General features: G+C 38.1%; 11 protein-coding genes and 8 long non-coding RNA genes across 65 annotated transcripts; 11 read left to right on the top strand and 8 right to left on the bottom strand.

The window, feature by feature from the left end:
• The first annotated feature begins 31,605 nt into the window (after positions 1-31,605).
• On the top strand, positions 31,606-91,002 carry SLC6A9 (solute carrier family 6 member 9). 9 transcript variants are annotated; one of them, XM_034414888.3, is made up of 14 exons: positions 31,606-32,119; positions 42,884-43,034; positions 76,986-77,142; positions 78,270-78,401; positions 80,687-80,942; positions 81,829-81,961; positions 83,203-83,337; positions 83,468-83,571; positions 85,491-85,728; positions 86,820-86,954; positions 87,055-87,154; positions 88,090-88,190; positions 88,497-88,667; positions 88,804-91,002. In XM_034414888.3, exons 2-14 carry the CDS (start codon positions 43,005-43,007, stop codon positions 89,017-89,019), a joined length of 1,908 nt encoding a protein of 635 aa, XP_034270779.2. In that variant the 5' UTR covers positions 31,606-32,119; positions 42,884-43,004; the 3' UTR covers positions 89,020-91,002. The 9 variants fall into 9 exon arrangements, with proteins under 9 accessions (XP_034270779.2, XP_034270784.2, XP_087745771.1 ...); XM_087889645.1 differs by having other exon boundaries at positions 31,836-32,119; positions 42,884-42,972; XM_034414887.3 differs by lacking the exon at positions 31,606-32,119 and adding an exon at positions 32,663-33,214.
• CCDC24 (coiled-coil domain containing 24) lies at positions 90,956-102,741 on the bottom strand. Of its 2 annotated transcripts, none has more exons than XM_034414897.3 (9): positions 102,441-102,741; positions 100,857-100,995; positions 96,764-96,930; positions 94,954-95,061; positions 94,202-94,291; positions 93,131-93,185; positions 92,310-92,379; positions 92,008-92,131; positions 90,956-91,724 (listed from the first exon to the last, which is right to left on the bottom strand). In XM_034414897.3, the coding sequence occupies exons 1-9, from the start codon at positions 102,467-102,469 to the stop codon at positions 91,358-91,360; spliced, it is 1,149 nt and encodes a 382-aa protein (XP_034270788.2). In that variant the 5' UTR covers positions 102,470-102,741; the 3' UTR covers positions 90,956-91,357. The 2 variants fall into 2 exon arrangements, with proteins under 2 accessions (XP_034270788.2, XP_034270789.2); XM_034414898.3 differs by having other exon boundaries at positions 100,857-101,056; positions 102,441-102,740.
• On the top strand, positions 102,724-108,508 carry LOC148114595 (von Willebrand factor C domain-containing protein 2-like; the record flags this gene model as incomplete). Its single annotated transcript, XM_087890671.1, has 4 exons — positions 102,724-102,979; positions 103,423-103,625; positions 106,964-107,093; positions 107,845-108,508. Coding segments are annotated over 4 exons (774 nt in total), but the record flags the coding sequence as incomplete, so codon positions are not given.
• Positions 108,509-108,848: 340 nt separating this feature from the next.
• B4GALT2 (beta-1,4-galactosyltransferase 2) lies at positions 108,849-125,206 on the bottom strand. Of its 2 annotated transcripts, XM_034414900.3 has the most exons (8): positions 124,677-125,094; positions 117,157-117,533; positions 114,945-115,180; positions 113,828-114,018; positions 112,670-112,792; positions 111,768-111,872; positions 111,326-111,379; positions 108,849-110,368 (listed from the first exon to the last, which is right to left on the bottom strand). In XM_034414900.3, exons 2-7 carry the CDS (start codon positions 117,464-117,466, stop codon positions 111,358-111,360), a joined length of 987 nt encoding a protein of 328 aa, XP_034270791.1. In that variant the 5' UTR covers positions 117,467-117,533; positions 124,677-125,094; the 3' UTR covers positions 108,849-110,368; positions 111,326-111,357. The 2 variants fall into 2 exon arrangements, with proteins under 2 accessions (XP_034270791.1, XP_034270790.1); XM_034414899.3 differs by lacking the exon at positions 111,326-111,379 and having other exon boundaries at positions 124,677-125,206.
• LOC117664110 (uncharacterized) lies at positions 125,087-140,365 on the top strand. 2 transcript variants are annotated; one of them, XR_015733077.1, is made up of 5 exons: positions 125,102-125,550; positions 131,242-131,399; positions 131,959-132,167; positions 132,268-132,375; positions 139,308-140,365. It is a non-coding gene; the product is annotated as an uncharacterized LOC117664110 (long non-coding RNA). The 2 variants fall into 2 exon arrangements; XR_015733078.1 differs by lacking the exon at positions 132,268-132,375 and having other exon boundaries at positions 125,087-125,550; positions 131,959-132,187; positions 139,308-139,658.
• On the bottom strand, positions 134,875-148,257 carry ATP6V0B (ATPase H+ transporting V0 subunit b). The gene is made up of 8 exons (XM_034414902.3): positions 148,067-148,257; positions 141,743-141,791; positions 139,695-139,778; positions 139,280-139,357; positions 138,727-138,796; positions 137,617-137,668; positions 136,389-136,579; positions 134,875-135,451 (listed from the first exon to the last, which is right to left on the bottom strand). The coding sequence occupies exons 1-8, from the start codon at positions 148,131-148,133 to the stop codon at positions 135,425-135,427; spliced, it is 618 nt and encodes a 205-aa protein (XP_034270793.1). The 5' UTR covers positions 148,134-148,257; the 3' UTR covers positions 134,875-135,424.
• Positions 148,258-148,311: 54 nt separating this feature from the next.
• Positions 148,312-155,332, top strand: DPH2 (diphthamide biosynthesis 2). Of its 2 annotated transcripts, none has more exons than XM_034414895.3 (7): positions 148,312-148,582; positions 149,069-149,227; positions 149,429-149,541; positions 151,206-151,426; positions 152,434-153,078; positions 153,848-154,024; positions 154,409-155,332. In XM_034414895.3, exons 2-7 carry the CDS (start codon positions 149,075-149,077, stop codon positions 154,531-154,533), a joined length of 1,434 nt encoding a protein of 477 aa, XP_034270786.2. In that variant the 5' UTR covers positions 148,312-148,582; positions 149,069-149,074; the 3' UTR covers positions 154,534-155,332. The 2 variants fall into 2 exon arrangements, with proteins under 2 accessions (XP_034270786.2, XP_034270787.2); XM_034414896.2 differs by having other exon boundaries at positions 148,380-148,582; positions 149,463-149,541.
• Positions 155,333-159,238: 3,906 nt separating this feature from the next.
• IPO13 (importin 13) lies at positions 159,239-212,082 on the bottom strand. Of its 2 annotated transcripts, none has more exons than XM_034414884.3 (20): positions 211,166-212,082; positions 194,436-195,172; positions 189,761-189,901; positions 188,054-188,195; positions 186,810-186,976; positions 186,503-186,623; positions 184,856-185,003; positions 184,412-184,593; positions 182,542-182,568; positions 182,064-182,198; positions 178,478-178,621; positions 175,980-176,060; positions 169,921-170,058; positions 169,417-169,513; positions 167,939-167,991; positions 162,802-162,868; positions 162,505-162,563; positions 162,057-162,146; positions 161,504-161,685; positions 159,239-159,664 (listed from the first exon to the last, which is right to left on the bottom strand). In XM_034414884.3, exons 1-20 carry the CDS (start codon positions 211,235-211,237, stop codon positions 159,565-159,567), a joined length of 2,883 nt encoding a protein of 960 aa, XP_034270775.1. In that variant the 5' UTR covers positions 211,238-212,082; the 3' UTR covers positions 159,239-159,564. The 2 variants fall into 2 exon arrangements, with proteins under 2 accessions (XP_034270775.1, XP_087745770.1); XM_087889644.1 differs by having other exon boundaries at positions 159,239-159,661; positions 211,166-212,003.
• Positions 199,728-201,287, top strand: LOC117664111 (uncharacterized). The gene is made up of 2 exons (XR_015733079.1): positions 199,728-199,765; positions 201,105-201,287. It is a non-coding gene; the product is annotated as an uncharacterized LOC117664111 (long non-coding RNA).
• A 7,746-nt stretch (positions 212,083-219,828) lies between the features above and the next one.
• ARTN (artemin) lies at positions 219,829-231,589 on the bottom strand (the record flags this gene model as incomplete). Its single annotated transcript, XM_087889648.1, has 5 exons — positions 219,829-223,850; positions 224,087-224,258; positions 226,221-226,311; positions 230,912-231,041; positions 231,238-231,589. Coding segments are annotated over 5 exons (1,146 nt in total), but the record flags the coding sequence as incomplete, so codon positions are not given.
• A 13,308-nt stretch (positions 231,590-244,897) lies between these two features.
• LOC132711290 (uncharacterized) lies at positions 244,898-282,874 on the top strand. 3 transcript variants are annotated; one of them, XR_015733075.1, is made up of 3 exons: positions 244,898-244,947; positions 280,307-280,372; positions 282,708-282,874. It is a non-coding gene; the product is annotated as an uncharacterized LOC132711290 (long non-coding RNA). The 3 variants fall into 3 exon arrangements; XR_015733074.1 differs by lacking the exon at positions 244,898-244,947 and adding an exon at positions 272,112-272,209; XR_009622111.2 differs by lacking the exon at positions 244,898-244,947 and having other exon boundaries at positions 280,126-280,372.
• On the bottom strand, positions 254,409-458,150 carry ST3GAL3 (ST3 beta-galactoside alpha-2,3-sialyltransferase 3). 7 transcript variants are annotated; one of them, XM_060689876.2, is made up of 12 exons: positions 457,905-458,134; positions 449,882-450,025; positions 412,192-412,239; positions 390,421-390,463; positions 376,708-376,800; positions 338,167-338,261; positions 325,281-325,344; positions 320,989-321,084; positions 318,433-318,619; positions 301,785-301,931; positions 287,756-287,902; positions 254,409-270,619 (listed from the first exon to the last, which is right to left on the bottom strand). In XM_060689876.2, exons 2-12 carry the CDS (start codon positions 450,000-450,002, stop codon positions 270,530-270,532), a joined length of 1,131 nt encoding a protein of 376 aa, XP_060545859.1. In that variant the 5' UTR covers positions 450,003-450,025; positions 457,905-458,134; the 3' UTR covers positions 254,409-270,529. The 7 variants fall into 7 exon arrangements, with proteins under 7 accessions (XP_060545859.1, XP_060545861.1, XP_060545863.1 ...); XM_034414877.3 differs by lacking the exon at positions 254,409-270,619 and adding an exon at positions 271,916-275,444 and having other exon boundaries at positions 457,905-458,150; XM_060689878.2 differs by lacking the exon at positions 412,192-412,239 and having other exon boundaries at positions 457,905-458,118.
• Positions 413,003-416,591, top strand: LOC148114594 (uncharacterized). The gene is made up of 3 exons (XR_015733076.1): positions 413,003-413,093; positions 415,195-415,251; positions 415,340-416,591. It is a non-coding gene; the product is annotated as an uncharacterized LOC148114594 (long non-coding RNA).
• A 3,567-nt stretch (positions 458,151-461,717) lies between the features above and the next one.
• LOC148114593 (uncharacterized) lies at positions 461,718-465,426 on the top strand. The gene is made up of 2 exons (XR_015732858.1): positions 461,718-463,200; positions 464,923-465,426. It is a non-coding gene; the product is annotated as an uncharacterized LOC148114593 (long non-coding RNA).
• Positions 465,427-475,052: 9,626 nt separating this feature from the next.
• Positions 475,053-498,478, bottom strand: KDM4A (lysine demethylase 4A). Of its 4 annotated transcripts, none has more exons than XM_034414875.3 (22): positions 498,039-498,478; positions 496,073-496,259; positions 494,574-494,749; positions 493,771-493,885; positions 493,266-493,459; positions 492,980-493,029; positions 491,997-492,100; positions 491,359-491,496; positions 490,125-490,372; positions 489,022-489,212; positions 487,797-488,179; positions 487,002-487,122; positions 485,884-486,062; positions 484,715-484,913; positions 483,577-483,653; positions 482,007-482,062; positions 481,316-481,424; positions 480,667-480,855; positions 480,012-480,182; positions 479,331-479,450; positions 478,826-478,918; positions 475,053-478,371 (listed from the first exon to the last, which is right to left on the bottom strand). In XM_034414875.3, the coding sequence occupies exons 2-22, from the start codon at positions 496,208-496,210 to the stop codon at positions 478,231-478,233; spliced, it is 3,192 nt and encodes a 1,063-aa protein (XP_034270766.1). In that variant the 5' UTR covers positions 496,211-496,259; positions 498,039-498,478; the 3' UTR covers positions 475,053-478,230. The 4 variants fall into 4 exon arrangements, with proteins under 4 accessions (XP_034270766.1, XP_034270764.1, XP_034270765.1 ...); XM_034414873.3 differs by having other exon boundaries at positions 497,874-498,089; XM_034414874.2 differs by having other exon boundaries at positions 497,895-498,067.
• A 132-nt stretch (positions 498,479-498,610) lies between these two features.
• Positions 498,611-507,591, top strand: LOC117664096 (uncharacterized). Of its 2 annotated transcripts, XR_015733073.1 has the most exons (6): positions 498,611-498,697; positions 500,016-500,056; positions 500,942-501,063; positions 501,798-501,985; positions 505,859-506,099; positions 507,283-507,591. It is a non-coding gene; the product is annotated as an uncharacterized LOC117664096 (long non-coding RNA). The 2 variants fall into 2 exon arrangements; XR_004590912.2 differs by lacking the exon at positions 501,798-501,985.
• Positions 507,592-529,578: 21,987 nt separating this feature from the next.
• Positions 529,579-1,059,262, bottom strand: PTPRF (protein tyrosine phosphatase receptor type F). 22 transcript variants are annotated; one of them, XM_087889625.1, is made up of 36 exons: positions 1,058,878-1,059,262; positions 1,036,495-1,036,579; positions 982,269-982,351; positions 854,646-854,783; positions 776,083-776,228; positions 774,563-774,704; positions 652,015-652,203; positions 636,285-636,395; positions 615,428-615,697; positions 613,933-614,514; positions 613,274-613,407; positions 611,889-612,033; positions 604,037-604,342; positions 601,787-601,980; positions 596,758-596,784; positions 589,234-589,351; positions 585,603-586,181; positions 585,061-585,158; positions 580,329-580,582; positions 579,560-579,650; positions 576,274-576,486; positions 572,540-572,691; positions 569,644-569,759; positions 567,963-567,995; positions 565,369-565,466; positions 551,852-551,975; positions 550,297-550,472; positions 544,312-544,431; positions 543,004-543,158; positions 541,495-541,780; positions 539,363-539,541; positions 537,635-537,761; positions 534,727-534,852; positions 534,335-534,489; positions 533,899-534,034; positions 529,579-531,157 (listed from the first exon to the last, which is right to left on the bottom strand). In XM_087889625.1, exons 4-36 carry the CDS (start codon positions 854,725-854,727, stop codon positions 531,089-531,091), a joined length of 5,733 nt encoding a protein of 1,910 aa, XP_087745751.1. In that variant the 5' UTR covers positions 854,728-854,783; positions 982,269-982,351; positions 1,036,495-1,036,579; positions 1,058,878-1,059,262; the 3' UTR covers positions 529,579-531,088. The 22 variants fall into 22 exon arrangements, with proteins under 22 accessions (XP_087745751.1, XP_087745750.1, XP_087745752.1 ...); XM_087889624.1 differs by lacking the exon at positions 1,058,878-1,059,262 and adding an exon at positions 1,058,261-1,058,577; XM_087889626.1 differs by lacking the exon at positions 1,058,878-1,059,262 and adding an exon at positions 1,057,694-1,057,835.
• On the top strand, positions 1,040,012-1,046,862 carry LOC117664097 (uncharacterized). Its single transcript, XR_004590914.2, has 4 exons — positions 1,040,012-1,040,209; positions 1,044,365-1,044,523; positions 1,045,611-1,045,683; positions 1,046,701-1,046,862. It is a non-coding gene; the product is annotated as an uncharacterized LOC117664097 (long non-coding RNA).
• Positions 1,059,263-1,094,350: 35,088 nt separating the features above from the next.
• Positions 1,094,351-1,095,141, top strand: LOC117664402 (uncharacterized). Its single transcript, XR_004591034.2, has 3 exons — positions 1,094,351-1,094,444; positions 1,094,600-1,094,723; positions 1,094,819-1,095,141. It is a non-coding gene; the product is annotated as an uncharacterized LOC117664402 (long non-coding RNA).
• The last annotated feature ends 58,292 nt before the right edge of the window (positions 1,095,142-1,153,433 follow it).

Genomic DNA, 1,153,433 nt, shown 5'->3' with positions numbered 1-1,153,433 from the left:
GAATGTTATGTCCATGCAGGCGTGAGCAGAGGCTAAAGGCTGACAGTTTCCTATTAAAAGGGGCTGTCAGCAGGGAACTGCGTGTTGGTTTATAATGAATCCTTATCTTAAATAAATGTTGCTGCTGGAAGTCTGGTTCCTCATCTGTGTTCCCACGCACAACATTTCACTGAAGGACTACACTGAAATCCCCCCAAATTCTCCAAATTTCAGGAGTATTTTGGTATATATATGCCTTTCAATCAGTTTTTCTTTGTTTCTTGGTATTTTTCAGGAGTGGCCTGCCATTGTCAGAGAGTATGACTAGTCCAAGATCACCCACTGGCTTTGTTGCTAAGATAGCACTAGAATTCACAGTCTCTTGTTTCTAGACCAGTGGCTTTAACCACTACAACACCATGCTTGTTAACCATAAGAGTGAACTGAGAGCTAGTAGCAAGAGAAACCATCTAATCACAGTCATAGTCTTGTCACTCTCCACCTTTTCCCACTCAAAAATCCATTGGGACAATTTGTCTCAGCTGCCAGCCCAGCTCAGCTGCCTACTCCAACCACTGTGCCTCCTTTGAGGCCCATCACAAGATAACATCACAATGGTTAGTTATTTTGAGTAAGGATACACAACTCAGCTGTTGTGCTTTAACAGCAGGTGGGATCAAAAAGCAGTTTTCTTAGGAGATCTTAAGAATTCCAATCCCTGCAAGACCTCTACAGAGAAGCTGAGAACTTGACTGTTTTCTCTTTTAAGGGCCCCTTGGAATTGCTGTCATAATCATAATGCAATATATTGTATGCCAATATAAATATTCAAGCATTTTATCCTTAGAACTGCCACAGTGAATAGCCCATTATTAATCTCATTAACTGATGGAAGGAAAAATTTCCTCTTAAGTTCATGGCTATAGTGGAAGTAGTTTTCCAAATTACATCTGCTGCTGCTATCAACAAAATGTCAACACTGCTCTGCTCAGGGCCATCCTACATAAGCAGCTGCCTAAACATCCTTCCAAAATTTAAGGATGTTTTGCTCTAATCTTCCTGTGTTCAATAAAAGAATTCTTTTCTCCATAATAGTCCTAATGTCAGCCTTTAACTTACCAAACTTTACTACCAGGGACAAAGTTGATCTGATTTACAGCTAAATAGAGATAGTTTCATTTTATCAAAGCCGGCTCAAGATATGTTGCTGCTTGAGACGAATGGTGAGAACCTTCTCGCCCCATTTCATGGGGCAAAACCAGACATAACCAGACTAGTAGCTGAAACATCAACAATGGGGCAGAATATCAGGGGCAGAAGGTTTTCTTAGTCCATGCAAAATAAATTTTATGGCAAGCTCTGTTCTCTCCTCCAACACTTTACTGAAGTTCAAACTTTCTAATATTTACTCTGCTTGAGGGAGCTGCCCTGAATCTTCAGAACCAGGAAAAGGTTCACCAACCCTAAAGGGCAAGTTACATTAATAATAAGATTTCTTATTAACTCCGTTCTCCAATTTTAGTAGAGCAGTTAATATCGCAATTCAGTTCTGTACCAAAGGATAGGACCCCTCTAATTTCCTCAGGCTGTGGTAATCTTCTGCTCAAAGTAAACACTGCCAGTAGTCACAAACAGTACTACAAACTACTCCATTCAACTGTTGAAGAGGTACTCTGTGTTATGTCTTGGGTGAAGAATGGAGTCGAAGCCGACAGATTAATCAGGTTACGTTTATTCAGCTCAGGTTAGCAACTTAGTAATAAGAACAGTAGCTGCAGGCTGGCAGCGCTCTTTATAGAGGGCTGTCAGCCGTTGGCCAATAGATTTAAAGTATTTTCCCGTGCCTCATGAGGACTGGAGTGAAACCTTCCGGCTGCACCTGCACATAAACACTCTGCACCCTCAAAAATACAGGTTACAAATGAAGTGAAATTATCATTGGACAGATGCAGAAAAAGAAATAGAATATGGCTGCTAGATAAACTTAAAAACTGATGGGTATAACTTTATATTATGTGGAGATCCTGAAAGATTAGCAAACCACACCAATTGATTGTGTTGTGTCTGTTACTAAGAAAGAAATGCTGCATTGGTCCTTCAGAGTAGACCATTCTGTGCAAATGTCACTAACAGAGATCCATGCAGAGTGTTAATCGTCGGTAGACTAATGCCAGCGAGTGATTTTCGGGTTGCTTTTGGAAGCGCCTGAAGGCTTTGATATTTCCAGAAACTATGGAGTCTCCTCTCTCTTTAGAGGATGTGCAGCATCCCCTCCATTGAGTTCAGCAGACACAGGAGGTTAAAGCTGATGTTCTCAAGGAGGCCCTGGATCAAAACCGGGCTCAGTTGAAAGTAAGGCCTGAAGGTTGCAACATTCAGAATGGCGGGCCATGGGATCACCCGAGTCTCGGTTCCCTAGTGATGGCTCCCTGGCATTTCTGAAAATAAGCCAATTGCATTTGAATAAATATAAGAAAGTGACCCAAAGGGATCCTTTCATGGAGCCTCCTAAATTCAAATGGAAAAGATAGGGCTGTTCAGGTAATCCCACAATCATTTTGCAGAGACAAATATATTTTGAACAAACCCATCCATGTGACCCCAAAATGATCTTTTCATGGAGCCTCCTGAAGTCAAGAGAAAGTTCCCTGTGGGAAGAATGGAGCCGGATGCCTCCCAGAACAGTGCCTCATCATGATGATGCTGCCCAGAACATTTCATATTAATGTTTATATTAAATTATATTTATATTAATATGATTAATATAAAGTATTAATTTATTAAAGTTTAATCAAAGTATTGCATTTTTTAAAAAGTGTTAATCTTCAGATCCTTTCCTGTAGTAGATCTAGATTTTCATGCACATAATCATTGTATTAACTATGCAAGTTGTATAATATATAACTGAGTCATACAACTATGCAACTATTTTATATCCTCACTAAAAGATAGAATCTTAGACAATTGCGAACTTCCGGTTGGTGACTTGCAGTGACAGGGTGTTGAGTGAGTGATCGCTGCTCCTCAACACCTCTTATCACCGCGTTTTGGGGATCCCTTTGGGGGCGTGGGACCCGGAGAGTCCTGCGGACAAAAGAGGAAGCCAGGCGAGTGGGAAAGTGGGGTGCGACCACTTCCCACTAGACCGGGCGGCTCTGTCGATCCAATGCGGTGAGCCAGCCATTTGATGGCGGGCCTGAAGCTGCAATAGCCAGCAAAAGACGGGAGGTAAGGAGGAGATCGGAGGTGCCGTGTCAGATTTAAAGCCACATTCCCATACCCCGGAGCGATCGAGCGTCGAAAGAGGAGGTCGGTGGAGTTGGGAGAGGAGTGCTTGGTCTGGTGAGAGGCGGCGATGGAGAGGGCAGAGCAGATCCCAACTACGGAGACCTGACAAGCCGACGAGAGATACGGAGGGAGCAGATCGTCTTTAAAAAGAGCTCTGGAGGATGCAGTGAGAGGGAAAAGAAAACGACTATCGGTGTGGCTGGCGCTGTGATTGGCAAACGAGAAGGAAAGTAAACAGGAGAAACTTTTGATCTACTTTTGAGTGCTTCAGCGAAACAGGAAGTGTGCCCATTGAACTGAAAGAGCGAGACAGCAGAGGACTGACAAGGAGACACTCTAGCAGTGAGACTCATCATAGAGAAGTGCCGGAATCCAGTAGAGCGGCGAGGTGAAGATTTACAACTTCGTGAACACTATATAACAACATTTACATACTTATATTTATTCATTCTTTCTCCTCTTCCTTTGAGCAACTGTGATTCTAACTCTTGAACTTTTAAAATTATTATTAATAAGAACTATCAAGAAATTGTTAAGAAATATAAAATATAGGAATATATAAATTAAGTATTGATTCTATCTAGTAACTATTAGACATATTTACAAATAAGGACTTAGATTTGTATCTAACAAATTAATTTATTATATCTATACATACCTATCTAGTCATATTTATCTACCTTAGAATATTTATTCCTACGGGTAATATTTATTAATTTATCTATATCAATGTTTCATATTAAGGCTTGAATTTAGATATATAAGAATTACAGAGAGAATTTATTAACTTATTAATCTACTCATATTAATATTTATAATAAGGTTGAACTTAGCTATATAAGAATCATATTATATATAGGAGTATATAGGTATAAAAATTTTGCTGTTGTAATTATATGTGAGAATTAATTTAATCTTGGTGTGTTAGGAGAATCTGATTTAAGAAAGATAATTTGATGAATTGAGTCCCTCCAGTTGAGACAGTAACTTAAGTAGTGGAATTAATAGAGGAAACAGGGGCAAAGCCATTGAATGGTCATTTGGAAAAATATTGAGAAAATTATAAGAGAACAAAAGACAACCTTGAAAGAAATGGCAACGATGACATCGACATTCTTAAAATCTGGCAAAAAAGCTAATCTAATCTAATCTAATCTAATCTAATCCTACGCTAACAACACTATCTCCGGTAATCCAGAAACCCCTAGAAGGCATACAGAAGTTAGATAAGCCACCAACAACTCCAACTCTTCAAACAGTACAATCTTCTTTATTGCTGATCCAGGAGACCATGTTAGCAATGCAGGAGAAATTGCTAATCAGTCATTCTGAACTTAAAACGGACATCCACGTTTTGGACGCAAAAATGACCGAGATCCAAGTCTCTATCGCGAATAATGAGAGAAGAATTCAAAATGTAGAACAAAGGATGGAACAAAGTGAGAAAAAACTAGATATGGTGGACCGGACATTCGCGATACAGAACAAAGGAATCGAAGAGTCCCTGATACAATTAGAAATGGATAAGGCTTCATACTACCTTCGCCTCCAAAATATTTGCGAAGAGAAGGAAGAGGATTTAGGCGATAAAATAGCCAAGTTGATAGCAGATGTCCTTCAACAGGATAAACAAGATATCATTAAAGAACTTGACGAGGTTTACAGGGTTTAAACGAACTATGTGAGAAGAAACAGACTCCCCAGGGAGACCTCCCCAGGGAGGTCCACGTGAAGTTCGCCAGGAAGAAAGTGAGGGATATTCTACTTAACATAGCGAGAGAAGAAAAGATTGTATTTAAAGGAAAGGAGGTGAATATCCTGAAACAGATACCTAGAAGGGTGAGGGAAGTGAGGAAGAACTACAGATTTCTGGCGAGCCAACTGAACAGAAGGGACATTATATTTCGATGGATCCTGCCAGAGGGGATGCTAGTATCATGGCAAGGAAGGAAAGTTAAAATTGATAGTTTAGCCGAAGCACAAGATTTTTTAGATCAACTAAGAGGAGGGGAAGAAGAACAAATCAGTAAAGAAGAGATCGATACAGTAAACACGGAAGAAGAAACCTCACAGGAGCAAAGCACAAAGGAAGACATAGAGGAAGAGAAGAAAAAAGAAGAAGCGGAAGGACAAGGAAAGAAGGTTAGACCAGTAAGAGCAGTAACCCTAAAGACAAATAAGAACTAGAATTCGGACACAATATAAGAAATGGATGGCCTAAAAATTTTATCCTTAAACGTTAATGGCTTAAACGATCACAAAAAAAGAAAAATAATTCTATCAAAACTGGTTAAACAGAACCCAGACATAATCTGCCTACAGGAGGTCCATATAAAAAAAGATGAGGCAAACTGTTTAGAATTTATTAAATTTGGCAAATTATTCGTGTCTCTAGCAGAGAAAAAGAAAAGGGGTGTGGCGATATATGTGAAAAAAGGAATCGAGGCAGAATTAAAGTACAAAGATACTAAAGGGAGAATTCTAATGGTAGAAATTAGGAGAGGTAATGCAAAAATGATGTTGGTGGGAGTATACGCCCCAAATGAGAAACAGGGATAATTTTACAAAAAATTACACGAACAATTAGGGAGTTGGGCCCATGCTGAAATATGTATGTTAGGCGATTTTAATGGAGTTGTTAACCCAGTGAAAGATTATAAAAGCGGGGAGAGAAAAAGAAATAAAAGATTACCTCTGCCAAAAAGCTTCTTTGATCTCGTGGACGAAATCAATCTAATTGATATATGGCGTACTCTACACCCACACAATTCCCAATTTACTTTTTTCTCAAATCCACAGAATTCTTGGTCCAGAATTGACATGGTATGGACTACTAGAAAATTAGGTCTAGAAATTAAGAAAGTGGATATAAGTATAAATACTTGGACAGATCATAAACTTCTCGAAGTAAATTGGCATTATATCAACAAGAGAAGACAACAAAGATGGAGTCTAAGGCCCAACCTTTTGAATGAAAAAGAATTTATAACAAAATTAAATGAAGAAATTAAGCGCTTCTTCATCAAGAACGGCAAGCAAGGTACGGCGAAGAAAATTGTATGGGATACCATGAAAGCGTATTTGAGAGGAGTAGCAATTTCGTATACGGCGTTCAAACATAAGGAAGAAAGGAAAGTTAGAGAGGATTATAATAGGAAACTAGAAGAAGCGGATAGCAAGTTACAACAAAACCCGGGAGACGAGATGGCCAAACAAAAGTGGATGATGGCAAGACATAATATTATTATTCTGGATCAGGAAGAGTTGGCGCGAAAAATCAAAAGAACAAAACACTACCACTTTGAGAACGCCAACAAGTCGGGAAGATGGCTGGCATACAGATTAAAAAAAGAACAGGAAAAAAATCAAATTCTTATACTAGAAGACTCCAACGGAGATATCTTGACAAAAGAAGTGGACAAGTTAGAAAGAGCGAGAGAATTTTACGAAGCTTTATATAAAGAGGAAGCGATTGATCCAAACAAAACTGTACAATACCTGATGGAAGCTAATTTGCCACAGATAATGGAAGAAGAGAGAGAAATGCTAAATAATAAAATCACAGTGGAAGAACTCAAACTTGCTCTTGCCAAAATCAAGAAAAACAAAATACCAGGTCCAGATGGTCTCCCGGGGGAAATTTATGCAAAATTCGAGGAAGAAATACAATTAGAACTGTTAGATATATTTAATGAGGTATTAGTTGGTACAAGAATCCCAGACTCCTGGAAAGAAACTTATATTACACTCATATTGAAAGAAGGTGCTGACTCAAAACAGATAGCAAATTATAGGCCGATTTCTTTGTTAAATTCAGATTACAAATTATTCACAAGTATAATTGCGGAAAGATTAAAAAAAATTCTAAATGGCTGGATCCATAATGATCAGAAAGGATTCCTCCCAGGGAGGCAAATGAGGAATAACGTGAGGACGGTAATAAACGTCATAGAATATTATGAACAGCACCCGGAAAAACAGCTGGCGTTACTGTTCCTGGACGCCCAAAAGGCGTTCGACAATTTAAATTGGAAATTTATGATCAACCAAATTGATTTAATGGGATTTGGGACAAATTTTAGAAAGATGATCGAAAATATTTATCATAAACAGAGGGCAAGCATTATAATAAATGGAGACAAGTCACGGATATTTTGGATACAAAAGGGAGTCAGACAGGGATGTCCCCTGTCCCCTCTACTTTTTATAATGGCGTTGGAAATCCTACTCAGAAAGATTAGAGATAACAAAGAAATCAAAGGACTACAAATTAAGAAAGAAATTTTTAAAACACAAGCCTTCGCAGATGATGTGGCCCTAATAATGGAAGATCCCTTGAAATCTGGCCCCAAATTACTCCAGGAAGTACAACAGTATGGAGAAGTCGCTGGCTTTAAGCTTAATAAACCAAAACTAAAATTTTAGTAAGAAATATGACAGAGACAAACAAAAAAGAGTTAGAAAAGTCCTTAGAACTTCAGATAGCAAAGAAAATAAAATATTCGGGAATATGGATTGCTGCAAGATATTACTCTTTAAAGGAGGATAACTATAGTCCACTACTACAAAAAATAAAGCAGGATATAGACAGATGGAAGAAGTTAAAACTGTCTTTTACAGGCAAGATATCAGCAATTAAAATGAACACTCTCCCCAAGATTATATTTTTATTCCAAACTATCCCAGTGAATATTGATAAAAAATATTTCCTAGATTTGGAAAAGAAGGTGCGAGAATTTTTATGGGAAGGGAAGAAGGCAAGGATTGCATATCAAACATTGCAAGGGAAAAGAAGCTTGGGTGGCTTCGGATTACCCGATTGGGAAGCATATCAGAAGGCGGCCAAATTAGTATGGATCAAAGATTGGGTTTCACTACAAAACAAGAGAATTTTGACATTAGAAGGCCACGATCTACAGGCAGGCTGGCACGCTTATTTATGGGGCCCAAAGAATAAAAAGAACTCACATTTCCACAACCACAAATTAAGGGAGACCCTGATTCAAACATGGGAAGAAATTAGACAAAGATTTTATATGAAAGTACCGATCTGGCTCTCAGTTATGGAGGCTTTGACCTCTAATAAAAGGCATATCTGGAAATTCGGCACGTATAAAGATATATTAGATGAAAATGGTATTCTTAAATCACGAGAAATATTAAGCAATCAAGGTTTCAATTTAGATTGGTGGAGCTACCTGCAGATAAGCTCTAGATATCAAAAAGATAGGGATCAATTCGGCATAGAGATGAAGTACAACAATCTGGATAAAATTATGTTGGGGACTGAAAAGAAAATGCTAGCGAGATTCTATAATCTCTTATTAGGCGAGGAAAGAGCAGAAGGAATAGCTAGGAACCAGCTAAGCATTTGGGAAAAAAACATTGGCTATAGACTAAATTTCAACGACTGGAGGAGGCTTGGAATAGGAACTATAATCTCACCAAATCAGCAATTTACAGGGAGAATCATTATAAAATATTTCATAGATGGTATCTAGCCCCAGCTAGATTAGCAAAAATATTCCCTAGTGCCTCAGCAATATGTTGGAAGTGTGGAAAGGAGGTTGGCACCTTCTTTCATATGTGGTGGTCCTGCCCGGAGACAAAAAAGTTTTGGACAAAAATACGAATTTGGCTACGAGAAATAGTGGAAGAAGACATAAAACTTTCCCCCGAAACCTTTTTATTAGGAATGATGGGAGATGGACTTTCTAAGGATAAAATACAATTAACTATACATGTTATAACGGCGGCCAGACTAACCTTTGCAAAATACTGGAAAGACAAACAAACCCCTCCAGAGATGACAATAATAAATAAAATCCTAGAATGCGCAGAAATGGCAAAATTAACAAGTGTTCTTAAAGACGATGAGAACTCAAAATTTAAGGCAGTATGGGAAAGGTGGTACAAATGGTGGAATAATAGAATGAGACTATAAGGATATACCTATTTCTAATAATGATAGATTTGAAGATACTTGATATGTACATAATGTAAATATGTAACCGCACGACACCTCAGATGTTATTGGAGATTTGATGTTTTCTTTTTTAAAAAGTTTTTCTTTCTCTTTTTAAAATCAATAAAGTATATTTAAAAAAAAAAGAATCTTAGACAATTGCACATTTCTTTCCAACTCTTTCTACCTTTAAGGCTGCAGACCGAAATATAGCATCATTTTCCTTAAACAGAGAAAGGGAACTATTATCTGCTGCATTCCTCTTAGATTTATTTGTATCCTGCCTTTATTATTTTTTCAAATAATTCAAGGTGGTGCATATATGCAACATACCTTCCTATTTTCCCAACAACAACAGTCCTATGAGGTAGGTGGGATAAGAGTGTCTGGCCCTAAATCACTCAGCTGACTTTCATGGCTAAGGTGGGACTTGAACTCATGACTCCAGCTTTCTAGCCTGATATCTTAACCACTAGACCAAACTGGCTCTTTAGTTGTAGCTGGTAATAATCCAGTTCTGCCTGAAAACAGGCAGTTTTGGCACTTTCAGGAAAATTTTGAACTTGCTTGCCTTAGCCTGCAGGACTAGTCAGATTCATCTAGAAATGAATGCCTATTTGCCATTAGCTATTCTTTGCCGTCCCTTCCCATTTTTAGTAAAGGTTTGGGTAATCAATTAACATTTTTTCTCAAAACTCCTCTGAAGTTTTACAGATGGGAGGGACAGGATTGGGTTGAAGGGAGCTTCCCAAGTACAAAGAAAAGTTTAACTTCCTATCTGGAACACTCTTTGGCCGAACATTGCAAAAGTGCAAGGGTGAGGTAGATACAACTTGAACATAAACATGGGGTGGGGGTGGGGGGGCAGGGGGATTGATAGAACTGTTTTTAGATATTTTTGAATTATGAAAACAATTTTGTCCGATATTTTAAGTTACCTGAAGTGATGCACATCTATTGTGCAAAGGTACTCTCTATTTTGAACTCTTTGAGCCATGTTTACTTAGCTGATCCCTGCCTAGAGTGAAAATATACAATCTCAATAAAAAGCAATTGTTTACTATATTAAAAGGAATATTTTAATGTTTTAGGCGATGGGAATGACCAGCAGCACACTATGACCAAGATTTTGTTAATGAAATAGAGCTAAAACCAGGAGTTATAAATCTTGTAAATAACTAGTTAGAATGATGTATTGTGGTCATTATTATTTCCAGGCAAAAACTTTTAAGTGTTGTTGGTTTTTTTTGCTTTGTGATCACAAAGATTCAGTTTATAAGAGGCAATTTCTATGAAACCCTCAGCAGGAAATTAGGGACAATGGAAATATTCTGGAACTAATCTCATTTTGCTGCAAGAGAACAGATTTTTTTTTTCTTCACAGGACAGCTATGAAGTTCTGATTTTTCCTTGGACTAAACTTATCAATAGCCATTGGTTTACTAATAAATACCATATAGTATTTATTAAATGTGTTTGCTGCCCATCTCTCCACTATAATATAATAAATACAAAAATTATAAAATATCACAAAACCTCTGCCTCAGTAGTGCAAATTCATCTTGTGATTACTAAACATTATGCCTTTTCCAAGATGGATAAATACTATGATTCCAAAAGCTCTCTCTTAAAATCTGGACTATCACTTTTCCAATTTCTCAATATAATTCTTTTAGAATGAAAAGAGATTCTAAAGCTTTGTATATATTTCAACCACATTAACATCCTTAACATTTACATATTTTCCAATTTATATACTGTATCAAATTAAGAAATTGCCTGTTTCTCTCACAGAGCAACTCTATAAATCTTGAATACATTAAAATCCAACTCCACAAAAAAAGGTATCAGATAATTGCAAAAGTCCATAGCTAGATAGTGGATGGGTGAAGAGGCTCAGAAGGAAATGTTCACTAGCTTCTCAGCCTGTAAAGATGACAGCAAAAGATTTCTACTTTCAGACTTGCATGATTCTGTTAACGTAGCCAATTCTACCATAAAGTAGAATTCATTCATCTGGTTGTGTTTCCTATCTGATCTATTTTGGAAGCCGACAGATAAATCCCATAACCATATCATACGGGTCAATGAACTTGAAAATGTTTATACTTCCAACAAAATCTGATATCCATTATTCCAGGTACATTCTCTGGGTGGGAAGCCCAATATACTAAATACACTTTTATGAATTAATATTAGTGTTTTCATCTTTTTCAAACCATAATTGTTTTGCCAAATCCACATGTTAAGGATTATTTGAAAAGTCATCATTATTTCAAAAGGTAAGTGTGCATATACTATAGCTAGTACAATGCATAGAGGTAGTCCTTGCTTAATGTCTGGTTGAAGTTACAACAGCCATGGAATGGGTGCTTTACGGCCCACAAAGTACGCCAGTCACTGTAAATGGTTGCACCACCCCCAGTCTATTAAAATAAATAGGTTCACTTAAAGACTGTGGCATTTGCTTAATGACCATCACAAAAAGAGCCAGAAAATTACTTTCTCATTTGGGTGCCTTGACTTACAACTGTTACATTGTACAATCATAGATTTCCAGCTCTGTTATGATTGTAAATTGAGGACTACTTGTATTTAGTCTGATATGAGAGCATGGGTTGAAATTCCATTCAGAATTTATTTTCTTAGGAAATTCAACTTCATCTAGGATCATAAAAAGCTGCTAGTCAAACCAGTAGCCATCTAATTCCCTATTGCCTAAGGTGTGAGAGTTTCAGGAACAGCCTGACTTCCTGATCTGATCTACTTGAAGAGGCCAGAGATGGACTTCCCCATTGCTCTTTTTTAAAACCTAGTCACACATCATCAGTAGAACTATGTAGAACTGCTAAGTAAGATAGATTTGTTTCCAAAGTCCCTTATGCTACAAATTTAGAGATGTTATAACTATTGAACAGGCAATAGATTGTATTGACAAAACCCTTTGACGCTTTTGATCAGTGAGATTCCAGTGTGTCAGTACATATAAGCACATGCATTTTTTAATATGAATATTTTTATAACATGCTCACTTCCTGCAAATGCAGCATTTGTGGGTTCCCAAGTCTCTTTGCACTGATTGAAACACTGATTAATTCTATTTTTATTTAGGTTTAATTTTTTGTACTTTCCCAGCATACATTTGCCCCTTTCAAGATTACTCAAATTTTCTCAAGTTATTCAGAAACCACATTTAAGTCTCTTTAATTTCTCCACTCTAAAGATAAAACTAAGCTATGTGTTTCTTCTCTCAATTTCCTTTGGGTTCTGCAAAGCTATTAGAGAAGTTATCAACAATGAGGGAAGTCTATGAAAACTTTTTGGTCAGAGTATCAGTCTACAATTTCTTTTACATCTAGTCAATATGTGGCCATGAATGCTGGTTACCTATTAACCAAACTGGGTATTTCTGAAGTATATCATGCCTCCCCCCACCACTTCTTTGTCAATAATTTCCTGGTGTAAATCCATACCTTTTCAGTCACTGTCTGGTTCCCTTTATCTCACGTATCCCTTAATTAGTAGCATTCCTGCTATAATCAATCTTTCCTCCTCATTCCGTGACTTTTTTTAAAAAGGCAAGAGTTAAAGAAAAAACCTAAAGCCCAATGCAAATTTCTCATCCATGACTAACTCCATCCCAATGTAATACTACTACAAGGTTATAACCTACATTTTGTGTGTTCTCTACATTATAGTAAATGTAATAAAGGTGGTGTCACATGTTGTTTTAAACCATAGTCTAACCAATTAACAAAAGCATTGTTACCTGGACCAGGTGATTTTTAAAATCTCATTAAAAGGGATGGGAAGACTTTAATTTGTATACCAGAAGTATGAAAGTAATGTGTGAAATGTATATATTTGTTATATATCTTGGAGTGCTTCCTATTCCTTCTATCCTATTACTATTAGTTCTATACTATTACTATGACAGTTACAATTGCCTCTATACTTTATTACTTTTTTTTTGTGCCAAGCAGCTTGTCCTGGAAAATGCCTGGATGAGTCTCTGCAGTTTTCTTGGCAAGGTGGTTATACATTTGATTTTTATTCCACTTTTATTACTTTGTAAGTAACTCAAAGCAGCAAACGTACCTAATACTCCTTCCTCCTATTTTCCCACAGCAGCAGCCCTGTGAAGTGGGTTGGGCTGAGAGACAATGGCCCAAAGTCACCCAGTCAGCTTTCATGACTAAAGCAGAACTAGAACTCTCTTTCTCTTAAGGCAGCACCTTAACCACTATATTGTGGTGAAGAAGTGGGTTTCCAGCTTCTTAGGGCTGAGCAAGAATGACTAACCCAAGATTGACTAGTTTCTAGCATGATACCTTTACTACTACACCAAACTGGCTCTCATTTATCATTATTGCATCTACTACTGTTATATCAATGTTTTCTTCTTCTAGAGCCTATTCTGTTCTAATTATTCTGAGTTTCCTTCTTTTTTTCTTCTGTTTGTTACACCTTTTTAATGCTCAGATAGAGCTCTTTCACCTTTCTACATTGCATTTTCCCTTGTTGAGCCTCTATACTTCTTTTATCTTGACCACCTCTCCCCTCTGCAGAGAAAAACACCTTTTAGCTACTACACTTCCATTTCATGAAGACTACAGAGCTTTCCCCACCCCACCCCACCCCCCAAAAAACAAGCCTTGCTTCATCTTCTTTCCTTCCCCCATGCCTGATCAAGGCTCCTGTTTTATTGGCAATCCGGCCATGGTGACGCTGGAGAAAAGGCTTATATAGAAGGAAAAGAAGGTAGCACAGGTGCCTGCAATTATCTTCAGCGATCTGCTCTTTCACAAGCAGGCTTTGTTTAAAGTGATCTGGCAATTTTCTGAATCGTTAAGAACCAGGTAAGGAAGATGATGAAATCCTGCCTTTGCTGCTGTCATTCGTGTGTGTGTGTGTGTGTGTGTGTGTGTGTGTGTGTGTGTGTGTGTGTTGTGGGAAGGAAGGGTAGAGATTGCCCAACCAGAATACAATAAATTGGTCTTAGACTGCTGGATTGTTTTGTATAGAGCAGCACTCAGTTTGCTCAAGAAGATCAAACAAATAGCTATAAAATGACCCTGGAAATTATTTCTCCAAGTAATAGGGGTATCATAGTATTTTCTTCTCTTTATTTTGTGCCTTGGAGACAGTCTTGGGTCCTAGCAATGACATGGACCAGTTTCTATAGGATTTTAGCAAGGTTTTTTTTCAGCAATAGTTTTCTATTGCCACTTCCTTCCTAGGACTCAGAGAAAGTGAGTGGACCAAAGTCATCTAGCCATCTTTGTACCCAAGGCAGAACTAGAATTCAACTCTAGTCTGGTGCCTTCACCAAACCAAACTCAGTTTCTTCTTTATAATTGGCTAATTCTGCTTACTTAAATGCCATTCATTCATATATTCCTATAGTTTCAGTTATTGATTTACTACTGTTTTTCAGTTGGAGATAGATTTGGTTTCTGGGAGTGCCAGGGCCTGATTCTATCTCTTTAATTTCTGATTGAAGTTGATTTTTTCCCCCTCCTGCGAGTCAGAGGCTCCGCTGGTTCTCAGAGACTGTTTCAAATCAATCTGACTAACCAAAGTGAATAGCAAAGCTCAATACTTAGGACTTTCTTTGTAAAGTCTCCTTCCATTACGTCTTGAAAATGCCAAGAGTCATCTTAAACAACGTATCTGGGATATTGATTTTCAAACCAGTTTAGGTCTAGTGCAGTTTATGGATTCTTATCAAATAAGAGCCGTCATTTTATCTCTCTTCAATTCCAATTCTGAAATTTCATTGGATTTTCACCTTGACCATGTTGGATGCACTACCCTCTGCAGTTCTATAGGTAGTAGTATAGGTTCTATAGGTGGTGGTCCACATCCAATCTCACCCCCAAATTTCAACTGATCCAGAATACAGTGTTGTGAACGGTAATGGGCAGATTAATGGAGATTCAAACTTTAAGGCATCCCCATGTAGAGTACATTTTAGTAGATAAGGTGGGATGTGACCAGGGTATCAGTGACTTCAGAAGGGCCTATTGATCTAGAAAAGAGTGAAACTGGCACATCAGATAAATTTGGGCAAAGGCCTTTGCCAAGCAGGACGTGTGAGTCCAGGAAAGCCCCCAAATTTCACAACAGGAAATTTGGGGGCTTGAAAGGAAAGTGCCACTCCATCCAAGGTCAGAGATGGAATATTTCCAGAATGTCTATGACAACCTGCCATGGACAACTCATCACTGTCAACTTGTCACTGCCAATTTGACATGGCCAACTTGCCGTGGCCAACTCACTGCAGGACAACTTGCTGCAGGACAAGAGTTACATAATATTGAAGACATGGTGTAATAGAATCATTTTAAAAGAGGATGCAAAAGGAGGGGCAAAATGAAATGTGAATGAAAAAAATAAAATATTTTAAAATTATTTGAAGTAATTAAATTGAATTATTGAATTGTCCCACAGCAAGTTGTACTGCAGCGAGTTGGTCACAGCAAGTTGTCCATGGTGAGATGGCTGTGGTGAGTTGACCATAGAGAGTTGTCCCCAATTCCAATTGGTCAAACAGTCACAATCACTCAGTCTTGGTAGTATGGAGACAAAGATAGTTCCCGCTCATCCAAAATTTCATAGCTTCAAGGCATTGGGAAAGAATCTCAACAGTCTCATTTAGCGAGACCAGGATCAAAATATATACTTGTGTATCATCAGTGTATTAATAATACCAAACCCCAAACCAGCAGATGACCTCATCCAGCAGTCTCATGTAGATGTTAAAAAGGAAGGGGAGAATTCTCTTCTTACTGTACAAAGAAGGGGTCAAGGGAGTAACCAACACTGATTAGAACCACCCATGGAGAAAGGAAGAAAACTACCATAAAAACAATGCCCACAGTCCCTAACCTATGGAGCCAGTTCAGAAGGATATCATGGTCAGTTGTATAAAAAGCTGCTAAGACATCAAGGAGCACAAAGATGAATGCACCACCAGGATTCTGGCTCTAACATGGATCATCTACAAGTGCAATCAAAACTATCTCAATACTAAATTTCCCCTTTTCAAGGCAGGAGGCACCACTCCTCCTTCAAAGAGGCCAACACCACAGCCTGGATCTAACCACAAGTCAACTCCTTGGCCACAGTCAGTAGGAAGGACCCAGATCCAGTAAACAGGTGGCTGAACTGACAGCATAGAGAGACCTGTACTCTTCAGAATCATTGGCTCAAACTCATCCCAGATCAAACTATCAGATCATGCCCAAAGAACCGTGGCCTGCCTTGTCCAGTCAGAGTCCAAGGCAAAGTGATCTGCATCTACCAGACAGTCTGGATAATCCTCACAGCAGCTCTGCAGATGTACTACGGGGCCCTACCTACCTAATAGGGACTAGTCATTCTAAACAAGGCCAGTGGACAGCGATCAGGGGATACAATAAGGACAATTTTTTTTATTTAAAATATTTATATAGCCACCTACTATACCTTTTAACCAATTCTGAGTGACTTGCAGTCAAAAATTAAAACAACATAGAAAATATTGGCATTTTGCCACCCTTATCACCACAAAGTAATCCCTTATATGAGTCCTTATTTATGGCTAGTCAGATTGCTTCAAATCTTTCTCCAACAGTGCTCCATGTTTTTTTTCTGATGCTTCATCTTCTAGAATCTCTCAGTAAACCTTGGAATTGGCACACAGGAAGAGACTGCAGATATGGTCCAAGGCCCTGGCCACTCATTCCAGACAATGTCTACAGTCTTGGACAAACCATACCTAGATCCTCAGGGAAACCCCCAAGTTGTCTTTGGAATCACCAGTGAGTTGACAACTGACTAGCATTAATGTCTTCCACTGCCAAATCGCATCTCTATTGCCCTAAGAAAAAAGCCAGATCAAGTATGTGGTTGCCAATATGTGTTGCCAATGATTTGGAACAGACCCTTTATTATCATGGAGGCCACAAAGTCCTGGGGTACTGCAGATATAATATAACTGGTTGACAGATTGAAACCTCCAAACACCAACAGCTTTTGGGATTCTGTTGCTAGTGTAGCAAAAGAATCCAGCATCTCAGTCAGGGATGCCACTTTAGGAGCAAAGAAAGCAGTACACCAGCAGGAATCCCATCTGTTGCCTTATAAGCCCAGCTTCAACAAATTATGGTATTAGTGGAGCAAAGCCACTGAAAGTCTCATGGATGATCACAGCCATCACTCAGTCTTGGACTCTTGGGCCCAACCACGCCTCAGTAAAATATGGCAGGCCAATGCCCTCAATCTGGATAAGATCATGGAGGAAGGCAGTTTAGTTATACACCTAACCTGACATTTAATAGCCTCAGCAAAAGTCCAGGGCCGCTGAGGAACTGATGATCAGACACCAAAGGTGGATGCCAAGGATCAAACAGTAGAACCATTTTCAAATAACAGATCCAGTATCCTTGAGTGTGGCCTACACCCAGCCTCCTGCCATACCTCCCTCTGCCCAGCACTATGACAATGGCATTGCCTACCTTGGCCCACTGCCACCTTACACCAAGGGACACATAAATAATATCGTACCACCACCACACAAACTAAATCCAATGCTCTGGCATTAAATATTTTGGTTGTACTGTACAAGTAAAGCAATATTTGTATAAACTGTCAGATAATCTGGGGGCATGGATATAATCCAGTTGGGCCATTAACGCCCTTCTCCAGTTGCTAATATATAAGTTAAAAAGAAGGGGTGCCAATATACATCCCTGTCTGACCTCCTTATTAACAGGGATGGTTACGGCGCCCCCCTTTGGATTCAAACAAATATTTCCCTCCTCGAGTCAGTTCAAAGCCAGTTCTTTCGCTGCCTAATGGGAGTTCCCCCCTGTGTGAGTAATGCTGCAATCCGTTTGGAACTGGGCATACCATCTCTCGCTACTGTCCTGTGGAAGTGTGCTATTGGCTACTGGCTGACCCTGTGGGTCAGACTTTCAGATTACTATTTAGGCCAGCGCTTATGGCGGGACGACTTCCACAGTCCTTGGGCCTGCAATATTCACACCAAATTTATGAAGATAGGTATTCCCTCTATTGATAAGGTGACCAGACGTCCCGCTTTTGGCGGGACAGTCCCGCTTTTGAGCAATTTGTCCTGCATCCCGCGGCGTTTTAAAAAAGTCCCGATTTTTCATTCTGCCTCCTGGTTCCCGGCTGCCTCCTGAATCCCCGCTGATGGCTAGAGGGAAAAAACCTGTTTAAACTCTTGCCGCGGGGCTTCAAAGGGCCGCCCTACGTTAATTAGCTCGGCTTCCCCCTCTCAGCTGATTTGCACAGGGCTCTGCTCTTGCTAAATTGCTCAGTTTTTTTTTCCTCTTTGTGCAAACCAAGCTCAAAACGAAACTGGAAGTAAAACAGGCTGTTGGCTTTGCGGTTTGCTTGCAACGTTGGAAAATTAGGCAGCAGATTTATTTTCCTTTTCCTCACCAAAAAAGGTAAGTGCAAACAATGGAAAATTATTTAGGGCAAAAGAGGAGAGTTCAAGATTTTAAAACACAAAAGAAAAAAAAGCTCTTTTTAACTAGGGAATTGTAATAATTGAGATATTATTAATTGTATACTGTGTTGAAAGCAGAAATGGTTAAGTTGTGGTTTGGAGGAATATATGGGGGAAATTATTTGGTTTATTATTATTGGTAAGTATAATTAATTGATTTGTAAGAAATTGGATTGCATGGAAATAATTGGAATATTCATGTTCATATTGATTAATATACAAAAAAGATAGTTATATAACTAATTGATTTATATTAAAATGTTGAATTTGTATTAAACAACTGTATTACATAATTACATAATTAACCAATGTGAGGATGGATATAAAAATAGATGACAATGGGAAGGGGTATAAAATAGAATAGAAGAGAAAAATTGAATTTGATTAAGATTAGAGATGAGGATGAAGGGTAATATTTTTTAAAAAAAATAGATGAGGAATAAATATGGCAAAAAGGAAATATAGAAATTGTAAATTTAATTGAAATGACTAAACACTGTTTAAATTTGTGAACCAGCCAAATATTCTGTTCAAAGAAAATACATTGTATGTATGTGTGTTTCTAATTATTGCTATTTATTCATATTTGTTCTCTTTTATTCTTTAAAGTTTAACAATTCATTCTTTATCTTAATATCTTTATATTTGTTTGGGGTTGGCTTTCTTCCCTTTCATCTTTTTTATTGTACAGCAATCTTTCTCCTCAAACCTACCACCTCTCTTTTCCTTCCTTCTTACTTTCTCTTCCCCCCCTCTTCTTCTCCTCCCTACTTCCTCTTCCTTTCTCCTTCTCCTCCTCTCTTCCTCCCTCTCTTAACCATCACTCCTACTCTAATTTCCCTTCCCTTCCTTCATCCCTCTCAATTACTGTATCCTTTTATGCATATGGACTACTCAGAGGGCTGAAAAAGTTATTTTTGACTGGTCCTCGCACTTTTGACCAGTCCTCGAACTTATGACTGTCCTCACATTTTACATTTTTGCCCTATCTTGTCACCATGGTGAAGAGAAGCAGTTGTGAAATGAGTGACATGGTTGTTAAGAATACTGCACGGGCATAAATGTGAGGATGGTCATAAGTGTGAGGACCAGTCAAAAGTGTGAGGACCTGTCAGAAATGACTTTCCAGCCCTCTGAGTAGTCCCTATACACATAGCCATGGCCACCCGGTCACATGACCAGCTAGCCACGCCCACCCAGTCACATGGCCTCCAAGCCACGCCCACACAATAAGCCACCCCCACAATGGTGTCCCTCTTACCAATGTTAAAATCTGTTCACCTTACCCTATACACATAGCCATGGCCACCTGGTCACATGACCAGCTAGCCACGCCCACCCAGTCACATGACCAGCTAGCCACGCCCACAAAATAAGCCACGCCCACAATGTCCCTCTTTACCAATGTTAAAATCTGGTCACCTTATCTATTGAAGCCCTTATGCTTGGCCCAGATGCAGCCAAATCACTGATATTTCAGCGATTGGATGATATTGAAAGACAACAGAATCTGGCACTGGGTGCGGGAGTATGTTCTCCGTTTTCTCTCGGTATTACTCCCTGAATGCACCCCCCCAAATATCTCTCTACGCTATCCTTTGTTAAATACAGGTTGGCCTTTCTAAAGGCACGTTTTAATGTGATCCCCTCAAATGTCCTAGATAGCAGGTGCTCGGGGTGTGTGAAATCCACCCACTGTTCATGTGACGGCCGATCTCCAGAATCATTGGCTCACATCGCATTTACATGCCCCCATTATCCAGAGATAAGGTCAGAACTTATCTCTCCCATTTGCCAAAGATTTCCTGGATTGTCTGAAAATCTTAGTCTTCGCTTCTTACTCCAAGATACTGATTCTAAGATTACAGTAAAGGTAGCAAAATTTTTTGCTGCAGTCTTGGGATGTAAGAGCCGGGGGAAGGGATGGGCTGGACCTACTGACTGAGGTTAGCCCTATTGATCGCTAGCGGCTGAGTTACTTAGTGGTTGTATAAAGTGCCAATGTGTGGATTTTATGCAAATTGCAATATAGTATTTTCTACCTATGTACAATTTTAATCAACTATAGTCCATATAGATTGGAGCTAAAAATTTAAAATACATGAACTGTGAGTCTGACGGAGTGGTTTCCACCACTGATCTTGTTACTGTTCTGCACTTCAGTCTGGCCGTGTGCCAGCTATGTGTCTTGGATGTTTTGAGTGTTTTTGGTCTATGACCACAATAAAGTATTACATACATAAGCTGGTGTAATAACTGTGCCTTTGGATCTGTAGCAACCCAGAGTTGTTTTTAACTTTTTTATTGGCATGTTTCCTGCTGCTCCTCTCCAATTAAGATTGCTTGCCTTATGTTACTTGCTGCTAAGGTCTATTGCCTAGAGGAAATATAACTGCTTTTAGAACGGTTTCCTTCTTCTCCAAAAGTAGGAGAAATGACTGAACATTGAGCTGTTCAAACATGTAAAAAGAGGGGAAAGGTTAGGGTTTCATTATATACCTCAGTGCATGGTCTTGCTCTTGGAACAGCCAGTAAACTGGTTCTTCTACATTCAGGTCTTGGCTCCTGACAGCTGGCATGTTGGGATTAAATTACAATCAGAAGAGAACCTTCTTCATGTACTCTAAACATTTACCAGTCAACATGATACAGAACTCAGTGTGACTCTCCTGCCTTGGCTGGTTGTCCCATAGAAGTTGACATCATAGTCACTAAATCACAGGAGGTGGCAGGAAAACACAAGCCCTTGATGATATACACATGACAGGCAGAGAAAACATTTCAGCAAAACTGAGACAGCTCAGTAAATATCCAACAATGTAGTGATCCATTCTGTGGCAGGTCTAGATTCTTACCACACAGGATACAATAGCAATAGCACTTACTTATATACCACTTCATAAGTGTTTTACAACCCTTTCTAAGCAGTTTACAGAGTCAGCATATTTCCCCCAATAATCTGGGTCCTCATTTTACCGACCTCAGAAGGATGGAAGGCTAAATCAACCTTGAGCTGGTGAGGATCAAACTCCTTGCAGTGAGCTGAATTAGCCTGCAATATTGCACTCTAACCATTGTGCTACCATACATATGACTTCTGACTACATATTCTGTAGCTTTGGCATAAGGAAGAAAGTTAGAAAAGTGCTCATGTTTCAGGGCATCATTATGAAATCATGTAAAATGACAGCAGCTTAGTAAAGATCTTTAAAAGGGATTGAAATTTTTGAATGTTTGAGAAGACAAATAGCCCTCAAAGAAGGGACTCACAAGAAGCAATGTTCCCTCTTCTGCTGCTTAAAAGTGTTACGGACTCTTTCAAATGCCTACTATATTTCAACATTAATCTGATCACTGCAAACATGACACACATCATATTGACAGTGCTTTAACTTTTCTTTACGTTATTGATCTCTTTTTTTCATTTGTGGTTGGTCAACCACAACATAGATAAACAAATTGTGTAGGAGATTCCATTCCATGAGTTTGGCATTCTGGGAAAATAAAATGCTTGGTTTCTGTGGTGTATGTGTATGTGTGTTTTTTCGAAATAAATTTTTCAAACTTGGGTGTGGATTCCAATTTTGCATGTTTTACTCTGTTTCTAATATCTGCCTCATTGATATTATCAGTACCTCGTGAGTTCTCTGGACTGTCAGTTTTGTCTAACATTGAGCAATGTAGCCCATGTTATATCAGCTGTGAAAGTAATCTGCCTGTTCAGGCAAAGTTGCCTGCAGGTGTCCAGCTCATGCTGGCAACTGGCACCTGCTGATATTTTAATGGGCTGGGATTACTCATAAACCAAATTAATAGTTCTAGACACTATGCTAAAGGAACGAAGTGTAAATTATGCATAAACTGTTCATAAAATCCTGATTAAAAGTAACATATTTGTAAACAAAGAAATAAAAATTAAAATTAAGAGTACTAAAAGGAAAAGATGTAGAGAAAGAGTAACTCTAGTAAAGATGACTGATGGCATAAATTCCATAAGTGTTTGTTTGCACTCAGACGGAACTTGTTTGTTTTGAGAACACCATGAATAAAACTCCCTCTGTGTGAGGTTAATTCAGTTTCTCTAGGTTTGCCTGGAAATTTTCTCTAGAAAAGCAAATCTCCCATTTCTTGTTCAGATTTTTCTGACCCTAATTGTTAATTTTCCTGCTCTGTCTCCCTCTTTTACCACCTTTTTTCACAAATAGTGGCATTTGATCCATCCAGAGGCTCATTTCTATCATTTTGTTTCCTTGGCACTTGCTAAACAGAAGACTCAACAGTAACAGCAAGGGTCCTTTTTCTAAGAAATGTGTTTGATCTCTGTATGTCTTCATATTAGCTGCCAAACCCAAAACAAAGCAAAACAAAATTCAGATCAGCGAGTTGCTTGTGAGAAACAATAGCTCAAAGTCCTCTTAGTTCCCCCATTTCTCACCATACAATTGATAGAACAAATCAGGCAGGACAGGAGTTAGAACAGACTGAGGCCTTTAGTTTCAACATGCTGTAGAACTGGCAAATGGGGCCTCCCATTCAGTCTGTGGGGCTAAAATACTATTTTGGCTGCACTTATAGTTGAAGAATTTTACTTTCTTAGCACTGCTTTTTAATCTTATAGACAGATGATCTCTATGAACCTTTCCTGAAGATATGCATTCAGCTGAGCTTTATCTATTAAGAGTTTGATAACTCCCTAACATGGTGGTTAGATTTGACTTTGATTTTTATTTCCAAAGCGCTTTTACCAATTCTTTTATTTTAGAGACTCTTTTAAAGTCTGTGCTTAAATGCCAATGTTGAAGTTTCTTGACAATTTTCCATGTACATATAAATCTGTTTTAATAGCACTGGGTTAATCATGTGAATAATACTTCCATTAAATTCTAAGCATTATTTAGGATTACATCCAGAGTTGTGTCCTCTTTGGTCTAATCAATGACCAACTGTTCTGAGGCATATCTGTAAAGGAAACCTCAAATTTTTACTTCTTTTTTCAAGACTGGAATTTAGGTCTACATGAAAGTACCCATGATTACAATATTTTCTGCTTTGGCTGCCTTCCTGTTTTTATTTTCTATCTCAGGACAGCTATGACCATTCTGTAGTAAATTACTGGGGAAGGAGACATGATTAATACTACCACCCCTAATAATTCAATGAATTGTTCTTCTGTTTTGAGGTTCTACTTCAGGGTTGTCAAACTCAATTTCATTGAGGGCTGCATCACGGTTGTGTTTGACCTCAGGGTGTGTGTGTGGCCAAGATGGGTGTGGCCAGCTTGACGTTACTCGTGTCGGGGGCACATTTGGTGGCTCGAGTGCTCTGCCAGCGAAAATGGGCTCTCGATCTCTGTTTTCATCTGGAATTGCCTCCTGCAACTCTCTGCCAGTAAAAACAGGCTGGTCCTTTGTTGTTTCCAGAGCGGCCCTGCAGGCCGGATCTAAGCACCCTACAAGCTGAATCTGGCCCACGGGCCTTGATGACATCCCTGTTCTATTCAGTATGATCTCCTTCTTGATGTACAAAGTGATACCATCCTCAAGAATGTCATTAACCAATCCTTCTGTAGATAATGACACAATCAGAATATCCAGTAATTCTATTATGTTCACAATGTCTGCAATCTCCTTTAAAAACAACATCTCAAGCCTTTATCTTGATTTGGTGGTTTCTAGCATTAGCACTTTATTTATTTATTACAGTTATTTATGTTCTTCCCCCAAATACTAGAATTTCCAAAAAACTCAAAAGTAAATTGTGCCAAGTAGAGTTGTAAGAAATATGAGAAGCAGGAAAGTAATGACAGTTTTGACCTCCTCACACTGTTGCTAATTTCTGTGAGTGCTTAATTTGTACATGTGTTTCTTATCAACTTTATGCTTAGTTGTTGAGCCTGGCAGATTTCATCAGGGGAGCTTCTCCACACATGTGTACAATTATGTCATCTGGGAACATTTTTCCATTGTTCCAACATTGTCCAATTGACTATTTCTATAGAGAGATTTGCCTTATACAAGCTAGTAAAGTACAACATCTTCCCAGGGCCCTACAAATCTAAGTTTATTTGACTCTTATCAGTTTCACTTATATTTGCATTTCAGTTCACGGAGAGGTAAAAGAGAAATCTTTGAAAGTTAAGGATGCAAATGACCTTTATTCCTTCTACTATATATGGAGAATATCCTTGTTGCTCTGTTTGTTGGATGCTATTGTATTCTTTCCTTAATTCTATTCAGTCAACTTTTTTTTTCTGAGGTGATATAAGGAGTTCTTCAGCTGTAACTGGCAGCCAAAGATTTTATTTCAAGCTGTTGCTGCATTGCATACCGGTATCATGGGAATACAAGCATCAGCATGGTCAAAAGCTGACATGGTTTTCCACTATTTGAAAGACTTTACTGCTGGCTATACTCAACTCCTTGCTGACTTACTGTAATGATGGCAAATAGAGAAAACCCATTTCGCACCAGCAATTGTCACTGCAGGGGTAAAAGCATTTGACTGCTTTGCATGTAAAGGACATTTGGCTCCTCCCAATTTCCAGCTGTTGTCCACTGCACCAGCATATAAAGAGGAGCCCAAAATCAGAATACAAGGCACAAAACCCATGATCTGTCATGCTAACACAGTGAGTCCTGAAATAGTAGAATTATCCTAGAATTAAGGTGAGAAGAAGAAGGAGAAAGGAGGAAAGGGAGAGAGGAGGAATGAGAAGGAGAGGGAGAGAAATTGAGATGGAGAAGACAGCATTAATAATCTGGTGGTTCTGTGCATTAAATACGTTCCATCTATATATATGGTTCCAATTTTTGAACTGATCTGACATGGCCAGAACAGACCAGGACAATACTGAGGTAATATTGAAATTTTTAATTTGAAGCTTTGGTGGGAACTCAGCCCCTTTTGGGACAACATAAATTGCTGCTAGAATAAAGCTGCATTGTCCTGACTTTCTTCACCATGCTCTGTTTTTTTGGCTGGCAGGTGGTTTGCAATATGGAAAAGAGCACAGCAAATCTGTGTAAATCATAGCCCACGGTGAAATTGGGGCTATCAGGTTGTTCTGGCAATGCTACCAATAACTAATGAATAAGAGGTCTGGGACTTACATCCATCATTCAGCTTTTTCCCTTCCTGCTGCAGCCATTGTTATGGCAGTCACATGGGCATTCCTACTGGCAAACTGATAGCTCACACCTTGCTATAAGAAGAGTGAGTGGGAAGCATGAGTTCACATTCAAGGCAGACACACAAAGCAGACAATATGCCATGGATTCCTGTTCACTGCCTATCTCCCCAATGAACAGCTTTCCACGAAAAGAGAAACAGCAGCAAAGATGAAATGCAGTCTGGAGAACCTTGCTGTTGTGATAGTCCTGCTGATGGAAAATCTATCCTGAAATCTTTTTGGCATGAGAGAAAATCTGAGTTCTCCAAGTCTGCATGGTAAGATGCCAACCAAGACAAGGGGAAAAAGTTAAAAGATGCTAACTTTAGATGAGATAAAATTAGTCCTTTTATTGGGTCATCTCCTAACATGAGAACATATGAACATCCACAAGCAGAATTGAAACAAGGAAGAACAGAAAAGGTTTTTGACAAATGGGACTCTTTAATGCTATCTTGTAAATTGAATATTTGTAACAAACGAGGAAGAAAACAGCTTCCAGTCTCAGGAATAATTTAATACTTGCATTTTCTCACACATGTTGTCTTCTTGTTAGGGAGCATAGCTCTAGAACAGGGCTGTCAAACTTGCGGTCCGTCAGTCAGATGCCGGCCATGCCCACACCCAGTTTCGCAAAAGGGGAAAAAATTGTCATGTGACGCCACTATGACACTGTGAGTTTGACCCCTGCTTTAGAACATCCCAAATTTTCAGAACTGATGTGAATTCTGGAGCTCTTAACACAATAGGAAGCTACCAGGTTGAGGAAAGGATATAAGGATACAACATCTGTAGTTCTTACTTTGATTACTGAGAATCTTTAGTAGTATAAATACAAAAAAGATTTTGCATTTGTAGGAAGTAATATCTGAAATTCTTGTGCAATATTATTTCTGAGATCTCCCTTAGGAAATGATAGACTGGTTGAAACATGTAAGCAGTATAAATCTTATCTGGAAAACAGATAAGATGTGATCAAGACTCAGCTTGAGATCTTTTTTTCTAATCCAAAAGTGAATATTATAATATGGAGCAAGTTCAGAATACTTTCAACAATCATATATTCATGACAGTACTAGGAAGGAAGGAAGGAAGGAAGGAAGGAAGGAAGGAAGGAAGGAAGGAAGGAAGGAAGGAAGGAAGGAAGGAAGGAAGTTAGTTTAAGCAATATTTGAGACATTATACTAACCACTGGATATCATTCCTGCTCTCAGATTAATAATTGTTTTCTGGATGCTAGCAATCAGCCTAGCTTTGATCATAACCTACCTGCAGTGTTAGTTGTTGTTTTGTCCCTAAAGGTACTGCTATCCTCTTTAAAGCCCTTAATCAACTAGAATTATCTAGTTTCTTGATATAAAAAACTAGACTCCATTTCCAAATCACCACATGAGTTCAACTGGATCAGAATTATGGGGAGAGAAAATGTCACCTATTCTTCACTTCAAAAGCAAAATATCTTGAGTCAGCATGACAACAGCATTTCTATTTTAGATGGAAATGCTTACAAAACGTACAAATAAAGCAACAGAGAAGTAACATTTGATCAGTCTCATTTACGTATGCAAGTTTATAGTGCCCTATCCATCTCCTAGATCAGGGCTGTCAACTCGCGGCCCGCAGCCCAGATGCATCTCGCACTGGTCATGCCCATGCTCAGTTTAGTGAAGGGGGAAAAAGTCCTGATATGTCACGTGATGCCGCCATGACAACATAAGTTTGACACCCCTGTCCTAGATATTCCAGGTATAGTCAATTATGTTTAGGCTTTGGTCTGGGAGAAAAAAAGGAATACGTCTAATTTTTAGTGTATGTGTACAGGTTTGGACAGAATCAGAGGTGGTATTCAGCAGGTTCTGACCAGTTCTGGAGAACCGGTAGTGGAAATTTTGAGTATTTTGGAGAACTGGAAAATACCACCTCTGGCTGGCCCCAGAGTGGGGAGGAAATGGAGATTTTACAGTATCCTTCCCCTGCCATGCCCACCAAGCCACGCCCACCAAGCCATGTTACGCCCACCAAGCCACGCCCACAGAACTGGTAGTAAAAAAATTTGAATCCACCACTGGACAGAATGCACCCAATTGCTCAGTATTAGGTACTGAAAAAATGTGGGGATTTTCAAGTTTTATACAGTATTCAAGAGAAACTTTCCTTCCTACATCACTTCATTTAATTTGTGCAGTGTGGTGCAAAAAAAAAAAAAATCAACCTACAAGTTTTAGTTGGAGCTAACACAAAAAGGTAACCTCATCTGTATAGCTGGACTTGTCAATTGGTAAAACCAAACTGTCAATATGTGTAATGCCTCTGCTATTACACTTGATCAAGATATTCAGCTGAATACACTGGATTGGATGGAGGCTTAGCCATTCTTTCCTGCAGGACCAATAAAAAAGGTTTTTATTTTATTTTATTGTTTATTTAAAACATTTACTATAGCAGCCCATCATCTAATCAAATGAACAGCTGCAACCAAAAGTTAAAACAACATATAAAATCATATTAAAACTATAAAAATTAAACAGATTAAAACCACAGAATGTTAAGAACAACAGACTGCTGGCACTAAGTCAAATGCCCAACATGCAGTTATCCAATGTTATCCAGTGCTTGGGGGAAAAAGGCAGGCCTTCAAAGCTTTACTGAAGGCTAAAAGGGTGGAGACCTGCCAAACTTCAAGGGGCAGAGTGTTCCATAGGGTTGGGCTGCCACAGAAAAGGCATGCTTTTTATCTCCCATCAGATGGCAACATTTAGAGAAAGAGACTTAAGAGTGTGCTCACCCTATCTGACCTTGTAGGACAGATATCCTTAGGGAAAGGCAATACCATGTGCCATAGAGGGTGTTAAAGTGATGACCAGCACCTTGAATTGCACCCACTGCAGGTCACACAACAAAAATATTACATGGTCAAAGTTATGGGCCCCTACTGCTGCATTCTGGACCCATTGAAATTTCTGGGTAGTCTTCAAGGGTAGAGCGCATTGCAGTAATCCATCTTCATCCCAATTCCAAAAACATTGTCTAAGATTGAACAACCTTTTTTTTTCTGGTATCTTTGCCAGTGTCTTCTGGAACTGCTCTGAATCTGAACCAAAATCCTTTTTCTCTCAATTGTTCAAATCTTCTTCCATCTCCTAAATTGTTGTTGTTTCTTTGTCCCTTCTAAAAGAACACTGGAGACGAAAGGTACATTAAGGACTACTCATCTAAGCAAAACCAAAAGAGCCATGTAGCATCTGAAATACTATCATTCATTTTGGAATAAACCGTAATGGAAATTCTGAGAATTTGCCATACCTGTACTTCTTCCACAGATTCAGCAGTTTGTCTAGTTTGCGGCTCTTCCTCCTGTGACTTTGTTCCTTTCTAAGGAACTTCATAAGTTTTTTCCTAGGATCTTCCGAATAATTGATGTCAGACTGACTAATCTGAGATTATGTGCATCTATCTTCTTTTTCTTTTTTTAACATAGTGGAATGAGGTGGGTGGGAGGGCTTACCGCATACATCAACAAGACTTTCATCTTCTCTGCACTTAAAAGTCCACACCTGGTGAAAAAAATATCCTCCTCCCTTTCTAAAGTTAGCTGTTAGCTGTGTCCACCCACTCTTCATTGACAGTGTCTTGTGTAATTAAATATAAAGCTCTGAAAGGTGGGTTCTGTGTAGCATCATGAATTTTTCCACCTATCCATACTTTGCCTAGAGGAAAAAAGCTGGCACTTCTTAGTTTGATTCCTAAGAAAATGGTGAAATTCCACTGTCCCTCTCTTTTTCTCTGTCATGCAATCAACTCCTCGCAAATTTTCATGTTAATATTTTTTTAAAATCCAGATTATGATCACTGAAGAACTGTAATATTTAGCAATAGCAATAGCCTTAGACTTATATACCACTTCATAGTGCTTTACAACCGTCTCTAAATGGTTTACAGAGCCAGCATATTGCCACCAACAATCTGGGTCCTTGTTTATTTTATTCACCCATTTCATATAAATATTGATGCTGCTATTGTGTTCAAAGCAGCTGGTTAAATAGTTCTGTGAGATAAAGATCTGATCTTTGTCATTCATACAGACAGTCATTATTTACCCCATTAATTGCTCTTGGAGCAGCAGAAGCTCCATCATTGGCCACATTTTTATAAGTCTAGGTTTTAGAGCGAGATCCTTTCAAGAGGATTGGTGAGTATCTGGTTGAGAACAGTGTTATCAGTAGGACTGAAGAAGCAGTAGAGCATAACTAAAATGTATAAATCTAAAATAATAAGCATGGCTGAAAGTGCAGGACAATTTATTATGTAATAGCTTATTGACCTAAACTGGAATATACAGGAATCTGATAACTGTAAATAAGTTTTTATTTGCTTCCAGGTTATTTCCTACTGCAGGAAGATTTATAGTCAAAACAATTGATTCTCCAACACACATGCATGGACCACACACAATTCTTTCACTTTCAGTAATTGACATTTTGAAGGGAAAAAAACCCACAATTTGTAAGCAAGTTATTGTCACAAGTTTCAGCAAATACAAAAAAGAAAAAGTGAATGGTAACTATTTGCTCACAAATCATCAATTCATGGTAGTTACTCTCATTTCTTTGAAGAAGGGCACTGTGTGCATGTTAAGCAGTAGTAGCAGTGCTGCTATTTTGGTTGACACAAACACTGTTCTCAAATTAAAATCCATAAGGCTGGACTTGCCTATATAGAGCAGGGCAATCATTTCAGCCAATCCTGGGGGAGAGGGGATCAGTGGCTATTTCCTGAATGTTTCTACAGTAATGGAATTTAACTGGAACAAATACAATGTTCTGCATTTGGATAAGAAGCATGTAAGAGAGTAATATAAGATGGGAATCTGACTTGGCAGTAGTATATGTGAAAAGGATCTTGGTGACCACAAGTTGTACATGTTGTACATGAGTCAGCAACGTGATACAGCCGCAAAAAAGCCAAATGCTATGTTAGGGTAGGATATGTAGTGTTTTTCCTTCTCTTCTAAAAGACCTCTTGTTGAATTATAGTGTTTGGAGGTGAGAGAAGAGGGAGGGACCATGCGCTCCTAGCTGAGTCAAATGTTGTGTTGCAAAGAAACTAGATTCACTGTCAACAAATATGAAAAAAAAGCATTGCCTTGAGCCAGCTTGGTTTTTTACAGCGTATTTTCCAGAATGATTGCATCAGCCACCTCCCTGCAGCAAAGCCTGCAAAGCTAATGTACTCTCCCACTACATAAACCGCTCCAGTAAATTGTCATTGTGTACATTGGAATTGGTTGCATTCTTCATTGCCATTTAAGAAGCCTGAAAGTACAACACTGGGGTTTGTTTGCATTTACCAGAAGAAGACAAGTCTGCTTGCTGGTTTGCCTGTCTCTCAAATACACCTTCCCTCACACACAACATAAATGAACCGCTTGCCTTGGAGCAAATGTTGCTACTAGCCTTCTAGACAAAATAGGCTACTTGTTACATCCTATCCAAGATTCAACTGAGTGACTGCTGGAATGTAGGCATTGACAGAAACCCAAGCCAATGTTGGGAATGACTGAATCCTATTTACAACATTTATGGCTTCTGCTATGAAGTCTCTTATTCCCCCCCCCCCCCGCCCCCGTGCCTGAAAAGATGCCAGCAGGGGGCGGCAGGGCACAAAATCCAGGGGTTCCCCGACAGAGTTTGGGAAAGCGATGCCACGTAGAAGGCCAAGATCTCCCCCCCCCCCACTCCCTTTGGTCCTACTTCGCCCAATCTCTACCACAGGCCTGAGTAGCAGAATGCGAGGGGGATGTTTGTATTTTAAAGCAGCCTTCCACAGTACGGTACCCGCTACATGCCTTCTGCGTTCGTTTCCGTAGTTGAGGATTATGGGGGTTGTAGTCCAAGGTATTCATCCGGATGGACGAGATTATTATAAAGGCGGAGGCGGAGTATGCGCCCGCGCCAGTGTGTGGCGGCGGCGTGGAGCGGAGGAAAGAAGGCAACATTTGTCAGGGGTGGAGAAGAAGGCTTTGAACTGCCCACCCCTCTTCTTTATATGACACACGCCGAGCCAGTCAGATGCTTTGCGCTTGAACTCGCAGGAGGTCCACCGGCCCCAGATAGCCGAGTCAAGATCGAGCCACGCTGGGCACCCTTATACCAAGGCGCTGCGGGCAGTGCCTAGCGATCCACAGGCTGATCTTTAGGTAGGAGGAAGAGGCCAAAGAAAACAACGATCTGTTTTGCTAACCTTTTACGGAGTTAAGCTTTTCTTGCAGGGAAAAAAAAACCCTCTTGGATCCGTTGCAAGATTGGATGAGGCTAAGGATGGGCACAGTTGAGAGCTAAAACCTACCCCTCTGCGTGTGTTGTTTGTGTGGCACGTAGGTGTTACTAGGTCTGGGTTTTTCTCCCGGTGTGACTGTCCATGGTACTGTTTCAAGGTGAGATAAGCGATGCATGCTTGCCTTTCCCCCACCTTCCTTTTTTTCCTAACCCGCCTTCCGAGGTTTGTGCGTTGAGCTGTCAGTTGTTCGCGCTCTCCAGGCTCGGGCATCCAGATCGGCACGTTTCGCCGCGAACGAATGTGGTTCCTGGTTTTATGCGCGCGCACGCAGACGGAGCCAGGCGCCCCCTATGCACGCGCCCCGAACCGGGGGTGGGGGCTTTCCTTCGCCCCGGATCGGTTCCCCTCATAAATCCACCCACCCACCCAGCCCCACCCGTGAAGGGCGTTTTACCCCTTTTCTGTAGCTTATTGCCCGAGCGTGCCGGATAGGTATATAGGGTTTCCCTTGCCGCGTGGACTGCAGCGCCCAGCGGGGAAGAAGGTTAGCCCTTCCCCGAAGTCTTGCTCCGCACCGCAAATCCAGACTCGGCGCCGCAGCCCCTCCCCGGAGCTCCGCGGCGTGGCTAGACTGAGATGCAAGAACGTTCCAATCAGCAAGGGGGGCGGGGATGCCTGGACCGAGCCGACGACGCGGGGAAGGCGGGACCTCTCCGCTGCCGCCTCCCCCCCCCCACACACCTCCCTCCTTTCCCTCTTCGAAGCCGCGACCAAAACTTTTGACTAAAGTCGGTGGCGCTCGACCCCCAGAGCGGAGAGTGGGAATCGAAGGTGGGCTTGACACGCGTGCGGACGCTTCGCCCCGACGCGCGGAGGGCTTGGGAAAGGGAGTAGCGAGAGCTGCTGGCAGCGAGATCTGATGCAACTTTCTCGCTGAGCCGGGGAAGGGGGGGAAGCCACCTTGACAACGCGCCTGGAGAGAGCCCGCGCGAGGCGCCCGAGCAGCATGGCCAGGGTAAGCGGTGTCAGCGGCGCAAATCAACGATCCCCCGAGGCTGTCTGGGGAACCTCTCTGGCCGTGCCAGATTAAAAAAAAAACAAAAGCGGCGGCGTGGATTGTACACTGGGGTGAGAGTGGCGTCCGGCATCTTGCGCCTAGCGGGAGAAGAAAACGTGCCGCTAGAAACCCTGAGGCGAAGCGTAAGAGCTGCCAGCGCTTCCTTCGGCCTCCGGCGCTGTGCATTTGCTGCTGTCATTGGCCCTAAGGTGCCAGGTGGAATTGCCTTTCAGTCTGGGAGAGGATGGCTGCGGTAACCCGGGACCCGAGACTAAGGCTTTCTCGGAGCCTTTAGACGCCGGGATGGGAAGCAGCCTCGCGGCGGCGGGGGAAAATGCTGTTGTTTAGGGGCGTGGTCACTCGCCACTCAGGGGGGTCTCTACTGTATGATATGGAGGGTGGGGCCCTCGCCTGCGCCTCGTCCCGCGGCCAGAGCTGTGGGGGGGCTGTAATTTTCCACCTCGTCATGTGTGGGAGGACGTGGAACCTCTCCCACGTGGCAGCTGATGTAACCCCCGCTTCCCACTCATCGTGCTTTTTAAAGGTTGGGCATCCTCTCCTGTCAGGTGTTCAGGATCCATTGTTCTGGATCAATATTTATCCCCTTTGGGATATTTCTCAAACCGTTGGCTAGTAGCATAAAGTATGGAATTAGCTGAAGGGTTAATTTAGCAGAATAAGGGCTGACTCTTGTCAGTGGTTCCTTTTTTTCCCCTCATAGGACACTGGGTGTGTGTGTGTGTGTGTGTGTGTATATATATATACATATATACACACACAAAATTATGTATTTGGATTCCATCCTTCCCGCTTATGGAAGAGCGGTAATTCCCAAGATCTTCTCAGTCTAAGTAGGTGATGCATAGTGTTTATGGATCACCTGCTTAGATTGAGAAGATCTTGCTAAAAGGAATTACCGCTCTTCCATAAGGGAAGGATGGGGCCCAAGCATAAATCTCCAGGAAACAAACTGCATAGTTTAAGAGCAACCTTAAAAGTATTTTTTTTTTAATTTGATTTATATGCTGCCCTTCTCCGGAGACTCAGGGCGGCTTACAATGTGCTCAGCAATAGCCTTCATCCTTTTGTATATTTATACAAAGTCAGCTTATTGCCCCCACAACTGGGTCCTCAATTTACCTACCTTAGAAAGGATGGAAGGCTGAGTCAACCTTGAGCCTTGGCGAGATTCGAACCTGCAGTAATTGCAGGCAGCTGGTCTTAATAACCAGCTTAATAACAGGGTGCCTTAGACCACTGTACTACCAAAGCTCTTTGGAAGATAGTTTGTCAATACATGTCAGAAACTGAGTACTATATAAGTTTCTTTACCATTCTGTTTTCTTTTCTCTCTCTCTCTTTAACTAAATGCATAAACCTCCTTTGCCCTTCCTATTTTCTAGTTGATCAGTTGCCAAAGGAGAAAAAAAAATCAGCCAACATTCATTTCCCAATAAATAGTAACTCACGCTATCTTGATAAAGATAATCTACCAAAACACACACTGGGAACTGAAGGAGTAGTAATGTAAGAATAAAATGTGGCCATTCAAAAGTGTGTTTTCAGCATAACAATATAATTACTATAGAGTTTTATTTGTGATTCAGTTAAATTGCTGTTTTATTTAAAGCATACTGTACCAAACTGTTCAGCCTGTTGCAGATCCCTTAACTTAATAAATGAAACAACTTCCTGATTACTGGAAGTTATTCACATAATAAAATGGGTGTGGGGGGGAAATGTAAAATAAATATAAAGTTTAAATATTAAAGATTTTGCCGTGAGCATTCTTGAGTAGCACAAATGTTGCTTCCAATCCAGATTCAGAAACTGAGATAGATTCATTTAAAAAAATGACCAGAAATTTCAAAATTACTGTGTAATTTTACATTACATTTCATAATAAAAACAGAGATCTATGTTGCTAAAAGAGGAAAATCTTTCCATTGCATCATAAGCTTTGCAGGTTAAGATAGTTTTCTGAAGGGCATGAAATGATAATTTAAATTGGAGATGGGAACTTTTTATTGTTGGGATTGTACATTTGTACCCTGCAAATATATGAACATAAACCACCAGATTTTAGTGCAGTCTTCTTGCAGAAACAGTCTAGCCATCCTTGAGAAAGTGATACTACAGGTTCATTTTAATATATATATATATTTGTGTGACAGTAGCCATTGCTCTAGTTGCCTTCCAACACAAGTTCCAATATGGCTGCAGTGCTCCCAAGCTTCCGAGGGTCCAGGGCTGGCAATTTAAAATTGGGTAGCATAGTATGATGCCTTTGAAGTGAATCAGTAGTCCTAGGAGATGTAGTCCTAAATGACCTTGACTGATCTTAAAATAGCTTACTAGGGTCAGGCCTAGTTGGCACTTGCATGGGAGGATTGTAAGTAGACTTGAGAAATGAAAAAAGACACCACAGACAGGGCAGAGGCAAACCATTCTGTGCCTTTGATAAGAAAACAAGGATGTGTGCTTGTGGGATAACCAGGAATGAAGTTCAACTTGAATTCACTTTGAGTGAATCTGTAACAACTTTAGAGAACAGATTCCTGTCAATATAACATTATGGCTAAGCTGGGGCAACATTTTTCTCATACTATCAGCTAAAATATATTGGTATCAGTGTAGGTAATCCTCAATTTACAACCATTTGTTTATCACCATTCAAAGTTACAACAGCATCACTTATGACTGTTTTCTATACTTACAACTGTTGCACCATCCCCATGGTCACATAATCAAAATTTGGCAACTGCCATGTATTTATGACGGTTACAGTGTCCTGGGGTCATGTGACAACTTTTTGACAAGCAAAGACAAAACCTTCTGACAAGCAAAGTCAATAGGAAAGCCAGATTCACTTAACCACCATGTTACTAACTTGACAAGTACAGTCATTCACTTAACAACTGTGGCAAGAAAGGTTGTAATATGGGGCATTTAACAACTGTCTTGCTTAGCAACGGAAATGTTTGGCTCACATTTTGTGGTTGTAAATTGCGAACTACCTGTGTTGAACAGCCTCCATTAAAACAAAATTATAAATATTCAAATATTCAAAGATGGATTAATTGGTTTTCTTTAAAGACTTCTGATTTCCTGTATCTTCCATGATATGTAGCTACCAAAATCTATTTAGTTAACTATGACTTATTTGGCAGGAAAGCTCCATATATCAGGCCATTACTATCACTGGAGGGTTTTAAGAGGAGACTGGATAGCCCCTTGTCTGAAATGGTATAATCTCTTGCTTGAGCAGGGAGTTGGACTAGAGGACTACCAAGGTCCTTTCCAACTTTTATTCTATGTTCTATGTGTGGAAAGTGCACCCTGCTTCAAATGCATACTCCACTAATGACTCCTTTTTCTATCTTTCTTTCATCCTGAGACACGGTGCAATCTCTGGCAAAGCTTCCCCATACCCTTTTGTGAGATGTCCCTGCTATTTTACAGAATTCTTACTGCACTTCCTTGTTTTTGGCATGGCAGAGTAGAAAACTTTTCTGCATCCCAATGCAGTAGGAGTTTGTTGGCAGGAAAAGGACTGCTCAGGATGAAAAGGAAAACATCATTCCAGTCCCTGTCCAGAGTGGGGGCATCTTAATTGCATCTAGAGATGGGGTCAGACCCCATATCACATAATGCTTCCTGTGTCACCTTTTCCTGCCTCTTTGTGTAGAGTGCAATTTTTCTTGTTTGGACCTTGACAACAGTAGGGAATATCTTTCACATACTTCCTTAAATTCAGGACACTGAAGCAGAAAGAGCCTCTGTTTCGTTATCCCCTCACTGTCCCTTTGGTTGCACAATTTCTTCTTTAGCCTGAGAAGTTCTTTGTTGTGCTTGTTGCATTTCCACCTTGGTTTCTTGGTGATTTAACGAAAAAAGAGAATGTTTACAATATCCTCCCATGAAGCAAAATTTACGTTTCTTCTCAGTGTTTCTCAGAGCCAGACCTTAACCTTCTGGGAGACAGTAAGGTAAAAATTGGTTTACTGATCTTACTTTGAAGTCCTTTCTGAGACTGAGAGCAGAGTGTAACAATAGCTAAGAGCATTTTCATTCGTCAGCCTTGTGATAATAGCATTACTTTTTTATCATAAGGAGCAGGGGTGGGTTCTAAAATTTTTTACTACTGGTTCTGTGGGCATGGCTTATTTTGTGGGCGTGGTTTGATGGTCAGGTGACAATTGTTTAGGATTTAGCAGAGGTACTGGTCTACCAGGCTTTTAACTGCTTGCAGAGCTGTACTGGTCTACCCATTTGTTCTTGGAGCGTTCCAGTCTACCCATTTGTTTTTGGAGCATCCTGGTCTACCCATTTGTTTTTGGAGGCACCGGTCTCCCCATTTGTTTTTCGAGCACACTGGTCTACCACCACACTGCCTTTTAACACTGATCAGCTGTAGGCGGCTCTTTGAAGCCATGCGGCAAGAGTTTAAACAGTTTTTTTCCTTCTAGCCATCAGCTGGGACTCGGGAGGCAGCGAATAGATTGGGGGCGGGGCCAAATAAAAGGTAAGAATAACGCGGGCGGAGCAGGAGGGCCCACCTCCTGAACAAAGAGAACCAGTTCGGTGACGTCATATCGTCACCGCTACCGGCTTGGCCGAACTGGGCCAAACCGGGAGGAACCCACCACTGATAAGGAGGTAATCAACATTTCAGTATCATATACCTGGAGTTATAAGCTCGCTGCATATTTAAATTGGAGAGCAGCACTAACATTGCCAAAACAATAAATTGCTGTTATTGTTGTTGTTCTTTGTTTGATAGGTTTATATCCTCCCTTTCCTCCAGGAGTTCAAGGTGATGTATAGAGTACATCTAATTTTCCTCCACAGCAGCCCTGGGAGAGAAAATGGCCCAGAATTCAGAAGTCACCCAGTGAATTTCAGTGATTGAACCTAGACATGAATTTAGGTCTCTTCCAAGACCTTAATCTTTATACCACACTAGACATTTATTATAAGAAGATTTTCTTTTTTTAAAAAAAAGCAAGAGATGAACTCAAAGGGGTAATAGGTGCACTATTGTAAGACCTGAATAACCCGTTAGGGACAGATCATTATGGAGAAGATCTATAAATATGCTCTAATAAAAATTGATATCTACTTGATGGCACACAATAATCAGTTTCTAAAGCACATCAAATCAGATTTTTATCTGTTGTTTTTGCATCATTTCCTCTTGTTGATGAAAATCCTCAGTCATCCAGGTAGAGTTGTCTGTGAGTCATGGCAACTGGACTTTTTTTCTTGTTGGTTTGAAACAATGATAAGCAACAAAATATTTCAAACAAACAAGAAAAGAAGCCCAATTGATATAATTCGACTTCCAGACCATTTCTGCTTCCGTGGCTCTAGTGAGCCATGAGAAGAGCCTTCATGGGACACTGCACTGTTTCCCCATGAGCTTGAGAAAATCTGCCACTTTTCTCCATTTCAGGCTTCTGGGATTTTGCAAACCACAAATTTATATTTCTGTTTTAAAGTCTTCATCTCTTCTTTTTGCATTCCATCTCTCTCTTTTGAAAGTAGCAGCAAGAATAGCTTTCTCTGGCTGCTCAGTTTTTTGCCTAGTTCTATTTTTTATTTACTAAATTTATATTCTACCCACCTATCCAAAGCGACTCTGGGTGGTTTACAATACAATAAAAACACACATACACAAACATTAAACTTAGATGAATTAGATGAAACTAGGCACAAAATATATGAGCGGTGTGATCTTGTCTCCACCAGCCACCTCCAGCAGAAGGTGCCCCCAGTCGGCAAAGCTAGGTTTGAGGTCCTTCCAGAAGGCCAAGAGGATAGAGGCAGATCTCACTTCCAGGTGCATCAGTGGTGGGTTTCTACCGGTTAGTGGCAATGGCGGGAGGCTCCGCCCACCCGCCCGGACGTCATCACAGGCGCTCTGTGTACGCACACATTCCCAGTTCCAAACCGGTAGCGAAGGTAAGAGGAACCCACTACTGAGGTGCATGATATTCCAAAGGATGGCCACAGCAGAAAAGGTTCTTCTAGATCCCATCACTCAGAATTCTTTGACGGACAAGGATTACAGCATGCCTCCTCTGCTGGAGCAAGTGAGGCAGGCCAATCTTATAGAGGGAAACAGTTCCTCAATTTATTATCTGCTATATTGCTCTCTTATGCCACAGCCATTTCTCGTGGGATTTGATGCTGCATCTCTCTTCACCTCCTCAGTTTTCAGTTGCTCATGTTTTCTTCAGGCATGTGCCAATATATGTTGCCATTTTGTTTCATGTGCTCCCTGCCTGGTCTCAGCAGGTTAGTAGTGAAGTAACAATTGGCACTGTTTAATTTATGCCCCACCTTTTTCCCCATAGTAGCTTATGGCTATTATAAATAGAAAGTACAAAATGTAAGAATACTGTATTGTGTTTAAAATCAAAACAACATTTAAAATAAGTATTATTGAAGCTAAAGTTCTGCTTGGCTAATAATTACAGGCTTGGTGAAACTAATTTTCTAAATTCTGGGGTCCAAATGCATCACTTTGGGAAGTGCATGGGGGCCATACAAGAGAAGATCCTTTCTGGTGTACTAGACAGATGGAACTTCTGGAAGCAGGAGGAAGGGAGAATCCAGTGGTATATTGGAGCTGGCTTGCAGCAGCCCATTTTTACATTTTCAGGAATATTGCAAGCCATCTGAATCATGCCACCTTGTGTCCCAATCAACTGTTTGGCGGCTCACAGCACCACAGCTGCATTGGAGCTGGCAGGACCAAATACTGGTATTTTACATTTATCAGCACACCACGGGGGGAATCTTCCAGAAGCTTCTCCAGCTGATTTAAGCTGCCAGGCAGGTTCAGAGCGAGAGAGACAATCCGGCAAATAGTTGAACCGTAAGCTATTTAGGGCTTTAAAGGTCAGCATAAGCACCTTAACCTGTGCCCAATAGGCAACTGGTGGTCATTTCAGATTTTTCAGTATAGTACCATGTGATTTCTGCACCCTGTACCAGCAGCTTGGCTGTTGCATTTTGCACCAATTTCCAGACAGCTTTTAAAGACAGTCTCATAGTTTAATAATGTTTTCATATATGAACAGTCCACTCCTAATAGTTAATGGTGTGACTAGTGCAATCAGGAGGATTCTGAGGAACTTTTGGAACCCCATTTAGAGGAATGAGCAGGACAGGTTCTGAAGTAACCCTATACTTTATGATTTTAAAAGCATACCTAATTGTCTTAAGATAAGTTTAACTAATTAATTATCCCAGATTAACTAATCCCTAAATTCAATGCAGTTATGGAATGCAGTCATTGAATCTCACTATTGCCTATTGAAAAGATTTTTGTAAGACACTGGCAATACGCAGTTGCAAATATTTAAACAGTATTATTAGCATGTATTAAATTGGGAGATACCATGTGTGTGTCCATCCAATTGTTGCACCAGGCTGGGAACAGATGTCCTGAAAAATATCTATGTGATGACAAAAGAGTTGATAGTGACATGGTGACGTTATATTAAATATTAAGTAAAATAATCTGGAAAAGGAGGGAATGAAAAGAATGCACTACTTTTGCACCTCTGCTCGCACACATTCAACTTTTTCCAACTATTCTAAACACTATTTTAAACTATAAGGCACTTAAGCACTACTTGCTTCAAAGTGTCTATTAAAATCTGTTGTGCTCTGAAGATGTGAAAAAGGAGTAGAAATTTTATTTATTTTTTCTTCCATAAAGAAACCTAGATGACAAGATGTTTACTGTGGGACAATAAAATTCCCAGGGCCTGTAGCTTCTTCAAATTTAGCCATTTCCTAAAATTAAAATAAATTTCTATCCTTCTTGATTTTTCCTATAGTTCTTTTCTACTGGACTAATGATTCTGTCCATTGGCACCTCTGTGTTTGACTCCTTTAAATCTGCAAGTCTATAAAAAACTAAATCACACCCTTTGTGTAATTATATTGGGTTGCATAATGATATATGAGCTTGAATCCAATAGCTTTTATGTTTTTATTTAGTTTTTTGTGTTTAAAATTTTAAACAGATTTTATTATGTCATGTATCTGATCTGCAAATTCTGGTTTTGATACTGGTGTTCAGACCTGAACATAAAGAAATAAAGCAAAGAATAAGAAGAGTTTTAATAATCTTGCTTATATAAACAAACAATAGAGATGGAAGGAAGTATTTAGCTTATGAGTCCAACTCTCCGTGAAGTGCAGGAATCTAAATTAAAGTATCAGAGGATTTCCTAGCCTCTGCTTGAATCGTCCATTGAATGAAGGAGAGCTCACAACCTCTCTGGGTAATTGTTCTAACAGGAATTTAGGTAATGTTTGTTTCCAAGAATCAAAATGTTCCTGTGGTACCAAATTAGCTCTCTTGAAGGTAAAAATAAGACTCGTGGGACCTACCAGTTTAACTCAGATGGGAGAGCAGGGCAGAGGAACAGGAGAAGGAGAAACTTATGGTGGCTTGAATTGGAGCAGGGAAGACAAAACCTCAAAAATCACATCTAAAGTATGAATTACCATTGCACTGATCAATGGCATTTCTGCATTAATGTCTCTATATGATATAAACATAGCTTTGATCTTCAATAATATTTGACCCTAAAATAATATGAAGCTGTGAACTTGAATAGCCTGAACTGAGTTACTTTCTTCATAGATTTCTTTTCATACAACAGAGAGTAAATGTGAGTTTGAGTCACCACTTACAAACTTCTGAGTGAGACAATGGTTTGGGCTCAAATTTTACTCAAATTCTTATCTCCTTGGGTTTTACCATGAAAGTCTGTCACCCTTTCTATCCACTCCATTGTGCTGTAGCACAAAAGTCATTTTTTTCACGTTCCAAGCTCTTATCATATCCTCCACATTCTTTAGGTTTGCTACGTTTCGCAAAGTAGTTTTTCCTGCCTTGAATGGATAGACTTGCATATCTATACAGTTTTCCTAGAAGAAATTTTCCTTGAACCAGGGAGAAAGTGGGCTAATTTCTGCCTCCTTTTCTTTCCTGGCAGTACCACCTGGACTCTAGTAGGCTTGGCTTGGCACGTGACTAGTGCAATGGGGTGGAAGGCAATTGCCTTCCATCTGTGTCCTGAATGGCAGCTGTGCCCCTTTGCGTGCTCAGTGCCCTGAAGACTTCATGCTCTGAGCATTAGCTATGCTCTTTTCAGCCATGTGCAATTTGGGGGGACTGTTCCTGCTTCAGATGGAAAAAATGGACAGAAAAACCTAGAAATAGTGAAGCAAATATAGTGCCTGTTCACCCAAACTCTGTGTTCTTTCCCAGCCCTGCTAACATGACTCATTTTACCATCTTTGGGCATATGTTGAATGTAGATTGTATAACTACAGTATGTGTCAGTGTGTGTGTGTGTGTGTGAGTGAGTGTGCTTATGGTGTATGTTTGTGATATAACCACATATATACACAGTAAAAAGAAATGGCCTTTACAAGGTAATCAAACTGGGTTTATTGGTGGTTACTGCAAACCAGGCCTTGAGAAGCATAATTGAGCATAATTGCTTTCCACTGAAGATTCAGAGGCAATTCTTCCTGGTTACTTTTTCCTTTTTAATTAATTCTTTTCTCTAAGTTCTGTCCTTTTCTTCTCCACAGCTTGCTGTTTCCTTGGTCTAATTTGTCCTGCCATATGATTTGAGGTCTCTGCTTATCCTGGAAGTGTAGCCAACGAGACGGGATAGCAGGCAAGTGGGTGCCCACATCTTGGCCCAGAACCATGGCAGAAAAATGCAGTGAGGGGTTACTGGTGAGTCTGGGGATCCTTGTGGATTCTGCAATATTGTGCTTGAGATGTTGGTATTAAAAAAAAGAAGAAGAAGAGAGGGTGTCTCTTGGAAACTGGGGAAGTCCATAGGATTGGGTGGAAGAAGTGTCTATTTCAGACTTTTGGCTACTGTTTAAAACATCCAGCCCTTTGTGTTCCTCACCCTCCCCACTTGAATGATTTGGGGACTGGCTGGCTATTGCACTGGGCCTGGAGCTGCATGCTGTATATGAAGGAGCTCTCTGCTAATCACCATTCTCCAGCTTCGGTTACCTCCTCTTATCAGGATAGTCCCAGAACAAGAGGCAGGATGGGTGGGAAGCTTCCTAGGCCTAATCACCAGAATTTAACCTGAGTATGAAGCTGACTAGGGGAAGGAATGAAGTACAAAACCTATATTGAACATAGATCTAATTTATTCAGGAGGTGAACTGTGACAGTATTGGAGTCTATATTAAGTAGTTACATAGGAAGTCAGGCTTAGTGCTGGGATATAGCCAGACTAGATTATGGTCTATTAGAGTATTCACATTTTTCATGAGACTGGAAAATAGGACCCTTACTTTGCTTCTTTAATGCCCCTTGATTATGATTCCTGTCCCAAATAGTGTAGGCAGAAGAATGCAGGAAGTGCCTTCTCCAGGCATTACTTCTTCAGAGGTAATGTTACTTCCTCTGAAGTGCTGTAAAGTCACCAAGCATTGCCCAGGAAACAGTCAGTGTCCAGCAGGTGGGAAAAGTTTGGCTCCAGTATGCTGCTATTTGTTTGTGGTTTGGGTTTCTACATTGACAAAGAATGGGGCTCCCAGGAGACGCCTGAAATAGCTTGCACCTCAGCCAGAGGCACCGTGCCAGTGTCAGTACTGGAACATGTGGGGGAAGGGAGTCAGATAGCTGCAAGACATATTTATGTATATATAAGCACACACATAATTGCAGACATAAAGAACACAGACTCTTTTCTGCAATGTTTCACAAGCATTGTTCATTCCTTTGAACACATTTTATGCTTTATCTTCAAATTGTCTGAGCAGTATCACATATTATGCTAATATGATTTGCATTCGTATTTGCTTGCAAGCGATACAGTAATATGCACCACTCCCCCCCCCCATGCATAAGGACACTTCTCTGCCCACTTTTATCAATTCAGAGAGATACGCATAGAAGAACTGGCCACTATGACTCTGCTTTCTAGTATCCTCCCTATTCAGTTTTGATTGCTAGGAAGTAACACTGATCAGCCAGCATTAACCCATTTGAAAAAAATAGACATAAGAAAGTGCTTGTCTTTTGTTGGTCTGTGTTGTATTGGTTTGATTCCAGGCAGCATAATGTGTGTGTGAAAGCAGTTGGCTGCTTTGAACTGTTCACACTGCTGTTGAAAGTCTCCTAGCAGAGATTTACAAATGCTTGTGCTTCTTACCCCTATTGTAGTACATTGCATTTCTTCCTGTGTGCATGATGAACATTTTTGCCTTCTTCCTTTTATGCTATTTTGTTTGTTATTGTCTAATGTTCAGGGGCTCTTTTGGGGTAGCAGTGTACACCCCAGGATAGAAATGAAGAGGATAGGCTAGTACACAGAACAAGCCCAAGTTGCCTAGGCAGCAGCTGCTTTGGGAATGCTGCTGTTAAGGACATAATTGTCACTGTCTGTACTTTCTGCACATTATTTTCCTTGACCTCACTATTTATAGTTCTTTGTCCTAGCCATGTATACATGTTTCTCAAAGGGGCAGCCCAAATGGACCTCTATATGAGCAGAAGATCTGCATGCTCTTTCTCAAGAAAGGGCTGGTCAGCCAGTTGATTGCCTTATCTGTACATGTTCTGAGCAGGACCCTCCAAATCTGCAGCACATTTTGCTTGCCTGTATAGGCAAGCAACACAGCAAGCTTAGAGTCCCTCAGAGTAACACTTACATTATGGGTGATATTCCTTAGATAACCTGTTCCATGCAGTGAGCTGGATGGCAGCAAGTGAAGGCTTGACTCCAATTCACTTCCCATCTCTACCTACTGTCAGAAGTAGCTGCTTCATTGTACGCAGCAGCAGGGGAAAACGCATCTCAGAATAGCACTTAGCACATTGGAAAAAGTGTGCTATGGGCCATGAAAGTTTAGTATAATATTTAAGACAGAGCTGGGCAGGCTGCAGTCCATAAGCCACGTGTAGCCACTTTTAACTTTTGTTACCAGTCTCTTTTATGAGTCTGCTTCCTGGAATCACATTACAATACACTGTACGTAATACACTTGATGGCAAATACACTTGATGGCAAAGCACCAAACCATAACCATGAGATTTAACAACAAATTTTAGCAAAAACGAAAGAAGATGAAACACTGATGTTGTAACCCTTTGTAACACCTAGACAACTAAAAGGTGAAACCTGAAAATGTGGAGCAGGACCAAAAATCCTACTTCACTTGATGACATCACTATATCATAGCTGTCTCTCTGCAGTTCTCAACTATTGAAGAAAGTAACAACAAAAGAAAAAAAAACAAATGTAGCCCCTGATTTTAAAAATGCAACAACGTTGTTTCATTGTTTTAAACCTATTCTAATCAGTTTCTAATTGTTTGGGAGTCGCATACTGTTTTGGGGAAAAGGATATTGAAGAGATCACTAGGAGAGCATTCTTACCTATAGAGCCTGTATCTGGCATGAAAACCTTTAATTGGTCCCATACATCATGTGTGGATAGGTCACTGGGACAGCCATCAAGAGCTTTCTGGGCCACAGGGAAGATGCTAATCCCCTCACTGTGCTGCCTAGGCATTCTTGAAATAGCATCATAAGCCCATCATCCACTAATAACTTAGGGCAAGATAGATTCAGCATCTTATAGCCTATTGCTGTTCTGTTGCTCTTTGTGAGATACGTAACCTTATCAATTGGTTTAATAATAAATTAAATAATTTCCTTAGATCCTTCCCTTTAGAGATTGATCATTATTGTTAATTCCTTATGAGTACCTCTTTCTTATGAGTATCATTTTACTTGTAATTTTAAATAAACAAACAAGTCCTAGGAAAATATGTTTCAGTGTGAAAACCATAGAGAATTTTCCCAAGAGAGAAGACTACTGGATGCTCAGATGTGCGTAAAAACCTTCCTATCCTTTTTGATACATTTTCAGCTCCTATTCATTTTCTTATGGAATTATTTCATTGCATCATTATTTCAATTTGGCCCATTTGTGACTTGGATTTTGCTCTACAAGTAAATTTTTAGTAATCCAGATACTTTTCAATAATTCTTCAGTATCTGCATCTTATTAAAACTAATGCTTGACAGAAGGCCCCTTTCTGATGTTTGAACGTGGACAATGCAGTATAAGATAAATATGAAACTGTGAATGATGCAACATTTTGCTTTGATTTCTGCATTTTATTATACTTCCTAATTAAGTGAACTGTAGCATTCAGCACCACTATGCAGCCCCTTTCCTTGATGTTGGTTTTTTCTAGGGAGCATAATGGACAAACATTGTAGAGATTATTAGTAACTGGATAGCCTTGTTGGTAAATGGAGTTAGATACAGAATAACACTCAGCTTTGGGTAACTATTTTAAGCCTATATTACCTTTTCCAACTAAATGTTCTCTAAGATGTCATAGGACTGCTGTTAGGAATTCTACAGTCACAGTTCACATATCATGTATATGGGAAGTTCCCAGTTTGGTAAACTCTTGTTTTGGGGGAAAAAGGATGTTCAGGGTCACTCAACAAGCCTGGAGGTGGGGCTCTTGTTTGGTTAAAGAGCTATAATCATGCGGACTCTCTTACATTCACAAGTAAGGAATATGTTGGACAATAGCCTGTCTAAGAGTAAAAGAGTTCAATTCCTAGTAAGTTTTTAGCAACAATACTTTGCTATGCTTTTCAACTTTCCAGTCTGAGCTGCAGCCCTGGTATTCCCTGAAAGTCTCCCATCCTAATGGTTATCAGGCCCAACCTTGCTTAGCTTTCAAGCCCAGAAAAGGTCAGTCACAAAAGAAAACATGGGGAATAAGCAGAATAGATAAGATGGCAGGCAGAGTGTTGTGATGCGAGCCATACATCTTTGGATGTGCATGTGACACAGAACAAAGGGATGGGACTTGCACTACAGCCATATGTCTGCTGTCCTGCCTGATTCAACAAACACTTGCTTACATACAATCCACAGACACTCTTAGTTTGATGTGGCCATTTGCAAACCACTGCTAAAGCATGTATTTATTCATAGCTTCTTGTGGGCTTTTGATATTCTCTTTTAATATTTCATGTCAGACTTTTGCTTCCAAAACAGAAGCATGAAGATGTTTCTTCTTGCATTTGGCCCATTCACCCTCCCACTTAAAAAAAAATTTCAACACTTCACTGTCCTTATTCTTATACACGTAGTTCTCAATTTACAATTGCTTCCAGAATTTTTATTGCTATGTAGGGTGGTTATTAAGTGAGTTGCATTTGATTTTACAATCTTTTTTTGTGCCATAGTTGTTAAGGAAATCACTGCAGTTGTTAAGTGAATTATGCAGTTGTAAAGCTTAATCAAAGGCTTTCCCCATTGACTTTGCTTGTTGGAAGCCAGTTGGGAAGATTGCAAATGGCAATCACATGACCCTGAAATTCTGCAATCATTGTTAATTATATGCTGGTGGAAAAAGTGCCCAAATTTGGATCACATGACCATGAGGATGCTGCCATGGTAGTAAGTGTGAGGACCGGTTATAAGTCTCTTTTCTCAATGCTGCAGTAATTTTGATCAGTTTCTGAATGAATGGTTGTAAGTCAAGGACTACTTATACAGTATTAGAATTGCCTATATTTCTTCCAACATACTGAAGATTTTTATCCTGGTCTTTAAAGAATTAATTCCTCACAATTCCCCACATCATTTTAGTCTCCTAAAATATATCCAGTTCTAATAAACAAAGGAAGTACAAGAAAAGAGAAAAATTAGCTGAAGTGTGGCAAGATTTTAAGAATACAGCACCTTAGCTTCATAGACTCAATTATTTTGCAATGTATTGGTCTGGGAATAAGACTCCACTGTCCCATTCACAGAATTAATACTAAAAGAGCCAGTATAGCCAAATCAGATCATCCTGGCTAAAGAAATTGGCTGCTAAATCCAGTTGCCTTACTCAGAGGAGTGAATACAAATCCTGCTGTATCCAGAGATGCAGAATTCAATATTTTTTCCATATTCTGAACAGTGACTTGCAAAAAACATGACGAAAAAGAGAGACCAGGTTTGCCAACTAATGAAGAGTTGAAGGGAGCTACAGCAGGCAATAAATCTTTTAGGAAGTCAAAACATAGATTGAGATAGAATAGGATGCTGTTATAGCTTCAAACATGTATAACTGTTATTACTGTACAGATTTTAACTATTACAGTGGAACAATGATAACAGTTTTGAGGCACAGGAAACAGAGGTCTGAATATTTATCTTTTCTGGATACTGTGCTATAAATCTGAACTTCGGAACATTTTTATTCCAGTTCTTGCTGAAACTTGGAAATTGATCCATAAAAAATCTGACAAAGCATTCCTCTTTTACAAAGTGTGTGTATTTGTGGGAGAGGGATGAAAAGTTATGTTTGCCAAATATTTGTTACATATTTTTATAGGAACTTTATGCCAGGGGGATAAACGGAGGGAGGGAAAGGGTTTAAAAAAAATCTTAAGTGACAGCAAGCAGATTCCAAAACAGATTTTGCTGTCTTGGTTTCTCTCCACCCCAGTGAACAAATAAGACTAACTTAGCATAGCTAATATCAGGATGGGTGAAGGATAGGTAAACCTGAGAAAAACAGCTCTGTCCATCCTTTTCCTTCCTGAGTCTGGATAAACAAAGCTGCAGCTCCAGCTAGTTAGAGCATCCCTCTAGGCCAGGGGTCTCCAACCTTGGCAACTTTAAGACTTATGGACTTCAACTCCCAGAATTCCTCAGCCAGCAAAGCAGGGGTCTCAGCAAAGCTGGCTGAGGAATTCTGGGAGTTGAAGTCCACAAGTCTTAACGTTGCCAAGGTTGGAGACCCCTGCTCTAGGCTGTCCACAGTGAGTTGAAGATTCAGATAGTGTAGGCAGAAAACCAGTTCCAGAGTTGCTGCCAAGTGACATCTTCTGGAGAAACAATCCAGCGTTTGATACTGCTTAAATCAGTATCAGAAAACCCAGTAACTATAGGGAATGCTACTGGCTGGCATGAATCCTGAAACATTAAGACAGTTGCCTGTTTCACAGTGCTGAGATCCATAGACAAATTCTCTTTGTTTCTCTGACACTCCTGGAAAGTGTGTGTGTAAGTAAGTGTGTGCAAACACTTTCTAAAGAGGGGCATTTCCAACTCCCCTCCCCTGCCCAATCACCAGTTAGTGCCATTTTTGCTTGCTTATTTTAAGGACATGATGTTTTGTACTTGGAATTGTCATTGCTCTTGCTGGTGCAACAGTTCGGCCAGTGGCTCCTGACTTTCGAGTAGTTTCTCTGTCTGCTTGGGTGCTTACAGCATCTTTTGGAGTATTTTTAGGTGGCAAAGGAGCAGGGGCCACCATGGTGTTGTGTTTATTTCAGAGTCAATGCAAGGGGGTTACGCTCTGAGTTGTGAGGTTATGAATTAATGTGAGACATTGGACTTGTTTGTGGAGATTTCAGAAACAGCCTTGGCTCATGCTTCTTGGCCCCTGACCAAGCCACCTCCTGCGCACACTCACACACACACACAGAGGGGCGCTAAGTCTTTATTGGGCTGCGGAAGTATGTCTGTTTGGAATAATAAGATGGAACAGGGGGAGAGGGGGGTTTGCTGTGGATTTTCTGCCTGAGCAGCCCTGGAGAATTGATGCCCAATCGTCAGCAGGGCCTGAGAAAATAGCCTTAGGATGTATGTGCCTGGCACAGGCCACTTCCCCGCATCCTCCAGAATGACAGGGACAAAACTTCCACCTATGAATGGGGTTGCTAGATAGAGTTAACATTCCATACTTGGGGAAAATACCTTCCCTCCCCAGAAGACAGTTATTGCTACCTGACTGGTTGCTCTTGTTCCTGAAGTTTAAAGTGAAATTTAGGACAGATGGAGCTTAGGTTGCCTGGCCATGTGTCATCAAACACGTATCAGTCTCTCTTGGCACCCATATGCTTTAATGCCTCAGTATTATGGTATGGTGATAGTGCTGGTCAGTGTAGACCCACAGGAATGTTGTGTGTGAGAAAAGGTATGAGAAAATCTTTCTGTCCTTTAGGATGAATAAACACTCAAAGCCAGCAGTTGCTTTATAAACTCCCAATTCACAAATTGCTCTGTTCTTTATTGTGCTATTACTGTTGGTATCCTTCTGTTTGTTTTAGTCAGGAGTTCTACAGTTTGCCTTCTGGAATCTGGATGAAATATTTAATCCTTGTCTGGAGTTCAGACTAGTATCTCAAAAGTACTAGCTTGTTTAGCATTGCAATCTCATTAAACATTTCAGATATTAAGACTTGGTTGATTTTATTTGATAGTTACCGGTAGTTCTTCTGCTAAACCTCCACAGCATTGCTGGGCCTGATGATTTTCATATAATAATAATGCAAGCGGAGGGGGATTTAAATTCTCTCCAAATATGAGCCAAAGATTCATTCTCACCTCTTCCAGTAATGTCACTTCGAGTCCAAAAAGCATTATTAAAAAAATATCTTGAGTCCAAAAACATTTTAAAAAATCCATAGTTCTCTACAATCACTCTTTGAGGTAGAGTCCAATGTGTGAGAAATAGTGGTAACAGCTATCCTAGGTTAAAAAACAAAGTAAACTATATTTTATTTTCACTTATTTATTAGCTCATATATTGAAAGTAATTTTGTGTATAACAGACATATTGACCTCAGCAGCATGAAGGATGCTAAATTATTGATATACATTTGCAAGTAAGAGCAAGCTAAATTGGAAACTTTAGAAAGGATGTTTATTTATCTACATTCAAAAAGCAGTATAATGTAGCCACCAAGTTTGCAAATACTGCTTGACAGAAATCTTCAAGGCTACAGAATTGTAACTTGTAATTGAAAATGGAGATGTCTCTCAATGTAAAATTCTACCTGATGCTAAGAAACAGAACATCCCCTTCACTTAATGTCATTATACCGTATGTATCCATTCTTAAGTCAGGTTGAGTAAAATCAAGATTTTATGCAAACGCTCAGAGTTTATAACCTAGGAGATTTCTCTATGAAAACAGATGTTCGAGCACCAACACGCTTGGATTCTCTGATGTGGCAAGATGTGTTTAAAAGCAGCAGCAGGAAGGGAGAACTCTATACCATCAGCCCTTGTTTTCTCTAAGCAGAGAAACCTTTCCCAGCAGATAGATTCAGTGTGAAATTCAGAGGAAACAATATTTCATTGGAAGTATGTTTCTTTTTAATGTCTTCTGTTCCCTCTAGAAGATAAATCACAATGCAGGATAACTTTTGAGCTTTAGATCATGAGATTATATGCAGATCCTGATAGGATTGATATGATAGGGTTGATAAGCTTTTTTTCATATTCCCCCACCCCCATTATGAGAGACATTGAGTGACTGCAGCTTATTTCATAATATCCAAATTAGATTAACTACAAGCTTTGGTGTAGTTCTTTGGTGAGTAGGACAAAATGGATTTTAGATATGTGAAATAACTTCAAGTTTTATATGTTCTGAAATATGTGTTCAAGATATTTTAAGAAATACAAGTCTGTAATTGTTTATTCTGCTATAAACATTCATTGCCGGGTTCTTTCCAGAGAATTTAAAACACATAAATGTAGATAATGGGACCTTTCTTTTGTAATAGGCAAGTTTTAAAATTACACGGACGTTATTCCATAATTTTATTACAAAAATTTTGAAATATTTTAATAAAATATTGTATATATTAATTGTGCTAACTGTGGTACTATACTAAGTATTCAAACTAAAAAGGAGCCTGAGTGGCGTAGGAGGCTAATGCCTCCTAAGGCAGCATTTAACATCCAGCTGCCTGCAATTACTGTGAGTTCAATTCTTACCAGGCTCAAGGTCGACTCAGCCTTCCATCCTTTCTAAGGTGGGTAAATTGGGGACCCAGTTTGTGGGAGCAATAAGCTGACTTTGTATAAATATACAAAAGTATGAAGGCTATTGCTCAACGCATTGTAAGCCGCCCTGAGTCTCAGGAGAAGGGCAGCATATAAATCAAATTAAAAAAAAACAAAACTAAATATAGCTGTATTTAATTTTGGTTAAATATATATGTCTTTTAATATGGGCATTTTAATCTTCCTAATGTGTTCATATCTAATACCAATATAATCTTTAAAAATAAATGAATGTATGAACATATATATTTTAGTTTTAATACTTTAATAGTTTCATTTCTTTAACTTTTTAAAAGTAAAATGGCTGATGTTTCACTATATGGAAGCACCTACAGTAGATAACTTTAGCTGATCTTGAAAACCTATGCAGGATTGGACCTGGTTATTACTTGAATGGGGGAACATAGGAAAGAACACCAGGAGCTCCCAATCAACTTCCTCTGACTTTTTTATATATGTTACTTGCTTGTTTGTTAGAGCTTCTAATAAGCATTGCCATCATAAATATTTTAGAATAAAAAAAGGCAAAGGTTTCCCCTGTCCAGTTGTGTCCAACTCTAAGGGGCGGTGCTCATCTCTGTTTCTTAGCTGAGGGAGCCAGTGTTGTCCAAAGACACTTCTGTGGTCATGTGGCCAGCATGACTATATATCAAGGTGCACAGAAGGCTGTTACCTTCCCACTAAAGTGGTACCTATTTATCTATTCACATTTGCATGTTTTCAAACTGCTAGGTGGGCAGGAGCTAGAGCAAGTAATGGGAACTCATCCCATTGTGCAGTACTCGTGTCTCAAACCCAGACTGTCAGCAGCATCTTTAACTGCTGAGCCATAGCATCCCCTTATCTTTAACTGATCATTACTACTATTTTATAATTAACTATCAGTTAAGGTTCCAATCCTACAGTAATGGCATTGGGTGACAAGTGGCTTAAGTGGGCACATACATGGTTAAGTTGCACAGGTACCATCTGTGAGATTTTCCTGAGAATAATTCTCTGAAAAATAGAATGGACTTACTTCTGAATAAACATGTATGATATTATGAATAATGATACAGAGTTTGTGGCTTGTGGCATACAAATTTAATAATAAATACAACTGTGAAGTATCTTTTTCTTGGTGTGTGCTGTTGTGACTAATCCTCCTCATGTTTTTGTTTGTTTGTTGTGGTACATTTGAATCAGTGTTGATTCTTGTCAAGTTTTCAGAAATGTTTTGCCGTTGTCTGCATCTGAGGTCTAAGGGAGAAACTGACGCAAGTCACCCAACTGGCTTAGTGTGTCAGGCATGGCTAGAACTCATAGTCCCTTAGTTTCTAGCCTGCTGCCTTACAGCAGCAAAATGTATAATACAGATAGTCCTCAATTTACGACCATTTGTTTTAGTGACTGTTCAAAGTTACGATGGTGCTGAAAAAAGTGACAACCATCACGTGATCATGATTAGGGTGCTTGACAGCCAACGGGTATTTATAACAGCATCCTGGAGTCACATGGTGGCCATTTATGACCTTCCCGACTGGCTTCTGACAAGCAAAGTCAGTGAGAGAAGCTTGATTTGCTTTACAATTGTGTGTTTCCGTGAACCATCAGTGGCAAAAAAGGTCATAAAACAGGGTGTGACTTGCTTAATGACCACATGCCTTAGCAACAGAATTTCCAGTTTTGGTTGTGGTCATAACTTGAGGATTATCTGTAGTGGTGAAACATTCCTAAACTAAAGATACAGCATGGATTGAATCTTCTGTCCTATCTTTGTCTACCGTATGTCTCAGATCTGTTGATAGATGCATATTTGTTTTTTAATCAGTAATACTGCTTATATTGTAATGTTCTTTGCATGTTGAATATTTGAACAACTTCTGGTCTGATATTTGTCATGGCTCAAGCAGGCTGCAAATTGCAGATTAAAAATATTTGCATTCCTGATTTGTATCTCATTTTATGCTATAGCACATGGTTATTGTTTTATTAGTACTGAATAAAAATTCAATCTTCCCCTTGCTAAAGAATTGAAGGAACTATCCTAGATCTCATGAGTCTCTGCTGGAGGTTTTTTATGTTAGACAAGTGATTGCATAAGTATATTCAGTTATTTCAAATAGCCCTTGAATTGCCACATAAGCTAGAAAACAACTGATAGCTGTTGTGACATTACTATTACCGGAAAGTGTTTAATTCCACCATCACCTCTACCACAAATGTGTGTCTCTTTATATTATGGTATTGGTATAACTTGCATAGTGTAAATAAGCTAAAACTATTTTCCCATTTCATTTATTTTAAGAGGAAAGACTTTTTTTGTTTTTGTTTTGCTTTTTGGGTGAGTTTGTAAGAACAGCTCTGTTAAATCAAGCTAAGGCCAATCTTCATCCAGCATTTTCTTTCTCTCAGTGACCAACATGATACCACTGGTGTGTTCACAAGTAGGAGATATTCCCAGCAACTGAAATTTGGAGATAGTAATGAATTGATTCTATCCCCTTTTAAAGCTATCCAGGTTAGTAGCCATCCCTCTGTCTTGTCATAAGGACTTCTCATATTTTTAAAATTAATTTTGTTGAAGAAAGAGAACATAAGAACTAACACAAACTAATATGAAATGGAGAAAACAAAGGAAAAAAGATACGAGGAAAAAAGGAAAAAATAGAAGTGAAAAAGGATAAAAAGAAACAGAAAGAAGCTTCTGATTTCCTCTAAAGTAAATATAAATATGATTGCAAAATTATATTTTACAGTATGATTACGAAACAGCTAACTTTTTCTATCATAAAAACTACATGTCGTAAGTGATTTTTTTCCTGTTTTATGCCAAAAAAAAGTCTGTTCGGGATTCCCAGTCAGCCATAAATGTGGGTATTGTCTTTTCTATGACCAAGGAAGTCAATTTAGCCATCTCTGAAAGCTCCATCATGTTCACCAACCATTCCTTCAATGGTTGAATGGGGAGTGTCAAACTTTTCCACTTTTGAGCATACTATAGTCTCACTGCAGTTGTCACATATAAACATAAAGTTCCAACTTTATGACTTTTTTTACTTGCTCGTCTATGAAAGAAAAAACCTCTGGTTTCAGTTGTTCTTTCATCTGTAAAATCTTCTGAATTAATGTATGTATTTGTATCCAAACTTTTTTGGCTTTTTTACATGACCACCAGAAATGATAATGTCCCCTCTTGTTCACATTTCCAGGAAAAATTTGAAACACCTTTGTACCTTCTAGAAAATTTCTCTGATATAAAATACCAACAATATATCATTTTGTAAAGATTCTCTTTAAGGTTAGAACGTAACCTTAGATTAGAACGTAATTTAAATTTGAATCTTTTCAGCCACATATTTTCCCATTGTCCATTTGTATATTGTGATCAAAGTTTTTAGATCATTTTGACATACATTCTTTCACTTAACCTTGTTCTCATATTTGAACAAAAGTGTATACATTTTAGCAATAACATATTCATCATTAGTGCATAATTCTGTTTCAAACCCAGTTTTACATTATTCAAAACAAAAACTATAATCCACTTTAACTCTTTTTGATAATTGTATATAAAAAACCCACTGAAAAATCGATGGTCAAATCTTCTCTTTATTTTGTTTTACAATCTCCTTGAAAAAAATTCTAGTACCTAATGATAAATTAGTCATTTATTTATAATTTCCTGCCTATAAAATGCTTCTTGTGCTGAAAGCCACACAGCTGTTTTCAGGTAAAACCTAAATTTGTAAGGAATTCCAATATTGCCCTTTTATTGTTCTTGTTAATGGTATCAGCAAAATTATGTTTTCCAGCTTATATAAGTAATAAAGATTTCAGTAAAGTTTATGATAAATGTCAGTAAAAGCAATAATTCAAGTCTATTCTTAAGCAATTGTAAACATGCTGGAGTTTTCAAGAAAAGATTGGAAAATCATTTTTCCAGGATGATGTAAGACCTGCTGCCATTGAGCAGGGTGTTGGATTAGACAACCTCCAACCTCCCTTCCAGTCCTATGATTTGGATAATTTAGTGATTCTGTGTGAGGCTATTAGGTGGCTCTGTTGTAAAATATTCCTTCCTTCCCTGTGTAATGTCCTTAGAACTCTCTCCCCCCATGCATCTGGCTGTATGCTTATGTCTGAGACTGCCATCTCATATATTTTGTTACAGTTCATAGCAGGCAACTTATTTTTGAGGAATTTCTGAAATGCCTTGACATAGCAAGTGGGAAAATGGCTTTTACAAGCCTTTCTTTGTAGTTTCTTTTACTCAGGTGTGATCTGTGTTTTACTTACAGTTTAATGTTTATTATTTTTCCTCCCTGTTTTTTTTAATTCACTTTACAATGCTTTATAACCTGCTCCAATCTCAAAGGAATTTGACTGGGATATATAACAGATTTCATAATACAATTTAATGTGACTGAACTATTCTGTTTAAGTAAAATAGTAATGCTGCAGCATAGGAACCAAAAAGTGGGATCCAAATTATAAAATTAATTTCTGACAGAAGCAAAACTAAATATTGTCAAAAGCAAACTTAAAATTCAATGTTTGATCTGAAAAACAAATTAGCAGTTCTAAATCTATGTTATGGTAGGCAATTCAAAGCAGTCCTTGGAAGATAATTCATTATAGTTTGCAAGTTTTAGTCTGAACGCATGTTTATTAATAGCTAGTACTTACATGAACACACAGGGTTTTTTAAAAGAGTAATTGCTTAATTGAATACATGTCAGTATGGTGCATACAGACATATATTTGCATTTACAATATATTCTGGAGAGTGGTGTTGTGATTTGCATACATGGTCCTATAGCTTGGTTAATATAAAAAAGCATGCTGTGTTGGATTAACGTACTATATATAGTACAGGGGTCCCCAACCTCTGGTCTCTAGAACGGGACTGGGCCGCAACATGCCAGAAACTGGGCCGTGCAAATAAGCGAAGCCCCATCCATGGGATGCAGGCAGCATGCAAAACCACGTCCCTTCAGTCTGTGGAAAAACCTCTGGTCCCTGGTGCCCAAAAGGTTGGGGGCCGCTGCTATAGTGAACAGCAGAAAACTTCTTTAATCTGTGCATTGATTTTTTTTTCTGCCTAATCTAACTAGCTCCCCCTACTGATCGCATCAAAAACTGCTGGTGTTCCTATCTGCTTTTCCTGCATCAGTGGAAACAAAGTCATACAGAGCGAGAGACTGGTCAAGTCTAGCATCTTGTAACAACTGGCTCCACACCAGAGCCCATCTATGTGTAGCTATGGTAGGCCCCCAGACCTCATCTGGCATATACCTGCCCCCCCTCCTTCTTCACATTTTACTGTGATGGTCTGTTGTTGCATTCATGCATCATTGGGCTGCTTGATGTTGATGTTTAGGAAACATCTGGGCTGCTTGAAGCCATAGAAGGGAGCAGGAAAGCTTAACATTCTGTCATAGGCTGACTAGGCAACTCTCCCTAATAAAAAAGCCAAAGCAAGCTGTGTTGAGATCAGAACTCAAGGAGAGGATAAAGTTTCTATATTCTTGGAATATATCCAAATTTTGGGGTAAATCTAAATCATCGGTGTGTCATTTTCATTCACCCTCTTATCCACTATTTTAATGTCACCAGATGGTCCAGTTTGTGCAAGGTGACCTTGTAAATTGTTACCATAGAAATGGCCATCATGATGCTAAGAAGAAGAAGAAGAGATGCAGCTAGAGATGATGACCATCAGAAGAAAACGATCTGGGATATCTTACTTTAAATTCATACCATTAAGATCTGCGCTCCTCTTTCCATTTAGATCATGCTCCTCACTTTTCTTCATCCCATCTTGGAATCAGGGACGTATAAATCAAGATGATAACATTAAGATTCATCCTCACAAATTTGCTAGTAAACTAAATATTTCTGATTTAGTTAGTTACAGAGGTCACTAAGGAGGTGGTCTATGTGAACGTGGGGATTACACCAGGGGTGAAATTCAGCCGGTTCTATCCGGCTTGGGTGAACCAATAGCGGCGGCTGCAGGAGGCTCCGCCCACCCACGCAAATGTCATGACGTCGCTTTTTTGTGGTGATTTTAAGCCTCTGCGCATGTGCAGAAGGCTTTGTGCATGCATGGAGGATGGCACGCGCGCATTTGCAAACCGTTAGGAAAGATAAGTGAATTTCACCCCTGGATTACACGGTACTTAACTAACCTGTATTTGTACAGTAATGAGTTTAGTCCAGCCTTCCTATACTCTGGAACTACTGACTTGAAAAAAATCAGAAAATCTTTGATCTTTGAAATCTTTGAGAGTTGAATAAAGAAGCTGGAAAGAAGCTCTGCAAAATAAATTGTTGGTCAACCCTAATATAGGAAACTTGCATTTGTTAATTAGCTTATTGGTTCAGTCTAGTATTATGGGCTCTGAACTGCAAGCATTTATTCCACAGCGAAGCTCTTTTGCTTCTGTAAAAGAGAGGAAAGCTGCAGGCTTCATCTGGCCTTCCTCCCTCATGTCTAGAGTGGGTTTCCAATTCACAGTCCTCAACCTATACAAGTAGTCCTCCACTTACGACCACAATTGAGCTAAAAACTTATGTTGCTAAGTGAGAAATTTGTTAAGTGAGTTTTGCCCCATTTTACGATTTTTCTCACCACAGTTGTTAAGTTAATGACTGCAGTTTTTAAATTAGTAACACGGCTGTTAAGTGAATCTAGTTTCTCCATTGACTTTGCTTGTCAGAAGGTTGCAAAGGGGGATCACATGACTCCGGGACATTGCAAGCCTCATAAATGTGAGCCAATTGTCAAGGCATCTGAATGTAAATCACATGACCATGGGGAATGCTGCAATGGTCATAAGTGTGAAAAATGGTCCTAAGTCACTTTTTTCAGTGCCGTTGTAACTTTGAAACAGTAGTGGGTTCCACTTACCTTCACTACTGGTTTGGAACTATGAGTGCGCGCGTGATGACATCCAAGAGCATCCGTGATGACATCCGGGTGGGTGGGTGGAGCCTCCCACCACCGCCACTACTGATTCACCCGAACCGGGGCAAACCAGTAGAAACCCACTACTGCTTTGAATGGTCACTAAATGAACTGTTGTAAGTCGAGGACTACCTGTAGTACTGTATTAGCAACCTACTGTTACCAATTCAGCCAGCAGTCCAGAATATAACCTATGAAACAGTGTCACACATACATCCATGTGGAGTGGGAGGAAAGAAGAGTATTGACTTTCATCATCAAGTCTTTAGTGTTCACATCTATCACCCAGATTACCCTCAGCCTTAGAGAGAATGTGGCGTTCTATATATACAGCTCTTTGAGCGACCTCTTAGCAACCCTAGCTTCTTATCAGTTCTAGGATTGGTTGGGCTTTTCAGGATGCCCTGCAACAGGTGCTTGCAAGCAGGAGCCCTTGGAAGATCAGGCTGCACCAGTCAAGCTTAAAATAGCCCTGTGAGGAAGGAGCATATGAACACAGTGAATGAGGCAGTGCTGATGATGTAGCTTGCTTGTGTAGATACCAGTAAAGCTGTATTCTTCAATGTATGCTAAGCACGCCTGGTTCCAAGAAACCAAACCAAGCTGCATGCAGAGACATTAACCCTGAGTGAAGAATATCTCAGCCCAGCTAAGTAGAGGGCTTGATGGTGGTGTTCCTTGCTTACTACCCTTCTCCTTGTCCAGACACACTATGGGGTCTGAGCCCATCTTTGAGTCAGATAATCTCTCTTTCCATTTGTTAAAGCTGACTAATTGGGATGATGGTGGTGGTCAGTAGCTGGACCCAGATAATTAATCCTAATTAGAAAAAAATCAGACAGCTCAGTCGTCTCTCTCAGCACTCTGTGTATGTGTGCTGAGTAGACAAGAAAGGGTTGAGCAGTCTGTGATACAATAGGTTCCCCATACAATATAGCCATAGAGCTCAGGATTTTCCTTCTCACAGTTCTAACTGATAATACAATGGCACCATGAACTTTCTTTGCATCTCAGATTATGGCCTTCATATTTGTCCTGCAGCTAAGATCGTAGGTGCCTGTTGCTTCAACTGTTATATACCTGTTGTAACCCAGGCCCAAGTAGTTAGTATTAAATACAAACAGTTCAAAAACAAGCAGACTTTATTAGAACAGCTGAGAATTAACTCATTCTCAGCGTAGTCCAAACTAAATTAAAGCAAATTCTGCAAAACACCATTCCTCAGTTTATCACTGGCCTTGGGATAATTAGGCAAATTGCCAAAGGCTTTTCTTGGCAAAAGTTCAGAAGCAGAAGACGCCGACAAGAGATGAATACAGTGAAACAAGAAGCAATTTTCTCAACGTTGTTTTCCGGCAAAGAGGCCAAGAGCTGTTGCTGGTCTTTTAAGCCTTATGGGAGGGGCCAATCCCGAATTGTCCTCTCTGCTTTATCTGCTCCTGTCTTCTGGCAGCTCTTCTCATACGTGCACTAGGAACAGGCTCCTCCTGTTCCTCTGCCTCTCTACTGTCAGCCTCTGGAGGCTCCGAAGTCCGCACATTACTCCCCGATGGCCTTGCCCCATCTCTGCCTCCGATGCAGAGCCCTCATCCAGGCCTTCCCCAGCCTCCAGGACTGGCCCATGTTCTTCCTCAGCCTCATTGCTGTCCGACTCCACTGCCAGCTCCGCAGGCTGCTGACGGACCACAACAATACCCACATTCTCTGTAATAAAGTAGGAACTGTAGCAGAGCCTACGCGTTGCATGAAAGAGGCCTGAAGTTTGTTCTCTGATGTCTTCTGTCTAAAACCCTCGGACTACCTTCTTTGGGTGTGTTGAAGAGACTAGATAGCCTTCTGCTTGGGTTGCCTTGATTGGGACTCTTGCATCCCAATGTCCAAGTACTTGTAAAAAGACAGTTCTCAGTTTGAAAGCTATCTATTATCATCCAGCTTGAAAAATAGAAGAGTGCAAATATAAAGTGATGTGCATTGTTGCTAAAATCCTGACCGCTCATACGAATTAATGGAATTAGAGCTAGCAATGACTTAGAGACTGCTGAAATGGAACAGAGTCATGGTAAAAAGTCCAATGAAGATGTCAACACAGTGTGCATCTGTTTTTTTTAAAGCCAATAACATGTTTGGGATAATAAGGAAGGATACTGAAAATGAGATGTTAATATTACAATGTCCTTTTATAAATCAATGGTGAAGCCACATCTGGAATATTGAAGATAATTGAGATGATCAAGGAGCTGGTGCACCTTCTCTATGAGGAAAGATTGCAACATATGGGGCTATTTGATCTAGAAAAGAAGTGAATAAATTCACTTGAGTGAATAAAGGACATGATTAAGGTGTATAAAAGTATTATAGGTGCACAAAAGATAAAACGGACAAGGAAAAGCTATTTTCCCCTTCTCAAAAGACCACAACCCAAGTTCATGTAATGAAATTGAATCCTAGAAGAAACATGATAGACAAAAGGATTTTTTAAAATACAAAATGTAATTCAACTTTGGTATTCAGTACCACAAGATGTGATGTTGGCTACCAGCTTTGCTGGCTTCAAAAAAGGGTTGGACCAATTGAAGGAAGTCAAGGGGATCAGGGGCAATTAGCCTTAATGGCAGTGAAAACCTCTAAAGGCCATCTGCAGGTAGTCTAGTGGGCTTCCTTTTGCAGTTGGTTGGCCATTATGAAAACAGGCTGCCAGAATGGATGGGCTAGGGATCCAACCAGTAGGACACTGCTTATGTTCATTGTAAGAACAATTGAAGAGAAAGCAATGGTTTGAAGTTGCCTATTTATTTATAGTGACTTCCCAATAAATGGAATAGGTACCAAGTCTGAGTCATATTCTTCCTCACTGTATAAAAATATTAAATTTCTCTTTTTGTGGGAGTAATTATTTCAACATTTATATCTAAACAAATACTTTTACAGAAATAACTATGCTATTAATATCCCTAGCCCCAGCTCTATTTGTAGATTTTGCTGGATCCTACTATCTTCTCTTCTGATAATATTTATTTTCATTCATTTTGGATCAATTTAAATATACAAAGTGAAAACCTACAGAAAGCCAAATAAGGTTCATGTGTGCGCGTGCACACTTTAAATCAGGAAAAGTATATGTGAAAGTAATGTAAAAAGCTCCTTTCTCCCATGAGTTTGCTTTGTTCTAATGGGGCATTTTCTGAATTACTCTTCAATGAAAGACAAAATATTCAGCCACAGTTATTCCAGATATTACATAGTTTGGCCTGAACAGTTTCCCTGTCTACATCAATTTGGTAGAATAGACAGGAGATAAATTTTGCCTCCTGCAAGCGAAGAGAGGTTATTGATAAGATTTCAAACGTGGGGGGCTCTTACACTACCATGTGGGGTGCAGGAAGACTTACAGGAAAAGAAGTGGAGAAAAAGAAACGGAGAAACCAGCTGCAGAGCTATGTGTCTGGGTACAGAATGCTGATGGGCTCCCGGTAGGGCACGCAGGAGACTGGGCAGGCGGGGGCAGCATGGTGCTGGAGGAACTGAGCTGAAAGTAATGCCAAGTCCATGAGTAAGAGGCAAGCGCATTATCACCCCAGAAGCAGCAGGACTGGATGGGAAGAAAGCAGCAAGCAGGAGCAGCAGCAATAGTGCTTGCAACGCCCTAAGATACCAGGAATGAGCAGCCAAGGGAGACCTTGCCCCCAAGAACAGGTCAGTGGGCCACCTTTCCTAAAGCACCAGGTGGGGAAGGAGCTACTTGCTGATGGGGATGACAGACTAACGGAAGCACGTGTGTGAGAACTGCAAAGCTGAAATGATATTGCTGCTGCTGCTCCTGCAGCAAGTTACTGAAGGGGGAAAGGGGAAAAGTTAATGCCGGAGACTCAATGAAAGCCGGTGGCTACACGCTTTCAAAGCCTTTTTGTGCTGGCTCCCAGGGAGACAGCGACATGAAGTGAGGAATTGCCAGGCTCAGTGTGGCTCCTGCATCTTTGCCAGTTTGCTTGTCATGAGGGTGGTGGTACACAAAACGATTTGAGCGCTGAAGTCCAAGACACACAGGCAGAGGAGGGTATTTTGGCGGATGAGCCACCTGCTTCAGGAAGCCAGCACGCTGCAATTAAGCTCTTGGGGCGGGGGACGTGAAAAATGAAGCAATAATTTTAGTTGAGGATTCACAGGTCTTCGCTTCTTGTGAGCCACCAAAAGGCGGGGTCCTCCTATTCTGGGGAGCTGCCATTCTTGTTTCCTTGGAGAGTCCCTGCCATCTCTCTGTAAGTTCTCCGTGTGTAGTTGGAAACAGGAAATACGGCACTACCACCATTTATCCTGTACTTAAACTTGTACATGACATTACATTTGCTAGTGAAAAAAGGCAGAGAAGAGCAAAACCAAATAGGAAGCTGTTTTATTATAAAATGAAATAAATATATGTATTATAGCAAACAGGTAAGTTTTTTTTTTAAGTTTCTATGCAAGTCTCCTACAAGTCCACTAATTCCAAGACTGTGTTGCGTTTGGTCTAGATATGTTCTCAGGGCAAATATAAAACTTTTTCCCAAAGTAGTTCTCTTTTTAAGGTTTGCTTCTTTTACCCATTTGCCCCTTCCTGTCCCTTTAAATGGTTCAGAAGAAAAAAAGATACAAGAGAAATACCAGAATGAACAATTTGCTCATTCTTTTCCCCCTTGCAGCAGCAAAAGGGTTAGGAAAACCTTTGGAATGAAAATGGATAGATGTGTGTGTGCGTGCGTGCGTGTGTAACCTGGCCCTAATTTGTGTCTATTGGCCTTGATACCTTGGGTCAATGAGTTCCAAATGTGAGCTGCATGTTTTGTTAATAGGTATGTTATATATTTTTTTCATGCCATAATCAGGTTTGACAAGAAAAAAATATCATTTAAAATTCAGATATAGAGAGAGCAGGGTAGGAATGTCAGCTCCATATTTTCCTTTTTCAACATGCCTGGTCTATAGTTGTTAAAGGCAATGAATCCTTAATACAAGAGCCGAAATTATCTCAAAAGAGGAGCACAAACTCTATAGTCAGAGGTTACTCTTTGCCGTGATTTTGTGGCGCGTATGCTTCCTCCTAATTCAGTAGCTGCATTTATATTGTGTTCCTTTTCCATTTTTTTCAGATTTTGCAAATACTAGCTGAGTTTTTCTATAGAATGAAATATATTATATTCCATGATTAATTCTGTTTCATAATCAACTTTTTTTCCTTAATGTACCATATCTCATAACTGTTCTGACCAGTACTACCAAATTTTTGTGATGGGGTAAAATTCTCACCCTTAGCGGCAAAAGCTATCAATGTGCCACAAATTGCTAATTATTGTGGGGCAAGGGAAATTGATTCTTTAAGCTACCATAGAATTAAACTGAACTGAATAGAAAAAGTAACTAAATAGAATGAGAGATGGTGAAATAAGATTCTAGTTCCTTCCTTGCTGTGGAAATGTTTTCTTTAGACCACTTTCTACAGTGACCAAAACTGAATCTTCGGTTATTAGAATATTTTTAAAAAAGAATAACATTTTGCAAAGGAATTAATTCTCCAAATTTGTGTAAGTGTATAGAATGTCATAAATATAGGTTAAGTGTTACACTCTTGGAAACGTGCAAATATTTTTGTCTGCCTTGTTAAATGCAATCAAATTGTAAATTTGAACAAAAACTCCATCTGAATGCAGTGCGGCCAAGCCCAAAGTCCTAGGAAAGATATATAAGGACAGTAAATGCAATGTCATTATCAGTGTTCGTACATCCATTCCCCCTTGAATAGCATATTTCCATGAAATACAGGGGACACTTCCAGTTCTGCCATTATCCTTGGAGTCACTCTCAGAGCACAGAGACCATTTGAAGAAGTAAACCTAGCCCAAGGTGTGTTGTTGTCAAGGCCAAGAGTTAGGAAAACAAGCTAAACTGACAGTTAAATCTTCCAACATTGATCAGAGACAATGGGAGTCAGGGACGACTCTCACCGTGGTCATCACTTCTTTACCCTCCTACCATCGGGAAGGAGATATAGAAGTATAGCCAGCCACACAAACAGGCTGAAGAAAAGTTTTTATCCATGGGCTGTCAGACTCCTGAATGAGAAATAACATCATAACTATGTAGTATGATGGTCTCCAGGGCTGGCGCAATGTGTAACATGTTCACACTGGTGCAATAGGATTGGGTGTTTTGTTAATATGAGTTATTGGATTCAGGATTTTCTGTCTTCACTGTGAGTTGTATTGTGTTGGGAGGGGTGCACTGAGGGAGCTCAACCGATCTCATTGTACATATGTTGTGCACTGACAATAAAGATTTGAATTTCAATTCAAATTGACAAACTGCATGGAACACATACACAAACCTATTTTTTCCTCCCAGGACCTACTGTTCATCTGGTCTAATGATAGGATTGGCCGGTTCCATAGCCAGATTGATAAAAGGCTATTTGTAACTTGTTCAAGTGAAGATGAGTGTAATTTTAAAATAAAAATACTGACTGTTTATATATGGTTTATCTTAGTAATTTGCCTATAGAAACTATAGAAGGTAAATTTGAAACTATTTAGGATTATACTGTCTGGGCCATGCCATCATTTTCTATCGAGATTCAGCCAAGGAATGTTTTAAGTTAAAACGTTTTTTAAATTGACTTACCAAAAGGTACATACAAATACACTTCTTTTGTTGTTCAAGAACTTCTGGAGTTACCAAATGTATTTTTAAAACCGGCATATTTGCCCTCATTTTCACATATATATTTTCACAGATACTGAAAGAGAAAGGAAGAACAAAGAGCATAAGCCAGTAATTTATTATTGTTAAAAAAAATTGCTAGGTTATTTTTATGCAAATTTAAGCTTAGTGGCTATTTTAGGAACTGGGAATGCAAACTGAACAAATGCCCACACCTTCAGTCTGCAAACAAATGTGTTGTTTGCATTAGAATTAGATTGGTGTCCATTCCCACTTCCTTTCTTTTTAGCTTTCAAAGACTTCTCGCTTTCCCTGAAGCAGCCTTGACATCACTTGTTGGAGGATTAAAAGCTAACACAGAAGTTTCTTCTCATCTGATTTATAGGGCTCTATTACTGCACTAGTTTTGCCTGGTGCTTTTGTGAAAGTAATACCGATAGAAATTGATAGTAACCATTCAATTCAAGACGAAGCATAAGTGAAGTTGGTTGCAACTCACGGATGAGTTAGAAAATGGAGGAATTTGTAGAATTGCATTCCTGTTTAATTCCTTTATGCCTGGTTGGAAATCTCGCTTTGCCTGTTTATTTTTATCATGCACTGATGAGTGGATGCATAAATTTAATCAGGTCATGCATCTTTTCTTTATTTTGCTTTGTGTGGCAATTTAAGGTTCATCATCCCTATATGCCAGATGGAGTCCAAAGAATGATTGCAGTCAGTGAAGCAAATAACTTTTCTTTCTTTTAAAATCAACATTAACTAATGAGTAGGGGAGCTGCTGTAATGAGGAAGGGCCATATATTAAAATTAGTAGTTCATTTTCCTGCGTTTTGGTATTTGAAGTTTTATCTGGAAAAAAAAATGCCTGGATACTACAGTTTGCATGCTAATGCTTCTGAGCAACTTGAACCTAGGGATAGATTTATTCTTTCTCCATTATGATTGACGCTTGAAGTGATTTCCCAAGTCCTTTGGTAATAAAGACACCTTTTTATGAACAGGATGGATTTAGGGAGCACTGATCCTTTCCATACCTACGTAGGCTGGTCACCCTGCCACCTACTTGATTGTGATCTTTTTGGATGGAGTCAGGTGTGGCTGTGCTTGATCCAAAAAATGCATGAGTAAGGATCCAAAGAAGGATTCCCCTTGGCTTCTAGTCAACTACTACTTGCCACCTGGCTTTTAGCCCAGATCTTCCCTCATGACTGCAAGAGCAACATGTCCCATAGGAACTACTTGCCAAAAAAGAATTTGCAGGTGACAGGTGCGTCTCAGCATAAATCTAGTGACAGATTGAGATTTCCTGTTGGGAGCTGCTGGACGGCCTACAAGTTCAGTTAAGAGTACTTCCCTTAAGCCAAGCAGGTTAATGGCAGGAGAAAGGTAGCACTGCTGGATTTACATGGCAGGGAGCACAAATGTTTTCTTCCCATTTATGTCTATGAGCTTCCTAGAGAAACTTGGCAATTTTCTGAACCATGTGATTTCAAAAATAAAATGCCTTGGTACCACATCTTTAACGCAGTTTGATTTTCATTTGATTTATCCAAAGCTGACTCTTGCCCAAAACCATATGACATAATAAATGTGTCAGTTTTTAAAATGGTATTTTTGCTACAGCAGTCTAATTCAGGCCTCACTCTGGCAGTTACTATGTTTCTTAAATAAAACTATATAGATTAGGGATGTGCAACACTTCAGGCATTTCAGAACCAGCAGCAGCGAACATACCTTCTCTTTGTAGTTGTATCCAGCTATTGCGTGATTTCAAAAAAGATGGGACTGTTTGAAAAAGTTGTTGAGAGGAACTTTCCCACTTCCATATGATCTAGTGCACCTTTTTGGAAATGAATTTAAAGTGCTGCACAATTCAAGAACAAAATATTTGTGTGTAAATGTGCACATAGAAAAGGAATGATTTGTTATTTATTCCACAGATGAGTTAATGAACATGTCAGTGAATGTGTATCCCTAAATGTACATGTTTTTAAACTAATAGTATTTGAACTATAATGCTGAGGCAAGGAAAATATTCTGATTGGTAAAGATTGTTTAATCATAGTTTACCAATTAGGACATCCCTGGAAACGAGTGAGGGAGGGGGAAGGAAGGAAGGAAAGGAAGGAAGGAAGGAAGGAAGGAAGGAAGGAAGGAAGGAAGGAAGGAAGGAAGGAAGGAAAATTTCATATTCTGCATCAGGTTTGTACAGACGAACCAAGCCAACCAGTTCATCCTGATTCAATAGGAATGAAGTAGTGTGTTGAACCTTCCTCACAGTATACCTCTCTTCTACTACTTTCCAGTATTCCCAGAGCATGCTTAGAAGACTTGGTCTTGAAATGTTTGAGTTGACCCTCTGGTTGAACACAACACTTATTTGATACAGTTCGTTTACAGCAATATTTTCTAATCTTCAGACCAACATCTTAATTCTCTTGCAATATTATATTTATTTTCTGGTGAGTTTTCCTATCTTGCTATTGACAGAAATCAAGAGTGAAGCTTTTTAAGTTTTTATGAAATTGCAGGAACATAAGATACTGGGGGAGATTTTAAAACTGTCACAGAATTCTTTTTTACATAAAGTGGTACATTACATAAATTCTTTAAAAGATCAATCTGTAGTTGCGTTTAGTCTGCTAATACTGTTTAATATTTCTCAGCTCAAATTGCATACAAAAATGTGTACAAAATGGGCAGCAAAGATGCATTTAAGATTATTGGATACAAAACAAATGCATATTCAACTATGCAAATATTAGGCAAAGATATATAACAGGTGTTAAGAAGAGTTATATAAAACTGCTTTTAGTGTTTTTTTTAAATAGAAGAAGCAGGGATTAAAAATGTATAACTATAACATATTCATATTGGTATGCTTTAATAATTCACACATACATACAAATGTGGAAATGTATTATTATTCAAATACATGCCATACTGACAGGGCTTGCATGATCCTAGAACTGGACACACCTTCCTTCAAACATATATTTTGGTTTATTGCCGAAATACCTAATTGTCTTTAAACTGAGACTTGATGTGTGATGTGAGCAATGAACTATGTGAAGAAAACTTGCTTCACTTCTCCTTTCCCGGTTAGAAAGAGGGTCACTAAATGAGCAGCCATAACTGTTCTCAGCCTTGATCTTCTCTGTAAATAAATTCACAGGCTTTCTTCTAAAGAGGAACTGTTGGGGAATTAATCCTCCCTCGCTAAACCAGTTTCTTTGTGGGGTTGGAAAATAGCAAGGATGACTGAAGGTGAATGAAGCCCACGTGGCTAAAATTTCAGAACTCGCCTTTCTCCTGGCATGCAGGAGGGAAAGTTATTTCCTGACTGAATTTCTTATTAAGGAAGTACAGGTAGCTTTTGCTTAATAACTGGTCACATAGTGACTGTTCAAACTTACAGCAGACACACCAAAAGGTACTTACAACCCAATTCTAGAATTTTGACGGCGGCGTGTGTGCACACTACAGTCACATGACTGCATTTTGGGCACATGGCAACAGGATCACTTATACCATCGGTTGCAGTGTTTTGTGATCACATGACCACGATTTACAACATTTTTTACCTATTTTTGGCCTTTGGGGTTGGTTTCTGGCAAAAAAATGCCAATAGGAATGAATGGACTGATTTTATAGCCGCTGTATTCATTCAACAACTGCTGCTGCTGCAAAAAAAAAAAAGATTATAAAATTGGGCCAGTCACATAGATGCCTTGATTTATGACTGTCAAGACTTTTGGTGGAAATTGTGGGCTCCATTACAGTCATAAATCAAGGACTACCTGTATGCTAAATTGATCCCGAACTACTTCTGATCACGATGGAGACATGCTGGGAGCATCTAATTTCAGATTTTTACTGTGCTCATTTTAAGCTGGAGCCCCCATCTAACTGGAAATCATGTGGCTAGAATGGGCCAAGCTCCATTAATTAAACTGAGTGTACGCCTCATTAGTGCTCACTTTGCAATTTAATCAGATTATCTTGGTCAGAATTAGCTGTTTTAACAGGCCAGCAATGGAAGATCCGTCCTTCGACTTGACAGTAGGACTTCTTTTGTTTTTCGTATTTCGTTTCTGAATTGAGATCTCAAACGCACCTGTTTCTTTGTTGTTTGTTTGTCTTGTTCCAGTTCAGCTGGCCAGTTTGAAACATGTCAAATTCCAGAATAAAGACAACGCTCTTGTACGTTGCAGGATACATTGGAGCAGCTTTTTTCCAAATGAGAATCCTTTCATCATCCTGGCCGGCTGGGAGAGTACTAGCTGGCTGGGAATTGTGTGCATTGTAATCTGGCCCATCTGGAGGGCAACAAGTTGGAAAAGGCCTGCCTGGAGCGTCTCGTTCATCATAGCTGTTTATAGCAAAGACTCCCAGATGGTGAACCAAATTTCCTTTGTAGTGTTGTGTAACCAGGCAGACACCAATTCATTGCATAGGCAAACGTGCCACTCAGCCACATGTGGCTCCTGCCTGAACATCTTGTCCTGAGCCCGTGTTCAGGGAGCATGAATGGCCCTAAGCCCCAAGCAGGGACTCAATCGAAGCAGGAAGGACAAGCAGAGCAGGGAAGGAGCAGGGAAGGAGCTAGTTATTTGATTTACAGCATCTGGATTCCCTGCTTCCGTGGGCCAAGGGCAGGAGACCAGTGCTTCCTCTCTCTGCCCCAGATTCCTTGCTCAACCATAGTGAAAGTTGTACTGGCCAAAAAGAAAAGGCACTCCGGAATCTCTGCTCTCTGTTCTGCTATATATTTCACAATACAAAAGAGAGAAGCTGCATCCAGTCCGCTGTGGCTCAGGAGAAGTAGCACCTTAAATAGGGAATAGAAGGTGAAGGTGTAAATATCATGGCGTGTCTATGCTATCCCAAAGCCCTGGGATTTTTTGAGAGAAGAATCAAGAACCGCCTGAAAACAAAGTCAGTTGATTCTGGCTACATTCTGAGAAGTTGAAAAACATCCCAGAAAAAGGCAAGGGCAAGGCTGCCAAGAAAACTGCAGGGATGCAGTCATCTGAAGCTCAGCTCCAGGATCCTTCTACATTTTTCATCCCCTGTACTCCACACTGAAAGTTTGCTACATGTGGCAGCATTGCCAGCTCATGTCTGCTTATGTGAGAAAATTAATGAGATATTTGTATTATAATCAGAAAATAGCAGAGCAACCTCCCCCTCCCCATGTTAAAATAACCCCAATTGATTTGAAAAATGCCGTTCTTCAATGCATAAACACTCAAAAGAGATTTCCTCATGCAACTGCAAACCTCTAATGAAGGTAGATTATTGTTCATTTCGATATGAACAGGAACTTTGATTTCTTGGCCCACAGCAACAGTTATGTAATCACCATTCCCTGCTGTTGTATTATAAATGCTGCTTTTGCATTTATTTAAGCTTTATTTGAAATGTCACAAAGTATATATTTTCCATTTTACCGCATGTGTGTATGCACACTTTGCCAACTGGCTCTAATACTTCACACATCTGATGAAATGGACGGAAAGGACAAAAACTAAGGTCGGATTAAGTAGGTTACTCTTATATAACCCCTCCACCATGACCATGATACCGTATCACTTTTGAAATATTGACCCAAGGGGCTAATTCCCTTATCTCCCCACATTGCTTGGGGTGAATGTGCAAAAATTTCAGAGATTTACCTTGGCTGCATTCTTTCCAAGATCTTGTTTATTATGATGTAAGTGTTCAAGTTTCCATAAGGTCAGGTATAGACACAGACAAGAATTACAGTGGAATTTTGAATTGTTTATGGTGCTGTGTTTATAGTGACATAAAAGGATTTTATCCTATGGTATTTTTATTTGGCCAGTGGCTTGGAGAGTATAGCAACATGATCAGGAAGGAGTATCTCAGGAGTACCTAAAGTAATAGTTTCCTCTAATCCGAAAGATAATCCTATGTCTTACATGTTTTTGTTCCCACCAAGCTTAACACTCTAGATCACTAATGTACGGCAGTCTCCTTCACCTTCTGTTCCCAAGGGTCATAGATGGCTATGGTTATTTGTAGAAGACCCAACCCCCCACTGCATTCTCCCAAATTAGTGAAGAAGATGGTTTCTTGGCATTTCTGTGCCCATGCGACTGCTATCTCTAATTGAATGACACGCTGAAGTGCACAATTCACTGCCAGCCAGCCCCATCCCATCTCGGTGGCAGAAAGCAGAACTGAAATGACAATTTCCATTTGTTAAGCACTTATAGCAGTTGTTAGCAATTGATTGAACAGCATAATATACATCAAAGAACTGTGTTGTGTTCTATGAGGAAGGGCGAAAGGGCGATTTTTTTTTTTATTGAGGATTCTGTGAAATGGTCTTGTCCAGGTCTTATTTTGCACACATCTCATGTGTCTAGGAAGCCATGGCTTCTGCCCCTTCTATTTTTATTTGAGCAGTGCTGGCCACTAAATCTTCCATTTGGCAGTGGAGGAGCCATTTCTTCAACTCTTTTCTCTCCTCAGCAGAGATATTGCATTTGAATGACTAATGTAGCACTCAGTGTGCAAGCTATTCACTGGCCAAGATTCATACGATGCCAGTCGATATCTTTTATTAGACCAAACATGCATTTTCTGAATATAAAAGTTCCAAAAATCACATTGGTATTAGTTAATAGTGAAATGAAACAAGTACAATCCAAAGCTTGTAATCTCCTGGCTGTTAAGGATGGACAAGTATCTCATTCGCATCTCTTTGCTCTTTGGTTATAAAAAGGCCACTTTGTTTCTCTGCTCTGCCTGAAGAATTCTGCTATCATCTCAAAAAGGAAATTCAGGATCTGTGGTTTTATCATGCAGCTGACATATCTTCAATCCACTTTAGCTTCTGAATTCTTTCTGAACATGTAACGTTGTAAACTGAAGGTTAAATTGAACTGGTGGAAATTGATATAGACATATATTCCACCCACATAGGAGATATGGACCATCAAAATTCCAATTTGGTTTGCAGGTGAAGTGGGTAGCTTCTAACAACTCCCAATAGAATGAAAGGCAGAATAAGAGCCATGGCACCCAGGAGACTCTTGTTCCAGAACAAAGCCAGAAATTCATATCTGGATGAGAAACTGTTTTTTGTGAGGAACTCTCCTCCCTGCTCCCCATTTGATCTGAACTTTGCTATTGTTCTGTTGGGAGATACAGAGAAGTGGTGGTGCCAGTGTGGAGCGAGATGGACAAAAGATCTATTTGTGTTGTCCTAGAAAAGGGTTCATGCTTGATGTCAGCATCCCATCTTGTTTGGGCATCTGTGCAAGCTGCTGTTCCAGAACTAAAATGTGCCTCTATCAAGCCCAGAATGTAGGCAACAATAAGCAGTCTGCTCCTTTTTTCTCTCCCTATGGGACAGAGAAGATGGGAGCATGCATCCAGGTCTTTTTGGGCTTGGGATAGGTTCATCTGGGAGAGCAATGGGCCAAGCTTGCTTAGCATTGTTTATCTAATAGCAGCAGACTATAAAGCTGGAGTTGTTAGAGGCATGAAGTTCCCTCTTCTGGTCATGCCCCTTCATTACATCCTAGAAATTATTGTATTGATCACAGGTTCACTGAGTAGTTTGAGAAGCACAACTTCTAAAGGTTCCCAGTCAAAAGACATGGTTTTTTTCCCCACCAGGAAGAAAGACAAAGTAGAAATATAAACTTTCATTTGGAAATGATGTATGTCATGTCCTCTATACAATTCTGTGAACAAGGCACTATAATTTCACAGCAACAGCTTGTCTGGAAGTGCCTACCATATTCTTCCAGCAGGGAAAGTATATTTTTACATTTATACATTACCATCTCCTCTAGAAGTTCAGGGTGGCATCATTTTATAATCACAGCATTATTCCTGCAAGGGATTTGGAGCTGTTGTATAATCACTGCTAAAAAAGCCTCCACTGGTCAAGTGGGGATTTAACTGTAGGTCTCCCCAGTCACAGTCCAATACATTAACTACTAACTGATATTGACTTCAGAATTGCGGCTTTTGCTGGACCAATCTTTTTTTTTTTTAATTATAGTTGTAACTTGGATAGCAGATTGCTGATTTGATTTAATCAAGGTAGGAATTTGAAGAAAGGAAATAATACATCTCATAACCTATTAATGGCACTAAGGACAATCTAAATGTTTCCACTATTTCTTTCGAATACATTAGCTTCTATCTTGATAGTCTCTCTCTTTTTGGTTTGTGGTTGTTGACTGATATAAAGTTAACTTGGTGTAACTTAGTCCAGCTAAGAAGCTGGATTGTGAAGCAGAAAGCAGTTGCTTTGAATTTATCCAGCATACACTGGTTGCATTCATAAAACTTACTTAACCTGTTTATTGCATCATGGCTTGGGACTACGGTACCTGAAAGGGTCGCCTTTTTTCTAGAGTCCCTACCCATCCAATCAGGGCAAATAGAATGGACATGCTGCAGATCCCATCAGACAAAAATGTTGGCTGACAGGGACTAGAAGGTGAGCTTTTTCTGCAATGGTCCCTGCTCTGTGAAACATCCTCCCTTCGGAGATTAGAATGGCCCCAAGCGTGTTTGCCTTCTATAAAGCTCTAAAAAATTTGGCTATGCTCCCAAGCCTGGGATGCTACATGTGCCAAGGCCCCCACCTCTTGGCTATATTGTTAACAGGCCAGATACCTTGCCTTTGTACGTACTTCAGATTAGACATAATGTTTTTTTATTGTTTTAATGCTTTTTAATATTTTTATTGTTTTAAAATGTTTTTAAATTTTTAATTGCAATATATGTTTTGAATATAGGTGAGCTGCCCAGTGTCATTTGCTAAGATGGGCAGCTACAGAAATCAAATCAATAACTACATACATACATACATACATACATACATACATACATACATACGCAAGCTCACTTCTGCTTTTGCAGAAAACATTAAAGCAATGTGGTTAAAATACTAGACTAGGACCAAGGAGATGAAGATTTTTTTCCCCCCTCTCAGCCATGGAGCCATTTTCTCTCAGCCCAACCAACTTCCTAAGGTTTTTGTTGTGAAGAAAAATAGGAAGTTAGATTGCTATATATGATGTTTTGAGCTTCTGAATGAAAGGTGGGTACCTAATAAACAAACAAGCAAACCATAAATGAACTGAACAAAGTGGTTTTGTGAAACCTATGAAACACACACACACAAATGAACATTAATGAAGCTCAGCATGTTATATGAATAAATGTAAACCTGGCTAAGTACATACACAGTCATCACATGTCCTTAAACTGCTGTTTCTAAGCCTCAATATCAATCTGTCCTTCAGCATTTTGTGGAAAACTAATATTCTCCTATCCTAAAAGGAAAAGCTACACCTTGAAGTTCAAATAACTGTTTTGCACATACATGATCCTATACTAGGTCCCCAGGACCTTCAAAGAAAATTGGGAAAGATTCCCGCTTGAAAACTTATTAAGCTGCTATCAAAGCTGGCACTATCAAAAATACTGAGTTTAACCGTGTGACTCAGAATAAGCAACTTCTAAGAACGGATTATACGGAGGTAATAAATATGAAGAACGTTGAACTTTAAATAATTATACAAATGCTAATTTGTCATTCCTGATTCCATAAAAAATATAACTTACATTAAATCCTAATGCTAAATGCTAAGATAGGGAAAACAAATAATTTGCTCACTGCTTTCACTATGAGTACAAAGGGATTTAAACAGTTACCATATCTGGTTCCAAATTCAATTGACCATTACTTGGCAACAGAACATAGATGTTTATATCCTTTGGCACCCTCTACTGGTTATCTAATTTTGCACATGTGCAATTATATTATTGCCCTTATTTGAAATATTTTAAAATTACCTTAAAGTATTTAGCTGACCTCCCCCCCTTTCCCACTCACTGAACTGGTGCAAGTTTGCCTGGAGAAAAATGGAATTACAACTCAACATATTGGAATGGGGAACCAATCATATCAAGGAGGATTGTTTTAAATTACATACTAAGTAGGCAATATATATATATATTAAATTCCCACCAAAGAATTTAAGAAAGTTCAAGAGTCTGAGTTTGACTTCTGAGGCTGCCACGAAGAGAAGTGCATTTGACTTCTTTTTTCAAACAATAATTAACATGTCAAACTCCCTATCACTAGCTGCAATCATTAGTTTAAATAGTTTTCAAAAGTGAAGATGGGTTTCTGGAGAACATATTCTGAGCAGCATTTGCACATGGTGGGAAGCACCACACAAGAAGGTGATTCCTAAAATAATTGGACCTTCGGGGAGACTTATATCTATAAATAACCATGTGCCGGGAACAAGCAATAAGGGAGCTTTGCAAATTTGGTTGTGCTCTTCCCAACTGAATCTGGTTGGCCAAAGATGAAAAGATAACATGGGTTAGATGAGTCTTTGTCTGGGCTAGCAAGGCTTCTCTGATCTTCTGGGGGCTCAGCTGCACAGTGGGTGACTAGAGGGACTGGCCCTGCCTGGGGTCTCTTATGCTGGATCATTGGGCAGGCAAAAGAAAGAGGAACAGAGGTTCCTTTGTGCCGCCTCATCTCATGCCTGCTTTGTATGTGTTGCAGCTGCCAGCTTTCCTACAGCTTGACCCAGGATTATTCATCTGGGCAAGCAGGGGGTAGCAGCCCCATTACTTCCTCAGATTCTCCATCCTTGCCTGCCTTTCCATCAGTTGGGGAAGGGGAGAGACATAAAACAACCAGAGTGCAGCCTTTTCCTCATTATCCTGTGTTATATAAAGTGGGTGTAGGCCAGTGGTGGGTTGCTCCCGGTTCGGCCCAGTTCGGCCGAGCCGGTAGCGGTGATGCTATTACATCACTGAACCAGTTCTCTTTCTTCGGAAGCTGGGCCTTCCTGCCCACCCCGCGTTATTCCGACCTTATATTTCTTCTTTTTTTCACTCAGCTAGAGGTGCGGCAGAGCGGATTGCCACACCTCAGCTGGGCAGATTCGCAACGCGCTTGCACAAAGCAGGGAAGAGACGATCAAGCGCGCACACAAAGAGAACCGGTAGTAATGCCGGTTAGAACCCACCCCTGGTGTAGGCTGTGTTTTCATATCTGGCTGTTTCTTCTTTGCATCTCTTGAAGGAGCTCCAGAAAAGCCTGCGTAGAATCAAGCCTCCTTCCTTCCAGCCTAGCTGTAATAACTGACTCTCCTTCCTCTTTTGGCAGAATGGGGCTGTGCCTGGTGAAACAGGTAAACGAGATGAGCACATGAAACGAGGCAACTGGGGCAACCAGATTGAATTCGTTCTCACGAGTGTTGGATATGCTGTTGGGCTTGGCAACGTGTGGCGCTTCCCTTACCTCTGCTACCGCAATGGAGGAGGTGAGTATGGAGGTCAGAGACTGTGTTTGTGGGAAGGCTGGTGAGGACTATGTGGGAGCATAGTCTGGCCTGAAAAGTACAAAGTTGTTGTGACCTAAGTTGCTGGTAGCAGAGAAGCTCTTCATAATTGATTCTTCATCTGCCTCTGCTTCAGCACAACAGGGAATGGTGGGCCTTTCACTGCAGCTTCCTAACAATTCTGGGACTCAGCTTTGTTCTTGGGGCCTGGCTCAAGATGGGAAGCTATATGCTTCCCTACCTTCCTGACCAGAGGTACTTTGAATGTACTAAGTTATGATTTTCAGGACTTGTGAACCAAGCTGGGCTGGGAATTCTTTAACTAATAGCCCAAACCCTTTTGGTAAACCTGTCCATTTCTGCACATTCCATTACTTTTAGTATTATTTTGTCCTCTGATGGCGTGTCTTCTAATTTCCAAGTTTGCACGATTGTGATTCTTGCTGCTGTCAAAGATATGAATTATCAAATATTGTATTTCTTTTTCATAATGATTTGGGGTTTTTTTTGGTTTTTTTTAATTATTATTATTTTATTTTTTTAATAATGATTTGTTAATATTCCTAATAGGTATGTTTCTGGTTTCAATAGAACTCTCTGGGTAATAATTTCTTCTAATTGTTTTTGGATCATTTTCCAAAAAATTTTTGCTTTTTGGCATGACCACCACATAAGATAGTATGTCCCTTTTTGTGATCTACATTTCCAACAATCTTGTGAAGTGTTAGGGAACATCTTTGCCAGGCGTGGGGGAGCCCAAACACTTCTGGAAGGCACCAGATTGGGGAAAGTCCAGCTAACCTACCAATTGCACATACTGGTATTGAGTTTGTAGGAAAGGAGTGCTTGAAACAAGCTGGGAATTACTGGCACAAATAGCAGACTTTATTCCCATTTTGAATAAAACCTAAAATGTATCTTTTATTTCTTCATGGCTTTAAAGTCCTCCATTTCCTCAATCCGAGAATTTTAAATCTTACCCAGTGCTTTCTTATTCTACATTGACTCTTTTATAACTGCAGATGCCAGGAACTGAATTTGACCTTGGCATACAGAGCATGACTTCGAAATCCTGTAAGACTGATTTCTTCCTTTTATTCTGTCTCTAGGTGCTTTCCTGTTCCCCTATTTCATCATGTTGGTGTTCTGTGGGATCCCCCTGTTTTTCTTGGAACTCTCTTTTGGACAATTTGCTAGCCAGGGCTGCTTGGGCGTCTGGAAGATCAGCCCCATGTTCAAAGGTAAGAGAGAATCAATGGACACTCCCTCAGATTACTGCCACAATCACATTCTCCATCTGGATCTTGTGCGCCCCCCCCCTCCCCCGACGTTACAACAGGGCCAGTTCTACCATAAATCAGAGCTGAAATGTGTGGCAAGGGAACACTATGTTCTCCATTGTTTCAGGCAACAAAATGTCTGAGCTGAAAGACACATTGGCATTATCAAATGAGAAATATGTATCATTAGATATATTAGTATGTTTTACAAACATTTTAAACTAGAGAATTTTAGTAGTTGGAAAATAAAGTTGCTACCCTGCCCCACTTCCAGGTCAGCTACATCATCCACAGTGCTTCCTGTGAGTGGACTATTACTTTCTTCTTCTGAGGCAGAACTGAAGTCCTAAAGACACTTCTCTAGGATCATTGCAGTTTTAGCCTCACACACACACACACACACACACATGGATATCCCTCAGTGGTGAAATCTCAAATTTGTTACTACTGGTTCTGTGGGCATGGCTTGGTGGGGGGTAATGTGACTGGGTGGGTGTGGTCTTTTTTTTTTTTTAAACCATTTTTTCTACAACCTCTTCAGCGAAGAGGTTGTAAAAAAATGCTTTCAAAAGGCTTTGACGATCCCAGCTGAGTTGCCTGATTAGCAGAGGCTTTCTTTCTTTTAAAAGCTTCTGCCGATAAGGCAACTCAGCTTGGATCATTAGAGGTTTTTAAAAGAAAAAAAACCTCTGTCTATCAGGCAACTCAGCTTGGATCGTCAGAGGCTTTTAAAAGCATTCAGAGGTTGAAGAAAAAATGCTTTTAAAAGCCTTTGACGATCCCAGCTGAGCCGCGCGATCGTCAAAGGCTTTTTTTTTTACTTTTAAAAGCATTTTTTGGCCGAAGAGGTTGTAGAAAAAATGCTTTTAAATTTTTTTAAAAAAACCTCTGATGATTGCACAGCTCAGCTGGGCATGGTGGGGGGGGCAAGGATTTTTGCTACCAGTTCTCCTAACCACCCACCTCCATCGCTACCGGATCAGGCGATCCGGTCCAAACCAGGAGCATTTCACCTCTGGTATTCCTGCAGGACAAAGAAGGGTGTAGATGACACAGCATGCATGGACACAATGCAGTACAGATCCTAGTCCCTTTCTACTTGCATTGCAAAATTGCACACAAGAATGTAAATGGAAGAAATTATGTCTTGATTTCACAATGCACAATGCACATTTCATCATTTGACAAAATCTCAACTTGCTGCATATGTCTTGAAAAAAAGAGGATGGAAGACAACAAAACAAAAAACAAAACAAAACAAAACAATGGTGGATGCCTACCACATCCACTCCTGACTATCCAAGCCTGATCAGACAAATATATATTTCTTCCCCCACTGTGGAGAGGAACTGGAGAGAAAAGATATCCACTCAGCTTCCTTGCAGCAACTCTAGGATTTTCAAAATGGTTGCTGTATGCCATCTAGTTTTGATCTAACTGGCATGGAGCCGAGGTAATTAACCAGGGGACTGGGTAACTGTCAGCCATGTAATGTGAACACAATTTCTAGAACCATATCTGATTATTGCTAAAAACCTGATTGAAGGCCTAGCAACTAAGCTTGTATTTTCATTTCAGAGAACCTGCTTTTTTTAAAGGTAGAACATCTGTAGTTCACAATAAATCCAAAAGAAAAGGTCAGCATATATACTTCCTAGCACTAGCTTTCTGCCATATTTATTCTGCCCAGTTGTAAATGTATGAGTTATGGTCCCTCTAATCTAGATACGTTACTATTCATGTGCAGTCTTCTTGTTTCCCACCTCTTGGCTACATTTCTGCTGTTTTGAATCTGGAAGCAGAAGACTGTAATGGCAGTGTTTGCACTAGATATTTAATGCTAAAGCACCAGCAGCCAATTCTAATTGTGGTGTTCACCTCCTTGCATACGCTTCAACGAACCATATAATGGCTTAATGGATAGTCTGATTCACACAACTGGATAGGAGAATGGCTAGGTTCCAAAAAACATGCTGAACCACAAACCGCAATATTGTTTTAGTTGTATAAACCTAATCAGTGTGTGTGAGTGTTGGCAGGACCTGACTCTGTATCATAAACTAGCCTCATGAGCTTTATTGTTTCTGCTTTAAATTAAACTTGCCCCTGCCATATGTAGTGTGCATGTTGCAAACTTACACCCTCTGCTTTACAATTCCAACATGAATGTGTTCTGTTTTTTACATTTAGCAACAAACTCCCATCTCAAAATCTTCCTATTTATCCTTATACTTTATTTCCTTCAGGTGTTGGCTATGGTATGATGGTTGTCTCCAGCTACATTGGAATCTATTACAATGTTGTGATCTGTATCGCCTTCTATTATTTCTTCTCATCAATGACACGGGTGCTACCCTGGACATACTGTAATAACTTTTGGAATACAGGAAATTGCACCAGTGTGTTGGATGTTACCAACAGCTCAGTGGGTTCATCACTCAACATCACACGTATCTTCAACCAGACTCTGAAGCGCACTAGCCCCAGTGAGGAATACTGGAGGTGATAATGGAGGCAGATAATGGGCAGGGAGGGGAATTAAGTAAATGGATATGTGGGGAAATGGGAATTGGTTTGTGAGAGATGTGGGAATAATCTGATCATCACTTCTGAGCATTAGTTATTACGCTTACTGGGATGATGGAAGTTTTAATTCAGAACATATAGACAGGGACAGAATTATGGAAGACTGATCCATAATTGGGCATGTCACAATGGCACATTGAATCTGTGATCCTAGCTTATTCTGTCTATAAGTTTCAGCCACCATCCCAACCGCTGTGTCTGAATGACATTACCTAAGGCAAGTTGTATATTGGAAAGATGTTGCTTCAAATGGAACAGGTAGCAAAAAGATTGGATGTAGGCAGAGCCATATGTTATTAACATGATTTATAATCAGAGGCAGATAGACTATTGCTGGATCAAGGGATGGAAACAATAGGTAAGAAAATAAAATTGCAATATTTTTGACTTGAGTTGAAATAAATCCATTTTGACCCTTGAATTAGGAAATCCAAGAATATCATGTTAGGGGAGTTATTTATACTCTAATAGACTTGTCACCTATATTTTTAAAAGTTTCTTATTAGAGGTGGTTGAAAACAATTTCTCCATAAATTCTTATGAATCTTATCATGTTGGTGAAAGCTGGTGTAAGTTCGTAGTGCTGAACTATGAACATCTATATACTGGTGTACTTAATTTCTGACTCTAAAACTTGTTCAAAGCAGTTAACTATCCCATCTTTTAGATTTTTTTTTCTGTATTTGTTGATCTTGAGTGCCAGTTTTGGAGACCCATGGATGCAAATTGGTTTGGTGCATTTGCTAGACATGGATGTAAAGTGCTTGCAAACTGGAGCTTATAGTCCTATCTTTTCTTCCAGGCGGTATGTATTGAAGCTCTCTAATGACATCGGGAATTTGGGTGAAGTGCGGCTTCCCCTGCTGGGTTGTTTGGGCGTCTCTTGGATCGTCGTCTTCCTCTGCCTATTCAAGAGTGTGAAGTCCTCAGGAAAAGCAAGTAGTGTTCCTCTTCCTTAACTCACCCATGTCCAAGCCTAGCCGTGTCCATATAAACCCTTTACTGCTTTTAGATTGGCTTTTGACCCTATCTGCAAACACCCTTGTCCTTTGTCTTGGACTATTTTCCCACTTGAAGTTTTACATTGACATAGCACTCCTCATGTTCATCCTTATAGTCACATAAGAGCGGTTTATCTCATTCTATGGGTTTATAAAACTAGTCAAAAATGGGTGTTCCGAAATACTTATTAGATTCTATTTATTTGTTAAACTATAGTGGCTGCAATAGAGGGTGTTTATTTTAAGAGCTGTGGTGGCGCAGTGGTTAGAAGGCAGTACTGCAGGCTACTTCTGCTGACTGCCGGCTGCCAGAAGTTTGGGTCTCACCAGCTCAAGATTGACTCAGCCTTCCATCCTTCCAAGGTTGGTAAAATGAGGACCCAGATTGTTGGGAGCAACATGCTGACTCTGTAAACCGCTTAGAGAGGGCTGTAAAGCACTATGAAGCGGTATATAGGTCTATATTCTATTGCTATTAAGAAGAATAGAGTCAAAGCTTATTTGGATAGGCCAGGGGTGAAATGTAAAATTTGTTACTACCGGTTCTGTGGGCGTGGCTTGGGGGGGTTAATGTGACTGGGTGGGCATGGCCAACTTTTTTTTTTTTTAACTTTTCAAAGCATTTTTTCTAATGCTTTGAAAAGCCTCTGCCAATCAGGCAACTCAGCTGGGATCGTCAGAGAGGCATTTTAAAAATTACCTCTCTGCCGATCAGGCAACTCAGCTGGGAGTTGCCAGAGACTTTTCAAAGCATTTTTTTTACCACCTCTTCAGCCAAGAGGTTGCAGAAAAAAATGCTTTGAAAAGCCTCTGATGATCCCAGCTGAGCTGCGCTTTTTTTTTTTTTTTTTTACTTTTAAAAGCATTTTTTCCTTCGGAAGAGGTTGTAGAAAAAATGCTTTTAAAAGTAAAAAAAAAGCCTCTGATGATCGTGTGGCTCAGATGGGCATGGGGGGGGGATTTTTGCTACTGGTTCTCCGAACCACCCGCCGCCATCGCTACCGGATCGGGCAATCCGGTCCGAACTGGGAGCATTTCACCCTTGGGATAGGCTGATGGTTGTCATGCTGTTAGGAAATCAAAGTTCTAAGAAAAGGAATTTTTGCTGGAACCTACTTTCTACTAGCAATATGTCTGAATGCTCTTCAACTTTTCCTTTGTCCTCCCTCTTTCAGGTGGTATATTTCACAGCAACATTCCCATACCTGGTGCTGACAATCTTATTTGTGCGGGGAATCACTCTTGAAGGTGCAGTTAGTGGCATCACATACTATCTGACACCACAGTGGGACAAAATCCTTGATGCAAAGGTATTTAGTTGGGATATCATAGAGGGGTTCGTAAGCTGTGCAGGCCAGAGCCATAACTCAGCCACCTCCCTCTAATTTGAAACTACAAGGGCAACTCTGTTTCCTCAGTGACATCTTTTATCTTTGATAGGTATGGGGAGATGCTGCCTCTCAGATCTTCTATTCACTGGGCTGTGCCTGGGGTGGGCTTATCACCATGGCATCATATAACAAGTTTCACAACAATTGCTACAGGTACGATGTTTGATAGTCATGATGGGGAAAGGATGTACAAAGATTTTTTTGGTGATATATAGTAGTTCATATGTCTAAAAAAATAATCTGCATGAAAAATAGTGCAGGGATGCTAGAATCCTTGTCTCTCCCATTGTGGAGGAACTTGATTTTAAACAATGCATGGTTTTTGAGCTTTTCTTTGAAAAGTAAACAAAAGTTTACTTTTGTCTTAAAGCAGTGTTTCTCAACCTTGGTAGCTTGAAGATGGGTGGACTTCAACTCCCAGAATCCCCCAGCCAGCAGCACTGGCTGGGGGATTCTGAGAGTTGAAGTCCACCCATCTTCAAGCTTCCAAGGTTGAGAAACACTGTCTTAAAGCATGAAGTGGAGCAGTCTCAGAATGCAGATTAATTATGAACATGACCCAAGTTCACATAATGCTTTGTATTAATTCGGCAAATTGAAATAGAAGTTGTATTTTCTTTGTTCTTTGTAATTAAATAATTTTGCCTTCTTTTATCTAAGGCTCTCAGAACTGCAGGTGGCTTTCATAAGATTACCTTTAGAAAGAACAAGTTATATTTTATCAGATGGGTTTATATCCCACCCTTTTACCAACAAATGGTGCTCAAGATGGCTGCAAGAATTAAAATATGCAGTCTTCTCGAATTAACTAAAACATACCATATTTTCTGGTGTATAAGACGACTTTTTTTAACACATGAAAATCTTCTCAAAAGTCGGGGGTCGTCTTATACGCTGGATGTCGTTCTCCTGTAACCAGGCAGACCAGCCCGAAAGGCTCTGACAAGCCTTAAATGGCTCTGGTGATCCAAGCTCTGACGATCCCAGCTTTGCCTGCTAATCAGGCAACTCAGCTAGGATCGCCAGAGCCATGTAAAAGGAAAAAGTTTTTTCCTTTTACATGGCTCTGGCAATCCAAACTCTGACGATCCCAGCTGCGTTGCCTGCTAATCAGGCAACGCAGCTGGGATCGCCAGAGCCATGTAAAAGGAAAAAAGTTTTCCCCCTCCAGCTTGCTTACCTTAGCTGCTAGTCGCAACGCTTGCCTTGCTTCACTTGCCTGAATCCATTCCATCAGCAAGCCACTCACTGCCTGCAATCAAGCAGGCAGGGAGTTGTGGACTTCAACTCCCAGAATTCCTCAGCCAGCAAAACAAAGCTGGCTGAGGAATTCTGGGAGTTGAAGTCTACAAGTCTTAAAGTTGCCAAGGTTGGAGATCCCTGTTCTATTGGGTAAGTTTTTTTCCCCTTTGGGAGCTTTAAAAAAAAAGTTAATTGGGTTTTTTTTTTTAGTTGTTCTTTTTTAGACCTCGCCATTTAAAGTTTAGAAAGTTTTAAATTTAGCTTTCATATAAAAATTAAAATAAAATAAAATAAAATAAAATAATATTTGTGCAGCTTTCTGAGATTTAGTGTGTTTCTGTAGTGTTTCACTCTAACTACACAAACACACAAAATCTCACAAAGCTGTATGTGGAATTTTGTGTGTGTAAAGTGTGAAAGTTGTTTTTTGGGGCTTTTTGGGGCTGTGTGAGGTTCCTGCTTGTTGCAGGGGCCATTTTGGGTCTAGCACAGCTACTTTTACATTGTGGGTGAGCCAGTTGATGTTTTTTAATTTTTATTTGGAAGAGGGGTAGTCTTATACGGCGAGTATAGCCCAAACCCTATATTTTAACAGGAAAAGTCGGGGGTCATCTTATACACCCAGTTATCTTATACATTGGAAAATACGGTAGTTAAATACAAATAAAATATAACAATAAAAATAAACCTCTCCCCTAATTTAGTATCTAAATGCACTTGCACGTCATACATGAGAGCCCATTCTCTAGATGCAGATCTTTTGGCTTCCTTCAGGATGCTCACCTTCAACTGCAGTTTTCATGAGCTCTCCCAACTTGGTGTATCTACAGAGACAGCATCATCATCAGCATCACCAACTGTGCTACCAGTGTCTACGCAGGTTTCGTCATCTTCTCTATCCTCGGCTTCATGGCTCATCACCTGGGAGTGGATGTTTCCAAGGTGGCCGACCAAGGTCCTGGCTTGGCATTTGTGGCCTATCCTGAGGCATTGACACTCCTCCCCGTTTCCCCTTTTTGGTCTGTTCTCTTCTTCTTCATGCTCATCCTGCTGGGGCTGGGTACACAGGTAAACACAGCTATTTGCAGCTCATGCTTTGGGGGAATTCTAGGGCCCAACATGTCTGAAAGTTACAATTCCAGAGAAAGCTAAACTAGCTAATAAACATAAATGGAAAATAGTGTGCATCTATTATATGTGTGAATGTGCGTTTGTTAAAATGCAAATCACCTCTGTGTATATACACATAAACACATACCCCACACTTGATTCATCTAGTTTGAAGGAAAGATGAAGACTTAATGGTGCTTGGAAATCATGGGAAATGGAAAATGATTATTCTGATTCTGAATGACTATCATTCCAAATTCCTTTATGGCAAACTGAATCATAATGAAGCTGTATCCTGGTGCTTTCTAGATGGAATACAAGCTCCCATTATATTTAAGATGTATAATCAATTCTCATGCCGACTTAGAATGATGGGATTTGTAGTCATACACATCTGGACTACACCCACCTGGGGAAGGTGGCAGGTTAAGGCACTGAACTTAACTATTAGCGCTAGATTCTCCTCCCAAATAAAGTATATTTGCCCCAAGTGCTGATTCACTTAAGAAGCACTGCTGATCTCCAACCTTTACATTAATCAAAACTGATGCACAGGTAGTCCTTGGCTTATACCCACAGTTGAGCCCAATTTTTTTGTTGCTAAGTGAGACCGTTGTTAAATGACTTTTGCCCAATTTTACAACTTTTCTTGCCACAGTTGTTAAGTGAATCAGTGCTGTGGTTAAGTTAGTAACATGGGTTGTTAAGTGAATCTGGCTTCCCCATTGATTTTGCTTACGAGAAGGTTGACTCTGCGACACCGCAACCATCATAAATATGAACTGGTTGCCAAGCATCCAAATTTTGATCACATAACCATTGGGATGCTGCAACGGTCGTAAGTGTGAAAAATGGTCATAAATCACTTTTCTCAATACTGTTGTACCTTCGAATGGTTACTAAACGAATGGTTGTAAGTTGAGGACTACCTGTAGTTGGAGAGAGAACGAGTAATTTTACTGTTGCTAAATGAAGGAAGACAGAGAGAGCAAAACCTCCATGGCATGTATGTTGAACTTGTATTTTTCCTTCTTCCTTGTTTTCCTCAGTTCTGTCTCCTGGAAACTCTTGTCACAGCCATTGTGGATGAAGTGGGAAATGAATGGATATTGCGTCGGAAGACTTTTGTGACTCTAGGTGTGGCTGTGGTGGGCTTTCTGCTAGGTATCCCACTCACCACACAGGTATGAGGGAGAGTTAAAGGGCAAGGCAGAAATAGCCCATTCTCATTCTAAGGGGCTTGCTTAATCCAGTACTTATTTTCTTCTTTTGTTTCTCCTCTAGGCTGGTATTTATTGGTTATTGTTGATGGACAATTACGCAGCAAGTTTCTCACTTGTGGTTATTTCATGCATCATGTGTGTTGCCATTATGTATGTCTATGGTGAGTAACTTCTGCCAATTGCATGGATTAATTGGAACAATTCAAGAATATAGGAATGGCTGCAATACTGATGTTCCAGTTAGCATTTGATCAATACAGCCAGAACTCCCCTGTGGGCCTGATGGCCACTATAACTATAACTATATTATATAGATTCAAGAGTAGAAAATGGTGCTTTCCCTGACTACAGTTTCCTGACCTTGGAGCCTGGAGTAAGAAACAGAAAGGGAAAAGTTGCAATCAGGAATTTTTGTTCAATTCTTTCTTATGAAGAGTCCATAACTCAAATGCAGACTGGACTAATATCCAATCACAACAATTCAAAGGATATTAAAGTTTACTTGGATGTTGTCAGTATTTGGTTTCATTGGACACATTTCGCTCGCAGCTCAGAAGACTGCGGATCCAAGGTGCAGATCTGATTACTTGCTCCCCAACTAAAAAGAGTTCGTAGTTAAAGAAACAGATTACAGCAGCAGGTTTAGTACAGAAATCTGGCATCCTCGGGCAAGTTTCAGGAGCATAAGGCTAGTATTCTAGGGAATCAGGTCATTGTGATGTCTCCTAACCACCTTCCAATCATTGCTGTTGCTATCACATTTACGACATTATACTGAGGGAACCATTTGTCCTAAGAGGGGGTGCCCCAAAGGATATTTTGCCCAGTGTTCTCTGGACTGGACATTAACCCTTTCAGGCACTCTGCCAGTAGGCAATGAGACCCTGCTTCAAGTCTCTTCATTGAAGAGACTTTATTTTGTGCTGTGCTTTCCCTCTCAGGAGTTGTGATAGAGGTAGGGAGCAGAGCAAAGGAGCCCTACTGAGGAACAGGGAGAGAAACACAATGAAGAAATATATTCTGTGGAGTCTTGCAGTATTCCTAGTGTCTAATTATAATACCTCCAGTCTAATTGACTGACCATCTTCTCATCCAGGTTACCGGAGCTATTTCAAGGACATTGAGATGATGCTTGGTTTTCCACCACCCATATTTTTCCAGATCTGTTGGAGGTTCATCTCTCCAGTTATCATCTTTGTGAGTACAAAGAAGGGGGGGGGGACACAGAAAAACATAGGAGACAGGATTGGGAGTGAGGGAAAAGGGGACTGGGTGACTTAACAACATAATCAGGATGGAATAAAGACTAGACTGCTTTTGTGACAAAAACACAGTGATAAGCAAGGGGGAGAGAAGGCCATAGGTTTTCTACTTCCCATGATAAAAACATCCATGTCTGAGAAATTAAGAGAGCTTTTGAAGGTTCCCAGAATGCAAGACTAGGAATGATGCCAGGCAGAATACATTTTGGTTTCAATCTGCCTTTCCCCTCTCTCCTTCCAGTTTATCCTCATATTCACAGTGATTCAGTATGAACCAATCACATACAACACATATGTGTACCCGCCCTGGGCCATCGGCATTGGTTTCTGTATGGCACTCTCATCGGTCATCTGCATCCCCATCTATGCAGGCTACTACATTTTGCGCTCAGAAGGAGACACGCTACTGCAGGTAGGGCTGGGGCTTGCAGGCAACTGGGTAAAGATGCTGCTACTTTCTGGACATTACGGGTGTACTTGCCTCAGATCCCACTGCAAACCAGGTCTTGAAACCACCAACTCCTTGTTTGCCTTTTGTATCTCTGCAGCGTTTGAAAAATGCTACTCGGCCAAGCCGGGAGTGGGGCCCAGCGCTTGTTGAGCACAAGACCGGCCGCTACGCAACAGCATTCAGCTCAACAGAATCCCAGCTGGAGGTGCAGCTGCTGAACCCTGAGAAACCCAAAAGCGATGAGGCTGGCATGATGGCTGCCATCACCATCGGAAGCAATGGCTCAACCCACAGCCAAGACTCAACGATGTGAACCTTAGCCTGGGAGGCAGGGCAGGGAGCACTCCTTGCATCAATCCATTCCCACCTGTCCTGGTTCTCTAAACCCTACTCTGCTCAGATATACTAAAGTACCCCCACTGGGTGGGGGACCCCTGGCTCCCAGGCTGTGCTGGACTCTGGGGGAGGGGGCTATGAGTTCCCATCCCACCCACCTCATTAGTGTCCCTGTGCCATCTTGTAACCCTTATGTTTACAAGTAATGCTCAGATGGCCCCAATTCACAGCCAGGACCAGGATCAGAGACAGAGATGTGTGCACTGGCTAACTAGGCGGGGTTTCTTTGAGAGGTACCAGTAGAAAGGTTGGTTAATGTCTTAGAAGCTTAGAAATCCCTTCAGGATGGTTTCTGGCAGCTACTCCTGGGTCCAGCGAATCTAGAATCTATTGGGGACAATATGGTCCTCACTGCCCTGGATCAGGGCTATTTAGCTGGCCCCACAAGGAAACTAATGGGAGTGCTGGGGGTCAGTAGTGGTTTCAAATTTGAGCTGATATTCTAGGCAAAGTTCAGTCTAGAGCTAGACAACCTTCAGCTAGACTACTGCCTTTATGAGCACTCTTGCACACATGCATGGAAAACTGCACACTACCCATCAGTATCTATACCTTCCCAGCTTTCCCACTTGTCTAGTATTTTATGAAAAGTGGGGTAGCCTTTTCAGGACTGTAAAGTTCCAATGATGGTTCCAAGATCTTAAGAAAATTCCAGAAATCTCTCATAATTGGTAGGGAGGATCTAGCCTTATTTGTCTAACTGTCCATAATTTTCTCATGTGTACACATACACACACACACATCCTTTCACATAGTTAATAGAGACACTATGTGACTGATTCAAATCTAGGAAAGTCCCACACTTGTGGGAAACTCCTGTAAGCTGCTGCTACACTGTGTAGAGGTGGTGGAGCAAAGTATTGAACTGAATTATGCAGACGCTTGTACTTGAGTTCTGAGGAATGGAGCCTCTGAAGCCATTGTTTATTCTCTTCCCCTACAGAGGAGCAAATGAATTTGAATAGGGTCCCTCTACTTGCAAGGGGCCCTTGGGACCTAGCCCTGCCCCAGTCTCTAGGGAAAGGAGCAGAGCCAACCATGGTGCTAAGAGTAGATGATGTGCCAAGACCAACCCTTGCAACTTGAGTGAAGCACAAAGGTCAGAAAGCATGATCTTCCACGAAAGCTATTCCTGGTTAGCCCTGGACCGCCACTTCCCAATGGGGATGGAAGCCTCTATTCCCATGCTGCAGTCATGAAGAAGTTGGCCAGAAGCACCAATATCTCATGGCAGGACGATCTCTTTGTAGCACAAGCCAGGTCTCACACTGGCTCAAATGGTGAGGGATAACTAAATGGTTGTGTCTTCCTGCCTCATTGCCCCATATTTTCGTTTCAGCATTGCTGCCTGCACTTTATCCTGAGCAAGGCCTTGGAGGAGGTCCTGACAGCCACTCCCTTGCCCTTTATCCTGTGGCAGCAATGATACCAGGACACCAGTGCCAAACTTTTTTGTAGGGATACCAATGCCAAACTTCTTATAAGGGGCATCCCTCAGCTCCCAGGAATGCACAATTGCTACAATGCCAACAGCAAGGGCACATCTGGTCCCTACCCACAGGGTAACTGCCCCAGCCAGTGACGTGGGCAAAATGGCCAGTGTTTTAAGTGCCAAATGTCTGCATCATGCACAGATGATAGGGAGGATAGATGGCTTCATGTCATGATGGCATTTTTACCTTAAGCCGCCAGCATCCAATCCTTTCCCTCCTCTGTACTGAAAATGCACTATTTAATGCATGGTTTCATGTCTGTCCCTCCCTCTCCTACAGAGTGTGGCAACTGCCACTGCCACCTCTCATTGTTCATAGCAATAATTGTACGAGTCTCCCATACTGTGACTCTCCCAGTTGTAGATTGTTAAAGTCTCATAGATTTTAATGAAATTTATATTCCTGAACTCAGGATGTACAGTTCTTTTTGTGGGATCGGAAGGGCGATTTGAGGAGCCATAACTTTTCTTTAATGTTATAATGGAATTATTGTATTGACTAATGGAGAGGAGGAGGAGAAAGGATCCCAGGGGGCACTGCTGCACTCCCAGGACACTTATCTGTACAGAAGAAGGGGTATTTAGCATGGCCTTGTTACTTTCTTTGGAATCCATGAATTTGAAAATAAGAATGAGCAAAGACAGCAGTAGCCAACATTAAGCCCATTTCAAGCATAGGGGACAGCAGCATACGGTTTCAATGGGCACTGTTGCCACAGAGCAAGGGGTGAGATGTCAAGAGGAAGAGGAAGTTCTATTTTTCTTAGCTTGGTCCTTTACACTGCAATAATCTAATACGGGGACAAAAGCGAGACGGTGGACAAGGTTCTGTAGGAGGCATGGGAAGAAAAGCAGGTTCCCAGGCTGATGCTGATGCTGATCTATATACTGAAGCAGTTGGATGTCCTAATGTTGTAGGCAACTTAGTGTCACTGTCCTTCCTTGCCTGGTTGGAATCCTCACTCTTCTGATGCATCCATCCCAAAGGGGTTCTTGTCGAATGGCTCCATCGGGATGATGGCCGATAGCAGAGTAGAGAAATCTGATCCCTGGGATCTGGTGAAGGAATCTCATTAGAAGCAGGATTGATCTGTCCAAATCCTGGCCCTTTCACTAAGCCTCTTGGATGGCTGTGAAATAAAGAGAAGGAGTTGTGTGATACAAAAGGTTTTATTTAAGCATCTTTCCATCAAAAGTAACAAAATTACAGAAATTTGACTCATTGCAGAAGAGTTTATGGATCTCCAAACTCCACTAAAGTGGACTGAACAAATTCCAAAAATGTTACTTCAAAATTCTGGAGATAGAGTAATAATAAATCAAGGCTGAATTAAGTTTCTCACTTTCTCCTGTAAGGCTTTTGCTCTTTCCACCTCTTCTTAGTATTGTAGCTTGCAAGCATTTTCATACTACCTGAGCTGAGACAAATGGGTGCTGTTCCCAAGCTGGTTTGACATCAGGGAAGGAGGCCTAGGACATGACTTGGGCAGGCTCAATTGCAAATCCCGCTCCATGACACGTTTCTCTTCCTGTAGTTCTGTGGACAGAAGATTACTTCAAGATGGAGAAGAAACAAGCCCAGGAACAACATAGTTAGGGGACTAGTACTTAGAAATAAACTGCCCAATTATTTATACTGTCTATACTAGAAAAACCCTCTTTTCCAATCCCCAGTCTAATTCTAAATAAAGGCATGAGATGAGAATTTTGCATACCAGCCATGGTGGGTTCATGCATTTTGTCTTGCAGCTCAGTAGCATGCTGATGCACTTCCTCTAGTTGGTTCTATAAAGGAAAAGAAGCTGAAATGTCAAAGTCATGCTCCTTTGTAAATCCCCAGAGGAATACCTGTCTTTCCCCAAAGAGTTTATGCATTGATAGCTCTGTACACAGAAGTTTCATTCCCCCCACCCCTTCTTACATGCCCCTATCACTACAGAAAGCTATTTTAGATGAGCAATACACACCCAGTCCCTTCGGTCAAAGAGATTACGTTTCCTTTTCCCTGGAAAATAGCCTGTGTTAACCTTCTGCATTCCTATGTCATTGTTGCAATATTACCCAGAATACCTGTGCAAAGAGCACAGAGCAAAGTTGGTTCAGGAGAGCAGAGACAAACAGTAGGGGGTAGTGTTGTAGCAACTTTACATCCAAAGCAATGGCATTTGCACACCAAAAATGCCATTGACCTCTCCTACTTTGCATCTCTCAGCCCTCATCCATCACCACCTTCAGATCAGAAAAGATGAGATGAACGGCAGCTAAGTTCGTTACCAAGCTGAGATAAAAGTCAAACATATCTTCATTAAATAATACTCCCTCCTTGAAAAACCTAAGTGCTGTAGCCATAGGACTGTGAGTACTTCATAGTATAAGCTCCCAAATCAGAGATGATCACTGGACCACTTTGGATATTCTAAATGAAGAGCAAGTTGAGAGTGAAGTTTAACTACACCAGTGTACAAAGCAGCCTCACAGACCCATGACCAAAATATGAATTGGACTTTTAGGAGTGCAAGAGTCTAGAAGTCCTTACCTGTAAATGTGTAATGTATCTTTCCAGAGCATGGCATTCATCCTCTAGCAAAGTCCTAGATAAAAATGTCAATAAAGAGCGACAGAATGTGAGATTTGGGAGAAAGTAAGCAATCGCCAACTGCAAATATTGAGTGTGAGACTTCCACAGGTTCCTCCAATTTTTGTTTCTTTCCCATTATAGAAGCTAGCTTCAAAACTGAATTAGAAGACCTGACGTCAGGTACTTTTTTACAATAGGAATTCAGTGTATTGGGGATGATGTGAAATCCAAGTTAGGGAGGTGCCTAACTAAAGCTCTCAATAAGAAAATTCACAAGCACTCCTAACCATAATAGGGTTTGTTCCTCTGTTAGCATTCTGGTTCAAAATTTCCCAAACTCCTGAGCAGTAAACTGTTTCTTGCTGGATTCTTTGCAACTTAGGACCCCTTTCGTTTCTATATCCACTTCCTAGAACTCATAGTACTGTATACTGTTTAGTGAAGTGTCAGCTTCGTGGTCCTTTTTCCTGAAATTCACGTTTTTGCATCCCATAATGCAATGAGACAGGTTGCCCATTCTGCCTCTTCAAAGAGGGAAAGAAATGGAAGTTCGGGTACATTCAGGCCAAGATTTCAAGGCAGAAGCTAACACAATGCCGTGAGGAGCAAGTGTAGTAGGGCTGTTTCACTAAGATTTCCCAGTTTAAAAGTTCTTATTGAATTGGTGCTCAAAAACTCTTCTGCAACAACTGATCCATTCACTACATTCACACAAAAGAAAACATACAACACACATGTGCAGGCAGAGGAAATCAGAATGAGATGCTTGCAGATCTCCCTGTTCTTGTTTTCATAAGTATGATGCAGGTTATTCTATAGGGAGCAGAGGAAGAAATTCTGAATACAAATTGTTGGGCTCATTGGCATGTATTTTTATGCTCCACTGCCCCAAGCACTCCTCTTTCTGATGAGCCATTCCATTATTTACCATATTTACCATTGGAAATTACAAGTCCTTTTACACTCCTTGCTTCTAATAACTGTTCATAGAAGAAAAATATAAAGCAAAAAGGAGGTGTGCAAACTTGCCTAAGTCTAGAGGTTATCTCGCCGATCTGAGCTATATTCAGTTTATCAGAATATGGTTCCAAATCATTTGTGGTGCTACAGGACAATGACCTAAGAAAACAGAAACGGGATTAATACAAATGTCATACAGTTTAAGAAAGACCAGCTTTTCCTTCAGCCAGGCAAGATTCCAAGTCCACAATTAGGCATTCTGGCACGAAGCAACTCGGATCAGGAATGGGAAGCAGAATTTGGATGGAGTTGTTAGTAACTTTCATTGCATATCTGTAAATGTCCTGAACTCCCTCTCCTCTATGGAGATTACAGAGCAGTGGTTGACCCGCCTAACACAGCATGCATTTCAGTTCCAGCAGTAGATGAACAAGGCCATTCATGACCAGTTTTTGTACCAATATCCAAACTCCAAAAAACTACAGTTACCAGCAGGTCAAAATATTGGACCTAGGCAAACATCCCTTATATGTCGATACATACTTAGGTACTATTAATTAAATCTTAATTATATTTATCAAAAATAAGTCTAATGGAACATTTATTTGTCTGTGTCTCCGTCCTTCTTTCCTCTCCCATATCATATAAACATGACTAGGAAGAAAATGAAAAAAATACAATGTACAAAATAATATATCTATGCCCTCCCCCCAAAGAATCTAAAAAAGGGGGGAAAAACAGATGTATATATATGAGTTAACACATTACAATAGATATGTAATATACAAGGCAGCTGAATAAAGTTTACTTTTGAGTCTTACCTGATGAGATTGTTGCTCCCAGATGATGGCCGATTACTTCCAACATTTGTCTTGAAAGCGAAGTTGATTACATGTGTGTTGTATTTAGCAATGGCACAGTCGTGGTCCCTGCAATAAGAAGCAGACATGAGACGAGAACCTAGCCTCAGGCTTCTAATTAATAGAGTCATGAGTAGGCCACCCATCTCTTACATTCAAGGACTGAAGCCATAAACCTGTTGGAATATGAAATGAAAATCCTCTAGGTGAACATCCTTAGACTAAAAGAAAAAGCAAGTTTGACCAAAAGGCTCTTCTTTACCCCTATCGACAGTATGAAAAGAACCATGGCTTAAACCCACTTAATCATGTGAATGATTAACAATAGCACTTAGACTTATATACCACTTCATGGTGCTTTACAGCCCACTCTAAGTGGTTTACAGAATCAGCATATTGCCCCCAACAATCTAGGTCCTCATTTTACCGACCTCGGAAGGATGGAAGGCTGAGCTGGTCAGGATCAAACTCCTGGCAGTGGGCAGAGTCAGCCTGTAATACTTCCTTTTAACCACTGTACCATCATGGCTAAAGGTAATGTGAGAGGAACTCTTCTAACCAAACTACACAAGGCTGGGCCCGAGAGACAGCAAGGACTAAAGAATAGAATAGAACAGAACAGAACAGAACAGAACAGAACAGAACAGAACAGAATAGAAGAATAGAATAGAATAGAATAGAATAGAACAGAACAGAACAGAACAGAACAGAACAGAACAGAACAGAACAGAATAGAATTCTTTATTGGCCAAGTGTGATTGGACACACAAGGAATTTGTCTTTGGTGCATATGCTCTCAGTGTACATAAAGAAAACATAAAATATATTCGTCAAGAATCATAAGATACAACACTTAGTGATAGTCATAGGATACTAATAAACAATCAAATCATACTAGGAAACAATAAAAACAATATAAGTTGTGCAGATACAATAAATAATGAAGAAAACCCTGAAGGGATAATAAAACAAACGTGCTTCCAGTGTGTAACTGAAATATTGGGAGAAAAATATTTTCCTTGCTGTCCAGTCCATTCTAATTGTCCTCAGTGCCCTTTCTGTTATTTATACAGCAAGAAAGTAAGAGGCAAATATCTGGCTAAGAGTCCCTTTGCTGAGGTTGATCCCGGTTCTCATTCAGCTTAATCCCTCTTTTGAATTTGGAGAGGGAGGGGACATAATCCCGGCTTCAGTATATGGATCGTGGATCATACACACTAGAGAAACAAAAGAGCTGAATGTTGGAGTTGTGCTGTTGTGAGATGTCTGCATACATGGAGGGGGGAGCGGGGAGACAGAAGTGAGGTGTAAATTCTATGCATCAGGAAATGCTAGTACAGTGTTTCTCAACCTTGGTAGCTTGAAGATGGGTGGACTTCAACTCCCAGAATCCCCCATCCAGCAGCACTGGCTGGGGGATTTTGGGAGTTGAAGTCCACCCATCTTCAAGCTACCAAGGTTGAGAAACACTGGCCTAGTAGAACTAGGGGGGAAATTTCTTTATTTCCCCCCATCATCACTACAAAAGAAGTGGGAAATAACACCTTTCTTGCCCGTAAAGTTTGAAAGTATAATTTCTGGGGAATTTGAATCACAAGGAATTTGGAAGTTTTATATAGCCTGGTCCACAGGCTCTTGAGTTAAAAGATTTACAGCTTCTTTCTTTCTACAAAGACTGCAGACTTTAATTTATAGTTCGGCTTGCAATATTTTAGAACTTGTGAACAGGTTGTTAGACCTTCACTGTGAAGCATTTCATTTTCAAAAGTACCTGCCCTCCTGCAAAGCCTTTTGCTGCAAGCCAACCAGGAGTAGGCGAATCTCCTCTCTTACTAGTTCTTTCCGGTGGGGAGGAGCAGCCAGCAAGATGCAATTATCAGGTCTTTGCTCAAAATGGTCCAACTGCAGCTCTTGATAGAATTCCAAGAGAGTCTTTACCTGTAAAGAGGAAGGAAGCTTGACTGTGTGCATTGGACATACCCCAAAATATTTAGAGTTGCATGATACAAATCCCAAGAAGGTCACTTGTTAATCTTGCCATGCCCTTCCATCACGTGCCCAAATAATGAGAAATAGTTACACACCTGAAGACTAGTTGTAGCATTCCTGCTACATTCCAGATGCTTCTTTGTTCAAAGATTCATAAGCTAAATTGAGCAAGATAATAACATCATGCAGAAACTTCCTTTTCTTTGAAAGATTAAGTCATAATGTAGCCTGGATAATCTTCACAAATGAAGGCAAATATATGCATCCCAAGATAATGTTGCAAGATCAAATCTGGGTTGTGGTTCAGATTCAGTCTTGAATAATCTTCAATACAATGGTACAAACCTACGTGTTAGGTAGGCTGCAAAATTGATAAAAATGATTGTGGAGGTTCTGGAAATATCTGATACATTTCCAAAATGTCAAAATCAATCATTTATGTGATATCCTACTTTTTCTTCACAACCTCAAAGCAGTGCTCTCTCCTCCTATATTTCCCACAATAATCCAGTGAGGTTGGGTGGCCTAAAATGCAGTGATTGGTTCAAAGTCACCTAGGAACTTTTGTGGCTGATGATGGATTTAAATCCTAGGACCAGCTCAATGTCTTAATTAGCAAATAAAAGTGACTCAAAATTTTCCAGCAAGTTTCCTTAGTGTGCTATCACTTTGTACCACTCCTCTCTAAACGTGTACATCCAGCTACGTTTGGCCACAGCTCATGGTGGCTATCATTTGTCTCAAAATAATAACTGTTGCCCATCCTATCTTAGGAGATATCACAAAGGGGAAGACTGCAATAGGTATTTTATCTTGCTTGTCCTTCCCTATTATTTCTCTTTGTGTGAGCTACCTTCTATAATCATTGCTTCCTCACCTCATTTGTGCTACTCATCATCTCACTTGGCTATTTCTTGTATCTTTTCACCCTTCTTTTCTATATGCTCTCTCATATGCCCCCATACTCTACTTCCTTTACTTGTATCAATTTCAAAACACAGACACAGAAACAATTCATTTTCTATGAATCTTCTGAACTTCAAAAAAGAAAAACATCCTGCTCATAAAACAGAGATCTATGGATTGAAAACATATGCCAAGAAAAAAAATATCCCTTAAGATAGCAGCAGCATATGAAAAGAGGAAATTAATTTAAAAGAAAAATGTTTTAAAAAGCAAAAACTAAAGACAAAAGTGAGGGAACAAAAGCAGATGCAACTACAAGACTTAGCACACTTAGCACACCTCTGTGCATTGCATTTTTTGGCAGTTCCAGGCAGCAGGAATCACCGCTGCCAATCCCCACTGCCTGGAACCGCCCAAATATGCAATGTGCGGAGGCCAAAAACAGGGTGTACGGAGGCCAAAAATGCAACGCGCGGAGGCTGAAAATGCAATGCATGGAGGTGGCAATCGACGGCAATGTGCTGTGGCCATCCCTGCATTCTGGGACGGGTCTAAAATGGAGCATTCGGAGTGATGCATGGAGGCCAAAAACACAACGTATGGAGGCAGTGATGTGCTGTGGTGATCCACGCAGCCTGCAACAGGTCTAAAACATCATGCGGAGGCCAAAAACGCAACACGTGGAGGCCGAAAACAGCTGAAGGGTGGGGTCCAGTGGGTGGGCAGGGCTACATTCAGTGTATAAGATGCACCCAAAATTTCACCCGCTTTTGTGAGGGGGGGGAGTCTTATACTCCAAAAAGTACAATACTTTACTGAACAACTTCTCAGCTGTCCTGACTGGGGACAAAAGCAGAGCAGTGAAATTAGGTATTCTTTGACAGCTTGAAATTAAAAGGAAATAGAAAGGTAGGTAAGAAGCCTCAAAAGGGATGGTGAGTTATTATTACAATAGAAATTCTGATGCTTTGGAGTCATGGACCCCAGGAAGATATAGATGGAAAAGCATACCAGTAGGCAGGGAATTAGGTGCCTTTGAATCAGGCCAGATTTCTGATGGCTATCTGGAGTCTCTGGGGACAATCCACAGCACTTCCACAAACATTCCAGTAATATCTTTATTCTGTCCATATTATTTATTCTGCTTTCTTTATTTTTACATGCATAGTAGATTTTAACTAATCCATGCAGAGAGAAGTAAATCCATTAGCATGAGAAAGGATTTTGGAATGTTTATTGTTCTTTGCCCCAGGCTGAATAAAGAGTGTGAATGACTGGAGTAGAACAAAGAGCTTGAAATAGCAGGGATTAGGGACTCTAGCCAAGTGTTAGAAGCCAGCTGACATGAGTCAAAAGGGAAACTTGCAGATGAGAGAGAAGGCAATACATCAATTCACTCTTACAATTTGGCTTTCTCAGAGCAGATAAATTTCCCTTACAGGATCTAAACTAGACTTTGAAAGTAGTTGGGACATCCAGACTGAACTGGCCAAAAAAAGCAAAACCAAAAAACAACAGCAAACAGCAACACTTGAACAATAGAATAATGAATATATGCATGCTATTGCTTGAGACCAAAATTTGATCACTGGAGGGAGAAATAATTGAAGTCATAATCCTCCTATTTGGGCTACATCTAATGGAGAATATGATCTGCAGTTCTCAGATTATAACTGTGAACTTTTCCCAAAATGACTATATGTTTGTATTTCAAAAGCAGTGAAAAGAGAGCTGTTTTCTCCAGAACTCAACAGTCTACAGCAGGGGTGCACAGGCGAGATCCAGCCCGTGCTTAGAACTGGCTCATAAAGCTGACCTGGAAACAGCAAAGGACTGGCCCGCAGTGACTCTGCCAGCATAAACAGAGCTTGGGAGGGCAGCGCGCAGCTGCCCAGACTCCGTTTTCGGCTGCGACAACCTCCCTGCAGCTCTCTGCCAGTGAAAACGGAACTCAGGGGGGTCACGCACACCTCCCCCAAGCTCCATTTTTGCTGTCAGAGGGTTGCAGGAGGCCATCATGGCCGAAAATGGGGTCCAGGAGCCGGTTTTCGTGGCAGAGCACTCAGGACACCACAGCGCCCCTGATATGAGTGATGTCATGCTGGCCACACCCATCCCGGCCCGCCGAAGTCAAACACAACCCTGATGTGGCCCTCAATGAAATCGAATTTGACACCCCTGTTCTACAGTAACTTTGCACAGACTGCTGGAATGAAGTGTAGGGAATCACAAGTATAAAATATAATACTGGCAAAACATTATAGATACTTTAGCCAAATATATCAACGTTAATCAATTCACATTGCTAAATAGCATCCAGATGGCTCTGATTGACGAGATCTTTGTTCCATGTAGCATACACTAAATAACAAATGAAATGTCTAGTCTCCTCACCTTTTAAATTTTTTAAATTTTAAATTTTTATTTGTATTCCATCTCTTTTATGTTTACAGAAAACTCAAGGTGGCGAACATATCCAACAGACCTTTCTCCTACTATTTTCTCCACAACAACCCTGTGAGGTGATTTGGGCTGAGAGTGAGTGACTAGTCTAAAGTTACCCAGGCTGCTTTCATGCCTAAGGCAGGATTAGAACTAGTCTCCTGTTTTCTAGCCTGAGGCCTTAATTACTAGACCAAACTGGCTGGTGGGGTCCTACATGTCTATCTTTAGCACCTTTCCCCAACTTAGTCTTCCAAAAGTATTTGGATTACAGTTCCCATGTTAAAAAGTACCTCACATTAAAACAGCTCAATATACATAATACCAATGAAGTTTTTATTCAATTAAGCTCTTTGCCAAAAACTCAAGGGACCCTAATGTCACGGTACATGTAGTTAGACACCATCCACACCCATTCAAAATGCGGTGGTGATTTTTGCAGCCCCTCTATACATACTATTTCAATAGGAAAATGCATAAACCACACTTTTAGGCCATACAGTTGGCCTGAAGTTCCGCTTCCAAACCTCATTATGAAGCTCCAAGCTGTAGTCCACAAGATCAATTCCCAAAATAGTCTTCACTTCCAGTCTCTCGCTGGGTGCTAGCTGCTCTTCTATCATCCTCCAGAGCGATGGCATTGGCTTCAAGGGCTCCCAGGAGAAACTGGACAAGGGGAACATAGGGGCAGAGTCCAATTCCAAGATAACAATAGAAATTCCCAGGTCTAATGCATTAGAGGAAAGAAGGAGATATAAGGATTAAATAGCAGGTGACAGGCACCCAATGCAAGGGCACCTGGTAATTTATCTCCATTTCTTCACAAGCAGCTTTAACTAATACCTATTATTATTATTATTATTATTATTATTATTATTATTATTATTATTATTATTATTATTATTATTATTATTGACAGTTTACACAGCAAACAAGATGACCATGCTGGATTTCATATCCCAAATCACTAGTCGAACACTTCCCAAGCGTTTAGGACTGTGATGTATTATATTATTATTATTATTATTGTTGTTGTTGTTGTTGTTGTTGTTGTTGTTGTTGTTGTTATTTAATCTTTAGTGAGATTCACAGCCTTTGAGGCTGGTTAATAGCTCAGCAGCTCGAGTCCTAACCAAGGACCTAGGAACTCTTAAGGTATCGTCGGAGGATGTAAGCTGTTCCGAGTAAGGTGGTTTTTGTAGAGTCAAAATGTTCAAGTCCGGCAAATTTAGAATTTCTAAATAGCGGGGTAGCCCTTTGGGTATTGTTCCAAGGGATCCAATTACCATTATTATTATTATTATTATTATTATTATTATTATTATTATTATTATTATTATTATTATTATTATTATTATTACTATTATTATATTTAGGCTTAATGTTGCATTTTATGCTTTATTAAAATCTGCCTATCCCAAATCTTTGAGAAGCACTCAACAGGTTGATAAAAATTGCCAAATCTAATCTAATGTAATGGTGTAACCAGCCATAATAACAATCATTACTATGTATTTAACAAGGCAAGGTCACAGTCCCTGAACCCACTAAGCAAGACATCAAACTCATAATCACACAAATATTTAAGACGTAGTGATCCAGTGTTTCCCAAACCTGGGTAAATTACCTACATTTGATTAAAGTGGCGTTTTGTTTTGTTTTCTTTGAATAACAACAAACGAAGCCATTACTTTTAACCACAAGAACATTTAACCGTTTTACTTACATTCGGTAAAAAATATATATATTTTGGGGCAACGAAGGAAAAAGTTTGGGAAGACTTCCCTAACCCCTGCAGCCAACAAACCAGTGGTGGGTGGGTTTCAAAATTTTTTACTACGGGTTCTGTGGGCGTGGGCGTGGCATGGCTTGGTGGGCGTGGCAGGGGGAAGGATACTATAAAATCTCCATTCCCTCCCCAATCCAGGGAAAGGTTACTGCAAAATCCCCATTTCCTCCCGATCAGCTGGGACTTGGGAGGCAGAGAATAGATGAGGGTGGGGCCAGTCAGAGGTGATATTTACCGGTTCTCCGAACTAATCAAAATTTCCGCTACCGGTTCTCCAGAACTGGTCAGAACCTGCTGAAACCCACCTCTGCAACAAACCCACCTGTTCTCCATTATCCCCAGCTCCAACATGTTTAGCAGCTCATCCCGGAATCATTTGCCCGGCCAAATTAACCCCGCAAATCTCTCCTGCACTGGGCCCACCAGCTTCGATCGGGCTGCCAACTTAATTCCTCGCCCTTCTGGCTTTTGCCCGCAGACTGACCAACGCCCTCTGCACGCAGCTCCACGGGAAGGAGGAGGGGGCGCTCCCTCCACTCCCCCCCCCAATTCTTCACCTTCCCGCGCGAGCTCTCGGGAGCATCAACTCCTTGTCTCTATGGTAACACTCCCCCCCACCTCCTCGTTCGTCGGAAACCTCGCCTCTTAAAGGAGCCGCGTCCAGAAGGCCGAAACAGCCGCGAGCCCAGCGTGCAGACGAGCACCCTCGGAAACAGCCTTTGTGGCAAAAGGTGGAATGTATCCGATCCGGCCACTTGCTACATTTCTACCTCAGTTCGCGTCCCCAGAACCTTAAAGGGGCATCGAAGGAAAAGGCCGGCGCGGGGGCATCCGAGCCGGGAGGCAGCGCGATCCTTCGAGGTGCGAAGTTCGGAGGGTTTTTTGGGGGGAAGCGCGGGGGGCTGTGAAGGCGGGTTGGAGCGCGGGAGGCAAAGCAGGCAGGGGGGCAGGCAGGGGGGGCAATGCATCTGCCCCTCCCAGCTCCGAGGTTCCGCCCTCCCTTTTGGGGAAGGGGTGCTCGGGTTTCACTCCGGGGCAGGCGGCTGCACAAAGGGCAAAGGAGCGCAGGGCCGGCCAGGTTGCTTGTCAGCCGCGGGCTGGATCCTTTCGCCTGGAGAAAAGCGGGTTCGCGGGTTTTCTCCGCCGGCTTCTCTGCCGTTTCTCCGCTCTGCCCAGCCGCCCCTGGAGTTTGGCGATGCCCTTTCCTTTGCTGAGCCTGGCATTGCTGCTGGCTAGGGTGCCTCGGCCCGGGCTGGCGGGGCCAGTCAGCACTTGCGATGCCAACGGGAGCCTGTACTTCCCAGGGGAGTGGTATTCCCTGGATAGTGACCACTGCATCCAGTGTGAGTGCACGGCGGAAGGAGCAGCTTGTGCCCGCACGGACTGCGCCGCTCTGCCGCCTGCCTGCATTCACGTCAGCCACTATCCGGGCGACTGCTGTCCGCGCTGCGAACGCGTCGGCTGTGAGCACCGAGGACAGGTTTATGACTTGGGGCAGCATTTCCAGGTGAGGCAAGCAAACGAACCCGGGGTGTGGGTCAGTGGTGAAATCCAATTTTTTTTTACTACCGGTTCTGTGGGCGTGGCTTGGTGGGTATGGCAGGGGAAGGATACTGCAAAATCTCCATTCCCTCCCCACTCCAAGGGAAGGACACTGCAAAATCCCCATTCCCTCCCCACTCTGGGGCCAGCCAGAAGTGATATTTGTCAGTTCTCCGAACTACTCAAAATTTCCGCTACCGGTTCTCCAGAACTTGTCAGAACCTGCAACATTCGAGGCCAGGCAGGGATGGGTGGTGGCCGCTTCCCTGAGTGTGTGAACCTCCTTAACCAGGGCTAAAAGTGAAAGCTGCTAACAAACAAAGTAGTTGAGAAGTACCTCCGTCTATTGAAGATCCGAGTTGGGACATTAACAATATAGTCTTGACTTGTTCAGTCCAGAGGCAAGACCTGGTTTTCCTGGAGCATAGTTGGCTATGAAATGGAAACTGAATGACCACTTCGAGGATTGTCTTACGGTGTATTAGAAAGTGAGGTAGATGATAAGCACTAGATTAGAAATGGTATGAAGTGGTTTCTTAAAATCAAAATGTCTTGACAGCATGAAAGTAAAATAAGAACTTCAGTACTTATTTTAGGACTTTTCGCCTGTAGTACAATTGCTGTCTATTCAACTATCCTCTACAGTATTTCTCAGTCCAGACACTAAATCAGAGTTTGGTACCTTCTTTCTGGCAATTGCTAAAATTGTTTGCAATGTATTTTAAGAGGTGAGTTGTCAGGCCAAAGAACTTGCTGGCCAGGAGGAACTGGGCAATGAGGGAGAGGCAAAGATGGTTACCAATAGCTGAATAAACAGGTCTAGGCTAAGATGTTGCGGGTGGAAGATCAAAGCCTGTTCTACTCCTGGGCTCCCTGCGCCTGAGAATCACATGAATCATTCCCATGAAGTAAGGGCCAATCCTCATAACTGGGCAGTGAGCAGATAATGTCCGTGCTGTCAATTTTGCTGAGTGTTCTTAAGAGACATTTTGCAGTGAGCAGAAATAATTATTTCCCTTCCCATTAATTTTCCTTCCTCACTCCTTAATGAGTAAGACTCTGCGCACTTGAAAATGATTTGAGAGAAATGCCTTGGATCTCATGAGTAAGCACCTCCCGCTATTCATTAGAGCAGCCACAACCTTTTCATGCTTCTGTGCCAACAGAACTGTGTTAAATTCATTAAAGTTATTCACTTTAAAAAATGGCATCTTTTTTTCAGGCTTGCTGAAACAGGAGAGTGCTTCCTCCCATTGTTTGTGAGGCATGAACAGCCCTTTTAGAGAGGCCTAAACTTTGAAATTTGCCCAGAACTTTTGGGAGATGGGTACAAAATATTGCATGTTTGGTTTTTTAGTAAAAGTAACAAGGAAACTGTAACACCTTGCATTTGTATAAAAGTGAAATGTTGTTGGCAAAGAGCTTTTTAAAAAATGAGGTTAGCTGTAGTGATTATATTTAGTATTACAAGCAGCAAGACAATTTAGGAAGAAGGAAAAATTCTTTGCTCGTCTAGGGCAACATCTTGCCAAATCAGATCTGGAAAGCCTTTGGAGATTTTTAAGGAGCTGTGGAAAGCATCTTATATTAAAGAAAAGTCTTTTTTTCCCCCTTTGTTTTATGTTTCTGATCACGTCTTTTGGCAACAGGCATATAATATCCATGTGACCAACTAAAATTATTTCAACCGTTCAATAGAGGTGTGAGTTTATTTGCTGGTCCAATGGAGAAGGACTTTAATACAGAGAATAATAATATTAGGATTTTATCTTTAAGTAAATATGGTAGCTGGCAGGAAGGGCAGAAGGGGATTGAGAATAGGGTCAAGCTGATTGTTACTTATCGTATTTATATTTATTCATTATTGTTAGTTTGGCTTCCCTAACACTAGTGCTAGGCTTTGCTACTAGAGATATAATGAACTGGAACTAACAGTAACATCTTTGTTGAATATTTAAGTGCAGATCCTGTCATAAGATTCCTGGAGGGCATCACCTCCATTGTTGTAGATGTGTTTAGTATATCCTGATCTGAAATTCCATACCACAATCTTTACATGCATAATCAAAACAAAAAAAAAATTCCTACTATATAAAAGTGGTGGCTGGAGACTAATAGCTCAAGAGAGCCTATTGGAGGCTTGCATTTCTCCTAAAACTGAAGCCAAACTGAATGGATGGTGCCCTCTGATGGTGTCATCTTAGTATTGTGAAGTCTATGAAAATGTTTGCAAGTGCTACAAAATTGCAGAAAAATGTGGAAATACTTGCAAAATGTATCACTTATGGACAAGTAACTCTCTGCCAAATATTGTAAGCAGTAGCTCAGTGGCTAAGGCACTGAGCTTGTTGATCGAAAGGTCGGCAGTTCAGCAGTTTGAATCCCTAGTGCCGTGTAACAGGGTGCGCTCCTGTTACTTGTCCCAGCTTCTGCCAACATAGCAGTTCGAAAGCACGTAGAAAATGCAAGTAGAAAAATAGGGACTTTGGTGGGAAGGTAACAGCATTTTGTGCATCGTTGGCCTTTAGTCCATGCTAGCCACATGACCACAGAGACGTCTTCAGACAGCACTGGCTCTTCGGCTTTGAAACAGAGATGAACGCCGCCAACTAGAGTCAGGAATGACTAGCACATATGTGCGAGGGGAACCTTTACCTTTTATCCCACTTGCTTGGATAACACACTTGTCTTAACAAAAAAACCTGTTGCCATAGCACTATTATGGCAGATTTGGGCACAAATATGAGGTTCTTCAGCTGGGACGATCCCAGTAGCAACATGGCAGCATATTATTCTTAATGCTTTTTAGAAAAACTCTTTCTGGAAGAGACTTCAGCAGGACCTGAAAAGGGAAGTGTGAGTAAGGAGGAAGGAAGTTGCTTAACCATGAGATCAATACTGAAACCAGTCATTCTGTTTGTCTCTAAAAAGGCGACCTCTGTCAAATTTTTGTTTAACGGGGACTAATTATGTCTTGCAAATACTTACTATGTGACTGCAGTGATAGTGAACTGTTCGCACAGCACTAAGAGAGTCTTTGTTGTAAGAGAATGAAGAAAAAGAAGAGGCAGGCTTGCCCAGAAAGCATTTTCCAGAACCTTGCAGTATGACAATGTGACAGTGCAGAAATAACCTTCAAAATAAGTTTTGTGCCAGTCTGTAAGAATATGCACGTTGCAAAGTATTGCACAGGATAGGCACAGCTTGAGAATAAATTCTTCCAATGCTGTTGTACACATAGAGGAGTGATTGCAAATTGCCATGGCCCATTGATCAACCTTTGTCCCCCCCCCACCCTCGCAGCCTTCCGAATGCGAGCAGTGTACTTGTGACTTGGATGGAATTGCCCGCTGCCTGGTAGCAGACTGTGCCCCTCCACCATGTGTCAATCCCATCTATGAGAAAGGCCATTGCTGCCCCATCTGCAAGGAAGGTGAGTAATTAAGGGAAAGGCGTGCCACTCCCAAGTAACCACTGGGCTATGGCACTTGCTTTCCTCTTTGAGGGTGCCTGAACGAAAATATAAAGAATGAGTTAGATTTCTGCGGCTAATATAAGTACTATAAAGTTATACTCTTGCTTATGTTCCAAAATCTGGGAATGCAGGCAGTCCTCACAATTGTTCAGTTATGACAAACTCATTCTCAAACGTATGACTGCTGCACACGTACACACTGTGGTCAAATGATCATATTTTGGGTGCTTGACAACTGGCTTATATTGATAACTGGTTGCAGCATCCTGTGATTGTTTAATTGCTATTTGCTTTTTTTTTTTTTTTTTTTTTTTTGGCAGTTTGTGGGTTTTTTCCTGGTTTCTGGCAAAAAAATGTCCACTACAGGCAAATGGATTTGCTTAATGACCATGTGATTTGCATAATGGCTGTGGTGATTCATTTTGTGAGCATCATAAAAATCGAACAAGGTCACATGGTGATCTGCTTAATGACCTCAACTTACCCACCATAATTCCAGGCTCATTTGTGGCCATTAAGTGAGGACTACCTGCATTTGCCTTTCTATGCCACACCCACATAGAAAACCCATTTTGTTTCTGATAACTCATGCAAGCTACATTTAGAGGGTCAATGGCCAAGTGACAGCAGACTGATGGCCTCTGTTGTTTTCTCTTATCTTCATGGTAAATCTTGGTGAAACATTGAGAAAATACTTTTATTCCCACAGGACCAAACTGTTATGTAGATGGGAGCCAACACAACATTATTCCTGCTGGAGATAGCGTCTGGGTCGGTCCCTGTATTCGCTGCCGCTGTCACGATGGCCAAGACGCTGGCTACTGGGAAGGAAACCGCTTAGCTAAATGTGAGCAGCTGGCAGGATGCCGAGTACCAAATAGGCACCATTCCTAACCCCTTGAAATATTAAGTGGTCCCTTTAACCACATCTCATAATCTCTTTAAGGGCTAAATTACAAAGAAACCCCACCAGATGCTCTTCTGCCAACTCCAAACTACAATTACCTATCCTAGACCCTGGTCAGAGTCCAGTTCCCTACTCCTCCTATCTAGACCTTCTATAAAAGATCCTTCAGTTGCTGCTGCACTACAATTCCCATCATCCCTTGCCAATGGCACTCCTGCCTGGGGTTGCTGGGTGATATACTTTTGCAACAGCTGCAAGGCAACAACTTTCCCATCCCTGCTCCCCAAACACGTTGCCAATAGCAATCTCCGATATATTTTATATAAGATTTGACTTTCCTATCTTCCCCTCCCAGAATTCCAGTTAATTTCACTCAAAAGACAGCTCTTTTGTACAGTGTTATACTGAATAGCTTCATCGGCATGTACGCCTTGACTATGTGACAATAAAGGATCCTTATAAAACAGCTTCTCTTTCCTCTACAACTATACGCATAATTTCCTGGGCCAATTACTCATGTTTCTACCCCCTAAAATCAAGTTAGTGTGATAATCTCCAATGCATTTTGGAAATGTCTTAAATTTGGGCTTTCTAAGAAGAATAAAGGAAAGGAAACCACAGATGAAGAATGTCCAATTTGGTGTCTTCCACAAACTTCAACAAGCAACATTGTCAGCCAGGATAGTCAAAGGCTGAGAATTCTGAATACTGAAGTCCTGGCATGTCTGGAGAGTACTAGATTAATAAAGGCAATGGTATGGGCTGTCCCAACCCAATGTCTCCTACAGAATTCTAGACACAAGGAGTTTCCAAGTTTTGAAACTTTACTGAATACAAAAGTCCGATCATAGTGACCAGTGTTGCATTCACCATAGGCTTGAAAAGGGATCAAAACATTCAAATGTACAAAAGTCACCAACACCCGGGCTATTTGACATGCTGGTGCCTGGCTTCCAGCCTGGCCCAGTTGTCACCCCAAAGTGGACAGATGCAGGTGATTCTACTTGCCAGGCACCATAACCAGAATGAAGGAACACCAGCAGCTTCCTAGCTCCAAGTACTAGGTGTAGGACTGCCACCAAGATACCATCAGGGCTGTGACCGAGGGTAGTTTGATAAAAAAAATAAAATAAAAGAATGAGTGATTAAGGGCAGGATGCCTGACAGAAACTGTAGGGCTGCTAGAATTGCTTGAGGAATGGAAGTTGGGATGGTAGTGGATCAAGGGAAAACAGGCTGAAATCTATCTTCACGTTAATTCCATTCTATAACAATGGCTATAGGTTCTGCGTGCTTATGAAAGTGAGGAGCAAGCCCACTTTAGGGTATGTCAAGCCATACATCCATCTATCCACCCTACTAAAAGGTACAACCTCACTACCCATCCAATCTGCTCCACTGAAAGGAAGAAGAGAAATCACAGCTAAGAAGAAAGTCCTGTTGTACCATGCCAGACAGGCTACACATACATTAACCCAGGAAGCACTCAAGTATTCTAATGAGGATTTGTATAAAACACCCCTGTGTACTGGAGTCAGAAAAAAAGCATCCAGGATCCAGCAGGGGACAGCACCAAGCCATGAATGGAGGTGGGCAGTGGGCCAGACCCATTAGAGCTTTTACTGGCGATGGAGCTCTCCGCAATTGTGAACCATCTCTACACCTTGGTAGCTGGCAGTCATTGTGAGACCAGACTATGCCTGGAAGAAAGGCTCAAAAGGCAGTAGTCCTTCAGTCTGTGAGAAGAAGAAGCAAAGAGCAGCCACCGTACCCTTGGAATCTTTCAGGGACACAGCCTTGCAAAAAGTTCAGGGAGAGGATGGACTCTGCCAGAGACAGAGGGAAGGTCAAAGGCCTACACAAGGCTTCTCTGCTCTCAGGGCCTTCTTAAGCCATCAAAGCTTGGCTCTGCCCAAAATTGAAACACCAGACCAAGCATGTAACACACATTCATTCTCCAATCTGAAGGGCACTGCGGAGAACTGACTAGTGTTAAGGAGCTGGTCTTCAGCCAAAGGCAAGGACAAGACAAAGGTGTGTCCTGAGCCTTTCCCCTTTTCCCATGAAGGAGGCAGACAGGTCATCCAAGTCAGGACACAGTCCTCTGAACCAGTCAGGGCTGAGATCCATGTTGCTCCTCATGCATGGGACTGTGGGCAGGGCCAAGCAGCAGAGTCAACCCCGAGATGGGCGTGGCGGCGGTCGGCCAATATCCACAGTTACGTTGGTGTACATGGGACGGCGAAACATCTCCACGAGGCGGTACTGCAGTGAACCAATGCCATCGCGTTTCATGGTCACCTTGGTATTCTGAATTTTGGTGAACCTGCCACAAGAACAAAACAGAACCTCATATTTCACCTATATTTTACAGTTAACTTTGGCACAGACTACAACAACAACCCCTCAAATGAGTGGAACAAAAGATTAAATAGAACATTACATCATTTGGTGGGATTCTGATCAGTGCATAACATAACATAACATTACATAAATTAATGAATGATGCAGTGGTCTCTGTAGTTTCCACCATAATGTGTTTATTATCCCGTAAATTCTATACAGGGCTGCCAAAACTAAATTATATAATCTGAACACACGGGGACAGAGTCGCTATCCAACTCTCCATGGAGCCCACAACTTTCAGGAAGAGGTTATACAAGAATCTTCCTCAAATTACATACCCTGATTGGAATTCAAAGTGAAATGGCTGGCAAGAGAACAGTGAAAACTGATTATAATTAAAAATTAAGGTTGACAGAAATTCAATCCTGGCTCACTTATCAGATAAACAAAGAGAAACCTATGTAAATCAATATCAAATATATACCATGCTAGTTATTTCACATTGCCTACATTTTCTACATCAGTGGTCCCCAACCTTTCTGGCTCCATGGACCGACGGCAGTGGTGGTGTGATGGGAGGGGATGGTTTTACACGTGCAACCTAATCATGCAGATGCTCAAATGAAGCTTCGCGTCTTTGCCCATCACTTGCACAGCCCGGTTCCCAACGGGCCACAGATCAGTACTGGGCTACGGACCGGGACTGGAGACCCCTGCTCTATATAGTAAATGCTAAGGCAGTCATTCAAACACTTCTATCCTTTCCTGCATTAGTAGACCATAGTTTTAATCTAATCATTGATACATGTACATATATAGGAGTGAGAGGCAAATGAGAGTAGAATGGGAAAGAGAAGACTAGACGGCATAAAATTCCCCTCAGAGACACGTTACAGCAGGGAAGTACAATCTAAGACTCAAGGATATAACTTCGTACCTCCTTCCAAAGTTTTCAGCAAATTCTATTTTTCAATGTTGATAGAAGGGGGAACTATTAAATATAAGAGGGTTAAATATTGGTTTTGTTTATTTAATTATTTAATCAAATTCCTTTCCCTTTTCCCACCCACTTCTTTATCTTAGTTTCCTTAATTTTAAAATTGTGGCTTCAGCTTTCTTTTCAAAGGCTATGGTCTTTACCCTCTTCTCACAAAATAGTCTGTACTCCTCTGCTACAAGGAGAAACATAAAAATGTGTACAGCGTATAATTTACTTCCCTTTGATAAAGAGAAGATCATTGAAAGATTAGTCTCACAACCTTCCAATAGATGTCTGGAAGGTTACTTATGCAACAGAAAATTGATTTGCAGTCTGTGGATTGAGAGTATGATGAAAGTTATGAGGATTAGATAGAAAGTTAACACAGATACATTCTTACCGCTGGGGATTTGGTTCATTGTGCCGATCACGCTCATGCTTGATCATGCGATAGCGCCCAATGCGAGCATCAGGACGTGATACTTTCATGCCGTTAAGTGAGATCCTGTGCAAAGAACAGTATAGGACGGAGGTTAGCAAAACAGTGAGTTTCAAACAAGCCTTTAAAATAATCAAATTATTTAACAATAATTCCTTCCCCACCACATTCCTGGCTTTCATGAATTGATTAAGGATAAAAATGTAATTACAAAAAATTCAGTACATATAACTGTAGAACCATCTCACCTAGCAAAAGAATCAGTCCAAATATTCCCTGTACATCAGGAGTCCAAAACCCCCAGTCCATGGCCCTGTGCTGGGCTGCAGCCCATTCAGAACTGAGCTGCAAAAGGGTGGGCGAGTGCACATGCGTGCGCACGCATACATGAAGCTGAATGTGTAAAAGCGGTGCACGCATGAAGCTATCCCCCTCTTCCATCTCATCCCACCACCACCTCCACCAATCCGAGCCAGAAAGGTTGGCGATCCCTGCTGTAGACGCTATATCAGTGATGGCTAACCCTTTCCGGACTGAGTGCCCAAAGCACCTGCGCACACATGCGAATGCGTGCCCGAACCCTTAAAATGCAATGTGTGCGTAGCCCCCGCACATGCACCCCACCCCCTGCACAAGTGTGCCCTACCCCCTGCATGTGCCCCACCCCCCGCGCATGCACAACAGAGACCCGAAGACCAGCTTGCCGGCGGGAGGCACGTGTGCATGCACAGCAGAACTGAATCGGGGTGACAGCTCGCATGCCATCAGGGCCATTATATGGAAAAATGAATTACACAGTTCATGCCACCAACCCATAGAACAAGTACTAGATGGGCATAGCCCAACTGAAGTCTCTCACATACCTGTTAAATATGTCATCATCTTCTCCACCCCAGCCCCAATACTCATTAGGGAAGCCATTAATCTTCAGAAACTGTGTCTTGCTTAGGCCAGAGACTCCTCCAAAGTAGCCAGAGTATGGTAACCTGTAGGGGACAAGCAAGAGAGATGAGGATCAACTGAACTAGAAACAAGTTCCGAAGCATAGATCTAGATAGTCTAGGGCAGTGATGGCTAACCTTTTCTGGACCGAGTGCCCAAAGTGTGTGTATGCGCGTGCCCGAACCCTCAAAATGCAATGCATGCCGGGCCCTCATGCATGCGCCCATGCGCATATGCGCATGCACGTGTGAGGGGCCCTGCATGCCCATGCCCCCTGCATGCGCAGCAGAGACCCGAAGACCAGCTTGCTGGTGGGAGGTGCACACGCATGCACAGTGGAGCTGAACTGGGGCGATGGCTCACATGCCTACAGAGAGGGCGCTACGTGCCACTTCTGGCACACGTGCCATAGGTTCCCCATCACGGGTCTAGGGAAAGCCTGTTGTAGATTAAGCCCCGATTTCTAAACCATATATGTGATGTGATCTATGTCACTTATTGTTCCCACAATATCATCTCTACATGCTGTCCAATTTCTCATCATATTACTCCACAGATTCTGTCTGATACATCCAGGATCATATCCTTTTTTCTTGCTTATTTGCAATGTTCTGGAAACACTTGATAATAAGGCTTACAATATGAAATATTCATAAGGCATTGCAGCCTAAGTTTTTACATCACTAGTACATAGCTTTTGCATGTATCCATGCCTGATAACAGAATTTTCAGAAAGGGACAGTTTTAGGTTCAGTGTGAATGTAAGCTATATTTTATATATGTGCATTTATTAAACAAAAACAAATCCAGATTCTGCTTCTTCCTTTACTCGACTCTAAAAATTTCGAAGAGCCACTCAGGAATAACCAGAGTGCAAAGCTCCAGTACATATATCTGCAAGCTCCAGTTAAGAATTTCATCTGAATGAAATCCCAAAGAGCTGGTTTTGAAATGTATTAAGAAACAGATGGGAAGTTATGAGTATGTTATACTATACTGTGCCAATAGCATAGTGAAATTCCAATCCTCATCAAACTTTGAGTCCATTTGGCAAGGAAATTCCCAATCCATTTACTCACCGGAAACCAAATTTATCCATGGCAACAGCAAAGTGCCGAGGCTGGTCATAACAGTGATAAAGATTCCGGTCATCCATGGGCACAAGATCAACATCACTGAATATGAAGCAGTCATAGCTCTCATTATCTCTTAAGGCTTCCAGGAAGCCCACATTCAACAGCTTGGCTCGGTTAAACGTGTCTTCACCAAACTGTTTGGAAACATCATGAATGACAGGGTAACCCCAAGCAACATATCCCTATGATAGGTACATTATAGTTTTGGCCTGAACTTAATTATTTTCTGCATTGTAAAGAAATTTACAATTATTGAATTTCTGTGTATGATTCTAAATCCTCACCAGTCATCATATCAGACAACAGCTTTAACCTGGCTTTCCATACTTGATTATAAATAAAACATTATGACTGTCCCTAATTCATAGTGTGAATTGCTTTCCCAGTATGTTGGAAGCTGTTACTTCATCACTGGGAAAATCTTTCTAGTCCCACTCCCTTGAAGCCACATGTCAGTGAGGGCCAGAAATAATCACAACCACCCCTTCTTCTTTTTGACATTCATTTTTGGACTTTCCCTCTCTCAGCTCCTCCATAAATTGAGGAAAGTACCAGGGTAAATGACTCTTTCCAGAGGTCATGTGTGTGGGGTGTGGGTGTGTGGGTGTGAAATTAAATCAAGGCTATTAGCCTTACTAAACAGACCAGACAGGAAACACAGTCAGATAAACTAATTCCACTTTATCGTAAGGTTACATTAACAAAATGTTTCAAGTCTGAAAGTACTTTTTTCACCCATTCATTTTACAGCCCAAAAAACTAAGGAGGATCTCTTTTGAGCCTCTTGCCCTGCCCATATTCCTGACGCAAGCTAAACTGCCTTTTATCTGACCATTCCCTTGGCTGTATCTCATTGCCCTGACTCCCAAGGTCATACTCACATACTATTCCAAGGCTGCAAACTGCCAAAGACCAGCAAGTCCTCTCTATTGCTGGTTAAGATAGAAAGGCTATTTCGATCAAGGCCAAATTTCATAATCAGGTTTTTCCTCATTTGACACCACTCTATTCTATCTGTCTCAGACTGCTACAACAGGGCTATATTTTACCCTACATTTACCTGATTAATAATGTAGATTCCATAGGACACCTTCTGACGTCGTAGGATTGGATGCAAGTAGTGGAGCCAGTATTTGAGGTGATGCTCGCGGTGGCGGAAAGGTATGAGGATGGCCACTTTCTGTCGAGGCACACAGTCTAGGGGTGAATACTTGCCACCCTCCTGAACATCTGGGTTCTCTCGCTGTACTCTCTCCATGCTCATGGGAGAGCCAAATTCAATAAGGAGTCGGCCCACTGAAGAAGAAGGAGAAGGAGAAGGAGAAGGAGAAGGAGAAGGAGAAGGAGAAGGAGAAGGAGAAGGAGAAGGAGAAGGAAGGATTCTGTTAGAAATACTTCAGTTAGCCAACTCCAGTTAGCCAATATGAACTTGCCACTTCCGTTAATCAAGATGAGAGGCTACTGTCCTGAAAAGCTCAGCAAAGGAACTTAAAATCCAAACATATAATGCACTAAGGCATGTAGTTCAAGCCACTGACATAATACGCACCCATCATTTAATCACACACAAATGACACTGATTGCAGAATTTGCATCAGTTATGTCTAATTTAAATTGTGTAATTTGCGTGATCATGTCACGATGCATACAATGCTACTTGATGCGCATATACATTCTGCAAATTTCCCTTATGTATAATTGGGGCATCAAACTGTCAAGAACTCAATTAACCCACTTGCCCAAATATGTCTTGGTATCTATACATTTATCTAGGTGACCCAACTCCCAATATAGGGCGTGTCAAATTTTTCAGCTTTCAATTTCCAAACATTAAATGGTCCTCAAAAGTTGTGACATGCCTTGGGGATTGTAAAGATATTTTGGTTACTTTAATATAATTTGGATGTGCTTGGTCAGTAACTACAAAAATATCATAACTTTTTGACATTTTGTTCGTTTCATTTAGCAATGACTCAGAGCTGCCCTGCAAACCGGGCAGGATTATCAATGAAAGCAGCAATAGGCGTGAATAAGTACAGTCACTTCCATCTAGATAATGTGAAGAAAAACATTTTTCCCCTTATCTTCTCCCAAGAGGATCCAGCTGGGGTGATCAGAATAGTGGAAACTACCATACTTCTATCCTTCTCCATTATGCCAGAATTATAACAAATTCTAGTTTAGTATCTTTTCTGAATAATCTCCTGAATGGTTCTGGTATCCTTGAGAGAAAGTTCAGTTAACAAATTTGAGATTACAGATGGGTGGTAATCTCATTTTAGAGGAACACTAGCAATTTGATAAAGGCACACCCATTTAGCGATGATAAATACAGTACAAGCACTGGCTACTAACTGCAGCTGAAAATGTGAAATGCTATGGCCTCCCAAACAATGTACTTTTGAGCAGAGGATCAGCAACCACTATTACAGTACTTTTGCAATCTGCACAGATGCTAAAACATCTCCCTAATTAATTTGCAATCCATACACAGAGATCCTTACAGCAGGCAGTAGAAAATACCTCAGTTTTATCATCAAAGTTACAACCGGTCTGCTGAATTTTATTAGTCTGACTTATTAGAATGGCTTTTGAGTCTTATTTGAAAATATGGCAAGCTCTTGGAAGAAAAGACCCACTAAGATAACTCTGTACTTGCTGTCTACTTTGAGTTCCTAGAAGGATGGGGAGAATATCACAAACCCTGCAATGAGAAAGATTACATTCAAGAGAAAAAACATCTAAAAGAATGAAATGAAATTAATTCAGTTGGTTTGTATCTTGTTTGGCTGGTTTGTATCTTGTACATTCGGTTGGTTTGTATCTTGTACAATGCAATTTTACCACTGCATTGTACATTTTTAATATACTTTGGCAAAGATTAAAGCGAATAAAATTTTATGGAAGGGGGACAGCCAGAAAATGTAGGCAGGCAAGAATTTAGAGCTATGCTAAAATGGGGAACAGGAGGGTGTCCAAGGTAAAAATAAAATCACTTTTTGGTTTAACTCACATATTTTCCATTGCATCCTAATGACAGGATTGGATTATTTATCCAATTCCATTTGCAACACTGGGCAGATTCTATTTTATAGTTAACTTCCTGCATCTGAAGTCAAATATCACTTTTCAGCAAGAAGGGATGCCGAGGTTCAAGAAAAACAGGGGTTAAGCAGAACAATGATATGCTCAACCCCGTAATGCTGGATCCTCACTACAGGCTTTCATTCAAGACAAGATACAAACCAGGCAGGGTTCATTTGTAATCTCACCAAGACCAGGCGGCATCTCTGGGCAGGGTGGTAAGGGCTTCTCAGTGATGGTGTTGTTGGTCCCAACAGGCTTGACACTTGGAGCCAGGAGCTCAGAGCCCAGAGGCCCAGCAGTACCATTAGGCCGAGAGACATTGGCATAGGGCAGAGAGCGGGAAGAGTTGCGTACGTTGAAGCGGCTGAAAAAGTCCAAGCGCTGGGCATAGACGTCAAAATAGAGAATCATGATGATAAGGAAGTGCAGTAAACATAGGAGAAGTACAGCTTTGCAAATCCTCTCGAGGGTCACTCCCACCAACAATCTGCTCATCTTCTGGACACAGGCTGTTCAGCATCAGGAGAGCACAGCATCGGCAACTCAGGTCCAAACACCAAGCCTGTTGGGGAAGAGAAAAAGAAGTGAGGAAGGATACCTTTCTCACCAACCACATAAAACTACTTCTTTTTTTTTTTATGTTTGATAAAATTAAGAACACGCTGTCTCTCGCCCAACCATTATGAATGCATTTTTATCTCAAAAGCTAGTTGACTACTCGTGTCTTGCAGAATGACCATGCATGCTTATGCTATGCATCTTGGTTCTAACCTACCCACATAAGCTCTTCCAATTTACTCGGCATCTCCCTCTATAGACAATATAGGCAGTTGGGCAGAAACAAGCCCAGCTGAAAGTGCAAAAATAAAAGGCTGCAAGATTGGCTTTTAGCTAGAAGACATATCCAAGGAGTCATTGGTAAAATAAGAGATAGTTTCCCACTTACCACAATTAATATCTCAATTATTCTCTCCTTAATAGCATACATGAAAGAAGGAGAAAGCTATTTTGAACACTGAAAAGGACAAGCTTAAGAATCCCCTGAGGAAATACAGAAATATGGACATTGTGGCTCTTTCTCTGGAAGTAGAATTTCCCTGCCTCTCGAGTGACAATTGAGATATAAATTACATTCATATCCTACCACTTCAAAGCTCCCACAATAAGGCCTCCTAACCCTTTTCTTTTTGTGGTCTATCAAAGAGCCCTTTGCGCTTTCAAAGATCTGAATCACACAAAAATGCATAGAAGACAACCCAGAGCAGTCAAGCCTATCTATATCCTTCGACAACAAAAAAAAAGTATCTATAGCATTTGGATTTGGAAGGAAACAATTTGCAACAGGAGTCTGATTTAAGAGGAACTGTTCCATTCTCATTGCCTAGATTTCAATGTCCTGAGCTGCAAGTCTTTCATTTTTACAGAGGGAGAAAAAGAAAAGGATAAGCTGAAACCGAGGCACAATTGAACATGCCTGAATCCGGTCTCCTGCTTTCTAACTTGGTGCTTTAACCACTAGACAAAATTATCTCTTATTACATTTTCTTTTCTCTTTCATTTAATTTGCAAGATAATAGTAAAAAAGCAGAGAGAACGAACATAAGATACAGGCTCCATTTTTTCAGCGATGAGTCAGATGCTTCTATCCATATTGTATTGGTTGTTACTGTTGCTCAATTTTCAATTCTCATTCAATTTATTTGATGGGAGTTTTTATGTACAAATCTAATTTTAAAATGAAATAATTAATTTAATAATGGGTAGGAGGTTTGCTTCAGGATTATAACTTGCAATTTGGGTCAAGTATCACTCTCTAAATAATGTACTTCTCTGTCCTTCTTTGTCTTCTGATTATAGTAGGAGGCATGAAGCAGGTCTGCTTATTCTGAGATTAAGAAAGAAGTCTCCATAACAGTCAAGTGCATTCAATAACAAAATTCTAGTGGATTTACAATTATAGTGAAAAAAGAATGGAATTTTAACGTATAACCCCACTGATACTGATTTGAAACCACTTAAGGCAAAATAAAACAGCCTCTAATTTCAAGCTAAGCATACAGTTAAGTTAAACCAAATGGCTGCCTGTGTGCCAAGCAAATGCTCAGCCTCCGGAGTTAAAAGCCAGTCTATAACACTCTTTTCCCTCTTTTTTTGAGTTTATTCTGTGGGAATAAGAGCAGAAAACATCTCCTACAACTGAGCAGGAGGACCATATGGTTGAGGTCTTATTAGCACCAGGATTTTCACCTTCAAAGGGAGTAAGATTCTCAAAGTGGTTGGAAGCTAACTTCTAACAGGAAAAAAGACAATCAAGTGTAGAGAGGAATAAAGGAGTACAATTAAAAGGCTACGTCAGAATCCCACAGGACAAGAAAGCCAAGAAACAACATGTTATTGTTAAAAGCAACGCACAGCAGTTAATGGACTGACTGGAAAAAAGTGAGAGAGAAAAAGAAGAAGAGAAAGACGAAGTGGACAAATTGATCAGATTCAGAACAGAATATATTTTCCCCCCTCCAGGAGTGGAGGTGAGAAGAGAGCCCAGCTGTTGGGGATCCTGTCAACAATGTGGCAAGGCTGGCTGAGAAAGAAGCAGGAGGGGACCAAGAGGGAGCATTGCAGCAGCTGTGATGTGGAGCTCACCCTGATGAAGGAATGTCATAATTAATTCATGATAATAATAATATCCTCCCACCAAATACAAGAACATCAGCCTCACTCTTAGCATTCAGAAAGCTTTTCAAAATGGGGCTTTTAAAATATGCATTTAGAACGAAGGTGAGGATGAGATATGCCTGAGTTGAGATGAATCTGGCTGTTTGGTGTCAGGTTATATATTATTATTATTACCACACTGAATCTAAATTGACAGCATTATTATTATTATCTATTAGTCTAATAGTTTTGATATGTTTTGTCTGGTATGTTAGGTTGTAAGCAGGGTGGATTTGATTTAAATCGAGTTGATTTAAATCACAATTTAAATCATGATTTAAATCACTAGTAAAAAGGCTTGATTTAAATCAACTCAATTTAAATCATAATTTTTAAAGAGCAATTGTCATCTCTGCTACTCCTTTGACCCACTGTTGACTCACCGATAGTCCCAGTGTTGCAGAATATACAGCCTCATGCTACATAACTAAGCTCCATTTTATGCTGAATAAACTAAATTATTTATGTATCGTAAATAGAAAACTATCTTACGATAGATTTTTACCCCAAAAGTTTTTTATTAAAATAAATTCGATAAAAATCAAAAAAATCTGATTTAAATCAAAAAAATCTGATTTTTTTGATTTTTTTAAAAAAAATCATTGATTTTTATCCACCCTGGTTGTAAGATACTTATATAATATGATTGAAGCATTATAGTCAAAATAATCATAAAAATTAGTAATATAAAGTACCTACATTTCTTCTCCTAGACTTCTCATACTGTTTATCCAGTGTGCTGTGTTTTTTGAAAGTAACAGGAAACCTTGTCGTCATTTGAGGATGCTTGGTTTGGCCAATAAAGGAGGGGGGAGGGAAGCTGGTGTGAGAAGGCTGCTTTCCGGTAGAAGCGGAAGGACTACAAATAGGTCCTCTTATTCATAACTGGGATCTGAAAATCCACTTCAAAGCTTTGCAGATCTATTCATCTTCAGAAAGTACAAGAGGGTGGAAGAATTGTGCCAGATAGGATGGTCAACTATGCAGGCTATAAAAGAGGCTGTACAGTTGAAGAAAGGCTCTCCATTGCCCAAGGTGGAATATTTAAGCTTGTGATAGAATGGAGCAATTTCCAAGCAACCTGAGAAAAGGGATGTTCTACTGAATGCCCACATGGCCTTTGAAACACAGAAACAGCCATTATTCTAAACCGGGAGTGTCAAACTCGATTTCATTGAGGTCCGCATCAAGGTTGTGTTTGACCTCGGGATGAGGGGGGGCAGGGTGTGTGTGGCCAGCTCGATGTCACTCATATCAGGGGTGCCTGTGGTGGCCCAAATGCTCTGCCAGCAAAAATGGGCTCCCGAGCTCCATTTTTAGCTGCAACAGTCTCCTGCAACCCACTGCCAGCAAAAATAGAGCTCAGGAAAGCCACCTACAGCCCTCCTGAGCTCCATTTCTACTGGCAGAGGCACCACAAGCCAGTCCTTCACTGTTTCCAGGGCAGCCCGGTGGGCCAGATCTAAGCACCTCTAAGTTTCACACCCCTGCTCTAAACATTATTACTCCTCAGTGGCTTCTCATTGGTTTTCTAAGAAGCTCTAGAAAAGGAAGTGGATGAAGAAAGTTCTAGAATGAAACTTGTGAAAGATGAGAAGCAAACAAGACTGGGCATGGGCATGAGATCAGGAAGGAATTACATCTCCAAATTTACTACATTTATAGAAGAACGTCACCAAGGCGTTATCCTAAAATGGTTCCATCCATCCTGAGTAGGCTTCAGTTGACCAATATAGGAGAAGTGGGGGAAGTTAGGTTCCTGGGTGCTACTCAAGACTTGATCCTCTTCCCCATTCTGTTGAACATGTATATAAAACAGCTGGGAAAGGTCACCTCCCAATTCAGGAGAAGATTTCATCAGTATGTATAATATATCCAGGAACATATTCATACATACTCACCCTTGGCTCAAATATCTTCAAGACCACTATCTTGTATAGATTTTTGCCTACCCAATCTGAAACCACCATGAATGGCTACTGAAAGAAGCGAGTGTTAAGTGATGCAAATGGAGGAAACTGAAGGCAGGGATTTTTTGTGAGGGGTTTCCTTATCTGAAATAAAGTAACTCTCACAGTCTTGGCTTTCCAGAAGCTTGTAAAAATCTGGCTGTTCTGGCAGGCCTTTGGGATTTGTGTCTCATAGAGCTTCTGGTGCCAGAAATATTATATTAAATGTTTTAATATAATTATATATTGCATTTCTGCAATTGAACTTCTTGTCACTATTGCATTGACTGTGGCAGTGGCTTTTATATACAGCTGAAGTACCTTACTGAAGTGGCTTATAAATGAATTAATAATCAAAATAAATAATCAACCCGTAATTCAGGCAAAAATTGGCTAATTTCAAAGCATTTAATTAATCAATCAAGAAGGTTCCTGTGCAGTATACTTAATTACCACCACTCCACTTCCCATTTCACAATATTTTTAAAAATATTTCTGAGTAATATTAGACAGCATTTGTTTTCCTGCTAAAAAAGAGTGAGATTAAAACCTCATTAATTCTTAGGATTTTTACAAGTGTTTTGGCAGTGATTTCTGTGAGCCTTAAAAAAGGTTCCAGATATCACATTTCATAACTAAAAAAAACCCCGACCATGTACATGATTATGATTACAATGAAAGAACTGATAGAAATGTATCTTATGCCTTTGGTATCACAAGCACCTTCCTAACATCACTTCCAGTGTCAGATTTCCTTCAGATCCAGACTTAATGAAACACACCCAAGGAAGAAGAGGAAAGTATCAACTTCAAGGAGCAGTGAAGCATCCGGCATCAATAACCAGTCAACTGTCTTACCCACCAATATATTTCACTCAACTAAGAACTGTTCAAGAACAAAAAGCAACCATATCTTGATGCAATGGAGGATGGGAAGAGAGAGCCTTCTGTAAATTTTCAGCTTTTTAATATTAGATGCTGTTGCCTTAATGTTCATCAATTCAACCACTCTCTTGCACTATATGTACAAAGGGCTGCACTCTAAGAAGAAGCAGACCACTGAGAACATCATATCAGCATCATGACCAAATAGCTACTGTAAGCTATTGGACCAATGTTTACCCACAATGCAAACTGAAAACTCCAAGCTCAAAAGTAGTTGTTTTTCAGTTTGCCAGTTTGCACTTTATCCCCTCTAGAGGAATACACCGGTTTCTCAGCCATTAAATGACACATCCAGAAAGGCAAATTTTACAAAAATCCTTGAGGAAGCTATTTATACAAGCAGGGCCATTTTAACCTCCACTGTTAGATGAAAATCTCTTAAATTAGTTGAAATAGTGAATAAAGATGCATCTAGATGTTTCCTCCTCTGTTTTTATTTTCCTAATTAATTATGTAATTATATGTTCCAATATTAAAATGAAGCAAAGACAAGTTGTGAAAACACAACACTGTCTTTGAAGGGTGTTTTTGTGGGTATTTTTTTTTTTTTTGCATCGTTAACAATCCACTAATGGAATTGCACTGTTACTTGGCTGCTCCTGGGTTCTGAATAATTTAGCTGGAAACTCAGCTTTCTCTTCTGTACAATGATCAACAGAAGAAAGGCTCCAATAACTAGATGACATACAGAAATATTCAGGTTGACTATGAAGCCAAAACCCGTTATGAGTCAATGATGTTCCTTGAAAACTGACCTGACGTTTGTGCTCCAAGTTACCAAGTTGGGAATGGTACCTTTTGAAAGCAGATACTTGTAACAGTAAGAAAATAAGCCATTATATACAGGAAGATGTAAAAAGTCACAAATAGTGCAGGGCTCTCTGATTTTCAAACACCTGCTTTTCTAGGCTAAGACTACAGCACTCTTAAGGAAATCTATTCAGACTTGGCGCTCCAGTCCTGTAACCCTTTTTCCACACAAGCTCTCAAAATAATTTGGCTTCGGAGAAACCCAGAATCACGTGGCAACACAGAGAAAGATAAACTGCTACCAGTCAAGTGCTTAAAGTACATTGATTCACGTTCCAACACCAAGGCCACTCTATATACAACAGGCAACCTGGTAAACAGAGCCATGCTGTATGATTCCCCCCCCCCTTATCTTCACTAGTAAAAACCTCTGCTCTTTGTCTTTTTCTTTTTTTGTTTAAACAGACAGGCTAGTTAGTTTATCCAGGAAATCAGAGGCAGAACCTGGGAATCCTCTGATTATCAGGTACCCATAAGGAAAAGGATCCCAAAAGGACTCCTGCCAGAGAGGGGAAAGAGGGAAGGAAAGATGCTTGCCTTATGAGTACCAAAGCCCATCCAGGGACAGCCCAGACACAACTCCTCCAGCCATCCTTGATTACAAGAATCAACTTGGGGGCTTGTGCAGAAGCCATCTTGGGGGAGGAGGGGGGGGAAACCAGGCTGGTTGGGGGAGGGGCTCAACTCTGAGCATCCTAGAGATACGCACTTACAGATACAAGCACACCTTTTTTTTACACTCTTTCCCAAGCGCCCACACACACACGTTTCTCTGCCTGTAAACATACCTCTGGGCAGAGGTAGGTACCCCAGCTTCTCCCATCTACATTGCAAGAACTTGCACCCACCTACGCCCTACAAGACACCTACGCATAAAAAAATTAAAGGAAAAAAAAAACAACCCCAAGTCCTCACACAGCGGCCGCTGCACTCAACTGAGGATCACAAGAGAGCCTACTAAAATAAAAAATAAAAAAAACACCGCCCGGGCACGGATGGTGTGCCAGCCTGGGATGCGCTTCAGAATGGCAAAGAGGAATCCATGCAACCGTTCGATATTGGGGGGGGGGGAGAGACAGACATGATAGAAGGAACACACCCAATCCCCCGCCTCGACGACAACAAAAGAAGGGTGCCGGACCAGAAAGAAAAGGGCAAGGTCTCCGCCCCACTCCTCCTCCTCCTCCCGCCGGGGTTTCCTCTGTTTTCCCCTGGATTTTCCCCATTCCCCTTCCAACAGCGCGGGGGACTCGGGTTCTTCCCTGGCCCCGTTCGCTCCCGCTCACCGCCTGCTCGTTCCTGGCCGTGCTGTCCGTTCTCGATGCCGGCTGTCTCTCGGCGCCCCGGGCCGGGCGGCTCAGGGGACGGCGCGGCGATTCCCCCCGGCCCCAGCCCAGCCCGGCCCGGCCTCACGCCGAGCGGTTTCTCAGCCACCAGTAAGGGCGACCCCTGCGCGCCATGGCGGGCAGCACAAGCGGAGCTAAGGCGGGAGACCCGACTGATGGCCAGACGAGTTGCGGGATCAGGCCTGCTTGGGCGCGCCGGCAGCTCCGCCTCTTGGCCCGCTCAGCACCGCCCCTGCCAGCCCCCGCCAGCCGTTCTAGGGAGCCTGCTCTTTTCATCAGCCCCATTTAGTTCAGCCGACGGGGAGGAGGAGGAGGAGGAGGGGGTGGTGGTGGGGCTGAGGCGCTTCTCCGAGGAGTCACGTGATGGAAGATGGTGGAGCATCTCCGAGGCTTGGTGGGAGTCTGGACTCTGAGAGGACCGGAATTCCCGGTCACAGGAGTATCGCCCATCAAGCAGGAAAAGATTTGTGAGAGACTCCGTACCCTTCTGCTTCCCTTACCCTTCTGGTATTCATATACATATGGCGAGCTTTTTTTTTTCCCCGTGTAAAGAGAATTCAGCTCTTTTCAATCAGAATAGAGCTAGAAGGGACCTTGGAGGTCTTCTAGCCCAACCCCCTGATCAAGAGGAGACCCTACCATTTCAGATGGGTGGCTGTCCAGTCTTTTCATCCAGTGATGAAGCGACCCTGAGCCTTGGTGGCGCAGCGGACTAAAGTGCTGTTAAGTAGCACTTAGCTGCCAGCTGCCTGTAATTACTGCAAGTTCAAATCTCACCAGGCTCAAGGTTGACTCAGTCTTCCATCCTTCCGAGGTAGGTAAAATGAGGACCCGGATTGTGGGGGCAATAAATTGACTTTGTATAAAAAGAACATCGCTTGGGGGGGGAGGGGCGAAAGCCCTACTAAGCAGGTATATACAAAAGTATGAAGGCTATTGCTTAAAAGCATTGTAAGCCGCCCTGAGTCTCCGGAGAAGGGCGGCATATAAATTGAACCAATAAATAAATAAAATAAATAACCCACAACTTCTGAAGGCAAGCTGTTCTACTGGTTAAGTGTCCTCACTGTTAGGAAGTTTCTCCTTAATTGCTTCTCTCCTTGATTAGTTTCCATCCATTGTTTCTTGTTTTGCCTACAGGTGCTTTGGAAAATAAATTGAACCCCCCCCCTTCTTTGTGGCAGTTCCTCAAATACTGGAATACTGCTATCATGTCACCTCTAGTCCTTCTTTTCTCTAGACTGGCCATACCCAATTCCTGCGACCGTTCTTCATATGTTTTTGTTTCCAAGCCTTTAACCATCTTAGTCTTCTTTGTACTTTTTCCAAACTCTCAACATCTCAACAACCCTACATGAAACTATAGAACTTCACAGCATATCAAAAAGCAATCCAGGATGAATTTAGCTTCAGGGAAAAGTGCATTTTCTGTATTTCAGAATAGCCTCAACTCTTCAGTCAATTAAAAGGAAAGAATTCTCTTTTTTCACAGTGCAACCATAAACCTTCCAAAAATGAACATATATATATCTAACAAATCTACTGAAGCACTCTTTAGACATTCAGTTGGCGATGGCAAGTCATGGGCCCATATTTATGGAGAGAGAAACAAGGTAGCTAAAGCTACAATGATGTTGCCAAATTAAAAACAGAGGGAGATTTAGTGTGGTATTCTGAAATCAGTGATCTTTCAGATATAGGTAGAGACATACTGAATTAATATTTCACTTGAAATAGTGTTCAATTTTTTTCTCCCTGATGTGTACAATCTTTGTAGCCTGGACCATCTGTCATAGTTACTTTCTGGCTCAAAAGAGCTCTGGTGTTTTGGCCCATGACAACTTATATTAGCATTCATCACTATTCTTTTTACACTGATAATGCATCCTACTAACTTGTTCCAGCTAGCATATTTTAACTTGAAAGTGGTGTTAACAAGCCAATAGAAAGTTTGGGGCTATTTGGTGAAATAACAGTAAAGAGAAGACTTTGAGTCTTCCAACCTGGAGTTTGGAAGAATTAAAAAGACTTTAGAAGGAAGATAAAAGAAGCTATCTATACCCTTGTTCCTTCTTACAGGAAAGTGAAGAAAAAAAAACAAGATGTTCTAATATAAGTACTAGCAATGTTCAGCTTTTAAAGAACCAGATTGGTATAGAGGCTAAATTGATGGACATAAAACCAGAGAGACCAAGTTCAAATCTATGATTAGATATGAAAGATCACTGGGTCTGGATGACTGGGCAAGAAGTTTGCTTTCAATTCAACCTATCCCGTAAAACATTGAGGAGAGAGTGCTATATAAGCCATTTTAACTTCCTGGAGATATAAATCTAACAAATGAAATAACCATGATCTTGCCTGGGCTTCCTATATCCTTGGCTAGGTAAGATAATGGAGAAAAGTTCACTACATCTGGTGCCATGTTAATATGCATATGGTATTCAGAGGAAATGAATATGCAAGGACCTTTCTTGCTATTTATTCCAGGGACATACGAAAATTAAAATTACAATCTAGATTAGAAAAAAATCACTGAAGTTACCTTTGTTGAATATAAAAACAAAAACAAAAACACAAACAGAAACTGCATACTGCAACAGCTATATTAATATATCTGGTGCACTAGCCCAGATCAGATCAGAAAATGGTGTGCAAGGTTTTGAGTTCAATAAATCTTAATTAGTAAAATTAGAGAATAATTACACCACTGAGGAATATTTGCTTCCTAGCCCCAACTTCCCTATGCATGACACATTAAGTGAACTATAGCCTACTCAGTGAACTCAAATTAATCTCTTGGGTTGGGTTGGCACAAAATGATAGGGTAAAATATGGTTAGATGCTGTCATGTAAATCCAACCTAAATAAAGGGATGTTTGGGCTAACAGAACTAAATCTGTGGGTTTCTGAATTCAAACATTACATTTAGCACATTTGGTATTTCAGCCCCTGCTAAAATAACAAAGGGGAGCATATCTCTGTTATCAAAGTAGTGGCATTTTTCAGTTGCCATCAAAGTAATCTCATCTTGGTATCCTCAGGAATTTTATTTATTAGCTTGTATTCGCTGCCTGACTGAGTTACCCTTAATGTCATCAATGCAATCAATGTGCTTCAGCTTTCTGTAACATTTAAACAGATAAATGTCCTGGGCTGAGAAGTCCCTGAAACACCTAACCTTACATAGTTCTTGTCCCTGTTTGCACTGCAGCTTCTCTCCTGCAACTTTGATATAAATGGATGAACACACTAGCTCTAAGCACTTAGCAGACTATGCTAATATTCCTGCCCAAACACATTTGAGACCGACTGCAATATTTGAGGGCTCGTGGATTTATTATTTTCTCTTTCCCTATATTGTCAGGCTTCTCAGCACTTTTTCCCCCAGTTTCTCTTGCTAATCCAATGATTCAGCCCAACTGCCTTAATTCTAATACCTCCTGCAGTTTGCAGGGAGTGCAGATATAGACTTTTAGAATCCTTGATTCTACCCTAATACCCACCCACCATCTTGGCATGATTCGTTTTGCCAGTACATTAGGCTGATGAGCCAGCTTGGCTCCTTATGTTGGGTGCTTAGTAAACATCTCAAGTGAATAAATTTGCTGCATTTTACAAGGAGTTTGCAGGGATGTAGCCAAATCAATCAAGAAGCAAACAGTAAGCCAGGAAAACATCACCGTTGCTCCCTAAGAGATGAAAAATTGGGAGGACTGTGCAGGGCTGCTGGAGGTTCAAGACCATGCTTATGACTTCATAGCTCATCTATGTGGTAGACCTGCTGTCAAGAATCAAGCTGGAAGGGAATGTTTTTCTAAGGAAGCAATATCCTAGCATATGAAGAGCCAGTATGGTATAAAGGTTAAGATGCTGACTTAGAAACCAGGGGACTGTTGAGTTCTAGGCTTTCCACTAGGCATGAAAGCCAGTTGGATGACTTTGGGCATAGTCACTCTTTTTCAGCCCAACCCACCTTACAAGATTTTGACATGGGAGAAATAGGAGGCAGGAGTATTAGGTATGTTTGTTGCCATGAGTTACATATAAAACAGCGGATTAAACATCTAAAATAATAGAATCAGTTTGGTGTAGTGCCTAGAAACCTAGAAGGTTAAGGTGCTGCCCAGAAACCAAGAAATTGTGAGTTCTAGTCCCACTTTAGGCATGAAAGATGGGTGTATGACTTTCAGCCAATCACTCACTCTCAACCCAACCCACCTCACAGGGTTGCGGTGGGACAAAATACGAGGAGTATTAGGAGTATTAGGTTTGCTGCCTTCAGCTACTTATAAAGTAATAAAGGTGGAATAAAAGTCAAATAAATAATAAACATCTAGCGCACCACTTGCACACCATCAGGATTGACAAAATTGCCATCAATCAATTCCAAAAACAAGATTTACTTGGAACAGCTTACATCTGCGACAAAACACCATCAAACAACATCTGCCTATTCCAGGTCTTGGGAAAGATTCAATAGGTGGATAAAAATGCCAAATCCAGTCTAAGCATCTGGCTGACTATGCAACCAACCGTAATAATAAGGACAATAACATTTCTAAGGGGACCATTTTTGGGCAAAGTAAAGTAGCAGTCTTTGAAATCATGCACAAATAAAATATGAGATTAGGCGGAGGGAACCAAGGAAAAGGGCTGCTGGGATATTAAATCCCTCCCTTTCCTTTCCACAAGGTACTTGGGATGCCTTTATTGTCAATAGAGGGCTTTCCCCCTTAGTCCATTTCAAAGCTAATTGAAATAGCTTTTATTATATTTTAATATCTTGTCTCAGCAGGTCCTACTCCCTCCCCACTTTATAAGATCCTGGAAGTTAAGCAGACTTGATTCAAGAATGGGGCTGTAGGTGTCATTGGGAAATTGAAAAAAATAGCCTAGAGAAGGGCAGTGGCAAATCTTTTCTCTGTTATTACCAAGAAACTACATACATGTGTCAATGAATTATTTTTTGTAATAAATCAATTTTATTACTGTGAGTGACAGTTCTAGAATAAACGTTTGACAAATAAACAAATTCTGCAGTTAGACCAGATGTGATCATCTGGAACAGCTGGGCCTATAAACTTTTGGGATGGCAATGAGCTTGCTTGTGCATCATGCCACTATAGGTTATAACTCCCTTAGGCCAGTAGTTCCAACATTTTTTGATTGGTAGTTGTAAAGTATGCTTCCTTCCCCAACAGCAAGCTATGGAGAACCCTCAAAAATTGCCAGAATATTTTTATAATAATAAAATCAGACTAGTTTATTGAATGGAAATAGTGCCATGATTATGAAAATCTCATATATGAAAATAGGATATAGATTATCTAGTCAAACAAGATTACATTTTTAATGATAACCATCATCCAACATGTATATGAATAAATAGAATGAAACAAATCCTGGAGAGGCTAATAGGAATGATCCTGTGAAAATCAAATCTTATCTTGTGTAGCACTTCAGAGTTGAAGGCAAAAGGGTACTTGGGAACACAGATTTGTGATCAGATTTGAGACTAAATTTGGATAAGCTTACTGATATTATTAATCTCCAATAATTAAAATAAGTATAGGGTTAAAGGTAAAGCTAATGGTTCCCCTCGCACATATGTGCTAGTCGTTCCCGACTCTAGGGGGCGGTGCTCATCTCCGTTTCAAAGCCAAAGAGCCAACACTGTCCGAAGACGTCTCTGTAGTCATGTGGCCGGCATGACTAAATGCCAAAGGTGCACAGAACGCTATTACCTTCCCACCAAAGGTGGTCCCTATTTTTCTATTTTCATTTTTTAACATGCTTTTGAACTGCTAGGTTGGCAGAAGCTGGAACAAGGAACGGGAGCTCAGCGTTACGTGGCACTAAGGATTCGAACCACTGAACTGTCAACCTTTCGATCAACCAGCTCAGCATCTTAGCTTCTGAGCCACCGCGTCTCTCACAAGTATAGGGTTAGGGTTTACTAAAATAAATTTACTAAAGTACTAAAGAGCTATGGTGGCACAGTGCTTAGAATGCAGTATTTGCAGGCTAACTTTGCCCACTGCCAGTTGTTCGATCCTGACTGGTTGACTCTGCCTTCCATCCTTCCGAGGTCAGTAAAATGAGGGCCCAGATTGTTGAGAGTAATATGCTGACTCTGTAAACTGCTTTAAGAGGGCCTTTCCATTCTTCCTTTATCAATATTATTGTCGTTCAATTAGTTACACAAACAAAGAAGTAATAAATCAATTTTAGTCAGCTTCAGAGAGAGCAGTATCAGATTGCGCCAACATAAAAATTAAGTTGATTAGCATTTGATGTCTTCTATATCTGTAACTTGACACTTAGCTCCGTTAGTAGCTTGACAACTAAATCATCAAGAAGTGGGATTAAAAGCCAATCCTATCTGGTAGTCCTCTAGGTTAAATGGATTAAATCTTTCTCCAGAATCAGTATATTGGGTGACCAGTTTATGCCTTTGAAAGATGGCCAAAAATCCTTAAATGCTATTTTCTTTCTCTTTTAGAATAAACAGAAGCATAAGACTTTTAAGTATTTTTGCTCACAAACTTGGAAGAGGTTCTCTCTACAGTTTCAAATGTTTCAAGAAATCTTGAGCCTGGACGCTGTGCAATCAGGAAGCTAAGAGGCAGCATAAACAGCCTAGTGCACTTTCTGTGGAATGTAAATATTGCTCTTTTTTCAAAATTGCTGAATCCAGCAGAGCTTTCCAAGTTTTCTAATGGGAAGTAAAGAACAGCATGGTTTCTTTTCTATAGTCTAAACAAATTCTTTAATACATAGGATTACTATTGGTAGGAAAGGGTTCAACCTACCAGATCTTTCCTCCCGTGCATTTTTATCTCCTTTGGCAATAGCTGGTTTCTAGGGCTTTATTTTTTTAGGGCTTTTTTACTGCATGTAGATGGGGGTGTGTGTGTGTAGGTGTATTCATGTGTAAAATGCTTTTGACCTTAAGATCAGAAAGTGAAGTACATAACCGACAATAGTTCCTGAAGTTGTGAAAGGTGGCAGGTTTAACTCTTGTGTTCTGGGACAGCTTGGGATTCCATGACCTCCATAGCAATCATGGGCTTGCTAGTTGATCTTGGCCCCAGCTCCCAAGAATGGGCACACACTGAACCCAATTTTTACTTTAGAAACGGTGAGATGTGATCTGGATAAGGAAGATGTTATCATTTAACCTCTACTACAGCGAGATAATTTTCTTATCAATTTGCAGGTTGTGAGGGCAATAAATCTATTATAAGGGCACTTGTAAAATTTCCTGACATTTGATGGACAGCTCCGCCTCGAGTGAGACCAACATTTTTGGACAAGAGGATCCCTGTGCCGCCTCTTTTCAGTTGTGAATTCTGACTCGCAACCTGGTTCCCAGGGGACTATAGGAACTAGTGAAGACGCCCTAGCGATGGCTTCATAAGATCAAAAGTAAATGCAACCGAGCACAGGTATGATTCCATATTTGGACCTAATGGTGGTGATATGATAGTGACATATGTATATTTTTTTGTATTTAATGCATTTTCAGATTCCTACCCAGTAGCCTTGTTCAGGATGAGCTAATCCCTTTTGGAAAAAGGATGGGAAGGACAAAACATCTGCAGGGGCTATGATGTTTTTACAGATTCCTTTGCAGGTAAAATCATATACATTCACTTAAGATAAAATGAGTTGGGAAACATCTTGCAGTGTTACTTGGAATTCTTTGTACCTGTAGAACCTAAATGGCTGGGTTTAGATTATTCACGCTTCTTTGAAGCAGGGAGTACTGCCTATGTCGAGAAGGGTACAATTCACCCTCTCTTGAAAAAAGCCATCACTCAATCAAACTCTATTGGGCAACTTCCATCCTGTCTGCACCATTCTGTTTTTGGAAAGTTGATGGAGGAGGAATTAGCTAGAGATATTAGAAAAGGCAGGTTATTTGAGCCTTTTTCCGTCAAACCTAGCAAGAGGAAGGGAAACAACATTGTCATTCTGATGGGTGCACTTTTGTTAGGATCTGGATGAGTGTGCATGTGTATGTGAAGTTTCCGAAAGATACCCTAATTAATTCATGAGCCATGAGCCAAACTTCAAAAGAAATACAGTCATTTATTAGGAGCACCATTTCGGCAATATTCGGATGCAGTTAGAACTAATCCCACGTAGATTTACGTTCCCCTATGACCCTGTCTCTCCCCTCCTCCCTGGCCTTGTCATAAATCACATTCTTCAATTACCCACTCTGGCTGGCTGTGAAATCCAACACCCTTCTTCTAATTGCGGAAAGAAAGCATGTATGGAATGTAGCTTCCATTAGGGAAATCAATTAGCTCTATCAGTTCTCCCTCCCTCCTGCTCATGGCAACTTGAAAGCTTTGCAAGTTGGAGTGTGCAGCACTCGTTTTATTCCATCTCTCAGCAGTATTGTTGACCTTAATATCTTACTGCTGGTGGCACTTTTTTTTATAGTAGATCCATTCTTATTGGATAAAGAGCTTAGGAGAAAGAGCAACCAAACCTTCAGATGCTTCATGTTTTGGGATGCCACAGGGTTTGGTCTTGTACCTCAGATGAATGGGACAAGATCATTAATAACTATACAGAGTGATGTCAATGGTATATCGCCAATTCAGGCCAAGTCAGATGTGTTGTAGAAGACTTACTACTGCAAATGGAGATACAAAAATGGGCTAAACCTTATCACAGTGATGGTTAACCTTTTTTGGTGCCAAGTGCCCAAAGTGTGAATGCACATGCACATACCAGAACCCCCAAAATGCAATGCCAGTGCCCCCCACGCATGCGCCCCGTTTTGGGCCTGGAAAGCTTCCTGCACCAATCTGGAAGCCAAAACAGGGCACAGGGGCACCGTGTGAGCCCCCCCACATCCTGTTTTGGGCATGGAAAGCCTCCCGCACCAACCTGCACCCTCTCATGCATGCACCCCATCCCCCGCGCATGCGTCCCTACATAACCCTGCCCCCCCGCATGCGCGGCAGAGACCCAAAGACCAGCTGGCCAGCAGGAGGTGCATGCGCATGCGCGGTGGAGCTGGGCTGGAGTGATGGCTGGCGTGCCCGCAGAAAGGGCTCTGCGTGCCACCTGTGGCACGTGTGCCATAGGTTCGCCATCACAGCCCTATCAGGTTAAAATGGCTGAATATCCATAAAAATTCAGCTTCCAAGAAATTTAAGTTTCAAGTTTTGTTCTAAATAAATCCATGTTGCCTCTGAAGGAATTCTATGAGTTGCTGGTCCTCCCTGACTCACAGTTCCTATTTGAACAGCAGGGGGAGGCTCCAGCTAGGAGGCTTTTCCCAGCACCAGCTGATGTGCCAGTAATGCCCTGATCTGGAACAGGAGGCGTTGGTGACAATGAGTGTCACCACTTGATTGGATTACAGTACAGCAATACATTCTACACGAGCCTCCCTTAGAAGCTATAATGATGCAAAATGCTGTAGCTGTAGCTATTAAAGCCTGCTGCTGCAAAAACAAACACTGATTCTATGGTTGCTGCATTACCAGGTGTCCAGCGTTGGCACTGAGTGAGATCAATTATTGCTTCCTCCAAAGAATCTGCTTGCCCTGTCAGATCAAGAAAAGGCCTGCTGGGGGTTCTCGTCTTCCCTCCTCCCTCCCCCATCTTGAGAGATAGGAGGTACATGGCAAAAAGGCAGGCGTTCTTCATAGAGGCTCCGATATAACCCAAAAAAAATGCTGCATCCAGAGACGTGCTTGGCTCTTTTCTGCTGGCTTCCAGAAAAAGCTTTCCAAGCCTTTCTTTTCTTCAGGACTTTGAAGTACAGTCTAGATATATGCTCCCATCCTTTTGCATTTATAACATTGATGGGTTGTTTTATTGGTGGTCTGAGTGGATGTGGGTTTTTTAAAATGATTACTGATACATACTGTCCAGAGTCTGGAAATTGTGGTAGTTTAGAACCTTTTAAAAATAAAATGAGCTAAGTAAATAAAATAAGATGTAATATAGTGCCAAGCATCTTAGAAAACAATTTTCTTCTGAAAAATCAAATCAGTTTTGCTTTTTCTGCAGGGTTTGAAACTACTGTTGATGTAGTACAGATCTTTCACCAACCATAGTTCAAGCAAAACATTTAATACTTACTATTAACCACAATACAATATACTTTCATCATCATTGATTTTAATAACCAATCATTTATGGTTCAGAAAATCACATTGTTCGTTTCTTGTGTCCCTTCACATGGAGGTGTGTGTAGAAGGGGCACTATCCACAGTCTCCAAAGCCAAGAGCTCAAGCCAGTGCCACCATTATTCAGGGGGAATAAAAATCAGCCATCAAAGCCAGGATAATAATTGGGGCACAGCAGCAGGGAGCACACAAGAAGGGCATCTACTTGGGACAAGAACAATTTTCTTTCATAGAACACTGTATTATAATTGGCAGTGATTGCCACAGAGAGTGCAAAAGGCTAGAACACCTAAGGCTCTTTCCAGCAAGGCATCCAGCCCCTTCCTTCTGGAAAAAAAAAAAAAACAGAGCAGGAAAAAGGCAGGGGGAAGAGAAGGATAAATTCTCACAAACACACATCAATTATTCAGTTTTGTCCATGGCCCAGTAGGTGAAGATCACAAGAAGAACTTTATACATCAAGCTCCTAGGCCACCAGGAGACATTAAATAAATATATACAGGATCTGCAGTTGGCAAAAGAGTTTAGTCACCCATGTTCACTCTAGTTGTCTGCAAAATACAAGAAAAGCAAAAGATCAGGAAAATCCTATACTTTATGAATTACATATTGCTAAATCAGTTTTGTGTAATGGTTGGACTAAGAACAAGGAAGTCTGAGCACCAGTCCTCCCATGAGCTTGAAGCCAGCTGGTGATTTTGAACTAGTCACTCTCTTCTCAGTCTAAGAAAAACGGTATCGGTAAATTATTTCTGAAAATGCTACTAAGAAACTTTATTTAGTCAGCAGAAATCAGAGTTGACTCAAAGGACCATAAATAGCAACATTCTCTCTAAATCTATTCCTTAAACATGATTCCAAAATTCATTAAATTGGGGGTGGGGAGTGGGGGCAGCTTTCCTCAGCCCCCCTTACTTATGTCCTGAGTGATCAATGTCTCAATGCCAGCCATGACAGTTATGACTATCAAATTTCCTCACATATCATCAAGTAACAGATTTGTTTATGTGCAGTAATGTGGGCTTTTTAAAAACAAATATTACAAATCTATCTGTTTGCGATAATGAGAAAACACAACAGTCTTGGATGAGAGTAAGGAGCACTAGAAAAAAAGCCCAGGAGGATGAAATGAAAAATTCAGATCAGTGCTCTGATGTAAATGGAAGACTTTCCCTGGAGAAAATGGGTTGAAGCCATACAATCTTATTAAAACATACTGAAAAGTTGATTTCTTGCCTCTTTCCAACTTCTGGAAGTTGGGGTGGCTGTAGGTGCCCCTAAATTCACAGAAATATTGGGAACTGCTCTTTATTGTATTAATATAACTGCCTGGGAAACTGGGACTGTAGGAAAACTTAGGAAAACGGGGATTGTAAATGTATTAGGGCTTTGTTGAAAAATAACTTTTTGCTTCTATACGAGAGTTGAAAATCTGAAAAGTTATAATGAGCAGACTATCTCATATGGAGAAAAGTAAGAGTGGCTTACCTGCAGGATTGCTACAATGACTCCAAAGAGTCCAATGGCACTGCCAAAGATTTCCACAATTAGGATCTTGACAAAGAGGCTGGGATTCTGGGCATCTGCTAGTGCAGCACCACTTCCCACAATGCCCACACATACACCACAGCAGAGATTGCAAAATCCTACGGTCAAACCTGCCCCAAACATGCAGAAACCTACATAGAGAAAATGGCATTAGGAATGGGCAGTATCCAATGGCATTTTCAAATTGTCAAGCTTTCAGGACTTTTCCTTGAGAACAGTGGAGTAAAAACATGATCTGAATGTCCAGTTCATATATGAAAACATATATGAAAAGTTCATATATGCCTTTGAGGTTTGCCATAAGAACATTACTGCTATTATGGTGGTTTTGAACCATACAGATACAGCACACATATTATTCTGATCTCTTCAATGGTAATCTGATAAACCATGGTGACGCAGTGGCTAGAATTTAGTGTTGCAGCCTAACTCATTGCTCATTCCAAGAATTCGATCCTGAACAGCTCAAGGTTGACTTAGCCTTCCATCCTTCCAAGGTCGGTAAAATGAGGACCCAGATTGTTGGGGGCAATATGCTAACTCTGTAAATCTCTTAGAGAGGGCTGAAAAGCACTGTGATGCAGTATATAAGTGCTATTGCTATAAGTGCCCACTCCAAGGAGACAGTCAGCACATTAGAAATTGCTAGTACAGCATGGAATAACAAGAAAGTCAGAAAAGGGGAAAGTCAACTTGTAGAATCCACATGCTCCTTACTGGTTACATACATATTGTTTGATAGTTTAGCAGGATAAAACTTCTGCAATGTTTATGTAAAGACATAAATCCAACTAAAAAAGGGGCAGAATTTGGTGATAAAAGTCATGCTTTTTGGTGGGTTTTTCCAGATTCAATCCCTTATAAGGCTGGGAAAGATTTGAAATCCTGAAGGCTAACATAGACCAGAATGAGAAAATGTGATGGACTTATAAACTCCTTTGATTAGATTCCCACAAGTAAAAAGAAAAACTAGTTAAGATATGGGTTGTCACAGTTATAGTTAATGCATTAATCATAGGGCACTATACTTCCTATACTTATACAGATAATAGCATGACTTGGAAATGGCATTTCTTAAGTAACTAGGAATCCATGATCCTCCTACAAAGGTAAGAGCAGTTTTTCCTACCCCCCCCCAACCCCACCCCCACCTACAAATATAGCCTACCTGCATGATAGTTCCGGGGACCAATTTGCTCAGGGGTTCTACCACTAAATTGCTGCAAGGAAAAAAAGCATTCTATGAAACAAAAACATTTTTCCAAACAGATTAGAAAAATATCTCCTGCCAGAAGGATTAGATATAGCAATTATAGCCAACCCCACGAGACAAAAACCAGGTCTAATATGTGCCCCTGCTCCCACCCCCAGTGGGGTGGGCCTTCAAAAAGCTGGCTCAGATCTATGGTTGCTATGGTGGCTATGAATTTCGCAACCGCTTCCAAATTTTCACATAGGGAAGGCAGATTAAATTCTACCAGCTCCTTAAATCTGAAAAACCAATCCAGACATAGCATCAAGCATCACAGGTAGGGAAGCTGCTACATAGCAGGAAGGCTGGTAGAGTGGCAGGAACCCCAACTGATGCTCAAGGCCCAAATCACAAATAGGGTACGAGCCCTGGCATTAGGATTTACCAAAACTAATTTCTTTTAAAAAATGGGGCAACTGCAGACCGTTTAGGATAGGTTATCTCTTAATAATGGAGAACTTTTGGACCAGTGTTGATAACTTTTGATAGGTAGTTTTGATAGTTAATAACTTTTGGATTAATATTTACTTGGAACCATCTATGGAGTTTTACTTGGGACAAATGAAAGAGAGTCTGCTCATAAAAATAACATGTTTGTAATATTATAATATTTTGCAATATTATTTTTATTACCAGATTCTCTTTCATTTGCAATGGAGATCACTAATCTTGGCAACACTGTCTAATGCTTTAAAAGCATCTGGCCAAGCTTTTATACTCACTGATGATTAGAGAGGTTACCTTAAGGGCGGCATATAAATCGAACCAATAAATAAATAAAATAAATAAAAGCTTGAACCATGTTTGCTATTTGCTATCTGTTATCTGCAATTATTCACTATTTAGCACAACACTAGAAATCTATTGATTGACTTGATCCGTATTATGGTTTGGAATACTATAATCTACTTTGCTTTCTTCTCAGGAAACAAATGGATGAGGTTAACATCAAACCAGACATATCTGAAAAATGGTACAGTCAATTTAGCTGAGAAATATATCCCTCTTATACAAAACAGTTAATACCTCGGCCATGTTGGTAATCACAATAGCCATGATGATTCCATAGATGGCCACAGCTTCACAAAAGATTATACTGCAAGGAGAAAGAAGAGTTTATCAGTTGAAGTGGGGCAAAAAAAATGGCTATCTTCCCCAGATTATAGAAGGAAGGAAGGAAGGAAGGAAGGAAGGAAGGAAGGAAGGAAGGAAGGAAGGAAGGAAGGAAGGAAGGAAGGAAGGAAGGAAGGAAGGGCTTTTATGCCCAATGCTAAGGTTCTATCCTAGATGCCATGGTGACAATAGGATATACTGTACTGCTGGATTTTGTGCCACAAAAAAGCCTATTACCAGCTTCATTCTGTGTATGCTTACACCATGATTTTGGGGTAGGGTTTGGGGAGTGGGGTGTCACTGAAAAAAACATTTTTCCTTTAAAGAGCTTTGTTCCAGTAAGTGCCCCGAAGATTTAATTACACTGCTATCTGGAGAATAACATTGTCCAGTGATCGGATGTCCTGGTGACCTTTGTAGTTTTTAATATGTCTGTAATACAAATGGAGAAAAGAGCTTTTCTCACCTGACCAAATTTTTGGTTTTGATCCTAGGTGCTTTGACACCACCTCCAATGATGCTGGATCCAGTGATGTAAATCCCCCTAAAAACAGAATGATTAGATGGACAGCCTTCACCATGTTGCACAGATAATTTGGAATGTGCCAGTAGATGGCAAATAGTTTCTTCAATTATGTCTGTGGTAAATTATTTATTCATATAATGCTCTATGCCGATCTGTATTTGCCTTTCCATTATGCAAGACAAAGTATCTTACATGGGGCCCTCAATTGTTTCCAGGCAAAAATTAACTGGGTTTGAGGCTACTTAGTTTCATGTACCATTTTAATATCAGTAAGTGAACTCAAAAGCAGAGGTCAGCTGCACTTGCCAGCTAGCAACAAGAAGAGAAGAGAGATATGAAGAAAAAAGATACTCACCATGCCGCTCCCACCACTGACAATGAAATGGATAACCCAATACCCAGGTTAGACCACATATATGGAGAAGTCTCTGTCAGGAACCTATATACAGAAGAATATCTTAAAATACGCCGTGCCCCACCCATTATGGTATATGAAATCACTGTTCTCACAAAAGAAGAAAAGGAGGAATCCTAGTTAAAAACACTGAGAAAAGACTTTATAGTTGTAGCTTGGCTATAACAATTAGTCTATTATTCCATGTCAATGCACAAAAATATATCTTTTCACTCATGCAAACAGGCAGTAATACCATATTAAGAAAAAAATTATTTCTGAATGAGACAGAAAAAAACTATAAGAAAGTTGTGCTGAAGGTAAGTGTAGCTAAACTGGCATAGTAATAGATAAAAGCTCATGAAATGCAGCAAGCAGTGAACTTGTTTGATCCATCACCTAACAGGACACCTGCAAATCAGCTCCAGAATTATATTCTGTTTCCCACTTTTGCTAATTCTGGAACTGACTGGCAGACTTATATTCTAAGACTTCTTCTGGATTCTTAATTCTATCCATCCTGGATTGATGAGCATGCATGGACAATTCAGTCAATAAATGTTAGAGTAATAAAAGCTTAGGAGCCGAAAGAGTCAGAAGCTGTAAATAAATTGAAATATATTCACTTCTATTATAATAATACATCTGTAGCTATTTGTTTTGGTCAAAAGTTTTTAATGAAATCAAGAAAATTATATGGCAATTCACCCTGTAGCTAGTTTATTTCTGCATTTTCAAACATAAATTTATGTAGAATAGAATAGAGTAGAACAGCTTTATTGACAACTGTGATTAGATACACAAGGAATTTGTCTTTGATGTATACGTTCTCAGTATACATGCAAAAAAACAAAGTAATAATAATCACAATAACAAAGGATAATAATCATAATAATGATACCAATAGAGAAGGTAGTGGAACAGATGAGAAGGATAAAAATGATACAGCCATACTATATGGATAATATACTTAGACATAAGATAGAACTGTGGAAATTAAGTATTCAGCAGAGTGATGGCAAAGAAAAAAACTATCTCTGTCTCTAGTTGTTTTGGCATGCAATGCTCTGTAGCAGCATCTCAAGGGGAAGAGTTGAAACACTTTATGTCCAGGATGCACTATAAGAGATTAATTCAATTTCTATTACCTGCCAGTTTTGCCATTGCAAAAAACTTGGTAAACTAAAATATATCTTTCTTTGAATCAGTAGTATATAAAAATGAGATAAACTGCATTGACTGAAGTTAACAGCAAAGGTCATTTTATTCTTTTCTAACCTGCATTTCTTAGTGGTAATAATATTTTTTCATGATAGTTTACCTTTTTTTATTCAAGTAAGTTTTGGAGAGGAAATACTAAATGTGTATTTTAAATTTTTCTCCTTAGGTTTACCCATTCATGTATATGGTCTCCCAATGCCCTTTTTTACTTTAATTCCCCCTTTTCCTGATTATATTAATATAATTATATTATAATTAAGAATTATTAAAATTTTCATTATTAAAACATTACCAAAGAGGAATGCAAATCCTACTATTCTGTAATATTCTTTTCTGATCTTTGGTGAATTTAATAAAATTGTTTTGGGACAAGAAGTAAAAGTTTACCCATAAAAATAGGGCACCAACACTGAATGGTTTGTAAACCTTACCTAGCCAAGCATAAGGACAAGCTATTCATAAATAATAATAAAAAAGGTTAGGGTGCCAATTGACGAGTTGGCAAAATGATGCTATTAGCAGAACTGATTAGTAAAAGTGAACAGTGCCATTAATATTGCTGTCAAGAACTGCAGTGTGGATGCAAACAGGCTAAGCTTTGCTTACTCATCTTTGGGGTGCAGCACTGCCAGATCTTCAGGAATCCATAATCCAAGAATTTGTGAGATACACTGGCCAATTACTCTTAATCTCCATAGCACCTTTCCTGAGCCATCATGAAGAATATCCATAAGCCATTTCCCCCCCTACTACTTCAATCCCCGTTTGGGAAGAAAGGGACAACTTACCACGCTACATCGAAGCGAAAGCCCAGGTCAAATATTGTATAGCAGATTCCTGAAAAACAAAAGCAAAGTTGAATGTTTCGACTTTGAAAGCTGAAGTTAGTCCCTACTTCTCAACGCCTGAAACTGTGATGGTACCAGTATTGAAACCATCATTCTCAGAACAGGCAAATAATATCAAGTCTCCACAGGGAAAAAAAGAAAAATATGTAGGTTTCTTGTGTAATTTCTTCATCTAATTTACACCATAAATCTTCATAAGGCCAAATTACTTTTCAGGATAAAACTTTCTACTTATAAATGGGTGGGATGAGCATAGACCAATTATTGAAGACCAAATATGCCAAATATCATACACTATAGCTAGGGGGGAAAAGTCATATATGAAGCTCAGAGTGGAATTTTCAGAAAAATGAACACTTCGCAAAATTAGTTAATGACACACTTATGGGAAATATGTATCAGCATATACTAACAGAATATGACAACATAGTCACAGGATACAAGTATTCCATCTCATTTGTGAATAGTCCCAAGCACACTTTTCCACAAAGAATCTAAGAATTTGAGAAGAAAGAAAGAAAAGTTAAGGGAGGGCTTAACAAGATTCCCTATAATATCAAGGAGAAATAAGATCTTGAATCAGGAGAGCAAGCTTACGTTGGTTTCTACAATTAATTACTTAAGAAAGAAAGCAGTAGATGGCATTTTGATCTAAAGAAACAGAAAGAAAACAGAGATAGCATTACAAAATATGTATGCATTAATTCATACTTTAATCTTTCTACTCAGAGTCTATTGGGGTGGCTATAGTTATCAAGTCAATTCACAAGAGTTTGCATAGTTCCCATTCCTGGATATTTAAACCACAATCTAACCACCAAGAACATGAATCTAGAAATATCCCTTTATATGTTGAAAAGAGAGTGAGGAAGTAAGTCATGAATCTGGAAATAACAACCAGTAATTTAGAGTTTATTCAGAAACACCTTGAGTCTCTGTGCAGGATAGGGTCCCGGTTATATTACTATAAACAAAACCTCCTTTAAAAATACATAACTTCTCCCAAGTGACAGTCTTAGCTTCAAGCCATGCAAACTCCATATCCTTTACCCATCTAAATTTAAAATATACCTTAACACGTATTTATTTGTCAGGAAAACAAAGGTCAACATTTTTTTCTTTCAAGTATCGGTAGCTTGCAATTATAGGTAAAAATTAGAGGCTACTAGGTATAGGCATAGCTTTTGCACCTGATGCTTAACTAATATAAATAGAGACTCTTTTGTAGTTACTAAAAATGTAGATTTTGGGCAGAAATATGGAACAGTGTTTCCCTACTTCCAATTATGTCATTAACACTTCAGTGAACTCACAAGCTGTATCCCTACCTGTTTATGTTGTTGGCAGTTTAAGAAATGGCCAGTCCTACCACATATTGTGCTAAAGCCTTCTCTTTCAATTATCAGATTTAAATTACTAAATATCATTAGCAATCAGGTATTTTATACATCTGAAGTACCATGAAAAGTTCTGGAATTTTCAAACTAAAAACTGCTATTCGGTTTGGACAAAGGAGCCCTGAATTAAATTTCTCTTTAACCAAAAAAAACCCGGACAAGTTTCTATGTCTAGTTTCTGAAGCAAGTAATTTCTCTCACAGTCTAATCTTCCTGATCAGATGTATTTATAATATCTAATTTGCATTATGCATTATTTCCCAAATTTGCAACAGCCCCTACACCAATTAAGTCAACAATGGATACATCAATATTTCTTTGAAGATTTTTTGTAAGATTTTTGCATTCTCTCTAATATATCACTAAACTAGCAAGACAGAATTCTACTCCAGAGCCTTCTATTTACATATTTCATACATGCTCATGGTTCATATTTTTGCTTAACTATCATTTCTTTGAATACAGCACATATTTCGGCTAAAATGTAAATTATCTCTGACGATGCCCAAGAAATTATATGAGCCTTTTTAACTCCCAAAGAAGCTTACTAAAATAATACACCTAATACATCTAATACATGTAATACATCTAAAGACTTAATAGGAGAGAAAAACGTCCCTATCATTAATCACAAAAAAGACATTATTCAGAAAACACATGCATTTTAAACTGGCAAAATAAACTTCTCATAAAAAAAAACACAGGGATGAAACAAGAATGCATACATGGCAGAATTGCACAATGGCTTTCTGATATTTATGTATCACATGAGACCCTGTGGATAAATATGAACACTGGAGAACACTATTTCTCTTCTGTTATTAAGAAAGAATGGAGCAAATTGCAAAAAGAAGTTTCCAACCATGTGTAGATGTTGGGAGCTTTTAAAAATTCTTTTCTTGCTGAGTGCTAGATGAAAACTTTTCTCTTAAGCCACCCAAACTAACTGTACTGGTAGGCTCAAATAATCAAAAAGTAATTTGGTGTCAGCAGTTACACTGATCTCCAGGAAGTACCAAATGACTGATTCTGACAGCTTAAGGGATGGAATACTATGTATGCAATTCTTATAGAGCTTGGTAATTGTTGAAACTGTCAATATGAAAAAGGGAGGAAATTACATGGCACATTTAAGGATGCCACTCCCAAAGACTAGCTATATTTTTCCTTCATGATTAAGAGATTGTAACCAAGTATTCTATAGCAACAGTTGCCCAATTCTTATACATAATACCAAGAGAATAGCTAGAATTATGAATAAATTTTACTGAATATACTATAGCATGGGTGTCAAACCCGCGATGTCATGTTGCCGTCGTATGATGTTTCGCGACACTTTTTCGCTTCTCGGACCTGGGGTATGCCTAGCCTGCGTGTGACGCATCCGGCCTGCGGGCCGCCAGTTTGACACCCCTGGTACAGTGTTTATTTGCTACAGTTGCATTCTATGCCTTCTGAACAATCCCCTATGTTTCTACGTTCTACTTTAATAGAGAAGTATTGAAAAGTTTAAAGATTTTTCATATTTCTCCCTTTGCAAACCACATACACTATAGAAAGGATTTCTATATTTGGATCCTATAGTTTCTCAAACAAAGAACAGAATTTAATTTTATGACTACCACATCCCTTCCTTATCAATTGTCCAGTTTGGTGAACAGGATTTAGCTCAGGGGCATGGATTTTCTAAAACAATTTCAGAATATGAATTCAAGATTCACTGGCAAGAAGATAGGAAGCCACTATAAGACAAAAGTTTAACTGAAAAAGGAAGAAGCTAACTTCCCCTTTGATATGGAGTGGAAATCATACTAAAAATGATTATTCCTAAAGCACCAAAATCATCTAAATGAGAAAACAGAACTAAGAGTTTCCCTTGCCCGCTAAGAAGCCAGAGAAATGCATGCAGGAGAGGAAATCTTGGCGGCAAACATCTACAAGGACAGAAATGGAGCAAGGTTAAGCAGAAGAGGATGTTATGTGTGGGTGATGTTCCCAGCAAAAGCCAGTAAGAAATTTTGATTTCCAAAATAAGTTGTGCCGACTTGCTAAAGTGACCTTAAAGGAATACGGAGTTGAGTTAGAAGGTCAAACTTGAGTTTATGGTTTATCATTTCTTAATCCTGACTGAACAAGTCTGAACCACATCAACCGAACTAATGCAGCTGAAGATCCCAGGTTCATTGCAGGCTCATCATTCTTACTAGGTGAGCTGTTCCAAAGACCGTTGACAAAACAAACTAAATGAAGTTTACTATGTACACTTTGCATAGGATTACAGCAGTGATAGAAATAGAGACTTTTCATCATCTAGCAATGCTATTATTAATAGATCCCAAGAAATCACAGGTACACAGCAGAACATATATACCATTCAGTTACACAGCAGCTTTCCAATAATGTGTTTGATAATCACCTGCAGAAGTGTGGAAGTTAAGGTTTAAGTTAAAGCCTGGAGACATGCAAGAGGTTTCTCTGGCAAGGGCAAAATACTTAAAAGTTCTTCATTTTGAATCTCTTATCAGTGATAAATCTGGCACAACTCAAAAGAGGAGGGTATTTAAAAAAAATAAACGTTTAAAAACCATTCAATTATACAAGCATTCGCCACATATATTTTGTCTTATTGATAATGGGAGCATATGATACTGATTCCAGTTGTATCTGTATATGCCTTGCTATTGCCTCTATTTTATATATCATTTGAATTATGTTCTAATAATAACTTTTAACACAAACTTGCTAAGAATGTTCATTAATACAAATCTTTGAATACTAAAGTGCTGGGGACAAATGGCAATCTCTCCAGCCTAATGAAGAGCCATTTTTAGGTATTTCCTAATCATACTTTTGTTTTCGCATGGCTAATACCACATAATAGTTTTGTCCAGCATAACACACGTAGACTTACAGTAAATGCTGTTGAAACCTTTCCATTTTATGAATTTTAGTTCTCATGTTGCTTCTGATTTTATTACATGTACACTTCAATGAACTAGTTTTTAACTACTAATGTATTCTTGTGAATCAGATTTTGAGCACGTGAAAAGTTAAGGCTGAGACAATGAATGGGCTTCTACCAGCTGACTGCTGTAGCATTCAGAGAGATACGGATAACATTAACAGGGTCTGGCAGATGGAGAGATGGTGAGCAGGCTCTAATCATGAAGACGATGAGCTGTGATCGACCACCAGGTAGATTTCAATGTTCAATCAGAGGAGTGGATCATATTTAGAATCATTTGTATAGAGCTCATTTTGATGACAATGATCAAAAATCAAATTTTGGCAATGAATTCAAAGCAAAGAGCACATATGCCAGGAAAACTACAAGCAAAGTAACTAACTGAACATTATATTCCATTAAATAGGAAATTTCTGAAAAGTTTCTTCAGGTTCAGCAATGCAGCAGCTACCCATTACATATGGACATCCACACAACTGAGACTGTGGGTTATCTAAGAGAGATACATAGCAGTATAAGATTTTTTTAAAAAATGATATAGCAGCATGACATTTCTCATTATAGATACTTCATTGTACATACTCAAAAAAAGAAAAAAAATCTTGTATCACTAAAATGTAATGTGGCATGTAGGATCTAGTCTAGCCTTAAAAACAGAAAAGCTCAGAGGGTTGCTACATGGAAGTTAGGTTGTGCCTTATATAAATGCAAATGTTTGTTTAATTAGAAATAGTATCTAATTAAAATATAATGATTTATAACCTGAATATTAAATATATAAGATAAATACATGGATATATTTTTATCTGAAATGCAAGCTTGAAACCTCCCTGAACATATATCTTTGTGCCTTATCTCAACCAAAAGATTAAAGATCAACCATCCTTGTTTATACGTAAACAATACTTATACTGCTAGTGGACATTCCATATTAATTTTATACCAAAGGTAACTAGGATGAAGCAGTTAAATGTTTTACCATTAAACATCTTATCCGTGGTTATTCTCCTCTAGAAATACCGTGTTTCCCCAAAAATAAGACCCTGTTTTATATATATTTTTTAACTCCAAAATAAGCGCTTGGCCTTATTTTCGGGGAGGTCTTATTATTTTGGGGTGCATGGAGGAAACCAGAGGAAATGGAGGGGACCGGCTGCGCATGCGTTTAAATACACTGCTCAAAAAAATAAAGGGAACACAAGCAGAAGACATCCGAGATCTGAATGAATGAAATAGCCTTATTAAATACTTTGTTCGTTACATACAGTAGTTTTGTGTTCCCTTTAGTTGTTTGAGCAGTGTATAAACTATTGTATGTAAAGAACAAAATATTTAATAAGGCTATTCTGCTATACCCTTTGGCACCCAGAGATATTCATTCAGAATCATTTCATTGTCAAGACCTCAAAGCCACTAAGAAAACTCTCTTGTCTCTCACTTAACCAGAAATGAATTGGGATTATTAGACACGGAAACATCTTTTAGGTGTCTTATTTTTTGCAATCTCCCCCCAGCAGTTTCTAAAATGGGGAGGATGGCATGAGATGGAAAGGCAAAAAAAAGCACTTCCTATCGACAAAAAGAGAAGCGTTAAAAGAGAACCAAACCACGTTCGGGTCCGGACACGGGTTCAAATATTCCTTTCGGCCAGAGGAGGCTATATTCGCATATATACCCAGCCCCCTACACCCCGCGCTGCAGAACCACAGCTTTTCCTCACTCGGGCATTTTAAGAGGCGACTGGGATGCCAGGTTAGCCTCTCCTGCGATCTACTTGCCCCCGATCCAGGATCAGCGACCTCACACTAACTCGCATATAAAGAAAGGGGAAGTAAGAATCCGGCAAGGAGAGCGGGCGTCCCCCAAACAGCAACCTTGGAGCCTCTCGCTTCAATCACTAACCGATGCCGGCGATGGCGGCGGCCGCGCTCAGCCCCAGTCCCGAATACAGCAACCCGAGTCCGGACATGGCGGAGACAAACCCTGTACGCGGACCGGAGCCGACCAGGAATCAGCCGACCCTGTGACTGACTGACTAACTGACAGACGGACCCCGCACCACGTGACCGGATTCAAGGAGCTACGTGAGTCTCTTGGGATCGTGGGATTGGTTACTTTGTCAAGAGGACGAAACTACAATCCCCACAGTGCTTCTGTCTAGCATTTTCGCTTTTCCGGCGACTTTTCTATATCGGGATTTGCTGTTGGATGAAAAATTCCCCTACTGGTGCAAAGGGGTACCGTGGCGTTCTACAGGATAATGATCATTGGTGGTTGCGGTTGGCATCCGGAAGAAAGCGGATAACATGATCCATGTGGCTGGTGTTGGGGGGTATTTCCCCCCTCCCCCCCTCCGCTAGTTAAGGAATATTGGAGTATTGCTGATATATTGTAGCTGCTCTTTGGAAACGCCAGTTGGTAAGTCACTCTACCAGTTTGCGAAAACCATGCATTTTCATGATCAGTTCCTTGCTGAGCCATATCAAAGATGAGAATCAGGGTACTGTACACGGTATTATAGATATTATAGAATTCAAAATCATTCTCAATTTGTATATACAATCTTAAAAGCCGAGGTGGCGCAGTAGTTAGGGTGCAGTACTGCAGCTACTTCAGCTGACTGCTAGTTCAGCAGATCAGCGGATCGGCTCAAGGTTGACTCAGCCTTCCATCCTTCTGAGGTGGGTAAAATGAGGACCCAGATTGTTAGGGGGCAATATGCTATTTAGTATACTGTCTTTGGTGTAAGTCGCCCAGAGTCCTCGGAGAGTGGGCGGCATAGAAATATGACTAATAAAATAAATAAATAAAATAAATGTATGCAATTTGTATCAGTCTTATGGAGCCAAAATTGGGTTATCCTTGTGGTTGAACATAATTTGACTTTCTGGCTTTTGGATTTAGATCATCATGGCAACGGCATTCAACAGCGATGAAGCTGAGGTGATTCAGCGGACTCTGATTCCTACAGAAGTAGGTGGTCGTCCCCCAGATTTGGGGATAGAGGAATTTTACGAACTGGAGAGAGCAGCTGCTTTTGTATCTGACAATGGCTTCACCAAGGTGAGCTTATTTTGTGACCTGACATAAAGATGCCAGTTCTCCTCTGGAATTGGGTGTATTCTGTTGCATCTTACAAAAAAGACAATGCAATTATAATACAATACTGATAGAAATTGATGGGAGAGTAAATAGATGCGTGTTTATTTTGTTTGACCTATGTATAGTAGAAATATTTTGAGTAAATTTGGTATCTTGCCATAGATTGCTCTTCAGTTTCCTGATAAACTTTTGCCAGATTCAGCAGATGTTGCTGCAAGGATGGAAACAACAACTGGTGCCAAGATGTATGTCCTGGGAGACACATCATATGGCAGGTAAGGTCAAAGGAAGATCCACCTATTTTAAAGCATGAAGTTTTCAATGGGAATTTTATATGCACTTAATTATGATTAGACTTCAATGAACACAGGAAATTAAAATTAAGTATAGATGGGCAAGTTTGCATTGACATTGACATTTTTATTCCTTCCAATGCATGTTAAAATGAAAAGAGGTCAGAACTCTGACCATCAACCAGTAGGCTCCTATGGGGAAAAGCAGCTGAGCAGGGGCTTGTAATGTTAGAAAGTGTTTGATTCTATGCCTTCTCCATTTTCCTGTTCTAGTCACATGATCTAGATTGTCACATATGTAACTGTTCTGCCTTCTAGGTATATAGATGTATACCAATACAGAGATATGCATGATGGGGTGTAGAGTAGAAACATATACATACTGTCAGGTGTGCTTCCTTCAAAGTTCAGGAAAGAATGACCCAAACTCCATGTTTTATAGAGAAAGGTACTTTTACTAGAAATGAAGTGAACGCAATCACGGCTAAGCTGAAATTAAAGCAATAGGTGCAAAAAGTGCATATAGAAAGCATCCCCTCCCACTGTTCATCGTAAATCATCCAATCCAAAGGTCTCCCAGGGTCAGGTGGAAGCACGTCTGGCAGTGTCATCAATCAGGAATGCCACAACGGTTGACCCGATAGCCACTTCAAGGATTCAGTTTCGTTTCTTCTGAAGCCACGCCCCTCCTCCAGCACGCTTACCCCCCAAGCTCCCAGCTCTCCCCCCTCCGGGTTCCTATGGCAGCCAAAGCAGCAAAAGCGGAGGCTGACACATACACACTTCTTTATATAGAGGATGTACAGAAGTCTCCTTGAATATTGTATCTGGTTCTTGGTGCTTATTTTAGGTAGAATAGCAACATACTGGTTCATACCAGAGAAGAGCTATGAAGATGATGAGAAAGTTGGAAGGAAACATTTAAGGTGAAAGATTGGAGGTGTCAAGTATGCTTAACATGGAGAGGATAATATTTCAGGGATATGTACTAGTATCTGAAGGGCCACCACATAGAAGACAAGACAGAAGTTTTTAGAGTTGGACCAGACAAGACTAAGTTTGATGTGCTTCAACCACAAAGATTTAGGTTAAACATCAGGAACAAATCCTATTGACATGAGCTGTACAATAGTGGAACAGGTGGTTTCAGAAGTGGCAGATGTTTAAACAGAGACTAGATGACCATCTGTCTCTTATACTGAAGTAATGAATCCTGTATTGGGTAGGGCAGATGCTACCGAGCTCTTACGATATCTGCCAAGCCTGGCCAAAAGGGAAAATCTCTTTGCTAAAATCAGTAAAACTGTAGTTCTGAACCTATAATTCTGGCTAAGAAGAAATATAAATCTCAGAAATCTTAAGTACTGTGATGATAGATGGGTGATTTTGTTGTTGAGCAATATTAGGAAATTATAAGTTTCTCATTTACATTTCCTAGAAATGGAGTGAAAGGTTTTATGGGGTTATAAATTCCAGTATTTTATTATTGACCATGCTTCCAGGGTTGATTCTAATGGGAGTCTAGTATCTAGGAGGCCACTTTCAGTACAAAAAAAGTAATTTTCTGTATGCTGGGACTGGCTGTTGTTTAATGAAAAATGTCCTTGGATTTCTATACCTAATCCTGGTTTTTTTTTTTCCTTTAGCTGTTGTGTAGATGAAGTGGCAGCAGAGCATGTGGGTGCAGAGGCGATAGTGCACTATGGCCCTGCCTGCTTGAGTCCTTGCCGCAAATTGCCAGTATTACACATATTTGGCCAGGAACAGTTAGATGTGATGCGATGTGTGGAAGTCTTCCAGGAGTTGTACCCTGATCATCAAACCTATGTGGTTGTACTGAGTGAATCTGCATATTTTCATGCCATTGGTAAGTCTAGGAAGATTGTTGTGTGGACACAAATACACTGCAGAGGTCTGTTGGAGGGGAAACATAAGTAGAAAAGAGATATTTCAGGCCAGGATGGAGAAGTTCCCATAGAAATAGCATATTCATTTCTAGTCTTAAAATCTGCCGTTCTGCCAATTCTGACTTTGTGCTCTAGGATACTAGAATTAACTATTAAGTCAAAGCCATGCAACATGCATTACTGTTATTGCTGTTTAAAGTTTTGCAATTTGAATCAAGCCAGGGACAAAATTAGGAAGACTTGAAAATTCCTGCCAAGAACGTTTACTAATTTCTGAAAAGAACAGTATGAAAAATCAAATAATTTAAAATGAAATAGTACAATGAGTAATCCAGTGTTAGTTATAGTATATCTTTAAAGAACATCTTTGATCATATTTGCCTCATAACTCTCATTAATCTTAATGTATCTCAGCCAACCCAGCTTTTACCTTTTTTTTCAGTCTCTAGACCAGTAATGGCTAACCTTTTTGCCGTTGTGTGCCAAAAGCAGGGGGAGCATGGGGGGTCATGCACGTGCGTGCCCACACCCATAATTCAATGTGCCCCGACCCCCATGTGACCCCACTTTTGGCACGCGATGGCATGGTGAGCCTGGTGGGCCCGTTTTTCGCCCTCCCCAGGCTCCAGAGGCTTTCTTGGAGCCTGGGGAGGATGAAAACGGGCTTCCCCACCCCCCTGGAGGCTGGAAGCAGCCTGTTTCCCGGTTTTTAGTGGGCCCGGAAGGCCCGAAAATCAGCTGGCTGGCGCATGCATGCACACCGGAGCTATGCTAGGGCAACGCTTGTGTGCCCACTGATATGGCTCCGTGTGCCACCTGTGGCACGCATGCCATAGGTTCAGCATCACGGCCCTAGACTGATTTAAGGATTTTTCTCTGTTGATACAGGAGGATTGCCAAATATTGGGAACACTGTAAATATGTATTTGCTCAAATATTACTTTTTCTCTGTACCTCCTCTTCTTAGATGACGTGGCCTCTAAGCTGCAACCAATTTATCCCCATGTGGTTTTTGCTCAGTTGGATAGCAAAAAAAATCTTGATTCAAGCCAGCCAATTTCTGGAATGATACAGCAGTTTGGACGGCGCTTTATAATAGATGAACATCATGGTCTTGAAAACTACAGTATGTTCTATATAGGTTCTGAAGGACCAGAACTTACAAACTTCATGCTGAGTTGGAACCAGTGTCCCTTTAGTTCTTTTGATCCTAGGACAGGACAAGGCCGATGCGAAACATTGGATGTGAACCGGGCTCTGCGGCGACGCCTTTATCTAGTGGAACGGGCACGTGATGCTCAAGTAGTGGGTATTGTGGTGGGTACTCTTGGAGTAGAAGATTACTTGTCTGTTCTGGATCATCTTCGCCAAATCATTCACCGTGCTGGAAAACGTGCCTACACGCTGGCTGTGGGTAAACCTAATCCTGCAAAACTGGCAAACTTTCTAGAGGTGGATATCTTTGTTTTAGTAGCCTGCCCACAGAACTCCTTGCTTAACTCCACTGATTTTTATCGACCCCTGATCACGCCCTATGAGCTGGAAATAGCATGCAATCCAGCACGGACTTGGACAGGCCGCTATGTTACCGATTTTCGCCACCTTCTACCAGGTAACGCCAGATGCCCCGATTCAGAAAATGAGCATGGTTACATAACAGTTGTTGCTTTGTGTTCATTTTCAAGAGACCTTTGATTCCTTTGATTTCTGACTGATGAAAAAGTTGCTTAGTTGCATACTTTTAAGCTTTCCTCTGGAAGAACAGGGGTGCTTTATTATAAATACAGGGAACTTTTGATGGTTTGGGGCATAAAACTTTGAGGAGAGATTGTAATACCACAAAGCATGATGTTACAAAGTTAATATAGTTGCCATCTTTTCCAAGTTGAATGTTGATTTTGTGTGTGTCTGTATGGCATGGGGAAGTAGATAGGGAGGTGTTTTTTCGACAGCATTAATTCTATTTTAGAAATTACTCTGATTTCTATGTATTTTCATCCTCAAAATCACTAGAAGCCATGGTGCTGTTTTGGAGGGTAAATATGGTCAGCCATGAGCTTCTATTGCCATAAAAAAGGAGGTTAGGAATCCTATGCAGACCTGGGAACCAAGAGTATTCATTGTTCCTTTTAAGATACAGACATTTGCATGATAAGGAAGTTCAAAGGTATGAAATTTAGAGAATTCCATAAGATTTTTGGTCCTGTTCTGCTCTTGGTCAGCTACAGCCAGAGTAACCCACAAATTCTTTATTGCCATTAGTATCCTCAAACTCAATTAGGAAAGACTCTAATCAGGGTCTGCATGCTTGATATAATAGAGTATCATTTTGTAAGTAATGAAACTTAGTTACTACTGTACTTGTTTCCTCTTATCTCCAGGAGCTTGTGACCATGTCCTTTTCCCAGAAAAGACAAACAATGAACCCAGCATTTCACTGATTACTGGACAGCTGCGCTCAATTGATCCCTTTATGGTACCAGATGCAGAGCCAAATTCTGTCACAGCTGTGAGGTGCCGCAACCATGTACAGACCATGTCTCAGATTAGCCCAGCAGGTATGTGGCTTGGAATGATGCTCTTTAAGTTGCAAAGAATCTCCTCACTTACCGGTAGTACTTTTCTTTTGATTAATCAATAATTTAAGATATAGTTATTATGGAATTTCAAAAATTGAGGCTGATAAAATAACTGCTTCTTGCATCGCTACTTGAATCTATTCATAGTTGCTAATAGGCAATTAATGGAGGTAGAGCTAGCATTAATAGCCTAACCAATGTCCTCCCACACAATATTTTTGATTCATAATGTAAATATGGTAATGCCCTATCAATATAATCAGTTTTTCAAATATAATGCCCTACCAATATACTTGGTTTTTATGATTTCTAGTTTTTTGTGGGCTTTGGAATAAAGTTGGGGAAATGTTTTTTGTATCTTAGCCTCATTCTTGGAGTCCCGCAGCTGGCGGGGACTGGAGCAACAGCTGGGCCAAACAGAAGTAAAGAAAGCTATTGTGGGACGACGGGGAATTGCCATTGCCTATGAAGATGAGCCTTGTGGATGACCAATCAGGAATATAAAAGACATTGGCCAGATAACAAACTGCATTCTTTGCTGGATTTGGATGGGTTAATGGAACATGGGTCTTTTTGAACTGGTTGACAATCTTATTTGTACAGGGCATAAGTGGGCTAAATTTCTTGCAGTATGTTGGTGGACAGCTCAACAGATTAAGTAGAGTGCTATATTATTTTAACAGGAATAATTTTTTTAAAAAGAAGAGTGTTGATCTCTGCTGAAAAAGTGTGTTGAAGTTGTTTATTCAATGATGAGATAAATGTTAATCCACACTAGTGGCCAATGTATAAATATCCACGTTGTTTAAACTAATCCTCAGTTGTAATTTCTGTTGACTAGAGTTAGACTATACTGAACAGTAGGGTGAGCATTATTGATCACAAGCTGAAGTCAGCAGTGACGTAATTGCTAAAAAAGAAAACGAAACAAAAACACCTAATGTAATTCTCAGACTGAATTAATAGAAGCATAGTCTCCAAGTAACAAGTAGCCATAGTTCCATTTTATTCCAAAGCACTGTGTCCTTTTCTGGAGATCACACTTAAATATGTTGACAAAGAGAAATTAGCTAAAAGGGTCACAAGAATGAATATACTGTATAAAAAATATTCTATAAAGGTTGAAGGAACCGCATTGCATGGGTCTCTTTAATGGATAACAGAAATGCTATGCTTATGTAAGGTTTTAAGTATTTCTTCCAAATCATCTTTGAAGCATGCATAACCCTAATCTTGATCTTTGTAACCCCCAAGGAACCAAATTAAAGTTCTTTACAGAAGAATAAATGTTGGGCAAATATTAAAGATCATTGATCATTGAGTCTAGAAGAGCAGATTAACAATAGAATTATCTAGATGGATGGTGGACTACTTGTTATTGGAAATCTCAAATTTAAATCTTACAGACTTTAATTGGTCTGAATGCAACAAAACTATTGCCAAGCCCCAGCTTTCTTCATCCAACTGGAATGCTTCTGTTCAGGCATCTAGGTAGCCATTTCTTCCTCTAGGATTTTCACCTCCTTCCATTTTCTTTTTCAACTAATGTTCAGTTTAATGATGCTCAGTCTTCATTGGATATTGAAATGGTTGCCTGTAGGAAACTTACAGAGGGATTTGAAAATCATAAGCATGCCAAACTATCTCTTATTTTTAATAGCCCTGTTTTGGCCATAATTGTACTGGCACACAAAAGTTTTCTATTAAACGGAGCAATTGTGTTTATGCATAAATGTTCCTTCATAAGGAAACATGAAATTACACAAGCACCAGTACACATGCACTTTTGTCATCCAGCACATGGATTTTTCTACTTCTTTTCACAAATAAAATTGTTTCTCTATTACATCCTTAATGTGAAGTCAAACCAATTAGCTTCCACAAGATGGCATGAAGTCAATTCAAGTTACATTGATGTATTCCCATTATGCAAGGTATCTCAAAACTTTTGAGGTCAGTAGGCATATTTGAAATTTACAGTCAGACACTCCAAAAATGTCCACTGTAGTAAATCTGGAAAGTCACAAAATACCCACTTCCTAGGGAGCCAAACTGAAGTTCCTTCGTCACCACTACTTCAGCTTATTTTTCTCCTTTGGTTTTGATCAGGTAGGCATTCTTCCAAACAAAGTGCAGGCAAATAATCCAGAATGCCTCTCAGAGATGTCTTGCTTGATGGAAGTATGTCCCTTTACCTCGAGTTGGTGAAGCATCTCATGGAGCTTTGTTGTTCTGACTTGATGAAGACTCCAGATATGATCTCAACTGATTTTACTAAGGTTGCTATTGTATTTCTGCTGTGCACTGAGCCTGTTATTACTGAATGAAGCTTCAAAAGACTGTTTCCATTAAAATCTTCAGAAAGCAAAACACTTTCTAAATATTGTATAACCTTATAGCCATTGTGGATTCTGAAGTCTACATGAGGCCAAGAGGCACTATTGGAAATCTAGATTGTACTTGAGACTGATGTTTTGTTTAATGGCATATTAGGACTTCATTTTTAAAATTGGGAGAAAAAACCAGGCAGAGAAGGAAGTTTGGCAAGCACCAAGAGAGGTATCCACCAGGCCATTAGCACTAAAGAAGAATCATCCTGAGCAGAAGCATTACTTTGCCATCAGTGTTTCATAAGATCCTGTGTCTACTATGCCACTTTCTGTATCTGAACACGAGTGTCATTGAAGTGGGGAGGCAATATTGAAGAATGCTAATGCGCAATAACAGTTATTTGGTGTAAGGGACTCTTAGAGAAGTAATACAGCAGAGTTTTTCAGCAGAAAAAACAGTGAAAATTATAGAATTACAAACTGGTATAAAATATTCCAAGAAAATAAATTCCAGGGAAACAAGATAGAAATACTTTTGGTACATGGCAAAGAAATACAAGAAATTTGCCTACTTTTGCTGGAAGTGATTCACTATTACTAAACTTTAGCCACATGGATCTATTCTCTTAACAGATTTTTGCTCATTTCTTACAGTTGGAGGATGGAACATTTCTAGTGTACAGATCAACTGCCTTCAGAAGAATCCTAGCAAACTCGTATAATTTCATGATAACTCACCTAGTACCCAGCTGTGGCTATTTCTTCTAGACTGTTTTGTTGGAGTGATTGGTGATACTCTTATGTAGACAGGCCTTGGAAATAACCATATAAGCTATTTTTCATGATTACCCATTGTGAAAATGGGAGATACAAAATGATGACACCACCTCCTCTAAACCTCTCACATGGTCTAGAAGGTAAGGCAAAATACTAATCAAATAGAATAGCTTAAGGCTGGTTCTGTTCAAGGTAGATTTCAATGTGTGTTCTGTGCTTCTCAATTTTTCAGGCACCTGTTCAATGTCTCATGTTCATCTAGGATCATAAAATTTCTTTATGTTGTAGTCTGAAAGGCTGACATAGATAAGAAAGCAACAATGCTGAACAACCAGGTAGGCTATAGTCTATAAACCCCACCACAAGGCACACAGTATAGCTGTTGTGAAGCTAAGTTTGGATATGGAAATGTAATTCATCATTTGTTCACCAAGTCTTCTTCCTCAAAAATCTTTTTTTTCTCCATGTTTAGAAATGAATCATTCTTTGTAGTATATTACTTATCTATAGTCATGCCATGCCAGAGGGAGAAAAAAAAGACCACAAGGATTCATTCTTCCTCCCCTTGAAAGCAGAAATTACTTGCAGAGAGTTTGTACTTTGCTTTCAAGACTCAGAGTAAAAACATCTGATTACATTAGAACAATTCTTTCACTGAAGAACTGTAATAGAAGTTAGAACGTCCTATGTCCTATTTTCAAGATATGATGTAGAAGAATGTATTAGAGAACAATCCTTTTTTAAAGAAGTGGGGAGGGAATTAAATAGTATGATTCCTCACTTCCAAAGTCCTGTTACCTCAAATGCAACCAAGAGAGGAAGTGGTTTCCCTGCTGCACACATTTTTGCTCTAATGAACCATTTTAAAGATGAATGGTTCCAATAGGCAGAAAAATACTTCCATTGGTTAGAGGAAGAACTTTGGGTTAGATGAGTCCAAGATTAGTCAGATACCACCAAAACACTGTAATTTAGCTCCTGTCAGTAATAAAAAGATTCTCCTAAAAATTATGGTCTTTCCACAAGTGTGATTTCTGTTCCAGAATGAGTTCTTCAATCTCCCCCTACTTCACAGCATAGTTGGTATATCATGGTGTGTAGAATTACTCTGTTACCATGCTTATTTTATATAAGAACTTAGATATTCAATTAATTTCCTTTTACATTATCCCAGAATAGCTTTTCTTTCCCAAAACATGTGCTTCTTGTGCTTTTATGCAGAAACTTCTGCCAAGTCTACATAAATTCCTTGTACTTCTCTCACTGATATTCAGATATTGTTCTTTAGGTAATAGGTGATAAATGTTTTTAAGTTTCATTAATGGAGCAAAGATAATTTCGTGTGAATTAACTTCAACCTACCCAGTCCTGGGCAAAGGAAAAGGGTCAGCAGCAAACCTGAGTTAGGAGTCTGTAGGAAATCTGGTTAAACTACTCCTATAGAAGAGTTGTTGCATTAATATATTGCCACTGAAAAAGGTCTAGGTTGTAAAGAGGCTTTTAGCTTATTAATGAATCCCCAATCTTTATGTTGTCAAGAATTTCCTGTGTGACAAAAATGCTTCTGTCTTCATTCCAGCTTTACCAAACTCTTTGTCACAACCCAGATCCATTGTCAGCAGCAGAGATAACGCAAAGGGTTTTCAAACCATTCATGAAGGCAGCTGCAACTCTTTCTTTGCAGCAGACCTAGACACTCACATTCACATATTCATATCTCTGAAGAGACTAATGTAATATAAGAAGATGCTCTGCAGAATGTGCAGAGGTAGCAGCAGCAGCAGGAACTTTTCAAGAGGTAATGTAGCATATTTGCCAGCATTCCGAGGAATGTCACAGCCCCAAAAAAGATGGTGTTGCCTCTTCGTGATACCTTGTTGGACTCTTAGTATTATTTATTGCACCAATCAGGCTAGGGCAGATCATATTCTTGTAACTGCCTCTGCTACAGCTGTACTCCATCCCTGCCCATATTGCCCCTAAAGTATGCCGCTTCCCCAGCAGACCAACCACAGGAGCTTAGAAGTAGCCTTAATGTAATTCAAGGCAGGAGGACCTTCACTTCAATCAGACACAAGCTTCCTCATGCAAGTAAAAGGTAGACTCTTTAGAAATAGACAATATCACAGACACTTCTACAGGAGCGTGCCAAGGGGGAAAAGTGGCAATTGGTACACTAGTCCTATGGTTGGCAGGGGACTGTCCAGCTCTGCTCCAACCTCTGCTCGAAGTCCTTGAGCCTGTTAGCTCTGAATATGCAGAAGGGATTTGGAAGCAGCTTGTTCTTGAGAGGAGCAACCAGGGTAGGTTAATTGTAAAGTTATCATTCTATCAGCTGATTTGGTAGCAGCTTCAGGCGATGGCATAAAACCGGATCTGTTCATGCTGCAGTCTTCTGCCACACCAATCTCCTCAGTAGTCTGCTGTGTATTCAGTACCATGCAGTCCTCGACAAAGTAATGTGAACTCCTTTACCATCTCCTTCACACGTCGTTTGTTCACACGTTCTCTGCTAAGACAAAGGAGGGATGATGGAAGATCAACATGGAATACTAAAAGGTGATAGACTGTAAAAAGTTCAGGACTTGCCAATAAAGAATCAACACACGGAGCAGTCCATTTAGACACGCTCCAAACAGTTATTCTTGTTGCCCTACTCACTGGAACTTTTTTTATTTACAAATGTGGACTAAAAAGTGTCGAGAACAAATTGTATGTGCTAGTCTATTCCACTGATTTGTCATGTGTGCTGGCTTCTATTCTTTCAATTCCAGACCCAAACAGACATAGAGTAGGGAGATCTCGAAGCAAGTTCTATTTGAAAGATCTGGGTCGGTCACCAGGACCAGAGATTTAGTCTTCTGAGCTTTTGGACTCATGTTGGAGCCCATCCTCAGGGAACGTCTTTCTACCAGAATGTGCACATTCCAGTAAAGAGAAGTTCCCTGCGGATGGGCTCCAGCACAAATCCAAAGCTCAGAAGACTAAACCTTTGGTCCTGGTGACCGAACTAGATTTGGATCTTGCAACATTATCCTGGGACACATATATTTGCCTTCATTCACAAGTTTTATATGCATTCATATAAGTGCAAATAATATTTGTAGCCACAGATCCTGATAAAGCAGAATCTATAATGTCTGACAAATATTTATATTCAAGCAAAGGCATACATAATGTCTTTCAGAGTTCTCTTCTTAAGTGGGTAGAATCAAAGAGACAGTAAAAAGGGCCAACATATGGAACCCCAATCTCCTATAGCCTTCCAGCAAATACTTGAGGGAACATCTCCTTCTACCAAGCAGCAATGAAAATTAGACTGAAGAATTGAAGCCTTCTGCTCTTGGACACAAAATATTATCAGCAAGCTCTGTTAAAATGCAAGCCACCGTTCTAATGATGTCATCTGGCTCCAGAGCAGTCACATTTGCAGGGATATTGTGTAAAGTATAAACAGGAACACTTATGCTGGATCACTTCAAAGGGGTTTGTCTGATCTTAGCTAACCAGTAGCTTTTCACTTTGGAAAATTGGTTGGATACACCAAAGATGATGATGATGATGATGATAATCATCATCATCATCATCATCATCATCCAGTAGCTGACAAACTACTGGAAGAAAAACCCAAAAAGTGAAAAATCTGGACTAGGGATGAAAAAAATCTCTATTATGGAAGTTTACTATCAGTCTGAGCCAGCAAAACGTGGATTTCAAAGTTGTCCCGATTGTAATTGGAGCCCTTGGAGCAATACCCAAAGGGCTACTTCACTATTTAGAAATTCTAAATTTACCGGACTTGAACATTTTGACTCTACAAAAAACCACTTTACTAGGAACAGCTTACATCCTCCGACGATACCTTAACAGTTCCTATGTCCTTGGTTAGGACTCGAGTTGCTGAGTTATTAACCAGCCTCAAAGGCTGTGAATCACACGAAAGATTAACCAATAATAATAATAATAAATAATAGGCACTCCAGCTGGTTTGCCTACAAGTGCAGCACCATGCTATAGAAGACAGAAAAAGGAGAAAATATACTTTCTGTGTACCATTTTTTCTATTGAACTCTATACAAATAACTTGTACATATTTAATATATTTAATGAATATACTATAACTTATTTCTTTTATAAAATACTAATTAAATGAATTATTCTTCAGAGATTTAGCTGTATAGGGCTAATTAAGACTTTTACCATCTGCACTTCAATTGAACAATTAACTAAAAGAAAAATTAGGAATTTAGAACTAAGCACTTGATACATTACATGGAATAATATTTATAGAGTTTATTCAGTTTAATTATTCCACAATTCTGTCTCTCTGAAAATATGCCGAGAAACTCACCTGAGAATTTGTTGGCTGAAAATGTCCTTTTGCTCAGGGCTGACACGGGTCGATGGGAAGCCATCCTGCTGCATCACTTCCTTGATCCACACACTCAGGTAACTGAAGCAATGCTTGTTGAGAGCAAAAAGAATCTCAGCAAAATGATCCATTAAATTTCGTGAAGCTTGGCCACCTATACCCTGCAAAGATGGAGCACATCCAGTCAAATCTTGTAAACTGTACTGCAGGGTGAACTTTACATTATGTCTTATGAAGATGCCAGTAGATTATACCAAGGGCCAGGTTGAGTGCTTCAGAATATTTAAGGCCCCAGCCTTAAACAGATTCCAATCCTATGCACACATACTTGGAAAATAAGCTCCACTTTAATGGAATTTATGTGAATGTAAACATGGACAGAAACATGCTGCAGAGAATCCTGTAAATATTCTGATAACAAGGAAACTGAATTAATAAAACAAATTGGAGTAAATTCAGCATATGTGTGAGCAGAGCGCTTCCCAATTATCCTTTTTCACTGATCCCAGATTATGAAAGACACGCTGCTTACCTCAATTACAGCTTGTAATAGCATTTTGCCATTCTCATGTACCACTTGTCCCACAGGTGCAATCTCCCCACAGCGTGGCAGCAATTCAGTCTATAACAAGTGGGAGAAAAGGTCTAAGTGGACAAAATATCAAGAACTTTTGATCAAAATGTCAAGAACACAAATTTCAAACTGGAAATATCCCGCTCCTGTAGACAGAATTTAAATAAATATTAAATTCTGGGGAGATTGTCATTTTATTTCCAAGTCTTAATACAAACATTAAGTACATAAAAAGAGGTATCCCCAAGAAGTAATAATGAAAGTGAGCCCTTTCATTCAGTCTGGGAGAGCCTCTCACGCATCGGTTTGGGTGTTTTGTTAGTCTGTCCCAGAAAGCTTTTCATATTAAGATTCTATAATATCACTAGCTAATGACAGATCTACTCTACCAAAGACAAATACTCACAAAAAAGCCACAGGCAGCTTTGACAGTTGGTGATTCAGGAAACTTCAGAGAGATCACAGCTAGAAGGAAGCAATAATTTGGTATTCAGCATGTGTAATTACAGGTTTTTTTGGCGAGTTGAAAAAAAAAGTAAGCTTTCCTTCCTAAAATCTCTTTACAATGGGTTTTGTTTAATTTTGCGGACATTTCCATATCAAGAACTTTTCTCCACAACTTGTAAGGGTTGTTACCCATTTGTCTAAGTCATTTCCCACAGTGATTTTAAAGCTATTCAGTCTATGGCACTTGTCTACTCACCACAATGGAATACTGCTTTGACATCCAGGCTGCTACACAGGAACAAATCAGGTTTCCGTTTGAGTGCCTGCAAGGTACACATATATACACAGACAATAAACACAGCTCTGGCAAGCCTTGGACAAGCAATTGCCGCACAGGAACCCTTGGCAAAGGCTTGCATGTGCAACTTACCTGGCCATCAGCTATAAAACACAGTAAGCCAGGTATGGGAAAAAGGGAAATGATTATAAGATGAATGTGTCTTTACAATTCAAGAGCATAGGGGTCCAGGTAAGGAGGAGCCTCTGAAGAAACATGAAATTGAATTATTATCTGGAAAACAGCTTCCTAGTATTCCTAATTTGTTACAAATAATGCTATACCCCAGGTATAGGAATTCCACTCTAGAGTATCAGAATAAGGATTAATTGGATACTTAGCCTTCAAGTTTACTTTTTTATATCTACATCTGCCTAGAAACATATTACAATACCACATAAAGTAGAAACAATAACAATACATACTTAGTCTATCAGCAGTATGGATTGCAATTCCCAGTTCCTATACTTTTGTTCTGAAGTATGAGTTATCACGACATTCCTAAGTACAAAGCTTTAGCCAAACAGCAAATTCTGTATCGTCTAATCAAATTTTACACAACTGAAGTATAGTGATCACTAAAATATTACAAATAGTAGGTCTCTTCTATGATGCAGAGCAACTGGATTTTCAAGATACCTTTAACAGCAACAAATCTTTCAGCACCATGGACAACAGCTCCAACTCCTGTGCCTGATTAACTATGGCATTTCTGTGTACTCTGTTCTATTTACAAAGGATCCCTGTTGTCTAACCACATTATTACACATGTTTTCTATTATTAAAATACAAATCTTGTTACATAATGAGTAGGAATTGGATTTTCTAAGAATATTTTTAACTGCAATAACTCATTTCTATATCTTTGTGTTCTATTTTCCTTGCTCTCTTTGTTTCACTTACAAACAAAAGCAATCAGATTAGTTGTGTTCCTTTTCCTGATGAAAGATACAAACTATATTTTACTTTCATTTGTTTTAAGACTACTGTTTTAACCTTGTTGGAGTTAATTTATAGACTTTATATCATTTTTATATTGCTAAAACTATCTTAAATGTTTTATTAATTTCAATAGTATATTTTGCCATTATTTTACCAGAAAAAGTCTATTTTCTTGCCATATTCACACAACTTTTGATTTAGATAAGTATCTTACAGTGACCTTAAATGAAAAGCAAGTATGTTGAATCATATTTGGCCCTTACAATATAGAAAGCAAAGAGAATTGTGGTGTAATTATATTCTAAGAGAGTTGGAATATAGCTGCTGTAGTTCAGAGCAGCGTGGTGGTCTAGAGATGGAGGTCTTGTGAGATGTGCGTTTGATCCTAGGTAGCGGCAGATATTTCTCTCTCTGGGGGCAAAGAGAAAATATCTGCCATGAGCTTCACATAGGCATCAGGAAGAGCATCCAACCAGTAAATGCACAGTTCCATTCAGTCACCCTGATTCCACTCCGATGCAAGGGATTACAAGATTGTTTAAAAAAAACAGTATTCTAGTTCAGGTGCTTGGGGAGGTAATAAAATTGGTTCATCAATCTCTTTATTCTAGACAATTCTGCTAGGTGTAAGCATCTCAATCTCCCAATAATGGCTTCTAATGAAATTCACACCAGAAATTTCACTGCAAATAGATCAAATATTCTCCTGGGCTAGTAAGGCAATCTACCCAGGACATTTTTTAACTTTGTGACTTAAGACAACATGCTTGAAAAGGGGCCACTAATAATGTAGTGTAAAAAACAGCATCTGTTAAGTTAGGTGTTTTGTCCATAAACAGACTATAAAAAGTGTAAGCAGAGTTTAACAGTATATTATAACAGTATATTCTTGCCTTTTAAGAGAGTCATCAAATTCCAGGAAATGCTTTTTTAAATTAAACCATTCTTAAAAATCTCATCTATAATCCAAAAACATAGATGATTAATACTGATTCAGAATTTTCTATAATATACTTAGATTGATAATAAATACATAAATAAAATAAGCAACACTTTTTTTCATATTTCTCCAGTATGTTTCATTTACATCACCAATTGAAGCCCTGCTTCATGTGATGCAAATATAAAACATAGGTCATTCCTAGATATCTGCAGTGTTCTTTCATTTATGTCATATATCCTTTGGTGTTTTCACTGGGCAATTGGCCAGATTCCATTGATACATTTAAGTTTGTGATCCAAACAATTTTTATCAAAGTGCTTGGAAGATGGAGATTTTTTATCTACTGCCTAGTAAATGTATTTTATTTATTGTCCTTTTGAACTAACATGTAGATCTGCCAGATCAGAAGACAAAACATGAAGTTAATAAGTTACTTGCTTTGTTTTCTTCAAGAAATTATCATAAAAAGTGTATGGAGAGTTACAGGAATGTATGTTGTCTCATGTTGCACTAAATGAGAATCTGGTCTCACATTCATTTCTACTATAACATAAAATTATTGGAACAATATTGAAATATTGCTTTTGTTTGTATGCAGAAATGAAGTTTTGCAAGCAAACACAGGCATCTCATGAGACTTTAATTTGGTTTCTTCAAGGGCACAATCAAAACCAACTATGCAGACATAAAAAGAATCTATTCTACATGCATTTTTAAAGGATTCTTGAAGAATCCTGATATGCTGTTTAATAACTTCCCAGTCTTTGAAGGAATCTGGTTTTTTTTTTTTTGTTAGAATCATACTGATGTCTTACGACTTATTCAAAATGAAATGTCTATTCTGCAGATTGATTGATATCCTATGAAGTTAAATCTGGGATTCTAGAATAATGTTTTATAGGCATGTAAATTGAATCAATCAGCAAAAGAACAGCTGATATGCAATCAATTCTGCTAAAGAGTTTTCTCTCAGAACAGACAGCAAATTAAAGCTATCATGAAATGTTGCTAACTAGGATGAGAGAGGAGCCCTATAATATGCTTTGTTCTTTTTTCCTTTTTGATACCAATAAATGTTGCCCTGGAAGAGATATAAATGATCTCTACTGGAGAAGTTCAGGATCTTCTATACTATAGCAGGCCATGATATATAATCTAGGAGAAAATACATATAATGACTTATATCAACCAAATATTTGATTACTGGTACTGATTTAATGCTCTACAGCAGAATTCCCCAACCTTTCTGGGCTTTGTGGACTGGTGGGGGGGGCTGGAGGGAAGAGGGGATGGTTCTGTGTGAGCAACTGGCAAGCACACGTAGCCCCGTTTGTGAGAGTGGTGTGCCTGTCCCTCAAGCATTGGAGTGCGCGTGCACAAGCTCAACTGCTGCTTGCATAAGTGGGAATGCAGGTGCACATGCCATTTCCACGGCCCGATTACAAATAGCTCACAGCTCACTAGTGGGCCATGGACCAGAGGTCGGAGACCCCTGCTCTACATCTTCTTGGGAAAAGTGGATTCTTGAAAAATTGCCAGAACAGACAGAAACACAGAATTTCAAAAAGCATGGTCATAATGTATCAGAGCTGAAGCAAATTAGCTCCCAAAAGTTCTGTATAAAATTATTGATAAATATTGTCTGGACACTCACTGAGTTCTTTTATGCATTATTTAATATCAGGACAACAAGCACATGACTAAAGAAATTGTTTATTTCTGCTAAGAAAAGCATCTCTATAAGAGACATAAACTCACCTAACAAATGTCTCACTTAGCTAGAAATTTTGGGCTCAACTGTGGTCATAGGTTGAGGACTATCTGTATTTTTAATTAGTGTTGAAACAAACTAATGAGCAATGGTAGGCAGTACTATAGTAACTATGTCAACAAATCCCAATCTTTTTCTTATGTCAGAGTCTCATAAATTTTCTAAGAGTAGACAATACCTCCTCAGGTGAAGAAAAAGCATTTTTAAGAAGGTGATACCCTGATTCTTAAAATATTGTTAACATTCCATATTTTTCTGAGATTTCTTTAGTTTTACGGAAGAAAAAAATGTGAGATGTATTTGCATTTGACCCGGATTGTGGGGGCAATAAGATGACTTTGTATTAAAAAAAAAAAGAACACTGTTTGGGGGGTGCGAAAGCCCTACTAAGCAGGTATATACAAAAGTATGAAGGCTATTGCTTAACATATTGTAAGCCGCCCTGAGTCTCCGGAGAAGGGCAGCATATAAATCGAACCAATAAATAAATAAATAAATAAATAAATAATGGTTGCAAGGTTTAAAATCTGTCACAAGGGGGGGCTAGGTGCTAAAACACTTTCCACATCACAGCCTACAAAAAAGCTTATCAAGCAACAATAAATCAGAGCCAAGAGGAGAGCATCTTGCTGTAGTCAGGAGAACCAGATGATATCAAAGATCATATCCTTCCCTGCTTCATTAATTCATAATCCTGCATCTGATTTCCAGTACAGATATTGCTCATCCAACCCAAAAGCAGTTCACGGTCCACTTATTCCCAAGATGAACTATCCGAGCAGTACCTCACTGCGCATTGTACATTACATCATTACAACAACATTTGACACAAGACGGCATGAAAATTCATGATCTGGAAAAAAAACCCAACCCAGGAAATCTCAACAAGAGTGAAGAAGGATGGAGCACCAAAAGACTTTGAAAGCACTTAAACAAATCAAGTTGTTGTTTCCTGTTACTCACATTAGATCAGGTTTCTCTCCTAGAAGTTTAGATATAACCCACTAGATCACTGACTTCTACCCAACAACTAGAGACTCTGGATTTGTTAAGAGCTCAGAATCATTAGAGCCAAACATGCAAAACATTTACAATATGGATTTTTAAAGTTTTTGAACTGCATTCGCCATTTTCCAAAGGTTCTTCCTGTTACAGGTCACAGCCTGAACCAAATCCAATCTAGAGGTCTTGTTCCATTTCTATGTAGAGAAGAAGGGATAAACTTATACCTAAGAAAAGGGATAATGTTTTGTTTTCAACTTCCACAGAAACAGATGAGAAACTCGATATTCAACTAAAAGGAAAAACGTTGTCAACAGAAAGCTAAAATAGGTTTAAATTGAATTAAAAAAGAGAAAGAGAGAGAACAGAAAGTGAATGAATAAGAAACTAAAACACACCTGTGCCAGGAGTTGCATAAATGAATCAACAATATCAGGATGATCCCTGGGCCCTAAAAATATAATAAAGATGTAACTGAAGAGAAAAATCATACAAACAGCAACTTAACATCATATAGTTATGTGATACAGAAAGAATTTACAAGTGAAAACAGGAGTAAGGGAAGGGTGGGGGGGAGGGTGCAACAGGGTGGGCTGAAGAGGGCAGGCACATGAGCAGCTTGAAGCAAGTTAAAGAAACAAAACATACAAAAATCATGGAGCTTGGAAACCCAAGAACAGAAAGAAAGTGCAAAGGAATAGGCATATTGCCCAGATTCCCCTGCCAAGCACCAGGAATAAGAAGGGGGAACTGACTGTACCCTAGCAGGGAAGGAAAAGAAAAGCAGGAACTAACTGGACATCAATTTCTTTTAGAGAACTAGCATATTTGCACTGGATACTTATCTTAAAATACTTGGTCCCTGAAGATAATTCTAGAGTCTATTGACAAATCCAATATTGATGTGAGTGAATAAAAGTTCTAAAATCCATTTGAACTCTAATGGCCATCCCAACACACTATGCTCCTTTCACTCTTGTCAAAATGTTCACTTGACTGGGAAGTATATAACTTTGCAACATTTTTAATAGGGAAAGACCAGCATGACTGCTGATAACCACTCTTCGTTTCAGCATCATGCACCATGAGACTCATCTTCCTCTGTGTTGATGCCATAGCTCTGCCTAATGAAACCAGGCATTGACAGGGTATCACTCAAGTACTGATTCCAAGTTCCAAGTTCCAACCAGCCATCTGGGGATGGGACCAGATACCCTAATACCATGCTATTGCATATTGATTTTATTTACATACTTTAAGCTTATCCCCTCAATTACGGACACCTTAATGGCAGTATGGCAGTTCCGCAGAAGCAAAAGGCAAACCCAAACACTTGCTAGGAAATCAGCAGAGCTCTGAGAGAAAACCTGTAAGCAGAAGGACAGGGGAGTTGTGGTGCAGAACCTTCAGAACAAACTGGGCCACAGGACCAGATAGATGTGAGTGACAACACACTGTTTTGGTTATGCTGTATTAAATAGCAACACACTCCCTACCGGTAGTAGGTCTTATTCAAAGCCAACCATTATGCGAACAAGACTACTAACTCTACTTTCTATTAAAACTGAGAATCTGACAACCAAAGGGCACAGTTTCAATTTTAACAAACCGGAACGAGGGGAGAGGAGAACATGATAGCACTATTGCCCTCTCAAATAACGATTGATATTCAGGGAGAAACAAGCTAAAAAATTTGGTTCTTGTTACTCAGGATATAATTTCTAAACTCCATTGGAGCTCATTCAATGCCTATTATCTGAACAAGGGAACGGTGACTATCTGTAATCCTACAGGCGAATCTGAACGTCTTACAATTAGAAAGAACTGTTACCAATGCAAGTGCTTCATAAGAGTGAGGGTCTCAAGAAATACATACCTTGCTGAAAGAGTGTTAATGTAACTGATGTGACAAGCAGAAAGAGCGCCCTGATCGGTGGGAAGTGGGCAGGCTCATGGGCAAAAATGTGAACCAGCTGAGGATGTAAGAGAACACAGAAAACAAATAGTTATGATATTTTCCATTCTATTTCACATTCCTAAACCTACTTTTTACCAACTTCCTCCCCTTACTCATATTTGGGCCAATGAATTGTCTCTGCTATTAAGCATCAGTGAAAGCTTTCGTCTTAAGATACCAAAGGAGGCAAGAGGTTAGATGATTCAAGGATATTGCAGTTTTTCATTTGTTTTTGCCCATACAGACACAAACCATCCATTTACATGCGCTAACAGAGGAAAAAAATATTTCATTTTTGTAAAATTATTGTATCAAAGGAAAAGCCAAGAGCACCAGATGGCAGAAAAACTGCTCAACAAGTATTAGTTTCCTTTCTGAATTTAGTATTTACCAGAGATTAATGTTCTAAAAAAAAACCCTTACCTGCCTGGTGAGGTCAATAGCAGATGCCTGAGGAATAGTGCTATACATCTGTCCCAGCATCTCACACAGTTGAGGCACCATGGGTGCAAAATCATCTAGAAGAGTCTTCACAGATTTTTCAAAAATGGAGCACACAGACTGTGGGGAAAAGAGGCTGTGTCAAGGGAAAACTGGGTCCATGGAATAATTTTTTCCCTCAACTAAGGAGTTACTTGTTTTGTATTCTATTCTTCCTTGAAGAAATTTGAGGCAGCATATTTTTTTTGTATTTTATCCTTTGAGATAGGGTAGACTGAGCAAGACTTGTTTGTGATCATCCAGCGAAGATTCATGATTAAAGAAAGAGTAATCTTTGGCTCCCCATTTTTTTAAAAAATAATGTTCTACCTGGCTCACATCAGCCACTATTACAATATTATGGTCTTTTCATTTTTACAATTCTCCTGCTGTTTCAAAAGTTGGTTTTCTTGAATGGAAGTGAAAATATTTTTCAGTTGGGACATTGTGATATGCATATAACACCAAAGGATGTACTGTAGGAAAGCCTGCTATTCTCCAAACAATTTAAACACTTTCTATTTATCCATGGAGATTCTCAATCATCTAGGTCATGGTTGTCCCAAAGGTGCTTTTTCATGAGGGAACTGGACTTTCTGTTTTTCTTTGAAAACATTTCGCTTTTCATCCAAGAAACTTCTTCAGCTCTGACTAGATGGTGGGGAATGGAAGGATTTATACTCCTTGCAGACAGACGGTAATTTGCATCTATGTCAAAACTGAACAGCCGTCTCTCAACAGAGGGGGAGACATCATCTATCTGCAGTCTACAACACAGTCCTTTCAACAGTTCCAAGAAGGCTCCACACCCATTTGCACTACTCAGGTGACCATGACGACACAGATAAACCTCTAGGTGGCTTCAACGACTCACTAAAAGAATGCAAATGACTAGCTGTGTGCAAGGTATATAAATCCTTCCATTCCCCCACCATCCAGTCAGAGCTGAAGAAGCTTCTTGGATGAGAAGCGGAAAGTCTTCAAAGAAAAAGCAGCCTCTTGAAAAATCACCTTTGGGACACTTTCTATTTATTACTCATGAAATCTCTTATTACAACATCATTATGTGTCACATTATTTTCTCAGGCAGCCATATCTACAGAATAAATAGCTTAAATATTCAGGCCTTTGGTCTTCTTAAGTTGTTTTCAGCCCAACATTTATTTGTGCATAAACTGCATTGTAGTTTGGTATGAAAATTTCCATCTCAAGCATATTGCAAGTGAATGGCTACGAAAGTGGTGGTAACAGGAAAGATTTAGTTTCTGGTATCCATGGTTTGAGTTATGTACATGGCAGACTTCTTCCACAAGATGGTATGCACCTTGTAAGATCACATTTGGACAGCTATATAAATAACACTAAACAAACAAACAAAAGGCCTGATGAAACAATTTGGCCAAAATATTATAAATTTGGTTATAGGGATTCATAATGAATCTCATGTGGACTAAAATCCTGAAGTAAAAATCATTGATAAATACTTTTTGCTATAAAAAACTGTAAGAGGCATTGGAGGACTGAATGAAAATCAAAAAGATCATTGGTTCATAAAGTTTATGGCCTCTTTTGTCAATACACTAATTTTTAGATGTGACATAAACAAGATGAACAAACTATTAAAATAGGAAAGCAAATAAGATTTAATCGGTATGATAAAGACATGGTGGAAGAATGCCATGAATGAAATCTAGCAGTTGAAATATAAAATCTGTTCAATGGGAATAGAAGCAATAGAAAAAAGGCACTATATATGTTAAAAGTAATCACTCCTGTTCAGAAACCCAGGTGAATGCATTTTAAAGAGCATCTGTGGTAAAATAATCAGAGGAACAAATAAAAGGCACACTGGGGTTGATTTTTTCCTATCACAAGTCTCATCATGGAAATTATGTGAATAATATCTTCCAAAAACAAATTGCAAATCTGTGCAAATTGCACAGACATGACACAGTAATTATAGGGTTATATAGTAGTTATATAACAGTAGTTATATTACCTAACATCTGTTTGGAAAATTTCACCAAGCCTAAGTATTTCAGGAATACTTTTTTTTTGACAATGTTCTCCTTGAGATATAGGGGAAGGCATAGAGGCCACCCTTGACATGATACACTTTTTTCATTTAGAAAACAAAAGAAACTGAATTCCAAGGTAAAGGAAGAAAAATACATAGCTTGGTAGCTGTGCTTGCAGGGAAATAAAAATAGTAGTTGACTTCAATGTCAATATAAGTCAATAACATTATATCACTGCAAATAAACAAAAAAGGTCAAATGTACTTTTTAGGCTGCATCAACAGAAGCGATGTTTCCAAATCAATAGAAGGATTGTTAGCAATTATTTTGCACTGGCCAAATCTTACTTTGTTTTATTATGTCTAATTCTGGCCTGCACATATTTAGAAAGATTCAATTAAATTGGAATTTAGTTGAATTCAGAAAAAGACAATGAAAATTATTATAAGAATATTCTTGAGTAGAGAAGACTAAGGATTAAATGATAGCACTCTTTGTATTTTTCAAATAACTTACTGACTTTTACAAAAGTCAGTAAGAGCAGTTCAACACTGAGACCAACAGAATAATCATGCTTCCCTTCATTGGATGTCTACAATGATAGGTGAGAAACTTCTTTTTCAGAAATACTTATTTCACAGTGTTACACTGGATAAGTGATTGAAGTTAATACAATTTTTAAAGTTCTATATTCAAGCACTGTTAAAGAACCTCATTCATATTAAGGCAAAACTAGAGATATAATTTCATTAGGGAAATGGTTGAGAATTTAATGTTAACAGCTTTTGATTTGTCCTGCAGATATATCAAACAGAAATTTTAGCCATATGAAAGCTTGTTTTCAAGTTTGTACTGATTGTACTTATTTTACTTTTTAAATAAGCATGTAAACCTAAGCAAAAGATAAAGCAAGAAAACAAAACATAACCAGAAATGAATTTAAAGAATTTCCAGCACTCATTTGTCTCATATTAAATAATACTACAAAGGAATAGCCTTAGGCACATGGATATAGCAGCTGGTTGCTAATCTCCTGTTACAAATTGTATAGTTTATTTTTTTTTCCTTTCTTTCATGGTATTTGTTACAAAAATTCCTAACTCTTCACAGGCTGGATGTACTTCTCAGTTCTCTAGGTGAAATACACATAGATCAATTGTTGCATTCCCTTTCAATTGGCTACTTTTATCCACTGGTTTTAAGTGAGCTGTCTAAAAAAGATATTGCAACTATTTACAACAACATAAAATTATATTTTACATGTTATATAAAATGTAGCAATATTCTATATAAGATAAAGTAACAAAGAAAACAAGAGGAAATGAGGAGTGAGGGAGAAATTATCATAGCACTTTCACTGGGAGAGAAGAGATCACAATGACTGTTGCTTTCCCATTAATGAGGGTCAACCAAAGAATGACACACCAAGGCTCATTTAAACTGCAGCAAACATTACCACAATATTATCTGAACAACAACAAAGCTAGTGAGATGACAGTATTCCAGCTGAGCTATTCAAAATCTTGAAAGACGATGCAGTAAAAGTGCTACACTCAATTTACCAGCAAATTTGGAAAACTCAACAGTGGCCACAGGATTGGAAAAGGTCAGTTTACATTCCAATTCCAAAGAAGGGCAATGCCAAAGAATGTTCAAACTACCACACCATTGCACTCATTTCACATGCTAACAAAGTTAAATCCTACAAGCTAGGCTCCAGCAGTATGTGGACCGAGAACTACCAGAAGTGCAGGCAGGATTTCGAAGAGGCAGAGGAACTAGAGATCAAATTGCCAACATACGCTGAATCATAGAGAAAGCTAGGGAATTCCAGGAAAACATCTACTTCTGCTTCATTGACTATGCTAAAGCCTTTGATTGTGTGAATCACAATTATGGCAAGTTCTTAAAGAGATGGGAGTACCAAACCATCTTATGTGTCTTTTGAGAAACCTATATGCGGGTTAAGAAGCAACAGTGAGAACTGGACACGGAATCACTGATTGGTTAAAAATTGAGAAAGGAGTTTGGCAAGGCTGTATACTGTCACCCTGCCTACTTAACTTATATGCAGAGCATATCATGAGAAAGGCGGGGTTAGATGAATCACAAGTTGGAATTAAGATTGCTGGGAGAAATATCAATAACCTCAGATATGCAGATGATACCACTCTAATGGCAGACAGTGAAGAGGAACTAAAGAGCCTCTTGATGAGGGTGAAGGAGGAGAGTGCAAAAGTTGGCTTGAAATTCAACATTAAGAAAACTAAGATTATGGCATCCGGCCCTCTCAATTCCTGGCAAATAAAGGGGGAAGAAATGGAGATAGTGACAGATTTTATTTTCCTGGGCTCCAAGATCACCGCAGATGGGGGCCACAGCCAAGAAATTAAAAGACGCTTGGTCCTGGGGAGGAAAGCTATGGCAAATCTAGACAGCATACTAAAAAGCAGAGACATCACCCTGCCAACAAAAGTGTGTATAGTCAAACTGGTTTTCCCAGTTGCAATGTATGGCTGTGAAAGTTGGACCATAAGAAAGGCTGAGCACCAAAGAATTGGGGCCTTTGAACTATGGTGCTGGAGGAGACTCCTGCGAGTCCCTTGGACTGCAAGGCGATCAAACCGGTCAGTCCTAGAAGAGATCAACCCTGACTGCTCTTTAGAAGGCCAGATCTGAAGGTGAAACTCAAATACTTTGGCCACCTAATGAGAAGGAAGGATTCACTGGATAAGAGCCTAATGCTGGGAATGATTGAGGGCAAAAGAAGAAAGGGACGAGAGAGAATGAGGTGGCTGGATGGAGTCACTGAAGCAGTCGGCATGAGCTTAAATGGACTCCAGAGGATGGTAGAGGACTGGAAGGCCTGGAGGAATGTTGTCCATGGGGTCGGGGTCGTGATGGGTCGGACACAACTTCGCGACTAACAACAACAACACAAAATATTACCACAGGACAGCAAACTCTTTTAATCTCAATGTTCCTTTCTTGCATATATCTGCATGAGCACAGCTGGATATCTGTTTTCTCCCAACCATTCTCCCTCTCTCTCTTTCTTTTTTTTAACAGCAGCAATCATTTCAAGATGTTTTAAGCTGTATTACCAAGTCATCAGAGGAAAAATTGAACTGGACCGAAATGAACTGAACCAATTCAGCCCTTTCCAAATTAAGGGAATTACTTGAGATGATCTTCTAGAATCCCCAGCCAGGAAGCACTTATCTTTCTGATCCAGAGGACACAATGTAAAATGCATAGGTTAATTACACTAAACAATTAACAATGTAGGATATAATAAAAGTTATACCATTTTGCTAAAAGCAAATCAGATTGGTATTAGATTAACGGCAAATATTTTTGAGGTTTTAAATACTTTCATAATTGTGAATTTTTTAAAAAATAGCAACTAAATCGATTTTAACTTATTGTAAGGCAAGAATGCCAAGTTGTTATTCATACAGTTCATACGTATATTGCACTTGGTTACATATATAGATAAAAAATTACAAAATTGCAGTGTGATAAAAATACAGTGAATAATTCAAATGACACTACTGCTACATAGATGATAATCATGCTTCTTAAGTATATATGCTTGACTCAATTCATATGTGCCATAACTTACCTTAGAAAGGGGATGGCATGATAATTTCCTGCTATTTAAGAAGAAATAGAGCAGATCTAATGCTAAGAAACAAAGCAGACTAACCCAGATGAGTATACTACAGCAGTATGTCAAGTACCTAACACAGATCAAATATTTTTACAGCACCACAGGATAAATCTGGGTTTTTCCTCCTAGCAGAAAGGTGAAGTTTTTCTCAGGCCTATGTCTTTAAAAGAAATGTTTTGTTATTAGCAGATCCCTGGGGGCCAGATATCAGAGCAGTAAATCCACTTGCTCCGGCACTGTAACTACCTGAAGCAAATGGCCTGCCCTGTATCCCTTTGGGTGATTTTTTTTTAAATTAGAAGAAGCATTACCTCCACAACTTGTGCGTCATTTAACCACTTGCTGAGCACTTTCTGGATGAGCTGGAAAACTTGCTGTAATACCACCACTACCTATAAACGAGAATGAACATAGAATATAATTCAGAAATGGGTGTGTCTTACATTATTTTGAATTTAGCAGAATATTTATAGATGTTCAGATTTTCTGGTAGAAAGAAGGTCAGAGATTGTCTTGAAAACCTTTTGTGCACCTCCTATAAGTACACTAGTAATGCATCTCTAATAATATACAATGCATAGCGTATTTCTCATTCTCAACGACTAATACAAACAAAGCTTGTATCTTTTTTAAGGAATGTTCTGAACACTAAAAAAAGTCATATAAAAACTGCTCAGTAACTCAGCTAAAGAGTCTCACTTAGAATAGAAGAATACAAGGGGACTTCCAGGGAAGATGGCAGGCTAAAGATGGCTCCATGAAAAGAGGAGATAATGTTTGTGGCAATTGTGGAAATTGCCTATTAACTGCTTCAAAGAAGTTAAGACACTTTCAAAGTGACAAAGATGAGATGAGATGCCTTCAATCTTTAATATAAGAAAAAGAAGATCTAGCTTTATAAACTTTAAGATTTTAAAATAAACAGCAAAAAAGTAAGACAAGGTTTTGGCTATAAAAGTTTTAAACAGAGAAAGGGCTCAGAAAACTTTGGAATATTGGATTTTGAAGACTTTAAAACTAATCTTAAATAATATATTTTTGTGGGAAATAAAAACTGTTTTGATATTGGAGACATAACAAGAAAAGGAATTTATAAGGCTGGTTAGAAATATCTTTGAAAAACTGTAATGGGAACTGCAACAGGACTAATTATATCAGCTGTCTTGTGTCTTCTTGGGAACGGTGTCTTCCCAGAATAAGATATTACAGGAAAAAAACATATGGAAGGAAATCTATCTGAAAACAATCAGAACAAAACTTTGAATAAGGATTTGTTATCAGAAAAAAAAAGAAAAAATAGATGGGACTTTAAAAATTAAGAAGGAAATAAAAATGACAGTACCAGAGAGCACTTTTTTTTTTTTTTGCTGGACTTACAAAAAGGCTGTATTGAAGACATTCATAACAAGGATCAACAATCATCTGAATGGATTACAAAGAAAGATTGTTCTGTATAAAAAAAGGAATACAAAGTTGGTTTATTTGACCATGTTTAAAATGGGAATGTTGTGATTTTAAGTGGTTCTTTTTGGATTCTGATACCTGGCCAGGAAAAATGTGGCATATTGTATTTGCTTGCATTTAATATGATGTTTAAGCTTTTCCCCTTACTACTTTATGTATCTTAATTTGATAGCGTTTAAACTGGCTCTGTACCTGTATTTTTAGTTCTATGTATTTGTTTTATAAAATGAGAAATTATTCCTGTTTGTTATGATAATTTTTCATTTTTGGTTTATCTTTTATGTTTGCTAAATGTGGATTTGTTTGTAATTTATAGTTGAGGTATGGAATGTTTATTTGAATAGGATATGTTATTTGGAATGGTTTTCTTTGGAATTGTTGGCACAGAAGGTCATGTATTGGCACTTGCCTTTTTTAAAGGAGAAATGGTCCCATCTTGTCATGTAAAACTAGATTTCCTTGTTTATATTAGGCTATTGGGATCATTTTATGTCTTTTAAATGGGGTTTTGCTTACAACTAACAGCTGAGATGTGGAATGTTGAGTTTTATATACATTAAATAATATTGTTTTAAACTCTGACTAGACATTTTGATGATTGCAGAAAATGTTGCTTATTTGAATAGCATATGGTTAAGAGAATTATGGGATAAAAATTTTTATATTTATTATTAAAATGAGATTATGAAATTGTTTATACTTGTCATGATGAGGGCGGGAAGTTGCTTTCTTGGGAAGGGATTTTTTCTTTTTCTTTTTTTTCTTTTTTGTACTCTTTCCTTTTTCATTTTTTTTTAGTTTGTATTATCTTTTATTTTATGTAATTAAAACTTTTAATAAGATTATTACAAAACATAATATAGGAATATAAAAGTATCACTTTCATCATAATTATTAAATAGGACACTTATTACTTTCTACAGGAAAAGCTGCTCATAGTAGCTGCATTGCAGAGAAAATAAGCATTTATTAAAAATTACTTGTATTAATGGTCTGTAGAGATTCTCAGTCATCCAGGTCATGGTTGTCCCAAAGGTGCTTTTTCAGGAGACAACTGGACTTCCTTGTTTTTTCTTTTGAAGACATTTCACTTGTCATCCAAGAAGCTTCTTCAGCTTGGACAGGATAGTGGGGAATGGAAGGATTTATATGGAGAATGGTAGGATTAATATAAATCCTTCCATTCTCTACTATCCTGTCAGAGCTGAAGAAGCTTCTTGGATGAGAAGCAAAATGTCTTCAAAAGAAAAAACAAGAAAGTCCAGTTGCCTCCTGAAAAAGCACCTTTGGGACTACTTGTATTAATATACAAAGAGAACTTCTTCAACTATGCAACAATACTCACCGGATTGGGGCCCTGAGGCACTGGCAGTTTTTTAACCTCTGGGTTCTCATGATCATCATCATGGTGACTGATGTCCAAAGTGGTGAAGAGGTTGGAGAGTAGACCCAATATATGGATAATAGCTAGTTTGTTAGATGGATTGGGCTGCAACATAAAGTATCACTATAGTCATTACACTTTGCGCAGGATATAGGCCAGTATCATCAAGTTTTCTAAGCTGGCATCAATAAGAAATAACAGTATTGTGAAACACAGCTAGCTACTTAGTGCTTCGTTTTCTTAGCAGACTTTGGGCTCATCTTTGCATTCTTCTAACTATAGCATGGACATATACAATTAAGCATTTTTAAATTAGATGATGTTACCTGTAGGAGAGAGACGGGATGAGGTAGGGGAGGAATCAAATGGGGACTTAGTCTAGAACCTCTATGCGAGCACAAGAAGGAAAAGTTTGACCCCTTGAATGCCATTGAACCTTATCTAGTGTCATCTAGATGCAAATGGTTAGTCTGAGAAGATTCCTGTGTACAGATTTGAGCAATAAAGCAGTTAATTGAACATTTCAAATGCGGGTCTGGTTGTTTGGCATTCACTTAGTTTCATCCCCAACCAACCATGAAGACAATTTAAAGTCCTATTGAGGTGTTCCAGTTTTTAAATGATATTTTTCAGTTTCTTCCAATACCTATTTTCTGTGGGTTTAAGACTCTTCGCTGATCATGTACTTTAAGGGAAAAATTGGGATCTCCCTGGCTCCTTATGGCCACTTCAGATTGCTTTGACATGCCCACTCTCCTCTGGTCCCTTTTCAAAGGCATTCTGCTTTTTCGCATTTCACAATTCTTTCAATATGTAATGGCAGACAGTATTGTTCAATCAGGAGAAGCTTTCCTGTTTTACTGAGCAGCGTTCTCCTAAAATACAGATTTTAGTAAAGGGACCCTGAGTACCTGTTAGACTAGATTCGGTCTGCTGAGCTAGCACACAGCTTCTTCTATTTTGGAATAGATGTGCCATCAGCCTCTAAAGGATATGGTAAGGGAATTTTAAGACGGTTAAGCAATGAAGAATGTATGTGTTTGTATCATGTGCACGTAAGATTCACACATTTAACTTTTGATTGAGTCTCATAGGCTACCCCACAAGTCCATTTTTCTAAGCAGAACTCACTTTCTCATTCCCCCTCCCTCACCTAACATAACTGCAAAGAGCACAGAAATCAAAATGGAATGGCAGGGTCCAATCACTTTGGGGTGATAATACCTTGCCATTAGGGTGCCTCCTAGGGGTTTCCTTTCAGTACTGGCCATGCTCAATTGCTCCATCTCACCTTTTAAGTGGAGCTTTTAGGCCTGCAAAACTCTAGTGCAGCCTGAATAATTGTGGCGGCAGCAAACAAAGTAAGCAGCTTTTTTTCTAGTCTGAAAAATGCATCTCTTAATGGAGAAAGACAATTGAAGAGGAAGCCTGAAAAGGCAGGAGAGGTACTCATGCTTCACTGGGCAGTTCTGTCCTCTCCTGTGATCTGCTGAGGGATGAAGCAGAGTCTTGGTCTGCTAGCACCTGTCAGCCTCTCCCCACCCAAAAGCTGACTGTACTGAAGGTAAGACAGTGATGCCATACAGTAGCCTTCACAGCTCTTTTATGAAACAATGCTAAACCTCTGCCCCAAAGGAGCCCAGCTGACAAGTTACAGGAGCAGAAGTGGGGGGGGGGGATGAAGCAAGAAGGAGCTTTCTTGAGTGAGCATCTCAGCCTTTATTTCCACATCTCAGGATTTCTGACCTGTACACTGGATTAACAAATTTGAAAAGAGGGTGGGAGACAAAGAGAACAGGAACCTCTTGTGCTTTTCACAATCCATCTTCTTTGCCTATTATCTGTCACAGCGGAACAGTGCAGTGCAAAGCAGAAGAAATGCGCAGTGCAAAGCAGAAGAAATGTGCACTGCAGCGCTCTTCACAAGTCTTCCTGTGAACTTCACCTGATAGTAAGACTCTTTTTGGATATAGTGGGCCTGGTGGCTCAGCAGACTGATAACATTGTGATTAACACCAGCTGTCTGCAATTACTGTAAGTTCGAATCCCACCAGGCTCAAGGTTGACTCAGCCTTCCATCCTTTCTAAGGTAGGTAAATTGAGGACCCAGTTTGTGGGGGCAATAAGCTTTGTATAAATATACAAAAGTATGAAGGCTATTGCTTAACGCATTGTAAGCCACCCTGAGTCTCCGGAGAAGGGTGGCATATAAATCAATATATATATATATATTGTACTTGACTTACAACTGTAATGTACCCTGACCATTATGATTCTAAGTTGTGACAATCATGATGTGTCACCTATGTGACTGATCCAATTTAATGACTTTTTGCAGAGGTCTTTAAGCGACGTGGCCAATCGTAAAGTAAAATCATTGTTCGCTATGAGCCATTTTGTCAAAAACTGGAAGTAAATGCCAGGGATTTGGCAAAAATATCATAAAACACAATCATGTGACCACAGGGCACTGCAAATGGCTATAAATACATGCTGGTTGCCAAGTGCCTGACATGCAGTCATGTGACCACAGGAGCAGCCACCAGAACCAAGTAGTAAATAGCCCTGGGGAGATCTGTTGTAACTTCAAAGAGTTGCTAAATCGTAAGTCAAGGACTACCTGTGCAGCATTTCATTCCAAAAATAGTCCAAAACTATCAAAGAGCATCAGGGAGCTCTGTCATGCATCACTGTGCATTTCTCTCCACTTGGATAGTATGAAAAGTAGCTAAATCACCCTTCCCAGATACTTTCTATACCCCGCCTATTCCACCCTATCCCATATTAATAAGAGCAACCTGAGGAGCCTGAGTGGCGTAGGAAGCTAATGCCTCCTACTAAGGCAGCATTTAACATCCAGCTGCCTGCAATTACTATGAGTTCGAATCTCACCAGGCTCAAGGTCAACTCAGCCTTCCATCCTTTCTAAGGTGGGTAAAATGAGGACCCAGTTTGTGGGGGCAATAAGCTGACTTTGTATAAAATATACAAAAGTATGAAGGCTATTGCTTAATGCATTGTAAGCTGCCCTGAGTCTCCGGAGAAGGGCGGCATATAAAAATAAATAAATAAATAAAAATAAATAAATAACCTCTGCTTGCTTTTCTTACTGGCAAATGATTTTGGTGGAAAGGGGAATGAAGCCAGGGAAATCTACCAATTGTTTTCCTTAACTAGTACTTTATCAATAATTTAAGAACAGCAATTCTTGCCAGCCAAATTCTGGTGGTAGACTAGAGCTTGATAGTTGGAGCAGCACAGCATATATCAGCATGCCTTTTGGTGGAGGATAGCGCATTAACATAGCCATGAGAAAGTGCCCCACATCAATGTCTCTGTTCCCAAGTGTAGAAGTGATGACTGGGATGGTAACAAGGAAGATTATAAAGTAAAGGACAGTGGCAGAAATCACTAATGAAAGGAAGCAAAAGAGGACTTTCAAACTAAGCATGACTTGTAACAAAAAGGATAAGCCTCTTACATATAGCAGGCCTAGTGTTCTTTAAGAAAAAGCAGAAATCATTAACAGACATCTGATGTAGCTCACCGTTTCATCGGCCAATTTCTCTAATTGTTGGATGTAAGGAGTTATAAGTGAATGTAGATTCTTCAAAATCTCTTCCACTTGGAGGGCAGACAATAAGAAACCCAGAGCCTGCATCAGCCACATACACTGACTTGTCTAAAAAGAAAAGATGGATAGCTTTTTCAATTTTATTATTGCATTTAAAAGTTTCATTTCATCCTCCCACTCAATCCTTAATCATCTACAAGCTTAAACTTAAAAATGCCTTGTGAGAACTTATCCTGAAACTTGTTTATAAATGGCATGACTCAGTATAGGAACAGCCATTGCTCTTATTAGGAGACATAACTAAATCTCTATTTAAGAACTGAAAGCCTCATTTGTCTCACTAATAAAACCTCACATTGGCTGTAATGTTCAATTCCACTGAAATGATTTGACAGGAAACAATATCTTAGGTATACTTGTTATTTCCTGTCAAACGGGGAAACAATCTTACCTTGTGAATCTGCTTCATTAGCACCTCCTACAGAGGGAAAGAGTCAAGAAAATGAATGCTGTTTCAAAAGTAGAATTTAGTTATATCAACAACGTCCTAACCATAGTAGCACTTGAAAATCCTGTGAGGCAAATACAGGTTCTAGGGGAACAGAGGCTCCAGGAAAAAATGGACAAATAAAAAAAGAATAGCAATCAGGATTTCATTATAGGCAATTGATTCTGGGGTTCTACTAGCCTAGGTGGCGCAGTAGACTAAAGTGCTGTTAAGTAGCACCAGCTGCCTGCAATTACTGCAAGTTCAAATCTCACCAGGCTCAAGGTTGACTCAGCCTTCCATCCTTTCGAGGTAGGTAAAATGAGGACCTGGATTGTGGGGGCAATAAGCTGACTTTGTATTAAAAAAAAAAAAAAAGAACACCGCTTGGGGGGGCCGAAAGCCCTACTAAGCAGGTATATACAAAAGTATGAAGGCTATTCCTTAACGCATTGTAAGCCGCCCTGAGTCTCCGGAGAAGGGGGGCATATAAATCGAGCCAATAAATAAATAAATAAATAAATAAATAAATAAATAAATAAATAAATAAATAAATAAATAAATAAATAAATAAATAAATAAATAAATAAATAAATAAATAAATAAATAAATAAATAAATAAATAAATAAATAAATAAATAAATAAATTAAAAAAAAAAAACTCATTGTATACAACATAGGTAACATTTAAACAAGGGAAAGACAATGCACCATCCCAACTAAATTTCAATTACTGGGAAAAGAATGACCTCTACTTTTCATGCAATCATCTCACCAAAAATCTGCAGTTGGATAAGATACAAATATTATCAACTCTGCTGAATTCATCCATAAACACACATTGAATACAATATTTTTATTGCTATAAAAAGACTACTCCTATACATCTAGATCAGGGGTGTCAAATTCGCATCGTCACGGTGTCGTCACATGACGTATCATGACTTTTTTTCCCCTTTGCTAAACCGGGCGTGGATGTGGCTAGTGCGTGACCCATCCGGTATGGTGAGTTTGACACCCCTGAACTAGATCAATGCTTTAAAAATCTTAGATTTTCACTCTTTGAATACCAGCAGTAGGAAATGCTTCCCATCCACCCTCAAGGACCATATATCCTCAGAAAGGAAATTGTAGGTAGACGCTGCATACCAGCAATGAAGAGGACTAAGTTCTACATTTTAATTCCTTATTATTCTGTACACATCCACGCCCCCCCCCCCATAACTCTATAAACACATATCTGCACTCACCCTGTGCATACTACGGATGACTCATCCTCTGTTTTTAACGTGGCTTTGCCTCCATCAACATACTGGGGAGAGAAGCTGGAACAATTGGAAGCTCGCTGTGAGCAATTTTCATCATTCTCTGCAGAATGGTTTAATCTAATTTGGATTCCAGGGTTGGGGCAGGTCACAAGGAAATAACCAAATAACTTCATATGGTTTCTTTTTAGCTTGTCAATCTCAAGGACATGGGCAGGGTATGTGGAGAGATGAAGGTCAGCATTTGCTTGCTGAACCACTGACTTTGCTGGCTGATTAGACTGACAGTTACTGTTGCCATGATCAAGGGAGGTAATCTGCAACTATTGAGACAACAATGTGCTCCTGCCTGTTTAAAGGAGACCGTTTTATCACCTCTATTGAAAAAGCCTTCTTTTGACCAAATGTCTTTTTTTTTTCTAGATATAGGCTTAGTTTCAAATATTCCATTATTGGGTATGGTGACATAGAATGATGGATGAAACTTCTGGATCTATTTCAATAAGGGTTTTGTTTATTTTAATTATCCATCTATGATTTTAATTGCATTAAACCATGTTTTGTGTTACCTGAGAGACAGCAACAATGTTGGCAGCATACGGAGGCAAGTCATATTTACACTCACGGCATATCTTCTTAAGAGTAGAGACACTAGAGATAGATAATTCTGGATTGCCCAGAGCCTGCAATACCAGGGGCAGGACATTGTTGATCATTACAGGATGATCAGCCAGCCACTCTGAGAGAGCCCCTAGTATCAAAAAGAAAACAAGTCAAGATTACTTTGCTGATATGACAAGCAAATTCAGGGAATAGCACAGCAATTTCTCCTTACCAAACAAGGTTTGTCTGAAAACCTCTTCCCCACACATAACCTCACTCAGGTCCCAGGGTAATAGTGGGCAGCAACCCTTCACAAAGTTAAGCTATCCTTTTGTAACAGCTACATAATCTCAGTATTGCAATCTTCCCCATTCAACAACATCTCCCCTCCACTTGCCCAATTTCCTCACCAATAGTGAACATCACCGTGTCTGCAAGTTGTACATTGCTGATGCTGATGTGGGGGATGAGGCCGATAAGGCCAGGAACCACGTCTGAATAGTTTACATCTATGGTCTCTGCAATGGACTGGAACCCATAAAGTAAAGCTTCCGTGTTCTGCCAGAAATAAAAAGAGATGTGTTGAATCCAGCTCCCTCTCAAATTTTGATTCTGACAAAAGAGGTATGGTATGGAGCTAGTTCCCACAGAAAAATATAATTGTCATTTTTTTACAGTTAATTCTATGATATAAATTTTTCCCCAAAGCAAGGATTATTTTTCAAGACTATTACATCTGAATCTGGGAAATTCATCCCCAATTACACTCATGGTCCTTATTTTGTGCACCCACTGCATATATGGCCTGAGCAGGAATTGACTGAAAGTTAAGTAATTTGGCTTCTCACAGTTTCACTACTTCAAGAGAAGGGGGAAAGAAGAAGCAAATATCTTGCATACACGTTCCTTCTCAATGGGCCATTTTATATAAAGACATCACTTAGATTACAACATGCTCGGTATTCTGGAGCATTGGCATGATTGTTACTTCTAAAGGCTTTGGTTTGTAAATCATGGTCAGAGCTCAATTTTTGTTTGCTGTCACAGTGATGGATAAGGAACCCCTGCAGTCATTGGTACTTCGTATCCATCACTGTTTGCCACACCAGTAGCATTCTGATAGCACAGGTCGGTGATCCATTTTGATCAGCTGTCATATATGGACATGTGGCCCAACATTACATCTATCTCTGTGTAGCAGACATATCTAATACCTTTCGCTAAACTAAAATGACTGGTTTTCGTAACACCAGTGGGAATGGGACTGCACCTTTACTATAGCAATCTCGATATTAATCTAGGAGTAAAGAACTCATAACTATATGAAGTTCCAGCTTCAGTTTGAGGTTCCACAGTACCCAGATCATTTCACTACAATTCAGATGGAAGCACCTGATTATTAGCTGTTTAATTTTCCATTTTACACCTTCTTCTCATTGAGCAACCACATTTCAATCCAACAACTTGATTGTTAAGCAAAATGTGTGTGTGTGTGTGTGTGAGAGAGAGAGAGAGAGAGAGAGAGAGAGAGAGAGAGGGAGGGAGAGAGGGAGAACACTCCATTGTGAAGATCACTGGTTGCTGCCCTTGCATTCAGATAAAGTTATCTTATACTGTGTACTGTGCTGACCCGTTTTTTCACCTCCTAGGGCAGAGAGATTGCTTAAACAAGATATCTCTTCCTGGGCTGCTTTTCTCTACAACAAGTGCTTCCCTACTAAGTGCTAAATTCAGGTTTACAAGCTCACGTCTGTGATCTTAATTAGTTGATTATAAGTTTTAAGTCAGATCTTAATCAATTTCAGGTGAACAAAATTTGGTGATAAATATACACATTGGTCAGAAAATGATTTTTTACAACTGTGGTATTTGTGAATGGTTGCTAACCAAGGTAATAGCTAAAGAAGAAATAGCTATATAGAGCTCAAACTGGAAAAATGGTGAAAAATTTCGTAATACCACTTTATTCCATTACTTCTTCTACATTGTTTCCTCCCTAGTCCTAATGGTTCACTGGTTACCGCTGTCATCTGAGAGCAGAAGAACTCTACCCTCACCTGCCATGAGGATGGCTGATCTGAATTTGTCAGAAGGCGACCCAGTTTGTCATATAAGCTACTCAGGAGTTCCGCTCCCAACATCTCATATACATACATCAAAGTATCTGAGATGTCCACTCTGAAAGACAAAAGAACCACAAAAACATCTGCTTACCGGACCAAGAATACATATAAATAGCTAAAATAAACACTAACAATCCAACATTCAGCCTTCATTACAACCAATACTGTATGATTTACTACTCTTTTGCAGTTCACCAGCCATTTCATATATTAAAAGACACCGCTAAGCAAAAGGCCATACCGATATATACGAAATTGCTCCTTTTCATCGGAGGACCAGCAACTGTATTCTTCATCAGAGGGGAACTGAGCTTTATGTAGAAGTACATCCACTAACTGAAAATATACAGGTCGATACACTTGCTGATACATAGCCTGTTTTTCTGGATCAAAAGAGAGAATGTCATCCTGCAAACAAAAAGATAATTGCTCAATTGCAAGGAAAAGCTATGTGACACAACTATGGTCTTAAGAAATTACTGCTATCATCACTTTCTGAGGGGATAGCTAGAACTCACAATTCAATATCATACCACTTTCCCCAAATCTTTCAGTTGCTCTGCCCAATATTGACTTGCTCATTGTACAAGAGCACCCCAGATTCCTTTCCTGGCATTTAACACTTTTCCTAGGTTCTAGCTGCAAGGCAACAACAAGAGGCTGTTGTTGTTTTAATGGGAAAAAAGATACAGATGTAGAGCTACAGATGTCTTTTAGACATATGTTTGCAACTGAGTTTATTTGAGATCTCCAGAACAGACTGCCAATTGTCTTTGTTTTAACATCAGAACATTAAAGTAAAGGAATAACTTTATATTATACACTGTCAATCCACCAAATAAGCAGTATCATCTCCCAGCAATTAGGCAAAAATGGAAACTATCACAGACCAGGTTTCCTGCACATCTTCAATTACTGCCATCTTGTTCTTATTTTTGTCTAAGTAAGGAATAAATTAGTTCTCATAATGAAGTCATGCTCTCTAGCACAAAATAGCCAATGAAAAGTCAAATATACAATGAGAATTAAGAGTAAGCATATTGCTGTGAAGTACAGTAGACATAACAGAAAAAAAAATCCCTTCTCCAATAGACTATCGAAGATGCTGCTCTAGTTCAGCAACCTTCATTAATAATGCGTCTGTGGGCTGACATACTGCACTAGTCACATACTGAGGCAATGTATGACCTCACCCTATTTCAAGCTGGCACTTAGAAATGCAGCAGTTCAACAAATAGCCTTGTTCTTGAACACTGCACGAGTGCCAAGATAATCTGCTATGCTATATAGAGAAGGCATCCTACTTAAACAGAGGATGGATATTCAAATTCAATGACATACAATAAAACATGGGCTGAAACAAGATGTGGCAAGATAATAATTCTACTATCCAGTAAAGCATTCATTGCATGGCTCTTATAAATAAATCGTATCAAGCTAAGAAAATGCCACTGAAGGAATCTGCTTCAGGAAGAGAACTCTTACCTGCAATGTATACCAGAAAGTGAGTGTAAGTGAGCTTGTGGTCTCATTCACAGGATAGTGTCCTGGGATTCCGGTGCAGAACATTATCATGTTGACCAGTGCCAGAAAACTCTGCCAATGATCTACCTGGTCCAGAAGTGCTCTATGGAAGGTAGTAAGAATGCAGAATCAGGAACCTGCTATATCATGGCAGACCCATAGGAATCTATATACTACTAAAACTCCCGTTTGTAACCTTCAGTTGAATGAAAATGTGTATCAAAGGGCACAACTTTTGAATCAATGTATCTCAAACGAGTTCACTTAAACAATGAGTCCAAAATCTGGGACTCATTATTCCTATGGGATTGAAATTTGGCAAAGTTGTAGTTGTTTAAGCACTGCTTTGTGGCCATGCTGCCACAGTCAAGTGATCCGTCATTTCCACCACTCTTTGCCAGCTTCTCAGAAGGCAAGTTAATAGGGAAGTTTGCAGAAAGTTGGAGTTCACTCCCACTGTTTTTTGCCTGCCCATGATCATTTTGTTTCTCTGCAGAAGAAAATATCTTTGAAATGATGATCCAATGGGTCACAGGTGGTCTAATAAAATATAGAACTTAAGATAATACATATGGACAGTGGGTTTCAATTTCAGCCGCTACTGGTTTGCTCGTGGGGGTGCGTGCGCTCACGCGATGCTTCTGCACATACGCAGAGACATCTAGGTGGGTGGACAGAGCCTCCCGCCACCGCTGCTACCAGTTCGCCCAATCCGGGGTGAACAGGTAACAACCCACCACTGCATATGGAATAGGATTCAACAATTCATGAAGCAAATGCCCATTGAAGCCCATCAGCTGGAACTGTTTTAGAACCTGAATAACTTCCATGCACATAACAGATCTAAGATTCTGTAGAGTTCCCACAAAATGCTCTCTACATGGGGCTCCCTTTGGGGTGCACCCGGAGGCTGCAGTTGGTCCAGAATGCGGCCACACGGGGGATTATGGGAGCGACGGGGCGCTCACATATAACACCTGTCCTGCGCGAGCTGCACTGGCTTCCTGTGGTCTTCCGGGTGCACTTCAAGGTGTTGGTGACCATCTTTAAAGCGCTCCATGGCTTAGGGCCAGGGTATTTGCGAGACCGCCTTCTGCCGCCAATAGCCTCCCACCGACCAGTTCACTCGCACAGAGAGGGCCTCCTCAGGGTGCCGTCAGCCAGACAGTGCCGGCTGGCGACCCCCAGGGGGAGAGCCTTCTCTGTGGCAGCACCTGCCCTCTGGAATGACCTGCCCCCTGAGATACGCACGATATCAGACCTCCGGACTTTTCGTCAGGCCCTGAAGACACACTTGTTCCATCTAGCTGGGCTGGCTTGATCCCATCCTCTCAGTTTTTTTTAATCGAATTTGGTTTTAATTGGGTTATTTTAAATTCGGGCCAAAATTATTTAATTGTTTTTTAAAATGTTTTTAAATTTTATATGCTATGTTTTATCTTGGCTGTACACCGCCTGAGTCCCGCAGGAGAAGGGCTGTATAGAAATAAAATAAAATAAATAAATAAACAAAGATTGTAAATTAGCATCTAAATAATCTTCTAGATTTTTAAATGGAATTTGAGAGGTTGCAAGCTGTTTGTGAGGAATAAAGAACCCAGAATGGCTTTTGCCACATTCTAGCAATCACTGCTATTAAATACCAACACAAGGCTTAATGCTTCTCACCGAGAATGATTCTCCCCTAAGGCTACAGCAATACGGCAAATCCCATGAGAAGTTTCCATATCCCTATTTTGAACTGCTTGACGTAGCTGTTCCTGGAGTCCTAGTACCGGTGGAATGAGCTTCAGAAGAGTATTCACATACCTGTTAGGAAAGAGAGAAGATAAAAATGGAGAACTCTATATTCCCCACCAATTCTCCTGTCTTCAGCAAAGTATCACAGTCCCTGGTAGACTACACAAGTATTTAGGTCCCCCTACCTGCCCAGCCCCACTTTTCCCTTTGTATTCATCTGGATTCTTCAGAATTGTTAAGATCAGAGGATGAATGCAATAATGCCTTCAATGAATGAAACCAACCTTCTTATAACTGCTACTCAGAATTATATTGCCTTTGTAGCTAGCTAGCTATCATTCCTAATAGCACCTAATAGACCTTTACAACATTAAAATGAAGTCTCCTTCCAGCCATGCTTGACTTCTGATGGCTTCCAGGGCATGTCCGTGATGTTTTCCTGGCAAAAATACAGAAACAATTTGCCATTGTCTTATATATTTTTCTAACTCTGCAGTCTAGCCTATGGCTCTGGCACTCCCTGGATGTCTTCCACCCAAATATTAGCCAAGACTTATGTTTATTAGCTTCCAGACCCAGACAGCTAGGTATTGCTAGCTGCTGAGATTTTTGAACATCAATTTCTTTTATTTCTTTAAACCAAGTGTGTGCAAATTTTTGGAACAAAAACTGTATTTAGCCTTGCAGTAACTTCCTAGGCTACAGATATACATTAGTTTTTTTGTATGATAAATGAAAATTCTATTTAATAATTTAAATGCAGTTAATATGCTTACTTTCCACATTTTTCTATATTTTCCCCTTCAAGCATGTTAAACAGACTTAGGTGCTCAGTAATAATTTTTGGAAAATCACCGAAAACTATATTTAAACTGTTATAGGATGCTAAGGACTCAAGTTATACAAATACCATACAACACTATTTTATGCCATCTAAATCAGATAGCTATGCATTAAGCTGGGTTCTGCAATGCAGGAGGAGACTTTCTATTTCAAATCAATAAAATCAATACATGTGAGAAAAATATATAAACCGCTCCATCTTCATCATTATAATTTAACAAAGTTTGATCATGCAAACTCAAAGCAACCGGACTTTCATTTGAAGAATGATGTATTAGATGTAATGGTTAAGGTGCTGGCCTAGAAACCAGGAGACTGAGTTCACTTGGCATCACATTTTCACTCCTATACATCAGACTCATAGCAGCAGCCATGTTTTTTAAAGTGACAGTATACCTAAGGCCTGATGTGCATAAATTGGAACAAACTGTATTTGACACAATAATTTATAATATTTTAATTTTGCCGCAACAGCTTAAATGCAATTACTTTTCTGGAATTTGCCAGCTTTATTCATATATTTAATTACTGCATGCAAGAGACTTTAGAAAAGATATGATTTTATTTTACAATAGGCCTGTTATGCAGGAAAGAAGTTAAATCAAGCTTCAGAAGAAAGCTTACACCTTTGGTATAATTCTGCTTTTCTTAAGAGCCCACATCTGTTATGGGTGAAATGGAATAAATATTTGAAGATGTATGATATTCATTGTTTAAACAGAATCTGTTGATGGGAAGAGAATTTGAAAGAGTTACAATCTTTGAATATTCATTTCCTCAAATCAAAAATAAACGTTCAGATAGCTAGTATTTCACAGTGCACTGCAGCATTCCAGAACCATACAAGTAATTTCTTGCCTGTCAATCTTCCTATTGTTGCCAATAGGTGATTGTAACTATGACAACAAGCATGGAGGAAATGGAGAGAAAGAGCAAGGGATGGCCTCAAAGGAGACAAGAGAGATGCTATGCTGATGGCTAATCAGACAGTTTTCAGTTTCCTGGCTACTGAGGCAGACTATGAAGAGATATGCTTATTCTGAACTTGCCCACCCACCTGACTCTACCTCATATATAGTCCACAGTTACAGGTAGAAGACCATACCAATGCTATGCTTATAGCACTGAAGAAATCAAAAACTTTCTCTTATTATCCATAGTGCTGGACTCTGCACAGAAAGAATAAACCAAATACCTCCACTAATTTGTTTTAGCAGCTTTCAAAAATCCTGTCCCATCTCCATCTTGCTTTACATTGATTATTTAGTAGAATATCATATTTTGGTGTGAAACAAGTCCATAGGCTAAAAAAAAAATCAGGTAATTGGCATTTAGAAGCTAGGAGTAACATAAATGTTTGGGAGGAGGAAAAGTAAGTGTGGTTACAGAGGGTTAGAAAAGAACAGGGCTATCTGTATGGCTAAGGAGCAATTCAAATGAAACCATTCTGCATTAGTATATGCAAAAATAGAAATGCAAAAGTACACTTTAAAAATACTGGAAAAGACTACCGGTAATACATAGACAAGATAACTGAACTAAAACATTTTTCCAACCAATGGTAATCCAATTCAACATAAATCAGAAAGAATAAAGAGCTAAGCAATCCTGGATCATTTCTTCCATACATCTTTATTAATTAATCTAACAGAACAGTGTATACAGTTCACCTTCTCTTAAGCTTTCAAAAAGGAAGAGAGAAATAGACTTGTTTCATAGCCCCATGATGAGATTTTACATGACTTTCACTACTATCACAACCTGGAGGGGGGAGCACATTTTCTATTTTTAAACAGGTGATATCCTATGTGGACTTTTCAGTAGTTAAATTATTTTATAGCCCATTTTTGTTTAGAAAGCTCCCATAGTTTTGCAGCAGTACACTTTTGAGATATACTTCCTCAAGTCCAACTAAGTTTGGCAAGTAGTCCAACGTTCTTTTAAAGCAATAAATAGTGATTTACTCTGCCACCTTTTAGAGACATATATAGGGAACTAATTTATGTACCCTATAATTTTCCTCTCTAGGTTGAATATACTATACATATCAGTGGTGAAATCCAATTTTTTTTACTACCAGTTCTGTGGGCGTGGCTTGGAGGGCATGGTGTGGCTTGGTGGGCGTGGCAGGGGAAGGATATTGCAAAATCTCCATTCCCATCCCACTCTGGGGCCAGCCAGAGGTGGTATTTGCCGGTTCTCCAAACTACTCAAAATTTCCCCTACCGGTTCTCTAGAACCTGTCAGAACCTGCTGGATTTCACCCCAATACATATCCAAATGTAAAATATCTGTCATCAATAATAGTTAAATACACTGAGGAATCACAGTACCAGTTTCTTCAAGAATATATTTTGATCAAGGTTTCTACTCAAATACTTCATCTCTATTGTGAAGAAACATGGACAGCGGAAAGGGGAAAAAAGTGAAAAGACAGGAAGAAAACTATACAGGTAGTCCTTGACTTACAACAGTTGCTTTAACACCATTTAAAGTTATGATGGACCTCCACAGAGCTACTTACTATCTGTTTTTGGAGCTATAACTGCGTGCATACACTTAAACCCTCTCTATGATCACATTTTAGGAGCTTGGCAACAAACTCATCTTTATAGCCATTTGCAGTGACTCACATTCACATGCTTGTAATTTGTGCCATTTTGCCTGTTTCTGGCATTTACTTTCAGTTTGCAGCAAAATATGCCCATTGGGGAAAATGGATTTAACCACTGCTGGTTTGCTTAATGACCATGGCATTTGCTTAATGACCCTTCTAAAAATGGTCATCACTTTGAATCCTGTCATATAATATCTTGACTTAAGACACAATGACCTACGACCATAATTCTGGAATCAATTATGATTATAAGTCAAGGAGTATCTATACACAAAGTCTCATCTGCTAATGAAATCTTCCAATGTTTCTAGTTGCTTATTACATTTTTTCATAAAACCACAAATATAATCACAACAGATAAAATCTCATTAATCATGTCCATTTTCTGAAACGGACGTAATTCTCAATTTCTCTATTAATACAATTCATATATCTTCCTAAATAGACTACTAAATTATGGACAATAGTGAACCTAAGTAAAGACAAACTGAATTATTCTCTTTTTCAAACAATCTGTCAGCTCCTCCAGTTTTTCCCACATTGTACAAAGCAAGAAACTTCAAGCAGTAATACTTGCAAATAAGATACCAGACGTATAAGTTAAAAATCTTTCTGAAAGCAAAGATCAAACAAGCAGTAAACCTTGCTAGAGGCTGTATATGGATAACATCCCTATCAAAAAACAAGTAACGGGTAATTTTATAGATTAACTATAGTTGTGGTTGGTTTTTGATGCTTACTAGTTAAGTCTGTTTCAAAGGAAACTAATTACTGAAAATTCTCACCTAAATAAAAGCGCTAGTTTTTTAAAATTTTATAAAATACTATTTAATGAAAAGAAAGGTGACAAAGAAGATAATGCTTGCTTTTAAAGGGTTGCTCAAATAATTTTTTTTATTCTTACCAAGATTTCGCTTTTAAGAACATTTGAAAACTTAATGTATTGGATTCACTTGCTTGCATTCTTTGTCCAAGAATGCTACAAGAATGTACACACACTTTTGCAATGAAGTCAAGATGGCTGAAGAAAGTTCTATTAATAAAATATCAGACTGGATCCTTGCGTATGGAAATAAATAGTTTATATCTAAGGTTGCAAATGTTTAAAAGCTTAACTGGCTCATAATGTCAAACTATACTTACCTCTGAGCATCAGGCTGGGAAATGGCATTGACAATAGCCTCCACAGCAATGTCGAACAGTTCTGGATCATGCAGAGAAGTGAAAGATGCTTGGATCAAGTTCTCACATTCCATCAAAGAAATCTCTAGTTGCACCCAACTGGAGAAACACTTCAGCACCTTCTGCTTAATGAAACCAGGAGAGTCTTGCTGTTGCAACAATTGTTCTAGCAGAGGGAACACAGATGTGCACTCCTGTGACAAGACACTACGTACCTGCCCCTTACGGTACTGAGGCAGACGACTGGTTTGGAATTCCTCAGGCAACACTGTCAGAAGTTCCAGTAGTGCAAGGCAGCGTGCTCGCCCATCTACATTAGAGTCCTCTGCCTGAAACATGCGTACCATGTCAGCAATAGCACATGGCCAAGCTTCTGGCATCATGTTCAGTGCTAATGAAGCCAATGCCACACAAAGGCGGGTCAGCACAATTTTGGAACCACTAGCAAAACGAGTTATGTGACTGAAGAGCTGTGATTTAAGGCTCTCATACTGGTCAGCAGGGATGTCATTCCAGTAGCGTGAAATCTTAATGTGGAGGGCACTGGCCCCAAAGTATTGGATCTCAGGCACCTTGTCCATATCAAGAAGCAACCAACTGAAGTGCCAAGCTTGTGGTGATACTTGAGCTTGCATCAGCCATTTCTGGGCCAGGTTCTTGTTTTCAATGTTGGGGTCATAATATAGCTGGTGGAGTGCCTAAAAAGCAGGAAACAATAAATGATTCAGTATTTTCTACATTCTCGAAACAACCTAGGATGGTAATGAATCAAACCCAAAATATAAAACTTCTCCATAGGATAGAGGGCTCAACAGGATAGTTGTCTAAAGACTGGTTTCTGTTGACCAGGCTTCAGATAAATCTTTGAATAAAAGTTCAATTTTACAACACAGGTATCATCTTTGTTCTTTCATTTTTGCATCAGTGGAGGGAACACATTGTTGTAATCAGAAACTAATATAAACACCAATGATTTATATAAGCAAGGACATCTAAAAAAGCTCAATTTCTCAGAAGATACTTGGGCTTCATGAGATTACTTACAGTGGAATACCATAATCTGGAGTGGAAAATATTTGTTATAATTTGACAAAAAAGGAAAAACAAGTTGTTTGATACTGAATCAAATAAAGGAGGTTTGTAACAAAATGGGGAAGGAAGGCAAAAGAAGAGAGGCAGGTGGCAAAGGGAGGAAAAAAAACAAGGGGAAGAGATTCTGAACACCTCTCTTACCTTAATTTTTTTTTCTCCAAAATGAATTATAAGGTTTAAATCTTTAGATATCTCTCCTATCCATTCTATCTCCATTTTAAAATCAACTTGTTTTACAATGGTTAAGCACAACCTACAACGCAGTAGATATGTTGCTATCACTATGGAAAATCTGAAAATTAAAGTTTTTTCAGCTAAATGCAACATTTCATTCAACTACGGTATATAAGAGCTGCGGTGGTGCAGTGGTTAGAGTGCAGTACTGCAGGCTACGGCTGCTGACTGCCAGCTGCCTGCAATTTGGCAGTTCAAATCTCACCAGACTCAAGGTTGACTCAGCCTTCCATCCTTCCGAGATCGGTAAAATGAGGACCCAGATTGTTGGGGGTAATATGCTGACTCTGTAAACCACTTAGAGAGGGCTGTAAAGCACTGTAAAGTGGTATATAAGTCTAAGTGCTATTACTATATAAAGTATTATTTTGTTTCTCACTTCCACATGAAAGAGCAGCTATCTACCATCCTTCTTCACGAGATACATATAGGTAGTCCTCAACTTACAAACATTTCTTTAGTGACCATTCGAAGTTACAACAGCACTGAAAAAAGTAATTTATGACCAGGTTTCACACTTATAACTGTTACTGCATCCCCCATGGACACACGTAATCAACATTTGGGCACTTGGCAACTGACATGTATTTATGACAGCTGCACCCCTTCCTAGGATCACGAGATCACCATCTGTAACATTCCCAGTCAATGGGGGAAGCCAGATTTACTTAACAGCCACAGGAATCACTTAACAACTGCAGTGATTCTTTTAATAACTGTGCCAAAAAGGTTATAAAATGGTATAAAACTCACTTAATAACTGCCTTGCTTAGCAACAGAAATTTTGGGTTCATGGTTGTAAATTGAGGATTACCTGTACATATCCCATCCTATCCTATCCATCTATACACACACAGCATATATGTACCGGTATATATAATTTATTTCCATAGCAGGCCCCTATCAATAAAGAACTAATAGTCAAATACTAATTTTTGGCTTAGCAGTTAAAAAATCTGTATCTTAAAGTCTCCAAAGAATAAAACCAGATATACAAAGCAAAATTGGATCACTACTGTTCAATGTATGCATATAGGTAAACAGAGATGATACAGGTTTACCCACCCCAACAGTCCGGTGGGAGGGGCATGTCCAGGTTCCACTTATTAAGGATCTGTTGGACTCAGAAGACATGCCTTTTCTGTTGCAGTGCCTACCTTTTGGAACATTTCCCCTGAGATTAGGTTAGTTCTGACATTGCTGGCTCTCAGAAGGCCTCCAAGACCTGGCTGTTCTTCCAGACAAGGGGGTCAGGAATTTCATGAACTATGAGTTATTGTTATTGTTGATGGGCTTGGCCATCATGCTCTATTTATTTTTATTTTTTATTTTCCATGTTATGATTATAGTTATGGTTTTTTATTTCTGTTTTCACCCAGAGTCATTTGTGCAAGATGGGTGGCTATATAAATTGAATGAATAAACAATCAATAAGTTATTTACTGTGATTCAAAATAATCCTGCAAGATTCCAGAATGACACCTTCAAAATAGATAGAAAAGTAGATGGAATTCAAAACTGAAAAGCACAAACTGATGCAAAACAAAATGAGTATCCTAACATATATGTGCTGATGATCAAAGATTGCATTTCTCCCATGTTTTCTCATCATATAAGCAAAGCAGACAGCAATAGTAATTTTTTATTTTTATTTATTTATTTTTCAAATTTATATGGCCGCCTGTAGAGACTATATGTTGCAATGCTCAAATCTACAGTATATATTTCTAAGCTGATACGGTAGCCTTTACATTCCTTTACACTTTAACAGGGGAAGCAAGGCCACAACAGAACTATCAGCAGTGGTATTTTACCACTAATTATAAATGCTCTACAATTATCACATCAGCTTTATGGATATAGCCTGACAAGGAGATGACCTTCCTTGCGTTCAGTCTTTTGACTTACGTGATGGCTACAGAAAGGGGAGTCATAAGGAGGTCTGTAATTTGTGCTATTCTTGGACCAAGGGCAGAGACAGTAAGCATTGTAACATTATATCTTGTAGTAACCAGCACAGAACAGATTCCCTAAGCAACAGAGTGAGGTTTCTTCTGCACACAAATACCACTGGGACAGCATTAACCTTATGAGCACTAAACGCATGGTAAATTCATACTTCAGCTGTTGGGTAATGTTCTGGTTACCTGAAGCTTTACTCAGAATTAAAAAAAAACACAGGATAGATTTATTTTCTCAAAAATCAAGCAGATTGCACTGGATATACACCATGTATTGTTTAAGAGTTTGGATAAAAACTGATAGTTTCAGGTTTGAGTATTTAAGAAACAGCAGCAGCAGCAGTTGTTATAAGCTTTATAGATTTAGCAAACTGCTTCTTCCTTCCAGGAGAGAATAAGGCTTTCAGAGAGAAACAGGCTCCGACTCAACCCCTCCAAGACCGAGTGGCTGTGGCTTCCGGCGTCCCGATATAGCCAGCTGACGCCATCGCTGGCTATTGGGGGCAAATCACTCGCCCCCACGGAGAGGGCTCGTAACTTGGGCGTCCTCCTGGACGCACGGCTGTCGTTAGAAGATCATTTGACGGCCGTGGCCAGGGGGGCTTTTTATCAGGTCCGCCTGATACGCCAGTTACGCCCCTTTCTAGATCGGGACTCCCTACGCACAGTCACTCAGGCACTCGTCACTTCCCGCCTGGACTACTGCAATGCTCTCTACATGGGCTCCCCCCTGGGGTGCACCCGGAAGCTCCAGCTGGTCCAGAACGCGGCCGCGCGGGGGATTATGGGGGCGACGAGGCGCTCCCATGTAACACCTCTCCTGCGCGAGCTGCACTGGCTCCTGGTGGTCTTCCGGGTGCACTTCAAGGTGTTGGTGACCACCTTTAAAGCGCTCCATGGCTTAGGGCCGGGGTACTTACGAGACCGTCTTCTGCCACCAATAGCCTCCCACCGGCCAGTACGCTCGCACAGAGTGGGCCTCCTCAGACAATGTCGGCTGACGACTCCCAGGGGGAGAGCCTTCTCTGTGGCGGCGCCCACCCTCTGGAACAACCTCCCCCCAGAGATACGTACAATAACAGACCTCTGGATTTTTCGTCGGGCCCTGAAAACCCATTTATTTCAACTAGCTGGGCTGGCTTGAGTTAATTTTAATTTGATTTTAAATTGGGTTGTTTTAATTTATGGCCAAAATATTTAATTATTTTAAATTGCTTTTAAATTTTGTATGTATTGTTTTTTACTTTGGCTGTTCACCGCCCTGAGTCCTATTTTGGAGAAGGGCGGTATAGAAATTTAAATAATAAATAATAAATAAAGTTGCTTTAAGTTTTAATAAAGCAAGAATATGTGAACTTGTTTCCTTGAAAGTACGGAGCGAATAACAAACGGAATCCTTATAACCAGAGTCCAAGGAAATAATAAGAGAAGGACACTGAAGTAGAGATCTATAATTGAAAACAGAACAAGTTCAGAAAGCCACACAAGGCCATTCCCCTCCCTTCATATTTTTCCCTGGAATAGCATGATACGTATTTAAGACACAGTATGGCTGGAACTAGTACAGCACACTGAAATAAATCTGATCTTAGGAGGCCAACAATAGACGATTATCTCCAACAGACTATGCATAGCTTTGTCGCTATTGTCTTTGCAGTGATTTCCACTTACTCCTTGAAAAGCATTCTGGGTCACTTTCCTACCTTGTCTCACTGACCCAGCATTATGATTTTCTCGGCAACCAATTGCCATCAAGCAACGGGAACCATAGCAACAGAAGCATCATCTTCTCATTCAGGCAAAGTCCTAGACCTCTTCACTATGGCACGCAAGGTGCAGACAATTGGAAAGGAGGAAGGAAGATCGCCGAGGATTGCCCTGGCTCTGCAGCATTTTTAACTGTTACCATAAATAAATCCTGTTATAATCGAAATCTTATTTGGGGCTAATATAGATACCTTTCTCCATGCATTTTGGCCTACTATCCACAAACGCTTATGTTATGTGTGTATCCCAAGCTGTCAGACGCAGTGTTCAACGATCAGTGCTATCTTCAAATACATTCCAAACCATAACAACCGTGGGATAAGAAAAGTATTGGCATTAATATGGTTAAATACAAATCAGTATCAGCAAGTATGACATTATGTCTGTTAGGTTAAAAAATGCAAACGTTACAATGTAATGGACAGGAGGAATAATTTGGGGAAACGGAGGAAGAGCAGCAACCAAGACAATGGTCAAATAAAATAAATTTAAGTCTGGGTCAGAAATATAATTTGAGAAAATGTCTCAGACATGTCTTTCCTTAGTTCTCATGAAGATAAAGCGAAGAGGAGGGAAGCGTTTTCAGACTTGCATGATTTTTTTATTATAATCTTATAATAAAAGTAGTATTAGCTTGTGTGTCTTCAGTCTCTAAGTTTGATCTATTTTGGAAGGCTGACACACATTTATGATAATAAAATTTGAACTATGGTGACTGACCAGAAAAGGGATTGATATTGTGATAATTAATTTGATAAAAATATAGAATGAACTAGCAACTGCTACCCAAAGGTTCATTTTATGTTAGACACAATAAAAATAGATCTGCAATATTATTATATTAGTTTTCTATGGCATTGCCATAATCTTAAAAAAAAATACAGTAATAGCTGGAAAAAATGGAAGAGCAGGCATAATTTTCTAGATGTTAGATCAATTTCATTATAATAAAAAGTTACAACTCAGGAGTGTTTTTAGATTTTAAAAAATAAGAGAAGAAAGCCTTCCTGCTGTGTGAGCAAGAAGGAGACAGGGAGGAGGCTGGGCGTGGCTTAGCTCAACTGTTCTGTAGTAAAGCTGCTTGCTGCTGTTTTAAAAGTAAAACTGAAAGTGAAACTCCTCTGCTTGTGTTTTGCATTTGGAACAGATTTCTTTTCAGGTGGGGAGGGGGAGTAGTACTGCTTAGCATCAGAGCGTGTTAATAATAATATAGGAAATACTAATGCTCTGATGGTCATTTTGAAAAATCCTTTCTTAGTGAGCACCTAGAAGCCAAGAGGAACATATGTGGAAAATTTCAAGTTTGTAGGCTTTACGGTTCTGGAGATTTCATGATTAATGCGTGAGTGGTTTTCGCTTTTACATATATAGATAATTATGTATAGCATGCATGATTTTTATACGGCCTATCAAATTTTTCAACTTTCGATTTCCAAACATCAGGGGTGCTCAAAAGTTGTGACATGCCTTGGGGATTGTAAAGATATTTTGGTTGCTTTAATATAATTTAGATATGCTTGATAAATAACTATATAAATATCATAACTTTTTCATATTTTGTTTGTTTCATTTGCAGGAGTCAATAAAGACATTCTTATCATATGATGGTAGAAAGTGAGTTCTTCCAATGATGCTGAATGAAAGGACAGATAAAAAGAAATACTTCAATGAAAGGATGTTATTGAAAGCCACATTATCCTCTGTTAATATTGTTACAGAGAATCTCAAATAAATATTTTTCTATCCCATTATATATAAACTATATCTTTAAACAAAACCTTAAAACACTATAATCCAATCCTGGTCAGAAAAAAGTCCATTAGAAATTAGCAACCTATTTATTTTAATTTTGGTCAAATAAACCAACTTTACATTCCTTCCTCTTGCTTTCAACAATACTAATCTTTAGTCCCTTCATATAGTGTCCAACCATTTGATTTCTTGTCATTTTTTCTTTGTCTCTTCACAAAATCACAGACAACATTAACAAATCCCTTTTGTAAATCCAGTATAGAAAGGTTATCTACGACACCCTTCTTGTCTACTATTTATATGTCTTTTTTAGTTATGAAAACATCAGACTCACAAGTAGATCAAACAGGAAACATGGCAAATGAACTAATTCTATTTATTGTAAGATTACATCAACAGAACCTTGCATGTCCGAAAGTACAAGTCTCCTGCTATATCTTTTTACCTCTTGATAAATTAGGATGGTTCCTTTCAAAGTTTATTTCTCTGCCCAATAAACAGTTGCGGGCTCTTCCCCCTTTTATCTGATCATTTCCATCTTCCAAGATTCTCATATTCCATTGCAGCCAGTTTCATTTCTATATTCAATATTTCATGTTGTTCCATATCTTTCTTTTAGCCTGTTAATTTTAAGTTCACTTTTGAATCCATTTTAGGCTTGTCCAGTAAAACATGTTGCATAATATCATTTAGTCTATCAATAATGGCAGAGATCTTTAAAGATAACTTCTGAATACATTATTCACAAATATCTCTCAGTGCATCCATTGTTAAAGGATTTTGCTCTTTTCTGCATTAGCAAATTGAGCTTAAGTGATCTTCCCCTTTAACAATAATCTTTATTTCTTTCTGGTGCACCTCTAATGTCTACCTTCAAGTCCCATTTTATCATGTTGTTTTTCTTCTGAATGCAAAAACATAGATTCCCAGAAGAAGAATTCTTTCGTTCCGTTTCATATTATTATTAAATCCATCAGAATAAGTGGTGTGGTGGCCTAGAGGTAAAGACTCTTGCCTCCCACTCGGAAGGTTGAGAGTTCAATCCTAGGCAGTGACAGATGTTTCTCTCTCAGGGCACAAAAAGAAAATATCTGCTGCAAACTCTACATAGGCATCAGGAAGGGCATCCAAGCAGTAAGCACTCAAATCCATTCTGTTGCCCCACTCTACCCCAAGTAAAGGGTTTACAGGGTGGTCAAAAGAAAAAAAAATAAATCCATTTGGACCTTTAAAATTCCTTTATAATATTCTAAAACCACCCTTTTGTTATTAATTAAAAACAGAATAAAATTCTTAACTTGTACTTAAAAACTTCTTTACTAAAGAATTGAAGGAAACTCATTCAGTGAATACCATAACACTTGCTATTCCAAAGGTACTCAATATTTAAAAAGCAATAAAAAGTTTATTTCAAAGTGATTAAGAAATGAGGTCCAGTGGTGGGTTCCTCCCAGTTCGGCCTGGTTCCGCTGAGCCGGTAGTTGTGACAATATGATGTCACCGAACTGGTTCTGGCCCCCCCTGCACCGCCCCTACATTATTCTTAGCTTTTATTTGGCCCCACCCCCAATCTATTGCTGCCTCCTGAGTCCCAGCTATCGGCTAAAGGGGAAAAAACTGTTTAAACTCTTGCCGCGGAGCTTCAAAGGGCCGCCCCTACAGCTGATCAGTGTTAAAAGAAAACAAATGAGTAGACCGGTGCCTGCAAATATAAATGGGTAGACCAGTATCTGCAAAAATAAAGGGTAGACCAGTGTCTGCAAAAATAAATGGGTAGACCGGTGCCTGCAAAAATAAATGGGTAGACCAGTGCCTCCAGAAACAAATGGGTAGACCAGTATAGCTCTGCAAGCAGTTAAAAGCCTGGTAGACCAGGACCTCTGCTAAATCCTAAAGAATTGTCACATGATCATCAAGCCATGCCCACAAAATAAGCCACACCCACAGAACTGGTAGTAAAAAAATTTAGAACCCATCCCTGGATCAGTCTAACCTTATCTTCTTAAAGGCTACATTATGCCTATGAGCTTTAATGGAATCCTCGTTTCACTATTGCTCAACTCACAAACAGATCACAAAAACATCAGTTCCTGCCATCTACTTATGAGAAGCTACTGTCTGGAGTATGTGTGATTAATCTCATGAGCTCTCTTTTCACCAGAGATTTTGGCAATCCTGGCATCTGCCCATCAATTTCAGCCATAGTGTCATCCTTACTTCTTCAGGGATGCCTTCAGTGCATCATGTCTTCACCAGAAGTCCTAATCCTTGTATTATTACCCATATTATTTCTATATTATTTTGTACTATTATATTATCATTACTATTACCATTTTTATTATATTTTATGCTTATTTATATTTACAGATTTTAGTATATGTGTTTCTATATATGCTATACATTCTGGCTGCAAATCTGCCTGTAATAAAGTTTTGATTTGAAAATGCCCTACTTAGGGAATTTCCCTGGTCTTGATTGGTCATTTTTCATGCCAGGTCTTTAGTCTAACATAGATGAAACATTCTTTGGACATTAATTTTATAACAGTATTATCTTCAAAGCCACTAAAACACCACTATAGCTGACTTCTTTCATCTTATTTTTAAATTTCTAATTTTTTAAAAAATCACAAAGTAGTTATTTTCAGGTAACTTTTTTAATGTTAGAATGTCAATACGTTTTTAAATGAATAGACTAGACTAGAGCAACTATCTGATACTGCACTAGAATTTCAGAGACAGCTCTTACCATGAGGCCAATCTGTTTAATACAATCTTCATTGTGATTTAAGGGATAAAAGCCCCATTATCTAAAAACACTGACATCTGGTAATACAAGAACCAAAGAAAAAACAGAACAAAAAAACCTCTATTAAACATAGTATCAAGAAAACAATTCACATGCCACTAACAATGAATTTCAGATATTTATGAATACAATGCACACCGAGCAGGACAAAGCAATAAATAAGCAGTAACTTCTTTTGCTGAAATTGTTCAGCATCCTATCTCTAAAAGAGCTTAGTAATGTATGGATTTCATTTTAAAAGAATTTTAGTATGCATTTATGCTAGAACTGTTGGCAGAAAAATCTGTTTATATTTTGGTCCCAGTAGTTCCATTCCAAAAGTGGCTTCACATTAGGCCATAACTCAGCCATAGCTTGCAAGAAAATGGACACTGGACTTTTTAAAAAAAAAGGTATTGGCATTCTTTAGTGATTGGTTCAGACATACAAGGCAGGAACCAATAGTTCCTAAGTCAGAAATGGCCATTATATGAACATACAACAATCCCGTGACTTTAAGACCACCAAACACTGCACCAAACATCTGTTTATTTGGAAGGATGAAAATAAATCTCAATGTAAGCCTCTGAGAATATAAAAATAGTGAGTAATAAAATGCTCACTATAAAATACTATTCATAAAAATGAATCGTAAGCAATTAACAATTGTGCATAGCTTCATCTTTATCTGCAGTAAATATTTTAATCAAGGCAAACCCCGTTCAGGAGTTTTAAGCCAATTCAAGCTAAACAGATGAGTTGAGCCAAGAAGTGTCAGAAGATCTATGATTTGCTGCCAAGCCCTTGTTGGAAAGCCTAACATTTACGAACTCAGATTTTTATTTGAAATGAAATACTGTGATGTCCTGAACATTCGAAGAAACCTTAATCTTTCCCAAGTTCCACTGAAGCAAGGTGCAAAATATGCCCCAATTGCTTACAGTATATGGAAAAGTCCTTCCAGAGTATTTTGGCAACAATAAATTAATGGCAACATTGTTAAAGAGTCAAAGAAGAAGGTTCACTTATATTTTATTCCCCAGTATATTGTTCTGAAGGCAGCTGTCTCAGCTGTCACATCATCTAGTCCTGAAACTCAGTACCTTAAATTAGAAGTGATGGAAACCAACCTTCTTTTTCTAGGGTAACAGCATAAATGTGAATTCTTAGATTATCTAGCCTCAACTGGGAAATCCATACATTGCTACATATATATGCCCACAAAAGAAACAGGAATGATTGAAAAGCTTCAAAAACAAAGTTTTAGAAAGAAGAACTGGAAAAGGAAGAACAAAAGAATAATCTTGAAGCAGAGATGCATGATATTTGGGCCGGCAACAAAGCCAACACCACCAGAACATTTTCAGCTAAAATATTAAGACAACAAAAAATGTGAGTTTTCTACCTGCTGCTGAATTTAGTTGGAATTTCCCAAACTTTCAGTTCAATTTAGTTCTACAATGTCAGTTATTATGGAAAGGAAAGTGAATATAAAGGATGAAATTTTATTCAAGTGCCTAGAATATTCCATAGGCTGCAACAAGCAGAAGATATCTCATGCCATTTCTCTTGTAAGTAAAAAAAAAAAAAAACCTATTTTAATTGAGCTGTGATTGGGGTAAAATGATTCATTGCTTATAAAATCAGAAAGCGTATTCTTGATAATACAAAGCTTTATTACAAAGTACTACAAGAATCTTTATACATGTTCTCATCTACAGGCTCAAAAGAAGATAGTCCCAAATCATTTCTGCAGAGTTACTGATCTAAAACACATACTTGGAATTTAAAGTACTGAAAGAAAATGCAATTCCAACCCAAGAATATTCCAGAATACATGTAATAACTTGGAATTTTGTGCTAAGCTATGGAATGGAAATGGAAAAGTTCTGGCTTCAATTAAATATCAATCTTTAAAATAATCTGTATCAAATATATATATGCATATTCTTTCTAGCCAGGTTTTACCTACGTAAACTAGGTTGTTCTGCCGCCCTGGTTCTGCCGCCAACCTAGTTTATGTAGGTAAAACCTGGCTAGAAAGAATATGCACATAAAAGCCTACGAAAAAGAAAAAGACATATAGATATATATATTCAATTTTTAAGCTTTTTTAGACTTCCACCAAGCATGAGAAAATGTCCCTTCATGTTTTTCACATTTATAACACACACATTAAAAGCTTTTATACACTGAAATTGCAGCTATGTCATAAATCATATCACTATTGGGTGATCCTTCCCAGAATTTCTCCCTAACAAATACAAGTCAGTAAATCTATTGGATTACTTCTTTCCCCTAAATCTGATATATGTCCAATATGCAATGTTGTCCTCTCAGTCAGAAGACAATTATAATTCAAAAATTAATAAATGAACCAAAATAGTATTTGCTAGCAGCAAATACAGACATTGTTAAAATAAAGGTGTGTCTTTTTAGTTGCATTTCTTCCATCCTATTACTTGAACTTAATTAGTCTAAATATTTAATATAGTGAAAACAAAAATGAGAAGCTAGTTCAAAATCTAGTTAGCCCTATTCTATCATCTCGGCAAAAATGTGCCTGTCGGCCTCAACTAACTTCTCACACTGCAACACTTTCTATAGCTAGAAGTTCTAGATTCATGCTGAAACAAAATTACAAGAATACCCACAAAGAACAGAAGAAAAGAAGCCTGTTAAGGCATCTGAAAGTGTTCTCCTAGAGCATCACGTTCTGCATACAGCAAGGAAGACTCAAGCTGAAAACAGACATATGGCAGATTCAGCAGGATTTGCTACAAAGACTTGTATCTTGACTCCAATTCCCTAATGCTCCCTGCAGTATAAATTGGGCACTGAATTCAGCCCAGTACTACATAGTTCCCTGCAGAAAGGGCTCACATTTTTCCACAGCTGGTTACCCAACTGTTGTCCTTATAGTGCAAGCTGTGCTTCACAGGAAAGCTTCATACTAGGCAATGCCAGACAGTAACGCAAAACCCTCTTTGAGACAGAACTGGGGGGGGGGACGTGGGAGGAGCCAAAAGATCTTTCAGAGATTGCTGAGGCCACTTCCAGCTAGGGCAGCAGCTATTCTGCAAGACCCCATGGCTGTAACTTCTACATATCCACTTCCCCCACCACTTACAGAGCTAATCACCCCCTGGAGTGTCCTGACCTTTCCTGATGTCAACATTTGTTGTATTGTCAATGTACACAAAAGAACTGCCTAGGCCTTCTCTCCAGGGGAAATGATGAAGCAGCATTACCCAGGAGGAGATCAGGCAACAGAAGCCGGTCCTGCCTATCACATAATCTTGCAGAATGCTGGAATCTTTAATTTATATGCCCTGTGCAAATGGCAGAATGTAGTAATAGAGTTTCAAAGTTCAAACTAGGCATCTGCTATCTGATCATATACCTATCAAAATCAAAATGTTTTATAGGTGGCATTTAGATCCTAAGAAATTATCGTGTATGTATCCTAATGTTCAACCAAAATGCTGGAGATGTGATTGCTTAGATGCCACATATTATCATATGTGGTGGACTTGTAAGAAAGTGAAGGCTTTTTGGATAAAAATTTGGTGGGTTATGCAAAATGTTTTGAAGAAAAAACTTCAGTTTTCTCCACAACTGTTTTTATTGGGTATAGTTAAGGGTTTTACATTGGGTGAAACAAAGCTGATATTGCATATGGTGACAGCAGCGAGATTATTGATAGGTCAATATTGGAAAAATGATGCTATGCCCACTATTGAAGAATGGACTTTGAAGATGGCCAGTTTTGCAGAGATGGCGAAGATTTCAGCATATCTAAAAGACCGAACTCAAGAGACTTATGTATGGGAGTGGAAAAAGTGGATAGATTATGTGCAGAATAAATATCAAACCAGGAAATATCAGATAGCTTTTAGCTGAATGTATTATGTAGGGATAGATTAATTGAGTTTTATGAAGGTATAAATAGTATACAGGGGGTGGAGGGGTTTAAGTTTCATAAAATGTATTTTTGATTAGGATTTTATCTTGTGGAAGTCTTGGGGGGAAAAGGGGAGGGTTAGGGAAGGTCTGGGAGGGGAAACTGGGGAGAAAATGTATTTGTAAAACTTTTCAAATAAAAAAAAAATCAAAAGGGAATCAAACTAGGTGTTTCTAACCACAGTTTGTAACTTGCTGAAAAGACAATACTTGAAAACAAAAAGAATCCAACTAGTGAACTCCTACCTAAGGCCTGAACAATACAATAAACCAATGTAGGGTATTGTACAACAGAAAGTAGCTACTTTAATGCTGCTGGGAATACAATGAGTATTAAAGGCAGATAGATTAAAGTATCTTGAATTAAATCTGCCTAAATAGTTCAGGTAGAATGCAGAATATTTTTCAAAGCTAACCAAGACATGAAATGGGTTTTCTTTAAATGAAAGACCAATTTCTATCTGCATTTAACCTTAGAATAAGTCTTCAGTGTGCTTCCTGAACCTTTTTTTAAAAAAAAGAAAAATGTACCTCAACTTTGCAAATTATACATTAGTTTGTCCTAAATATGGGAAAAGGATATCCTTGAGCCCTCAGAAATGTATTAAAGCACTCCATCTCCACTTCCATTCAGACATTAACATTCATTAATCATTCTATATTTATGACAGTCATAAAACCTAATAATTTGTTTTATAATTCAAAGACTGGGATTCTCATTTTAATTCTATATCCATTCAATGCCCTGTTTTTATTAGTCCCCATTCCTATTCTTTTCTACTTGGAGCATAATCACAGAACCTGCTTATATTTGTAAACACAGAATTTCCCACTTTCTTCTTAATACTCATTTTATAACCTAGTCATCACAGCATATTGTATATAGGCATCTATTTTCACTTGGATGCTATAAAAATTAGTTAAGTGGTATAAAGTAGTTATGATTAGAATGGGTTCTTCAATTAATTTCATGTCAGTCATGAATTCAGTAGGTAATTCTAAATAAGCCATTCTAGGGAATGTCTGCCTTATAGGATTATTTTTCTGAACATTTGGAAAATCAATAAAACATTAATTACAATTTTTGCTTTTATATTTTTTTCAAGAAAAGCATCACAGAGAAATGTAGATAAGATCATATTACAGATGACAGTTGCTCCAGACTAGGTGCCAAGGCCTGGTGGCTCAGCAGACTGATAGCATTGTGATTAACACCAGCTGTCTGCAATTACTTTAAGTTTGAATCTCACCAGGCTCAAGGTTGACTCAGCCTTCCATCCTTTCTAAGGTAGGTAAATTGAGGACCCAGTTTGTGGGGGCAATAAGCTGACTTTGTATAAATATACAAAAGTATGAAGGCTATTGCTTAACGCATTGTAAGCCGCCCTGAGTCTCCGGAGAAGGGTGGCATATAAATCAAATTAAAAAGAAAAAAAAAGACTAATCTATTTGACAGTGACACTGTATACAGGTAGTCCTCACTTACAAGCACAACTGAACCCAAAATTTCTGTAGCTGAGACCGTTAATTTTGCCCCATTTTACAACCTTTCTTGTCACAGTTGTTAAGTGAATCACTGCATTTATTAAATTAGTAACAGGGTTGTTAAGTGAATCTGGCTTACCCATTGACTTTGTCAAAAAATCGCAAAAAGGGATCACATGACCCCAGGACACTGTAACCATTGTAAATATGAACCAGTTGCCCAGGATCCAAATTTTGATTACATGACCAGGGGAAAATGGTTGCAATGGTTGTGTGAAAAATGGTCATGTCACTTTTTTCAGTGACATTAACTTTGATGTTCACTAAATGAACTGTTGTAAGTCAAGGACTACCTGTAGTTTTTACTGAATCAGGATCATGAAACTGCCTTTCAGAAAGATCAAATAGTGTAGAATTGTCTACATTTTCCCCATCTACTGACGAGTAACTTCAAATTTCTGAAGTGAAACCATGCTCTCTTCACTCTAACAGTGACTGGTAGTAATGTACAGAGCAAAAACAGGAACTTTAAGAGATATAACATCAGAGTAGAGATAAATGTAACATTTGGGTCTTTTATCAAATCTTTCCATTCTCTTGAAGAAATCATGCTGGAATGCTTCATTATTTCCACAACTAGTACAACAGTTACCACAACTAGCTACATGAGTTTCACATATAAAAATAAGAAACTGCAGTTTTAAGGCCAGTATTTTTTTTTCTATTATGACTTTCACAGTATAACCTCAATAAATTCAATTATTAATAGTGTTAATGTAAACAAAACACGGTGAACGATAAATACAGCAAAAAGCATCCCTAAGAACTTTTCAAATGTCTGTATCAGTTACTGCCCGGAACCAGAGTGAAAGACACACCCATGTTCAAGTTGATGTCACCAAAACGGCATCACACTTCACTATTAGTGAAATGACTATGAATTAGAAAAAAATGCATGGGACAGATACAGGTAAAACCATACAAGAAAGATAAAGCAGCAACAAAAGAACCATGTCTGAGAGAAAAATTCACCTCCCAGATTTCTAAATCTTTCTAAATACCTGTGTTTTCTACAACCAGAGGAATTGTATACCTGAAACTCTTGAAGAACAAAGAGTTTGCTGACCCATGCTGGGCTCAAAGGAGTGGACAGGATCTATTCTAGGAATATAGACAGGACAAAGAATCACTTCTCTAAGGCGGCAGCAGCAACAGAATAATTTTCTTTCCCTGTCAGATTCATCCTGAAATTACTTACTGGGAAGTGATAAACAGGAAGGATCGAAAATTTTAACAAAAAAAAAAAAAAATCAAGACAGCCGCTTATTCAAAGTGGAACACAATCCAGTGGATTTTAGGGATCACACTACTGTAAAGAAAATGCAGAAGAGGACCATGCCAGGGATTGGTAAGTTATCCTGAAGATGATGAAGATGGAGCAGCAGGCCTGCTGACTAGGGGAAGGGCAGGTCTACAGTAACTGGAGAAAAACCCGCTTGTGGCAGAAAACCCAGGGGAGAATATCCGAAACTCTCCTCCATCCCAGCCGAGGGGTCACAGCACCCCCCCAAACCGCACCCGGCAAGTGTAATTCAGCCCCCCCTTCCCCTGCGCCGCCCCCCCCCCCCAACCTGGGAGCGCTGCTCTCACCTTCTCCACGTTGTCCACGTTGAATTCCAGATTTTGCTGGAGGTGGAAAGCCGGGTCCCCTCGGCGCTCCATGGTGCCTCCCTCCCACCCACCCACCCCCCAAACCCGGAGCCTTGGTCCTCTTCCTCGCCCTGGGCTCTCAGCTAGAGCGGGGCAGCGGCATCGTGAGGAAGAGGATGGCGGGAGGCGGAGGCAGGAAAGGGGCGCCTATGCAGGGCGGGCGGGCGGTCTGTACTCTTTCAGAGGGGCGGGCGACCCTTCGCCTGTCTCCGCAGAGAGGTTGGGCGCATGGCTCAGCCTGGAGATTCCTCCCCAATGAGTCCCCGGGGTGTGGGGGGGGGAGTTGGGGTGTGGGGGGGGCGTCTATCGGCTTGTCTGCAATAGGAGGAGGGGCAAGGCTGTGCTGTCTCCGGCGGGGCCAAGGGAGTGAATGGGCAGGTTTTTATACCTGCCTCTCCTCAATTAGGGGAAAGGGAGGAGATCTCCCTCACCAGGTGAGTGAAACGCGCCCGCCTTCGGACGAATGAGAGGGAAAGCGATAACAAATCCCTAATTTGCTCGAGGGAGGGAAAGGATCCTTCGGTCCGCCTGCCCTTTAATGGCGGAGGGAGTACCGGTCCATCTCACAGCTGAAGGATAGGCGTCTTGCCTGCCTGCCTCCGCCTCCTCCTGGCTCGCCGACCCCTCCACTCTGCAGTCGGCGAGTCGGTCTCCCTGGCTGAGGCGGTAACCACCGCCGCCACCTCCCCTGTCGCGCAGCCCGACTAGCTGTTGACTGACAGTTGGGCCGGGCGATCCAAATGGAGAAGGAGAATGGGGTCCTGGCGCGCTACAGGGTGGTCCACATCAAACGCCGTCTGCCGGGTAGTTAGTCAATCGCCCTTCCATTCAGGCAACAAGGACACCCTTGCCGGTCTGCGGAGGACCAGCCTCCTTGCGTTGGATCACGGGAATTGTAGTTCTAAGTCTGATCGGCGCGATAACGAATAGGGCAAGGGCAATAATTGATGGGAGTTGTAGTTTCAGGCAGACCGTGTTTCTCTTCCACCCACTCTCTGGGGGATAAAATGGCGTTTGATACAATGATGTGATGAGCCGTGGACCTTTAATAACTACTAGGGGGGATGTTTGGACAAAAGTCCTGGATTGTCGTCACACGTTTTTATTTTAATATGTATTAACGTTATACGTTTATTGTTTCCCCTCTCAACGTCTTCGTTGCTTTCTAGTTCTATTTTTCGGTCTTGCCGTTTTATCGTTACCGTATTTGGTTCCTTTGAAGAAGAAGCAGGATTAAAAAGATGGATCATTGAATAAAGCAATCCAAAGTTTTCTACCCGAGGTACAAATGGCCAGGATCAAATTATCACATTTTGGTCCCATTACGTCGTGTTTCTCTGAAAAAGGCTCTAATATGAATAGGAAAGGTGGAAAGAAAGAGAAGAACAGGGCGAACCAGCAGCAAGGTGAATGGACACAGTTATGGTAGCAGTTGCTGGAAAACCTGAAGGAGCATGTTAGGCGCATCATCATAAAGAACATCTCTCTATACTGTTGCTAAGAGTTGACACCAACTTGATGGCATATAATCAGCCATCAATCATTTTATTCCCTGGTTTCTTTTGCTGTTCTGATGTAGCTTGTAACAGCAATGAAGTACTTATTTTAACAAATGCAGGGTTAGCCCAGTCATTTTTTTTTTTTATTATTATTATTATTATTATTATTATTATTATTATTATTATTATTAATTCAATTTGTATGCAGCCCCTTTCCCAAGACTCAGGGCGGCTCACAATGCATTTAAAATCATCATAAAAACATTTAAGAATTAAAAACATTAAAACTCATTCACACCATTCATGGCCGGGTCTCGCCGGATTGCAAGAGTGAGATCAAGGGCCCCAGGCTTTCCACGCTAGATAGGTTGGATGAGTAGGGGACTGCCTCTAGCTGCAGGAGCAAAGTTGGCCAGGCTTCCAAATGTTCTGAATTCCCTGAACAAGGCTGTTGTCTCCTGTGTGAGGTAGACATTGAAACAGCTCTGCCAGCTTTTGCATGTGGTTGGCTGTTTGCCTCAGACAGCAAAATATATAAAGCTGCTCTGCTGAATTCCACACAGTAGCTCAGAGATGCTTAAAGGAGCTCTCCAAATGTGTGCATCCTAAAGTTCCAGTTTCACATGCATTGGGTGAGCACCCCCAACTTCCAAAAGCTTTTAATCAGTTGCAGATTTCCAAGTGGCAGAAGATGTAAGTTACACAATAGCAAAGCAATCATTTAAATTTTACTTACTTTTTGTCTGATTTGACTAGGGAATATAGTAAAACAAAAATTAGTTTTTATTCTGATCCCATCCAGTGCAGTTTTAGGATGAAATATTGGCACCATCAAAAGCCAAGTAGGACCCCTGTCCCAGAAAAAAATTGCACCCCTTAGCTAAACTAGACTCCATAAATAATTGGTTTTATATAGTGTTTCTAATCTGCTCTCAAGAGTTTTTGAACTACCGCATCCATCATGACAAATCATGATGGAAATTGTAGTCCAGTTTAAGATATAAATGACAGAGTTATAAGCCTTCTGATTGGTTAAGCAAGTTATGTCAGTTATCCATTTAGACCAGTGATGGCAAATCTTTTGGATACTGAGTGCCCAAACTGTGCACGTGCATGCCCAAACTGAAATGTGTGTGCACACGCACAAATGTGTGCGCCAACATGCGCGCATGCACGCACCAACATGCACACAGGCGCAACAGAGACCTGAAGACCAGCTGGCTGGCGGGAGGTAGGGCATCCCAACACCAGCAGCGCAGCAAGAGATAAGATCTTTTTCTTTCATGGGCTTCTGTTTCGTCGTTTGGAGGAAAACAGAAGCTCATGAAAGAAACGCCACAGAGATATGACCTGGGGCGATGGCACGAGTGCCAGAAGAGGGGGCTCTGCATGCCACATTTGGCACACGTGCCATAGGTTTGCCATCATGGATTTAGACTGTTCTCATATTTTTCTTTTATTTTATAATGAAAAAGGAAGAAAGAGCAAATGTAAAGGAGTGCAATTTCTTTTTGTTCCCTACCTTTAATTTATATAGAAGGCACAAGGACTGCATTTCTCCTTGTATTATATTCATCTGCAAATAAAACCACCTCTCTATAAGCCAATGGAATTGTTCTGGCTTTTTTTTTTTCATCCCTTCAGAAGCATGGAAAAAATAGCACTACAATAAAAAATTACAAGTACATTTCTTGTTGCAGGGTGTGATTAATATATATCCTGGGAGTGAAATTATTGTATATCATTGGTCAGCTAATATGACAGAATATCTTTTGCAGTGATGGCTTGATTTGGTTCTTTTAAGGGGTAGGACATTGTAGAGATTATAAATATAATATATGTCAATATAATTACAGATAGTCCTTGACTTACAACCATTCCTTTAACAATCATTCAGTGTTACTATGGCACAGAAAAAAGTGATGTACCATCAGTTTTCACATTTTTGACCAACTCAGCATCCCCAGTCATGTCCCAATAATCACATAGGCAAAATTTGGGTGTTTGGCACCTGGCATGTATTTACAATGGTTGCAATTCCTGGGGTCATGTGATTGCCAGTTATGACTTTCCCAGCTGGCTTCCAACAAAGTTGGGAGAAGGTGGATTTGCTTGATTACTGCACAATTTACTTAACAACTGCAGCGATTTGTTTAACAACCATGGCAAAAAATCAGTTAAAGCTCACGTAACCATTACCTTGCTTAGCAATGGAAATTCTGGTCCTAATTGTTGTAAGTCAAGGAGTACTTGTACAGATACAGGAAAAAAGTTATTATGATTATTATTTCAGTTTTTATGACAACTTTTAAACATTTAAAGCATAGTCGAACCAATTGATTAAACCAAACAAGGTATTTTTATGTGCGTGGGCATAAAGCAGCGGTTCTCAACCTGGGGGTCGCGACCTCTTTGGGGGTTGAACGGCCATTTCACAGGGGTCACCAAAGCCCTCTCTTGCCCCCCCCCACGCCTTCACTCACCCTCACCCTCTGCCTCTGTTGGATTGCCGGTTGCCGGTCGCTTACCCTGCCCACTCCCAATCTATTGCTGCCTCCTGAGTCCCAGCTGATGGCTAGAGGGAAAAAAACTGTTTAAATTCTTGCCGCAGGGCTTCCAAGGGCCGCCCTACAGCTGATCAGTGTTAAAAGAAAACAAATGAGTAGACCGGTGCCTGCAAAAATAGAAAAAACAGCCCCTTTCAGCTTCAGCATAGATTAATTACCATAAGTTGATTTGATCAGCCTCCCAACTCTCAGCTGATTTGCTCTCAGCTGTTTTGCAGAGGGCTCTGTTGCTAGCTAGCTGCAAAGAGGTAAATTGCTGGAGATTTTTTTCCCCCTAGCTATGCTGAAAAAGCGAAACTGAAAGTAAAGCAGGGTCTTTGCTGCAATGTGGCAAAATGAGGCAGAGAGAGATTTCTTTTTCTTTTTCCTCACCAAAAAAGGTAGGTGCAAAACTGCAAACAATGGGAAATTTAGGGCAAAAGAGGAGGTTCAAGATTTTAAAGCAGAAAAGAAAAAAAGCTCTATTTAACTAGGGAATTGTAATAATTGAGATACTATTAATTGTATATTGTGTTGAAAGCAGAAATGATTAAGTTGTGGTTTGGAGGAATATATGGGGGAAATTATTTTATTTATTTTTATTTATTTATTTTCAATTTATATACCGCCCTTCTCCCTGAGGACTCAGGGCGGTGCACAGCCAGAATTAAAAACATGAAATACAAATATTAAAAACAATTAAAATCTATATAAATTTGGCCCAAAATTTAAAAAACCACAAACCAATTAAACATTTAAAAATTTTAAAAAATTTCTTCCTAAGCCAGCCCGGCTTGCTGGAAAAAGTGGGTTTTAAGGGCATGGCGGAAGGCACTGAGGTCTTGGATTCTCCTTATCTCTGGGGGCAGCTGATTCCAGAGGGTAGGTGCCCCCACAGAGAAGGCTCTCCCCCTGGGGGTCACCAGCCTACATTGTTTGGCTGATGGCACCCTGAGGAGGCCCTCTCTGTGGGAGCGCACGGGTCGCTGGGAGGTCGTCGGTAGCAGCAGGCGGTCTCCAAGATAGCTAGGCCCTATGCCATGGAGCGCTTTAAAGGTGATAACCAACACCTTGAAGCGCACCCGGAAGACCACCGGGAGCCAGTGCAGCTCGCACAGGAGCGGTGTTACATGGGAGCGCCATGCTGCTCCCATCACTACCCGCGCTGCTGCGTTCTGGACCAGCTGGAGCCTCTGGGTGCCCCTCAAGGGGAGCCCCATGTAGAGAGCATTGCAGTAGTCAAGGCAAGAGGTGACGAGGGCGTGAGTGACTGTGCACAGGGAATCCCGATCAAGAAAGGGCCGCAACTGGCGAATCAGGCGAACCTGATAAAAGGTCCTCCTGGTTACAGCCGTCAGATGTTCCTCCAAGGACAGCTGCATATCCAGGAGGACTCCCAGATTGCGAGCCCTTTCTGTGGGGGCCAAGGACTCGCCCCCAATAGTCAGTGATGGAGTCAACTGACTATATCAGGATGCCGGGAGCCACAGCCACTCAGTCTTGGAAGGGTTGAGCTTGAGCCTGTTCCTCCCCATCCAGATCCGCACAGCCTCCAGGCACTGGGCCATCACTTCAAGGGCATCGTTGGGGTGGCCTGGTTTGGTTTGGTTTATTTGGTTTATTATTATTGGTAAATATAATTAATTGATTTGTAAGAAATTGGATTGCATGGAAATAATTGGAATATTCATGTTCATATTGATTAATATACAAAAAAGATAGTTATATAACTAATTGATTTATATTAAAATGTTGAATTTGTATTAAACAACTGTATTACATAATTACATAATTAACCAATGTGAGGATGGATATAAAAATAGATGACAATGGGAAGGGGTATAATATAGAATAGAAGGGAAAAATTGAATTTGATTAAGATTAGAGATGAGGATGAAGGGTAATATTGGCTTTTTAAAAAAATAGATGAATAAATATGGCAAAAAGGAAATATAGAAATTGTAAATTTAATTGAAATGACTAAACACAGTTTAAATTTGTGAACCAGCCAAATACTCTGTTCAAAGAAAATACATTGTATGTTTGTATGTTTCTAATTATTGCAATTTATTCATATTTGTTCTCTTTTATTCTTTAAAGTTTAACAATTCATTCTTTATCTTAATATCTTTATATTTGTTTGGGGTTGGCTTTCTTCCCTTTCATCTTTTTTATTGTACAGCAATCTTTCTCCTCAAACCTACCACCTCTCTCTTTTCTTTCCTTCTTACTTTCTGTTCCCCCCCTCTTCTTCTCCTCCCTACTTCCTCTTCCTTTCTCCTTCTCCTCCTCCCTCTCTTACCCTCACTCCTACTATAATTTCCCTTCCCTTCCTTCATCCCTCTCTAATGCTGTATCCTTTTATGCATATGGACTACTCAGAGGGCTGAAAAAGTTATTTTTGACTGGTCCTCGCACTTTTGACCAGTCCTTGAACTTACGACTGTCCTTACATTTTACGTTTTTGCCCTATCTTGTCACCACGGTGAAGAGAAGCAGTTGTGAAATGAGTGACACGGTTGTTAAGAATGCTACAATGGGCATAAATGATGACCAGTCATAAGTGCGAAGACCGGTCAAAAGTGCAAGGACCTGTCAGAAATCACTTTTTTCAGTCCTCTGGGTAGTCCTTTTGTGCACATGGACTACTCAGAGGGCTGAAAAAGTTATTTTTGATTGGTCCTCGCACTTTTGAGCAGTCCTCGAATTTATGACTGTCCTCACATTTTACGTTTTTTGCCCTATCTTATCACCATGTGAAGAGAAGCAGTTGTGAAATGAGTGACATGGTTGTTAAGAATGCTGCACGGGCATAAATGTGAGGATGGTCATAAGTGTGAGGACCAGTCAAAAGTGCGAGGACCTGTCAGAAATGACTTTTTTCAGCCCTCTGAGTAGTCTGTATACATATAGCCACGGCCACCTGGTCACATGACCAGCTAGCCACACCTACCCGGTCACATGACCTCCAAGCCACGCCCACAAAATAAGCCACGCCCACAGAACCGGTAGTAAAAAAATTTAGAACCCACCCCTGGTTGGGGGTCACCACAACATGAGGAACTGTGTTAAAGGGTTGCGGCATTAGGAAGGTTGAGAACCACTGGCATAAAGGATGGCATTTACTTCACCACCTGATTTGGCAGATAATTATTAGGGTTAACATCTACTGTATGTAAAGATAGATGGTGCAACCTTGCTGCACAATAGTTTCAAATATAAACTGTTCAAATATCAAATGTTTAAGCTACATACAGCTATATTGCCAAGCTAGCCAATGACATGGTAAAAAGTGTGAATAAGCACTCGACTGGCAGCTTCTTTATAGACAAAAGTATATGTAAGCCCATGAAGCATCACTGACTTTTCTGTATGAAGCTGCAGATTAGTCCCTTGATTATTTATGAATTATAAATATACATTGTGCCTTTAATTAAAAATCAATTGGATGAGACCTGATCACAAAGGCTTCAGGTTTAACGAGGAAATTAGGCAGCTGTCAGGATACCCCAGAAGCTAAGCCATAATTATAAGGCCAGCATTTCTATGCTTCAGAATTTAGACAACCACTATGTGACAGCAGAGTAATACAGAAAATGTCATCTAGCAGTTGTCTGGATTTTTTTTCAACCCAGATATGGTACAGTATGCCTAATAAATGTGTTAAGTTTTTTGAGTACCAAAAATAGTTTTTTGTCACAAACTAATATAGCTGTCTACCTGAGTATTTGGGATATTGGGCTAGTAGTACTGACTTTTAACCAGTAATCACATGGCCAAATTCAAAGGACTGATGTGATGATGAAGGTTCCCTGAAAGAAAGAACTCCCTTATTGCTCTCTTCTAACCAGCCTGTCCCTGGCCAAGAAGGGAAATCTTTTAAATCTGTAAAGTGAAGGAATGTTAATTAAAATTGTGCTTTTTAAAAATATTCTGAGAATATTTAAGAAGAAAAGGAAAATTTGTAAAAGTGTTCATTGTTGTTGTATGCCACCTTTTGAAGGAGGATGGATTTGAGTCAGCATTGACTTCTGGTGACTGCCTGCCCTGGGCACATCCCTGCAGTATTTTTGGCAAGATTGGTAGTCTAAAGCAGGGGTGTCAAACTCATGTCATCACATGATGTATTGGGACATTTTCCCCCTTTGTTAAACCGGGTATGGCCAGCGTGTGATGCATCTGGCCCACGGACCGGGAGTTTGACAGCCCTGGTCTAAAGTGACCCTTTTCATCTTTCCCTCATATATGAGGGAAAAAAGTTAAATTTTCAAACTTTATTTTCCAAGTATGTTTATAGTAGGTGTTATAGTCAGATTTCGATATTGGGGAACATTAAACTAGTACGCTATTAAAATGTAGAAATAGTGTATTTTAAACTTTTCAGAGAAGCAAAGATATCTAGAGATACTTTTTTAGTATTTGATAATGTTTTATACTGCTTTATTTGAAACCTTAAGCAAAATTTGACTCATATAAATTGTAGAATTATATTTAATAATTGGGATTTCTTATTGTTTAGTCCCCTCCCATATAAGCATACACATAAGCCAAGTTTGTATTGCTTTTGCAGGCTTTATTGCTACAGGAAGTTGTTGTTGTACAAAAATAGAGTTTATCCCAATGCAAATAGAGGACAAAGAATACAAAATCAAGAAAGGAGGAATAGGAAATGCCCTTGTTAAGGCCAAGTGGGGAAAGGGGGTGGGGTGGGGGGAATAGGAATTGCTGATCCTAGGGCATAGCATCAGTTTCTAATGTATACCAGACCCGCTGTCAGCTTCATAAATAGGTTGCCACTAGGGAATGAGTGGGGTACAAATAAATAAATAACTTATAGAATAAATAAGTTGGATTAGAAAATTTAAACTTTTTAAATAGGTTTAGAAAATGTCACTTCTAAAGCAGGTGGGTTCCCACTCTGCTGGTACTAAATAATGGTTGAACCGGAACTGCTGCTTCCATTGCCAGCCTGGTAAGTGCAGTAGTCAAATTCCAAACCATTGCTAGTGTGGCTGTGCATGTTGCACACCAGTATGCCACTGCCATCACTTGCTTTATACCAAGCCCCTTTTCTACCTGCAGAGGCCTTGACTGTGCTTCCACATCTGGCTTGCAAAAATCCTGATAACTACTAGATAGCATCAACCTTCCTTAACCCAGATCTGGTAGCTCTGAGAAACACATCAAATTTGTCCTTTCGTACATCCATACCATTTCTGCTAAGGATAGGCTCTCACCTGAAAAATTCTCAGATGAGGCTGATGGTTGTAATCATCAAACTTCTCCCAAACAAACCAGAATGTTATTCAATCCTCAGATAATGCACTGATTATTCTAGCACAGGTCACAAGGTTGGAGCGACCACTGAATGTTCAGGGCACCAAATAGGCTTGCAAAATTGTCCTTCATGCTTATCCACAATTGTTCCTACCTAGATGCAGTCAGAACATGTTTCTAAAGAAAAGGCAGATGGTGGGCTCAAATAAAACGGGAGAGAATTGCAGAAGATGACCTGACCTAGTAAACAGCCTTCTTTCAACTACCTGGAAGAAGATCAATTCGTATTACAAATATCTCAAGCTAAATGCCACACCCCCTATCTCTTGAATAAGGTGTGAGAATTTCCAATGCTTTTTCTTCAGTGGGACAAAAGGCTTGATAGGTAAGAAGATTCACAATGCTGTTGATAGACCAATCTTTAAAGGAGAAATGTCCATTCTGGAGTCATGCAAAAAAGAAAGTACACCCTATATGGTTATTACATATCAGGACATAGTAAAAATCATCTGGCCCTTAGAAAGTAGGTAAATGCAATCTTAGATTAACAACACTACATGACATATTATACCATGCCATCATTTATTTTACAAAATGGAGAAGCCATGTGTGAAAAACTAAGTACACTCAGGGGTGGGCTGCTGGGGGTTCGGGTGAACCTCTAGCTAAGATTCTGTGCAGTTTGGAGAATCCCCAAATCCCACTCCTGGCTGGCCCTGCCCACCCTACCCTGCCCAGGAGTCCCCATGTGGCCTGTTTTGGATGCAGGTAAGTGCAGGGCGTGTGCAGAGGCTTGGTGAGGGCATAAAACGGGCCTACTGGACGTTCAGGAAGGTGTTTCTGGCCTCCAGAAGCCTCCAGAGCCTGGGGAGGCCGTTTTTGCCCTCCCGGAGGTTTGAAGAAAGACTTTGGAGCCCAGGGAGGGCAAAAACACCCTCCCCAGGCTGTGGTGCAGGTGGCCAACTAGGCCATGACCACGCCCACCCAGCAACTGGCCAAAGAACCCCTTACTAAAATTTTTGAAGCCCACCCCTGAGTACATGCTTACTGCTTCAAGAGGTATGAAGAGGCTAAATAGCAGCCAGATGCTACTAATCAAGTGCCCTTGATCAACTGACCATCAGCAAGTGTGACTACTTCTATAAAAGCCAAAGTTTTAGGAGTTTGCTGGTCTCTAGTATTGAGGTTTGTGTTAACAGAATGCCAAAACAGAAAGACATCAGCAATGATCTTAGAGAAGCATCTGTTGCTCTCCATCAACCTGGGAAGAGTTATAAGGCCATTCTTAAACAATTTAAAGTCCACCATTCTATAGTGAGGAAGATTATTCACAAGTGGAAAATATTCAAGGCAATTGCCAATCTTCTCAGAAGTGGATGTCCCAGCAAATTCACCCCAAGGTCAGTCTGTGCAATGCCCAGAGAAATTGCAAAAAAAAAAAATCTAAGTTACATCTCAAGCTTTACAGGCCTCAGTTAGCATGTTAAAAGTTAAATTTCATGACAGTACAATTAGAAAAAGACTGAACAAGTATGGTTTGTCTGGAAGGGTTGCCAGGATAAAGACTCTTGTCTCTAAAAAGAACATGGCAGCATGGCTTAGGTTTGCAAAGTTGCATCTGAACAAATCACAAAACTTCTGGAACACATCTATCCTTTGGATAGATGAGATCAATATGGAGATGTTTGGCCATAATGCACAGTGCCACATTTGGTGAAAACCAAAGAGTATATCAGCACAAACCTCTGATACTAACCATCAAGCATGGGGTTTTGCAGCCACAGGACCTGGGCACCTTGCAATTATTGAATCAACTATGAACTCATCTGTATACCAAAGTATTCTAGAGTCAAATGTGAGGCCATCTATCCAACAGTTAAAACTTGGCCAACATTGGGCCACGTAACTGGACAACGATCCCAAACACACCAGCAAATCTACAATAGAACGACTAAAAAGAAAAGAATCAAGGTGTTGCAATGACCCAATCAAAGTCCAGACATCAACCCAATTGAATGCTGTGTCAGGACCTCAAGAGAGCTGTGCGTAAACTAATGCTCACAAACCTCAATGAACTGAACCAATGTTGTAAAGAAGAGCAGGCCAAACATCTTCCATAACAATATGAGAGGCTGATAAAGTCATACAGAAAATGATTAATGATCAAGTTATTGCTGCTAAGATGTTGAATCATAAGGTGTACTTAGTTTTTCACACATGGCTTCTCCATTTTGGCTTTTTGTAAAAAAAAAAAATGACATGGTGTAATATGTCATGTGTTGTTCATCTGAAGTTGTACTTACCTATTTTTAAGAACTGCTAAAGACCAGATGATTTTTACTATGTCCTGATACATCATAGAACTCAGAGGGTGTGCTTTCTTTTTCACATGACTATAACTAACATCACTGATGAGAGGTGAATACTCTCCAAAAAAGGCCAAGATTTAGGCCAACAATACTATAATTCACTCCTGTTAATTGTCCATTTATTCCTTGCATCTGGACGGAAAAGCGCTAGTGTGAAGTTTATTTCTCCTCCTGCTGCCACTTACCGGCAGGGCAGGCTTATTTTTATTTTATTTATTTGTATCCCGCCTTTACCATTTTTACAAATAGGCAATGAATATGTCCAGCACACTTTCCTCCTATTTTCCCCACAACAACAACCCTGTAAGGTGAGTTGGGCTAAGAGAGAGTGACTGGCCCAAAGTCACCCAGCTGGCTTTCATGGTTAAGGTGGGATGTGAACTCACCATTTCCCACTTTCTAGCCTGGTGCCTTAACCACTAGACCAAATTGGATGTCTATGATTTCTTATATCTATCTTTTATGATCTTTCTGTAGCATGAACAAGGATATGTCAATTCAGAAACCCCGGGAGCTCCGAACAGATAGCATATTTAGCCCACACAACCACATTGAGCTGCTGAACCTTCATGCACAGTTTGCCAGACGTTGTACGTATCCAGGAAAGAGAAGTTCTCATACAGGATAGGTCGGCAGCAAGGTTGAGAAAGAAAATTCCTATTCCGAGGCCCCAAAATACCATTCTGCATGATGTAACTCAGGACTACATCATAGTTAGTTTGGGTACATGACCCACTGCAATAATTGAGCGAAACAACCTCATCAGTTTCATAGCCAAGCCCCAGATTCCGCACGAGGACTGAGCGGCTATGTTTGCGACAAGGACCGTTTGCAGACCTTCTGAAGTTTTTCCTGGCATTGCCTGAGCGTGATGGGGAACGTTCAGCCCTGAGAAATTCTGATGCGCTCAGGTCTCGCATGGTGATGTTTTTCCCTGGAAGAAAAAAGGAAGAGGGGTCTTAATTCTTCCTCCCAAGGAGAAAAGAATAATACAGGATGAGTGTTCCTAAGACGAAAAAGGGCATAAATCTGGAAGAAAATACATTCCTCAACCCATACGATCATCTGAGAGAAAGGAAGTCTCAAAAATCCAATTGACTTGGATCAAGAATTCAAATGAAGCACCCTCCTCCCCAAGCCACTTTCCCTGAAAAAATGCCAGGTCCCTACCATTCCGGTGGTTCAATGCAGCCAGAGATGGTGTTTCCATGTTGTTTTTTTCCATAGAGGCAGAGCTGGCAGAGCCCAGGCTTCCCGAAGCTGCTCTCAATGTCTGTGGACTTGCCATGACTGTCCCAGCAAACAGTGATAGTATAGTTAAGGTACTCCACAAACCCTGCTCCTAAGATAAAACAGGAGGATATATAACAAATATGCCAATTAGGATACAAATAAAGTGGAAGATAAGAAAGCAAGATTTGCTAAATGAAGAGCTATTTTACATATGATCAGTGATGAAATGCGAAATTTGTTACTACCGGTTCTGTGGGCGTGGCTTGGTGGGGGATAATGTGACTGGGTGGGCATGGCCAACTTTTTTTTTTTTACTTTTAAAAGCATTTTTTCGGCCGAAGAAAACATGCTTTTAACAGTAAAAAAAAAAAAGCCTCTGATGATTGTATGGCTCAGCTGGGCAAAGGGTGGCCAGGGATTTTTGCTACCGGTTCTCCAAACCACCCGCCACCATCGATATCGGATTAGGCGATCCTGTCCAAACGGGGAGCATTTCACCCCTGCATATGATGATCCTCCCACATGACATCACATGGCTGCTGTGGTCAGGATGGCCTTTGCCCAGCTCCACTGGTGCATCAGTAATGGCCCTATGTGAACTGGGAAGGTCTTGCAACAATAATTCATACTATGATTACTACCCAGCTGGGCTACTGCAAGTGCAGTAGGGTTACCTTTAAAGACCGCTTTGCAAATGCAGTTGGTACAAAATGCTGCAGCTTGCTTCTTATTTGGCACTAGTTGCCAGAAGGATATAGTATCTAGGATGCAAGCCTTGCATTGGCTCAGCTACAATCTGAAATCCTGGTTTTGACCAATAAAAATATATGGAACTAAGATATCTTTAGAACCACCTCCTCCAGCTAAAATAAAACCATGACATGCACATCCCAAGAGAAATTGCTTGTGATCTCCTGCTTATGTGAAGTTGGGCGACTGCCTTAGTTATCCATCATAGCCCCCATGCTATGGAACAAACTTTCCTTTCAAGTCTGATGTGCTCTAATATTGATGGCGTTACAGAATCAAGTTAAGACAAAGCTGTTTTGCAGCTTTTTTAAATAAAACTTAGTTAAGATGATACCATCTTTTGAATGTGCTTTTTGTGTATTGTTCCATTTATAGCCTGCCTTGTTGATTGTCTTTGAATTTTAACCAGTTGCACCATGAATATTTTATTTCTTACCATGGATGCTTTATGTTTGTTATATTGTTGAGAATCTTATGATTGTGGAAGTATAGAACTGAAATGTAGTAAATACAGTCCTTCCATGGTGTAAAATATGTGTCAAATGATCATAGGTAAATATCAGAAAGAAAAGGAATCTTTTTCACTTCAAGCATATCCAGTGAGAAAATCATGCAAATGCGGAAGCCCATCTGAATTCATCACACAAATCAGTATGTGCCAGGCTGTATATTTTGGACTATATAGAAATGATATTCATATTAAAAATGACCGTCTCAAGTGTGAAATTCGGAGCTTTGTCTGCCAGAAATGAACCAAAGAAACCAAAACAGAAATTAAAAATTAAAGGATAGAGAGCAAACACAAGTAGGTTTAGCTAGGGAAAAATTTTATAAATGGTTAGAAAAGAGGAAACTATAACCCACATTAGATGAGGAATGGTATTTAATGAGAAACTTATATTATATAGGATAAGTGAGGTTGGATAGACCTAATTGATGTATTAAGGTATATAAGCTGTTCTGTCTTCTCCAGAATATAATATAGTTATAATACCGAATATTTGTTTATTAAGGTACTATATGGAAATATGTTTGTTTATTGTTGTATTGTTCTTTGTGTGTCATTTTATGTTGTGTTGTCTTTTCTTTTTAACCGAAATGTAAATAAAGATTATTTAAAAAAACAAACAAACAAACAAACAAACAAAGAAACCAAAACAGCTGGCCCAATATACTGAAAACAAAAGTGAAGTGAAAGAAACTCTTCCATCTTTCATATATTGAATTGACATCTTTCATAAACAAAGCCTCTGTAACTTTCCACTGTTTCTGGAACTAATGCCCTGATGTCAAGAACATTCCTTGTCATTGACTAACTCACCCTGAATCGTGCTTGTTGGATAGGCAAACTCCTGCAGGAAGAGGGAGGTCTGTCTAATCTGTGCTTTGACCCGTCAACTCTCCACTCCATCCTACCTAAAATACAAAGACACAGATCAGGAACCCAGTTCCATTTCTCTGAATGTGAAGATTAGTTTTCATTCTTGCAAGCTTCTGGTCCAGTTATGGCCCCTGCCTGTTGTAGCTCTATGAGAAGTCCTTCCTGGGCTACAAAATTCTTTCAATAAGTGTCTCCATCCAATTAAATAAAGGTGCTGAAGAAACTCCTAATTAGATACCTTTTTGTTTGTGACTGGCCTGGCAAAGGTATATATTGCAATTTTTTAAATTAAATCTCCTTGCAATTGGCCTGCTACATTAATAGAATGTTATATGGATATTTCCTTGGTTCCATCCTAATGTATCTGTAACTGCCAGTAAATTTTTAAAAAGCAAATCCTCTAATGTTAGCTAAGAATAGCAATACCAAATTAAACATAAATTTTGCAAAAGAATACAAACATTATCGTTCATTGTATTATGTTATTCCCAACTGCATCCAAAAATATTTCGTGAAATAATCATAGAACCTCCCTGACCTGGAGAACAGGAACCTCTGAAGTATCTGTCAGGTTTACACTCATGACAGAATACCTATTAATATTTTTATATTTAAAAGTGCTTCACCTAGACTTGGAACAGAATATGCTCATAGAAAAGTCTTACATTAAAATTTTTCGCATGGGGAACTATTGTGGTGTGGATGATCTCAGAAGTCCACTTTCCTTAAAAACAGTTCTATCTAACTTTCATCTACAAGAATTTTGGATTATAAATTAAGGGTGCAAAGAATGGATTTCTTGGAGCAACATCACCAGTGGTTCCTTTTATCATGCTCAGAATGCCCAAAGCAGGTGAACTTTTTCATTTTGGGGTTTTTTTAAGGGTAAAATTGGAGCCCTAAGACCTGCAAATATTTAAATAATCCATTTCATTCCTTAAAACTCCTTTGATACTCCATCAAAATAAACCTTAGATCACTTACTTTTGAAAAGCCAAGCCTGGTGCAGACCTTGAACTCATAGGAATGTCTTTAAGCAATTTAATTGTTTTAGATCTATTTTTTTATCCCAATGGGCATACAGAACTGGGATAAATATAATTACATACAAAAATATGCCAATCAAAGAAAAATCTGATCCATCCATTCAACACCCTTTTGTGTATAACTGTATTGTAATATAATCTTTTAGTTTTTACTGTCAGCTATTTTTACCCACTCAATACTCATGGATATTTTTTTATGTTTGCACTGTTTCTATCAGACCCTTTCCAGCTGCCTATTAAAAATGGCACTGCCATGTTGAATGAAGCACCAGGAACCTAGGTGGAATCCTCCTGCCCTCACACTGTCTTCTGACATGCAATTACAAAGAGCAACTCTTTGTGAACTCTCCATCTCTCCATTCAGTTCTCCAAAGAGTCTTGAGTAGTAGCTGATACTAACAAAAGATGCTAAACCTTTGTGTCACATCCTGGTTTAATTTTAGACACCTTGGGCAAGCAGAGATGTGCCTAGCTGGACAAGATTTCTTTTCCTACAGTGCAGGGCTGGGAAGCCTCCTGAACAATCACTCCCAAGATCCCTCACCAATGGTATTCTGGTTGAGACTTTTGGGAGTATCGGATCAGATATTTGGGATCCTATCTTGAGATTGTAGAAGGTTTGTATTTTTCTCCCACAAGGTGGCAACACAGAACCAGTTTTTTCTCCCTACCGCTTTCTTTGGCCATACAAGAAAGATTCCTTCTCACTATTTCCCAAGGACTGATCGAGTTCCTGGACCTGACTTTTCAGAAAAGAATACAGAGGAGTCCAAATTCCTTCAGAGAGCATCAAGAACCGAACAGTTCAACCTGAACTACATATATTCTCTTTTATTGCAGACACACATTAATGGCTTGGAATGTCTTTATATTTTTTTGAGGAGACCTACAGATAAAGCTGGAACATGACCATTGAAGTAAAAACAAGGATACAGAAAGCTCAAACAGCATTCTTCAAAATGAAAAAGGTCTTCAGCAGTCACGACACAAGCCTAAGATTGAAAAGCAGGCTTGTCAGATGTTACATCTTTTCTATCCTGCCCTACGGAGTGGAGAGTTGGTCTCTGACAGAAAGTCACTTGAAGAGTCTAGAAGCATTTGAAATGTGAATTTATGGGCGGCTGTTATGTATACGTTGGGTTGACAAAATCAGAAATGAGGTGGTGATAAGCCGCCTGGGAAAGCCAAAGGAAATAATCAAAACCATAAAAAAGGGACAGTTAGAATATTTTGGACATGTGATGCGACACCCAGAAAAATATGGCATACTTCACTTAATCCTTCAAGGAAAGATTGAAGGCAAACGAGGTCCAGGCAGAAGAAAATATGGCTTCAAAATCTAAGGGACTGGTTTGGACAAAACTCAATAGCACTTTTGAGGTTGTTGATAAAAATAGGATCTCCAACATGATCACTAACGTCTGATGACAGATATGGCACAAGAAGAAGAAGACAGATAAAGCCACTTTCTGAAGAACAAGCACTTCTAACCTTTCTAAGTTGTTTTGGTCTTTCTTGGAATCTGCCAGTGACTATGCAAGGAAAGTAACATATTTTCAGAAACACCCAGTAAATATGGTCCATTTAATTTTTCCTCTTTCACCTTTCATGTAGGGCCAGGTTTCTTTTATCAGGTTTCTTTTATCTGCCATTCAGAAATGATAAAATAAAGTTTTGTTGTTTTCAATCCCAGCCATACAAAAATGAATATATTGCTGACATCTGCTTCCACATCTCATAAATCGATACAGAAGTCATCAACTTCTGCATCAACTTCTGGATAATGACACTTTTCCTTTCCCAAGACCTTTGAGTGGGAAAGCTGTGCCTTCTTCTAGTGTTATGGCAAAGCTGCTAGGCCTTAATTTCATTTATCTGCATTATGGCAAGATCTGAAACTGAATTGACAAAAGAGGTTAGAACCAGGGGATATATGAGAGAAAAGCAACATGCAGAAATAGCTGGGCCTATTCATTGAGGAGTTTGCTGCAAACCTGACTGGAAAGACCTAAATAACCCCTTAGGTTCATTCCTAAAAGTTGACACTTGGCATGCTAACACATGCAAAGTCGATGTCAGATCGCTCCTGTTCCGTTGCTGTAATTTGTGTCATTAACTGGTTATTTCACTGTATTCATAAATGAAAAATGTTTATAGAGTAGGTTTTGTAAAAATCAAACAGTTCAAGCACTCAAAACCTCTTTTTTTTTTCCCACAGGCAATTCAGCAAACAGGTCAAACAATGGATAATAAAGAAGAACATACTTGTCAACTGCCGACAGTCTGAATGGCTATTTCTGAGTGACTTCAAAGCAGTTTACCAATAAGATGCCTCAGGTTCCACTTGGATTTTGATGTACTAGAGCAAAAGAAAAATATTATCCTGTTGAATGCCTAGAAATACTAGAACAAGTGTTCACAATAAGGCGGCCTGTTGTCAAATTGTTGAAGGAAGCTCATTTGATGTTTACTTTCCAAAACAAAGGGATGTTGGCAACAAAGAATGTTTTAATCTGGTAGATTGCCAGCATATTCACCATCCAGCACAACCTGCTCACCTTTAGAAAGCATCAGTGATATATAATATACCGTATGTGATATCTCTAGTGGCTAGAAACACAAGACAATGTCATAAAATTAGAGACGTCAATCTAGAGACAAGTGTAGATGGAGCAGCCCAACCTTTTATAAATCCCCCCCTCCCCAGTAGCAGCAAACGTGAGGAAATTAGACAGGCAGGAACTGCATCAAAAATTGCAACCTTATGTTGCAATTCCCACATTCCCCTCAACTGCAAATAATCAGCAGAGAGGTGCCGCTAAAATCAGTATTAGAGAGAAAAGGAAAAGTGGGCCAGCTTACTCCAGTGATGGTGGGAATTGGGCAAAGGGGCAGAATATACAGTGCAACCACTGGCGTATTTACTCAGAAGTAAATGTTTAAGAAGAAGTAAGTATTTATGAATTGCACTCTTAATTCTTAAAGAACACCAGCATCAATAAAATGTGTGGAACTTCCAGACACTCTTTTGGATCTTAGTAGAACACAAAGGACAAATTAGATATAGTCCAGCTTGATTGATCCCGGGCTGAAAGCCTCAACAGAAGTCCCAGAAATAAAAGAGGACTGTTGAGCAGATTCCTGAGCATTAGGAAAGGAAAAAGCCACCCATGAGTTGGGATCAAGGACAAGATCGCGAGAATCTTTTTCACACAGACTGCCCCTCTTTCCAGCCACCCACCAGACCTCCCCACTCCCCACCGTTGATTCCCTGCTTCCCTGCCTGGACAACTAGGACTTTTGGAAGCCACGAGGCAGACCGGATCGGAGCAAGAAGCCCGGGATCGAGGCAACCGGGAGAGTGAGCAGGGGTTCTGGAGAATAAATGCGCTTTTAAGCACACATCCGTGGGAGGCAACAACGTTGCTCCTCCCTACACCCGAAGATCTTCCAAAGTAGATCTGCTTACACAAATACATTCGCCCGCCACCCTCATTTGCCCCGATCTCTCCTCCCCCAACAACCCCCCCTCCCTTCCGCCGGTTTGGAAGGCGCTCACACACTTTCCAAGCCCGCCCCACTCACCGTGCGCTCCGTCTCGACAGATCGGGCGGCTTCTGCTGCGCGCGGCTCTCCGGGGACCATGCTCCGAGAATCCGGGCCGTGAAGCGCCTCCTTCTGGGTACCGGCCCTTCCAGGGCATCGAATTCGCTCCCTGTACCGGAGAGATACAGTCGCCGTGGGCCAGGTTAGCGCGCCAGAGACGTCCTCGCCAGAAGAGCTGAGGAGAGGGACCCTTAACTCTTTCTCCTCGATTTGGGACGGAGCCCGGAATAGGGGCAGGCGCGCAGGCACGCACACCCAACCTGTTTTCCCGCCAGGGACTCAATGCGGCCCGCTTTTACTCTTACCTCCCGGCGACGGCAGCTCCACGGCAGCTCCTGCGTTCAGCCGGCCCCGGGGGCCATGGCCCGGTTTTCCCGGGATCGTTCCACTAAGTATCCGACCTTCACGTCGCCAGCATGGCCAGGAGGTGCCCGGCGCGCTCAGCGCCCTCCTGTGGGGAAAAGTTCGGGTTAAGGTCCCGGACAGAAGCGGCAGGGCGGCCCCGATCCGCGGACTCCCATCCACCCCGGCACCGCGCTCAACCCGCGCAGCAAGGAAATCCGCCAAGGGGGCGCGCAGCCCGCGGGACTCGGACTCGTGACCGGCAGAACTCCAGTCCAGGCGGCCTCTGGGAGGGAGAAAAGGACCGGCTCCATCTCAGCGCCTAGCTGAGTCTGGTGTCAAATTCCAGGCTCAGCTGTCACCTGATCCCCAGAGCGGGGCGGAGCGGGTTATCCCGACGATGAGAGAGAGAGAGAGAGAGAGAGAGAACCACGGAAAGGATGGGGAAGGAGCCCCCCGCCATCCCCTTCTCCTGGGGCCAAGGGAATTTAGGAGCAGACGTCGCCGATTGACGCCACCTGTGCGCCGAGCGCTCGGGCATCTTGTATAGTCGAGCACTTTTACACTGGAAACGAGGGGAGCCCCCTGGAAGCTCCCAGGAAATAAGAATGCTGACGGGGCTATTTGGCAGGATTAAAACCCAGCACAAATTCGGCTCAAATACATTAAGGAATGGCTCCGGGTTAAATGACAGGGAATAGCAATAGCAGAGATTGGAAGGAAGGACCTTTGTTTTCTCATGGTCCTTCTGGTCCTAATACTCACCTCACTGAGCCCTGCTGCACCAGACGAAGAACACATGTGCAAGTAAGCAGAGGTTACGCATTTGCTGGGTGATCACAGGTAGCAGAGGTTATCTTTGTCTATTCATTGCCTTGGGCAACCCTAAAGGTACCAGTCTTGACAGTCTTTTTGTCCAAAGAGGAGAGAGTGACTAGGAAGTTCTTCACAAGAAGAGAGAGAGAAAAATCCAGATAAATGAATAGAAACAGTGGTCGTTTCTATTGGAATCACTACTTTTAGGGAAGATATAAAGTAACGCAGCAATGATGAACATGAGTCAAATATGGAAAAGCAAGGACATCAGCCTGGCAATCAAATGTAGGTTAATTCATTGTGTTCTCCATAACTTCCTATGGTTGTGAAATTTGCACCTTAAAAAAAGCAAGACAGGATGAAAATCTGTTTGAGTTATGGTGATGGAGAAGGCTCTTGCATATTCCTTGGACAGCAAAGGTGACTAACAAGCAAGTACTGGAGCACGTAACACCAGACATGTCACGCAAAGGTAAAAATCACAAAGCTGTGATTTTTGGCTCACTTACTTTGGCCATGTCATGCGAGGAAATTCACTGGGGAAAGCAATTACACTTGGAAGAATTAGTGGTAAAAGGAAACTAGGCCATCAAAGAACACAGCTGAACACCATTAAAGTTGACACCAGCCAGAGCATAGAAAAACTCAAAGAATAGTCAAGAGTGGAAGAAATGAAGAGACCTGGCCCACAGAATCACCAAGAGTCCGACTCAGCTGAACAGATAACATCATCATCAGAGTATCACAAGTTCACTGACAAACTCTCAGCAGCAGTTCTCAGACACTAGTTTAGTAGTCTTGAATAAAACTCACAGATCTGAGCCTGGTTGAAGATTCTTGGACATACAATATGATCTAGCACAGGGTGTTCAAACTCAAGGCCTGGGGACTGGATCTGGCCCGCGGTGTACTTAGATCTGTCCCGTGAGGCTGCTCTGGAAACAGCGAAGGATTGGTCCGCGGTGCTTCTGCCAGCAAAAATGGGCTCCCGAGCTCTGTTTTCAGCTGCCACCGCCTCCTGCAACCCTCTGCCAGTGAAAACACACATGGCCCTTTTTTTCACTGGCAGAGGCTTGTAGGAGGCTGGCAGCCGAAAATGGAGCTCAGGAGCCTGTTTTCGCTGGTAGAGTGCTCGGGCCACCAGTGGTGCCCTCAACAGGAGTGATGTCGAGCTGACCATGTCCACCCTGGCCATGCACCCCTCCCACTCCCCGAGGTCAAACACAACCCTGATGTGGCCCTCAATGAAATCGAGTTTGACACTGTTGCAATATTTTTAGGATCAGACTCAATAATAATAATGAGAGTTAGAGGTTTAAATATATTTCTCTTTAATTATAATAGGCATTCTATATTCACTGAATATTCACAGATAGAAGCAAAAAAAATGGTGAAGGTGGCTCCTTATATATACAAAGGGTGGAGCCAAGAGTGGGAGTGGTGAATTATGAATACATTAAGAAACAAAGAATAAGTTAACCCCTGATATCCCATATATACATTATTTACACATTAGGGAATAAGGCATTTACATCTGACAAATCCCCCTCTAAATGCCGGTTCGCTATACAACACCAATTACATTCAGATTCAGGACAATATAAGACATACAATTTGGAAGTTAAGTATTTGTGCTGTTTAGAAGGTAAAGGCTTCGTCAATATGTCAGCTAATTGTTCAGAGGTATCACAATGCACTGCTTTGATAAATCCATCTTGAGACAATTGTCTCACATGCTTAAATTTTATATCTATATGCCTGGATCTTTGTCCAATGGCATCGGATCTAGATATTTCAATGGCCGCTTTATTGTCTTCATGCATAACAAAAGGCAAAGCAGGTTTTTTCCAAACATCTGAAATTAAATCATTAAACCATACAAGGTTATTTGCAGCTTTGGATAAACAAACATATTCCGCTTCTGTGGTTGAAGTGGCTACCAGTTCTTGTTTACCAGTGTACCAGTAAACTGGACAGTCATTTAACAGAAAAATATAACCAGAAGTACTTTTTCTGCATGATATATCTCCAGCCCAATCCGCATCTGCGTAACATGTAAGTCTTGGTTCTTTATTATCACTAGGTTCTAATACTAGGCAAAAGTCTAATGTACTTTTCAGATATCTTAAAATTCTTTTGACAGCTTCCCAGTGATACATTGTTGGTTTGCTAACGTGCCTTGATAATAAATTGAGTGGTAATGCAATATCTGGCCTGGTCCAATTAGATATATAAAGAAGTGAACCTATGACTGATCTATAAAATGTATTATCCCTGAATTCAGGGGAAGATTCATCAGTATTTCTAAGGAAATCAGTTTGCATAGGAGTGTCACAGGGTTTGGCATTGTTTAAATTGCATTTGTTTAGAAGTTCAATAATCTTATCTTTCTGAGTAAGTTTGAATCCCCTTCTAGTTTTGTTAATTTGTACACCAAGGTATTTGTTTACTTTACCTAGAGATTTCAACGAGAAATGTTCATTTAACTTGTTTACAAAGATTTCTCTTCTCTCTTTGTGTTTTCCTATATATAAAATATCATCTACATAAATCAATACAAATTCAATGTGATCATCACTCTTTTTGACAAAGAAACAGTTATCAGCAGTGGTAGCGTTGAAATCCATGGTCTTAAGTACTTTTACCAAGCAATCGTACCATCTTTTGCCAGATTGCTTTAATCCGTATAAACTCTTGTTCAATAGCCAAATTTCATTTTTATTAGTGTATTGACTGTGAGGTGCTCTTACATATATTTCCTTATCTAGTTTTGCGTGTAGGTACGCAGTCTGTATGTCATATTGAAATACATCAAGATTGAGTGCGGATGCTACTACTAGAGCTGTTTTAACACTCTCTGTTCTTACTGTGGGGGAGTATGTGTCAGTATAGTCCTCCGGATATTTTTGTGCATAACCTTGTGCAACCAATCTAGCTTTGTATAAGGTATTGCCTCCTTCTAGGTTCTTAATTTTATAAATCCACCTGGTACCAATAATTGTTTTATCTTTGGGTGCAATCGCAGGTGTGAATACATTTAATCCTTGCAAACTTTCCATCTCTTTTTTCATAGCTAGTTCCCATTTTTCCTTTTCTTCACGAGGTAGTTTTAATACTTCCTCATATGTATTAGGTGTTATTTGTTCACCATCCATATGCATTATGTAATCTCTGTATTTATTTGGTATTTGATTTCTGTTGTTCCTAATAGCTCTTTCTGGTTTGCTATGGTAGTCATGCAAATATCTTGCTTCCTTTTTTGTTAATGTGTCTGTCTTTATTTTGTGTTGACTATTTGTCCATGTTTTGGTTTTGGTTTTGTTTTTGTTGACATTTTGATTTTCTATTGTCCCTTCCTCACGAGATTTGGTATCTTTGCATTTATTCGGAAATATTTCATTAAGATGTAATTTAGACCAGTTGGCCTGTTCATGGAACACAGCTGTTCTGGAAACTATAAATTTATTATTATTATCAATGAATCTGTACCCTTTGGTGCCAGTTTCATATCCCATAAATCTTAGTCTTCTGGATACGTTTTCTCCCTTTCTTCTCAACTGTTTGGGTATGTGTACGTCTGCAGTGACCCCAAATATGTGCATGTGTGCTAATTTTGGTTTCCTATTATACATCACCTCATATGGTGTCTTATTCACAATACTGGACCAGGTTCTATTTTGAGTGTAATTTGAATAATGTAGGGCTTCTGACCAAAATTGTTTGCCTAAACCAGCATCCTCTAATGTGCATCTAATCATGGTTTGTAATGTGGAATTCTTTCTCTCTGCAATCCCGTTCTGGAACGCAGAAAATGGACTAGACGTGTAATGTAGCATTCCTCTATCCTTTAACCATTGGGAGAATTCTTTAGACATGAATTCACATCCCCTATCTGTCATAATTTGTTTTATTCTGATATTATGTTGTGTTTCTATGCGTTTGTAAAATTCCTTAAATTTTTGAAAGGTTTCATCCTTGTGTTTTAATGTGTAAACAAAACCATAGCGACTGTAATCGTCTACTATTGTTAGGAAGTAACGTTTTCTATAAGTGATTGACGGAGTTAATGGACCAACTAAGTCCATGTGTACTAAGTCAAAAATTTTGTTAGTTGATCTGGTGGATTTTTTTGGCCTGGGACTAGTTTTTAATTTAGTAGATTTACATACTGAGCATTCCAAATAATTTTCACAATTTTTTATTTTGACACCTTCTGCGTGTTCAGTCATTTTTTGTACTACAGGAAAACTTGCATGTCCTAACTTCCTATGTAAGATATGAGCACATTCGTCATGAATTGGTTTGCCTATTTTTGGTTTCTTCTCATTGTGTGTATCTGTGTGATCATGAGGTATTTTACATTCATCATTGTCACTGTTACTAATATTTTCATCATCTGCCTCAATACAATCTTCCATATTTGAATCAATGTTATGTAACCATCTTTCTTTTGTTATCAGATAGGGTAGGCCTCCTTTAATCATCACAGTGCCTACATTTGTTTTATTCTTCTCTAAAGTTGCTTTTCCCTTTGAGAAAACTATATTGATGTCAGAATCTCTGCTTAGTTTTATGGCACTTAGTATGTTATGAGGTATTTCTGGTATTAACAATACCCCCTCTATTTTTCCTAGACCAGGCAAGGTCACATTCCCTCTGCCTAATACTTGAACTTTTTCTTGATTAGCTACCTTTATTACAAACTTATCTTCTGTAAATGAAGACAATATATTTTTGTTATTAGTGGTGTGATTAGTTGCTCCAGAATCAATAAGCCAATTATTGTTCTCATTTTGTTGCGTTTTAGTGCTGTCTTGTTTATTTAGTCCATTCAGTGAACCAGATTTTCTCTCTTTTGAATTTTCTCTGCCCCCTCTACTTTCTCTGTAATTTGGTGGGCTTCTATATTTATGTCTATCTGTGGAAGACTGTCTATAATTGTATTTATTCCTATATTCTGACCTATGTCTTTCCTTTGAAATTTTGGGACAATCTCTTCTATTGTGTTCTCTGGACCCACAATTGTGGCATTTAAAAGTTTCATTATATTTTTCTTGGAAAGCTACCTTCCTAAAAGATTTGTGTTCTGTGTGATTGCTATAACGATTTTTTCTTGAATTGTCTTCTGCTATCAATTTGTTAGACAGACTTTCTATTGACAAATATCCTAGATTGATGGTGTCTAAGTGTGACATAAAACTATCCCATGATGAATCAAGTGAGTTGATAATAACACTTTTCATTGTTTGATCTGAAATCACTTCCCCCCTCAAATGCAGCTCAGCTCTTATTTTGTTTAAAGATATTAAATGCTCACTTATGGAAACCCCTGGTTTTACTCTGGAAGAAAAGAAGTCCTTAGACATTCTTGTGGTGGTAGCTACACTATCGCTGTGAAACAAATTAAACATGCATTGAATTATTTCTGAAACGGTTAGATTTGGTTTGATGCTATGATACATTGCAGGAGACACGCTAGATATTATTAAGAAAAATGCCTTATGGTGTAAACAATCTATTTTTAAAGTCCAAGGTCTTCTTGGGGGACTAGTGATAAAAAATAGTAAATTTTCTTTCATAAAGACAACCTGGAGCTGTTGATACCATTCTTGTAAATTAATGCCATCAACCCTAAGTTTTGGGAAGTCACTGGGTAAGTTACCCACATTATTTTGTCCATTACTTACAAGCTGAGGTAGTCCGTGGTCTCGCAAGTGTAGGAAATTGCAAAACGGCATGGGAATGCTCGCAACGAGTCTGCGCGGTTCTCTGGCCAGTTCAAGTCTTTCCGGACCGTCTACGTAGTTTCGCACATGCGCGTTGTTCATTTCTTCTTTGACGTCGTCGTGGAAGGTTCTCTCCATTGTAGCTCGCTCGCTCCGCTCCTCTTCAGACGAGTCGGTCTCTGGCTCGGTCTTAGGAGTTCTGATGGCGGCGACTGTTCTTCTCTTTCTTTTGGGTGTGTTGGCACTTGCTTCGGTCTGCGGTGTAGGGCGGAATCGACATGGCTCTCTGGGCTCGGGCGTCGTCGTTCTCGAAGTCAGGATGGGAGCGTGCAGGTCTTGAAGTATCGGCTTGTTCGCTTGCTTCTTCGTTGGCGCTTTGGAAATTTTTAATTTTGGCCCAAATGCAGCGAAAAGCGTCTTCATTGCTGACTTTACTTGGGATTTCGTTAAGTCGTCTTCATTTTCTGATTCTGGCTCTTCCGAAGAGTTTGAATCCTCCTTTTCACTTTCGTTGTCTGATAACGTTTTTCGCGCCAGAAATTTTGAACTGAGCATTTTGATTGGCTCTGCTTCGCTCACTTTGGAGGCTTGTTGAAACCAAGATGGCTGCCATTCAAAATTTCGCGCGGGATCACATCTTTTCTTTTTCATAACGACTTTCTCTGTAGTCATATCACTCACAGTTTTTTGGTCTTTGGGTTTCTCTTTAGCGATGTTTTTCTCTCTCGCTGCTCCGCTGTTCTTCAGCATTTCTTGGAGGTTCGCGATGAGGCTTTCATCATTCTTCTGGCTTTTTAATAGCTTCAGTATCTCTGACCTGAGTTCGTTATTTTCTATTTCGATTTCCTCCTGGCCATCATTTTCATTTATTAATTCTTCTTCTTCAGTGGTGTATTCTTCGGATTCTCTCGAAATCGCGTTTGTGGATTCGTTGATTATTTCTTGTTCAGTTTCTATTTCTTTGCTGTAGGCCCTGGTGTTGGGCCTATCTTTCTTAGACATTTTTAGGTATTTATTGAGTCAATTAACCATCCTCTGCTACCAGTTTGTTGCAATATTTTTAGGATCAGACTCAATAATAATAATGAGAGTTAGAGGTTTAAATATATTTCTCTTTAATTATAATAGGCATTCTATATTCACTGAATATTCACAGATAGAAGCAAAAAAAATGGTGAAGGTGGCTCCTTATATATACAAAGGGTGGAGCCAAGAGTGGGAGTGGTGAATTATGAATACATTAAGAAACAAAGAATAAGTTAACCCCTGATATCCCATATATACATTATTTACACATTAGGGAATAAGGCATTTACATCTGACAGACACCTCTGATCTAGCACAGTGTTTTTCAAATTTGGCAACTTTCAGATGTCTGAGTTTCAACTCCTAGAATTCTCCAGTCAGCATGCTACCTGGAGAATTCTGGTAATTGAAGCCCATCAGTCTTAAAGTTGCCAAGTTTGAGAAACATTGATAGCACAAATAAATTGGAAATTTTATTGCATTCTTTAAGTTACTTAAATAATTTATTGGCTTTTGTCAGCCTGAAAATGCAGTCCATTCTTATCTTACAGTAGATTAATTCCACCTTTTTTCCTGCCACCCTTCCCACAGTTCTGCCTTGCACTTTTTGGTCTTGAAACTGAGATTTTGTTCATTATTGATATAATTGACATTTCTTGACAGAAACTGGCTGCCAGTGTTGACTCCCAGACTGTTGCTAAGAGTTCACAGCAATTGTTGCCCCTCTGAAAGTTCTGGTAATTTAACAGCTGGTGAAATGGACTAATTCCTTGCACTACTCTTGGTCCATATGATTATGGATGTGTTCATCTGTAACAAGGTGTCGTGTGTTATCTTAATGATGCTACTCTTCCATCCTCTACATTTTCTTGGCAGAACCTCTGCAGCAGGGGTGAAATGCTACTGGTTTGGACCAGTTCGGCCGAACCAGTAGTGATGGCGGCGAGTGGTTCAGAGAACCAGTAATGACGGCAGCACAAGGCTCCGCCCACCCGCCCGGTTGTCGTTACTTCCTGGTTTTAACCAGGAAGTAACCTGTTTTTTACCCTCTGCATATGCAGAGGGTCCGCGCGCACAAGCGGAGCGTAAGTAGGGAAGGTAAGTAGATTTCACCCCTACTCTGCAGTTCTTATTTTCAAGTTCTCAGATGTAGAAGACATAGACATCTGATACAAACTGAAGAAAAATTAGGAAATTGTGCATTACCATGCCACAGTGCAATCCTGGCCTTTTGTATTTGCATCCTGGTGTTAGACATGGTGTATTTCAACATCTTGACACACATTTAGTCATTTATTCCTCCTCATCCCCCTTGTAAATGCCTATTGTTTAGGGAATTCTGTGTTTAGGAAATTCTTACAAATATCTGAGACTAGGTGGAGATTTATTTGCATCTATTTGCATCTATTCCTATCCATTCAAAGTACCCTCATTTAGCTGACTTTTTTCTAGAGTAAGATGAATATAAAGTAATTATTTCACTTTAATTTTAGAATTACTTAGAAAATTTATCTTTTACCAGTGACGTGTACCAGTGATCTTTCCAGGATAAAAAGATATTTCCAGGATGTATCATGTCCATATCATGGACAATCACACACTTCACATCTCCCTGCTACCACTCCACTTCCCTGCTGGAATTTGACACCACAATCTTAAAATGTTTTTCAGTCTTGGGGGAATTTACAGGTAGGAATGGTAGCAATTTGTGTCCTAGAGGCTACCTACTCCATTCCCCCTTTGAACCACATCCACAAATACCCTCTCTCTCCCCAAAGTCCATCCATTTCAGCTGTACTACCCCTGCTAGGAATTCACTACATCACTAATGATCTCCTGCAGCCTTCAGAAGGCCAGAAACTGACCATATCAGAAGTATCCATCATGCTCTACTTTAATATTTAAAATTGAGTGGCAATAACTTTCCATTAATTTGGTCAGATCCTTTTCTGTCCATTTCTGGAAAGAGCAGGAACAGAACGTGAGGCTTAATGCCTACAATGCCTACCATTCTAGTTGCCTTGGCTATAATTCCTGGCTCAGAACTGCAGTGGCAAAGGCGGCTCTTTGCTAGACGTCACCAGTGGAATTCCCCAGATGACTCACAACTTTCCTCCCTACACCAGGTACCTCATAGATCAAGTCCCACCTAGTGGCTGAAATATTCTATCAATCAGCTTCTGGACAAGTTGTTACTTCAAAACATCTGTTTTATTTTTCTACTGTAGTTAAATAGCTGAGTTGGCACAGAAGAAATTTTCTTGGACTTCAAATAGCTTTTTTCCTGGGAGGCTTTGGAAAGGGACTGTGCTCCTTTATTTTTCCAGGTTCCCTAATTTCAGACAGCTTTGGAGCATGAATTGATGTCTCATATCTCCTGCCTCCCCTTCTCTATTTGCTGTCTCATGTAAGCCCCTCCCCCTCTATTGCATTTCTGACTAGCTACATTTGCTCTCTCTTACCTCTACTTACTTTTTCCAAATGGGGCGCTGTCTTGTCACAGGATCAAAACCAGTGTAGCTTGATCAATTGCCAATCCAAATTGGAGGGGTGGTGGGATTATTTAATAACTTTGCTCTGGAGATCTGCTGGACACTCATTAGTGCTGAATGGCAAATGAGTCTATGCTATGCTCCTGCATCTAGCCCTCCCCCTTCAGCCTAGCCAGCTCTATATATAGGTAATGCATTATTTACTCTTAGCCACAGAGACACTTATCCCTGAGCACATTTGCTTAAATCTATTAGGATTATCCTATATGACAGCTCCGTTTTATTAAAGTATAGCCACTCCTCTTTAGCTCACACTTGCATGAAATGAATTTAGTATTATCGTTTCAGGTGGGATAACTTTATTTAGAGAACCAGCATCAGATTGAATGCTATCAAAAATATCATACTAAATGGGTTTCTGGTCTCATCCAACAATGAGAAATGAACTCTTTGATAGATTGGGGCATCAGGATAAAACATTTTTTTCCCCTATGATTATGGCAAAGTTAAGCACAAGAATTGTGGTATTTTTACTGATAGTCTTCTAGTTACAATTCCATCTTGATTGTAAAAAAAAATTGCTGCACAATGTATGTATATATACACCCAAACATTTCCCACTGAACATTTGGTACTCCCTCCTGCCTCCCCTCAACTGTTTCAAGAGGGCTATTTTAAGCAATTATAACTTGTGCCTGAATTTCCTTATTTGCATTTTTACTTCTCCATCCCTTCTTCCTTTTGGGTAATGTTTGCACTGTCTTGCATTTTAATCAATATATGGCTTTTTGAATGGTGATTAATCTTCCTCTAAATGATATAATGTGTAGAATAAAGTAGATTGCCCAGGATGGAGCCTAGTTGAGTGTACATGTGAATTAAAACATCTTATTTTCCTAGATTTTAAAGTGAACTTTTACAGCATATCATTACCATTTTATATACTTTTGTATTCTTAACAGAGTTGGATACTCTTTTTATCTCAAGACTTTTTATCTCTATAGAGTTGCCACTGTATAATCTGTTTTGAATTTATTTGCTGTAAATCATAAATATTATGAATGGAGAGGAAATAAATAAACTATGCTCCCTGTCACACATGTTGTGTGTGTCCTTTTCTTAATTCTCCAAAATTCAGAGAAACCTATTCAATAACCTTGTATCATAGATGGAGGTTTTCCTAGGCTAGGACTCTGGGTCTCCCTCAGTCTGGTCCTTTCATCCACATCTACAAAATCCCTGTTTCCTCTTGTAGGAAGTTAGCACCCACCCCTTTCCTGGAAGAGTGAAATATTTTAGGAAATATGAAAAAGGCAGAATATTATATTTCCCTGGGATAAGCATGTTTGGAACCAGCTTCCATCTTCCTGCCCCCCACCCTTTGTCAATGGGCCATTAAGGCCTGGGCCAGTCTACTCTACATAACAAAGATCTACCTCCTTCAGGCAGAGCCATAGTAGGAATTGCCAAAGATAGGATTAGCACTCTACACAATAGCAGCAGAAACTCACCACATGTGACCTGGGAAGCACATGTGACCATCAGCCAGCAAGGCCCCCACCCTCTGGGAGTCTGACAACCAATCAGAATACTCTTTTGGGGCCCCAAGAAATGCAGAGCCAGAGAGAGCATAAAAACCCAAGGATTTACTGTATCTGCCCCTTTTTCTGTTCAGGAACTCAAGCCATGTGATCCTGTCCACCATTAAACCATCTTTCCAAGCAGTCTCCATGTTTCCAGTGTCTGTTTCCCCACTTGGAGCAGAACCCAGAAGGATGTTTCTTCCAACACTCTGTTTCCTGTTTCCTCCTTCCTCTAGAATATCAACTGGAGTGCTACTTTGCACTGCCATACTTTGCAGTACTACCATCCAATCATCACACTGTCCAAGTAGAGTTTGTAGCCTTCAAGATGCATGGAATGCTTTTCTCCTCAATTTCAGAGATGGAGACATGGCAACAAGGTCAGCCAATGAATAGGCATAGCAACTAACTCAGCCAATGGGACCTAAAACAGAACTGAGTCTGTGCAGAGAAACAAAACTGAAACCAGAGTGTGTCTGAACTTGTCTGCTGATCTGAGCTGAAATGAAACGGTTCTCTGCTGTTGGTATTGTATATATATTCTTGTATGTAAAGAAGTGAATGAATCCTGCTGAATCAGTTTATCTGTATGTGCTTCTGGATTTTATTTTTCTAAGAAACTCTGACAATACTTTGCATGGCTTGTACTAAACCTTGGATAATCTACTGCAGATTGCCAGAGAAATATATATGAAAGCCACAGCAACACCCTTCGTTATACTTGTAGTGCCAGTTTAAGTAATTTTTCACATAACAAGAAAAATGCCAAAACATGTATACTAGCCTTTCACAACTTGGTACCCATCGTGTGATGTATGTAATTCCCGTAGGCCATTCTGGGAGGGATGTTTGGGACCTGAAGTCAATGTACTTAGATGGCACAAAGCTGGAGGACGTACATATGGATGCAAGCACTGCTATTTAATTTTCAGGGGAGACAAAAAGTATTCTAAATGCTATAGTTGTCTTTTGGAAGGTTCTTTCGAAGATCTTCCAGCTTCATGAACAGAACTTTGGTAGTATATCTTTGTGTATGGAAGAATGAAAGCAAACAAATGTAGATAGATGAGATTAAGTCTTTTTTACATCCTTTCATTGTACTAGAACTATATTTCCCAGGTTAATTCTCTCTGGGAATTCTAGCCAAGAATCTTGGGATTTGTCATGCCAAAAAATATCATAGAAGCTGGTACCAATTAAAATTACTGTTCTTTTCTGCATTCTATTTGCTTCACAGTTGGAAGCCATTTGCATTAATTTCTCAAATCTCATTCAAGGCTGAGAAGTATCATTGTATTATATTCCAGGGGAAAAAAAGATTGTTGCCTTCCATGAAGTCATTAAATAATTAAATCAAGCAAATTGTTTGCAATCCACTATTTGGGGCTTCTGTCACAATTCTTTCGTAAATTACTCTTCAGTTGGGTGGATTATTGCAGTCTGGAGGGGAGGAGAGACAATAGAAGTGAAGTAAAGTGAAAACCATCTAGTTTACCTATTTGTCCTTCTTATGAATCAGTGCTCTCAACATAACCTAAAAAAAGACAGCTCACATTTCTAGTTAAGATAGGACTAGAGCAAACTCATTTCTTTTTCTACCATTTGCTGCCGCAGAATATATTCCAGGGTAGCCTTCTCCAAGACATTTCCCTCTGGATGTATTATGACTGATTCTTACAATTCTCAGCTTTTGTTAGATATATTTGCTAAAAATACTCAGAACTCTATATTCTGCATAACTGGCTAGCACCAGATTTGATAACACTGTTCTAGGGCCTTTTTTAGATGACTTTTCCCCCCCTATATCAAGAATTCACAAAACGTATTCAATTGGTTAAGCTGATGTTTTGAACATCACTCAAATTATCACTTACGGTGTAGGGAAATTATATTTTCTCAGGCATAAATAGCTTTTTATTTTATTTTACTGCTGCTAAAAATGTTTTTTTTTCTCCCAGACAGCAAGCATATCAACTGCAGCAGTAGGGAAGGTGTGGAATGCACTTCCCACATGCCAGAGGCACTTTTGGGTGAGTGCTAGTGATTTCATTGGTGACAAGCACCACTCTCCCTTTCCCTTCCATCTTCTTTTTAAAAAGCATGTTTCTTTTTTTAAATCTTTAAGGGGGTTGAGCAAATTACAGCCTCATTAAATGTAGTAACCACAAACATGATTAGTTCCATTAAGACAACTACATTCTTCTTTCTTTTTCCTAATAGTAGTAATCTGTTCACATTAGATTGCATTGCAGGTATGCTTTTAAATAAGCAAAAGTCAATCAATAAAACCAATCAATATATCTAAGAAAGGACTTTGAAGTTCCTAATTCACCCTTCCCTTATGACAGAATAACTACATCTTGTATAGAATTAAAATCTAAAAGTAATATCTATAGATTTTAGAGAACAGGCATTTACAGGCATTAATTCTTGTCAGTACATGACATGCAATTTGTACAATAGCCTTGCCTGCTTTTTCATCAAATGTGTTTATACAATACTGGAAAACTCTTACAAGATCATCTGTCAGTGGTACCTAACCACCTATTATTTAAGGTGTGTGTTTGTGTCCAACTCCAAGTGTATGATCCAACAAATGATGGAATTGAATGGCACAATCCAAACTCATTTTTTATTCTGTGTGGCATAATTGGTTAGAATTTTAAATTCTCTGAGATAAACATTCATGTGTGAATATTTTTATGTAAACTCCTAATCTTCTAGGAGGATTCCTTGGGTGTTTGTTTTAATGAAACAGGCTAGCAAGAGCATTGTTAAATGTATAAGTGTACAGTTCTGCTGCTTCTAAGCATATTGATTTTGAAAGAGTGTTTCAGATCTAATCTCTGATTAATGAAAATATAATTCATTAAAGTACAGAGACTAGAAAAATGTTAAAAATTCACACAGAATAGATCTTAAGGAACCTGTTTTGAATTTATGAAAAACATACTATTGGAAAATTGGCCATCTTAATTTATTTATTTGTGTATGAGAGTTTGTATATATGTAAAAGTGTGTGTAAGATTCCATTATTATTTCATAGTTTTTTTGTTCTGTATTTTTAATTATATTTTAATAGGCTGGCTAGATTGGCTTTACTATCATACACTTATCATGGTTTAAACTTCCATATAAGCTCATTCTTTGATCTTCCAATATATGTCAAATATATTTTATTGTCATAGAGCACATGAATAAAAAATAAAATACTTATTAACAATAGTAGATGAACATTGTAAATACATATAGATTGCTGCTTAATGAACAATTAAGCGTCCAGCAAAATAGCAAATCCATCAAGCTGTTTGTGAACATTAGCAAGCCATTTCAATTCTTGGCAAACCAGAAGCAATTGTATTGATGGAGTTTCTAGTATTGTTGTAAGGATTATGACTAGCTCGTGGCTTTCATCTTAAACCAGTTTAAGAGATAGAGTTTTTCATACTTGCCCTATTTTATGTTGCTCTGGTTGTTAAAAAATATTGCCATATTATGTACAGTCAGATAATCATCATAATGATGCAATAGCTATCAACTCTCCAACTACTTACATTCAGTAATAGCAGAACCTTCACAATATGACCTGACTAGGCTTTATTCAAGACAACAAATAGACTTACCTATGCACATTTCTCTACTGAAAAATACAGAAAAATCATCTTACCAATAATAGCTCTCTCTCTCTCTCTCTCTCTGCCATTTTCTCCTATCCCTTTGAGTCAATAGATTGTTGGTTGGGTTGCCGCCCACACCCAACAGAAGACACCTCATTCATGTTTACAGAATGATCCTGACTGGTCTGAGAATAATTGATTCTCATCTCTTAGAGGGAGGGGAGGGAGGGGGGAAGGAAAGAGGGAGAGAGAGATGCAAATGGTAACTCCAGGCGCAAAAAGGGAAGGAAGGAAGAACTAGAAAGGGAGGTGAACTAAGGGCTGAAGCTGGCAAGTTAGGAATAAAGTGTTCTCAGGCCTTATGGGTGGAATAATTCTTATGCCCACATGGAACAGGTGTCTCTGATGCTCAGTGCTAGGAAAAGAAAGTCAGAAATCTGTACACACAAAGGCCTATGATTTAAACTCTGGGAATGACAATTCCTCCTTTGGTTGTAGAAGACAAGAGAGTGTTATGCTTCTCTAATTTCGATTTCTTCATTGGCTGGCTTTCCCCTTCTTCAAATACCTATGCCCTCCCTGCCTTGGGATTTCGGAGGATTTCGGGAGCATTTCCGTACCTCCTTTGGCTAAAGTTGGAAAGATTTCCCCTATCAATTATTTCTCCCCCACCATCTATCTCTTTCATTTTGAAATCTCCCTCCTCAGCTTTAGGCAGAGCAGTTTGTCTTTTCATGTGCTCATTAGTCATGCACACACCTCCCTTCTCTTTCCCAGACTAGCACCTCTTCTCTTCAAAGTAAGACCTGCTACTAAAGATGAAATGCATGAACAGTCAGGTAGTTTGGGTTTCTGAAAGTATTATTTATTTCAAAGATTTATATAGCCATTCATCTTACACAATATAACCCTGGGCAGCTACCAATCAAACTCATATATTAAAACACACACACACACACACACACACACACACACACAGAGAGAGAGAGAGAGAGAGAGAGAGAGAGAGAGAGAGAGAGAGAGAGAGAGAAACATTAAAGAGCACACTGTAATCAGGTACAATAACAACCTTCCAGCAACTGCACATGTGCTGGATTCAATTTTCATCCTGCCTGGGGAAAAAATATTCCAGCTGGAACCGCCAAAGGGCATGAAGGATAGATCATCCATCAACCATTGTCATTCTGTACCTGGGTAGCCCTTTCAATGTATTCTTTTTGCTCAGCCTGGGATCCCAAATAAATTGCAAGGCATCTGTGCAGAAAGGTTACAATAATCCGGATGGATTGCTGGTCAGAAACTTGGCACAACAACAACGATGGCAAGAAGAAACAGGATCCACTTTTCTTTCCAGATCAACTGAGTGTTAATCCTGGTCCACCCTCACCCAGATGGCTTTCACAACTAGAACTCAATCTCTTGGTTTCTAACCTGGTACGTTAACCATAGACCAAACTGAGTCTCAATTTCCACTAATAAGATATGCCCCCACCCCACCCCAGACCCCTCCTCTAGTGGAGACTGAAAAAGGGAGCTATTTTAATCCAAGAAATAGACCTCTGGGGAAAGCAGTGGACCAAGGCGCGGGCACGGGGAGGTGGGTGGGAGGAAGGTATTTCCAACTCTACAGCAGCCTCAGGTTAAGGTTTAGAATCTCAAAAAAGAAAGAAAGAAAGAAAGAAAGAGAAAGAAAGAAAGAAAGAAAAAGAACGTCTGGAAGATATGAAAGAGCATGTATTTCAGGGATCAGCTATTAGAGAAAAAATAGATTAAAACATTAGCAATGTGTGCAAATTAATGTTCTCATTTCTGTAAACAGAGGGGCACCCATGGAGTAGGATGGATAGTAAAAAAAAAAATCAAGATGGCACTTGCAATGTGTTTTAAATCCCATCCCTTTTTATATACATATTACTGTATATTAATGAGGGTACAATTTTATTTATTTGTCAACAATAAGGGTAGGGTTTCAATTGTACAGTCTTGACTGTCATCCTTAAGTTTTTTTTCAAATCCCCAATGTCCCTGTGCAAATGATTAAATCTGTCCATCTGTTAAGCAGAGTCTCACCTAGTATCCACCTCCTAACCAGAGTCAGGCCTTGCTGGTGATTAAAAGGTCAAAAAGCAAAAAAGCATCCCCCCCACACACACTCACAATAGTGCATAGCTTGGATGAGAGCCACTTTGATAAAGTGGTGAAGATGCTGGCCTGGGAACTAGAAGACAGTGAGTTCTAGTCCTGCCTTAGGCATGAAAGCCGGCTGGGTGACTTTGAGCCAGTTACTGTATTCTCTCTCTCAGCCCATGTCAGGCTTTGGAGACAAACTGATCAGCCAATTCCTATTGCAACCAATGGATCAATACTTGGTTGAGCTGAAAAAAAGCAGACTTGCCAGACATATGCTAGAAGAAACAAAGTGAATATAGTTTAAAGGCTTGAGACTAGATGATTCATCCTTCCTCATCTCCTTGGAAGCTAGAACATTCTCAGCACAGATGAAATCAATTTTTTTAAAAAAGTATGAATATGAAAACTTTTATTATAATGCAAACATTCAGAAAAAAAAATTACAAATTCCAGAGCTGTACAGCTCATTAAAATAACTGGGTAAAAGAAACATACTGTACAAAATACTAAGAAGTGCTTCGGGCAGACCACAAAATGGACCAAAAGTGCTGTTAAAAAGGAACCAATCATATTATAGATCCGTGATGGCAAACCTATGGCACGTGTGCCGGAAGTGGCACACAGAGCCATCCCTCCGGGCATGCAAGCTGTCGCCCATTGCTTTTCCGAAGTCCAGCGTGCTGGCCAGCTGGTCTTCACGTGCATAGAAGCACCAGAAACTGAAAGAGCAGCTGCCCAGCGCACATGCGTGCGCCTGGAAGGTGATCTTCCAGTTTCTGGTGCGCAAATGCACACTGGCCAGCTGGTCTTCACGCACGCATGAATGCCAGATACTGGAAGACCAGGTGGCCGGCACGCATGCATACACTTTGCGCATACAGTCTGGAGCATGCATGCATCCACGGTCCAGTTCAGGTGCACGGGGCTCAAGTGCACGGGGCACCAGGGCAGCGTTTGCTGGCTGGGTGGCTGGTCACCTTGCCTGCTGCTCCTGCCACTGCGAGGGGGTGGTGGCAGTTCTCGTGCTGCCACTTCTGGCCAGGATATTGGAGCAGCCAGGAAGAAAAGGAGGATCTGCCATCAGGGAGGCCCCAGGAGGGTCGGAGAGCACAGCATGGAGACACCGCCAAGGGGTAAGAGGTGCACCGGGCCAGCCATTAAGTGGGAAGGTGCCGCTGAGGGATAAGAGGGGGGGGGCTGTGCTGGCTTGTTCTTGGTGGCGGGCTGGGAAGGGTGCTTCATCCCGGCCAGAGTTGGGGTGAAGCTTTCCCGCCTGCTGGCCCCCAAGCCAAGCTCCAGGAACAGCAACGCCCCTTACCTCCAAGGCTGGGAAGGGGCTCCGGCTTTCCAGTGGAGGGAGGCAACATTCCCCATCCAACTTTCTCTCCCTGTCTGGGGCTGCAGAACCAGGTCATCGGTGGGGATGTCCCACCTCCCCGATGGGGACCAGAGGGGCGGGCAGGGGAGCAGGCAGGGAGCCGCGAGGACCCCCAAAAGGCAAGGCTTAGCTGGCGCATGCGCAACAGACAGCTGGTCTTTGCATGCACATGTGCACCAGAAACTGGAAATCATCTGCTTTTCCGGTTTCCGGCGTGCTCACACGTGCATGCTCTCCCGTTTCATGCGTGCTCCCATTTTGGCACTCGGTGCTGAAAAGATTTGCCAACACTGGTTTATAAGATAGATGGTGAGAGTGGAAACTACCAAATCACTGTCCCAGTTAGAGGCAAACTATGTTGTATAGATCCAGGGAATTTCTGGGAGATCTGAGACTTCAGCTTCTATCATGAGTTCATCCATTCTACTATAAATAAAATAAAGGCTTATGGGAAGTCATACTTGGACTTAGAGAACCATCTTCTTGGTAAGATAAATCAGCAATTAATAGAGCAAAACTGGGAAGAAACTATGATTAAAATTGGCAAATCCAGAAAGCATTGATAATGCAGTTTCCCAAAATGGAAGAGATTATATGTTACCTGAATTCATTAGATTTTCTTTGAGAAAATACAATAACCAAGCAATCAAATACAAGCAGTTCAAATGTTCAATTTTCTAGCCAAACATAGAAGCTATAATCATGAAGCCATTAAAGGGTTGTTGAAACTTATTTGATATAGACAGCAAGGTCCTCAGAATAAATAAGCATGTTATCCAAATAACGTGACAAAAATCATCCACAAGGTCATGAAATGGGAGTCCAGCAAGAGAAAAAGTGACTATTCTTTTTTCTTCTGATACTTGGTTTCATTAATTTTTACATACATGTAGGATATACCACAGCTTCCTACTTAATTACTGAGACCTGTTGGGGTCAGTGCAGTCATTGGTCTTAACTCCATGGCATCTGACTGAATTTGTGCATGTGGCAACATTGCAAGAATATGCATAGAGGTGGGGCTTTGTCTACCTCTTGCTTGTTTGACATGCTCCCCCTCTCACGGGTCCCATTGGATGAGATTTTTAAGATCCTTTTCATTTTCACCTAATTGTTTATTGCACAGGAACAGAACCCATTATGTCTGAATTAGGAAGACCAACACTGAAGAGCCTGTTCTCCGCCAATAACCCAAAACTATGTATTGACATGATAGCTTTGAAAGTACCATTAGCAAAACATCTAAATGTTCAAATTAATTCTCATTAGAATAATTGAAGTTCAACAAGTTTTATATTGCCTTTAAATTAAGCTTCAAGTTCCTCAAATGCTACAGGGCTAATACAGCTCACAATTAGGAGGAGACAAGACAATCTATACCTCATTGAGTCATCATTTCACAGATACTTCCTGACTAGACTTCTCAATGTCTTCAACAATCACTAAGCTTCTAAAATACCTTTTTCACTGGAAAAATTGGGATGAAAACAGCTCACGTTGAACTATATAGCTCTGTCAAGCATCAGCACAGAAAATGTTTTATGACATTTCGTATTATGTAATAAGCATCTTAGGATAATATTTTTGTCATGTTTTATAAAATTTGCCAAAGTTCCATTCCACAGGAGTCACAGATCCTGAATTTTGGACACATTCTGTAAGTTAACTCATTTGAAGTACCATGATTCAAAAAACCTTTCACTGTGGTGCACTATATCATGCATTGAAAAGTTACAGGAATAAGAGTTTTAGTAATGTACTAGACAACCTGTGACCATTGGGTCATCCTTTCAGAGATATTCCCTTACTAGATTCCTCAATCTCTTCAATGACAAGCTTCTAATGTAATGCCTTCACTGGAAAAGTTGGGGTACATTTAGAGATATATCAGCCTTGAAACTAGCTCATGTTGAACTCTACAGTGCATTCCAACAGAAGCACAGGAAATGTTTTATGACATTTTGTATTATGTCATGAAGTATTTAATGATAATTTTTAGGTCATAAAATATTTTTTAAAATTTGCCAAATTTCAATTTCACAGGGGTCATGGGTCGCCTGTGGGTTTTGGATATAGTCTTTAAGTCCAGTACATTCAAAGAGCATTTGGTTGGAGAAGGTGGGTAAATGGTATATAGATCATGTAGGAAATGTTTTAGAATATGAGTGGAATTGACTCTTAATCAATTTAAACAGGAGGCTACTACTGCAGATATTTTCTACAGTAATATGGGGGGGGGGATTTTAGAATTCATAGTTCATGTATGTCTTAGATCAGTGTTTCTCAACCTTGGAAGCTTGAAGATGGGTGGACTTCAACTCCCAGAATCCCCCAGCCAGCAGGGGGATTCTGGGAGTTGAAGTCCACCCATCTTCAATCTACCAATGTTGAGAAACACTGTCTTAGATGGTCTTCTAAGTGGCTTTGTTTTTTTTGAAGGCAAAGAAAAACTAGATTGTTATGCACAATTCCTTTAAAGTAGAGTAACACCAAGTGCAGCTCTTTAAAAACCATGTACTCAGATCAGCTAATCAGCTAGTGGGTAATTTGACAAAGAAGTTACATAACGGGAGACTTCCAATTTTATTAATTTATCTTTATCCTAAGAAAATAACTAAGAAAGAGTTATCCTAATTTCCTGTTCTCACAGGAACCTTTCCATATAACTTAAAATTGCTTATTTACATAAGGTACTAAGGGCAACTGTTTGCTGAGGCAGCAGTTTACATAGCCGTTCGTGAAAGCACAAAAGAATAGAGGAACCAAATTCTTCGCTTTTTTTATTGCTTCCATGGTATGAATGTAACATAATGACTTTGAAGCTCACAAATGCCACTTTGCCACTGCTTTTTCTTTTAATAATGGAGAAAGTTCATAAAAAGATAATAACTGATTTTTTATGCCATTTGTCTAAACTTTTTAAGAGTGAGCCTTTTTGTCATCCACTTCAGTCCAGTTCAATTTCTCTGCAAAACATGTCAGCAGAAACTCTGCTCCCTCAAATATGTTCAGTCAATGCAGTATATAGAAATCTATATATTGAAATAAAGGGATTGCAGACAATGGTAATGGGGCACATGGTGAATATAACAACCAAACATATCATTCTGAGAGTCAGCAAATTTGAAAAGCATCTTCTCATCCTGTTCAAAGACTCCAGCCCCCACCCCCCAAGCTAGCAAAGAAAAAGTTACCACATTCCCCCAACAACCTCAAGGAGTCACCAAACATCATAACAAGGGGACTGTCCTTTCTCCCTTAAACAAGGAATAGAGATCCTCCACATGTTGCTGAATCAGAATTCCTAGTATCGTTCATCACTGGTCATGCTAAATAGATTAAATGGAGAACTGTATTTCAGCAATAACTGGAGGATCACACATTCTCACACTTGCTCAAACAGTTCAAAGTAACTCTATGAAAGATGGTTGTTGCTGTGACACATATTCCCACCACTTCAAACAAAAAAATATGTTTTTCCTGAAGAGCTGCTTTTATTCATATGCTAATCTGATTAATCAGGTAAGACTTCTTAAAGTGGCAGCTAGTCCAAAAAATAATTATTTTCAGTTTCATGTAATTATGAAACATAATGAAGATTTATAAAGAACATGAATAGTTTCCATGTTGTGTAGCTGTAAAATTACATTTACAAACTCTTTTCTCCTCATGCAAATCACAGCAACTTTAGCCCAGAAGGAGAGGAGGGCTGAAAACAGCATCCTTCCTTAACCAATGTTGATTTCTGCAATTGCTCTAGGAAGTATACCTGATGAATGGAATGGAGAGAAAGGCAACTGAATCCCAAAGACCTAATGGCTTTTCTGGAATTGGTCTGCAAAATTTTGTAGGTTTCATCCTTAATTACCTATGCTTCCTCTAAAAATAAAAGGCAGGGTTGCCCAACTTCTCAGAGTGGAAGAACGAAGATTCCTGAGCTCCTGGTTGGAACATCAAGTGGTAGGTGACACTAGCAAAATTGGATGAAGTCACTATATACTTTATATACAACAAGACACCCATTTATTTAGGTGAGGAAGCATCTCAGGAATCACTGCTGATCTTTCACAAATATCTATTATCGGAATAATTGAATACAAAATAGAACAAAAAATGCCTGTGATCCCAACTAAGCTTGCTGATCCCACAAAGCAATAAGTGCGATTATTATGCCTCAGTGAATCTTAAAGAAAAAAAGATCAGACAAGAAATTTCCACTGAGGGAAAGTAATTTAATACTGGGAGGAAAGTAAGAGCCATATGAAAGGCCAGCCTTGGAATTGTCTTAAAGTGTGAAATCTACATAGAAGGTTGTGTTCAAAGTAAAGAAGTCTTGCTGAATAATGGTTGTCCAGAGAAGCCAGTGTGGTGGAGATATAATTTGCTTTAATCCTTTAATGGTGGTCAGTTGATGAACAGCTCAAGATGTCCATTAGCTTGGGAAATATTCAAATTCTCTTTTATTTAGAAAATGTATTCTTATTGAACCAATTTAACAGAAAATATGCATACATGTAACAATGGTAAAATAATGTAGCATTAAACATTTATAAAATGTTGCAAGAAAAACATTTGGAAATTATTTTATAAGCAAAAGAATTTAATAATTTAACAAGATTGATTCTAAAGTTCTCCTCCTTACCCTTTTGTCATAAAAAAGACCATAGAGTTAACCTTTTAGAAGTGGCCATTTAACTCAAGGAGTCCAACTCTATCCAGTATAAAAATTCAAAGTAATACACCACTTGTCTGACTTCCACTTGTATCTCCTCCAAATATCTGTTTCTACCCTCAAACTGAACTGTTTAGGGTTTTTTCCCCCTAACGTTCAGTTAGAGTCTGCCTTCCTTGAATATTCCATCCAGCGTTCTATAATGCAACATGTACACAACATGTCAGAGGATGTTTTGCTTGGCCGAAATAAAAACATACAATGTCCATAGCAATCTCACAATATATTGAGGAAGTCAATAAAAATGTAAACTTTGTGTATCAAGACTTATTATTGATAAAATTACTACAGTTTTCAAGTGCTTATAGATGGATCCATTTATAACCTCCTCTAGAATCTTCCCAGATCAGTCTGATTGATCTGTACTTTGCTGGTCTTCTTTTCCCCAATTTCTGAAGATTGTGAATCGTGATATTTATTATCATCTAATCATATAACATTTTAAAAATCTCCAGATTTTTCAAGACTAAAAGATAAAAATTCAGTCAAACAATTATCCGATTCTTTCAGAACTCTAGGATGCAATTCATCTGGCCCGTGAGATTTAATTTGGAAGTAAACAGATAGCCCTTTATTATTTTTATCTATTTCAGGATTCAATCCTGTCATTCCTCCTGTTTTTCAGCACTTCCTGGTACTAAACATACATTTTTGTTGAGGTACACTGAATAATATAGTGATATCTCAGTACTCATCATTAATTAGTTCCGGGAGAAATGATGAGTACCAAAAAGATGAGAACTGAACAAATTTTTCCAATAAGGAATAATGTTGTTGAGTCACAAGGCAGTCGACATTGACAAGTTCTAGCTTGTATGTTAACTACCAAATCTGATGAGTTTCAAAACAGTTGAGTATCAAGGTACCACTGTAGTTAAGTTACTCTCTTTTCTTTCCTGTTAAGATTTTGCTGGAATACTTATTCTGAGCAGCTAATCAGCACTGATCAGTTAGTTGTTTGCTGGTCATAAAGAAAGATTATAACTTAGATTTTCAGTCTTTATTTTTTCTTTTCGTCTCCAGAGTTTGGTTTCCAATATCACAATCAATACCATGACCTCATTCAAGGTTATGCTATCTTATTTCATTTTCCATATAGTATTTTAAGAATATTAGAACAGTCTTGTTTTTGTTTTTCAGTGTGACCAATCAGAGTATTCAATCTTCTTGAAACCCATCAGATTTGTAACTATCGTAACATACTGTGGTAATGAGTCGCACAGGTTATGCAGTATTAAAAACATTCCTTTTGCCAGAGCCAATATCAGGTATTCCTTTTAACATGATTATGAACCACTACTGTCTTGATATTGAAACTGAATGTGCTTTTCTATTGCCACAAAATCTAGACCAGAAACAATGGATATAAGTTGCAGAACTCTAGCTTTTATTTAAATATAAGGAAAAGCTTCTTGATATTAAGAACTGTAAAACAGTTGAAAGGTTGTGTTCTCTATCTTTGGAGGTTTTTAGGAAGAAAGTGGACAGGCAACATTCAAAGCTTGGTTAATTGGATTTCTTATACATTGTGGAGGGTTAAAAAGATGCTTCCTTCCAACTCCACATTTCTATAATTCAATGCATGGTATCCAAATGAAGACTGCTGTTATAAACGCAGTCTTGTTTTATTCATATCTGCAGGAATTAGGGTTGGATTTCTTACCATTACTTCTGCCTTTGAATTAATTTATGATGGCATAGGATTGCAGAGCTCCAACTGTTTATATAGAGGATTAGGGTAAATCTTTGGGCCACTTTTGTTATCTTTGGGGATGATAGTTAGAAATGAAATTGGAGATTCTCTGTATTGGTGGAGACAGCAGCCAGGCATGGGTAGTTCTCGTCTGTTCAGATTGGAGGACTGAGTCTGATTGAAAGTTGTTAAGTCCCGCCTTCGATAGTAGGCTTCCAGCTTTTTTCTCAGTCCTTCAGATGGACAGACGTGTGGGAGTAACTCTCTTTGGAATTTGTCCAATTTCTCGGATTTCTTCGCTTATTCCTTGGATTCGTGAGTGAATATCTGTTTGCCTGCTGGCAAGCAACTAGTATTTGTATTGTTATTTGTTCTTCTTATTTAGGACGTCCCGGTCCCTTTCTTAAAGTTTGGTTTTGGAGATTTGTTGTTGTTGCAAACACTCCAGAATCATGGAGGAGACTCATATTATTTTTTGGGGGGGGTGGACCTGGGACTGGCAGCTGGGGTGTTTGTGCCCCGTTTTTCTTGAATTTCTTAATTAGCGCTTTAAAAGAGCTTGAACTCTGAATGGGGCTGATATGGCGGCCATTTTATTTGACCGCTCGGCTTGTTTCAGGAGTTTTTGTGCTCCCTATGGTTGCATGGTAACGAGTGGTTTTTACAGTCCAGCGCTTACCCTGAGTCTATGGCTGCGATCAGGGTCTTCAAAACCGAAAGTTTTTCGGTAGAATTACTCAGGAGTTCTTGCGCTCTGTGAAACCGCCTGATTTTTCAGCTGTATTTTCGATATCGGGAATCTAGTGTTCCACGTTGGGACGGCTGCCATGTTGGATTTGAAAAGACCTCTGTTTTTCTGCCTCGCCCTTTGTTTAAGGCATGCCTTGTTACTGCTGCCTGGCTGGAGTTGTTATTAAAGAATTTCAAATATCAGATGACAGAGTGACATCTTCTACCATAGGCAGATGGATTCATCAAACTATTGCTAAGGCTTATAAACTACGTTCTTTGCTTCAAACTTCCAGTTTGACGGCACACTTGACTCGCACTGCGGCCACTTTGGCACCTTGGGCCACTCAGGCATCCTTGCTTGAAATCTGTCAAGCAGCAACATGGACTTCGCCATCACTGTTTATTAAACACTACAAAAGAGACAAGTTTGCCTCAGCTGAGGCGGCTTTAGGCAGGCGGGTGTTGCAAAGGGTTCATGATAGTGGGGAGTCCTGAAGCCAGACTGGGCCCGCCCGTAGTTAGGAACAATAAGCTTTGGTATGTCCCATGCCTGGCTGCTGTCTCCACCAATACCGAGAAGGGGTGTTGGCTTACCTGAGACACACCTTCTCATTCAGTGGAGACAGCAGTCAGCCCCACCCTTAGTCAGTCTGGCTGTGTGTGTGCGTTCCTTATTAAACCTTTCTTTTTTCTCCCATCACGTCGAGTCTGTATCTTCGTCTTCGCAAAAAGCTGGAAGCCTCTAGCAATGAAGGCGGGACTTAACAACTTTCAATCAGACTCAGTCCTCCAATCTGAACAGACGAGAACTACCCATGCCTGGCTGCTGTCTTCACTGAACAAGAAGGTGAGTCTCAGGTAAGCCAACGCCCCTTTCCTTCTATTTTGGTTCTGGGAGGAAACAAATTGTTAGCTAATTTATGAAGGGCTTTATTGGGATGGGGCTTCCCATTCTCCCATTCTCTTTTCTAGTGTTAAAAGGATTTTGAATTTTGCCCTTTATGCAAGTTATGTGTTGTTTTTAAATTTAACTTATCCTACCGGTGGATGAAATATGAATTGTCTTTGCCTAAAGAAAAGAAAATAGATAGAAAGGAATATTTCGGTTAGAAGGCTCTTCAGTTTCTTCCTGTGACCGTTTACCTTCCTCTTAATCAAAATATTGAGAATTTAGACCTATTTGAAGATGACTTGCATGCTTAAAAAATTATTCTCCTGTTGACTGCTTGAGCTATGGAAGCAATCTTTGTCTTCCTTGTTCATCTTTCTTCAAGTTGAAAGTCTCTAATAGAGATAAGGAGACTAGGAATTACAAGACTTTTTGGAACTAGTAGCAATAGGAATAGGATCCACATCAGTGGTGGGTTCTAATCAATTTTACCACCAGTTCGCATCTCATACACGCTTTGCATGGATTGCTGTGCGCATGCTCACTTCGCTCGCACACGTGCCGAACTTGCGCTTTATGCAAGCACATTAGGAAAAAAAACAGCTGGCAATGGCAATCCCCTTTGCCGTGCTTTACAGCTGACCAAAAACAAACAAAATAAAGGTAGGTATAGTGCGGGGACGGGGGGAGGGCCAAACTGACATTCATAGCAAACTGGTTTGCTCTCCTATGAAGATTTCCACTACCGGCTCTCCCGAACCAGGGAGAACCAGTAGCAACCCACCACTGATCCACATCTTCTACCCCTTTCTTTCTTATGATTTGTCCTGCTCCCATGATCCATATCCATGTGAGTAGTACCAATTACATACAAGTTTGATGACTACAACTATGTTCAGTGATGTTCCTTTGGATTTATTAACTCACGAACCCCATCTAATATAATGCCTCTTCTGAAAGAAAAGAGGAAATGGGGCATTAATTAGCAATATCCTGTGCGCTGCTTGGAGAGTCCAAGCAATGGGTTCAAGTTTAGCTTGGTTGGCCAGAGACTGAGTTGAATTTGCCTAGCCACGCCTCTTTCTCCCATGAGTCTTCAGTGTTTCAACTCAGTCGGCCTAAAGAGACTTGCTTTAAATTTCTCTGTCTTAGAAAAATTCTTTAAAATATTCTGCCAGCCACAGAAAGAAGCCTTTTTCTCCCTTTTCTCTTTAAAATTAACACCAACAGCCTGAGGTGTTTTCCAGCGGCGTGCAGCCAGGAGCTCCGTGGAGCTAATTAGCTCCGGAGCTAATCTCTTGCCTCAGGGGCCTCTCCTAATTGCCGCCATTAACAGCACAGCGGAGGCAATCCTTTTAAAGGCAAATTCGGCTCCTAACAGCTCAGAAATGGAGCGAAAGCCTCAAACATTTCAGAAACCTTCGTGGGATCTTAATTAGCAGTCTTTGTTTATTGGACACACAGCAAGGAGCCACGTGAGTTTTGGCGATCAGGCCAAGCATTTCTGGCTGATTTACTGCTATTGCCTTTGTGGTTTGGGGATTGTTGTGTCTGTCCTGCACCATTGATTACTGCTGCCTTTCTCTCATAGCGTTATTATAGCTGGTCATTGATCAGTCTTACGCTGAATACCTAACAGCAGTGGAAAATTGGCACCATATTTACAAATACTGGAGTGAGGAATAATATCATTATTATAATCATTGTCCTAGTAAGATCCTCTGATTGAATTGCCTTTTTTTCTTGTCATTCCAAGATGGCGGATCGCAGCTCCTCTCACTCCAAAAGTACTGCATCCCATTCCTCTGCTTCTAAGAGAGCTAAGTCTTCAGATCACAGTAAGGCAATTGGGGCTCAGCCTTGGCCTTCCACCAGATCCAAGGCCTCTTCTTCCACAGCTGTTGATAAGGATGCAGAAAGAAGGCAAAAAGCCTTAGAGAAACAATTTGCAAAGGCAAAAAAGCAGGCAGAAGCCTCCTCAGGCCTAGGCCTTGTCATTGTTCACCCAGAGCCTAACATCCCTCCAATTCAGGATACACCTCCTTCTGCTTCAAACGAAGATAGATTGAATTGGTCTCCAGATATTACCACAGATCCTCCAACTGAATTAATTGAGAGTGCTGTGGAGGTTATTCCCATATCAGAACAGGACTCATCTGATCAGGGAGTCATTCCAGTACCTAGGAGGTCAGCTCCCTCAGCTTTCACCCCTACAGCGGCAGGGCTCCGCCCTGAGGTAAACCAGGCCCCTGTTCTTTCCCAGGAACTCTGCCAGATGTTAGCTCAGACCATTGCCCAGGGCATAGATTCTGCCCTGCTTAGAAGGGGCATTCCTGCTCCCGACTCAGCTGGTACCACTCCCAATGTACACCAGGCCCACCAGAATAGGGTTTATTCCCGGGCCCCTCACTCGCCTCATGATTCTCAGGGCAGTGAATGGTCTTATACTGGGGAGGAGGAAGAATTCGCAGATCATGATCTTTCTGAAGATGAAGGCAGATCTCCAGACAAACCAGTCTTGACTGGCCTTTTCAACCCTAGCATGTTCAAGACTTGTTACGCACGGTCACTCATGCCCTTGTCACCTCCCGCCTGGACTATTGCAACGCTCTCTACATGGGGCTCCCCTTGAGGAGCACCCGGAGGCTCCAACTGGCGCAGAGTGCGGCCGCGCGGGTGGTAATGGGAGCGACATGGCGTTCCCATGTAACACCCCTCCTGCGCGAGCTGCACTAGCTCCCGGTGGTCTTCTGGGTGCGCTTCAAGGTTCTGGTTACCACCTTTAAAGTGCTCCATGGCTTAGGATCCGGGTACTTGCGGGACCGCCTACTATCACCAATAGCCTCCCACCGGCCGGTACGCTCCCATAGAGAGGGGCTCCTCCGGGTGCCATCAGCCAAACAATCCCGACTGGCGGCCCCCAGGGGGAGAGCCTTCTCTGTGGGGGCACCTACTATCTGGAACGAGCTCCCCCCAGAGATACGGAGGATCCCGGATCTGCGCACCTTCCGCCGCGCCTTAAAGACCTTACTATTTCACCAGGCCGGCCTGGCCTAATTTTCCCCCTCTTTTATAAAAGATTTTAAAATTTTAAATATCTTTTAGTATTTTATATATTCAATTTTAAATTGGTTTTAAAAGTTTGGGGTTTTAAATTTGTCGGGGCCAAAATTATTTAATTTGATTTTATTCTATTTTTAAATTTTGTATTGTATGTGTTTTTATTGTTTGGCTGTGCACCGCCCTGAGTCCTTCGGGAGTAGGGCGGTATAGAAATCTAATAAAATGAAATGAAATGAAAATGAAATGTTATACAAGGCCAAAACCACAGCCAATCTAGGGGTTGTGGCTGGGGCATCTGACCGCTCAGCTGAGCAGGATCCCCATGCTCGATTATTTACAGAACCGGTCACTACCCAGGGCGCTGTTCCTTCTTCCAGTTTATTCATAGACATTATTAAGAAGCAATGGCTTCAACCTGGGTCCTTGTCTAATCCCAGCAGATTAGACAAAAAGATGTAGACTGTAGAACAGGAGGTAGAGGACTTGCTTAAGTTGCCTACAATAGATACTCCCTTTGCCAATCTAGCATCTTCCAATATTCTCCCCTCAGACTCTGCAGAAGGGCTGAAGACTGAGGATAGGAAAGCTGAGATGTCAGTTTGTAAGACACATCAAGCAGCTGCCTGGGCAATCAGATCAGCCATGGCAGCTTCCTTCTTTAATAGAACCTCCCTCCTGTGGCTGCGCCAAATGCAGGCAAGAGCTCCCCAGGGAGATGTCAGGTTACACCAGGACATCAACAAGTTAATTACTGCAGCAGAATACTCTGCTGATGCAACCCTTAATGCGGCTAAGTTCGCTTCCAGGGCCCTGGCCTCTAATGTGACTTCCAGACGATTATTATGGCTTCGCCATTGGCAAGCCGATATGAAATCCAAATGGAAATTGGCATCTGCTCCTTTTCAGGGCAATAATCTTTTTGGTGATGTTTTAGATCCCATTTTGGTAGAGACCAAGGATAAAAGGAAGGTACTTCCCCTGTCTCACAGGAGGACAGACAGGAGATATCTCCATATTATCGTAGGCAGTCCTTTCGTGGGGCGGAGGGCGGTTACTCTGCCTCAACCTATCAGAGGACTTACCCTCCAACTTCAGACCGATCCCAGGATAGGGCTCAGTTCAGGGACTGGTCTAGACAACCCCAATCTAGGAGACCCTTTCGAGGGGCCGGCGGTAGACCTTACCGCAGGTCCAAATGACTCCCAGTCACACGTTCCCATTGGAGGCCGCCTCTTGAGGTTCTCAGCCCAATGGGAGCTCATCACAACGGACGCCTGGGCTCTGCAAACCGTCCGGCTCGGTCTCACATTGGAGTTTTCATCCCTCCCTCCAAGGAGATTCATCTCTTGCACTCTTCCCAGGGATGCCACCAGGAGGTCTCTGATGGAAGCCGAGATCCTTCATCTACTCTCCATCCAGGCAATAGAACCGGTGCCTGTCTCGCAGAAGGGTCTCAGTTTCTACTCGATCCTCTTTCTGGTCCCCAAGAAATCGGGGGGTTGCAGGGGAATACTAGATCTAAAAAGACTCAACAAACACATCAAATACAAGAGATTCAAGATGCAATCCTTAACCTCTATTCTAAATTGCATCAGACAGGGGGATCTGCTTACATCCATAGATCTAAAGGAAGCCTACCTGCACATACCAATTCGGATTTCACACAGGAAATATCTCAGATTCTGTTACGCAGGACAACACTTCCAATACAGGGCCATTCCATTCGGCCGGTCCTCTGCCCACAGGACGTTCACAAAGCTCCTGGACATGGTGGCAACCCATCTGCGGGCTCGCCCAATCAGGCTTCAACGTTACCTAGATGACATTTTGATTCAATCTTCATCCATCAGGCAGACGAGACAGGATTTGTCAGAGACTATTCAGGCTCTGCAACTTCATGGGTTTTCAATAAATCTAGAAAAGAGCCAGTTAATTCCATCCCATTCTATCCTTCATTTAGGTGCCCTGATAGACACAGTCAGTTGCTAGGTTTTTCTATCACCAGAATGTCTAGTCAGCATACGGGCCTTGATACATCGGGTCAGGTCAGTCAGGTCTGTCTCCCTCGCATTATTGTCCCAGTTACTAGGGAAAATGATTTCATGTCTGGCCATCGTTCCTTGGGCGAAGTTACATTCCCGAACCTTACAATGGTTCCTCCTACCGAGCCAACGAGCAGGCATCAGTCACTCCACAAGAGTCAGAGTGCCTCCAAAAGTTCTCCACTCCCTGAACTGGTGGACATCACCTTCCTTAGAGAAAGGCTGTCTCTTCAAGGAACTGCAACATCTAACACTAACTTCAGATGCCAGTCTATTCGGCTGGGGGACTCACCTGGGTTCCCAGATGGTACAGGGCAGATGGTCACCACAGGATCTGTTACACGACATAAATTGGTTGGAAGTCAGAGCTGCCCACCTAGCTCTCCGTCATTTCCACCTCTCGCTAACCAACTGTCATGTGTTGCTGTTAACCGACAATGTGACCGCCAAGGCACACGTGAACAGGCAGGGAGGCACCCGGTCCAAGGACCTGATGTCCGAAGCAGCGAGCCTCCGTCTCTGGGCGGAATCACACCTGCTCTCCCTCCAAGCGGAACATATTTCAGGCGCACACAACGAACAGGCGGACTGGTTGAGTCGAACAACCGTCGACCACTCCGAATGGCGTCCCCATCCAGACCTGTTTCACCAACTGACAACCAGGTTCGGCCAACCACGCGTGGATCTGTTTGCAACACCAAAGAACACTCACCTACCACGGTTCTTTTCCAGATTTCCGACGCCGGGGGCAGAAGCAACAGACGCCCTTTGGGCGCCCTGGCCTCAAGGCCTTCTATATGCATTTCCTCCGACACCTCTACTACCAAGGGTCATCCAGAAGCTTCTGGACGAGCAGGCAGAAATTCTGTTGGTGGCTCCGCAGTGGCCCAGAAGGGTTTAGTTTGCGGACCTAGTGTCACTGTCAGTGTCCCGCCCGTGGAGGATTCCGCCAGACAGGATTGTCCTAAGCCAGGGGGCAGTTCAACATCCCGAGCCCCAGTGGCTCCAACTGGCCGTCTGGTGATTGAGCGGGAAATCCTGAGGGATTTCTCAAGCGAGGTTGTTTCCGTCATCCAGGTATCTCATCGTCCGTTTACCACCAGGATTTATGATGCCACTTGGTCAACCTTCTCTAGCTGGTGGCGAAAATCGCACATTCCTCCCAGGGCAGCTTCTCTTCCAGACGTCTTGAATTTCCTACACTCAGGATTCAAATGGGGACTTACTGCCAACACGCTCTGCAGACAGGTGGCCACCTTAGTGACTATTCTACAGGGAGAGGGTCCTATCTCTCTCTCTCAACACCCCAAGGTGAGGAGTTTTCTTCGGGGAGTTGCTAACTTACGGCCTCCTCCAGTCCATAGGTATCCTTCCTGGGACTTGCCTCTCATTTTGCAAGCACTCACATCTGCTCCGTTCAAGCCCTTAGGATCCGCCAGCCTCAGAATACTTACCTTCAAGTCGCCTTCTTGATAGCAATCATGTCTGCAAGAAGGATCTCCAAACTGGCGGCACTGTCGGTACGTGGAGATCTATGAATCTTTTACTCCGACAGGGTGGTCCTCAGGTTGGACCCGACTTTCGTACCAAAAGGCAACTCTTGGTTTCACAGGGCACAGGAGGTGGTTTTACCTAACTTTTGCCCTGACCCAGCACATCCTAGAGAACAATGTTGGCACACGCTCGACGTTCGTAGGGCACTCCGCAAATATATTGACAGGACCGCATCATTCAGAAAGTCTGAATCACTATTTGTATCATTCCAGCCTACCGCCATGGGGAAGAAAGTTACCCCATCTACAATTGCGAGATGGTTCAAAGCTTGCATCGCAATGGCTTACGAACACCAATCTACTCCAGTGCCTAGAAACATCACTGCGCGTTCAACTCATAGCGCTGCCACAGCAGCAGCCTGGGCTACTCAGGCTTCCATATTGGAGATCTGCAGGGCTGCAACTTGGGCTTCTCCCACTACCTTTATCAGAAATTACAAGTTGGACGTTTTTGCCTCAGCCGAGGCTTCGTTTGGCAGAAGAGTCCTGCAGCAGGTTCTACCAGGAGAACGACACCTGGACCGCTCAGACTCCCGCCCTAGGGATACTTAGCTTGGGTATATCCCATTGCTTGGACTCTCCAAGCAGCGCACAGGAGATTGAACATTGGAGCTTACCTGAATGTTCGATCTATGTGCGCTGCAGGAGAGTCCAACCCCGCCCTACTGTAGCGGTCCAGCATCCAACACTTACTTATAGTGGACATTCTTCTATCATCTTGCTACGTCTTCTACAGACCTCTTCGTCGAAACACTGAAGGCTCATGGGAGAAAGAGGTGTGGCTAGGCAAATTCAACTCAGTTTCTGGCCAACCAAGCTAAACTTGAACCCATTGCTTGGACTCTCCTGCAGCACACATAGATCGAACATTCAGGTAAACTCCAATGTTCATTTTCCCCTAATAGGTAGCTCTGCATTTCCCCTAATGGGTAGCTCTGGAGGTGCTGAGTTCTCACTACTAAATGCCATTGGACCTGAATGCTGCAAAGACCCAGCAGATGTGGGAAGTTTCTAGAGGAAAAGTACTTCCATTTTTATCCCCAGAAAATGTCCAAAAACGGGCTAAAATTTCTCTACCAACATATCAGCTCTTTTGCTGCCAGATTTCAATGCTGCAATTTAAGGATGCTGGGGCACTACATGTAGTTGCAAACTCGTATAAGGCAAATTGCAATAGCATGTTATTTTGACATCAAATAAAAACCAAGGAGGAAATCCTACTACATTTATGTTTTTTTCCCATTGGCTTTTGTTTTCTGGGGTATGCTTCTAGGCAGGGGTGGGATCCTACCAGGTGAACAACTGGTTTGCTGAGCGTGTGCTTCGCAAGCGCACTCTCGCTTCGCTCTGTGCTGCGTGCGCATGCACACTTTCTATAATATTGAACTTTCATGTTGCAAACAAGGAAAGGAGCAAGGAAAACAGCTGAGGAGGGCCAATTCAATCTGTTGCCCCTGATCAGCTGGGCTTCAGAAGCAGAAGTCACTATACCCCTAGGGCGGGTGGGCGGTCCCACTTTCACAGCAACAGAGAACTGGTTTGCTCTCGGCAGGAAGTGGGAACTACTGGTTGGGCCGAACCAGTCCGAACTGGTAGAATCCCACCACTGCTTCTAGGGGTTTAGTTGAATCAGGCAAGGTTTAGTCAGGTAACAGCCTCACCTTCCTCCACTGCAACTTTTCACTCCTAGTTGAATGCATCTACAGTACAGGAAGAAATTGAGGGATACATTTGAGCAAGATAAGCCCAACTAAGAGTTTAAATTGAGTTGTTCTCTCTTTAGATCTGCAAGAAGACAAGCACTTTATATCCACTTTGTCTGCAATAAGAATTATGTTTTTTCAGAAACTTCCATTAAACTCTCTTGGAAATTTGAATGAAATGTGAATGAAATGCTTTATCAATTCTGCCTACTTTCAATTTTTCTGGAGGACATACTACAAAGCCAGTTGGAGGAAATGATTCAAGTAAAGTGTCAGATGAGGTCAGAGTATTGGGTTGTGAAATACTTATTGTATTTAGTCTTACTATTTTCACTCTAGAGAACCAATTTCAAAAAATATAAGTAGCCAGATAGGTAAAAAAACATTTTTTTTTTTGCACAGATATTTTTTATGTTTTGGACAGACCTTGGCAATAACTGGAGTTGGAAATCTTACAATGGAAGTGCATTAAATGAGATAAATTCAAAACAGTAAAAAGGCTTGTAAGAATCATCCAAAACAGATATGCTTAAAATGTAGTATACTGAACTATTCATTGATAAATGAAGGCCACAGAGAAACAGAAAACAAACTAAGGTCTAGCCTTAAATTATATATAATGAAATTCATATGTGCTGCTGATTGTCTTAGGAAGAATCTCGACTGGTTCTGGTAGTTTAAGTTAAAGATTGAAGCCCAAATTTTTAAAATATTCAAATCAAATAAGTAATGGGGATGGCAGTTCTACCGGTATATACATTTGTTACTGTAGAAATATACTTTTATTAACAATCAAAAAATCTGACTACTTTAAAAGTAATAATGTATACAAGCAGCTCCCCACCTTCCACCAACCAAAAGTGAGGCATAATACGCATGGGTACTTGATGCAATGGCCAAATGCAAAAGAGAATAGGTTCCTAAATCCTTATGTAAAAACTGAGTTTCAGCAGGTGAAGACTGGATGACAAGTTACCCAATTATAAGGTACGCAAGACCTGTGTCTTGTTTTTCCATTTCGTGACGATGATCTGGGAGAGCACACTATGTTTGAGACTGTGGTGTAGGCTTTTTGTACCATAAATCCCTTGGTGGAGATGGGCCTTGAGCCTTCTTTCAGCAATTGCTTTATGTTACTTTGCTTCCACCTAGAGGTCAGACTATCATCTATCTGAGGGGTCCTTGGTGCTCTCTGAGCTTGCTTGTTTTCTTACAGATGTTTCATTATCAAAACTAGGTAACATCATCAGTGCTAACATCTGATGATGTTACCTAGTTTGTGTCTGCAAGAAAATAAGCAACCTCAGAGAGCACCAAGGACCCCTCATGTCAACCTCAAGCTACAAATTATCTTCTTTATTCTATCTATCTATCTATCTATCTATCTATCTATCTATCTATCTATCTATCTATCTATCTATCTATCATCTATCTAATCATCTCTTTAGGTTTTCCTTGGGTATATGTATTTCTTTTCTTCTATATTTCTTCAACATATCCTCCCTAATAGTTAACTTTCCAACCAAAATGGAGCTTGCTATAGGACCATGGTTTTTCTATAGTACAAAAACCATTCTAACCATTTGGAACATACATGTTTAGCTGCTGACAAGTGTGGAATCCTGGACTCACAACGTCCAATGAGAAAAAGACATAGAAAAAAACATGTAACCCAAGAAACATATACACTGATACAAGTTCTGCAACTGGCTCCATCCAAACACTCCATGACTCAAGTACTATATTTATACAAAAGAAAAACAGTCCTCAATCTAAGCTGATCCCTTCTCTCCAAAAGGGAGATTGAAAAACAAAATAAATTTATCACGATTGCCATCTAAGTGATTATCTCCATTATAAAAGTAATTATTTAGGGAAAAAACTAATCTTTTAGATGTATGCTATATTCCGCAGGCTGTGGAATCATTCCAACTTTTGTTGGTGTGGTCAAACAGTTCATATTTCTATGCTTATCCTCCTTCAGAAGAACATGTGCACAGCACATAAATAGAGAACAGAGAAATTCAAAGATATTCACCTGCATTCATAAGATTGAGGAGATAAGAAAAGCTCTTATCAAATTAGATCAAAAGCACAACTAGACCAGCACCATGCATGTCCCTCAATAATCAGCCAGTTGTTCTAAGAGACCTACACGCATGGCATAACAATAGTAAAAAATAATGCCATTGCTTTTCAGCTTCTGATATTTTTAAGTATCTCTCCTCTGAATCAGGAAGTTGCATATAACCAAAATAACTGGCGTTATCCTTCCTGAATTTATTTTATTTAATTTTAAAGCCATCTACATTAGTTACCATCATAACTCCTTGGGGCAGCAAATTGCATACGTTGTTTAGAAAGGCTGATTCCAAGTCGATACCTAGACAACTAAAATACTCTTGGTTAGGAAGGGTCTGCCAAGACTATGAAGGCCAACAAATAAAGCAGTCATCCTCCACCATTCAAGTGGGCATAGTTCAGTATGTACACAATGAAAACTACACATTTTGGTGTAACATTTGCCAAGTTACTCAGACAGGCCAATATTGTAGTTATTAAACTACAATATAAAGTGATTGTGCAGGATCTTTTACATCATTATTTGCATTATTATAGAGTTGCACTTTTTCAGTTTCTGACCATCTCTAAAAATAATTATGGGAATAGTTGAGCTACTGCCTCAGCTTTGCTTATTTGGCAAAATACCCAGTGTCCTGTTAAGAACCTCCTATTTTAGGGCACTGAGCAAGCAAAATGCATATTCACACTACTGAATGCAAGCTGTGCCCTGTGCCCTACACAGGATGAGAATTCTTTAGCTTGATCTTCATGAGAAGAGTTGCCAGATTATTACATCCTCTCCATATAAGGAAAGGTATGTTAATTAATTTAAATTCACCGCTGAATCTCATACACATATTCCGAATCTTACCAATACAGATAATACATACTTGTGCAAATACTGCATCTGAAAGATAGAGCAGAGATGTAATAAAGAGTCCCTGCTATAATTTAAAAAAAATACAGAGGGAAGTAGAAACCATCTGGGGAAAAAACAAAACAAAACAAAACAAAACCGGATATATGGAAGCTGAAAAACAAGGGAGATATTATCTCAGAGCATACAGAAAAATCTACATACACGAAAGGTATTATTCTCATAAACTAAGTATAGTAGAATGAATGAAAAATCTCTGGTACCATAAACGCTGATAAATCTTCATATTTTAGGACGGTTTGGTCCTTATCCAAAAATAAATTATTCCTTCTCCAAAGAAACAAGAACAGAAAAAGTGTTATGCTGTTCAGAAGCATGATATGGATGCTAGTGAAAACAAAATACTGGGTTATCTGCCAGCAGAATCTGTGATGAACCTGCAAAGCAGGTTAAGTTCGTCCAACATAATGAGGTGAACTTCACGAATAGTCTAAAAATGCAGCCAGATGGAACAGTGGCAGCAGTGGAGGCCCCCCGAGGAACAGGGAGTCTGAAGATCTAACAGAACTTTTAATTTGCTCCATCTAGAGCAAAGAGAGATCACAATACTTTGACATTAAAGCAGCACCAACAATAGACAAACCTTGGATGAACTGAGACCCTGCAGAGGGGCCGTAGCTGGCCCAAGGACAGGCTAAATGCAGTACTAATGAAAGCATCCCACCAGGCTTGTTCAAAGGCTAGGCTCCACTGTGCCCATTGATATATTTACTGTAGTTTTTATTTCTTGCTATTAAAAAAATAATGCCTTATACATTCAAACACTGTGGCCTCTGGCCTGGCTCCTGTTCCCACTTGGCACAAATTTATTTTGTTTCACAAGCCTATTTTTCTTCTCTCCGCTGATGTTTTATCTCCAGCAAAACATCTTCTGGCAGTTCCAAATGAGGGCCCGGCCCTCTTAAACCAAGAGCTGCTGTTCCCCTGCTGGACCTGGCATAGGCAGACAAAGCAAGCCAGGAAGAGGATCCAAGGGCATCTTTTGGAAGCTGGGATTCTTGCTAAACACCTCTTGCTGCCCTTGTCCTTAGCTGGATACACCTGGCTGTGCTCTCCGGCACAGTTGCTGAGCTTGTTCTTCAGATTCCACTGGTGAGGTCCGTGATTACTCGAGCTTTTACCAGTTTTCGTAGGAATTCCTTCTCTCGCTGGATGTTGTGTGTCCAGGACTACATAAAGTGGAGAAGGGAGAGGGGTAAAGGAAGAGGAAGAGAGAAAAAAGACTCACTCTTCAAGTAGTATACATAACACTGTGAGTATACAGTCCAAGTCAAGAGGTTGGCCTACACAAGTCTTCCATCAAATAGACAAAAACATGATTACATTTCTAATCACAATACAAATTTCTCCCTCTCTACATACATACATACATACATCAGTGGTGAAATGTAAAATTTGTTACTACTGGTTCCGTGGGCGTGGCTTGGTGGGGGGAGTAATGTAACTGGGTGGGCGTGGCCAACTTTTTTTTTCTTTTTAAAAGCATTTTTTACAACCTATTCGAGCGAATAGGTTGTAAAAAAATGCTTTAAAAAGGTAAATAAAAGATTCTGACGATCGTGCGGCACAGCTGTGATCATCGGAACCTTTTTTTTACTTTTTAAAAGCATTTTTACTACCGGTTCTGGAGAACTGGTAGTAAAAAAATGCCTAAAAAGTAAAAAAAAAAAAAAAGTTCCGACGATCAGCTGAGTGATGCCCGATCTTCTGAACTTTTTTTTTTTTTACTTTTTAAAGCATTTTTAACTATCAGTTCCGGAGAACCGGTAATAAAAAATGCTAAAAAGGTTTTTTAAAAACTTCCGACGATCGCATGTCACTCAGCTGATGGTTGGAATTTTTTTTTTTACATTTTTTACTACTGGTTCAGCAAACCAGTAGCCTTTTTTACTACCGGTTCGGGCAAACCAGACCGAACCAGGAGCATTTCACCCCTGACATACATACATGGTACATATAGGTGCCATACATACATGGTACATATAGATGAGAAGTTAGTCTACTATATCTGAAAAGTAAAAGATCGGGGAAGGCTGGTCTAGGAACATCTTGATAAAATATTTTAGCTAATGAGGTCATATAGAATACATTATATAATATATGAAGTACTAGTTACCTTGTTTCTACAGGATAGCTTTAAAATGAAAAACAATGCAATTTCCCCTTCAATAAGTGAGTGGGAAGGAGTGCAGTATTTTGTTCTGTACTTTATATTATGCAGAAAGGAATGACCTAACCTGAAAGAACTGAAATAATTTAAGTGTAGATATTTAATGTGAGAATATTTTCAAAGCTACCAACAGGTACTTTTGTTTATACAAATTAATTCCAGAACTTGGCTTTTATAAGAAAATATCCATATAAAGAAATAAAATACCCACATTTTCTTGATTTTTCCTGTATAAAAACATTGAGGCATTTCATAAAGAATTTTCCAGTGTACACCCTGTTTTCCATCGCATTTACTACATGGAGTGCTGCACTCCTTTCTTAATGCATTTCTGGTACAGATTCATGTTGTAGGAAAAGAAATCACAGCAAAGTTTACAGCTATGGAACTTCCCGAACAACTGCTTAGGCAAGACAGGATACAGTGCCTGCCCACTGATATGTCAGGTTTTGTCACTGATGGACAAGCTAAGGAAGATGCAGAGCACAGAAACAGCTCCGGATAGGAGGAGGAGAGGGAATAAATAGCAGGGGAAAGAGAAAAGAGAAAGAAAGTGTGGGTGCACATTAAAAAAGAAATCGAAGAGATGGTGAGTACTGTACATTCAGAGTTGGGGAGAGAAATTTTAAACTTACATTTGCAGCCTCTAAAATTTTTTAAGCTATTGTAGTGAAGTTTTCCTAGGGCTACTAGATTTGGACTGCAAAAATTCAGATGACTACTAAACAGCAGTTGCCATCTGATGCAGTAGTTCTAATTTTTCATTATTTTGTTAGATTTTTCGACAATTCTAACTTTCTCTATGAATTAGGAGCTTGACCTCCAAAAGCTACTAATATAAAAATGGGATTCAAAAGAACTCATTCCAACAATTTTAGGGAGTACCTGTTGGAAGAAATATAAAGATCTTTCCTAGAATTTAATGCTTTAAACTTGCTTTAGTTGTTTATTTATGCAGGGTAGCCTAGACGCTTTTCATTTCCTAGAAGCTTGATCCAAAGATGTTTGGATTGATTAGTGCAACATTTTGGACTACTCCATAACTATGTCTTTAAATAGATGAAACAGAAATCTTCATCCATTTTATTTATAAAGTATACAAAGTATGTAAATGTGGCTAATAGTTCCTGATCCCCAGACCTTCTTTCCTGATCTTGAGCTTCTTCTCATGCCCTTAATAGTCTTCTTTATTCCACATATGTTTCCAACTACTGTAAACTTTCATTTATAGAAACAACTAATACATAATTATGAATATTCCCCCTTACAAGAAAGACTGAAAGGAAACTATCCCCAAACTAAGCAAATATTTTCCTTTTCCCCAAGCGGCTTGAATTTTTACCATTTAAGTCCCTGTGCCCACTTCTAATTTCTGCATTTGCACTCCTAAATCTTGCATTAGCTCTATCTCTGTAAGTAATCTCATTAACTTCTTTTGGGGTACTAGAAAGCAAACAGAAACTGACCATGAGAATGGTAGAAACATTGTATCTAATAGGTTTAATCACGCAGAATATTTCAGACATGGTTAATATGCGGCCATGAAGACAAGTTAATCACTATCTCGTGCCAGGGCTGGCAGAGAGTACGATAGAGGCAGAGCTTGATCACCAGGTTAAATGCTGAATTCTCTGGAAGATTAAAAAATTCACCTAAATTCATTTTTGGGGGAATAAACCTGCCTGAGATACTTATACTAATCGTAACACTTGGAAAGTGTTAAAATCTTGGTGAGTTTCTGAGATAAGTTTTTTAGGCTTCAATTTTTTCAGTCAAATGTTGTAGAAACAGATATTTTGCCTTAGATTTGCTTTTTTAAAAAAATACTGTTCTTTCAAATGCAACATGCAGGATTATGTATGCAAAGAGGTTGCTAGCATCTCATTAAATCTCCTGTGCTCCAGCAGCTTGATATCATATTTTTATGAATATAGTTAAAATCCTACTATGTCACTGTGCAATTGTAGCAAAGCTATTAATTTTGAGGCCAAATGCCTGCTGCTATATGTATAATTAAATGGTACTATCGCAAGGGGTGAAGAAATTCCCAAAGGGCAACTAAAGTAGTCAGGCATCTTGTTCAATTGATAAGAGACTGACAGCTGGAAAGTGAATGCCGAGCTATTTCTAATAGACACTGGGACCAAGTTTAGAAAAGTTGCACACAACTATTATTGTTATCAATGGGTACTTCAGCTTCCACATCACATCCATTTGTGATGGCTGCAGAAATGTTTCCTTTCTGACATTGTAAACTATAAGCAGCCATCTCTTCTCTGCATTATGCATCAGTGCCTAACTAGTTTTTAGGTCCATGTTAAAGACAGAAGACTAGACAGCTGTCACACCTGTATTCCCTTGAAGGGCTAGCTATGAAGTTTGCCGAGCTATTAAGAGCAAACCAAACCAAGTACATTTCATTCATTAATGAGCATGACTTTGGAAAATTCTCACCATTACAAATAAATGCAACTGATTCTTTAGTTCCTGAAAACATTCCCAGCTTTTGTAAAGCCATAACAATCCAGATGGAAAAGAGCAACACAAACTGAAGATTTCCATTTCTAGTAAAAACAATAGTTTATTGAAAACGATAAACATGGCTAATGAACCAAATGAAATTGCCCTTTGGGGAAACCAAACATGATGTAGGGAAAATGTACAAAAGAGACTATGGAAGTTTTTTACAAAGGAAACCAGCAATCAAAAGCTTTTCAAACATTGTTTGTTTTTTGTTATTATATGTGCATTTGGTAATCTGTTATTGAACTCAAGACACTGAATTTACATAATAACTCCATCCTCTCCTATTTTTCCCACAACCACCATTCTTTGAGGTGAGTTAAGAGAGAGTGATTGGCCCAGGCACCCAGGCAACTTTCATGCCTAAGGGAAGACCTGAAGTCAGTCTCTTTGTTTCTAGGCCATCACCTTTACCATTACACCAACTGGCTCATACCCATGAATAAGAATAAGAGCCGAGGTGGCGCAGTGGTTAGAGTGCAGTACTGCAGCTGACTGCTAGTTCAGCAGATCAGCGGATCAAATCTCACCGGCTCATGGTTGACTCAGCCTTTCATCATTCCAAGGTAGGTAAACTGAGGACCCAGATTGTTGGGGGCAATATGCTATTTAGTATACTGTCTTTGGTGTAAGCCGCCCAGAGTCCTCAGAGAGTGGGTGGTATAGAAATAGGACTGACTGACTGATTGACTGACTAAATAAATAAATAAATAAATAATTGTCCTGTGTTCCCTTAACTCAATATCACATTCAATATCACTGTTCTCCATTATGCTCTTACTACACCGGATGGACTCTAGACAGGGCAAAAGTTATTGTGATGACAATGTCCTGACTACCTTTTTCTTTATCCAAAGAACACAAATTCAAAACTTCTGTGGAACAACCAGAGCTATCCTGTTGCAAAGATAATATCCTCATAAAACCCCTGATTATTATTATTGTCCTTGGACCTGGAAGCAACACACTTGTAGCCTCTCTCTCCTTTGTTTTTCCCTCTCTTCCAGTCTCTCATTTTCTGAGGGACTCTGAACAGCTTTCAATTGCGCAACAAACTTTCTGTGAAATCTGAAGAGAGGGTAGAAAGAAGACATTTGTGTTTCTTCCAGCAAAAATTTTCCATTTGGTGCAAAAGTTTTCTTTTTTGTCTCTGGGGATCAAGACATAATTTCCGCAGAATTACAGTATTGATTGAGCAATCTGATATTATGCCCCATCAGGAGTAACAGGAGCATCAGAAAAGGTAGAAAGAAACTCCACAAATCCAAAGTGAAGCGTATCCTGCAGAATACTAGGTGAATCTAGAGGAAAGACAAAAGTAGCATATATGTGATGTTAATCACTTTGTTTTAGTATTTTTATTTGTGTATTCAACCTAGGAAAATATGGAAACGAATAAGATTTTCTTGATAACCCTTATATAATCTATATATTTTTGATAACCTTGATATATTCCTTGATGAAAAAGAAACCACATACAATGTACAAAGATATCCCCACTAGCCAACAGAAAAGAAATACAAGGAGACCCTTGACTTATCTTTATCTAGTCAACTCAGATGTCACAAAAATGTGCAAGATTTTATATCTCTAAACCGTTTAAGAGATGAGGGAGAGGGAAATAAAACAACCTAAATTGATCTTGAAGTCATGTAAATTAGATATGGTGAAAGACTCAGAAATTCAAATGATGCTATATTGGTACTAAAATAGTTTCATCCAGGACATCCCTAGGACTGCTGAGAAGAAGAAAAATTAAACCATGATTGATACCTAAATTTTGACAATGTAAAATTCAGACATGATTTTAACATCCTTTCACTCTTAGACACAATATGCAGATTTCTCAATTAACAAAAACAACATTACAGAAAAATTAATCATCTCTTAAACAATGGTCTGTTAAATCAATAAATACTTCTGATAGCTTTATTCATCATAAAATCTGTCAAATCCCATTTCAAGCAATAGAAATGAAAGGGTATGGGAATGCCTCGTGATAACAATTTCAGCTATTTTAATGTTGTTGGAGAAAAGAGAAAAACATTTTCTAAATAATTTTTCCACATTATATCTCGCTTCATGCAGTTCTTTCTTTCCCATTATTTGCTCTTTTAAAAGATAAAATCCCCAATAATCTCTCTTTATAGAAAAGTTATTCCAGTTGCCAATGTTTTTTCAGACTGCCTATTCCTACTGGCTGTTGTACCTGCTTATTTTTCACATCAGTCACATTCCCTCACCCACATTTTTGGACTCATCATCCTTCATGATGAATACTTTAAATGTTTAAACTATTTCTAAAACTTCTGGTTAGCCTAATAAAGGCATTGCCTCTAAGGAATTTTTCTTTCATGAAAAAGACAATACTGTTATTTTTAAAAGGAATGTTTGGAAGACACTGAAACTTATTAAGTAACAAGATCCTATTCAGAAGAAGCATGATCCTGCACAAAGTTCATTGGCTTTATATTATTTGAAAGACAATTCTCTCCCACAACCAGGTAATCCTACCTAATTTGACCTTGAATGACTTTTGTTATACAGTAGAGTTGAATTGAGTTTGACTCCTAGTGTCTTTTTTTTTAAAATTTGATTTATATGCCGCCCTTCTCCGGAGACTCAGGGCGGCTTACAATGCGTTAAGCAATAGCCTTCATACTTTTGTATATTTATACAAAGTTGCCCCCACAACTGGGTCCTCAATTTACCTACCTTAGAAAGGATGGAAGGCTGAGGCAACCTTGAGCCTGGCGAGATTCGAACCTGCAGTAATTGCAGGCAGCTGGTCTTAATAACAGGGTGCTTTAGACCACTGTACTACCAAGGCTCTTAGTCTTTATTCATGCAAAGTTTCTTGGGAATATTAAATAATTGATTTGCTGCTATTGTATTTTTCCAGCAGGTTATTTTGACATTTCAATTTAATCCCAACCCTGGAATTCCCCATTGGTTCTGTATCCAAGGATTAGCCAGAGCTAACCTTGTTGAGCTTCTGAGGTCAGTTAACTGCTCAGAATCTTTGTGCAGCACAACAGTTTAAATTATTACCCTTAATAATATATAGATATATTTAAAACATGTTAATAGATTCATGCTTTGACTTTCTATTATAGAAGTACTAAAGGTAGTTTTCAGCAATAAAACAAATAGATAACATAATGCTAAAAGCAATAGTCAAAACTAAAATTGTCATTTTCCTACCTAGACAGCGATCTGTGTTTTCACAAATTACCGTATTTTCCGGCGTATAAGACGACCGGGCGTATAAGACGACCCCCAACTTTTCCTGTTAAAATATAGGGTTTGGGCTATACTTGCCATATAAGACTGCCCCTCTTCCAATGCACACCAAATAAAAATTAAAAAACATCAACTGGCTCACCTACAATGTAAAAGCAGCTGTGCTAGACCCAAAATGGCCCCTGTAACAAGCAGGAACCTCACACAGCCACAAAAAGCCCTCCCAAAAAACTTTCACACTCTAAACACACACAACACAACACAACTGGCTCACCCACAATGTAAAAGCAGCTGTGCTAGACCCAAAATGGCCCCTGCAACAAGCAGGAACCTCACACAGCCACAAAAAGTCCAAAAAACCAACTTTCACACTTTACACACACAAATTCCACATACAGCTTTGTGAGATTTTGTGTGTTTGTGTAGTTGGAGTGAAACACTACAGAAACACACTAAATCTCAGAAAGCTGCACAAATATTGTTTTATTTTATTTTATTTTAATTTTTATATGAAAGCTAAATTTAAAACTTCCTAAACTTTAAATGGCTAGGTCTAAAAAAGAACAACTAAAAAAACCCCAATTGACTATTTTTTTTAAAGCTCCCAAAGGGGGAAAAAACTTACCCAATAGAACAGGGGTCTCCAACCTTGGCAACTTTAAGACTTGTAGACTTCAACTCCCAGAATTCCTCAGCCAGCTTTGCTTTGCTGGCTGAGGAATTCTGGGAGTTGAAGTCCACAACTAACTCCTTGCTTGATTGCAGGCAGGGAGTTGCTTGCTTGCCTGAATAGATTCAGGCAAGCAAAGTAAGGCAAGCGTTGCCACTAGCAGCTGAGGTAAGCAAGCTGGAGGGGGAAAACTTTTTCCCTTTTACATGGCTCTGGCGATCCCAGCTGAGTTGCAGGGAACTCAGCTGGGATCGTCAGAGCTGGGATCCTCAGAGTAAAAGGTAAAAATTTTTTTTCCTTTTATGTGGTTTCTGGCGATCCCAGCTGAGTTGCAGGGAACTCAGCTGGGATCGTCAGAGCTGGGATCCTCAGAGTAAAAGGTAAAAAATTTTTTTCCTTTTACGTGGTTTCTGGCGATCCCAGCTGAGTTGCAGGGAACTCAGCTGGGATCGTCAGAGCTGGGATCGTCAGAGTAAAAGGGAAAAAACTTTTTTCCTTTTACGTGGTTTCTGGCGATCCCAGCTGAGTTCCAGGGAACTCAGCTGGGATCGTCAGAGCTGGGATCCTCAGAGCTGGGATCGCCAGAGCCATTTAAGGCTCGTCAGAGCCTTTCGGGCTGGTCTGCCTGGTTACAGGAGAACGACACCCGGCGTATAAGACGACCCCCGACTTTTGAGAAGATTTTCATGTGTTAAAAAGTCGTCTTATACGCCGGAAAATACGGTAAGTAAATAGTTTTCATTTCCAAAATAATCATTTTCTTGTTCTTTCTCCCAGTAAAGTTTTGAGGGATCCCCAGTCCAATTCAACATCAGTTCTGTACTCATCAAAACCCAGGTTTTGTGCATGGAAGGTTTTTTTTCCTAACTTTGTCTAAGAAAATGATGCAGACATTGTTTGAATAATAGTCATATTTTTCTTTCCTTTTTTGAATGTTAACTAACATGTGTGAAAAAGAGGTTTGTTGGGGGGAAAAGCTTACAAGTGATTATTTTTTTATGATTCAGTTGGTCAAATAAAAACATTTAAGTTCTCTGTGGTTGTTGCATTCTATTACACTGCATACAACTATTGTTTTATACGCTCAAATTCACTCCAGGTAAAATTCCTGAATTCAATGCATGAATGACTTGATTGGCAGGGAATGAAAGTTGTTGTTGTTTTCACAAAGCATTTTTTCCACTCCTTAAGTGAAACATAGATGTGGCAGCTTTAGCCTATTCATTCATCATATGATGATCTGAAAGGTATACTTTGCTGTTTTAATATGCATAAACAAGGATGGCAGGTTTGCTCACATTGCTTAATTATCATCGTGCTCTTTCATGCTGCCGAGGACTGAAAGGACAAATATTCTAGCAGCCATGCCCTGTTGTTACTAAGATGGCACGTCACTCAACAGAAATAATAATGTTAGGATGGTCTGAGGCTTTGAACAAATCTTTAGCTGCAACATCTGCCATCTCAATCCTCCACCACTTTTGTTCGTTGTATCTTCCTTCTGTTGGGCATTGATTAAAGAGGAGGAAGCAGGCAGGAGGCTAAAATTCTGCTTGACATTGTTCTTCATTTCTTTTTCTTTTCATTTTGGCATGGAAATTCAAGCAATTCAAATAACCAAAGGTCTTGTGGTATCTTACAAATAAGACAACAAGTTATTATGGAATAAGCTTTCATTGAGTAGGGTCCACTTCATCTAATGCATAAGAAGCTTAGAAATCTTTTAATCTCTTAGCTGCTGTTCTGCCTCTTCCTTCCAGGGAATGTTTATCTAATTGCTCAAATTCTTTCATTATCTAGTCTAAATGCTGCAGTATAAATGGATCACAATTCTTTGCATCTTCCACTCCAGTTATAATGAATCCTTTGCTGTTCACTTCTGCTATTTCAGTTACATTCTGGCCACAAAAGTAAATACAATTAAATTTATCCTAATTCTTACAGCCAGTAAAATCAGTATCCCTTCAGAAACCCAAACCTCTGTAGGAAAATATTGTCAACATTAATTTTGAAAACTCTTATCAATTTCAGTTGCTGTTTTAGGGAGTGCTGACTATGGCCATAAACTTTGTATTATTAAAGTGCATAGAAAATGAGGCTGAACTATTAATGCATAAGGAAATATATTAGAAAGCAATATCTTAGTATTGAGACTCTGGAGAAGGAAATAAAAACTGTTTAGTGCTTACAGTTAATATTTACATAGTTGAGATGTAATTTATTTGAATTCTCTTATTTATCTTTTTTCAGAGACAACAGAATTCTCATCAGATACTGAGAAGCAATATTAGGAATCAGAAAGACATCATGAAGATAGTAGGTAGAACTAGTACTGAAAAGATTTGACTTTAATTATTAGAATGCCTATTGAGAAGGTCCTGGTTTTTTAAAAAGATTATCAGATCTTGCTCATGCTTTTTAGTCTACTGTTTTCTCTGAAAGAAACAAAAGCAAGTTATTTTTTCTTCAAAAAATAGTTCAAAGATTTGAGCTATGCTACAGTGGGATGTTGATGATGACAAAATTTGATTTTTTTTTTCTATGATCCATTTATTTGTTTTCTTGTCTATCCGTGGCCTTCTCAGGAATCTTCACCCAGAAGTCAAAAACTCAAACTTGAATATAACAGGAAAACAATTCTAAACAAATCTAAAACATTTTTTCAAGTCCTTCATCACTACTCTACTAAGTGTTTATTTATGACATATTTCTGAAATTCTGACAATTTGTTCAGTGACTGTTCAGAATTACTGCGGTGCTGAATGAATGGTACTTTCACCTAATCCAAAATTATAGCTGTATCTGTTCAAAATTTGGATGGTTGGCATCCCATCTGCATCTACAACTGCAGGGAACTTAAATTCCCCCTATCCAGCTTTCTGCCCCCAGTTCTGCATTTTTGCCACCTGGCGCTCCAAGGCCCCCAGCTTGAGCTTCACTGTCTTATTGCTCCAAGCATGCTTGGCCTGACCCTTCAAGTGGCCTTCATCTCAAGTAGCAAATGGCAGTTTCCTCACAAGACTTCAGGAAGAAGGCCTTGTGTGGCAGCAGCTGCCTCAAGAAGGCTTATGTCAGGGAGGCCTCATGAAGACAGGTCAACTGTCTTCATGAGGTCAACTGACAAGCCAATATAGGTCAGCTGGTTTGGTGGACTGCAGAGCAGCAGAGGCTTCAGAGTGCAGAAAGTCAGAAAGGGTGGTTGGGACTGCTGCTTTACACTGTGGTCATGTTTGAGTGGCTGCGGCTTCATACTACAGTGCTGGGCTAGAGTGGCTGCACTTTTCTGGGGTGCCCTGAGTTTGTGCCATGATGCTGGGCTAAGGTGGCTTGGCTTTGCACTGCAGCTCGTGTTTCTTGCAGTCCTAGAGCATAACACACCAAGATCTAGACACTTAGCAATCATCTTGCATTAATGAGAGTTAGCCATCCAAGGTCACATGATCGTCATTTGTGACTTTCTTGAAGGGCCAATCTAAACATGACAGTGACAACTTAATAAATCAAGTGTCAATTCCATAGAAAGACACATGGGGATACACTTTTAAAAGCAAAAGGAACTTGTGCATGCAGGAAACTTTTAAAATTTTATGTTACAATTTATAAATTAAAAAATAAAAAAAAATGTATCAGTGAATATAAAATAACCACTTTCATCACATATATCTTAAAATCTCTTTCTCCAGAAACATTTATGTGATCCAGTTATGTCTGTTTTCAGAGCTCAGTTGAGAGAAGGCCCTAAGAGAGAGTTTTCAAAGCAGGAAATCACTGAGCTGAGAAGAATTCTACACTTCTTAGTCACCCCACTAAATGCTCAACTCCCTTTTGACTTAATAGTGGCAGAACAAGCAAATACGGACATAAATTTCATTGGGAAGAGGTTAAGTCTCTCCATTTAAGCTATTGAAAATGAAAACTTGAAAAGGATATTTTAGCAAACAGTGTAACATGTTTAATGCTCATTGTTCATAAATTATGTGCGCTGCTAACTTTCTGGAAGCTAGGAAAGGAAATCAGTTGCTCTCCAGATGTTCTTGGACTAGAATTGCTATCACTCCTTTTAATCTTGTTGGCTGGAACTGATGAGCTGAAATTCAACATCTGGATGGTCCCCTTCTCTCCCTCTTCCCCTTCAAACTCAGAAAGCTGAAATTATTAACTCTCGTAGTTGATTCTACGATAATGAAATACTGTGAATTGCTATCAAATGATGCACTGGAGATACTATTCCCATGCCATTATTATTTAGCAGATGATTCCTGTGTTCCTTTAGTTAGGAGGAATAGGACTAATATCCAAAGTCCTTTTGGATATTCTACACAATATAGTATATATTTATTACTATTGACATCATTGCTCCTTTTCTTAGCGTTTGTTCTGGGTAGTTGCAGAATTGTCTTGCTTTGTACTATAATATCTAGTTCTTTCATGATGCTTTCAGTGAGTAATGCAAGAAGGAGTTTCATTTATTGGGCATCTTGTTGAAGAGTCTGATACTGAACTACTGTCATTATCATTTCAACCTTTTTTTTGCATTTTATATAATGATAGCTTATATAAATATATTTATGTGTCTGTACATCTGTCTTTGATCATTATGCTTGAAAATGAAAGGACTTACAAACAAGTATTTTTTCCTCTTTTTTCACAGAAGAAAATTATTCAGTGACCCTTCTAGATATTCATAAGAACTGATATAATGTACAATCATTTTAGGTCTTTAGAAGATATTACAAGACTACAGTATACTTCTGTACTATGTATAGTATACTACTATATGTAATAAACAAGAAATATTTGAATAAATGATGTCAGAAATGGCAGCTAGTCTTCTTTCATGTAAACAATCTACAATAGCAAATAACGAAGTATAATATAGACTTTTGTCTCTTACTAACTTATTACATTTCTACAGGTAACAGAATTCACTGCTTAATAGAGAAGTAAAAGATTCCATTCTGTCCTTCAGCAATATTAACATAATAACAACAATAATAATAACAAAGTATCAATAGTAATTAGGTGCTTTGGGTGCAATCCCAAAACAACTGGAGCACCACTTGAACACCATTGGCATTGATAAATTTACCATCAGCCAATTGCAAAAGGCAGTTCACTCAGAACAGCTTACAACCTGCGACAATACCTCTAACACCTTCAAGCATCAACATTTGCCTATTCCACGTCCTTGGAAAGGACTTGATAGATGGATAAAAATGCCAAATCCAGTCTGAACATCTGGCTAACTATACATTTTGACAATTTTATCTAAAGGTCAAGAATAAAAGCAAGAATGTATGTTGGACTAAACTAAGTGAGGAAAAGCTACACTAACTGAATCAATCTAAAAACAAATTTTTGTTTCTCACTACATTTTTATAAGGCTAGATTTGGATTAAATGATAGTGTACAAAAATTTATCTAGAATAAAAGGCAGTGAATGAATCAGTATATGGATATAGTAGAAATATAGTTGGCAAGACAGAAAATTATGAAGGTGTATAGTGCATGGTGTAAACTAGACTCAGTGTTTACATTTTGCCTTTACTGTTCTTACTCTTTTTTCTGGCTTTATTAAGTGTTGCTTACTATGAAAGGAAATAGTATGATTGCTAAGTATATATCTATGTATAAATAAAAACAAATGGTGATTACACCTGAAGAGAATATTCACAATGCCACAATATTACATTCATGAAAAAGGACTAGGATGTTGGTGGATAGGATAGGATATGATAGGATAGGATAGAATAGGTAAAGATAGGATAGGATATTTTATTTAACCAAGTGTGATTAGACACACAAGGAATTTGTCTCTGATTTAGACGCTCTCAATGTACATGTAAAGCAACAGAGTAATAATAATTATAATACCAATAAGAGAGGGTAGTAAAGAAAATAAGAATATTATAGCCCTACAACATGGGCAAATATACACATACGTTAGACAGTACTGTGAGAGTTAGATGTTTAACAGAGTGATGCGACAAGGGGAAAAACTGTCCCTGTGTCTAGTTGTTTTGGCATGAAATGCCCTATAGCAGTATCCCGAGGGGAGGAATTGAAACAGTTTATATCCAGGATGTGAGGGGTCTGTAGATATTTTCTTAGCTCTTCTTCTGACTCATGCAATGTACAGGATTTTTATGGAAGGCTGGATGATTGCAATTGTTCTTTCTGCAGTCCTATCTGTTGGAGTCTGTACCTGTTCTGTTTGGTTGCTGTACCAAACCAGACAGTTATAGAAGTAAAATGACAAGACTCAATCATTCCTCTGTAAAACTGTATCAACAGCTCCTGGGGTAGTCTGAATTTCCTGAGTTGATGTAGAAAACACATTCTTTGGTGTGTCTTTAATGATGGTTCTAATGTTGGGTGTCCATTTCAAATGCTGGAAGATTATAGAATCTAAAAACTTGAAGGACATTATGTAAATTTATTCATGAGTAATCTCCATAAATTTTCCTTCTCCATCTGCAGTCTGTAAGATACTGTTTTGCAAGCATTTTTTGGCCTTCACATAATACAAACTTCAAATAATAGAACCCAGTAGCAGGAAAAGGCATTTATTTCTATTCTGTACTAAGATTATACAGTATCAACCACATCTTCGTACAGGAGGGGCAATCTCCACCCAGCTGCAAACAAATGCAATTAATTAGCTTTATGTGTATTCAGAAGAAATTCCCCAGAAATGAGTCATTGGGTTTTTAAAGGGTGTCCAGGGATATGTCAAGCAGACATTGCGTGTAAATCAATGACACACCTTGTGTTAGGGAACACACGCTGTAGCCTGCAGGTCTGTTCTCTCTAAGACATAGCACAATAGAATGGCTGGTTGATGGACATTCCCAAAGAGTCTCCTATGAATAAATACACATACACTTGGAACAACATCAGGAAGACAGTTTCTATTTATTTTTTCTGTGTAAAACAAAGAGAATTCGGGGAGGGGCTGTTTCACCTTCTTGAAACAAGGACTTGGGCTTAACGGGGTAGGAAGACACTGTTCTACCTGTTCTATGTAGGCAAACTATCCCCTTTCTTTGATTTGGTTATTCCATTGATTTATTAAATTACAAAGGCACCTAGACCTATTTTCTGCTACTTTTTGTACAAAAAAAATCAAAGTACCGGTAATATGTTTTCTTATAGCACTATGTGCAAAACATATCTCAGCTGCCTTTCCTACATAAACAGGTTCAGTCCTGTTTAGAGGCAGGGGAGACTTTAGCAAAGTTTAGTTGTATTTTTAAAACAATTTAGACTTAGTGTTATCAGGAATCCCAATTTAATACACACTCTGAACCAATGTCTTTACCACTAGTTTAAAGTTGGCTAGTTTCACAGCTAAAGCTAAAGGATTATGCAGACCATAATCTAACAGTTATTTTCTTCTATTTACCTAGGAAAACATGAATATACTTTTTTTGCTTACGGTGCAATCAGGTCTGGGCTGCAAAACTCCAGATGGCAACACAAAACGACAACAAAAAGATTTTTAACCCCCTTAATGCTTGGCTGTCATCAAGGAATTCACTGAAGATTGGACACCCAGGTAGCTTTATGTGTTCTGGGCTTTGCTAGACTCCAACCTTCTGACAAAGCAATTCAAAAAAGTCAGTTCATCCAATGGTTCTTTTAGGTTTCACACTGTCTTCCTGGTGAATCCCAAAGACTGATTGCTAAAAGGTAGAATTTTTAACTCCAATTAAATTGTTTAAGGTTTTAATCCACATTTAACTATTAATCCTGAATAGAAATAATAGAAGAAACCAATACGCCCTTCTGAGAATTCCTTCATATTTAGATGTCCCAAAGCTACGATGGTTAATTTTCTGCTTTCTTTCTTGATGCCATCATACTTCTAAATTTTGCATATATCTGGTCAAATATTACTATCCCAAAAATTTAGCACAAACAAAAATAGTTGGTTATAACAAATAGTGGAATGTGACATCATGTCAGTAGATACCGTGTAACATGACACTTATGTATTTTCTTCATGTAAAGAAAAGTAGAATTATGGTTATCAGCTTGTTCATATCAAAGGATTCAAATAGCTTTCCAAAGTGCAGGGCAATTGGAAAAATGTGTGCCCCTTTGTTATGATTGATTAATTTGTTTTACCTCTTTTCTTATCATTTGTGCAAGCTATTGATTTTGGAGCATCTCATTTTACTTTCCTGGGAGAAGCAGAAAATGATAAAGGCAGGTTACTATCCTTTTTACCTTTCAACTTAAATCTCAGATGACTACCAATTATTAAGAATCATTAATATTAAAAAGAAGCAACAGAAGTGCAATTCCCTCATTTAGTTAGTTCAACATGGAAAAGGTTGAAGAATAAATTATGGACATTTGCCAGCAGATGGTTCTCCTAACATTAGAAGTGAAACTTAAGAGAACTCGTGTCTCAGAAGGGAAGATCAATCTTGTCCCCATAGAGCAGGTAACGTGAAAAGGCAATCTATGTGGAATGGGTGGTGAGGAATTCATGCTTCACGCTTCATGCTAAAATGCTAGCTTAATAAAAAATAACCTCAGGAGAAGAAGATAAAAGATACATATTTTCATAATGCTTTTCAAACAATGGTGAACAGCTCCTCCATTAATAGACACTGCAGGTTCAGTAAATGTTAGAGTTGAAGCCTCTTGATGTCTTTATCCTTAAGAGTTTTATTTCTCCAAGAACTCTGTCCACTTCCTCAGGATCCGGGCTAAACTATTCCCAATATCACCTCATGGCTTTACCCTCAGCATCTCTCACTAATGTTATCTATAAAGTGCCCTGCCAACAGCTCACACAATTCTTCTGACTGATCTTTCCCTAAAAGAATAAACCTCATTGTAAAAAGGATAGCTGGAAGACACTTTTCAGATGCAGTAAGACTAAAAAAGTAATTCTATTTTGCTGCTGTTGAAAGTGTAGATCATGAAAGTGTAGATCCAAGCTTGAGGTTGTCCCCATGTCTAGATGAAGTTTTTTTTTATCAGATGCAAGATTCTGTATGGTTATTATTTATGCAAAACATTGATTTTTCAGATTCTTAAAGCATGTATGGTATATGCATATTGATTAATACATCTGTGTAGTCATATCTTTTTCCCAAAGGACTTGAGAAAATGTAGCTTTGTTTAGGCTCTCCAATAAAAATTCTTCACATCCCTGCAAAACTATAGTCTTCAGTTTTGCTCTTGCAAAGCCTGTTAAAAATTATTTAAAAGCAATTTGAGTCTATTCAACATATAACTGTATTAGTAATAGTCAGGTGAAGGGAACGCAGCATAGCCAACTTTGTTAAATGTCTTGTTTAATTCTTTAAGTCCTGTTTTTTTTTTTTTACTTTTTTTGTCACAGCTATTCAGGAAATGTAACCTGCAGGCAGTTATGTGAAATAAACTATGTTATTTGCATGAATCCTTAGAAGTACAACGAAGTACAATGAATCAGGAACTGCTGAACCTGCTTGTGTACTTTGTAAAGAAAACTAATAATTTTATAATAGCATTCATAATAAGAAGCCTGCAGGATCAAGCCAAGGGCAATCCACCAACCTATTTCCAAAAGTAGACAGTTCATGCCTGGTAGGCCCGAATGAAGAATATGAAGATAAGATATCCTTTGTCTCCTAGAATTCAAAGGGTTTTTTAAACTTCTGAATATAGATTAAGCTAACCCTAACCCAAATTCCTTACCTCTTTGATGGCAGACATCTTGATGTTCTCATAGTAATGTAGTGGTGCATTGGGAGAGTTCATGTCATAACCAAATCCAGCCACAGCTACTTCATCACAATTGTGGAGCACCATGGTAATTGCTACACTTCCCAGAGTAGGAATATTCTGTGGAGGAAAGGGGAATGAAGCAAAACGCAAATAAATAAGATTTCATCTTCTTAAGTGGCAATCTGTGAACAGATCCCTAGTGGGAAATGCAGTGGGACTACTACATCTAGAGATAATATTTTGAGGATCCAGTCTAAAGGTCTATTCCAACACAGTGCTAAAGTGAATTACGTACCAGAATATGAAGTTAAGATTTCATGGTGATCGACAATAGGATAGGAATGCAATGCAGAATGCAGAGGAAGAAAGAGGAAAAGGAAAGACATCAACTGTAATGGCTATAGAAAAAAAGTGATAATATATAATTTATGTATATGCTTGTTTTGTTTTTTCTTTTTACGCACATTTTTGTGTCGTCTTCTCTAGTTTTGTTTTGTTTTTTGTTTTTTAATTTGATTTATATGCCGCCCTTCTCCAGAGACTCAGGGCGGCTTACAATGTGCTCAGCAATAGCCTTCATCCTTTTGTATATTTATACAAAGTCAGCTTATTGCCCCCACAACTGGGTCCTCAATTTACCTACCTTAGAAAGGATGGAAGGCTGAGTCAATCTTGAGCCTTGGCGAGATTCGAACCTGCAGTAATTGCAGGCAGCTGGTCTTAATAACCAGCTTAATAACAGGGTGCCTTAGACCACTGTACTACCAAGGCTCTTTTTACTTTTGATTCACTTTTTTTTCTTTTTCCTTCTTTTGGAGTTTGTTTTTTAATATTTTGAATAAAACAAAATTTGAAAATGAAGAAAAAAAGGTGAAGTATCAGTGAATAGTTCCATAATTATTCAAGTCAAAGTTCAAAAATCATGTTTATGATGAGTGCTGATTGGCTTACAACAATTTTGGAGCAACTGAGAACAGTCAGACTAGAAAAGCAGGATTTCTAAATTAGGCATTCTGTAGTAAATGATCGTTTTATGTATTTTCAAGCAGAATGAATTATACATATTGAAGGATGCGAACATATATAATTCAACGCTTAACTAACTGTGGTACCATAATGTGAAATGATAATTTACTGGTATAGGTAGTCCTTGACTTACGACCACAATTGAGCCCAAAATTTATGTTGTTAAGTGAGTTTTGTCCATTTTACAACCTTTCCAGACACAGTTGTTAAGTGAATCATTGCAATTGTTAAGATAGTAACACAGTTTTTAAGTGAATCTGACTTTCCCATTGACTTTGCTTGTCAGAAGGTTGCAATAGCTATTTACGTGACACTGCAACCGTCATAAATATGAACCAGTTGCCAAGCAGACTAATTTTGATCACATGACCATGGGGATGCTGCAATGGTTGTAAGCGTGAAAAATGGTCATAAGTCATTTTTATCAGTGCCGTTGTAACTTTGAATGGTCACTAAACTAACTGTTATAAGTTGAGGACTACCCGTACCTCTTTCTGACTTAACTACTAACACAATCTTAACCAACCTGGGAACCTGCCAAATCAATGGAGGTCAATTCTAAAATTTCTTGACAATGGCCATCGTGGCTGGAAAGTTCTGGGACTGAAATTTGTATGTGTGAAAGGCACTATAGGTATTAAGGGTATTATAAGGTTTAGGATAATTTTTCTTCCCAGCAGAAGTAGAAAAGCTCTATCTTTTGCTTGACTCCTTTCTTACTGCCTAACTGCCTGAGACTGTAATGCTACCAGCTGCTTTAGGGAGTAATTCCTTGCAGGATCACCTTATAATGCTGATGCCCACAAATCACAGTAAAAAAAACCTTTAACAGAGAGTATCCATAAACTAGCCAGGCTACATGGCAGCATCTAGCTGACTTTGGCTAATCACAAAACCGAAGGAGTACATAACCTGGTTACTACTAGGAAGAGGGACTAACAGGAAACATTAGGGCTGTAGGTTAATCTGGGAAGTACAAACAACATAGCAGAAGGAGATTATGACGTACAACTATTTTGCTGTTCAGAAAAATACATAGATGTTTTCATTCCATGAAGTCACATGGAGTCAAGCTTAACTCCAAGATTTTATGCATGCATGCACCCATACTTACTTTTAACCCCCGTTCCTCATGTTACCTATTAGGAGTTAATCTTGTCTAAGATGAAGCAGATAGGGTTCATTAAGGAAAAGATCAGTTGTTTCAGAATAGTGAAAATTCCAGGCACTGCATTCTAACACTGGGTGGACAATCCTAGATCTCAGTTAAACAAATTTATCTTCTTGTGTCTTTGAAAGAATACTTCTAACAACAGGATTGCTGCTCCTTCATTGCCTTGCCAGTTTTATAAACTACTGAGGTCATTTCTATGTCATTATCTCTGACTGGCAGGAGATATCAGTATAATTAAAATACATTTCTGAAGAGAAATTTCTCATATCTACTTTGTCTATAAATTTTAGGTGTTTTTATTTCACATGGGAGATAGGATAATGCTAGTTGTTCAAGAGAATATTAATGACAAGCAATTTCTTCAATGGAGTACTTCTTTTTGAGCTTTCAAGCAAACTCATTGCAATTTGCCTTGTCAAAATTAACCAACTAAATCTGGCTAACAGCAAAAGGTTATCATAAACACTCTTTCCTGAAAATTAATTTCAATTCCTATCTCATATCTCAAACACTTTATGGTTACTATAAATATAATCATGGAACAGAATGTAAACTATCAGCCTCACCACCCCCATAGACATATACCGGTAGATACACTACTTATATAATAAAACAGGTTTTATAAGCAGTTCTTGTCACTTATGATGTTCAATCTCCTTTCAGAGATACTTTTTTCAGTGATAATCCATTTAAAAATAAATAGTGAATTTTTAACACACTATCCAGCAATCATGTTTCTTTTTCAAATAACTTTGCAGATATTAATTCAGGATCTGGTCTGTAAAATTTGTCACTAAATTACTTTAAAGACAGTATAACAATTATTTCCAAATATTTTCAATGCTAACTTTCTGTTGGTGAAAATTGACATACCATTAATGTGCCATTAAAAAAAATTAAGGTATCATATCACATTCATATTATTTTTGGCACTACTGTGGACAAGCAATACTGTATTTGAATGTTCCTGCTGGGTAGATCTTTCCTGCAAGGACTAGTTCCATGACGGCGAACCTATGGCACGTGTGCCACAGGTGGCATGTGGAGCCATATTGGTGGGCATGAGAGCGTTGCCTTAGCTCAGCTCCGGCGCGCATGTGTGCACCGGCCAGCTGATTTTCAGAGGCCCTCCGGAGGCAGAAAATGGCCCGTTTGCCAACTTCCGGTGGGACTGGAAGACCCGTTTTTCACTCTCCCCAGGCTCCAGAGCCTTTCTAGGAGCCTAGGGAGGGCGAAAATGGCCTTCCCCACCCCTCTGGAGGCCCTACAGAGGCCGGAAACAGCCCGTTTGCTGGCTTCCAGTGGGATCGGAAGTTGGGAAATGGGCCATATCCGGGCTCCAGAGGACCTCTGGGGGGTGAGGGAAGGTCATTTTCGCCCTCCCCAGGCTCCAAGAAAGGCTCTGGGCACGTGCGTGTGCAACCCTCCCACTCTCCCCCTGCTTTTGGCACGCGACAGCAAAGAGGTTACCCATCACTGGATTAGTTTATTAAAATTAGTCTTAGCCCACCAATATACCATTAGCACAGTTCTTTTAATATATTTGAAAGAAAACCAAATATGTTTCCTCTTATTCCTCATACATTTAGCAATCAGTAATTCTAGTAGGGTAAGGGAGTTTTTCAACTATCATACTAGGTTAAGGAGCAATTATTTGTGTATTTGGTTTTTAGTCTGAGTAGCTACAGTAGGTTGAGTATCACAATATATGTTATATACATTATCCCTTTCAACCAAATTGTTTCTTTAAGGGTACATAATAGAGGAAGGATTGCCTGGTACCCTACTTTCAATTTTACCTTATTATGTACATAAGAGGGTTAAAACTGAAATAGCCAAAGTCCACTCCTCTTCAGGCTGGCCTTGCTAATTATTCATAGTATTGTTTCCATGACTGAGGAAATTCGGTCTCTTTGGACATATAACTAATGAGATAGAGTGTATAAATTGTTGCCTCTTGTTCATACCTTTCATTCTCCCTGCTTTTGCCCCATTTTACCAGTTAACTTTTTTTAGTATTTCATAATACTACAAATTTAAAATTGTTAAATTGGATTTTAATTTTGGGTTTTAAAATTCAGCCAAAACTATTTAATGATTTTAATTAATTTTAACTATGATATTGTATATTTATGTTTTAATTCTGGCTGTACACCACCCCGAGTCCTTCGGGAGAAGGGCGGTATATAAATAAAATGATGATGATGATGATGATGATGTTTAATAAATAAATCTTAAATTATTTTTTAAATTTATTTTTGCTATCTGGGTCTATGTCTAAGCTTGCTCTGATCTGGATATAGGAAATGACTGGGAGTATATTGGATGCAAATTAAAATAGAATTATCCATAGTAATTTTCCAACAATATTTACTGCAATAAAAATATATAGCACTCCAAGTGCAAAATGGATTCTCATCAGTGATCTCAAGCATCAAAGAGCATTTTAAGTATTTTAACATTTCAGGCTGATATGATGGGTACATTATTTGCAAAATGTCAACTTCATGTGATGCAGAAGAAAAAAATAGTAAATATCATTCTGGTTGCCATATGAGAAAAATTGTAAGGATCTCTGACAACTTATTAGAAATTACTATTACATCATCTAAGGTAATCTGTTGGATCAAAGTCTAATGAAGTCCAAAGGTTCCTAAGGAAGGTATTTCTCTGGGTTCATGTTGTTAAGTTTCAAACATGCTATCCAATGCATAGGGAATGGAAACTATAGTAGTTGGAATAAATAGGTTGTAGGTGGTCCTGGACAACTGCTGAACAGGAGTTAAGCTCATAATGCCAGGCAAAATAGTTCAAGTTTATATTAGAACAGTGCTCATTGGTAAAAGAAGAGTATTTTAACTGAAAAGAGAAGAGAAGACCAATGTCTCTCAGAAAAATCTTCCTGTTTAATAATACATCACATAGTCTGTCCACAAAAAAGGGTTATAAACTCAAATGCTCATGAAAACCAGACCACAACTTTGTACAAACACAAGCAAATTGTACTTTTTGCTATTGTACTTAATGCTGGTTGGATTCAACGGTTAATTGGTTTATAGATAAAATTGGATTAGATTAAATATTGAAACCAGATCATCAAACAGCAGTTCTGGGTGTAAAGTTATAACTACTGTGCCATGGAGAGATCATGATTGAAGCAAAATAGTCCATTAATTCTGTGGCAAGCACAATTCCTGCTGATGTTCCAAAGTTTTAGTTCCTTGGGTCCTTCTTTGGTTATTTTGAAGGCTATAGCTTTATAATAATCTTTTCAAATAGCTGGCACATTGTGTAAAAACTGTAATAATATTTATTAACAAACATATGGCTTGAAAATCCCACCTTGAGTACAACTGGGTGCGGACATCGCTTACTAAACACTTTTTAAATCAGAGTTGTATATGTCCCAGGGCCACCTGAAGCTTGTAATCTCCCCCTCTTTTTTTGGACCTCAAGTGCTCCAGATGTTGTTTTAACAATGTCTGACAGCAAATGCCAAAATGCAGCATTGTAATTCTTGCTATTTTTTCATACAATACTAAAAACAAAAGGGTATAAATCTTATTTCAGTAATTAAAGCAAACCCAAAGAAAAAATAATATATCCCTCCAAAAAGCGGATAATCCCAGAAAGTTTGATTTGAAATTTAGATGGCAATCCCTGTCTATCTAAATGAAAAAAGGTAGTTTCATCCTGATCTAAATTACTGCATTTGCCACTGTGCATGAGGGAACATCATATTTTTATTTTAGAAAAATATTTTATCTTTTACTCCCCCAAAGAATTTCAAAAGCAGACGCTTACTTAAAATAATACGTTCTCATAATGTAGTATAAATGCATTAAGATAAAGAGGCAACATCTAAATGACAAATGTTTCATTATCAATGTTATTTATGATCTTATATGGGCATAAATGTGAATGGAGAACACACACACACACACACACACATATATCAAATGAGACACAGTATTTTCCTATTTTTGCCCGTGTGATTGCAAAGATTCCTGCAGTTGGAATTCAATGCCTGTTAATCATTCTGCATAATTAAACAATGGAGAACTTTATTGGCTAGGGGTTGGTTCTGTAATAGCTAAGGGTGCTATAACAGAATAGACTCTGCATTATGAGTTGCACTGTACACAGAATTAATAGTTCAGGATAAAGTTAAATTGAGATGCTCAGGATAAGAACATAAGATTATAAGAAGAATCCTAGATGGAGAAGTTAGGGAAGACTGGTTTTCCAATCAAAATGCAAGCAGAAAGAAGAAGAAACCTTTGGCAGAGAAAACTTTTCCTAACTTTTTTCCCACTATTTATAGTCTGCAAATCCACTCTGGCAAACAAACAAACAAACAAACAACTCAATCGATCCTTCATAACTGAGAACTGTTCTGGAAAGAATCTGATACAGAATAGTCTGTAAGAAACACGTTTTACTAACTCACAGCAGAAGCATGTTTATTTATTTAGACCAGAAGTTAAAAGATCTACAGTTCTCAGAAAACAGACCAGCCACTGCCCACCAAAAGCACTCTGACAAACTGAATGTCAAGTCCTTAGATACACATGTGGGCAAAACACCCTTAGGACTAAACTACAAAACAACCAGGAAGGTGACAATCCTATGAATCACTGAGACTTCCTGATCTCAGGTTAATCCTCAAGGGAATGGAAGCTGCCAGAACATGACAGAAGTATAAATCCATCACTTGAAATGTAATGCTAATGCAATAAATTTATTAACAAGCTTGAAGTAGCTTGAGGGACAGAAAGTCATTAATGCTTTTAAAAGCCCAACCTGCAATTCCCAATTATGGACAAAAAAATATAATGAACCAAACAATTGCAAAGTAGTTTTAAAAGCTGAAAGGATCACTCACATCAAGTTTTCTAATTTTATTAAAATAAATGTTTAGGTTTAATTTTTCACTTTTAGGTTACTGTTTTAGTCAATTTTATTCTATGAGACTTATTTTTTATTCTATTTATTGTTTTTATTGTGTAAATTTTTTATGCTGCCCAGAGTCTCAGTAAGTTTCAGTAAGAAATACATCAGGAGATGTAAATAAAAACAACTAAAACAATGAGAATCCAGATAATTTCAATAGAGTCTCCTGAATTTTTGATCAGTCTAGTGAGATAAATTATTGGATACCTTAATAATCACCCATTTTAAATTTGATTTGAGCAGCCTGTGAAAGCTGTTCATGTCCATGTGAAATTAAATGCTTGTTTATATTAATATTTGATGATGGGATGATTGAGCACTAGGAATAAGAAAAAAGGGGAATAATATCCATGAATAATTGGTTTAAACAAATAACTTAAGCAACAGGATACTGTTATCTCATGCAAACAAAAATGCCATATAATGCTTATAACTCATCAAAACTGGATCTTAAACCAAATTATGTCAGGAAAAATCACGTTGTTTCCCTCTACAGTAGAGAAAGTATTCCATCATGTGTGAAAAGTTCCACACAAGTATCTTTTGATACAAATCTGCCATTTTAAAAGCTACTTTGTTCTGCTTCCTAAATATGTAATATTTGTGTAAATGTTGCATACAATAATTACAAGGTTTGTACAGGCAGTCCTAGGGTTACAATGACAATTAGGACCAATGAGCAATGTGGTCATAAAGGGTGATGTATTTTCTGTATAACTAGTCCCAGTATCAAACTGTTCTTGCTTAATTAGCCAGAATATTATCGGTAGGAAACCACAGCATATTTTCAGGTCAAGGCAGTAAAAAGCTTCTCAGCTGTCCTCACCTTTCTCTTGCCACCAGCAAAGGCAAAGCAGTTGGTCAAAATTTTAAGCCAAGAAAAGAAAAATCTTGTTCAAAATCCAGTAAGATTTCCATCAGAGAGAGCTTACAAGATGGTTTTGAGCATAGCTGAGAATGTGTGTTCCATTTCACAGAATGCCATTCTTCCCTCAAAAAGCCCTTAAATTGACATCTGCTCCTGAACTGTTTCAAAAAAATACTGTATGTGTTGCCTTGCACTGTGAGATGAGCGGCCTATAAATTTAACAAATCAATCAATCAATCATCAGTATCAAAGTCAGTTCTACCAAATATAGTTGGTAGCAAAGTCAACTAGTTACATTTCAACCAAAGCTACCTGTTTCTATCTATTACATCAATCAGAATTGAAAAAAATATATATCATTGTTGTAACTGATTACATTTTTATTGGTTTGGGTAAACATATTCAGAACATTTAACTACTGATTGTCAACAAAATTTCCAAAACTATTTCCAAATAGATTATTAACAGTTGTAGACAGCTCCAGTTTCTCATGCTGGAAGTGATTGATTTCAGCCTAATTCTATGGATAGCATTTCTCACCAGGACAACAAACTGACTAAAAATAATAGCACAAGCTTAGCTCGTGAATTACCAGGACCACACAATGAGTCTATTATCACTCCTAAAAAATAGATTCCAGACTGTACATCTGACACTATAGTGCAAAGAACAAAAAAAAAAAAAAAAAGATAAACTCTGCACATATAAAACAGAAATAAGAAGGATTAATAAGAATAGATCGTGGAAGTTAATCAGCACAAGTGAGATCGTACAGTCACAAAAGATAGTCTTATGGTAACCATAAGGATATGTTAGTTTTAAACAATATACAGCTTTGAAGTTTATAGCTAGCATGTTCCTTTTATTCCCCTAAACCAGTGATGGCTAACCTTTTTGCCATTGCGTGCCAAAAGTGGGGGAGCAAGGGGGGGAGTCGTGAGTGTGCGTGCCCACACCCATAAATCTCCTGCCCCCGCGCATGTGTGCGCGACCCCCCTGCGTTTCCCCCACTTTTTGCACGTGATGGCACAGTGGGCCTGGTAGGCCCATTTTTCGCTCTCCCCAGAGCCTTTCTAGGAGCCTGGGGAGGGTGAAAATGGCCTTCCTCACCCCACCCTCCGGAGTCCCTCCGGAGGTTGGAAACAGCCTGTTTGCTGACTTCCAGTGGACCCAGAAGGCCTGAAAATCAGCTGGCTGGTGCGCACATGTGCGCTGGAGCTGAGCTCACGTGCCCACCGATATGGCTCCATGTGGCACATGTGCCATAGTTTCGCCATCATGGCCCTAAACAGATAGGAAACTGGAAGTGTTATTTGAATGGAGCAGAAGCATGCTCCCAAACTTCTCATGGATATTACCGAAATCATATAGCCCAAATCTTATTTATGTCCCAATACTGATAGCATTAGGAAAGGGGAATAAGATTTCCAGTCAAGAAGAGAACTCTGCCAAATCTTCAGTAGCGCCAAATCTTCAATTAATGTCCTCATTTCCAAATCCAAAGACAGTTCTGCTTCAAAATCAAGTGTCCCAATCTGGAATGGATCTTTCATCCATTATTATTGCATAAGCACTATTGTACTTTGCAGTATTATTCAGTTTCATCTGGAAAAAATTATAGGTACAAAGTAGATATAAATGTTCCTACATATACTCGTTTATTAAATCCTGAATGAAATGCTATGGGATCAGTCTTGAACCATTACACTTGGCCTTCTCAGCCCTGTTGAAAAACCCTAAAATTACAATGCTAATTGGCAGCACATTGTTACCATATGTGGCATGGTTATAGCACCCTGAAGTTTATTTAAGCTTGGAAAGAGGAATGGAATATTTCAATCCTTTATAAGGAATTCAATTTGGCCCCAGTTATTAAGGACATCATCTACTTCAAGTTGTGTGTTCCTATGACACCTCTTGGTATACCTCTGAATGTATTGATGACAGGCACTCTGTGAGAGGACTCTGATTACACAGGTTTTTAATAATTCTTTAAGACTTTTTGATCTAGTTCTGTATGCAAGGGAAAATTTCATAAATACAAGTTAACAAAATCCTACTAAATTGGTGCTAGGAGTGAATCTTCACAGTAAAGACACTGCTGGGTTTTTTGACTCACACAACAAGCCTTAATTTCACTCCTAGGACTAATTTAGTAGGACTGTGCTGTGTGTCACACTCTCTCTGGTAGTGAACTTAATTAACAGCTGCTAGCAAGATTGAAACTATTATTGTATGAGCCTTCTAAATATCAAGAGAGGAAGTATCAGTGAGCTATTTGGGATTACAAGATTTGCATAAGTATAAAAAATAACAGACAAACAGAAGCATTCAATGAAGACGGAGTAGGCTCAATAGCCTTCAAATGGGGCTACCAATCTGAAAAGGAAAACAAACAAATGGGGGGAAATGGAATGGATTATCCTAAAGGAATTATTAGCTAGCCAGAGCTGTGTTGGCGCTGTTATGAATAGGATCACAATACATATCGAGCTAGGCCTTTGTTCATGAACCTTCTGAATGTAACTCCGAGATAGAAAGAACAGAGGATGCATTGGCCTAGCAGAACTTCTCTTCAGCCCTCTGCATAAAATTTTGAAAACTCACATAGCTTCATATCCTGAAGAAAATAACATGACAGGCTAGAGGATTTTGGGAGTTGCCAAATTGAGAAACAGTGGTCTACACAGAAAGGAGGATGCAGTACCTCTGCCAGATCCATTATAAAACCTCCGCCAGGTCCCTTCATGTTTTTCCTTATGGTTACATTGCATATTGTTCTTATATATGAAAGCACAGCCCATGAATGCATGAAGTTCTTCTTGAATGGAAACATAAAGACTTGGCTTCATTGGATCCAATAATGGATCATTATTGTCAGTACACAAGGAACATTGTCCTGATTTTCCAAACCTCTACACCTGCATCTTTATTTCATATTGTTTTCATACAAATTCCCAGAACATTTAGTTTATTGTTTCTTTTGTGTGACAGAGACCACTGGCAAAATCTGTTTTCTTAAAGTCCCATAAACTAAACTATTTTAAAAATGTCCAAGCAGGCTTTTGTGAAATGAAACATCAGGTTTTAATTAAAAACCTCCCTGGTTGATTTTGCCAATCTGAGATATATATATGCAAAAAATTAAAATCATATATACATATACATATATATATTTTATATATATATATATATATATATATATAAAAAAACACAATTTAGCCAATCCTCACAAAATTAGATTCACAACATACTCTTCCACAGTATCTCATTTCCACTCCAAACAAAATGTAATTGCTTGAATGTTTAAGATAATACATTTCAAAATACAAATAAGAAATAAATTAAGAAAAAGTGGATGGCAAAGATTTATATGTGTTTTTTCTCCAAAAGATTAAAAACATTCCCCTTAAAAGGGATGCTGTGTAACAAATACCAAGATGAAAAAAGGCGGAACTTCAATATGCTTTGAATATATGTGTATAATCCAGTTTGGAAATTATTTGCCAAAATAAGCATATTTTCATAGTAAGAGACCTCTTGCCATGAGAGGGAAGGATGGGAGTGAGGAATAGCACAACTTTTATTTATTCCTGATACAGGAGATTACATTCTTATAAATATGCTAACAGGGGCAGAACATATAACTTTAACTCCTTTACTGTATCCTTTTTCTAGTACATGCTTAGGCTTATGAAGCCACTAAATAAGCAAAAAAGTAAAATAAAAAATAAAATGAAAATAAATACTTAAAGAACCTAGCTATGTGTTCTGAGATTACTCCTCCTTAGCAAGTATTGAAAGTTGACTTACTGCTGTATGAGACAAGGCCTGTTGGACAACCCTGTTGAGACAGCCAAGAAACAAAAACAGTGTAGGTTTCCCCCACACCTTTCTTTCCATTTTTAGTGGGAAGTGTGACCCCCCCTCATTTTATCTATTAAGAATGTCAGAATGGAACAGTTGGTTATGTATTAACAAATTCATCTTCCAGAAACAAACAAGCAATATATGTTGAATAAGTAGTTAAAAAACATCAATAATGAAATACATCTATACAATTTATCCTTGCCATTCCTTTGAATAAAAAAAATGCTAATGTTGGGAACAAGACCATGGAATCAATCTGATATGACAACTCTTCCCTGTAAAATGCTAAATTCAGGAACTGAATAGGCACACGAGAACTGTCTTTGAGAATTACTGTTTTTTTAAAATGGAATGGAAAAAGAAAAAGACAAATATATAGGTGACAGAGATGCATGAAGTCATGCTCTTATTTTGTCAGTTTCACTATAAAGGGTAAAAAGCAGTACATGAGATATTTACAAGACAATCTATACTGGGTCCCTCACTCAGCAACTTTATTCTATTTTTATTACAGTTATATCCTACTTCAATTTGTTGATTCTTGGAATGTAAACTTTCACAGAGTCTATTTAACGTGCTAGAAAAATTCAATATAGGTGCATATTACATTCCTTCAAGTCTAGGGCATTTAAATGTATTTGCAAGTATGATGGGCAAAGAATGAAAAAAAAGAGCACACTGGAAATGAATGTATCCTTATTACTTCTTCCTTACTACGATGCTAGTTTAGTTTTATTTAGAGTCATGGATCAGCTGCCAGAGAATTCCAAAGGAAAAGACAGTACAGAGAATAGAGACAAAATATTGATTTTTTTTTAAATGCTACATAATGTTAACATGTAAAATTTATAAAGGATCAAGAAAGCTTATTAATCACATACATAGTGTGAAAGTAATTGGACTGTGTAGATTATTAATATTTAAAAATTGCAAGGCCTAAATTGTTCCCTTTACACCTCGCAATAGCAATTGATCAACTATTTTCTACCTCAATGGAACCTTTACAGAAGCAACTGCTGATTCCTGGTGTAACTAGAAATTGTATATATTATAAGAGACTCAGAGTACAGAAATTGAAAATGTTGATTGGACTATATTGGTCTTGGTCTTGAGTCTTTATAGGAGCAATTCTGGGAATCACGAAACAAAAAAGTAATCTCTTTAGCATCAAGGAAAACTAAAATGGATTTGTTAGTCAAATTTAGCAAGATGGAATTTATTATTTTCCACAATATAAAAATTAAAAAAGAATTTAGCCATTGCACAATCTTGTTTAACTTCTTTCTAGATGGGAAGTGACTCAGAAAGACAAACAGGAGCACTTATAATTTCATTGAAGGTTTTTTTGGGGGGGGGATTCATGGTCAAAATAAACAGCAGATATTGTCAGCATCATCCAAAAGCTCCAAAAGGTCTGATATCACTAGATTGTATATTGTTGTCCCCTGAGATACTTGAAAACTAATGTTGAAGTGATTAAACAAATTAATGTAATATTAAATATAATGTAATATTCCTAGCCTGAGAACAAACTTGGCTATTCCCACCTGCTAGGAAAGCTACAAGTACAGTCATAATTGATTATACTCAAAACATTTTATGTACACTGAGAGCATATGCACCAAAGACAAACTCCTTGTGTGTCCAATCACAATTGGCCAGTAAAGAATTCTATTCTATTCTATTCTATTCTATTCTATTCTATTCTATTCTATTCTATTCTATTCTATTCTATTCTATTCTATTCTATTCTATTCTATAATGGAACACCATATAGTGCATGCCATATATGTGATCTGGATTGTTCTATGGATTTTCATACTCTGTTTAACATTAAAATTTGCATTCATATTTCGTGATTAATTTTTTATTATTTCTGAATGGTTTCTAGCTTTTTTTTTTACCATTATCAATCTAACATTTACTATCAGCATATTGGACATGGCACAAAATCCAAAAGTGATACAGTTCTCATCCACTCACTTAATATATGGATGAGGATTTAGAGCAGGGAAGAATGTATTATTAGATTATTAGGCTTGATTTCCCATTTGCAATACAAAAGAGTGCAAGGGTCATATTGGGGATAGGCTCCAATGTAAACTTACCCCTCTGCCCATCAGGCCATTGTTGAAAGGAAGGCCAATAAAGCTGAAGGCTGCCTCCTGTATAAAATATGGATTCAGGATTCGGATCTCATTGGGCTCTCTTGGAACATGGGTTGCCACAGACTTCCAGAAGCCATCAGAAGCACTCTGTAAAAATGCAAAGGACCATTGCAGATAGTTAGAGAACCCAAGTCCTGATTTCCTTTTGAACTCACCAGCACTGCTGAAAGGAAATACAAATTAGGAACTACATCCAGAATCTAACAGTTAATTGTGAGAAAAATTGGGAAACAATGTAAGAAATTAAAATAATGGGTTTTTTAAAACTATTCTTATTTGGAACTTTAAGATAGGTTCTATCCATAGATTCAAATATCTTTCGAAATTACATCTGATTTATAATCCAGGCCTTCTTAATGAACACAACTGTTTAGAAAACAGAGGGGCAATGCATATTAAGAGGGGGAAAAAATCACTAATGGTGTACATTGGCTGATCTCACATATTAAGCACATTTGGTTAGAGGATTCTCTGGGAATTCAAGGGCTAGACATGAATTAAGAAACCCCCCCCGGAAAGACTCACTTTCAGAATACTAACAAATAAACTGCAATCACGAGAAATCGAATTCAGATTAAGGGCATTTTAATTTTGATTGAAATATTGTACACAACAGCTACAATAAATAATTTACACAGAGAGCTTTCATACTTTTATTTCAAATTCATATTTCAAAAATTTTACACAAGACATACTCCTTTAATGGAACACAACTCTTTATGGAGAAGAACAGTGGAAAGAAAAGATGCATTCAAGAATTGCATGGATATGAACATATATCCATATCCATGCAAACTTTTTGCTTTTCTGGAAAAATGAGAAAGATTAAACTTAAGGCAAGATGTGCTTAGAAGAAAAAAATATGATCCCACTGGGCTGTTCCCTAGGCCGACCAATAAGATTGGTAGTATATTCTTTTGTTTTCACAGTGGGCTATATAGACAGTGTGCTCTTTGCACTTGTGGGCTGTAGGGAAAACAGAATGTCTAGAGAAAAAAAACACCTCATAAATCCAGGACAGGGAGAACTCTGACATATTAGGAAACTAGGCTCTCAGCTCATGTCTAAAATGGATTACATATCTTTATTTACTATAGTTTCGTCTCTGCTTCTTTTGGTGCCCATGGGAAAAAGAATTATTTGAAAATCTACAACTGAGGAAAGATTAGTTGAGACACATCAAGTAGTTACAGAGTGTCTGCTGTAGCATTGATCTCTTCCAAAACAATCCATTAAAAAAAAAAACTTGTTAAAAATACACTAGTCCTGGAACTTAATGAGCCATGTAAGATTGGGATCATATTTCCAATGAACTCCACCAACACAATCCTCAGTGGATCTAGAAACATACCAATTTCACAACACAGTAAAATGAGAAATTGCTCACGGCTGTATCTGTTTCAAATTAAAACATGCAAACGTACAATTAACAAACTGTTTTTAATAATTCCCATGAGTCATTTATTATTTACCTGCTGCCAAAAAGAGTTACAAAATATATTGGAATTTAATGATCAGCTAACAAAATGATCCAGTGGGCACTGTACTGATTCCTATTCTTCCTTTCCTTTTGTCTTCTTTCCCCCCACTATCCACTGAGACTGTTTTCCACTTTAAACCTTTATGATTATCTAGCAATGGTTAAAATGTACAGTACATGGGAAAAATCTTCCTGATAGATGCATTGAACCAGGAGAATATAATATGTAGTCCTTGATTTACAACCACAATTGAATTTCTGTTGCTAAACAAGAGTTGTTTGCGCTGTTGGAAAAGCCTGCTATAACTTCCCATATACATTCAAATACTTACATTAAAAACTTCTGCATAAGGCTGAGGCCAATCTCTATCTGGTGACATGGGAGAAGATCATGGTATATAAAGCAAATGATTCATTTATATAGTAATATTTGCATAAGCTACATTGTAATAACACTTGAATAAATTGTATATGACCTAGGTCAGCAATATTCATATGGCAAATGTGTGTGTGTGTTTATGAAAAAATGTTCTTACTGATGTACATGACTTATTACTTTAAAGATGAAACACTTGCCTCTCCAGCACAAAAGAAATATTAAAAATATGCACATTTTGGGGAATCAGAGTTCAAAGAGATATATTGTACAGATCAGCAAGTATTCCGCCGTTCCCTTAAAACTTTCCTTTTTCAACAAGCCGGGCTGGCCTAACAAATCCTTTTAAATGATTTTAAATGATTTTAAATTTGTTTGTCTTTTTAAATTTTGGGCCAAATTGAGATATTTCCTTTTAATCTGTTCTTAATCTATGTATTATGTATTATGTATTTGTGTGTTTTTACTTGGCTGTACACCGCCCTGAGTCCCTAGGGAGAAGGGCGGTATATAAATTTGAAGTAAATAAATAAATAAATTTGAGTATACCGATATGGAAATAAATGTAAATGAAAACTGGATGGAAGAAATGTTGCAGTCTCCTGGGGGGGGGGACCCTCATTTGTTTTTACCCTTAAAATTTAATTAATGCATTTTATTTAATAAATGTAATCACATTAGGTCTATTCCCGTAACTAATATGCATTCTCTGATAGGGTAACATAATTTATGTGGCTATTTGAGAAAGCAGGAAGAAGTAGGCTGTGTTCTTGGAAGCATAGATTCCAGTTGAAGAATATGTTGGATGTGTTTTGTCTTAATTCAGGCTTTATCAGGTCAAAAAAAAAAATAGTAACTTCGATTTAAAACTATTAAAGACTTCTTAATAATGAATTTGCAAAATTTATGGCCCTGAGCCACATGAAGTCCCTCAAAGCCTTGAGCATGATTCCTTTGTGGTCTCAATGATCAAACCTGGAGGTGATAATATCAAGATTTGGTGATTCTTTGCTCTTTCAGAGCCGGACAACTTGCCATCATGGAAGGAAGCATGAATTCTGCTTTGCATCAGAGAATTCTGTATCGGAATATCAGGTTATGTGCCCATCAGCTGAACAGTAAGACAATAATCCAAAATACACAAGCAAATTTAAAAGAGAATGAATTAAGAAGAGCAAACACAATGTTTTGGAATGCCAAAGTCAAAGTCCATATCTAAATGCCACAATCCTCAAATATTACTGAGCTGAAGCAGTTCACCATGGAGGAATGGAACAAAAGTCCTATACAGTGACATAAAAGACTAATTACTAGTTATAATAGTAATAACCTTTATTGTCACTGCACAACATATGTACAATGAGATTGGTGGAGCTCCCTCTGTGCACCCCCCCCCCAACACAATACAACTCACAGTGAAGACAGAAAATCCCAAACCCAATAAATCATATTAACAAACACCCAGTCCTATTGAACCAGTGTGAACATGTTACATGTTGTGTCGGCCCTGCAAGCCCATCGTACTACATAGTTATGATGTTATTTTGCATTCAGGAGTCTGACAGTCCACGGATAAAACTGTTCTTCAGCCTGTTTGTGTGGCTGGCTATGCTTCTATATCTCCTTCCCGATGTTAGGAAGGTAAAGAAGTATTGACCAGGGTGTAAGTCATCCCTGAGGATTTTCCTTACTCTTCTAAAACAGCGAACCCTAGCAATCTTGTCTATTGGTATCAGGGGACAGCCCATGATGTTTTGTGCTGTGCTCACCACACTCTGTAATGTTTTTTTATCTGCGGCTGTCAAGCCGGCATGCTATACTGTGATGCTTAAAGTAGTATTTAGCTGCCAGCTGCTTGCAATTACTGCGAGTTCAGTTCTCACCAGTCTCAAGGTTGACTCAGCCTTCCATCCTTCCGAGGTAGGTAAAATGAGGACCTGGTTTGTGGGGGCAATAAGCTGACTTTGTATAAAATAGAACACCGCTTAGGGCGGGCCAAAAAGCCCTACTAAGCAGGTATATACAAAAGTATGAAGACTATTGCTTAAAAGCATTGTAAGCCGCCCTGAGTCTCTGGAGAAGGGCGGCATATAAATAATAAATAAATGCAATAAGTGAGGATGCTTTCTATTGTAGGAACCAAATTGCATTTGGTTGCAATTACTGCAACTAGATATAAATAATTGTTTTTTAAAAAATATTCTCTCTCTCTCTCTCTCTCTCTCTCTCTCTCTCTCTCTCTCTCTCTCTCTCTCTCATATACACACACACCAACACACATGAAATTCTGATAACATTCAGATCTGCAAAAATTCAAACAATCCAAAATAAAGCAAATATTTTTCTATGCATGAAATTATAAATTTCTTTCTTATTGGGATGAGGACACTCTTCAGGATAGGGAGCGGGAAACATCCCAACTGCTGTGCAGTTAATCTGACTCCCAAGAAGCAGAAGATAAGACGATTAAAGAGTAGATCTGCAAGACTCATAGATTTATCTTCCATTTTATCCTGAATCAAAATGATAACAGTTTTTATTCTCAGTGCATTTTGAAGATACAATAAATATTTTTTAGCCAGGAGGCACATTTTGAATTCTAATAATAAATTATAAAATTTATAAAATCTATAAAATTATATTTACTCATGTAAAATAGCTATCAGGACAGAGGCTCATCTTTTCAGTGGCGTGGAAAATGTGACCAGTCTCAAAATATCCATTTCCTTAAAAGTAAACTGATAAGGAAACCTCTCTCGAGCTTTCCAAAATGCTCTTTATCCTTCAACTTAGCTTCATTGCTTTTTTTCCAAGAAAGGCTAACATGACCTTGGGCCAGTCATTCTTTCTCATCTTAACTCATCTCACAGAGTTGTGGTGGGGAAAATAGGAGGAGAAAGTTGTGTTGGCTATGTTCTCTGCCTTGAGTTATTTGTAAAAATAATAAAGGTAGTAAATCTATCAAATAAACGATGTTTGGAAAGCATCACTGTTTCAATGAACTGAAGAGGAAAGTTTCAGCTCTGCCTAGAATTTGGCTAAAGTGGGCAAAAGACTGGAATCTGGAACACCATTGCGCTCTCCCACAAGAAGTCACATGTGTATCAGAGTTTTGTTTACAGAAAAAAATGAGTCAAACTTCTAAAAAGTACTTGAATCAAGAAAGAGCCAGAGATGTTTTAGTTACGAGCTAAAGCTTATAAAATAGATTTGGGAAAATGGAATCATTTTATCTAAGGAAGTAGGCATCAAAGCAGGACACATACAAACTGAGTTTACTTACGCCTTCTCCAGATTCTCCCTATGTCCAACCCAGAGTGGAATGTATTCTGTCACTTCAGCAAAGACATGATGCATGGAAGAGTATGTACAATATAAACAGAAGAGCAATTAGAAGATGGAATACCTGGTTAGTATCTTAGCTTGCAAGTGAATGAATGTATTTCCCTCTCCTTTGAACTTGTCAACATTTAGCCTTCTTTTTCTACAGGATACTAAAATTGCTTTCATTATCGGATGGGGAGTTGCACTCTTAGAGCTATTTGATTTTCTGGCAAATGCATGTGCCAACAGTAGTTGAACAGGATAGGATTAAGTTGGGAAATTTTAGGGAACCCTTCTTGATGTTAGCCAAATGCCTGAACCTGACAGAACTAAGGAAAAGCTCTACTGAGAGTGTTTAAAGAAAGAAAGGTATTTCAAGAATTTGTGGAGGATGATATTAGCACTGCTAGTTTTTCTAATCCTTTGCATTAATGTGTTGGATATACTCAGAAAGAAAATGCTTATCTATTTTTCATCACAGAAAGCCAAAGAAAAAAGCCTTAAAAAGTACTGTTGCTAAACTCTTTCCAAGCACTTTGTTTACCAATATCCCATTAAGTCACTTCCCAGAAAACTAATTTTTATATAATTATTTGCAGGAAGGAACTATTTCCTTCAGTGAACAGTGAACTCTCACAACAAAAAATATTTGTAATCAAAGAGAGTTATATTATGAAAATAGAACCTGAGCAAAACAAACACGATAGAAATTTCCTTGGACATTCCCACCCTTGATTGCAAAATGATCAGAACACATTGGATAGCACCATTCCAACTAATTGATTGTATTAAAAGGTATCAGCAGCAGCTCACTTTTTTTTTTTTTTTATATGCCGCCCTTCTCCGGAGACTCAGGGCGGCTTACAATGCGTTAAGCAATAGCCTTCATACTTTTGTATATTTTATACAAAGTCAGCTTATTGCCCCCACAAACTGGGTCCTCAATTTACCCACCTTAGAAAGGATGGAAGGCTGAGTCGACCTTGAGCCTGGTGAGAATTGAAATCGCAGTAATTGCAGGCAGCTGGATGTTAAATGCTGCCTTAGTACGCCACTCAGGCTCCTAGATCTTCATCTTGAGAGAAAAATATCCAAAAGAAAGGAGAGCGAGAGAGAAATAAAATTATCACGCCCTCGTCACCTCTCGCCTTGACTACTGCAACGCTCTCTACATGGGGCTCCCCTTGAAGAGCACCCAGAGGCTCCAGCTGGTCCAGAATGCAGCAGCGCGGGTAGTGATGGGAGCAACATGGCGCTCCCATGTAACAGCACTCCTGCGCGAGCTGCACTGGCTCCCGGTGGTCTTCCGGGTGCGCTTCAAGGTGTTGGTTATCACCTTTAAAGCACTCCATGGCATAGGGCCTAGCTATCTCCGAGACCGCCTGCTGCTACCGACGACCTCCCATCGACCCGTGAGCTCCCACAGAGAGGGCCTCCTCAGGGTGCCATCAGCCAAACAATGTAGGCTGGTGGCCCCCAGGGGGAGGGCCTTCTCTGTGGGGGCTCCCACCCTCTGGAATCAGTTGCCCCCGGAGATAAGAAGAATCCATGACCTCAATGCCTTCCGTCGTTCCCTGAAAACCCATCTTTTTCAGCAAGCCGGGTTGGCTTAAGAAGAAATTTTTAAATTCTTTTAATTAGTCTGTGATTCTTAACTTTCGGGCCAAAATTTATATATATTTTTAAATGTTTTAATATTTGTATTCTATGTTTTTTTATCTTGGCTGTACACCGCCCTGAGTCCTCAGGGAGAAGGGCGGTATATAAATTGGAAATTAAATTAAATCCCCAAATACATAAAAAGTCAAATGATCATTAGAAATAACTTTGATTTTTGTTTGTTTGTTTTGGATTATCAATTGGTCTGTTGGCAGTTGGTCAGTTTTCCAATATTAGGCGAGCGCCAATCTGGCTGCAGTGACTATGTGTAATATTAAATACTTTATTTCTTTCCTATAGTTTTTTCTTTCCAAGAAATCTATAATTGCGCGGAAATGGACAACCTAACATTTGAAATGAAGGACAAGGTAGACTCAAAATGTTATATAGCGTGGAATAGGTGGTGTGATTGGATAACTCGTAGAAATGAGAGTAAATGAAAAATTTTGTATGATAATAATAATTAACAAATATGCACCATTAATAAGATAATGGACGTGTGACCAGACACTTTTTCTTTTTATGTATTGTCGTTTGTATTATTATGTATGTATTTTGTATATACATAGTATAGTATTTTACTTTTATATGTTTAATAAAGTTTTGTTTTTAAAACCAAAAAAAAAAGAAAAAAAGGAATAACTTTGTAATATTGGGCACTAGTATCTAAATTGTTATTCTTCCCTCTTCGTCACTATTTCCTTTCATGTCATGTCATTTTACTATAAGAATATTGGCAATGATTATGACAACTGAGGTGCTTTTTTAGCTGAGGAGGAGAGTAAAGATATTTTAGAAATATTTTTGTTAATAAATAAATGAAAGTTGGGCAAAAGAGTGAAAGAACATAGCATTGCTCTTGGATATTGTACATTTTTAGTCTAGTGTGCAATAATATCTAGCACTAATCAATTTGCTAAAGTGAATACAAATTCACTATGATTTTACTTTATTAATAAGTTTTAAGCAGAAAATACTGTATGTGGAAACAGAGAAAAAAGTTCTAAACCTAGTGCCAAGGAGAAAAAAACGTTATGTAACAAAATAGAAAAATGGGCAGAAGATCAACAATGTGTTTCTTTCTGTCACAGATAAGTGCCAAATGCAAATTGTCACCTGTTGTATCTATAACAGTCACAAAGTGATTAGGAGCAAAAGAATTCTGCTAAGGACGAAATACAAAACTTCTAGGTGATATTAACAGAGTAAACAATCTTTATAGGATTAGAGTTTGTAGGCGTCATTGTCATGTTAAAAACAAGAAGCAGGTGATTGACAGTAGGAAAGTAGGAAACAGCAGAGAACTAGGGTTGCAAATTGATCAGCTAAGCAGAAGGTATGAATGTACAATTGTTTCAATGAGTACCTAGCTTCCAGGGAGCAGATCTGCTCCCTAAGCCATTATGATAATGGCACTGGATAAACTGGCTGATTATCCATACATATCCCACCAACAAGAAGAAAAGTACAAAAATAGGGGAAAGAAGCCCTCAATACATTTATACAAGAATATTTTTTTGGGGGGGGGGTTGTGTCTGTGTAAGCCAAACTCATCTATAACATCTTGGCTATATTTGTTCTTCAAAAGTTATATTGTCCCCAATTTAGTGCTCACCAGATGTGTAGGATGTGGGAATAGATCTGGGAATTAAAGGTCAACATATCAGAAAGACACTAAATTAAAGAAGGCATGCTTATGATGCTCCCTCAGGCAAGCTTTACTTATTTGAATTGCATTTTTCCCCTTGAGATGCATTGATGAAGTTATCAGCTACCTCCCTGGATGAAAATATATTTAGTGGGAAAATCTCAGAAAAATGGATTCCTGAAGCTATGCAAAAATGCCATTAACCAACAAGGAAAGACACAAAGAAGGGTCTTCCAGGCTTATCCATAATTACAGAAATTAAAGAGATGTCTTATGAATATTTTGTTCTTCTGTGTATTAAAGGATAATAATACATTACACACACATATATATATTAAAATCCTATTGTGTTTTTTTTTTAATGTTGCATTTTATTGTATTTTAAAACAACTTTTTAGATAGTCATTGCTTCTAAAACCAACTCAAATTTTCAAGTTTCAAAGCGCTTCATAATCAGCACTGTAGAATAAGTCAGCTTTGCAGGAGGGAGGATTATGGATGAGACAGTAGCTTGGTTAAGGCCTTCCAGTGAGACCCTGGACAGAAGCTTCATCCAGACCAGGGGCTTATTTGCAGCTCAATCTCTTATCTACAACACTAATCTTATATGAAGAGAGCATTCTCAGGTTACCACTTCTGTGCTCTAAATCACTTCTCTCAACCCCTGCCCCCATATGTTCCAGTTATGCCTCTGCAAGGACAAACATGCACACAGAGCTTTCCCCCAGGCTGTGGAGATCCTAAGCAAAGAAGTGGAAGACAGATAAAGTGTTATGCATCCTTGCTACCACCTTACTCAAATGGAAAAATTAAGCAGTTGTCAAGTTCTAGAAATAACAATGTAGGGTTTCTATTATAACTACTTATGTGTAAGATGCAGTTAATCTTCTGGGTGGTAAAGCATAGACATTTCTTTAACTAAGTTTTAGAAGTTTTCACTCAGAGCTGTGTTGTGCATTATGATAAACTGTGCTTACAAACAAATTTGTTATGTTTTATTACTTTTTATACCAGAGATCAATACTCACATACAGTATTGTATACCCTGAATGCACACTTAAAAACCAGAATGGTTAGATCAACAAGAAAAGAACAAACTTTGAATATAAAAGCTGCTGTAAGAGGAGATTTCTGCACTCTATGCTCCAGGAACAAGTATGTGAAAATTACAAAGAACAACAAGAATTTGAATGGAGACCTGCCCAGAAGCTTGGAATGTATTGGGGCAAGTAATTTGGGTTTTTCTTCTTTGTAAGAAGAAAGCAAGGGCCACAGACCCCCAACCCTCCAGAAGTACATGTGCTTGTTTTGCCCCACCCAATGAGGAATGCAGTTATTCAATCCGTGTCACCACTGCACAAGGATAGGTAGAATTAACATAATGACAACTGGGAAGTTTTCTGCCCAAACACAGCTTGATTAAATCTGAGGTAAGCACTTCCACTGAGCAACTTGAGTCCCATCAGGTTACATTTGTTCCCAAGGAGTACAGACAAGGAAGAATAGCAAAAAATAAAATAAAAATAAAATAAAATGATGAGATACTCAGTGTACTGGCAAAATGTTGTGAGTATGTGTTCTGCATAATTTTCAAGTGCATGCAATAAGTGGTTCCCAAACTTTCAATTTCACCTATCTTAAAGTCCCTCAAACAAATGTAAGGTCTGAGAATTAGAGTGTAGAATTTATTTTGGGGCCAGAAAGAAAATAGGAAAGTTTTAAAGGCGAAATTTACAGGTAATCTTGAGGTTACAATGTCAGTTATGACTAGGATTACCTTTTCTAAGTGATGCTACCATAAAGTGTGATGTCACATGACACATCACTTAGCAATGGTAGCTGTCCTAACCCCAGGAGCCTGTGCATCATTAAGCAGGAAGCAACAGGAATCCCAAGCAAGAAGTGTAGAGGTGGGCAGAGTTTTGCTCCACCATTGCTACCAGATCGCCGAACCAACAGCCAAGATCGCTACCAGACCGGGAGATCCGGTCCGATCCGGGAGCATTTCATCCCTGATTTGTAGGGTACGGTGTCAACATATATCATCCACAACTACTGATAATTTCTATGACTGATATATGAAATATTTTATATTTGCACAAATATGATATAGATTTATGAAATAAAACATGTTTAAAATTGTTAATGATCAGCATGGATATGCAGCGTATTTTTATTGTGGTAAATAATAAATAAAGTGCCATTTATGCATGAAATTATTGCACAGTTTACATTTTAGATAATATTTACATACATTTTTAGATAATATTTACATACATTTTTAGATAATATTTGGGTATCAATCAAAACAAACCATGAATTTGGCTGTTAAGCATGGTATTTTTTAATGTGAAATAACTAATTCTTTGAGTTTCAGAGAAGTCTCCATAGTTCCGGTATATTAACATAAAAAGCTTTGGATCACTTCTGCACTGTCATGGCTGCAATCTCGACTTTTTTTGAGCACTTACTGCAGATATCCTTGTTTGGAGATTAAGTGCAACACAGACTAGACTAGAAACTAAACCTGCATACGTAGCTTAAGAGAAGAAAACCTATGGTAGTCAGGAGATAGGAACTTTTTTGAAATGCAACCATTGTACAGGTACTCCTAAACGTACGGGCATTTGTTTAACAATGGTCCAAAATTAAGACGATCTCAGAAAGAGTGCTTTTCAATCTGTAAAGTACTTCCAGCTGTCAAAAATGTGACCCCCACAGTCACATGGTCCTGATCCAAATAACCCACAATTATATAATCACCATTTGCAATCTTCTCTGTTGACTTTTTAAAGAATAGAATAGAATAGAATTCTTTATTGGCCAAGTGTGATTGGACACACAAGGAATTTGTCTTGGTGCATATGCTCTCTGTGTACATAAAAGAAAAGATGCATTCGTCAAGAATCACAAGGTACAACACTTAATGATACAGAACAAATAAGCAATCAAATCAAGAGCCTTGGTGGCGCAGCAGACTAAAGTGCTATTAAGTAGCACCAGCTACCTGCAATTACTGCAAGTTCAAATCTCACCAGGCTCAAGGTTGACTCAGCCTTCCAGCCTACCTTTCGAGGTAGGTAAAATGAGGACTCGGATTGTGGGAGCAATAAGCTGACTTTGTATAAAAAAAAACACTGTGGGGGGGGGGGGGCAAAAGCCCTACTAAGCAGGTATATACAAAAGTATGAAGGCTATTGCTTAACGCATTGTAAGCCACCCTGAGTCTCTGGAGAAGGCAGAATATAAATCGAATCAATCAATCAATCAATCAATCAATATTAGGAAACAGTCAATATAAATCTTAAGGATACCAGCAATAAGGTTATAGTTATACAGTCATCAGTGGGACTTAGTAAAAAGTTTGACACTGTTGAGGGAATTATTTGTTTAGCAGCATGATGGCGTTTGGGAAAAAATGTTCTTGTGTCTACTTGTTCTGGTGTGCAATGCTCTATAGCGTCGTTTTGCGGGTAGGAGTTGAAACAGTTTATGTCCAGAATGTGAGGGGACTTCCTTAGAAGTTCAGTGGGGAAGCCAGTTGGGAAGGTTGCATGCTATTACTGCTTGCTGAGATGACTTCCTTTTGTCTCTGGGGGCTGGCTGAAAGAGCGAGGGCTGAAACTTTCTGACAGGCAGCCCATTTGTCCTGAAAGAGCTACTTGCCAAAGGATATCAGCTCTTTTGCTCTACCCTCTTAATGACTCAGAAGATTGCTTAATGACCAGAACTGGGAGTGCCAGGATTGTGGTTGTTGGATGAAGGAGTCTTATGATGTATTCCTAACGACCGTGTTGCTTTCAAAGATTAAGATACTGATCCCAATTGTAGCCACCTGTAATCTGATTCAAGCATTTACCTATATGGGGAATTTCCCAGAAACATATGCAGATTGCCTGCAGTTTCATTATAAAGATATAATTTTCAATTACATATATATTGAAAAGTGCTAGGTGTAATTTGAATTTTTCACAACATCCCCATTTGCCATTCCAGTGTTCTCCAAGGGCTTTCTCCCTCCAGGGAAGAAGACGGTTCATCTGTCGCCAGCAGAACCAGTCAGCCCTGCCTCACCAGCATCCCAGTTAATCCCTCATCCTTCTTCTTTCCACATGCAATAAAGACGTATGCTGTTTCACCTCCTTTTAAGAGAGCCCTGATAAAGCCTCCTCCTTTCCCTCAGCTGACCTGTGGAACTGCCTGCCACTTTGCTGTAGGGAAGGGGAATCAAGGGAGATACAGACCATAAGGAAAATTGCATCCTTCACCACTCTGCCATGTCCCTAAGGGACTCCTCCCTCCAGGGAGGAAGATGGCTCATCTGACTGCCTGTGCCCCCAGCCAGCCCCACTTTGTTAGCAGGCATTGAAGTTATTCCTTCATTCGTCCCTTATCAGTCACTATCATTAAGAGATTACAAATTTCAGCCTTGGTTCCAGAGCAGCCAATGGCTACTCACTTAGTCAGGCTTTGCTGCCAGCTGACTAGATGCAGGAGCCAGAGGAGGTGGGAAAGAGAACAGGGATCTGCCTACTCTTACTTCATGCAACCTACAACTGCATCCAAGTGTGGTTGGATGCTGAAAGAACAACAAATTTGCCAAACTTCAATCCCATGTAAGCCATGGGTCCTGAATTTTGGATGCATTCAGTAAGTTAGCCCATTTGAGGTAAATTAACTTCAAATTTGTTGCTCTACCTCACCCAATTGACAATTACAAAATATCAAAGAGACATGAAAATTTTAGTAGTATACTTAACAACCCATGAGTTGTTGGGTCATCCTTTCAGAAAGAGTAAAGAATAAGAGTAAATAAGAGTAAGACAATGATCATGGGTAAGCAAAATAAAAGCAGTGAGATGGGAACAACTTCTGACTTCCTGATAGCTTCTCTCTGACGTTGCTTGTGGGAAACTGGCAGGGGGCATCAGAAATCCTGGGGAACTATTTGTCGCTTTGCTGGGGAGAGGGTGATTGTGAAGAAAACTGCATATTTACTCACCATCCCAGTGTGTGTCCAAGGGCCCCTTCCTTCAGGGAAAAAGAAGACTTACCTGTCGACTGCTGGCACCCCCCACTCAGCCCTATTTCACCAGCAGGCATCCAAATTGTTCCCTTCTTTCTATCCCTTATTGTCCACTACCATTGAGATACAGGTAGTCCTTGACTTACAAATATTCGTTTAGTGACAATTCAAAAAATTGGCACTGAAAAAAGTAACTTATGACCCCTTTTCACACTTAACAACTGTTGCAGCATCCCCATGGTCATGTGATCAAAATATGGATGCTTGGCAACTACTTCATATTTATGACAGTTTCCATGTCCTGAGGTCATGTGATCAACTTTTGTGACCTTCTGACAAGCAAAGTCAATGGGCAAGCCAGATTCACTTAACAATTGTATTACTAATTTAACTGCAAAGATTCACTTAACAACTGTGTCAAGAAAGGTCATAAAATGGGGGAAAACTCGCTAACAAATGTCTCACTTAACAACATAAATTTTGGGCTCAATTGTGGTTTTAAGTCAAGCACTACCTGTATTTCAAATTTCAGCCTCGATTCTGAAGCAGACAATCCCTGCTTACCTGTTAGATCTTGCCACCGGCTGAGGAGGTGCAGGGGCCAGAGGGAGGTGGGTAAGAGGGTAGGGATACACCCCTCTCCTTTTCCCTTGCATCACGGGACCTATGGGTTTTGGGGAAATGTAGTTGAATGGAGCAGTGGAGCTGAAGGGGCCAAATTTCTCTCCTGTAGGAGTCATAGTTGCCAGATTTTGGATGGATTCTTTCAGTTAGCCATTTGAAGTATGCTGATTCAAAAACTGTTACCCTATAATACCCCCAATCTACCATTAAACCTAATGGTAGATTGCACTTGAAGGTTTCAAAATATCAAAGATATACAGTTTTAGTAGTATATAAAGAGACAGATTGCAGCAGGATGAAATAAGCCTTTTTTTTTTTTTTTGATCTTCCAAGAATGTTTCTCGACATATATTGTAATGCCTCTAGATGTATCTGGCAAAATTAGCTCACAAAAGCAAGAAAAAGGAGGTGTAGTAAAGGGAAATTTATGTTCTAGTCCCCGTGTGTATTAATACCTTCTGGAAATAGTCGGCTTGACAGATCTGCTTTCTGCCTCTCCCTCTGCTTTTCCCTCATGACTGTGACTCATTCTTAAGCATCTAGAGAGCCCATTTCCTCTTTGGTGCAAGATGGATTAGTTTTAACCTATTTGGATTGTGCATCAGCTTTCAGGGTGAAAGTGCATGTTTTTGTGTAGCTTTTGTCTAATGGTAGTAAGGAATTCAGATGTGTGATGACAAACAATAGTGAATGAGGAAGTACCAGAGGTCATAATAAGCTATTCAACAAGGAAAGGTTAGTTACTACTTCATACTGCATTATACCCTAGTCCACCTCTTTACAAATACTGAAAGGTCTATATGACTCTAAAGTAAACTCAGTCAATAATCTCTCTGAAAATTATATAAGCGGAAATAAGAAATATGGGGGCAGCAATATTTTCCTCCAATAAATATGGAATTTGTGTTCACATGATCACTTTGTATCTCACATTTCAAATACAAATCATGATTAGTCTCCTATATTATATAAAATGGGGAATTTCTCTCATATCTTCTTCCACTAAAGGATGTCTAGAAGGAGTATTTTGACTAACACTACGCCTTGTTTTCTTTCCTAAGCTATGCAACTTTGAACAATAATTATTCATATCCCCAAAATACATTGGTCACTAAACTGATGCACATAAAGATTGAGAGGGCAAGAAAGCACACCTATTCTCATTCCCTTGATGAAATACAACTGAACCCTACTTGATCCTCAATGCCTTCCCTGCACCATGTGACTCACAGATGCTTGTGCAACAAGCAGGTTTTTAACGTGGCTGCACTTGCAGGCAAGTGTTCACTCACTATCAGACTTCCACAAATTAAGACTATACCTTGATGCCACCGGCACTTCCTCTATAAATTCATGTTTGGGCAGCTTATTGGTGAAATTGGGTATATTCAAGTAAGAGGAAATTACCAATATGCAAATAAACATTTGCCCTTGCTTGACTTCTTGGCCAACACAAAGCAGATGTTGAAGGAGAATCTGCAGATGAAATCTTTTTTTCTGAAGCAAGGAATTATATTTGAATCAACCAACTAAATAGCTTGTTTACATAAACCGAGCTAATCTTGGCAGGATCTGTATTTCTGAAATATATTTCTGCTGGATATATCCTAATAAAACAGATGTAAAAAGGACAATAATTCCCAACTAAAAGCACCGTTGTTCCCTGCATTTGCTATTAAGCTAACACAACATGCTCTACTAACACAGCATAGTATACGTTTCAAATAATTGACAAAGAACAGAATGTAACTTGCAAGAATAAAAATAACCTACAAAGATTGAGAACATAAATAAAAATAGTTTCATCATTTTATATTCAAGTACAAATGAAAACCTCTATAAAAATCTATTTACATATGGTTTCTAAAAACTGTATTGCTTAGGATGCATGATGTAGTCAATTACCAAATATATCGTCCAGTCTTTAGTCTGAATTTATTACTCGTGGCTATTTGTATTCATTTATCAATCTGATTATTGACTTTTATCAGCAGGTAATTTGCAGAAATATGGTCTTTTCGGTCTATCATTATCAATTATTTGTTATGTGTTACCACTCCAGCTTTCTTATTTCTTCACAAATAACTTCAATTGAATTTAATAAACTCTAACGGCCAGGTTATTTGGGGAAGAACTCAAGACCTAATGTTAAAACAGATGCAATTCCATAGAAATAAGTGTACAAGAAGCATAAATACTGAGCCGATAACTAAGTTCTATTTCAGAGGCTTCTGCAGAAAACTGAGATTATATCAAAGTAACAGCACATGTGAGGTGATGTCATAATACAAATTCTGTCCTTACATGTAAACAACTTCTAATGCAAGCTGCAGCTTTTGTTGTCACTGTAATCACATATATTTTATCATTTCATTTCTTTGGACCTCAATGTTGTAATTATAAGTGAATAACCCTGAAAAATCTGAGAGAAAAAAAAACACCTTATCTTACCACTTTTTCCTTATAAACAATGTACTTCAGCCACTTGAAATCCTGCCACTTGAATCCTGCCAGCACAAACAGGGAATCCTTCTCATACTGCTCTGGTTTCTGGATAGCCCCTTCTGGATATGTTATCCGCATTGTTGTCTTGCCACCAACATCTTTTTCAAAGCCTTTCACTGGAGCAGAATTCAGCCTTCCGGGAGATAAGAGAAAAATTATGAACTGTATTTATACTAGAGTTCAAATTTTTGTGTAGCAAAAATCAACGTCAGGAACTCCACTACAGTAAAAATTGCAAAGGCATCACACTCAAGTTATTGAGGATTGTTACTGCCAATAAACCAGTAAGAGGTAAATAAAGCAAAACACAGAACTTCTGATACTGCCATTAGTTTACACTATAAATGGTCTATTCTTTGGAGACAAGATATGTGATTATGTGTTGTATGGAGAAAGGATTACCGATAATATTGGCAGAATAGGTTTATTTTTTATTTATTTATATTTATTTATATTTCACATTCCTGAACTGCCATTTCCCTCAAAGAAGGACTCTGGGCAGTGTATAATAAAACCTCAAAATATGAAACAGCATATAAAAATTAAAATGTTAGAATTAAAAATTTAAATTTAAAATTTAAATTTAAAAATTTAAATTAAAAATTTAAGAGCCTTGGTACTACAGTGGTTTAAAGCACCCTGTTATTAACACAGCTGCCTGCAATTTACTGCTGGTTCGAATCTCTCCAAGGCTCAAGGTTGACTCAGCCTTCCATCCTTTCTAAGGTAGGTTAAATGAGGACCCAGTTTGTGGGGGCAATAAGCTGACTTTGTATAAATATACAAAAGTATGAAGGCTATTGCTGAATGCACTGTAAGCCGCCCTGAGTCTCCGGAGAAGGGCGGCATATAAATCAAATAAAAAAAAAAAAAAAAGCAGTATAAAAATTTTAAGGAGGCAAGAATAACTAAATCTTGTTAAAGTCATGTTATTTCGGGAGTTTTCAATTAAACCAGGGAAGAAGCAACAAATTCCTTTAGCAACTTGATACTTCCCAGCTATTACTACTAACAAAACCAGCAGGTTCTGATAGGTTCTGGAGAACCGGTAGTGGAAAGTTTGAGCAGTTTGGAGAACTGGTAGCGAAAATTTTGAGTAGTTTGGAGAATCAGCAAATACCACCTCTGGCTGGCCCCAGAATGGGGTGGGAATGGAGATTTTGCAATATTCTTCCTCCAGGAGTGGGGAGGGAATGGGGATTTTGCAGTATCCTTCTCTTGGACTGGGGTGGGAATGGAGATTTTGCAGTATCCTTCCCCTGCCACGCCCACCAAGCTACATCATGCCCACCAAGCCACGCCCACAGAACCCGTAGTAAAAAAATTTGGATTTCACCACTGGTGTGAATGTGCTTTTGAAGAATATATTTAAAAAACTGGAATCTATCACCATATGAATTACAGAGTTATCATGCATAGGAGGTAGTAAAAGGCCATAATTACTGAATCCTGGCAAGGCACTCCAGAACTTACAATTTTGGATGACTGATACATGTTCACTTTTTGTTTATGTACTGGTGCTCTATTGTCATAAGTGAAAAAACAATACAACTTTGAGTGGCCAAGATTTAATTTATTTAAAAGTTACATTGAGTATTTTCTATAAATGGAACTCTGGAATATAACCTCTGCAAATAATAAGGTTCACTTGTATCATTACTGCCTATATTGAAACAAACAAATTGCAGGTCAGGTACAAAAACATTAAATGCAAGATCACATCAAATGCAAAGTGTTGTGACATAAGCTCCAGAAGAAAGCTATTTCTATCTTCCTTGCCAAGAATCCCATTTTGAAATAATTTTGGAAAAGAGTTTCTTTCATTTGAGTGCATTGGAAAAGCCTTGAAGCCTTTCCTTTTATTACCTTCTAAGCTGTTCCTAATCCTCAGCAGTTGTGGTGCAGTAAACAAATTTGGTGTAGGAGGGCTGGGCCTTTTAACTCTTTAATCATTCTTTCTGCAGTGTAGCAACTGCTCCTTAGAATTAACAACTGCATGTATAATGCAATATCTTCAACAGCCTGTTGGCTATCAATTATGCCTAATATTAAGCAAAATAGGTTAATACATCCTATTTTGGGTTGGGAATTAGGGAAGCTTGAAATTGATCACATCTGGGAGGCACCAGACTAGGAAGATGGAACTAATATGAGAATCATATCATTAGGATTGTTTCAGTGAAGATAGAATAATGGTTTCTAATCAACAGATCATTTCAAATGCTGAAAAAAGAATCAAGTATTCAAACGTTGAATAATGGATGGCTGTTATTTTTGTTAATTTCACTCTTTCTGCTATTTATAGCAATATGAATGACAGCTGCACATTGGTCATCTAGGTGTTGATTTTATATCAACACCTAGATGACCAATGATTGATTTTATCTAGATTGTATATATATAAACACCTAGATGACCAATGTGCAGCTGTCATTCATATTACTATAAATTGTAAAATAGCCCGTACAATATTTTCTCTTCTCTTTTGCTGAAACAACTCACCTGATAACAATGTCATAGTCATCAATTTTCAAGCCCAGAGATTTGTTTGCTAGAATGCCACCGTTTCCCACAATAATACATCGTCTGCAGCTAAGACTGGAAAGGAAACAAAAGAACAGCTGTTAAACATCCAAATGCATAAGCACGTAAATATTTCTGGTCCAGATCTGAGCCAGTCTCTCCTAAAAGAATCAAAAAGTAGTTAATTCACAATTAAGAGAATGACCCTTGATAGTAATACACTGAAGGAATTGGTATTGGAAGATGATAGACATAAGGTTATGTAAATAGACATTCTAGAATTCTAGAAATTGGTTGGCCCTGTTTATCTGTTTTAGTCTAACTCTGAACTTGCACATGAACAGTTTATGATCTCTTCTTACAGTTAGACCTTGGCCAATGGCCAGGTCTTGATTTATAACTGAGCCCTTCCATCTCCTTGTGGCAATACAAGTAATCCTTGACTTACAACTGTTTGTCTAGTGACCATTCAATGTTACAATGGGGCTGAAAAAAGTGACACCACCATTTCTCACACTACAACTGTTACAGCATTCCATGGTCATATGATCAAAATTTGGATGCTTGACAACTGATTTGTATTTATGACAGTTGCCTTATCCCAGGGTCATATGATCACTTTTTGCCACCTTGGTGACAAGCAAAGTCAATGCTACTAACTTAACAACTGCAGTGATTCACTTAACAACTCTGGCAAGCAGAGTCGTAAAATGGGGCAAATCCACTTAACAAATGTCTCTCTTAGCAACATCAATTATGACTACCTGTAAGTTGAGGACTACCTGTAATAGGATCAATTTGGTTTCTGTGTACTCCATGGATGTCTTTTTGCAACATTTTACAAAATTTACAGGACTGTCAAAGTTACTTTCAAATGATTGTAGCTTGTCAAGGATACCAATAAAGGAGAATATTTGTAGGTCAGGGTTGAAATGAGGGGTCCTTGGTGCTTTCTGAGCTTGGTTGATTTCTTGCAGACATTTTATCACTCAAACTATCGGTAGGTAACACCATCAGTGCTAATGATGATATTACTAGTTTGGATAATGAAACGTTTGCAAGAAAACAACCAAGTTCAGAGGGCACCAAGGACCCCTCATTTCAAAGATACATATGTTTTTCTTGGCAACATATTGCTACAGATCAAATGTAAAAGACACTGTAAATTACTGTAAATAATAATATACATTTGATTTTTAGCAATGGATTGCTGTACATTTGAATTTGTCTGTTTTTACAAATTCTGGACAAATGTTCTGATTTCCCCTCCCTCAATTTATATATCAATAACAGACTCTCTCAACACAGAGACACCTATTTTATCAAAATATAAATAAAGTAAGAAAGGAGGAAATAAAATACTGTAGGATGATCTAAATTAGACAGTTCATATGCCATATATACCTTCAGCACAAGTAGATTATTCCACAGCAAAATTTGGCAGCAAAATGTTTGAAATATGGTGATGATTTTTTGATCTGTAATACCAATTCTGCCACAATCCCTGACAAAAGGCCATACATTTCCCAACATTGCAATTTCAGACTATTTTTTTGGGTTTGAAAAGAACTGAAAATTAAGTGGCTTTCTTTCTTGAAGGTCTTCTACTCCCATTCTCATTCTTAAAATCTGCTACCCTGCCTACAAAATAATTTGCCTTCTGTAACTTTACTGAAGATCAGATGGCTGGATTACAGTCCCTGATCTCTCAAATATTGACTATACCTGCCATAAATATAAAGATGTGTGGAAAAACATTGTAATTAGTCTTAAAAGAGCATGACCATAAAGCAAAAAGTACAAAATAACAGTAGACTGCCAATTATCAAGCTATAGTTACATAAAAACATTAGAAATATTTGGGAGCACCTAATATAGTGCCTGAATTTGCCTCTGTACTTTACTAAATCTCAATACGTATTGTAATTTCTTTTTATTGATTGAAACATTAATTCATTTAAGTATATGCTGCCTCATTAATGATCCTAGCCAATTTAAACTCATGAAAATAATAAGGCATAGAATTAAAATCACCTTTAAAAAACCATAATCACTACCCTATCTTACATTGCCACCATGAAATGAAACCCTCTTCTGAAAAGCAGTGCCTTAATGGATTTCTTGAATGCAACGGAGAGGAAGGCAATGTGACCATGAGGCCACAATCTGTTTCTTGTCTCCTATTCCCTTAATGTGATTTATTTCATCCCTATTCTCAGTCAAAATTTTTCTTCAATTTTAGGATGAGAAAGTGGTTTTACTTCAATCCTACAACTGGAAAAAGTTGAAAACAGCATTTGATTATCTGACTATAGAACAGGGGTTAGCAACCTAGAGTTCATGGGCTGTATTACCCATTACCCAAAGTCATCCAGCCCACAATCTCAATAAAAAATATGAATCACGAATGAGGAGACAGCAACTACCTGTTCATCTGCTGATATGTGCACTCTCTACCTCCTTGGCTATGAAGTCGATTTGGTGATGATTTCACTAGCCACCCTTAGTGCAGATGGAGCCACAAGTCACCACGCTCAAGGTTGACTCAGCCTTCCATCCTTTCTAAGGTAGGTAAATTGAAGACCCAATTTGTGGGGGCAATAAGTATGAAGGCTATTGCTTAACGCATTGTAAGCCGCCCCGAGTCTCCGGAGAAGGGCGGCATATAAATCAAATTTTAAAAAAAAAAGTCCTCTGCCTGGTACCAGTGAGAGTGAATTGTGAAGTGGAGAAGGAAAAGGAAATCGTGATGGTGGCATGGCCTCTGATCCTAACCAAGGAAGGTTGCCAATTCCTGTCCTGTAGTAATAACCTCTCAATGTAATGAATTAATGGGAAGAATATTCACATATCTATGTGAATTGGATTTTTTTGCATGTGTGAAATAACCTAATGCATAAATGGTGATGGGATTTAGCATATCCATAAAATGGTGGAAGGCGTTTTGTCCAATCAATAAAATGATTGTTTACTGAGCTTGTGAGAAAGCTAGTTTCATAAATTTCACTATTGTTGTTGATAAGTCGCTTACAGTATTGCTATTTGTACAACCTTCATTTCTCACCTGTATATATACTTCCTGATCTCTTCTATTTCTTTCTCTCTCAATTTCATTGCAAATATACCCCAGCTGCAGTAAATCAATCCCAGTGCTTTATGCAGTGGATTGTTCACTAATCAGAATGTTGATTTTTCAGTGTCTTTGGCAATGCAAGATAAGTCATGAACATTTGCTTTAGAAAATGAGGAACATCTGATGAAGAAGAGAAAATCTGACAGAACAATGATTAATGGAAAATACAGAAAAGTGTAAAAACTTGGTACAAAGTTAAATTCAGAGAACACTAGAAGGTAAGGTTCTGTTTAACCATGTGGAAGTAGGACTTATTACAACTATGAAATTGAAACATGTTTGATATTAAATGTAAAACAGCATTCTTCAACCTGTCAGATGTATCCCATTGTAACTTCCATAATATCTAACAGCAGGACCATAATGGAGTTGAGGTACCAATGTAACTGAAGGCTGCAAAGAAATCTGGGCATATAGCATTCGGAAAAATATTTAATGCACATAATCTAAATACACATCACCAACTCAACCCTGGGGGTCTGTAATAAGAAATCCAATAATTAGCCCTTGTTGCTGCCCACAAATTATAAAAACCAGATTGTTAGTTTGTTAGAGGGTTGGTTAATGAGAACGTGATAAACTATCAAATAATATATTGTAAAATGTTACAAATTCATAGTTGGGGAATTGTGGCAAGTTAATCCATTTAAAAGAATACATCGAAAAAAAGTTATTGAAAGAACATGGGCTTATATTTTGAAAGGAATGCAATCAAGCAGATTAAATTGCCATTACAAAAAGCTGTGAGCCTTAGCAGGTAAACCAGTCAGGAAATCCATCCAGAACAGTTAATTTTAGTTTATTGTAAGGCAACATTTACAAAACCTTATAAGTCTGAAAGTACAATGCCCAGTCCATCTCCTTTACATCCCAAGAAATTATGAAGGGCCTCTTCTGAGCTTCTCGCCCACCTACTATCCAGCTGTGGACTATGTTGTCTCTTATCTGACCATTCCCTAGACAGCCTCTCTGGGCCCATTCTCCTAATGTCATTCCCAAATGCCATTATATCAGCTGTAGAAAAGTATCTATTTTATTAACCCCAAGAGCTGTAATAGGAACTCTTCTTTAATCCTTATTTATTCAGAATTAATACATACTGTATATCTCACAGGCCAGAACTAGCAAATCTACTCACCTGTCAAGGGTTGGAGTAATGTGGTAATTCTTCGTTACTGACAAGATAGCTTTGATTAGATTATCTGTAGAGAAAGAAAGAATACTTTAAAGTGAAACCATTTCAAGGATTTTGCAAAATTCATAAGTGGGGTGGATAAAAACTTCAAGATCAAAGTGAATGCTGAATAAATCTGCACCTTAGGTTTAATTTATAACCCTACAAGAAATCAGAAAAGGAATAGCCAATATAAAATACAGATAGTCCTTAACTTACAACCACAATTGAGCCCAAAATTTCTGTTGCTAAATGAGTCATTTGTTAAGTGAGTTTTGCCCCATTTCATGACCTTTCTTGCTACAGTTGTTAAGTGAATCACTGTAATCGTTAAATTAGTAATACAGTTGTTAAATGAATTTGGCTGCCCTACTGTCTGTCTGCTCTGGGTTCCCCAGGCCCGCTGGAAGAACCAGGTCTTCAGTGCCTTCTGGAAGAGTATTAGAGTGGGGGCCATTCTAATCTCTGGGGGAATGATGTTCCAGAGAGAGGGACGCTTCTTCTGGGTTTCACCAGTTGTACCTCCCTCGGGGATGGGACCCGCGACATTCCCTGCCTCCCCGCTCTGATGGGTTGAGTAGATGTGACTGGCAAGAGACCTCAGATAACCTGGTCCCAAGCCATGAAGGGCTTTAAAGATGACAACCAGCACCTTGAATTGCACCTGGAAGCAAATCGGCAACCAATGCAGCTCCTGCAGGAGAGGTGATACATGTGGACACCGGGGTCTGCACAAAACCATGTGGGCCACTGCATTTTGAACCAACTGGAGCTTCCAGATGCTCTTCAAGGGCAGCCCCATGTAGAGCACATTGCAATAGTCAAGACGGGAAGTGACTAGGGCATGAGTGACTGTGAGTAGGACTATTGCTCCAGGAAAGTCTTCTGGGTGCGCTTCAAGGTGTTGGTGACCACCTTTAAAGCGCTCCATGGCTTAGGGCCGGGGTACTTACGAGACCGCCTACTGCCACCAATAGCCTCCCACCGGCCAGTACGCTCGCACAGAGTGGGCCTCCTCAGGGTGCTGTCCGCCAGACAATGTCAGCTGGCGACCCCCAGGGGGAGAGCCTTCTCTGTGACAGCGCCCACCCTCTGGAATAACCTTCCCCCAGAGTTATGTATAATAACAGACCTCCGGATTTTTCGTCGGGCCCTGAAAACCTATTTATTTCAACTAGCTGGGCTGGCTTGAGCTAAATTTTAAATTGATTTTAAATTGGGTTGTTTTAATTTACGGCCAGAATATTTAATTATTTTAATACTGTTTTTTAAATTTTGTATGCTTTGTTTTTACTTAGGCTGTGCACTGCCCTGAGTCCTATTTGGAGAAGGGCGGTATAGAAATTTAAACAAACAAACAAACAAACAAATAAATAAATAAATAAAGGACGTAACTGGTACATAACCCGCAGTTGCGCAAAGGCCCTCCTGGCCACAACTGCCACCTGCTCTTCAAGCAGGAGTCGTGAGTCCAGGAAAATTCCAGATTACGCATGGGATCTGTTTGGGGTAGTGCCACCCCATCCAAGATCAAAGGTGGCAATTCTCCCTGAGCCAATGAACTCCAAACCCAGAGCCACTCGATCTTGCAAGGATTTAGTTTCAACCCGTTGCTCCCCACCCAGTCCCTAACAGCCTCTAGGCACTGTGAGAGGGAGGAGATGGCATTACTTAACTCACTTAACTTTGTTTGTCAGAAGGAAACAAAAGGTGATCAAATGACCCCGGGACACTGCAATTGTCATAAAATGAGTTAGTTGCCAAGCATCTGAATTTTGATCACATGACTATGGGGGTGCTGCAATGGTTGTAAGTGTGAAAAATAGTCATAAGTCATTTTTTTCAGTGTTGTTGTAACTTTGCATGGTCACTAAATGAACTCTTGTAAGGACTATCTGTATTTTGTGAAGTATTTCCTCACATTTTTCTCAGACATACACCAGCTGGAATTAATCGAATAATAAACTATCCTTCTCTGTGTACTGTGAGTTGAAACACAATACAAAAGGAGAATTTAATCTGTAAATCTGTTTAGCTAGGAGAGCAATACAAATGAAATTATTTATATTGTAATCATGGGCAGCCATTATTATAATAAAGGGAAAAAACTGCAAACACACTGTATTCAATGTCACCACAGTATGCATTTCTAATAATCCCACAGGTATATTTAGCCTCTAGTATATTTGTATGGCTTATCTCTACCAAGCAAAAGAGCAAGCAACAACATATACCTGGAGATGTGTTGATACCCACCTCTATGCCACAGGTAGATATTTCTGGAGAAAACCGTTTTTCAAAAAAGTGTTTTTATAAGAACTACACAATTTTAGATGATGCATATCATCTCTATAAATGATAAGCAGGATTCACCCAAGCTGCATGACAAGGAAGAGCAGATGCTATGCCTCCTCCTCAATCACGATACCAACACACAAGGTAAGCCAAGTTATTACTGGTATCTGAGCAGAAAATCCCAGAAATATTCCCTCACTGTCTTGTCAGTAAAAAATACAGAAATAATGCATTAAGTAGCCAGTAACTTGTCCTTTTTTTGAACCCAAATTCAGTAGTAAAGCCAGTTTAGTTAAGAACAATCATACAGTATATTAGCTTGTTGTGACATTATTTTTTATTTTATGTCTCAAAATAATTTTATTATAAAATTAAGTCTCCTTAACAGAATAATATTTTAAAGTCATATTTGGAGAACATATTGGTTTACAACAGAAAGTTAGACCCATTGTTCATACGATATCATCTTAAATATTCCGTATTTACTGTAGAGGGACATTGAATATTCAATGTAAAATTCAAGTATAGAGACCTATTTAAATGCCTATATGAGGTTGGGCATGATGCTCATTTGCAAAGAACGTATTTTGTATGTCTAATGTCCCAATCCTTAGGCCCTTAAGAACCAGAACTTGAAAAGTACCTCTGCCTGAGACTGGGGAAATATTGCTGGTCTAACATAAATTGAAATAATATTTTGTGCCAAATAAGACAGTATTAGAATAGAATAGAATAACAGAGTTGGAAGGGACCTTGGAGGTCTTCTAGTCCAACCCCCTGCTTAGGCAGGAAACCCTACACTACTTCAGACAAATGGTTATCCAACATCTTCTTTAAAACTTCCAGTGTTGGAGCATTCACAACTTCTGGAGGCAAGTTGTCCCACTGAATAATTGTTCTAGCTGTCAGGAAATTTCTCCTTAGTTCCAAATTGCTTCTCTCCTTGATTAGTTTCCACCAATTGCTTCTTGTCCTACCCTCAGGTGCTTTGACTCCCTCTTCTTTGTGGCAGCCCATGAGATAGTGGAACACTGCTATCATGTCTTCCCTAGTCCTTCTTTTCATTAAACTAGACATATCCAGTTCTTGCAACCGTTCTTCATATGTTTTAGCCTCCAGTCCCCTAATCATCTTTTTTGCTCTTCTCTGCACTCTTTCTAGAGTCTCAGCATCTTTTTTACATCATGGCGACCAAAACTGAATGCAGTATTCCAAGTGTGGCCTTACCAAGGCATTATAAAGTGGTTTTAACACTTCACATGATCTTAATTCTATCCCTCTGTTTATGCAGCCCAGAACTGTGTTGGCTTTTTTGGCAGCTGCTGCATACTGCTGGCTGATATTTAAATGGTTGTCAACTAGGACTCCAAGATCCCTCTCACAGTTACTACTATTGAGCAAGGTACCACATATATTGTACCTGTGCATTTTGTTTTTCTTGCCTAAATGTAGAACCTTACTTTTTTCACCATTGAATTTCATTTTGTTAGATAGCACCCAATGTTCAAGTCTGTCAAGATACTTCTGTATCTTAAGCCTATCTTCTGGAGTGTTGGCTATTCCTGCCAGCTTGGTGTCATCTGCAAATTTGATGAGTTCCCTATCTATCCCCTCATCCAAGTCATTGATGAAGATGTGGAAGAGTACTGGGCCTAAAACAGAGCCTTGGGGTACTCCACTGCATACTTCCCTCCACGTAGATGCAGTTCCATTGAGGACTACATGTTGAGTGTGGTTGGTCAGCCAGTTATGAATCCATCTGGTGGTGATGCTGTCTAATCTACATTTTTCTACTTTATCTAGTAGTAAGTTATGGTCTACTTTATCAAATGCCTTACTGAAGTCCAAGTAAATTATATCTACAGTATTCCTCTGGTCCACTAATTTTGTCACTTTGCCAAAGAATGCAATAAGTTTAGTCTGGCATGATCTGTTTTTGACAAACCCATGTTGGCTTTTGGTTATTACTTTGTTTGCTTCTAGGTGTTCACTTATTCATTGCTTGATTATCTTTTCCAGAATCTTTCCTGGTATTGAGGTCAGGATGATAGGTCTGTAGTTTCCTGGACCTATTTTTTTTCCTTTTTTGAAGATGGGAACTATATCAGCTCTTTTCTAGTCCTCTGGCAATTCCCTAGTGCTCCAGGATCTTTGAAAGATATAGTTCAGTGGTTCTGAGATCTCGTCTGCCAGTTCCTTCAGAACCTTGGGGTAATCCATCCAGTCCTGGTGATTTGAACTCGTCTAGCATAGACAGGTGTTCACTTACCATTTTCTTTCCTATTTTAACTTGTGTTCCTAATCTGTTTTTTGTGGTGCTGTTTTTGGTAGGTTGGACTGCTTTTTCCCTTTGTATAAAGATAGATCGAGTTAAGTAGTTCTGCTTTCTCCCTTTTGCTTGTCACCTTCTTGCCACTTTCTCCCAGCAATGGACCAATTGTTTCCTTGACTTTTTTCTTGTTTTTAACATGTTGGAAGATTTTTTTGTTATTTTTTACTTTGGTCGCAAGCCTTGGTTCATTGTGAGCCTTAGCTTTCCTCACTTCATCTTTACAGGCTCGGGCTATTTGCTGATATTCTGCCTTAGTTATTTGCCCCTATTTCCACTTTTTATACTTGTCCTTTTTGTCTTTCAATTTGTCAGAGAGTTCGTTATGCAGCCATGCTGGTTTCTTTTGAGAACTGTTATTTTTCTTCTTCATTGGTATTGTGCTAGACTGGGCTTTCAATCTTACTTTTCAAAATTTCCCAAGCTTCTTGAATTGTTTTCCTCTTGAGGATTCTCATCCATGGAATCCTTCCCAAGCTCTCTCTAAGTTTATTGAAATTAGCTCTCTTAAAGTCCAAGACTCTAGTTTGACTTTGATCTATTACTTGTGCTTGCATAATATTGAATTCCAATATTGCATGATCACTTGCCCCCAAGGTTCCTGTAGCTTCAATACCTTCTATCATTTCATCTCCGTTAGTGAGAATTAATATTACATATTCATATCTACTTCCTTTGCTCTCATTACAAATACCATGCTCATTTTCACTTATTAATAGCTATAATTAAGAAAGAAGATTGAAGGCGTCAAGTTTCTTAGCAAGTTAAAGAATGCATTTTTTTTTCTAAGTAGTTGCCTAGCAGGAGGATGATAGGTAAAGGGAAATATCATCTTCTCTTAAATACTAAAACTTCAAAAATTCAAGAGTGGGAATATATTTAGAAAGCTCTATACAAATACAATGGGACCTAGCTACTGTGTGTGCAAATGTGTGCATATGTGTGAAACAGACAGTCAAGAAGAAAAAGAGAAACAGAGAAAAGACAAGAAAGAAGTACAAGTTCTACTCTTCTCCATATTTAGTTTTGCCTCACTTTAACAACGATGACAAATATATCCAATCCTCGCATCCCAAATGATTTCCTCAAAGCAAATAAAGTCATCATTATAAACATTGCTCCTTATTTGTGACCCAGAGATTTTCAATAGCTATATCATCTACTTAAACTTTCTCAAATTTAGTAACTCCAGTTCTTATAATGTATGAATTAGGGTTGATGGGGATCTTGGCAACAAAAATGTTATAAATAGTTGTGGTATATTTAAGAATACTCACAGTGGTATTCAGGAAGTAAGTAAATAATGCAAAGACAATAATGGAGCATATTTATGTCTCAGATGACCCAACTCACACAGATGCTACTTAGTTTGAATCATCCCTACGCATGTGATGAATGTTGACTCATAGGATCTTAGTTCAGCGTTCAACCTATAAAGACCCACATGAAATTCTGTAGCATATGCAGCTACAGACACTAGGAAGATCCTGGCAAAGCTGTTTGATCATTCTCCTACACTAATTTAAGCCAATCATTCCTGAGACAGTACAAAGATTCTTTCAGAGACCCAACTTACTTTCTGTAATATACTGCTGTTGCTCTGTTTTATATAAAGATTGGATAAACACCTACTAGGCTTAATGATTCAGCGCTCACTTCTAGGGAACAACAATATGGTGTTCCAAGCCTGGTCTGCAAGCAGAATGAGTCAACTCCCCCTAAGTTTACACAGAGTGTCTTTTATATAAAACATTCCACAACAATATACAATAAAAATAGAAAATTTTAGCCTTGTAACTTCCAACAGGCTCCATTTGAAGAATTAGCTTAGCTTAGTATGGTAAATAAACACACTTTTTATCTGCTATGGATTAATTCAAAGAGAGCAAATATATTCCTTCCATGGAGGACTTCAGGAACAAGCCTTACGAGATACTAGGAAAATTAATCACATTTGGAGCAGGAAAAATCAAGGAAAACTATTTGTCCTATAATATTGATCCCAATATTATTTTTAGAATTTTTATGTGCTTCTACTTTAGATTTGAAATGTTTATTTATTACATTTGTATACTGCTGTATCTTTCAGGGTGTCCCCCCCTCTTAGTTTACAAGACCACAACAAACAATAAAACATCCTCATCCATGATAATAAATAAAGCTAAAATATCAAAACATAATAAATGATTCTACAGAGCTGAACAGAATTATCATTCAACCAAAGTAATAATAAACAACAGTAATAAATAAATAAACAGTAATAAACAGTAATAAATAAATACACCATAATAAACAATGAACTTATGGCAAATGAACTACTAAATACCTTATGGAAGACTTCTGTTTTCACTACTTTCTACAATGCAATTAAAGAATATGTGAGTCTGACTTTTGGGAGGCCATTCTATGAGATCAGGTACCAAAAAGCAGTGCTTTTTATACACCTGACAAAGTTGCACAGATTCATTCCCAATTGGAGTCCTCACAGAGTGCAGTACATGTGAGATGCCGGGGGAAAGGTCTTACCCGCTTATCTGGGAACAGTTCGATCCTGTTAAGACTTGATGAAATGGACAGGGTCCTCAATGCTGTAAGTTAGTTAATTAGGTCCCTGTCCCTCCTGGTTGATAAAAGCTTCCAGGATGGTGACAGCCAGGTGGGTTTGGGCAGTGGTAAATACCTCACTGCAGGAGGGGACATTTCTGGGACCTTTTAAGGAGGCCCTAGTGTGCCCCCTCCTTAAAATAACTATCTCTTGATCCCACCTGTCTGGAGAATTTCCATCCAGTCTCCCAAATTTCCTTTTTAAGGAGGAGGGCAGAGAAAGTGGTTGCTTGGCAGCTTCAGAGGGTCCTGGATGAAACATATTATATAGACCCCCTTCCAGTCAGGTTTTAGCTCAGTTATGGGACAGAAACAGCATTGGTCATACTTGTGGATAATTTCTGGCAAGATTACATATATTTCTGGACTTGAAAATTAAGAAACTGAAGAGATAGCTGAGATGAACTACTGTGCTTTAATGATAACAATGGATCTAAAATACCCTTTCTATCATTAAATAAGTTTGTAAACTACGGTAAATCTTTAGAAGGATTTCAGTACCGTGTTTCCCCGAAAATAAGACCCTGTCTTGTATTTTTTTGAACTCCAAAATAAGCACTTGGCCTTATTTTCGGGAAGGTCTTATTTTTGGGGGGGCATGGAGCGAGACGGGGATCCTCTTGCCGTCTTACCTGATTTCCAACTCTTGTCTCCCTAACCCTAACCAGAGGAAATGGTGGGGACTGGCTGCACATGCGGTTAAATATTTTTTGGGGAGGTCTTATTTTCAGGGTACTATCTACAACAGAACAAAATCATTTTTCCAAACAGATAATCATGCGTTATCCCTATCTCTCTTTAAGAGAGCCTTATTCTTTTGCCTTGGTTCAGTCCATTATCTTGCCCAGATTCAAGTTCTAAATGCAATTAATGTACATCCTTTTACGATTTTGAAGCATGCAAGCTGTTTATGAAAACGTGGGCATTAAGAAACTATCAAAAGAATTTCCAAAGAAATATGAAATCCATCCGTGAATATCTATGGGCAATGATAGCTTCATCTAAAAGTTTTATTATAATTAAAAGAAGAGAAATTCTTGCATAAATGAGATGTATTTATTTTCCTTCAACTCCTTGACTGACATTTTTAGAACACTCTCTTTTCTCTAGGGAAGTTTCAATCAGTATTCATGAGAATTCAAGTCACAATAAAATTAACCTTTAATATATCCTAGGTTATTGGGCCACTTGACTTAGTCCAAGAGCTCCTTAACCTTGTACATTAACTGTATGTGAGCTTATTCTTATTATATGATGTGGATGAAAATACTTTGAATGATCTCAGTTGCACAATTCCTCCTTGAAAAACAGGAAGGGGAGGATATCATATAATAAAGGAAATGAGAAACGAACAAAAATCATATTGGTTAGCTCTGTGTTCAGGCTGTGAATGCAGCGAAACTAATTGGTACATGAACACTGAAAACAAATGATAATGCCAGTATCATTTCCATCCCCATAGCAGTTGTATTTATTTTTGCATATATCAATTTATATTACCAATGTGATTCTGGATAGCAAAAAATAATTAAAATGCATGTATATTAAAAATAAACAGAAAACACCCTTCTGACACCTTAATACAAAGGGGTTCCCAAGCATACAATTCACCAATAGTGTGGGCCCAATTACTCAAATCCCCATGTCTGTGTAAACAGTCAGATGCTCTTTGGCATTCTGAAAACAGAGCCAGAAAAGGATGGGAAGAAATAACGTTAAAAGCCAAGAGGGATACAAATTTGTCAGAAACATGACTTGTGAGGGAAGAATGATAAATAAGGATATTTCCCTCAAACATAGAATAGAAAGTTGGAACATAATGAACAGAAACAAATGTTTACATATCACAGAGAAACTCTCTACACTTACACTTCAGAAACAGAGAAAGACTTTGCTTTCTGTGTGGTCATTGCTTGCTTTTTCTCTAATGTTTATCCCTTTCCCAGAACATCACAAATTTCAAGGTCAGCCTAAAGTCAAGATCTAAATATAAAAATTCATAGAAAAGAAGCAGTGAAAAATGCCTCTTGATTTTCCCAGTTCTGGAACATGCAAAGCTAAATATATCCCCATAATAAGATACTTAGAATGTAATATAACACACGCGCAGACCACACTTTTTGTTGGCATATAGGCCAATCTTCCTACATCTGGAGACTTGAGACTCCTATAATTGCTATTTTAACATTTCTGGAGGATACTCAATTGGACGAGTCTGCTTATTAATATTACTATCATAGCAAAATCACACCATTTCCTTAGTGATCCCTTTTCTTTACACATGTAGTCCTCAACTCACAATCATCCATTTGAAGCTACACCGGCACTGAAAAAAGTGATTTACAACTTAAATTTGGTCCTTATATTTACAACTTACACAGCATCCCCTTGATCACATGAGTGTTTGGCAACTGGCATATTTCTGATGTTGTGTCCAGGGTTGTGTAATTGCCTTTCCCTTCCCAACTTCGCTTTCGACAAGCAAAGTCAATGGGAGAAGCTGAATTCACTTAATGACTGCATGATTCACTTAGCAACTGCAATGATTCTCTTAACCATGGCAAAAGATCATTACATTGGGTTTGACTCACTTAATAACTGCCTTGCTTAGCTTGCTTAGAAAATCTGCTCCCAATTGTCGTTATAAGTAGATGACTACCTGTACTTATCTTGAGGAGAAAATTCCTACAATGTCAAAATTATCAAAAGGAAGCCTCATGGCTAACATTTGAAGACTGTTCCTAGGTACTAATTAGGATTCAGGTTTGATATTATTAATATCAAGTTCAGTAATTTGTTATTGGTTGCTGAACTATAGCTGCTCTCCGTATCTTTGACCAAACCATCTTAATTCCAGAAAATTTATATAATAAAGAATTCCAGTATGATATTTTTCATATGTAAGTTTAATAAACACATTGGCAATGTCTAGTTAGCAAACATCCCCATTACCTGGAGCAATCTGGAGAATGGAAAGCAATGAAGTACACTTCAATGTAGTACATAGCAAAGTACACTTCATTGCTCCAAATGATATATCACAGAGGGCATCATCTCCCATTTTAGAAAATAAGATGCATGGGAAAACAAAACCAGGAAAATAATTTAGAAAAAAACAATAAAAGCACAATTATCACTAAATAGTCAGAGGTTGGGAAACAACAAATCATGGGAAATCTCCGGTTTGCATCCAGATCATAAATACTCCAGTTGAATGCTCTTCTCATGCCATTCTGGAGCACAAGATCAGGGGAAAAAAAGAAGCTTACACATGAAAAATAACTATATATGTATATGTATTTAAGACTTAGGCTGAATTGTATGTAATATTAAACTTTAGAAATGTACTAGGGTTTATTTATTTGCTTTTGATGTCCCAAAATGGATGATGAAATTATGTGGCCTCTTTTTTCCTGGCACCAACCTCTCCATTAAAAGTCTGATAAGGCATGTCATTTTCTATAAAGACTTCTAAAATCTATTTACAGAAAAAAAAAATCTCTAAAATTATTCTGACCTACTAGTTTGAAATTCTGAAATGTAAAGCTAGCTGACCTTCAAGTTGACAAAATTATGCCAGGCAATTTTCATCTGAATTTGAGGCAAACACTTGATGACACAAATGCCCAAAGTCCTAAACATCTGCACAAAGCATTTCCCAAGATATATACTATGTTGTGAATCTCCCTTGACAACATCCAGATTTTACACTCAGACCTCAGATTTCTGATGCTCAACTGAATATTATTCTCTAGAAAGTTGCTCAATCTCCCAGGTGCTCTGATTCTGGCAGTCATCAGCGGCAGCTTTCTCCTGCTATCCTGTTTCAACCAGTATCAGACTAGTCTTGACTGAAAACCTTAATGAGGTTTTGATCCCATCAACAAGTCACAATAATTCATCCCCAGTGCCTACCCTGGGATAAGGAAAAAGGCTGACGCAAGAATTTCAAGTGATGTGTGCTTAAGAGTGTGATGCGAGAAGGGTGCCATTTGCTTCACTCACGCTCTGGTCTGTCAGCACTGTCATTAGACCTACTAGTTTCCTGAGAACAATAATTCTTTCCTCCCACAAGTACAAACTGCTTTAGACTGAATCCTGGCACAAAGTTTGGTCCCAAGAGGACACTATACAAGCCATTCATTTGATTTGCTCCCACTGCTTCAGCTCCCAGCCATTTCAAGAATAGTAGTTTCTGGTTTTAACTGAAGAAAATCCAACATAAAACCCTAGATTAACATAGCTCTATAGTGATGATACAAACTGACAACAACTTGGAAATACAAAACAAAGACTGCCCAAAGACATTCAGTCATCCTGTACTACAATTCTCCATGCTGATATTTCTTGGCTAAAATACTCAGCCTATGAAAATAAAATAACCCACATAGAGATCCATAATCTACCCTCTGCAGAAAAGTGATCCTGTAAATCTATTATTAGTGAGTAATCCTGTTTCCATCTGTACTTCCAATCACTTCCACAGTCAATATTTCTTAAAAAAAGAAGAAGAAGAAGAAGCACAGCGATTATTTGTCACCTTTCTAGGAAGGATGCCTCTCCAATAGGAAGGCAAATATGTATAAAAGGTGAGGTACCAGTGGTGGGTTTCAAAATTTTTACTACTACTGTGGGTGTGGCTTGGTGGGTGTGGCAGGGAAAGGATACTGTAAAATCTCCCTTCCCACCCCACTCCAGGGGAAGGATACTGCAAAGTTCCCATTTCATCTCGATCAGCTGGGACTCGGGAGGCAGAGAATAGATGGGGATGGGGCCAGTCAGAATTTTTACTACCAGTTCTCCAAACAACTTAAAATTTCCGCTACGGGGTCTCCAGAACTGGTCAGAACCTGCTGAAACCCACCTCTGTGAGGTACCTACATATCTTGGCCATGGTTAAAGAATGTGGACTAATTATGTGCAAGGATAGAATAGAATAGACTTTTTTATTGGCCAAGTATGATTGGACACACAAGGAATTTGTCTTGATGCATATGCACTCAGTGTACATAAAAGAAAAGATACGTTATGGGATTTGGGAATAGCATGCTCATACTTCAGTGAGTCTCCTTTCAATACAACTAAATATTATACTATATAAATAATAAAATATTTCACCTTTTATGGAACTTTTATATTTAATTACATTCTACTCTGTTCCTTTTTGTGGTATGAAGACAGATAGACTGCATTTATCTACTAAACACTGTCTTAAATATCATGTTTAACAAGGCAGACTTCATGGAGAACCATTCCAGCATTTTTTATGGAATACTAAAACAAAGGATACTATCACCTGAATTGGTATACTTTGTGTTGAATAATTTCCTGTCTTCAAGTTCCTTCCATAAATTACAACTTTTATGAGAGGCAAATTTGTTTCCAATTATGTCATTGTCAACATCCTTTTTACTCACCTTTCTTAAGTGGCTACAGAAGATTGAAAATATAAAATAGTACTCTGTTTAGGACAATTTTGTATTACTTTATACAAATTCTGTAAAAGAAAGAAATTTAAAATATGCCCAAAAAGGAGAATTCAAATTTCTTTAATATACAAGTCCATAAATTCTAAAGGTAATATACAGAACACAAACATAGTGGATTAACATGTTATCCTACCTTGTCCTTTAATCCCAAAAGGTGGAAGAAAATCCCGAATCCTTGTCCATTTCCTGAAGGAATCATCCAAAAACATCGGTGCTGGCTTGGAGAATCTATAAATATAATGAACAGAATGCTTTTATAAAAGAAAAGAAAAGAAAATGAAAACCAAAGCTTCAAGGAAAAGAAAGAGTTTTACAATCTTAGTGTTGTATAAAATAAAAAATTCAGAACAAAAGGAATTTATAGCTCTATTCAACATTATCCTGGAAATGAGTGTGAGTAAGCATTTTAATATTATTTAGAGCAAATAGGCAATTCAAAGTCTATAATGGTGGTACTCATCTAATCAGGAGCAATAGAGAGTATGTAATCACATCATTCTATTACACCATGTTATTTTAACTACAATTTGTTGAGCAAGCTATAGTGATCTGTTTCACAGATAATGCTCACAATTGTTCTAAGCTAAGATAAAATTCTATTATCACTTATCATATTTGACGTTAGCCAGAAATTAAAAGTGTGTAAGAAAGTGTACTGCTTAGAATACAAAGTATTCTTATGTATTAAGTGTACTTACCAGTTTGAATACAAATAAAAGAGTGGAGCACATAACAGGCTACCCAGCTGTATCAGGACACATTAAAAGGTCAACACCCATCCCCCATCATGTTTCCAAATCTATGTGTATGAGAAGTGCCTGCTTCCAACTTTTACCTCTACTATGAAATCCACTGTGTAGTCATAAACAAACAACTACCACTCAATTTCCCATCTGTAGGAATGCTATTTCAAGATTCTGGTTAGGTTTATAACAAGATAATGAATCACATACTTTCAACATAGCGAAATACTATACACATGGAAAATATTAGTATTTTAAAATTTCTGACAACAGTAGCCATTTTTTATGTTTACTGAATTTAGAAGGAAAAAAATCAACAGTTTCTACTAGAGCAGCACATCACTATAAAATGACTAAAAGAAAACTATACTTTATATAATGTACTTGGGAAATATTTTCCTCAGGATATAATTGTACAGGTTAAACTTTGTTATCTCCAGCAGTGGTGTGCTCTTCTTCATTCTCTCTCATTCCCACACACACATGCTCTCTACAGTATCCTGTTTTTGCTGCTCACATCCTTTCATTTCTTCTTTTTATATCAATAAAAATGTGTCAGACTAATTGAAGCTTTTTAGAAACAAACTTCAGGGCATGTGTTCCAATCATACTATGCAATACATGACAACAATTCCATTGCCCAGATTTTATCTTTTAATTTCAGAATTGAGATGTTCTCATCATTTTAGATACTACAAGGATTTCTGTGCTGTGTGACCGCAATGTTTGCTGAAACCCAACAGTTAATATGTAACCGGTCAATTACTGCTCAATGATTGGTCATCGAACCAGTATATTATTCTGCCCACTCACTTACTCCAGTTTCCCTTCCAACCCATGAAAACTAAATGAAGTAACTTAACAATATTTTACTTGGCACTAGGTTGGTATTCCTCTTGGTAGAGCAAACCTGTATTTTGGCTCCTTTTTCTAGACCTGTTGCCCTGTGATTAGATCAGGACTGCAACGTGCAAACTTCTAGAGGAAAGTATAGCCAATGCAATTATATTGCTTACTGTTGAAGGTAGTTCAGGAAAAAAAAACCCTTTGAAACAACAGAACTAAGAGGATGTGGCAAAGTCCAATGGCAATGATACATCAATGGCACTGAATGATTGCTAGGAAGTTCCAGATTTAGTGATGTCCTAAGAAAGAGATCTGGTCAGAAGTGCCTCATTTTCCACAATGTTAAATAATCCATTTCAAAGTAATATGTAATGCTGAGTCATTAATAGAACAGCAGGATAACTAACTATATGCTAAGTTCAAATTGTTAGAAATTCCAGGGATCCTTCTGGAAAAGTTAGTTCAAATTTGAGTGAAGCAGATGACAACAGCACTAGTGAGGATGATATATCTATTCTTGCTCATATATGTTAATATTTAAAATAGCATTTTCAGGTTGACAGAAAAAAATAATTAATGATCAGTATGCCTGCATGAGAAAAAGGATTCCCCTCACTATTTTCCTTCTGAACAGCTGTCTCACCCTTTCCCATCTTAAATCTTATATCAATAATATAAAAGAACCTGAATAGGAAGTTATATTCTGCCAGAATGCACCTTTCCCCACTCCTTTTTTACAACAGAGATATATTTACAGCATCCTCTCCAAGAGTCACATTTTTCTATTACATTATTTATTTATGTTAATCAAATCTATATGTCTGCCCACTTATCCAACAAGAGTGAACATAAATTATAAAACATCAATAACTATAAAACACACAATAACCCTTAGAAATTTATAATACTCTATTGACAAAATATAGTATATCTAAAGTAATAAGTAAGATTTCACTGGAACCAAAGCAATGTTTATTATTATGGGAACAAATTTCCCCTAGGTTCAAATCAAGAAATAGACCACGAGTAGTATGTGTATCTACTGTTGAAGACACTATCTTGAAGCAATGTTTCTAAAACTTTTTTCTCACAGGACCCCTTTCCACTTTAAAAATATGATGGAGGACCTTAAAACAGCTTTTGTTTATAGGAGTTACATTTATCAATATTTGTCATATTAAAATTTAAGACTGATACAATGTTTGCAACTACTGCTTCTCACAATAGTTAGATAGGATTTTAATATTATATTATTTTTCATCATAGGCTGACAAATTTAGATTTTGCAGATCCATGTGAGGGTCTTCGATCACCCCCTAGGGGACTTCAGACCACACCTTGAGAAGCATTGATCTAAAAGTCAGAATGATCAGAGGGGAAAAATTCTTTTTGTATTTCTAAAATAATATATGGAGACAGGAAATTTGTTCTCTTTGTTTAAGTTAATCAGCAACAAATAAAACAGTGGGAAATTAGGGAAATATGCACATAAAAAAGAGCTTTTTTAAAAAAATCAATAACATTTATTGTTATCTGAACGGTTGCCTAAGCAGTTTTATCTAAAATCTTAAACTGAGTTATAAAAAAGGAAACACAGAAGGGAGAAGATAAAAATATGATGCGTGAGACTGGCAAACATATATACAGAACAAACCTGAATCTTTAATATAATCTCCAAAATCAAGCAACAAAAAGAATCCATCTCAAACCATATTCAGGATTAGATTGATTTTTACCAAAACAATCACAAGAGCAAGAGATTTATCAGTAAAATGGCTGGTGAGGAATAGATGAACATAGTGAGCAGTTATTGACAGCACACTCATTTCTACCTCAGGAGATATTATGTGGAATGAGAAAGAAAAAGATTAATTTTGAAAGGGGTTAATATTACATTATACTTTTCAAGGAGAAAAATAGATCCTTAATGTTTTGTTAAATATATTTATTCAATAGAAATATCTTTCATTTCACTACAAAGCTTTTAATCAATTTTTATTAAACAAATCTTGTTATTATTACTAATGCATTTTCTTTGAGAGTCAGGTGAGTTGTTTTTCTTTCTTTCTATGTTCCCCTCTAATCCATTTCTTTTTTTCTGCTGGCCTATTCCTCAAAAATAATGATGTAGGCTGCCTTAATTCTAAAACTGCCAATATCTGAAAACAACTTGTATAGCAACTATAATATTAGCCCCACAACCAACAGAAGATGGATTATTGTAAACAGATCTTTAATAGCCCTAATTGCCTACTAGTCCTCTCAAAGTAAAAAGCTATTTACTGTCTTGAACAGAACACTGGATTTTTTCCTTTTGCAATATCGGTTTGTGGCATGACATCAGTGATAATATCTGAGCAAACCACCAGTGTTTAGCCAAATAATGAGAATCATTCATGTTCTTTATTTTTCTGACGATTAAGAAGGAAAAAATGTTCCACAAATGTCTGGCTTGAAAGACCTGAAAGCATATTGAAATTTAATAATAATAATAATAATAATAATAATAATAATAATAATAATGATGATGATGATGATGATGATGATGATGATGATAATAATAATGATGATGATGATGAAAAAAAATAAAATAAATGGTTTTTATCTTGGAGCAGTGGCGTAGTGAGTTCGGTGGGGGCATGCTAGTTATCCAACCCCTGTCATGGACCGATCACTATCTCCTTAGGCTGGGCTTCCATTATGCCGCCCCCCACCACTGGGAGGCGGAACCGACTATATGGTTCCGCTCCAGGCGCCAGATGGACCCTGAGCGGTTCCAGATGGAGCTTGGGACTATACCTCTCTCTCTTTCCCACGCCCTGGTCGAGACTCTGGTGGGTGCCTGGGAAGAGGCGGCTGCCGAGGCTCTCGACCGGGTCGTGCCTTTGCGACCTCTGACCCGATGCAGATCCCGGTTGGCCCCTTGGTTCACTGAGGAGCTCCGGGAGATGAAGCGTCGCAGGAGAGGTCTGGAGAGCTGTTGGAGGTCCAGTCATTCCGAATCGGACCGATCACAGTTGAGATCTTTTACCTAATCTTATCTGGTGGCGATGAGGGTGGCGAAGCGTGCTTACTTCTCCGCCCTCATCGCGTCCATAGATAATCGCCCGGCTGCCCTATTCAGGGTATCCCGCTCCCTTTTGAACCAGAGAACGGAGGATAACCCTATCGGGGGATAACCCAGCGGGGGCGGGTCAAGGAATTTAGTGAACATCTACAGGATAAGATTGCTCGGATTTGGGATGGACTGGACTCCGACTGGGCAGGGTCAGTGGGGGAGGTGGCAATGGGTCTGGTGATTTGGGATGAGTTTGATCCTGTTACTCCCGAGGAAGTGGACAGGATCATGGCGAAGCTGAGTACTACCATGTGTGTGTTGGACCCATGTCCCTCCTGGATCGTTTATTCGGCCCGGGAGGTTACACATGGCTGGATCCAGGCAGTGATAGCTGCTTCTTTGAGTGAGGGGAGTTTCCTGGCCGTCTTGAAGAAGGTGGTGTTGAGACCGCGTCTCAAGAAGCCGAACCTGGATCCAGCTATTTTGAATAACTTTCGTCCTGTCTCCAACCTTCGCTTCATTGCGAAGGTTGTTGAGAGCGTGGTGGCACATCAGCTCCCGTTGGCCCTGGATGAAACATTATGTCTGGACCCATACCAGTTGGGTTTCAGGCCCAAGTACAGGAAGGAGACGGCATTGGTCGTGCTGGTGATGATCTCTGGAGGGCTCGGCACAGGAGTTATCCCTCTGTCCTGGTCCTATTAGATCTCTTGGCGGCTTTTGATACCATTGACCATGGTATCCTGCTGCGGCGCCTTGAGGGGTTGGGAGTGGGAGGCACTGTTTTATGGTGGTTCTCCTCCTACCTCTCTGGGCTTTCGCAAGCGGTGTTAGGGGGGGCAGAGTGGGGTCCCTCAGGGGTCGGTCCTCTCTCCCCTTTTGTTCAACATCTATATGAAGCCCCTGGGGGAGATCATCCGTGGTTTCGGGGTGAGGTATCATCAGTATGCTGATGATACCCAACTTTTTATATCCACCCCAAATCAACCCAGTGATGCCCTCGATGTGATGTCCTGGTGCCTGGAAGTGGTGCGGCTTTGGATGGGGAGGAACAGGCTTCAGCTCAACCCTGCCAAGACGGAATGGCTGTGGGTACCGGCATCTCGGTTCCGGGAGAATATTCCATCGTTGGCTATAGGGGGTGAGGTGTTGCCCCCTGCAGAAAGGGCATGCAATTTAGATGTCCTCCTGGATTCACGGTTGACTCTGGACGATCATGTAACGACCGTGACCAAGGGGGCATTTGCGCAGATTCGTCTCTACATGGGGCTGCCCTTGAAGACCATTCGGAGGCTTCAGCTGGTGCAGCACTACCTGGCCGCGCGGGTAGTGATGGGAGTGTCCCGACACTCTCATGTTACACCCCTCCTCCGGGACCTGCGTTAGCTACCGGTTGCCCTCCAGGTGAGATTCAAGGTGCTGGTAATTACCTATAAAGCCCTACATGGCTTAGGCCCAAGATACCTGGCGGACATCTGCGGCCAGCGACAGCTCCCCATCGCCTGGTGCATTCTCACAGGGAGGGCCTCCTTGGGGTCTCGTCGGCCAGAGAGTGTCAACTGGTGACTCCCAGGGAGCGGACCTTCTTTGTGGGCGCACGTACTCTGTGGAATCAGCTCCCCCTGGAGCTCTGGGTGGCTCCTGACCTTCACTCCTTCCGCCGTGATCTTAAAACATGGTTATTTGGCCTGGCTGGATTGGACTGAAGGGGTTTTAAATGTGATTTTAACAGGTTCTTATATTTGTTATATTTTATAATTGAATTTGTGTATTTATTATTGTGAGCCGCCCTGAGTCCTTTGGAGAGAGGGCGGCATACAAGCCCAAATAATAAATAAATAAATAAATAAATAAATAAATAAATAAATAAATAAATAAATAAAATAATAATAATAATAATAATAATAATAATAATAATAATAATAATAATAATAATAATAATAATAATAATAATAATAATAATAATAATGTGAAATGCTTTTTCTTTCTACTACAGAAATGAGCCTCTATTTGCAGAGGTTTTTTCTTTGTAAATGACTCCGGAAAGCTGCTAAGAAGCAACACTTTAAAATTATTTATGAGAAGAAAAAGCAGTTGTTTGGTCTGATCAGATCCAAATAACATATTGTACATTTTATAGTGTGAGTGTGAGTAGCACTGGATAATGTCAGCTGGGTTAATTACAAAGCTTGTTTTTCAGAGATTTATGGTTACAAAGGAGAAATATCCTTTGGACCTCAGTTTGACCCAAAAGCTATTTCTGTTTAGACTTTAATGTGGGAGTCAGTTCTCTCTACCAAGTGCCAGAGTAATTGAGTGTTTAACCACATCCTTGCCCTGGATTTATCCACGACAAGGGAAAAGCACACCACTTGACTGTTTAATTTGCAGCCGCAAAGTAACTAAATATCGTTACATACAAGCATGCATATTCAGCATGCTACTTCCTTCAGAAGTAAGCAAAATTAGGCAAAACACAAAAAGGGATAAGAAATAGTAAACCAAAGAAATTAGGCCTGAAAAAAATAAAATAAAATAAAATAAAGCTAAATCTGCAATACTTCAAATTCATTCACTATATCTCTTATTTCTACCTTATCCATTCATTGTGATTTGCTCTTTAAGCTTCTCACTCTCTTTTGAGGATATCATTATCTTTACCCAGCCATGACTTTCTTGATCTTCCCCTTCACTTCAACCAATTCACATTTCCTTCCTAGATTTGTTTTGTAATTCTCTTTATATGAATGAATCATGAATGCTTCATTTTCACTCATCATCCACTATTGTAGTCAATCTACATTGATTTCAACACCCATACATTTCTCCTTGTTTTACCACACACAATTAAGCACCCCATTTCCACTGCATCCAATTTAATTTGTTTCTCCTGGATATCCAGCCCTCACTATCATAAAGCAAGCAGAAGCATGCTCTTATACACAACCATTTTTGTTTCTTACAACAAATATTCATTTTTCACAATAGACCAAATGCTACACACTACTTCTTTCCATCATACTATCATATATGTATACCAATCATACATATATTCACATCCCCAAAAACACACCTTTAAACATTTCTTATACATTTATCAATAAACACTTCAAACTATCAAAGGAATATTACATATCCTTGTCTCCTTCCCTGCTACATTTGAATCATTCTGTCATATACCATTCTTATGGCATTCAACAAATAATTCCATATTTGCACCCAACATTCCATACTTGAAGCTATTCAATTTATCATGCAACTTTTTAACATCAAGACTTGTATGCTGCTTCTTTCTCACATTGATTTTTTTTCTTAACAACCTACTGAAAAGTAAAAATCTGATCTGTACATATATTATTTTATAATTGGAACTATGTTCATTTCAAATCAAATCTTTACATTATCATTTCTTTCAATGTTATCTTTGATGTGTAATATATTTTTCTACAAGGGGCTGAGCTGGAAACTGCTATAAGAGGTTGTACCATAAGCCGCCTGGAGCAAAAGAATGCATAGAAATTCAGGCAATCACTCCAGCTGTTAACTATCAGAGGAAATATTTTTCTGAAAATATTCTGGTATCAAAAGCTTATCCTTCTGGCAGGTAGGAGAATCCCTTCATTGGTACTGTTTACAGTCTCTTGGAGTTGTGCTTGGCTCTTACTCTTACACTCTTAGAAAATTCAAAGTATCTTCAAGGGGAACCTTATATAGAACATGCTACAACAATATAAGATCAAATTATTAGACTATGGATTATTATAGGCAGTCCATTCTGGTATTAGAACCATTTCAGAAGTCACTCTATCAGTAAGATGGGTGCCATAAAAATTTAATATAAACAACCAAACAATTTAATCTGGTAAACCAACTGGAGCTGGGGGAAAAAACATTCCTAGACAAGGTAGCCTTAACTCCAAGAACTACACAGCCATCTCAGGGAACAGATCCTCTTCTCATTTTATGTGTAGTTGGAATTTGAAAAAGTCTCAAGGGGTTAAAAAAAAAAAACTTAAGAAGAAACTTTTCTTTTTCATATCACTCTAATTCCAGATGGCATGAAACAATATTGAGAGTCATAACAGAATTCTACTCCTGGTCAATGGGCTATGTTTGTTCCTTTGTGAACTAGATAAAGTATAATTAAAGAAGGGGATCGTTCTGCTCAGCTTTATTATTTCAAAAACAGCCATGTAGCTCTTGTTTATAGCTTGTACACTGTGTACTTGAATTCTTCCCCAAAACAACAGAAACAAAGTCATTATTGGAGAATAGCAAACTCTATACTAATGACCCCTGTAGCCATTAGAACTGGAAACTATTGCAGATAACACTCTTCCGTTACACGTAACAGGGATTCCATTTGCATTGCGTGAACCAAAGTCTACTGATGTTATTTCATGACATGCCTTTTCCACTTTCAACTCAGCCTATAAATATGGACATCAAGCAAAAAAAAAATACTGATTCTTTTCTGAATATACTTCTGAATTCATACCAACTGTTTTCTGCAATTTGGTGATAACTTACAAACAAGGAACCACACCAGGGTATATATTCTATATCTTTTATATGTTTTTTTTTCTGAACTGACTCCATTTTAGGGACAACCAAGAAAGTGACTGTGTATGCATTGCTAACTGAGAAAATAATCCCCCATTCCTTGCAATATTGTAGAAGTTGCTAGAATACATGCTAGCTTATGGATTGTGATCATATCATAACAATGTGAATTACTGCATTTTCTGTTGGTGAGCAGGGATCAAGTGCGAAAAAAGATATATAAGCTACAACATATTGCAACTTGTTGATTTTTATCTGGTTTGTTCTTTAATTAAGGCAGCTTTCAGAACATTGCTACTTACTTGATAAAAGATAACAAAAGTAATACATCTGATTATCATCTGTGTATTGATGGCAGATGTTAGGCACAAAGAACCAGGACCATCCATTAGATTGCAGCATAGATTTATTCAAGCCTATATATAAGAATCTACTCAACTGAAGTTCAATATGAAATTGACGCTACATAATGGCCAATGGAATTCAGGAGGGGTTGGATTTGGACCAGTGGTGAAATCTGAACCGGTTTGCTACTGGTTTGAAGCTGCACGTGTGCACTGAGCATGCGCAGTTCGCACCAAACATGTGTTGCATGCTCATGCGCACTACGTGCCAAAAGGAGGCTTGGGGAGGTCAGCAGAACAGCAGGGGGGGGAATCAGCTGTGGTGCGCGATCTTGGGAACGATCGTCGGAACCTCTTTTTTTTTTTTACTTTTTTAAAGCATTTTTTTTACTACCTATTTGCCCGAACCGGTAGTAAAAAAATGCTTCAAAAATGTAAAAAAAGAAGGTTCCAACGATCGCACGTGGCACAGCTGTGATCTTGGGAACCTTTCCTTAATTTACTACTTATTCGCCTGAACCGGTAGTAAAAAAATGCTTAAAAAGTAAAAAAAAAAAAATGAGGGGGAGCTGTCACCTATAAAGATATTTTGAATGGGAACCTTTTTTTTACATTTTTTTTTACTACTGGTTCAACGAACTGGTAGCATTTTTTACTATTGGTTTGGGTGAACCGGCCCAAACCGGTAGTATTTCACCCCTGATTTGGACTGTTTGTAATGACTCTAAGCTTATTAAGCGCTTAACTCCCGGCCCCAGCCGGCCCCATCTGGCATCGCCGGGTTAAGACTCTAGTGGGGTCCACATAAGACTGTTACCATTTTAAGAGGTAAAATTAAAACCGTGCCTGATTTTATTATGTTTAACATGGTCATTAAGTGAATCGCTACAGTTAAGTAATACACATAGTCGCTAAGTGAATCTGGCTTCCTCCATTGACTCTACTTGTTGTGAGCTGGCGGAGCAGGTCGCAAATGGTGATCACATGATGCAATATGGGATGATGCAATAATCATAAATCCAAGCCAGTTGCCAAGGACCCAAATTTTGATCATGTGATGGCCGAGATGCTGCAATAGCTGTACATGCAAAGACCGATCATAAGTCACTGTTTCAGTGGTGTTGTTGCTTTGAATGATCGCTAAAAAAAATGGTTGTAATTTGAGGACTATCTATAAGAGACTAGATGTGTCTTTCCGACTCGGGGGGAGGTTGAAAAACTGAGTCATGTCCTATTTTAATGATGCATTTGTGCTTTTGAGTAGTAAACCAAGTAATCCTGCTATATTTTATATTTCTTTTCTTTTGAAAGATTCTTAATATGGGCAAATTCTGCAGTGAGGCTTATTGCACCAAAAAATGATCAGGCGAGGGATTAATTACTTAGGTTGTGAGCTTATCTAGATCTTGCTAACATGTTTTTCATACTGATCTTTTGTTTGCTTTGCTATTATCTGGATTGGTCTGTGACCATAATAAAGAACATGACTGATCGTTTTAGTTGTTGATAGCAGTGCCATAATGTTTTTAAAAGATCCTTTATTTTGCATTGGAATGAAGGAAAAAGAGGTTCATAGATTTGACTACACCTAAAGCAAATATTTAAAAGACCTGCATCAAAAGTTGTAATAATTCATTTGCAGTCATAACTTTTTGAAACATTCCAGAATTCTTATTTGATTAAAAAGGAAAAAAAAGAAACAGAAATGGCAAATAGTGGTACTTTAAAGGAATAATTGTAAATGCTCTTCAATAAGCAAACATTCTTATATTTTCAAAACAAAAAATTCACAAACCTTGAATATCTAATAGCATCAACCATTTCTCTTATTGCAAATAAAAGATATTATTTCTCTAATAAATAAATAAAGGATATTAATTCTATTTCAAAGAATTATCAGAAATTTAAAGTACATTCTAAGGCTTTATTAGTGATCATTAGTAAACGAATATTTGTCCAATAAATCAAGCAATGCCTTGGTATGTTTATAGTTTTGACTATCATCATAGCAAAATACTATTAAACCTTCTTATACCATTCCAGGTGGCATCTCTCACATATAGTTTAACACATTTGCTTATTTCCACTGATAATATATATTTCATTAATATCTGCTATGAAATGAATTAAGTAATATGAAAAAATAAGTAAAATTAACAATATTCTAGATTTTATATGTTAAAATTTGTAAAAATTAAAAACCAGATAAAATCAAAATTATTTTAGAATCTAACATGCATACAAATCTTAACTGGACATCTGAATTTAATGCCACTTATTCTTAAAGCTTCTGAACATCATAAAATGTTCTTGTGGTCAAGAATTCTTTGGAATACAGGTAGTCCTCATTTAATGATTGTAAATAGGGTCAGAATTTCCATGGCTAAGTGATGCAGTTGTAAAATGCACAAGTGGAAGCCCTCCTTCTCTTCTCACCAATCCACTCCCATCCATAGAAGAAAAACCAGTTACATATAGGAAAATGTGTACTGACTGTAATGGCAATCATGTGACTTTGAAAAGGCCATAAAGTTGCAAAGTTATTTTTTCAGTATTGTTGTAACTTCAAACAGTGGCTAAATGAGTTGCTAAATGAGTGATTGGTAAGAAAAGACTACCTATCAGAAACTGGTAAGAGACTGCAGTATAAAACCTAAAGACTAAACTAGCTTGGCATGATAGGATTTGGTATAAAAACTCTTTTAAGTCCTAAAACTGTTGGTAAAATAATTGCACTACTGATGACAGTCTCGTATTATATACACCAAAGCATAGAGTTGAGGTCAACATTTGACTTGAGACAGAATCAATAACAGGAGTGCGCACATAAAAATAAAGCATTAAGATTTGTTCCCATGTGAATACACACTTAACAAAGAAATAATAAAGTATCTAACGGTCTACTTGTCACTAGAAATTCCATTTACTATGGTATTCTTTTTCATAATTTCTCAGCTTGATGTGCAAAAGGATTAACTAACCTAACTTTTAAGAATACATAAAATAAAAACACAAAAATCAAGGAATCGGTAAAGAAAAATAATAATATAACAATAAAGAGAAGGAATATTTTCGTTTTGTTGTTAATTTGAGAAAATTATATTACTTTCTTGAGAAAAGACCCTATTTGAGCAGATACTTTTCAAGGTATCTAATTAGACAGAACTACACTTGAAGCTTAAGACCCCAGCAACAGCTAAGAAATAGGGAGAAAAAAAGTGCTGGAATAATAGGTGAGCGTCTTGGCCTACAACCTGTGAAAAGAAGGAAAGAGAGGGCCAAAGCAGATTACTCCTTTTAACCTTTTAACCTCTTTTAGAAGTCTTTTAACCTCTTCTGGATTTTATTTCAGCAAGAACAACCAAAATATTCTAGGATTCAGAACAAAACACACATTATCTGTCATGCATATTCTCAAATTTTCATTCATTTTAAGAAATGTTATCTTGACTTTCAGAATCTGGACAAGAGTCTTAATTAAACAAAACTTTGTTGACAAATGATCCATCTAAGACAGGGGTGTCAAACTGGTGGCCTGTGGGCTGGATGAGTCACGCATAGGTCACGCCCACCCCAGCTTCGCAAAGGGGAAAAAGTCACAAAAGTTACACGTCGGCAACATGACACCGCAAGTTTGACACCCATGATCTAAGACCATTTCCAATTAAATTAACTGGCACACATATTTTAAAATATGATGCATTATGACTACTATCTTTCTTCCTAAAATTTCATATCTATCTAATGACATCATTTATTATCACCTTTAAGTATTTGTTTTCAGTTCCCACTATTTCTATATCTTACCTCTTTCCAAGTGACTTTCAGAACACTTCATTTTCTACATCTCATTAAAATTGAACTTGTTTATACATATACCTGGTCTACCAAGCTTTTTCCTTAAGACATGCATAGGAACATAATTCCTCCTCGCAATTTATTTCCTCTAAGTCTAAACTCTTCAATTTCAATTCAGCCATGTTCCAGACTTCTCTCAATACTTCAGCACCACAACAGCTTTCAATATTGTCATTAATACCAACATTCCCCCAAAATTGTAACAGACAGGATTGGCATGCCAGCAGTTCCATCTGCTAACCGTGTTGCATTCCAGGAGTTAAAAATAAGCCTAATAGTGGGAATTGCTTAAATCACATTTCCCACTGTGATAACTTTAACATTCTATTTCAAGCTTTCGGAGCCAGTTTAAGGCAGTTTGTCAACCTGAAGGAATACTAAAACGGTTATGCCATCATAAGATCTTTTTACTTTCCAAACCTGGCTATCACTATTACCTCATGGCTGCCACCAATATAAATATTAAATGATATACCTACAGATCTAAGCTTTTCTTTCTTATAACAGAATTACTAGTTTCTCGGTACTATGATATAAGTAAATCTGGGCTGAACACATCTATTGCCTTCTTGCAGTAAAGTGCATGTTCCAATGCACTGAATAGAAACAACAATTTTCCAGGTCCTCGTAATCCTGGACAATGTTTCCTTGGATAAGTAACAAAAATATATCTGAAACACAGAGTAACATAGGCACTATTTTAATTGGGTTGAAATGAGATGCTACAACTGATATTCAAGGCATGCAAATAATAGAATAATGCATAATTTGATTTAATCTTGTACTATAGCTTTTTATGAAACAAGGCAATTGAACTACGGCTTGTTGATATATGGCTTTAAATAAATGTGTTGATACAGTTCCAAATAGAATAGACCAAGGGCTGCAGAAAAGATAGATAATATGAAAGGGGAAAAAATCTTACTTCTTGATCCGATAGAAGAACACAGCCTCTCACAGCTCCAAAGGGCAAAAGATTTCCGAGAAAACATGGAAAAACCAGAAAAAAGCAGCCTTTGTTTTTGTTGTTGGGAAGAAGAAATTGGTGCTTTAATACTCTCTGAAGTTTGCCGGAATAGATGACAACTATACTACAACTGCCATAACAATATAGTTCTTAGTCACATACTCCCCCCGTACTTACGACGACAAGAAGCTCTCATTCGGGAGTATAGTAAGATCCTGTTAAATTCCTCTCTACCCATACATGGATACATTCCTGATCTCTTAAGATGCCGATTAAAGTCAAGAAATCCACCAATCTTGACAGCGCGTAAGTTGATGGCCGATCATCAGAACACCACACAAAAGTGGATGGAGGCGTAGAATAGCTGTTCCCCCCAAGATGTCTCCGAGCATATCAGTCCTAGCAGTATACCTCCAGGATTTAGCCTACCCCGACACATATGGGTGACATATAATAGAATTAGAACAACTCATGGGGTGTGTGCTGACTCCCTGTATAAATGGGGAAAGACACCTTCAGCACAATGTGATTGCGGGGCCCCTCGACAGACTATCCAGCATATAGTGAGGGAATGCCCTAACAGAAGGTATCCAGGAGATTCTAGGGACTTCCTCTGCATAACAACGGCAGCTACTGACTGGATCTCCAAACTCGACATTAAACTTTGAAATGTTATTTCTGTTTTCCTTTTAGGTTTTCTTACTGCTTTTTTATTGTTTAATTGTTTTTAACCTGTAAAAATGAAGTGTTTTAATACTGTGTGTGACCAGCCATATGCTAAATAAATAAAATAAATAACAATATATAATGCTTCTTAGTTGCTGAGACTGAGAAACATGGTTCTAGATTTTTAGATGAAAAGCAAAGGGCCTGGTGGCTCAGCAGGCTAAAAACATTGTGATTAACACCAGCTGTCTGCAATTACTGTAAGTTCGAATCTCACCAGGCTCAAGGTTGACTCAGCCTTCCATCCTTTCTAAGGTAGGTAAAATGAGGACCCAGTTTGTGGGGGCAATAAGCTGACTTTGTATAAATATACAAAAGTATGAAGGCTATTGCTTAACGCATTTTAAGCTGCCCTGAGTCTCTGGAGAAGGGCGGCATATAAATCAAATTAAAAAAAAGAAAGATATCATGTTTGCAGATCTTAGCAAATTAATAGAGTGATAAAAATAATATTTCACTGGGTTAATTTAAAAAAAACTTCTCCAAATGAGAAGTCTGTGCAACAAAGAGGTAAATGTAATTATAAAATGAAACATACTGGAGCAAAACATTGTAACTTCATATATATGAATCAATCCAAGATAGTACTGATTGATTAGGGAAAAAAATCTTAGTCTCACATGGATAGTTCGGTAAAAATACTGATGTGGTAACCCTGGAGATAACAGATTTATAATAATAATTATTATGAAAGAGTTTGAAAATAAAGTACAAATACAATAAAATGTATCATATCATTATATTTGAAATATTGTCTAGAATTCTGGTTTGATGGCCTGAAAAGTGATATTAAAGACAGAGTATACAAAAAAAGAACTAAAATAATTAAATGCTGGTGCTGGCACTCTATACAGGAAGATAATTATATCTGGGAAATATTAGTTTTGATGAAATGCTTGAAAGGAGAAATATTCTAACTGTACCCATTAAGAAAAGGATCACTTTTTATCATAATTCTGGGATTCATAGCCACATCAAACTGAATGGAGAAAGAGTCATTGTTTCTTTAAAATATATTTACTTTTGTGCAGAATTCTGTCTAAGGTAATCAATTATGCTTTCATCATGCTGAATATATTTTGCCATCTCTCTGAAACTACTAAAAAAACCTTTCTCATTTAAGAAAACAACTACTGATCTTCAGGTCTGATTGCCCGGATTGACTAAATAAACAGGTTTCTATGGATCATATCACAGTTACTAATGTGATTCCATTTTTGAATGGCTTTGATTTGATTTGATTCGATTTCTATAACCATCCATCTGAATAAGTGACTCTGGGTTGCATACATAATTTTATTTTTACTCTTATCAAGTATTTTAATTTTAAGAATAATATGAAAAATAATCTCAAACTCCTTTCCCTCCAGATACATCAGGGTATTTTATCCAACAAAATCAGAATGTCTACAAACACCCTAAGAAATCTATTTATGTTCTCTCAGGTAGAAATTCTGCCAAGTATTTTATTATCTTCCATATTATGCATCAAAACTTTAGTCCCCAGAATGTTAAATCTGACAAACATTAAGCTGTCTCTCTCAATCATTCTGGGAAAATTTCTCCCACCATTCCAGAAGTTTCTAAGAAAGATCCAAGAATTTTTCAAAAGCAAACTAGATTTCATTATTAAGTGGTCATATTTTTAAAGATCAAACATTTCACATGGAAATATGGAATTCATTTCCATGTGAAAAGGACAGTTGATTAATGTGGCTGCATCCTCTTTTTCTTCAGTCAGTGTGGGAACCAACATTGGTAAGGAAACTGCAGATGATAATGTCCAGAAACTGTCAACAAGCTGGCACACATGCAAATCTTCAACATGGGAAAGAGAATAAAACATGGCAGAACTGGGACTTTGTTGCATCTAGTAACAAAGAGATGACTTAATGTAAATTTTGTTTAATTGTTTCACTTGGGTCCTGTTGATATATTCTAGTACAGAAAATACTATAAATTAACTGGGAAGCAGGATAAAAGCTTACGATATTAACATATCCCAAAACTCTGATGCTAATTTGATATTATAATAATTTACATGTGAATAAATATATTAAAACTGGATGTACAATGTTAAGGACCCTAAGTTCTATCCGCCCTTATCCAGGATTTTCTTCCAAAAGAGTTTCACCATCTTCTCCTCTCCTGAAATGACCTACTCTTGGTTGAGTCACCATTCAACAGTACAAGTCTACACAAGCTGGTAGGGGAGTATAAAGTCTTAGTACAAAATTTAGCCTGTGGCCTTGATACTGTTTATCTTTCACAGATAATATATGAAGACATGCATATGCTCAACAGGCAAATCTGAGATCCATCTGAATAAAAACTTTCTTGATTTAATTTGTCCAAAAATGGCCTTTTTATACAGAAAATCTAAAACTGTTTCTGCTTAACTGACCTAACTGCCAGATACTTATTGCCACAGATGCTGAAACTTTTAGTCTGCGTTTCCATTCAAATCAGACGAAACAATATTAAATGTGCTTTTGTGATTTCATTTATATGTTTTATAACTCCCAGGCAGCATCTAAGATTTACCTTTAAATACCTCAATGCTTTTCAATTTTAACAAAAGCTACTTTTGAAGAATATAAACGACAGTTATACCACAATTTCATTCCACAGTGAGGAACTGTTTCTGCTAAGGAGAAATCAATCTAAATTAATCCTATTGAAATTGAACATGTGGGAAAAAAAATAAGATGGCAAGAGGAGCTCATATTCAAGATGCTGAAATGAAAATATCTACTAGAGTGCTCTGGTATTTTTTTTTTATTTTCACTTCTATACTAACAGATTTATCTTTTATTAATTACTGGTCTCTGGGTACACTTGTATACAACTAATTTTCAAACAAGAAACAGAAAAGAGAACAAAGGAATAAAGAATGAATTCTGGCAGGCAGACATTGTTTAAACAATTTAAGCAACAAATAATAGATGATCTCATAGAATTTAAAAAGAAGGTGGCTGAAACAGATAATGTAAATAATGACAGCATCAGAATTATTAACAAACCAAGCTCCAGGTACAGTCCAAATAGACATGATGGTTTGAATTGGGACTCAACAGATGAAAGTATAGCAGACCACCCCACCTACAACAACGGAGAGCCAAATTCTTTGAGGACATTAAGTAAGGGTTTCCTTTTTTGAAGCAGATACAGCATGCTGGCTTATAGCGTTTACTATGAAAGCTGTCAGGAAGAAATTTCTAACAATGAGATTACTGATTTTGTGCCTAGGCAAAACTTATTGACTGGGACTGTTTTTTTAAAATTATTATTTAACAAAAAATAAAAGTGAAAATGAATTCATTGAAAGAGTCCATTGATATAGTCCCGTGATGGCGAACCTATGGCACGGGTGCCACAGGTGGCATACGGAGCCATATTGGTGGGCACAAAAGTGTTGCCCTAGCTCAGCTCCAGCACGCATGCGGGCACTGGCCAACTGATTTTCAGGCCTTTCGGTCCCACCAGAAGTTGGGAAACTGGCTGTTTCTGGCCTCCAGAAGGCCTCCAGGGGGATGGGGAAAGCTGTTTTTGCCCTCCCTAGGCTCCTAGAAAGCCTCTGGAGCCTGGGGAGGGGGAAAAACGGGCCTACCAGGCCCATCAAGCCATCACGTGCCGAAAGCGGGGAAGTGTGTGTGGGGGTCACGTGCGCATGAGCGGGAGAGCGGGGTGCATTGAATTATGGATGTGGGCACACACACCAGCGACCTCCCACGCTCCCCCCGCTTTTGGCATGTGACGGCAAAAAGGTTAGCCATCACTGATATAGTCACTCCATTCTTTCATATTAAATTAACTCAGATTCCTGAAGCAGAAACCTGAGTCCAAAAATGACTAAGCTGTTGTAACCCAAAGAATCTACTAAGCTGAATCTACTAAGAAAATGAAACAAACCCACCAAAACCCCTCCCTTCGACTTTTGCGACACAGAAGGGTTGAAAATCAAAACAACAGTATTTTGCAAAGTAATAATTTACAAATCACCTAAAGAGTAGCTAAAATCATCCTTAATAAACTCAAGAGTCAACAATGGAGTTCAGTGAAAACAGCTATTCCCTAAGTCAGTTATTTCAATGTCATTACTATGCAATTGACTTACATTCAGTGGAGTGGCTTCCTAGTAAGATGGGCAGTAAGCGAATCCTACTAACATTCAAGCAGTCTATAATTCCAAGAATGCTTTTTAAAATGAAGCCTATGCTGGCCACTTCTCTGACATTGCCAAGGCATGTATTTTGTGAGACACAGAGCTTCCTGCTTTTTGAGTTAAGATGCTGCCAGTACTTTAAATGGGAACCAAGGAGTGGATGCTGCTGCTTCTGCTAGTTGCAAAGATGACAAACCAGCCCTGCACTTGAGAGAAACTTATTCAGATAAGCAATTTCAGGCAGAGAGAGGAGGACAGATTGCAGCTGAGTGGCTGGAAGCAGAATTAACTGACACCTTTGGAGCCTCGCCAAGCTGTGAGCAGGAAGATTTATTGAAGAAGCTAGATTATTTTATGCAAACTTTAACCACAATGCTCAAGACGGCTGCCCCACTAATTGACTTGGTTTCTGTGTCCTGTACAGAGGCTGCAAAAGCAGTATTAATATGAGTTCATCTCCAACACTCCTGGAACATAGGCAACTAGACAACCAGCTTATATCACCACTGAAGATTCGAATACACTACCAGGAGATGCAAATTCAATCCCACAAAATGCAAAGATTGTAGATCTACTGGACTCTAGATTAATTTTATAAAAAGGCACTTGGATGCCTGACATAGGCTGTTCCAGTGCAGCAGCTGGCAGCACAGAAGCCCTATCCCTGGTTATACACCCCCCTCCCAGTGTTTCCCAAGAAGTGTCCACAACAATACTCTGACATTCAACTAATATTACTTCCCTAGTCTTCATTTCCTTCAGTGTAGTTTGATTCTTTTCTCAGGAATTATCCATTTTCTTTTCTTAAATTATCATATTGCCTTATGAGTAAAATGATCCGATTATCTTGCTCATTCAAAAAAAAAAAGTGATAACATCTTGCAAAGTATTTGTTGAATAAAAATCTGGCTCGTATATATGTTACAGTATAGGTTTCTTTCTCTCACTTTTGGTGTTTCACACATAAATATGCCTACAAAGCTGGGTTTCCTGACCAATAGCTGTGACAGTTTTATTATCATTTACCATGTTTTATCCACTTAACTGCATGTGGTTCTGCAGTAATTTAATAATAATTGACCCACAATTTAATTTTTGCTAGAAACTGCTGTGCTGGAACCTCTTTTGGATATAACATCTTGTAATTGTTTCAAACAGTAATCTTCTTATGCCCTTGATCAGCCTGAGGCTTTTTATGCATTTTTGAGTCAGAATCAAAATGATCATTTCCCCAATCTCTTTCAATATCTCTCTGCTACAATTATTATAATGTTTGTCCATATGTTGGAAGGTAGATGTCAATCTGTTTCACTATAAATATATGAGATTTCTAGAGGAGTTGCAGAGTTTGGAATCTGAAATTAGAAGAAGCAAAGTAAAAGGCGAGAGCATATAAGACAAAGGCTTGTCAAAATATCTGTAAGAATAAAGCAAAAAATATGGAGAATGGAGCAAATTTAAAGTGCTTGTAAAATTACTGGACGAAAATAGAATCCAAATTCTAGTAAAGAAAAGGCAAAACCTCAAAATAGCTGAGTTTTAAAATGTATTTATTTAAAACACTTATATGACCACCCATCTTATAACAAACTCTGGACAGTTCCCAATCAAATTATTAGGCTTAACTCTATAAAGGGTGTATAAAGGATCTATAATTTCATCTCCTGTAAATCTTCTGCAGTTTCAAAAACATTGATGGTGCTGTTTCCTAACATTCCGTTATAGTCTATTTGTATAACACTATGTTACTATGATAATCCAAGTGTAGGTAACTGAAAAACTCTTGAGAAGTAAAGTTTGTTTATAATGTTATAAATGATTATTACGCCACTGTCATTTAGCCTATTCTCATTTCTACTGATGAAGAAGAAAAACCAATATCTCCCTCCCAACCTCCTGCATATGAGAAGGCTTACTTATGTGCAACAAAGATGGTTAAAAAATTAGATCCTTGCAAGTAGATCTCATCAGAATGCAAAAAACCACACAGTTTCTAACATCTTCTAATGGGAGTATAGATATACATGCTCAGCAACAGCATATTCACATAGCTCAATATTATTACTGCTAGCTATATTAGTAGATGTAGCAACTGTCCCTTAACATGACAAATTTAATGTATTCATTTAGAAAGAAACATAAAAGGACCTCTTTTCTTTTGATGTGAAGCCCAAGAATATTCAGAAAACAAAGCTCTGATCTTTATAAGATCACTGTTATCCTCTATTATTCTTTTTATGCACACAAAGACATAGCATGAGCTGAATACTATGTTCCTTCAGGGCAAGATAAACCTTCCTTCAACAAATTGAGATGGTAACCAAGATAGGATGTTAAGCTATGATCAAACATAAGAACATTTTCAGTGCTCCACAATTATTTTTATTTCCTGAAGACACCCTCCAAAATATCTCTTTAATGAGTTTCATTCAAACTTCAAAGCATTGTGCAATATAAATAAAGAAAATTAATAAGTGAAATCCAGAAATAAAGGACTTTTCTCCATGGCCATCTTTGCACTGTCAAGAAAAACAATACGTACTGACATATTTTAAAAGTGAGAAAAATTACACTATAGTATTCAAAAACTCATGGACAAACATTAAAACTTTTAGTCAACATTGGAAATAAACCTCTTCTAAATTCTTCTGTTACATCTCCTATTCCACAACTGGAGTTATCAGTGTCCCAATTAACATTTGTGATAATGAGTACTGTACCATTTTTATAATGTTTCTGTAGTTTGGTATTTCACAAGTTCTTTGGACAGCAGTGGGAAGTAAGCTTAAATAATGGTATGGCTGAACAATGGATTTCAGAAATTTTATTTTATTTATTTATTTTCGTCAAGCGTGTATTAGATAACAGAAATAAGTATAAACATGATTATGAAAACATGAAATATACCAATAAAAGGGAATATTAGGACAGGGTACACCCCTTAAAAACCTCTTAGGAATGGGGTGAGTCAACAGTAGACAGTCTAAGGTTAAAGTTTTGGAAGTTTGGGGAAGAAACCACAGAGTCAGGTACTGCACTCCAGGCATTGACCACTCTGTTGCTGAAGTCATATTTTCTGCAATCAAGTTTGGAGTGGTTTACCTTAAGTTTGCATCTATTGTGTGCTTGTGTATTGTTGTAGTTGAAGCTGAAGTAGTCACTGACAGGTAGGACATCGTAGCAGAAAATTTTATGTACTACGCTTATGTCAGACCAAAGGCAGCGAAGTTCAAAGTTGTCTAAGCCCCAAATTTCGAGTTTGGTGGCATAAGGTATTCTGTTGCGAGCAGATGAGTGGAGGACTCTTCTCGTGAAATATCTCTGGACTCGTTCAATTGTATTAATGTCCGATATGCAGTGCAGGTTCCAGACAGATGAGCTGTATTCAAGAATTGGTCTAGCAAATGTTTTGTATGCCCTAGTTTGCAGTACAATATTACCAGAGAAGAAGCTACACAAGATTAGGTTAACAACTCTTAATGCCTTTTTGGCAATGTTGTTACAGTGAGCTCTGGCACTTAGATGAGTACTCCAAGGTCCTTGACAGAGTGACAGTTGTCTACAAGGTTGTATCTGCCCAACTTGAATTTTGTGTTCTGATTTTTTTTGCCAATGTGTAAGACAGCATTTGTTGGTTGAGATTTGGAGTTGACAATTGTTTCACCATTCTGACACATAGTCAAGGTCTCTTTGTAGGATAGCAGCATTGTCGGTGGTGTTGAATAGTTTTCCATCATCAGCGAAGAGAACACAGTTGCTTATAATATGATATAAAATGGGAAGGTACATCATATAGCTTTAAAGCTAAGCCATTCCAATATTAGATAAGTCATTACCTCTCATTATTTTTTCTTCCTGCTTACCTTCCAAGTAGTCCTTGACTTATGAACACAAATTTATGTTGCTAAGTGAGACAGTTGTTAAGTGAATTTTGCCCCACTTTACGACCCTCTTGCCACAATTATTAAGTGAATCACTGCAGTTGTTCAGTTAATGACACAGTTGTTAAGTGAATCTGGCTTCCCCATTGATTTTGCTTGTCAGAAGGTCACAAAAGTGGATCACATGAACCCCAGGACACTGCAACTGTCATAAATATGAGTCAGTTGCCAATCATCTGAATTTTGATCACATAACCAGGGGGATGCTGCAACAGTCCTAAGTGTGAAAAATGATCATAAGTCACTTTCTTCAGTGCTTCGAATGGTCTTTCTTCAGTGACTTCAAATGGTCGCTAAATGAACTGTTGTTAAGTCGAGGACTTTTCTGAAACAACGATCTGAGCCGATGGTCAGCTTTCACTCTGCTTTGTATCAAGATTCTGCTAAGGAAGAGCCTACTTTCATTAAGAGTCACTGCATGCTTTTACCTTTAGCCTTTAGCCTTTAGCCTTTAATGTCATCTGTTTTAACTCCTTTGGCTAGTTCCCCTGCACTGTGGCCTATCTTCCTCATTATTAGTTTGATGTTGGCCCACATTCCATGCCATGGATGATATATTACGATGCTCTTGTTTGCAGCAAGATTAATGGTGTGTGTAGAAACTCTCCTCATAAAAAAAATTGAATTAATTGGAATTAACAAAGAACTATTCATAAATTGCCTTAACCATTCCAAAGGTTTTAGCTAATGGAAGTGGACAATTTTCCTCTTCTTAATTGGGCCTGTGCAGCCTGTTGCATTCATAAAGAAAAAAAGTACTTTGTATGGTAGAGTATGGGCTTTTCCACAGGAATTCTCAGTTGCATAGGTGCCCTCTACAGCTGCAGAGCAATTCCGGGGAAAGATGAATTTGGTTTCAGGAGTTGCCAAAAGCTGTTCTATGCATGTCCAGAAGCACCTTTTTCATTTTCAATCCAAAGAGCTGTATAGGCCTATTTTTATTTATACATATTAGTTACTTTTTTCTAAATTCAGTGAGAATTGTCTTAATATTATCCATAATTTCAACTTCAGACCTACCAGGTAAATTACAGAATATACAAGATTTTCTTCCATAGAAGAACACATATGAAAAACATTAAGCCAGAATGCCAAACGCATGAATCCTTTGCATTCCAGCATAATTCACTTCATATGTATTTTTCCATGAATGAGAAAATATCAGCATCAGATCTAAAATACCTGTCTCATTTTAAAGCTGTGCCAACATATCCCCTGCAAAGCAAATCTGAAGAATTGGACTCTTTTCCTTACTAAATTATTTTGAAAATTTTGAACACGGGTTCAATTTTCTAGATAACGCTTGTTATTTATTGACTGTTTGATTACATGATATAGGTGTAGTGAAGCTAAGGGCTATTTCTGGCATTTCCAAGGGAGATGCCTAAGCAATGGAAGGAAGGGTAAAGAGAGATGAAATGTTTGTTAACTAGAATAGGAGGTCCAAAGTGAAAAGTAGCAAGTTTGCATGCTTTTCAAGTTGAAGTTATTTTCACTATGAAAATGGATTTCAACCATAATGGGGGATAGTATTCATGATTCATAGGGCTTTCTGGTTAAACTAAAGACAGCAGTAGAAAGGACCAAATCATCATTAGCAGGGACCCTGTTACAGAGTGAACATGCAACTAGTATCATTCCACATGATCTTGGTTACCATCCAAAGCACCATGGGAGAAAAGAGGAAGAATAATTTGTCCCATCAGATAAAAAGAAAGACATCTGTCAGAGAATTTCTGCTATAGGCTACCTCTTTCCAATGACATAGCAGCTTTTGCACTGGTGACTGGAGTACAAGGCACTGTAGGACGTTTGTACTGATTGTCAATGTCTAGGGATGGTTGAATTATCATTTATGGATGACCAAGAGCAAGTAAGTGAGGGCATTTACCAGTGTAGGGTCATTGTCAGGAGGTAAATGACTGTGAAGAGTATGCTGTGCAGGAAGTACCAGTCCCAAATCAAGGTTGAAGAATAAGTTAGATGTCATTACAAAATTGGGTGGCTTTATTAAACTAATAAAAGAAATAAAATGAATTCCCATATTCTTTGTTTACATAGATAATAAAATGCTGATCATTAGGTGAACACTTCTATTGCTAAACGCTGGGTGATGAATAGCTGGGAAGCATTGTCTCTGAGATGAAGCTTGCTAGTTCTTATAGTTCCAATAATTAAGTAGAGTGATAATCAGAATTCAATCATAATATCTTCCAAGTAGAAGCAGTAAGGTTGCTAATAGGGGTATAGTCCAATTTCTTCAGCTATAATTTTAAAGTTTTGAACTCTGCCCACTAGATTATCTGTTTTTGTATATATTAAAGAGGACTTTGCCCTGAAAAGCTAGGTCTTTAATCCTCTTTTGCTTCTTGGTTTAAGCTGGAAGAGCAGACTCAAGTTTCAAAAGGGGCATAGCAACCACTTTAGTTTTTCTCCACATTCATCATTGTGTCTAGCAGTGCTGATCTGTTGCTTGGCCATCTGGTGGCTTTGCCAAGCAACATAAGTACAACTTTCTTTTTATGCTCAGCAAGAACAATGACAATAGGGGCTAATATTTCCCCTTATGAATTGCTGATATTCGGCAAGGTCCTAAAGGGTAAAGGTTTCTATCCATGCTACCTCCCTTCTTTATCAATTGGTACTATATGATGGACCTGGGTGATGATGTTCCCACTACTGGAGGATTTGAAAGATGACAAACAAATAAATTCCACCTACTATCCCCAACCATGAAGTAAGACAAATAAGACTCACCAATATTTCCTTATAACCAAATGAGAACCAGCCAGGGAATAAGGCAAAAGGGTCTTACCAAAAGCCCAAGAATCAACTGACATAGCAAAAGGGTTTCACACATGAAAGGGTTCAAAAAGCAAGGTTAGAAACCAGACTTAGGTTCAGATAGTGACTGCTAGAAAACAAGACAAGAGTTGTGACTGCAGATCATAGGAGCATACAGTACCTGGCAAAACCACTGTTTCCAGCACTCTTTCCAAATAATCAGTTTTCAAGCATCCACCCTAACTAGCTGAGTTCAGCCTATAGAAACCAAAATAGCTCCCAAATATATCTTTATTTGCAAGGATCCTTTATCTGAAGTTTCACATTTATTGTGTATTCTCACTTCTATGCTTTTGTGGATCTGTTAGATTCGGGTAGGTCAATAATGTACTCCTTCCTCAAAGCCCAGTTTAAAATGATCTTTTGGAAGCAAGGCACTCCATGATTAGCCACACAGCAAAGAATTAATTTAATAAGAAGTTTATTATGGTGTGTGATGAATTTTGTGGTTATTCTTTTCAGTATATGGATTCATTTGTTTGTTTATGAATTTATTTAGAAAATTTATATAGGCACCCATCTACCAGAATGTCCATATTGAAGTAAAGTCATGAGATCAAGTTTATTTGAGAGCAGAAAGAACATCTATTTTTCCTTTAATGAGAACTAAACAAAAAGGAAATACAATCAAATATTGAAATAATATACAGAATAGCTATCAGCAGGCTTTGAATCTGCATACCAACAAGTAAATTCTATTTTTAAATTTCAATTTAATCCTACATCAATATGCTAATTACCCAAATTAGCACAGCTGCAATGAAAGTCACTTTCTATGTGTGGCTTTCTCCTTTTGTGTCCCTATAGTGTGCATGAGCAGTCTTAGTGGAAGCTTTTGGACACCTGTCATTTGTTACTTCTGCATGCAGAGATAAAAGAGGAACAAACATCTTCTGGCTAGGTATCTTTCTAAAATGGTTGCAGAGGCACGAGAGGGTGTTGTCTTCTTGAAAAAATGTGCTAAGAAAGGGTATCTCTATGGTGAGAAAATGCAAATCTAGAGCCACCATGCCTTCCTAGCACATTTAGTTATAGCTGATAAATTGTATCTTTAATGTGGTCTCCTCACAAACTTGGGATATATTTTCTGAAATCTTTTTTTTTTTTTATTTGATTGATATGCCGTCCTTCTCCGGAGACTCAGGGCGGCTTACAATGTGCTAAGCAATAGCCTTCATCCTTTTGTATATTTATACAAAGTCAGCTTATTGCCCCCACAACTGGGTCCTCAATTTACCTACCTTAGAAAGGATGGAAGGCTGAGTCAACCTTGAGCCTGGTGAGATTCAAACCTGCAGTAATTGCAGGTAGCTGGTCTTAATAACAGGATGCTTTAGACCACTGTACTACCAAGGCTCCTGATCTTAATCAAGATTTAGGACTATATGTGGAACCAGGGCAGGTGATGGTTTCCCTTCACTTCACCTATGGGGACTGGGCCCCTGCCCTACATTTGGCATAAACATTGTGTATTTCCCTGACATAATTCAAACATAAAAGTGCCTATTTGAGGTGGTCTTTCACTTACAAACAGCCATTTTAGATGCTACACAGCAAAAGTAAAAAGCCCTGAAAAGCACAAAGGAACATCACCAAAGACAAGAAGTTAAATTCTCCTAACTTTCTGGGGGAATGAGTACTCTAGCAGTCAAAAATAATCTCTGTTTCTGTTTCCTTCTTTATTCAGTTAACAGTAAAGAATAACATTTCTGTAATTAAACCACAAAATATCTAATTCATTAGATATGACTCATTTCAAATAATTTTATTATTTTGCCTTATTTATAGGTAGTGACAATTGTTTATGAAATATGTATATCATGTGAATAGCTGCCTATTTGAAAATAAATGCATAATTATATACATGAATACCCATATTCATGTACAGGTGCACATAAATTATCTTAAGTAATAACTGATGATAGAATTGCTGTAAGTGGTTTTGGCTAATCCTTTTTAAAACTTATGTACTTTAGTTGCCAAAACCACACTTGGCAGCAGTGAATTCAGTGATAAGAAAGCACTGCATAAAGCTATATGTAGAACATTACTTTCTGAATGACATTTTTAATGCTATGAACAAAGAAACATGAGGATGATTGAAGCAATCATCAGTCTGTTTCCAAACAGAGCCAGGTAAATATTTATAGAACTTTCTAAGGCGAGGATGAGGGCAACACGATTTTCGCAACTGTTTATCCCCTAGAGCTCACATGATGCAAGCTGATATACTTGCATCAAACTTAATTTTTAGAAGTGCTATCCACCTCTTGCTTATAAGTTTAAAAAATCTTACAATTTATGTAATTTGCTTTGCTGTAAAGACTTCATCTACAATATGGATTTATTATACAGTTTTAGCATGATTTTGGAAAAAAACCCATAAATACATGTATCCCAATCTGGATTAATAAAACAACATTCCCACCAATTAAGGAACATACTCACAGTTAGGGAAATGTGCCAGAAATTACCTAGGAACATACTAAAAGTCTGAGTCACTGTGGAATGAAAAATACAGAACTATAGGAATTGTGATAATATGTCTTATATTTTAAAAAAATAGCAGATTACCTTCTCTCCCTCTTGATCTTTTCTTTCTTCCACATTTACTCAGTTTTCAATCTCTTTTATGTTCTGGTACCTTGGAATGGGCGGGGGGTGGGAGAAATGATTTACAAAGACACAAACCTTGTATGTGGCTTACATACAGGATGGCCCACTACAGAGGACAAAAAATGGAATATCAGAGTGGAAGGCTAAAAAGAAAAAAATGGGGAATAATGTTTTCTTTAAGAAAGAAAAGCACGAATTCTGTAATTATGGATCACAGACATTCCTTTTTATCACTGATGGGATACACTAAGTATATAAAAACAATTGTCTAAAATTGTGAAGTATATCAAAACCTATGATATTTATTTATTTATGTGTCACTTGATCAAGCAAACATGTAGACATTATCTAAACTATACAAACAGGCAGAGAAATTGAAATAATAATAGATTTTATTCTCCTAGGCTCATAAATTGAGAGGGAAGGTGATTGTAGCCATGAAATAAAGAGACATGACACTTAGGTGAAAGACTGTGACTGATCTAGATAAAATATTACACTGCAATGGCATCATATTGACAGCAAAGATTTCTGTCATTGAACTGTAACATATAGCTCTAAAACATGGACCATGAACAAAAAAAGTCTTTGAATTGTGGTGCTGCAGGAAGAGAATAACCTGGACTGCAATAAGAATAAATTATTCAATACTAATTCATATAAAACCCAGATTGTTGATTGCAAGTACTAATAATGAAAATTATTTCATTAAAAAGCTTAAGCATAAATATTGTAAAGGCAAGGAACATTGTAGAAGTCACTTGATTAAATGACTAAAGGCAATCAAAAAAGGCCAATAAAGACAACATGGAACTAATGACATTACTATGCGTTTATTAAGAACTAAAAGACACAGTTATTGACAGACAATTCTGCAAAATAATGTTTATGGGTCATAAAGATTGAAAGTGACTGAACAGCTGAACAACAAGGGAAGTCATACAGACTGTCTAAACATCAAAACAATAAAATGTTTAACAAAATGTACAGGGTGGAAATCATGCTTAGACTTATCATGAAGATTTAGCAATTAAGATGTCTACAATGATAAACATGAGAATCTAACAGAGAAACAATAACTTGAGTAAAGATGTCAAAAATGACTTCAAAGTCATTTTTGACCTGTCAAGACAAAAGTTCAGTCAGTGAACTCTGAAAAGAGGCAAAACATTCAGCCCAACCACCTAATGGACTTTTGGGAGATCATTTGGATCTATTTTTAATGGTGAGGCTCTTTAAATATTTCTAAACCATGGTGACCTTGAAGAATAAAATTTGAAAAAACTGCCAACACATATTAACATATCCTAAAACACAATGTCGGGAACAAACTGTACTCAGAAAAGGGGGAAAAAACTCTAGATCAAGAAAATAATTATTTTTGCTGGTAAAAACTGGCTAATTCAATTCAAAGGGTCAAGAGGGTTAACAAGAAAAGGGATAATTTGGTACATGGTGGCAATGACTTAAGAGCATGTCTGACCTAGGAATGAAATAAGTTACCAGAGCAGAGACTATATGTTCATACTTTTGCTGATAACCGGCATGCTAGCATTTTTCATAAAGATAGATAAATCCACAATCCAAAACTGTGTTACAATTATGGCAGAACTGAAGCATAAATAGTACATATCTATACTCATATGCTTACAGGTTTCAAGGAAGATAGAATCTATCCTATTATTCCAAAGAGATCATTATGAATTGCAGAAACACAAGTAGGTAGTTTAATAGAAATCTTTAACAGAATCTTTCCTTAAACCATGCTTTCATACAAACACAATTTTATTTCCCAGAAACATAGCAATGTACCCACTTGAATCATCTGACTATTTATGGCAACTATCGTAAGTGTACTGCTTAAGTCTTATTTATAGCTTCAATTTTCTTGTAGTTTCTTACAATGGCATAAAGAAAACAAGCAACATTTTTCCAAGCAATATTTATTTTTGTTAAGAAAGATGCAAGATATTTCCAAAAAAGGCAAAGAAAGGAAGAGAGGTGTTTACCTTTTCTCCCTTAGTCCAGTATTTGCAAATGTGTGCATTTTCTAGGAGTTTCTGATAACTTGCCTGACAACTAGAATATGAATGCTTCAAATATATATTTAAAAACAGTACAGAACTGTGGCCTAAACCATATAGAACACTGTATACAAATGAAGATAAAATTTTCTCCCAGTGTCTAATCTGAAAACATGATGTATCAGGTCACTTTTAGGAGCCAGGAAGGATACATTTAAGAAACTATTCTACTTCTGAGAAGAAACAGAGAAAACAAAACATCCATGAAAGCCAAGAGACAAAACCAGGTTCTGCTTGAAAGGGAAACATCCACAAATGCTTTCAGTCCTGTTTTCACTGTGTGAGAAATGACCCCCAATTACAAAATCACAATCCAAAAGTAATTTTCTATCTTCTTTTCCCCACCCAACAGTTTTGTGAGACTTTTAAGTTGCTGTCCAAAGTACTTGAGCTGCAATGAAAGAACAGACAGACGAGATCTGAATGGAATCTGGAGCATTCAACCGACAAAGCCTTCAACGCATACATGAAGAGGACAACTCAATTTTCTTGTGGACTTCTACCAGATCAACTCATTGCAACTCTCTCTGGGAAAGATCTGCAATATTTATACAATGAGAAACATCTTCTTCCCACCCAAAAATATATATTTCACGATTTAATAAATATTTGATTAAAGCAAATGCATATATGCCCACATTTGTTTGTTAATTAGATTTCTATCCCACTTTTATAACTTTATAAGTAACCCAAGGTAACAAACATGCATAATATTCCTTCCTCCTCCTATTTTCCTCACAACAAAAGTCAGTGAGATTTGTTGGGCTGAGACAGAAAGTAACTGGTCCAAAATTCCAGCTGGCTTTCAGGCTAAGGTGGGACTGGAACTAATAGTCTGCTGGCTTCTAAGCCACATCTTAAATCACTCACTGGCTCTCTTAAGAACCAAGCCTACACACATACATTCATGTATAATTTAAAGTCATCACAGAGCAACAGCTTTCCCTAATTCTCCAGGACAAAATAATAATAATAGGGTTTTTGGACCAATTCAGCATAGTAGAAATAAAGTTCCTTTAACCATGAAATATTCCTGCTTCCATTTTTTCATTCATACAAGATCCCTTTCACTCACTATATGAATCCTCCAGACTCTAAATAATTTGAGGGAGAATACAATCATTATTGATTAGCAGTAATAGTTTGCCATATCTATGTTATATTCATCCCCAAATGATTATCTTCCCTATATCTCTGACATAAGAGCATATATCACAGTAACAGATTGTACTCTTAGAACTAGAACTTAACAGCTAGAAATTAGGTGGAAAATGTTAGCTAGTGAAATAAGTGTACAAATCCTGAAGCCCTGAAGTGTTATGAATTTCCCCTTCCCCTTCTACAACCATATACATGCAGGCATGGCTGTGAAAGAGGGAGAGGAAAATAAACATGGATTTCCTCTGCCACATCTAGCATTTTCCAAGGTCTGGAAATCCCAATTTTTAGTATTGTGTATAGCTGGAACTGGATGAAACAAACAAACTCAGGGCCTAAAGGAGATTATCTCCCCTCTAGAGAATCTTTCAAGTGCCCAACTAGGGACTTACACCAGGCATTTCACTGATCTAACCTTTTCTCCTGTTGAAACATCAGAGAAAATTAAACTTGAAAATCATCTAGAAAGTATGGGCACAAATATCCTTTAAACTTTATTCCCACCCTGCTAGGCTGTAGCTAATGGAATATTTAGTTTGAGTACTGTTCTATTAGAGTACTCCATACTGGATGAGATTTTGGGGCTTCTGTTCATACTTATTTTGAATATGAATTTCACAATGTCTAGAAGCTTTGAAACAGATCCTGGTTAAGTGCAGTTCACCCAAAAGAAAAATATACGATTTTTGTTCTAACACTCAGAAATACATTTAAATGGAGATCAAAATCTCCTCCACTGCCCACCGTTTGTATTTCTGATTATGTATCCATAGCTTCCATCCAGAATATACAGGACATACAGGATGACGTGAGCTTGTACAGTGTTAATGAAATTTTATATTACTGTTCCTTAAAAAAGCACATTCATCTTGGTTATCTCTTTTTAGTTCATTTTAATCTATTGGACTCTTTCCCCAATAAACACCTTATAAAGAAAAACTTGAGACAAATCAATTCCTTCTAAGTTTTTCCATGAATAAACAAGTCAAAATGATAACTGCATAAAAATCATAGTAAGAAATATTCAAATATGAAAAAACAGAAGATGCAATTGGCCATATTTTCAGCTATAGCCACATGTTAACATCCCTGAAATTTTCTTGGCAAGTTTTTTTAGAAGTGGTTTGCCACTGTCTCCTTCTTAGGGCTAGGAGAAAGTGATTGGCCCAAGTTCACCCAGCTGGCTTTATGCCCAAGGAGCAGCGGTGAAATCCACTTACCCTTGCTACCGGTTCGGGTGCACTCCCACATGGGAGCGCAAGCGCGCTACACACACACTTACTTCTTCTGTGCACATGTGCCTCTTCTGCGCATATGCGCAGATGATTAAAAAATGAGATGTAATGACATCCCGGTGGCTGGGCAGAGCCTCCCGCCACTAGCGCTACCGGTTCAGTGAGCCGGATAGAACCGGGGGGGATTTCACCACTGCCAAGGAGGTACTAAAATTCACAATTTCCTGATTTCTAGCCTGATGCCTTAACCACTACACCAAACAGTCTCATTTAACAGTTTAGGTAAAGAAAAATCTCTGAATCAATGACCCAATGGATCAGGGGTTGTCTAGTCAACACTAAAAGCCATGTGTTTATCACCTCAGCAATTTCACAGTATTTCATCTTTTACAGTATATGCACAGTGAATGTCGGATGAACATAATCGATGAATGTATTGTACTTTGACTTTATAGTGTTTTAGAAAACAATTCCTGATGTACTGAACTGCATACTCAGTGTTGATAGTTTCTTAAAAGGGGAGGAATGCATCTGAACACAAACACATTGCACATTATTTTGGTATTCCATTGGCTTCTATTTATTACCACCTGCAATTCAAAATGCTTTATTTTGAATTCATTTGTTTTTTTAATTTTAAATGTGGTGCTGGCCACCAGCTTTGCTGGCTTCAAAACAAGTCTTGTATCAACTCATAAAAATCATGTATTTAATTGTACTGTGACTGCTTCTGAAAGCCATTGGTTGGGAGACTGGTTGACTAGCTTGTGCAGTTGGCTACCACTGTGAGAAAAGACTGCTTTTCTCTAGATGGGCCAGGGATCTGATCCAGCAAGGTACTATTAAGGTGTTTCTGTTGTTATGTATCATGAACATTTTATTATTATGATTACAACCCAATGAGAGTCTCTCTTGTGAAGCAGGCAAAGTATTATTTAGTTACTTTAGATATTATTCTAGGGGACACTTCAATGTTTCATTTAGAAATTTCAAGTACATTTCAAAATCTTTTATATTCATAGTCAGGATATCTAAACTTTTTTACTTTTATATGGAGAAGGGAAAACTGAAATCTAAGAGAAATATCTAGATCATTCAGAGTATATAAGAAAGAAACATATGTGTTCTGAAGACAGGGTGCTATAGAACAAATTGTAAATTATTATCAAACTGTCAAAATTGATGAGAGGCCTATTTTTCCATGAAACAACTCAATGTCACACAAATCAAGATAAAGTTAGAATTTAGGAGTAGGTGGTAGGTGAGATGAAATGCTTATATACAGTTTATAACATCACACAGCAACAATATGGAGTTTTGAGAATATGAGCTTCCATTTGTCATAACAAAGCAGAGTGTATTTTAAATACATCAAACCATGATTGGTATCTTTTGTCTAAGAATGTCATTTAATAAGCTTGACTGAATATATAGAACAATACAGGAAGTTTCTGGCCATAAAAGCCATAAAATGAAGAAAACATGTCTGCATTAAATTTCACTTTTAGGACATAATGATTCAGAATCTGAGAAAATTCCTTTCCAAGTTAAAATTTTAGTTCAAATGAGGCATGTTTTTCTACTTGTTATGCATGCATTTCTCAGTTACAATCACAACCATCAATGAAAAGCACAATAATATTACACAGTTTCTTTTAGTTTCTGATTCATGATATGCCTTCCAGACTAAACAAACCCTGACAGGCATTTCATAGAACATCCACATAGTCTAATATTTGCTGTAGAGAAATATTTTGCAAGAGGCTTTTGCAAGCCTCTTGCAAAAGACCAGTAGGAAACCTCTACATTGCAACTAATACATGACACATAAACACATAAATGTAGGTCTCAGATGCCTGCATTTGTTTGAATACTATGTAATATATATATATATTCCAATCTTGAAATATGGCATAGACACACCAATCTATTTATAACAAGCATTTATCTCTATGTACTTAAAATCACTTAGCAGGTTCTAAATCCTCCAAATATTATGAGGATAAATTATAACCAAGAATTTGGTTGCTCTTTTCTTCCAAATCTATAATATTCTTTTCAAAAATGAAATGATCATAAATTTATAAAAAGTCTTTCCATATAATTATAAGCCTATGTTTTGACAGATTTATTTTCAATTCCCTTTCTAATAGCTGTAAGCAGGAATTTGCATATGTTATAGCAGTTGAACACTAAACTTCGTTTTCATTTTTTCATAAAGCCATACACCATGATTCCAATTGCTATCAGTGTAGATTCTTATAGCGTAGAAATCTACACTATATTCCAATTAAACTGGGAATGAGGAAGAGTTCCCACATACACTATAAAATGGATATACCATATCCAGATTCAGTTAATTAAGTAATGTTCTTTTAACATTAATATGTAACTTTCCAATGATATACCATTTTCTAGATCTTGCAATCTTTGCTTTTGAGGATCTTGAGAAAACCAATTAATGTGGGAGACAGAAAGCTTATTTCTATTCTCTGCCCTTGAAAAGCTTATATCCTTGCTGGATAAGACCACTGTGGCAAATTTAGATAAACAGAGTTATAGAACATCACCATCAAAATATAATTGACTATCCCAAGGGATCTTTTACTACCATTAAAAATAGTTAAGATTCTGCAAGTCAACTCTATTTATTCATTTTGTGAATCTGGTAAATCTTCAACTTTCTATTAATTTATCAGCCAGTAAAAGATAATATTTTACACTGCCTACTTTTCCTTCTGCCATAGTCATCAAATAAGAACATAATGCACTTACGGTTAAGGGGTCACCACTATTAATTCAATCTTCCCCCAAATTACTATGTAGGAAATGAGAAAACAGAAAGCAAGAAAAGCTTATGAATGGCTGCGCTTCTTTTTAAAGATATTTGAGACTTTGACAAGGGTAACAATATAACAAGCTGGCACTTTCATCTTAACCAAAATAAGGAATAGCTGTAACAAATTCTGCTAGTTCAGTGAGGAGGTGTTGAGTTAATCTGTGTGGACAACAGGAGTCTTTGAATTTAAAGAGCGTTTATAGCAACACAGCTGTCATCTCATGCTTATGAAGAATATTTGCTGAAGTTGAACTAAAGAAAAAAATCAGATTCATGAAGTTGCACAAAGCTCATGACAAGGAATATAAGAATAAATAAATATAATTTAGAATAGATTCTGCATATCTTAATATGGTACATCAAATTGCAACTCTAATAGTATAATGTTCTATTATGATCTTGTACGTCATTTGTCTTGTCCACTATATATCCATCTATAAAAGGAACAGCTATTACAGTCAGATCAGAGAAGGATTGCAGGGCATATAATAGAATATTTTATGATTCAGAAATTGTAGTCTACAAAGTGGTACTCGTGGTTCTCCGTAATAACTGTTGTTGTGGTCCTCAGAAATATTGTTGTTATCAACCTTAATCTCTCCACTTTAAAGGTAAAAGTTCCCCTCGCACATATGTGCTAGTCGTTTCCAGCTCTAGGGGGTGGTGCTCATCTCCGTTTCTAAGCCAAAGAGCCAGCGCTGTCCGAAGACGTCTCCGTGGTCATGTGGCCGGCATGACTAAATGCCAAAGGTGCACAGAATGCTGTTACCTTCCTACCAGTATTTTTCTACTTGCATTTTTTAAGTGCTTTCGAACTGCTAGGTTGGCAGAAGCTGGGGCAAGTAACGGGAGTTCACCCTGTTATGCGGCACTAGGGATTTGAACCGCTGAACTGCCAACCTTTCGATCGATAAGCTCAGCGTCTTAGCCCCTGAGCCACCACATACTCAAGTTATATTAACTAATAGCTATTATAGCCACAAGTATTAGTGTGAAGAATTACTTTCTTTCCCCATTCATTTAAGAATGACATATATGGAACATTCAACTGAGGTGGAGAACAGCCTAAGATTATCCAATTTCTTTTGTGATTGTCCAGTCAAATAAATAGGATAGGAAGGTGGGTTCTCTCACACACTTGCATATAAGATGACTTATGAATTATGTGGCACTAGGGATTCGAACAGCTGAACTGCTGACCTTTCGATTGACAAAGCTCAGCGTCTTAGCCACTAAGCCACCATGCCCCTTATAATAATAAATATCATATTTTAGTAAAACCCTCTTTATTAAAGTAGATGGGCGATAGTCTCCCACACTGTTCAACTTTGGGCTGATAGCTAGATGTTTTCAACTTCTCCGTTTAGGGACAAAAGACAGTGACTAATCCTAAATCACCCTGACTGCTTTTGTGTACTGTACAAGGAGAACTACAACCTGGATCTCCCTTATCCTAACCAGCACCTTAATCACTACACCACACTGGCTCTCAATTGTGTTATATGAATGTGCAAACAAAGCAAAGCAACAAGAGAGGCACAGTAAAAATCTCTAGATATCGCTAAATAGATTTATTTAGATTCTAGAGAACCAAAAGGGTTTTTGTTGACAGCGGATCCAAATGTTTCTATGTTCACTAGGAAAACTAGGAAACTGACAAAAAATCCAAAAGAAATAAAACTACAAAATATAATGTGCTCCCATCATAGCCCAGAAATGCCACATCAAAAAGTGGTTATACTGCAAACGTTACTCTAAGGAAACTATATGTTGGAAAACATCACCAGCTGAGAATTGTATACTGGTATGTAATGGTTTCAGGCTCTTTCTTTCAAGTTCGAAGAAGGGCAAAAGATCCTTATCATGCTTGGTCCCTTACACTGCAGAATAACCACATAGGCCTGGAGGTTCTCATAAAGCACAGAAAGCCAGACTTATTTTCAGACAAAGGTCAAAAGCTGTTCTGTCACAGCTGTTCTTAATCACCCAAAACTACCAATTAAAAAAAAAATCAATTCAACAAATGGAAACATAGTAACTCCATTAAAATTTCACTAATTTCTGACACAACCCATTCAATGAATGAAAAACCTTTTTCTGCCTTATCCGTTCCAATTTTTTCACATAATAACTGGTATCATACAAAAAAATCATTGAAAAAAAAAACATTGCATATGATCATATAGCATTGTTGAATTAAATGGAGACTTCAGAAGCATTTAAAGTGGTCTGTGAAAATGTCCATTTTTACTTCTAGCAACCCCACAGATTCAGCCATACAATTTTCCTTCAAAAATATGAAATGTTTTGCCATTGCCTTCTATCATAATTTTTTGTTTAAAATATTCCCAAACTTGATCTAACTCTAGCTAACATTTTCAAGATCAGCAGAGGATGCTATAACCTGCTGTGATTAATCATGGTATACAATACAGTTTAAAGTTATACGATAAAATCTAAAATTCCCATATGATTAGAAAATATGGGAATGTAAGGATAAAATGAAAAAATATCTCATTTAGTTGTAGTCATTATGTACATATACTGTTCCTTGTTTATTTTTGCATCATTAAAACAGCATTGCATAGTTCTGAAATTCATTTTAATTAAGGTAAATATTTCATCACATATTTAGAACATTACAGTAAGAGAACAGAATTAGGTATTACAAAGGATCAGTCACTTACTTTGGAAAGATGGCAGTCATCAAAGCAGAAGCATACCCAGGCTTGCAAACGCCCTCTGAGATATTACCATATTTTGATACTAGCTCTGGAGGCCTGTGAAAAATAGTAAGTGTTATGATCATCCTAAGAAAAAAATGAAAAGTGGATCAATTAAATCCTTTTATCATTAGTTTTTCTGAACAGAAAATAGGATGTCATCAAATTATACCATGTGGCTTCAGGTATGTAGCATATTTCCTTGTAATTACATAAGTTTGGACTCCAAAAATATAAAGAAAAATATTCCTAACTTTTTGTTCTGGTATTAAGATATAATACTATATTACTATGTAATTTTATTACCATGTAAACCAGTAAACTATTACTATGTTACATTTACTACTATGTAAATGTTATAATGTAATAGTAGTACCGTACAGTAAATCTAACGAAATTACTATAAATTTCTTCCACCTACTATGAAAATGGAGAGGTGGTATACCATAACTCCAACGTGATTTCCTTTTATCATTTTCTAAGAGCTCAGTCTTGCGCAATCAATGGATATACAGATAGTCCTCGACTTACAAGTACAATGGAGTCCAAAATTTTTTGTTCCTAAGTGAGATATTTGTTAAGTGAATTTTGCCCCATTTTTTGACCTTTCTTGCCACAGTTGTTAAGTGAATCACTGCAATTGTTAAGTTAGTAACATAATTGTTAAATGAATCTGGCTTCCCCATTGACTTTACTTGTCAGAAGGTTGCAAAAGGTGATCACATGACCCCAGGACATTGCAACCATTATAAATATGAGTCAATTGCTAACTGTCCAAATTTTGATCACGTGACCATGGGGATGCTGCAACAGTCCTAAGTATGAAAAATGGTGATAAGTCACTTTTTTCAGTGTTGCAACTTTGAATGGTCACTAAATGAACTGTCGTAAGTCGATGCTACCTGTGTAAAAGACTGAATTTATATTCCAAATGAGTACAGTTACTATGGTGAAAACACAGCTATTTCTGTCAGCTTCTTTTTCTACCTGTAGTCTTCATATAGTCAAAGATCTATGAACAAAGAATGTATAATTTTCCCCAAATTTCAGTGCAAAATTTGAGTATTAACAGGGGTGACAGTATTATTCATAGAGGATACAGTTTAGAGAAAATCTGCTTCTTCACAGTATTCATGCATGACAAAGGAACCCAAAGCCTGCATTTCCCAAACTGATGCTATCCAGATATTCCAGCACATCTAAACCACATTTGGACAATGGAAATGCAAGTAATGAGAAAGTCTGAAGTTAAAATTTAATTCATTCTTAAGATAGTATTCTTCTTTAAGATTTGGCTTTGGATACTTCTTTTAGCTACTATACGGTATCCTGAGGATACCATTTAGACTTAAGCAAATGAATTTAAGATATTGGCTAAAAAAATATATCTCTTTTGTTTCCTTTCATTCATATTTTCTGGCAAATAAAGACACAATTATATCCAAAGTCTCAAGATAGATAGAGGTAGACTTATTTAACTTTTCTAAGTATAATAAATAGTTCATATTTTGAGGTGTCACAAGCAAAAATAGGTTTGCAGCCAATAAACTTGTAGTGGAGACCTTTCTAAGGAATAAAATGAAGCAGTTTGTCTGGTGGCCACCCTTTTGTTTCCCCTCCCCCCCCATTTGTGGGCAGGGACAAAATGGTGGCTGCATTTGGGTCACTGCTGCATGGCCCAGCAGTGCTTTGTTTTGCTGCAGAACCTTTCAGAAGATCAGCTATTGTTGAATTCCAATGAAAAACTGATTAAGAAACTGTATAACTTTCTACTAACTTTGAAAATGGAAGATGAACAAGTAAAAGAAACAATGATACAGTGGTCAAAAAACTTTGGACATAACATAGAACTAGAGAAGTGGCAAAATAAACGGGAAAGAAATTATAAAGTAACTTCGTATCAAGAAAACTTACATAAAATGTTTTATAGATGGTACCTACCACCTGCTAGGTTAGCCAAAATGTTCAAAAATAAGTCTAATAAATGTTGGAAATGTAACAAAAAATCTGGTTTCTGTGGCACTGTGCACATCTCTCTAAGGCAGTAAAATGAAGCAGTTTCTCTGGCAGCCGCCATTATGTCCCCTCCCATAAGTGGGTGGACAAAATGGGAACCACATTTAGATTGCCACCACGTAGCTCAGAGACACATGGCCTATCCTGCTTTCCCAACATGAGGTCCAGAGAGCTTCAGAAGAAAGTGTGGGGCATGATGGACATGTGAGGAGCAAGCCCAAATGCTGCAGGGCCCTGGCAGAGTGGGATGTGGGGAGAGAAACGGGAGGGCACTGCAACAACCCTGTGGTTGGTCATAAGGGTGAATGATTGCAGGAATGCTGCAGCCATCACAACTTTGAAGTAATATGTAGCTTTTTTGGGGGGGGGAAGGGTCTATCATAATTTCAAATATTTGTTAAATGGCCTGTCGTACCTTGAGGATTATCTGTATGGAACTAATAAAATTATTATACAAATCCTATCACTTCTAAGATCTGACCATAAACTCTAACCCAAAAACATTGGCAGAACTGCTTATATCATAATTTAGGGGTGTCATATAATTTTTCAGAATACCTCTGCTTTTTGTGTTATTTGATTTTCATTTTGCCTAAAAATTGAAGCTTTTGACAACAGAAAAAATTGCTAAAGGAGTTGAATTTTCTACAGAATGATTAGAGAGCTTAACTTTTGAACCACAACAATTTTTAAATTTTTGCTTCATAAAATAAGATTTAAAAAATGCTATATTAAAGTACAGTGATATAACATTTTTTTACCAGTACAGGAAATCTGCTGCTAGTACATCCAGCCTCTTCTTTAAAAACTTAATGTGAAAGCTAAAGTTCATTATTTAAAATCAGGTTTTACGATTACTGTAAATTCATATTGTCATTCATTTTTTAAAAAGAAGTTTAGAACAAAAAACCTTGTTTTGCATATACTTGATATATGCATACACTGCATATACTTCAATATAAAGAAAAACTCTGTTTCTAAATTAAAAATTAAAAAATAAACAAAATCCCTTAAAACTCGTGAGATAGATTTCTATTTTCTTATATCATGGGATTTTAATTTAATTATTTATTAAAGAGTTTTGACAGGAAAAATGCCCACAATAACATGTGAACTCATTCAGGGGACTCCATCACGAGCTGTGAATACTTTGATGCGGGGGTGATATGCTCCCGGTTCGGACCAGATCACCCGATCCGGTAGCAATGGAGGCGGGTGGTTCGGAGAACCAGTAGCAAAAATCCCTGCCCCCCCCACCATGTCCAGCTGAACCGCACAATTATCAGAGGCTTTTTTTTACTTTTAAAAGCAGTTTTTCTACAACTTCTTTGGCCGAAAAAATGCTTTTAAAAGTAAAAAAAAAAAGCCTCTGATGATCGCGCAGCTCAGCCGGGATCGTCAAAGGCTTTTAAAAGAAAAAAAAACCTTTTTTTCTTTTAAATGCCTCTGACGATCCCAGCTAAATTGCCTAACTGGCAGAGGCTTTTTTAAAAAGCCTCTGCCGATCAGGCAACTCAGCTGGGATCGTCAGCCTTTTTAAAGCATTTTTTTACCGAAGAGGTTGTAGAAAAAATGGTTTTAAAAGTTAAAAAAAAAATTGGCCACGCCCACCGTCACATTACCGCACCACCAAGCCATGCCCACAGAACCGGTAGTAACAAATTTTAGATTTCATCACTGCTTTGATGTGCTTCAGAACTCTCATGAGTGCAGCTCCATCCTACTACTTATTGAAATAAATATACCTTTTTTCAGGTTTTTGCCTGAAAAAAGACATAACTGCTTTAAGAGCTATACTAACCTGTAATTAATTCTCATTGATCTAGTTATTTATTCATAAAACTTTGAATAAATTCTAACTGTACCTTGTTATATCATTGTAGGAAAGTTCATGTTTCCTTATTATTTACAATTGTTACAGTAGGATATTTTTGCCACCCAACAAAATTAAGAGCAGTATCTTGTTCCTGACTTTCTGCCCTGCCCTCTGAAAGTTAATCTGCTATTGTGGGAATCTACCGTAGCAGTTGTATTAAAATGTTGTGTGAACAAGTCATCTTTTAAACCCCAATAATTTGGCTGACTGAATTTAAACATGTTAACTGAACATAGCAATTGCATTCTATTAATTCAGATTTATGATTTAGCATGTTATATGAACTCAGCCAATATTTATTTGCATCAGTGGGAATATCATAGTAGAAGAATGTGCAATTATGTATAAATGTATCCAAATATTTCTATTGTTCATTAACTTTTCATTTATATAACTTGGTTCTAATGTCAATTTAAGGTCTCTATATATTTTCTTCCTTTTTAAAAATTGAACACTAGTTATCACCTAGCTCCCTAAAATAGATAACGCACATGATATGTCACATGCCATTTTGAATATTACTACATCTCAGACAAGGTATTTCTCCACTGGGATGATGTTACCTTTGTGTAATTTAGGAATTCCAAAGAAAGTTGCCTAATAGGCCATCTCCAGTTACTCAAGGTTTTATATGTCTTATCTCCATTCTTCACTGGCTTCCAGAAAACAAACCTGTTCTAAACCTAGATTAGGATAATTACATCCAAACATTTTGGGAAATAGAATTTTGGGCAGTAGCTTCAAAGACATTTCATTATTCCAGCACATTTTCGCATTCTAGCTCATTTAGGTGATACCATATTGAAAGAAATCTGCCCTATCACAACTGTTCTTCAACAATGAAACAAGGCTTAACAAAGACACAAGCCATCACTGATACTAATTCTCATTAATTGCTGTTCTCAATTCAATGGACTTTTAAAATGCCCCACCAGCAATAGTCGTATTGCCATGCTGGTACAAAAGTCAGCCAACAGTATGTTTTATTAATCTTTTCCATTTTCTGTCAAACATAAGTCTACAATCCATAAACTTCATCTCACGATTAAAATGATGTATATTCAACCTATTTAAAGTAGTTAAGATTTCCATTGTTATCACAACTTACATTTTTATTACATCTTTATCCTCTATTTCTGTCATGCCATGCCTCCAATTTAAGCTACTATGAAAATAATATAGCCATATTTATATACAAACCTATAATCTAGAGAGAAGTCAGACACTGATTTAAGTTACTTTGGCGTAAATAAAAGGATGAAAAGAAATATTTTGGTTGTTTATGCATACCATGAGTAAATTTAGATACTCATGAAACCCAAAGACATATGGCAGACAAAACAGAAATTAAAATTTTCAGCATTAATTAATAAGTAAATGCATCTAGAATAGAATAATGAAGCATATTTTAATAGCAGCTTGACCTGTTTTTCACAAGTTAAATCCAAAATCTCTTTTCAAATAAAGAGGAATAAAGTCATGGATGTGACAAAATTGTTTAACTGCACATTGGTGAACAGTTAAACAATTGAATATTTGCATAATCTAACTATTAAAAAAACTATTTTAAAAAAATCAAAAGATTTAATTCTTCCAACATGGATTCTTCATCTTTAATTTGAGACTGTCCCATAAAGAACATTCTGTGCAAATTTGTTAGATCTGTAAACATAAAGATATCTCAAGTGAATTATTCTGCATATACTATAACCTAACAGGCATTTCCTCGTCTATATTTTATTTTCCCTCACCTCGATCTCATTCCTCCTTTCCTCCTTTTACAAGTGCAAGCCTCCATTCTATCTGCTCTTTTGCTGTTTAGGATGTTGACCCATCCCCTTGTCAGCATTTCTCTAGTTTGATATGAAGGAAAAAATAAAGATGTTAAACACATCACATAGTTTTATTTGGTGAGTTTTAGTACTGGCTCTGGGTGCTCTAGAGTTTCATGAGGATGTCAAGGTATCATCCTTCACTGGTAATCCTTCCATATTTTTCTACCACTTCTTTTTTCTTACCACCATAACATCAGGAATTGCAAAATACCAGTGGTCTATCTGAAATGCACTTATGCAACCTGGTATTTCCAGTTCAAATGTTCTTTAATGGCAAAGTGTTGTGGGAAGATGTCAGTAAATCACAGCTCTCTCGATGTGTAACTCTGATTTCCATTCCCAGCCAGATTTGGAAGCTGATTCCAAGCCACAACTCAACTAGATTCAAAATTTTACTGCAGGCAAGAATGAAGCCAAATTGCCCACAGCATGGCAAAGAAAGGCAGGCAAAGGTATAGGCATTGGCATTGGGACAGAGACAGCAAAACAGACAGGGTTATGGCTTGTTGGATGCATCAAGAAGGCTGGATAAGGCAAAGAATTTTGGTTTTATTGCTTTAGTGTGTGTGTGTGTGTGTTTGTGTGTGTGTGTTTGTGTGTGTGTGTGTTTCCTCTAGCCAGGTTTTTCCTACGTAACCAAGGTTTTTCTGCAGCCCTAGCCCTCGATTCTGGGCTTTTTTCTTCTGGCAGCCAGCAAATTCTTGCTGCCAGGTGAGAGACTTATATAGATCTATTTCTGGCTCATTAGCCATCATCAGTAAGCCACACCCACATCTCATGTATCTTCCCTGTAAAGGTAGAATATCTATTTTCTTACTTCTTCATAGGATTTTTGTGTGTTTTTCCTCTAGCCAGGTTTTTCCTACGTAACCAAGGTTTTTCTGCAGCCCTAGCTCAGTGGAATCACATCCACTCGATTCTGGGCTTTTTTCTTTCTGGCAGTCAGCAAGTTCTTGCTGCCAGGTGAGAGACTTATATAGATCTATTTCTGGCTCATTAGCCATCATCAGTAAGCCACACCCACATCTCATGTATCCTCCCTGTAAAGGTACAATATCTATTTTCTTACTTCTTCGTAGGATTTATGTGTATTTCTCTTTAGCCAGGTTCTACCTACATAAACCAAGATATTATGCAGCCCTAGTTCAGTGAAATCACAATTCACTAGTTTCTGGGCTTTTTTTTTTCTTTTTTCTTTTTTTCTTCTGGCAGCCAGCAGACCCTTTGCTGCCCACTGGGAGACTAAGATAAATCTATTTCGGCCTTATCTATCTATCTTATTCTATCTATCTATCTATCTATCTATCTATCTATCTATCTATCTATCTATCTATCTATCATCTATCATCTATGAGAATGTTTGACAAATCCAAATTTAAAATTCTCTATTTTGATGAGTAATTATTAATTGGATGATGATAATTCCTGCTCCCCCATTTTGGAATTTCCTTCTGGAAGGTATAGATGCACACATAGAGATATTCTGTATATGCCCACTGTAGTGATTTAGATGCATGCATTTATCAGAAAGAAGAAGGGCTTATTTCCAGCCCTTCTTCTTTCTGATAAATGCATGCATCTAAATCACTACAGTGGGCATATTATTTCCAGTGAAGATACAAACCTATGTTGACAAAATGGGGAAGTGAAGCATCATTTTTGAGCTATCAATTGCTTTGATATTTTAGATGGAAAGATATGTCAATCAAATAATCAATAAACAAATAAAGAGAACACAATAATCTGTCAGCAACATTAAAAGCAGTCATATTCAAAGTTGACATTGGCTATATGTCAATTTGTTCATAATGTTTCACCTAATTTCCTGTTTATGCCACAAAAGAATTCAGATGTAAATATATCTACTATTCCAGATAATTCTACTCCTCCCAAGAAAGCTTTCCACCCTATTCTGAAATTCTTCAGTATTTTAACCTGGGGCACCTTATTTTGGAACCCAAACTAGCAATACATTAAGCTGAAGTGAACTGTACCCTCTTTAAGTACACACTGTGTGTGTGTATATATATACATATACATGTATATATGTATACATATATACATATACATGTACATATACATATCTCTACTTATATATATATACATATGACTTACGACCACAACTGAGCCCAACATTTTTGTTGCTAAGTGAAACATTTGTTAAGTGAATTTTACCCCATTTTACGAACTTTTGTGCCACAGTTATTAAGTGAATCACTGCAATTGTTAAATGAATAAAAGCATTGTTAAGTGAATCTGGCTTCCACATCGACTTTGCTCGTAAGAAGGTCGCAAAAGATGATCACATGACTCTAGGACACTGCAACATTCATAAATATGAGCCAGTTGCCAAGCATCCAAATTTTGATCATGTGACTGTGGAGACACAGCAACAGTTATCAGTCAATTTTTTCATTGCTGTTATAACTTTGAACAGTCACTAAATGAACCGTTATAGAAGGACTCTGTGTGTGTGTGTGTGTGTGTGTGTGTGTGTGTGTGTGTATCTACATAAAGAAGCCAAATGCTTGATAACATATCCTAACACTAATAGATATTTCTTTATAAGAGACTATATGTACAAGTAGCACCTGAATGCAGACTGCAGGTTAATAATGCAATAGTTTATTTTCTTTCCCCTCCCCACAAAAGGAGTGTTTTACTAGATCCTTCTTAAAGATTTCTGTGCTTTAGAGTGCATGCTACAGTAATTCTGCCATCTGCAATTATTTATGGGTTTGATTAATCCCAGACTGTTGATATGACACTACTCTTCCAGCAACAGCTTGAAGTAAAGGAATTATTGCCAAGTATTTTTATATGGGTCAAGACATAGATCTACAGTCTATAGCTTGCCATAATTTACACACAGTACCTAAAACATCCAGAGAAGTTCAGGGAAGTTGAGTTTACAATCTGCCTGTCGACATGCAAAGCAGTCCTGAGTTCATTAAAGCTTTATATTCAAGATGCCACCTACATTTTGAAACCCTCCAACTGACCGTTTTTTGCATTCCAACTCTTTATTTCATGTAGGAATGCAACTTATTTGACAGCACTTCAGCAATTTCAGAGTGTTCCCTTTTATTTATTTTTTTCTTTCATACAGTCTTGACCTCCTCTTCTCTTTTCTCATCTCCTTTCAATTTTCATGAATCCTTGAAAATAATACCAAGCATTCATTACTAGTTTGACTACACAGCCAGTGTGTGACTATTATTTCCACAAAACATGGGCATCAACAATGTAGCCAGAAATCACAAGAAGATCGTGTCAAATTCTTAATACCAGTAGAGTAATTTTTCAAACATATTAGTCTCTTAGCCATTAGCCAAGGAATATGAGGTAGTCAAAGTCTGGTTTAAACAATATAGCTTATGACTTTATTTTCTCTTTTATTGATATTTTCTCTTTTATTGATAAAATAATAATTTCCTATCAGTTTATTAAAATATATGGTCACAGGCCCAAAACACCATTATATATAAATTCACTAAGGATGCATGTTATTCTATCACCAATAAATGCAAAACGAAACGAAATGAAATCTGTACCTCATTTCAAGCAAATATAAAATCCTATGATCTATAAAATATAAAATTCTATGATTAATAATTTAATTAGAGTTCATCTGTAGAAGCAACAGTTTTTGGGTGGCTAAATGTCCAAGCATTTAGAAATGTGTATATCAAGCTGGAATATTATCAGTAACAAGCTTCAAATTAAGAAAATACTATAAGTTAATATGGAACCAGTCCTCAAGACAAGCTTAGATCAAAATAAATAATAAAATTAATCAATAAAATTAATATTGCAGCTTGTTTTATTAAGACACTTGTATGAAACTTTCCAAAATATCTATTTTTATAAATATTCCCTTTTTTGTTGTTAACAATGTTTAAAACAATATACCATAATTTTAAAAATGAGATGATGAAACTTTATACCAGTGATGGCTAACCTTTTTGCCATCGCATGCCAAAAGCGGGGGGAGCGTGGTGGGGTCACACGCACGTGTGCCCACATCCATAATTCTATCCGCCCTGCCCCCCCGTGCTCCCCCACTTTTGGCACATGCTGGACGGTGGGCTCGGTAGGCCCATTTTTTGCTCTCCCTAGGTTCCAGAGCCTTTCTAGGAGCCTGGGGAGGGCAAAAACAGCCTTCCCCACCCACCCACCCCTGAGGCCCTCTGGAGGCCGGAAACAGTGTGTTTCCTGACTTCTGGTGGGCCCAGAAGGCCCGAAAATCAGCTGGCTGGCGCATGCATGCGTGTCGGAGCTGAGCTTGTGTGCCCACCGATATGGGTCCACGTGCCACCTGTGGCACCCGTGCCATAGGTTCGCCATCACAGCTTTATACTATCAGCAGACCATCTACACAAAATTAACTAGGGTTGGGTTTACCGCCTCCTTACTAATGTTTAGGAAATGATTTATCTACACTTGTTACAATGTGTTTGTTTGCCAACTTTGCAGAATAAACATGAGTACTATAAATAGATCAACATAAAATGCTAATTTTACTATTTCTGTAAACTACCCAATCCATTTGATAAGATATTCATTTATCTAATAACTAAATAAATGATCTACAATCAACATTATCTCCTGAAGTCAAAAATTTAAATTCCGGTTCCTGACATCTGTACTATAATTTGAGTTAAATCTTTCATAACAATAGATGTTCAGTTTTTACACGGTCAGGCAAGTTACTGGTGGCAACTAGTTTTATTTCAGTATAAAATATATCTGGACATAAGGATTAATGACTTTAGAAGCAAAGACATTTCTATGATCTCCAGCAAAGTTTCTCTGCTGGAGGCGGCTTTTTAAAATTTGCACTGCAAATTACAGGAGCACCAAACACGCCAGCAGCCTTCTTACAAGCAGTTGCATACCTAACATATTTGGGGCCTGCAGGAAATAATTATTTAACACCCTCTTCTCTGTTACCGAGAGCAAGTTTAGGGTAGTGATTAAGGCACCAGACTAGAAATTGGGGGGGGGGGGGCTCTGTGAGTTTTAGTCCTGCACAGACACAAAATCAGCTAGGTGATTTTGGACCAATCATTCTCTCTCAGCAGTAGAAAGGATGCATGGGCCAAACACTTCCGAAAAAATCTTGCCAAGGAATCTTCAGAGGGCAGTTACCAGGAGTCAAATTGTCTTGAAAGCTTGAATTCTCTTCCCTTAATTGTTACTGTGCTGTGTTGATCAACACAACTGATTCTTGCAGCCACCTTGTCATCTTTGGCAGCAGTCCCCCTTATTGCTTGCCCTCAGCGTAAATTGTCCTTATCTCCCAAGTATGCCATTCCTTAAAGGGGTTACTCAAGTCTCTCCACTTCTATATCAGAAGACGAAAATGTCTGACTTGTGGGGTTTACTTTTTTTCCCCCCTTCAGAGCCTTGAGATGCATTTTCCAGATTGAAGCACAATAAGCCAGTAGGGAGGGAGAAACTGGGAGTCTGGTTGCACACAGCCTATGCATTTTGCCTTCTGTGTCCCATTCCTTTCTGCATATGCCTTCTCAAAACATTTCACAAGCCCAAATAAAGTCTTCAAGCAAAAAGATTGTGTCACAATACTGTGTATGACTACAGAAGGTGGCAACACATAACCGACTCTGAGTCATCTTGAAAAATCTAAACAGTGAGCATTTGGATGAAAAATCTCAAGGCTGCAGTTGAAGTGGAAACTGAGAAGAAATCCCCCCAAATTCCACTTCCAACTTGTTGTCAACAAACAAGAGTCATCTAGAGCCAAGCTCAAGTTGAATAATCTATACCCAAAGTCTGAGTCCTAGCTTTGATATTTTACTAGATCTAAGTAATGAGACCTAAAAAGAGGATATGTGCATTAAAAATGATATGAAAACCACTGAAGGACACTAATGTAATAGTGATTATTGAAGGACATTAATATAATAGAAAGAATGACTAAATCAAGAATTGAAATGTACAATCACAAATCACAAGAATACAGACTTTCTTAACCTTTTTATCATAGAGCAGGGGTGTCAAACTCATGGTGTCACGTTGTCGTCACATGACTTATCATGACTTTTCCCCCTTCACTAAACCGGAGGTGGGGGTGGCCAGCACGTGACACATCCAGCCTGCGGGCCACAAGTTTGACACACCTGCCCTAGAGGATTTTTTCTTCAAGGAATCCTTGAATTTTGAGAGCACTGACAATCCCTGCATTAATATTGATATATATATACTTCACAATACAATTCATTTCTACATTTACAACAGCAAAGCAGCAGATCGGCACTGAGTGACAGCTCATAAAAATTCCCAACATTTTGTCTACTAGGATTATATGGCATGTGAAGTTTAAAGTATTTTTTCTAGTCACTTATGGAACCCCAGAGGTTCTGCAGAACCTCAGATGAGAAAGGCAGCCTCAGACAAATGTGTCTAACTAACTAGCAAAGCTCACAATACCACAGTTTCTGTTTTGCTGCTGTGAAGTAATACAGTTTGCTGTTGTGAAGTAATACAGTTAATTTTTCTGAAGCTTATCACTCTCCATTACTTATTCCAATCTAGTCTTCATTTCATAATTACTTTATCTGTATACTATCTATTAATAGTGCCTGAAATGTGGTAATAAGCATAATATTATGCCCAATATTATGCTGGTAGTTGCAATGTAGCCACTATTGCACACTGCCTTGAACATAGGACATATACTTACAGCTTGGGAAATCTAATAACATTCAGAAATTGCTTGAGCAAGTTTAATTCTGCCATTTCTCTTATATCTATTTTTTCATTTTTTCAGCTACTTGGTATGTCCTTATTACTTTTGCTTTTTTCCACGGCGTACACATGTGATTTAGGGTGTTTAAAAAATTTAAACTTTAAATTTAAACTAAAAAATAGTTTAAATTAAAGTTAAAAAACTTTAAACTAAAAAATTTAAACTTTAAAATTTAGAGAGTTTAAAAAATTCAAGATGGAAGCCACAACCATTTGATAAAAGTCTTACTGCTTTGTTCATATGAGATGCACATTAAAAAAAAAGGAGTGAGGCTTCAAGTACAATCACCTTTGTTTCATCAGCAAAATAATTTATTTATAAATGTATAAATGTTATAATGTATGCACAATAGACTATATTAATTCATCACCAGTAAATTACAATGTAGTTCTGTCTTAGGGTGATGCATGAACATAGATACTGTAGTTCACAAATCAGGCTAATGCAATATGTGAACAGATTACCTTATTTTCCCTGTACACCAGAGGTAGGTTTCAGCAGGTTCTGACCAGTTCTGGAGAACCGGTAGTGGAAATTTTGAGTAGTTCAGAGAACCGGTAGTAAAAATTCTGACTGGCCCTGCCCCCATCTATTCTGCCTCCCAAGCCCCAGCTGATCAGGAGGGAATGGAGATTTTGCAGTAACCTTCCCCTGGAGTGGGGAGGGAATGGAGATTTTACAGTATCCTTCCCCTGCCATGCCCACCAAGCCATGCCCACCAAGCCTCACCACACCCACCAAGCCACGCCACGCCCACCAAACCACGCCCACAGAACCGGTAGTAAAAAAATTTGAAACCCACCACTGCTGAACACTGATGTTAAGAAAACCCCTAAGTATGCACAGGTTTGAAATTCATATAAGCTCACCCAGTAATGCTCTATTTAATTAAATTGACTTTATTTCTTAATTTCAGTAGTCTGAAATGGTCTATGATGAAAATTCTCACATGATGTTCTTGATGGTTTATTTTGAATCTTTTTTGTTGATAAACATTAAAATCATATTAAGAAGCCACTATTTTTATAATAAATTTTAGTCCTGGCTATTGAATAACACTGCTTATTGGCATAATATTATAGTAATATGATTTGAAAGCCAGGACCAAAATTTATTTTGTCTCTAAAAGAAGCTGATAATGCCAGATCAAAATAAAGTCCTTTCATCATTCTACTCACAGTTTGGAATCCAACTTCAGAAGAAATCCCAGTTTGTCATATTCTGAAAGACAAAAGCAGATTTCATGGAATTTAGTAGACCCATCAGTTTCCCAGCAGAGAAAGAGAGCCTTTCAATATATACATTTCTAAACTGGAAATGACAGCATTGCTAATAAAGTGAAAAAAAAATTAATTAATACACAATCTTGTTAAATAGAGTTCTGTAAATTCCATTATTGAATTCCTAAAATAAAAACATCCTGTTTTTGAAATATACCATCCTCAATTTAATCTAGAACAGTGCTTCTCAACCCCAGCAACTTTGAGATATGTGGACTGGAAATTCCAGAATTCTTGAAGTCCACACATCTTATTCCTGAGGATAATATTCTATATTGTATATCAGGGGTGTCAAACTGGTAGCCCACAGGCCGAATGCATCACACATATGCCATGCCCACCCCAGCTCCGCGAAGGGAAAAAAAAACATTGTGATATGTCATGTGAAGGCAATGTGACTCTGCGAGTTTGACACACATGATGTATATCTTAATAGTTCTCTTCATTGTGTGGTAACATATTTTGCAATTCCTACTATAATTATAGGCCAAGAGATAATTTTAAAATAATAAAAAGTACAAAATATGTTTCCTCAAAAATATACTGCAAGACTTCCTAAAAGGGTTTTGAGAGAATGGATATTATTCAATAATAAAGCAGAAGTATGAAGCCATTGTTTTTCAACTCAGAAAAGATACAAGTTTACTGACAGTTTTTCACCTTGTTCCAAATGGCAGAGTTTAATTTAACAAATATTTTAAATTGAATTCTGGACACATATAAATGGAAGAAGTCCAGCTGTTTTTTCCAGTTTCTTTAAGTGTTGATGCATATTTGACAGACTATATTTATATTTCCTCATCAACTCTCCAAACTCAGCTTTCAAATGAATTCCAGCACCCATCCAAAACAAATGAACTTATGATTTATGGTTTTGATGATTGGACAGCATTGATTATAGAAAGAAAAGAGTTGTACTTATAAATGTTGTAAACATCAGAAGCTACTTCTTTATATCTTTTTTCTTTCTTTTCCATTTTTCTTTTTATTTATTTCTCATGCTTTTAGCTTTCTTTTATTTATTTCTTTTTCTTTGTTCCAGACACTCACACTAGATGATAGATAGATAGATAGATAGATGGATGGATGGATGGATGGATGAATGGATGGATGGATGGATGGATGGATGGATGGATGGATGGATGGGGAGGGGAGTTGGAAAGGACCTTGGAGGTCTTCTAGTCCAACCCACTGCTCAAGCAGGAAACTCTATACTAGTGATGGCTAACCTTTTCCAGACCGAGTGCACGCACACACCCAAACCCCCAAAATGCAATGTGTGGGGGGGGCTGCGCATGCGCCCCAGGCCCCGCAAGGGGCCCTGCACACGCCCTGCCCCTCTGCATGAATCCCACCCCCCCCGTGCATGCGCATGTGCCCCACCCCCTCTGAACACGCCACGGCCCCCATGCACTTACACACACCCCTGCATGGGCACGCGTTCCCCCCACATGCGGCCCCCCCCACATGTGTGGCAGAGACCCGAAGACCAGCTGGCCATGCGCAGCAGAGCTGAATTGGGATGACAGCTCACATGCTGTCAGAGAGGGTGCTGCGTACCATCTCTGGTACGTGTGCCATAGGTTCACCATCACGCCTCTATACCATGTCAGACAAATGGTTGCCCAATCTCTTCTTAAAAACTTAAGATATATTGTGATTGTTATCAGTTGAAGAATTGTTGCTATACCTGATGCTAAACTTATGGGAACCGAAAGGTTAAATAGTCTAAATTTGTTATTCCAGAACAGTAGCTGACCAAGGAAGAATTTTAGCCAAATAATGTGTGAAAGAGAAACGAGACAGAACTAACCCAAATGAGAGTAAACTAGTAGAGCTGATCATTTAAACAGCACAGGCTTTTCCAAATTACTACTTGTAGTTGTGACTACAATTCCATTATCACAGCTAGCATAAACCTTTATAGATAACTGAATTAAGGGGAAACAGTGTGACAAGAAGCATGTTTCACTGATTTGGTAGTGAATGAAGCAAAACTTCATCTTTTGCAAGAAAAAAAACCCTTCCATTTCAGAAATTACATCAGCCCTTAGGTCAAAAGAGGTAATATATGCAACATTATTCAGCTTTGTAGAAAAGTAACTCAAAAAAGCTCACGATCACTGATAACAATTTAATAATAAATGTACAATAGAAACAGAGAGACTAATAGCTAAGCCATCATGAGCTAAATAAACTATACATTCTTTGTGCCAAACTAAACACTGGCATAATTATGTTTTCCTCTGAGTATCTAGAATCAACCTAGCTGCTGGACAACTAAGTGAAAAATGCTTAGACTTATTGCTGTGTTCCCAACAGACCACCCAAAGAGTCAACAGAGCAGAAAGAGTAGATATATGGGTAATCTGTCCACCTTCACATATTCCAGCTGCATCCATATATTTATACAGAGAGAAGAAAACTAAATCTTCTCTCAGTGCATTCCTCAAAGGATAAGCCACAAAAACAATGACACTTTTCAAGAATAATTATGAAGCACTGTGTACATAAGTTAAGCCAACGCATCAATATAACAGCTTCAGTGCTAGCCTGACAACATTCTTTCTTGAGAAGCCACTCACTTCTACCCACAGTAAAGGAAGAAAAGATGCTTGCTTTTTGATACTCAGGAACTATCTGTATACAGGTAGTCAGTCCTCAGCTTACAACAGTTTCATTTAGTGATCGTTTTAATAATAATAATAATAATAATAATAATAATAATAATAATAATAATAATAATAATAATATTATTATTATTATTATTATTATTATTATTATTTTATTTCTATACCGCCCTTCTCCCGAAGGACTCAGGGCGGTGTACAGCCTATTTAAAAACACAAGACAAACATCAATTTAAAATTTAAAATTATTAAATAAATTTGGCTCCATTTAAAACCCCAGAAATTTAAAATACCCCAATTTAAAATTATCATGTCGATAGCCCGGCCTGGCGGAACAACAGGGTATTCACTGCACAGCGAAATACCCGGAAGTGGGGATCTTACGTATTTCCGGGGGCAGTTCATTCCACAGGGCTGGGGCTTCCACAGAGAAGGCTCTCCCCCTGGGTGTCGCCAGCCAACATAACTTGGCCGATGGCACCCTGAGGAGACCCTCTCTGTGGGAGTGAACTGGCCGGTGGGAGGCTATTGGTGGCAGAAGTCGGTCTCGAAGGTACCCGGGTCCTATGCCAGGGAGCGCTTTAAAGGTGGTAACCAGCACCTTGAATCGCACCCGGAAGACCACTGGGAGCCAGTGCAGCTCGTGCAGGAGGGGTGTCACATGGGCACGAGTTGCGCCCATAACCACCCGCACGGCCGCATTCTGGACCAGTTGGAGCCTCCGAGTGCTCTTCAAGGGGAGCCCCACGTAGAGAGCATTACAATAGTCCAGCCGGGAGGTGACAAGGGAGTGAGTGACCGTGCGCAAGGCGTCCCGGTCCAGAAAGGGCTGCAACTGGCGAATCAGGCGAACCTGATAAAAGGCCCCCCTGGCCACGACTGTCATATGCTCTTCTAAAGACAGCCGTGCATCCAGGAGGACACCCAGATTGCGAGCCCTCTCTGTGGGGGGCAAAGATTCACCCTCAATAGTCAGCGATGGCACCTGCTGACTATCTCGGGACGCTGGAAGCCACAGCCACTCAGTCTTGGAGGGGTTGAGTCTGAGCCTGTTCCTCCCCATCCAGACCTGCACGGCCTCCAGGCAGCGAGACATCACATCAAGGGCATCGTTGGGGTGGTCTGGGGTGGAGATGTATAGCTGGGTATCATCAGCGTACAGATGACACTTCACCCCAAAACCACAGATGATCTCACCCAGCGGCTTCACATAAATGTTGAACAGAAGGGGCGAGAGGACCGACCCTTGCGGCACTCCTCATGCGAGGTGCCTCGAGGTCGACCTCTGCCCCCCTGCCAACACAAACTGCGAGCGGTCGGAGAGGAAGGAGGAGAACCACCGCAAAACGGTGCCCCCTATTCCTAACCCCCTCAACCGCTGCAGCATGATACCATGGTCAATGGTATCAAAAGCTGCTGAGAGATCTAATAGGACTAGGACAGAAGAGCAACCCCTGTCCCGAGCCCTCCAGAGATCATCCACCAACGCGACCAATGCCATTTCTGTGCTGTAACCCTGCCTGAAGCCCGACTGGCACGGGTCCAGATAGATAGCTTCATCAAGGTGTCGGGGAAGCTGTCGTGCCACCACACTCTCAACAACCTTCGCCACAAAACGAAGGTTGGAGACCGGACGGTAGTTGGCTAATTCAGCCGGGTCCAGGGAGTTACAAGTTGAAGTTACAACAGCACTGAAAAGAATGACTTATTACCGTTTTTCACACGTACAACCATAGCAGCATCTCCACAGTGATGTGATAAAAATTTAAATGCTTGGCAACTGATGGATATTTATGATGGTTGCAATGTCCGGGGATCATGTGATAACCTTTTGTGAACTTCTGACAAGCAAAAGCAAAGGCTGAAATTATTTAATTGTTTTTTAAACTGTTTTTAAATTTTATATGCAATGTTTTATCTCGGCTGTACACCGCCCTGAGTCCCGCAGGACAAGGGCGGTATAGAAATAAAATAAAATAAATAAAAATAAATAAATAAATAGAGGCACCAGATTCGCTTAATAACCATGTTACTAATTTAACGAGTGCAGTGATTTCCGAGATGGCAAGAAAAGTTGTAAAAATGGGTCAAAACTCGCTTAACAACTGTTTCGCTTAGCAACAGAAATTTTGAGCTCAATTGTGGTCATAAGTCAAGGAGTATCTGAAGCATATAAATATAAAATATAGATAAGTCTAGAAATAGTTACAGGTAGTCCTGGACATACAACCATTTGTTTAGCAACTGTTCAAAGTTATAAGAACTTTTTTAAAAAAAACAACTTGTCAAAATGTCCTCTCATTTACAAGTATTGTAGCATTCCCACGGTCACATGATCAAAATTTGGGTGCTTGGCAACCAGCATGTATTGATAATAGTTGCAGCATCCCAAGGTCATGTGGTCACCATTTGCAACCTTCTCAGCCAGTGTCTAACAAGCAAAAACAATAAGAGAGAAGCTGGATTCACCTGATTCACTTAACAACTGCAGTGATTTACTTAACAACCATGGCAGAAAGGTCATGAAATTGAGTGCAACTCATTTAACAACCACCTTGCTTAGCAATGGACATTCCAGACCCAAATATGGTTGCGTGTTGGGGACTACCTGTAATATAGAACATATTTGACCTGTTGTATAACATTGATCTATTTGTTTGATATTTTCAAGTTTGCAAAAGCAATTGTGTACATTTTGACTATTTGGTTTATTGATAGGCATTTTGGCAGGGAAACTACAAAAATTATGGATTTTAGATAAAGATTACAGGAGTTATTCAAGCACAAGATAGCCATAACTGAAAAGCATCAAGGTAAATGGAAGATGAGTAGAACTGCAAATTAAGCAACAGTGTGAATCTGGCAGTAAAGTCAAGGGTTCAAAATTGCTTCACTTCCACCCATTTTAGATACTCTAAATCACATTGATGTTCAGATAGATATTATTTATTACTGAAATAAACTTTTAATTAAGCTGTGCAGTGCTTTGAATTGGATTTCGAAGAGGGGCTTTGGAACATATGGAAATGCAAGCACAAATCCTCTATGCAAGTTGTTCAAGCCTTAATCCATTTTTTTTTCCAGAACCATGTAGCAGCAGGCTCTGGGAACAGATTTGGCTGCTTTAATGAATCACAGAGAGATGCTGTTTTCTATCTATTTGAAACAGCCCTTTGCAATTGAATCTGAAGCATTGCACATCCCTGTTTGTTATATCACTAATTACTGAAGTCTCCTAGTGGTTTATAATAAAATATGAGCATGGTATCAAACATTATGCAGATCAAACTAAAAAATAACCAAAATTTAAAAGCCAATTGACAAAGATATATTTCAACATGGTTTTTAAGCCAACAAAGAAAACAAATCTGTACAACTAAGCAGGGACTGCATTCCAAAGACCTGGGATGGCAACAGAAAAGGTTTATCTTCAAGTCATTAATGACCCAATGGCAATAGAGGCCACTCTTCCTCAAAAAGTTCAGCGAATGGTTCATTGTAGGAAAACCGCATAAAAGCTCCTTTCTCAGTTAAGAACTATATACCAACCCAAATTGTACTTTAAAAGTAACAACCATAACTTTGTATTTGACCCCTAAACAAACTGGCAGCCTTGGAACACTTATAAATAATTTCTGGGCCTGGGAGTAAACAGGCAATAAAGAATGCAAAAGGACACTATGAGCTTTTTCTGGAAGGAAATAAATTTTGGGTCATTGGATGACAGATTAGTTAAATACACTTGAGTACACCTTAAATCCTAATGAGTGGACAAATGCTCACCATCTCAGTGTGCCTCTAGTAATAATTTATAGCACTCCCATAGGCAGCCCTATAATTTCTTTGATGCTGTCCATCCATCTTATTTGTTCTTTTCCTTCTTCCTTTAATTGGGTCAAACTTTTTTCCCCACTTCATTGACTGCTTGCATCAAAAATGCAAAGTTGGTACACGTTCATCATTGCTTCAGGGGAGAAGTTAGTCTTTATTTGATTCAAGCTTATTGGTTCTTTTTATGATTCATGCTGGAGAACCATCTCCAAATACATAATTCAAATGAATCATCTTTCTCTTGCTTCTTCTTAATGTCAACTTTTTGTAACTGTGCACACATCACCCTGGAAAGATCATTCCATTAATCAATGCTGTCCCACAAATACTTATAGCCTTCATTATCTTATTTGCCTTCCTGTCTAGGATGGATTCATTTCTTCTTTATTTCTATACACGTCACCTATTTTTATCATTCTTGAGCCCACTTTTGCTTCTTTGCTCAAATCACAAGCATTGTCTTCCTAATTAACTCCATTTCCGCTTTCATACATTTTCATTAATTTTAGCTAAAAAAGTGATGCTGTGAACATATCCCAGATTTTTAATGCTTTAACCTCTTACTTTGTTTACACATCTTCCAAGGCTGTCATTCTTAGAATATTATTTATTTTGGAGATTAAAAAACTACAGGAAAAATGCATATTTATTTGAGCTTTGTCCCCCTTTTATTACTTTATAAGTAACGCAAGGTGGTGAACATACATAATACTTCTTCCTCCTATTTTCCCCACAACCACCAGCCTGTAAGGTGGGTTGGGCAGAGAGAGAACAACTGGCCCAAGTCACTCAGCCTGCTTTTATGTCTAAGGCAGGATTAGAATTCAGTCTCCTGATATCTGGGTCAGCACCTTAACTACATTAAACTGGGTCTCCATAACCTTTTCCCTCTACCTTTCTATTCTGAACCAAACTGTTTCTCCAAAACCAGTTTTTAGAGTAGCTTCTTGTCCACTTCAAATGATCCTCAGGTTTCTGGTTCATACATTGCCTTGATATATTTTCACTAATTGGCTTGATGTAGAAACTATTGTTGCAATCAGTATATTTCTTGCCCTTACCATTATCCATCTTAGTTATCCAATCTTGTGCCTTTGTTCCATTTCATTTTTCTCTAAGTTCTCTATTTAAAACTTTCTCTAAAGAATTAGCTCAATGACTTAGTTTTACTCACACATCTCCTTTATTTGGTACAGATATATACACCTATCTTTCTAATCTCTAGGCTACACAATCTTGTTCCATGTTTGTTGACACAGAACTGTTTAACTACCTTTTCCCCAAGTTTTAAACAGTTCAATCACTACTTCATCTATGCCTAGTACTTTCTTATTTGACAGCTGGTCTACCATAGCTACAACACTTCAATCCCTAATGGAATCAGTTCCTAAATATATTTTTTCTGCTAATGTTTCTGTCATACTATTATCCCATTTGTAAAGAGTTTCACTATAGTTTTTCTATCTTCCTTTAACCTCACTTGCTTATATTAAATCTCTTCCATTCGGAGTACCACCTTAGATGTAAATGTTTGTGTGATTTCAGTGATCTTGAAAAGTATTTGTTGACATTTTTGACTGAAAACTTTTTCCTCATTCTTTTCGTATTTCACACTAGTGGCCTACATTCAGTTATCACACACTCTTTCTGCTACCCAAGTGTTTCAACTTCCATATTTTATTTTTTTTTGGCTACCATGATACCTTGTTCTAAAGGCCACTTGAATTTTCCCCCCTTCTAGTTTTATACTGCATTTATTTATGTTACAATTTTCACAATGTCTTCTGTCTCTTTCCCCAGCACCAGAATCTTTTTCATGCATGTTAAGTATATTTAATCTGTTTTCTACATTTATGTTATAATCTGACTGTACATCCTCTAAGTCAGACCTTGTTGACAGTCCCATTCTTTTTAATTTTCTATGTTAATCCATAAATTTGGCTACCAATATTCACAGAATGATCCATACTCTACACCTGGAATTCATCCGAATCCTGCATTCCATGGTGACTATATGTGGGATCAACATAAAGAGTCTGTATTTATGCTATTTGACTTAACAAAATATTTTGGCAAAATTTTATTAGCCTGGCTCCTATGGCAAGAGATGACGATATAAATTTTCTGACAAGTTGAAAATAAAAAAGTGATCGGGTCTAGATGTTACCCATTTAGCAGAATTTAAAGAATTCTAATGTGAGATTTTACTTCTAAAAAAAGAACAGTCCCCAAGGATTGAAGCATATTCAGTATAACTCTAATTTATAAAAAGGGTTGGGGAGGATACAGAAAAATATAATTCAGTTACTTTAATCATTCTTCTAACAGAAGAACAAGTCTTACTGAAGAAGAGACAACCCAAGCAATTAAATAAAAAGCTTGTTCATAGAAGAATGCTTAGAAAATCCATGTTGTTACAGGTAGTCCTCAGTTTAACAACTGATTGCTTAATGATCGTTTGAAGTTATGATGGAGCCCTGAAAAAGTATTTGCAATGCAGTTCCAAAGTTCTAATGGCCGTTCTTCCCACAGGCCACATAATTGCATTTTGGGCGCTTGGCCAACCGGACCCCATAGTCACAGGACCACGATCTATGATTTTGCCAAAAACCATCATTAACCTCCAGGTTTTTGGCAAAAATGTCCCATGGGAAACAATGGGTTCATTTTATGATCACAGTATTCATTTATGTTTAATGACAGCAGCAAAAAAAGTCATAAAATTGGGTCAGTCACTTGAAGATCTATTTTACGATGGTCATAACCTATGACCATAATTACCAGGCTCAATTACATTCATAAATTGAGGACTACCTGTAATCAGATTAAGTTTCCTACTAAAATGGGCTCTTACTGTGCTTCCCCAAAACATGTCTCCATGCGTGTCAACTGTATAAATAAAATCTTCATATTGAGGCAATAAGATCTTGCAGAGCATGAGTGCCTAACTTGTTAAATACTTTATGGAACTATTTCCCATTACATCCCTGGCTCTACTTCACTAAAGGCTGATGATCCCTGTTCAGCAGAACTGATCCAAAATGTACATTCACTGAAGCATACAAAAGCACAGGGTGTCTTCCCAAGAAGGAACAATAAAGACCACATGTTTTCTAGAAAGAATTTAAGAAAGCCAGTAAAATAGCAATTTATCCCAAAGGTAAATTGGGAGGATGAGGAAGAGTCAGTGTGCAACAGCATCTATTTTAGCACTCAAAGCTAGAAATTCAGGATCAACCAGACTGTGTTTACCCCAAGAAAACCTTTTACATTCAGCAATTCAGGGTCAAATTGTACTTCATATTAGATACATAGCCCACAACTGACCCTCATTTTTTTAAAAATTCTAAAATAAGCATGGGGTGTTAGTCTGTAACAGGTCCACTGTAAAAAAAACTAGAGAAAGATTAAATCACTTCCTGGAATTTACAACTTTACCTCCCCACCCCATCCCACTCCTCTTTCTTGAACAGGGTTAGAAAAAAGAAAAAAGCCTTGACTTTACCTAAGGATTTCCCCCATCCCGTATCTCCCTCCAAAAGCAAAGAAGAAAAATTTGGAAATGCAAATAACCAAAGGTAGAAATTTTCCTCCATTCTTTCATTTGCATTAACATCGTATTTATTTCTAACATGGTGCACATTTCAGTGATTATGAATTAGCCTCCAGAAGGTCCTGAGATAATGCAGTGATCTGTCCAACATAAAGTAGGAGATGTTGACTACTTTGACCTTGGCCAAGTCTCTGGACCAGGGGAGCACTCTTCGTGACTATGTTGAAACTTCACCTACAGACCCCTAATACAAAGACAGTTTTGGGCTTCCTAAACACTACATGTTTTCTCAGCACCAGCAAGGGAGCTGATGTTTCATATTAACACCCATGTAAATCTGCCTCTCTAATAGAAGTCAGCCTGGTATTTAATACTTTGTCACTGCACTTTCTTCCTTGACACTTGTTCCAATCCAGATCAATCCAATCTCTTGTGCTTTCTTAGAGTAAAATAAGTATAGTCAATTCCATGCTACATTTTAAACATAATATTATTATAGTTTCAAGGTGTCAGTTATTATTTTCTGAAATGTCTATTGCTTATTTCACAGGATCACATATATCATAAATATTTGGAGGCATTAAGAATTTTAGAAATGAAATATTCTAGGTATAAAAAAACTTGCTGTCTACACTCATCTTTGTTTATATTGTACCATACTACCCATCCCATTTCCTTGTTTTCTATCCCTGCCTTCGGTTAAAAACAGATAGTCCTCAACTTACAACTATTCATTCAGCAATCGTTCAAAGTTGAAAGCACTGAACAAAGGGACTTATGACCCAATCCTGAAGTGGCCATTGCAGTGTCCCATGGTCAAATAATCAGAATTCAAGTCCATCCTCACTTATGACCACAGGAATGCTTTAAGCCTTGAGACTGAGTCACCAGGCTCAAGGTTGACTCATCCTTCCATCCTTCAGAGGTAGGTAAAATGAGGACCCGGATTGTGGGGGCAATAAGCTGACTTTGTATAAAAAAGGACAGGGAGGCCAAAAGCCCTACTAAGCAGGTATATACAAAAGTATGAAGGCTATTGCTTAACGCATTGTAAGCCGCCCTGAGTCTCCGGAGAAGGGCGGCATATAAATCGAACCAATAAATAAATAAATAAATTTACCCCACCTGCCTATCCCCCCTCCAATCTATGTCCTTTTGGAACCCCCGGATGATCTCCTGCCTGATGGGATGAAGGTTATCCATCCACCCATGCCCTATTTGACATCTTGGCAGCTTTCAATATCATTGATCATGGTATTCTTCTGGACTGACTCAGAGAATTGCATGTGCAGCACAGTGTTTTGCTGGTTTGCCTCTTTTCTTCAGGATCAATTCTAGTTGGTAATGATAGGGAAAAAGAGGATTCATCCTTTGCCCCTACTGGTGCTGTAGGGGTTGGTGTTTCCACTTCTATGCAACAACTACATGAAGCCATTGGATGAGCTCATCTGTCACTATGGAGTAAGATATCACCAGTGTACTCAGCTATATTCCTGGCAAACTAAGCAATACTCTAGAACAGGGGTCCTTAAACTACGGACTGAGGGCCGGATACGGCCTGCCAAAGCCATTAATCCCGCCCGCACAGGACCACAAGGCTGCCCCACCCACATCATTCCATCCACCTGCTGGCCCCCACCCTTCGGCCAAGCGCAGGACTTACCTTTGTGAGCCCCGAAGGCTGGAACTGGAAGGTAAGGCTAACATTTTTGGCCTCCAGAGTGCTACTGGAGGTGGGGGCAGCCAAAAACGGGGTGAGCGGACATCCTGGGAGGCCAAAAACAGGCTTGTTTTTGGCTTCCCCCTGCCTCCAGAAACACACTGCAGGGCAAAAATGGGGCACACAGAGGCCTCCCGGGGAGTCTGCATGCCCCGTTTTTGACCTCCCCCGTTTCCCCCACCTCCAGAAGAGAGAGAGAGAAAGGGAGGGAGGGAGGGAGAAACTTGTTGATTGTAAGCTCCTTGGGGCTGAGAAGAATTGCTGCAAAACTGAGTTTCCTGAAATGGACCCCTAGACTCCTAAACAACTTAAAAAATGATCTAGTAAAAAGAAAAGTCAATCAAAAGAGCAACATGCAAACAAAAGCAAATAAAACACCCCCAGGAGCAAAACAAATTAAAGTTTAATTTTTGTGTATTGCTTAATGGACTGCTAAATTGGCCATGCCCATCCAGTCACATGACCACCTAGGGCGCACCCAGCTGGTCCGGGGCCCCAACAGTCTGAGGGACCGTGAATTGGCCCCGTTTAAAAAGTTTGAGGAACCCTGCTGTAGAAGACTTGTCCCAGTGCTTGGAGCTTGTCCCAGTGCTTGGAGCTGTGTGCAGAATAACAAGTTATAGCTGAACCTTGGCAAGGCTAGGTGGCTTTAGGTTTGGGCCCACTGGTTCTAGGCTCATACCATCTTTGATGCTGGATGAGTGGCACTCCTCCATATAGATCATGTCTGCAATATGGAGGACTTCCTACCACACACAACTCCTGCTGGAAGAGCAGGTGGCAGGATCTTCGCACAGCTTCGTGTTGTGTGCCAATTGCACCCATTCATAGATCAGGAAGCTCTATTCAAGAATTACTCATGTCCTAATCACCTCCAGTGCCTCAAGTGGTTGGAGAGGACTTGGGAGACTTGGTGTTAAGCCCAGGCTTGCACGTTTTTCACGCCTAGGCCTGCAGTACTTTCTCAGTTCACACATGGCCTGTGCTGGCCTCCCAGGATCTCCTTCATTTCTTGAGGCACTCCTTGCACATCTTCTGCCCAACTAGATTCCCACAGGCCTTGGCCTGCTTCTCCCCCAGCTCGGTCTCCACAAGTCCTCAGTGGGTTCCCTTCCCATCCAGACCCAGCAGTGCAGGAAGGAAACATAAATGGGTGGGAAACAGATACAGATCCTGTGGGACACAGCCGGATGGGAAGGAGATTCAAGAGATCCAGGGGGTGGGATGAGGGAAAGTTGTGGGGGGCAGTTGTAGTATTCCTGAAGTCAATGTTAAGAGAAGGCAGTTGCCAAGCACCATATTTCCATCATGTAACCACAGGGGTGCTACAGCTGTATATCCCTTCATTCAGCACTGCTGTAATTTCAAACAGTCGCTGAACAAATGGTCATAAATTGAGGACCACCTGTGGCTGCTTCAAAATGCAGCAGTGCAAGCAATAACAAGTGCTTGTAATTATGCCCATGTGTTATGGCCCCTCTGCAAATTGCACTGGTTACCAATTGGCTTCTGGGTATAATTTAAGGTGTGATCATTAACGACAAAGCTCTTCATGGCATAGGGCCTGGAAATCGATGACTGCATGTCTACTGTTTTTTCTGCCCATCCATTCAGGCATTCAGGCAGGGTGGATGCTGTCCAGGTTATATTGATTAGATGCCATCATTTTTTTTTAGTTCTGTTTTTAACACATGTATCGGATTTACAAGTAATTCTTAGTTTACATTGGCAATTTGGACTAGAATTGCCTTTACAATCGGTCATAAAGTGCAATGTCACATGACCACATTGCTTAACAATGGCAATTCCAGAAGTTCAGGTTGCCACTGATAAATGAGGAACACACAGTTCATTAAGTGAGGGCCTCATGTGATTGTGACTTCTAACTTCCTGGCAGGGAATATTGGAAATCATGAGCACTGTGATGTTGTAATCACAAGATGGGTGCTGACTGTCCAAGTCATAATCATGTAGCCTTAGGGATGCTGTGATAGCCAGAATTCTGAGAACCAGTCACAACTACACTTGTTCAGCACTGTTATAAGTTTAAACAAGGCCTGAATGACTGGTCAAAATCTGAAGACCACCTGTACTGTACACCACCCAGAGTCTTCATAGAGTTGGGTGGCCTTAAAAAAAATCCAAAATAAATAAATAAGCAAGCCAGGATCATGGACCTTGGGAAGCTTTATGGCCCCAACTATTTGCTCCCTTTTTCTGGGTCTGATTTAGATGTCACTGCTATTCCATTTAGGGAAACATATATCATACATGCACACAATTAAACATTCCTAAGTGAAAGCACAAAAGGTACTTTCACTCCATTTCAGAAGTTGTATTATATTTCCTAATAAAAGTCAAAGATAATAAAGTAATATACACAAGTTCTTGGTGACCTCTAGTGTAAGTCATCTTGATCTGCAAAAGATGTCAAATAATTAAGATAAAGGCTAGGGATTATTCTACTGCAAATACAAACAGATTAAAGGCCTCTTCTAGAAAGATTCTCACCCAGAGAGGTTCCCATCTCATAGCTACAAATGGGCAATAGAAAAAAGGGCTAATAATAAAAATTGCTGCAGTATTTGACAATCAAGGCTTTGTCAATTCAGTTTGCATTCATCAACTATCCCAACTATCTTTTTCACAAGTAGTGTTGCTAAACCTCCCCTGAGAAGTCCATAATGCCAGGAAAAATGAAAAGAGAACAAGGTGACCAGCAGCAAGCAAGACTGACTTAATTATAACAGCAATGAATGTACATTTGAGAAAACTCAAATGTCAGGTTGAGGATAAGCCATACTAGATATTAACACCAACTTGATGGCACATCATCACCACTGCTAATATAGCAACCCTCATCCTACTGCTAGGCATTTATTTCTGATTCCAAAGATAATTTATATGGGGGGAAAAAACATTAAAAAAAATATTTGTAGCATTCTCTGTCAACATCAGCTTATTTTTGTCAAGCGTTAGAACTGACTCCCCACTCCCCTTTCCAGAATAGCTACAGAGAATTCAAAGGCCTTCTTTTTCATTTTAAACTAATTATTCATTGTGTCAAGACTCAAATGAACAGTTTTGTGTTAGCTATATCTCAAAGATAAAAAAAGATCAAACTGTTGTTTGTCACATGGAGAGTCACATAGAAGACCTTTATAGTATCTCCAGTGCCATTTAGCCATATGTAGGCCCAAATACAGGTTTAGAATTTTTTTTAACTAAAAGCTTCAGTATCCTTCCCTCTCTCCTTCATGCACCCATACAAACCACAAAATTCAAAATCCAGTGGATATCTACTTTTGAGAGCAAAAAGAATTGAGGAGGGAAATCCACCGTGTACCTTTTTCAATGTGATGGCTTCAAAGTATTAGAGAGCTCATCCAATTTCAATAAGGATTTACAATCCACACTTGGTACTCTTCTTACACATCCTTTCCCCCTTTAGTGTTATTGCTTTGCCCAGTTCACGCAAGAACCTTCCTTTGTTTTGAGAACCACTTATTGTTATCTCAAAGATCCAACTAGACTTTTAAAAAAGCACCTTTGGGACAACCATGATCTGGATGATCTGGATGATAAAGTATTACATTTTTTGTAATACTTTAAGGCAAGGGTGTCAAACTCATGGCCTGCGGGCTGAATACATCATGCACTGGCCACGCCCACCCGTTTTCACAAAGGGGGGGAAAGTCGCGATACTCGCGATAAATTTATGGAGAACTGGTGACGTCCCAGAAGACTGGGAGGAGGTCTTAAAGAGAGTCAAAGATGTCTCTGCTTCAAAAAGAGAAGGATTTCAGAAATTGCAGATTTCTCAGCTTGACATCTATACTATATATACTACTATACGAGCCTCTTAGTAAACACCATGTTACTGAGTACTTACCGTAGATAGAAATGGAACAATTAAAAATCAGTAAGGGTTTCTCAATTAGCAATCATATTAGACTAACCTAATATTTTCTGATAGTCAGAATTCCATGGACATAGTGTATTTTGTCTCAACAAATCAATATACTTATTAATAACACATTAGATGATACAGCTGTTAGATGGACTTAAAACTAGTTAAGACATGGTACACAGAGAGTACTCTGTATTGGCTTGGAGAATCATTTTTATTAATGACTTTTTGAAGGCACTAAGGGGATAATCATTAAATATGATTATTAAATTATTAAATATGTAAATGACAGAAAACTAACTTTAGTATTCTTTTTACCAAGAGAAAAAAATTCAGACAGCATGTAATAATGAACAGGACTGAAATCAAAGGTTGAAATGTAAAAGAAAGAAAAATTCAGTTATGTGTATAGAGAGAAAAAAAGGAAGGCATAATTATGGGATGAGGGGGATTTAACTTGGCATTAATACATATGAAAAATACATATGAAAAAGATATCAATGTTCTCAATTAATACAAATAAATCAACAATGCAATGTAACCACTAAAAAGGCAAATGCTATTTCAAGATAACATTTCTTGATATTTAGAGTCAAAACTACCCATCGATCTAAAATGGGTTAGCATATTCTGCATGAAGCAGGCTTTGGATTAGATTATTTTTTAATATTTCTTCTGACTCTTAAGATTCTACAAAATACTTTATGTTGTTCATTTAGAATTGTTTCTTGCTAGACATGAAATCAATGTTAGGTGATTCATTTATAGGTAATATCCCCAATACATTTCTTCAGTTGGCTGGCTGGTTGATTAACTGATTGATTGTGACAGATTATGTTCCATCAAGTTGGTGTAGACACTTAGAAACTACACAGACAGAGACCTCCAGATCTTTGGTCAACTACCAGGCATTCAAGTCTTCCAACATTGCACCCAACAGCTTTGTATTCCACTTTGTTGGTGGTTATACTCTTTTCTCCCATCCTTTCTCATATTATAATTTTCCTAAACTAAATCTTTGCAAAAGATTGCAAATAATAATCTCCATGTGAAAACTCTTGAATGCTTCGTTCCATTATCCTTTGTTTTCGGGGCTACCCACAGTGTTCCCCGAAGTCTTTCTTAACACCAACATTCAAAAGCATCCCCATACTGTCTTTCAGGTCCAAATTTTGTCTCCATAGCATTTCACAGGGAAAATCAGTTATTGCATGATTCTTATCTTTGTGAGTATAAACACGTCTTGACATCTGAATATATTTTCTAAGGCTTCACTGTTCTCCTACTATAAATGCTAGTCTGCAGAATCTGAGAACTGGTTCCTTTAATAAATTCATACTTGATCCTGAAAGGCAGAAGCTATCCACTACTTCAGTTACCTTCATTGTCAAATTATATCTCTGAAGTGATATTAATATTTTGAAGACCAATTACAATACTCAGAAAGCCAGTCTGTGGCAGAATTATTTTTACTGACTATGCTATGTATAAGGAAATTGCAGATTGATGTATTTGACTGATGCATAATCAAACAATGGAAACTTTAATGGTGAAGGCAGAGAATGTTAAATCAGCTGATTGTAAAATTCTCAATACTGCTGTTGAAAGACGTTAGCATGCAGATCATAAATGTAATTTTACACCAAGGCACATACTATGAGGGGTGTTGCAGATTGGGATACAATTCTTCTTGACACTAAGTGCTCTTAGCTTTATTTTATCTTCAACTGCAAGAACACAATGCTTGTAAAAGTCTATGGTAATTTTGTGGAGAGTATCAGTCCAAAAGAAATCTATTTAAAACTGTCCTTCATGGAAGATTCTTCTTCTTTAAAGATTATTCCGTTCTTGATATTCACACTTGTCCTCTCTAGATCAATTTAACAAATAAAATTGGTGCCAATGTTCCTTAATTGCATATGCTTCAGAAATTTGTTAATAAAGTATATTCAGATTTGGTTATATTTTCTCCTGTGCTTACTCCACAAGATGAGATCGTCATAGTTATTACTGGAACTGTGGCAATTATGAATGCAAAGTAGATAATTTTGATATCTTTGATATCTCAGGTGTTATCACTTACACAACCCTTTCATGAATCTGCTCTATTAAGTCATCTTTTTCTAAACATCTTATATGGCTGTGTTTTCTTATTATGCAACACACATACACAAGACACACAAATGTCCCTTATAAAGTAGCAACTATGTTACCACTTATTTCAGAAATGTTATAAAAGTAACTATTTGGTACAAATGACATTAGATCTAATTCTATCTAGATGGATATTGCAATTTTCTATTGCTATTTCTCCATATAAAGAGAGAGAAAGTATTATTTAGCTAGTGTTCCTAAACATCCCATGTTTTCAAATTATTTGCATACTCTCTCTCTACTGCTTGCACCTTTTTGAAAATTTTGGTGCATTTAAGTAAGTCTCGACTGCTGACAACTACATGGACAAGTCCATGCAGTTTTCTTGACAATATTTTTGGAAATTATTTGCCACAGCCTTCTTCCTAGGGATAAAAGAAAGTCACCCAGCCGGCTTTATAACTACAGCAGGTCTATCCTGATTTCTTCAATCATTAAATGAAATTATCTCTTCCTCTAGTTCAGCGTTTCTCAACCTTGGAAGCTTGAAGATGGGTGGACTTCAACTCCCAGAATCCCCCAGCCAGCGCTGCTCGCTGGGGGATTCTGGGAGTTGAAGTCCACCCATCTTCAAGCTACCAAGGTTGAGAAACACTGCTCTAGTCTATTATTTTATTCTCATTTCTTGTAATTTCAAATAAAAATAGGCATCACTGTGGAAAAAGATTTCTTAATTGCCACTAATTAATTAGCATGCCATTAATTGTCACATAGTATGTGCCGTTCTTGCGACTCTTAGGAAGCCTCAGAAGCTTTCCAAAGGCTTTCTGAAGCATTGTGAGAACTGTGTGTGTGGAGATTGGCAGTCAGAAGCCTCAGAGGTTTGAGGTAGCACTCAGCAGCGGCAGCACCACTGGGTCTCAAATAAAGGCTCAGGGATGGGGGTGGGCAGCTAGCTGAGACTGCTGGATGCCACAGGTCTCTACTTCAGCCCCAATGCCATCAATGAGTACCATTATGCAGCATGGCCAAAAGGGAAGAGATGGGTGGGATGAGAAACGGGTGGGTGGAAGGACCTGGAGGCAGAGGAGGTAGTCTCTTGCATTTCTGTGGTCCGAAGCAGGGAGGAATGGCTTAGATTGGGATGGATCTCTGCTTAACAACCGGCAGGATTGCCTAACAAAGGCAAAGGGGATTGTCAAGATTGTCATGACTAACATACAAGTAACATCATGCTTTATGATTGTATTGCTTAGCAAAGGAAATTCCGGTACCTATTATCATCATGACTCAAGGCTACCTGTACTAACAATGGCTGAGTGCGGAAGGTGAAAGGTTCCTTTTTCGTTTTATCTGTTCCAGGGGTGAAATGCTCCCGGTTTGGACCGGATCACTCGATCCGGTAGCGATGGCGGCGGGTGGTTCGGAGAACGGTAGCAAAAATCCCTGCCCTCCCCCCATGCCCAGCTGAGCCGCACAATTATCAGAGGCTTTTTTTGTTATTTTTAAAAGCATTTTTTCTACAATCTCTTCGGCTAAAAAAATGTTTTTAAAAGTTTTTTAAAAAGAGGTTGTAGAAAAAATGCTTTTAAAAGCCTCTGACAATCCCAGTTGAGTTGCCTGATTGTCAGAGGCTTTTAAAAGCATTTTTTCTACAATCCCTTCAGCCAAAGAGGTTGTAGAAAATATGTTTTTAAAAGAAAAAAAAAGCCTCTGATGATCAGGCAACTCAGCTGGGATCGTCAGAAGCTTTTAAAAGAAAAAAAAAGTTGGCCACACCCACCTAGTCACATTACCACACCACCACCAAGCCACGCCCACAGAACCAGTAGTAACAAATTTTACGTTTCACCACTGATCTGTTCCCAGATTTGCAGCAAGTTGTGAAGGGAGTATTGCAAGAAGCACAAGAGATCTGGATTTCTTCTGAGCCTCCTCTTTCAACAAGGAAAGCTGTCCCTCAATTTAGCAATAGATCGCACAACTCAAACCTTGTTACACACTTTTTTTCACTAGCAGAGCTTGAAGCACATTAAAGCCAACAGCAGTCTTAAACCTAAATTACTTTCAGCATGCAGAAATATCATAAACTGCAGCCATTTTCAAGCTTCTTCTGGCTACTTGGCCACTGATACAAAAGAGAATAGTTCAAATCTGTTAAAACAAAGGAAATAAATTATTTTCTTTTAATTGTATTTCAGCACTTCTGAGGCTTTGGTGCTACATGAGAATCTACCGGAGAGGTTTTATAGAGTGGAGAGATGAACCCGCTTGCTTTCTCTTTAAAATTCCAGCATATTTCCCTTCACCAGGCAAGGCTAGGCAATCAGGGAGAAGATCATGCATCCAGTTCAATTACCTTTAGATTTGCAGACAGAAGAGCAGAAGCAGCCTCTACTTATAAAAGACTAAAGTCCAAGGTTAGTAACCGAGCAACACCCTTTCAATTAGGCGTCCCTGTTGGGGTTAGGCAGCAAGCTATATTTGATTACTTTCTAGCAGGGCTGTGTATATTTCAAAAGTTATTTGGAGAAAGTGCTTTGGACCTCATATGAATGAAATACCTCTATAATATTCATTGAATATTTGGACTTCTTTCAGGCTTCTGTGCTTTCAGCTGCGGCATCATTTCTTTCAGGCTAACAATGCCACCTTAATAGTTGATCTACTTTACTGAACAGCAAAAAGAGGAGGTGAACTCATGTGAAGTCCAAAGCTCTTTTTTCAAATAATTTTCAGTGAGTGCACAGCAGGCAAAAAGCCAGGGGCCATGTTGGAAGGCAGTAAATATTCTTATCACAATATAATTGGTTAATTGGTATACTGAAAAGAGATTTTTCATAAGAAAAGAGCTAACTGACTTTAAAGAGAAGGTGGTTCAGAACTTCTTTTAGGCCACATATTTACATAGATTAAAGCTGACCAAGGATAAATCTACTCCTATTTTTCCAAGCTATACTCCCTTGCTGAAAATTCTTTAATTGGGGTCTTAGTGCAACCTTTTAAGAACTCTATCTTGTGATTTTTAGCTAAATCATTCATCGATCACAATTTACAGCTACACCTTATGTGTCACACTGGTTCATAGGTATTCTAACACAAAATGAGCACACTGCTTTTAAATTCAAGTCAATAACATTCCAAAAATTAAGAAGAAGAAAAAAGTGTCTCCCTGAACTCATTATTTCCAGCTGCAGAAAAAACATTGGAGTTATTATATGTAAGGAAGAACATAGTTCCATCTTCTCTCAAGAAGCATCATCTGCATTTTCTTCTGCATTTGGAAAGATAAATTGGTTGATATAACCTCTTTTGGAATATCATTTTTCTCTAATTACAGGCATTTCTATGGCTACTCTAATAAAGAGGTATAACATGAACCAAAGCACTCAAGCCTACCTGAATCTTTTTGCTGCTAATTATTAGCAAACTCACAAAACAGACAAGGAAAGTGGCCAGGGATTTACTAACTTAAATTACAAATCCTGTTCTGCTTTGTTGCTATAAACCATTGTCAATTATCATGTTAAACTTCTCTACTTGTTTTGTTTATCTAATGCAGCTTGCTGATATTATAGTTTAAATTTTATGTATAAGGGTTTTTTTATTTGCAATGTGACCTTCTATTTAGAATAGCCTTCTCCAATATAGTACCTTCCAGATGAGTTGAGACTATAACTTCCAGATTCCCAAGCAATAGAATCAAAAGCACAATTTAAGTAATAAAAATGTAGCAACAGGAAAAGAGTATAAAGATTATATTCTCTTTAATTACTTATTTGCAAAGGACTCATCAAATTTCCTTCAAAGACTATCATGAAGGGTTATCTTGAATTGGGATTAACAGCTGCTTATCTGCCTCCCAACATGGCTGTCACACATAAATTGGCAATCTTATTTATGAGAGAGAAGAGGGGACGGGAAGTTGTACCTGAGCCTATTGAACGTCCAACGGAGTCAGAGGAAAGAACCACTGAATCTGTAACACAAGAGTACAAGTTCATTTTTCCCTTGTCATATAAACTTACTTATTAATAAGAAACTCCTATTTCCTATTCCTCAAAAAATCTATCTATTGGTTAAACATGAAGCAGAGAAATTTTATCCCAATATTAATCTATCTTTGACTGACTAATCTAGTCAGTCAAAGTGGAATGGCCTAGACTTATATCCTTTCCTGAAAAGTGAAAACTACAATAAGAGATAAACCCCTACAAAAACTTGTTGGCTCACAACAGAAAGTCAGTGTTTGCCATTGCCTTTGAAGAGCTATAAATATTTAAAGTGAATTCCAGAAGTCCCAAAGGTATTTTTTTCAAGAGGCAACTGGACTTTCTAGTTTTTCTTTGAAGACGTTTGCTTCTCATCCAAGCTACTTCTTCAACTCTCCAAATATCTTCAAAAAAACCCAGAAAATCCAGTTGCTTCTTGAAAAAAGCACCTTTGGGACAACCATGACGTGGATGATTGAGAATTTCCATAGAAGATGGAGATAACTGCAGTTATTTTAGTTGTATATATGTTTATCTTGTAACAGAGAACATTGATTGTATTAAATTACTGTGTTATAGAATGTATAAATATGTATAATACCTAAACATGAAAATATAAATAAATATATAAATTATATAAATATAAACAATAATAATAATAATGAAAATATAAAAGGTATGATGCCTTTTCATTACATATCTCTCCATTCTTATTTTCTAGTACGTAAGTGGTTTGCTTGTCCAGTTCTACTAACAGCTGTCCAAGACATAACTGGGACTTTTCCATTTTTCCCCTTGATGTTCTAATGCCAGAAGCTGGACTTCAAAATGCACATATAAGGTCATATTTCTACATTGGTAAATCTCTTTTAAAAATCACCTTTTAGTACAGACTCCAAGTTCCAATATCCACCAATAAACAAACTTAAATACATGTAAATGAAATTATTATTGCTGCTGTTGTTTTAAAATCTTCTTAGTGCAATCATAATTCTAATTTCTCAAATTACATAATAACAAAATGAAAATTTAATTTTTCGTGATTTCCTTTTAAAAGGTTATATTTATATTGTGCTTTTCCTTTATACCTTGAGGCTCCCAATTCCCCCATTTAAACTTGTTTATTTAATCTTAAAGAAGTAGATATTTAAAAATCTACAAGCGATGACACAATCTGAAGGCCTTGTATTCGCCACATGGGTAGACCAGATTATGAAATCAACTCCACAAGATTTTCACAATTACTTTTGTTGAGACCGGCTATTAAAGCAAAATTTCGCTTGTTTTGATTTTGTTGTGTCTCCTTCTTATAGTTCCACAAATTAGTCTTGAGTCACTTCCAAATGTTATCTGGATATTCTGGGCTTTAAAAATCTTTAGCCTTTGTTGCCTTGCAATGAAATCAGCTTATCTCCATCAATTTTTCCTTCCTCTCTGCACCTTGCTTGTTATAAATAAATACTAACAACAATCCTTTTGCTATATTCTGACCTGTTGCCTCTTTTTAAATGCAGCTACTACATCACCTTTATCAGAAGACTACTAGAGGCTCCATTTGTGCAACCTAATTAGAAATGACTTTCCTTGTGTTATTGTTTTTGTTGTTGTGCCTTCAAGTCAATGTCCTCTCACGGTGACTGCCTGGATTAGTCCCTGAACTTTTCTTGGCAAGATTTTGAAAATGTCAATAAAGGAGAATATTTGTAGCTCAGGGTTGAAATGAGGGGTTCCAGTGCCTTCTGAGCTTGGTGGTTTCCTTGCAGATGTTTCATTACCCAAATTAGGTAACATCATCAGTGCTAGCGATGAATGTAATAAAACATCTGCAAGAAAACAAACAGACTAAGACAGTACTAAGGACCCTTCATTTTGGAAGAAGTTTGCCACTGGCCTCCTCCCTAGGGCTGAGTGACCTACCTAGAGTCACCCAGCTGGCTTTGGGCCTAGCAGGATTAAACACCCAGTTTCTAGTTTGATGCTTTAACCAGCATATCAGATTGGCTGTCTTCCTTTCCTCCTAGTCCGCATTGTATTCTACATATTTTACTCAATGATTATATTAATTAGACTGTGATCTATTGATAAGGAAGGACATCCCATAAATAGTCATAAGAAACAGGTATAATAAAAGTTGTTTAATCTGTATTAACGAACGATCTGAAACTCATCCTATTCTTATTCACTAATTTTAAATACACAGGACAGAATTTCAAGTTACGTTCCCTACAGAGGTTTATGAAAATAAAGTTCTCTTTTCCAGTCACTCAGGCTTTTAAAAATAATTAAAAATTATGTCATGGAGGCTCTCCTTAACCATAGGAAAAGGGATGTTAAGATTTACAGGAGGAAAGATGCAAGCAACTGCCCAATTCATGGCAATTTTTCAGTCCAGCCTTTCATATCACGTCATCATCTGGATAGGCTTCAGGTTTGTCACAGTATAAAGAAACTATGCACTTGTCACTGACCTTTGATCTTTGGCAGAGCTGGGACACTGGTGAATTAATCATTCAGCAAAATAAGCATATCCTTAGGGTGCCGAGGAAAGGGGAGTGCCACATTCAACTTTAAGTGAATTTTTAAAATTGTCCTTATCTGCCATATTCAAATTTAATCTTCATTGTTTAAAAACATATGTTCTTTGGCATGGTGATTGACTAACGTTTAAAAGTTCGTTTTGAAGGTACCATCAGATATCACATTTGTTTCTGTCTCATCACATACATTTTGCTTCCATCGAAGGGCATAACTGCTGGGCAGTGTATGGGGCATTAGTTGGCTTTAATCTACCCAGGGATAGTGCATCTGTCATAGGTGTTTTTAATCTCTCAATGAGGTTTCAATATCATTGATCATGCTATCCTTCCAGACTGACTTGCAAGGACTGAGAGTGGAAGGTTATGTGTTGCAACACAATTTCCCTCTTCTGTGTTTGATTTTAGTCATTGACTGGAGGCGGAGGAAATGTTGCACCCAAAATCCCTGCACCCGAAATCCAGGTACCATAGAGCTTGATGCTCTTATCCCTTCTGTTTAATTTCTATGTAAGGTATCAGCTACTGATGATATTCATTTGTATATTTTCAGATTGACCAAGTAATGCTGTCAAGGTCTCATACCATTGTCTGAAGACTGGGAAGAGTCTGGATCAGGATGTACGTGTTTAGGTTCAACCTTGAGAGGTTCATTGGGATTTTTGCTATGCACTCTGCAGGAGCTGTCTTGGAAGAGTACTTGAAAACTTCAGCTATCTAGAATGCTGCAGCAGCACAAACAATTAATGGGCAATGTCTCAATATGCCCATATAATATTTTTGTTTTATGTTTCCAGGTGTAATTCAAGCTGTTGGTTGTCAACCAAAAATGCCATTCCAGACACTGATTATTTGAAGGTTCATTTTTCTCCTGTGATATCTGTAGATCCAGAATTATCTGACAGAGTTAGCATGCTTTGGGATCTATCTATCGAATAATGCTATCTAATGAGGTCTGGGAGGTGTACCTTTTCCATCATGACACTTATCCTTTGTAACAGCACACCCTCAGATACATAAACAGCCTCAACTTCCCCAGGTGTTGGACTCACTGTGGGTTGTTTTGCTCTTATTGTGTTTGTTGCCTCCCTGTTCATACATCTATTCTCTTTTTTTATGGTGTTTGATTGTTGTTTTTGTTTTAATCGGTATACCACTCAGAATTGTCTCCATTGGCCAGCCTACAAATATGACAGAAAGACAGATAGATAAAGTCGGTCCTGAGATAATCCAGAGTCTTTTCAGGAGGCTGGGAGAAGAGAGAGGGGGATAATTTTCTTTCTATTACCTTCCTTCAGTTAACTTATCTTGGACTCTAAATTATTACCTTGTAAGAAGTCATTTCCCACTTTCTTTTTCATCATTAAATTCAAAAGCAGAAAAATAATTGTTTGTGACCAGAAAAATATAGTGTTTAGAATTGAATGTATAGACTGTATGCTATATTTTGAACAGAGTTCTGAGAAATCACAAAAGAGACCACAGGTCCCACAGGAATAATATACATTTAATAAGAGTTAGATACAGTTCTTGCTTTACATACCACAGGAATAGTATTCTCCAGATTCCAAACAAAACATAGAGAGGCCCTGACATTTATCTGGCAGCTTCTCTCCTTTAAAATAGTGCAGACCTTGAACGTCATTTCAAAGAACTATTCTTTCAAAACTGGAAAAAAAACCATCAAAACAGCTCCAATTTTTAGTGTATACCTAAAATATTCCCAATTGGATGTTGGCTTGCGATCAAAATATCATATAAATTGAACTAATTAATAATGAATAAATAATAACAGTAAGTAAAAATTATTGCCAGCTTCTGATTACCAGGGGGAAAAGTTCAACAGCAGATATTTTTAGTGCTCCTTCAGGTCATGTATAAATAAATAAAGTGTGCTGTTTGAGGACATTCCAATTCTCAGAGGCATTTAAAGGTTTAACACCTATAAATTGCTATCTTATTTTTTATTGTTCTTTCAGTTGTCTGTGATCACAGCCCCACAGCCATTTATTCTGATGTAAGTACTAGTGGAGAGCCAGTCTGGTATAGTGGTTAAGGCATCAGGCTAGGAACGAGAAATCCATGAGTTTGAATCCTGCCTTAGGCACAAAGCCAGCTAGGTGACTTTAGGCCAGTCACTTTCTCTCAGTCTTAGGAAGAAAGTAAATTACATCTGAAAAACCCTGTGAAGAAAACAGCAGACACCTGCCCAAGCAGTTTCCAAAAATTGACACAACATAATAATAATAATAATAATAATAATAATAATAATGATGATGATGATGATGATGATGATGATGATGATGATGATGATGATGTATCTGTGAGGGAGAGTTAGTATTGGGGGCAAAGACCTCTGGATTCAAACTGGATGGTTAAAAAAAACATGTTTTATTTTGAAAGGTGTCATGAATCCAGTGGCATCCAATGCTGAGGTTTACAATAGAAAGAGGAGCGTAAGAAAGATATTTGGGGCCTCAACAGGTATTCAGTTTAGTAGTTTTCACACTACCTTTCTTCGGATATTCAGCTAAACTCAAACTGGGCAGAAAAAAGGGAAACATATGCTACTCCTGACTCCTCCCCCTCTCTAAACTTTCTGCCAGAGTTCTGAAGAACAGCTGCACTGTGCTCACATTTGTATGAACTTAAGTCTCTGCACAATCTTGGAACCAGCTTTATTGCATGAAGGGGAATATTTGCATTCAAATATATTGCCTCTTCTAATCTCCAAGCATGTAGGAGAGATTGGAACTGTGTGAGATACTTCCTTCACTGCCGACTTTAAATACCTCCATATATTCACAGGTCAAAGCAGGGCTAAACAGCTTCCTAGTGAGTTGAGCCTTTGCCTACTGAGCAAACGCTAAACGAAGCTGCCACATGGATGAGGCCTCTCCTCCAGTAGCTAGTTTTCCTACAGTGACTTCCCTCGAGTGGCACAAGTGGCTCATTCTTGCTGTGCAACACATCCCATGGGGTTCTCTCTCTCTCTCTCTCTCTCTCTCTCTCTCTCTCTCTCTCTCTCTCACACACACACACACACACACACACACACACACACAGAGCAAGAGCAATGGCCAAAGAGCCCACAAGGCACTTGAAAGTTTCTCAATCAAAATAAAGCCACCAGGCAAACTTAAATCCACAACACAAGAGAGTTTCCAAGGCATGATCAAAATCAAGGCACAGTGTCAATCCAAAGCAAGGCAGGAATCACAATGACCAGAAAACACACAGCTAAGAAACAAACACATTGTTCCCAGCATCGCCTCCATCTGTCTGCTGTGCTAAATAGCCAGCTGCTGGTGCATCCCATAAAGAAGGGCAAGGTTTCTCCTCAAGAATAATCTAGCTGAGCTTCTCTGCTCCTGCTTTTCTCTGCACTATGTGTTCTTGGATTAGGTGCAGAAGGCAGTTCCTCTTCCTCACCACTGATGGGCTGTAGCTGCATGCTTTCGCCACCTGGAGCTGTCAGGACTTTTCTGCTGCAGCTTTGCTTCAGCCAAATCCCTCACAGACAGCTGCTCAGAGCCACCAATCAACTCAGCTTCTGATAAAGTAGAATACTTGTAGCTTCAGGGTTGAAATGAGGGGTCCTTGGGGCTCTCTGTGTTTGCTTGTTTTCTTGCAGACTGTTGTGATCTAGGCTTCCTGAGTCATTAAAACACACAAGTAGACCCAAAAACCTCTTTTATTGCAACCGCTGTGAATTACACTCATTCACAGCTAAATCCCAATTAGTTGCAAAAAGTCTTTCGGGAGAAGTCCTTCGGGATAATCACCAACCTTTATCTCCCTTGACACACTGCCAAAGACCTACTTGGCAAAGTCATACAGAGTCCAGAATTAAACAGAGATGCCAACTGGGAACAGAATTAACAATGTTGCTTTCCTGCAAAGGGCCCATGTGCCTTTGCTCCTCTTTTAAGCCTTATGGGAGGGGCCAATCATCTCCAGGCCTTACTCCCGAGTCTCTGATATCCGACTCTGGAGGCTCTGGAGTCCACGCATAACTCCCAGATGGCCCTGGCCCCATCTCTGCCTCTGACGCAGAGATGGTCCATGGTCCTCCCCAGACTCCTCACTGTCCGACTCTGCTGCCAGCTCCGTAGGCTGCTGGCAGACCACAACACAGACCAACAATCAAGTAAGCCTTTGACTTTGTATAAAAAAGAACACCACTTAGGGGGGCCCGAAAGCCCTACTAAACAGGTATATACAAAAATATGAAGGCTATTGCTTAACACATTGTAAGCCGCCCTGAGTCTCCAGAGAAGGGCGGCATATAAATTGAACCAATAAATAAATAAACAATAAGTAAGCCATACCCCAATCAAGGAACTGCGAAAGATCCATAAGTAAACAGCCCAAGCAAAGAATCTTTAAGACCGGCCCCACCCACACAGACAGGAAAGACGCCAGAATATAAACTGGCAGCAAACAGCACTCTTTATTAGCACTGATGATGTTACCTAGTTAGGGTAATGAAATGTCTGCAAGAAAACAAGCAAGCTCAGAGAGCACCAAGGAGCCCTCATTCAGCTTCTGATGTGCCAGGAACTGGTTCATCTTCCTGAGCTGACATCTAGAGAGGTATCTGGGGAAGCATCCGGGAGAATCCTCACAGGGTTGAGTTGCTTTGTAATACCATTGAGCCAACAGGAAACAGAAAAGGAGGCAACCAAGACCTCAAATCAAGACTTGCCTGCTCAATCCCTATTGTGCTAATTATCGCCACCTAGTTTTTTCTCCTCCCCCTCCCCTCCCCAGCAAACATTCCTAGCAGGAACTTGGGTTTCATAAACCCCAACCTGAAATATTTGGCTGGACACACTATACTGAGCATAAACTAGAATCTCAAACTTCCCAGAATAAGTGTGCAGGCTCAGTGACAATGTGCAGCATGATGTCTCCCAGAAAAGTTCAGGAAAAGCCACTCTTGTAAGAATGGGATGGTGATTCTAGGCCAGAATGCCTTGATCCTGGATAGCGCTCAGGAGGAAATTGGAATTGATGAAGCACTCATTGCTGAAAGCACAAAGGCCATCAACAGAGAGCCCCCAGCCGCAGGAACATGTTCTAATAATAATCCAATTTTAGATATGCAAGTCTAATTTTCACAAGCATTGCTCCTATGTTCCCACTCTGCCGCCACAAGCTAATAAAGCAGGAGCTCTGCCTGACAGTGGAAGCCCTCTCTGAGCACAGCTTTACAATTTTATTACATGAAGAGATCACACAAATCAATTAAGAGTCATAGCACCACAAAGTTTGAGAAGTAATTTTTTGTTTATTGAACATGCAAACACAGAGAGTCTAACTCATCTGATTTCTTTAATTTGAGAATAACTTGTATTTTGCTTTCCTTTGCATACAATCAAGAAGGCTGCATGTTATGGCACCAGTTTTGCAAAAACTACGTTGGAAAGAAAATATAATGAAGGCAGAGATCTACTTGTAATGTGGGAGTCACTTCTACAGTTAGCTTTTCTTTTCTTAACAAAAAAATGAGCTTTTATTTTGTAAGCAAGAGTAAGATATACTTTTTAACCATATTTATATTTCTTTCTATACCTTTGTCTTTTTCTTTTTTTTCTTCTCTTTATTTTACATTTTCTTTATTCTGTATTTGTTCTTGTAAGTTTTTATTTCCTCTTTTAATAAAAATTTATTTAAAAAGCGTGACCAGACATAAAGCTTAAGGGATCTACATTTCTCACAAGAGTCTCAATATTCAGAAGTATAAGAAGCATGAGTAGCATTGGTATATTGCAAGGGTCCCCAGTCCATGGCATGCCAGAAATGGGGCCGTGGAAACAAGTGAAGCCCCATCTGCAGGATGCAGGCAGCATACAAAATCACACCCCATCCGGTCCACAGAAAAACTTCTCTCCGTGGAACGTGTCCCTAGTGTCCAAAAAGCTAGGGTCTGCTGGTATACTGGTATTTTATAGACAGTATAAATAAAATGTATATACATACACACACAATCCCTGCTATATTACTAACTCCCACAGAGTCAGATAGCTTACTGTTTATGAGCTTGAAGCAAGAAAATCATGTAAAATAAAATGATCAACTCAACAGATTTAATTGTGGAGAGAAGAAGGGAATTATTTGTTGTTGCTACCTTTGAACAGTTGGGGATCAAACGTTGGCAATCTACTTTTAGCCACACAGAGATCTACCACCAGAAACAGCCCTGCTTTTGTACTATTCATCCTATATCACTACCCTCAATTTCTTAGAAAATTAAGCACTTAGTAACTGCCATTTCCATTTCTTTTTCCCACTGATAACATGATAATCGCTTTTTCAACGTCCTTCCTCCTTCCAGTATCACCAGACCTGAAGGTTGTGTATATGATATTTATTTATAAAATGTATGTAGCCTAGATAATGGTAGGAGCAGTGATAGCACACAGAAACAAATGCATATCAGGTTTACAACTGAAATGCCAATCAGGGATATAAGACTCACCTGTGCAGGCTTGCTCCAAAACTCAAATGAAGTAACTTTTGCATAAAAAGAAAAGATCAGAACTTAAACATTTTGAAATGTTATGGAGTATATAACAAATTGTGTAAATTGTAATTTCCAGGAATAACTAAAAAAAAAAAAATCATGCTAGCAGTCTATCATGAAAAGGTAGTTTCCATCCATTTACATGTACCTCAGGAGCATCTAACAAGGCATAAAGAAATATAATTAACATTTTTGCATCATCAATATTTTTGTAGACATAGAACCTACTTGGTTCAGCAAGAGATGTTGTCTGTGATCGTTCCTACACCAATACACTACAATATATATAAATTCTTTAAAAGGCATGGTTAACACATGATGCAGTATTTTTTTGGAACTGTGCCTTACTATTTAATGCAGTCAAGGCTGAATCAACTGACAGATCGTGTTCTCAGCTCCAAGTTGGAGTCTGTTCAGAGAAACACCAAGGCTAAAATATGCAGGAAACATACGTGCATTCACATATCTTTGAAATGGTACTATACCAAACCAAACATCATTAGCAGATGTATAAAATAAGACTTTAACCCTTACTTTCCATGATACAGGTAAGCCTTAACTTATGACCACAATTGAATCCAAAATTTCTATGGCTAAGTAAAACAGTTGTTAAATGAGTTTTGCCCCATTTTACGACCTTCCTTGCCACAGTTGTTGAGTGAATCACTGCAGTTGTTAAGCTAGGACCGTGATGGCGAACCTATGGCACGGATGCCACAGGTGGCACACGGAGCCATATCTGTGGGCACACGAGCGTTGCCCTACCTCAGTCCAGCACACAAGTGCGTGCTGGCCAGCTGATTTTTGGGCCTTCTGGGCCCACTGGAAGTCGGGAAATGGGCTGTTTCTGGACCTCCCGAGTGGCTCCAGGGGTGTGGGGAAGCCCGTTTTCGCTCTCCCCAGGCTCCTAGAAAGCCTCTGGAGCCTGGGGAGGGCAAAAAATGGGCCTACTGGGCCCACCATGGCATCGTGTGCCAAAAGCGGGGGGGGGGGGGGTCATGCGCGCATGCATGGGGGGATGAGGCACATTGAATTATGGGTGTGGGCACGCGCGTGCGCAATCCCCCCACTCCCTGCGCTTTTGGCACACGACGGCAAAAAGGTTAGCCATCACTGAGCTAGGAACATGGTTGTTAAGCAGATCTGGCTTCCCCATTCACTTTGCTTGTCAGAAGGTCACAAAAGGTGATCACATGATCCCTGGACACTGCAACCATCATAAATATGAACCAATTGCCAAGTGTCTGAATTTTTATCACATGACTATGGGGATGTTGCAATGGTCATAAGTGTGAAAAATGGTCATAAGTCAATTTTTCAGTACTGTACTGTTGTAACTTCGAATGGTCAACTAAACAAATCGTAAGTCAATAACTACTTGAATATGATTATAGTTTAAGCTGACACTATTACATACAAAAGCATCAACAGGAGAACAAGTTACAATCAGAAAATATCAAACATCTTACAATCAGCTTTGGCTGAAAAATCCTTATCTCCAGAGACTGCATTATTGAGCCTAACAGAGGAAACAAATAGCAATCTATTGTGTTTAGATTTGGGCTATCAGATCTAGGTTGCAAAACTTCAGATGACCATGAGACAGCAGCAAAGAGCAAACCGCTTCATTTCCCTAAGCAGTCATCTGGAGTTTGTCAGTCAAGACCTAATAGTCCTAGTTTGGATCTAGCTATATCATCTATTAAATCACAGACTGCTGCTGAATTCTTGAAACAATAATCTAGAACATATGTTTATTTTCCCTCCCACCAATACCCTCTTTCTTTTATGCCTTATCATTTTAGACTGTAATGCTGTGGGCAAGAACAGACTATTCTCTGATCTTTGTAATATGCTTCTCTGAACAGCAGGATAAAAAATCCTTTAAATAATTTAAAAATAAGGCTTCCATTAGCTTACTATTCTAGAAATCACACATCTTTGTACAATAGTGTGGATAAGAGAAATTGATTCACACCAAACTAGCTCTGCATGTGTCATGGATTCAAGGTCTGCTTTAAATAAAAGTCTGCTTGATGATGCTTCTTTCCAAATGATTTCTTTTGCTAGCAGATGATCCGGAAATAATGAAAAGCAGACTTCCAAGTAACAGTTACCGAACATCTTAAAAAGCAGAGATATTGAAATTGCTGCCACAGTCATTAATAAGTTGCTTTCCCAGTCTGAAATACAATTCTTTATTGGTCAAAATGTGATTTTTATTCATTCACTAACAGCCCTTTAATAAAAGTTGCAGGCCACTCTGCATATTAGCATATAATGAAGAAATATATCAAGAAACAGCATTCTACTAATCACTTCAACCTTATAAAAACACTTTTGCCCATCTCATCATACCTCACAAGTTGGACACCTGTTGTTCTCCAGATGTTACTGAATGAAATCTCCCAGCTCTTCCCATCATTGGCATGTTGTGTTGGCTGCACAAGGTTCACCTCGCTCCCCTAGAAATTTAGGTTCAATCATATGTACAAATATAGTCTGATTCCTTAGATCAGATCTAGAGTTATTAGCACATTTCTGAACTTTGGTTAAATGTTCTTCATTAAGAAATGAACATTGCCAATTACAATTAAGTGTATTTTTATTATTATTTCAGTCATTCCATTCCTAAGGTGATTCAATTGCAAAAGGACTCATGGTAGTGTGAAAAATAAGCTTAAAAGCACATAATACCAAAAAAAACCTAATGGCCTCTATCAAGTGACTCTTTATTGATATTACTGTGCATAATGCTCCAATTTAAAAATAAATTTTAACATGCAACCTAAACGTTCCAGAATTTGTCAGGATGCCACAGCCAAGGCTTTTCTACAATTCCAATTACCTCAGGAGTTGGTGATTTTAATCCACCACATTTGGAGGGCACCATTCTGGGAAGAGAAACCTAAAATTAATTCAATTGTTTTAGTTATATTACTAGTGTTATGTCTGACCAATCCAAAAGAATCTGCCAGGTTATAATAAGTTTAAATTATAAATGCAATAAATAGATCCACATGATAAAAACAACACTATATATAAGAACATAAGCAGTAGCTTGCTAAATTAGACTCCTAGCAGTCTGTTCTCACAGTGGCCAACTAACTGCTCAAGGAAGATCACTAGTCTCTCAGAAGATGGACTTCAGAGGCAGTCACCCATCACTTCCATGAATTACCACCTTTAGAGCGCTCCATGGCTTAGGACCCGGGTATTTACAAGACCGCCTTCTGCCACTAGTAGCCTCTCACCGACCAGTACGCTCCCGTAGAGAGGGGCTCCTCAGGGTGCTGTCAGCCAAACAATGTCGACTGGCGGCCTCCAGGGGTAGAGCCTTCTCTGTGGGGGCACCTGCCATCTGGAACGAGCTCCCCCCGGGGATACGGAGGATCCCGAACCTGTGCGCTTTTCGCCGTGCCATCAAAACATTTCTTTTCCAGCAGGCCGGCCTGGCCTAACCTCTCTTTTAAACTTTTTAAAATTTTAAAATTCTTCCATTTTAAATTTGTCTTATGAATTTGGGGTGTTTTAAATTTCGTTTTCAGGGCCAATTATTTAATTGTATTTTAATGCTTTTTTAACATTTGTATTATATGTATTTTATCTGGCTGTTCACCGCCCTGAGTCCTTCGGGAGTAGGGCAGTATACAAATTCAATAAATAATAATAATAATAATTAGTCTAACTCTGTTTGGAAGCCAGCAAATCTGGTAGCCAGCACCACTTCTCACAGTAGAATAATTATTAATAATAAATCAAAATAGCAAATATTTATTGGGATCCTCAAGATGGATCCCAATAAAACCTAGCTAGGAATGAAGATTCAGCAAACAAAGGTATATTCAAAGATATTCTAAAACATATGAGTAAGAGAGCTTTATGGACCTCATGTCATTTGCAGTAACTGAGGCTGACAAAAATGCAACTTTAAAAAGTCTTTAACATTTTTATTAAAGTTTTATGAAGAAGGTCTTGTTCTCGATTTTCTACTTTAATAAATTTCCTCATTAAATGAGATTGCTTTATGAAGTTTTCCTCTGTGTGTTCTTTCTTTGTTAAATACTAACCCTGATAGAAAAATAAACAAAGTGTTCACTTGTGTGGCCTGATCAAGAAACATATGCATTTTTTTTTCTCTGTTGAAGAATTATTCTATTTTCAAGATAAAATAGAAAGATGATAGCTTTCTATCTATTCTCTTTCTATCCTATTTAGTTGCAAAGTCAGGGAATAGCATCTAAGTCATGTGTGTCCAAACTTTTGGCTTGCCTGAGCTGCATTGTATGAAGAGGTATTGTCTTTGGCCACATATAAAATATATAATATAGTTTTATAACATAAAATCACATAATAATGTTAAAAGTTTACAATCTTGCAATCTAGTTATAACTACAAACTAGTTATCCAGGGCCACATGCAACCTTCAGGCCACAGGTTGGACATGCCTGACGTAAACAATTAAACCCCCCAAAAGCATATTTAGGTCTGGGCAGGAGAACACAAGAAAACATACCTTAAGTGAAGTGATCAAAAAAACTGATATACAAAACTAAATTTAAGATTTGTTCACCTATTAAACAGATTTTAAGCCAAGGGTATGCAAATACAGCTGATCCAAGGCCTGTTTCAACATTTCTACAAGAGGCTAATGGCCAAATTCCAAAACTACTTGGTGGCACTTTTTTTCTAGTATTCATGTTATTATTTTTTTAAAAAAATATTATTTTATTTTAAATAGAAAAATCATCACCACATAAACCTACAATCTTTTTTACTGGTACAGATACTGAAATTTTCTATGATACATTTCTTCCTATTGAGAAAAAAAAATGCTGCAGACTTCTGCTAAGGATATTGTTGAGTTAATTGTGGTTTATAAAGCAGAGTACCGTTAGAGTTTTATGCACGGAAACATTTTGAGAGTAATTGTGAATAACATACAGACAAACTGGATTTATAGTATTTTACTTTTAGGGAAAAGCAAAATCATAGTCCTTTAACAATCCAAGTCTTAGCCATATAAAGTGCAATATAAGATCAATCCAGGGATATAAAATCTTCTTACCGGTAGAAAAATACAAGGAACAATCAGGAACAATATAAAAACAGTTCAATAAATATCAGAAAGCAGTAATCATGATCAAACAGTTGACCATAGAGAGATCATAGCAGCAGGTAAAAATGGTGTAGTGTTCCCAACTAACCATAATTTAGCTTAGCTCTCCTTAAATACATTGGCCAATACATTGGCTGCAGAGCTCAGCCAATCAGGATGCAGAATGAGTCAGCACAGTTCTTAAAGCTACATAATACATTCACATAATACAAACATATAATGTTGGCTTATATATTTCCTGGCCAACCAATTAGGCAATACCCATTTCCTAACAACTTCTGTTGAATGAATGAAAATACAAATTGAAGAAGTGAAAACAGGGATGAATAGTTGTGGGTTTATTTCTTAGTTTTGAGAATGGGGCTGCCACCCAGAGTTCACAGCTCAAACCATTCAAATACACTATATAAGTTACAGTCTATTCTAAACAATAATACTGTTTCACAGGCACTAGGTGGCAAACCCATACTTACAGAGTCAATGGAGAAACCAGAAGAACCACAAGTTGCAGTCACATAATGCCTGTGTTAATGACCATGTGTGATTTGCTTAATGACCATGATGGAAGTGAGGTCATAAGTCTATTGTGGTCATGTGATATCTTGCTGAGCAACGGAGTTGCTGGTCCCAATTATGGTCATTATGTAAGGGCTATATGCAATTGGTTAAATGGAAAAGATGTTATCAACTCCTCTTGATTTTTTTGGTACCAGAGCTGGCTCTTGAAGAGAAAGAGGAATTATATGCATTGATCGGGGTTTACAGTAAGTAATTATTAATCAAAGATTTGCTGAGCAAACCACAATAGCATGGGTCACATAATATAGTGAGCTGTAAACCATGTTTTATAATATAGCTTTCCAGACAACACATTAAATCAAAACAACAACCATATAATGATTTAACTTGATTTGTGAATTTACACTTTCTCAGATTTCATAGCCAAGTCATTTCCTGCATAATCACTTGAAAAGATACCCATATGAATAGAGTGAATTCACTGAAAAATTACATCCCCAACTGTCTGCCAAAAAAATCCCAAGTTTATTTTGTTACCCTTAATTGGTGCATTTGTACATCTTAATAAATTAATGGGCACAGTGTTTATTATGGCCAATGCTAGACAGAAGCAAAAGGCCAGATTTTAAAGTTAAAACAATATTTTCTATCTCTCTGGATACCCCTGGCTGTCACTCCAAATCAAGTTAAGGGAGTGTCACTTTAAAAACAGACAATTTCTGAATTAATAAATTAAAATATTGCAATTAAAAAACAGATAAAATACTCCTAAAAATATTTTCAAAAGATTTTTTGTCAAACTAAACATAAATAATTGAGGCAAATTAATATACTAATTAGCATTCTACACAAATGTGTTACAAATGCATATAAAAATAAAGATGGGGAAATCATTAAAATCCTCCATCCAAACCTCCTTCAAATCATAACATTTATCTCAACTATAACTTTTTTGTTATGAATCAAACTGGATTTCCTTTAAACCAAGCAATGTTCATTATTTCTAAAATAAAATGTTTGTCACAAGGAGAGTGACTATTGGTTACTAAGAAAGAAGTTGTATAATCAAAACCCTTGCATATATAATCAAAATTGCCATTTCAGTGTTATAAGCTTCACACAGATTAAGGCTTGGTTGTCTCAGTTTTTGCAGCATAAACCATCAAGGGTAAAGCAGGAGGAATGACAGAGAGGCTGGAGAGATAAGCTAAACTATCTTGTGATTAAGAGCTCTTCCAGACACCCCTTCTGGATGAAGTGGCACTGCCCCACTTCTCTCTTCATTGCAAAGTTCTGAAGGAGACAGTTATTCAATGGAAACTGACACTGAACAGATACAGCCAATGCTTCTGGTTTTCCACTCCTGTCTTCATGGCTGCAAGTCTTGGCTGGCAGACTCTCAAAAACTGTAATTTTAGACAGTAAGTCCAGAAATGGTTTTGGCCTTCAGCTGCCTTACATGATCATTGAGCCCAGCTGGGAGAGAATATAATATAAAATTCTTTAAAAGAAAAACAACATTTTTAAGAAGTCAGATTAGGTTTCTCCTTCAGATAACTCCAGCAATCTCTATAATTTCACTAGGTTAAGCAGTATCATTTGCCTTTTAGAGATAAATATAGAGAAAGAAAAAGCCAGGTCAATGCCACCAGTCTTTTCTGTTCAGGAGTTCCACAAAATTCTTTTTTTTTTTTTGGGGGGGGGGGGGGGGTTTCTAAAAAACGAAGAAACCAAGAAATGTGAAAGAAATATTCCACAGATGTGAGTATGATCTCAAGCACTAAGAAATACGTTTTGTGGAAAAGTTTTTCTGTAAATTACCGTATTTTCTGGCGTATAAGACGACTTTTTAACACATGAAAATCTTCTCAAAAGTCAGGGGTCATCTTATACGCCGGGTGTCGTTCTCCTGTAACCAGGCAGACCAGCCCGAAAGGCTCTGATGAGCCTTAAATGGCTCTGGCGATCCAAGCTCTGACAATCCCAGCTGCGTTGCCTCCTAATCAGACAACGCAGCTGGGATCGCCAGAGCCATGTAAAAGGAAAAAAAATTTCCCCCTCCAGCTTGCTTACCTTAGCTGCTAGTTGCAACGCTTGCCTTGCTTCGCTTGCCTGAATCCATTCCATCAGCAAGCCACTCCCTGCCTGCAATCAAGCAGGCAGGGAGTTGTGGACTTCAACTCCCAGAATTCCTCACCAGCAAAACAAAGCTGGCTGAGGAATTCTGGGAGTTGAAGTCTACAAGTCTTAAAGTTGCCAAGGTTGGAGACCCCTGTTCTATTGGGTAAGTTTTTTTCCCCTTTGGGAGCTTTAAAAAAAATAGTTAATTGGGTTTTTTTTAGTTGTTCTTTTTTAGACCTAGCCATTTAAAGTTTAGGAAGTTTTAAATTTAGTTTTCATATAAAAATAAAAATAAAATAAAATAATATTTGTGCAGCTTTCTGAGATTTAGTGTGTTTCTGTAGTGTTTCACTCTAACTACACAAGCACACAAAATCTCACAAAGCTGTATGTGGAATTTTGTGTGTGTAAAGTGTGAAAATTGTTTTTTGGGGCTTTTTGTGGCTGTGTGAGGTTCCTGCTTGTTGCAGGGGCCATTTTGGGTCTAGCACAGCTGCTTTTACATTGTGGGTGAGCCAGTTGATGTTTTTTTAATTTTTATTTGGTGTGCGTTGGAAGAGGGGTAGTCTTATACGGCGAGTATAGCCCAAACCCTATATTTTAACAGGAAAAGTCAGGGGTCGTCTTATACGCTCAGTCGTCTTATACGCCGGAAAATACGGTACCCATCAGAAATAAGAAGAAAGCTGTCTAACTGTGAAAACTATTAAAAAGAGAGCAGTTGACAAGGAAACAGACTTCTCCAGCCCTGGACAAATAGAGCTGGCACATTTTCAAAAAGAAAAGCATTCCATGCACCATGTGTCAAATTAAAACCAAACCACAATGAGGCCTTTCTAATTAGCACTTGGGAAAGAGAAAACCTAATGACAGAAAGATGGCATGACCCCTAGCAGTATAAGTGCATAGAAATATTTTACACAGTTAGAGAAGAGAAGGACTAGTCCCATATAGAACGATACTAGTTTAGTTTAGTTTACTTTATTGTCATTGCACCTCGTACAACGAAATTAAATGCCATATTCAGTGTACATTATAACTATAAAAATAAAACACAAACACACATCCTTCACATTCTATACAATTGAACTGAAAACCTGATATTGCATTAATATTATACTATACAGTAGAATTCAATATAGTTACTGCTCTGGGATAGAAGCTGTTTTTCAGCCTATTTGTCCTTGTTTTTATTATCCTATACCACCTGCCAGATGGTAATAGTTCAAAAAAAGGGTGCCCGGGATGAGATGGATCTTTAAAAATGTTTTGAACTTTCTTAAGGCAGTGGAAGCTATAAAGCTCTTCCAAAGAGGGGAGAGGGCAACCAATAATCCCCTGGGCAACGATGTTAACCCTCTGGAGTGCTGTCCTATCTGCCACTGTGCAACTGGCAAACCATACACAGATGCAGTAAATTAAAATCATCTCTATGGTGCAGAGGTAGAAGGTCACCAGCAGTTTTTCATTCACTTGTTGTTTCCTGAGAACTACTACTAATAAGGTATTATACTACAATGAAGAGTTATAATAATATGACATTCTAAAGAAGATGAATAGCAAATTCCAACAAAAAAACCAACATTTTTTAATGTTGTTGTTTCCACCACTTATTCTTAACTGTTGGGAAACCTTTGCAATAGCAAGCCACTCATTTGGGGATATCACAAATGTATTGATAATTATTGAAAAATTAGAATAATAGTTGAAAAGCTAGCATAATTATCAAAAACCTAGCATATAATTTACTATTTATGTTTATTTACATCTCAGTGGAAAAGGGACTGTAGATGAGATTAAAAATACAAATCCATAATGTCTTGTACTATAAGGTATAGTAACTTGTTATTAACAAAATCATTTCCAACACTGAATATATCAATGTCCAAACACCTTCTGGAAAAACTAGAGCAGTATTTTTCAACCTTGGCAACTTTAAGATGTGCGGAGTTCAACTCAGCCAGGTTGCCAAGAATGAAAAACACAGCTATAGTTTTATAAGCCTCTACATGGCATGAGAGTTAGTTATTCCATAGATAAAGCACATGTTGACAAACCTTCTCCCATCTCTCTTCGAGCACCTTCTGCAGTTCTTGGCCACTTCAACTGGGCAGGCAGAATTCAACTGAGAAAGGCTGTTCTTATATACCCAGGCCCCAAGCCATAGGGGTTTGACAGGTGATAGTACCCTATATTGCACTTGAAACACAGTAGTACCTAATGCAGGTATGTGATATGAGAGTTGCAAAACTGAATATTAAGTGCACAAGTCACCACATTTGTCCTCTAGTAATCAATGCTTCTGAATCATCTAAGGTCAGCCCTCATAAAGCAAATTACAGTAGCCCAACTATAAATTTAATACAATGTATAATTTTATTCTTTGACAATTCCTATAGAGAGCATCTATTGTTATTTAACATCAATTTTTAGACATGCTCTAGACACATCTGCCACTTAACATATGCAGTGTATTCAAGTTTCGCTCAATAGAGAAAAATATGGACTTGCGTAAATCTCTCTCCATTTCTGGAAATATTCTCATTCCAAATCACCTATTATGTTAGTTAACCAGATCAGACATCGGGCGTTTGTAGGATGGGCAAAATTTAAATAGTGATTAACAAATTTTTGAAGTGACAAAGCAAATACATAAATTACAAAATATTAGAATTTAATCAGATAATCATCTGTGGAATTTTGGAACTCTCATTGCTTTCTCACATGAGAAAGCCAATTTTTTGAGAGACATGATTTGTCATGAAGATGAAATACAATATTGACTAAATGTTTTCAAATATATAATTTCTGACCATTTTGCAAAAATGTGAATAAACAATATTTTCATAAACATTAAGGACAGAAGAAGAATAAAATAAGAGATGGAGGAACAGATCTAGAAGGCTTTTGCCATACTGGATTGATTATTCTGACCTCAGAATACATTTTAAGAAGGGTTTTTTTCAGCAGTTGTATGGTCTAGGGACTGGCCAAAATTATTTGTTTAATTCAGATGAAATATTACTGGAATGGTCATCTTTCAACCTGACATCAAGAAGCAAATCTCTACTCAGTTTTAATGTAAATCAGCAGCCTTATGGAAATGGAAACTAGGCTGAATCAAGTTTGGAGTTTCTAGGAGTATTATCTAGCAAGTTTGGTCCAGTTCCTGTGAACTGGTTGTTCATTTTTTTTCCCTCCACAAATTGGAGAACAATGATCTGCAGTCTCGTGGCCTACAAGTAGAAACCAGATATCCACACAGTGGATATGGCAGGCAGTCTATTTTAAAGGACAAAGGGACAATGGAAGAATTATGTTAAAGATCCTGGTAATGTTCACCCATAAACACAGAAACTAAACCCAGAGAACTGAGAGGGAAGTGAGAATTACCCCTATCCCCACCCCCGAAGCTCTTTTTGAGTATGTTGGTTCAGCTAGTCCTGTTTCCCAGTGTTCGGTTTACCATGCCCTTTATCTGCTCAGGAACCAATTGTTCCCTAATTTAGACAGCACACCTGGCTGCATCATTTGACATTACACAATAAATTATTATATTTATTTTATTTTTAAGAATAAAATAAAAATAAAATCTTTATTTTTAAGAGCCTTGGTAGTACAGGGGTTTAAGGCACCCTGTTATTAAGCTGGTTATTAAGACCAGCTGCCTGCAATTACTGCAGGATTCGAATCTCGCCAAGGCTCAAGGTTGACTCAGCCTTCCATCCTTTCTAAGGTAGGTGAAATGAGGACCCAGTTTGTGGGGGCAATAAGCTGACTTTGTATAAATATAGAAAAGGATGAAGGCTATTGCTGAGCACATTGTAAGCCGCCCTGAGTCTTCGGAGAAGGGCGGCATATAAATCAAATTTTAATATATATATATATATGCTACCAATCTCACACAGTGGCTCAAAGCAACCAATGTAAACAGTAAACATATGTCAATATAGAGGAGAAAAAAGTATGTACTCTGTTTCCCCCAAAATAAGACATCCCCTGATAATAAACCCAATCGGGCTTTTGAGCGCATGGCAATAAGGCCAAGCACTTATTCAAAAAAATATAAGACAGGGTCTTATTTTCGGGGAAACACGGTAAATAATGATTTATACAGATGTTAAATTTTCTGGCGGATATCTAATTGCATATCTTGGCTATGCAGCTTTGGTACATATGAAGTTCACTACTCTTAAGCTTAATTCTCTTGTCTAAAGGAAACCTAAAGTTTATCCTGTACAACAACAATACAAGCAAAAACTTTTTTTGTCTCAGTAACTGCAATCTAAAACAGAAATACAACAAACCTCAACTTTTTTGGCTCTGATAACTGACCAGTTGACAGGAATGAAAAGAACTCCATATTTATCACATCCCTTGAACTCAGCATAGACTGCAAAAATGCTTTTAAACTAGTATTTGGCTGAACAGATCCAAAAACACAAATCCTGACGAAAAATCTGCATGTACCATTGGAGATATGATAAAACATTAGTATTGTTGGGCTCAGTGTAGATGCAAGAATGACACATCATAAAGTTTATCTTACATTTACAACTAAATTGAGTCCAACTCCTCCAAATTTCAGAGTGGGACAGAACATTCATAATAAAACTAATTAAAAATGGTTCTCTGGTTTCACTGCTTTGTAGTCAGCATCAGTGACATATAAATACACTTTCTTGAAGGAAACCTTAACTATCCCCCAAAATAAAAAAAACAGACTCTGGGAAATATCTGAAGTGATGGAAGCCAACCCCATAACAGAATCCAGTAATATGAAAACAGTACAAAAAAAAAGGCCTCAATACAGTTAGAAAGTGTAAAACTGGACATAGGTAAGATACTGTTCTAACCAGCAAAAAGCAAATGAAACACATATTTTGGTCTTACTTATGGTCTTGTATGGCCTTGTAAGGTTACTTTATGGATCTGTAGAGATCCACTTCCTCTTAGTTAGAAGAACTGGAGGGTCTAGCAACTATAGTAATTCTTTAAACTTTTCTTTACAGATTTCATATTCATAATAACATAGCAACAGTGACACCTACTGGCAAATAGAATAAACAGATGAATTTTTGCTGACTTAATGAAACATCATAGGAAACTTCTAATTTGTCTCTAACCTTTATCATCTTTAACCAATTGCAAAAATGATAGAAGACATAGACTAAAACTTTTGAAGAGAATCTTGTTGGGAGAACTGTTTTTAAGTAGACAAGAGTCCCTACAAAGATCTTGACCACTTGGTTTTATGTTACATTTGATATAACTTTGAACCCAGTCTTTCATTTAGACCTTTGTCCAGGTTCATAATATCAGCAAAACAAACACATTTTTCTCTAGTAGACCATCACCATAAAGAACAAAAATAAAAACCCACATCTGACTTAAAATTTTGTTTTAATGCAAAATAAATGTTGACTTAATTTTTAAAAAGCAACACCATTTAATTAAAATGCCAAGTAATCAGTTTTCCTATCCAAAGCCATTTCTACCCAAATGAAATGGTACAGTCACATTATTATAATATCTGGATTCACTGTATAATCAGTAAATACATATTATGGGTAGACTTCAATTTACAACCACAAGTGAGTCCAAAATTTATATTGCTAAGCAAGACAGTGGTTAAATGAATTTTGCCCCATTTTACAACCTTTCTTGCCACAGTTATTAAGTACATCACCACAATTAAATCAGTAACATGGTTGTTAAGTAAAATCTGGCTTCCCCACTGACTTTGTTTATCAGAAGGTTGCAAAAGGTGATCACATGACCCTGGGACACTGCTGTTGTCTTAAATATGTGCCAGTTGCCAAGCATCCCAATTTTGATCACATGAGCATGAGGATACTGCAAGAGTTACATGTGTGAAAAATGGTTAAGTCATTTTTTCAGTGCCATTGTAACTTTGAATAGCCACTAATTGAATGGTTGTAAGTTGAGGATTACCTGTATATTATGACATTGTGCAGAATGGCTGTGTTGCTCAAACAACAGTCTTAGTTTGGTTACTGAATTAATTCATTTTACTATAGAGGGTTGTATAATAGGAACCTGGTGGTGCAATGGTTAAAGTGCAGTATTGCAGGCTAAGTCTGCCACAGTCTGGAGTTCGATACTGACATGCTCAGGATTGACTCAGCCTTCCATCCTTCCAAGGTCTGTAAAATGAGGACCCAGATTGTTGGGGGCAAAATGCTGACTTTGTAAACCACTCAGAGAGTGCTATATAGCACTATGGAGCAGTATATAAATCTAAGCGCTACTGATATATTTACTGAATCATAAATCTACCAAAGAAATCAATCAGAGAGAAAAAAACTGATAAAACTAACTAAACTGAGCATGTGCCAAACAGAAAATTTATTCCTAAATTACATTTTTATATATACATGTAATGACTTTTTCATTAAAATTGTAAGCGGGCAAATTAATCTTGACTCCAGAGACCCCAGTATTGCTATTAAAGGTTTTAGAATTACTCGCTCCATTAATAAGTTTAACAAAACCCCAAACTGATTCTGAAAGGAAGGCATCAAAAGGATTCTTTAGAATATGATGAAACTTCTGAACTTTCTCCAAAGTTTGACATGAGCACTTGAGTATGTATCTGCATGCACAAGACACTTCCTGTGGGATTTCCTTGGAAGCTAACACAACATTTTAGATATTCACATGATTTCCATATAAGTATAAATGGAATAAAGTATATAAATAAGAAGAGGTACGCACTTTGTCTGGAATTATCCATTCAAAAATACTGATTCCCATCATGCTCCATGCATCCTTCAATAAAAGTTTTTATATGCCCATTTTATTTTTTCTGAGACATTTGATATATAGTTAAATTTTGGAAACAAAAATCTAGGTGCTACATATATTGATCAATCCAAAAAGGATTGATTGAATTGTCAGCGGTGAAATGTTTCTAAATTACCATATTTATTCAAAAATAAATATGAATTCTTCCAGGTTATTATATCACAGTTATCATTCAGTTAAAAGTCTTTACTGTTAAAGTTTTTAAAAAATCTTAAAAGGGAATATTCAGAAATATTGTGCCAAATAGTCAGCAGATTAATTCTTCAAACACCAATAGTAATGTGGCTTCATCAAAAAAACTGGCAATACTCAATTACTCTACTAATCAATATGTTAATTTTGTTGCATATTCAATAAATAATATTTAGGTTCATTTTTAGAATAAAAAGGTGCTCAAAATTTTGATACAGGAAAAAGGGCCAACCAATCCTCAAAATACTGTATTAGTTATAGATACCAGAAGTTGTCTTTTACAACATTGGTTCTCTAACCAATGTTGTAAAAGACAACTTCTGGTATCTATAACTAATACAGTTATAGATACAGACACTACATATATAATTTAGTCTGCAGAATTATTTATTTAGGCAGCTAGTATGTGGGTGGTTACCTTTTTGGCTTTGTTGATAGGCCCTGAAATCAAGGTTTAGGCTTAAAATAAATAAGTTTCTGGAATATACTAGTCTTTCAATCTCATTACTGACCAGATATTTTTGCCTAAGGAATATTAAATAAACTCTTTACTGAGCATAAGAATTGATTATTCACTTGAGGAACACTTCAAAATCATGCCAATAATTATTTAATATTGACTGGGTCCATATGATAAATATTTATTTAATTAAGCCTGTAGGAGGCAAAATCTTAACTGTATTTAACGATGACTCATGAGGAGAAAACTGGAACCAAATGCTTAGTCTGTAAAGTAGTTAGATGACACTGATTGAAAGAAAATAAAACAGCCCCCATGGGGAAAAAAGCCTACTGAATTTATACTCCTGTTTTAATTTTTTTTTTTTTTAGATAAATATTCTCCAGATTGCAGGAGTGAGGCCCAGCTTGGAAAATTCTGCATAAGATATAATATTTGAATTTCAGCTCCTATTTCCTTCTACAGTTCCAGAAACATATTGCAAATGATTACAAAATGCAAATTGCTCGAATATTTCCTCCACATGCACAGAACAGTATGGGGTCCCAGTACAGTAGAACCTCTGGTCATGAATGCTTCTGACCACAACCAAATCAGGTTCTGACAAAAAAAAATCACTTTTTTTTTCCTCAGCCGATTTCCCCTTCCGTGCCATTTTTTTTTTTTTGTAAGCACCAAATTTCCAAAATTAACTTCAGGTCATGACCAAATCAGTTTGAGACCAAAGTTATGAAACGAATTATGGTCGTGACCAGAGGTTCTACTGTATTTTGCTATCAACAATATTAAGAACAATACATGTAAATATATCATCCAAAAATTTTATGAAAGGCCTAAGGCAGTTTCAAACCAAAACTGAGTATACTGTACCAGCTAACAACTGGGCAAGAATCATCCTAAATTAAGCAAAATGAAAGACCTTTGGTTTTGTAAATTCAAATAGACAGATAAAAGTTGAAATTGTTAAACATGACATTTTCTCTAGGTTCCCAAAGAAAGAAGACTACTGCCCTCAAGTGGTTAACAAATTATGTACTTTGCATTACAACATTGATTTCAAAGATCGCTTGTTACTTGGTAATCTACAAAGACCTGCCTCTGCATGATTATGCCACAATATTGCCACAATATTCTGCAAGCACACAGAAAAAGCTCATAATCTGTATATAATTACAAAAATTACATAAAAATCTCACATATCAAGTAAGAAAGAAATACCCCCACATAAAGCTACTAACCTTTCTGGCTAACTTAACATGTTTTAAAGTATATACAATATTGTTCAATTTCAGATGTCCCAGATACAGCTAAATAATGCTTTCGCTATTACAAACGAACCTTCAGGGCTACCTTTCCCAAACAATTTTGACCCCTCCAAAGTGGTGCTCTTACAATACACTTTGTGTATTTGTGATAGCCCAATTTTATGAATTGAGGGAGCTCAGGACAGGATGTACTGTTTTTTTAATCACAGTACTCTGTTTCCCCGAAAATAAGACATCCTCTGAATGCACTAAAATAAGCCTTCCCCTGAAAATAAGCCCACCCCGAAAATATTTAAACACAGAGCTGGAAATCAGGTAAGACGGCAAGAGGAGCCCCATCTTGCTCCACATGCCTCAAAATAATAAGACCTCCCCAAAAATAAGGCCAAATGCTTATTTCGGTCTTCAAAAAAATATAAGACAGGATCTTATTTTCGGGGAAACACGGTACTTCTATTCTGGGACTTTGGAAGCTTTGGAAGCTACAATGGGAATTAAACATGAGAGAAATCTGCATTTTCTCTGGAGAGAAGAGAGGATGATCCAGCACCACAATCCTCCAATCAAATACTCTCCCCAAGCTGTGGCAGATGGGTTCAGAGTATCCTTCTCATCAAACCCAATTTAGTAAGTAGATTTATTGAGAAAAGTTATTACAAAAGAGTGCTATCTCAAACGCAAGCTCTATTTACAATGGAATCAAGGTTTGAATCCTGTCTGTACAGTGTAAGTGGCTACTCTCTTTTGAAAGGGTGAGATAGTTTCTATCTACCTTTGGTAACAGTTTCAGGCTTGCTAACTCCTATAGAAGTTTGGATATGATAGTGCTGTTTTTGAAAGCATATGGAGTTGCAATTAGGGATCCTTTGGAATAATTAATTAGTCTAGGAAAAATTAGTTCAGCAATATTCATTCTCACAGGAGTTGAAATGCAATTCAAACAAAGCTAGTATAAACAATGTTTGTGAGAATATTGAAAATACTGTAATTTCCAAAATGGTTAATATATTTTTAAAAAATAAATGAACATGAAAGGGGCCAGTTGTTCTACCAAGACACATAAGAAATTATCTGAACATGCTGCTCTGGGAATTCAGTATTTACAAGTTTGCTTAAAAATACTGCATTTTGTCCATGCAGTATTTTAGGAATGTAATGATGGCTAGGATCCAAATAATTTCCTGAGTAGGCAAAAGGGAATTATGATGGTATAAAGAAGTCAGAAGGCACCTGAATTTCTTCCAATTCACTTTCCTTAGGATTTAGTCCTTTATCCATTCCTACCATAACATCCCAGATGTCTTAAATGTGAATAGTGACTTTGGAAGGATGAGAGAGACTCTAGTAAATATTATGCAAGGAGAATCATGAAATAAAATCCATGTATACATCTCTTGTTCCAATTGGTTTATGCTACAAATTTTTGGTTGCTTCTGGAGTGAAAAATCAACGACTTGCATATTTTTAATTTTAGTGAGGTAATCAGTTCTACTACTAGAGCATAGCTTTCAAACCCATTTCCATGTAAATACTTTTAAAAAAGCAAATTATCCATTACAATAGATGTGGCATGAAATGGTTTATGGCTTCTTTAAATCCCATGCATCATCACATCAGAGTGATAGCCTCCTTGGAAATAGTTCATTTTGGAAATGTTCCCCATAATATATTTTTAAAAAATAGTGCTTGTATGAATTAAATAGAGAAAAGTATGATATACAACATATATCTTATGCTGTACTATTAAAGGCACTATGTTTTTGGTTTTTTTTGAAAAAAAAATTATTTATTTTTAAACATAAAACATAAAACAGCATCTTTTTAGAGCAAGGATTTGATCTGGTATAAAATAAGTATAAATTCCAAATTTCATCAGTTAACATCTTAAAGGGAAAAAAAAGAAAAAAAAAGAAAAAATCTAAATCCAATTTTTATCATTCAATCTAACATCTTATTCTAACATTTAATATTTTATTATGTAATCACCCTAAATCTTAAACTTCAAATCTAAACAGCTCTTTATAATATTCATTTATCATTTTAACAATCAGTATTTCATATATTTTCCTTACTTCAAAGACCTAAATCAAGTCAATGTTTCTTTTAACTCACATCTAATAATCAACATAAAGTATTTTATTCCTCTCTTAAGAACATTTCAAAATCAGTAACTGTTCTTCAAAAATATCTCCTCCACTCCTCCTAGGTTTATTTTTAGCTGGATTGCAGCTTAATTAGCTGGTTTCCAGGGATGCTTTCCTCCGCTCCTAACCTTATTTGTTGGCTGGATCACAGTTTAGTTGTAACTGCTTTCCAACATTTTCTCCTTCACTCCTCCTAGGTTTATTTTTGCTGGATAACAGCTTTTCAGCTGTTTTCCAGGGATGCTTCCCTCTACTCCTAACCTATATTTCGCTGATTCACAGTTTAGCTTTAACTGCTCCCCAGTATTGTCTCCTCCTCTCCTCCTAAATTTATTTTTAGCTGGTTCACAGCATAATTTCCTGTTTTCCAGGGATGCTTTCCTCCTCTACTCCTCTACTCCTTACCTTATATTTAGCTGGTTCACAGTTTAGCTTTAACTGGTCCCCAGCATTGTCTCCTCTACTCCTCCTAAGTTTACTTTTGGCTGGTTCACAATTTAATTAGCTGTCTTCCATTCCTTACCCTATATTTGACTGGTTCGCAGTTTGGCTCTCACTGCTCTCCAACATTGCCTCCTCCGCTCCTCCTAGGTTTATTTTTGGCTCGTTCACACCTAATCAGCTGTTCTCCAGAGATGTTTTCCTCTGCTCCTAACCTTATATTTGACTAATTCACAATTTAGCTTTAATCATCTGATCCCCAAAATCATACTTCTTTGCCAATTTAAACTAATAATGTGTTTTAGTATATATCTTCTCTCCTACTCTCTCCTGGACTATTAATTTTCTTTAAATTTCTCCCATTTCTTATTTGTTTCTTGTTTTTCTATGTAAAACAACATTTTAAACCATTTTAAACCCATTTACCATAGTTATAAAATCTATAAACAAGTCTTATTAATATTCAACAATTCATTCCCATTCTCTTATTTACTGTAGAAAAGCATCATTTTAAACCACTTTCAAATCCATTTTCTGCAACCATTGGAACGCTTATTAATATTTTTTTTGAGGAATTCTTTCAAAATATCCACATTTTTTGTAGTTTTTCTATAATCACATTTTCCCCACCTTGAAAATCACTTCTCTTAATAATAGTAATGAAAGGTAAAAGTAGGAAAGAGAAAGGGAGAAGAAAAAAGGAATAAAAGTATAGCAGAAAAAATCAAAAAGAAAGATTCAAAAAGAGAAAGGGGAAAAAAAGGAAAACAAAAAGAGAGGAATATAATAAGAGGATATTAGAAAAAGGAAAGAAAAAGTAGAAAAGAGAAAGAAGCAGGAGAAACGCTCCTCCTTACATTATTTAGACATCAATTACATAGAAAGTATTTACATCCATTTTAATCAAACTTTGGTACTTTTCTCATCTTGCTACCCAGTATATTCCGGTTTTCTTTCTCCAATCTGTCCAAACTTTCTTTTTTTTTTCTTTTCAGTTCCAATATCAATAAAGTTATAAAAACTAAAGGATTTAGTACTTTTGTATTCCATATATGGTATCATCATGTCTTCTTGTGGGGCTCCGCTCTTCCCTTATGTTAGAACACCATTAATCAGCTATTTTAATTGTTCCAATTAATTTCTTCTTTCCAACTGTCCATAAGTAGTCCAAAGACAGCTTAAGTACATCTAAAATCAAGCCTCCTTAATTTTTCCTCAAAATAATCCATTTCTGGAAGCAAGAGACAAAGTTTCTTCTTTAAACAGCAAACTTTCCACAGTTGCAATTTGCACTTTCATTCTGTCAGCCATTTTAACTTCCTCCGCTTGTTATTCTCATAGCTTTAAAAAAACATTCTGCTTGTTTCCTCTTCTCCTTCTTCCCCTTCCAAGCTAGTCCATTCTCATTAAAGACCAAAAAAATATCAAATTTTAAATCCATCCAAAGGGACGTTAAATTCCAAAAGCAGTCAATTGGTGCTATTGTCCTTTAATGGGTCTTTTCCTTGTTAATTGTTTAAATTCTTTGCCCAAATAGTTCTTAGCCGCTGTTAAGAGCCAGGGCATTATTAGTATTTAAATCTTTGAAGACTGTTCTCACCTGGGCTAATCCTACTCACCCGGCATTCAAACATCTTGCTCCTGTGTCTCCTCCTGCACTTTGCTTGTCCCGGCTGCCGAAGCCTTGGGGCAGCCACCATGGCTGCCTCTCCCACCACCGCCAGCGTAGAGGGCAATCCTCCTGCCCCGAGGAACCTGCCCATTCCTCTCGGCCGTCCAAGGGGTCCCTCTCTAATCCCCTGTCCCTCCAGGACAGGGTAGTTCTGCAGACCTGCCAGCGGTAGCTTAAAAGACGGGGTTTTCACGGGGTTCCAAAGAGCCCCGCTATTTCCCTTCTACTCACCGCAGTGCCAACCGGAAGTCACCCAAGGCACTAGATATTTGATTTTCAATGTTTGCCCAATTGAATCAACTACTGTGTTTCCCCAAAAATAAGACCCTGTCTTATATTTTTTGAACCCTGAAATAAGCACTTGGCCTTATTTTCGGAGAGGTCTTATTATTTTGGGATAGGTGGAGCAAGATGGGGCTCCTCTTGCCATTTTACCTGATTTCCAGCTCTGCGTTTAAATATTTTTGGGGAAGGCTTATTTTTGGGGAGAGGCTTATTTTAGGGTTACGCTCAAAAGCCCGATTGGGCTTATTATCAGGGGATGCCTTATTTTCAGGGAAACAGGGTAATTATGTTATGTGCTGTCAACATAAAACTGATCATACAACATTTGCTTATTTTTAAGTTTCATATCACTAATCAATCCTTTGTGTTTTACGATTTGTTTTTCAATTTCTTCAGCTAAATTAAGCTGAATAATACTTTGAAATAAATAAATATTCCTAATGTTTTGTCTTGAAAGGCTGAGCACTTTATGTCCTTACAGTGTGAAGTGGGATTTCCTGATGAGAAAAATCTTTCAGAAAATGTTTCATTACTATCGTGACTTTTAATAAAAGTTTTATATGTTGATATTCTTAATTTCACACTTATTATCCTTTTGTCATAAGTCTAGAATGGAAGAGCAGGGATAACTATTGCTCAGGTTAAATTAACCTGGTAAATACATTTTCCGTTTATTTATCTCTCTTATATTTGTACCTTAGAGCAGGTATCTTGCACAACTTATGTTACATTACTTTTATATTTTAGCTATCAAGCTTTGAAGCTTGACATTAGCTCTCTAATGCTATTCAAGCCTTGGTATGTTTTCTCTTCTTTTTGAACTCCTGAACTTTTTTGGAATTTGCACCTTTAATTGCCATTTATCAAAATTGTTCAGGTCCGGAAAGATTACCCTAAGTAATTGATTTACAGAAATAATATTTACCTTTAGCAATCACCATTCTCAGTTGGCAGTCACCACTGTATGATTTCATATGATATTGATGATATAAACCGAAGTTCAAAACAATACTATGATAAATAATATAAGAATATGAAGATCTTCTGAATGCTGGGCATTTTAAATTTATTAAAAGAAATTTCTGGAGCTCCAAATCTTGAATCGTTAGATTTTTTAACATATTCCTGATGCTTTAATAGTCATCCTATCTGCAACACTAGTGTGTTATATACTGAACTGGAATATATAAAGTATTCTAACAAGGTCTTGGGTTTGTTGCAAACTGTTAGTTTCCCAGAGCCCATCATATATTTTGACAGAAAACAACCAACAAATAATCAAAAAACTATACTTTTTACAATAATTCCAACCGACTGTGTATTTCTGATATTTACAGAAGTATAGATGAATATTTTAAATTTCTTTAAGTTTACTTTCATTTTTTTTAAGTTTTCCAACATTTATGATACAGGTTGCAAAAATTGCTTATTTGTGGTTAAATAGCCAAATTCCAGTAATAAAGAATTTTCTTGTCAGCAGCTAAAGCAAGAAAGAGAATATACCCAGATTTTTTTTTTTAAATCCCCAAAGACTTTAAAGGGAAAGAACATTATCAGTTTTACAATATGCCTGAATGTTTTAAAATGCTGAATTGTCCGGAATAAGCAAACATGGCTATAGCATATTGGTAAATCACTTCCACTTGGCAGAAAAACTAAACAAATCATGAACCTTTCATCCTTTGTTTGTTTAGCATTTTTTCCAAACCAGCATCCCTGGTTTATTTCTCAATTAACAAGTCAGAATAAAACCAGACAAATTAAAAAGTTTATCTTATCATGACTAAAGTGTTCCATCATTTTTTCAAGAATTTATATTCAGGTTGTTTCTCCATGAGACTTGCTGCCACAGATATGGAAACAAAATCAGGAACAACCAGCAGCAGCAAAGCAAGTCAGACCATTTTCTTATACGTCTACTTTCTGTTTCCATGGAAATGGAAAGACACAGGGAAAAATGATAAGAACGATATCCAGTTTTTTTCCTATCTCAAACTGCCATGCTATACAATCACTGGGGGGGGGGAGCAGTGGGAAGCAGCCACTGAAAGGAACAAGAAGGAATGAATATGGGGTCATATTTCAGCAGAAAACTGACCTGGGCTACAAAAAACAGTTATTGAACAATTTCCAAGAAGAGAAATTGAAGGGATTCTCAATCTGTGGATTGCAATCCTTCAACAAACGTGTGGCAGGTTACACTCACTCCTAATCCGCTGGTACTGGGCTGGGCCAAATGAATTATTCACATATTGAGTTTCTTATCTGACAGCTTTTGTGAAAGAAAAGAGTGTTACCATGAGTATAAAGGACACTGAAGAGAGGCCCAGCCCTGGGATCAAATTCTAAATTACTAAACACTAAATCACTGCCACAATTCACCAGGACCAACCAACAGCTGTCTTGTCCAGGCAAAACAGAAATTTTGTCAGAGAGCACGTTCCAAGAGTTTTTGTTATGGGAGAGGAAGGTCACACAAATTTATTTCTTATTTTAGGAAATTGAGGCATCACAAGGTTTGAGGATCTTTGACTTAGTAATTTGTAGATTTCAGAGCTGTAGTGTTTAGGAAGCCTGATCTATATTTGCCAACAAGCAGAAGGTGTGAAGAACTTTGCAAGAACTTCTACAACAGATGCTAACAGAGAGCAGATATTACAATTTGATTACACAAATAATTTATTGCTACAAATCAGGTATGAAGAGTCCCAAATCCAGTCCCCAGTTTTTTATTTATAGGCTCTCAGATGAGGGATTGAGAAAGTCTACTGCCTTAGGCCATGGAGACCTGTTATCAAATCAATTCATAAATATACTAATGATGTGGTTATAAATATGCCATTCTTATAGTCTAATAATAATAAGTATTCAAATATTTTTTCTAATTTCTTTAGAACAAAATGTTCTCTTTTCAATTATGCTTACATTCAATCTTTAGGAGACATATTTAAAATTTAGATACACAAGTATACCTATTGTTTGATGTGTTAAGGTTTTCATCATAACCAATTAAGTCTTTTCCATTTAATATCTAAGCTGCCCCTGCTGTTTATTCTTCATTAGCTGCTTATTGAAAAAGTTGCGGAGAGGAAGTTAACCAAACAATAATCTAAAAAAAGGGGACACACTTCTTTTCTTTGTTTTGACCTGTTCCCCAATGATAAGAAGCATCTGTATTATACAGGTTCAGATACATTTGTTGCTTGGAAAAAGAAATGGTAGGTGGAAAGAAAAAAACATAAAACATTTTAATTTCTGCTGTCTAACTTTCCTGAAATGGGCGTTGGTCTTACCTGATACGCCCTTTCTGCGATAGGTGGGCACGGCAGTCATGCCTGGGAGTGACACTGCCTTGCTCCAATGAGACCGAGTCTGCTGTAAAGTTCTTAAGTCCTGCCCCTTCCTGTGTAGTCCAGTTTTGAGACTAAGTAGATCAGCAGACTGTCATGTCTGGAAAATTAAAATATACGAGACTGCCAACCACCCCCATGCCCAGGGAATGGCCCAACAGGGAGGGGCTGCCTGCCGTGCCCATCTATCACAGAAAGGGTGTATCAGGTAAGACCAACGCCCATTCTCATGACAGTGGGCACGACAGTCATGCCTGGGATATACCAAAGCCAATGTCCTATAGGGTGGGATCAGGCCGGATCCGGGAAGCAGTTTCCAGATGCACTCCTTGCAATACCCTCCTTCCAAATGCCGCATCAGCCGAGGCGTAGGTATCCAACTGGTAATGCCGGATAAACAGAGTAGGAGAGGACCAGTTGGCCGCCCTGCAAACTTCCTCCAGGGGGGCCCTAGTGGACCAGGCCGCTGATATGGCCACGCTCCTTGTGGAGTGGGCCGTAATATTCTGGGGAACCAGCAAGGCCTGGACTGAATACACCGTAGCTATGGTAGCTCTGATCCACCGGCCAATGGCCGAAGAAGACAGCTTGGCGCCCATGGAAGAGGGCTGGAAGGCGACAAATAGGGCTTCCGTGCGACGGAAAGAAGATGTGCGGGCAATGTAGATCTTGAGGGGTCTGCGAACGTTAGAGTGTGCCATGCCCTTTCTAATCAGTGCTGAGGAGAAGGGCAGAAATTGGGAAGAACAAGTTCCTGCGATCTGTGAAAGACTGAGTTGATCTTGGGAATAAACGCCGGATCCAGACGCAGGACCACCTTGTCTGCATGAAAAATACACAGATCTTGGCGGCCCGACAGGGCCACCAACTCTGAAATCCGGCGGGCTGAGGTTATGGCTACCAGGAAAGAGACCTTGAATGATAGAAATTTGAGGTCCACCTCCCGAAGAGGTTCAAAAGGGTGTCTAGTGAGTGTTGACAATACCTTGGTAAGGTCCCATGTAGGGAACCTGTGTATGACTGGAGGCCTGAGGTTTGTAGCTCCACATAAAAAACTGTGAATCAAAGGCTCTTTAGACAGTGTGACAGCTGACGAGTAAGACAGAATAGATGAAATTGCGGATACCTGGCGCCATAGAGTATTCAGAGAGAGACCTGAAGAGAAACCGTCTTGTAGGAAACCAAGGATCTGAACTACCGATGCTGATGTGGGAACAATACTGCGTCATCTACACCATTTGGAGAAAGCAGTGGTAGATCCGTGTCGAGACGCTTGAATGGTTGCAATGACATCCGGCGGAACCTGAGCTTTCGTCAAGAGGAACCGCTCAATCTCCAGACAGCTAGCTGGAAGGACTGAGGATCTGGATAAACTAGCCGTCCTTGTAGCAGCGACACCTGACTGTCGGGAATCCTCCAGGGAGGGGCCACCGACAGGGATACTAGGTCCGCGAACCAATGATGGCGAGGCCAATGGGGGGCCACCAGCACCAGTTCTGCCCTCTCTCTGATGAGTTTCCGGACCACCTTGGCTACAAGAGGGAAGGGAGGAAAGGCGTAGAGAAGGATTGCGTAAGGTGTCGACTGTTTCCGCTTCCTGAGCAGGGAAATGGGAAAAGAAACAGGGTAGTTGATGGTTGACTGCTGAGGCGAACAGATCCACTTGAGGATGGTCGAACCATCTGGAAAGCTCCTGGAATAGCCGAGGGTGTAGGCTCCACTCTGCCAGGTCGATTGGATTGCGGCTGAGGGAGTCTGATAGAACACTGGACACCCCCGAAATGTGTTCTGCTCAGAGAGATATTAGGTGGGACTCGGCCCAGAACCCCAGCCGAAGAGACTCCTGTAGGAGAGCTCGGAACGGGTCCCCCCCTGTCTGTTTATGTGTGCTTTGGCAGCGATGTTGTCTGTGAGGACTAGGACATCCCTGCCCTCGACCTGGGCCAGGAATCCCTGAAGGGCGAAGAAGATCGCCCTGAGTTCTAGGAGATTTATGTTGAGATCGCATTCCGGAGGGGTCCACCTGCCCTTAATCATGTGCATCTCCAGATGAGCTCCCCAACCTACAAGGCTGGCATCCGTTGTGATGACTAACAGTTGAGGTTCCAGGAATGAGCAGCCCTTGGAGACATTCTCTGGTGTCCACCATTTGAGAGACTCGACGGCATTCGTGGTTAGGAAAACTTTAGCTGACACTGTATCAATTACAGATCCTAGGTGCTGAAGACAGGTAGAAGGAGTCAAATGACTCTTCTTCCAGTTAATGGAAAACCCATGAGTCCTTAAGATATCAAGAGATGTGGCAACAAGATGTGGATAACAAGAGAGTGATCAAACACAAAGATATACATAGTATATGTTTATCAAAATGACAGAAAAATTAAGCATACAGTCTAGTCTCTTTCTGTAACATTAGCAGAAGTAGAAAATTTTTAAAAGGATGCTATTTAATTTATATATGTCATAAATTGAGATGTTAACAAACCAAACAGAACATCATATGACCTTCCAATCATTAAGATCACATACAAAATATACTATTCAAATACTATTAGTTATACCGATTGTAGTACATCTTTTTATTTCCTATCAGGCTACATTGAAAGATGTCAGCTTAGAGTGTGCCCAAGTACCTGGGAATACATCTCACCAAGTCACATGAGACTAACTTCTTAAAAAGTACACATTATATCATGGTTGCTATAGTCCACTATAATTCTATTTTCATACATTCACCCTTATTTTTAACTCCCTTGAAATAATTTGGCATACTATTATTTAGATACCTCGTATCACAATAATGAGATTATAGTAATAATTAAATTGAGATGTTATAGACAGTTTTATAACTGAGCAGGATGCTCATAATCTGCACCCTTAAAAAATAGACTATTTTAACATTAACCCCTGAGAAAATGCTGCCACAAAAGTGATTGTAGACGAAAGCCAGTAAACCATCTTAATTTATCCTGATCAAATCATTACCTTTAAGTTCAGCTACAAAAAAAAAACAAAAAAACACTAACATCACTTCAACAATATCCAACATATGAAAACTATTTATATAATATTCATATATCAGGAATGTTTATGTGACTAATACAGACATGGAATTTATTAGCTCATCATCATGCAATAAAATTGTATTAAACCCAGGAAATATAGAAAGGTGATACATTCAAATAAAGCAAAAAAGAAGTAAAGCTAATGCTGAAAGAGATTGTTCTCAGATTAATTCTGAATTAACTGTATTCCCTGTCTATAGTCGTATTCAGGATTTAATGAATTATTTAATAATCAAATACTATCTCCAAACTTAATGAAATACTGGAAAAGCAAAAACGAATTCTCCATTTGTGACAAGACTAGTCAAATCTTCCTGGATGTGGTAACCTCTCCATGTGCTGGGATACTCTTCTCTGAATTGTTTCTAAATTCATGCAACGTTGATGCATTCATTGTATCTAAGTAGTTATGAATTATACATTATAATGTATGTAATGTACTCATAAATATCAAATAATTCATCTATACAACCAATTCAAAACAATCTGACAAGTTACATAGATATGTAATAAGTTTGTGTAATGGTTCAGTTTTTAAAGCAAAAAAGCTACTTTGGACCATGTATGTAGCAACTCCTCTTTAAAGCAGGCACCATATTTCTGATTACAAGGTAATCAGCAGCACCATCCTAGGAAAAAGATACATTTAAGAATTCGCAAATGTTGCATGTGTGTACCTGCATAGCCTTTGAATACAAAGTGCTGCACAGCTTTAATACGTAAGCTAAAGAAAAGAGAAATGACAACAACATACCTCTCTACACATAGAATAAAAGTCCACTTGAAACAAAGGCAGAGGACATATAGAACTCCCAAATACCTATGCACAATTTTTAATAGCATGAATTATAGCCATAACCACGAAAATGCCTTTATGTATCAAAAGTAGAAAATGTACAATTTGTTTAAATGTTCAAATAATTAGTCTTATAACAAAAATACTGAAAAAAGAGCTGTAATTTAATATTATAGCTCATGAAACACCACAACAGTTGTTTGAGTTTTCCTTAGGTTATTCTAAAGAGATAAAACTTTTAAAAATATGAAAATTATTTAGCTATAAATCAACAGATTCTTGGCTGGCTTACGCAATGACTATACTTACTTGAATCCTCCCATCGGAGCAGATGCAGTTTCCAAGCTGAGTAATACAGAAACCCCAAGACCAGGAAGAGGCAGAGAGCAAGTAGCACGTTACGCATAAACACCAGAAGTCCCATCTTCATACGGAATAGCTTTTCTATAAAATCTGGGTGGAAAAAAAGGGGGATATTCTCAAATACGTTATATAGCATAAGATTAAGATGTTTGACTAGGACTGGAGAGACCAAGGTTCTGGTCTCACCTGGTGACTTTGAGCAAATTACTTTCATTCAATCCAGCCAACTTTGCATGGATGTTGTTATGGGGACCAATTGAAGGAAAGAACCTTATGTAGATCAACTTGAGTAGATCAACGTGAGCCAAGGTGATGCAGTGGTTAGAGTGCAGTACTGCAAGCTACTTCAGCTGACTGCTAGCTGCAGTTCGGCAATTCAAATCTCACTGGCTCAAGGTTGACTCAGCCTTCCATCCTTCCAAGGTGGGTAAAATGAGGACCCAGGTTGTTGGGGGCAATATGCTGACTCTGTAAACCACTTAGAGAAAGCTATAAAAGCACTATGAAGCGGTATATAAGTCTAAGTGCTATTGTTATTGAGTTCCTAGACAAAAGTTGGGATATACAGTAATTCTAACAAAGAAATAAATTAAAAAACCAACTATGTTTAAGTTATCTAAGCATGTGCCATTCCCAACACATATAATATCCAAACATACTTATTCATGACACCCGAGTAGAAATAAGTTTTGTGAAATAAACAGGATGCATTTCTCAGTAATTTGCTGCTTTTCCAAGCGTGATTCAGAAATGCTGCTGCTAGGTGTTCTTAGAAAGCTTAATCTGAAGAACCTGTTCGCTATTGAATTGTTTCTCAGGAACATACTGTTTTGGTTACTTAAAACAATACCCAAAGTAAATTGTCATGCAAAAAAAATATTTCACAGAACTAAGAAATGACACTGGAAAAGACAGTATAACCAATACCTCTTAATTATATAAGTAACTACTTAAACATAATTATTTTAATATAAAGTTGTAACAACCCATTTTTCCTCTACTGTAAATATATCACAGTATGTATTAAGGTGATCCACATTTTTTGTAATAGTAACAATAGGATAGGTACTATAAACTAATATTAAGCTACACTGACTTGTATGGTGGTTGCAAAGTATTTCTCATTAGACCCTGGAAAATTAGCATCATGTTGCTCATGTCATGATGTAACAAGAATAATTGCTTGCTGAGATATGGAAGATGCAAATCTGCTATTCTAGAATGGACTACTAACTTTATGCATGAGTCACTGTGGTTAAATTGGTAAGTTGTGTAAGAATCACAAGAACGAATATTTTGGAGGAATTGTTCATTTGCATTATTTTGGACCAGCAACATACAGACGTAGATCAAGAGACAGAACTGAACCACAAGTTTAGTCACATGCCTGTCCTTTCTCTGTCTTCCCTTTAACAAGAGCAGTTTGAGTAATCAATCAGAATAGAGCTGGGAGGGACCTTGGGGAGGTCTTCTAGTCCAACCCCCTGTTCAAGCATGAGACCCTATACCTGGTACCATTTCAGATAGGTGGCTGTTCAGTCTTTTCTTAAAAATCTCCAGTGATGGAGCACCCACAACTTCTGAAGGCAAGCTATTCCACTGATTAATTGTCCTCACTGTTAGGAAGTTTCTCCTTAATTCCAGATTGTTTTTCTCCTTGATTAGTTTCCATCCATTGTTTCTTGTCTTGCCTTCTGGTGCTTTGGAAAATAAGTTGATCCCCCTCTGTCAACATTGAACCACTTTGTGAATCTTTTTGCGGCAGCCCCTCAAATACTGCAATACTGCTACCATGTCACCCCCTAATTCTTCTTTTCTCTAGACTGGCTATATTCAATTCCTGCAACTGTTCTTCAAACGTTTTTGTGTCCATGCCCTTAATCATCTTAGTTGCTCTTCTTTGCACTTTTTCCAAAGTCTCAACATCTTTTTTGCAATGTGGTGACCAAAACTGGATGCAGTATTCCTGGTGTGGTCCGACTAAGGATTTATCAAGCGGTACTTAGCTAACTATTTCCTGTTTTGATCCAACACCATTCTAGAAAACTAGCTTAGTCAGGAAACTACAAAAATCCTAAAAGAACTCATGGTTAAATGCACACTCATCAATGAAAGGACAGTGAGAAGAGGAAGCGCTCAATCCTGTTTTCAGTTCACTATCCCCTGCAGCAAAACTCCATCAGATTATATCTTGTTAAATTACAGATTAAAACCGCCTGGATGGGTACAGTATAATCTATTCTTCGTTGTGTCCAATTTAGCTTTGCAATTTTATTAAAACATTTTAACAGAATACTGGCCAAACTGTTCTGAATTCCACAATAATCCCAGGCAAGCTGAAGCAATTATGGTGATAGTCATAATTTTTTGAACCAGATGTGAAATTTAGATAGACAATATGAATTGATTTCAGGGTAATTTGGCTAGATGTATATACACAGTAATGCTAAACCAAAATGAGGTTGTTTGGATTCAGTTTAACATGTTCTTTCATAAATTTTGATTTATGACTTAGTATGTTCTCAAGCCCAAACACAACGCTCGAGCAAACCATGAGAACAAAATATATGGCTAAAGTCACTAGACTGAGGCAATTGTTCTTTGCCCCACTTCACTTAGTCTTTGTTTACAGACTACGTGATGTAGGAGAATACAAGTAGGAATGAGAGCACTTTACGAATTAAAAGATAGGTGTCTTTTGATCTTTCAGCAAAGAAATAAAAGCACCACTACCACTTCAGCCATGACTACACACAAGAACCCTGAAAAAGGCAACTTCATGTCAGCTGAATTCCAGCAGGTTGCCAAATCATGGCTTCAACTTTCCATAATCTGTTTTCAAATACCTTCTCCAAACATGTGGCAAGTGAAAATGTCATGGGCTGGCTTTTCTGAGAGCACTCTGGTAGGAAAAAAAGAACATGTTCCATAAATAAATAAGCAATGCTGAAAGTTTCCTCCAACATCAAAGAACAGGACTGATGGTACCCCTCACCAAGATGCTATGAATGAGCAATTATAATTCCCCCCTGAGCTCTGCTCCCTGCTAAGTATTTCCCCTGAACTTCAATATTCCATTTGACCAAATAACTAGGAAAAACCATACCTTGAATGTCTCTATGCATCGTGCTGTTGCACTGTTTGTTGCTTCCTTCTCACCAATTTGCTGTGAAGATATTTCACCTGACAGTCAGATGAAGCTCCAAAGTTGCAATTGGACAAATTAGAAATCTAAATTTTCCATGGATCAGCTTCAGAAGGATACAGGTAGTCCTCAATTTACAACCCTTCTTTTAGTGACCATTCAAAGTTACAATGGCACTGAAAAAGTGACTTATGACTGGTTTTTATACCTATGACCACTGCAGCTTCTCCATGGCCATGTGATCAAAATTCAGGTGCTTGACAACTTCATGTATTTATGACAGCTTCACTGTCCCAGAGTCATATGGTCACCATTTGTAACCTTCCCAGTTGGCTTCTGACAAGCAAAGTCAATGTGGAAAGCCAGGTTCACTTAAAAACTGCATGATTCACTCAACTACTTCAATGATTTGCTTAACAATTGTGGCAAAAAGGGCGTAATGTGGGGCAAAACAACTGCCTTAACAATGGAAATTTTCAGCTCAATTGTGGTCATAAGTCAAGGACTACCTATGTAGGCAATGCCATTACTGCAATAGTGTACCATTGCTGAAATAAAACAGAAACCTTCTAATCATAAGTTTGATAAGAGGCAGTTATTTAAAAAGGGTACCTCCAAGTCTCACTATTAGTGTTGTAACCCTTTCATAAAAGTCTAGGAAGCATATATACTCTCCTCAGCCATTTATCTCAATGATTCTCAAACTCTGATCTGACAATCACGAGGTAATTCCCCCATAGCCTTTCCATTTTCACCAATCAAAACTGGTAAGCTACCTGAGCCTCTTGCCTTCCCATATTCACCAAAAATCAACTGGCCAGACCAGGGCCATTTACTTCCTCTACCTGCCATCTCCCTGCATTCACTGCCAGTCAGTTGGCCAAACAAGAGCCAATTCACTAACTCAGCCCCACATCCCTGCATTTACCATCAATCAGCTACTCATCACCTCAGTACCATCACTCAATATTTCCCACCAATTAATAATGGATTACCTGTAGTTCTGAAAACGCTGATTTACTGAAAAATACAAAGGTGAATTCCCAAGCTCTTGAAGTCAAAAACAAGAAGGGATTATTGTTTATTTAATTGTGTGATTTTGGCACTTTCAAGAATCTACATTAGTTGTTCACATTCACAATTACACAAAGTTGAAGAAATGCTAGTTTAAATGAATAGGAGTAGCTGACAAAGGCACTCTACTAAATTTTTAAAAAGCAGGACTGGCAGAACTAATCATTCTTATTTATTATTGCAAATTTACAAAGGCTGACATGTTGAAACTACCACACCCAAGTTCTTCTCATGTGTACTGCTCTTGAATCAGATCTTACACGTTTCTTTTGTTTTCCTTAGCTAGATGTATGACTTTACATTTCTCCGTTAAATTTTATTCTTTTGTTTTCGTCCACTTTTCCAGCCAAAGTCTTACGGAATTTTTCCCCCTCTCTTTCTGGGTACAGAGTATAGTCCTTGACATACAGTCACAATTAGGACCAGAATTTCTGATGCTAAGCAAGCTGGTTAAGTGAGTCATGCCCAATTTTACCACCTTTTTGCTATGGTTGTTAAGTGAATTTGGTTTCTCCCATTGGTTGTTGTTTTTTTTTTTTTTTTTTTGTGTAGAAGGCTGCAAATGACAATCATGGATGCTGCAACTATCATAAATACATGCTGGTTGCCAAATGTCAGATTTTGATCACATCATTGTGACAGTCGTAACTGTGAGGATTAGTTGTAGGTCACTTTTTTCAGTGCCATTGTAACTATGGACAGTCATAAAAGAATGGTTTTAAGTCACGGATTACTTGTATTAGAAACTTCATCTTGTCCATTGCTTAATGAAAGAGCCGCATCTTAACTTCTCTTCAACCTTGTCTTGCTTGAGCCATTATGCTGTTTGTATGTGGCTTGAGCCTGACAAAGTTCTAACTGGATTTTTTTGGCCCAAAAAGTCAGTGGCCAGTAATCCTTGATCATTACAATAAGAGAGAATAACAGCCAATTATGATTGGAGAGTATTTGTCACTTCACTCAAAGGTCAAAGAGGACACACTAACTTTACATCCTGTACTCAATATGTTCGATTTTGCTCTTCAAGAGACCCATAAAAAGTATAAGGTCCCTTAGAATTTACCAAGGATAGAGCATATAGATCTATTTGTAGTGATATGAACACGTACATCATGTGCTCAGCCATACATTTATTGGTAAATAAATAGTACCACAGAAACACAGACTCCAGTGGTCTTCCAGTTTAGTCAAGCAAACATTCTTTGGCAAAGCATCTTCCCTTTTAAAACCTTACACAACCGTCACCATGTTGAGATTTGTTTGGCCCCCAATCCTATTGGCATTTCACAACTGTTTGAAAACCAGTAAATTCCCCCAACCACATAGGTTGGATGAGGTCATCACTGAGGTTTTCCTTGACATGATTGTGATTCTGTCTGAGTTTGATTGTCCTTGAGTGCAATTGTACTATTCTTGTGTTATTCTTGGGTACTGTTATATTGTTTTTATTTCATTGATTTTAATTCTAAATTCACCACCCAGAGTCACAATTGCAAGATAGACTATTCTGTAAATCGAAGTACAGGTAATCCTCAATTTACAACAGTTTGTTTAGTGACCATTAAAAGTTACACTGGCAGTCAAGAAAGTGACATGACTGGTTTTCACACCTATGACCATCACAGTATCCCCATAGTCGTGTGATCAAAATTCAGATGCTTGGCAACTGACTCATATTTATGATGGTTACAGTGTCCTGGGATCATGGATCACCTTTTGCAACCTTCTGACAAGCAAAGTCAATGTGGAAGCCAGATTCACTTAAGAACTGTGTTACTAAGTTAACAGCTGCAGTGATTCACTTAACAGCTGTGGCAAGGTTGTAAAATGAGGGAAATGTCTCATTTAATGTCTCACCTAGCAACATAAATTTTGGGCTCAATTGTGATAAATGTCTCACCTAGCAACATAAATTTTGGACTCAATTGTGGTTGTAAATAGAGGACTACTCATAATAAATAACTAAATAAACAAGTTCTGTGTGTGTCATGACATCTCTGAAACTTCTCATAGCTTAGATATGGAGTCCATACACATGACAGCATCCAAAGCAAACTCAAACTTCCAAAAGCAATAACAAAATCAGTTTTCAAAAGTAATTATTATCAAAGCCTCTTCGTATTCTTTTTGTGTACAAAATGGCTACAGTCACATTGTAAATTCAACTCCTAGTCTAGATCATTTATGGGAATTCATCATGAGGAAGTGCAAATGATTGCAAATAGGCCCCAAGAAATACAATTGCTTGTGGCTGAACTGCAAGAGGTCAAAACATAGCTGGAGGTTAAATGTCTGAATTGCCTTGTAAAAAATCTTCACCTCAGTTGTAAAACCGATGTGAAAACATTACGCCAAAGCTTTTTCTGACATCATACTCTAGTGTATGTGTCCATGTACATTCTATTTTGTGTTTAACAAAGATGCAAGTGAGATTACACAGACCTTCATAAAATTAGAACAAGTTGATGAAACCCATAAGGAAAATCTGTTAGAAGAAGAAAATGATCAGATCTTTCTAGATACACTCTGACCAAAACTATTCTAAACTCTGTTAGCAATGGGTTTCCTGTCAGCTTATCTTCATCTGGACAAATGTCACTCTGAGTAGAAATAATGACTAAAAATGTTTGAATTGTTTCTACTTCTTAATATCACATAAGGTGTGGGTGGTGCCTATTCTCAAGTTACTTTTACTTTTTGGGTCCTACTCCTGGCTCTTTAAACAAAACAGCTTGCTTTACAATTCAAATTGGCATTCTTTCACTTTGGGATCATTCAATAATACAGCTGGAGAATTTCTTTGGCTACTCAGTTATAGAGGCAAATAGTTCACCCAAGCAGTGGAAACACAAATGGAGAAAACTTTAGGCATCAACAAATTAAATCAGTGTTCTGACACTCATTTTCCTTCATGCTTCCTGCTCCTTCACTTCAACATACTCTACCAGCTTAGAATACAGGCAAATAACGTGCACAGCCCCAGATATTGTAATCCAATAGTTCTAGCAAACATTGCACAATATTAAGTGATGCAGGCTGTTAGAACCAAATAGTTGGAGGATCATGAATTGATGACCCCTATCAAAGTGGAACCACCTCTGGCTATTTCAGAAGAAAGGACCCTTTTTTTAAAACATAAAAACTGGTCTCAGTCAAACCACCATCCCTCCTACTTAATATGGACTACCTTACCCATTTCTTTCACTCCCATTTTATTCCTTCCAAGCTGTCAATTTCAACCAATTCTACCCAGCAATTAATTCCAGGACCTCTGCGGGTTAAAAAAACCAAACAAACAAACCACACACATACATACACACAAATCCTACCACAAATAAATAAGAATGGCTGATGGGGTGAGCAGGAACTATTAGCCTGGTGAAAATCGAGACCACATCCTAGATGGAATAAGGAAACGAAGCGCCACGCAACTAGGATGACAAGGGCACCCATCTCGCCAAACGGGAACGAGTTGAACTACAAGACCATCTGAATAGCCGGGGCGGGGGAGGCGGAAAGGAATATATTCTGAAGGAAGGCATGGATCTTCAGGGCCCTGGCAGGAAAGCAAGTTTTAGGAAGGAGAAATAGGCCATGGAAGCGCAAGGCGAAAAATCTCAGCGAGACGGGCATCTGACCAGGACCTAAATGGAGCGAAAGGCAGAAGGACGCAGAAGCGGAGCACTCTCTCACTTCTTCCTTCTTTATCGATTTTGAGATCGCATCCCTCCTCCGCGTTCTCTTGCTTACCAGAGTAGCGGGCCGATTCCGGCCACCTTTCCTGCGGGCTCGAGTTCTGTACGCCTTGCAACCCGCCATGCCGGGCCGAGCAACGGCGACAGTGGCCCTCACCGGCCTCTAGGGCAGGGGTCGATCGCCAATCACACACCAAGGCGGATCTTCTGACGGCCAATGGGGGAAAGGCGAGGGGCGCTCTTCGCTGCAAGCCCCACGATTGCGGGAGAGCGGTGGGATTCACGCTGCCCAATCAGACACAAGAAGGGCTCTTTCTCCCCCCGCCCCACTCAACTCAAGCTTACCAAGAAGGCGAGCGGCTGCCCAATCAATGGAGACAAGGAGCGGAGGGAGCTAACAAGACGTCCAATCAGTTGGGCCACATTTTCTCTCCCCCGCCGCTCATTTCAGTCCTGGACTGGGCATTAAACGGCTTTTTAAGCCAATTGCGACATAGTGCAGGAGGGCGGCTGTTCCCGGCAGAGTTTGGAACGGCTGGGAGGGCATAAGTAAGGATTGGAATCTCAGATCTCAACCCATCTGCTCTAATGGAAATTGCTACCGCTGCTACCCTCTAAAAGGCAAAACGTATCATTTAAATGCGGTATCTAATGTAGATGGGTGGCATATAGCGAGGCGCCGTTGGCATGCCTCCATCTTCAAGGTCAAATTATGCTTTTGCAAAGAGTTCTCTAGTGCCAGCTAGAATAACTTGGGTGGCCATGGTCCTCTTTGAGCTTGGTTGTTTTCTTCCAGATGTTTCATTACCCAATTAGGTAACCTCCTCCGTGTATGGTGTTACATCTTCAAGTAATATCAATGGGTAACTTTATTAGAACAATGAGCTTATCCATGTTTAACCACCATGGTTTAATCAGTTAAACACTCCATCTGGATTTTGCTACTGAAATCATAGTTTTTAGTTTATAACTTAAGTGTTTCCTGCAAACTCAGGAAATACTTTACATCAGCCAGTACATTATGAGGATCCAGAAGGCTTAGTTACTCATTGTGCAAATATTGCCAATACTATCATCCAACAGGGTTTCCCTCAGGGATAGGAGCCCCTGTAGAAAACATCATTGCAGACCTGCAAAACAGTCCAGAAGCACTTTTAAGCAAGCCATTCTACCAGGAAGAGCTAGAATAACCTTCCAGTGTAGAAAACCAAACCAAGGACTGACTGTAAACCCAGTGAGACTGGCCTAATACACTCCTACAATAGATGGATAGGCCCAGGGATAATTTATTTATTTATTTATTAGTTCAATTTATATGCCGCCCTTCTCTGGAGACTCAGGGCGGCTTACAATGCATTAAGCAATAGCCTTCATACTTTTGTATTTACCGAAAGTAGGGCTTTCGCCCCCCCCCCCCAGCAGTGTTCTTTTTTATACAAAGTCAGCTTATTGCCCCCACAATCCGGGTCCTCACTTTACCTACCTCGAAAGGATGGAAGGCTGAGTCAACCTTGAGCCTGGTGAGATTCGAACTTGCAGTAATTGCAGGCAGCTGGTGCTAGTTAACAACATTTTAGTCTGCTACGCCACTAAGGCTCTATAATAACAGCCCTCCCAGTGGAATGACTGGATGGATGAGAGAATGGTGTCTCTGATAAAGAGAACCAGGAGTGCAATGGCTGCTTGCAGACATTCCAGAATTAGGAACTGAAAGTATTCCAGGATTAGGAACTGAAAGGGCTACCAGAGGTGACTAACTCTGGATCCCTGATGTCATATACCACACTCATAAATCAATTTAAAGAAGCATCAGCACTGTAGCTTTTAACGGCCTCCACCTTCTTGGCTCACCAGATTAATCGGTACGATTGTCACATCTTTGAAAAGACATTGACAGGGTCTGACAGATCTACGACTTAATAGTAAGCGTAAATAGTCTTCCGTTCTTTAATATGCCTCCCACGTTAGATATCCTGAATCTTTTTTTTTTTCCTCCTCTGACTTAGTTCATACTTTAAGAGACTTCAAAAAGAGAGCAGGCGGAATACACAAAGTAACGTTCGAGCAGTGTTTCTCAACCTTGGAAGCTTGAAGATGGGTGGACTTCAACTCCCAGAATCCCCCAGCCAGCGCTTCTCAACCTTGGTAGCTTGAAGATGGGTGGACTTCAACTCCCAGAATCCCCCAGCCAGCGCTTCTCAACCTTGGTAGCTTGAAGATGGGTGGACTTCAACTCCCAGAATCCCCCAGCCAGCGCTGCTGGCTGGGGGATTCTGGGAATTGAAGTCCACCCATCTTCAAGCTACCAAGGTTGAGAAACACTGCGTTAGATCTAGCAATGGTTTAAAATAACGTAAGAGAAAAATAGCCTGAAAAAAATCCCTTTCTTTTAGCATCCATTCCATCCACTTTAGCTGTAATTTCCCGGACCCCGGATCCTATCACCCAGCGTTCCATGTGCCGTGATTTATTTATTTTTTTGACACCTTCTCATTTTTTCCCATCCTCCTTAAGTTTTGCAGGTCCCGCTTTGAACGAGCCATAGAGACGCCGGGGAATCAGGCGCGTCGTTTCCCGTCTCGTGTAAATGGCTGCATTCTCTCTGACTCTTCCCAAACCTGCTGGCGTCTCTCGCAGCGCTTCCCCGGCTTGCTAACCTTGCTACGCGAAGTCGTGATTGAGTCACCGGATCTGGAAAAGCCTCCCCGAAGAATCCGCGATACGGATGAGTTAAGGCGGCGCCGATAGCGGAACTTCGCTCGAGGAGAGCTCGCAAGCCGGTAGTCCTCTGGGAGTAAAACCGGCTCCCCTCTGGTTCGTAGTCAGAACGTACCCAAAAAAAAAAAAGAAGAAGAAGAAGAAAGAAATAAAGAGAAAATGCGAAGGGAAATTTGCAGAGGCAATCTTTTTCAATTCCCTTTGGGCGTGTAGCAGCGTTTTTCCTTTTCAAAGCAAGAGATTGCCAGCTGCAGGTGTCAGCAACGCAGTTCTGTAGGAAGGAGGGAAAAAAAAAACTGCCTTGGACAATTGGGACCGCCTCAAAAATTTTGATTAGGGTTATGAATCTTATCTGGATCAGTGGTGAAATCCAATTTTTTTTTTAACTACCGGTTCTGTGGGCGTGGCGTGGCTTGGTGGGCGTGGTTTGGTTTGGTGGGCATGGCAGGGGAAGGATCCTGCAAAATCTCCATTCCCACCCCACTCTGGAACCAGCCAGAGGTGGTATTTGCCAGTTCTCTGAACTACTCAAAATTTCCACTATTGGTTCTGTCAAAACCTGCTGGATTTCACCCCTGATCTGGATTGAAAGCAGCTATGGGTGTGGGTATCTCCTGGTGGCAGCTTCTTGGGGGGGAAAAAGCTGCATCTTAGAAAGGACCCATCTGATTATGGTTTCTGAGGCCAACCATTGTGTTGATTCAGCAAACTAAGATTAACCCTGACAAAATGCAATGCATGTGTAAATCAAATCATTTATGAGGTTGGAGTGAACCCAGGGGTGAAATCCAGCAGCTTCTGACAGGTTCTGGAGAAGTGGTAGCGGAAATTTTGAGTAGTTCGGAGAACTGGCAAATGCCACCTCTGGCTGGCTCCAGAGTGGGGTGGGAATGGAGATTTTGCAATATCCTTCCCCCAGAAATGAGGTGGGAATGGGGATTTTTCAGCATCCTTCCCCAGGAGTGGGGTGGGAATGGAGATTTTGCAGTATCCTTCTCCTGCCATTCCCACCAAGCCACACCATGCCCACCAAGACACGCCCACAGAACTGGTAGTAAAAAAATTTAGATTTCACCGCTGAGTAAACCTCACTAGAGTGCATGTGTAAAGGCACCTTGATGGATTCACATCACTTTTGCCCCACAATTCAAAAGGTCTCTTTTTGTCCATGAAGCTGTCTCAGAAGAGTGAGGACACTCCAAAAGCAACAGTGTGATTCACACATTTGGAAGTAATCAGTGGAATATATATTACCACTGAGGAGGAAGACCTATGATGTAAGGTGGTTCCATTCAGGTTCTAAAACAGCTTCCTGAGGTTTTCTGCTAATATATTTGACCACATTCAGTGGGAATCCTGAGAGCTGTAGCTGCCGCATACAGATAGTCCTCGACTTACAACATTCATTTAGTGATCATTCAAAGTAACAACAGCACTGAAAAACGTAACTTATGAACAGTTTTTCACAGTTACAATCTTTGTAGCATTCCCATGATCATGTGATCAAAATTCGGATGCTTGCCAGCTGGTTCATACTTATGGCTGTTGCTGTGTCCCAAGATCATGTGATCACCTTTTGCAACTTTTTGACAAGCAAAGTCAACAGGGAAGCCGGATTACTAACTTATCAACTGCGGTGATTCACTTAACAACTGTGGCAAGAAAGGTTGTGAAATTGGTCAAAACTCACTTAACAAATGTCTCACTTAAGAGAAATTTTGGGCTCAATTGTGGTTCCTAAGTGAAGGACTGCCTGTATTTGGAAGGCACTGGGGGGATAAAAAAGCTAGATGTGGTTAGTTCAGCCTTCTGACTACAACACTGATTATGTTTCTAGAAGAATTTTCTGCATATCCTCTTTTGCCCTCTTCAGTTGCCTGCAAAAGTGTACTGCTTGGCCCAACCACATTACAATGTTGCCGTGTGAAATGTCCTACTACTAATTGTGCAGTGGCTGTTTTGAATCTCTACTTTTAGTAACACCAAATAGAAGTAGAGGCAAGAAAGGTACCGTGTTTTGTAGTATCACCTTGTGACCTGTCAAATGTTATTTATTGCAAAACAAAGTAATATTTTTAGAGTACCTATAAAAATTACCAGCTGTGTATAAACAGGCATCAGACGATAAGTACCACAAAGGTAGGCACAATTTGAGCAAAATAGTTAATGTGTGGAAGATTGTGTACTCCCCAAGAAGATAAAAGCACAAAGACAATAGAGAAAATGATTCAATGGAAGCAATAGAATGGAGACTGATGAACAAAGTTTAAAGTAAGTACATGAAGAAAATAAGCAAGGATGTCCAGAGGTTATGGTCAAAGATAACCTACCAGCTAAACTAAAATCACAGCATTGTGGCCACCATCTTGACTTTTCTTTGACCATATCCTGTCAAATATGAGTTATAAATTTCAAAAAGTTCAAAACGAGCTATAATACATTTAACAGACCAGGCTTTAGCTGAAGAATATGGATCAGAAGCAGAAGTTGCAAGAGATTCCTGTCAAAAGGAGCCTGGGTGGAGCAGTGGACTAAAGCGCTGTTAAATAGCACTTAGCTGCCAGCTGCCTGCAATTACTGCGAGTTCAAATCTCACCAAGCTCAAGGTTGACTCAGCCTTCCATCCCTTCGAGGTAGGTAAAATGAGGACCCAGATTATGAGGGCAATAAGATGACTTTGTATAAAAAATAACACCGCTGGGGGGGGGGGGCGAAAGCCCTACTAAGCAGGTATATACAAAAGTATGAAGGCTATTGCTTAATGCATTGTAAGCTGCCCTGAGTCTCCGGAGAAGGGCGGCATATAAATCAAACCAATAAATAAAAGATAAAGAAGAGGAATAGTATAATTGCAAAGAAAACTCATTATATCAGCTAAAAAGTTGAAAAAGTACACATCCCCTTTCATCTTCTGCAAATACCACAGAATATGCTGACGTCTTCCTCAATTTACAAGAAGTATACAATTCTGCAAGGCTAACATCTAAAAATAGCTATCAGCCACAACTTCTCTTTTGTTCTGATTTTGCCTGGTATCCTTATATATTTGTAATAGTGGCGAACCTCCACCCTCATCCTTACATATTCTCCGAAAACTTCCTGGGATTGGATAAATCCAGCAAGGCTGCAGCAGAAAAAAATCTTAACAGGACCTGTCCCAAAGGTGCTTTTTCAGGAAGCAACGGGAGTTTCTTGTTCTTCTATGAAGATGTTTTGCTTCTCGTCCAAGAAAGTCCCGTTGCCTCTTGAAAAAGTACCTTTGGGGCAACCATGACATGGTCTTGAATGATTGAGAATCCATCCATAGACATTTAACAGGACTTGTTTCATAATAGAAATGGATAAGATCACAGAATAAATGTCAACAGAATCTTTTTTATGTTAAAGGAAATGATAAAAAAGAAATATAGAAGAGAATATTAACATATTAACAAGAGTTAATATTAACTCTTGTTAAATATTAACAAGAGAATTAAAATAAAATATTTAATGGCAATATTAAATCATAGTGATAATAGCAGTTTTAAAAATAGATTTAAAAGCAATAAGCCACAGCAAAGACATAGATAATTGAATCAGATGTTTAAAAAAAGCCACAAGCTAGGGTATAGCCAAGATAATAAAAGGCATTTTTGCTTAATTTGGGCATTTAGAAAATAAAAAGATACATGCAAACTGAATTCCAACTGGGAGAGAAGACAATTATATTCAGATAGTATTGGTAGAACTTCAATACAGCTGATTTATACAGCTGCTCTTTTTAGTTTTACACTGTGAAGGAGTTTTTGTCTCCCTTCAGTATCAACACCATCTTTTTCGATTTTAAGTTCAGAAAGAAAGTCAACCCGTCATTAAGTACTGCCTTGCAGCAAGCTGCCAACCTAAACATGGAGTTGATCAGATCTGGTGATAAGCTAAGACTTTTTGCCTCGATTGTTGAGTTCAACAAATTACTTGTGCTTAATCAAATGATTTTAACTAGGATGTCTTGGTAGTAATTGAACTTTAGATCTGCAGTCCCCTTGAAAGTGCCTCACTAAATAAGTATCAAATCAGCAATATAACAATATTTTTATTTGCAAAAAAAGCTCTGCCTTAACATTGTTTTTATTTTCTTATTATCGGTCATTTTAATAACTGCTGTCGTTTTGAGTAGCTATAATTTATACATAATTTAACAAAGCACAATACAACCAAAACGAATATTTCTGCCAGAAATACCCTGACTTAAGAGGATGGGGAAAGCTGTTGATTTGCATAGAATTTTTTTTGACTTTGTTGAAGGTGTATAAAGATCATAAGGGGATTGAATGAGGGGTCCTTGGTGCTCTCTGAGCTTGGTTGTTTTCTTGCAGACATTTCATTACTCAAACTACATAACATCTTCAGTTGTTGTGGCCTGCCAGCGGCCTGCGTGGATTGCTGATCCCGATGAAGAGGAGGCTGGTGTGGTGTCGCGCCAGCAGCCTGCGCAGCCAGCACTCGCGTCGGACAGTGAGGAGGCTGAAGAGGATGTGGTGCCAAAGGCAGAGACTCAGCCAGAGCCTTCAGAACCTCCAGAGGTTCCTTCAAGTGGAGAGAGTGAAGTGGAAGAGCCTCTCCTCAATGCTCGAGCACGCAGGGCTGCCAAAAGGCAGGAATGGCTACTCAGGAGGAGGAGGTCTACTCGAGAGTAGGGCTTGAGGATAATTGCCCACTCCCTTAGCCTATTTAAGTCACACGCAGCTAGTGCTTTCTTGCTGGAAACAACTCATATTTATTATCAGAGTATTTTGGTTTATCATATCTTGTTTTCTGGGCTGGTTGCCAACCTTTGCTGGTCTTGTTTATTCTTGCTACTTAATAAATTTGATAAGGACCGTTGGCGTGTGTCAATATCCTCGGAAATCCAGAGCTGGGGCAGAAGGTCAGTGTACTGATGATGTTACCTAGTTTGGGTAATGAAATGACTAAAACAGGGGTGTCAAACTCAATTTCATTGAGGGCCACATCAGGATTGTATTTAACCTTGGGGGGCTGGGGTGGGCGTGGCCAGGGTGGGCATGACCAGCTCAACATCATTCATGTCGGGGGCACTTGTGGTGGCCTGAGCACTTTGCCAGCAAAAACGAGCTCACGAGCTCCTTTTTCAGTTGCGATACCCTCCTGCAACCTCTGCCAGTGAAAACAGAGCTTAGGAGTGCGGTACACAGCCCTCCTGAGCTCCATTTTCACTGGCAGAGGCACTGTGGGTTGGTCCTTCACTGTTTCCAGGGCAGCTCCGGGGGCCAGATCTAAGCACCCAGTGGGCCGGATCCGGCCACCAGGCCTTGAGTTTGACACCCGTGATCTAAAAGAGCCAAGCTCAGAGAGCACCAAGGACTCATCATTTCAAGCCTGAGCTCCAAATATTCTCCTTTATTGGTTAGCTGAATAATATAATCTTGTATAGGTAATAGCCTTTTTCAACAACCTCTGTCAAGCCTAAGCTAAGACATTTATATGAACCAAAGAAAAAGATGGCACTAAGTCTCTCATCCCATTTCCAAAAGAAGAAATGAAATAAAAAAATAGCCATGGAATGCAAAACTAATCCTGGTGATGAGAAAGAATGAACTATCCTATGTGAAAATAACATGTTAGTTTAGGAGGCACCAAGTAGGCCATATAGCACACAGTTCTATCCTCAGATATCCTCTGATCAGTGGTGGGTTTCAATTTTTTTTATTACCGGTTCTGTGGGTGTGGCTTGGTGGGCGTGGCATGTCTTGGTGGGCATGTCTTGGTGGGCGTGGCAAGGGAAGGTTACTGCAAAATCCCCATTTCCTCCCAATCAGCTGGGACTTGGGAGGCAGAGAATAGATGAGGACGGGGTCAACCAGAATTTTTACTACCGATTCTCCGAACTACTGAAAATTTCCACTACTGGTTCTCCAGAACTAGTCAGAACCTGCTGAAACCCACCTCTGCCCCTGATGTGACTTCCTCTCTGCCCTATAGATCTGAAAATCCATTGAGCTGGTCAATTGCTCAAGTAATCCTGCTACTCATACCTTTTCCTGTTAGATAAGTGGGTGTTCACAGAGATTGGAACTAAAAAGGCCATTGATAAAGGCATGACCTGCTTCCATCAGAAGGTGAGGGAAACAATTATCTGGATAGTTAAGTCAGAGAGCAGCAAGATTGTAATTTGTTAGCTTGTGTTTGGTGCCTCTAGAAACACTGTAACATGTTCTCAGGTGTCTTTGTGCTGGAAAGATTTCATATAAAACCAGCTTGTGTAATGCAGTAAATCCTGAAATAGGATCCCTGCAAACCTAATCCACTGGGGGGGAGGGGGAATGCTTCCTCGACACAGAGTTCCTTCTCAGTGAAAAGGTAGCAGCTAGGGAGGCCTTTGCACAGTTTCATTTAATATGCTGGTTGTATCCTCTCCTAAATTGAGAAGCTCTTCCATCAGTCAGTAATGATCTGGTTAGTTGCATGGCTTGACTACTGCAATGCCTCTACATAGAGCTGCCTTGGAAGCTTAAACTGATCCAGAATGCAGTAAGATAAACCCAGAATGCAGCAACATCAGTGGTGGGTTCCTCCCGGTTCCGCTGAGCCGGTAACAGTGACGATATGATGTCATCGAACCGGTTCTGCCCCCATCCCCCTGCCCCCCACCCTCCACATTATTCTTACCTTTTATTTGGCCCGACCCCCGATCTATTGCTGCCTTCTGAGTCCCAGCTGATCGGCTAGACGGAAAAAAACTGTTTAAACTCTTGCCGCGGGGCTTCAAAGGGCCGCCCTACAGCTGATCAGTGTTAAAAGCAGTGGTGGGTTCCTCCTGGTTCCGCCCAGTTCCGCCGAGCCGGTAGCGGTGACGATATGATGTCATCGAACTGGTTCTGCCCTCCTGCCCCCCGTCCCCCCTTGCGTTATTCTTGCCTTTTTATTTGGCCCCACCCCTAATCTATTGTTGCCTCCTGAGTCCCAGCTGATGGCTAGAGGGAAAAAACTGTTTAAACTCTTGCCGCGGGGCTTCAAAGGGCTGCCCTACAGCTAATCAGTGTTGAAAGAAAACAAATGAGTAGACTGGTGCCTGCAAAAATAAATGGGTAGACCAGTGCCTGCAAAAATACATGAGTAGACTGATGCCTGCAAAAATAAATAGGTAGACCAGTGCCTGCAAAAATACATGAGTAGACTGGTGCCTGCAAAAATAAATGGGTAGACCAGTGCCTGCAAAAATAAATGGGTAGATTGGTACAGCTCTGCAAGCAGTTAAAAGCCTGGTAGACCAGTATCTCTGCTAAATCCTAAAGAATTGTCACATGACCATCAAGCCATGCCCACAGAACCGATAGTAAAAAAATTTAGAACCTACCCCTGGTTAAAAGGCAGCGTGGTGGTAGACCGGTGCCTCCAAAAACAAATGAGTACCCCGGTGCCTGCAAAAGAATAAGAATAAGAATAATTTTATTTCTATATCGCCCTTCTCCCGAAGGACTCAGGGCGGTGTAGACCAGTGCCCGCAAAAACAAATGGGTAGACCAGTACAGCTCTGCAAGCAGTTAAAAGCCTGGTAGACCAGTACCTCTGCTAAATCCTAAATAATTGTCACATGACCATCAAGCCATGCCCACAAAATAAGCCATGCCCACAGAACTGGTAGTAAAAAATTTTAGAACCCACCCCTGAGTAACATAGGCAGTGATGGCATAACTGGGTATGCCCAATAATTGCCCATGGAACACCTCTGCTCTGCTAGCTGCACTGGTTCTCAGTATGCTTTTGGGGGCAATCCAAGGTGCTAGTCATTAGCTATGAAGTCCAAATGGCATGGGGCCTCTTTACCTGTCTCTAATATGATCTGCCTGGACAATTCAATCCAGTAGGGTTACTGCATTTCAGGTTCCTTTGATTAAATAATTCATTCTATCAGGATCCTGGAAGTGCACCAGGGATGAGTTCTACTTACCTTTACTACTGGTTCGCATCGTGCTTCAAAGTCTTTCTTGAGCTATTTGCTTATCTTTATATCATTCAAACAATTCTGTAGTTAATCTGGTATATTTTTCTAGTTTTAGTCTATAGGTTATACTTGTACTGTTGGTAACCCCTTTGACCAAATACAAGGGATCACAATGTATAGCAACTAGTAAGGTTCAGTAAACCTCTTTATATATTACATATATCCATAAATAAGAACTGTCAGATATTTGACAGATTGTATACATAGCAAGTGGACTGATGCATTCAGTTTGGTAGATCATAAGTTGTGCAATCAATAGAAATGTAGTTTCCCAGTTTCACATTAAGCTCCAGGCAGTGCTATGATATATTGAATGGTGGGTGGGGCATTTTTGCTTTTTATTCGGGCAACAGAATATTATGGACTTACTTTACTACTTTCTAGTACTATAATGCACACATTATGATTCAGGGAGTAGGTTACATTCTTCCTAAGTATCATCCCAACATCTGCCAGGACATTACTTTAAAATTTAATTGCACTCTTATAGCTAGTATTGACACTTACATATGATTTTGTTTCATTTGTGGTTCTTTGTATCTTTACGTTGGTATTTTTAGGAGTACTTTCTAAAGAAGACTACACATTTTGCCCAGCAAATCTCTAAATGACAATAAAGGGGATAATTAAAGTAAATTTAACTGAACAGATGAAGGAAAGAAGATGAATCAATAAGCAAAGAGATTAGTTACATTTTCTTACCTATCTTGCTGCTAATGGAATTCGTCTATAGAAATACATCAAGTGTATTTCTAAGAAAAACATCCAAAGCTAAGGCCTTAAAAGAAAATGAGTACAGGCTCTTCCGCAAGTAATAAGCCAAGGCTTTGCCTGATCAGTTAACAAACTGACAGAATCTGTGGCAGAGACACCCAGGAAGTAAGCATTTCAACTAATCTTAGCAAGTTCACAGTGGTAAGGAGGAAAAATATTTGCCCATTTTAGTTGCTGTTTATTAGCTGCAAAGCCATTTACGGTGCAGCTCTGATCTTTATCAGGATATGTGTCCTCCAAAATAATTTTGCCATCCTAGCAGGTGATGTGAAGAGGATCTGCTCAAGATCCTGGTCCTCAAGAAATAAAGGAGATATTAATAATAAGGCAGGTCTTATGCTACCTCTAATGCTTTGGAATACCTTGCCTTCCACACCTCAAAAATGTACCTGGCCTTTATCCAGGTTGCTTTTGAAGCTTAACAGTGGCTTAGGTAATGTTCTTTCATATTCTATATGCTTTTATAAATTTGGGAGAGGGATTTTTGTTTTGTTTTTATTCAGTGAATGCTGATTATGATATTTTATTACAAACATGACTCAGGAGTACTTTCTAGAGAAGACTCCACATTCTGCTCAGCAAATCCCCAAATGACAATAAAAGGGATAATGAAAGTCCATTCAACTTAATAGATGAAGGCAAGAAGATTAATCAGTCAAACACCACAATGGTAAAGGAAAATATTCAAGCTGCCAAGTGTTTCTCCAAGAATAACTAAACAGGCTTAAACCAGATTTACCAACAAGGTATACTCCTGAACAACTGGACTACAACTTTCATTGTCTCAAATCTGTATGGCCAATTAGGTTGAGAAAGTGTGTTGTAAGAGAACACACTTAGAGAATAGTTACCGTACCCTCTATTTTGCCTGCTTCTGCTCCACTATAAGCAGGCATTTTAACAGAGCCAGATCATACTAGGGGCTCTCTCAGATGGCTGGCTGACTACACTGTAATGATCAACAATGTCCTGCCCTTGGTATTGCAGGCTCTGGGCAATCCAGAATTATATATCTTTAGTGTCTCTACTCTTAAGAAGATATGCTGTGAGTGTAAATATGACTTGCTTCTGTATGCTGCCAACATTGTTGCTGTCTCTCAGGTAACACAAAACATGGTTTAATGCAATTAAAATCATAGATGGATAATTAAAATAAAACCCTTATTGAAATAGATCCAGAAGTTTCATCCGTCACTGTCTCTGTCATCATATCCAATAATGGAATATTTGAGACTAGCCTATATTTAGAAAAAATACTTGGTTAAAAGTATTGTAAGGGGTGTGCATAAGCGCACCAGCGTGCCTACCGTCCCTATCCTAATGTTTCCTCTATTTGTATCTATGTTATGTATCCAATCCATGCTTATATATAAATACATGGATTGGATACATAAAATAGATACATATATATCTATATATATATATATTACCTAATACATTCTTGACAAATAAAAATAAATAAAAAATAAAATAAATAAAAGAAGGCTTTTTAAATAGAAATCATAAAAATGTCTCCTTTAAATAAGCAGGAGTACATTGTTTCCCAATAGTTGGTTATCCCCTCCCTTGATCATGGCAATATTAGCTATCAGTCTAATCAGCCAACTAAGTCAGTGGTTGAGCAACCGAATGCTGTCCTTCATCTCTCCACATATCCTGCCAATGCCTTCGAGACTGACAAATTAAAAAGAAACTACATGCCACACTCAGGCAAGAAAAAACAAATGCATAGGTATAGAAGAGGTGACACCTGACTCAATAGCAGTAACTGTGAGAGGGATCTAGGAATTTTAGTGGACAACTACTTAAGTATGAGCCAGCAGCAGGCTGCAGCTGCCAAAAAAGCCAACACAATCCTTGGCTGCCTTAACAGAGATCACATGAAGTGTTAGTGCCGCTTTATAATGCCTTGGTAAGTTCACACTTGGAATATTGCACCCAGTTTTGGTCGCCACAATACAAAAAATACATTGAGACTCTAGAAAGATTACAGGAAAGAGCAACAAAAATTATTAGGGGACTGGAGGGTAAAACATGAAGAATGGTTCCAGTGACTGGACATGTCTAATCTAATGAAGAGAAGGACATGATACAGTAGAGCCAATATCTAAGGGGTTGCTATAAAGAAAAGAAGGGTCACCTTGTTCTCCAAAGCACCTGAGGGCAGGACAAGAAGCAAAAGATAGAAACTTATAAAGGAGAGATCCAACCCAGAAACAAAGAGAAATTTCCCGACACTGAGAACAATAAACCACTGGAATTGCTTGCCTCCAAAAATTGTGGATGCTCCCCACAAACTGGAGGTTTTTATGAAGAGGTTGTCTCAAATGGTATAAAGTCATCTGCTTGAGCAGGGGTTGGACTAGAAAACCTCCAAAATCCCTTCCAAAATATTCTGTTCTGTTCATATAATCCAGTACTTTCTCCAAAAGTGGAGAAAGTTGTTAAATGTTGTAACTATAAATATTGCCATTGAGTTATATCTGGTAGAAGATATTTGTCTCAACACGAAATATGTTAAAAATTCATCTTCATGATTTATCAGCTGGTCCAAAGTCAATATCCTCACTTCCATCCAATTATTTCCACTTCATCATCTTTCCCCGCTCCCCCTATATTTAAAGGTGGCTTTCCTCATAGTCAATTTAGCATGGAAAAAAATGTTGACATTCCATTCCATAGTTTTCTAATTGATGTAAATGTTTCCAGAGGTACTAGGGTTTTAGTACCTTTAGATCCTAATACTATCCATTCAACCAAATAAAAAAGTAATATCAACCGTTGCTTTCCAGTATTTGACAATACTGACAATTTTGTCAGTATTTGACAAAATATAGCTCAGTTCAGAAAACCAAATCCTCCCTCATTATTTAGTAGCTGCATTTTCTATGCAAGTATCTTCAGAATTTAAGAAGCCCATAAAATTTTTCTAAACAATTTATTTTCTGAAAGTTTTTCCATATGTTTTTTGAAGAACACTTTCTATGTGTTTTTTTTTTTCTTTGACAATGTTATATATTTTTATCTCTGTTTCTTTTTTGTCAGTACTGAAAAAGCAATAAAAAATGCTTTTTAGGAAGACTTGTGTCTAAATCCCTATCCTTGAAGCTCCTTAGGTAATTTGTTAGTCCTGTATTCACAATATTACCTCTGAAATAAAGGAGAGAGGTGTGAACATTTTGAAAAGGATGAATCTAAATATAAGTGGAAACATTCTTTATGCTTATATCCAAGCAAGGAGAAAATCATGTTAAGTTATATAAATGAGAACAGAAACATATAGGACTTAACTGAAAAAAAAAATGCATGAGCTTATATAACAAGAGTTTTCTCCCTGATGAAAATGAAAAAAAAAAACCATACAAGATATTGCTGAAACTCAGCAGCAGTTCAAATTTCTAACATAGGAGAAATTATCTTCAGTCTGCTACATTCCAGAAATGTTGGGAATTGCAGTTCCAATGTAGTTGGAGGCCACCCAATTTGCTGGCTTTCTATTATGAAAATGATAAATAGCTAACATTCCAAGCTCAGTTCTCCTACAGTGCACTCTTACTTCCTGCACATTTTTTTTCTCCGCTGTCAGTCTTGACTAAAACAGGTTAAACCATATACCATATCAAAACTGAAAAAGATAATTTGGCTCGCTTTATAAATAAATAACATACAGTACTCTGCAAATCTAATAGGGCTTGTATGGATGAATGGTATGCACTGTATTGTTTTGCATGCTCCTGACTCTTGATGATGTCTGGTAAAATAGTTCAATAATTGGGGCTTTAAGAAACTAAGTCACTTTCAACTTCCTGCTGTGTGTCCAAGTGTCTGGAAACAAGACCCAGTTAGTAAAAGTTAACAAACAAACAAATAGAAGATCAGCTCAGCTGCAGTGAACATGATTTCCTGTCCAGCCCAAAAATCCACTTCATCTTTATAGCAGTTCCTGCTGGCTTTCCTCCCTTTTCTCTAGTACAAGCCAAGTACAAGAGCATTACTGTGCTAATCTCCCTTCAGCCCAGTTTGGGCCTCTCACAGGATGGCTGATCTTAGCTAGTTCCTAGGCAAGATATTAAAAGTTTCTAGCCTTTTAGAAACTTTTTAGTATTTTTAGTAAGGTCTAGTCTAGTCACTGTCCACACAATCCTTGTAGCAAAATAAATGATTCAGTCTGTTTGATTTCTTTTAAATAAAAGTTGACAAACATGCAGAAACATGCCACTGCATAAATAACAGTATTGAGAAGAAATGTTATTCTGATGACTAATATGCAGTTTTAATACGAGTCTGGACCTCAGCAAAGGATATTGTTGTAGTTATTAGAATGAAAAGTCTCATCTTCCTTTTCCGTAAACGTTTCATTTCCTGATTTTAAAAAACAAAATACATACACCGTTTTGTAGGACTGATCAATAATTTTGAAGAGGGAAAGGTGATTTGTAGTATATGGGGATGCTCAGGCATCTAGTTTGGCAAATAAGAAACCAAAAATCCTTATTTTCGTTTTTAAGTGCTCTCAGAAAAAAAAATAAAAAAATACAAGAATGGTGTTTCAGCATTTTCAAGAAATAATTTGATGAGTTCATTAATTAGTTAAAGCCAAGGAATTGTAAAAGCTTTCTATGCTATTTTACACATGGAAACTCAGAAGGAAATTTCATTAATTTTGATGCAATTAATTCTTAAGGTTTCAACCTTAATCGAAGCTGAAATTGTTCACATTATGAGATGAAGTGGTCACAACAACCATTTGTTTTTGGATGCTATGCCAAGGAGATCTGAGATACAGTAAAAAGCAGCTCACCTTACTAGGTATGTTGTATGTTGTGTTGTCAGAATTTTTTTGGATTTAAATACATAAAATCATAAATATATTACAATGAAGACTAGGATCCAAATGACTATAATTTTGTTCATGAACAATTCTTATGTATTTTGCATTTGTTTAAACAAAAGTAATCTGTGATAACTTCTCAGTATAGATACATCATGCTACATCTCAAAGTCAGCTTGTTGTAATGGTTAAGGTGCTGGCCTAGAGACCAGAAGACTATGAGTTCTAAACCTGGCTGGATGACTTTCGGCTACTCACTCTCAGTCCAGTTCGCATCACAGGGGTTTTGTTGTGGGAAAATAGGAGGCAGAAGAATTATGTATGTTTGAATTATAAAACAAGAATTATATCTCTTTTTACATATAAACTTAGATATAATTTTAAATAAGGGGAATATAAAAGTGTAATAATAAAATAGTAATAATAATATACAAATTAGATATTTAAAAAAATATAGACCAATTATAGTTATATAAAAATATAAATTCTTGCATTTTGTATTTTTCTACTAATTTATGTTGCCACATTACATTCCACAAGAAGAAAAGGAAAGGTTTGTTTCTCTTAGTTTGCTTATCTTCATTCCATATACTCTCTTCTTAGGAGTTCCACTTTCCATTTTTATTCCCCTGATCAGGAGCTGTGAACCTAAATCTAATGAACTTCCAAATACACACCCAAATATGAACACTTATTCTAACTAAATAAAAGCTAGAAGTATTAATAACTGAAGAAAATCTAGAATAATTCCTGACTCGGGGTAGGTAGCTGATCATGTACCGGTTACTGAGACTGAATAGATGTAACTTGTTAAAAGAAGAAAGAACCTAGGAGAGATGTTGAATGAAACCCAGCAGTATAACTGAAGACGCACAGGCTTTCATGTTAAAGTGTTTCAGATTTAATCAGTTGAGTCTAGTCCAAAATTATATTACTAGATCAGAAAAACAATACATAAAGCTGCCTGTCTTGTATACATCTCACACTGGCATCCTAAAACCAGCACAACTTCCAATAGGTCAGAAATTATTGAGTCCTTCTTGAAGGAATCATAATAGATCATATTTAGATCACATATTTCATCTCGTTCTTTTCTGTACATATAAAGCCTGCTGCAACCTTATACAGAGGTGTGTGCATATATTAAATGACAGGGGCAAACTAAGAAAATGGTGCTTATATTTTCAAAAGCTTGTTAAACCATCAATAGGAAGAAGTTTATCCCAATTACGTGTCAAATTTATAAAATTAATCAACAATTTTATTACAATGATTTAAGATAAAACAATTGCAGTTTGACTGGATGAGAGCAACAGACACATTTGTAAGAATAAAATAGGATATAATGATTAAAAGGGCTCTTAGAATTCTTACTGCCTGCTCAATGATAAGCAGACATATTAAAATCCTTTACAAATCCTATAAAACCATCTTCTGGATTTTGAAATGAATTAAACCAATTTGCAGATATACTCAAGACATATTTGATTATGATGTGAATTCATTTTTAAGAATTCAGAAAGATTTTGAACAGTTCAAGCTACAGTTCAAAAATATTTTTAAAATCCATTGATACGTATCATCAAGAGTTTATTTTCAATCTAAAAGCAGAAAAAGACTTAAGGAAAAGTACCTATGCCTGTTGAATGAACCTTTGGCATCATGATTCAGTTTTAATATTGATACAGAAAAGCCTAATTATATCTGGGACAACAGTAATCTCCAGGTTAAGAGGTAAGAAAAGAGAGAGGGAATCTCTGTTTCGTACTAAAAACATTCCTGGGGAATCAAAAGAATACTGACATAGAAAATGTATTGCCCAGAATGACTTTTGCTTAATACACAAGGGTCAAAAAGAAAAGGCTGCCAATCTTGCTAGATAGTACAAACCATTTAAATAAATACTAGCGCAATATCTATTCAAGACCCAAAAGGAGACATGACACTTTTTAAAAGGCAGCAACTGAGAACAGCAAGATATTCTCATGAACTATATAATTACCAATCTTACTTCCAAATTGAGGGGCAGTGTCCAATTGCAAATATTTCAAAAGTTGCTCCTTTGTACATATTTATATATATATATTTTGTGCTTATGAAGGGAGCCAATCTCTGTAATACAGATTTAAATTCTAAAGTAATACAGAAAGATCAATACTGTATACTGAAATGTACATCTCTCCACTTCTTTTAGGTTTCTTCCAAAATGCATTCAGGATCCTGATTAATAAAGGAAGGAGAGAGTCAGAAAAGGCTTTGAGATTTTGTTCACCTGAACTTTGAAGAATTTTGCTACTATAGGTAGTCCTCAATTTACAATCACAATTAGGATTGGAATTTCTGTTGTAAATTGGTGCAGTCATAAAATGAATCATGTGACTGGACCTATTTTACAACCATGTTAACATGGTCATTAAGTGAAATGTGGTCATTAAATGAATCACAGTTAAGTGAACCTGGTTTCCAGTTGACTTTGCTTGTTGGAAAATCACAAATCACAACCATCATGTGACTGCAAGATGCTGCAACTACATCCCACATGTGAGTTGACTGTCAAGCACCTGAATTCTGATCACCTGACTGAGTGGGGTATGCAACAAGTTGTAACTTTGAGAAGAGTTTGCAAGTCACTTTTTCTGAGGCTGTTATAACTCTGAATCACTTTTAAATGAACGGATGTAAATATAGGACTATCTATATGTTGTGTGAACTTTATGCAGCAAGATAAACAGATAAATAAAGGGAAGGAATACTACACTGTATTACTACAGTACAATATTAGAGTATTACTATAGTCTTCCCTGGAGCCTCTACCGTAGTAAACATGAGCACATTTATCTTTCAAGATTAGATGATATGGGCATGTTCCAGGTACTATAGACACAGACTACAAGGGCATGTTTATAACTAGACAAGTAGCTTTTCTTTTCTTGCAATATATCTGGATGAAAATTGCCCCAATGACTGCATGGCAAAATAATGAGACACCTCTTGAAAATGTACCTTCAGCTTCCTTTTCTCTGTCCCACAAAAGATAAATCTAAATATACGTGAGCCCTTCCATTAGTCTTACCTGTATAGGTTTGGGCAAAAACAGTGCAAAGCTTCCAAACGGAAATACCAATAATGCTGACCTCTGGCATAATTTAATGAATATTCAAACTGGATTCAAATACCCTACAATTTGGGGTCACTGCCAGTGAGATGAAAGAATGCTAATTTTCCCAAGCAATCTTGTTGCAAACCTGGGCCCAATTTGTGGCCATTCCAAGCCAAACAGGAATGGGAATCCTTGTAGTCCTTATTGCCTTAATTGAGGATATTTTCCAGGATTCTCTTGCCTGAGGAATGCACAGCGTTGAATGGCTCAAAACCTTTTCCTATTACATAGGCACAAACTATAACAATTAAACATGAGTAAATAAGTCTCTGAATATAAAATAGGGACAAAAGCTTCAAAGGTTCAAGAAGTTGGGAATAAAGAGAGTTAATCAATTTCATTCTCCATTCTTCAACTCACTTAGTTCTGTTCTCAGAGAGGTGATGCTTAAAAAAAAAAGATGCGTGCTCATGACAAAAAATCAGGGTTATAAATATAAAAAGGAATTCATTGTCAAGCACCAGTAACATCACCAGTTTTGTGCAGGCAGGATGAGCTCAGAATTTTCCCCAGAAATAGACATTTAATCCAGGAAAAAGGGAGAAAGTCATTTTTAGCACTGTGACTGTCTGGGCTACTCCTTGGATGGTAATGGAAAGTTATCCTTCTGGCAAAGAACAGTTTATTGAATGAAGAAACTCACAGCTAACAGCGAAGACATCAAAGCTGGTATGAACCAAATGCTTCACAAACTCAAAGATGTGCTCCTGAATGATAGCCTTGGAGTTTGCCAGTAAAGCCAAATCCATACCTTCAAGGTGCTACAGAGTCAGATAAGCTTATCTCATTTCTTTTTTTAAAAAAAAGTGGAATATGAAGATTGTCTGTTTGGCTTCTGCTGTGCTGGACTGCTAGGATCCATTTTGGGGTGGTCATTGCAATCCTGCTGTAAGCTATTACTCCATAATGGCCCGGTATAGTGCAGGCTCGATGTAATCCTCACGATAACGCGAGTTGATCACCCTCTGTCTTTTTCTCTCTTGCTTGACTTCTTTCTCTGTGAAGATCTCTGTGAAGCGCATGTCAGAGGCAACAGACTGCAAATCAAGTAAAGGTAAGAAATGTTAAAAGGACAATGAAGAAAACTGGACTATAAGTGGTAATGATTCTTCATAATTTTCCTCTTGCATAATAAAAATCATATTATTTTACTGGAAAACAACAGAGCGTAGATTTTGGGAATCTAACTATCCCGTTTAGAGTAAACTACTGACTGTAGATCCACCTCAGCTCTTGAGACTCCAAGTGGTTGTTTACCATTAATCTACAAATTTGCAGAGTTCAATAATGGGCTCAACAAACAGTATTCTGAAAATCTATTTTTTCTTTTCTTTGAAATGGCTTTTGGAACCTTTAGTTTAATAATTTTATTATATCCTTGAAGCATCTGGAAGTGTCCTAGTGACAGAAGAAATGTTCCCTATGTGGGAACTGATGCTCTCTTGTGTGAGAAGAATTTCACGTATCAAAATCTATCGCTGTTTGACTTACCAGCCTTGACTTGACTCTTTTAGGAAGTTCTTCATCAAGTGTGTACACATCATCCCTTTTTGCCATCAGTTGGGATCCATCTTCAAACTCCACCTAGAATCAGAACAATCAGGTGGCTGTGAGATGAACATAAGCATCAATTGCTATTTCTGTATCATGCAATTCAGTACAGAATGTTTTATGGAGCAGGACCCCAGCCAACTGGCATACAATTTCATGTACTCATCATGAAGGAGTTGGCAGACCAGCTGCTAATAACAGAAGAGAATATCTAGAAATTAGTTTACAGTATATAGCCACAATTACAATGCATGAGAATTAACACCTCTTTACACAAATGTCAATATATCAATCAATATATCTTTTGGAACAGTCAATTACATGTTATCTTGCTCATGGCAGGCCAGAATACAACCTTCAGAGATTTCAGAACTCCCAAATTAACAATACACAGAGAGTTAAAAAGAGAGAAAATGAGAAGATCGATCCCATTTCTCTCACTCACCTGGTACATCTGGATGATATGAGAAGCCACAAACGTAGCTCCATAGACCTGTCCATCTGTCCATCTGACTTGAACAACTTCTCCTGGAGGTGGAGGACCAAGCTGGAGGCAATCTCGACTCTGTCCACATTGGAGAAAGTTTGAGAAATATAATCATCTACTGAATAGCAAACAGAAGAAACATTGCCTAAAATAATGAACCCTGGAGAAGCTTAACAATTGAGCTGGTAGATGGCAATGAGGAGAGCAGGAAAGTGTCTAAGTACAATTCTGTTAACATCAGGAGGTAGTTGCAATGAGCTTAATCTTATAATCAGAATATTCCTGTCATGAACAGATTACAAGATGTACAAAACTAACCTTGTTCTACAACTACTCGTTTGTTATACAGATATCTGTATGAACATAAAACAAGTAAAAATCTGATAATAGAATAGAATCTTCATCTGGAATTATTTTTTTCTCTAACGAAAACTTCTAAAAGGTACTGAAGAGAGGGAAGGAGAAAGGGAAGAGATTTCTAATTTAGGAGTCAAATAATCTATGCTATATTTAGCTTTGAATTATGCAGCTCAAAAATATTTTTATTTAGAGATTTGACCCACTTCAGCAATCTGAGACTTTATGTTTCTTAGGACTGTATATTTTCTGGTGCAATAATTTTTTTACTGCAAAGCATACCACAATATCTTCTGGATATAGATTATCACTGAAGGAGCCATCATCAAAGTTGACTTCATAAAATGTTTCCTTCGTCAGATTGATCACTTCACATTGATAGAAACGTCCATTCTTGTGCTTGCTTATCACAGGCTGTCCCACAGCAAGATCCTGTAGACCGGCCTTAGCTCGCTGAAGGAATAAAGGAGCTATAATCAATGTTATATTCAAAAGATAAAACTCGATGGTTTAACTACATGAAATACTTTGAAGGTTGTGGAAAGTTGCACAAAATACAAGTGCTTCCTATGCATTATCTGGAAAGCACAGAAAGATTATTTTTACATCTCTTTTGAAAACCTTTTTAATTTAAGATTTTTATTATGTCTTTATATTTTTATTGCTGAGGCAAACTCTTTACCATCAACTTTTAATGAAGGTATAAATAGAAGGTTCAGTAATATTAACAATAGCAACAAAACTAGCAGTTGCTTTGAGCAGATAAACATTTTAAAATAAAGGACAAAGCAAGCATTTCCATAATATGGTGTATATGCGTGGGCCTCCTGAACACTTTTACTACTGCCTTTCCAAACTGATTAAGAAGTTCAAAAGTAATATGTCAAGTACAAATGTTAAGTTAGGCTGAACCAAATATTAAGCCTCTATTGCTTACCTCTGCTTGAGATGGAATTTTATGTCGAAAGCAGGTAATGAAGACCACAAACGGCCAGTCGTCTGGCTGCATCATGACTCCAGCTGCTTGAGCGCAGCTGACGTGGAAAGATGTAGGACAGCGGCCATGAGAGCACTGCACGCAACAACCAGCTATTCTCTTCCGCCTTTTCTTGCAGAAGACACATTTCTGTAAAGAGAAATTTTCAGACAAACCTGCATTCCATGTGTATTTCAATGGCACTTACAATCTGCTTCAATGGACAGGCATTTTCCCTATTATCACTAATATATAATTACTCAATTCTACAAGTAATTGCTAGGTTACACTGATTATTATACTGCATACAATGGCTTTTCGGAATCTGTCACCTTCCAGATATGCTGGGGTCCAACTTCCATAATTTTTGGTCACTGTGACCTTTGCCCACCCAGTCTTAAAATAAAAGTAGTTTTGTCCAATACTTTTGAACGGGAATGAGTTGGTAAACGCTAGGTACAATCATCCAAATTTCCACCACTTGCATTATCACAAATTATGTAATTTGAGAAGATTGTTTCCTACGTTCTCAGGGTTCTGATTTAAGAATCTCATAAAAGTATAAAATAAGCATGTATTAATCAATTCAAACTACCATTTATTTTCTTACCAGTCGGAAGCGTTGCAATGGAATTTTGCTGACATCAACTGGACTACGCTGAGCAATGTTTATAAATTTGGCCTCCAGAACTGCCACAGCACACATAACATGAACCCATCTGAGAAAAATCAGAAGTTTACTTAAGTATTTAGTAGATGTTTGTTAAAAATTGGCTGCAGGTTATGGATAATCAAAACTGATAATGGTAAAACAGCTCAAAAACAAACATATAGGCCATAGTGTAAAGAATAGTAACCTTATGAATAATATGATCTCCTCCACTCTCAATACAGCTGCATAATGTATTTTAAAAAAGTGCTTTGCCAAAACATTCAGTACAAAAACAGCCACATACTCTGGAAGGTTCACGGCTGCTTCAAAGATTCTCTCTATTGTATGCATGAAGAGATAATAGACTATTGGCAATTTGGCTGTCTCTGCATGATACATGTGTGCATCAACAGTCTTTGCAGCAGTTTATGAAAACTTCATAGAAAGTGGTTGCTTTAAGTATCTGAGGAGGGGATTTTTGCTTGCAACAATAAACTTTGCAAAACATGAATGAATGATTAATACAGTACTTTGCACAACCATAGCTTCAACTAGCATTGTATCAGACCAGGGAAACATCACTAATTTGTTGCTTCATAGAGTTGATGAGTCCAGGGGTCTTCCATACTTAATTATCACAAAAACTCACTTGTTATCATTGGCTTTTTGAAGTGCACCTCCACGAAGTGAGCATAAGCAGCAATCCTGAAGGCCAAAAGAAAATCACATTTTATTTATTTGTATTTATTTTATATCCTGCTTTTATTATTTTTACTCAAGGCAGTATTTTTACTCAAGGCAGCGAACATATTCAACACACCTTCCTTCTCTTATTTTCCCCACAAGAAGTACCCTGTGAGGTGAGTTGGGTTGAGAGAAAGTGACTGGCCCAATGTGATCCAGATGGCTTTCATGACTAAGGTGGGACTAGAACTCATGGTCTCCTGCTTTCTAGCTTGGTGCCTTAATCACTAGACCAAACTGGCTTTCATGTTGTTGAAATCACACCAATTAACACTGTACTATTATAGCACTACATTTTATACAATTTTTCTGAAATACATAAATATTCTGCAATGAGAATCATACAAGTTAAATAATTATTTTGTGCATTAATTGTTTTTGTCTTATAGAAAATGTCATAGAAGAAACTAAGCTGGCTCTATAGCCGTGATGGGAGAACCTATGGCATGCAGCCTGGAAGTAGCACGCAGAGCCATCTCTCCAGACATGCGAGCCGTCACCCGTTGCTCTTCTGGTTTCTGGTGTGCCAGCCAGCTGCTTTTCACGCATGCAGGAGCGCTGGAAACTGGAAGAGCAGCCATCCAGTGGGAAGATGATCTTCTGGTTTCCGGCATGCACATGCGCACTGGCCAGAAACTAGAAGACCAGTTGCTGCGTGCCAGAAACCGGAAGACCAGGTGGCCGGTGCGCATGCGTGAGCCAGAAACCAGAAGATAATCTTTCCAGCGTGCACATGCACGCCGGGTGGCTGCTCTTCCAGTTTCTGGCATGCATGCGTGTGCAGGGGCCCCTGTTTTGGCACTCAGTGCCGAAAACGTTTGCCAACACTGCTCTATAGGAAACGAAAGGCTAGTGCTAGGTAGAATGCATTTTATTAAGTCCTGTTAGGGACACACATAGCAGAAAACTATCCACACCTATGCGGAAGTGAAGCTTAGATGATTGTTGAAAAGCCTATTCTATCCTATCTGGCAAGGTGATACTTCACTAGACATGCATGACAGTAGAGTTGCACATAAATGTCTGCAACATATGAGCCAAATAAACCTGGAAAACATCTCCTAGCAGTATTCAATTTCCTAAACTAAGTTTCTAAAACAATGATAAACATTTTAAAAATTTAAAAAGTAATCTCAATATCTGCGTAAATGTTTGATTTAGAAGAGATTCAGGGAAGCTACCTCCATTAGGGATTGCTAATTAAGCCAACTTGAAGAGGAGGTTTAGTACCCCAGGACTAGATTCTGGAATACTGATGAATACATTTAATAATGGACGATACTGAATCAACCAAACAAACTATTCATTTAAAATATTCCATGAAGTAAAGTCCTATCAGAAACTAGATCTTCTTTACATTTTAATAAATCTTTTTTATACAAATAAATCTATTTCAATAACTATCTCACAACTGCAAACTTTCCAGTGCCACCGAACTAAGGCTCATGCATGAACACAAAAGAATTTTGGCAGACCTCTTCTAAAGCATTGGCTTTGCATCGAGAGCACTTCCAGTCTTCAGTTGCCTTCTCAGGGGCTACTCCATAACAACCTACATTAAAAAAAAAAAAATAGAAGATTTGTAGGCTAAGCAATAAAAATCAGCAATGTTTTAATTTTCATATCCCTTCTTATTTTAACAAATATTAAAATAAGTTTGACCAATAAGTCAAAATAAGTTTGACCAATAAGTCAAAATAAGTTTGACCAATCTTGGAAGACCCACTTGAAACACATTAACAAAAAAACAATAGTAATCTATCCATAATCTGATCTCTCATTTAAAAATATAAATTTCAAACCTGTGTTTCTTTATTATTTACTCAAGCCATAAAAATGGTCATGATGGGTCAAATCTATCTCTGGGCCCTGTCAATTCAATGAATTTTAGAACAGAAAAAATGAACTCCAGTCGTTAACTATCACAGTGCCTTATGTCTTTGAGGTTTTTTTGATTGTTTTAAAGTATTAGTGATATCCAAAGCATTAGGATAGGAATTCATCCAACCTGCTTAGTAAATGGCATTCCACTAAGATTTTCCCCTCTGAATTCTTATATTGTGGGATAGTTTTTCTGAGACAGTATCTTAATCTTCACATAGCATGAAAAGTACAGTGCTACCTTGATACTCAATGCTTTGAAATTCATCGAATTTGGTACTCAACAAAAATTTTGTCCCAATACTCATCATTTGTTTGGTACTCAGCGCATAAACTATAACTTGTCAGTGTCGCCTTGTAACTCACTGCATTATTCCTTATGGGACAAATTTGGTACTCATCATTTTTGGTACTCATTATGCCTCCCGGAATCAATTAACGTTGAGTACCAAGGCACCACTGTATCTGAAAGGATATATTTTGTTTATTGCACTTTAATTGTAGTCTTTACCCATGGTATTTTCAGATCATTTTGTTCATATGAATCTGATGGGCATTAAAGTGCAATTCCTTGACTTTTTTCTGTGCTCTTCCTTACAGGTAGACATAAGCAGGAATAAGATGCTCATACTTACATTGCTTCTTTATAAACTTGGGAAAATGGAGGGGTAAATAGTAATATTTTATTTTGGGTATCAATGGACAATCAGACCTAAGTTATACAATACTCACTGGCATGGACCTGGACCTGACAGTGCTTGCATGTGATCAAAATACTGGTGCCATCTTCCTCCAGATATGGGGTAGAGAGGCTGACATCTGTGCTACAACCAGTGGTAGTAAAACACATCTCAGGGATAAGGGGCTTAGTTCTCATCTTTCCATTAGCAGCATTTGGAACTGCTTGTAAGCTCTGACTTCCGCAATCTGCCTGCCAGTGAGAAATTACACATTTTAGAAAAGAACAACACTGATAAAATAAAAATAAATATATGATCAGAAAAGCATTCCATTTTTGTTTGCATACTGAAAGAATTGAAATAAATATCATTTCACTATGTTATGCTTTAGGTACAATGATTCTGAATTAAATTTTATATTTTTCTTTCCAAAGAGATAAATATTTCCGCCAAACAAACAAATCAATACATCCTTTTTTCATGTCAGAATAAAAGAAAAAATATGTTTGACAAAATTGATATAAAATACTCTAAATCTTTGAAGATAAGTTACATACTATCTTCATCTCAGGCACCTTTCTGCAAATATGACTCCAGCTCTAAGATTTTATTTTTTAATTTTTAAATATGTTACTCCTAATATAACAATTCATCAAAAATATTTTGGGTTTGTTTTAAGACTTCCTTGTTCTACTAAAGAACCAAAAAATAAATTATAAATTCCTTAAATGTTTTTAAAAAAGGGTTAAAATATCACACTAAACAGTTTCTGTGTTGCATTATTTAGTGAGGGAAAAATGAACAGTAAACCTTTTTGAAAAAATATTCATACCTTAACCACCATGCCATATAGACTCTCAAGAGACCTTTCCCACCTGAGATGAATGTGGCAACTACTATGGCATACAGCATCCATTATTACCAGGCAGTTTCCCATCTATGTATAAACCATGCTTAATCTTGCTTAGCTTCCGTAATCAGGCACTAGAATATGTATGGTTTATTTTTTAAGAAAGCATGCATTTGTCAGGGTAATATGAAAGATGCTGTAGGAAATCAGTTCTACTTACTATGGAAACATTGGAAGCAGGATTATTCTAACAATAATCAGTCTTAAAACTGAAAGCACATTATTAACACGGTGCTTCCAACACTTTCACAAACCACATTTTATCAGTGCTTCTGTACTATACAGGCCAGGAGAAAGAATAATCTGCTCACCTGGTAGGTTTGGAAGAGCATGCACACTGCACAATAGGGAGCCTGCTGAGCCATGGCAATATTATACTCCTTTTCCGCTTCAAAATTTGGAGGACGATTCTGCCACAGTTGGCTAAGAGGTTTGGCCCATGCTTCCATCTCTTCAGTTTCTTCTTCAGGTGTCAACTGCTCTGACATTTCTGCAGTAAGAATCACACCATCAATCAAAATTTAGATAAACCATTTTCCCTTTTTTGCAGGCTGTCAAAAGAATAACAGATTTAAACTACTGGAAAGGTAATTATGTTCCTCACTTTTCAGCCATGCCTGCCAATGCTCTCTATGCCTCTATTAGCAATCTTTACAAATGCTGCCTTTTACACTGTACAAACATTCAGCTCCACATGGCTGCTAAGTCCATACAATTTGTGAGACCATTAATTTGGAAATAATACAGCACCTCACAATTATAAAATTATGTTTGAAATATGTACACTCTTTCTTTTGCCTTAGAGATCAAAGTGCTGCATTGGATCCTAAGTTGGTAACTGAAAATTCAGCATCAAAGTGTATCAAGTTCACACTGCCAAGTATACAACCTTCAAAAATTGTGAATCAGACTGTGATTAATGTATTCAGGTATATGTTGTACAAGAGATTGCTTTAAAGATGTAAAGGATGAGTTTAGACATACAAAGATGCTTATTGCTACAGGCAATCCTTGACTTACAATCATTCATTTAGTTACCATTTAAAGCTACAACGGTACTGAAAAAAGGGACTTGTGACTAGTTTTTACACTTCAACCATTGTAGCATTCCCCATAGTCACATAATCAAAATTCAATTGCTTAGCATGTATTTATGATGGTTGTAGTGTCACAGGGTCATGTGATCATCTTTTGCAACCTTCTGTCAACTAAAGTCAGATTCACTTAACAACTGTGTTACTAACTTAACAACTGCACTGATTTACTTAATAGCTATGGCAAGAGAGGTCATAAAATGGGGCAAAACTTACAATTGTGTTGCTTAGCAATAGAAATTTTCAGTGGTAAATCAAGGACTAGCTGTCATTCAGTATCGCTATTGGACAAATACCTCTATTACAAAAAAAAAAGGAAGAAATTTAGAACTTACCATCATCACTAAGGCCGTCTTTAACCAAGAGTGGGTGATGACGTGGGAGTTTGGTCAAGGGCTGGCGACGGCCTTTTGATTGCTTATAATCCTTTACAGATCTGATGTAATCCTTTGCCATCTGCAGAAATCAAGACAGGGTCAGAGAGACAGCTTGGTCTAGTGGTTAAGGCAACATGCTAGAAAAGCAGGAGACTATGAGTTCAAGTCTCACCTTAGCCATGAAAACCAGCTAGATGACGTTGGGCTAGTCAATCTTTCTCAGCCCAATTCACCTCACAGGGTTGTTGTTGTGTGATAAATAGGAGGAGGATGGTATGCTAGGTATGTTTGCTGCCTTGAATGATTTTTTTATTTGTAAAAATAATAAAAGCGGGATACAAATAAATATATAAATAAAAACAGTAACCACAACTTTATAGTAGCACTGTATAGTACTACTGGATGAATTCAAAAACTGAAAAATTACTTGTACTTTCTACACTGCTTAAGCTCCAGGGTATGCAAGATGTGTATTATGGATAAAATAGTGTATTTCAGTATGCAGAACTACATTGACAATAGATTTACTTGGCATCTAATGCAGCAAATACAGTTCTAGAAATATTCTTTGCAAATTGCACATCAGCTGATAAGGTTGTCAGAAAGTGAAAATCAGATAGAAGATTAGATTTTACAATATTCCATGATAAGTGTCTATTGAGAACCCATCCTATATATTGCTTTATCATTCAAATGTATCCCACACATGCTATACAAGATAGATTGTAAGTATACCATTTGATGTAATCTTACTTTTGCAAGCTCCTGTTCATCCACACGAGCTGTGGAACTGGTTTTCTTCCTGGAAGGCTGTTCAATCTCCATGACATTCACCTCTTCCTTAGCATAACTATGAACTGTGAGCACCTCAGTTTGCTCAACCAACTGCCTGGAAAGATCAGGGGGTTCAGAATCTGAAGAGCCAGAACAAAAAGATGAGCTAGACTGAAGGCTGGAGACTGGGCTTGGTTTCATGGTAGATTGGGTCAAAACTGAAGACATAGAATGTGAAATGGAAAGATCTAGAACAGCTGCTTCTGGTTCCTCTTCCTCTTCTTCCTCCTCCTCCTCCTCCTCCTCATCTAGTTTAACATTTTTCAGTTCTTCAAATTTTACTTCAGAGGAATCTGCATACTCTGCATCAAAAACAATATTTGAAATACTCTTTAGTAACTGCTGCCAAATAAAATGCTCAATTTTATTAAAGCCTAAAAATTAATTTGAAACTAGGACTTCAAATTGTGAAATATTAAATGGCCCAGTCTAGCTAAAAGTTTAATGTATTTTTAAAAAATACTCCTATAATTGGAATTTCCTCTAGAACTTCATTAACACATAACACAATGTTATATCTTTAATTTCTCACTAATCAGGCTAATTTCTCACTAATTCAATTTCTAGAATTTTTGTTAACTTATTTGCTCCAATCCTGCCCTTTGGTGTTGTATTCACTTTCTGAGACACATCTCCAAATTTTTTCAAGCTAAAAAAAATACAAATTAAAATATTCTAATGATTTCATATTTTATTTCATAACTGAAAGTCTTGTGGCTTCCATAACAGTCCTTGAGCAATTTTTGGATAAATGTCTCCAAACCTGGAAGTTACTTCTCAATTTATGAATTTCTTCTGTTTTACTGACACAATTCTGTTAGTTTCTTATTTTATATTGCTAAAGTCAAAAGAACATTACTTTAAGAAATTCATCTGAGACGTTTGCAGATGCCCCAATTTCTTCAGCATATCTTTCATATTCCTAATGAGGCATTATATCAGTTTTCAACCTGATGTTTTGCTCCCAATGTTTTTATGTCTGTTGAAAGCAGAAGTTGGGTTCATGCATCACACTAAACCTCACATAGATTGGGAACATTCAGACAACAAACTAGACCAAAACTAAACAAATTTCATTATGGCTAGGCCAAAATAAAGTTCCAGTAAGATAGGCCACCATGAACACTAGCATCCAAGAAGTTACCTGGAGGTGCAAGGCCTTCATCTCCTTGTGGTACAGGCTCTCTAGCAGGTCCAACTGGAGGGGCTCCTTCCTCCATCTCAAACTGCATTGGGACCACCTCCTCCTTGGGAAAGGACTCACTTTGACTCACTTCATGAGGAACTTCTAAGCAGACTCGGTGCCGCTTGCTTCCAATGCGATGCTTTGGGACACTGCAAAAAGAAATAACCATGTCATCTTTTTAAATCAGGAATATCCAATCCACAGTTTATGGGCAGCATGCAACCCTAGATAGATAGTAATGCAACAAGATTGTAAACTTCTAACATTATTATGTGATTTATATACAGGACATTAACCCTATTATATATTTTATATGCGGCTGAAGATAATTCCTCATAATTCAATGCAGCCCAGACACCAAAAGGTTGGACACTCATGTTTTAAACAGAACCCAACACAACTTTAATATCAGATTCCTCTCTCTGAAAAAATCAACTGGTTTTATGACTTTTCTGAAGTACCTGAGAAAGCACAGCTCTAAAAAGAGATATATTTACCACTAGGAGAAAAAATAAAAAAAAAATATTGGAAAAAATATTTCTTATCAGTTTGTCAAAAAATGACAGAATGCACAAGCTTTCTATTCATATTAATATGTGCAAATGGTTTCTTCTCATTATAAGAAATCCCATTTAATCCAAGGATTCAAATGAAACATGCTTGCTATTAGATAATAAATATTTCGAACACAAAGTATCTATCATTAATATAAATTTACAGCAGGGTAGAAGACAGTTATTTAACTTAAGTCAAGTCAGAAAAATTCTTTGAAATGCTTTATCCAATTCTTTGGTGAACAGACTGGTTCCAACCATTAATTTAATTTCTGTTCCATAGCCTACTGACAACTAAAAATCACATATCCATTTTCTAAAACTTACTGAATTTGATTATGAAACAAAACAAGGAGAAAGGAAGAAGAAACAAGTCCCAATATAATTGGCAGCCACTTAACATGGAGAATAGAAGAAGCTCCACAGATGCAACTGATTAATAAGTGAGTTATTAATAAGTGAGTGACACTGGCTAAGTCATGATTTATATAAAAAAAGAAAACATACCTTTTTTTCTCCATATCTTCATCTGCTTTGCATTCTTCATCTGTTTCAGTTTCTTCAGACCACTGCTTCTCATTCTTAACTTTTTGAAAGAGTTCACCCTTAAAGAACTCAGATGCTTCTGGTGTAGGAAGAGTATGATCAATTACTGTCACATCTTTCCCAACTTTCCATAGCTTGTAACGATCAGGCTGATATTTCCTCACAAAGACATCCATGGAGATTTTGACCATGTCCTTTCGGCAGGAGCACTGCATGGAATAACAAAACAGCTAAGGCCACTTATGTTTTCATTTCAATTCAGTAATAACTTCACTCTGCAACTATGCCTCCTTATGAGAGCACTATACCGTTTCCTAGTAAGAATGAATGATGACCTCAAACATTGGAGGCTAAAAGTAATTACTTGGAAAAAGGCAGAGGAGAACAAAACAACAGCTATTTAATGTTTGATATCACCAGATACATATCTGTTGTGAGCTTTCTTTCTGACAAAGCATTTGTTGTTGAACTGAGTACTCTGAAATATTATTAATAAATAAATAAAACAACAGTGCACAGAGTGGGCTCTAGAAAACTGAGGCTACAGCAGTGCGTGGGTTGCTACCGGTTTGGTACGGATCTTGCAAACCAGTAGTAACGGTGGCGGGAGGCTCCACCCACTCGCCCGGACATCATCATGGACGCTCTGCACATATGCAGAAGCGCTGCCCGTGCTCCCGATGCACTACATGCTTCACATGTAGTGAAGGTAAGTGGAACCTACCCCAGGGCTACAGCTATATGTCTGAAGCAGACATGAACCTGATGAATTAACAGAAAAAACATTGGGAAATAAACAAGTATTATCCTATTTCCATTTCACAAGCCTTATTGTTTAAATATCTAATTGAAAAAAAAAAAAGAATTGTACGAACAGGCATACCTTATCCTTAACTAAATATATATGGATGTCCACCGTGACATCTATATCAAAAACAGTAGTCCTACATAACTAATCAGAGTTCTACATTTTTCCATTTTTCCTTAAACTGTCTTAGAGGCTTTATTTGTATGAATTAATACATTTTTATGGATGTCCAAAGTTAAAATGGTGAGATCTACTTCATTGCGCATTTTTAGCAGCAAAAAGTTGTACGATATAGGATGCATTCCATCAACCATAAAATATTGAATTGATAAATGTTAATTTATAATTCTGTTTGATAAACGTTTAGGAATAAGCAACAATTCTTACTAAAATAGACTGCTTTCCATACTCAATCCAACGAAGTGTGGCAAAATTAGTAGATTCAGCACAGTTGAAGCCATGATTAAAACCAGCATGATATCCATAAGGAAAAGTTATCATGAATTCACCTGCTTCCTGAGTCACCTGAAAGAGAAGCAATCACTATGGATTTCTATAGTTTATATAAACTCTAAAATTCCTTTGATAATTATTTTATAATTTTCAGTACTACCAAGCTGGAAAGAGCCCATATTTCTAGCTTTTCCTAAGAATTACTTAATGAAAATATATCACAGAATTACGTGAAAAATAGGGAATATTCTCAGTGTGAAGAAGAAATGACACGATTCCTGTTTTTTAAAATTCTATTTCTCTCTTCCCACATTCTCAGTTCTCATTAGCTGTATCAGAGTACTCCCTACACTCAAGATTCTTTCTCTAAAGATGTTTTGAATATCTGTAAAAATAGGAGGGAGTGTTCTAAACTGATACCTCCCTACTATGTGTAACTATTGAAAAGTTAGAGAGGGGAAAACAAAATATAGGATGTTTTCCAATCTGGCCTTTCTATTTTCAGTTCCTATAATCTTATAAGAATATCTGCCTTCCTAGATTTGTGTAAAATGCCATCAATTTTTCCTTACTTTGTCAAATGGGATGCCATATTTCTTTAATATTGATGGTGAGATCAAGGTCATTTTGTGACGGAGAAAAGCTTCACAACTCTGAGCACTTCCAGGAAAGAATCCTATTTAAGAAACAGATATTCAGCAAGTATTGTTGAAAAGGACTGCTTGTACAACATTCATTGGATGCAGAATTGAATACTTTGATATGGCTTTTTCCAAGGTTGACAATGCATGAAAGATAGATAAAGTAACCAAAAAGCTTAGAGGTAACTTTCAGACAAAAGTTCCAAATGGAGAAAAGAGAAGTACACTTTTCTTATTCCCTCTTAACACATAATGAAGCATCAGAGACATAATTAAAAAAGAAAGTCTTATTTTTTTTCACATGTAGAGAGCTTTAAGAAAGTTCTTACGTCCTGAAATTCAGTAAATATTATATTTGTTGGACTTTTATAAATAAAATGAAATAATGGAACAAGATTTTCATAATTTTTCAAAATTATTGCTGTTATTTTACACATAGTCCTTGACTTACGACCACAATTGGGACCAGAATTTCAGTTGCTATGCAAGGCAGCTGTTAAGTGAGTCATGCCCAATTTTATCACTTTTTTTGGCACAGTTGTTAAGTGAATCACACAATTATTAAGAGAATCTGGCTTTTCCCATTGACTTTGCTTGTCCGAAGATCCCTGGAAAAATTGCAAAGGGCAATCATGTGATCCTGGGATGCTGCAACTTTGTAAATATATTCTGGTGCCAACTGTCCAATTTTTGATTATACGACCACAGGTATGCTGTAACAATCGTTAAGAGCAAGAACTGGTCTTAAGTCTCTTTTTTTTAGTACTGTTGTAACTTCAGTCACTAAATGAATGGTTATAAATCCAGAACTACCTGTAGTAAAGTCAGATTAGGGTTACAATTAAGTTAAAAAAAAAGCTGTCACTGTTTTTTAGAAACTATACAGACTGATTTAGAGAGAGAGGGATGTTTACCTTTAGCAAGACGTTCCAATCGCTTCCCATGCTCTGGAGGAATAGAGTACCTGTGATTGCACATAAACAAATTACAAATATAATCACACAAAAAAAAATAAGCTGCTTTAGGCTTGTTATATAACAATGCTGATATATAATAAGCAAGTTTAATCATTTCCCATCTTCACATCATTCCTATACTGAGAAAATCAGCTTATTAAATATGATCCTCAATTAAAAATGGATGCACATCTTGATACAGATACACACATATACACACACATACACACAGAGGATATCTCACCAGGACTTGGGTTCCCCAAAATGCAGATAATTTATACTGTACAGGTCCATGTCCTCCGTGTGCCAGGCAAAGGAAGTTTTCCACATCCCAAAGTAGAGATAAGGTGTATTCACTCCCTCAATGGTAATACCACTTTCATTTTCTACTATATCCAGAATTGTATTCAGATGACCAATATTCCACTCATCTATATGCTAAAAATAGATTAAACATATATATTTTTAAAAAAAGCAATAAGCTAGTAACATATATTCCAATATCTGTATAAAAAATCACTGAGGGTACTCAAATAATTTTATTTTATGAATATTGTAGATTAATTTTGCCTCATATATTCCATCTATGTACACATTAAACATATTTCAATTTTCAGAGATCAACCTAGGAAATTCAATAACACTGATGCTGAAAATTTAGATGAATCTTGAATCAATGCAAAAAAAAAAAAAAGTTAACACTAACAGATAGGGAAGCTGTTAATTATATCTCATTATTCCTCTTTTACCTTGTCATAGAGTGTGCCATTAACATCTGCCCCATAGATGGGAGCATTGAAAGTGAGATTCTTCCAGTACTTGCGTTCAAGATCTTCAAAATCTGTATACCGAGGAGTACAGTACCTAAGGGAACACAGGTTCACTGTCTTAATATAAATTGTCCATTCACTTTTTTTATTCACTGACAAATGTCATGAATTAGCACCAATTTTAAATAACACATTACTGTAGACAAGCATCCTGGAAATCAGACTATAAGAAGATAGTCATGTACAAACATCCTAGATGAAAGAGCCAACTTCTCCATCATTTAAAATTTGTAATAGAATTAACTAAGATTTCAACTAGATCATGCTCAAAGGCTGAAATTGTTCACATATAAAGATGCTGTAACTTTTACCATAATTTTAATGTAATTTCATTCTCTTGGTTTTAGTAATGGTGGACAGCAAAAACAGGTGTCAGTCCAGCAGTATCTTACAGAAATCCATTAAAAAAACCTAGGTTTTGATCTAGAAACTATCACATACATATGGAGCTTCTCAGAGATGACCCATTCAAATATTTGCTATTGAAATAGTGCAGTCCATTCATAAGAAATTTCTTTGGAGCTCTAAGAGTAAGATACAGAAGCAAGTATTCTCAAGAAAGTATATTCCAATTTGGAATACACTTATGCCAACTGACATGGACTTTGTTAAATTAAGATGCTTTTAGATTCGAACCATTACAAACTTATATTCCCTATACAAATACATTTATATAAATACAGATATTTAGAATCTTTCATGTTTAGATCATCTTTTCTTACTTGTCGCTATTTGCTATCCTCCTGAATTCTCGGACTGACATAGCTTTCTTCTGGATGTTATACTGAGTGAAGAGGCCTGATTGGCCAGTAACCACTTGCTGAATGGGAGCAGGGATGACCAGATCATCAATATCATCATACCATTTACGTGGCTTCCAATCCTTAGGAGGAACAATCTAGAAATTATAATTTTTATATGAGTAATTGGAAAACTCAGCACAAGAATAAAACATTCAAAGGCTATATAAAATTTTAATACTTCAAATAGACTGACTCTTCAGCTACACACAGTAGCAGAATTATGCCTCAGCATCATATAGTAATAATCCACAAACAACACTGTTAATACTCGACTAGAAGTTGGCATTTTATAAAATTAAGCACACAGTAAATTAATATTCATAATCAAGAAATCTGTTTCAAATTGTTATCATGTATTTGGCTCAGTGATTAGTTTAGAAGTATATATGCCAAAATGGCTCCTGATTTACTGAATATCCAAAATTAATTAAATATAGAGGAAAATGCCTACTTAAATGGTACATGATCTTTTTACTGCAAACAATAAGTATGCGCAAATCCTTTGAAAGCAATGTCCCACAATGTGTTAATGTCATATCTTTGAAATAATAAAGCACCTAAGGCAGGCTTGCTTACTGTATATAGAGTAAGCATATACATGCTTACTGAAAAAGATGCAGCTGCTTTATTGATTTAACAGAGATACCTTGCATACACTACCTTGTGTTGTGAAGCACAACTTTCAACAGATTGGCACAAACCTAATGAACAATATTACTGCAGTTTTCTTTTTAGAATTCTGCATATCCAAAGTAATAGATTGGTTTGTTTAGAAATTAATCCTCATGATAGTGCATACCATAAAAACAAAACTTTTAATAAAGTTACACAGGTCTCCCAGAAACATTTAGGCTTCATTTCAAATCCTATGTCAAACAATTAGTTAAACTAATGTGCAACAAAAGAAAATTCTAGAACTTCAGAATTTTCATTAAATGTTTGATTCCCCCCAGCAAAAATAGGTACTATTTCCTCATCAATGGGATCTAATAAAATCTCACAATACAACTTCCTCATTTGTATGCTGATTACCAACCAAATATGTTACATTTCTGAATCAAATTTAATTATACTACCTTGTTTCCCTGAAAATAAGACATCCCCAGATAATAAGCCCAATCAGGCTTTTTAACGCATGCATTAGAATAAGACCTCCCTGAAAATATTTAACTGCATGCGCAGCCGGTCCCCATTTCCTCTGATTAGGATTAGGGAGACAGAGCTGGAAATCAGGTAAGATGGCAAGAGAAGCCCCGTCTTGCTCCACTTGCCCCAAAATAATAAGACCTCCTCGAAAATAAGGCCAAGCACTTATTTTGGGGTTCAAAAAAATATAAGACAGGGTCTTATTTTCGGGGAAACATGGTAAATATGAATGAATAAATTGCAACATTATCATCACTGTTCCCACTTCTTACCTTTGCCAATCCAGCTCTATGGGCTCCTTGAGACTCTATATAGGCAATATAACGGCTGAAATTTTTAAATTCTTCCACAGTTGGATGGAATGTCATTATTCTGGCACTTGGATTTAGGTTTTCCAATTCGGACCCCATGTTTTTTTCCCCACAATCTTCTCATATGTGAACCAGGAGAACTACTTCACTAATACAAATAATTATAAGGATTAGAAATTAATAAGTATTATACAGTTATTGAGCACACAATAAAGAATGAGGAATAGCATCAAAATATGTCTACTTTCTTAATTAAAACTATATCAGACCCAACCCTTCTCAATTTTTATTGTGACTATTTTATACCTTTATACTCCTAAAAATCAATTTCATACTCAGATTTACAGAAGAAACCCGGTAAAGTACATGTATCAATTCTATTGTTTTATAATAAAAAAAAAAGCCTCAACCTTAAATAACAGAAATAATTTGACACTAGTTACAGAATAAGTCTCAATAGTCATGGATAAATCAAAACTGACCAATGTGAACTTCTCTTGATAAAAAGTTCTGTCTTAGTAATATAACTTTTCCTCTTCTTGGAGGCTAGCTTCATATTAAAGAGAACAGGTTTGTTTTCCATAGAGAAAAGCAAGTTCCTACTCTGAAATCTGTTTAAGACAGCAAGTATCCCAGATAACTATCCTGTTAAATGACTATCACTTATTAGACCTATCCAGGTCCTGAATCTTCTTCTCCCACAGCCAACTGAGGCCACAGGTATTTGTTTCTGAAAAGAATGCTTCTCCAAAATGTCTATATCCTTGCCTTGCTTACTAGGCCCTCAAGAGAAATGGAGAAAAGAAAGGTGACAGATAAAACTAATTTATGTGGGTTTGTTTACTGAAATAGAGGAGCTAAGAGGGGAATGAAATTTATAGTTACTTTTTAAATATTGAAACTCTTTTCAAAGCTTTTTTTTTTTTTAAAAAAAACTGGAACTAAGGGGGGAAAAAGATTATCAGGGTTTCCCAAAAATTCTTTGTAATCTTTTTCTCCCCCCCCCCTTTTTTTGTTTACTTTCAATTTATCTGGTTCTAAATACCTCAAGTCATCTGCATGACGTTAAAAGCAGTTGTACTGGTTTCCCTGGTGCTCTTAGAGCCCCAGCATTTAGAGGTGTTCCCCCACCCCCACAAATTCTTCATTTTATTTCCCTCTACTCTTCTGTACCGGCCCTCATTCAATTCCTTTCTTCCGTTTGTCGTTTTTCTTTGCCACGCGCTGGTGCTGAACCAGAAAAAAATGTGTTATCTAAGCACGGTCTTTGTGCTAAATGGAGAGGAGGGGAGAGGCTCTTGCATCTCAAAATTTCGAAACTGTTCCTCGAAGTTCTTCCGCCTATTGTGATCCTAAGCCCTCTTTTATACACGGATCGCCCCGAGCGAGCTCCGGCGGGCAACAGCTGATCCTGGCATCCTTCGCTCTCTTGTGGCTGGGAAGAGGCAAGGAGGAAGCGATCCAGATCGACCTCCTCTCGGAAAAAAAGCCCAGAAGGCCCGGCGTTGACATAGCAACTTTCGAGCCCTCAAATGTTTCGCTGGATGGAAGGGCGCTGAAATACGGAGAGTATCCAGCCCTCACCTCCATCCCTTCCCCGGTTTCAAGGAAGCCCACCCACCCCCTCGGTTTTCGGTTCTCCACAGCGCGATCTAGGTCGACCGAGGAGCCCCGCCCGGATGAGGCTTTCCTTCCTCCCTGTCCATAACACTCCAGGACTTAACTCTACCCCGCGGTCTCCCTTTACCGCATTTTCACTCACCGAAGGCCTCACAGGACCCACCTGCACTTCTGACAGGGCCCGAAATAGAGTTCTGTATTAAGCTTGGGGCCAACCCCGTCTTTGGTCCCGCCCCCCTTCCACGGTCACGTTCTTGACGTTTCCCGGCCACGATCCAATCCCCAAGAGTTCCCGCATCCGTTTTACCGTCTCATGGGTTAGGGGCAGTGCCAATCACGCCCCTTGCATTCGTTTCGTAAGCGTCGCGACGGCGGATCGAATGAGGACTCCCCGCTGCGAAAGTAGTTCCGTAGCGATGCACGGATTGAGCGCGACGCGGTTACGCCACTATGCGTTTTTAAACGAAGTTAGACGGATCCCTCCGCTGGAGTCGCTTAGTCGTCTTTTTCTCTCGGCATTTTACCCCTTTTATTTTAATTCGCCGTTCCCCTTCTCCTCCGTTTCCCAAGTTTCGCATAATTATTGCTCGGGTCCAGTCAGTAAGAAGTGCCTGAACTGGCCAACCAATCAGCGAGAAAGGATCGGTGTTACTAAGCAGATACTGTTTTGATTAGCGTTAGAAGGGGCGGGTAGAAAAAGCGAGATAGGAGGAACTGATGCTGCTCAGGCTGTTATCTAACCGTTGTGAATGCGTTGCTAGTATCACGTAGGATTGGAGGAGAGCGGTTACGTTTGTTGTTGTTTTTTCCCCCCTCAGCTTTTATTTTGAATGCTAAACAAATGTGATGCTAGATTCCTTCTCTCCTGCAGAGGAAAATGGCTGATAAGCCCCCTATAAATGTTCAGTTGACGCACTTTCAAATTTTTCAGGACTAAGCTTGACGCTCAAATCGGATCAGATTCAGGTGAAATAAGACGGGTGGAAATCTTTGATCAAAGAAGGCGATTGAAGGAGGGTGGTAAAGCTATATCGGGAGAGGAGGTTTAAACGTCTGAGGTTCTCCAACTCTGGATAATCTGGTCCTTGAGGCAAAATGCCCAGTGCTTTTTTGCCATTATCTTTCAAGCGCTGAGTAACTTTTATTGGCCTTGCCATTCTTTTATAAGCTTCCCCCCATGTTTTTTTAAAATTTTTATTGGTACTCTGATAAATTTATTATGAAGTATGTTGAAAATATGGATCCTACACCTGAGAAATAAATCATAAAACTGATTAATAGGAAATCCTGAGAGGACCCTCTGTACTTTTAAAATTTGAATGGCATTAGGTTGCTGAAACATTATGCTTCTGTAAACTCTTCAATGGTACATCTAGCAGTCCTAAAATAATATACCATATTTGCTCAACCTACAAACATTTCCATAGATAGTTTATTTTTGTCTTATCCATAGGGAGCCGCCTCTGTGGGGTATGATGTAAGATATTGCTTTGAAATATAGCACACTGCAGTATAAATCCTGGTTTACAAATAATGAGACAGGATTTGTCAGATATTGTATATTTCTCCCACCCTGAGAGTGCTTATGATTCAGTCATGGCAACATTTAGTATATGTTGATTTAGAAGGAAGTCCTATTAGGCTCAAATATATATACTTAGTCATAAATTAACTTGGCATCTGATACTTTGGCAGCACAAATTTGTTCTGGATTTCTGCCCTGATTGTAGTATACAGTTTGTTTGGTCAGCCTGGAAAAATACAGGTGTGTGTAGAACTAGAAACAACTGAATGCCAGTTGTGAATCTGACTAAGACTATATTTAATACTACAAAAGGCTAATATGCTTTTTGCCTGTGCCTTAGTATGTGGTATGGGAAAAATCCAAAATTGATAGTTTTCAATTGTTATATTTAATTACTTCAATATTTAAGTTTATAATTTAGAAGTTAGGTGGTATGAAAGTAATTGTCTATTAGAAGCTTCAACATTGTAATAATTGTAAAACAGGGATTTGTGTAATTAAGGTTTTTTTCTGGTAGAAATCCTACATTCTCATTATACTTAAAATAACTGGATATTTGGTTCAATACTGGTAGATGTATTTCAACTCCTATAAACACAGACAAGTTTATGTTGGATAATTTGACTTTAGAATGATGCTTGGAAGAAGGAAAAGGAAAAAAGATGAGCATGTGCCTCACACTGAACTTGAGCTCCTCCAATTGTAAGAAAAAAAAAGTAATGCTTCCTACCTTGTCATATTTATTTATTGCATTTGTAGGTCATCAAATCAAGAAAGGACTTGAAGCAGCATTTACAGCGGTAATAACAGTAGCTGTGTCTTTTTTGAATTGAGTTCCATTCCTTGTGAAATCGGAGAGCCAACCATAGTTTCATTTCAATAATATGAAAATGGTTTACAGCAGGGGTGTCAAACTCGAGGCGTCACATTGTCGTCACATGACGTATCATATACTTTTTCCCCTTCACTAAACCAGTGTGGGCGTGGCCAGTGTGTGATGCATCCGGCCTGTGGACCATGAGTTTCACACCCCTGGTTTACAACATACACACCCCATCCAACTATTAATCCCAAATCAATTTAGTGTCTGAGCTCAGATGTGGGAACTAAGTACTGCCATCTGTTGAACCATATTTATTTATAGGAGGTGTTGGTTCATAGATCACTACCCCAATATGTCATTGCTGAAATTAAACTAACCCAACAGGCTGCCAGCAGGAATAGTCACATGCAGGTAGTCCTTATTTAGCAACCACAATTGAGCCCAGCAACTTGGTCATTAAGCAAAGCAGTTGCTAAACAAAACTGTCATTGTTCTTACGATCTTCAGAGTTTTACAGACCTGTAAAGGTCATAAATAACAAGGACTGATCACAAATTTATTTTTCATCACTATTATAACTGCGAACAGTCGCTAAACAAGTAATTTTATACTACACCAAGTATACACTGAGAGCGTATGCACCAAGACAAATTCCTTGTGTGTCCAATCACACACAAGATAATAAAGAATTCTATACTATTTACTAAATAGAGACTACTTGTATGTTAAAAGCTCTTTAAAATGGGGATTCATGTACACATTTTAAAAATTTTATCCTGAGCCACTGGTGTCATTTGGTACAGAAATCAAATGCATGTCTATAACTATATTCCAATAAGCAGATATATACTTCGTATCCCAGGCCAAAGATCTTCTGAGCAAAATTCCTTTTTCCAGTCATATACAAAAGATGGTCTTATTGAATCTTTCCAGAACAAATCTAGAAGAGAATGGATTTTTTTTCTTCAGCAAGTGATGAGAAATGTAAGTTATTTTCAAGATTCCTTAATGCTCAGGAGAGTGGCACAAACAAGTTTTAGCTCAGAAAAAGATGGCAAGAAAATATTGTGAGTTGGTCTGCAAAGACTTCTAGAGATATGGGTTAAAAATTTTTGTGATATTGAAAGAGCAAGCTGATGACTGAGGAGTAGCTGGGGGGGAAATGCTGTTTCCATTTTCATAGGTTACCAGGCATATTGTTTCAATTCCAAAGTCCTGGAGCAACTTTTAATATTGTGCAAGATGACATGAACCATTTTTTAGAGTGATAAATAGTCTAGAATCTGCAAAGGAAGTATGTGATGTTGCTGACACTTATTGTTACCATGGCTGTAGAGTCTGCTTATTAAAAAAAAAACAGTGAGAGGGCAGCAGTAGACAGTTGTTGGAAGGAATCAGAATCATTCCTATACTCAAAAACTATTACAACTGGGCTGAGTAAAAGAAACTGCCTTTAAGGAACTCATAAATGAAAATAAGTGAAAAAAAATATGACCCTTCTTTGATTTGGTTTCCTCTATAAACCTTCCCATGTGGAGCAGACTTAATAGATTGCAATTTAAATTTACAATAATGCTTTCTTTATTGAAACAATCACACATTTCAGCAATACCAAATAAATTTAAATAGTTTATATTTGGGGTATGTTTTTTTTCTTAAGGCAATATTATATGGGCCGTATCTCTCTTATTTCTCTTTTTATGTGATGCATTTTTCAGTTTTCCCTCATCTGAATTTTAACTCTGAACAAACTAGTTTGTAACTGCTGGGCGATTCATTGGTAATTTTGATGGTGAGAGGAAAATCTTTGGTTCCTATTGGTTGAGCTGATGGGCCTTATCATGGCTGTGAATATGCCATCTGCTGAAGGAAATGATCAGCCATGCCTTTGGTTTCACCAGATGAGGTAAATGTTTTTCACAAGAAAAAAAGTGATGAGTGAAAAGCTTGATGGAAAGAGGACCCAGGAGATAGAAAAGCTGAAAGGCAAATTCTGAAATACAGGGAAGCTGAAGAAAAGTGATATAGAAGCTGATGAAAGAGGAGATAGTGACAAATGAGAAAATTTATTATCAGTTCCTTGCCTGTCTTTCAAGAAAGGGAGGGGAGGCAAGATTAAGGAAAGGAATGGCAGTGCAAAAAGATAATAATCATGCAAGTGTTTTACATGAAAAAGAAGTCAAAGGCTCAAAGTGGTGAGTAGGGCCCTCAGAAAATGCATGATAAAGAAGGCTTGAGAAAGGTAACAGCCAAATATATGTTTTCTGATTTAGCTATAAAGTAGGATTAATCTTTACACTTAAAGGGGTGGGGAGGATGCATATCCGTCGGTGTATGTCCATTCCACTCCTTAGAAAGGCTGTAATATAATGCAATACTACAAAGATATTAGTTACTTTGTAATAAAAAATCATAAAGATTAAAAACAAGACTTTGATATGGTCTTATATGGTTTGAAAGAAGTGATCAAACATGAGGGAGAGAGTAGCCTTTCCAAAACTAGGACCATCCGGAATCCTGGAATCAGGATTCCAGATGTATTGATCTTTTTGCATAATTCATATAAGTTTCACCCAAAAGGTTGGGAGACTTCCAGGATAGAACATACAGCAAATTTCTCCAGTCAGACACCTCCTGATGAGTTTGATTTGAAATTCTGTGAAATTTAGCTAGCAGTGCCAATCTAGGGTGTTGTACTTCTCCTTAAAGTGAAGCAAAATCTGTAGTTTTATTTTTTCGCAGCCTCTTAAGAGAGTTTTTCATAATACCATCATTTTGACTTCCAGACCTCAAAAACCATTTTAAAATGACCCCACTAACATCTTCACTTTGGCTTCTGTCTATAGCTAGACAGAAGCACTTCCATCTACTATCATTGAAAGACAGAACCAGGAGCCACAACATTCGAAGTGATTTCAGGAAATAAATTGCACTTCTTTGAATTTACATTTTTTCTATTCTAATAATCTATTCCACAGAAAAAGATGAAGCGAATAATTTCAATATAATGCTATGTTTGCACAATGTACTAAATGAACTATATTTTAGCCTAGTGTCAACCAACACTGAGCCTGTTTGGGCAGTTTATGATTCATTCATACAAGAGTACAGAATATTGTCTCAATTGAATAAATCATTGTTATATCAACAATGGATAAGCATCATGCAAACGATCTATGAGAGTAAATGTAAATCAAGAATACTTTTGAAAAGAAAACACTGCAAGGTATTGAGAACTTTTGAAACAATCCACATAATACCATATTTTCCTGACTTTCCTAGGGAACTTTTAACTAAAAGCACTTTAAATTCCCCCCCAGATGTGGAGTCCCCCAATCTACAAATCCATTTCCTTTTCTGTAATCATACAAATAGATGTCAGATCATCAGACATTATTTCTTGATTTACATAAACCTGTTTTAGTAAATACATCATTTTTTGGATTTGCATAATACATGAATTGTATAGTAAATGAGTCACATAATATACTGAACTATAATCAAAGTCCCTCCATTAGCTTCTGTAAGATTTGGCTGAGATTTACAACCTGCCAATAGTCAACTGAGATTCCCTGTCTGAATCTGGACATAAATCCCTCTGGTTTTAAGTTTGTTGCCCAAACATGCCTTAGCAACATACTGTGTATACTTGTTAGAAGAAATGTCCTTCTGGGTTCAGTTCCAAGTGGGGAAAAAGACACTGGAAACATGGAGACCGCTTGGAAAGATTGTTTTTAAAGGTGGATAAGACCTCATGGCTTGAGTTCCTGAGCAGAATCACATGGCTTGAGGTCCTGGCAGAAAAGATTGATCACATACTTCAAGATGTTGGGTGAAGAAAAAAAGGACCGAGATGCTGAGAATGCCTGAGTTTATACCCTCTGTTGGGTCCCACCTCAAGAGTTTCCTGTTCCTGTATAAGAAATGCACTCTGATTGTTGGTCAGACTCCCAAGGGGCATGGGTTCTAGGCTTGTTTGAGTGCTGGCTGATGTAATCTTTCCAGGTGCCATGTGGTGAGTTTCTGTTGCTTAATGGGTCTTATTATGTCTTTTGTGATGCAGATGAGCTGGCTCAGGCCTTAATGGCCCATTGACAAAGGTGCGGGGAATGAGTTTCTGCCTCCCTTTTAGGGGGAAATATTCTGCCCTTTTTAATATTTCCCAAAATATTTCATTTTCTAGGAGAGGGGTGGGTTTACTTCCTACATACTGTATTTTGACATTGACTTCATCCCATCCCTAGTTCATGGGTGAGAGCAAACTTACAAATCCCTTATTCTTTACTATCCAGGACAGCTTTTAGCAAAACATAAAAATCTGTTAGTTTTGTCACTATTTTTCCTGTGGGAAAGTCAGGCATCTCTGATGACGTGAAATAGAAGCAAGATGGGGATCAGCAATAGGGACAGCAGACCTCACACTGATATAATTTTCTGCCTCTTCAAGATGGCTGGACAGCAATAGTGAAAGGGCTAATTAAAGATGTAAACCAATGCATTACACCAGCTCACATTTACTAAGGAAAATGATAGTGATAATGATGGAATGATTCTAATATTCAGAAACAAACTTGTATTGGCTCTGGAAAAATGAGAAAATCCTCCTACATTTGAAATCCATGAGACTTCAAGAAAGATTTTAGGTGCAATTGACAAATGTCAAGGAGCAGACTTAAAGACCGTAAGTGTCAGCTAGCATTATCTCAACCTCTCCAGCTAATACCGTACTATCACTCCTGGAATGAGAGGGGGGAAAGTTTCATAATCAAGTTTGATTACATTTTTTCTGAAGGAAGAGTAAAACAAGGAGTTTGTTTGCAATTCCATCCTCAGTAAAATCTAACCCATAGATGACAATAAACCTGAAAAAAACATTCTTGACTGAATTGGGCATTCTTAATAACTTAAATATCTTGGCACTGAGAAACTAATGGATATCGGTAGTGAAATAAAATCGTATTTTATTTAGTGCAGAATTGAGAGCCCTTTGTTAGACACCTCCTCCCACGAGCCTCCTTTTGAATTTTTTTTCAAGAATAACCACTTTAAGAGATAAATTGTTTTTCTACCATTATAATTTTTCTATTCCTTAGCTATCGTTAAATTATACTGTATATTAAAGAGTTCTTTTTTATGTAGAAGTTGCATTTGAGCTTGATGTACAATCTATGCATATCTGGTGTTTAGCCTTTAATTATTATCCTACCTTAATATTTTTATAAATTCATTCAAGTCGGTGAATGTAAGTAATATTCCTATTTTCCCCCAAAAAACTAACCTGTGAAGTAAGTTTGACTGAGAGAGAATGACTGGCCCAGAGTCACCCTGCTGGCTTTCAAGTATCAGCTGGGACTAACACTCAATCTTGTTGTTTCTGGCCTGATACCTTAAACACTAGACCAAACTGGCGAGTTGTTAGTGGGTATATTAGATTATGGATTTCAAGAAGTCCTCAAACAAAAGTCCACTTAAACAAAAGTGTTTTGTATAATGTTCCTATTGAGCCATAGAATATTTCATGGTCACTTTTCCAGAAACTGACACAAATGCCGCCTCCTCCTCCTCCTCCTCTCCTCTTCCTCCTCTTCCTCCTCCTCTTCTTCTTTAAACATGAAACTCAGTCAACTGAACATTTAAAAATGTATCACAAATATCATTGACTGGCTCTGATGGTTGATATGGTTGCTGCCAGCATCCTAGATATTGACTAAGTATCTTCTTAAAATGTATGTTGTTCTGAGTAGTGCAGTATTTTGTAATTCCGCTGGTTTTATTGCAGGAAGCTGCAATTTCTTCATGTACTTTGTAAAATTCTTGGACATGGTGCCAAGTACCCTGATGACAATGGGTATCAGTTCTCTTTCTTCGACTCTGGCATAGAAGAAAATTGTATGCTTCGGTTTTTGACAACTATGATACCTAGCGTGTTGTGTTCCAAACGATCCATCTGTATTTGAAAGTCCCACAAAATCTTCACCTTATTTTCAACCATTTATGTTCCCATGACTTTTCAGATACAGGTAAGTCATATTTTTTACATAATGACCAATGGATTAATTTAGCAACTCGGTTGTGTCTAGTTTTGTAATCAGTTTGTGCGATTTTGCTGCATTCACATGTTAAATGTGAAACAGTTTCGACTTTGTTGTTGCAAAATCGGCAGTTTGGATTGTCGGTGGATTTTTGTATCTTTGCTTTCATGGCATTAGTTTGTAGTGCTTGTTCTTGAGCAGCCAGTATTAAACCTTCCGTTTCTTTCTTGATGGTTCCCATCTTAAGCCATGCCCATGTAAAATTGTCATCACATTTTCCTTCAATGTTTTTCAAGTGCATGCAAAGCTTTGGTTTTCTATCTATTTAATCTGTCATCCAGCTGTTTTTCCTTATATTCTGCCTTTGTTTCTGTTGTTTTTATAAAGTTCTCCATTTTCACAGCCTGCAGCAACTTTTCTGTACTTTGGTTCACATAATCATTCAAACTTCGTTTTTCTTCTTCTACAATTTAATGGATTTGCAATAGTCCTCTGCCCCCTATTTTTTTTGGCAGGTACAACCTGTCGATATCACTTCGTGGATGTAAAGCGTGGTACATATTGAAAAGTTTGTGCGTTTTCTGGTCCAAGTTTTCCAGTTCAGCCAAAGTCCAGTTGATGATTCCAGCTGAGTAGCGTATCATTGGAACTGCCCATGTATTAATGCCTGTAATTATGTTTCCGGCATTCAATTTTGATTTTAATATTTTGCGGACCCTCCTAATGTATTCCTTTTGCGTTGACTCTTTGACTTTTCCATTCAAGATGTTATCTGCTTCCAATATGCCTAGGTATTTGTAACCATCATCCTTTGCTAATGCTTTTACTATGTTTCCATTTCCCAGTTCTATTCCTTCTATTTTTTAATTTTTCCTTGCTACATTGATATTATTATTATTAATAATAATAATAATAATAGTTGATGTTGTTGATGATGTTGATGTTGTTTTCTTACATTACCAGGAAAAATTCAAATTTCTAGAAACATCTATTTCAGAATAACTTTTGCTCTTCCCTCTCCACAAAGTAGAATGCTAAATTAGTTTGGAAAGGAAAGGACTGATTTTACTTGTTCATGAGTATTTCTATTCAGTATAATAATAGCAAAGGCTTTTAAAGTCCCTAGGGTCCTTGCTTTATATCTGTAATTTACCTTCATTGTATTTTACAGATGCCTGTTAGAGCAAATTTGTGAAGTGCAATTGCATCAGATGGGAATGCAGAAGAAAAATTACAGACAAATACGAAATACATTAAGAGAATCAAGAAGTGGGATAAAACTCGTACAAAAAGGAATAAACCCTGAATACATTAGTACTAATGATTGTCTGGGGGAAACAGACCAAAGGAAGGACTTGCGAAAAGGTTTAGCTAAAACTTGTTGGAAGAGGTGAAACCCTAGAAAAGAAGAGAAGATGACATTTTAGTGGAAGTTGAATAATGGGGAATGTGCAGCTTAATAAATTTATACAATAATGTTAAATTAATGGGGTTAATTATTTAATGATATTTTTTCTTGTTTAAATAAGAATGGAATGTTAAAAACTATTCAGTACAAAAAGAATTTATGAGACTTGGGCTTGTCCAGGTTTGGTATTTTCCCTTCTTACTCCATATAGCTTGTGCAATGAAGTCTTTATGCTACATGACAGATTTTCATTGTCTGGTTTGTCACTGTCTGATGACATGAGTCACAATTAAGAGCCACAATCCAATCTTCCTTTCCCTACAGTTATTGTTCTCCCAGTCCCTTTATCTGCCTTCCTTTGTGCCAAAACAGAACTTGAATGGTGCCACCATAGGAGATGGAGATGCACTTGGGATATATAAGCAGCCTCTCCTCTTTTGATGCCTCAGGAAGTGTGTCTTTCCCTCTTGACCTCTCTCCTGAAAAATCACATTTTCCACTGTGCTGCTCCTCCAATCCATGGACGGGTAGCTTCTCCTTAGTTGCTGGGCAGAACTGAGTGCTGATCTCCTTCCTGTAAACTGGCCACGCCCACGCTGTCCAATCAGCTCCAGTCTTTCTCACTCAGTTGCTGTGAGAACTAGCAATTCTGAGTGCTCTATAGTATAAATTCTAATTTTTCCTTGTTTATTATTTTTGTCTCCTTCCCTTTGTGTTTCAATACTTGGTTCTTTAAAGTGAATTTCCGGGCTGCTGAGACACGCGCGAGCTTGGGGCTCCAAGTCGCAGTCTCTGCTGCCTGCATAGGCTAGCAGCCTTCCGGATCCGACCCGGCCGGGCGGATCCGTGTATACTCGTTGCTGGCCGTCGCTTGGAGACTGATCGGACGGCCTGAGGCAGCGTGGGCGCGTGCGAGCTTGGGGATCCAAGCCGCAGTCCCTGCCGGCTAGATTCAGCTAGTAACCTTCCGGATCCGACCCGGCTGGGCGGATCCGTGTGAAGCTGTAGATCGCCGTCGCCAGGGCCATCGAGACGGTAGGACTGACATCGCCGCAGCGTCAGGGACGCTAACGGCTCCGTTTCTTCGGCCGGCGAAAGTAAGAACAGCTGGGAAGCGCTAGGAGCGCCGTGGGCATTTTTAACCTCCCGCCGAAGCCGCATTTAAATTGACGGCCGCCAATATAGGAGGAGGAGGCTGTGAGGCGCTAGCAGTGCCTTTGCCCTTATTGTCTTTCCCGCCAGAGCCGTGTTTGAAGTGACGGCCGCCATTTTAGAAGCTGGCGGCCATTTTGTGGCACCATACCAAAGGCCCCAGGATTGTTTTGTCGGACTGGCGATTGTTTAAGGGCTTGAGCTCAGCGGTTTCTGAGCTTTTGACCCACACTCTCAGGGGGCAAATTTAAGGAGGAACATCCTATTGGCTGTGCCCCGTGTAACACCTTGGCTGGCATTTGAGCTCAGCGTCTTCTGAGCCTGTTAAATTTTATATTAAAGGGCGCATTCCCCATCTGAAAGCCGCTGAACAATAAGTCACCTGTCAACGTGCACTTTTCGCTTCTCTGCTTTCCAGTCAAAGATGGCAGATATCCCACTATCTTTGGACTCTGAGCTGGACTGTTCTCCCCCACGCATTCAACAACCGGCTCGGGCGAAAAAGACCAAGACCAAAGAGTGGCGGCATCATGCTCAACCAAGGTCTAATAAAGCAGAGCAACGTAGACACCAGGTTTTAGAAAAACAAGTTGAAAAGGCCCGTCAGCAGTCATCAATTCCTGGTCAGTCCTCGGTGGCGGATGATGGAGCAGGCCCGTCCAGAGCCTTCCAATTGGGGTCATCTTCGGGCGGACAGGATTTGCGTTTACCCGAAGCGACCTTTACACCGACTGCTGCTGGCCTTCGGCCTGATTTACCGGATAATTCTGTTAATTTTCAGGCTGCCTTGTCAGATGCACTAGCTAAGATTCTGGCGGCGGGAATTCAGCAAGGTGCGGTGGGTTCCGCTCCTCCTTCCATTGATCCACCGATACCAGTTCGAGCTGAACCTAGACCAGCGCAACCTGCCACTCGCCAGACTGACGAAGTATCGTCGGATGAATTCGAATCCGGCGAGATTTGCCCTGAGGACGTAGAATTTTCGGAGGACGAAGGCCTCCCACCGGACAGACCCGTTTTTACTAGCCTTTTCCGTCCGTCTGTTTTTAAATCACTCCTACACAAAGCCAAGCTTACCACAAAGTTTGGCGTTTCAGACGTTCAATCGGACAGTAATTCTCAAGCACCGCACGATGCTTTTTTTCAGGTCTCGAAACCGGAGCAAGACGTCATTCCTTGTCCCCCGTTGTTCTCAAATGTCATCAATTCGGCCTTTGGTCAACCAGGCTCTTTGTCTTCACCAAGTGGCATTGATAAACGTCTCTACGCCTCAGCTAAAGAACTGGAGAATGCACTGGCCATACCTTCTGTTGACCCTCCCGTGGCTAGTTTATCTACGTCTTCTTTACTGACATCAGACGTTGCAGATGGCCTAAAAGCTGAGGACCGAAAGATGGAACTTGGGTTTCGGAAAGCGCACCAGGCGGCAGCTTGGGCAATAAAGGCGGCCACAGCGACTTCATTTTTCAATTGCGCCGCTCTAATCTGGCTCAGACAACTGCAGGAGAGATTACCACCTGATGACACACGGCTCCATCAGGACATTAATAAGTTAGTGGCCGCAACTGAATATTCTGCCGACGCATCTCTCACGGCAGCCAAGTTTGCTTCCAGGTCTATGGCAGCGTCTGTAACAAATCGTCATTTGTTTTGGCTCTGTAATTGGAGGGCGGATGCCAGAGCCAAGTGGAAGTTAGCGTCCGCTCCATATTCAGCTCCATCTCTCTTTGGTGCCGCTCTGGAACCGATTTTAATAGAGGACAAGGACAAGCGCAAAGTCCTCCCATCCTCCTTTCGTCGATCTGAGAGGAGATACACATCTTATTCTCAGCGGCCGCCCTTTCGGACCTACTCAGGGTCAGGCGGACCCTACTTTCCTCGTTCATATTCCCAGTCTTCGGACAGGACCATGGACAGACAACCTTTTCGGGACCGCTCACGGGGCCAGTCCCAGTCGAAACGCCCCTTCCGAGGCTCCAGTTACCGTCCAGCTCGCAGGGGCAAGTGACGCCCCCGAGTCAGGTCCTATTGGGGGTCGACTCCAGCACTTCCACCTCCAGTGGGACCTATCGACAACAGATGCTTGGATCCGTCATACGATTCAACAGGGCCTTCACATCGAATTCCACTCCACACCGCCCAACAGATTTCGCAGCTGTCCTGTTCCTCTGTGTTCCCTGAAAAGACGACTCATGGATGCAGAAATATCGCATCTTCTTTTGATCAAGGCGATAGAACCAGTGCCCCAGGGACAGGAATACACCGGATTTTACGCTACCTTGTTTCTGGTGCCCAAGTCATCGGGCGGTCACAGAGCCATCTTGAATCTGAAGTGTCTCAACCGATACGTTCGGTATCGCAGGTTCAAGATGCATTCCCTTCGGTCGATTCTGGCGGCGGTCAGACCCAACGACCTTCTGCAATCTGTGGACCTGCGCGAAGCCTACTTACATGTCCCAGTGCATCCTCTCCACCGTCGTTACCTGAGGTTCGCCTACAACAACAACCACTATCAATATTGTGTGATGCCCTTCGGGTTGTCATCGGCACCCAGGACTTTTACCAAACTGGTGGAGGTAGTGGCAGCGGCTGTCAGGGCGTACACAATCCGATTAATGTGTTATCTGGACGATATTATCGTCATGTTGACGTCGCATGCTCAGGCTATGAGGGACATGGAGTTGGTTTTACAGATTTTCCAGGCCCACGGTTTTTCCATCAACTGTCAAAAGAGCCACTTCTGCCCAACAACCCGTTTACATCATCTGGGAGCGGTGATAGATTCGCAACTGGGCCAGGTATTCTTGTCCCCGGCTCGCATTCAGGACCTCAGGGCAATGGTGAGCCAAGTGCAAGGTCAGAGGAAAGTGCCACTTCTACTACTATCTCAACTGTTAGGGAAGATGGTGTCCTGCATATCCATCGTGCCGTGGGCTCGCAGGCATGCCCGTCCCCTACAGTGGCTGCTGCTTCCCTTCCAGAAGCAGGGCCGCGGCACTTCCAGATATCCAATTGCCTTGCCTCCTCAAGTTCGTCTATCGCTTCGGTGGTGGAGGACTTCCGCAATTCAGAAGGGGTGTCTGTTTCTCGAACCCAACCGACTGGTCCTGACATCCGACGCAAGTCTACACGGTTGGGGGGCTCACCTACAGGACGCGGTGGTGCAAGGTCAGTGGTCTCTGGCGGAGCGGGCGAACAGCATCAATTGGCTGGAATTGAGAGCTGTTCGTCTCACGTTACGCCACTTCCATCACATCCTCGAGGGTCAACATGTGCTGGTCCGAACGGACAACATCACCACCAAGGCACACATAAATCGGGAGGGGGGCACCCGCTCCAAAGCCTTGATGATGGAGTCCGAGAGACTGTTAGCCTGGGCGGAACTCCACACAGCGTCTCTGGTGGCAGACCACATTTCGGGACAGTCCAATGTGATGGCAGACTGGCTCAGCAGGGAGCACATCGACCCTGCGGAGTGGAGCCTGAACCATGCCGTCTTCGATCAGCTGACACACAAATTCGGCCAACCTCAGGTGGACTTGTTTGCCACTGTTCAGAACGCCCAACTACCCCGCTTCTACTCCCGCTATCCAAGCGCAAGATCAGAGGGCAGCGATGCGCTACGTTGCCCGTGGCCCACCGGACTTCTTTATGCCTTCCCCCCGATTCCTTTAATCCCTCGCTTGCTTCGGAAACTGATCCGGGAGGGTGCAGAGCTGTTGCTGATAGCCCCACTATGGCCTCGGAGACCATGGTATGCAGATCTGCTGGAGCTCTCCATCGTTCCACCCTGGACGTTACCGGCCCGGACAGACTTGCTAACTCAAGGGGTCGTCGTCCACCCAGACCCGCAATGGCTCCGATTAACCGCCTGGCGTTTGAGCGGCTCCAGTTACAGAAGGACAGACTGTCCGTTGGGGTCATCTCTGTGATTCAATCTGCCAGGCGTCCCTCCACGACACGAATTTACGAGGCTTCGTGGCGTGCCTTTACATCTTGGTGCCTATCGCACCACGTGGATCCGACTTCTCCGGATATCCCAGATATCTTGGACTTTTTACATGACGGCCTCTCCAAAGGCCTCGCCCCAGCAACATTGAGACGCCATGTGGCAGCTCTATCCACTGTTATCACCTGTGAGCGCCACCACACTCTCTCATCGAATCCCAGAATTCGGGCTTTTTTACACGGTGCCACCAACATCTCACCACCAGTGGTACATAGGTTCCCGTCATGGGATCTCCCATTGGTTCTTAAAGCTCTAACTTCAACACCATTTGAGCCTTTAGCATCTACATCTCTAAAATTTCTTACCATCAAAGTCGCCTTTCTATTGGCGATTACATCCGCCCGGCGGCTGTCAGAACTCACCGCTCTATCCATACGCAAAGAGCTCTGTATCTTTCACAGTGACAGGGTCGTCCTGAGGTTAGACCCAACGTTTGTACCGAAGATTAATTCATTGTTTCACAGAACCCAGGAGGTGATAATACCTGATTTTTATCCGAACCCTCGCCATCCGTCAGAGACTCTATGGCACACTCTAGATGTGCGTCGAGCACTTCGTCGCTATATCAGGCGTACAGAATCTTTCAGACAAACCGAGGCATTGTTCGTTTCCTTTCATCCTTCATCAATGGGGAAGAAGGTGTCGACAGCTACAGTTGCGCGCTGGATCAAGAACTGCATAGCGACGGCCTACGACATCCAAGGCCGGCCTCGTCCTTCACATATTTCTGCTCATTCTACCAGGAGTGCAGCCGCCATGGCGGCTTGGTCTACACAGGCTTCAGTTCTGGAGATTTGCCGTGCGGCTTCATGGTCCTCCGCTTCGTCGTTTATTTGACATTATAAAATTGATTCGTATGCTTCAGCTGAAGCTTCCTTTGGTCGCAGGGTTTTACAACAAGTGGCCACAGCCCAGGTCTCTGAGAGCAGACAGCCCCCTCCCTGAGCAGTGAACTTGGGTACGTCCCGTCCATGGATTGGAGGAGCAGCACAGTGGAAAAAGGACGTTGTCTCACCTGAACGTCCATTTTCGATGTGCTGCGACTCCAATCCATACCCACCCTTGGGCTTCTCTCTAAGTTTGGACTTGTGACAGTTGTGTTTGTTATTCCAGTTTGAGTTTTTCCAGTTTGAGTTCTGGCGCCTTCGTGAGGAAAGACTGGAGCTGATTGGACAGCGTGGGCGTGGCCAGTTTACAGGAAGGAGATCAGCACTCAGTTCTGCCCAGCAACTAAGGAGAAGCTACCCGTCCATGGATTGGAGTCGCAGCACATCGAAAATGGACGTTCAGGTGAGACAACGTCCTTTTTCTCCCTTTTACTTCTTTACCAAAGAACAAATTCACAAAGGCTTTGCTTTGGTCTTGTCCAGTGTAGATCAAGGGAATGTAGAGGAATATATGTTTTGTTAGTTTCCGTCATTAGGAAACTAACACTAGGTAGTATTAGAAAAGGACTGCAAGTGAAAAGTGCATGTATACATTTTTTTTTAATGAAGGTGATTGCTTCAAGTAAAGCTCTAAAATGAATTCTGAATATTGTCCTCCTTATTCTGTTAGATCTTTATTTTAAATGACAGTAATGAGCTTGAAAATTCACATCTTCATTAATGTGTTCATAGTTCATGCTACCAATGTTAAAGCAATATATATACCCCACATTCTCTCCCTTTAGACTGAGCTATGTGTATGGTTATGAGCTGTGTAATGATAAGAAGAAAAATTGGTATGAAACATGTTTCTCAAGCAAGTTTCTTCCTTAATGAATTGTGTATAATAGTACTGAAACTCCACTTCCAGGTGGCTTCTTCAGCATCCTGTTATTTTCTTCTACCAAATAGCTTTATGTTTTGGAGCAAAATTACTGTCTGACTAAAAAACAATTCTTCCTATTCATACGTAATGGATAGCCCAAGCGGAATAGCTTGGATTGTAGTTTTGTGATGTTGTAATGGTTTTTCTTCGGCCACAAGTAGTTTTTTGATCTGCCTGAACAGGGATGAGAAGTATGTAGCATTTTGGATTTTGCTGAATTGCAGCATATAGCAGCTGAAAGCTAGAGTGATAATCCAGTGGCATCTGGAAAAACACAAGTTTATCAACTGTACTCCAGAAAGAGGTAGACTACTGGACTAGATCAATCAAGAAACCACTGAAAGGAATGCAATCATCTAATTTACTCAATTTTAAAAAGAAGAAATAGTTGGAGTTGCATATTAGACACAGAAAACACTCTACTTTCAGAATCCAAAAGTAAGTACTTTATTTTAGTTGGTTTTAGTTTGTTATTTATAAGTATCTTAAGCCACAAGGCAATGAACTTCATAATTTCCCCTATAATTATTAAATTATTTGTGTTATTTGTGAAAATAAACTTCAGTTACCTTATGTTTTATTCTTGGTTGTAAAACAATTGTTTTCTTTTAGGAACTTTTTTCAATAAGTTCTAAAGTTCACAGGAGGTCCCAAAAATCCTCTTTGGAAAGTGAAACTTAGAAGATGGATAGCCTACTTACAAGGAGAACTGGAAATAAGAAAGTTATGCTGCCTTATTTATTTATTTTTTAAATTGGTTGCCACCCATCTCGCCACAAGGTGATAACTTAAGAGACTGGTAGAAAGAATTAAATGATGTGCATATGTGTAATTATATCAGAACTACTATGATATAATGGTTAAAATGCTGGAGTGAAGACAGGTTCCAGTGCTGTCTTGCAAACTGAACTTGGCTTTGGGCCAGTCAGTCTCTCAGCTCTCCCCCTGTTTTGAGATAGTGGGTTTAGTTGTTTATGTTGATATGACCTATCTGCTCTCTGTGTGTATCTGTGTCTGTATTAGTGTGAAAAAGGGCTTTCTCATCCTGACCTATCTTTCTGATGATTAAAGGGCAAAACAATTACAGAAATACTTCCTCTTTGACCATGCAGTGTAGTGATACGATAGCTAAAGGATTCAGCCCTTCTTTTCTTTACCTCCTAACCTTTCATTTGGGAGATAAACCAATGTCAGGCTAATTAAACAAAGCCATATTTTAAAAAAGACAAAACATTCTTTTTCACTCTAAGTTTTATTTAGCATGAAAGGAAAAGGTTACAGAGCTGCCAGAACAGAGAAATACAGCAGCTTGGAAATTAGAAGAGAAAAAAGCCATACCTTGGAATAACACAAATAAAAAAAAAATTTGTCCAAGACTGGAGAGAGTTAAAAATATTAGATCCATGTCAGATTTAATAAAAAAAATACATCTTCATGCACAGCCTAAAATTAAGCACTGATTATTATAACTTGTGCAGACATGAAAAAAATAAGACCTATTACAATGTCAAACTATAAATTAAAAACCTAGCAAACAGGTTCCTTGCTCTAGGTATTCTGTATTTCTGTAGGAATTTACCCATTCCTAGAGAAATAGAAGGCTTCCTGAAGAATATTGCCATCTGCTTCAACTTCCTGGACTTTTCCAGTTCCTTGGAGATTCTCAATGATGATCAGAGGCTGCTGGGAATTATTGAAACCCTGTAGTATATTCAGCCTCTCATCACTCCATTTTTTTTCTCTGTCCCTCTTTTTAACAAAGACCATTTTTTCTTATATCCAGCAGAGGGAGGGGTTGAGGTAATTAGAATCTGAATCCATGAACATGGCAGAGAATCATAGCTCACTTGTAGGATGCACAGCAAATGGCATTAAAAATAATATCTGATGGTAGATAGTTTGTCAGCTTTTAGACAGATGAAGTTTTGAGCTGCGTTTTGGGCATATGGAGGGTTTTTGCTTACCTTGGTTATATCCACAAATATTCTCTCAACAGTTTGTGGTTTCTGGATGATAAGGTTGAGAACTAATGTATATATATGATAAAAAACATCTTTTCAGGATTTCTAGCCTATTGGCTTCTTAAACATAAAGTATATTATAACTTTTCAGAGTCTAGAATTGTGTGCATTTTCTCACTTGGTCTGGGTTACTAAAACTCTTCTAATTATATTTGGGGAAATACGTTAGGGGTGAAACTGAATATGTTGATACTGAATATGCTAATTTCTTAATTTGGAACACTTAGAATGATTCAGACTCCTACAGCATCCTTATTTGGTTTCTACAAGTTAACTGTTTAATAATATTTATGTATACACATATACATACAAATACTACAAACTACACATATACAGTTATGGCCATAAATGTTGGCACCCCTGAAATGAAGTATTTCTCACAGAAAAGTATTGCAGTAACACATGTTTTGCTATACACATGTTTATTCCCTTTGTGTGTATTGGAACAAAACCAAAAAAGGGAGGGGAAAAAAGCAAATTGGACATAACCTCACACAAAACTCCAAAAATGGGCTGGACAAAATCATTGGCACTCTTTATTTAATATTTGGTTGCACACCCTTTGGAATAAATAACTGAAATCAGTCGCTTCCAATAACCATCAATAAGCTTCTTACACCTCTCACCCGGAATTTTGGACCACTCTTCCTTTGCAAACTGCTCCAGGTCTCTCTTATTGGAAGGGCGCCTCTTCCCAACCGCAATTTTAAGATCTCTCCACAGGTGTTCAATGGGATTGAGATCTGGACTCATTGCTGGCCACTTCAGAACTCTCCAGCGCTTTGTTGCCATCCATTTCTGGGTGCTTTTTGACGTATGTTTGGGGTCATTGTCCTGCTGGAAGACCCAAGATCTCCAACACAAACCCAGCTTTCTGACACTGGGCTCTACAGTGCAACCCAAAATCCGTTGGTAATCCTCAGATTTCATGATGCCTTGCACACATTCAAGGCACCCAGTGCCAGAGGCAGCAAAACAACCCCAAAACATCAGTGAACCTCCACCATATTTCATTGTAGGTACTGTGTTCTTTTCTTTGTAGGCCTCATTCCGTTTGCGGTAAACAGTAGAATGATGTGCTTTACCAAAAAGCTCTATCTTGGTCTCATCTGTCCACAAGACGTTTGCCCAGAAGGATTTTGGCTTACTCAAGTACATGTTGGCAAACTGTGGTCTTGCTTTGTTATGTCTCTGTGTCAGCAATGGGGTCCTCCTGGGTCTCCTGCCATAGTGTTTCATTTCATTTAAATGTTGACGGATAGTTCGCGCTGACACTGATGCTCCCTGAGCCTGCAGGACAGCTTGAATTGCTTTGGAACTTGTTTGGGGCTGCTTATCCACCATCTGGACTATCCTGCGTTGGCACCTTTCATCAATTTTTCTCTTCCATCCACACCCAGAGAGATTAGCTACAGTGCCATGGGTTGCAGACTTCTTGATAATGTTGCGCACTGAGGGGATGGTTTCATGTGTGTGCATACCACTTGCACAAATGCAGCTTTGCACTTTTGACTGCTGCTTCTGCAACCTGGTTTCAAATGGGTGGCAGACCAGAGGTTAGAGACCGCTGATATACAGTTTATGTAATACTGTATACACACATTATATGTCTCTGTCTTCATCTCCATCAATTTCATCTCTTATCTATCTGTTTATCATCCATCCATCCATCCATCCATCATCTATCTATCATCTATCTATCTATCTATCTATCTATCTATCTATCTATCTATCTATCTATCTTCTACACACACACACACACAAACACACAGTGTATGGTGTCTTTGATACTCTCTGAGCTTGATTGTTTGGTTGCATATATTATGTTACCCAAATAGCTAACATCATCAGTACTAGTGAGTGAGGGGTTTGCTCCCTACTTATGTACACTAGCTTGCCCTGCCAAGATTGGTGGAGATGTGGTTTTCTTGATAGTTCCTTAGTTAGGATATTGTCTGATGTTAAAATCTCCTTATCTGGGTATAGATATATATTCTATCTTAACTGTCTTTAGTTCAAACTGTCCACTTCCGCATGTTTCCAGTAATAATTCCAGAAATGTACTACAAGTTGGGCCAAGATATTAATGATTTTGATGGTGTTTCTCACTCTTTGGATGTATTCACTAATCATATTTTTAACTTGGCAATGCTTGATGTTATCCAACTATCAAATGCCCAGATACCTTTAGGCTTGATTCTGATAGCTTCTGATGGTTTCATTACTTAATATTTCAATTCCATTATTGTTTTTGATTTGATCCCAATTTATTGCTACTGGAGCATATTCCTCTATTAGGCCAAATTCTATTGCGGTAAAATAGAATTCGTGGTAAATTTTTTATGGTATTTATTAATGACTGGAATTTGATTTTTGATTTTCCATAAAGCTTCAGATTATCCATATAAAGCAAGTGTGAGATTTCATTAGCTTTTTTTGCTGTTTAGTAGCCAAGATTCGTTTTCTTCAAAATCACTTAAAGTGAATTCATAGTAATGACAATTAAGGATAATAATGAGTCACCTGGATATGCTGATAAGCCTGTATTTTTCATTTCCAATCACCAATTCTGTCTTCGACTGCTTCTCATTATTTTTTTTCTATAAACATTCTAATGTTTTACTGACACCAGTTGTTTCCAAACATTTGATGAGCCAACTATTCCTTTTTATAATGAACATGACATATATAAATAGGTTTTTTATCTTTTACAATACTCCAAAACCGTTTTATCAATTGGAAGTTGATCTTGTTTTCATATGCATTTTTATAAAATACCTCTAAGGTATGGCTGATTAGAAAGCTTAGTTTGTAGAAGGCAAACACGATATTGTTACTTGCCTCTCTGTAGCCCCTCTAAATGTTCTTAGCGTTCTAATGTTCTTCCTGAATAGGTAGGCAGATATTTGCTAGAAATTTCCACAGGGAATATGTGAGGCCCGGAAACATTTTATAAATAAAGATTATGATACAATGCCAGCTTTCCATTTATTTTCAATTTTAAAAAAGGAAGGAAGTGAACGTGGCAGATAACTAAGGAAGTCTCTGCAGGGACCTTGTTACCCTTGGGCATAACATTACTTGTCCCTGAGGAAGGGAATGGCAGAATATAGATATTCCCAAGATATAAAAACTATAAAACTGTACGCCAGGGAGATTTAAGATTGCTTCAATAAATTTAATGTTTCCTATTGCTTTTATAAATCTGACTTAATTAATATAAACAAGGCTTGTATGTTACACTATTGTTTCATTATACGGTAAATGGTTTGCTAAGTCATAGCTGGCTGGACTTATATAATATGCTAAACCAATTGCCATGGTTTACAATAAGTATGTTTACATGTATTAAATCATAATGTAATTGATTTATATGTAGCTTAATGTGATATGTGAACCCAGCCATTACGTTTAAATAAGTCATGCTTTAAAGCTTAAGAGTTCTTTTTAGATTTAATAAGCAAATCATGATTTACATTATCATAGCTTACGGTAATGTATGATTCATATCCTGACAACATTGCTTTAAGATTTTAATGAATATATGTAAGTTGTTGAAGTAAAACTCTGACACAAATAGAATTGTTAAACAGTGACTCATATCTGGGTTTGTGACAATTTCCCACTTTTATTACCCAGCAGATTTTCTTAGAAAGTACAGTTGGAATCAGAAGCTTAACATTTTAACAGATAGCACATTTAGTTTTGAATTGTGGACTAAGAGTGGAGAGACCTAGATCCAAGTCTAGATTCAGCTGTTGAATTTCTTCAGATACATGTTCTCCTTTGTAGTATGTAAAGTTGCACCATGCAGATAATTCTTGAATTATAAACATAATGGACCCTTCCCATTACAATTGTCAGTTGTAATGGCCATAAAACAGATTGGTCCCATGACAGACCCAATTTTACAATGTTTTTTGCAGCGGTTATCAAGCAAATATGGTGGTCAGAAGTGCGAATGTTGTAGATGTTGAGAAAATGCCACATCCGTTAAGCAAACCCATCGTTCACTATGATGCATTTTTGCCAAACCTGAAGTATCTGATTTTCAGCAGAATTGTTACTAGGCAACCAGTTGTGAATTGAGGACTACCTGTAAATTTATATGTAACAAAGTGCAATAAATTTTGATGACCAGGAATATCAGATTGTTTAAAATATGAATGAAATTTTAAATAGAATATTAACTATTAAAAGTTGCCATTGCTCATGTAAGAATGACAGTGTCGGTTTCACTTAACATATTATATATAAAGTGAAATAAATTGACATTAATTGATTAATGCTTTCCGATTGTCATCAGATTATTCTTTTTGCTAAAAAATTGTCAACTTTCTAAAATTTGATGGTTTTATATTCATTATGTCAAGATGGTATAATTGTCATATTTTGATGAGGAAGCACATACTAAGTTCCACTCAATCATAACATTCAGAATTACCATAAAATAAATTGGACTAAGAGATCTTGTCCAATGTATTTTATGGTAATGCTTTGAGGAGAAAATGAGATTCTAATGCTAGTCTCAAGGATTTTTTTAAGGGAAGCCAAGATATAAATTATATGTCTTTGTTACTACAAAAAAAAAAGCAGCATGGATTATCCATGTATTTTAAGAGTATTTAATTAAAAGCATTGTTGCAATTTTTCTGTTGGTGATAGGGAAATAAAACATCCTTCTATTTATTCGTTCAATTTTATAGCTATTGCTATAAACTATGTTGTATATACTAGGAGCTATTGGTACATCTGAACCTAACAGTGCTGTTTTGGTAAACTAAGAAAACTGAAGGAATTATTTATAACATATATTGTAATAAGGAACCTATATACTAATTTGGAAATTTAATCAATTTTTTTTTTTTTTTTGTAAAACATGACCTATGGGATTCAATTTAAATTTTCTTACTTTAGGATTTCTTTAGAGCTCTTAGCCTTTTTTTCTCAGAAACCCTTTAAAAATTATGGAGGAATGCAAAACAGCTTTTGTTTTTATGGCTTTGTGTGACTTATTTATATGAAAATACTTTATCAATACATACTTATCAATACTTATATTTATCAACATTTAATTAAAAATTAAAAATGATGTATTCACTGCTATTACTGCTTCTCGCTATTGTTTAATGGGATTTTATTATTGTATTATTTTTCAAAATAGACTGACAAATGATTTTGATTTTGCAGTTCCCTTAGAGAGTCTTGGGGAATCCCAGGGATTTGGGGCCACATTTTGAAAACCACCACTTTAGAATGTCCTGAGGCACACCTTGATTTCTTACTTCTTTTAAAGTTATTAGTTAAAATTTTTATTGGAATTTTAATCTGAAATGATAGTTATTGGGTACTTTATGAGATTGCTTGGAGTTTCCCAAGAGCAGCCCCAGTTCCCTATGTTGTGATGAGATTTATTATTTTTATTCCTCCTTTATTATTTATATAAATAATTTAAGGCAGCAAACATACCCAATACTCCTTTGTCCTCCTATTTTCCTCACAACAATCTTGTCAGGTGGATTGGGTTGAGGGAGAGCGGCTAGCCTAAAGTTACCCTGCCAGTTTTCATGTCTAAAGTGGGACTAGAATTCACTGTAGCCTGGTTTCTAGCTCGGTGTCATTAGACCAAACTGGCTTTCCAGAGATTACCAAAATTGGGGATTATAGCTATAGATGTTAACATGCAATCAGTTCAATTGCTTAAGTAAAAGAATTTAGGATCCCCCCCCCCCAAAAGTATCTCTCATTTAGCAAGATAGAAGAAGGGTAGGATTTAGCACTGCTTTGCTTGAACTGGAGGTTGGTTTGAGATCCTTCCTGTACAGCCTTCCGGCTTTATGACGAGCCTGCCTGAGAGATTTTCTGGAGTAGCAATAAGAAAGGGGTACAGGAGAAGGAATTAGCAATGGTTGGGTTTTCTTCCTGTTTCTCCAAAAAGGGAGCTTCAGCTGGATTTGATGCCTTCCTTGAACAGGAGGAATATCCAGTTCAGATCCAAAAGCCACTTTTTCTCACAAAGGACAGGAATTACTTCCCAGGAATCATAGCACTGGTTAAGTGTTCTTACTCATATGGGAATATAATTAAGTAATTGCAAATAGTTCAGAAACTTCATCTGTTAATGAGATGCTCCAGGCTGCAATTGTATGCTCAAAACCACCAGTCAGCATTTTTGACTAAATATAGTCATATATATTTATTAATTATATTTGTAATATGCTGAATGGTCATTTACTGTATGTGAATGCTATCATTTAGATTTTCTTCTTGAAATCGGTAGGAACTTACTGCAAAAACGCAGAGAACAGCAGAATGAAGAATACTGCAGTCACACTTTTTTTTTGTATTACCCAGGGTCAGCTTTTGCTTTGGCAAGTTTTCAGAATGGCATCCTTCTTTGCCTGAAAATACAAGCTCATTGGATTATGCTTGTGCCAGACTTCTGGAGAGAACAAGTAACGTTTAAGTATAATGAAACTTATTGAGTTGTATAACATGTATCATCTCCTTCTCTTTGGTCCTTTATGAGACTACTGCATGTTCCATTGCTTCCCCCAATAGGTATCGTACATTTAATGGAGGTACATATATTAGCACAGTAGGCATTCAGATATGTTTATTTGGCTCTTAGTTGCTTCAGTATTCAACCAGGAAATCATGTGTGACTGGCATATTAGTTATCACTGTTTGGCCTCATTTTTATTTGTCCACTGAGCGTTTAATTAGCATGTTAGAATGATCTCTCTCTTTTATTTTATGTTTTTCTAAAAAAAAAAAATGGGGGAGAGTTGATTGGATTCACAAGCTAGTTGATTGTTTTGGATGCCACTCTGTGCGCGAGCCTTTAATGGGCTGCAGCATTTCTACAGCCTGAATAACAATAACACTTTATCCTAATGGTATACAAAAATTACCTCATTCTGTTTGAGGTCATTCCCCCAAAACCCTGTACTACTGAAATTATTGCAAATATTTCACAGAACAAAGGCCATGTTTCTTATATGCTGTGCAGAAAATAAAGTGGCCCAGTGAACTAAAAGTCTATAATGAAAGGGAAAAGGAGAGGTCAAAGACCCACCATTGTGGTAGAACTAGTAGAAAATTGAACAGCAATAGACGAGGCTGCAATAGTTCTAAATGAAAGGGCTGCCTTTACAAAGGAAACAGTGATGACTTTGGCTGTTACTGAAATAATCATATGGAAATAGGAAATTTTCTTCCAGTAGCAAAGGCTGTGGAAATTCTGGGGCAAATTAGCACAAAAGATGGGCAAGTACAAAAGGATAAAATCCTTTCCTTTCCCGAGCAGCTTAGTGATCCAGAATAAAAAAGTGATTGGACAAAGAATAGATGTTAATTAGAGAGGATCCATCTCAATATTTCACCAATCCCCAGAGTTCCCAGGCCTGCTGATAGAACTAGGTCATGAGGAACCTCTGGAAAATTAAGAGATGAAGCCCTTCTGGTAGGTAGGTCCATTCCTCATACTACTGGTAAATGAGAGAATCTTTGTTCCTCTCAGTTCCTGGAATAGCTAAATATAGCTAAATTCTTCTTACCAAACTTTAGACTTTGTCAAGAAGGGATGCTATCACCTTGCATGTTCCAGCATTACCCATGCCCCATGCTTTGTTCAGGGACCAGTTTCAAAACTTTTCTAGTTTAGGAGGATGGTTCATCTTTTCGTGCAGTGCATTTCTGAATTATAGTTGCTAGTTTCTACTATTTGTGGAAGAATCCCAAATGAAGCTCCCAGTACACATATTTGACCTTTCATCTGCTGTTTTAGTAAGCAAGAGGATAAGTTGTCAGACATCACTTTGAATTTCCAAATAAACTATTGTCTCAGAGTTTTACTAGGATGAGAGGAATGTGCAAGGAGCACAAAACTAAAATTCTTATCCATTATAGAAGAATCACCACAGGATTAGTTTACAAATAATTTAACTGTGTAGTATATGTATGGCATGGATATTCCAAGCCATACACTTAGGTTTAGGTACATTAAGTAAAGCAATGAAAACATGAAGTTCATTTTCTTGTAGGAATCACTTTATTCTCATGCTTTTTCTAGAGCATTGTTGGGAGTTTCTAGATGGGTAAAGCGTCTTATTTAATTATAAATACATTCATTGGGAATAATCATTGCTGGCCAATGAAAGCTGCATAGAGGTTTGCAAATACATCTTACTGGTATTGGCACAATAATACATGACCCAAATCTTCATCATTGCAGAAGTAGCGGAATGGGCATTATGCCAAATGCAGCCACCTCATTTCACACCTCAATATGGTGCTCATAAGAAAAGGAAAATTTAACAGGAAAGCCCTTTTTATGTCTAGTGTACAACTAGATATTAAATTTCAAATAAAGCATGCTAATCATTTATTGTGGCTATTTAATAATAGCCACAATGAATGAATAATAAAAATAATAATAATAAAAAACAATATAGTAATACCATCATTCCAGATATTCTTCTAACTAAACTAAATCAGCTAGCTGTACCTGACCACACTTGTAAATGGATCATAAGCTTCCTAACAGACAGAAAGCAGCTGGTGAAGCTAGGCACAATCACATCTGATACCTGTACAATTAGCACAGGAGCCCCCCAAGGCTGTGTGCTCTCTCCACTTCTCTTTCTATACCAATGATTACATCTCAAAAGATCCCTCTGTTAAAGTACTGAAGTTTGCAGTTGATACAACAGTGATTGGTCCATTCGAGACAACAATGAATCTGCATACAGACGGGAGGCCTTGTGGTGCAAACAGAACAATCTTGAACTAAATACACTTAAAACTGTAGAAATGGTGGTAGATTTTAGGCGGAACCCTCCTATACTACCACCTCTTAACAATACTAGACAACACAGTATCAACAGTAGAGCCCTTCAAGTTTCTAGGTTCTATCATATCTAAAGATTTAAAATGGACACCTAACATCAAAAACATCATCAAAAAAGCACAACAAAGAATATTCTTTATGCACCAACTCAGAAAGCTCAAATTGCCCAAAGAGCTGCTGATTCAGTTCTATAGAGGAATTATTGAGTTTGTCATCTGCACCTCTATAACTGTCTGGTTTGGCTCTGCAACCAAACAAGACAGACACAGACTTCAACGAATAGTTAGAACTGCAGAAAAAACAATTGCTACCAACTTGCCTTCCATTGAGGACCTGTATGCTGCATGAGTCAAAAAGCGGGCTGTGAAAATATCTACAGACCCCTCACATCCTGGACATATTGTTTCAACTTCTACCCTCAAAATGACACTATAGGGCACTGCACACCAGAACAAGAAGACAGTTTTTCCCCGAATGCCATCACTCTGCTAAACAACTATTTCTCACAACACTGTCAAATTAACTACTAAGACTATTACTATTCTTCTCATCCTTACTAGTACCTATCTCTTCCCACTAAATGGCTATATCCATGTTGCTTGTATCTTTACAGCTTATATTTTTATTGTTTCCTAGTATGATTTGATAGCTTATTAGTATCTTATGACTATCACTAAGTGTTGTATCTTATGACTCTTGATGAATATATTTTATTTTTTCTTTATGTACACTGAGAGCATATGCACCAAAGACAAATTCCTTGTACACTTGGCCAATAAAAAAATTCTATTCTATTCTAATGGTCTAAAATAGAAGCTTCTAAAGTCATATGCAGCTGAATGTTCCTTTTTTATTTCCCCCCAAAAAAGTAGTATTGGTTTCTCCTGTATTGATGGGGCTTACCAGGAAAACCAGGGAGGTAACTTTTATTCATGTTGTACTACTATCTGACTGGACAGCCTGGAAGCAAGAAAGGGTAATTCTAAGTAGCAAATGCTGAATATGTAAAATTCAGTTGACCTTATGAAATCTTGGGACTATGGCCTGGTAGACAACCAAATGTCAACGAGTGACATTTTGGTATTTGCTTTTTACCTTTTGAGGAAACCCGCCCCCCAGAAAATAACTTCTATATCTAGATGAAGACAAATATTTTATCAACAGTCCCACAAGCTACGAATGTCGAGACCCTGATGCCATTATTGTTGACAATTCTGCCACTCCAAGTTCTATAAATAAAACAGCAGGCATAATAAATACAATGCTGCTGGCTACTAATGAAGTCATTGCTCACTGCTTATATTGCTTGGCATTCGATAGTGCCATGCAAAAATTACTGGTCTACCTCAAAATGGTGCCTTGGTTTATGCAAATCAATGTAGCTTCAGACTCTTTAACAGAGCTGCCTCTTCTTTTGCATTGGTGTAAAAGGGAGATCATCAGTTCTGGAAAAAGATGCAGCTGCTTCAAAGAGCTGTAAACAGATGCTGAAATATTTAAACACTTTTGAAATCAAGCCTAAAGTGCTGCACAACTATCACATTTTATTTTACATTGTACAGAGTGGAAAACTAATCTGCAAAGTGTTTTGTTTCTTCAGCATACTTCTATTATTATGTATGCAGTGTGCTTGTGTATTGACCTCTGTAAAAATTATGCTAGATAATAAGTCATCCATCTTTAAAAAAAAATTACTTAGGACTTAAACAGGCACTCTGCTTGCTCTGGTCCTGAAATATTCTGCTTACTAATAGTTGAGGATAGGCCCTCACAACATAGCCTCCATCTTGGTGGCAACCTTTGATCCAATAGAAAAGTGGTGTTTTCCATTGAAAAATGTAATAAAACCTCCTATGCAAACATTCTGTGTCAAGTGAAGAAGCTCTAATGTAAATTATAGTAAAAGAGTAAAGAAAAAAATGGTTGTAATTAGTTTTCAGAAAAATCGCTTATTTATGTATTCCTGCAACAATAACCAAGTATTTTGTGACACTTCAAAAATTAACCAATTTATAAACTTTGTGGTATGGTCTATTTAATCAGATGCAAGCAGTATAGTTCTGTGAGAGATTATATACTTGCACAGTTGTTGCTAGATACTCCCTTCGTATGTATAAGAAAGCCAAATAATCTTTGCTTCTAAACAACTATTAGCAAATGAAAATATCACATACTACATTTATACAGGCATGACATCCAAACCTTGTGGCTGAACCAAATGCCAGTTCTTCCTTTGGGTCTATGCTGTCAATATGTAGGACCAAATAATGCTACTTTCAGAGACATAAATACTTGCTCATTCTCCAATATATGATCATTGGCTCTTGCCCTGTACACTACTTAATATTTATGCAAAAGGAAGGGACAAAAATCAGGAAAGGCAATAGCCCAAAGCTATTGGGAGAACATTTCAAAAGTTCCTAGGCCACTTTATCTTAAATTTCAATAGCAATTATTGAGAAGTTATGGGGATTAATTTTGCCATAAAACAAGTGAGACGGAATTAATAGTTTTGATGCAATTTCTCCACAGATCAAAGAAAGAGATGTTAACTATGTATTAAATAGTTTATTTGATGCTTATTTTGTGCATGGAAACCTTTCTCATCTTTCTTTCATCATTCTCCATTTTTCTTTCACTCTGCTCTCTCACCTTAGCTCTATGTTTATGCAGTGCTTCACAAGACTTTGTCTGATGAAGGGAATTGTGATTCACAAATAGTTTTGTGAAAATGTTGCTAGCCTTCAAGATGCTAGAAGATTGGTTATCATTATAACAGATTCAAGCCAGTATTTCTCTTGAAATAACATTTTTAGTTTTAATCACTTTACTCAGAACCCTGGGAAAATATAAAAGTGTGATACAAATAAATAAAAATATAAACTGAACAAGAAAAATAATGGTGAAAGAAATATGGCTAGTTTTTGCAAAAAGTCTGATCACAGTGAGCTGGATCTGTTAAACTAGTTTACTAGAAAGGAGGTTAGGAAATATTGCTGAAATACTGTTAGGACACAAAGCTGCTTGAACAATCGAATTCTAAAAAGTTTCTCCCTTTGGTTTAAAAAAACAAACATTTATATGCTGTTTTAAAGGGTACAACTTCTCAGAATTATTTACAAAACAGCAAATAAAAAGGAAACTTCAAAAGTCAGATCAAAATCATTGATTTAGACCAGGCATCCTTTTTGTCCTTCTGAGTGGGTGGAGGCAATAATTTCAGCCCTACCCACTTTTGGTAGGTAACACTTGACAAGCTATGTAAAGACACGTGTGGTTTTTGAACCAAGAGAAATGGTAGATTCTAGTATATTAAAGTTAGGCCTTGGAAAGAGATCAAAAGCAGTGTCAATAGTGCTTCCCAGGGAAGCAAATTCCAAAGGATGAATGCAGCTCACCTTTTATAGTGCAGGTGGTATTTCCGGTGGTAATCTGATTCCCAGGTTTTGTAATTTTGAAAGTTAAAACATAACCCTGGGATTCAGGAGCCTCTAATCTTTATAACTTTATTCTAGATTTGGGGAGTTGGGGGAGCCGGCTAATCATGGATATATAGGGATCAGAAAAATAAATTCTGTAAATGCTCACAATATAAACAATATAGATTTATTTCATAAGTTTCAGGATTATGAATTCTGGTTAAAGTTGGCACTAATAATTATGAATGCTAATGGAGAAGAAAAATGTATTTAAAGTACATCTGCCTGCTAAAGCAAATCTAGGGCAGCTACATAAATATAACAATAAGGAAATTAAGTACTTAACTACTTAAGTCTCAAAATCATTAAGTAGCTTTTTTAGAAATCTTGCAAGCATAACAAATCTGTTTCAAATCAGTATTTTTGCAGTGTTGGTGGATTCGTGTGGCATTTGAATGTCCCAACTCCTCTGTATTAAGCTCACTTTCTTAGATTGGGTTTTATTGAAAAAGTTCAAATGCATGGGTTCTGTGCATTTAAGTGATATGTACTGATTAACAACCTAGTGATAGGTTAATAAATATAAAGGATTTTGCCTAGGAGGGACAAAGGATTTTTTTCCCCTGGGAACAGCCCAATCAATAAGAATGCATCCCTTTTTTTTTTGTTCCACTTCCTCTTCGTACTATAAGAACAGATCCAATTAATTCTACCACAACTACAGTTTTGGAGAGTTCCTTCCTGAGAGTTTTATCTTTTTACTTAATTCCAATAAAAGACAGCATAACAAATATGTAGGAAACCTGATTATTCAAATTTATTAACATCAAGAATTATGCAATGATGCTGTAGAACTTTATTAACAAATAGAAAACAGACTGTATACAACAGTGACCCCTACAGCACTATGCTATCACAAGGTAAAAATGAATGTTTTCTCCAACATCACCACCCAGGATTGTTGATTTCAATGCAGTTTGGATACATTGGATAATACAGTTAGAGACCTTTCCACCACCTTTATTTTTAGAGCTATGCACCTGGGAGAAGGCTGTAATCTTCCTGCCTTTAGTGCAAGTGTAAGTTAATAAAGAGGAATAATATATAGTACCATTAAATTAATTCCAGTAGTCTTGCCACATTGGTTAATTAAACCATCTTTACATTGTTGAAAATAACAGCATTCTAATGACTTTTAAATGTTTACAGGGTAGCAAGATTTAGACCCAAACCCAGCCTCTAAGAAGTGATTTCCTTACTTGAAAACCCCCAATCCTTCTCCCCCTCCTATATCCAAGGCACCCCCATTCGGGAGCTGTTTGTGCAGGAAGGCTGGCCTTCCAGAGTTGTGCTCTTTTACCTTGGAAAATACTCTGATACACTTTGTTGGTCACATTTTCTATGTAACCACACTTCAGGATGCTATTGGCACAAAAAGGACTAAATAAAGGAATGTTATGGTGAGGTCCCTTTTTAGAACTTGACTCTGTGGCAACAATGCCACATTTCCTCCCATCTCAACAAGACAAGCTCTGAGGGCAGTGGGTCTCTCTTTCCATTAGAAATTTTACATGGAATCTGTTGAAATATATGAGGTCACTGGACACATGTCAATAGGATCAAGCATCTGATCTAGCTGCTAGAGCCCCATCTGATAGACAAGCCTATGGAAAAAAAAAGTCTTTAGAAGTAATCATTAGGTTGGCTCCAACTCTGTGGAAATGAATACGGTATTCTACAAAGGACTGAAGAGGGAGTTGGAGGATCCCAGAGCTATGAGCCAGGTGCTAATATTAACCTGGGAGTGCCCGAAAATGGGCAGCGCCACTATGGTTGAGACAACATAAAAAGGGGGGGGGAAAGCAAAGGAAAATTCAAACCCCACCACCTCTATTCTCCTGTTTTGCCTGAGCAAAACATTAAGACTTGCAAAAGAATTTTTTAAAAAAGAAAAGATATAAAAGGCTAGTTAACTATTTTACATATATAAAAAATTCTGTCCCTTCCACCTAGTGACCCTCACCATGAAATGTTATTGGGGTGGTGGAGGGAGGAGGAGGAGGAGGAGGAAAAGGAGTGTAGGCATTAACGTAAATCCATCTGGTGCATGGAAATGTGAGAAGATGGTCCCATTTTTAGCATGGTGGCAATGTACCTAAATACTGTGGTCAAAACTGGTTGGTCATGGGGAGGCTGTTGCCGCAACAGCAGCATCTGCACAGAAGGACTAACAAATGGGCGGCTGGCTGGGAAGAACCCGTCTCTGCACTTAGACATTCCTGCTGCAACTTGTTGAAAGCATTAGTTACGTTGCATAGTGATCAAAGCTGCCAAGATACTCCAGAGCAGCCCGATAACACAGCTGATACTGGTCCTGGAAAAAGGAGAAAAATAAAAATCAGTGCTAAGTTGTAAAGGTAGCTGTCAACTGTTCTATTACATCATAGTTCAGAAATTAAGAATAGGAGGTCTTGCTCTGCACTTCATATTACAGGTTTTGCTCTGCACTTCAACCTGATACAATTGTGGCCATTTCTGGACTGGGGGGCCTTGCTCACAGTCACATATGCTTAGTCACCTTCTAATTGGATTACTGCAATGTGCTTACATGGGGCTGGCCTTTAAGACCATCCAGAAGCTGCAACTAGTCCAGAATGAAGTGCAATTTTGGGTATTCTGTGGTTCACTCAAGTAACATCGTTGTGTGAGCTGCACAGGTTTTCAGTTGCTTTCTGGGTACAAGTCAAGATGCTGTTTATAATCTTTAAAGCCCTACATGGCACAGGTGGAACTGTCTCTCCCTAAGGGGTACCTGCCCATCATACTAGATTAGGATGGGTGGGTGTGCTCCATGTCTCATCCCTTAAATATTGCTATCTGATGGACATTGGAGGCATACCTCTTTGGTCACCACTCTAATCCTTTGGAATAATCTCCCACTAGAGATTGAGAAAGACTCCTAATCTTTTAGCCTTCAGAAGATGGTGAAGACCTGTCTCTTCCCCCAAACATTGGGCCAGGACGAGAAGGTTGAGCTTAAGGATGTTTGGTCTTGTGCCTGGGGGGAAATTATGTTTTAACTAAGTTCTATGGATTTCTGTAAGTCACGTAGAGTCATTGGATGAGACAGGTGGCATATAAGCCCTGTAACTAACTAAGTAAATAAATACAGGAGGTGACTAACTAGTACCAAGCAGATGCTAGAGCTTATACCAAATGAAAAGAAATATCAGACTCATCTTTTTATATATCACACTTCAATGTGCCAAGCAATAAGACTATGGTGGGAGCTAATTCCCAGTAGAATCTGTAGCTTTAATGGCAAGCAACTGGTTGTTTTGATATACAGAAAACTCAATTATGCAGAATTTGTGGCTGCGTTTACACTTACCTCACATTAAAAATACAGACTGGAAGATCTATTCTCTCCCATCCAACCCATTGAAAAGGAAAGATTGTCTTGATATCAAGAGTAGCAATTGGGAATAAGGTGTGTAATCAGAAGCAAACTGTCTTACAAAAACAGTTTAGTCTTTCTGGACTAAATACTGGATTCTCTTGCTGTTTTCCTGTAAAGGGGCAAAGGCACTTGACTGGTTTTTGGGGCTCCAGCTGTCCTTTAAATCTGGCAGGCTGATTGGATATCATTGAATTATTCATATGGAATGGTATTCATGTTGCCTTTCAAGATGAATTTACAGAGGTCTGGTTTATCCCTTCTAAATATCTGCTGGAGCTGTTTTTTTAAAATTCTGTTTGTATCTCTTGTTCCAGCTTTTGCAGATTATGAAGTCAGTTTGGGATTTGTGAATGCTTCAAAAAGGACTTGGAAAGAATGTCCTGCTATTTATTAAAGTACCCTTTTTTCAAGCACAAGATTAAGAAAAATGGTGATTCTTTAAAGAATGAATTCATTAAGTTAATTAACCTCTTACAACAGGAACATCTTTTCTCAGTCTTGTGCAGAATATGAAGAAACTTACTTTGAAGCAGGCACTATCTGGTAACACTCCTGCATCATGTGATCCCTGAAAACTTTGGGTATTTTATTTATTTATTTAAATTTAAATCCAATTCTAGTGGACTTTGGGTGGCATATTGCCCTCTTCACTGGAAGCCGCCCTCTAACTATTAGATAATTGTAGTTTTAGAATGATAGGAACTATCATGTTGCTTGTATCCTTACGATTTATATTGATACTGTTTCCTGATTGCTTGTTTGTACCCTATGTCTATCATTAAGTGTTGTACCTTATGATTCTTGATGAACGTATCTTTTCTTTTATGTACACTGAGAGCGTATGCACCAAGACAAATTCCTTGTGTGTCCAATCACACTTGGCCAATAAAAAAATCTATTCTATTCTATTCTATTCTATTCTATTCTATTCTATTCTATTCTATTCTATTCTATTCTATTCTATCCTATCCTATCCTATCCTATCCTATCCTATCCTATTAATTTTCTATTCTATTCTATTCCTTACCTGAAAAATAACTGCATTATTAATTATAATTAAATTTGAAATTAGTAAAATCAAATTATATATTTGTCCTATTTTCCTGTGTATTATTCAAAGACCAGTTGGCAGATCTTCAGACAAAAAAAGGTGGGGACTATTTCTGTTTTTTGTAATAGTTCATACAGTGCTCCAGTAGCTTTCTTCTATCCAGCACCTGAATAACTGGCCAAATCAGCTGCTTTCTCTCACTGTGCCTCTTATATGCTTAGAAAATAGACTACCAATGTTTTGTCGAAACATTTTTTAACTAACCTTATTGTCTATATTCTAAATCTCATGTTTCATATAACACTATACATATGGAAACAAAAACAAGCCCAATAGTGGTCAATTAGCAGCTAAGTTAGGCCAGGGCTGTCAAACTCCCGGCCCATGGGCAGGATGGGTCATGCTCTGGGGAAAAAAGTCCCAATACGTCATGTAATGCCACCATGATGACGTGCGTTTGACACCCCTGAGTTAGACACTCCTATTTTTAAAATTAGCTTTCTCATATTGGAAGGCAGAGCTTCATTCCACTTTCATCTAATGAATGCTCAAGTTTCACCCTCTTCCATTATAAGGCAAGAAATAGCATGGCAAGTAGGTTTACCTCTGTCTGCACCATGGCTGGTCGCTGTGTTCTCAGGGTCTTCACTGTCTGGAACATGTCAACTACACCTTCATAGCGCATACGCTCCAGTACAATACTCAATGTGATGAACACCCCTGTGCGTCCAACCCCCGCACTATATACATGGAAAAGAGTAAATGAGTAACAATCCCAGCTTGGATTATGTGCAAGCAATTGACACACCAGAAGCTCACAACTTCACACAAACCCTCCCGCATTCTAAACAGCTTCAGTTCAAATACCATGCTACACTTTTATGATTAAAACAGCAATTTGCTTGTCTTCATTCTTAAAATGCTTCTGTGTACAGAACAGTGACATCAGAAGCTCCCTAGCTTTCCTGGCAACCTTATTTACCTCACCATTAGCCTATCCCTAAATGAGCTTTCAGAGATAGCTTAATGCCCAAACTCACCTGCAGTGTACTGTGATGGGCCCATCCTGTCCAAACTGCTCCTTAGTTTTATGTACTTGGCCAATGAAGTCAATAAAGCCTTCGCCTGTTTTTGGTACTCCCTGCTCTGGCCAGTCAGTGAACTGGAATTGCCGGATAGTTCTTGATTGACCATCCTAGTTGTGGAAAAGAGAGTAAAGTCATTGCACCCTGCTTTCATCTTATAGTGTTGCTTGCTAGTTCCTGGGAAGACTGAGGGGAGTAAGTTAAATCAGAGCATATTAGCTACAGTATTTTATCCCAAAATGTCACTGGCTCTTAGGACAATAAAGCAATGCTTTTCTGTACCAGGGAACTGCAGTTTGTGATGGAAACAACATTGAGGAATTTAGAATATGCTGGGTAATACTCACTCTAGCATCAGTGACTTTAAACTCACGAAGGATATATTGAGGCATGTTATATTCAGCCATAGGATCTACTACAAAGTACTGGTACCGAGCAGAGCGTTCTGCTGGCCAGTACTGGTGGCATTTTTCCTGAAAAGAAAAAAAGAAAAAAGAAAAAGAAAAAATTCATTAGTGGCCAACAATATAGTATTACTTGCACGAAAGCTATCCTATTCAAAAGTGACAGAGTAAGACTTTTCTTAATAAATGGCTCCTCCCTTCCAGTTGGAAATGACTGATGAGTTTTACCTTGAATAGCTCTTCCTCCCTCCACCCCCCAACACTTTCCAATAAGCAATCAGGTTGTACTCTCATTTATCTTCCCAGTTCAATGTTTGATAGGCTTTATTGCTTCAATTGAACCTTCTCATTGTGTGGTCCTCAGTAGTGTCAGAAAGGGTATTTTCAGGCTTTAAAACTTCCCGTAAATGAGTTGATACAGAGAAAAATAACATTTTACATTTAAAAATTCAGATGTCTCATATGCCTTAGGTATTAATGCATCATCACTGACCACAAAATTCAATGAATGAGAACTAAAATGAACAAAATAGCTTGAAGGTTTAAGGTTCAAATCTGTATCTCCCTCCTGTTATTTCTATTCATGTTGGCACCAGTATTGTTTCTCTTTTAAGAAACATGATTGTCATACCCACTTGCTCAAATAAATTCTAAAAAAATTCCAGACTGATAGTCATTATTTGCAGGGAAACGTTCATGAGTTTCTGTTGTTGTTACAAAATGTACCACTGAAGTCATTTCTTCCATATGGCTGGTGTCAAGTGTGCTGTCTGGCATACCAACAATATTTTCTTGACTTTAGATCTGCCACAATCTTCGGTTTGACTTTTCCTGCCAGTAACAGTATGACCTCATTTAGAATTGTTTTCCAAGATAGTGCTATGTATATATTTCTTTGGTTGTGACTTTTCTTAGATACTCCTAATCCACAGCATCAAATTCAACTGTCATATCTACATTTTAAGGAAGTTTCCAGTTTTTGGCACATTTAGCTGAACTGAAGAACCAGTCAAAAGCTAGAGTTGCCCAACATTCTTACAATAATGGTAAGCCTTTTCAGAATGTTTTGGCAGGAATGAGACTGATTCAATCTTCTCTTGATGCTGTTCATTCGTGGTGGCCTTTAACTTTGGTCAAGCTCTTCCCACTTATGGGGCATTAATGATTTGATGCCTTCTCAAGTGGCAGATTTTTGCAGTCCTTTATTCCTCTAGGACCCAGTGTAGCTTGAACTTTAGAAGAGTTTACTATAAAAGCAACATTCAAGCCATGATTTTTCCACTTTTTAATCCAATGCCAATAATGTGTTAGATGAAAAACTTCTGAATTCATTGTGGTTGGGAGCTTATTGTGATCCATGTAGTACAAGAAGTTCTATAAACCACTGAATCAACAGTCCTGGATCATACAGACTTAGAGAATTAAGGAGCAACTTAAAAAGCAGTGTTTGCAACTTAACCACATTTTTCTCTGATCAATACTTTTTTCAGTAAAGTGCATGACTATATCCATTTGAAATGGAGACACTGACAGAGTAGTAGCTGCTAAGTCAAGAATATCCTGACTAACTAGAAGATCAGGCATCACCTCACTTCTCTGTATGTCTGAGAAGAACTCCTTCCTGCTTAAATACAAAAGCCTCCTCTACTTGTTTGCTTTTTCTGAATGCTGCCCCAAAGGGTTATTGTCTTTCACTTACGGTATAGGATATAGCCACTTTTCTCTGCCAGCTTTGGAGGCTCTCAATGCTCAATTTAATGAGACAAATACACAGAATGGTAGCAGAGGCTGACAAGAGAAGATACCATCATCCTAAGGGCCTAAGTGGCTCCTAGTATTATTTTGCCTTGTTTGTGATCAAGTTGACTGTCTGTTTTCTTCAAGTGGATTTGGAGAAGTAGGAGTTCCACAAGAGGATCCCTCACAAAGTGGTGTTAAATCAATCCAGGCTCTTGGAGAAAGTTAGATAAGTACTAGAGGCTTTCTCGCACCTCCTTTCTCCAGCAGCTCCTAATGCTTACTACTACTCCCTCTCATCTCCTCCTCTATCTAACAGTTTATGCTCCTTTAGTAACTATGCATCAATAATAGGCACAATTTTATTTACTTGGTTGGTTTTATTTACTTTACACAATAGTAAGGTTTCCCTTCTCCAAGATCTAGTACTTGAGACAATTCCCATAGGTTGAGGCCAGCCCTGACAAATGCTGGCTGAGAGGTTGCTCAGATGGTTTCAGGGGACAGATCTTTTGGACACCCAGACATGGCTGGGAATCCAGCAGAATCTATCAGCCATAAAAGGCTTTGTGTCACATTCTCTACTTTTTATTAATTCACCTGTACTCTGTTCTAATGAGGGAAAGCATGTTCGGCTGAATTATCTGTCCATGAATCCACCAGGACTGGAACGCAGGGTATGTTGTGGGTCCTATTTATTAGAAATGTATATCTGGTGGCATTATGAAAAAGGGCCTTCTCAGGCCCTTGTGGGGTTCCTTCCCTATGAAACATAATTCTGATGGAGTATGATTGGCCCCCATCTTGTTGCTTTTTCAAAAGGCATCTGAAGATGTGGTTTTATCACTAGGCCTGGGGACTGAACAGAGATGGAGCCGATCAAGTGATTTGTTTGTGTTCCTGCTGCCATGGAGGATGAATTGGGTTTTATGGTTTTATATTGCAGATTTTTAATGCTGCAAGCCACCCAGAGTCCCCTGTGTGTAAGTTGGGAAGCCTTATAAATTTGTTAAATAAATAATAAGTAAATAAATCCGGAATCTAATAAGTAAATAAACCCGGAATCAGGTTTTGCAGTTCAAATCTCCCCCTAGAACATAGGATGCTTACTAACCCGTCCCATTTCTCGCAGTTTTGTCAGCATCACTACAATGGTGGAGTTGTGTTCCCACAGCATTCTCCAGAAATCCTCTGTAGTCTCAGCCAAAGGTCCCTGTGTGGCGATGTAAGCCTTCTGTTGTCTGCAAGATATCAAAGAGTTCAGATTAGTGACCACTCTGGTACTTCTGACATGGGAAGGAGACTGTAACATACATCATATGTTGTAATTAGTTTCATTTATTGCTTCAAAACGGCAGGAAACCTGTACTACTAATCTGGTGAAATCATGCTGCCAAAATTTTTGCCACGTAGTTGGAGATCTAACATCACAAAATCTAGGTTCAAAAAAACCTAGAAATCATTGAACATCTGCATGCATAGGGAATTCCCTGTTAAAGCATCCCAAAATCTAAGTCTTGTGAAGTCAGGGATAGAGATCTATATTCCATGGTGACATTAAGAAAGAATGCAAATCCAACCAAATCTATAATTGAGGCTGTGATACCTTTATTTTACCACTATGGGGCACTACAGATCCTTGTATATATAACCTTAGGCACCTCACTCCTTTAATCTCTCCAGCGGTGCTAAAAATTAATGAATCTGGTATAGGACAGCTGTAATGATGCAGGACAGAGAGGCAAGCTGCTCCACAGTGGATTTATAAGACATCATAAAAAGTGGGAGCACAGCGAGGGTGAGGGGAGGAGAAACAAATAAAAATGCAGCTTCAGTAGCACCTTGGGCCAGTTGATCCCTTTTGATAAGGTGGAGAATGATTGCTCACTTCAAAGAGAAGGATGAGAAGAGATAAATGGGAGCCCTCAGGGATGGTTTAGGTAAGACATGAAATGTTATCTCCTCCAGTTTGGCAGGCACTCAATAGTCCTCTCTCAATAGCATTTCTGTTTTAGCAGTATATACATGAAAGTGTATCATACTACCTACAGTTGCTTTATTGATGAGAGGGGAGCATATAAACTTAATTAATTAATAAAAATAAGGTGGCATCTCATAGGGTTAATGGCAGGTTATGAAGCTGAGTCATCATCAGCAACTCTTCTGCTTTTCTAGTTGTAGCACAGCTCAAAGGTCTGCTGAAGTTCTTTACTCTTGTAGGGTGAAAACATCTTTCATGTTCCTAGCTCTCTGCCCACCATGTCTTTTTTAAAGTCATCCTTCATATTGCCAATTCATTTATGCCTTTGCAGCTCATAAGATAATAGGGCGGGGGGAGGGGAAGAGGGAGATAATAAAATAAAGGTCAGTGCTTCCCCTCACGCAGAAATGATTATCCCATGAAATATCTCTGAATCCACTACTGTAGGTAAACTGCTCTGCAGCCTGATTTTTTCCTTGGGCCACATGTACTGCATCAAACCTTTCAAGTGATAGTAAGGGGCTCATCTGCTTGTATTGCAGTGCTGGAAGGAGATCTGACAAATAAGATGTGCATGTGTTGGTGAATGAATTATACAGCAAGATGCTTACAGTGGGTTGACTGCAGGGAAACTAAGAATGCTGAAACCAGTATCTTTCAGTTAACTAGATAATAAAGCTTGAAATGAAAAGGTAGGAAGAGAAAAACCATTAAGAAAAAGTAGTTTAATATATGTGCCATGAACCTGATTATGCATGCTCTTCCTGTCTTAGCATTGCTTGAGAGAAGTGTCCAAATTAAAGAAGCAGGAATGAACATCACAAAAGAAAGTCAGACTTTGAACAGGATGGCATACTTTACCTGTAACCATCTACAAAGCTAGCATTGATATAATCTGAGCCTTCAACACCCCGGATTGGCTGCAGGCAAACCCGTGTCAATTCATAGGGCATGATATTCACTAGGCGGTTTTTGAATTTGTTGCATGGAAGATTGGCACTGATGAATCGTGAGGTATGTGCTTTGGAATTGGCAAGGAGCTGTAAAGAGAAGTGACAAATTGGCAGGAGAAATTGGATGCAACACTCCAGGAGTAACAGGTCCCTCAACATCAGGTACAATTTTTCACACTTAATACAGAAAAGAAGATTACCTGAAGAGAGGCTAGAACTTGTTTAGGTAAGAATCACTAACATGCATTCCAGCAGGGAGAATATTCTTGCTCATACTGGAAAGCTTCTAAAAATTTGTTGCTGAGCTACTGTACCATTAAGACTGGAAAACACAACCATCGCATTCCTACTTTATATTTTTTAGATGAACATCTCAACACATCTTGCTCATCTAAAAATTCATGAAAACAGGCCCAAATTTGATCTACATACATATCAGCACTGCACAATAGTGTTATTCGGCAATATGATCTGCTACTGATTGTGCAATGCCCTCCAAACAGCCCAAAGCCTCCTATCCATTATTTTCACAGGTTTCCCAATCTTTACACTAAACAGGTCCAGGAAGATCTATGAATATCCACATGCCTGGCTGCTCCTGCTCTGAGTTCTGTGGAAGTTTATTTGGCAGAAAACTACTCATGTGCTCCATCACAAAGGAAATGCCCGGAAAGCAGGCAAGAGAAATTCTATTGCTTTTTACCTAGTGCAAAGTCAAACTGAGATTTTGGATTAGATTTTAGAAGCATTCTCCTCCATCCTTCTGTTATTTTTGAGCCTAAGACCAAGTCACCTTTAGTGGTAGGGGTGGTATTTGTATTGTATTCCTGGCAGTTGTTGAAATTTACTGTCAAGTCCCTGGTTTTATGTTCCCGATCTTATCACTGCTAACTGCTAATAGCAGGAGTCACTTAGAAATGGTAGACTGACTTTAAGATCAATTCTTATCATAATAGAAAGGGAAATGGTATAAAAATGACTATTGGTGGCTCTCTTGCCTTAGCAATGTTCGTACTTGCTCTCTCCTTTTCTGCTCTCTGGGAATGGTAGTAATGGAAGGAAGAAGAAACTTTGCTGAATCTTGCACCCGTCTCCTAACTCTCATTAAAACAGAATCAGACACCCAACAGTGCTGATGGCGCTAGCTCCTGCTAATCTTTCATAGGAATAGTATTTATAGGAAAAAAGAACAGCTGCTGTTAGCCATCATCCATTCACTCCTTCCTCTGGCTATAGAAAGGATTAAGCCCAGAAACAGAGAGGTGAGTAAATGGAGGTACAGTGAGGAGAATCAAGTTAGCAATGTTCCTAATTCGGCATTGGTTTTGCATTTTGCTGCTTGAGCAATGAATAATTCTGTTGACTTTAAAACTATATCTAAATCTAAAACTATATCTGCCACCTAGTTTTTTCTGAGCAAATACACATGTTAAAGCTGTAAGAAATACTGGCATGAAACTACAGATGCAATAAATGCTGACAAGCACTGACACTTGTGACCATCAAGGCAAGAGGCATTGGAACTGCTTGATTTCTCAAGGGCTTAAAGTAAAAAGTATGTCCAGGTAAGCTTTTCTTAGTGATATCATGAACACCCCAATTTCCACTGGGTTCTGTTCTGGATATAGTGTAGCTCCAGCTGGTAGTGATGCTGAGAACTTCATTTTAATCTGCCTGCCTATATACCAGGGATGTCAAACATGACATATCACAACTTTTTCCCCCTTCGCCAAACTGGGTGTGGGCGTGGCCAGTGCGTGATGCATCTGGCCCATGGGCTGCTAGTTTAACAGCCCTGATATATACTTTGCTAGAAGCTTATCAGTACAGGACATATATGTTGAAGACACAGAACTCTGCATCCAAATGTATACAGGTTTAGATATATACCAAAGGACCATTATACTTAGAAAACTATCTTCCTTCAATCCAGGAATAAACTGTCAGTGAGAAATGGCAAACAAACATCTCATCTAATCCTAAAATTGCTCTGTAGAGTTTGCATGCACAGGTACACATTGAAAATAATCTTTTACTCACCTTAAACTCCAGTTCCATTGCTGTGACACTTTCACCTGGAGGTACCTGACTTAGTTTCTGGATGTGGGCAAAGAGATTGCGGGCAGGCACCTCGGTGTTTCCACAAGTGGCTGCTTCGAGCAAGGCTTCGTGGATGAAGATATATTGATCCTCAGTCTGCACCATATAGTTTCTTTGTGAGCGCATGCATGTCACATGCCCATAGATGTCCACTGTCTTTTCATGCTTCATCCTCTCAAGCATGGCATCAATTACAATGAAGCAGCCTGTTCTGCCTACACCAGCACTGTAAAAGCAAGGCATAGAGCATGAAATTGGGCTTCTGCACAGTGGCAAAGCTCTAGATATTCTGAATCTTTTTCTAGTATGATGCAAGAATAGTTTATTTTCAAGGTCACCTTTATGAGGTACTGGTATTATTAGAAGTTCCGATAGGAAACAGATTGACCTTTGGAAATAAAGTGTAACCTGCTAGGATGCAGAACTTCTGAACAACTCTATGTCCTATCTTATATAAGCATCTCTTACCGTGGAAGGCCAGTGTAACCCAATCTTACTTAGTGATGGCAGTCCTTATGGGATAAACAACTGACAACCCACCAACAAGCAACAGATATGGTATCTGACAGGAAAGAATTCCGCAGCAGGACATTTCCTTGCAGCTGCCCATGTGCAATTCTTTACAGGATTTTAATAGGGAGAGAGTATCTGTTAATTATACATGACTCCCATCTGAACCAGAGCATGAAGAGAGAACATTAAATACCGTTTCTAAGGAGTTTGTGAAAGCTGCAATGATGAAGAGGTTTGTTCAGTAATAGTTCCCACTCAGCTGCAAGAAATAAATCATTGGCTGGATAAGATGCCAATTCCTAGTGAACTAAAGTTTATGGCTGAAGCACTTTTTTAGCTCCAGACTGCAGCATAAGAATTTACCACTATGCATGCAAATAGTGTGTATCTATATACTTAGACAATACCTGCAGTTTTGTGCTTTTATATACATGCAAAATGATGCCAATATGTTTTTCTGTTGTCACAAACATTTTACCACCATGTACATGTCTGCTTTTGGGATAGTTCACATCGTTTTAGTGAGATTTTTATTTGTTTTCATGTTTCAATTTTAAATAAGAAATGGAAGAAACTCAGTAACACTAATAATGGCATGTTTTGTGAAAATTTACATGCGCACACATTCAGTGAAATGATGTAGTTGTGCTATTGGATGCATATGTAGAATTTCATTCTAAAGTTCCAATATTAATACTTGTTTCTATTGTGATTGTTTCTTAAAGGAAACAGTGGATTAAGAACTTTTGACTATAAAATGCTGTATATATTAGCAGAGGAATTATAATGCCAATACTATTGTTGCTGCAGCAATAGGTTGCCTATAAATCCCCAAATATGCAACACTCCCAAAATACAGAGATTTATAATTTTTCTCTATCACATTATCCTGATAGTTCATCATTACAGATTTACATGTGTAGGAATTAGCCTTACCTGCAATGTACAACCACTGGGCCAGCATCTGGAGGATTGCATGCTTTCACTCGTCTTAAGAATGCTAAAATAGGAGTAGGATATTCTGGCACACCATGGTCAGGCCAAGCCATAAACTGAAACTGTCGCAGTTCCCGTTTTTCGCTGGATCCATTCTGCAGATAAAGCCGAAATACTTTAGCTGGAATTAATGGGCAGCAAGTGAATTCCTTGATTTGGTACTCATGTACCATAGTAAGGTCTTTTCAACATGCAAGATGATTTCACATCTCTTAACTACATGCTTATTTACTGTATCGTTTAGTTCTATTTTTAAATAATATTCTTACAGATCCATGCTGTGATTTATTGTTCAATAACTTTTCTTGTGTCTGTAATATGAATCCTTATGCAATTCTGAAGACCGTATGTACAGACAGTAAGGAATATGACCTTAACAGAGATGTGCAGGAATTGTTACTAAGGCAAAAGGGGCTGAAACATTTTAGAAGTCAAGACCAAAGTCATAACATTCAGAAGTAGTTCAGGCACAGGACTCCCTAATTCACTGAAGTATAAATAGGATGAAGTATAGCTATCAGAGTTATAAGATTCTGTTATTATAGTCAATCTCATTAAAAATAATTTCAGTCTTCCAGTGGAATTGATTTCCTGGTCTACCTAGTAGGACTGAAAATATCTGAGGAACTGCTTTTAAATATTTAAAAACAATATTCTCAGGCTATTTACATATTTAATTACAGATAGTCCTCATTTACTGATTGATGTTTTAGTGACCATTTGCAGTTACTACTATGCTGAAAAAAGAAACTTATGACCAGTTTTTAAACTTTGGGCTGAAGCATATCCACAATCTCTTGATTGTGAATCGGATGTTTGGCAATAAGCATATTTATCTTTGTCACAGCAATCTGTGGTCAACATGATCACCCTTTGAGACCTTCAAGCCAGTTTCCAACAAGCGAAATCAATAGGGTAGCTGGCAGGAAGTTGCAGTCATATGGTATGATGAGCAGCTGGAACTGACACAATGAGCAGCTGGAACTGCATGGTCATGTGATGTTTCACTTTATGGCCATGTCATTCAGTGATGGAGTTGCTGGTCTTAATTGCAGTGGGTAAGAGATCTGTACAATATGTTATTATTATAAGTCATGGGCCATTTTATTTATTTTATTTTATGATGCTATAACTGATTGTACCATGTTGTTTTAAATCTATACTTCACTTAGTTGTAAACATGTAATTCCTTCTCCTCTTTCTTCAAAATCCATCCATTATAACTTATTTCCTCCCTTTTTCCAGTACCTTGTACAGGGCAAATGTTCGGACTGTATAAGTTGCAAGTTCAACCGTATCCAGCAAAGTCACTTGGATCAACCCATAGGTCTCTGTACCACGTCCAGGCCAGTACTGATCACATTTCACCTGCAATAAAACCTCCAAATTAATGGATAATCCCTGGAATGTACCTTTCATTGGGTTCCACAACATAGATTGATACTTTTCTCCTGTTGTAATTCTCAAATTTTACCTGTATCTACTAGAATTTATTGGTTGACAGAAGAGGACCTATTTGAGAATAAAATACAGAAACACAAAACACCCAGATTGCATTTGGCCAAGACATACAGAGAAATTGAATACTTTTTGTCATATCTTGCACCTCATTTTATGAGACCAATATGACTAAATGACCAGGCAGGGAGCAAAGAAAGATACTTGATGTTCAGAGGCAGGGCTAAGAAGCAAGGATGCTAATAGCTATAAAAGAAAGAAACAGAGAGAAATCGTCAATTCAAAAGCAATTTCTTTCCATATAATTTTCTGTCCTTTCCCTGCTCTTTGGAAAGATTGATATCTGTAGACAAGCATACTCATTTATCCTCTTCTCAGGGTGAATACAGGAAGCCTGTCTCCAACCTGTAATCCTCTGCTTGGGATTCTGCTCAGGTTCCTTGCATAAGGTCGCCAGCCTTACTTTTCCTAGGTATCAGTTGTGAGAGGAAGGGCAGTGCTTTACATGGGCAGATACTGCAGCTGTGTAACAGAGACTCACAGCAAGAGACCTTGACCGAGGGAAACTGAAGAAGCTGAGCAAGAGCAACAAGTTCAGGAGTGGAATGGGTTTCATCCCTTTGCTACAAGGCAGCCCAGTGCATGTCTGGTCTATGTTAGGCCTGGCCTAACTCCCATCTTTTAAATTTTTAAATTTTTTAATTCGTGATTTTATAAATTGGGTGTTTTAATCTGTGTTTCGGCCGAAATATTTAATAATTTTAAGGGATTTTTTAATATTTGTATTATCTGTATTTTATCTTGGCTGTTCACCGCCCTGAGTCCTTCGGGAGTAGGGCGGTATAGAAATTTGATTAATAAAATAAATAATAAATAATAAATGTGCACACAGGGAGAAGTTCTTTCAAGGGATAGCTGAAAAGGCTACTCTTGCCTGAGGTCATTAGTCTCCTTAGTTGGGAAGGGCCAAAAAATAGGAAATTAACCAGGCTGTAGTGCCCATTTTATTCTGTTTTTCATTCTTATCTCCACAGCTGCAATTACTGATAGTCAAAGCCAAAGACTAAAGTGGAACTAGCAGCATCCTTTTTGTTCGTAGCACAACTATGGATTTGCCCCTCTAAATTCCTGTCTTTTCTAATGAGAAGAACTAGCAGCAGTAGGCTTTTGTATGCACAACCCATTCCAGGTCCGGTGGAAGTAGCAAAACATGGATTATATTTCTCTGTATCCAACTGTCACATTTCAAAACATTCATGCATGATAAAATTTCCCCAAACATATCTTGCCCTCTGGTTTCTATTCTACATCTCTCTCTGTCTTGTCCATTTACACAATGAATCAATGTTTGATTAAAACAGGATAAAATACTCTACTCAAGAAACAATAAACGTAATTATATAGAACGTGTGGAGAAAGTTAAAAACAGACTAATTGGAAATCAATGATGTTCTGCTTTTTAATAGTCAACATTTTTAACGGGTGAGCCTTGTAATCATTCCTGGATGAAAAATGAAAGGGCATCCTAGAACTTAGAACACTACTGAAGTGTACCTTGTTTTCTCTGGTTATCTGGAATTCTATGTTCAACCTGGATGGTGGTGAATTTTTTACATATGTAACGATATAACACAGGAAGGCAAAAGTTGGGCTAGCAATAATTTGAGCAAGGGCCTTCTTTTCCACTCTTTCTCCAGGGAAATTGTATTACTGTGTATATACAAGCATAAAACAAACTTTGAAGTAATCTATCCCAGGGTTTAATAGAGAGTCCTAGCTGGTAATTGAAAATTATTTATTCATGACCAGATAAGAGTCACTCACATTTTCTGCCAAATTTACCCATAATGTTTATGCCCCATTTTCAAGCTCTGTAAATTTTATGCTGAAGCTGATGCAGGATGGCACTAAACCAGATAAGAGAGCCTTTCTTCTGGCACTGCTCACTTCTCATTAATGTCAGGAATGCTCACAACCTGGAAATTCATTTACTGCTGGCAGCCCAGTGGTCCCTCAGTTGCTGGGAGAATAAGGAGGCTTCCATACAGAGTTTTAACAATGGGAGAAGAGCTAGTTTGATACACAGTTCTACCTAGACTCATTCTAAAGCTCGCAGTCTGCAAATCAGGGAAAAATCTCTAATTTATTTGGACTTGTGTATTTATTAAATGATAGAGAAACTGGAAGTGAGAAAGGGATGAAAGATAGCCTGGATTAATTTTGCATTTAAAAGAGCCTTAGAGATGGCATATACTGTACTGCTGATTTGGTTGACAACTGCAAAGGCATTGGATGTAGAAAGTGATCTGCTCTTTGCAGCTCTTATGTAGTATACATGATAACTAAAAATGATGCACTTACCATCAGGCTAGGATTTTCAAGTCATAAATACCAAGCAGCTCACAGATCTTTTTCCAAGACTGTTGCTATTTCACAAGATTTGGAAAGCATTTGAAGCACTGAACTCCAGAAATCCCAGATGTCAAATGTTTAAGGCAACAATTCAAGGACAAAGCATTACTAGGATTGAGAAAGTGACTGCACCTGTTAGCATTTGTCTGAAACAGCTTTTAAAACTCCTGGACTGGGAAGAAGCCCTCATGCTTGGAGATAAGAAAAAGGTCAAGCTTGAATGAGCATTGAAAAGATGCTCAAAAGATGTTTAAATGCGCATCCTCTCATTAGAAAGCTCCCAGGAGCAGGGATTAGGCTTTTAGTTCATGCTTTACTTCTAGCTCTTCAATGCCTCTTTGAACGATTCCATTCTAAGGCTATTATGACTCCTCAGAGACAGGGTCCCCTAGGTGGGAGTTTCTGTTCTATAGGAACCGTATTGTATCTGTAACTGTTAGCAAAGGCAAGCAGGCCTCTAATGAATACTAGTGTGAACTCCGTTAAGTGCAGAGGAACAACTGGGTAAGCACTCTCCCCCTACTATACTTGGCTGAGTGGGTGGGCAGGCCAACCTGGTGGAGTATGTCACCTCAAGGGTGCTACGGCATCCTCCATCTCCTAGGAAGTAATTAGGAGAGCAAAGGATGGGAAATGTGCTACCAGAAGATAATGTGCATTCAACAGCAGCAAGGCAGGAAGCAGAGACAGGTGCCCAAAGGGTCTTACAAACCATGTTATCTTGGAGAAACATACTCTGTGGGGCATCTTCTATAGCTGGGCAGCCCCCAAACAAAACTAACTGGACTTTGGATATTCACATATTTTGACACACATCAAAAGAGGGGAGGGGACGATTTCTCTTTTAACTCATTTGCAAATATTATTCTAAACACAAAGCCCTCTTCTAGACTAATAAAGCCTAATTAATAAAGTGCAAGCAAATAATATGGCTACTGCTTAAATGCAATTACCAGCAACAGCAACTGAAGTGCTTAAATTATTGGAGCTTGTGGGGCATTTACTTCATACCTCAAACTTTTTAAGGCACAAAGCTACCGTGTTTCCCTGAAAATAAGACCCTGTCTTATATTTTTTTGAACCCCGAAATAAGTGCTTGGCCTTATTTTCGGGGATGTCTTATTATTTTGGAGTGCGTGGAGCAAGACGGGGCTCCTCTTGCTGTCTTACCTGATTTCCAGCTCTGTCTCCCTAACCCTAACCAGAGGAAATGGTGGGGATCGGCTGTGCATGGGTTTAAATATTTTCAGGGAGGGCTTATCTTCGGGGGGGGGTGCTTATTTTAGCGCATGCGCTCAAAAGCCCGATTGGGCTTATTATCAGGGGATGTCTTATTTTAGGGGAAACAGGGTATCAGCATTTTGATGTTTAAAACACAACCAGATGTCACATCAAAAAACTGGGTCTTATTTGTTATGTTTGTAATCTATTTCTTGCCACTGTTTTGCTAGAATAGGCTTATTACAATGCTTTCTCTCTTCCCACCCCTTTCATCTTCACCATACGCACAGTAGCGTTCTGGATGACCGCATATCATTCTGCTTGCCCCACCTTAAAAAAGCAAAGGGTACCACTGCAGAACATGCATAAAAGATGAGAAGAAAAACAACAGCATATAAGGACTATCTTTAGTTGAATAAAGCTTTAAAAATAGGGGGTATTTATCTTGGAACAAAAGATTACTAATGTGGGAGAGATTTATGAGATTGTGAGTGATAGAGCAGGAACAATTAGAAAAAAAAATCACAAAAACTTGAAGTTACCTATTAAAGATGAAAGTTATGCATTTATATACTTAAGTCAATTTAAAACATTTTTTCAAAAATGCATATCTAACTTATTAGAATACCCACATTAGAATGTAATGATGCAACATGTACAAATTCTTTTTAAAATTAGGGTATATTAACACATGAAGGAACTGAACAATAAATGGGCACTAGTCATGACATCCCGAAGTATATTCTTTTGAGTAGTGTTTGCTATTCATGAGGACAAACACTTTTTCAACCTGAAATAGAAATACAGGCCCTTTCCAATGTACTCTTTGGGGTTCTGTAGTATTTTTGTGACACAAAGTGGCATTCTTCTTTCAGTATTAATTCAGCAAAGCTTAAAATATATGGTTGCATGCATTGCTGTCCTTCCACAAATATCCCCCGCCTTTATTTAGCTGTTCCCTGAATATTCCCTATCTCTATTGCCGTACTCAAATGTATTTGACTAAAGAAATGAGTGCACCACAATCCTGTGGTTGGCATGGAAACGTAATGTATTCTGTGCTCATTACAAGAGATGCTATCTTCTGAAGAACTCTTTGCCCAGGATCTCCAAGCGAGCTCCATGTTTTGCAAGGATATTCTGAAACATAGGTGTCTCCCATTCAGAGACCTTAAGGCAAATAAATCCTTTTTACACATTCAAACTGTGCATGAAAGTCAGAATTTAATATGGCTATAATTTTTGGGTGCCAGACACAGCAGAAGACATTTGCAGAATGGCTTATACATGGAGATTGCTTCTCTCTACCACAAATTTCCATCTATAGATTATATATAACTGATATACACAACCCTACTCTGATGATATGCTTCTCAGTGTATGGGGTCAATTATGCCAAAAGTGTGTGATTTGCTACTGTACTCTCCTTTGAATGCTTTTGAATTTCACGAGTGAGATGAACTCAAGCCATTAATTCCCACAATTATTCATGTTGTGATTTTATCACTTATATGGTATTCCATAAATAAGATAAATAAGATAATCTGAAGGGCCATAAATGGCCCTTCATATTATGAATTAGACATAGCATAGGTGACAAATTAATTCACTTAAGAACTAGATGGAAAAGGAAATTCCATGATGGACATGTTGGTACCAGTGGTGGGTTTCAAAATTTTTTACTACCGGTTCTGTGGGCATGGCTTGTGGGCTTGGCATGGCTTGGCGGGCTTGGCAGGGGAAGGATACTGTAGAGTCTCCATTCCATCCCCAATCCAGGGGAAAGTTACTGCAAAATCCCCATTTCCTCCCGATCAGCTGAGACTTGGGAGGCAGAGAATAGATGGGGGCGGGGCCAGTCAGAATTTTTACTACCGGTTCTCTGAACTACTCACAATTTCCACTACTGGTTCTCCAGAACTGGTCAGAACCTGCTGAAACCCACCTCTAGTTGGTACCATACATTATTCCCCCCTTTTTCCTGCAATGTTGTACAATTGTGATTTTCCTAAAGATTTGCCATTAGAGTCCTAATATATAAAGCTGCTAATATTCTTGGTAGCAGTGCATTCCCAGTATCAACATGGACTACAACTCCCTGAAGCTCTTATGGTCAGTGGGAAAGACTAAGTTTGTCCATACCCGAGACTTTTCTTCCAGTCGTGTCATCATGACGATTGTTGCTGTACGTTGCTCCCATACCATTCGCCAGAAGTCACTGAGTGTCTCAGGCAGTGGCCCCTGTGTAGCAATGTAAGCGTTCTGTTTGCGATAGCCATCAATGTAATTGGCATTGATGTAGTCACTTCCAGGGACCCCTGCATGACAGAAAAAGGGCAGGAATGTGTAAGGAAAGGGACCGCCAGAATCCTGAGCCATTCAGAGAGAGGATAAAGATTATAAGGATACTGATGCTAACATTTGATGCTAACATTTAATTTTATTTGTGCTGTTTTGATATTGGTATATTATCTTACAGGACTCCTGTAGGAGTGCAGCGGTTTATAAATGCAGTAAATAAGTAAGTAAGTAGCTCTTGACAGAATGCAAATTGATGAAGAATACATTTTAATGGACACTTAAACATTATACAAGAAGGAAATAGCGTGGAATAGGGCACATATCCTCAATCATTCTGGAGGCAATCATGGCCAAAGAAAGATTTATGCCATTATTTTTGTGCTTTGTTAATGCAACAGCATAAAATCAAAGATTAGTTATTAGATGTTAGGACAGCTGTGCAATCTAAGTCTCTTAAACAACAATATTTCTAGAAATCCATCTGGAAGAAATGAATAAATAGCACTTTCAAATAAAGGCAGTTAGTTTTGGAAGATCACAATTTTGTAAACTGACATTCGTTTTGGAATTACTGGCTTTAAATATAAAATGATTAGGACACTTATTAGAAGTAGAAAATAACCTAGTGAGTCACATCTCTTTTCTTTCCCCAACCCAGTTATTGTTTTGTCAAATACAATGTTACAACAGATTGAATGGATCAAATGATTTGGGACTTGAGTGGTATAAATTTAAGAAATAAATTTCATGGAAAAATATACATTGGAAGACTTTAATTCCTGTCCTTAACATAAATTCATGATAGTGAAAATATGATAAGGAGTTACTGTACTTGGGAAATCATAGCGTTGCTCAGACATCTGGATCTAAAACTTCTAGTTATGGCAATAGGAATGGCTGTCTACTTATTCTTTCATATACTAGATGTGGTTAAGAAAGCAATGCACACTCTGAAAAATGCACTTTTTGGATTGACAGGATAATGTCCATTGAAACCACATATATACACTGATCGATTCAATAGTGAACAATCTTTGGATCAAAGACCTATACATTAACACACTGCTATAAAATAACCCAAGTGCTAGAGAATGTAAGAAAAAAGCACAGTATATATACACTTTCTTTCAGCCTCATGTAAAGTTTTCAGGTGTGTCTTGAGAAATGTGATTAGTAATCTTCAAAAAGTATGGGTTATGGAGTCCTAGTGTCCATTCATTCAGCTGCATCAGCTGATCAACTAGATTCTTGACAGTGTTGCAGATGTATTGCTGTCTTATATTTTGTAGTCAAAGCTGGGCAGATTATAATTGATTCCACACTACACTGCAGAAACTTCACAACCTTATTTCTGATGCTGCAGTTTATTAGTGAAAGCAGCTGTTAATAATCTTACCATCAATGGAGGTCAAGATGACCCGAGAGTGATCATAGGCAATCACATTTGCATAGCGATTCTTTGGTTTGTTCACTTCCAAGTTGGAGTTCTCCCAGGTGAACTGCTGCCCAGGATCAATGGACTGCAAGATAAATGATTAAAAAAATGGAAGAATAAGTATCCTTTCTCCTCTCTCTCTCTCTCTCTCTCTCTCTCTCTCACACACACACACACACACACACACACACACAGCATATTTATTACCTTTCCAACTCTTACATAGTTTCTCAACGTTGAAACAGTATAGAATATTACACTGAGTAAACATAAGTTTCACATGAGTTATCTGATTGATGATTAGAGAATTTACTTGCTGCGTGGGACATCCAATCTTGTTACCACTTCCATTTATGTTACAGACAATACCCAACAGTAATTTTAAGAACAGGCCCTTTGCCAGTTAAATACAACATTTAATGTTTCTGTCACATGAATTCTCTAACCCTGAAACACAGATGTGATATGAATTGCTGAATACTGTCTCATATCAGTAAATTTTCATATACAATATACCTGAAAATATAGTACAATTAGCATTTTTTGATGCCTAAAGGCTAATTTTCCAAATTATTATTTTTTTTTTACAAGTGTAGAAGCTCGTATGCACACAGGCCACACACACACACACACACAACACACCAAGAATCTCTCAGGAATGAAATGAGGATGTGATGACTGAATTTAGGAATACAGATCAGTGGACACAAAAATGGATTGTTTGTGTGTATGTATTTATGCATACATGGAAAATGAACTGCTCCCTTGCAACCTCTCTCATAGCTATACCTAACTTGGCATGGCAAACATTCACTATTCATCCTGGAATAAGCATCTTGGAATGTACTATTGAGTGGGTAAATCATCTCTCCCAACTGCTATTCTTTCCCCACAAATCATTTCTCGCGATACTTGGCAGCAAAGAAATGGTAATCCAGGTCCTTAGATCAATATTTGCTGTTCAACATTTATACCAGAACCAAATCCCTCATTTGCTTACCTCAGCTACTATAAAAGAAAAGTATCAGTCATTTTTCCAATAAGACAGAAGATTATATGCCAGGAAACTAAACAGCAAAGAAATGACAGCAGAAATGCTAAGGTAGAACCCTGAGTAACAAAATCAACTACCGAAGTCTACATTTAGGTTATTTCCAGTATATTGAGGGAGGTCTGTAGGTTGTGTACAATTCCCCAGCACCATCTGTAGTCCTCCAACACTGCATGGCCAAATTTGATGGCAAAATGTCTACTTTGTGGCAGTGCAACTTTGTGTTCCCTTGCTTAAAGAAAGAAAGGGAGGTTTCTGTGAGATTTCTGCTCCCATTTCCATTTTACAAAGCCTAAGCTTCTGACCAATTCTGAAGTCTTTAAAGATAGAAATAGGGGTAAATCTCTTCTTCTTTAAAGGCCTGATGTTCCCTTAACATACACACACACGAAGGTTTATAAGTCCCTTGAAAGCCAAGCTTTATTAACAAACAGCACACGTATCGGTATCAACAAAAGGAATGATGGCCAAGTTCAAGATATTAAAGATGCCTTTCTGGAAAAATTGAACATCTCCACATCAATTGTAAAGGATTTCCATTTCAAGGAACAGCAATTGAACATATAAAAGGGATTTTCACAACTTCAACAGGAAGGATAGGACATCACAACGTGACTAATAAACGGTTTGGGAAATGCAAGAGGAAAATAAACTATTATCAGCATAATAAGCAGGTAGTGCAAAGTGACAGACCAATTTGACTGTAGTCGTATTAAGCACATCTCCCAACTGATAGAGGCAGGTCCAGGGGTGGTTCTAGATAAAACTTTTATAGAAAAAGCTGTATTTCATCCATGGAGTTTTATGAAGGATCAACCAGGTCATCCTTCTATACTCAGCCAATATTTCCCTGTTGTCTCTTTCTAACTCTTCTAATCCTCAAAGGGGGGAGGGGAAAGAGTAGAATAACAATGCATTTTTTCAGCCAACATGATGAGAAAATAAACAGCCACGATATGGTTAGATGAACTGTGGCAAAAATGGATTTATTGGATAAGTATCTCCCAGCCCTAATATCTGGCCTGGCTTTTTCGTGAATCTGACCACGAAAAATCAGTTATTTGTATTATTTACACACCTATCACACTATTCCTTTTAATGGTAATCAACATTATGTAAGGTACAGATATCTTGAATCCACATATTTTTTTTGCCCATGCCATTTTTAGCTTATAACAAAATGGCAGTGTTTGACAGCACTACAGAAAGCAGTTACTTGGGGCTATTCATCTTACGTTTAGGTAGGTTTGCTTTGTCCCAGGAAAAAGGAATCTATCTGGGTTCCTCATAAAAGGAAGTTTCCAATTTGCAATAAATCTAGATCTAATAATCTAAATCTAAATAAAGAAAGCTTTTGCTCTTGGACAGGTATTTCAACCTCCAAATTAGCACAAAAAATGGAGGCCATCTGAAATCTGACATTATAAAGAACGATGGACAGTTTAAAATAAACTAATAAACACAATTATGTCTCAAACTACATTTCAGTAGATGTGATATACTATATAATATGCTCAAATTCAGAACTTTTGTTATTTCATCACATTTCCTAGATGTCAAAAAACTTCTGCAGACACGTAATTTGTGTCATAGAAAATACCTGGTATAACTGAATTTCATTATTTTCAAGTATGTAAGAAGTGAAAACATCCTTCAGAGCCATTTCACAGGCCTTTTTCAAACCCAGAAAGGTTAGGATAGAAGTACAAAACTCACCTCTGTACTAAGTCACACTAAAATTGCTGCAATGTGTTGAAAAAGAAAGGGAAAGGTGGCACAAATCAACCATCCGTTCCCAATTCCCAGCAATGCCATTACAGCAATTGTCTTGCTGTAGAGAAAGTGTAAAATCCTTGACTATGCTGCCATTAACAAGTCCATAAGAAGGCAAACAGGTGAGAAAGGCAGGAGAAGGAATCCACCTGGCTGCGAAGAGGTGCTAATTAAATACGCCTGCAAATGAGTGACTCATTTAGTAGTGAAATGATTTAAACTCTGATGAATTAATGTGCACCTGTTTTCCCCTTAACACAAACAAATGAGTAAATAAGCCAGAGAAGGAGAGGTGCTTAGAATGCATCTGAAGACCATTATATGCTTCTTTTACAGATGGGCCACACCAAGTAACTTCCCACCCATCAAACTACCTTTTGTTTGGTGGAATATTCAATTTTTTTTTGAACATTTGAACACACATTTGAACATGTCCAACATGTCTCTGAATGACAGCAGCTCTTTGTCAACTGACCAATATCCAACCATGAAACCGTTCAAATGAGGAGTCAATCACACAACATTATTCCTACAACCACAAGGAAACAGCCTCTACTAAGGCAGCCATGTTTTTGGCAATTTATATATAATTGAATAAATGTACACGGGGGGGGGGGGGTAATGAATCCAGACACCTGCATGCAAAATGCAACTGAGGATTTCACAACCCCAAATGCTCCTTGTCATAAAAGTTCGTTGCTACTTGTGTATTTGCCCATCAATTTTCCCAAATGAGATCTGCCTGTCTGCTGTGGACTGAAGCTCATGTTCTGTATGCAAAGCAGAAAGAAGAGATGGATAGAATAACAGACTTGTACTCTGGTAATACAGAACTGCTCTCCGATGTGCTGAATTCTTCAAGTGACAAGCAGCATCTGAGGGAGCTCTAAGAAATGCCAGAGACCTTGTTCTGCTGTCAAAAGAGGTCTAAAGAAAGTCTGGAAAGGGAGGTCGGAGGCTGCTTGGGCAGAAGGTAGAGAGCTGTAGTGAGGCACAGACCACATTTCTCTTTCTTGTCTGTAGCTGTCACCACAAAACTACGTATTTTCACCTTGCCAGAGCTCTGAAGGGCTCCTAATGCTGTGGCAGATGGTTGCAAGGGAAGGGTTAGAAAATAATAACAGGGCAGATTCACAGGAGCATTTGATAGTGTTATATGAACATTCAAGGGGTAATTATAAACATATTGTCTCAGCAGGTGGTTGGGAAGTGGAACATGTAGGGCTTCCTATTGCCTTCACAGTGTTATCTCAGAAAGAATGAAGCATGCAGGACATACTTGGAGTTACAATTAAGAGCTTCCACTGTAATGGTATAAAAAAAGGGAAGAGGTTGCTCAGAAATATCCTACGTTATTTTCCCTCCTGTTCCGTGGTGGCAGGAAATTAGAACTAGCAACAGAAGCAGTGATTTTCAGGAATTCATCCAGTGCAAGCAGTGCTGTTTGATAGACAAAAGACTGCTGGGATTTGCTTCAAAAATTCTTATGACAATGTATGCGCATTCCATTACACAGGAATATATAATACTACGGAGATTGCCCGTGTCTGTGTATATTTATAAGCAGATTGTACCTGCATTTAATGAATATCATTTGATGTCTCAGAGTAAGGGCATATAAAGAAAACATTCAAATCTAAGCCCAGGGCACTTTCTCTATTTCCATAGGGAGGAAGTGCAGCTATTTGGAATTTTGAGATCATATTGTACCGTAGTATTCTCACGAAAAGGCTACTGTTATGGGCACTATGAAAACACCCAATTGCTAGGCATTAAACTGGGAAAGATGCTTTCTGCTACAGCTATTTATTCTTCCTACACTCAGGATCCATTTCCTTCTCTGCCCCCCACCCTTCTCATTTTCTAAGATTTTCTACAGCATGTGGAACACAGAGGTGTGCTTTTATAGGTATTTCGTTAATTTATACCCTACATGTCTGCTCTGACATGTGGTCAAGATGGCCAACAAAAATTAAAACTAAAATTTTAATATAACGGTTTAAAACATTTCAATTAGAATAAATTGAATAAATTCAAAAATCATCGAACAGTTGAAAGCCTAGCCACAAAGATCACCTTTACAGATTTCCTACATAACTAAGGGAGGGGCAATGTAATTCCAGTGCCTGCATTTGGTAGCTTTGGCTCAACACAGATTGTCTTTTCTCTCATTCAAGAAAAAAGTGTTTCTGATAATCAGGGCAGGGCTGGAAATGCTTCTTCTGCTGTTCTTATCAGGACAAGTTTAGTGGTTCCTAGATAGTCAGATTTTAAGTTGTTTAGGGCTTTAAAGGTCAACATCAACATTTTCATTGTATTATGGTAAGCAAATGGCAGCCAGTGCTGATCTTTTCTATGTTTTTTTTCTTTCAGTCTTGTTCCACATTTACTGACATATAGTTGCCAATATAGTACTTATTTCCTTTTCTGCAACTTACACTGTTCAATGTCTGCATTCTATACTTTCTATTGCATAGCTGTCCTACTCCTTGTTACTTTCAAGCAAGTCACTTTCTAGTATGCACTCTGTTCAGTCTTTCAATCACATTTGTAAAGGTTTCAATACAATTTTCCATCTGCCTTTAACTCACTTGCCTCTATTGGCTCTCTTCTATTATTTATTCTTAAGATCTACTTACTTATACATTTTCTTGTTATTTTTCTGATCTTAAAAAAGATTTCCCTTTTGTTAAAATTTTCTTTTTGCTGACATTTTTGATTGAGGTGCTTCTCATTCTTTCTTGTTTGACCCTGAAAGTCTGCTTTCAGTTGTTGAAACATCTTTTTTGCTGCTTAAAGCTTTCATTTTTTAATTTCTGTTGGGCTATCATGACAGTTTGTGCTGAAAGCCACTAAGATTTATGTTAAATTTTAATCCTCTGCTTCAGTTCTCCATAGTGAAGACACTCCACACTTTCTTCCCATAGCACTCACAGATCTCCTTTAAATGTACAGAATCTTTCCTTATATGGATAACATATATATTTTCCAGGTGAAAGTTTGTGGGTTAACAACTGTAGAAATTTAACTTATATATTAATTCTTAATGATGGAATTTTATTTATTGTTTAAGATATTTTTTACTTATATGAATTACCCAGTGTTTGTATAAATTAAGCAGGATACATGTAAGATTTTAAAAGTTTAAAGTTTTTGCCTGTCCAAGTCACGATGCTTATCTCTGATTCTTAGCTGAAGGAGCCTGCATTGTCCAAGAGATGATTCTGTCATCTATTTCTGTGGCCAGCATGAAAATACAGAATGCAGTAACCTTTCCCACCAAAGCGGTACCTATTTATCTACTTGCATTTGCATGCTTTCAAACTGCTAGGTTGGCAGGAGCCGGGGCGAGTAACGGGAACTCATCCCATCGCATGGAGCCTGGGTCTCAAACCTGGGCTGTCAGTTTTCCAGATGACAATCTCAGCATCTTTAACTGCTGAGTTATTGTGTCCCCTTAATGCAAGTATTTTTATATCAGTATTTCATGTTTTTACCCCGCAATCTGCACTGGGGGATATTCTGGCTGATTATACTGCATTTTGCTATAGGAAACAGAATCCTGAAGCAAATAATAAAAGTACATTACTCCACTAAATAAATAAATAACCACAATAGAAGACTAAGGCAGAGAAACTGCATTTGTTTTCCTATCTGTTTCCATTTACCGTATTTTTCGGAGTATAAGATGCACCTTTTTACCCTCCAAAAGGGGGTAAAAATTTAGGTGCGTCTTATACACTGAATGTAGCCCTACCCATCCACTGGCTCCCACCCTTTGGCCTGTGCCTCGCAGCAGTTACCTTCTTGCAAGCAAACAGCAAGAAAAAAACAGCCCCTTTCAGCTTCAGCATAGGTTAATTAGCACAAGTTGACTAGATCGGCCTCCCGACTCTCAGCTGATTTGCTCTCAGCTGTTTTGCGCAGGGCTTTCCTGCTTGCTGCAAAAAGTGCTGGAGCAGATTTTTTTCCCCCTAGCTATGCTGAAAAAACGAAACTGAAAGTAAAGCAGATTCTTTGCTGCAACGTGAAAATGAGGCAGAAAGAGATTTCTTTTTCTTTTTTCTCACCAAAAAAGGTAGGTGCAAACAATGGGAAATTTAGGGCAAAAGAGGAGAGTTCAAGATTTTAAAACACAAAAGAAAAAAAGCTCTATTTAACTAGGGAATTGTAATAATTGAGATACTATTAATTGTATATTGTGTTCAAAGCAGAAATGGTTAAGTTGTGGTTTGGAGGAATATATGGGGAAAATTATTTGGTTTATTATTATTGGTAAATATAATTAACTGATTTGTAAGAAATTGGATTGCATGGAAATAATTGGAATATTCATGTTCATATTGATTAATATACAAAAAACTTAGTTATAACTAATTGATTTATATAAAAATGTTGAATTTGTATTAAACAATTGTAATATTAAATAATTAACCAATGTGAGGATGGATATAAAAATAGATGACAATGGGAAGGGGTATAATATAGAATAGAAGGGAAAAATTGAATTTGATTAAGATTAGAGATGAGAATGAAGGTTAATATTGGTTTTTTTAAAAAAATAGATGAGGAATGAATATGGCAAAAAGGAAATATAGAAATTGTAAATTTAACTGAAGTGACTAAACACTGTTTAAATTTGTGAACCAGCCAAACACTCTGTTCAAAGAAAATACATCGTATGTTTGTATGTGTGTTTGTCTAAAAAATTAAAAAAAAACTTAAAAAAAAATAACAACCAAAAAAGGTAGGTGCGTCTTATACTCCGAAAAATACGGTAATTCTCTGTGCATTTATGTGGTTAATTAGAAGATGGCCACTGGATGCAGACAAATGTCATATATTTCACTGTATAATCATCTCTCTACCATCTACAGCTTCCCATATTTTACTTAATTCTTATGGCAAGATATCATGAGGAAACTCTCCATGGACCTTTTGGGTAGCGAATCCTACTGTTACTACTAATAAAGAGACCTGTCCTTAGAAATTGTTGGAGATGTCAAGAGAAATAGTCTATTCATTTTCTTTAGACATAAATTTGTTGGACATTTTTAAAGGTCATTTATTTCCAGTTCTAATAAATATAGCCAATATTTGCTTGAGCTCAAATTAGAAAGACTGGAGCTGGGAAGCCGCAGATCACAAATATATAAAATGCTAATTTTGAGAGATACTGTATTATTTTACACTGTCATTAATGTCTCTTGTAAAAGTCATACTCCTCCCCACCCACCCCCCCGGACATATTCCTGTCGCAGTATCACTGTGCCCATGTAAAATAGGCTGTGTCCAATTAAAATGGGTTTGTATACAGGCATATAAGAAGATAATCCCAGATTGTTTTTCATTCAGCCATTTGAAGTGACAACCCCTTTTTTTTTTAATAAAGATGGCTCAGCAATGTAAGCATCACAGTTTTCCCGGAATGCCTAGATTTTGCTCCTGCTTTTGATCATTAACCTTTAAATAGCTAGTGCTTCTCTAGAGCTTCTTGGTCCCTATACAAAAGTATAGGGACCAAGAATTTGAATTCAGCATGTAAAGTGTCTTCTGAATCAAGAGATATACTATAGCAAGGGGAAATAAGAAGCAGAAGACAGCAGGAACTATAGTACATATAAAAGGCACATTCTCCATTTATTTTCTGCCTCTCCCCATATGAATGTTTGCTCATGATTTAAACCTTCTGCAGCCGAAGAAGATCCTACAGAGTTTGATGCAAGCACAGGAAAACATTTATCTTGCAATAGAATTTCCTCCAACACAGCAATTTTTCAAATTAACCATTTCCCCAGTAAATGCTTAATCATAGACAAACTAGCTACCAAACAAGACTCATGACAATTCCTGGGCTCCTAATATCATTATTTTGGACTCCATCACAGCAGTAAGAGCACTGCAGTGACTACTGCCAAGTTTCACCATCGAAATACAGTTATTCAGAACTGCAGGAGATAACAGAAAATGTAATGTGAGAATGATCAGATTAGTATGTGTAGGTTTCAGAGAACACCATCAGAAAGCTGCTGTATATAATTTTTATGTTATGGAATTTTATAGAATTTATTAGCATGATAGATGTTTTGATCTTTATAATTGTTGTGATTTGTTGTAAACCACCTGGAATCTATGGTATAAACTGTAGCAAAGGGGGAAAAGTCATATTCAAAAGGGTTCAAATATGAAAGAGTTAAAGAGAGATCTAAATCTGATGTGTCAATCTAAGTTGTGGGTAGAGACAAAGCCTAGGGCAGGGGTGTCAAACTCGATTCCATTGAGGGCTGCATCAGGGTTGTGTTTGACCTCGGGGGTGGGGGTATTTATTTATTTATTTATTTTATTAAATTTCTATACCGCCCTTCTCCCGAAGGACTCAGGGCGGTGAACAGCCACAAGATAAAACACATAAATACAAAAATTTAAAATAAATTAAAAACGAATTAAATAATTTGGCTGAATTTAAAATACCCCATAATTTAAAAACAAATTAAAATTTACATTTAAAAAGGGGAGAAGATTTAGGCCAGGCCAGCTTGATGAAATAAAAAAGTCTTAAGCGTGCGACGGAAGGTGCGCAGATCCGGGATCCTCCGTATCTCCGGGGGGGAGCTCGTTCCAGATCGTATGTGGGTATGGCCAACTCAGCATCACTCGTGTTGGGAGTGCCTGTGGTGGCCCGAGCGCTCTGCCAGCAAAAACGGGCTCCTGAGTTCCATTTTTACTAGCAGAGGGTTGCAGAAGACCGTGACAGTTGAAAACTGAGCTCGGGAGTCCGTTTTCGCTGGCAGAAGCATCATAAGCCGGTCCGTCGCTATTTCCAGGGCAGCCCCCGGGCCAGATCTAAGCACCCGTGGGTTGGATCTGGTCCCTGGGCCTTGAGTTTGACACCCCTGGTCTAGGGAAATGAAAACTAAGCAGCCAATCAGGAAAAGGAAGATTTCTCTGTCAGGTGAACTACTGAAAAAAGGAAATGAGGCAGCTCAATTTTGTCTTTCTCATTGCTTTTTCTCTCACAGGAGGAATTGAAGCACATCTTTCCAGGATTTCTCTGACTGGAGTAATACTTTGCAATGTCACCTGGGATTCATTTATGTTTTCAGAAACTAAGAGAGTGAATCACATTCTTTGTACTGTTATGTGTAATTTGGACCCTTGTCCCATTTGATTCCTTCAGGCAACAAGGAAGACACGAGTGACTGGTGGTTAAATGCTACTTTGAGAGAAGCGATAATGCTGCTCACCTTGAAAGAGTGATGTGCCTTGTTTCAAAAAAGCCATCTGTTGAGCCATCCTTATTTGAAAACTCTTGTCTTGTGTTTAATTTCTCCTCTTGGAGAAAGCTTATTAAGTCTGAAGTAGCTCAACTGCAGTCAACCCTAGATGTTTAAGGTTGGTATGGGATGGAAATAACATTGGTCACTCTGTTGGATGATCTATGCCAAGTTCTGGAGGCTGATATGTACCTGTCTTGGTCCTGTTAGAATTTTTAATACCAGAAACCAGGGTATCTTTTAGACCATAGGAACTGAAGTTGGAAGCACTGATTTCCAATTGTTCTGCCTTTATTTCAGTGGTTGGTTCAAATCAGAAGTGGTGACATCATTCAAATTGTTGGGTACCACAAGCTTTGATTCTCTCCCTTCATCTCTTTAACATTTATGTAATGCTGCTGAAAAAGGTCATCTGTCAGACTGGTATGCGTTATCAGCAATTACAGAATAAAAAGGATGACTAACAGACACAGGCAAGATCCATTACCAAAGTAACAAGGTGAAAAAATATGACTTAAGATATACAGAAGATACCCAAAAAACATTTCAGACACCTTACTTTACAGGAATATAAGATGGGGAGGAGGTAAAACAAGATTAGATTTGCAAGATTGATATTAGTTCCAGACCAGAAAGCAAATCCACTGGAAGACTAAACCACCTTTATTAAGATTGTTTATAGTAACAGAGTCTTGAATTTAATCCACATTTTTTGCCTCATTGCTTAGGTAAAGAATCTTACTTATCTCTTCTCAAGGTCACCCTTTTTATTCTGTATAGCAATACTCTTGATGATTATCAGCTTTACACTGCCACCCTAGGCTGAATCAGAGATATTGTGGAAATCTTCTCATATCTAAACGTTGTGATGTTCCAGATGGGTAAAAGCTCAAACTAGATCCTAGCAAGAGAAAATTGCTTCTTCTCCAGAACTTTTCTTGTCCAAGCTGTATTCTTGAAGAGATTACCCATTCCCTAAAGAAGATAGTTTGCAATCTGAGATTCCACAGGAAACTTCTCTAACACCAAAGTTTAGAAGCATCAATACTCTTTCTTGTCCTGCATTTTCAGAATAAAACTTCTGCTTCTATTGAATGCACCAGGAAAATAATATCTGTATCATTCTGATCCTTATAGGTATAGCTTTTCCAAGGCCTTCATTGCTATTCTACCACTTGCTAATGTGCGGTATATTTCTTGACTGATGATTCCTTTGTTGTTAATACAGTAGTCAATCCTAAAAGGCAAAAACAATCTACTAGGTCGATATCATTGTCGATTCTAAGGCTGGTTGCTGTACTTGTGGTCATTAATTTGGTCTGTATACTTAAGTTACATGTTTTCACTGTGCTCCTTGAATTTCATTACTAGAGCTTGCAGATTATTTCAATTTTCAGCTATCAGGGTAGTGTCATCAGCATAATACAGGCTATTGATTTTTCTTTCTCTAGTTTTAAAACCACACTCGACTTCTTCTAAGCTACCTTCAGTATACATTTTGCAAAGAAGCTAAATGAGCATATTGCTTTGCTCACTCCTGTTGCCAACCTAAAACTAAAGTGTTTTGCCATGTTCCTTCCATACCAGAGTTTCCTATGTATAGGTTTTCTGTCCATACTGTGGTTTCCTAACCTGTTTATAGAAAATTGAGATGTTCTAGAATTGCCATTTTTAAGTATTCTTCTGGCCTTTTAAAAAGCCAGCTTGGATATCTGGCATCTACTTTTTCATGTTGGGCTCTAATCACACTGGATGAGCCTCAGCATTATTTTGCTAACTTGTGGAATTAAGGATATTGCACAAATAGTTGGCAGATTGATTTCTGTGGGCTACAATTGGTTCTTTGGGTCTGTTGGTAAAACATAATTAGGACTTTTACTGAATCTTTTGTTACTTGCCATAACACTGTAGATATTCCATCAATTCCTGTAGGTTTCCAACGTGGTAATGACTGAAATGCTGATCTAGCTAGAATTTTTCAGAACCTTCTTGCAAGTACAGAACATCTTCTAGTATAACTTGGATGTTGACATCTATATTGTACAGAATTTCAGTATGTACCTTCCATCTTTGTTCAGTCACCTTTAATTCAAGTATTATCTGTCTGTTAGTGTCCTTTAGCATACCAATTCAAGGTTGCAACTTCCTTCTAAGTTCAGAGATTTTTTGGAAGATGTTCCTTGTTTTTCCATCTTTTATGTCTTTTACAGGTGGTGTTGTAATACTGCTTCTTGTCTCTTCTAAAGGGTCTCTGAAATTCCTTCCTGAGAGCTTGGTCTTTTTTGCTTTTGGCTTCTCTTTTCTTCATGACAATTTCTGCTGTTTCTTGTAACATCCATTATGCTTTCTTCTCTTTCTTGATCTTTGGCAGTCTCTTCTCAGATTCATCCTTAATCATTTCTTTCAGTTTGTTTTAAGGTTCCCCTGATTTCCAACAAAGAGGTTCAGGACTTCAAAGCAATTCCTGATTTTAAGTACTATATGTACCTGTTCTTTAATTACAGCACTGATTGCTAATAGATTCCCAGCTCCAATTCAATTAGCTTTTTTTTTTTCACCTTTAAGACTTTACATATGTTTGCTCCAGGATAGATTACTGATGACCTCCTCCAAGTGAAATCTGCCTAGTCACTGCATAACTGAGGGGATGTATTCCTACAACAATTCAGAAGGACAAAAGCTTGAAGACAGCTCTTCTCTGTGGAGGCCCTCATGGGTTGGAATATAATGACCCCAGAGTTTTACCCTTACCCCACTTTGGTAAGATGTTGAAAACTCTTTTGTGGCCATTTAGAGTTTAGTAAAGTAGTTTGGGACTATTTTAAAACTATTTTTGGGAGATACTTTTTTTTAAAAAAAAATCAATTCAGCTTTTCTTTTGTATCATTGTGTTATTTTTATTCTTCTATTTTATGTAAAATAGAGTCAGAAGTCATGACTGAGCTAAGAGTAAATAAGTAGATGTTAGAAGACTTGAGAGTGAAGTAGAATTTCATAAATTGTGAATATGGATATAATTATGTTATTACACAGTCAACTACAGCATAGACAGTTACTCTTTCTTAGTATAAAGGATAGCCAGTTTTGTCTGAAAAACCGGTCTGTTCTAGAGGTTAAGGCACTAAACTAGAAAGCAAGAGACCCTGAGTTCAAGTCTTGCCCTAACCATGAAAGTCAGGTGGGTGATCTTGGGCCAGTCACTCTCTCTCAGCCCAACCCAACTCACAGAGTTGTTGTGAGGAAAATAGGAGGGTGAAGGAGAGTTGGATATGGTTGCTGCCTTGAGTTATTTGTAAAAATAGTGATATAAATATAAATAAAATAAAAACAAAACACCAAACTATCCCCTCTCTCGCCAACCCCGCCCCCAGTCTTCTCACCTCATATTCCTGGGAGAATTTCAGTCCATCGTTGGCTTTCAGTCTGTCAATATTGTCAGCAAGGTCTGTCACTGGAATGGGAGGATGGTCACGCATGCCTGTCAGATCAAACAAAACAGAGGGGAACATAGTATCAGGAAGAATCATTCTTTAGCTAAAGGGAGAGGTCGTCTTTCATATGTGCATAGTGGAGCTGATGGCAATGAATAGCAGTAGCACAGAGAACGGAACATGAAGAAGTCAATGTGGCATGCGGTGCCTGTAAAAAGGCAGAAAGTATCTGTTCATGCTTAGATGACACAACAATCAATCAGGTGGTTTCCAAATATAATAACATCCTAGAAAAGGTGAAAAGTCTTGAAGCGATGCCCCTACATGTCCTTAGGCTAAAATAAGGTTGCAGGGATAGCAATAAAGCTCCTGAAGAATGGGACTGTGTCTTCATTTCGTATCAGCAATATGCAGTACAGTGCAGAAACAGAAATTGTGAACAGATGCTTGAGGAACAGTTTGAGTTTCTCTCAACAGCTTATTTGTCATAAAGTGACAGGGGCAGGCAAGTCATAAGTTGTACGTCTACTAAAGAAGCATCAATAAACCTTATCATTTAGAAAGACTGTATATTAACTTTCTTGAATATGCATTCTGGATGAGAATATACAGCCAAACAAAACAAACTTACAGAATTCAGTAAAACCCTATTTAATCATTTGAAGAGAGATGATATCCTATCCATTTATAATATGAAAATATCTCACTAGGACAGTTTGCACCATTTGCAGCAAGTTTTGTCATTTGCCGAATGACATTGTTTATAGGTAATGATGTCACCCTGCAAATAATCTAAAGACATAAATGATAAAAATTGATACAAAGGATATCATTTGTGTCATTTTCATACTGACAAATTCTGCAAACAGTCTAGATCAGTGATGGTTAACCTTTTTGCCATCGCGTGCCAAAAGCGGGGGGAGTGCAGGGGGGTCACACACGCATAATTCTATGCGCCTCACCCCCATGCATGTGTGTCCGACCCCTCCGCGCTTCCCCCGCTTTTTGCACGCGATGGCACGGTGGGCCCAGTAGGCCTGTTTTTCACCCTCTCCAGGCTCCAGAGCCTTTCTAGGAGCCTGGGGAGGGCAAAAACGGCCTTCCCCACTCCCCAGGAGGCCCTCTGGAGGCCAGAAACGGCCTGTTTGCTGACTTCCAGTGGGCCCAGAAGGCCCGAAAATCAGCTGGAGCTGAGCTTGCGTGCCCATCAATATGGCTCCACGTGCCACCTGTGGCACGTGTGCCATAGGTTCGCCATCACGGGTCTAGATGATAAAAGATGTAAAATCATGGTAGAATCAATATAAATTTAACTGCTTCATTGGACTACTTTGGGTGCAATGCACTTGTCATTTTTTAACACCGGAGTGGAGTGTGGGGAAGAGAATTCCTGGGTAGAAATTTGGTCCACTGTATCTGAAATGTACAAAATAGGAGTCTGCTAAGCTGTGGTCTCACTATAATACTAAGCTTTGTTTCCCCCTCTGACACCTAATTTTGCCTTTGTTCTTTGGTAATTCTTCAAGCATCAATATTCATTTCCTCTTCCTCCTTAGAACATGAGCACCAAATTCTATAACCCTATGGGGCCAATCAATTCACAAATGTTACTTTGCCTGCAAAATATCATAATATTACTAAAATAATGCTTGTTTTATTTGAAGCTCTGTAAGATGGAAGGAAGGAAAGAAAGAAAAAGAGAGCAAGGAAACATGGACTGAAAATGTTTCAGCAAGGTACGGGTAGTCTTCGACTTACAACAGTTCATTTAGTGACCATTCTAAGTTACAATGGCACTGAAAATAGTGACTTAGGACCATTTTTCATACATGATCCTTGCAGCATTCCCATGCTCACATGATTTACACTCGGATACTTGACAACTGACTCATATTTATGACAGTTGCAGTGTTCAGAAGTCATGTGACCCCTTTTGCCACCTTATGACAAGCAAAGTCAATGGAGAAACCAGATTCATTTAACAATCATGTTACTAATTTAACAACTGCAGTGATTCACTTAACAAATGTGACAAAAAAAGGTCATAAAATGGGGCAAAACCCACTTAACAACATAAATGTGGGGCTCAATTGTGGTTGTAAGTTGAGGACTACCTGTATTGCCAAGAGAATAAAAGTTGAAGTGCAATTCAGAGGATGATTAAGTCTAAGCCTACTGGACCAATTTTGGGTAGTGAGCATTTCCACAAAATATTACAAATTAGCTCCTCATAGCCTTATGCAAGGACTACAATTTCATGTTTCAGCCCAGCTGGGAACTTCAAGATTTCTGATTGGAACTGCTTAGAAGATTGTGTACCTTTAAACTCTTTTTCTTTCTTCCTGTGCAAGCTGGAGCATCTTACATGAGAAGCATCAAAAGTTTGTATTGATGAAACATCCTGGCTTACTAGAAAAGTGATCATGATATTACTAAATCTGTGGTGAGTGAGGTCGACCTTCATGATACTCAACAAAAAGAAATGGGAAAGAAGGAGTTGCGTGGAGTGAGAAAAAAGCAAAGCAGGTGGAAAGAAAACTAACTTGATATATTCGGGCAACTGGGGCCACTGGTACCTGTAAGAACAGAAATCCCATTACTGTTGCTGAGGCAAAGTCAAGGAGCAAGAGAAGGTCAAAAGGTAACACAAAAGTCCTCATCACCACCTTCAAAACCAAGTTTGAGGATAACAATTTTAGCTCCACACTAGTTACACATATGGAAGTATAGTAGGTACAGTATTAAAACAATATCAGTTACAACAAGGATTATTTTACAGGTAATTTTATCACCAATATTATCTTGTCTCACGTAACAATAGTTAGGATTGTCTCAAATCTTATGATAAATGATCTGGCCTTTTCTCAAGACCATGCATTCTTTGTTACAGGAATTTTATGACCAAAGTGCAGTCAGGTAACAGCAATATGTTACCAAATTTGCCTCAGCTGAAAATGAAAATGAATATAAAGAAACTGTCAACTCATGTAAGAACTGTTTGTGAAGTAGAAATTATTAAGGTAGAAAGCTTTATAATGAATTAGAGCAGTTTAATTAATTATGTACTAAGCAGGACCTTAGTACAACCTTCAAGAGTTGCTACCAAAGATAACAAACTACCAGTCTGCTGAAGATTTAGTGGTTGTTTGGTTCCAGATATTATTCAGCTCAGCCTAAGGTGAGATTAGATGGAGGCAACTGTTAGTTCAGATTGAAAGTATCAGTCTTGAAAATCAACTGATAATCTAAAATGGTGCAAAGAATGGGAGCAAATTCTGGACATAAAAACTAATCTGCTTTCCTCAAGCTGTATCTTTTAACACAGACATGGGCATTTTATGGTGTCTGGGACACATTTGGCTCTTTGGCTGTCCCTATCCAGTCTGCCTGAGGTCGATCAGAGATCAGAAATCAAATGTAGATAAGTCTACATCATGCATGCGATACAACTACATTACTTCTATTTTGAAGGCGACTGCTACGATTTTCAATTTATGTATGTATGTGAGTGTAGGCCTACGCTTTGGGCCAGCCCTCCACTACAGTCCCAGTTTTCATATGGCCTCTTAGGAAAATTAACTGCCCATCGCCCACCATATATATACACACACAACCTGAATAGCCCTAACCTCTACTCTGTTTCTAAGATGACCTGAGTGGAATAATCATGTCCAGCTGTAGAGTAAGAAAAGGCTACATGCAGCCATAAACAAACTTGCAGATCTAACCTTGAAATGCTTCCCTGCCCCCTATCATTTAGGAAAAAAATGTCCCAACTTGATGTGTAGACCTCAGAAGCCAAATATGTCCTTTTTTAATTACTAAAATGGCTTAAATGCTTTGTAAAGTCCGCCACCTAAGGAAGGCAGGATGGCAAGTTATTTCGCATAAACAAGTGAGAAAACAAATCAAGTCTGTTCAGATGAGAGTGAAATAACCTCCAAAAAGCAATAAATCTAGAAAATGCTGCCTTATGAAGAGACTCTGCTGAGGGTCAGCAGTGACTAATAATTTAACATGTCATAAGAACCAGAAGGTAGGGAGCACTTCAGGAACCCAATCAGGAGCCAGCCTACTAAACCTGCCAACTTGACATCTGATCTATCAGCAGATTGGACTTTTATTTGGCTGATTAATTTGAACCAAGTATGATAGGTACACCCAGTGAAGAGATATACATAACATGAGGGATAAGTATCCCTGGACAATATAACTATAGCCCACCTGGTGTTTGGTAGTTAAGTCGCCTCATTTCAACAGGGTCAGAGGAGTGGGCCAGCAAGGAGTCCTTCAGGCCAATGGAATGTTCATCCTTGGATGAGGGTGAATTGGCCCTTTTCCTAAGGAAAAGAAAGAAAAGCTTATACGAAATAAATTTGGGAAACAATAACAAGATCCCGGCAACAGTCTCAGAAACATATATAGCAGCAAGCAAAAGGACTACTAAAGCTCTCTATCTGACAGGAACACAATGACAAAACCTTGACATTCCTCTTTCTCTTCATATTTATTTGTAAGGGACTATTTTCTACGGTGGAAGAATACAGAGGATTCTCTGTATTAAAAATTATTTAAAATGTGAAGAGTTGTAATGTACAAGGATAAAGGGTCTTTAGGGTAAATTTTATTGGTCCATTAATACTTGTCTTGAATGGCTGAAGGCCCTCCAGGCATTTGTTAATAGCATAATAAAATACATTGTTGTCTCTTCGTGTTATATTTATGTCCATAGTTTTGCCACCCTAGGCTCTTATCCCGGTAGAATTCACTAACTAAGCAGAGAAGAACCTGTCCAGAAATTAAATGGGATAGATTTGCAGGAAATTTTGGAATGGCAAGAAATATTATTGGTGAGGTCACTGATTAGCATTAAATCACATGACTCCATATGGTTCTGTTGCTTCTTAGCATTCACCTAATGCATGTTACAAAAGGTTTCTTTTTCAGCCAACCCAACTGTTACATATGTGCGTATGTTTGTGTGCATAGGCGTGCATCAGTGGTGGGTTGCTCCCAGTTATGACCGGTTCTTGAGAACCAGTAGTAAAAGCAGTGGGAGGCTCCACCTACCCGCCTGGACGTCATAAGGTCGATCTGCGCATGTGCAGAAGTGTGCGCGTGCTCCCATTGCGAACCGATAGTAAAGGTAAGTAGAACCCACCCCTGGTGTGCATGCATGCAAGTGCACATGACTGGCTGTTCAAATCTCTTGAATATAGGTAAAGGCATTTTGATGCACTCCTAGACAAGGTAAATGGGACATTTTGGTAAGCGAATGTCTTCCTGGTGACAAAAGGCCATTTTTTAAAAGGAAAAAAAGTACCACAAAATTGCATGATAGGAAACTACTTGCAACTTATAGGAATTAGTGTGAGTCAGGTTGCTCCAGCAGATGCACTGCTGTTAATATTTTTTTCAAATCATTTTCTATGACATTTCAGGGATGGAATCTGTTCAACATATTTATTATATATGTTTATATATTTGTAACGTAGATTGGGAGGAGATAATTTATAAAGCAACCACATGTCAGAAAAAAAGTATGTCATCAATCTGAATTCATTACTCAAACAAAAGTATATAGAAAAATGCCAAGATACTTTGTTTTGGCCTCTAATTTCTGTTAAAAGTCAATTATGCTCTTCTATAATAGCATTACTTTATTTTACCAATGATCAGTTATGTAACAAAGTTAGCAGTCAAGTGAGAAGAAATCTGGTTGATAACAGGAAAAAGGAATCATTCAGAACAAGGCTTATGGAACTGATTAATAGAACATGCCACATTCTTAGCCAAACTTTCTCATTATAGACATGTAAAAGACAAATCCTAAAACATGGTAATCTTAATTGTGAAGTTATTTATTTATTCTAACAATGACACAAGGTAGGTAAAGGATGAGGAAGTATGGCACAGTAGCAAGAAAGGCAGAGAATTATCAAAAACCAGTCTGGTTTGAGCGGTACATATTTTGGTTTTAACAAGATGAAATTCTGGATCTCAGCATAAACAACAAAAAGAGAAAGATGCTAACTACCTTTCCTGTTTGCTAGATCCACGGAGAGCAGAAATAAAGAGGAAACCAGGATTATTCAAAGATACTAACCATATATGCAATAACCCAGTCACTTTCTTTCCCTCCACCTTGGAACCATGCATACATTTATTTACAGCAAAGTTATGATAGGTTGTTTACGTAAGAGATGGAAGGCTTTGCATTTGCTGTAAATAAATAAGTTGTTGCTACTTTAACATCACAGGCAGATGACACTGGACATTCTTGCCAAGAACATGGTCGCAACTAACATGATAGGACCTCCTTCTGCCCCACACTGAATTCTATATTTTCGTGGATTAAAGCACCAAGTAATGGGGGGGGGAGAGGAGAGACACTACTTGGCATAGATATTATATAATTTAAGCAATAGTAATCTATGAAATTTAACTAAACACTTATATGAAGTTGCTCATTCTTATTATAGATAGGAACCATGTATAATCATTTGTTTAGCTACTGTTCAAAGTTACAACATTGAAAAACGTATTGAAAAAAGTGACTTACGACTGGGCCTTGTACTTATAAATGCTGCAGCATGCCCATAATCATGAAACCAAAATTTGAGTGCTTGGCAACCAGTATATATTTACAGGGGTTGTAGCGCAACAGGATCATGTGATCGCAAGCTTCCGACAAAGCATAGTCAATGGGGGAAGCTGAATTTGCTTAAGAATTGCACGATTCACTCAATGGCAGTGATTCACTTAACAACTTTGCAAAATTGGGCACAACTCATTTAACAACCACCTTGCCTAACAACAAAAATCTGGTCCTAATCGTGGTCATAATTCAAAGACTACTTGTATACACAAAAAGCTTATCAAATGTTGGCAGGTTCATTCATTCCATTCCAAAATGAAATGCATGGACTGTTATCTCCCATCTGCCTTTGCCCTACAAGTGAGCAAAGCTTTGGGTAGAATCAAACTATCTTAGAGATGGCTGACTTTCATCTTAGATTCAACATTATGTTAGTCGTTGTGAAGAACTTAAGCCCCTTTAAGCTGCCATAATATGGGACCGTAGTCACCGCATCTGCTGTAAGTATAGGCTGCTGCTTACCTTTTGAAGAGTAGGATAGCAATAACAATAATGATAATCAAGATGACCGCAAGGACAGGCCCCATCACCCACAGCATCTCTGGTTCATCTTGCTGCTTTGGTGATACCTCCATCACAATCTCATCTGAGTAGGGACTGGCTGCATACTTCTTCTAGAGAATGGGAGAGAAGAGTAGACAAAGACAATGGAAGTGAAGAACTTCTTCCATTATTCTTTTGTTATCCTCTGCCCAATAACCCCATGAGGTTTATCTGCAATTTTCTTGAGCAACAACCCTGGAACCATCAGATACTAAGACCAAAATCAATTGTCTTCCCTTTGGTAAGCAAAAATTTACAACAGCCAGGAAGTATTTCAATTGCAGAATGAAATGGTCCAGTTTAGAGCAAGTTGCCAGTCTCAAATGCCCAGAGTCAAATTACAGTCTTTGGTATTGCAGCTAAGTGAACATGGTTGCTTATAGGTAATGACTAGGTAGTTTAGTTTATTAGCCATTTTAAAGCATGAAAATGTGAGTAGATACAACAGGTACCACTTCGATGGCAAGACATTCTCTGTGCCTTGACGTATAGTCATGCTGACTACATAACCACGGAAATGTCTTCAGACAATGTCGGCTCCCTCAACTAAGAAATGGAGATGAGCACCGCCCCCTAGGTGGGACACGACTGGACAGGGGAAACATTTACCTTTATAAACAGACCGCCAAGCTTGATAAGTTAGGGAACATCCACTGGGCAAACTACTGCATGTTAAAAGTCATTGGCAGGCAACAATCTAAGCCTTGAAAATAACATGTTCACCTACAGTTTCCCACATATACATCTGCATTCAAATGGTTATCTATAAAACTGGAGATGTTCTTGCCTGGTGCATTCACAGATCAGCACTTAGGTATGCTATTCTCAAGTCAAAATAGAAACCATCTGTACATTGCCTTTTCAGATTTACCTTACAGGTCAGGAAGAGACACAAGAACGAACATGATTACCCTTTTTATAAATAATACTAAATGCCGTGACCAAGGAAGCAGCATGCGTTGACCTCTTTTGAGCCAGTGAAGACTCCTGCTGATCTAAAGTTGGGCAGCTGGAGGATGAAACTTTAAACAGCCTCTTTGATTATTTTTTGGCAAGAGAAGCAGAAAACACTCATATCAGTCTCTTTTTGTGGGTTCTCAGCAGGATGCATATATATAGGGCTTAATTTGAGCCATATTTCCTGATTCAGTGTCAGACCTTAATGCAAGAACTTGAGAAATAGGTAATCAATACTTACAAGTCCATTTTAATACTGTTGAGAATAAATTCCAAATGTTCTGGGATTGAAGGAAGGAGCTACAGAGATTTTGAACACCTGACCATTCTCATTTTAGAAAGAACATATGCTAAATGATAATATCCCCTGTAATGTTTGCACGGTTCTTCAGCCAACATTACTTAATATAATGAGAATCATAAGGGAAGTTTTAGTTTATAGCAAGTAGGATTAACCAAGCTCAATATTAGAAGGGGCAAGCAAAGTATTAGAGCTTATAGTAGCCAAGAAGAAACTCTAAGAGCATTGGAGCTTAGCTATAGAATAGCAGTAGCTGGATCACTTCCAGGGAAGAATGGAGGACTGAAAAAGTGGAGCTGATAATGTACTAAGAATAGGGAGCTGACAAGCAGATTGGTTCCTTTGACCCTCACTGGGCAAGGAGAGGATGCAAGATTGCCTAAGTTGCACTCCATAGGGTTGCCTCTCACAAGGAGGAGGGAAAACTGGGAGCCACGAAAACGTGTCATACCTGCTCCAGCCACAGTCAGAGTCTTGCAAAAGACACTAATTTCACACTTTTTTTGGGCTAATCGCTGTTTTAGAAATTGCCTATTAACTTACTTAAAGAGATTAGACACCTTCAAAATGACAAGGCAGTGCCTTCCATCCTTAATATAAGAAATTGAAACTTTCTTTAAAAAGCTTTAGAAATTCAAAAGAAATAGCAAAAAGGAACACAGAGTTTTGAGCATAGAAAGTTTTAAATGGATTAAAGGGTCTGAAAACATCAGAACATTTGATCTCGAATATTAAGACTTTGAAATTAATTCTAGAGAATTAAGTATTTTTGTGGGAAAATGTTTTAGATATTGGAGACATAACGAGATATAAAAAGCTAAGCAACTTATAAAGGGTTTCAAGACATTTTTTAAGGAATTGCATCGGGATACTGAATCACTGTCTCAGCAGTGTTGTCTATTCTTAGGAGCAGTCTGTTCCCAGATGAAACTGTTATAGAAAAAAAAACTGCAACAAAATCTGAGAATGTGAACAAGAATTTGTCATTAGACGTGCAAAAATAAAATCACCTAAGGCTTTAAAAATTAAGAAGAAAATAAGAATGCCAATTTCAGAAAGTAATTTATATAATTTCACCTTGCTGGAATTTCAAGAGGCTTTTTAAAGTTTTTTTAAAATTAGAGATGAGTATCAACAATAATATAAATGGATTAAAGAGCAAGATTGTTTTACCTCAAAAGAAGGAACACAAAGTGGCTTTATTCAATCAGGGTTAAAATGGGGACATGTTTTTACTTTGAGTGCTTGTTTTTTGGACTTGCTGACACCCAGACTGGAAAAATGTTGTGTATTGGATTTGCTTACAGTTAACATTATGTTTAAGGCTTTTTTCCCCTGTACATGTATATTGTATCCTAACTGGACAGCATTTAAATTAGTTTTGTGTTTAATTGACTTTTTATTTAAAGTATGGGATCTTTGTGAGCTCGCTCTCTTTAAAGGACATAATGTTTTTTTTTGCCATGTTAAATTTCAGCCTTTTGTTTATATCAGGATACTGGGACCACTTTATGCCTTCTAAATGCGGACTTGCTTATAGTTGAGATATGGAATAATGAATTTTATATTTGCTAATCAATATATTTATTTTAGGGATCTGTTTGACCTTTTTGGTGATAGCTGGATTGGAGAAGACATCACTTATTAGATTTGCCTACAGTTTAAGAGTTGATTTATGGGATTAAGAGTTTTATTATCTATTATTTAAGGGAATAAAAATAGTGAAATTGTTTATACTTACTATGATGAGGTGGGAAACCGCAATTTTTAGTTGTTGCTTTTATTTCTTTCATGTTTTTTTGCACCTTTTATTCTCTTATGTTTTTCCTTACTTTTTTTAGTGTGCATTTTACTATTTAATTAAATTTTTAAATAAAATTTTTAACAAAAAATAGCTGTAGCAAAACATATCAAATACCTGGAAAGTGCACTCCGCTAGCCATGAGTGCCTTAGTACATTCACTCTTGTATACTGTAATACACAACTTGTCCTCAGCTGGCTGCTCAGAGTCCTCACCCTCCCAACTTGGTTGCACATTTGCTATGTCCGTCACTGAAGTGTTCAGACTGGGTGACTAATGGAGCATTTGACCAGCTCTAACGAGCCATTACAAGTAAATGAGGCTGAAAGTAAGAGCCACAGTATGGGACAGGACAGAACAGAAAGACCCAAATATCTTCATTATGCTGGACATTACTTACACATTTCACGCAGTAGTAGCACTCTATTACTCTTCCTTTCCTCTCGCTCATCCACACCAGTGTGCAACAAAAGATAATGCAAATGCTTATATGGACAGGCAAGTGGAAGGAAAAACTTCCACAACCTCCACTATGCCAATCATCCAACAATGCTAACTTTGTAACTGTCCTTTTTTCTTTCAAATGTTCTTACCGTATCACCATCCTCCAGTGAAGCCAGCACAAAACAACGGTAGCTCAAATCTTCTGAAAGTGGCTTATTAAAGAAGCCTTTATAATTCTTTTCATCTCCCAAAACAAATGTTTCTGGCAGTTCTTCCACTTGGGCTGCGATATAAGGCTTTAGGCGCTCTGCTTGTCGACGTTGGCGTCTTTCTGTGGCCCCTTGGTTTATGGCCTCAAGTAGCTGGAGAGCCAAAGAAAGCTTATGTAAGAAAAAGTTCTGCCAGATACCTTTGTGAACTGCACTTCACAAAAACTTATGCTTTTAATAACATTCGTTAATCGAAAAAGGTGATGCTGACTTTGTGCCACCATAGACCAACATGGCTCACCTCCTTTAGAAGACAAGGATAATCCTAACCCTAACCCTTTCATTATATGAAGAAAAAGGAAGAAGAATAGGTGAAAAGAGTTTAGGGCAGTAAGCGATTGACAATACCCAATGCAAATATTTATTTATTGGATTTCAAGAGCATTCAACTCCAAAAAAGATTCTGGAGGGCTTACAACATTTAAAAGACTTATTTAGAGAAACATACATAACTACATAAATATTTTCCAGAAAAAAATGGCCTGGAAACAGAACCAAGACTTGTGGAAGACTTGGGAGACTTGAAGAATGGGAGCAGTTATGTATGTCACACAGAATGCATTGTAGTAGTCCAAATGCGAGGCAAATAGGATATGAGTGACCATCTGAATTTCTTCCTGATTGAGGAAAAGGTGCAAGTGGAACACAAGTACTATTTATTTATTAGTTAGACTTCTATACCACTTCAAAGTGCTTTACAGCCCTCTCTAAGCGGTTTACAAAGTTAGCATATAGCATATTGCATATTAACATATTGCATTAGCATATTGCCCCCAACAATCTGGGTCCTCATTTTACCCACCTCAGAAGGATGGAAGGCTGAGTCAACCTTGAGCCGGTGAGATTTGATCTGCTGATCTGCTGAACTAGCAGTCAGCTGAAGTAGCTGCAGTACTGCACTCTAACCACTGTGCCACCTCGGCTCATATTTACTGTTTGAGCATTACTTGTGAATCCTAGAGGATTTCCACACTGCATACTAGTCTCAAATGGGGAAGTACAACCCCACCCAAGACCAAAGATTAAAATATCTGAGATGGGGAAGTGTTGGGGTGCTAAAGAGGTACATCCATTTTTGTTGTGGATGTCTTGATAGGGTGCCTCACCAGCAATTTGATGTGTATATTAAACAGGAGGGACGAGAGCATTGAACTTTGAGGGACCCTCCTTTCAACACCAAATGGTACTGACCATTGAGGAAGGAGGTGAACTCCTGTAGCACAGTACCCCCACTTCTAATCTGCCTAACTAGTCCACAAGGATATTGATAAACAGTATTGAAAGAAATCAAGGCGCTTGAGGATGGATGCAGCACCTCCATCCCAAATCTGCTAAAGGCCAATGACAAGCACAACCAGTACTACCAGAGTACTATATCCTGGCCTGAAACCCCACTGAAATTGGTCCAGAACCCTTTATAACTCCTATCCAACCACTTTAACCAAAAAGGGGAGGTTGGAAACTAGATAATCGCTTCCAAAATATCTATTGTGGAAGCCCATGAATTTAAACTTTCAGAGAAAAATAATAGTTTGGCAGGCTTTGAGATGGGTTTATTTTACCCAACAAGCATACTTTGCAGTCTGGAGTACTGTCAGACACATTATAATTTTCCATATTGTATGTCTGCATTATAGCAAAGGTGTTGTTTTTTTAATAAAATTCCATATGGTACTAACAGATTTCATAGGGGATCCAGATTTTTAAAAATGAAGATCATAGTCACCCATAAATTCATAAGAATGATATAAACATATCAAGAATTTAATTACATTGCTTGGAGAGACTCTCAGATATTTAAGTGTGCTTTTCTAATGAATACAAATGATTGCCAGGGTTTGAAACGGAAATTCTAATTTAAAGTGAAGGAAGGCATACATATATTTCACACAAAATGGTAAAAACAAACATACAGCAGAAGAGCAAATATGATGCCCAAAAGACAGACGTTATATAAAACCATGCTGTTAGTATTAGGGACAGAGGCTGTTGACTTTTGGTCTCCAGAATGATATTGTTGCTTTACATCCATACACTGGGTCTTCAAGTCCTATCTGTTGAGGTCAAATACAGATACTTCCAGAGTGCAACCTTTTTGCTTGGAAGAGAGTGTGTGAAATAGAATGCAGAAGGAAATGAAGTGTGATCCATAAATGCAATAACACCTCTGGGAATTCTAGCATAATGACTTCTTTCAAGTTAAAATTGCAGGCAATTTTTAGATTTAGTTGGAGTTAATGGGCATTTGAGGAAGTTAGTGCTTCTAAGAACATTAAGAGATGGTGATAAACTCTGCTGTCCTAGGGGAATAATCTCACACATGCAAAAACAAGGATATCCAGCTTCAAAAAATGCCAAATTCTCTATCAATACTACTATCCTCAGCACACAGGATGAATATGACTGCTGGGGAATATGACTGCTATAATCTTCTCAGTTTAGTATGTGGGCTGTGGATAATGCTCAAAGGCCTTTTGGAAAAGATGGGTCTTTACAAGTTTGTAGAAGACCACTGGAATAGGGAGTACTCGTACCTTGGAGGGTAGGCCCTCAACCATTGATGTCCTGAGCAGATATTGTCTGCGTTGAATGGGTAGCTTTTATCAGGCAAAAGTGGCCTTTTTAGATACCTTCATGCCATTAAGGTTTTAAAGGTATTAACAGCATTTTGAATTGTACTTGGAAACCTACTTCCAACTAATGCAGTTATTCAATCATTGTGTTGTTTTATTCATGAGGGGAATCACACATATTTATCGTTTAGGTCAGGGGTGTCAAACTCACGTCGTCACGGCGGTGTCACATGACATATCGTGATTTTCCCCCTTCACTAAACTGGGCGTGGCCAGTGCGTGATGCATCCGAGTTTGACAGCCCTGATTTAGGTGCACGGTTGTCCAATCCTTTGGCTTGCCTGAGCCATACTGAATGAAAAGGAACAGTCTTGGGCCACATATAAAAAATATAATATAGTTAATGTATCTAAATAACAAACTTCCTTTAAAAATATTTTTATTATCTTGTGGGACTGCATTACTAGCTATCCAGGGCTGTGTGTGGTCAGCGGGTCATGGGTTGGATACACCTGACTTAGGAGGTCACAGATTCAACGCTCAACTAAGAAATCTGAGAACCCCTGCAGTAGCATTTTTCTTTTTTCTCATACCTGGTCCAGTTCCATCTCATCTGGACTCTTCAGTCTGGAGGCAAGTATACTGCTTGTGTGCTCTATTGGTACTACCACAATGTAGTACGACCTGTGGAGGAAGAAGAAGAAAGAAAAGGTGAGTTCTAGATATAATGGAATGCCCTCCATAAAATCCTTATAACGGTCCCTCACTGCTTCACTTTCTTTGCATTCTTCAGACTGTCATGAATTAGAGAAATAATGTTGTAAAGCCTAGTTATTTTATAGCTGAGTACCAATTTCAGTGGTATGTTATGGAACCATAAACACGAATGAGACTTCAACAAGCTTTGCAAGGGATTTGCATTCTTTACTCAAGTAATTGGGCAGATAAGGTCATATTGGGTCCTTTAAGAGGAAAGAAAGGGAGATTATGGCTTTATGGCCTTAATTACCATAAAGAATATATAACTTAAAGTAGCAATATGCAGTACAAAAAAATAATTGTCCAAAATCAGAATCCTAATAGGTTGCTGCTTCAAATCCTATATACTAATCTCTTGTATTTTGTCCTTCCTATTGTGATATATTTTGGAGCATTTTGTAGTTGAATAATTAATCAGTCTCTATGAAATCGGACGTGATTCCCAGTGATACCATCTTACTGCCCATACAAAAACCTATTCACTTTGCAGGAATTTCTATTCTGAGTAGAAAAATACAGTACTAATTCTACTATATTGTTTTTTTGGAGAACATAGTGACAGATCAATATCAGAATGGAATCAGAGATGTGGACAGAGTATACCTGACTGGCACAGAAGTCTTCACTTTGGGGAGGGTGAAGGTGAACTGTCCATTATGGATATATTTGTATGTGGAAACAGGCTTTGTTTGGAAAACATCAGGTGATGTCCTGATGAAGACCCGATGTTGCAATGCGCCTGCACTACTTCCCCGGTTTGTAAGTGCAAAGGAATAATTTGTGTCTGGCTGCAAGTCATTAATCAGCTTCTTCATAGAATGTCCATCTACCTCCACAGTCTGCCCATTGTATAGAATCTGAAAGCAAAATAAATAAAACATTGGATTTCACACTTAGAAATTTTCTCCTAGGAAAGAAATTAATTTTGCCACCAAATTTCTATTTCCAAGTTGGGTCTTTGCTGTGATCTTCTGGTAATATGTGAAAACTGATTTTAACTGTAATCACTACTAAAATGAGGTATTTATCTTGGGAGTTTCTCAATATTCAGATAGCACTCGTTTTCTAATTCCACTTCAACTGGGCTCTAGACATAGTTCTTAAACTGCAATTATCTTGATTCTGTGGGAACACTGTTGTCCAAAATGATACCTTGTGGATTACTTTGGAATTTAAAGCACGTTTTGTTTCCGTAGACTGCAATATACTCTTGATGATTCCTATTTGAATGGATGATTTCAGAAGGTGGCACTCAGAATCTTCCTTGTGCTAGTCTTTGGAAGAAACAGCAATTCATGGTGCCTCATAGTTTTGTTACTGATTTTTAAATATAATTTTTATTGCAGAAAATCTTAAGATTAAAAACAATAGAAATATTAGAAAAGAAACAAAAAATAAGGACTAAATAAGAAAGAAAATAGAAAAAGAAAGAAAAAAAGAAGAAAATTAAATATAAAGGTTTTGTTACTGATTTTTTTAATGTTTTAATTTTATGTTGTTAAGAGACAGATATATAGAGAGAATAAAAATTCCTTTTCTTTCATGGATGATGCAGACTTGCTCAGACATTTGGAATATAGTGAGCATCTCTGGTTTAACAACCAAACTTTGATTCCATCTTTAACTATAGTCTACTATGGCAAAGCAACAAAAGCAATCAAAAACCCCTCCTCTGTTTCTTAAATAAACATCTAATACTTGCTAAAAACTAAGATTGTGGATGGTAAGCCAATACTCTGTACGAGTGGTCCTCAACCCCCGATCTGTGGACCAGCGCCGGTCCGCAGCAGGCCATGCAAACAAGCAGAGCCCCAGTGGTGGGATGCAGGCAGCATCAAAACTGCGCCCTCTCCAGTCTGCGGAAAAACCTTTCTCCACAGAACCATTCCCTGGTGCCCAAAAGATTGGGGGCCGTTGCACTATATATCCAGGAATATTCTACTTACAATCTCATGAAAATGTGTAAAGTCAGTCACATTTCAGAAGAAAATATACATCTAATACTCCTTGAAGAAATAGGGAAGAAGCACTCTTATACCATGGACATCAGATTCAACATCAAACAGCCCATTGAAGCATGAATGCAACAACAGACCATCACAGTAAAATGTGAAGAAGGAGGGGGGCAGGTATATGCCAGATGAGGTCTGAGGGCCTACCATAGCTATACATAGATGGGCTCTGGTGTGGAGCCAGAGCCAGCCAGCTGACTGCAACAGGCACCTCATCATAATGCCACTACTACTCACTCCACCAGACCAGTCATTTTTTTTGCAGGGAATTTATCTCCTGGTCCAGATGAAATAATGATTGTTGCTGGAAGAAACTGAAAGCCTCTCTATTGATTTTCAGTAAAGAATTTCCAAAGGTCCCAGTTCTCCCCCATTAAAAGAAAGAAAAAAAAAAATCCATGAGATTTATCGTACACCTCCATGCTATCATCTAGACAATATACGCTTTAATTAAATCTGTTAAAGGGAAAGAGGACACTCTTTGGGCTGTAGATTTAGTATGCAACTGTTTATCAAGTGGAGATAATGCTAATTGTTCCCATGGAGATTTATCAGCAGTGCTTATTAGATTATTAGGCTTTGGCATGGCATTCTACATGTGTGAATTAAACAGTTGGCCACACGTGGAGCCTTGTTTGGAATATTCCTGCTTCACAGATCATATCCAGGCCAGTTATTCCTTCGGTACCTAACCCTGCACATAACCTGCACATCTAGAATCAGCAATAGGTATAAGGAAGCTCATTTACACTTCTTATAATTGCATGGCTGCTCTACAGTTAGCAACCCAATAGCATCACCTGCTCCCAAGTCTCCATGTGGCCAGCTTGCAGGTGAAATTGATGTCAACTCTAACTTAACCCTCATCAGCAGCCTAAGCTATATTAACCTAGCCAGACCTTCTGAACTTTACACACTGTAGTATCTTGATAATTCATTAGTTCTATTAAGAACACATTGGATCTGTTGAACTGGAAATGAGGAAATCCCAGCACAGAATCCACTATTAATAAACTTGTCAGGCTTCCCTGTCCAGGACTCAGCTGTAAATCTTTAAATCCTGATTTTAACATGCTTGGTTAGGCAACAGAAGTTACATATCTCTGTCAAGGTCATCTTCCCTACTCCCTCCAGGAAGCTTAATCTACAGCAGTGGTTCTCTGTACATTCAACATAGTGTGACTAAATACAAATCTTTATTGCAACCTAGAAGGCTTATTAAACTGTTGATTCTTGCCGGTCACGGTGAAGGTACAGTTCCTTTCTTATACTCCTGGGACTTTACATCCGTTGATGCTTCCTTGTGCCTTTTCCATGCTTCCGTGGATTCTTTGCTCTGTACTTCAAGGCCCTGAACCTGAATATTGCTGACTGTTGACATAATTTGCACCTCTGTTCTGAAAACCTTTTGGCTTAACTCTCACAGTATATCCACTCACTGCTAGCAAGGTCAACAGGCATAACTTCGTACCAAGATGTTTTTAGTTTGCTCTAAGGCATTGTTTAGAGTGGTCAGATGTCCAGAATTATGCCAGACAGTCTGGATTTTGTAAATATTTTCCCTGTCTACGCTCTGGTGGCTCCCGTTTTGACTGCCATTTTCATCGGTTCCTGTAGCATATTTGGGTTGTAAAACTCCAGGCATCCAAAAAATGGCATCTCTGTTGCCATCCAATGAAAGTCCAGACTTTTGTAGCCCAGATATGATAGTTGTGTTCTGATTTTTTGCAGGAAATTTGGAGGAAGTGAAAGTACATCCAGACATGAGACTGACTTGGCTGTCCTCCAAGGAGTCTGCATGATGATGGCAGAATGATCTGGGTGGAAAGGAAGTGGGAGACATAAATACAACATCTGATGCAAGATTCTGACTCTTTCTCTATTCCCTGGAGGCTTTCAATACAAAATTAAATAGTTTGCTACAGGCAGCTGATGCTGCTAGGGTCTGCTAGTGAATAGAATAGAATAGAATAGAATAGAATAGAATAGAATAGAATAGAATAGAATAGAATAGAATAGAATAGAATAGAATAGAATAGAATAGAATAGAATAGAATAGAATAGAACTCTTTATTGGCCAAGTGTGATTGGATACAAAAGGAATTTGTCTTTGGTGCATATGCTTTCAGTGTACATAAAAAGAAAAAAATGTATTCATCAAGAATCATAAGATACAACACTTAGTGATAGTCATAGGTTCCTAATAAGCAATCAAATCATACTAGGAAACAAACAGAACAATATAAATCGTAAAAATACTAGCAACATGGTTATAGTCATAAGTGGGAGGAGGTAGGTAATAGGAAGGATGAGAAAAATAATAGTAATACAGTCTTAGTAAATAATTTGACAGTGTTGTAAGAATTAGTTATTTAGCAGAGAGATGGCATTAGGGGAAAAACTGTCCTTGTGTCTAGTTGTTCTGGTGTGCAGTGCCCTATAGTGTCGTTTTGAGGGTAGAAGTTGAAACAATTTATGTCCCGGATGTGAAGGGTCTGTAGATATTTTCACAGCTCTTTTTTTGACTCGTGCAGTATGCTGTACAGGTCCTCAATGGAAGGCAGGTTGGTAGCAATTGTTTTTTCTGCCCGTTCTAATTATCCGTTGAAGTCTATGTCTGTCTTGTCTGTATAAAGGCAACTCCCATCCCAGGTCTCCTTGTGTGTATCAGTAAGAGACAGAAAGCACAGAAATACAAATGTGCATGTGGGAGGGTAGGGTTAACTTGTATCAATCTAGTAAGTACTCATCTAATATTTCCCTCTATCGTTACATTTTTTATAGGTGAAGGTACAGTTTGTTCTCTCATCACGATCTTTCTTTTGCTTATAATTTTATAGGGTTGCTATCTTCCTTTTAAAAAAGTATTTTAATAGGCATGTTTAAATATTACCTTAGCTAAATGAGTTACTCTGAATAAACTCCCATGGTACTAAGTTTATGTTTCTATGCCCTTTACTAATATAGTAAAGGGAGCATTTAGGATACGCAAGGAATTTGGAGGGTCTGCCTAGCAGCTGATTACTACACTTTAGTGATTGAGACTTAAAAGAGGTAGAAATGAGAAAGTGTAAGTAACTCTGCAGCAGTTAAGACAAAGCATTCTGCTGCCAAACTCCTGATGTGTCTGTCTGGGTTTTAAACGCTTAGGTGGTTTCAACAAATAGTGACCTGGTGGCAGCAAAACAACTGTTTTCAGATAAATAGCCTGATCCCTTATCACTTTTATCAAATCAAAGTCAGATTTAGGACTGCAAGGAAGACTCTACAGTAATTACTACACTTAGATAAGGTTTCTATCTTGGATGTTGATAGTACCTTACCTTGAATGGTACTGCCGATTTATAAGAATCAGGCACTTCCCAACTAAGTAGCACTGAGGTTTTCATCACTGCGCTGACACGGAAGTTCTTTGCGAACACTGCAATTAAAAAGACTTCTCTTGAACATTGTCAGGGGAACAACTAAAGGCAACTGTTATCCAATCCTGCCCTTCCACATCTTAGATTTAAACTAACACAGATTTTTTCACTTCCTCCTTTGGCTCTTCATCACAAAAAGTCAAAAGAGAATAGTTACTGGGTACTGGTTCCTGAAAGAAATTCCTTTTTTGAAGTTTACATGACATCAGTTGTGAAATCTTAATCTGTTCACCGCCCTGAGTCCTTCGGGAGAAGGGCGGTATAGAAATTCAATAAACAAACAAACAAACAAACAAATAAATACAATGTTCATGCCTGTTCCTCCCCTCCCCTATTATAAGGTACAGTAAGACTGAACAAGATAAGGTAAGACTAAATGGGATGTTTTTCACCCATTTTCTATCATAGGAATTCAGAATTTGACCACAGCAAGAGGTGCCTACCTTGTTCCATTGGCATCGTTCTTGACTGAATGCTGGGGCTGAGAGGTCCCGCCCCCTTGCTAGTATGGGCTCTAACTTTGATGTCATAAGTTGTATCCGATTTGAGATTGGTCAGAGTGATACTTTGTTCCTTAGTAACATTGGTCAGGTTTTGCTGGCTGTTTATGTCTCTGTATACAACTGTATAGTTGGTAATTTTTCCATTCCTCTCAGCCAGCAGTGGTGGATTCCATGTCACTTTAGTGGTGGAGGTGGTAAGCCCAACCACCTCCAGGTTCTGAGGGAAGCCATTTGGTGGCTCCTCTGGAGTACTTATTTCCTTCTCAAACTCCTCCCCAGGGCCTGCCCTATTCTTTGCAGACAATTTGAAGATGTAAGTGGCACCCTTGTAAAGTTTGGTTACAGTGTAGTGATCGTCATCTTTTCCAAACTGAATTACTATCATCTTCTCTTCATCAGCACATTTGTATCGCAGCATGTAGCCCAAGAGCTCTCCAACCATCTCTTTGGGTGGTAGCCAATTGATTAGGGCAGTGTTCATAGATGTTGTACTGATCATCATAGTAGGTTTGCCTGGGACTGTGGAACAAAAACAGGGTATTAGGCTATGAATGGAAGCGAACTTAAGATCTTGAAGCACTCAAATAGCATTAGAGCTGAACTGAACAAACTGAATCCCAGCATCTACACAGATTTTTCTGAGTTTATGCTGCATCAGATTGCAGATAAATGATCCCATATCTAAATGAATTAGAATGTTAAAAGCATTTTGCGCACCCAGGATGGCACATATGAACTTCCAAAGTGCCCTGAAGTGGTTGAGCCTAGGAAGAGCTGTTCTTCATTGTAATTCTGAATGGGTAGCTCAGTTTTTACTACTTTCTGTATTCCATACTTAAATAAAAACAAATTTGTCCAAGTCTTTATTTTATGGGATGGTGGACCCTTTAACTCCAGAAAAAAAGAATAACGATTAATCTAGCATGTTATTAAGTAATGTAGCAACACGCAGAAGTAACCAAATTGTAAAACAAATCATTTAAAATGCAGAAGATACAAGTTTGGTTTTTAGCTTCATAAATATATTCAAATTTAACAATTATCCACATTGCAACCAAAATTGGTATCTATGGATTCCTTATCCAGCTCTGTCTTAAATCTCAGTGCATCTATTCAAGCATTCCTTGAACCCCAACATTTTTCAAAATGTCAGATAATGCAATCTTGGATAGTTTGAACAAGGTAAAAAGTATAATTATAACATAGTTATTTGGTTACTAGTATAAGTTATAGAGGACATGTCCAGACTCAGCTTTGGAATCCCTCCTAGTTTGATGCAGAGAAATTTCATAGTAGCAGTTATAATTTCACCACCTGTGTGAGCTCTCGAGAGAGTGTAGCATGCTGCTTGCAATCAAAATACACTGTGTTTAAGCTGATGAACTGGTTCCTGCTAGGAATGCTGATGTGATGGCTGTGCAACAACCTGATTCCAAATTTTTTATGTGCAGTACAAATTAAGGGCTGCTCCCATCAAAGCTTAACACCTGCTGTATAAAATGGATGGTTTCATATCTCAGTTACACCCACAATAGATACATCTCTTTCCCCCACATCAGGTGAAATTGATGTGTAAATCCAACTGCAGCAGAACTATTCAGAGCCTGTTTACTGCCAAAATAAGCATTAGCCTGTGTTGGATTGTGGCACCCAGAGACAAATCACAACAGCACAGTAATATTCCACATATGGTTTGAGTAGGTTTAGCTAAGTTATGATGATGATGCTCCTCTGTGAAAGCCATTCAGATTATGGAAAACGTTTTAACAAACTTTTAACTTATTTCACTGGATACTCTGGTGGTAGGGTGAACAGAATTGATATGACAGAGAAACTAAGAGATGGCAGCACTAAGAATGGCACAAGGAGAAATCATTCCAGTATCTATGGAATGATTTTGAAGAACTTGGAACTAATCTAAAATTTTGTCAGACTACCTGGCATATATTAGATCAGAAGAGATTAACCCACACTTTTTATACGACAACAAAGCTCCAAAGATATTCCCCATCTCATTTGTTCTCCAGATACCTGGCTTCTCTTTCTACCATTGCATTAACATTTCTGGAACGAGTATATTCTTCAATGAAAAAGGTTTTAAGAATGTCTGTTGAAATTTGGCAAATACCAAGACAGAGTAGATAATCTTTTCATTCAGTGTTTTAAAAAAATTAGTTTACAGTCTTAAAAAATGAGCAAAATCTGAAGCCAACGGAGATTAGCATACTGTAAACAATCAGGCATCATTCCAAAACAAGAGACTACTACAGAAAGTCATTTAAAAAGCTCTGCTTTGTTTCATTTGATATACTTGGATAAGACTGTAACTACAAATCCTGAATATAGCAGGCAGTTCCAATTGAATCCTAGTGTGCTTTCTATTGAGGAACTTTGTGTGTCCCCAAGTACATTTCCATCATCTGTTTGTTTGTGCTTATTTAGCAGGAAGAAGGAACAGGCATAAGAAATGCAGCATTTCCTTAATCAAGGGTAATAATTTCTGTACTGCAACTAATTTCAATGCTCTTCTGTTTTTGTAGTTTTATCTTCGTTTCAAATATCATTTCCAAACAGGTCAATAGAGTTAAATAATTATTCAGAAACACAGCTCAGAAGATATGATTGAGTCCTAGACATCATTTAATTCATTACAATTGTATACTTCAGTGGTTTCCAATCTAAGGCATCACTGGTGGATTGAGAGTCTAATATGGGTAGTTACTGATACAGGTACTAAAAGATTTTTTTTTAATTAAAAGTCTCAGGAAGTCATTAAATCTGATACAATTTTATTCATGCTTGATGTTGGCAATTTCAGTATTTTTTTAAAAGTTGATAATTTTTTTTATTTTGGGTATCTGAAGTATGGCATCAGGCAAAAATTATCTGTGCTGCATGGTGTATATAAACACAATGTTGTCAATTCTTGACCATATTATCTGGATTAAAAGCTGTTGTCCTGATCCAGATAAAGGAACGATTAAGAATGACAGACACAAAAAGGCATCTAAATGAAAATATATGTTTCCCACTCATGTACTTTATAAGGACATATAATTTCTTCTTTGTTTGGTATACTAAAGTTGAGATAATTCAATGAATTATAGATAGGATCAGAACAGACAAAACAGTTTATAAGAACATCAATATCAAGTGATGACTATATGCCTGAGAGAGACAATTTAGAGCCTATCCGTGCCATGAAATGTGGTAATGGCCATCAGTATAGATGGGTTTTTGAAAAAAGGCAATCCATGGCAAATAAATCTACAAAAAACTGTTAATCATGTGAGCTAATAAGTTCTGGTTCTGCTTGAGACATCTGCTTTTGCTAATACCTGTAGATTAGAAAGGATGAAGTGGACCTTGGGGAACAGAGGTCTGTATTTAGTTCCATTTACTACCAACAATCTACAGACCAGGTTAAAGGGGTAGAACTCTCAAATATTCCCAATTTCTTTGAAGATTTACATTTCTGCCATGACTTCAACTACATCAATGATTCAGCAGCTCAAAAAAGATAGTAAAGTAGGCCTGTCCATCAAGACGTATTGTAGAACAAATGGCTTACCTGCTCCAGTTGTAGCAATCACTCTGGCCTTGCTGCGGGCTCCATCCCCTTTAGTGGTATAGGCTGCGATGCTGACAGAATAGGTAGTTTCTGGTAAAAGGCCCCCTATGATGGTTTCCTGTAAGGAGAAAAAAGGTATCATATATATCAAGCAAATAGAAAAGGAAATGAGTAGCAGAGCATTTCTGACTCTCAGATCTACTCTGGAGTTTTCCTCTAACCAGTTTAAAAGTGTGTTTGGTTTCAAGCTCTTTTAATTCTCACAGCTAATACATCTCTTCACTGAAACTACAGAGTTAGAATTACAAATCGGAAAGGCACGTTTTTAAAGATTATAAATATAGGTCAAGAAACGTCTCTTTTCTCAAATCAGGTACACAGATATTCAACTTTTTTCCTCTAATTTGGGCAGAAAGCAGAAAAAATCTGGAGAAGTTTGTAGAACTTTACAATTATAATGCAACATGAGAGAAGTTACTTGTGGTCTGATAAGTGAATAGTGTAATTTAATCAATAAACAACAAAATAATATCTCTTAATTGAATGTCACCAGTGGAGAACCAAATGCTGTTGAGTAGCTAATAAAAATAATCAATCATCCCTTGGTGAGGCACTACCTTGTCATGGTTGTGCTGCTACTGTGTTTCCCTGAAAATAAGACCCTGTCTTATATTTTTCTGAACCCTGAAATAAGCGCTTGGCCTTATTGCCATGCACTCAAAAGCCCGATTGGGTTTATTATCAGGGGATGTCTTATTTTGGGGAAAACAGGGTAGCATGTTCTGAGCAATGTGAGAGCTATGCTAGACCTTCAAGCATTCTGGACAGATGTCATCAGAAGAAGCAGATGAAGAGTGTCTCTCCCATAAACAATATGGTGAGACATAACTTACAGAAACTTATATTGGATCAATTATTACTTGGGTCAATAAGACCATGCTAGGTGTTGGAGTTTCTGGACATCTGGTGACAAGTGGATTACAGGATTCAGGACTGTTGGCTGAGCAACCAGGGCCAGCAGCTGAAGAACTACTGGAAGAAAAAAATTCTTACCCATTGCAAATATAAAAAGACTGAAAACAAAGAAATAATGATTTGCTATTACAAATCCAATAAAAAGAGGTTATCTGAATAAGGATCCACCAGTTCTGGAAAGAACAACATCATAATCAGAAATAACAGAATAGCAGCTAGAAGATCAGCATCAATTTATAATATGAAATAAAATACTCAGAAAAGAAGAATTAGGAGAACTACAAAGATCTATCCAGGCCAAAGAAACTAAGCCTTGCCAGAAGTAGCTAAGACAATAGAGACAAACCAGAGAGAGTTGATGGTAGAGGAAGCCAGCGTAGCTATTAAACCATTCTCGTTTCCAAACCAGGCACCCTCTCCTCTAACTTCTCAGAAACAAAGAAACCCTAACTGAAAAAAACAGGAGGAACTGAAATGAAGAATTACGGAGCATCTAGAATAGCACAAAAGCATCAGAATAAGTTTGCCTGATTGAAGCTTATTAAAAAAGCAGCTTGAACAAGCATTAAAAGATGCCAATACTGTAATATCAAACATAAGCACCAGCTCATTGCAAGAAATAAATCAGCTGATGTACAGCATAGTTGCAATTATAATTGAACACCTGGGATGCAAAATCAACGAAGAAGAAAATAAGTCAAATAGTGTACCACCAAGATGGAAGATTAGATTGGAAAACAAGAGCACCAAGATAGAATAGATGAAAGAAAAGAAGCTGAAGAACAAAAAGACCTAATCAAGAAACATCTCCTAGAAACAAGTGAAACTAAGGAAGCACTGGAAATAATAAAGCAGCAAATAACAGCTTTGGCCAAGATGATCAGCAGATATGCTCAAATTGCACACTGCAGAATCTTCAATTTCAACTGAATCTGAAAGGTTTCTACCAATCCATCAATGGAGCCTGCAATAAATCAGTCAACATCTTACAAAGGAAAAGCCAGCTCAGTTTCAGGAGCAGCTATGGAACAATCCAAAGAAAAATAATTTGTATGCACCTTAGACAAAAGGAGGTGGATAAGAATAAAAAGAAGCTGAACTGAAATAACTTGTACTAACTGCAGAAATAGTATAACAGAAAATAGCAGGGAAGATCAAGAAATGGTCAGCACCAAGTAAAGATAAATTGCATGGTTTTTGATTGAAACATGTCATTGGTCTACGATGACTCATTGCCAAGCAGTTAACAACGTACTGCAAAGATATGAAATGGAAGATTGGTTAACATCTGGCAAAACCTATCTGATAATGAAAGATCCAACAAAAGAATAGAATAGAATAGAGTAGAATAGAGTAGAATAGAATAGAATAGAATAGAATAGAATAGAATAGAATAGAATAGAATAGAATAGAATAGAATAATTTATTGGCCAAGTGGGATTGGACACACAAGGAATTTGTCTTGGTGCATATGCGCTCAGAGTACATGAAAGAAAAGATACATTCATCAAGAATCATACGGTACAACACTTAATGATAGTCATAGGGAAACAGTTAATATAAATCTTAAGGATACCAGCAACAAGGTTACAGTCATAAGTGGGAGGAGATGGGTGATAGGACCGATGAAAAGATTAATAGTAATGCAGACTTAGTAACTAGTTTGAGGGAATTATTTGTTTAGCAGAGTGATGGCGTTTGGGAAAAAATGTTCTTGTGTCTAGTTCTTCTGGTGTGCAGTGCTCTATAGGGTCGTTTTGAGGGTAGGAGTTGAAACAGTTTACAGTATGTCCAGGATGCTAGGGGTCTGTAAATATTTTCACAACCCTCTTTTTGACTTGTGCAGTATACAGGTCCTCAATGGAAGGCAGGTTGGTAGTAATTGTTTTTTCTGCAGTTCTAATTATCCTCTGAAGTCTGTGTCTGCCTTGTTGGGTTGCAGAACCAAACCAAGGATAGCACCAAGCAACTGAAGGCCAATTACCTGCTTACCAACAACGTTCAAATTGCTAACCAGTGTGATAGCTGAGGCAGCCCAACAGCATCTAGTTGAAAACAAACTCTTTCCACCTTAGTAGAAAGGAAACTACCCAAACAGCTAAGGAACAAAAGATCAGTTCCTAATTGACAAGATGGTACTGGAAAATTGTAAGAGAATGAAGACCAATTTAACTGTAGTTTGGATTGATTACAAGAAGGCATTTGACTCCCTGCCACATGACTAGATATTCAAGTGCATAAAAATAACAGGATCAGTAGAAACATCAGCAGCTTTGTGCAAAGAGCAATGGCGCAATGGAAGACACAGTTAATATCAAGAGAGAAACCTTTCAAAGAGTCTGGCTATCACTACTACTGTTTGTCAATGCACTGATTCCTCTGCCAACAATACTGAACAAGTTAGGCCATAGCTATCAAGCATCAAAAATATCTGACAGACTATCCCACCTTTTTTACATGGATGTGGGAAAACATTATTTGAAATAGAATTGCTGCTTAACAGTGACCAACTAACCAGTAAAGATATTGCAAGTAAGTTTGGACTGGGCATATATGGCCATCCTCTTCTTCAACCAAAGAAAGGTAGTCAAAACTAAGTAAGCAAGATGCCCTATGGAAATAACATCAAGAGTTTGGATGAAGACCATGACTTCAAACTGATAACATTAGACGTGAATACAATATGAGAGTGAAGAGGATCTCAAAGTTCAAACTCAGCGGCAGAAATACCATCAAAACAATTAACACTTTGGCAGTTTCACTTGTTAGATATACAGCTGGAATAATGGACTGGACTCAACCAAAACTAAAAGCCCTGGATAGGAATCCCCAAATATAATGAGAATGAATCATGCCCTTCATTTAGGCAGCAACAAATTCTACTAACCAAGGAAAAATAAGCAGGTGTGGAAGGCTGCAGGTACATGAGACAGGTGAAGAAGAAAAAAGGGCACCGGAAGAATATTTGAAGGATAATAAAGAAGATGCACTGAAGCTAGCATACCATGAAGGCTTACTGTCTCTTTCCAAGACCGAATTGGCCTACAAGAAGGACCAAATGAAGAACAGAAAAGCAACATGGAAAGATAAAGTATTTCATAGTCAGTACAATAAAAGAAATGGCAGGCAAATCACATAACAAGAAGACCTGGCAATGGCTAAGAGCAAGAAAATTGAAGAAAAAGACTGCACAAGATCATGCCTGAAGAACAAATGCATACAAAGCCAAAGCTGAAAAGACAGCAACAGACCGCAAATGCCGCCTCTGCAAAAAAGCTGAAGAAATAATGGACCACCTAGTTAGTTGCTGCAAGAAGAGCACAGGCTAATTACAAACAGGATGACAAGGAAGCAACAATGGTGCATTGGAATATCTGCAAGAAAGACCATTGGCCTGCAAGCAAGAACTAGTGGGACCACAAAATAGAGAAAGTCATAGAAAATGAAAATGCTTAAAGTGCCTTGGGCCTTTAGAATTCAAACAGACAGGCATCTGCCACATAACCCCCCAGGCTAAACAACTGTCAATAAGAAAGACAAAAAAGTCTGGTTAGTGGATGTTGCAGTATCTGGAGACAGCAGAATGGAAGAGGAAGAAGTGGAGAAACACAACAAAAACTTGTAAACAGAATTAGAATGACTGTGGCAAAAGGAAGCAAAGATAATAATAGTAAATGCCTTGAGTGCAACCCTAAAACATCTGGAGCACCACTTGAACATCATTGGCATTGATAAAATCACCACTAGTCAATTGCAAAGGGCAACTTTACTTGAAACATCTTGGGATGATACCTTCAATACCAGCAAACATCTGCCTGTCCCAGATCCTCGGGAAGGATTTGGTAGGTAGATAAAAATGCCAAATCCAGTCTAAACATCTGGCTGACTGTGTAACCAACCATAATTTATTATGGCCGTCCATCCCACTAAACCTTGGGCAGTCTACACAATGCAAATACAGAGTTAAAATGGACAGCCCAAATAAACAATAACAATAAAGACATGATTAGCCTCACAGACACATTAACCCCAGACCTGGAAACAGAGCCAATTCTTAAAGGCTTTTTGGAATTCCTGGGGCCTGGGTATCATCCGTATCTCAGGAAGGATGCTGTCCCAGAGGCCAGAAAGAGCAACAGAGATGGCACATTTCCTGGGTCCCGCAATATAACAACGTTTAATTGAGGGGTCCTAGAGCACAGTCATTCTGCCAAAAGTATTGGGCAGGCAGAAACAATCGGAGTAGCAATAAGGAAAGATTAGTTTGGTTCCATCTAATTAGTATGATAATTTATCTGTTTGGTCTGAAATTGTTAATCTCTCACTTCAATCTTTCCACTTTATTTGCTTTAACTTTCAAAGCTTTTCTTTCAGTTTATAAGTCTAAATTTTACTATGTCTTATTTTCATTTATACAAAATGCTTTCCAGCATCACTGTTTATTGAATTTTAATTGCTATATGAACCACTTACAGGAGACAATTTTTATTTTTAGAAATGGAGTCAAAATTTAACAGAAAGGTTCCTCAAATCAACAGGTCATGCATGCTATGTTATATGCATGTGGTGATAGGAAAAAATTCTGTGTTGCAATGTATTGCTTGGATACATGGCAAAAACAAAAAACAAAGAACTCCACCATCAAACCCCAGGGCAGGGCAGGAAGCTAATATGACTGTGATTACAAAAAGAGCAGTAGTTCTAATTGGCAAGAAAGTTTTCCTACAGAAGTCTGCAACACATACCAAACTTACCAAAAAAAATAAATAAATTGGGATGGGCAATAAGATTGTGGGTGAGGCTGCCAAGTTAAATCATTTGCCGTTATATGCCCAGGTGTTCAATAAAATACCCATCCCATAAATGGAGGAAATAGGTTATAACAACAACCAAAGGAAGTTGCAAACTCCATAGAAAAGGAAGGCTTGGGATGCTAGTTTTCCTTTCTCATTGATGTACTCACAGTTTTAAAGAAGTGTCTAATCGCATTTGAGTGAGTGGAATTGGCTTTGTAGACTGTGGCTAGGGAAAACAATTTCTGAGGTAGTTCATGTGTTTTTTTAAACAGAAGCCTTGTTTTGGCATTGAATACATGAGCTAATGAGCAGTCTGCAGCTTGATTCATCAAAGTCAGTTGATGTGTGAATGCAAGACCCTTATTTAATTCATCCCAAGAATGAAGGCAATCAAAAACCAGAGCAAATTTTCCTATTTTTTTATCCTGCATGGAGAAAGCCAGAGTCTTGTGTTCATATAGCAGGCTAACCAAACCCCAGATACCCTATTAGTTGCACCTGTTTGCAGGTAAAGCCCCTGTGTGAAATAGAGTTCACTTGCAAATCAACAAGTTGTATGATTTAGTATGCTATGCAAAAACATTCTGACATATTTATTTATTCTGTGGCCAAATTGAGATTCTGTCACAGAATTCTATCGGGAGCAACCTGTTTAAAAGGGATCAAAAGGTTTTCAAGCAGAATTTAAACATATTAACTCTGTACATGAGAACTCTGTACAATTGAATATCCAGGCACCGAATTTCACCAAATCTGTACTATAATGGATAGAGCAGGACACTTTCTTGATTTTTCAGAATTGTTAGCATTTCTTCATTGTTTTCATTTGGAAACCCAAATTAAGAAATACCAATCAGACAGGAATTAGAATAGGAAAAGATTCCCCTTTCCCTGGAAGTTTGCATCAGTGACCTGAATCAATCAACCCACATTAATCACGTCAATTAAAATAACATGGAAAGGGAAACTAAAATATATAGCACTACAGGCTATAAACATCGCCCAAAGAAATAGCGAATACCACAGTGCACACAAAAGACATACTCTTACATGCTATTGGAGAAAGTGAAGTAGAAAGAGGGAGGAAAGAAAGAAAAAAAACATGGACTGGGAGAAAAGACAGGTACCATTCCAATGATTGTAGGCATAGGGCTGTCACTGCAAACCCCTTCTAACATAGCCCTTCTGTTTAAGAAGGAATGGAAGTCACACCAGCTAGTTTAAGCATTCTCTTTCTCTCTTAGTTCCCCTGTCCCCAAAGGCAATGTTCAAACTTCTTCCTTCAAATTTATATTTCAAAATTACTTCCCAAAAATTGAATTTGACTGTTTGAATATGATTGCTTTTGTATTGTAGCCCGTGTTTCTACCAAAGGTCATAGCTGAGAGAGCACAGTATATTTCATGATTGGGAACAATGAAGTTTAAAGATTATATAGAACTGATTTTGCCATGTAACCAGTTGGGCAAGGACAGTAAAGAGGGGCTGCTCTCCCTTCATCTGTCTTAAATTGCATTGCAACAAACAGAGAATAAAGATGACAGAAATGTCAATTGCTTTTCTGCATTATTTGCAATCTAAATGCCAATTTGTTCAGGATTTGTAGCTGGTTGAAGCTTCGGAGTAACTCCTCAAAATATCTGAGAATTGATGGGGATGTTTTGACAGCACTATGCACAAAGATTTAAAGATTTCACAAGATGATCCTCAGAACCTTTTGATCCAAGCAAACACACTAATAAATGGTACTTACGTGGTCAGCAGAGTCCTTAAGCCTCAACTGACGAGAAGGAGGAAAGAAAATGGAGATAGAATAAGGGAATGGTGATGCAGATTAACACATTCATACGTGAGGTTTGGCACTAGCAAGATCCCAATAATATATACAGTTCTTCACAAATGTATTCTAAAAACGTAAAACGCATTAGAACCTGATATTTAACTTGCTTTCAACTGTCTAATTCCCATCACAAAGCTAAGCAAGAGAGCTTGTCTTTTCAATTTGTGCAGAATGACCACAACTGCAAACCTAAGTATACCTAGGCATGCTCCATCAAAACGAACTGGAATTTAGGACAAACTAGCCACATATCTGGTGGCTTAAGGCATTTATTATATCTAGTGCAGAGGTAGCTACCTTGGTGTTCCTTTGATGCTTCAAACAAATCTCAGAATCTTTCACTATTTACTGAGGAATTGGGGGGAGACGAAATGGGTGAAGAGATGCATAAAGTACTGCTGGAGGGCACTCATAAGCAGGTCATGACATATCACTGATGATGAAATATCACTATTTGTATGGCTCTTCAGTGCCCATGTGTTCAGAGGCCTTGTTTAGGATGACCCAGGTCCTTTTGAATAGAGCAGGCTCAGAGGTCTACCTGTAGGACCATTTGGAGGAATATGTTGGGCATTTATCTGACAAAATCCTTCAGAACTGCTCCAGTTAGACCCCGGCCTTGGGCCAGGGTACAGTTTTGCTTTATTACCTGGGAGGGGTCTGATCCTGTTGGGGCTGAGGAAGTGGACAAGTCCTCGTGATTGAGCCTGCCCACATGTATATTAAATCCATGTCTATATGCAAACTTCTTATCCTGTTTCTTTCTTTCTAGCAAAATGTATTAATCTTTATTCATTTCCATTCCTAAATCAAAGACGTAAGGACTGTTGGTTTTCAGCTGCTGTTTTATATAATGATGATTATTTTAATATCTATAGACAGATATTCTTTAGTTTATTACATGCTTTGGATTATTTCCAAAAAGTGGGTTTTAGGATAATGACATTGCAAGCAATAACAATCCTCCCCCAAAGAACATTATGGAATAAATATATTAAAATATGACACATACATCACCACTGTTAAAAGATAATGTATATCTATTAGTAAAACATTCAAAACCGCCTCACAATTATACAATTACTGTATTTCTTAAAAGAACAGGGTAGAAATATGTAAAATGAGCCAGAAAAATAGTGGTGCATATTCAATTTTAAGTTTGTTTTTTTTTAATGGTTACACTGTCAACTTCAACATACAATCATCTTTCCCTTTCATCAGAGAAACCTCTGTTTTAGGAAATCAGCTACAGGTAAATGTTGGAATTTATAAAACTGCTACCTACCAGATAAAACAGTTCTCTGCTAAAATAGCCCAATTGCTTCTTAAGTATTTAGTGTCACTGAATAAGATAAATGGCTTTGAGGGAACCAAAGGCCTTGATAAAAAAAATCTGCTGCTGTTACTGCTTAGAGAGAGTAACCAATGTAAGCAGAGCTAATGTTGGCAGTTGATATCACCAAATCTACAGTTCTAGTAAGAGCACCAAATAGATTAGTTTGACCAAGCCTAGTCTGAGATTTATTTTCTGCCCTGTTTACAAACTGTTGCAAAGAAGGCCTGCCCTAGCACTACACACAGGATTGTTGAATGCACATTCTTTACTTTAGCTGTCTGATTAAAGAATTACTGTGTGTGAGTTGGGCAGTCATATAAATGAAATAAAATTCTTTTAAGAGCAGTGAATCTCATGTGGATCTTGTTAATGAAGCCAAACCGAATAGTCAAATAACTCTCTTTCCAGAAGAATAGTTGCTACCCAGGACCCACTTCTCAAGAAAGCAACAGCTATTTTGAAGTCTTATTTCTGAGTTTATTTTATAAGTTGTCAATCAGTGTGGACACAAGGTAGACAATTAAATATCCTCCAGATTTTTTGGACAATTCTCATAAATTTCAGTCAATCTGACTTATCGCAAGAGTTGTGGAAGTCATATTCAGAATCAGGAAGATGCATCACGTTGCCTACTGTATGTTCTTATTTTATCCTAAGTAAAATGCTTTTCTAACTTGACAATTAAAATGAATACAGTACGGTCAAGTATCAAAATATTATGTGTCTTGGAATCTTGAAATCACAAAATATATTGGCACACAAAGCCCAGAGTAGAATTGAAATGTGTATATACAGGATGGAACACAACAGTGTGATTTCTCTGATACTGGAAATCCAAAGTTACTGTCAGATTAGTACCTTTAATTATTGTGTTAGAAAAGGGCTGTTGCACCTTTATACTTAGAAAAGCAGAATATGTTTATGTGGTAAACTATACAGTGGAGAGTACTGTCTCCTGAACTCTGCTGAAGTAATACATACAGGCATATTCTTGAGATAAAGTCATGCTTGTCTGTCCATGTAGGACACAATGATTGACGCTGTCCTGCTAGCTACTTTTCAGCTGGAGGCAGAGACGCAGCACAGAAATTTACTTAAGTATAAAGTTCTCTTACAGAGCAATCAGTTACTAAATTTGAATGAAAGAAGGAATATGTAGCACATTTTAAATTTCCCTTCTATTAGTTTTAAATACAGAATGAAGAACAGTATATATGACAAAATGTTCCTCTAAATATTCTTGACCAATGTGTAATAGGGAGATGAAGGGAAAAGAGGAACTAAATGACAGCAGTATTATTTATCAACACAATGTGAAAAGCTCAGTGCATTTCCGATAATCTTCCCAAAATCTTAGAAGGCAATATTATCTGAATGGTCAATATGAAATGCTGACTGCATTTCTGATGATAAAGTCCCTAACATTTTAGATGGTGGTATTATCTGAATGGTTTTCTGGCTTTATGACTGTTCTCAGGCAGCTGGATCAAGTACATGATACATTGCTACACCTTTAGCCTTCAAGCCTTTCACCTGACTGTGCTTGCAGCTTTTCCATCTGTCTGGTTATCATCCAAGAACACCCACCCATATAACAAAAATGGCAAGTGCCTCCAGGAAGGACAGATCATTGTAATTCCCATTCACACTGACTGATTCCTTGGATGAGATCCAGAATTAGCCTGCACAAGTAGTTGACTTCTTAATTTGCTAGGAATCCCTTGCTGTTTAAATGTATCCCCAGTTTAGCGCTTATGTTTCTACAAGAAACAATGACTGGAGACCAACTGAAAAATATCCCAACAAATATGTGTGAAGAGTAAGAATGAAGCCTCTTTCTAGCAGAGAATGAATGCAAATCTTATCTGGCAAATAAGACAAATAGAAAGCTTTGCAAGGCATGGTCTTAGAGTATTATACTGCACCTCCATTTGTTGAAGGATAGTGTTAGGGTGTGAGTATTTCTTTCAAGAAATAAAAGGCAAATTATATCCATGAAGGATAATCAGAGGAATACACACACACACACACACACACACACACACACACACACACACACACACACAGTGTGTTTTATATCAAAGTTAAAGATATCTGTTCTACTGTGGCTGTTTCTGCATAGACTCTCTTACTTTCTTATACAAAATGTGGTGGTTCAATGGGTTTAATTAAATTATTTCATCTATAGGAGATTAACCATATAGTTTATTGAAGAGCAAATCTTTAGCCCTAGAGAAAGATAGCAAACTGATGAATTTTACCAGCTAAAGGGACAACTTTCTCAAAAACACTATGTATCTTCCCAGATACAAAAATTTTGAAAAGATTCATATAAATTCTGAATGATCTAATCCAAGAAATATAATCCTGTGCTAATAGGTTCTTATTTTATTTATTTCTTCTTCATTCTTAGGCTGGGCTTAATTTTCTAGTGTATGAAAGGTGTGTGTGATTTATTTTATTTTCTTATTGTTTGCTGTGCTTTGCTCCCTGTTGAGAGAGAGATAAATAATTCAACTATACTTAGGAAGCAAATCAATTAGTCTGTGCGCTTGTCTTGTAATTCTACTGGGTGCCATTAAAAAATCTAGCTCACAACTGATCACCCCAGCTTGCAACTGTAGAAACCTCAGGAACTACAGATTTTTTTTCCAGCATGAATCCTCTCACCCCTCCCCACCAATCCCTCCTGAATCCAAAAGGTATTCTGTCTTAGTAAGCAGAAAAACTACAACAAATGGTTCAAAACTAAGACTTAGTTTCTTATTTATTTCAGTGACATTATGAGTATACTACTTACACTAAGCAACTCCTGACAAGATACTCAGCTCCAAAGAGATGATAGGGAATGCTTATATTATCTTGCTCCCTAGATTACATTAAGAAGGAGCTTATATTCTTCAAAAACTATTCAACCCTTTCCCTACTGCTTTCATTTCAGAAAGTTTTTTGATTTGACAAGTCATGTCAATCAAATATAACAAAACCTTATTAACACTTGTAGTAAAATACAGAACCATCAATAAAGCATAAATTTATTTCCAGCATACTACTGAAGAATCCCAGACTTTCCATTTAGGATGACTTAATTAACATTAGAAGCTAATTCTGAAACTCATTTAATCCATTTTTAGCGAAATTAGCAACATTTAATAACACTTAACCTTTTGGATGTGTTATTCAAAAAGCCCATTTAGTTGTATTTTCCTTAAACCTATTCCAACAAATTGATTCCTTTAGATTAATTCTATCTTTTCAATCATTACTTGAATTTCATTATATGAGTTTATACTTGCAATCTCTAGTTATATGGTGTTGTATACCACATACTGTGCAGTTGGCCTTAAATTCCAAATTTATTTATTTAGAGTAAACCTAATGAATATGTGGCCTTCTAGATGTATTTGGACTGTAGCTTCCATTAACCATGACCAATGACTCTGTGGATTAATTCAAAGGGGATCAGTTCAACACCATTTGGGATCATAGATTTCCCACCTGTGTTAGAATTTTAACCAGTCCTATGAACCAAAAAAGTAATAATAATCACTGACATGCAGATAATTCTGCAAATAAGTATGCATATTCATCAACAGCGGGCTATACCTGGGATTCAGCTACCATGACATCTTTGATGACATGTGGTCCAACTGGTTCATTGTTCTCCATTTTTACATAGGTGACTTGGTAACCTCGAATTTGGCCATGCTGTTTGTTGGAGATGGGTGACTTCCAGGAAACACGAATTGCTGTTGAGTTCACTGACTCTACCTCCACTTTCCGTGGGGGAGCACTGGGCACTGCAATGTACATAGGAAAACTTAGTTAGAGAGAAATCATCATGTTGCATCTAACACTGGTACCTTAATTGTGATTGCTTTCTCTAATGCCCACTCTTCAAATAGTTTTCTCAGGAACAAGTATTTCTGTACATGCATGTCTGTATAAATAGACATGTCAGATTTCAAAGATTAACAGTGTATGGCATACATGTACAGCATCTTCAATGGTCTAAGCTATCCTGTTATTATAAGAAGATGCAAAGCTTTCCTCAGAAAACTAATCCCCCCCTCTCTTTGCATTAAAGAGTGAGCAGAGAAGAGAAGCAGATTTATTAAAGAGGAAAGAAGCATTTAGAACAATGGCTTACAGTCAGTTGCTCCACTGCTACAGCAAAAGGCTGTTCTGAAGATTGAGATGCCTGCTTATGCTTCCAGGTTATAGAGTGCTTTTTAATAAAAAGTGAAAAATGGCAGTTGCCTGAAAAATTTCAATTTTCTTACAAGGAGGTACTTTCTCATAAGGCAGTGTACAACCTATTTACTATTTGGCAAAATTGCATTCTTATTATTCTGGGTTCTTACAAAATATCAATGCAAATTTAAAAAGAGCACAGAGGGAAGGGATGGAGGAATGCTTTCTCAAAGAAGCTTTTCCTTCCCTATATGAATGGGGCAATGTATTCATTTTAGAGTCCCCCTTGCCATACGGCTATTCAGCCTTAGCTTGGAAAACCAAAACAGCATTCAACTTTTGCAAAAGCAATCCAGGGCATTCAAAAGCACACAGTGCCTCAATTGTCAATACAAGAGGAGGTTAATTGGAGGCTGGGAAGTGGGTGAAATCTGCAAGCATGATTCCAGAAAAAAAAGATATGGCTGGCTGACAGTTGCTCAGCTTTAGGCAACACATTATTTTCCATAGATCTCATTCCTAATTGTAAATAGTTACTTGAAGAGGAGCATCGAGGGAAATCATGATTTAGCAAAGGAAAGGAGGAGGACAGAATGGGGAATGATGTATGTTCTTCAGGCTTTCCAAAAAGCAAGTGGAAAGTAAATGTAACAGTGTCTTAACAAATTGATCCCTTTTTTTATTAGAGTCAGCTATGCCTTGAATGTTGCTTGTGACAGCTCTGCAGGGCCCAGCTACCATGAATCTTACCTGCTACAGAGCCTTATGCTAATGGCAACTACTCAGGAATTGACTTATGTTGGGTTAGTACGTGTCACTCCAATTATAAATAGAATGTATTAACTAACAAATATATTTTAAGATACAAAAAAGGATTTCATTCACCTTGCCTGCTATTTATGAAACTTCAGTGTTATTGGAAGCTTTCAAAATCACGCCTGACAAACCCTACCTGGGAGAGCCAACTCTGCAGCCCTCAGACTAATGTTTCAAGTTTGCTAAGACATTTCTAGGGTAGTAGCTTCCCTCTAGCTAAGGCTTTGCTAAATGAGAACTAAAGCAAACAAATCAAATAGCAGAGCCCACAGACATGTTTCTTTTCCTGGGAAACAGTCCCTGAACATAGCTATGCATCACTTCCTAGAATGTCAGCAATGCAAGGAGTAATACAGCAGAGGCAATAAAACCAAAGAATGCCTGCTCTCAGTTTAAGAGTGGCTCGCTTCCTCCTATGTTTACTTATGGCCTCTCCAGTGTTTTGAGGCCAGAGTGTAACGTAACAAGTGCCAGTCACTCTGAGTACTGTCACTCTCTAGACAGGAAACTTAAGTTGAGACCTAACAGACTTGTCTACCTAATGCAATACATTGTTTTGCTTCAATGTGTCCCTGATAGAGAGTTAAGAAGCAGATCTGTATAGGCAGCAGCATTCTACGCAACTTATCTATGAACCTCACATGGACAAGACTCTTATTACTTATTGATTGACTCTGACTCACATTCTAACTGAATATGATTATAAAGGAGCTGCCCTATTTTTTAAAAAAATGAACACATTGTTGTTTATATATTGTAGAATAAGATCCACGGTGCATTCCTAAGAAACAAACTTGTAACAATCAATAGAGTCCCTGTTACCTTTGACCATGTGTCAAAACCTACCGTCTTCATCAGTGCGAACAGAGACAGGGATGCTCTCTGGTCCAGGACCAACATCTGTGTGAGCCCTCACCCACACTTTGTACTCTGTCCATTTCTCCAAGTTGCTGATCTCCCAGCTGGAGTGCTCATGTCCAATGCCCTCAACCACATGCTTGGTGCTGTCCTCTCCTTCCACTGCCTGGTACGCGATGGAATATTGTGTGATGACTCCATTGCGGCTCTGAGCCGGTGGTGGTACCCAACTTACCCGGATGATGGTAGAGCTGATGCTTACACATGCGACCTCTTGGGGTGGGGCAGAAGGGGCTAGGTATAAATAAATGAAGTGGGAAGATGTAGGGAAATGGTTGGGCAAAACATACCAAGCACAATGAGATCTTACCCAACCAACAGAGATTCTCCTAATACAGAACAAAGTTTGTATTTCTTTTTATTTAAAAATATATATGCACCGGAATTAGGTCTATGTGTGCCATTCACAGGATCACAGTTGTGGTTACCATAGGATAAGTGTGCCATATATAGGAAAGAAAATTGGAAATCATAGGTCTTAGAAAATACTTAGAAAAGAACAGAAGAGCAGAAGTCCTCAAGAAAGAATGTGAGATCTAAAAAAGATAACAAACCAACTAAGAATAATGTGTCACATTTAAATAATTCAGTGATATTCTTTCTGAGGAGTGGTATTTGAGCAGTAGTTTGCATGGATACTTTTTGCTTAAACTGCTTAGAACAGAATCCTAGAATACAAAGTCTACTGAATCTGATATATAATGCCATAGCTTTTAAATTCCTGAGAAGGAGTTGAAATATAAAGGCCATGAAGAAAAAGAGATAAAAGAGATAAAAACATGATTTGCAGGATGGAAATATCACTAAGTAGTGAAGGAAACTTAAAACATCATTTTTTAATTTGGTAAGCAGAACAAAAATAAACTAGCAAACATCAGAACAGGAATATTTCGTATACTAAACTGGAGGAAAGGCAGATCAAGACAGTTATTAGGAAAAACATAAGAATTATGTGAAAATTAAACTTAAAGCTACACTTTGGATTGCAAGGACCAACATCAAACTCAAAGTTACCAGAGAATGCTAAAGCAGGGGTGAAATGCTCCTGGTTCGGCTGAATCGTAGCGATGGTGGCCGGTGGTTTGGAAAACCGGTAGCGATGGCAGCGCAAGGCTCCACCCTCCCGCCCGGTCGTCTTACTTCCTGGTTTTAACCAGGAAGTAATCTGTTTTTTACCCTCTGCGCATGCGCAGAAGAGTTTGCGCATACACAGAGGATCTGCGTGTGCATGTCATGTGCGCACACACACTTCCGAACCTGTTGGGATACTAAGCTGGCAGGAATAGTTAACACCCTAGAAACAGGGGTGAAATCTAAATTTTTTCCCTACCGGTTCTGTGGGCAGCAGAAGGATACTGCAAAATCTCCATTCCCACCCCACTCCTGGGGAAAGGATATTGCAAAATCTCCATTCCCACCCCACTCTGGGGCCAGCCAGAGGTGGTATTTGCCGATTCTCCGAACTACTCAAAATTTCTGCTACCGGTTCTCCAGAACCTGTCAGCACCTGCTGGATTTCACCCCTGCCTAGAAGATAGGTTCAAGATCCAGATGGATCTTGACAGACTTGAACACTGGGCCCTATCTAACAAAATGAAATTCAATGTAGAGAAAAGTAAAGTCTTACACTCAGGTAAGAAAAACCAAAAGCACACATATAAACTGGGAGAAACCAGGTTTAATAGCAGTGACTGAGAGAGGGATCTTGGAATCTTAGTGGACAATCAGCTAAATATGAACCAGCAGTGTGCCGCGGTAGCTAAAAAAGCCAATGCAATCTTAAATTGCATTAACAGAGGGATACAATCAAGATCAAGTGAGGTACTAATATCACTCTATAAAGCCCTAGTAAGACCATACCTAGAGTACTGCATCCAGTTTTGGTCACCACACTATAAAAAAGATGTTGAGACTCTAGAAAAAGTGCAGAGGAGAGCAACCAGGATGATTAGGGGACTGGAGACTAAAACATATGAAGAACGGTTACATGAAGTGGGTATGGCTAATCTAGTGAAGAGAAGGACCAGGGGAGACATGATAGCTGTCTTCCAATACTTGAGGGGTTGCCATAGAGAGGAGGGGGTCAAGCTGTTTTCCAAAGCACCTGAAGGCCAGACAAGGAATAATGGATAGAAACTGACCAAGGAGAGATTCAACCTAGAAATGAGGAGGAACTTTCTGACAGTGAGAACAATCAATCAATGGAACAGCTTGCCTTCAGAAGTGGTGGGAGCTTCATCACTTGAGACTTTCAAGAAAAGATTGGACTGCCATTTGTCAGAAATGGTGTAGGGTCTCCTGCTTGAGTGGGGGGGGGGTTGGACTGGATGACCTATAAGGTCCCTTCCAACTCTGTTAATCTGTTAAAGAGGTAAAACAGTTGCTATTCAATCATTCTCTTCTCAACCAGATCAAATTATGGGAAACCTTTTATGATTGATTATTTCTGTTTATTAGCTGGTTATGTTAGGTCCACTATTGTTATTGTCACTGTAAAAAAGTAATTAAAATGAAATAGTAAATGATTATAAAATTCGCTTAGGAATCTCACAAGAAGTTCCAAAGTATTCATATTAACAGATTAAGCAGTGTGTGGGTATCAAAGATATGACACAGCAGACAAATAGCAAATGGTTTAGATGCCATTTTATAGTATGGATATTGCCCAATATCATGGTAGGTTATGCTAATTAAGATGATCAGAGGGCAGGTAAAGCTAATGAAACTCACCAACTTTGAACTTCTAGTATTAATTATAAGCAAAAGCTGATTAACATCATAGCTTTATTGAAAACATACTCTATATTTGAGAGTTAAGAAGTATAAAAGAGATTTATAGAAAACTGAGGAACTAAAGGAAGCAATATGAGATGAAGTGTCTTAAATCAATGTTTGAAACATCAAAGTGCAACTCCATCAAAAATAATTTATTTCTGATACCCCCGTCCTCTCAAAACGGCTGCTATTTACAATATATCTTCACCAGTCTACCAGTGAGGTATGATACTGGCACATATATGTGGCTATGCTAGGAATATCCAGCAGTAGAAGCTTTCTGGAAACAAGAACAAATTGAGTATATTTTCTTTTTTTTTTCTTTAAAAAAACCTGCTGAACATCAATACAAGTTAAATTTACAGCTCGGCCTGTGCACTGATTCCAATAGAGTTCCTAATTATTTACTTCTTGTAGGTGCCAGAATTTTTTTTAACAAACCTTGAATAAAATATGGGATCCTGTCACTAGACCTATGCTGCCATGATAATCCTGTTTCATTAGATAAAAAATAATTGCAGATGTATCTTATGCTTTCTGGAATATATTTATTGCTATTAAAACTGTACAACAATGCTTCAAAAACAATTGGGGAGGTTATATATAGGTCCCACACAAGCATAGCATTTCTCTGCTCTTCATTAAAATGGCTTGGATTTTTAAGGATGTTGTTTAAACTAAAAAAGGGTGCCACTTCTTTAAGAATTATATTAACTTTAAAGAGTGGGCTTCTGAAAGCAATATCATCTTTAATTCAGACTCACATGGAATCCTAAATAAAGTTGTGCACCTATTATTTATTGAAAATACACACACACACACACAAATAAGGAATAGCCAAGAGCTGCTATGCCTGTGAAATTTGCAAGCACTTTTTCCTAATCATTTTGAAACATTCTACTACTTATTGTTTATACAACAAAAAGAAGAAAAGAAGAAAAATCCTCCATAATCATGAATGTGATCAAATGATACTCTCTGCTATATGCATTTTCCACTGTAAAATGGGGAAACATTTAGGCTGTTTTGCATGATGTTTGATGTCCTGGGATTCCAAGTTATGATATTTCCCTTTTGATGTTTCTTTTGTTATGCATGTAAAATAACATTATTTTAAAATGATAAAGCAGGCTTGCAAGCTCAATTTGCCTAGAAATTTGGCTAGTAAAGGAAGAAAGTCAAGACCGCAAAAGTCAAAGATAAAGAGAAATACGAGGTACCAAGAAACAGGTAGTAAACATGTAGGTTTCCTGGGTACAAATAGCTAAGCAGTTCCTTCAATACTTGACTCATAAACATTTTGGAAATTGGGATTCGCTGAGACAATTTTTTTTATGCTACTTGACAAAACTCATGGCAATTAGAAAAAGGAGAAATGAAAGATGTTTAACAAAGTACAGTAAGTGAACCATGTGAGGCACAAAATTATTTTTGATTGCTGATAGCTAATGGCTGGGTAAGAATCTCATCTGTGAGAGTGCCAATATACAAACAGCAAATTAACATTAGAAGAGGTTAAAATAAAATTAAACAATGGAAACATAAAAAAACCTGAATGAGATAAAAATATATGCCAACATGTATCTAGATATTATGCACAGTCAATGTCATAACGTTCACCGTGTTCATACAGACAACATGATCACATTTGCAATGCCTTGATTAAAATTTCCTTGCAAGGTACAAAGGCCAGCAGTTCATGCTGATATGATGAATACCAGGACCTTAATAATGTAATTCCAATGTATTTTTAAAGGATTGAATGAATAGATCATTCTCATAATGCTGGAAGCAGTATCACTTTGTACAAGGGCAACATAACTATATCCAGAATTAAGAGAACGTTTGGCAAGTAGTTTTCTTTGTAATATTTACATTTATCTAAATTCTAGATATTTTCTTTTAGCCTTCCATTTGATCCAGGCTTGATCAGAAGTTGGTATACAGGCTTGTAATGCCAGTTCCTTAAAATGACCACCTAGTTTTAAGTGTATAATCTTTCTTGTCATATTCCATTGCTTTTCTCTTGCCAGATTCCCGATAGTTTAATTATTCAAATCTTTACTTATAACCTTGAATCCCATGGATCAGCTACTGGAAGAATAAAACATCTACTTCCTCTATCAGTTCTCTATTCTGAAGGACCCTCTATAGTGAGTGCTTTACAGTGGTTAATGGGCCACTGGCTTAAACATCTGGTACATGTATGTGTACGTGTGTAAAATAATGTGTACCATTATGCAAAACCACAACTTAAGTTCTTGTATCAGATGTTGGGATACAAGTGCAAATAACAGCCCTCATCATGACATTACTGCACATATGTCATTTTAATATAATCCCAGTTTGCTGTAGATGACTATAGACACTGAAGTAATATTAAATGTGATTGAAGTGAATGTGTAGACTGACTAGAATATCTGAAATGATTTCCTTATAATTTAATCATTACAGAAATCTTACACACTTGGACTTGCAATATAGAGCAGGACTGGAAAATCCTTAATGACTAGAAATAAGGGAGAACAAGAAGTGCTGTGGATGAGTTAATTATGCAGAATGTCATATAATGGGTGTGGAGGGGGTAAATATATTTTTCATTATTTTACTTTTTAAGCTGTTTTAAATCTATTTTCTGACTGACACTATAGTCTTGTGATTTTTCTTGCCTCAAAATGATGAAATATTTTACTACTGGTTTTCAGCAGTTTGTCCATCCTACATCCTGTTTTGGCACATAGATATGAGCATTATCCAGAAATATTAATATCAGAGACCTATCAACTAAGTTCAGGGACTTCTTCGCTATTTCTATCTTCAATGCCAACTTAACATGCAATCTTCAGCTGCAGACTGGGATCTACAACTGCTTATAAGACACTATCAGGATTATCCTCCCTTATTACAGGGTAGGCAAAATAGCTCCTCTGGGAGTCACACACATTTCTTTCTGCTGCTAATTCTGGATGTATTTTAATTTGCAAGTGGATGGAAATGTTTTTAAATGAAAGAGTCTTGAGACGCCTAATCACATCTTATTTCCTAGAATGTTTCTATGCAACATCAACTCAGAAACAGTATTAGGAAGGTAATATAACATGAAATAACAGGCAGTGCTTTATTCTGATATTGACTCTAGTGGACCTGAAGTAAGAGATGAACCTCTCTGCCAAATCTAGCAAGGCAGCCAAAGAGGACTTCAAAGGTTCTAGGGAAGAGTTCACGAAATCACCAGGACTAGGGTAAGAATGGTGTTTTGATAGGTTTGAAAAACCAAGTCAGGAGTCTACAGACAATAAGAGAGAATGCGAGGCAACACTGAAGATAGAGTAAGGAAGGTCTGTTTATAAATATGCATGTGAGTTTTTAAATACATATGTACTGTAACAGAGAGTATAAATTATCTGGAGATATTCTACGAGGGAGGGAATCACACGAATGGTTCAAGAGTGGTATGTGTGATAGAAGTGTGGGGTTAACAGAAAGAGTGGGAGGAAGTAGATCCTAAATTGGGGAAGCTGTAAGTTCAAAGGAGTGGCTGCATATTTTGATTTAAATTATGTGATAAAGCTGGAGCAATCACAGCAGCTATTTAAAGAATGGACTACGCCATTATATACTTTTGTGATAGCACCTATCATACTCTACTCTCTCAAAATGCAAATGTGCTTAACAAGCCAAAATATTGCACTCTAACTGCAGAGGCATCATATATTGCTCAGTTACACACAGCCTTGCATCACAATTCACATTATCATATTTCACATCTGAATTACTCTTTGTTTCTGAGATCTGTCCTTTTGGTTTAAGTACAATGATTGGGAAAGTACCCAATTGCTCCCTATCGATTCATGGATTTCTTCAGTAGCTGCTACCAGTTCTATAAATATCCCCATCCAATATGTTCTCCAATATCTAATATTTATAATATCTACATTTGGGTATCATTTGATCTAATTTATTGGTTTGGCATTTCATTAGTTTGAGACTACGATTCCACAAACAGGACTGCTGGAGTCCTTATAAGTGATATGCTGCTAATGAGAAAATGAACCGTAATTTCAATCACAAGTGGAGCAGTTCCACCCTGAGCTGATTCTACTTGGGAAAGCATTGGCTGCACACAGAAAGCTCTGCTGTTATTGCCTTCATTTGTTGCCCCATGGAGTCACTAAACTCTTGACAGATGGCACAAACAGAAATGTCTCACTTCCACCCTGAATGTTTTCATAAAAGCAAGCCCTCAAATCACCAGTGAAAACAAGCTTATCTCGGAGCTTTTTGATAGCCTTAATCTGTTTACGTGCTACATTCTGAGCTGCCAATAAGTGAACTGAGCTTGTACTTCACCAGCACATGGGCTGAGAAGAGAATAAAAAGCAATCCAGTGTCAGTCATCTTTTCATCTGGCCATCTGATTATTTTTACTGTTGCCTGGTATAGTATATAGTATGAACATGCAACATGGCATACCAGACTACTTAATTCAGCATTCATTCTCTGCAGAATATGTTAATGATTTTCTCTTCTTATAGAGATTGGAATTCCTCTTTTCCAAGTGAATTCATAGAAATTTCCAATGGCAATAACATAATGTGTATAGCACATAGACAGCTGGATGTCCTGGGATGTATGGATATAAGCAAGGGTATTTCTCAAAGGGATATGAGCACATGCAGAGCAGGGATATGCATGCACAAGGTTCAGAGATTGAGTATCTTGTTTGCAACGGAATGGAGAGTGGGAGAGGATGCAGTAAAACTCACAGAGATAGGGAATATATCCTATTTGCTTTTCCCTGTAAATCTGTGAGTCTACCTGTTGAAAGGGTATGATCTGAAAGAGAAACAAGACTTACCCTGGCCAAATGGGCTCCTGCTTCAGAACTATAGCTGGTTTGTCATTCCTCATTCCTCTAGATAATGGTTCTAACTCCCCATCAACTAGCACAGTGGCAACAGCATTTCCCTTGCTTACATTCCCATAGCCATACAGAGACACTTACTGGACTGTGCTGTCCGAGCTTCCAAAATTGGAGTAAGGACTCCTAGTCCCTGCTCAGACCGGGCTCCTAGTTGAAATTTGTAGAGTGTGTCTGGCTTGAGCCCTTCAACTGCATAAGATGAAGTCTGGTCGAATTCCACCTTATGCTGGAAAAGATAAAGAGTCGTTTTCTTTTTATTTGGAGGGGAAATAAGGAAAGCCAACCTTTAATGCTTTTTTTTGTTTTTAAATCATTTGCCCATCAATACTTGCAGATTAATCAAGTCAATAATACAACCCAAGTTACCCAACCCAAGTTACTGAATTTGCATAACAGTAGGAAAATCATTATCTTCAAATTGAGGACACTAACAAAGCACAGTCTTGTGCTCTTCAGAAACAAAATATCTATTAGAAATGCAACCACAGCATTCTGTAACATGTCAGTGTAAAAATGTGAGGAAAGCAAAAAGAATGAATTTTCCCTCCCAGAGTTTTGTTATGTTAAGTAGCTTTTAAATCAGAGTTTGAACAATCGTAATATAGAAACTTTATACACAAACACATACACAGAGACACTACTCTCTTGGGTGTAGTCTACAGAAGGGGTCTTGGATAGTATTGTGCATTCCACAATTTTATACAGGTAGTTCTTAACTTACAATAGTTCATTTAGTGACCAAGGTTACAATGGCACTGAAAAAAGTGATGTATGACCATTTTTCACACTTATGACCATTGCAGCATCTCCATGGTCACATGATGAAAATTCAGATGCTTGGCAACTGACTTATATTTATGACATTTGCAGTGTCCTGGGGTCATGCGATCCCCTTTTATGACCTTCTGACAAGCAAAGTCAATGAGGAAGCCAGATACACTTAACAACTGTGTTAACACTACAGTGATTCATTTAACAACTGTGGAAGGAAGATCGTAAAATGGGGCAAAACTCACTTAACAAATGCTTCATTTAGCAACAGAAATTTGGGACTCAGTTGTGGTCTTAAGTCGAGGATTACCTGTATAATCATTGAAAAGTGTTGGTCACAAACAAGTCAGCAACCAGAGTATTTCATTGCCTCTAAGTGTTAATGTATAAAATTGCAAAGAAAAGATATGAAAGATAAGAGTCATGCCTACCGAAAATTCAGTCAGAAAGGTACTTAATAGAATTTCTAGTGAATATATCAGCTGGGCTTCAGCCCTTTATCCCATCAGCAGCAGAAACTAACAGGCACATCCAGATTTGTTTTCATTTGTATAATTCATATCACAAAATCCAGTATTACAGAATTCCAGTAATTTTAACAACAATTGTTGTTAAATCTAACTGGCAATACAGAAAAACCTGCCTCACTTCCATAGGAAACTATAGTATAGCAATCAATTATTATTATTTCTTACCTGGATCCCATTTGTTCCCTCCCAGTATATCAGCTCATACTTGGTGATGCGCTCTTGAGAGGCTGGCAGCCAAGTCAACATGATCCGTGTGTCTGACTCGGCCTCGGCTTGGAAGTCTGCTGGTTGGGCTGGAACTAGGGACCAATGAAGTATGAGTCAGTGGAGGTAGAACTGAGGAGCTTTAGGAAGTGCCCAAGACTTATCACTAATGTAAAACTTTACAGCATTTTCATAACTCTGTTCAGTACTTTCCCTTTCTTGTAGATTCCAAGTTCAACAGTTTTCTGTTTAACCTTGTTAGCTAAGCAGATGTCCATTCTTGACAAACATAAAATGATGATAAAACAACATGGTATTTATAATCTGAAGAAGATCATACTTTCCTCAATCTTAATTAAGAAGCATAAGCTTGCTCCTCAATGAACAAACCCCATGTCTGAACCATACCATGATCATGAACTTTGCCTCAAATGTCTGAAAGAGTTAGAGCAGACTAAGACATAGAGGGGACAATTTTAATTCTCGCTTTTTCAAATCTATTCCTCCCTGAATAGTGTTGAAACAGCAACTCCCAGAATTCTGTATCATGCAATCTCAACTCACCTGAGGGGTTATCAGATTGGGGGAAAGCTAACTTATACCAAACATATGGTACTTACCGCCCTGCTGGGTCTTGACTTGAATAACATCAGAAGGGGGCCCATCTCCTACTGAGGTGAAAGCCAAGACACGGATACTATATGTAGTCTCAGTTATCAAACTGCCCACAGTGGTAAGATGACTGTCATCAGTGTTGTGCTTCTGCCACATGCTGAGTGGTAGATGGGGATCAGTGGTGTAGTATACCCGGTAGCCTCGAATCAGTCCATTAGGCTCTTCAGGTTGTTCCCACTGGACCAGCATAGTGCTAGCACTCAGCATCCGTGCCTGCACTTTGAGAGGTGGGCTTGATGGAGCTTGTTCTCCTGTCCGCGCCTCAACCAGTTCACTAGGAAGGCTCCTTCCAATGTTGTTTACAGCAATAATGCGGAACTCATATTCTGAGAAGGGGCTTAGGCCACCAATACTATAGCGGGTGGTGGCCACACCATCTACTTCTTGGAATGTTCCTTCCAAAGATTTCGACTTATATTGGATGACATAATAGGAGATGGGGTCTGCATTTCCAGAGTCCCAAGTGAGAGTAACACTGGTGGCTGTTGTTTCAGTCACTAATGGCTCTGTTGGGGGCTTTGGCAGAGCTGAAAATATGAAAACAAAACCATACTATTAATGCAATTGATAGAATGCATAAAAATATAAATGAGGTTCAAAATTTCCTTAACCTTCTTCTTTAAAGGCAGAAATAATTTTACCGAAACATACATTTTACATTACACACTACCACATATTACTTGGAGTGCTTTTAATGAAAGGATAAACATAGCAATCATGTTATTAGATGTGTTCACAGAACTTGTTGGTGGCTGGTTAAATAACCATAATTTAGACAAGAATCCAAGTCAGCTTTCAAATGGAAAAAAAGGTTCTTCAGCTGGAGTACCCTTCAGGAACTTTTGTTCAGGGCCAATTCACCAAGACAATAATACTTACATTGTACTACTATTACAAGAACAACATTCTTATCAGATGCAAAAATCAGTGGGAGGTACATTTGGGTGATGGGATAGTACAGCATCCTGGCCATAATAACTTCAAGCATTTGCACAAAATGTTACAATCTTCCTGTACTACTAGATAAGAAAATCTAAGGCCAGTATTGTGATCTGGGATTATTTTATATATTGATTTTATGGCAGGACTATATATAAATAAATCAATATATAGGTACAAATAAGAGAAGAGTTACATCAGAGAAATTAATACCAAAAACATCTGTAGGTTTGTTTGAGAGTTGTTCTCCATTCTGGGAGATGTTGGGTATCTGTTTTGTGAAGTAAAAAATAATTAGATAACCAAATGAGAAGAGACATGTTACGTGTCTGGGACAGAATCTGCTCTAATTCCACATTTTATATTATATATAAAGCATTATTTGGCCAGTCTCCCTCAGGAAAAAATAAGAATGTAAAATCTGAATAAAAACTAGGAAAAGACAGCTGCAACTGTATATATCTGTCATAATTTCTTTGGACATAATCTGGAATTTCTTACCTTTGACAGTAATCTGTGCTGTTGCATGGATTACTCCCAGTGAGGACATGGCTTCACATGTATAGTTGGCTGATTGTGTAATATTGATCAGTTCTAGAACATTCCTGCCCATTGGCATGTCATCTTCTTTTGTTAATTCCACATCTCCAACAATCCACTTCACATACGGCATTGGAGACCCCACTGCTACACATGTGAGGTTCACACTCCCTCCAGGCATCACCTCATGGTTGCTTGGAGGGATTGAAAATCGAGGAGATACTCGCCGCACTGAAATAAGAAACAGGGAACTAGTAGGGTCACAGCTTCAACTTGTGTATTCATTTTTGCTTTCAAAGTCGATGGGCGGTGGGGACATCAACACTCATCCTATTAAATTGTGGTAAATCACTCTGGAAAAAGAAAATTCTGTGCAAGACATGTTTACTGAATTTCATGTCTACATGCCTCCTTTTTAAGTCACACTGGCATTATTTTCATCAAGAGGTCTGGCATGTTACATCATGTCACTAATATGAATCTTCATTTCCACTGCATCCCGTTAATTAGAAAATGAGTTCATTTTCCAATCCATAAAGTACACTAAAATTCTGCCAGATGGGTTTATTTAAGTAGTATCATTGCAAAGTGGTCTGTCTGCAGGCCAAATCTATGTTATAATGGCAGGTACAAATTTCCTTTCAAAATTATTCTGTATATTATAACTGGCTAAAACAGCATTCCCAGAGAAAATGTAAAGAGGCCTAGGCCATATGCAAACCTAGTTAGCATTTCTTTTTTGGAAAGGAGTTCAGATCCACCTTGACACAAGAGCACTTGGACAATGGATCCTCCCTGCCTTTGGAAAGCATTCCAAGGACAAATAACACCCTGTATTCACTCATCAGTATTTTTCTCTTGGTTTGGTGGCAAGCCTTCAGATGTACTAAAGTTTTCCGGCTATTAGCTGAACCACTTCATCTAGGGAAATGGTACATAAATGATGCTCTTCGCTAAGGCCAGTGTTACAGGCCAATTTAAACAAGGACAAAAAACATAACTGAGCAGAGTAAATCTTTGTTTCCTCTGGAAACAAATTAATTCCAGGTTTTAAAAAGGCTTGTGTTGTATTTCCTCTGGGAAACCTGTATCTCCAAAATGAAGTCAGTGCTTATATATGTGGAATCCTCTCTTTCTTAATAATACAGCCTCTCCAATTCATACCTCCTGATTGTTAAGCAAATAGCTAAAGGGCAGAGAATCTATAGAAAAGACCCATTGGGAGTGAGATTGCTGAGCAAAGCTTGCTCAAAGGGCTACAGTCTACTGCAGGGGTGTCAAACTTGATTTCATCAGGTTTGTGTTTGAACTCGGAGGGCCGGGTGGGGCATGGCCATGGTGGGCGTGGCCATGGTGAGCATTTGACACAGGCTTAAGATGCATTTTTCCTTCTATCGTTTTTGTCCTGCAGAGTGCTGCTGGAGGCAGTGGAGGCCAAAAACGAGCCATGTGGGGGCCTCTGCGTGGCAGACCACTGTTGGAGGCTATGGAAGCCAAAAAAGGGCAGCAGGGGGGCTGCATGCCCCCCCCCCCGTGGCCTGTTTTGGCTGGCAGAGGCACTGCGGGCCAGTCCTTTGATATTTCCAGGCTGGCCGCATGGGCCAGATTTAAGCACCCTATAGTCTGAATCTGGCCCGCGGGCCTTGAGTTTGACACTCTTGGTCTACTGGGTGCGTTTTATGCCGGACTTCTTCCTGTGCTGGTTCTAGCATCACAAAATCATGTTAGAAAGGTGCAGCTACTACCATATGAGTACAATGGTAGTATTGATGAGACTCGGCTTCAGGTTAATAGGTTAACAGTACCCCTAATAAAGTTTTGCTTGAGTTCTTTTTGATGATTTATCAGTCCAGTGGATTCACAGAAAGAAAACTGGCACTGAAGGCCTCACATTATTATGAACAACAGAATGAAGATTTGAGGATAAATGAAACAATACTGTCAGCAATATGCATACTACATATGAAGTATTTTTTGGGGACAAAAAGGGGACACATTAGCTTCATAACAGCTGGAGAAATAATAATGTGCATGTTTTCAAATGTGTAAAAACAGGTTGGTTTTTTTTTTTTAATCAATCTCAAATCAACAGTTACATGCATGGTTGCCAGTGAGAGACTTGTTACCCAACTGAAAGGAAGTACTTTATAAACACAAATTAAAGCAAATAAAAAGGGGTCACATTAGCTCTAACATAATTATCCAGATATTTGATGGACATGGCAATGGGTCAACATGATGGGGTGGTTGTCCAACATAGCCTGGATCTGATCGGCAAGAAGCAGGACTCTTCTCTTCCCCATCCCCCACTCAATGAACATGAAGCTGAGCCAATAGAGGAGAAGTTTGCTTATATATTAGGATTTCAGTTCAGTAGACCAACCAACTTCCCACCCCTTCACCAACTAAACTGGTCTCAAACAAAAACAAGCTTTAGGAATAATGCTACAAACTCGTGCATGGCAATTATTCACTGACTTGACATGCACCAGACAGACAAAAGACCAAAAAGGGAAAGGAACTAATATATAAAATCTGAACAAAAAACAAAAAAAAAAATCCCAGCAGGAGTGGTGGAAATGCACAAAAATGCAATTACTGAAGTCAGAAATGAAACTGGGAGAAATTCATGCAGAAGGATCAAACACAATCAGTAGCATGCCTTTGCCGTATCTACTTCTGTGAAAACCAAGCAAGATAACTCCTACCTCCCATTCAGATTATTTAAACCACATTCAAACATATGCATGCATACTCAGTAGTTAAAATTAAGTTAGTTTTGACAGAACAGAATTTCATGACTTATCCCTCAAATATCAGTCCTCGGTTATCTCCTTTGTTGCCATAAAAGAACCTGTCAGGACTACGCAAGGAAGAAAGAACACAGCTTGTGAATCTGCAGATAAGAGCTTAAGTTCATTCAGCAAAGTGCTATCGAGAAAACCTCTCGCCCTTTTTGAAAGCTGTTGTTTACTATTCTGTGGAAGAGGATGAGAAAAGGTTATTTGACAATATATCAGACATGGGGCTCTTCTAGCCTAGTCCCAGGATGAATGGCAATGAAAATCACCCCCCCCTTCAATTTCTGCAAACAAAACAAAATAAGGGGGAAAAATATTTTTTTTTAAAAAAAGCCTATAGGCAAGCCTTTACTTCATAGGTTTTGTTACCCAAAGATAGGATCTAGGGATAGAAAAAAACATTTCCCCAAACAACTCAGCCAAATGCCAATCTCGTGACTGAAAACAGATACACATCTCCCTAAGGCCAATACTGACACTAAGCGGATGATCTCTTTCTTCTTCTTGTGGTAACCCGATTTTGTGGTAGTCCCCTCACATTTGGGCTTAAAAGTGTGGGAATAAGGTCGTCCTAGATTTTTTTTTCATAGTCTATTCTGTTCTGAGCCTTTGGCTAAAGGAATACATTATTTTTTCCATTATGATATTAATAATCCATATGCTGGCCTCCATCTATCCTAACAGAGAAGGGAATGGTTCCTCTGTTGCCCAAAAGGAGAAAATGAGAGTGAAAGGAACTGCTAGGTAAAAGATTCAAGATGTCAGATGTCAGGCTCTGTTGCCTTCCTTAGCATCTCCTCAGTAGTTTTGTTCCTCCCAGTCTGATTATAAATAACCATTAAAAGTGCAGCAAATCAAACTTTAGTTCTTAGCATGCACAAGGGAAGAACAGGGGCAAGGCAATCAATAGAAGCTCAGGTTCTTCCTTATTAAATAAGGATCAGGGGAAAGCTACCCTTCTTTCCCATTTTTAAAATTTATCTTAAACCTCACACTGAGGTCTTCAAGCGTATAAAAGAGCAAAAAATGGGCCCAGTGATGCTATGGATTGGATCAGAGATGCTATAGTCAATCCTAGTTGAAATTCTCAAACTCGGAATGTAACACTAGTGCAACTGGCAATTTTATTTCCTTGAGTTCAATAGGACATGAAGTAAGACTGTCGATTAGCTCTACAATTCTCTGGCAGCACATAACAGAGCTGTGGAATGTCACTTATGCAACAACCATCCACCTGTGCTGATGTTCTTCCAGGCTCTAATCTCTTGTTCTTCCCTGCTACTAGTGTGGGAAGTGAAGCAGAGCTGTCAATCAGTGTTACAACATTTTGACAGACAATAGTACAGCTTATGAAAGTCACTTACACAATGTCCACATATGTGTATAATTCCTGCCAGGATCTAGTTCTTGGCCCTTCCTGCCAATGAAATCAGTTACTGAAGGAAATTCCAATGTGCCAATTACAGAAATCTTCATCCAATTTACAAGGTACCAAATTGGTCTTAAACATATTTTAAAAATACCTTTCCCTGACCTATCAGGATTTGCTACAGGTTGGGTTTTTTTTAAAAAAAAATAAATTAATAAATTAAAAGCAAGTAACAATTTCACATTTTGTAAGAAGCATATTTGTGAAATGTTACTGTAGGATAATAATATTCAGGATTTCGTTTAGCACATTTTCAGAGAATAAATGCACTGCCAGTCCTCCCAGGTTATGGAACAACATATAGCTTGCAAAAGGTGTACATTCCCTACTGAGCTGAACATGTAGTGTGGGCAATAATTTATAAAATTATTAAGTAAGTGACATGGTCTATCTCAACCTACCACAAAGCAATGTAGGTAGGAAAAATATCCCAGCAGAGACTAGTTTTCCATTCTGAGAGGTTGAGATGAAGCAAACAATACTACAGAGTATTAATAATTCAGCATGCAATAATGTGCACTTTTCCTGCATCCAGGGCCAATGAGCATGTCTCTCACATCACAGTAGTGGCTTCTCAAATTTAATCAAACACTGAGGTCATTCTATTAAAAGTCCTCTTCCCAGCAGTTTCTAGCTTCCTTTTGAGAATTTCCAGGTACAAAGCAATTGCTTAGTACTGAGATGTTGTAACAATAATTAAATGGTTATAACAAAACTAAAATAAGTGGGCTCCCTAGAAAAGAACAGTGAGGATGGCCGGTTTAAACAGAATGTAAAGGCCATTAGCCAAGCTACTTATATGTGCTAAGGTGCTCAGACAACTTTCCTGCAATGCGTATTTACTAATGCTATGAGAAAAACCAAAGTCTCTGCTGTATTATTTGCAAGACCATTTAAAAGCAGTTGATATCAGTGCAGCAGAGACAGAGCTTTTCTTATATCATGGGCTTTAAATTTTGAATCATACAGATTGGTTCTGCAGGAAATATATTTACTGGTACTATGTCTCTTAGTCCATAACTTACTGGGTCAGAAATAAGGGTTGTAAATTAAAGCTCAAGTTACATAAGTCTTTATTTTATGCGTCCTAGTTGTGGTAAAAAAAAAAAAGACTACTGTATTTTGCTATTAGCTTTGGTGTTTTTTTTTAAAAATAGATTCCAGGTCTAACCTAGAGTCATGGATTTCTCAGAAGGCTTTATCTCCTATTATAGTAATCAAATTTGGCCATATTTAGTGTCCAAGGTCAATTAAGGTTAGCTCACTGACGGAGGCTCACTTAGGAGGAATGGTTATATAAATCATCCACTGAAAATGTTATATGGTTATAACATTCTTGATTTCTGTACACCACCCCCCTTCTTTTACTTGTTTCAGCTTACACATAGGGAATTTGCTTTATAAGAAAGCTGGGCTAGATCAAGAGAACTGGGATGTTTGCTATTTCCTTTTATTGTCTAATGCCCATTGCATTTACTTATTTTGTTAAATGAATCTGCTTTTGGAAGTTGGAGAAAGTATAGACTGAAAATATTATTTGGGCAATTCTTTTACTCTTTTTCTCCTCCTTACCACAATGATCTTAAAATAAAATCTTCTTGTGGTATGGTGGTACCTGGGGCTTTTCCAACTATTGACAGAATTATCAGCAGGAGAGAAAAATGGAAGCAGAAAAAGTGCATTTAGACGTCTATCTTCTGCTCAAATAGTGCTGTACTATTTATATTTTTTAATGCATCCCTGAGTGCTGACATTTTATATTCCAATTTCCAAACCAGGGCCGAAACATTGTTGGATTATATTTCAGCTATAACTTTTAAGGCTAATTATTTGCACTGACAACCCCATATAACAGAGCATCTATCATTACAGCAGTACAATGCCAAGGACCCATCACAGTTCAGTCTGGTGACATGGTAATAAGCAAAGAAAGAGAAAATCAAACTGCTGTTTTGAAATTTGCATTCATTTACTTTTAAAATAACACAGCATTAAAGATGGAGAGAGAGAGAGAAAGAGAGAGAGAGAGAGAGAGAGAGAGAGAGAGAGAAATGAAATGCTTTATCAACATTTAACTTTTTAATATATAACCTGGTAGCAATTGCAGAGCAATAATTAAATGCCTGGATGAATCTTTCATAATTGAAAATAAAGGACAAAAAAAGTCCAAGATGTATTTATTTAAATAAATAAATTTAGAAAGCTGCTTTAATCCTGAATTACTTTAGGTAGCTTACAAATTTAAACATTCAGTGCCAAACAAATTATAAAGCCAGGAAACATCCCACAGGGATATTTAACACCTTCTCTATTTCACCCTATTATATAATTGAGCTGTAAAACATTTATGGGTGATAGACCTTAATGAGATCCATTCTTGTTTGTTGAAGGGCTGTTACAAATTCAACATTTTTTCTTCAAGGGTGGTAAAATATATCCATTTGAGAATAATTTTACATTTGAAATCATGGGGTTTATTCTGTCAAATGGTTTCAAACGTATGCACTTGAAAAATTGATTACTGCTAGGTAAACATTGTTCCTGCAGCTGAAACTGGAACATGGAACTACTTTCAAACATGAAATAGTTCTTAAGTGTCCATCCCTCAGCCAAGGCTGTTGGCACTGATATATATTTCTAAGAACTCATGGAAGAAATACTGCTATTTGATCTTGCACAACAGACCACTAGGTATGAAGAATCTATGCAGCTTTATGATCTTCCTCCTATTTCTCAATTTCCATCTCTGCCAAGATGTCATGGAATACCGCCTTCAATAAATTTCAGTTTAAGACTGGAAATAAGAAAACTTTTTTATTCCATTGTTGGTTAAGGGAGCGTGTTAAAAAAAGAATATTGAGAACAAAAGCTACTGCCTCAGGACAACTGCAACAGCAGCTCATTAAACATACTCTAATTATAATCTTAATGAAGTATGGCTTGAGGGGCCTCAGTTTAAAGCAAGTACAAACAGCAGCTTTACACAATTTAGGGCTATTATGCTATACATGGAGCGCAAGAAACTGAAGAAAGCAGGAACCTTTTAGTGCAGACTGCAAACATGAGATCATTTTAAATATATGAAACAAGTCAGGGGAACAATATAGGAAACAATATAGGAAAAATGCTGGGATGGGTGAACTGCAGGATGTACATGACTTCGACCACAAAACTGATGTGTAAACAGACTGCAATTCCTAATATGATTTGCTCCATTATAACCAAGGCACAAAAAAATAACAAGAATTTTCTTATTCACAAAAGAAGAAATACCCTGAGTAAGAAAAAGTTCCTATTATATTAGCATTACAGCTGGCTGAAGCAGTAGCAACTCAAAAACTATTTCTCTCCCATCCCAATGCATAGTACCATTTTGGAACTATTTGGCTTGACATTGTACTGCAGCAAAAATACTAGACTTGCTTATTTCTGTCATCCATGTTACTCCTGTCCTCCCTAAAATACATGGATGCCCCAAAGCACCACCAGCAATAGATAAAAAATAAAACAGGGGCACATTTTTCTTTCTCTAGCACACAGCACAGTGGGAAAGACTAACAGCCCTGAGACACTGTACAAAATGAAAACTTGAGAACGTTCATAATTACCTACAGCTTTCTGTATATAAATTCAGCATTTGAAAGAGATAGGGGAGTATTAAATGAAGCTGGAAGCCATGTTATTCTTTGGGGTGGGACAAATGTGTTTTAGCTATACTGCCAAAATTAAGTTACTTCTATTATTCTATCCAATGCTTATACTGTATTATTTGGCCCCTCACATCACAAGACAGTCTAACAAAGTCAATACCCTCTCTGCTATCTAATAATTTAATTGCATGCAATTCATTCCCCCTCCCCAGCCCAAAACAAGGGAAAAATTGCAAGGGGATTGCATGCAGATAAAAGTCTGTGCATATAACACATCAAGCAACAAAGGCATGCAACCATGGATCAATGCTATCAGCAGGGTCATAGCAAGTTGGAAGCAGATTCCATCAGGGCTGCAGGGCAGGGCCTGGCATGGAGCCAGCAGCCATCAGATCCCCTTTCTGCAGGGATGACTCTCAATCCCCTACTGGAAAAATCCCATCTGAGGTGGCATACTGTAGGTGGATAATAAGTGAAAAGGACCAACCTTCTCGCTGATCTGAGAGATGAAAGTTTGTTTTGTTTGATGACATTGTGCGATGAAGATGAGAAGGGAATAAAAAAAGACAAGGAAAAACACAGAGAGTAAAAACAGGCCAAGCTGCATGTGTCTGCACAGCACTGAAACAAAACATGATGATTGAGACCGGCCAGGACTACCAATTCTGCAAATTCATATACTGTACAAACATCCTCCCACCCACATCCACTCACAGGTACACAAATTGACCATTCTTGTTTCAAAACAGCAGATCCAGCTTTTCTTCGTTTTCCAGATCCACATAACCCTCAACATGCAGTAAACTGCTTCATCCCTGGCCAAGTGTAGATAAGGGTGTGCACACATTCAATCCAAAGGTACGTATGCACCAAATTTCATTCAACTCAGGATCTCAAAGCCAACCACTGCTATAATATCAGCAGAGCTACTTAAATCCCACCTATCCCATTCGCAGTTTTAATATAAGCACACCCACTCCCCCGCCCCCCCAAATCGTCGCAGGAAGAGTCTTGGTGAACAGTGGCAATTCTTCTAGCACGAAGAGCCTCTTGCTCTCTCTTCCCAATCTCAGCTAGAAACAGCAGAGAAACATTAGTGCAATACGAACCAAGAGCTGAATACTGTATATATATATATATATATATATATATATATATATATATATATATATATATATATATATATATATATATATATATATATATATATATATTTGGTTTATATATATATATATATAAACCCCCCCAAAAAAAGGGGAGGGCAAGAAGTGAAAATAACAGCCACCCCAAATTGGCAGGGCAATCCAGTACATTTCCTGCTTTTGTTCCTGCAGGAGAGACAGTAAGAGGTTAGTTCTGTTTTCCAGAAGGGCATGAAATATCTCATTTCATCTGCAGGAATGAAACAGAAACTAGATATTTTTGTTGTGCTCTGTCTGAAACCATACCTTTACTGAAAGAATGTAGAGGCTGCCCTCTACATTAAAAACTGCTTGTGATTAAAAACTGCTTGTGAGTCACATTTTAAAACTGGAGAGAAGAGGGAAAAGCAGGCCATCCATTTAAAAAACTTCATGGGACAAGAGATATTGCAGAGGGTACCATAAAATAAATAATTTCCAAGAATAAAATAGAATGAGGCTTCTACTACTTGGTCCATCTGTATCTAGATTCCATCAAATTTTGGTACAACAATCCATGGAATTTATCTTCAGTGTTGACAGTGCGAGCTGAGATACGGGCATTATAAAAAAAGGGTCTTTTCTTTATAGAGAACAGAGACTTAATAATTACTGAATGAAATGTCAACAAAAATATAATAGCCATTAATAATAGATATTAGGAATGTGCTGTGCTTTGGATTTGAGCTCAAAAAGGTATTCCAGAATGTGTCCCTGGGCATGTATAACTCACTTGCTTCTGCCACCTTCAATAAGTCAAGTGATTCAAGGAAAATGTATGTTTAAGTGGCAACAGGGTGTGATTGGATGGTTTGGACTGGACTTGGATAGACAGAAGTACCTTCTTAATTCAATGTTTACTTTCCTGGGATTGATGTGTTACTGTGCAAGCCTAGGAAAAGACACAGCTTGTTTAATGAGGCACTGGCCAGTGGGACATGTGCGCCTATGCCTGTCCTTATATACCTTTTGGGCTTCAGATCTGAAATGTGGCATATCAATAAATTACAGTAGAAATAATACCACTGTTCACTTTAGGAATGAATGGAGTTGCCTGATTTGTTTTCTGGTGTGAATGTATGTCTGAGTATGTAAGAAGGAGGAGTGCATATGTTAAGAGTATACCTTTTCATTGTGATAGGACTACATCACTTTAAAATCTCAGTTGTTTCCAAGGCACAATGTGAAGGAACTAAATGTTGAGCTTCTGAATATGTAGCCAAAGAAACCATTGTTGAAACAAGGTCTGTTCTCATTGAACTTCAGTTTTCATATAGTTTGGGAGATATTTTATATTAAGATACATTTAATAACAAGAGAATAATATAAATTGATGTTATTGGGTATTTTACACAAAAAATGGAATTATAAAATACCAGCTCACCTTTCTTTCTGTAGTTGAAGATTTTACCACTGGGAGTCATGGCTGGAGGACTATTGGGGAATTAGGGCTGCATATACAAGTTTACATGCTTAACTCTCTGTTCTTTTCTATTGTTAAGTAAACCGACTTCTATATTAATACTGTTAGTTATATATGACACGGATATATATTTAAAACTAGTTTTGTTTAACACATTAGAGATGCATGCTTTTGTGATGCTTTTGTGCATGCTTTTGTGCTCTCTGTTGCCATTATTGTTATTCAAGAAATAAAATCAACCATTTTATTTGGTGCCACCCACAAGCAAATTTACTATCAGAACTGGGCTTAAGGGTCTACTTTGTTCAGAATTATCCACTTTCTATGAAAAGGACCTCTAGGACTGAGGTGAGCAATATAAAAAGAAAACTGTGATGCTCAAAACATTACAGTGGGATAATACTGTTCAATATTGAACTGCCTGACTTCACCCTGGAGGCCAAAGTGCTTTGGATTACAATAAGGAAGAGGTACTTATGAAACACATTAATATAAATAGTTACCTTGCTGGGCTGTCAGTCAAGAATAAGCTCCGGGCCTGTAATTTACTACTCATGGATTATCTCTTAATCTCTGCTGATACTAATGGACTATAGGGAATAAACATTAGAGCTGATTCCACTCTGGAAAGACTGAAGAATGGGAGAAACTATAGTTTTTCATATCTAATATTGAAATTGCCTTTGTTTTATCAGTAAATATTTCAGGACCTACTAAATTGTAATGCTTATTTTCTCTCTTCTGAGCCTATCATTTCACCCCTTATCTCTGGCACTCTCCCCTCTTTTTAGAATCCTGACATACTAAGAATTGCAGTAAATTACATTGGACCTAGGAAGAGCAACATTAAGATGCAATAACCATATAAATAAATAAAAGCAACCATAAGCTTTTGTCCTACAAGACGCAAAATTGGCTTTTATGGACATTATTTGCTAAAAATAGCCATTAAGTCTGCCTCACTTGATGAGGGCCAATAGCATCAGTATTATAAAGGAGAAGCAATAATAGGACACTCTTCTCAGTGTAGAAATAAACAACAAAATAGAAGATGAATCAAATCAGAACAATAGATGGTTATTGTAAAATCCAACAACAAGAATATTAAACTCATAATTTAGGAGCTATGCAAACAAATGCCAACCTTTCCATTTTTAAAATTCTCTTCCTAAAACATGGCACAGCTGGCCTTAGATGTTTATTACAATTATTTCAAAGGATGTTTCTTTCTTTCACATAATCATTTTCTCAGTTACATTTCTCTGATTTATTTAGAAGAAAGCTAGGCAATCATTTTGCCCTGAGGGATGCATCTGGTACTGGGTTCAATTTTTGGAGCGGTATCCTTTCCCATATTAAAAGTAAACAACTCAGTAGTAGATTGGCTATTACCAAAACTAGGAAGTGATGGAAATAATAACTCCTGCCCTAAAGGGAATTTGCATTGGTGGATTCCAAAGCCAAACCCTCTCTATTTAGAACATTCGTGTTCTACATTTCTTCTTTTCAATAAATAGTTGTTTTACTACAAAGAGAACTGAGGCTTTTAAAAATTACCTTTATAGATTGCTGTACTTCTGAAAGATTCTCAGAGTTTACAAAGACAAAATACACAGTCAATCAATATGCAGTTTTAAAAATGCAGCAATAAAAGATCCAGAAATCAGTGAGGTTGGGAGCCAACTTGTACTCCATTGTTAATGGTTACCACCAAAGCCCCCTGCACCTCTCTAATGTGGGGAATTATTAACTATTATTAGTTTTGAAGTGCAGATGTTTGCATATGTATTCAAAGATAAGCCAAGAGCATTTATGCCCTAAATAAATAAGACTAGGTTTCTAGTCTGTGCTAAAGTATTCCACTGATTATATGTCTACTGTGTATAAAGTCCTCTTTATTCATTATAAATCTGTAACACCATACAAAATGCATTTTATGCTATTCAACTGTACATTCAGTAATGTTTGTTTATAAGTTATATAAAAATGTTCCATTCAACATTATTTTATTTTTTATTTCTGTCAGTTTTATCTTTAATTCATTAACTATCCAAGAATAAATTTGGCATTAAAGGGAAAACAGAAGCTATAATCATTATGTGAAATCAGAATGTATTTGAATAAAGTACAATTATTTTTCCAAATTTATTTTTGAAGATAAAAAACTATTCCTCTAAGATCTCACTGCTACAAAATGTTAAAACTCATTGACATTTGAACTTACATAGTTTCTAAGACATTGTGGGGGTGGGGGGTGTAGGATGTTACTGTTCTAGTTACTCAGAGGACCAGGTCATCATTAAAACTTTACTACTTAACAATAACAGCTCAGCAGACAGAGTATGATATAAATTGTTTCCTTTTGGGAGACTGACCAATAAATCTATTCCTCCATGTTTAATTACTCTCTGACTTGTCATAAATTATTATAGTCTCTTTTTTCCCTTTTCTTTCCCCTCTTTATTTTGTGCAATTGTCAACTCTCATTTATCTTACAGTTTCTTCCTCAAGGTTATCTTAGCTTTCTGATTGCCTTCATTATAAATCAATTTATCCTGAACTTGCATTCTATAGAGTAACAAGTTACTTTTTAATCACATGTGCTATTTCAGGGAGTTGGCCAATAATATGAAATGGAAAGGAAGTGATTTAATTTCATATCATCTCATATTATCAATAATGGACATCTAATGTAACTTTAAGGTAAGGGCAGTTTCTAATTCTAAATATATGTTGGCTATGTGCTTTAAAATGTCTGTACAGACTGTTCAAGATCTCCCCAGAGCTACTTTTGACCCATTTTTGATGTTATGATGACTACACACACACCACACAGTCACGATATCGCATTTTGGGTTCTTGGTCATCAGCTCTCTTTTATGACCATTTACAGCTTTCTGAGATGATATGACCACATTTCTGATTTTTTTTGCTAGTTTCTGGCATTTACTTCCAGTTTCCAGCAAAAAATGCCCATTGGGGAAAAGGGATTTGCTTAATGACTGTGGTGTTAACAACCATCTGCCCCCCCGAAAAGGGTCACAAAAATACAAATCCAGTCACATGATGCTTCGATTACAACTGTAATTCCAGACTCAACTATGGTCATAAATCAAGGACTACCTGTACTGTTCTTTGTAAACTTAAGTTATATCACTAGGTACTACAGTTAGTCCTTGAGTTATGACCATAATTCACCCCAAAATTTATGCTGCTAAGTGAAACATTTGTTAAGCGAGTTTGTCCAATTTTATGACTTTTCTTACCACAGGTAACTGAATCATCGCGTTTGTGAAGTTAGTAACATGGTTTTTAAGTGAATCTAGATTTCTCATTGATTTTGCTTGACAGAAAATTGCAAAAGCTGATCACATGACCCTGGGACACTGCAGCCATCATGAACATGAATCAGCTGCCAAGCATCTGAATTTTGATCGTGTGACTATGGTGGTGCTTCAATGGTCATAAGTGTGGAAAAACAGTTATAAGTCTGAACTTATACTTTTTTCAGTGCCATTGTAACTCTGAATGGTCACTAAATGAACTGTTGTAAGTCGAGGACTACCTGTATACCTATGTGGAAGAAAGGAACAAAAGGAAAACCTATGAAAGAAATTGGCAAAAAAATAAATAAACGTGGAGGCAATATGCTGACTCTGTAAACTGCTTAGAGACCTATGAAGCGGTATATAAGCCTAAGTGTTATTGCTATCTTTAAATATTTTTTTCTTATTAAAGTTCTGTTTGAGAAAGAAATTTGATACTGATCATTCAGGCCATAGGCCTACATTCAGTGGTGTGATTCAGCCAGTTCGCACTATTTCGGAAGAACCGGTTGTTAACTTTCTAAGCAGTTTGGTGAACTGGTTATTGGAAGAAATCATTAGGGCAGAGAACCGGTTGTTAAATTACTTGAATCCCACCACTGCCTACATGTGTATTTCAATACAAGGAAACAGTCCTCCCCTTATCCCATGGGTACATGATTATGGCTTCTTGCAGGGGGTATCTTCCCTGCTTTTATCTGTGGAAGTGGCAGCTCACACAGGGCCTTCTCAAGAGCCCAGGGTTTCTTCAGCAACTGACTGCATTATGCCATGGATGAACCATTATTCCGAGATCACAGCATGACACAGAAAAGAGGAGGGACTATTCGCCAGTCCTTGTGTGTTGAGATCCATATGTGACTGAATCATCGGAACAGAGCTATGTCTCATGTGCTTATCTTAGTTTTCTTTTTAACCTTATTAGACTTATTCTTAATTATGCATCCTTGCAGGAATGTGCTGGCAAGTACTTAAAAGAATTTAGCTATATTTCTGCATATCAAGCAATTCTGAAAAGAGTTACGTTTGCCACCAAATGATTTTTATCTTGGGCCAGTTCTTTCCCAACAGTTTCAGCTATTAGAGCATGAGTGGATCATACTCAAGCTTGACCTGTCTAGTAAAATTAGCTTAACTGATTTTACACAGAGAATCTCTGCAGCAAAACTCTGACAGAGTGCCAGTTCTTCGTGTGAAGGATCAAGTAATAAGTGACATGAAAGATGCCAAGAGGCCACCTGGCAGAGCAGACACCTTGGTGCTAAGAAACTGGTTCATATAAAACACCTTCTTATATCTCTTCAGAAAGGAAGGATGACATTTCTTTCTTTCTGCAGACTTGTGCTTGTCCTTTGTGCTAGGACAATCACATCCACAGTAATATAAGGATTTCCCCTTGTATTGGCTATGGTACCAGAAACAAGCCGACTGGTTTGAATTAATTCTTTCCAAATACAGGTATTCTCAACTAACAACTCTTACTTTAGCAACTGCTCCAAGTTACAGCAGCATCGAAAAAAGTGACTTAAGACTGCTTCTCACACTTATGACAGTCACAGCATTCCCACGGTCACGTAATTTGGATGCTTGGCAACTGGTATGTATTTACAACAGTTGCAGTACCCCATGGTCGTGTGATCGCCATTTGCAATCTTCCCAGCAGGCTTCTGACAAGGAAAGACAGTGGGGGATTTGTTTAACATCTGTGTGATTCACCTAACAGATGCAGTGATTCGCTTAACAACCATGGCAAAAAGGGTTATAAAATTAGGCATGACTCACTTAACAATTGTCTTGCTTAGCAGTGGGAATTATGGTCTCAACTGTGGTCATAAATCAAGGAATACCTACACAGTTTTCACCACAGTTGAAAAATTACACATTGGTTAAAGTTATCCTTAAATCCATGGAACTCAGGCATAACTGGATTTTAGAAAGACAATATGCATTTTTAGAATTACTGTTTGCTCATATTTAAGAATAACAGGCTGAAGTAACAACTAACTGTTATTGACCTTTTGAATTATTGTGCAACCTCTATTTGATTCTACTGAACGTAGTATTTGCAGGTCTTAATTCAAATGTGTCTCTTCCAATAAAGTCTGTACCAGTGGTGAAATCTAAAATTTGTTACTACCGGTTCTGTGGGCGTGGCTTGGTGTATGTGTGTGGGGGGGTAATGTGACTGGGTGGGCGTGGCCATTTTTTTTTTACTTTTAAAACTCTGAAGAGGTTGTAAAAAAATGCTTTCAAAAGGCTCTGACGATCCCAACTGAGTTGCCTGATCGGCAGAGGCTTTTTTAAAAAGCCTCTGCCGATCAGGCAACTCAGCTGGGATCGTCAGAGGCATTTAAAAGAAAAAAAAGGTTTTTTTCTTTTAAAAGCCTTTGACGGTCCTAGCTGAGCCGCGCGATAATCAGAGGCTTTTTTTTTTACTTTTAAAAGCATTTTTTGGCCAAAAAGGTTGTAGAAAAACTGCTTTTAAAAGTAAAAAAAAAAAGCCTCTGATGATTGTGCGGCTCAGCTGGGCATGGGGGGGGGGGGCAGGGATTTTTGCTACGGGTTCTCCGAACCACCTGCCTCCATCGCTATTGGATTGGGTGATCCGGTCCGAACCGGGAGCATTTCACCCCTGGTCTGTACCCACAGAATCTGTTACATTAAAGGCCAGTCTGGTAGTGGAAAGTTTGGATAGTCCAATGCTTCACTACCATTGGTTGTCTATGGAGATTCTCAAGATATCCAGGTCATGGTTGTCCCAAAGGTGCTTTTTTTCCAAAAGGCAACTGGACTTTGTTTTTCTTTGAAGACTTTTCACTTCTTGCCCAAGAAGCTTCTTCCATTCTGACTGAATGGTGGAGGGTGGAAGGATTTATACAGGTAGTCCTCGACTTACAACAGCTCATTTAGTGACCGTTCGAAGTTACAACAGCACTGAAAAAAGCAACTTATGACCATTTTTCACACTTATGACCACTGTAGCATTCCCCAAGGTCACATGATTTACATTTGGATGCTTGACAACTGATTCATGTTTATGATGGTTGCCTGGGGTCATGTGAACCCCTTTTGCAATCTTCTGACAAGCAGAGTCAATGGGGAAGCCAGATTCACTTAATAACTGTGTTAGTAATTTAACAACTGCAGTGATTCACTTAACAAATGTGGCAGGAAAAGTCGTAAAATGGGGCAAATTTCTTAACACTTAACAAATTTCTCACATAACAACATAGATTTGTGGTTGTAAATTGAGGATTACCTGTATTCCTTGCACCTTGTTCGTTAGCACTCTGAGAGTTGTGGAGGCCACTTGGAGGTGTATCTGTGCACTCAGAGTCAGCTGAATAGTGCAAATGGGTGTGGAACCTTCTTGGAACTTCTGAAAGGACTGTGTGCTGTAAACAGGAGGTAAGTGTATCATATCCTTCTCCTGTTGAGCGAGGGCTGTTCAATCATAATGTAGATGGTCTCTTTGATCCTTCTTTCAAACCAGCAGTCCTCTCTGTCCACAATGTGGACTTTGCTTTCTTCAGAAGTGTGGTCTTTGTCTTTCAAATGCAGATGGACTGTTGAATCTGGTCCTGATGGGTTTGTTCTCCTTTGTTGTGCCATGTGTTTGTGAAGTAGTTGTTTTGTTTCTTCAATGTACAGATCTGTACAGGTCTCATTGCACTGTACTGCATATATCGTATTGCTCAGTTTGTGTCTGGGTGTTTTGCACTTGGGGTGGACAAACTTCTGCCTTTAGTGCATTTTTAGGTTTAAAGTGTGTATGTATATTGTGTTGGGTGAAAATCCTCCTGAGCTTTTCAGATATTTCTGCAATGTATGGAATGACAACATTGCTTCATTTGTTGTTCATTTCAGGTGACCCCCCCATGTGGCCTCCACAACTATCAGAAAGAGTATTAATGACCAGATGACTGCAAGGAATATAAATCCTTTCATCCTTCATCATTCAGTCAGAACTGAAGAAGCTTCTTGGATAACAAGCAAAACTTCTTCAAGGAAAAAGTTTCTAATTGCCTTTTGAAAAAAAGCATCTTTGGGACTACCACTGATTATTGTGTTTTTGTTTTTCTTGGAGGGGCTCTGAGTCAGTGTTGACTACTGGCAAGTACCTAGACAAGTCCATGCAGTTTCCTTATCAAGATATTCAGAAGTGGCTTACTACAGCCTCTTTCCTAGGACTGAGAAAGTGGTTGGCTCAAGATCACCCAGTTGGCTTTGTGCCTAATGGTCTCTTGGTTCTACTCTGGTGACTTAAACTACTATATCAAACTGGGCTCTTTATCACTGATATGCTACAGCACTATTCCCATTGCACATTATTAAAGACCAGGCAATCTAATTACCAGAAATTAAATTTATCGTATTGTAAATTTATTTTACAAAAATATAAAAATTCCTCTTTGAATTGCAGTGTCAAAGAAGGGTTGAAAATGTCGGGCAATTTAGCAAAAGTAATTTTTAAAGGAGACAGGCATTTTCTATATTACATTCCACTGCTAAAAAACTTCCCAAGGCAACATTAAAGAATTATGTGCCATGAAAAACAAATAGTATCAGAATTACGGTGCAATACTAGACCTTTCAGTCAGAAGAACAGTGATTTTGCTCCCCACCAAAATCTCATCTAGACACCCTTGGAGAAGAATTCCTTTAAATCAGTTTCTTTTGCAGAAAAATTTTAATTTTGCATTCTGACCAGCCTTTTTTATTGATAAGAAGTATAGCAGGATCTTGAAGAGGATTACGCTTTACAGATAATTTCATGTAAGAGAAAGCAGTGATACAGATTATTGTTTAGGTATCTTTACTTTTTGGGTTGTTAAGATCTATTTTTTGGGGACAAAAGAGGCACAAAAACAAATATATGTATATATGTGCAGAAATCACAGGGAAAAATAAGCATTTCTTTCCTTCCCTTCCCCTCCCTTAACCCCTACTGATGCCAAGCAGAAAACCACTATCATGGCAGAAGTATCATGTGCTCCCAAGCAATTAAATTATAAAGTAATTATATGGCTACAGTAATATGTACAATAATCTTACACATCCCTTATTTTGCTTACTCAGATGTAAGAAGCCAAGGAAAACAACTTCCTAATTGTATATAAAACAGACATAAAAATGGTCTGGAAGTTAGAGAATTGCAAAAGAAATATTGGTCAACTGGTTTTGTTTTGCAAAACAAAAGCATCTGCCTAAATATTATCTGGCTAACAGTACCTGTGGCAAACTTCCACAGGAGACAATTTAAGTAGTAACCTGTCTTTTATACTATGGGCTTTATCACAACTCTGCAGCTTGGAATCCAACCTTGTAAAGATTATGTGCAATAAAATGGAGTTTTATTCCAAAATTTATGCTTTAGAAGCACAATGGTTAAATAGAAAATGAGCCATACATGCAGGGCTGAAAAATCTTCCTAGCAGAAGCTGGGCTCATGTCACCTTATCTGCAGACTCAGCCAACCAGTCAGCTAGATGAACAACCTGCTTTTCACATCAAGACTTGAGGCCACAGTTTACTGCACTACTTAAAATCCAAAGGGAGTTCTCTATCTAAATAAAGACTCAGCAAACAGGGAATCAGGCTGGTTTTGAGAAGTTCCTTTGGCTTGGCAAGCTGGGCATTCAGGTGAAACATTAGCTTTCCTAAATCTGCTTGCAAGCCTGGACAAAGGGAAAAGCACTTAAAAGAGAACGTGGCTGAAAACGTGCAATTGCTTTTCCAACAGTGTAAGAGTGACATACATTCAAATAAACATTTCTGCCCCTCCTGCTCTCTAGAGATAAGAGTATTCATTTTACTAGATTTGGTCTGATTTTTTTTTTATAATAATACAAAAAGTATGAGATCAAGCATGATCACATTACAGTTGTGAAATGGGTGTTTACATTGAGCTCTAAGCATATTTTAAACTTCAGCTTTTTGTAAGTTTGTCAAAATTGTTTTGTAAAATGGAAAAGCAGTTGTAGAAAATGAGGTCTAAACACTATGAGAGCAACTGAGAAAGTGAGAAGCAATCTTCCAGCATGTCATTTGTGTCTTTCCTTAGAATAACCATTCCTGGGCTTGGTTAATGCAGCTTTCTGTCATAAATGGTCTATGTATGTATGTTCAGAAGTGGCTGGGAGTGAGAATGGGAAGGAAGGAAGGGAGGGAAGAAAGAAGGGAGGAAATGTTCTATTTAAACAAGCAGTTGTTACAATCTAGACTCTGGGTAAAAATAAAATATGGATTTAACTGCCCATCAAAGGCTACTACACTGCGGGCTTCCTTCCCACCCCCACCCCTTTTAGACAAGTGTCAGACCTTTAACCGTGAAGGGTCTCTAACATAACTTTTTCTTGGCTGAAGCAAAATTTTATCTCCTTGTAAAACACCCCAGAAAAAAAGCATGCTCTTAATGAAGTACTGAATTCTTTGACCTACAAACAGAAATCAAGGCTCTTCCTATTTTGAGCACAGGAACGAAATAAGAGATTTGAAAATAGTTTGGCAAAATGGCTTTATGAAACAAACTGCAGCTGGATCACAGCAGGAATTGCAACTATTCTAATAGGTTCAGCAATTATCCCTGTTGTAGAGGAGGTGTTGATCAATAGAACACATGAAAGCTACATCTATTCTTGGGCCAATGTAGTATAGTGCTCACCTGCCAGAGAACAGATCAAACCTAGGAAGAAAAACTTTACAGAGCCCCAAAAGTCTTTCCGTCTTTCTGTCTTTTACTTTTTCTCCCCCCTCCCCACCATGAATGAATGATGAAAAGACAGATTCTGACATTGACTGTTTCAATCTTACCATCACTCATATTACCCTCAAAGGAAAGGAAGGGTCTTCCAGGGCTTGAATTCATGGGTTAGGGATTTTAGTTTCATCACTCACAAAGCATCACTGAAGTATTCTCTTGCTGCAATGTTGAATGGGTGATTTGAGAGGCAATGACTATGGAAGAGAAGTGGGAAAGGGATGGAAGCTTGCCTTCTCAAACTTTACCTCGCACATAAAGGTTTGCTGGAGCAGAGTAACGGGTCCCTGCACTGTTTGTAGCGACACATTCATATTTGCCTTGATCCGACTCCTCGCTGTTTTCAATTTGGAGAGCCCCTATGTAGAAACAAAACACAAACGACACTGGTTATAACAAGATGTATGTTACTGTTCTGTACCCTTATTCCAAACATGAACACAAGAGGACAGATGATGCCTGTTGCTTCTTGTAGGGTATCCATGCTTGTTTCTATAAAGCATCTGTTGTGACCAGTTTTCACAGCTTCATAGTCAAACAAATTATTGATACCTTTTCAGTTGCTTTTTATCTACCAAATAAATTTCTTCCATATGTAGAAACTATCAAAGGAATCCAGACTTAAAATAATTATGCTGAATATTTTTCCCAAAGCAAAATATTATACAATATTTTAAATTGTTGTAGATAGTTCTATGTGTTATATGAACACAAAAACAAAATATAACCTCAATAAACGCACAGTAAATAAATAAATCCAAAGGAATCTAATCTTAGTTCACTATCTTCCTTTAACTATCTTAATCTATAAAATACACTTCATTCCACAACAAAGTATCATTAATTTACCCTTAAGCCTAGCAATAAAAAGGACCACAACTTTTTCACCTCGAAAAATCCCTTGTTTCTATTGTATTTTACATATAATTATACTGTTCTGCCTACTAACAACATCAACAAGTAACAGCATCAGTAGATAGTACAACCAGAACCTTTGAAAGGCCCAGATATATAATCTGAAGATTTTCCAGGGCATACATTTTTTACTCACTATATCCTGTGCCATTGGTTTTCTGTTCAATGTACTTAATAGTAACATAACTCTTGATATTTCATTGGTTTTGCTGCTTTGAATTTTAAGTTACTTCAAATTTTAAAATACATCTTGGATGAGACCCCTTCCATTCTACCATTCCCTTTCTTTAAAAAGAGCCCAAATAGCAATCATATCAATCTAAGCAACCAGGCTGAATACTAAACTCTGCCTAATTCACATTAATTCACATTACAGATAAATATATTGAAACAGTATCCCTCTTCCTTCTTATCTTGCCACTGTGAATGAACTAAGTCCTATTCTGTTATCTTCCAAATTATGGGAGATGTAGCTATCGAAAGATAAAGGCAAAAAATAAGTAAACAATGAACATTTTAAGCAGCCTTGATACTGCTATTCCAAGAATGGGACCTGGTACTTCTCAGGGAATAAATACTTCATTTGTGATTCCAGAAGTTGAGATTCCATAGATCGTAGAAGGCAGCTTTCACTCACAAAAATTATGTACACTCTTGAACCAAGAGAAAAGGCAGACTCTGCTTGTCAGAGTCTGAATCCATTTCTGTTTGCCAAAGAAAACAGTGCCATGAACAGAAATTGCTGTTTCTGGCCTCCCACTCCAAGGTATGGAGGTTAAATTCATGTTTTCATATTATTGGAATAGAAGGGAAAATAATGTGAATCAACTACTGTCCCCTAAATCATTTACAACAATAAACTGAGACCGCAGTATAAGTCTGTATCTCAGGAGAACTAATGAAGTTCATTATGTTCTGCTATTTCATAAAAATGATATAGAGAGCCCTCTCTATTGTTGTATCAGGTCTGGAAAATAAAAATAAACTGATCAGAAAAGTCTGGCTCCTGCTACCTTCTAGGCAGCATTTCATACTTTGTATTTTTAAACATGGCCTTCTCCAATTCGAAGAGACACTTGTTCGGCAGGCTGAGGCAAAGAGGCAGTCCCGGAATCAGTGAAATCTGGGGGCTGGGCAGGGGACAGAATATATCTGCCCTCAGTGTGGATGGGATTGCCACTCTCGAATTGGCCTTTAGTCACACTAGATGCTGTTTTAGGACCTCTTTCCAGAGCATGATACCATAGTCTCTTGAGACTGAAGGATGCCAATGACTTTTAAATAGCCTGAAAGTTTATACCTTTGCTGTTTAGGTATTTGGATGAAATGTGGCAGAAACAATTTTGTGACTTAAACGATGTGGCCCAGAAAACTGCTTTTGCCAGTGGTGAAATGCACTTACCTTCACTACTGGTTTGGGAATGTGAGCGCACGCACACCTCTTTTACACTTGTGCAGAACATTCTGCGCATGTGCAGAGGGTCAAAAACGGGATGTAATGATGTCCCGGCAGGTGGGTGGAGCCTCCCACCCGCCGGCACTACTGGTTCACGTGAGCTGGATAGATCAGGCCAGATTTCACCACTGGTTTTTGCATGTTGGAACAGTGGACAGTGAAGACTTAATGGTACTTTCTTGAGACTAAAGAAAGAATGGTACTTTCTTTCTCTAAATTTAGAAAATCTGTAAATTTATGTCCCCTCTATAAAATTTATATAATAGTTAATCTTAATCTTAATTATATTTTATACTTTTTGTATTTTAATTATTGTTAGACATTCTAAGTATAAAACAAATATATTATTTGAACAGTGTGCCAATAACAATTGGAGGGAAGCACCAGAAAAAGGACTTCTGATCACTTATTCCTTGACTGGGAATAGATACATATATCCAAGCTGTGAGTAGGTGAGTGCATGTATGGATGATTACAATATTGAGTCCTCTCTCTAGTGTAGGTACATGTGCTCTACCCTAGGGTGTAAATGGCAAAGGAAAATCATTTGAGTGGGAACGAGGAAGGCTTTATAAAAAAGGGTTAGAGGAAAAAAATTGTGGATTTTCCTTTGCTCTCTATTTTTCTAGGTAGGGCTAGGCTATAAATTATACATATCCTGGCTTTTACTGAATCTGTTTCCATTTTAACACAATGTTTGGAAAGTAAGACGTCTGAATAGCAGGAACTGGAAATCTTTTGCACGACTTCATTTCACATAAGAGTGCAGGATTACAAGAAACATGTATTAATTCTGGGCAAATGCTATTTTTTTTTATTTCTGAGTGGATCAAAGTAGCAATTCTGTACAGAGTTATAGGAGAATAAAATTAGCTACACACAAATGCGAGCCATGTCTGTGTTGCTCTGTAAATATGCATTTCTAATAATCACATGGACCTCACAGAATGACAGCCAAACATCTCCAAGCCCAATTTATTGGCAATTAGGCAAGAAAGGGAATCAACCCAGCAATTTTCCTATTGAAGCTCATTATGATCCTGCTTAATTGTTTCCTCTCTGAGGTTGATGATTGGCATGTCAGATCTGGACTGAAACTGAGTTTCTGTGATTTATGCAAGGACTGCAGTCACTGCAAGATCTTTGAACTGAGCAGTTCACAAGGCAAATATAGGAATACAATTCAGCCACCAATTTGCTTTTTTAGATATATCATACATCTAGACTTCAAACACCCTTTCTTTTTTATTCCACTTTAGAAAGGAGGGAGGAAGGGAGATTTGCAAGCTTTGCAGGAAGCAAAATTGCAAAACTGCCAAAGGGTGGCAGTCTCTTAGCAGGGTTAAGCAGTATTAAATTTGTATAACATCAGAAGAATTAGATGAAAGATTAATCAGCTTTTCTCTGTCAGTTTTTAGGTATTTGTATTTTAAATTCACGCTCCGTTTGCTTTGAACATATAAAATTCATATTAGGGCAGAGAAAAGTGTTAAGTACCTATTTTAACTGTTTCCCATGTATCTGTTATGACACAGCATCATAGAAACGTTATCATTGAGTCACTAGACAACTACAGTGGCATTTGGCTGTATCACCAATTTTGGAAGCTAACAGTGCTATCAAATATTGAATGAGTGAGTGCCCTGGTGACTACACAGAAGCTTTTTGTGAGGAGGATGGGCTGCCTGCACCAAGTCTGACATGACAGCACTAACTGCTCCAAGAGAACAGAAGATCAGAATATCTAATTTTCCATTGTGCTTATTTTGTTCCACTTTATGGCAATAGAGGAAGCGGCATTTGATAAAAGAGAAACAAATCACTTCTTCTAAAGGTTCATTTGTTGCAATCTAATGATCATCCCTGAAAACACATGTCCATTCATCTATCCTCTTCTCTAATCTGCCAATCAGCAACTAGAGCCATATATCTCTGAACAATCTATCAAAACTCACCCTGACCTTTCAGCCTGGGTCTCACCTGAAAGGCAAAGGGGGAATGTTAAAAGTGACAACATGCCTCACAAATACAGAGCTCTTAGAAAAATGACAGCATCTCTGCAGAGGAAAAGTAGGACTCATGCCTGCAAGGCCAACAGAAAGGTTTTCAAAACAGAACACTCTGCTTCTCCAGCTACTTTATCTGATTTCCTTCACACCTTTGCTCAAGAGAGATTAGATTGCCTGGTTTCCTCATCCAATGTACCGAGCAACTATGCATAATTGAAAATAAACATCCAACTAATTGCAGGCACAATAATCCATTAGTCTAGTCTCATTTCGATCAAATTAATACATCATGGAAATGCAGCAACTTACCTTTAGGAAGACCTCAGAACATTATCATTATGTGAGCATAACCTCCCTTCATAAAAATGCTTTCCTCTACCCCTGCTAGAGATTCAGTAGCCTGTATGTTTAACAAAAGGTGTCAGTCTGACAGAAATCCCATATGAGATGCCAAGAGGTGGCTCTTGGCACTTAGAAAAATGTCGGCTTTGACATTCAAACAGGACACATGCGTTTTAAATAATGTCAGGCAAACTCTTAAAATACCTCATTAGAACTCAGATAGAGAGATTTATGTTTTATGAGATGGATGATTCTCATTATAGCAGTAAGTCAATTCTCTCAAAAAGGATATACCGAACATATGGCGGTTCTGGTGCCAAGTTGTTAATGTTCTCACTTGTTGGTAAGAAACACATGACAGCTAAATGCAGGAAAAGCCTCAGTCTGGTATGAGTAAAGATGGGGCTAGAAACAGGCATAGCTTGGTTACTTAACATGTGGTTTATTGTTTTGCTTCAAGATGTTTTGTAATTTTAGATAAATAGCTTAAGAACTTATAACATTACAGCTGATAGTCTTGAATCATTCCAAAGATTGGATGACAATTAGGCCTACACCATTTGGTCACATGACTCAGATTTTCCACTAAATTCAATTCAAACATTTTTGAAATAACAATCCACATTTGTTCTAAAAATATTAGCACAACTGAAAACATTAACACCCAGAAACCGAACCAGAACCAAAGACTGCATTATTAATTTGAAGCAATGATTTAATGAAGAAAGACAAGGAAGAAAAAAAAAAGTAGCATTGGACAATTGAGAGAATACAATTTAGCAGAGGTAATAAATTTCAGAGAATTCAGGGATCAGTCAACAGTAGCAGTTACTGAAATCACAAGAGATCAGGATCACTATACATAGTACTGATTACAATTTTAGGATTACTTCCAGAAATCACTTTGAGTATTCAAATTACAAAAATTACTCTAGCAGGCTTGGGACTATGTAGCTGCTACTCTGGAGGTATGCTGAACAACATAAGATTTAAGATGACCAGATATATGTCAGATTCCTTTACTCTCAACAAATCTTTGAGCCATAGCCACAACAGGGCTGTATTAAGTTTCAGAGAGAATGGAGCTGGCTGATTATATCTCTTCCCTCTGCCTTCATATTGAAAGGTCTGGCAAGCTGGACAGACGCACTTATAACTCTCAAAGAAAGTCCATGCTTCCTAAACGACCCTTCAAGAATTATTTTATTTTTAGTTGTTCAGCTTCTGTCAGTCGTAGTACAGAAGAAAGAACATTACTGTTCTCTTGTGAAAATACCCTAACCCCAACCCTTCAGACAGAAACCACAGTGGATATTTCAACCCTCCTTGGACTCAATACTCCAGACAGTAACTGAATTGGAAAGATCAAAGAACCCTCTGTGGCATGAGCCAGAATTGCACCTTCCAATTCACAAATATTCCACTGAATAACCCCTTTTGACCTATGTACGCCTGCAATGGATGATTCTACAAGGTGCCAGACACTAAAAATAAACAAAAACAAACACGTGTGTGAAGGAATGGCAGATGAGCTTGTGTACTGACAGAGTTTGGAATGAAATCATAGCTGGAGATGGCATACTGCTGAAACGTGTCATGGCAAGAAGAAATGTAGTGATACGAACATTTGAGGCACAGTTTAGCATTCTTACCTCTAATTGGTGTACCACCTGGTGAGGTAATTTGAATGCAAATAAGATTAAAGAGAAGCGTTAGTACAACGAGAAAAGGGAGAAAATTGAAACTAAAAAGTTTTTCAAAGCTAGAATCCGTATTAGAAAAACAGGTATAATAATATATAAAAAAGGAATGTTCAGTAACATTGCCCTAGATTGGTTAGTAAAGTTCCACCAAGAACACAAAGTCTGATCTCAATTTACATATCCCTGGTTCCCCCCAACCCCCCCAAAAAGGATGTCGGCAAACCACTATCATTCATTGTCACAACTGAAATGGAGCAGCAACTGGGAAATGGGAGCCATGCCCTTTTATTTTGCCAGAAGATGGGGCTGTGGGAGCATCAGTGTCAGTGAAGTACAATAAGAATGTGTGTATGCACACATGTGTTTGTGAGTAAAGAGAAAAAAATATATGGTACTAGTTGGCAGACTGTTTCTTGATTTAAGGTTACCTGGACCACTGGAGGCAAAAATCTGATTACATAACTGAAACTGGAAGACTAATCAATGAATGTAAGTTAACTCCTGCAGCAGGTTCTTCCTGAGCGTAAAATATTGTCTTGCACCATTCAGTTTTAAAATATAAATGCAGAGAACATTCTTTTAGCTTTCACTTGGACTAATGGCTGAGGCATGTTTTTGCATAGTTGTGCAGCAGGCCAAGGAGAGAATTGGTACCCTTTTTACAAGGGAGTTGAAAATAGTTTCACATGCTATGAACAAATCTTACAAAAAAGGGTTTTTAATAGAAGGGTTTGCTCAGTCTTGGCCCTTATCAACAGCATTGCCTAGAGGTGCAGAAGGAGAATTGCATATGTAAACTGACAACAACTCCCCTTTGGTCCCCGATTTTGTCCCCTTGGTTTTATTTTGTGCAAATGAAATCTGTTAGTAAGGGCAGGGAAATTCATGCAGATCTAATTTCTAGGCAGTTTATGGTATGTGTTGGTTTAATGCAGATTTTGCACATCTGAACACCAAGCACTTACCAAAAAAAAAAACCAAAAAAAAACCAAAACAAAAAAATTGGGGAGTTTAAACAGACAGAGAGGGTTAAACAGGACACAAAGCCTCAAATCATGTTCCGTGTATTGATCAATAAATACCAGTAATCATAGAAATGCTGTGTATCTGAGATTAACTGCTTCCCACATTCCATTATCCACAGCACTGATCACCCAATGGGTGACAAAGACAGACACTCAAAGAGTTTCTGTAAATACAAAGAAGGCAGATTTTAAGCACATTAAACTTGCTTCTTAAAGAATGGTTAAATTGTTTACACTTATTATTTCTTTCCCTTGCTCTTTTCTAGTGCCTTTTCCTCTGGGCAGTATAGTTGCCGCTTTTAATCAGTGGAAACCGTTCCAGCTGCTTTGACTGGCATTCTCCACAGCCAAGATGATGTTATTCCAGCTCCACTTTACGATGAGATTGTTTTTGCCAGTGCTTTTGTTCACGGATAGGTGAAAAAAAGGAAAGCCCTTATTGCCCGCTGTAAAGGTGAATATTCTCTTACATAATAAGTCTGCCTATTTATCTGTTTTTCTAACTACTATCCCATTCACCTCAAAGGAACAGTTCACATCATAAAAGCCTGCATGGCTTCCAAATCTTATCAACAGGAAAAAAGAGGATTATTGCTTCATTCACGCACAACAGAAAAACTGCTGAGTACTCACTTTTCTTCCCAGTCTGCCAATTATTATTGTAATTAAACACTCTAAACCCTATCTTCTTCCTACCTGCAGTTAACTGACATTGAGACTTTCCACAACAGAGCGCAGCAATCAGTCTCCCAGTCAGTGAAACAGTACCTGTTTTAAGTTGCCCTCACTTGGATGTGATGCTGATTTTGGAATGCACTCACATAGCCATTGAAAAGTCTGGAATTAACTGTCTACACAAACACGCTGAAAAGGGATTCCCTACAGTGCAGTTGGTTCATCTTTCTTCAGGTCTGAAGAATTTTAGATTTTTCTTGCCAGATCCCACATCACAACGGTTAAGCCATTTAAAAAGATGTTCTTATTTCCACAGAAGTCTCCAGATTTTTCTTACTGGTCAGGATTACCACATAGATATCTGAACCGCAAGCCACCAAAGCAAAAACCCAGGCATTTTCTTAGAAACCATAGAGCCATAGAGTTGAAAGATATTTAAGAAGTTGTCTAATCTAACCCAGCAGTCCCCAACCTTTGCGGCATAGTGGCCTGCTGTGTATGTGTGTGTGTGTGGGGGGGGGGGGACGGGATGATTCCATGTGTGTGGCAGGTGTGCGCGCGAATACACCTGCCCACCACTCAAACAAATGGAGCTTTGCATGTGAGTGTTGAGCACAAATGGAGCTTTGCATGTGAGTGCCCGCGGCTTGCATTAGTGGAGCTACATGCGTGCTCATCCACCACTTGTGTGGCCTAGTTCCAAATGGGGCATCGAATAGAATAGAATTTTTTTTATTGGCCAAGTGTGATTGGACACACAAGGAATTTGTCTTGATGCATATGCTCTCAGTGTACATAAAAGAAAAGATACGTTCATCAAGAATCATAAGGTACAACACTTAATGATAGTCATAGGGTACAAATAAGCAATCAGGAAACAATATCAATATAAATTGTAAGGATACAAGCAACAAAGTTACAGTCATACAGTCATAAGTGGAAGGAGATGGGTGGTGGGAACGATGAGAAGATTAATAGTAGTGCAGACTTAGTAAATAGTTTGACAGTGTTGAGGGAATTATTTGTTTAGCAGAGTAATGGCGTTTGGGAAAAAACTGTTCTTGTGTCTAGTTGTTCTGGTGTGCAGTGCTCTATAGCGTCGTTTTGAGGGTAGGAGTTGAAACAGTTTATGTCCAGGATGTGAGGGGTCTGTAAATATTTTCACAGCCCTCTTTTTGACTCGTGCAGTATACAGGTCCTCAATGGAAGGCAGGTTGGTAGCAATTGTTTTTTCTGCAGTTCTAATTATCCTCTGAAGTCTGTGTCTGTCTTGTTGGGTTGCATGGTACAATAGTAGGCAATGGCCTGGAAATTGGTCTAGCCCTTTGCTCAATACAGGATATACTAAAAACTCTCTAACAAATGGTCTCTGTTTCAAGTGAAGAACTCATAACTTTGGTAGCATCCTGCTTGATAGCTTGTATCTAGTCAGAGAATTCCTCCTGACTTCTAGCCTGGATGTACTTATAATTTATCCATTGGCTTTGATCCTTCCCTCTGGAGTAATGAAGAATAACTTCATTCCTTCTGTGAGACAATTCTTCAGATATCTGAAGATTGCTATTGTATTTCCCTTCAATCATCTTTTTTTGTAGGCTAGTCATATCCAGGTTCTTTAAGTATTACTTATAGGACTTACTTTCTTGATCCTTCATTGTCTTGATAGCCTTTTTCGGAATTTGCTCCAATTTGTCTTTGTCCAGTTTGAACTGTGATGTGGGTTATGGTAGGGAACACTGAACTAAATGGATCAATTATCTGACACAATAAACATTGCATCCTATTAAAATAACATTCCACTTCTGGCCTGATTTTCATAAGTGCTTACGGTAGTATTTATTGTACTGCTCTAATACATTAGCAATATTTATTTGTTTAACCAATGTATTAGTCACCTCCAGAGCAACTCCAGGAATTATATTTCACATTTACAGTAGATCTAAAGCTAAACATCTTGTACAGCATAGAGTACAATGGTGCTGCCCACAATAACAATCATACCAGTTCTGACTTATTATTATGGGGCAGACAAGAAAGCATTCATATTCAAATCTTGTCCAGTTTGCTGCTTAGCAAAATGAATGCAACTCACAGATACATATTATGCACTCACTGCTCTATTAAAAATATTACTCAGAACAAGTCATAATCCAGGATTTCCTTTCCATGCTGTTATGGAATGAAGCCATTTAAATACATAGCCTTCAAACTTTGTACAGTCCATGTGTTAACTCAACAATACTTTATTCCAAAGAATCTACCAAGCCAGTATCAAGTTATTTCTAATGGGATACTGTCCAAAAAAAAAAAAGAAAGATTTTGAGGCAATATATATGAGCTCAGTTTTTAGTTTACACTTTTAAAACTATTTCTGGGATGGGTTTTTTTTTGCCCTGTATTAATATGACTATTTTTTCTCAAATAGCATTTAACGTACTATTTTGAGATAAAAGCTGGTTTGCCCCTTTTCTCCTCTGAGATGTATGCAATGTTTGTTCTACAACAGGGAATGTCACTTTCAAACTGATTGTGTGTGATTCTTAATAAAAGTCAGCTGGGTGACCTTGGGCTGGTCACTCTTTCTCAGTGAAACCCACCTCATGGGCTTGTTATTGTAGGGAAAATAGGAGGAAAAGGGAGTATTATATATGATGCAGGGGTGGGTTCTAAATTTTTTTACTACCGGTTCTGTGGGCATGGCTTATTTTGTGGGCGTGGCTTGATGGTCATGTGACAAATATTTAGGATTTAGCAGAGGTACTTGTCTACCACGCTTTTAACTGCTTGCAGAGCTGTACCGATCCACCCATGTATTTTTACAGGCAATAGTCTACTCATGTATTTTTGCAGGCACTGGTCTACCCATTTATTTTTGCAGGCACTGGTCTACTCATTTGTTTTCTTTTAACACTGATCAGCTGTAGGGCGGTCCTTTGAAGCCCTGCAGCAAGAGTTTAAACAATTTTTTTCCCTCTAGCCATCAGCTGGGACTCAGGAGGCAAAATTTATAAAACTAAATTTATAAATATAAAGTAAACAAGATATGCCATTTTAAATTTATTAATCAATTGTCTTCTTTTACTAGTGGCTACTGGCTGATCCACACAATACATTAAGTCCTGTTTATTTAGTTTTAGTTTAGTACAAGACAGCTAAAACACTATGATTTATAAAACATGTTTATGGCTCAATATATTAATTCAAACATACTGCTTATTCTTATCTATTGCTGATGTGCAGGTGTTGTTCATATCTCAGTTTATTAAATTCTAATTTAGCTATAAGGTCATGAAGTATATGGTTTTGATTTGCAGCATTACCCCATATCTTGTCTCTGGATCAGCACCTATTCTTATTTTGACATGATGTTCAAGAGCATCATGTAGGGAAGAGGGCTCAAACAGGAAATTAGCATGGACTCACTATGTAAACACAAAGTTCTAACCCCCAGTGAACCCCCCCCTCACCTAATCTTTTCCAAGTGAAAGTTGCCAGGCTGGGGAGATTCCTGTACTATAGGCAGACAACAATAAAGTAGCTAGTTTGAACTCTACATTTATGGGTCTGATTGTTCGTGCCTGACACATTCATTTTTTAGTCAAGTTCACTGTGTTTTCTCTATCATGATGGTCCATTAATATTATTACTGTGCTAGGGTTATTGCCACAATTTTCTCTTTGGTATTAAAATGTTTAATATGATTTTATTGTTCTTCAAAACATTATTTTATGAACAATAGTGAACACTGAATGATAGAGGCCTGTGACAAAAATACAACTATAATCATTGAAGTTTTATACCACCATTCAATTTGGAGCAGAGGGATACTATTGCTAGTCTTTTAAAATCCCTCTTCCTATTTTATTTTCCTTTCCTTGCAGATCAAGAAATAAAATGGGAAACTATGCATATATAGCAATCCTTCCACAATTGGCCCACGTTTTTAAACCAAGATCCCAAATAGCTATTTAATCACATATCTATAATCAAATGTAAACTGAATGTACAAGTTATAGCAATCTGCCATTCCTACCTTTTCTGAAAATATATAGTGATTGTATTTTGGAAAGTAGGCTTCTTTTTAAGTATTGTCCTATTTGGATCTCTGCAATCCATACAAAACTGCAGGGGAATTTCTGTCCAGTCGTAGTTTGAATAATGCAGTAAATGCATGAAAGAAAACTGAAAGCTTATTGAGATGATACTTAAAATATAAATGTACTTTTAAGTACTGTGATACCATGTTCCCCCTTAAATTACAGTTGTGGAATATGGATAGCCCTTGATTTATGACCAGTCATTTAGCAAACATTCGAAGTTACAATTAATCTCCCAAGGCTATTTATGAGCTATTTTTGAAGTTAGAACAGCTGCACCCTCTCCTGGTTATGTGACCACATTTTGGGTGCTTGCAACTGGTTCACCTTTATGGCTGTTTGCAGCATCCCATGGTCACATGACCACACTGTGACCTTTTTTTACTGGTTTCTGGCATTTACCTCTGGTTTCTGGCAAAAAACAGCCATCAGGGGTAAATTGATGTTTGTTAAACAACTGCCACATTTACTTAATGTGAATGACACAAAAAAGTAAAAAAATCAGATCTGATCATGTGATGCCTTGACTTACAATGGCAATGACTTACAACTGTAATTCTAGGCTCAATTATGGTTATAAGTTGAGGACTACCTGTACGTTATCTTTGTATATGATTATGGGAAGCTGAACAGTTCTGTTAGAGTGGAACATAATTGCTATTAACTAAAATTGTATTTACCCTGTTTTCCCCAAAATAAGACATCCCCTGATAATAAGCCCAATCGGGCTTTTGAACGCATGGCAATAAGACCAAGGGCTTATTTCAGGGTTCAAAAAAATATAAGACGGGGTCTTATTTTCGGGGAAACACGTATTACCTCATTTTAGACTAAATAATTCAATGGACAGCAGAATGATAGTCTATAACATGCAGGATCCCAGAGAGCTCTGCCCGCTTTACCCCAAAGATGAGTCATTTAAGCATTAATTTAATGGTCAGAAAATTATTACTAAGAGTACTGGACAGCAGCATTGATTAGAATAATTAGATGGTCCATTGCACAAATCCAATTTCAGACTGGATTTGACATTTTTATCCACCTATCAGGTTTTTCCCAAGGAGCTGGGATAGGCAGATGTTTATATTTGACGATGTTGACGATGTTGGACGATGTTTATATTTGACATCACAGGATGTCAACTGTTGTGTGTAAAGCTGCCTTTTGCAACTGACTGGTGGTGAATCTGTCAATGCTGATGGTGTTCAAGTGGTTGTTCTAGTTGTTTTGGGATTGCACCTATTACTGTTGGTATAATCTTTGCTTTCTTTTGCCAGTTGTTCAATTTCTATTTGCAGATCTTTATATTTTGTTATCTTCTTCAGTTCCTTCTCTATTATTCTGCTGTTCTGATTTTTTGCACAGTCAACCAGATGCTCAGACTGGATTTGGCATTTTTATCAACCTATTGAGTCCTTCCCAAGGACTTGGGACAGGCAAATATTGATATTTGATAGTATTTGATAGCTTACATTGCAGGATGTAAGCTCTTCTGAACAAAGCTACCCTTTGCAATTAATTGATGGTGAATTTGTCAATGCCAAAAGTATTCAAGTGGTGCTCCACTTGTTTTATGATATTATTATGGTCTATTCCACAGCCAGCCAGATGCTCAGACTGGATGTGGCATTTTTGTCCACCTATCAAATTATTATTTTGTTTATCTGTATCCCACCTTCACTATTTTGCTGGAGGGTTAGGGTTAAGGCTAGTGGTAGCAACTCTGAATTCATATGAAGCAAAATCATTTGTTGACATAGGGGACAGTCAAATCTATTCGTTAATCAAGACTGAACAGAAAATGCTTTCCAGCTATTGTCCATGTTCCTGGAGGATGTTAAATTCTGGATGAGGAGGAACAAGATGGTGTGACTTTGGAAATGATACAATTCCAGGAAGATACCATCTTTAGTTCTGAATAGGGTTGTAATGTTCCTGCTGTTTATGATGATATTCTGTGCACTGAGATGTTCTGATCTTTATTCTACATAGTTAGCCTGATTTACAGGCTAACTAATCTCAGATACATATACTACTCAGAATTATCAATGACTCTAGTGCCTATTGGCCTAGTAAATAAATAAACTTTACCCATCAATAGTCTTAGACCACTGGGATACGTTTCCCTGTTGTTATTAATGAACTTGATGAGATCTGCTGAAAAGGGGACAATATTGAAGTCTAAACCTGATATGGAGTCTAAACCTGATATGCTGTGCTTCTCATAATCCTGTGTGCTGGAACATCTTTTCTTCACAATAATCCTATGTGTGTGTTTGTGCATATGTGTGAATGTGTGAGTGAGGATAAGAAAGATAATATGGATATAATATGTATGCTTTCTAGGCCTATCCACACAAAAGGACAAGTCTGGGCACATTCCAGAGTGTTTCCTTGATACTTAGAAAATGTTACTCCATAGTGTAAATCCTACTGATACTGCAAACTGGAAGAAGAAACATATTTTTCCATTGTGTCTGAAGAAACCAGAGTCTTCAATAGCTAAGCAGGTACAATATTGCTGCCTATATTACAAGTTTCAGACTTAGAACTCTTTTTCTTCCTGAGGGACTTTATGAGTGAAACTTAACACACATTTCTCTTAAATCTGCTAATGTCTCCTTCAGAAATTAAATAACTAGGGAAAATTAGAGTAGTGTGTGAATACCAAATGAAATTCTCTGGAAATATGCTTGCAATATAGAAGGAAAAAAGACCAGTCCAAATTTAGGACATGATGGCAATGTTAAACGTGCTTTGTTTTTAAACTCAGGTTTTCCTCTTAAGCTTGCTTACCAGCAATGGAATTACGTGAAATGAATTTTGCTAAGAGCCTACCATGTGCTCAAGTGCTGCCCTACTCATTTGCAATTCCAGATATAGAAATATATTTAAAAGCATGGAAAATAAGTATCCAATGGCATGCTTTCCTAATGCTGCCTGTGTAGCACCTTTCAAATTAAATTAATGAGGGTGTTATTTCCTTTCACCACACGCATCTTGAGAAAAAGGTAAAGGTCAGTGTGAAATTACATAAAATGTAAATGTATCAGTGTAATTATTGCTCACTGTTTTATATGGAAAGATCTCAGAGTCTAACAATTGTCAGCAAGAGGCTAAATATAAACTTGTAACTGCGGAATATACTTTAGGATATAGGTATTGATCACACTGGTTATGGGTATGCATGATTTCTTGATTGAGGCAGAAACTCCACTTACAACTGTAGCAACCTTCCCTTTGCTTCCCTCCCTCCCCAGCACCACTGATACAGCTTTTCATTACCAATGGACAGAGATAATAGCATCCTTGAAATGTTTAATTCCTTTTAGTACAATCAGACTAAAATATTTAAATCATTAATAATATACATAGCATGATTTTAAGGTGCTGTGTGATTTACAACTCATTCTTGCAGAATCTTATAACGTCTTTCAGCTGAAAAGGATTTTCAGTGCTGAGGATAAGATTTTATAGCCAGTGGACATGGTTGTTCAGAATTTAAAACTGCAAATTTCAATGTCAAAGCTTAGTCTCTGAATCCAAAACAAGTTTCAAAATTACAATAAATATTTCAAAACTGACTAGATGCTCTTAATTGCCTCTGTCCATGGACTAACTGAGCAACCATTTGTTTTTCAACCTGTAATTTTAAGTGCTGCTGCTAGTGTTCTTCTTTCCTGAAAGCAGAATCCAATAATGGAGTCGGAGAGACACATAACATAACAGAGGTTCAGGATATGAAAAACTTTTTACCTGAACGAAGCTGTTTGATTCTGCCATTGCTAGCAGCTGTGTCCACCGGAAGGAAATCTTTGTACCAGGAGATTTCGGGGTCAGGATTGCCACTGGCAGCACAGAGCATTGTAGCTGTGCGGGCCTTTTCTACTACCTTGAGCTGGGGGCCCATATCTATAGTTGGAAAGCCAGGAGGAAGTTGATTCTCTGAAAGAAAAACAAATCCCATTAAAAGTCAGTGATGGGAAAACTGGAGGAGAGTTTCCCATACTCCAAGCACTAGACAATCAAGACTTTGACACAACCATGTCTGGTTAATTGGCAGAAGACATTTCCTCTACTTTGGATTCTGAACAGTAAATTGGTTATTAGTACAGAATAAAGCAATTCAAATGTTCTGCGTATGTTTCTGGGTGAACCCTTACGCAACATGCATGGATAAAACAAGCAAGTATCTTGTACTGAACTCTTCTGATTTATGTTCTACGTTCCAGCAAAGGTTGATTATTTAAAAACCCAAAGAACAAATGAATATTAACAAACCAAACTAACTGCAGGGCTGGTTAGCCAAATGAATACTGTATTAACAAACCAAAGTAACTGCAAGGCTGGATAGCCATCTCTCTTGGATGGTGTAATGAATTCGAAAGTGTGCATGGAGTTAGATTTGAATGTTCTCTTAGTTCCCTTCTAAACCTATGTTTCTAGGATGCACACTAGGAAATTACCAAAAACTCTTCCTGACAGTTGAAGATACATGAGGAAAATGTGTAATCTATCTCCTTGCCTTGTATCGCATTGGTGAACATTTTTTTTAAAAAAATATCTAGAATAGAGAGAGAAAGAAATAATTCTACTGATAGTGGCTGCATTATATTCTCACAGATAAACATAGCTAAGTTAATTATGAGGATTCTCTTAGAAAAAGTCCCCAAGTGCTCTAGAGTAGCTTTTGATAACAACTGCCAAAATCAGCTCATACTTCCAAGGTAAGAGAACTATTCTCTTCTAAACATGAATTGCAATCAAGATAGGCAAATATAAGGGAAAAGAGCCAGAACTTAAGGGCTTTTTAAAACACTAAAACCTCAAAATCTTTCTTTGAAAATGCTTAAGCAAAATAAGACAGTTTTCCTTTTTACCTTTAGTAGATATGCTAATTTGAATAAAGACAAATATATGCTTCTATGGCAAAAGTCTTGGATTATTACAATTTTTGAATACAGCACTCCTTTCTAGGTTTTCTAAAATAACAAAATATTCATTTATGTAATTGATTAATTGAATAAGGGAAAAATTGTGCTCATAAATAGATATGCCAAATGCTCAGCCACTACTTTTCGGTAACTTTGACTTCTCTAGTACCATCTGCAATTGAAAATGATGGATTATTTACTTCCCTCTAGAGTCCCAACACTATATCTTAAACAAGGATCTTAGCATCCTAAATTTAAAGATTCTACATTACAGAGATCAAGACTGACTGAATATACTTCATTTGCATCAAACTCCCATGTCTAATGTGCATATACATAATCTTCATATTTTCAGTTAGTTAAAATTTTGGTCCTGGCCTTGTCTTGTCTTGTATTTTCGAAATCTCTATGAACTAGCAGGACCAAATTGAACTATTCAAATATTAACACTAATAACGCCTTCTGCCACCAGTAGCCTCTCACCGGCCAGTACGCTCCCACAGAGAGGGGCTTCTCAGGTGCCGTCGGCCAAACAGTGTTGACTGGTGGCCCCCAGGGGGAGAGCCTTCTCTGTGGGGGCACCTGCCCTTTGGAACGAGCTCCCTCCGGAGATACGGAGGATCCCGGATTTACGCACTTTCCGCCATGCCCTCAAGACTTTTTTATTTCAACAAGCGGGGCTGGCCTAACTCTTTTTAATTGTTTAATTTTAATTTGTTTTTAAAAACGGGGTGTTTTAATTAGTATGGGCCAAATTTATTTAATATGTTTTTAAATTGTTTTTTAAATTTTATATTGTATCTGTTTTATCTTTGGCTGTTCACCGTTCTGAGTCCTTCGGGAGTAGGCCGGTATATAAATCTAAATAAACTTAAACTCAAACTCAAAATACCTTCCCATCACATCTATCAAAAATCCGGACACGGCCTCCCCATATCAGTGTTAGATTTTATAGCATAAGACAACATAAATGGGCTGCAACCTGGCTTTGGTGTTCAGAAGGTAAAGGGTTTGGGGAAGAGCTACATTTTTTAAAAAGATATATTAAAAAAAAGTGATTGGAATTTAGTAAGAGCTTGAGCCATTTTGAATCTCCCAGTCCACCCTCTCCAGAAATCTCTTCTTTACCACCAAACAAAAAAAGTCTCTTTGTATAAAAGGTATCACTGAAAATGAAAGGTTTTTTCTTTTTCTTTAAATTGCTTTCTCTTTATTTTCAAAGACAAAAGGTACACACAGCTTAACTGGAAAGACACCAGAGCTAGCATTCATTGACAAGAAGAAGCAGCAGCACTGATTTAACCAGAACACATATGCCTCAAATTTTAACAAAAGCAGGGATATACAAAAGTATCACAAGACACAGCTTAGCTTGCAAGGCAAGACACAAAGAGGAACAAACAAAAACTCTCTTCAAACTAGCCAACTGTGCCTGATTTACCTTGCTGCTGGCAATATAAAGTAGGCGGTTAAGCCAGGGAGGACAAACACTCTAAGTGATCAAATGTAATCCCTAAACCTTCTATATTATTTCTCAGTTTTTGTGAGATAATATTCTAAGCAAAGAACCAGTCAATTCATGTTTCTCCATGTATCTACACAATTGTTAATAAAAAAACGCAATATAAATATCCATTATTTATGTATATGATTATTTATTTGAAGTATTTGCATATTGTGCCTCAGTGAAAAACCCACAAAGTAGTTTACAAATTCAACAAAACCATTATAAAAATAATGCAGTATATGCATTGGTGAAATTAATGGCAGGAAAAGCCAAATTAAGTATAGGGCCTGGAATAAACAGAAGAAAAGCCTTTCCAGAGGACAGATGCTATTGTCACTGTCAAACTGAAGTCTCTGAGACAGAGCAGACATCTTCTGAAAATCACAGATCCCTGGGAGGCTGATATAAGCGGAGTCATTCTATGAGGCTACCTTGTCCTATGTTATTTAGGGCAGTGGTCCCCAACCCCCGGTCCGCGGACCGGTGCCGGGCCGTGGAGTACCTGGCACCGGGCCGTGCAGCGGCCGGGGGACATGAACGCTGCAGCGCAAAGGCTCCTGGGCCGTGCGCAAAAGCTCCTGGGCCGTGCGCAATGGGCCGTGCGCAAAAGCTCCTGGGCCGTGCCCCCACCCCTGCGCGCGCTCAGCGGGCCGCGGCGATAAAAAGGTTGGGGACCACTGATTTAGGGCATGGGTCTCCAACTCCCCGGGCTGCAGCCCACTACTGGGCGGTGAACCTTTCGAAACCAGGCTGCAGAAGCGGCAGGCAATTCAGTGTGAGTGGCATACTTGTGTGGCCGCCACTTGTGCAAGTGGAACTGTTGGCGCACTTGCCCGCCATTCCCACAGAACCATTCCCACTCCCACCCTCTCCCCCCTCCCGGTCCGCAAAGCTGGAAAAGTTGGGGAACTCTGATTTAGAGCTTTCACATTAAAATCAACATTTAATCTTGTTCAATGGCAGCCAGTCAACCACTGCAGACCTTCTAGCACAAATTTAATCTATGTGGTGTAGTATCCCAGTCAGTACTCTAGCTGTCTGCATTCAAGCAATTGATTCTCACTGGCTCAAGATTGGCTCAGTCTTCCATCCTTCCAAGGTTGGTAAAATATGGAACCAGACTGTTGGGGGCAATAGCTGACTCTGTAAACTGCTTAGAGAAGACTGTAAAGCACTATGAAGCGGTATGTAAGTCTAAGTGCTATTGCTACTTGGGTCTTGAAACGACTAAACCATGAAGCTGTATTCAAGTTACTCCTGTCTAGAAAAAAGGGCAGTTGATGTAATGACCTCAGTTAATACTAGATATTCAAAGCAAAAAGCTAGTAGTAGGTCACCTGGGTCCTCAGTGCTACGGATAGATAAAGAGCATCTTCAAATCAAGAATATGTGCTTTGATAGGAAGCGCAACTTCATCTAGAACAGCCAATTTTTCAACAACCTAGACCTAGGTTGTCATCCATAGCACTTCCATCTTCTCAGAATTTATATTCATCTCATTAGCCCTTATCCTGTTTATCACTGCAATCAAGCAATCTTAACCATGGCATCCACAGCTCTAGGAAAAAAGTTTGAAGTTTGCAGATGATACCATAGTCACTGGCTTCATTTGAGATGGTGATGAACCACCATATAGATGGGAGGTTGAACAATTGGCCCTGTGCTGCAGCCCAAACAATCTGGAGCTGAACATGTTTTAAACTGTAGAGATGATAGTAAATTTTAGACGAAATTCTCCTTTTCTACCCCCTCTTACTATATTTGACAGCACAGTATCAGCAGTAGCATCCTTCAAGGTTTTTGGTTCTATAATCTCCCAAGACATGAAATGGATGTTTAACATTAGACCTACCATTAAAAACACACAACAAAAACGTTTCTCCTGCATCAAATCAGGAAGTTCAGACTGCCCTAGGAGCTGTTGATACACTTTTACAGAGGAATTACTGAGTCTGCTATTTGTACTTCTATAACTCTCTGGTTTGAAAGAACAAGCAAACAGGATAGGTACAGACTCCAATGAATAGTTAAGATTGCAGAAAGAACAATTGCAACCCCGCCTGCCTTCCACAAAAGATTTGTATGTTGCAAATCTGAAGGAGGTCTAAGCCTCATATTCTAGATATAAACTGTTTCAACTCCTTTTCTCAGTACAGTGCATTATATGCTATAACAATTAGATATAGGAACAGTTTTTTCCCCTTGTGCCATCACTCTGCTGAACATCTAATTCTCATAGTGCTTCCTAATGTCTATATATACTTATCCATGTAGTATGGCTGTAGTATTATTATTTATCCTTCTTATTATCTTCTTTACTTCCCTCTTTTATTGGTATTATTATTATTACTCTGTGACTTTGCATGTATACTGCTTCTATACCGGAGACAAATTCCTTGTGTATCGAACCACATTCGGCCAAATAAAGTATTCAATTCAATTCAATTCAATTCAAGTACAATGCAAAATAAATCTTTTAAATGTTTATTGATTAATTTTAGAGTATTTTTGTTCCTGAAAATATTTCACACTAGTATGTTAGGAAGAAAGTACAGATGCAGTGAGACCCATCACACTGAGCTCTTCCTTATCAGCTATTGTATCAAAATTTAATAATAATGATCTTTGTAGTTATCTTATTATGACAACAGCACAGATGTAATGGAAGCATTTCTATTTGCTGAAACTGTAAACAATCTAGCACTACTCCCATATAAAAGGGGAGAAAGTATTTCACTCTGTTTTCTGAGATTATTTACAACTTTTCATAAGTAGTCTTCTTTCCTAGACCAGGTTCCTGAAATAAATAGAAATAAATAACTCCTAAAATACCTTTTTTAGGTTTTCCTGAAATGAGAAATGAAAGGTAAGAGTTGGGTCTCTGACATAGTTCCAGAGGCATATGTTTGCCAAAAGACATCTCCCTTGATATAGTATAGCTTTGTCCTGTGACTTATTTACATTTTTAAGAAATCATTGCAATTTTTAAAAAGCAAAAACCTGGCCTGCTCAAAGCCTCCAGTGTTATATTTCTTTCCAAGATAATTTCTGAACCCACATGGGCCTCAGATATTATTGAAGATAATAAACATTATGGTGGCTAAAGCCCAGTTGTTTATTTGGAAACATACCTATTTGTTGTAAAATAAAACAAAAGGACAAAGGTAAACAGGGTTAATGCTCAGCATTGTTCAGGAGGAGATGGTGGCAGAAGGTAACATGCGCTAAATCATTTTTTTATAATTGGGTTTGTTCCCATAGCAGCCGTTTTAGATATATTAAGCACTCCGAGTAGGATTTTTTGAAATCTGTCTACATTTCTCATAATTTCAGGTACATCCATCTGCTGGGGGATCCTAAACCTAGAGGGATCTGATTCATTTTTATCATTCACAACTAATAACACTGAAAACAAACTTATTCTTACTCCTAAATATTAATCTTTTATTTTGTTTTTACTTTCCCAAATAACATGTTTTACAGTATTTTTAGACTTATACATAGATAGACAGAATGAAAAGGCATTAAATATTTGATGGATGGCAATTCTATACCATTACTCTGGTATTACAGAACCTGAGAGAAAATTTAAAGTATATTATAAGGGAAATACAAAGGAAATTAATGTGGTAACTAACAGACCCAACAGTAGAAGGATTGTTGCTTAAAAGAATAAATATAAACAATTAAGAATATTTAAGGTAATAAAAATTCTAATGGTAAAGGTAATTGTTTCCTCTGTCTAGTCATATCTGACTCTAGAGGGCAGGTGGTCATCTCTGTTTCTTAGCTGAGGGAGCCAACATTGTCTGAAGACACTTCTGTGGTCATGTGGCTAGAAAGACTACATACCAAAGTGCATGGTAGGCTGTTACCTTTCCACCAAAGTGCTACCTATTTATCTATTCGTATTTGCATGCTTTCAAACTGCTAGGTACGCAGGAATGGAAGCTCACCCTGTTGTGCAGCATTCAGGTCTCAAACCCAGACTAAATGGCAAAAATTAAAACAGCATCTCTCTCTGAAATTTCTGAGGGAAGAATATTTCCCATTTACAGAAGAAGAGGAAAAAACCTCTACTGTGCTGGTCCAATTCACGTTTAGTTAACAACAACATCAAAAAAGACCACTTATTTATTATGTTATATCCATGCTGTAGCTCTTACAACAAATCGCAAACATGAGCCATAAAGATTGAGACTGTAAATTATTAGTGATTCCTAAGGGACAAGGGAAGGTCTTAAGGACCCAAGATAGATAAATATGGAAAGGGTTGGTAGCTAGCAAATGAAAGTGTCATTGTGAAACGGCAGATGTGGAAAAAAGAATATGGATCTTAAGAAGCAGAATGGTGAAGGCCAGAGATAGGATTGCTATCTTTTTTTTTTCCTGTCACGTACTCCAGCCTTTTAACAACAGAACAACAGGCATTTGACAGTTGCACTTCTTCCCTTTTCATTCCATGCCGAGAAGGTGGGGAAAACTGCCCTGTTTCTTTTTGCCTGGCACACAGCTGTCAAGATATTCCCTCAGGCACCGTCTGTATGCTTCAAAGTTCTTGAGTAATTCAATACTGTATTATATATCATAGTGATCCCATAAGAATACGAAAACGTAAGAAGAACCATGCTGAATCATTGTAAAGGACCATCTTGTCTGGCAATGGCACAGGCATGCTGTCTCAAGATTTCTGAATTAACATTCATATAATATACACTATCATGGATATTATTCTAACAAAATGTATGCAATAGAAACTATATATTATTATATTAATGTGCTTAATCTTGAAAGAAAATTTTATCATACTGTAAGATCAGAGGCTTCTTAAACCCCATTTGATGATAGATCAAAACCAGAAAATACGCAGCCACAGACAGACAGCCACAGTCACAGGCTTGTAGTCACACAGTGACAGAATTATGGACTATACTTTTAAGGGGAAATAATTTCTGGCAAATACAGGTAGTCCTTGACTTACGAACACAATTGAGCCCATAATTTCTGTTGCTAAGTGAGACATTTGTTAAGCGAGTTTTGCCCCATTTTACGACCTTTCTTGCCTCCATTGTTAGGTGAATCACTGCAGCTTGATAAATTAGTCACCCAGTTGTTAAGTGAATCTGGCTTTCTCATTGACTTTGCTTGTCAGAAGGTCGCAAAAGTGGATCACACGACCTTGGGACACAGCAACGGTCATAAATATGAACCAGTTGCCAAGTATCTGACTTTTGATGACATGACCATGGGGATGCTTCAAAGGTTGTAACTGTGAAAAATGGTCATAGGTCACTTTTTTCACTGCTGTTTTAACTTTGTACAGTCACTAATGAACTGTTGTAAATCGAGGATTACCTGTAATGCAAAGTATATGTAGAGCCTTCTGACTCATCCCAAAGATTAGAAGTTTAAACTAAGTTGGCTGCTAACATTCCAAAGATCTCAGATCTCAGAATGACATTAATTTAAGATTCCTTTACTACAGTGGTCCCCAACCTTTCTGGCACCAGGGATCAGTTTTGTGGAAGATATATTTTCCAAAGTCCGGCGGCAGCAGGGGGGATGGTTTCATATGCAACCTAGATCCTGTGCATATACAGATGAAGCTTTGCTCACTTGCCCACCACTTGCATGGTCTGCTTCCTAATAGGCCACGGACTGGGACCAGTCTGTGGCCTGGGAACCCCTGCTTTACAAGTTTCAACTTTATCTCCTATAAATACATATTTATTTATTGTATGGAAACCTAAACCATACAATAACTCATAAACATACTGACACACCCGATACTGTATCACTGCAATAAAATTAGCTCGAACTGCCTGACATAGAGCATATATTTGGAGAGAGAAAATCTTACCACTTGTATGATCGGGGAAAGCATGTTGAGAATTTGCACTGCTAGTGAGGGCTGGATGGCACTTTCCTCAAGAGGGAGAACTATCCCTCCAGGTTTAGAAGCTATAATTAGAACACTCCTGAGGCATGATTAATCACTAAAATTAAATAACAAATTTGTTCTTTTTCACTAAATAAATATTGATAGCTCAGTTCCAAGGATTTTCCAGATCAATCCCAGTCAGGATTTATGTTTCAGTTCAGAACAGAAATGACTTCAGTTGTTCTGGTGCATGATCTATGACTAGACACAGATAGACAAAAGTATGGTTCTACTGATTTTTTTCTGGATGTCTCAGCAGCTTTTGTTATTACTACATAGTTTATTATCAAATTACCTCTTCTTCAGTTACAGTTGACACCAAAGCTTGAGAGCTTTTTATATTAACTTAATGCATATTTGTCAGATGTTAGGCATTAAATCTATAATGTTCTTTCAGTTTCATTTTCCTATTAATGTCTTGTATTACTGTATTTTTAGCTAAGTTCAAGAAATGTGGTTCAATTTTGTTTTTATCATTATCGTCACCACCATCTTATTGAAATATTCTTTTAATTGTCTTTTGCCCCTTTCAAGAATGATGCACTCTAGAAAGAGTACAGGTAAGAGCAACAAAGATGATTAGAGGACCAGAAGCTAAAACATATGAAGAACAATTGCAGGAATTGGGTATATCTAGTTTAATGAAAAGAAGGACTAGGGGTGATATGACGGCATTGTTCCAATATCTGAGTAGCTTCCACAAAGAAGAGGAAGTCAATATATTCTCCAAAGCCCCTGAAGACAGGACAAGAAGCGATGGATGGAAACTAATCAAGGAGAGAAGCAACCTAGAACTAAGGAGAAATTTCCTGACAGTTAGAACAATTAATCGGGTCTATGACAATTCGCCAAGGCCCACTCGCCATAGTCAACTCACCGTAGCCAACTTGCTGCAGCTAATTCTCTCGCCAAAGCCAACTCACTGCAGGACAACTCACTGAGGGACAAGAGTTACACTAATATCAAAGAAATAATAGTGCAATAGAATCATTAAAGAAAGGATGCAAAAGGGGTGACAGAATGAAATGTGAATTGCAAAAAATACTTTTTTAAAAAATATTTTAAATAATTAAATAGAATTGTTAAATTGTCCCGCAGCAAGTTGTCCCATGGTGAATTGGCTGTAGCAAGTTGTCCCATTCCACAATTAATCAGTGGAACGACTTGCCTCCAGAAGTTGTGGGTACTCCAACACTGGAGGTTTTTAAGAAGAGATTGGACAACCATTTGTTTGAAATGGTATGGTTTCCTGCTTGATCAGGGGGTTGGACTAGAAGACTCCAAGATCCCTTCCAACTCTTATTCTGATTGCTATTTAGCTTCTGAATTCAATCACTCAGAATCTATTTTGTCATCTTTTTCATTCATGTCATGCCACTTTCAACATTTCAATGAAAACACATTGCATTTTAAAAATAAACTGTCAGATTTTGGGTAAGAAGAAGCCTTTTTAATGAAACATTTACATTTCTGGAGATTGCAACACATAACAAAAGTCAGTGATTCTGCCTTCTGAATATATATTTGTAACTGTTTTTATGTTTTTAATTACTGTGATATTGTTTGTTGCCCAGAGTAAATTGGATTGAGATGGGCAGTTATAGAAACTGAATAAACCAACAAACAAATAAATCTTTTATCTAGTAACATGATGCTGGAGTTCAATTAAGGCCATATGATCAAGAATGGAATAGCAATTCAACAGCCAGAAAAAAGTCTGTTGTTTATGTTAAGTCATTTAGATGTAACTACAACGCCAGTATAAGTTATATATAGACAACTGTCTCTGTGTATTGTGCATTTACAAAACACATTCTTAAAACATATTTCCAAAAAAGGAAATAAATTGAACAATTTGTGGAGAGTGATGTAATAACTATGGTGGAACAAGTGATGACCTGCATATCCCAACAGAAACTATGTGCCAGGTACACAAAGAAAGGGCTTCAAAAGCCATTTTGCATGTATGATAAAGAAAGCAAAAGATTCAGGTTACTGTTAGCAACAGAAAACAACACAAATAGGTAGTAGTTTATAACAGCCCTGCCAGCAGACTGTGGTGTGGCACTTTGAAGAAACATACTGAAAGTGCACTTTTAAAATGCTCCATTCCGAGTGGAATGCTTTTAAGAGGCTATTCTCTAGGGACATGAAACAACAGACAATAGCAGAACATAAACAAATAGCAAAATACAAACAACAGACAATAGCAGAATATAAACAAAGTGTTCACAGAGACATACATGATCCTTAGCTCAAATATCTAAGCCTATCTGATTTTTTTTAAAAAAAGGGAAAAGGTACCAATAAAAAGACTAGCAACCATATTCTTCAGAGCGCTCAAGAACAAATTTGTTAGATGAATTATTCCAAGATGATTCACATTGTAATTCTTCTGTGCTTTCTTTCTGCTATATGCAGTCCTATCCATCTTATAAGAACAATTTAATTGAAAAGTTAGAATATTGGTGGGTCTGATACAGAACTCATTTATATATTATATACACTGACTGAAAAGAAAGAGATCAAGAATCTTGGGATATATCCAAAAAAAGTGGTTTGACAGAGAAAACAAAATGAATAAATACAAGTTCTACATAAAGAACAAAAATAGAGTAAATAGATGAATTTATGTACTGTGATAAGAGTATATTTAGTAAAACCAGGAAAACTGATGGAATAATGGTAAGACATGTTAATGTCACACTTCCCAATCAAACAAATTACTGGTAATTCCTGAAAAGAATTCTTTTTCTTTCAATATTTCAAGTGGAAAGACTTGAACATGTGATATTTGATGTGATATTGAATATTTTTATTTATCTTTTAAAATTCATTTTGTGGTTTCATGGATGCCATAAGGAATGGTTGAGTATGCCATGCTGCCTGCATAATATGTATGACATATTATCGTCTTTGGCTAATATAGCAATCTTCAAAGTACTCAAAAAATCAATCAATCAATCAATCAATCAATCATATAATTGTCTGTATAAAGTAAGAAACTGAGAACTGATAAGAACATTTATTGATGCATCCAATATTTCAGCTGGCTATTTGAGCAAAAAAAGATAGATCCAAATCTTGTTTCAGTCCTTGGAGATGTTTTTCACAAAGAAACATTTGGCATTCTACAGAACCACCCCTCAACTCCACAACTGACAATCTGAAGAAACTGGTGGTAGACCAAGTGTAGCCTGTAATCCTGTCTTAAGTCTTGCCGTGATCCTTGATTTTCTGCTTTTCTCTCTTGGCTGTTAAAAGCCAATTCAGAGAACAGGAATAGCTTCTGTTGAAGCATCTGTCAGATATATTCTCCAGAGATTTATCCATCAGAAAAGTTCCATTTGTGAAACAAGAAAATATTCAGCTACAAGTAATGAACAGTAAAGGATTAGAAAGAGGAGGAGCTAACAGGATAAATATATTATCCTAAAACACATCTGCCTCTCTATGGGTTAACAACTCTTTTTCTGAACCCACTAAGTTTTAAATCCTTGTTTGGACTCAGGCTTTCTTAAATAAATCAAGATTCAGTTTACTTACCATGAATGAGCTGTTCAATCATCATAATGAGCTGTAAAATTTTGACTAAATTGCAATCTAGTTTCTGGAAAAACTATTATTATAAGCCTGACAGAGCTTTATATAAAAAAAAAAATCTTAATTAAAAAAAAATCAGATAAAAGCACGCTAGCAGGAAATCACACCATAGCCTCAGGATCAGAATATTTATATTCCTTTTTCTGTGTTTGCATCAATATAAACTAAATACAGTAGATTAGCCAAATACCTGTTCCTGAAACTAAGGTGATGCATGTATTAAGATCCCCATTTCCTGGATGCATTGCTAACTGGCTGAGTTTCTCGGCTGCTATGGATATTTAATTTAAATGTTTTTTATTGTGTTAAAAAGTTTTTAGTGTTTTAATTGTAATATTTTTTGAATTGCATGTCGCCCAGAATCAGTGACTTAGATGGGCAGCCACAGAATTGAAAACAAACAAAGTAAATACCTATATAAACCTATGTAAATTTGCAAATGTTGCACATGCTTATTATTCATGGAAGAAAAGTATTGATATAAATCTTACACATATATATTCAGCAAATGATAACATAATTTGCATCAGCAAAGCATTGGACCCTTCTCATATTAATGCCCAGATAGTACATGGTTTCTTTGTTGTTGGAGATACTTCTGAAGCATTATTCAATAATAAAATGGCCCCTAAGTTTTAAAATTTAGTATGTATACTTGGAAAGGATCTGCAAGCTCCAGTAATAAAAGTTAAAGAATGCACTGAAAAATTGGGACTAAAATTAAACATAAAAATCACCAAATTAATCATAACAGATAAAAGAATCAGCCAAGACAGATAGTCTTTGGGTTATAACTATTTGTCAGCAACTATTCAAAGTTTTGACAGCACTGAAGAAATACTATTTATGATGGCTTCTCATATTTCTGGCCATTGCAGTTTCTTCTGCAGTCATGTGATTGAGAGTTCTGATGTTCCCTGTAGGCTTCCTATAAGCAAAGTCAATAACGAAGCTGGCAGGAAGTCAGAAGTTACGGTTAAAAGAGGTCCTTGCTTAATGACCTGTGTCCTTCTTGCTTAATGATGGTAACTAGGGCTGCTGGAAATGCTGTTGCTAAGTTATGAGATCTTGCTTTACAATGGAGTCATTTAGCTACAGAGATTGCTCATTAACCGAGGACTACCTCTAGTACCATTGGTAGATCTGAAGGATCAGGTTAGGGACAGATTATCATAGAAAAAAAAAATCTACCTATGTGGTTGCTAAGAGACAACAGCAACTTGATGGTACATAATCAAATGTATCTTCGGCTCCACAAAGGGGAAAGAAATACAATCCCTGAGCTTTACAACAGTTTAATATGTAATTTCCCGAAATAAATCTAGTAGTAAATTTTGGACATGAATGTAATTTATCAGGGCTTTTGGAATATAGATAGTCCTTGATTTACGGCCACAATTGAGACCAGAACTTCCACTATTAAGCGATGTGGTTGTTAAGTGAGTCACACCCAATTTTAACTTTTTTTGCCATAGTTGTTAAATGAACAATTGCAGTTGTTAAGTGAATCATTAGGTCATTAAATGAGTCCGGCTTCCACCACGGACTTTGCTTGTCAGAAGCCAGTAGATGGCGATCACATGATCCCAGAATGCTGTGACTGTCCTAAATACATGTCTGTTGCCAAGTGCCCAAATTTTGATCATGTGACCATGAGAACACTGCAACGGTTTAAGCGTAAGGATCAGTCTTAAGTCACTTTTTTCAGTGTTGTTGTAACTTTGACGGTCGCTAAATGAATGATTTTAAGTTGACAATGACTACCTGTAACAAGATTTCACAGGCATGCATATTTTCCTTAATTTATTTTCCAAATAGATGAAGGTTGGGAAGAATAGAAATATTATTTCTGATATGATTTCTTTTAACATACTATATCATGCTAACTATATATAGCTATTTCTCAGACAACTATTTCACTGCTCAGAAAAATACTATTGCATACAAGCTAAGGATTTTTCTGTTGTGGCCAAATGCTTCAGCAACAGATGAAATTGTTCAAAGTAAGCAACATTTAATAATGTTTACAAGTGGAAATAAATATATTAGTTCTGTTAATTTTGCCCAATATTTTCCCATACTGGTCTCAATAAATTAAAATAAAATGTATTAGGCTATTTACAGATATTTTCTTGTTTTCTGCCTCAGCATCAGACTTACGGCCATCTTATTAATATTATAGCATTAATATCATCCCAATTTTTAAAAAAAAATGTTCTAGTAACAATAAATCCTCAATTTAATAAACCGTCAAGGAGAATAGGCATCTGTTCTGCATGGGTAAAATGGAAATAGGATTACATATATGAATTTTTGCAATTTTATGCCTTTTACGTATGTGTACATAAAATTCCAGGATGGGATTTTATACATGTGTAGAAATATATAGTATAAAGGCAATTTTTGCATCCGAAGTCTGCTAAATTGAAGTTATTAAATTTGGATTCATTGTAGCAGTTTCTCCTGTTTCATCTTAATATTTCGTAGAAAATAGCCCAAAGTGTTGCTATGTAGAATTCACTGTCCCATCATTTTACGATGAATAAATATGCTAATACATTTTCTTACAATGCTAAGGCGGAATTTTCTGCCTGCCACACACCATAGATGTTTCCTTTCCTGATACACTTGAAATCCCAACTCTTAACATGGATTAGCATTATCTTGTGTTGCCACATCTACAGTAATTAGATTTTGGTTAAACAATTTGCTCAGTTACTCTGTTTACATTCAGCATGGCTAAAGTAGCAAGCTGGAAAACCAATTTTACCATCAGGTAGTATCAATACTGAATCTATAGACAAGTCATAGTTATCATCATGTCCAAAGTGATTGACCATTTTGGACTTCAATCTCTTAAAAACAAGTAACATCAATTACATACTGTGCAGAAGTGATTCTGTATCAATTCACCGTAGTATATATTGGTCCCAAAGCACTCAACCCAGTTAAGATTTTTGGTTGGTAAAATGTGGTTTTATATTTGGCAGCATCATTCAAACAAGAAACACAGAACCTCTCTGGAAACCAGTGTATTCTAAGGCCTGGCTAATTATAAATAGGTGCATAATTCCTAATTACCAAAGCAGTAGGGATTTATGTCAAATTAAAGATAATTAATTTTTTCTTTCAATTATTTCATAGTTTAATTGGTCTGTCTGTGACTTAAATTCATCCTTCATGCGTTTAGCCATTTGTGGTATATTCCAAACCTAATTATTACATACCTTAATAGTTCTTTCCTTTATTCAGCTTAATCTGTGATGTGCATAGCAATTTTAGGTGAAATGTAAACTTTGATGTGCATGAAGAACAGTTAAGAAGAAAGTTCCGAATCAAAACCAAACTGCCTGTAGAGTAAGTAATCAGATCCTCAGCTGGTTCCAGATCTCAGATTAGAGAGGAGACTGTCTCACATCCTTTTTCCCCTACTATTTAAAGGCATGAATCACTACCAATCTTCCATTTCAGATACTTATTTGATGTATAGCACGGCAGAATACAGATAATCATGGTGGCTTTCATTAGCACACTGAGTGAAGTTTGTTAGTACTGATATACAAAAGACTATTTGAACTGCTACTGAACTAGTGCAGTGACATGTGTAAGAGCCACACACTCAAAAGATTTTCCCAGTGATAACACAGCAAGAGGGAATAGTGTTCTCTGCCACAAAAGGTATATCATAATGTATGAGAAAATTACTTTAGAATGCCTGTACTTCTATTTAAAAGGAATAGCTTTGTGGGGATGATTTGCCAACAGCTATTCCTGAAAAAAAAAGGCTAAATTAAGCACTAATAAAATAAAAGTTATAAATAGCAACAACAGATACTGTAGAATACCTGGAAAAACATTACAAAATAGAATCACTGGGATGGTGTTACACATTGAATATAGTCTATGCCAGAGGTGGGCAACTATGGCCCTTTTATGACTTGTGGACTTCAATTCCCAGAATTCCTGAGCTAACATGGCTGGCTCAGGAATTCTGGGAGTTGAAGTCCACAAGGCATAAAAGGGCCATAGTTGCCCACCCCTGGTCTATGCAAAGCCAGCACAATTCATAGAAGGAAAAGGGCCATACAGATACTTTGAAAATAATTGTGGGTTGCAAATGAATAGCTGGTATGTTGAACTGGCGGCTAGCAGTGCAGCAGCAGTGCTGGAGCTGACAGTGTTGGTAAGGCTTGAGGGTATTGGAAATACTTGGCAGTGCGTCTTTCAGGGAGAAAGTGGCTATGAAAAAAACAGGTGATATCAAATTCTTCCTGGATATGGCAATGTTTGGTGACAGAGGATTTAAGTTTCTTTTTTAAAAAAGCTGATGGGCTGCTTGGTAGATCATATGCAACTGGTGGGCCATATGCTGTGCAAGTCTCATTTATATTATATTATGAAGTAGCTCAGATGGTTGCCCTACTCCAGAAGTGTCAAACTCAAGGTGCTTAGATTTGGTCCATGGGGCCGCCCTCGAAACAGCGAAGGATCAGCCCACAGTGCTTCTGCCAGCAAAAACAGAGCTTGGGAGGACCGCATGCGTATAGCCCTCCTGAGCTCCGTTTTCATTGGCAGAGGATTGCAGAAGACCATCACAGCCGAAAATGGAGCTCACAAGGGCCACACCTGGGTGTCCCAAGGTCTGTTTTGGTTTCTGGTTACAGGAGACTGTCACAGCCGAAAATGGAACTCGCAAAGGCTGCGCATGGTCCTCCCGAGCTCAGTGTTGCTGGCAGAGGGTTGCAGGAGGCTGTTGCAGCTGAAAAGGGAGCTCACAAGGGCCTCACGTGGCCCTCCTGAGCTCCATTTTTGCTGGCAGAGGGTTCCAGGAAGCCATCACAGCTGAAAACAGAGCTCGGAAGCCTGTTTTCACTGGCAGAGTGCTCCGGCCACCATAGGCACCTATGACACGAGTGATGTTGAGCTGGCTATGCCCACCCTGGCCAAGCCCACCCCAGCCCCCAAGGTCAAACACAATCCTGATACGGCCCTCAATGAAATGGAGTTTGATACTCCTGCCCTACTCTGTTTTTCTCAGTTCAATCCACTTTCCTGATAATGTCTAAAAGCATTCAGATTTAGCAGTATATATGAAAGCCCGCAATCAGTTTTTTTTTAAAAAAAAATAACAAATACCTATATTTTAAAAAATCCTGATGTTACGTCTATATGTACTACTTGAGACCAAGAGAAAAATCTCCAGCACAGAACTACAGCTATCACATCTTTTAAAACTATGTCTGGAATAGCTTAGGAAGACTAGGTAGTATTTGTTACTGTTAGGTCTATGACAGCACTTTTCTATCTGATCTGATTGGGTGCAGTAGTACAGCATTGTTGTATGAGAATCATAACTTCAGTAAAGATAGAAGAGAATATTTGTAGCTCAAGGCTGAACTGTGTGGTCCTTGGTGCTCTCTGAGCTTGGTTGTTTTCTTGCAGAGTTTTCATTGTCAAATTGCACCGTGCACTGAAGGCAACCAAGCTCTGAGACCACGAAGGACCCCACATAACTTCAGTTCTTGACAGATAGCTATAATTTAAAAACTTGGTGTCTTATTTAAGAAAGGGGGAAGAATTTAAAAAAAGGAAAAGACTGAATAGAAGAAAAAGTAGGAGACTAAGGAAAATGCGAATGGACAGGACCAAGGAAGAGATAAAACTAAGTTACAGAGAAACAATCCAGCTCCCAAACACTGATTGGACTCTACAATCAGTTATGGCCTTGATCTGGCTTTGGAATTCCTTTCATTCATTGAAACAGTCTCTGATAAACTCCAGAGAATGCCTGAGATTGACCATAGACACTTTTTTAAAAAAGCACTGTAGAAATGTATTAGATGTTAATCAGAAATGTATCCATCCAGAAAATAGAAGCATAGCCCAAAGGCGCATGGATCAGTGACCTGGTGAGGAATGAGCACATCTCTATTAACTTCACTCCCTAAGCTGACTTCCCAAATACTTTGGAAGAGATGAACATACATTCAACTTAAAAGATAGTATCATAGAGCTCAGTTGATTGCCTTAGAACATTTGTTGCTTTTTAAATTCATATCAGCAGAGCTACAAAAGCAGAAAAATTATCAGCAAAAGTCAAAGAAAACACAAAGTCATCAATACTGAGACAAGTATATTAAGCAAAAGGCCTTTAATCTTCCTTGCAAAAGACCTGGATAAAGAACCAGGTTTTTAAGGTTCTTGTAAATAACACCAGGGCAAAAGCTATCCAGATCTTTGCGGGGGGGGGGGGGACGGGACGGGATGGAGGACACCTCTATCTAGAGGGCAGGCACTGATACTTAAAAGACATGCTTCCAGAGTCTTGATAAATGGCACTGTAAAATCAAGGGAACCGGTGCAAACCAATGCTCTAAGATTGGTCGGGAAAATACTATGGGAGTGAGGTAGCTTTCCCTCAGGTACCAAGCCCTATGCCTTGCAGGACTTAATAGGTAACGATCAGAACTTTTTTTTTTTTTTAAATTTGATTTATATGCCTCCCTTCTCCGGAGACTCAGGGCGGCTTACAGTGCGTTAAGCAACAGCCTTCATACTTTTTGTATATTTTTATACAAAGTCAGCTTATTGCCCCCACAAACTGGGTCCTCAATTTACCTACCTTAGAAAGGATGGAAGGCTGAGTCAACCTTGAGCCTGGCGAGATTCGATCTTACTTTAATTGCAGATAGTTGGTGTTAAATTACAATGCTTAGTCTGTTGAGCTATCCAGGCTCCTTGAATTGCACTCAGAAGCAAATAGGTAACCAGTACAGGTTGAGAAGCAAATGTGTTACATGAGTGTACTTAGGCTTGCCCATAACTGCTCAAGCTACTGGTTTCTGGATCAACTGATGTTCCAGCTGGTTTTCAAGGGGAGCACAGACAGAGTGCATTGCAGTAGTCAAGTTGTTAGATGAGCAGGGCATGGGCAACTATCTGAAGGGCCCCAATCTAGAAATGAGTGCAACTGGTAGCCAAAATGAAATTTTGCAAAAAGCTTCCTGGCCACTGCTGTTGCCAGTTGTTTGAGCAGAAGTTTTAAGTCCAGGAAGACCCTCAGATTGTGCATCACCCTGGAATGGGGAAGTGCAACTCCTTCCAAAGTCAAAGATGGAATATCCCCAGATCTGAAGGAAAATGACCAAGAAAGTAATTCTTTGGAAATTTATCAAAATGTTTGCACTATTATACATGCAAATTGAACATACACTCAGAATAAAATCACTTTGCCAAGGGAAATGAATGCAGAACAATGGATAGAGAAATAGAGCTGTAAATTAAATGAAGGAATAGGTTTTGATCAATAAGATTTAAAGAAAAAGGACCTGGCCAGTTCTATTTGTCCTTAAAATTAGCCACGTGTGCATAATTTTATTTATTTTCAAGATAGGTTTCAACATTTATGTTGATGGATATGTACTTTCGTTTCCTGAGGTAAGCTTTATTTTTTCTTTGTAAATTGGCAAATTGAGAAAAATACTGTAGCTGGATTAAAAAGGACTGGACAATTTTATGATATTTAATAAGATTTGTATCTGTAAAAGTTAAGAACAATAACAATAATGAAATCAAATGCTGTAGGGCATATGGAGTTCTCCTATTCCCATCCCACATAAAGAAATATTTGATAGCCACCAACAGCTAACGAAAGTACCGTAAACATTTCTCCAAGTCATAAAAAAGACTGTTTCGCTTCTTGTATATACAGCCTCCATCTCTCATGTAAATAAATGCACTTATTTCACAAGCAATTCTTCTTAATATTACAGTTGAGAGACTCAGCTTTCACTGTTTCCCTTAGTCACATTGCAATTGCCAGATTCAGTGCTTCCTATACATATCCACTAGCTTGCTTGTTCTTTTCTACTGTTGGATCAACCATGATATCAACTAGGCCCACACTGAATACCAGATTAATTTTACAAGTCTTGAAACAGAATTAGCATATGTAGAACTCAATTTTCCCAGTTTGTCCCTTTGTACAACTTATGAAGAAATGACACTGCCCAAAAAAGAACCTGCAGCTTTAAATCCAATATGGAGAAAACTGTTGATTCCAGAAGCTGGCTGATCAATGTACTTTTATGGCAGTTATCATTTTGAAATACTGAACCGTATTTCCCTGTTCAGTAGGAAAAGGGAAAGCTCCCTGTAGCTTGGCAGAAAAATAATTTATGGTTACAACTTTACACACTAGCTTTCTGCAATAAAAAAAAAAATCTGTATCAGTAAGTTTGCCCTAGGGCTGTCCCTGTGCAAGTCCTAGCTATCTGCTTCACATAAACTACACTTCAGAAGGTGGGGTATAAGAGGAAAGCAGAGGAATGGCTTTTTTGGGGGGGGGAATAGTGTGGGAGAGTGGGGGGAGAAGGCTAGGTAATCCTCAATTTACGACCATTCATTTAATAATGGCCTGGAATTTTGATTGCCACAGAATTGGTGCTTTATGGGCTGTAAAGTACTTCTACAACCACAAAACATTGCACACAACCCCCACAGTCACAGGATCCTGATCTGAGTGCTTGGCAACCTATTTGCACTTAGTGATTGATTAGCAATTGCCCCATGACCATGTGATTGCCATTTGCAATTTTCTTTTGTTACTTCCCCAGAAAGTCAATGGGGAAGCTGGTAGGGAAGGTTGCAAGTTGCTGCAGCCATCTACCATAGAGCTGAGATTCCTTCCTGGCAGACAGCTCTATGAGCTCAAAAGGGCTACCAGCTGAAGGGAGGAAAAATCCTTTAGCAAGCATGCTGCAGAAACTCAACTGAGAGCGCAAAGATCTGAGCTCTGTTCCTGTAACTTTCCAGAAAAGTTCTCTGCCATGCATGGAGGGGAGTGGAACTCAACAGGCATCCCTTTCGCTCTGTCTGCTTAACGACGTGGAAGATTGCTTAATAACTGCAACCAGGAACCAGGATTGCAATCATTAAACAAAACAAGTCACGTGGTCAAGTTGCTTAACAACTGATTCACTCAACAACTGAGATTCAGGTCCCATTTATGGTCGAGGGCTACCTGAATCCTGGAAAACCATTTCTTATCTTTCAGGTCCATTCTTTCACTTTGTAGCTTTTTATCCGCAACTCAATAGATGGATTACATTAACTTTGTGCATTCTGAAGGCTTCCCAGAAACTCTCTGCAACATGCTCTAATAAACAGAATATTTTCTTCTGCCACAAAACATGCTGATCCCTTCTCCTGATCCTACTGATGAATGAAGGACAGTTATGCTGAAGTGCATTTACAGTTTTGTAGAATCTGGGCAAAATACAAGTATAAAGTATAAAGACAGAGTTTCTGAAATTGTAGGCTGACTCTCCCTGAGTCTTGCATGCGAACTTGAGAAGGACTGATTCCCCCCCCCCCCAATCCCTTTCTTGATATGCACTCTCAAATGCTTATTCAGGCAGAGTGGAAACCTGATCTGACAGGACTGTAAGTATACTCAATCCGCTTGCTACACTTGATCAACTTGGGCCTTCAACAGCTGACACATGCTTGATTACATACCCACAGTGCTTCATTCGCAACGTTCACTTCCATGAACAGTTTTCAGTGGGAGGGAGTCTACAGATAAGGCAGGGATCAGATACAAGAAAGGGAGGTGGTCTGAATGAAAGGGACCCTGATATAGCTTTGAAGGCTTCCACGAGAGGCAAAGGTCAGATCAGAAGGCTGTTCTTGCAAGAAAAGTGCTGGAACCATCAATGGGACTAAGGAGCAAAAGGAGTAAACTGCAACAATCACACTGTTTCTGTCAAAAACCGGGTGAGGCTGAATCCTACATTCAGTCCTCCTTTGCTTCCAGTGGAGAAATAGCTTGGAAACTGACCAGAGGTATTTGTGCTGGTGGCATTATACATGTCTTCCTTAAGATAGTCAGCACTACATAGCACAGCAACCCTATAACCCGGGTGTCGGCAACCCACGGCTCCAGAGCTGCTTGTGGCTCTTTAGGCCATCTGCTGCAGCTCCCTGTCCCATCACTGGCTGGCCCCACCTCTCGCCCTCCCCTCCGATACTCCTCACCTGGCCTGAGAAGGTACGGGTGACAGCTGGGGGTGGAGAAGCAGCTGGGGTTGATTCTTTGGTGCCTCACTCTTGCTGAAGCTTCTTCTGGCCCTTGCTGGTACTGGGCATGCCTCAATTGCTTGGGGAGATGTGCAACCTGCTTTCTGCCCTGAGACATTGCCCCGACCCAGCCGCAACTGATGCTGGCCTTGTTAACACGAGGGCTGGTGGAGGGGAATGGGATCCAGGAGGAGGGGACAACGGAAAGGGGAATGGGCCCGCAGCACCCAGCCATGGCTTTAAGAAGCTCGGGGCAGCGGGAAAAGGGGGCTGGCCCTGCCGAACCTCACATGCCCACCCCGGGGGTTAGGAAAGCTGAGGCTGGGCCAAGCTGGTGAGCTCTCCTTGGGGCTCTTCGCTACTGCTTTTCTTTCTTCTTTTTGGAAATCTGGGCTGGCTGAGGAATGAGTGTGAAGCGCAGCAGAGGTTTCCCTCGGGCGACCCTCTTCCTCCTTCTCTGTGAGTGAGTGACGTCGAGTTGGCCATGCCCACCCAGATTTTGTGGCTCCCGATGTTTTTTTTTCTGTGGAAAACGGGTCCAAATGGCTCTTTGAGTGACTCCTGCCATAACCCTTCACCAGACTTGTTAGAGTCGCTGTGAGTTGTAATTCAGTGATATTTGGGGGCTGCACGGTACAATTAAAAGTTGATTATCAGTTGTATTTTTATTTCTTGCCTATCCTAATACCAATGAAGTAATTAAGTTTTGTTCATGAGGGGTGAGAACAGGGTGGATTTGATTTAAATCGAGTTGATTTAAATCACAATTTAAATCATGATTTAAATCACTAGTAAAAAAGGCTTGATTTAAATCATAATTTTTAAAGAGCAACTGTCATCTCTGCTACTCCTTTGACCCACTGTTGACTCACCGATAGTCCCAGTGTTGCAGAATATACAGCCTCATGCTACATAACTAAGCTCCATTTCATGCTGAATAAACTAAATTATTTACGTATCTTAAATAGAAAACTATCTTACCATAGATTTTTACCCCAAAAATTTTTTATTAAAATAAATTCGATAAAAATCAAAAAAATCCGATTTAAATAAATAAAATCTGATTTTTTTGATTTTTTTAAAAAAATCATTGATTTTTATCCACCCTGGGTGAGAATCACACACATTGATTTATAATTTTAAGAGTTCATAGTATCATAAGATTTGAGAATCCCTGAATTAAGGTCTTCAGTGCTGCCTCCTAATGGTGATTTATGGAAGCACAGAAGAATCTGACCAAGAAAAAAACCAACCTTAAAAAGTCCCATAAAAAGAGTTCTCAGCTTGCTCTTAGTTCTAATGTGGCCAATGGCTTCCGGTCCTCTTTGCTTCTTACTGTTATTTCTGTAGTTGTTATTTTATGAAGAACATGTTTGATATATGAGACATTGCCCTACCCAAATAAATCACTTCTTTTAATATTAAACAATTATTCAAAAAATTACTAAAATTTGATAAGCAAAAATCACATACTTGCTGAGGTTTTTCTCTCTCTCACTTGGTGTTAAAAGGAAAATGGGAGAATAATTACTTGCGCAGTAATAAATTATGCAAGCAACACAACATTAATATGATGCAAGTAAAACCAAGAATAAACATAAATAAGATACTCATAAGCCAGGGAAAAGAGGCACAATGCAGCACCTGAGGGAGAAGATGGGCAGGTGAATATGTTCCCTGAGCGGTACACCTTAGACACTTAGACTCATCTATCAGGGACACGTAAGTATGGAAAGGCAACCTGTAAACTACCTGTACTGTGAAAAACCAATATCAGGTAACCTTGGCAACCAAAAGGTCTAGCAATGATGGAAAAGAATGTTTCCTGAAATATTCATAGGACCATGACAAAACATACATTAGTGCTCTAATAACAGAAAGAATCAGTGGCCTGGATTGCAATCTACATTTCCCCAGTTCTCCCCTCGTTTATGAGATATATACATCCTTCATTGTTATGAGGCCATGAAAGTGAGGCAAGCACAGTTCAAAGCGCAGAGACAAAAATGACTGAGTAAGAAAAGAAAACAAAGCAATTTTTTCCTGCTTTTCCAAGGCGTGAAATGCACAGGGCTCAGCATGGGAAGTGAATAAACTAAGCAGGTGTTCCATTAACTCAAGTTCACAGTGCGTGCATGTACATATAAACACACCTAGCCAACAATACCAATATTCAAGATCCTTCTGAAGAAGCATCCAATTACTTCAGTGTTCAAACTGCATCAAGCCTTTATCGTTAGGCTATCCTTAAAGTGTATTTGTGTTACTGCTTTATTGCTTGAAAACTGCCAGATAGATCCCATACCACTTGAACATTTGCACTTCCTCAGTGCAATACTACTAAATTTAGTATAAAACATCAGTTTAACTAACACTTAGCCAAAACATTAGCACTTTTAACCAGATGAAGGAGCAAACATTTAAAGACCAGGTCAAAATGGGTTAGAAGTTTTGCAATCATTCATATGGTATTGCAGATTTGAGCAGCAACCTATATTCAAAGAGAAGAGGAAAGGGAAATCATAATGTGTATAAATCCCAGCAAGAGTAATACTAGAAAAACCAAAACAACACTGTGGAGTTCTTGGTGTTCTTTGAGCTTGATTGTTTGCTTGCAGATGTTTCATTATCCAACCAGGTAACATAATCAGAACACTGTAATGAAACATCTGCAAGCAAACAACCAAGCTCAGAGAATACCAAGAACTCCCTAGATCAACTTGAAGTTACATATATTTTCTTCTTTTGGGAAAGCAACACTGTCATATTTCAAGTTAAAAAAACTCAATTCATGTAAAGGCGTCCAAATATTACATAAGTTTCAGGGGTGAAATCTACTTACCTTCCTTACCGGTTCGGAAGCACATGCGGCGCACACACAGACCTTCTGTGCATGCACAAAACCTTCTGTGCATGTGCAGAAGGTAAAAAACACATTACTTCCTGGTTAAAACCAGGAAATAATGATACCCAGACAGGTGGGCGGAGCGAACACCAGCCAAGATCGCTACCGGATCAGGCAATCCGGTCTGATCCGGGAGCATTTCACCCCTGATAGGTTTGCAATATATTTATTCTGCAGCCAGAAAAAGAGTGGGTATATGAAAGGAGCCCCTCTTTTCCTATGCTAACCTCAATATGAAACAGTTATTTATTATTTAAATTTTATTTCTAGTTGGCCGACACTGTCTGGAAGGGGCAGTCAGTGTATTCAGTCATTTATTATCATACATTCACTTTCTGACATTCAAAGGATAGTGATCACTGTTATACCAAATGGACAGTACCAATCCAAGAGAGGCAGAAAGTTAAGGAAAGAGAAGAAAACTAGGGAAAGCTCCAAAGAGATTATACAGCATAGAATCTGTCCATGTGCATATATGTGTGTACAGTCTATTTACCTATCTATCAGTGGACTGATGGAAGAAAAAATGTACAGTACAGGTAGTCCTTGACTTATGACTGTTTACTTAATGACAGTTTGAATTAATGACGATCTTGAAAAGGTGCTATCCTTTTCTTTCAGTTGTTGGATATTCATGTTTGTACCAGTTTTGACTGGTGCTTTGCAGACTATAAAGTGCTTCCAACCACTGCAAATTGTCACACGTGCACACACACCACCTCTGTGGTCATGGGATTAGGATGTGGGTGCTTGGCAATCTGTATGCATTTATGACCTGTTGTCCTGCAATCATGTGATTGCCATTTTCAATCTTGTCTGTTGGCTTCCCTAGAAAGTCAGTGGGGAAGCTGGAAAGGAAGGTTGCAAGCTGTTGTCACCTTCTGAGAAAGTCTTCCTTGTCTCTGGGTGCTGGCTGAAAGAGCTCCTGCCAAAGGATTTCAGCTCCACACAAGCAGGCATGGAGCTGAAATCCTTCAGCAGTGAGCTCTTTCAGCCAGTTCCCAGAGATGAAAGGGCACCAAAATCCAAAGAGGAGGGGAAGTGCGGTAAGGAAAAGAGTATGGGTACCTTGTGGGGGGTGAGGTTCAGGGAAGGCAGCACACAAGTGTTTCCCTACTCAGGCACTGAAAAATTTGTTTGAATTTTGGCAGGAAGGATTTTCAGCTCTTGAGCATATGGGCAACACAGTTATGATAAGAAGGACAGGATGCTTGGGGCGGGGGTGTCTCTCCACTCAGGAGCTAAAAATTCTGTGTGTCTTCCCCCAACTATTTGAGGCACCCCACATGTCTTATCTAGGACTCCATTGCTTAACAACTCACAAGATCACTTAACAACTACAGGAGTGCTGAGATTGCAGTAGTTGAGCAAAGCAGTCATATGACATCTCATTTAATGATTGCCTTGCCCAATGACAGAGATTCTGGTCCCAAATTGAGGACAATCTTTAAACCATCTTGGCAAAAAAATGAAAAAGCAGAATACAAAAGCAGATACAAAAAAAATAATAATGATTATTTGGATAGGTGATTTCCTAGTCTTCATTTGAAAAGCAATTTTAATTTTTTTGGGAGAACAGATCTGAAAACTGCCCTAAAAATCTAAAAAATTAGTGGAGAAAGCCAATTACTTTAGAGCTAAGTCCTCATTTAGCAACTGTTTCAGGCAGTGACTGTTCAATGAAGACAGGGCTCCCTCCTCTAGCTAGACTATCACCAGATCTTTGCTCAGATCAAATCAAGCCATAAATACTCCAATGAACTGCATACTGACTGATATGTATATTAGTTAATTAATACACTCATGCATTCAATTTGGATGGCCACACATCTCAGCAAGAGACTCTAGGCGGTATGGAAAAGAATATGCTTCTAAAACATTCAAAAATGAATATATTTGGACATTAAACTAGATCCAATTTGAATAAGGGGCTATAATCTTTGATGCTAACTTTCTTCTTCATCTTCATCTTCGTCATCATCGTCAAATTTAAGTACCACCCAACTCCTAATGGCCCTGGATAATTTACAAGTAAAAACATTAAAAACAAGAAAAATATACATTATAACAAAAATGAAGAATGGAAGATGGTAAGAATGACAAAAATCCAGACAGGAATGAAAAAGAAATGAACCAACATAACAAAGGAAACTTCAATCACCCTTGTCAAAGTCTGGGCGAAGAACAAAATGGGAGGTTGGGGGCCATTCACATTCCAGAAGACAGGCATTGCTACAGAGAAAGCGTGCTTCCAGGTTCTCAATAAATGGCATTATTTAATCAAAAGATTTCAGAAAGCACACCCTGCCAGATCAAATCAGCTGTGCTGATAACTAGAGGAGATAAGATTTTTTTACTAATTTTCTCAAATGCATGCTCAGGTAATAATAGTCATAGTGGATAAGCTGCCTCATTTTCTTGTTGCATGTACATGAAGATTCCCCAATATCTCAAGAGTGATTTCAGTAGCCATCTTTTTTGTTTAATAAATAATAATTGTATTTGTTGCCGCCTCAAAGGCGAGGGAGTGGGATTATATGAGTTTAATGCTTTGAATGTTCTAATATTGTAATGTGCCCAGAGTCACCATGTGTGAGTTGGACAGCCATATAATTTGGGTGATCAAAAAAGCAGATCCTAAAGAGAAGGTCAACAACACATTTCATCCAATAACATGATCTCCCTAGCAAGTACCATAAAAAACAGTATTTACAATGATAATCTGAAGTTGAGATTGAACAGAGAAAAGAAATATAGTTTTTCATACACCAAGAGTTTCTCACAGTAAAGAGAAGTTACAATGAGGTAAGAAGCTGGCTGGTAGTCAGCAGTGTTAAGAGTTGGACTCGGGGCTGAAGAAAAAGAAATATGGTTAGCAAAAAAGTTCAGGTTGTTAAGAAAAGCAGGATCCTTAAGACAGGGGTCTCCAAACTTGGCAACTCCCAGAGTTGGAGTCCACAAGTCTTAAAGTTGCCAAGTTTGGAGATCCCTAACTTAAGATCACCAAATAGGAGTGTGACACAGAGAATCATCTGTCAACCCAGCATATACAGTACATTCAGAGGGAGAGGAACTAAAGATAGCAGAAAGAAGCCCAAGTTTGGCTAGTTCTAAAAGGTTGCCAGCTAAGCTTCACAAAAAGCCTGTGATTAACTCTTTGGGGAATTTAAGAACAACTATATTGTCATTTTAGCAGAAGCCATACTATTGCTAGCAAAGAGATAATTAATTTCAGTATGGTAGATCAATTAGACCATAAAGTAATTTAGTAGTTTCCTTTGAAAGCATAAAGGAGGGGGAATTGAAGCTCTCTATGAGTTACTTGAATGTCAGTTGCATAATTAACCAACTGAAATTCAATCTTGTAGAGAAACTAATGTCTTTCTATTCTTTTTATTCTAAGACTAAAGCAAAAACAATCTAAACAGTTCATAAGAAAGATTTTGCAAGCTGGGTCATGTCTGAACAAAAGGCAATGTCTATATATTTTACATAATAAATGTATCTCAGCCTGACATGCTGCATTAATGTCTTTTATATAGTTTTGTAAGGAACATGAAGACATTATTGAAAATATATATTTTTAAATGTAGGGTTGCATCTAACAAGCTTGAATAGAAGGATTAAGTCAACAAGAATTCACAGAGCTCTACAATGCACTAGGTATGAATTGTGAACATCTGAATGAAACCTAGCTGCTCCCTTTACAGTCTTCTTTTCCTTCTAGAATTTGCATCAGTTGAGCAATTAAAGGCCAACTGAAGTGTTATGTACTATACATTACAAATACTAACATACTGTTTAGTTATCAATTTTAAAAATAATTCTTTCCAGATAAGAAAATCTTTATGTTGATGCTACAGCTGTCAGAAATTTTTCAACTTTTCAAAAGTATAAAACCCAGTTAATAAAAATATAAAACATAAGCTGGTGAATGAGCCAATTCAACTCTATGTAAAAAACCGAACTGGAATTTTGGCAGCCCCAAAATTAGTTGGCATGTATTCAAGAAACAATGAAAATGTGGATTCAGATCTTCAATTAGATTATCACAAAAGTGATGCATTTATGGTGGTACCTATACATAGAAATACAAAAACTTCCTTATCAATTCTACCTCAAAATTTACTCAATACAATCATGTCACATGAAAGAGTAACTTTTTTCAGCTTTTGTTACTTGTGGTTCAAGCCACAGAAGTTTAAATGCCCTCAATATTTTAAATAGTGTGGGCAAAACAGATAGTGTGATTTTCTGAAGGCAATGTTGCAGGAAGGAATTAAAAGCACCATATCCTCACCGCCATCTGACAAAGCTGGCAGAGAAAATGCTAATGGTATCTTCAGTAAATGCCATAAGCCAGCAGTATCAAACTCGCATCGTCACATAACATATAGTGATTTTCCTCCCCTTTGCTAAACTGGGCGTGGACATGGACAGCGCGTGACACATCCGGCTCGCGAATTTGACAGCCCTGACATAAGCTATCCACCAAGGTAACCAAGATAGATACAAACCAAACCCTGTGTGAAGTCAGAATTGAAGAGGTATCATAGCAAAAGAAATCCAGCGCTAGTACCTATTACCTCTTATAGACACCAATTTCCTTCCTTCCCTCCTTGCAACCCATCCAAAAAGGGTGTGTCGCAGAGGGAAAAACATAATTTTTGTGTGTGATACTCCTTAAACAACTTATCCTATTTCCCGCTTCCTTCTCCATTTTCATGTCTTCCTCACCACAGCAGAGAGCATAAGGAAAGCCTATTGTCCCCACCTGTTGTATAAAGTGTAATTTCTTCTGCTATATTTAAAAAAGCATTAAATGATAGCAATTACTACGATTATGCCAATGTAGCTGTTTTACGTGGCACCTGGTGGAAACTGCAGACATTGCAGAAATCTATCAGTGTAATAGAATATTTGTGGCACTAGGAATTCAGGACATATATATCAGGAGCTTCCCTAGGCTATAGTTGGCATTTGCTTTTCATTACAAGCAGTCACACCATTGTGCAGCCAGATATATAAACTGGACTCTGGTGAATATAGTGGGAGAAAAAGAAGTGACAGTCAACTATAACAGATGCTCTTGTTTAATCACCCAAGTGGCTTTCATCTTAAAGTAACATCTGAATCATGGACATTCACTATAGAAAGCTGGAGTCTAAATACATTGCTCTCTCATCTAATTATGACTGTTCTGTGGAATAATACCTGATTGCAAGCAATGATCTCTACTAGGACAATTACCCAGCTTTCCTATACTTAAAATCTAGCAAGAGAAATAATTTGGGATTGGAAAATACATAATGCAGAGGGAGGCATACCAAGTCTTTATATGAAACCATAATCTTCAGGCTTTATAATTCCATTTATTTCACTGTGGAGGCACTTTTCTTACTAGTTCCTGCGCAATTTGCTTCTAATCATCAGAAGAGTCTTTAAAATCTATTGTTCACAGTTGCTCCATTGTACATATTGCACTACATTCTGGCAATTTTGCCTTCAGAGTTATGTTGAAACATTAAAAATAGATTACTCCAGTATTTCTTTTGATAATAAATCTTTTCTAATTTGAAAGGCTGCTTTGCCATTGACATGCATATGATTGATTAGAACCATATTTACATGGGGATGAAAAATTTTAAGCATCTTTGGTTATATGTTTTAATGAATTTTCGAGTGAACAGAAGATCACACAATCTCTACATGGTACAAAGTTAATGTGATAGCTTTCTGAAAATTTGATTGCCTGCTTGCTATTTATGCGCAACTGTTTATAGATTCAACATTAAAAAAGAAAATGGCAGGTGCAAGAAGTGTGGACACTTTTTCAGTTAGTAGAGTTAGTAACATATCCTTTGGCAAAATACACAGCTTCCAAAAGCTTACTATATCCAGCTACGAATCTCTTGCTTTTGGTTTCAGAATATTTTCTGAGCTCAGAACTTCCTAAATTCAGAAACATTCTTATTTGAATGCATTTCATGTTTACAATTCCTCTACAGATGGCAAGGGCAAGGTGTTTTTCTTCAAATGCTTCACATATTCTTTCTCAAAATGTATCTAGTATGGTTCTGGTTGATCAGTTCAATTTTTATTTGATCACTCCAAAGCACTTCATTCCGAAAAATTTAAGGATTATCAAGATTTTCTTCTGCATACTGTAGATGATGACTTTTATAATGAGGAAAGGAAAAAGGATCTCCTTCAACTCTCCCATTCGGAACACTGTGGGATAAGCTATATTGGATTTGCATTTGTGAACAACTATCCCAGTGTCAACTAAATTTTCCAACTGAGTATTTTGCAGTGATCTGGGGATTTGGTTTTGCAAATCTGACCAGTGTTCAGATACTTCTAGCAGATTCTTTTTAGATTTCGGAGACCAGCCTGAACCAACCTGCCTGAAATGGAAACCAGCTCAATAAAGGTTAAGGGCCAATCAGGATTCAAGACACCTAGTTCTAAAGACAGGAGCCCAGTCATTCCCTGCTTAGTTACCTTGCCTCTGAGGATGCCAGCCACAGCTGCTAGCAAAAAATCAGGAAATCTGTTGTCTAGACCACTGTCATTAAACCCAAAAGCCCAACACTGCCCAATGTTTCTCACTGCTAGGTCAAAGCTTTTCAGCTATTTTTCAGAAATTCTTTTAATAGCTTTGTAAGAGTGAATAATCTTCATTTTCAAATGCTGGGGCAGCTGCTTAGAGGAACCTATGGTTTTTGAAATTAAGACAGAACAACAATTTCATAACTGTGAAATTGGCTTCGCCTGACTAACAGTAGGCCTAAAAATATCTAAACTTCTACATGGTTTTCTTACTTTGAATCTGTAAACAACTGCACATAAAATGCAGGCCTTCAAATATGCAAAAATATGCTGTCTTTAACTTCATACCAGGTAGAGGCTGTGTTTGGTTCTGTTCAGTTACGGGCTCAGTGAAACATAAAATTTGACAACGGTAAACTTTTATCCTCAATTGTAGGCCTATATTTTTTGTAGGCCTATACAATCTTGTCTAATTCTCAGAGATTTTCTGGACAAATCCTTGCAGTTTTCTGCAGTATCTGGCCAACTGATTGTATTTCTCCTTGACTACATATTCATTAATTAAACAATATTCCAAATCTGATCAACAGAAATACTACTGGGGTGAGGGTCAAGCATTAAGCTGTGCTAAAGACAAGTCTATTCTTTGGTTAGCATGAGTGAGATTAAACAGATAAATAGCTGGCTGGTAAGGAACCTCTCAAATCAACATAGTTACAGTGAAATAAAGTACTGAGAAGAGAATTTGGAGTTGTGGATATTCACTTCAATAATTTTTTGCAGGATTAATTAAAACCATCTTGAAAAGTTAGACGTGCCAGAGATCCATGAGAAAAGATTAAAAGATTAGTTCTGGCCTTAGTAGATAAAATAACATGCATTATGGGAGGCATCTGAAACATAACATGACACCCTACATATTGTATTATACTTTGGTATCCAAAAATCTGAAGGAATCTGATAGTAACGTCTAACTAACAAAGTTTATTAAAAAGCATATGCTTTTTGTGAGTTGCAACTCAGGTCATTAGATGCCCAGCATTTTAAACTGACATAGGATTTAAAATAGGATGAGGTGGGGGGAACACAGGGGAGACAGATTAGATATATTAATAATTAAAATGTAACTGAACCCACAAAAATGAGTATCTCGTGAAATTATATCATGACTTAACAATTTTTACCACTCTATCAACTTCAGCCTTGACAGGACAAGTCTCCTAACCCTAGTTAACAATTAAAAGCTACATACAACCAGGAACCATATAAATACAATCCGTAGAACAGCCCAGTGCATATATTATGGAGAAAGAGAAGTTCCCTGATGATGGGCTCCAACAAAAGCTGAAAGCTTGGAAGAATAAATTTCTGATCTCAGTGACTGACTCAGATTGGATCCTGCAACATTATCCTGAGACATATATGTTAACCTTTATTCACAAATCTCCTAACTTAATGTGATGGTAAAAATACACAATCGATACAGAACACCATGTTGTGCAGAAAAACATATAGATTGCCACATAAACATATTTATTTCTTAGGGTCCTTATCTGATTGTTGTATGTCATAGACATGCTTCCATCTTCCATCCAGAATACGTCATTGAATCTATATCACCAGGCTTTATGTTACAAATGTGTTTGTTCTAACCCCATTGACAGAGATTCTGAATTAAACCAGGGATTCAGATCACTTAGAAAGATTAGTGGACATATTGATAGTGCCTGATCTATTCCCAGGGAGAAAGGCAGACTACAAAACAAAACACTATTGGTTGTCCCCTTTACCTCAAACCACTCAAATGTATTATTAATCCATACTTGAATATACATTCAAGATTAGAGAGATGCTTTTCTTCCAACATATGTGCCATCATCAGCCAGAAATGCTTCTTTTGTTTTTACATACAGTAGGATAAATCAGACAAACTTTATGAAAGAGAATTCATGGACACAGGTTTGACACTAAGACTCAAAACAAGAACAAAGTAGTATCGAAGCATTTCAATCTCCCAGTGTACAGTACCACGAATCTCAAAATGACTATTTTTGAAAAAGCAAGACATCAACAGCATAACCGAAGCAGTGCCGAACACACATACATGAAATGGTTTTAATGTATTACAGCTGTTAATTGATAAAATACTTGTAATCTGCTTTACATGTAACCTGCACCTTCATAATTTACCTGATTTCTCCTCACTTTCCTCAATCTCACCCCAAGCTAAAAATACATCTATTTAGTCACTCTATACATTCTTTATTCACCAAAACTTATGTCTTTTAATAAAATTTGTAAGTCAAAAAAAATGCTACCAGACTTCTGATTTTTAATATTGCATTCTAAAAATTGTTCTTATGAATTTGTAGTGGACAATTTGCATGGATCTATACTTCTTATAAACACAAATTTATTATTCACTGCCAAGTTCTTAAAGTAGAATCGTCTGTAGAGCTATGCAAACAAGTGTGCATTCATATTTTTTTCCTAAACATATTCAATAAATATGTCTAAAATAATGCACAAGGGTAGCATAACATATGTAAAAATACTACTGTCAATGGACACCTGTTCTTATATAATTTTGATATGTTTAACCTGCAGTTATTGAGTTTCTGCTGAATGTGTGATAGACAGTGAACTGATTTTAGATTAGATGAATCACAGATCAGTTCTGCCTTATCCACAGACAAATCTAATTTTGGTCAATCTGGTGTGAATACTGAACCAACTGCACTGTCACTACAGGAAGTATTTGGAGACATAAACATATTACACAAAATAAACCTCAGCCAGCTTCTTATAATTGAGGATATAGTCATTCACCAAAGGATATCTGACTGACAATGACATCAGTGTAACTAAGTTATGGACTCTTTCATAGCATCTGGCATGTGTCTATTTCTAACAATCTGTTCTTGCCTAAGATGTAGCTAGACAATTGGAGGACCTTTAGTTTCTGCCAGATGTGCTGAGAGTTTAGTGCTATAGTTTCTTCTTCATTACTACTGAAAACTTTCCACCGCGGAAAAGTGACAACTATTTTTTATCACCAGTTACATCAGTCACTGTCATTTCTGTTTTTAGGACTGCCAATTTCTTTCTATTTTATTTTTTAAAATAAATTAAATTTTTAAGGCTGCTCACCTGCCAACAACAGTGCACACATATTGGTCACAGGAAAGCTGTCACCTTATCTAGATATGGTGAATTAGCAGAGCTTGGCTTACAGGTGGAACACATGGTCCCATGTCTTCTAGATTTTTATGACAGGAGGAACAGAAGGAATGTAAATGTTACAGAAAGCTTCAGCCAAAATTGTTTCTCTATGCTTGTCTGACAGATAATTCCCCACCCCACAAAATTATTATTTAAACAAGGAAATTTCATTGACCTGTGCATATTTCAGCCTGACACGATACCTATATGTTGAAATTATTTAGTAAATGCAATGGCATATGGTTCACACATGCAGTATTCTGTCAATATAGCTTTACAATGAAGTAGAATTAGATCATCTAGTCATGAATCCTATTTGGTTTATACCAAAAAGCCAGCTCAATCTTGCAAGTCTCAAAAGTACAATCTTTTACCACCCCATCTCCTTTACAGTTCAAGGAATTAGGGAGGGTCTCTTCTGAGCCTCTTTGTCCCACCCTCTATCCAGTTGTGGGCTATGCTGTCTCTTATCTGACCATTCCCTTAATAGGCTCTCTGCAAAGTCTACCAAGGTTGTCCCTAGTAAGGAACCAGTGCCTAGACAGGTACATTAGCAGGTAAATTGAGGGGAGACTGGAGCACAGGGACAGGAAAATGATGGAAAGAATGGAGGGCAGGATGGCTAGTGGTAAATGATGCACTGGCATATCAGTGGCTGAGCTCAGGCATGGGGGTTGGGGAAGGTGCTAGGGAGAAAAGAAAGTGGATCTATTAATGTACAGGGTATAAATATAGTCTTCATGTAAATGTTGGAGGGCCCCTGGAGATTATCTAGTCAGACTCCTTATTGAATGCACATATCCTTTAGTATAGCATCATTAACACATCAATCCAGGCTTTGTTTTAAAAAAGAGAGTCTGCCACTTCTCAAGATAGTCTGTTTAATTGATGAATATAATTCACTCATATATGTTTAAAGACCATCCAGCTTCAGATGACTCTGGGTGGTTTATACTTTGAGAACAAGAAACAACAAAATGAAGAAATAGATAATTATGTCCAAAGGGGGCGGGGTGGGAAACCAAAGACAAAAATCTACAGGTGCTCACCACTACCCTACCCCAAGGCATGGGAACATGTAACCATGTTTTTGATGGCTTCCAGAACATCATCAGGGTGGAACCATAAGGATCTCAGGGTGTGTTTGTATATGATGTTCCAGAGGACAGGTGCTATGCCAGGCCAGCACAATTAACATTAGAAAAAATTCTTAATGTTCAATTGAAATCCTTGTAGCTTCAATCTCTTCTTACTCTGTTTTTCTGCCCTGACTTCTACATTGCAGCCCTTCACATATTTGAAGACGGCTATCATGTCTTCCAGCAATCTTCTCTTCCCAAAGCAAAACATAACAGATGCTTTGAATTGTTCTGATAAGTTTTTTCTTCTAGGTCCCTTAGAAGAACAGACAAGAAAGGAAAATATGTACTGCTTTTGTCTTATTTTTTATAGATCCTTTCAGGTTTTGTCCTACATTTTGTTTCTGCTGACCTGAAACAGCCTACCATAAGCTATGGAACTGTTCCCAGTTTACAACAAAAAATATTGGTCATTTTATGCATATCCCTTTGCATTTTCTGGGCTATTGTGATAGATCACATATACTTTAGCTGCACTGGGTCTTAAATTCTATGGTTCTCAACATGTGGCTTGGGGAAGCATACTTAACATGTAAGCCAACCTGAAAGTCAGCTAGCAACCTGACAATTTCCTCACAGTGAATGCTCAACTAATTTTAAGAAAACTGCATATTTCTATGTCAAAAATTTAAAAGAGAAAAAGTAAATTAAAGCATTTATTTATGGTAGCCATGTTTGCTACAATGCTTTCTGTGACAGAAAGTGGGAAAGCTCCCACTTCAGTTCTTAAAATTTGTTGTAAAGAATAGCTTTTTTTATTTTTATGATTAAATCTTAAATTGCAATTTGTAGAAGCAGGGAAAGAAGTAATCATGTTTATCATTAGTTATCATTAGTGGCCATCAAATATTCTTCATGTAGGAAAAAGTACTCCCAGGGCACGGATCAGTAATCTGGGAAAGACCATCTGGTTGAATCCATAGGTAATACTACACTGGAGAAAAGAAGCAACAAGTCTTCAGTGGAGTCCTGAGAGGTGTAACACACTTCTCCAAATGCCATTCTCTCAGGAGAGCATGAAGACTGACAAGCAGTTGTGCTCAGGTATGTGCAAACTCCTTTGCACTGTGAAAAGGAATAAGCACAGAGAAGCACAGAGCTCTCTTGGTTGCAGAATATGTATTTACTGTTGAAAGCCTCCCTCTTCTTTCATCCATTCACGAGGATTACGAATGGCTTGTATTCTCCAAAGACGATGTGATTATTAAATGCTGAAATGCTCACATTGCAATACATGGCACAAATAAAAGGGAAGGCTCAGCTCTTAGCAGCTTGCCAATTAAACAGGCAGGCAATACAATCCTCTGGTAGCCCAAGAGGATATCACTAACTTAACTCTGGCTTTTACTGACACATGCCAGCATTTGTGGTCTTCATAAAGACAGCTGTGTATAGAGAGAAACTACATGTCTAGGGACAAGGATATAGGACTGCCTGATAAATAATAGGATCAGAACAATATGACAATCCTAATGGCAACACTATAAATCAATATTTTGCAAGCAAGAAGCATTGAAAAGGTAGAATGCAGCAATACTGCTTCAAGAATACAGCTACAATAACAGTGAACAAACCTGAATCTTACGGAAGCTATTTTAGTTAATTTTTTTCATTAATCCAGAGATGCAAACAAACAAACAAATCACGTAAAATAATTGTTAAAATACTGACAACAATATTGACAAAATATTGAGCACAAAGGATCCACCGGAATAGTTGGTATTCACACCCTTCAAAGTGCATTTACACTCTTTGCTGGTAGAATCATTTTACCTGAGGACTGAATGTATTTTTAAAAAATGGTCATTAACAATGAGGCTGGCACAGCATCACTTGAATAACATTGCATTTCATATCTGGCCTTTTATTAGCTGTGTACTGTAATGTGTCTGAACTTTTAAAGAGAGTCCTTCAAAATAATGATAATCAACATATTTTAGTGGTAATTTATGGAAAGAAGAGCTATCTGCTCAAATGATTTACATTTCATGCTTAGCACTTCTTTAAGAAGAAACTCCAAAATCAGTATGTCAAATGTTTATCACTCAGAACCTATACTTGTATTGATTTTCAGCAGGGATAACAAATAAAACTGTGATTAAAAAAATATAGTTTACTGATCAGTGTTCTGAAATATTGGAAGGCACTTTCCCTGTTATGATTTTATACTGTTACCTGTAGAATATTTTTTAAGACATGGAGAGTTAAGTGAAAATTAAATCAGCAATCATTAAAGTGTAGGAAGTTAGCACCCACCCCTTTCCTGGAAGAGTGAAATGTTTTAGGAAATATGAAAAAGGCAGAATATTATATTTCCCTGGATGAGAAATATGAGAAGCATATTTTACAGACAAAGCAGCTCCCACCTTCCTGCCCCCCACCCTTTGTCAATGGGCCATTAAGGCCTGGGCCAGTCTATTCTACATAACAAAGATCTGCCTCCTTCAGGCAGAGCCATAGTAGGAATTGCCAAAAATGGGATTAGCCCTCTACACAATAGCAACAGAAACTAACACAATGGGACCCATCTAGCCGAGGCTCACCACATGGCACCTGGGAAGATTGCATCAGCCAGCAAGACCCCCCACCCCCTGGGAGTCTGACAACCAATCAGGATACTCTTTTGGGGCCCCAAGAAATGCAGAGCCAGAGAGAGCATAAAAACCCGAGGATTTACTGTATCTGCCCTTTTCTGTTCAGGAACTCAAGCCATGTGATCCTGTCCACCATTAAACCATCTTTCCAAGCAGTCTCCATGTTTCCAGTGTCTGTTTTCCCCACTTGGAGCAGAACCTAGAAGGATGTTTCTTCCAACAAAAGGATATGTTCACATAGGATATATATATTCATGGCAAAGTATATCAAGTGTATAATATAAATAAATACAATGTTACGAGAAAATTGGGATTTGAAAACTGAGTTCAAAATTAATTACTTTAAAAAATGAAACAAAAAGTTAAAATATAGTGAACGGTTGAGAATTAGCACCTTTCCCGCTTATCATGGTTCTCTTGACAGGGTTACATATCAATAACCAGAATGCTATAATCTTCTGGAATTTTTTTTTTTGAATAGTTTTTATTTCTGTAGAGAAAAAAAGCACTTTTGGTTCTTAAAGAAGATTTAAGCATATAATTCAAAGACATATCTAATTATAACAATGTGGAAATTTATGCAATTTCCACACTGTTATCGTTAGATATTTTTATATAATTGGGTATTTCAGTTTATTACTGAATTCTGCCTATTCCCCAGAAAGCATATATACAGGTTCTCCTATTGTTTGCCAAAAGACATAAACAACGGAAACAGCTTGAATATCTATTAGTGAGCTTGCTAGATATGACGAGCTAAATAGTACTGAAAATAAATGCTGCATTAGATGTATCTGAATCTCAATCCCTCATAGCTCTTCTGAATTATTTAATTTGAACATCAGTGAAAACAAGTATAAGATCAATGTAGAGTCCAGCCAGCTAAATGCATTTTTGATTGACTATCACAGGAGACCAAAGTAAAATTGTCTTTAAGTGGAGCTTAAGGATACCAACACATAAGAGGCAAACCAGATTTGTTTGTTTATTTTTAATTCCTACTCCAGTTTCTGGCCCTGGAATTTTCCAGCAGTATTCACCCAAGTACTGTATTAGCCAGGGATCATCCCTGTTTAGCTTTCTAGATCAGCAAAACTGAGTTAGGAGATGCTATCAGTTGAGGTTCCTTAAGATATGCAAATGACTATGTAAATAACATTTATCATATAGAACATTCAACATAAAGGTACAATTCACAAATATTTTGACTAAAAGTGGCATTGAACAATAACCTTAAAATATAAAGCAACAAGGAAGCACCCATTTCTCATGGATTAGATTTTCCTTCCAAAATTGCCCTTTTAAGAGAGTCAGTTTGGTGTAATGGTTAAGCCAAAGACTAGAAACTGGTAGACTGAGTTCTAGCTTCACCTTAGGCACAAATTCAGCTGGATGAACTTGGGCCAGTCACTCTCTCTCAGCCCTAGAAAGCAGACAATGGCAAATTCTGAAACCTTGCTAAGAAAACTGAAAGGACTTGTCTAGGCAGTAGCCAAAAGTAAACACTGATTTGAAGGCACACACAGAAGCCCTTTTATAAGGTAATTAGAAAACTGTCAAAAAAACCCTTTTATAAGGCAATTAGAAAACTGTCAAAAAAAAACCAGGGGCATTCTGACCCTACTTAGCCACTATGGACTCTTTAAAAAAAAAAAAAGTAAACAACTAATTAGATTGACTTCAATTGTATCATTTATGAGCTAAACCAATCTAATTATATACTGTTGGGATGGGCAATTTTTATTGCTAATCAGCTTTTTAAAAAATCTGTTTGCAGGGCATTAAGCTTGACATTCTTTAAATAACTGAGGGAGACTGCATGGCATAGATAATGTCTTAATTGTTCTACGTAAAGGTTTGCTAACTGTGGCTTGTAGAAGAAATTATAAGTTGGTCTCAGTCCTTTTGTACATGGATAGCAGAGATTTGTCGGCCCAGCGACTGATGGATCTGGGAATTTTCAGAGGGTGTACATGTGTTCTTCTTAATTCTTTTTAATCAGGATTTAGACCAGAGTATGAGATGGAAATGGCATTGGACACATTTTTGGATGCTCACTGGTATGGGTGGGATGGGGGTTCTGTGTCTACCTTTGACCTCTTGACAGATTTCAATACCGTTAACCATGGGACCATTCCGGTCTGAGAGAATTAGGATGGGCAATATGGTGTTGTTCTGATTCACTTTCTTTCTCCATGATCAATTCTACCCAGTGGTGACTGGGGAGTGGTGTGAGGTGTCACAGGCAACTGTGTGGGATGCTGCAAGGATCAGTGCTTTCTCCTCTCCTATTTATCATATACAAGAAACTGTTGGATGAACTCATCTATCATCATGGAGTGAGATATGATTCCTCACATTAATTCTTGGCAAATTAAGCAATGCTGTGGACATCTTATCCTGGTGTCTGGAGGCTGTCTGGATGAAGTGTCTGGATTAGGAATAGCAAGTTCAACTAAACCAAGACAATTCTTAGTGGCTTGGTGTTTTGGGCCCCTCTGGTACTAGGACTACGCCACCTTAGGTGCTGGATGGATTACACTGCCCCAGTGGTGAAATCTGAACCGTTTTACTACTGGTTCGCTGGCTGTGCATGCGTGCTGAGCGCACGCGCAGTGCATGCACATGTGCAGTGCATGTGCAGTGCATGCGCAGTGCACGCCAAAAGGAGGCATGGGGTAAGTAGAACAGTAATCTGGGAGTCCTCCTGGACCTGTGATGGTGAACCTATGGTATGTGTGCCAGAGGTGGCACACAGAGCCCTCTCTGCTGGCATGCGCATTGTTGCCCCAGGTCAGATCTCTGTGGTGTTTCTTTCCTGAGCTTCTGTTTCCCTGCAAACGATGAAACAAAAGCTCATGAAAGAAAAAAATCTTACCTCTTGCTGCGCTGCCAGTGTTGGGATGCCATGCCTCCTGCCGGCCAGCTGGTCTTAGGATCTCTGTGCGGACATGTGTGCATGTCAGCACATGCGTGTGCATGTCCATGCGTGTGCATGTTTGCACATGCGCATGTTTGTGCATGTCAGTGCATGTGCATGTTTGCACATATGCACATTTGTGCATGTCTGTGGATGCACATGTTCATGCATACACATGTCCATGCATGTCCGCACATGCGTGCATTTGTGCACATCAGTTTGGGCACTTGGTGTCTAAAAGGTTCTCCATCACTGTCCTAAACTCACAACTTTTGCTTGATGAGGAGTGACAACCATAGCTAGAAGAGTCTCTGGACAACTTTATATTGTGCACCAGCTAGGTCTGTTCCTAGACTGAGAGGCCCAATCACGATTAGTCATGCTCTAGTCACCTCCAGACTAGCTCTACAATGGGGCTACCCTTGAAGAATATCTGGAAACTTTAGCTGGTGCAAAATGCAGAGGCACATGCATGCCCTGGTAGAACATATGTTACAACTCTACTCTGCAAGCTACACTGGTTACCAATTTGTTTCTGGGACCAATTGAAAAATGCAGGTTTTGACCTTTAAACTCAAAGGGGCTAGATTCTCTGAGGATGATCACTCCTTGATTATATTTTCCCATCTCACCAGATCCAGCAGAGAAAGCATACTACGGGTTCCGTCATCTAGCGAATTACATTTGGCCAAGACATTGCAATCAAGCTGGCCAAGACATTGCAAATCAAGCTGTTGATGGTGCCCTCGTCACCATCAACAGGGGACTATCAGTGAACCCTGAAGGAATGAAGATGCCTATTTAGTGGGCCACTAGTTAGTTACTACGAGAAGATTGTACACACTGACTACAAGCAGCAGCATGACCAAGTTGCAACAAAGGTGCTCTGGAGTATCTGCAAGAAATACCATTTGCCTACAAACAAGAATTGGTGGGATTATAAAATAGATAAGGTAATAGAAAATGAAGCAGCTAAAATGATCTGGGACTTCAGAATTCAAACAGACCTGCCACATAACACCCCAGACTTAACAATTGTCAATAAGAAAGACAAAAGAGTCTTAACAGTATATATTGCAATACCAGACAAAGCAGAATATAAGAGAAAGCACTGGAGAAAATCACAAAATCAAAGACCAGTAAATTCTAGAAGTAGAATGACTATGGCATAAGAAAGCAAAGATAATACCAACAATAATAGGAATCTTGGGTGCTATCCCAAAACATAAGGAACACCACATGAATATCATCAGGATTGACAAAAATCACCATCAGTCAGTTGCAAAAGGCAGCTTTACTTGGAATAGCTTACATCAGGGGTCCCCAATCCCCAGGCCGTGTCCCACTACTGGGCTGTGGCCTATTCGGAATTAGGCCATGTGAGTGGTTGGCTGGAACATGAGCTGTGCATGTACACTGGCCCTCCACTTGTGCAAGGCCTGCGTGTGCATGTGCATGCATGCATGGTGGCCTGCCATTCATGCAGCCCAGTCCCCCCCCGCCCGAGCTGGGCCGCTAAGCCATAAAGGTTGGGGACCGCTCACTTACATCTTGTGACAATATCTTTAGTACCATTAAACAACAACATCTGCCTATTCCAGGTCCTTGGGAAAGACTCCATAGGTGGATAAAAATGCCAAATTCAGTCTAAACATCTAGCTGACCCTGTGACAAGCCATAATAATAATGATGTTAATAATAATAAATAAATTAATAATAACAACAACAACAATAGTTGTTGTTTTGGGTATCTACTGACTCTTTTTAAGTTTTCTTGCATGCTATCCAGTCTCACTAGTTTTTGTGAGATGGGTAGTTATATAGATGTGATAAACAAGTAAACTGACTGGGTTTACATAGTGCATGAAAATAGTGCATAGTGCATAAAAATGTAAAAAAAAAACTGCTTACAAACTACAATGGCTGAATTCATATAAATTGCTAAGCCAAAATTGAATACACCAAATTTTGGTTCTGTGCAATGGGTAAATCCAGTCAGTCATTGTCTACACACAGTAACTGAATGATGCAACTTATTCCAATGACAACAGCAGGAATTGGCAATGAAGCAGCTGATAAGAATGTAATACTGTTTAAGAGTTTAATTACTTTAGAAATTAAGTAATTAAAGTAATGGCGTTAACAGTGAATTTGTTAAGCTACAGAGTCAGTACAATCTGCAATTTATTCCTGCTGTATTGCTTCTCTGCCAAAGACTGGCAAGAATTAAAATTCTACTGTCAAAGGCTATGTTTTACATGATTACACACTTTAAAGTTGGTCAGAAAAAAATAAATATATTCAGTTGTGCATTTGTCAGAAACAGTAAAGATCTGCCACAAATCTGGTACTCTAATAATGGGTCAGTTTGAGTGCTTATTTTGTGTTATTTCCCTCCTCTCCAAACTTGTTCTAATAAATATTAGGGAGCAATATTTAAACTTTGTATTCTAAGCAGAACTTCCTTTCCTCTTATCAGGGTGATCTAGGGTCTCTCTCTTGTCCCTATCTGACTCTATTTCTTTCCTTTTGCTGTTTTATATCCCAAAATATTTACTAATTCTCTCACTGTTATTGCTTAAAATTGACATTCTCTTCATTATCTTTCAAGGCAGTTTTCCTTTCTTTCTTTTTTTGGTCTTCAATGCAAAGAGAATTTTTGATTTACTTTCCTTTCTCCTGTCTCTGCTAACTCATCTTTGCTCCCTATTGTATAAGGGCTTGGTTCTCTTATCCAAATCTGAAAGCATTCTTTCAAGTGTTTATATCTGACATTCTGATGTGAAACAGAAGCTACAAAAGAACTATTACAGTGGCATCTTTTGTTTTCCCACCTCTACCTAACAGAATATTCAGTAAACGCATTTAATTTTTTATAAAGATCTGTAAATAATCCTTTGTCTTTTACAGAACAGCAAAGGGGAGAAAAGTTACTACACAATAACTGTGGTTTATTTAGCAATTTTATTCTCTATGTGCATTCAGTCACATCTATGAACTTTATTGAAACAATTACAGCTTACATTTCCAATTTACTCATTAGCTCTGCATATAGAGGATATTGCACTGGTTGTGAGAGCAGGAAATGGAATCCATTCTGATTTTGCGTATATTAGCGGAATACTTTGAACATTTCTCAATGGAGAACCTGTGAACAAGAATGTTGGTTTTCATTTTCCCATCAAAGATACCTATTAAAATAAGGCAAAAAGTCATCATAAATCTATACAGGGCTTTCTCCAATTAGGCCTTTGCCAGATATATTGGACTGTAATTCACAGACTTCCAGTCAGAATGACTAACAGCTGTTAGATAATTGTAAGCAAATGCACTTTGAAAGCCAACTAGAAAGCCTTTGTCCTTTGGGAGGAAGAAGTCTTGGATGGTATCAGCTAAACATCATGATGATCACAATTGTACTTATCACATGGTTAATACAGGACATGACCACAAAATAACCAAAGTGAAGAAAACCTGTTGTTGACCTGGATGATGACAAAGAGCAGAGAACAGACCTTATGATGCCTTATTACTTGTAGCCCAATAATTATCCTTCAAATAGTATGAAGCCTAAAATGATAGTATATGTCCCAGGCTGCTTTCCCAGCTGTTGAGGAATTCAATCTGCTTCTGAAGTATGTTGACTCTCTTTCATATTAGAATGAAATATTGGCAGTACACTAGAGATTTTGAATGTCCACTAAAATTGGACCTTCTCTTATATCAGACTTCATCTAAAGCTGTATTCATTTGTTCGTTCACTCACTCACTAACTCAAATCTTTGTCTTTGAATAAGAAGTTAAAAAGAAAGTTACTGCTCCATGTAATGCCTGAACAAAGTTGATGTGATTTATCGGTAGTGACCTCAGGGAAATACATGAAGAAGGAAGTTGAAGCTTATTTTAAAAAGGTAAAAAGTCCTTATAGACAAATAGAGTCCTATTGTTGGATAGATTTGAAAAAGGAGTTTAAAGAACCGTGTCTTCCCTAGGAAAGGTGCTAGTTTTGAATGCATTGTCTCTGGATTTGAGAGAATTAACCTGTTTTTTTAAAAAATAAAAGTATTATCTTTTATTTCTTCAGATGAAAACTAGCACCACTTATTCTCCACCTTGGTTATATCAAACGTGGCATTTTAAAAGCTTATTTTGTTTTTTAATCTCAGTGCAATTCCAAATTGGCTTTAAGATGAATGTTTTTTTTTTCATTCCCATCATGGATTTCAAAATGTACATTTTGGTCTCTCTGCTGCATTTTCTCTACATGTAGCACTTACTAAAGTATTATAAACTGCATCTTATCACTGCATTTTTACAACTTTGCCTTTTAGAGAACTTCTTTTTAAATTCCATATTGTACAGGAATGCCACTAGCTCTCCACCAAGATGCTCTGTTGTCACACATGTCATTGTCAGAAAACATTTTTGATCATGGTTGCTGAATTGGTAATAAAGCTTATTTTATTCTGTTACCAACTAATTATACTTTGCCCATTTAGAATATTAACAAGCAGGCACTGAATCTATATGGTGTAATTGACTGATTTATTATATGCCATCAAATTGTTGTCAACTCCTAGTCACCACATAGATAGATTTTCTCCATGTTTATCTGTCCTTAACCTGATCTTTCAAGACTTCCAATTGTGTCCTCATTACCATTGTAACTGAGTAGTATCATTGTAGCCATCTACCTTGCTGTTGGCCATTCTTGTCTTTTTTATTCTACCTTTCCTAGCATTAGAGCCTTCTCCAAGAGAAATGATTTAAACTCACCTTCAAGTTAAACTTGCTTCCTGATAACTTCATGGATAGGTCCATTAAGCTTTATTTGCAGTCCTAAACTGCAGTTGCCTTCTTTTAGGATATTTCTTTTCCACCTCTCAATTCTAGTATTCCTGGACTTCTCCCATGCAAACAATAACTAGGTCTGATATAGCTTAGCTTCCTAGCACAGACAATAAAACTGTTGAGATAAGCATTCATTGTCTCTTGAATGCATGTAGAGGATGCATTCAGAGGATTTAGATGCAACCATTTTAAGTTCAGTAGGTGAGATACTTGAAATAGAGGTACCGTAGAAGAGATGGAGAAAACCTTTGGCATCTTAAATATTAATTAGTTTCCAAGTCTTCCCCATTGGCCACTGCAGCTGATGTGATAGGAACTGGAACAGGTATACTAATTTATTGAGAAATTAAAACCAAATCCAACTATTTACTGTATAATAATCATCCTTCTAGCTGAATTATCATTTGGAATATTTGCAGCATGATGAATCTGGTTAAATTTTTCCTATGAAAGATCAACAACGGATAACAGGCCTTTTCTTTTTTGCAAAAGACTAGTGGCTTTAATAAAAATATTCTCTTAATACTTTTGAAAACATGTATCCACCATTCCTTCTAATGCTTTTTGAGATCAGTCCAAATGCTTGTGTGGATTTCTTGGGAATATGCTAAAGTTTTTAAATAAATTTCTTTCTGAATCTAAATGCAGATCCTAACAAATTCAGGCTACTTTAATGCTCCTCTTGCATGACCCCATTACATTACTGTCAGTGAATAAGAAATAGAGGTATATAAAAAGGAATTTCAAAGCTTGGATTTGGTGCTATAATGTGAACTGATGATGGGAAATTATTTTAAAAGAGATCTATTATTACACATTAGGATGCCTAAATAAAAGAGCAACTACTGGCATTACTGTGCTGAAAAGGGAAATTACAAAGGACCAGGTTCTAACACTGGTACCTATCAGGGCTTTATGGAATTGTTTTTTGCATCTTTCTTGTTTAGTACCATTTATCTTTCTTCCATTTTAGACTAAATGAGTCTCTGCTATGTTTGGCAGCCATGTTGTGGAGCAAAGAGAGGGAAGAGTATGAACATCAAAAGCTGCTTTATATCAATTCTGACCATTGCTTCACTTAACTGAAGATAGCAATAGCGCTTATATACCGCTTCATAGTGCTTTACAGCCCTCTCTAAACCAGAGGTCCCCAACCTGTGGATTGCGGCCCACTAATGGGACACAGTCTATTTGTAACTAGGCCACATGAGTGGTGGACAGCCCCACTCACATGAGCGGTACACGATGCATGTCTGCCATTCACACAAATGAAGCTGTACACGGGCACGTACACCTGCCCCTCACACAAAAACATCCCCTCTTCTGCCCCCCTCTCCCCTGGGCTGCCAATCCAGAAAGGTTGAGGAAAGCTGCTCTAAACAGTTTACAGAGTCAGCATATTGGCCCCAACAATCTGGGTCCTCATTTTATTGAGTCAATCTTGAGCTGGTGAGAATTGAATTGCTGGCGGTCAGCAGAATTAGCCTGAAATACTGCATTCTAACATCTGTCACCATGGCACAGATGGGGTGCATCAATTTTCCATAGTTTCAGGAGATATTAAGAATCACATCTGGAATCTTTATATATAAGAAATTGCTCTGTCATTGAGCCAAGTTATATCTTTTTCATCATTAAGTCTGAATAGTCTTTATAGCGTTGTCTTTATAATAGTAGTACTTTACCAGGCTGTTTCCCTCATAATTTCCCTTTCCCTTAAATTCTGAAGACAAATAATAAACATTTTCCTTTTGAGATCAAGAGAGTTCAAAGAGGGAGGGTTAGGGAGGAGGGGGGGAAAAGGGGGGGAAAATTGTATTTGAAAAACTTTTTCAATTAAAAAAAAGAGAGTTCAATTTGTAATTCACAGATTAGCATATATAGAAAGAGATTTACAGTATGCTATATAAGGATAAGACTAGAACTGATAATTGTATAATCTCAAAATAGCCTTTTAGATATTTTTCTGAGCCTGATTAAAGTTCTAAATCAATAAACATTAGAGAATTTTTAGGTATATATTAATGAATATATTATTATGTATAATATTAAGTTGGGAGGAGCAAGAGGAGTGGGGGGGAACAGGCAATCAAGGGAGGGGGTTGTGAATATTCTGATATTCTCAACTGCTGAGGATACATTTTTATCACAGACTACGGACAATTGTGTGTGGAACTTTTAAAGTATAATAAATCCTTAGTGAAAAAAAGAAAAAGGCTTATAATGTGACAAATGTTCAAACTCAGAAAGGACAAGTTTGCAAACATTCACCAGAAGCAGACAGATTACAGACAACATCTGTGATGAAGGAATAGCATTATCAGAGACACATAATGAACACTAAAGGGTTAAAATTTGCAAAATGTTTGGTAATAAGGACAGATGTGAACCATGCTGTAGAAATTTCTTATGGTCACTGTGAAGGTACAAAGAATTCTCTGTTGTAGTACATGGACACAGAGCTTGAGGGCATGCCAGAGTAGCTCCTTAAAGTTTTAAGAGAAAAACAAAAATAACTGGTCTTCAACTGAAGAAGGTAGGGACATAAAGAGAATCAAGAACAGGAAAGAACATACAAAGAGAATAGTTACAGGAAAAAGATAATGGCAATTATAAAGAAGAGGTGAATTAATATGTCAAATAAGAGCTTCAACATGGAACCTATCACTGTTATAAATGAAAAGTCAATTTATTAAGCAAAACTGGTGTTTTCAAGAAACCTAAAATAAATTTTAAGAAAAAAAATGTTTATATTTGTTTATATTAGTTCTGCACAGCTCTGGATGGTGAAAGGAAGGCAGGACGGTAATAACTATTACCATCACATTGAACTTGTCTGATTTGAGAAACAAAGTACAATTTGAATCAAATAAAGCATGGCATTATGTGAAGACCTAGCTCTCTGGAAAATGTTCTATGATAGGGAAGATGAAAGGGAAGAGAAGCAAAGGACAACCAACAGAAAGGCAGATGGACTCAGTGTTGGTGGCCATTGGAGACTTAAAGATTAGCTAGGGATAGATCATCATGGAGAAAATGTAACTGTGTGGTCTAGGAGTTGAAACATCTTGATGGCACATAATCAATCAACCAACCATCAGTACTCTATATAAATCTAACCAAAGTGTAACGAAAAACCAATAAAGAAAGACTTCTTTTGTGGAGGAGCCATGCTGATTTTTCTCTCAGCAAGAATTATACATCTATATGTGTATAATCATTTTGACTTAATAGCACATTCTAGAAATTTACATAAGGTAACATTTTAACTGCCTCTATTCCCATAAAATATTAATTAAAATTGGCAATGACTTGGCTATTATTCTGTCCTCTGGAACAGAATACAATATTACCGACACGCTTTGCTAGAGAATCAGCAAATTCCAATTTGATTTAGGAACTTTTGTATGTAATCTCACCCATACTTAATGACACTGAGCTTTAATTAGACTTGATGCACCTCCTTTATGTTAACCTCCTTCAAATTGCTAGTGTAGGTCCAGGATTTTTCACTATGAAGGTTGATGCAAATTATTAAAATAGCTTCTCTACAATTCCCCCATCCTCGTTCAATAATTTTTTCACACCTTTTTGTCTTAACAGTCTTGTTTAAACAAGAAAAAAAAATTAACAAAAGATTGAATATACATCTGTAATTAGCACATTCACGTCTCTGAGAAACAGTTACCAACCAAACAGAAAAACAGATGTTTGACATCTGAGACCCAGAAAATGGCTTGAGCTCTGCAATTAAATCTCCAGTAAGCCCCAAGCCACTTATTACAAATTATACAATAAATGGATACAATGCTAATCCAAATTGTGGAATAGATTTTTGAATCAACACTACAATTCACAAAAGTCTTTTTATTGCTCTGAGAATTAGCTATTACTTGTTGCCCTTTTCCCTATTTCTGTCTAAAACGTTCTGAAAGGACAGCCCCGGGGACTAAAACATGTTATCTTTTTTTAATTTCATATCTACGCAACCTACAGAGTATGAATTACATGTGGACCTCACAGCAATATTCTTTTTTTTTTTTTTACCTTGGAAGCCCGCCAATCCATGGAGTTGTATTGGGAAAAGAGGACATACAGGAACGACTTATCTCATATATTCTCTACTCTACATCAGGATGAATAAAGCCTCACCTTTTCTCCTAGTGATCCTTAAAGGAAACATGGTAGTTGAAAAGTCAGAGATAGAATACTGGTATGTGTTTGTATATGTATGAAACAAGAGTGAACAGTGAATGTGAAAATGTGAATAGTGTAAAATAAGTATGAATATTGAACAACATGAACATGTATAGGTCAATGGAATTGGATTTGACTATATGTGAGATTCTATAATAGGACATGTGGGACTGAGTTAAAGTGGTGATGTATGTTCATACATTTATCAGATATAATATGTATGAAAGTTGAAGCAGGTGTGTAGATGTACATGTACAAATAACATGGGCATATTGCGGCTTCAACAAACTCTATGCATTTATATAGTTCTCAATCCCTGCTATACTGAAAGTATCAAAAAACATTTGGACACAAGTCTTTTACTTTCTCCTTTCCTAAGCAATCACTTGCACTCATTTTATCACTTTTCCCCAATAATGTACAGGAAGGTCTCCTCACCACTTTCCAAATTACCGTTTCTGTTTGCTGATCATAGTCTGATCTTGATCTATTGGTCAGGCTCTTATTAATCATGATTTCAAAATGAGAACTAGACCAGCAGAAGGGAGAACCAGATAAACACACATTGCGATGAAAGTCACAACTTTAATTCATCAAACATTTGGAACATATTAAACTAATCTGACATAATCAACTAATTAAAAATGGCTAGTTGAAAAGGCAGCAAGGTAGCAAACAGATCACCTCTCTGCAAAGAGTACTAAGAAAAAAGAAGTTACTCTTTAAAATCATAGGTGATATGGCCTGAGAAATGATTCAGTCTGAATAATCATGGATATCTCAACAACCTGATCTTTTACAGTTTCAGGTGGGCTGAGAGAAAGCTTTCATCTTATGCTTTAAAAAGTGCTCCAAGATCCATAAAACAAAAGCTACAATGAATGTATAGAACTGATAAGCAGGAATAAAATATTTAGGGTGAGGTGTTGCCTCATCTCAAAATTCTCACTACAGTACAACAGCAGAATCTTTTATAGAAGTATAATCTTATTAGTCTGTTGCAGCAAAGTAAGTCTTGTAGCTTTTTAAAGATGAACAGATAACTACATAAAATTTCATGAAATAAGACTTTAATTCATTGCATGCCTAAAATATTTTGACTAGAGTATTTGCATATACATACATACACAGACTACAGAAGAAAGTAAATGAGGTTAGGAAGAAATTAAATACAAAAAATATAGACTGTAATAAGTGCATTAAAGCTTAAATACATTTAAACTCCCAATTAGCTGACTAATGAGGGAAGGGGTGTTTGTTAAAGCAGAATGCCCATTAAATCTAAATAAGATTTTGTGTATTTTACAAGCTTAATGCATTATGTATACATAGAATGGTGAACAGGATTTTATACATGTGCAACAATGTACAGTGTATAGATGCACCTCATGTACACTAAATCAAGATCCATTAAATTACTGGATACACACACACACACACACACATCACAGTTCCATAAAGAGTGTTGATGAAAATGGCTCTGAAAAGATCATTTCATAAACTGATGCAGCTTGAGATAAATAAGGGAAAAATGTTAATGATCTTATATTTTTTAAAACTCTAGTTGAGGTGTGCACGATTTAACACGATCTTTAAAAAGTACTTTTATATACGTTGTCCAGAAGATTCCATTGCCATCTCATAAAATCCAAGGGAATTCTTAATCTGATTTAAATTCATAGACTTTGAAAACTCTGTAATTCTACAGTAAAATGTAGAATCTGCCAGGATGACCAATTCCCACAACCTACCCATCAATTTCCAATGAATATTCTCTGAGAAGAACAGAAAACATCTGGAAACAATCAAATGAGTGGAAGTGCAAATCAATCAGACATTCTGATCTCAACATTACATATTTTTGCCGATAAGCTTGAAGATGAGCCGTTTGCTTAGTGAATTTAAAACCTTTTTGTAATGCCTAAACCAGGGGTGTCAAACTTGTGGCCCGCGGGCTGGATGTGTCATGTGCTGGCCCTGGCGCAGTCTGGTTTAGCGAAGGGGAAAAAAGTCCTGACATGTCACATGATGCTGCAAGTTTGACACCCCTGGCCTAAACTGTTCTTTCCTAACCTCTATTTCTATTCCACCCCAAAGCAGGTAGGTTTCCATCTCCTTTATGCCATCTCAAGCCTGGTTCCCTCCCCCCACTCTTTTTAGCCATTCCTATTAGAAAGAATAGCCTTTCTGTGTATATGTGTCTAACTTGGAACTCTCATGAAATTATGACAAAGCTGGGGGTTTCTCTCTCTCTCTGTTTGCAAAGTCATTTTTCTTTACTCCAGAACACAAATTTGTCTACTCATAAATTGAGGTTCACGGTCCAGTTCTTCTTAGGACACAGTATAAAATAATTTTGTGTTCTATCGTGTTCCATGTGTAGATGTACATTCACTGAGAAATCTTTTTTATTCAATAGCTAAGAAACCACACAAGCACAGTGCCTCTTTTCTAATCCAAAGAGTGGCTCCAAAGACAGAGCTGATCAAGGAAACCATCATGACTGAGGAAGGAGAAATAAATATAGAACATGGAGGAGACAACCTAACCTCATGTTTCCCAAACTATGTTAATCAAAATCTTGATTACATAAACCAGTATATCCCAAACTATGTGCTGCAATGCCATGACACCACAACAAACTACAGAAGCACCATGGGATATTTTAATGTCTGTGACATTCATTTGTAGAGCTGTAATTTCAGCAAACTTTTGGCTTGAAGGTGCCATGAAAAAAATTTCTGAGATATAAAGGGGTGCTGTGAACTGAGAAAATTTGGCAACCTCTTACCTAATTGTTAAAAAAATATTACTTTACATATGGGCAAATACTCATGAGTACACATGGAGTAGAGATTACAAACAATAAGACCCCAGGTATCCATCAACAAAAATATTTATACAAATATTTATACAAATGTCTACCCAAGGTCTGGTATGTATGTCATGACACTTCTATGTTATTCTGAGTAAAAATAAAACTTTTTAGGTAAAAAGAAAAATATATAAGGGTGAAGGTTTGTTCTCCAAGCTTGTGGGTTGGTTTTTGAACATTTCATTACCAGACTAGGTAACATCTCCAGAACAGTTTAGGGGATGTCAGTGTTTTTCTATTTATAAGGGCTTTGTGTGGTCAGTAGGTCTTGTGATTGGTCAGGCATGAGTAATCAATGAGAATCTTGTGATGGGTTGGTTACATCAGGTGAGGGTCACTGGGAGGTAAAGTGCTAGTGTGGGTTAGTTAGATCTGTACTATCTCTGGTTGGCTGTGCGGTTGATTTGGATTCTGAGGGGTTTGTAGGTTGGTTGTAGGTCAATCTCTGTCTGTTAATGGAATTGTCTGTGGACTGCCAGGCTTTGATGAACTCATGAGCATGGCCGGTGGTAATATGGCTGATGGTTTTTGTGTTGCTCCAATCAAACTGGTGCTGTTTGGTGTCGGTAGAGATTAAGAATTTGGGGCTGTAGTGTTTGACTGCAAGCTGGTGTTCGTGGATCCTGGTTTTTAATTGACATAATGTTTGTCCCTCATAGAATTGGTTGCAATTGTTACAGTTGATTTTGGAGATTACATTATTTCTTTCATCCTTCTGTATCTTGCCTTTGGTTCTGGATAATTCCTGCCAGAGTGTGGTTGTGGGCTATTGCTATTGGATAGCAGTTGGATAATTCTGGCTGTCATTTCTGACACACCTTTTGTGTATGGTAGGGTTAGTTGTTGCGTGGTGGTTGGCTATGTGGTGTATTGTGGTTTGGGTGCTGTGTATCGGAATATGAAGTGTTTTTTTTTAAAAAGAAAAATATATTTTTAAATAAAGATTTGCAAGAATGAGTGAGCATCCTATGTGGCTTCCAAATTAAACTGGAGAAACTTTGCCTAGAATTATTTGAAAATCCATAATAGGATATATCTTAATTAGCCTAAAAGGTCACAATATAGTGACAGATTTCTTGAATACACATGGATTTTATTTTATTTTTTTAATAGGTAGCAAAGTTATCCACATATCTTCTGTATCACTAATAACCTGTAAAGAAATAAGCCAGAATGAGAGCTAAATTACCATGATTATTTTCTATTTTACCAAAATGTATAATCTACTGTTAGCTATTAAGATCATCTCCCTTAAATTGTTATAAAATATTTTGCCAGCCAAGAAGATTTAAAAATCTAAGGCTCTGAGAAAACAATGATCAATTATTGTTTCAAATGAAATAAGGTGTATGATATGATTTTTTAAAAATGTACATTTTGTACATACTGGGGCAGAAATTTCTCCAAATATTAATCAGTAACACCTATTTATGGACAGTACAAAATAAATTATGCAGTGGCAAAACAACCTCAAATTCATACTAACATAATACTATGCCTGCTTTAGAGGGAAAAGAACAGCACATTCTCTTCAGATGCAGAAGCAAGCTAATGTTCCAGCTGACAAATGCATTATTTCTCTGTCTTTCCCACAGTATATAATTGACTAGCTCTCCCTGGCCTTGATGTCTGCAGTACTGCATTTCTACATCCCATACAAAAGACCTGCTTCATTCTCAAAACCAAATTCTCTGGAATAGCTGTAAGTCTAAAAATTCTCATCTTCTGAGACCTTTTCTGTTAAAGTACTGTGAATAATTCTCTTTGCTTTTTGGCAATGTCTGTTGCAGACCTCCTCCTTCAAGCACGAAACATTTTTCTTTTTCAAATTTTCACATCATTTCTCTTAGGTTCACAGCAAAACAGACCCATGATGGGCTGGGCAAAGTTACAAGCTGATTATGCTTTTTCTCAGGGAAAAAGGGCTATGGTTTCACCAGAAGGGCGAAACCTCAGGTAGTCTATTCACTTCCCAATGTAGAAAAATAGCTCAAAGAATCATTCAGAGCACTTCTAAAAGGAAAGCTTTCACTGACGAACTCAGGCTTGCGGCTTTAACAAACAGTTACAATTTTAAGAGATCCAAATCCTCAACCTTTTCTAACAAATCCATTTTGAAGAGCCATTATCAGAGCTTAGTTTGGAAAAAATAACTTCCTCTGCTTCAGATGACAACAGCTAATGGACGTGGGTTCCTACAGCTTGTCTATCCAATTACAATGAGGAAGGAGCAAAATGAGGAAATTAGTAAAAATCCAGGACCTCAACTTCCTTGCCAAAGCTCATTGGAAAGGGCCTTCCTGTCTTCTTTCCAAGGAATTGCAAAAATATCCTGATCCCTGAATGCAGAAACTTTTTGCACTATGTGAGAGAAATTATAAGATCTGTTGCCATGCACCTGAAGTGGACTAAGAACTGCACTTTATAACCAAACATCATTATAGCCACAGTTAATGGATAGTGAGATGAAGGGTAAATGACCCACATAGGTGAGGTGAAGAGTAAATGATGCACAGCATTAGACAAACAAGCAAACAATGTGATTTTCACTTGTATTCTTTGTGAAGACAGCAATGACTAAGAAGATGTCACTTGCATATTCCACATTTCTCTTCAATTAAAGCAGTAACAGACTTTTGACTGTTAGATTAGGGGTGGGTTTCACTTACCTTTGCTATTGGTTTGCTCGTGCGCGTGAGCTCTGGGCAGTGGTCAGAGCATCCCACCGCTGCTACCGGTTCACCCAGGCGAATCGGTAGCAATCCACCATTTTAGATTAAATGTACAAATAATGGTATCTTTTATAAATATTAATTTTAATATACAACGCCTCATCTTCATTTAGCCAACTGTTCAATAAGAACCCATCTCCATGCACAGCAGGTTGATGGTATACCCATCAACAACCTTCAGTTATAATATTTCATTTATTTCCAATGGCTTGCCAATCAAACTATTTCTATGTTTAACATTAAAGGCTGTTCTAAAATACTTTTATATACATGAGCAACTTCTTTTTTTGCTCTGAGGCTTGCTTATTTTATTTATTTATTTAATTTACTGTATATAACCACCCATCTTTATGTACCATAATCCTGGGCTCTCCACAGAACAATAGTGAAAGTATAAAAACTATTAAAAAATTCCTGCTGCCCCAAAAGCAATTCATCTCCGCACTTCCACATTCACATCCCAACACTTATGAGAAGAAACAGCTTTTCAGAGTATTCTAGAAGCAAGGAGGGTGGGATCCTGCTGGATCTCATGGAGAAGAATGTTCATAGGTTAGGGGCTACCATAGAGCAGGGTCACTGCCTAAGTTCTGTGCCATTACAACACTTATGGAAGGGACCTGGAATATACGTATTCTATCAATAGTATTCTATTCTGGTGGATTAATATAAGTGATAAATTAAACAGGATGAACTCTTCTCTGCTTGGATTTGTAAATCACCCTTCTGAAGATCTGAGCAGGTTTCCTAAAGTAAATGTAGAGTAAGAATATATGTTATTTCCAAACTTTATGGTCACATTTGAGATCTTCAGAAGTTGATTTTTTTCCTGAATTGAGATTGTAGAAAATCCATGGAATTTATTAACTACATAACTTGATCTTAAATTCTACTGTCTGTTTGGCCAGTGCTTAGCTACTATGGTTTTATTTTCCTTTATATACTACGGTAAGTATCTGAATATACAATATAAATCTCACTCTGTTCTCTTGGTAAACATTCAGACTATGCTTTTGAGATTTATTCCAACCTGCCATTGTATCTTCTGCTTCTTTATTATATTCTGCATATTATAACAAGGTATTTTTATTGGATGAGGAACATTTAAAGCTTGGCTTATGTGTATATGGGAAATGGATTTTATGTCAGTGCAAGAAACATAGGCATTATTATTTACTTAATTGTAAAAAATGTGGGTGGCGGCTATTTAAGATTAAGCGTAAATTGATTTGAGTTTGACAGAATGATCCTCCGCTCTGCGATTATTCTAATTCAACTTGCCCTCCTATGTTAAAAATGTCCAAATAAGGAACTGGTACTCCAGATGACTAATCACAGATTTATTTCATTGTTAATATTCCTATCACTATCATTCATGCTATTTATTCCTTTATAAAGAATCCCTCTTGCAGAGTGTAAGCATGTAGACTCATTTTATTACTGTTAAATCTGTTCAACCTCTTCAGCTCATCTCTACCACTGAAAAGCCTTGTGTATGTGGCTGGATATCTCTATCTTCCTTCTATAGGCAATACCTACTTTACATAACTGATAGGCAGACTTAACATTAAATCTATGTCAATTTCAGATCAATTATGATAAAACAGATTTGGGGAAGAATTTTGGTAAGGAGCTCTGAAGAAAGTAAAACTACATTCTCTTTTCCAAAGTCTAGATTGAATGGAATTTCTGGAATTCTGGAGTAACAGCCAAACCCAATCAGAAAGGCACCAGGAGAATCAATGATATAACACTGCTGTGAATATATTTAACAAACAGCTGTGGGATTTTGCTGTGTCAATCTGATTACTCTGCCATTTCCTAATAAATTGATTGGCTCAATAGATTTTCTGAATGTAGCCTCTTTGAAAATGTGGCTTTCAAAAATATGCATGATTTCTAATTTAAACTGTTTTGAATATTTCAGAAAGTTAATTTTATATGTTACAGTCAATCACATTAATTGCATGTAGGATGGGTAATAATTATATCGCATACACACACATAAACAGTTTTTAGCAGTTCAACTCACAGCTATGTCAAAATATTTTAGTTACTAAATACTGTAATTAATGTGGGCAACAATGCTTCAAGCCATAATTTATAATGAAATATTTTGCAGATATAGTTATCTAATGTAATAGCACAGGATTAGGCCCTTATCACCTTGATAACACATTCTAGCTATTTAGTTGAGAAGTTCTACCTGCTCAAATCTGGCCTGTTGGATAAAATGCTTATTTTATTCAGCAAATGCTTATATTATTCACAGCATTGGTCATACTTTTTTTTTTGGGGGGGGGGGAGATTGTGCTGGATTTCTTCCTCTCTCCAAGGTCAGTTCCAGTTGGTGTTGACTGAGGGTGAGAGGTCCCATCACAGGGCTCAGTACTCTCTCCACTTCTATTTAACATCTACATTAAGCCACTGCTGAAGTCATCAATCATCATGGGGTGAGGTATTAGCAGTACTGATAATACCCAGTTGTATAACTCTGCCCAGGGGTGAAATCTAAAATTTTTCCCTACCGGTTCTGTGGTTCTGTGGGCGTGGCTTGGTGGGGGGGTGTCCTGTGACTGAGTGGGCATGCCACGGCCACTCAGTCACAAGACCCCTCCCACCAAGCCACGTGCACAAAACCCGGTAGGAAAACTTTTTAAATTTCTACTCTGCTGGCGTGTCCTTACCTTTCTCCCGCATCTCCGCCCACCCACCCCATTCCCTGACTCCGTCCTTGCCGCGGAGCCGCTGCCTTCTCACCCTTCACCACGCGGCTCCGCCCACCCACCCCATTCCCTGGAGTCGGGGAATGCACCATTCCCGACTCCTACTGCTCACCTTTCTCCCGCAGCTGGCTGTCAGGGAAGGCAAGCGGCCGAAAGTTACCGGAGTCGCTCACTCTCCTTCTTGAATGAGCCGCTCTGGTTCATGCACCGGCTGCGCAAGCGCATACCCAACCTGCCGCTGATGAGTGAATTAAATAAACGGTGTGCATTCTCCGACTGCGGGGAATGGGGCGGGTGGGCGGAGCCTCCAGCTGCCATTGCTACTGGTTCTCCAAACCACTGGCCATCATCGCTACCTACTCGCCCGAGCCAGTCCGAACCGGGAGCATTTCACCTGACTCTGCCCCAGGCAAGCTTAGTGACACTATTGATATTCTGTCTTGGTGTCTGGAGGCTGTAGAGATTTGGATGGGCAACCACAGACTCTGGCTCAACCCTGAAAAGACTAAATAGCTTTATGTTTTGGGGTCTTCTGGATCTACCATCTTTGTCTTAGATAGGTGGCACTGCCTCAGACAGACCTGGTCCTGCTGGACTCACCACTTCTGCTCAAAGAGCAAGTAGCAGTCCTGGCTAGGAGAGTTTTTGTACAATTTCATGTTGTGTACCCATTTCCCCATCAGGAGGCTCTACTCTCAGCCAGTCATGCCCAAGTCACCTCCCAATTAGATCATTGTAATATGCTCTACACACGGCTGCCCCTGAAGAGTACTTGGAAGCTTCAGCTGATGCAAAATGTAGCAATGTGATCAGTTATGTGTGTTCCTAGAACTAAAGGTAACATTTCTCCTTCAGTGGTTGCCAGTTTCCTTTCAGGTCAAATTTGTCATGACCCACAACTCAGATTCTGATGACACTACTCCAGCTGAAAGTGGAATATTAGGCTCAGGAATCATCTGATTAAGCTTGGAATCACCTGAGAACCATCAAACACAAGACACCATTAGAATAGCCGGAACCTGTAGAGCAAAGATGCTCAATGAAGCTCCTTCCCAGCCATGGGGATACCTCTTAATTAAAGATAGCTGGTTGCAGCCTGATTTAAGAGGTAGCCCCGATTATGTTTCTCCATTGGAAACAACCATCTGATCTCCTGCTTTGCTATGTAGTTCCTGTTATTCTGTCTGTGATTTTTGAAACCCTGAACTTGGCCTGACTGACTTGGCTGTCTGAACTTTGGACTGGATTTACCTTCTCTTCTGCATGTTTTTACTGAAAATAAAACTACTGAAGACACATTTTATTTTTTAGAAATTCTGAATTTACATTTCTTTCTTTGTCTGCCATTATCCACAAAGCCTTGACTAATTTGCTACTGGTTGAGTGTTGTCAGGCCCAATCCAATAACAACATAGGACAATCCAGCTAAAGTTCAACTCTTTATTTGTTCACACCAAATAGACAGAGTCACGTCAGTTGATATATACCTTTACTACTTTCATCCTAACAGATATACCCTAGGAGCTTCTGGGAATGGCTACCCTAACTCTCTTCCTCTGCCTTCTATCCAATGTTAAATTTCAAAACTAAGATTTTTTTCTAACAGCATATTCTATACACACACACAAAAAATAAATTGAAACACTGGAAATTATTTGTTGCGTCTAAGCTCTTAATCACAATTTTATTTGCTGGCAACTTTTCAGAATGAAACGAGAAGCATTTTTAAATGAATCATAACACAGCATAAAAATCGTAACATATTCCTTATGATATAACCGCTGAACAAAATGGTATTTTCAGCATGAACAGCACATCAATAATACTCAAGAAGTTTTTATTTTGTATTTTATTTTAATACTAATTTAAGTAATTACAGATAATATGTATGACAAGAAAGGATACAGAGAGAGAGTGTTGCTGACAGTGTCAAAGAAGCCATAATTGTAAAATTAGAAAGGGAATTATCATGACTAAAAGAACCAGGCCCCAAAGTAATTTAGCACTGAGAGCTTCCTATTGCCATTCTAGCCAAAATGCTTAGGATAATCTTGAGACTGAATATAACAATAGGGGTGCAACAAAAGAAGAAAAAGTTGTAATGAATGACTCACCTTAGACCAGGCTACTGCATATTTCAACAGTTAACAATTTTACATACTCTAAAATATAATTTGTTGTTAATTTTTTACTTTGTTCTTAAAACATACCCAGACCTAATGCAAGAAGTGGCATTGAATTGATTGCAAATGGTGACAAACACTATCTATTGTGATTTATTTATATGTTTATAAATAAATGTTATTTATAAATAAATAAATAAATAAATAAATAACATAAATAAAAATGAAACTTATTTCCAGTAAATTTCAAGTATACTCAAAATTATAAAGATGAAATGTATGTTAAAGATCAGAAAATGTATTTCCAGATTTAAGAGGTAACCAAAGTAGTTAACTAGAAACATAACTGCAAAGTTTGTTTTTTAAGCTTCCTTCAGAAGATGGAAGCCTTGCCTGAAATGTGAAAAAGGAACAGAGATTTGCATCAAAATGAATGCAAGTAGATAACAAAAGATGCTCAAAAAGAAAACTGAGGAGCCTAATACTAAAAGCATTAAGATCAACAGTAAACATTTCTTTATTATGCAATAGTAGTTAAAGAGATTATACTAAAACTAAGTTAATTATGGTATGACCCTTTCCTCTAATTTCAGGAATCCATTCCACTGCCCAATTTCTACTTTCATGTGGTTCTACAGTGCATGATTGTCAATCATCCTTCTGTTATGAGTATGAAAGAAGGAATTTAAGGAAATGTTCACTGCAAAATTCACTTCTGCATGAGCAGGGGGGGGAAAACCCTGTTTTAAGGAATCTGTTCATTAAAGTTAAGAAATTTAACAGAGACAGATGGGGTTCTATCATCCTGTGACCAGAAGAATACTTTACATTAAATCAAATGCCATTCTGAGTCACCAGGAAAATAGTATCCCTGAAAGGGCTCGTCCAACTGAGAACACTTTTTGTACAGCCAACGACCATGTCTGCAAAATGAATTTGTCTATCTTGTAGTGTCTGATAATATGGAAATGGTAACCTGCGTAGCTTTTCTGCCATTGTCTTTCAGAAGCAGCAGCCCTGCTCCTTCACTTACAGCAGTGATTGCTACCCTTTTCCAGACCGAGTGCCCAAAGTGTGTGCGAATGCACACACACAAACCCCCAAAATGCAATGCCCGCGTGGCTCCCCGCACATGCACTCCACCCCCATGCATGCGCACATGGCCCCCCGCACACGCTCCTCCCCTCCAATATGTGCGGCAGAGACACGAAGGCCAGCTGGCCAGCGGTATTTATTTATTTATTTATTATTTATTTTTCATATTTGTATACCGCCCTACTCCCAAAGGACTCAGGGCGGTGAACAGCCATAATAAATACAAATACATATAGAAGTTAAAAACTATTAAGAAACAGATTAAGTAATTTAGGCTCAAAGATTAAAAAACATCCAAATTTATCTAAAGAGGTTTAAAACCCAATTTAAAAGACAGTTTAAAAGCCAATTAAAAAGGGAGAGTTAGGCCACACCAGCTTGTTGGAATAGAAATGTTTTCAGGGCTCGGCGGAAAATGCGTAAGTCTTGGATGTTTCGTAACTCCGGGGGAAGCCCGTTCCAGATGGTAGGTGCCCTCACAGAAAAGGCTCTCCCCCTGGGGGCCGTCAGTCGACATTGTTTGGCCAACGGCACCCTGAGGAGTCCCTCTCTATGGGAGCGAACTGGTCGGTGAGAGGCTATTGGTGGCAGGAGGCAGTCTCGTAAGTACCCTGGTCCTGAGCCATGGAGCGCTCTAAAGATAGTAACCAAAACCTTGAAGCACACCCGGAAGACCACTGGGAGCCAGTGCAGCTCGCGCAGGAGGGGGGTTACATGAGAGCACCACATTGCTCCCATTACCACCCGCGCGGCCGCATTCTGGACCAGTTGGAGCCTTCGGGTGCTTCTCAAGGGGAGCCCCATGTAGAGAGCATTACAATAATCCAGGCATGAGGTGACAAGGGTGTGAGTGACCGTGCGTAACGAGTCCCGATCCAGAAAGGGATGCAACTGGCGAATCAGGCGAACCTGATAAAAAGTCCTCCTGGCTACGGCCGTCATATGCTCTTCAAAAGACAGCTGTGAGTCCAGGAGGATGCCCAAGTTGCGAACCCCATCTGTGGGGGCCAACGACTCGCCCCCAATAGTCAGAGATGGTGCCAACTGATATATCGGGACGACGGAAACCACAGCCACTCGGTCTTGGATGGGTTGAGTCTGAGTTTGTTGCTCCCCATCCAGATCCGTACGGCCTCCAGGCACCGGGACATCACCTCGAGGGCATCATTGGGGTGGTCTGGGGTGGAGGTGTACAGCTGGGTGTCATCAGCGTACTGATGGTACTTCACCCCAAAACCACGGATGATCTCACCCAGCGGCTTCACATAAATGTTGAATAGAAGGGGCGAGAGGACCGATCCTTGTGGCACCCCACATATAAGGGGCCTCGGGGTCGACCTCTGCCCCCCTGTCAACACAGACTGCGACCGGTCAGAGAGAAAGGAGGAGAACCACTGTAGAACAGTGCATAGGTATGCATGCGCAGCGGAGCTAAACTGGGGTGACGGCTTGCGTGCCCACAGAGAGGGCACTGTATATCATCTTTGGCACGCATGCCATGGGTTCGCCATTACGGACTTATATCATTCCTTCAGGGATTTGCTTCTTGCTTACAGGTCAGTGCAATCCTTCTTTCAGCAGCTTTTCCTGATTTACTGGAAATAGATAGGACGACTGATGACATTACAGTATATATTATAAGCTTCCTGCATAAATCTAGCTTATATCACATATACCTGAGTGGGATGAGTTTAAATAAATCCTATTTACTATGAAAGTCAAAATGTACTTTAGGTGTGAAGTAGGGAAGTATTTATTAGGCCATCTTATCACGATGATAGATATTCCTACCTCCACAACTTTACCTTATTGTAGTCATTTAATTTAATGCTACCCATCTTTCAAATCAAAATCTAGGTAAGGAAATGGTGCTGCAACAACTAAATTAATTGGCTCCTCCACTTTTAATACTGTCCTAAAAATGGGGAATATTGCCAAGAAAATGGAAAATCTAATATTGATGAGGATAATAAAGCAACAATGAAAAGTTGACCTACGTCATTTGCGACAGCAGAAAATACTACAAACTATAACTCAACGGCTTCTGGTTCAACAATGGCTGATACATAATTAGTTGATCATGGTATATCAGGATTGCTATGCTATAAATACTTCAGATCGCTGCCAAAAAATCAGAAGGCCACCATTCATGGATATTTGCCCAATCCTATTATTTAAATTGTGTGGAATTTTGTTTGCAATTGATGCTTGTAAATTACTGTAGTCTGTTGAGTTTACATTTGTTAGTAAACTGAAAGATTGCCTGAAATCTCTTGGGAGCAGCTTTCATGTTCTCTTTCAAATTCTGTATTGGGAAACACGTAGAAAGGCAACTCTTTATCAAGACTCAAAGCATAACTTTGATATAAATCAACAATCAAGTACAATAGCACACAGGGAATGTGCCACACACTGCAAAGCTTTGTAATAAATACATTCTGAAAGCTAATGCCAGATTTGATCCATGCTATCCCTGTGGCTGTTTATCATCATTATCATCATATAATAATGTGCCTTGTTTTAGAGGAAACTAGCTAAAGATGGCTGTTAAAACTATTTCCAATAATGGATTATATGTCCTGTACTTACACTGCTATTTCAACTTCAATTCTGACCAGTTTTTGTTGATTTATAATGTTGTTGCTCACTTTAAGCAGCAGTAGTCATTTTCAATAAACAGGATGTAATGAACAGTTTCAACACCTCCTGATCAAAAGTAAATTATGCTATGAAATTATACTATGAAATACCATTAAACAAGGAGGGGGTTCTGGATGCATTTTTTCTATGTACTCCATATTAATTCTTTCCGATGGAATCTTTCATTTTAAACAAAAGCCTTCATACACAGAATAATCTTATTGTCTTGCCTAGTTCTGAACTGTCAAATCTGAGTAGTAGCTCTCCAGAATTTCAGGCAGGAATTTTTTGAGCCTAAATGTAAATGTCAGGGATTGAAGCTAGGACCTGTATGTGTAATACACCGATCACTGACCATGCAGCCAAAGTAAGATTTGTGTTTTCTGCAGACAAAACTCAGCAGGTACCTTCAGAATTTTAATAAATGTTATTAATTATGATGACAATACACTTTTCATATGAATAATTGAAGTACCAGAAACTTTCTGCCTTTTAGTCAACCATTAATAGCCAAAGAACAAGCAGTTAAGAAACCTGCTGCAGATTAGAACTTTGTAGAGCAACTTTGAAGGCCTTGCTAATGATGTGTCTACAGATAGACCTCGACTTACAACTATTCATTTAATGTCCGTTCAAAATTATAATGGTACTGAAAAAAGTGACATATGACTAGGTTTTACATTTATGACCATTTCAGCATCCCTACAGTCACATGATCAGATTTTGGGTGCTTGGCAATTGGCATGGATTTACAATGGTTGCAGTGTTCCAGAATCCTGGGACTGACATTTGCAATCTTCTTAGAGACCTTCTGACAAGCAAAATCAATGGGAAAAGCCAGATTTACTTAATGACCGCATGATTCACTTAACACTTTCAGTGATAAGCTTAACAACCATAGCAAAAAAGTTGTACGACTCATTTATCAACTGTCTTGCTTAGTAATGGAAATTTGGGCTCAATTGTGTCATAAGTTGAGGACCACATGTATACTAAAAAATTAAAATAGGTAATGCAATGGCCTCTCTCTGACACTCTATGGAAGTGAAAGTTGAATTTTAAAGAAGCAGGACAGTAAGTATATTGATGTCTTTGAACTTTGGTGTTGGAGAAGATTGAACATCAAGAAAACAAACAAATGGATCATCAAGCAAATAACTGTGGAATTCCAACTCAAGGACAAATGACCGGGCTCAAATTATCCTAGTGTGGAAATCTTATTCATATTATCACTTGAAGGTCACCGAATATAGACTACCTAGAATAGATATTAAGAATTACTATGTACAATGGATGACCATGTATATATAAAGTACTGGGTGAAAGAATGCATTACTTAGTATTATAACTTCAAGGATATAAAGGTCAATCTAGAAAAGACTACAACTTCTGTACCAGTTTAAGCAGGGCAAAGGTTCAACCAGGGCCTCCAGCTCCTGCTGTTGCAGCAGCCGTTAGTTTACAACAACCCCAATGGACAGCAAGGAATCAGTGCAATTACTGATTAAAAGTTAAGCCCTGATATTTTGAGATAATCAGCAATTCCATCTTACTAGAACTCAGTCCAAACTTATTTTTTCTCTCTCCAATTCCTGAAAGCCTCCAAGCACTGGATGAAGATTATATATGGTCTAGTCTGGGACAGTAATACAAAACTGGCTATAGGTAGTCCTTGCTTAATGACCACTTGTGCAGCAACCATTTGAAATTATAATAGTACTGAACAAGACTTATGACTGACCCTTGAAGTTGTGCTCGTTGCAACATCTCAACAATCAGACAATAATAATTCACACATTTGGCAACTGGCTTTAATTACAATAGTTATGGCATCCCATTGTCATTTGCGGTTTTCACTTCCAACTTCCAGCAAACAAGGGCAATGGGGAAAGCAGCAGGCAGATACAAATGGCAAGCGTGATATTATACTTAATGACTGCATGGGACTCACTTAACAACAGCAAGTGGAACTGCTGCAACTGTAAGTTAGCACAATCACTTTACAAACATGTTGCTTAATGATGGAGTTGCCAATCCCAATTACTGTTGTTAAACCAGGAATACTGTATCATCAGCATACTGATGATGATACCTCAGCCCTAAGAGGGATGGATATCTTGCTTCAACAACTTTATATACATATTAAAAAGCATGAAGATTGCTATAAAAATAGGTTTAATAGGAGAAAAAGGGGTATACTGTTCCAAAACCAAGTCCTAATGAAGGTAATCAATCAAGGCAACCAATGTAGCTTTGGTGTTATGTAGAGATCTGAATTCTAGATGAAAGGTAGTCAGATAATTTAATTCATCTATGATTTCATTTGTACCTAAAATCCTTCCTTCAGTATCTTTCACCACTGAGATGGGTGAAGATTGGACAGATATTATGTAAAGCAGATAGATCAAGAGATGACTTCTTTACCACTTCCCTCAAAGAAGTCTCCCACATCCAGTCACTCATGCTTCCAATGGCTACTTTAAGTAGTCTGGTAGATATAGGTCCAGTTCACAGATGACCGAGTTATTATCACAGAGAACCCTATCCATTTCCCCAGACTCAAAATATTCAAATGTGTTGGAGGTAACCTTACAAGAAATTGCAGCAGTTATCGCAATAGAGATTGTCCAAATGGTGCCCTACTAGGTAAATATGAATGACTTTATTCATGGAGAATCTTCAAACATGTCATAGCAGTATAAAGGCATAATAATTTGACCTCCATTCCCCAATAAGGAGTATATCTTTTTAGCTCTTGCTAGTAAAATAACAATTTTATAGAAGACTGCTATATCACAATAAGATCAGATATGGACTTATATCTCTCTGCTTGGTCATATTTACTCTTAGAATTCCACCACAGTTACTCTAAGCATCTTTTCAGATGCTTCATGCCATGGAACTTCTTGTTAACCAAGGAAGCTCCTTTGGATTTGCAAGTGTGTGAGAGTGCTCAGAAATAATCTGATCCAATCTTCTCCCCATGCCTGTATTGGAGAGATCAGTACTGCACTGTGGAATTACTTGCCAGATCACTGGGAAACTTCCCAAATATTACCTGTAATGTTTAATCTACCATATATTTTAGTCAGTCCTCTACCCTTATAGAACTGATGAATGGTGATACTCTACAGCTGAACCAGAAAGTCAACCAACTCTGCTAAAGGACTGATAGTAACATTCTTTATATCCAGATCATTCACCTGCTTCAATGTAAACTCCAGGTTCAACATATGGCTACTTACATGATTGGAATTTGGGTTAGATATATAGTTACCAAATCATGAATTCCTGGGTACATCTGGACCATACTATGGAAGAGTAGGCTACTTGGAAAAAATTGCAGGCACCCCTGTTTCCCTCTTTCCCTTCCATTTGGATCTTATTTCCAGTGTCAGTACAGCAGTAATAGCAAACAGGTAATAGTTTTGAATATAGTAATCTTAGCAATAGTGATAGTATAGAGATAGCAATACAGTAGATTATAGGAAGCATTCGCATATCATTTTTATATATCTGTTTTTACAAAGTAAAAGATCTTCCCAACCCTTTATGGAAGAGGTAAGGAAACCACCCATTCAGTGTCTGTTCTCGTGTCTGTGGTGAATGTGGGTCTATCCAGTTGGGCATGGTTTAAAAAAGAACCAGAGCACAGGTTAATAATCCCAGTATGAAAATCCTGGGAAACTCTACCCATAAACCTTAAAATCTAGGACTCCAGGAAAGGCTGTTGCCAGGCAATACACTAACAAATGGACAATATACCATCAGTAACCCTAGTATGCCCCAACAGCCAATAGAGATACACTCACATCATAAAACTCTAAAAGCAGCATAGTTGGTTATTACTGAAGTCTGTCTAATAATCACCCCCACCTATCCCCAGTTACGGCATCTGACGGAAGACCTGAGATCCAGGAGGCAAACTTCAAACAAGAGTACATCTTCATCCAATAGATTTCAGTTAGGTTCAGTACCACAATTAAGTGGCACTGAATTTTGTAGCAAAACTGATTCAAATGTCCTTCACCGTATTTTTATTTTGAGGTTCTGTAACACCTGTCTGACAACGAACTGCCCAAAATGTTATCACTATGGATATACTATATAATACCTGAATCTGATATCCAGTTACAGCATCTGGCATTGGAATTAGATGAAGGGGGGGAGGGGATATCTTTTAATGTCAGTCAGTGAAGTCTGAAGGCCTGGCAAATCTTTAATTTTCTCCCCATTGTAAAATCAATCTCCAAAGCTTTACCAACATCCATTCATGTTTGACAACATGTTCCTTCCTCAAAGTACCATATTATTTTAAAATAGAACATTTATAAACAGAAACTGTGTGTCGATATATAAATATCTTTAGCATGCATGGTTACAAAGGGCCTATCTATTTCATATACCATCTAAGATTCAAAGGCTTACTATCAAACCTATGCTCAACAGTAAGCAATTTTAGTTTTGTGACAAATCTATTTATATGATGCTTACACTTTTCAATTTTAAATATCACCTATAATGTAATATGTTAAGGGGGTCACTGAATTCTTCTTTCTAGATGCATAATCGAAGCAGATGCTGATGGAATTGAATATATATATCTGCTTCTTTTTCTGGATCTGATGGTTTGTATTAGATGAAAATAAACATGCATATGGATATGTATCCCTCTTTAGCATTTTCCATTTAAAAGGTATCAGATAAGATTAAAAACAGAAATAGGAAAGCAAGATAAGTCAAACAACTAGATGCTGGGGATCATCGACACCAATAACATTTAAATCCAGACTACACCTGACAAGAACTGAATTTTGAATTTTGCAGTGGAAAGATTTTGTGTGAGACTATTTTCTATTATTTATTTAGTGTATGGCGAAGTTATATTAGCCAGGAGACTACAGAGCTATTGTAAAGTAGTTGTTTGCCTGCCAATGATTGCCAGTTCAAAGTGTTCACACTTGCATTATCCAGAGCACACCACAGAAGGAAGATTAGTTCCACACTCATAAGGCTTGAAGGTATTCCTCAGCATTATCTGGGGCTTTTCTCACCACCAATGTCATCTCTTATTCAGGTGTTGGACCTTATTCAGGTCCGGCACTGACTGAATTTGTACTGCTGCTCAAAGTAGTGTCTTTTCCTACCAAAGTGGTACCTATTTATCTACTTGCATCAGGTGAAATCCAGGAGGTTCTGACAGGTTCTGGAGAACTGGTAGCAGAAATTTTGAGTAGTTTGGAGAACTGGCAAATACCACCTCTGACTGGTCCCAGAGTGGGGTGGGAATGGAGATTTTGCAATATCCTTCCCCCAGGAGTGGGGAGGGAATGGGGATTTTGCAGTATCCTTCCCCTGCCAAGCCCACCAAGCCACACCACGCCCACCAAGCCACGCCCACAGAACCGGTAGTAAAAAAAAATGAATTTCATCACTGACTGGCATGTAACATGCTTTCAAACTGCTAGGAGGATAAAAGCAGAGGCAAGTGATAAGAACTCACTCCGCTTTTTTCCGTATAGTGGGAGAACACAACTATTTATATTTTGTGCATTATTTTACAAGCACTGTTTCTCTTCTGTTTATTCAGCACTTCTCCCTGCTGTGCTCTAGCTTTTCACATCCTTCATTTATTTTCTTCTCTCCACTGAATGATAGGAAGATGCTAAGCCAATGAACTAAGCACATATCTATAGCTGAATTATAATCTATCACTTCCATGATAAATTTTTTTGAGAGTTAAAATTGCTCTAAAGCACCTTGTCTTAATTCTGGGCCCCTGAGAATTTTAAATAGGGAATATTACTTTGCACTATGTTTTTAGTGTAAAATTACAAAGCTCTGAACAGCTCTGAAGTATTGCCTTAATCATCAGATCCAGATGATGCCTCTTTAGTATAAAGAAACATTCAGATCAGGTATAAGTTAGTCTTATTTTTACATAAATCCTGAGCAGAGCTACAGGGATAAGCAAGCAGTTCTCTAAGGAGAAGCCTTATTGGAAGTAGGCAAGAGCAGCTCCACTGGAGAGTGAAACGCAGAACTCACAGGTCTTATGCATAGGATTTAATGAATAACACTATTCGTTTCAACACTCAGGACCAGCATCCAGAAATAAATCTTAAGGCACACATTTGTAAATAATAATAATTTACAGAATATTATGTTTATCTGATTTATTTTTTGTTTCTATGTTATTTCTTTGCACTCTTCCATCACCCTATGACTATTAGTAAATCTGAATTTACATATTTTTGAGCTTACAAAAATTATTTGCAGAAGAGGAAAGGATCTTATGAATATTAGTTCCTAATTCTTGTAATGTAAGCTTCAGCCAGAGGAGCCTGGCCAGATGCACTTTCTCTTCATTTCTGATTGATCTCGGGGTGAGAAGAAAATGGAGCTCCCAGAAAGCAGATGACATGTAAATGACATGGTCCTTTGAGGCCTAACTTTATTTTCTTTGTTTTATAATTTACTAGATAAAGCTGTATTATTCATAATGGAGCTCAGATGTTCCTTGAAATGAAACCTCAAACTAAAAATGTACCAGATCCTTGAGTTACCATAAATTTTCCAATATCTTCCTTCTGTCAAATATTTGTCAGAGACAGTCTTACTTTTAAATTATTATTATAAAAAAGTTACATACTTATGAGCATGTTACATATAAACACATAAATGGTGCACAAAATAAACTTTGCTATACCCATTTGAAATGAGAGATTATAACTTCCAAAGCAAGAGGGCCATTTGAGAAAATAATGAGCTTTTTAATATATGACGTTAAGTGTTAGGCCCAAAGCAAAGAAAAGAGCACCATCTCTCCGCTTGACATGAAATAGGTTAGGAGAAAGGAAGATAAGGTTGCAGTCATCTCCACAATTTGTTGAAATTAAGTGTAACAGTAGTGATGTAGAGACAAGTTTTCTTTGGAGATAATAACAAGTAATACAATTCATTATGTGAGCAATGGTGACCAGTCAATTCTAACCCCAGAAGTCTCAATAGAGATGTCACTCAAAGGTGAATGTTTCCTTGCATACTGTGAATGCCTGTTCCATGGATGTTTTTGAACATATAATTGTACACATATAGGCCTTCGTGCAATTTTGAATGCTGAATAATCTGAATTTATATGGAAACCAGCTTGATTCAGCTACACATGAGAAGACCTTTGCATTTCAGACTGCTTATTGTATCCACAAATTGGATACATGGTGCACTTTGGATCTGAAGCTGAATAGGTGTTTGACATCTATCAATACTTCCTTAGAGAAACCATATATTTTTTACCCTGGGTTTGTCCAGTAGCCACAAAAACCCAGAAAATAGATATTAAATGAGATAAGAATGTGCTAATAGGGTGCTTTGTTCATTCGAACATGTTATTTTTCTGGGACTGTATAGCTACCATGTGAACCCAGAAAAATACCCACCTTTTTAAGAAACACAAAAAATGTAGCATGTGCATCCATACCTACTTACACTAAAGCTCCGTTTCAACTTCAGATCAGAAGCACAGCACATGCTAAATGCAGACATATACCTTCAATGAAACTTGCATGTACAGTGTTGTAACAATCAGGGCTGTTTGCATGATGAACATGACTAGCTAGAATGAGGCATTTACTTTCCCTAGATACAAAATTTCTATTGCAAAATCATAACAGCTAAAATTATAGACTCTCTGGGGAAGAAAAGAGAGAAGGCATCGCTGATCTGCTCCTCTAGTAATTGTGTGGTTTATGTAGGAAAATTATGAATACTGAATTTGGGAAGGCAGGTTGTAATCATGCTTCAGGTAGTCTTTTGTTACCTGTCGGCTCCTAAACCAATATTTTCATAAATCTTAACACATGCATTTACAGTAATTTATAGTTTTTCATGAGGCATTTTACAATCCCCCTTACAGTGACAATCCTACAGAGAAACCTGCACACTGGAAATTCAGTGAAGTTTTGTCTAATATTACCACTGCACTGAAACTTCTTAGCAGTTTTGGCACATTTTGTATTTCTGCTTACTATAAACATAAAACTTTGAATATATATAACTTCTAACCTCATCAATACAGTACTATCTTAGAATCCATTTGCACCCCCAAGGAATTATCCCTGTTTTCATCAAGCCAACCAACTTAAAACTAGCCTGTAAGTACTGTATACGTTGTATTTTGGGAATAATTATGTGGCCAACATTTCACTATGGTGAACTCTGTATCTTCCATATTCTCATTTATTTTACAAACATCTGCATTTATATTCATGTTGTAGAATAAAAGGAGGCCAATTTGCTGTGCAACCAGCTCCCATTTTCCTATCTGCTGAGTGTTCCTTTGAACACGGTCCACCTGGGGACAAAAGGCAAAGAAATACAATCTTAATATAGTCTATTCAGTAACAACCTTAATAAATCAGCAACATGGAATGGAATTGTATATATCTTAACTGTTTCTCCTTTTCTAAGTTAACTTCAAATGCTGCTTAAGACTTATTGTGACATAAATAGAGAAAGCAGATGCTATTATTTGCTCTTTATTTCTTTAAATGTATTGTATGGCTGTCCATTTCACTAATGTGACTCTGGATGGCTAACAAAAGTTTATAAATTCAGTACAAAAATTGGTATCAATGGCATAAAGTGGTTCCCGAAGAAATCTTATGCAAGCAATTGGTATCCTAACCTTCATGCCTGGGAAAATAGTCTTCAAGATTTTCCAGGGGTGAATGAGATGAGGACCAATTTAAAGCCAAGTATTATGTACAGTAGTTGCAGGTGCAGCCACAGAAAAGACACGCTTCCTAGTTTTTGCTACATTTCATCCCTAATCAATGGGACCCAAAGCATGTCCCTCTTGTCCAATCTAATGGGATAGGGAGAGACGATGGGAGTTATGTGGTTTCTGAGATACCCTCTGCCCATCATCCTGTTATGTGATTAGCCATACATATAAACAGTACCTGTGTTGATTACTTGAGTCTAGAAACAAGCCGCCCCCCCGCCCCCCGTTTTGGACCTAGGAGGCCTGTCTGCACTTATCTGGAAGCCAAAATGGGGCACGTGGGAACTCCTGGAAGGGGCGGGGCGGGGCCAGCCAGCAATTTAACTACCAGTTCGCCCAAACCAGTCTGAACCGGCTGAATCCCACCACTGCATGTAACAAACCAGTATATACTACAGGGAAGCTTCTTGCTACAAAATCTTTTCTTGCATAAAAGCCACCACTCATTTCAGTCATCTTTCAAGGGTACATGCAAGGGATAAAAATGTTTACCTACTTCATATTTTTAAAGGAGGCATTTTCCTGAAGCAGAATTAATTGTTAATATTGTGAAAGGCTGCTTTTCTGGAAGAAAGTATCATGGACCCCAAAATAACACATTTTCCATAGAATAATGAACCCCACATTGTTTCTCAAAGTAACAAACAGTATTTTCCTGAGCATTGGCATTTAGGTAGCAAATTCTCTCCTACTACTACCTGGCATATTTTATGGCAGCAATTTAAATGCTAGAGAACCTATGAAGAAATTCAGCCACGTCTGAATATCACCAGAAATCCAAGACTGGAAACCCCTTAAAAAAATCACTGGCAAGCTTCTTCCATACAGATACCAAATGAAGTTCAATAAAACAATGTTTATTTTTCTACTCAAGTACCACTGTCATCCTGGCATGGGTTGTAACTAATTCAAAGGTAGAGTATACTGACTATTATATAACCATGTTTTACACTAAACAAGATTTTTCTGGGGCATTCATATCCAAAGAAAAAAGGCCTTTCTAGATTCTTCTTCAATAATAACTCTCTACTCTGGACTCATCTAGAAGAATTAAAAACAAACACACCAACCTATATATTTTTCCTTGACTGATTTCTAGATACAACAATAAACTTCTAAATACAACAATAAACCACCAACCACACACTATTGTTTATTGGTCTTTCGAACTATTATGGGTAAAGTTCCTTGAATATCAGTACTGCTTATATCAGCCTGAGGGGGAAAATGCTCCTGAAATCAAGACTACCTCAATAAGTTCAGACCTAGCTTTGTAAAGAAAAGCTGTGAGGATCAAATATATTTTAGCTTCTAAGCACGAATAAGAAAAGCACAGTTGGTTAAGGTTTTTGCCGTTACCATTGCTAATGTTGTATAGTTTCAAGAAAAAAACAACACTTTTACATTATTTATTATAAATTATGAATAAGACTGCATTATGCTTCTGTAGGAGTGTATAGAATCAGATTCAACTCACCATCTATAAACACAGATGTGTTTATATGTATTCTGAATGTTCAGGAACTCACACTCTTAAGTACAAATTCTTTCCATTAGTATTTTAAAAGTTCTTATTAATTTTGTATAAAATGTGGGTATCGCCTCAGAAGAGTATCATAATATTAATAAATTCCATTTTAATTTATGGAGATATTGAGCTAAATGTAGTATTTACTTTAAATATATGTATTTCAATCATTCTATTTACAGGACTAAAGGATATATTTACTCTGCACAGCCCATTAAATCTATTTCCACCTTTCCATCCCCCTCACTAGGAACCCTGAACTCCATAAATATAGACTAGAAAATACAGTACCATTTGCTGGTGAACTGCTGAGAAAAGGTTTCAACATGACTGGTATTAACTGTGGAGATCTGCAACCTTCTATTTATATATAAGATAATTGGTAAGTAGAAATATTTGCATTGCTAATTTTCCTCTATTAAGAACAAATCCAAGGTCTCCATAATAAAGCTTAATGGTTGCACTTAAGTTGTTGTCACCTCCCATCTCTTTCTTCTGACAGAATGTTTCATCCCAACAGCTTACTAAATTCTCAAAAAGCTTACTGTGTCATTGCTTCATTATTACAGAGGTTGGTGCAACAACAACAGGATGCTGAAATCCTGTGGACAGAGTCCACAAAAAATAATACCCCTTTCAAAAAACACCAAACCTCACTTTTGTGGATTGCTATCTTCTCATTAGGAATTAGTGTTTCCAATTAATACAGTTAAGGGCAGAAATTCTGGTGTTTGATACCTCAGTTGAGTAAGATCTGTAGCCATATATTTTAAGATTTTGAATTGGTCAGATAAATTGTACTTTTTGGTTCTATTAAATATAATAATCCTTAATGGATTATGGGGGGACACACTCTGGACTTAGTTTTTATCTCTGGTCAGTGGTTGAGTGGCCTTGATATAGGGAATGTAGATATTGAACCCTTGTCATGGTCTGACCACTCGCTCCTTCGACTTGACTTTCTGACCGCCGCACCCCGTCGCAGGGAGGCGGAGCCGACCAGGTGGTTCCGCCCCAGGCGCCTGATGGACCCTGATAGGTTCCAGATGGAGCTTGGGCCATTTCCTGAGACTCTAGCTCATGACTCGGCTGATGACTTGGTGGCTGCCTGGGATAGGGCGGCTGCCGGGGCTTTGGACTGGGTCGTGTCTTTGCGGCCTCTGACCCGGCACCGAACTCACCTAGCTCCTTGGTTCTCTGAGGAGCTGAGAGAGATGAAGCGCCAGAAAAGACGCCTAGAGAGTGGTTGGAGGGCCAGTCGTTCCGAATCTGACTTGACACTGGTAAGGTCTCATATTAAGACCTACCTAGTGGCGATAAAAGCGGCGAAATCTAGTTATTTTGCCGCTCTTATCGCCTCATCAGATAACCGCCCAGCCGCCCTGTTTAGGGTGACCCACTCCCTTCTCCATCTGGGAGCGCGGGAGGACCCCTTGCAGGGCCGAGCTGAGGACTTTGTACAGTATCTGGATGATAAAATAACTCAGATTCGGGAAGACTTGGCCGCCGACTGGGTTAGTTCAGACGAGATGACTGAGGCAGGCCTTGAGAGCGTTATCTGGGAGGAGTTCGATCCTGTGGCTCCCGAGGACGTGGACAGGATCTTGGGACGGCTGAACGCGACCACATGTTTATTGGACCCGTGTCCCTCCTGGTTGGTGCTGGCTTCCCAGGAGGTTACACGAGGCTGGCTCCAGGGGATTATCAACGCTTCTTTGAGTGAGGATGTCCTGCCGGCCGCCTTGAAAGAGGCAGTGGTGAGGCCTCTCCTCAAGAAGCCATCCCTGGATCCGGCTGTTTTGGCTAACTATCGTCCAATCTCCAACCTTCGTTTTATTGCGAAGGTTGTTGAGAGTGTGGTGGCGCGACAGCTTCCCCAGTACCTGGATGAAGCTGTCTATTTGGATCCGCTCCAGTCCGGCTTCAGACCTGGGTACAGCACGGAAACGGCATTGGTCGTGTTGGTGGATGATCTCTGGAGGGCCCGGGATAGGGGTTATTCCTCTATCCTGGTCCTATTAGATCTCTCAGCGGCTTTTGATACCATCGACCATGGTATCATGTTGCGCCGGCTGGAGGGACTGGGAGTGGGGGGCACCGTTTTGCGGTGGTTCTCCTCCTATCTCTCTGACCGGTCGCAATCGGTGTTGACGGGGGGCAGCGGCCGACCCCAAGGCGCCTTGTTTGTGGGGTGCCACAAGGGTCGGTCCTCTCGCCCCTCCTGTTCAACATTTATGTGAAGCCGCTGGGTGAGATCATCTGTGGTTTTGGGGTGGAGTTCCATCAGTACGCTGATGATACTCAGCTGTACGTTTCCACCCAGACCATCCCAACGATGCCTTGAAAGTGATGTCCCAGTGCCTGGAGGCCGTGCGTGTCTGGATGGGGAGAAACAGGCTTCGACTCAACCCTTCCAAGACCGAGTGGCTGTGGCTGCCTGCGTCCCAGTGTAGCCAGCTGACGCCATCGCTGGTTATTGGGGGCGAATCATTGGCCCCCACGGAGAGGGCCCGCAACTTGGGTGTCCTCCTGGACGCACGGCTGTCTTTAGAAGGGCACATGACGGCCGTGGCCAGGGGGGCTTTTTATCAAGTTCGCCTGATACGCCAATCTACCCCCAGAGATACGAGCGATCTCCGACCTCCGGACTTTTCGTCGGGCCCTAAAAACTTACTTTTTTCAGTTAGCCGGTCTGTCTTGATTTTAGGGTTGGTTTTAAAATTTTGATACTGATTTTAAATTGACAAGTTTTAAATTATGGGCCAAATTTATTAATTATTTTAAATCTATTTTTAATTGCAATGTTATGTATAAATGTTTTTATTTTGGCTGTTCACCGCCCTGAGTCCGAAAGGAGAAGGGCGGTATAGAAGTTTGAATAATAAATAAATAAAATAAATAAATAAAAATGGTTATTCCAGGGGTGTCAAACTCGATTTCATTGAGGGCAGCATCTGGGTTGTGTTTGTCCTTGGGAGCAAGGGGGCCATGGCCATGGTGGGCATGCCCTGGTGCCTGGTGGGCGTGGGCACCTGTGATGGCTGAATGCTAAGGCAGAACTTCTCTCAGACCCTCCCTCCCTCTCATTATAATCTCCTTCCTTCCTTCCTTCCTTCCTTCCTTCCTTCCTTCCTTCCTTCCTTCCCTTCCCTCTTCCTTCTTCCTTCCCTCTTCATTCTCCTTTCTTCTTCCTTCCCCTCTTTCCTTATTTTTCCTTCCTTGTTCTCTTCCCATCTTTCCTTTTTTTTCCTTCCTTGCTCTCTTCCCATCTTTCCTTCTTTTTCTTTGTCTTTCCTCTTTCCCTTTCTCCTTTCCTGTCCTTTCTTGGATGCTCAAATGCAGAAGGAGAAACATTTCTCCTTTTGTTTTGTTTTACTTTTAATTTGTTTTGCTAGCCCTCTGCCAGGAAAAATCGAGCTCGGAGGGTGGGGGGGCTTGAGGTTGATACTCCTGGATTCTCTACGACAGCTTTCCCTAATAGATGCCACTCAGACATATGTCAGGTATGGTAATAAATCTTAACTTTCTTATAGAAGCAGCTCAAAGATACATTTGGATTAGCTTCCTTTATTGCGAATAAGAAGCCATGTGCATGCAGAAGAGATGCCTACCACAATACACAAGACTGAAGGCTAATATATGTCTGCCTCCGAGTTTAAATTATAGGACTCCCTTCTGTCTTTCTGAATCAACTGAAATCTTCAGGGCCTTGAAACAAAAAGACACTGCTCACAGTTTATTTATTGCTTCTGTCTTGCCGTGGGTTTTTGCCTGCCGATCTCAATCCCTACAATATGTTGGAACTACGTGTCACTCATTATATTGGCTGCGGATTCATCAAGTTACAGTTCAAGAATATCCAGAAGTATTGGAGAGTTCACTAAGTCATGAATCCCAATCTCCATTTGTGTTATGAATGCCACAGGCAAAACATTATTGCCATCTACCACCTTACAGTATAAAGTTAACATGTATTTTATAAATCCTGAGAAAGCCAATGGTAAATAGTGACCAATACATATACTGTATACTAGTTGATTTGAAGACTTTATCAAAGAAAGCAATTCTTCAGTGCAATTCTTCTCCTCTGCAGCTTCCTATCATAACATCCTTCCTCTGCAGGATGTGACCATTGCACTTACCATGCAAGAATGGCATACTCTTTCTCTGACAAGAGGTGACTTTTAAACTCCTAAACTATAAAAATACAAGAAACATGTTAACATTGTGGTTTAGTTAATTGTCTTGAGAAATATTTAATTGTGATCTGCATTCTTAAAAGGCTCCTTCTCATCTTGCTTGCCCCAAGTCATATTGCTTTTCAAAAGGAAGTAAATTTCATCTTTTGCACCTCACAATGTTGTATTTGTATATATGGCAACCGATCTCAGAATCTCTATATGAAGTTAGCCTTTTCATTTAAAATACACATTAAAGCTGAGCTCACTTTCTGGTGACTTGATGAATATGTTTATGTAGTTTTTGTGGCAACAACATGCAAATAATTTGCCTCTTCCTTAGTTTGGAATGGTTTTTCAATTTCCTAGTCTAAAGTATCTAGAAGGCCACTCAGCAATGATATCAATATAATACATGTTGCTCTTCTAGCTATTTTTCATGGAAGCTTAAAACAAAAAGAAAAAATACATGGTGTCTAAAATAACACCAGCTGCAATAATAATAAAACAGTAATGTCTTCGTTGAGTTTAATTTGATTGTATATTTTTTTTGGCAACTACGTGGAAGAGATTTGCCATAGCATGTTTCCTATATGTTCCCCCCCCCAAAAAAAACATTTCAGTTTAGTCTACAGCTGTGGTTTCCTGGTTGTCTCAAGCAGGATGCAGGTTCAGACCTATTTAAAATTTTCTGAGATCATCTTCAATGAACTTAGTGCTTCCAAGTGAGCTGGGTGCTGATATGGAATCAAATGCAATATAGGTTTTACTTTTATGAACAATATGAAAATACCTATAAAAAGATATGTTTGCCACTTTGTTAACATCTTAATACAAGTGTCAAGTTTGTAACAATTGTATAGAAACAAAGGCATATAACCTGGAGAGTACGAAACAATGGCAAAACAGTATATATTTACAACAGAACTTTAACCAAATTTAAGCAAGAATGGTTCCCATACATACAATGAATTATGCAGCATGGCAAATGCTGCCACTTGTCTATAAGCATTGTAAATCAACCGATCAGCTGTAGGATTTATGAGGAAAAAAGAACAAAACAAGAAAAGCAATCCGTAAGATACAAATGGTCATATTATGAAGACACAAAATGATTATCTGTATACAAAGATGGCAAGAGCAAGTATAATAGATATATGCCAGAGGGCAACAGTATTTAAGATGTTACTCTACTTACAGCCAAAATAACTGCAGGGATGCTGAGATGGCTGGAACTTTGAGGACTGGTTGCATGTCCATTTCTTTTCAGCATTGCTGTAACTTTGAACAATCACTGAATGAGCTAGGACTATCTGTATCCCTTTTACTTCATTATTTGAGTCCTAAGTGTTTTCCCCCCTTTCGTTCTACTAGTTATGAAAACAGGAATTTACTTAATTTCTGAATTTTTTTTTTCTTTATTGATTTGGAAACATGTATGTGCCACAAATTGATCCTACTCTCTTTCTATTAGCTTTGGAAAGGGCAGGGCAGTAGGGCAAGAGATACATTAAGTCATAGGTTAATCCACTTTTCTCAGATGCTCTGAAATTACATATGTTTTAGTTGTTTCTTGTACCTGCGGCATGTTCTACAAAACTTTCCTGGTTCAATTAGGACATACAAAAATGTACTTTTACAAATAATAGCTGTTACAGACAACTGTATAGTTAAAGTATGGGCTTTTATTATTTTGGTAACAGCAAAATGGAACAAAGAAAAGACAATTAAAGACCAAATTTGCAGGAGAAAAAAAAACACCCCTCCCTCAAAGCCCTAACCAAAATGCTTTATCATTTAATATACAATATAAAATATCCAAAACATTGAATACCTTTATATTGGTTCACAAAAAAATATTACAAGTTTTTTCTACTACTATGAATGACATAAGATAGGGCTTTTCAATTATAGCACAGTACTTGAGAATAGTGTCTTTCTCTCTCTCTCTCTCTCTCTAGGGAGATTTGCCTTACTCCAGTATCACTGGAACAATTATCTTCCTAGGCTTTTAAGTTCTAATGAATTTTTCCTGCTATTTTTCCTGCATTGTGTTTATATAAATTGTAAAGACAATTGTTTGTGGGATATCTTTGGTTTTTACAAACATTTTTGATTGATTAAAAACACACCCTGATTATTCTCTAAATAAATTTTTGTCATGCCTCTCAGAGAGAACATCCACAGAAGACAAGGAAGAATCAAGAGATGCCTTGGTTCTCTTCTGCTAGAGGACATATTTGTATTTGTCATATTGTGTTATAATAAAAATTAAAAAAATATAAAAAAAGAAAAGAAAAGTGATACAGTTGCACCCAAGTACCCTCTTCTCCTTAACTATTTTTGTATCTCAAACCCAAAGGCAATTAAACAAAAAGAGACAATAGATAGAGCACCACGAATTTCAATGAATACAAGTGAGAATTCACGATGAAGTTTACTACATGGCAGTGAGAGTAATAAAGAAAGTTATTTCCTATCTCCTGTGCATCTTCATAAACAATTTTAGGGAGATAAGGGCTTGTTACACTCTGATTCTAAAAGGGAATTCATAGAACCACAGAACTGTAGATTCAGAAATGATACTAGAAATTATCTGGTAACTGCACAATGCAGTTCACCTCTGACAGATGGCTATCCACCCTCAATTTCAAGACCTATAGTGATCGAGAACTCCCCATTTCATATGGCAGCCTGTTCTCTTAGTTATTTAAATTATTCATCAAATATTTTAAACCACCCATCTTGCTCACAGATGGTTAGTAGCCAGTATATAAGTAAGTAAGTAAGTAAGTAAGTTAGTAAGCAAGCTTTTATTGCGGTCAGAGACCAAATTAAAATAAAGGGAGCATATTTTACAAATATGGATAGATCATGGGACAGTACACCATCTACTGCCTCAAATACAATCTGTACTGTCAATACTAGTGATCCTCTGCCATCGGGCTTACCCGTCTCTTATATGAGTAAATTCTAGGAGAATTCAATTTTATCCTACCACATTATTTAACATCTAAACAAAAATGGTGGTGATGTTATTCAGGGTTAGGAGCCACATTGTCATTAATATGCAAATAATATTCATCTTTTAATCTAAGCCAAAGGATAGTGGATATTCTGAATGAGAATTTGAACATTATAAAAGACTAGATCATATCTGAAAAACTGAAGCTCAATCCATACAGGACAATACTTTTTTGACTGGGCCTCTTGCCCATATCAGAGATGCCTCCCCCTAAAAGGTCAGATGTATACCCTGTTTTCCCCAAAATAAGACAGCCCCAATCGGGCTTTTGAGTGCATGGCAATAAAGTCAAGCGCTTATTTCAGGGTTCAAAAAAATATAAGACAGGGTCTTATTTTCAGGGAAACATGGTAGTTTTGGGGAACCATATGGTTTATTTATGGATCCATCGTTGTCACTGGAAGCAAAGGTGGTTTCAGTAGAATAACTTTTTATTACACTACATGCAAGCTCCTGTAGAGAGATAGTCTGGCATCTCTTATATATGAGATAATAACTTCTGGATTACATTGGTGCAGTACATTGTATGTTCAATACCTCTAAAGACAATTTAGAAACCTTAGTTACTCTCAAACACAGCTTTAGGTTATCAACTTAAACTGATCAATACAAGCAACACTGGCCTCCAGTCAGTTTTTAGGGGCAGTTTAAAGTATTGATGTCAAATTGTAAAGCTCTGAATGGCTTGGGGCCAAAGTATATAAAACCATCACCTCTTGTACTACCTGTCTGGGCACGTTTGTAATCTTTGGAGACTTTTTTTCTAAAACATCATATCCTCATATTAGACAGGTGGCCGCAAAAAATGTTCACAATTGTGGGATTCCATTTATGAAATCCTGACTAAAATGGTCAGCCTGTTGCTTATACTGTTGCCCTTTTGACATAAGCTTACTAGGATATTTCCTTCTCCTAGGTATTTCTGATAGTTTAATATTTTTTTTAATTGTGCCTAAATTATACTTGGATAGAATTTTAATCTTTATGGGTGTATAAACGAGTGTGTATATATTTCCTGCAATATGAATTGATAGTTATTTTATTGTTTTTACTTAGAGTATGTGTTATTATTACTGATATATCAAAGAATATTCGTTGCTGCATCAGAAAGTATAACAAATAACAAACAAATTGTGATAAAGAATGCAAAGCATCGAACAGAAACGAATACTTATATACTATTAACCTGGTGAAAAATAGATATATCTGCAAGAAGATTCTTCTACCCAAGAGAAGTGAAACAAAAAGCCTTTCTAGGGAATGGATTGGCAGGTGAGGCCCCCAGGCAAATGCTTATCTGAGCAGGTTTTAAAACATTACCAGATAAGCCTATTATCTTTTGTGGCTGCCAAGAGAGGGTCCAAGGGCCAGAAGTGGAAATCCAGGGAGGATATTTTATTTCAAGAACATTTATGCAGACTATCAATATGTCTTGTGATTACTTAAAGGTCATCTGACAAGTGCTGGTGAGCTTTTAGAATTAAATGAAGCCCAGTCTTTGATTTAGTAGAACTTGCTATATGCAATTACTTAAAACGTTAATTTCTTACATTGACACTATCCAACACGGGTCTGCCTTTCTTCAGCAATGTCTGCGAATGTGTTGAACTCATTATGTCAAATGTTTTAGTGCTAATATCCTCTGCAGTTGTAATGAAAAATTGCATTTAATTCTGGGGTCTTAAAGATGAAGAATAAATTGAACAGAGAGAAATTGATTGCGGTTGGTCAAAGAAAGTCAGGTGTTACGAGATAAAGTTTAGTTTATATGAAGATGGACTTTTAAGTGATTGTGATAGTCCACCAACATAGGGAAACAATGTTGAACATTCAAAATTCATTTGTGTACACATCTTCATCTTCTGACTGTGATTGAGGCCATAATATCTGGTGTGCCTGCTTTTTTGCTGCCTATCACTGATAGGTATGCAAAGAAATCCATATTTTACAGAAACTCCTAAGCATAGTTGCTGCCTTTGCTCCTTCTTCTTCTAAGTAAATTGCAGCCAATTATGCACTGAGTGGAAAATCCTCCCTCTCTTTGGGTTATAAATTCACAATACATATGTAATTGCTCTAATTTTTCCCACCTCCTTTAGGGAGAAAGGCTATTTCTTTGTTAAAGGATATTACTAACCCTCTGGCAATTCCATTTTTCTCTCTGGCACAATGATTCTGAATATATCAGTTCTCTTTCACATACACATAGACAGAAAAAGAAAAGGAAAAAAAGGCCAAGGAATACCTTCTGAGACAATGGGAACAGCTACTGTACATTGCACGCATGCACAAAGACAATATTTCCCCTCTCTCTATTACAGAAACTGTGACGAGGCTAACACAAAACAACAGATGACACTTTCATAAATACTGAAGTGCAGATACCCTGTAATAATGCAGAGTTAACAATGTGCATATTTTATTTATGCAATAGACAGCAGGGATCTGCTGATTTATTTGCTAGAGCTAAAAGCTTTGGAGGCATTATTGGTGCAACTAAGCAGGAGGGGTTAAAACTAAATTTTAAAATAAAATCCAACAGGAATCAGCATTGCTCCCTTGTCCCATTTTCATAAATCCTGCTTGTTGCCTTCTCCCAAATATAGAAATTTCAAGACTTTAACCCCCTTATATTTTACTCTTATGCATAATTAGTAACTATGTCAACAGATTCCTAGGAATTAAAAAGACATTCTGAAAAGCCACCAGTCTGCCACTCTGCATGTTTCGCTTCCTATCTTGGAGCCTGAATGAAATAATCCTCAGGAACAGCCAGGAATTATGCTACTCTTGATTTATTATTATCTTCAGGTTCTTCCAAGACAGCAGTATTTCTCTCATTTAGGCCACAAGATTCTGCTTCCCATATTCATTCACATTCTGGAACTTGGAATACAGCATAATAATACTGCACTTATTTGCACACACAAGATTATTTTTTAATGTCACACAGTAACATTTTATTTTATTTCTTGTTATTTCAAGGAATCAAAGTCAGCTGACAGCCTAAAATGTTATATAGAAGAATTCTGACATGTTTTTAAACTTTATGTCACCAGGATATTTTCTTTTCATGTTTTACCTCCACCCCTTTTATTCAGAAAACACATGGAGCTATCGTGTTGGGTTTATATCACACACTCAATGGCTACAGGGCGCTTGTCTATTTCTCTTTGCTACCTAATCACCAGGAGAGGAAAGATGCAGTACGGCATTCAGAGTATGCCCTGAACGTCTGAGACCAAGACCATTATAAATTCTGGTTTTCTAGTAAAAAGTACTCTTGACAAACTGTCTTAAGACAACCTAGAAGGTATAATATGGACAAAAACTGAATATATTTATTTATTTATTTATTTATTAAATTTATATACCGCCCTATTCCTAAGGGACTCAGGGCGGTGAACAGCGAACGATAAAAATACATGTAATACAAATGTTAATAATAAAAAACCAATTAAAATATACTAAACATTCTGGTCCTAGATAATTCAAGACATCCCAGTTTAAAATAAAATCAAAAAGCAATATGCAATATGCACTATCTGGATCCAGAAATTCTGAAGCAAGCCAGACTGTCTTCTCTATAACAGCTTAATTCCCCACTGAATTAGTAGAGAAGTTAATCTATAATACCATAATATGTTGCAGCATTTCCACAGTTCAGGAAAGTGTTGTCAGCACTTCTCAGTTTCATTCTTTACTTCCAATATCTCTCTTCAATCTGGCTCTTTTTTCCATTTGCAATATACAAAAAATCTGCAGGAGCAGGGAGCATCCCTTATGCCTCACTGTTGACTGGGATATGACTCATTAGAATTTGGACTGGGTCTAAAGTTTTAGACAGATGGAATATCTAGTGGGTACAATGATTTGGTTGCTAAATGTTTTGTGGAGTTCATCAAACACTAGAAGTGCAACTGGCTAGCAATCAAGAGGCAACTAGGCCAAATGTTTGTCTAATAATCTCTGTAAGTGAAGCTGCAGATAAATTGCTACATAGGATATTACAGAAATATGATATTCTCTCTTTCTCTCTGACAAATGTCTATGCTTGCCCATCTACCACAGAAACTCTGGGCAATGAACAAAAATAAAAGCTGAATCCAAACCTAATTTAATTTTTTAAATTAGGAAGGCTGCTTGACTCTAAAGTGACTGAATAGCTTTAAATAATCAAAAATTAAAAATAATATAAAGGGAAAGGAATGTGTACACAACTCACTGAACAGATAACAAAAGAAAATCTGCCAACCTAATCAGGTCTGGGAGCAAAGGCAAGTTTTTAAAGACTTGCAGAACTCTTGTAGAGTCAGAGCTATGCCAATATTCAGGGAGATGCTGTTCTAGACGGCAGGTGCTGCAACACAGATGTAATTCCAGACCATAGATTACATTGATTAATTTAAGGAACTTGGAGCGCCCCATACTATCCAACCTTACTGGCAGGCAAAGACCACTAAAGACAAGCAGTCCCTCAAATAACAAGGCCCAATGTCATAAAGGGCTTCATAAATTACAATCACTATATTGAATTGGAACTAATAGCCAACCAGCAACCAGTGCAGCTCACAGATCAGTAATGTCACACGACTGTATCAGAGTACTCTCATTACTTACCATTGCTACTCTACCTGTGGTTTCCAGAGGTCTACAGGTGCAGCACGTTGCAGTAATCCAGTAAGAAGGGGACTAGGCATAAGCAATCATTTGAATGATCTTCTTTTTAGGAACGGATACAACTGATGCACAGGAGGGACCCGTGCAAAGGCCCTTCTGGCCATAGCTGCCACCTGCTCTTTGAGTTGTACCTGTGAATCCAGCAGGATCCCCAAGGTGCATACTAGTCTCAAATGGCAAGTGCCACCCCATCTGAGATCAGATAAAAAAAAGTTACCTGATCTAGGAGGCCCTGAATAGCCAGAGCCACTTGGTCTTGGCAGAATTGACCCTTTTTCAAGATATTAACAGCATTCCTGGACAGCCCAAGGATGTACAATTGACTATCATTTGCACACTGAACAATCAGTATGACCAGTGCACTTTTCCTACTGGATGGAGGGCTGACTAGATCTGGTTCAACTAATGTCTTAATTCCAGACCGTGTGCAATTTTTGTTTGATTATACTTTCAGCAAACTTCCCAAGAAAAAAAGTTGAGACAGGATTATTACCATCCAAAAGGGTTGGGTTCAGTGATGGCCACAAAAGAGCGTAAGAAAGATGACATTGACAGAAAATGTCACATTGACTACCAAAATAATGAAAAGAAAAGCATTAAATAAGTCCAAAATAAACACGAAGTATAAGCGTAAGTGGTTCACACGGAAAATCTACCTAGTTCATATGGTTATAACAAAGGAAAGAGGCACAATGTAATCAAGACCTGCAAGATTTTGTCATAATAGCTACAGTACTCTTAATAAAAAGTAATTTTAGTTTTCCTGTAGAGTTGTTTCTTAGTCTGCTCCACCTGGTGGGGCTGACAATTCTTGTAGCAATTATCACAGCTTCTTTCAAGGCAAGAGAGACTTCCTTCAAAGAAGTCAACAATGGCACATGGACCCAACTTCATGAGTTATTCCTGGGTTGCTTTAACAATCCAGGGAAGACCTGGATCTAATAAACAAAGAGCTGAACTCAGTTTGAAGATCCCTGTGATTCAGTCCAGCCAACCCCACAAGACCATGTCCCAGGCATCTCACTTACAACTGCCCAGTCAAAGTTCAACTCCAAACAAATCTAAGTGATTTTATCTGCCAAGTAGAATGGATATTCCTCACAGCTGCCTTTTAGATGATCCTATGGCTGGTCCCTAATGGATCAACCTACCATATTTTTCGGACTATAAGATGCATCAAGATTTTGAAGAGGTAAGAAAGAAAAAAAAGTTTTTGCCCTCCCTGGCCCTCAGGAGCACTCTGCAGGCCTCTCAAACCCTCTGCACACCCTATTTTTTGCAAAAATGGGAGCATTTTTGCCCTCCCCCAGCCCCCAGGAGCACTTTTCAGGCCGCCCAAACCCTCTGCGCATTCTGTTTTTCGCAAAAACGGGCAAAAAATGAGGCACACAGAGGGTTTGGGAGACCTGCAGAGTGCTCCTGGGGGCTGGGGGAGGGCAAAAATGCCCTCGTTTTTGCAAAAAACAGGCATGTTTTTGCCAAAAACAGGGCACGCAGAGGGTTTGGGAGGCTTGCAGAGTTGTCCTGGGGGGCTGGGAGAGGGCAAAATTGCCCCCGTTTTTGCGAAAATTGGGCAAAAAACAGGCTGTCAAGGTTCCAAACAGAAGGAAATAAAAGGAGACAAACCTGGATGGCTGCTATCTTAGTTTAATCACTTCTTTGCACTCACTGACAATCACAGATGAAAATCTTGTTAGGGCTACTGCCCTGTGCTTCCCACCACCATTTATGCATTAGTTATCACCACCCACCCAATCACACTGCTGCTGCTCCCTCCAATGTGACCTGGAAGCTGGCTTATGTTAAATTCTTGTGTATTTACAACCAGCATCTAAACAGTTAATCCACTTGTTATTTCCGGCTGGCCATGATGAAGTCATCCCCCAGCTATTCCCTCCTGTCAATCCTATCAGTTCCTGGGAGGTTTGACGATACAGATGCTGGGCTGAAACAAGTGCGTTCCTCCCCCCAAGAATGGCAGCTCCATGCCGACAGCACGCTGGAGCTGACACAGGCCTGTTTTTTCACAAAAATGAAACGAGCAGGGCGGGGCTTTGGGAGGCCAAAAATGGCTGTATTCCGTGTATAAAATGCACCAAAATTCCCACCCTCTTTTAGGTAATGGCTGTTGATGGATGCATTAAGGGTGAAATAACAATGATTCACTGTCCTCATTACCTTGATATAATCCCAGATATAATTTATTCATGTCAGTATTGCCAAAAGATAAGAAAGACTTGACATTATTAATTACTCAATTTCTAGTCAGATTCACAATTTATGTAAAAAACATTTTTGCTTAATTTCTCTACCTATAAACAATATGGAACGAAATCTTGTCCTTTGCAGCTACTTGTACCTCTAAAAGCCAGCAACAGAAATTGTAAGATCTGAGTAACCACATAATAGAAGCTGTTAAGACTCTAATGAATCTTCAAAAGGTTCAGATACTAGTTTTCTTTGCTAAAATAGTTTTGTTTTAGAATGCTAATGTTTACAGTTCTGCAATGAAGTGGACTTTTAACATTTTTAAAACAGAAGATATCTGCAGTTTGTTTGAAAGGGCCCTCATGTTGCATATCTTTATCTTAATTCATGCCTTTAAACTTTTTGGAAATCCAATGTGTCCTTGAAAACATTTTTGTGTGTGCCACCCATTCACACATTCAATGGTGAAACAGCTACAACCACCATCACTATTATTGTCTATGGATTTGACATTTATACATATTCTTTGTGGTATACTGCATATAAGAGAATTGAATGTGCATGGGTATTGTGTATGAAAAAGGCAGAAGTTATAAAATAAGAAATAACTAAAGGGAATCTCTTTATATCACATAGATTCAGTTGTTCAGAAGGAGCTGCATACCTACAAACATCATCAAATTCTTCAAGGATATATATATATATGTAATATTCTTAGATACAGTGTAGAAAATAAAAAAATAGAACTTCTACTCCTACCATTCCTGGAGGAAACTGGCACCTCAACTGATGCTCTAAATCAAAGCAGATCACACACACACACTATTTCAGTAGGTGAGCCTCTTTTGTGTATAATATCTAAATTATTATCTTAGGAATACTATTATCCCTAAAGTATTCTTCTGCCAAATGGCACATTATAAAGAATCAAGTGCCAACAGAATCCTTTTGGGGCTATTTAACCTAATATGAAAATTATTCTTCTATATTTCAGATTATTCATCGAGGGAGCTAAATTATAGTTGCCTCTAATAGCAAGGATGTCTTCATACACACAAAAGAAAGATACCCGCATCTGTAGTAAATTCACAGTGTAACATAAAATGGTATTTCATATTTCTTTGTTGGTATTCCAAAGTCCATGTAATTCACACAAATCCTTCTGGGGAGTCAATAAAACAAGAACTGAACACATATTAAGCAAACACTTAATTGTGTTTGTTTGCTCAAATGTGACTTTTTTGAAATGCAGATCAGCAGAAAATTCACCTGATTTTGTCAGTATGAATTCTGTATGAAAACATGACATACATTAAAACAAATGACCAAACAAATATATGGTGAAGTAATAACAGTTTTTGTATATCATTTTTTTCTCTTCCCGGATCCTCCCAAATCAAATTAAACATAAACCAACTTAGTGTGAGAATTTTCTGATATAAAGCTTACTGATGTCTTCATAATTGTTTCCATACAGTATAGTACTCAAAGTGTATGTATTTTGATAACCTCATATCAATCTGTTACCATTTCTCAGGAAGTGCATTTTAAATCAAAATACCATGTACAATAAAAAAAAAAAAGCTTAAGACCTCTTTGTGCTTTTTGCCACACTTCAAATTATTTCCATATGACAAATAACTGACTCAGACCATTTTATATGTCACGTTTCTGGCTTAAATTGCTTCAATAACTTCTAAATTTTATAGGATGAAAAAAGCTAGATTTCCTGAGTGCCACACTGTGCAATACAACTAACTCAGGCAGGCTATTATTTTGGCCATTTTTCAGCAACACAGAAAAGTGTGTACTGAAAGAAAATAATGCATAATTTTATCCCATGCCTTGATATCTTGTAATGACATTTGTCATTACAAAATAAAATCCACTACCACTTTAAAATGAAGCAAAAAGATTCTGTTTTCTACATATTAGGAGGATTTTAATTCACTTCATCATTCCTGATTTTGTATTCATATCAGAGATATGAGGAACATTTGATATATTTCTTATAGAACTTGGATTTGGTCTAAAAAGCAACCTCATATGCTTCTACTATAAAGGAAATGTAATGTAATAGTAAGCCATATGATTAATTTTTAAATGTGCAATCTGAATTCTCTTCCATATCTCAAACATATACATGCAATTATCATTATACAAATATATATGAAAGAAGGAGTCATTAACTTTTAGCATGTAGAGGAAAGTCAGGAAAATATGCTATATGCTCTGTCTCAACTAGGCAGGCAAAGCCATGTGAATAAAAGAACATTCTCTTATTTTCTGTTTATTTCAGCAGCAAGTCATTCATAGAAGCAATTACTTAAAAAGTAATCACCACTGGTTAAAGTGAACTTTGGAGTATTGTACATATTGTCTACTATGGACAATACTGGTAATCCTTGGTTTATGACTGGTTGCTTAATGACTGAAGTTATGATGAAGTTGAAAAAAGTTACTTATGACCTGTCCTCGAAGTTATGACTACCGCACCATCCTCATAGTCATGTGATGGCATTTCAGGCTCTAAGCAGTGGCAGCATCACGTGATCATGCTTTGCTACTTTTTTGTCATTTTCTGGCCAAAAACTAACCCTTGGACAAGCTGGATTCGGACTTAATAATCATGTGATTTGCTTAATGTTGTAAAATTGAGACCAGTCATGTGGTTACTCAATTTATGACTGAAATGATTTACAACCCAAATTCTGGGCTCAACTGTGGTTGTAAGTCAAGGACCATCCATAAGGTCTGCCCAACAATTCTGCCCAACAATATTTTCATTTTTCTGATTCAAACAGTATTATTATGTCAAGTTAGATTATCTACAAAAATTACTTTGAATGAGCAAATATATAATATAACATACATTATAACATCATTTGTATTGTTCCAGGTTGGAATGTGAGTCTCTATACAGGCTGAATCGTTCATCAGTCTCAGCCAGTATAACCAATGGTAAAACATGCTAGAAGTTAAAGCTCAATATTACATCTGAGAAATGACAATAAAGAAGTCCAGCTTTGTGTGTGTGTCTGATATACATTATGATATTTGAATAAGGCTAATAATGTTATTGTTCTACTAGAAATTTTCATTTAGATTGGTATAGATGTGTGATTCTTGAAGAATCTGGAGTTTGGATGATGTATACATCTGAGTAAGAGAAAAAGATCACTGACTGGTATTGCATTTTTCAGATACATTGGTAGAAAGCAAGATTAAAGATAGAATTATTAAGCACAGATGAGATAGAAAATACCTTAAAGATTTAAAATAATCCCAACACAAAAAAAGAAAAACCCAATGCACAATTTTGATGTTTTAGTTCATCATTTAATGGTAATATAAATAAAGACAAGGAAGGCACCTAACAATTTATGCCATACTGGTTGTCAAGGCAACAAGGTAAACGTATAATAAAAAGCAGAAATGGTCAGCTGAAATGAGTCGACATCAGAGAAGGGATCTAAGAAGTGGGGCTTAAAAAAGACTTTAAAGATACACTATTAAGATGGAAAACACATTGAACATGTAGCATACTATGTTATCAGTGAATGAAAGAGGAAAAAATAAATTCACAGATCCTTATCTTGTTCTAGCTCATTGTATAAACATTCTAACTATCTCATCACATTCATTATAAGCAACACATTAGCAACAAAACCAAAAACATGCAGTAGTATAAATGACAATATAATATAATATAATATAATATAATATAATATAATATAATATAATATAATATAATATAATATAATATAATATAATAAATATAATATAATATAATATAATATAATATAATATAATATAATATAATATAATATAATATAATATTTATTATATTATTGTATGTATATAGTTGTTTCACCATATTCTTGCATGTTGAAATGTTTCCAAATTGGAATCAGTGATTTACTAATTGATAGAATTTAATGGCAGATTCATTTACTATGTGTGTGTATGTGTGTGTGTGTGTGTGTGTGTGTGTGTGTGTGTGTGTGTGTGTGTGTAGGTCTTTGGTTATTCGGACTTTCTCCCACATAAAATTGGAAGTGTCTTGGCGACGTTTCGACGAAGTCTCATTCATCATCTTCAGGCTGGTGTTTTCGGCTTCGTGCTTCTAGGAGCAATGTGTGATCGCAGCTGTTTCTTCCTTTTAACTGCCAGTGGGGGTGTGAACTGATTGGGTAGGAGCTTGGCTGTTAAAAGCTGCGCTACATACAAACTGACCTACATACAAACACCCGTGAAAACCTGACCTACATACAAACACCCGCGAAAACCTCAGAAAACATATATATATATATATATTTGTTTTTCTTTCTTTTTCGTAGGTTTTATGTGTATTTCTCTTTAGCCAGGTTCTACCTATGTAAACCAAGATATTATGCAGCCCTAGTTCAGTGAAATCACAATTCACTAGTTTCTGCTGGCTGCCAGAAGAAAAAAAAAAAAAAGCCCAGAAACTAGTGAATTCTGATTTCAATGAACTAGGGCTGTATAATATCTTGGTTTACGTAGGTAGAACCTGGCTAAAGAGAAATACACATAAAACCAACGAAAAAGAAAGAAAAACAAATATTGTACCTTTACAGGGAGGATACATGAGATGAGGGTGTGGCTAACTGATGAGGCCTTATAAAGCCGAAATAGATTTATCTTAGTCTCCCAATGGGCAGCAAAGGGTCTGCTGGCTGCCAGAAGAAAAAGAAAGAAAAAAAAGCCCAGAAACTAGTGAATTGTGATTTCACTGAACTAGGGCTGCATAATATCTTGGTTTACATAGGTAGAACCTGGCTAAAGAGATATATATAACATTATATAAAGATTGAAATTCAAAACTATTGATCACTTAGCTTGTATCTATAACATAAATTTATCAACATTTTGGCAGAATTTAATGTAATAAGGATTTAACTTTTTTTAAAAAAAACATAGTATGTCTGCATACAGACTTACAATCTAATGATTATCAAAATATTTTCCCTTTAGAATAGTAAATGAATCTACCATTAAATTCTATCAATTAGTAAATCACTGATTCCAATTTGGAAACATTTCAACATGCAAGAATATGGTGAAGCAACGATGCGCACATAAAATGTGTCCTCAAGAATCTCATATATCCACACCATAATGGATTATTCCACACTGAGTATAATTATCTGTAGAGGAATTCATTGTAAACACTTTCAATTTAATGAACTTAAAACCTCCTACTGATTAAAAAACATGAAAGGCAGAATGCCTGAAATCTAAAGATGTTATGAGAATGCATTTATCCTCATCATCTTTTTAATACTCATGTGTGTACTCTAACACTGCATAGGATTTATGCATTTTTGGTTTCCTGACAGCCAGCAATAACAGAAGCAGCATGTTTAATTTTCTTTTGATGTAAGAAAGCTGCAGACTTATATTTTGTTGTGTATATAAAAAATTGTACACCAGGTTATGAATCTTAAATCAGATTTGTATGACCCATCTCTCCACTTCACTCCTATCCCCACATATGGATTGCATGCGGCTGTGGGTGGGGGCCTCTTCTGTATCTGGAGGTTTACCATCTTAGATGGTATTGCACTGTCCTAGACAACCCCTGTGTAATCTGGGGATCCTCCTAGGCAGATGGGTAAGAGGCTCTTTATTCAATTTCATGTTGTGTGCTAGTTACACCTTTAACTGGATGGGAAGGCCCTTCTCTCAGTTACTCATGCTCTGATCATTTCCTGTAAGTATTACTGCAATACACTGTTTATGGTGCTACCCTTGAAAAGCATCTGGAAACTTCAGCTGGTGCAGAACAAGGTGGTGTGAGCAGTTTTGGGAGCACCTATGAGGGTATATTAACTCCTCTGCTGTATGAGCTGCATTGGGTACCAGTTTGTTTCCAGGTTCAACTAAAGGGATTGGTTATGTAACTGTTATGTCTTTCATGATATGGGCCCAGGTTACCTGAGGAATTTTCTTATCCCAGTCACATCAACTTGTTCCATCCAGTTAGGTAGAAGGGACACGTTACTGATTCCATCAGTTAAAGAATTTCAATACGCAGGGTCTAGGAAGAGGGTTTCTCAGTCATTGACCCTGCCCTATGGAACATTCTTCCCCCTGAGGTTTGATTGGCTCCCACTCTGCTGGCTCTGTCAACTAGCACATGGGTTATAATCCTGGGGGTGATTGGTATTTTAAGGGCATTCTCTCTGTCTTTTAAACTTGTTTATTTTTGTACGGACTTTTATGTGAATTGTATCATTTTTTACTTGCAAACTGTCCAGAGTTACTTAGTGTGATGGCAGTGTATAAATTTATTGATAAATTAATTAAATTTATTTTTAATAAGTAATTTACAGATTCTACCAATTTTAAAGAGAAATCTATGCATCCAAAATTTTGAACAGCAAGTTTATGCAAAACTATTTCTCTGTTCATTCATTTGAAGGCTGACATGTGTGGATTTCAGAATATCAGAGTACAACTCTCTAAAGCACTACCTCCATTAAAGGATTATGTTGAAAACTAGCAGTTCCTGCTCACTGATCATGGTAGTCAAACTCAAGAATTTAGACATTTCTCAGAGGAAAGTTCTAAGAAATAGCAAAAGAATATGAACAATGTTAGATGCCATCAAAACCAATTATATATAAATCAGAATATATACATAAGCCTTGGAATATGGGCTGGGGAACATTTTAACCTCCGTCAGCATACTGCTCCCATGTTCCTTATATCATCCTCAAAGTTTAGGGCAAACTGGGTTTCCTCCTTTCTGAGATCCTCAACCCCAGGCCAAACATTTTTGCTATAGCTCTCACTGTATCCCCAGTTTTCTGCTATGTGTGTTTATATGATCTTACTAAACTTAATCAGAGAAATTTGACCTAAATGTAATTGTTATGATATACAATCTGCTTTAATTCTTGTATTTGAAGTTTTTAAGAAAGTTTGCTTGAATTTTTACAGGTATTAGTTATTAAGAAGGTCTTTGGGTGTATATGAGAACCAAGGGAAATCTAGTGTAAGGGAAACAGTAGCTTGGGGGAAATTATTTCTCTTAATAAAAGAGAAAGGAAATTAATGAAAATTTGAAAAAAGTTGTGAGAGTGCATTTAAAAATATCAGGTTTCAACAAGAAGAATGCAATGATTAATAAGAAAGAATGAAAATATATAACTGAATAGGTGTGGAAAAATTGTAATGTGTAGGTTAACTGAATTCTCAGAGGAAAAGTAGGATAGGAAATAGGAAGGACTGCACTGCAAAGAGATCACTGCATACATGATCTGTCAGCTGCCAGCTTAAAACCCTGCCATTTTATCAAGAGGAAGGAAAAAAGCTTACCAACTTAAAAAGGGACTTCAGATAAGCCGAATCAAAATTGATTATTTTCAGAGTCACCATTACAAACTAAGGAAATGCAAAAATGGCTGTTTAAAAACCAACACACATCAAGGTCAAAAGTATAAACTACATATGCACAGGAGGAACATGAGGCAGGAGGAACTGAGAGGAAGGCACATGAAGCAATAATGCCAAATAACTAAACATATTGAATGGAAGCAAATTTCACATGAGAAGGCAGCCCAGAGGAGGTAAAAAGGAGAAAGAGAATAAGCATTACAGTGCTGAGTTATTTTTTATCTAGCGATCTCATCTCAACATACACACCTTCCTTGTACTGTAACTGATTGACATTTTGATAAGTGGTTCTCTTTTGTTTTCCTATTTGCAAAGTGAATGGGTAATCTGCAATGCTCTCAACAAAAGATAAATGTCCTGCAAAGTAAACATTCTAGCATTACAAAGTTAAAGCAACTAGCCTATTCAAAATGAGGTTACATTTTCAAGGACTTATTTAGGATAAACACAATCAGAGTAAATAAAAAGAATGATAAAAGAATTTATAGGAGCACTGCTAATCACTAGGCACTGGCAATCATAGTCACATTCCTCTATTATTCTGGAATTTCTTAGAAATATGCGCCAGAAGGCTGTTCTGCATCAAAAATCTGTTTTGAAAATAACTGGCTTTGTTCAATCATCTTCAGGTTGGTTTGTTGCTTTGAAAGCAACACCTGTCCCTCTAATACTTTCGCATTGTGTTGCAAAGCATATGTAATGTGTTTATGATAGCAAACAGAAGGAGTGTGGAAGAGCTTTCCTAGCTCTAATTAAAACAAGCTGCATCCTACAATTTTATCCATGTAGAACAGAGCTAACTTATTTGTTTAAATACACAAGCTTCATTTGTTACTGCTAAATACAAGAATAGTTATGCTAAGATGGGAGGTTTTTGCTAATTTTTAAAAGATGGATGATACACAATATAGACCCCAGGTATCAAACTCGCCATGTCACGTTGCCGTCATGTAATGTTTTGCAACGTTTCCCCTTTTGCGGAGCTGGAGTGGCCGTGGCCTGCGCATGACGCATCCGGCCCACAGGCCGCCAGTTTGACACCCCTGATATAGACTATCCTATCTATTAAACTGGGGGACAGTAGTTATGATTATTTCTACAATAAATCTCTTTATCAGAGCTTGTGTCACTGGACACAATTTGGTTCAATTTAGGTTCAGGCCAGAATTCAGCATTGAAAGAGCTTCTAGTCTGTCTGACAAATGATTTGATCCGCAGATTGGGAGAGAAATTGGAGGTACAAGTAAACAGCTTACCAAAATCAATAATGGAAGATGACTCTGGGAGATTTCAGTTTGGCCCCAAAGCTGTCAAGCTGAAGTAGGCCAGAAGCTTCCATTTATTTTTCCCACTATTTAATATGTAACTCTTCTATATCTGAAGCTGCACTGGCTGTAGAAATCACACCATCTAGTCTGTATTTTTGCTTTGTTTTATTTTTGCTATTACGTTATTCTTTTATATTCCAAACTTAAAATGTAACCACAACATTCCTTAGGATATAGAATCTCTCTTTTAAATAAGCTTTGGGAAGAAAAATTATCTGTTTTACAATTTTAAATACAATTCAGATTTAGATTTGTTTGAAGGAAATGCATTAAATGGAATCACACTGCTGCTGCAGGCCTGATGACAATGGAATGTTGGCTATAAGGCACTTTTTTTAAAAAAAAAATTGGATTTATATACTGCCCTACTCCCGAAGGACTCAGGGCGGTGAACAGCCACAGAATAAAACACATAAATACAAAAATTTAAAATAGAATAAAAACGAATTAAATAATTTGGCTGAGACAAATTTAAAATACCCAATAATTTAAAAACAAATTAAAATTTACATTTAAAAGGGGAAAAGATTTAGGCCAGGTCAGCTTGATGAAATAAGAAAGTCTTGAGCGCGCGACGGAAGGTGCGCAGATCTGGGATCCTCCGTATCTCCGTATGAACTTAGGAAGTTCATAAGAAAAGGAGATTTGAACCAAAGCCTTTTCCTTCACTATCACACTAGTCAACCTACTAAACCTTTGGAAAGCTTTTCTTGACCAATTACAATTTATTGGATGAGTTACTCCATACTCCATATAACAATCAACCCACCCATCCCCATGATTTGATATGTGAGTCTATAAATATCTGTAGGAGAACCTTAAATCCAAAGACCTAGCTTTATGAGTAATGAACAGTTTCAAGGACAGTATACCAATTCCTCATAGCTGAAATCCCAATTAAGAGCTATACTCTATAGATGTCTTAGGAATTAGGACAAGTCTATTACTTGTTTTATAGACACCAGGCTAGTAGGACAGTTGGAAGTAAAAAAAAGAAACAATGTTCAATGTTCTTTATTGTCTTAGAGAGATTCTAAAGCAGATGGAATCAGTCAGCGATTCACTCTCAATTTTGTATTTTATCTTGACAACACTCTAGCATCCTTTCAAACATTAGGGATACTGAATGTTTTCATACAGAACAATGTTATTGCATTTTCCAAGCACACATATATTCACAGTGTCTTAAGGGCATTAATGCTTTTTAGAGGGATTATTCCCCCGATTAACTAAGAAGATCAGTATAGATGAGGTTTGTGACAAGGCAGGCAGCGACAGAAAGGACCTCCGGCTCCAATGAAGCCTATCCCCAGACGATCTGGGAGGCAACTGCTCTCTATAACGGCCGCTGATATGGGGGAGGCTCAACCAGCTCAGGGAGCCTCCAGCCCGGGTGTACCGCAGTGAGGTCTTCAATGGGCTCAGGCGCGAAGCCCTTCATGCTGGTAAAGCTCAACCTAGGAAGAGAGAGCAACAAAATCTCAACCGATGTGGGAGTCGAGCAGTCAAAACAGGCAGCTCAGAAAAGTGTGTCTGATCCAAATCAGACCAAGTCTGAAGACTTGAAGAGGAAGAGGAGGAAGACTCGAAGAGGAAGACGTGACAGGAAGAGGAGAAGCTTCTTAACTTGCAGACTCAGTCCATAAAGATCAGACAGGAGTTAACCCATTCCTGACCACTGGCACCACGCTCAATGAGAATAGATTACAAGTAGTATTACCAAATGTGTCCACCCAATCACTCCCAATATCAGTGAAGTCCTGATTTTTTAAAGAATGAAGATCGGTATTTCGTGTTGGAGACATTTGTCATTAGACAAAAATAAATAAATCCAGGAAGTAGTACAATGGTGGTGTCAGGTTTCGTTGCTATCTTAAATAAACTCCATTCTCAAATGCAAGGTGGTACGTTACATCAGGCTAAATTACTTTATTCTCCTATATCTATGACTTTGTAAGAGAATCTATAAGTAGATGCATTCTATCTCAAAAAGTTAAAGAAATATATCTTCTGAGAAGGAAATGAATTCCAAGAAAAGTTAATGTTACACAGTCATTCTGCGCACTATTAATTTTAGTAGTATGAAGAACATATGCAAATCATATTTATATATACCTCATGACTATTCATTTTTTCTTTAGAAAAAAAATCAGTGCGCCCAACTCACCTCACAGGGTTGTTGTGGAAAAAATAGGAGGTGAAAAAGTGTGTTTGCTACCTTGAATTATTTGTAAACATAATAAAAGTGGGATATATATAAATAAGTAACAACAAACTCACAATTGAGCATGAAAAATTGGGCATGCCATTTCAATTTGAGATAAATGAAAGCAAACAGATTAGAGTAGCAATCTGGTAGAATCCAATCATAAACAACTGATTTTGGCTGCTTCTTCTTTGCCTCCTCCTTATATCCCTCCTACAGACATAAGCTTTCATTCAGATGTATGCAACGAGCTAGCTACAGTTAGCTGGGTTAACTAGATTTAGTCAGATTTTACTAGTGTACAATATACATGAGAATAGTGAATACATTATTGCTGTAAACTGAGGAAACTGGTTAAATATTTACATAAATTTATAACAAATGCATTCATTCATTAATTTAAAGTAAAAGGAAGATAAAAAGGAAGTTAGTTTATTGTGATATCTCTATCCCTACTTTATTCATGACGTACACTCTGAAATAGTAAGGACAATTTATCAATTTCTACCTACAATTTATTCAGCTTTTCTCTTCTCAGTCCAACAACACTTACATATTCAGATCAGACACAATCTAATTCCGTGCTCCTAGGAATGAAGCTAAATGGATTTCAGGCCCTGGAGACTCCGGTGCACAGAACCAGAGTCTCACAAACACTACTGTACTATCAAATATAAGGAATTCGTTACAGGTGTTAAAACATTCGTCCCCTGAATTTCACATTGATGGACCCTCTCCTTCTCCTCTTCAGCTTGATCTTCTTAAGCCTGGAAGTTATATCTTTATCTGCCGTGAAAATATTTTATCAGGGTAATCTGGTTACGAATATTTACACAATTTGCCCCAAATTCTCTCATTACAGCTGTCATTCTCAATTATTCACAGGTAAATGATACATGCAGTTTCCGTGGAAACCAGCTGCTCACAGCTAACAGATGCACAATCTATTGCAAGCAATGGACACTCAAGCAGAACTGGTGGACTTTATAATTATGTTGATGCTTGACTATCTTAAATCTACTGATAACAAAAAGCTGCTTTTCATTTCTATCTTTTATTAGCAGATCTTGGGAGAGAGTCTTAACAAAAGCTGTAAAGAAATGCTATTTCATTTGCTAGCTATCTCAGAAACATGCAATGCATTTAATGACAGAATTGAAATAGTTAAGATTTATCACATTTCACAACCATTTCCAAGATTTAGAACAGCAAATATTACACCAACTCTAAATCAGTTGTAAGTGATTCATTCAAATTTTATAAGTTGGGAGGCAATTAATTAGTTAAGGCTCCCAAACCAATGGCTTGATCTGCTACGAAAGAAGCTTCAGAGACACTAAAATCACACAGTTCATCCTACAGGGTCTATGATTTTACCCAATGCAGAAAGGAAAGGAACAAATCACATATTTTAAGTTTCAGTCAATGATAGAAACTCAAAACCAGTTAGTAGCTTAATTAAAAGAAGCCATCTAGTCATAGTAAACTGGTTTTCAATCTTAAGTATTTTTTCCTTTGGGAGAAAGGTGCTTCTTTTTTATATTGTCAATGTTACAGCACCAGAAATCCTGAAATCCTTGATAACTTTGGGTGGCTTACAACAATAAATAACAATGCAAAAAATTATACTACAGTATATATCATCTTTAAACTGAACAAGGAATGTATGTGATATAATTGTACACTAACTTTATTTAATTTAATTTAATTTCACTATGTTTTCCAGATGTCCCTAAAAACTGAATTAGTCTGGATATAATAGGGTAATCATGCCATTGAATTCAAAATAATTGCTGACTTTTGCATTATATAAAGAAATTTGTTTGCTTAAATCTTCCAAGGAAATGCATAAACCTCCAGGAAAATATATTTATTTCGTCAAGAAACTATACAATTGATAATTAGGCCTATGACAGCTGAGGAAAGAAGGTTTCATACAATTAATCCATGATTTATACATACACTGCTTACCAAATGGGGAACCTGGATTTATCATTTAAGACATATTTTTTTAAAATAGAATTCTTTAACATAGGAGCTGGTACTGGGGCTGTGGCTGGTTGGGAACTGGGCTGCACAATCAGCTGCTGAGTGTGTGAAAATTTATTTGCGCATGTCCGGGATTAGGTTGCATTTGTGAAACTATCCCCTCCCCTTTGCCATCACCAGTTTGCAGAGCCAAAAAGGTTGGGGGAACCACCACATGCCAAAGAGATTTATGCAACCAGTTTGTCCAAGGAGAGATACCTTTTCTTGTAGGCTTTTGCCAAATATCCCTTTCCACTTAATAATTTAGTTGTCTATTACTTTGCTGAAATTGCCCTAGATTATCCCCTATAATATGCAAACAATAAACAAATAAAATTATTCTAATTAAATTTCTATAGTTTGTTGACATAACAGAATTGTAAGGACACAGACATAAATCTCATGTATAATGTAACAATATTGTCTGTGCAAAACACACACAAATAAATACACAATGCATTATTTTTTTCTCTATGAATCAGAATGAGCATTTTCTGATTCCTTACAAAACAAACATGTTCACTATGGTAGCTTAAAAAAGCATTCTCATTTAGCATATATTAAACTCAGTATATTATAGTATTGTTGGGATAGCTAGCAAAAAGAAGCCCAATGCATGTAAGAAGTGACTGCCATTTGCCTCAGATCATAGATATGACAAAAATGCACACAAATAAAATTATGTTACATCTCAACCTACATTCTCTCTTTCTGTCTCTCTCTGAGAATTTATCCTTTGTCTGTTTTAAATTATACATAGATTGCTTGGTTTGAATTGTAGTAAGCAGAAAACAGCAATGGTTGCCACCTGTAAACAGGTGGTTGCCACCTGTAAACAAATACTGCTGTATTTGTTCATCCACATGCAGGTTAAAACAAATGCAGAGGTCCAAGCCTTGAGATCATTATCTTCAATGTAGCCACAATACAACTGTGATATGAATTACCCATACAGCCTCTCGCTATAAGAAAGACAGATGAGTGCAAAAACTTTTGCACTCATCTGTCATTCTGTTATCACTCATATGAAATGACTGGCTGCCAAAAATAATCACCTTTAGAAGATTGAACATGTCAGAGATTTGGATACCATAATGGAAGTATTCCATACTGTCTTTATCATTATGATTTTTGGCAATGAAATGGGAATATTACAAGATTAGGCAAATAAAAAAGAATTTATTTATACATACAGCTGAGTTGGTCCTGAAAATGTTTTAGTTTTGAAATATCAAGTTTCCAGAGTGGTGATGCCATTAGTGCCTTTTTAAAAAAGGGGAAAATGTTGAACAAACTGACTTTTTAAAATGGCATATATTGTACACTTTTGCTATTCTTTGTATTTGATTTACCTTTTAATTTATCTTAATAACCCTTTAAGCTAATTAAGCTTATTTTAGTCTTTAAAAAGTGACAAACTTTTTCTGCCGGCTTCCAGAGAAGAGATATTAAACTATTTGCAGAAGAAATTTTTTGAAAAATATTTGACAAATAAAAATTATAGACAGACACAATGTAGGGAGGCAGATCTTTGGTCTACTTGTTCCTTCATGTATTATGACAATAAGACTTAAATATTAAACTAAAAATCACAAAAGTAAAATCCTTTCACATTATTACTTTTCAAGAAGAATTGAAATTAAGTAATTATGGGAATTTTAAATATTTTATTTAGATTACAGTGGAATAAAAATAAGTGTTTGGAACAAATTTTATTTGCCAATAAGCTTTATGTTCAACAAACAATAACCATACTTCCTTGACAAATATATGTCTGTGATACATAAAATTGTACTCCAGGTTGGTTCTTATTATAAAATGTGATGACTGAAATTACCACAAGCTACACATTTTTTTTAGTGAGTATAATTTCTATACCCAAATATATAAAGTAAATACTGTGTAAATCTAACTTATGTTAGCTGATACTGAAAAAGACATAGTACATAATATAGAACAGTGGACATTATTAACACATAAGATACACATTAAGGCAGGGTGGCCTCCCATATGGATCAAGGAGGTTTAGCCATTAGGGTCAGTGGTGGGTTCCTCCTGGTTCGGCCCGGTTTCGCTGAGCCAATAGTGGTGACGATATGACGTCACCGAATCGGTTCTGGCCCTCCCGCCCCATGTCCCCCCGCCCACCCCCCGTGTTATTCTTATCTTTTATTTGGCCCCATCCCCAATCTATTGCTGACTCCTGAGTCCCAGTTGATGGCTAGAGGGAAAAAAACTGTTTAAACTCTTGCCGCGGGGCTTCAAAGGGCCGCCCTACAGCTGATCAGTGTTAAAATAAAACAAATGAGTAGACCGGTGCCTGCAAAAATAAATGGATAGACCAGTGCCTGCAAAAATACATGAGTAGATCAGTGCCTGCAAAAATAAATGGGTAGATTGGTACAGCTCTGCAAGCAGTTAAAAGCGTGGTAGACCAGTACCTCTGCTAAATCCTAAATAATTGTCACATGACCATCAAGCCACACCCACAAAATAAGCCATGCCCACAGAACCGGTAGTAAGAAAATTTAGAACCCACCCCTGATTAGGGTGTACAGTATATCTAATATAAAATATACAGGATAATTTAAATCCTTTTTAGAAAACATATGTAAAGAAAATTTTAGCTTAAATTATTATGTTTTCATTTTTCAATAGTAATCAAATTTTTGTATCATTTCATTTAATAAACTCTACATTATAAAACCCTTCAGCCATTCATTAGATAAATGTGGGTATACTGAACGTATTATTTAAATGTCTGTGGTACATATCTGATTCCAGGGAATTGGCTAAATGTCACCTCTTGATAAGACAGAAAAATGATCAATGGATTGATCTCAAGTGCAATGATATTGTTTGCATGCATTTAACTTTGCCATCATTTTCATGAGTAAATGAAAGAAGACAAGAGGAATTCTAAACAATCTGGAATCTGATGCTACATCACTAAAGTCTCTGACCATAAAGTGTGACTGTAAACTTCATACAAATGGTATACTTGAGATTAATTAGTTCCAAGGCAGATTGTGAGGAAGAAAAGCGACATCAGTGGAGCAGAAACTGCTATGCAGAATATGATGTTACCTAAGTGAACTATTTCTACAGCTTTTCAAATAAAATGTGGTAAATTGTTCATATGTCTAGCAACATTTTGCAGTGTAAAGCAACTGATTCCTTCAAGATACCTTTTATGCCAATCCCCTGTATATATCCATCATCTTTTGTGTCCAAGTGCCTATAGTCTGATACTTTGCAATTTTTAGACCTTTTAAATTCCATAATAAATATCTGAAATGTATAATCTAAATAATTTATTAAAGTTGCTCAAATATATGAAATCTAGGTCTATCCATTTTTTTATTATTTGATCTGAACAATTGATTTCAGATTTTGAGCATCTAAAAGTTGCTAGTTTGAAGAGCAGTTCAAATTTAAGGCAACTTGTTGATAAGGATTTGTGTCATAAATCAATTTTAAAAAGGAAAATATTTGAGAAAATTTAATTTCCATGTTACAATGACAAAGAAGGAGGTTAGGCATAAAGTTATGTAACAAATTATACTATAAGCAGGTATGTTAATCATTTGGAATATTCATCTTCAATTCCAATCTTTGTGTCTGATACGTTTTTTCTCCCTACAAAATAACTAAATTAATTTTTTTATGCGTACAAAATGGCCAAATGAAAATGTTTCAATTAGAAATAAGTGGTAGAAATTAACAACTGCTTAAATCACCTCCTGTGTTATTAAGATTAGCTTCCTCTTTCATAAACTCTAAAGCAAGGGTGTCAAACTTGATTTCATTGAGGGCCGCATCAGGGGTGTGTCTGACCTCGGGGTGGACATGGCCAGGGTGGGTGTGCCAGCTCAATGTCACTTGTGTTGGGGGCGCCTTTGGTGACCTGAGCACACAGCCAGTGAAAATGGGCTCCTGAGCTCCATTTCAAGCTGTGATGGCCTCCTGCAACCCTCTGCCAGGGAAAACGGAACTTGGGAGGACTGCATGTGGCCCACACGAGCTCCATTTCTGCTGGCAGAGGCACTGTGGGTGGGTCCTGCAGTTTCCAGGGCGGCCCCATGGGCTAGATTTAAGCACCCCACGAGCCAGATCTGGCCCCTGGGCCTTGAGTTTGACACCCCTGCTCTAAAGTCTTCTATTTTACTTAACGAAATAATTGTCTGGGTAGCCATCAGGATATGAGGTAAAGATATATTTATGTATTTAATCAAGAAAAAGCATCTTGGGTACATCTACTATTGGTACACGTTCGTCACTTTTTTCAAGTATGTTAGGAATATTTTACTACTACTACATTTGCCCTGAAAAGTGGTTTAGTTCAAAATCTAAATCAAAAAATATGAAATCGTAAAAAGATATATAGACCTATAAAACCTTCCTAATTGAAAAAGAAATACTACAGTGAAAGAAGTTATAAAGCAGCCAAATACTCAGTTCTTTGGGAAGAAAAAAACCCTCCAACAATAATTGAAGATATACTTTAGAAGCAACTAGTCCTTAAATGCTACATTATTACCACCCACGGTCCATAAACTGAGAATTTAGAATGACAATTGGCACTTGGTGTGCAGCACATGCCTGCTACCAAGAGCCTTTCCTAAATAATTAACACTTGGAGAGTGCTCAGATATGTCCTTCTGATTCATCTGCACATTGTAATTTCTACACAGATCACAACTTAATGAATCATCAATTGTGACAAGATCAATGAACCAAACCTAACAACAAACTAAAGTTAGTAAATTCATGCCTCAGGCAGGAGGCTGGTTTAAAAAAGCTTCCATCATATTTAGAGTCTAATTAGCAAAGACAAGACTTCTCCTGCTGCTTTCTCCTCTTGCTTCCTCTTGAGAGAGGAGGGTGAAGGTGGAGAGGGGCAGTTGTTCAGTTTTACTGCATGCAAATCTTGACATGGCTTCTTTGATCAATAACAATGTCTGCAGCAGTAAGACAAGCAGGAGTCTGCAACATGAGAAACAGATTCCCTACTCACCAAATGAATTCAAGTCATGTAGTGGACACAGTAATAGTTCTCAGTGGATCCTTGTGAAAGGGACAAAAGCTATCTTTTCAAATATAGCAGTATTATTCCAGATAGGATAGTAGATCAAAGACTAGTTGGATAATAAGATATTTTTAGACTGCAGGATACACATTAACTTATTCAGTTGGAATATTCAAAGAATTTGCACACAGAGTGATCATCTATTTTATAAATGAGAATTCATGGAGGGTGGAAGAATCCTCTCTGGATTTGATAGTAATAAAAACAATACAGTCCCTTTTTAACAAGGCTTTACATTTCATTTTTGCATCTCATAAAATTGGGCCTCTCATGAAACATAGAACTAATTAGAGTTAAATCAGCTAAATGCTTAATGGAGTAGATTATACTGTATAGGCTGTATACGGTATACTGTATAACTATATACCGTAGTTACAGGTACCAGTATTTGTACCTGTGCCCTGCCATAATGAGGTCCAGACTTTCTCACCCACCAAAATTATAGTATTGTAAACATAGCACTGTAAATATTTGTCTGGGAATACCCTTAACATGGAGGAGGAACAAGTCTACAATGAAAGAATGCCCAGCATGTACTGATAATTTCAGTTTATGCAATATTAACACTGTGAAGCAACCAAATTCCTGCTAGCTAAACAAAACCAAAGTTAAGGCCTGACCATACCACAGAAATCCCAAAATCTAAAACTAGAGAGCAAAGGAAGACTAAATTAAAGTGCAAGAAAAATGTTTCTCTGAAGAAACTTTGTATCCTCCTAGATCAGTAATGGCAAACCTATGAGATGCATCTCAAAGGTAACTCACCACAATGTTCTAGGTGGCATGCTATTGTTCACCTGAAAACATCTATTCGTGAAAGCATGCCTTGTTCTTGTGTGATTTTTAGAGGCTGCAGAGGCTGCACAAAATAGGGTGAGATCTTGTATGATCTCCGGATCCTTTGAAATCACGCAAGAGGACTGTACTCTTGCAGTTCTGGAGCTTCTAAAGAGCTTTCAGAGGCCGCGGAAGAGCATTCTTCAAAGCCACTTCAAGAACAAAGGCCTCATACAATCTGGAGCATCATCGGGGAAGCTGCAGAGGCCTGTCAAAAGAAAAAGAGAGCACTGCCTCTGGCTGCACAGATCCTGGGAAGCGCTGCTATAAGGGCAATTGTGCCTTGGAGAATGGTACGAGGTGGCCTTTTTGAGTGGCAGCAGTGGCACTATGGCGGAAGTTGAGACTCAGGCCTCTATTCTGGATGGCCTAGATATGGGATGGTGGGCGGGGGGGGTAGGGGAAAGATAAGATAAGTGCTTCACTTTTGTTTGGGGAATGTGTCAGGGGTGAAATGCCAGTTCGCCTGAACCGATAGTAACAAATGTGACTGGTTCGCCAAACCGGTAGTAAAAATGCTTTAAAAAGTAAAAAAAAGTTCCAAAGATGGCGCGGCATGGCTGATCATATGATCATTTTTTTACTTTTTTTAAACATTTTTTTACTACCCATTTGGGCAATATGTAGTAAAAAATTGCTTTAAAATGTAAAAAAAAGTTTCTGACAATCAGCTGTGACAACCAAATATGCCGTGTAATCCTCAGAACTTTTTTTTTACTATTTAAAGCATTTTTTACTACCTATTGGGGGAAGTCCGTTTTTGCTCCCAGGAGGATTCCCTGAAGCCTGCTAGGCCAAAAATGGGGGTGGGAGGGTTCATTTTGGCTCCCAGGAGGCTTCCCTGAAGCCTGCTAGGCCAAAAACGGGGTGTGGGGGGGGTGCTGCCATGCCCATCAAGCCACGCCCACAGAACCTGTAGGGAAAAAAAAGATTTCACCACTGGGATGTGTATGTGACATGTTAGCAGGGTCAAGTGAGGTATTTTCCTAATTTTTGACATGCCAAACACAAAAGGCTTGCCATCACTGTCCTGGAAAAAATAAGCCTCTTTTGAAATCTGTTGTGAAGGGTCTCCGCTTTTCCTAACTATATTTGTGTTGTGTATATGTTACATTGCTACTTCTTGTTTAGTTTTTTTATAAAATTACTGTATTGTTTTATCTTCTATTGTCAGAGACCTTGAAAGATGAACAGCATATAAATTTAATTAAGTAAATAAATAAAGTATACTTAATAATAAATACACAAACTTTACCTCAGAAACCTGGAACTCCCTCTCCGTAGACCCTGACAAAATGTTATCACATTTTCTAGTAGTTTTAAGGCTGAAAACACAAATGACTATTCCTGAATTTGGTATGATTTCTATATAAAGGAATGTCTCCCTTTAAAATTTGATAGTTTGGTGTTTTGGGGTTGTAAAGATTTTCCTGTACATTTTATCAAATTTACACAGCTTAGATACTTACAAATATTCTTAGTATCAGTGATGTTTTATTTTCTAATCTATTTTAAATATGTTATAGTTTTTTTTAAAGAAAACTTTAGCCTATTGTTTGAATTTCAGACTTACATTTATTTTGAATCCTCCACTGCATTCATAATAATGGGGAGGTGGACATTTATGAATTATATATTGAGGTTTTATGCTATTACCTTATTCTACTATGCCAAAGGAGTCGGAAGTCAACACTTTTTCTTTTTTTTTTTCCTTTTGGCCCAGATTTTCCCCCTTCCCTTTCCCCTCTCTTATTTTCTTACTATTCTCTTTTGTATTTTTGTATTTTATATTATACTTTGATAAACTACTAAAATTTTGGAAACAAATTATATATTTAGTCAGTCTATGAAGCCACAAACTTTTGACTAGCTTCATATGGATACAAGAACTGGGTAACTGAAAATATGTAAGAAAATTTCCCAAAGAGTCTTTTGCTGCTCTCACAACCTCCCTCCCTGAAATATTTTCCCAACTGATGGCTGGGTAGAAAGGAATTAGAAAATTAAGTATCAAGTTTTTGATGTTGTATAAAAAGCCACTATAACAAGTTGTGGGGGCATTTCTTATGCAGAAAGGACTTGGATGTGTACTTTTTATTACTGCAGTAAAAAAGAGTGATTGTCCTGCATGTATTTTGGAGCCCCTCATGCGGTATCCTCGAACCTTCCCTAGATCATTTTTTCCAGTTAACATACAGTGTTTCTTTGTAATCATAGCTAAATTTGAAAAGTTAACCAAGTTCTGGCTTGGGTAATACTTGGATGGAATATCACAAAATCCCAAGTCTTTACACTAGACTAGGATACTGAAGTCTTACAGAATAAGCAGTGCCTGACCACTTTTGTATCACTACCAATAAATTTAGATGCCTGTGTGAAGTCAGCAGAAAGTTAAGGAAGACTTTATCTTTTACACTGATACTGGCAAGGTTTGTTTGGGTATCAAATTTTTGGGGGACAAAAGCCTGTCTCCATATATCTCTTTATTCATTACTTAGAAAATATTACATATTATGTGTATGTTCTGCCCCAGCTACGGATCCCAAGGAATGTAGCACACACAAACTATGAACAAAGCTCAATTTACTTCCAAACATAGTTTTCTACAAATGCAGGCTGTTAATTAAAACGTCCTTAACAACCTGCCAGAAAGTCCACAGATAAGATAAAGTCTTACGAGAGTTGGCAGAAAGCCCAGAAGCAAGGTTTGCAAAGACAACCCACATTCAATGACCAACGAGCGAACATGCGTTGTTTCCTGCAACGTTTACAAGCTGTGTGCAAACTTAAATAGGCTAAGGGAGTGGCCAATTAGCCCCAAGCCTTACTCTCGAGGAGACCTCCTCCTGAGGAACAACTCCTGCCTTTTGGCAGCTCTGCGTGCTCGTGCATTGAGAAGAGGCTCCTCCACTTCATCCTCTTCACTTGAAGGAGCCTCTGGAGGTTCTGAAGGCCCTGGCTGAATCTCTGCCTCTGGCACCACATCGTATTCAGCCTCCTAGCTGTCCGACTCGAGCGCCGGTTGCACCGGCTGCTGGCACAACACCACACCAGCCTCCTCGTCGTCGGGATCAGTAACAATCTGCGCAGGCTGCTGGCGGGCCACAACAGTGTATGACAGTTTTGGGCATAGGTATATTTCATAAATGCATTTTTAGTTTGGAGGGAAATGTGAACCTCCAATTCAGAACTTTTCCCTTTCATATTTGTTTATAATATATGTATTCTACTCTTATCTAATTTATGGCTCTCCCATGCAAAAACAAGCTAGAAAAGGAGTCAAATTAAGAACTCTTCATAAATTTCAATGTTGAGAATATATGAGTGAGATTACAAATACATAGATATTAAAATATGCTTAAATATTAGGAAACTTATTTCCTTTCTGAGACACACACACACATACATATATGTCCATGAAAGAAATTTGATACTTATTTTGCAAGATTTTTTATTGACCAAAAGGAAGGAAAAATACTAAGAAGTATTTCTAAGAAGATGGTATACTAAAAAGTTACCATCTATTTCCTGAGATTGCATAAGAATAATAAAAAAGAAAAAAAGGTGGATATGATGTACAGGTATCCTAATATTGTCAAACTAGATTGTTCTTAATTCAGAGATCTTACAATACCACATTTCCATAATGTAGCTAAGTCTGTAAACTATTACCCTGTTTTCCCCAAAATAAGACATCCCCTGATAATAAACCCAATCTGGCTTTTGAGCATGTGGCAATAAGGCCAAGCGCCAATGGTGCGATTCAGCCAATTCGCACCATTTCGGGAGAACAGGTTGTTAACTTTCTGAGCAGTTCGGCAAACTGGTTGTTGGAAGAAATCACTAGGGCAGAGAACCGGTTGTTAAATTACTTGAATCCCACCACTGTCAAGCGCTTATTTCACGGTTCAAAAAAATATAAGACAGGATCTTATTTTTGGGGAAACACAGTATTTTAAAAAAATATTAAAAGTTTGAAAGAGTTTTTTTTTAAAGAACTTAAAACCTAGCACGAACTAATATGAACTAGAAAGAAGAAAAGGGAAAAAACCAAAAGTATAGTGAAAGAGAAGGAAAAGAAGGAAGCTTCCTATTTCCTCTGCAGAAAATATAATTACAAAAAAACTCCTTTTTTTCCTATTATCCATTTTTTTTCCTAATCATCAAAATCAGTTGTAAGTGTATTTCTTCCATCTCATGCAAAAAGTCAATAAGGGGTTTCCAGTCAGCCATAAATGTAGATACTGTTTTTTCTGTGACCAAGGAAGTTAATTTAGACATCCCCAGACTATCATCTGGATAGAAAGTTTATTTTTCTGCACTATTTACTTTGTATGCAATTATTTCATTACCTTGTTCATTTAAAATAAATATGTAATAATTTATGTCTTGAGATTCAAGGGAATTTGCTCACCTGTTGTGAGACTTCCACCATCACTGAAGCAGTTTAAAGTTGATTCTGAAACTCTAATAGCCTCAGCTGATAGGAGAAAAAAATTGTTTGCTTGAGGCTTGTATGTTTGCCCAGTGGACATTCTCTAACATTCAACCAGACCAAACAATTGAAGCTGTCATCCATTGCTTATTTTTAGCATTTATGACATTAGTTTTCTTGCTGCCAATAAAAAGATCTAAAATTCTCCTGGCCATGTGAAACTGGATACAGATTACAGACATTTTGACCTTTTACAATGAAATACGGTGACTTATCCTTATGGCTCAGGAAATTTTCACAGGACAGAAACCACTTCAACCATTATACCTGCAAGTATTTACTTAATTACTTATTTATGTTTGCAAACTGCACTGATAGGATACACCACAGCTAAAGGCATGCTATAGTTAGAGAAAATATGGTTATTACTTGACATATAAATTGATGTTTTTCTTCACTTAAACTTGGTAAGCAGAACTTGGGAGAGATTTTAGTCCAGCTGGACTAAAATGAGAAATGGATTGAAGCCACAGAGGAAAGGATTAGCATGACAAATAAAACAGTGCAATTTTCCATGTTTAAAATTAACATAACTCAATAAAAAGGGCATAGAGATCTTGAAGAATGGAAGGAAGATCATACACTGCTCTGGATGTTTCTTAATATACACCTTATTTACTGAGACGAAGGGAGATTAAATTCTAGCTCTCTAATTAAAGAAACTGAATTGGTAAGAAATATCCAGAATCATTATCAGGCAGTCGTGTATATAAATGTATAGCATTAGTTTTAGTGTTTTGCTAGAAAATTACCTGTAGTTTGTATTCACTGATGCACTTAATACATTCAAAAAACAGAATGCTGGGTTTTCAGCTTTTTACACAGAGCATATGCTTAATGTTGAAAAAGTACACTTAATGTAAAACCTGGTTTGAACTTTGATTATACACTCTTCCTAATTATCCAAATTAAGTGCACATTCACCCCCTGGCAATGCATATAAATAGTATCCCTATGAAACCAGCAGTCTAATCAAATAAACGAAGTAATAGAATTATTCTTTGTATCTCTGTTACCTCTGACTTGCCACATGCATAAGGGAGTCTAGGCTCTATTATTAATACTTTAATTTCTGGGTGAAATTCCAGAGTTTATTGCATTATCTTATTGCTAACATATTCAAAAATAGGTCTTCTCATACTGAACTACTTCTATATGTATAATGACTGAAGATATTTTATTAACACTTTATCAGAGTATTAATATAAGTATTAATATTATTTATAGTATTTATATTATAATATTTATATTAATATAATATAAAGAGATAATTGATTCATGGTTATAGGCTCTTTCAGATGTATTTTCTTATACTAGTTGATTCTAGTTTCTAATCTGAAACTTCATGGCACATTATTCTTTTCCTCTTTTTTTATTTTTAGAAACATATACCGGTAGGTAATATTTACTTGCTATATATATATAACTATTAATGAGTTCTTATATTTGTTACTAAACTAGAATTGATTAAACACAGGAAGACAAGAAGGAAAATTATTTGGTTTACTTCTGCAATTCTGGAAATCCTATGTTTAATATTTAACACAATTGACGAGTATTGTTCATAGAGATAGAGCCTCCATAAAGACTCTTTTAAGCATTCAAATACCATCCTATTATGTTTATATATAGAACCTATATTTAAAAGAAAAAAAGAAAAAGGTGATTAGGTGCATAAAAATAAAAGAACAAGCAAGTGACATTATTAAAGAGAAAGAATGATAAAAAAGATATAGGAAGGAAAAACAAGGGAAAGTTGATAACTTTCCAAAGATTGTGGTCTCAGCTCTCTTTTTATAATGAAAATTACAAACAGTTCTAAACATTACTACCTGAAGGAAAAGTAATGTGTATTAAAAATAAACAGTAGACTTGGCAATATGCCCAGACTGTCTATCTTGAAAATAACCAAAACACAAACAAAAAAGAGTACAGAAAAATTCAAGGGTAGAAACTTTTAGACTGAGACTTATGACTGAACTGTAGGTAAACTCTTCCACAGCAGATTTATGGAATATAATGAAATACAATCAGGCTTGTCTATCAACAGATTTTTAAAGATAAGATAAAGACCTCTACATTCAGAGGGTTATCAAATCTGTGAATATTATCTTGATGATTAATGCAGAATATAGCTAGAAAATATATGAAATATTGAAATTGTACTGATTTTTTGCAACTTTAATAAAATAAAGATAAATTGATATCTTGCTTTTACTAGAACACCGATTTAAAAGAGACTTCACTGATTCCTGGAAAAATATACATAATATCTCATATTTTGTGGTAACATGGAGGAACTACACAATAATAATACTGGAACCCATTATGCTTTTCTCACTAAAGGAATTTTAATCCCATGATCAGTGTCAGATGGAAAATCTGTTCCCAAAGTAAGAAGCTTTCTGAAAAAAAATATTCCATAAATACAGCCAAGTTTGATTGGCTTGGGAGATACTGAATACTAATGATATATAGCTTTTTCTTATGCAATTGTGATTCCAAATAAATAATTTGTTTTTCAAAAACGTTATAAGTGGCTTGAGTAATGGTCTCATGAGCATGTAAATGATTCTGATATCAAGCCCCCTTTTTTAAATCAGTTTTAAATCACATTTAAGCTCTTGTTGGATCTTGTTTCTTCAAGATTTGTATCTGAGCCAGGAGTTCTTTTAACAAAGTAGTAGAGGAATCCTCCTTTGCATCTTACCTGGCTTTGCAAATCAGACACAGTGAAATGCTTAGATTTATGGCATTATGCCATAACTCATTAAAAACAAGATAACAAGTAATGAAAAGTTATATTTACCCAATAATGAAAGTCCTTATCCTCACAATCCAATTTAGAAGTTTGAAATCAACTTCTGAAAATCAACTTTTTTTAAATCACTAGAGAAGTGAAAGATGTGCACTCACAGAAGCATCCCAAACAGGAAATACTACTACACTGGAAATCCAGGCATTATTATTATTAATTTTTTTTGTATTTGCCTGCTACAAACCAAACAAACACACTAACAAAATGACTTTCTCCTTGGAAATAGCTCAACAGACTAAAAGCCTGTTATTAACATTCAGCTGTCTGCAATTATTGCAAGTTCGAATCTTGCAATATCTTGCTGAGGTTGACTCAGCCTTCCATCCTTTCTAAGGTAGGTAAATTGAGGACCCAGTTTGTGGGGGCAATAAGCTGACTTTGTATAAAATATACAAAAGTATGAAGGCTATTGCTTAACGCATTGTAAGCCGCCCTGAGTCTCCGGAGAAGGGTGGCATATGAATCTAATTTTTTTTTAAAAAAAAATGCCTGCCATCAAATTTATGTTTTCATTAAAGTTTTTAATCTTTTAAATTTTAAATTAATATTTTCCCTTTCTAGTTCATTTCTGACATGAGATGAGTCCAGCAAAAAACAATTTCAGATGGGAGGGAAAGGATGGTTTTCTTAAGCAAAATGCAATCATTAATTTAAACCAGTCTCTATCCATGGATCACACCTGAAGTCAAACTGTATTCAAAGTCATAAAACATCTCTCCTTAAAAAAAGATTCAGACAATGAAACTAAGAGTGTCATATGTTCTGACTACACAATAATTTCTTCTACAAGAATAATTAATGTTAGATACATGCAACAAGGTTTATTGCATTGATACCAACAAAGTACTGTAATCACTTCTGTTAAACACTGCCACAAATCTTTCATTTTTACAGTATAGTTTATGTCACAGGCAGGAATCAAGAAGTGGTTGATCAATAATAATGATATGACTTTGTTTTAGCTTGAAGAAAGGAGAGAAAGAAATGCCTGGGTGAAATTCCATCTTCTATCAAAATTGCAGATAAGACTTAAGTGAAAATACTTTTTTCTTCTGAACTGGTTGCCGAATAGTAGTTGGATCTCTTTCAGAGGACTTCTTCTCTCACTTCTACACGTAGAGAGACAGCTAGAACATTTGTGTGAACTTCAGTTATAAAGCTGGCCCGTTCTCTTTTGGGAATGGTGACATTCCAACCTTATCTCCAGATGCTCCATCACCATTATAGCTGATTTAGGACCAACACATTTACCTTTGAAGGATTAAAACATTTGTTTTCTCCATACCAAATGCACATATAAAATAAAAGAAAATGCACACTTATGGCCATTATGCATCATTAAAGCGTAAACCTATATTAAAGCGTAAAGCTATATTTTTTAACTTTTGCTTGATATTTGCTGGTTTGGTACAACAACCAAACAGGACAGGTACCGACTTCAACGGATAGTTAGGGCTGCAGAAAAAATAACTGCAACCAGCCTACCTTCCATAAAGGACTACATATTGTACAGGTCAGAAGGAGGACTGAGAAAATATCTACAGACCACTCACACCCTGGACATAAATTGTTTCAACTCCTCCCCTCAGGATAGCAATAGCACTTAGACTTATATATTACTTCACACTGCTTTACAGCTTTCTCTAAGTGGTTTAGAGTCAGCATATTGCCCCCAATAATCTGGGTCCTCATTTTATCGACCTTGGAAGGATGGAAGGCTGAGTCAACCTTGAGCTGGTGAGAATCGAATTGCTGAATTGCTGGTAGCTGGCAGTCAGCAGAGGTAGCCTGCAGTACTGCTTTCTAACAACTGGATGCCGCTATAGAGCATTGCATGCCAAAACAACTAGACACAAAGACAGTTTTTTCCCTCGTGCCATCACTCTGTTGAATACCTAATTACCACAATACTATCTTATGTCTAAGGTTATTTACCTTAGTATGGCTATATTATTATTATTATTATTATTATTATTATTATTATTATTATTATCATCATCATCATCATCATCATCATCATCATCATCATCATCATCAACAACAACAACAACAACTTTTCTACTACCTTCTCCTTTTGGTATCTTATGATTATATTTTTATTTGTACATTTGGTGTTAGTATGTACATGTTGTTTGTATGTACACTGATTATATTACCTTATTTGTAAGTACCCTGAGAGGTTATGCACTGGAGACAAATTCCGTGTGTGTCCAATCACACTTGGCCAATATTCTGTTCTGTTCTGCTTTACTCTACTCCCACATGTTTCTTTTCAAAGGCATTATTTATGCAGGGTTGTGTAGAAAACGTGCAACATGGAACTATCTCGTGTCATTACTCATTCTTCCTAGTTATAAGGAGTCACTGTTTCTCTATATCCTTTAAATTGCAGCAGTATCTAGATGTTAGACACAGGCTGAAAACAGGGCTGCAAAAACAAGCAAACATTAATGGAATTAATTAATTGAATTAATGGAAAGGATAAATAGATCCTATCAAGGTATAAAGTGAGATTAATAGCTCGAAAAGGAAGCTACCTTCTCTGCAGCCATTAGCCTTGTTTTAGAAGTATAGAGATGTTGATTATTTATTTATTTATATTTCAATGTATATGCTAATTGTATCAGGAAATGACTCTAAGCATCTTACAGAATAAGATTAAAACATCCTTATTAAAACATCCTTACTGTACTGCTTTCCATTGTGGTATTTTTTATTATTTCAAATTTAATTTTTCAGCACCAAATAAAAGGAAAGTTTTGATTTTCTTAATTTTTAAATTATGATAAATAAATAAACAGCCTTGACCTCTCTCTTGCTCTTGAGTAATATCTCAATAGGTACTGGTAGTTGTTATCTGTAGTGAGGATACTTCCTACCCAAAATATTGATTCAAAATTGTCATAAATGAACATTTCTGCTTTCCTGAAATAAATGCTTTGCTTTATTTTTAAGCTTATGCTAAATTTGAAGATTCACCCATATCCTGAATTTATATATAATAAGTTTTTTTCCTAAGACCACTTTAAGTTCAAAGACTATATCTGAAACAAAATGAAGGAACTATTATTGGGTGAAAAGTAATATCAACATTTAGAGAGCAATTATTAGGTCTTCTTCTATCTCTAGTTCAGGATTTTCACAGGGCTTCTCTTTAATTTTTTAAAGATTAATTTTAAAACTTTCCAGAAGTGACATTTCCTGCTTTAAATATCTTGCAAAATGAACTTCAGTTGATAACACTATGTATAAAAATCTTCTTGCTGGAACTAGTCATTGTGGAAATGTTACATTTTCATATGTCATTGGTCACTTATTTAAACTGTGATAAGACACAGAAACTGATAAATTGTACACATTCACTAACACTATCCTTTTCAGGAGAGACTGATAAATCAAAACCTTCAAAACCTAAGTTGAGAAACTTGCTTAAATTATCTATTTCCTATAGAAACCAATACTGATAATGCATAAAAAGACACATCAAAATTAAGTTATATAGATATGGGAGCTTGGCATAAGTAAGAGAATTAAAGAATAGAGATGCCAAGATCATAGATACTATGTAAATTCTTAAAGATGAAAACCTGAAAGCAAAATGTTAAACTTCTTTGGAAGCTCTTAAGGACTGGAAAGCAGAATACGGTATGTCTAACAATTATTTCATGCATTGTATTTCCTGTGAGTTGGATTGTTTTTATGCTGAAAAGGTAAAATAAAAGCTTCAGAACCAAAAGAAAAGTAAAATGAGAGCACTGCTTACAACAGCTAGTTTTTTGGGCTGACCTGATGATATGAATGATTCAAACATTTTAATTTTAACATTTTAGAGATATTTTACTTTAGAGGGAACATTTTCACATATAAATGATCTGTAATGTTCATTTATATGCTTGGGTTAAGAGGCAATATTCAAATGTAATCTCCTTTCCTTTAATTTTTCTGATTTCTAATGAAAAGTCATTTCTTGGCAGAAACATATAATAGAGTGAGACAAATATGAACAAACCTCCTTTTTTTTCAAACTGATGCTTGTGTAACTAATGAGATGTGGGTATATGGGCAAAACAAAGTTAACAACTGTTTGCCGTAGAAACAGAGAAGTTGGTGTTAGATGCATTTTACATATTGTCTCAGGTCTTGGGAGATGCAGCTTTCTGCACAAATGATTTGTAACTGTCAAATATTTATCATTTACTGCATTTCATATTGGGTAACTCCAGGAACTGGGATGAAGCCAGCAGATGGTGATAGAAATTAAACTTATGATACAGTTCAGTAATCAATAAGCCTTTGAAACACAGATATGCTCTTTCATCCTTACATAATCTCCTCTCTAAATTCCAAGCTAAACTTGATAAATACATTCTACGCTCTGCTCCATTTTCAGTCTGCGATATCCTGTCTTCCTAAGCAAAGACAACTAGCAAAGTTGGATTGACTAAAAGGCTAATCCATCTGAAGAGCCACCTTTGATAGCATTAAAGAGCAGAACTAGAAATCATGAGCATATTTGAACAAATCACAGAGGAGCCATTGTTTGGCTAACACATAATTGTGGAGCCACATTTCAAGGAAGCCTTATAAAAATAACTTAGATGGGTGGGGGGGAGAGGATAAAATTTTAACTCTCATTAAAATAGCATAAAACAAAAGAATTAAGTCATATATTTATTGCCTCCAGACTGCTTTGATGTGGTATAAATTGCTTAAGGCTACTGTGGGAATAAAATCTTTCCACACAGAATTGAAGTTCCAATTGTGAAATCCATTGTTTGTCACCACTAATATACTTACAAGAAATTAAATTTATATTAATATATTATATTTTATATTATAATATATTATATTATATTATATTATATTTATATTAATTTATATTTATTTATTACATAAATCCAAAAGCCTAAGAAAAAAGTAGATTAATTCCCTATTCTTTCTAGTGTTCCTTCTGGATCCCATTTTGTCAGGAGATGAGCACAGAAAGAATACAGATTACGGTATACAGAAGTGGCTGCCAATCTGATCTTGCCTCTATCGTACCCAGAAGAGCCGCTAAAAAGGAAGATAAGACATGTCACTCATTTCAATGCAGTACAGGAAATACTGCAACATTCTTCCCTCTCTACGTTCTGTATGATGCCGCTGTTTAAAATGCTCTGTAATGCAAACTGTAATCCTCAGTCTTACAACTCAATCAGATATTTATTAATTTGTGACATCATGCCCACTAACTGTCCCTAAAGCTTCTATTGTCTCTCTCTGTGTGTGAGTGTGTGAGTGAGAGATAGAGGGAGAGGGAGGAGAGAGAGAGAGAGAGAGAGAGAGAGAGAGAGACAGAGACAGAGAGACAGAGAGAGACAGACAGAGGGAGAGGGAGAGGGAGAGGGAGGAGAGAGAGAGAGAGAGAGAGAGAATGAGAAAGAGAATTGATTCTACCCCTTTTCTGCTTGCTTTGCTCAAACCTTTCTTCTGCTGGGCATGCAAGAGTATTTCACTGTTGCAAGCCATAATTGAAAAAGACAGAAATGCTCAATATGACTCATACATTATTCAACTTATCATCTGCCCAAGAGAAAAAGAAAAGGTTTGCATATCTACCTCTTCTCCTATCAACAGAAAAAAATAATTTTCAATTACATTATATGTATGCAATTCTGTTCATCAAGAGAATCTGGAGCCAGAGAGACAGAAACGCAGACAAAAAGATAGGCCAGGGAAGCAACTGCAACAAATTCACTTATGTGTGGATTCTTGGCTCCAGTTTGCCTCTTTATGATGTATCAAATTGAGAATGTTACCAAATAAAACAAATGTCAAAATCCAGGGCAAAAATATAAATCAAATCCTGTATTAGCTATCTGAAATGACACCAATGAAACTAAATAAATCCTGACTGAATGTGAAGTTCTGTTTTAATGTAAAGTCTTATAGGACCTCTGTTAATACTTTTGTAGCATATATTTATGATAAAACACACAAGACTTTCTTGACAATTATTAAAAAAAATACATAACACAGGATTTCTATATTCCATTATTACTTAAAAAAACCAAGAACAACCTGAGGACTCTTGAGGCCATTTTTGCAGGGTTGCCACCAGCATCCACAATCAGATAGAATTTTAAAACATCAACAAACCTAACAGCATTGTATAGGATGGTCAAAATTTTCACAGCAATCCTTTAAGAAGCTGTCCCAAGCCAATTGTTCTTGATTAATAAAATGGACTTGAAATATCATTTTCTTGAACTTCAGTCTCAATTGCTTACATTTATAAAGGTTCTAATGACAAGGAAGTCTGAGGAATCAAAATATTCTGTGCTATTGTTTTATTCATATAAAAAAATTCCTCAGTCATGAACTTAGTTACTTGGGAAATAATCATATAGGACCAACCAAAATCCCACATCAAAGAGTAATTGTCCTCTTGGAAGAACCCAAACAGCATTCATGAACTGGCCTGCAATCCTAGTCAAGGCTCAAACCAGGACAGAGTTACCATTTCAAGTTCCTGAAAATATATTTATTTGTATAAAATGATGACAAGGGTAATAAATTCACAAAACCAGTCAGTTACAGCCAAAATCCTGTCACTCCACTCCTCTCTTTTTCTTTTTTTGCTTTCCACTTGGCATCTTTTGTTTCTAATATATATGTCAGAGGAAAAAGACACCAGAAGTTTTCAGATAGGATAGTATAATATTCCTGGTCAGACCGTATATGATCCATATCACTGACTCTCTACCAGAAGAAATAAAAACAGAAATGTATACAGATATCTATCTGATTCTGTACATTTACAAACATAAAACAAGTTGAACAATATTTATACATTGAAGAAAATCCATTAAAACCACAAGAAAAATAAACAGAAACTGCTGGTCTCACACACATATATGATATAGCCCATTTTACAGTATTAAACTATGTTATCACCAAAATATTAAGCAAAGTTGTCACCAAACAGTAAATTGCCCATTTTTGCTATCACATATAGTATTTAAATGCAACACAGCAATTAAGCAAGTTACCTACCTTCTAATACTGTAAGTTTGGCACTAGTGTTTATCTCGCCAACACTGCTGGTAGCCATGCACTCATAAATTGCTTCATCCCGAAGGACACGGAGTGGTTGAATCCGCAGAACTGATCCAGAACCATCATCAAATTCAATAACCTTTTTCAAGAGAGAGAAAAGTTATTATCAATTCATTAGTACAATTGATCCATAGAAGACCACTACCTCTGCACATGTTAGTATTTTAAATTTTTTATCTATAATTGTGAAATTATGAAGTGCTAGGGAAATCATGTATTCCTCTATGCACAACTCCTTGACTGTCACAGTGGTTAAAACTTACATCAACAGACATAACCAGATGGCTATGGCTTCAGATAATATAAAATCCTACTCTTATAATATATCATGTTTGCAGATGTATGGATAGATTTGGTATTATCCAAGACAAACAAAAAACAAAATTACTATATTAGGTATAGATAAAATGCCAAATGTGGCAGGCAGGAAGACAGGCAGGCAGGCAGGGTGGCTGCAACTGATGTTCAATTCAATATTTATTAATATTAAAGATTTAAGATGAAATATGCTCATAAATTTCCAGAAGTATTTAAGGCCCTCCAAAGATAACTGGAATAAAGTTTGCCATACTACTGAACTTCAAATTTAATTAAACCAACATTTTTAACGTTCAGTGAGTGAATTATTACACTAAAATTTGGCTAGTGTAACAAAACACCATTTGCTCAAATTAAAATAGGAGTGAGTAGTTGGAGGAGGGGTGAGTAAAGGAAAAGGGAGCATAAACACTCAAAGAGATATAGAGGTATAGAGACCCATTTGTGAATTTCTTGAGAGAGGCAGAAATAGTTAAATAGAGTCTTTATATGTCTATTCCATTGAAATTAAAATAGTGTTTACCAATCCTAAAACAAAGGGTTTTTATTTTACTCTAAAACCATCTATAAATTGATCTTTAATAGCAAAAAGTGGAATAGTTTATTTTATTTTAGTTCACTGAAGAAAGTGCTTCTGTAAATGAAACTGGGTGGAGTTGATAGCATCAATCTCTTGCAGTCACCAGGTACTCCATACATTCTGCTCAGTAGTGCTGGGATTTCTTTAGAACCATCTGGGAGAGCAAGAAGAAACCATGGAAAGCAATGCAGAAAAGCATGCTTTTTTCCACTCCTTTGCTACTGAATTCCACCCAAAGGCTCCATATTAGTAGACATAGGAATTAAATAACTTTACATTAATCTAATTTGAATTCATCAGCAGAAAGAAATGATCACATCACTGAAAAGAAACAATGATCATACATGGAAGTTATACCAAAATGGGATGAAATTTACTTCCTCTAAATAAGAATAATTAAGTCTTGTTAACTGAGAACTTGACAAGCAGGACATAACTATAATAGCATTCTCTTCTCCTTTTCCAACAATTAATACCCAGAAGCATAGTGCTTCTGAGCTGAAAGCAGTTATATACCCATTTTAACCAACAGTAGTAAACTGTTTTGTTCTCTACATACCTCAAATCGCTGGGAGCTGACCTTTTTTCCTTTCTTCATCCAAGTGATGCGTGGCTTTGGCTCTCCTGTTGCTTGGCATACAAAGGAGGCCACGCCACCAGAAATCCCAATCTGATCTTCAGGGGTTTTCATAAAGTTTGGTTTGCCTATAAGAAAAAATATATGAACTGGTGAGATATAGCACCTAAAATATATAGCACTTCAAATTAGGAGTAAGTACAAATTAAGTACAACCAAATTGAGCCTTGGTGGCGCAGCAGACTAAAGCACTGTTAAGTAACACCAGCTGCCTGCAATTACTGCAAGTTCAAATCTCACCAGGCTCAAGGTTGACTCAGCCTTCCATCCTTTCGAGGTAGGTAAAATGAGGACCCGGTTTGTGGGGGCAATCAGCTGACTTTGTATAAAAAAAAGAACGCCGCTTGGGGGGGGGGGGTCCGAAAGCCCTACTAAGCAGGTATATACAAAAGTATGAAGCCTATTGCTTAACGCATTGTAAGCCGCCCTGAGTCTCTGGAAAAGGGCGGCATATAAATCGAACCAATAAATAAATAAAATAAAATAAATCAACTTCAACAGCACAAAGCTGCCTTACACAACTTTCTCATGACAACATGTTATTTTTCCTAGGAAAGATATCGGAAGTTAAGAACTTGGGAAGGAATTTGAGAATGTCTTTTTGGAATATTTCTATCTCAAATAATCTATTAATATTACACACATACTTGCATAAATATTACACACACACACACACACACACACACACACACACACACACACACACACACACACATTTCCTTTGAATTAGTGTTGACTCCTGGGTCCCTACAGTTATCTTGGCATAGTTTTTCAGAAGTGGTTTGCCACTGCCTGTTTACTAGGGCTGAGAGATAGTGACTGGTTCATGGTCACACAGCTGGCTTCATGCCAAGAGTGACACTAGAACTCACGTTCTCCTAGTTTCTATCTAGATGTCTTAACAATTACATCAAACTGGCTCTCATGTCTGTCTATATCCATCCATCCATCCATGGCTGATTTTGCTTTGTTGAGTTGTAAAACACAAAAACCGTTTAATACAGACTTGCTACTTTTTTAAAAAAAATCAAACTCCTGGTGATGCCAATCCCCAATAAGTGTATACTATTAAAAAAGTGAGTGAGTGAATGAGTGAGTGTGTGTGTGTGTGTGTGTGTGAGAGAGAGAGGGGGGGGGAAGGGAGGGAGATTGCTCTTTTCCGTAAAGAGTTGAGGAGTGATGACTTGCTGACTCTGCAAACTGTTCTCAGACTGAAAAGGGAGGAAATGTCAATCTAGCCAGTCTTTTTATTCAATATAAATACCTTTCTTTAAAAAATGTTTTCACATGATGCAGTGTATTAAAATGACAGGATCATAATCCCAAATTTAGCTGATCATTGAAAAAAATAGATCAGAAAAATACAACTAAAAAGTTCATGGAATAATACAGTCATTTTATTTACCAGCAGATAATTTGAATACTAAAATTAGAAAGGGATATTAGATATTAATCAGAACTGAGGCCATCACACTGCAAGGTCTTTAGAGAAATATTTAGGAATCGGTAGATTAGAAACAATTTAAAACCTTATTTAAGTATGCAGGAAAAAAGAGAGCAGGGAAGAAAAAAGTGTGCAATTGTACAACTGAACTATTTAAACTTGCAAGCCACCTAGGACTTGCAACTTCCTGCTGGCTTCCCCCACTGACTTTCTTTGTTGGGAGTTGACAAGAAGTCACAAGTCATGATCGCGTGCGGTTTAGTCTTAACAATCTGTTATCCACACTTAGCAAAGGTAACAGGGACTTACAAGATTGTTGTTGCTAAGCAATGTGGTCACATGATGTCATCCATTACAACCACATCATTTTGTGACAAAAACTCTGGTTCCAATGATCATTGTTAAGTGAGGACTACCTCTAATCAGATTGTATATTATTCTAAACAATGATTTAATATTCAGTGGATAGATCTGAAAAACATGAGCAAGATTTATGCTCATAAACTTTCTCTCCACCATAGCTGCCTGAACTTAATGTGACTGAAAAAAAATATTTCCCCTTTGTGGGAGCAAGAATCCTCCAGAATCCACTGGAGTTAGGCAGCCAATAAATTTAAATAAATACTGTTTACAAAAATTCATTGAAAGTGTTAAGTAAGTGCCTGGCCTCCCAGTCTTCTTCTGTAATCCAATATGATTTTACTTTATTTCATTATTTCATTACTTATTTTTCACATTTCTCTACTGCCCATCTCCCTCAAAGAATAACCTTTTGGGTTACTAATTATGTCCTTTTAGAACAGCAGAACTCTTTAAAAAAATGTTTTGAAGGCAGAACAAGTAATTGTATTTCGGAATTTCTGCTATAATGTTCTAGATCCGTGATGGCGAACCTATGGCACGCGAGCCACAGGTGGCACGCGCAACCATATCAGTGGGCAAGCCAGCTCAGCTCTGGCACGCAAGCGCGTGCTGGCCAGCTGATTTTTGGGCCTTCTGGGCCCACCAGAAGTAGGGAAACAGGCTGTTTCCTGCCTCCGGAGGGCCTGGGGGGGGTGGGGAAGGCTCGTTTTTCTTTCTCACCTGGCTCCAGATCCTGTCTGTGCATCTGGGGAGGGCGAAAACAGCCTTTCCCGCTCCCTCGGAGGCCCTCCGGAGGCCTGAAACAGCCCATTTCCCAACTCCCAGTGGGACAGGAAGTGATGTTTTTTGCTGTCGCCAGCCTCCAGGGATTCCTAGACAGGCTCTGGAGGCTGGGGACAGCAAAAAAAACCTGCCCTACCCCACCCCCTCCTGGCATGCGATGGCAAAAAGGTTAGCCATCACTGTTCTACATCAACCAAGGGTCAAAAAAGTCAAAATCTGGTATCAAATCTCTTTGCAGAAGAAGATGATCAACAAAATGAATTTGACACAAACTTTCTTTAGTAAATTTAAATGTCAAGGAATAGAATTTAGAGTACAGAATTTTAAGAATTATAATAGAAACCTTGTAGCCATCCTATATTATGAATTTATTACAGCATGTTCTCTTTGAAGCTTTTCCATTTCTTTTACTCAGGTAGTTTTCATTTCAGGCAAAGAATCCAATAATTCACTAATGAATGCTCCTGTCTATTATATGTCTCTGTGTGAATGCATTCAATTTCACTTTTAGCACAAATGCTACAACTGCCTTTGGAATTAAGCAAAAGAATATATTTGTTTAATTGTAAAATATTTCATATAATATATAATTTAGGATGTCTAGATCTGGGGAATGTGGCATTCTTATTAAAGGACAACAATGTGTTACGACAAATCTATACATTTTAAAATTTCAAGTGCGCAAAGAAAACATCTAAACTTTTTCCTTGTAGATTCTTCTTTATAATTCCAGAACAAATGAGTGGAAGAGCAATTGCTTTCTATAATATACACAATTAGTCAAGTTTTTATCAAAACGTGTTTTCAATTTATAGCATGCACTGTCAGTATGCTATTAAAATGTTTTGCAGGCTACTAACTTTGAGTTTATTTGCAAAATGAGTCTATTATTGCATTAACTGGATTTTAATGGATTCTTGCAGGGCACTTACATTTCAACTTAGAGTTCTAATTTACAATTGTCTTTAAACTATCAAAATAATCAAATTACAGAAAAAATATATTAAAAACTGAAAACATACCAGGTCAAGAGAAAAAGTAGTACAAAACCTACTGCTTGGAAAGAAAATGGAGGTGAATACTTATGCTTCCAAAATACAAACATAAACATTGCTTTTCTTCACACGTTTGATATATAAGATTACCAAAAAAAGACTAAAATGTTTTCAGCTCCCTTTGCAAGCAGTTGGTTATTAATACAGCAACTTTATATGTCTCATCAGTCTAATCCCATTCCATTTCAAGGAATTAAGATGAGCTCATCTTTCTTTTATAGATAAATGTAAGGCACATACTTGGGTTTGTCTTCCAAGCTCAGCAAACAATTTCAATTGGTTTCTCAATTGGCGATACAGATAAAAGCAGAGCTCATTTAATGATTATATGTATTATTCATTGAACTGGATCTTGACCTGGTGAGGACAGCATCCACATTGGTAATGAGCACGCTCTGCGATTCACATTATATCAACCATTTTTTTTAACAAAAAATCCTTTGAATTTTTATATATAGAGAATTTAGAACAGAGCAGCAGCAAAACAAAAAATAGGATTACACATAAGTATTAAAATATTAAATTTCATTTCTTGGGAAGGAATTAAAAATATTGTAACACACATTCATAGAATAATTATTGCTCAGCTTTCAAGAAAAATGAAAATAGCAGTTTACAACCTGTCCATGTGCACAATGTTAACCTCATTCCCAAACCCTGATTTTAATAGATTTAAAGATATTCTTTTTATGTGGATCAAACAGAACATTGCCTAGTTTCAAGCGCACCTCAGTGGTTTAATTAGAATCATCTCTTTTGGAAGGCTCATAGATCGAACTTAATAATGTTATTTTCTACAAGCTATTGAAAAAGCTAATTATCTTTACTATTATGGTTCTAATTTGTCATATTCTTGCACCCACTTTGTATGGATGTTGCGTGCAATCACTAGAAGTCAAACTCATCTTGAGGGAATCTACTTTTCTGAGAATAGATTTGTATTTCAAATTTCAATTAACTCTCATTTAAGTTCAGATCCAAAACATGAACTTTTTCCTTTAGTAGAAGGGTGTCACTATCTGCTGTGAATAAAACAGGAGAAGATGAAACTGCATGTTTTTTCAGTTATCTTCTCCCAGTCATTCCTCATGTATTGTATTAGTAAATTTGATGCATGAACCAGCTACTTGGCCTGTGGGAGAAGTTATTGAATTGCAAATTCACCAGTCATAAAAGATCTTCAAATCAAGAACCTAACTTAATATAGGCAGAAATAAAAAGATAATTTAAGTCACATAAAACAAAATAAAACCATTTATTTTAAACTTTCGATTGAATTTATTTATTTAAGCTGTACTACCTATTGGCGTTCTCAACTGCTTACAATAAAAAACATAAAAGGAGACTTAAAACCAGAGATATTAAAATCAAAGTTAAAATAATCAACTTTTAAAGTCCTATTTAAAAAAAAATGTTTTTCTAATATCTTTTAAAAGTCAACCAGGAATATCCCTACTCCTCAACACCTTTCCAGGTCACGAGACAGCATATTCCATAGACCCCGGGCAATTACCCCTAGTTGACCCAAGTCAAGCTGCTGGCATCTCAGGTAACCTCTTTAGATGATCTCAGTAAAGAAAGGGGAAAGGGGTTATCAAAAATTGCCTGGATCTAAACTATGTAGAACTTTAAAGGTCATAGTCAACACTTTGTATTTTGCACAGAAATAATGCTTTTCTCTCTGGGATCTGGTTCTCAAAAATAAATAGGTTGTCATTATATGTGGCCTTTACCAAAAAAAGGAACTGATGGAAACTGCCCCCCCTCCCATTATAGAGTTACTTCTAGATGTTAACATGGAGTGAATAGGAGAAAGAAGAACAATTATTTGAACAATGATCAAGGCACTCACATTTAATATACTGCAGTTCCTGAAAGTATATGCTTTTCAAAATTTTCTACAATAAACCAAAAGTTCCTGGTTCTTTGTGTCCGATTTGTGTGCTAGATTATTCCAGTCTAGCTCGCTAGGGGAAATCTGACAGGTAAATTCCTCCTACACAGGAGGCAAGCTTATTTTGTCAGGCTACTGATCACTGAAGACATCACTAATATTGCTCCAATACATGACCCAAGGAGACTAGCAACAGAATCTGGTAAACACTGTACATAGTTGAACCAAGTAATTAACCTAATGACACAAAAGATTGTCCAAATCCAGCAACCACAAGCCACTACACTGTTTCCTAATGTCAAGTTCCTTCAGTCTCAGAGTTAATGACAGATAAATATAAGAAACTCCGGACAGGTTTAAGGCATATTTTATTCAATGTGAATTTTAAATCTCCTTGAGATATGGAGAAGAATTTAAAACTATTAAATTGATTTACAGTGAATAAAGTTTATGCTTCTTTGGTAGATTTATGTGACAATATTTCCCAAGTCAGCAATTGTTGACATTTTTTTTTAAAATGCACAATTATCCTTTATCCTTTATAAAGAGACTGAACCACAGCTAGTTGCTAGTTCTACAATTCTGAGAAAAAAATAGTTCTGTTAAAGCCATCTATTACACCACTCTTAAAAAGCAGATTTCTAAATAAATCTTTGAGATACTTTTATAGGATGAACTTCAATGAAACTCCTCTGTTTATTTTCTTCTGATGAGAAATACAATTTTGTCATCTTGTTAAAAATATGGTCAATGCAGAGAGAAGTATTTTGGCTAGCCCTACTGCATGACTTCTGTCTCTAAATGACCAGAAAGAAAATCCCACCAATATAAAGATGAAATTGAAAACCAGTATCACCTCTAGCTTCCTGACTTCCTTTACGCAAAAATTAAAGTGACTGCCCCTTAAAAAATTCTTTTCCAGGATTTGTCCATTGTACAATGCACTGTTCCGGATTTTGATTTGCTGTCACCAATAGAACATTTTTACATTATTTATTCTTGTCTTGCAGATTGCAAAAGACAGAGAGGGGAGGGGAGAGGGAGAAAACAAACAAGACAAGACACTGTTAATTCTATACTATTTTCAGCTTTAAAACAGTTGTGCATTTGATTTGGAAACTGAACTGCTGAGTAGCAACAAAGATAGTAGGCTGTCCTTTACTGCAAGAAGGAAACTGAATTAAGAGCTATTTATATTTGCACATTGTGAATAATGTTTGGAAGACACTAAAATCCTGCTGCGTAAACTCTTCAATTTCAATACACTCTGAATTCAATAGCATCATAGCAGCCAGAGTCTGGAATCTATCTTGCAGATTTCTGTAATGATTATTAACAATGTCACCAGCCACTTTTGTTTTGCTAATTTGGTGCTTTACCTACGAATAAGTGAACTTCATGGAATAAATTACATACACAAGGTAAGTGCTGTTTTTATGTATATAATCCATCCACTATGATTTCAGAGTATATCCACATTGTACTTAAGTACATTACACAATGGGTTGGCATTCAACCAAGCAAACTTATCAGATAAACTGAATTCATCAAGATAGATGTGTGTGTGTGTGTGCGTGTGTGTGTGTGTGTGTGAGAGAGAGAGAGAGAGAGAGAGGGAGAGAGAAACTCTACAAAGAAAAATAATATATTGGCATTTAATTAAAAAATTGTACAAGTTTACATTGAACGTAAGAATACAATTTCTCAAACAACTCATTTCTGTTGTCTAATTCAAAGGTTCCCAACCCCTGGGCCATGGCCCACTACCAGCCATGGCCTATTTGCAACTGGACCACCCGAGCAGCGCGCTAGCGCACACATAGCTTGACTCATGCAAGTGGCAGGCTGGTGCACACACACACGCAACTCAACTTGCAATTGAGCTGTGTGTGCCTGAGCATGTATGTTGTGAGTTGACCTGTGTGCACGCATGTGCACTGGCCTGCCACTCACACTGCTTGGTTCCCCTCTCTGTCCCCCCCACAAGCCGGACTGCCAAGCTACAAAGGTTGGGGACCGCTGATCTAACCTATATTTTTACATCTTAAATTCATCTTACTTACTTTACTTTTACTTTTATTTGATTTGTATACCGCCCTACTCCCGAAGGACTCAGGGCGGTGAACAGCCAACAATAAAATACATACGTACAAAATTTAAAAAGCAGAAATAAAATCGAATTAAATAGTTTGGCCCAGATAGATTAAAATCCCTAATCAATTTAAAACAGATTTAAACTTTGAGGATTAAAAATATTAAAAATATTAAAATATTAAAATTGTTTAAAAAGAGGGAGAAAGTTAGGCCAGGCCCGCCTGGTGAAATAAAAAGGTCTTTAGAGCGCGGCGGAAGGTGTGCAGATCCAGGATCCTCCATATCTCCGGGGGGAGCTTGTTCCAGATAGTAGGTGCCCCCACAGAGAAGGCTCTCCCCCTGGGGGCTGCCAGTCGACATTGTTTGGCCGACGGCACCCGGAGGAGCCCCTCTCTATGAGAGCGTACCAGCCGGTGGGAGGCTATTGGTGGTAGTAGGCGGTCCCGCAAGTACCCAGGTCCTGAGCCATGGAGCGCTTTAAAGGTGATAACCAAAACCTTGAAGCGCACCCGGAAGACACCGGGAGCCAGTGCAGCTCGCGCAGGACGGGTGTTACATGGGAGCGCCATGTCGCTCCCATTACCACCCGCGCGGCCGCACTCTGCGCCAGTTGGAGCCTCCGGGTGCTCCTCAAGGAGAGCCCCATGTAGAGAGGGTTACAATAGTCCAGGCGGGAGGTGACAAGGGCATGAGTGACTATGCGTAAGGAGTCCCGATCCAGAAAGGGACGCAACTGGCGAATCAGGCGGACCTGATGAAAAATCCTTCCGGTCACGGCCGTCAAGTGCTCTTCTAAAGACAGCCGTGAGTCCAGGAGGACGCCCAAGTTGCGCGCCCTCTCCGTGGGGGGCCAATGATTCGCCCCCAATAGTCAGTGATCTTAATCTTGTCTTGAGTTCAACCATGAGAAGTCTGGATAAAACACAATCATTTTAATTAACATTTGACTACCAAAAAAAATCTCTTTTCAAAATTTGCTTTTTTAAAAATAAAGATATTGCATTGTAAAAAAAGACTGCAATTATTTATTGGACAGGAAGTATTTGACAAAGTAAATATTCAAACTGCAAGATGAAGAATGAATTTAAGCCCACTCATATTCTTTCTTATTTATATAAAAGATTTATTTAAAAAAAGAATAGGAGATAGATTTCTAACTTAGGTACAATATGAACAATACTGGAGATCTGATGTCAGCTGGAAACTAAAAGGATGGGAACAAAATTGTTTAATATTTGTACAAAATGAGTGGTGTTGCTACAGCAACACTTCTCCAAGCAGAACATGAATAGTCTATAACCTTATGAGCCAGAAAAATAACTTTAGCAGTTGGGGATAGAGTAAGTTTTTACTGGGAGTCCTTCATCTTGAACACATTCAATTCAAGACTATACTATTAAAAAAAATCTCAATCTGTTTTCTTGCTCATTTAATAACTGAAATATAGACTTGCTATCAGGACAAGGGCCAACAGGACAGCATTTGATAGTATCAACAACCTTGCTCCTACTCTCTTGTACTAGAGTGTCTTTTTGAGGCAAAGAGTGGAAACCAAGCACTGGGTGTATTCAAAAGGTTATTGTCTATAGCCGTGATGGCGAACCTTTGGCACATGTGCTACAGGTGGCACACAGCAGCCTCTATGATGGCACACGAGCCGTTGCCCCAGTTCAGCTCCGCTGTGCATGTGTCTCCCACCAGCCAGCTGGTCTTTGGATCTCTGCTGCGCATGCACAGGGGGTGGGGTGGGTGCGGGGGCCCACATGCACATGAGCAGGCAGCAGGGGCATGCAGGGGACTGTGCGTACATGCATGGAGGGCAGGGGGCATGCATGGGACTGTGCATGCATGCGTAGGGGGCACATGCGCAGGGCCCACACACGCATTGCATTTTGGGGGTTCGGGTGCATGCATGAGCATTTGCATGCACACTTTTGGCACTTGGTCCCGAAAAGGTTAGCCATCACTGGTCTATAGGAAATGTTAGTAAGGTAAAAATTGGCTTATTTTCCCCCCTCATATTCTGGTTTTCCTTCTTATTAACCTGAAATAGAATCCTTAAGAAATAGTGTCTTTTGTCAGCTACCATTACTCCAGAGGTAAAGATTTTGTCTGCTTTTCTGGAAGAACAGTAATAAAGTAGATAGTGAATTAGCTCTACATAACCTTTAACCCTCAAATCTCCTGAAGAAAATGAAAAAGAAAATGATTTGTTACCAATTCATGACATCTCCTTTAAATATCAAAGACTCACATTAATGGCTGAGGAAGGCTATGCAAGATACCTGTTCCCTAAAGACCTTATTATATTAAGAGCCTATTAAAATTATGAATTATAATGGTAATACATCTACTTGGGTTGTTAGAACTGAATGCCCAGTAAAATGGTCAATTCTCTTCCTTCTGTTCTAACCTCTTTATGTATCTCCTGATAGAGTTGTGAGCTGGAATGCATATTTTTTATGTATTTGCTTGTCAGGTTTATATCCTGACTTTTTTTTTTCAGGTAGTCAAATTAATGTATCGAGCTCTCCAATCTTCCTCTTATCCTTGTGCGCTAAATTCAGCAAAGAGGGAATGGGTGGCCAAAAGTAATTTGGTGAACTTCTATGATTGAGGGTGGATTTGAATATTCTAACCACTCTCCTCATTTTTTGCACTATATCTGACAAGGAAACATGTTAATAAAATAACTATAATTTGTAATTCAGCTATATAAAGGTAGAACTTCATAATTGTTTCCTGACCTCCAAATAGAGAGGTAATATGTTAATATGATAAAAGAATTGACTTTCTATTAATGCCCTGCAATAAGCTGAACATTTTTTTAAAAAAATTGCAAATTTATTTGGCTTTCACACATAATTATTGCTTTATTACATGTTCCAAGTCAACATTATCTTTCCTTCTCTATATAATCTATTTCTGATGCACTTGGGGCTTTAATTGGGAATGCTTGCTATTACTGTATACAACTCATTTGCAATCCAATTTAGTTTGTAGGATGTACCCGCAGTATTATTTATTTCTAATAATGTACAACATTGTTTACATGTATTTATTTATACACTTTTTACACATTTATATCTGTTTATTTATACAGATTTATGCCCTCATTCTCAAGAATGTTACTTCTCTGTATTTATAGGTACTCCCAAGTAGGTTATACTCCATTAAAAACTTGCAAGCAAGCTAGGAAGTCAAGCTGCTTTGATTTTAAAAGATATAGATCAAGAGGTTGAGTTATGTCCAAGTAGGTGCACAATGCTCAAGAAATATGTACACTTAGGAAATATCCCTATCTGTATGGAAGTACACAAATAAGATTTCACTGCTCAATAGCTATGCTCCTTTCCCTCAGGAACAGAAGGCATGATTTCAAACATCACAAAATCTTTTAATGAGACACAGAAAAATAATGAAGAGACTGCAGAAGAAAATGTGCATTTGAGACAGGCAAGCAGCAAACAGTACTATTTATATATTCATACTGCAGTATATGGGCATACCTCGCCATGTGAGTCTAAACTGAGTAATGCTAAATAAAAAGGCTTCATATTAGAAAGTCATGTTTTTCAAACATTATTTGTTCTGAAGATGATGAAATGCAGCATAATTTAGCCAAGGGCCAACTGTACACAGAGAAGCAATTCTGCATGCAGAGGGGAAAACCTGGTCAGTAGGAAAGCACAGTGTGCTGCCAATTACTTTTGAATCAGCTGCTTCACATGAAGAGGTCTTGCCATGCAGAAATTCAAGAGAATATGTTTTTCCCATTTTCTAAGCTCTTTGGACAATAAAAGTTGTAAAGAATGGCTGTAGGATAGAAAAGATTCTTAGAGAGGATGTTAAACACTCTTTCAGATAAAGTTCTGAAATACAGTTTGTTACTAACATTTAAAAGAAATGTAGAACTTTCCTTCACCATAGGAGGTAGGCTTTTCTAACCTTCAACATTACTTTAATCTGCTTTTAATAGTTCTGATGACAGGTCTGAGATTTTATTGTAGGAGATTTTAGAATATGAAAGCCATTCTAAACAGTGTAGAACAGGAAAGTTATAAATTCTTAAATAAATAAAAGTAGCTGAAAGAATCCAAAGCAAACAAAAGTGGAAAAAAACCCTGTATGTACTACTAGTGTGGCAAATAAATTCAGATTTATATAATAGAGGTGCCTACTGAATACATCTATAAACCATGGACATTAAAAAAATTCTATGTAGAGCTATTTTCTCAAAAGAAAACAAAATTAATCTTTATTAGAGAAAGTCAAATATTAGCTGCTTGGGAGTTAACAATAAAATGACAAACTTTCATTTAACAATTTATCCAGAAACTAACTAACTTATGAAGCATTTACATTAATTTGTGGCTTTTCCTTTGTAGATCATTACTATATCAAACTTGAATTTGATGATCATGTTAAATTAGGATTTGTTTAACAATCATTTAACAACAAACAACTATAGTCAAATTTTATATAACATGTTAAATTAAAAGTAATGGCTTATACCACGGGTGTCAAACTTGCAATGTCATGTTGCCGTCACATGACATTTTGTGACATTTTCCCCCTTCGCGGAGCTGGGGTTGGCATGGCCTGCCCATGACACATCTGGCTTGTGGGCCACCAGTTTGACACCTCTGGCTTATACCATTAGCCCAGTTGTAAATCTAGTTTCCCAAGTTCATAAGAACCTCAGGACTCTGATCTATTGATTTTATCACAGGAAGAGTAAGTTGTCCTCTATCATATTACTCCACTTCATTGATCTTCAGGTTCTTCAGCTTTCAAATGGAGTGAGGATGACTCTTAAAAAACCCCATAGCCAGTTTGGTCTACTGGTTAAGGCACTGGATGAAAGTTCTAGTCATACCTCTGGGAAGCCAACTAGGTGATTTTGGGTCATGCAATTCCTCTTAGCCCATCCCACCTCACAAAGAAAAATGGGGAAAGTGCATTATATACACTACCTTAAGTAAATGCAACAGGGACTAAAGCATGTTTTAAGTCCAGGTTATCCATATAGTATTCTGAAGCAGCTCAGATAGCATCTTTGTAATTCAATGAACTACAGGGAGACTTGTTATGACTGGTCATTTAATGACTGGTCAAAGTTATGACAGGCTTTTAAAGTGCTACTTACGACTTGTCTTCAAAATTAGTTTTTTTATTACATTAGTGTTAAAATCTTATTTTCAAAATTATACTAAGGATAAGCAAATCAGGGTGTTTTTTTAAAACAAAATAAATTAGACAGTACACATCCTAAGGGAAAGTTTCTATACCACTTTTTCCAATTTATTGGGCTGGAGATAGGACAAATTGCTTCCTAACATGCAGTAATCAAGTGTCTAAATGATGCCTCTGTAGACCTACTTCATGGAAGCTGATGAAATCTATACAAATTCATTTTAATATTGGAAGATGTGCGCTTTGCTCATGTTCAATACATTTAGCCATATCAGTGATAAACTGGTAACTGGGGATGAATGAATGAAGAAAAGAAGTGGAATGAGGATAGTTCATCCCTCCTTGCTCTATTTGACCTATTGGCGGTCTTTGATACCATTGAACATGATATCCTTCTGGAGCAGCTTTGGGGAGTGTGAGTGGGCTCGATGACTCTGTGTTGTCCTGGTTCACTTCCTTCCTCTGTGATTGCTTTGACTTGCTGTTGATAGAAAGAGAGAAGTCTGCCCTTCGTCCCCAGCTTTCAAGGGTCCTGCAGGGCTTAGTATTTTCTCCACTGGATGAAATCATCCACCACCATGAATTGAGATATTATCAATACACTGATGATATTCAGCTATATGTCTTGATCCATGGTGAGTTAAGTGACTCCATGACCTTCCTCTCCCAATGCTTGGCGGTTGTTAAGGTCTGGATGGGAAGCAACGGGCTGAAACTGAACCCTGACAAGATTAAAATAGTTCTGGTTCTTTGGTCCATAGAGAATTGCCACCTCTGGTCTTGGTTGGCTCAGCCATACCCAGTGCATAATCTGGGGATTCTGCTGGATTCACAACTGCTGCTTGAGGTGCAACTGCTGCTTGAGGTGCTGCTTGAGGTGCAAGTGGCGATCGTGGCCAGGAGGACCTCTGAACAACTGTGTGTTGTGCATCACTTACACCCTTCCTGGACCAACAACGCTTACAGTCACTCATGTCCTAGTCACTTCCTGTCTTGACTATGGCAACAAGTTCTATATGAGGCTGCCCTGGAAACTTCAACTGGTTCAAAATGCAGCAGCCCACATGGTTTTGTGCAGACCTATATGTGCACCTGTGTCATCTCTCCTGTGGGACCTGCATTGGCTGCCAATTTGCTTCCAGATACAATTCAAGGTGCTGGTTGTCACCTTTATAGCTCTACATGGCTTGGGACCAAATTATTTGAAAGACTGTCTTTTCCTGATCCACTGAAGCGGGGATATAGCTAATGCTAAGGGTCCCCGCTCCTAAGGTCATATAGCGGGCCTTCTCATGGTGGCTCCCTTCCTGTGGAACATTATCTCCACAAAGATAAAACTGCCCCCCCCGGCCCCAACACTTTTTCGCAAGGCCTTGATGCCCTGGTTTTGCCAATGGTCCAGGGGAACCCAGAGTGGAATGGGTCCCATGAAATGGGTTATTTCAGTGGTTCTCAACCAGTGGTCCATGGACCACTGGGGGGACTGCAATGTCATCACAGGGGGTCTGCAAAGGCTTGAAGAAATGTTATGATTTAAATATTGAGTTAAATCTTGGGGGTCCATGGCCACAAAAGGTATTTAAAGGGGACCAGAAGAAAGGTTAAAGAACCACTGGCTTATTTGAATGACTGTTGTTGTCACAATGGGAGTGGGAGGCTACTGTTTTTCATTGTTTTTATATTGATTTTTTAGCTGTGTAAGCCACTAGAGTGAGTTAGGTAGCTATATAAATTTTCTTTTAATAAAACAAAACAAATAAACAAACTGGGGATGAAAAAGTTTCTCTTTTTCTGTACTCTTCTTCTTTAAAAAAAAAAGTACAAATATAAACTGTATTTGTTATATTCTGTAGCTGTATGAGTTTTACTTGTACAATATAATCTTTAATAAAATTATTGGGAAAAAGAACCCTTAAAGGAATATAAAAATCAGATATGCAGCTTATGCATACTTTCACTTTCTGTACAGAAATAAATATTTTTATGAATTCTGTAAGCATCTGTATCTAGAGCGATGGTAATTTTTCAATGTTTCACTATAATTATTCACAGCAAAAACCATTTCTCATCCTATAATAACATACTTACATGTATCCCAAAGTCAATTTGGTTTATATAAACACACATGCACACACTCATTTTGTTGTAGCAATAATAAAGATTTAGAATCCCACTTCATGTAAAATCACTTACGCTCACAGTCTTGATTTATATTCAAGAAAAAAAGAAACTATCTCTTTATTTGCAGTCATGCTTAAGCATAAGCTTACTAACTCCAGTAAGTCCCTCTGCAGCAATAACGTCTATAAGCAAGAATTTGCTTTAGAAAGAAAACAAAAAACACTGTATGCATTTATGTACTTTCTTACTAATAAGTACTTTATACGAAGAGCAAATCTGTTCCCCAAAGAGACAAATATCTAAACCACAATTTTCCATAAAAATTAATTTAACAATAGCACAAAAAGATCAGTATTTTATTCCTCTCACTTTAAAGAACATCATACTGATGAAAAACAAGCAACATCCTTTTTATCTGATGATTTATGGGAAGTCCTGGCATGTACCTTTAGGGTCTTAAAAAGAACAGGAGACTACGCAGCGTGTAACTATCTCCAGGGAAATCTAGCACATCTGAGACATAGTAATAAAGAACCACTATGGTAACATTTCCATATGTCATGCAGCTTTGAGCCACCGCTTCTCAATATTTAACTTTGGATACTAGCAATGGAGCTACTGACAGATAAATGTCAACAGGAAAATAGCTGGACACTTAAAATTTTAACCTGCATCTGGCACTACCATATAGATTTTAGGAATTCAATAGCTACATACATGCACAGTTACAACAGAAGATGCTTCCAGGAAAGCAACTCAACCAAAGGATACTGTAACCAAAAGTTAAAACTGAAAAAAAATCCCTTTGAATGTGCCAAGGTCTGCATGCATGAATGACAATTTCCACCTTCTTCTCCATTGCAAAAGCAAATCGTCATGCTGAATGAGAATCTATGATAGCTTTCTCTTATGTTTCAAGGACAGTGCAGGACAGTGCAAATAGCTGATTTTAGCAAATCAGTAATATCTGCTTTATGCAAAGCACAAACCACTCAGCATATTTGGAACATGCATGAGAGAAAGCATGCTTAAAACAGGGGAAGAGAGACAATTTTAATCTATTCTTCTTTATGCCTTGTAAATTGTTCCAGCGTAGGAAATGCCTAGAAACAGAATGCTGCAAAAAAGTAAAACAAGGATTATCAACACACATTACGCAGTCTCTAAAATGGATGTTGCTTACCTAAACATCCCTTCTGAGCGCGCTGCTGGAGAATCCAAGAGCGTGGGTATTTCCCCCAGTCAGGATGATATACTGAGTGCCTGTAGCTTTAAGAAGTTGTTGACTCCACCTCCATGGCCTGGCTGAGGCTCAGTTTCTTTCACGAAGAAGTCCCAAGCAAGTCCAAAATCAGCCGGAATCTTAGAACGGAAGTCAGCCAGGGAGGGTTGGATTCTCCAGCAGCGCGCTCAGAAGGGATGTTCAGGTAAGCAACATCCATTCTCTAGCGCGCTGCTTGGAGAATCAAGAGCGTGGGACATACCCAAGCAAGTGTCATTCAGGGTGGGAGGCTGATTGCTCCCCGGTGGACGGATCAACTATGACAGATTGTAACACACGCCATCCGAAGGATGCCTCAGCCGAGGCGAAGGAGTCAGCCTTATAGTGGCGTATGAAAGGTATGAGGGATGTCCAGGTTGCCGCACAGCAGATGTCCAGTACTGACGACTGGGTGGCCCAGGCGGCCGTCGTGGAGGCGCTCCTAGTCGAGTGTGGTAGAATACGACCCGCAGAGACCTGTTTTGGAGAGAGTATGCCTTAGCGATACACGCTTTGAGCCAGGGGCCGATCGTGGCCGAGGAGACTTTACGTCCCATGGATGCAGGCAAGAAGGAGATGAAAAGCGCTTCCGACTTGCGAAAAGGCGCAGTGCGTTTGATGTAATGGCAGAGTGCCCGTCGGACATCCAGGATGTGCCACTGAGCCTCACGGCAATGCCGGGGTGCGGGGCAAAAGTCCAGGAGGATAAGCTCCTGAGATCGATGGTAAAGCGAGTTTATCTTCGGTAAGAAGGAAGGGTCAAGTCAGAGTACCACTCGGTTGGTATGGAAAATGCAAAGGTTGGGGTGGACCGAACGCGAGCTCAGATACTCTCCGGGCAGAAGTGATCGTGACAAGGAAAGCAACCTTCAGGGTAAGGAAGCGTAAGCCAGTGGAGGATAAAGGTTCGAAGGGTGGGGCCATTAGCACCTGGAGTACCAAGGGAAGGTCCCAAGTTGGAAATCTGTGAACGACAGGAGGACGAAGATTCGTGGCCCCCGGGAGAAAAGTCCGAATCCTCAGGTCCTGTGACACAGAGAGAGCCGATAAAGGTGGTAGGACCGTGCGCAGAGCAGCCACCTGGCGACGGAGAGTATTCGGCGCGAGACCCTTCTCAAGGCCGTCCTGCAGAAATTCCATAATAGTGGGGACCAACGCGATGGTTGGGTCGGCGTTGCGGGAGGAGCACCATCTTCGGAAGGCCCGCCACGTGGCGTCGTAGATCCTATTTGTAGAGTCACGGCGTGAGGCCTGCATGGTAGTGATTACACATTCTGGCAGGTTGTCCCTCATCAGGAGGACCCTCTAAAATGCCAGACGGTCAGTTGGAGCCACTGAGGCTCCGGGTGGCGAATGACCCCCAACATAGAGAGATCTGGTCCTGTGGGATCCTCCAGGGGCATGAGATCAACAGATCCAGGAGGTCTGCATACCATGGCCAACGAGGCCAGTGAGGAGCAACCAGGAGGACTTCCGCATTCTCTGACAGGATCTTGCGCACCACCTTGGGTATGAGAGGGAGGGGGGAAGGCGTAGAGAAGTCCCGTGCGCCAGGGGCAACGGAGAGCATCCGTCCCCTCCGATGTTGGGCAGGGGAACCTGGAGAAAAATCGAGGAAGGTGAGTATTGCGGGGATTCGCAAACAAGTCCACGAGCGGGGTCCCGAACCTGGCCGATAACTCCTGGAAGAGCGCCGGGTGTAGGCGCCATTCGTCGTGGTTGATCTGGGAGCGGCTCAACCAGTCTGCCTGGGTGTTGTCCGACCCGGAGATGTGTTGAGCCACAATGGAAGGCACATGTTTCTCCACCCAAGAAAGTAGGGACATGGCCTCGTCCAGGAGAGGTTTGGATCGAGTGCCGCCCTCCCGATTGACATGTGCCTTGGCCGTGGTATTGTCCGTTAGGACAAGCACATGTTGTCCTTGTATGTCGGCCTGGAAGTGTCGGAGGACTAGGTGCACTGCCCGCAGCTCCAACCAATTTATATTGTGCCTGAGTTCCGACGGAGTCCAGCAACCCTGGGCTACGTTGGTGGAGAGGTGGGCACCCCAACTGACTAGACTCGCGTCCGTTGTTACCGTCACACAGTATGGTTCTTGGAAAAAAACACCCCTCTCCACGGCTGGGGAGGTCCACCAACGGAGGGACTGCTGTATGGAGAGAGGGAGAAAAACTTTGACTTTGGAATTGCTGCCGAGGGACTTTTGGAGCGGTTGGGAGTGCAAGAGGAAAACTCCAGAGTCAGGCCCAGCCTGATTGTTTGAAGGACCCATGCATCTGTCGTGGAAATCTCCCACTGATGGAAGAAGTGGGCAACCGGGCCGCCGATGGGGTGAGACGTGAGACAGTCATTTGCCACGTCTGAAGGTGCGAGAAACGGTACTTTGGAAAGGACGTTTAGCGGGTTGTTGGCGTCTGCCATGGTCCCGAAAGGCCGGGCGGTCAAACGTGCGATCGGAGGAGAAGCTGGAGGGACGATAGGTGGCGGAACCTCTGGTTCCGGGTCCGGCCCGAAAGGACTGATGCTGGCCATAAGGAGAGTAGCGGCGGTCCGCTCTCCGGTAAGATGTTGGCATAATCTTTCTTTTATCTTTATCCTCAATGAGGATAGCCTCCCCAAAAAGGTGGGACCCTTAATAGGGGGCGGAGGTGAGCTGCCATTTAGAGTTTGTGTCCGCCTTCCAGTGCCGGAGCCATAATAGGCGACGGGATGTAACAGTCGACACCAGGGAGCGAGAGGTGAACTTGGCCGCAGCGAGGGCCGCATCAGCGGAATATTCCGTGGCGGCCACCAATTTGTTTACGTCCTGGTGGAGACGCCTGTCATCGGGAGGAAGCCGTTCTTGGAGTTGGCGAAGCCAGATCAGCGACGCACGATTGAAGAATGAGGCTGACGTGGCCACCCGAACAACCCAGGCAGCTGCCTGATGAGATTTGCGAAAAACGAGTTTGGCCCTCTTATCCTCCGAGCGTAGTCTGTCCGCAATGTCGTTGGAGAGGACAGAGGACTGCGGACAACGTCAAGGCGGCGACCGGGGCATCCATGGAGGGCAGAGCCAGCAATTCTTGGAGAGTAGGTGCCGAGCAGAAGAGTTTTTTATCGAGACCGTTGGGTGCCGCCAGCCCCAGGTTGAGACCAGGATTGCTGCACGACTTCAGAAAAATGTTGAGGACAGGGAATAAATTCCTGATCCGGTTTGGGTACCGCAAAAAGGACCTTGTGAGGAGATGGATCATTCGGTTGTTCGGGTTGAGCACGAGCTGCCAACTGCATTGTAACTATGGCCTTGTGGAGTAAGGCCTTAAATAGAGAGGGTCTGAACAACCCCGTGAAAGCTGGCCTGTCAGGCAAGGCGTCGTCGTCCTCTGAGAACTCCATGTCCATGTCATCATCGTAGTCCAGTTGTGAGTCATCACTGTGACAATGGCGAAATTGAGGCGGCTCAACCAGAAGGTGACCAGAGAGGTAAGTTGAAAAGGTCCCGTCACTTACTGATGAAGACGATGTAAGGTGTGAGGAGAATCCTCGCTAGAAGCCCAGCCAGCCAATTAGTAAGCCCACAAAATGGTGCGAGCGCGGGAAGACCCGGCCGTAACGCACGAGGCGGCAACTCGATCAATGGGTTCCCCCCAGACTGCAGGGGAGACGGGAGAACCATGGAAAAGGCGCAAGGTAGGAGGAGTGCCTCAAAGCGCCGCCGCCAGCCAGCAAATGTCCGAAGCACAGCGAAAATGCGGAAGTCCTTGCTGCGCTTCTGTCTCCAACCGATTGTGCGTGGGATGGGCCACGGAGCAGGCAAAGAATCTTCAAGGCCTCAGAAGGTTCCAATATCGGAGGCGGCAGTTCAGAGAATTGGCGCGCTCACACACGTCTCGAATGCAGAGGCAGTTAGGGAGACAGGAAAAGGCTCGCAGAGATGCCAATGGCAGGAAGAGTTCTGCAGCTGTCAGATGCAAAGGGGGGCGAGCGGGAGCAAAGCACAGTCTTGAGCTCCACCACCGAAGAAGCCGAAAAGCAGAAGAGACGAACGGAGCACATGCAGAGATGCCGATCAGGGAGGCAGAGCTTGGCGGCTGTCAAATAGAAAGGACGAGTGGAGGCAGCAGGCCTGGAGCCCAGGGACAACACTGCCCCGCCGGCAAGTAACAGTCCATAAGTTGGATCCAAACGAGAGGAGGGAAGGCAAAACCAAACCGAGAAAAAAATTGAAAAAAAGGGAGTCAAGTCCAAAAATGACCCAGAAAAATATAATAATGCCAAGGAGCAATTGGAAATGCACTCTATCAATCCTGACTGAGTGAAAGGAACTGAGCCTCAGCCAGGCCATGGAGGCGGATTCAACAACTTCTTAAAGCTACAGGCACTCAGTATATCATCCTGACTGGGGGAAATACCCACGCTCTTGGATTTTCCAAGCAGCGCGCTAGAGAAATAATCTTTCTCTTCCCGTATCACTGGTAGAAGATGCCACTTCTGAACTCCACTGAAGAGGAAACGCACAGGACATATGACAGCTGCCATGGCCACCTTCCTAAATTCTCTGGTAGTTTTATCAATCAAATGGGGAGCTTCCACCTGATTGGAGAAAAGGAGGCTACACTAAGACAGGGATGAAGCCATCAGCCTTCCCAGGTATGAGCTAATTCTGTTTTATTGTAAGGCTATATATAGTAAAAGAATCTTGCAGATTTGAAAATACAAACCTCCCACCATCTCTTTTTGCATTCTGGAGAGTTTTTTTCTCTGCCCTTATACAGCTGTGGGCTCCCTTTCTTGTCTGATCATTCCCTAAGTAAAATCTCCCCCTCCTCTCAGCTCATTTCCACACACCATTACAAGAGCAGAGAGAAAAGGTGAAATTTCGCCTTCATAAAGCTTTATTCCTAACATATTAATCAATTAATTAACCTAGCCTCTGGGTTATCCTGGGGAGGAGTGGGGAATTAATATAGCCCTTGAGCCCAATTCATTTCCCCACACCTGCTTTAACTTGCATTTCTCTAATGCACCCCATGGAGCATTTGAAAGAATTAAAAATAAACACATAAAAGAAAACACATTTAGGAAAATAAACTGAAAATATTCCCAATCCAAAGCAGAAGAACATTTTTTTTTTGGCATATTATTACTTTTTCAGGTTAAAATCTTATGCAATAATTCTATTAGAATTTGCTCCTATTTGAAGAGCTGTTTATTATTTCTTTCCTTCACAAGTTTATAAATCAGTTGTGCCATACAGGATTGTTACACATATATAAAATTGAGTCAAATATAACTAGTATTAAACTAAAGTGGAAAACAAATGCTAGAATAGTTGAAATAATGTTATTTACCACTCACCCTACTTAATTGTGTAAGTCTGCATTTGCAATTATACTTAAAAATGGTAAGATAGAAATATTCCCTCCTGCATCCATGAGTAGATTTATACCAATACAACTCACACTCTGGAGAACAGTACCTAATTTTTTTCAGAAATCAGCAGAACATCTGGAAGGTAGTTGGAAAAGATGTCTTGTTAAATTGGATATGAATGAAAATTCTTGTTCCTTATTTTGACTTTTCTAAATTGCTTCATGTATTTTCACTGCATGTAACGACACATGGGAAAACGTAGCTTGTAAACAGTCTTTCACTCCTGCCTCTTTCCTCTTACCTATACTGGTACTTCAGGAATTAATTTCTTAACATTGAACTAGGGAATGGCTCTCTTATTACTATTGGTTCCAAGTATGTCTGGCTTTAAGGCAGCTTTAACTGCATCTGCACACCATGGCTTGGAAAGTTTCCAGAAGAGTTAAGAGCTCATTTCTTTTGAAACTCAGGGATGGTACTGTATGAACCCAGAGATATTTCTGTTTAAAAAGCATTAATTTCAAACAGTTAACCTCTCTTTGTTTCCAGGTACAGAATCATTTCAACACAATTGCCAAAGGAAATATTGCTAATATTAAATATATTTCAGTCAAGATAAGAAGTCAAAGTTGGTGAGGAAAAATTAATTAAGATTCTTGACCCTATTCATACCCTAATGAATAGAACTACAGAACAGCTATTTGCAAGTGGCATTATCAAGTAGTGGTTCCAGAGAATCAACATCCTAGACAGAAGCTTTTCTTCTAAAAGAATAGATTTTATTCCAAAGGAAAAAAAATTAGGACCAATTATTTTCTGTCCTTGACTTTAGTTTTGTATAACCTGCATACATTAGCAGTGTTACAGATTAATTTGCCTTTTTTCCCTCCACCTTCAGGGCATAATTCAACCTGTTGACATCAATGTTTAAAGCTGCAATTTTAATGCACAGATATACAATAACATTAATAGTATCATTCATGTCCCATTTCTTACAATGTATACTGTTCCATGTTTTAATGCTAGCTTATTATTATCAGAAAGATCAACATGCAAAATATTGGGCAAAAGAGATGAACACAGAACAGTTGTTATATAATCTAAGAGTTTAAACTCAGAGCCAGTTTATGTTATGGTTAAGGCACCAGGCTAGAAACTAGAAAGTTGAATTTAATCCCGCCTCAGGCAGGAAAACCAGCATGATGATTTTGGGCCAGTCACTCTCTTTCAGCCCAGCTCACCTCATAGGAAGAAGAAAGAAGGAGTATCAGGTATGCTTACTGCCTTGAGTTATTTCTGAAAATAATAATGGCAGGATAAAAAACATATCTTTAAATATATAAATAGGAAATGGAACATTCACCTTTTCCAAAATGTGCTATAAATCTTCAGATTTGGCAGAAAGTGAAATAAATATAGTTATTTATTTGATGCCTGTCAATTCCACTCAATAGTCTAATGCAAGAAATCTATAACTATGGGATTATTATTTACTGGTCTTATTTGCAAATAAAGAATCTAACATTGAATACATGCAGTTATGCAAGACACAACGTAAAACAGAATAGAAACATAAGTCATGATGACCATCAAGCAGTGTCATGAGTGACCCAATTTTGCAGCAGTCATTAAGCAAATGCTACAGTCATGCAACAAACCCATTGCTTGCTATGGGATGCTTTTGATGAAAGTAAAATGCCAGTTCTTGACAAAAACATCATAAAACATGGTCACATAACTGCAAGTTGCCGCAAACAGCCATAAATGTGGGCTGGTTGCCAAGCAGCTGACATCCACTCATATGACTATTAGAACCCAGTTGCAGGTAATCCTGGGGAAGTCTGTTATAATTTTGAACGGTCGCTAAGCAAAGCAGTCATAAGCCAATTACTATCTGTAAGAACACCTTAAACTGTTTCATTCGTATTAATATTATGGTCACAATCCATAAAGTAATATAGGGTGGGAATACTATTTATAATGCTAATAGATGGAGCTGGCTAAAATACATTTTGACTAAAGAATATTCAAAAAAATTACAACTGGAAAAGAAATGAATCTATAAATTGCATAATGTTCACAGAAATCCAGCTTACTAAGGAAGAAAGATCGCTTTGAATAGTGTTAAAATTTCTATTAAATTTTAAATTTCTATTTAATATTTTATTATCATCATTAAAAATAGATGGAAATCTCCCAATGTAGGATCCATTCTTATTGACACAATCCAGTTGACTCAGCTGTAGTGTTCAGTGATGCACCACATTTACGCTTTGTGTTAAAATGGAAAATAGATGCTTCTCTGAAAATGTTACTTAGTCATTTGATCTCTATCTGAAGTCTCGATCTAGTTCCACTCCGTTCTAACAATATTCTGTCTTAGAACCTGAAGAAAGCAATCAATTATAACTTAGAACTGCTTAGACGCCATGACTATAATGTTGCTGAAGACAAGGTGTATCTGTACTGTCTTTGGTGACTGATCATTGAAAGATGTCACAATTAAACAATCTCTAATGTCAGAGCGAGGACTATAAGAAGTCATTTGGTTACCACCTTTAAAGCGCTCCATGGCTTAGGACCCGGGTACTTGCGGGACCGCCTACTACCACCAATAGCCTCCCACCGGCCGGTACGCTCCCATAGAGAGGGGCTCCTCCGGGTGCCGTCAGCCAAACAATGCCGACTGGCGGCCCCCAGGGGGAGAGCCTTCTCTGTGGGGGCACCTACTATCTGGAACGAGCTCCCCCCAGAGATACGGAGGATCCCGGATCTGCGCACCTTCCGCCGCGCCTTAAAGACCTTACTATTTCACCAGGCCGGCCTGGCCTAATTTTCCCCCTCTTTTATAAAAGATTTTTAAAATTTTAAATATTTTTTAGTATTTATATATTCAATTTTAAATTGGTTTTAAAAGTTTGGGGTTTTAAATTTGTCGGGGCCAAAATTATTTAATTTGATTTTATTCTATTTTTTAAATTTTGTATTGTATGTGTTTTTATTGTTTGGCTGTGCACCGCCCTGAGTCCTTCGGGAGTAGGGCGGTATAGAAATCTAATAAATAATAAAATAATAATAATAATAAAATTATCTGAAAACTATTCTTTCTCTCAATAGGCCTTGGACACATCATATGACTCCTTCCTTTGCTTCCTCATCAGACATGACCATTTTCCTTCATAATTTAGCATTACCATGGTAGGTCTGGGCCAAACAGTGAAAGATTAGAGATCTCAAACCCTCTGTGCCCCAGAAGCTGGATGATATGGGCCTCCAGGCTCTGTTGATATAGCTGCTTGGAAGTTAGCACTCTACCACCTATCTTACAAGGCAACACTTTTACCTATCATCTCCATCAATTATCATGTGTGAGAGAGGAGCCCCCTCTCACAGTTCATGCTTTTATTGAGAAATAAAAGGGGGAATGATAAAAATTATTGAGTGCTATCTCCTGACTTTAGAATATTGAAGCAAAGGAGATAAAAATATAGAATTGCACATACAGGACTACACAGAGCTCTGGACAAAACAAGATGGCACTGGCCTATCCTAATTTAGAAGAACTCTGTGCCCAGGGAAAATCCAAATTTAATGGAAATATGCAGTATGCCGAGTGTGTACAGAGAACCTACGTATCAGAGGCTACGACAGATTTATTAGCAGACACAGATAATAATCATAGAACAATTCTTAACTTTTTCCTATTTCTCTAGAGACTAGTCTAAAGAATATAGTAATTCTATGCCAAGCTGTTACCTGGACAAACAGCGTCCTACAAATCCCAGTTCTAATATGAGACAGAGGGGAGATGCTAAATGTTGCCCTTTCCAGTTTCTTTACCTTATTTTATAATGAGAAAACATTTGCCTCTATTGCAGAGGCTGGTTGAATAGATCTGCTTGTTACAAATATGCCCAAACCCATGAGCTTCGGCTAGAGCCTGAGAAAAAGTATTAATTCAAATGTTTGACCTTGTAGCTTGCCATCTAGAATATTGGGAAGGCAGGCTGGCTTTATAGCTTGAATTTTGAAATATCCTGCTCTTCTCCCCGTTTCTAATAGTACTGGAATAGTTAACTATCTCCTTTGCATGTCTGCTCTTTGTGTTTCTTTAGGTATGTCATTCTCATTCATTCTCTCTCTCTCTCTCTCTCTCTCTCTCTCTCTCTCTCTCCCCCTCCCTCCCTCCCTCCCTCCCCCCCTCTCTCTTTGCATGAGCATGAAGAAAATTGCAAATAGGCAGAGGATAAGAAAAACAGGGTCCATTTCATGAGCTGGGGAACTAAAGTGATGGGTTCCCCGCTGTTCCTCCTTGCTCTGGTTCACCACTTTCAAGACAGAGCCAAGAGAAAGGCTATTGCTTCTCTTTATGAGGCAGAAGGACTGAAAGACTTTCCTCCTTAGGTCAGGAAGGTATACAAGTCCTGCCTTGAAGCCAAAACTAAAGGCATTCACCCTTGCCTATAGTTTTCAATAATTTATAAAATGCTCTCTTCATTCCGGTATTACATTCTTTTTTGTTAAAATGAATACAATACTGTAAATATTCAGGCAGCCCTTGACTTAAAGTGACAACTAAATTTTTATGGTTAAACGAGACATTTGAGTTTTGCCCCATTTTACAACCTTTCTTGCCACAGTTGTTAAATGAATAACTGCAGTTGTTCATTTACTAACATGGTTGTTAAGTGAATCTGGCTTTCCCATTGACTCTATTTATCAGAAGGTCACAAAAGGTGATCACATGACCCCAGGACACTGCAACCATCAGAAATATGAGTCCATTGTCAAGCATCTGAATTTTGAGCATGTGACCACAAAGATGCTGTGATGGTTGTAAGTGCGAAAAACAGTCATAATTCAATCTTCAGTGTCTTTATAACTTTGAACAGTCACTAAAGCAGGGGTCCTCAAACTTTTTAAACAGGGGGATAATTCATGGTCCCTCAGACTGTTGGGGGACCAGACAGGCTGGGTGGGTGTGGCTAGGTGGGCATGTGACTGGGTGGGCATGGCTAGATCATGTGACTAGGTGGACGTGGCCAATTTAACAGTCCATTAAACGATGCACACAAATTAAACTTTAATTTGTTTTGCTCCTGGGGGTGTTTTATTTGCTTTTGTTTGCATGTTGCTCTTTTGGTTGACTTTTCTTTTTACTAGATCGTTTAGGAGTCTATTGGTCCAATTCAGGAAACTCAATTTTGCAGCAATTCTTCTCAGCCCCAAGGAGCTTACAATCAACAAGTTTCTCTCTCTCTCTCTGTCTCTCTCTCCCTCTCTTTCAGACTCTCTCTCTCCCTCTCTCTCTCTCTCTCTCTCTCTCTCTCTCTCTCTATCTCTCTCTCTCTCTCTCTATCTTCTGGAGGCGGAGGAGGTGAAAAACGCACCCATTTGTGGCCTCCCGGGACGTCCGCACACAACGTTTTTCACTCCCCCCATCTCCAGAACAACTCTGGCCTGACCTTCCAGTTCCAGTCTGCGGGGGTCACGAAGTCCTGCAGTTGCCGAAGGGTGGGGCGATGTGGGCGGGACAGCCTCGTGGTCCTGTGCAGGCCAGATTAATGGCTTCGATGGATCATATGCGCACCATGGGCTGTAGTTTGAGGACCCTTGCACTAAAGGAATTGACATGCCTCTGAATTTGTGGGGGAAGATGAACTGGAATAAGAACTGACAGAGACGGAGAGGCTCCGTTGGCCTTGGAGGAAACTGGGGAAGGGCAGAGTCATTCCAGGCAAGGCTTTTCTGAATTAGTAAGGCCTGCAGACAGGGAGAGCTCAGACAAGCAAAGACTACCCCCTCCTGATCCAAGAGCAAGGAGGGAAGAGAGATAGTGAGATCAGCGCATATTGAGCTGGCTATAAGGAAGGAGAGTGTCCTTGGGGACTGAGATGTAAGGAGGGGACTGAGATGTAAGAAGGTGCCAGTGGGATGGACATTTATAAGGTACAAGCGTTGAATCGGTAGAGCCTCGGGTGCACTTGCCAAAGCCTGGAGATTGCTGTACTCTGTCTTGTGGGGCTTGCCAGTTTGCCTGCTTTGCTGAACTTCTTGCTCGGGTTACTGTTCAGCTAACCTGACTTATTGGACTGCTGATCCTGGTTGCTGTTTTATTAACCTGGCTTAGTGGACTGCTGGCCCTGGTTGCTGTTTGGTTAACCTGATTTACTGGACTACTTGCAGCCAGAGGCTTCTGAAGGTGCATGTGAGAGCTTTGCTCCAGGACTTGTAGTGAATGTGGGAATGTCTGGGGGCACAGTTGGAGCAATAAAGGACCTGTTTTCTGGTTGTGTTGCTTTGCTGCCTGTGCCGGGTCATCACAGGAATGGTTGTAAATTGAGGATTACTTGTATTTGGCAGTAGAGGCAGGAAATACAGGTTTCTTTAGACCAAACATAAGAAGACAGTCACTACAAACAGAAATCTCTCAGGTTGCTATCTCATAGCACTGCAGTAGATACTGATGAATTACTGCCCAAGCTAAGGACTTTGCATTTCAGTTTCTTGGTATGAAATTGAAGGATTTCCTGCTCCACATGGATATGGTTTCCCAGCCAACCATTTTCTACAATTCAATTCCCTACTCAGGATTGGTGAGACATTTGGGGTGAAGTTTAGAGTTTATTTTCTGTAAGCCGCAAAACTTACTGACACAACTGTAAACATGTTAATATCAGCTCATATTTACTTCACGTATTCTTTATCAAGATACATGACAAAATGCTTGGGGAAGAGAAGGTATGATTATAAAATTAATGTACGATTAACAGAATGGTGTTTGGGGATGTGTCTAAAAAGACTGATGAAAGATCAACATCTGGAAGACTGGAAGATATCAATATGAACAAGCACATTATAACAGTGTTCAGAGGAGGAATCAGTTGCACTTTAATACTGACAATTACTCAATTATCTACTTAAACTTCATTCATGTAAACTTTATACTATAAGGGATGCTGTGTGGCCTTATATTAGAATCAACTTACTAACAGTAGCTCATTATATTTAAAGAAGCCTGAGGTGAAAACTAATCTTTCTCTTTGAGTGCAGCACAGAGGGCAAGGAGAGACATCCTTTGCAGATCACACAAAAGTCCCACTTCAGAAACCATAAAATGCTGTAAAGACCCCATACCCTAAGCTCAGGAGAAATTGGATCGTCAGCAAGATAATGCTATCACCTAATCTGATTAGCCCCAGAGACAGGAGATAAACATAACAAAGAACAGTCGGACACCAGCTGTAAATCCAATTCAGTCAAGTAAATCAGGCAGCTGTCCTAAGAAGCTCAGCATCTGGGGCCTGTCACATACAATGCTTTTAGGGAAATGACAACCGCTCAGTTCTCATGTTAGACATGGAAAAATGTGTTAATCTGTTTACCTTAAATAGATTTACCTCAGCTCGTGTTAGAAGGGATTGATGTTGGAAAACACTGCCAAAGCAGTGGCTGAACAGGGAAAGAAGAGTTCTGTTAAGGATGTTGGATTTATTGCCCCAAAGAATCACATATGGCACCTAAATTATAATACAATTTAATTCAACAGTAAATTTTAATAAAAGGTATAAAGGCTGATTCTTATAACTATGGCTGTGTTTTACTAATCTGTGGTTTTGCATGCTCCCATCTGGAACCTTTACAAGCGGACATGCATGAAAGCATTCTTCCCTGAACAGGAACAATACTGCAGAATTCCTGCTAAGGTAGCTACTATGTTCATTATTCTAATATTATAATTGCAACAATCTGCCAAGCAAAAATTGAGCGCAACTTAATTCAGGATAATATAAAATTCAAATATGGGATTGGACAGCATTCATAGAACATTCAATGTGTTGGACAACATACACTTCCATTCCCACCCCACTTAGATGCGGGTGGGGTTTGGGAAATAATCTCGCAATTTTTCATCACAAGTGTTTAAAATTATGTTCCAGTGGTACTGTATTATCTTCCATTTTCTAAAAGCCAGAATCATCTTGGAAACTGAGCTCATTGGGATGAATAGAAGAGAAGTTCCTAACACGTGAGAGCTTTCTTTAGATTATCTTTTCCCAACTAGGTGCCCACTAAATATGTTGGGTCTACATGTGTTGGTTAAAAATTCTAAAAGTTGTCAGCTGATATAGTGTAAGATTTGAGGCCAGCGAAGCCAAAAATGTTCCTTTATGCCTAGATGATTAGCTTCAAACCCTACATTTAGAGGGATTTTGCACTGTATACTTAAGATTATTTCAGTACTCCACAGCTGTAAAGTAAAAATAGCATTCATGATACTTAAGAGGGTTAGAACGAAGAAAACTTTCATTATGTATTCATTTAGTTAACAGAATCTTTACTACATTTGTAAAAATGCATGCTGAGGCATCTACTTTACATCTGATATTTGTTTAAAGTCCCTGAAAACTAATTATATGGCCCAGCATATTCAATTCCACTTTTTTCCTATCAGTTATTTAACCTATCAGTTTATGTTGGTAAAAATTCCCTGAGATCAGGGAAGCCGTAGAGAAAATAACTGAAACAATGATAATTGATGTGTGTGCAAAATTGGGGATGAGGGAGAAAAGATGGGGGGGGAGTACAAGTTTCTTACAGATCTTTGAACGGTGTCTAGGTAGTCATACATCTGTACAGAGATAATCTAGCAAATGAAGGTTTTTAGTGGGTATCTTCCTCCACCTTTAGACCCTGAGATTCCAAGGGAATATGACTTTAAAAAAGAGTATAAATGACTCTGACCACTGATAAAGCCTCAGCAGTTTTGTCTTACTCCCATCTGCTTTGATATAAGTTGCACTGTTTGTTGGAGCATGTGGTAAAGGCAGCTCCAGGGGATTCTCCAATGACAGAACAGATGAAACTAATATTTTTTTTCTGTTCAGAAGGTCAGACAACAGAAAGCTACCATTGCAATGTAAATCTCAACTAGAATCACCCTGTGTACCACTGTTACCAGCACTATATTATTAGTTGTTCAAGAAGAATATGCCCTTTCTCTCCAATGTACTGTAGTCTATAAATGGTATGTTACAATCTTCTAGATGATCTGTTGTAAGAGATATAACAAGACCACAGCTAAAAAAAATTCAAGTTTTCTCTACAGGGAGCATTGATGTCAAGGCTTCACAATATGCTCTTCATAGCTGTTCCATCAATAATGTAATAGAAATTGTAAAGTATAAAAATATAAAGTATAAACTAAAGGAAATTTAAAACAATGCATTGAGTTCTTTATTTCAGGAGAATAGGGAATCACAGCCTCAAGTCCTTTCCAATGTTGTCTTATAAGGACTTGACTCTCAGAGAGTTCTTGCTCAAATACATTAGATAATGGCTCTTTTAGCCATTTGATTCTGTTCTCTTTGTTGCAACTGGGCTTTTGGAGTGCCCAGTCACATTTCACAGTCACACGGCCCCTCATTAGGGTATCAAACAATCACAATAAACCTTTAGTAGTTTAACTCCAAGATACAAAACACATTATTTTTATTAAACCCAGAATATTCATAGGACAATTACTAGCCCCTACATATCAAACACAACTTATCCAACCACTCTTCTCAGTCTACTTCCCCATTGTATGGTCAGAACACTACATTCAAACTATATCCCATTCTTTAGGTGAGCAGTAATATGAGAACCAAGAACCAATTGAGCTTAGGCTGTTTTGTCTTTTTACATAATTAAAAGCATTTACACAGTCACAAAGTTAAGCATCCTAATCTAAAGGTGGGGGAAGAGAGAAGAAAAGGAAGAAATAGGAAGAACAGGAAACATGGATAAGGGAAAATTCTGATGCCCTCCTCCTTATAGCACTGTCATTCTTTTAACATTCAAAATTTCTTAGAGTACATTATCTTCACTTGTCAGTTTCTCCCTCTCACTGACTCTTTCAACCCAATTCACCATATTTGGCCAAGACCGTTTAATCTCCTATTTTTCTGACTTCCTCTTTGTTGCAATCCAGACCAAATTATGAGCTTCTTCAACAGACTATGTGGCAGTGTTTCTCCAATAACTTTCCACTTAACTTTCTGTGGTTAGCTAAAATAAAGAGCTATAATCTGGAATTCAAGCAGCATTAATTACCTGCACATTCTGATAATACATAGAAGAGAAAGGATGAGAGAAGAAGTGGAGGTTGTTCTAAAATGTCAGCATTTTATGATACAACCTTCTGGCTTACTTCCTCAAGTTTTAATGGGGTCACTTAGGTCAAGCCAGGGAAGCAGAAAATTGAATTTCTTGCATATTAATTTTTCTGTTTCTCGTAAGAAGAAATGCCTTTGCATACAACTACTATCTTTTGGAATATAGAACTTTGAGAATGATTAAAAATGCCAAATACACCAAAGATATTAAGGAAAAAGAAACTAATTCATCAAAACAATAAAGTATAAATTAGAAGGAAATGACAAACAGAACAAACAAATAAAGAAAAAGCACATGGAAAAATCCATTGTTCTTTCTTCCTTTATTTGAGAACAGTTTCTGATGTTTCCCCTGTTGCCATCAAAAACTGAGTGGATATGCTGAAAACATGTAGCTTTCTGTGATTGGGAGAGGTGCTTAGAATGCCAAAACTCTTTTTCAGCTTTAGAAGCTTCCTGAATTACATTATTTGCAGGCACGGAATTCAGAGCTGAACAGACCACAAAGAAGGACTGGGAGCTCTAATATTACAAGAGAAGAGACATACAAAAAATGTCTGGGTGAATGTGGGCAGAGAATAATGAGGTGATATGTCTGGGATATATGAATCTCAAATATCGATCTGGCTCAAACATTCAGATGTACAGTATATCTTGTTAGGAATTATTCATGGGCTTCCAAAGACATTATACTAAGTATAATAACAAAAGCAGAATAAAACACAACTCTCTTACAGAGAGGGGGGGGGGGAGAGAGAGAGAGAGAGAGAGACAGACAGAGACAGACAGAGAGGGGGGGTCAGGGTCAGGGACAGGGACAGAGAAAGAGACAGAGACTGAGTCTGAGTCAGAGAGACAGACAGACACAGACAGACAGCTATCTATGACCAAGAGTTCAAGATGATCTGGTATTCATGAAAGATATATTCCAAAACAGCTGGATGTAGGAATCAGCAAGAATTAGAAAAGAACAGCACAAATCACTGACAAGTTGTTAAGAGTTTACGTGTCCTGCTACATGGCAATTGTATAATTATTCTCAATAGAATTCTGGAGATGGATGGGATTTACAGAACTCATGTTTAAAATCTTCACTTTTCATGTTACAATAGTTACTTTTGTACATGCAAATCCACTTTGTTTCCTAGAAATTCGTGCACGTGCAATGAATCAGTGTTTAAAGATCATGCAGTTCAAGTACAACTTCAGGTTTACATATATAAAGTTATATACAACTTACAACAATTCATTTAGTGACTGTTCGAAGTTACAATGGCGCTGGAAAAATGATTTATAACTATTTTTCACACTTACGACTGTTACAGCATCCCCACTGTCACATAATCAAAATTCAGACACTTGGCAACTGGCTCATATTTATGACAGTTGCAGTGTCCTAGGGTCATGTGATCATCTTTTACAATCTCCTGACAAGCAAAGTCAATGCTTGTGTCAGGGTTCCAACCGATGCCCTAATTAAATCATGAGCCTCAAGCCAAGCTTCAAAAGAAATCCAGTTATTTATTAGGGGCTTCATGTCAGCACCTTCCAAGTGAAGCCAACTCTGATCTCACTTAATTCATGCCCTGCCTCTGACCCTGTTTCCCCCTCCCATCAGTCACATTCCCCAATGAAGCAATTTTCTGGGTTGTAGAGTCCCTTTCTCTGGCCACTGTGGGTATCCGTGGAGATGGCCTTGACAGAGAGATGGCTGGAATGTGCTTTTGTTTTCCCTCGCTGTAGCTGTGAGGCTCGGTTCCCCATGCCCCTGCCTATGGCAACTTGAGAGCAGGTCAGGAATGCTTCATGAGTTGACAGTTGTTTATTTGTGTAAGAAACATCATTGCATAGCCAGCAAAGTCAATGGGGAAGCCAGATTCACTTTACAATTGTGTTACTAAATTAACAACTGCAATGCTTCACTTAACAACTACAATTGCAGAAAGATTGTAAAATGGGGCGAAACTCACTTAACTGTCTCACTTAGCAATAGAAAATTTGGGCTGAATGGTGCTTGTAAGTCGAGGACTACCTGTAGTGTAAGGATTTAGAAACAATATTTGGTATTTGGTATAAGATTTAAAACATCAATATTTAACCTAAAGTTTTTGTATGTATGTATAGTATGTATGTATGTATTTGTGTGTGTGTATCTATATCTATCTATATCAATGTATATCTCTATCTCTATCTATCTATCTATCTATCTATCTATCTATCTATCTATCTATCTATGTATACATGCTTTAGTAAGATATTATTGTCATTTTTTTCTCTCAAAGCTTGGTTTCAAAATTTGATATTTTATTTGTTTTGATCAGATCAACTTAATAAAATTACAATTACAATTAAAAAATTAGATGTAGGATACTGATAACAGTAATAAACTTAGAGTATTACTAAAATAGAATTACAGGTTACGTTTAGCCTAATATATCTTTAGAATTAAATTTATAAAGTATGTGAAGATAAGAGTAAGAAATATATATATTTCGTAGATTTTTATAGATTTTCACTGGTAGAGGTATGCAAGTTTTGGTGTATTCGGGTCTTTTCCCGTGTAAGATTGAGAATATCTTGGCAACGTTTTGATGAGATCCCACTCGTCATCTTCAGGCTGGTGTCTTCGGCTTCGTGCTAGTGTGAGGAAAACTTTCCTCGCACTAGCACGAAGCCGAAGACACCAGCCTGAAGATGACATATATAAAATCTGTAATTGGAATACAAGTGAAAAAATTGGTATCACTAAGAAGCTATTCTTAGTGCATTTACAGTACTAAAATCTGTAAATGTTTATTAGGCTAAACTAGCTTCTTAGTCTAAGGAAAAGGTCTAGTAGTAGTTTTCCTATTTCCTAAAAAATGTTAAAACATCAAACCAATAAAAGGAGAGAAACATTAAGATAGTAAAGTAGATCAGAATTAAATAAATTTGTTTTATTTTTAAGTAATATGCTAAAATGAAAGGAAGATTTGTACTAACCTAAGACAAGTTTGAGGTCACCTTAGTTCTAGCAGTTGTTTACATTCAATCTCAACTAGTCTGCAAAATCTAATTACAATAACCGAAACCTCCACTTTCTGATCAGCTAAAAGGCGATTAAGATAATCAGCTTCCATCCTACCAGGGAATCATCTTATGAAAGGGAAGACGAATAAAGCCCGGAGATCCCTTTAAAATAGGCAGCAAAGTAACACTTTTCCTAATGTCTCAATTTCCTCCATACCATAAGGACTAGCCCAGCTGTAATAAGCCAATGTAAAAGCTCTTTTGATGTTTTAGGACACTGTCATGAACATGTATGGAGCAGGCCCAACTCTTTTTGTTGTCTTCCTGGGATTATGTAGGATGGAGCGTGATTGAGGCCTCTTTATATTCCTGGCACTTTGTTTGAACAATGTTCTAATCTGTTCATAGTCCATTGGGATTAGTGCATTAGAGGACAAATTTAAGGTGGCACAAAGTGATTCCCACCAAGAATGGAATTTGTCTTGATGTGTCAAAACAATCATATTGTCCGAGTTACAAATTAGTTTGAATAACGAACGCTACCTGTACATGGATTCTAATTGATAAACAAAGCAAAACCTTATTTTTAAAAAGAGGAAACTATAATAACTTCATAACTTCAAATATTAAAATGCCAGCATTTTCTGTTAAAAGAGATAAATATAGAGCTCTTAAATTACCAGAAAATGTCAATTTTAAAAAGGGAATTTCATGTAAATACAATGCTCCAGGCAGATCACAAGATGGTGCTAGTCTGCTATGAACAATTGCCACAACCACAATAATCAGTCAACCTCAATCCAGAAGTTCTTCCTTGATTTCAAAAGGAAAGAAAGAGAAAACTTTTTAAATCCCTACAACGGAAGGAAGGGCTACAGTATCTAAGACCTGCATAACTCTCTAAGTTATAGAACCTCTGGTCATGAACGCTTCTGACCATGAACAAATTGGGTTCCCACCCAAAAATTCACAATTTTTCCCCCCATAGCCGATTTCCCCTTCCGCGCCATTTTTTGTTGTAAGCTCCAAATTTCCAAAATTAGGTTCGGGTCACACCCAAATCGGTTTGCAACCAAAGTTATGGAATGAATTATGGTCGTGACCAGAGGTTCTACTGTATCTGACCAACAGCACCTCTCCCTGACAAAGATGTGAATTCTACATTTTCTCCTAGCTGGCATGTAGGATGCCCGATGGTAAATTTTAGGTTTCCAGATTGTCATTCAAAAAATTCCCAAAATGTTATCTTGCGCAAGGGATTTGCTAGTAATATATTATTGTAATCCATATTACAATTCAGCTATCAACTATTTTTTACTAGAGAACACCTATCATGACTGGGTTTCCTAAGATAAGAATTTGATTGCAAAAACAATCAATTTATTAAACTCAACCTGAAGTCTCAACTGCTGCATTTGCTTTTGAAAAAAAGGCTTGTTGATACTACTTCTCTTAAAACCATCTGTCAGATTTTAGCTGCTGAACTTGTGAACAAAATAACAGGGGCAGTGTCAGAACACTGTCAGTTTCAACACAGAGACTGCCTTACAAAGTTTGTTTTGCTTGCATTATTTTAAATTGGCTTTTGTTTTTGCTTTGGGAACGCAATATCATTGTAAGCTTAATACACTAAACCAAGTATTTTTAATAGCACTACGATTTATATATTTTTACCTCCAGATAAAAAAATTAACTTTTCCAAACTGATAAATGTACTTTTAAAAATATGTATTAGGTAAATTACCATGGCTCTTAAATGGTTTTGTATAAATCACACTTTTTAGCATATTATCATGAGAAATAAACTAACTATCCTGTTTCCCCCAAAATAAGACATCCCCTGATAATAAGCCCAATCGGGCTTTTGAGCGCATGGCAATAAGGCCAAGCGCTTATTTCAATGTTCAAAAAAATATAAGACAGGGTCTTATTTTTGGGGAAACATGGTATATATTGTTGTAAAATGCAAAATTCTAGAACATATGGATGTTTATTTTGAGTAAAAGAAATTGTCTGAGTAAAAAAAAAATACTATCACCTAAGAATGAAAAACAAAACTTGAAGTAGACAAATTAAAGAAAAAATGTATATGTTCCTTCTGCTGAAAATATATTTTATCAAGTGTTTTTTTTTCTTGTCACTATTTACCTGTAGTATACCTGTCTAGTTCCTTTCCAAATTGCCCTTAAATTGCAATCCTTGGCATTTTTCCCCTTCTGCCTCCTGCCCCTAGTGGACTGAGTTTAATATTTCAACAAAATTTCATTTACTTTGAAGAATGAGTTCTGTGATGAATGACTAAAGATATAAATATAAGAATAAATTTTGAAGTAGGAGTTACCTATAAAAGACATTTCTAGAGACTGAGGAGCAAGAAAAAAATGTTACTCAGCATTGCTGAAGATGCTATGCTGGCAGATTTCCTGGGGCAAATATAATTCATATTCGTGTGAAAGGCTGTTACTGTAACTGCCCTGCTTTTTTTTGTTCCTAGAACTATAGGGTCATAGTGATATGGTTCTCTATTGGCCAGAACAGATTCAAGGTTACATAGATAATCAGTAAGTGTTTATCCCCAAAGAGAGAAGGAGAACAGAGAAATATTGGGTCACTATAATGAGATCACTGTTCCACCCAACCTACTGAGTCATCTATTGCCAAAAATATGTCTTTCAACACAGACTCACAATTAGATGTTTTCTAACATTAGGATACACATACAAATATTCTAGAAGATAGTCTTAGGTTCTGTTTAAAAGAATCATTTCTATTGTGTCATGATTCCTGAGATTAAGGAGCTGAGGTATTCAGGCATTTTCTGAAGCTCTTCGTGTCATACATAGACTCTAAGCCTTTCTAAAGCATCAAACATATACAGGCCATTTATGCAAGAGCTTCACAAAATATTTTACCAGCGTAATCCACCTTAACAGTATAGCCTTTGGGTTTGCGAGAAGCTTACAGTTATACCTTTATAACTGCTATAGCAATTGCTATAGATGGGAATAGTCGCATTTTATAGCGTTTCAAAAACCAGTACCTATGACAAGTTGAATCCCTTTATAGGGATATATAAAGCTTTCATTAGCAATTGAATTAATCATGGTGAATTAAAATACAGAAACTGAAAACAAAGCAATAGCTGTAGAAGCAAGGATAAATGGCTAAATCTAAAGACTGCTTGGTTTGTATTAGCAGAGGAAAAAAAGCTGAGTCTTTTCCCTCATTATTCTCTTTTCCAGCTGTGTTTGTTACTTTTCCTCCCCAGTAGGAGTATATATCCAGCGGTACACATGATTTCTAGGAGCACATCAGCATAATTAGAAGAATTTTGATCTAAAGTCTTTTCTGATCTATCTCTTCTTTCTGTTTCTGCTATCTTAATATCAGCAGTGGAATCATGGAACAACAGAAGTTTCACTGCCTGTATTATGAAGAATTATGACCAGAAAGAATGTTCTCTCGGGGTATTGCTCAGTGGGTTGTTCTTAGAGCAACTGTCTCATAGAATCTTTAAAATGTTCAGGAAACCTAGCTTTACTACTTTATTTATAAAAATTGTTGCTTTCATTTTACTAGCAGCATATTAATCCCAAAGCAGGGATGGATTTCCCTCTATAAGGAGTACACAGCACTGTAATACACTCCATATCATCTGGAACATGTGTTCATTGGAATACATCTTCATTAAGAACACCTTAATTAAATGTTGATACCTTAATTAAATGTTGATAGTCTCCTTAGGATTTCTGAATTACAGGTAGTCCTCAGTTAACAATCACTTGTGCAGCGACCATTCAAAATTATGATGGCGCTGAATATGTGGTACTTATGACGGGCCTTCAAAGTTCTAGCCATCACATGATTGCAATCTGGATGTTTGGCAACTGGCTTGCAGTTATGACGTTTCAGCATTCCATGGTTGCATACCATCACTTGAAATCTGATGCCTTCCTACAAGTAAAATCAATGGGGAAACTAGTAGGGAAAGTTGTCAATAGTTTCTCTAAGTCTATCTTGCTCTTGCCACTTTTCCTTCTGAGGAAGTCTGGCAATGGAAAACAAGTACCCGGGAATTTTATAATCCGGACCATGTGCATATCACAGCCCCCCGTACACTCCGTAGCACACACCTGCCTACACACTTGTGCTCACACCAGAAGCTGCCATTTCTGTACCTCCCAACACTCTTCAGGACATACCCCTACCTGGTCATTCTCACATCACCTACAACAGCCACCCATCTATTCAGAGACACATCATAGTACTCCCCCACACACTGGGCTTCTTGTGAACCACCCAGGATTTGTGATTTCCTGCCAGTTTCCCCATTAACTTTGGTTGTTGGAAGCCAGCAAAAAGTCAGAAGTTGAAGTCATGTGAGGTTCTTTGGTTATCCTTGCTTTATAACAGCAATGAGACTTCTGGCATTGCCATCAATATTGATGCAGTAACATGATGTTGCACTTTACAACTGCACTGTTTAGTGATGTAAATTCCTTTCCCATTTACTAAGTGAGGACTACCTTATATGATGATAAATTCTGTCTATAGCAAGATAAAATTATCTAAACAGATTTTTGTAAAATTCTTTACTGACTATGAAAAGTCTCCTCAATTATTCATATAAATAAGACTAACAGCTGGAACAGTTAGTCTAATTCTTCCTCCATAATTTTATGATTGGATTAAATTTTCAGTAATCTTGCACCCGGTTCATACCTGGGCTGCAGACCAGATTGGGAAGTAAAAGAAGAAAAAGCATCTCATAAGAAGACAATAGCATATGTTCACCAGTGTCAAGCTCACACTTATACCATCACACAGTCACAAGATCAAAATTTGGGCACTTGACAACCGGCCTATATTTATAAAAGTTGCAGCATTCTGGAGGTCATGTAATCTCTATTTCCAACTTTCTGAGCTGGCTTCCAACAAGCAAAGTCAACGGGGAAGCGAGATTTGGTTAACATTATGTGATTCACTTAACTGGCATGTCTCATTTAAGAACTGTGGCAAAAAAAGGTTGTAAAATTGTACACAACTCAGTTAACTGCCTCATTTAATAACAGAAGTTCCCACTTGTGGTTGTAAATTGAGGACTACCTTTATACCAAGCAGGCTCTTACCTGGCTAAATCTTGGTTGAAAAGAATGATCTAGCATGTATCAGAGCAAACTGACTGACAGAAGAGGGAGTGCATTACAGGCAGGTCTCGAATTGCAACCACAGTTGGGACCAGAGGTTCTGTTGCTAAGTGAGGCAGTTATTAAGTCACAACTCCTTTTACAACTTTTGCCACAGTTGTTAAGCGAATCACATGGTTGTTAAGCAACTCTGGATTCCCTCATTGACTTTGCTTGTTGGAAGCAAGCTGGAAGGTCACAAATGGCGACCATGTGATTTCGGGATGCTGCAATCATTGTAAATATATGCCTGTTGCCAAGTGCCAAAATTTTGATCATGTGATCATGGGGACACTGCAATGGTCTTATGTCTGAGTACTAGTCGTAAGTCACTTTCTCAGTGCCACTGTAACTTCAAACAGTCACTAAACAAATGGCTGTAAAGTGAGGACTACCTGTACTCTCACTGTACCCTACGACTATAGAAATTTCATCTTTCAGACCACATGCTCCATCCATATTTGAATATTTAGTGTTTGCTGTTTCAGTGATCCAAAGACCATAGGGATGTCGATCGGTCTCTTTTTGTCATGAAATAGCTGAGGTGAGTGATGGACTTCAGTGTTAATGCTGACATTCCTCAGACAGGGGCAGATGAGGATTTCACGTTCTCCATGATGATTATGAACCTGTGTCAGTTAATATCTCCCCTCCACCCATGCATACACAAAACACACATACACACACTCAAAGAATCCCAATTAAAAGGGATATACAAATAACAAACCAAGAGAGTGACCTGGATAATATTCCTCTATTGGGTTTACACAGAAGAGACTTGTTAAAGCTTTGAAGAATTTTATGAGACAGCACAAAGTAAAAATGAAAAGAAATCAAATTCTAAGACATTATTCGCAGATGACACAACAGTGATCGGTCTCATTCGAGACAATGATGAATCCGCATACAGACGGGAGGTTGAACAACTAGCCTTGTGGTGCGACCAGAACAATCTGGAACTGATCACACTCAAAACCGTAGAAATGGTGGTGGACTTTAGGAGAAACACTCCCATACTACCACCGCTTACAATACTAGACAACATAGTATCAACAGTAGAGATCTTCTAATTTCTAGGTTCTACCATATTTCAAGACCTAAAAAGGACACCTAACATCAAAAATGTCATCAAAAAAGTACAACAAAGAATGTTCTTTCTACGCCAACTCAGAAAGCTCAAACTGCCCAAAGAGCTGCTGATACAGTTCTTCAGAGGAATTATTGAGTCTGTCATCTGCACCTCTGTAACTGTCTGGTTTGGTTCTGCAACCCAACAAGACAGACACAGACTTCAGAGGATCATTAGAACTGCAGAAAAAACAATTACTACCAACCTGCCTTCCATTGAGGACCTGTATACTGCATGAATCAAAAAGAGGGCTGTGAAAATATTTACAGACCCTTCACATCCTGGACATATACTGTTTCAACTCCTACCCTCAAAACGACGGTATAGAGCACTGCACACCAGAACAACTAGACACAAGAACAGTTTTTCCCCCGAACACCATCACACTGCTAAACAAATAATTCCCTCAACACTGTCAAACTAGTTACTAAATCTGCATTACTATTAATCTTCTCATCGTTCCTATCACCCATCTCCTCCCACTTATGACTGTATGACTTAACCTTGTTGCTGGTATCCTTACAATTTATATTGACTGTTTCCTAATATTATTTGATTGCTTATTTGTTCCCTATGAGTATCATTAAGTGTTGTACCTTATGATTCTTGTGTCCAATCACACTTGGCCAATAAAGAATTCTATTGTATTCTATTTGAAGGGACTAAAGATCAAGACTGTTAAAAGTGAAAGGAAGAAATATAAAGTAAGTTTATTTGATAAAGGTTAAAATAGAAGTTGTTATCTAACAACTTAATGGACTTCTGCTTATCAGGACTAAACATAGAGGCTTTTATGATCTGTTTATAGATAAAACATGGAATGTGGAAATAAGAGGTCATCTGCTGTATTTTAAGAGGCGATGTTACTAAAATTGTTTATACTTGTTGGGATGAAGGGAGAAATTATCTCTTTATATATTTCTTTTCTTTTTGTTTACTATATTCTTATTTTTTTTCTTTCTTCTCTATTTTTCTTTCATTTCACTTTTTTCTTTTTTTTTCTTTTACTTTGCAAAGGTTTTTTTTTACCTTTTCAACTGTAACTTTTCATAAAATTACTATTTAACAACTATAGATTCCTGAATTCTTTTTAATGAGGCAACGATCAATTCTACTAGCAAGGACTTTTTTAGAATGTTCTTTCTCTAGAGTGTGTGTAAAGCAATAATTGTTTAGAATAATTGTTCAGAAATGCAAAAATCTGCCTTGTTTCTAGAAAGGCTAGTGACTAGTAGTCACTGTGGTTTAAATAAGTAACAGCCAGGAACCTGACGTCACTTCTAAATAGGACAGAGGGAAACGAGTGAGGTACTACAAGGTTCCGTTTTAGGCCCAGTAGTCTTTGATATCTTCATAAACTACTTAGATGAGAGAACAGAACGGGAACTTACCAAATTTGCAGATGATACTAAACTGGCAGGAATAGCTAATACCCTAGAACATAGGCTGAAGATCCAGATGGATCTTGACAGACTTGAACACTGGACCCTATCTAATAAAAGCAGCCTGATGGCGTAGGAGGCTAATGCCTCCTACTAAGGCAGCATTTAACATCCAGCTGCCTGCAATTACAGCGAGTTCAATTCTCACCAGGCTCAAGATCAACTCAGCCTTCCATCCTTTCTAAGGTAGGTAAATTGAGGACCCAGTTTGTGGGGGCAATAAGCTGACTTTGTAAAAATATACAAAAGTATGAAGGCTATTGCTTAACGCACTGTAAGACGCCCTGAGTCTCCGGAGAAGGGCGGCATATAAATCAAAATTTTAAAAAAATGAAATTCAATGTAGAGAAATGTAAAGTCCTACACTTAGGCAAGAAAAACCAAAAGTACACATATAGACTGGGGGAAACCAGGCTTAATAGCAGTAACTGTGAGAGGGATCTTGGAACCTTAGTGGACAACCAGCTAAATATGAGCCAGCAGTATGCAGTAGCAGCCAAAAAAGCCAATGCAATCCTAAATTGCATTAACAGAGGGATACAGTTAAGATCAAGTGAGGTATTAATACCACTCTATAAAGTCTTAGTAAGACCACACCTAGACTACTGCATCCAGTTTTGTCACCACACTATAAAAAAGACCACACTCTAGAAAAAGTGCACAGAAGAGCAACCAGGATGATTAGGGGACTGGAGACTAAAACATATGAAGAACAATTACAGGAACTGGGCACGGCTAGTCTAGTGAAGAGAAGGAACAGGGGAGACATGATAGCAGTCTTCCAATATTTGAGGGGCTGCCACAGAGAGGAAGGGGTCAAGCTATTTTCCAAAGCACCTATAGACCAGACAAGGAATAATGGATGGAAACAGAACAAGGAGAGATTTAAGGGCCTGGTGGCTCAGCAGACTGATAGCATTGTGATTAACACCAGCTGTCTGCAATTACTGTAAGTTCGAATCTCACCAGGCTTAAGGTTGACTCAGCCTTCCATCCTTTCTAAGGTAGGTAAAATGAGGACCCAGATTGTGGGGGCAATAAGCTGACTTTGTATAAATATACAAAAGTATGAAGGCTATTGCTTAACGCATTGTAAGCCGCCCTGAGTCTCTAGAGAAGGGCGGCATATAAATCAAATTAAAAAAAAACAACCTGGAAATTAAGGAGAAATTTTCTGACAGTGAGAACCAATGGAACAGCTTGCCGTCAGAAGTTGTGGAAGCTTCATCACTTGAGACTTTCAAGAAGAGATTGGATGGGTGGTTGAACTAGATGACCTACAAGGTCCCTTCCAACTCTGTTAATCTGTAATTCTGATTTCCTGTCATTTTCAATACCCATGAAAACTATCTACCTAATGAAACTGCATCTTTAGGAGACCATTCTGGACTAAAAATAACATGTGGGGAAGCATAGACATCAATGCTTCCCCACATAGGGACAAGCTAGATAGTGATACATATATTCAGCTCCATCAGCTGGTAATCCTCAATTTACAACTATTCATTTTATGACCATTCAAAGTTACAACGGCATTGAAAAAAGTAACACGGCCAGTCCTCACCCCTACTATGGTCGAAGAATCACCATGGTAACATGATTAAAATTTGGGTATCTGGCAATTGGCATGAAAGTTGCAGCATACCAGGGTCATGTGATCACCATTTGCAACCTTCCCAATTGACTTCCAATGAGCAAAATCAATGGGAAAAGCTGGATTCACGTAATGGCAGTGTGATTCACTTAACAACCATAGCAAAAAAAAGATTATGACTTTAAGACGTTAAGAATTTATACTTAACAGAATTTCTGGTCCTAATCGTGGTTGTAAGTTGAGGACTATCTGTAGACCGGGTTGGTCACCAGGATCTTCAGGGCAGGACCTGTTGCACATTTTGGTAGCCATACATTCTCTAAGGTGATGCTTACTGTCTAGAACAGGGGTCCTCAACCTGAGGGCCATGGCCCACTACTGGGCTGTGTGAGTGGTTGGCCAATGCACGCACACACACCCCACTCGCGTTAGCAATGTCGCGAATGCACATATTTTTACTCTCGATAGTGTCACAGCATTGCATGGGCATTCGTGGCCATTTTACATCATGCACGCAATTGAGGCCCCGTTCGTGCACACGCTTGTGGCCCCATTCGTGTGCAAGTGCATAAAGGTGCCTCCCCCGGGCCGCCAACCCAGAAACGTTGAGGAGCCCTGCTCTAAAAGGCAACCCATCTGAAATTTAGGAGATTCTCATTATTACATTTTTATGTCCCTACTGAAACCTGACTTTGTCAACCAGGCCTTCCCAACATGAATGTTGGAAGTATGTTCATTTCCCCACCTGTTTTTAATAAGTATATTTTGGTTTTTTAATAGTAGATTGTTTTATAATACTTTAATGAATTTTACTTCATTAAATTTAATGCATTTTACTGCTGTTTTTATTGGAAACGGCTTTGAGATGTTTCAGCACAAGAAAACAGTCCAGAAATATATAATAAAACAAGTTTGCATACTTGTGATAAATTTGATTGATTGGAAATCATCACTGTTTATCAGGCTTGTTTATAGATCCAGAAAGACAGAGAAATCCTGGAAGAAGATAGAAAGTTAAATCCAATTTTTCAGTATATGAGCATCTAGTCATAAATCCTAGTAACTTGATTCTGTCTAATTCTGTCTAAAGTAATTCTGTCTAAATGTGGACAAAAAAGTTAATGTTTGCTACATGCAGAGGCCACCTTTAAAAATTGCTATATTTCAAAGAAAATAATGTATGTAGAAAGCTATAAAGCACTATATGTTAAATTAAATTTGGGATTGTCTGTCTGTCTGTCTGTCTGTCTGTCTAACTATCTATCTATCTTACATTTATATGGCTCCCCATCTCACAAAAACATGACTCTGGGTAGCATACAATAAAAATGATTAAACAACGATATAAAAATGATTATTTTATATATGAAAATATTACCATTATATTTCAATAACAAACATAATTATTTCCACTAAACCTAATTAAAAGGTTCTTAACATCACTGGTTATGCACTTTATCAGCCTTCTCATCGCAATTATATTTTCTCGTGTGTAAAATACTGCTTTGCTCTCCTTTAGAGGGGGGAGTTACAGCAGTTTGGTGTGATCCTCAATGAATTGTCCTCAGATGTTCTGTATTCTTTGTATTTTGTTCCTTTTGCCTTCTGGGATTAAATACAGATATTTGAAATGGATGGCATATCAGGGAAAACAAAAGATATTGCTTGCTTCAAATTTATAGAATTTTTTTCAGAGGGAAGCAAGTCTATTTCAATGCAAAACCACCTGGATGATGATATTATGAGAGAGGCAACAAATATTTCAAGATTGCAAACTGCAGTATCAGAAAATAAGACCAAAATACAAATCTTTTCTTAAAGTACTGTGCAATCCAATGATTTCATATAGGCTTTGCTATTAGGAACAGCCGGAATTTCCTATAACTGATTATTTTTCTTCCCATGATTAAGAGCTCAATAGTGGCAGATGGAAAGGTAAATCCACCTTCCCTCCTTTAAAAAGATACAAGTCTCTCCTGGTGGGAATTTACCAACCAAATTCAACATCTCCAAAATAATCAAGGATGTTAATAATGAAGTGTGAATTTGCCACCTTCAATTTAGAAATTCACTGAGGATAAACAATGGAGGGAGGCTTCTCACATTTTTCCAATGTGATAATTTAAGTAACAAATTAAATCTAACTTACAAGCTAATACAGCACTATTCATAATGTGTGATGAGCGAGAAGCTTAAAGGGTTGAACAACTTAACCAATTATTTTCAGAATGTGTTAAATATATTCTTGAGGAAGAGTCCCTGATATTTCGGAAACACCACTGTCACTCCTTCCACTTTTAGTTTTGTTTATCACTTCCTTCAATAACAATTTACTTGTTTCTTTATGTCTTAATTTCCTGCAACAATACATCTGCAATGAATAATTAAGCAATGCATTTTCTGTTGGCTTGAAAGCCAACGAAATGCTATAATTCATATGTGGGATCCCTGGCCAAGTATGGAGACACAATCAGGGGAACAGTTTCTGTACAGATTATTTATGCCGACAGGAAATCAAGAATCAGCAAGCAAGGTCCTCGGCCTCTGTCAACAAAAAATAGTACCCAAACTCCAATTGTGACATTTCTACTTAGCTCTTTCAACATTCTAGGATTATATTCTAGACATTTTAAAAAATATAGCCCATCAAGGTATCTGATATGTATCCTTTGGATTTTACAATTATTTTTATCTGCAAGTTCTCTTCGTTGCTATGATATCTTTGCTACAATTAGGCTGTTCTACTCAGAAAACAAGTTGATATGCATGAAAAGAATAATCGTTTTACCTGTGGGACAATGCTATCTTTAATAGTTCTGTCCTATTTTGGAAGCAAAACATTTCTGGCTGTCATAAACTTCTCAGTAATGCATGGGATGCTTTGCTGATCAGTGTTTTCTGTCACCCAAGTCATCTCAACACATAAGAGATTACTTTCATTTTTTAAGATTAATATTTGCTATAGAAAATAAAAAGCTGTAAAAATGCAAATTATATCACTTTCTTAAAATTACTATTTCCATGGATGTCAAGGGATGGGAGCAATAAAACAACTTTCCATTACCTGAATACCATCACCTTTTAATTGGAAAGAGGTTTGCAGTGCAATCACTTTACTTCACACAGAACTAAACTACAATGATCACTGGTATCTTGGGCTCAGCAAAGCGAGCCCATTAGAAAACTAATCAAGTTCAGGTACTCAACCAGCAAGGTTTAGCAAAATGTCAGTTTGGCCATTAAGATTCTGCATGTCTTAATTTGAGAATCTCACCAATTCACTAGAAGATGGAAAACTTGGAATATTTACAAAAGGTCAAAATGCAGAACAGTTTTTCATTACATTTCTCTAGAAAATCTCTCATGCAGAAATAATCCATGAAAAAAGCTTGTTCTTAACTCTGATGGCATATTTTAAAATCCTAACTCTTTAACTGCTGTGCTGTTAAGTCTGCTGAGCTGTTTTATGCTGCAGTATTATCATATTATGTTATTCATAACAGGGCTGTGGTGTTTCGTTCCTACTTTTGTAAAGATATATTCTTCCACATTCCACAGAAAAATATCAAGTAAAACTTGATTGCTAACTATACCGTATTATATTTTTAATGTACAGTATCTTCAACTGGCATCACTTATTACTGCTCAATCTGGTTGTAAGAAATAAGCACTTCTGGAAAGTAAAGTAAACATCAAAGTTATACAGGTCAACGCTATTCTGGCAGCGACAACTACATTATTATGCTTTCCTGTTGCAATATTTGACAAAACTGATTTTTTTGGTGTGCTATTTAAAAAAAAAACACGCACACACAACTGAGCTGACAGCAATAGTATAGAAGCAAATTCCACCTTATAAAATGAAAGCATAAAATAAGGGCCAGCCTTAAATACATTCATACCTGAAATAAAGAAACAAAATATACTTAGTTATTTTTAAATTAGAATGCTTAAATTGGAAAAAGAAAAACTGAACACATCCATACTTGATTGTACTCCCTATAGCAACCCATAATAAAACCTACCATGGTTATTGTGAGTCAAAGACTACTATTATGGTTCTGATTAATGGGGAACTCCCATTAATCAGAACCATAATGGTAGTCTTTGACTTACAATAACAAATGAGACCACAGCCCTCTATCGCTAAGTGATGGGTCATTAAATGAACCACACCTGATTTTATAATCTTTTTTGCTCAGACCCATAAGCAAATCACTGCTGTCATTAAGCAAATCACACAATTCAGCAAAGCTGGTTTCTTCTCCTGTTGACTGTGCTTTTTGGGGGTCCCTTGGAAAGGTTGAAATAATGTTACTCTGGGATACTGCAATCACTGTAAATACACACAAGCTGACAAGCACCCAAATTTTGATTATGTGACCATGGGGAAGATACAACAGTCGTAAGTCACTTTTTTCAGCTTTGGCGTAACTTCAAGCAGTGGTTAAACAAATGGTCATAGATTGACAATTACACATACACACATATTATAGAACATTTCTCCTCCAGTCTTTCTAGAAGTAGTTTAGCAAGCCAATTCTGCAAGACATTCACTGAACATACAACAGAATTGTTTCAGAAAATATCTCTAAATTTTTTAAAAAATTCAGTAGATAATTTTTACAAACTCAACAAGATCGTTATTTTCCCAGACAAAAATATTGTTGAATGTATTACAGCAGAAAGATGTTCTATATTTAAGGCCATAATTAAATGCATCTTGTTTTAAAGCTGTAGAAATTATTTCAAACTAGTGCAGGACAGGAAAATTCGGATAATTTTTATTTACTTTAAAAAAAAATTCTGCCTTCACTATTTTAACAAATAACTCAAGGCAGCAAACATATCCAACACACCTTCCTCTCCTATTTTCCCTACAATAATCTTGTAAGGTAAGTTAGGGGCACTGATTTTTTCTCTAAAGAAAAAATGAATAGTCATGAGATATGTATAAATACGGTTTGCATATGTTCTTCATACTACTAAAATTAGTAGTGCCCAGAATGACTCTTGGAATTTATTTCCTTTTCAGAAGATATATTTCTTTAACTTTCTGAGATAGGATGCATCTACTAATAGTCTTAAAAAGTCACAAATACATGAGTCCAACTGTACCTTATGTGCAGTGGTGGGTTGCTCCTGGTTCACACCGGTTCTATAGAACCAGTAGTAAAACTGGAGGGAGGCTCCGCCCACCGACCCTGACATCATCAAAATGCTTCTGCACTTGCGCAGAGCGCACGCAGCCCCGTTGCGAACCGGTAGTAAAGGTAAGTAGAAGCCACCCCTGCTTATGTGGCATAGTTGTTGACAATAATTATACTTTCACCTTTCTCAAGCCTATACCAATTCAGACAACAATTAGAAAACAAACGTTTGTGAATCTTTGCTTTTATTCTAGAAGTCAATAGCTCTTTAATGCTGTAAAGAAAAAAGAAACCTATATAAATAAATTTGATTAGAAATTCAAAACATGTGAATTAATAAAAATACCCACACAAAAATAGAATGGTTGAAATCATCTTTATTTCTTTAATTATTAAATTACTTAGTTTTTAAATTAATACTAATTTCAGTAAATTTAATAAAATTCTGTTAAAACTGATTCACAATGAGAAAAAAGCAGTCAACACTATTTGGGGAAAGAAGAGGATTATATCACCAAGAGGAAAAGTATAATTGGGAACTGTTTTTCAGATGAGATGGATAACTATTTTCTGAATTGGACTATGTCAAGATGAAATTTAACACTTTTTGCCCCTCCCACTCAGAATGGCTGGGAAGAAGACCCAATTTAATCTCTTTAATGTTTAAAAAGATTGTTTTTTCACCACAGCTATTAGCAACATGGAAACAATTATCTTGATTATCTTACAATCACTAGGGGAAAAACAAAATTAAAGCCTTTTCTCAATATTAGGGGCATAATAAGACATTAATCTCACACTTTCAAGGTAACCATGATTGCAGGAAAAAACTGTCTTTAATCCAGCCCTTCCCTTTCAATTCCAATAATTATTACTCGATCTGTTCACTGTAGTCCTTCAATCAATGTAATTTATTTGAAATAAAGGAAGTCCACACTTAGTTAACAATATATTTGAACTGCTGGATTATGTCCCTCCCTACATTGTACAGCAAGGGTGTTTAACTCACAGCCTTCAAACTAATGCCATATTATGACATCAGTTTTTCCTCCCAACCCTCTTAGAGCAAGGCTGAAATTAATACAGAAATAAGAGGCAAATGGACTTTGAAGAAGAAAGATAGAACAATATTGACTCTGGAATTTTGGTACTGTTGAAGTACCTGAGAATATCTACATATCTAGAAAAGTCAATAAAACAAACAGATGCATCATCAAACAATTCAGTCAAGACACAAATAATCAGCTCTGTGGAGAAGTCTATAATGCTGGCAAAAGTGAAGGATAGAGAAGATCAAGCAAGCAGCAAGGTAAATGGATTCAGTTACAGTGGTTTTGGTTACACCACAGAAATATCTAAAGAACCAAGCTGGCTGCAGATAACCATGAAGACAATCAATCTATGTGGTTGCTAAGAGTTAACCAATTGCTTTTCAATATCTCTGGGCCCAGTGCTCTTTAACATCTTCATAAATGACTTAGATGAAGGGACTGAATCAAGTTTGATGATCTAGATATTTATATGATCTAGTGTTTCTTAAAGACAAACAGATATGGATAGATATAGTACAATATGTATTTTGAATAATTTATGATTTTTCGATTCTGGCTTTGATTGCATTTGAATAATTTGCTCTTGAGCAGCCAAAATAAAGTCTTCAGGGTTTGTTTGTTTTTTAATGTCCCAAGTGTAAGCCATTGATGAGTGTTATCTTTATCCAATTTTCCATTATCTTCTGTGAAAATTGATCATGTAATGCTTTTCCTTGACAGCACATTGTTTGTATTCTTATTATATTATTTTGATATTCATGTTTACTTTGCTATATATCTTGTATATTGCTATATAATATGTTGCTTTCTGTACATTTGGTGTGCTAGTTCCTATATGTTTAGTAAGTTATTGTTGTTATTGCTACTATTACAACAAATTATCTAATTTATACCATGATGAGTTAGGTTTGGTGCCAAGAGTTTTTTCTATACAACAGGCTATGAAGTACATTATGGGATCTCATCAGGGGTGAAATCCAGCAGGTTCTGGAGAACCGGTAGTGGAAATTTTGAGTAGTTCAGAGAACCAGCAAATACCACCTCTGGCTGGCCCCAGAGTGGGGTGGGAATGGAGATTTTGCAATATCCTTCCCCCAGGAATGGGGAGGGAATGGAGATTTTGCAGTATCCTTCCCCTGCCATGCCCACCAAGCCACACTAAGCCTACCAAGCCATGCCCACAGAACCGGTAGTAAAAAAAATTGGATTTCACCACTGGATCTCATCCTTATACATCTCAATGTTAGAAAGTAGGCTATGCACTCTCTAGAAGGTGCCAGTTTGCCAAACTATGATAAACAGAAATTAAGTGATGCTGAACAAAGGTGCATCAGTGTATCTTTCGGCAATGGAGAACATTCCTGGAAGTATTTAGGTGAATTCTGGTTTCTGTTTCCAAGGAATGGGCTGACTTTCAAATTTAGGTATGTTTTTTATAAGTATGGGAGAGAGAGCTATCCAGGTATAAGAACTGAAAATTGTCAGTTTTATAAAGATCTGTCACTACCTGCTTTGCATCTTTTCTGAATTATGCTTCCTGGTAAAAAAATATCAATATTCTAGTTTAAAAAACAAACAAACTAGGCAGCACTCAATTGAATGCTGCCTAGTTGCATGTTTTCAATTATGTGCAGTATATGTTTCATCCTCAGACTAAATGATACTTCTTAGGGTATTTTCACCCTTCTTTCTTTGAAACACCTACTAAATATTCCTTGACAATTGAAAGTATTTTCAAATTCTGAGTTTAGACGACAAAGGAGACTATTTTGTAAGAGCATGTATTTCTACATTCTTCCTTATGAGCAAACCCCATAGTTTTATGCAAAACATTCACAGGAAAGAGGTGAAAATAACAACTGATGCCTAAAGATTACTATCGTAATACTGTTGCTCATTCAAAATGAATGCTTAAGTAATGTTTCTACCCCATCCTGAAATCCAGAAACACATAAGGTACATTGTTCCGTCTATGCATCTTTAAAGCTAAATTAAAAATGGAACAAAATGCAGATGTAACTTACTGACTATTATCTAACCATATACTATTAATCTATTAATATTCATTAAATTTAGCATATAAGCAATACTTTTTTTTTGGCATTATTTGCTTCTTGACATGCTGCTTTACTGATATTCTGCTCTTCAAAAAGTTTTAACAAGTGGCAGCACCAGGTCAAACCTTTCTAGACTGGGCATCTAAATAGGTTGAGACCTGGTTAGGGGATTAATCAGGAAATATTAGGACCATAAACTAGAGTTAGAAATTAAAGAAATGTCCCAGAAGAAGCCAATGGAAAACCACTTTTATATTGTTGCCACCAGGCTCTGAGCAAAATTTACCACTACTGCTTCTTCCCAAAGAAGGCAGCATATATGCTAGATGGTGTCTAATGATGCCACTTAATCTCATTGCTCTTAGTAGAAATGTTTGTAATTAGTTTTATAGGTAATCTTCAATTTACAACCACTATTGGAACTGAAGTTTTGGGTGATATGTTGGTGCAGTTGTACAATACCTCGTCACCATGTGACAATCCAATTTTATGACAATTTTTACAGTAATTGCTATGTGAATCATAGCAGTTGTTAAATAAATCACTTGCTTATTCAGCAAGTCATGTGGTTGTTAAGCAAATCCAGCTTTCCCAATGAATTTTCTTTTGCTGAAGACCAGCAACAAAGTCACAAATTGTAATCACATGACCACAGTATGTTGCAACTGATCATAAATTGTTGCAATATTTTCAGGATCAGACTCAATAAAGATAATAGGAGTTAGAGCTTTAAATATATTTCCTTTTAATTATGATAGGCATTCTATATTCACTGAATATTCAAGGTAGAAGCAACGAGAATGGTGAGGGTGGCTCCTTATATATACAAGGGGTGGAGCTAGGAATGGGAGTGGTAAGTTATGAATACATTAAAGTCCAAAGAATAAGTTAACCTCTGATGTTCCATATATACATTATTTACACATTGGAGAATAAGGCATTTACATCTGACAAATCCCCCTCTAAATGCCGGTTCGTTACACAACACCAATTACATTCTGATTCAGGACAATATAATACATATAATTTAGAAGTTAAATATTTGTGTTGTTTAGAAGGTAAGGGTTTTGTTAATATGTCAGCTAATTGTTCAGAAGTATCGCAATGTATTGCTTTAATGAATCCGTCTTGAGACAATTGTCTCACATGCTTAAACTTTATATCAATATGCCTGGACCTTTGTCCAATTGCATCGGATCTGGATATTTCAATGGCCGCTTTATTGTCTTCATGCATAATAAATGGTAAAGTGGGTTTCTTCCAAACATCAGTGATCAGATCATTGAACCATACAAGGTTATTTGCAGCCTTGGACAAACAAACATATTCCGCTTCTGTAGTAGAAGTGGCTACTAGTTCTTGTTTACCAGTATACCAGTAAACTGGACAATCATTCAATAGAAAAACATAACCAGAAGTACTCTTTCTGCATGATGTATCACCAGCCCAATCTGCATCAGCATAACAAGTAATTTTTGGTTCTCTGTCATTATTGGGTTCCAACATTAAACAAAAATCTAATGTACCCTTCAGATATCTTAGAATTCTTTTGACAGCTTCCCAATGATACAAGGTTGGTTTACTAACATATCTTGACAATAGATTGAGAGGTAATGCAATATCTGGCCTAGTCCAATTAGATATATAAAGGAGTGAACCTATAACTGATCTGTAAAATGTGTTGTCTTTAAACTCAGGGGAAGATTCATCAGTGTTTCTAAGGAAATCAGTTTGCATAGGGGTGTCACAGGTTTTGGCATTATTTAAGTTACATTTGTTTAGGAGTTCGATGATTTTATCTTTCTGTGTAAGTTTGAATCCCCTTTTAGTTTTGTTAATTTGCACACCAAGGTATTTATTCACTTTACCCAGAGATTTCAGTGAGAAGTGTTCATTTAACTTATTTACAAAGATTTCCCTGCTCTCTTTATGCTTTCCAATGTATAAAATATCGTCCACATAAATTAATACAAATTCAATATGATCATTACTCTTTTTTACAAAGAAACAGTTATCAGCAGTGGTGGCGTTGAAATCCATGGTCTTAAGTACTTTTACCAAGCAATCGTACCATCTTTTGCCGGATTGCTTTAATCCGTACAGACTCTTATTTAATAACCAAATTTCGTTCTTATTAGTGTATTGACTGTGTGGTGCTCTTACATATATTTCCTTATCTAATTTTGCATGTAAGTATGCGGTCTGTATGTCATATTGGAATACGTCCAGATTGAGTGCAGATGCTACTACAAGGGCTGTTTTGACACTCTCTGTTCTCACTGTGGGTGAATATGTATCAGTATAGTCTTCTGGATATTTTTGTGCATAGCCTTGTGCAACTAGTCTAGCCTTGTATAAGGTATTGCCTCCTTCTAAGTTCTTAATTTTATAAATCCACCTGGTACCTATAATTGTTTTATCCTTAGGTGCGATCGCAGGTGTGAATACATTTAATCCTTGTAAACTTTCCATCTCTTTTTCCATAGCTAGTTCCCATTTTTCTCTTTCTTCATGTGGAAGTTTCAATACTTCTTCATATGTATTAGGTGTTATTTGTTCTCCATTCATATGCATTATGTAATCTTTGTATTTATTTGGTATTTGGTTTCTATTGTTTCTAATAGTTCTTTCAGGCTTGCTATGGTTATCATGCAAATATCTAGCTTCCTTTTTTGTTAATGTGTCTGTCTTTATTTTATGCTGACTATTAGTCCAAGTTTTGGTTTTGTTCTTACTTTTGTTAATATTTTGATTTTCTGTTGTTCCTTCCTCGCAAGATATCGTATCTTTACATTTATTAGGAAATATTTCATTAAGGTGTAATTTTGACCAATTGGCCTGTTCATGGAACACAGCTGTTCTGGATACTATAAATTTGTTATTACTATCAATAAATCTGTACCCTTTGGTTCCAGTTTCGTATCCCATGAATCTTAATCTCCTGGATACGTTTTCTCCCTTTCTCCTCAATTGTTTAGGTATGTGTACGTCTGCAGTGACTCCAAATATGTGCATGTGTGATAATTTGGGTTTTCTATTGTACATCACCTCATATGGTGTCTTATTCACAATACTGGACCAGGTTCTATTTTGAGTGTAATTCGAATAATGTAATGCCTCTGACCAAAATTGTTTGCCTAAACCAGCATCCTCTAATGTGCACCTAATCATGGTTTGTAGTGTGGAATTTTTCCTCTCTGCAACTCCATTTTGAAATGCAGAAAAAGGATTGGACGTGAAATGTAACATTCCCCTATCCTTTAACCATTGGGAGAATTCTTTAGACATGAACTCACATCCCCTATCTGTCATAATTTGCTTTATTCTGATATTATGTTGTGTTTCTATACGTTTGTAGAATTCCTTAAATTTCTGAAATGTTTCATCCTTGTGCTTTAATGTGTAAACAAAACCATATCGGCTGTAGTCATCCACTATTGTTAGGAAGTAACGTTTTCTATAGGTAATTGAGGGACTTAATGGACCAACTAAGTCCATATGTACCAAATCAAAAATATTGTTAGTTGATCTGTTAGATTTTTTTGGTCTGGGACTGGTTTTTAGTTTGGTGGATTTACATACTGAGCATTCCAAATAATTTTCACAATTTTTTATTTTGATACCTTCTGCGTGTTCAGTCATTTTTTGTACTACAGGAAAGCTTGCATGTCCTAACTTCCTGTGTAAGATGTGAGCACACTCATCATGAATTGGTTTACCTATTTTTGGTTTCTTTTCCTTGTATGTATTTTTGTGATCATGAGTTATTCTACACTCATCATTGTCACTGTTACTGACATTTTCATCATCTGCTTCAATACAATCTTCCATATTTGAATCAATGTTATGTAAACATCTTTCTTTAGTTATCAGATAGGGTAGACCTCCTTTTATCATTACAGTACCTACATTTGTTTTGTTCTTTTCTATAGTTGCCTTCCCCTTTGAGAAAACTATATTGATATCAGATTCTCTGCTTAATTTTATGGCACTTAGTATGTTGTGAGGTATTTCTGGGATTAATAATACCCCCTCTATTTTCCCTAGACCAGGCAAGGTCACATTTCCTTTGCCTAGTACTTGAACCTTTTCTTGATTAGCTACCTTTATCACAAACTTATCTTCTATAAATGAAGATAATATACTTTTGTTGTTGGTGGTGTGATTTGTTGCACCAGAATCAATAAGCCAATTGTTATTCTCATCCTGTTGTGTTCTGGTGCTGTCTTGTTTATTTAGCCCATTCAGTGACCCAGATTTCCTCTCTTTTGAATTTTCTCTACCCCCTCTACCTTCTTTGTAATTTGGTGGACTTCTATATTTGTGTCTATCTGTGGAAGATTGTCTGTAATTATATTTGCTCCTATATTCTGGTCTATGTCTCTCTCTTGAGACTTTGGGGCAGTCTCTTCTACTATGTTCCCTGGATCCACAATTGTAGCATCTAAAGGCCTCATTATGTTTATCTTGAAAGACTACTTTCCTAAAAGGTTTGTGGTCTGTTTGGTTACTGGATCGATTTTTTCTTGAATTGTCTTCTGCTATCAATTTGTTAGATAGACTTTCTATGGATAAATATCCCAAATTAATGGTATCTAAGTGTGACATAAAGCTATCCCATGATGGATCAAGTGAATTGATAATAACACTTTTCATTGTTTGATCTGAAATCACTTCCCCCCTCAATTGTAGCTCAGCTCTTATTTTGTTTAGATTTATCAAATGCTCACTTATAGAAACCCCTGGTTTTACTCTGGAGGAAAAGAAATCCTTAGACATTCTTGTGGTTGTAGCTACGCTATCGCTGTGAAATAGATTAAACATGCATTGAATTATTTCTGATACAGTTAGGTTTGGTTTGATGCTATGATACATTGCAGGAGACACGCTAGATATTATTATGAAAAATGCTCTATGATGTAAACAATCTATTTTTAAAGTCCAAGGTCTTCTTGGAGGGCTAGTTATAAAGAATAGTAAATTTTCTTTCATGAAAATAACCTGAAGCTGTTGGTACCACTCTTGTAAATTAATGCCATCAATTCTAAGTTTTGGGAAGTCACTGGGTAAGTTACCTACATTATTCTGTCCATTACTTACAACCTGGGGCAGTCCGTGATCTCTCAAGTGCAGGAAATTACAGAACGGCATTGGGATGCTTGCAATGAGTCTGCGCGGTTCTCTGGCCAGTTCAAGTCCTTCTGGGTCGTCTACGTAGTTTCGCACATGCGCGTTGCTCATTTCTTCTTTGGTGGCGTCGTGGAAGGTTCTCTCCCTTTCAGCTCTCTCGATCCGCTCCTCCTCAGATGAGTCGGTCTCTGGCTCGGTTTTTGGGGTTCTGGTGGTGGCGACGGTTCTTTTCTTCTTTTTGTGTGCGTCGGTATTCGATCTTGTCTGTGGTGTAGGGCGAAATCGGCATGGCTCTCTGGGCTCGGGCGTCGTCGCTTTCGAAGTCAGGATGGGAGCGTGCAGGTCTTGAGTTGCCGGTTTGATTTCTTGCTTCTTCGTAGATGTCTTGGTAATTTTCAGTCTTGGCCCAAAAGCAGCAAAGAGCGTTTTCATTGCTGATTTTACTTGAGATTTTGTTAAATCGTCTTCACTTTCTGATTTTGGATCATCTGAAGAGTTTGAGACTTCTTTCTCACTTTCTTCGTCTGATAGTGTTTTTCGCGCCAGAAATTTTGAACTGAGCGTTTTGATTGGCTCTGCTCCATTCTCTTTTGAAGTTCGTTGAAACCAAGATGGCTGCCATTCAAAATTTCGCGCGGGATCACATCTTTTCTTTTTAACAACTATTTTCTCAGTAGTCATCTCACTTACGGTTTTTTGATCTTTGGGTTTTTCTTTAATGACGTTTTTCTCTCTCGCTGCTCCGCTGTTCTTCAGCATCTCCTGGAGGTCCGCGATGAGACTTTCATCATTCTTTTGGCTTTTTAGTATCTTTAATATCTCCGACCTGAGTTCGTTATTTTCTATTTCGATTTCTTTCTGGTCATTATTTTCACTCATTAGTTCTTCTTCTTCAGTGGTGTATTCTTCGGATTCTCTCGAAATCGCATTGGTGGATTCGTTGATCATCTCTTGATCAGTTTCTATTTCTTTGCTGTAGGCCCTGGTGTTGGGCCTATCTTTCTTGGACATTTTTAATTACTTATTGAGTCAATTAACCATCCTCTGCTACCAGCTTGTTGCAATATTTTCAGGATCAGACTCAATAAAGATAATAGGAGTTAGAGCTTTAAATATATTTCCTTTTAATTATGATAGGCATTCTATATTCACTGAATATTCAAGGTAGAAGCAACGAGAATGGTGAGGGTGGCTCCTTATATATACAAGGGGTGGAGCTAGGAATGGGAGTGGTAAATTATGAATACATTAAAGTCCAAAGAATAAGTTAACCTCTGATGTTCCATATATACATTATTTACACATTGGAGAATAAGGCATTTACATCTGACATAAATATGAGTCAGTTGTCAAGCACCCAAGCTGCAATCAAGTGAGGTGGTGTACCAGTCATAAGTGCAAGTACAGGTAACAAATCACTTTTTTCTGAGGCTGTTGTAACTTCAAACCATCATTAAATGAACAGTTACAAGTAGAGGACTACTTGTATGGGTAAAGCTTTAGGAGAGAAAAATGCAACCATCCATGTTAAGAATGTAACACTAAAAAAGAAAATGGAAAAAAATGGATAAATGGAAGGGAATAGAATTCTAGTCAAGATAATCTCTCTGTACAGATATAAAATATTATTGTTACAAATGCCTAATTATGAAGATATTAGATGACACATTAAAAGAAATGATGATTAGAGCAAAACTATCAATAGTTTATCAAAAAAATTATATATGCACAGAGATGGATAAATTAACTTCTTTGATTAGGGAAAAGACATTTATTGGTGACTGGAAACCTCTTATGGGCTTTTTATGTAAAAATGAAAAAAATAAAGTTGTGATTTATGGCTTTGATGATTAGACAAGATAAATTGTAGAAAGAAGAGTTTAATGATGTAACTTTAGAGAGAAGTTAAAATATAACTGTACTTATAACTCTTTTGAAGAATGTAAGACACTCCCCCTCCCTATTTTTCTTAAATCTTTTTTCCCCTGCTTTTTTTGCTTCTCCTTGATTTTTTCCTTTTTCTTTTTTTTCCTTACGTTATATTAGTTTGAACTAGATTTTTAGATGTTTTTTTAGAAAAAATTTCACTGCAAAATCTTATAAAAATAGTTTGTCAAAAGAAGATGGCATTTATCAGTAAGAGTTATGCATTCGATAAGAAATATTTGAAATATTCAATCAAAGATTTACTAGAGAGATAACATAAGAAATTTCAGAGTCAGTTTTGTGGGATATGATAATGCAGGGGTTTGTTAAAATTCAAGGCAATTCCATGTTCTTAATCTGAAATATTATTGATGTCTGAAGACTGAGGGTAATTCATTGTTATTTTCAGAAAGAAGTACTATTTGTTCAGTAGGATTTAACTTCTAATAAATATGCATTACATTTATGCCTTACCTAATTTTATCTTTTTAAAATTTGCCCTTGCTTTTCCATCTAACTTCTATTGACTGCAATCAAATTAAGAAAAAAATGACACATATCCCCCACCACCACATATACACTAGCAAGCCAAGATTTTAAAGAATCCTAATTTACTGTGTTAATCACTGTAGTCAGCATGATCAATGGTAAAGGAAAATGGTAGTTGTAGTCCAAAATCTAAAGCACATCTGGTTCCCACCTCTAGTTTAGTTTATTATGCTAATAGAAGAGGCCAAGCATAATTAATCAGCCTATACTGATTAACATGCAGTTTGTTTGAGCAGCGGTCCCCAACCTTTGTGGTTTGACATCCCGACTGGGGAGAGGTGACCTGGGCAGCGTGAGCAGCATGCCAATGCATGCACACACAACTCTTGCATGAGTTGTCGGACAGGGCGCATGTGTGCATCTCGACTTGTTTGAGTGGCGGGCCAGCACGTGTGCAAGCCTGCCGGCCTACCGCTTGTACAAGTTAAGCTGTGTGCGTGCTCTGGCCAGCCACTCATGTGGCCCAATTCAGAATAGGCCATGGGCCAGTAGTGGACCCCAGCCCAGGGGTTGGGGTCCACTGATTTACTGAATACCAAGATTTTCCAGAATGCTGAGTGCTGTGTGGAAAATAATATAATGTGTATATGTATACATATATGCATGTATTATGTATTTATGTACATGCATTCATATACCTTTGAATGTACGCATAATGTTGTATGAAAAACCTATACTATGATACAAAATATGAAGATAAACATTTGTTTTCAATTTTAGGAAAAATAAGGATAGGAGAATATTAACTATAGACAATTGATTTTTAAAAAGCAAGTATGATATTAAAGACTTTGAAGGATCAGTTTGCAAAATTATATTACACATTCAGTGGTATTAGTCAGCATATTAGCAATAATTTATCACATACATATACTTTCCAAAGAACCAGCAACAACAAATAGTCCTTAATTTATGACAGCAATTGGGAATGGAATTTTCATCACTAAGCAATGTTATCACATAAAGCATGATTGCAGTGCTTAGCGAAAGCAATCCTGTTGTTGTCATTAACTAAATATCGTGGTTGTTGGACCAATTTCTGCCAGCTTCCTACAACCAAAGTCAGCAAGGAAGCTAGTAGAAAGTTGCAAGCCCTAGGCCTGCAGGCAGGTAAGTGGTTTCTGGTGAGTGGAGAAGGATGAAAGGGTGTGTTCAAGAGATACTACACAGGTTGGAGAGGGTGCACAAGGATATATGAAAGGCACAGCATGGGTTGGGTGTGTGAGAGGCACCACATAGGTCCAAGAAAGTCTGTGAGGATATAAAGGATGCACAAGAGGCATTGTGTGGATTGGCAAGAGGCACCATGTGGGTTGATGAGAATGTGCAAGGAAGTGCATGAGAGGCACTACATGGGTTGATGAGGATGTTGGAGGTGTGCAAGAGGTGTGAGGTTTGGGGAAGGTGTGCGTGTGGCCAGTGCAGGTGCAGATGGGCTGGGGGGGGGTTAAGGGTGTGCAGATAGGCAAAACTTACTTCAGCAACTTGTGATTTTCCCCCAGTGACTTTCTCAAATCTTCTAAATACTCACATTTTGGTCTGAGGCTAGCAGGGTATTGATAAAATAAATAAGAGCCTCGATAGAAAAGAAGTGACTAAAAGTACAACCAAGATCTACAGAAGACATTTTCAATTCCCACCTTAACTCCAACCTTTTTTGAAGCTTGAAGTTTACACAAGATTTTTCCTTGAGATTCCTGTTTAAAATGATTAACCAAGAATAAATGAACAAATGTTAATTACAATATGAAGGATTTTAGGATAGGAAGCTTAATTATGTAATTACATGTGATGCTCAAGCACATCAGTGATTAACACATGCAAATTCCTAATACAAGCTTATCCATGAAAACAGAAATTTCACAATGTAAACAAGAACAAAAACTACCCTAAGCAATGCAAGAATAATTATTTGTCAGAAATGCAATCAATAACTCAATCAGTCATGTGGCTCCAGCTAACATAATGAATGAATAACCCAAAATATAAATCCTAGGTGATACTAAATAAAATGACATGACGAGCCTTCCCTCTGGATAATAAAGCAGCAGAGCAAGAATTCTTACATTGCAATATTTCATTTGCATGCATTGTAATGGCATTACTACTATATTCCATTATATTAATCCCCCCTTTGAGCTATGTATACTCTGAAGACAGGCTAACAGTTGTGACTAAAAGCCCCCTGTTTACAGGGGATAACAGCAAGATTAAAAGAATGCACAGCTACATGTTAAATTTTATTTATTCATTTTTATCTTCAATTAACTTACTTGTTGAACGTTCTTAATATTTAAATTTTAAGGCCTCACGTTTTGCTCACTGAATGACATATATCAGAAAATATTATTGGAAAGTAGTAACAGAAAAAATAAACTATCAGTCAAGATTGATGAATTGTCATATGCAAGGTCTATTAAGGCTTAGGCAGCAGTAACGAGCATCTCTAATAGACATTCTTGTAAAGTTTGCAGCATTTTAATTGGATCCCAATAAGATATTAACATGAATGGATAAAAAGAATGTATGGATACAGGTAATTCCTGAGTTATGACAGTTCATTTAGTGACTGTTCAAAGTTAGGACGTAACCCCAAGTATTTACGACACAGTCAGAAATGACAAAAGTTGCAGCACCACGGCAGTCGTTCACGCTTACAAACGACTGCAGAGGTTCTGCAACATTTGCCCTGCCTATTCCTCCCACCCCAAGCACTAGGTCTGTGGCTACTCACGATGCAAAGATCTAGTGAGTCGTTGGTTTCTTGGCCTACTTTGGTGCTTCAGCACACCCCTCCTGGGCTCCTTTCTCATCAGCAAAGGCTTTTTGCAAAAATGACTGGAGCCTATAGGAACGCAGTTTCTCGTCCCTGTAGGCCTCAGCAAGCCTTTGCTCAAGGCACAACCGCGGCAGAGAGACTGGAGGGGAGAAAGCTCCATTGATCATCAGATCTAAGTAAGGTAAGTGACCCAGTCGGCAGGATGGTGGTGGCAGTAAGCATGAGATACCTCAGTGGGTCAGGGAAAACACTAGCACCCCCCCCCCATGGCCTTCCCCACCCTGAGACATCTCGTGCACTTAACAACTTGCACACTCAATTAGCGAATGAATGGGCGAAAACAGGGAGTGATCACATTCAAGTTACGTGATTAACTCCTATGAATTTTTGTATTACAAATGTAATTGGCAGGCTCCATACTCTATTTTTCAATATTAGTGTAACTCTTGTCCTGCGGCAAGTTGTCTTGTGGTAAGTAGGCCATGGCGAGTTGTTCCACAGCAAAGTAGTTGCATAAGTTGACCATGGTGAGTTGGCTGTGGCAAGTTGGCCATGCTGAGCTGTCGTAGACCCTAATGTTTTAGGATAGTAAATTATGAATTGCTATGGGTTTCCTAAATGCAGTAACAAGGTTTTCTTTTTGTATTCAACGGTAGCTTAACATGATGTGCAAATGAAAGTCCTGGTCAGTTTGTGGTCTCCTAGTTTATTTGTTTGTGTTTCTGCCTTAAGTCTATAAGCAATCCATGAAGCAGGAAACTGCTGGTAAATTGTGGGTAAAAAAAGAAAAAACCAACCAGAAATGCAGACTACAAAGTAACTTGGCAGCTTGTAAGGCATTAACTATTTAGACAACATGGGTTAAAACAGCCAAGTAGCCAAGAATAAATTAGGACCACAGATCATGATTAAGGCTAAAAAATGTAAACTACTCTGTAGCTATCTGACCAAACCCAAGTGACACCTTAAAGCTAACTACAATATTTATTTACATTTAAACAACATGCCTTGTATTATTGTGCAAATGTGCTCTGATGTATTTTCTGGATTCTTCAGCAAGCTATTGTTGAAACAAACCTTGATTTAATCTGGAATTAGCTCATCAATAAACTGCAGAGAGTTCCTTTTGAAAGGACACAAATGTAATTGTGTTTGTATATAAAGGAAAAGGGAAAACCTTTACTTAAACTTCAGCAATAACCACAGAGCAGAAACATTAAACTCTAAAAACAACCTTTGTATGGAAGAAATTACATTTCTTATATAGAATACATAAACAAGGATACATCAATTTTAGTAGCATTTAATGGAATTGTACAGAGTGTAGAGCTATGTACTGCTTGATTTGCATGTATGAATTCTATGTATTCAACTTTAACAATATAAGGTACTATTAATTTTAACTCACTGTGTGCTCTTGAAAAATGGATTTCATGATATTCAATGAATCAGGGAGTCAGACAAAAGCATTAACAGGTTATTAAGAATTAAAATGAGGGGGGAAATGAACAGTTTAGTTTAAAAGCATTACAATGAGAATGGGTATTCACTGATTTAAAAGAAAATAAAAAGCACATATACATTAGATTTCATAGTATAATCAAAACAATATATAAGGAAATAGAACATACACAATATGATAGTCCAATGAATTTATGAGTCTAATCTAAAATAAAAAGGGGAAAGCAAAGAAATAAAGTCCACTTATCAGTGTTCAAACCAAGGACTTTATCCTTGGCCATGCTTGATTATTTTATTTATTTATTTATTTTTAAAATAATTTTTATTGAATATAAATATTAAAAAAGACATACGTAACATATACACAACGAACATTTATACAACATATACACAAAAAGAATATAATTTCTTCTTAAGCATTTTTTCAGAGTGACGTTCTACAATTCTACTTATAATATATTCCTTCACCTTTCTGTAATCTAATAATATTTTTATTACATATATATGTATCAATCGGTAATATATCCCCTATATTTTTTGTGTATTTCTAATTTTTAACCAATTATACCAACTATTCCATATTTTATAATAGTCTGATTCTTCTTTTTCTTGTAATTCTTTGGTTAACCTATCCATTTCAGCGCATTCTAAAATTTTCCCTATTACTTCTGTTTCACTTGGTATTTTTTCTTGTTTCCAATTTCTTGCGTAGATTATTCTTGCAGCAGTTAATATGTGAATTGTAAGATATTTAATATCCTTAGGGTATGATTTGTTAAATATTCCTAATAAAAATGTTTCTGGTTCTTTTTCAATCTGTGTTTTTGTTATTTGTTCCAACCATTTTTTGATGTTAGACCAAAATTTCTTTGCTGCCGGGCATGTCCACCATAAATGATAGAAAGTCCCTTGTGCCTTTTTGCACTTCCAACAAATTGGGCTATTTTTAGGTTGTATTTTTGCCAATCTGGTTGGAGACATATGCCACCGATAAAACATTTTCAGTTGGTTTTCCTTGTACGCCGTTGCTTTCGTTAACTTTAGGTTTTCCTGCCAGAACTTTTCCCATTTTTCCAAAGGTATTGTGTGTTTGATATTTTGAGCCCATTTAATCATCGTTTCTTTGACTGTCTCTTCTTCCAATTTATAGCGTAGGAGAAATTTATAAATTCTACTAATTAATTTATTTTCTGAATCTAATATAATTTTATCTATTTCTTGTTTTTGATTGTAAATTTCATATGTTTTTATATGCTCTCTATATTTAGATTGTATTTGAGTGTAAGTCCACCAGTCTATTCCTCTGTGTAAATCTGTCTCCAATTGTTGTTTTGTCTTTAGTTTGCCTTGATAGTCAATTATATCTTTATATCTAATTATTTTTGTCTTATCTGTTAAATTTGGGTGTCTAATTGATTCCGCCGGTGCTAGCCAATTTGGTATCTTCATATAATGTTGTTTTTTAATTTTAAGCCAAATTTGTAATAGTGAGTTCCTTATTGTATGTGTTTTAAAATATGAATGTGTTTTGTATTTCTCATCCCACATAAAGGAGTGCCAGCCAGTTTGAAGTTCGTGTCCCTCAATTGTTAAAGTTCTAGAGTCCTTTAATTCTATCCAATCTTTGACCCACGATAGTACTGCTGCTTGGTAGTATATCTCCCAGTCAGGGAGTGCAGCTCCTCCTCTATCTTTTGTATCCTGAAGCAGTTTAAATTTTATTCGTGGCCTTTTCCCTTGCCAAATAAATTTAGATGTTATTTTATTCAGCTTTTCAAAAAACGGTTTATCTATTTTAATTGGGGTGACCTGAAACAAATATAGAAATTTAGGTAATATAATCATTTTGATAGCCGAAATTCTTCCTAGGAATGAAATGTGTAAATTTTCCCATTTTTCTAAATCTTTCTTTGTTTGTTCTAGTAATTTATCATAATTATTTTCTTTAATTGCTGATGTTCTTGTGGATAAGCAGATTCCTAGATATTTTATTTTTTTTGTTGTTTGAATTTGTATATTATCTATCAAATCTTTTGTTTGGATTTCCGTAAGGTTTTTAACAATTAGCTTCGATTTATTTTTATTAATTTTTAGTCCAGCCACTTCTCCAAATTCTTCTATTTTTTGAAACAAATTAGGTATAGATTCCATAGGATTTTCTGTCAAAAACACTAAGTCATCAGCAAAGGCTTGAACTTTGTATTCTTCTCTATTAATCCTTAAACCTTCAATTCCTTGATCTTCTCTAATTTTTTTCAACAGGGTTTCCAATGATAGAATATATAGTAAGGGGGAAAGTGGACAGCCTTGTCTAACTCCTTTTGTTATATTAAATTTGTCTGTTATATCATCATTCATAATTATCCTTGCTGATTGCTTGGTATAGATTTCTGCTATAATTTTCCCAAATTTTTCCCCAATTTGCATATTTTGTAGTTGTTCAATCATAAATTTCCAATTTTGGTTATCGAAGGCCTTTTGGGCGTCAAGAAAAACCAACACTGCCTGCTTCTCCGGGTGTGATTCATAGTATTCTAAAGCATTAAGTATTATTCTCATGTTGTTCTTTATTTGGCGTCCCGGCAGAAATCCATTTTGGTCTGGGTGTATATATGTATTTAATACTAATTTAATTCTTTCTGCCAAGATTGCTGCAAATATTTTGTAATCGGCATTCAATAATGAAATAGGTCTATAGTTTTGTATTAACTGGAGATCTGTATCTTCTTTTGGAATGATTGTTATTATGGCTTCTGTCCATGAATTTGGTATCTTGGCTTTCTCCATAGCTTCATTATATAATCGCAACATATTCTCTCCCAATACTTCTTGCATTGTTTTATATATTTCTACCGGTAGCCCGTCAGGACCCGGTGTTTTATTGTTTTTTTGCTTTTTCAGTACTTCGTCTAGTTCTAATTTGGTTATTGGCCTATTGAGAGTAATTCTTTGTTCTTCTGTGATTTTTGGCATTTCTGATTTCTCTATGTACTGTTTTATTTTATCTTCCTCTATTTTCCCCTGATTATATAGATTCGCATAAAATTTCTTAATAATATCTTTTTTGGCCTCTTTACTATGTTGAATTTCTCCTTTATCATCTTTCAATTGGTATATCATTCTTTTTTTCTGTCCTTTTTTCAGTTTATAGGCTAGCCATCTGCCCGTTTTATTTGCGTGCTCAAAATAGTTTTGTTTCGCCATTTTTATTTTTTGGGCTAGTTCTATTTGGTTTATCAAATTCAATTTATGCTTAATCATTTCCCATTCTTCTCTTATTGTTTTGTTCTGGGGCTTTTCCTGGAGTTTTTGTTCTATTTGTTTTAGGTCTTTCTCTAATTTATCTAATTGTTTTTTCTTCTCTTTATTCTTTTTCCTCGTATATGCTATTACTAGGCCCCTTATATATGCTTTTAAAGTATCCCATGTGTTTTGTAAAGAGGTTTCCTCTATTTTATTTATCTGAAAGAATATTTTTACTTCCTTTTCTAACATCAAATTAAATTCTTTTTCTTTACATAATCTTTGGTTCATTGTCCATCTCTTACGTCTTCTTTCCCCTTTCCAGTTTATGAATAGTGGATTGTGGTCTGCCCATTGGTTTGTGCCTATCTCAATTTTTTCTACTTCTGTTTTGATACTTGGGGTCATCCATGCCATGTCCAATCTTGACCAGGAGTTATGCGGATGGGAGTAAAAGGTGTATTGGGCCTCTTCTTCATGTGTTTCCCTCCATACGTCTGCCAAGTTTAGTTCTTCAGCCATAGTAAAGAATTCTTTTGGAAGTATTTCTTTTTTCTTTTGTTTTTTTTTCCCAGTTTTGTAGTCTTTCTTTGCATTTACTATTGCATTATAATCCCCTATTACACAAATATCATCATATTCTAATTCTGCTAATTTTATATGTAGGTCTTTAAAAAAAACCTGTAGTTTTTGGTTAGGTGCATAAATCCCTACAATTAACATTTTCCTTTTTCCTATTTCTAATTCAACCATCACCACTCTACCTTGCTCATCGGTATAAACTAGTTTAGATTGTATTTTTTCTTTTACGTAAATCACTACTCCTTTTTTCTTTTTTGGGGCCAGAGATAAATATAATTTTCCTAATTTGGGGTTTTCTAGGATTTTTTGATAATCTTTTTGAATGTGTACTTCTTGCAGACATATTACATCTGCTTCTAATTTTCGTAATTTTGTGAAAATTTGATTCCTTTTCTTTGGGGCATTTAAGCCATTAATGTTTACCGAAAAGAGTTTGATCTGTTCATCCATTGCCTATTATATCTGTTTTTTGGTGTTTCTTGTTTCCATCCGTTCTCTAGGTTTTGCACCTTCTCTCTGTTCTCTCTCTTTTTCTTGCCTCTGTCTTATTTCTTTTTCTTCCTTTGTTTCTATTGGTTCTTCTTCTTGACTTTTACTATCTGTTTCCTCCTTACTTTCCTGTTCTACTTCTAGTCTAAAATGTGTGTTATGAAATTCTCTTGCCTTTTCTAGAGTATCTATTTTATATCTTTTGTCTTCCCACGTAATTAAGATCCCCTCTATTGGCAACCATCTATACATTATCTTGTATTTGATCAGTAGTTGTGTTAAAAATTGATATTGTTGTCGTAGATTTCTTACTCTTCGGGGTATCTGTTTTAAGATTATAATTTCTTTTCCATTATAGATCACCGTTTCTTCTCTAGATTTCTTATAGGCTTCATCTCGGATTGATTTTTTTAAAAATTTAACATGGACTTCTCTCGCCAATCTGTGTCTTCTTATATAATTTGTTTGTACACGATAAGTTTCTTCCAATTGTCCTTTTATTTCTTCTGGCTCTTTTTGTATCATTCCTGCAATAATCTCCACCATCTTTCCTTCTAAGTCCTCATTTTTTTCTTCTGGGACATTTTGAAAACGCAAGAAGTATGAGGCCTTTTCCATTTCGAGCATGGCCAAGGAATCTGACATTTCTTTGTTTAGTTGTAGGGTTTTTTGTTCCATTGCTTCTACTTTTAATTCCACGTGATCTATTTTTGTTTCCGTTTTCCTAATTCTCTGTTCATTTTCTGCTATAGAATTTTGAATGCCCCCAATTTTATCTTTCATGGTCTTAATATCTTCCTTAACTTCTCCTAATTCATTTCTGATCTCTGCATGGAACGTTCTCATTTCTTCCTGATTTTCAGCTATTTTTTCTTGTGTTTGAAGCAGTGTTTCCTGGATCTTTTGAAACATATCTTGTATTACATTTGGTGCCATTTCCAGTTTTTCTTTTTCTTTCCCCATCATGCTATCTATTGTTTTTTGTTGTGAGGGGGAAGGAGTCATTACTAACGTACTAGTTGTAGGTTTTTTCCCTGTCTTTGTTATGGTGGATGTTGTAGACATTTTTAATATTCGTGTAAAGCTTTCCAACCTTAACATCAATTATTAAGTTATTCCTTAATATCTCTTTTCCCCTCCAAATACTACTTATACACCACACAACTTATATATAGTTATATTATATTATATTGCCAGTTATCCCAATTAAGCAATTAATTCTTGTTCACAGTATAAATCTATTTACTTATCAATCAGGATTTTAATTTAATTTTCTTAATTTTCTAATTAGCAATCTTTTCAGTTACCCTCTTTTTTCAATCAGTCTATCTCAGAGATATATAAAAATCAGTCTTTCGCTTTAACAATAATTCCTTATCTAACTACAATTCCACAATACAATTTATAGCTATAAAAATATTGTCAACTTATATATTTCTTTCAAATATTAAACTTATTAACTAATTAAACAGTTCAAAATTAATAATTCACTTAATTTTTATTTTCTTTAGTCCTTATTGTCTTCTTGCTTTACTTCTCTCAGTCTGTTCTTTCACAATCATGAAAAACGCAATCTGTGTCGTCTCAGTCTTTTTTTTTTTTTTTAATTTCTTCTCCCAGTCATCGGATCTCTGCATTCAATTTTCAAATCTTTTTTTTTTAAACTTGAGTTCTTATTATCCAAAGTTATTTGTAAATCCAGAGTTCGAAAACCCGACAGATCTTCTGTATCCGTGAAATTCACCACTTAGTCCGGTATTTCAGTCTCTGCATTCGGTTTCCAATGTTTGGGGTTTGAATCAGTTATAATTCCCAAGATCAAACAGCTTGTCTCTATATCCACAAAGTCCACAGGCTGCTCCCTTTGATCAGCTGTAAAGGTCCGCAGTCAGACCGCTTCGAGCGCTATTTCTCCTTTTCTTATATTTGCTTAGTCATTCTATGGGATTCTCTCTTCCGCGCTATAATTATTCCCCCTTTTTTCCTTCTGCTCTTGTATCGCCGCTGTTGTAACTCACTTGTCTTTCTCTGATTCGCTCGCGCGTCCCATTTGCCGTCTCTGTTGTAGGTGATCTATCTGACAGTCACTCGGATTTGCTTCCACTTTTTGCTTCGATCTAGGCGGGCGCCATCCCTCCTGTCCGCCGATAAGGCCGACTTCTTCTCCACCAATTTAAGAGGTTGATCGCTCGACCTCCCTGATGACAGCGCAACACCAGGGGGCTTCGCGAATTCCTCTTTAATTTCCCGATCCCTCCAAGTTCGGGAATGCCCCTAAAGAGCAATTAATGAGGAAATTTGGGTTTCAGAGACGGAGCCTCCGTTTCCTCACCCATTCGTGATGACGTCACCGCCGGAAGTCCCATGCTTGATTATTTTAATTAGGACTGGTATATGCTTAGAAAGATGAAAGAAAAATTAGATAAAGAGCGCAAGAAGAGAGGATTTCCTCTTAATTCAGCAAGCATCTCAAAACTTAAGACAAATAAGAAAATACATTCATCTTATGGATGAATCAGAACATTTTGAGAGATGAAGATTTTGAACAGTATCATGATATAATGGTTAGAGATCATAGTAGATGAGAAAGTTCAGGGCAAAAAGAAAACAGGAAGAGGGATAATGGCAGAAAGTGAACACTCTCAGGGGAAAAAATACTTACAGTCTATACGAAGTCAGGTCTGATATACCATGGGATGAATCAGCAGTGGTATGAACCCTATCATGGTCCATAAATGAATGATTTTAGCATGCTTTCTTCAGAAAAATGTGATCAAGAGGAACAGACAGCAGTAACTGGATGCTTGACTATTTCTGATGGCAGGATTCATTCAGCCTTCCATACCAAGAGAAAAGATGCAATGAACTTGCTTTGTACACGTCCAGGTGTACACTGATGTTATCTAGTTAAGTAATGAAACATCTACAAGCAAATAATCAAACTCAAGAAGTAATGAGGACTCCACAATTCAGCTCTGAGTTACATATATTTATTTTGTTCTGTTGGAACTTCCAAGTTTCCAAAAGTGGAAGAGAATGTAGGAGTCTGATCACATACATTCATCAACATGTTTCCATGCTACAGCGGCTGGTCCAAGAGAGAAAAGGCTGAAAAGGATTTTAATAAGCAGTTATAATATGCAAATCTTATCCAGAAATGTAAGGGTGGATGCTAAATAAAGTAGTCTGCAGACATACATCTTTATTACCTAATCAAGCCACAAAGACTTCAACCATCCTGTTTTTGCAAGTTAGTATTCTTCTGCATGGTTGCTTCAGTTCTTTATCTTAAAAAAGCTTTAGCTACTTAAATATATTGTTGCTAGCTGCACTTGATCACTTGCAATTCAGAAATGTTAGTAAGCAAACGTCATCCATCTTAATAAAACTGTTAGCATGCCTGCACACAGTTTAGGAAGATAAAGTATAAGGAAGTAGAATGGGATAAAGGAGTTCTTTTTTAAAAAAAAAAAAAGCTACCCTGTGTTAGTCACTTCTGAGCCTTTTCAAATAAACTATCACTGTTAGCGAAGTACTAGAAAAACCAATGAGTGAAAGAACTGCAATGAGTAATTAGTTTAAGTACAGAATGCTAGAGCTGTATTTAAAAATGGGTTATGTTTCCCCTCCAGATGCAAATTCTGAACACAGCTGCTTGCAACATGCTAGAAGTGACAAGTTACAAGGGTCACTTTATTCTGCCAGTTAAAACTCTGGCTGGCCTCCAGCAAAATTGGATGGCAGAAATATTGAGACTCTCAGAACATTTCACATGGCTATCAAGAAGACCCCAGATGTGAAGCTCAAAGGAAAAGGGAATCCAGAAATGACAAAATATTAAGAAAAAAACAAACCAGCTTATTTACTGGGAGCTGGGAGCACAAAATCACAGCAATGTAAAGTGAAGACCTTACACCTTTCAAGGAAGAAATGCCCATCTACCTATATATATATAAGTGAAATGCCATTCATGCATCATCAGAAAATCTCCAGAACCATAAAGCCTATAAACTTGAAATTTGGCACGTATGTTTTTCTTGGCTTCTAGTTGCTCAGTAGGAAAGGATTTTTCAAAATGACCATTAGAGCATTAGTCAGCCTCCTTCCTGTCTCCTTCTTGCTCACACAGCAAATACTGTTTCACTCTCCAAACAGCCCTCTGATGCTAAGGAGTTCTACTCTCCATCCCCACCTGAAAAGAAATCTGTTCCAAATGCAAAATACAAGCAGAGGAAAGGTATTTCAGTTTCAGTTTTACTTTCACAGCAGCAAGCAGGGGATAGGATAGGGGAGGCTCCTATGAGGCAAGCCTGAGAGAGAGAAGGGGAATAGGAGAGGAGAGGCTTCTGTGGGGCAAGCCTGAAGAAGAAAAGGGGATAGGATAGGCGAGGCTTCTGTGGGGCCAGGCTGAGGGAGAGAAGGGGATAGCATAGGGGAGGCTTCTGTGGGGCAAGGCTGAGGGAGAGAAGGGGCAAGGAGAGGCCGATCATAACTACTCATAATTTTCAACCTGTAAGTGTTGATTTATCAAGCCCGATCACATAGTTTCGTAGCGGAGCACGGGTATTCAGCTAGTTGTGTATGTACACATATACTGATAGTTAATACTTTCAATAAGAAGAGGTCATGTACACTCTAATAGCTGTAAGAGAAATGGGAATGACTCCTGATTAGAAAAGCTGCTGCTATAATCTCTTGAAATGATGCTATTTATTACAGGTTTCCATTTGCTGGAATTAATTAAAGGCACATATCTGTATGTTGGAGAAGCTCTTAGTTATAAGATTGAAAGACCCATGAAAGGAATAATCATATAAATCCCAGATTCATCAGTGCAAGTGTCAGACGACAGGACAGGTCCCCTTACTGAAAACATATCCCTGGTCTTTCAGTGAAGAAACACAGTTCCTCTCAAATGTCAATATGTCAAGTGTAGGTAATTGAGCATATCCTCTATTGGCTAACACCTCCATTTACTACTTTTGTTCTTCCATCAGACAAGGTGATTTCTGATCCCTGCCAGCCCCACCCCCATCTCTTTCCAAAGGCTTGGAAATTGTGTTTCAGATAAACTGAAACTCACCTGCCATGGAAACAGAGCTATGGCAGGTCATTCAGACCTAGCCTTGGCTAATGGAAGCCTTGCTCCAAACGCCAAACACAAAGCCTAATAAAGGGACTAAAATCATGCAACAGCCTCCCTGGGAAGAACTAATTTTCAGTTCCCCATTTTCAGAATTTTATTTTTTGCAGTGTTTGGGATTTTAGTAAGAAATAGATTCCAGGAACCTGGTAAAAGCATTTTTTCTTTGACAACTGAAATTAACATTAAATGAAATCTGAAAGCTGTTTTCCATTGCACAGTAAAAAGCTGATAGAAGGGGAAAAACAGAGATCACATAAAAGGGAAACAAGAAGAAGCAGACATCAGTGCAAGAAAATGTACAGCAATCATTCTGATTCACTTCTAAAAATACGGTTATCTTTACAAAACCAATGAAGAAGAAATTCAGTAAATAAATAAATGTCAAATTAGTCAAATTAACATATGTGCATTAAAAAGCCCAGATATCACTCCTATTTTTGTTAGCACCAGCAAGTCTATGCCATCTTCACAGAAATGTTTGACTTATATATTTTTTACAGCAGAGAAATCTGGACACTCCCTGCATTCAAATACTGAAAAGTGACTACTTTTAAGGCTACTGTATAACCTAACTGGAGGAAAACCTGTATTTTTTCATTTTTATTATAAACTCCTAAATGGCATTTCATTCATCTAAAAAGCTTCACTCTAGGCCCAGCTGACTACTTATCCAGAAGCTGGAGCATCAGCAGCTGCATAAAAATTGCCACTGCAACAATAAACAGGTTTTGAAGTGAGAAACCTAAGGCTATATGCTTTCAGATACATACAGCACAAATGCTCCATACATATCCTGCTGCATTATTAATTATGCTCCATTTCTACATATAATTATCTTACAAAGCCCAGGTCAATTATAGCTCTAATCTGTACCATCGCCTTAGAACAGAGGCATACAAAACATTTAGCAGATCTTAATTGGGTCTGACATTCCTATGGTACTTTTCTGTGACTTCAGAGCAGTAGGGGAAATGGCTGTGTATAAACTGAGGAGAAGGGTTATGTTCATAATTATACCTTCTTGGCTACAAGGAAATTACCTGAACGCAGTTTAAAAATATAAATGAAAGAAGTCATCGATAAGTCTTTCTCCTGACTCCATTTTTTGAGTAACCATTTTAATGCTATTCACCAGCATTCAGTTTCTCCACAAAATCAATAGGGACACCTGCATACATGGAGTTCACATGCCCATACCGGATCAGCACTTTACATTCCACTACTTTGATTTCTACCTGTTGCACTGACTTCAGGGAAAAATGAAATTGCCAATATTCAAGACTGCTATCATTTGTAGCTGATCTATTTGGCCAATTTGCTCTGAACAGTATCACTTTGTTATCATGAGTCCCAGTAAGAAGGTATAAGAAAAAATCTGTAATTTAGAGTCATTGCTCAAGTGCAAATCCATCTGTCACGTGCAACAAGGTCATTCATTAATTTGTATGCAATTAGAAGCAAGTATGTAAGATATTCTGGGTTCCAGCACTTAAATGTTTTGTGCATTTCTATGACCCCGTGCATAATCTGGGGCTTCTCCTGGACTCACAACTCCTGCTTGAAGAGCAGGTGATGGTTGCGGCCAGGACGGCCTTCACACAACTGAGACTTGTGTGCCAGTTACACCCTTTCCTGGACCGGCAATCCCTACTCACAGTCGTGCCCTAGTCACTTTCCGTCTTGACTATTGCAACGCGCTCTACATAGGGCTGCCCTTTAAAAGCATCCGGAAGCTCCAGTTGTGCAAAATACAACGGCCCACATGGTTTTGTGCAGACCCCGGTGTGCACACATATCATCTCTCCTGCGGGAGCTGCATTGGCTGCCAATTTACTTCCAGGTGCAATTCAAGGTGCTGGTTGTCACCTTTAAAGCCCTCCATGGCTTGGGACTAGGTTAACTGACGGACCGTCTCTTGCTGGTCACATCTACTCGACCCATTAGAGTGGGGAGGAAGGGAATGTTGCGGGTCCCATCCCCGAGGGAGAGACACCTGGTAGGACCCAGAAGAAGGGCCTTCTCCGTGGTGGCCCCCTCTCTCTGGAACATCATTCCCCCAGAGATTAAAACGGCTCCCACCCTAATTCTCTTCCAGAAGGTGCTGAAGATCTGGTTCTGCTAGCGGGCCTCGGGAACCCAGAGCAGGATTGAGTCTATTAAATGGTTTGAGTGATCGGCTGTTGCTGGGGCGGGAGGTGGGGGTCAGGGGTGATTTTATTACATTAATTTATTTGATTTTTTATGAGTTTTACTGTTTTTTAAATGTGGTTTTTTATATTCTGTAAACCACCTTGAGTCGCCATGGGCGAATAGGCGGCAATATAAATCAAATAAATAAATAAATAAATCAAATAAATCAAATAAGTAAGTAGGTAAATAAGTAGTACACTAGGGACATTTTGCACTAAAAACAGTCCTTAAACATTTAGCTTGTACTCCCTCAGACAGGTAGCAGAGTTATAGGGTCCCAGGTGGGCCCAAATAAAACACTATATGAAAGTCTGCTGAAAAATAGGTTATCTAAATAGTGGCCCTCCAGAATGATCACAGGGCAGTAGCGGATTTGGGGGCATTTTGAACAGTATAATCCTAAAAGACTCCCAAATTACTAGTTCCAAATATTTAAAGATTTTAATTTGCTCAATTTTATATCCATCCAGCTAAGTAGGCAGTTTAGGACATTTAGCAAACCCCAGGATCTTAATTTCAGAATAATTTATCTCTAATGTTTCATCTTGACAATAGTCAGATAAAGTGGACAGAGTTCATTTTAAACCAACTGGTGTATCAAGTAGCAACGCTGCATCATTCACACACAAAATATCACAATGTGTTTATTGGTTAGCTTTAGAGGGTGGTTTGCAAGGCTCTTTAACCTAATCACTACAGAGTTAATATACAAATTATATAATAAGGGTGAAGGATGCACTCATGCTTAACCCCTCTGTGAATAGTGATTTCTCTGTTGTAATCTCCCTGGATATGGCAATGAATGTTTAATCTCGAATTTACTCAGCAGCAGGAGCAAGCATCTATCTACAATGGAATTTTAAAATTTGCATCAATCCTTGATCTAGGAACACATTCAAACACACACTTGAAATCAATGAACACAGCAAATAATGTGAATCCAACTTTTGGTATATATATTTTTTTCACCAAATGCAGTAAATGCAAGCTCGAAAGCAGGAGACTATAAATTGTAGACCTGCCTTAGCTATAAAAGCCAGCTGCGTGACTTTGGGTAGGTCACTCTTTCTCATCCCAACTGATCTCACAGAGTTGTTGGGAAAATCGGAGGAGAAAGGGGTGTTGGATATTTTCCCCATCTTGAGATAGATGATAGATCGATAGATAGGACTGATATAGAGATTCATTCCATTACTAAACAATTCTCATCACGAGGATATACTTTCTTATATTAAGCCTACATTTCAATTATTTTCAGTACATCCCATTGGTCCTTATCCTGCTCTTAGTTTCAGCAAAGAAGAACTCTGCTTCCTCTTGTACCTGATAGCTTGGCAAGCTGAATGTATGTAGTTCCATTAACTGTTCTTCATAAGATTTGGTTTCCAAATCCTTTTTATCTTGGTAATGTTTATGAGAGTCTACCAAAGTTCCTTTATGTCCATTTAAACTGCAGTGCCCAGAACTGGAGACTGTATTCCAAGTACAGAGTACAAAGTATTATTTTTCATGATCGAGAAGATGTAGTTATTTTGTTATACAAGTAAAGACTGCATTAGTCTTTCTAGTTGCTCCATGACATTGCCTGTTCACATTCATCTAGTCATCAGTCAGTCCTCCTCAATCCATGTCACACGCATTGTCACTAAACAGAACTGTCCAATTCTGTATCTTTTGATTTTTCCTAATCAGATGCATGTCATTATATTTGTTGCAGATGAACATCATAAAATATTATCATCTGATTCATATTAGTGGAGATTAGTGATTAGATGTTGTGGAAATTCCACAACATCTTCTGAGACTGAGCTATTGCATGAAATTCTGGTCATTATAAACATCTATAAATTAGTGCAATCCCCAACTTTCTCAGATCCTGTCAATAGTCTCAAAGTCTTCCCTATTCTTAGGGGGCACATGCAGATTTTCTGTAGTTAGTCAAACACTGAATAGTAATTTAACTGTATATATAAATTGTATGTGTAGGTACATATGTGTAAATATGCAGTTGGTATATGTATTCATATGCCATTCAGTGCATAAAGTAAAAGGCTTTAAGAACACATGTACTACTATATAAACCCAATTACTTACATGATTGGTGATTAAAATGTGCTTATAACCAATTTCCTAAACAGATAATGCAATATATAATTACCATTCAAAAGAAAAAATGTTACTAAAATGTGTAAAGATTTCTATATTGTAGCTAACTATGAAAAAATATATTTTTTCTTTCTTTTCTTTCTCAAAGTCAATAAATCCTAAGTGGGAGCACAAAAACTATATAAAAGACAAGAATACACTGCATGTGAAAAATTTATAACATTACCAAGAAAAGAAACAACATTAACATTAAAGGAATGAAAACATGATATTGGACAAAATATGCAATCAACAATTGTCCTGGTATCCATGCAGAACAATGCATGGACAATGCAATTTCAGTCATGAGCTGAAATTTAGTAATGAAAGACTATGAAGGAATTCAATATACTTATGGTAAGTTTATGATTTGTTTGCTAGGATCATACAAACTAAAAATTGATGATTTACCTTTACATTCTATCATTTGAAAGCTAACATTTTATGAAACAATCTTACAATGATCCTAATCATAATATAGTTCCATCAGGAAATTACTTACTATCTGCCTCTGTTGACGACATCAAGGAGCACAAAATTGCTGCTACCACAACAAATGTTGAGATGCTGAAGTTAGGCTTCATATTCCAAAGTAGAAAAAGTGGTCAATACATCCAGTATCACACATGCAAATTTATTCCTGTAACCAAAGAAAAAACAAATTAATTACACTCTTAAAAAACTCCAGTTTTTGAAAAAGCTAGGGGCATTTCCCATTTCAACGAGAAGATGCCTTGTTCCATAGAACTTACGTTAACTGTAATTGTTGTCTATTTACTAGACTTTCTAGGTCTTTTATAGTTCTTTATTTCAAGGTAACTACTACAGTTCACAACCACTGGCTTTTGTAATCGTTACAGATATTTTCAGATATGTTTTCTCATGTAGGTAGCAGGAATGGTATCCATGCTACTTCTCAAAAGTGAATGGAGATAGAGTATTTACAGATAGTTCTGGAGGATAAACTGCAATTTTTAAATCAATAGGAACAATGATATGTAAAGAAATGACAGAGAGTTATACTGAAATCAAAGCAAATGATGTGCTGTTTAAATGTATTGCTCCCTACTATCATTTGTCCATAGTGAAAAGTATATGGCTCTCCAGTTTTCTCCTACACAACAAATAGTTTTGAGACGATTGAAAATCAATGAAATAATATGGCGAAGAGTACAATGTCTTTACCCGTGAGACTGAGCTCTGGAAAGTCATTTTATTTCTCCTATTAATTGTTTTAGAGATGAAAGAAGGTTTAATCATAGATCACTATATCATAGATATCTTTGTAAAATATGGTTCTTGCAAGTATGGCCAATTAACTATCTACTAGCAATATCTATCTTCAGATAATAATAATAATCAAATTTTGCACAGATTACAATCGAATCTTCAGCAGTAACATCTGAAATATACTTCCATATTTTATGACACCCTCATAAAATAAATTCAATTTTGATCTTCAGCCAAACAGATTTATGATTTTCTTTCAGCATCAAGATGGCTATAACATCTACTAAAAAACAACTAATGAACTGCAAGTTACCTAAATGTCATTCCCTAGTTCTGCTCTCTCAAACACCATTTATTGCTTTCTATGTGAGCTCTAGGAGTATGTGTTTTATTCAATTTAATTTAGAGATCTATCAACTACAGTTTTAATAGCAGATTAAAGTTTACCCTCCACAAATTAGTCAGTGGAGCTAAAATTGAAGACTATCATGCACGCCTCACAAATATTCTGGCACTTTCTTCCTTGTACTAAATTTAATTTAATATAACTTTTAAAGGATTCTGCCTTAATCAAGCAAAGTTTTTTTAACACACGGTAAGTTATTAACATTAGACCAACTATATATTTTTCCTCCACTGTTGGCTAGAAACTTCCATTTTGTTAACAGATTTTTTAAATTAAAACTGCATTCCCAAAGGTAGAATGGATCCCTTGCCATTCAGCATCAACAATATTGGACTAGATCAGGGGTTGGCAGCCTTAAACACTCAAAGAGCCATTTGGACCTGTTTCCCACAGAAAACACCACAAAACCTGGGTGGGCGTGGCCAACTTGACATCACTCTCCCACCCAGTCACATGGCCTCCCAAGCCCCATCTGCCCTCACTTCACCCCTCACCTCCCAGCCACCTCTTGTCACACCTGGCCTCGCCTCGCCTCCCACCTCAAAATATCTATAGTTCTGTACAAATGTTGTTCTCCCTGCCCACCGTCTCTGTCTCTGATTCTGAGGCACCTCATCTCTAGCTGGGTCTCACTGCCCGACAGATTGCAGCAGGAAACGTCAGATGGCTACTTTATTAATATGGATTTTTATGTTTTACATCTATAGTTTTTATATAGTGCTATCTCATTGTTGTGTGCTACACAGAGTCACCTTTGGTGAGCTGAGTGGCTATTTGGATTTGATAACTGCTTCTGCCTTGAGATATTGGTCTGACCCACGCCACAGCCGATGCCGCTGCTGTTGCCAGGGGCAAGTGGGGCAGGGTTGCATTGTGACTCCGCATCATAATGGGCTCCAGAAGGAGGGGACCCCGTCTCCCCCATTGTGAAGCACGCTCAATTTCACTGTGCTGCGCAAGGTGCTACAAAAACAGCAGGCAGGCCATGGAGGCAGCAACAGCTCCAAGCCCAAAGTGGGGGGAGGCGAGGGCTGTCTTGAGTGCAAATGTACCATGACAAAGGTGGAATGCTGTTGCTGTGCAAAGGCAAGTACAGGGGTACTTTGCTCCCGCTCTGGAATATGGAGCAAGTTTCCATCCCCACCGCTGCCCTTACCTTCTCAGGCCAGGCAAGGAGTAATTGAGATGGATGAGATGAGGCCAGCTAGTGATGGGATCAGCCTAGAGGGAGCCGCAGCAGAGGGCTGTGAGTTGCCGACCCCTGGACTAGATGGTTTGCTGGCTAAAGCAGTCTATTAAGTAATGTATCTTCTAAAAGCACAGTATGATATATTACAATGATAGTTGAGTTTTCATTCTGCTTTCAATTCTTCTGGAGTATCAATTATATAGAAAAATTAAAAATATAGTATCAATCAGAATTAATTCTCCTAATGTATTAAGGGAGCTATCATAGTTTAAAAAAGTATTTAGTAACAAAAAAAATATGCACAAGTTTGTTTGAAATTCTACCAACTTTTTGCTAAAGAAAAAGAAGCAGTTGGATAGATTGGAGAACTTTGGAATTATTTAAAAAAACCTCACAAAGATGAAAATGGAAAAAATATGTAGAAACTATTTGTTTATTCAAACAAAGCAGAAGAAATAGAATTTACTATTTACACCTTGAATTACATAAATGTGACAGCATATACAAAGTTGAATGAATTATTGAGTGAATAGATAAATTAGATAGATAGATGTATGTGTTTACTTAGTAATCAACCTTATGAGAATCTTTAAAATCAGCCTTCCATAACCTGGTGCCATTCAATTTTTCTATAAAATAATAATCCATCCAATTTGAGGATGATAGAAGTTATATTTCAAAACTATGAGAAACAGCAGATTGAAAATTATGTCTAATATGAAGACTTGAAGTATCTCTTTAAATGGTCCAGCAAATAAGTTACCCAACTGAGTAACAGGTAGAAAAACTAAATGTAATATCAGAAAAAAATGGAAGGAACAGAGTATTTGCACAAAGGTTAAAATACATAGCTCTTATCTTGCACACAGTGATGGATGGGATAGTTCAGCATGGCAATATGGGAAGAAAGAAAGGATAAGGATTGTTTTAGATAGTAAAATCAGAAGAAGATAGAGAATTATTGTGGCAATAGTGACACAGTAGTATCAACTACTTAAACCATTGCACAGTTTATTAGCTGTATTAAAGCTGTATTTGATACACAAATCAGGCCTAGGTAACTTTGAAGATACTACCTATATATTGTATTGTGTTGTGTTGCATAATTATGTATTATATTACATAACATTATGTCCATTCCATTATTACCAGACAATTTCTCTTCACCAAATCTCAAATACACATTATTAATATTTTCTTCCTTTTTCTTGTTTTATTTGGAAACATATAGCATAATAAATAATAAAATAAGTAATTTCCCAAAAAAGTGATAGAATCAAAATTGCAATTCCACTCTCAATGAACTTATCACATATTCACTGGCCATAGTTGCTGGAAAACCAATACAACAGCAATATCTTAAGTGGGAATACAGCAATCCTGGCATGATGTTACTAGAGACCAGAAACATTGATATGAACATTAAATATATCAGAACCTCCCTTAAGAACTTCTCAAAAAGTAATTCCAAGTAAATCTCCAAGCTATATCTGTAGATATTCTATTCAACAACTTAGGATATAAGTCATAATTTATATACCATATTTTTCGGAGTATAAGATGCACCTTTTTACCCCCCAAAAGGGGGTGAAAATCTGGGCGCGTCTTATACTCCGAATGTAGCCCCACCCACCTACTGGCCCCCACCCTTGGGAGGTTGTCAGCCTCCGTGCGTCACATTTTCCGGTAGTTTCAGGCAGTAGGGATCCTCACATGGCCAAAAATGAGCATCGCATTTTCAGTCTCCGCACGCTGGGAAATAGGTGGCAGAAACAGTTAGGGTGCTGCTTGGAAGGCGCGCAGCTGTGCGAATTGCATTGGGGAATCAGGGAGGAAAATGCCAAAAAACTCAATGTATGGAGGTGATGCTCCTGCGAAGTGGGTGCTTCTGCGTGAGAGGTGTAAGGCAAGGTTGCTCACTGCCCAGCATGCCCCTTCTCCAGACAACCCGGGAGACAGATCTGGCCAGGAGGGAAGAGAAAGTGAGACTGCCAAAAAGGAGGAGGAAGGTGTGTGGCTTTGCGAATTGCTTTGGGGAATTGGGGAGAAAAACGCTGGAAAACGTGATGCATGGAGGCAATGCTCCTCCTCAATTCCCCGAAGCAATTCGCAAAACCGCCCACCCTCCTCCTTTTCAGCAGTCTCACTTTCTCTTCCCTCCTGGCCAGATCTGTCTCCCGGGCCAGGAGCAGAAGCTGACTACCCTCAACCTGAGTAGTCTGGAGAAGGGGCAGACAGGGCGGCAAGCACCTTACCTTTTGCCTCTCCACACAGAAGCATCTGCTTTGCAAGAGCATTGCTTCCATGCATCACATTTTCCGGCATTTTTCTCCCTAATTCTCCAATGCAATTTGCAGAGCCGCGCACCCTCCTCCTTCTTGGTGGCTAAAGGGGAACAAGAAAATTCTGGGCATGTTGAGAAAGCGCACACTCCTGTTGCTGGAAGAAGGTCAAAGTTGGTTTCCCCCCTCTTGCTTTCTTAAACTGAACTGCACTGCTTTTCTGACTTGCTGATAAATAATCCTGGGAGAAAGCAGCAGCCGGCGCTGATCCATTTCGGGTGGTCAAAATGCCAAGTGGCTGTGGGGAGCTGAGACATTTCTCCTTCACACCGCCCCCCCCCCAGCTGCTCAATGCAGTTCAGTTTAAGAGAACAAGGGGGAAGAAAACCAACCCCAACTGCGGATAGAGTCCCTCTGGGCATGAAGACTGTTTGGGAGGAGAAGGTGGCTGAGGAGGGAGGAGTGTAGGCGCAAGGACAGGGGGTGGGGGTGGGGGAGACTGCAGGAGAAGCAGCCCATCTCACCTTCTTCCAGCAACAGGAGTGTGTGTGTTCTCAACGTGCCCAGAGTTTTCTTCTTCCCCTTTAGCCACCGAGAGCTCCGAGTTCTCCCAGGGTCTGCCTGGAAGCAGCTCCAGCAGTTCTGACGGCTGCCTTCACAACTTATGCGAGGACTGGAGATCCCCACTCCCTATAGCAGCAGACTTCTCCTTAACCTCCTGAGATTTCTGCCCCCATGAAAATCATCCCCCACCCCACCCCACCCTACCTAGTCCAGTTAAATAGATAGGATTTGTTTAAAACTGATAAAAATATCTGTGCTACTCATTATCAAAATCCAAATGGAAGTGAGGATGCCGGTGATTCTGATTGCTGGTAGGCAGAGGCAGAATTCTTGTTCCCCATCGAAGACATAACAAACAGTAACAAATAATTATTGTTGCCCAAATGTTCCTGCATATAAACATGTTATAAAGATTGCACTTTCTACCTCATAGCGTATTTCTACCATTGTTATCACTGTAACAATTCAAAGTGCATCAATATCAGGAAAAAGCAAGCATTCTGCCATGGAATGAGAGGAAAAAATAGGAATTAAGCCTAATGAAGTTATACTAAGAAGTATCATTCATTGCTTACATGTGAACTGTTTATTCATCATGTAGGATCAAGGTGAGAGAGGCAGCTCTAGGACATTTTAAAGTATTGTTCCATAACAAAGCTTCTTCTTCTCTCTGCTAGAGCTGTGATTTTGTACCAATCAATCAACAAGCCCTCATGAGATTTCAGATTACTCCTATAAACACTTTGTGCATTTCAATTAAGGGGGCGTGATATGCAGAACAGTTGGGTGACAAAGAGAAACCTGTGGGTTTTTTATGTGCATTGTTGATGATGAGAAGATTTGGATGCACAAAGACAGGCATACTTTTTAGTCCAAGGTTTCAGTTGTTCAAAAATCCAACTCTTTCTAATGAACAAGTATATCTGCTGAACAAAAGTATTTTAATAAGACTCTTTTTACAGAGTTTTGAATAAATAGTCTTGAAGAGAGCCTCAGTATCACAGATACCATATCTTTCTTACAATAATATCTCTACGTTATTTGTGATGTATTTTATGAAAGAACTTTTCTGTATCTTTGAAAATACTTAAGTATTCATGGGTTTAGGAACAATGGAGGGACCTGAACTGTGTTTCATGTCAGACTATGGTTTTAAAAAAAGGAATGAAAGAAAGAAAGAATCATTATGGTTATTACTTTATCTCTGAAGGCTAATGCAGTTAGCAGCATTTAATAGAAGTCCCCTAGAATGAAGTGGTGCCTCACTGACATAGTTTAGAATCTTGTAAATTGACTCTCTATAAAAAAATTTAACTATTCAAATATTCTATATAATAAGCCACAGAGGGCCAAGGGGATATAAAATTTGATATAAGAAGTCAGAACTGTATGAAATAAACACTGTGACCACTTAATTCTTCTTTTTAATATATGTATTCGATATGCTTTACAATATGTTTCCTGATTTTTTAATGTACAAACAAGTGCTTGAAAAAGGTTTAACAGGTATTGCAAAATGTACCAAATTCTCCTACATCAGTCACAGCATATACTCAATTAACATCAATTAAAACAATACAGACCAATTTCAGGGAGCAATAAATCAGGCTTTAGAAATAATTAAACCAGATTTTTATTATCTAAGATCTTTTATGTTCACAAGATTCTATTCACACCAAGAAAAAACAAACCGCTGAAAATTCAAGATTGCCCTTTTTTGCCTTTGCATGCAGGACGATATTATAAGAAAGAAATTATGGTTTATTAATCACAGTGGGCAAATTTGCATCTCACGAAGAATAAAAAGTAAATAAGCCACATTATGGCTTTATTAATTGGTGCTCTCTCCCTTGTCTCTTGCAAAATACACATATAAATGGATAAAATAATTTAGTAAGTAAGTGGTTTAGCTATGACAATGCAATTTTTAGTACAACTGCTAATACTTATCCCATCTTCCTGGAAGGATGCAAAATCATTAAAGAAATGGTTCAGGAAATAATTTTAACTGAGAATTAAGGTCTTGACTCATTCATCTTGATGGTTTTCTGAATATTACAGGATAGCAGAAAGAAGCAGACTTTTCATGTAATGACTTATATTTAAAGTTTCTACAGTTTTCTGGCGTATATGCACAATCAATATCTATTTGAGTAGAATTTTTAAAACATTTCCAGCTCAGGAGAATGGGCAGCTTGAAATATCCTATTAATTAATTAATTAATTAATTAATTAATTATATTTATATATCGTCCTTCTCCCGAAGGACTCAGGGCGGTGAACAGCCAAGATCAAATACATAAATATAAAAGTTAAAAACAATTTAAAACCAGATTAAATACTTTGGCCCACAATTAAAAACATCCCATTAAAATCCAATTTAAAATTTAAAACCATTAAAATTAGGCTAGCCCGGCTTGCTGGAATAACAAAGTCTTCAGGGCACGGCGGAAGGTGCGCAAGTCTGGGATCCTCTGTACCTCCGGGGGCAGCTCATTCCAGAGGGCAGGAGCCCCCACTGAGAAAGCTCTCCCCCGGGGGTCGCCAGTCAACATTGTCTGACCGATGGCACCCCGAGGAGCCCCGCCCTGTGGGAGCATACTGGCCAGTGGGAGGCTGTCGGTAGCAGAAGGCGGTCCCCTAAGTACCCAGGTCCTAAGCCATGGAGCACTTTAAAGATGTTAATCAACACCTTGAATCGCACCCGGAAGACCACTGGGAGCCAATGCAGCTCGCGCAGGAGAGGTGTTACATGGGAGCGCCCCACTGCTCCCATAATCACCCGCGCGGCCGTATTTTGGACCAGCTGGAGCCTCCGGATGCTCTTCAAGGGGATGCTCTTACATAAATATGTTGCAGTTTTCCAGCATGTCCTCAGTTCATTCTAACAATACAAAAGATTTATGCAAACAGGTAATATAATAACAGTGACAAGCATAAATCGCAGTTCATTCGTTTTTATTGACCTGCAATTCTTCAGTCTATTATTATTCTTGGTTATTGATTATAAATGTGGTTGAACAAAAGAACAAAATCCTTGGGAGGGAGAAACTTTGCTAACTGATGTTCAGTTATGTGATATACCAGTTTCTCTTGAACTGTATCAGTTGTTGTCTCATGAAATTATTATTTCCTCTGCATCTTTCCTCTGTATTGTCATAGAAACAAATAAAGAGCAGTATGTGCCCCAACTGAAAACTGAATCTTTTAAGAGAGAAAATCAAGAGAGAACCATAATTATTTTCAACAATACCAGAGAACTTCTGAGAGATGGTAGTTCCATACGTTTAAAAGTTGGGAAATGAAATCAATAAAAAATCTCCATAGATTTTAAGAAATAAGTCAGAAAATGAAAATTTAGAATGAATACACAAGAATCCTAAAAGATGAAACCGGTTCATAATTTCATGTTGTCCTTAAAGTTTTTGTCTTTAAATAATTTGAGAGTGTGTTACTATAGAAGACCTGTAACAAATGTTCCTGTTTCATCTGTGACATATGGAAATCCAGGACCGACATATTTTGATTCAACTTAATAGTCAAGCTATTATAGTTTGACTATAGCTATTACAGCAAGTATATGATAGTCACATTACTTGTGACCATTACCTCTCCTTTCCCAGTTTGGTGGCCTGAGCAGAGAGTGGAGGGAAGACAGGGCTATTAGTCCTTGAACTGGACGTTTGCAGCAGACCCATAGCAAGGCAGAAGAATCATACCATTTCAGGAAGATTAGTTTCTTTCTGTTCTCTCTGATTCTTCTGAGAAGCAAAAGCAGCACAAAATAAATACTAACAATTTCTGCAAAATGCCTGCTTGTAGGAGAAAAATTGGGCATTTTTCACTCCTGTACTTTTGGATTCTGCCACAAATAAAGTAGAAAAATAACTTCTCCTCACCATTCCTATATTATTCATGGAAGTATTTCTACCACTTGTCGCCAATTGCATTGATGAGATACTTCTCTCTTATCTCATGGAAACTCTCTCTCTCTCTCTCTCTCTCTCTCTCTCTCTCTCTCTCTCTCTCTCTCTCTCTCTCTCTCTCTCTCTCTCTCTCTCTCTGTGTGTGTGTGTGTGTGTGTGTGTAAGTAATATCCTCTTTCTGATGGGCCTTTTGTAAAAGGAAGCAACAAAAGGCAGCAACAAAAATAAGGATTTCTCCCACAAGGAAGTTTTACAGAATTTTAATTACCATATTTTTCGGACTATAAGACGCACCAAGATTTCGAAGAAGTAAACAAGAAAAAAAAAGAAGTTTTTGCCCTCCCCAGCTCCCAGGGGCACTCTGCAGGCCTCCCAAACCCTCTGCATGGCCTTTTTTTTTTTTTTTTTTTTGCAAAAACAGGATGCGCAGAGGGTTTGGGAGGCTTGCAGAGTGCTCCTGGGGGCTGGGGAGGGGAAAAATGTGACGCATGGGCGGGGTTGAGAAGCCAAAAATGGGCCCATTTTTCACCAAAACAGGGCACCCAGAAGGTTTGGGAGGCCTGCAGAGTGTTCCTGGGGGCTGGGGACGGCAAAAATGTCACTGTTGTTGCAAAAAAATGGGCCCAATTTTGGCCTCCCAAACCCCCATGTCGCGTTTTTGCTCTCCCCAGCCCCCAGGAGCATTCTGCAGGCCTCCCAAACCCTCTGCGCATCCCGTTTTTGAGGAAAAAGTTTGGCCTCCCAAACCCCTCATGCATCGCATTTCCCCCCCCCAAACCCCCCATGCATTGCGTTTTTGCCCTCCCCAGCCCCCAGGAGCACTCTATGTATTCCATTTTTGGGGCTGTTTTTGGGGAAAATGGGACTCACGGGGAAGGTTTTGGGAGGACAAAAATGGCTGTATTTAGTGTATAAGACGCACCAACATTGCCACCAGGGGTGGTATTCACTTACCTTCGCTACTGGTTCACAAATGGGAGCGCACGCACCACCTATGTGCATGTGCAGGACCTTCTGCACATTCGCAGAGAGTCAAAAATGGGATATGATGACATCCGGGCGGGTGGGTGGAGCCTCCCACAGCTGCCGCTAGTGGTTCACCCAAACTGGCTGAATAGCACCACTGATTGCTACCCTCTTTTGGGAGGGAGCGTGTTTCTTATACGCCGAAAAGTACAGTAACCCACGACAACAGAACAAGAATACAGAAAATATACAAAAAAGCACAATTTGAAAGACTGTATGCAGTTGTATTATTTGTCCTTATAATGTGTATCCTGCCCCAATTCAGTAGATAATAGATGGCTCACATTCTTATAGCAGCATATGTACTACAAGTGAAATAAGATGTACTTGAAAAAAAGTCTGTTCCTTTTCCCCCCCAAGTCATCTGTGCTGAGATGAAAGAGAAGCTATCTACAAAACACAAAACCTGAGTATAGCTTTTAAAAAGCATATTATTGAAGGTCCTACTGCCACATATTATAAGTGGTTTTCCTTATATCTCAATTATAGCTCACAATTTTTATATCTACTTCAGCAAGGGAATTGTTCGCTATTAACAGAGTGATTAGAGATAAACCTAGATTATAAGAGAAGATCAACCTCAACGAGTTATGTACCTTACAAAAGAAAGTAGCCTTTTATAATGAAGATTTTTGCTGACGGTAAATGGAAAGACCTCTCATAAGTAGCGCTTTCCATCTGCTCTCCAAGAAAGTCAGTGATTTGCTACTTATGTTATTCACTTTCTTTCCAGACTGCTGTCTTTAACTGACCTTGTAAGATATCTAAAGGGAATGCAGAATATTCAGGCCCTTGAGAGGGCCTTCAGTAAAATAAAATATTTACTGAATCTGCTACCTGATTTTTCAATCCATTCAGGCATTAATGTGCTGAAATGTACACACCAAGTTATTATGAGATTCAAACACACACCACTTAGCAAAGAAGCCATAATAATTCCATTGGTTACCAAAACTTACATTTCTGAAGGCAAAAGCTTTATGGAAGGAGGGAAAGGCCAACAAAGTGAATATAATGCTGCAAGAGACACCTAGCAAATGTTACATTTCAGCCTGTTTATGACTCAAAGTAATTTAAAAAATACTAATAATCAATACATCACAAACACATCTCTTCTAGCTGCAGAAAATAATTAATCCCCCAACATATATACACACACACACTTCACCTGCCCAATTTGTGCATATAGTACGGTACTACTTTTACATATATGTTACTTTGCAGTTCTCAACCTTTAAGGTTAATTAAACATAAAGCAATTTTCTGCCATTTCAACAATTTCCTCATAGTTTGGAACCTATAAATGTGAATTTACAATACTGTCACTGACGGTGCTTTCAATTCAACCTTCAAATGACTTTTGTTCATACAATCGGGCTAAAGGCAATGCTATGCCTAGATTCAATGTGCTATACAGTGTCACGGAAAATTTAATTTTTCCAAATTGCCTTTTATAGAGGGATGTGTGTGAAAGAGAGAGGAGGGGAGCGGGAGAGAGAGGGAGCGGGGGAGAGAGGGGAGAGGGAGAGCAAAAGGGAGGGAGGGAGAGGAGGAAGAAATGGAAAAAGATTTTCAGGAAGCTAACAGAACTAAAATTCCAGTCTTAATGTTTCCTTAAACTCCCTCATTCACAATTAAACTCATTAAATGCAACTATGCATATGTGAAGAGAAATAAAAAAGAAGCAGAGGTTTAATATTGGTGTTTGTTTAGAGTAATATGCATAATCTGGAACAGAAAGTATATTAAGATTCCAGAAGGGAAAAAGTAATAATTATCACGAAGCTTCTTCTATTGTCAAGCTATTCATTAGATCTCTTTCATTTCAGTCTCTGTGGCTTTTAATAGTGCACGTTAATCAGAAACTACTATAGGCATATTTTAACAATCTTGCGAATTAACATTTCAAACCGCATACTTTTTTTTGCATTTTAATTATTGCTTATTAGCTGCAACCAATCAACTTATTACTACTCCCTTGTAATAATTCAGCATAACCCCTGCAAGTCTTTGTCTTAGAGTGGATTAACTACTACTTCATTCATTAAAAAAAGTGAATAAGAATTACAAAGTAATAAATCCAAAATCCATACAAGCTTTCACTATAGACTAACTCAAGTTTCTAAAATAGTACATGCGTTCAATTTCCAACATGAAAAATATCTAAACCTAGAAAATTGAAAAATGTCTGTGTATGCCTGTAGCAGAGGGAAAAAAAAGAAATATATAAAGTAATCTGTTTTCCTTCCTCACAAGTATTGTAACAATTTATCATCTCTTAAACTAGAACAAGATATTCTTCAGCCCATATCTCTATCATATTTATAAACAGATCCTTGCAAACTAGTTTATCAGTCCTAGCCAGCAAAAGTCTATTAGGAGTAACCAGAATAAATGTAGAAAAAAATAACAAGATATCTATTTTATCCTTGATCAAATAAAGCCACTTTATAATCTTTCCTTTTAGTTTTAATTATCTTGCTAATTAATCCCCTCATATAATGCCTAGAGTTCTCATTTTTACTTAGCCCCTTCTCACAAAATCCCTCACTCTAGAGTTACTCTAACAGCTCTCTTTTCTAGATCTAATGATAGAAATTTATCCAAATTTGTCAGTTGTATATCACTTTCTATTAATAAGACATCAGCCGGTTTCATTTGTATATCCAGTGTAAAATCTTTTTCTGTATCACTCTTGCAATGTCCCATTTATAAATTCTCTTTCAGATCACTCCCAATCCTGTCTGGCAAAACTGGTTCATCTTCCACAATATCTCTTAACAGTTATCTATAGCGGCAGACATTTTTAAGCTTAACCTCTGACTCCATTGCTCACAAATATCCAAAAAATGCATCCAGTGTTAAAATATTTTGTTCCACACTGTATAAGTCAAATTTAAATGCTCTTTTCCTGGAACTGTAATCTTTAGTTTCCTCAGGTTTCTTCTAGCATCCAGTGTTCAAATTCCCATTCTATCATGTTTGCCCTCAAAAATTCAAAACAACATTTTCCCACAGGAAGTATTCTCACAATCAATTTTAAAATCTTATTTCAAATCCATCTGGACTCCTAATCCATTTATAACTTTCCAAAATCAATATACTAATAACACCTTTGTCTCTTATTACAAATACAAAAGAAAACACTTTTTAAAATGTCCTTAAACTTATCTTTAAAACTTCTTTTGTTATATTTTACAACTTGTTGTTTGGTCTGGATGATGATAGAATGGGTATTACTGAGGAACAAGACAATTTTAGAGTTAGAACTACACAACTTTAGGTTTAGATGACATGGATACTTATGACAACACAAAATTAAAATTAATATGTTTTTTAAATCACTTTATTAAATGTGCCATATTGAGAATATGGAATAGATTTAGACTCAGGCTGTGCTCAAAATTATCTCTGTTGATGTCAGCACAAGAAACATGCCATAGAACAGAAATAGCAGCCAGAGATAAATGGTTTAAGTACCAGGAATTATTGGAAAATTATCAAGAAGAATATAAAATTAAATCAAGAAAACAACTAATGACAGAAGTATATAATTGTCTGTAGTTTTCTCATTTAGAATTATTAAAGATTCAAATGGATAAAAAACCAAAATAAGACAGAATTTGAAGTACAATTATATACTGATTATGAATATATAATTTCTAAAACATATAAACATTTGTTGAAATTTGAAAGAGGAAGAATTGGTTAAATAATATATGATAAGGTGGCTAGGAATGTTGGTTATAATATACAGAGGCATCAATGGGAAATTATTTAAGAGGACTGAAAGATATTATATTATATTATATTATATTATATTATATTATATTATATTATATTATATTATATTATATATTATATTATTATATTATATTATATTATATTATATTATATTATATTATATTATATTATATTATATTATATTATATTATATTATTTATCTATACTATACTATACTATACTATACTATACTATACTATACTATACTATACTATACTATACTATACTATACTATACTATACTATACTATACTATACAATACAATACAATACAATACAATACATTATATCAAGGCTGGGCTATTGCATGTTGCATGCTTTTCATTCCAAGCAGCCCAGGTTTGAAAACGCATGGCTGGGGCAGAGGAGCAGTCCTCCTTAACAAGCTCCAAAACTGCTCCATGCCTGGGTTTCCCATGGGCGCTGGAAGTACCGGCCTTCCACACCCAGTCAGCCTGCACTCCCCTCTCACTCCAGGCACTGATTCCCGCAGTGGCCCAAGCATGCAACCCCCCCCCAGAATTTTCCACAGGGAGGAAAGGAGCACTGGGGCTACCAGTGGGCTTGTTAAAGCAAGCCTTGGTGGCGCAGCAGACTAAAGTGCTGTTAATTAGCACCAACTGCCTGCAATTACTGCAAGTTCAAATCTCACCAGGCTCAAGGTTTTCCATCCTTTCAAGGTAGGTAAAATGAGGACCCGGATTGTGGGGGCAATAAGCTGACTTTGTATAAAAAAGAACACTGCTTAGGGGCCCCGAAAGCCCTACGAAGCAGGTATATACAAAAGTATGAAGGCTATTGCTTAACGCATTGTAAGCTGCCCTGAGTCTCCGGAGAAGGGCGGCATATAAATCGAATGAATAAATAAATAAATAAATAAATAAATAAATAAATAAATAAATAAATATGCTGCCACTAAGCTCCCTGGCTTCCTCGCATGAGCATGGAAGAAAATTGGGTGCTGCAGCCAGAGCCAGGCTTGGAGCAGCGCAGCAGCAAGTCCAGGTGCTCAATCTACTCCTCAAGCTCCCAATGCCGAAACTGGTGAGCTAGAAGAGATTCTTTGTTTTGCTGGTGACTACGTACAATACGGACCGAGTGGGCTTTTTTCCTTTTCCCCCACACCTCTCCATCACGATCCAGCATGGCGCAGACAGCCGAATGAAGGCAAAAAATGGGGCATTTCCATCGGCCCTTCTCTTTTTTCCCCCCAGCCTCCCTTTGCCAGCATGCGCCAGGCAGGCTCGGCAGGCAGTTGCGCTCTTTAGATGGGCTTTTATTTTTGTCAGCCCAAGAGGGTGGGGGGAAAGGGGCTCAGAATGGTACCTAGAAATCACTCTGTCTCTGCAGCATCGGCCTGCCTGCGCAGCCCACCTTGCCATGACTGACATTGAGTTGGCCACGCCCACTCAGTCACATGACCACCAAGCCACTCCCACCAAGCCACACCCACAGAACCTGTAATAAAAAGAATTGAATCCCACCATTGGTTTTGATGATCAGATAGGATAGATTTATAGAAAGAAGAAAGTCACGATGTAACTTTAGGTAGATAGGTCAAAATACAATTGTACTTATAACTGCCATTAAGTATATAAGAAGCCAATACTTTAAACTTTATATCTTTCTCTTTTTTTAAGTATCTTCTACTTTTTTTATTGCAACATTATTTTTTATTTGTTTTGTTTCTTCTGTTCTATTTACTTTGTGTTAGTTCTTACCATTGCTGTTAATAATATTATATTATTATTACTTTTAATAAAAATGGATGGATGGATGATAGACAGACAGACAGACAGACAGACAGACAGACAGACAGACAGACAAACAGACAAACAAAGAAACCTTTCATCAAGGATTTAAAGAAACACATCCAGTATATCTTATCAAAAGTATCAATTGGAAGGTTTTTAATAGTTGAAAATCAATTAATTAGCAATTTCCAAAACTGATTGAGAAATGAGGTTTCGCAGAAGTTTCTGTCCATAAAGCCGTATTGCGGTTGTGAGTTTGGTGGGAATCCCTTGACTTCCAGGTATTCATCTCATGAGCCAGCTGCAGAAATCTCAGTTCCTACAGTTTACTCATGAAGAACATCTGCCCAAAGTGGACAATTTCATTATCTCTCCTTTACCTGGAGAGATTTGGCTGGTCAGAAAAATGCTCTTTGGTCCTAAGCTACTATACATAACCACCATTTTGAATTGGATTTAATAACAATAGACAGCCAACATTGTTATAGAATATACTGTAGAACATGGTTCTGTTAGATAGGAATGTGGGCAAACCATGTCAGATTCACTTATAATAATTTAACTTCTATTTGGTCAATATCTAAGTGTCATAATCCAGAGTTAAATGGATTATGGAGATAAATGGAGATAAAAGAATCCCTCTTTTATTCAATATGAAGGTGAAATAGTCCCCCCCACCATTTACAACTTTTGTACTTTTTACAGTGTTGCTCACAAATAGCAACAATAACCTCACAATCCATTTGTATTTTGTACAAGAGATTCTGAAATCAAAACATTACTTTTGTGCCTTGGATGAACCATAACACGTTTTTTTAAAGTTTGCTGGATAAGTGGGGCAGATATGTTCTTTTTCACCCAAATTTTTGACAACTAAAAATTGCAAAGATTTGTAACATTAATTCAGCAGCATGTAGATTCTGAAGAAAGGGTTAAATTTTCAAACATTCTAATTGTATGTTGTTTTTCCTAATAAAATGCTAGGCTTTGTGGGGGAAATGGTCAAACTCCAACTAAGGCATAAAGTATTGAAATATTTATTAAATGATAATCTTCAAACACTTCTAGTTAACACTAATGCAACAAGATACTTACCTCTAGGGATGAACATTTATGGCATGAATCTACAATTTAGAAGGTACTTTTTAGCAGAGGTTAAACTACTATTGCCAAGAGAACATATCTGAATATGCGATTGTTTTTTATAGGAAAGTTTTTAAAAATCCTCTGCCATCTATTATTTACTTTGATAGAATCTTTCATTTTTCTAGACAGATGAAAGCTTTAGAAAACTACAGAAAATACAGAAAAATAGTTATGTTCTTGTTTATTAGAAACCTAGATTTATCCATGTAGCTGTAAGAATCTTGAACTATGGGAGAATTTTTTTAACCAATAATGCTAAGTCACTTGGACTGCAAGAATGAAAACAAAGTCTTAAATCTTTATATGTAAAATGCACACACAGACACAAATTCACAACTCATTGATGTCTTGAGAATTTGCATTTATCATAAATTTAAGTCTTAGACAGGATTATTTTGGTCAGTCCGTCTTCAATATGAAAAAAAAGCTACAGTAAGTATTAAATATACTTTTTGCTGAATTTATTGCACTGCAATGCTGCCCATCTTATGGAACATTCTCCCACCCAATCCAAATGAGGACAGCACCATCCCTCCTTGATTTCCAGAAGTCCCTCAAGATCTAGATTTGTCATCAGGCTTGAGGTCCCAGGGGACAGGTGAGATTTTGAGGGGGCTCCCTTGCTAATCTCCCTTGCTCCCTTGCTATTCCTTATGCTTTTTTCATTCCTCAATAATGGCTTCAAACCCATTTATTTTTTATATCTTTGTTGTACGCTGCCCAGTGACTTCTTGTGAGATAGGTGGCCATATAAATTTGAAATAAATAATTATTATATTTGTAAGGCATAGTGATAAACAGCAGTCTGTGGAAAGCTGGAGACAGATAAAATTTCAAGTGGCTAACTTTAATTCAGTCAGCTAATACAATGCTAAGGAAGTGATATCCATGTACCAAATTATGCAGGCCATTAAAAAAAAACTTAGAAATTTAAGGCAACTAATTGGTCTCACAATTCACTTAATGCTGAGGAAAACAGAGTCTTCCTTGCAAGTAATTCCACTCAGCATGAAACAAGTAGCTCAGGTAATTGATTTCATGGAATCTTCACTGAATATAGCAGCCCAACACAGAGGAAGGGGTGGCAGAGAAATACTGAATGAATCCGTGGTATTTCATTTACTAAATGACTGCTGACAGCTGGGCAGCCCAATTCGTTGCTCATGACATTCTGCCAGAAGGCCCAACAGCATTTTATAGTGGGGACAACTGGGACATTTTTTACTGCATTACTTTATTGCTTTCCCCCCCAGGAACTCTTAATAGATGAAATAGGTACTGAATACCATTATAGTACTCCATATCTGAATGCGCCTCTGCAGACAGATACAAGACACAGATTTGATGCTAATATCAAATATCTGCTACACTGATAATTAAACTAGAAAATACAATGCAATCTTCCTTAAATTAAATTACCTGTAGGATTGAACAGGTTATTTAGTTGCAAGTGCTGCTGTAAGGTTCACTGGTGTCATGATATATTTTTCATGGAATAAATGCATTTTTAGTCAAATGAATATATGTGGTAATAATATATAGATCAGAATTAGATCCAGGATTAGACAATTATTTTGCAGGATCTACATCAGCTTGAAAGCTTTTGCTGCTCACATAATAGGAGAAAAGTGATAAGCAAAGTCTTCCTGTAATTGAGATCATGTTTAATTACCGGTAAATCCATTCTCTGGCCAACTCATTGGTGCTATATAACAACTTGATATTTTATAGAGCTTTAAAGATCAATAAAATATTACATGCCAAAAGCACAAATATTTTGCTTATAAAATGCATTGGGTGAATGGCCAGGCATCAGTTTCAAAGCAGTTTTACAAAAATTAAATGTTTTTTAAAGCTACAATAAATACTTGTATTATGTGTTTATCGCTCTTTAGATATCATATTTTTCTATTCTTCCATTCCACATAAGAATATAAAATGTTACAAGTATGGAATAAAGAAAGGGGTGTTTTAAGCAAGATAGAATAATTTTTCTGAATAAAGTATTCTATCTTTTGGGAGAAAGTCTTCGTAAGGAAACAGTATTGCAACAGAATGGTTGAGCCCCTGAATAGAAGGCTGGAGTTTTCAAATTGCCTCCCACAAAACCTCTCTGGATTTTCACATCTTCGTCTTATTTGCTTCTTTGCATTAGTAGCTTAATAGTCCCTTCTGCTACTAGAGGAATCTCATTCGGCATTGTCCTCCTATTGTGTGTGTGTGTGAGAGAGAGAGGGGGGGGGAGGGAGAGTGGGGGGAGAGAGAGAGAGAGAGAGAGACAGAGACAGAGACAGAGACAGAGAGAGAGAGAGAGAGAGAGATAGAGAGAGAGAGAGAGAGAGAGAGAGAGAGAGAGAGAGAGAGAGAGAGAGAGAGAGTTTTCTCACAACTTAGGCTGTCGTTCAAGAAATTAAAAAAAAAAGGTGGAATATGATTTACACAAGCCTACTTCTTGACCATGTAGGACATAAGGGTGTCACTAAATGTTTCAATACTTATTTTCCTTCTTGGAAGATAAATCAATTCCAACATGCATAAACAAAATCCAACTTTAATTACAATCAAGAAAATTTAATATAGCACTCCTTAAAACTATAAAATCAAATATAATGTTCCAAACAAACGACACAATGGAATTTGTCTGCTACAAATAACCACCTTCTCCTGACATGGGAGATAATGAAATTTAGTTTGCAGACTGCCAGACATTTATAAATAAAATTAATACTTTCCAACCTAGCCAGTAGAATGGTATGCAAAGCTGGGGAACATACTCAATCCCCTAAATTATAGAGAAATAAGAATTTTTAACTCCATGTAGAATAAAGAAAAAAACATCTAATGTAATTTACTGTTAGATGTTCTTTGCTGGGTTACTTATCATTTCTGGGGACTCCAATGAGTTAATTCTGAGTCTACTGGGGATATGTAAAGTGATTCTTCTAGCTTCAATCCAGCCACTTCTCCAGTTTCTTCTGTTGTTCCTGCTTCAATGTTTGAAGGGCTGGAGTGTCTATCTGAAACAGCATTTCTTCCCTATGAACAGGGGTGGGTTTCACTTACCTTTGCTACTGGTTCGCTTGCGCCACTTCTGATCATATTTGATAACATCCGGGAGGGTGGGCGGAGTCTCCCACTGTCACTGCTACCGGTTCGCCCAAACTGGGGTGAACCAGTAGCAACCCACCACTGCCTATGAAGATATGGGTTCTGTGTCAAGCAGGTTGCCTTAACTCTTGTGCAGTTAGTATACAAACCAACGAAAATTCAAGGACACAGTTGGTATAAACAGCCACTTGTATTTTCCCTTCTTATCAGTGAAAAAAGAGCTGCCTTCTCATCAGTTCATAAGCAAGTTGTAAGAAGTAACCTAAGAAAGTTCCTGCCTAGAGTTTTGGGGAATAAATTGGTTCTAAATTGGAAATAATTCAGTTGCTGAATTTTTTATAACCCTATCACTTTAATCTCAATACATCCTGTTGAAGACTTTTAAAGAGGTCTGCATAGAAAAGTATCTGGCAAGAGGAGCTATATTTGCTCCATATATTCAAGCATAAATTGCAATTCTAAACAATTTTCACCCCCAACTTGGTCTATCCCAACTTCTTACTTGTCCAACACATGCAGCATGACACTCTCCAGATCTGTATTTTTTCCTACTGGGGAAGAGGAAAGAGATCTAAAAGCTATTATACTTATCATGGTTTAACTGCTTTCCACTAAATTGTACACTTGCATCAACTATTCTTCAGGGTAGGACGGGGGTTAACCCCAGAGGTTAATGGATTTCAAATGATATTCCAGCTAGTATGGTGGGAGTTTCTGTTGTCACAGGTGGCTATGGAAAACAGCAATGGCTCAAGCAACTGTCACAATTACTTCTGAATACCGAGCAGACTCATTGGTAACTCTTGGAGGCAAAGAAGTAAATTTTGTTCTCCATTATTGAATACATTCAATGTCATACAACAACACTTTTCTTAGTAGTTGAGTAGCTTTTGGATTTAGCTTGGCATAGAACCATGTTCAACCTCTGAGAACTTGCTATGGCACACTGATTAAACTGAGAACAATAGTGTTCATATTTGCTATGACAAAGGTTGCAGTTTGGGCAGTTCAATCTGATAACAGCATCAGGATAGGTTCTTGGGGGTAAGTGTCAGTTTTTGAAGACTTGAGCAAGTAGATAAGGAACACAGGTACTTAATTTCCAGTGAAAGAGTGAAAGAGTAAGTGCCAAATTCATATACAAGGAAGTACTTGTCCAATTCAAGAACGTACATAATATAAGAAAAACAGGGGGCAGTAGTTCATCAAAATAGACAGCTGCTTCTATTACCTGAACATTAATGTACATACCATTGTACTCAATAATAAATAAACCTGAACTACAGCCAACTGCTTCTAAACTGATCCATTACTAGCTGGTCAATGAAAAATATAATGTTTCTTCACAGAGTCTTCTATTACAACTTTGCAAGAAAGAGTAATTAATCAAAGCCCCATCGTAACATACAAAATGAAAATGGTTTTAAAATGTGCCTGTACACATCAATTAATTATTTAAAAGACATTAGCTAAAGCTTTACACCCATCATTTACAAAATTAGAAGTTGGATGACATACCATTCATTCAGCTAATGCACTAATATTCATCAATCCAAACCATCCTTTTTGATACACACAGCTGCATTTCTGTAGTGAAGCCAGTTCCAGCTACAAACAGCTCGCCAAACATATCCACAGGAATAAATTCCAATAATTAACACTCAACAGAAATGTGACAACCGAACAGCTAGAGCGAGAGGAGAAAAATCCTAGACATAATTCAGTAAACTGAGAAACATACCTTTTAATGTTTTAATAAATGATAGGATATCATGAAAATCTAACCTGGAGTCACTGTAAGGTAGACTCTGATCTAGACTCAGAGTTAGATTAAATCTTTCAGAAGAAATGAAATTATGCATCAGTAGACCCTAAGTTTTACTCTAATTGCTTAAACTTAAGATTTAATAAATAAAAATATAGAATATTTTCGTTATGTGACAATGTCCTTAGCAATATAAACTCAGTATAAGGTTTTAATATTAGAATACAGATAATCCTTGCCTTACAATCATAATGGAGCTTGCCTATTACGATCACAATTATGACACAGCCATTAAATAAGATGGCCTCACTTAATGACTCCTCCTGCTCTCCTAGATGCAGTAATTAAAGGATGGGGTGCCTCAGGGATGGGGTAGATCCCAGGAAGCTTAATACAGGTTCAATTCAATTTGTCCTGGACCTCCCAAGGCCTCCCGCACCTCCTGAGACACCCCGTGCTTCACTTCATGCCCCTGGATCATATATAGCTTTTGGGGGATTTGCCGAAGTTTGAAAAATTGCCTAGCAAACAGTGGTGAAATGTAAAATTTGTTACTACTGGTTCTGTGGGCGTCGCTTGGTGGTGATGGGGGTAATGTGACTGGGTGGGCGTAACCCACTTTTTTTTTTTTTACTTTTAGAAGCATTTTTTCTACAACCTTAAGAGGTTGCAGAAAAAAATGCTTTTAAAAGCCTCTGATGATCAGGCAACTCAGCTGGGATCGTCAGCTTTTTTTTTTTTTTTTTAACTTTTAAAAACATTTTTTTGGTCGAAGAGGTTATAGAAAAAATGCTTTTAAAAGTTTTAAAAAATGATCGCCCGGCTCAGCTGGGCATTGGGGGGGGCAGGGATTTTTGCTACCGGTTCTCCGAACCACCCGCCGCCATCGCTACCGGATCGGGTGATCCGGTCCGAACCGGGAGCATTTCACCCCGATAGCAAAGATTACCTGTTTTGAGAAATATAAAACTTGAAATATTTCTATTGGAATATCATAAAAGTATCATTCTAAGTGAACAAGCAAGAAGATAATGAATTATAAGTACTTACTTTATATTTGCAATATTTATATTTACTGTACTTACTTTATACTTACTTATATTTACTATATATAGTAAATATATTTACTTTCTATTTACTCTAATGACTGGTTAGAAGCAATGAAGAAGGAACCTTTTGCAAATATCAGGCATGACAACAGGGCACAAAAATAAAGTGGCATGCAATATTAAAATATAAAAGATATTTCTTCTGTTTCTACCTTTGCTTATCATAGCAATTTCATGATACTGATTACCATCAATTTAGGATATTTCTAGTAATATGTGTCAGTAGCTTACTCTCATGTATCATAGGACCATTGAGCTGGAAAGAACCTTGAGGATCTTCTAGTCTAACCTCCTGCATAAAGCAGGAGTCCTCATACCATCTTGGACAAATGGTTGTCCAATCTTTTCTTGAAAACCTCCAGCAGTGGAGCACCTACAATTCCAGGTGGCTAGCTGTTCCATTGCTCAATAGTTCTTACTGCCAGAAAATTCCTCCTTATTTCTAGATTGGATCTCCTCCCAGTGAGCTTTCACACACTGCATCTTATTGTACCCTCAGGTGTTATGGACAATAAATCAAAGTCCTCTTCCTTGTGGCAGCCCTTTAACTATTGGAAGGCTGCTATCATGTCTCCCATCAGCCTTCTCTTTGTTAAGCTAAACATTCTTAGTTCCTTCAGCTAATAACTAAATATACTTAGTTCCTTCATAGGATTTAACTTCCAGGCTCCTTAGCATCTTTATTGCTCTTCTCTGCAGCAGTGCAGGTAGTAATGGGCACACCTTAGTACACCCATATGACATCACTATTTTGCAAGCTGCAGTGGTTCCCAGTAGGCTTTTATGCATGATTGAAGATGCTGGTTATCGCCTATAAAATGCCACATGCCAAGTTATCTGTGGTGCTGTCCATCTCTGGTTGCTGTGGGTCTCATAGAGTGGGCATGCTCCAATCCCTACCTTAAGCAGCATCAGCTAAAGAGAGAAGTGCCCTTTCTGTTGCTGTACCTTCTCTTTATGACAAACTTTGGAATTAAAGTTCAATTGGCTCAAATTATATTAGGTTTCCATAGAGCTGTGGAAATGTATAACTAAGCATCACCAGCATATAACCCAAAATCCTGCTGAAATCTAGTAAGAGTCATCAGGCACTTGGGAGGGCAGCTGAAACTGATTCTTTCTCCCTAAAACACAGCTAGCCACATTTCTGAGCTGGGAAATCCTCCCCACTCTCCGAACAAAAAGTTGTCCTCCCTTCACTTTCCTTGAAGAGCCCTGTTTTCAAGGAAACTAGCCCAAGCCCTAGCTTTAATTTTCCCTGGCATTAGGATTTTGCAATGCAGTTACTGTGCTCCAAACTAGTTCAAAAAGAAATCTATAACATATTTCATTAGAGAGCCTCTCCAAATCTAACACAGATGTTCATTTTCAGCCCTGGCTTCAAGGAAGCCTAATCCTAACCCTAGTTTTAATTTTCACTGGGAATAGATTTTCCTAATGCCCAGCCATGTCTCACTCTCAGTAACATGTTATAGTTAATTATTACCATAGTGTTACTATAGTTAGCTATAAATTCATTTTTATAATATTTCCAGCTAACTCCCAAAGACTCAAAAATCACACAGTTGAATTAGCTTTCTTACATTCATCCTGTTTTGAATTTAGAATTCAAAACAGGGAAGCATTATACAGGGCTTAAATCACAATATTATAACGGAAATGCCACTGAATTATCTGCAATATGAGTAGTAGATTAATAGTTTTCAATATTTTCTATTGCAATCATCTCATCACTAGGCTGCACAACTGTTGTCTGTACAGCATTCCTACTCAATTGTGCACAGACACATGAGCTAAATTCTCTGTGGGCCGAGTATTTCACCTGTTAATGGAAACACATTGGAAAAAAACTAAAATGAGACATGGCAGATGGAGCCATATATTCTGCCCATCTCCCGAGACCAGATTTGTAATGCAAAATACTAGATTCAAGATGCAACCCATGGATACTAGGAAGCAATCAAGAACCAAAATGATTAAACAAGGCCCAGTACTCAGTATGGCACACAGAATGCTAAACAGAAAGAAGGATGCCCTGGAGGGGAATAAATCACACAGTAAACTGCAGGCCAGAAAAGGTTTCATTTTCAAGATTATGGTCCTCTTCTAAAGATTGAAGCACTTCAAATAATTCACTGCATGCAAATAGATCCATATCTAAAAACACAGTTTTAGATAAAATAAACTCCTGCAATCTTTACTAATTTCAAATAGAACAATTTACATAGGGGCAGTTTAATGGCTGAGTGAGCTGGGCTTGTACTCAGGACCCCCAGCCGAACACTGTGCTTTACTGATTTGTTGAATAAATTACTCCAGTAAGCTAGGAAACCAAAAGAAATAAACAGAACAACTGCAGTCGTAATGGTTCCCATATATATCTGCATAAGATCCAACTCAAAATGTCTTTAAATTTCCCTAACCCAAAAGCATATCAGATTAAATTTTGAAGCTTATTTCTTTAATCTTCTCCTCCCACTCACCACCTAAGATCTACAGATTCTTTCAGTACAAACTGAATTTTTAAATTAGTGCCTTAAGACTTGCTTCTTTTCCCATTTCAAGTTTGATACAATTTATTCTGCATCATAAAACTCACTGGAAATGGCCTTTAAAGCAAAAGTCCTACAACTATTGCCAATAGTTAATGTTAACGTTAAGCTAGAAGAATATTTGCAAAATGTAAAAGTCTTGTTTTGTTCACAAGCAGCAATGACCCAAGACGATAAACTGCTCAAGGCAGCTAGCAAGTCTCCATTACCTCCCTCTCTCATCTTCCTCACCCACTGTCTGCCTCTGAGAGATCCTCAGAACAAGGAATTTTGAGTGCAGAGGCTCTACAGACACCCTATGACAGGGCAACATTGCTACCTATGTTGATGGAAGTATTTCATTTTTAGGATTTCTTACAATAAGAAACTGAATTAAACAACTATGCTAAAGCTCTATACCCGTGATGGTGAACCTATGGCACGGGTGCCACACGGGTGGCACACAGAGCCATATCAGTGGGCACGCAAGCATTGCCATAGCTCAGCTCCGGCGTGTATGCGTGCACTGGCCAGCTGATTTTTGGGCCTTCCAGTCCCACCGGAAGTTGGGAAATGGGCTATTTCTGGCCTCTGGAGGGCCTCCAGGAGGGTGGGGAAGGCTGTTTTCGCTCCCCAGGCTTCTAGAAAGCCTCTGGAACCTGGGGAGTGTGAAAAACGGGCCTACTGGGCCCACTGTGCCATCGCATGCTAAAAGCGGAGAGGGGGGCATGGGGATGGGGTGCATTGAATTATGGGTGTGGGCATGCACGTGGGCGACTTCCCCGTGCTCCCCCCGCTTTTGGCACGCGACGGCAAAAAGGTTAGCCATCACTGTTCTATATTCATCTGCAGAGAAGGGTATGTCAAGAAAGTATGATCCCAATCAATCATCTGTAGTAGAATATTCACTCTGCTTTACCAGTGAACTTGTCTTAACTAACGATAAAAAGCTGGATAAGTTGGATTTCCTAAACAACTGTGGTGATTTGATGAATGAACTCCATAAAAAAAATTCATAAAATTGTGCCTTACTTAGGGCCACAATGACTTACATTGCAAATTCCAGCTCCAATTGTAATCGTAAGTAGAAGACTACCTGCACTCCAGCGGCGGGTTTCAAAACTTGTTGCTACTGGTTCGCTTATGGACATGCATGCACAGAGGCTTCTGCGCATGCACAGAAGCATCTGGGCGGGTCGGCAGAGCCTCCCACTGCCGCCACTACCGGTTCACCCAATTCGGGGAAACCGGTAGCAACCCACCATTGCTGTACTCCAACAAAATAGGCATTTTAAATACACATAAATAATGTCAGATTTAATATACCTTTGATAAACTCTCTTAACAACTAAATAAAATGATGGGACTAGAACGTTGGTGTAGAGAGAGCTGGAAAGGATTGATTAAAGAATATTTGTGGTCTTTTTTCTCAATTTGTTTCCTTACTAGGGAAGAATTAAAGTGAAAGAAGGGAAAGACCTGAGAAACTTCAGATACTGAAATCCTATTGAAGTATAATTCAGTATCAACTTAACAGTTCTGGACTTTTTCAACATGGAACTGTTACATGGATAGATTTCACAATTCTGCATAAGGATTATATTCAGAAGCTGTGTTGCAGAACTGACCTACCAGTGTAAGTATTCGTAGACCAGAACTTTATTTGTTCTAAAGCAGATGATTCTACAAGGGTACTGCAAGGAACTCTTATGAGCTTTGAGCTTCTGTGTCAAAAATCTATTCTTCCAAGCTCTCAATCTTAAGGTTTTCCATTTTAGTGACATAATAACTTTGGATCTGAATCTTTTATTCGGGATTTATTTTTTGACCAATTCTTTCTTTCAGCTTTTATTTTGAAAGAATGTTGACCAAACTCACAATACTGTAATGCAATATTCTTTCTGCCTACATCCCTTACCAAATGTCCAGCCACTTGTCAGACTTAATCAATTTCTAACCTTTCAGTCCAAGACTTCTTTCCATTGACATCTAGAGATGATCTCTGATAGAAACTCTTCTTTTCCATATCAGTACTGAACAGATTCCACCCCCAGTGATTCACCAATAAACGGAAATCTCTATAACAGCCATCTTAGTTGTGACAATTACTTTCCCAGTTATGCTACACAATTTAGCTGTCCTTTTTGCAACAGCCACCAGAAAAAAAGATAATAATTTATATTTCCAATACCATCTTGGAGAAACATAAAAACAAGATATCACAAAACTGTATTATTCTGCTCATACTCAGCAGAAAACAGGAATCCAGACTACAGAAATTAGCTCGTTATTTATCTGAAAAATCTCACAATTATCTGCAGAACAGATAAAATCACAATACAATCCTGTAACAGAAGGATCTTATATGCAACAACTAATTAATCAAACTCTGCTAAACCCTAAACTGGACAGGTTTTTTATTACTCCCATGATACTCTGGTAGGTATTCTTCAGGCTATATATGAATCATCTCTCCAATTCAGCATTTGTAATTCAGCCTGCCAATAAAACAACTAACCTTTTAAAACAAAGAATGTGATTAGCTGTCTCACAAAATATAGGAAAGAGACATAGAAACATTTTATACATCTAATTTACTTAATTTACACTGGTACAGAAAAAGACTTCATTTCTTCTCCCAAAAAGTTTATTCTTTGTATTTGGCAAACACAACAGTTCTAGGGTCTTTGGTTTAAAATAAAAAGCCATTACAATGTTTAGATTCTTGAGAGTTCATGAAAATTCCATGTATAAAAATTTGCAAGTCACGTCAAGAAAGAACCATCCAGTAAAAGTTGTCCTTGATTTACTAACATTTGTTTAAAGACGATTTAAAGTTATAACACTACTGAAAAAATGACTTATGACTTGCCCTCATGCTTATAACCATTACAGCATTTCCGGGGTCATGTGATCAAAATTCAAGCACTTGATAACTGGCATGTATTTATAATATTTGTTGGGATCATGTGGTTACTATTTGCAATCTTTTAGGGAGAAGGCTTCTGACAAGTAAAGTCAATGTGGGAAGCTGGATCCCACTTAACTGCTGTGTGGTTCACTTAAAAACTGTGGCAAAAAAAAAGGTAAAATCAAATGTAGCTCACTTAACGAATTTATTGCTTAATGATGAAAGTCCCTGTCCCAATTATGGTCATAAATTGAGAACTACCTGTAATCTAAAATGCAGTCCAAGTGGAATTTAAATTCCATATTTACTGTAACTGGGTGTAAGATGAAGGCATATACTGGTCCTGTATCTGATTTTTAAAAAATATAAACAATAATGCGCTTCAATGGTTAGATGGCCTAGACATTGATATAGAAGAACATAGATCTTCTTAACAGTTAAATTTTACTCAGTTCTACTAATCTAGTGGAAATGTTCTGTACATTGCTAGTCCATGTATGAAGTGCCATATGCTAAATAAAAAAAGAAATATTATTTACAATGTACATTTTGTAGAAATATAGTGGAATCTAAGAATGTAAGGCAATTAATTCAAATATATTATATCCAGTAGAAAGTATCACAGCACTATATAACATTCAGTCAGTTATTTAATTCCTAATTTTCTAAACAAGTACAAAACATCCTACATGTATAGTCAGAGGGGTGGATAAAAATCAATGATTTTTTAAAAAAAATTAAATCAGATTTTTAAATTTAAATCAAATTTTTATCAAATTTATTTTAATAAAATGCTTTTGGAGTAAATATCTATCTAAAGATATTCTATTTAAGATAGATAAATAATTTAGTTTATTCAGCAAGAAATGGAGTTTAGTTATGTAGCGTGAGGCTGTATATTCTGCAACATTGGGACTGTCAGTAAGTCAACAGAGGTCAGAGGTGTAGCAGAGATGACAGTTGCTGTTTAAAAATTATGATTTAAATCAAGTTGATTTAAAGCAAGCCTTTTTACTAGTGATTTAAATTGATTTAAATCAAATCCACCTTGATAGACAGTAATACATTTTAAATCAATATTATACATTCTAATATAAAACTTATCAGGATTAAGAAATCTCAATGTAAACTATCAAAATTACAATACTAACCAATTACAATTGTAAAACACCTGACTCCAACCAGCAATTTGAAGCTGATCTGAATACTAAAGTCATTACAATTTGTTGAAAGGCAAAGTAAGGGAGCTAAACCCACATTTTATAGGATAGAGCTCACAATCACAACTGAGAAGGTCCTATTTTTTGTATTCTTAAGAAACACTACCATAGCAACATATACAAGATGATTAAAATTAAAATTTAATAGTATATGCATCTGCAGACCTCTGAATATTTTTATGTTAAAAAATAATAATAATTTATTCAAGCCCAGACTCACTGGAAAATCTACTTCTCAAAGGTCACCTTGAGCATGACTATTGCATATATTTGCTAATTGAAACTTCAACTGCATATTGTGACCTATACGAATGAATGTGCAAAATCAAGTTCAACTTAAAAATACAGAAAGGTTATCTGCAGTATGTCAAGTAGAGTAATGTTACTTGAAATAATACAGTTTCTTGTGACAAAACTTGACCAATAAACAGTTGTTTCTAACTATGTTGATCAAAATAACAAATGTGTGCCAAGATGTCACAATCCAAGCTCCATTTTTTAAAATTAAATTAATCAAGATGCCCAATGGAAATAACATCAAGAGTCTACATGAAGATGCTTGATACAACTATTTGGGCACCCTTCAGGCTGATAACATCAAGCGGCCTAAAGTCACAAAGTAAGTTTGAAATGAACATACCATGAAAGCTAAGATCATCTTAAAAGTCCAAACTTTTAGTACTTTTCGAATGGAGGAAGAAATGCCATCAAAGCAATTAATACCTGGGCAATTCCAGTCATTAGATTCATAGTTGGAATAGTGGACTGGGCTCAAGCACAACTAAAAGCCCTGGATAGTAAGCTCAGAAATATAATGACAATGAATTATGCCCTTCATCCATGCAGGGATGTTGACAGATTCTTCTTACCAAGAAAAATAGGTGGGTGTGGAAGAATATCTGAAGGACAGTGAAGAAGATGTACTAAAGCTAAGATACCATGAAAGCTTACAGAGGCAAAGCAGATAATAAGGAGACCTGGAAATGGCTAAAAACAGGAAAGTTGAAGTAAGAGACAGAGAAGCTAACTCTGGCTGCAAAAGACAAAGCCTTAAGATCCAAAGTCAGAATTTAAAAGATAGCAACAGAAAGTCTCTGCAAAGAAGCTGAAGAAACGGTGGACTGCTAGTTAGCTGCTGCAAGAAGATTGCACTAACTACCCGTGTTTCCTCGAAAATAAGACCGGGTATTATTTTCTTTTGGGCCCCAAAATAAACACTAGGGCTTATTTTGGGGGGCCTCTAATCCCCCCCCATACAGGAGGCTCACTTTTTCTGCTTGTTCGCGGTAGTGCAGGAAGCCATGTGACACATTAGTGATGCTGACATGAGTCCCTCACAGCTAGGCCATGCCCTGACACCTGCCTTGCCTCACGGCCATGGCACCAACACACCACTTGCTCCATTGCAGCCACGAGCAAGCAGAAGAAGTGGGCCGGCAGCCATGTGGGTTCCTGCTGCTCATGGTTGCCGGTGCTGTCACCATGAGGCAGGTGTTGGGGTATCGATGGCCTGACTGTGGGGTGCGTGGGGCAGCTCCACCACCACCCTATCTCGTCACACGGGCAACCAGATGGAATGGACAGCCAGGTGACTGCACAAACTCTTAAGTAGGGCTTATTTTGGGGGGTAGGGCATATATTAGGCACATGTGTAAAAACATGATAGGGCCTATTTTCAGGATAGGGCTTATTTGCAGGGAAACAGGTACAAACAATGGCATGGACAAGTAGCAACAATGGTGCATTGTCTGTGAGAAATATGATTTGCCTGAGAGCAGGAACTTGTGGGACCACAAGTTTCTGTATTCCCAATGGTCTGGGACTTTAGAATACAAATAGTCAAGCACCTGCCACTCAACACTCCAGATTTAACAATTGTTGATATGAAAGAAAAACATGTCTGGATAGTGGATATTGTAGTGTCCACTATCCAGACATGTTTTTCTTTATCCAGAGACAGAGGAATAGACAAGAAAGAACTGGAAAAATTAACCAAATATAAACACCTGCAAATACAAATAGTCCTCGACTTACAACCATTCATTTGATGACTGTTAAAAATTACAACAGCACTGAAAAAGGTGACATTACCTGTCCTCACACTCATAATTGGCCTAACTCTCCAATGCTGTAATTTTAATTTTAATTTTAAATGGGGGATTTTAACTGTTGGGCCAAATTGTTTAATATATTTTAAATTGTTTTTAAATTTTGTATTCTATGTTTTTTACCTATGGCTGTTCACCGCCCTGAGTCCTTCGGGAGAAGGGCGGTATATAAATTTAAATATTAAATTATTAAATTAAATTAATAATTGATGCAGCATCTACACATAGTCATAATTTTAGTACTTGTAACCAGCATGTATATACAGTGGCTGCAGCATCTCAGGGTCATGGGATAGCCATTTGTGACCTTCCCAGTGGCTTGTGACAAGCAAAGTCAATGGTAGTCAATGGAAAGCCACATTTGCTTAACAATCTCATGATTCAATTAACAACTGCAGTGATTCGCTTAACAACCCAGACATAAAGGTTGTACAATTGCGTGCAACTCACTTAATAACCATCTTGCTTTACAACAGAAATTCTGTTCTTAATTGTGGTTCTAAACGACTGTGGCAAAAGAAAGCAAAGATGGTATCAATATTAATAGGTGTCTTGGATGCAATTCTAAAATACCTGGAGCACCACTTGAATATCATTGGCACTGACAAAATCACCACCAGTTAGTTAATTGCAAAAGGCAGCTTTACTTGGAATAGCATTTTGTGACAATACTTTTAACACTGTCAAACAACATCTTCCTATCCCAAAACCTAGGGAAGAATTTGATAAATGGCTAAAAATGTCAAACCCAGTCTAAAGATCTGATTTGTGGAAGGAAGGAAGGAAGGAAGGAAGGAAGGAAGGAAGGAAGGAAGGAAGGAAGGAAGGAAGGAAGGAAGGAAGGAAGGAAGGAGCAGCCATGAATCCTTTGAGAGGACATGGCTGTTTTAATACTAGAGATGGTTTGCTTATGCTAACACACTTTGCAAAGCATCCCTTTCAAATCATTTAATCAAAACTATAATAAAAAATATATTAAACCCCCCCCAAAATAACATTCTGGACAGAGAGGACCACTGGTTTGAAAGAAGGGTCAAAGAGACTATCTATCGTATATTTCGAAGTATAAGACGCACCTTTTTCCCCCAAAAAAGAGAGTGAAAATCTGGGTGCGTCTTATACTCCGAATGTAGCCCCCCCACCCAGCCTCGCAAATGGAGAATTCAGAGGCTGAAAGAAGCTTCAGCAAAAAAAGCCTCTGAAAGGCTTTTATCTAAAATAATATGGCAAGCAACAAAAGAAGAATCAGTAAAGATTCTAACCAAACTATGCTAACAAATCTGGAGAATGATACAATAACCAACAGATTGGAAGAGGTTAATCTATATACCTATACCAATACCAAAGAAAGGAGACTGAACAGAGTACAGAAAGTCCTTCAGAATAAAAGCCTCTGAAAGAAGCTTCGGAAAAAAAGCCTCTGAAAGAAGCTTCAGAAAAAAAGCCTCCAAACAAAGCTTCAGAAAAAAAGTCTTTTTTTCTGAAGTTCTGTTTCGGAGGCTTTCAGAGGCAGAAAAAAAAAGTTTTTCCTGAAACTGAGTTTCAGAAGTTTCAGAGGCAGAAAAAAAAGCAAGGCACAGAGCTCACAACCAACGAACCTGTTGTTAAAATTCACTGCTGGAAACAGCTAATTGGGGGTATTCCGGGAGGCCAATCCGTTTTTTTTCTTATTTTCCTCCCCAAAAACTAAGGTGCGTCTTATACTCCGAAAAATATGGTATGTTAAAATTGAACAGCCCACTTTCAAGGGCTCAAGAATGAGGTTCCCATCAAGATCCAGAAGGCACCCCCACTCTGTTGTTGTTTTCAAGAACCGTGAAGATCTGGCTCTTCATTCAGGCCTTTGGTGAGGGAGACTGAGACACTTTGTTTCATCACACTTGCCATCTTTTATCTTTATCTATTATGTCTGATTGATTTGACTGTAATTATTTATTATTTTGAGCCTCCCAGAGTCAATTGAAAATCAGGCATCATATAAACTTAATAAATTATATTATTTAATTTAATCTAATTTGATATAGTTCCAAAATTCCATATATTTTAGTATTTGGGAATCCAAACTTATAGTGCATGTATAGTTGTTTGGAAACTGAGAATCTTTTCTGTTATACTTTATTTGACTTTTCTTATTTAATTTCTTATTTTCTTAATATAATACCTAAACAACTATGTTAAATTCTTCACTTTTAGATTGAAAGGCAGTAAAAAATGACAAGCAAATGCAGATTTTCTAGTTTAAAAGCAATTTCAGATCTGAAAAATATGCAATTATTCAGATGATTATTACTTAGCACTGCAGAAAGAGGTCATTACATTGTTTCCAGCATAGTACAGTATGCTATTAAACCTTAATTAAATCCCCTCTGTGAACATACCAGGTAGTATGATGACTACATACAATAATTAATGTTTAATTAATGTCAAAATCATCATGAATTCCTAGAAATAGGTCTAGATATTCTACATATCTGTGAATTATAAAGGCTAGGTTGAGAAAGATCCAAAATAAAGGATCTGAGACTCATTTACCTTCTCACAAAAAAACTCATTAGGATTCATGGGTGAGAGTGTCAGGTATAGGTTGTAAGTAAAGATGCTGGTTTTCTTTTATACTAGCAGGTTTTTTTAACTACCTATAACAAACTACTTTCTCAAGAGCTATGTACTTGAATTCCAGTGTATGAGCTTTCTAGTTCAAGTAAAATCGATTTACATGTGGCAACTTGTATTTGCATGTCTCAAATATAAGGCTTAGAAATAACATTTCAGATTTATTTAGCCTTATGATAATTTAATAGCTACAAAAAAGAAAAATGTACCCTTAATTGAATTTTAAAAAAAAAAAAAACAGTATCAACCACACAAAATTTGATAAGCTAACTGCTTTTGCTACTAAATAAATATATACATCTACCCTTAAGTTTGAAAGATGGCATATCATATACATTTAGAATTCAAACTGAATCTCAATAAGGTGCTCCTTGTGAAAAGAGAAAGATTCTTACCGTTTTTTTGGCTATTCCCACATTTTCTAAATTGCTTTCATAGCTACCATAGAGAAGACACATTGATGCTATGCTGATAAACAAGTGAGTTCATATGCTTTTCTCCATTTATTCTGCAGGTAGTCCTCACTTAATGATCATTCACTCAGTCATTTGAAATTATGATGGCACTGAAAAAAATGATTCTTTACCTGTTCTTGCAGTTATGGCTGTTGCAGTGGCCCTGCAATCAACTTGTTTGCACTAATGGTTGGCTGCCAAGCGCCCCTTGTTCATTTGCAATATTCCCTGTTGCCTTCCTCAGAAAGTCAATGGGGAAGCCAGCAGGGAAGGTCACAAGCTGCTGCCACCCAGTGAAAGTGGAGAGACAGTGAGGTACTGTAAATTAAGAAGTAAAGGTGCCTCAACAGGGGTGGAGGAGGCCCGGGGAGGCTCAACATAACTATAAATGAGTATCTTCCTAATCAGGTCTAAAAAAATCTTGGATTGAGTGGAGAGTGGAGAGATGTTCAGACATGGCCGGTGCCAAGCCTCCCACAGTCTCCCCCATTCCCGAGGCACTCTGCACTCTTTACATGAGACACTATCTGCTTAACAACCCATAAGATTGCTTAACCCCTGCAGTGCTAAGATTGCTGCTATTGAGGGAAACAATCATGTGACATTTCGCTTAATAACTTCTTCACTCAACGATCAAGATTCTGGTCCCAACTGTGGTCATTAGGTGAGGATTCAAATTATTACACTGATGTTACTGTAAAGTTAAAAGATTAAGCCATGTATCAGCAAATCCCTAGTTGAAATATCTACATTGTCATAAGTAACTCTACTTTTATATCAAGCAGCCTTGTGAAAGCCAAACCAAAAATGACTCTTGTAAACATATAAATGTTTAATTTTTTAATCCCAAGCCCATCACATCACCATTTTTCTTTGGAATTACAACATGACAGCTGGTTTAATCTTCCCTTCCTAGCCTTGATCCCAATTAAAATTGTACCTATGCTACCAATATCTTTGGGAAAAGAAATTCTAAAGAGCTGCAAAGTTAGAAACAGCTGTTCAGAGCACAGCTTGGGAGAGAAAGTTTAAACATATCTGTTTGTGCTTTATTTTATTTTTCAAACAGTATGCCACTCTTCAAAATCAGACTTCAAGATAAGATAAAATATCTCTCCACCTTATGCCTATATTTTTTTAAAAAATGAAATCCTTCCAAATATTATGTTTAGTGTCACATGCTCTACTTAAAAGCACTCTTTCCACTCATCAAATAAGAGATGTATATTTTTGTAATTGAGTAATATGCAACAAATGACTTAGTCAGTATTTAATACGTGCATTCAAACTATACAAACAGTGCAAAACATTCTTGTTAGCAATGGTGACAACTTTACTATATATTTACTAATTAACATTTGACTAGGAATAAAGGCCAGACATACACTATTATCAAAGAAAAGCCATAAGGTATGATCCATAAACAAACCTAATAATCTAGCTGATTATAACAGACCTTTAGACTTAAATATCTTATTGACAGTTGTATGCAGAAAGATAGCATTAAACTTGATTAAAACTGCTATTTAGACAAATTGCTTACCTAATGGCTGAGGAAAACAAGTATGATACAATTTCTTCTTCAAAATAAACAATGAATTGGACTTTGCCCACCCTAAACTTCAATTGCAAAAGATCACATTGCTAATCCAAGTCTTCAAAATTAGTTTTTTAAAAAAGGCAATTGGATGATCACAGTGCTAAATTTAACTGGACATCATAAAAAGAATGAATAAAAATCAGAAAAAATATGGATTGAAGTAAGAACCTGTTCTCTGTATTCCTAGGACAATACAAAATATTAATATCCTTCTATCCTAATCCTAATTACTATCCTAAGCACAACTGATTCTGCTTAAAGCAGACAACTCCCAGACTCTTTCCCTTCTTTTCCCTCAAAATCACTGCAAAAGTAACATGAAACAGCAGTGACAGATGCCTCTCCTTTCCTCCTGAAAAGGACTTTATCCTGGCACTGGCCTTGCCCACAAATTAAACTGTAGAGAATTATCAGACACTCTGCACTTCAGTCTTTGAACAGTAAAAAATCTAATTGTTTCAGAGAAAAAAGTGGGGGCTGGTAAATGTTTCGCAGAAAAGAAAAGTTTACTTAGTAAGGTATGGTTCCAATGACTTTTGTCTCTACACCTGACAAACCAGCAGGATTATAGGATGAGTAAAATTTGGCTTTTCAGGTATTCTGAATTGCCCCAGTCTGTTACATTCTTTCAGCAGACTTTTCACTCAGTGGTTATAGTTGATATATCACACTACATTTATAGGAACAGTTTGAGACAAAGTGACTGATGGAGGCACAGGAAGGAACCCTTTCCACAACCTCAAATGTTTGAAGGATATAGACAGAATCGCATTATGTGACAAATCTGTAGAACAGTAATCTTTTATCATTATATAATGATAAGTTATACAATGCTTGATTGCAATTTTCAAGACGACTCTTAACAGAACATTTAAAATCTGCATTGCAGAACAAATGACTTGCCTATAGAAAATCCCAGGATTGATTCCTGACATCTCCTGCCAATGTACTCAAAAAGCATATCACATTTAACACTCACCTAGATTAAGTGTTAGGTCTTGGCAAGAGAAAAGAACAGAGCAAAAGACAAAGATCACACATTGCTCTGAGACATGGATCTGCCCTACAGGCATGCTCTCCTTTTGCAGTGGTCAACCTCCAACAGAAGTCTACTATTTTTCCCCCCACACTCTCACCTTCCTGCCTTGGTGTTATGCTTAGTTGTTTTGGCTGTCATCGCCTATTTTCTCGGGGTGATTACTTTATCGGGCATCTTTCCCCTTAATAGTAGCCCATGAGAAAAATAGTAACCCATACACTATGGCCTTACAAAGAAGGGAGGGAGAGAAGGAATGTGACATCACCTCTTGGCCCTTGAAGTTTTGAGGTGTGTGGATAGGGAAAAGAGTGCCCGTCTGGTGAGAATTGGATCAAAAAAGCATAATCTATTATTTTAAAATAGAGGAAAGTGAAATACTTCTTTTTACAATACTGTAGTTCACAAAAGGTTATGCCTATTTATGAAATGTGTTAGCTGGAAAAAGTGCTACCTGATTCCTAATACATCAGTACAAACATCCTTGCAAGAAGTACATTCAACTCAGATACCATCTGGCTTCTGAATGATTTAGTAAATGTGTGAGGTTTGCCCATTCACTTCACTCTCTTTAAAGACAATCAACTGCCTAGAATACTGAATTGACAGTAGACAGGAATCTAGCAAACCTTGACTGGTCTGGAAAAAATACATATACAGAATTGGAACTGGTTATTCCTGGGATAGAAGATCAACAGGAAAGCCCAAGACAGAAGACAGCAATGGCAAACCATTTCTGAATTGTTATCAAAGGAAATGACGTGAATTTGTTCTTATGACTGCTAAGACTTGAGCCTAACAGGAAGAAGTCCCTACTATCTCAATATAATGCAGCTTCATACAGTCCAACTAAAATATTAGCATATATTATATATTAGCCCTTAATTGCCTTTAAAATGACAACAAAATAGATAATGATAGACCAACAAATAGGGGATCTATTTTTGCATAAACCAGAGGTTGGCACAGTGACAATATGATGTTAAATGACACTATACCGCACAAGGAAGGAGACAAAAATAAACTCTTACCCTGGAAAGGGTATGACAGGCAGTCACATTGGAAGGGTTCTACCACGAAGCTCTGCTAATACTTAATGGTATTTGGTTTCACTAGAGTGAACTAAAATTTAAGATATTAACAACTGAGTTGAGTAAATAGTGGAAGGAAAAAGAGGAAAAAGACTGCCAACAGCAAGATGGATGGATCTGATTACAGCAGCAATGAATGCTGTTCTGTGAGACCTAAGAGTTGACACCAGCTTGATGGATCTTAATCAATCTATCTATCATTCAATCAATCACCCTTTTCCATCTCCTATCTGTATAAGAACAAAGGAGTCCTTTAGCAGTCTTATCTATCACCAGACTGGCTTAAGGACTATATTTATTTTAAGAAAATTATTACCTTATACTTCTCTGGCCCACAACTCCCTCCACATGGTGTGCTTTCCACATTCAAGAAGGAGTATTAGTGCACCTTGCCCAAAATTTGCAAGAGATATTCCTCAGTGCATGATCCATATACAGTGGAAATCTTACATTCTTAGAAAAATGTAACTGTTTTATGACATCTGAATTTAAAGCAGTGTAGGTTGATATCCTCCACACAGGTTTTCCTGAAACAGCAATAACAACAGCACTTTACAGCCCTCTCTAAGCAGTTTACATTGTTGGTATACTGCCCCCAACAATCTGAGTCCTTATTTTATCAACCTCGGAAGGATGGAAGTCTGACTCAAGGAAGTCAACCTTGAGCTGGTCAAGATTGAACTCCTGACACTGGGCAGAGTTAGCCCTGCAGTCCTGCATTCTAACCATCATGCTTTTTTCTCAATAAGAATCCTGTATTATTGTAAATTTAATCTAGTTCTGGTGAACAGCAAAAGGTTATGAGCCTAAGAAGATTACAAAAACAAATGTTAAATTTATGGTTTATATAAAATTTATATAAATGTTTACAAAATTATCTGAAAATTGTATAAAAACACACATTAATTGTATTCTAACTGAAAACCCTATCCTATTTCTATGAAACTTGATTTATTTTCTCTACTTACAATGTTTTATTCTTCCTGCAATGTCAACCCATTGTAGTAATATACAAACCAGAACTAAGAAATATAGTATTATCCTTGACATTTAAATAGGGAGTAGGTGGAGATTTGACTGATCACAATCATATACTCCACTATCATTACATATACACATACAAAAAAGAAGGCAAAAGAAGTCACCAATCAACATATTTTATATACAGTACTGATTCAGAATAGATATGGCATCCAGGATTAAATAATTTAAAGGATTAAACAGTTCTTGGACTGGGACACCATCAAAGTGAGAACTGAATTCCAAAAACCTATCACATAAAGAAGAACTTCAAACAGGGCAACGTACTTTCTTCCAGATAGATAGGTAGGTAGGTAGGTAGATAGGTAGGTAGGTGGGTAGATAGATAGGCAGGCAGGCAGGCAGGCAGGCAGGCTGACTGACTGACTGACTGTTTTTTAGCACAGAGTGTTTTTTTTAATACCCTCTGTGGTTTGCTTAGTCACCTTTGGGTACTATTAAATAAGAAAACAGGTATTGATATTAAACCATAGATGTATAAAGGCACAAACTAGAAGATGTGGAGATAGCATATTCTATTATGCAAATGGTTTTAACTCTGATGTTCTACTTTTTATCATTTGTTTTTAAGTACTATTTTTCTGGAATCATGTGCCATGCACACTATCATTTAGTAAATATCAATAAGCACATACAGTAACAGCCTTCTCACATACTGAAATGACAAACCATCTCAATTCACAACCAGTTGCTTAGCCCCCACAAACAGAAAAATAAAATCCCAGGCTGAATGTATCATTCCTTTTGTTTGCTAAATTTGTTCATTTTGGGCCTTCTCCTCAATTCCCCTTTTCTTCCTCGGCATTCATATCCCAGTTTAATCCATGGGCAGCTATGGTACCCAAAACAGATATTTAAACCCCTTTAAGTTACTGCATCCTTCCCCAGCAACATGTAGCTACCATCTGCAGTTGCCTTATGATCCTTGTTTGGTTTAAAGAGTGGCCAAGAAGTGGTATGTCTGTGCCTAGGCATACTCTAAGATACATTTATCCTATCATATTCAAAGTGCCTTAATAACTAGACTGTGGACTTACGTGAAGGGATAAAAAGAGAATATTCAGTTATGTTGCACTTATTCCTGGCTGTTCAAATATGATTTAACAAGTCTGGTATGGGGCCTCTGAATTAGATCAAACATGTCAAACTTAACAAGTCTCCTACTATAGTAACAATGTAGAGCTGCAATGGTAAATTAGAAGTGACTAGAAAACACAGCATGAAGGGTCAGTTCAAATACAACAGAATTTCTTGGAAATGGAACAGAATTAATTGTAGGTAAGGAATAAAGTAAGTAGGAAAAACGAAAAATGTCTTAGAAGAATTAGCTGAAAAGTTTTGGCAGCAATCCAAACACCTAAGACTTGGTGAGATAAAAGAAGGCAGCAAGTCAAACTAAGAAGGAATTCAAGTGCTAGGTTTCAACTCAATTTAAGATTGCATTTACTACCTGGATTGCCCACCATTAATAATAATATAGCAGTGGAACATTAAGAATGCTAGCATCTCTCAGCTTCCTGTACATTTAATAACAATGTGTGAACTACTTACCTTTTACAGAAACAGATTTCAACATTTTTCCTTTTCCACTTTGTAGACCAGGTGGACTGAACATACTACAACAATCAAATGCAGTATTCCTCCACTTCTGTAAAACTATATCAAGAGGGCGTAATCTTTATTGGAGTGAAGACTATCTAGTCTTTGAATAAAAGTCCAAAGCCATACCGTAAATGGAAGCAATGTCATAGTAAAATATTTAACAGCAGAGAAGAAGAAATGAATAGTAATAGTTGTAGTACTACTACTAAATAGTAGTTTATAATAGTATTATAAACATTTAAACTTTAATGCCAACACAAACAGTGAACTCCATCTCATTTGCTGTTTGCCAATTATCAAATGAATGAAGAACTACATGAGCAAAAGACTAAAAATAACCACACAGAAATATTTTCTCACAAGTTTATGTACACTAAATTGTAATGGAGTTGATGAGATAAGGCAAGAAAAATCAGAGTGGCACTTCTGTGATAAGGGTAACAGGATGCTTCCATAGAAAAGGGACGTGCCACAATGGACTATAGAGCTGCTTCTTTCAATATGAATAATCTTGTCCACCTGTCAGTGGTGGGTTGCCCCCGGTTTGGACCAGTTCTCAAGAACCGGTAGTAAAACCAGCAGGAGGCCCAGCCCACCACCCCGGATGTCGTCATTCGCAATCTGCGCATGTGCAGAAGCAAGGCGTGCAAGCGAAGCGAGGGCACGCACACGATCCCGTTGCGAACCGGTAGTAAAGGTAAGTAGAATCCCCTGCCACCTATGCCTTAGTTTCATTGAACCCAGATGTTGCTGACCATATTTGTATCCTTTCAGAAACAATGCTGTCACAAAGGAATGTGTCCATAGGCACATGGTAGATGTTCCTAAAAGGGCTTAACATTATTTCGTAACATTATTTCATCATGGCTTCTTAAAAAGGGAGAAGACAAAGTGGGCAAAATAATTAAAGTCTGGAGGCAAGATGGGATAGAAGTCCAAAATAAACCATGGCTGCTGAGATGAGTTCAGGCATAGAGCAGTGTTAACATGAAAACATAAAGCTTGGAAACAAACTGCAGTTCCCTTTTCTGGGCATAATTCCAAACCTATCATTTTCAGACCCTTCTCCCCTTGGAGGAAATATCTGTAACTCATTAAAATACATGAAGTACAGGGTGAGAATTTAAAAATGCCCATATTATGTTCTCTATGGTTCCATTCCTTGAAAAAAGTCAGAGATGTATGGTAGGTATGGCAGACTGTTACTGTTTGAAAGTCTATTTCCAACTTCTTCAAAATCTGATTATATATTGTATTAAGAAGTGCTGCTTTTGTTAATCCTAAATCTTTCCACATTTAGTTTTAAAGGATGGAGAAAAACTCTCTGACCATATTTTCTACACCATAATATAAATATAATTTTACACTACTCTCATAGTTTGCTAATCTCCCTCCCCTCTCCTGCTGATATTGCCATCTTTCCTTCTGCAGGAATTAACTCCATACATTTATTTTTGTTTGTCTACACGTTCTTGTCTCTCTACAAGTTCCACAAATAACGTAAGAGCATGGTTCTCCCCCCCACTTTTTTTTTAAAGACAAGTAACCCTCAGATTACACATCATTTATCTATTCTGGAGAGCAATGATTTTTCAACATTTTCAACATATGCTTCTATTGTTTCCTGTTATTTCTTCTTGAATTAGGCAATATAATCAGGGGTTCTCACAAATGTAAGGAACGTCAAGCATGCATGATTTAGCAGAATATATCAAAATATAGACAAAGAAGTATCACTGCTATATATTTCACCATTGTCTTTCCGCAGGGAAATACCGCTTCAAACATCTCAAAACATAACAATTACTATTCATATTTTTCCATTAAATATATACATGTGTCAACACTTCCACATACTCTCAAAAGAAACAATAATTTTTTTAAACATACAAATGATTTATTTGTACTTTGTAAGGTTACAAATATTTAGATGTCTATCCTGAGGCTCATGAAACAAATTTTCTAAGAATGATTGCTGAAGCAAACACACTGAGAATTATGCTACTACTGTTTGTTTCCTACAGTATTTTTTTCACAGCTGTCCAATCTCCTTTGTCAGATCATATTAAATATATACATACAGGCTATGGGAATAGGAATTAGGAATGCTATCTTGTTATCTCTCTTACAGACCCTCAAGTGGCAATATATTGCTTCTGAGTATCTCAGAATCCTTCTTGAATAAAGGAACCTGGTTTGGTTTCTAAAACCATCATTTATTTATTTTTTTAAATTTGATTTATATGCCGCCTTTCTCCGGAGACTCAGGGCGGCTTACAATGCGTTAAGCAATAGCCTTCATACTTTTGTATATTTTTATACAAAGTCAGCTTATTGCCCCCACAAACTGGGTCCTCATTTCACCTACCTTAGAAAGGATGGAAGGCTGAGTCAACCTTGAGCCTTGGAGAGATTCGAACCAGCAGTAATTGCAGGCAGCTGTGTTAATAACAGGGTGCTTAGACCACTGTACCATCAAGGCTCTTAAAATCAGTGTTTTTCAAACTTGTTACTTTTAAGATGTGTGGACTTCAACTACCAGAATTCCACAGCTAACCAATCATTGTTTACAAAATAGAGTAACAGGATCTATTTGACCCTAAATACAGAATCTACCTCAGACAATATTAGAAAATTGAAATAAAGGCAGGATACCGTACCTGATTGGTAAAATAAAATGTAACTGCATTAAAGGGGCAGCCATCCATGCCTGGTTTTACCATGTACCATTTTCTTAATGCAGCATTTGAATAGTGCATCATCATACTAGGCTATTTCTTTCAAATTCATTTTTGCCTTTTTTTTTTTTTACCCTTTATCATACTTGCTTGCTTTTAGGCCCTCAAACTGTTATGTAGCAGAGCACTAATTTTCCTAAAGTACCTGTTCATTTGTTGCGAGCAGAAGTGAAAATGCTGCTGATAAACAATTGCTACAACTGAGATAAAAACCTTCAGAAGGTTTCAACATATTGGAACCCCAATACATATTCTTCCTCACTTAAGTTACATTGTCAAGCTTCACAAACTAATTGCTTACTTCCATTCTTATAATCCATCTGATTGTTCCACAAGTGCCAACTGTGCATGCATTTCCAAACCTCTGCAATCTTCCCTGGACAACTAGATGAAACCTATTTCAAAATCCACAACTTTCTATTGTGCTCATTAAGGGATAAGTAATTTTAATCAACTTTTTCTTGCTTCAATAATGTGCCCTGGTTCGCAGGGGAAGATGTTCTCCTCTTCTCTGCCATACCTGCTGGACTGAAAGGCTTTTATAAATAGAAAAACTAAACTCTTTTCAGAAGGCTCACCCAGTATCAACACCACAATCTGGAGGTGACAAACCTGTGAAGTGAAGTGGGACAGAACCTATATAGTCAGTAGAAACAGTTGCCACTGTGCCCCCATTTCTAGCCATTTATTCTATGCACATGTTGTTAAGATGCCCCTAAGAGAATATATTATTAATAGCTACTGCAGGTAGTCCTTGACTTACAACGGTTCATTTAGTGATCATTTGAAGTTACAATGGCACTGAAAAAAGTGACTTATAAATTTTTTTTGCAACTGACGATCTCTGCAGCCTCACCATATTCACTTGATCAAAATTTGGACACTTGGCAACTGACTCATATTTATGACTGTTGCCGTGTCCCAAGCTCATGTGACCACCTTTTGTGACCTACTGACAACCAAAGACAATGGGAAAGCCAGATTCACTTAACAACTGTGTACCTAACTTAACAACTGCAGTGATTCACTTAATAAACTGAATAAGAAAGGTCATGAAATGGGGCAAAATCCACAACGAATGTCTCACTTAGCAACAGAAATGTTGGGCTCAATTATGGTTGTAAGTTGAGGAGTACCTGTATTCAGCTTAATTCTGACAATCCTATACATTTCCTTTTCAATCAATTCTGTCCAGCCTGTATCTAAAGCATTGTGCTTTAGTTTTTTGAGGAGGATATAAGAGTTTAGGGCAGCTCTTCCCTGATATTTGTACCAAGCTTCTGCGACTCTAAATTCATGAGTAAAGATTTACTGCCCTAGACAGAGAAAAATGGACAAAAAAAATCAGAGGTGTTGGGTTCCCTGGTTGGTGGACAGCATTTATCATTGTGCCCAGCAGCTTTGCATTAATTGACCAATTTACACCTGCTGGTGGGAAGCCAGTAATGTATTTTACAGAGTAGCAAGAACCCCACTCCTGCATCATTGATGGATAGTATATTTTACCCTTGGGTCTGAATTTAAAATAAGTGCTAATATAATAGGGCTCTCTATTTCAGGCAGGCAATGTCACCCATCCGTGGCGGAAATCAGTGCGGCTGCCATTACCAGATTATTTAATTACTATTGTTGCCACATCGTGCAATCAATCCCAGCATTTTAAACAGTACATTAAATGTGTAAATATGTCCACATTTTCTTAAAGACAAAAACTGTTTTATGTACTCAGTAAATGTTTCATGGTTTATACTATTTGTATCTTGTCTTATGCACAAGAGGGGAAAAAACTGAAAACAAACATAGACAAAAATGAAGACTACAATATCCCTCAAATTCTCACTACAATTAAAAGCCTTATTTTTATTAATGAGTCTATATGCTGTGTTTATCACCAAGAGGCATAAAAGTTGATAAATAGCAGACAGCCACTCTCTCACGTGGATATATTTCATTTTGGGATTGAGGGACAGATGATTTTAGGTGACAGGCCAGATCCAATCCATTAGGTTTACCCACTTGATAGGTGGATAAAAATGACAAAGCTAGTTAAACATCTGGCCTGCTTTGAGATGAATCATAATAATAATAGCAGCTTTACTTGGAACAGCTTACATTCTGATACCTTTAACACCATCAAACATCCATATCTGCCTATCCCAGATTCTTGGAAAGATAGGTGCATAAAAATGCTAAATTCAGTTTAAATATCTGGCTGACTGTGTGATTTACCATAATAATAATCTCTTTTTTTCTTAAAACTGTTCCAAATTAGGTCAACAAAAAAATGTTGATTAGGTTTTATGGTTATATTAATATTAGTTGTCCCTAAGGGTAACACAAGACATTTTGCTACTTGAAGCAAAGGAAACAATGACTTTCACCACTTATGTCACAAGGTAAATCCTAAAGTTAGGCAGTTAATCCTTAATTCAAGGGGTGGGAATGTTATATACCTGAGAACTACATGTTCTCTTAAAACGGTCTGAAAAAATTGTAGGGAAATAGACATTTACCGAAGCAAACTTCCTCACTTTGTCTAGGGCCGTGATGGCGAACCTATGGCACGCGTGCCAGAGGTGGCACACGGAGCCATATCTGAGGGCACGCGAGTGCTGCCCTAGCTCAGCTCCAGCATGTGCCGGCCAGCTGATTTTTGGGCCTTCCTGGCCGACTAGAAGTCAGGAAATGGGCTATTTCCGGCCTTGGGAAGGCTGTTTTTGCCCTCCCCAGGCTCCTAGAAAGGCTTTGGAGCCTGGGGAGAGTGAAAAACAGGCCAACCGTGCCATTGTGTGCCAAAAGCAGGGGGAGTGCGGGGGGAGCACACGCACATGCGCGGGAGGGTAGGGCACGGGGGGCATTGAATTATGGGTGTGGGCACGCACGCACACAATACCCCCGTGCTCCCCCCCCCGCTTTTGGCATGCGACGGCAGAAAGGTTAGCCATCACTGGTCTAGGGATGTGACTGGTCCTTGACTTCATTATGATGACCTTGTCATTAGTGTTTAATATTTTGATATTTTAAGAGGACTGAAGTAGAGGCTTTGCAAGAAATTGCATAATTTTTCTTTCAAAAGGTAAATTATCATACTTAAAGAAAAGGCTGAGCCATTTTGAAGGGACCCAGAAAATGGAAGCATAATATTAATGCTGTCACTCTTTCTGGATAGGCTGCATTGCCTTTAATATACAGTTATTTAGTTATTTTCAGAGAAGCTCCTAGTGTACAAACTATCATGCATTATTAGCAAAATAATTCTTAGGATCATCCACCACAGGAGAGCACCACATGGAAATGAAGATGCCAGATGTTGAAGCTGGCTTTAGAAAAGGCCAAAAAACAAAGGATATTGAAAGATGGTGGACAACTGAGCATATGGGAAAGCCTTTGACTGTGTTCACCATGTCAGATTGTGCAATGAACATAGGAAAATAAAAATCCCAGAACATTTCATTAACCTCATGCAAAATATTACACAGCATAGGAAGACACAATCCTAATGGAACGTAGCTCCAGGTTAGTTAATAATTTAGACAAGACTACCGTATTTTCTGGCATATAAGACGACTGGGCGTATAAGACGAACCCTGACTTTTCCTGTTAAAATATAGGGTTTGGGCTATACTCGCCGTATAAGACTACCCCTCTTCCAACGCACACCAAATAAAAATGAAAAAACATTAACTGGCTCACCCACAATGTAAAAGCAGCTGTGCTAGACCCAAAATGGCCCCTGCAACAAGCAGGAACCTCACACAGCCACAAAAAGCCCAAAAAAAGAACTTTCATACTTTACACACACAAAATTCCACATACAGCTTTGTGAGATTTTGTGTGTTTGTGTAGTTAGAATGAAACACTACAGAAATACACTAAATCTCAGAAAGCTGCACAAATATTACTTTATTTTATTTTATTTTTATTTTTATATGAAAGCTAAATTTAAAACTTACTAAACTTTAAATGGCTAGATCTAAAAAAGAACAACTAAAAAAAAACCCAATTAACTATTTTTTTAAAGCTCCCAAAGGGGAAAAAAAACTTACCCAGTAGAACAGGGGTCTCCAACCTTGGCAACTTTAAGACTTGTAGACTTCAACTCCCAGAATTGCTCAGCCAGCTTTGTTCTGCTGGCTGAGGAATTCTGGGAGTTGAAGTCCACAACTCCCTGCCTGCTTGATTGCAGGCAGGGAGTGGCTTGCTGATGGAATGGATTCAGGCAAGCGAAGCAAGGCAAGCGTTGCGACTAGCAGCTAAGGTAAGCAAGCTGGAGGGGGAAAACTTTTTTCCTTTTACATGGCTCTGGCAATCCAAGCTGAGTTGCCTGATTAGCAGGCAACTCAGCTGGGATCGTCAGAGCTTGGATTGCCAAAGCCATTTAAGGCTCGTCAGAGCCTTTCGGGCTGGTCTGCCTGGTTACAGGAGAACGACACCCGGCGTATAAGACGACCCCCCGACTTTTGAGAAGATTTTCATGTGTTAAAAAGTCATCTTATACGCCGGAAAATACGGTATATACTTTCTCCAGTTTTATTCAACCAATATACTAAATATATATACTGAAAGAGGTTGGATTGGAAGATGAATATGGTTTTAAAAACTAGAAAAAGAAACATTGGTACCCCATTAATAACACTATTCTGACAGCCGCAAATGCAAACGAACTGAAAATCTAGTAATAAAAATCAAGGAATAGTGAAAAAATGGAACTAAGTGTAAAAAAAGAACATACTAATGATAGCACATATAGCAACCAATCTTGGAATTGATAATGAGATATTGATTCAAATTCTGCCTTTATGACTGACCAATAACAGTAAAGGAACAAGCAGTCAAAAAATATCTGCAAACTAGGACTTGGCGGAGTAGCAAGGAAGGCCTTGGAATAGATATTCAGATTTTATGACATGTCTATACCTGTAAAGTTCAAAATAGGGCAGGCAATGGTTTTCCCTGTGGCACTTTACAGAAGTGGGAGTTCACTGTGAAAAAGCAGAATGAAAAGAATACTGACACTATTGAACTCTGGTCTTGGAGATGACTCCAGAAAATACCATGGACTGTTAAGAAAACTAACAAATCGATCATAGAACAAATCAATTCACAGTTTTTATTCAAGGCAGAAATGATCAGGTTCAAATTTTTATATTTTGGACAGATATGTGAAAACCCAGTTCCCTTGAGAAGTTTATAATGCTGGAAAAGGTTAAAGGAAAGAGAAGAGTGATCATCAGCATGTTGGTTAGACTTCATAACAATAATAATGGGTATACAACTGGAAGACCTGAAAGAACAGTCTGGGGATAGATCATCCTGGAGAAGATCAATCTTTGCTAAGATTCAGCACCAGCTTGATACTAAAAATTCAAGAACTAATTTTTAAATTTGACATATATTTGGGGCAAGGGAATTTACAAACTACGGTTAAGTCAGACTATAGATAGTTGTTAAGTCTTTTAAGTCACTTTTCAATTATTAGCTTTAGAAATTAGTTCCTACAATGTTTGTAACTATAAAGGTAGGCTATCTTAAAAAATAAGCACTCTTCTCAGTCAGACGCCCTCATTAGTTTAATGGAACTGATTGAAAAAAGGGCAGCTATGTGATTTAATTCATACAACAGACAAAAGTGAAGCACACAATTACTCTTTCACAGTGGCCAAATTGGTCCCCTAGTAAGTAGCAGAGTTAATATTTTTGGGAAATTAAAAAAAAATTCAAGAAGACCCTTTACACTAAATTCTTCAATATTGGGAGTAAAAAAAAAATCTTTCAAGAAACACATTTTCATTTAATTGTTTATATAGTTCATGAAAGAGTGACTGCCTTTGAAAATAAGAACTTGCTGCATCAAGAATCCTCATTATGAAACTTTCAAAAGAGCTTTGAAATTTCATCATCTGTAAGATTCATTCTTGAGCTTTAAACATTCCCTATGCATATTAATATTTAACCACCACACATAATGTATTGTGTTTCACTGCATCCATTACAAGCCATTATTTTGGCTAGATACTCTCTCTTGCAACTGATATGTTCAACTGAAAGATTTATTGAGCTCCATTTATACAGAACCTTATGTTTACTGCATGGCCCATTGTAGACTATGCACAAAAACAAATTGCAGAAGATTCTAGCACTTCAGTACTTATAGCATACGCAGATCATATAAGAACAAAAGAAGGCACAATACAGTATTGCCCGAAGATCCCAAGTTACTAAAAGGAGATATATTCAATATTTCCATAGCTCTAAATAACTTTAAAAAGTATGGGGTAGTATATAGGGTAATGCACTAAAGGACTTTGCGGTTGTGATTATTGCTTTTTTTCAGTTATTGCCATTGATTGAAAACTAAAATAGTTCAAAAAAGGAATTCCATACTTATAACAAATTATTCTGATCAATATTTATTCCAAATTACAAATGATCTCCATTAGTAATCAGCATTTTGTTTCATCCTAGAAAGAGGACAAAACAAGTTCTTGAAAAAGCACTGGAAAACTGATAAGTCCAATAAGTATTTTTTTAAATAAACTGCTTAATTTTTAATGAAGAGTACTTAAAATATTTGTTAGCCAGTCATGTGAGAAATTACTTATCAGTTTTAATTCTTTTAAAAAATTGTTGCCTGTGTTAAAGTGTGCCCTCATTGCCCTCCACCTTCAGTGGTGGGTTGCCCTCAGTTCGCACCAGTTCTATAGAACCGGTAATAAAACTGGCGGGAGGCTCTACCCACCGACCCTGACGTCACCAAAACGCTTCTGTGCATGCGCAGAAGAGCACGCGGCCCAGCTGCGAACCGGTAGTAAAGGTAAGTAGAACCCACCCCTGTCCATCTTACCAATTATGTTTCAATTAATGTTTTCTAAATGAACTTTTGTAAGTCAGGGACTACCTATATTTTATTTATTTAGGTAATTTGATCAATTGATTTTACCAAAGGATATCAGGCCTGCCTTGGATGAATTCTTGGATGAGGAGAAGGGACAGCTTTCACTGGAATAGGACCTGGAAGAAATGGTTTAGGTGAAGTAATGCTCCCAGATGCATCTCCTGCTCTCTAAAATGTGGTGTTACCTTAGACCAGAGCCATCAAACTTGTGGCCAACGGGCCAGATGTGTAACACACTGGCCACACCCATGCCCAGGTTAGCGAAGGGGGGGAAGTTGCAATAAGTCACATGATGCCGCCGTGACGATGCAAGTTTGACACCTTAGACTAAAGAATGGGGAGGAAGAAGGCAGCTGATTATCTTACATCTCTAAGAGTACTGTTTGGCCTTTATCTGGCTAAAGACTTTATTACAGACTCAGGCAGCAAAGGAGATCAAAATTGTTCATTGGACTGTTTAGGAATTAAATATATACAAACATAGAATTTAGTGTAAGTATAAAATAATACAGCATAGATGTAGTGTTAAGTGTTAAAATAGAGGTTAGGAGAATAAACTTCTTAAATTATCTATCTATCTATCTATCTATCTATCTATCTATCTATCTATCTTTTTATCTACCTATCTATCTATCTTGAACTCTTGAATTTCTATAAACTTTAACTGGCAAGACGGTGCACTAAAGGGTAAAGTTTTTGAACTATGGTATCTCAAATGGGCTAATTTTAGAATGCATCAAAAATCTCATGACTCCCACAGAACTGAAATTTGGCAATTTTACAAAACATTTTATAACATACATGATCATAAAGCAATTTAAGATATACCGTATTTTTCAGAGTATAAGACGCACCATTTTACCCCCAAAAATGGGGTGAAAATCTGGGTGCGTTTTATACTCCGAATGTAGCCCCACCTGCCCGCAGGCCCCCACCCTTGGGACATTTTCAGGCAGTTCCAGGCGGCAGGGATCTGGGTCGGGGCACAGCCTGAGGTACAAACCTCTTTGGGACGGTCGGGGGGGGGCCCTCTCTGCGCCCAGGAGCCGAGCTGAGCCAAATGGGAGCCCCTAAAGTGAAACGTCCCTCCTTTCCAGCCACCGCTGCCCGTTGGCCGGATTCTCCAATCCAATTCTCAGAGCTGCATTTTAGGTGGCGGCCAGTTCCCCTGCAATGTGCAGCGGGGAACCGGGATCCGTTTTGGATTCGGAGAGGGGATTGCAGCACTGTGGCCTGAAAAGGCTTTCTTCCCATTGCCCATTGCACATTGCAAAGCTGCGCGCCCTCATCCTCTTTCTCAGCAGACTCACCTTTCCTGACATCAGGATTCCATCCCAATTCCAAAGGAAAGCATTTTCAGGCGGCAGCCCTGAAATACCCTCTCCGAATCCAAAATGGTTCCCAGTTCCCTGCTGCACATTACAGGAGAACTGACCACCACCTGAAATGCGGCTCTGAGAATTGGATTGGGGAATCCGGCCAATGGGCAGCGGTGGCTGGAAAGAGGGACATTTCACTTTAGGGGCTCCTGTTCGGTTTGGCTCAGCTTGGCTCCTGGGTGTGGAGAGGGCTTAGGCAGCAGTGGCGGCTCCTCACATTGCTGGGGAGTGAAGTCATTGCGACCATTGTCTGCCCTGAGCTGCCCGCTGAGCGGCCAGAGGGGTGACCAGCTGCAAATTGTGGGGCCCGCCTTGTTCCCGGGCAGATTCCCCCCCCTGACTGTCCTGAAGAGGTTTGTTCCTCAGGCTGTGCTCTGACCCTCTCCCAGAGCATGCGAGGGGTCTCTTTGGGGGAAAGCGAGTAGTCCCTGCGGATCGCAGGAGCATCCCGATAAGTTTTCTGGAAAAGAACTTATCAATAATCAACACCCTCTTTCCCAGCCAAGTCTCTGAGGCACCTCTCGCTTGCAGGAAGAGGAGGAGGACAGAGTAAAGCAGTGCCACCTTAAATGCTGGTAGGCAGAGGTAGAATTCTTTTTTTCTTGTTTTCCTCCCCAAAATTAAAGTGCGTCTTATACTCCGGTGCATCTTATACTCCGAAAAATACGGTAATACAAATAGTCACAAAACATTTCCTATGGTGATGTTTTTGCTATACAATTGAACATGGGCTATTTTCAAGGAGCTACATCTCTGAATGTATCCCAACTTTTCCAGCGAAAGCTGTGCTCTGTTACTGTTGAAGGCACTGAGGAATTTGGTAAGAAATCTCTCTGAAACGATGACCCAGCCGGGCACGAGTTGTCTAGTATATTGCAAAAGCCTTATTGGAAACACAGGGAAATTAACAACAGTCCCTTTGTTGAAGGTCTATATATATAAAAAAAAATCTCACAGATATAAATATGACAAATATTTAATTTTAGTGAAAGCTGCTTAAGAAACACCCCTCCCCTTTTTTTTTTTTGCCTGAAAACTAAGATATAAATGTTTCTGTCCACCAATCAGACAGCCAATGATGTCTTGAAAGAATCATGAACAAGAGTCTCAAACATACATCCATAATATAAAGGCGGGATAAAAATCTAATGATGATGATTAATTTTAAAACAAAGATTACAAATAAAGCAGCAGTATTTATTTTCAAATACAGTACCCATGGAAATCTGGAACAGCCAGCCTGCTCTAATAAACAGATATTGTACTGCTCAGAGGTTCAAAATTCAGATCATTTTCAAAACATGCTCAGCCAAAAGACAGCAGATCTGTCTAATTTAATCATGTGCAATGTGTCTTGTTTTGGTAGTCTTTAGTACTACATACTTTTAGCAGTATATGTTTTTATTATATTGAATTCATATATTGAGTTTATTTGTATATTTCTGTTTATTCACATATACATTCATATTTCAATATTGGAAAAATAAAATGAAAAATAATAAAAATTGAACACATTGGTCTCTTGACTTAAAAAAGTATCAAAGAGAAAATTAATTCAATTTTTTATTTAATCATTATCTATTATCTATTATCACATTACTTTCTTTTGTGCTAAAATTATAATTTATTCTTCAACAAAGCATCACGTCTTTAGATGCTATTTCTTCCTAATAACACATGAATTAGATTTGTGTGCCCAGTAATCTATTAAACTATTCTGTAATCATAATTACATTTATCCAAATGAAACATCATCATTATGATTATTATGGCTGGTCGCACAGTCAGATGTTTAGACTGGATTCGGTATTTTTGTCCACCTACTGAGTCCTTCCCGTGACCTGGAATAGGTAATTGTTTAATAATATTAAAGGTATTGTTGCAGGATGTTCCAAATGAGAGGTGTAGTGACCTAAGATTGAGAGTTCAATCCTAAATAGTGGCAGAAGTTTCTCTCCTTGGGCGTGAAGAAAGAAAATTGCTGTGAACTCCGTGTGGCATCAGGAAGGGCATCAGTTCCATCCATTTGCTCCAATTCTACCCCGAATTAAGGGATTACAGGATCATAAAAAGGGAGGTTGCAGGATGTTCCAAGTAAAGTTGTATTTTGCAATTGACTGATAGTGATTTTGTCAAGGCTGATGGTGTTCAAGTGATGCTCCATTTCTTTTGGGATTGCAACCAAAGTGCAGAGACAGCATTTGCTGTCTGTTGCTCTATTCTCAATACTAGCTTTGTATGCATTTGTTCTTACGGCTTGCTGTTGTGAACTTGAAGGATCCCAAGGTATTTGTGGTGTTCATCCTCATGCAGACTCTTGATGTTATTTTTATAAGCATCTTGATTTCTTCAGTTTTCACTATTATTCCCCAGTTGATTGTCATTTCTCTAAGTCCAAACTCCATTGCAATATCTTGGCTGTTCTCTTCCAGTTTTCCAAAATCATCTTGTCTTTTAGGTGATGATCTTTTGTCCCTCTACTGTTTGGACAGTTTCATTTACATTTTTATTTTGCCTTTTTACATTGAATTCTAAGTGGCAAACATACCTAACGCTCCTGCCTCCTATTTTTCTTCTAACAACCCTGTGATATGGGTTGGGCCAAGCGAGCATAAGTGGTCCAAAGTTGCCTAGCACCCTTCATGTCTAAGACAGACTCAGTACTCAATCTTCAGGTGTCAAGGCCAATACTTTAATACTACATCACAATTATTTGTCTTTAAAAAAACACCTTGTACCTTGGAAGATGTAACAGATCTGAAACCCCTAACAACATCTTAGAATTACTATAGTAAGTTCTCTTCTCTTTGAATATTGACATTTGAATTTGCAAAAAATATTAATTAAAAAGTAATAATCTTTTTGTGCAATTCAATTCAGTTCAATTCTTCAGTATGTTCTCATAAATAATACGACCTTATTTTTTTTAACATTTAAACACCTTAATACAAACCATTTATATGTCTTTTGAACATTATTTTTACAACAGTCTACTCTGACCAACAGTTTCTTCACCGTTGGTGTTATTTTCAATTTCAGACAGAATCTTTACTGACATCTGTTATTTTACAACTCCAAATTACCAGGTTTGAAATGGGATCCTGGCACATGGGAAATCATGGTAGAATCTCACTTTCTATTTTGCTGTTCCAATTGGAATAATTAAAATACAGCCACACAAAATTAACCACTGACGAATTCTTAGAGATGCTACAGATAACCCTATTTTTTACATTTCACACATTTAAATATTTGCTTTTGTTACAAATGTTTTGTTCTTTTGTTCTTCATATTATTCACTGGGAACTGCAAGATTGTTCAAGTGCAGCATAACAAATTATACTGAATGCATGTGAATTCTTGAATCTTTTGTTTCCAATCATAAAAACTGCCATAGTTCCAACAATTCTTAGAATATAACTAGAAGTGAAAGAAGGTTTTCTTTAGTATCATCTTTCCATACAATTCAGTATATGTTTAAACATCTTATATTTAACATTCACCGAATCCCACACCTGACACAAATATACCATGGATGAAAAATGTAGATCCATGGCCATTAAACAGCAGGCAAAATGTTACATAGTATCTAAATTAATCTAACAGATATAATAAAATCAATTTTATTACATAAGATTCAGACACCTGAATTAATTTAGGATTTGACAATGAAAAAATAAAAAATGCCAAAGCATATACTAACAGTAGAAAGGAATCAAAACAAAGCAGAGAACTTTATACATGATATTTCAGTCCAACAAATTATACAAACTGTAAAAAAGCTACAAAACTTGTTGAAGACCAAGTCATTACTGATTGATATTAAGAAGCTTGCAATATTTTTGTCAGATGTAAATGCCTTATTCCCTAATGTGTAAATAATGTATATATGGGATATCAGGGGTTAACTTATTCTTTGACTCTTAATGTATTCATAATTCACCACTCCCACTCTTGGCTCCACCCTTTGTATATATAAGGAGCCACCTTCACCATTTTCTTTGCTTCTATCTGTGAATATTCAGTGAATATAGAATGCCTATTATAATTAAAGAGAAATATATTTAAACCTCTAACTCTTATTATTATTATTGAGTCTGATCCTGAAAATATTGCAACAAACTGGTAGCAGAGGATGGTTAATTGACTCAATAAATACCTAAAAATGTCTAAGAAAGATAGGCCCAACACCAGGGCCTACAGCAAAGAAATAGAAACTGAACAAGAAATAACCAACGAATCCACAAACGCGATTTCGAGAGAATCCGGAGAATACACCACTGAAGAAGAAGAATTAATAAATGAAAATGATGGCCAGGAGGAAATCGAAATAGAAAATAACGAACTCAGGTCAGAGATATTGAAGTTATTAAAAAGCCAGAAGAATGATGAAAGCCTCATCGCGAACCTCCAAGAAATGCTGAAGAACAGCGGAGCAGCGAGAGAGAAAAACATCGCTAAAGAGAAACCCAAAGACCAAAAAACTGTGAGTGATATGACTACAGAGAAAGTCGTTATGAAAAAGAGAAAATGTGATCCCGCGCGAAATTTTGAATGGCAGCCATCTTGGTTTCAACAAGCCTCCAAAGTGAGCGAAGCAGAGCCAATCAAAATGCTCAGTTCAAAATTTCTGGCGCGAAAAACGTTATCAGACAACGAAAGTGAAAAGGAGAATTCAAACTCTTCGGAAGAGCCAGAATCAGAAAGTGAAGACGACTTAACGAAATCCCAAGTAAAGTCAGCAATGAAGACGCTTTTTGCTGCATTTGGGCCAAAATTAAAAATTTCCAAAGCGCCAACGAAGAAGCAAGCGAACAAGCCGATACTTCAAGACCTGCACGCTCCCATCCTGACTTCAAGAGCGACGACGCCCGAGCCCAGAGAGCCATGTCGATTCCGCCCTACACCGCAGACCGAAGCAAGTGCCAACGCACCCAAAAGAAAGAGAAGAACAGTCGCCGCCATCAGAACTCCTAAGACCGAGCCAGAGACCGACTCGTCTGAAGAGGAGCGGAGCGAGCGAGCTACAATGGAGAGAACCTTCCACAACGACGCCAAAGAAGAAATGAACAACGCGCATGTGCGAAACTACGTAGACGGTCCGGAAAGACTTGAACTGGCCAGAGAACTGCGCAGACTCGTTGCGAGCATCCCCATGCCGTTTTGCAATTTCCTACACTTGCGAGACCATGGACTACCTCAGGTTGTAAGTAATGGACAAAATAATGTGGGAAACTTACCCAGTGACTTCCCAAAACTTAGGGTTGATGGCATTAATTTGCAAGAATGGTATCAACAGCTCCAGGTTGTCTTTATGAAAGAAAATTTACTATTTTTTATCACTAGTCCCCCAAGAAGACCTTGGACTTTAAAAATAGATTGTTTACACCATAAGGCATTTTTCTTAATAATATCTAGCGTGTCTCCTGCAATGTATCATAGCATCAAACCAAATCTAACTGTTTCAGAAATAATTCAATGCATGTTTAATTTGTTTCACAGCGATAGTGTAGCTACCACCACAAGAATGTCTAAGGACTTCTTTTCTTCCAGAGTAAAACCAGGGGTTTCCATAAGTGAGCATTTAATATCTTTAAACAAAATAAGAGCTGAGCTGCATTTGAGGGGGGAAGTGATTTCAGATCAAACAATGAAAAGTGTTATTATCAACTCACTTGATTCATCATGGGATAGTTTTATGTCACACTTAGACACCATCAATCTAGGATATTTATCAATAGAAAATCTGTCTAACAAATTGATAGCAGAAGACAATTCAAGAAAAAATCGTTATAGCAATCACACAGAACACAAATCTTTTAGGAAGGTAGCTTTCCAAGAAAAATATAATGAAACTTTTAAATGCCACAATTGTGGGTCCAGGGAACACAATAGAAGAGATTGTCCCAAAATTTCAAAGGAAAGACATAGGTCAGAATATAGGAATAAATATAATTATAGACAGTCTTCCACAGATAGACATAAATATAGAAGCCCACCAAATTACAGAGAAAGTAGAGGGGGCAGAGAAAATTCAAAAGAGAGAAAATCTGGTTCACTGAATGGACTAAATAAACAAGACAGCACTAAAACGCAACAAAATGAGAACAATAATTGGCTTATTGATTCTGGGGCAACTAATCACACCACTAATAACAAAAATATATTGTCTTCATTTACAGAAGATAAGTTTGTAATAAAGGTAGCTAATCAAGAAAAAGTTCAAGTATTAGGCAGAGGGAATGTGACCTTGCCTGGTCTAGGAAAAATAGAGGGGGTATTGTTAATACCAGAAATACCTCATAACATACTAAGTGCCATAAAACTAAGCAGAGATTCTGACATCAATATAGTTTTCTCAAAGGGAAAAGCGACTTTAGAGAAGAATAAAACAAATGTAGGCACTGTGATGATTAAAGGAGGCCTACCCTATCTGATAACAAAAGAAAGATGGTTACATAACATTGATTCAAATATGGAAGATTGTATTGAGGCAGATGATGAAAATATTAGTAACAGTGACAATGATGAATGTAAAATATCTCATGATCACACAGATACACACAATGAGAAGAAACCAAAAATAGGTAAACCAATTCATGACGAGTGTGCTCACATCTTACATAGGAAGTTAGGACATGCAAGTTTTCCTGTAGTACAAAAAATGACTGAACACGCAGAAGGTGTCAAAATAAAAAATTGTGAAAATTATTTGGAATGCTCAGTATGTAAATCTACTAAACTAAAAACTAGTCCCAGGCCAAAAAAATCCACCAGATCAACTAACAAAATTTTTGACTTAGTACACATGGACTTAGTTGGCCCATTAACTCCATCAATCACGTATAGAAAACGTTACTTCCTAACAATAGTAGACGATTACAGTCGCTATGGTTTTGTTTACACATTAAAACACAAGGATGAAACCTTTCAAAAATTTAAGGAATTTTACAAACGCATAGAAACACAACATAATATCAGAATAAAACAAATTATGACAGATAGGGGATGTGAATTCATGTCTAAAGAATTCTCCCAATGGTTAAAGGATAGAGGAATGCTACATTACACGTCTAGTCCATTTTCTGCGTTCCAGAACGGGATTGCAGAGAGAAAGAATTCCACATTACAAACCATGATTAGGTGCACATTAGAGGATGCTGGTTTAGGCAAACAATTTTGGTCAGAAGCCTTACATTATTCAAATTACACTCAAAATAGAACCTGGTCCAGTATTGTGAATAAGACACCATATGAGATGATGTATAATAGGAAACCAAAATTAGCACACATGCACATATTTGGGGTCACTGCAGACGTACACATACCTAAACAGTTGAGAAGAAAGGGAGAAAACGTATCCAGAAGACTAAGATTTATGGGATATGAAACTGGCACCAAAGGGTACAGATTCATTGATAATAATAACAAATTTATAGTTTCCAGAACAGCTGTGTTCCATGAACAGGCCAACTGGTCTAAATTACATCTTAATGAAATATTTCCAAATAAATGCAAAGATACAAAATCTCGTGAGGAAGGGACAATAGAAAATCAAAATATCAACAAAAATAAAAACAAAACCAAAACATGGACAAATAGTCAACACAAAATAAAAACAGACACATTAACAAAAAAGGAAGCAAGATATTTGCATGACTACCATAGCAAACCTGAAAGAGCTATTAGGAACAACAGAAATCAAATACCAAATAAATACAGAGATTACATAATGCATATGGATGGTGAACAAATAACACCTAATACATATGAGGAAGTATTAAAACTCCCTCGTGAAGAAAAGGAAAAATGGGAACTAGCTATGAAAAAAGAGATGGAAAGTTTGCAAGGATTAAATGTATTCACACCTGCGATTGCACCTAAAGATAAAACAATTATTGGTACCAGGTGGATTTATAAAATTAAGAACCTAGAAGGAGGCAATACCCTATACAAAGCTAGATTGGTTGCACAAGGTTATGCACAAAAATATCCGGAGGACTATACTGACACGTACTCCCCCACAGTAAGAACAGAGAGTGTTAAAACAGCTCTAGTAGTAGCATCCGCACTCAATCTTGATGTATTTCAATATGACATACAGACTGCGTATCTACACGCAAAACTAGATAAGGAAATATATGTAAGAGCACCTCACAGTCAATACACTAATAAAAATGAAATTTGGCTATTGAACAAGAGTTTATACGGATTAAAGCAATCTGGCAAAAGATGGTACGATTGCTTGGTAAAAGTACTTAAGACCATGGATTTCAACGCTACCACTGCTGATAACTGTTTCTTTGTCAAAAAGAGTGATGATTACATTGAATTTGTATTGATTTATGTAGATGATATTTTATATATAGGAAAACACAAAGAGAGAAGAGAAATCTTTGTAAACAAGCTAAATGAACATTTCTTGTTGAAATCTCTAGGTAAAGTAAACAAATACCTTGGTGTACAAATTAACAAAACTAGAGGGGGATTCAAACTTACTCAGAAAGATAAGATTATTGAACTTCTAAACAAATGCAATTTAAACAATGCCAAACCCTGTGACACTCCTATGCAAACTGATTTCCTTAGAAATACTGATGAATCTTCCCCTGAATTCAAGGATAATACATTTTATAGATCAGTCATAGGTTCACTTCTTTATATATCTAATTGGACCAGGCCAGATATTGCATTACCACTCAATTTATTATCAAGGCACGTTAGCAAACCAACAATGTATCACTGGGAAGCTGTCAAAAGAATTTTAAGATATCTGAAAAGTACATTAGACTTTTGCCTAGTATTAGAACCTAGTGATAATAAAGAACCAAAACTTACATGTTATGCAGATGCGGATTGGGCTGGAGATATATCATGCAGAAAAAGTACTTCTGGTTATATTTTTCTGTTAAATGACTGTCCAGTTTACTGGTACACTGGTAAACAAGAACTGGTAGCCACTTCAACCACAGAAGCGGAATATGTTTGTTTATCCAAAGCTGCAAATAACCTTGTATGGTTTAATGATTTAATTTCAGATGTTTGGAAAAAACCTGCTTTGCCTTTTGTTATGCATAAAGACAATAAAGCAGCCATTGAAATATCTAGATCCGATGCCATTGGACAAAGATCCAGGCATATAGATATAAAATTTAAGCATGTGAGACAATTGTCTCAAGATGGATTTATCAAAGCAGTGCATTGTGATACCTCTGAACAATTAGCTGACATATTGACGAAGCCTTTACCTTCTAAACAGCACAAATACTTAACTTCCAAATTGTATGTCTTATATTGTCCTGAATCTGAATGTAATTGGTGTTGTATAGCGAACCGGCATTTAGAGGGGGATTTGTCAGATGTAAATGCCTTATTCCCTAATGTGTAAATAATGTATATATGGGATATCAGGGGTTAACTTATTCTTTGACTCTTAATGTATTCATAATTCACCACTCCCACTCTTGGCTCCACCCTTTGTATATATAAGGAGCCACCTTCACCATTTTCTTTGCTTCTATCTGTGAATATTCAGTGAATATAGAATGCCTATTATAATTAAAGAGAAATATATTTAAACCTCTAACTCTTATTATTATTATTGAGTCTGATCCTGAAAATATTGCAACAATTTTTATGCTACAAGCCAGACATTCTGAATGAATTTTGAGAAAACACAGGGAGTGGATATGGGCAGAGTGATCTGTGGATATCTAAATGCAACAACAATACATCCCAATGATCAAAGCACTTGACATACTGCGATTTTACTTCTTCTTCACTGTGAGCAGTTCTAGTCAGTAGCAAACAGAGAAGAAAAGTCAACCCAGTGGCCATTCCTGGGTGCAATACCACAGTATCTGGGCTTCCCACCATATACTGTTTAATATTTACATGAAGCTGCTGGAAGAAGTAATCCTGAGGTTGGGACTGAGTTGATCATTACTATATTAATAATACTAAATTATACATGTACAAGCTAGACCTAGATGAAGATGTCATGGAAAACTTGTCCTACAGGCTATTAATAATCTAGATGGGGGAAAACTTATTAAGTTTGAACCCTAGCAAGATAAAGTTGCTGTTTACAACTCCCTGTCAGTTCTGGGGGAACCTCAAGAGTAACACTGCTCAAGAAATATTTCCTTACCTAATCAGAGAAAAAGAATGACCACAGGCAGGCAAAAAATCAATGGGAGTCAGAGTGACTTCCAACTTGCTGTCAGCTTTCCCACTGAATTTCCTTGTGGGAAACTGGCAGTGAATGTCAGAAACCTCCCTCGCTCCCTTTTCCTCTCTGCTTCCCTGTTCCTCCTCTCTTTTTTCCTTCCTTCCTTTCTCCCAATCTTTTTTCCCTCCCTCCTCACCTCCTTCCTTCTTTCCCTCCCTCCCTCCTTTCTTCCTTCTCCTTTCCTTATCTCTCTTCCTTTCTCCCTGTTCCCCCCTCTCCTTTTTTTCCAGAAAGCAGGCAAGTAGCACAAGGAATTGCTGTGAAATGGCTGGGAAGTTATCAGGGAACACTGAAACTACGGATGACATGACTCAGCAGATATAAAGGAGCCAAAAGTTTTCCAAACTGCATTCCCTCATGAGTAATAGATCCTGGCATCCTGAAATTTAGCTCATTTGAGGTATCTTGGTTCAAAAATTGTTTTAGCATTTCGCCCAGTTGAAGACTTCAGACATAGGAATGTTAGTAGTATATAGATTATATACTGTATGTCTCTTCCAAGTAAAATATGTAAAATGCAAATATTATGTAAGAATAGATTTATAAGGTAGATGTAAGTTTGAACAGAAATTATAAGCAAGCACATTCTTTTTCCTTTCAATCGTATGTTTATGGCAGGAGTAGAAAGCCTCACCATAATACTGATTAAGCAATTATCTGACCCAGTATACTGAAACTACTGTACATTCACATTGCCAAAACTGTTTAGCACTATGTTTGTTAACAATGCTGCCATTTATTTATGGACTGTATTTCCTTCTTAAAGAAAAGTTGTAATTCAAACTAGATCTATAGTAACTCAACCTATAATAATTACCTATTATAGCTTATTTCTCAAATTACATGTGAACACATTGTAATTTATATCTGAATTATGCTCTGTTGTTGTTGTTTTTTTTTTAGCCTCTCTCTTGGTTTTAATAGATTTCTGGATTTTATTTTGGGTGTTCAGAATATCTGACTTAGTGGTCAAGGCAAGGAATCTGAGATGCTAGTATTTGATGGCTGATAGTTATTTCTCAGAAGTTATTTCCAAGTTTGGCTCTACCAATAGTTCACTAGCAATTTCCAGAAAATCAAGGTGAAGTTCCCGATGAGAGCTGGCTGAACTGCAAGGGATGTAGTGCAATCAGAAATCTACACACTTTTAAAAATTTGGTGGGTTATGCAGAATGTTTTAAAGAAAAAAATTCAGTTTTCTCCACAATTGTTTTTATTGGGTATAGTTAAGGGTTTTACATCGAGGGAGAAAATGTAATTGTAAAACTTTTTCAATAAAAAAAAAAATCTACACACTTTTCAGGCAACGTTCATTTGATTTCAGACAACATTCATACGATTTGTATGCTTCTCTTTAAACCAGGAGAAAGGACAAATCACTAGGTCCGCTGAGCAGCATTCACACTGGTGTGGACAAACATGGGTCAAGGGGGCAATTCAGAAAGAACACAGCTCTAGTATTTCTTTCCAGTCTTCAAACTTTAAAAGCCACAGGAAAGGAAGATTACTGGTTTCTTCCTCTAGACAGATGAACTTGGAGTTAATCCCAGGAAAATCAAAAAGACAAACTTCAAAAGCCCTGGTTGCATATGAGGCAGTGTGCTTTTAGATTCCATTTCTCACAGGAAGTGGAGATGCATCCTGATGCATCTGACCATCACCACCCTTTTGACAGTTCAGAGGTCGCCAATTCCATTAGTATCCATTTTCTCATTGACTCACTACCTTCCTTCATTTGTTCATATTTGCACATTTTCTGGGTCAGCTTTGTCAAGAAATTAAGTCGCATTGCACAGCCACATATATGCACAGCCACATATATGCACAGCATAGAGGATGTGGTTTCAGGCCCTGCAGCAGTTAAAATATCAAAGCGGAGGAAGAAAGGCTTGTCAAGATTATCTGGGTGATATGAGCATTGCCTGAAGTGATGGGCTCCTAGTGCCCGTGCATGAAACAGAGTCACATTGACAAGGAATGACTGCTGCTCATCTATTGGGCAGCCCTCCATAAACTTCTAGATCTTGTCTCAGTGCTGGTGTTGGAGATCATAAGCTTTTTATCTTAGCCTACTTGAATCCTCAAGCTCTGGGAAAGAAGGTTAGTGAGTTCATGTCCTCTACGGCAACCCACAAATTTGCTCCAAATAACTGCAGCCTAGAACACTTTGAGAGATACATACTAGATCTGGTCCAGATGAGGTGTGATCTGAAAATGGAGCACATTAACATATTTCACTACCATTGTCACATCACTTCCTTCCTTGTTAAACCATGGGACACAGAAGTTTGGGTCATTATTGGTTGATTTGCCCAAGGTGCTTAATAGACCTAGATGATTTCCAGAGAACTGGAAGAATCCTGGGAGAATGCTGACAATTTGGCAAGCACTTCTGTCTTACATCTTATCAATCTGTAGAAATCAGAGATGACCAGACCACTGAATGAGATTGTCCCAGCGTGGTTCTGCAGTCACTGATCCTGAGAGGCTTCTCAGTTTACTGAGGACTGAGGGAAATGAAATGACTGGAAAGATAGTGGCATAAAAAAACTGGACGCAGCTGAAAATTAGAAGAAGTTCAGCTGGAACAGTGAAGCATTAATATTTCCTCTATGCTTCCTGCATCTAAAGATTGTTTTGTGACTCTACTAAGAATAAACCTTTTTTAAAAAAAGAAAAGAATGGGTAAGATAAAATTCCCGCCGACACAGTAGATAAAACTGCAAACTTCTTAGTGGGTAAAGACAAATGATATTCACTCAGGTCTGGAAGCCAATAGGACATGAGCCATTGAATCTGGGACTCCGTCAATGTTAGTGCACTTTGCAGAGAAAAGTGTGCCTTCTCCCAAAAATATCCTTCCTAGGTTCAGCTATGTTTGATAACTTCTAATCAGATTCTAACCTGAGCAGTGTTCATTGGAGGGTGGGTGGGTAGAAAGTTTGAACCTCTGGGTAGAGCTCTCCAGGGCTTTGCCCTTTCTCCTGTGTTATTTAACATTTACACGGAACTGATGGGTTGATTTGGAATGAGATGTTATCAAAATGCTGATAGCACACCAGGGGTGGGTTTTACTTACCTTTACTACTGGTTCGCAACGGGGCCGCTCGCGCAGAAGCATTTTGATGATGTCGGGATCAGTGGGCGGAGCCTCCCACTGGTTTTACTACCAGTTCTATAGAACTGGTGCGAACCGGGGGCAACCCACCACTGTAGCACACACTCATTCCAGTGTCTGGAAGCTATAAGGTACTACACTGGGAAAGCTCACTCAGATTAGATCTTTCATAGATGGATGTGCTAGTACCGTGATAGCAAACCTATGGCACGGCTGCCACAGGTGGCACGCGGAGCCGTATCTGTGGGCACTCAAGTGTTGCCCTAGCTCAGCTCCAGCACGCATGCGTGCGCAGACCACCTGATTTTCGGCTCTCCAGGCCCACTGGAAATCAGGAAACAGACTGTTTCCAGCCTCCAGAGGGCCTTCGGGGGGATGGGGAAGGCAGTTTTCACCCTCCCCAGGCTCCTAGAAAGCCTCTGGAGCCTGGGGAGGCCAAAAAACGGGCCTACCGGCCCACCGTGCCAAAAGAGGGGGGAGCGCAGGGGGGTCACACATGTGCGGGGGGACAGGGCACATTGAATTATGGGTGTGGGCACACAAGCGTACAAACCCCCCACGCTCCCCCCACTTTTGGCACGTGACGGCAAAAACGTTAGCCATCACTGTGCTAGTAAATAGCTGGGCAACCCAATAGCATCGATCCCAACAGCCAGATTTGTTCATTAACAGAGGGGCCTTCCTGAAGTTTCAGCTTCTGCTGAAAGAGCAGGTGGAAACTATGGCCAGGTTTGCTGAGCTTCAACAGGTGCCCTTAATAGGATATCAAGCTGTGGTAAAATACTGGAAGAGGATATGCTATGTTTGCTATCAGGAACTCTTGGATGAAAGGTAGAATATTAATCTAATAATTAAATGAAATAAGTAACATTTCAATTGCTTTCAACTTCTCAAGAAAATGCAAAATATAAACCCAGTAATAAGTAATAAATAAATAATTTAATCAAAATATTTAGCTTTCCTGTTGCTTTTTATGTGAAGTTTATTGTGTTCTGAAATTGTTTCTAACATAATCAGATTAATAATTTCTTGGAATTATTTTTTTAACAAAATACTTATTAAAGAAGTAGAATATAGTAGATTGAAGCAGCATTTAAATTATGCTTATGCCTTGCCTTTCTGCTTGAATGAGTACTAGAGGTGGCAACAGTGAGAGCACCGTACGTGTAGGTATCTTACACATTATTCACATTTATATTTGCATCAAAAGAGAATTCCTTTCACATAAGTATATTTTACTGTGATGCTGGGCACTGAAGCCTACTTATTCGCTTTCTTATTTATTTGCCTACATCGAAGAATAAAAAGGTACTTCTGCTATGTAGCAGAAGTAGAATTCCCAAGCCATCCAACAGAATTACCCTATTATTTACATAAGCGTTTAGGAAAGGACAGTCTAAAATAAAGAAAAATCTCTTCTCTCAGCAACACTATTTTTCTTCTATTATTAGAATTAAAGAATGGAAATTTATGAAGTTAATGCAGATAAACATATTTTTCATCTTCCTAGTATTTTAATTAAACCTTTTGTCGTGTGTGCTGAGGCAGTTTGAAATGTTGCAATGCAGTAACAAAGAAAACACAGAAGCCTCATTATGTCTGAAGAAAGAAATGTTTTCAACTTACCCCAAATCAACTACTATAATTACAATAAAAAATAAATCAAATTTATAACAGGCAAACGCAGGGTATAATCCTTTTTCTGCAGCAGTAATTGAGTTTATTTTTGTTGAATGTAAAAAAAAATGTACTGTTTTTTGCATGTCAGACAGAAAATTCTGATAATATTCCTTGCATTTCCTTATTAATGGAATGAGAAATTTATTATTCAGATATTCAAGTTATCACAATCTGTCTTCTTAATGGAAAAGCTTCAAGAAGATTTAAAAATACTTTTCAGAAGTGCTAATATAATACAGCCACAAAATTGCCATAAATGTTATACAATATTCTTTCAAACATATCAATAGCTGAAATTTAGCAGCATGATAATTTAGTTAGGTTGCTTTTGTTTCAGAATACTGCACAGAAGATAAGGAAGTTCTAATTTTCATTGTTTTCATGCTGTTTTTTCCCAACCATGATCATTTTAACAAAATGTGTACAACACGTTGTTTTTTACCATGCTGCAGTCTACAGATGTTTTTAAAAAGCACATATAGCCCCTGCCCTCAATTTCCAAGCAATTTATCATTTGCCTGTTCTATCCACAATAATGAAGTGCAAGATGGCAGGTTCTGGAAATTATCATATAGTTTGAATAGTTTGCATTCATACAACTGATTATTCCTTTACAGAAACTAAACATAATGTCACCATGTGATCACTTGTATACAAAGGTAAAGCTCACTGCAGAAGAGCAGTAAAAACGTGGATAAGTGGAAACATTCCCTTCAGCAGAACTGCATTGCATGCATTAAAAAAAACCTGTGCCTGGTTAAGAAACCACTTTTAATATGTATATTCATCCACTTATACCTGATACACAATATGATTTTATATCTGAAAATGTATTTATTCCTAGGAGCCAAGAGACATACATGCAGAAGCTTACTCCAAAGCCATAATCTACAACTGCCAGTAAATTCTGAACACCCAACCATTAGGGAAGCCTGCCTCAACCGTGTGCTATTCAGATAGCTAGGAGTGATGGGCTGTAGTCCAATGCATCTTGCAGGGTTCAGTTTAAGATAATATAACTGCTCCTTAAGGTACGTCATTTAGTAACACCCATCAGCAGGTTCAACAGAGTAGTTCAAACAAAAATTCTAACACCTTCAGCAAACCAATCTTTCTTAATGCAAGTTTTATTCCAGAGTCAAGGTACTGCAATTATTGAAAATAAACAAAAAAGCTATCTTCTCTTAACTAGTTAAAAAGAATTGAATCAAGAGTTATTGAGATTGATTACAGATCAAATATGACAACATAAAACAGTACTTTTTAATGGAATAATTTTACACATTAAGTTGTAAAAAATTAAGTGTTAAACATTTTCACTGGTCAAAAGTTTATTGGTTTTAACAAAGCATAAAATACACAACTATAAAGAAATGCAAAGCTAAAATAATGGAGGAAAAGGGGAAGAGAGAAAAGTGTGGGGTAGAGGGAAAAAGAAAGAAAAAAGTATTGATTCCTACCCTGTTTCCCCTAAAATAAGACATCCCCTGATAATAAGCCCAGCAGGCTTTTGAGCGCATGCAATAAAATAAGGCCCCCCCTGAAAATAAGCCCTCCCCGAAAATATTTAAACGCATGCGCAGCCAGTCCCCGCCATTTTTTTGTTTTCCTTCATGCGCCCCAAAATAATAAAACCTCCCCAAAAATAAGACCAAACGCTTATTTCGGGGTTCAAAAAAATATATAAAACAGGGTCTTATTTTCGGGAAAACATGGTACTCTTTTTGGTGTAGTAGAAAAAGAAAATAACATGAAACTGCAACTTTTTACTTTTATATAATAGTATGTACTAGTCATTTCTATCATACCAAACCTATTTAATCAGCAAAACCCAAAATCAAAGTTTCATTTTTTTCCACCTCAAGCACAAAGTCCAAAAGTGGATTCCTAGTGGAAACAAAAATGTGTTTTCTTTAATCAAAGCAGTCAATTTAGTCATCTCTGCTAAAAGCCACCAAACTTTTGCAGCCACAAAAATGTTATGTATTTGTGAATGGTTCTTGAGACTTCCAAGTTGATGTTTCAATCATTTCCCAATAAATAAGAGTAATTTCATTTCAAAAGCCACTATCTCTTCTTATCTCTTAACTGGAAAACCACTACAGGAAAGCAGAACAGAATTTTTTTTCATGTAGACAGCAACCTTCTGCTAAACAATTACCAACTTAAAAGAAAAGCTGATTCTGAAAACATTTCTGGAAGACCTCTGCCTTTATCAGGTAGTGATATAAATCTATTTTCCACCAAGGAGCCTTCAGGTATAATGTGTCAAAAGAAGATGTAAAAAGCAATTCATCAGTACAAACAGAAATGGTAATCTGAAAGTAACACCAGATGAGAACATTGTTGAATTATGTAGATTGATCACCTAAGCCCGTGATCAGATACTATTATTGTGAATTTCATATTGATAATCTTTGTGTCTGAATATCAGCCAAAACATGCTACTCAGCCTAAATCAGAAAGCCTAGGATTTGGAAGACTGCAACTTTAAATAACTTAGAATGTCCATATAAGACTTCATGGAATAAAGCTCAGTAATTACTTGAGAAAAAGGATTGCACTTATGTTTAGAGCATAATAGAAATGGTACTATATAGATGAAGGATATATCTAGTTCAAGAAATATTTGCAATATTCCACTTTACATCTTTAAAAAGTATCAATTGAAAATTTACCTACAGAAGGGAAGGAACAGGAATATTTCCATTTGTTTTTTCCTCAGCATCATATTTATCTCTCAAATTCTGGTTTGGACTTTAAATCCTTCTAAAGTTTTCTAAACATTTAGATTCCAAAAAGAAAAACCACAGGGTATCTGCAATGTAAAATTTTAGAATGTTTCCTACTGGTCAAAATAAATCCATAAACACTAAATAAAGATTCTGAACATGCTGTACTAAAAACATGATCGGAGACTGACTCCTATTAAGACAAAAGATGCTTTGGCTTAGTGGCTTACAGGTCCAGGAAATAGAAAATTCAGGAAATAGAAAATCTTTGATTCTGGGGTTCACTTTAAGTTCACCAGAAATGTGATGTGATTCTTTTTTTTTTTAATTTGATTTATATGCCGCCCTTCTCCATAGACTCAGGGCAGCTTACAGTGCGTTAAGCAATAGCCTTCATACTTTTGTATATTTTATACAAAGTCAGCTTATTGCCCCCACAAACTGGGTCCTCAATTTACCTACCTTAGAAAGGATGGAAGGCTGAGTCAACCTTGAGCCTGGCAAGATTCGAACTTACTTTAATTGCAGACAGCTGGTGTTAAATTACAGTGCCTTGTCTGCAGAGCTATCCAGGCTCTGGATAGCTATCAGAGCTATCCAGGCTTCTTGAATATGATGGCCTAAAAGTTGATCCACTAATTACCGGTAGAAGAAAAGCTACTATCTGGAAGAGGCAACATAATTCTGGTCCTAAAGAAAATACAATGGCGGCCTATATAATACCAGCTCGACTTTAATGTTTTGATACTGTTTACGATACTAAAAATATTTGCGGATCCCCCCCCCCAATACATGAGAAAGCATGTTGTATCTCCCAACATTCAGATCTAGAAAGCAGTTTGATATCAAATGAAGGCCAGATTAAGTTTAACTACAAAGTCTGGACTTTTCTTGTCCCTTTTTTCTTGTCTCTACTGTTTGTATTATAATTATTGTTTTAATCCTTTGAACATTTTTTCTGTTTTACTGTTCAGTATTCTATGAATTGTAACATATTTCAGTTTTGGGAGAGAGTTGATGGGCCAGAAATAAATACATACATTTTCTTCTTTATATTCCCTAGATGATCTCTTCCCTATAACACTATAACAAAGACTACCTCACACAGGGATGAAATTTAGCAGGTTCTAACACGTTCTGGACAAATTTTGACTAGTTCGGAGAACTGGCAAATACCACCTCTAGCTGGCCCCAGAGTGGGGAGGGAATGGGGATTTTGCAGTATCCTTTCCCTGGAGTGGGGTAGGAATCGAGATTCTGCAGTATCCTTCCCCTGCCACGCCTACCAAGCCACACCCACCAAGCCACGCCCACAGAACCACTAGTAAAAAAATTTGAATTCCCCCACTGACTTCACACTTCATATATTTCTTTTTATCCATATGCATTATAATTAAATTTTTACACTGTACAGAGCCTGGATAAAGTAAACTTATAATATAGATGGAATGTACAGATTTTAGGAGCTGCAATGTCTTGTTTGATGAACATAACTTGTTGAGGAAGTTGTTCGGCTGGAAATATTACTTGAGCTTGGCTGAAAATATTATTTGAGCTTGGGGCTGGGCACAGTTTTTACTTTTACTTTTTTATTGACTTTCATTTTGTTCCTATCTCACTAGTTCCCCCATTTATGAAGAATATTTTCATGGGTTTTTTCCAATCGCATTTTCTTAAAATGTCATTACTTCTTTCCAGTTCAATATTAAATATTTAGCTTGAATAAATATTTTGTTTAGTTATTTCCCCTATCTTGGGATGAAGTATCATCAATACACTGATGACTGAATACAATATGCTGATGAGCCTCAATTATAATTGCCACCTCAGGACATGTTGCAGGGGGCTCACATGGTGAATGTGAGGTTTTTCCTGGGGATCTGTTGGGCAGTTAGTGGGCTTCTAGATGCAAATCAAGCTGCTGCTGGTCACTACAATGTCCCTTATAGCATAGGATTCAAATATTTGAGGGACCTATCTTTCTCCAATTGTTTATCTATCCCCTAAAATCTGACAGGGTTGGTATACTTGAGGCCCTTTTTGTTAAGCAGTGCCCTCTTGTGGACTCCCAGAGGCATGCATTCTGGGAAGGTGTCTGTTCTCTGAGATCTGAACAGAACTGACCCTGCAGTCCTTCAAGAAAGCCCTAAAGCCCTATCTTTTTTCTCCCAGGCTCTGGGCGACGATTGGGTTGCACCTGCTATGCTGACAATGGTTCAATGGTTGGAGTGTTTCCTTTGGTACAACTGTACTTTATCTTACAAATGAAGGCGAATGTCCCAAGATAATGTTGCAGGAGCCAATCTGGGTCAGTCATTGGGTTAGTAGGACCAGCGGTTTTGTCTTCCGAGTTTTCGGAATCATACTGGAGCCCATCTTCAGGGAACTTTTCTCTGCTAGGAAGACAAAATTGCTGGTCCCAGTGACCAACTCATATTGGATCCTGTATTTTATCTTGTTTTTAATGTATTCGTTATTTGTTTTAATTGAAATGTCTTTGAACATTAGTAGCTTAGTTTGGTAGTTGTGTTCTTGGTTTGAGCTCTGAGCCACATCACACACAGCCGATCAAATAAACCCAAAACCAGACCATGACATCAGAAGACATACAAACAACAACATCAGCACAATTTACATCACACAGACGGTACTTAAAACCAAGTACCATCTATGACTCAGCAACTACAGCCAGCTACAACTACATAACCCGAAATCAGACCAGGATTCAGAAAGGTATTTAAAGGCCAGTGCTCCCCCAGACAAGAACAATCCAAAGTGCACTGAATATGTCTCCTTGAATGGGGATGAAACGTTTGCAACCAGCTCGGAGCTCAAACCAACAACATTTGTTTTAATCCCTGTATGCCACCCAGAGTTGATGAGAGGGTAGTCTCAGAAGTTTAACTTATAAATAAATAAATAAAATACGAAATGACAATAGAATCAAATTAGGAATTCAAGCAGAACATTATTCTTCCCACATTTTTCCAATTGCAACCTGTCCATTCTTATTTGAATGCCAGATCAAGGACTACATATTAGTGAATCTTGGTTGGCAGCAGATCTTGCCCAATGTAATACAGGCACAAAAAGGTTAGAAAGATGATAAATTCTCTATTTCATTCATCAGATGCTACTGTCTATGCAACCTTTGGTTATTCTGTCTTATTACTCTCATTACTCTGTGCTTTAAAATATCATCTCAGAAATTAAATTAACTTTGTACAGTATTGACATGACATTTTGAAATGAAATCTCCATCAAAATTAATCAGCTAACTAGTTCTGAACTTGCAAACAAATTAAATTAAATCATGATATATTCACAATTATGAATTATTCCAAATTACAGGTAAAATTTAAAGTATGTTATATAATTGCTTGCTTAAAAATAAGCCAAGAGAAATAAAGAAAAGCAAGTTTTATTAGGACTTCAAAACATTTTCTACTCATCAAAACTGATACAAAAATTTATAGAATATGGAATAACAGCCCCAGTTTTATTTCTTCCCCAACTCTTTGTCCATCTATCTATATGACACAATTATTTTATAGAAGACTCACTTTACACATGAAGGGGCTGATGTCATTTACCCTCCAGCATGTTAATATGGATACATCATGCAACTACAATATATCTGTGTTTTGAATGACAAGTTACCTTAATTCTTCTTATAGACTTTCTAGTTGGTTGAAATCAATCAGGGATTTTCTCTTTTTGAACACATATCCCAAGTATGGGTTTTATTAGAATATGCATCCTCCTTTCAACATTACAAAGCCCCTCCTCTCCTTATCACAAATTTTCCACGCACTGCTTCTACTCTCACTTTCCTCTTGTTCTCTCTACCAGCTATAGTCTCTTCTCTTCCTTGTTCTCCCTGTCTGTTTTTGAAATCCAAAATTAACTTTTTGCCATCCTGATCTACTTTCCCATTGGGAATTCCAAGTCTTCATAAGTAACATTTTATTATGTTCAACTTCCAGTTTTTTTGTAGTAATGTCTTTTTTGTATATTACTTTTTTCCTGATTAACACATACATTTTATTTAAAAGGGGGAAAATAGTTGCTAGATCTCTATTTCTGTTTTCAGTCTATATTTTCATTTACTTTGCTTTGTTTACAAATGTTGTTAATGACTACCATTAAAAAAGTACTCTAACTGGTTTTTAATTGTATTATACATACTTTCAGCTGATAATTTTGTATTAACAAGAAATGATGCGTGCACATTTATTGCTTTATTATATAATTAGTCACGAGTATAGCTTTTTCTTCTTGAAATGTGACTGACCCAGATTGAGACGGACATAAAAACACTTATGCTGCTTTTTTAAAAAAATGATTTTACATAAAATTGAAAACAAATGTGAGAACACCACATGTGGAACATCAAAATACATATACACGAAAAATCAGTGGGAAGTAATATTTCAGGAATTACATATTGAACCACCACACAAAGAACATGTGACTACCAAGTAAAAGTTATTTATGTAACATGTTTTGCATTATCCACACATTAAACATCAATGAATTTATCTCAAACCAACTGCATTTGTTCAAAAGGGAGACTGGTTTTAGAGAAATAAATAAATTCTATTAGTGTAGCAGCATCTGTTTTATACAAAGGGTATTAACAGACCATAGAATTAATTTTTAATGAACAGAAAATTCACTTCCTCATTGCAAAAATATTCAAGTTTTCATAGGTCAAAATTAAAAGTCTGAAATGTACTTAAAAGAATAAGTGAATTCCATGAAATCCTGGACTAACTGCTCAATGGCTCATTCAGCTTGTAAGACATTACTGCTTGTACCAGTTGCATTTTTCACATGTTTTAAAAACTAATCCATGTAGATGGCATTACAATATTTAAGATGCGATAGTAGTAATTTATGCACCCAAAAAGGCATCCACATATGAGATTCCATGGAAAGAATTCCTGGTTGTCATTGCAATCTGAATTTAGATAATTTCTATGAACCATCGCAAGGTCAGGAAATTATTCCAATTAGTTCAAAACAAAGTAACTTTTATTGTCCATAGAAACGGTCTCACCAACATTCTTCAATAAATTGACATTAATAAATTGACATGAAGTAAGAGAAATGTCTATCTTTAGACAAGAATCCACAGAGTTTTAATGTAGGAAACTGTAAATTGATATAGGACATGATAATTTTGAAAACAAAGAAGCCACAGACAGTTTCAATACTTTACTGGCATAATCATTCTCCATTCCCCAAAGCACAGATAAAATGTATTGTCCAGTGATGTGAAACAGTATGTCGCAATACGATCCAAAGCCAATCAGTTCCAATAACTTTTATTTCTTACTATAAAACTACATAGTGTAAATGCTTCAGCAATCAAACACAAGCTTCCTTCACTGCAGATTCTCAAGGATGAGGCAATCCATTACAGAACTAATTTAACTGCACACACATGCAGGCAGCAATCGCTCTTAACAACAGTTCAGGGAATGATGCAGTTATCGCAAAGCTAAGTTAGCTACAAATTTACACTAGCTATATATGCCTATAAAATGTTGTATTTACAGCAGTTTATTATCTTAAACAAAAACAATGTGTTAGTATGCTTCTTGGAATACATCATAGCTTCAGCTCAAATCATCCTTGCATACAAAGTAAGATTGTATGAAAGGAACAAGAACAGTTAATACAAAACAGTGTGGAGTATATGTAGTCCTCGACTTATGACCACAATTGAGCCCAAAGTTTCTGTTATTAAGTGAAACATTTATTAAGTGAGTTTTGCCCCATTTTACAACCTTTCGTTCCACAGTTGTTAAGTGAATCACTGTGGTTGATAAGTTAGTAACCCGATTGCTACGTGAATCTGCTTCCTCATTGAGTTTGCTTGTCAGAAGGTTGCAAAACGGGATCATGTGACCTCAGGATATTGCAAACGTCATAAATATGAATGAGCTAAGCATCTGAATTTTGATCACATGACCATGGATATGCTGCAAAGGTCCTACCTATAAAAAATGGTCGTACGTCACTTTTTTCATTGCCATTGTAACTTTGAAAGGGCACTAAACAAACTATTGTAAGTCGAGGACTACCTATACTTCATATTGCAATACTGATTAATAATTGGAAATATTAAAGATATTGTCAAGCTTAGAACAAGAAGTTAAAACTTTTATGTATCTGCCAAAGCCCAGAAAAAAAGATGGCAGGCAATTTTTAATACCATGTTTCCCTGAAAATAAGACCCTGTCTTATATTTTTTTTGAACCCTGAAATAAGCGCTTGGCCTTATTGCCATGCGCTCGAAAGCCCAATTGGGCTTATTATCAGGGGATGTCTTACTTTGGGGAAAACAAGGTACATAAAGGATATACATCTTTCCAAATAAATTTTATTTCATCCTGAGAAGAGGTCTGGATTATTGTGAACAAAGTTACCTGCAGGGAAGCTCTAGCTTTTTTTTTTTTTTTTTGGTAATTATAATTAAAAAATTAGTGATCCAGAGACTTGGTACTAGAGGATTTCTTAAAGAATCTACCATCATTTCCCAGCAGGAGAAGTATCTCATGTTACTTCAGGGCAGCGGTGAAATCCACTTACCTTTGCTACCAGTTAGGAATGGGTGCGCGCACCTCTTCTGCACATGTGCAGACGGTAAAAAACGGATGTAATGATGTCTCAGTGGGTAGGCAGAGCCTCCCACTGCCGGCGCTACCGGTTCGCGTGAGCTGGATAGATCCAGCTGGATTTCACCGCTGCTTCAGGGTTGTTTTCTGAGGCTCTCATGTGATACAATGTCATTAATGCAGAGATATTAAGAGGAGATATAGCAAAGCAATGTGTAAATCTAGCTATATGCTTTTACACAAGCAGTGACTGATGACACTGGAAAGAATATAAAAGCAGCTTATTTTTAGAAGGCCGTAAACTTGCACAGTGTTTCAAGAAAATTATATGGATGTCTTCATGAAGCTAACAGGAGTCAAGGTGACTCAAAGCAAACTTTCCATCTAACCAAAGTTCCTATATTTTATAAACGCCAAATTTCATCATCATGTATTCCAAAGGTGCCTTCTTTTTCTAGGCCAAATATATGTGAGGCTACTATGTATCTTAACTCAACTATGTTCAATAAAATGAGAGACTAATCTCTTGAAAAGCTTACAATGCATTATAATGTACATTATCTGATCTGTTGTTGATAACACTATATCTTTCAGTTATTGGCTCCCCTCACGTTTCTTTCTTTCTTTTTTTTTTTTTTTTTTTGAGATTTTGCCATGCCATCCTAAATGAATTTACTTTTTCAGATTACGAAGATTCTATACAATATGTAGAAGTCTATCTGAAGCATTTTCCATCACAAATTAATATATCCATTATTTTACTAGCATACCTTTAAACTAGTATTACTGAAAAGATGAATTTGTGGATAAATATGGGATCTAATTAACTTAATTGTCTCCTGTAACACATTTTAGTTTGTTTATTTTTGGCACGTAACAGTGCATTATGATGGGTGTATTATAACAGGGATATCAATGTAATATGATACAGTACCTAAATCAGATGCTAAGTATTAAATCAATATTAAACCATCATAATTGGCTCTGGATTGAAGGAATTCAATTGAAATGAATTTAAACTGTAATTTTAAAAAAGGAGTTCTGAAATCAATAGAGATGAGGATAAGAGGAAGGGTTAACTGCAAAGGAAAAGATGGGAAATGGAGGGAGAAAATTGAATGCAGATAAGGCAAGGAAGTGGTTATTGTATAAAGAAGAAAAGAAAAGCCATTTCTTGGGCATAACAAAAGGATTTTAGAATATTTCATACCTGTACAGCCAATTAACAGTTACTAAAATTAATTAAAATAATTAGGATACCTGCAAACTAAATGAAGATGGTAGGCCTGCATATTTACTTCATGGAAGAAAAAAGTAAATAGATAATACAGCTCTTCAAAATAGGCCTTTATCTGTTTTTCCTGGTATTATCACAGTAACAGGTTGTTGAAGACACAATAAAGCAACTTTAACCAAATATGCATTCCAAGTCCAATCAACTTGCATTTTACAGTATAATCCTAATGGAAACTATGTTGAGGCAACAGCAGCCACTAAAGGAGAGGTATCAAACTTGATTTCATTGAGGGCCACATCAGGGTTGTGTTTGACCCTGGGGGGGGGCTGGGGGGGAGTGGCCAGCATGACATCACTCGTGTCACTTGGCTGTGACGGTTTCCTGCAGCCCTCTGCCAGTGAAAACAGAGCTTGGGGGTGCACATATGATCCTCCCAGGCCCCGTTTTCAGCCATGACTGCCTGCTGCAGCCCTCTGCCAGAGAAAACGGAGCTCGGGGGGCCACACACGGCCCTTCCAGGCCCTGTTTTCAGCCACGACGGCCTCCTGCAGCCCTATCCAGGAAAAATGGAGCTCAGGGGAGAGCTCTGTTTTCACTGGCAGAGGAACTGAGGCATGGTCCTTTGCTGTTTGCAGAGTGGCCCCATGGGCCAGATGTAAGCAACCCACGGGCCAGATCTGGTCCACAGATGTTGAATTTGACATCCCTGCACTAAAGCAACCACATGAGAATAGCTGAAATAGGACAACTTGACGCAGCCAACTTGCCACAACCAATTCACCATGGCCAACTCATCATGGCCACTCTCCCCGTGACAACTTGCCACAGGACAATTTAACAATTCACTTTAATAATTAAAATAAATAAAAAATTATTTTAATTTTTGTCATTCCCATTTCATTCTGTCCCTCTTTTTGCATCCTGTCTTTAATTATTCTATTCCACCACATCTTTGATATTAGTATAACTCTTGTCCTGCAAGGACTTGTCCCACAGCAATTTAGCTATGGCGAGTGGTCCCCTGGCAAGTTGGCCGTGGTGAATTGGCTGTAGCGAGATGGCTGCAGAGAATTGCCATAGAACTGAAGGCAATTTCCACCTAAAAGCCTGGAAACTGAACAGAGACAAGTAATTCTACATCAGGAGAATAATATTGGTAACCAGTTTACTCTTATTTCTTTTTTTTTTTCACTCCTTCATTTTTCTCTTATTTTTTACCAAGTCAGCTGGTTTATTGTTTATGTCAGAAAACAACTTCTATAGCATTTAGAAAAGCACTTTTCTCTAAAAGATACATTCTCTTAATTAAAACTTATCTGCTCATGTTCTACTACCTGACCTGAATATTGAAAAGTGAATGGTGTACACAACTAAGACTCTAAAAATAAAGAAGAAAAGCTACTATTTGCATTTAAATAATAAATCCACTGGTGAACAGAAAACCCAAATTACATTATGAATGTATTTAATTATAATAATGTCTCAGCTAAAAATTTCAAATGGGGCAAATCATAACAATGTAGACAGTCCTCAACTTAAGACCACAATTGAGCCAAAAAGTTATGTTGCTAAGTGAGAAATTTGTTAAGTGAGTTTTGCCCCATTTTATGACTTTTCTTACCCATTTATTAAATGAATCAAATTAAATTAGTGGCATACTTGTTAAGTGAATCTGGTTTTCCCCTTGACTTTACGTCAGAAGGTTGCAAAAGGTGATCATATGATACTGGGAGTCAAGTATCATAAATGTAAGTCAATTGTCCAGCACTGCCCTGAGTCTCCGGAGAAAGGCGGCATATAAATTGAACTAATAAATTAATAAAATAAATAATAAATTGCAAATCACATGACCATGGGGATGCTGCAACGGTCGTAACTGTGAAAAATCATCGTAAGTCACTTTTTTCAGTGCCATTGTAACTCCAACGGTTATTAAGCGAACTGTTGTAAATCGAGGACTACTTGTATACTGCCTCAATGAAGAGATGCAGATAATATCTGATGATGTATGATAGAAATGTGGGCAAAGGACAGTACTAAATCATGTCAATAAAATACATGTTAAAATTGCTGTTTATAACTCAATTTTTCTAAAAGCTACATTTTGTTTTGATTTATTTACCTTTCTTACAAAGGAGGTATTTTATCTAAAGTCTCATGGTATCATTTATCATATAAGTCTCCCATAAATACTTTCAAACAGCTTGGTCAAGGCTCACTTTTTGAATTTAAAACTCTTCTGAACAGTATACTTAAAATGATCACCAAACAAAAGTGACTAATGGTGACAGGCAGCCTTGGAATCAAGAATGGAAGTAGGAAATTATTTTTTTCTTCTTAGTAAAACTGCTTAATATCAGAGATCAAATAATAACAATTGCATTTAACCCAACTGAAGAAAATTATATCCTTTACAGGATCATAAATCAAAATATTCGCAAGTAATATTTAACTATGTTTGGGATGTGAGTATACAACTGATTCATTTCCAGAAGCATAAATCTGCCTGTTGTTGAAAGAGACATTTTAAATAGAAATACAAACAATTCAAGTACATATTGTTGTAACTGTTTACCCAGGTTAAAAAGGCTGATAATATACACACACTGCAATATTCAAAGTGATCTTAAAAATAACTTCTGGGTGCTTAGCAATCTGTTTGCACTTACGGCCAGTTGCCAAGTGCCCCATGATCATGTGATTTCCATTTGCAATCTTCTCTTTCAGCAGAGACAGGACCCCCACTTGTCTATGGGGCTGGCTGAAGGAGCTCTGTTCCTGCAGCCTGCAGTTCTCTTCTGCGGAGGGGAAGATTAATTCCTCCAGCAGGATGCAGAAACAGAGTTCAGATCCAAAGATACAAGGTCCATTGATGCAGCCCACCAAAGCAGTTCCCGTCTTTACGGAAGGAAGGAGGAGAGCTGAACTTGACAGGCAGTTTTTTCATTCCATCCACTAGCAACCTAGGAGGTTGCTTAATGACTCCAACTGAGAGTGCTGAGATTGAGTAAAGCAGTCATGTGGGTGTCTTGCTTAACAATCACTTTGTTCAATGACCAAGATTCCAATCCCAATGTTGGTCTTAAATTAGGAACTCGCCCCCCCCCAATCTTTTGTAGTACCTCTTTTGAACAAAGGGTGCCATGGTTGTTTTTTTTAAAGTATCTGATAGAGATTGATGCTTTGATACCAACATCCTAAAGTTTTCATGGTTAAGTGGATCAAGACCTCTAGTTGGCACCAAAGAAAATATCCGCAGGACTCTATCTACTGTACATGTCCTCTATGATCACCACCAACTATTAGGGATATCAAATTGTTTGTCTTTTATTCTCCCCTTGACACATATTGCTCTCTTACCACAATTGCTTAGTCCAAGCAGTGGGATTTGATGAATATCTAGCACACTGTAGAGTATATGAAGGATTAATTTACACTATTTTTAAAGCAGACTATTCAGACTGTAGGAGCAGGAATCCTATAGAAAACAGAATTCAACTAATTTTGCATCAAAACTTAACATATTTTAAGCAGTAATACAACTTAAGGTCTACAAGAGACACTTCTTAGTCTAACCTGAACATCAGTGTACAAGCTGATTAAAAGAAGGTAATTTGAGAACTAATAGCTAAAATTACATCTGCTTGTTCAGATTGCTAATGATTCCTAATTAACAACACAGCTGAATATTTTGCTTACTGCATGAAAACCAGAAGGGAATTGTTCTTGGCAGATGAGTCAATGCATCTTTCAGGTTGATACGCCTGATCATTTGAGTGCTTTTTATTTTAGTGTGACTTGTGAACTTATTAGCCAATTGTAACAACAGAGATGACTATTTTACTGTCTCACAAAGGTTTAAAAACAATCTATAAAAGGGCAATCTTCCAAGTGTTAGCCAAAATGTAGCCATGGTTGCACAGAGAATAACAATTTGATGTATATGCCATGTATTAATCTAAATATAGCCCATGTCTCACTACAATTAATAGCTATTGCTATTTGCTGTTAAATTTGCACCTATAGCAGCTGCAAAGTCTGTGTCTGCTAAATGAACCTCTGCTGTTCATTTAATGCTTGCAGTTTTGACACATTTCTCATGAAACACAGAAGGCACAGTATATTGCCTGTTGAATCCCTACTGGTGTTCAAATAGACAGCCACTCCCAATTGCATACCCTAGAAAAATAGCTCAGATTAGATATATATTCTCCCTTCAAAATTAATCTAAATATAGCCATATGTTATATTGATTTTGGGAAAGGGTGGAATCAGGCAAGATAAGCATCTGGGAAGGAGGAGATAAGAAAAAGGTAGAAGTCTCATAGCTATTAAAATCAAACAATAAGCCTGAGTTGAGCAATTTTACTGGGATAATTTAGGAAGAAGTTTCTTTGATCATTTGCAGTACCTCCTTTGAACAAGGGAGCACAGAAACAATCTCTCACTAAAATTCGTAAAACCCGCATTTCAAGACTTAACAAGATTTCAATTTTGACCTCACTGGTAAAAAACTACCATACAGTCTTTATCCTGGAATGATTTTAAACATAAGTATATTGCTTACTTTAAGTCATGATAGCCTGTAATGTGCTGATACAAAACTAAATGCAGAAATGGATTGTACTACTTTTTTTCAAGTGAAGTAATATGCACTGCTAAAGTATATATTCCTTTGTTTTTTTCCCCCTTTGGATTTTCCGTCCAAAGCATGGCAAGCATGGTGAAGATACTATATATATATATATGACATTTCAACATGACATCATATATCCCCTGAACATCTATAAATCTGGTGAATAAAAAATTCTTGTTGAATATAAAAGGATAGCATCTGGATGCTCATTAACTATAGCTTCTTTTAACATTTATTTCCAGGATAGGCATCTGATTCTCAAAATTCCATTAATTCCACTGTTAAGGAAGCTAATGAAATGAATGTTAAAGAACTTTTTTTTTTTTAAAAAAAAAGAATGAATTACTGTCCATGACAACAAGAAAATTCACTTTCCAATTATCCTGTCCTTGTAAATGAAATACATCGAATACATGCTACCAAAGCGTTGCATATTATATATTACAGGGGGAAAATCCTGCATTAATTAGTTGTGTCATTTTTGTACTATAGCTTCTAGTTAAAATAAAAATGACAACACCATTTAAACAGAAGGACAATTTGTTTTTTATTATTCCAGTGGTCATTTGGGAACTAAAAGTGTTCTATTTTCAAGAAACAGCGAGGAAGCACACAGGAGATAGGAACTGGGAATGAGAAACCTTGAATCAGGCTGTTCACAGTGACTCTGCTTCATACTTGCATGAATTAATTTCCCCAAAGCTTCCACAAACTGCAGGTAAATGGATAAAAGCATTTCATTTTGTAAACGTTTACTGCTTTTTCAAGGATTTATTTATTGTAACAAAATCAAACACAGGCCAGTAGAATCATTAAGCGAGAGATCCCAGAAATGTCATAGTCTTCCAAATTACGAAAAGGATTGCCCCACCCCGACCCACCCCCAGAAAAAGGCAGGAAAAAAGCTCAGATCTTTAGCTATATTGGACATAGCTTTTAACATGACTTCTGTAAAAAAAAAAAAATCATTGTCACCAGCAGTGGTGGGTTTCTACCTGTTCGCTCTGGTTTGGGCGAACTGGTAGTGACAGTGGCAGGAGGCTCCGCCCACTCACCCAGATGTCATCACGGACGCTCTGCGCATGTGCAGAAGCTCTGCGTGCGAGTGCGCTCCCAATTCTGAGCCAGTAGCAAAGTTAAGTGGAACCCACTACTGGTCACCAGCACATTTGTTCTTTTAGGGTTGTCACCATTTCTGTACGAAGCAGTTTTCTGAATGAGGAATTTTTAGTATTTCACACTGTGTTTAAAAGTTGGAAAGTAATCCTGAAAACTACTACCAAACACTGCTGTAAGACATGTCGGTGGCAGGCATGAGTCTGCCACCGACAGCCATTCTCTCTCCACTTCATGTGGCTCAAGCAATGTAAAATGGAGACAATAACACTACCTTTTAAAAAAAGAGAAGAAAAGCAGAATACTGCTATATCTTTCTCCATTTCTTATATTGTGCTTAATGCACGTACATATTTTTTAATATGCGTTTCTCCAGCAAAACTGGCTTTAAACTTTTAAAAATATTAACATTATTTTGCTCCTTTTTTCCACATGGGCAGCTTCAATAGAAAAGGCTCAACTATTCTGTTAGAAACGTCTCTAAATTACTCTAAACATTGCCCTGAATTTGTTCTAAATTCAGGTACTGGATTAGGCATATTCCCCTTTATTTTATTACAGTAATTACTCATAGATCAACATGTCAGGGTTTTGATTATTGGTAAGGAGATTTTAAAATGTCTGTACTTTTCAAAGATTTCTATTGTTGAATACAGTACTGAATGTAGAATGAAAAAAGAAAGCAGGAATGGGCAACAATAGAAAGAAATGCAGCTGATATAATTTTGTGTTTATGTGTGTCTGTTTATGTGCTTGGTTAATAGCAGGATTGAAACATATCAATTGTTTTAACTAGCATGCTTCTATAATAAAGATATTTTATTTGGGAGATATGATGCACATATTGTATTGATACCATGTTAGTTTGAACAGTTTGAGGGAGAACCTATGGCTATCTTAAAGAAAAGAGAATTCTTTATGAAGCAACTAGACCTAAAAGGCACTGTTTGGGCAACATGTTATTTTGCTAGCTGTTTTCTATATACCAATGACAACAGGGTGGAGAGAGAAGAGGAGACATGAGTGACTGACATACCTTCCTTCTAATCAGAGAATTTTCTGATCAGAAAACAGATAAAGTTGGTGTCAAGAGGTCAATAGGATTTTGACTAGGAGCAAGTGCTTAAATTAAATATCTTAATTCAGAGGAAGACTTTAGCATTACCTGCTATGATTTCCTGGATTTAGGATGCAGCCTATAGGATACAAGACCTAAAATACAAATTCTTTCTATAATTTTTATAATTTTTTTTAAACAACACAAAAATCCTCAGCTCCAGAAAGATTAAAGGGCTCTAAACCCAGATTTAAGTGTCAAGAGCAATCAGGAATGATGCTAAGGAATCACCTGGTTCTTAATCCTTCTTAAGCAAAAGAAAGTGTTTCAGTAATGGTCCTTACAAGTGGTTTTTGCTTAACAATAGTAATTGAGACCACATTGCTTAGTGATGGAATTCCCAGCAGCCCTTGTTGTCTTATTGAGGATTGCAGGTCATTAAATGACTCTCAGGTGGCTAGCAAGCTGGCTGGCTGGCAGGTAAGTGGTTGCTACCAGGCAGAGCAGGTGGTGTGGGTGGCAGAGAGTCATGAGAACAAAAGCTCAGAAGTGGCTGCTACCAGAAGGGGGTGGGTGGGTGGGTGGGTGGGAGGATGGACAAGTTGCTTGCAAGGTGCAAAGCGAGCATGGCAGGGGTAAATGCTGCTAGGTGGAGGTGAGTGCAGGCAACTTATCAGAGCAATTTGCAACATTGCCCATTGACTTTGTTTAAGGATGCAAATGGCAATCGCATGGCCACAAGACACTGCAACTATTGTGAGTGCAAGCCAATTGTCAAGTGCCCAGACTATGGTCACACAAACGGAGGGATGCTGGGGCAGCTGGAACTTCCTGGACTAGTCATAAGTAGCACACATTCAGTGCTGTTGTAACTTCAGTTGCCAAACAAGTAGTTTTTGAACAAGTACTATATGTATACTGAACATCAGTCCAATCTGAATTTCTTGAACTGAGCTTTCTACTGCCTTTCTTTCTGCTGGGGAGCACACCTACTTTAGCTATTCACTTTAAGTACCTGGAGTCATAGGAGACTGAAGAGCCATTTAGACCACTGAATTCAACCTTCTGCTCAGTGCAGTAATGAAAAGTGAAGCATCCTCAGCTATGTAACTATATGCATCTCTGCTTGAACACATCACTATGAGAACCATCACTAATTAGTTACACTGTCAAAAGCTGTGCTGTTAAGAAGCTTCTCTTAACAAGAAATTTAACAAGACCTTAGTTGATCTTGCAAAAAAAGATAAGCAGATATGGTCATAATTAGCCTTTCTGTGGAAAACTACTAAAGAATCCCAGATCTTTAAGGCTGGATTGGGACTTAAATAAATTTTAAAAAATCTGAGCTTTTGGACTCGTGCTGAAGCCCATCTTCAGGGAACTTTTCTCTAGCTTCTGGCTAGAGAGAAGTTCCCTGAAGATGGGCTCCAAAGTCCAAAAGCTCTAAAGACAACCTCTGGTTCTGGGGACTGACCCATACTGGACCCTGAAACATTGTCCCGGGACACATATAACCCTTCATTCATGAAAAATGAATCACCAACAATCACCGGAAGTTGAGCTTGGCTTGAGGAAATATTTATCAAATTTATATTAATTTATATAATTAATATATAAATATTTGTTCAATTGTCAGGCTCCCATGTACTCGTTTTCAGATCTTCATGGAGCTATGTTTTTTGTTTTTTTTTGCTGTGATACATTTTTTTGTTTATTATTTGATCACTGGAATTGTTTATACTTTTAATTTTAGTCGGTCATTCATTCATTGCCATCTAGTCTGAGCTCCTAATAGCTCTTTACATGGAATCCTACAGAACTGCTCTTAGCTAATTAAAAGCAGTTTTTTTTTTATCCAAGATATCTATTTCTACTACACTTGGCTTTAATTTTCCTTATAATCAAGTCTAGCATTTCATGGTCATTTTCCCCCAATGCTCTGTTACTTCACTTTCTTGACTGATGTCCTCTTTGTTAGATATTATTGATAATTGCTGATCTCTTTTTCCATCAACTAAAGGAGAAAAATGTCAGCAATATTTTTGTTGGCAAGATCATGTTTGATGGTGTTTATTTCCCAACACACTTTGGGACAATTCAAATCCACATCATTATTACTTCATGTTTATTTGAAAAATCTGTAATTTACATCGTAAGCTATTACATTTACATATCCTCTCTTTAGTTGGAAGGCAGTATTAGTGTAGCCCTGCTCTATCATTATTATTATTTTTTTCCATCTCACAGATTCACAAAATAGATTTACAACTCCTGCTGTTGGTTTGTCTGATTGAGCTGTCCAGTATTTCTATATAGGGAAAAACTTCTGGGACCGGTTGCAAAACAGCTGGTCTCCAATAGACCAGTCAGCCAATGTTCTTTAACTAACTGTCTGGCTGGCACTTTGCCCCTTGAACTCTAAACAGGCAGTGGATTTCTGAGAAATGTAATCTCTAAAAGTGACGGTGTGTACTAAATCAAAGTGCCCAGGAATAGAACTACAGGCCCCAGTAGCCCAAAGTGAAGAAAGGGAAATTGAAAAAGGATGCAGGGAAGTGGAGGGTTAGCTGCCAAGTCTCTTGGCTTCTTCTGAGGGAGAGAGTACTGTGGTTGTAAGTGTGAACAGGTTGCCAAGCACAGAGCATGATCATGTGATCATGGGACTGTGGATGCAACAGGCCAGAAGTGCTTTACAGGCCATAAAGCACATTATTCAAATCCATTGTAATTCCGGACTGTCATTAAATCAACAGTTGTAAATCAAGGAGTACCTGTTTCTATCTACTCTGATAGCATACAGGGCCAGTTACACCAATACTGTAAATGGCAGGCTGGCTGGATATCTATCTTATTATATGTTCACAAGTATGAAATCTAGTTAGCCATGTATTATCAGAATATTCATGACATGACATAAACTGCTTTTAATTCAGTATTACTAAGGAATACCACTAAAACAATATCTAAATTTTGCACAATATATATTCTGAATAGATAGTAGGAATTGGTTTTATAGTAGAAATATATTACAATTCACCATCATTTTCCTATTCTAGAATTTTAAGGATTGTTAATAGCAGAGTTAATAGCCCGTTTTAGTAAATTATTTAGTAAATAATTTAGTAAATTATTCCTCTGATAATTTTCTACCAAACACGCTGAAAATAAATGTACAAAATCATTATTTTAAGTCTGATGCATCAAATTTAATCTAGCACCTGTATAAAACTTGGCAGTCAGACTGAATACCCAGTTTTAACCAGGATGTATTAGTGACTGAATATTCCAGCATGGAGTTTCTCTATCTCATTAGTGTTCCACTAGTCAATATACACCATTTGCTAGCAAAATACTGAGCAAAATATACTCAATACAAGATTGGTTTATGGTAATTGCAAAATCACTCTCTAGAACCACTAAGCCATTTTACTTGCATGCAGAACAGTTTAAAAGTAGTAATTCTTCCATTATTAGAAACATTTCTTATTGAAGTGATTTCAATATATTACATCTTCTAAAGAAATCAGAGGGGAAAATATGATGCAGAACTACCTATTTGTTTAATATCCCAACTTTATTATTTTTATAAATAACTCAAGGCAGTGAACATACATAATATCCTTTCTCATAGAATAGAATAGAATAGAATAGAATAGAATAGAATAGAATAGAATAGAATAGAATAGAATAGAATAGAATAGAATAGAATTCTTTATTGGCCAAGTGTGATTGGGCACACAAGGAATTTGTCTTGGTGCATACACTCTCGGAGTACATAAAAGAAAAGATACATTCATCAAGAATCATACGGTACAACACTTAATGATAGTCATAGGGAAACAGTTAATATAAATCTTAAGGATACCAGCAACAAGGTTACAGTCATAAGTGGGAGGAGATGGGTGATAGGACCGATGAAAAGATTAATAGTAATGCAGACTTAGTAACTAGTTTGACAGTGTTAAGGGAATTATTTGTTTAACAGAGTGATGGTATTAGGGAAAAAACTGTTCTTGTGTCTAGTTGTTTTGGTGTGCAGTGCTCTATAGCGTCATTTTGAGGATAGGAGTTGAAACAGTTTGTGTCCAGGATGCGAAGGGTCTGTAAATATTTTCACAGCCCTCTTTTTGACTCGTGCAGTATACAGGTCCTCTATGGAAGGCAGCTTAGTAGCGACTGTTTTTTCTGCAGTTCTAATTATCCTCTGAAGTCTGTGTCTGACTTGTTGGATTGCGGAACCAAACCGGACAGTTATAGAGGTGCAGATGATAGACTCAATAATTCCTCTGTAGAACTGTATCAGCAGCTCTTTGGGCAGTTTGAGCTTTCTGAGTTGGCGCAGAAAGAACATTCTATGTTGTGGTTTTTTGATGATGTTTTTGATGTTGGGTGTCCATTTTAGGTCGTGAGATATGGTAGAACCTAGAAATTTAAAGGTCTCTACTGTTGATACTGTATTGTCTAGTATTGTAAGCGGTGGTAGTATGGGAGGGTTTCTCCTTAAATCCACTACCATTTCTACGGTTTTGAGTGTGTTCAGTTCCAGATTGTTCTGTTTGCACCACGAGGCTAGTTCTTCAACCTTCCATCTGTATGTGGATTCATCATTGTCTCGAATGATATTTTCCCCACAACATATTTTCCCCACAACAGCAATCTTATGGCCCAAAGCCACCCACTGGCTTTGATGTTTTAAGGTGGGACTAGCACTCACAGTGCCCTGGTTTCTAGCCTAGTATCTTAACCACTAGACCAAACTGACTCTCATATGTTTGTATGTTGGTTAAAGCTTTATTTTCCAGCAAAACACACACACACACACATCACAGAACCTCACACTGATGCATCAGTTACAGGAATAATTTACAAGAAGATTATCAACACTTGCGAAAGTGATTGTATCGAAAATCTGAAAGCCACAGGAGAGAACATGTGCTTCTCAATTCACCCTCTACTGGAATTCTGCAAACAACAGCTCTAAGAAGTGCATCTTATCTGGCAACTCATCTGTACTTCATTTCAAGTGTACTACACTGAATAACTCTGGATATAATCTTTTAAAGGCATGCAAATAATACTATATCCTGTATTACCTAGTAAATCAAATGCTGCCTTCTTCTTTATCTTGTTAGCAAAACTCATTACTGTATACCTCTTTTCATAAGACAAGATAAACTTAACACAAAATCATTTTAGGAGACCTAGAATGAAATGGTATATAAAATGCAGTTAATTTTTCTCAATTTTTCAAGCTGTATGAAATAATGTTATATTTAGTGTTCAGCGTGTCAGGTTTACTTTTCTAATACTAGAATTAATGCTTTCTCTAGTACATTGTCTGCTTTTTTATAACTGTGTATTACGATTAATTTGGCAGTCTTGTTTCTTAACTGCAACTTTTGTTAAACTTGAGGGGAAACGGGATTCATTTGTTAACCTAAAAAGTTTAACCCATTGAATGTCTCTATATATTTGTTTTCTTGGCTTAAAGAACCAAATTATCTAATAAGCCAACAGAAAATGATGTCCTTTTTCATTCAGTACATTTCTTTAAAGTAGTCTTAAATATGCAGACCACTGATTGATTTTTAAAAGAGAGAAGAAAAGGCTTTTTTCAAAATGTAAAGGTCAAATCAGAGGAAAAAAATCTACATTACTCAATCATAAAACCTTCATGATTCTTGACGAATGTATCTTTTCTTTTATGTACACTGAGAATGTATGCACCAAGACAAATTCCTTGTGTGTTCAATCACACTTGGCCAATAAAGAATTCTATTCTATTCTATTCATGTTTCAGACCAGCTGGCAAATCTTATATTAATACCTTGGATGTATTATTATTTTTTTTCCAGCAACTCAATGAAAGATGTTGATGTTTTTGTAACAACAGATACATGTAACAAATACACTCACAATTTTATTGCCTTATGAAGGCAAGGACAATTAGGCTCAGAAGTGGGAAATATAACAGAGGAAGAGATACAAATTGCAGGATGTACCAATTATTCCAAGTGACTTCAAAATGTACACAATTTATTTTTAAAAGTTTTTTAATTGTCAATAACAATTTTTGATATTCTATCAAAAAAAATGAATAATAACAGGAGAAGATAAGAAACTGTGATCATGGTGTCTCCCCTGCCAGGTACAATAGTAAATACAGTATGATATCTGATTTTGTTATTTATTCATGGGATAATGAAACTATTATAGATAGGTTGTGATAATTTTATCCTTTACCTTACCCCCAAAAATAGAATCTTGAAACAATATTTAAAATTTTTTATAACAGTACACAGAGAAAACTGAAAATAAATGCAGATTTAGACATAATGATTAATTTTTAGAATGAGCACTCACAGCATTTCTAATTTAAAATATAAACACAAATTTATTTATACAATCATATAGAAGAACTTATCACTCCAGACAAGAACAGAATTCTTAGTATCATATTTTTAACTTCAATTTTCAAATTAAATATAAAACGTGATAAAATCGAAACTGTGTGTAAATATAGTTTATTTCTATGTGTCTATTAATGACATTCAAAACAGACAATACAAAAGCTAAGAAGAACATGAAAAAAAACAAAGCACATCCCTTCCAACAGCCTATACCCAAACAAGCAGGGATTAACACTAGAAAATACAATGCCCTAATAAAGAATTACCAAGGAGAAAACCATGTCCCCACCAAAAATGGCGGGCAAGCTACTATGTTTCCCTGAAAATAAGACCCTATCTTTTTTTTTTAACCCCGAAATAAGCGCTTGGCCTTATTTTCGGGGAAGTCTTATTATTTTGGGGCGTGTGGAGCAAGATGGGGATCCTCTTGCCATTTTACCTGATTTCCAGCTCTGCATTTAAATATTTTCGGGGAAGGCTTATTTTCGGGGGGAGGCTTATTTCAGTGCACGTGCTCAAAAGCCCGATTGGGCTTATTATCATGGGATGTCTTATTTTCGGGGAAACGGTACTATATATAAAGAGAGAGCAAACCTTACACTCACTAGCACTGATGATGTTACCTAGTTGGATAATGAAACATCTGCAAGCAAACAACCAAGCTCAGGGGAAGGGCTTCTTTCCACATTGAGTTACATCAAAGAATAATAAACATGATAAGCATGTTGGGTGACAAAAAAACCTCTATCTCTGAGATGCTCTATATTCTCACAGATGTATGCTACTGATTTACAGTAGGACTTTTAGAAATAAGTTTAATTTGGCCAGACAATATTACAAAGAGATTTAGATCTATGATGCATAAAATCTAAACGTACTGATTAAGCATTAATTATTCATTGCTCAGGCTGAAATCCGACATTTCTCTTTAAAGAATATATTATATTAGCAGGAGCATTGTTTTGATGTTACTAAATAACTATTGGTGTGTAGATAAAATTGTATAATACTGATTGAATAAGAATATTACAGTTAAAATTATGTTAACACAACTCAAGTGAATATAGAAGCAATTCTATTTTTATCCTGTGCTAGCTTTAGAATCACATCAATCAACTGGAGCATTAACTTTTGCTTATTACACAGTAGGCTTCACAATGTATGACATATATATTTGTTCAGGGTAAATGTATATTTTAAAATTAAGTAAGGGTGTTTTATGACCAAGTCAAAATGCAAAATTTTTAACAATTCATGGTGTATTGCTTTTAAATTTTCTTTTCTCTATAATCCTGGTAGGAATCAGTTAAAAAAGAGATCATACTTTTTTTCATCTCAGTCTGACCTGTGAAGTGCCTTTTGTTCTCTGCATCATCTGCAAAATATATGGCCAAAATTTACAATTGTATCTATACATGTCTTACAATTACAATTAAGACATGTACCGATACAATATGGTTTGGATGCTTTAGCATCTGAAATATTTGCATGTATAAGACATTCTGTATTTTAAAAAAAACTATTTTATATGATACTAAGAAACAGAATGATAGTTCATATTCAAATTAGATTATGGAAAATCATTGTATCCAAGTTTTACAAAATAAATATATACTTCATCTAAGAATGAAGTGAATTCATCAGACGATCTTTCATTTTTATTGGATTCCTTGAAAAATATTTTTAAAAGGTTGGATATCAGATTTTGTTGTTATTGTTGGCACTGCTGTTGCTATTGCCACTGCAAGAAATCTGTCAGTTCTCTGACTCATATGGTTATGTCCATCAAGTCAAATTATATTCTTAAATTTTGGAAATGAGTGTTTTATGAAGAATTTAGTTTATATATTTAGAGCTACCGGTATTATCTATAGAATTATTCTTTTAGTTTAATTCACTTTAATAATTGCTATGTATCAAATTCTTTTTGAGTGCATTTTTTTTAAATTTCCCCAAAAAATATTTCATCAAAAATACTTTTTGATTTAATGTGCAAGAAAACAAAATACAGCTCAGTATATAACTGTTACACAAAACTTTTTGGTGCACATTTAAATTTGGTAGTTTTGCATTTTGATTTATGGATGCCTTATGTATATAATGTTATGTTATAGAAAGTTATTGTTCCGTTTTATCCATAAGGAATGAAGAAGAACCAATTATGCAAGATAGCTTTATTTAAACAACTTTTAATGTAGATTTTAGATGGCTTTTATTGATTATTTTTCTCATTTTACTATCATTTCAGAGAGTTTTATTGATGTTTTCATTTATATCTGCTTTTGTTTTGCTTTTTCTCCACCGGAAAAATGTCGTACTGAATTGTGAGCTATGATATATTTTTTTTTAAAAAAAGAACAACATAATTTCTGCAGATGAATATACAATATTATATACAATAGTTAATTTTATGCAGATTTGAAGTTCTCATTTTAAGCACTAAAGTGCCTTGTAGACTTTAGATACATAATATTTAAAGAAATTACAGCTTTATACAAACTACAATAGCATGCTTTCTGTTCATTTCCCATAGTCATGCTTTTTTGTGATCCATTTTTTCAAACAGCTGTTGCCAAAGGCACCTAATTACAAGGAGATAGTGGACGGCCTTGTTTTAGACTCTGAATAGTACATAATTTGTGAATGCATGGAAATTACACATTTCGGATACTCGTTGTTTAAAGCAACTACAATTCTTTTTAATAAGATTAGCTAGGCAACTAAACAGTTAGGAAATAAATCTCTCATCCTGAATATTAGATACATAGATCATGTTTTAATCTTATTGCTCTTCAACAACGTATCTCACTATGATCAATAGTGTTGAAAAATCAGATTATATTTTACAACTGTGTACCAAATAATGTATATACCCTGTTTCCCCCAAAATAAGACATCCCCTGATAATAAGCCCAATTGGGCTTTTGAACGTATGGCATTAAGGCTAAGCGCTTATTTCAGGGTTCAAAAAATATAAAACAGGGTCTTATTTTTGGGGAAACACGGTACATATATTTAAATTGATGTTCTGCATTTTAAGAAAATATATTCTGGACCAAGAGGAAATATATAAATCTATTCCTGTATCTCAGCACTATTCCTTTTATAATTTGGCTTTCTCAAATACAAATATGCAAATTTGCAAAGTTCAAATATGACGGAGTCTCCCTTGAGTCACAAAGAAGGAACTTTATAAACATATCCATATTGTGTTCCACAGTCATATGAAATGTGAAATTTCTCAGTCATATGAAACTAATCAAGGAGAAAAGCAACCTGAAATTAAGGAGAAACTTGCAACAGTGAAAACAATTAACAGTGGAAGAGCTTGCCTTCAGAAGTTGTGGATGCTTCATCATTGGAGGTTTTTAAGAAGAGAATGGACAGTCACTTGTCTGAAATGGTATAAGGCACAGGTGTCAAACTCATGGCATCACGTTGCTGTCACATGACATATCACGACATTTTTCCCCTTCATGGAGCTGGGGTGGGCATGGCCTGCATGTGACACATCTGGCCCGCGGGCCACCAGTTTGACATTCCTGGTATATGGTCTCCTGATTGAACATGGGGTTGGACTAGGAGACCTCCAAGGTCTCTTCCAGCTCTATTCTGATTGATTGATTGATTAATGTTTCGCCACTGCCTTCTTCCAAGCAAAGTTTCACATGGCAATTAATTCTAGTATAGAATGAACCACCCTTACCTACATTTCAGTGGTGGGTTGCCCCCGATTTGCACCGGTTCTATAGAACCAGTAGTAAAACCAGCGGGAGGCTCCACCCACTGACCCTGATGTCATCAAAACGCTTCTGCACATGTGCATGCGCAAAAGGAGCCTTGGTGGCGCAGCGGATTAAAGTGCTGTTAAGTAGCACGTAGCTGCCAGCTGCTTGCAATTACTTCAAGTTCAAATCTCACCAGGCTCAAAATAGACTCAGCCTTCCATCCTTCCGAGGTAGGTAAAATGAGGACCCGGATTGTAGGGGCAATAAGCTGACTTTGTATAAAAAGAACACCGCTAAGGGGAAGCTGAAAGCCCTACTAAGCAGGTATATACAAAAGTATGAAGGCTATTGCTTAACGCATTGTAAGCCGCCCTGAGTCTCCGGAGAAGGGCAGCATATAAATCGAACCAACCAACCAACCAACCAACCAACCAACCAACCAACCAATAAATAAATAAATAAATAAATGCGCGACCCCATTGCGAACCGGTAGTAAGGGTAAGTAGAACCCACCCCTGCTACATTTCCATATTTTTTCTCAGACCAATTGGCAATTATAGTAAATATAGTAAATTATAGTAAATCTGGTCACATATTTCTCTAACTACTCTTTACTCACTCCCAGAGAAGTGAAAAAGTGCCTAAACATGCTTTTCTATTTATTTTCTCGATCAACTCAATTTCAATAAACATGTCTTAAACAAATAAGCTTCAGATAGAACCTTCATCTCCATCATCTGTTTTTTGGGGGTGAGAGAAAAGGAAAATATTCCAATTAAAAGTCATAGGTAATGTATGTTTGCAAGCCCTAATGAACCAAAGTTTTAAACTAACATAATTGCAAAATGTACTAAAAAAATTTCTAATGTGCTGATTTGTGTGATATGTTTCTGCAAAGTATGTACTTGTACGGAGATATTTAGAACAGAAAGAATGAAATCGGTGGAAATGAGGAACTGAAAGTAATAAATGGCTGAGTGCTTCAAATGTACACGGGTGTTTACATAAAGTGACGATCAGTAAGAAAGTAAGAAAGAACAAGGAAGTGAAACTGTGGAATGTGTATGTCAGTAAAAAGGAAGATATAAGAAATGTGGCTTGAGATGAGAATGGTGTCCTTTGCCCAATAGTAATCCTAGAAGGAACTGCTGTATCTCTGGATCCCATTGCAATGGTTTGATAATGTGAGTTTTCTATTGTTATTATAACTTTTGCTTCTTTCTTTGTTCCAAATTATTAGAAACAACAAACCTTTGATTTTAAAGTAAGAGTTATTGTCTGTGTTGCTGTCCTTTGTTTCTTTATTTGAATTTTCCTATGACAGTGGGAATGAGGATAACTACACCACAATATTCTGCAGTTGTGCCATGACAGCCTTTGGGCAGAAGATTTTGGAATATGTAAAACTTAACAACTTTGTGTTACAGCCTATTTTTTCACACCTTTTGCAAGGTCAAATTATTCACTGCCAATTCAGCTGGACTGTTGCATACACACCCCTACAGAAACTATTGGAGACAAATTCTTTTAAGTATTACAACCTGGTTTTGGTTGCATTTGACCTTTTCTCTAAAATAACTCATTTTATCAAACCATTCAAGAAAGCTCATTTATCTACTGCACATGTTTTCCAAGTCTGAGACAATCATTTCTTTTCAGAATGAGGCCCATGGCTCATGGGATATATATATATATATTTGAATAGTTCTTTTCAATTGTTGAATGTTAAAAGTTCACTTCTTCTCTGCAAATTAATCCAGTAATAAAAGGAGAGAGGACAAATCATACCTTGAAGCAATACCTCACTATGATCAAGCCTGAGCTTATCCCTATGTATGGACAGGTTTATTTATAATAATTCAATTTTTCTACTCAAATGTCACTCTTCCGGGCTACATTAAGGCTACATACATGTCAGTTTCCTGACACTTCCCAAATATTTCCCATTTCTGGGGGCTCCATTTTCTCTAAGAATCACAATCACACACAACATCTCCTCAAGGAGCAACTGGATTATGCCAACATCTCCTACAAGTGCATTACTGACAATTATTGTTAAGGAAGGTTCCCCCACTGCTGTTTGAAATCACATCTGGCTTTCATCCAGGCTTCCTTCCTCAATATGATTCTCAAAGAAGCTGGAGGCCAATTTTATTGGTGTCAGCCTCCACTTTTGCTGCTTTGGCTGCCATAGGAACCGGGAGGGGGGAGAGCTGGAGAGTTTGGGGGGGAAGCGTGCTGGAGGAGGGGCGTGGCTTCGGAAGAAATGAAACTGAATCCTTGAAGTGGCTATCGGGTCAACCGTCGTGGCATTCCTGATTGATGACGCTGCCAGACGTGCTTCCACCTGACCCTGGGAGACCTTTGGATTGGATGATTTATGATGGACAGTGGGAGGGGATGCTTTCTATATGCACTTTTCGGGCCTATTGCTTTAATTTCAGCTTAGCCGTGGTTGCGTTCACTTCATTTCTAGTAAAACATGGAAGTTGGGTCATTCTTTCCTGGACTTTGAAGGAAGCACACCTGACAATTGGCCTGTTTTCTATTGACCTGCATAGGTCAATCACACTGTTTTTCATCTGTAACTCCCAGTCACACTGAAAATGCAACCAGTTTTTCCCCATTGCCTCTTGCTCATCCCTCCTTTTCTGTGCTGGTACTACTGACTGGCAGCCAACAAGCTAGCAGGCTGGATGCCTGCCATAGTCCAGCAACATAGGAATTCATGCAGAAGAGTATTTTGGAAGCAAAAAATTACCCTCTTTATTATCAGTATCATAGGACTGTATCAATAAGTTTGGCATGCGTCAGGACCAGGAATCTGATAATCAAGCAATGAAATCACCTGCTTAAGGACTATTGTTACTAGATATCCCTGATTCCGCTTCCTCCCCCTCTTCCTTTGTGAAAATGTATCTAGCAGGACAGACTATAAAAGCTCCTACTCACTTGTCCATGGTCTCCCTACTCATTTCAGTGGAGGGGGTAAAAGAGGAAAGTATTTCAGATACTTGCTCTGTAGGCTAATTTATTCCTCTTAAATTCCAAGTCACATTCTTCTATATTCCATGGATGGTTACCAGACAGATCCACAACTATTGATCTTCACTTGGTCTATTAAGTCTTTTTATAATATATTTTCTGCTACGGTTAAGGACAGTACTAATCAGTTTTGTCATGTTTGGTCCAGAACATTACAATCATAGCCAAAGCCAAATTTTATTTCAATCATACTCACTTTATTCCAGAGATTCCCAAATTTTCTCAGTTCACAGTCTTTTAGTCCCATTTTAGGCATGAAAGACAGGGTTGTCATTGTTGGGAAAACAAGGGCAAGAAGGAATATTGGTATTTTGCCATCTTGAGTTATTTATAAAAATAATAAAGGCTAGATAAAAAATATTTTTAAAATAGAGTTTGCAAAATATAATATTCTGCAGTACCCCTATACATTTGCTGTGGTGTCCCTGTGAGTTTTCCTTCAACATAGTAACAACCATAACTCTACTATAGAAACCAGAATTTCTACTGTTGCCTACTTCCCAAGTTTGGAGGTATATATACAGGTAATCCTCCATTTACAACCATCCGTTTAGTGACTGTTTGAAGTTACAATAGCAATGAAAAAAGTGACTTATAACCATTTTAAATACCTTACAACAGTGGTGGGACTCAAGTAATTTAACAACCGGTTCTCTGCCCAAATGATTTCTTCCAACAACCAGTTTGCCAAACTGCTCAGAAAGTTAACAATTGGTTCTCCCGAAGTGGTGCGAACTGGCTGAATCCCACCACTGCCTTACAACCATTGCAGTATTCCCATGATCACATGATTAAAATTCAAACACTTGGTTCATATTTATGACAGTTGCAGTGTCCTGAGGTCATGTGATCACCTTTTGCAACCTTCTGACAAGCAAAGTCAATGGGAAAGCCAGATTCACTTAACAACTGTTTAATAACTGACAAATTGCAGATTCGTTTAACAACTGTGGCAAGAAAGGAAAGAAATGGGACAAAACTTGCTTAACAACCGAAATCTTGTTGTGCTTAACAACAGAAATCTTGGGCTCAACTGTGCCCAAGTAGAGTAGAGGACTACCTGTAGTACCTATATTGAGTAACATTTAGGATGAAGGATAAAAACTGTTATAATCCAGCAATATTAGAAGGGTGCAGACTTCCCTTTGAAATGTTTTATGCAGAATTAGCACCAATAAATACATTAGCTTTTTGAGAATCGGAATTGCTTTTAACTCCTTTTTCATGATTTGTTGTAGAATTTTAGTCTTAGCAGATGTCTAGTTCTAATCAAATTTGTAAAAAACTATGGACACAAGTACTTTGCAATTATTAAGTATGAATTATATAACAAATATTACAAGTGATTCAACTGTAATACTATTTTATGTCATATACTGGTCTAAGACCATAATAAAGTCATTTGCTTTCTATTTTATGTCTTCAGGAGTTAATTGATATCAGTTTTTGTTTCCTCTACAAATAATTGGCCTGTATATGCAGTGTTTATAGTAGAACAATGAACACAAGGACATTTACAAGTCATTTGCTTTGTTAGTTGTGTCATTTAGTTGCTTCTCATACAAAATATATATTTACTAACTCCAGCCTGAAATGTTTGAACGAAGATCTCAATAATACAGACTCCAATTTTAAGCTGAGCATTATAAATATAATTGTTATTAGACTAAAAGCATAAATTAGCAATTATTAAATACATAATGTAGGCAAGACCAAAATCAACCGTCCCCTTCCTAAATTTAACTAAATGAGATCCATTATAAGTTTAAGATATCTCCACAGCATTAGCATACTTTGTCATTTCAGATACAAGAAAGAAATGAAGCAGCAAGGATATTGTATGAACAAAAGGTACTGCTTTAAAAAAATAATACTGTAGTAGATGTTTAAGAACAATAATGAATCTTCTATCCTTTGTTTTACTGCTGAGTATATACAGTTTGCCTTCTACATCTTTATGAAACCCTAGCAATCTAGTTAAAAAATATTACACGGGGATGAACCCTTAATTTTGAACCCCATACACATGATAAATTTGCAGTGTGAAGTTGCAGTGGCAGAATAAGCCCATAATGTAAAAGAGATTCTTGTCTACACACCCTACTTCCGTCACTCGGCTTGGTGTAGCAACTTGGCAATTAGTGCTACCACCACCTATGGACAGGGGGTATCTTTTCCTGGTGCCCTCTCCTAATGCTGCCATGTGTAAGGTGACCAGACGTCCTGCTTTTGGCGGGACAGTCCCGATTTTTAGCAAATTGTCCTGCGTCCCGTGGCGTTTCAAAAAAGTCCCGATTTTTCGTTCTGCCTCCTCAGTCCCGCTGCCTCTTGAGCCCCAGCTGATGGCTAGAAGAAAAAAAAACTGTTTAAACTCTTGCCCGGGGCTTCAAAGGGCCGCCCTACAGGCAATCAGTGTAAAGAGTTCCTGAAGCAGTTTTTTTCCCCCTAGCTAAGCTGCAGAAATGAAACCGAAACCAGGATCTTTGGTGCAACGTGACAAAATGAGGCAGAGAGAGATTTATTTTTATTTTTATTTTTCCTCCCCAAAAAAGGTAGGTGAAAAACTGCAAACAATGGGAAATTTAGGAGGAGAGTTCAAGATTTTAAAACACAAAAGAAAAAAAAGCTGTATTTAACTAGGGAATTGTAATAATTGAGATACTATTAATTGTATATTGTGTTGAAAGCAGAAATGGTTAAGTTGTGGTTCAGAGGAATATATGGGGGAAATTATTTGGTTTATTATTATTGGTAAATATAATTAATTGATTTGTAAGAAATTGGATTGCATGGAAATAATTGGAATATTCATGTTCATATTGATTAATATACAAAAAAGGTAGTTTTATAACTAATTGATTTATATTAAAATGTTGAATTTGTATTAAACAACTGTATTACATAATTACATAATTACATAACAATGTGAGGATGGATATAAAAATAGATGACAATGGAAAGGGGTATAATATAGAATAGAAGGGAAAAATTGAATTTGATTAAGATTAGAGATGAGGATGAAGGGTAATATTGTTTTTTTTAAAAAAAATAAATGAGGAATAAATATGGCAAAAAGGAAATATAGAAATTGTAAATTTAATTGAAGTGACTAAACACTGTTTAAATTTGTGAACCGGCCAAATACTCTGTTCAAAGAAAATAAATTGTATGTTTCTATGTGTGTTTCCAATTACTGCTATTTATTCATATTCTCTTTTATTCTTTAAAGTTTAACCATTCATTCTTTAACTTAATATCTTTATATTTGTTTGGGGTTGGCTTTCTTCCCTTTCATCTTTTTTATTGTACAGCAATCTTTCTCCTCAAACCTACCACCTCTCTTTTCTTTCCTTCTTACTTTCTCTTCCCCCCCTCTTCTTCTCCTCCCTACTTCCTCTTCCTTTCTCCTTCTCCTCCTCTCTTCCTCCCCCTCTTCCTCCTACTCTAATTTCCCTTCCCTTCCTTCATCCCTCTCTATTGCTGTATCCTTTTATGCATATGGACTACTCAGAGGGCTGAAAAAGTTATTTTGATTGGTCCTCGCACTTTTGACCAGTCCTTGAACTTACGACTGTCCTCACATTTTACATTTTTGCCCTATCTTGTCATCATGGTGAAGAGAAGCAGTTGTGAAATGAGTGACATGGTTGTTAAGAATGCTGCACGGGCATAAATGTGAGGATGGTCATAAGTGTGAGGACCAGTCAAAAGTGCGAGGACCTGTCAGAAATCACTTTTTTCAGCCCTCTGGTTAGTCCTTTTGTGCATATGGACTACTCAGAGGGCTGAAAAAGTTATTTTTGACTGGTCCTCACACTTTTGACCAGTCTCGAACTTACGACTGTCCTCACATTTTACGTTTTTGCCCTATCTTGTCACCATGGTGAAGAGAAGCAGTTGTGAAATGAGTGACATGGTTGTTAAGAATACTGCACGGGCATAAATGTGAGGATGGTCATAAGTGTGAGGACCAGTCATAAGTGTGAGGACCTGTCAGAAATGACTTTTCAGCCCTCTGAGTAGTCCCTATACACATAGCCATGGCCACCCGGTCACAGGGCCAGCTAGCCACGCCCACCCAGTCACATGGCCTCCAAGCCACGCCCACACAATAAGTCACGCCCACAATGGTGTCCTTCTTACCAATGTTAAAATCTGTTCACCTTGCCCTATACACATAGCCATGGCCACCCGGTCACATGACCAGCTAGCCACGCCCACCCAGTCACATGACCAGCTAGCCACGCCCACAAAATAAGCCACGCCCACAATGTCCCTCTTTACCAATGTTAAAATCTGGTCACCTTAGCCATGTGAGAGAGATAGGCCCCACACCCTATTTTCCTAGCTGACAAGTAAAAGGACGAAATAAATTAATAAAAGAGAAAAAATTCTACAGCACTACCTTCTGGTCCTTCTTAGGCATGTAACTAGAGAAATCAGCTCCCTTTAAAAGACTGATTAATCTCATAAAGTATCATTAAAATCAAATGTTTATCAAAAATAAAAGGCATTCAACTAGCAAAAGTTTTTAAAAAAGGAATGATATTTATTTACTTATTTATTTATTTATCACCATGTCATTCAAAATCATTAATCTTTCTGTATCAATCTTATTATATGATGTGATATTTAAATTTCTTCATCCATCTTGGGAGGGATGTGGTCAGGCACCTATCTAATAATGTTTGCAAATTTGCTGTGGAATACTTAAGAGTGAAATTTTCATTTGATTTGCCTAAAACAAGCTATCTGAAATAGGCAATGTGAAAAGTTAGAATAGTAAAACCAGAGTGGATAAAAATCAATGATTTCTTTTAAAAAAATCAAAAAAATCAGATTTTTTTGATTTAAATTGGATTTTTTGATTTAAATCGGATTTTTTTATTCAAATCAGATTTTTTTGATTTTTATTGAATTTATTTTAATAAAAAACTTTGGGGGTAAAAATCTATCGTAAGATAGTTTTCTATTTAAGATACATAAATAATTTAGTTTATTCAGCATGAAATGGAGCTTAGTTATGTAGCATGAGGCTGTATATTCTGCAACACTGGGACTATCGGTGAGTCAACACCAGGTCAAAGGAGTAGCAGAGATGACAGTTGCTCTTTAAAAATTATGATTTAAATCAAGTTGATTTAAATCAAGTCTTTTTACAAGTGATTTAAATCATGATTTAAATTGACTTGATTTAAATCAAATCCACCCTGAGTAAAACTACTTTATATACCGGATGTTGTAGAAATTAGTAACTTTAAGGTCATTTGACGCACAATTTTGTGTTGATTCGGTTTTTTTGTTCGTTTGTTTTCTTTTCTTTTCTTTTTCTTTTTGCTTGTTCCACACAATCAGAACTTACTGTAGATCAGGGAAATATAAAGGACAAAGTTATGTTAAATCCTAATCATAACACTTCCCTTCCCTTTCCATGGCTTGATAAAAAGCGCAATAGCAAATTCAAAAAATATACTGGACTCTGGTCTGCTTTAGAAAGCACCTAAAAATATTTTTGTTTGTCATTCTATAAAGACAGCAAAAATGAACTAATAAACATAATACAGAATACATAATCTGATCATAACAATCAATGATTCTAAATTAATTATTTATTTTTACTGGAAACTGTAACATATGCCCAAAACCAAGAAAGGCATTTATTTGCACACTACATTCTTGTATTAACACATTTTGTTTCAAATAATTAATAATGAGCAACCTAGAAAAACAGTGACAAATTTATAGTGGCAGAAGCAGGAAAAAAGAAAGATAAAAATAATATATCAACACCATCTGTAACACAGTGCTGTGGGAGAAATTCTCCTGACAAAGCAATCCCACTTTGGATTTTGAATATGGTAACTTTGAATTATTTTACTGCATCTCATACAAGAGATTACGCTTTGGGAACCAGCCAAACCTACCTGAATATTCTACATTTCTAGAAGACTTACAACAGTTCATTTAGTAACCGTTCAAAGTTACAACAGCTCTGAAAAAAGTGACTTGTGACTGTTTTTCACACTTACAACCGTTGCAGCATCCCTATGATCACATGTTCAAAATTCAGACGCTTGGCAACTGGTTCATATTTATGACAGCTGCAGTGTCCTGGGGTCTTTTGCAACCTTCCGACAAGCAAAGTCAATGGGGAATCCAGATTCACTTAACAGCCATGTTAACAAATGCAATGCTTCACTTAACAACTGTGGCAAGAAAAGTCATAAAATGGATAAACTCACTTAACAAATGTTTCATTTAGCAACATCAGTTTTTGGCTCACTTGTAGTCATAACTCGAGGATTTACTGTACTGTATTAAGGCAAACATCTTCCCTAGAAAATGATATTTAGAGACATGCTTTCTTTGGCTCTAGAGGTCCTATGTAGCCATCGTGACAAGAGGTTTTCCCTCCACAAGTAAATCTAATTATGTTTTTAAAAACACATGCACACAGGACATCTTGTAGCAATGAATTAAAGAAAACACATGTATCAAGCACAGGAATCAATGGAGAAGAAAGACAATTTATGTTTTGGATCAGAGCCCTTCTGCACATTCATACTGACAAAAATTAGCATATACAGTATGAAGATGAGGAAAACCTGTTATTCTCCTGTGTCCATTACTGATCCTGAATATCACATATTCTTGATAAAGAATTTCAATTCTTTGAATTATTCATTTTAATGTTTGTGCAGATAGCAATTTTGAAGCTTTGCAGGCAATTTCCAAAATTTTATGGATTAAGGAAGATGGGTTGGGAAGAAAGAAAAAATTTAGGTAGAGTATAATGTTTTAGAATTGTTACCCTTGTACTTACTTAAAATCTTGTACAAGTCTCCTCAAAAGCCAAAGGAGATGTCCCAGCAGGTTTAAATGCCTATACTTCAACATTTTCTTTTCACACATGCTTCCTTTCTTAAGAGTCATGTTCGTACCAGCTTATTTTAATCATGACTGCAAATCCACTTTAACAAAAGTTGCAAAATATAATCTGAAATTCAACTAAAATTGGGAAATAAACATTAGGAGTAAAAATAACAAAGGTGTTGAGAACTGCATATCTGAAAAGGGGATCGCTATTTTTTCGGTAAAATTGTTATTTTATGCGTTTTATATGAATTTGATTTTTTAATGCAAATAAGTATCATTCTAATTATTATTTCCATCTCAATAGTCACAATTCATACTTTTATATTCAATTCATATTTTAACATGAATGAAAAGAGTCATATGAATCCCTGTATTTCTATTTTTCAAAAGTATACCCTGAAAGGAGTAGGTTCATCTAAAATGAAAAAAAAATTGGGTCATATCTCTGATTTTGAAACAAAATTTTTATTTTATCATCTCAGGGTCAGAGTCAGTCTCTGCCTTGTATTCAGTTTATGGAGTGAGTTGCCTTTACTTATGGATGTGAAAAAGGATGTTTTATAGTCCTTATGACAGCCAAATGTATTTGGTATTTGAGATTTAAGATTATAATTTAACAAATGAATGTTTTCTATAGAGTTTTACAGTAATTCACAAATATATACATCATCTTCTTGCATCATCATCACTAATATATAATATGCCTTTTATTTTTCAATGCATTTATTACTGTCTGAAAATTATCAGAGCAATTATCATTCCTATTTTGCCAGATCATGAGAGTAGAATTTAATTCTGATATCTTAAAATCATGCCCAACGGATAGAAGCCAGACCTGTTCACATAATGAAAATCTGCCTGAACACACAAAACATGTATCTGCTACTGGAAGGATTAGCTGGTCTTCCTTTGCAGGGAATTCCAAAGCTCAAAAGCACCCACAAAAATATCCTTTATCATTTCTGTGTAAGCATGGATGTGGGAACTGCCAAAAAAAGAACCTTACTCACAGTTCCTAAAATCTAAGCAGATTTTGGAATAACATCCTTACCTGGAATAACATTATCGCCCAGAGCCCCACTCTGAGAGAGATAGGAAATACGAAATATAATTACATAAAAATAAAACATGGTTCAATGTAGCTTCTGGTTTATGCATTGTATCATAATGAATTGTGCCTGGAAACAGACAGTCGCCAGTAGCACAATTTTAATAAAGCACTCATATATACTCCACAACCGTAAGAATTTCACTGGGGAGAATTAAGCTTGTCATTTCCAGCATATTGGACAGAAGAAAGAGAAAGAAATCTATTTAATAATATAAGGAAGACCGTTTAACCACAAAAGCTTCCACGCTGCATTATGAAATGATAAAGCAAGACACACTGTTCACTGTCCCTTTAAAATTCGAAACAATGGCATATTGTTCAGATCAACACAAATTAACTCTTAACCTTGTCTACAAATTGAACTCTAATCTGAACTAATTAAAAACTCTAAACCAAATAACAAAATGAAGAAGAAGAAAAATCAGCAGAGGATTCTCATTAACTTGTCCCTAATACTTGCAATCAACTTTGTTCAGTGAAGAATTAATCCTGCATAGCCAGGGAAAACTTTTAAGAGTTATTTATGATGCTGCATCTTGTTCTTAAGATGAAAGTCATTTTCTAATTGCTGAAAATTAGCTATGTCTTATTTCTAGGCCACAAATATTCTCATAACTTGTGGGCTATGCATTACATCATTATCCACTTTCAGAGCAGACATTTAATTGGAATTTCTGACAATCCATCTCCAGCTGTGCTCTCAACCCCTAATGATTTATGTCTTCTGATGAAATATATATAATGACTTTACGTGCCCTGTGAAAACATTAGCATTAAACTCTGTAGCTGTGGCTATTTGAATAGGCTTTTATCCTTTGCCAGTAACTACTCCAGGTGCAGACTGATTTAAAGATGTGCTATACTTTTGCTTGGTTGTACCACACAGAAATACAAAAGCTGAGGAATTATATCACAGAATGTAAACATCAGCAAGTACATATCACCAATTGTCCAAGCTCACAGGGATCTGTACATGTTAGCATAGTCGTTCAAGGTACTTTGCTAGCATGCAAGGATGTTTTTATTCTTCCTTGCCCAACAGTTTCATTGATTAATTAATTAATGATTAATTGATTGATTAATGAACTTTCTGTTGACCTAAACTGAAAAATACTAGCAACTAAACACCTGAATTAGTTTAAAATCCACAAATATGTAGTTTCACTTAATTAAGTCAGGACATAGTAGGTTTCAATATTTCTTTTTTTAAAAAAAACCATGGTTTTCTTCAAATAGTTCTAAAGGTATTTTCTTCCCATTTTATTTAAACAACTTAATATTTAAACTGGTGATGTGATTACAACTCTAAAGTTGCTAATAGCAAGAGAGACATTTTTCTTCAGTGAGGTAATAGTGATAAAAGTTCTGCTAAATGTTAGTATTTGCTTATCTGAAGTCAATGATTCACCCATGGTTTCTTGCATTTAGCCTTAAAGAAATTTCTGGTCCAAGGGTTTGGTCTGCCAATAAATAGAGCTTGGGATGAATAATTATACTTTCCCATTAATCAGAAATTCAGTAAAGACTTATATAATACCGTAGCTATTTTGTTTCCTATAGTATTGACATACATTTCCATAGCATTTCTACTTTACTTCATTTGCTGCTATATACATTATTTGGAGAACAGGAAGAAATTCAATATTTCCTACTTAGAATCTAGATCATAAATATGTAAGTGAAATCTAAGTAGAATACATTTATGATGAAAAGGTTTTATTGTTCAGTAAGACTCAAGAATTCAGGATTTTCCTAATGTTTTAGAAGATAGGGTAGTAAAATAAAATTAAATTTCAGCATTTTTTTTAATCTGCCAAGAAGGTTGTGATTGTTGTTTCTGTCTTCTAGGTATTAGCTATCCCATCCATTTTTTAAAATGATTTTCAGATATGATTAGCATATCCTCTTCATTGAAGTTATTACAACAAATTGAAAAGAAGCATCAGAACTATACGTCGTGGCACTCACCCACCAGAGGTTGGCAAATGGGCCATTTCTGGCCTCTGGAGGGCCTCGGGGCAGGGGGAAGCCGTTTTCGCCCTCCTCAGACTCCCAGAAAGGCTCTGGAGCTAGGTGAGAGAGAAAAATGGGCCTACTGGGCCATCACATGCCAATCAGCTAGCAGACGAGGTCAACCCATTCCTGAATGCTATCTCCACCACAATGGAAAAAAAATCAATTTTCATTTCAATTCACTACTTAAAAAACAAAATAATTATATTCAAGCTATACATTTTTAAAGGCATTAGTTGCTACACTTCTTACTCCCTAAAGTATCATCTTTATCAATATAAGTAAATGTACTTTCATGTGCTTTATTTGCTCTAAATTATCTTTTTGAATACTTTCAAGACAAAATCATTGTTAAAATTAATATGCACCAAATATTTCCCTGTAACTGGTAAAAATACTTTTATTATCTTTGCCAAAAAAAGATTACTGACAGATTTTAATAATACATAACTATCTTCTTACTAATAGATGCTTCAGAGACTATTCCCTCCTTTTTGAATAAAGTAGAAAATCCACAAATTACTAAACAAAAGGGGGAAGAAAAGGAATTGTAAAAAGATTTTTCCCCTGAAGAATCTCCAATGCACTGCAGCTGTTTCAGGCTTTAAAGAACACAGGACAATTTTTATTTTGAGGTCTTATTTCTCTTTTCTGAGGCTATGATCATATAAACATAAGCAAACTGTGTAATTTACTTCTCCCACAGCTATTCAGAGGGAGTTTCTTACTGATGCTTTCTTCATACATATTTGAAATACAAATATTTTAAACTGCAACAAAATTTTCTAGCATAACCAAATACCATTGCCTACCCCAAGATATTCCATTACATTCCCCTACTGACAGACTTAATTCAATAATCCTTATCAGTTCTATTAAAATTTTATAAGATTCTCATTGGACTTGGTTTTTCTTGAAACTAAGAAAAGTCTTAGTTTCATATTGCAACAAACTTCAAAGCTGTGGACGTTTATAAGCAGTAGCCCTCATGCCTGAAAATTTGAATTAGGGTATTATATTATTATCTTCTCCCAATATTAATACATGAATATCATTGTGGCTAAAATAAACATATAGAACAGAGAATAAAATGACTAAAGACAAAATTTGCTGGCCCAATAAATGAAACCTTCATCTCAAGGGACCATAATAAATAAATAAGGCCAAGGATTCATAGCATCTTGTGTTAATAATCATTGCATAACCTCCAAACATAGTGATTTTGAAATATTTAACTTCATTAAGACTGCATACCACTTTAGAATTGTCTGCCAAGTCGGTGAATTTTTCTTATCAAAATCAAAATTCTTAGTGTACTCTTCTGCTATCTAGACTTTTTAATAGTATTAAGAATTAAGTTAAAGATTGCTTTGCATATTTGTTAAGTGAACTCCAACATTCTTCCAACATTCCTCACCTGATTGTCAGAATATTTTTCGAAAACTGAATATTGTTAGCAGTATTCAAAAATTCAAATCTTCCTTTCTTGGCAGACTTTTGTTATATAAAATGGCCATCAATGCCCCATATAAAAGGCTGTTTAGAATTTGTTCTCTTGGTGGCACGTAAGTTCTAAAATATACACTTCTTTAAAAAGGTACATAAAGAGGATGTGATCTAGACAAAGATAAATGAAAATATTTTACTATTTCTTGTATTATCTTTCAATTTTTATAATGCACATATACAAATATATTCTTTTATAAAAAGTTCAAGAACGATGTATACGGTAAGCTCCAAACCAATTTAAATGTCTGAACATTGTATAGATCTAAGAAAAGTAGGTCTGTTGGCTGTTAAAAGTTATATTTCAACTTTCTTTCAGGAGCTCAAGATAGCATATCTACCCCCTATAATTGTTATTTTTCTACAAAATAACAATTGGCCACTGTGGGGTAGGCTGAGGTGGGAGACAAATGACCCAAATTGATCTAGCAAGTTCAAGGTTACTGTAAGAAGATTCCTCTGTACAGTGAAAAACAACTAATGAATATTTATCTTTAGTCTCCCATCTATCTGCAAGAATTACTAGACTGAATCTGGTATGTTAATCCCACCTCTTCTAGTCAAAAGGCAGGTTTACATATATATCATTTAGCGGAAGAGAGCTCTATTGCTTTTTGCATGCATTGATTTCATCTGAGAGTAATTTACCAGCATTTATCAACCAGTTTCTGCAAATAGGTACTGACATATGGAAAAATGAAATACAACAGAATGGTGAAAAAACAGTTATAGAAACAAGCCATATTCATGAGTTGGTGTTTTAATTCTTAAATCTTTTATACAGTCAGAAATATTAAAGCCTATTGTTGGATATGACTGTTGGGTGACCAGAATCTTCATGATAAGTTCAAGTATTATTTTCTGTCACCATCAATGGTGCCAACAGGAAAAAGATATAGTACAGCAGTATCCCAGGGAGATTAAATCATCGTCTGCAGAAAGAAGTACCTGAAGCTCCCATTTGTAGAGCAAAATTTGTTTATTTTATAATGCATAAATAGGAGCTGATTTCATCCAAAGATGCCTATCAGTAGAATCCCTATTGATAGAGCTGCTTGGACTACGATGATGAATGGAAGTTGTTTGTTGCTGGCAGAGTATTGGTAGGTACCATCCTTGATCACTTTTACTATAGTGGAAAACCTGGGTCTCTTGGAGCAGAAAGAGATGACTGGAAACACTTATGGTTTGAGCATCATTGTTTTGCGAGTTAATTGGACAATGTTAGTGCTAATGAAAAAGCTTGCTGGCTGTGGTGTTACTCGTGAATCAATTCCTTCTTTTTTTGTTACTTTGGAATTGGGAAAGAAAATGTCTCACTTGTATGATGTCCACTGAAATGAACAGGTCAAAAAGAGGGCTTCCCTCACGTCCCTGAGATATCTAAGAAAATCTCTAGGTGTACAGCATCTTACTCCAGGCAAGAACAGTCAATTCTACTATTCTGTGCATGCATACATGCACACACAGAGAGAATAATTAACATATATGTAGAATATATAACAATATAGTCTATACCAGGAGTCCCCAACCTTTTGGATCTCAGGGACCACTAAATTCATAATTTTAAATTCCGCAGACCACTAATATGATTTGCCTAATGACTGACTGGGTGGGTGTGGCTAGCTGGTCATGTGGCATGGCCAACTCAATGTCACTCGTGTCAAGGGGCCTCTATTTGCCCCTACCACCCACTCCTCTCTTGCTCGCCCAGATCCTTAGGGTCCCAACAGGAAGCAGTTGTTGGAGCTAAGCAACCACCACGAGAAAGAGTTGGCAAAACAGCTCAGTTCAAATTGGATCTGACCGAGAAGGCGGCTCAGCAGAAGCACTTCACTGAGGACTATGAGCATAGGCTTTCCAGGTGGAGGGAAAACCTGTGGAGTGCAAGGCCAGGTACCGGCGCCTGGAGGCTCAGTGGGATGAGATGATCAACCAGTTCCAGGCCATGATGCAGTCCCACTGGAATGAGGCCCTCTGGCTCTTCGCACACCAGCGGTGCTTCCATCCAGCCTTCGCCCAAAACCCTGCACCAGGAGGCTGAAGCAGACCCCAAGTCAGAATTTCTGCCCCCCTCCGACCCTCACAAAAAGATCCCAAAGGGGGAGACTCTCTGCAGCAACATAAATGTTCATTGCATGTATCCGGCCCAGGGCCCGTAGTTTGAGGACCCCTGATTTAGTGCAATATTAAAAATGCAAATAATTTTTCTGCGGACCACCAGTTGGTAACCGCTGGTCTATACATACATACATATATACGTATATGTATGTGTGTGTGTGTATGTATACACATATATGTCTTTTTCTTTTTCGTAGGCTTTTATGTGCATATTCTTTCTAGCCAGGTTTTACCTACGTAAACTAAGTTGTTCTACAGCCCTGGTTCTTGTGAATGAGATTTCACAGAACCAGGGCTGTAGAACAACTTAGTTTACGTAGGTAAAACCTGGCTAGAAAGAATATGCATACACATACACATATATACGTATACATATATACATATATGTCAGCGTCTCAGCGCTGACGTAGAAAAGGGAGATAAAGCCTGAACTTTTGCCTGCTAAATCCCTTTGAAGCTCGGTCTCCTTGGAAATGAAGAGGGGGGAAACATTCCTGTGAGCTGACGAGAAAAGGAGTCAGGAGAGTGACTTGGAAGATAGCCAATGAGAAGCAGAGAATAGACGTTGGTCTTACCTGATACGTCTTTTCTCGACACGGGGAAAAACGTCAGTCAGTCTGGGTATACGTCTAGTCTAGCCAATGACCGAGCACTTTCCAAAGCCAAAGCTCCGCCCCCTTCGAGGCTGCCCCAGTTCTTCGTTGAGGCGAAGCGACGGACTCGTGCTCCGTGTCCTCCTGAAACGATAGAGAATTAATATCACCCCCCCCCCCAACCACCACCGGAACGAAACCAAGGGTGGGGCTGACTGACGTTTTTCCCCGTGTCGAGAAAAGACGTATCAGGTAAGACCAACGTCTATTCTCCAACAAGGAGGAAAAACGTCAGTCAGTCTGGGGACATACCAAAGCCAGATGTCACCAGGGAGGGAATGAACTGGTCCCGAAGAACTCAAGCGACATGGACCGACTGCAGTACCCTCCTGCCGAATGCAGCATCCGACAAGGCAAAGGAATCCACCTTATAATGTCTGATGAAGGGACTGAGAGAAGTCCATGTGGCAGCCCGGCAAACTTCTTCAATGGAAGCCTGAGTAGCCCAGGCAGCTGATGTTGCCGCGCTCCTTGTCGAATGAGCCGTGATGGAATGAGGCAGAGGAGAGTCAGAGTGGCGGTAAACCAGAGTAATTGCGGCCCTAATCCAACGACCTAATGTCACACTTGATACATGACCTCCTAGAGAGGCGGGATGAAATGCAACAAAAAGAGCCTCCGTTTTCCTGTGCGGTGCCGTCCGGGCTATATAGATCTTCAAAGCCCGGCGGACGTCCAGCGTGTGCCAAGCCTTTTCCAGACGGTGGGAAGGGTGGGGACAAAAATCAGGGAGAACGAGTTCCTGTGCTCTGTGGAAGGTCGAATTCACTTTCGGTACAAAAGATGGGTCTAGCCGGAGAACCACTCTATTGGTATGGAAGGTACAAAGATCCGCCCGGACCGATAAAGCTGCCAGTTCTGAAATTCTCCGGGAAGAGGTAATAGCTACCAAGAACGCTACTTTCAATGAAAGGAAACGCAGTGAGACGGATCGAAGAGGTTCGAAGGGAGCTGACATGAGAGCTTTCAAGACTTTATTTAAGTTCCATGTTGGAAACCTATGCACGGTAGGAGGACGTAAGTTTGTAGCTCCCCGCAGGAAGGTAGTGATGATAGGATGACGAGAGATGGAATCCTTCGAACCGCAGGACAATACGGAAGCAATGGCCGCCACCTGGTGACGTAGAGTGTTGGGTCGAAGTCCTTTGCGAAGACCTGATTGAAGAAACATCAACACGTGGATAATGGAAGCCGAAGTAGGCAAAACAGGAACCGATGAACACCACAAAACAAACGACCGCCAAGTGGCGTCATAAATCCAGATGGTAGAGGGTTTGCGAGCAGCTTGGATTATAGCAACAACGTCTGATGGAATCCTGGCCTCCGTCAAAAGGAGCCGCTCAACCGCCAGACGGTTAAGCGAAGCCACCCCGGGTTCGGATGAATGAGCGATCCCTGAGATAAGACGACCTTGGAGGCAGGGATCTGCCAAGGAGGAGCCACGGAAAGATCCATAAGGTCCGCAAACCAGGGGCGCATGTGCCAGAAAGGAGCCACCAGGAGGAGCTGTGCCTGTTCCTCGAGCAATTTCCGTAGGACCCTGGGAATCAATGGAAGAGGAGGGAACGCATATAAGAGACCGGGGGGCCAAGAGCTGCGAAGGGCGTCCGTGGCTTCTGCCTGAAGATCCAGAAACCTGGAAAAATAACGTGGAAGACGATGGTTCGTACGGGAGGCGAATAAATCCACTACAGGAGAGCCAAATCTCGAGGTTATGTCCCGGAAAAGCTCCTGAGATATAGACCACTCGCCCTGGTCCACCTGTGAACGGCTGAGTGAATCAGCCTGGACATTTTCGGATCCTGAAATGTAATCAGCCCTGATAGAAGCCAGATGGTCCTCGGCCCATAGACCCAACAAGCGCGCCTTGTTCATCAAAGAACGAGACCTGGTGCCACCCAACCTATTTACATGGGCCTTAGCCGTAGTGTTATCGGTAAGAACCAACACATGTCTACCATCCACTAAATCACGAAACTGTAACAACGCGAGCCGTATGGCTCGCAATTCCAACAAATTAATACTAAGAAGGGATTCCTGAGTGGACCACCGACCCTGGGCCATGTGATGTTGCAGGTGGGCCCCCCAGCCAGAGAGGCTCGCATCTGTGGTAAGCTGGAGTCTATGAGGCTCCCTGAAGCAAGAACCCTGAGCCAACGCTGGAGAAATCCACCAGAGAAGAGAGTGGAGGACAGGCTGAGGAATCCGGATACGAAGGGAAGAGGACTCTTGATTTGAACGCTGAAAAGGAAGAAGAAGCCATTGGAGTTCCCTACTATGTAAACGGGACCATGGAGTAATACCGAAGGTGGAAACCATCATTCCCAAGAGACGGGAAAGAACGAGAAGGGTTGCCGAGCCAGCTGCAAGACACTATCGTGCCAAGGAACGGATATTGGACTGGCACTCCGGTGAGAGACAAACTATGGAGGAGATGGTATCAATGGAAGCACCTAAGTGAAGGATATTAGTAGAAGGGGACAGATGGCTCTTAGACCAATTTATAGAAAAACCATGAGATTGAAGAGACGACAGAATGAAAAACAAATCTTCCCGAGCCTTCTGTAGGGAGGGAGACATAACTAATATGTCATCCAAATAAAATTGAAGGCGAACAGGGTGAGATCTAATGAAACCCATTAAGGAGGCCATAATTTTTGTGAATACCCTGGGGGCCGAAGAAAGCCCGAAGGGCAGAGCCTTATACTGGTGAGCCCCTTTGAAGGCAAAATGGAGGAACCGCCGATGGGAAGGTAAAATAGGGACATGCAGGTAAGCATCTGTTAGATCAATTGATGAAAGAAAATCGGCAGGACGAATCAACTCAAGGATAGAGGACAGGGAATGCATCTTGAACCGGCGATATTTAATGTGCCGGTTCAAGGCTTTCAAGTCTAAAATGGGACGCCAACCCCCAGAAGCCTTTTGGACAACAAAGAGACGGGAATAAAACCCATGGCCCTGTTCAGAAGAAGGCACTATCTCTATGGCCGATATCTCTAAGAGATGGTTGATAGCCGCTGAAAGAATCCCTACCCTGGTCGGATCCCTAGAAACGGGGCAAGGGAGAAACCGGGAGGGAGGAGGGGTGGAAAATTCTAAAGCCAAACCCAAAGAAATAGTGTTAAGTACCCAGGAGTCCCTAATGGAAGAAGTCCACTGATCACGGAATAAGGATAGACGACCTCCAATAGGAGCATGGAAAAACACCTCACCTAGACCTACGGGACCAACGACCCCCCCTACCACCTCGGAAGGGTTTCCGAGAGGGGAATCTGGACCCCTGTCTGACCTGGGGATCCTGTTGTGGCCTAGAAGGAAAGGATTGTTGTCCCCGCGACTGAAAGGAGGAGGAACCAGATGTCCGAAAGGACTGAAACCGTGGGAAGGCGAAACGGTGATCAGATCGACGAGAGGCCGGTGGAAGAATCTTCCGGCGATCTCTGGTCTCGACAAGTAAGGGTTCCAGAGCAGATCCAAAGAGGGAACCACTGGAATAAGGAGCTGAAGCGAGTTGCCATTTACTGCGAATATCAGCTTGCCAATTTCTAAGCCACAAGAGTCGGCGAGATGTAACATTAGATCCTAAGGCTCTAGCTGAAAACCGGGTGGAATTCAAAGTGGCATCAGCCGAATATTCCAAGGCTGCCGCAATCTTATTTCGGTCTTGGTGAGACCGAGCGTCTGAAAGAGGAAGCCTGGCTTGCAGTTGCTTAAGCCAGAGCAAGGCAGCTCGGTTAAAGAATGAAGCAGACGTTGAGGCCCGTATGGACCAGGCGGTAGCTTGGTGCCCTTTCATCAGAGTCTTTTCAGCTCGCTTATCCTCGGGTCTGAGAGAATCCTCGGAGGGCCCCGCTGGGTGAGATGTATCAGTCAAGGCCACTATAGGAGGGTCAACCTTCGGAATCTGTAAAATATCTGCTAACGGTGAGGCTGAATTGTAGAGACGCTTGTCCAGGCCGTTAGGGCTAGGACCTGCCCCAGGTAAGGCCCACTGTCGCTGAAGGACATCGGTGAAAAGCTTGGGCGCTGGAATGGTTTCAGGTTCGCTGGTGTGTTCTGCGAACATAGCAGCAGCCGGATCTGAAGCCGATGAAGATGGAACAGCCGAAGAAGGTGAACCCAAACGGGTGACGGCAATGGCCTTAAATAGCAAAGAGCAGAACAGGTGAGGCTTAAAAAGGCCTACAAATGCCGGCTGGTCGGGACCTAAGCCTTCATCATCTGACCAGGCTATGTCCTGATAATCATTCCCATCAGAAACTGAGACTTGGTCGAGCGCAGCCTGAGGAGCAGATTGCTCCTGATCCAGTAAAGAACCCTCCGGAGCTTCAGGGAGGGATTGTGGATAATCCCTTAAGGGAGCCGCAGGTGGAGCTTGGGTCAGACAGTCCGCAATAGATTGACGGATAGCTCTGGAAATGAAGGCCTCCAAAGAATCAGCCATTGGAGTAGACAAAGCTACAGTTGGTGCTGCCGAATGCTGGTCAGAATCAGGCAAAGTCTGGAATAGTCTCTGAGGATCTGAAGAGGAAATATCCTGAGAAACCTCCATAACATCAGGAGATAGGTCTCTCACTGAATGAGGAGAACGAGACCCAGGTGCAGGGAGAGAAGAGGCCCGGCCTGAATGTGACTGCGCTCGCAGGAAGGCCTTCTCCATGGCCTTATGTCGGCGCTGTTCCTCCCTGGAGGACCCAGATGTGGAGGATTGAATGTTGTTGCGTTTAGCCCGGGCTTTCTTGCCTGGAGGTGGAAGGGAAGATGAGGAACCCTCAAGGGGATCACTAGGATGGCGCCTACGATTCGAGGAGGCAGCAGACCTGTCGGAGCCCTTCTTGGTAGACACCATTTTGGATTTTATGAGAGGCCCAAAATGGCGGCAACAGAAATAGCAAACTAATCAGAAGCTCTCCCCAAAACGTCACCAGAGAGACAGGAAAGTCGAGGGGCGTCCTTCAAGTCCTTATCAGTCCGATCGCCCCCTTTCTCTAATCGCCGAAACGTGGAGCCGGCAAATTAAAAGAACCAGCAAGGCGAGCATGCGCAGAAGCCTTATCTCCCCGATCGCTCCTGGGCACGAAAAAAATGAAGCAGAAGGCTTCCCCGGCCGAGTAAGGTGAAAACGCCGCAATTTTATCGGCACGATCGCCCCCAGCGCCAATCAGCTGAGGGAAAGGGGCGCTCTTCAGTCGCTAGCCTCTCAGGCACTAAACGCGACTCTTGAGGGCTGGCTTGAGGCCGCTGAAGCCGGTAAAGCTGCTAGGCAACAGTCTTTTACACGCAGCTAGTACAAATTAAGAGAGGAGTACCTTTTAGCAAGGCAGAAGCCTGCAGAGGCTGAAACGAGGGCACTGGCAGATATACGCAGGTCAGTTCAACAATCAGAGTAATTAGAACAGAGGGAAAAAAACGTTTGTCAGAGGAGGACACGTCCTGTCAAGTGAAGACCGAGACGAAGAACTGGGGCAGCCTCGAAGGGGGCGGAGCTTTGGCTTTGGAAAGTGCTCGGTCATTGGCTAGACTAGACGTATACCCAGACTGACTGACGTTTTTCCCCCTTGTTGGAGAATTGGGGATCGGAAAGGGAGGGATTGGGGGGCAAAGGTCAGTCCTGATCGCACGAGCCATGATCCGGTTGCTGTACTCGAATAAAGAGAAAATTTCCTTAAAGATTGGCAGTTTGGAAATTCATTTATTTTGAGATAGCATTGAAGTCTGACAATATACATACATATACATACATATACATATACATATATATGAGGTTCACTACTTCCTCATGTAAGGGAGCCCTGAAGAACATGTTGCCAAGTAGATACAGAATTGTACCACAGCCATTATACTTGGTGAACACTTTGGGTGTTGAGACTAATCCAAAGAGAAGTGATTTGAACTGGAATAGCTTCTTTTCATACATGAATCTGAGGAACCTCTGATTTTCCGGTCTGGTAGGAATTTGCAGATGAGCTTCCAACAAGCCTACCAAGATTGTTCGATATAATAGTTTTTCCCATGCATTTCTTTATCCCCAATCTGAAGGTTAAATTTTTGATGAACTTGTTCAATGGTTTGAGGTTTAGGATAGTTCTAAAATTCAATAATAACTAAATAAATAATGGCACAATGAACAAAACACTAAAAACACTAAAGATATTATCCTGTGCACAAATCCTTTTCATTTTGTCAATGCCCAATAGCACTCCCTTCAATCTTTGATGATATATCTTATTCCTGCAGATGCAGAACAGCAAGATCTCTTGGCTTTCATTTCAATTTTAGTTCCATGAGACAGTCTCTAGCATATTTGTCTCTGCATACTTATACACAAGTGTGCCAGAACCTCTGCAGTCCAATCACAGGAATTTGATGCTATCAGTTTGAGGAGCATTGTCCTTGAATCATGGTTCTTCAAATCTCTATTTTCCTTATCTACTTCCAATGTCATGGTCAGTTCAGACTTTGAGGAGGAAACTAACAGTAAACAGCTATTTTTCAGAGTTGCCAGGTGAATCGCTTCCTGAGGAACTGCAGGCAGAGAAGGCTGCGCTGCCTGGTAAACAAGAGGCACAGGTCTCTTGGGAATTAGAACTCTGAGCTGCCATTGTCTCCCAGTGCAAGAGCTTTCCATGTGGAGAGGAAAATAGAGCAAAGATGCTCTTTGCAAGAAAAGAATCCTTCTAATTGTGACACTGGACTTGAACTGGTTGGTGACCCTTTTATGATGTTTTGCTTGGACTTCACTTGACCACTCTACCTGCTATTTTGGATCTGGAATTTCTCAAGGCAAGTTTGCTGGACTTTGGAGGACTTGATTTATTTTTTGTATGCGCATGTGCATTTTACTCTCATTTCCTTTACCACTTATTTGTTTCATAAACTTCCCAAATAAAGCCTGAGATAGGACATCCTGTTCAAAAGAAACATGGCATCTTGAGAAATCAGGGCTACCATCACATTTTGAAAAGAAGAAAGGACTAACCACTGCATAGTGTCATAAAAATTGTTTATTTTATGGAGTTTTCCCACTTATTCTTTCCTTGGCTCAAATAGCACTGGGCTCAAATTATTCAGAACTGGATATGTGTTGTACAAATGAGGCAGAGGTATATTCTACCAAGATTATTTTTCAAAAGAAAGAGAGCAATTTTATACACACATTTATTTTCCTCAGGGAAAGAAAATCAATGTTGCAACTCTTCCAAGGAAATCCTCTTTTTTTTTCCGTAATAGACCCACTGAATTTGCTCTCTTCAACTTGATTTCTCTTAAACATTTTAGATAGTCTCACCATTGAGCTGTTAAGACAGTGCAAATACAGAGGAAACAGCCTTGCCAGTAAAGATGTAATAAAACGGGCTGAAAATCCTTTGCACAAAAATGCTAGAAGTAGAGTACAACATGCCCTACTATTACAAAACTGCTAGGGAAAGAGAATGCTAGGTCACAAAGTAAGTGACCTGAAAACTCAGCATTATGCAAAATACGTACATGTATTAAGAACTCATCCAAATTACTTGAAGTTTTACACCGTGTGACCTCACTGAAAAAAAATTACCTTGTTTGAATTATGCCGGTAACTGAGGATATTGCAATGCATTTTAGATATTCTACAAAAAGAATAAAGTGCTTTCATTTAACATATAACAGATGATGCACCTTTGGTTTGGTTAGAGTAAATTCTGTAGGGCAAAACATCAATACTCTTATTGTCAACTTATCTAGAAATGTAAAAGATGTATAGACATAATGTGATTTTTATTTACTTACTTTATTATTGGTTAAATTTATTTGCCATCTATTTCTCTGCAAGGCTACTCTAGGCAGCTAACAACAATAAAAAGGAAGAGAAACTAAAGGTGTGTAAGCAAAATAATAGAGCAATAAAATAAACAATAACAAAGAAACACATTGAGAATAAATACATCAATATGATAAACAAAAAAGATGGAGGGGGGAGTGGAGTCTGCCATCAATCTAGAAACCACCTCCAGTGTGGAACTCCCCCATCCAATCCCCAGGCCAACCTTTTTATTATTTTTAGCTTATATCATTCTGCTCTGTTCAATAAAGCAAAAAATAAAAAGTAAAAAACAATTCAATAAAACGTTCTAGAGGAGGCCTGCAAAAACTGTAGCAGGAAAAGGGATAGACTGATAAATTAAAAATTACCACAACCTCCAAAATAATACCTCACACACTGAGTAGCTGATCCAGAGCTAGCAGAGTGGCGGCACTCTGAACGTGCTTGGCAGCACATCTTTCCACAAAGTGGCAGTGAATTTATTTGCCTTTTTAAAAGTACTCGTGGGGTGCAGGCCTGTTCTAGACTGTAGCTACAACTTGCCAAATAAAACATGAAGTCGATATAAATAAAATTAAATAAAACATAGTATAAACCTGCTTCAGCCAATTTTTACAATTACTCATTAAAACATCTGTTCTTGACCTAGAAACATTTTCTGAAAATGCTATTTCTACAGATTTCACCAGGCAATTCACTATACCCCCCCTAAAAAAAAAAAGCATCTTAATTTAGCGTGCAAACAAACTCAAGAGCATGCTAATTCAATAACAATATAGTGTTATGCATCTGACAGGTTTATTTCTGTAACAGTTTATGTTTTCATTATGTTCTGTCATCTGCTACATGGATTTTGTATTTAAGAGGATCTTATTGCATCTACCATGTTTACTATGAATTTAAAATAATGAATTTACAAAAGATACCTTGTTTAGAAAGTGTTCAAAATTACTTTTTTATTCGTAGCAATAGGTAAAACATCAGTTACTTGATGTTCAAATCCAGACAAATCAATAATACATTATAATTAGTCTAGATAAAATTGAAAAGACCAAAAAAAAAAAAAACAGTTAGATCCAGTACCAGTTGAGGAGTAACTAACACAGTACTTATAGTTTCTTTAAGCATTCCTGTTCATATAATTATTTTAATATCATTGGCTAGCAATCTTAAAAGCCATTAAAAAAAATTGTCTGAAAAAGGACACGGCCTTCTTCGTCTTCTTCTTCCAGCTCATTAGCAGGACAGGCACTACTCAGGACAGATGCAAATGTTACAATATCTAATATCTGACTCTTTATCATTGCTAATGAAAAAAAAACTTCAGTAATACAAATAGAACTGTTAGCTGTCACAGTAAAAATAGGAAAAATTTAAGACAGATAATAGAACATTCGAATTGAGCAAAGTAAGGCAGAATTTGAAATTGAACTATGTACAAATGATGAACATGTAATTGCTAGAAAGGAAAGACTTTTATTGAAATTTGAAATGAAAAAGAAATAGTAAAGGATTGTATAATAAAATGGGCTAAGAACTTTGGATCTAATATACTGATGGAACAGTAGGAAAATACATCATTAAAAGGACTGAAATTTACCTTATATCTTACCTTAGAATTTTTATAAAATGATGTACCATTAGTTGTCTAGATTATATAGTTACTTCAAATTTATGTTAGGAATGTGAACAAAATGAAGGATAATTTGATCATACCAGATGAACTTGTAAAAAACAAGAAATTTCTGGATTGAAATATATATAATACAAAGAATTTTAAAGATCAACATTCAAATGAAACCAGAAATTTTCTTTTTGGGATTAGTGGCAATCAATTAGAAAAGAGCCCTGAAAGACAATATTTATATACAATTACTGCTGCAAGGTTATATGCACAAAAATGGAAAGACTAAAGACCCTACAACAGCAGAATGATTGGAAAAGGTGAAAGAACTAGTAGAGATGGCAAAATTAATTTGTTCGATTAGAGAAACATCAAAAACTATATTTACCAATGCCTGGAAACCTCTTGTGGCATTGCTTCCCAAACCTTTTCCTTCATTACCCAAAACCAAGTATTCTATCAGAAAGTCCTTTTTACCGCTTATTAGAAAGTCCTTATTTAAATGTCCCTGTTGTGATTGGATAACGGATTCATAATTTACCCAGGGGTTTGGGTAAAAGTACCTTGCGGATCTTTTGCTGAAAAAAGGGGAAAATGAACCTGTGATTTATGGCTTCGAAGATTAAAAACGGTAGCTAAAAATAAAATAAAAAATAAATGCCATTCATAACTGTTGTCAAAAAGCTCAGAAGCTGCTTCTTTGTAACCTTTTCTTTTTATTTTCTATTTTTATTTCTTTTCTTACTTATTCACTATGGTAGTCTTTTCTAATGTTTGTATTGTTTTTATTCCCTCTAAAAATCTCTTCAATAAAAATTATATTTTAAAAAAGAAGGGTTTTGTGATACCTTACATTTATCAGTAAGATCATTAAAATCGAAATTCTTTAATCCGCTTGCTGATTTTTTCTTGAAGCAGTGGGAAAGTTGCTGTATATAGTTCCCTGATATAGAAGGAATGTACAGATGTTCCAAGCCCTATAATATATTAAAAGCCACATCTTCCCTTCCCAGCCTCTGAGAAGTTCAGTACATCTTATGCTTTAGCCTCACTATCACTTACAACAAAACAAACTCCTAGGCATTCTTTTTCAAATGTTCTTTTCCTTTTGGAGTCAAGATTTATAGGTGTGCAGATCCACAGATTATATGATCCGACTATCCATTATGTTCATAAATTCTCCTTGATCCTCTCATTCACAGTGAAGTGTTTTTTTTTAATTGTTTAAAAATGGAATTTATAACTATCGATGTGATGATGCCATTTTAATCCAGTAGTACAATAAAAGCAGATTAACAAAATTTCTTTCAATGCTTCCACTGACATAATTGCAAGCTCCCAAGTTGGGAGAATATAAAATAGAATGAAGCTAACTAAAGAAGTAAATGGATTTAAGATTAAGACAAATAACTTTTCTAACTTGCAATTAAGCACTATCTAAGGAAATCAGGCTTGAAGATAAGTATCAGAGATTAAAGGTGACACAGTATAATTCATACAGCTATTATAAACCAGGTCAGAGATAATAGAAGAAAAATTTTAAATGAATCATAGTCTAGTTCATTCAAATAGACCCAATGATTTAAAAAAAATCATTCATCTGTATTTGGTTTTTTAAAAGACAGCATGTTAATAAATATGCAGTAATTTTAATTCTAACAATTCAAAGGATTGAATTATCTATTTTCCTCAGCTAATATTTCTTCAAGTTCAAACTTTATAAAATGAAGCAGACACTCTGAATCAAAATTTCTTTCCTCTCAGAAAAAAATTTGTGACCTGGAACACCACAACTGTAGCTTTTTCCCAGCATCACCCTATCCTGGAGAACAAATACTGAAACAGCGTTCTCTAGTGTGCATGATTCCTCAACACTAGTTAATCCTATCTGTTTTGGTTTCTATTGACTCTAAATATAATACAATGTAAATTGCCTCCAGCTTTGTTAAAATAAATGCTACTTATTTTTTATGCATTTATTAGATTTAGAAAGCTGTTCCATTCTGCATTGATTCTGGGTAGAGGTACAGTTAAAATTGTTATACCGTATTTTTCGGAGTATATGACACACTTTTTTCCCTCCTAAAAGAGGATGAAAATTTGGGTGTGTCTTATACTCTGAATGTAGCCCTGCCCACCCGCCCCACCCTTTGTCCTCCGCGCATCCTCTTCCTGGCTGCAGAGATTGCCACCAACAATGGCTTATGTTTTTGGGCTCCGTGCGTCACAGCTTCCAAACGTTCCGTTTGAGAGCCTTTCAAGGCTGTGGGGATTGCCAAAGCGTATCGCCACCGAAAAACGCAATGTGTTTGGAGGCTGAAAACACAATGTGCGGTGCCCAAAATGGCTACCTGGAACAGCTTCTGCCTTCTCTTACCTCTTCCCGCTTCACCTGCTTTAGTCACTGGAGCTCCCTCTGACGATCAGCTGTGCTTTTGAAGCTGTTTTTCAGCCCCAACGTGAGCGAAGCGATCTTCCGGGCTTTGCTTGCTTTCCTAATTGCTGCTCCCTCCGACAATCAGCTGTGCTTTAGAAACTGTCTTTTTAGCTCCAACCAGTCCCAACATCAAAACCAGTGAACAAACTAATGTGCTGAAGCTGACCAGACTAAGGATACTAGCCAAATGAATACCTGGTAAGCAGAATTTTTTTTCCCTATTTCCCTCCCCAAAAACTATACTCTTATACTCTGAAAAATACAGTAATTTTATTTTACACTTTTAATATTCTGTAAGTCAAGAAAGAAACAAGAATACAGACCACAACAATATTTCAACATTCAAACTATTACATTTATCGAAGGAAGTTATTACTGTTAACATAACTTTCCAGATCTGATAAAAATGTGAGTCATCGCTCTGAGATCTGACTATGACAAAAGACTGAATGGTAATCTGAACCAAGACAAAAGCCAGATGAAACATGTAATGACGTGGATCAAGATTACCATTCTGAGCCACATTACACTACACATTGCACACACACTACACACATGGGGATAGGTTAGACTCTCCAAAAGCTATGAGACTCAGAGTCTCTGCTTCCAATTTAAGAGGCTGAATCAAGCAGCTCAGTCAGGGAGATAGCCTATACAGCAGGGAAATCAATACAGTAAAAACAAACACAACTGCTCCCTAGTGCCTTCAGATCTCACATCTGGTTATTTCTAGTGCCATGGGAATGGGCCATGCATGGGGAAGGTTTGGTAGATATTAGATACTGATTTTGCATTCCAGCTCCTCAATTTTGTATTCTAGCTCTGGAATGGGACAACTCAGTGCAGCCAACTAACCGCAGACATTTTTGTCAATGGAAATCATGTTGCAGAAACAGTGGTGGATAACATTTATCATGTTGAGTTATCCCATGTGGAATTGTCTGTCCTGTGGCATGATGGCCATGGCAGGTTGGTCACTGAAGGTTGCCAGTGGCAAGTTCAGTAAACGCAAGGAAATTAAGTTCTCTTGCAGGCTGCCTGCGTAACACCTCCCACCCAACTCATTCATACCTGTAGTACTCCAAAGCCAATGGGGTTAGCTCAGGGGTCTGCAACCCACGGCTCTGGAGCTACACGTGGCTCTTTCATCCTTCTGCTGTGGCTCCCTGTTGCTCAAAAGATGCATCACAATGTGTGATACCCATCAGCACACAATTTATTGAGATTTTCGACCCATCTTTTATTTTTATTTGGAGTTCAAAATGATTTTGTTGCATGCAGAAATAAAAATTTGTTTTCTCTGTAGCAATTCATTGATTATATAAATGCAACACACATAGTTTTTTTATACATAGCATAAAGGTAAAAAATGACATATGCAGTGTTATCTTCATTTAGAATAGAATAGAAAAGAATTTTTTATTGGCTAAGTGTGATTGGACACACAAGGAATTTGTCTTGGTGCATGTGCTCTCAGTGTACATAAAAGAAAAGATATGTTCATCAAGAATCATAAGGTACAACACTTAATGATAGTTATGGGATACAAATAAGAAATCAGGAAAAGATATCAATATAAATCGTAAGGATAGGTTTTTGTGGCTCCCAGTGTTTTCTTTTCTTGGGAAACAGGTCCAAATGGCTCTTTGAGTGTTTAAGGTTGCCGACCCCTGGGTTAACTGCTGATAGAATACTAAAACCTCATACTCAGATCTCCAATATAAAAGCAATCCAAGATTTTAAATCTTCAGTAATCAATCATATGAGTAATCCCAGAAGCCATTCTGCAAGTAATGGCTTGCACCACAAACAGTCAAATGAACAGTATCCTTGGAATGATGGTAGGAAACAGAGATCATAATCCACATTTAGGAAATCAGCTGCTCAGGCAGCTTCAAGTTTCAGGTGAATTCAATACTCACAGCCTTCCCACTCTGGTTCCCACTGCCCATTTCTCAGCTTGACCTCAAAGAGTCTCTGCTCACTAAAGAAGCAACTTCCCAGCTGCCACATCATCTCCCAATTGATTATGCAACCCAAAGCAGCAGAATTTTTAGTTGGTTGCCAACACTGGGCTAAATGAGAGTTTTCCTTCCTGACATGGAGAGAAACATACTATGTGGCCAAGACACCTACACAAAGACCTGTAGTTTGCACTGGGATGAAATGCTCCCGGTTCGGACCGGATCACCCGATCCGGTAGCGATGGAGGCGGGTGGTTCGGAGAACCGGTAGCAAAAATCCCTGCCCCCACCCCCCATGCCCAACTGAGCCACACAATCATCAGAGGCTTTTTTTTTAACTTTTAAAAGCATTTTTTCTACAACCTCTTCGGCTGAAAAAATGCTTTTAAAAGTTAAAAAAAAAAAGCCTATGATGATCGCGTGGCTCAGCTGGGATCGTCAAAGGCTTTTAAAAGAAAAAAAGCCTCTGCTGATCAGGCAACTCAGCTTGGATCGTCAGAGGCATTTAAAAAGAAAAAAGCCTCTGCCGATCAGGCAACTCAGCTGGGATCGTCAAAGGTTTTTGAAAGCATTTTTTTACAACCTCTTCGCTGAAGAGGTTGTAGAAAAAATGCTTTTAAAAGTTTTTTTAAAAATTCGCCACGCCCACCCAATAACATTACCCTCCCCCTGCCCCCTACCAAGCCACATCCACAGAACCAGTAGTAACAAATTTTAGATTTCACCACTGGTTTGCACCACTGAGACACTATAGACACATTTCTCAATTTTTCCACATTGTCACTCTGCAGTGTTCCAAATCTAACACTACAATCAGAGCAGTCAAAAATCACAGGAAACAAAATCTTCAAAATCCATCCAAGTTCTCCCAAAATAGAGGCATTTGACATTTAATTTCTCCCTGATTACCACCTTGGGAGGGAACAAAGGGATGGACAAAACTTAATTGTTTAATTTATATTTTTAGAAATAGATAGCCAATAATTATTTGCTTGTTTATTCTATTCAACAATCTTTGGAAGATTCCTTACTACATCTGATATGACTTTTAATTAGTCTTCAGACTATTCTCAAGCTTGCAGTATAGACATGACTAAAATATCAGCTACTTATTCTTATCACTCTTCATTTTTCTTGGATTATTTTTACCATCTTGTCTGATTAAAGAGTTCCTGGAAGTTTTCTAATTTCTTTTTTTCTCCTTGTTGTTAATATTCATATGTGTACTTTTGGTTTTTAATATCTTATGTACTTAATTAAAATCCTTTCCACTTCTTCTTTCTTTTGAACAATACTTTAAGCTATCCTAAGTAATCCAGTTAAAAACAAATACATACATTCCCCAACTGGCCTGCTCACAAATTACATTCATTGAGAAATTTTCAACAGATCCCTGGCAAGCAAAATTATCCACTCTAAGACTAGAACCCAACTACATAGAGTAAACCTCCCAAGTATTCTCTTCTACCAGTATAAAGATGTTTTTTTAATAGGAAGCTATCTCTATTCCTATGTGTTTTTATTTACCATATTAACTAGAAAACATTCTTAGAACAATTCAAAACTTTTAATTCTTGGTATTTTATACCAAGTCAAGTTTTCTTTTAAAAATAACACACTGAACTATTGTGCCCTTCTACCTATTATAAGTCAGAAACCACAGTTTACAATTGTCAATGGTTAAATTGAAGATTAAGCCAAAATGAAAGCTAATTTGTTTATTACTGCAATTTTCCATGCTTGCTCTATTTTTCTGCCATGATTTTTCCTTGAGAACTGTACATCATTTACTTAAAAATTTTAAGAGTACTTGAAAATACTTTATATACAAAGACATCTTTAATTAGCAATCCCAAAAACATGATTGTCTGCCTATCGTAAGTTAATACTCACCTCTGTGCAGCAAAACTCCTCACACTTTTGCAAGCAAATGTTCAAGGTCCCTTTCACACTGATCAGCCCATTCAAGTGGTACCCTATAAAATACAAAAGAGAAAAAGATCTCAGTATGTATGTAAAACCATCATAAAATTATATATTCAATCCATCTGCAGGAGAGCATTACTTAAGTCCGTTATAGCTCCACATGCACAATTAGCACATATCTGCCAAAGGAATACTAAACATAGATTTGCTTTTATGGCTAAAAGATGCTACAAGCTTTCTTGGAGGTTTCCAGAATGCTAGGATGTAGGTGGGGAGAGAAATAAGTGAAGCACAAATTGGAAACTAGTCTAATTGTAGTATACCAATGGGGATCTCACTTGAACAAACACTAGAGACAAAAAAACAAAAAACAAAAAGAGTTTCATAACAATAAACCTTACTTTTGGGGTCCACTGAAAAATGATTTTCTGTTATGTTTAATATCAGCTCATAATTATTTAGAACCAATAATTAAAAGACTCCAGAAAAGAAAAACTGAAATTTAATCAACTTATATATTGTATCTCATATGCTACCCCTTTTGCTTGTATTCAAAGAAAAGGAACATTAATACATAACATCAAATTTGGACTAGAATTAGCAGATAACTGTTTTATTCAACACTTGATTATTTAACAATCTGAATGTCATTCATTCAGATTCATTATATTTACAATTAAAGCATCCTTTTTTTAAAAAAAATAGCTTGAATAATACCTACAAAACCTACATTAAAATAGTAAACAACAATAATACAATCGCCACATAGCAATAACTTCCATTTCTACCAACGAATTAAGATACTTAATACACCAGTCTTATAACAGTTGCATAGGGACTCACAGCCTTCAATCACCATAAGCAGCTAAGGCGGGGACTAGAACTAAAGTTTCAGATGCTGCTGAGAAGCCCAACAGGACTAGAAGGGGGGACACTAACATGTAAGTTGTGACACAAATCATCAAATAGCATGAATACTACTTCCATCCTATGCACACTTTATCATTATTATTATTTTTTATTTATATGCCGCCCTTCTCTGAAGACTCAGGGTGGCTTACAATGCATAAGGGCGCCCTTCTCCGAAGACTCAGGGCGGCTTACAATTTGTCCATCCCTTCCATAATCCCTCTGTGGTTACCCTTGGTACACCTCTCTGAAATGAATTCCCACCAAAATAAAATATAATTTGTTACAATTTGGGGTTCAGAGTGAATAAGATTCTCTTCACCACAGTATTTTAGGGTTTATAACATTATTTTAGTCGTATTTTATTTATAATATGTACTTGTGTATGAATAATCTGGTTGTTCTCATTTGTTCAGAGTTCAAAACACAACTTCCTTTGGAAATCCTTGCAAGAATTATGGTAGAACTTCATAAAGTATTACATTAATTTCAGCAAAAGGAACTGTTACCTAGTTTTGTAGTCCTGAATCTGCATCAACAGGGATCAATTACTTCCTATATTTATGGTCTCCGAAGAAAATGAGATCCAGATTTAGTAGCAAGAATTACTGATGATCTTATCTAGATTTATTCAATTCTTCTCCATATAATTCAAGTTTGAAGATGTTATATTTTCGGGGCTAAAGGATATATTTTTGATCCCGATTAAAATATTTAAGAAATGTCAAAACTATTTTTCTACAAACCGTCTAGTACAACACTGAAATTTCAGTGACCATATACTTTACATGATACTTGAAAACCATCTATTTTGTTATTTGGTGAAATGCAGGTTTAGGAATTGAAGCAACACTTCCTTTAGAAGGAACTGGTATAATACCGATACATGTTTCATGCTTCCATATTTTTCAGGTTTACTCTAAAAGTTGTTAAAATGCATTAGGATTAACTTTTACATACTGCATAATAAATATACATTAAAATTATATTTAAACACCACATTAAAATGTTCTTTTTCTGTGTCTAACTCAGTGCATTACCACCTTCTCCAAATATATTCTAATATTTTGTTAATTTAAACCAAAATAAAATTCTCAGAAATCATGGTTTATGATCTACATACAACTATGGTTCCCAAGTCAGCTATAAGCATAATTGAAACAAATACTTCTAATATCCTCCTTATAATTAATTAAGAGGAAAACATGGGAAGAGGAGGTTCATCCATACTCTGCTAAAATCATGTTTAAAATTAACATCTCAAATCTCTTATTATGCCTGATATAATATTTTTGGATCAGTACAAGAAACTCAATCCCCTCCTGACTTTACTGCAACTTTTTTTTAGCATAAGAGAGATATTCACTATTAATATGGCTATCATCAATAATGTAGTTAAAACAGATACCATCTATTGATTAATTCGAGGAAGTCTAGTGTTTTTTGAAGGGAGAACATTTCAGCACATTCTTCAGCCAAATAAATGACCAATGACTTTTTGAAATTAAGGTTTCTATATGAAAGAACAAGATTCTCTTGCTTTATGAAATCATAGTTGAACTTCACTGTTATTAATAAAAATAATGCAGGCCAAAATAATGCAAGTTAAGAGCACTGCCTAAGAGACATGTTATCACAATTCACCCTGAAAAATGGGACCAAAGAAAGAAAGAAAGGAAAAGGGTGAAAGATGGCCAATTCTCAATTCTTATAGTCTGGTTGAATGATCACAAAAATAATGTATCTTTCAGTTTTAAGGTTAATTAATTCTTTTATCTGAAAAAAATAGTCTTGATAAACTTTAGTTCAAAATACTATTTATGTCATATAAGTAAATGCAGGCCATTTTAAATATGCCTTCATATTGCTTTATTCAGTTATTCTATTTAAATGGTTTATCAAATGTAATGTGGCTAGGTGAACAAGATTAAAAACAATAATAAAATGATCTTACACATGTATTTGCGATTATAAGGAAGCAACACATGATACTAAAATTAAATGCAGAAATCATGTTTTCTGGATTGCAGAAAACATGATTTCATCCTTGAAATCAATGATTTTAGGCTACCCTACTTTTTTCCCCAAATCTACAAACAACCTGTGAGATGTTATTTTGCTTTAATTTATCAGTTTTAGGCACTATTTAATTATAACTCTGGGTTAGAAAAATATCTGTTTAAAATGAAGTGCAGATCATGACCTGCAGAGATAATGTATTTGTTGTACTCCCCCCCTCTTCAAGACATCTATTCCTAATTGGCATTTCTAGCACAAGTAAAATAACAAGAGAATCCCTATGAAAAATGTGAAGTTGCAAAGAATTATGTGAAGCTAACAAACAGTTTGAAATCAGTAACAACTTCATAATTTGACAAAGGAGATTAAATGATGCTGTGCAAAATCTATCAACATTCTTCTAGCAAATTCAATGAGGTGATAAAGACAGAATATTAAGCTGATAGATGCCAAATGCTTTACATTAAAATATTGACATATCAAATATAGCCTTCAATTCTCATTATAATATATTTTAATAGATGACTAAAATCAGTTCTTAATTGGACTGATAAATGGAAATACTAAGATTATGCCTCAAGCTACAAGCTTAAATATTTCATAGTTAGCATCTGTTGTCTCCTTTTATTTTTAGCCTTTTAGATTTTTTTAAGCCAAAACACCATCAAAAAAGAAACAATATTTTCTATTCCTGACTCTAATATCTCTACCCAAAACAAATTATAAAAACAATAAAAATTACTGGCACACTGAGGACTAAACTGAGATTTTTTTAAATAAATAGTTACAAAACTGTTGATACAAACCCAACTCAAAAATTGAATTGCAATTTCAGGTAATTAAACTGTGAAATAAAAGTAACTGTGTTGTCATATGAAAACAGAGTTTAGTAGAATATTTTACTGGCTTCCATAAATTATCCTTGCTATACTCTTTTAAAGTAGTATGTCATAAAATTTAACACTGAAAAAGAAGAATACAGAATCAATGGCAATGTAATGGAAAAGAGCATCAGCACCATAAATTCTGTAATATATAGATACTACCTAGGTAATTTATGATAATGATAGAATATTATGAAAGTGACTATATAAACTGCAGTAACAAATAAACATTCAAAATGTTAAAGATCAACATAGACCATTTATCTCTGCATTTACAATTCTACATTGCAGGTCTTCCAGACTGTAGTGCTGGTGATTCATCATAATTAAATTAACTTCTCTATATAGTTTTTATGTGTCTTCATTTTTTAGAATTTACTAAAGCAAAATTATTTTCTGTAGAACAGAACTGGCATTTATTGTGAATAGATCATTTCAGTAAACGTTCAGAAATTTGTGCTAACCATTAGGAAGTTTTTGGGGAAGGGGAATGTTTCACACATTTGAAATTTTCACACATTTGAAGGATTTCTAAGCCATCCCTAAGTATGCAAAAATAAATACAGTCTGACAGAAGTCTCTCCCATCCAAAGATATGTATATATAAAAATAAGTCTAAATAAATGGATTAAACTTAAGACTTCTCCACAACTTGGATGATGATGACGATGAAGGCACTAAGGTGCAATTATAAAATCCATCCATCCAAAGTCACAACTTCCAGTAAGCACTATATCAAACCATCATCACTTTCAATTCAATGCCCATGCTCCTTTAGGAAGGAAATCAACTGGATGCAGAACTGACGATCTACTTTTTACTGGAGTGTTATAAAATAGTATCCTCTTTGTAATATTAGAGGGTCATCAGGATACATTAAATACTGCATTGCTATAACTCTGCTGCTTTAGATCTTGAAATCCTTCCCTTCCAAAAATGAGTAAGTGGCTTTCGTAATCCATTCCAAAATTTATTAGAACTACAGTAAGTGGTTCCATCCCACTCTATGCCAAAACTCTTTGGAGTGCAAGATGAGGGGAAAAGCAGAACCATCTATTTCTGCCCAGTCTTATCCACAATTATTCAGCAGAGTTCATCTCAGTGGGAGGACATAAAGGAAAATGTTTTCTGAATTGGCTTTTGTTCTCCTAGTGAATTCATTATCACAGCTAAAATTCAGATTCTTGGTTTCTGACTGAGCCCACTCCAACCCCAAGCTGTTGAGAGGATCTTTATTTATCTTTACCAAAAGGTGATAAAGATTTCATACTAAAAGTTTAAGGATGCCGAACTTACCAACCCTTTAATTCCAATGAAGAACAACACAAAAATCTTATTTAATTAATATCTTATTTAATTATAACTAAAAATATTTCACTTTGGCTATGAGTTATTTAAAATAATAAATCAGAGATCGTATTCAAAGAAACAAGGGTTTTTGGAAATAAGATGAAATTTATGATGGCAAAAATATTCCTTTATTATTCAGTTGGACTGAACTAATTATTACAAAAGTACAAATTTGACCAATAAACCTAAACTACTATTCTCTTTACTTTTCCAGTTTTAAAGTCAAAGTCTAGACGTTCAACAAAAAGTATTTAGTAATAAAACTGCCTCTTTATTTGTGATCTTTATTCTTCACCTCTTTTGCTGACCATGTTTTTCTTTCTTTCATTGATAGTATTTCCTTTAAATATCAGAACTTATATAAGACCTTGCAAAACCATTCCTTAACCTAATATATTAGCCTGAGCCAAGCACCTTTTCCAAAGTATTAAAGAATCCATGTTCTTTGGATGGCTTGCATGGCTACTACAAAGGTTGTCCAACTGTCTACACTTTATATATGCCCAGCCATGGTGTCAGAGGAAGGTCCTGATGTTTGTGCATACAAGTACAGAAGCTACTGAAATCAACATCTACTCAGTTTTTGGGATGTTAGAAGAATATAAAAAGAATTCATTTTTTCCTTAAAGTGTAAAATATTTTCCTGTCACTAATATTTTTCCATAAGCCCTAGAACTGTATGTATTGTTAATACATTTCTGATTTAGCCAAAGCCTTATTCACATATATTGATATAAGGATAGTCTAAGTCAAAGCGGGGAGGAGCAAAGACGAAAATTATCATGGAAATTTTATACTGAAGATCAAGGAGCAACATTCTTTATCTGTTCATCAGGTGTCAAATAAATTATTGTATTCTAGGAATTTTTAAAATTATTATTAATATGCAGAGAGGGAGGGATAGAAATGCACTCTGCTCAAATCTGTCAGGTGATCCAAACTGTTGTGAATGTAGGATTTCCCTTAAGTTTTTCTAATGCTCAGTGTCCTCTAGCTAATCATATTAATTTATCAAGTTGGTCAACTCTGAGAGGAAAGCATTTACCCTCACAAAAGTTGACCTGCTCTCTCAAGGATAGATACTATATTCTTTTCACAGCCATTTGCAAAATACTAACTAGATGGTAATAGCTTTTTGTTTAATTTAAAAGGCCATCAACATTTCATTAAAACTACTGATTTAGCATCAATTAACAAACCGCAATTTTATCTCACCCCTGCCTCTTACTCATAGTATTTCTTAACTCTGTCCTATAATCTTTCAATCACAGCTATCTGTCATTTGGCAATTGCTGCATTAAACTAATTTTCTTTTAGTTATTCATACTAACCCAGCCAGAAACAAGAGCAGAATGGAGGTCTAGACATCTGCTCTCATAGGATGTGATGCAGAGACATACAAATAGCATGAGAGCTTTTTAAAAGTTGATTTTGAGAAACCCTGTCTCTGATACAGTAAAAATACAAAGGGTTCCAAGGGCAATTAGAAGCCTAGAGAGGCTTATATATGGGAAAACATTTTGAAAGATCTACACCCTTCAGCTTGCCGAAGATAATCAAAACAATGAAGGATAGAGGAAGGTCATTTCCTTTTTTTAATACACATATTTCTGCTAGGGAAACAAGACATTATTTTGGATATCTTTTTTTTTTGTTCTCAAGCAGTATGTTTTAGAAAACAGTGGTTTTGACATAATAGCAATCTTTAAAGTCTTGACTGCTACCAGTAATTACCCATGACAAACAATTCATGCTGGTCATTTGGGGGGAAAATACTAGCTATTACGCTTTTCTGTGATCTTGAATTGGCCTAATAAAAACATTCTGACAACGTGGATTGTATTCATCATAGCCCCACATATTCATAAAATACTGTTACATCCCTAATGGGCAAATGTCTCTGAATTCACTGGAGGGAGTCAACTGGACAATTCATCTGCCCTACTAAGGCAGGAGCTAGTACTACAATAGCTATGTTTCCAAAATGAAGTTAATGCAATTTTGCAGGAAGAACAGAACATATGGAAGAACTTTATTTTAAAGAACAGTAACAGGGAAATCTGCTTCCTTTCTCTCACCTCACAAACCATGAGAAGAAATGTAGGTTTATTACTACACCAGAAGACTACAGCAAATCATAAATTAATATTAAATATGTTTCCATAAAACATGTTTAACAAACATTACACAATAATTCTGTGTATCTACTTGAAACACTTTACAGGTGGTCCTCGCTTACTGACTGCCTCATTTAACAACAGCTCAAAATTTAAGATACTGTTTCATCATGTCTGTCACTGTCACTACTACTAATGAAACATCAGCCTATATTCCTTGTTTCATACAGTACTGTCCAGAAGTTATTCCAGCAATACATACCAGCCTTGAAACCCCACACCAATGAATGTCTATCACTCTTTCTAACCATACTTGGCTATTATAATTTCTAATAGGTTTATTGCAGTGGTGAAATCCAATTTTTTTTACTACTGGTTTTACTACTAATGGCTTGGTGGGTGTGGTGTGACAATGGGCGTGGCAGGGGAAGGATACTGCAAAATCTCCATTCCCACCACACTCTAGGGCCAGTCAGAAGTGGTATTTGCCGGTTCTCCAAACTACTCAAAATTTCCATTGCTTTCATTCTTTCTTTCTTTTTTTTCACTATCAAGTCAAAGCAAAGCTTAAGAGCTTGACATGTCCACGATAAGTTCCATAACATTTTATGGAATATAATTTCCTTTCAATTTCTTCTACATTAAATTTTCTATTGTGTTTATGGCTAGAAAATAATGATTTTAATATTATTTTCATTTATAATTCTTAATAAATTTGCAAAAAAAAAAACAGACAGAAAGTGATTTTAAGGAAAAGAGGATAGTTCATTTACAATAGCCATTGGATGCCCCAGCATTACTCTTGTTCTTGCTAACTAAATCAGTAGCACAGATGTTAACATGTAGAATTGGCAATTCACCAGCAATTATAGCCAAAAGACAGATATGTGGATTGTTATAACTGGGTTCTAAATTAATGAGTAGAAATCTTTTTGTTATGAACGATAACTGACCTAGGAAAGGCCAATCAATGATGGATGAATCCCAATCTGATAATGAAGAGAACCATATTCTGGCAATCAAGCAGGCACCGTGTTGTGAAGATCAGACTTTTATCATCTATACCCAGAAATTTGTTTTTTTAATAGGGCAAGTCCTCCCATATTCACACTTGATACTCATTCCATTTATTGAAACACCTGGCCCTAATTTCCTGCTTATATGAATTGATAGTCTTAGAGGTTCACATGTTTCTTTAGCTTTCAATCATTTTTCCCAATAAATAAATGAGCAGGTATAATTTTTTGACTGATTTATTTAATTGGGCTCTCTTTATCTAGCTTTAGATCTTGTGTGCAGATAAGATCACATTTTAGGTAATATTTGTGCAAAAATGTCCAAAACTTTACAAACTTCTAAGAATCTCCATATGCATAAACAAAAGCTAATACAACTTCCACATAGTACCAAATAAATATAAAAGCATGGTCATTATTTATGTATAATTGTTTACAGATTCAAAATATGAAAACAAGACAATGTTTACAATACAATAGTGTTTAGCTTTATATCACATGTAATTTGTATCTGCTTGTTTTGTAAAGCTACAGATTTATTGAAAGATACAGCTTGACAGATTTTCCTGCAGATATTTCTTTATCAGAACTAGATAACATAGAAGACTGTCAAAACCAGTTCTTTCTTTCCAGAGTGCTGAACACAGCATAATAGATTTAAATTACAGAAAAGGATATTAGGAGTGGGGGGAATCAATTATCCATGATATGCTGGCCTGGCTCTCCTAGATGGGATATGTTCAAGTAGATAGTTTTCAGTCTCATATTCTATAATTGGCTTCCTGCATTGAGCGAGAAGTTAAACATGATGGCTTAAAAGATGTTATCCAATTCTAAGATTCAGTAGCACTGCTTAGCTCTTCGCAAATATTATATCTCTCTCTGTCTCTGTCTGTCTCTCCCTCTCTCTCTCCATCTAATTCAAACTAAATTTAAAGAAAGAAAAGAAAATAGAAAGAAGTAAACAGTGAAAGGAGTAAACAGTGCAGGGAAAAAGAAATAAAAAGAAAAGGAGAATGAAGTAAGAATATAATAAAGAAAAAAGAAAAAAGTATTTAAATAACATACTTCCAACCTTCATCAGAAATATAAACAAATTTAGTAACTCTTAACCATCTCATAATGTTATAAACATTTATCTTTTCATCCCATATCTCATCTCTAAACAAATCCATAAAACAGCATCTTTTCAGTCCTGGTGTCAACTGAAAGTCCAGAAAGTGGATCACTTATTTTAACCTTGACCAAATAAACCAACCTTATATTTCATTTTATCTGTTACTTCTAACAATCTTAATCTTTAGTTTGCTCAAGTATTATTGTAGGATTTTATTTCTCTTCACTTCTTTTTCCCTTGGTTTCAAACATTTCAAAACCTTAGCCGATTTCTTTTGTCATCCAGTGAAATATCCTTTTCTAAATCATTCTTTTGGCCTGTCAGTTGTAAATCCAATTTTGATGCCATCTTTATCTTGTCAGATAAAATTTGTTACACATCTGACAATTCTTCAATAACATCTTTGGAGATAGACTAGCCATAGAAACAAAGATCATTACTTTGTTGATATTGTGGCTACTATTTTCTGATTTCATTCTTCAAGTCTCCTTCAGTGTATTTATTGTCATAAACATCTTGTAGGCCTGTATATCATCTCGCTACCTAAAATCTTTAGAGTCCAGTTTTTGGAATCATGAAATTATTTCTCTGTGTTGTGTCTTGTAAAAACCAGGATCTAAACCAGGATCTATTTCCTATATGAGCAGCTCTTTGTACTTTATAATTACTTCCAAAATTTTATTATGAAAGTTTCAATATTCCAATTTTATCTAGACCTTTAGTCCATTTATAACTTTCTAAGATCAAAATCTTATTTACCGTAACTTTTTGCTGTTTACTTCAAATTCTTTAAATTCTTAAGTTTATAATTAGAGTTTTCTTTTGTTCAGGATTAAAGGCAGACTCACCCGACATTTTCAAACTTGTCATTCCAAAGGTCTCTAATATCTCAGAAGTAGCTAATGAGCAATTTCCAAAAGGGATTAGAAGGTAAACTTTGAAAACTTAGTGTCCTTTAAAAGTCTCCCCGGTGGTTGTAACATGGCCAATTCTGTCATCTCCTGTCACTCACGCCCATAGAAAACCACTGCTGTGCAGTCTCCTCACAGAGAAAACCATTCAGAGCATATGTATGTGATGTTCTGTTCTGTCCTGTCCCCTTCTTATCCAAAGAGGTTCCAAGGAACCAGTGTACTCACCAATTCTTTGCCACAGTTCTCAGTTCAGTCTTCAATTCACCATGCCTCCCCTAGGAATTATCCCTTCTCTACTTCTACCTCATGCACACAGATATAAAATGAAAGCAATTTCCAAAGGTACAATCAGAAGTAGAAAAATGGAACAATCCATCTAAATGGGAGGATTGAGAAATGAGTCAATTCATTAAAACAACCTTTTTTCAGGTTTGTTAAGTAGTTCTGAATTTGTATTCCTATGTCTTCTGAAGTACCTTTTTTGAAGCATGTATACGCCTATTATGTATTAATGGTACCTGATTCTGCATATTCTCAATTATATAATACTTTAGGCTGTTTTTGGAGAAGAAACAACATAGACTATTCTGGGACTGTTTAGAAAACTGAAGAAAAATAATATTAAAATACCAGAAGCCTAATATATCAGCTATTCATTTATGGTACCTTGCACATTCCACTTCACATCTAACAGATCTCTTTCCATATAACAAATCCATAAAACAAATCTGCCTACTGGCTTATAAATCACCCCACTCTTCTTGTACACACACAGCTCTTAAATTTTGACTGCCAGCTTCAGCAAAAATTACAAGAATTCTTCGTTAACACTGCAGGCCACTGATACTTGTTCCTTGATCCCAAGCACATTCTTAATAAAAAGAAAGAATGAGAAGTAATAAACATTTATTGTTTTCAATTGTTTTTATACTTGTGACTAATCACTGAATTTGTTTAACAGGTATGGAAATGTTTAAAAACTGGTTAGCAACAAAAAATAGAATCATTAAGAATATTTAATGAAGAGAGCTCAAATTCTTCAACATTTTGATCCTACTTCCAAGAGTGCTCTATTTCTACTTTATGGGGAAAATCTTAAAGGAGCACTAATACAATCTGTAGAAGTAATTGTTTGCAAATTGTAATTTCACAATGTGAAATTCAAGCTTATGCCTGGCAAGTTTTCCTTCTCACTTTTGATCGTTTGCATTTTACATACTGAAATAGAAAGCCTTATATTTAAACTGGTTCACATTTTTAAAAATACATTACTTTTTTTGGATTTATCCTTCTTGCCAACATTGAAGGAGCAACACATGTTTAATATAGCATTTTGGAAACTATTACTACATCATACATAATCATGTTATTGGGAATCTCTTACTCAACCCTGAGAGAAGAGCAAGAAAGCTTTCTTTTTCCTTATGCTTAGAGCAAAAAGAGCTGGTGATAATCCCCTTCCAATGCAATATTTAACACCTATCAGGCAGGTGACAAGTACTGCAGTGTAAGGAGGATTAGCACAGTGAAGCCCTTTACAGTGAAGTGAAATTCTCAGCAAGCACCAGTGTGAAGATACTATGCCCTGATCAATACTTCACAGTTTTTTTTTTAAAAGCTGTGTCCCACAAGACTCTGAAATCAAATAAAGAATAACACAGCAAAGCACACTATAGAATTTCCATCAAATCTATTTTTAGTTAATGAAAACAGTGCAGAAAATTATTATTAATACAAATTTAAACAGAAATATTTTTCAGATATGTTTTCACATGTGTTGATAATGATACCAACCCTAGATTTAGCAACTACGGAATACCTATAACCGTAATCAATATACTCCAATTCAGCAGCACAGATTTTTCTAGCAGCACAATGCAACTGACAGTGAACTTTGACATTTCCTTGAGGGTAGACTGCTGAAGCTCAATAATGTGGGAGGGCATATCAACAATCCCTGTGTGTCAGTCCTGGAAGTCAACTTTTACTTTGGATCCTCAGGACTGCCACATTTAGTGCTGTGGGAAACTGGGAGGGGGAATTGTATGGAGTGAAGTGATATCTAGCCATAATAACATTCTTTTCTTTGAGAGTCAAGGACATCTTGCCCTGCACCTGGAGTGGTGTGACTGGAAGGCATCTCGAGTTGGGATGGTACATCGATTGGACCATGTAATGTGGGTGCTGGGGCAAGGATTGGACTTTTTTTGGGTGGGGAAAACCTGCATGATTTCAGATTCGGCTTTTCCCAGATGTGCCAATATCTCTATTAGGACATCTCTAATAAAATGGAACTTTGAGGAACTTCTAGCCTCAGAGTCTTTTTTCGTTGGGGGTGTTACTTGGAACCCTGACACTATGGCTATAAAGATACAAATTTCTAGGAAACAAAGTCTTATTATTATAATACAGGAGGTATCACCAATGTCGAGGCATAAAATAAAACCCATTGGCCATAAATAACTAACATGAATCAGGAAGAAGCCACTGTTCTTCCCCAAATTTCCTGGCGTTTAGCTTTTCTAGAACTTGTATTTTTGAAACTACATTTATAGAATCTATAATTCTGAAATTATCAGAATGATAATGTCAGTAGCTGTAATGAATAAGTCAGTAGCTGTAATGGCACTACTGCCATTACACCAAGACTGGCACACCAAGACTGAGACGATAGACAGCAGATAGTTTTTCATCATCTTGCAAACCGTTGCTGCTGCTCTTTGTAAATTAATCTCTGCAAATAAGATTAAATGCTAGAAGGAATGGTAAAAAGTCAGCATGATGTCTCTCCAAACTGCAATTGACAATACTGGCACTTTATTCTGCCATTCTTTCACATTTGAATTTTCTGTTAGTGCAGGAAGAGCCAAAAGACAAATAAATTTGGATGGAGAAACAGAAGACAATGCTTCATGAACTGTGGGTTAACTGTACCATCAAGATAGCCAGTTTGGTTTAGTGCAAGGGTATCAAACTGGCGGTCCTGCGGGCCAGATGCATCACACGCAGGCCACACCCACTCCAGCTCTGCAAAGGGAGAAAACATTGTAATACGTCACATGACGGCAATGTGACGCCACAAGTTTGACACCCGTGGTCTAGTGGTTAAGCACCTCGCTAAAAAGTGGGAGGCCGGGTGACTTTGGGCCAGTCACTCTCTCTCACCTCGTAGGATTGTTGCTGAAATAAAATAGGAGCAAGGAGCAAGGTGTGTTGGATATATTTGTCTTGATTTATTTGTAAATATAATAAAGGTGGCATACACATAATAAATAATAAAAGTTTGAACAAAGGGAAGTTCTGGTTTTTCCCATCTCAGTGAATCAGCCTGATTTTACAGTTATGCATGCTGCTGAGTTATTTCTCCCTATTCCTCCTATATGGACACGTACAGTTCTTTACATTGGCACAAAGCCTAGATTCAGATGCAGTTCAAAAGTTAAGGCATCCCTAAACCAAGACAGCCCATTTTGGAGTAATTTGAATCACCTCGAAACTGAGGCCACTTTAATCCAGCATTCCAAAATGAAATTGACTCATTATAAAGCTCTGGACTTTGAAGGTTTAAATAATATTTTGTTTTGCTTGTTAAATATGGTTGATGCACTTCCTCCAAATTGTACATAAAAGTATAATGCAAAATCAGGTTAACACATAGAGAAAAGTGGATGTATTGACAATTCTATCTCCATTTTGTAACCAAACTGAAGGACCTGAACAAAAACACCGTTCTGATTCATCTGAAATAGCAATCACAGATTAAAACCATATCTATGACTGTACCTTTAAAATAGCTGTCAAAGATGCAGAGTAATAAAGATGGAAGAAGAAAAATGCAGAAGGAAATGGGAATTTGATTGCACATTTCTTTAAGATGAATTGTGGATGTCAAAATACCACCTTTTCAAAACTCTGGGGGGCACTCTTCACAAAGCCAAGGCAGTGGGGTAAAAGCATACCTTGCAGGATTTGTTTGATTTATCAATAAAGTTTTCTAGTTATGATTTCTGTTGCCTAAACAGATTCTCTAGAGCAAAATGACAGGTGAGTGCTTGCACGCTCGTGCTTAATATAGATTATTGTATCAAGTTTCCCATATCATTTTTTCTCTACTCAAGGAGCAATTTGCAGTGCTTAAATATCTGGATATATTTGTTGATTCTGCTCTGCTCTTTTGCACCCTCTCTACATCTGGAACAAAAAGCAATTTAACTACTTTATTCAGAACTATAAATTCAGAATTCAGAATAAGGAATACTATTTGTCATGTGTAGGGAGTAATTTAAGGTTGGAAAAGAAATGCTCTGCACTTATCATAATAGGACTTCAGGATGGTCACCCATCTGATGTCATTAGCATTCACCTAATATGCATTCAATTTTACCCAAACAAGATTCATAAATACTTGTTTATCAATATTTTGTTACTTGAAAATTGATGCTTTTTAAAAATATTATCCAAACAAGCATAAGTGATCAATTCTTATACTTTCATTCTAATTATAATTTGAGGCGCCTGGGATTACCATTTCTATGTCACCATTGCTATTAATATCCCTTCAACAGCTTCTATTTGCAAAAGCATGAACTGAAAAGACAATATTGTTTTACTGCTTTTACAGAAGATTTTAAAAATACGTACTTTGAAAATCTTGCTGGTTTTCTAATGATCTTTAAGCATAATATCATCATCAATATCCTCCTGCTATATTATATTATATATTAATTAGAGGATGGTTAATAAGGATGTTTCCAACTTTAAGAGCCTACAAATTCTTGTGGAGTTCACTCTACACAGTTTAACTATTACTGTAGTCAAAATTATTATCAATAGTTAATTATAGCTGAAAGAATATCAGTAGCTGTCATTATTGACTGAAGCTTTATTACACAATTTTCCTTAGTCTGTTGATGATCAATTTAGAATAAATTGAAATAGAACCAACAATAGCAGATCATCATTGATATACATACCTTATAATTGACATTTTAAAGTTAATTAAAGTTAATTAAACAAGTGGCATATCATCCCTACTGTTCTGAATAGATGCTATTAGAATTAAGCAAAGTTGCATCACAGCTCAGTTTACTTTAGCAACCAAAACTAGAAATGTACTAGTTCACTGTTTAGCATAAAAGTCTAAGTTATCATCCCCCCAAATGTCTTTGCTTTTATATATTTCAATTATATTTTTCTTGTGCATAAATATAGCAGCAACACCACCAATAAACCTTAGTGATACTCCAGCTGTCTGTTTTGACAAAGTGAAAAAAAGAACAAAGTTCACACAGTTCCAACTTTCTTTTACGTAAAAGAGGTCTTCTGGAAATATCACAATGCAGAAGCACAATTTTATCCTGACAATTGCTTCTATATGTAATATATTGAAAACTATTTACTATTCACTAATGTCCACGTCCTTAATTTTCTTGACTTAGTAGAGAAGATATAAGGGTATTTATAGTATGAGTAGATTCATCATTTTTAACCAAAATTTGGTAAAACTAACCATATTACTCAGTAAAACTAACCATATCAGTGTGATAATGGTACCTAATTTATATTGGTTTTATTCCAGTTTAATTATCGTAACACCTTCTCAAATAATTGACACAATATAGTTGACAAGCAAATACAACCTCCTAGAACAATGCAACACCTTTGATCTGAAGGCAAAAATGTACTTCAGAGAACCGGGGGTGTGAATTTGGTAAATTCTTAAATTAAAATTTCAAATTGCTCCTGGGATGCAGCAGCAACTAGAGAAGGCAGACATATGATTCAAAAGAACAATTCAGTTAATTTAAACAATTGGAGTTAGGTATGCTTCAAAGCATCTTTTTGCCTTCAGTATGAATGCCACTAAGTATACTGTTTAATTTCACTTTAAGTAGTAGTAGTTTGAAAGCAAGCAAATGCAAGTAGATAAATAGATACCACTTAGGTAGGAAGATAACAGCATTCTGTGCACCTCTGGCATACAGTAATGCCGGGTACATGGCCATGGCAATGTCTTTGGACAACGCTGGATTCCTCGGTCAAGAAACGGAGATGAGCACTACACCCTAGAGTCAGACATCACAGGGAAACTTTTATCTTTAGTATACTTTGCTACCACTAATTTCATCTTTAGAAACGGTCCGTTCAGTTTAGTTCCTTTAAGAAGCTGAAGTTAAGGATCTTTCCAAAAGCATATTTTTGCCTTCAAATCTGAATACCACCAATTATACCCTCTAGTTCCTTCTCCTTCTTCTTCTGAACTGGAACCTAGAAGTTTTCCCAGGAGGAATTATTGCTAAACCAACCCTTGGAATCCAAACATTGTTCAAATCTTTCAATTCAATCTTAACTGCTACCAGAATAAAAAACATAAATGCATTAAAAATGAGCAAAGTCCTCAAAAGACTTTGGAACATGAGGGAGCATGTATAATCCACCTCTTTTCAAATAAGTAAAGCAGCTGCAATTTCTTCCAGACTCCTGAGGGTGCTTTGTACACTGCTTCCAGCTGTCTCAGCACGAATGCATAGGTGCAACTTCTGAAGCAGTCACAAGTTCATGGAAAATGACCCAGATACTGAAACAATTTAGGGAGTTTTCGCTGAAAACCAAAAAATGAACCTGTGATTTATAGGTTTGACTATCAGAAAGAGTAGAATATAAGGAAGTTACAATATAACTTTAGAAAGGAAAGATAAAATACAATGCATTTATAACTGCTGTAAAGAAAACCGAAAGTCGTTTCTTTATTTCTTTTTCTTTTTTCTTTCTATTTATTTATCACTTTTATTTTAGTTTTTTTCTTTAAATTTGTATTTTTACTTTATAAAAACCTTTTAAATAAAAATTAATAAAGAAAATGACACAGATGCTTTAAAGATTACAAAAAAGTACTTCCAGATGCTTTCATACAATCTGAAGCACACCTTTCAAAGGATTTGAAGCCATAGTAGATAATGATGCTACTTTTGATATGTAATTATTTTAAAAGCTAAAATAAGAAAGTTCTATACCCTACAGTAAAGAATTATTACAAAGTGATACATGCAATATTCTATATGTTGTCACTGGCTCATATCAGCCATGGATTTGTGCATTAGGGTGCATGCATTTTTACTGCCCTTCCCAAAGGTAAAAAGGCCATTCTAGTGTCCTGTTTTGCTTTGTTTTTGTAATATTCCCATATGGCCACCTTGATCATCGGTTTCCATATAGTTTTCTTAATATATTTTGTTCAACCCTTTTTAGTGGTCTAAAGTATTTGACTATAGAATAACTCTTCTTGTTTAATATACAGTACAACAAACATGTCAGTCAGGGATGGGTTCTAAATTTTTTTACTACCGGTTCTGTGGGCGTGGCTTATTTTGTGGGTGTGGCTTGGAGGTCATGTGACTAGGTGGGCATGGCTAGCTGGTCAGAGTCATTTCTGGAAGGTCCTCGCACTTACGACCAGTCCTTGCACTTACGACCCGACTCATTTGTTCGCTTTTAACACTGATCAGCTGTAGGATGGCCCTTTGAAGCCCCGCGGCAAGAGTTTAAACACTTTTTTTCCCTCTAGTCATCAGCTGGGACTCAGGAGACAGCAATAGATTGGGGGTGGGACCAAATAAAAGGTAAGAATAACGTGGGGGGTGGGAGGGCGGGGGGGGGAGAACCAGTTCGGTGACGTCATATTGTCACCGCTACCGACTTGGCCGAACTGGACCGAACCTGGAGGAACCCACCACTGATGTCAGTGTAGCTGAGCAAAAAAAAATATATGTACATAAAAATCCTGGACAGAGCTACATGATAAATCAAAAGAGAAAATAAACTGAATATTGTTTTATACCAATGTGATAAAATATGTAAAGATTTTTGTTGGAAAATTTTGTTCAAAAGCAAATAATCTAGTTTTCCATCATAAAAATTCCTTACTTATAAAACAGATTAATAATTACAAAATATTCATATATACCTTACGAATCTCATCAGTAAACCATTCTATTGCAAATCATTTTCAACAGAGGATTGTACTTAATCATGCATGTCTATTTCTGTTATATAATAAATTGTTTAAATATTAAATTAGCACAGATTTATTTATTGTTCTATAGGAAACAAATTAAATAATATACAGAGCTTTGTACAGGAAAGAGGTTTTTAGTAATAGGTTGATTTGCTGCCATTGTAAAGTATCTCAAAGGAGACTTTACATTTATGGTATTTGCAGTTATATTTAAAATGCATCAAGGTTTTGATGACATCTCTTCCTGCAAAGTTGAGAGTATAAAGCTTAACTAGAGGGTGGCTATGGCAACAGCAGTGGGAATAAAGAAAGTGATGTTCAGCAGCTTATGCAGATAGTCAAGATTTTCTTTGTTTTCATTCATAAGGGGACAGATAGCAATATCCACAAAGATGTCAGGAGGTGTATAAAAAGAAACTATTGTGCTAAGAAAATATTTTAAACAGTCAACGCTTTTTCAGTATTATACTGTTTAAATAAAAACACAGAATTTCCCACTGTATAATATATAATTAAAAACTTTACTGGAAAACCCTACACAATACCCATATGTCTTTCCACATCTATGCACTATGGAATTATTACTTTCATATTTTATCTGTCTTAATCTGTAATGTGTTTTCATTAAGCAAAGACTACACCATTATTTCACTTTCCTCAAACATGCTTTGGATCTCAACCCCATGCAAAACCATTATGAGCCAGGGTGATGCAGTGGTTAGAATGCAATATTTCAAGATAATTCAGCTCACTGCCAGGAGTTTAATCTTCACTGACTCAGCCTTCCATCCTTCCGAGATCGGTAAAACAAGGACCCAGATTATTGGGTGCAATATGCCGATACTGTAAACCGCTTAGAAAGGGGCTATGAAGTGGTATATAAGTCCAAGTGCTATTGCTATCGCTATTGTCAGTATTTATTTTATAAACTCATCTACAAAGGCAAATCCAGAAAGATAAATGTTGGAAATTTGACACTTTACTTCAAAACTCTCAACTGCAGTGAATACATACGTTACAGGTTACTTGACTTACGACCACAATTAAGCCCAAAATTTATGTTGCTAAGTGATACATTTGTAAAGTGGGTTTTATTCTATTTTATGACCCTTCTTGCCACAGTTGTTAAGTCAATCATCACAGCTGTTAAGTTAGTGACACAGTTGTTAAATGAATCTGGCTTCCCCATTGACTTTGCTTTTCAGAGGGTCGCAAAAGCTAATCACATCACCCAGGACACTGCAATTGTCATAAATATAAATCAGTTGTCAAGCAGTTGAATTTTGATCATGTGACCATGGGGATGCTACAATGGTCATAAGCGTGAAAAATGGACGTCACTTTTTCCAGTGCCGATGTAATGTTGAAAATTCACTAAATGAAAGAGGACTACCTGTATATAATAGCATTTCTCAACCTTCACAATTTTAAGATATGTAAAATTAACTCCTAGAATTTTCCAGCCATCCATGCCATCCAGTCCATCCATCTTAAAATTGCTGAGGTTGAGAAACAATTGCATGCAAATTCTCCAAGAATAAAGACTGAAGTTTACACTATGTATATCCTTACTGTATCACTTAAAATAAAACCAAATAAAATCCCTTGAGCAGATTTAGAGATAACTCCTCCTCCTCCTGGCCTTCAAAAAATAACTACCATAGCTTTATGTTCATGAAACTGTAAATATGCTATCAGTTCTACTTTAAATTTCTGAAAACACTCTACAAAGTTTTCAAACCCAGAGAAATTTGATGCTCTTCCTAATAAATTGCAATGAGTAAATAACTTCTGAGCTACTGCTTAATAAACTGTTAACAGAAATTGGAATTTGTGCTCACTTATGACAAATGACACAATTACTGTATATTTAATAAAATATGTTTATAATAAGTAAAAAAGAATTATTTTTCAAATGCAAATAATTTGATAAATATACAGTGCTAACAAAAGTATAAAAATATGAAAAAAGTATAAACTATGCTAGGGTCTTACTGTGCAATCAATAAATGAAACTGCAGCCTGTTACTGGCAAAGTGCCATAATAATCTTCTAAAAGTTATTTAATAACTTCATTAACAGAATAAGGAGAAAATAATGAAATTTTTAGAATTAAACTAAATATACAGTATATGGGGTGTGAGTTCTATCCTAAATGTTTATATTACATTATTGATGGAAGAATGAAAATGTGACATAATCTGTTAAAATGTTTCTAATACTGTGCATGTTTTACTCAGATATTGTAAAAAAATGGGACTTTCTTCAGTGTAATCTCCTAAAGTTTTGTACCTGCAGATGTGCTGGAAATTTCCAAACAATGTTGGGATAAGATGTTCATTTGATTCACTAGATTTACCATATTTTTCACTCCATAAAACGCACTTCCCCCCTCCCCCCAAAAAAGGTGGACGGTGCCGGTCTTTTGGCAAATAGCAGCCAGGCTGTGGTGGCAGGGTCCTTTTACAGTGCTGAACCTCACCTCTTCTGTCTTTGTCATTGCCTGCCTCTTCTGTCTCTTTTCCGCAGTGTAGTTATCAATAGGCAGAGCTGGCACATGAGAGGTCCCTATCTGTGGTCCCCTCAGGCTCCGCCTGATATTTTTTTGTCTTGTTTTCTTCCTCTAAACCTAGGTGCATCTTATGGTTCAGGGTGTCTTATGGAGCGAAAAATACAGTATATCCCACATACCCCAGAGTAATTTCATTATGAGATGGGTGACAAATACATTTAATAATACATACATACACATACATAGTGATAATACAGCACACATTCCTCCAATTTTATTCTCACAAGAATCACCATGTAAAGTAGGCTGTGCTGAGAGGTATCACCTGGGTCAAAGTTAGGCGGTGAACTTCTATGGGTAAGGCAAATTTGAACCAGGTTCTTCTGATTATAGCCCTACACATTAATTATTGTTAACAAGACTTTCACAAACCAAAAATGATTATCAGCTTCATAATAAAACTGTACAGTTTTTGATGTCTCAAGGTTTCTCTGAAAATGACCATGGAGATCTGGTAAAGCAAATTAATCAAACTGGATTTATAAATAGAAATGATGAATCACTTCCTCAAGACATGCAGTGGACTCAATACAAGCTTCATCTTGCTTTACTTGCAACCAATCATTTCAGCTTAGCTAAGTATGTCCAACTTTTCAAAAGTAAGCTTTCACAGTATTTGAAAAGTATCTGCATTTGGACATATCTTCCCATTTTGATGCCTTCCAGATGCATTGAAGCACATTTCCCAGAATCCTCTTTCAAGGAATCTAAATTAGTGGCCATCCAACTGGATCCTAATATTATATAGGAGAAAATTTTCTATCCGGTTCCATCAGCTTGATCCAGCAATAGCTCTTTTGTCCACTTTTTCTTTTTGTAATCTTCTTTGGAGGACAGGGGGGCTAAATGATGATTTTCTGTCATTCAGGAAGATGTCTCTTTGTTTCTCATTTCCAAAGTTTTTAATTCTGTATTGTAGTATTATTTGTAACATGAAATTATAAAGAGCTTTTAAGAATAGGCAAATATGGTCTATCCTAAAAATAATGGGAACAGAAATGGTTTTTTTTACATATGTCCTATATTTTTCCAAAAGCTAAACAATTCTTACAGAAAGCTTTGTTAGGGGGAGAGGAATAGAAATGTTAATCCTAAATTTGCAAAGAATGTGCTGTTTTAATTCTCTAAATTGATTGTCAAAGAAGAAATATCAGCTAAGGAAGACGGCTTTCTATTGACTGCTGTTAGAGGAGCAACACTTAACATTATTAAATTTGGTCCAACCAGAGTGAACATGTAATTTCTTTTAGCAATTATATACCATATGGACTATATACTAATTGAAGGGGATTTTTACCTAAAATACTTTCTAATTTGTTATTTGGCGTTTAAAGTTAATGCATGCATTGTGGATGCCATTATTATTACCAACCATGCTTCGCATAAAGCTTAAAGCCTTCTTTGGTAATAAATTTAGCCATAAAATTTAAGTGGGCTCTGAATTAATCTCCGCTGAATGGTCAAGAATGATCATTCTTCCTTTCACTTCTGCGACTTTTCTTCACTCTGCAGTTGTAACTAGCTTGTCATTCATGGGTGTCTAGAGGTGGTCAAATGATGCCAAAACATGATGTTCATTACATAAGGACGTTCAGACACAACAATTTCTGTGATGACATCATATGTTGCATTTCAGCATTTTAGCTTGTTGCAACACCATTATTGTTTCCACTTCAGCAAGAAGTGACAAATTGGAGACCAATTTCCTTTGTTTTGTCCTCTGAAAGCTGATTAAAAGATTATGCATGGAGAAAATTACAAGAGAAGGGAAAAAATGTCAAGAGAGGCTTCTTTTAAAGAGAAATAATTATGCTATCTCTTATGCATTTTAAGACTGGTTTTATAGAGATGCTTTCTGAACTATATTGGAGTGTGACAAGGAAACAGGACGTTTAATTTTCTGAGATAAATCTGCAGTATAGCCAGCTTAGAGGGAACAATGTGATTTTTGTAATTCCTCTAACTCATGTTAGAAAGGTAAAAATGCCCAGCATGTAATCAGAAGCACTTTTGCTATGGTCCCATGGGTTGGTAAAATGGGTTGCTGTTAAGTCTGGGCATAATTTATGGATGCTTGCTAGGATACAATTTATGGAAATGTAAAGACTAAGAAAGGCAAACAACATTATATCGCCTTAGTCCCAACCACTGTGGCTGTAATTGCACCCAGGCAGGCTGCATGCCGCTCTAGTTTAATTTTTAGAATGGGAAGTCAGTACACACTATAAAGTAAACTTGTAACCTTAAACATAATCCTTTTTTCCCCCAGAAAAAATGTTTTTGCATCCACGTTAAATATTTTCAGAAAACAAACACAAATTGTCAATTGGCTCAATGTACTCAGTTTGAAAATGTACTAGAGAGGATGATAGAGAAGAGCTCACTATCCCCTGCTCTAGAGAATGAGTATTTTATTACTGATCATGCAGCCATTTTGTGATAGCAGGGAAGAACAGTGAAACTCCAACAATACGTTTTTTCCCCCTAATGAACAGCTGAAGTATAAATACAGTTCAGAGAGAGACAGATCCAAATGGAACTGGCCTCAAAATAAAACAGATGAAGTAGCAATAGCCTCATAAACTCATCTTCCATTTCAGCAACAGGATGGCCTCATTAGAATTACACCCAAAATTTATTCACATGCCTAGAATATATTGTTTAAAGCATCTATTAACAGATAATGGGAACTATTTTAAAATAAGACAATTGTAGCTAGAATCAGCCTTTGGTGCAATATAAAAAATGCCCTTTTCCACATAATAAAGTGAATTAGGATGGGAAGGTCAAAGGGTACGGGGTTTGGAGTTAGTTGGTTTTTTTTGTGTTTTTTTTTGCTCTAAAGAGTAAAATTATTTTAAACTCATTTTTATTGGACAGAAAGTCAGTCTGCTAAAACTGAATCAGAAAAAAGGTAGATCAATAACAAACATCACACTGAGTTCTCCAGTGTCACCTGGCAAGTCATAAAGTGAATCTTTATAAGCCTTCCAGTATTATTTGGTATTTTTATTTATCCAAAGACTCAAGACATGTAGGAACCAATGCTTGTTTACAACTTTAATTCGATACCTTCACAAAAAAATGTCAAATCACACTCCATGCATAGTTAGTCAGCTCAAAGCTATTTGAGAATTTATCTACCATGCATTGTACCTCAGTCTATGTAATGGTTCAAAAATAAAATATCCCCTCCAACAAGGCTTGGGCAGACCAAAATAGGTACTGTTGTCATATCTCTTGGAACTTTTATATTTGAGAAGCATCACCTTATCCTCTTCATTTGGAGATTATGTTGTTGTTGTTGTTGCTCTTGTTGTTGTTGTGAGATCACGCTCTTGTTTGATCTACTCCAAAATTTCAATTAGAGACCGTTTAGAATAATGGCTCTCTAGCCTAGAAACTAGGAAACTGAAAATTCAAGGCTTCCCTTAGGCATGAAAGCCAGTTGGATAACTCTGACTCAGTCTCTCCCTCTCTGTCAACCTACCCTACTCCAACCCACAGGGTTGTTGCTGCAGAGGAAATACAAAGCAGGAGTATTGGGTACATTTGCCACCTTACAGTTATATTTTAAAACAGTGGGGCAAAAATGAATAATTATATTTATTATGTTTTTTTTTTCCATTTCTGCAGAAAGTAACATGTACTAAATCCTTTTGCTTTAGGACCTATTGATGTACTGTTCTTTATGTAAGTATACAACTAAAAGTTACAGATCAAAGCACATCACAACTTTAGAATGACATCAGTAAAACTATAATAACATCAGAAAGAGTTTCTATAAGAACCACACAGAGACTTCAACCTCTTAAATCAGAAGACCAGAGAAATGTAGAATTCTTACAGCCACAAATTATTTACAAAGATAGCAACAATTTGAACAGTAATTAGAATTGAAAATTATGCAAACTTCTTGTAATTTCTCTAACAAAAGTATCTGCTCCTTGGAGTTGTGATTACAATATTGTATAAAAATAATGGATCAGGATTAGCATACATGATCTCATTAATGCATTTTACATCTTGCTCCACATTGCTGGAACAATTAATGCTAAATTGCTTCAACTATAATTGAATATGTTACAAAACAAAAGTAGTGTATTGTAAAGCAGCACTTAAAAACTACAAATATATTACCACATTTTTGTATCTATGATACAATTTATAGGGAGATTTCTTAACAGGGTACATCTGGATGTCTGTGTTTGTATGTGTGTGTAAATAATACTTTTGCAAACAGCTCAGCAATAAACAGGAGCTGAGTAAGACAAACTCATATTAAACTGAGGTTGGAGATGAATGTATATAATGTGATTTGTTGAAACTTTTTCAAATGGCTTCAAGTACAAAAGCTGTAGTATTCTGTGAACCCTTATAATCTCAGGATGGATTTTAGGCAACGGATAACTTGTGGCATGTATGACAGCACGAAAGCTTTACAAAAGCAAATAAAGATTCAGAATCTCAAAGGTGTTAGTGATATGTAAGCAAATGTTCTGTCCTTTGCACCCCCGATTTTTCTGCACTGCCTTCAACCCCCACATTCCCCAATTATTCTAATAGAAATACCATTTGCCTGCCAAGAGCCCATTAATCCTAGCCCATCTTCAGGGATGGAACACTGCAGTACCCTGGTCACCAGTAGCAACCAGCTAATTAGGTCTGGTGCCTGGGAGAGAGAAAAGTATGCAATATTTTCCTTCCCCGACACAGAATGAAGGAGCAGGAAAAGCTAAAGTAGCTAAGTTGCTCAGGGCAGTCTTGCCAATACACAACAGACTGTAAGCATGAAAAGGTCATAAGGTTACAGTCACCCTGGTGCTTTAATAGGAGGATAGATCGGTTTGGCAATTTATTTTCTTAAGGGTCAAGTTAAAGAGAGAGGCTGATACATGTGCCAAAATAAAAAATCAAAACAAAAAAGTAGCTTAGTACAACTTAGAGTGACACACAAATTGTGCACATTAGTTGATTGTATGTCATAATATAAGTGTTATATAATAAAATTGATCAGCACTTCTGCTTACTTTTACATGCAGGATGCAAATCTATTGTGAGACTTTTTAGATATTGGATGGTATTGTGAGACTCATTAGATATTGTGAGATTCATTAGATAATGAATGACAGCTGTATCCTTCCTAAATAAGGCCAACTTTTCATAAATGTTAATATACTAAAGACAATGTAACAATACTGAAATCTCATAAAATTTGGCAGTATTATATAACCTGGGTGTGAAGGTTCTTTGCTTTCCAAGAACTGGATACATCACAGTATATCAAATCTGTACATAGTGTTTCATTGAAAACACACCTTTCTCAACAATATGCTATTGTTCTGGGACAAGGCCACCCTTCTAGACTTTGTACGGTGATGTTTCCACATACAAGTGTCTTTAATAACTCACATTTTTATACCCAAGTCAAACAAAAGTCTCAAAGCCTATAAGGTAGCACAGAGTACAACCTTTGCCTTTTTCCAAAAGTTCTTACACTGATTGAATCACTGATGAATTGTTTCCTTTTCTGGTTGCTATCAAGCTCCTGGCAAAGCTCTAAGTACTCCAGACAGTACTCCCACCCAGATATGCAGCTCACCATACCTTGCGGTCCTGGCAGTTGAATGACAATCTTCTTGCCTGTTTGGAATAGCTGCCAATCTCCACGTGTCACCCATCTGTATGCCATTTCTTTATCATCTTTCCTCCTATACACACCCATTTTCCACTCTGTCTTAATGTTTGCTTTTCTAAGCTAAGAGCCTGTGTGGGATGAGGCTGCTTTTGGATGTCAGCAGGCAGGGTGTGGCTCAATTATCAGAGGCAGCTGCAACACTGGCTTAGATGCTGAGTAAAGTTGTCTATGAATGTGTGAACTGTACGAGGGAAGTAGGGATGGGAAGGATTTCTACATGACTGTAGCTACTTTTTTAAAAAAAAACTGGAGAAAAAATGGAGACAAAAACTCCATTTCCTCTATTATTTTTAAATTTTAATTTAATTTGGAGGAAGCCTGGCGGCATTCCAAACACTACTTTACAAATACAAATAGATTACATGATGCAAACAGATTACATGATGCAAACCTGCTTAATATAATATATGGATGCATGATTCTCAACATAGAATGACTTAATCTTTTTGCAAGCAAAAATAAATAAAATTTAGAACAGCAGCACCATGCCGATACATGCATTCTGTAACTACCACATTGTCAATATACAATTCAGGATTCAGAATCCTCTGCTCAGATGTCTTGTTTTTAATTATGCCGGGCTTGCAAAGACTGACAAACTCTACAGTACGGATGCTCTCTTGGCTATCATGTGCAGGGCTATCCTGCCCTCACCACCAGTTTCCTCTCAGGCCACCTCAACTAAGTAATTGCCAAGAATCACTAATAGGCATCCTATCTACCCATGAGAAGACACCATGGAAATGAAAGGATTTCCTTGGCTGGCAGTGGTTCACAGTACAGGGGACTCATGACCCTAGCAAAGCAGCAGCAAAACACCCCCATCCACAGAGTCCGCCATCTGTGTTCCCTAGTTCCCACCCATGGCACCTCATCTGTGCTGGCACCTGCCCCCCCCCCACGACTGGCTTGCTTGCCTACATCTTCCACCTCTTCCCACATCATGGTCACAGAAGGTCCTCACTTAATGATCCATGCAGCCTTGCAGTTACAATGGAATCCCAGATTATTAGGATTGCCATCAACTAAGCAATGCAGTCATGTAACATCGCACTTAATGACCGCTTAGCAATTATCTGTACAATGCTGAACTGGGCACCTATGTCCCAATTTTCCACAGCCTCAGACAACTTGGCCAATTGTGATGGTAGTGTAACTTGTACTTCAACAATATTAGAAGTCCCCAAATTATCTTCCCTTAATATACATATATATTAACCTTAAAAATTAACCTTTTTAATTTTATAACTTTTTTTAATAGACCTTGTTTACAACTGCAGAAAAGATTGGATGAAATTCAACTGTGAAGATTTCAATCTAACAAAAACAAGTTTAGAAAGGTATAGAAATAAAATTAATAAATAAAATAAATAAATAAATATTAAAGAGCTGCAGAAAGCAGCAAGGCCAGTTTCCAGTTACTTTTCCAGTTTCCAGTGATGTTGTAGGAACAAGATGAAAGAGTTTCTAGTCTAGACTGTAAATAGCAAAAGTCTTTGTCTCTCTAATACACTAGTTAGGGCATGTTATTCATTGCTTGTTTTCCCACCTCAGCTTGTCATTTAGGCTACAATGAATTCAAGACATGGACTTCCACAACTTTTCTCCAATGGCTCTTGCCATATATAATACCGTTTGTCCTATGGGATATATTAGAAACTAAATGATCTATGTGCCAAAATGATGCACCCACGGGGCAAGGCCAATGCTTCCTCTTGAGAAAAAAATCTTGAAATTGCTAACAAGAATGTAGGGGAAAAAAGGGAAATTATTGTAATTATTTGGCAAAATTTTGCTAAAAGGTTAAAGAAGAATATTTGAATGCAATTCCCGGTAGGGAAAATTTGCCAAAAAATACTTACAACAGTTTGTTTAGTGACTATTCAAAATTACAACAGCACTGAAAAAGTGACTTATGACTGTTTTTCACACTTTAGGACCATTGCAGCATCACCATGGTCATGTGATCAAAATTCAGACACTTGGCAGCTGAGTCATATTTATGACGGGTTGCAGTGTCCCAAGATCATGCAATCACCTTTTGCAACCTTCTGACAAGCAAAGTCAAAGAGGAAGCCAAATTTCACAACCAAGTTACTAATATAACAACTACAGTGATTCACTTGGTAGGAAAGGTCATAAAATGAGGCAAAGCTCACTTAACAATTGTCTCACTTAGCATCAGAAATTTTGGGTTCAATTGTCATAAATTGAGGACTACCTGTACTGTTAGCTAAACAACGTATTAGAAGACTTTGGGGAACATACAGATTGGGTAATTTCTCCAAGATTAAAAAGAATAAAGATTTCTTGTTTAGAAATTAATTACTTTTTTTAACAGTATTTACTTGCCAGAGATAAGACCACTTTCAGATTTCTTCTACAGACTATTAATCATCAACATAACCCTTGAATTCCTTCTACAATCCCATATCTAGCACAAAAATACATAAAGTAACTTGGGCACGAGGCAGCTACAATTATGGGTATATCATAAAGTCCCAGGTCACAGAGAAAAACCTATAGCTATCTGTGTAAAACAACTGTGTCACATTAAATTTTCTCAGCATAGGTACATGAACCAATAGAACTTACATCTATTATAAAGTATACCTTTTTTGACTCTAATGGATTTTATATCAAAGGTGAAATCAACTACTTATCTCAGTGTTATTTCACTAAGGGGGTAGCCTCCAGGAAACTAGAAGGGTGGTAATAATTTGGACAAATCAATGGAGAATGAAAAATGGAAGTAGTGTAAGGGAGGTGTCACAAGGAATATTGCCATCCACTACTAACATTCTCCAAATTGCCTTTAGGACAAAAAAAAAAAGATTTAAGATCAACTACTGTCCACTCCACATAGTTAAGTATGCATCTACTACATTCTACCTCTGCTTGCGTGGGAAAAGCAAGATTATGCTCAAGAGATCCACAAGTTTTCTTGTGCCTAATTAGCAACTTTCATTAATCTCTCTCACAGACAAATTCCTCTATGCTTTCATGTAATAAGACATGTTGAAATCTCTTTTCTTCAACAATATAGCAAAAGCCAGTTTTCATGAACAGTAGCCTTGGCTCAGCGTAAGACATCTTCCAACTTGATAGCAGGGAAAAGAGATTTCATGTCATAGCAATTAAGATCTGTAGAGACTTGCCCATTCTTTTGTCCTTCTGACTATGGTATTTGAATCCCGAACAATTTTTTTTTAAATTCTTGGTTTTTTTAAATGAGGCAGATGAAGTTGGAAGATTTTCAAAAGTCTTAAAGTCTGAAATTTACAGAACAGAATGAGTATTCTGGAGTGTGATAACAGAAGCATTACTATTATATCAATTATGAAGTTACAGTTATTTTCAATTCACTGGTACAGTATTAAAAGAATAAATGCAGACCTCGAATAGCTCAAAATTTAAGGTATCAATCAATAATTGAAAGAAAAAATGATTTCTATACTTAGTTCAACATGGAGCTTTCAGAAATATGAAAAACCTGGGCAATATTTACACCATGCTGTGACTACACATTTAAATATATCCATGTTCACGAACAGTTGAAGAGTAGTATAAGTGAAAAAGTACTGGTGAGCTGAAAAAATATTGTTACAGATAGTAGCATCTTTCAATTTAAAGTAATGGGTTCCTATATTTGGATAGAGCAACAAATGAACCAATGATTACCAGTATACTGCACAAATCCTATCACAAATGGAAAATGAAATGTGTTTCATTTCCAGACCTTCTATTTAATACATTTTTATCCAATTCTTTCTTCCATGCAGCTGAAGACAGAGTAATTGTTTATCCTTCACAAAAAGGCTGCTCATTAGAATGCAAAAGAGAGACTAGCTTAGAGTCACTCAATGAACCACATTACTCAATGAGGATTTGAAATCAGGTCTGGTAGGTCCTTGCCCTGTATTTAACTGCAAGGTTAGGTTCTGACTTTGTATATAGAACAAAATCAGTCAGACCAAATTATTTTACATATCAGGTTCTAGAACACTGTTGGCTTACCAAGGTCCTATATTACATCTGAACTCTGAATGATTACAGGAAAAAAAATTGTGCATGTAATCATATACTATATTTTAAAATACCAATTTCTGCACTTCAGAAAAATGAAACAAAAGGGGATGTCAAAAGTACTGTGAAACTCACATAGCACATACAATTTCCAAACGGTTGGACAATGGAGAAAAAATAAGGTTGATTAGATCTTAGACTAGTATATAGTGCAGCAGCTGCAAGCTGCTTATAAATTACAATGAGCTGTATTGTGCAATACTGAACAATGATTTCACAAAAAGGGACATAACTTTCCATTTTCTCGCTGCCCAAAAAAGCAGGCTGATTTTGACTGCACTATTTTCCAAATCTTATTGCTCTTTCTCATCAAGAAAGTTATGGAATAGGAAGTAAAGATCAAGCAAAGAGCAATGGATGAAGATGATTCATAAGCAGGTCTAATTGTCCTCTAAAATGTTTTAGTATTTGGTCAGTTGGTTTCAAATAGCAAGGCCCCTTAAAATCTGTTTTAACTAGAAAATATATACTTTTGAATAACTAATATATTACATACACTTGGAAAAAGGCAACATAGTTCAATAATCTTTTGGAAAAATAAAAGATGCTACTTTTATATACAGGTAGTCCTTGGTTAACCATTCGTTCAGCAACCATTCAAAGTTAGGATTTATTTCATTTCATTTTATTTTTATTGGTTTATCCCTTTATTATTTATACAAATAACTCAAGGTGGCAAACAAATCCAACACACCTTCTTCCTCCTATTTTCCCCACAACAATAACTCTGTGAGGTATGTTAGGTTGAGAGAGAGTGACTGGTTCAAGGTCACCTAGCTAATTTTCATGGCTAAGATCTGACTACAACTCACAGTCTCCCAGTTTCTAATCTAGTGCCTTAACCATTAGACAAAACTGGTTCTCATTCCATCTGTAACATATTTTAGAACATAAAATAATGACCACAACTGAACTGCTGAAACCACTCTTGTAAGTTAGCATGTGTACACAAAGCTATGTTTTACAACCATGTCACTTAGTGAGAGAGTTCCCAGTCCCAATTACATTTGTTAACCAAAGACTACCTGTATAAGATAAACTTTTATTATTTTTGCATAGCCTTCTTCACAATCCATGCACAGATATATTCAACATGGTTGATCTGAACAGAATATTTCTCTAAAAGCAGCATTACTTTCCTGTAACAACAAAAAAAAAAGTTATAACTTCCTTGAGATTTTTTCCCTCAGATTTTCATACCAATAGACAGAAAAAAAAGGAGTTTTGTGATGTAATCACTTGCTAGTTGTTAATACTAAAATAAATGTTTTGTTATTTGATATTTCCTACTTGCCCCTTGCAGGAATAAGAACATGTCATCAATTCTAATTGTCTTTTATGAAGTTCTAGATGTGACATGATTGAAATATTATCAATCAAGACAGAAGGGTTCATATTAGCTGCTCTCAATCATACTAATAATAATGATGGACCAAAACTGGATTAGGCAAGTCCCTAAGTAAAGAAACTGATGATCAAAGTAAAACTTGATACTCAAAAGACATTTTATAACCCAAATTACTTCTGTTTTGAGTAATTCATATCTATAGTTTAAAAACCTACAAATCATGTTGTTTATTCAAGTATTAAAAAACAAACACAAGAATATTTAGAAAGGACGTTGCTTACCTGAACACCCGTTCTGCTGATGGGGGGCCAGCAGTCAGGAATGGGTTAACTCTGTCCGATGTCCTAGGACTGAGTCTGCAAGCTGTTAAGCTCCTCCTCTTCCTCTTGCTTCCCAGCTTTCTGATGAGGGAGATGTGGCAGACTGACGTGCTGAACTGAAATGACAAGATTAGTGCCCATTCCAGAGCAAGAACCAGGAGAAACAGGGTGGGGCTTACTGCTGGCCCCCCACTCAACAGAACGGGCATTCAGGTTAAGGCAACACACTTTCAGGTAAATGTGGGGCCAGCAGTCAGGAATGGGACATGTCAAAGCAGCAGTCCTAATGGGAGGGTCCGGTCCAAAGCCCCCAAGCCTGTATGCACCCATTGTAAGACCCTGTGGCCAAATGCCACATCCGCCGAGGCATAGATGTCCAATTTGTAATGGCGGATAAATGGGGAAGGAGACGACCAGGTGGTGGTTTGACAGACCTCCTCTAAGGAAGCCTGAGTGGACCAGGCAGCCAAAGTAGCAGCACTCTTGGTCGAGTGGGCTGTGAGCCGGCGGGGGGTGGCCAAGGCCTGAGACTCGTAGGCCTTGGTGATAAGTTGCCCGAATCCAGCACCCTATCGTGAAGGAAGTTACCTTGCAACCTAGGGTAGCTGGCTGGAAGGACATGAAGCAGCTCTCCAACCTCCTAAGGTCTGTTTAAGATAGATACGGAGAGCCCTCCAGACATCTAAGCTCTGCCATGTCTTTTCCAAGCGGTGAGAAGGATTAGGGCAAAAATCAGGCAACACCAGTTCTTGGGTCCTATGGAAGGACATATTAATTTTTGGTATGAAGGTAGGGACTAATCGAAGGACAACCCTATCTGAATGGAAAATACATAGGTCGCTCCTGGTGGAAAGGGCCGCCAGCTCAGAAATCCGGCGGGCCGATGTAATAGCCACCAGGAAGGCTACCTTGTAAGACAAGAATCTAAGACCAACCTCCCGTATAGGTTCAAATGGGCCCTTGGTGAGAGCGGTGAGACCCCTAGCAAGGTCCCAAATAGGGTAACGATGTAGCGTGGGAGAGCGCAGGTTCATCGCTCCTCTGAGGAATTGCCTAACCAGAGGGAGCCTGGAGAGGGCACCTGGAGAGGGCGCCTGTGGAACCACATGACAAGATAGAGGAAAGGCTGCTATCTGTCTCCGAAGAGTGTTAGGTGACAATCCAGCCTCGAACCCGTCCTGCAGGAAGTCCAGGACATGGGCCATGGAAGCCTCCATGGGGGCCAGGCTTTGTCTGGTGCCGGTGAAGGTGGCCCAAGTGGAATTATAGATGCAGTTGGTGGAGGCGCCAACCTGTATACCTGCCTGTATAGTGTCGATGACCCCCGAAGAGAGGTCACTTCCCTCAAGAGGTGGCGCTCAAGTACCAGGTGGTCAGTTGGAGCCACTGGATGTCCGGGTAGACCAACGACCCGTGGCTGAGGAACACCCTGTCCAGGGAGAGCTGCCAAGAAGGAGCCACTGACAAGGCCATCAAGTCCGCGAACCAAGGCCAACCAGGCCAATGTAAGGCTATCAGGATGAGCTCCGCCGCTGCCTCCAGCATCTTCCGGATGATCTTGGGAACCAAAGGAAGCAGAGGGAAGGCATAATGCAGGCCTGGCGGCCATGGACTGCGTAGAGCGTCCATGCCTTCTGCCCCTGGGGCCGGGAACCTGGAGAAGAATCTTTTTCAATTGTCCTGGGAGGCAAAAACATTGATTGCCGGGTAGCCGAAGCAGACAGCTATCTCCCGGAAGAGGACTGGGTGCAGGCGCCAATCCCCGTGGTCCACTGGGGCCCTGCTGAGGCAGTCTGCCTGCACATTTGCCTTCCCTGAAATATGTGAGGCCCAGATGGACCTCAAGTGTGTCTCTACCCAGAGGCCCAACCGCCTCCTGCATGAGGTGCTATGAGTGGGCCCCTCTGAGGTGGTTTATGTGGGCCTTGGCAGCCACGTTGTCCATCCGAATCAGAGTGTGTCAGTCCTGTACCTTGTCCTGGAACATATGGAGTGCTAGATGGATTCCCTGAAGCTCCAACCAGTTTATGTTGTGCTCCAGATTGGCCTGAGTCCACCAACCTTGGGCCATGTCCAATGTCAGGTGAGCACCTGACATAAAGGTTGGCGTCCATAGTGAGGACCAGGCAGTGAGGTTCCCTGAATTCCCATCCCTTGGAGAGTGCTGGAGAGGACCACCAGGGAGGGAGAGACAGACCTTGGGAGGGATCAGAATACGTTGTGCAGAGGTACTCTGGTGAGAACGTTGATACGGGAGAAGGAGCCACTGCAGAGCCCTGCAGTGGAGTCGGGCCCACAGCCCAATGCTCGTTCTCTTCTGCATCTCAGTGGCAATGCCTCACTGAATAGCTTCCTGGATAAAGGCAGCCAGGCCAGGTGCAATGAGAGGCTCCTCCCTTGCTTCAGCAAGGCCAGCTGGCGTGGTTGGGTGGACAGCCTTGGAAAGGCAGTCTGTGTCCCTTGTGGCCTGGTAGGAGGGGGGAAGGCTGTGAAATAGGCCCAAACAGCCAGTCATTGACTCCCTGCCTGGAGGAGGACAAGGCATCCACATCAGGAGACCAGGCCAGGGGAGGACATTGGCCCGAGGCAGGAGCCCCTGGGGTACTAGAGCAAGCAGGCTAGTCGAGGATTCTCCCACAGGAGGTGTCATCTCCCTCTGAGAAGCCTCCTTTATGGCCTTCTCAATGGCCCTCTCTATGGCCCTGTGCCTCTTGATTGCCTCCTCCTCTGAAGCCTTTGAAGCCTCCTTAGGGTTGGAGGCTGCAGGCTGGGAAACTTTGCCCCTTTTTGATAGCCCTGGGTGAGAAGGGCCAGCAGATTCCAGGTCAGGTGTCTTAGGACCTCATTTAGAGGAGGCGGCAGCCATCTTGGAATTCCATTTAGGCTTCTAATAAATATGAGGCAGCTCTAAAATGGCAGACGGCTTCTGAAAAGGTCTGAAGCCCAATGCCATGCTGTCAATGCCGCTAGACAGCCAAACCGTGTGGCACCTTCTCGTTAAGCCTGCTGGGCCCTAGATCGGAGAGAACTTACTGGGGCCGCTGCCTCTGTCACTCAAGTGGCCGTTGCTGTGCAGTCCTCCGTCGGCTTGCTCATAAGGAAGCAGAGAAGCATTGGGGGTGTTTGGAAGCCTCCACACCCCACGCACGCCAGCCAAGCATATGGGCAAGGCCCAAGAAATGCCGCTCTGGTGATCTGTTGGCCAACAGATCTGCCATGAAAATGGCCTTCAGCAGGCTCCGGGACAGAGCCGTTCACGCTGGAATGCAGGGCCTGCCACTAGCCAAGCTGGGAGACACCTGCCTGCACCACCGAAGCGGTCTTCAGCGGAAACAGGTGTGAGCCTTTCACGCTGGTAAGCTGAGGGCTCTACCAGAAGCCTGGGAGCCCTCAGAAAAGCTTTGCCGACAAGCAGCCTTCAGCGGGATCAGGAATACTCCCTTCACATTGGAATGGCTCAACCAGATGTTTGAGGAAGCACGAGTGACTGTTCAAAAAGTCTCTGACTGACAGACAGAAATGGGCAGCTCAGCAAATTATATCCGTCCAGATCGGACTGAGTCTGAAAACTGGGAAGCAAGAGGAAGAGGAGGAGCTTAACAACTTGCAGACTCAGTCCTAGGACATTGGACAGAGTTAACCCATTCCTGACTGCTGGCCCCACACTCAAGGAGAATATTTGGGGAAAAAACTGGACACAAGATTTGTCAAATGAGGAATACTTAGAATGGTGTTTCTAATGATATATTGCATGTAATAAAGAACTGTCTCTCTTTCATCTCAAAAGAGTTGGAACTAAAGAAGAGATAAATGAAAGAGAGGAAAAGAATCAGATTTATCACGTCCATTTATTATCTTTCTAGAAAGGGTTGTCAAGGGAAAAACATAAACTAAAGCAATTCCACTTAGTTCTTTTCAGGCATTTCCAATGCTTGTTTTCAGATCATATGATCAATTCTGACCTTTACATTTCTTTGTCTCTACCTCCCTACAGTGTCTTATTCAGACTATCAGATTCAATTAATGAAACTATACTATTCTTTCACACTTGACTTCTTTCACAGATGAACAGTTCATCTTCATGCAGTTCCACTTTCAACTTCAAAAGGTTTCTTTCCATCTTAGCCTCTTGTTTAAAATACTTTCAGATATAGAATTTAGGCAGTGGAGAGGATATAGCCGCTAGAAACTACTAGACAAATAATGAAATTCCATAATAACCACAGCAAGGCAGCAGACATTCAAAAACTCTCAACACTGTGCATAGTTGGTCTACACACAATCAAGGTCAGAGGGCAGATGCTTTGAAATCTAAATTTGCCGCTAGAAAGCTGTGCTATTGCTCAGCTTCACTTTCATGAAGATGCTTGTCTGTACAATATTCACTTAGTGAGTTCACTTACACCCAGTCTCCCTCTCACAAATTATTACTTATTACAGAACAAAGAGGAAGAATATCTGCTGGAAATGTGACACATTCCACAAATCAAAAAGGCGACTTACTCATGACAATTATATATTGTGACAAATATGAAACAACTTTCAATTTCCAAAAGTGAGAGAAACTGTTTCCTCTCTTCTTTAAACTGCCAAGGCAGAAATAGCGGCTGGGATTATTACTGTCAATTAACACTAACAGAGCAGTGAACAAGGGAGAGTTTAAAGACACTGTTTCTGCCCTGCAGGCATATAGCAGATGTAGAGGATAAGGGTGAAAAGAAAGGTTGATAAGATGACTAAATGAAATCTTTCCAACCGGCCATTTTTTCCTGCTTTCTATGGCTTCAAGAATATACTACTACAGTAACTGGCAGTGCAAAAAATACTTCAGGTCAGGCTATATGTAATCGGACTGTGAAAATCTCGAAGAGGCATTTTGTTTTTATTTCCGCAAAGTGTCTCCCTAATGTATGTCTAAAAAGCCAAGTCTTGTTTCTAGGCACTGCAGAGAAGCTAACCAAACCGCTTTACCGGCTTTTAAGGGTCTTCTGTGCATTTATAGAAGACATTTCTGTCAGAGTCCACTTCAACACTTCGAGTGGAGAAGCTGAGACTGAGTGCCTCATTTTCCTGTGTTTTAGCATTACTTCACACCAGTAACTGAAATTAAAGTAGCTCCATAAAGAAAAGCAGTGGCCCTTTGCACACTTGAAAAATGTACTACGGTATCATCTGTTTCACAGAACCCCAAACCTGTAGGATTTTGATGATTAAACAAGATGGATTATAAAAAGAAGAGTATGAAGAAGGGTTAAAATATAGTTGTACTTATAACTGCTGTGAAAAATATTGGAAGCTGTGCATCTTTTTTTTTTTTCTATTTTTCCATAACTTTTTTCTTTTTCTTACATCTTTTGGTTTTTCTCAGATTTCTTTTTTCTTTCTTTCTATTAGTTTGTGTATTATAGGATTGTAAAAAGAGAGCAAAGTCCATCTCTTACTTTCTTATGCGTAGGTGCTAAATCTATCAGTCAAGAAAGCTATTCATTCTTCCTTTCAAATTCTCAAACTGAGTTTCTTTCCCAGCTAAAAGTGGGTGATTGTTAACGAAGTTCCATTATAGAACAGTTTCTAATAAAAAGCCATACCAAATTATGGGGGAAAAAACAGTTTGAGTACGGTCTTAATATCCCTGCCAAAACTGTTGTAAGGATAAAATGAAACCACACAGGCCACAGAAAGTCTGCTTTCATTGCAGTGGCCCAGAAATATGTTTAATAAATAAATAAAGAACAGGCAAACCTTTCTTACCAACATTCATGTTTCTCAATGATTTTTGTTAATTTACAAAAATCTAGTCTCCACACCCTCTGTCCAATATAAAATAAACACTGCATTTCCCAAATATTGATCACTAAAAGAGTATGAGAAGTAGTAAACTTGGTTTCTGCCAAACATCTTGTCAGGAATGATTAAGAAATTAATCACACTCTATTTTTTCATTCATTTCCCTTTTTGAGGGGAGAGGGGGAGAGTATCTTTCAATTAGTCTTGAGTCATAACGTATGGACAAGCCATGCAATTTTCTTGCCAATATTTTTGGAAGCCCCTTGCTACTGCCTTCTTCCTAAGACTGGAAGAGAGTGACTGGCCCAAAAAGGAAATTGCTTTGAAGGACAGGAGGAAGAACCGCTGCCAAGGCAACAGTCAGATAAAAGGGGCGAGAGCAAGGTCAGAAAGTAACATGAGAAAATATCTCTGACAAGTCCCCTCCCTAGTTCACAAAGATAAAGGGAGTGAAGAGAAACCACATTCAGACTTGCAAGATTCTATTACTACAGCTATTACAATAAAAGTAATGCTGACCTCACGGCATTGGTTTCTTAATCTCATCTGCCTTCTAGGACTGACATCAATCTTGCAAGTCTGAATATGCAATGCTATTTATTAGAGAAGAATGCTATTTTGTTATTATTTGAATGCATATTTCCCTTTCTACTCAGAGGAGGTAGGTAGTAGTAATAGCAAAACTTCAGTTGTTTGTTCCTCTTCTAAACATTATAAGGATAATATGAGATGGTTAAACAGCTTCAAAAAACACAAAGAAATGTTTTGCAAAAGTTTTTTGCTTGTTTACCCAATGGGAGTCAAGAAGCCTGTCTCGAAACCTTCCCTTGATGAAGTGTCAGAATGAACTCTATGAACTCCGTAGTTAATCTTAGTTTTTTGTCCAAGGGCTGTAAAATCAGGTTTGACTAAGAACTTCAGTGTTTCACCTCAAGCTCCTTCTCACCATTTAAAATTTGTTTTACTGGGAGGAAGGGAAAGAAGACTTCATTCCTGCACAGCTTGTGCCTAACCCTATCATTAAATACCTTTTCTGCTCTAATTAATATTCAGAGAAGTTGTGATTTCTACACAGTAAAATACTGTTTATCATCTTAAATTAAATTATCTAACCCCTCTGATCTACAATAGTTGCTCATTTTCAATTTTTCCACAACAGGGATGAATGTAAATATAAATGGCTTCCTGAAAATGTGTTTTATATTTACAACTGGATTGTCATATTACTTCAATATTATAGGAAAAAGGGGGAGAACAAATTCTCCAAAAGTTTCCTAGAATGCCCCTATTGATAGGGGTACAAGGATAGGGTTGTTGTTTTTTTCCATTTAAGGGATTTTTCAGATTTTGGATAATGCAGCAAGTACACAACTATGTCAGCCATTTTGTATTCTCTAAAGAAATGTTTCTCAACCTTGGCAATTGTAGGGTGTGGGGACTTCAACTCAGAATTCCCCAGCCAGCATAGCTAGCTGGGAGTTGAAGTCACACATCTTACTTTCCAAGTTTGGGAAACCCTGCTCTAAAACATCAAGACCTAGAATCAATTCCAGTTGGTCAGAATAGACATAGATACAGGGTTGCTGGAATTTGATGCAGAACCATATCCGTTTCTATCTTGGTATATTACTCCCAAGAGATCATTATTCCTAGAGAACTCTTCAAACCAATCTAGCTTGCCTCTCGGGCTTTCATATTTCTATTTTATTCACCCATTCGTTCACAAAATGTATATAGCTGTCCATCTTAAGCAAATGACTTTGGGAAGTTCAGAATACAAAGCAATACACACAAAAAATTTACCAAATCAAAATCGAAAACTGAGGAATCTCAATTATAAATTTCAATTACAAATTCACCAACATCTGGCTCTACTAACATTCCAGCTCTTATAAGGGGGGGAGGGGGGATAGGTTTTTACAGCCTTTTACAAGATTAGCAGGATCAGGGCATTTCAAATCTCCAGGCAAAGGCTGTTCAACAAGGCTGTTCCTCTATGTTGTAGTGGCAATGATCAGAATTTGTGGCATTTAGCTCTACCATAGTTCCAATGCTATATCGTGGCTCCCAAAATTATGTCTGGCCAATGAATCCTCTACCCCTAAACTTTTTCTCTTTCTTAGATGAAGATCTTTCAATGACCCTTTTAATATGCTATGATTCTAACTTGTTCCTTCTAATTGTTCTGGCAATGTTTATTCCAATATGGTATGCCAATATTTAACAATAATGTCTTGTGCATTTTCCATCAAGACAGATAGTCTAATCCATATGCAAAACAACAGATAAAAATCTGATGACAAAAATTACATTATTCAAAGACCAGTGGAGAACACTTAGTGTTTTAGAACTCCATCCCTGATTTTAAAGGGATTATTCCTGAACAAATAAAACCAAAACTAATGAGAACAAATATTCAAATAATCATTCTATCACTTGTATTTTGAATTTAGAAAATTTGTTTTTGTTTACTTATTTAACATAGTTACGTCTTTTAATTGGCTTATACAAAATTGGATATCAATAACTGCTTTATGATTTGTGACTCTTACATGTTGCTTTTTGCCATCTGTACTAATGTTACTATTTATAAACACCTGCCCCACAATTATGTATAATTTTAATTCAGCAAAGCAACCCGTGCATCTGATTTATTCATCTGCAACGCACTAAACCTTAAACCATAATAAACTACTTGCTTTTGCTGAAACACATTAACACTGCTATCCATCTAAAAATCATTACAATAGAATTCAATAGTGGTAAGATAACAGTTATTAAAGTTTGGTAATATAGAAAGCAAAGATAAATACATTGTCAGCATAAGATGAAAGGTAAAGTAACTATGTTATGAGCTTTACTTTTGGAAATAACAATAACCACAACATTTTAGCTGAGAAAGTTATATGAACTCTAGCCCCTAGAATGTTATTAGTTGGAAGATAGGTTTTCTTGTACACTTGACACTTCATTAATTGATAAAGTATTAGGTAATATGAGGTGGATTGGCATATTTTAGAATGATTTGCTATGCTTGGAGAAGAAAAGATGTCTATGAAGACTATTCTCCAGATTAATGGAAAGAAGATTAGGAAATTGCTACTTCCTGTTTTTTCCTCCAATCCAAAATTCAGGGTGATTGCAGAGAACAGCCGAGGAGTCGACAAATGGATGAGTACCCTGAAATTCCTCTCTGGATAAAGGGAAGGATCTGGGAATATGGATACTCATACAGATGCTCCCCATAACAAAACCATAAAAAGTACTGGGAATTTTAACGCTCTGGGAACCGGGAGAGTCAGTTTTGGCCAAGTTGCAGTTCACGGTCTTCAGAAGGACACTGGGTTTTTCCACTTCCATTCTTAATAACTTCTGGAAATGACTTATAAATAGCCTTTTGGATATTGAGAACCTTCAGGAGGACAAGTGTCATCACACAAGTTCCATCTTCCCACTTACTTTGCTTATTGGAAACTTGCACTGGGTGTGGGAGGGAGGGAGGGATTCTCAGACAGAAGGGGAAACTCACAAAACAGTGAAAATGAAAATCACATGACTGCAGCAACAGCACTATAATACAACAGTTGTTGTAGAATTGAAGCAGCTGTAACGTCCCCAAATTTCATTCTCTTGGAAGACACTGGTCCTGGATTTCGGACACATTCTGTAAGTTAGCCCATTTGAGGTGCCTTGGTTCCCTTATGGATGGGTTACTTTGCCCAGCCATTACAACAAGATTTTTAGTAATCTATAGATATCAAAGGAGGTGATAAGTTACTGAAATTATTTGTACTTATCTAAATGAAGGGGAAAGCAATTTTTAATATAAATTTTTACTTTATATTTTTCCTTTTCTCTCTTTTTAATTTTTTCCCTTTTCCTTCTCTTTTTTTATATTTCAGTTAGTCTGTATTAGTTTTTGACCCTTGTTTTTACATTTCAATACAAATTATTATCATAAAAAGGTCAGTATGATTCCCCGCTAACTCTATAACAGATTCTAAACTTAAATTGATCTTTAGGGCTTGTATGATATATTTATTAATCTTACAAATACAGGCCTCACATTATTACATACTGACCTAGATTTAACAGAAAATTGGGCTTTTCATCCTACGTTATTTCATGTATTCCAACAGTAAGAAATGGGAACTCAACCCATTATTCATTTTTCGCATACATTTTGGCACAATTTTTCACCTTTCACAGGTAAAGTGAAAATTAACTTACAGCGAACTTTGTAAAGGAAATTTAAAAAAAAATAATTTATGTTAACATTTTGATTATAAACTATTTTTAAACATTTTTTAAAAATTCATAGCAAGAAGTGGTGGAACAAAACACTTGATGATCCTCAAGTAAATGTTGTAGATAATTGTTTTCTCTGTCTTAAGAGCAGATACAGATGGATAAGTAAAAGGTGATTAACTTTAGGTAGGGAGACAATGATAAACTCTTGACAAGATAATGAATAATAAGTGTATTTTATGATATCAAAGATCAGAATAGCTAAAGCAATGTTTCCCCACCCCCTCCAGGGAAAATGTATAGTTATGAAAGTTAGATTTTGTGAAAGATTCAGTAAAAAGTAGACAGATGCCTTCCTTCAAATTATGGGTTTGAAAGAGTTACCATGAAAACCAACCAATTAATCAATCCTGGACTAAATAAAGAATAACTGCTCTCCTGAGGCAATGATCAGCAAGCAGGTACTAACCTACTTTAGTCATGCAGTAAGAGCAGATGATGATGGATTTTTAAAAAACTCTACTATACTTGGAAAAGTTGAGGGAAATAAAAAGGAATAACAACAAACATGGATGTAAAGGATTAAAAGATACATTTTGAAAACATTACTAGTTATTACTTGAAGCCTGTCAAGATGTTAAGCAGTCATTGAAGACTGAACCTGACATGACAGCAACTAACTACTGATTATATTATAGGTAGCTCTCAGGTTAATTGGGCCTGGAATTTCCATCACTAAACAAAGCAGTCATTAAGCAAAACATGTGACCAAACCTCTTTGTAATGAAAGTCCCAATTGTTATTAGGCAAGGACTACATAGTTGTTATTCTTGCCCTGCATTAACTCCATTAACTCTCCCATTTGTCTATTACCCTCCCACATCTTTGCCCTTTAGGCGACCTCTCACAGCTGAGATGAAGAGATCACTGTATTGCACCACTGTCTACCTACTGTTGCTCCTAAAGCCATTGCCATCCCCAGTTGATGTTCATTATCTTCTTTGCCTGCTTATCCTCTGCTGGGATCACCACTATGGGCCGGTTTCAAGTCCTGTGTCCCTCACTGCTGCCTCGCTAGTCAGTAGGTTCCTGGTGGTATGCCCCATTTCAGCAGTCTCAGCCTCCTACCAGCCAGGGGGGCCCTGCATGCTCTGCACATTCCTGCCCCACACAAGGAAGTACCTCCACTGATGCCACCCCACACAAAGGAGAAAAAAGTCCAAAATGCTCCTTTTTAAAGTCCTCGTGCTGCACAATGCCCCATAATCTCAAATGATGCACAAGGTTATGCAAATGAAGATGTAAAGGTGGTCTTTCAATACTCCTTAACACTATATCTCTTATCTCTCCTGCTTGGCCAGGGCTGATCAAGGTCTTTAAAGCCAACTACAGAATGGGCATTGGTCCTGCCTGAATGCCCTTTCTCTGCATTGTGGGACCGGCAGCCAGGTATGGGTTAACTCTGTCTGATATCCAATAGGACCTAGTCTGCAAGTTGTTAAGCCTCTTGCTTTCCAGCTTTCCGACGAGGATGATGCTGCAGATTGACGTGCTGAGCTGCAAAGACAAGGTTACGCCCCCACCACAGGAAGGGAAATACTTTGTCTTTGTCTTTTATTAGATTTATATACCGCCCTAATCCCGAAGGACTCAGGGCGGTGAACAGGCACAAAATAAAATACATAAATACAAAAGTTAAAAGATATAATTAAAACCAGATTAAATAATTTAGCCCAAGACAATGAAAAAATCCCAATAATTTAAAACAAATTAATACTGCGCCCACGAACCCACCCACACCGAACCCGGGAGGCCAAGGGTAGGGCCGGCTGCCAGTCCCACAATGCAGAGAAAGGGCATTCAGATAGGACCAATGTCCATTCTCCAGAACAGTGGGACCAGCAGCCAGGCATGGGACATACCAAAGCCGATATCCTATTGGGAGGGAGCCGACCGGCCCGGTTTGTCCGGACAATGGACAAACAGGCTCAGGGAGAGGGGAGAGAAATTCCAGGGAGAGGCCCGACCTGACAGTCTCCCTGACCCAAGCGTCGGTGGTGATAACCTCTCATTGGCTGGTGAAAAGCGCCAGTCTGCCCCCAATGGGAGGGTTGGATGAGCAGTCAATGGGAGCATCAGAATGGGTGACCCCTCCCGCCCCAAAAGGGCCACTTGGGAAGGCCTCTCTGTCCCAGGTTTCCCTGTCTGTCCTGGGGTCTACCCTGCCTAAGGAAAAAGGACCATTGCGATCTCTGTGGCATAAAGCCAGTGTCTGAGCCCGAAAGGAACGAAAATAGGGTGCTGGTCTAGAATCTGACCTGCGGGACACATTAGGTAAAACCTTGTGCTTATCCCTGGAGCCATGCCTGAGGCCAGCGGCCGTGGGCATAAACGTGGCTTTGGCCTGTCTCACAGGCTGGGCCCATTGGGTGGTCATGGGGTCAGGGCCTGAAAGGGGACCAAACAGGAGATCGCTGGTCCCTGAAGATGTTGATCTGGGGCTCCAGCCTCATCCAGAGACCAGGTAGCCATGGCCTCCTGCTGTGGGAGGACAGTTGGTCCAACTGAAGTGGGGGGGGGGACTGGCTGAATAGGTTGGTCCCCCACATGTAGGCTCTGAGACCTTTTGTCAGCCTCCTTGATGGCCCGATCTATGGCCTTTTCAATCGCCCTGTGACGTTTACTGGCCTCTCTCTCCGAGGCCTTAGAAGCCTGTTTGGGAGGTTTGGCTGATGGAGGGTGGTTTGCCTTGCCCCGAGAGGGGACCCTGGTACCTGAAGGGCCTGCCTCTGCCTGGGTGTGAGGCCCATCTGCTGTAGCTGCCTAAATGGCCCGCTTGCCAGGCTGCTTGGAAGGAACAGCAGCCATCTTGGAAAGGGCCAAGGCCTGAAAGGCTAGGCCTCTAATCTGCACAGGGAGGCTCATAAAGGACCACTACTGGGCCTGAAGCAGGCAGAAGCCTCTGGAGCCTTCATATGGGGATGGACACCGCACTCTGCCTTCCCGCCAATGGAGCAGTCTTACCGGGCTCTTGTGGAGTCTCTGCGAAGCCAGGAATCCTGGGGCCCGCCGTTGTTGCGCGCTCCTGCGCACGTGATCCATTGCAGGGAAAACCCTCAAACCCTGGCTCCAAGGCACGGCGATCAGGACACAGCCCGGGAGCGCCAGTCCGACACCCTGCCGATCGCAGGAGCGTCACCGCGAAGAGGCCTTCAGCGAGCTACAGCAGAATGCCGTTCACGCTGGGAGAGAAGGGAGCAATCCAAGGCAGGCTCCCAACCCGATTCGCACACCCCAAAGGTGGACTTCAGAGGGTTCAGGCTGAATTGCCCTTCTCGCTGGCATGGAAAGCTCAACTAGCAGCTGGGAGCCTCCCCGGTGGTAATTGCTGTGAGGCAACCTTGTATCTTAAACAAACATCCCAGAAGGCAATAGCAAATCTATGTAGCTACCAAAAGTCAAGCTCAACTTGAAGAAGATTTGACTTTTTTGCTGTAACTCAAAACAATATGTCTCTGTGAATGTTTAAAGACAGTCATAAAATTGTAGAACTTTGTAAAGGACACTATTTTTTATCTTAAAATATTATTTCAATTATATTGGTCTTTTTATATAATAAATTGACCTGTCAATGCAGAACAGAAATATTGGAAATAAAATATTGCACATTTTACAATTATTTAATTTGTTCTCACACCACACTGTGCAAGAAATCTCTCGTTTTACAACAAGAGAGTAGAAGCCGAGAGATTGAACAAAAAATCTCAGTTACATGTACAACCAAGCACTCAGTCCAATTCTTCAAAACAAACCCTATCATTAAAAACCAAAAAGTTTACTAGTTTTTTAAACCACACTCCATTTAATCTCAGAGTGCTGGCATCAGTAGGCAAATTGCATATCAATACGCCCAAACAGACAAATGGCTTCTGGTAGCATTTAATGTTTTTCATTTCCATTCAAGCCCAAATATATACATGTTTCCCAGTCTTGAAAATAAATAAATAAATAATTAAGTATGTATGTATGTATGTATGTATGACAGGAACATTTTCTCATTTACAATAGGATGCAAAATTCTGTTGACTCAATATGGATAAATTTATTTAATCCCCTGTCCTGAAGTATTAGCTATAATATGCCTGTTAAAATTGCTACAATTATCTGTCAGTTCTAATGTGGCAATCCTGCTGAAATTGTTCTCTCTCCATTAATTCATTAGGATTATACCAAATAATGTTGATATAACATTGTTTAAACAGCATTTAATTCATATATTTGCAACTTAGTTACATTATGGGCAGTAAAAAGCTTACATAAATATTTTGAGGTAAGTGGCCTGAGCTGTTATCTAAAACTAGGAGAAATAAGATCATGATATAAGGCTGTGATGGCGAACCAGTGGCACGCGGAGCCATATCATTGGGCACGCCAGCGTTGCCCTAACTCAGCTCCAGCACGCATGCATGTGCCTGCCAACTGATTTTCAGGCCCTCCAGGCCCACTGGAAGTCGGGAAACAGGCTGTTTCCGGCTTTCGGAGGGCTTCCTAGGGGGTGAAGGCCCATTTTTCGCTCTCCCAAGGCTCCAGAGGCTTTCTAGGCGCCTGGGGAGGGCAAAAATGGCTTTCCCCACCCCACCCCCCCCCCCGAGGCCGAAAACAGCCCATTTGCCGACTTCTGGAAGTCGGCAAACGGGCTCTTTCTGGCCTTCTGAGGGCCTATGGGGGGGAAGGCCATTTTTGCCCTTCCCAGGCTCCAAGAAAGCCTCTGGAGCCTTGGGAGAGCGAAAAACAGGCCTACCGGGCCCACCGTGACATCATGTGCCAAAAGTGGGGGGAGCGTGGAGGGGTCACACACTTTTTTGCAGGGGATGGGGCGCATTGAATTATAGGTGTGGGCACACGTGCACGCAACCCCTCCCGTGCTCCCCCGCTTTTGGCACGCGGCAGCAAAAAGGTTAGCCATCACTCTTATAAGGTTTCTACCAATTTACCCACACACCATAAGAATCTGAATTTCATACAGAATTATCCAAAATGTTTCCTTTTTCTATTGCATTTTGCTGGAATTCAAAACAGTTTATCTGAAATATGGATGCAACAGTAAAATGTCCATTTTTAGCTGGTCTTTTGGTTATAAAGGTTAAAGCAGCAGGAGATATTTGAATCCTCTCCTTTTTTATAGAAATTTAGGGATTGCATTGGGGAAGTTATGAAATTTCTGTCGCTAAGCAAGATATTTGTTAAGTGAGTTTTGCCCCATTTTACAAGTTTTCTTGCCATAGTTGTCAAGTGAATCATCACAATTATTAATGTAGTAGCAAGATTGTTAAGTGAATCTGGATTCCCCATTGACTTTGCTTGTCAGAAGATCGCTTAAGGCACGGGTGTCAAACTCAATCGTGTCACATGACATCACATATCACAACGTTTTTTGCCTTTACGGAGCATGGCTTGCATGTGATGCATCCGGCCTGCGTGACACCAGTTTGACACCCCTGACATAAGGTGATCACAGGACCCCTAGGACATAGCAACCATCATACATATGAGTCAGTTGCCAAGCATCTGAATTTTGATCACATGCTGGGGATGCTGCAAACCGTCTTAAGTGTGAAAACCAATCATAAATCAAGTTTTATTCAGTGCTGTTATAACTTCAGACAATCACTAAATGAACTGTTATAAGTCGAGGACTACTTATAGTTAAGAAAGAAATATAGTTAAGAAATTTGTAGAAAAAAATTATACAGTCCAGAAACTGAAGCAGATGTTAAGAGAAAAGAAGTCTATTTCTAATTCTAGCTGCTTTGCAAAATAATCTGTCTCTAATAGTCTTTCTTCAAGTAACCACATGGGCCTTTTATTCCATCACAGTGACACCACTTTACTATCACGACACGTAGTAGGTGCTCCAACACATCCTTCTAATTCTATTTTTCTCTCAAAATTCGGTTTCTTTCCGAAACTTGTATTTTGACTGATCACAACTTCTGTGCATTGACATTATGAAGCAGACTACGCCGTATCTCCTTTGCAGGCCATAGAGAAGCAGGACAGAGATGTAAAGGAAAGGGAAGAAATAGTGAAGTAAAACAACTTATCCACTCAGCATGATCTAGACCAGCAAAATATTGTTTTCTAGGAGAATTATGCTATAAGCAATCCTCGGAAAATAGAATTTGCAGGCAGAAAACTTACTGTTTTTGTTTACTTTTTTTCCAGTAATCAGCCTTTTTCCCACTGCATGACCATAATGCTACAAAGATGTGAATAAAATATTAATATATTAACATAATTTGTAGAGGTATATGTACAATAAATGGATGTGGATAAATTTCTATACATTGCTACTTCTGCCTGGCTTAGAATATTCTATATTAGGGGGTGTTTGATATCCTCAATGCAAACAGTGGGAATAATGCAATGAATTAATTATGTTTCCACCAAACAGCAACTGCATTAGCTGCGTATACCTGTATTACTTACTATTCCAGTGCCTTGAAACAGCCCTCTAAAATAGATGCCTCAATTAATAATACACATGGTTTTCTCTTGAAAAGAGTTAAAAAACTGCATCTTGTGCAAAATGCAACTGCCCACATATTAATTGCAAAACAAGGCTAGGCCAAAACAGTGCCTTAAAGATCTGTACTTACTGCCTATTTATCAGTTGGTCAAATTAAGATTCTGATCCAATAAACCTCTAAATTGCCAATAATCTAGAGAAAAAGAAATCTACCTTCCCAACCATCCTGGCAATGATGTGAAATCTAGGGCTAATGCTCTAATGGTTATGCTATTAAGAAAGAAACCTGAACGTCTAAAGAACAGTTCCTCATAACTGCACAACAACCAGCTCCCACTGATTAGACACGTGAGAATGCTGGCTAATTTTCAGTGTTTCAAAAAGGCAACTTTTTCATGACAGATATACTTTTACTGTATACATTTATTACAGGCAATTCTGTAGGTGTTCTTTGTAAATCTCAGAACCACTGTACCCTATCTTTCAAAAATCCTGGAACAATGGGGAATTATTTGAGGATTGGAAAAGAGATGATGTGGTTCCCATCTTCAAAAAAAGGGGGAAAATAGACACAGGAAACTACAGACCAATCAGCCTAACATCAATATCTGGGAAGATACTGGAAAAGATAATAAAAAAACATATCTGCGAACATCTACAAACAAATAAAATTATAACTAAAAGCCAGCATGAGTTTGTTAACAACAGATCATGCCAATCCAATCTTATTTCATTCTTTGAGAAAGTGACTGAATTAGTATACCAGAGAAATGCTGTGGATATAATATACTTAAGACTTCAGCAAGGCATTCGACAAAGTAGACCACAATGTACTTCTTGATAAGCTAGAAAAATGTGACATAGATAGCATCACCAACAGATGGATTTATAACTGGCTGACAAACTGTACTAAAAGAGTTGGCCTTAATGGTACTACATCTAGATGGAGGGAAATAAGAAGTGGGGTGCCACAGGGTTGCGTCTTAGGCCCAGTATTCTTCAAGATATTCTTCAATATCTTCACAAATGACTTAGGTGAGGCAATAGAAGGGGAACTCATCAAATTGACCATTTTCTTTTTTTCTTTTAAAATATTCTACATGATTATAAGTAGCAAAGATTATATTAGTGAAGAAGAAAACAAGACAATGACATTACGTATCTTCAAATTACTTATTTGTACAGGGCTATTATAAATCTGAAAAAAATCTAATTTTCAAAAACTATTTTATTATAGTGTTGCAGAATCTATACCTCTGATAAGGCGATGGGTTCAAAAAAAGCATCAGTATGCTCTGTTTTAAAGAGAAAATTAGAAAGTTTCTTGGTTAGTGCCTTTAACAATCTTTTTTGATAAATAAAACTATATTTGCTTGACTCAGATAAAATAAATCTTCCTTCCAAATGCAAAATTAAAATTTAGCAAAGTTGTTCTAACAGATGGAAATCTCAGTAGCGCTTTATTTTATTTAATTAGTTAGTCATCATATTTATATGGTATGATTCAAAGTCTAGTAACGCCTTCTATGTTTTATTTATAAAACATTGTGAAGTTGAGTCTGTTTTTATTTTTATTAAAATGGGCAACAAAAGATATGGGATTCAAATTTTCAGTCATGATTAAGACCTCCCAAGAACAACAAAAATTGGACGAAATTCAGAACTGGGCCATTTTATCAAACACAGCATGGCTATAATTTACTTCTCCGTGTTCAAATATGAGTAGTCCTCAATTTATGACCACAATTGAGCCCAAAATTTATGTTGCTAAGCAAGAAACTTGTTAAATGAGCTTTGCCCCATTTTATGACCTTTTTTGCCACAGCTGTTAAGCGAACTGCTGCATTTGTTAAGTTAGTAACATGGTTGTTAAGTCAGTTTGCCTTTCCCATTGACTTTGCTTGTCAGAAGGTTGCAAAAGGTTATCACATGACCCTGGAACACTGCAACTGTCAAAAATATGAGTCAGTTGTCAAGTGTCTGAATTTTGATCATGTGACCATGAGGATGCTGCAATAAATTGTTAAGTGTGAAAAATGATCACAAGTCACTTTTTTCAGTGCTGTAGTAACTTCCAACAGTCACTAAACAAACTCTTGTAAATTGAGGACTACCTGTACTACATTCATCTACTTTAGGTATACAATACAAGCAAACCAGGGAACGAAGTATCTAATCACAGAGTTATTAGTTGATACTATTATATATTCACTGATATCTCAGATGAGTTGACAGATTATCTTCACTATAGTGTAGTCTGTTTGCTTTTGCCCAAATGACTACTGTATACCCAGTTGTACCATGATTTGTGACTTATCACAAATATCACATTAATCCAGTGAATATATATTTTGCTTGGTATTCGTGTTTTTGAGCAATTTTCTTGTTTTATAGTACTATTTATTGTGCCTTACTTTACTATGAAGAGGATATATTATTACTAACTGCACTGACACTTTGATGTTTTTACTTGCCTGTTCACCTCCCTGATTCCTCAGGAAGAAGGGCGGTATACAAATTCAAAATAAAATAAATAAAATAGGACTCATTAACATTCCAGATGTGCTTTCTAATTGAAAAAGATTGGAGACTTGACCTGATTTGAAAGGTATGCAGATCTGTATGATAGCAGAAATTATCATGAGTTACAAAACCATAGATTTGGAAGATGCTATCTAGATCATTGAGTCTAACTCTCTGCTCAGTACAGGAATCAAAATTACAGCGTCTCAGACAAACAACTATCCAGCCACTAGTTAGACATACCAAACCTTTAATTTAAACATAGATGAGTTTATCCAGCTGCACAAACTGATTTAATTAAATGTGTATGAAGCAGAGAATTATAAGCCAATCAATAAACAACATCTATGACTTCATAAATATTCTGATAACTAGATTCATAACAACTGAAGTCAAGCAATAAAATGGGTTATTAAAAAAAAGAAAGGGAGAGCAACATCTACATCCCCTTATTCTTGGAAAAAAAACTTTTCAGAATTATAAATAGGCAGTTGAATGGTGGAGAGAAGCTTCAACTCTGCATCAAAAGTGTCTTTGAAGCAACACTGCTAGCAAATTGTTCCATTTGATCCATATTAATTCTGCGCTATTTCTTTATAAAAATAAAAACAGTAAGAATTTCTGATATCCACCTGTCCAATGTAATTGAAGCTTCCAAAAATATATTTCTAAATAAATGATATCCAAGGAAGGCCTTGCATTGAGTTTTAATTGAATCAGATGTTTTAACTGATTTCTAATCATTTTTGTTTTTATGCTTAGAAGCCTGAAAAACATCAAGCCGTGCTTTACACTTTCTTCATTCTCTTTTTGCTACTATGCCGTTTATATCTAATAATTCCTTCCTTTTAAATAACTGTTTTAATTTATCCAAACATTTTGTTCACACTAAGCAAATGAAAAGACACGTTTAAACCTGAGGTTGTAAGAGACAATTTCAACAGTTAAAAGGTTTACGTTCACAGAATCTGCCCAAATCCACTTAAAAATGCCAAACTGAACTAAAACAATAATAAAATGCATCAACTGATACAGTCCTACTGTTTTAATAAAAATGGAAGAAATATCTGTGGAGAAATTCACATGGAGCATGTGTTAGAACAAATCCATGACTTTTACAGAAATTCAAAATGATCTGCTAATAAGGATATCAAGATACTTACTTTCTATGGGGGGGAAAGGGGGGGAACATTTTTTCATGGATTTAAGTCATATGGATAGTTCTTTAAAACAGAAGAGAAATAGAAGTAGATTTGTTGTATTGTGTCATAGGTTTCTTCCACAGGCATCAACAAGAATTGAGTTAGCCAAGTAATTAAACAGATTAGCCTGTAAAATTCTAACCTGCCCAAAGCTTCTCATTGAGATTCAAAACTAGGCATGTAGCTTGGATATTCCACATTTTCCAAATTAAACTGTGTAGTGACTAAGTAGGAGGGAAAACTAATTCTGCATCATTAGGTTTCATTTGTAGAATTGTTATCAGTATTTTTTTGCTGTATGCAGCTGTTCTGTCATCTTGAGTTCACATTTAGATACCGTGTTTCCCAGACCCTGTCTTATATTTTTTTTGAGCCCTGAAATAAGCGCTTGGCCTTATTGCCATATGCTCAAAAGCCCGGTTGGGCTTATTATCAGGGGATGTCTTATTTTCGGGAAAACAAGGTAGCAAAACAAAAACAAAACTTTGAGGCAAACTCAAGGACACTAGTACAACTTTTACGATTTTGAATTGTTGTTCCAATTGTTCATGAAAGCAATTTAAACAGGTTGCAAGGAAAAGTCCGTTCAAAAGGGAGGAAAAAAGCAATAATTCTAGGAAAAGTTTTATCTCTTAATGTCCTTCCTTCCTTCCTTCCTTCCCCCCTCCCTGCTTCCCTTTCCTTCCTTTCCCCCTCCCTCCCTCCCTCCCTCCCCCTTCCCTTCCCTTCCCCTGTCCTCCAGGAATAGCTGACAAAGACAAATAATAAAATGTTTTTTAAAAACAGAAAATGTTTTCCCTTGAATTTTTTTTCTGTGCACAAAAAATTAAAAAAACAGAAAAACAAAACCTCTGCACAGTTATCATTAAGAAAAACATCTGGTAATGGTGCTCTGGTTTTCAATAATAGACACTGAACAGAAATGAAACACTGCAGCCACCCCTCCTAAACTTAATACTTGAGTATTCCTATCTACAAATAACTTGTCATTTATTTCCCTCATCAGCAGTTGCCTGAATCTGATATTATTGAGCACTCAAGTCAAGCAGATTTTGTTAAAAGCAATGATTACATTATTACTAGAATATACAATTAAATAATGAAAGAAGTAGAATGACACTGTGCAGTAATGTTTTGTGCCCTTTCAAAAATATCACTGGACTGAAAACCTACAGAATAATAGAAATAATAATGAAAACCTTCAACTGTACTGTGATAATGCTGAATTTAAAATTTCAGCCACCGGCAAAATATAAAAATGATTAGCATTATGTTGTTTATTTTAATTATACTCTATAATTACATCCAACAGGCTGTCAAATCATTTAGGATACTGAGAAGTAAGGATACAAGCAACAAAGTTACAGTCCTGCAGTCATAAGTGGGAGGAGATAGGTGATAGAAACGATGAGGAGATTAATAGTAATAGAAGACTAATAGTAATATAGTAATAGTAATATATGTTAACAGCAGAAGGTGATCATTCATACAATTATGAATACTAAGCATGCTGAAAGTGTGTTATTACATTGCATGTTACCTTCTGGCTGGTGTGAGCAAAAGTAGCAAAAGTAGACTGGCTTGCAAGGAACACACTACCCTCAAACCCTTTTCTTCTTCTTTCCCTGGAATATGACAAAAATGTAACTACTTTAGTTTCAGATTAAACAAAAATACGTGGTTTGCAAGAATGTCCATAGCAGGACTTAAAAGCATCAAAATGTAGAATTAACTGGGCAATCAAAGACTATCCCCTTTGTTCATGTGCGCCACACACATATTTAAAAAAAAGCAGAGACTCCAGTCATACCCATCATTTTAATTTGATATCATCACCTTGCAGATGCCCCTGGATAGGACACTAAGTTATTACAAAGATATAGTAAATTACACAGCTGTTTATTGATACAAGTATAAAGTATATTATCACAGAATTGTACAGTGGTCTGAAATTGGATTTCAAAAACTAGAACTATAAATGATTCCCCCAAATTCCAACTCAGAAAGATATTAAGTGGACTATACATAATATATAACTTTGGAAAAGGTTGATATAACAATAAAAGAGTTGGAAGGGACCTTGGAGGTCGTCTAGTCCAACCCCCTGCTCACGCAGGAGACCTATACTAGGGATTCGAACTGCCAAACTGCTGCCCTTTCTGATCGACAAGCTCAGCGTCTTAGCCACTGCGCCACCTAGCCATGTTTAAGAGGATCTGGAAAATTTTCCATGACCTTCCAGTTTATGCTATTTATCAACAAATTTGATAAATTGGCACAACCAGGCCTGAAGCTTATCTGAAACAGATCTAAATAATTTCATGGAGATTATTTAACAAAACAATTCCTTTCTTGAGCCTAAGGAGGAAATATAATAAACAAATATGAAAGAACCAAAAGTTTTTTTTTCAGGATTATTATATACATAATATATTATGTATATAATATATTATATATTATCGCAGCTCTGTGCAAAGATTATCTATACTTATACACTAAAGGAAATGTGACATATATAATATGGATTAGAAGGGTTAACATTTAAGAAATATGAGAAACACTGCCTTGAGGGCTTATATAAGCAAAAGAGTAATCATTTATTAATTTTGTAAACTATAGCTTTAACTATATTCACTGCATTTCTTCTACCCAAGAGAATTGTTAGTTCCTCTGAAGAAACATACTAAAATAATTCTTTAGTTCTGGCAATTTACACATTGTGCCAGAAAAACTATAAAGCAAATCCTCTTCTAAATATTAAGAAAGGAAGTCAGAAAAAGACAGCCAATTATTAGCCTCCTTTCCTGAATTTTAATATACCAGGCATGCACACATGATCTTATGATCTAGGGAGGGAAGCCAATTACTGTAAATAAGAAATGTAAAACTTGACAAAGGTATTTTGAAAGCTGCATAGCTATACTGTGAAAAAATTTAGATTACAGTAGTCACATTTCCCTGAAAGTCCTTTTTAAATGTAATGTGAGATATGTTTAATGTCAGATTTGCGAATTGACATTCGTCTTCCCTATACGCCCTCACAGCCCCCAAAACAGGGATCCAGGGCACTTTTCAAGCCCTAATAGACTCAGGCTGCACTAGATGCCCGACTAACTTAGCCACGGTTCTGTAACAGGGATTAGAGTGAAGAGACTTGGCCAACCCAATCAGTTTCAAACCCGTCAATGGGTCCCTATTGGGGGAACCTACGGCACCCATCTGACTGAACCAGTGAAACTAGAGCAAGCGGACCACTGGTAAACAATTTGATTCATAATAGCCCCCGATTCCGACCGATGCCTAATTACCATATTTTTCGGAGTATAAGACGCACCGGAGTATAAGACGCACCTACCTTTTTTGGTGAGGAAAAGAAGAAAACGAAATCTCCTCTGCCTCTGCGCAATTTTGCTTAGTTGCAGCAAACAGCCTGCTTTACTTTCATTTTCGTTTTCAGCATAGCTTGATTAGCACAAGGGAAAAAAAATCTGCTCCAGCAATTTGCCTCTTTGTAGCAAGCAGGAGAGCCCTGCGCAAAACACTTGAGAGTCGGGAGGCCGATCTAATCAACTTGTGCTAATTAGGCTGTGCTGAAGCTGAAAGGAGCTGTTTTTTCTTGCTGTTGGCTTGCAAGGAGGTAACTGCTGTGAGGCAGAGGCCAAAGGGTGGGGGCCAGTGGGTGGGCGAGGCTACATTCGGTGTATAAGACGCACCTAAATTTTCACCTCCTTTTAGTGGGGGGAAAGATGTGTCTTATACTCCGAAAAATACGGTAAATCATGAGCCTCAAGCCAAGCTTCAGAAGAAATCCAGTTATTTATTAGGAGCTTCATGTTGGCACAATCCAAGTGAAGCCAACTCTGACCTCACGTAATTCGCGCCTTGGCTCTGACCCTGTTTTCCCCTCCCCCCCAAAGTGTGTCATCAGTCACATTCCCCAACAAAGCAATTTGTGGGTTGTAGAAGTCACTCCCTCTGGCCAGTGTGGGTCCCCCTGGAGATTACTTTGATGTTGTTGCTGGAATGTGCTTTATTTTGACTGAAATGCAAGTTCCCCGATGCAGCTGCAAGGATCGGTTTTCCCATCCCCCTGCCTATGGCAACTTGAGAGCAGGTCAGGAATGCTTCGCGAGTTGACACATAACCTAACTAAAAAACAAACCAGTTAATATTGGTAAATATGGATAAATTGAAATATAGATGGTTGACATGTTTTTCCCTGCCTTTAAGGAAGCAGCTATAAAGCCATAAATAAAAACAGTCATCGTAAATTATAAAATCTGGTTCTATGTCTCTAGGTAACTATGCTCTTTCATAAATGTATGATTTTCATTTTAACAACATTGATAAACAGAATGAAAAGCTTTTCCAGTTGCTGAAATTCTTGTTTCTATTGGCTTAATTCGTCTTTATATCTAGCACTACAAAAACCCCTGTAACAATATCTGAAGAAAAAACCAATTCAGCAACTAAATAATACTAAAGAAAAAAATGATTACAGATGATTCATATGATTGTGATTAACCACCCACTTAAAAATAAAAACAGCTGTTCTAAAAATATTGGTTTTAATAATAGTTATTTATAAATTTTAATAACTAACAATACATAAAGAGGAAAAACATAAAATCGGGAAAAGACTGTTTCACACAGTAGTATGAACAAATTTATAAGTTGTATTTTCATGTAAAATAACCCAAAAAGGTATAAACGTTAAATTCATAAAGTATTTTAAAAGTTGCTACAGCTCGGTCCTTGACAACCCAACTACCTGTATATAAACTTACTTGGATGTCTGTATGATTGTAGTACTAGGGCTATACATTATTTATTGACGATACTGTTCAAATCACTTCGTCACCAAAAATGTTCAGATATTTTATGTAGTTTAGGTTGATTTTGGTAGATCAACTCAGGTTTGCAGAGTAATATAATTACTGAAGGAAAAGAATATTACATGTGTGTATATGTCATAAGTTGCATTTATGTCAGAAAACAACACAAGTTTACCAACTGTAACTTAATATACAGACACATTTAAGATAACTGCACCTGTTTTCAGTATGCCTCTGGGATTCAACTCAAACTGCTAGAATTGGCCTGCTATCTACATGACCTAGTTCCTGATATCTCAAGGACCTCCTCCTCTAATACAAGTCAGTCCATGCTGTCGAGGTCACTCTCCGGGATCACCAGCAGCGCTCTGCACTGATGCCCTTTCTCTGGGAGAGAGGGAGACATTCCTTTAATGCCAGGTTATTTTCTTTTTTTCCAATCCTTTGAAACCAGCAAGTATCGGTTCTCTAAACTGATTATCATGTTTCAAAGTTTCACAGAATTTGTGGTTGGTTTTAATTTAGCTTTGGGTTATACTTAAATGGGAAGTGCCTTAGGAACTCGACATAGTGCTCTGATATGAACTCCTTATTTAAGTTCACTATTCAAGCATCAAATCAAGACTGCAAGGTATATGGAAAACAATAGTTGAATAGTTCCTAAGATTAGTTCAGATTACTGCAGGGTGGATAAAAATCAATGATTTTTTTAAAAAAAATCAGATTTTTTTTATTTAAATCGGATTTTTTTGATTTAAATCGGATTTTTTTTTATTTTTATCAAATTTATTTTAATAAAAAACTTTTGGGGTAAAAATCTATCGTAAGATAGTTTTCTATTTAAGATACATAAATAATTTAGTTTATTCAGCATGAAATGGAGCTTAGTTATGTAGCATGAGGCTGTATATTCTGCAACACTGGGACTATCGGTGAGTCAACAGTGGGTCAAAGGAGTAGCAGAGATGACAGCTGCTCTTTAAAAATTATGATTTAAATCGAGTTGATTTAAATCAAGCCTTTTTACTAGTGATTTAAATCATGATTTAAATTGTGATTTAAATCAACTCGATTTAAATCAAATCCACCCTGGATTACTGCATTATCAAATTTAATTTTACGTACCTTATGGAGACACATAACTAAACAATAATTGGGTTTTTTTTTTTTTACTTTTGACAAGTAATGGTTTAAAAACTGTATCTCTGTTAACACACACCAAAAGCCTTTAAATAGATGGGCCATAAAATTAAGAAAATGACATTATTCGTATTATTTGTCCCACAATAATTCTTTTGACTCTCAAAGAGGCTTATCTGCTTTTCAAGTACTGTTAAACTTGTGCCAATATAAACAACAAAAAAGACAACAAAGGATGTAGATTACCAGTAGGGAAAAGACAGCATACTTATTGGCTCAGGGATAATTTGGCCCAGTGGAATGAAAATCTTTGGAAAGGGAACAGATGGCCCACAGCTATCAAAAAGCAGCTTTTTCTCAGTCTATTGACCTGTTACACTACACTTCTTGTCTCACAGAAAATACTTCTGCCTTTTTAAGAAATATGCTTTTTAGTCCATATCCTGTGAGAAGTCTTCCTAGTTTCCAATATGGAAAAGAAAAATTATTCTAACACTGGTCAGATGAGTCAACAAGCTGTGAGGCTTTAACCAGGATATTTTTAAAAAATATTTCTTTATTTAGGCATTGTTCCTTATTAATCTACTTTAGGTTAGGTTTTTTTTTTTTTAACAAAAGCTTTTCATGAGTAGGCAAAAAAATATTTGCCTACTCATAAGACATTAATTCTATTCCTCATTCTTTTCCAAGAGCACAGAATCAAGAAATATGTCTCATTGTGAGGCAAGAAAGAAATGTTTTTGGTTTGTGGTGCAATATAACGGTTGAGTACTGAGGCCACAACACCTCATGTATAGTATATACCATATTTTTTGGAGTATAAGACGCACCAGTGTATAAAGACGCACCAGTGTATAAGACGCACCTTAGTGTTTTGGGAAGAATATAAGAAAAAAGCTGATTGGCAGGTGGATCGACCTCCTGGAATACCCCCAATCAGCTGTTCCCAGAGTTGAATTTTAGAAACAGGTTCCTTGGCTGTGAGCTTTGTGCTTTGTTTTTTTGTTTTTTGTTTTTTTGCTTTTTTTCTTGCCTCTGAACCTCCGAAACGAAGCTTCAGAAAAAAGGCCTCCAAAGCTCTGTTTGGGGGCTTCTTTTCTGAAGCTCTGTTTGGAGCTTCTTTTCTGAAGCTTCATTTCTGATGCTTTTTTCAGCCTCTGAAACCTCCATTTGAGAAGCTGGGTGGGACTACATTCAGAGTATAAGACGCACACAGATTTTCACCCTCTTTTTTTGGGGAAAAAGATGCGTCTTATACTGTTGGAAGAAATATCTTTCTGGGTTCAGCTCCAAGTGGGGAAAAAGACACTGGAAACATGGAGACTGCTTGGAAAGATGGTTTAATGGTGGACAGGATCACATAGTTTGAGTTCCTGAACAGAAAAGGGTCGAGATGCTGAGCATGCCTTAGTTTTATGCCCTCTCTGAGCTTTGAACTTCCTGGAGCACAGGAAGAGTATCCTGATTGGTCGTCAGACTCCCGGGGGTGGAGGGGTCTTAGCTAACCTTGCTGGCTGATGTAATCTTCCCAGGTGCCATGTGGTGAATTTCTGTTGCTAGATGGATCTTTTGTGTTGCAGATGATGGTCCATTGACAAAGGTGGGGGAAATGAGTGAGCTTGGCTGAGGCTTTAATGCCCCATTGAGAAAGGTGGGGGGAGACAGGAAGCTGCTTTGTCTTTAAAACATGTTTCTCCATTTCTCATCCAGGGAAATATAATATTCTGCCTTTTTAATATTTCCTAAAATATTTCATTCTTCTAGGAGAGGGGTGAGTGCTAACTTCCTACAATACTCCGAAAAATATGGTTTGTGTGTACAACTGCTTCAGTAGTTTTTAATCTTATTCATCATCACATTCCCCAGGAACCCAAAACAGGGAAGCCACTGGGATAATAGTAGTAGAGACTCAATTTCAGGGTATAGGATAATTCAGGTACCTGTAGGTAGCAATTTAAGCGATAGAGATAACAGTATAGCTATCTACAACAGCACTAATAATTGTTAATGGAGTGTTGGAAGAAACATCCTTCTAGGTTCTGCTCCAAGTGGGGAAAACAGACACTGGAAACATGGAGACTGCTTGGAAAGATGGTTTAATGGTGGACAGGATCACATGGCTTGAGCTCCTGAACAGAAAAGGGGGAGATACAGCGAGTTTTTCAGGTTTTATACTCTCTCTGGCTTTGAACTTCCTGGGGCCCAGAAAGAGTACTCTGATTGGTTGTCAGACTCCCAGGGGGTGGGGGTCTTGCTGGCTGATGGTCACATGTGCTTCCCAGGTCACATGTGGTGAGTCTCTGCTGCTATTGTGTAGAGGGCTAATCCTATCTTTCGCAATTCCTACTATGGCTCTGCCTGAAGGAGGCAGATCTTTGTTATGTAGAATAGACTGGCCCAGGCCTTAATGGCCCATTGACAAAAGGTGGGGGGCAGGAAGGTGGGAGCTGCTTTGTCTGTAAAATATGCTTCTCATATTTCTGCCTTTTTCATATTTCCTAAAATATTTCACTCTTCCAGGAAAGGGGTGGGTGCTAACTTCCTACAGGAGATTTAACCAAATCACCTGAGATACAAAAAATAACAACACAAGGCTGCCCACTATCCTCTCTTTTATTCATTTTAAGTCTTGAAATATGGAATAGAGACATAAGATCACATGAGAGGATTATGGATGCAAAGATTATTAGAGTCATATAAGAGCTTTTGCGGATGATTGGTTCTAATTTTGGCAGCCCCTTTAAAAAGAATTGAACTTAATGAGTAATTAGAAGAATTTAGGCATTAACAGGTTTCAAGATTAGTAAACAGAAGACAAAGATGTTAACAAAAATTGGAAGATACAATATCAAACAAAATTGATGAATAAAATGGATTTTAAGATTGAGAAGATGGTAAACACTTGGGTATAACTATGTTAAATATGAATTGTATGTTATTTCAAAATAATTATGTTAAAATATGGGATAAAGTTAAAGAAATGTCAAGGTTGAATAAAGTGCAATTGGCACTGTTGTCTAGAATTTCTGTGATTAAGATTAATGTTTTACCTAAAACGTTATTTTTGTTTTAGATACCTCTTTTGACAACTGAGCAACTATTTAAATAGCAGAAGGATATATCTAAATTTATATCGCATAGTAAAAATATTATGAGTTAAATATTAGGAAAGGGGACAATTGAGTTTACCAAACAGAAATTATATTTTTCTGCTTGTTGTTTAGTGTGGATAGAAGAAAAGGTATTGTTAAGAAACAGAAGGCTTTTGAAGTTAGAAGGAGTTGATTTGAGATTTGAGTGGCATAAGTATCTATGGAATGACAAAGGTAAGTTAATGTAGATTTCAAAAACCATTATGTCAGATGAGCTATTCTTAAAGAGTATGGAATAAATATAAATGTAGATTGTGCGCAAAAATATTTCTGTGGCCTTCAGAACAAGAAGCACTTTACAGATGAGAAATGATAAGAAAGAGGAACTCATCAATTTGCAGATGACAGCATGCTGGCCAACACTCCAGAAGATAGGCTCAATATACAGAAAAATTCAACAGCTGGGAACACTGGGCCCTATCTAACAAAATGAAATTCAGAGGTGAGAAAATAAGTTTCTATATATTGGGAAGAAAAACTGAATGTACAGGTATAGAACTGCAAGAGGGTTCTTTGAGTCCTAGTGGACCATCACTTAAATATGAGCTGGCAGTATGCTGCAGCTGTCAAGAGTATGATGCAGCTGCAAATGTGGTCCTAACCTGCACTAACAGAGTGACAGAATCAAGATCACATGAAGTGTTAGTACCATTTTATAATGCCTTGGTAAGACCACACCTGGAATATTAGTTTCGGTCGTCATGATATAAAAGGATGTTGAGACTCCAGGAAGAGTGAAGAAAATTGTAACAAAGATGATTAGGGGATTGAAGGCTACAACATATGAAAACAATTGCAGGAATTGGGTATGTCTAATTTAATGAAAAGAAGGACTAGGGATAACATGATAGCAGTGCTCTGATATCTAAGGGGCTGCCACAAAGAAGAGGGAGTCAACCTATTCTCCAAAGCAGAGCAATGGATGGATGAAGGCAGAGCAATGGATGGAAACTAATCAAGGAGAGAAGCAACCTATAGAACTAAGGAGAAATTTCCTGACAGAACAATTAATCAGTGGAATGATTTGCCACCAGAAGTTGTGGGTGCTCCAACACTAGAGATTTTTTAAATGATAGACTGGATAGACATTTGTCTGAAAAGTTATAAGGTTTCCTGCTTGAGCTGGGGGTTAGACTAGAAGACCTCCAAGGTCCCTTTTAACTCTATTGTTCTGTTATTCTGTTAAAATCAAGAAAAGATTAACAGTAGGATATACTTGTCAATAGTTTTCTTATGTACAATTATAAGATTTAAACTGAATAAAAGATTTTATGGTTTTGAACAATGTAAGACTGAGTTTGAAACAGAACTACATACTAATAATGGAACATGTTATTGCTAAAATATATAAAATTTTGGTGAAGTATGAAATGGAAGAACATGTAAAATAATGCATGATAAAATGATCTATTGTTTTTGTCAGTATCTGTCAGCAGAAAAGTTGTCTAGAATGTATAAAGCTAGTTCAAATCATGATTGGTGGACTTACAAAAAAGCTAAAATATTTTAATACAAATATATAATTTCAGAAGATTTTGAAGATTTGAGTACAATTGAAACCAGAGGCATCTACAGTAATGGTTGACTGGAAATCCCTAACAGGTAACTTTCAACTATGACCATAATTGAGCCCTGAATTAGTTGTGTGGCAGTAGTTAAGCAGGATACCCTGTGACCTCACCCAATTTTATGATTTTTTCCCCATAAATGTTGTTAAGTGAACATGAAAAAACTAAGAACTAAGATCCAAAACCTATTCCAAGATCTTAATGCATAAGGGTACCAAGATCTTGGGCTGCTTAGATGGAGAACATGCAACTACAGTGAAGGAAGAATGTGAAAATTTCTTAACATTTAGGCTCTTTTATCTGACTGCAATGCTCACATGCTCTTATTACTGTCAATTAATCAGTTGTGACATGAATTTTGACACCCCTGCTTTAAGGTAATGTGACTCTTTTACGCAACTGTCCCATTGGCATCAGTGTTTAATATATCCTAGGTGCATTCCAAGCAGTGGAACCACTACTTTTAGATCTCCAGTACTCCAGTTGGACTTTGTGTACTGGATGTATTTCAACAACAGTTCCATGTTTTTGTATGTTGTTTTTTCATTTGTGAAGAATAGCTAAGTGTTTTGCTACTGATTTTTGTTTGCACTTAGTGTCTGATGCAGCTCACTGAAGTGTCCAACAATAGTCAGCCAGCACTGAAGGGTATACATTGTTATTGTGTAAAATCAGTAGATTTCTACAATACATGATAGGTTAAATTACAGGTTATTTTCATGAATAGCAGTGAAATATCTGTAAGATACATCTGAGTGTTCAGGAAGCAAAATCTTTGCTGTCCAGTGTTATGTGGCACCAAGATGTTTTCATCTTCTAGTGGCCATATAGATTTTCTCCATGATCTGTAGTTTGGAATGAGGTTAATCTTTCCCCCTGGCTACCCTAGCTACTTTTTTTCTTTAACTGTACTACCTTTAAATTTGTCTCAGTATTGCATCTGCTCATTTATGGGAATATATGTCCCACTTGTTCTTGGACTCCTTTTCAGACTTATGAATAGTGATGTCTGTAGAAATCCTATTATTGTTCCTATCTTTCTTCTCTCAAGGCCAAAGGAAAACCAAAAGAGGATAATGTTTTAATGAACTGGCAATATAGCCACTACAAGATGTTATCGCAATGGATATATGATCAGTAGTAGCAGTAGCATAAAAATATCGTAACTTATCTGAACTGTTAACTTAACAAGAGTCTCCTAAATAATATTGCTTCAATGGAAAGACCAAAGAAATACAAATGTTGTTCATCAACATCAACAAAAAATAAATTATTAAATAAACAGAGTCTATAGTAAGTATTGTCATACTCTGGTAAGTCTCGCATGCAGACAAATAGGGGCATGGGCTGCATGGGCCTTTTTTTCCCACTTCACTACAGAACATGGGATAGTGGTGATGGAAAATAATCTAGCTCATGGAGGAAAATAAAAGTAATGGCTTTAGTTTTATTGATGCAGGCTCAATTTCCCACTGAGCAATTGCAATTATAAGAAAAATAACATCTGTGGGGTTGAATTACATCAGTGTTATTTCATCATGCATATATCTAAAATGCCTATGTTAAACAGAATTTTTTTCCCTATAATGTAGAAAACCCCATAAGCAATTTCAATAAAACAATTCACTATCGCCATTCTATTGGATTCAATATTACCATTTTATAAGGATTGTCTTCTATGTAAAGCTCCAATCATTTCTGGTTTTAAACTGATATGAAACAACAAAGCCATTACATATATTATCCCATCATTACTTTCAAATGTTCCCTAATCAGTTTCCCTCCAGATTTGTTGAACCAAGGATTCCAGAATTCTCAGCCAATGTAGCCAGAAGTAGCAACTTATCTGGGGACATCAGACTGGCAATGTTTGTGAGAAATAACACCAAGAAATAGTGCTCCATGAGACCAATTAATCATAAATACCATTTTTTCCAAGGTGCTGGCTGTCATCTTTAAAGCCCTTTATGGCTTGGGACTGAATTATCTGAGGGATCATCTCTTCCCAGTTACATCCATCCGACGCACTAGAGAGGGGAGGCAAGGAATGTTGCAGGTCCTGTCTCCTAAGGCGATACATGTGGTGGCACCCAGGAGAAGGGCCTTGTTCATGGTGGCTGCCTCCATTTGTAATATCATTCCCACAGAGATTACCCTGCTTCCCACTTTGATACTCTTGCATAAAGACCTAAAGATTTAGGTCTTAGCTGCCAGGCCTGGGAACCCAGAATTGGATGGAGCCCCATCAAGTGGCTCATTTGATTGTGTATTGCCACTAGGAAAGTGGGGGTCTACTTTTTTTTTATTCTTTTATATTGGGTTTTTATTCTTTGTAAGTTACTCAGAGTCACTGAGAGTAAGTGGGCGGCCATATTAACAAACAAACAAACGCATACCATTTGGGCTCCAAAAATCCAAACAACCACTGCATAGCAGCAAACAAATGGCATTTTCTGCATCCCTTTGCTGCCATCTAGCTATTCTCTTGAATGTTTCAGTCTAAAAAGTAACTTTTGAACCAGGCTTCATAATCCACACATAGCTAGCTACTGAAGTTTCTGAAATCATCATTAATAAGAACAATCTTGAGGGAACTTCACAATTTTGAAATTTCGGGGAGGCGGGACTATTATGGAAAAATTTTACAACAGCCCTACCAAGACTGACTGCCTTCAGGATCTCCAAAATGCTGACTGGAACTTGGGGTGGGAGGAACCATATTATCCTAGAAGTTGCTAGGAGTACTTGGTTGGAAAGCTCATATTAAATACTGCAACATTTTGCTGCTAGTTGATATTTAAAACAATGATTTAAAATGTTATGCAACCATGCTTTCTTTAAACTACAATTATATCCCCTTTTCCCTCTGAGATGCAGTCAGTGATTCAAGTAATATAATAGGAGGCTCTTGTCCAAAAGAGTCTTTAGAATATTCTAAGTAGCAATACCCATGATATCTTAGCTAATTTTTAAACAATTTTATAAATGCTTTACTGGTGCTAATCAGAAAAGCAAACCAGCCACAACCATTGAAGGCATATTATTTTAAAACATGTTATAAAAATGTACATTGTTTTGGGGACAAGGCAGAGGTAACCAGTGTTATCAATGCAAACATATATTTATTTAACCTTAAAGCATTTGCATAGGAAACATTTTCTATTCAATTTCTCGCTCCATTGCATTTCTTCTCTATCCACTATTTCAAATGATCTAATCCAGTATTTCTTAAATGTGGTCTTACCACACATTGGGGATGGGGGGGCGTCCTCCAAGACCTCCTCTGAGGTCTACAAAATCAAAATTATTTGTCAAAACTATTTTGATAAAGAGCCCATAAAACAATCATGGTAGAGGCAGTGAATTAGTCAATTTTAATTTTTAACATGCTAAATATTGGTAAATATAATCCATAAAACAAAAGCTATTTTGGGATTCCCAATTTTTAAAAACGGAAAGCAGTCCTGACAGAAAAAACTTTAAGAAACATTGATCTAATTCATAAAGCCTTCATACCTTTGGGGTAGATTCTAAGAACACCTCAAAATTGTAAAGGGAGGAGAGAAATCATATCCTAGTCTATTCTACACATAAATTATGTTCTGCAGCAAAGGTATTCAATCCAAGATACTAAATGACATTAGTCCTCTTTCTTATTCACCCCCAACATAAATGTCAGCTCATATAACCATTTTCAGGGGATATTCAACTGTTTTTGGAGAGCAACGTACCGGTAAATGGCAGTACTGGATATGAATTCTGTAATTTCAGATATACAGGACCTAAAGTAATTGGCTAAACCTTTTACAGGTAGGAAGAATCAAGAGATTGGACGTTGGTCTTACCCGATACGTCCTTTCTCTATGAGGAGGAAAGTACTCAATATTGGGCATATTGTAAAAACGGTTTAAAATCATTATCAGCAGAAGATGTATTAATTTCAATTTATTAAATAATTTTCCAATCTTATGAGTATTACCTATATATATTGCAAAGTTATAAACAATGGAAGTACTATATATTAGTATTATGGAAGAAGACTCACCCCACCCCCATAAAAAACTTTTTTTTAAAATTTTGATTACAAACCAGATTACTATGCTAAATAATACAATATAACAGCTTGGTTCCTTAACACTTGCAAATTCTGTAATATCTTTGGAACAATTTTAAAAGATATTACAGTCTGCATTGTCTTCTGAATATGTTTTTAAAAATCTCCCATGCCATGTAAAAGAAAAAGAAATCTCAATGTGATAGCAGAATTATCAAGCCATTAAATTTTTGGTTCAGAATTCAGGCTTGAGAACACTTGCACAAATATACAGGGTTCTAAGTACTCGTGCATAAATTATGCAATATGCAATTTTAAATACATACAATTTCAAGTTAAATTGTCAAACTATTTTGTTTTTCAATGTAATTGTCTCATTCTGCATTGTTCGAGAAACACTTATTTTTCTGTTGAATTAGTATTATACAGCAGCATTTTGCCCTAAGTATCTTAGATTTAAGTTTTTTATTACTACTTTAGGTGCATAATGGGGATCAAGTAGTTTTAACTCAGCCTGTTCTAAAAAGCACTTTAGAAACCACTGTAAAACTGGAATGGAAGAACAGTTACTCTTATAATGTTTTGACAAGCACAAAACAGCACTGCACAATGATATTTAGCAGTCCAAGGCAACCTTGATGTTTCTATAAGTTTACAATCCAATTAACAATATGAAATGTTAGTCCACACATAATTTTTTTCATAATCATGCAAACTATATAAAAAGTTCAATCACAAACTATAAAACTACAGTCACATTAATTTCACCACATTGGAGCAGTTTTCTACTTTTTGTATCTTTCAATAGCAATAGAGGAATCAATTTCTATGAGGAACCATTGCATTTGTTAACCTCACTAAAAGGCTAATGTCACACATTAATGCAGAACACAGAACATTTAAATATATTTAAATAAGGTTTTTGATCAACAATAATATATTCCTTACAGAAGCTCTATTAAATCTTTTAGAAATATTTCCTACAAATATAACACTAACATTGAAATGTATACCAGGATATATCTTGGTGTGTGTGTGATTAAAAAAAACAACTAATAATTGTTGGATTTCCAAATACAAACTGATAGGGCCTTGGTGTACTAGATGTAACTGTGACAGAAAAGAAGAAAGTGTGAATAATTTATGTGGCAATACCAGGGGATAGTAGAATATAAAACAAAGAATTAGAAAAGATCACACAGTGTCAAGATCTGAAAGTTGAAATTAAAGGATTATGGCATGCACAACACTTAGAAATTCTGGGCATTGACAAAATTTCCATCGGTCAATTGCAAAAAGTCAGACTGCTTTGATCTGCGCATATACTATGTCTATATATTTTGACACCCAGAGTTTTTGGGAAGAACCTGATGCAAATGAAGGGCAATAATACCTAAAGAACTGGCAGCTGTGATTTTACATTGTTATGAAGAGTTGATGTAACAAATGGAAATACTAAATTTATAAAATCTAAACACTCTAATTTTCCCCACAAAAAAACTTATCCTACTTAGAACTGTCTCTATTCTCAGATGCTACTTTAATACAGGTAATCCTCAATTTATGACCACAATTGAGCCCAACATTTCTGTTGCTAAGTGAAACATTTAAGTGATTTTTCTCCATTTTACAATCTTGCTTGCCACACTTGTTAAGTGAATCACTCAGTTGTTAAGTTTGTAACACGGTTGTTAAGTGAATCTGGTTTCCCTATTGACTTTCCTTGTCAGAAGGTCATAAAAGGGAATCATATGACCCTAGGACTCTCCAACTGTCATAAATATGAGTCAATTGCCCAGTGTCCAAATTTTGATCACATGATCATGAGGATGGTTATAAGTGTGAAAAAACGGTCATAAGTTACTTTTTTCAATGTCACTGTAACTTTAGAGTCACTAAATGAACTGTTGTAATTCAAAGACTACCTGTAATTGTTAAGTCTTTGGTTAGGACTTAATTTATTAAGTTTCCATCAGTGTTAGACTGTGATTCTAACAGTAGATTACCCATACATAACCATAATAATAGTATCCTAAGAACTGTAGGTTGTTTTTTTTAACAATATTGCATTCACAACCTTCATCGCTGCTATATTTGGGTATATACCGGTATATTCCAAAAACAATGGAGAACTTGGTCTTTAAGGCACTAATAACTTAAAGCTAGATTGTATGTGGATTTGTAAAGACCATGACTTTAATATTTTTATATAAGCAATTATACTAATTAACCAGTATTATGCAAATACTGAAAACATAATGGTTTAGTTGCTCTAAACCATGATTTGTTTAACAGTGATTCATGCAATAAATGGTTAGACTACAAAAAGTCAAAACCAAACAAACCATATTATTTATTAGAGAGGATGTACTGAACTGATATGTATTGCTGTAATTTTATATGAATTTTGCTAAAATCTATGGTTACAATATTTTATATATAAAATAAAACAAACAATATTAATGGCTTAAAGACCAAGTATTTCTTTTGTTACCACTTTTCTTCTTTGGAGGTGAAAATTCAACAACTCAGTCTAAAAGGCACAACAAATACATAAGGATCAAAACAACCCAAGTCTCCACTCAGTAAAAATCAAGGTCATCAATCCAGAAATGTTCTTTTTTTATCAAAATATTTGGAAAATAATTTGCTTTTATTTCTTTTACTGTTTCTGCCAAAAGTCACAGTGAAATCAGAGATAAGCAACACATAAACAGCAGAAAAGTGGAAAGTATTAATATGTAATGGACTTCTGCATCCCAAAAAGTCCTTTGGATAACACCAATCATATACACATAGATTCATGAGAGAAGCCTGGATGAGGTGGGATTGACATTGTATGGTTAATTTTTTACTATACTGTAAATTGTTTTAACTTTTTGCTTTGAAAGAGTTTTCCAAGAAAGGAATTGGTTTCCCAAATTATCTAAATCAGATGTGGCTGAAGCACTTATTTTCTTTATTCATATGAAAATCCGAAAGGTAATTCAGTCAATAAAATATAAATATAAAGCTTATATAATATTAGACCTAAAATTAAGCACTGACCTAACACACATTGTATTTGTGTAATCAGGACATTCTGCCCTTCAAGATAAACAGCAACAGTATTCCATATAATAACTGCTTTTCCACAAGAAAAGGTAATGCAAGTTTATTCTATAATTAAAATTACAGATCTGAAAAGTTCTATCCCAATTAGCTTCACATCCTAAAAATCATACATATGTGTCCAGCATTGCCCAATATAATGTTGGGAATCTAATTATTCTATCCGAGTATAGCACTGGCTGCTTCTGGCAACATGGGCTACCTTGTATGAACATTCAAAACATAGTATAATCCCAAAAAAAATCAATCCTCATTAATATGTCATTGAGAGCTGAAATTATAGAACTAAAACACATCATACACATTATATATTTTAAACCAAATACAACTTTTTATTTTCTTGAGATTATTCTTCAGCAACTGTGGGAGACAGCCATTGATCCCTAGAAAAGATGTGGTTGTTTTAAGAAGTTACTACTAAATGCTACATGGGACACTCTCTTCCTAGCACCATATCCCCTTTGAATAAACAATGCTGTACAGTATTACTCATACTTCTCTAAGCGGAAAACTCTACCCTTCATGATAAATAGTAAACTGATATAATAAAAACAACCATATATGTAATACATACATGACAAGCCTATATAAACATTAAATTTAAAACCAAAAGTAGTGCACCACGCAATTAATTTGGTATAATTCGAATCATTCACACTGACATGCCTTACTTTTCAGACTACAAGACGCACTTCCCCCCCCAAAAGTGGGTGGAAATGTCTGGGCGTCTTATAGAGCGAATGTTGCTGAAGCCCCGCCCACCCACTGGCCCCCACCCTTCAACCTCTGCCTCCCAGCAATTTGTCTTCTTGCAGCAAACAGCCTCGTCAGCTTCAGCACAGCCTGATTTAGCTCAAGCAGCTGATTGGCGGTTGGATCAGCCTCCCGGAATACAGATGATCAGTTGTTCCAGGTTGCAGGGATTGCCACCACCGCCACCACGTGCCCCATTTTCAGCCTCCATGTGCCCCATTTCCAGCATCCATGCATCCCTTTTTGACCCGTTCGAAAAACGGGCTGTGCATAGGCCGAAAATGGAGCGCACAGAGGCCAAAAATGGGGTGCACAGAGGCAACAACAGCGATGGGTGGCAGCGATCCCTGCAGCCTGGAACAGCTGATTGTTGGTATTCTGGGAGGCCGTCAGCTGCTCGTGCTAAATCAGGCAGTGCTGAAGATGACCAAACTGCTTGCTGTTTGCTGCAAGGAGGCAAATTGCTGGGAGGCAGAGGCAGATTTTTTTTCCTGTTTTCCTCCCCAAAAGCTAGGTGCGTTTTATAGTCCAGAGTATTTTATAGTCCGAAAAATACGGTAGTTCTTAATAGAAAGGGGTTGCAGCTTGTCCAGCCCAAAGATTTCTATATACACAAAATACCACCCCAATGGTGAATGACACCATAAGGAATTTGGCATAATTATTCCATCTAACTCAGAATAGGTAGAAATAAATAGGCCTTTGCCATCTCAAAGCAACAGACAACTCGCATCCAAGCCCATATGTGCAAAAGACAATCCTGAATGTGACAGGAATGCAGATTAGCAGGCCTGCTTGACAAGCCCGAAACACAGTTTTTATATTGGGTTAGCATGCATTACATTACATGCTCTTCAAATAATATTGTTATATCAAATTAGAGGTTATCTTGAAGGGCACAGTGTCCTCATTACAAAGATTTAGGATAAGCATTAGTTCTATAATTAATTTCAGGCCCAATGTTATATATAAGGTTTATGTTCATTTTACTGATTAAGCTGTCTTGAATTTTCATGCAAACGTGGACTTAGAAATTAGTAAAAAGTCTTAGTCTCCTCAAAATTTATGGATTAAAAACAAGGAAGAATTTAAATGTAACTATACTATTTTACAACTTGCTTTAAATATAAAGATTGCTGTAATGATACATTTATTTATTTCTTACTTAATAATGAGTTTGTTAATTGCATTTTTGAACATAAGAACTACGTATATGACAACTTGGCAAACTAATAAGCCAAAGATTAAAGTACACTGACAGCAATATAAACCAGCCATTGTGATGTAAGTATTGAGATAGTAAGTTATATGTAGATTTTCATATGATTTTTATAATGAAGTCACACTCCAAGATTCCAGTGATAAGGGGAAGTAAGGAAAACAACTCAACAACACTGGTAATTCAGTAAACATCTCCTTTGTGGAGATGGCATATATAGTGATATTGACATAAACAAAATGTTATCAATCTTTGTAGAAGCTCCACATAAAAAATAACTCAAACTATGTTCATAGTTTCTTATTACTTTGCATAAGACTTCAGTGGGAAACATTCCTGTTGAATAAGATATTATTTGTTTATTTCTTTACCAAGATGTCCTTAACTCAGATGTGTATTAGGTAGGCACTCATAATTTCACCTGAAATAAGCAAAAATCACATCCAAGAAATCAGGCAACTTTTAAAAAGTTATAGACACCCTTCTGGGCAAAGCCATTATTCATTTAGACATGCTAACTGAGGGCTATATTGGACAAGCGAAGTCTTTATTTCTCTTCCAGATATAGGAAGGCAGACACAGCCCAACATATGGAAACTATAATATCATTTTCTTTTGTCTTCTGAAAGTCTGTTTGGTAAGGGGGCAGCATGGCAATGGAAAAATACCAGAAGAATGAGCATCGATTAACAATCAACCTCTTATACTTTATCTATAAGTATGAGTTAGCCATATTCAAAATCCTGCAAATACTAAAGCAGTTAATTTCTCAACCCTAATCATTTCATATTGAACAAGTGCAAATTAGGAATAATTTCCAGTTATTAGTACAAAAGAAAGGCCCATAATTTGCAGCTAACAATAATAACACTGAGGGAAAGGGGAGAACAGTAGTGAAAAATCCTACAAATCGCATAGTACTAGACTGATGGTTATGGTCACATAGTACTAGACTGAAGGCGAGCTTAGAGGCAACCAGATTCCTTAATTCTTTTTGTGTACATCCATCTGACCTGATTTTCACTTAGCTATAGTAGTGGATATCTGTACTCCAAAAGAAACAACATAGATCCTACAAATTGATTCAAATGACAAATGGATGTTTGTTAGACAATATACAAAATTAGGATGCACTGTCAATGTTTCAGTATAGTAGTAATTGATATAAATCACTGGAAATTGCAGTATTAAAGCTCCATGCTTTAAGAATTCAAAAATCAATATTCAGACTGCATTTTCAAAGTGATAAATTTATGGAAATGGTAAAAATAAGAACGCATCTCTGTGTTAAATAAATTCAAGCAATATTACAGTTATACTACCTTGCATAATAGTGAAGTAAAAAATAATGACAATGATTCTGTAATCCAAATTACCCCTATGTAAAGCTAGTATTGGAAAAAAAATTAAATTAACAAATGGGACACTGAAAATATTATAGTTCTCTCATCCCTGATATTCAGAAGTCCTCTTGGGATTTCATACAATCTACTAGTCATTCTTCAGTTAAAAAGAAACCAACAAGTTGAGTGGGAGTTGGTTGACAAAGTGCCTACACCATTTGCATTTTAAAAGGGTTCTTTCCTTCTCATCTAAAGTACTTCTGCCAGTCCAACAGGGGGCAAAAGTTTAAATCTTGCATACAAACATAACCCTCTTCCAGGACAAAGGACAAAATAGAATTTAAGGTGGCAGAATGCTCTATCACCTAATTCCAATAAGAAATCTTCCACTGTTTAACTCTATATTAAAATTCTGAGATATGCAAACGCCTTTTGTCCACAACACCCTGGAATGCAGAGAAACTTCAGTTGTATTTAACATTCACTACAAAAAGCTTTTTAAATGCTGTTAAAAGAACAGAAAACTATTTTTTTTTGTCTAAAAAGGTATTTTAAGAAGTCAGTATTCCAAAAACAAAACATGCAATGCTAAGAGCACCCAAAGCTCTCCATGTTTTTTATGCAGCCTTTCTTTTGAAGAAAATAAAATGATGAATACTAACAGCTAAATGTCAGAATAGAAACATTTATGAGTTAGTTTGGTAATCACCCATTTTACTTAAAAGCACAAAGTGCAAACTCCGAAGCAAGAAAGCACTACTCTAAAGCTGTCTGAAAGTGCAAAACCACAAATCTGTCTGCCGAAAGCCCCAAAAACTCATTGTTTATCTCAATCCTTTCCAATACGCATACATGCATAAATAAATAAAGCACACATGCATAAATAAATACATAAGTATTTAACTCAGCTCCTGGGTTGCGGATTGAAAAAAGCAGGCATTAGGAAAGCATTTGGTCTGCGGGCTACTGTTGCAGGGGTATTACTATTTCTCTTCTCCAGACTGTATTGTAAACCTGGGAGAAATCCAAAGATTTTGTTTCTGAACGTTTGTCTCTGGGTGGAGAAGCAGGCAAGGCAGCATTCCTGGCCGAGAGAGTCTTAAGCACCGCAGGTGAAGTCAGCAGATCTCTTCAAACCGCCATGGGGTGGGGGTGGGGGGGGGATGGATATATACCCGGAGAACGATTTTCTTACACTTCGTTGACAATTCGTATATTATGTCGTGTGGAGGGAAAGGTCACCAGCCCATTTTCATTAATAAGGAAACCGTATTTCCAGGCAACATGAACATTCGGACACTTGATGCATCTCCTTTGATTCCTTCAGGTTTTAGGGAAATCCTTTTATTTATTTATTTATTAAAAAAAAAAAAACACTCCGTGGACGCGCAATCGGGAAGAATCTCCTCAACCTTTAAACTGGATTTTAAAAAAGAAAAAGAAAAATATCCGCAACCGTCTGGTTACAAAACAGGAGGCGGCGGATTGCGCCCTACCGTATCCTAAAAACACACATCCCGAGCACAAATCACGGAAAAGAGAGAAGTGGAGAAAATGCAAATACCCTCTTCGTGCAACAGTTCCCAAACAGTCACGCCAACACAATACACAGCGCAGCGCATTAAAAAAAAAAAAAAAAGCAACCCAGAGGTGGTGCAGGTGGAAAAGAGGAAGACGGGAAACGGCCCACAATTGGATTCCGGAATAAAAAGAAAGAATCGACCGGAATGCCGGCAGCAGGTGAGAAGAGGAGGGCGGGTCGCGAGGAACATTCCACCCCCCACCCACCCACCGCCACCCAGAACTCCACATTCCGCGAGTAATCGGATGCAAAAGACCCCCCCCCCCACACACACACACACACACCCGAGCGAGGGCGAGTTCCCGCCGCTGAGAAGATTCCCCGGAGGACATGGGAGGGTGTGGGGGGGGAGGCTGCCTTCTGCGGAAAGCGGCGGAATGACCAGGAGAAGCCTCTCCAGTGGGAAACCCCTACACGACGCGATGGGACAAGTTGAACGTGGCAAGCGGGGCTTTCAAAGCCACGGTAGAAGCCAGCCTTTCCTACTATGCTCAACAGGCAGCGAGCGACAGAACGGGCGAGCAGGGAAGGAGGCGAGACATTACTCACCACGCGCGCCCAGAGCGCCGCCACCCGCATGCTGCTTTTGCTCCGACCCGCTAACGAGTCTCGGGCTCCGCCACCGTCTCTCAGCGCACGTAGATAAGACGCCGGCCGATCGCGGAGCCCTCCGATCGGTTCGCAAGCGCTACTCTCTCCGTGCGCGCGCGGGAACACGCATCCCGCGCGCCACCGCCCGCCCGGGGAGTTGCTTAGCGCAGCCGAGCCGCCTCAACTAGGCCCGCGCTGCGCGCGCCCGACGCCAACTAGCCCGCCTGCCCGCCGAGCGTTACCTTGCACCCGCCTGCCGACCCCTCCTACTCTACGCGCGCCGCTCCTCCCGCTTTCTTCTCCTGTGGGCTGCCGCTCCGCTTGCTCTTCGTGCTCTCCACCACCACCACCACCCCCGGCGTCACATTCTGCGTGCCTGGCGCACCCCAGAAAGCCCTCTTCGTTCGTTCGTGCCACTCCTCCTCCCTCTCCCGTTCCGCATCCAGGCTTTCTTCGATCCCGCTCTTGGCCAAGGAGTCCTTGCCGTGCCCGTGTGAGGCTCTCACCTGCCCCTCCCCCCCCCCTCCACCCACTCTGGGGAGAGACAATTCCCCAGGTAGCCGCCGAGCGCTCACCTCTCGGGGACGGTGCCCGAGGAAGTTCCCCTGGCGCCGCAGTGCTAAGCAGGCGCTACTTGGGAGTAAGACCGGTTTTAAAGGAGTGGGAAAGATTTCCCGGTAAAGCGTCTTAAAATGCCATCGGGATCCAGGCTTCCGTGAATTGAACTGAGGCACGGACACCCCAGGATACACTTTTCTCTCTCCTGCTCCTCCCCGTTTCTCGGTTCCTCCCTCAAAACCTGCTTCACCCTTTCCCGACGGCCTTTTCATAGACTCGCCACCATTAAAATCCATATTCCTTCCAAGTTCTGGGTGCCTCTCATCCTCTTTTCCGCCTTTCCTAACCTATGCAGCTTTCTGTTGCAATCCCCGCAGTACTTCTCCTCCTCCCCCCCCAACCAACCACCCCCGCTTCAACCTTTCCCTTTTATTACGCGCGGCGCCCCTTGAAACCTCCCCCCCTCTGGCCCTTTCGTCCGTCCGTGGCTGTTGCAGGGAGGATATTTACACGCCAAGGGACGCGGGGCTCCCTCACAACAGCCAGATTGTTTGCACTCTTTTGTGTGACTGGCAATGTGCGGGCTTCGTTTCTCCACCCTCGAAATGGTTCGCTCCCCTTTCCATTGAAGCATGCCGTTTTCAGCAACAATAGGTGCGAACTTGCTTTGAGGCCGGAGGGCTAAAGGTTAGCGCCCAGCTACCTCCTGCAGGTTTTCTTTAGCAGGAGTTCATAGCTCCTCCTCCCCCTTCAAACCACAGATGGAGGTGGGGCTGCGTTTTGATTGGTGCCTGAACGCCCCGCCTGCAGAATCTCTTCCAGCCCCGACAGGTAACCAGGTAGGGTAAGGTAGGCACTCTTTGTTGAGGATCCTGAAGAAGACAATGTTTCTCTCCAAATGTTTGGTCGGTTTTGATTAGCTTGCTCTTAGTACATTTTACCTGGCCCAAGAATTTGGAGTTCTTAACACTATGTAAATAAATACTTTTAACTATCTATCGTTGTCTAAAATTGTGCATTTAACCAAGTCTTTACAATTCTGACTTCTTTCAGTTATGTTGTGCTTGTTGGAGCCTGTTGCCTAGCCTTGGGGCCAAAAGATGCTGCAGGCAATCACTTAGCTGCTACTTAACTTCTTTGAAATGAAGAAACTAATGCAACAAGAAAGGAGAGGTAGACAGAAACAAGGAGTAACAATCTAAATTAAGTGAAGCAGTTCCATTTCATTCCAATATACTGGCAAGCCCTTCATTCATCCACAATGTCAGGATAACTGAGCTGGTCTTCTGTATTTGTCCACTGCTGAAGTTAAGAGAGCAGAATGCTTTTGAAACATCCACTCAGAACAAAGCAACAATGGCAACTATGTCTCTGCACCCATAGCAACCTTACTGATTCACTACAGATTGTAAGAGGAGAAATACGCAAGACTTAAAGAGTTGTAACAGATTCACATCCATTGAAACTCTGACGAGAGTAAAAACAATAACGTTTTATGTATAGATCCTTGTGGAATGTATGCATACGTTATACCAGGTCAGAAAAACATAGTCCATATTGGACATTGTCTACTGGGACATATTCTACTGTTGCCATAGTGTGATTAGAATAATGTTTGTACCGATGAAATCATGTTCCATCACAGTATAGTAGTTAGAAAAATATATGCAGTCTTGCAGTCCTGAGCTTATTTTGGACGGGTTGTTGAAAATATCAGTGTATTGTGGAATTGCTAGGAAAGAAGTTGAATTCGGCATTATTAGCAAGGGAAAAAAATAAAGCTGCCAATATCAAAAAAACCTGTATATGGAACTATAGTATGATATTTAAAATGCACTATACAATTCTAATTACTACATGTCAAAGCGAATGTTGTAGAGTGGGAGAAATTAAAGAAAATGATCAAGCATAACTTGTTATGAGAGAAAATTACATTTGTGACACTAACTAGAAAAATGTGTAAGAATGGAAGCTATGTATGGTACAGACAAAAATGGAGAATGACAAACTTTATTTTCTCTCTCATACTAGAATTAGAGTGGTCCAAGGTGTAGGATAGTCATAACGAAGTAATTCTTAACAGTAGAGTGATAGTTGATATCTTGAATAGCTTTAAAACAGAATTAGACAAATCAGTGGAAAAAACTGCTAGTGTCTATTCAGTATTAAAGGCAGCAGTAAATGAACATAGTTTGTTAGAAAATGAGCAAAAGGCAGCAAAGAAAACAATTGCCACTTGTAATGAGAATGAAATGACTGCCCCCTCTTATTGACCAAATTGTCTTTATCTAAGATAAAGTCTGGTCAGGGAATGTTTTTTGAAGGGACACAGTGGCTCAGTGGCTAAGACTCTGAGCTTGTGGATCGAAAGGTCGGCTATTCAGAGGTTTGAATCCTTAGTGCCGCATAACGGGGTGAGCTCCCGTTACTTGTCCCAGCTTCTGCCAACCTAGCAGTTCGAAAGCGCACAAAAAATGCAAGTAGAAAAATAGGAACCACTTTGGTGGGAAGGTAACAGCACTCTGTGTGCCTTTGGCGTTTAGTCATGTCAGCCACATGTCAATGGAGACTTCTTCGGACAGTGCTGGCTCTTGTTTGAAACAGAGATGAACACTGCCCCCTAGACTCGGGAACAACTAGCACATATGTGTGAGGGGAACCATTACCTTTAAGATAAAGTCTGTGTCTGTGTGTAAAAATAAATCAATCATCTGGACTATAGTTTGAAGATCTGTAATGTAACCTATAATCTTGCTTCATGAATCTGGTCATTGTATAAATGGAAAATAAAAATATTGCTTTGAATTTCAAGACAATAGAGGCATAGCATGTCAGAGTTGCTATTTATGTATGAAACTAAATGTCAAATTCAATTGTCAGGAATATTTGTATGGTACAAAGATGTGTGTGTGTGTACCTATACATATGTATGTATATACATACATACATATGTATTTCTCTTTAGCCAGGTTCTACCTACATAAACCAAGATATTATGCAGCCCTAGTTCAGTGAGATCACAATTCACTATTCTGGCTGCCAGAAGAAAAAAACCCCAGAAACTAGTGAATTGTGATTTCACTGAACTAGGGCTGCATAATATCTTAGTTTACGTAGGTAGAACCTGGCTAAAGAGAAATACACATAAAACCTACGAAAAAGAAAGAAAAACATACATACATACATACATACATATATATATACATACAAACATACATACATACAAACGCACATACATACATTTTAGTTGCTATTTTTAACACTTTTATTCATTGTAACATATTTTAAAACAGCAAAATGCTGTTTTGTTTTAATTACATTTTCATGATTTTTGTTCGGTTTATTGTGTACAGCATTTATACTCTGCCTTTCTACTACAAGAGCCTGGGTGGCGCAGCAGACTAAAGTGCTGTTAAGTAGCACCAGCTGCCTACAATTACTGCAAGTTCAAATCTCACCAGGCTCAAGGTTGACTCAGCCTTCCATCCTTTCGAGGTAGGTAAAATGAGGACCTGGTTTGTGGGGGCAATAAGCTGACTTTGTATAAAAAAGAACACCGCTTAGGGGGGCCGAAAGCCCTACTAAGCAGGTATGTACAAAAGTATGAAGGCTATTGCTTAACGCATTGTAAGCCGTCCTGAGTCTCCAGAGAAGGGTGGCATATAAATTGAACCAATAAATAAATAAATAAATACAAAACCTTGTATTAAGTAGCTAACAAAAAAAAAAATAGAAAAAAATATCTTTGTAGATTTTTCTTCTGTATAGGTACTTGTTCTTAATGTGTGAATATTAACCCAAGATACTTATTGTTTATTTGCTTTAATACGTAAACTAAATAGCACAAAGTATTATAGTTTTAGTTAAAACTTTGATTATTACAGTGGAATTATGACAGTTAATATTTTTATTACCATTAATTGCAAAAAGTATTAGAATTTGCTTTGTAGTTTGTTTTTTTCTCCTTCCACATTGATTGTGGATAGAGGAAGCTGGGCATAATATGAGTGAAATTACACTTCTTTACAAACAAGTCAACGTTTTGCTTAGTGAATTGCAAAACAGCAATTATTAATTCACGGGGTCACTGTAATCATACAGTCTTTAAGCAATTAATGACAGTATACTTCTGTAAAATTGCTCATATTTGCAAGTCTCTGAAAATCTGGAAAAATAGTGTATAACAATTAGGTCCTTATGATCTCTTAAACTCACAAATAAGATTTCCAGTCTTTTTCCATGCTGTTCTAATACTGATATCTATACTAAGAAGATTGATTCTTCTGACAAAGTCAACTATAAATGTTTTTAAGACTTTGACTCAGCTGTGAATAGTAGACATTCTTGCACATTCTGCATCTAATGGCCTAAAGTGGCCTTCATGAAGTTTTTCTTGAAGCTTTCTTATCACATCTTAGCTGGAAAAACAATGCTGTTAACTTTAGATAATTAGGTCTTAGAATGCTGTAAGTCTTCCCCTCTCTGCAACTATTTTACTGAAGCAAATATTTGGAAATACTTTACCTCAGAAAGCTATTCTCTTGAAAAATGTATTTTTCCATAATCAGTTTCAGTGTATTATCTGTTCAGCATCATTGTTTAATCTGTATGTTTTCATGAAAAAACAACCTGTAAATTGTTTTAAATTTATGAAAATGCAGACTTTGTAATCTCTGAAGTCAGTCACAAAAATATTGTAAATTATATGTGCATCTATCCCGGTCGAGGATAGCCAGAATGTTCCAGAATAAATCGGAGAAATGTTGGAAATGTCATCGGACCTCAGGATCCTATTACCACATGTGGTGGACATGCGTAGAAGCAAGGAGATATTGGACTAAGATATACACGTGGTTGGAAAAAATGATAAAGAGACATATTGACTTTAAACCAGAGATATTTTTATTAGGGATTATACCGGAGACATATAATAAAGAATTGCAATATTTAATTGTGAATCTTTTGACAGCAGCTAGAATTGTATTTGCTAAAAATTGGAAAGGAGAAAAGTTACCTAATGATGAAGAAATTATAAAGAAAATGATGGAATGTGCTGAAATAAGTAAACTGACATTTGAAATAAGAGAGCAGGAAGATAGACAATATTATTTGATATGGGATTTATTTTATCAATGGATAGAGAATAAGAATTGGAAATAATTATGATATAAATGGATGTTGAAACTTTTGGAAATAAGCTAGCATGTTTAGTGATAAATTGAAGAGAAGAGAAGCACAAAAATACCACCGACTGATACATTGTCTATAATTGTGTGGAATGATAATGTTTTTATGTTTTGTTTTGTTTGTGTCTTTGAAAATAAAAAAAAAATATCAAAAAAAAATATTGTAAATTATATGTGGGTTTCTTCCATACATGGAATTGTTAAAAATCAGGAAGTAGAGAAGAATAAATAATGGATAACTCTTAACTAGGAAACTAGCATGGATTCTCCATAAGATAAATTTGGGGACTGGGACTTTCCAATTCAGGGTTGAGTGAACAACCAGGTTTATGGAAGACATGAAAAAAATAAAAATAAAGTACTAAGTGATGGCCAGTCACTTTGTAGAAAGTTGAAGATATTTGTAGCTCTGGATAAAAAGTAGTAACATTATGTATATGCTGAAGAAACTAATTACAAATAGATTTTGAAGTGCACAACACTACTTTTTGTAAGTCATAATTTCTAAAAGTTTAAGTGAGTTTAGATCAGAGAATTTTGATGGGTATGAAAATAAAGTGTCTGCTTTTAAAAGTGCTCTGTATTCATCATGAAGGTAATCATCACCATAATTTATTTTACTTATATGCTTCCTGACTCTCAACAACTCTGGGCAGCTCACAATAATACAATTTATTATCTGGAGGAAAAGACTAGGATGGATCATTAGTAACCAGTTTAAATCTTTTCAATTTATCAGGAGGATTGGAATGGAATTTATTTATTCATTATATTTATATAGCTACCACTTTCCCAAACAGGACTCTGGGCAATGTGCAATAAAAACAGACCATAAAAAACAAAATTATGCGACAATAAAAACTATTATAAAATAATTTTAAAAATAATTGCAAAGACTAGGAGGGAGCATCTTAATATAAGTACAGTTATGTATTTTATCAGTTCCCCATTTCTCTGAGATCCCCAAGCCACCTTTATTTATTTTTATTTTTATTTATTAAATTTTTATGTCACCCATCATGTTAAGGAACTTCCAGAAGATGGCAGAAATGGGGCTAATCTTATTCAATACCGTCAAGGTACTTTAAGAACTATGTATATATTTACTGAATTTGATATATATTCATTATTCACAAATATATATTCAACTGACATTGCATGTGCAAGAATACGCTTGGATTCCTTTTAGAAAGGACTTCTTATTTCTGCAGAAGTATTATTAAGTTGTGGGGATTTGTTTCAATCTGCAAAATAATTTTATATTTCAAAAATAAATGTGAGATAAAATTTAATTCGACTTGGAAGTAATTTCTAGACTACAATTCTATAAATTAGATAAGATAATCTTTATTGTTATTTTTTACTGTGAGCACACTAGCACCCATTAAAAATGAAATTTTGTTGCCTGCTCTCAAAAGAAATTATATAGCCACCCATACCCATACATAACAAACATATACACATATACACATACATACACACACACACAGGTGTGTGTGTGTGTGGAAAAAGGTGCTACCAGTCTACTCATCTGAAATATAAGTTTCTCTTAACATAAAAATTTAATGTCCTATTTTTATAAAATCTGTTAAACCAGAGTAAATCTTCAGTAGCTTGGATAGAATTTACTGTAACTTCTAATCTTATAACCAAATAATATAATGCAATGATATTTATAAATTCCTTGTTTATTCACTTGTTTTATTTTTATTTATTTTTTCCCTCTTTTAAAAATATAATACAAAATTTTGAAACAACTATTTGCATATTGACAGTGAGGTTTGCTTCTGATCTTGTCGGAAGTGACAAAATGGATGAACAGAAGAGAGATTTAAAGTAATTACTATTTAATCTAAAATTTCAATACAATTCATTCTCAAATTTAATAAATAAATCTTAAACAATGATACCCCATGAAATCTTAAGTTATTGAGCAGACAGGCCATTGATGCATACATGCGCGCGCACACACAATTTTTGTAATAATTGCCCTTCTAGAAAAATATATTGTATTTTTGGTGGTGCTAGCCAAGGACTTCACTGCAGTGTAGAAACTTCATTATGTAGAACATTCCCCCCAGGTAAGTTTTTACCTAGCTGTACATAAAATGTGATCTTACTGGCCAATTGTCTTCTTTAACAGGTATGTCTTCTGATAAAACCCAGGAAGTTTGCAAACTGTGTGTCAAGACTCTTAACTGCAGAACACAATCAAGGAAGAAAGACTCATGCAGAATTTCCTTAATGCATTTTAATGCCAGGAATTAGATGTTACACCACAGATTCTTGAGAACTGAGAGGGGAACCCTCCAGCCCTCCCTTATTACTGAGTTCATTAAGGCAGAGTCTCCTTGGAGCATTTGACTTTTTTTCCCCCCAGGCTATTTGCATAACGCTACAAATCCATTTCTTTGATAAGTCAGTAGCAACCTCTCCCATCTGTTGATTGATTGTGTCTAAAGATTCTCTTCTTTCTCTCAGGCTCAGCACAATATCTCACACTCTTTTTTGCTGCTGTGATATCCAAAGAACCCAATGACACCGTCACTTAGCACGGATCTCTATCATATTGCTCTCTATCAGAAGAGGCATTGTGATCTTTCTATTTACAATTACTTCGTTTAGCAACTGGATGTGAAGGATCTGGTATATGTTTGATCATAATGAAAGAGGCATTGTGCCATTATTGCTCATTAATTGGTGCCTATGCTACAAAGATGGTGTACGAGAGTAGCAGCAATCTAACTTGTTATTTCTTAAAAGCATCGGAATTATCAAGAGTGCGGTGTGAAAGTTTGCTAATATGTTAGTGTTTATTAGCTGTTAGTGAAGTTACAGTGACATTAGCTCTGATAAAGCAACATAGTATGGCCATACAATTCTCTTGCATGGTAAATGAATTTCATATTTCCCCCCCTAAAGAGAGATCATGTTCATACAGAAAAATAGTGTGTGTGAAGTGGCCCTTCACTAACAGCTGTTCATCTTCCTATTTCCACTAATTAGTTTAGTCCCTACATTTGCACAGCAGCAAATAGAAAACAAGATAATGCCATCTGGATTCTGTCTACTCATTAAAAATGAAGAAAAATACTGTATCTAAGAATCTGGCATTTTAATGGTGATGGAAGTAATATATCTTAATGTCACCGACACAATAAAATGTAAAAGATAAATAGTCTAATGAAGTGGACCCCTTTCATTTAGGGCAAGTAGTAAAAGAATCCTGTCAAGCTGAATTAAAATGAAATTGTTATGACATAAGCAACATCACTACATGCATTGCATAAGAATGAAAATGAAGAGGATGGCTACAGGGATCTGCATAAATCTAACAATGTGGAATTCTTAAATTCTTTCTCTACCCTTCTCATTACATGGAAAGTCTCACAAAAGTTCATACTATATTTAGAAGAAAAGACAAATACCAACACTGGCTTCAATTGTCCTAAAGTTGCAGTTGAGCTATGATAAGTAACTGTTATTATGAATATACATATATATCAGCATAAACATATTTATACATGCTTATGTAATCAGTCTCAAATGAGCACTGGGCTACACACTAGTTGACCTTTTCACAATTGGGGAATAAGTCTTCCAACCTGTTCAAGGCTTCAATCTGTTTAGAAGGTGAGAAACTATCTTCATGGAAGTTGCATCCTTTGTAAGGAGGCCCTTGGTGTGCTGGATAGTTTTAGAATTTCAGTATTTTTATTTGGTATAAACAAAAGTGTGGTATATCTAAGTGTGGTATAGGACCCATTTTTCTCCACAAAAACAAACTTATGAGCTAGGTTGGACTGAGAGAATGACTATCCAAAGTAATCCACTGGATTTGCATGGGTTAGCAAGAACCACAACTTGGTTCCCCTTGTCCATAGCCACCACACCACATTGGCTCTTATTGTTTATTTAATGGCACAGGGAGACTGACGTCCAGATATTTAAAAGTCTTTTAGAAGCAGTTGAAATTTATTGCTTAAGTATTAGTGGAAAAATTAAGTACATGTCAAGATGTACTTATTTATTTAGAAATCTATCACATGTACTGGGCAGGCAGAATTCTACAGATCTTTCATTCATTGGAGTCCATCATCATTTTGATGTACACTATGTTGTTGTTTTTCTTGAACTGCTGAAATGTTCTTTCTGCAACTTTTGCTTCACCAGTTCTAATCATTTTTGTGTACTGAATTTGTTGCCATACTTTTCAGCGAATTATTATTTTAGCTTAGTTATGTTTCTTTATTCTGAATATACAAGTTCCAGAGAAACTAGAAATGAATTTATTTTAAGTAGATTACATAAATAAGGCTTATAATAATATCACTGTACAGCAGATCTAAAATTTCATGTGTTATGTTGGTCAGGAAAAGGAACTATAATACTAAAACTATCACTCAAAACAATATCATGTATATTTCGTGCCAGGAAGGCAAGTGTTTGTGCTCTGAAAGATACATCCATGAAATTTTTTTGCAACATTTTTGGAAGCAATTTGCTGTTGCCAGATGCTTCTTCCTATGACTGAGGGGGAGTAATTGTTCAAAGTTCTCCAATGGATTTTGTGCCCAAATCAGGACTGGAAGTCACAGTCTCCCTGTTTTTAATCCAGAAACTTTAACCAGTACAGGTAGTTCTAGTTTAACTACTGCCTCATTTAACAATCATTTGGAGTTACAACAGTGATGAAAAAGGAACTTTGGGACCAATTCTCCCATTTATGACTTTTACTGGTTGGTAAAGCAAAGGAAAGCTGAAATAAAATCATAAACGCAATTGCAGTTTCAGTTAGTGACCACTTTGCTTAATGGTCAAGTTTCCAGTTTCAACTCTGGTTGCTAATGAGGACTGCCTGTACACCTAACTGACTGCAAATGCTAAAAAAAGGATAGAAATTACTATTAAGTCATCTTGTAATACCAGTTAACAGAATACTCTAACAAAGTTAAACTTAATTATGATATTAAGGAAGACTGTTAACCCATTTTAAATTAGTTTCTAAAAGTTAATTTGATTTCTTAATTTTTAAGTCTCTGTGCTATTGTGTTTTTTCCCATATTCCACCAAGTCACATTACCTCAAAGAGAGAGAAATTGATTTCCAATTGAGAAAAGGATTTGATAGTGGCAGCAAACCAAAATATTCTTTACAATTTAATTTTCAAAAAAGAAAAATAAGAAATGAACCTCCATGAGAGTACCCAACAGATAGAATACAACATTGTTGTACAGCAGAAAGGTGAATTGTATGTTTGGCATACAATTGGCATACAAGGTCAATGGAAATACACATTTGGCTAACTGTAGTGCTTCAAAATAACAAGAACCTTTTGAAGTATATCTTCCTGGAGAATTGGGAAAGTGATTACTATGAAACACTTATGATAGACATTTTCACTTTATAAAACAAGTAAATCGTTTTCTTAAAGCAAGAGCCAGTTTGGTATAATGGTGAGGGTGCTTGTCTAGAAACTAGGAGACTGTGAGTTCTAGCCCATTTTAGGCATAAACACTGGCTGGGTGATCTTGGGACAGTCACTTTTTCTCAGCCCAATCACCTCACAAGATGGTGGTTGTGCGGAAAATGGGAGGAGGAAGAATATTGGGTATGTTTGCTGCCTTGAGTTACTTAAACAAGTAATAAAGACAGGATAAAAATCTAATAAATAAATCTTAGTATTCATTTTTTCCTCTCAATCATTTCTTATATTTGCAAATAGAGTAATAGGTTATACTGCCAACACTGCTTTAAAGGCACCTTTGTTAATCCAATAAATGTTCCTCACAGGGGTGTTCCATAAAATGATATTTTTCATTTTAAAATGATGCAATTCTAGAATTTCTATGTATAACTGCCAATGTGCAAACACTGGTTTTGCACATAGAACCCAACAGTGATGTTTGTAGTATTTATTGTCATCATAAATATCACCATTAAAGGAAATTATCATTTTTGCATTTTGACATAAATGAAGTGTCTGAAGAAAAGCCTTGGTGGCGCAGCAGACTAAACTACTCTTAAGTAACACCAGCTGCCTGCAATTACTGCAAGTTCAAATCTCACCAGGCTCAAGGTTGACTCAGCCTTCCATCCTTTCGAGGTAGGTAAAATGAGGACCTGGTTTGTGGGGGCAATAAGCTGTCTTTGTATAAAAAAGAAGACCGCTTGGTGGGGGACAAAGCCCTACTAAGCAGGTATATACAAAAGTATGAAGGCTATTGCTTAACGCATTGTAAGCCGCCCTGAGTCTCTGGAAAAGGGCAGCTTATAAATCGAACCAATAAATAAATAAATAAATAAATAAATAAATAAATAAATAAATAAATAAATAAATAAATAAATAAATAAATAAATAAATAAATAAATAAAATTTATTTATTTATTTTATTTTGTTAGTCATATTTCTATGCTGCCCACTCTCTGAGGACTCTGGGCAGCTTACACCAAAGACAGTATACTAAATAACATATTGCCCCCTAACAATATGGGTCCTTATTTTACCCACCTCGGAAGGATGGAAGGCTGAGTCAACCTTGAACCGGTAAGATTTGATTGGCTGATCTGCTGAACTAGCAGTCAGCTGAAGTAGCTGCAGTATTACACCCTAACCACTGCGCCACCTCGGCTCTAAATCCATCATGGAAGTACTTCTTGATTCCTAGATTCTTCTGTTGTCATCCTCTTGATTTTCAATTGTTATGTGCATGTTCAGTAATGTTGGTCATATTTCGTTTATTAATCATTTGTTTGACTTTCTTAGAAATACAAAAATCTTTGTAACATAGAAATAACCTACTACTTTCTCATGAATTGGGTAATCTTTGAATTCTTTATTCACATAACAGTTTCTTGTGTGATTATTCTACATGGAAAAGGGATTCCTATACTTTTTCCTCATCATACTCCCCTTTAGTCTTAATGTACACATTAAGTCCCCTAAAATTTCAAACATCAAAATAAACACAAATAAACAATGAAAACAATATAGTGAAACTTTGGAAACATGGATTTATTGTAACAATGTAACTAAAAGGTTCTTCACACCTCTTGGGAGAGCTACACGGGAGATACACCTCAACGTTGCGGAAACCCTGACTTAGACATTTTGCTTGAATGCTTAAATTTTGAAAGGATATTATGTCATTAGTTATAACCCTGTGGTCATTGCTTTGAACCAAATGTCAGATATTTAATGTAAGCAATGATCCTACAAGTTTATCTTGCTGCCTCTCTCCCATATTTACTTTTGTCTATTATATAATTCCATTTGAATTGGTTATCAATGGACAGAGGAAGGACATAGCCTTCAAAATTTATTTCAAGTAGTCTAGTAGTATATGTTCCATTTGCTTATTTACATGGAAGGAGTGTTTATTTTGTAGGAAAGGCCATGCTTTAACAATAAAATTTGAATGCATTTATTAAGATCCCTCAACAGTCATAAGGACCTTTCATTCTTAATGAGTCCTTGTGAAAGCTTGGTAACTTAGCAATATACACAGTAGGAAATACTGCATGTTTCCTCACATTCATTTCATTAAGATAATTCCAATGAATATAGTAAGTAATTACTTTATTAATTAGCGATAGACATTGCCAGTCCAGATGAACTACTAGGATTATTGGGAGGTAATGGCTTGTTTAACCATATGTATTTAATAAATCAGAATTGCTTGAGTTTGTTGCAATCTAAATGAGGAGTCACAGTGCTTAGGTTTGCTTAGATTACAGAGTGAACCTAACTTGTCCCAATCATTGTGAGAAGGCAAGTAGGTGATTGATTTAGGCAATCCAACTCAGAAAGAAGTAAACATTTCTGACACACATATAGGATTTACTGAGAATTTAGGATAAATAGTAAGTGGGACTCGGGAAGAATAGACAAGTATTATGGCCTCTTACTCCAGCACCTGCCGCTAAGACGATGCCTTAACTGATGGAGTCAAACTTCTTCCCTTGTTTTGTCAAGCTACTCCATGTGCTAATCCCAGATCTTCGCACTTTCCAACGTGCCCTGAAGACCTTTCTGTTTCAACAAGCAGGGCTAGCATAACATCTAAATTCTATGCCAAGGTCTTAGCAGATACATTAAGTTGACTCAATTTATTATTTACTGTTTATAAAAAAAAAAAATTATTATATGTATATGAAATCTTATTCTGTTCACCGCCCTGAGTCCTTCGGGAGAAGGGCGGTATAGAAATTCAATAAATAATACTAATACTAATACTAATATAACAACAACAACAACAACAACAACAACAACAACAACAACAACAACAACAACAATAATAATACAGCAGCAGTGCTTTGTGTTCTATTTAACATTTTTGGAATAATTTCCCCTTTCCTTCCAGTGCTGGCAGGAGCAACAATTTAAAAAAGACTGAAGATGTGTAATTTCTGTAACACCTACTGAATTAGTTCTCTATCAAGCTCCCTATCCAAATTATATTTTCAGCATTGTTTTTTGTGAATGAAGGTCAATATAGACCAGAGGTTTTGTCTTCTGAGCTTTCAGACTCATGCTGGAGTCCATCTTCAGGGAACTTCTCTCTAGCAAATGCTTTTTGTGTGTGTAAATGAGATTATCTACTTTTGTTTCATGTCTTTTCTGCTATTATTATTGAAAGAAATGCTCACAAAGAAGTAATTAACATCACTGGCCAGGAAAAACAGAAAGCACAAGGCTGTGTTTGTCTTGCAAGTTAACACTACAGCAGAAGTGTTATTGCTATTTGAATCTGAGATTGCGTGTGGTGCTTGCATAAGACACACGGTCCACATGCAAGTGAATTTGATTGATAGAGTGAAAGTTGCGGTTTATAGAGAGAGAAAAAATATACCTATATAATTATATTGGTATATAGAGGGGAAAAAAGAGCAGCCAATGCTATGAACGTATAAATAGATTAGCAAGAGACAAGAGGGAGGTAACAATAGCACAATAGGCAGCTCAGCTGCAGCTGATAAAAGTTTATAGTGTGAGACATAAGTCACTATATATTTTTCACTTTGTTAAAGTGTCTTCTCCTGAAATATTTATTAACATACAATCTGGGGGAAAATATGATCAAATCATAAGTTTACAAAGGAAGAGACGTACTTGTCTTGCCCCATCACGCACTGATTCATGAAAAAGAAGAAACAGCCCTTCATGAGCTAAGCTTTTATTTCAGAACCATAGGGTATGCATCTACAGTATAATGTATAGATTTGAATGAGTAACAGCTATTTAGGGATCTTATGACCCTTCAATATTATTCTAATGGATTGTTATTGTACAAATAACAATGTTATTGTATAGTTTCTAAGATGGCGTAAAACTCTTGGGTGGTTTTGCTACATGAAGTGAATATTTCTTTACATTGGCTGTATGCATGCGTTGCAATGCAAAAGCCTACACTGAATGGTTAAACAAAGATGTATTCGTTTCATCAATTTTATCTTGCAAAAATTTTGATGATAAAATAAAATAGATAATCGTTGAGAAAGTGTGAAAACAATGCGGCGATTAGAAACACCAAGCTTTTAAAATCAGTGACTCTCAGGCATGAAAGGCTAGGTCCATACTGTATGTGAAGGTTCAATTAAACTGATTTATTGCTAAAAGCCTATGCACAGGAATCTTCCCATCTAGCATTTGGCACCTACTTAGAGTTAGATAAGGGTCAACAACACTCAAAGGGGGGTTGGACTTAAGTTTTCTTGAAGCTACATAGGGATTCTAACCTGATCCCCCTTTTCACTTCACCCCTAATTTTCCTCCCCGCCTACTTCTGGCATGAAGGCCAGAAATGGATGGTTGAGCATCATCAATCGCTCAGCCTCCCCCTGGATATGTACACAGAGGTGGGTTAAGATGTTCAGCTACAGATTCCTCAGGCAGCGCAAGGTGGAATACCAGGAGCTTGGTTGGTCATGGCTTTTCAAGGAAACATTGATGAAACTGCCAAATCAATTCAGGGTCATGGACATACTCAGCATTCTCCTAAGAGCATTTAGTTTCTGGGTAGCTATTCCAAAGGATCAGATACTCTGTATCTTTGCACCTTCACCTAGAGTCCAATATTTTTTCCACTTTGTATTCAGTTTCTCCTTCTACAATTACTGGTAGTGGGTGCAGGTACTTGTTCTGCTCCAGCTACGGATCCCAAAGAATGTAGCACACACAAACTCCGAACAAAACTCAGTTTATTTCAAAACACAGTCTTTTGGAAATGCAGGCTGTTAATAAAACGTTCTTAACAACCTGCCAGAAATTCTACAGATAAGATAGTCTTACTAGAGTTGGCAGAAAGCCCAGAAGCCAGGTTTGCAGAGAAAATTCAAACTCAATGATCAACGAATGAACGAACAAACACACGTTGTTTCCTGCAGCTTTTTACAAGCTGTGTGCAAACTTAAATAGGCTAAGGGAGTGGCCAATTAGCCCCAAGCCTTACTCTCGAGGAGACCTCCTCCTGAGTAACCACTCCTGCCTTTTGGCAGCTCTGCGTGCTCGTGCATTGAGAAGAGGCTCCTCCACTTCATCCTCTTCCCTTAAAGGAGCCTCTGGAGGTTCTGAAGGCCCTGGCTGAATCTCTGCCTCTGGCACCACATCTTCTTCAGCCTCCTGGTTGTCCGACTCGAGTGCCGGCTGCACAGGTTGCTGGTCCGACACCACACCAGCCTCCTCCTCATCGGAATCAGCAACAATCCGCGCAGGCCGCTGGCGGGCCACAAGAATACTGGGACTGCCAGGCGCTAGGGTTTTTTTCTTTAATTTTAGCAATGAATGGTGAAAGACCTGATGCATTTGTTTTACTTGCATTAGAGTGCTCAAACTGACTGTAAGGATGTGTAATGCCTTAATCATTGTGAAGTCTATAAAGTTGGTCATTGCCCCCAATCCACTATCATTTTTTCCCACCTGTGGGGTAGGACAAGTCAACATAAAACTTTGATGGAGATAGTGTTGAGCCTTGTTTAATGTTTGAATAGCCCCTCATGTGAATTTTTGGAAGAGGGGCTGTTTCCCTTGCTTTGGCCTCAACATTCAGGGTAGTGCTCTCTGGCACCATGTCTTTCTCCTCTCCTGAGGGTTTTGGGAGGGAAGTTTCTCACCATGTGTCCATATTCTCAACAGTAAACCAGAGGCTGAATCTCGGCATCTATATCTTTCTTCTGTGGCTGGTGAATATCTTTTCCTTCCTGTTTACATGGGTTCCTGTCCTCCATGCTTAGTCCCTGTTGGCAGCAGAGGAAAGAAGGTTGAATGTCAGCTGCCTCTGATGACCAAACTGGGTTTGAATCTCTTCCAAACGTGAGTAATGCAGATCTGGTAGGTTTGGTTTAGAGTCTCCTTGCCTGATGAGCTCAGCAGCAATCTGGTCATTCAGACCTTGTCTAAAGTGAGCCATCAGGGCTGCCTAATATGTCTGCTGTGATCAATATGAATACTTATATTGTGTTTCTCCAAAAATACAACCTACCCCGAAATTAAGTCCTAGCCTGATTTTTTGGGGGGTGGGTGGGCCTAATATAAACTCTACCCCAAAAAGAAGCCCTAGTGAAGGGGGTGAGCATGGCCAGCACAGAAGGCAGCCTTTCCCTTCCCCGGTCACCTGATTCCCTGGGTATGTGTCACATGATTCTGTTACTCTGTTTAAGTTGGTGAATTTGGCAGGTCTCTATAATCTCTTTTATTGGATCTCCAAAGTAGCCTCTGAAGTTAATAATGAAGTTTTGATAGTTATCCATAATCAAGTCATCACATTTGTTGATTGAGAGTGTAAAATTGTGTTATTGTTTTTTTTAAAAAGCAAACTTTCAATAGATACAATTCTAAGCATTTCAAGTCTACTTCAAAATAAAATTATGGATATTACTAAAATGTCTATATAAGGTTCAAAACTCATCTAAATATATTTAAAACATTTTGAACACCCTAGAACTGTATTAAATTCTAACATGGTGTCATTAAAAGGATTTTAATAGGACAATATTATTTGACAGAATTCAATATATGATTTATGCATGTGATTTTTCTCCCAATGGTAGAAAAAACATGTTGTGCACACACACGCACAAAGAGAGAGAGTGGGGAGAGGGAGAGAGAGACAGCGCCAATTAGAATTTTTCACATGCTGCTTGGATGATTAGCACAGTTTTGGACCGTATCACAGATTTCTGATCCAATGTTTGAATTCATTCATGCTGATGCAAGGGAATCTTTCCATCTGTAGCTTTGCTTTGCAATACATGTTGAAGACCATATGGCTGTGTTTGGCATTTCCCTGCACCTTGTCAATGTTTTCCTGCAACTATCCCACCTCCTGCTGAATCTAAGTCTTCAAGAAAAATCTTTGCTTCTCCTGAGTATAATGGAATAGCCTTGCACAATTAATGCTTTGTCCTTGAATCAGAAAAGATATAGGTTTGCAAAATTAGCTCTAAATATGAAAATCTAACCTCTATTGACCAGCATCAGAGATTTATCTTTGATTCTTTTCCCTAGATTAGCCTTAAAAATAAAATCTATACTTCAATTCATGACATCCTCTTTCTTTTTAATGAATGATCTGGATAAAGAATTAAACAGATATATAATTAGCTGATGAAACAAAACAGTTTGAAGTACGTACAGTTTGAAGAAAACTATATAATTAAATCATATTAAAATCTGAGCTGAAAAGAGAAGCAAAATATAATTCAGTAAAATAATGACATTATTACACATGACTAAATGTACAAAATAGAACCGAGGGGATAAAACCTAGTAGATGAAAAGGACACAGGGCCAAATTCAACACTAACATTTGCAGTATATTACAGGAATAAAAACTAAAGATATAAATTAGAAATGAGTTAGCATATATACTGAAATAAAGATAGAAAATGACAATATTATCTTTGTTTGCTATTGATTATCTCATTTGAAGACTTACCCTTAATTGAGATCTCATATTAGACAAATCAGTAACAAATAAATGAAAAGTCAAGAATATAACAATATAAATTATGTAAATCATGGTTTGCTATCTCTAAATGGTCATCCAAGCCTTGTTACCTCACAGCAAGACTATTGCAATACCCCAGAGGTGGGTTTCAGCAGGTTCTGACCAGTTCTGGAGAACTGGTAGCGGAAATTTTGAGTAGTTTGGAGGACTGGTAAATACCACCTCTGACTGGCCCCGCCCCCATCTATTCTCTGCCTCCCGAGTCCCAGCTGATCGGGAGGAAATGCGGATTTTGCAGTAACCTTCTCCTGGGGTGGGGTGGGAATGGAGATTTTACAGTATCCTTCCCCTGCCACACTCACCAAGCCACGCCCACCAAGCCATGCCACACCCACCAAGCCACACCCACAGAACCAGTAGTAAAAAAATTTGAAACCCACCACTGCAATACACCCTACAAAAGGCTGCCCTTAAAGATCACTTGGAAGCTACAACTAGTGTACAATAAGCAGTGCAGGAAGCATGCCTATGTGAACCACTTTTCTGTGAACTGCACTAATTGCCAATCAATTTCTGGATACAATTCAAGGTGCTGGCTATCATTGATATAGCCATTCATCGCATAGAGCCAGATTATCTATGAGGAAAGGCTCCTCCAACTCCCGGTGTTCAGCCTGATGCCAGACTATGGCCCTTTGGGAACCAGGTCATATAAGCGGTGCACACACACAAAGTTTTATTTGTGTAATGGTGCACGTGCACACACAAAACCATGCCGTCCCCCCGCCACCAACACCCATCCAAAGAACCGGAAAGGTAGAGGACCGATGCGGTAGGGGATTGTCTATCTCCCATTGATTCTTTCCATCTGGTAAGATTGGGCAGTCAGTATGCTTCAAGTACCTTTAATCAAAGAATACCATCTCTCAGGACTCAAGAAGTGCAACTTCTCTGTCTTCTGGAATGATTTCTCACGGAGAAAGCAGCCACTCTGGTGAGGTTCTGAAAGTCTGGTCTGTTTTCCTAGGGTAGGATGTTTGTGGAACTGTATTATTTATGTTTTCTATTTGAGGAAGTATGTTTGTCCAGACAAATGGATTCTTCCAATTGGTTCTTTTTTAATTGTTTCTTACTTTTCATGTAGTCTGGTCAGAATTGTACTAGAGTCAGGTCACCTCTAAATTTCATAAATAAATACATATGACTTTTCATTTATTGAAAGAATGTTTAGATAACTTATCAAGAGGCAATATGTTAAATTTGCAGGAATATATTAATGCTGAATGGTTAACAATCATCCTCTCACAGGGAGTTAATTGGGTAATAAGGTATTGCTTAGTGAAATAGAATTATGCTCCTTGTTGGAGGGTTTTTAAAAAGCATTTTTTTTTGTATTGGGGATATCAGGTGCTGAAAAAAATAATCCATGAAGTGTCTTCCAGTCTTATGACTCTTCTATTACTAGAAAAGAGGTTCATTGCTTCTAGAAGAGATATTGCTCCATGACTCTCCTCCAGCAGTGGCAGCTAGAATTAGATTTGGTTTGAAATATGACTTCTGTGAAAGAGTTACGGGGACCTATCTGACTTGCACCAATCAGCATGGGAACTTGGAGTATGGAATGTGGTTTGCCAGAGGGTAGTATTTGAAGGACACACCAGACATTAGGTATGTGCTACACTGAAGAAGTAGACTGTAGATCAACAGACCTGTAAAACAGTTCTCAGTTCAACAGTTCAGTAAGACAAATCCACAATACAACAGAAGATAAGAGCGCAAGTGATTGGTAAATTGCATCTTTACTGCAGGAAAATAGAATGATAAACTGCAGGGTCATTTCAGTACCAAACTGAATATTTTCAGATCATAAAGATATTAAAATTATTTAATCAAGATAGTGTACATAATTTGGCATAGATAGTGCAGTTATTCATAGATTTCACAGATTCTCTATATGATTAAAACCACTATAAATTATGCACTATGTTGACCATAATGATAGTAAATATAGGATTAAGAGCTGAACTAATTGCTTTAGATATTGTCCTCAGGCAATCAACATCCCTTGAGAAGTTTCTTGAATTCAACACCAGACAGATACTTGCTTTCCAACCAACCTTACCATGAACTCTATTGCTTAAGGCAACAGAGTTTGGCAAATTGGGAATTATGTGAGTTTTTAGTTCAGAATATCTGGAAGGGATCCAGGTATAAAAGGCTGTCATTTAAAGGCTAAATTGCATTATTTTCAGTGCAAATGCAATTAGATTGTGACAATTGCGCCTGAAACACGGTGGTAATAGTAGAGTTGTGCTTCCTGATTTCTCCTGCCAAATTCTTCTTTTCACAACATTTATTAGTTATGTAAAACTCTGCATTTCACAGATTCAATTGGCTTTAGAAGCCTATTTTGCAGACTTGAGAGTTTAAACTTTCAAAAGAGCTCTATAAAACATAAAAATCCAAAATGTATGGCATTATTTTCATTTGTTTTCTGGCTCTCGAGATATAGCTTGACTTCTCAATCTCATCTCCCTATAGTAGCAACAAATAAAGGCCCTTCTCCATTAAATAGATAGTTCATTTATAAAAAAAAAGAAAAAACAACCTCCCCCCAAAAATAGTAATTATGCATTAGGATATTCTAGGATGGGGACATGACCAGTCACTGCTTAAAAGACCATAAGGAAAAAAGTGGCTTTACCCACCCCCTCCATCCCTCTCTCTCCCTGCCATATAAGGCAAAAATGAATATTAAACCCATAAGACATGTACACATTGGATTATTCATGTTTACTGTAATCATCCCTATGCTGGTATGTCCTGCTGTGGGACAAATCCAATTATTATTGAATAAACTTTTCACTTACTGGCCTCTTCTACTTATTATTACAGTACAGTATTATGGAATTGTTATTCTACGCTACATCAGGAAACAAAAGTCAATTCTTTTATTCGTAATAATACTGTGAAGGTCCATGAAATTATTTGGGGAGCTGAAATTCCCCATTTTCTATGGTAAAATAGGTTATGCCAATAAGATAAAAAATATAAGTAAATGTGTGATAATGCCAAAACTAATTTTGCCTAGAGTATTATCTCATATTAAAAATAATAATCTCACCTGCTGGAACAATTAGACAAAAGTATTAAGGTAAGTGTCCTTGCACCAGACTATCTGCATGCATGTTCTTTTCCTAATAGCAACTAAATTATTTTGACATCAAGAAAGATCATTCCATAAAATGCATTTTGATCCTAGATAATAAAATAGAAGTAGAATAAAATAGAATAATAAAATAATTATTATTTTATTATTTGTTATTCACAGCATTCAAAATGGAGCTACTTGAGGTGACTGCTTTATTTTTCCTGATAGCATAATCTAAGACATTATGTTTGTGTAATCTAAGAACTATACAAACATAATGTTGCAGCAACCTGGCCAGATCAGAAAGGCTGTGTCGCAGTTGAGGGAAAATTTGGAGGACACGCCAGCTGAGAACATACGTGCACTGTGTGGGAAACAGGCTAAAACAGAATAGCTCTGTAAATAGTTGTTCCCCAAGAAGTAGTTAATTGTTAAGCGAGAGTTAAAGACGTATAATTATTAATCAACACATACTGCATGAAACATTCCTGCCACTAGAGTTTCCATCCCAGTTATACTTTGAGAAAGCAGGACTGAGATTAATAATTACCTCATGTTTAGATGCCCATGAACTCTCCTGTCTGTCATGCAAAAAAAATAATAATAACCCTACCACCACCAAACTACCAACGTTCATCAATCCCAAACTCATTAGAGAAATAATCCAGGAAAACTAAGATTACATCTACAAATTATGGATTTTTAAAAACAAATTTATTAGAGCAATAATTTGAATAACTAGTTCAAATTATCAGTTAAACTCACAAAGAGTCATATTCCAGTCTCTGTGCAACTTTTACAGAATTGAAGCAAGCAGCTGTAATGAAAGGAACTGAGTACGTATTGCAAGCACCACAGCAGATGCAAAAGCCTGAAAGGCTCAAAGAATCTTACATATTGAATAGAAAATATTAGTATCTGCCATGTACTAGCATTGATATGACAAATGCCTTCCTGTTAAAAGGATTAGAATTGACATGTTTATCCTGGATGGATTCTTAAAACTCCACTTTCTCTTACAGTAAACATTGGCAAAGTTTCCTTTTATGTGCAAGAAACCTATAATATAACAATGGAACATTCATTACTCTAGTTGAAGAAAAATTATGGTACTATGAAATGCAGTTAATCTGACAAAATGGCATTTGTCACTCATTTAATCTTCTCTGTGACCTATGCTACTCCCATTTTGTTGTCTTCTTTAATAAAACTGGAATTTGTATGTTTTACCCCCTTCCCCCACCTTTCCACATCAGTAAAGAGATTTAAATTTCAGGCCTGCTTGTGTCATTATTGTGTCTTTTTGAATAATAGGGGCAACTTTTGGACAAATGTAGAAGCAAATAGATCTTTTTGAGACAGATTAGTGCTGTGACGCTTTATTTATTGCTCTAGCTTTTCTTTCAGATCCTAGAGCTAATTTACAGAACTGTCAATTAATTCTGTTTCTTTTTGTATTTAAGATGAACGGAGAAGATGTGACTCTGAAATTCAAAAACTCAATACATTTAGAATACACAAAGTAACATATTTACAAAGCCCTGCTCCTGGTAGAAATGTGCTCTGAATGTTTTTGCTGATACTACACAAAGGTAAGACAACCTAAGTTACCGTTCCCACAGCAACCGCCTCCCCAATCTCTTATATGCAGATAGCTCCCTGAATCCCACAATGGCTCCTGCTTTTAATTCTGGAGCTGGAAAGGTCACAGGAGTTTAAACTCATACCCATCATCCAAAGTAGCTCTAAGAAAGATACAAGGAAATTAAACATGTTATGTTGTAGTGTTCTGTGAAAAGTCCTCTGATCTATGAAGGGCTGAGGAATGTTCTCTATCACATGATAAAATTAATATTGATATGTTAGAATTATTGAAAAAAAATAAACTACTATTCCACTCTCTGCCCCATTTAGAATGTAAGAAGTATCTGATATTCAGTGATACTGGAATGATGATTCATAGTGTTTTAAGTAAGCCTTGAAGAGGTTCCAAACACATACAGAGCAATCACTCCTAAGTAATCTGCCTGCTTTCTAGGTTCCCTTAGAGAGAATTCTTCTATGCCCTACACATAATGAAGCACATTTATTTAATTCAGATTCAGAAGGCTCCACAACCTACGACTTCCAAAGGATTCTGGGTAGCTTGCAAAATTAAAAGGGGGAGGCTATTTATGCCTGGGCACAAAAATTCCCAGGATCTCAACAAAAAATCCTCATCCAGACTTAGGAGCAAAGCCAAGTTTTCAAAAACTTGTGGAACCCTTATAGAATTGTGCAGATTTCTGGGTGGGGGGGAAGTGAATGCTGTTCTTCAGAGTCAAACCAAGAGAGGATATTTTGTGTAGTTATATTCACATCATGGAATACTATATTTGATGAGGTTATAGTACCTGCTCCTTTACTTCAATACCAATATTTGCTGGAAAAAAGTATTTCCCTTGGCATTTGAAATCTAACGGTGCTCTTCCAGTATTCATAGCCGCTAGTTTTGCATGTTATATACTTTAAGATATTTTAATATTTAAAATTATATATCTGTTAATTAAATTTTAAAACCTATCAAAATATTGTAATACAACACACAGCCAGAGATGTGTAGCTAAACAGTTACTTAGAGCCTTTTGGGAACTGACTGGAATATAAATCTCAGAAATAAATAACAGGAAATCCATTATTCCTCTAAATAAATATTTCCCCCCTTTTTTCCTCAAGAGAACCTTGGGTCGGGACTGCAGGTGAACAAAACAGAGGACAACCTAGCTGCCAGAATGAAATGGTTTCATATCAGCCTAACAATTTCATGGTGGACTTCCGGTTTGCTCTTCGTAGCCACCAGACGGTCTCTCGGGACTGCCAGCCCCTTCGCCTGTAAAGAGCCGCCTGTACAGCGCAAAGGTGGCTCGAAAAACCCCATTTCCAGGAGGAAATGTGGGATAGAGCAGGTGAGTGTAGGTAGAGCTCTCCGTAGCCCCCAGGGTTTTTTTTTTACTCTTGGGGGCGGGCGGAGGAGGCTCCCTATAGCACTCGCCGCCCGCTCCGGGCGTTGGGAGACTTCTGCCTTTTTGCAGAACAAGGCTACGAAGACAAGCTTTTTAAGATATTTAACAGATTAACTAAAGATGATGAGATTTGGATCTGGACCTGTGACCCTAAATTGCAAGTATTAATACTTATTTCGCAAAGGATATTCAACAAAGTAAAAAAGACCTTTTAAAATGGCGATTGCCGAAACTGGAGCAGGGAAGCTGAAAAGAGAAAGTCCTTCCGTTTCTTATTAAGTTACAAAGTAGCAGAATAAATGCTCCTGGCTACATTTGAAGGGATATGAGCTGGACCTGTGACCCTGAATCGCAAGTATCTCACTTATTTTATAACAATTATTGAAGAAGGAAAAGGAAAAGGAAAAAAAGAATCTTTAAAAAGGGTGATTGCCGAGGCTTGAGAAGGGGCTGAAAGGGAGAGTCCTTCCGTTTCCTATTGAGATACAAAGTAGCTGAATAAATATTTTTGGCTACACTTGAAAATAAAGCTCTATTTTTGTGTTTTTTCTCTTCCTGGAGATCTGATATTGATCTTGGTTGGAAAGAAGTTTTTTTTTCTCTGCTGCCTCTCTTTTCTTTTCTTTTTAAAAAAAATAGTTTGTCTGTGTTGAAATATGGCATTAAAGCCGGACAAACAAGCAATGGGGGGGGGGGATTCCCCCATTAACAAATTACGTGACCAAGTTTTAAAGCTCCAGTCTCAGAAAACTGATTTTAATATAATTGAATTTCTTTTGGAGGAGATTGTAAGAAGGAATGAGATTGTGAATCAGAACTTTGAAAAATTTAAGCAGGAAATTAAAGAATTAGTGCAATTAAAGTTTGATATTCTGGATCGAAAGATTATAAAAATGGCTAATGGCTTTGCAGAATTTATGATTAAGTTGGATGAAAATACTAACTTATTAGAGTCTAAAGTGGAAGAAATTGAGGACAATTTGGATAATAAAATACAAAAAATTGAAAATGATTTGACAAACATTCAAGACAATAGCTCAGAAGAAAAACCTAAAATGGAGGTTGAACAAAAGTCTTGTAATGCAGAAAATTTACAACAACGGATTGAAAGAGAGGTCCTAATGGTGCATTACAATTTTACAGAATATGCGATCAGACTCAGAGGTTTGCAGGAAAATAACAGAGATGATTTAAGGAAAATATCTTCTGAAATTCTGGCTGGGATTTTAAAGGTTCAACCTGAGGAAGTGTTTTGTAGGATTGACAGAGTTTACAGAATAAACTCCTGGATTGCAAAGCAAAGGCAATTGCCTAGAGATGTGGTGATTTATTTTACAGATAAAGAAATTAGGAATAATATTGTGCAAAATTCCTTCAATTCTACTTTGCAATTGTATGGAAGAAAGATATGGATCTACAAAGAGCTCCCCCCCAAGATGTTAACGGAAAGGAAGAAATTTGGTTTTCTGGTGACTGAGCTAAAATACAGAAATATTTCATTTAGGTGGGATGCCCCAGTTGGCATAATATTGAGATATCAAGGAGAAAGATACCAATTAGATACTGTTGAAAAAGCGGAAGAATTTTATCAAAAATTTTTGAAAATGAACTTAACATCTATAGGCACAATACAGGATAAGCAGAAGGAGTTGGAAATAAAGGGAAAACATCGAATTACAGAGGTTGCGGTAGACAAATTGCCTTTGGATTCTCTCGATACCCCAGCTGGATTATCTACAAATATGAGAGAAGCGGCATCTGATTTCAACGTGATGATTCACCAAGTTAAAGACAAGTATGGAAATCAATTAGCTGATATACAATTGGCAAAAAAGAAATATGAGATACCAAAACAAAACCAACAAGATCAATTTATAAAGCAGAATGAAAACCGATCAGTTGATATACAACTTGTAGAAAGGAAAACAGGATGGAAATTAAACCCACAAAAAGAAAAGAAAAAAAGAAATAGGTCTCATAAAAACAGAAATTTCTAAATTAAGCAACGGTGAAGCCAGTGATTTTAAAAAAATGAATGAATATGTGAAAAGATAGTGGAGGCGAAGTATTGGTTAATATCATCCTGAGGACAGTGACAGACCTCTGCAATGCCGTAATTTTGGGATGTGAAAAGAGCCTTAAACTGTTGGATTTGAATTATCTATTTTGGATTTCTTTCTTGTATTGATAAATATATTATAACTATTCTGAGCTACAAGGCAAGAGAGCTATGTTGGGGCATGCAGAAGATCTGGTTGTTACCCATTAGGATGATGGGAATTAATAATCCTGATGAAAGCCACAATTACAACTATATGGAATATAATCATAATGTCACTCGGGTGGTTGTTTTTACTTTTATATATATATGAGGATATTCATTACTGATGGGGGCAGATGATGACTGAAGACTTTGAACAAACTGTTGCACCAGGATGCTACGTTACCCAATTATGGATGAGGGACTCAACAATCCAGTGGAAAGACATCAAAGAAGATATTATATGGATTATAAATTTAAAGTTATTGTCTTTTTTAAATAACGGAATATATACATATATATATATATATTTTAGCAGAGTGGGCAGTGGATTAAAGATATTAAGAATTGTTGTGCATAGTAATTTTGTAGGAAAGTGGGTGGAAATATGTTAGTTTACTGATTGATTAGTTTAAGAAAAGGGATGTTTAACCAGGGGGACCTTTTATCAGGTTCGCCTGATCCGCCAGTTGCGGCCCTTTCTTGATCGGGATTCCTTGTGCACAGTCACTCATGCCCTTGTGACCTCTCGCCTTGATTACTGCAATGCTCTCTACATGGGGCTCCCCTTGAGGAGCACCCGGAGGCTCCAACTGGTCCAGAACGCAGCAGCGCGGGTAGTGACGGGAGCAGCGTGGCGCTCCCATGTAACACCGCTCCTGCGTGAACTGCACTGGCTCCCGGTGGTCTTCCGGGTGCGCTTCAAGGTGTTGGTTATCACCTTTAAAGCGCTCCATGGCATAGGGCCTAGCTATCTTCGAGACCGCCTACTGCCACCGACGACCTCCCACCGACCCGTGCGCTCCCACAGAGAGGGCCTCCTCGGGGTGCCATCAGCCAAACAATGCAGGCTGGTGACCCCCAGGGGGAGGGCCTTCTCTGTGGGGGCACCTACCCTCTGGAATCAGTTGCCCCCTGAGATAAGGAGAATCCATGACCTCAGTGCCTTCCGCCGTGCCCTTAAAACTTTCTTTTTTCAACAAGCCGGGCTGGCTTAATTTCTTTTTAAGGGTTTTATTAATTGTTCTGTTTTGCTTATCGTTTTTAATTAATGGGGCCAAATCTATATATATTTTTAAATGTGTTTTAATATTTGTATCTGGTATTTTTATCTGGCTGTTCACCGCCCTGAGTCCTCAGGGAGAAGGGCGGTATACAAATTCAAAAATAAATAAATAAATAAATAAAAAATATATTTAGGGCAGTGGAGGAAATGGATAGAGTTGAATAAATGTTAAATTAGGATTTATGGGGAAGGCTGCTTTGAAATGTTATATTAATATACACAAAGAATAAATGTTAAAGTAGGATTTATTATATAGTCTTAAAGTGGAAGGTTGCTTTGAAATGTTGTAATAATATATAGATATAAGTTTTGGGGAGGACAAAAAGGGCAGATTATTGCTAAATTGGGAGTTATAATAATATTATGCTAAACTAGAAGTTATCATACAATGTTATAGCAGACTGCTTTTTTTTTGAAATGTATGGTAAAAGGGGAAAGTAACAATATCAATAATATTTTTAGTAAGTAAGGGTCAGTATATAGAGGAGGGAGTAAGGTGATGGTAAAATATTATGTAATCTGTTATGAATTAGGTTTTTGGTGTGAAGAAGTCACGGGGGGGATGGGTGGCAAGAGGGGGTTAGGGAGGAGGGGGGGAAGGAAAAAAAGGGGAAAAATTTGTATTTGAAAACTTTTTCAATAAAAAAAAAAACAATTTCATGGTGATCATGCATTCTTTCCAAAAACAAAAATATCTATGGAAGAAATCTGGATGGCTGAAACAAACAAGTCTTCCTGCATTAGAGGGCTAAAGATATCAGCAGCAGCCTGATCCAGCAGAAAACGGTCTCTGAGCCAATAAAGCTTGTCTGTTCACCACTACCTCCAAGTTTGCAATTTGTTTCCTATAATTGAAAATAAAAATTTGCAAATTACCAATAAGCAAATGACATAAACACACAACTGTAAATATATAGGGCAGAATAAGGGGAGTCAAAAGAAAAAAAGTATTTCCTGATTCCAATTTAGATATTGCCTTAAAAGATACTATGCAGAACATCTTACATATTCATCCAAGTTAATTGGGTCTTGGGATGGAGCTGGTGGAAGCTATTCCAAAAATTTTCTTCCTCTCATAAGTAGCAGATTCTCTATTTTCCAGTGATTAGAACAGGGAGCAACAGTGGATTATCCTCAACTCTGTTGGCTCTTGTCAACCAAAACAGAAGAGACGGGTGACAATTTCACTGTGCTTTGAAACCTGTTAGATTCTTCCACTATTATTTATAATTTAAAAACCCCCATCATTAAAATAAAATATCAATGCATTAACAGACAATGAGAAAGCTCTAAGACTGATGCAGCTCATCAAGGGCCCTGGCCTGGCTATTGTGACCCGCCAGCGGCCTGCACGGATTGTGGCTGATCCCAACGACAAGGAGGCTGGTGTGATGTCGCACCAGCAGCCTGTGCAGCCGGCGCTCGAGTCGGACAGCGAGGAGGCTGAAGAGAATGTGGTGCCAGAGGCAGAAACTCAGCCAGGGCCTTCAGAACCTCCAGAGACTCCTTCAAGTGAAGAGAGTGAAGTGGAGGAGCCTCTTCTCAATGCTCGAGCATGCAGGGTTGCCAAAAGGCAGGAGTGGCTACTTAGGAGGAGGTCTCCTCGAGAGTAAGGCTTGGGGTTAAGTGGGCACTCCCTTAGCCTATTTAAGTTCGCGCACAGATAGCAAACATTGCTGGAAACAACATTTGGTCCTACGCAGAGCATTTTGAGAGTGAGTTTTTTGTTACAACTTGGTTTCTGGGCTGATTGCCAACCCTTGTTGGACTTTGTTTAATCTCTGTAATTCATAGCAGGCTGATAAGGACATTTGTGGTTAAAGCCTGCATTTTGAAAGGGGTCTGTTTGTATTAAATGGAGTTTTTGGAGCTGTGTGTGTGTGCTACACTTCTTGGGACCCGTAGCTGGGGCAGAATACTGGCTTTGAAATGACAGAATATGGTTATTCTGCTTACAATCACCAAGTGAACCATTGGCAGCATCTTTTCCCCTGCCAATGATATATCTAGGCATCTTGGTTTCTTATCCTATAGGATTCATTTCAGCTATTTTTTTTTCTCTCTACCTGTGTTGTATGCACTTTATATGAGACAAACTTTGACAAAATCCTAATGTGAAAGACCGCAAGTTTGGTGTAGTGGTTGAGGCATTAGTGTAGAAACTGGGAGACTGTGAGTTCTAGTTGCACTTTGGTCACAAAGCCAGCTGTGTGGCCTTGGGTCAATCACTTTATCTCAGCCCTAAGAAGGAGGCAATGGCAAAGCGCCCCTGAAAAAAAATTGCCAGAAAACTGAAAGGACTCATCAAGGCAGTCTCTGAGAATTGCACACAACTGAACAGAGGGAGAAAAAAATCCAAGTATTCAAATATCACAGTGTTTTTCTATTATAGCACTTCCAGATTTTGCATAAGCAATTGACATGTTTTACTGCATGTATTAGAACGCATGCAATGTTCTAACAATGAAGGATTTGGGAGTGATATTTAAGAACTCACAGATATAAATATTTAAAATTTCATTGATTCCCACCAACATTACACTCTGCTTTTTTCTGAGGTTCAAATAAGCAACATTTCATATTCAAAAGTAGAACTCTTAAAAGGTTTAAATTCCTCATAGGATTTGTTTCCAGGGTCTTCTTTTTCCCCCTGTAGTATGAACAAGATAACTGGGGCCTTTGACTGTCGGTACCTGATTTAAGTCAAAGGTTACTAGTTACTGGTTGCCAACTACTGCCCCAAACCATTTTATTTGCTACAGAAGCCTCATTTGCAGACTGATCAACAGTCCACAATCTTGTGTTTTCTTCCATATATTTCTTTGTTTCTTCCATGTGGTTTGGCTGAGTATAGTAATTCCTTGGAACTTTTTTTTTTTTTTTAATTTGATTTATATGCCGCCCTTCTCCGGAGACTCAGGGCGGCTTACAATGTGCTCAGCAATAGCCTTCATCCTTTTGTATATTTATACAAAGTCAGCTTATTGCCCCCACAACTGGGTCCTCAATTTACCTACCTTAGAAAGGATGGAAGGCTGAGTCAACCTTGAGCCTTGGCGAGATTTGAACCTGCAGTAATTGCAGGCAGCTGGTCTTAATAACCAGCTTAATAACAGGGTGCCTTAGACCACTGTACTACAAAGGCTCTTTTTTGAGGAACAACCCCAATGAAATGGAAAAGTTCAATTTCTGCTATTTTGTGAGATTTACAGCATGGATACAAGGACTCGTTAAATCAGTTCTAGCTAATATTTTAGTGGCCCTTACATGAATGTTTCATTCACAACTGATTCACTTTAATCCCATTGCCACAGGTCTGCCTTTCTAAAGGAATAATCTACTTTACATATTATGCAAACCATATCCAGGTGATAACTGAATAAATGAGAATCGAAGATAAGTAACCATAGGATGAGCTCTCACTTTTAATTCTGTATGTCAAATGCCTTATCAGTAATGCATAACGGACAATGTGATACCTTATATAGTGATACACATCTTTGTCATGCAATGGGAAGTAAAGCCAACAATACTAGAAAGGAAGGTGATAGATATGAAATAGGGAGTTGTCAAGATGCATTGTGGACAGGTTAGAGCATGATTGGCAAACTGTACCAATAGAAGTGGTTTTTCTGCAAACACTCCCAAGTATGGCATTTTTTTTCTTGTTGATATCAAAGCATCTAAGGTGACTTTTCTTCAAAATAAAAATGCATGGCATGCTCATTAAAGGCCATGACAGGATAATCAAGGACTATTTGTTTATTAAACCACATACTTTTGTTTCCTCAAACACAGTTTCTAGTTAAGTACCCTTCCCTCAACTCTACTTCTCTGAATTAAGATCTTTGTGGCCATGTAATTCCCAGTTTCTGAATTCTTAAACACTGAGGTCATAATTTGAACTTTCAGTTTTATATCTCTAATTAGTTCTTTATTAAGTTCTCGAAGATCAGTATTCCTGAAAGCACAGAGACATGAATTCTGTGTGTTTCTTTCTTTGTTTGTTTACAACTTCCCGTTTTTGGGAACCAGTTTCTGTAATAGAAAGCAGCTCTTCTTTTTGAAGGCTGTTATAACTTATTATGAGCTGGAAATCCCATTTTTGGTTTTGAATGCTGATATTTCACACTGGTCTTGGGACCAAAGTACAGGCTGTGTAGAAAAGTTATTGATGGATCTCATATTTCATTTTTAAGTTAGAGCACCTGTAGTTCAAGATTTGGTTTATTAATATAGGAAGAGTTTGGGGTTTTTTTTTCTGCTCTACAATTTTGCTTATCTAAATCTCTCTTCCATGAAATCTTGGGGAAGAAAGCTATTTATATTTCAATAGGACAGAATACATGGAGCTCTGGGTTGAATGCGGATTGCTTGCAGTTATTTCATTACCAGACTAGGTAATATCATCAGTGCTAGTGAGTGTGGGGTTTTGCTCTCTATATACATATAGTAGTTTGCCCTGCCAATTTAGTGGTGTGCTTTTCTCTTTATTAGTTCCTTGATTAGGGTATTGTTTTCTGCTTTTCTGTGTTAATCCCTGTTTATCTGGATGTTGGTTGCTGCAGAGGATGTGTTCTGGTCTTTTTGTTTTCTTCTTAGCTTTTTTATTGTCTCTTTTGAGTGGTGTATAAATATGGTTTATCTCTTTGTGTCCACTGATGACTGATACCTATATTTTCTCTATTTTCATGATTGATACCTATATTTCCTCTGTACCTCTTATAATTTCTCTAGGGAGACAGAATTTGATTAGATAAAGGAAATAGTAAAGTCTGTTCAACTGTTCAACTTGGCAATTTCATGGACAATGTCCATTGGACATACAGTATGCCAATTTAATTGGCAAATGTTTTGCTATTGTTTTTTCAAGAATATATTTGCTTTCTTAGTCTAACCTACAGTCCTAATAGTTTCTGGTAGTTTCCTATCCAAATACTAACCAGACATGTACCTGCTTAACTTCTTTCAAATACATCTTTCCCAAGTGCTATAGCTCTGATCAATTTTGCATTGTCCCCAGCTGCGGTTAGGTAAGTTTTTTTAAAAAAAGTGAAATAAAATCACAGATATCCCACACAAGCTATAATAACTGGCTTTCAGACAAACTATTATCAAACTCAACTATTCCATTTTTGTTATGGAGATAATCCTGCCTTATGGGCTTGTTCCAAGGATTTGTGCACCAAGGGAGCTCAACCAATCTCATTGTACATATGTTGTGCACTGACAATAAAGATTTGAATTTGAATTTCTGGGGTAATATATGTGTTAATGCAGCTGGAGCTCTTAGAAAACACACCGTATAAATGCCAAGTATTATTATGCTGAAACTCTCAACTTGTACAAACTGTAGGAAATATAATTACTAAAATAGTAGAGGTAGTCCTTGATTTACGACCACAATTGAACCCAAAATTTCAGTTGCTAAGTAAGTAAATGTCTAAGTAAGACATTTGTTAATTGAGTTTTGTCCCATTTGCCACAATTGTTAAATGAATCATTGGTTGTTAAGTTAGTAACATAGTTGTTAAGTGAATCTGGCTTCTCCATTGACTTTGCTTGTCAGAAGATTGAAAAAAGGTGATCATATGACACCAGCACACTGCAGCAGTCATAAATATGAGTCAATTGCCAAGCATCTGAATTTTGATCACATGACCATGGGGATGCTGCAATGTGAAAATGGGTTGTAAGTCACTTTTTCTCAGTGTCACTGTAACTTTGAGCAATCACTAAATGAATGGATGTAAGTTGAGGACTACTTGCATATGTCCTTAGTTTCATTAGTATTTTTAGTCATGGCTTTGGATGCTTAAGATAAATCATGCCCTTTGCTTCCAGGACATAGCTATGAACACACAGAAGCATTTTTTTTATCTGCACCTCATATAAAATAAGCTTTAAGGTGGGCAGATATGTAATTGCATTTGAGAATTTACTACTACTAAGAGTAGATATTTTTCTCTTTTCTCATAGACAACTGTCATAATATTTTGTCTAGGAAATTTCAAAGGAGAAAGCCCATACAAAAAAGCAAGAAAATAAAACTCTCAACAGTTGGGAGTTTCCAAATAATTATCTTCTCCTCCATACAGCCTTGGCTAAGAACCTATTTATATGTAGTTTCATTTCATGGCTTATATAACCCTATTATTGCTACCTCTTTAACACAGATGAATGCATTGTAGATGAATATATCTGTGCAGAAATTAATATTGAGGATGAAATTGGTCTGTTCTACACTTTTTGCTTGTCCTTCCCCATTTTTAATTACCCGAGGACAGCATCAGGGCCTTTTTTTTTTTTTTTTACTGTATGCGTTAATCACAATAGTTGAATGATAAAACCATTATTGAAAAGAAACAATGCAATTATCAGATGCAAAACCATTTTAGAACAGCATCAGATGTCTTTCTAAAGCATGACAATAAATCTTAGCTCTCTAGAAATTCTACTTCATATTCTGTAGCTAGCAAAGAGCAGACGTGTCAATGTTCCAATGGATAAATAAATGGCTTTTTGCCAAGAAATAAGTTATACTGCGTACTACAGAACATAAGATTTAAGTTTTACATATAGGCCAAGGTTTAAATCCTTTTTGAGGTATCAGATTTTTCGACATTCTTTTCTCTTCCTTGAATTTTGAATTCCTTTTGAATTTTGTAAATATTCCATATTTACACAGGCTTGCCTGGGCTGAGAATCAGAGCTTTCTGCCTTGCCAGTTTTAGCCATTACAGATATCTAAACACTGCCATCAGTCTTCAGATGGAAAAGAAAAATGTCTACACAAGACTAATAGATAAACATGGAGTAAGTACCCCAATTGTTTCAAGTGCTCACAGATTTTTAATAATCACATGGAGTCTAATAAACAGGTCAGTGTTCAAATAGACAAACAGCTACCGGTATTAGGATCTGGGGTTTTAAGAAATTTAGGAGGCCTAGTCTTCTACTGCTTTCAGTTTCAATGATAACTGGGAAATCTTCAGAATTCAAGGTTGGGGGAAGGACTATTTTCAGTCTAGAAATTATAGAAGTGTCCCTAAATTGAGCCTCTGAGTTAGAAGACAAAATACTGAATTAATACCATCACTGAAAACTAAGTACCATATAAAACCTGGCTTGTACAGAGGTGAGAAGATGTTTCCCTAGGAAAGCTGATATGCTGCCCAGGTTTTTATAATTGTAGAATAAATAAAATTGTAATAAATAAACACTTGTATGCCATAAGAAAGGGCCTTTTAATATAGAGTTTGAACAGTTTAAATAAATATTGCTATTGCACAGGAAAATATTTTCAGAGTGATAAGTGTGTAGCTACAGGTAGTCCTCAAGTTACGACCACAATTTAGCCCAAATCCAGTAAAATTGACAGTTTTACATTTGGATAGCCTAAATGAATTAACGGGTATAGAAATGCCTTTTGGCCAGTGTGTTGTTTCTTGTCGGAGAAAGATAGCCTAGTACCGGTCTTATTTATTCTGCCTTTCTTCATATAGTCCAAGACAGAAATCAAAAACACTAAAAACAATAATACATAAAATAAATGATAGTTAAAACCAACCAATATAGTTTTTAAAAACAGCTGCAGTAACAGACATAATAAAATATAATAAAAAGGCAGAAAAAATTAAGAAAAGAAGGTTTGTGCATAATTACAATGGCAAGCAATACAAAAATCCACTTTTTAAAAATAAATTCATGAAGCCACTCTGCAAAATTAGCTTCAAGGCAAAAAGTATAGGAAACTTTTTTTAAAAAAAAGCTTCTTTAAGGGTTAATCAGCCCCTGATGCAACATTTTGGGGGCAGGCTGATTATATAGTATAAATGATCTGATGACTCACAATGTTCTCTGATCCTTCTAGATCTCTAGATAAGTTCCAGAGAAGATTTATATGATGCTTGGTCCAAAAGAGACTGCAGTAGACTACAGACTTCTCCATCCTCTTTCCATTATCCCACAGGTATTTGAAAAAATAACAAGGGCCAATCTCCCTCCCTATCCTTCAGCAAATTACCATGATCTGTCTTTTGATCATGTATACTCAGAATGGTATGTCTCAGCCTTGTATATAGCTTCTATAAATGTTATCCTAATGCATGCCTATTCCTTATACAGGGAGCTGGATGGAACACGAGCAGGGAAGAGAACACATATGCCTATCTATGATTGGTCCTTTGCAAATGACTGGGCAGCAAGTAATAGGAAAATATGCTGATTCCATTGCCTGGCCATTTGAATGGTAAATAAGGGGGAGGTATTTTTCCTTGACAGCTGTTTCCTAATTACCCCAGGAAACTTTCCCTCTAATGCAGATCCTTCTACGCATATTGGCAGGTGTCCCTTGAAAGATAACAGGTACATGATGTGTGAGGTGAAAATGAGATTGTGCAGAATGTGTATTGATATGAAAGAAACTGAAAGAACTGGGGAAAGGACAAAATAACTTACAGTACCTCACTTAAAAAGTGGCACAGCAACACCATTCCCCAAACATTGAAGAAGGGTTGAAGAAAGTCTGCATGTTGAAATGGTAATACTATAGTAATGTTGCAAGTTCCCTGATGTATGAAAATCACAACATAGGAGCAAACAAATATTGGCTTGAATTTGTGTGTCCAAACATACTCGTGAGGTACAATAAAATATCTGAAAAAGTATGTGGTAACCGATATTCCTTTCTTGTCTCATATAAATTCATATAAGATGACCTTTGTAAAATAAAAGCTAATATACTACATGCCTTCATCACTGTCTTTCATGGCAATACTTCTAGTGATAGAGCAAATTGCATACAATTTACTTAAGGGGCAAAGAATTGATGGAAGATAAGTTTTTTTTTTCATGAACTAGATACATTTAGGTTCTAAATGAGTTCCTAAACTTCTGACCCCAAAAGTCGTGACTTGATAGTCGTGACTTCTGCAGTGCATACATATGACCTCAAGAAATAATCAACGTTCAGCCAGCCTGTAGAGAGTGGAATTTCAGCAAACCTTTTTGTACATTATGCTATCAAAAATAATAATAAAAAAAATCGTTTGCAAAAGTAAGCTTCCCACTCAGAGTAATTTTGAACCATATAGGTTAGCCTGAGAAAGAAGATAAAATAGCATTTTCAATCATTTTTGTTTCCAGCGTTATGGACAACTCTGTAACAGCTGTTCTTAAATATCATCACCGTGGCTTGAATTTGTTAGCTGATTGTATGACAAGAGAGGCGGATTGCTTTGACTAGACTGGCAACAGCAAATCTCACTGTAACTTTAAGAGTCTTTAAGACATGGGGTGCAATCTGTGTTTCCCCAATTATAAGGCATTGGGGAGCTTTTTCACTTCACAGGATGCCAAGTGTGGTATTCAGAGTGCTATTGTGTTTATAATGGTGCTGCTAATAAAAGTCTTTGGCTTTTGTTAACTCATAAGCTTTTTATTTGTTTGGAATGTTGTTGCAGTTCTGGCAGAGCAAGGAAGCTAAATGCAAGAGAAGCTGGCATTTCCTTTATGTAACCAGTTCAGTTTCTGCTAATAAGAGTATATGCAAACTCTTAAACTCTCCTTTAGGAAGCCTGTACCCTCTTGTATCAATATGTAAATGGATTACAGTGCAACCTAATTTATCCAACTATAATTAAGCAGCTACTGTATCAAGAAATTGGAATGTTCTACACTCTAAAATTTCACATCTGAGACAGGACATCTCATGATAAAAGCTTCTTCAGGAAGTAGCCTGTAAAAGCAAATAGCCTAAAATTGAGACATACAGAGACAGAAAGGCAGAGATCTTAGTTTAACTGGAGCTGTGAAATATTTGGGAGAATTTGTTGGATTATTTAGTTGTACACCTCGATCTATGCTCATGTTTATATCTGTAAATAAATATAAGCATCAAAACCTTTGAGGAAACTTATTCTAAAAGAAACAAGCTCAGGTAAGCACTGAGTTCCAGATTTTTTTCCCCAATACATGGAGAATTTGGATGTGCAAACCAATACTTACCCATGTCTGAAGGTCTCGTGTCAGTATGAGACAGTTGTAGAAGATGCCAACCTATATAAGTAACGTGATTTTCCACTGTCCCCTCAATAGAGATGATAAATAGCAACTTTCACAGTCTGTCTATTCATAGTATTCATTTGGGATCCAAATTCTCATATCATCAACCTAGAAGGCAGAAGCTCCCAAGAAAGATCTCCGCAATGCACTATTCTATTTCTTGATTTTTTATTACCCCTCCTAAAGTGATGCTTGAAGCTAGTGTGCTTGCCTTTGCTATTGGAAAAGCCACAGTGAGCAAATGTGTGGTATGCTTCCTTAGGAAGATGCCTGAGGAGCGCCTAATCTTTTCAGTCAATTACAAAAAAACAAGGATCCTTCTGCCTAATGTTAGTCATCTAATCTGTCAACTCTATGTGTATATACCAAGAATGTTGCTAAGAAAGCTCCAAAACTTTTTTCATTGGTCATTCTTGCCTGTGTTGATGGGAACTGATGTCCAAAATTTCTGGAGGACAGTAAATTGCCTAGCAGCTTATGGATTCTGAGAACTTCCCCTTATTGCATTGCTAACTCTTGTTCTGGAAATGGAACAATGCCAATTCATCTCTGACTAATATGTCTTGCGTAGCACTTGGTACTTACAAAAAAATAGATTCCAGCAAACCAGTGATTGCAGGAGACAATTACAATCTTCTTTCCCTGTTACCATGCAGACATGATGAACTTGGACTATAAGACATTATCCCACACAACACAACCAAGGGCTACATTGGCTGAGAATGATAGAAGTTGTAATACAGCAAAGCCAGCATCAAGCTAGGAAATTCAAGGCTGTACAGCTGGTGCCACTTCTCTGGTCCCAGAACTCAAAGCATTTAGGTTTTTCTTCAGCCTCTTACTCTAAAAAAGAACAAGGAAAGGCTTTTCTTTGTCTGCTTGCAGATCTGTTTGGCATGTTCTGCATATTAATCTTTTCAAGCTGCTCCATCTTTCAAAATGTGTCCCTCAAACTTTAATTGTCTTTCCTTTCTGATCCCTGATTTATTCTATCTATTGTACTTCGAGATAGTCTATATGAAGGATGCTTTGTAGTGCAACATATGCTACATCACATGATTTCTCAGATCATATTAAGCATAACCATTTATGACTATAGATATCTCCTAATCACAAAGGAACGACCTACCACACTTATATCATTTCATGCTGTATGAACTTACTGCAAACGTGGTTTATATTGGATAAATTCAAGTATGTTTGCTGAATAAGTCTTGCAGTTTGATTCAGCTGTGATAACTCTGAATCTGCTGAAATAAATGATCTTTAGTTTAACCATTTATTTAACAACCAAAGCTTCTTCTATAAATTGAATTAGCTCCTGATTGCTCCTGATTTACCTACACAATTTCTAGGATATTATAAAAGGAACTCAGATTTAGAAAAAGACATGGGAAGGGGGGTTGAGGTTGGGTCAGTGCTAACGTTGGTTCGTTTGCCACTTCTGTGGTTGATTTAGTTACACATATGCTATCAGTTCAATGCAGTTCAGAATCTGATTTCCACATAGTTCTTCCCCAATATGATGCCTTTGCAAGATAGCAAACTGCAACCTTTTACTAAACAGAATTGTAGGATCTGATATGCCTTTCATTTGCAGAAGACTAGGTTAACAAAGGCAGCTCTACAAATGCAAAGGAGAGCAGGTTAAAGATGTATATGTCTTTATTTTTTTTTAACATTTTGTGAAAGTTTAGTTTTTGGTAATCTATTGCCAAACTCCCACACACACATATGCACACCACCAACAATCCAACCTACCACAATAAAAAATAAAGACGGTTGCATCATAACAGTATTTAGTTCAAAATAAAATTTGAATTCATCGTCAAGGCAGTACATGCTATTTTTACAATAAAACAAAATAAGAGAAATATGTAGTGAATTATTTTAATACATAAATATAAACAAAGTATATTTGTATTTATTTTAGTATTCAGACAGTTTAAACAACCATTACATGGAATAAGCAAACAAACCAAAGGAACAGATGAAATGGGCTTGGTTTGCAACAATAAAAGAAACAGTTTTCACAGATAAATGTCAATTGTGGATTTGTCATGCATATATATTGCAGCCAATCCAGGAAAGCCACCTGTGTTCCATAACATATGATAGTGGCAATGCAAAAGCAGAAATCTAACAGACAAAAGGCGTAATGGCTAAATAACTTATTATGCATCTTTTTAAAAGGAATATTTATACAGCAACTTCAATCATGCATAATCAATTTATTTGCAAACATGCTAATTAAAAGTTTTTTCTATCAGGTAAACGCATAGTCACATTGGCATGCAAACCTGTTTTGTAAATTTGCCTGCTTTTGTGTTTACCCAAGGGACCAAAACCAACAGCAAATTCCATAACTATTTTAAAAATTCCTAAAAGATACAGAACAAAAGCATCTGGAAATATTATCTCAAGAGCTAGATACCTATCTCCCAGCTTTTCTGCTATACTATAGAATGAATATATAAATTTAGCATACGTATTGGTTTACCAGTTTGTTTAATTGCATGCCTGTGAGAAGTTCCATTTAGTGCAATTAGATTGCTTACCATACATAATCAAAGACTAATCTTTTGCAGGCTTATATTTGAATATGTTGACATTTTTTGAGTTATTGTGATAGCTGCACTTTTGTGAACGCAGAGCTAGAAATTCATTATACTGCACAGATCAGCAACCTTTTAAAGGCCAGGTAATTATACACAGTTGGGAGAACTGCCATTTCCCCCTAGGTGTCTTTTTAAACGCTTTCTTAAGCCTATTTCAGACTTATGCTGGTGTTCGTATGTTTTCTGCCTCAGAATGGTAGGAAATTAACTATAGTAGATAGGGGAAGTTAAATTCCACAGATTATCCACTCTTATATCATAGATTAAGCTGAATGCCTGAAATAAAATATCAGATAGCTCTCCCTGCCCCCCACACATCCAGGTATTTCAGCATTGATCACACAACTGAGATCCATTTCTTGTTGAAGTATTTGTTTTAATCATAATTTACTTAATAAGCCACTATTGGTTCCATCATTGTTTTCTAGCACCATGGTTCGACATGGTGAGAGAACTCAACTATCTACCACTGGTCCAGATTTAGGGAATGCAGGTCAGATCATGTCTTCTTATTACTTTTCCCTTCATCCCATTACCTTCACCTGTTACCTAAGATGTCCCCTCAGAGTAAGAAGCATCAAAACAGTTGTGATTTTTTTTTTCCTAAAACAAAATGACAGTATTCCACATTTTTTCAGTGCTTTTCAAATCTTTCATAAGGTTTAAATATTGAACCTACCCCGATGCTTTTCACTATCAGTTGGGTATAAAGCCTGATCTGTTTTCAAAGTAAAGTTTCTAATGCAATAACATCCAGTTTAATCGAAGCTTGCAGCCTGGATATTTTTAACGCTAAGAGTCATTGATTGAACTTGCATATTGCTGTAAGACTATGTATGGTTGTCTGGTTAGTTTGTAGCTTATTGTGTTCTGTGATTTAATGCCACTGTGGTGTATAAATCATGATATATAACTTAGTTGGATACGAATGAATGCAAAACTAGTTCTGGTTAATTCAATTAATTAGGGATAAAGAAATAATATCTTAGCACAATGTATGAGGTGGTATAGCAGAAAATATAAAGTGAGATTAAAATTTAAATTCCAGTTCAGACATGAAATTCTCAGGCTAATCAGCCTAACCATGCCATGCATGATTTTCTACATTTCAGCTGTTTTTCCCCCCTAAGCTAAAGAGTCCCAAATATACAACCTTTATTGAAAGGGAAGATAAATGTGCTCCTAGTTGTCTTGTTCTGCACTTTTTTCAGTTCTATTTTCTTCAAGTATAATAACCAGAATTGTATACAATACTCTGATGTAGAGGTACTATAGATTTGTAGAAAATTAGAATATTAGCACTTATTTTCTAGTAATGGAATTTGTCTTTTTTGCAAGTGCCACACACACTGAATCAATATCTCCAGTGTATGATTCCAGTATCTTTATCCCAATTACAGACAGTTTAGACTCCATTGTGTGTGCACATAAAGATTTGAGGACGGTTACTTTTCCTTGACAATCGATCAGTTTACAATTGAGCTGAGTTATATATAGCCATTTAAAGTTTAAAGGGATCCTTCAGAAGTTCTTCATTGTCACTTGACTTTTACCAAAAGTAGAGAAATGCTTGGATAGAACAATTTAGTAATGTTATCCACAAATGTGGCTTGCTCACTGGTTAAATCAACTTAGTTTATAATAGGGGTGTCAAACTTGTGTCGTCACGGCATTGTCATGTGACATATCACGACTTTCCCCCCTTCGCTAAACCAGGTGTGGGCCTGGCCAGCGCGAGACGCATCCGGCCCATGGCCCGTGAATTTGACACACCTGGTTTATAAGGTCCACTGCATCCAAAGCCAACTCAGTAGAGGCCTGTTAAATTAAGGTTCCACTATATTTCATGTAGCATCATATTGAAGAGAGATGTAATATTCTACCCAATCCCTTACAAAAAATCTGGCAGCAAAGGGAAAGTTCCATGGGGGATAAGGGGAGGGGCAGCTATATCCTGGGGATTAGGTTTCTAGCTTCTTTTATTGGCAAAATACTGATTGCCAGACAAGGACATCAGTTTAGATTTATTTTCTGTTGAAGAGGTATCCAGGATGTATCAACTTCTGTGCTTTGGTAGCAGAATAAAACCAAGAAAGATTCCAAAACATGGGATTAAAAAAATAGAAAAATTGCTTTCAATCTATCAACCAGAAGTTTAGGGAAATGCAGCAAAGTCTGCAACCTTGACATTATCTCTTTAAACTGTATCAGTTATGTAATGTGCTAGAAGAAATAGGGTAAATGAGAATTGGCCAACTCCAGCCTTAACTCATAGGGTACTTTCTTCATCTGCTTTATACATGCTCTCAAAATTTCAAGATGATAGCTTTATTTGACTGATTATTTGTTCTCTATGTTGTTCAAAAACAGAAGGGATGTGTCATTGCTTTTCTTCTGCCTATAATGTAGGTGTTGATATGTCTTCCAGATGGTTTTTTTTTACTTTTATATCAGTCAATACAAAAATATTATAAGAGTTGCAGACCAAAATAGGAGTGGTAAATATTAGGTTGCTAAAATGCAAAAATGGGCAACATTTGATGATTAAGATTCAAGATTTAGTTATTGGTAAGTTATTGGTAAGACTACAGTGGACTGATGATCAAGCAAAGAGGGTGGGGGCTGAGATGTTGTCAGGCCTGGAAGTCATCTTTTTTGTTGGATCTTCAGCCACATTTACTACTGTGGGAAACTGGGAGGGGGAATTGTATGGAGCCAGGGCGATATATAGTTGTAATAACATTCCTTTCTCAGAGAGTCAAGGACATCTTGCCCTGCACCTGGACAATTGAAACTGGGAAGCATCTCCAATTGGGACGGTGCTTTGATTGGACCATGTGATGGGCATGTGAGTATTGGGCAGGGACTTGAACTTTCCTTTGGGTGGGGAAAACCTAAAAACTTTCAGATTTGGGTTTTCCCAGATGTGCCAGTATGACATCTCTAATAAAATGGAACTTTGAGGAAACTCAAGCCTCGGAGTTTTCTTTTGTTGGAGATGTTACTTGGAATCCTGACAGATGTCTTCTACAAAAGCAGGGCTTTGATTTTCAGAGGGATTTTCTTGATGGTTTGGGGTATTTTGGTGGGCTTATGCTAAAATATCCATTCTGTATCTGAAATTCAATAGTGGTGTTGGATTCCAGAGACCAAAAGCAAGCAACCAAACAAAAAAAACACCAGTTCAAGTATTTCATAGGGTTCTGAAGCTGATTCTGATTGTTATCCATTACAACAATGGTGGATACAGAATTTGGAGAAATTCAACAGGTACACTTACATAAGGCTAAACTATTTTAATGTTAATCTGTCATGCTGTAGTTAAAGGAACAAAGCTTTTGTCAGGAGAAAAGGTGACCTGTCTAAAGGAGAAATCTGAGTCCTTTGTTTTTAAAGGGATCTTCTTACATTGACATTTAAAATGATGGCTTTGCTCCTTTATCTGGATTTTGCCATTAATAACTATAATGGAAGATGTCCATTAAACTGGGTCTCTTATGTTAAACAGAGATAGGTGGCTTATGGACATGAAGGGTTTTTTTCTTACGTTATATGCAATTTTCTAGCTTGCCCATTCTATTTATCACTCCATAGTTAAATCTGCAAACACAAGTGTAAAATTTCAAAGAACCTATATACATTCTGTAATGACTGCTAATTGCACATATAGAGAAGTATAGATATCAATACATTATTTGATAACCAGTACTATGCTCAAATATACCATTAATGCAACAATTAGGCTGACAGATCATGTGCAATAGTAGCAAAGTTATGTAAAATACTTAAAATTTTATTGTATTTCTGTTGCTTGGTACAGAGTCAAGTGGTTGTTCTAAAAATATATCAGATATTTGATGAACAATACAAAAACAGTCCCAGTTTACTAATTATCAGCACTGAATAAAGTATGTTAGCTAAATTTCATGTTGTAGCACTTATAAAAAAACTTAGTATTCTCTTAGCATTCTCTTCTCAGCTATGAAATTAAACTAATTTAGAACTAAAAATACTGCCTTCATGAAAGGGATGTAAATTGTTGGACTAGGAACTAGAAAAGCCTGGTTTTAATTCACTCTCAACCATATTTCATTGGTTCTTTCAACCAAAACTCATTGGGTGATTTTTGGGGCTGGTTGCTCTCTTTTAGTCTAATCTAAATCTCACGTTGTTGTTGGGAGTAAAAATAGGAGGACGTCCTATGTATAGCATCTGGAACTCCTAAATGAAAAGTGGAATATAAATCCAATGGTAATCTAATTTGTAGCCTCTGATTTACAAATGGACAGAACAGACTTATCCTAATCTTGAATATTTTTAAAAAGACATACTGTAGTTGGACAGATGCCAAAAAAGATGTGATGTGACAAGCATTACTGCATGCAAACAGTGCTTCTGGTAAAGATAAAAGGACTTCAGCATTAAGGGAGTTGGAAATTCAGAAAGCAGCCACCTAGTAGCTTCTACTCTAAATTGGTTGAGCCAGACAGATGGAAGGTTTTGTACAAACATGCAAAGATATGCTCAAAAACAGAACCTGTTATGTGAGAACAATGTACACGCACAGAATTAGGATTGTATCTTATCCTGATTCAATAAGTGCAGATGGGTTTGATTCCTAATTTAAGGCACTTCTGAATCTGCATATATTCCTCAGAAAGACTACGCTATCTTTCCAAGAGTAAAGAGCATAATAATCACCAAGTTTTCCTTCATTGTTAATTTTCTGCAGATTTTTAAAAACGTTATCTTGCCTTTATTACTGTATATGTAAATCAAGGCAGAAGCAAACATAAATATTCCTTCTCCCTTCTCCCCAACAAGAACCCTGTGAGGGTGATGGGTTTGGGTTGAGAGAGACTGGCCTAAAATCATCCAGCCAGCTCTCATGGCTAAAATGGTACTAAAACTCACAATCTCCTAGTTTCTAACCTGTTGTTTTAACCACTAGACCAACCTAGCTCTCTAGATTGCTCAATTACATTGCTCAAGAACCTTATATTATTAGAAATTAACTTGAAACATTGCCTCTTCATGAAGAATGTGGGCAATATTCTTCATACAATTAAAAAAAAAGTACATCTCTTAGCAGGTATGTCTATATGCAACCACTGCAGAACCAAATAATAATTCAGACATCCTGAACTTGCTGCCCTCCAGACATGCTTAGAACTACATTTCTCTCAGAACTATTATTTCAGTGTCCTACCATATTCCATAACCAGTTCTGATTTCTACAACTATACTCCCCAAACTGCCAATTCCAAAAATAACATCTTCAATAAAACAAGATGCTGTTCAGACCAATAAGCTATCTTGCTCTCTCTGGACTTTTGTACTGAATTTCATTTTATAACAGGAAGGAAGGAAGAAAGAAAGGAAAGTTTCCACAAGAATATAAAGATAGGGATTTATTTTTATAAAAAAAAAAGTCCACAATTATCCTAAATAATATCCCCCCTTCATGGATTACTGCCTTGTCGTGGCAACGGGAGTTGCATAGCTCAATGCAGCTATGAGCTATTCCGTGCAGGGCCACCCAAGACAGACAGTGCATAGCAGAGAGTTCTGACAAAACATGATCCACTGGAGAAGGAAATGGCAACCCACTCCAGTAACTTTGCCATGAAAACCCCATGGACAGCATCAGAAAGAATGAAGCGACAAGGCCAAAGCCGAAAGGACGCTCAGCTGTGGATGCATCTGGTGGTGAAAAGGAAAGTTCGATGCTGTAAAGATTTTTTCTCCATAGGAACCTGGAATGTAAGATCCATGAATCAAGTCAAGCTGGACGTGGTCAAACAAGAGATGACAAGACTGAACACCAACATCTTAGGAATCAGCGAACTAAAATGGACAGGAATGGGTGAATTTAATTCAGATGACCATCAGGTATACTACTGCAGGCAAGAATCCCTCAGAAGAAATGGAGTAGCCTTCATAATCAATAAAAGAGTAGGAAAAGCAATACTGGGATACAATCCTCAAAATGACAGAATGATCTCAGTTCGATTCCAAGGCAAACCATTCAATATCACAGTAATCCAAGTCTATGCCCCAACCACTGGTGCTGAAGAGGATGAAATTGATCGGTTCTATGAAGCCCTACAGCACCTTATAGAATTAACACCAAAGAAATGATGTCCTTATCATGGTGGGGGATTGGAATGCTAAAGTAGGAAGTCAAAAGATAACCAGAATAACAGGCAAGTTTGGCCTTGGAGTACAAAATGAAGCAGGACACAGGCTGATAGAATTTTGTCAAGGGAATATGATGGTCATAGCAAACACTCTTCCAACAACCCAAGAGACAACTCTACACATGGACATCACTAGACGGTCAAAACAGAAATCAGATTGACTATGTGCTGTGCAGCCAAAGATGGAGAAGCTCTATACAGTCAGTTAAAAACAAGACCAGGAGCTGACTGTGGCTCAGATCATGAGCGTCTCGTTGCAAAATTTAGGCTTAAATTGAAGTAAGTAGGGAAAAATACTAGGCCACTCAGGTATGAACTAAATCATATCCCTGATGAATATACAGTAGAGGTGACAAATAGATTTAAGGAATTAGATCTGATAGAGTGCCTGAAGAACTATGGATGGAGGTTCGCAACATTGTACAAGAGGTAGCAACTAAAACTATCCCAAAGAAAAAGAAATGCAAGAAAGCAAAATGGCTGTCTGAGGAAGCTTTGCAAATAGCTGAGGAAAGAAGGGAAGCGAAAGGCAAGGGAGAAAGAGAAAGATACACCCAATTGAATGCAGAATTCCAGAGAATAGCTAGAAGAGATAAGAATACCTTCTTAAATGAACAGTGCAAAGAAATAAAAGAAAACAATAGAATAGGGAGGACCAGAAATCTCGTCAAGAAAATTGGAGATATGAAGGGAATGTTTCATGCAAAGATAGGCATGATAAAGGACCAAAATGGCAGGGACCTACAAGAGGCAGAAGAGATTAAGAAGAGGTGGCAAAATTACACAGAAGAACTATACAAGAATGAGCTTAGTGTCCCTGATAACCACGGTGGGATGGTCACTGACCTCGAGCCAGACATCCTAGAATGTGAAGTCAAATGGGCCTTAGGAAATCTGAGCAACAACAAAGTTAGCGGAGGTGACAGTATTCCAGCTGAGCTATTCAAAATCTTAAAAGACAATGCAGTAAAAGTGCTACAATCAATTTGCTAGAAAATTTGGAAAACTCAACAGTGGCCACAGGATTGGAAAAGATCAGTTTACATTCCAATTCCAAAGAAAGACAATGCCAAAGAATGTTCAAACTATCGCACCATTGCACTCATTTCACATGCCAGTAAAGTTATGCTTAAAATCCTACAAGCTAGGCTCCAGCAGTATGTGGATCGAGAACTACCAGAAGTACAGGCAGGATTTCGAAGAGCAGAAGAACTAGAGATCAAATTGCCAACATATGCTTGATCATGGAGAAAGCTAGGGAGTTCCAAAAAAAACATTTACTTCTGCTTCATTGACTATGCTAAAGCCTTTGATTGTGTGGATCACAACAAATTGTGGCAAGTTCTTAAAGAGATGGGAGTACCAGACCATCTGATTTGTCTCTTGAGAAACCAATATGCGGGTCAAGAAGCAACAGTGAGAATTGGACCTGGAACCACTGATTGGTTCATAATTGGGAAAGGAGTCCGGCAAGGCTGTATACTGTTAACCTGCCTATTTAACTTATATGCAGAGCACATCATGAGAAAGGCGGGGCTAGATGAATCAAAAGTTGGAATTAAGATTGCCGGGAGAAATATCAACAACCTCAGATATGCAGATGATACCACTCTAATGGCAGAAAGTGAAAAAGAACTAAAGAGCCTCTTGAGGATGAAGGAGGAGAGTGCAAAAGTTGACTTGAAACTCAACATTAAGAAAACTAAGATCATGGCATCTGGTCCTCTCAATTCCTGGTAAATAGATGAAGAAGAAATGGAAGTAGTGATAGATTTTATTTTCCTGGGCTCCAAGATCACCGCAGATGAGGACTGCAGCCAAGAAATTAAAAGACGCTTGCTCTTTTAGGAAGCTATGGCAAATCTCGACAGCACACTAAAAAGCAGAGACATCACCCTGCCAACAAAAGTGGCAAAAGTCAAGGCTATGGTTATAGGCTATATAAGGCTATACACAAAAGTGCGTATAGTCAAGGCTATGGTTTTCCCAGTTGCAATGTATGGCTGTGAAAGTTGGACCATAAGGAAGGCTGAGCGCCGAAGAACTGAGGCCTTTGAACTCTGGTGCTGAAGAAGACTCCTGCAAGTCCCTTGGACTGCAAGGTGATCAAACCTGTTAGTCCTAGAAGAGATTAACCCTGACTGTTCTTTAGAAGGCCAGATCCTGAAGATGAGACTCAGATACTTTGGCCACCTAATGAGAAGGAAGGATTCACTGGAGAAGAGCCTAATGCTGGGAAAGATTGAAGGCAAAAGAAGAAAGGGACAACAGAGAATGAAGTGGCTGGATGGAGTCACTGAAGCAGTAGGCATGAGCTTAAATGGACTCCAGAGGATGGTAGAGGACAGGAAGGCCTGGAGGAACATTGTCCATGGGATCGCAATGGGTCGGACACGGCTTTGCAACTAACAACAACAAAATAATATCCATCTCCAACAGCTGCAGAAAATAGGCTTTAAAACAGGCCAAGCAGCAAATGGAATCAGCACACTCGCCACTTCAAGCCTCCCCCGCCTCCATTTCCCATCAGATAACGCTGTCTCTTAGAGCTAAGAAAGATTGATCTGATTTTTCAGTCTCTCATATGAACGTTGGCTATCACCAATGCCCTAGCATTACCCACAGCACAGGGATATTTCTCAAAAACAAAGAGCCTTTTCGTCAGACTCCAGCGATTCTCCAAGTGAAATCATTCTCATATATTTATTATCTTCTTACTGAGTAGGCAGGATTTGACCACAGGCAAAAATTATATCTCCCTTTTATTACAGATTCACTATCGGGTTTGCATGCATGCATGCATCCACCCCACCACAGCCACTGCCTATTCAGCTTCTCTTCTGCCAAAGAGGGCTTGGGGTCTGCCAAGAGAGCATCTTTCACAAGCAATAAATAAAACAAATAAAGCTGCTATGAGATGTAAAAGCTGACTGTGCCTACATTATGGATTCTTAGCTCACAACAGAGCCCTCCTTCGCCTGCTCTTATTTCCCAGAAACCCGTGCTTTTTTTTCAAAGCCAACAGCTGCATTAGATAAGCCTCTTTTTTACCCTTGGGAATGTAATTGAAACCAACCCTGGAGGAGGATCCCTCCCCTTTGCTTAAGAAGACAGGTCTCCCACATCTTCAAAAGCTACCTCTGCTGAAATTCCTGTTACACTAGTATAAAAAGCACTAGGACACTCTCTTCTTCTTTGCTCATCAGGCACAGCTGGAACATGTGAAATAATAAAAGTTCCTCTGTACAGGTATGTCCACCACAAAGCTGTACTGAGTAACCATACTGCCACTCTGCAGTGCAGACTATGGGCCAGTGCAGAGCCTTGGTAGTACAGTGGTCTAAAGCACCCTGTTATTAAGACCAGCTGCCTGCAATTACTGCAGGTTCGAATCTCGCCAGGCTCGAGGTTGACTCAGCCTTCTATCCTTTCTAAGGTAGGCAAATTGAGGACCCAGTTGTGGGGGCAATAAGCTGACTTTGTATAAAATATACAAAAGGATGAAGGCTATTGCTTAGCGCATTGTAAGCCGCCCTGAGTCTCCGGAGAAGGGCGGCATATAAATCAAATTTTTAAAAAATAATAAATAAATAAATAAATAAATAAATCTCTGAGGGAGATTTAAATTTGAGGAACGAATTTGTAGTTTTCACTCTATACTTTTTGGTGATTTTCTGACCTGTAATTAGAGCCAGCTTTCTTCTATGCCTCCTGAGCATTCACAGGGCTTGTCATGTGCTCTTTTCAAAACAGACTTAGTTTCTAATACTTTAGCTTGACACTCTCTGCTCAACTCGAGGTGATTACTCATTGTCCAGATACTCCCTAAGCTTGAGAATTAATTCCCTTCACTCATTTATACAATTACCTTGAAGGTATTTTTAGACAGAGAGTTTCCCCCATGATTTTTCTTTAGATAAATTATAAAACTGGATCCTTCAGCAATCTTCTCGCATATCCTTCTGCTTTGCTCCCTGAATGGTCCCTTGACCACTTTTCTTTGATTGTTTTAAATTCTGTTAGATAGAGGTTCTCTCTTCTTAAGAGGTTCGGCCAAATATTCTGACATAGATAATTTTAGTTAAAAGGGTTATATACAGTTATGTTCTATGCCTCTAAAATACAAAGGTGTATTGGGAAGATCTGCACTGCTATTTTCTTTTGGCTTCAAAAACCCTTTTGGAGGGTTGGGGGGATTTACTGCAGCCACTTCTCCCATTTATGTACATATTTCCAACCACATTTTCAGATCTCTGTGAGAGCGTTTCATGAATATCCCTTTATAGATTAATCTGATTAATGATTAATCACCAGCTTTTGGGTACATAGGCTAATCTCATGAGTCATTTGACTCACTGAAGTGATGTGCATCCTAAATCCAGATTCATTTCAAGATTCAATTGTAATATAAATTGCTACATTTAGATTTGGTAGCAGCTGATTTTTACTTTATGCTTGATCTCATAAAAATAATAATGCAGTAATTTCAGATTACCTGGAATAAATAGAGACCTTCATATAAGTGACCTGCTTTGTACACTGCACTAAGCCAGAATATCTTTGCGACTTACCATAATAAGTAGTTCCTGCTATTATGATTTGTAAACCATGGTCAATAACTTAATGTGATGTGTTACTTGAGCCAATTATAGTTTAGTTAGCAATCCACTGAATGTCATGTGTGAACCCAACTAGTCTCCTAATATATATACTTACATATATTACATAACACATGATGCCACCACCAATCATCCTCACCAGATTCAAACCTAATCCCATCCCATAGACGAAATGCAACCACCGTCCAAGGGCCGGACCACAGCGGCATCGCCAGCTGCTGCACCCCCCTCTCCGATCCCCACACAAAGCAAACAAACACACGCCATGAGCACATGACAAGATCTCAGACTCAGAGCCAAACCAAAGCCCGGGATGTTGCATCACAGCCATCTGCTCAAGACAATACATCACAGAACTCAGGATGTTACAACACTAAAGCTCAGGATGTTACAACACAGCCAACTACCCAGGATGGTGCAGCACAGGACTCAGGATGTCACAACACTAGAGCTCAGGATGCTACCACACAACCCATTATCCAGGTCGTTACAACACAAAAGGCTAATGGGCACACAGCTAGGACCTCGGCCACACAGGATGTTACAAAACAGCCGACTAATCTGCAAGCATCAACTCCATCTACTAATCAAGATGTAACAACACAGCCAACCAACCCACTTACAACAACAAAGCCAGCACTCCACACCTCCCCACCAGTATTTATAGAGAGACAGCATCTCCAATCAAGCTTTGCTCGCACAAGCACGAAGCCGAAGACACCAGCCTGAAGATGACAAGTGGGACCTCGTCGAAACATTGCCAAGATACTCTCAATCTTACATGGGAAAAGACCTGAATGCGCCAAGGTTTACATACCTGTACCCATGAAAATCTACGAAAACATATATATATATATATATATATATATATATATATATATATATATATATATATATATATATATATATATATATATATATATATATATATATATATATATATATATATATATATATATATATATATATATATATATATAAAATCTGATCACAAACCCAAACTCTGGCTCAGATATGTAGACGACACCTTCATAATCTGGCCACATGGGAAAGAAAAACTGGACAACTTCCTCACACACCTCAACAGCCTACACCCCAAAATACAGTTCACCATGGAAACAGAAGTGAACAACCAACTTCCCTTCCTGGATATCTTAGTCTACAGAAAATCCAATGGCTCCCTAGGACACACTATCTACCAGAAGAAAACACACACAAACCGCTATCTGCACGCACTCTCACACCACCACCCTGCCCAGATCAACTCTGTAGCCAAGACACTCATTTCCAGAACAAAACGCTTAGCTGACGAACAACACCTAAAAACCGAACTACACACTCTCACTAACGTACTAACATCCAATGGATTCCAAAGAAATAAGATCACCAACCTAATCCAAAAAGAAACCCCCACTAAAATCCAAGACAGAGAACAAGAAAACGGCAAAGCCCTCCTCCCATACATAAAAGGCACCACAGACAGAATAAGCAAAATCCTCCACAAACATAACATCAAGACAGCATTCTGCACAAACCGAAAAATATCCACCATCCTAAGGAACCCCAAAGACAAAATTGAGTTAGAAAATCAAGGAGTATATGAAATCCCATGCACCGCCTGCCCCACCACATACATCGGACAAACCAACAGACAAATAAGTGCACGCATAGAAGAACACAAGAACTCAGTCAGAAAAGAGGAACCAACTTCTTCCCTGGTCCAACACCTTAAAGCCACAGGACACGATATTGACTTTAAAAAGACCAGAACTATCGCCAAAACTGAACACTTTAACAACAGAATAATCAGAGAAGCCATCGAGATAGAAAAACGCCCACACAGCATGAACAAATGAGACGATACCTCCCGCCTACCAGCCATTTGGAAACCCGCCCTTATTGACAAACGAGTCCCTAACACGACGAATGACACCAGACCCACACTCACGAGAGCCACACAGGATGTCACCACCACACATCCACGCAGAAAGCAGACTCAAACCCACACTGATAATGAGCCACGACCAAGGACCAGAAGCCAGACCGCAGCTGCATCATTAGCCACTTTAAACCCCTCCAATCCACACATGAAGCAGACTGACATCCACCATGAAGAGCTCGCACGGCCACAAACACAAAGCCAAACAACAACAACGCAGCTCACCAGCTCAAATCCCCCTGCAACTCAGACTAAGCTGAGCACAACCAAGCCCCCACCCAAACAGAACACACCCCCAGCCAATCAGAGCACAACCAACCCCCCATCCAATCAGAGCACAGCCAAGCCCCTAACCAATCAGAACACACCTCCACCCAATCAGAACACAGCCAAGTCCCCACCCAATCAGCTCACACCCCCACTAGCAGTTAAAAGGAAGAGACAGCTGCGATCTCACATTGCTCCTGGAAGCACGAAGCCGAGAACACCAGCCTGAAGATGACGAATGAGACTTCGTCGAAATGTCGCCAAGACACTTCCAATTTTACGTGGGAGAAGACCCGAATAACCAAAGACCTACATACAAACACCCGCGAAAACCTGAGAAAACAAATATATATATATATATATATAAATTTTCTTACTTCTTCGTAGGGTTTATGTGTGTTTTTCTTCTAGCCAGGTTACTAGGTTCTTCTAGCTACGTAGGGAAAATCTGGCTTATATATATATATATAAGAGATGACACTGTCACAATGTGATGGGGTTCATTTTGAACTGGAGGTATATTTTGCTATGCAAGACTGGCAATTGTTATAGAAAATCAAGACAGTGGAGGCTTTAATGCTCCTTACTATATATAGCGATGTTATTTACAATGGGTATTTACAACAGATATATATAAACAGTACCGGTGTCAGGTTTTCTCCAAGGTCTCCCTCCCAGAAACGATTCCCCCTCTATCTCTTCTGCTTCCTTTCCTTGCCGGTCTCTCTTCTGAGTTTGAAGACAGAAAACAAAGGAATGGGCTAGAAATTTACTGTGCTCAGCACAATTTGACCTTCTCCTGGATCTACTCAGCTTAACCTCTATTGCTTGTCAACTTGGGAGGCGGGGCAGGGAGAACTTCTATTCTAGATCTTCCCTGGAGACCACCACTGGCAACTGGTACCCTCTCTGTCCTCTCTTGTGTCTTATGTGAAGCTGCTGCCTGCAACCAGGTGGGTTCTTTGTCCCATTCTTGGGCCTTGGATGGAGATCTTGTCTTTCTCTGTCTTCACTTCCTTTCTTCCATAGAAGCAATCTTCTCGCATATCCCTCTGCTTTGCTCTCTGAATGGTCCCTTGACCACTTTTCTTTTATTGTTTTAAATTCTGTTAGATAGACATTCTCTCCTCTTAAGAGATTAATCCAAATATTCTGACACAGATAATTTTAGTTAAAATTCTTTCTTCTCCCTTCCCAACATGGAACCAATAACTGTTCTTCCCCCTTTACTTCTCTTCAACTTTTCTCTTCATCCACTCTGGTCACTTAGCCCACAGATCTTTTCTCTCCTCGTCTTTCTCTCCAATTTTTGATTAGATTGGTAGGATATCCCCCTCCAGGGTTCTAGTCCCCAGCACCTATTATGCCAAGCTGAATCAATGGAACTGCTGTCTCAACATCTCCCCACAACATCTTTGGCTAGCAGCTGGATATGCTCATCAGCCTTTGGACAGCACAGCTGCCCTTCAAGGCCAAAACTGAGCTGTTTTTCCTCTTTTACTCACTCCAGTAGCTGGCTTAAACCAAAACCAAACCATATTAGTAAAACTTAGTGTGTAAACCCAAGATGTGTAATAGCACTACTAATGTAAAGATGAAGACTATATAATTATGAAGGAAATCACATAAATCTCCCAAATTAAGAAGAAAAGGATAATTTCACTGGCATTTGATTTTTTTTTTTAGAGTTTATAAAACATTCTGCTTTTGACTTATGGCAAATGTTTAAATGCTATGAAAAGGAAAAAGATAACCTAAAATACATGCTTAACAAGTCATAATATCTGCAGTATACTGGTAAAAAGGATATGCAATGTTACAAGTACTTCAGATTATCTCTTCAGTCTATTCTCAGAAACTTGTTTATTCAATGATAGTTAGTCCTGGTAAGTATGTGAAGTGTTTTAGTTTTTTTCTGCCATCATATTCACTGTCACAGAAATATATAGAATCAATGCCATATTATGGCTGTAGACAATATGCCCACTACAGAAGCACCTTCTAAATTGAATGGAAGAGGGAGATCTAAATTTGTATTTACTGACTAACAAGCCCATTTCTTTCCTTACTGAAAGGAAACTGAAGAAGCATTAGAAGAAAATCTTAAAATGTAGACTTCAAAGGTAGTATTTTGAGGGGTGGGGGAAGGGTTTCAATAATTTTGAGAATATTAATATCCTCTAAGAACTTTGTGAAAAGAAATCTAATGCTGTGTGCTTCAGCTATCACTAACTGATATTATTATGCTATGCAAAGTGCATCCTTTCAGAGTTCCTGTATAATTTTGGTGAAGGTACAGCTATCATCAAGATGCATTTGTATATTAATTCCATGGTGCTATATATTATGGAACTGGCATTGTGACATATTTAATCCTAAAACAGCTATGAAAATGTTGAACACATTACTTTTTCTCCCTGATTAGCCAATCTCCCTATTCATCTCAAAACAGGAAGGACGTGTTGGTAAATCATAGGGCCAGCATGAGGGCTGGCACTTCTCACCATCAATAGTACTGTATTATGTCCTTCAGTCTTCCACAGTCTGGTGCCCTCTTGATGTACTGGAAATTCTGGGAAATGTCGAAGGCACCAGTTTGAAGAAAGCTGCAAGTGCATTGCAAATTGGGATAAATTATTTGCACGTTCAGTTTCCTTGGTTTTGAAAGACTGCAGAAGAAATCTTGGGGAGGAATCGCTGCTCGTTATATCATTTCTTGTCTGTATAATTCTTGCTTCCTATACTGTATCAACACAAGCAGAGATGAATGGTTCAAAGACAGCTCTGCTTTCCAGATAGAACTATTTATTTCTTTCCATTTAGTGTATGGATCTTCCAGTTATCAGCACAGGATACACTTTCCCACCTTGGATGCCTTGCTGCTGTCTCACTGTAATATCACCTCCATGCCTATATAGAAATGGCTAGATAGTGCATCTTTTATTATCTTATGAAAATTTAAATTGCTTTCAGTATCTGCTTTCCCAGTGTGCTCATTGGAATGCTTCCCTTTTTCAGGAGCTTTATTACTAATGGGTTGACTTACTATTCACCTTCCTGAATTGTCAATGCAGCTAAGACAATCTGAGATGAGGGTGAAGTTCCATTCTCTGAGCTTGTGGGTTGATTTCCAAACTTTCATTAGCAGGCTGGGTAACATCTTCAACTGAGTTTAGAGGATGTCAGTGTTCTTCTGTTTATAAGGGCTTCATGTGTGGGTGTGTCAAGTGAGGGTTTTGTGATGGGTCTAATGTGAATCATCAGTGTGAGTCTTGTGATGGGTCTTGTGATGGGGAGGTTACATCAGGGTGCTTGGGAGGTGAACTGCTGGTGGTGTTGGTGGGGGCTTGTGTGGGTTGGTTGAGGATCGGTACTGTTTCTGGTTGGCTATGCGATTGACTTGGATTCTGAGGGGTTCATAGGCTGGTGGTAGGTCAATGTGTCTGTTGATGGAATTGTTTGTGGAATGCCAGGCTTCGATGAACACATGAACATTGGGTGAAAGCGTGACCAATGATTTTTGTGTTGCTCCAATCAAACTGGTGCTTTTTAGTGTTGGTGTGGGTAGAGATAAAGGATTTGGGATTATGGCATTTGACTGCCAACCAGTCAAATGCCAACCAGGTGTTTATGAATCCTGGTTTTTTAATTGATGTGATGTTTGTCCCACATAGAATTGGTTGCAATGGTTACAGTTGATTTTGTAGATTATATTGTTTCTTTCATCCTTCTGTATCTTGTCTTTAGTTCTGGATAATTCCTGGTGGAGTGTGGCTATGGATCTGTGGCAGTGGTGGGTTTCAAATTTTTTTACTACCGGTTCTGTGGGTGTGGCTTAGTGGGCATGGCATGGCTTGGTGGGCATGGTGGGGGAAGGATACTGTAAAATCTTCATTCCCTCCCCAATCCAGGGGAAGGAAACTGCAAAATCCCCATTTCCTCCCGATCAACTGGGACTTGGGAGACAGGGAATAGATGGGGGCAAGGCCAGTCAGAATTTTTACTACCGATTCTCCGAAGTACTCAAAATTTCCGCTACCGGTTCTCCAGAACTGGTCAGAACCTGCTGAAACCCACCTCTGGTCTGTGGGCTATTGCTATTCCTAGGAGTTGGAGAATTCTGACTGTCATTTCTGACACCCCTTTTGTGTATGGTAGGGTTAGTTTTTGAGTGGTGGTTGGCTGTGTGGTGTGTTGTGGTTTGGGTGCTGGGTGTCAGAATATGAAGTTACAGAGAAAGATGTCAAGCAGCTGTTTCTCTTCTGCTTTTCTTAGTGTTGTGGTGCTGCAGTGTGTCCTGGCCCTTCTGAAGAGATCTGAGATTATGGCGATATTAAAACTTGCCTTCATTCAGCTTCCCAAACAAAATTTACTGCAGGAAATCCCCTTGAACATGCTGCCACTTAGTCCATGTCCCAATAACATGGGTAGTAGTAGTAGTACGTAATAGTAACAGTACATTTCTTTTATTATGGCAAAACAACTTGATTAAAACCCATTTAATCAATTGCATGAAGCATAACAAGTTGTTTTTTTCTAAAAATGTTACCCTATTGATAATATATGCATAAAAGGTATTCTAAGGATTCTAAGGATAGGCTGCAGGAATGGAATGGTATATGAATATTAGCAAATAAATGAACAGCTGTCCTTTTTCCAAGTCTGAACACAGTACAGAGAATAACTAGTCCTTTAGAAGATACTGAATTGAAACTCCCAACCTCCTATGGCCTTTTGTCAGGGATTATGGGAACTGATGTTCAACAGTGTTTAGATGGTCAGAGATTTCTACCCCTTTTGTAAAGTAAATGAGGATTGTCATTATCATCATTTACCTGATGATACCTCCCTATCATTGGGAACCTTTCTCCTAATACTGCAGATTCAAAGACTGGATACAAAGGTGTTTGTTTTAGGGCTTATGTTTATGAAGGCCAGTTTTAATAAAGGGGGTTCCTGATCTGTTGTACAGTTTTAATTATTGATTATAGTACCACTCAAAAAAAGAGAAAACATCCTTACAGTATTATTAAGGCAGCTGATTTCATTAAACTAATTATTATTCCATTATTATCTGAGAAAATTGGGACATTCACACATTGTTATTAAAATTAATTCATAGGTAATCAATACAGAGCACACATAATTCTCCATGTTCTGGTAGACCACTCTGACATGATGCACTTGATTATAATTTCTAGGAATTCCCCTGCCTACAAAACACAGAACACTTGGCTTGGAAACATGCATTTGACTATAATTCCTAGGAATTCCTCTGTCTTCTACTGTGTAATTTGGATGCAGAACCATTGCCAGATAAACAGCAGGCAAATGTATTTACCACAGAGCTGATTAATGTTAACTTTGAAAAAAGTCATATTGTTATATTCATGGGGAAAAATCCTATCTACCGTATTTTTCAGAGTATAAGAGGCTCCAGAGTATAAGACACACCTTATTTTGGGGGGAGGAAAAGAAAAAAAAAAATTCTGCTTGAGAGGCTCTCCGTTTGAGAAGCTGCGTTTGCAGCCTCCAAAAGCTTCAAAAACTCCATTTGCAAAGGAGCTTCTCTTTGCAAAGGCAGCCTTTCAAACGGATCTTTTGGAGGCTGTTTGAGAGGCTCTCTGTTTAGCTCCAAAAGCTCTGTTTGAGAGGACACCCAGAGGCCGAAGGGTGGGGGCCAGTGGATGGGCGGGGCTACATTCAGTGTATAAGACTCACCCAAATTTTCACCCTCTTTTAGGGGGGAAAAAATGCGACTATACTCCGAAAAATACGGTATGTCTTAAAGCTTGAAATTTATATTGTAGAAACACTACTTACAACACTGTACTTAACAGTGATAACTACGTGGTAGATACATACTCTGAAGTTTAGCTCATTCCATGTTCTAAACCATGATTTGTTTAATCATGATTGTGGACTAAACACAATGGTCAGAGCTAATTTAACACACTAAACAATATACTGTGGTTTATAAATCTTGATAGTCAGGATCACACATCACATTAATCTAAAAAAAAACCTCACATCAAAGTTTAGTAGCTATGATATGTATCAGCTTTCCCCAACTTGGCAACCTCCCCAGATGTTCAACCATTATTCCAGAATTGGGCATATTGAGTAGGAATTCTAGCCATTGTAATGCAGCATATTTAGAAATTACCATGTTTTGGAAGTCTGTCATGCAGTTTTAAATAGAACTTGCCAAGAAAGAAAGTTTGCAATTTCAAATCAAATAAGGGAGAGAACAATCACAGTTGGAAAAAGATGTAGAATGACAGAAATCAACAACACATTTTATTCTAAGGATGTAATGGTTATAGAATAGCATTCTCAGAGCTAAATTTTATTCTTATTTCATGTTTAAAAACTTCAGCAAATACTAAATTTGGTTGCCTTTTTCTGAGGCAAAAACAACATAACTTTAATATTGCTAGTGGGAAAAATAAGAGCGATGATGAAAATGCACAACTGACAGGTTTAAGCCCAGCATCCAGGGGTGAAATATACTTACCTTCCCAACCAGTTTTGGAAGTGTATGTGTGGACCCTTTGCACATGCGCAAACCCTTCTGCACATGCGCAGAGGGTAAAAAACTGGTTACTTCCTGGTTAAAACCAGGAAGTAACAACAACCGGGGGGTGGAGCCTCACGCCGCCATAGCTACCGGTTCTTCAAACCACCGGCTGCCATCGCTACCGGTTCAGCTGAACTGGTCCGAACCGGGAGCATTTCACCCCCGCCAGCATCCATATCTAGGGGAGAGTTCAGGAAAAAGATATTTCTGGAAAAAGTGAGAACTACGCTGAGTATTTTGGCCTACTAGTTTGCCATTTATCAGTCCTTCTTTCCCAATAATAGGGAAAGTACAGAGATCAATTTTCAAAGTTCTTTTTTAAACTTGTTGGACTCTCCTGACTCAGGGATTCTTCCTTAATAAAAGATTGTATTGGATTGCAAAAATCCAAATGACCAGGAGATAGCAGTAAAGTGTTAGATTTTTCTGCATATCTTTGCTGCCCTATAGTGGTTATCTGGGTTTTTGCAGTCCAGTCCTAAGGTTGAATTAGTTTGGACCGAGGTTGTTTAAACAATTGCAACCATTGCTTTTGGTTTTTTTCTAGTGACTATTGTACATATACAACTTCCAATACTAGTTTCCCTATTGTTCTATTTAGCAGTGAACAGTGAGCAATAATGGTTTGTTCAAATCTTATTTCACACAGTCCTTTCTTCACATACACTCCTTTGGACTTTTTTCTCTTGTTTTTGTTGTTCTTTCTGAAATGTTACTTTAGTTTTTAAAATATATTTTTATTAATATATTTTCTTAATATAAAATAGAAATAGAAATAAAGACAATGGAAAAAAGGGAAAGAAAGGGAATAGAGATGATAAACGTGAAGAAAAGGGGAAAAAGAAATTTTTAAAAAACCCAAAAAGTAGTAGGTTTCAACTTTTATCAATGAAGTAAGATACCTCATTAAGTTATAGTATAAACTTTTTACTTAAATAGTAACCATTAACCATTTCTATAGCGATAACCCACTTAATCATCAAAACCTAAGTCGAAATTTCATTATTTCTCTCTTTCATACAGAAAGCCCAGAAATGGTTTCCAAGTAACCACAAAATTATTTACATTCTCATCTCTAATTAGTGCAGTCAACTTCACCATCTCTGCTAGTTCCATCATCTTTTCAATCCATTCCTCCAATGTGAGAATTAATACTTCTTTCAATTTCTGGGCATACAGAAAATGAAATAACGAAATGTTACTCTGATAAGTTAATGCTAGAAACTGTAGTTGAAATCCTAAACACATATACTGAAAAGTCTACTTAATCTTTATGGGACTTTCTTTTGAGGAATCTTGCATAGGGCTGGAGTATGGGTGCATCTAAGCATATGGATGAAATCAGTGGTGAAATACAATTTTTTTTACGACCGGTCCTGTGGGTGTGGCTTGGTGGGGCTTGGTGGGCATGGCAGGGGAAGGATACTGCAAAATCCCCATTCCTACCCCACTCTGGGGCCAGCCAGAGTTGGTATTTGCCAGTTCTCTGAACTGCTCAAAATTTCAAAATTTCAAAATTTCCGGTTCTCCAGAACCTGTCAGAACCTGCTGGATTTTATCCCTGGATGAAATGCTATCATACTTAACAGGACATCTTCCTCACAGCCTTTTAACACTGATCTTCTCTGAAGCTTATCTAACAACCATTCGAACCTTTTTAGTCATCAGTCTATGAAACTAGCAACTCTAGCTAAAGCTATTTAGAAATGGCATTATACAAGCATATTGTGTTCTGACCCTTGTCTAAATTAGAGAAAGACAGGCAACAACCAGCTATGTTTTCCTTATATGTCTTCCACTACCAAAGTCATCAGGTTCCTGACAATGTCAAAATATAAAACAATGGCTCCAAAAAATCCAAAGTAAATATAAAACAATTTGAAAAGAAAAAAGTCCCAAGGTACAAGTGCTTATGAGCCTGCAACCCTATCTTCAGATTGCAATACATCTTCCTCTCATGGAAAATGGAAGGTAGGCATTTAGTGCTTACCCAAAGAGGTCAAAGCAGAGTTAGGGAGTGGGAGACTACTGAAAATATCTACTTCCAATGACCCATAAGGAGATATTCCCATAGGGATGGGACCTGGTAGGAGTTAACTCTATTTAATCTGGCTGGGCTGGAAAATTTCTAAAGACTGGAATTTTCAGAACCACCAAACCAAAACCACTTTGTCTTGAAATAATTCAGTTGGATTTCATTCATCCTTATTCAGATCCTGACAACCTCCAGAAACTGGGTCAGCATTACCACGGCATTACCTCTTTGGCACAGAGTCTAGATCAGTGATGGCAAACCTTTTAGACACTGAGTGCCCAAACTGCGCATGTGCATGCCCAAACTGAGAGGTGTGCATGCATGGGTGCATGGACATGCGCCCATTTGCAGCACAGACCCAAAGACCAGCTGGCCGGAGGGAGGCAGGGCATCCCAATACCGGCAGCGCGGCAAGAGGTAAGATCTTTTTCTTTCGTGACCTTCTGTTTTGTCATTTGCAGGGAAACAGAAGCTGACGAAAGAAACACCACGGAGATCTGACCTGGGGTGACGGCACGCGTGCCAGCAGAGAGAGCTCTGCGTGCCACCTCTGGCATGCTTGCCATAGGTTCACCATCACAGGTCTAGATATATAATTATCAGCATATTAATGATACTGAACCTCATGCTAATGGAATAACTTCCTCCTATGGTTTCATGTAGATGTTTAAAAGAAGTAGAGAGGAGAGATTCCTGGGACATTCCACAGAGGTCTCTAGGTTGACCTTTCTCATCGTCACCAGGAAGATTCCCTCTTTGAGAAGGATAGAACCACTATAGTCCCTCAGATATGATTCAGGAGGATACCATACCTGATGGTGTTAAAAGCCAGCAAGAAATTAAAGAGGACCAGGATGATTGCATTTCCCCTTGGTATAGCTAAATGTTACTCACAAGTGTGAGCAGTGCAGTTGCCATGCTGAACCTTGATTGTCATGAGTCTAAACAATCCACTTCCTCTACGGCTGTTTGTGGTTATAGGGACATCAATTTCTCTACAAACTTTCCAAGTAAAGGGAGTTTGGAGGCAAATCTAAAGTTGTCCAAAAATTGTTGGATTGAGTAAAGACTTCTTGACAAGGGGGCATTTTGCAGCCTCCTTCAGGGGCAATGGAAACACCCCCTCATTCAAAGAGGCATTGATTACTGCTCAGATCCAACTCCCTACAATCTCATGGGAGGCTTTAACCAGTAATGAAGAGCAGGATGAAGCTGAGAAGTGTAGAGTTAACGCTGCAGAAGCTCTATCCATTTCATCAGGGCTCACAGTTTGTTGCAAGCTAATTGCAGAAGTAGGAACACCCCTTTGACTGAGTCAGCTTCTTATGCTTTCCAACACCTTTCAAAGCTATCCTTTAGCATGAATTGTATTATAATACTTGCCTTGTAAATATAAGGCCTGAAAACTGGCAGAAGCATTCTTTTTTATTATTTTCTTTCCTTGAATTTCCTACCTTTTTTTTGCACTTAGAAAAAAACGGTTATCCTTTATTTTTCTAGTCAACTGAGCTAGAAGGTTTCCAAATAACTGTAATAACCAATGGATTATTGGGGAACTGGGAAATCCTTTTATCTTTGGCAATTGGAAAACCAACGGAATAGAGCATCACTGGACATTTTATTCTTTTAAAGCACTTTAAGGGAAAACTAAGAAGCTCAGAAGAAGGTCTGTTTATATATGCATTTTAAGGCTTTGAAGATGTAAGTCTAAAACCAGTTTAACCATGTACTCAGAAAAAACTGTCAGGTTTTGCAACAAACCGGTTGAAGAAGAAACTCCTTGCTGCATCTGCACTGATGGAATTGTGCAAGGAAAACAGAGAGAGAGAGAGGGAGGGAGGGAGAGGGAGAGAGGGAGGAAGGGAGGAAAAAAAAAAGAGAGAGAGGGAGGTACATTAGGAAGTCCTATGTATAGGAAGGAAAATGATTGGCAGCTGTTCTCCTTGAAGAGAAAGATAGAAGGACAAAGCGGCAGGAGGCTTTTCTGATTGAAGGACATGGTTGCCTGCTGTTTGGACTGAATACCTTGCAAGCTATTGTCAAAGTATCTCAATCTGGACAGACTTTCTTTTAAAGCTGGTTTAGAGTCAAGCCAGCATGAGAACAGGGCAGGACAGTAAGTGCAGATATGACCAGAGGCATTTCCTTCCTGCAAAACTTCTAAGAGGCAAATATGCCTGCCACTTGAGGTCCCTGGAGCAGGCAAGCCAACTCAACACTGGGATGTAATATGGCAGCCCTGAGAAAAGCTTCCAACCTAAAACTTGTTTGCATGAACTTGAATCAAGCTAGTTAGATAAAATGCCTGGGCTAGTTAGATAAAGACCTTGCAGAAATCATCTCAAAATATGCTAAGCTTAATTGTTAACCCTGGTTAGATAGTGACTTAGCATATTGTACTAACTAAACCTAGTCTTTATTATTTACTCCCAAAATATCTTAATTCAAAAACCAAGTTAAAGGTCTTATGGGAGTTCAATTACTCAATTTTTTTAACTGATTAAACATGAATATCAGCGGTGAAATGCACTTATCTTCACTACTGGTTCGGGGATGTGAGTGTGCGTGCCTCTTCCGCATGTGCGCAGAGGGTCAAAAGCGGGATATAATGACATACCAGTGGGTGGGTGGAGCCTCCCACTGCTGGTGCTACCGGTTTGTGCGAGCCAGATAGATCCGGCTGGATTTCACTACTGATGGATATATCTGGTTCCCATACTGGACAAAGCCATTAATTACTTGATTAGAGTTTATTTAATATGTTGTGTGAACCTGGGAGGTCTGGTTTGTAAATAATGGTCCATGAGTTAGCATAATGTATAAGCCAAAGCATTTGTGGCTTATTCAACAAACATAGCTCAACATGATGTGCAAGTCTAATGTCAGTCTTAATTGCCTACTTGAGAGTCATTTAAACTTGCACACAACCCTATGAAAGTTATTGCTTTACTAATAGTACTGTCTGACTTTTATCTTTCATGATGCTTGAAGGAAGAAGGAGGAAACATTTCTTTTTACAGTTTTAATTCCAGGCAACAGTTCATTTCCTGACTGCATAAATTTGCATTAATACAAATTTATTTTGGAAAAATACCCAGGGAAAAAAAAATTAAATGTGAAATGTTGGAGAATTTGACAACAAATATTAGTTCTCCAATAGGGGATATTTTACCCCTTAACCTACTGGCAGAACAAAGGAAAATATTTCCTTTGCCATATGAACCTCTATCCCTGTGGAGTTTGGAAACAATGTCCCCAAGATAGTACAAATAGCTTGCTTGTTAGTTCTTCACTTTTGTATGGATGTAAGATGGCCTCAGCCTGGCTGCCCAATCAGCCATGGCTTTACTACTTGCAAATCCACAACTCAGGCTATTTAGTACTGTCTTAGGGCCACAAGGGTCCTTTAGCCATGCCAGCTCATTAGTGCCTTGTTGGGCTTGTTAGCACATTGGCCCTTTCACCCTGCTGAGCTCCTGATGTGCAGACCACTGTGACAAAGTAATTGTACAGGCAGTTGATGGGCAGCAGGTGTGGAGCCATTTACTCAGATGTGATGGTTAAATTGCTTGGTGGCAACAGCAGCAGCAGCAGCAACAACAGTCAACTGTTTCCCTTTTCTGAAGCAATTGAGGAAGAGTGAGGGAATGAATAAAGAACTTTGCCCAGGGCAGGTGAATAATAGGAGAGAAGGGAATAATAAGAAAAAGGATGCTTTTCTTAATCTTTGTTATTTGATTGCCCTCACACAGGTAGTGACTTATAATCATTGTGACTGCCTGTCCTTATTAACCAAAGAAAAAAAAAGGGAACAAAACATGGGAAAAGGCTTCCTAAAAGTTTCAGCTGAATCACATCGATATGGTTAGCAGCCATATTTACCTGGTATATTTTTTATGTGCTTTGTTTTTCCCCAGTAGGTTCAACGAGTTATAGAAACTTCAAAACTTGAATTGATCATGAAAAAGAATTGCCTGTTTCCAGGACATGCTTCTCATACTGAAGTTCTGAACTAGTGCACCTTACTGGAACCTTAGCTACTGTACTAGGGCTGAGTTGTACAACACACTTTGCTAAAATATGATACACAATTTCACCTGAACAAACTGATAGCATCAAATAGGCTTTGAATTTTTCTTTTCCGTGGCCAGCACAGTTGCTTATTTTACTTTATTATGCATACTTTTCTTCAGTTGTTTCACCTCTAAACTCTAAGTGCCTTTTGCTTTTCACATTACTTGGAAAAATGCTATACTGATGTTTCCATGTAGTAGGCTTGCCATTAAGTTTTCAAGTTTTTGTTTGTTTGTTTGTTTCATTGTCTTTTGCAGCCTTGGGATTTGTTGGTGGGCCTTCCTCCAAGAACTAATGAGATCTAACCCTTTTTAGATTTCTTCCAATCACAGTGCCAAGTTAAAAACCATGGTTTTGCAACTATAGTATCTGAGCTTAAATAATATTCTTAACTGAAACCAAATCATATTAATGATTTGTAACATGTCAGGCTAAAATACTTAAGGAGCTTATTAGAAAAATGATAAAATTAAAATATCTGAAAACAAACTAAGCGTTTTTAGAACACATTACACAGGTTTCTCCTTAAACAACCATGGCAAAAGTATAAGCAAAGAAGTGCATTTAGGTACCTATTTCTGGACTCTGCCTTTCCTTTGGCAACCTGATTTCTGAGTCTTTGTCTTTCCTACCGTTAGAAATCTGTTCCCTGTGGCAACAATGCCCATGTTTCTTCCCCATCTATTATCACATTCCCTGCTTCTAGAAGTGTGACTTCCTGAAGAATATAACTGGGCTCATAGTCACTCTTTATTGCTTTCTGCCTGTCTACTTTAAAACAAAATTAAAATTAAAGCTCACCTTTCTGGATGGATATTTTGTTTTATTGCTTTGTACCTCTGGTTTGCATGCATGTGTTAATATGCCTAATTCCTTGGTTTGGCTCCATGCCATTGCTACACCTATTGCAGTTGTGGGTTTCAACAGCTGCTGGCACATTCTTTCACAACTTCAAATCTCCCTTGTCCCTTAAGTACCTGCAGGCACATTGCAGTTTTTGCATTCTCGGATGCTATTTAAGAGATTATTTCTCACTCTGGTCTGGTGAGACTCAAGCAACAGAGAAGGAAAGAGGAGAAGATTATAGTGACAGGGAGGGGCACAAGCAAGACAACATGACATTGTTGCTTGGATGTGAGGGGAGGACAAATGGGAGCCTTGACAAAGAAAAGCATCTGTTAGCCCCCTTGAGGGTCACAATAAAAGTGACTGCAGGGCTTTGACTGAATACTGATGCCCTCGCCTAGTCTAGTTCTGCCTGTAGAACAGTAGAAAGAAGTCGTTGGGAATTTATTCAAATATTTACCAGAGGCAAGTACTAAAGTCTTCTGGAGAGACTGCAAGTATGACTGCATCCCTCTTTTCTGCTCTTGCCTTAAACTCTTCCTGCATAAGTAAAGATAGCAGACTGGAGGGGAAGGCTTATTGTCTAGCTAAGTGTAAGAAACATTTGGACTAAAGCAGTTTCCCCCCCCCCCCCCCCAGTCTTGGTAACTTTTAAGATATGTAGAATTGAATTGTGTGGAGTGGAATTCTGGGAGTTGAAGTCCACACATCTTAAAGTTGCCAAGTTTGAAAAACATTGGATTAAGGGCAGTGGTGGGATTCAGCCAGTTCGCACCACTTCGGGAGAACCGGTTGTTAACTTTCTGAGCAGTTTGGCAAACTGGCTGTTGGAAGAAATCATTAGGGCAGAGAACCGGTTGTTGAATTATTTGAATCCCACCACTGATTAAGGGTGCCTTTTCAGATATAGTACACTATGAACCACCCATGTAGATATTGAAGTGTAGATATCCAGTCCTCTTCTGGAATGAAATGAATTGTTGAGTCATATTTTATGTTTATTTGTTTAAAATATCTCCTGGTACTGTGGCATAGTTAGCAAATTTTTTATGAAACTCCACCCAGATCAGGCATAAACTTTCTTTTAAGTGTATTCTCCTAACTCATTTAAGGCATACACCTGTAGCTGGACTTGTTAGTTGGATCCACATATCATCATGTCAGTTGCATGTCCTAATTTCATATATTATATGGAAATTGTAAACCATGATTTATGAGTTAATGTGTGAATCCAGGCCATCTATGTTGACTTTTTGATATATTAAGCTAGTATTATACACAGGTCACTTTGTGCTTGTTAACTTGGATGGTCCCAAAAGCAAGCTGAGAATAGCTCATAAAAAGCCAATCTGTGCCAGACTGGCATGTCTTGTCTGCATTCACATAAACAGTTCATGGTAGCACAGCTAAGGCTACCTCAGATTACTAAAAATCATGCAGGCAGGGGGTCATGAGAACAGGCCTGGAATAATGCAAATAGTGACTTGACCCTGTGGCCATGGTACAGTTGCTAGCAGGACAAATCAATTACCATATAAATGGCTCTGGGGCTCTGCCAAACAGGCAATGGGGGGAGGGGGGAGCAAAAAAAAAATCCTGTTTACTGAAATTGAAAATGAGGAAAATAAGTGAAGAAAATCAACAAATATTAGTGAAGCAGCAGACTGGAGACAAATGTAGTTTTGTGTGAGGCGTGTCTAGGAAGACATTGCTAAACTATGTCTCTTCGCCTAGTCTCCCTGCCACTCATGTTTTCTTGTTTCACAGTTTGATTAATAAAGCTGTAGTTGTATGCTACGCTGCTCTAAGCCACCTACTTCATCCCCATAAATTTTGTACGTTTACCTAAAAGTCATCCTTCTTGACTTGGCAGGCCCTGGCTTTAATCCCAGATCTATTAAGAGTGGTGGGTTGTTTTTTTTTTTTTTTTTTTTAGATTTTGCCCTCTTTTTCTCTCATGGCTAAATGTAGTTTACAAGATATTAAAACAATAAACAATGATGGTTCAATAAAATGTAAAAAAAAATTGACATACCGGTGTAAAACTAAGTAAACTAACTGGATTTGTGTGCAGTTTGGTATGGTTATTTATTGATAAAAGAAAGGCACTATTGTTATTTCCCACAGTTTCAGGCTAGCCCTTTCAGCATCCAGAGCAAGAAGAGGATATAGTTGCTAGGATTATCTGACAGGAGTTGACCTCACTTTCCATCATGCAAGAGGACAGAAGGGAATACTTGAACAGAAGATGAAGATATGACAGATGGTTGATTTTTCTGTCTTCAAGCATAATTATGTGATTATAACATCCATTTTGATACATAATACCATATAAGTTTCTTAGTTATAATACCTCTTTAAGTTAGCAAGAAAGCATCTTCTCCATGATTGCCTGTTGCATTTTAGAAGTGAGCAGGAAATTGTAAAATTCTGGGCCCAACTGTAAATATGAGATTATTCATATTTTAGGCCTAATATTGTTTTTTTTTTACAAAAACCAAACTGGCAGCAATGGCAGATGCTTCAGATTAGGTTTGTAGGACTTAATGGAGGGAGGTTCATCTTTTTGGGATTGCTATATCAAACCTTTGCATCAAGTTCCCCGCTTCAGGAAGTAGATCCCATTGGAATCAAGAGTAACATAATTATCCCATTGCAAATAGTAAATGTGACAGGAATAAAATCTAAAAATCCCTTTGCTGCATGCATGATGTTGAAGTGATCAATTGCTTCCTGACTTTTAAAAACTTAAAATAGCCATTCCAGTTCTAAGCATTTATTGTTTAGCCCAATATGCTTTAAAAATGAGCTGTCTCCTTTATAAAGGCTAGTATATTGGCTTAACTGGTGCCTAAATATATATATAAGTTCATATATTAGCAGGCAAGTTGAAGAGTAGGAACATTTCTAAGAGGAAGAGCAGTTCAAATAAAGGTTGGACAGCTGCCTGTCAGGAATAATTTAATTCTGATTCCTGCATTGAGCAGGCAAGTACACCCTAATGGTCTAAACGGCGCCTTCCAACTCTGATTCCCACTCACTCACTGAGATGCTGCAATGTGCAATAGTGGCGATATTTAAAGTACTCCAATCAATATGGTTTATTACCACTACCTGACAGTTCTAATAGCAAAGAAAACCGAAAGCATTAGTAACTATTTCCTGGGCATCTTTCCTACTGCTTGATTATATTGTTTCATAGGTTTCTCTAATATTTATCTGTAACGGAGTGGCAGAAAATGAAATCCTATTAGTGAGGAGGACGAAAAACACAGCCTTGGTAAATTTTATGGGCCTTGCTGGTTATTCCTGCTCATGTTCCTTTCAACAGTGAGATGGACAGGCCAACAATGGTAATTGCTTGGCCATTACTGCTAATCCAGGTGGCAGTTTCTCATGTTCCCAGGTGGACAATGTATCATAGAAATAGATATTGGGGGTGGGGGTGGGGGGAAGCTATTTCTATCTTTTGAGCAGTGCTGAACTTGGTTGTTCAGCTGCAGGCACTGTTTTCACTTGATCTGCTCTTCCATTTCCCTTCTTTAGCAGCAATGTCTATGAAGGCATAACTACAGTGTCAGAAATCTGGGAAGAGATGCACCAATAAAACCCCAAACCCAAAACAAGCAGATATCTCTTTTGTTTTCTTCCAAAGTACAAATATATACATGTTCTGCACACACACAGAGTTTTATAAGCAAATGTAATAATTTTAATAATAAAAATCAAGAATAAGATGCCTAAACACACAGTCCCCTGATTTAAATAAAAACAGCTGTCTGTCTGAATAATAAAGCATTCACATTTCTTATGAAGTCAGAAAGAGAGAATGAGAAAAAGAGAGACTGAGACCAAAAGTCTCTTCATGATACTCCATCAAATATTCTTTAGAAGTTGGTAGGACGCAGCGAAGAATATCTCTATTTCCAAACTCAGGCAGTCCATGTGGGATAAGGCATTTGTGACTGCAGATGGAGCAAAGTGCTTTGTACTAACGACTAAAAACAAACAAAAAAGAGATTTAATAAAACGAATTACAATAAGCTGTCACTATAGGTTGAAATTATCTGGAAAAAGAAGAAGCACAGTAGGGAAAATGTAAAAAAGGAAGACAATACAATGGGACACAATGTTTTATATTTTTAAAAACATTAATCTAATTTAACATACCGGTAGCTTTATTTTACTGGTTAAGGCACCAGGCTAGAAAGCAGGAGACCATGAGTTCAAGTCCTGCCTTCTCCATGAAAGCCAGCTGGATGACTTTGGATCAGTCATTCACTCTCAGCCCAAACCATCTCACTGGGTTGCTTTTGTGAGGAAATATTCACCATTATTAGCTATTTGTAAAAATAATGAAGGTGAGATACAAATAAAGAAATAAATAAGAAAAGATGGCCTGAACAAGAGAAATCTGTGATGTACTTGGTCAATTCATTAATGTGATGTCAAACAAGATACAGTATTAGGCTGATATCTCACATATTTATGAGAATTTGAGTCTGTTGGAAGCTGGATTTAATTTTGAAACAAATTATTCTTCAGGCCAATAGCAAAATAAGATAATTAAAAACAGGTTCTTCCAACATATAAATAACAAGAAAAAAAATCAAGGAAACAGTCGGTCCGCTAAAGAGAGAAGACGGCAAGACAGTAACAGGCAACAAAAGAGAGAGAGCAGAGTTGCTTAACTCATTCTTTGCATCAGTCTTCACACAAAAAGAAACTATAGCCCAACCTATCAAAAACATAACTGTAAAAGACAGACTAGAAACAAAAGTTAAAATAAGCAAAAAAATACTAAGAGAACACCTGTCTGATCTTGACAAACAAACAAACAAGAAAGCTAGGAGTTTCTCAGCAAGAATCAAAATCCAAAAGATTCTTGATAGGAGTCTTTTTCAGCAGATGTGTACGTCATATATTTGACATCATTTTAAACATTTCCATTTCCCTTGCTACACTGCATTGCACTGCTAATTGTCAAACAGCTTACTGATGTTTTGGCAGCAGCAACCTGACACTGTACCTACCATTACCTTCCAGATAGTCTCCTTCTTATCTCCAAGTCACCAGACAATGCACCTTCTCATTGCTTCCACCCGAAGCAAACTGCCCCATCCTCGGTTTATCATTGCTTGTAAGTGTCAGAATGCAGAGATTTCTCATAATATTATTTTAAATAACATGATCCTGATATATTTAGGCCTTTATATATCATAGCCAACTTATGTATAAGCAGGCAGCAGTTAATTAAAATGTTATAATAGTGGGAGTCAAATAACTGCCAGTAATTGACCTCAGTCAACAGTCTGGCTGCATAACCCCGGACCAATGAGAAATTTTGAAGAGTTTTCAGAGGTAGATCCAAGTATAATACAATTGAGAAGTAAAAATATGTGTTCCACGAAGACAAGACCAGGTGTTCTTGAATTGAGGTTAGATAGAACGCCAACATCAGTTCTAAAATAGCACTCTTGGCTGCCACTTCTCTCCCTCCACTCAGATTTAAAAGAAAGGAGTCTGGAATGTACTCAGACTATGAATCTGTACTCAAAGAAAGTGGAACACATTCAAGGCAGGTTGAAGTATTATATCTCGATCTGCCATTCTACTTATCTGGAACAAAGCTGTTTTATTTGAATCAAGTTTCAAAGTACAGTATCTCAGAGATGCTACCCCTCTGTTATTACAGGAAGATTATGGAACTGATAAGATTAGGATCCAATAATGGTATATTCTAAAAGTGTTTTAAGATTTACCTCCACTAAATTGTTCCTCAAGTTTGTTTGCTTATATGGAGCCATCATATCTTCCTATATTCAGGTTTATTATTGTGTCCTTGCATTATGTAAAATGGCAAAAAAGGCAGCATGATCTGCCTTCAGGTATGGAAGGTATGGGCTGAAAGCACTGCAACAAAAGCTTATTTTCATACCATAAAACTCTTCGAATAAGTCCATAAAGAGGGAAGTTATGTCTCTGGTTAAACCTACAGCACTCTCTTCTGAGATTGCCTTGATAGCTTGTAGATAATGATGGCATTATAACATCTTGCAGTCTTTCTCTAGGTAACACCCACACACACTAGATATCAAGAATGTCTTTTATTATCACTCAGTACAGGCAACATCTAATGACAAATGACAAACACTAAACTCTCTACACTTTTGTACATAACCTGTTTGAGTTGCTCTTAAAGCAACAGCCATAAGTTGATTGTCATAGCCACAGAACATGTATTATTCTGTCCTACAGTATGTGTCCTCTGCACTCATGCATTACAACTGGCTTGCTAACTTCAATTCCTCAATTGTCTTAGAAATATTGGCAGTTGTAGGATGAATGAGCTGCAACTTTCCCCTCCTCAGCACCAGGATGTTATCAATTCCCAACAGTTACTGCCTGATAGAATTACAGTGAGACTTGGGGGGAAGGGGGGGCAAAGAGATAGACAAAAATTTTGTCTCGGCAGTTTTTATATTATATCCTGTGGCTCTCTGCTTCTTACTTACATTATGAACCAGTGCCTGTCTGAGGCAGAATCCACTTGTTAGTTACATGAACATTTCTGTCAATCATAAACTTTCTGTCAATCATAAAAAATAAGAAATGAGGCAATTCAGCATTTACACCTGTGTGGGCAATTGCAGTTGGTTATACCTAATTCAGAATGCAAAGACATCTGTTGATCTGTCTGCATTTCTGACAGTCACATCTGGTCAATTTACACATTTTAGAGGGATGTTCAACACTGAAAAGCATTCTCCAATATGTAAGCTGATAAACCTATAATGATTTTCATGGGCAATTACCATTTTGAGTGGGAATATGCAGCACAGAATTACTGTTATGCAGGTAGAATATCACATGGTTGGCCTACCAAACTAACATCTGATGTCAGGGCGAAAAACTGAGCTAAATATAAGATATTACAAGATGCAAAAGAAAGAGGGAAATTGGGTCTACCAGATTTGAAATTTTATTTTGCTGCCCACTGTTTAGCTTGGATGAAAGAGTGGGTGTTGTTAAGGAATAGAAGGCTATTAGAAATAGAAGGATGATTTGAGATTTGATGGCAATGGATATTTATGATGTGACAAAGCTAAGGTTAATGTAGATTTCAAAAACCATTATGTCATTCAGGCCAATCTTAGAGTATGGAATAAATATAAATCTAGGTTGTGCCCGAAAATACCTGTATAGATTTCAGCCCAAGAAGCATTCTGTAGATGAGAAATAATAAGCAACCAAGAAATGGTTAACTTAACGTGATATACTAGAATTTTCTCAAGGGGATTGTAAAATAAAATCAAGAGAACATTTGACAATAGAAGAATAATTGAGAGCCAGTTTTGGCACCAGGCCAGAGAGCAGGAGACTATGAATTTAAGTCTGATTTTAGCCATGAAAGCCAACTGGCCAGTCATTCTCTCTCAGCCCAGCCCACTTCACAGGGCTGTTGTGGGGAAAATAGGTGGAGGAAGTGTGTTGGATGTTTGCTACCTTGAGTTATTTAAAATAATAAATAAATTGAAAATTTAAAAGTAGAAGGATATTCTTGTTATTGTTTTTCTTATGTATAATTTATCAGAAAAAAATTAAGCTGGATGAAAGATTTTATGGTTTTGAAATAGAACCATATATCATTGATGAACATATGACACAGAAGGAGAACAAGTGAAAGAATGTATGATAAAATTGGCTTAATTTTGCCTACAATATACAAATGCATCAATGGGAAAATATGTCTTTGAAAGGATTGAAATTTACATTGTTCTAATCTTAAAGAGAATTTTTATAAAATGATTTGTTGTAAAAACATTTTGGATACAACTAGAATGCATTAATTCAGAAGGCTTTAAAAACTAAAATACAATTGAAACCAGAGGCTTTTCTTTCTTTCTAATGGATAGGCAACTAGAAAAGTCATAGAACTTTGTTTTTATATATGACAACCACAGCAAGATGACTATTTGCTCAAAAGTGAAAAGGCTGAACCACTATCCACAACAGAGGAGAGGTTGGTAAAGATGATTGGAATTGCAGAAATGGCTAAATACGGTACTTTGATTAGAGAAATGACAGTATCTACATTTATGGATGACTGGGAACTCCTTATAGACATTTTGCATGAAACAGAAAAAATGCATTTATGATTTGTGATTTTGATAATTAGAAAAATAAGGATAATAGAAAAATGTGAGCTTTTTTGTAGTCATAGAGCAGAGGTCTTCAAACTTGGCAGCTTTAAGACTTGTGGACTTCAACTCCCAGAATTCTCCAGCCAGCATAGCATAGCATTGCTGGCTGGAGAATTCTGGGAGTTGAAGTCCACAAGTCTTAAAGCTGCCAAGTTTGAAGACCTCTGTCATAGAGTAAGAGATAACTTTGTAATTATATAGCAAGAGCAAGAGCAAGAGCTCTTACACTTATATACTGCTTCATAGTGCTTTTACAGCCCTCTCTAAGCGGTTTACAGAGTTAGCAAATTGCCCCCAACAATCTGGGTCTTCATTTTACCCACCTCAGAAGGATAGAAGGCTGAGTCAACCTTGAACCAGTGAGATTTGAACTGCTGAACTGCAGCTAGGAGTCAGCTGAAGTAGACTGCAGTACTGCACTCTAACCATTGCGCCACCTCACAATTTTCTTTGCATTTACTGCAAAGAAAATCTGAATCTGGTTCTTTTTTTCTGTATCTCTCTCTCCCTCTCCCTCTCCCTCTCCCTCTCCTTCTCCATCTCCCTCTCCCTCTCCCTCTCCCTCCCTCTCTCTCTCTCTCTCTCCCCCCCTCCCTCTCCCCTCTTTATTCTATATTAGTTTCGGTTAGTTTTTATGTTTCTTTTAATTTTTTAAAATGAAATTTATATAAAACACAATTAAGTGCAGACACTGTCCTTGGAATAAAAAATAGTATCTCTCCCTTTGTTATGCTTGTATGATCATTACATAAAGCCAGGTATTTGGACTGCAAAGTTCAGAGTCAGCCCAAGAAATTTTATTGCTGGAGGCAAAGAACACAATGACATGTTTTCCAATTCCATATAGAAAAGCCCAGTGGACTGGTACTGAATCTTTCTGCACGCAGGTAAAGGAACATCATCTTCCACATTTGAAGGTTGCAAATTAGCTCTGGGAAACCCAGAATGGGTTATATAACATGTATCTCTCTTCCCTGAATCCTTATTGCCACTCCCCCAGAATTTGCCACAGGAGTTACCTGCTCTGTTCAGCCCCAGAGTAAGTTTCCTCATATCTCTTTTGCTATTTGTGTGGATTGGGAGGGCACTTGCAACTACTAAAACACCAAACATATCTACATTGTTGAGACTGGACATACTTAAACCAAAAACAATGGAAACCTTACTTTCATCAGAGATGTTGATAGGACATAGCAAAATATTCTTGACCCTTGACTAGGCAGCACCAACAAACTGCTCCCCACCCAGTTTGTCATCCTCCATCTGTGGTTTATCCGAAACTCTCAGAATTCATCTGGCTAGAAATTTTCAGAATTCTCACATCTGAAGAGTACCGCACTTGGGAAGGTTGGATGACAAAATGGTGATATGTGGAGAAAGAGGCAAAGAAAGAGCAAGCTGGTAGTTAGGGAATGAGAAATCATAAAATGTTTGAAGCTCATTAGGACAATTGATAGTCCTGATTTACTGTGTTGGGCTTAAAGTTGCACTCAGTAAATGAAAGTAAAGGTAACCAAAATTATGGGGAAGAAATTGATTTTAAATTTCAAAGGATAGAGGGGAAATCTTACCCCTTGTGTGAATGATGATGTTATTGGTAGCTTGCTAGGTTAGGCATCTTTTTATCTACACAAGAGAAATGCTGGAATCATTGCTGACTGAAAGCTAATTCAAGAATAACTTAAATATAATATGATATATTGTTGTTCAGGATGGTTACAGTACATAGAACTTCCATATTCAGAAGCAGCATGATACTAAATATTAATTACTGAGGACTATTCCTTCAAGCTCACCATTTGGTTTCCTAAATAAATCTACTTAAATGTTGCAGGAAACAGGATCCTGGACTAGAGAGACCTCTGCTCTAATCCAGTAGGAGTCCTCTTATGTTTTTGAATCAGATTCCTTTTAAGGAAAAATGTCAATTGATTTTATCTGGTGGAGATGACAATTATAAGCAAGCCAGTTGAGCAAGAAGCAACAAAAAAAGAATACTTAATGACTCAGAATTGTTTATTTTTGTACATGATTCACTGCAGACCAGTTGTCCAAACTGATGTATGGAAAAATGGTAAGGAATTCTCAATTGGAGTAAAAAATATTCTGGATCTATTTTAGACTGTCTAAATTAGACTACTAGATTTGGCATGGAATAATTCTGTGCATCTTAAGGGATGACAGGATAAAGAAAAAGATTACTCCATTAATTATCTTTGACATCTTGATGGCTTTCAAGCCACCAAATACAACATGATACTCTAGATGGGAATCATAGGGACATTGTTTCAATAGTTCTGTTATGGATTTCTAGAAGATGGTTCTGCATAATTATTGCTCTTCCAAGTGGATTTTGTTATATGATATATTTTATTAGCTTTAGCTTATCTCCTATGTTGGTTAACACTTGCATAAATCTTCCAAGTCATACCAACCAGAAGATTTAGGCAGTTATCATTATAATTACAGGTAATCCTCAATTTACGACCACAATTGAGCCCAAAATTTATGTTGCTAAGTGAGACAATTGTTAAGTGAGTTTTGCCCCATTTTACAACTTTTCTTGCCACATGTGTTAAGTGACTCACTGCGGTTGTTAAATTAGTAACATGGTTCTTAAGTGAATCTGGTTTCCCTATTAACTTTGCTTGTCAGCAGGTCACAAAAGGGGATCACATGACCCCGAGACACTGCAACTGTCATAAATATGAGTCAATTGTCAAACATCCAAATGCAAATCATGTGACCATGGGGATTCTGCAGCGGTCATAAGTGTGAAAAATGGTCATAAGTCACTTTTTTCAGTGCCATGGTAACTTTGAACAGTCACTAAGTGAACTGTTGTAAATCGAGGACTACCCGTGTACCCAACTAGTCTTTCTTTTGATTTAATTGATGAAGATGTAGAATTAATCACAGGGTTCAATAACAGATTGGATAAAAAATGAATAAACTATAACTTGGTACAAACCAGTGGTGAAATCCTCAGTGGATTGCCACCGGTTTGTTGCCTGCACATGTGCAGTGTATGCCAAACACACTCTGCACTTTTGCACATGCACAGTGCACGCCAAATGCATGCTGTGTGTGTGCACGCATGTGCAGTCCACGCCAAATGTGCTTCACATGGAAAAAGGAAGCTTAACAAGGTAAGTAGAATGGCGAGAGGGGGAACAGTTGTGCTGCGCGATTTAGATTTTCTAGAAAGCAGGAAATCCTGCTTTCTAGTGAATGTAAATCATGCTGCACAGCTGAAAGTCAGAAATACCGGTTCGGATCAACCAGTAGTTTTTTTTACTACTCGTTTGTTCGAACCGGTAGCTTTTATTACTACCGGTTTGCTCGAACCGGTGCGAACCAGTAGCATTTCACCTCTGGTACAAACTCTTTATAATATTTGGTTCCCCCCCCTCCAATTTTTAGTAAATTTGATAGAAATTGCTTTCCATTTTCCCCATGGGTGAGGTGTGCATGATTCTGGTACAAACCTTAATTACTAAGCAAATGTAGGGTGTGTTTCTCACCTTTTAGTATGTAATCATTTAATTAATGGTTTACAACCTCCCTGTCTTCATCCTTTTTAATTAAAGTGCAGGAGAAGAGAAAAGGAAAGGAAACTCCTTCCACTGAGCTTTCACTCAAGATTTGTGGGCAGCCAGGGAAGCTGCAGAGTAATGAAGAAATTTATAATGCAACAAAAGAATAACAACCGCAAACTTTGTCACAAGGCAATTTTTAAAAAACTAATCTGAAAAAGTCACCAAAAGATATTCTAAAGAAATCCTTTTGAGTAAACGAGAGGACAGATTTTGACATCATATTAGCTAATATTGTTGGTGGCTGAATTGGGATTGTACTTCCTTGAAAAATTCACTTTTCTGATTAAGAATGACAATAGATGTAATTTTGTTTAAGTAGTTAGACACAAAGCATCATCTATCATTTGAGGCAAAGAACATAATAACTTCTCTTTGATAGCTGGCTCCAGTATTCACATTTGGTAACATCCCATTTGGGTTGTTCAAAATTACATTTCTTAATCTACTTACTAAAATTAGAGAGGAACAAATTTATACAGCTGCACGGACTCCTGCTCAATATCTGATCACAGTAAGCTATGTGTCCTAAATGGAGTTCTGTAGAAGCATGATAAGGACATTTCTTCTATACAGGTAGTCCTTGACTTATGACCACAACTGAGCCCAAAATTTATGTTGCTAAGTGAAATGTTCGTTAAGTGAGTTTTGCCCCATTTTATGACCTTTCTTGCTACAGTTGTTAAGTGAACCATTGCAATTGTTAAGTTAGTAACATGATTGTTAAGTGAATCTGGCTTTCCCATTGACTTTGCTTGTCAGAAGCTCACAAAAATTGATCACATGACCACGGGACACTGCAGCCATCATAAATATGAACCAGTTGCTAAGTATCCGAATTTTGATCATGTGACCAAGGGGATGCTGCAATAGTTGTGTGAAAAATGGTCAAAAGTCACTTTTTTCAGTATTGTTGTAAATTGGAATGGTCACTAAATGAACTGTTGTAAGTCAAGGACTACTTGTATTATCCTGGCTAATCAGGCAGATCATGCTTCTTTAGATCTATTAACTACTATTGGGAGTAAAGTAAGTAGTAATTACAAAGAACACCTTTTCTATAGTAGTACCAGGACTTTGGAATTGTCTTCCCCAGGAGAATTGTCCAGCTCTAGTTTCATTTTTATTTGTAGATCTTTTAATTTCAGTCATATTTTATCAGTAAAACATTGCCTTGCTCTCCTGCTGGATGCCTTTGCCTTGTTCGGTAGCTTTTTCCATTGTTTATCATTGTTTTTTTAAAATTATAAGCTGCATTGAGACACTTTCTAACCTGAAAACTGGGATATCTATTACAATATAACAAAGGCTTTGGAGCAGGGGTGTCAAACTTGATTTCATTGAGGGCTGCATTACGTTTGTGTTTGACCTTGGGGCCAGGATGGGCGTGGCCAGGATGGGCGTGGCCAGCTCAATATCATTCAGGTCAAGGGTGCCTGTGATGGCCCGAGCACTATGCCAGGAAATACGGTCTCCCGAGCTCCGTTTTCTGCTGCGATAGCCTCCTGCAACCCTCTGCCAGAGAAAATGGAGCTTGAGAGTGCCGCCCGAGGCACTGTGGGGCGATCCTTTGCTGTTTCCAGGACAGCCACGGGGGACAGATCTGTGCACCCTGTCTTGAGTTTGACACCCCTGCTTTGGAGCAATTAATGGTTCTTCCAACAATTCTAGGAATAGGGATATAAGTTGAGCTGGGACCATATTCTTTTACAGGACAATGCAGTTTAAGGATAAATGTTTGATGGAACTTGTGCTTCCAGTTCTAATAAATGATGCAACTCACTTTGTTTAACCACTTAGATATGAGAGTGGTTAAATCTAGCAAGTGTATTTTCAATGAGCCTTTCTCTGAGAATCCATATTCTTTTATTTTTGACTTAGACCATGATTGCTGGCAGATCATGACTTCTTTACATCTACATCATGGATGTCAAACTCAATCATGTCACGTGATGTATCATGACATTTTTTGCCTTTGCTGAGCCGGGGTGGGTGTGGCCTGTGCATGGCGTATCCGGCCCATTGGCTGCCAGTTTGACAGGCCTGATCTACATAAAAGTTATTACAGCAGTAAAATTCATCTGTGTACATAGATTAACCAGACTACAGAATCTGGTGAATGGCTGAAAATCATTTTGATTATTGCCAAGACACCATGTGGCACTTGGGGACATATTTGGGCTGTTTATCTCAAAACACTGACATCCAGAGAGATATGCCTAAATGACAGAGATAATGTAGCATAGAAAAGTTGCTGAGCACCAGGATGTTTGTCTGGAATTGAATACAAGTGGATGGGTTTTTAGCTAATGCCTAGATTTGAATAGGGCTCATCAGAAACTGCAGTCTTGGTTAGGGCTTAAATTTTTCTGAGTAGGAAAATATTAGATATGCTTTTGGAAGCAATTTAGTTATTAAGAAAATGAGAGGTATCCTGTAGGACTACCTAGCCCCTTCCTCTCAGAAAGTATAGAATATTTAGGATGGCCTTCATAGTAAACAGTTGAAGATGCATTATGTGGCTTGGGAAAAGCATTTAGCAAACTAGACATGGACATACTGCTGTTCTTCTGTATGGCAGAGACCAGTGGTGGGTTTCAAAATTTTTTACTACTTGTTCTGTGGGTGTGGCTTGGTGGGCGTGGCTTGGTAGGCGTGGCAGGGGAAGGATACTGTAAAATCTCCATTCTGTCCCCAATCCAGGGGAAGGTTACTGCAAAATCCCCATTTCCTCCTGAACAGCTGGGACTTGGGAGGCAGAGAATAGATGGGGGCGGGGCCGGTCAGAATTTTTACTACCAGTTCTCGGAACTACTCAAAATTTCCGCTACTGGTTCTCCAGAACTGGTCAGAACCTGCTGAAACCCACCTCTGGCAGAGACCCTTGTAGACAAGTGGAGAGTGGACTAATAAGTAACAAAGAGCAAACACTGGTCTCTCCAAAAATGTGAAAAACCTGCTGAAGTTTATTGTCCCCAGATTCTTTGGCACTCAAAGACAGAGAGTGACAACAAAAACAGACTCTTTGGAATCTCAGCAATCCAAGCCAAAAATTCAAAAGTTGATTCCTAGAAGTATGAAGCTGTTCACCACTGCCATAATTGTTCAGAGCCCTTTTCTTTAATCTTGGAGATCTGCTGCTGGAAGAACTCAAAAGTAATTTCCAGAAAAAGTATCAAACCAAGGAAGTAATTGAGTCTGGCAGTAGACGTTTGAGTTTTGTTCTCCTGCTCTTACACCAGCAATCTCAACAAGCCTTCTAGCCTTGACTGTGAGCAAATAGGCAGCTCTTTACTTGAGTAGTCTCTGATCCTTCCCTCCCCCTAAATAAGGCTTCCCAATATGAGAAACCAGCTCTTTTATCTGCCTGGGCAATGGGTTGAGCTTCAGCCAGGCAGGATGGGGGAGTCTATTTAGGGAGCCTGATGAGGGTAATCCAGCAGACCTTCCACAGGGTCCCATTCTGGCATCTGCTGGTCTCCCTCAACCTTCTCAAGACCACATTTGTAGGCATATATTATTATTGATTTTTTTATCGCACCTTTTTTCTAACTCTAACTCAAGGCAGGGAGCATACCTAATCCTCCTGCTTCCCACAACAACCTTCCTGGGTTGTTGGGTTGGGTCGAGAGAGAGTGAATGGCCCAGAATGGCCCAGAATCACCTAGCGGGGACTAGAACTCACAGCCTCCTGATTTCTAGGTCAGTACCCTAGCATTAGGCTGGCTCTCTTGCAGACTGGAGCTGTGGTTTTGTCACAAGGAGGCTGGTGTTTTTCCCTCATCCCATTCCAAAATAATGCTAGCTTTCCTGGATCCAGTGGAGGAACTATGGAAAGTCTTCCTTCAAGACCAGGAGTTACAGAAACGCCATTCTCCAGATGTTCCTGAACTATAACTCCAAGCAATTTCATCCAGTATAGCCAACGTTAAAGGCCGCAGTTATAATGCTATAACTCTGTTCTAACTTTTATTGGAAAGGGGCCCCAGTCTAGTGGTAGATTTCCCCCCAGTTTGGACCGGTTCACAAGAACCGGTAGTAAAACCGGCGGGAGGCCCTGCCCACTGCCCAGAATGTCATTATCAGCGATCTGCGCATGCGAAGCTAATGCGCATGCATGATCCCGTTGCAAACCGGTAGTAAAGGTAAGTAGAACCCACCCCTGGCTTAGACCCTGTGTGGTGGCAAACTTTGATGTTCTACTAGCACCTTTGGTGTTGTGTGGGACTTTTAGCAATGCAGTATAGAAAGATTGAATAATTTTTGGGAAGCTTTACTTGTTGGCTTTATGATAAGATTGGACACCCAGGTATTTGCATAAAGGATCTAGATACTAGTGCTAACCTGTGTTAGTCTATTTTTCCATTGGATTTCCCTTTTGCTTCCTTTTCACCTTGGCTAATCAACCTTATTTCCATTCTCTTAATTACGCCTTACCCTTGTGCCCTCAGTTCTCATTGAAGCATTAGAAATTGTGTTCATTCCTCCTTCACATCCAATCTCACGATGCTAGCTTCCCATGTGTGGGAGATCCGTGAGGAAATTTTGCCCAGTGATATATTACTTAGAACGATCCCATTACATCCGATTCATAGCAATTTGTGGTGAATATTGTCAAACTAGGAAGATGAATTCCCACCTTGGCAACGTCACAAAAAAATTGCAAAAGTTGCTCATTTTATAGCAATGTACATATAACAAGCACAATATATGCAAAGGAAAAGTAGTAGAGTAGAATAGAATAGAATAGAATAGAATAGAATAGAATAGAATAGAATAGAATAGAATAGAATAGAATAGAATAGAATAGAATAGAATAGAATTTTTTATTGGCCAAGTGTGATTGGACACACAAGGAATTTATCTTGGTGCATATGCTCTCAGTGTACATAAAAGAAAAGATATGTTCATCAAGAATCATAAGGTACAACACTTAATGATAGTCATAGGGTACAAATAAGCAATCAGGAAACAATATTAATACAAATTGTAAGGATACAAGCAACAAAAGGGAAAGTAGTAGATTAAGGACTCTAAAAAAAAGTTCAAATCTACACTGTAACTCATATAGCAGTGATGGGGTTGGAGGTGGGATGACTAATATTGTCTCCTGCATAATTTTGGTAGTAAAAATCCTTGAAGAGGGGAGCAAGCATAGCAGCAATTCTCCAAGATTAAAGAAAGAAGCTCTGAACAGTTATGGCAATGGTGAACAGATTCATATTTCTAGGTATCTACTTGGGTTGTGTTTTGTTTTTTTTACTAAAACCCCTGAGTTTGCCATTTATAACCATATATTTCCTCATCAGAAGAGTTTTAGAAAGAAAACAACTTGCCTGAATTTTGTTATTTCTACTGGAAAACCAATTTCCACAGGAAGAAAATTGGAAAGGCTTAGATATCTAGCAACAGTATTTCTCAAACCCAGCAACTTTAAGAAGTTCTTCGAGAATTCTTGAGAGTTGAATTCTCAGAGTTGAAATTTACACATCTTAAAGTTGCGGAGCTTGAGAAACATTATCCTAAAGCAATAGGACTCCTGGAAACCCTACAATGTCTGTTTCTTGTCCTGGCTTACCTGAAAGGGCTGGCATTAGTCTTGGAAGCCTATACAAATTCTCTTGTACTATCTTATATTAAACAAAATCAAGGGAGATTTATTTTGAATTTCTTTTTCACACTCCCTTCTGTCTCAGGACTGTGTAATCTCTTCCCCAAATCCCTCCTTAATGGCTCAGTTGCTTTTCCTTTCAAGGACTTTCTTACACCTTCTCCAAGGTCAGCTCTAAACTACTTTGCGGTGTATCATGATGCTGTAGATACTCAGTAATACATCTGCTGTGTTGCAACCATAACTAATTAATTTCTAGGTAAAATTGAAGGTGTTGGTTATTGCAAGTGAAGGTCTTCAAAGAGAAGCTTATTCTGGCTTTTAAAAATATGTGGGAATATTATAACGAGAATGGCCTAAAACCTAATCCACCAAAAAGAAATGTCTGTGCATTCCATCTTAAAAATAGGCAGGCCAGATGTAGGCTTGATATTACGGAGTGAGTCTGGTACACAGTGAGATGCAGGGGTGGGTTCTAAAATTTTTTACTACCAGTTCTGTGGGCGTGGCTTATTTTGTGGACGTGGCTTGATGGTCATGTGACAATTATTTAGGATTTAGCAGAGGTACTGGTCTACCAGGCTTTTAACTGTTTGCAGAGCTGTACCAATCTACCATTTACTTTTTGCAGGCACTGATCTACTCATGTATTTTTGCAGGCACTGGTTTACTCATGTATTTTTGCAGGCACTTGACTACTCATTTGTTATATTTTAACTCTGATCAGCTGTAGGGCGGTCCTTTGAAGCCCCGCGGCAAGAGTTTAAACAGTTTTTTTCCTTCTAGCCATCAGCTGGGACTCAGGAGGCAGCAATAGATTGGGGGTGGGGCCAAATAAACACGGGGGAGCAGCACGGGGGGAGCAGGGGGGGCAGAACCGGTTCGGTGACATCATATCATCACCGCTACCGGCTCGGGAGAACCGGGCCGAACCGGGAGGAACCTACCACTGGTGAGATGCCACATTATCTTGGTGTTACATTGGATCAAACATTAACCTTGAAAGACAATTGCAATTTAAAGCAAAAGATCTCCACTCTTGATAATCTCCTTAGAAAGTTGCCTGCAAACATTTGGAGTGCCCACCACCCTACTACTCTGCGAATGGCTGCCCCTGCATTATATTATTCAGTAGGAGAGTACACTGTGCACTCTATACAGATGAATAGGGTGCTTAGTGATACGTTATTGGATGTTTGTGCCCCATCCCATTTGATAAACTATATATCACGGCAGAAATAGCCCTGACAGGCATCAGAAGGAGTGTGGCACAAGATGTGGAATATGGAAAAGTGTTAGATGATCCAGCACACCATTATTTGGCCAAATACCCCCTGCAAAAAGATTGAAATCAAGGAGGAGTTTTTTAGATTGCATGAAGGAGATTGTTACTACACCTCAAACACAGCGATTACAAAGATGGAAATCTTAAGTAAAATATTTTCATAATTAGAAACACTTGAGGAGCTGCCTGGAGGTGCGAAGGAGAAGTGGACAGTCTGAAGATGTTTAAACAGATTGTGCACTGGTCTGGCTAGAACTAAAGATTGCATGGGAAAATGGAGGTTTCTCCCTGAAGATAAGGATATTTACTATGAATGTGGCACTATTCAAACAACTATCCATCTTTTACAGTGCCCCCTGGGACTGACTTCCACACAGAATGACTTGCTAGTCAGAAATATCTCTGTCATTAATGTGGCCCAGAACTATATAAATCTATATTTTATTAAAGCTTTTAAATTTTTGAAATATTAAATTAATAATTTCCCCTTTTCTAGTGCCTGCATTTCTGACACTAGATGAGAATGCCACAATGCTGTAAGCATTCAGTAATACCTCTTCTGATTTACAACAGCTAACAGGTGCAATTTAAGGTGTTGGTTATTACTAATGAAGCCTTTGTGGCTTTGGGGCCTGGCTATCTAATGGACTATTTGTTTCCTATAGATTCTGCCTATCCTGAAGATTGGCATGTTTTGGGTCCCATTGATTAAATAGTATAATCTGATGAGACCCTGAAATTGGGTCTTCTCTGTCACAGGGAAGGTAGTGTAGGAAGAAAAATCAGTCCGGTTCCAAGCCGGGAGAAAGACGCTGGAAATAAAATGGAGGCTGATTGGAAAGAAGGACTCTGTTTATTGATGAGCAGAACCAATAACACCATGTAGTTCTGGGACAGCTGAAAAATTGGTTTGATGAGTACATGGATTTTTATAGGGTTCTGATATGCTGCAGGGGGTTATGCAATGTAGTGAGCCTGGTGTCTTTTGCTATTGTAATGGTGGTGGGATAATCCTATAATGTCCTAAAGGTCATGTCCTGTTCTTAGAATTTGAGTGGAGGATGTAAATTTTAATCCTATCACTGGAGGTGAATGTGTTTTGTTTGTGAACAGGCTGACCTGGATTTCTTAATGGGCACAAAATATCCATCTCTAAAGACTTCAGGCATCTGCTGGAGGCTGTTTTACTATGCAGGAAGACTGGGGTTGCCTTTAAGAACATGTTTTCTCCATTTCTCCTTTGGGGAAATATAATATTTTACCCCTTTTAATATTTCCCAGAATATTTCATTCTCTAGAAGGGAGGGGCTTCCCACAGTAGAGAATTGGATATTCTCTACCCTCTGGAATAGCATTCCTCCTACCCTAATATCACTTCAATGGCCCCTCAAAATCTGGAGTCGTTCCCCCCCCCCCAAGCCTTGGGCTAAGGTGTATGGTGGACTCAGGAATGTTGTGTGTCAGGTTAAGTGTTTTATATCTCTTCCTAGGTGCTGATTACTATATTTATTATTTTGAATCTGTTATTTAATATTCTATGTCTCCCAGAGTTGTTATGGAATCAGATGGCTTTAGAGAATGAATAAGTGAATATTTAAAACCACCCTATGAAAAGCTCAACCTCAGTCTGTCAGGCTCATTGTTAGAAACCATAGGAGACCACATATTCTTGCAACTTGTTTATTTATTGACATCTTCCCCATCAAAGAATGATGCTCTGACTGCTGAAAGGCACACATCGCTGGGGAATATTACACAGGCTTTTAGGTGTGAGCATAGCAACTAAAGGAGCCACGGGGTGTGGAAAATCAGGCCGGTGCGTCAGCTGCAAATAAAAAGGAGAGGCTTTCTTTACTTCAGTGCACTTTTGGCCATCCACCCCACTTCATGCTGTTGCCTGTAATAAAAGTTGCATTAAGAGTTCAACCATTATTGTTATCTGCCTTATTGCCATTAAAGCTACGGCTGCTAGTGTATTGATGATTAATTGGGGATCAGAAATCACTGCCTATCATTTTCAAATCACTTATATAACTTTAGGTTTTAAGCTTTTTCAGCTTATCGTGATTTGAAGAGAAGAGAGGTATTTTACTTCTGAATGTTTTATTCTTACCTTCATTAGCTATTAATGGAAGCCCATTTCCCTATTCACTTGAGATTCCAACCTGCAACTTGGCTCCCTTTGCCTTGGAAGCTCCCCGATCTGGCTTCCCCAATGTCATTGCATGTTCCCTTGAAGGATATGAATGACAGGGTCGCAGAGCAAGACTACAGCAAACATCGCAGGCAAGGCCATTGGCAAATGTTATTTTAGAGAAGCTGAGAGATATTATTCATCAATCAGAATTCTTTCATCAGTTAACAGAATTAATTTTAAGCACCATTTGATTTTAAAGAGCTGGAGCCTGCTGCCACGAGAGATTCCAAATAGAGTGCAAATGCAGCTTTTAAGAAGCAGTTGATTGAGAGCTGAGAGTCTGCTAATAGGCTTCCACCTTCTTCTCTCTTCACCCCTCCCTGTTGTAAAGTACTTCCAAAATAGCAGCAGTATTTTGCTCTGGGTCCAGCTTTCTGGCAACTGCTGACACAGAAGACTCTTGTGCCTTCCCTTTGCAAGGGGCCATAACACTGGGGGCAGGAGGAGGTGGGGGGGACTGTTTTCCTCAACCCGTAGTTGCCAGGCAAATAGCTCACCTGATGCCTTGAGGCCATAGCAGTTGCAAAGAAGATGTCAGGTGAAACGTTGGGCATGTTTGTTCCAGACACACAGGAAAACTCCCATGGGGGAGGGAGGGTGCTGCAGACAGGAGCTGTGTGTTTGACAGGCTTTCTACAAGCCCAGGCCCAAATGCAGCTGGTATCGTGATCTGTGACCATTAATGAACAATCCTCTTCTCCTGAGCAATGCATCCTGCATCCTTTCCTTCCCATCTTTTTAATTGCAAATTGTTACTGTTATTATTGCTTCAATGTTTTATTGGCTTTTAATGTTTGCAAGCCGCCCAGAGTTGCCTCTAGGCGAGATGAGTGGCAAACAAAGTCTAAATAATTAAATAAATAACGCTAAACTCTGCTGTTTCCCAGAGGCAAGTCAAGCTGCATTTAGCTACTTACTTTTTAAATAAGTCCTGAATATTTCAAAATAACTCTGCAGGCAATTCCATGCAGATTCCTAAAGTATTGTTTAAAGTGCTGAGTGTCACTCTGTCCTGGGGACTAGAGTCTGTCCCTGCAAATCTCACTGGCACAAAAGGAACAGAATAATGCCAGAATTTAGGGGCAAATTGAAGGCTTAGATTTGCTACTTTTTTGTCTTACTGTGCTTACAAACCAAAAGTGTTCGTTTATCAAGGAACAGAGACTTACGTTCTGTTATCAGTTGGATCTCAAGGTGCATGCAGCCCCCAGTCTAATGTCATAAGGCTTTCTACCCAACTACTCAGTATTTTCATGTGACCATCTCATACCTCTAGTCAAAGCATCTAATCTTTCCGTACTATCTCTCTCTCTAAAAAAATAAATAAACGAAAGGAACGTTTTGAAGAAAGAAGGATTAGATAACCTCATCAGCTTTTGACACATCTTCAGCTTTTCTCACCATTGATGTGTGATGCTACCCACTATAGGAATATAATCTTCACCAGAAAACAATGTTGGCCAGCTTTGATCCAATATTGTGTGTCTTTCTTTCAGGTGGTTTCTTGAAAGAGGAGTGATTGGTTTAGGTTAATTTAATGAATCCTGAATTAAGACACAGCATTTATAAAAGGAGTTATAGCCATAACTCCTGAACTGACTGGTTCAAGGGCTGTGTATAGTTCATTAGCATTAGCATCCCTCTTGCAGTGCCAGAAAGCATGGGACTAAAAATGTTGTTGATGATGATAATAATAATTTGAAGAGGCAAAACGCAAAGGCTTAAGCTTCAAGACCTTTTACCAAAAACTTTTCCCTTCGAGGCCCCCAGCCCCATCTACATTTGGAGTACAGCCCTTGACATTCCGATAAAACTTAGCATAGCCCTCAGGTTGCTGTAAATTACATTCTGCATACTGAGATAGATTCTTACCCTTCCTTGAAGTGTATAAAGAGAATCAGAAGAGTCGAGAATTCTCTGGCATTGATATAGATTGTTAGCTTCTGGATAAGGTCACAGCCTGGTCAACTGAGTGAACAATTCAGCTCTGCCCAGGTCAGCAGACCTATTGGAACTTTCTGGGTAATGTCTTATTGCTTTTTTTTTTATATGGCCATTAATCAGTGGCATGCGACTTTTGATGTCTTTATTCAAGCTACTGTTGTGTCACACTGTAAAATTGTATTTTTGTAAACGTTACTCTCGGTGGAAGAATCTGCTACTTGAAATAGCTCCTCTCAGATTTTGAGAGTTGCAGAATTGACCATAGTTGAATTCTGTGAGGTTTTGACTCAGATTGTGCACTCACAGCATTTAGCAATAGTCCCAAGAGATGAATTCCAAACCTGGACAAAAACCTGATTATCAAAAAGAAATTGGTAGGATTAGCTAATTAAACTCAGGTGATTTTGTCTTATTTTTACACATAAGTAGTGCAATTTTGATCATGGTGCTTGACTTTTAATGAAGTCTCACTTTGTACATCGGAAACAAAATCCATTCATGCAATTGGGCACAAATTGCCTGCATGGCTTTTTCTGCTGCGGTGCTGATGGTGGACCTGGCTTCTGCTCCTGGATTGTAAATCATTCAGTATTTTATGTAATAGTTTTTGCAAACGGCAAAACCTAAGAAAGTTGCTTGGCAGGTACTTAGAAATAAAGTGCTCCTAATAGTTAGAAAAAACCAATTATCTTGCATCAGTTGCAGAAGTGGGACTCCACAGAGACAGTGACTGGAATGTGGGGGGAGGAAAGCAAACATCGCTGACTCTATTTGCTTCCTTTTGCTGCTCAACCTGTCCCCAGCTTCTCCTCTAAATGTGCCATTTTGGCAGCCCTTCCCTCCAACTACATGTTGGCCATGCTAGGTAGGAACACTGGAAATGATAGATGTTCTGTAGCATTAGATTGGGGAAGGTTTTGTAAATGTTAAAGGTGAAAATGTTGAATGAGGACCAGAGAGATCAGACCCAGACCCTATGCAGATATGGAGTTTATAGATTAATTTCATCCAGTAATTTTCTATCAGTTGAATCTGCCCTGCAAACTTGATGGGAGGATATAATGGGAGGATGGGAAAACTCACTGGTGGGAGAATCAGATAAAAACAAAACAAAAAAAGCTTTGAGGTATTTCTCTTAGTCCTAAAAATGTGTTTGGCTTAAATTCCAGACAATAGAACTGGCAGGTTCCAGGATTCCGGTTTAGATTAGGACACAGCAAAGGGCATAATATTAAATACCTCTAAGCTCCTCCCCTCCCTTCCCCTCTAATTACTGTCTTCCTGCAAGACTTTGGTTGATGGACTCTCCACTAATAACATAATGCTGAGGTGTAGCATGTGTAAATTCATTCTGCTAGTTTGTGTTTCACCAGTTCAGAGCTATTAAAAATTCTATCGATGTATTTTAGGGATATAGTTACTTTGCTCATTATTTTCTTAATGCCTTTATTGAAATGGATTGGGAAAATGTTCTGTGTCTTTTAAACTGTGATCATTTTAACATCCTGTAAGCTTAATTAGACTTACACTGGTACGTATTTGCTTTGTCAAATGCTTTGTTCTAATTTTTAATAAATTATATCAATAAATTAATAATACATACCAGCATTATCAGCATTATCAGTTCAGCATAGTGGGAAGCAGGTTCTTTTTCTCAGCTAGCTCCCTGTACTTTATGAAATTCTGTCCAGGTACAGCTGCTATATAAAAGTTATGTGTATTTGTTTGTGCACATGTTGTGCACAGAAGATGGTTGTAGTTTAATGATGGCTGCAGAGGCTGCGCAGCACAATGCAGATATGTGCAATAGTTTCCTTTGTGGCAATAAGCAGACTATTGGAAGCTGACATGGATAAGTTAGGAATGCAGTTTCTGAGTGCACCAAGATGTAAATATCCTGAGATATTTGGTATCTGTCCTCCCCCTTTCTGGCAGAATTACGATGCTTTCTCTGCCTTTGTTTGTGCTGAGTTGTAATGATACTATCAGGAAGATAGCTCCCTCTTGGGCTCCTCACTGATTGAGTGCTCTTGATGGGTAGAGCAAACATTCCTCTAGAGAAGGCACTGCAGGAATTTACTCAGATCTGAAGATGCTGGTCCTTTTGTCAGCGAGGCTACATTCCACTGCCTTTATCTCTGCCCCTCCCTCCTCCTCCTCCTCCCTCCTCCACATGCCATTCCTAGGCAGAGCCCAAGTGAGCTGTGCTTGCTGGTCTGAGGGCTTGAGCAGGGGTTACCCTGGGGATGTTTCTCCAGCTCCAAATCCCATTAGAGAAGACAGTGACTGATGGGAGAAGCAACCCAGCACCAATAGAGAAAGATTGCTATAGTCTGCACATCTGCACTGATGAAAGGTGTCTCAGTTACTCATCTCTCTCTTGTGTGCTAGTTAGAAAGAGGCCTGAGTCTGTTTGGAAGAGTGGAAGGAACAAAGAAAGAATTAAATGTAGAATACCCTGACTTTATTATTTTTTTCAAATAACTCTAGGTGGCGAACATCTCCAAGACACTTTCCTGCTCCTATTTTCTCCACAACAACAACTCGGTGAGGTGAGTTGGGCTGAGAGAAAGTGCCTGGCCCAAGGTCACCCAGCTGGCTTTCGTGACTAAAGCAGAACTAGAACTCATAGTCTTCTTTCTAACCTAGTACCTTAACCACTAGACCAAACTGGTTCTCTTAATGCCTTTATTGAAAGGAATGAATATTAATATTTATTTAATGAGTTCATAAAATGCTGTTTGTAGGCAGGCCTTGCAACATCCTCTGACTAGATTTAAAGAGGTTTGATAGTTTGCGATTCAGCATATTTTGGGGAAATCCAGCCAGTACTTTGGAATGTTGTCTGAACCAAACTAACACGCTGAGTCCTAAAGTGCTTGTATTGGAGAATACATGTGTGTGAGCTCTTGTCACAGGTTATCTCATTAAAATTTTCTCCCACCTGAAAGGGAGGACAGAACTGGGAAGTCAAGGAAATAATATAATAGTTTGTTTAAGATTGTATGGCAAGTTAATGGCCAAGATGGGATTTTAAGTGAGGACTCCAGTTATTGTTCAGCAACAGCTATGGAATAGAGTTGCATATTGCTAGGAAAATATGAGGCATTCATATTTTCTATTTGCCTTATAACTTAATACAGGGGCCAGGTGTATTTTCAGGGGAGAAGGTGGCTTCTTTCTTGTTACAACTTGGGAGGATGATAACTTAAAACCTCACTGGTTTTAAGGCCCTTTCTTGCAAGAGTTTCTCAGGAAAATATAATCATGACAGACTGCTATCACTCAGACCAAACTATCTGAGGTGTCCTTGTCTATATCACTAGGAACTACTTTTGTTTTCCTTTGTTAAGCACTACTTTTATAAGACGTGGAAGATACAGGAGACCAGCCCTTTTGGAAGGGCTGATTGTTGCTTTGCCCAATCACGCAAAATGCCCCATCTGTGATGTCATAGGTCTACCCAGCAAATCAGAAAATTACCCAGCAGTTAGATTTTTCTTCCTAATGATCCTGTGGTTGAATAATAAAAACCGATGCTAGTTTTTTCCTGCATAAAAAGGATTATAATGGTAGAGGCTTTTAGCATTTTTGTTGTTGAAACACAAAAGATGAATTTTGTCTATTCAGACCTCTCAGTTTGGAATTGTTAATCAGATGCTTTAGATAGTTCTGTTGTGTCATTCCAAAACCAGGGATTTGTCATACTTCCATTAAATGTTCTCCTCTGTAAATAACTTTTAGCTTTTAAAATGTTGGGTTTTAGATTTGTTTTTTGATTGAAGCACTTGCAATAAAATTGAGACATAAAAGCACTTGCAATAAAATAAAAAAATAAAATTATTTTCCCTTGATATGAAATTGTACATCCCCACCCCAGTTTCAATAGTAGCCAGGTACAAAGGTTTACAATTGAGGGTTTTTGTTGAGGATTTAGGTTTGATTTTACAAGAGCCTCAGTATGGGATCAAACACTTAATGAAGTCTTTGAAGGACTTTGGTGCATTAGCTGGCTTTAAAATAAATAAACACACACACACACCCAAATACATTGGGGGAGATGTTCCTAATCATATAAAAATATGATTATACAAGATCAAGATACCTTGATGAAAAAGTCTGGCTTTAAAATTGAGAAGAAAGTTGAATATCTATTAGATTCATATCTAATATGAATTGTATTCTATTTTAGAATAATTATACTAAGATATACTGTGTAGAACAATACAGGTAATTCTCGACTTACAACAATTGAGCCCAAACGTTCCATTGCTAAACAAGACAGTTGTTAAGTGAATTTTGCCCCATTTTATGACCTTTCTTGCCACAGTTGTTACATGAATAACTGCAGTTGTTAGTAACACAGTTGTTAAGTGAATCTGACTTCCCCATTGACATTGCTAATTAGAAGGTTGCATAAGATGAAAGAAAGTCACCCTGGGACACTGCAACCATCATAAATACATGTCAATTGTCAAGTGTCAAAATTTTGATTACGTGACCATGGGGAGGCTGTAATGGTCATAAGTATGAAAAATGGTCATGTCACTTTTTTCAGTGCCATTGGTTGTAAGTCGAGGATTACCTGCATTAAAAAAAAGACTTATGGAAGTGGGATAGATTACAACTGTCATTGTTGGTTGGAATTTCAGTAATTAAGATGAATGTTTTGCTTAGAATATTGTTCTTATTTCAGACAATACCACTGTGCCATTTAACCAATGGCAAAAAAGATATTTCCAAGTTTGTATGGCAAGATAATGAAACCAAGAATTAAATATAAATTATTGCAAGATATTAAATAAAGCCATGGGCTAGGACCACTTGACTTTAAAAACTATATTTTGCTGCTTGTTTTCTGGTATGGATGAAAGATTGGCT

Source organism: Pantherophis guttatus, chromosome 3 (assembly GCF_059756535.1).
Source record: "Pantherophis guttatus breed Tessera chromosome 3, ASM5975653v1, whole genome shotgun sequence".
In the NCBI taxonomy this organism is placed as follows: Eukaryota; Metazoa; Chordata; class Lepidosauria; order Squamata; family Colubridae; genus Pantherophis; species Pantherophis guttatus.
The sequence above is the reverse complement of the archived record's forward strand: the minus strand, read 5'-3'. Positions and strand labels throughout refer to the sequence as shown.

Coding starts and splice junctions, on each gene's coding strand:
- SLC6A9 (XM_034414886.3), top strand. CDS start 62,765: ATGAGCAGCCAAGGGAGACCTTGCCCCCAAGAACAG. Junction 62,801..76,985: donor GACCTTGCCCCCAAGAACAG/GTCAGTGGGCCA, acceptor CTCTTTTGGCAG/AATGGGGCTGTGCCTGGTGA. Junction 85,729..86,819: donor TGCTGGGGCTGGGTACACAG/GTAAACACAGCT, acceptor TGTTTTCCTCAG/TTCTGTCTCCTGGAAACTCT.
- CCDC24 (XM_034414897.3), bottom strand. CDS start 102,469: ATGTTGGAGCTGGGGATAATGGAGAACAG. Junction 94,292..94,953: donor GGGAGCAACAATCTCATCAG/GTAAGACTCAAA, acceptor CTGTTTTCTTAG/GTCATTGTCCTGTAGCACCA. Junction 92,132..92,309: donor GCATGAACCCACCATGGCTG/GTATGCAAAATT, acceptor TTCTGTCCACAG/AACTACAGGAAGAGAAACGT.
- B4GALT2 (XM_034414899.3), bottom strand. CDS start 117,466: ATGAGCAGATTGTTGGTGGGAGTGACCCTCGAGAGGATTTGCAAAGCT. Junction 115,181..117,156: donor AGAGATGCCGCCTGGTCTTG/GTGAGATTACAA, acceptor CTTCTTCTTCAG/TGGGCCGACTCCTTATTGAA. Junction 114,019..114,944: donor GAATCTACATTATTAATCAG/GTAAATGTAGGG, acceptor GTTTCCAAACAG/TTTGGTGAAGACACGTTTAA.
- ATP6V0B (XM_034414902.3), bottom strand. CDS start 148,133: ATGTCCGGACTCGGGTTGCTGTATTCGGGACTGGGGCTGAGCGCGGCC. Junction 139,779..141,742: donor TTTCGCTTCGATGTAGCGTG/GTAAGTTGTCCC, acceptor TTCTGTATATAG/GTTCCTGACAGAGACTTCTC. Junction 139,358..139,694: donor TCAGTGGTGGGAGCGGCATG/GTGAGTATCTTT, acceptor TTCTGTTTTTAG/GGGGATTTACATCACTGGAT.
- DPH2 (XM_034414895.3), top strand. CDS start 149,075: ATGGCAACGGCATTCAACAGCGATGAAGCTGAGGTGATTCAGCGGACT. Junction 149,542..151,205: donor GGAGACACATCATATGGCAG/GTAAGGTCAAAG, acceptor TTTTTCCTTTAG/CTGTTGTGTAGATGAAGTGG. Junction 154,025..154,408: donor GTCTCAGATTAGCCCAGCAG/GTATGTGGCTTG, acceptor TTTGTATCTTAG/CCTCATTCTTGGAGTCCCGC.
- IPO13 (XM_034414884.3), bottom strand. CDS start 211,237: ATGGAGCGCCGAGGGGACCCGGCTTTCCACCTCCAGCAAAATCTGGAA. Junction 182,199..182,541: donor TAATGAAGCAGATTCACAAG/GTAAGATTGTTT, acceptor TTTTCTTTTTAG/ACAAGTCAGTGTATGTGGCT. Junction 169,514..169,920: donor CTATTGACCTCACCAGGCAG/GTAAGGGTTTTT, acceptor TTACATCCTCAG/CTGGTTCACATTTTTGCCCA.
- ST3GAL3 (XM_034414877.3), bottom strand. CDS start 450,002: ATGAAGATGGGACTTCTGGTGTTTATGCGTAACGTGCTACTTGCTCTC. Junction 321,085..325,280: donor ATTACTCCAACCCTTGACAG/GTGAGTAGATTT, acceptor TTTCCTTTCCAG/TCTTAGCTGCAGACGATGTA. Junction 318,620..320,988: donor GACTATGACATTGTTATCAG/GTGAGTTGTTTC, acceptor ATCTCCCGGAAG/GCTGAATTCTGCTCCAGTGA.
- KDM4A (XM_034414875.3), bottom strand. CDS start 496,210: ATGGGGTCCGAATTGGAAAACCTAAATCCAAGTGCCAGAATAATGACA. Junction 486,063..487,001: donor AGACGGCCTTAGTGATGATG/GTAAGTTCTAAA, acceptor TTCTTACTGCAG/AAATGTCAGAGCAGTTGACA. Junction 482,063..483,576: donor AAGCCAATGCTTTAGAAGAG/GTCTGCCAAAAT, acceptor TTTGGCCTTCAG/GATTGCTGCTTATGCTCACT.
- PTPRF (XM_087889625.1), bottom strand. CDS start 854,727: ATGAAGCCTAACTTCAGCATCTCAACATTTGTTGTGGTAGCAGCAATT. Junction 585,159..585,602: donor AACGATGCCAATGGAACAAG/GTAGGCACCTCT, acceptor TTTTAATTGCAG/TGTTCGCAAAGAACTTCCGT. Junction 567,996..569,643: donor ACTTAACTACCAAACACCAG/GTGGGCTATAGT, acceptor CTGTTCTTACAG/GTACCAGTGGCCCCAGTTGC.